General features: G+C 44.3%; 2 protein-coding genes across 4 annotated transcripts in view; one reads left to right on the forward strand and one right to left on the reverse strand.

The window, feature by feature from the left end:
• Nucleotides 1-343170: 343170 nt before the first annotated feature.
• LOC144762934 (xanthine dehydrogenase/oxidase-like) lies at nucleotides 343171-918995 on the forward strand. Its single transcript, XM_078648235.1, has 36 exons — nucleotides 343171-343224; nucleotides 407288-407345; nucleotides 419997-420093; nucleotides 426946-427054; nucleotides 427429-427555; nucleotides 430421-430482; nucleotides 435938-436009; nucleotides 458774-458860; nucleotides 463162-463303; nucleotides 473188-473280; nucleotides 487216-487367; nucleotides 517245-517338; nucleotides 570001-570110; nucleotides 586924-587108; nucleotides 596469-596643; nucleotides 598924-599013; nucleotides 630894-631063; nucleotides 633880-634003; nucleotides 639920-640039; nucleotides 665273-665369; nucleotides 677765-677889; nucleotides 706809-706942; nucleotides 708276-708363; nucleotides 710984-711070; nucleotides 722992-723183; nucleotides 726358-726503; nucleotides 760546-760627; nucleotides 782079-782174; nucleotides 787445-787573; nucleotides 788722-788796; nucleotides 801415-801467; nucleotides 825064-825178; nucleotides 900944-901009; nucleotides 907977-908165; nucleotides 911613-911780; nucleotides 918416-918995. The coding sequence occupies exons 1-36, from the start codon at nucleotides 343171-343173 to the stop codon at nucleotides 918464-918466; spliced, it is 4014 nt and encodes a 1337-aa protein (XP_078504361.1). The 3' UTR covers nucleotides 918467-918995.
• Nucleotides 918996-970295: 51300 nt separating this feature from the next.
• The window catches only part of LOC144763874 (xanthine dehydrogenase/oxidase-like), a 385606-nt gene continuing 202468 nt past the window's right edge, over nucleotides 970296-1153433 (reverse strand). The window contains exons 16-37 of one of the 3 annotated variants that reach the window (XM_078649867.1): nucleotides 1145677-1145766; nucleotides 1143019-1143188; nucleotides 1123100-1123223; nucleotides 1115895-1116014; nucleotides 1115086-1115182; nucleotides 1092915-1093039; nucleotides 1072779-1072912; nucleotides 1055635-1055722; nucleotides 1032249-1032335; nucleotides 1030917-1031108; nucleotides 1029880-1030025; nucleotides 1017785-1017866; nucleotides 1010649-1010744; nucleotides 1009107-1009235; nucleotides 1008399-1008473; nucleotides 995906-995958; nucleotides 988554-988668; nucleotides 987214-987279; nucleotides 981978-982166; nucleotides 978269-978436; nucleotides 973354-973894; nucleotides 970296-971569 (exon numbers count right to left, since the gene is read on the reverse strand). In XM_078649867.1, coding sequence (XP_078505993.1) covers nucleotides 973844-973894; nucleotides 978269-978436; nucleotides 981978-982166; nucleotides 987214-987279; nucleotides 988554-988668; nucleotides 995906-995958; nucleotides 1008399-1008473; nucleotides 1009107-1009235; nucleotides 1010649-1010744; nucleotides 1017785-1017866; nucleotides 1029880-1030025; nucleotides 1030917-1031108; nucleotides 1032249-1032335; nucleotides 1055635-1055722; nucleotides 1072779-1072912; nucleotides 1092915-1093039; nucleotides 1115086-1115182; nucleotides 1115895-1116014; nucleotides 1123100-1123223; nucleotides 1143019-1143188; nucleotides 1145677-1145766 — 2397 coding nt within the window. In that variant the 3' untranslated portion in view covers nucleotides 970296-971569; nucleotides 973354-973843. Of the gene's footprint in view, nucleotides 971577-972657; nucleotides 973895-978268; nucleotides 978437-981977; nucleotides 982167-987213; nucleotides 987280-988553; nucleotides 988669-995905; nucleotides 995959-1008398; nucleotides 1008474-1009106; nucleotides 1009236-1010648; nucleotides 1010745-1017784; nucleotides 1017867-1029879; nucleotides 1030026-1030916; nucleotides 1031109-1032248; nucleotides 1032336-1055634; nucleotides 1055723-1072778; nucleotides 1072913-1092914; nucleotides 1093040-1115085; nucleotides 1115183-1115894; nucleotides 1116015-1123099; nucleotides 1123224-1143018; nucleotides 1143189-1145676; nucleotides 1145767-1153433 lie in introns of all 3 variants that reach the window. The other 2 variants (XM_078649866.1, XM_078649865.1) reach the window with 2 other exon arrangements.

The raw sequence follows: 1153433 nt of genomic DNA on the forward strand, positions 1-1153433 counted from the left end.
GGTAATTCTCCCAGGAGCATCTTGACTGTGGCTGCCAGCTGGCTGAGTTCCACGGTCCAAGGTTGTCTTTGGCCTCGCATTTTGAGCATGCGCAGAAAGGACCTTCAAAATGGCTCACGACCCATTCGGACCCCCATTTCCCGTGATACATGAAAAGTAAGCGAAAACAAATTAGTACATAAAAATAAATGAATGTATTACATGTCATGATTTCACATTTCAGGTTTCATCATTATAAAAATATACTATGCATTATTGGTAAGTGCAACAAACAATTTCACAAGAGCAGCAGCACAAAGCTTCACCACGTTATAGCCATCTTATTGCTTATTACGCATGTGCACCCTTTCCCTCCAAAACTATCTCTACACGAAGTCACGTGAGTGTGACTGACGCATGCGCAGAAGAGGAAAGTCAAGCAGCGGCCATTTTAGAAACACGGATTAATCGTATTAGTAAAACACATAGGCAAGCTTCTCTATCATACATATATATCGGAAATAAAAGATATTAGTAAAACATACAATTCGTTACGAGGTTACAACGGTTTCGAGGTTCATGAATCGAGCAAGTCGCGATGCGAAATCTTGCTCTATCAATCCCCTCTTTGATGATATTTACTATCATCACAAAAAATGGAACCAGATGCCAACTTTCTTTCACACCTTGTACATCTCTATCTCTTCCAACAAGCGATTCAGCTTCTCTTTCTCAGTTTTGGTAGGGTGAGAATTTTTCACCTTTTTATAAATCTGATTATTCATTTCTTCCAATTCAAGCTCATCCGCACTCCGTTTCACTCCTCTCGCATTCACTTGGTATTTCTTTCGGTTTTTGCGACATTTGCAACAGACGAATATGAGGAATAGGATAAGACCTATCACTCCAATTGGCATCAGTACCTTTAACAATAAGCTTTTACCTAAACTAGCAAACCAATGACCTACATTGGAGAGACCATCAACCAGTCTCTTCCAGGCACTATCAACCTCGAGTGGTTTGAGTTCCTTTTCCAAATTAGTAATGTTTTTCACATATCTTTTGAGCTGTACGCTCTTATCCGGAATGTAAGTGCAACAATGTTGCGCCTTCAACATCCGGCAGACTCGGCCCTCTTTTGCTAACAAGGTGTCAAGAGCAAGTCTGTTCTGCAAAACCATTGATCTGATCGCAACCATTTCAGTATTGACCAGCAGAAATCCATGAGCTGTGTCAGTAGACAACACATCCACTATAGTGGACAATTTGCAAATTCTGTGAGTGTTCAGAACCACTCCCACTCCAGGTATCAGTGCACTAAAAATACTACCCATTATTTCACCTACGCTTTCTCTTTTACTACGCACTAAGCCATTAGTATTTTCACTGCTTCCAGCAATTTCATTCACATGGTATATTCTCGGGAAAACAATGCCAAAATAGCAGCTTCCATACCAGTGATCCGGCAATTTGAAATAAGCCTTGTCTCCACATATATAATAAATTCCAGGAAACACAGGCTCTGACCCATTTTTGAATCCCCAACCTCCAATTACCTTGTAATTGTGTTCACATTGACTGGAACCAATGAAAATGTTATTATAATAACTAGTCTTCTCGCGATGAAGACAGAGTTTCCCTCTCTTCTCGAAATCCAGCAACAAAGCAGGCCATGCCCCGCCATTTGAGGTGCTTTCCATGTTTTCAGCCCATTTAGGTGTTTTCTGTTTCTTGTCATTAGCCTTTCTTTGGAAACTCTCCCTTCTTTTCTCTGCCATGTTTAAAAATATCTTTTCTTGTTCATGCAATGTACAGGTCAAGTTATCTCTGTGTGCTTCAGCTATGTCTATATTGCCTATAGTCAGAAAATAGTCTCCCATATATCGTATTACGTCACTTTTGGTATGTACAGGATTCAGATTTCCACGAATGGGAAGTTCAGAAAAGGTCACGTCATTATTAGAGTAATAGTACTGTAACGGTCCTCTTTTGTAAAATAAGCTTGCTAAAATACTACAGGAAATTCCATAGGTCAGAGGTAGGTGATGATATGTCACGCCTTCAGCCACAGAAGTAGGTAGCTTCATGCAGACATAGCAATCTTCTATTTCCATAGTTTCTACGTAATGCACTAACAGGTTTGCGAAAACATTTAAATGTGTCTTGTTTCTAACTCCGTGGTAATGTAGTCCTTTCTCATCTGATGCTTCTAAGTCACGTTTTGTCTGTCTGAGTGCTTTCTCACGTCTTTCTACACTTCGTGTTGTCAGTTCTTCAGTGTCGGTAATCTGAGTAGGGTCAATATTAGTATTTTTGCTAACCATAAAGGGAATGAAAACTGTTAATCCTATCCAAATTAATATTACTATAACTATACTACATATACACACTTTGCAGCATGTTTTGCAACAACTGCGACTAGGTCTACCACTCACGTTTGTATCAGACATTTTGGCTCAGAAGGAAATTTTAACCCCTCTTTGCAGCTCTTCCCAGGTAATTTTATTGCTGAGCAATTTCACGGAGGTTCTTCCTCTTCTTCTGCAGAGTAATCAGTAATCCGTTCTCCGTCGCTTTCGTCAGTAATATCAAGATCCTCAAAGTTTTCCAAGATTAAGTAGGTCCACTCTGGATCCTTGTATTTTTCGTTTTGTCTTTTTATTCTTTCACTCCTTCTCTTGGAGTTATCTTCAGGTATTTCTGCAATTCGGGGACTTTTTCTTATGTCTGCAAGTTTCTCTTGGACTGTTTTTATTCTTAATCTTAGTCTCTTAATATACCTTGGCTCAATGTGCTTCTTTTTCTTGAGTCTTTTAGCTGGCACTGTTATTTGGCTTTCTTCTAATGTCCTTTTATTTTCACTTGATTGTGGCACTTCAATTTCTGTCTTCTCCCTTTCTGTCTGACTAGTCCCAGGTCTTGTATCTATTTCTTCTGCCTGGTTACTAAGCTGACCTGGTTCAGGTGTATTTTGTGTTTCGCTTTCAACTGTCTCTGTTTCTATGTCCTGAACATTTTCTCCTAGTTCTGTCTGATCCTGCTCGAGCACTTCGATCCCTTGATTTTCTTCTGCTCGAACTATTACACTATGTCTAGTCTGTCCCTTTTCGATATCAGGAGTCTGTGGAGGAGTATCGATCACTTGTTCTGTCCCTGTCTGACCTTCTTCTTCGTCCTCAGTTTTGATGTGAATCTCAATGATCTGAGGGTCTTCGCCTGTGCCTTGCTCGACCTCTCTATTCCACTCTCTATCTTCTCTTATTCGCTCTCTTGTTCTCAGTGGATCTCCAGTAAGATCTATTATGGGTATCCAATCCTCTGGCCAAATCCTTTGCAGCTCGTCATCAGCTACTTTCGGACCAACGTCTGTGGGCTCCTCGGCAGTACTGGTGCTTGGCCATACGTCATCAGCTGCCTCTGGACCAACACCTAAAGGACCCTCAACGGGACTGGTGCTCGGCCGTCTGATATCAGCTACTTCAGGACCAACGTCTGTAGACCCCTCAGCGGGACGACCTTCAGCTCCAGGCTCCTCGTCTGGTATTACCTTCTGGGTATGGCTGGCATGGATCCACTTGGGAACGCCTGCACACTTCACTGCTGTCGTCGTTACCAGGATTACTTGGCGCTTTTTCCCCCACCTTGGCGCAAGGCAACTTGAACGAGTATGCTTCTTTATCTTAACCCAGTCACCAGGAACCAATTTGTGAACTGGAGTTGTCGGGTTGGCGACGGCGTCTGCCCTAATCTGGCGAGAGATAGAACGCACTTGGTCACCCAGTTGCTTGCAGTATTCAAGTACCAAATCATCAGAAATGCTTAACAGTTTGTATCCTGGTACCCATGCTTGTCTCATCACTCTTCCCATCAATATTTCATGGGGGCTCAGGCCTGTTCTTCGATCTGGAATGCTTCTGAGTCCCATCAGAACAAGAGGCAAGGCTTTTATCCAGTTCAAGCCGGTAGAATCACATATTTTTGCCAATCTATTTTTTATAGTGCCATTTATTTGTTCTACCACTCCAGAAGCCTCTGGATGATATGCACAGTGCAGCTTTTGTGTGATGCCAAATGCTGTACAAAGCTGGGCCAAAATTTCATTCTGAAAATGAGTACCTCTATCTGAGTCAATAAAGACTGGAACCCCGAATCTAGGTATCAACTCTTTTAGTAGGAGCTTAGCTACTGTTATGGCGTCATTCTGTGTGGCAGGGTAAGCTTCCATCCATTTTGAAAATAAGCAGACAATGACAAGGACATATCTTTTTCCCTCACATCGTGGCATGGTAATGAAATCAATTTGTATTCTCACAAAGGGACCCCCTGATCTCCCAATTTTCATCAGTTCAACTTCTGTTTTCTTGCCAGCGTTGAACTGCTGACATGTCAAGCACCTCTGGCAAAGGGACTCTGCTACCTTCCTGAATTTCTTGTTATACCAAGTCTGTTGAAATACCAGAACCATGGCGTCCCTCCCAATGTGTGATCCCTCATGTATCAATCGAGCCATTGGGGCAAGCAGGTGTCTTGGTAACACAGGCATACCATTTGGGCCCACCATGACACCATCCTCACGTCTCGGTTTACAACCTTGTTCTTTCCATTTCTCTTTCTCTTCCCAGGGCGTCACATGCTGCCATTCTCTCACTTCATCCCAAGTAGGCACTTCTTCAAACATTCTAAGTTGGCAGCTGTTTCCAACCCCACCCCGATTGGGATTTATTCTCAGTCGATCCATAGCACATTGTTTTGCCACCCGATCAGCGAAATCATTTCCCAATGATACAGGGTCAAGGCCCTTCTTATGAGCAACACATTTGACCACTGCCAATTCTTTTGGTAATTGGATTGCCTCTAAAAGGTCTTGGACAACTTTTCCATTCCAAATGGGGGTACCTGAGGAAGTCAGGAATTCTCTTTGTAGCCATAATTGGCCAAAGTCATGCACAACCCCGTAACAGTACTGACTATCAGTATACACTGTTACTTTTTTGTCTTTTCCCAATTTGCAAGCTCTTATCAGGGCGATCAATTCGGCTACTTGTGCAGACTTTACTCCAAATAGATAAGATGCTTCTTCAATTTTGCTTAACGTGACCACAGCGTAGGCAGCACTTAGGCCTCCTAGTTCATGTCTTAGGCAGGAACCATCCACGAACCATTCCACATCATGCACAGGCAAAGGAGTTTCTTTAATGTCTGGGCGAGGTTTGGTACTGAACTCTGTCAGGTTAATGCAGTCATGCTCATTATCTCCCTTATCTTCCATTACCATTGAGTCAGGGAGTAGAGTGGCAGGGTTTAAAATGTTACATCGGGTAATAACTATATTTGCAGCCCCCATGAGAATCCTCTCATATTTAGTCAGCCGACTAGGGGTGAGATACTGAGTTTTTGTACGAGTCAATAGTATCACAACTGCATGTGGAACATATACAGTTACAGGATGTCCCATAATGATAGACTCACTTTGTTCTAAACTGGTGCATGTTGCAGCTACAGCTTTTAGACATCCAGGTAATCCAGCAGCCACTGGATCCAAAGTGGCAGAAAAATATGCCACAGGCCTTCTGGTCAACCCATGCTCCTGAGTCAGGACTGACAATGCACAATTGTCACGAGTGTCACAGAATAAGCCAAACTCCTTGGAGTAGTCAGGCATTCCTAAAGCAGGGGCTGTACACAGGCAATTTCGCAACTGTGTGAAAGCTGTTAGGCTCTCGTCATTCCATTCAACTGGGTCCTTTGCTCCTTTCTTTGTCATTTGTATCAAAGGCTTTGCAAGAACTGCAAATCCCACAATCCATTGCCTGCAATAACCTACAACTCCGAGGAACATTCTGATCTCTTTCTGAGTACGGGGTAACTGCATATTTTGAATTATTCTGACTCTCTCTGAGGTGACTTTTCTGATACCTTTTTCTATCTGGTGTCCCAGATATTTCACTGATTTCGAACAGAACTGTAATTTTTCAGGGGCCACTTTATGTCCCTTTTCACTCAGGTGATTCAGTAGGGCAATGGTGTCAACCACGCAATCCCTATGGCTTTTAGATGCCACCAATAGGTCGTCAATGTACTGTACCAAAACAGATTTTCCAGGTAAGACTAAAGTTTCAAGGCATTTTTTCAAGATCTGATTAAAGATAGAGGGGCTTTCTGTGTACCCCTGGGGGACCCTGTTCCAAACATACACGTTACTGTTGAAAGCAAATGAGAAAAGAAATTTGCTATCTGGATGCAATGGGATCGAAAAGAAAGCATGACATAGGTCTATCACAGTGAACCATTCAGCATCCCAGGGAATCTGATACAGGATGACTGCTGGGTTTGGGACAATGGGACAGCAAGGAACCACAATTTTGTTTACCTTTCTCAGGTCCTGCACTACTCTGTACTTGCCACTAGGCTTCTTAATGCCCATAATGGGTGAATTACACGGGCTACTCATTACTTCCTGTATGATGTTTGCTTCTAGCAATTTTTGTACTTCAATGGCAACACCTGCTCTCACTTCGGCACTCATTTTGTAAGGCTTAGTGTTAGGGTAAACTGCATTTTCTTTCATTGTTATCTGTATGGGATCTACGTTTTTCATTAACCCTACATCCTTTCCAGTAAAGTCCCACACTTCTGACTTCACTGTCTGCTGGAGTTCTTCAGGTAAGTCCTGTATAGTCATTCGTTTTATTTCTGAGTCAGGTCTAATTAACATTAGCTTGTAGATACCGTCTTCATCTGGTGTTTGAATTTCGACGCCCTTTGGTGTGCAAAAGATGGTACAATTCATTTTGCACAGCAAATCACGTCCCAGTAAATTTACCGGACTGGTATCACAGACAACAAATCTGTGCATTTGTTTAAAGTTTCCAATTGAGATCTCCATGGGTTCGGTAACAGGTGTACTAATCAATTGATTAGATACTCCTACTACTTGGATTGCTTCTCCCGAGAGGGGTAGGTTTGGAACGTCCACTGTTCTCAGAGTAGAACGGGTAGCACCAGTGTCCAATAGAAAGGTGACATCATTTCCATCAACCTTTCCTTCAATGTATGGCCCTGACTGGTCTACCGGCAAAGAGGAACCAAGTACGCACTCCTCGTCCTCCCCTCTCAGGCCCCGTCAGTATTGGTCATCACAGAAAAAGGTGTCGTTCAACAAATACTGCGAAGTTGCTGTATTTCTATCCTCATTGCCTCCCCAGACTTCTACATCATCACCCTGTCGTGACTTCCCTTTAAATATAGGCTTTGGTGCTCGAGGCACTTGAATCGTTTTTACCTGTTGCTGGGTCTTTCTTTGCTTTTCATTCTGCGTCTGTGGAATTAAATCAGGTGTTTGGGCATTATCAACTTGTAAATATGGACACTCGTCTCGCCAATGTCCAATTTCTCCGCACTGATGGCAAGGAAATTTCTTTTTGGCTTCCTCTCTACTCATTTTAGGTCGGGGCTTTCCTCCATTCCCTCCCCCAGGACCTTGGTTCTGAGCAACTTTATTTAATTTACTCAGCTGCTTTTCCTGTTGTTCTGCGAGCTTTACTTGAGCCCACATCACTTTCTCCTTCAGGGCCTTTTTCTTTTTGGCCATTTCGTCCTCACAGTACTTTGCGTACCGTAGGACCTCATCTATCTTTTTGGTATGCCAACAGATTTTATTATCCTTTATCCACTGACAAATTTCGGGTCTTAAACCGTTTACAAACCTGTAAATGAAATGGGTCATGTCCTTCATCTCGATGTTATCTATACCACTGTATGTTTTAAATACCTGCAACAGCCTTTCATAAAACGAGTGCACTGTCTCGTCCCTTTCCTGCGTGGTTCTATCTATCTTGGTCCAATCAGTTTCCTTTGCAGGTACTTTTATTTTCAAATGTTGAATTACTTGTTCATACTTCCTCATCACTTCCTTTGATGGTTCCCCTGTTTTGTCATCTCTCGGGTATTCCTCACTAGGCCAGGCAATGGCTATTTTACACTCAGTCCACAGATCTACAGGGACCACTATGTCGAAGAACCCATCCAGGTCTTTCCATAGGCATTTCTGCACTTTTACAAATCTCTCTACCTGCCGGTACCAGTCGACCAGTTTTTCTCGTAATTTTGGGAAGTAATTTGTGAAGGACACAATATCCTGACGGGACCATGGGACATGTACATATTTTCCCCCTGGCACTTCACGCATAGGGCATAACTGTTCTGGTTTCTCAGCTTCTCTTAGAGCGAATTCGGGAGTTACCTGCCTAGACCTGGACTCATCTTTCTTCCTAGCCCATCTGGCTTTCCATTTTTCCACGTCTCCCCATTTCTGCAACACTGTCAATAGTTCCTTGACCTGTGCCTTTTTCCCTGACACATTCAGGTTTTCCAAATCTTTGTCTGAAAATTCTGCTCGGTAGGGTTTCTGCAAGGGTTTCGATTTTGAAATGTCTATTCCCATACTAGCAGCAGTATCGGTCAATTTTTCATGAAGTACTCGGACATTGCGGGTAAGACTTTTGCACATAAACAACAGTTCTTCTTCAGAGTAGGTATTTAATCTGTCTAATCCTACGTTTCCTGCCATTAATTCTTCTATTTCTACTCTCAGTTTGTAGAGGTCTAAAGGTTTTGTTTGCGAAGTTTGTTTCTCTAATTCTTGACTCCATCTTTCGATTTCCTCAGGTGTGACCAAAGTGACACTTCTAGTACCTGAAGTCGATTCCATTTGAATCTCCCTCGCATTGAAAGGATTATGTCTTTTCTGCATTCTTTTCCCTGTATTTCTAATGGGCAGATCCAGCAGTGAGACTTCAGATTCACACTCACTCGTCTGTTCATCTACAATTAAGGGTTCTGGTCTGGGTTGTGCTATTACGGGAGTAATAACTGGAGGTTTTGGACTTTCATGCCGATCCCCGTACAATGAAACTACGGGTCCGATTGTTACTGGGATTGTCAATGCTTCAGGACTGGTATTTAACTGGGTCACTTTCTGAATGATCTCAGCTCTCTGTTTTGCTAGAACCTCCCGCTCCTTTTCTTCCAGTAATCTCTCTACGGATTTGTCATGTAACACCTGCGGGGTTAGTGTGGGAGCATAACTTGGGGCAGTGGGATGAGTCTCACTAGGTCCTTCACCATAATTTGGTCTTGGGAATAAACTTCCTGTACCTAGGGATCTTCTTTCTTCCTCATACGGTGACTGTAATAACGGCATTCCTGAACTTGAGGGTCTCATCTCGCCTCCGTAGGAAGGTCGAGAACAAAAATCTCCTTCACGGGAATATCCTGTCTCCCCACTAGCTGACATTCTGGGGTAAATGTTTCTGGTATCTACTGGTCCTAGACTCTCGGTATAGGGAGGAATGGGGTAACCCCCTCCTACACTTGCGGACCTAACTTCTTCCTGAGGAGGAAGTCTTCGGGAAATATCTCCTGTACTGGAAAGTCGATGTCCTTCATTATAAGGAGGCGGACTTCTTGTACATAGGTCATCTAATAATTCATCATCCGACTCTCCGATGGGTACACAATGTTTAGATTTTTCCAACCGTTTCTGTCCCCCAGAAGGGTCATCTGCTGGCATCATGGGAAACAATCCCTCCACTATCATATTCTGCCTCCACTGTTTCATCTTTTTTGCTCGTGCTTCCTGCTTCAACTTTGGATAAAATTTAGTTAACCCTTTGTCCATCCGTGGCTTATCCCTTTCGAAAGCCTCGATTTCCCATTCCTCTAGCGCTTCATACTGCGTTAATCTAGGTCTGGGATGTAAATCATTCATTCGGGTTCTCAAATTAAATAGAATTCTGCTGTTAAATGTTCCATCTAACGGAAAAGCCAATACTCCGTCATCTTTCGTGTATTTCACCCAATTCTCCAACCATACACATGTGTTGTACCCTTTATCGAACATCATGAAAGATGCGGGAGTGTTGGGTTGCGGTATGACAACACCTTCTCTAGTTTTAATCGGCTTGTCCTTTTTGAAATAATTCTTCACCTTATTTACAAGAGATACTTTTCTCTTAGTTCCGTACATAATGTTGTTTTTAACTCCTTTCCACTGATCGTTCTCAAATCCCATATAACGTGGATCAGGTCTGGTATGCGGTCTATACGAATGCCACATACGATTTTACGAGTGATTTTGTTTACAAAATCACTTCCAATCCGAGTGCGTCTTTTATTTTCGTGCGACCAATGAAATGCACGAGTTCAAATAATCTCGACCAATGGGTGCGCGGCCCTTTCGTGAGACAGTTCCCATGCTCCGGCGCTCGCCCCTCCTTTACAATTCCAGCTACGCTAGCAGCCCGCTGTGTCTACCAATCCCAGCGCGGCACGGAGTGACGTCAGAGCCGCTTCGCGACTGACTCCCTCCTTCACAAGGTAACGGAAACTTTCTTTCCTTTTAAAGTGCTTAGTGCTTGGTTATTTTACAACGAATACACATTCGCCACCGTGCTCAAGTGTCTAGACAGGAAAGAATTTGTTTCGCTGCAAGTAAACTACTTCCATTTACTTTTCACTCACTACGGGTAGATCTCTTCTGCCTACCCTTCACACTAGCATTGGAGAACCTGTTACTCCCCTAGACTCATCCACTTCTCCGGGATATATCTGAGACTAAGGTTTCCCTAGCGAACCCCTTTGCTTTCACTCGAGCTCCGATGAACCTGCTACTCTTCCGGTGCGACCCTCACTAGGTTATGCCACAGTAGGAATTTTGCCAATGAACCTCGTTACTAACATTTTTTCAATCATACATTCAGAAAAACCCTAGTTAGTGCTTCCAGTTCTGCCTAACCTGCACCAACCTTCCTTAGAGCAGGTGACCTCAACGCGAATGGATTCTATTCACCACTCGCTATTCAATTCCCCTGGGACTTCCGACACAACAAATAACGCTTAACTTACAACTGTGTTAATACATATATCAGTACAATAATAGGAAAAAAACAATTTAAAACATTTCATAACTTTTTTAAAGCAAACACTTCAAGTGAGTGATCAGATCACCCGAATTGCCTACTCTTGTTAGCAGCATCCGACTTAACTAGACTAACTAGTCCTACCTATCCTTTAACTAGTCCCTAACCATAACTCTGCTACCAGAAAATTACTGCTAGAGATCGCGGGTCGCCCGACCAATAATTTCGCCACTTCTGGCTTCGGGCCCATATACTTTACTTTATCATATACATTGATCAGATGACCATACAATCTACTACCAATAATTGTGAGTTCCTTTTCGATTTATTTTCAGTGTACCCAACTTACCATCCACCGTAATGGGTACCTATGACCACGATGGGTCAGGGAGCTAGCTGTAAAAGGAAAGGCAGCAAAATACAAACCCAACTTTTATGCTTTATTTTATGAAATGACCACGGACAACTGGAAGTTTTGAAAAGTTTATCTTAAATTCAAATAAAGGGCAGTCATACAGTTTTATCAATAGAATACTAGTGCGACAGGGAACCCGCTAAGTGAGAGGAAAACTAAGATAAGGGGCAAGATGAACACGCTATAAATCTGAGTTACTTAGTCAGTTTTCGAGAGAAAAACCAAGACCATATCAGGAAGTTGCAAACTGCAATACAGAAAATGATTTCTAAAAGGTAGGGTAACATAGGAACACGCTATGAAATCAAATGCAAATGACTTTATGAAATGCAATGGTTGCAGGAGAAAGCATGGAAAATCATCACGTGCAAAGGTATGTCTTTATTGAAGCAAAGACAGAAAAATAGAAAGGTGCAGTTTAAGAGTTTCAGAGCAATATTTACCTAGACTGGTGTGAAAACCAACCCTGGCCACGGGTCAAGTAAGGACAGGAAAACCCTCAAGGAAGGATAACCCTCAGTGGGACAGCAGGTGCAGAATGGACACCCCAGGACAGGACAGGAAACCCAGATTCGGATCAGGACAGGACCACCAGGACACGACCAGCACCCGCAGTTCGGAAGCAACGCCTGCGCTCCACCCTCTCTGCAGCTATCGATCAGGACCCCGATTGGGTCAGCGAATTCCCAGAAAAAGTGCTCCGCCAGCACTTTAAGGTTCAGTAAAACCTTCAGAGTCTATGGTCAGATTTCGGACAGAGAGCTCCGCAGCACCTCTGTATCAAGTCACCTATTGAGTGCGTTGGGTCAGTGACAGGTCAGCTATTCAGACAAGTCGGACAATTTCTCTAGCTAAACCTAGGCTAGTTATACTGTTTTGGGACAGAGTACCACCCCCCAAATGTTGCAAAGTGTCAGAATCCCCAATTTGGATTGGTCCTAAGGTAGGCTTTGGTTAACACACCAATCAGAACAGACTATTCTAAGGCCTAATTTGCATCCTAAGGTGCCGCCTAGCAAGATTTGGGTTCCCACGAGAAGTCGCACGGAATACAATGAAAACTTATACATTTGTTACAATATAGGGACATTTGCTCCATCCTCCTGGGTCAGAGGTAATTCTCCCAGGAGCATCTTGACTGTGGCTGCCAGCTGGCTGAGTTCCACGGTCCAAGGTTGTCTTTGGCCTCGCATTTTGAGCATGCGCAGAAAGGACCTTCAAAATGGCTCACGTCCCATTCGGACCCCCATTTCCCGTGATACATGAAAAGTAAGCGAAAACAAATTAGTACATAAAAATAAATGAATGTATTACATGTCATGATTTCACATTTCAGGTTTCATCATTATAAAAATATACTATGCATTATTGGTAAGTGCAACAAACAATTTCACAAGAGCAGCAGCACAAAGCTTCACCACGTTATAGCCATCTTATTGCTTATTACGCATGCGCACCCTTTCCCTCCAAAACTATCTCTACACGAAGTCACGTGAGTGTGACTGACGCATGCGCAGAAGAGGAAAGTCAAGCAGCGGCCATTTTAGAAACATGGATTAATCGTATTAGTAAAACACTTAGGCAAGCTTCTCTATCATACATATATATCGTAAATAAAAGATATTAGTAAAACATACAATTCGTTACGAGGTTACAACGGTTTCGAGGTTCATGAATCGAGCAAGTCGCGATGCGAAATCTTGCTCTATCAGTATGCTCAACTGCAAGTGTTTTTCAACGGCTGATGACTAAAATTCTTACTGAGATTAATAAGGTTTTTGTTTTCCAGGATGATATTTTGGTGTTTGGGGAGGATGTCCCGGAACACAACAGAATTTTGGAAGTGGTGTTAACTCTGATTGGGTGTGTTGTGTTGATTTTGCATTAAGTGAAATGTGTGTTTCTGGTGCATGAGGAGGAGTACTTGGGCTATTTAATAACGAGGGATGGTCTGAAGCCAAAAGTCAACCTGGTGAGTGCTATTGTCAATGATCAGGCTCTACATGATAGACACACTCTCAGGTCATTCATGGGTCTATTGAAGTATTACTGCGAATTTCTACAGAAATCTTGCACAGAAGACAGAGCCCCTGAGAGAATTACTAAAAGCTACAGCAAGCAGCATTTTAGCTGATTAAAAAAACATAGCTCATGCTGGTGTGTTGGTACCATATCAAAGTGACGTGAAGACCTGGCCTGACTTGAAATATGCCTTTAAATAAGAAATTAACAGATTAGCTTGGAAAGTGTGGTCCGACCAATTAACAATTTTTAACGAAACGACCAATCAGGTTGCAAGAAGAGTATGCTGGACACCAATGAAAAGCTCTGGTCTATCAATGCCCCTTCTTTCCCAACAAACAATGTTGTTCCAGATTCAGTTGTGAGCAGAAAATCAGCAATGCAAGTATTCTTTTCATATTCTCTTCATGACGGTGCACTGTACCAGTCCTCCGATAAGTGCTTGCTGTGGCTGTCACGCACTGACAGGGTGACATGCTGTCCCGAAGAAGCATAATTGTTTATCACGCGCTGTTAAAATGGAGCATCTTCTGTGCGCTGATAAACCACATGCTCGGGAATCTGCCAAACTGTTTTTCCTCCTTACTTATCACTCTCTTTAAATGTGGTAGTCAGCCATGGGCAGATTTCCCCTTTACAGCAAATGAAACTGTGCGTCAGTGCTCCGAGTGTTAGCCATAGTCAATCCTCCCACAGTTACACTGCTGCTGTACGCACTGCCATTTCACGGTCTGACCTGTTTTGTTGACTTCCTTTGTGTTGGAGCTGCCTTTCCCAACCGATAAACTGCAGCTATCACTCCTTTCATTAACCATTGTTCAATCCACTCTGGAACTTGGCATGAAGTCATCACGGCACTGCTGTATAAATCCCTGCTTCTATGGGTTCATGGTTGGGGCGTTTCTCTCTGTAAGCTCATAATGCCTGGCGCTTCTTCATACTAATCGTCAACAAACTTGAGATAACTGAACTGAGCCTTGTACACAGGATAACAAGATGAGAAGTGTATTAGCACAGAGAGAAACCCCACAGCACGCTTTATTAACAAGGAGACACTAGGGCGTATTTCCTTGCCTTAGCGCCCAGTTTCCTATCGCCTCGCAACGCTAAGGATGACTCAGGAGCCTGGCTGGGGTAGTTACTTCTTTATTGCATTATTAGTTATCTCGCACCCAAAGAGCGCCGAGCCTCTGCTCCGGCGCCGCTAACTCCCGCTATCGTTTCGCGCTCTCCGCGCTCTGCCACGCCCCCTACATCCGCAGCCAATCCTGGCCGCCTGCACGTCACGTCCGCCGACGTGCCGTGCATCAACTAGACCGTCAGACCGTCTCTACATATCTCCCTTTTTTCCACACAAACATTGCAACTTACAGTCCGTCGCTCAAATCATAGTCTCTGAACCTCGTGGGCCTCACCACCGCTCTGCCACTCCGTGTCTGCCTTACTGGGGTGGTGTTGTTCTCTTCTTCGCCTTGCCTGTTCCGGTCATCACCATTCTCCTCGGCTCTTATCTCCTGCTCGCTGTTCTTTGCTTCTCCCTGTCGTTGCTCTCATTCTCTCAATGTGATCTCGTTCTCCTGATGTTCCTGTTTCTCACTCTCACATTCTTCTGATTCTCCGCCTGCCCTTTCACAGTCCCAAACAAGGATCTTATTACATCTGGCCATGCGGTCTTGTGACCATATGTTGCCGTCACTCAGTCTGGCCGCTCTGCCCTTAATTTCCTTCACCTGCAAGGGCTTGCTGTATTTGCTCTCTCCTTTTCTTTGCAGAGTGGGCAGCTTTACTCTCACCCATTCTCCTTCCTTAAGCTCTGTGTCTCGCACGTTCCTCCGGGCATTATAATGTCTTGTGTATACTGCCTTGGCTTTCTCAATGTTAGCCCGCACCACTGCAGGGGACCATTCACTTACTACCGTCTTTTCCTTCCATACCCGGTTGTCCTGAGTGAATGGTTCCCGGCCGCGCAGCAGCTGGAAGGGGCTATATCCCGTACTTGTGGGAGTGATCCTGTATGCCCATAACATGTGCCATATGTCCTTCTCCCAGTCTTTGTTGTCCGAGATGGCTGCTTGGATCGACCCCATCACCACCCTATTGAAGCGTTCTACTTGGCCGTTTCCTGCTGGGTGGTATATTGATGTATGCTTCGCCTGGATGCCGTTCCTCTCCATGAAGTTGTCCCACTTTTCCGATCGGAACTGGGGCCCATTATCACTGAGGATAGACTTGGGTATGCCCTCCCTCACAAAAGTGTCTGCCAGGAATTTCACTATTGTTTCCGTGTCCATGGCTTCCTCTATCTTGACCTCTGGCCATTTCGAGAATCTGTCAACAAGGACACACACGTACTTCTGGACCCCTTGGGTGTCTAGGATGGGGCCTAAGATGTCGACGGACAACTCTTCCCAGGGGTTCCTTGGCGTTTCGAATGCACCCAATGCTGGACGCAGGGGTTTGAGTGTCTTGTCTGCGCCTTGGCACCTCACGCATTCTCTTACATGTCGTTCCGCTCTTATGTCCATTCCCGGCCACCAATAGTTCTGCTTGGACCTCAGTTTGAGCTTCCCAATGCCCAGGTGCCCTTCGTGCAACATATCCAACAGTTTGGGTATGATGTTCGTTGGAGGGACGACTTTCTCTCCTCTATATACAAATGTTCCCTGATTGTCCAGGGAGAGTTCCTCCCTCACTTCAAAGTAGGGGTTAAGTTCTCTCCGGACCCGTCTCTTATCTGGCCATCCTTGAGTGATGTAAGTTTTCACCTCTTCTAACGTCTGATCCTCTGCATACGCTTGTGTCCACTCTTGAAGGCTGATGACCTTTTCATGATCCTCCATTAGTGCCACCCATTCTTCTGTGCCGGACTTGTCTTCTTCGCTCGGTTCCATGGCCGCCGCTCGGCTCAGGTAGTCTGCGACCTTGTTTTTGCTGCCTGGTATGTGTTCCACATCATACCTAAACTCTAGGAGTTTTAGCGACATCTTCGATATCCGGGGCATTGCCTCTGCATGGCCACTCGATGTCAGCACTCTCAGTAGCGGTTTGTGGTCGGTCCACAATTGAAATCTGGTGCCCCACAGGAATTGTCGGAAGCGCGTGGTGGCCCACACCACCGCCAGCATCTCCTTTTCTATCACACTGTATTTCCTTTCTGTCTCACTCAGTGTGCGCGAGGCGAAGCAGATAGTTTCCAACTGTCTTGCCCTCGGTCTTGCATGAGGACTGCACCCAGTCCCTTGTCGCTGGCATCTGTGGTGAGGACGGTTTTGCCTTGAGGGTCGAACCCTTGAAGGGGTATAGCCTCAGCCACTTCCTTTTTGATGATCTCGAATTCCCGTTGTGTGTCTTCTGACCACTTGAATTCCGTGTTCTCTTTTGTTAGCTGTCTCATGTAATGAGTCTTTGAGGCAAAGTGCTGCACAAATTTTCCGTAATACTCTGCCATCCCCAGGAATGACCTGACCTCTTCCTTGGTGGTGGGGGATGGTGCCTCACAGATCGCTCTGACATTATCTGCTTTGGGAGTTACACCTTGCGCTCCTATCTCATGCCCCAGGTAGGTTACCGAGTTCATCCCTATTCTGCATTTGGACCATTCGGCCGTGAGTCCTTTCCCTTCTAGGATCTTCAAAACTTCTGCCAACTTCCTGTCGTGGTCTGGTATGTCTCTCCCCATCACCAAGATGTCATCTTGGAAGTATTGGACTTCCTTAATGTCCTTGAATAATTGGTGCATCATCCTCTGGAACACCGCCGCTGCTGAAGCTAAGCCGAATGGCATCCTGCGGAATTGATAGCACCCAAACGGGGTGATGAAGGATGTTAGTTTGCGGCTGTCCGGATGCAGAGCTATTTGATGGTATGCAGAGGTCAAGTCTATGGTTGAGTACCACTTAATCCCCCTGGTGCTGGCCAGCATCTCCTCTATCCTGGGCAAGGGGAATCTTTCCACCACAATGTTTTTATTCAGTTCTCTCAGGTCAACGCACAATCGGACCCTTCCGTTGGGTTTCTTAACCACTACCAGGGGCGCCAGCCACTCGGCGCACGTGATGGGTTCTATGATCCCTTTTTTTTCCAAGTCTTGGAGTTCTGCTCTTACAGCGTCTCTTACTGCCAACGGGACATTCCTTGCCTTGTGGGCCACCGGGACAGCGTCCTCCTTCAGGATGATCTTGTGGGCGAATTTTTCCAGCTTCCCTACTGTGCCTCCGAATACTTTGGGATATTCGCTCCTCCATTTGTCCAGACTCGGCCCTGCCACCTGGTCCGTCAGAAGTATTTGCTCCTTGCCACCCGGGTCCAGCTTGATGCCTAGGTCACCTTGATCCAGCCAACCCAAGACCGACGGCCCTCTCTCCGATACGTATAGTTTACAGTGTGCCGACCGGCCTCGAAATTCGAAGGTCAAAGGTCTGAATCCCGCCATAGGAATGCGGTCTCCGTTGTACGTGACTGGGCGGATGTCTAGCTTTTCTAGCTCTGGGCCGAGACGTGGTGCAAATTTCTCCTCCCATACTGCTCTCTGGATGATGGTGAAGGGTGATCCAGTATCTGCCACCACGTTGATCTTGACACCGCCTATAGCCATCTCCAAAACTGGTTTCATCGTGCGTCTACCTTCTCTGTCTAGGACTTTGCCCTCCGTGCTTAGTACCTGGTCCTCAATGTAAATCACAGTGACTTCTTCTGGCTCTGAATCGTCGTCCGGATCGTCGTTGCTTTGACCCACACATCTCACCATGCTCTTGGAGGCCTTCTTCCTGCAAACCTTCTCGTAGTGGCCGATTATTCCGCAGAATGTGCACTTGGCGCGGAATGCGGGGCACTTCCGATCGTGTGCCTCGTGCGACCAGCTCCCACACCTGTAGCATGACTTCCTGTTGCTACCTGCTTGTTTACTTGACGTGCTCGTGCTGCTTTGTCACTTGTTGGGCCCTCTTTCCGTTGGTTTCCTGTTTTGATACTCTCTGCGAGGCCCCTCGTCATCTACTTTGTTCACCATTGTGCTGGACGCCATATCCTTTTTCGTCACTTCAGCACATCGACGTGCTAATTCCGCTCTTTTTACGATGACCAACACCTCCTTCAGTGTGGTGTCTCCACTAGCCCATAGCTTGTCCTGCACATTTGTGCACGTGGTATGCATCACCACCTGGTCCTTGATGAATTCCTCTTCCCAGTTGGCGTACCTGCACGTGGCTGCCAGCCGTTTCAGCGCCGCCACGTACTCCTCCACTGTTTCTCTTTGCCTCTGCTTCCTCTGTTGGAAATTAAACCTATCCACCGACACGCACACCGCCGGTCTGAAGTGTTCATTGAGGTCTTCGAGTGCATGTGCGTATACATCGTCGTCTGTGGATGTTCTCTGTTTCGGGACCAAGCTCTTGTAAATCCGGAGACCTTCTGGGCCTAAGTTCAGTAGCAAGATGCGTTTCTTCCTCTGGGGTTTGAACTCTTCATCGTTCTCATTTTCTAGTACACCTATGAAATTATCGATGTATTCTCTCCAGTCCTCCCACTTCATGAGGGGTTCTCCTGGGCGAGGTAAGAACTGTACCGGAGCTATCGCGTAACCTGCTTGCGCGCTCATCTTCTCGCTCTTTACTGCGGGTAGTGTTCTTACTTGGCTGCGGGGACTCCCTGGTGTGTCGTCTTGTTCTTCTCCACTTGCTGGGGTTCGGGGACTGTCCGTGTCGGCCCCCTCAGCTCCTTGTGAACCCTCCAGCGCGTGTTCACGGGGTCTGCTGTTCGCTGCGTGGTCGGTGCCCTTCTCCTGCCTTATTTCTTGGTTCCCGGGGCTTGTCCTCCCTTTTTTCCTTCCTCTGCGCCACACCCTCCGGTGTGCCGGGCTCTGCCGCGCTCTTTGGGGTACCTGTTATCCTGCACCAGGTGATCCTGCTCCTCTGTACCTTGTGGGGTGGTCCCAAAGCTTCTGGTGCTTGCTTGTCGCCTTGGGCTGAGTCAGTGGTCCTGCCTTGCTGGGGGGTCTTCAATCCCACCCTCGTCGCCACTGTGAAGATGCAGGGACACACTAAGGATGACTCAGGAGCCTGGCTGGGGTAGTTACTTCTTTATTGCATTATTAGTTATCTCGCACCCAAAGAGCGCCGAGCCTCTGCTCCGGCGCCGCTAACTCCCGCTATCGTTTCGCGCTCTCCGCGCTCTGCCACGCCCCCTACATCCGCAGCCAATCCTGGCCGCCTGCACGTCACGTCCGCCGACGTGCCGTGCATCAACTAGACCGTCAGACCGTCTCTACAATATTCTCTTCATGACGGTGCACTGTACCAGTCCTCCGATAAGTGCTTGCTGTGGCTGTCACGCACTGACAGGGTGACATGCTGTCCCGAAGAAGCATAATTGTTTATCACGCGCTGTTAAAATGGAGCATCTTCTGTGCGCTGATAAACCACATGCTCGGGAATCTGCCAAACTGTTTTTCCTCCTTACTTATCACTCTCTTTAAATGTGGTAGTCAGCCATGGGCAGATTTCCCCTTTACAGCAAATGAAACTGTGCGTCAGTGCTCCGAGTGTTAGCCATAGTCAATCCTCCCACAGTTACACTGCTGCTGTACGCACTGCCATTTCACGGTCTGACCTGTTTTGTTGACTTCCTTTGTGTTGGAGCTGCCTTTCCCAACCGATAAACTGCAGCTATCACTCCTTTCATTAACCATTGTTCAATCCACTCTGGAACTTGGCATGAAGTCATCACGGCACTGCTGTATAAATCCCTGCTTCTATGGGTTCATGGTTGGGGCGTTTCTCTCTGTAAGCTCATAATGCCTGGCGCTTCTTCATACTAATCGTCAACAAACTTGAGATAACTGAACTGAGCCTTGTACACAGGATAACAAGATGAGAAGTGTATTAGCACAGAGAGAAACCCCACAGCACGCTTTATTAACAAGGAGACGCTAGGGCGTATTTCCTTGCCTTAGCGCCCAGTTTCCTATCGCCTCGCAACGCTAATGAGATGCAAGGTAGTCGTGCCCCTTACAACTACATTATAAAATATCGCTAGCAGTGCTTGGCTGTATTTACAACGTAGCCCCGTCCGGTTTAGTGCTGATTTTTTTCGTGCCTACTAGGCCTTAACGCTGGAATTTAACGTCTGTTAAATTTCAGACTATGGCATACCTAACATGGGGGATGGATTGTGTGGCTAAGACCACAGGCCCTATCATCAAGGATATTGCAGTTTTCCATGGAACATCGATGGAAAATCAGCGTTGGTCGATGGAAAACAGCGATATCCCCGCTGGAATTTTTATCACCACGGGGATACGCGTTGTTAATAACACCCTAACCGGGCGATAAATGACAGCGATAGACGGTGATAAATTAAAAAGCGATAAGCGCGCTTTGTGATATTTATCGCCGTCTATTAATGATATGCCCATAAGTTTCTCTCTTTATGACGGTCATCTTTTTATTAAGTTACTTCCCGTTTGTGTGTTTCTTCCTGTATTGCTCTCAGGAAATGTCTGATGAGAAAATCAAGTGGCGGTCCCCAGTAATGAGTATGGTGGCATGTTTTGCTGCTGACCTACTAACTTTCCTAGATATCTTGACCTGTCTGACCCTGTGCAGGGAGAATGAGGAAATGAGTGCACAACCTTTTGCAGTAAGATTTTCATGCTTAAGCAAAAACTTAATAATACAGACCTGAATTTTTGTATCATGTATTTGTTTATTTAATTTCTACTTCGGATTTACCGTTTGATGGAATGATTTTTGATGCAAATTTAATTCTTATTTAGGGCACAGATAAAACATATTACGGAATATAGGGGCATATTATCAACAAATAGCTATATTTATCGCTATGTAGGCTTAGCAACAATTTTTTTATCGCCGTGCATCACCGGATTTTATCGCTGAGATAACGTGCTATTAGCAACGTTTATCTCAAAAGCGATAAAATTCCTGGCGATAGCGGCAAAATCTGTGAATATCGCTGAGAATACAGCGATATTCACGCATTATCGCTAACAGGGTCTTAGCCATTATATCCACCTCCCATTGGATATAATGGCTAAGAACTGGTCTGAGCACGCGTTAGTTTTAGGAGATATTCGCGCTTAGCGCAAATATTTACAACGCTACGCCTGTGTTGGTAATAGACGATAGCGAGGTTAGCGACTGCTTTCAGTCGCTAAAAGGTTGGGAACACCCACTTTGCATGTCATTAGCGATAAATATCGCTGACATGCAAAGCAGGCCCCAAACCGCTCGCTATCGCCCACAAGCTGTCGCTAACTGCTGTTAGCGACTGCTGTTAGCGACAGCTTGCTAATAGGGCGATAGAATTTAAAGCGGCGATAATTTCCTATCGCCACCCTTGATAATATGCCCCATAATGTTCTATGCACACATTGCCAGTTTTGCTGCACAAGACTAGAGCAACCTACCCCTTGTTATCTGATTTCCAAAAGTACCAACTATTTACATGACACATAATCCTCAGCATTGACTTAACAGCCTCCACTCCACTAGGGAGTAGCGGTGCATTTTCCACATTTACCTCACCGCTGAAACAAGGGACATTCAGATGAAAGTTTAGAAGAGCAGATTCTGACATTGTCAATCATTTCTCCGTTTTGCATGGGCTTTTGCATGCACGTTCCGATTTTTCCATGCACAAATCCGTACATTAGAGATGTCCTATTGATTCATCGTCTTAGCCTGTTTTACTTAATCCCCAAAACACATCTGCTTTTTTCTAGTCTTTGTCACTTTCATCTTGAATGACTTCTCATGCATTTCTTGTATTTTATTTCCTTCAGTTTCCTCCTGCTGAACCCGGAACATTTAAACCTTGGGATGTGACCGTATGAAGAGTCTTGGAGACAAATTCCCAATAGCAAACACCCTTAGAAACGCTACTATGCTCAACCATTTCAAATTTCAGCTGAATGTTTGAAACGTTCTTCAAAATCAATAGCTCTAATTAAGATTGTGCAGTCCCAAATTTTCTAGAGACAAAAAAACGTATATGCTTTTCTTGTAAACAGGTCAATATTTAGTGCCACACAACTGTAACTTCTTGTTCAGAAAAGCAATAAATCTTCATGTAGGGTTATGTACCCTGAACAGCAAAGCCACAATATCAGTGGGAAAAAATATTGAGGATAAAATAGAGAGAGAAAAAATATTGACAGGAGAGTAACTCTCTAGACTTTATTTCTAGTGGTACATATATCTTCAAGGTTCATAGATGTGGAGTTGGCAATAGTAAATATACACTTCCCTACATATTCACTTGCCTTTCGATATTATGTCCCTCGATATTTTGTCCCTTGATATTCTTCTAGCTTGATATGGTCGATGTTGGCATTTGTAGGTTAACCTTCCCCCAAGCTTTTTCAACCATCCACACCTGCAAAATTCAAGTTTTCTATATACTTGACTAAGTTTCCTATGCAAGCATAAGAGCCTGTTATAAATTGCTCTAAATAGGGGCTAACTTCTTATCCTTGGTCAACATGTAATCCTATCTGATACTTGTATTATTCATGTAAATACTATTCTAAACTAGGATTGGATGAAGTTGTCAATCTTAATACTCTCCGACCCTCAGAAATTGTGTGGGTGCATAAAAAAACATGCCAACTGTAGGCTTTTGGGCGCCAACATTTTTGCAAAGGCATTCTCTGGAAGACCGCCCCAAAAATACTTGTTTGAAGGAAATTTTACCCACGCAAAATTTGTTTTAAAGTCACACTTCATAGCTTAGCAAATTTAAATGATGTGTCCTCTGAAGCGAAATTAACGCCTTATTCACTCATTTTATAAATGCTATGGGGTAGTGTTGGGATCTCAAACATGTGACTTAAAACCAAATTTATTAAACAGTTTTAGTAACCCGCGACAACTCCTTAGGCTTTATGTTTCTTTTATAATGCATTTTAAGACTCATATGTTGCATTCATTATCATTTAGGTAATCAATAAATATGCCTGACAGGTACTACTCTGAGAGGACAGCTTCATCAGGCGGGGGGACTATCATTTCGAAGACCTTTGTCAGGGCAGCTGTGTAGCAAATTTAGTTTCATCTACCCATCATAAGGAACAGTGTAGGACTACAAATCTATTGGCTTTAGAAAAGTACATTGTCTGTTAATACAGACAGTTGCACCAGCTTTCTTTAGAATTATAATTGACTTGCATAAAACTCAGTAATCCGTCAGCATCCCTAGATAATTGCACAATATTTTTGCACATTATTTTCCTATTTAGAATGGAATAAAATCCCAAAGTAGTAGCGGGAGGTCAGTTTAGTAATTGTCATTAATTCATACCTACTAATATGCAAAAAGCATGCAAAGTGATTGACTATTAATTCTCAATTGATATATATATATGTGAGTTCAATATATATTTATGAATATATATTGCATTGCTTGTTGCAATTGAACACTCAACCCTTCTCTATACATTTATCAGCTTTCCAAAGTGTGAGCTTGACATACACATTACTTCTGAATTCACATTACCACTGCACCATTTTGACCCTTTATCAATTGAGAATTAATAGTCAATCACTTTGCATGCTTTTTGCATATTAGTAGGTATGAATTAATGACAATTACTAAACTGACCTCCCGCTACTACTTTGGGATTTTATTCCATTCTAAATAGGAAAATAATGTGCAAAAATATTGTGCAATTATCTAGGGATGCTGACGGATTACTGAGTTTTATGCAAGTCAATTATAATTCTAAAGAAAGCTGGTGCAACTGTCTGTATTAACAGACAATGTACTTTTCTAAAGCCAATAGATTTGTAGTCCTACACTGTTCCTTATGATGGGTAGATGAAACTAAATTTGCTACACAGCTGCCCTGACAAAGGTCTTCGAAATGATAGTCCCCCCGCCTGATGAAGCTGTCCTCTCAGAGTAGTACCTGTCAGGCATATTTATTGATTACCTAAATGATAATGAATGCAACATATGAGTCTTAAAATGCATTATAAAAGAAACATAAAGCCTAAGGAGTTGTCGGGGGTTACTAAAACTGTTTAATAAATTTGGTTTTAAGTCACATGTTTGAGATCCCAACACTACCCCATAGCATTTATAAAATGAGTGAATAAGGCGTTATATATATATATATATATCCACACAAGCCCTACTCCCAAAGGGAAGATAGCAAGCACACGAGGGTTACAGTATTAAGGCTTCTTTATTATGTTGGCCCTCCCTCATCTGGAAAGCACCTTTTTCTTCCATATTTTATCGTGTCACGTTCATAAATATAGAAAATATACACATATTTGGACAAATCACCCATTTTGTTTGTTTAAAATACTTTTTTATTTGATTTTCAAACAAACAACCATCATCCTGAGAAGCGAACCAATATCAAATGTACAATTGACAGCATAATACCTCTCAAGTCGCTTTGCACTGTAACCCCCACCCACATCCCTCCCTCCGCCTCCGGTGTGCTTCCACAGTATGCACTATGCACAGCTAGGGCGCATTAGAATTCAGCACAATAACAATATTTGAACAACAGAAATGCAGTACAAGGCATACATGTTCATTAGTAAGCACCATCTATCTCAGTAACCCTACCCTGGATCATTCCCCTTGCATCCCAGTGCCAGTTGGGTCCCCCTGGCCTACTGAGTCCGATCCCTCCTCCGAACCCGTGTCAGGAGCCTGCAATGTTGCAACTAAAGCCTCCCACGCCCTTGCCGCTTCTAGCGCTTTGTCGTTTTTGGTGCGTGTGGCCTGTTGTAATCTAAGTGTACCTTCACTCTGTGCCCACTTGAGCAGTTCCGGCCGCCATCTCCCCATGCCCGGCCCCCTTGCCGATTTCCAATGCATAGTAACTTCCCTCTTGGCTAACACGAGGCCCAAGTCTAAAAATGTACTTGTTACTTTCGTTTTAGCGGTGTGTGGGAACCAGTGCAGCAGGCAAGTGCCCAAGTCTAATTGTATCGTACGATCAGTTATACTACACATCAGTTCTAACACATCCTTCCAATACGTTCCCAAATTAGAACATCCCCACATCATATGTTGGAAGTCGGCTCCTTCTAACCTACATCTCGCAACTGAGCGGCCGCCGCGCCAATGTATTGATTAAGTTTGGCTGGTGCCAAGTACGCCCTATGGAGGACATAAAATGGTATCAATTGGAATCTAGCATTTCTTGTGCTCTTCCAGGCTCTTCTAACCAGCTGTGCCCATGTTTTTTCAGGTATTTCCCTACCAAGGTCCACCTCCTACTTCTTCTTTAACGCGTGCAACGGTTCCAGAGCCTCAGTCAACATGTGCCTGTAAAGGCACATTATGGCCTTGACAGTTCCAGCCGCCATTACCACATATTGGCACACCATCGTGGTCTGCGGTTTTGACAGCCCCATCCCCCAATATCGCTGTATTGCCAAAACAAGCGCTGAATGTAGCAAATAGTCCCCGCGGAAGACCGTATTTAGGTTGAAGGGCCTGAAATGACAGTAGGGCTTCGTTTTCGTAGAGGTCTCCTAGCACTTGCACTCCCAAATCTTCCCAGTTAGCCAGTGCCGTCCAGTCCCTGCCATGCGTCAAGGCCGTGCACATGCCCAGCGGTATCTCTGGGGCATACGGGCGAGTAAATCCAGCCCTGCGTTGGCTCCGATTCCAACACAACGGCAGCATCCTCTCTTCAACAGTGAGCGGTGCAAAACGCATCTTCTGCGAAAGTACTATAAAGGACAAGATATAGCGTGGGATCCATCTCCCTTCAGGACCATCCGGGCCTCGGAACTCCTGAAATACAGTTTGGGTAAGCCATTGCAATTGTGCTGCTAAATAGTACCGTTCGAAGTCCGGCACTGCCAGGCCTCCCTCAGCTCTCGGGCGCGTCATAGTAGTCATAGCAACCCGCCATCTGCCCGACCCCCAGATAAACCCTACCACCATAGAGCGGAGCTGTCGGAAGACGGATCCCGGCACCCAGATCGGCAACGTCCGAAAATAATACAATAAGCGCGGGAGCACTACCATCTTCAGGAGCGCCACCCGACCCGCTACCAATAGTGGTAACGTACTCCAAAACTCAAAACTGCCCCTAAGTCCGCGTATGGCCCGACCCAAATTGCCCTCCAGTAGGTCCTCGGGGGTATGATAAACATTGGTACCTAAGTAAGGTAAACAGTGGGGGTTCCAGCGGATACCCGCCACCTGCGAAGGGTTCAACACGGCTGGCGCTACCGGAAACAAGCAAGTCTTTGTCCAATTGACCTTCAGCCCCGAGTACTGTCCAAACACTGTGAGCAAGTGTCGCGTGCCCTCCAAAGCCTTATCCGTATCCGCAAGAAAGATCAACAAGTCATCCGCATAGAGGGAGAGGAACTGCACTTCCCCACGGAGGCATAAACCAGGATAGTGTCTCCCCAACCGGGTGTGGGAGACCAAAGGATCAATGCCCTGCCCTACCTGGCAGGCTGTTGAGATCGCTACACCCGTCGGCACTCACGCCGTCGATTTATAAAGGAGCGCCATCCACCCACAAAGGAGTCCCCAAGTCCGAACGCGTGTAGGACCCGATACAAATACTGCCATTCTAAACTGTCGAACGCCTTTTCGATGTCCACTGAGAGCACCGCCACGGCAGGGTTCTCGTTATGGTCTTCACCCAAAATCCGCAGAAGGCGTCGTACATTAGTTGCTGTGTTACGCCTTGGAATAAAACCTGCCTTGTCAGAGTGGACTAGTTGTGCCATATAGGGAAGTAGCCTAGTCGCAAGTATCCTACTCAAGATCTTGTAGTCAGTTGTCAACATTGACAATGGGCGTTAAGCCGACCTAGACAACGAGTCCTTATCTGGCTTCAGTAATGGGATAATGATAGCCTCGCGCGTAGATTCTGGCAGCACACCCTGGTCCCAGGCTTCCCGATAAACCTCCAACAATTTGGGGGCCAGGATATCAACATATGTTGAGTGAAATTCAATTAGTAGGCCATCTGCTCCCGGGGTTTTCCCACGCGCCATATATTTTATTGCACTTCGAATTTCCCCCAGTGTGATCTCCTGCCCCAGCGCGTCTCCCTGGTCGGCCTCAAGGCGCGGCAATTGTATTTCAGCCAAGAACTCATCCAATCCATCACTCGCTCCCCGCAACTTACTCTCATACAGGTCTTTATAAAATGCCAAGAACATCTCATTGATCCCTTGTTGGGTGTATTCCGGCGTACCCGCTGGGGTGGACGAAGCTAGGATAGGGGTACCTCTTGGGCCAAATTGGCCAACCATGCCAGGAGGGTACCCACCTTATCCCTCTCCGCGTGTGCTCGCATTAGATACTCCCTGTGGTCAAATCAGCACAACCTCTCTACCTGCATTGCAACTCCCTCTCTCGCAGCTAGGACTTCGGCCTGTGCCACTGGGTCCTCAGAATGAGCCCTCTCTGCCTGACGCAGCCGCTGTTCCTCCCTCTCTATATCCTGTACAAGCGTCCTCCGCACAGCCGCTGTTTGAGCAATGCATAAGCCCCGAACCACCACCTTAAAGGTGTCCCACTCCAGGGCCAGGGTCAAAGCCGTCCTCTCATTCTCAAGGAAATAATGCTCTATGCCCTCCTGCACCCCAGTGCGGAACACCTGGTCTTCTAAAGCCTCCGGGCGTAAGTGCCAGGTAGGGATTGCGGGCCGACCCCGAGACCATCTCAGCACCAAGAGTAGAGGATTATGATCCGATATTGTCCTTGCCAGGTACTCGCTATGACGGACCAACGCATGAACGTCCGGGGAACACAACACTGCGTCCAGCCGCACATGCAGGTCAGGTAGGGCAGAAAAATAAGAATAGTCCCGCACCCCAACATGCTGCGCCCGCCATGTATCTATCAGTCCCCATTCAGACTGCCAGTCCCTATGGCGTTTTGAGAGCTTATGTATGGGTGCCTGGGGTAGCGGAGGGCGGGACCTATCCATCTCAACATCTATGACCGTATTAAAACACGCCTCCTAAGATCACTGAGCCGGTCATAAATGACGCCAATTTTCCAGACAGTCTATCAAAATAAGCCCTCTGTTCCACATTAGGGGCATACACACTGCACAATGTCACGTCCCTCCCATCTAGCCTCCCCATAACTGCCACAAACCTCCCTTCAGGATCCACGATTTGCTGAGTTGGCTGGAAGGGAACCCTCACCCAAACCAGCGGACCCCTAGCGAAAGCTGAATACTTTGTATAAAAAATCTGCCCCCTCCACCGGCGCTGCAATGCCTGGCCTTCAGCGCGATCTATATGGGTTTCTTGGAGGAAAGCTATCTGTACCCCTCTACGCACTAAATAGGCATGAACCCTGTGGCGTCTCAACATTGTGTGCATTCCCCGTACATTCCACGTAATACATTGGAACTCAGATCATGCCCCCATAACACTGATTATTTCTGATCCATAACCGCACTTCCTGCATTGGCACACCGGTGGCTCTAACTACCCCAAAAATAATCCCCAAACTTCCCAAACCTCCCCACGCTAGAACAGGCTCTAAACAGCTAGAGTCCATCCAAACATTCCACTAATAGTCCCTCTGGTAGCTACCATGGATTCACTCTAAGAGTGCAACTAAGGGAGGAGCCCTGTTACCAACAAGATCCGATCCGCAGCCTCGCTTCGTCCAAACACCAAACCCCACTATAACAAAGAGAAAGGCCCCTCACCCTCGGAATGGTCTCCAGTCGAGCGACCAACTGCACAGCATAAATGTCGTCTGGCCCAAGTCCACCAAACCACCAAGTCTCGCCCCAAGCACCCCCACCCAAGGGCCACAGTACTAGGACCAACTGACCCCCCCTTTCTAGTCACCGGAGGCACTGCAGAAGTTCAGGCATCAACGATCTCGTCCTCCGTCCCTGGTGTGACATGTGGTTGTGTAACACTCCCTGCGTCCGTTCTATCGAGTCCATCCCAGCCAACCTTTTTTCAGAGTCAGTCACTCCCAGCAACGTGGTACCACTCGCCTGTGAGATCTCTGTCACTGCCTGCAGGGCTGCCGATCTCTCCCTCTCTGTCTGCGTCATGGAAGGCTTCTGAGTCCCAGGACGCCGTCTTCTGGTACGTCTTGTACGGTGCGGTCGTGGTGCCTCCATCGTTCGCCCGCCAGCGGCCACTGCTCCATCGTCCCTGCCCGGTAGGTTTCCAACCAGCTCCATGCCTCATCAGGGTCGTTATGGAAGAAGGTGTTGCCGTCCAGTGTCACTCGCAAGCGCGCCGGGAACATCAGGGAGTATTGGATGCCTTTGTCTCGAAGGGCCTTCTTGACCGCCAGGAACGAGGCACGATGGCACTGTACATCAAAAGTATAATCCGGGAACAGTGACACGTTATTATTGTCCACTTTATAAGGGCCTGTGGTGCGTGCCCTCTGAAGCAGGAGGTCCCTGTCTTTGTAATAGAGCAGGTGGGCCACCACGGGCCTGGGCGGTCTCCCAGGTGCCAACGGACGGGCAGGCACCCTGTGCGCCCTTTCCAGGGTATAGAATGGCGTGAGACCCTCCGGTGCGACCTCGGTCCGCAGCCACTGTTCTAGGTAGTCAATCATACTGTCCCCCTCCACTCCTTCCGGCAGACCCACCACCCTTACGTTATTCCGTCTATTCCGCCCTTCGGCATCTTTGGCCCTCTTTTCCAGCACCTGAAGCCTGCGAGTTACTTCTCCCATCTGGGCATCCATTGCTTTCTGAGCCGGTTCTAAGACCCCCAGGGTAGCTTCAGTCTGCTTCACTCGGTCCGCCAGCTTCCCATGATCTGCCCGCAGGAGTCCCAGCCCCAGCGACACCTAAGCAATATCCTGTTGGAGCGCCTCCTTCGTGTCCGTAATAGTTCGGAGGATCTGGTCCACCTGTTGCTGCATCAGCCCCTCTGGGGGCGGATCGATCGCGTCCTGCCTCCGCTGCTCCACCGCTTCGCCCTCTGGCGCCGGGGGCGGCCCACCCTGCCGGCCCCGTGGCTTCCCCATAAGAGATAGTCCGCCCAGCCCCTAATGCTGACTAACAACTCCCTTAATCCGGTAGCTTAGAACTCCCTGCAAAACGGCGGGACAGGATCTCTGAGCCTCTGGCTCCTGCCGACCACAACTCTCCGGGGGGCTCCTCATTCATCTCCTCTTCCTACAGGCTGTGCAACCGGGCAGCCCACCCTCAGACGAGGCCTCCGGCTGCCAGGTGAGGAAGCATCAGGCCCAACAAGATCACAGCGGTCCCATCAACAAGTCCCCGCCCCTGAGACAGCCCAATGGTGTGCACTGGTCCAGAGATCTAGTCACCACGAGAGAAGGCTCAACAACCAGCCACCGAGCAAAGTTCCAATGCCGAGGCTACTGCAAGACATGGGGGGAACCATTCCTGTCCACCAGCATCGTCGCAACCTCAATCGGCACAGAACGCCAGGCCGGGCACGCCCCCAGCCCCCGGAGCACAAAGCACCCCGGGTTCCTACTGCGCTGTTAGCCGGGCAGTTGCGTCACTCCCAGTGTCCACCGTCGGCTCCAAGATCAGTCCTTAGTGCCCAAAGGCTCTGTGGCAGTAGCCCACCCACGTTTGGGCATCCAGCAAATCCTCACTTATGCGTACTGGCCAAACTGAGGGCAGTCCCATGTCACCCAGTATTTGGCCTTCTGGGCTTTCTGCAGGTGTAGGACCGGGGGTGGGGGGGCTGGGACCCAGTTCGCACGTCACTGTCTATGCGGCTGCGCAGTTGAGGCTCAGCTCAGCCCTATCCATCAGGCTAGAAAGCCAGCACAGGAGAAACCCTGGTCCAGGGACTATGCTCCCAGAGTCCCCACCGGTTCAGAGGGCCGCACCAGCAGGATCTCCCACCAGTTCTCCTCGCAGGTTTGTCATCTGGTTCATTGCACGCTCCCGGCCGCCATCGGCCCTCCTCCTCACAGCTGATCACCCACGGGGCTGCGCAGGTCTCGTAGCTCCTCCCGACCCGCTCCTATCACAGCGGGGGATCACGTCTATGCCGCAATCGTGCGGCGTTTGCCTCGCAAAAGCGGGGGTCTCTCGTAAAGTAGTACTGCCACCAGAGTCTAATTCCCGGACTCCGATAAAAGAGCAGTCTGCTGCCTCGGCTGCCAGGTCGTGCCGATGCGGACCGAGCTCCAAACTCCTGATGAGCACCAAGAGGCACAGGGGGTCAGATGGGCACCGGTCCGGCTCTCTTAAGATCCCGCCACCATCAAGCTCCTCCTCCGGCTCACCAACCATCCGCAGTCCCAGAAAGGGAAGCGATTGCTGTTCCGGCCGCCATCTTGCATAAAGGCAGATCGGGCTCCGCTCTCCCTCAGATCGTTAAGGGGCAACAGGGGCCAGACTGCTACCGATCTCTTTCTCCGTCGGCCATGCAATCGTCAGGCTCCTTCCTCGGCACGAAAGAAGTGTATTTTCGGCACCTCTTTCAGGATAAACGGTGGGGTCGGCGTGGAGCTCTCAGCTCACGCGACCGTCCCCATCGGCTCCAAAGCCACGCACCCCTAGACAAATCACCCATTGCATTAAAAATAAAATGTTTGTGCTACATAAATACAGTGGAACTGCTAAAAACTCGTGCATGTATTACAATAAAAGGCAAAATGCACCAATTATCACTTTGTTGTCAAAGCATATGCAGTCCACCAGAATACAATCATAATTCTGCACTAGGAGATAACAAACAACTTATTTCATGTATTTAAACACCTTCTTTCTCTTTCATAAAAAAATACTGAAAACCCCGGCAAATTACTAATTTCATGTTGTATGGGCTGCATTGCTTTGGTACTTTCAACACTGAGGAGATTTCATTTGACATTAGTAGTAAATCAAATTCATTGATTGTACACAGTCCATCGCCTTTATATGTGATTAAAAGAGCGAAAAGACACAGATGATTCAAGTCTCCTAAATAATCATATACGTATTATACTCCCAGATTTGAAGCCAAATTTAAATAAACACACAAGGATTTCCAATTTGCAATAACGGTACAAAACACCAAATAAGTACAATTGTGCTCTCTAACCCCTTGCACGCTGATGACGGACCCCCTCCGTCATCAGCTGCGGGTGCGCTGTGCTGATGACGGAGCGGTTCCGTCATGGCCCGCCCCGCTCGATAGAACGCTCATGCGCGGCGCGAATTCCGCGCCTGCGCTGAGGGTTCTATTGAGCGGGGCGGGCCATGACGGAACCGCTCCATCACCAGCATAGCTCAACCGACGCTGGTGATGGAGCGGTTCCGTCACCAGCATGCGGCCGCCGTGCGGCCGCCCCGCCCCCTTAGCACTGCGGCGGAATAGCCGCCGCAGTGAAGGGGTTAAAGGATTTCAATGAACATACGCCTATTTTAGTGTCATGAAGGACTACTAGTCCGATAATGCCACATTAAGAAAAAAGGAATTCCAGGCTCGTAAATGGCACCACATAGTTTGTGCGGCAAATCATTCAAGGAAAGTCTAATGTCCTGTGCACTTAATATCGATAGTTACACACTGGAAATACTCTTGTCCAAGATATTTTTCGGTAAAGTAAACGCTTACATGGAAGGTCTGAGGCCACCGCACTTCCTCAGATGAATCACCAAACAGTCTCCAACTTCTTTAACAGTGCAGTGTAAACACTCTTGCGGGGTCGGGGGTTGTCCACATATACAACAAGCATTTGCAATGCAATCGGTCTCGTCTTTGGGACCGTACATGTGTGTAGCTATGCAGCACATTAGCCTGAGTGCTGAAACATCTACTGTTCTTTAACTTGGAGGGAAAGTAAGCACCAAACTGCGTGACATGCCAGATACGGGAACACATGGAGAGACATATTGCCTTTCAGCGGGAAATGGTATAGTCCAAAGCTCTGTTTTTAATATAAAATCAGGGCCATGGGTGGTCATGTCACTGAAAATACAAGATTTTGAAAAAATATTGTCTACGGGTGCACGTGGAAGACAATTTTTATGGACTGGAATCCAGAGAATGCTAAAGTGATTCTGGTATTTTACTGACGTCTGCTGAAACGTTTGGACTGCTGATGCTGTAGTATGGTTTAGGGCCTGTTTTTGCGTGCATGTTATGTTAGCATGGCTTATTAGAAGTTTAAACGCTATTTTACCTTTTGCTGCTTTTTGCACACGACACTGCTGTTTTTGCAAGTTAGCTTTCAGGAAGGTCAATACATGAGAAAAGGTTTGTTTTTCGACATCTTTAGACATACATCGTGCCCCCAGTCTGTACAGTGAGTGCTGAGCCGCCAAGGTTATCATAACATGTGAGCCTGTTTATCGGCATGTCCGTGGAACACATTCTAGACACAACATTTTGGCAGCTGCGAGCCGAGCAAGATTCTGGTGCCTTTATCATAGCACACTTGACATAATTTCACACACTTGGAAGATTCCAGGGATGCAGAGAGACTACCAGATCCAGATGTAATTTACACTTACTGAGCAGACAGGTAATGGGGTCCCCCGAAACAAGCTCAAGAGACCTTCTTTAGTTTATAATACATAGTTCCTATATAGGGAGGGTGTTAAAACTGGGTGAGATATCACCTGTTTGCACTATCATTGTAATATGATTCCTCCTTTTGTATTTTATGGAGTTGTAACCATGATGACCATATTATTTTTAATCATATGTCGGCTTATGTTGACTAAAATACTGCGCTTGAGATCACGTCGTTAAAATAAATATTTTAACCTTACTGTGTCTCTTTTTTTACTCCTGTTGTGGACCGGTATGAGAGTATAACAAAAGAGTGTTCTCACTTCCCACCATTCCTGAGATGGTCCTAAGTCGTATGTTCTAGGTTTTCTAATCATTGGTTACTTTGCTATAGGATGAAGAGCTAATGTGACACCAATGCTAGCTGGTTGGGGTTTTCTAGGTACTGAGGTGAGTTTCTGGTACACCACAATTCACTAATGTCCTAGGTCTCTGTGCACAGTTCTGTGTATGAGCAGAAATCCTTGCAACAATGCCAGTGCTGGAACTGTAGGATGTATGACGTTACAACGCATACTTTTACCACGCATACCTTTACAACGCGGTTTTTACCATGCATACCATTATAACGCATAGCGCTTAGAGGTGCTGGATAGTGGTAAGTATAATTTTCTATTCCAACTCCAGTCCCCGTGGACACTAGGGAAGGTGTTGGATAGAAAATTAAACGTATTACCTATCCTAGAGCGCCCCCCAGTGCAATGCGTTGTAATGGTATGCGTGGTAATGCCTGCGTTGTAATGGTAGTGCGTTGTAAAAATTTTGTTGTAAACGTTACATACCTGAACTGTACTCTGTTAGAAAAGATTGCATTGAAAATGTCTTGTAGCCGTACTATCAGCTTTCAAACCCGCTTAAAAGTGTGGAAGAGGAGGCCACAAACAATGTTGATTAAAAAATTTACTTCTTTGCTGAATCTGTGAGCAGTAATCAATGTTTCACTATTAAAGTATAACAACCCTGCTCCGAAGTTCCAGTACTTCAGAAGTGAAGGAGTAGCCATCCTACTGTGCAGTTATAGTACTGTTTAAGAATGTATCATCCCCACTGAGAAGTTTGACACTGTCCAATTCTATGAATAGTACTCCTTTTAAAAAGGGCCAATAAAGGCCCTTTCGAATTAGGGCAGCACTGCGAAGGGGTGTTGTTAGTAGCTCACTAAAAGTATAGCATTTCTGCTTAGGCATTCAGGCACTGCCCCGTGGACTCAAGGTACAGCTGTCATTGTTGCATTGAAGACATAGCATAGGTGCTGTGAAGTGCAGGTACAACCACGTCAATTCTTACCAACCTTTCTGCGAAGTGCTTATACATTCCCACTTAAAATTCAAAAACCTTGCTAAGCTGTGTCCATGTTACCCCCATCTAAAATATGACAGCGATGCTAAAATATTAAATTAATACCCCACTAATCCTCTAGCCTCTATGCTGAGAACTATCATATCTATCTAATTTAATGTAAAACAGTTCTGCTCTCACACTGAAGAATACAAAAAAGAAGTGCTGGTGCTGCAGAATCTATATTCAGTGGCAATGCTGAGAAGTCATGGCTCTGTACCCATTCCATATGTGCCAGCCTTGGAGGAGGATACAATGGACTGCAGACCCTACTTTCAATCTGTCCTGAGGCCTCGCTGTTGAGACAGCCAACAAATTAAAATACCTTTCGTTTATAGAACCATAGCTTGACAGACATCTTCATGCTCATCATCGCACTAAAGGTTTCCTTGGTAAAAAAAAAAAGCCAGTAATACAGCCTTTAGCAATCTATGTTAATAACTCATATCCTGGTGAAAATGGAGCCACTGCATTTTAAAGCAATATGAAATGGTGCCTAAACAGACAAGGGCATGATGACAAGAGCTACATTTTAATTTATATGAACAACTTATAATTATCAGTTGAACCTTCTACATCCACCGAGTTGGCATAAAGACAAGGAACATGGGTTTATGTGAAGTTAAACTTTGAAAGATAGGGCACTGCAATTACATATGTTTTTCCTCTAACAACAAAAGTCAACTTTGAACTCACTACAATGACTACAAAATAAAACAAGCATTGGCATAGCCAATAGGTCTCGCCTTTGGGACCTTATAAGTGTTTAGCCATGCAACACTTGATGTTGTTGCACCAAGGATATTGTGCTGGATAACTAAACACTTATAAGGTCCCAAAGGCGAGACCTATTGGCTGTGTCAATGCTTGTTGCTATAGACTTTCATTCTACGTAAGTTTGCACTCACATTTTATTCTTTTCTATTTTTGACTTTAATTAAAACAAAGCTCCTTTAGATCTAAAACAATGACTTACCCACAATAACCTCAACAGCCACTGAAAAATCATCGTCATAAGAGAGTTCCTCTTCCTTCTTGGCTCCTTTTTCAGCACAATGGGGTAGAAATACTGCCATTCTTCTATGAGTTTCCTGGTGGCAGGGTCCGACATCTTGTAGGTGTGGCCTGTTAGGGTGCCATCCAAGCCATAAGGACCCACGATCACTGAGGAGGAGAGGAGAGGAGCAGACAGGTCTTGGTGAAAAAAGGCAATCGCAAGGAAACGGTCAGTAAAAGAGCATCAGGGGCCACATTAAGAAAGTTGTGTTAAATATGAATGACGTCGTCATATTTGTTAAGACCATCATACAAATACGTCGTTAAATAGCGAGCTTTCACCAGTCATTCCACCTCAGGAACCAAGGACTGTGCACAGACAATGGCACAGGCATTAAACGACTAATGTCAAATAAACACACAGAAAGGCACATGAAGAGGGGTCCGAAAGGGAAAGGATACAAATAAATACACTCACGGTCTAACCTTTCACGGCTGGAGGGAGCTATGGTTAAAAACCACACACAGACTGGCGTACCAGCCAGCTGTAATATGTTACTGCATTTGTACATTTACAGTCATTAGGACTGCGACGAATCAGGAAACCTTTTGCATAACTTCAACACAAGGAACACGCAGCTATGCCATTATGTTCATTTAGGCTCAGACCAAATGTTTGCAAACAAGCTTTTTTGTTCTAAAAATACTTTAGCACGTGATATAGAAGTTAACCTCTCAAACCGGTCAAATCCATTAACCACGTACTTCACTTAAAACGGAATACTGGACCACTATAGAAGAGCCTTACGTGCCGGATTTGTATACAATAAAGAAGTACCTCACATTCTCAATACACACACAATACTACCTCCACAATTAACATCCATCACGTCTAATATAAAAGCAAAACACTACACATTTTGCATCTGGTGTCCGAATCTGGCAATTTTTGAAAATCTGCTTTGCATTCTTATTCAGACAAAAACAAACGTCATTCAGTCTACACGAAGGTGACCTGGTGCAGGTAACCTCAAGCTCCCCAGTCAGGTTGTGACCTGGCCTGGCCTGCCTGCTGAGCTGACCCACTAACCCCGTTGGATGGACAATGAATGATTTTCATGCCTCAACTGGTCACTTAGTGTATGTAAATGAAAACTTAAAACCGAGAGCCCAATTAAGCAACTCAATGTATAGGAACCCCGACTTAGGGGGCGAGGGCATTTGGGGACATGCATTTAAATCTAAACTTAAAGGACATGCCTTTCTAGAAACACCATCATATTAAATTTTAAAAAAGGGTAATATTTGATGGTTAGGGTATTGGTTTAGAGTAGTGGATTCGCGACAGGAGTAATGGTAGGTTAAAACAAGAACAAACGCACGCGCCTCACGCGGCAGGAGAGTAGAAAGGAGGGGGCTGCACGATTCCCTTGCGGGAGCGAGCCGCAAAGCGCGATAATTAATAACATATGGTGCCAGCTGCTCGCTCCCGCAAGGGAATCGCCAAACGTACACACGTTGCCATTGAAGGCAATGGAACACGTGCACGTTTTAGGCCGAAAAAAGGAACCAATGGCTAAAGGTCTCTTTCCTATGTAGCGCATGCGTGCTGCGTAGGCGAGACCTACAAAGTAACGCCTCCAATTATAATTAACGACATTGATATGCTATTATTCATGGATGTAAATATAACTGAACCTTCAAATGAAAAATCTTACTATCCCAAGGGAGCATGTGAGGAAAAACAGTAACCAGTAGCGCCCCTCCAAAGTAGCGCTGGATACAGATAAGCTGGAAATCTGTAGCAAGATCAAAAGAAACAAGTTGCAGAGTTCAACAACACGACCGCTTAGCCCTCATCCTTAAAAAAGTGATATGGGTCACATCTTAAAATGAGCTGCAGGATATATCTAACGGGCACAGCATGACATGTGTTTTTTATTTTGCAAACAGCAGAGGCAAGATTGCGGTTTATTCCTCTGAATGATGGTTAACCTGAGACCAGTGTATTTCATTATGATTATATTCTAAACACTGTCAGCAAGTAGTCTTGCAACACCACAGAGCACTACTAGGCAACCATTCAAGCATTGGTGAATTCTGAAAAACATACCTATTAAAATAAAATCGACCCAAAGTAAGCGAGTGGCTTGCACTCTTCTGCACGTGCAAACCGGACTCTCAGTGCAAAGTCACACAATAAATCAGGTCGAATTAGACGCTTATGCACTTTGACAGCATTTGGACTGCTCTCAGCCCTACATATTGATATGTCAGTCCGGAGCGCTGCAGGTAGCTTGCTGCTCTGGGTGACCACGGGTGAATCAGTACAGAGAGTAGCAATCACTTCCTGGTAACTGTGCATCACTTTCCTGAAGGAAACAAGGCTCTGGGGTAAAAGTATATTCTCTGTAAATTAACTTGCTGCACAAATAAATCTGTCCCAGTAGTTTACATAGAGCTGCAAACATGTCCAGCCTGCTTTACCGCCCCCCACCACCACCTTTAACGATAATGTTAGTTCATTTCAACTTTATCTGTATTCGGTGGAGGCGGCAATCAAAAGTCAACTTATGGACACAGATCGGAAATTCACTTAAAAAACAATGGTTTAATTGACAGTATAGTTAAGTATCAATCACTCAGGATTTATAAAGCTCGGCTAATCACCAGCGAGGGTATTCATGCGCTGAGGGCCCTGATGCTTCAGGTGGGTTCAGTTGAAAAGCCAGGTCTTGAGTCCTTTACTGAATTCCAGAAGAGAGGGTAACGTCCGGAGGTGAAGTGGGAAGGTCCTTCCAGGACTTAGCAACGTGGTAGGAGAAGGACCATCCTCTACTGTTACTTCAGCGGATGGCATCTCTTCTGATTGGGGATCCACAGTAGCTTCTTGAGGTGGGGTGTGATGTGGGTCTGTCTGGGAGGTCAAGGACGAGTCTTGCTGCTGAGTTCTGTATGGTCTGCAGTCTCTTCAGGAGGTGAGTTGTGAGTCTTACATAGGCTTTTACCTACATCTGTCTACCATTGTTCTACATAATGGGTCTGGCGCTAACCTGTTACCTAGTTAGGTGCTACATGACTGTCGTGAGGTTTTCTCCGAAGACTAGCCTCATGTATTATGCATGAGGATTCTCAGTATCAACGCAGGATTACCATCTTCTGCATAATAACTCTGTATAAGGGCCATCTCTATTGTCATCCTTGCCTGACATGCCCATTGTAGAGGGTACCTTTCGTGTATATAAGCACTACATCTTCGCTGGGCAAAACAGAGGAGAAAGACTTTGATTCTGACATACTGATGTGAGACGCTGAGGTCCCTGCATGCAGACACTGCAGCACGTAGTGGTCTGACATCCCTTCCGGGGTGTCCATCTCGAGACCAAGACGGGATCCTTCGCTCTCCCACATCAGGTAATAAGGTTGGCTCTACCCTAAGGGGGTTCTTGGCTATATACATACATACATGCTAGGTAAACCTAGGTACATCTAGTTAGGGTCTGCATCGTAGGAGTACTCATTTTTACTGTTATGTATCTATGTGCCTGCATATAGTCATTGTTTTAGCACTATGATAGAATTCTACCTTTTCTTTACTCTACTGGTGCTCATAATCGTGTATATCTGTTTCTGTCTCATGGTTGTGGCAGCACATGTTTTCTATACTAGAATGATGCTGGTTCAATAAATACGTATTGAAAACGTCTCCACCATTTATTGTGTGTATCTCTCTGAGACAAAGTAAGCACAAGTGACTGAGTGAAAAGTATTGTACTGTTTCCATTAACCCTGAGGGGTCAGGGTTATCATGTTCAATAGTTGCCAGAAACTATTCGCTCCTTGGTAAGAGGAGCTCATAGTGGCACTGTGAGCTAGCTGGTATACAGACTAACATATCCTTTGGGGGTTCCTAGAATCAGTCTGGACACCAGTCACTTAGTTTATGTTATCTAAATGCACAGATCCTATATAGGTTTGTAGGAACTACACGACAATGGCCTCTGCTTAGGAGCACTCCCAGGGGCAGGAGTTGACGCCATGACTGGCGGATAATCTGCTATGGAGGGTGGGGGTTTGGTCTTTTCTGTGTGAGAAGTGGTGTGGACTGCTCAACAGAAACTTTTAGAGACACCTTGGAACAGGATTGGACGCCAAGATCATTGGAGAGGATCCTTGTGTCTGTGAGCCCTGACCTTTCCAAACAGGACATTTATTTTATTACACATTTCACTTTGGTTGTTGTTCATTTGTAGGATGGTTATGGCTAGTCACTCAGGTGAGTCCTGGTCAGGGGATTACACATTTTGTGTTTTCTTTTGATGCACAGATGAGGTTTTCTATATTTAATTCTGTGGCATAGCCCTGTACTCCACTAGTCTCTTTACCACCATACACAATGGGACACCTACAGGCCACACGACCCCACACTATAACTTGGTGATCTAGAATGTGAAGGGCAGGGCCACTACCACAGAGAAGTACTGAGTTCATACATATCTTAAGTGGCGTTGCACACACATAGCTTTTTGCCAGAGAAGTATTTGACACAGGCAGACATACAAAAAGTACATGTAAAATGGAGGGGGCATCCCATTTGCAAAGAGCGTCATGTTATACATTGCCCTGGGGGTACCAATTGTGAAAGACATGCACAAAGTCGACACTGAGGATAGGTACTAGGTGGTTGGAGGGGCAAATGGATGGTGCTCCCCTCATGCTGGTGGTTGGTTAAGCCCCCAACACTATTCACTCTACTTTTTCAGGTCTCTTCACCCCAGCTATTTTTCGGGACCCACACAATCCAATCACATCACACAGAAGCTTTAATTGTGTTCCAGATGTTGCCTGGGACTGCTCCAACCCTCCGCTGAATGGCGCTATGTGTGTCAGGGGGTCACAATACTTTCAGGACTCAATGGTTAACAAGAGCATGTTCGATATGTGGCGCTTGCACCATCTGGACGCCAGTAGCTTGTTTTATTGCCTGGTCCATGACCTCCAAACTAAACTTGATATTTTCCTCTGCAATGAACCATTGGGCATGCAGATAACTGTGACGGAGTCCTTGGTGTGCACCCTCTCAGATCACTGCCCACTGCTGATGACATTACAGCCCTGGAGGTTCCAGATCAAGCCACTTGAAAACCCCCCTTCAGGGAGGCCCTTTCGATACAAATTACTCAATATTTCAAACTTAACATGGGCACCACTCCCTCCAGGGCACTGAAGTGGGATTTCCACAAGGTGGTCATCAGAGGGCCATGCATTGCCGCCTACGTCAGGGGGCCCTACGTATGAAGCTTCTGGACATGTAGCAGGAGTTGAGACTACTTGAGACCGAGGTGTCATGGTTGGCCAACGGGGAGGAAAGACACAAGCAGATGAGAAAGAGTCACAGGGATCTAGAGGCGCCATAGGGGAAACATGACTGTAGTCACTGCCTTGCCCTTCTCCATGCGGAGGGGGATCGCTCGGGCAGGCTATTGGCATGCTGGTTACAGAGGACCAGGCGCTTCCATCAGTAGGAGCAATCAAGTTTGAGGGTGACACAGCGGTTAATACACAAGTGGCCATTATTGCCACTTTTGCAAAGTACTATCACTCTCTGTATGTGGATGTGTACAGCCCACCCGTTAACAGGATCAAGGAGTTTCTTCATGGACTAACGTTACCCTGATTGATTCCGCTCCAATGAGCAGAACTGGATGAGGCCCTTCAAAGTGATGTGATACGGGTGGCTATCACCCAAATTGCATGAAATGAAACTCTAGGTACAGATGGAGTCAAACTAGAATATTATGCCACCTTCAGTGCACACCTTTCCTAGATTCTTTTGGAAGATTTTAAGTAAGCAATGAAGAAGGGTCAGATCCCAGACTCGCTCTGTGAGATGCTGATAGAGGTGTCAAAACTGGGCCTGGATCATCCCAGAAGTCCCCTCATATTGGCCACTCTCCCTCTTAAACGTAGACTAGAAGATATTAGGGAAGGCCCTGGCCAATTGGCTGCTCCCTGTTGCTAACACCCTAGTGCACATAGATCAATGTGGGTTTATTCCAGAATGCAATTGTTTTCGCAACATATGACGACTACTTCATCTGAGGAAAGATGTCTCGAGTCAGACGGGGAACCAGTTGGTGGTGTCGCTTGAATTAGAAAAGGAGTTTGACATACTGGGGTGGATTCGCTACTTGCGAATCTGAAGGAAATCAGCATAGGGCTGGGGTAACTTAATTAGATATGCACCCTCTATAAGAACCAGAAAGCAAGAGTCAGGACGGTACAGTTGATATTTCAATGCTTTGACCTACATTGCGGCACCAGTGAGAGTTGCCCCCGTCCCTGTTGATTTGTACCCTGGCCATGGAGCCCCTGAAATGCTGTCTGCACTTGCAAGCATAGCTTTGGCGTTTCCTAGTGCATGACGAGTATCATATCTCTTTATAAGCACATGATGTCCTTATTTATCAGCATGATGCCAATATCACACTTCCCGCCCTGATGGAGAAACAGGAGAAATTTGAAATCGTGTCAGGCTTTAGAGTACATTGGTCTAAGTCTTGCCTGTTCCCACTCTCTCTGGTTCCTGAGTGTAACAGGAGGCAGGAGGGCCCTGCCCGGTTTGGGCTCGAATAGCACCTTGAAATGCTCAAGTACTTGGTTGTACAGATCGCCCACCCGGACAAGGACCTTGTGGAGGGCAACAGTGACATCGGTAGGACCTCAGACTAGACCCGTAAATCCCTCCCTTTCTGGTTGTCCTTGCAGCTGTACCCGCTGGGCCGGGTGGCAATCACCAAAATGCTTATCTTGCCATGACTCCTGTACTTTGCAGCGGTACCACTTTCCCTCATCAAGCGCTTTGTTCAGGACCTTCATGGTCTGCTGGAGATGATATGGGGCTCAGGCAGGAGACGGGTGAGGCTCGTCATACTCCAGCGCCTGCTTCTTGAGGGTGGTCCCAATTAAGAGTTGTACTATGCAGCAGCTCAGCTGCAGTGTCGATGCACTGGCTGGGCACAGCCCCTTGACCAGAGAGAGCAACCATTTGCAGGCTTCTTGGGTGGATATATATATATGTGAACAAGGGCTGTTTCAGCCCGAAACGCGTCTTGCCCTTCTATCCAGCTGAGAATGCAATAAAGAAACCTGTAATGTATCCCGGTGGTCCGTCTCCTGTTTGCTTCGCTGATCCGAGTTGGGATTGGAAGTGGTGTTTGGAGTTCTTCGTGCATATATATATATATATATATATATATATAATTATATATATATATATATATATATACATATACATATATATATATATCTGCAATACCTCGCAGCGCTCCACCAATATAGTGAATAACAAGGCATGGACCATCTCTTGTGCAGTATGCTATTTATTGTCCAACAAACAGCTCAGCCATGACGCGTTTCGGCCGTCCCTGCGGCCTTGGTCACATGACGATACTTGATTTTCAGCCCATTTTTTAAGTGCTAGTGCATCACATGTCAGGAATAGACATAGAAAAAATACTGACGGTTTTAATACCCTTAATATCTTTGAATGAAAATGCCACAATTTCTATCTGTATGAATACAGTAAGTCCTTTCTGCCAAAGACAGTTCATAATTCACCTCCCTTGAGATAAGTTCATATTGCGGACAGTAACATTGCAAAGTTTATATAATTCTTATTCTTTCTACATATCTAGTCTATATTATGTCGCTTGATATTTCATACTAAATATATTTGACATGTGTTTATAGACAAAATGCCTAAAAAAACAAAACAAAAGTAAAAGTGCTCACCACAACGTGTCTAAATTATAAAAACTATTTAGAAAAAAAGAGAATTATTTACTCTTAATCAATTGCACAGGAGTTTGTACATGCATGCTATAGGTCACGTGCTATCAAATCAATAGGTTTTACTCACAAAACATATATAAACACATCCCCATATATACAATCACTTTACTATCACCTGAATGTATCCCATATCCATTTAAAGAATATACACATTATATCATATATAGAAGGATCCCCTTCTATAATTAAGTTAAAGTGACTTGGTGCAACAGTACAATGAGGTTAAAGTGACTCATGCTAGTTGTTTTCTAAAAAATTAATGATTCAACTTGAATGGGGACTTTCAGGGGAAGAGGAATCAGGTATTTCATAATCTTGCTTTGGACAGGCAGTTTTTAAACAGGAAAAAATCAGTGCTATATATGATTTAATTAATTACATATCACTATTCTATTCATCTGTAAAAACCATGTTTAGTGATAAAAACAGATAAAAGAATACTCGCATAATATAAGAACAAATTCAGTCTATCAGAGATGGATATCGGTGACATAATATAACCAAACAGTCTAAAATACATACGGATAAAACTACCCTAATGTTTAGAGGTCGGCTTATATTAACTGTCGGTCACCTATTGTGAATTGTTGTACATCAGTATATATTCCTAATCCTCTAATAAAAAGGAAGAAGGGAAAAATAAATATACAATTTGTACAGAATATGTGCAAAATACGCAATTCAATATCCTAATCTTAAAACCTGTTCTTAAAAATAACTTATGGAGTGATACATATCCAATTTTTCATTCAGACAGACACAGTGGCCTCTATTTATAAATATGTGTGGAGGTCCTCTGTAGTGTTGAGACCCCCAGGCCACTTAGAATCGAACTCCAGAATGTAGTTTGTTTCAGTTCTTCGCATGTTGGCCTCCCTATCCCCACCTCTCTTTGTTGCCGGGATAGACTCAATTGCATAATATTTTAATCCTTGGGTCTTACTGTTATGGCATGCCTCAAAGTGTCTGGCAACTGGGTAATTTTGATCTTTGTTCGTTATAGCACGCAAATGTTGCAGGATTCTTTTATGAACCGGCAACTTGGTGCTGCCAACATACTTAAAATGACATTCACATTCTAAAACATATATACAGTAATCGGTTTTACATGTCAGCAGTTGGTTGATTTCTCGAGTTGCCTTTGGGATGACCGTGGTGTATTGCTTAGTATTCACCCCATGTTGGCATGCTTTACATGAGAAGCATTTATAGAATCCCCTACTAACAGGTCGGCGGGGCTCTTTTTTCAGACATTCCTGACTTTTCTTAGTTAAAATTGAGCCCAAGCTCATACTCTTACGATATGTTATTGATGGATTTGCGGGCATTAATTCTCCAATAGTAGGGTCATCTTGTATAAAATGCTAGTTGCGTCTAACAATATTCCTTAATTCCCTCTCCTGTTTGGAATAAGTCAGAACTAGCCGAACTGTATTAGTGTCTACACTCTGGATTCTTGTATCTTTGGGAGTATATTTGAGGAGATCACTTCTGGCTTTTTGTCGGGACTTTCTGATAGCTGTTTCAACTGTTCTTGTACTGTAGCCTCTTTCCACAAACCTATTTAGGCTCTCTTGCTGTTTTTTGATCATATCTCTATCGTCACTACAAATACGGCGAATGCGAAGCATTTCGCCGTATGGGATTGATTTGATCAAGTGTTGCGGATGGGCACTTGTCGCATGTAACAGTGTGTTACCAGCTGTCGGTTTTCTAAAAAGGGTAGTACTAAGAACATTACTTTTTAAAAAAACCTGCACATCTAAAAATGTCACCGATTCCTTGCTAATACTAGAAGTAAAATTCAAATTAAGATCATTTACATTTATTTCCTGTATAAAATTTAAAACACTGTCCTCAGATCCATGCCACACAATAAAAAGATTATCAATAAAACGAAGCCAAAAGACTATGTTGGATGTGCAATAGTGCAAATATTTTCGCCTGAGGACCAGTTCCTCCCACCACCCCATAAAGAGGCAAGCATAACTAGGGGAGAAACTGGCCCCCATGGCTACACCCTGAACCTGTTGGAAAAATTGATCATTAAACATAAAATAGTTGTTTTCCAGACAGAATGTGAGCATTTCCAGAAGCATTTTTGTATGATTGGAGAGTTCCATGGGCCTTCTGCTAAGATAGTATTCACATGCTCGAAGGCCATCTCTATGTTTAATACATGTATATAGGGAGCTTACATCCAATGTTACCAAGAGATAGTCCGATTTCCACTCTATGTCGTTTAGTTTCCTCAGAAAATCACTCGTGTCCTGGACATATGAATTTAATGATTTCATGTGTGCCTGTAGAAAATAGTCTATATACTTTGATAAATTTTCCAATGGTCCACCACATGCCGAGATAATTGGTCTTCCCGGCGGTTCAGTGAGATTCTTGTGGACCTTTGGGATGAAGTATATATATATGGGGTCAGTGGATGATCTTGTTTTATGTACTTGAATTCATCGCCACTTAACATCCCTACTCCTTTCCAGGCTACCAGGTTTTTGTTCAAGTGCTCCAACATTGTTCTATATTTTTGCGGATTACTTCTTCTGTAACAGTTCATATCATTTAACTGTCTGTATGCTTCATGGAGGTAACTCGCAATTGGCCACAGCACGATATTCCCTACCTTATCAGAGTTGCGAATTACCAGCTCAGCATTCTGTAGTTTTTTTACCAATTGGTTCAGTTTTCTCTCTTGGCTAGTATATTTTTTCTCTCTTTCATTGTTTACACGGGCCAGTTTCTTTATTTTCTTAACCACCGCTTCACTGAATGCATCGAGCCCATCACGTGTTGCCAGTGGAATATATTTTGATTTTGGTTTGAACGGAGTAATGGGTTTTCTTTGATCACTTAGATTTACTCTTTCTTGCGTCACCATATTATCTTCACTCCCCAACTGGCACATATCGTGATACAGTCCTATATCACTTACTGTCAATTTCACCTCATCCCCACCTGATATTGGGGGCTCACTGGTTATGCTGGATTGTTTATGCACAAATTGCTTTTTAAGTTTCAGTTTTCGTATATATTGGTATACGTCAGCCCTTGTTCTAGTATAGCAGAAGTTCGATTCTGGACAGAAGCTTAGACCTAAACTGAGGAGTTGTTCTTCCGCTCTTGTTAGTGTTACAGAGCTCAGGTTTATTATCGACTTGGATTCCGTTAGTTCTGTTACCGGCATGTCCTGTATGTCCTCAGTGCTACCTTGGGTCTCATCGGCAGGGTCTACTGTCGTGGTTTGCGAGTTGCACCCCGACCCCGACCACGATTGCTTTGCCCTCCTCTGTTTTGCGGCATTACGCCTGCCCCATCTGCGTTGGGTTTTTGTGGCACAGTTTTTCCTTGAAAGCGGGACCTCAGGGTATCTCTTCTGCTCTCTTTTAAAATCTCCAATTCTTCCCCCAAGGTCAGTGCAACCTTGCTTCTTGTCATTGGCCCCTCATTTTCTGAGCCACTTTCTGCAGCTGAACTGTATACCACCGAATCTTCCTCTGTGGGCTGATTGGTCGCAGTGGTTGTTGCACCCCGTTTACTCGCCGTTACTGCTCTTAAACTGTCATATCGACGTGCGAATGTAAAAATCTGCCCATTGGCATAGTCATCTCTATCTCTTTTAAATTTTTGAATTTTCCTGGTTTTTATTTTATCCTCTTCTTTGGCCAGTCTTGCTGTCATATCCACCCTTAATTTGGTGGTTTCTGGGGTCTCTTTGCCGTTTATTAGTATTTTAATGTTTTCTTCAAGAGCATCTATTTTCTTTACTAACTCATCCCCATCAATTTCGGCAAACTGTACCAAAATTTGCATTAGGCAGCGAGAGTTGTCAAGGTTGCACTCACCCCATGCTACCATCATAAGGGGGTTTGGATTCTCGTAGTTGGGGGCCAACATTATCCTTAGCCCTCTAGGGACTCTCCCTACATCCAAGTATCTTTTTAACGAGCGTGCCTCCCACCATTTGGACTGTTCATTTCGTTTTAACTTCTCCAGCTCCTTGAAGGCACTTCTAATATTGCTCGGCTGTACCCCACTGGGTTCCCCTACAGTCCCATCGTTATCATTACTTTCGTTCTCTATCTCCTCAGAGAACATCTCCTGTGCGGCAAGCTCCCGGGCTTTACGTGCATCGCCTGACATTGCTGTTTGTTGGACTGTATTCCTTGTGCTGCTCATCACCACGAAGACACCACAATTACTCTCGGTCTTGGGCAGCTATCATCCACCCCGTTGCGACCTCCTTCGGGCTTCGTGCGTGCACCTCCTCCCTCCAATCAGTCACACTTGTATATTAAGCAGTTCCCTTCTCCCCTTACCGCAGTCGCAGATCTCTCTTGGCGCGCGTTCAGTCCCCCGCCTGCTTTCTCGAACGGCTCCTCAGGTTCCTCACAGCGCGTTGCCAGAGTCCGCGACCTCGCTACTGTCTGCTTCCGGGTTCCTTCTTCACCCGTGTGTCCGATTGGATGGCTTTGTTCCTTCCCTTGAATGGGACTCGAATGGTGCCCCCGGGGTCCCCGCCACAGTTCCTACCAGCCGGCAGGACGGACGAAGATCGGGAACACAATAGACTCCTTGCCACGAAGCCCACTTGTAGAGGAGGGGGTCCAGCGCCGGCAGCAGTCAAATGCCGGCAAATATCTGCAATACCTCGCAGCGCTCCACCAATATAGTGAATAACAAGGCATGGACCATCTCTTGTGCAGTATGCTATTTATTGTCCAACAAACAGCTCAGCCATGACGCGTTTCGGCCGTCCCTGCGGCCTTGGTCACATGACGATACTTGATTTTCAGCCCATTTTTAAAGTGCTAGTGCATCACATGTCAGGAATAGACATAGAAAAAAATATATGTGTGTGTGTGTGTGTGTCTGTATATATATATATATATATATATATATATATATATATATATGTATATATATATATATATATATGACCCAGGGCTCACCCACCACATGAGACGCATCAACTGAAGATGGTATATGTTTGCTGGCATGCTCAGAAGCAAGGCAACAGGACCCATCCTCCCCACTGATCCCCGTTTGGCAGTTGCTGGCACTCCAGGAGGTAACCCAACAACACCATGACATGTCACCTTGGAGAGAGAGACAGATTGACCAAATGGGTGACCTTTTTATGGTGGATGCACTAATTATCTTTCTTGAGATTATGGACACTTAGACATTGTGGCTGCCATCCCCTGATATATCATGCCGTACAGCATGCGATCACAACACTATACCACCACTGCACGCAATCCTGTCACACAGGAAATTATTATGGTCATGGTGCATTGCACTCTTCCCACTGTGAGTCGGATGACAGGACAAAAGACCGATGAATGGCGGACCTCGAGACTCAATTCACAGAATCTGGACCCAGCATGTAAAGGAGTTTTCAAGTAATCCATATTTCTATTACACACAATGTAACTATTTGCATCAGGCATACCTCACACCGAAACACATCAAGCACATGTTTTATACAGCATCCTCTGCATACCCCAGATGTCGAGCCGATGAGGCAGGTTTTTGATCACATGGTCTGGGTGCGCCCGGTGATGAAGCAGGCCTGGGGAGAAGTCACAGAATTATCTCCACTTTGCTGGAGCACTTGGTCCTGCCCTTCCTGGAATCATGCCTACTCGGTCTTAGGCCCAAGACTAATGGAGATAAGTACTTTCATGGATTCCTTGATCTAGCCATCATACTCTTCAACCGACACATACTGTTGGCTCTCCACATTGATATGGGGGAAAGCTGATCTAGATGTCCTCGCAGTGGCAAGTACACATGGAGAGGGGGGATGCTCGAGGTGGGTGTTGGTATACCAACATCAGAAACTTAGAGGCAAAAAATGATGCACATCCACCCTGAACACTACCGTAGGTCCTTCTGCCCCATCCTTCAACTCATACGATGAGCCTTCCGAGCACATGAGATAGCGGGACTATGCCCCTATGAGGACTCCACATAAGTAATACAGCCACACCAACATTGCCCCTTTCAACCGTTGGGTGTGGATCTCATTGGGGGATCCTGACGGGCACCCCAGTTGAGGTATCCTGGCCCCGGAGTGACCACTCGCACTGGCCTGCAGGGCTTCTTATATCTCCATGTGTGAATTAGCATGTACTGGCGCACACGTGCTCCTGGGTGCCCTTCCAAATCATGTTGTACCCCCAGGGACTATTGCCACGATACACCATACTGCAACCCATGTCCATGCAGGGGCCTTCTTCATTATGACATGCTACCACACCTGAGGATGGGGGTGTGACGTGTCTAGACTATAGTGACAAACACAAGGAGATGACTGACAGAGCTGTGAAACTTTTCAGACACTCACCCCCAGTCACAGATTTGGGTTGAATCCATCATTGTTTTTTAGCTTACTCCGCCACCCAAGTTCAGACCCACCCATGTGCAAATCAGTCTTGACCCTATTCATCATGGGAACAGTCTAGCCCGAACTGCCAAGCCAGGTCTTCCCTGGACTGTAATCAAGCATCCTGGGCCCGGTTTTGTGGTATGAACTGGGGTGGTGAAGTGAGCTAAAGAACGATGATGGATTCAACCCAGATCTGTGACTGGGGGTGAGTGTCTGAAAATTTTCAGCACTCCTTATGTTTGCTTTAGGCTATTGTTACTCCGCCGTTCATGTTTGTTAATTTTGTTTTATGTGATGTCGTTTTTGAGTGGCGCTTCCGAATTGTCACTATTATGGTTTTTTGTTTGTTTTTCTACCTGTTCTAAAAGCAATAAAGAAACTTGTTAAAAAAAAGGTTATGTTCTCAGTGGGTCCTTGAAGTCCAATGATCTTGCCACTGGATGGACCAGTCCCTAATGAGGAAAATCAAATCACCACAATAACATAAGTCTTGTTTTCATTTTTTAGGTGTAGATGTAGGTGTTGGACCTTTCATCCGTCACACTGCAATTCCACACTTTGCCTAAAGTAGAGCCCAAGCCACAAATCTTCAAGCCCAACAATGCCAACAATAGGAACGACGGTGCAAGGATTTATCTCGTCTTGTATAGTGCAGTCATCACTCACCCCCCAAAGCATACCTATGTATGGACATGTCCTTGCCAAATGAATAAACATGACCCTCTGGCTACTTCGATTTGCACAATTGATTATTAGTCCTGAGATAACACTGAATCAGTCGGTTTCTTGAACAATTGGATTTATGTTTCCGGTTGTCTTCTGGATATACAGAGGGACATCGTTCATGTACAGGTATACAACCAATGGAATGCCACCTATATCAATTCCATGTGCATGCAGCTGCCTGTACATAGAGGTCAAGGGTTCCATGGAAATGGCAAATAGGAGTGGTGAGAGGGGGCAACACTGTCTGGTGCCACTGCCCTTTGATAAACACTCTGGCCATGGGGTTCTACTGAACAAGTTAATTTTAATAAAATGACTAACCAGGCCCATTTTACTTTTTTACTGTCAAGAAAAAGCAACATTGCCGGTAATTGAGAGTCTAAATGATGTACCACTGCTAGGAGAGTATTTCATGTAACAATGTTGGGTGGCTGGTTATAAAAGTAGTCTGGTCTGGAAGTACCAGACCTGACATAAGTGCTTTTCTATTAATCTACCAACACAGACTTTTGCAAATATCGTATATTTAATGTAAAGCAATTACAGTAGTGTATATGATTCACAGAGTTCTTATGATCTTTCTGGTTTGAAAAGTGCTAACCACATGTCCTTTCATGTCATTGTGGGAAGGTTCCCTTCCAGAATGGCTTCTTTATACTCCTTACGTAGGTGTGGGCTTATTAATGCAGCATGAGCTTCATAAAATTGAATTGAAATCCCATCAAGCCCAGATTCCTCACCACTCTGCAGCTACTTTATTACCTCTAGTAAATTGACAGACATTTGAACCTTTCCAATCATGCAAGTATGATATCAAGTCAAGTCAAGATAAAACCTAATTTGTCGAGAGTCCATAAAAGCACACAAAAAAGCAGATCACATATTTATAAAAATAAGGTAAATAAAAACATGTCACTGAGTCAGATAAAATCAAGGATATTCAGTACAATTCATAACATTTCATGAGATTAAAAAGCATTGCTGGTAACAGATTCATACAAAAACTGCATCTGTTAAGGTTCAAAACCATTCCTAATGTGAAATGCTGATTTTATAAAATTGAGCCCTGCACAGCAAACTTCGAAGAACCTAGTGCCTGCATAAACAGTAGCCCTTCCTTGTAATGTCTCACATTGGCCTTCCATTAAAGGGATGTCTAGGAACAAAGTCTTGGCTCCTGGCACAAGCAGCAAAAAAAAAACGAAGTGGCTGATAGTTGGGATATTGTCGCACTTTCAGGTGGGTAGTTCCTGATGCCAGGCGACCGTTGCGGGAGAGACAAATTAAAAGTGCAAAGTACTTAGTCTAAAAAGGGTAAGCCATTACCTATAAGTAGGAGATATAATTCAATCCCGGTAAGGCTCCAGGCCAGAGGTTATTGTTACCTGAGCTTAATTTACAATACTTTGCATGTTTTGGGACGCATCTAAGATGTTATTTATGCAGTGCTCAAAGTATGCTTTTTTAATACATGGCTTAAAATGTGGGCCAATTAAGAAAGGGGAACTGTATAAATCTGACAGACACAAGAGCTCAAAATAAACCTTCACATACTTAAGCTATGGTATGTGATCTGCCCCATCTAATAGCAGGCAATTCCAGATACAAGATCTTGTTAATCCAGCCTCCTGGGAGGACCACATTTTTGTCTCAAGTAACAGGGGTGCTAGCCCTATCACATCTTTCAGAAACAGCATGCCAAGGTCTTCGTGACAAATTAGAGAGGGAGTGCTTCCCATAACTGATAAAAGTCTACGCATAATTTGATTCTCTATGCGTTGTAAAGTTTCTACGTTATTATGCCCCCAGAGACCAGTACCATAAACATACACTGTCAGTATAGCTTTATTCGATTTTGGTTTAAAATCATAAAAGCGTACAAGTAAAATCAGTTACAAATAAAAACATACATACAATGACACATAATATTTGAAGTTAAAAAGCTTTTCCCCAACCCATGGGGATAAGTATCATAATTATAGCGTTCTTTTCACAGGTTGAGCTTAGATCAAACAATAATTAATAGGGGTTCCAATACTTGGGACTGTAAAACGGTGATTCCTGTCTGGAATAGGAGGAAAAACTACGGCCGCTCGGTACATGGAGTCCTCTGCTCATTATCATGTTGCAGCCTACCTTTAGGCTAGATGTGGGGATGCATGGCATTCTAGGGTAAAAATCATGCAGATCCCAGACGGAGATTGGGCCATTACCCACTTGGGGTGCACAGGTACGCAGGTATGGGATGATGTTTCTCTGCCTAAATCTAACCAGTACTAGGTCACCATCAATGTTTTTTGGGAGGGAACCCAGCCAACACACCCTTCTGACACTCACTATTGTACCCTCAAGGTTAGGTGGCTAGGGTCTATTTTTTGCCAACCAAAATTTAACCTTATTCAGCAAATCATGTTGTCTCTCGGTTTTCCCAGGTGTAAGTAATGGTACTCCCGCGAGGACAGATACAAAAGGAGCTGCCTCCGGAGGGAGTTGGATAGGGGTAGCTTTTTTATACTGTGCTCTAGGAGCAGTAATCTGTGGCAAAAGAGGCTGTGAAAAAGTTTTATGGGCTATTAGGGCTGGCGTGTTAGGGGCTTTTGATTGGATTGTCTTTTGACTTTTATCTTGCATAACTGGTTTGGGGTCATTGGGAATAGTAGGTGGGTCGGAACAGTTAGGTGTTTTAAATTGTTTTTGCATTTATTGGCTAGAAAGTTCGATGTGATGGTTTCCTCTACTCCAGTCAGCCTGTCCCCTAGTATGTTTATTTTTTCTATTAATGGTGATATAATAGAGCTGACCAGTTGTTCAATAATGGATAATAAATCCCGCTGTGGAGGAGAAGCTGAAATGGATAATATCTCGGCAGCCTTAGGAGTCGTGGAAGAATTGCTGAGTGAAACTGCGGGACTTGAGCACAATTTTTGGAATTTAGATTGATTCCCAATGAGACTAATTCCACTACGTTTTCTCTTAACAGATGATGATTGGGGGGAAACTATCCTTTGAGTATTTTCAATGTTGGGTGTTTTGGTTGATGGGAAGGGTTGCAGGGGGCTAACAATATCATGTGACGCACAGGGGCTATCAGCAGGGAGCGGCGATTCCACTAAAGCATGTTTTGTTGTACACAGGGTGTTTAAGTCGTCTAACCATGCAAGAGCGTGCTCTGCGACTACAGTTTGTGTGGGCTGGGTAGATATACCTTTATCGACTTCTCTGGCAATGGACAGATTTGAGCTGGTTATATTATCCCCCTTGCGAGTCATGTTATGGTTTTGGGTGTAACAGAATGGTAATCAGCACAAAATACGCTTCGGAAGGGAATATGTCCTTGGAGAAAGGCAGAGTCAAGAAGCGGAGAACAAAAAGGAAGCAAAAGTCTTTCTTTACCTCCTCCTAACCAAGAGCCAAAGGGGGTGGCCCTGTCCCGTCCTCCTCAGTCCTCTGAGGGCCACAGAGGGCCCGCCCTTTGCCCGGGCTTAGCCCGGCGTCCCGCGAGGGAGGGCTATCGGAAGTTTATTGCGCCTCCTGGCGCTACGATTTGGTCACGTGGTTCTCTGGGCTGCTGGGGCTTGTAGTTCCCTGACCTGCACTCCACGCGGCGGCCAGCGCTTCCCCAGATGGTAGTGGGAGCGGGCAGCGGGAGGCAGGCAGGTGGCAACCCCAGCGAGTCAGAAGGGTCAGCAGTCCTCCACCCAGGCTCCCCGGCGGCAACAGGCAAGTTCCCAGATGCTCCCCCGCTCAGCAGGACTATCGGAAGTTTATTGCGCCTCCTGGCGCTACGATTTGGTCACATGGTTCTCTGGGCTGCTGGGGCTTGTAGTTCCCTGACCTGCACTCCACGCGGCGGCCAGCGCTTCCCCAGATGGTAGTGGGAGCGGGCAGCGGGAGGCAGGCAGGCGGCAACCCCAGCGAGTCAGAAGGGTCAGCAGTCCTCCACCCAGGCTCCCCGGCGGCAACAGGCAAGTTCCCAGATGCTCCCCCCGCTCAGTAGGGCTATCGGACGTTTATTGCGCCTCCTGGCGCTACGATTTGGTCACGTGGTTCTCTGGGTTGCTGGGGCTTGTAGTTCCCTGACCTGCACTCCACGCGGCGGCCAGTGCTTCCCCAGATGGTAGTGGGAGCGGGCAGCGGGAGGCAGGCAGGCGGCAACCCCAGCGAGTCAGAAGGGTCAGCAGTCCTCCACCTAGGCTCCCCGGCGGCAACAGGCAAGTTCCCAGATGCTCCCCCCGCTCAGCAGGGCTATCGGAAGTTTATTGCGCCTCCTGGCGCTACGATTTGGTCACGTGGTTCTCTGGGCTGCTGGGGCTTGTAGTTCCCTGACCTGCACTCCACGCGGCGGCCAGCGCTTCCCCAGATGGTAGTGGGAGCGGGCAGCGGGCAGCGGGAGGCAGGCAGGCGGCAACCCCAGCGAGTCAGAAGGGTCAGCAGTCCTCCACCCAGGCTCCCCGGCGGCAACAGGCAAGTTCCCAGATGCTCCATACACTGACACACACTTACTCCTATAAATATTCAGCATTGCTTCAGTCGGTTTATTTTGAAGCTTGCTGGCAAACCTAAAATGGCTTTAATATTTCCTCTAAAACTCTGGCCTCTCAGTGTTATGAGCGATGACCAGCTCAAAGACTGTTGAAACAAAAACCCTAGATAACTAAAACGTTTAACCTTTGATAGGGCAGATTTGCCCATCTTAAAAGACTTTCATTTGGTGCCGGGGCTACCATTGGTCACGATATAGGACTTTGAAAAATTAACTTTGAGGTCTAGGTCCTCCATATACGTTAAAAACAAGTCTAAGAGGTGCTAGAGACTATTTGCAGTTTGTCTATTAGAACTGCGTTGTCCACATGTAATATGATGGGGATAGGAGTATGGCCCATGTGTGATATCAATAAGATAGTCTCTACTGCACTGTAGTAGTGTCTCTAGACCGATAGTGTTGTGAACGCATGAAATATTTCAAAGTGTACTGGACAGCACTCAACTGGGTGTTCTACCGTCCTCCAGTCTATTGCCCTGAGTTTTGTGAGTGTGCGGAACTCCTTAAACCTTTGACAACGCTTTATCTTGTAAAATCCAAATCAACAAAGTTACTGCAGCCTGCTTTGGTAAACTCCACATGATCAGGAAAATGTTCCCTTTCCTCCCCCTTGATTCTCGCAGGACCATTATACACGCCTTAATCACTTCTCATCTTGATTATTCTAACAGCTTGTACGTAGGAGCTCCAGCCTACCTGATCAAGCGGCTGCAGATTGTGCAGAACGCTGCAGCCAGGCTTATTTGCAACATCCCTTATCGCCATTCTGTCACTCCATATCTGGTGAAGCTAGGCTGGCTGCCAGTGACTTGTCACATTCAATTCAAAGCAATGGTCTTTGCCTTCAGGGCCCTTCATGGCCTTGGCCCGGTCTACCTGAGAAACAGGCTTAAACCTGTCCAATCTTCCAGAGCTCTCAGATCCAATCATCTCCGCCTTCTCTCTACCCCGCGCTTTTGCCGTTCTAGAATGGGGGTAGAGCTTTTGCTGTGGTGACTGCAAAACTCTGGAACAGCCTCCCACTGGACCTTCGGCTTATTACATCGGAACCTCTGTTCCGGAGTAAATTGAAAACGTGGCTGTTTTTCAGTCTCTAGCTGCGTTTAATTCCTCTTGTTGCTTGTTGTCTGCAGCGCCGGGACACCCCCGCTGGGGGTAGCTATGCGCTTTATAAGCTTCAAAATAAATACAAAATAAATAAACCTTACACTACAAAAACAGTCCCACTGGTTGGGTGGATCAGGAATGCTGTGCAAATACAGCTAATCTCATTTATATGCCTGAAGTCATTTGAATGAAGGCTCTATTTAGTAGAGCAATACATAGTAATAGGCAAAATCCACAAAAGACCAAGTTCCAAATATGAAGGAAAATCAGTAAGAACTCAGACAGCATAACTAGTAGCGCAGGAAAGGACTTCTGGCTCACCCCCAAAATAGGGCATTTATGTATGAAATGTCCCCATGGAACAGTATGAAAACTGCTGAATCATGGTGCGAGGAAGAAAATACATGTTCAACAATTTAGAATACAGACTTTAAAAACATAGTACAGCCTTACTACCTAAGCACTAACCTACTGTGTGAATAATGAATACTCCCTAAACCCCTGGCCTAATGTCATCTGGATGTGTCTGAACAAACTAGTTACATAAACAAGAGTAAACCATTGTGAATAAATGCGAAACCACATGTAAGAGCTTTGGAAAAATGTTACAGTCTACCTCCATGCCAAAGACTCTTCTTCAAGAACAGTGTCATTCAGAAATAAACAAACATGGCTTGCTTGACTATGTGAAGCAGAAATAAACAGTGAATGTGACATACATTTTTGACAAGATGGTATTGAAACCTAATTTAGGTATAGTTAGCATAAGCCAGGAAACCACACTTTAGCAGGTCATATCAAAATCGTTTCAAATGCAATAGCATCAGATCAGTATACATGTGTGAATTTGAGTGCAGATTAAGATTCTGCAGATTGTTAATAATGCACAATCTTTTATTAATACACAATTCTCCGGCTTGCTTTTCTAAGAATCTCCCTTCCTGCTTTGCAACTTCCCTGTAATTGCTTAATGGTTCTTTCATTCAGGAAGGTGTGGCATAATTATGATCCCGTGTATAATCGTTTCCAGCTACCTAAGAGAAATTTCCAGTCATGTTTATCATCATCAAAGCAATTTTAATGTCTTTGCTTCCTTTGCTATGCCCTTTCCCACAACATTTAAAGACCTGCCAAAATGAAGTCATCCGCAGCACAGAGACCAGGTTGAGATCCGAGTGTTAAGTGAATGCTTTACGCAGCTGATTCCTGAAAGAGACATCCAATTAGAATTCTGGTTTAGATCCCCATGTTCCAGTATGTCTGGTACCTTGCTTACAGTCCTGTACCAGAACTATTGGGGAGTGGTCAATTTGCGTACGCATGTACCGAAAAAAGAAATACACACTATTCATACTACGATTATGGCCTGGCAGAGAATGGGAAAGTTAGCGCATAAACTTCCAATCTATGCTCCAGCACTGCCACTGTCAAATCACCCAGCGTTATTAGTAACTCAGGAAAAAGTGATTATGTCCCTCTTGCTGCAGGTCAGGATGGCCGAAATGGGCTACTTATACCGAAATGGCACTTTCCAGACACTCAACGATCTAGATTATATTAGAAATCAGACCCTTCTTTTTAGATTTGCTTATCATAGACTCAGCAGGGCAGTCAAGGAACTATATAAGACCTTCCCAGAGGAGCCGGAAACACTGCAAGCCCTGCAAATGATTATTACGGTCCCGCACAATACACACTTAGGGCCCGATGTAGGTGGCAAATACCGGTCGGAAACGGCCGTATTCGGCCGTTTCCGACCGGTATTTGGCATCTTGAGATGTAGGGGGCCATTTTTACAGATTCGGTAAATTTACCGAATCGGTAAATTTACCGAATCTGTAAAATACCGAATCGGTATTTTTACCGATTCGGTAATTTCCAGATGTAGGTGGGACTCTTCTGAGTCCCAAAGGCATTTCAGAATTGGTATTTTACCACCCAATCCAATTGGGTGGTAAAATACCGAATCCAGGTGTGCATGCACATGTGTGCATGCACACCTAGCCATGTGACAGACAGACATGCCCTTAGGGCATGTCTGTGTGCCACATGGCAAACATGCCCGTCAAAGTGACACCCCCTGCACCCTTGCTAAAATCGGTATTTACCGAATCTGTAATTACAGATTCGGTATTGCCCATTGATTCCTATGGGCTTCAGGGCCCATAGGATTCAATGGGCAATACCGAATCGGTATTTACAGAATCGGTAAATACCGAATCTTAACGATTCGGTATTTACCGAATCTGAAATACCTACATCTCCCCCCCTCTAATTTACCACTTCTAAAATACCGATTCGGTATGATTCGGTATTTTAGAAGTGGTAAATTAGATTTACCTACATCGGGCCCCAAGAGTCAAAATTATATGAGCTATTACAGCCTGATATAGCTAGTAATACACAAAAAGCACAAGACAGGTGGTCAAATGTTTTGGAGACGCCCCTGACCGACGAAGACTGGACCATATGCTGTACATTGACGGACATGCTCACACCGAATGGTAACTTGAGATTTATACATTACAAATATCTTCATCAAAAGTATCATACACTGGCTAAACTGAAGAAATGTGGGCTTCGAACTGAGGCATATTGTAAAAGATGTAAAGCTGATAATGCAGATTTTATTCATTTAGTGTGGTTCTGCCCAAAGATCAGACAATACTGGGAAGAGATTGTGGGTATTTTGAATGGTATTTTGGGAATTAATATAGAATGCACAATCCGTACTTGTTTATTGAGTATAATACCCGCTCTCAGATCGACTAAACGTGAGTTTTCTGTAATTGCTCTCTTATTGGTGAAAAGACGGATATCTATGAACTGGAATAGTAGGAAATGCCCCACACATGAACAGTGGCTGCAAGACTTGTGTTATTGCAAGAATACGCTACAGACTTATGAGGTAGAACTGCCCACAGGGTTCAAACCTAGAGACTACTGGAAACCTCTGTCAGAGTATTTACAAAACCGTCCCATTATGACATCAAATGCTAATATGTAAAGTGTGGTATTTAGTTTCTATAGAATTAATGTCGCATATTGTATTGCCTTGTATCCAATTGACGTGTAACTAATTGTACAGATAACTGGTGCCTTGACAAGCCTGTAAGTTAAATTTATTTTGTATGTCGTTCTTTCTTTTTCCTTTTCTGCACAATAAAATTCTTTTTAAAAAAACTATTGGAGAGTGGTCTCATAAGTAACTGCGTAGAATGTCAGTGTGTCCAATCTAGGATATCAGGCCCATAGACACCAGCCAATAGTCTATTCTTCAGCTTACATCGTGCACAGTAGGTCAATAATTGTATTGTACTGTGGTTGGATACCGTGGTCCCTAGACATCCAAAAAGTCAGTGTTAGACCTGGCATTTTTGGCGTGTTTCCACTGACTTTTTGCTTTCTGACCTCCCTGGTTTGAGTCTGTTTCTGTTGGTTTTATGTCTCTGCTCACTTTCTTACTGCTGTTCAGTGTTAAAGTCCAAATGCTCCTCTTGTGAAATTGTGTTATGGATTGGTGTTTCCATGATTAGCATATTTGGTTTACTAGTAAGTCCCTAATAAAGTGCACTAAGAGTGCCAGGACCTGTAAATCAAATGCTGCTAGTGGGCCTGCAGCTCTGATTGTCCACCCACCGAAGCAGCCCTGAAAAGATGTCTCAGACCAGCCACTCCAGTGTCTGTGCGCAGTTTGTAACTGCCATGTCGACCTGAGAAGTGCACCCACTAGCCAGGACCTAATCTTCCCTATTCGTACATATAAGTCACCCCTAAGGAAGTTCAAAGGTACCCCTGTGGGGAGGGTGTTGTGTATGTTAAAGGTTGTACATGTACTGGCGTGTGTGACATGTCCTGGTGGTGAATTACAGTCTATTTTGTTTTTCACCACTGCAAGGCTATCTGTCCCATAGGAAGGAATGGGAGTTTTACTTATAACATCTTATAAGCATAATGTCCCATTGGGACAAGATAGGGGAATGGAGTTTAGTATTCCTGAACTCAAAGTGTCAAAACACATCTTTTAGTAAAGATGATTTTTATGTTCTATTTTTGAAAATACCACTTTTAGAAAGTAGGTATTTTCTTGCTTAGCCATCCTGTGTGCCTCTGCTGGGTTTTTGGATTGACTGTCTGGCTTTGGAGTGACAGGGGCTGGGAATGTGCATTCTCTTCAGACAGCCACTGGGGGGTGTCAAGGTGTGTCATGCTTTTCCTGGATGAGTCTGGGCTGGGCTGAATAGACCTGGGCTGCATTTAGAGTACTGGGAGGAGATTCCATGCACCTGAATGGGCCTGGTCTGCTTTAGACAATGCTGTCTCCACCTTCTGCTGGGAAACGGGGCCAGAGAGGACCAAACTGGTTTGGACTAAGCACAGACACTCTGCTTGAGAGAGCAAAGGAATTTTGAGTATAAATATTGGGGCCCAGACCCCAGGACTTTAGAACTCGCTATAATCAAGGAACCTGCCAAGAAGAAGAGCTGGAAGAGCTGCCAGCAGGAGTACTGCACCTTTACAGTGTTGTTACTTTGTTGGGTTGACCTGCAGTTGCTGGTTCTGCCTTGGGCAGTGTAATGATTGGACTGAACTTTCTTTACATGTGCTGAGTATATCCAAAGGCTTGAAGTAGAGCTTGCCTCCTGTTCTGAAGTCTCAGGGACTGCAAAGACTTCACCGACCTCTGGGTACTGCTTCTGTACCAGTTGCCACAGAGAAGAGAAAAGAACCTGACTGTGTCGCTGGCTCCGAGTCCTGAAGGCACTGCAGAAGGCTCTGTCGTATCTCGCACCACAACCCTGGTCTCATTGACGACGGCGCCACCAAGCTGCTGCTTGCACCATTACTTGTGGGCACCGCACTCCACACTGTCTCACTTCACTTCGCCAGCCTGGTCTCACCAATGCCGGCTGCTGACTTCAACACCTGTGAATGCATTGTGGCTGGGGGCACCGCAGGTAAATTTCATGAAGCACCACCTCGTCCCACTCAGCAGTCAGGGCGGACCGATGCCAGCTCCCGCTAACCGGCTCTGTGGCTTGCACTGTGGCCTGCCAGAAACGCAACGAGCACTGCCTCACTCCACATTGTAGCCCTGTTCTCACCAACCCTTCTGGATGACTGTCACCGAGCCTCCCCCTGCACCGCGCCTTGAGCGCAAGGCATGCTGCACCGCTTCACTTCACATCGCAACACGACAGTTGCCATGATCGGTCCACACCAACGTGTTGGCCACAATGAAAAAGGTACTGCTTACGAGTCTGCCGACACCCCGACCGATGCGGTTAGACGGAACTGTTGGATTCTGTTGTTTTTAGTATCACGGTAGTACAGATGGAGCTACCGACTCGGAAGAACTGTGTTTTTGAGATATTTCTTTACTTTTAAAGGATATCTTGCAAAGTATATATTTTTAGGTACTGTATGTTAGATTCTTATCGTTTTGGTCTTGTTTTGGATATATAAAAATATTGGATATTTTTCTAAACTGGTGTGGTCAAATTCAAATTCAGCATTTGGTTGAAATCTTCGCTCTATATTCCATTGTCTATACCTATATTGAGGAAAGCATCAAAGTTAAGGCTGTATTCATTTACCAGTGTCATTTCAATATTATTTAAATATTATTTATGCCACTTGTCATAATACCTTATCTTTCATCCTGTTCTGGGATTGTCAAGGCAAAAGCAGATTGTAAACCAGGCTCAGGTGTGTTTCTTGAATTATGTTTCTTGTATCATAGCTGTGTCTGCTTCATAATGATACTATGAATCTTCAGCCCTCTAACATTTCAATTTATCATTTTAACAATGCTTTCATAATACATTACATTAACTACACATATCATACTACCAATTGCACGGTTGTTGAACCTGGTATACCACTGCATGTAACATATTGATTATATTCCATGCCTTCCTTGTGCCAACTGGAAATTTACTATGTTGTGCACTGGTAGTGATTAAACTGTCTTGATTCTGCCTCCCATCCCTCCTCTCACAATGACCCCAACCATCATCAAGTGCTCAAACCCTGTACACCCCTCAAACATATTGTTAGAAAGTGGGTTTCTGGTTGGCAAAGGTATGCACCCTGTCCAAACAGGAACCACAATCCTGTGCTCAACCTCTGATAGCTTGGCACAAAGCAGTCAGGCTTAATTTAGGAGACAATGTGTAAAGTATTTGTTATTTGTGCAACACAATGAATCAAAATTACTTTATTCGGATACTTAATAAAGCATTCCATAAAAGCACAATTCATAAATTATACAATTTAAAAATAATAAAAAAGAGAACAGTTTATAACACGGTCAGATCATGTCACTATTGATTTATGCAATTTGAAAACAGTCTTTAAAAAGGCAATAATGGAGGCAATTATAAATTCACTGTCCAGGAATTGTAGTACCAAATATGCTGGGCGGCATTGCCTCAATCCTAGTGTTTTTAAGTACCGGTACAATCCCTATTTTTCTGGTGTTAAGATAAAATTTACAGAAAAACATAATATGTATGGAGGATTGTGCGGAAAGATCATCGCATGGGCATTTACTTAGCGTTCTCGACCAATCATTCAGTCCTGGAAAACTCAATGACCTGAAAATAATGTTTAACCTGAAGCGCGTTAACATAAATCTTTCATAATTGCTAAGGACCATCCGGATATATGGCTAGATATGCTCAAAGGCCAAAGTGAGATGGTGCGATTTGACCGTGGGTTTATCCATTTCAATCTTTTCATTCAAATATCTCATGCAACCAATTTTTAGGTCCTTTCTAGAGACGTTGCATAAGGTGTAAGGATCCTTAAAATTTTCTTGGTGGCCTAACTGACTTAAGAATGGTTTAACATATTCTAACCATCCCATACTTTTTACACCGTCAAGCCCCATAGCATCTTTTAATATAAAGCGATTAACTGAATAGCTGGGTGAGTCAAATGTTGTTCAGGCTTTTGAGGAGGGTTGTTGAGCAGGGGTCCATTGTGACTTCGAGGTCGAAATTGAGGTTGCCAAGTAGTATGAAGTCCTTGGAGTTGATGGTGAACAGAACAATGAAGTCCGTGATGAGATTGCTTGAGTTTGTTCATGGTCCTTGTAATTGATATGTGAGGGTGCCTCTCAGGGTGCAGCTGCTGTCCATTTGCAGGCTGGAGTGCACGTGCTCTATGAAGGGGGTATTGATGTCCTTGGATGAGGTGCATTTGACAGTGTCCTTATGGATGATTGTGAGTCCTCTTCCTGGCTTGTGAGGGCGGTCCTGACAGGCAATCTTATAACCTGTTGGGATAGCCACAGCAATGTCCGGTGCTAACGTTGGGTTGAGCCAGGTTTCTGTGAGGAAGATGAGATCCGGCAAGCTGTTGCTGAGATCCCAGACCTCTGTGGTGTGTTTGCTAAGTGAGCAGGTGTTGCATGCAAGTGGCTGTTGAAGTGCTGGTTTGCTGTTTCGTGAGGCATTTGCACGAGTGGGCAGTGAAGTTGTATGTGCATGGGGGATGTGTGTGTGGTATGCTGCTGCAGGGCAGAGCGAGCAAAGGATTGCAGTGGTGTAGTGGTGGGGGCTGATCAGACCTAGGTTTGAGATGCTAGGAGTGGTCCAGGTGTGGATGGGAGCAGATGGGCCTGCCTTTGGCATGGCGCGCCCGCTGCACACTCTCCGTGCAAGGTTGTATCGCAGCTGCCATTAAGTAAATCCTAGGAGGGGGGAGGAGCGGGACTAGCAGGCACGGGAAGAAGAGGTGGAATGAGACAAGCAGGAGAGCCGGTAAGGCATGGGGGAGGCAGGAAGAGGTGCAGGAGGGGAGAGTTGAGTGCGGAGCAGAAACTGGGGCGGCTGTGGGAGCCGCAAAAAAGGCTTAAAGAGCGGGTGAGGAGGTGTTTGGCCGCACTACCACACACTAACCTGCAGGGTTGTCCAGCGGGGGTGAGGAAAGCTGCTTGGTCCCTGACTCCTTTAGGTGCTACCACACTGAGCATTTAACCATAGCAACTCATGTGTGTGAGCACACCGGGGAACAAAACAGGGAATGGGAAAAGAAGAAAACTCTGCCCACGGTCTCGGCAGCCCCAACCAGAACCTTCCAGGGAAGGCGGGGTACCAATATGCAGCATGCAGCCTCAGAGTAGAGGCATATAGTCTGCATATAACAAGGAGAGAGAGATTATAACCAGTCTGTAAACTTGTATCCTCCCCGCCTGCACCGCTGATTAAAACAGGTCTTACCTAAACCTCTCTGCGCACTGCTAGTAGACCACCGCCAGCTGCTTCATAACCAGGCAGGAAATAGGGGAAAAGAAAGAAGGCGGGAGCAAAAGTCTGTGCGAGGAAGCCTTCAAATGCAGTCACTATTCTCCTCTGGGAAAGTATTTCACAAGCAAAGCCACACCGAGAAAAGTGTCTCGGGAGCGAGTGCACTCCAAATGATCCACTTGTAACAGAAAAGGAAAGGAAGAAAAATGAAAAAAATAGAAAGTCACTGATATCCCAAGTCCAGGACAGACGGGTTCCAGGAGCTCCTTGTTACATCTGTTAACACTGTGGCAGAGCCCAACTTAGCGCTTCCTTCGGGATATGCCATCCAAACTCTTAACAGAGATGGTAGGGGTTGGGGTATTAGGGTTGTTTTTAGTACTAGTTTTACCTGTTTCCTGGTCGCAGAAAGCATTACAGGTTCCGAATGTGCTCTTTTCAAAATTGGGGTTACCGTCAATTTTACCCTTTTGGGCCTTCTGTTTTATCGCCCCCAGGGCCGTCTAAAGAGTTTATGGAATCCCTGGCTGCTAAAGTAGGGCTGCTGGCTACTAAGATGGCCAACTTCAATATTGTTGGGGACCTCAATCTCCATTTGAATGTCAATCAGGATGGGGAGATTAGTAATTTTTTAGCGGACCTAGCTGCGTTCCAACTGAGACAATATGTCCCTAATAGTATGCATACAGCAGGGCACCTGTTAGACCCTTTTTTTCCGAATATGCAGAGTCTTACAGCCTTCCAACCTCTTCCTATGAGCTGGACTGATCACTATTTGAATGCATTGATGCTACCAGGTATAGACTCTCCCTTAGAAACTCCGCAGAGACCTATCCTTAAACGTCCGTGGCATAAGCTGGATGCGGATCGCTTCAGCGATCTCCTTCTTACTCATAGGTCAATAACCTATGAGTAATAACCGGGACAGAGTGAACAACATTCTATCAGATTGGCTCACGTCCACACTATACTACACCCTGTTCCCGGATAAGCTGACTAACAGCCGCAGAATCTGATCCTGCCCATGGTTTAACGATGAACTAGCCCAAGCTAGGTGGGCGTGTAAAGCCCTGGAAAGGGCATGGAGAAGACTGTATGACCCCATTTTGAAACTTCAATATCGAGCACGCATTAAACAATATCATAAATCCATCCTGAAGGTCAGAGCGGATTTTAGTCCAGGGAAAATAAAAACAGTAGTAACCCCACAAAATGTATATTCTCCCTTCTTAAGGATCTCAAAACTTCTGGGCAACCCACGTCATCCCCCTTACCTCAAATGAGCAATGTGAGATCCTCGCCTCCTTCTTTATTAAAAAGGTGGATGATATCTATACTACTTTCCCACACATAATGCCCCGCACAGGTCAGCCATGTCCTATGGTAGCTACCGGTCCGTCACTTTCTGTTTTCCCGGCACTTCATCAGGAAGCCATGCGGTCTATCTGCAACAAATTTAAATCGGTATCGCCTGCCGATCCTCTTAAACCTGAACAATTTAAGGCTTTCTTACCACAGCTACTGCTGGTGTTTTGTGACCTTGTAAATCTGTCCCTGACCTCGGCTACGGTTCCCGTGGCTTGGAAACATGCTAAAGTGCTCCCTCTCCTCAAAAAACCCACACTGGACGACTTCGAGCCCTCCAATTTCTGCCCTATTTCCCTCCTCCCTTTGATAGCCAAAATTACTGAAGCCTATATCAACTCTATTCTCTCCAGCTACATTGACACCCACAATATGCTAGACCCCTCACAGAATGACTATCGTCCGCGTCATAGTACAGAGACAGCTCTCGAGGTGGTCACGGAACACCTGCGACACTCTTTGGATTCTGGAGGCACTTCTGCTCTGATTTTACTAGACTTAAGTGCCGCATTTGACACAGTGTCTCACCAGATCCTACTCCAGCATCTGGAGGACATTGGCATCAGTGGTACTGCACTGGGGTGGTTTTCCTCATCCCTCTCGGAAGGGACTTTTCAAGTCATCGCCCCTCCTTTCTGTTCTCAGATGCACAGTGTCTGCCAGGGTGTGCCACAGGGCTCGGCCCTGAGTCCGACCCTTTTTAATATTTATATCCAGCAATGGCAGCATTGGCAAAAGATAGAGGCCTGACTGTAGTCTCATACACTGACGACACACAGCTAGTGATCTCCCTGTCTGATGAGCCCAACTTGGATTGCTGCTAGGTGTATGGAGGATTTAACAGAGGTCAAATTGCCTTCAACTCAACGCCACAAAATCAGAAATCTTGCTGGTGGGGAAAAACGCACATTTGGGGAGTGAGCAATGGTGACCTTCTGTTCTTGGTTCTCCACCCGCACCTAAGCAAACAGTTAGAAATGTGGGTATCTGGTCTGATTAGGCCCCGTCTTTCCAGCCACAAACGAAAGCTGTGGCCTGAGTTTGCTTCAGACTTCTCCAAGGTCTGAAACCTCTGTTGGGCTTTTTTGAGCCCAAGATCCGGCAAGTCATCATACAGGCTACCATCTTGTCTAGGCTGGACTATGCTAGCGCGCTGTATCTGGGAGTTAATAGAGCAGAGGCACAGCGCCTCCAGAGAATACAGAATGCAGCTGCACAACTGTTGTTTGGGCTTCCCAGAACCTGCCATAATTCAGAATTTATTAATAGACTCTATTGTCTCCCTATGGAAAAGCATGTTCTTTTTAAAACTGTGTATTTCTCACCGGATTTTCTATTCTCAATCCCCAGAAATACTTGCAGATCTTCCTACACCTTACACGCCATCACGTCTCTTGCGCTCCTGGCAGTTTTACCGCCGGTCAAGAAAGCCAGTGCGGGAGGACGTTCATTTCGAGCTTTAACTCCAAAACTTTGGAATTCCCTCCCGGTGAAAATTAGATGCATTCACGAACACATAGCTTTCTGTAAGGCTATAAAAACCTATCTGTTTTCAAATGAATGGACTGTGTTGTAGCCTGTGCTGGTGTTCCTTATGTTGTCTGTGATTAGCGCTGGGACACCCCTTTGCTGGGGCAGCCATGTGCTTTACAAATTTTATAACATAATATCACAGGAGCCGGTTCAGTCATTAGGTGCGACCCTTGTCTGTGTCCATGAAGAAAGGGTCTGATAAAGAAAGACAAACGCGGCACACACACTACGGCGCTGTGGTTTTTAGCATGCCAGGATCTCCGAGTAGCGGTCCTGCATGCATTGGGTAGCGTGGAAGACATTGAGGACGCTGGCAAGTCTGTTTTACGATGCAAGTGGATGACAAGCATACCGTCGGCTGAGGCAGGCTTCCTTTTGCTGCTGGAGATGTGCTCTCAAAGCAAACGCAGGAAAGATCAACAGGGAAACCGGAGCAGAATGTCAGACACAGCAACATCTTCCAAACTGGGATTGCGGGCTAACACAAGAAGTTGGCAAGCACCGGGGAAGGGTGTAGGAGGAGCTTATATCTTCCTCCTCCTCCACGTGTGACCGTGAGATCCCCGTGAGCGCCTGTAAGAAACTGGCTCTATATATACCGCACCAAAGTGAGGTAAAGTGTGTATAGAGTCCAAGGGTCTCCAGAGGTTAAAGTAAGATAGAGCCTTACTCTCTAAAGTGGTAGCTTGGTCGAGCAGTAAGGCAGTATCAGAGGACTGTGTTAAGCATTTGATGTACACACTCAGTCAGCAAATGAATTCACACACTCAAGAACTGAACTCTAGGCCATGGTTTTTGTATAAAAAATATACTGTTGTTTATTTCTAGAACCAAGCAAGCCTGGCACAGGTAAGCATAAAAATACTTTGCAGTAGTATAGTACTTGTGTGAACTCAGTTCAAAATTGCAGTATAACTTGTACTGATTTTGGTTACAGTTTAAGTAAGCAGTTTGCAGCACTCAGCAGGTATATTCGAATGAATGGGCTTTTTAAGTAAAATGCAGTTAATTACTTTTCAGATTACTTTTACTAATTCAGTGCTGGATCCTAGATTTAGTGCTGGATCCTAGATTCAGCATTAGAAACTTTTTCACATAGAATCACCAATGTAATCGTATTGGAGGAAAATCAATTTGCAGGTAAGTTTCTATTCCCCAGATTCATCAAAGTCCTGTTTTGCGAGTCCTTAATAGCGATTTTTATGGAATCGCTATTAAAGACTCGCAAAACGGGATGCATGTAGAAATCGCAATATTTTTTGCGATTTCTACTGCTTCCTTATTTGCGATTCGCTAATTGCTAATCGCAAATAAGGAATGGCTGTCCTATTCATTCCTATGGGCCTAGCAGCCAGATTCATCAAGCCAAAATCGGCTCGCAAAGGGCCAGACTCTGAGAATCTGGCCCATTGCGAGCGCTATTTTTGCATTTGGGATTCATCATCCCAAATGCAAAAATCGCAATTCTAGAAATCGCTAAATTGCGAATAATTGCATTTAAGGAATCCCAATTTGAGATTCCTCAAATGCAATTCATGAACAATTTTAAAATTGCGAATTCGCAATCTGGGGCCACTATTTACCGCGAAGTCTAACTACGTGGTAAATAGCGAAAACTTAGAAAATGCACTTTAGTGCATTTTTCTAAGTTGTATGTTACACACACACATGTCCTTTTGACATGTGTGTGCGCAACACCAGTGTACATTACCATTTCAGTGGTGCTACAGGGTGTCCTTTGGACACCCTGGCACCCTTGAAATCGCTTCTATATTTGCGATTCGCTATTTGCTAATCGCAAATAAGGAATGACTTCCCATTCATTCCTATGGGCCTAAAGGAATGAATGGGACAGCCATTCCTTATTTGCGATTAGCAATTAACGAATCGCAAATAAGGAAGCAGTAGAAATCGCAAAGAATATTGCGATTCTACATGCATCCCGTTTTGCGAGTCTTTAATAGCGATTACTTAAAAATCGCTATTAAGGACTCGCAAAACAGGACTTTGATGAATCTGGGGGTAAAGGCCCATAGGAATGAATGGGGAGTCATTCCTTATTTGCGATTAGCAAATAGCGAATCGCAAATAAGGAAGCGATTTCAAGGGTGCCATGGTGTCCAAAGGACACCCTGTAGCACCCCTGCAATGGTAATGTACACTGGTGTTGCGCACACACATGTCCAAAGTTTTCACTATTTACCACGTAGTTAGACTTCGCGGTAAATAGCGGCCCCAGATTGCGAATTCGCAATTTTAAAATTGTTCATGAATTGCATTTAAGGAATCTCAAATTGAGATTCCTTAAATGCAATTATTCACAATTTAGCGATTTCTAGAATTGCGATTTTTGCATCTGGGATGATGAATCCCAAATGCAAAAATAGCGCTCGCAAAGGGCCAGATTCTCGGAATCTGGCCCTTTGCGAGCCGATTTTGGCTTGATGAATCTGGCTGCTAATCATTACTTTTGTTAATCGGTGTTGGATACCTAGGTTCAGCACTGGGACATTTCCTGAAAACAGTTGAGAAAATGCGTTTTGGTTAATCGGGTGAATTTTAAGGAATGTTCTCAGTTATTCAATGAGGAAAAAGAGGTTATCGGTTACCAGGTAGGTAATCAGTCTTTGGAGTTAGGGTCCTGGGGTTAGACTCAAGGGTCTCCCAGGGTCAGTGATGCACTGTTGTTGCACCCTCAGTGGCACTCGGGCAGCCGGGTGCAGAGTGTTGCGACCCAATGTTATCCTATGGAGGATAGGGGGGCTCCGGTTGGTGGCTGCTGGAAAGCAGGCCACGGGGGTTGTGGGAGCAAAGCTCCTAGGGTTAAGCTCAGGGCAAGTTGGGGACCAAGTTAGCACAAAAGGGACACCCTCAGCGGCATTAGGGCAGCCGAGTGCAGGGTGCAGTTTTGAGGTCGGGTGCCCTGTTTATTTCAATGGAGTTTCTCAAGGACAAAGAAACACTACAGGCTCGGGGTCGAGTATCTGCCAGGAGTGACCACCACTTCTGGGTTGGGCACACAAGGCAGTGGGACATCGGGTGCTGGGGTGCCTTGGGACGTGGGGTTTTCTTACCAGCTCTGGTCGCGGTAGAGGGGGTCCTCTGGATTGAGGCTACAGGCGTCGTCTGGAGGCTCGAGGCAGGTCAGTGGTCGCTGGATCTCGGGTCAGGATTGCCTGGGGGTCTTGGTATTTTTCCACTCAAGCTCGGCTGGGTTCGGCGGGTGCAGAGTGGGCTGGATTCGCGGTTCCTGACTGGCACCAGTAGCTGCAGTTCAAACACGTCCTGTGTTCATGGTAGAAACAGCTTGGAAAGTGAAAGCAGGCAGGTCCTCCGTGGTTTTTGAGGTTGCTGTCTGCTGGACACGCCCGGGTTTTGCAGGAGCAGATTCGAGGGGGAGACAGGCCTGTAGGGCTGGGGCCAAGTCAGTGGGCGTCGTCCTCTTGTTAGCTCTGCACTGCTTCTTGTCCTTCTTCTTCTCTGCTTTTTCTTGTGGTTGCTGGATGTGAGATAGGAAGGTTCAGGGTGCCCCTAAATACTACATTTAGGGGCGTTACAGGTAGGTAATGGGCAGGGACCAATCGGTCCCTTCCCTGTGGTGGGTACACCCCCTATTCTGCCACTCTCCAGTGGGAGGGGGCAGGAGCCAGTCCCTGGTTGGCTGGGTCCCCCATCCTCAAGATGGCGGGGACTCGAGGTTGTGCTTCGCCTCGCCTCCCCCACCTTAGGGGTGGAGTTGGCAGAGGTGGGCACACCTCTCTTCCTCACTTGTTTTTCTCGCCGGTTCTCCCGCCCAAAGTGGGGGGGTAGAACCAGTGAGAACCAGTTGCTGAAAGCAGCAAATGGTCTTGAGAGGCTCACAAAGGCAACATGCCTTTGAAGTTTCTCCTTCGTGAACCCTGCCCATCCTGGGGGAGGAGGTTTGGCACCTCGTCCTAGAATGTGCATGTTTCAGGCCCCCGAGAGCAGCAGGCTCTCGACTCAGGAGTCCAGAAACATGTCTGGTGGTGGCAGCCTGCGCAGCCACTCAGTCAGGTCACTAGAAGTTGGTCGAGTTTCAGGGTGCATCTCTAAGATGCCCTCTGTTGTGCAGTTTACATTAAATCCCACACTGGCATCAGCGTGGGTTTAAAGTGCTGAGAAGTTTGATACCAACCTTCTCATTCTTCAGTGTAGCGTAGCCATTATGGTGCTGTGGAGTTCGTAATGACAAACTCCCAGCACCAAATACTCTTTATGGCAGCACTGCACTTACAATGCCCAGGAATGGACTTGGGCACTGTGGGGTACAGGACTCATGCACCTGTACCCTCACCACTGGCATAAGGCACCCAGCTAGAGGGGTGACTGATGTATGCCAGGGCAGTGGTTTGTGTGCATGGTACACAGGGATGTCTGCCAAGTCGACTCTTGACTTTGTTCTGCACCAAGACACGCAGCCTGCAAAGGCAGTGTGTGACTGTCAAGGTCCAGGGCCTTTAAGGGTGGCACAATAAGTGCTGCAGCCCTTAGAGGCCTTCTCTGGTCACAGTGCCCTGGGTACCGGTGGTACCATTTACCAGGGGCTGAGATGTCAATTGGGTTAGTTTTTGGGGGAAGAACACACGCCCTGGGAACCTGATTGGCAGGGACCCAGGGCACACCAAGAAAAAGTGCATCAGTATTCTGGCAAAAAGTGGGGGGGTTACTGCAACAGAAACCCACTTTCCTACAGTGCCCCAGGGGATTCTGGGGCTTGTAGTCTGCTGGACTCAGTCGCATGTCATGCTGCAGTAGCGTGGAGAGGGATGTAGGGGGGTTTATGACCCTCACACATACCTAACCATGCCTCAGGATACCTCCATAACAGGAGGAGGCAGCAGAAAGAGGCTGAGAAAAACTGTGGAAAGAGGCACACATGTGGGAAAGTGGCACAAAGAGGCTGAGAAGAGGGAGAAAAAGCACCGTAAATTGAAAGGTAGAGAGGTGTGAAATGTGGCACAGAGAGGATGAAAACCAGGGAGAAGAGACCCAAGTATTGAGACAGAATAGACCAAACTATTCTGTTAGTTTAAATAAAAAAAAGCAAATGTGGACAAAACTCCTACATGCATTTGTCCCTGTGCTAAGAAGATAAATGGAACAAGGTAAACTTGCAGGGATAATGTCTGCAAAATACTTCCATCTCTTTCACATTTTATTAATTAATCTGCTGGATGAGGAATTTTAACTGGGCAGAAACTTTGCAAACGTTATGAATTGTAGAACATCAAAAAATTGCAGTGGTGCATACAAAAACTTGGCAGCCCTCCCATCACATGCTGACTTTGTCTTTGCCTTGCCCTGTGTTGAGAGCTCTGCTACCTTTTGGTGCAACATAAATACCACATACATACAAATAAAAATACATTTCCCCACTACTTGAAATTGTGTGACTCACTGAATTGTTTGATGCATATTGATGCACCAATAAGAAATTAGCTAATCTGGGATGACTAATTGCAAAATATAAAATGTGTTTACTCTTCTGTATCTCTCTCAGGCCTCTATTAAGAGTGAGCTGATAATTAAGATTTGTTCGCACATTGTCGGTGTTTGCTATCGCGATTTATGCAAGGTGAAACATGCTGCAAATCGTGGGACCAAATAAAGCACATGCCATGTTTGTGCACAAGAGCATGGAATAGCATGAGCATTTCACGTGACATTCTACAATTCAAGGTGCCTTACTCGTAACCATGTACAAATGGCATACCATCTAATTTGCTCACCCATGTTTTGCAGCCCTATCATAATTGAGGCCTTAATCTTTCTTCTTCTCTTTGTGTCTCGGCTAATCTAACTGAATGAGGGCTGACATGTCACAGAGTAGCCATATGTTCACCATGGGCATAGGTAGAACCAGACCCAAATTCCATACAGAGGATGGGCTAATCCCACAGACCCATGTTTCACACCAAAGCGATGCTGCTGTTTGCCCTTTAATTTCACTTCTGGAGCTGCTTATCCTTTTTCAGAGAACTTAATAGGTTGTATATTAAGTCCTGCTCCTGCAGCCCTTCCCTCTTTTCACTACCCTTGTCACTGGTACATGTCACCTCTGTCCTTTACACCCAACTTCTCTCAGCCTAGCCCACCTCTCCTAAAACTGACAAGTCTCCTATAACTCTCATTTCCTTTTAACACCCATCCTTCTGCACCTAACCAACTTTTCCTCTTTGTGACAAAACAGCAAGCTGATTACACGATTCTGTGGATATTGAAGCTTTTTTATGGAAGTTAAAGAAAAGCTCCTGAACTCTTTTAAGTAAGAAATTTTTTAATTCATAATTAATTAACATCTTTTAAATAAAATACATGATTAAACAGCTATACAAAGCACATACAACGACTAATTTCATTGCAGTAAGGTCAATAAAAATCCAATTTAAAAGCATTTAAATGACTTTAGAAAGTAAAATATAAGATCTGTACTGGGGCGGGCGTTAGTAAGCAATAAAACATTAAAGTGCAAGATATCAGTTCATAAGAACCCTTTTTCTAAAAATAAAGATAAATGTTAATTGCTGGAAAATAAGGTGTAAGTAATCTGATAGAGCAGTCGTCAAGGGGGTGTAGTTCAAAGTTGAAGTGCGATTGTTCCCTTCTTCAAGTATTGGGCCTTTGGTTTGAGCCAAGCTACGGGCAATTGCAAGAGTTTAAGGGGCATATTCTCAAGGAGCTATTGCCGAGTTAACGGCCCTTTATCGCAGCCAAAGTAGGGATAAATGTATCGCCTCATTTACAAGCTGGTGTTAACAGCCCATAACACCAGTTTACCCGCGATAGCAGCTGCAAAAATCATTGCCACAGATGACCCTCGCAACTATTGCTAATGAGATGCAGAGTGGGCATTCCTGTGCAAAAAGCAGCGACAACATCACTCCGCAACATTCTCAACGAACTGCCAGATTGGCGATAAGAACACAACATAGGTGATAAGCCGTATTAGCTGCAGGAAACTAACACCTGCTCCGAACTGGTGCAAAGTTGGACCACAACCAGCACCAGAAAGGGAACCAAGCCCAGACCAACACCTGAAGGGCAACAGATGCCATGGAGCCACTCATCATGCAGCTCGGAGCCCCAACAGGACCACAACACCCACCTCCACCAGCCCCAGGATCCCCTCCCTCCCTGGGCATCCCCCCAGGCCAAAGACATGCAACATTAAATACACAGAATCACGTACCAAGTGTTCTCACAAAAATGAGCATCACACATTCACCTGCGATTTAACAAATGAAAATGTATTCTAAGAAACACAGAACAGAAATGAAGACACATGACGGCTCCACTCGAGACAATCCGTAGGTCAAAGCCTGCAAGACAAAAATCATGATGAGAAGGTGTGTCTTGCAGACATCAAAGGGCAGAGAGAGAGAGAAGGAAAGAGAGAGAGAGAAAGAGAGGGAGCAAGAGAAAGACAGACAGAGAGGGGGGCGAGAGAAAGACGGAGAGAGAAGGGGAGCGAGACACAGACAATAGAAGAGATGTACAGGAGAGAGTGCCGGCAATGTGCACCCAGGTCACACTGCTCACCTGCTGCCACCGGTGTGTCTCCAACCACTTGCCGATATGTAGTGCAGTTCACCAGGTCACACATCTGAAACAGATCCATCATCTGAAAGAGTGTACAGATACATGAATGGCAAAGTACATACAATTGCACAAGACGTCATCGCCTGTCCGAACCTGCACACCCAGACAGATGCACCCCAGCCCCTCCAGCCACCCAGCGGTGCATGCCCGCCCCTGCGCACCCAAGCAGATGCACCCGTGCACCTCCTTCCACCCAGCGGTGCATGCCCACCCCTGCACACCCAGGCAGCTGCACCCCAGGCCCTCCCACCGCCCAGCGGTGCAAGCCCGCCCCTACGCACCAAGGCCCCACTGCTCATCTTCGGCCCTTGGCATGTAGCAACGAGGGCCCACCACATGCCTCTCCAAGCCACATGCTCGGGGTCCGCGGACATGGCACCCTCCACATCATGCAGCTCCACTCCGCAGGCCACCAGGTCTCACATTTGATGCTGGGTCTTGATTTCGCCATGGCAGAGAACATACCAGTGCACCTGGCATCATCGCAGGCTGCAGACCCGCTCAGCCGTTGAGGTGCCACTAACTCTGTGATCTGGGATGCGACGCCACGTGGCGGTATGCCCGCACTGCCCGCTGGCTCTGGCCTACACTGCGGACCGGCAGGGCACACAAATCCTTAGCAGTCCAGACCACCGGGATGGGGCATAATCGCAGGCTGCACACCCGCTCAGCACTTAAGGTGCCCCTACCTTAGTGCACCCAAAGTCACCGTCCCGTGGCGGTGTGCCTGTGCCAGCTGCAATGTATCCAGTGCCACCAAGTCTGTGCCCCGCAAGTCATGGACCCTGTATGATTAGGTATCGTGTTGCGGATGCCATCATGTCACCTGCAGTCCTGGGGAATGTGATGTCTTAGGTCCCGAGGACCTCATGCCCACATTGACACCACACGGATGCACCCCGAAAGAGAGTCGAAATGGCGGTGGGCACGTGCGCCCGGCCCTTTTTATTGGCAGGGTCACATGTCCTGTGACGCGTGTGCTGGATGGGTGTGGTGTGGGTGTAAACCAGCCGTGAGGGAATGGCTGTGATATGCTGATAACTAGACCTGTGAGGAGCAGATCACTACAGGCAAGACATGGGACATGTAGCGTTGCCGTCCTCCCTGTGAGCGTAAGCCGAGTGGGCTGCGTAAGTGTTTGTAAATGACCCCGGGGCCCTGGGCGTGGTTCCATGCTGGGCTGGACAAGGAAGTGACTCATGCATGTGTCCCTGTTGTCGTGTCAGCGGTGCACGGACCGCATTCGGCAATGTGTCATCCTGTGACCCCTGTTCTGCGACATGAGCCACATGGATGTAAGAGGAGACCAGTGAGCCTACATTTATCCATACTTCCACACTTGACAGACCTTAGACATGACACATCTGTGTGAACATGAATGTTTAATGCACATTCAGTAGAGTGTTGCATCTGGAGCAGTACAGGGCCATGCAAACCCCACGTGACGATGTTGCCCCATGGAGGGCCAGCCAGGGTCCTTCAGGGAATGACAAGGCCAAAAGAAGAGGAAGAGTTCAGTCCGCAGTCTGATTGTTGTGTTATTGGCAATCAAGCAGCATATGGCAGTCCATGTTGAGGCCCAAGGTGAGTGTCACAGAGTGCATCGGGGGACAGTAGAAAGTGATGATGCAGAAACTGAAACCGGCCCAATAGCGGAGATGCATGCTACTTCTTCCTTCTTACCACCAAGGCAGATTTATTCACATCTTTGTCCTCTGCTGTTTCATGTGCCTCAAGTGTGGGTGGTGGTGTTCTGTCTCCAGCACTGTGTGGCAAGAACACTTCAGGGGGCAGAGATGTGGATGGAGTGGTAGCAGCAGTATGCATCAGCGCCAGGCCTTGTGGCAACAATGCCATGAGGATGGTCCTGAGGTCATTGAGGAACCCAGCTACCTCTCGCTGGTGTGCAGACGTGGCAGCCACTCCTTCTGCATTCGCCCGCACCATGGTCTCCATCAACCTGCGCATGTTTCCCAACTCCAGTGTATTTTGTTTTTTTTTGGTAAACGTGGCGGGGCCCCTGCAATTATGGATAAACCCTAGCAAGGAATAACTAGTTTAGAAAAGCGAACAAGGGGCACCAGGTTTCATGCATGGATACATTAAAAATTGCATACGCTGAACACTTTAGAAGACAAATTGGTAAAGCAAACTATGGGTAAATATTCTGTTTATTTAAGTAATTCTATTTTTTTGTCATTTTTTATAATGTTTTTATCAAAAAAAATATATATTTAGTACACATAATAGTACATACAATTCATATTGGACACTTTCTTGCTTTAATTAGTCATCCTCAATTTATCCAATGCATAATCTACATTGATTTCATTATACACCCATGATTCTACAGAAGACAATTAATCACAATAACTAATTACAATGTGTTGGCTGATCACGACGATTAATGATAATATCTATATCAGTGAAACAATTACAATCAGAATATCCCTGGTAGTAATATACAGAACCATTCATCAACGTGTTTCAGCCACTGCCTTCCTCAGGAATTCTGTATTACCAGTGAACTATGAAATATGTGTCAATCTTCTACAGTGACAACGTATAGCAATAGATACAATCTTTGATACATCTAGGACACAAATGGGAGTAGAGAATGGGGTACATGAATAAATAGACATACTACAGAAATACAAAACTTTTTTCATACTCATACTAACATTCCTAATACCATATTGTACTGTACAGTTTTTTCCTTATCAATTAAAACTTGTAGGCGAGAGTCTCATTTAGTCATCACCTTCATGAAGATGGTATGTACCGCAGCCCTTCACACTTATTTTTGTGATTAGCGTAAAAAATATTTGTTATTGTAGATGATATATATAGAGATATATTCTCCTTTGCGAACTGTTCTTGAGTATACCATGAATAAAGTTTCACCAGGTTTTAAGGTTTTTGTTTGTGAAATGACCTAAGAATGAAGGGTAAGTCTGGTTGCTGTTATAAGCTTGTATACCCTAAACTGAATGTTTTAGACCCCTTTGGTTTACAGACTTATGGTTGTACTCTATATAGCTGCCCTCTAGTTTCTAGGATAGTATGGAGTTTATATACAGTATTAGATAGTGAACTAAGTTCACGAGAAAGGGTCCTGCATTCATATTATGCAGATATCGCTCTCTAACAGATTGCCACCATATTCAATAAGTCCCTTGTACTGCCTTACAAGTTAAATCAAAAGTAGAAATACTTCAGTTGACTGCATGGTTAATTCAATAACCGTCGGCTATCTATCAAATCTCATGAGTGGGTTTGTTTTAGCACACTCTTCAAATATTGTGACAGACATAGGATATGGGATTGAAATTATTTCCTACTTACATTTATATAGCGTGATTTCCTATTTTTGGCGTCTTGATATAGATGATGTACTCTCTCTATGGGCTAATATACTGTAGCATGAAGGTATTCTGCGATGCTAAATTAAAGGGGAATAGTATATGTTTTAATCTTTATTCACCTTATTATCACATTTTCCAAAAATGCGGTACCTAGTCTAATTATACGTACCAGGTGAACTCTTTTTGATGCGTCAAAATATCACACGCTGTGGTTAAATATGTCCCAACGCGGGGGCTTAAAAGGGTTGTTGCGCGTAGCTTTATGTCTGCTGAATTCTAATATAAACGATAAAGAAGGAAAACACACGAGAGTAAAACCTCCCCTTAATTTACCATTCTAGTAGAGGTGACGATGTAAGTAACTTGCATATCCTGAAGAGAAGCCCAAAAAGGTACCTGAATAGATTCTGCTGTTAGGTTTAAATTGGCGATGATAAACCTGTGTCCCATACACACTGCCTGTGACACTCCTCGAAGGAAAAGAGTTGTAGCGCGTAGCTTTATCTCTGTTGTATTCTATTGTGGACGATAAAAACGGGAAACACACGAGAGTAAAGACTCTCCTTAATTTACCATTCTAGTAAAGAGCACAATGTACATAACTACATATCCTGAAAGAGGAACCCAAAAGGTACCTTAATGGATTCTACGGTCGAGTTTCAATTGGTGACGATAAAGCTGTATCCCATGTTCAATGCGCTTTGACACTCGTCGGAGGTCTTGATTCTTATGCTAAATAATAAAATAAATGGACTAATATGTGCGTGCCTCCATTCATATTGAGGCAAGATCAAATATATACATGGTTCTAGGGGGACATGTTTCGAGTGCCTCTCGATATAGCTCCCCAAGGTTTAAGAGTCTGGCATACCTCCCGCTCTCCTCTTAAATATCGGGTAGTGTCAGATGTGCCTGTTCAGGTTAACGGCCCGACCTTACTCAATGTATTACTTACTTAGGGTCAAGCCTAGTTGTGTGTTGCAATCCGTCATCACGCAGGTGAGAAAGCAACTAACATTTTTTGTTGTTGTTGATGGTGTTCTACCACCTTCGTTATCAGGACCCTGTTTTCCTGTGGACTGAACCGCTTCTTCGTACTCTTCTTGTCCTTGCCCTTTCCTGACCCCAAAGTCCCAGGCTGTTCCTCTAGGGGGCTTGTGGGGTTCTGGATCTCCTCTGTACTTGCTCCGGCAACGTCCATTGTGCTTTGCTGTTGTTTGGCATTTGGTTGTCTGTTTTTTTTTAACTTTTATGGTGATTGTTCCCGCCTGATATGTGTGAATTGCAGGCCTGTAGCTGGCCTCTTCGCAGCTTTTTTTGAGTTAGTGTTTTGCATTTTTGCAGTGTGGCGTTGATTTTAACACGGTCATTTGACATATTATCTGGAGACTATCGCAGGGTACTGCCGTTTTGTGAATACTTGGTTAACATGGTGTAAATTTCCCCCGATGTTGAAGGTTGCGTTAAGTAACTTTTGCAATGGTTATCACACGTTCTTGAGAATATCCCCCTAAGAGTCTTAATACTCAAGTGGTGACTTTTCAAGTAGCTCTTGCATCTCCACTGGCTACTTACTCCTTACTCGCAGCCCTCTTTTCAAATCTCTGAAGGTATTTGATCATGGCACAGTTCAGACTGATATCTGTAGGGTGAAAGCAGGCCAGGACTGCCTCCCTGCATGAGACAGGTTTCTCCACTTCCTGCACAAAAGCTCATATGGATCCCCTATACCAGTGAGGCATAAAGCATAAGGCATGGACGATGTTCTCCAGTTCTTGTAGGCATAACCGGCAAATGGCTTGCCCTGCCCTTCTTCTACATGGGAGGAGTGCTTTAATAATGGTTTTAAAAGCAGCCTGTACTTCAGGAAATGCACCTTAGCCTGATTACAATAGGTTTCGCCAAGGTAGCCCTGTGATTTTAACCTGGTGTAGTTTTGAAGTGTCATTCACCCATAACTACGTTTAGATAGTTTATCTTTATCCTCAAACATTGATACCAACTGTGCACATAATTTGGTTAGTTTTCCAAGCTCTCGGTGGCCTAGAGATAAGCCCTAAGCATTTGTTAAGCTTTGTGAACTCAAGGCCTGGTTTACATAGAAACGTGCAGGGAGCCCGGCCAGAGTTCCAGTTCCTGCCAGAGGTGGCAGCCCAGGGAGCCCTATGGAGCCTATGGAGCCTTCCTAAACTTGTGATAACAGGACACAAAGGTCGCCTTCTGAGGCATTGACTGTTTGGGGATACCAAATTCCAGCCTGGGTTCAGAGGTAGTTGGGATATTCACCTGTGTATTTTGAGAATCATTTTGTCTAAATTCGCACTGTCCCTGTCCCTGAGAGCCTCCCTCCCATATGTCAAGATAGGAAGGATCTTAGCTTGTGCTATTTGTAAGATGGGGGTAAGCGTGGGGTCTTTAAGCTTGTTGCAAAGAGACCTCAAGCCGAAGGCCAACGCTTTGCCCTTCTTCCTTATTGTCTCCAATTGGTCGCTATCGCTTTCATTCCCATTGTAATAAACTCCAAGGTACTGGAAGCTTTTTTCTGATTCAATTCTTTCATCCCGCAGATGCTAGGTATGCTTCAGTGTCATTTTTCTTTGCACTGGTAATATATTTGTTTTTTTTCTGTTTTTCACAGTAGGCAAGAGTTTCATTCAACAAGCACTGTGGACGGACCTTGGTTCTGTTTGCAAGGACTAAATGATCAGCATACAGTAGATTCGAAAACTGAAAGCCCCCCACTTTGAGTGTGAGTTCACTTTATTTAGTAAGGGGGTGAGGTCTGCACAGAACAGGTTAAACAAGGTTGTGGCCAAAACACATCCCTGTTTCAACCCTTGCATGGTTTTATTTTCCTTGATAAATGGAGCCATCCCCTACCTTGATGATGACCCAGGTGTCTGTGTGCAGCACTTCCAAGGCTCTTAACAAACCATTTGACATATTAAGGTTTGCCAATTTCCTCCAGAGCCTACCCCAATCCACTGTATCAAAAGCAGATTTAAAATCCATTAAAACAAGGTGGACAGGGTTTGTATTAATTTTTGTAGAATCAATCAGCAACAAGAGCACCATAATGTTTGTTGTGCTCCTTCTTAGATTAGTAAAGCTGGTTTGATTTACAGGAAAAATGAAGTGTGCATCAGCCTAATGTTGTAATTTCTCCAATAGAACTTCTGCGTAGTATTTGACATCAATATCAATTAAGGCTAGTAAACAGTAATTTCTGGGGTCGCCCTTATCCCCCCTTGTATTTTGGGGCAAGAATTGAACCTCTCCAATAGGAAGGAATACTATGGAGCTGAATGTGGCAAGTTGAGCTGTCCAGAAAAGTAGGTCCTCCTTGTAAATGGCTGGTGGAAGTCCATTCAGGCCCAGCACACCTTCCCTATGTTGCCTTGCAATTTGCCCCTGCACGATGCAAGGGCTGAATGTGCACCTGTCTAGTTCTGGGGCCCTCTCCCTTTGTGAGGTTTGAGATGTGCTTGCTAGGTCCGGGTCATCTAATGTGCACCTTTGTTGTTCCTCTAGTGGCCAAGAAATTATACCAGATTGTCTCAGAGTTGTTGGATGCGGCCACTCTTAGGAGGGGCCTGTCGATTCGTTTACTGTTTGCCAAAAGGAGGTGGAGTTGTTTTCTCTTGTGTCATGCAGCAGCTTAGCCCAGAACGATTCCTGGGACACCCTTTGAAGCTGTCATTTTGCCCTTTTTAATTGTTTCCTTGAAGTCCTGAAATCTTTCAGAATGACAGGGTCCATAGGTGACCTTTTGAGGGTTCCCCAGAGGCGGTTGACTTCTTTTTTGGCCATCCAGATCATGGGGTTACACTCCCTCCTCTCCAGGGAGTTGACCTTATTCTCTTGATGTTGCCTGTTAATTGAGACTAACTGGACTGGTTTTGCAGGCAGATTTATGTGTTTCCTTGCTGATCAGTGGGTTTTCACCAGTTGTCTAAGAATTAGAATTAATCGCCAATAGTTTAGCAGTTCCCTCATTCTTTCCGGGGACGTGTGCTTCTAAGCCTAAGTGTAGAATTTTTTCTTGGGACCAAAAGTTGCTTTCCAATTTCTTGCCAAACTCGTAAGCACTAACAGCCAGCAGTAGTGAGAGGCTTACAAATGTGTGGTCAATAAGTAATGCACACGATCTGGACAGAAACGAAGGCTTAGGTGGTTTTCCGGGGTTGTACCGACTGTTTAATGCTCTATGGCCTAAAAGATCTAGGTTTCCTTGTCGGCTTTGACTTCTCCTATCTTCTATTTACCACTGGGGGCCACCTGAAGTGGTATCATCCAAAGGGCTTCTTGGGCCTCTGTGACCTCATTTTTTGGTAGCTTGCTCATTAGCCACATGTTGAAGTAGCCTTTAACTATCATTTCATAGTCTTGTTCATTTAGCCTTAGAGCCAGGATTGTCTCAGTCAGCTTCTCTAATAACCTAGCCCTGGTTGTGGCGCTGGGGTGATTGTAGATGTAATTTGCTTGGGCGGGCTGTTTGTAGTCTTAACACTCATTACTACGATTTGTAGGCCAGCTTCTTCAGTTACTTGCTCTCGGCTTTCAATATTGCTTGAAGCTGTGATTAACCTTGGGCAGAGCTGGACTACGTGGAGGTACACGGAGTTGGGGACAAACTCTGTGGAACTCCGCTCCGCTACCCGCCTCAACCCCCTATTAAGAATTAATTAAAGCTACATTAAAGATTAAAGAAAAAAGACTTTCTTTCACTCCGGCGACCCCGAGCTGCCATCCTCCTCTTCCTCGCCGTCTCAGGGTGATCTGCGCATGGAGTGTGCAGAGATTTTCCTACTCCACGTTCTCCGCAGAATGCGGAGTAAGCAAATCTCCGCACACTCCGTGGGCAGAGCAGAGTTCTCCGTCCATGGTTAGCTGAGACGTATATTGCCAGACCACCCTTCCTACAGCCATGTTTGTGTGCCTTGACTGCAGGCGTATAAAAACTTGTAAAGCCCTCCAGATGAGATGAGACCTGAGCCCAGGCTTCTTGGAGGAGAATTACATGGAAGGTACGCAGGTATTGGTAGGTGTCTGGTTCTTCAAGGTTATTGGTCAGGTCATTAATATTCCAAGAGCAAATCCTAAGTGCTCTGTCAATACCAGTAGTAAGAGCAGTCATTACATGTCATTGTAAAAGTCTGGCTGTGTTCAAGGCACCAGACAGCCAACCCCACTCTGTGCCATTTCTTGTTCTGTGGCAGGCCCACAACAGGGTCGTCCAGCCCATTCGATTTGCTTCTTGCGTTCCTCAGGACAGAGTAGACAGTTCTTGTTCAGGTCGATGTTAAGTCAACCTTTATTTGTGACTCAGGACATGGGGGTATCCTGTTCCCTTGAATGGTGTAATGGTAATCCCCAAGCCTTGGAATATATTGGCTGCACTCAGGATCTTCTCAGCCGTATCAATAGAGCCACACACCACTTTAGTTGATTAATTTCACTGACCAGGGCCTGGGTCAAAACATTCAATTTATACTATATCATGTAAGGTGGTCTCCCCCATCCCATTCACTCTCCGAATGAGCTTGAGGATGTTACCTTAATCAGTTTGCAGGGCTTTTCATAGAGATCTGCGTTCCTGGGGGTGGAGTGTGGCCTGAGTCTTGTATTGAAGACTGGGTAGGCTACCAGCCAGCTAGTCTGGAGGAGCTTTATGTTGCGACCTTTTCTCGTCCCTGCTGTGTTGGTGGTCCGTCCATGATTTATTGGGTCTTGTTAAATTCTGGTGACCCTGCCATTGGTGAAGGTGCAAACCCAGTGTTGGATCCAGCAGTCCCCAGGCCTTCATTGTTCCAGCCGGAAAAGGTGGCAGCACTTCAGCCCCTCTGAATCTGCTGGAAGTGGTGCCTCTGAGTGGCTTTCCTTAGTGTTCAGGGGTCCTATCTTTGTTTGGGTCCAGTCTTTAATCATGTCTTGGAGGTCAACCAGAAGATTTGACATCGTCACCAGAAGTGTTGACGGCTTGTCTAGGACAGGAGAGAAGCCACACCTCTGCCCTATTCCCTTTGTGTCAGCCTATGCTCTCTTTCGGTTTGCAATTTTCTCAGCAATGCCTGATACGTATATTGCTAGAGAATTCAGGAGGGTAATTTGTATGTTCATTTTGTTTGCCTGAAAATTGAGTACCTCTTCTGCGCTCTGCAGAATTCTTAACATGGTTGACCATAAGGCCCCTTGTGAGTTTTTGCTTCCTTTTGGGTTAGGGCTGTAGTTTGTTGGTGCCTCATTGCTGGGTGTGAGTGATTGATTGGTTCTGATGCTCCGTCCATCACCACCCCCTTTTGTACCACCTCATTGCCCTATGAGGCAAGCTTCCTCTCCCATTCCTTCGAGTAGAGATATAATGTATCATTCACAGCTGCTAATGAGTCCTCGCTGTCAGTACCAGACGAATTGGCAGCTGTTTCCTGAGGGCTCAACACAGTGGGGAATAATCGCAGCCACAGCACGACTTAGCGGAGTTGAACAATTGTTATGGGATCTCATTCCTAGCCCTAGCGGTAAGTCAGTCCTGAGTTTTTGACTTTCCTTACTTCCTACTTCAAGTTGGTTTATTAACTGTAGCAGGTCATACCGCCCCCCAGCGGTTGACCATGTTGGATGCGAGAAATGTTCGGGTTTCAGAGGAATATCATTTTTCATCACTGTTTCCTCAGTCGGCTCAGAGTGTTCTAAGAGCTCTAGGCATAAAAGGCTGATTTTGACTGTCCGGCTGGCTCGAGCTACCGCACCATACCCAGGTTATCTGAATTGTTCTGCTTAACAGGGGACCTATAGATTTATTTAAGTATCATGGTGCCATTGCTGGATGTGACACCCACCGCCTGACGGGGGGAGCTGGGTTTTGAGCCAGTACTGTGGGGCTTAGGGAAACAGGAAGCCCTTTGAGATTCATGTTGCTAGAAAATGAGACTCCCCCAGCGTCTTTCAAGAAGTTAAACTTAAACGTAATCTTTGGCTGTAGCAGCCCCTCATTGGCCTCCCTAAGGAAGCATGAGGAGTCCAGGATGAAAGTGTTGCAGTTTAGTGTAGAGATAGCGATATAGGAGACGGTGACAGTGGCTGGCCTGGCTGCTTTGGCGTCTTCCTTTTCCTCTTTTGGGTCACCACTGGAGCCCCAGAATTTTCTGAACCAAAGCTGGGATCTTTTTCCCCAAGTTATTCCAATGGGCGTCAGGAGACCCCATCTCCCGTTGATTTATGTGGCGCCCAATCCCAGTCATCTCACAGTAAAAGCCAGAGCCGATGTCGCCTTCCTCCTGTGGCTACAAATAACCCTTTATCGTTCACTGCCTAGTGGGAGAGGCACGAGCATACCAGTACCCAATATTAGTTGAGCCTCGTGTCCGGTTAGATACGTTATGGTGTCTAAAAAGTATCGGATCTCACTATAATGGTTCTCAGTTGGCTGTTTTGAGCACTTGGTGACAATTCTTAGCCTGCGGATGTGCAGTGTATCCCAGCAAGGATTGCAACCAAAACTGAGCTTACTGGCCGAAATCAGGGGCGGGGGGGATAGTGGCAATATTGTGGTAAAAATGGTAAAGGCGGCGCTGGTACGTGGTTCTAATAAGGAATGCATAAGCTGCACCGACCTAAAGCCGGCCACCTCTGCACCTCCCAGTTGTGTGCCACAGCACTATGACCTTACCTTAGCTCATACTTCAACCTCCGCGCCAGAGCTCAGCAATCTCTGCCAGCCTAGTTTCCTTCGCTATTTTGAGCTTCTCTGGAACTTGGCTTGCATCGCTCTACATGAGGGATTCACCATTTTTCCACTCGCAGCCCTGTTGACATGCAGGCTCAGTGCGTGCTCTGCAGACCTTCAAGGCAGACACAGGCCTGCGAGCAATGCGGGAGGTCCTGGCAGTTCTGGCACACACCTTCCCTTTCTGGGAGCTGGTAGCAGCACAGTATGTGTCTCTGTCTGATATTGCACCTCTGTAACGTTCGGCGGTAACGCGAGAGGACAACCGCCCCAGAATGCTAAGTGCTGTTGGTGTGAAGGGGTGCCTGTTTGGCAGGTATATTGATCACTGGCATTAGCAACCATCAAGTAATGTGGGAACTTGTGTGCTCCCCGGTGATGTAGAAGTCAAGAACTGCAAGGGACTGGTGTCAGCAGGGCACATTCTGGGGGCCACAGCTCCAGAGGCCTGTGTGGACTGGGAGCCCCCGGGTTGACCACCTGTGAGCCTCAGATGTCTCTTGTGCTGCCAATTGCTTCTCGTGACACCGTTTTTCTCAGCCTCACCTCAGCAGCTGCAAACCACACAAGCTTCATGCTGAAAATGTGCCCTCCAAGCTCCTGCCTAGATATATATATAGAAATATATATATATATATATATATATTACCTACTGGCGGTCGCCAGTAGGTATATATAGTTAGGATTTTTTCTCTATGGGATTTTTGAAAATTCTATGTCTAATAACTTTGGCGTTTGTGGACGGAATTGGCTGAAATTTTCAGGAAAATGGCACATTTTGTTTCTGAGCAGCCCTTGAAAATTTGGGGGGGTGGTTCGTCAAGGGGGGGCCGAGAAAAAAGGGGGATCCCAAAACGTGTTTTTAACATTGAGTTTTCCATAGGGCGGTTGGCCTCACTTTTAGCCCGAACGGCTGAATGGATTTGCACGAAACTTGGCAAAATTGTAGGGACTGGTAGCCCGATGTGCCTTTTGTAGGTCTCAATATATGTGCTCCAGTGGATTTTGAGAAATTAACGTTTAAAAAAAGATATATATCTGTAACAGCGGACCGGGCAGCGCTCCAGTACGCGTACTTTTCGCGCAACGGAGCTTTGTGAAGCGAAGCTGATTGGTTCTCCGGCGTCTGTAAACATTCCAAACAGTCCGTAGCGGCCGCCATCTTGTCTCTCGGTAGGATCGAGAGACAAGAGGAGGCCAAAGCGAAGGGGCAAATGACCATAAGGGGGAATAGTAGATCCTCGCTGACCCCCTACGTTTGATGTGGAGGTTTTAAGAGGGTCCCGCGGGGCAAAAAAAATAAATAATAATAATAATCGAACGGCTGAATGGATTTGCACGAAACTTGGCAAAATATTAGGGACTGGTAGCCCGATGTGCCTTTGCTAGGTCTCAATATATGTGCTCCAGTGGATTTTGAGAAATTAACGTTCAAAAAAAGATATATATCTGTAACAGCGCTCCGCTTCGCGTACTTTTCGCGTTACGGAGCTTTGCGAAGCTGATTGGTTCTCCGGCGTCTGTCAACATTCCAAACAGTCCGTAGCGGCCGCCATCTTGTCTCTCGGTAGGATTGAGAGACAAGAGGAGGCCAAAGTGAAGGGGGAAATGACCATAAGGGGGCATAGTAGATCCTTCCTGACCTCTTAGGTTTGATGTACCATTTTGCCAAGTTTGGTGTAATTCCGTTCAGCCATTCAGGCTGTAGACGTATATAAATGTCCTATGGAAAATTGCATGGGGAAAACACATTTGAAAGTGTTGAAATTTAGAACCAATTAAAATGTTAGTTTGGTTTTGTATTTGTGTGTGATGAAAGTTAATTGGTTATGTATATATGTCAAATGAGAGGAAACCACAGCCATTTTGTGATACTACTGTCTGAGGTACATTTGTGAGGAATTTTTGGTGGTGAATTTCTGGTGTTTGATTTACACAGTACTAACACTTCTCCTACTTTTAAAAAGGTGAGTTGTTAATTTGTAAGGGGAACTATGTTGTACACTTGAAGATAATTTGAAAAATGTTTTCTGTTATTTATTTGCAGTCCTTCTGTTATACTAAATACTTGATAAAGTTAGTTTTATATTATGTATTACTAAAAACGATAAATGAAAGTGATTATTTTTTTCTGCAATTTACAGCAAGCAATTTCAAAATAAAATGGCTCACAATGAAGAGACCGTGGCAATTTCTTTTGAATTGTCCACTACATTGATTGAAATTGAGAGCACCAATAATGAAATATTGTCACAAGGAGGAGATGACTTGTATGATTCCATTAGATTGATTGAAATGGACAGCACCAATAATGAAATATTGTCACAAGGAGATGACTTGAATGATTCCACTACATTGATTGAAATTGAGAGCACCAATAATGAAATATTGTCACAAGGAGGAGATGACTTGTATGATTCCATTAGATTGATTGAAATGGACAGCACCAATAATGAAATATTGTCACAAGGAGGAGATGACTTGAATGATTCCACTACATTGATTAAAATTGAGAGCACCAATAATGAAATATTGTCACAAGGAGGAGATGACTTGAATGATTTTTTTGATCAATCTGTTGATGGCGAATTTATCGAATGTTTGGAGACCATAGAGTTAGAAGAATCATCATTGCAGACTTTTCATGAGGAAATTGCTGATGAGGACATGTTACTAGTTCTTTCAAATTTAGAAAATTCTGAAGAATAAATTTATGTTTAGAAATCAAAAATTGTTTGAGACATTATTCATTTTTATTTTTAATTTATGAGGTTGTAGCGAAGTGATTGTAGTATAAAATGAGACTTATAGTATAGAGTGCAACATTTTTATGTTACATGGTAAGTTTACTCATATTTACTTCCCTTCTGCCACTATATTATCTCCAATGTGTATTTGACATCTCTTCTTCATCTCCGGCCTCCTTTCTCTCACTGTGTGTCTCCGATGCATCTTATCACTGCTATTTTGTGTAATTACAGAAGAGAGTAAAATAAAATAGTTCGGAACGTGAAAAGGGGGCAAAGTAGAGTACTCCTCACCCCCTAGGCCTTTTTAGGCGGTCCCAAAAGGATCAGTTTCTGCTTTCCTGAGAGATTATGGTATGAGTTCCATATACCACAATAACTTGCATTACAACATGCAAGATATCTATCTCCTATTACCAACTTTTGCAGATATTCGCGCTAAGCGCGAATATCTCCAAAAAGTAACACCTGCCCTGAGCAGTTCTTAGCCATGTTATCCAATGGGAGGTGGATAACATGGCTAAGAGCATTAGCTCGGTAATGCATGAATATCGCTGAGTTTTTAGCGATATTCATGCATTGCGGGCGTTTATTATCGCATTTGCGATAAACCTTGATAATAGCAAGGTTTATCTTCGATAATTTCTGACGATGCTTAGCGGTAAAAAATTCGTTGGTAAGCATCGTTAGCGATAAATATCGCTTAACTTTGGTAATATGCCCCAACGTCTGTTAACGTTCGATTCGAAGGAAATGAGGAAGTGTTGAAAAACATTGTCTGCGCCATCTTGCCTTTTTTGAAATGCCACACTTTTGTCGTGCACGGCAGCCATTTTAGATGCCTTGACCAGACCCACTCTCTGCACGCTGTCGATTCGTAGCATGGCTCCTCACCCTCGCAAGCATCTTCCCCAGGCACTGGTCACCCCCGCTCTCTGTCTTATGCATGGGCAATAAACCTCCCCCCATCTGCGCTGCTCTTCCCTGAGAATCACACTCTGTGCCCGCCCGACACCTCCCTTTCGCCCTATTCACTACCGCACCCTCTGACACTCCTCTTCCTCTGTGTCCGATTGTCCAGGCTATCACCTAGCCCTGCAGATGTAGTTTATGGCCCCAGCTGTAAAGAATCACCCCTCTTCAAAGGAGTTATAGTAGATCAAGGCCCACACCCGATGAGATCCGTCACACCACACGTGTTCCTACTATCTGAAAACCATCCTGTATTGTGATTGGGGAGGGGACCGAGCCTGAAGCGGAAGATTCCAGGAATGACTCTTTGTACATCAAAGTTTTTACAATTATGTGTCACATTAAAAATATATAGCACTCCAACAAAGTAGTAGGAATATAAAACTTTAATAACATATAAATATATACAACAAAACAAAAACAGTAAAAACATTTAAACAACGAAGAGACCGTGGCAATTTCTTTTGAATTATCCAATAGATTTATTGAAATTGACAGCACCAATAATGAAATATTCTTGTCAGTAGCGGTCTGTTGTGCGAATAGTTCCAAGGCAGCAGAACGCGCTGAAATCTAGATGGCACGAAAGTGATGTCTAGTAAGTTGCCGCCCAGCAAATAACGGCGTGGGGCGCCGCGGGGGTGAGTGAGTCCAGTAGGCACCACAGCTATTCTTACCGGCATTGCAGAATTACTGCTGGGGACAATGCCTGTGCTGTAGCAGGGTCACAGCAGAAACAAAAAGGATTCTGTTGAAGATGTTGTTGGTTTTAAATTTGAAAACAGTTCTGGTGTCAACTGCTATGCTAATGTAGTGGTTAATGTTTTGTTTTCTCTAGAAAATGTAAAAGAGGGGGAGGCAGTCCAAAGTTCCGTTAAAAGGGCAAAGGAAAGGATCGGTGGTTTGAACTATCAGTCAAAAAGGGGAGGGGGTGCAACAATTTTTCCTACCGGGTCACACTGTGCTTTCACCGGAACTGAGGTCTGCAGGATTCTAGTAATTCAAAGTGAGGCTGGCGCCAGCATGGGAGCGCCGACGTCCCGCGGATACAGTTTCGTCACTCCACGGGCGATCATGGCAGTCATTCCCCATCGGGGGTCGGAGACTCCCGCGGCTCCTCTAGAATCTTCAAGGTCGTGGAGGACTACGGTGGTGGAGTCAACCAGTGACCGGGCCATTTCTTTATGCTGGGCCCGCTCTTGCCAGGTCGACCGCCATTTTGAGAGTTCGGTAGCTACTGGCGATCGCGGGGTCAAATGAGCGGACGGGCTCCACCCTGCCGGGCGAGACGTTGCAGCATGGCCACAGTGGAAGAACCCTTTTCCGGGCGCCTGGAGCGCTGAGGGTGCAGCTGGGAAGCCTCCACCTGGGGAGGCGGGAGAGGCCTGTTCGCACCGTCTCTCCCTCCCAGTGCACCCCACGGCGTCTCGCTTGAGATTTGTTATGGCCGGACCAGGCGATGAGGACGAGGGGGGGGGGGGTCGGAGGCATGTGCAAGACATCCCCCCCAGTGTTGTCGCAGCCATTATTCATGAAAGAAGAAGTGTCCCGTCCGTCTTCGGGCCGGGCTTCCGGTAGATGTCGGACGGACGCCCCTGGCTCTGGCCCCATGAACGGGTTTCTTGGTTTATCGGCTGCAGCCGGATCCCGTCGGCCTCGGCCCCCCGACCGTTGGTGGCCGGACCGGAAGAGCATGTGGCGGGAGTACCTGCAACTCTCAGGGGCCACCGCGGCCGGACTGGGAGAGAGAGGGGAAGGTCGAGGAGACATTCCCCCCCCCTGCAACTGTTCAGCGTTGTAAAGGCAATCCCCTGGCCGGGTCCCGCTGGCCTCGGCCTCTCCTCCGGCTACACCCTACGTTAGGATCTCCTGGCCGAGGCGTGGCAGCAGGACCTGCCTTATATGGGCTGCTCCCGGCTGGGCGTAGCCGCAACCCTGCCCCACCTTGGAAGTTTCCAGAGTGGGGGCGGATGTTCTACTGACTTGCATTTTCCCTAGTCTATCGATTTTTTTGGCGTGGCAGGCGGTGGGACAGCGAGGGGTGATTTGGTTTCTCTTACTGTTTTTCTGGTCTCTCACCACTGGCATATTTTAACGTTTTCTTGTTTCTAGGACATTAATAGGTTTTATCATTACGTTATGTTATCGTTTCTTTGTTCGTTGTTTAATAAAAGTTCATGTTCATCAGTGACCTACTGATTTTCGTTTTCCTATTCTTTTCTTTCCAGGTTGTTTCATGCTAAAGTTTCTGTTAACAGGATACAGTGATCACTTCGTTATTATTGCATATGTCCTTTTCACTAGGGGTGCTCTCTGGTCGGGCCAGATGACGTATCTCTAGTAAATGGTCCGGGTGAAACAGGTGCATCAATCAGTGGGGAGTAGATAGGCATGACAGATTACAACGGGGGAGAAAGGTCCGCATTATGTACCCTTTCACTACTTGCAAAGATTTTCCTACGTTTATTTGCAAACAGGGAATACCTCCAAAAAGAACTAATTCCCAAACAGTCAATGTTCGGACAATCAATCAATCAATGAGGAATGAAATAGGTATGACGTGTTAAAGGCTTGCGTTACCTACCCTTCACTATCTGCAAAGGGAGAGAGAATATTCCTATTCTTCCTCGTTTGCAGGCAGAGAAGATCCTTAAGAGAACCAACTTCGAACAATTCAATGCTCGATTCAAACAATCAACAAGGGGTACTGTGAACACAAATGAACGCCGCTTATGTACATACGCATTGCTATTTTCAACAGGTTGTTCCTAATGTTTCTATTTTAGCGAGGTCAAAAAGAGATCCCATTAGTGGCCTACTGATTTTGCTCGATTCCTTTTGTTTTTTTACACGATTTTTCGCTATCTGCAAAGACTAAACAGAGTATTGCGACTCTGTGCTTGTTTGTAAATAGAGAATGAACCAAAGAGAACAATCAATCAAATGGAGAGAGAAGCAGGCACGACGGATTACAAAGGGGGCAAAGGGCTGCGTTAACTACCCTTCACTATCTGCAAAGAGAGAGTACTCCTAATAGAAATGAGGGGTGGGGGGCAGCATTCAAAGCAGATCAGTGTGCATAAACACGAAAATGTTTTTACTTACCACGTACTTGACATTCGACAGCTTATGATATTTGCTATTAAAAAACCATTGAAATTCACTGAAAAAACCATAGGTTATAGACCATATATAGTTAGGAATTAGCATTTACAAAACCTTGAAAATTCACTGAAAAAACCATAGGTTATAGACCATATATAGTTAGGAATTAGCATTTACAAAACCTTGAAAATTCACTGCAAAAACCATAGGTTAGAGACCATATATAGTTAGCTGGACATTTTATTGACATAAAACCAATGAAATTCCATATATAGTTAGTTGCACTAACTATATATCGCGCACCCGCAATCCACTGCTGATGATGTCACATATTACATCATTCATGACATGGTCAGTGACATCACTGATGACATCACTGATGACATCTCAAATGACATCACTGATGACATCACTGATGACATCTCATTTGACATCAATGACCACATCACTGATGATATCATTCATGTGACAATACAATGCATCTCCTCACATTTTAATATAACCTCTGTTTCACCCAGTGTTAAAAAGAGAGTATAATTTTTGAAACCATTGACAGACCAATACTAGTTACTACATACGCACTCACTGATTGCTACGTCTACACACACCTTCACTCATTCACCCATACAATCATTCATACATACAATCACTCATCTTTACAACACTATCATATGCACTCATACACCTATACAGACACTCACAGTCTGCCACTCATCCATGGAGTTACTCACACACCTAGTCAGTCCTGTAAAGAATCAATGACACTGCCATTTTCTTGTCTATACAGTTAAACATAGAGCACCTTACATTTTCAAACATATACTAACACATACTTACCTTCTTATACAATCATTGATACAAGTACAGATTGATCTGCACAGAGTCACACACCTCCCAGCTAGCCACACACACACTCAGTCTCCCATACAAATACTTGGGCAATCAATCAATAACCCATATAGTTACTCATATAGCTACTGATCAACACATGCAGCAGTTTACAGAACAACAGACATAATGATGCACAAATTAAGACAGTTTAGTCACTAACCCATGCACTCAGTGAGACACATTTAATCACTCACTCATACAGTCAGTCATGCACCTACTAAATCCTTCGTCCAGACACTTACACATCCACTCATTCTTCAATATGTAAGACATATTTAAACTTTATAGAAACAAAAAATCACTGGATGTTGTTATCAGTGATGTCATCAGTGATGTCATTTGAGATGTCATCAGTGATGTCATCAGTGATGTCACTGACCATGTCATGAATGATGTAATATGTGACATCATCAGCAGTGGATTGCGGGTGCGCGATATATAGTTAGTGCAACTAACTATATATGGAATTTCATTGGTTTTATGTCAATAAAATGTCCAGCTAACTATATATGGTCTCTAACCTATGGTTTTTGCAGTGAATTTTCAAGGTTTTGTAAATGCTAATTCCTAACTATATATGGTCTATAACCTATGGTTTTTTCAGTGAATATATCTAGGCCCATTTCAAAGCCCGTCAGCATTCTTTTCTCTTCCATTCATTATTACTTTCTTTTTATGAGATTATCTATCCTTACTGTTCAGTCGACACATGGAGTCTTCCCACTGCTTGGATGCACTTATTTTTGGGGATACACATTTATTTTTCCTCAACAGGCTTTGATTCAGAACAAAGGAGAGAAAACCCCAAAAGAAGGAAAGCGGGAAGATAAAGACAGACAAACAGTGACACAGGGACAAAACAGGGATAAACACGCACCTGCCAGAGTGAGATAAAGAGGCAGGGAGTGAGAATGAAGCAAGACAATGCAATGGTGAATTTAGCACACGAGCATTTGATAATGCCAGCTGCGGGAATATGAGCAAAACTTTGGGCCCTGGGACTTATTCTTTAATAAATTAAGCACTGCTTATTGCTCTTCCTACCGGAAATCTATTCATCGTTCGTCTCCTTTCCTACCTTTTCTTATTTACCATCCTACTGCCAATGTATGTCTCACTTCTTTTCGACATCTGAGTTCAACAGAAATCTAAGTTTTCAGCTTTATCTCTGAAAGACCCACGGCATCTTGTTTTGATGCCTTTATAAATTGTGCGCTGCTCACATGTGCACAGTCGAAGATTTTCAGTTTTGCCTTACTACTGAAAATTATAAACATAATATAATTCTGCAATTAGGAGTATACTATTAATATGCTAAATTAATACCAGGCATTCTCTTACCTGAGACACACAGGATTTTATTTAGAGTTTCTCATATGTGAAACAAAATGTAACAGGTATCCCCTCTTGCGTATTACAAGTGCCAAATATTGGCTGTAATGTTGTTTGTAATAAAGTTAGTGAGAAATCCTCCATGGCTGTCATTTTATTGTAATTGTAATTGGATTTGTATACTGTTTACTACCCCCGACGAGGCCTCAAAGTGCTTTACAATGAAAAGCACGCTACTCCGGAACGGTTTGTGGTTAGTCCAGTGGTTATTGTTGGTTATTTGGGTTAGTAATGTGCTATCAAGAGAAATTGTATCCATCTACTCCACTTACTTTGTTATAAATTAAAATCAGGTAAATGTGATCATTAGTGGGGGCTATGTGGTTTCAGGTGAACTGTTGGTCGGATAGATATTACTTATTTTTAGATGGCAGAAAAAATTGTAAACCGCCAACTGTCCTCATTTTTGGAAGCCTCTAATTTACACCATCCTTCTCAAACGGGCTTCCGCCCTGGACAAGGTACGGAGACGGCACTTCTTAAGGTGGTGGAAGAGTCTAGGAGGATCCTGGACACAGGTGGCAATGTGGCCATCATCCTCCTAGACCTCAGTGCCGCCTTCGATACGGTAAACCACCGCATCCTTTTGGCCCGTCTAAACAAAATCGGAGTCTCGGGTAAAGCCCTCTCATGACTTGAATCTTTCCTTCAGGAAAGGTATTTTAAGGTATTTGAAGGGGATTGCCATTCATCGCCGATACCCTTGCAGTGTGGGGTTCCTCAGGGCTCCTCCCATAGCCCCACACTTGTTAATGTGTACATGCCTCCCTTAGCCGAGATAGTAGCCCCCTACAGAATTGAATTAATCAGCTATGCTGATGACACTCAGCTCGTGGTCTCTCTGAATCAGGCAGATCTGTCTCACACGAGCTTGAGTGACTGTCTTGAGGAGGTAGCAAAGTGGATGGGCCTGTCTCAGCTCAAACTGAACAACGAGAAGACTGAACTGATGTTACTTGGCAAGAAGGCATCATTCAATTCCCCCACGCTATGGCCCTCTTCTATGGTTGCTGGTCCTACCCCTAGAAGCGTGATCAAGAGTCTGGGATTCTGGTTAGACGATGATCTTTCATTTAAAGTACAAGCCAGGAAAACTGCGGCCACCTGTTTCTGCTTGTTAAAATCCATACGCAAAATCCTGCCTCAACTTCCTGATAGAGCCAAAAAGATCCTAGTCCAAGCCATGATTTTATCTAGGCTTGACTACGGTAATGCGCTCTATCTGGGATCCCCGGCCTCTGTGATCTGTAAACTCCAGGTAGTCCAAAATTCAGCAGCTAGACTGCTGACGAGGACCAACCATCGCTCCTCAGCCAAGCCAGCGCTAAGATCACTTCATTGGCTACCGATAAAAGAACGGGTACACTTTAAGGCCCTCTGTATTGCCCATAAAAATCTGCACGGCAAAGGCCCCCCGATCCGTACTAACCTGATTAAACCATATAAAATGCCCAGAAACCTCTGCAATGATCTCAACCTGGCACAAGTCAACAGAATCAATAAGGCTCGCTCTGGCGGCCGCCTCTTTTCTTATCACACCTCAAAGCTATGAAATTCTCTGCCCCTCCCCCTTCATCAGGAATCCAATCATCTTTCATTCCGCAAGAAAATAAAAACATGTCTTTTCCCCAGAAACTAACTAATAATTGGATCCCATCTCTCACTCTCAGACCTTCTGTAGTCGCAGCTTCAAGCCCTGGGATGCCTCCAGGTAGCCATGCGCTATAAAAGAATCATCTTCATTTCATTTCATTTCATTACAGGGATGGGGATTTAAAGAGGAGAGGTTGTGTTCATTGAAATGAGGTATCAGCCAAATGCAGAAATACAATAAGAAGGATTGGGACAGACAGGCAAGAGACAGAGGAGACTATTGTTTAATCAAACTACTATTCTCAGGAATAGAAGATATGCAGAGGATGGAGACCAAGAAGAGGGTCACTTTGAAGAAAGAAAGGAGAGGAATCAAGCCAGAGTAAATAAATGCCATTTTCTTCATGCAGTGTTTAGGAGTATAGTAAGAGAAGGCTTTCTGAGTAGTCAGATAATGTAAGCTGTAGAGAGTAACATTATACATAGTGTTCTATATTCAGGGCAAATAGCTTACACATGTGATTGAAAGCGTATACATTATTCAAACATTAAGAGCCCTAGATATTGCAGCAAAAAGTGTGATGCTCATTTAAAGAGCTCCAGTGCTCCAGTGCCCCCGAACCCGAGTTTGCGCTATATAAAACTGTAAAATAAAATCAGTATGCTGTGTAATGACCTCTTTCAGTCACACTTAGAGAGTGTGTTAGGCAACGGCCAGAGATGCTGAATCAAGAGCCGGGGAACAATGCTCGAGTGTCCACATCGACCCAACATCCTGTGACTCCGGGCAAACCACTCCATCTGCTCATGCCTACAAAATCGGCATGTTCCTGTACAATGCAACTGGCGCCCATGCAAAGCACTCCAAAACCCTCTGGTCGAGCTCATGCAACACAATATGAACGACAAAGGGAGGCTGAACCCATGGCTATGCAGATGTGGGGCCGCAGACTTGTTGATTATGAGGCCAATAGGGAGACCCATTTGTAGGGGGCTTTTTGCAGGGGGGCGTCCTGGAGGGTAGTAGGTGAGATGGCACCTGAGTTGATTATCCTGTTCCTCCCTCCGGTCTGCTCCTGGTTCAACCTCCATTCAGAGGTGTGGAGGAGACCCTGGCACCCAAGCAAACAAACAGGCAGCTACGTTGGGACAGGAAGAGTGGGAAACACTCCAGTGAATGCAGCATATTTATAGCCTCTGGAGTCATGGGGTGTCTTTAATCCTTGCCAAATGGAAATGAACAAGGCCCAAGAACGGAAAGGCAGACAACTAAATTGAGGGGGAGGAATGGGACACAGGGATGGAACTGAGGCAGAAAAGGTCAAGAAATGCAGGAACTGAGTGCGAAGAGAAAGAGACGACAGAGACGAAAGCAAGGGGGAGAGAGCAAGATGCTGCCTGTGTAACCTACCTCACTGCTTATCGCCCCGCCCACCTCAATAACTCAGTGGTCCAATCCAGTACCTGAACAGCATGAGAAAGTCCGGCAGGAGGGTGAGCTGATGGTGGTGAAATGGGAGTGGAGCTTTGGTGACTCGCGTTATGGAGGCTTTAAACGCAGTCTCCTCAAATTTGGTGTGGATTATAATTTGGCTGTGATCCTTACGACGTCGAAGCAACTGGCTAAGGTGCTCCAAACATGGGCTTTATGGTAACACTAAGAGAGCAGCAGCCGGCGAAGATGGCCGGCAGAGGAGCCTATGAAAACTAAACCTCTGCCGGCAACAGTCACAGAGGCTCTATCAACCGGAGAGGCCTGGATAGGTGCACCAACTTTAGCTGAAGCACCGAGCGGCCAAGACACAGCAATGTAAGTAGGGACAGTGAGAAAAGGTGACGAGCAGATGGCTAAAGGATAGGGAACCCAGATGCTGGCAAAAAACAAGCATAACGGCTGGCTCACAGTATTAACCCCATGGAAGCTGGGGATGGTCAGCCATCAATTGTTGACATGCTTTCCGCTACAAGGAGTAAAGGAATGAAAAAGGCAGATATCGCAGTGGTCCAGTTGGATTTGGACACCACTGTGATGAATTTATGATTACGACGCAGAGCGAGATGGCTAAAGAGACAGTAATCTTGGTGCCCTCACCAGCACTAGAGTCGGATGTATTGAAGCTGGCATCCCTGGGTGGTAAAATAGAGTGGTAAGAAAGTGGGGGTGAGATGTCCGTGGTTGTTGCTTCCCCCAATAAGGCGAGTCCTACCCAGATAAACCAAGGCAGTTTATCGGGTCCAAAAATGTTATGTACCCCCGGAATATTTGGGTGAAAAGTTCTTCTGGTTGATGGATGACTCGGAGTCATCACCACCAGGAAACGAGTCCTGCACTACTACCTTGTCGGACCTAAGCAGCAAAAGCTCATTGGAGGAATCAGTGGTGGCTGTACGTGGAAAAAGTAGGTTCGGGAGTGGGAAAAGAAAAAAAAAGCCTCACTGCAGACTAAAGGGGAAAGAAAATGAAATGTGAGAAAAGAGAGCTCTAGACAAGATGAATTGAGTCGGGGAGACTCACCCAAACTAAGATGGGATTATCCAGACACACTGTTGGAAAATGGGAAACCAGAGAACGGAATAATGGAGGGTCCCAACGGCACAACCGACTCAGATGTATGGAACATGGGAGAACCTTCACCCTCTATTTTATTTTCTATACAACAGATGCAGGAGGAAGTGAGAAGTGACAATTGTTGGGGACAGCAAGCCTCTGAAAAATTGCAGGGTGCTGTAAGGAAGATCAATAAAACATGCACAAACATATCGGAGAGATTGACAATGGTTGAGGCTCGTACAGAGTCTCTCAAATAAGATGTAGCGAAATTAAAAAAGACAAAGATATCTCAAGATCCCAAGATAACTGACATGATGTGGAGATTGGAAGTGCAGAGAACAGGAAAAGAAGTAATAACCTCAGTCTCCTAGCAATACCTGAAGGTTGTGAAGGGGGGGATGCAAGAGGGTTTAGAATTAAGCTTTTGAAGGAGGCCTTCCCACATTTGATAGAGTGGGACTGGGACAAAGAAATTCAAATGGACCATCGTTTTCCCTTAACTCTTAAAAATCAACACACAGGCAATTAAGAGAGTGCAATGCTTATATTTTTAAGTAATTTTTTGCTGATGGATGTATATATGCGCAAGCACGCTTAAATGCAACAAAAGGAGTTTGAAGGGGTTTTCCTTTTTGTGAGACCTCACTTCGCCCATGCCACAGTGGAGGGGAGGTGGTATCTGAGGCAATTATTCACACCATTCCAGAAATTGGGCGGAGGTATATTTACAGAACCCTGCAAAACTGAAAATAGTTTTTACGAGGAGTGTTCGTAGCTTTTTTTCCAAGATTCAGGCACAGGAATACCTGAATTAACTGTCGGGGGAGTTCAGAAAGGCATATATCGAGAAGTGGAGGGAGGTAGCCGAGTAGTGAGATGCAGCTGTTAAGGAGAGAGATTTCCCAAACATTTACAATGAAATTAGACCATCAAGCTTATGATTCTTTGAAGCAGGATGAAGTATGGAGAGGTTGTAGCAGGTGGGTTAGGTGGGAGGGTGGCAAGAACAGTTATACAGACAACTGTACACTGGCTAGGCCAGTTTCCTTACATGTGTGGGGCGGGCAGTGGAAGGGTGTCTGAAGTGAAGCGGGGCTTTGGGTGATGGGTTGGGGTGGGGTGGAGTGGAGTGTGGGGGAGCATAGGAGGTTTCATACACTCACAGATAAAGAAGGTGGAAAATAGGACAGAGTCGTTTTTGTTAATTGTATCCATGGATATAATCAATAGTCGGGCTATGATAGGCATGTAAAGAGTTGACAAGGAAAAGTGCGTATAGCCTCTATTGTATCTATATTTGTGGGTTGAATGATGCCAAAAAAGAGCGAGAGGGGCAGTTGGTCTGCAAACGTTGAAAGCAGATGTGGTTTGCTTCCAAGAGACCCAGATTGAAGGCTCACGTAGAGATATCCTAAATACTCTTGGCTATAGGTTGATTGTGGGGACCTCTCAAAGTGTTTGAATGGTGGGGTGGAGATTTTGGTCAAAGGTAATAAAATACAGTTGATGCAAGTTCAAATCGATAGACAAGGCAAATGGGTGATTGTAGGATGTCATATAAAAACGGTGATGTGCTGGCATTATTTTCTGTGTATGGGAGTATTTTGGACGACCCACATATTATTAACGACTTATCTAATGAATTAACTTATCGGCCTCGGCCGATAATAGTATGTGGGGATTTGAATATCAATCTGCCCAGTGGTTGGGATAGGGGTATATCTAAAAAGTCTGTGGGTCGGAAACCGAAAGTTTTTCGTGCCATAGAAAGCATCAGTGAAGATCATGGGCGTATTGATGTCTGGAGTAGGAAGAGACCTATGGAATATGGGTACACTTATTATTCGGCCCTGCATGCTTTGCATGCCTGTCTAGACAATTGTATTTATCTCAAATACACTTTTGACGAACTATAGAACTGAACGATACCCGTGTTTTTGTCAGATCATAATCCTTTAATGCTCGAAATTTGGGGGGGGAGTGAAACTGAAACAAACTGGAGTTTTGAGCAGGCCTTCCTTACAAATGTGGATTATCGCAGCCATATTGATGCAAGGCTCTGTGCATTGTACATAAGTCCTTAGCCAGAACGGGCCCTCCTATCAATCATTCTGTTGTCCGGCCCAATCGTGCAAACAGACGCCTCTGCTCAGACGATCTACATCTTGCGGTAGTCCCTAGGATCCACAAAGCAAGAAGCGGAGGACGTCTCTTCTAATACAATGCCATCAAGTGCTGAAACACCCTCCTGCTTCATCTGCACAAGGAACCCACTTACCTTGCCTTTCGAAAGTTATGGCTCTTCCCCTAGTTCAGATGATTCTGCTACCTGCTGCTACCAGCGCTGGGATGCCCTCGGGTAGCCATGCGCTTTATAAATGGTCTTTTCATTTCATTTCATATGAGAAAGTGGATCCCAATATTTTTATGGAAAATAGTGGTAGTACACTAATAGGGGTAGTTTGGGACACACTGAAGGCATGTGTACATGGGGAGATGCTGAGATTCTCGTAACCAAGATATGGTTGCCACTGCTGAGAAGGGCCTGGTTAGAATATTTCAGCAGTGAAGAGAGGTGGGGGAGGCTTAACTAAGGGTCGCCTTAGCTAAAACAGCACTTAATCAGATTTTTGCAGATAGGGCCACTGACAAAATGGCAGCTCGGAGGGAAGAAGTATATGAATGTAGCGAGCAAGCCGGACATATGACTTTAAGAGCTAGACAGAAATGCACAGCAAATGAAGTGACAGAAATATGTGATCCCACTTTCGGGGTAGGTTCTGAGCCCAGGAAGATTAGGGAGACATTTAGGGCATATCACCTGCTATATACTGAAAGTACAATAGCCAGCTTAGATCAGATAGCCAATTTTTGTTAGAGGAATGCCGCTAAGGAAATTGTCCCCAGAAGATAGAGAGTCTCTAGAAGGGGAATTATGTTGGGAGGAGATTTATACGGTATTAGCTGGTAACGCTACAGTTAAGGCTGCTGGGCCCGATTCGATCGGTGGAATTTTATAAAACGTTTTAGCCACAATTGAAAGAACATCTGACTAATTTATTGAACCAAATTTATAGAGGAACGCCCCCTCAAGGATAATTGGTCTACGGCATAAATGGTTGTTTTCTTAAAAAAGAATAAACCAGCCACAGTCATTAGTTCATACCGACCAATAACTTTAATGAATGGGAATGCCAGGTATTTCTAACATTTTAGCTGTATGGTTGGCACAGCTTATGCCGCAGATAGTGTCCAGCTGACAGCATGGCTTTATAGCGGGCAGGACACGACAGATGGTATCAGAAGAGTGGTCACGCTGTTCGATGCCGTACAAGTTTCAGGGGACCCTATGGCTCTGGTCTTATTGGATGCAGAGAAAGGGTAGGGTCTTTCTCTGGCAGACCAAGCAGATTTTGGGCATTGGGCCAGAGTTTATACAAGCGGTTAAGGCCCTATATTACAAACCAGGAGCTAATATTTTTGTCTCAGGTGACTTGTCGGACAATATAAACATCACACGGGGACACGGCAATGGTGTCCCTGCTCCCCCTGGCTGAGTGCAATGGAGGTAGACCCTCGGATATATAAATTAGAGCTAAATTCAGCAATTCCACCAGTGGTAGTACAAGAACAAAATCTTAGTGTATGCAGACGATATAGCCGTGGTGACCCCTAAACCTGAAATGGCCCTTAAAATAAGCGAAAGGGAGGCAATACTCTTTGGGGAGGTTTCCCGATACTCAATGAATAAAGATAAGACCCTAGTGGTGATAATTGATAAGATGACAATGATGGATAAAAAAAGCTGTCTAATTGAGTGCTAGCATCAACTCGGAGGTAGACGAAATCATTAAAGACAATCTGGGTACTCTCATAGGAAAGATGAAAACAGATCTAGGCAGATTAGACAATTTACATCTTACAATTGTGTGGAGGTGTAATTTAATCACAATAATCTTTTTTCCCTAAAACACTTTCATTATTTATGTCAATCCCTTTGAAATTCTCGAACCATTGGTTGAAGAAGCTTGAGGCGGTGTTCTCAAGGTTTTTATGGGCCTACTTCAAACCTAGAAGGGCATTGAAATACCTTTCACTTCCACAAGAAAAAGGAGGGTGGGCATTAGCAAACCACAAAATATATTATTGGGCTACTATGTTGCAATATAGGTCTATATTACTTGCACAACCGCACATTAATAACGCTCAAGAAGATATAACTTCAACATATGAGTTATCGATTGGCAATGAAGCCTGGGGTTGCTTCTGGGGACAACTGGAGTTCATCTGTTACAAGAAAGTTAGATTCAAGTGTATTTTGGGTGCCTATACAGTCTGGGCCAGGGTACGCAAACTGCTGAAATGAGGAAGAATGAACGTTTACACACTGTTGCTGACTAATGAAAATCTGCCCTTAATTTTGGGGGATCAGTGTATACAGAGATGTTCGCAATTAGGTATCAACAGTCTAGGGGCTTTTTATTCCTCCACTGGGATTGTCTCATTTGAGGAGTTAAAACATAAGTTTGGTATTAACCATAGAGACTTTTTAAATATCTGCAAAGCAGGGATTTTCTGAAGCGTAAGGTGGTGGCTCAGTGGGCTTTGCCAGAATTGAGCTGGTCAAGAAAATAACAGCACAAGGCGAAAGCAGAATCGGGATCTTATGTCATATTTTGAATTCAGAGATGAAAGATGATATCGGAAATTTCTTGTCAAGACGGCAAGACAAAGTATTGATATTGAATTCGGATATCTATAAAGCTCTTAATTTCCTGCAATCCATTTTTATGCCAGCTAATTTGCAAGCTCAGTTCTTTAAGACCTGCTTTATGTTCTACTACACGCCCACTAGGATAGCAAAATGTGGTGGGGCAGAGGTACGAACTGTCCTCGCTGTTCCATGTTTTGTGCTGATATAGTGCATATGTTTGCCACTTGTAGAGCCCTGAGCCCTTTAAAAGACGAAATCGCCTGTTTTCTTGAATATAAACTAGAGATAAAAGTCAGTCTGACGCCAAGCCTTATTTTATTGGGAGTTCAAAAAAAGGGATGGTTATTGAAGGCAGAGCATTTTTTGGCAGTGGCTTTTTTAAAACTGACTATAGCATCAGCCTGGCTAGATCCAAATCCCTGTTGTTCCAACAGTGGTTGAGCCAGCTATTGGTGGGCCACAATCTGGAGAAGGCTATTTATGCTAGGAAAGGCAGGCAATCAAAGAATAGGGAAGTACAATTTTGGCACCTCTTAAGTTGTTGGGTAAATAACTAGATATGTAAATGGCTCTTGGGGGGATTTGTATGCAAATGGGGTATGAGATCCTCAGGTTGGGGGTGGGGGTCTGTCACTTTTATTGGTATTTTTGGAGCGATGTTATTTATTGTCAATGTTTATCGTTGCACATTGCACTTTAACCCCTTGGCTGCGGCTGTAATTCCGCAGCAGCGCTAGGGGGAGGGGGGCCGCGCGGCACCGCCATGCTCGTGACGGAACGACTCCGTCACAAGCCTCGGGCGCGCTGTGCTTGTGACGGAGTGGTTCCGTCACGGCCCCGCCCGCTCAATAGAACGCTCAGCGCAGGCGCGAAATCGCTGCCGCGCAGGCATGGCGGTGGGGCCGTGACGGAACCACTCCGTCATTAGCACAGCCCGTCCGTGGCTGGTGATGGAGTGGTTCTGTAACCAGCACCAAAAGGTTAAAGTAGGACAGATGACTTCGTTAGGGATAAATATGCCGCCCGGTTGGTTTGCTCTGACTTTATGTTGTGGTAAAATAGAAAAGATTGTATTTTTGGTTATATGGGTGGGGGGGTTATGATCTTCATGCATAGTGATTAACTCTGAGTGTATGGGGCAAGGGAGGGGGGTGGGTCCAGGGTGTTTCTATTGATGGAAAAGGTGCAATTAAAAAATATATATTTTTTAAATGAGACAAATGCAAGTGGGTGGATGGGCAAGCAGAAGAGGGGCCAGTGTGCGACGATGAATCAAACAGATGGAATGATGGAAGGGAACAGGGACGGGCATGCAATAAGCGGCTCTCTAAGATAAGTTTCACTGTGCAACCACAGAAAAACATGTGCCCAACCGATAAAGTATGCATAACCCGCAACACATGTACACATGCTCAGATCTCCCTGTGAAACTGGAACACAATCAGCAAGGCTGCTATTACACTGTCCATCCACAGCTGACTCCAGAACACCTATTCTGCACTACACAATTGGATTGTACTCCACACAGATGCACAAAGCAGAATTGCACTGCAAAGCTGTGAATACACACAACATGACAGTCCACTGGCAGTAAAACCCCTGCATACATTACAATAAATGTCCATTACAACAATTAAACTATAAAGTAGCATCAAAACACAGAAACCCCCCGTATAAAGGGATATCATGTAAGTTTCTTCCTGAGTTAGGAAAGGTTGAGCTGCTGCTGTCTATGTGGTACCTTTATTGCGGTATGAAGCTGAGTATTATACTATCCTCTACACAAAGGACAAAACTATTTATATTGCCTATGCTTGTTTTATGTGTGAAACAAACCGTTTTAAGTTATCTAGTTTAGGGGTTCATAACCTTTGGACCCCCACTGAATCATTACTGGAATGTGGTGACCCCAACTGAGTCATTATTGGAAGATGGGGTCCCCCAGCCTAAGCAGTTTTCATTTGAACCTGAAAACAATGCACAAAAATACAAAAATAAAAATACACCAAACAAATGCTCAATTATTGAAATATTTTGTTTAGTTAACAATCAATATAAACGTTTACATTTTTAATTTTGCTTTTCTGTTTTGTTTACACTTTATCATTTTTAATGTATTCATTTTAGTATTATTTCATTTTATAACACAATCATGGACCCCCTGAGTTGGCCTCGCTGACCCCCAGAGGTCTTGGGACCACTGGTTAAGAACCATTGATCTAGATTGCTTTGAATTTATTTTTAAACATAGCTAGCTGACAAGTGTCTCAAGGTCATGAATAAAAACGTCAGCAATTCTGACATTTTAGGAAGCAACACTTTGACTGCTAGGATTATGAGCCCTTAATGAAAGTGTAAAAAGGAAAACTACAAGGCCCGCAGTGCTGTGGTCTGAAAAGCCAGGAATGGCTGATAGTATCATTTGTCATAGTGCTACTTGCAGGCTTGTGAAATGCAAAAAGGAAAATTACATTCTGACTGACCTTTTTCTTGTAAGGCATCAACAGCCAAGTAGGTGAGAGGACAGATATAGACTTTCAATGGCAAATACAAGTTACTCACTGCTAGTGGGTTCACATTAACACTTGTTGAAAATGAGCATGATAACAAAGGATGCTATTTACTAGAACAGTGCAGCAGCAGCAGAAGCTGGGCGTGCCTAAAGACACATTTGGAAAGGAAAAACAATATGCTAGCACCATTCTTCATCAGGGTAATTTTGCGTGATCTGCATCTCCAATATGATTGATGCAATCTGCCTTGAACAGGTGCAACACTTGTCGCAGGTGTGTCATGACGATCTCTTGCGCTAATAACACGCCAGTGTTAGACACTCAGCAGGGGTTACAGGTCACCATGGCCGAGGGCGAGGCAGTTGGTCATTGGGACTGTCACTGTGCATGAGGAGGCCCAGCCCATGCATCTTACTAGTTCAGTAGTAAAATCAGCACCAATTTAAAATGATGATTTTAGTTTTGTACTGCTCTGCTGTGCTGTCAATCATTAGGTGAATGTGTGCCAGCTTGCTTCCTATCCACTCAGCACCAACAGACCAGTCATGGCATTTGCTAGGTGTTGCACAGACATGCACTTGGGCTCAGCCTTGATTTGCTAAGTGAATATTATGATGGATGGTGGCACTCGCTAGATTTGATGACAAGTGTCAGTGACAGTAAGTAACTAGTGCCTTCTGCGAAGGCTGAGGCAGCATACATTGGTGTCACATGTTATAGTGACTGAGGAGGGTTAGCAGGAATTCCTGTATTTTCCTTGTTCCCGCACTGGCCCCGCCTATGTAAGCTACACCAGCAGTCATCACATGACCACCATGAATGGATGACAGTGGGTTCCAACTCTATCCAAACAGGCTGGCAGCAAGGAATTGTGGATGGACAATGCCGGTTCCACACTTGCTGGCCACTCAAGCAAAGTACTGAATTACTGAGTCTGAACCCCTCTGCAAGCATGACAAATAGGACATATATAGTTTTATTTAGGTATGGAAGTACAACTGAAGTGCAGATGTGTTTAGGCGTTGAATAGTTTTACAAAGCTCTTAGATGTTGCCCTATGACGACTTTAGAGCACAGTGGAATCAAAGAAGGTAAAAGGAATGGAATGATTTAGTGATGAAAAGAATTGAATCACAGGGATATGGTAAACATTAGGAGACAAGTCAATGGTCATCCTAGGAAATGGTCTTGGAGGACATTTTTGTTTCGTTTTTATATTAACTATGTTATAAAGGGTAAATATTGATTGTATCTCTGAAAAGGCAGGTTTTGGGGTGTTTTTTCTGAAATAAAGGCACTTTACCAGGTTTCTCATAAAAAGGGTCCAGGTCGTTCCCAAAGTGAGGCCTCACGCATATCAAGTATCTTTCTCATTTGTCAGTCTTCTGGGGCTGTGATGAATGAGCTGTGGAGCACTGTCCAATCTTGAGGTTCTCATACGTAGGTAAGGTGAGGCCAGATACTTGACTGTATGATAAAGAGTGACTACTTTCATGTGAGTGCAAATAACTGACTGCATGGATGAAAGCATAGAGGTACTTTCAGTTGTAAGCCAGGCTAATTGACGTGAACAATGCTTTCTCATAGTGCAGACACCACAATACAAGGTTTAGTACTTCCAACTTGATTCTAATTCATGATTTGTTGCTAATACACAGGTTTATTTTGCAGGTGCATTAGCCCACCAAATCAGATTGCAACAGTCAGCACTACCTTTGAATTTCTAGTTTCATATAAAGCACCCAACTCCTTGGCTCTGCCCTTGGGAAGTCCAGGATCACACCTGCTCCCACCATTCTCACATATGAGAAAGCTTGGTGCAGCATGAAAGGGTTTTCTCACGCATTTCACTCGCATCTTGTAAAAAGATGGGCTTTGCTGGTCTGGAGACCTCTACTGTGACCCACATGTGGAGCCGCACTGAGGGTGTGACAGGAGCAGGGCGTTCCCATAGAAAGTTAAGACACAGAGTGAAAATCAGGACAAACTAGTTAATCTTTGCCAGCAGACTAGAAAGACACTCATTACAAGTTCATGGCTAAATGCCAATCACTTCACAAGAAACTCTGTGAGTACAACACCTAGAGCCACTAACAAACTTGATAATAAGGAAGCTCTCCTTTTCGACTCTTTTCATACAAATCATCCAAATCATTTCCATATGAAACATTTAATATGCATCATGTTTTGTGTGGAATAGCTCATTTTCATGAGAGCAGGAACCTGCATGTCTCCATCCATTTTAAAACTTTAAATAAGACGCATACTGTCAGTCAGTCACTTAGCTGTATTTGATTTTTGATTTAAAAAATCATAAAAGCATACAAACAAACAGGAAAAAACATACATACAATAATATATCTACAAGTTAAAAAAGAACGTGTGCCCAGCCTGTTGGAACATTTCCTTAATTATATCGCACTGTACATAAAATTAGCATTTACAGTCTGAGTTAATACGTTGGCTTGTCCCTTCAGAAATTACAATTTTTGTACAATAAATCAAATCTATTGCGGGCAGGAGTGCCACTACCAGTAAAAGCACAAAGTCCCTTTCCCATCAAATATTTGTGTACTGTCGTTGATCTTAGTAGAGGGACATGTGGGGTACTTGGGTAAAAATCGTACATGTCCCAGATGGAAATGGGGCCGTCTCCTTCTTGGGGCTGGGAGGATCGTAGATGGGGGACAATGTTCCGATTCCTAAATTTAACTAGAATTAGGTCCCCAGGGATGTCTTTAGGTAATGACCCTATCCAGCCCACCCTTCTAATGCTCAGGATTCCACCGTCTTGGTTGGGTAGGAGGGGTCTGTTTTTATTTAACCAGAATATGACCTTATTTATATAGGTCCTGGTGTCTTTCGGGTTTCCCGTGAGTGGGTGCCGGTATTCCTGAAAGAACAAGCACAAAAGGGGCGGCTTCCGGAGGTAAATGGATACATGCTACTCTGTTTCGCTCTGCTCTAGCAACAGGGTAATTAGTTAACACAGATTTGGGGGCAATTTTAGTAGCAGTTAGGGGTGGTATATTAGGAGTTTGACTTTCAATTGGGACATTTTTCCTGATGTTAATTGGCATAGGGGCTTCGGGTGTAATGGGTAGGTTGGAACGATTAGGTATTACCGTCTTAATAAGAGGTAAAGAGTTGGTTTTAATAGTTGTCTCTATACTTGTCAGCCTATCCCCCAGGATATTAATTTTTTCTATCAAGGGTGCTATTATAGATCTTAGCATTTGCTCGAGCTGAAATAGTAGTGGCGACTGGGGCAATGATACTTGATCATTCAAACTTTCAACACTTTCAACACCCCCCCTTAGATACGGTGGAGTTCGTGGCGGGCGATGAGAGACCAGCGCAAAGTTTTTGTATTTTGGGTTGAGTTCCATGGTCATTCGCCCCGTCATATTTCCTTTTAGCACTTAGGCCCTGTGGCAGTACAGCGGCTTGGGTGTTGACCTCATTAGATGATAGCGATGGTTCGCACAGTCTGCCAGCAGGAATGTCGATACTAGAGTTTTTTACAGGGGAGGGGGATGCTACTGGAGCGAACTTAGTACCACACAAAGCATTTAGTTCCTCCCAGTAGGACAAGTTTTGCGGTCTACCCATGGTTAATGGGGGAGATTGCGTAATATCTAGAAGTTGGCGAGATACATCAATATCTACTTCACTAAGAGAGGGCAGTATCTTCCTACTCGGGATTTCCTTTTCCATCCCCTTGCCGGAGCTCCGCTGTAGAAATGAATCTCTATTAGCCTCCTTTCGGATCATTATAGATGGAATATGATCAATGTTAATATCTTTCAACGGGGAAATAAATGTTCATGGAAAGTCAATATATAGTGTAGATCTCTGTACCTGGTATAGTCGGGGTGCCAAGGGAGGTGGCCCGTCCCATCCTCCTCAGGCCTCGAAGGGCCACAGAGGGCCCGCCCTTTGCCCGGGCTTAGCCCGACGATTGCCCGCGCGCGGTCCCGCGACGCGGGGGTTGCGTCCCTTTTTGTGCGCCTCCTGGCGCGAAGAGTGCGTGTTGCGGCTTCCGCTGCCGCTAGGGCGTCTGGGCTTTGTGGTCCGGAAGTATTCTCCCCTCCGCGCTGCGGCCGCTGGTGGCTGTGGGTTGCGGCGGCGGGAGGGAAGGAAACAGGAACCAGATGTGGCGGTCTCCGGGACGGCAGGTAAAAGTAGAGCTTGCCCCCAAGGTGTGCTTATGGGCCCCCGCTCCACAGAGGTTGCGTCCCTTTTTGTGCGCCTCCTGGCGCGAAGAGTGCGTGTTGCGGCTTCCGCTGCCGCTAGGGCGTCTAGGCTTTGTGGTCCAGAAGTATTCTCCCCTCCGCGCTGCGGCCGCTGGTGGCTGTGGGTTGCGGCGGCAAGAGGGAAGAACAGGAACCAGATGTGGCGGTCTCCGGAACGGCAGGTAAAAGTAGAGCTTGCCCCTAAGGTGTGCTTACGGGCCCCCGCTCCACAGAGGTTGCGTCCCTTTTTTTGCGCCTCCTGGCGCGAAGAGTGCGTGTTGCGGCTTCCGCTGCCGCTAGGGCGTCTGGGCTTTGTGGTCCGGAAGTATTCTGCCCTCCGCGCTGCGGCCGCTGGTGGCTGTGGGTTGCGGCGGCGGGAGGGAAGGAAACAGGAACCAGATGTGGCAGTCTCCGGGACGGCAGGTAAAAGTAGAGCTTGCCCCCAAGGTGTGCTTACGGGCCCCCGCTCCACAGAGGTTGCGTCCCTTTTTGTGCGCCTCCTGGCGCGAAGAGTGCATGTTGCGGCTTCCGCTGCCGCTAGGGCGTCTGGGCTTTGTGGTCCAGAAGTATTCTCCCCTCCGCGCTGCGGCCGCTGGTGGCTGTGGGTTGCGGCGGCGGGAGGGAAGGAAACAGGAACCAGATGTGGCGGCCTCCGGGTCGGCAGGTAAAAGTAGAGCTTGCCCCCAAGGTGTGCTTACGGGCATACTGTTTAGGCTGTTGTATTTGCTCTTATTTACCAGACCTGGCCAGTTCAGAATATAATTTAGTATCTTATATCTTAACTTTCAAAAATACATTGCAGCAATCAAGTCTGTACACGAGGCATACATGCAACCACACACGCACTGCATTGCATGCCCACATAGATGCAAACACAAACATGAACAGAGGCCTGCTGTGGAAGATAAGGGCACTCACAAATACACTCACACAAACAAAAAGAAAGCATGCACGTGCCCAAACATATGCACATCCACATAAAGCGTGCTCTCACAACCAGTCCTGCCAAGTATCATGCATCAGGCGTTAGTCTGACGCATTTCAGTGTAGTGATCCGCATTACCACACTGAAATGCATTGTCATGCATTATAGTGACTCCTCAGCTGCCATCCGGAGTGCTGCTATAATCATGTATATGAGGAACTGAGCTGCAGAGCCTGTCAGCGCGGTGCGCACTGCTCCCAGCAGGCAGAAGCTAAGGGGCCTGGCTAGATCTGCTTGCAGCTCTGCAAGTACTGCTACAATGTATCTAAGTTGTAGAGAGCCACCCCGGGCCGACACACAGAGGCTGTGAACTTAAACTGACATCACTGCAGTCAGTGTCCAATGGTGAAGTTGACTGACTGACAGTGAGACACACTAGCGTAGCTTAAGTGATGGTCTGTCCACCTGCAGCCGCCCGTGATTCTTAAAGTTATGCGCAGCTTCTGCTCCTCCAGACCTCGCTGCTCTCACCACATTGAGATGAGGTGATGAATTTACAACATAATACCTAACTCCGACTGCGGTTGACTTTCGCCAGCGGCGGTCAGAGGCTCAAAGTGATTTCTGTAGCTGGCGTTTCTGACCTCTGTGTACCAGACATGGTGTACATGGAGGGGAGCGGAAAACCTGTTTGGTAAACTTAATTCAGATGACCTTTGAGAGTAATTCAAAGTATCTGTTGTGCCAAACTTCTTGCAATGCTGCCCAGTTTTCAGCGCTACAGAGGAGGAAAAGTACTGCTTTAGGCAGTGCAGGACTGCAGGCCAGGCCAAAAGCTGCTGACACCGCTGTCTGCAGTAAAGATGTATTATCTCATGCAACCGGGACCCAGGGCCACCAGCCGAGCACAGCCTTCCAGTGACGATCATGATAAATAATCAGTAAGTGCCTGTGAGAGCAAGTAATGTACTAACCGTAGTAGTAAATTACATATTTTTAAAAACACTTTCCGATATCTGCATATATAAATTGCTGTTACAGTACTGAGCTATGTGACTAGGTCAATGTAGCGTACTAGTGCGCTAACATTTGCAGTGCTTCCTGATGTTTATTTCCTCCCTCAGCCTCTGCCCCAGCCCGGACCATGGTAACTGTCCAGTAGTGGCCCGTATAGGGCGTGCTGTCGGGCGGTGACGTGGGGCGGGGGAGGGGGAGGTTGGTGGGTAGTAAATACCGGAATATGGATGAATGCAGGTAAGTAGACATTTAAATCAATAAAACGAATTTTATTGCGGGTCCTGCATCGCAAACTATTGCTGTCTCCTGACAACACTGGAACTACTCATGAACACTGCTGAGACCGGGAGAGGCTGAGCAGGTGGTGTTTAGGGCAGGCACGCCCCTCTCATACACTCCTAGCAGGGAACTGAAAATCTAATAAAAGCAATTTTTAACAGACACCATGCAGGTTTGAAGCATCGGTAATTCAGAGAAAAAGTTCCCATTAATGTACAAAATACAAATATGCATTCCAGTGACCAGTTTTGCACCCAGAAGTCCTCACCAGCGTTGTGACTGGGAACAGACTGACTTTGCTACTGTACAGCAGATGAGAGTGTATGCAAACCGGCTGAGCCTCTGAGTGTAACACACATAGAGACATTTCTCAAGGACAAGGCAGCTCCATTATGTTTCCCCACCTAGGTGCAGCACTGGTAGTGTTGTGACTTTGCGAGAGACAATGTAGTATTTAATTAACGCTACCAAAGTGATTTGGAGCAGAGAAGGGTTAAATATCCCTGTTGAAAGCACTTGACCATACAAATGATATAATGCATATTCCCAAAACTATGATCAGTTATCAAGGGCACTAGTTTAGTGCACTTCCATTTCTGTGATTTGCAGCAGTTGTAAGATTTTTAGTTTCTTGTTGCTCAAATGGGTGTCATTTCTGATACTTATATATGTTTGCCTCGTCTTTACTGCTTAATTTTGCTTGCGACAAAGTGTCACTGATGGTGGTTGAAATGTCACTCATTATTACACTGAGTTCTAAAAATGTCACACATACCAATCGGAAACCTTGGCAGCTATGCACAAATGCACTCATAAACACGCACACATACAAACAAACAGAAAAGGGCCATGAAAGCCAAAGACACACACACAGACACTTACAGAAACAAGCAAAGGCTGGTGCTCGAACTAAAGCCAAATAAATATACAAACATGTGTGCCCTCCACAGCTCACGATGAAAGTGGCACAAAGGCATACATGTTTTTTCTCAGACACACAAATGCAAATAAATGCTCACACACCACAGACATATTAGCGCACATAAACTTGAATTTCAATAAAGATTTGATTGTAAATAACGTTTTAATCGTACTTCCTAAAATAAATCTCCATCAGAAAACGTAATAAGAATATGTTTAGCCAGTGGTAGAAAATGACCCAGACAAGAATTGTAACATGAGCTCAATATCAGCACCGTTAATTATGTCCTCTCCTGTCTCCAAAACGGGATTCAATGGCTGTGTAAGAATCATCCACTGGATGCATGCATTTCTAGCAGCAAATCTGCTCGGCGCGCTGCTCCTTCTGCCTGCCTGAGCCTAAATTCACTTGAACATAAAACTTTGGAAATACTATTTAACTGTTTCTCTTTCCCCTGTATTACATTGTTTTTGTATTCTCATATCTATGTAAAGCGCTCTGATATCTGTAAGGATCTTGTTCGCGCTATATAAAACCTTGAAAATAAAATAAAAAATAAAATAAACAGGTATCAGCCAGATCGTACGGCATGCTCTTACACACACAGATGCACTCAGCACCCTAATGTGGTGCCACTGGTACACAGTAGGCCAATGATTCACCCTCTGCAGACTCTGTGGCCCAAGCCTTCCTCCACCCTCTAGTTCACCCCAATTGTCCTATACCCCCGGAAGGCAAGTAATTAACCCCGCCTCCCGGACACAGGACCACATGCAGCCAAAGTCACACTCTCTGGGTCCTCAGGAAGCAGGTGGGAATATGTAAAAGTTTTAATTAGGAGGTAGACGTAAACAAGGGAGAGGTTAGCAGCTACTCAGGAAGTGTACCCACAGGTCTCCAACACAAAGGAGTCCCATTGTCTCTTGGCCCGCTTCTGAACTTTCTCTGAAGCGTTTCTTCAACCCAGTCAATCTCTCTCACTACTACCTGGTGCCACAATGTCTTTGGGAGGGTCCAGGTGTGGAGAGGTTAGTTGGTTTGCCGCAATGAGGGTCAAATAGGGAACAACTGATAAATGGGCAGCCTCTCAATAGGATAAGGTGCCTCAAAAGATACACAATGATTCAGGTCGTGCCCAGGCAATCCGTGCACAGCAGTGTTTAATTTGAGCTGGTGGTTTCCCGTGCTCTGCACCGGCACTTGATTGTCAACACCGGCACTTGACAGTCTGCCACAAGGTAGCGCTGTTTGGCTAATTTATAGATGACCACAACAGTTAATTAATAATTCAATCTCAATAAAAAAATACTATTAAGGGCTGCCCAAGCCATTCTTATAGTTTTATGGGCCTGAAATAGTCTGAATCGTCAAGCTTGTATGAGTGTTGTTATTATTATCACTGGCAGTGCTGTCAGGGACAATGTGTGGTGCAAGCTACAGTGGCCTCCTGACGAGAGCCCTGACACTTATGTTTTTTTATAAATTAAGCATTGGGCACAGCATTTAGTGTGCGTTGGGATGAGCCATACGAAGCATTTCAGATTTCAAACATGATGAGTTCAAACATGATGAGTTGCAAATTCAGACACATCATAGAGATGCAATTTCGTACCTCCCTGGAAAGGAGGCGCCACGTCCAGTGCACGATGATGCAGATGCACCAGCCCAGTTCGGTCACACACACAGGCGCAAGTTCATCAGAGCCACATGAGTTAGAATGCGTCTCTACGCCGGGTACACCCCCACATACGAGGATTCGCACCCAGTGAATTGGACACCACATGCAATGAGCATGCAGTCGGCATGTTGCACAAGAGAGATGTAGCACAATCGGCGAAACAGGCCTTGCGGGTTCCTGCAACCGGTGAATTTGCTCACCACCAACTAGACGCTTATGAGTGTTGGGGTCCCCACAGTACAGGAACCACCCATTTTGAATGCTTTTTTGGGACTCTGCACTAAACATTACATGCTACCAGTTGAGATTCAGTAACCGAGGTGGGCACTTGAGAGGGCACTGCTCCCCAGGTGTCACAGGTAGATGGTGTAGGTCCCTCGCGGAAGATCTTTAATGTCCCTGAGAACTCCAAAATAACAGGAGGCCCACGATCGGGCACTTGGAGAGCACACTTCAGGACACCACACTTCAGCAGGTCCTCAATTCAACACTTTCCTTACTGCTGCACTAATTGGAGTGGGAATAGAACATTGGTATATCCTCATAATATATCACAGACTTTCTGACCAAAGTCCATACAAGATTGAAAAGAAGACAGCAGTGAGAGATGATGTACTGTTGACGTTTTGGTCTCAAACGGCAACATAGTCTGCAAAACCATCTTTGGGACTGAGTGATGAAAGTAAAGCCAAATGGACTCTTTCATTCATGAGGATTGGTGCCAGTTAGATTCCTCATGATCCTGCATAGAAACTATTTAGAGAACTACTGAACTTGGTTCCTTCAGCTTTCTAATTATATAATTCGCTTTGATTGATTTTGCTTAAGTACGACATGCAGGATTTTTTGATGAGTTCAAGGTTTTTTGGTTCCTCATGTGTCTATCCATTTGGGTTTGTTTTCATCCCTCAGTCCTGAAGATGGTCTTGTGTAGAACAAATCAAGTTTGGCTGGAGTGATGTAGAAATCAACAATAGTGCTGTATAATTTATCTTTTATTCTTGTTGGGGTAATGGTTCGGCAGTTATGTGTAAGAGTGTTAATCTGGGCCGGCTTTAGCGGTGGTGGCGCCTGGTGCAACAATATTGTTTTGGCATCACCCATGACCTCCTCCTCAGATTCCCTCACTACCACCCAGCAAAAGTGCCCCTCATCTCTCCATATGCCCTCTCCGAGATACATTTTGTTTGTTTTAGAGCACTGGTAAAGGTTGGCTTTACTCATCCACTCAGCTATCCACATAAAAAATTGATCTGTTCTTTGAAGCAGGCATATTAAACCTTTGTGCAACTTTACGGTGAGTCAAATCTGCCACCAGACAAACCTCTCATCTCTCTAGCAGGAACAATAATCACAAGAGTTATCTTGACATTTGCATTTCTGCCTAAAAGCGGGACTCCCAAGGAACTATGCAGCAGATGCTTTTAAATCATAAGTCATTGCTGAACACAGCTCCCCCCCCCTAAGGTCATTGCCTCCCTCCAAGTCAGAGTTCAGTGCGATCGCACCGGTCCCGTAGTCCTAAAGCCGGCACTGGTGCTAATGATATTGTTAGGTGTTACTGCTTCTCCCAGCTGTTGGGACAACTATAGTTGTTATCAGACTTGAATTTGATCAAACACGCATATCGTTCTGGAATACAGGATTTAATTATGCTAAACATCATCTTGGCAAAATCATGTTGAATTAATGGTAATACCATACTATTATTTTTATATAAAAGATAAGATCTTACTTCTAAATATTTATATAACATTCATAATAATGGAAATCACATTCAATTTGTAGATATGAATATGATGTAAAAAAGCAATCATCCGATATATATTATTTAATTGGGTAATTACGGATTGGTGCCAGTTGCTAAGTGCGAAGTTGTAAAACATTCAAGTAGTTCGCTGTTATTTTGTTTGGGAGTGTATGCATGTATATCTGGATTCTTTAAAAAAAAAATTCTTATGCCGTCTTACTCACATTTTTAACAGTTCTCAATTCAACTGTCCTGAAAAATCACCATATTTTGTCCCAGTATGGATAGCTATCTAAAGTGTTCGAAGGAGCCACTTTGTAGGTGTATTAACATACAAACCTTTCATACAGTTCCCTAAGTTAGCCCATTAATGGAGTCTCTAGCCCAGTAAAGCCCAGCCTGCTCGATAAATTGGTAGCTTTAACTGTTTGATAGGTCTATGGGCTACTTTCTCTTTCCAAATATATTTAGAAATGACTTAGTCTAATTGTTTGAAATACGTGTTAAGAACATAAAGAGGCAGTGCATGAAAAAGATATAATGTCTTGGGAAAGATATTCATCTTGACCAAGTTAATACATCTGAGATCAGCACGTTTTTCCATTTAGTTAGTAAGGCTTTCACCTGTTCTAATAAAGCTAATTTAGGTATGTAATTATATTTAAAACAAATAATTAATTTTGGTGCAATCATAACACCCGGATTTCTAGCAACTGATTTAACACACATTTGTGTTGGTGGCCCAACTGACTAAGACAATTTAAGTCTTGTTAGAATGTAATTTTTATCCAGATAGATTGGCAACATTTACAGCCTTGTGTTTTTTAATATTTAAAGGAGGATGGTGGAATTTGTAAAGATGAGTATATCATTAGCGTATTCAGTTGTTTGAGAGCAAATTTTAATATTTGGAAGGGGAGGTATACGCATTTGAAGACATCAAATATCTGTCTGGATGCAGTTTTCCAGGCAAGATCTTGAAAAATAAAAAAAAGAGTATTCCTCTTTTGTAGTGAATCTTCAACACTACTTGGCTATAGTCAATATTTTTTCCTTTATAGAAAAGTCATGAAAATGAGCGATAATACTATGGGGTAAATTCACAAGAACGTGTGATAACTACCACAAGAGTAGCGTAACACAACTTTCAACATCGCAGCCTATCACGGGAAAATAACCCTGTGGCAACGTGGAATTCACAACAAGGCTCTAGCATGAGATAGTCTGCCAAAACCACGGACAATGTCCGCCATACAACCACCTCAATGGAGACAAAAAAACACAAACCACAACACCAAAAAACATGCGATTGGCCAAAGCGCAGTGAGGAAACCAACGATAAGCAGCTCCATGCCTGCAACATACACCTGGCAGGCGGGAAAAATCACCATAAAAGTAGAAAAAACACACAAACACAAACTGACCAACACCCAAGCACCATGGAGGCAGAGGACGAGTGCAACCCCACAAGCACCCCAGACGACCAGCCCGGGACCTCGGGGACAGGGAAGGGCAAGGACAAGAGGAAGAGGAAGACGAAGTTCAGTCCACAGGCGCACAGGATCATAGTCAAAGAGGTGATGGAACACCATCAACAACTGTTCGTCACCTCACACGTGTCATTGGGCACCAAAAATGGAATATGGCGGGATATCGCGAACAGGATGAATGCCGTCGGGGAGCACAAGAGGATAATTGACAAGGTCAAGAGGTGATGGAATTACATCAAGCGGCGGACCAAGGAGAAACTCTCTGCCAACCAGAAGGCAGCAACGCAGACTGGATGTGGGGGCCCAGCACCACAGCTCATGCTGGATGGCATGGAGGAGCTGGTGTCGACAGTCATCAGTGTGGAGACTGTGGCCAGAGTCAGGAGATCGGACACTGTTCGACAGGACACAACACAACCGCAACAGGGTGAGTGACCACCAGGTACTGGGGGGACAGGTGGAGACGGGCACAAAGGCACGCATGTACAATCAAACAGAGCACAGTGCACACCCACAATGACTGTAAGTCCTCACCCAGAACTACAGACTGTCACAATGTACAATGCCATGCTGTCTGAATGTCAACATGTACCATGCCGCTACATACATGTGGACACATTGTAATACACCATCTCCGCTCAGCTAGCACTCATGCAGAGGCTCATGGAGGTCATGGTGCTGATGGAGGCGGAAAGGATGGCAGCCACCGCTGCACATCAGCGGAATGTAGCTGGGATTTACTATGCCATGCAGATCCTCATCATGGCATTGCTGCCACAAGGCGTGGCAATGTTGAATGCTGCTGCCCCCACACCATCCACATCTCTACCCCCTGGTGTGTCCATGCCTCCCTGTATGGCAGGCCTAACCACTCCGGCACCTGATGTTACAGTGCCACACAATGTGGGTGACAATCCACCTGCAGCGCCTGAGGTGTCATTGGCACACAGTGCGACCGACAATCCACCACCGGCACCTGAGGTGTCATTGGCACACAGTGCCGCTGACAATCCACCACCGGCACCTGAGGTGTCATTGGCACACAGTCCCGCAACCGGTACAGCAACACCCCCAGGTTGGGCAGGGCACACAGCGGGGGACAGGGACGTGGATGGGATTGTGATCAGAAGGGTTCAGTAGCATTCATTTCCACCACCTGGCCTGTTCCTGGTTGGTCCCGCATTTGGCCTCATAACCTTCCACTGACCCCTGATTTACTCAGATGCACTGACCTTGGACAGTGACATGGACCGCCACATCCTGTTTGATTACCAATGACACGGCGACCAGGTTGTGGACGGCACCCCTCCTCTTCTGCAGTACTTGCCTTCCACGGATGAACTATGTCTGGCCCTCCACGGGCCTAATGGTGTGGTGTATTCTACAATGCCCTGTACCACTCCAGCTGCAGAATTGCACTGGATGTGTAATAAACATCTAGTGACACACTGCTGTGTCAGGTCTTTCATCATTCATGTATGTATGTGTGGATGAATGTAGGGACAGTGATTTCCCTAGCTTCAATGATGCACATCCAGTGGGAAGCCCTGCGCTGTTCCGGCGTATGGCAGGCCAGACCACTCCCCTCACACTCCCAGGGGGGGCCTCATTGCTACCCGTCGCAGGCGTACTTGCTGGTGGTGTGCAGATCACTGGTCTAGTTGCCAGCATGTCACAGCCACTCCCTGAGGGCAGGTTTGCACACACACCACACCCATCCTGCACAGGAGTCATGTGACCCACAAATATCAGGGGCCCGTGACGTCACATACCCCTTTGCCGGTGGTGACTGGATGACGGACCTGAGGCCTTTAGGCCTGCATGGGCCTTCCACCACGTGGCACTGATTGGAGTTGAACACAGTTTGTGGCATACACTGCATTGCGGCCGGCACGGGCCTTCCTTGACTGGGGTTGAACAGGGATGTGGCACACGTTGCATCGCGGCCGGCACAGGCACCCCACCATGGGATGCTGACTGGGGTTGAACAGGGTTTGTGGCACATGCTGCGTTGAGGCCGGCACAGGCACCCCGCCACGGGACGGTGACTTAGGGTGCACTGAGTCATTGGCACCTTGATCTGCTGAGCGGGTGTACAGCCTGCGATGATGCCCCGTCCCGGTGGTCCGGCCTGCTAAGAACGATTTGTGTGCCTTGCTGGACCGCAGTGCAGGCCGCGCCAGCGGGCTGTGCGGCCCTGCCGCCACGTGGCCTCACTTCCAGGATCACAGAGTTAGTGGCACCCATTGGGCTGAGCGGCTGTGCAGTCTGTGATGTTGCCGGGTGCCCTGGTATGTCCCATCCCATGGTGTAATCAAGACCCAGCACCAAATGTGAGACCTGGTGGCCTGCGCAGCGTGGCTGCATGGTATCAAGGGTGCCATGTCCGTTGGCCCCAGGCTTGTGGCTTCCAATGGCACGTGATGGGACCTGCAGTCTACACGCCGGTGGCAGAAGGTGAGCAGTGAGGCCTGTGTGTGCATGGGCGGGCATGCTCCGATGAGTGGCGGGAGGGCCTGGGAGGCCTCTGCCTAGGTGTGCATGGGCGGGCGGTTGATATTATATTGTGCAGTTGTGTGTACTGTGCCAATCACGTCTCTGGACTCTGTTTCAGATGACGGCTCTGTCTCAGATGTGTGACCTCGTGTACTGCTATGCGTACCGGCAAGGGGTTTGAGACACACTGGTGGCAGCAGGTGAGCAGTGTGGCCTGGGTGCGCAGGGTCGGCTCTCTCTCTCCCCCTCTCTTCTCTCTCTCTCCCACTCTCTCTCTCTCTCTCTCTCTCTCTCTCTCCCCCTCTCTTCTCTCTACGGATTGTGTTGAGGGGAACCGCCATGTGTCTTCATCTGATTTCTGTGTTAATTTCAATAAAGTTTCATTGTTTGCTTCGAAAAGTGAATGTGTGATGCTCATTTCTGTGTTGACACATGCATGTCACCAGTTGCGATTGTGCGACATCAGGTGGATTATTTCGTACATGTTTCGGTGTAGCTGATGTGGCATGTCGGAGGGTGCCAGGGAGGGTTCGTCCTGGGTGTGGTGTCGGTGGGTGTTGTGTCCCTCTTGGTTGTCCGTGCTGCATGTTCAGTTGCTCTATAGCTGTTTGTCTCCAGGTGTGGATGTGGGCTGTGCTCCCTTTTGTGGTGCAGACTGTGGACTGACTTTACCACAGGTCAAGCAGGTGTAAATTTCCTGCTGCTAACGTGCCTTATCGCATGTTTTGTGTTCTTATTTATCGCCGGTCTGGCTGGTCATTGCGAATGTTGAGTTGTGGTGTTGTCGCAGGTTTTGTCACAGGAATGCCTACACTGGATCTCATTAGCGATAGTTGTGTGGGTCCACTTTGGCTATGTTTTTTGCGGCGGCTATCGCGGGAAAACTGGTGCTGTGGGCTGTTAGCACCAGCTTGTGAATGGTGGGGTATATTTATCATGACTTTGGCTGCAATAAAGTGCCGTTAATTTGGCGATAGCTGCTTGTGAATATGCCCCTATGTGTTTTGCTTCCAGGCCTGAAAGAGCCCGCAGGTACCCTGGGTGCTTTTGCAATGGCGAGAGAGGAATCAAGTTAATTTAAGTACCCATCTTGGTTTCCAATATATATTGAAGAATGATCTTGCTAATCCAGGCTATTGTGCTAGTCCTGTTTGTTCCGTACCGTGAGTAGCCTAACTATTTTAAGGCTACATTGCCATGAGTAGTTTTCTAAATCTTTGCATTTTTGTGTAATTTTTTCATTTGGTTATCAATAATTTTTTATTTTTCATGATACTGAGTAGTATTCTCAAGATAGGTAATTTTATCAGTCACATCTTTGCTAGTTTCAATAACTGCAGTCATTTCCTTCTCAACTGAGAGTACCTTCTGTGCTAAGGGCCCAATTTAATTTTTAGCGGATGGAGTAATCAGCATTAGATTGGCAGAGGACTTTACTTCCTATAGTGAATAGAGCATTACTTTATTTATTTTAAAAATGAAAATCCCAAAACAGGATTTTCTTTTAGTAAAGAAAACAAGTAATGCATCACTCACCATGGGCGGCTTCTCCCATGACAGGGGAGCATTAAAATGTTTTTACTATCCATTACCACTCGGTTTTACCTGCTGGTAAGAAACAGTAAACATGCATTGGAAATGCAATAGGTCTCACATTTGTTGGAGATAGAGCTATTGGCATTGTAAAGGCAATGTCTTTGATAATGCAATAGGTCTTGTTTTTGTTTGAGACAATGGCAGTGTAAATGGCTATTTTTATTTACTTATGCAATAGGTCTTGTATTTGTTGGAGCTATTGGCATTGTAAACAGCGATGTTTTTTACTTTTTTGTTATGGAGTGTATGTATTTGGTGTGTTGTGGAATTAGGTGGGTTGGTTTGGATTAGTTAGTGGTGCAATTGTGTGGCGTGGAATTGTCTGATGTGGAGTGGATTTTTGCATTGGAATTATGTGGCATGGTGTGTTGTTGAATTATGTGGATAGTAAATATTTAGTATTGAATGTACTGGAATTATGTGGCGTGGGATTGTGTGTTAAGGAGTGTAATTATGTGGAATGGCATTTTGTGTTGTGGAGTGGTATGTAGTGGAATTTAATGAAGTGGTGTACTGTTGATGGCTGCCATCCATGGCACAGAAATGCCTATAAATAATTCTTTTAAAATTATGTAATACATGATGTAAACAGCCAAACATTAATGCACTTGTTAGGGATACGCCCTCCCCACCGTAATAAAACAAAGAACTCCGTTATAAAACACAAACACATAATTACAAACAACAAACATTGTGCCTTAGTAACACATAATTCACATAGAAAGTAGTAATAGTACCTTAATCACAGCGCTTGCAGTGGAGGGACACTAATTACGTTTTATGTGTGTCTTTTTCTGTAGAACTTTGTACAGCATGCTCATTACTTAGCGAGTCACGGGGTGCAGCTGCAAGCGTGTGTAGGTTTTTGCACGGCAGATATGATTTAATATTAGGAAGTTACATTGTTGGCTCCTAATCAATGGGCATTACATGGCCTATAACTGTAGTCCACTAAATTAAGGACCGGCTTAATTTTGTCAAAAATGCAAGTACAAAAACTGTGAATATTCATTTATAGTTGTTTCCTGACACACTATATTGTGTGTTGCACTCGGGAAACAAGTGCCACATTATAACATGCCACATTATAACAAGCAGTGCATATGCTCCTAATCTTATTATGTAAACTCCACACCAGTAATGAGAAATAGGCTTTATCCAGTTTATTGCCTAAGGGCACACATTTATGAAGAATAAAATCCAGTGTGATATGTTCATTAATACAGAAACATTACATGGTGCTTGCTATACAGCAGGACGGTTTTGCAAAAGAGAAAGCACCGAATTCGATTATTACGCTTACTGAGTTTTTGTTTGATGCCACTTTAGCTCAGAGAACAATAACTGCTAGAAAAACAACAATAAAGGGTAGGAATTAAAATGTGATTTTTCACAGAATGTTATATGCAGGAAAAGAACGAGGCAGGAAAAAATACCAAATTCCATGGTATCTGGGTAGGGCAAGGATCAGGTAGGGTCAGGCACATCAGATATAAGTGGTAGCTAAATGACAAAAGACCAAACAAGCAGGAAGAAGGAGTGTGGGGAGACTAAGTGCTGGAAGTTCAACTATGCCATTGGCGAGTTGTTACAATGCTACAGCTGACAATAAAGTTCATCAATCAGCAGTGTGATAGCTTTAATAGAAATCTACAGAGAAAGCATCATTAGGTTACAAAAGTGTTCTGTTTATGAATCGCTCATGAGGTGGAGGGGCAGCTATGCCTCTTTATGTACTGGAAGGAATGGCAAGCATTGAAACAAAATACGGGCACAATACGAGCAATGGACGGGATAGATATTGTCTCTTGAATGCACCGGGCAAGAATCTTGGTAGACATTCTGCACAAACTCCATCAGAGACCACACAGTAATGACACTATCAAGTTTCAGAATATTTGTTAAAATGTTGAAAATATAATTAGAATTATGTAAACTAAGAGGGGTGAGGGAGAGGGGATGTGGGATGGACGTGGAGGAGGATGGGTGAAGCAGAAACACAGTGCCCAAAATAAACAAAAGTGCCGGCACAAAGTAAACAAAACACAAACACATAATTACAATCCACAAACAGAGTCAAACAAAAGAAATCGTGCCATAGTAACACATATTTCACAAACAAATAGTACCTTAATCACAGCGCTTGCAGTGGAGGGACACTAATTAAGTTTCATCAATTGATAGTTGAGCGGTGCTACATACAAGCCACAGGAAGTGACGTATCACGACTTTTCCAAATTAGGAGGCAGCAAGAAAGAGTGATTATGCTGTTAACCAATGGTGAGTGGGGTGGGCTAAAAGCTCAGACTGATTTTCTGTTTATATACACAATAGATCGTCGCCATAGTGATTGCGCATGTGCGCTGCATCCACGTGTGACCTAAAAAGGGCTGTTTTTAGCAGTTTCCTGAATAATGTTTCTGACTCAGTTTGTCATATGTGCTGTCAGAGAGCATTCCAGAGTTTAGGTTTCGTTTTTAGTTTAGTTTTAGTTTGGTTTAGTTTATTAAATTAGCACAGTTAATTAAAACCATTGCAATAAAATGTCATCATAGTGCTCTTACCACGTTAAAAGCAAAAACAAAGAAAACCATCAAATTTAAATTCATACACATATTACTGACGTGGCAGTCTTGTAGTTACTATTGTAATCACGTGACAAGTTTCCAAAGCCAAGGATAAAATAATTTGGTACAGGGACGCTAGGGCAGAGGACAAAAAACATCTGTGATAAGTTTTTGGGGGGAGGAACTTGTAGGGCGGGGGAAGGAGAGGGTGAAAGCGGATTGTCCAAGAGTCTCACATATTTTCCAGACCTTGCGAGCACTTGAATATCTGGGGAAGTAAAGCAGAGGTCAGATGCTTCCCAACATGTACTGATGCCCCTTTTTAAATATAAGGGTTTTAAAATAAGTCTTCTGTGAGCGTCAAGGGCGGGACAACAGCACAGAAGATGCAACCATCATTCAGACCTGTAGTTGCACAGTCTGCAGCCCCCCTCTACACTTGTTGGAGCCCATCGGTTGAAGGCAGTGGAGCGCAAACCTAAGAAGCATGAACATTATATTATTATGGGCCACTGCATTCAGACTATCCAGAAGGTAAGGTTGAGGTACCCCAGGGAGGTATGAGTCATTCAAGGGAAGCAGGATAATTGTTGTTTTTAGGACCTGAATGTCCATCTGGTAGGAAATTTGTCTGACTTGCTTTTTGATAACTCTTTTTCAGACTATGTATTGAATAGAGTCTGCAGTTAGTAATGATATGTCGATTTGGCAATTGTATTTTGATGTTGATTTGATCTTTGCAGGCCCAATGTTCCACATTAAACTTTTCTTTTTCTTGCAACGGCCGAAATATTAATTTTTATAGCGTTAGCAGTGTTGTATTTGTGGAGCATACTGATTTTGCCTGGTCCATTATAACAATATCATCAGTGTATTGCAGAATGTGCAGGTTCGTTTTTGCGAGGCACAGTTTTGGCGGAAGGAGACTGCTTTTCTTCAGGAATCTCCCTAGATCGGCGGTGTAAAGGTTGAACAAGAGGGGAGCAAGAACGCATCCTTGCTTTAGGACGTCTGAAGTTGGAATTTTTGCAGAGACGTTGGGCCATTCCAGAGTTTGGGAAACAGAAAAGCATGGAGGTTATTACACCACTCTGTCTGTTCTTGAGATCTGTTACCTAATGTTTCTAAATTAGGCACCATGGCTTGTATTCCTACTGCTCTGCCATGCAGAAAGATGAAATACTGAGATGTTTTACTTGTTGATGTCAGAGAAGTTAACTTTTGAAATTGCAGCATAACAAACACCGAGAAGAAGCAACGTTTGTAATTAGATATTAACCAAAGGAGTAAAAAGTACAGTATAAAGAATGATTTGCTTGAAGTGAATGAACACTAATGTTCTCAATCATCCTGCTGCCTGTGACTACATTTCTGTTTATTAATGCATGTTCTGGTGTATTCTGTTGGACTTTGTATTTACAAATTGTTAATTATAGCTTACTCTTTGAATCAGCGATGAATTATAAAATGTATCTGTGTTATACAGATTGAGAATGTGAAAGTGAATTTTCAAAGAGTTTTTTGAAGTGCCGAAAGGGATATAACATTTGAAATCCATACATCATTATTTGGTTTAATAGCTTGTATTTTAAGTGTGATTCTACACAAGCATTATCAAAATTGGGTTGACAACCTTTTTTCCAGTTTGTGATTAGTGGTGCAGAGGTATGTTACATTATATTGATTTATATAGCGCACTAATCACCTGAGACGGTATCCAGGTTCTTGGGCAGGTGTGTAGGTGCGTTGTCCTTGAGGTGCTTATATGAAGAGCCAGGTCTTCAGCTTTTTGCGGTACTCAAGAAGGGAGGAGGAGGCTCTGATGTGTTGCAGGAGGTCAGTCCATGTCTTGGGTGCAATGTAGGAGAATGAGCGACCTACAGTTTTCCTTTTGTGGATGCAGGGAATGTGTGCGAGTGAGAGGAAGGCAGAGGGTAGGTGTCTGGTGGGTTGGTGAAAGTGCATACAGCTGCTCAAGTATTCTGGTCCTGTGTTTTATAGGGCTTTGTATGTGTGCAAGAAAAGTTTTAATTGCCTGCGCTTGTGAATGGGAGAGTGTAGTTGCATTCTGATTTGTAAATACTCCTTCAGATATCCTGCTGCCGCATTTTGCAGATACTACCAATGCTTATGAAAGCACCACTGAGGCCCATTTCCATATCCCTGTTGGCAGTGGCAGAACAGCAATTCTGCATTACAGCTTATGCTATGACATAGCCACCCTTAAGGCAGCTGTAAATAACATAATACAGAGCTGTAGTGTGTAAAGTTATATCCAGTTAAAAAATGTCATCACTAGTCTCACTGGCATCACTGGAAATAGTGCACCTGAAAGTATATTGCCTACTGTGGTAAATTGGATACTGCAGGTGATAATCCTTAATACATGTGCTACTCGGCCAGAAAAACGCCTTCCGCTCCTTGGTTCTCCGACCGACTCCGAAATATGAGTCAAAAGTGTAGAAGGGTGGAAAGACTCTGGCGGAAGGACCTGGCACCTTCTGGCAGGGAATCCCATAAGAAATGCCTGAAGGCATATAAAGCAGCCATAATGGAGGAAAAGGAAAAACACTACTCAAAGATCACTGGGGCCATTACTTCGCCTAAGGAGCTCTTTAAAATCTTTAACTCCTTAGTGGCTCCGATAGTCTCGGATAAAGTAGAACCGTCACAGGAGCTATGTTATCGTTTATCCTACTTTTTCTGCTCCAAAATTTCTGATATCTACGATCAACTGAAGCTTCTCAATGACAATCTGGTTTTGGATGTCCCCACTAAAGGTTGCCTGAACAGCTTTTCCAGCAGCGTTAAAGCGGCAAGCTTTTGCGTCTTTCCAATGTTATCACCCATATCGGTAAACCTTTTGCTTGAAGGCATTAATTCCGGCTCACCCTTGGACCCCTGTCCCCTAAAAGTTGTAAAATAGCTAAAGAGGCTTTGATCCCGCATCTTATGATGGTTCTGAATTTAGTTATCTCTTCGGGCCATTACCCTGTAAGCTGGAAGGCTGCGGTGGTTAGGCCCATCCTTAAGAAACCCTCCCTAGATCCACAAAATCTAAAAAAAAATCGCCCTATCTCCTGCTGCCTCTCCCTGCAAAAATGTTTGAATCGTATCTGAACTCACATCTGAGTATTTACCTGAGGGACCATAATATCCTGGATGGCTCCCAACATGGTTTCAGGCGGTGCACAGCACGGAGACGGCTCTTACCATGGTGTTGGACAACATACGAGTGTAGGTGGACGCAGGGTATACCAATCTCCTCATCTTACTTGACCTCACTGCTGCGTTCGAGACCCTCTCCCCTTTGAGACTGGTGGAGCGTCTCAAGGAGAAAGGGGTGGGCGGATGGGCCCTGGACCTTCTTGCCTCTTTTCTTAGCCACGGTGTCAAACCGTTAGATTGGGGGACTTTTACTCAGAGTCCTGCCCCCTTGTCTGCGGAGTGCCTCAGGGCTCGTCTCTGAGCCCTACCCTTTTTAATATCTATGTGGCCCCGTTGGCCAGGTGGTGCAATCTTTTGGACTTGAGGTGCTGTCTTATGTGGATGTCACGCAGATCATGGTTTCTATCACCCAAAATTCCAGTGATGCTGCGCTCAATTTTAAGAACTGTATGACCGTTGTCTCCACATGGATGGTTCAAAATTACCTGAAACTTAACGGTGAGAAGACGGAGGTCTTGATTTTCGGGGACAGTTCTGACACCTGGTCTAGCAAATGGTGGCCCATTTCCCTGGGTCCCTGTCCCACCCCGGCCTCTCAGGGAAAACATCTTAGAGTGGGGCTTGATACTGGCCTTTCTATGTTTCGCCATGTATCCAGAACAGTTGCTACCTGTTTTGGACTTATCCGGGTGATAAGAAAGATTTCCCAGTTTTTGTCCATTGAAGCCCGGAAAAAGGTTGTTGGGGCCTTAATTTTAGCCAGACTGGACTATTGCAATACCCTTTATCAGGGAATAGATAAGGGCCAGTTGTGCCGCTTACAGCTGGTACAAAATGCCGCGGCTAGGCTTGTATTGGATCTTCCCAAGCGCTCTTCGGCCTCCTCTGCTCTCAGTTCATTGCACTGGCTTCCAGTGGCCGTAGAGTCCTGTTTAAGACTCTTTGCCTTACCTATAATGCTTTCTATGGACAGGGCCTGGTGGATATAAAGAATATTTTCCACAGGTACGCCCCTGCTAGGAATCTCAGGTCAGCCAATACACATTTGCTTGTGGTCCCTAGATTTAAAAAGACGAGATGGGGGGAAGAGCTTTCTCACTTGCAGCGGCCAAGGCATGGAGCGCTCTCCCCGTTTCCCTCTCGGGCCAGCAAGCTCACTCAATCTTCCGTAAGATCCTTAAGACCTGGTTGTTCTCTGTAAAGTAAACCTGAGAATGCACGCTGGTTGTGCCTGCAGGCCCGTCTATTTCAGAGCGCCTTAATGCCCTTGGGCTTAGTTCGCGCTTTATAAATTCTCTTTCATTCATTCATTCATACTGCCTGGAAAAGACATAATTGCCCAGGTATGACTAGGTGGCCTGAACAATCCTAAGATTCCCAGATGCACTGTGACCAACCCGCCTCCTGCAGTACTGAAACTGACTGCATTTTGTGAATGCATTCTGACTGCAGCATGCCCACAAGGTTATGATTTTGCTGCTTTCCAACATTTGTATTGGCCTCTCCAATGACACCTTCATGGAACAGAACATTTTTCCACCCTTTAACCACACTTACACCATCGCGTAAAGCCACATCTATTGTAGTCCTAAATGCAATCTCAACAAATACTCATCTGCAGATTTTGATTTTGTGACCAAAGAGCTGACACTTTTGAGCAGATGTACCAGATTTGTGCACAGCATGTCCTTGTGAACAAGATTTCTGAGAATCTTTAGTAAGCCAGCCAATCACAAAGGCAGCAACTTTAGGCTGGATACAAATACGTCATTCTTACACACATTAGTCCTGCAGCTTGTTGCAGCTTTGGATGTGGAGTCAACCCTGAAGGCATATTGTATTTCTTGCACCATGCCTCTTCTTGTGCCAGTACTGCACGGTTTGACCCCTAGTGGTTGTAAAGCACTAACGTGCCAAATCGAAGAATATGCTCAAAGTTCTGGTTCACTCAAACTGCACTAGTTCAAATTAGAGGTACTTTTGGCACAAAGATTACAAGTTATTAAGTTAAGCAACTTTTCATAATTTACTCACCATTCTTATAATTTTTATGTTGCTGAATAACAATCCAAGTACTCACTGTTAACACCACGTGTAACCTAAATGCAGTTTGATGGGTCATTCAGCTGTCTGAACTATTCAGTTTCTGCACCCGATACCTAAGTTCAAAGAAATAATTCTTTATTAAAAGCAGCACAATCCATATTGTAGTAGATATGTGCTTGTCTTACTGACAGTAGCAGCATCATTCTAGTTCCCTGATTTAATTCCTGAGGCTTAATCAATCAATCAATCATTTGAAAAGAGCACTACATACCCACGAGGGTCTCAAGGCGCTGGGGGGGGGGGGCACTACTGATCGAACAGCTAGGTCTTGAGTATCCTCCTGAAGGTCAGCATGTCTTGGGTCTGTTGTAGGCTCAGTGGGAGGGTGTTCCAGGTCTTGGCGGCGAGGTGGGAGAAGGATCTCCCACTGGTGGTTGTTCTTCGGATGCGCGGGACGGTGGCGAGTGAGAGGTCGGCGGAGCGTAGCTGGTGGTTGGGGATGTAGAAGGAGAGCTGTCTGTTGAGGTAGGCTGGGCCAGTCTTGTGGAGTGTCTTGTGTGCGTGGATGAGGAGCTTGAAGGATATCCTCTTGTTGTCGGGGAGCCAGTGCAGGTTTCTCAGGTGGGGTGATGTGGCCATGGAGTGAATTTGAATTTGAATTTAAAAGGCTTGTATAGCGCATCGTACACCATTACGGTTTCTTGGCGCTTTAGCGGCATGCAATAAAACAGGGATGGGACATTTAAAGTGGGAAGGCCTGAGTGAACAGAAAAGTTTTCAGTCCCTTACGAAAAAGGGAATATTGTTTTAACTTTCGGAGGTGGTCTGGCAGGGAGTTCCAGAATACCGGAGCCAGAAAGGAAAAGTTGGAACCTCCCCATTTTTTTCTGGTAAAACGGGGGACTTGCAGGAGGGCCCGATCCGACGAACGAAGGTGTCTAACAGGAACGTAGTTGGTTAGGAGAGAGGAAATGAAGGCCGGGGCCATTCCTTGTCGTGCCTGAAAGACCATGCACCCCATCTTGAAAAGCGAACGCTGCCGGACCGGCAGCCAGTGCAGTTCCTTCAACAGAGGTGTAGCATGATGGAACCGGGGAAGGCCATACACCAGCCGAGCTGCTTGGTTCTGCACAAGCTGGAGTTTACGGAGGCTGTATGCCGGAATGCCGTTGTAAAGGGCATTGGCATAGTCTAGCCGGGAGATGACCAAGGCAGACATAATGAGTTTGAGTGCCAGAGGGGAAAAGAAACGGGAAACAGTGCGGATAGTTCGAAGCATAAGAAAACAAGAAGAAACAACAGCACCAACCTGTGAGTGAAGAGTGAGCTGGTGATTAATTTTTATGCCCAATGTTTTTACCGTAGAAGAAGGAAGGGGGGAGGTACCGAGAGTGAGGGGCCAAAAGGAAGAGTTCCAGGGACTGGGGGAGCCACCAGTAAGCACCAACTCGGTTTTATCCGGATTGAGCTTCAGATGGTTGTGGCTCATCCAGTCCCTGATAAAAATCATAATAGACTGAAAATTAGAGATAGCGTGGGGGGAAGAAGAAAGGTCAAAAACCAGCTGGAGGTCGTCCGCATAGTTGTACACCGCGACCTCCCGCTGCTGGAGTGCAAAGATCAGAGGGTAGATGTAAAGATTAAACAATAAAGGGGAAAGAGAGGAACCTTGGGGAACACCACAAGTGATCTTCACAGGGTCTGCCGTGAATTCTCCCAGCCGGACCGCCTGTGTGCGATCCCGCAGGAAGGACGAGAGCCACACTAGTGCTGACCCTCCGATTCCCGCCGCTCCGATACGTGAAAGCAAGATGGAATGGTCCACCGTATCGAAAGCGGCGGAGAGGTCGAGGAGCACCAGGGCTTGATGTTTGTTTTGGTCCCGACCCTCCCTGAGGGTGTTTAGGACCGACACCACCACAGACTCGGTAGAGTGTTTGGGGCGGAAACCAGCCTGGCAAGATGCCAGGCCACCCGTAGCCTCAACATGGGAGCTAAGCACCGCGGCAACATGCCGCTCAAGCACTTTGCCCAGGTACGGCAGCAAAGAGATGGGCCGGTAGTTGGAAGAAATAGCTGAGTCGGCCCCTGGTTTTTTTAAGATGGGCACAATAGAAGCTACTTTAAGGGCCGGGGTCACAATTCCCTGTGAGAGGGAACTGTTTAAAAAGATAATCGGGGGCTGTGTGCAGACCGAGAAGATCTGCTGCAAGATACGAGCCGGGCAGATGTCAGCAGGTGATCCCGACTTAACTTTTAGCAGAATTTCCCGGAACCTAGTTTCCGTGATGGGAGGAATTGATATTAGACTGGGCGGCAGGGCTGGTGGGCAGGGGTCGGCATAAGAAGCGGAGGGAGGGGGAATGTTATTTTTAATGTTAAGCACCTTATCCAAAAAATAAGAATTTAATGAGTCACAGAGGGTTTGTGTAGGAAGGGGTTTGGCTGTACTCCTGTCTGAGAAAGCTAACTCCTTAACTATCGAGAAAATTTCTCGTGGTTGATTCTCAGCTGCTAAGATTTTTGATGAGAAATAGGTGGATTTAGTTTCAATGATAGCTTTCTTATAGTCCTGCTGTAGAGTTAAGTAGCGAATTTTCAGAAGGGGGCAGTATTCCCTTCTCCAGAGTCTTTCAGCGCGTCGAAGGGACGATTTCTTATCTTTAAGGTGAGTGTCGAACCATCTGTTAGCCTCCTTAGGTCTTTTAATTGAGATCCGGCGTAGGGGGGCTGCCGAGTCGCAGCCTTCCGTAAGCCAGGTATCAATCCCCGTGGCTTGTGCTGACAAGGATAAGCCATCTAGGTTGGGCACAGTGGCTAGGAGGGAAGAAGATAACGAAGTTAGGTCAACCCGGTTCCAGTTCCTGGCCCAAAAGTTCTTTTCCCGCGGAATCCCGCGGAGTGGTATGACAAGGATCAGTCGTGCCCAGGCGTTTTGGATGCGTTGTAGTCGCTTGATGAGCTTGGTCGGGGCTCCCCCATAGAGGGCGTTTCCGTAGTCGAGTCTGCTTACTTAAAGCAGTGAGTGCTGTGAAGCAGGACTGTCCACTTTCATTTATTTATCACTCTGTCTATGAACAGATCAAATCCCAAAGGTAGGAAGTGTAAGCAGATTGGTATTTTCCAAGGAGTGAAAGGATATGTTTGTACTTTTTCTACACATTCTAAAGCTGTCACAGCAAATTATGTCACTTTGTATGCACTACCTCTTTATAGTAACAGAAAATTCACAGAGAAAGCAGTGGAGGGCCAATAATTAAGTGTTGGTGGGCTAAAAACACCTTCTGAGGTTTTTTTTTAAACAATAGATCGACGCTATAGCAAGAGCACATGCACACTGCCTACAGGCTGAACCTAAAAATGACGACCCTTGCTCACCAGTACCATCGGAGGGGGTTAATCACTGAGGAGACAGAGTAGTCTCCTCCGTGATTAACCAAAAATCTGCCTTCATCTAACTGTGGCGCGCGGACCATTCTTGGAGGTGGGAATACTCCATTGCCATTGTGACATAGTATCCTTAATGCCTAGAATTAAATCCACCCCTAAGGGCCAGATGTATAATATGGTGGATGTGGTATTCACTATTGGCCTGGCTGAGGACTTTACATCCACCAGGCCGTGAATACTCCGCCCACCAGATTTATAAATGACTGAATTTGCATTGGTGAGCCCTTCTTTGATCCGCCTAATAGAAGTCAGAATTTGGTATTTACTCATGCTTTTAACTTCTTGAGGCTTTGATCAGAGGTCATATGATGCACAATACATTTGTTTATCTTCTTCTTTGCTTTTGCATTTGTAATGTTTGGTAACACATTTGCCTTCTGCCCTTGTCTTTAGCCAGGATGTCTGGTGCTCTTTTGGTTAATTGTTTTCGTAAATCTATAGCATCAATCACCATTTGAGGAGATCATCTCAGGATATTCAGCAGACTTCTTCTCATCAATAACTTGGGCTGTATTTGCTTTCACATTATTATATGGTGGAGAAGTGTTTGTTGCCTGGGATAGACTGCTGTGGAATATCCTTGACTTGCTGGAGGAGCTGTAAGCACCTGATCTTGCCAAGTCAGCTAAGCTCCTCTGAGCGTGTCTTCCAATAGTGTCTCGAAGCATTGCATCTGCTTCTCGATAAATATGCAGTCCGCCATCTCTGGTGTCCTCCTCCTGGATGCCGTGCCTTAACTCCTTTGGTCATTGAACTTTAAGCCCAACCCATAAAGGAAAAAAGACCCACATCTTGGGAGTCCTAATACATGTTAGGGACACTGACCCTGCTCGTCAGCACGAGCCTCCAGCACCATCTCTGCTCCATCAGGGAATCTTGAGTGCTTGAGCCGGGAGTAAGTTGAATAAAAGCCTTCCCATCTAACCTGGGTCAAGGCTCCAAAAAGCAGCGCCGCTTTGATAAATCGAAACCATAAGTACGATAATCAGTATGTTGGGATGACTCAATATGAACTTAGGCCCAGGATTCATGCTGCACGAAGGCGCAATACATTATCATTTATAAGGAATATATAAATGTGGCACAGGGTACCGAAGAGGGTTCTTTCCCCCTCGGAGATCACAGAGCGCTGTCTCTGGAATTTAACATGCTAGCTGCTATATTGCTACAAGCTCCGATCGCCATACTGTCAAAAACATCCAATTCAATGGTGAAGCGATTTTTAAATTTTTTTATAACTATATATGGAAAGTAACGTCTAACAAGTAAGATATTGTCTGCATGAACCTCCACTAGACTAGTTAGCATAAGCTTGCCAGCAGCTGCCCCTTGTCAGTGCTTCCCCTTAGTTAGGTTTGAAAACTGTTCCCAGGGAAGGAAGACCTATGTGTGAGGTATGTGGGTCATCTCAGCAAAGTAAAGTTAGTTGGGGGGGGGGGGGGGTTCAGGAACTTCATTAACTTAAAAGGGACCAGGGTGAGGTCTGCTCATTCATGGGTAAGTGTAAAGGGATCTATGGGGACGAGAAGCCTTTGTTCCCTGCGCTAACTGTAGTCAGCCACCAGCCCCGTGGGAAGGAGAGCTGGTCCTAGAATCAGTTTGGTGTGGTTGAGGAGGATGAGATTGCCCATTTTCCTACAAGCACTCCTGGCTGGGACACCAGTCACCTTAATGCCATGTTGCCATGTTGGATTAAACCCAGAATAATGCATTGTGAAATAGTTTACAGTAAGGCAACCAGGATGCACTTCGAAAATGGGAATGCTTGACTTCAGTAACTTTTTTCATTGGTTAGGGAGTATCCAAGCTAATGAATCCTAAATAAGTAACACCTCAACCCCTACCTCATTAGAACACATCTGAAACTGCAGAAGAAGACTAGATCTGGGGCTGGACCAGGCCTGAGAAGTGGATTCCAAGGGTCACTTGGCTAACCTTTGTAGCTACATGAACACAGCAAGATGCATGAGACGTTTTCCAGCAGTGAACATTTGGCCAGTTGAAACTGGACCTGGACTGGACTGTTGGTACTGGAGTGAGACCTGCTCTGAGGTCCGGGGAGCCTTAGAAGAGACCAAGAAAAGCTGCTCCGGAAAGCCTGAAAAGTTATAACTTAGAAACATTTTGGACTCTCAAGACCTCCAGAGGGACCATGTGGCAAAAATGTCTGATTTTGAAAAGACTTAGCTACAGCTTCAAGCTTGCCCCGCTGTAGTAGTTTGAACTCCAAAAAAGAAATGAAGCCCAACGGTAGCAATCTTGAATAGTATCCACCCGATGCGAAAACTTTGGCAGCCATAACATTTTAATTTTCCTGCTTTGGGCTTTTCTCACTAAGATCAACAGCTTCAGCGGGGCCTCGTCCAACAACTAGCTAACTTCAAGATGACTTCGCCTGATACAGCCTTCAGCCTCTCTATGCTAGAGAAATTCTACTTTTATTTCAGGGACTAGGTCAGAAAGTAAGAACTTTGACCAGGCGGACCTGCCTGGGACATCCAACCTCTGTCCACATTCAGACTGAATTTGCCCCAAGTCCCGCTCAACCATGAACAGTGACTTCCAAATAGCACTTTACTCTTCTTGACACTTTTTGCCCTAAAACTTTAAACATTTATATCTCGAGTTCCCTTTCTTGGATTTTTGTTGTTTAGATATCATTTGTCTTCAAAATGTTATTATATTTTTAGTAATTGGTTGTGGAATGTTAATTGTGTTTTGTTTTTACTTATTACATGTTTTGGTACTATGAATTACTCTATACAATTTTCTTTATTCTCCATCACTACCAGGGTTGAGTTCTGGTTAATAGAACTTTTCGTGTTGGACCTGACAATATTTTGGACTTATTACTTGGGAATAAGTAATAACACCAATAAACCTTTTTCTTGCAGCAACTGCGTAACAGTTTATTTCTTATCTTAGAATTTAGCTACCTTTTCAATCCCTATCTGACTGCATGTTTGCTTCTGGTCCGGTCCCAGCAATTCACTGCCCTTTCAACTAGGTATATGTGATATCAATACCACTTACATACAGTCTTTTGTTAAAAGGGATTGTATTCCTAAACATGAGAGCAAAGGTACATACCAATCATACGAGGCAATGCTGAGACTACATGAAAGGAAAAGTTTATGTTGCTTATGATGAACTAGGATTCAAGGACAGAGTCGTTTCTGATATGTTCTTTGATTTAGAGGCAGATTTTTACTTTAAGTGTAGAGAGGTTCTGGTGGGCAACCTCCTCCAGCTTTCAAATTGTACTTCATGCTAGAAATAGAGGTATGGAAATGTTCAAAAAGCCTCCACAGTGGCAATGCAGAAGATTAGAGGTAACATTACTATATTGATACATTACATGCTAATATTTTTGTCTAATTTAAGCCCATATTCATGTCAATTGACCTATATATCTTCTAGTACAGCAAGATCAAGCAAGACTTACGTATTAGATAATGTGGTAGAACAACAAATTTTTATGTAATGCCCTCAAGCAAACATTTTAATCTATGAATCCTGTTACGGTAATATAAATAAATATTGAAATGTATTGACCCATGTAGAGTGGAAATGCTTCCCACCATGGGCAACATTACTGCTTCTTCCACAATACCTCTAAAGCTCAGAGCAGAATTAACAAAAAGTGAATGGAATAATGACTGCCGTTGTTCAGAGCAGGATTTCTATATGTATAGATCATTTCTTGCACAATATCACACACACAAAGCCTGCCTGATAACATTACTAAATGCTTTACATTATCTGCAGCTATCAAGAAACTACTAATTGAGAAAGCTGCCTCCAGATGATCTAGTCACTGTCGTATGAACCAAATATCGGATTTTTTGCATTTGACATTAACCTTAAAGAAATAGCACGGGCATATTTTGGCAATCATTTAAATCATATAGGGGAATATGTAAGGAAATTGCCCTTCTTCGCTCACATTCATACTGTCAAACACAATACATTAGAGATATCAGAATTTACATAAATTAAGGCCACAGAACATATAATTCCCATTTATTTTTGGCAGTCAATTAGACCCAACCCTGCCAGCCCCAAAGCCTTTCTCAGATAAGAATCATTTTAAGCTAAATAAAAAAGAGGAACACCCTTCCTTCCAGAGAATGCTAAACGTAAGTCGCAATAATATTACATTTACTTGCAAACTCTATTGAGAACATGCTGCACCTATTTAATACTGTTCCATGATTGCCAACATGACCAATTGTCCATTGAATATCCAATGCCCGCTGGCAATATAAGTTCGAATCATCACCTGGCCAATGGAGCCAATCAGCTACAAAAAAAACAAAGAGAGAAGTTGAAATCTTGAATTAATCTCAGAAACTGGTTCCTGTGGGTGACATTGTAGTACATTGTTTCTTAGCACAATAGAAACATCTGCAAACCATTCAAGCTGGACACTCTGAATGGAACAGTCTAGCTCCAATAGCCAGGCAACATCCACTCTGCATGGGATCTCAAGCAACCACAGCCTTGTTGGGCATCCCCATTGAGGTGTAGCTTGAGTCTTTAGATTCAAGATGCTATGAGTGTAGTTGTGTCAAGGTATTATTGCTCTTTCCATGAGCAAATGGTTCTCACAATCTCCATTAGCTGGCTCAATAATGTTTTAATGGGTTATTTTAACCAGTGTGCCAATAAGCCAGACCTATGAGCCAATAACGCAAACATTGGTTCTGCCCCACATACCCATTTATGAGACAGTAAATGTTGTGGCTCTTGATTGAATCATATGCACTTGTTGTAATTCAGTTATATGGTCTAATCTCATCTCAATTAGGCATATCTGTTCTCTTTTTTTGGGCAAGTACATTTTCAATTTTCGCCTGTTTTCCTCAGTACTAACAGTACTACCCGAACTGTTGTGACCTTTTCTGAAAATACCCTGTGGATTTATTTGGACGTTATATTGTGTTTTGTTATTTCTCATTAGTCATATTTCTAATGGGCAAGTGTCAGTATAAACCAATTTTAAAGTTTTTCCACTTTTGAATCTTGTGGTGTTCTTGCCATACCTGCCTTGCCTTCCGTTTGGATTCTTGCTGCCTGCATACAAGCCAGAAGCCACCTTTCGCGACACCCGCTCCGCGGGTGCCGCTCATCACTTGCCCGACCCCGTTCTCCCTGGTGTGAGCATCCACAGTCGGTGGAAAGGAAATCCAGCTCCCAGGTCGAGTACAGCGGGGGTTAACAGCGCGGCGAGCCTACCGGGGGACTGCGAGGATCAGCAGCCTCAGCTCCTCACAGCTGGTGCCTCTTCCCCCGGCGGCCACGCCCCCAGCCTTCGGTGTTATCAGCGCGGAGCCTCTAAATCAGTGTGGGTGTTCTTGCCATACCTGCCTTGCCTTCCGTTTGGATTCTTGCTGCCTGCATACAAGCCAGAGGCCACCTTTCGCGACACCCGCTCCGCGGGTGCCGCTCATCACTTGCCCGACCCCGTTCTCCCTGGTGTGAGCATCCACAGTCGGTGGAAAGGAAATCCAGCTCCCAGGTCGAGTACAGCGGGGGTTAACAGCGCGGCGAGCCTACCGGGGGACTGCGAGGACCAGCAGCCTCAGCTCCTCACAGCTGGTGCCTCTTCCCCCGGCAGCCACGCCCCCAGCCTTCGGCGTTATCAGCGCGGAGCCTCTAAATCAGTGTGGGTGTTCTTGCCATACCTGCCTTGCCTTCCGTTTGGATTCTTGCTGCCTGCATACAAGCCAGAGGCCACCTTTCGCGACACCCGCTCCGCGGGTGCCGCTCATCACTTGCCCGACCCCGTTCTCCCTGGTGTGAGCATCCACAGTCGGTGGAAAGGAAATCCAGCTCCCAGGTCGAGTACAGCGGGGGTTAACAGCGCGGCGAGCCTACCGGGGGACTGCGAGGACCAGCAGCCTCAGCTCCTCACAGCTGGTGCCTCTTCCCCCGGCGGCCACGCCCTCAGCCTTCTCATACAAAACAAGAGAGCCCCATACCGCACTGCGGGACGCACACGGGACGCAGGCAGGGGCGAAGACTGGGCAAAGACAGGGCCGTTTCAGGCCGTTCCAGACCGAGGAGGACCGGACCGGGCCATCCCCCTTGGTTGTACTTGTCACGTTAACATAATTCTCTAGTGCATGATTATCCTGCAAACCCATCTTATATAATCATGTCCATCCGGGAAACAAGAAGTAAGTCCACTAAAAATGGGAAAAAGCCCACAGGAACTCTTGACGATTTTATCACAAGAACTAGTCTATCCATTGATAATGAAATTACTAAACTCCAGCATAGAGTTTCCCTGGAGTTAGAGTCCGCAAGAAGGCTATCGACTGAACTGGCATTAAGAAAAAAATCTTCACTTGGTAGTATTGCAACCGCGAAAACTCCTGAGCGCACCACTGGCCCTGCACCAATTATTACCCTGGCAGAAGTGCATTCCATTTCTGAGAACTTAGACTCCCCTGTTAACTGTGACTCAGAATGTTCAGGCCCATTAGCTAGTGTTACATCTGTAAATATTCCATCTACTGTTCCAATGATTGAGATTATCGAGGGTGAAAAGGTGCTAGGAGACGCAACCTCGAATAATATCCAGGGAGCTGCTCAAATATCACCAAAAAATAAACGTAAACGTAAAAACCCATCTGTGTATGCCAGGAAGAAGGCTATGGTAGCTTCTAGTCAATGTGTTACAAAGGTGGTTATCCAGCAACCTATTGCTACTGTTAATAATGTGACTGGCCAGACGACCCTCGATGTACAAAGCAGCAATGCCAATACTGAACTACCCAATCTGGACCTAATGGCAGATAATTCTGTAGAGATGGGTGAGAAAACTTCCACATCTTTGGATGCCTTACAAGGGGATAGGGAAGAGTTTCTAAAAATAGTATGGGAAACGTTAAAAACACTTCTCAGGCCATTAGAAGTCAGACTAACAGGCATTGAAAATCAATTATTAGAGGTGGAAAAAAGGGTTATAACGCTAGCAAGTTTAAGCCTCAATGGGAATAATACTTCCACACACATTCCGACTATGGTTTCTTCGAGTTCTTCGAACACAAATCCATGTAATACACAGCACCAAAAAGAGGGAGTAGCAAAAAATACAACTAAAAAGCCGTTAGTTAATACTCAGACAAAACCTATTATTATACCCCCAAATGTGCCACTGGATAATACAACTAATAATTCCTTGTCGAACGGTTGTGCTCAAGGCAAAAAATCCCATTTAGCAAATGTCGCTGGTAATCAATCTGCTGTGTCCAGGACTCCTGTTTCGCAGAAGCATCCATTAATCACTTTACCCCCTACTAATCATGCCACTCAGGGCCCTAATACTGATAGATCCTTTGCTAACAGAACAAATTCTCGTAACTTTCATGTTTATAACAACTTTAAGGGAGGATATATGGATTTGCCCCCTGAAGCCAGTCCCTTTGCCATTGTCCTTACTGGGGTACCCGAATTAGATAATCAATACGAAGAGAACTTCTCATCGCTCAAAAACAAGGTGATTTATTGGTTAAATTCTAATAAACCAATTCCAAATCAGATGAAAAGTAAAATCCTCATGGTTCGTAGGGTACCATGGGTTGGTCCAACTACAAAGTCGATTTCGGGCGACTGTATAGTCGTTTCATTCGAAGAACCCCACAGTGCTGACCAGATTTGTGCATGGAAATCGTATGGAGATTTATCATCTATCGTGGCTAGACCCTTATCGTTCTTTTATCCACCTCCGAGGCCCCGAAATAATGGGACTAGCTGGAATACCTTTACCCAATATCATGGCCATGCGCCAAATCTGGCAAGACAGACCGATCGAAATATGTGGACTGGAATCCCCACTTTTAACAGGTTCAGCTGCTTAGATGCAGTTGACTGACTTGAGAGTATGCCAAATTGTATTTCAAAGCTATACGACACCTTTTGCACATTGGGTGTTAGGCGCTTTTGCTCCAGTCAGGGGAATAATAATCAGAATAGGAAAATTCGTCCAGCACTGAATCAAGTACACCATAATACACATAAGGGGTGTTTCGGTAGAACAACTAATACTGCATCAAGGGTTTTGGTTACCAACGCAGGGAATCAAATAGTTGACTGTCAGTTAGAAAGTGCAGTTCCACTGCTTGAACCTAGACTGCCCATTATTGATCGTGTTCTATCTGATAGTGGCCGTACACCAAGGTTGTTTTTCCTGTCTTGGAACATTGCGGGAGTAAGCAAAAATCTGAAAGACCCAGAATGGGCAGATTATGTCGACTCCAGTGATGTTTGTTTACTGCAAGAAACGTGGGCCACTGACATTCCGCACAGGATGGGATTTAAAACTTTTGGTAATAAGGCCGCGCAGTCGGAAAGGGGAAGGCCGTCGGGGGGATTACTAATATGGCTCAAAATCACTTTAGCATTAAGGGTTGAATCCATAGACACAGGAAGCCCTGACATTTTAGCCTTGAAAATCATCACTGCAAAGGGGTATGATTATTATATTGTTAATGTCTATAATAGACCTATAGGCCGCTCAAGGGTTTCTCCAACCTTGGAAATCTTGGACTCCTTTCTGAAAAGAGTGGTTGGTGAAGTCCCCGTAATCCTGGGAGGTGATTTGAATTGTGACTTTGAACCGATGTTCGGAATTACTGAAGTCTTTGAGGATGAAGACCAAGCTTACAATATCCCTCAGCTTGAAACCTCAAATCACGTCCAATGTACCACCTTGGCGGTCCAACTACTGAGGCTAACAGTTGATCATGGCCTCAGAGCATGTAATGGCCGTCTTCCGTCGGATCTAACAAAACAGCCAACCTATGCGAAGTCAAAAAGTAGGCTAGATTTTATTCTTGTTTCACAAAGCATCTGGCACTTTATGATTGATTTTAAAGTGATACACAGGGAGGAAAGCGATCACTATCCCTTGGAACTCCACATTGATGCATACATGCTTAGTGACATCCCTGCACCTACATTAAGTGAAGCTGTATCTGATGAATTGTGTGATCATGTGCACATCAACAATAATAGACGTGCCTTAAAATGGCCACATCTCTTTACCAAAGGAAGGACTTTGGCGTCAGTTTACTCGCTCTTTGACACGACCTTTGCGCCAACGGCTGGACACCCCTTCTTACCTGAGGACTATGATCATTTTATTGAACTACACAAGATCTTTTTTAAGGAACTGCGAAATTACATGTCCAAACTGCCAAGGAAAAGACAACAAAATGCACGGGTGTGATACCACGGGAAACTATGGTATGACCACTCATGTAGAATGGCTAAGAAGAAACTCCTATATGCTATTAAGAACAGCCCTAAAGAAGATATAAAACTTGCAAGGGAAGAGTATAAATCTGTCCAAAAAACTTCCAAAAAATCGTGGGAAGAGTCGGTTTGGGCGGACATGTTGACTGCGGCAAAACTAAATGACAATGTTGGCTTTTGGAGGTTAGTCGCAAATGGGGGGCACGCAGGCAGAGTAGTGAGGGACACGTTTATAGACGAATTGACCTGGGTGACACACTTTACCTCCTTGTATAAACAATATGGTAGTGGTGTTGAGGAGATTCCACTGTTACTTCCACCCCCTGAGTGTTTAGACTTCACCCTGGATGAAACCGAAAGGGCAATTAATGAATTAAAAAATAGTAAAGCACCAGGCCCTGATAAAATACCGGGTGATCTCTACAAGCACGAAACCGAAGTCTGGGCCCCTTATATAAATTGTTTGTTTAATGCCCTGTCCAAAAACTGCAGATTTCCGGATAGTTGGCGTGCAGCAGAAGTTGTGCTAATCTTTAAAAAGGGGGATAGATCTGCTCCTTCAAATTACAGACCTACTAGTCTAATGGACATCCTCCAAAAACTCTATGCCAAGCATCTGCTATACCGGATAAATGATTGGCTGGAGGAGTCAGCAATTATTTCCAAATTTCAAGCAGGCTTTAGGTCTAAGATCAGCACCCTTGACCAGGTCTTCAGATTTTGCTGCATATATTGGAAGTACGTATACATCAGGAAAGGTCACTTGTATGTAGCGTTTGTTGACCTGAGAGCGGCTTTTGACCTTGTTCCACGCAACCTGCTTTGGAGTTCCTTAAAGAAAGCCGGTCTGCCAGGGAGTCTTCTGATACAAATAACTGAGTTGCACGCTAGAAATCATGCCAACATTAGATGGGGTCCAAATGGTGAACTGACTCGCGATATTCCAATTGAACGCGGTGTCCGGCAGGGATGCGTTTTGGCCCCCACCCTATTTTCTATATTTGTCAACGATGTTCCTGATCATCTGAACACTTGTAATAATGACTCACCACAGCTTAATGGAGAGAGAGTGCCTGCGCTGCTCTTTGCGGATGATACCATCCTAATATCCCAGACCAAGAAAGGCCTCCAGGCGCTCTTAAACTCCTTTAGTAGCTATTGTGTGATCAAGGGTCTAGAAATAAATGTTGACAAAACGAAATGTATGGCATTGAATCCTAGCAGACCGGACAGAGGCACCTTGACTATGAATGGCCAAATTTTGGGTACTGTTGATAATTTTTCTTATTTGGGGGTGGTGCTCGACACAAAGCTATCATGGAAGGCCCAAATTGAGAAAAGTAAGGTGTCATATGCTCAAAATGTTAAACCTATAATTAATAAGTTGAATGCTAGTACAAGCAAGAGTGTAACACCTGTACTTGAACTCTTTAAATTTAAAATTCAACCTGCCGCCCTATACGGAGCTGAGATTTGGGGACCATGGGCTAGGGAGAGCTTTCAAGGTATGGACAACAAATTCATGAGAGCAATCGTAAGGGTTCCCATCAGCACACCACTAATTCCCCTTCAATTCGATTTGAATTTTAAACGTACCGATCATCTAACTATTATAAAACCGGTATTGTTCTGGATTAGGATTTGGTCCACCCCAGAATTATTAGATTACAGAAATAGCCTCCGCGAGATATTGAATCTTGACTCTTTTAATTCTATCGTATGGTTTAGACATATCCAAAAATGGCTCTCAATACTAGGCCTATATTCGATGTGGGAAAATCCAGACAATCTACCACCTCTTTCTAAAGCCATTGTAAAGAGAGCATTTTGGTCTTACATAGACAATAGGGTTGTATCTGGAAATAGAAATGGGACCTTAACCCAAGATTTCTTATCCTTTAAAAATGAACCCTGTTTTGAAATCTGTCTGGATGAAATAGAGCCCCCTGTCGCTAAGACTCTCTACCTGAAATTCAGGTATGGGAATCTTATGCTGAACTCTAATATAGAACGGTGGTCAAAGAAAACATTGGAAAACTTAAACAACAAAAGTAAGATATGTCCTATGTGCTCAGCCTCATGTATAGAAAACGATGCCCATATGTTGTTTACATGTAATGCGTACTTAAAAGCTCGCAAAAAATGGCTAAAACCCATGTGTGCACTTCTAGGAACTAGATCTAGTCTTATTGCCTACAGGATCTTAAAAACTAACACAGCCCAGTTTATTGTGTTTAGTGTCAGTAGGTTTCTTCACGCTGTATATATTGTTCGGAAGAAATCGGGTCAAATGCTTTGAGTAGTGTTATTTTCAAAATCTATCTTCACTTTTAAATGAACTATGTTCTAACATTATTGTTGTAAACTGACTTTTACCTTGGTCTTAAAATTGTTTTAAATGATTTGACGTATGTACTTCGATATGTTTTTTCTTGTTTCATGTATATACATATGTGCGTCTTTTATGGCCTGCTGGCCGAAATAAAGATTTAAAATGAAAAAAAAATGAATCTTGCTGCTAACATTCCTTACACTCATTTTGTTTTTCAGGTGGATTAAACAAAGCACCCAAAGATATCTCCTGGACACACGAGACAATGCTTCATGTAGAAAAACTCAGAAAGATCAGGCTGAAATCTTTCTGCAGTAGACATGCCAAAGCTTTCATTTCCCTGACCCAGAAAAGGGGAGAGGGCCTCTCTCCAGTATGGTTGTTAATGCAAGGCTTGAGCTGATGTACTGTAAAGCACCTGCAATCGAACTGGACGTTTGGGAGCAGCTCTTACAGGAACTTCAGGCTACAGAGGAAGCAACCCTCTGGACACCAATTATTTCCAACCAGAGTCTTCTTGAAGCTGTTGCACCAAGGGGCAACAATTCTGTCCAATTATTGCAGATGGGAAATGTATCAAAGTACTACACAAAAATTCTCTTTGTGAGGGACCCTTTTGAAAGACTTGTCTCTGGTTACCTGCAGCAATTTGCAGACAAAGGGCACTTTCAAGAGTTTATTTTTAGCTTTCTCACTCAAAAATTGCAAAAGTCCACTAGTCCCTGGCAACCTATGGCGAGTTTATGCCATCCATGCCTTATCAAATATGACTATGTAATAAATTATAAGTTCCTGGAAATTGAGATGCGACATCTAATGCAAAGGCTTGGGTTACACAAGGGGAGTTGGATGATGAAACTGGAAAATAAATCCTTCCAAGGGAACCACACTTGGTTAACCAAGAAGCTTTTAAATGAGTTAACAGTTCAGCAAAAGAAGGAACTCTTCCATGCCTTTCAATGGGACTTTAAGGCCTTTCAGATTTCTTGCTTTAGAATTTTCCGATACGGACACAACCGGTCGAGATTCCCCAAATTTAAAAATGGGAGTTAAGAGATACTGCTTGAAGAATGCCTGCATAATCTCATGCAAAAGCAAACTTCTGTTAAAATTTGATGAACATTGGTCACAAAAACACTTCAGAAAAGTGCATCAGGATGTGCCATCCATTGCAGAATGTGATGCAAAATGCATATTAATGAAATGTCTTCCTTAAGTTCAGTAAGTAAGAAATGCACCATTTTGTTGCTCTGTGAATCTCTATTACGGATAGAGACAGATGTCACAATAACTAACATCTGTAGTACCAATCATATCAATCAGCTGGTTCCACTAGCTTCTCCATTATTCACACACAGCAACAAATTCAAAACAGACCCAGAGAGCTAGGTATGAGCAATGTAAGTAATCTACAATGCAGAAAAGTAAACTCAACTGTATTTACTATCTTCACATCCCTTAGCTATCTTTCCAGGCAGTGACTTCCACAACACTATATATTGGTTTTAACTATTTTATTGAGCATGCATTTACAGCATTACATTAATCAAGACCTTTTTATATTGGAGAAATGAACTTTCATTAAAATAAATTAAAATAAATTAAAATAAAATTTCTGGACCAATTAGGAATTGATTGATTAATTAGTAATTGTTTTCATTCGTTTCCCTCAATTTGTTTTAGTTATATCCTTGCTACGTGTGCCACATAGTGATACACAACCTAAAATGTCTAGTACAGTAGAGATAAGCCAATTAAAGTTATTGATTCATTCCTCCCCTCAACTTTTATATGGTTTTGTGTGGGCTTTGAACATTGTTCTTTATTAAATTTACCCCACATAAGTTTGAACCAACTGTTGTGACTTTTAAGACATCCTTTCATCAAAGCAATATGGATTTTAGACTCCACGTGTCCTTTTCCTTACACAAGGGTGGTAGGCACTGTGCCATAGATGCATGGTTAGTACTATACAAATTACCAGATCATGTTTAAGGTTTCTTGTAATTCCCATCATTGTCAGTGATGCATTGAATTAGATCAAAAGGCTATAGCAGTAGAGAGTTTGCTCAAGATGGTTAACCAATATGGGTTCAGTATGGGACACGTTGCAAATATATGGAGTGGGTCAATTTCATATGCCTGGCATCGAGGATCATAGACCTCAGCCCTGAACTTGGATACTACTAGAATGATTGAACTACTGAATATTGGCCCTAAAATATTGTTTTATAAAAATATTGAGACAAAAATATAATTACCACAATATTGACTTCATATTAACTCCATATACAACACATAAATGTGGAAAACGATAACATCGAGCAATTCAATATTGTAGCTAACAAATTATCAATCAATAAAATATAGAAACATATAACATAGACACACCTACCTTCAAAATAAAAACATACCAAAATATTAAAGTATAAACTCCAGACAAACATATTCTTGAAAAAAACACTAAAATAAAAACATCAAAAACTACATACTTGTCAAAAAACCTTTTTACCCCCAAAAATACACATGGTTTAGTTAGAGATTTCCAAATAAGGAAAATACCCCCAAAAATCATAAACTGTCCAATCACATTCAAATCGGAAACTAACAGCAATCAGGACAAAGTAATAATTAAGAAACAAAAGAAACAAGAAAACTACCACTTTTGTGCCTGCATCCTTCAAAGAAGACAGACGTCTAACATGCTGTCCACATATATCCTGAAAAAACTACAAGAAGTAAATAAAATTATTCAAAGACTTTAAACAATTCAACTATTAAAAATAACTTCTATAATTTTAATATAAACAAATAAAACCAAAACTATAATCTACAATTTTCTCAGATATCCACAGGACTGCAAAATAAAGAAGAAAAAATAAATTCCATCATCAATCAATGTATCAGAAAAAAGAAAACAATAAAAAAATGTAAGTAATCATAACAAAAATGGTGTTATAAGTATATAATATTATTTAACTTAATGAACACATAGAAAAATGTAAATATTCATTTTATATTTTAAGTTAAATACAGAAACAACATGTCAAATGAAGCCACTTTAACAGAGTCACAGAAAGGGAAACCCTTGCTTATGTATGTAGGCTTCAAGTACAGCAAAGAGTGGAACACCAAAGAACATTGGGGGTCATTAGCAAAACTGGCGGATCGCCACCGCCGGGCAGGCGGTGGTCACCACCACCCTGGCGGTGGCGATCCACCCGCCATATTGCCCTGAGCCCCCCCTGTCATATTAGTATGGCTAGGGGCTCCGCGGCGGACGGAAAGACCGTCCGCCACTTTTCTGCCGGTCGGATTGCTGGGCGGGTGGAAAAAGGACATACCATAAAGGCACCGCCCTCCATATCATGATTGGCATGCGGAAAGGCCTACCCATGGCGGAGACTCCACCATGGGAAGGCATGCGGAAATTCACAGTGGGGGCCCATTACGTGCCCCCAGGAGGTGGAGGGCTGCATTAGGGGGGTACCATTGGCATGCACAAGGTGGCAGGCACTGCCCGGACATTGTGGCGGGTGCTGCTTTCAGCACCAACCCCCACAATGTTAATTGTGCAGTATGCGACAGCCGGGGTGGCAGTCGCATCCTAATGGGGAAGGCGGGACCGCCCCACCTCTGGCGGTCGGTCCCGTTGTCTGTGACAGAAAGTCTGTGACGGAAAGTCCACCAGCCATTGTGGAGAAGCGTGGAGAAGCGTGGCTCAATGGTTAGAGCGGCAGACCCTGATGCAGAGGTCTGGCCGGGGACCAGGGTTCAATTCCCGCCTTGGCGGCTCTTGGACTCAATCTTTCCGGACCTGATAATTCTCGCCTCGGTGCCTAGTCTAATCATGGGTCCCACTCTGTGACTCTGGGCAATAGCTTGCTTAATCTCCACAATGGCCCCAGCAGCGCTTGGATGCCTGGCTTCACCTTGGGAGTGCCCAGGAGTGGACATTTCACATGGAAAAGCCAAGAAGGGTTCCACAGCGGTATGAGTGCAGCGCCGGGACGCCCCGTCACGTGGGCAGCCGTGCGCTTTACAAATACAACACATTTACATTTACATTGTAATGGACCCCACAGCTACTGGAAAGCCCCCACTTCAAGAAATTGTGGACACAAGCCCCCATTTTCCAACAAGCTAACGGATTGATACATTTAAAAGGAAAAATCATGATTCTTATTCAAACCAAAGAGTCTATTCAAATTCACATTGTTAATACACGCACTAATTGAACTCCTTCAAGAATAATTTGCTAGCATGCTGGCTCACTCTGTCACAGGTGGGCATGGAATGGAAAGGGTAGGGGCTGGTCAACATACCTTGTAAGAGTTCATATGGATTTGCTAGATGGTATAAACAAGCATGGCCCTATAGCAAGCAGAGGCTGGATTCACAGGGGCAGGTCGGGAGGGGAGGGGGGGGGGGGGGGAAGAGGCTGCTGGTACATGATTTCATAATCCACAGAAATGTGTTTTGTCAATATTTTCAGCACAGGCTATTATTTAGAAATTAAACAACAAACACAGAAAAGGTGATGAGAGGAATGCTTGCAATAGGTCAAACCACTATCAAACGCTCAGCATGGCATTCCAACCCACCGTTCTTTTTCCTGCCATGTCAGCTCAGTTTGGACCGAGCCATGTGCAAATCAGTCTTGACCCTGATACAGTAGGAACAGTTCACCCTGAGTTGCCCAGCAAGGTCCACCCTCGACTTGAACACAAGCAACCCATTTAACGATCATGGGATGAATAGCCTTAATTAAAACGACAATTTTACCACTTTTCATTTTTTCCTTCACCAGCCATCCAACATCATTGCACACAAGATTCTTTGCTTTAGTACATAGTACCATTATAACATTCATATGGGGGCAACAAGAAAACTAGAATGGCTACATCCTACCTCTGCTAATCAAAAGAATTAGGTAGACTAGCTTTGGCCAATTTAAGACCTTATTATCTAGCTTCATTTGCAAACCTTTTTTTGGCCATCTTTATTAAAATTATTTTCTGATTCGATTGTCTGATCATGTGATCCCCAGTATTCCTTGTCTTTTGTGATGTTCTACAAGCCCAACATTATTCTGATATAAGATGTTTTTTTAAGCACAAAGATCAGCTTGTTACCATTTTCCATACATCAAGTATTAATATGCAACAAGACGAATGCACTGCGCCCAGTTATTCACATTCCTGACCCATCTGGGAGTCAGGTGTTAGTAGATGAATAGATTCCATTACTTACCAGATTTATTTTTCAGTGACAGAATATTGAAACATATTCAGTGATTTCTGCAGCTAGGGTGGCCTCTTCAAAATGGCTTTGGTCTGCGTTTTTACTAAATTAAAAGGGTTATGCTTGTGCCATTGATCAAGATGAATGAATTGGCTGATTTACTCATGGACCTGTTTGACTCTGATTTTAAAACTATTGGTTGCCGGTATAAAATTTTAGAGCCCATTGCAGATGGGTCCTTCTTTGAAAGAATTTCTGGCAAAAAGACAGGTATCACCATAACTGCAAAAACAATGGAAACCACTAATGTGTTCAGTTTTACTGTACTTCCAAGGGCAAAGTTTCACCAGATGAATCTTTTTAAGTAAATAGCTGAAACAAAGGCTATCCTAAATGCTGCCCCCAGATAGTAGGCGATTTGTTTCATGTTTTCCTCCTCTCCACATCTTTTTAAAATTTTGGCATAAACGTTTCCTTACATTAGGTTTATTAATTCAAACCAACATAAATCCTGGAACTGCTCTGGCTTTATTGGGTTTATGAGGTTGTTCCTCAGCAAACTTAACTCTTCCTAAAACTCCGTCTGCTCAGATGTTTATGTTTGTTGCTAGATCACTAATAATAAAAAACGTAAAATCTCCTAATGCTCCTCAGTACGATCAATGGTCAAATAAAAAGACCAAGGTTTGTGCACAGAAACTATATATGTAGATTATTAAGACATTCATTGTGTCTGGGATTGTTGGGAATGGTCCATGAATATTTCTGAATATTTGATCCTGATGTAATTGGTTGATGTATATACATGCGTAAACAGGCCTATAATTCTCTACCTCTTTTTTCTATTCTACTATTATGTGGATCTTTTTTCTTAGCTATTCTTCCACAGTAGGCACCTCAGCACAACATTTAAATGTACCTCCATTGTAACAGTAGAATGAGAATGTCCCTGTGCCTTTACTCCTCTGTCTTGTAGCACTCTTCCTCTTTAACTGCTATAGTTTTTCCTTATCTTCTTTCTTTCTTTTCTCCGATTGTATATTTGTATGTGGGATGTTGCATTGCTCCCCTGCCACTAAATGAGAACATCTTTACTTGTACTTAAAATGAGACCTTTCTCTTTGTTCTCTTTTTTACGCCTCAAATACAGACAGGTTTTTGCAGTTTTCTCTTGAAAACCCTTTTGTAGACCATACCAAAAACGTATAAGAAGGCTTAGAGACAGCCCATTGCTTGCTATTGGCAGGGTTTTTTGTCACTCCTATTTTCTAGCTTTTTATTCAGATGCTTTCCATTCTCTCTCCTCCTTTTGACTGGATGGCTTATATCACTAGCCACTGCTAATATTAAGGGAACTACTTTTTTCTATTTCTTTCAGCACTCCTTGAATATGGATGTCTTTTCTTGCTTTCTCCCTTGTGTGCTGTTTTCACCCTCAGATACCACCGCCCTGGGTGCTCTGTGCTTCTCCTTCCTCTCGCAACCCCCATTTCATGCTTTGCCTCCCCCACTCCTTCTTGGCTTTTTCTTATCTCCCACATCCCCACTTTAAGTGCCTTTGTTGCTCCCCTCATTTTATGTTAAAGTTTCCCATAAACTCTCCTCCGGTGCTTCCCCTGCCACACCCCTCCCGTTGCATCCTTTAAAAAGACACATACTCTATAAGGTACTAATCAGAACTTCATGGGTGTTGGATGGCATTTGGAATGAACATCACCTTCTACTGGGGATCCTTAAGACTTCCTCTGTCAGTGATTTAATCCTCCTCTTCTTCAGAAAACTCTTGACCATATAGATCACTTTCATGAGCCAACATGTGCTCATCATCATAAGTCCCATCCAGGTTGTATCCCCTGAACTCATCATCCTCGCCTATATACTCTGAACTGGTCATAGAATCTCCTTGGACTCAATCTATCCTTGTGTTACTTAGTCAAAACAACAAAAGAGTGTGCCTTCTCAGGAGAAGAATAATGAGGAGGGTAACTCAATAGACCCTTCTAGGTTTGGGCAATAGTACGATAGAGTGAACAATACCTGCAAGGAATTTTGTTTAAACTGCAAAACTCTACTGAATTAGGGGGCTTAGTCAGGAATGTCACTCCAGCTGAAGATAACTTACTAGTGTCAACAGACAACAAAACAACAATGGAAACAAAAGAATAAAAAAACACGGGAAACCTTTGGTATTTTGAAAAAGAATATCTATCTTATTTAGGTATTCAGTATAAAAATAGGGTACACAATAATAAATTAATAAAGACTTTTCGCAGCAACAAAATTATGTAAAGAAGCCAAAATCAGATTGTGCTAACAGTACATAAATAAAACAACTATTCCACATGAAATGACAAAAGTCACAAAGATCAAGACTGAAAATATGTAACTTTCAGGAAAGTAAATTTCCGCCTGGAAATAGATGCAGAGTTCGACGTTTCGGTCTGTTCCGCTTTCGTTTCTCAAACCATCTTCAGGACGATTTGCTTTGGAGCTGACAGAGACACCAGTCTGATGACAGTGGATCACTGTCGTATAGGAATGTTATTTTATTAGATTCTGCAGCAATTGCTTTCTATATTTATCACACTGATCTTTACGATGGAGCGCTTCAGTCATTAACAATTCTGAATGCAGCTTCTGTTTAGTTAAAGATTGAATAGTGCAATCTGATGACTTGCGGCGGCGTCTCTCGGTAGAAATCACAGCAGAGTCTAAGGAAAAGAGCAAGCATAGAGAATCAAACTTGATGGGGGTCTCATTACCAAGCAAAACCTAAGGGGATGATGGACGGAGTGTTGAACATTGTAAGCACTCACCCCCAGTCATCTGATCTGAGTTTAATACATCATCATTCTTTAGCTCACTCTGTCACCCCAGTTCAGACATGGCCATATGCAAATCAGTCTGACCCTGTGCCTCATGTGAACAGTGCTGCCCGAACTGCCAAGCCATTTCTTCCCTGGACCAGAAAGAAGCATCCTGGGACCGGTTTCTGGCTAATCAGCCGTCATCAGCCAGGCTAGCTTGAATCCATTGGCAAAGTGAGCAAGGGACCCACGTCTGGGCATACCCTGTCAATTTAGGGTGAACAAAGCAAAACCAAAGGGAATGAAATTACCAATACGCACTATAAACCAACGGCGAAAAACAACGAATTTTCAAGCTTCCACCCAAAGCCCCTATGGAAAAATCTACCATATGGACAATATCTTCGGATAAGAAGAAATTGTAGTAAATTGGATGATTCCCGCAACCAATCAGCTGATTTGTCATCTAGACTAAAAAATCTGGGCTACCCTGAAAGAATCCTCAACAAAAGCTACAAAAGAACACGCAACCAGCCGAGGGAGGTTCTTTTAGAAGATAACCCCAGGGAGACCAGGGAAATCCCCCTGACTTGTGTCACAACCTACAGCACTGCACCCACCACTGTTAAGAAAGCAGTAAACAAACACTGGAGGATAATTACTAGCAGCAATAGGACATGGGAAAAGCCGCTCTTTTCATTCAAAAAGGGACGGAGCCTTAGAGACTCCCTAGTTCACACATGCCCTAGAGACCGAGACTCCACGGACATTCCCACTATAATTGACGTATGGGGTCTGCCAAAAGTAGTGGGTCATTTTCCTTGTGCAACTTGCAGCATCTGCCACTTAAACACCCACACAAAGGATCTCAACCTGGAACCAGGGAAAACATGGATACAGTGCACCCACACCACCTGCAACTCCACAAATGTGGTCTATTTGATCACATGTCCTTGTGGGTTGCCTCATGTGGGCATGACGACAAGGAAAGTTAAGCAATGTTTGTGCGAACATAGATAGGTGTAGGAGAATCACAATGAAATTAAGTGAGCACTACATACAACAGAACCACACAACAAATGATTTAAGGTGGACTATTATCGAACAGGTGAAAACAGGGAGAAACATACAACAGGCCCTGTTCGAAAAAGAAAAGAGGTGGGTCTCCCGCTTGGGCACACACAAACACAGGCTCAATGATAACATCCCATGGGACACTGTGCTACGGGGTTGATTCCACGACACCCTTGAACTGATAGATATAACTTTTTCAGTTATACTGGTTGTCTCCCTTATGATTTTTCCAATAGGGTAAATGGGCATATCTACCTTTGCCCCGTGAGGTACGTGCTACAGTAGCAGAATCCCGTCATAAGCACATTTCTACAATAAAAGGATTCCTAGAATATAAGATGTATCACGCTATGTGAGCACTACATACAACAGAACCACACAACAAATGATTTAAGGTGGACTATTATCGAACAGGTGAAAACAGGGAGAAACATACAAGAGGCCCTGTTCGAAAAAGAAAAGAGGTGGGTCTCTCGCTTGGTCACACACAAACACAGGCTCAATGATAACATCCCATGGGACACTGTGCTACGGGGTTGATTCCACGACACCCTTGAACTGATAGATATAACTTTTTCAGTTATACTGGTTGTCTCCCTTATGATTTTTCCAATAGGGTAAATAGGCATATCTACCTTTGCCCCGTGAGGTACGTGAAACACTAGCAGAATCCCGTCATATGCACATTTCTACAATAAAAGGATTCCTAGAATATAAGATGTATCACGCTATATTGATATCATCTAACACACATGATTCAGAAATCGTTTGTACCCCATGTGACCTGACAGCTTTTTTCAGTTTCTAAAAATCTTTTCTAGCTTTTCCGTTCATTCACTAAAGCCATGTCTCAGTTACGCTTGGCTTTTATTTACAAAAATGATCGGCATCACGCTTTTCCGATGCCAATAAAGATGGTTGAGAAACCACCGCCTACCGAATTGAGCAGTATAGTGGTTTACAAATTGCCACGGTGCACCTGACCAGTATCCACTGCCCAGGTTGGCTGAATTGACTCTTGTCTTAGTCGCAAACATAATTACGCATGCGCGAGAACGCTTCCAGCGATGCCCACACCCCCGCCCGGGTGGTGTTTGCCGGATTCCCCAGTCCCTTTAAAACAACATTTGGTACATTGGAACACCCATCGACGGGGTACGGCCTTTGTGGACTGCTACAGGTACCGAGCGGGTGCTTGGCGTTGCCGGCATGAGTGAAACTTTGCTACTATGCTACAAAAACAAGATAGGTAACTCGCTTGCTGGTGGGCATCAGGATTTAATTTCCCCCCAGTTTTTTGCCCACATGGTGTGCCTATTAGACACCACCCCCCCTCCCGAGACCTGTGGTGTGATTAATTACACCACATGTAAGATATCCTCTTGATATGTTTTCTTTCACTCGCCAAAACTACACCATCTTGTTCCTTAAAATAATGCTAGCGTTTTTACATTGACGCACGAATGCCATTAATGCCCAAGCTGGCGTGCAGATGAAATAGCGCTTTTAACAAGGTACCTTCACATTATGAGTGGGGTCAGCCACTACTATTAGTGATAATGTGAAAACATGTGCACATTTTTACTCACCATAGTATACCTTAGCTCTCATAGGTAGAGTTATAGTGCACTTTGAGAAGAGCACAAGTGCATGATGAAACTCGAATGGCAAACACACTATTACTGCAGTTTAAGCAAGTTGTGTTTCTTTCTTTGTGTGTTTGTTTGTGTCTGTCTTTCGTTACAGATATATTTTGGTTCCTCCAAATAGGAAGGATCCCTCAGTAACATCAAGTTATTAAAAACTTTGGTTTCTTTTCACACATTGAACTTCATGGTTAGGGTGAGCCTTAACATGCTCATACCGTCAAGGTTCACACTTTAGTCCTAAAGAATGCCTAGCTATTAGCACTATACAGACAGAAACATGTTGACCACACACAGTGAGACATAGCTGATCAATCTATCCAGCTTATACATCGCTCACTTTTGTTTTAACTTGTGTCTGGTTGGCAAACGAATAAAAATATTTTTTGGGCACAATCTAGAAATTTTTAACCCACCACACAATCACGTTTACTTGTCACTCAGACAACAACACTAACCTGCTCCACAGTAATTCTGGTGTTGAAGCACACCGGGAAGGCAATAAACCTTCTTGGTGGGGCCTGGTGAAGAAGCATGTCACCAACTAGGTTGGTAAGTGAGGGCTTTCTAATGAATCCCGTTTGATTCTCTATGCTTGCTCTTCTCCTGAGAAGGCACACTCTTTTGTTGTTTTGACCTTTTGAACTGGATTCCCTCTTCCTCTTGTTGATGTTTGGCTTGTGTTACTTTAGACACCAATTATCTTTGTGTTGATTGGGCCACCTTTCTCTATGATCCCATAGCAAGTCTAATTTATCTTCTCTTTTCCCAAATCCCTCATTTGTCTGAGGTCTTTTTCACTTCAGAAACTACTCTAGCTCCACCATCCTCTGATACTGACCAACATTCAACATCAGGAGTAGCCTTTTTTTCCTTGGCCCTAAAACTTACTGAACAGCCTATTTTACCAAATTGCTTACCTCCTGTTCTCTGAGCCTAACTCAGCCATGTCTTCATTACTTATCACACCATACATAGAGTGGAATATTACTATTGAGACCTCTGACACTTTCTCCAAATTAACTGCCTTAGCCCAGCTCTAACTGTTGAAACCTACAGGTTGTCCTAAGTAAATATTGCAGTCTTCCCAATGTGCATCACAACTCACAAGCCTCCAACATATGTCAATGGAAATTTTCCCTGTCGAAAATGACAGCCAGGTCTTGCTTCCCATGCAAACCAATCAAACGGTTAAACCTAATCTGCATTCAATATGTGCAAACTTTGCTACAGGCTCCTGGCATAAGATTGGGGTTCACTCCCAAGGCCTACTCTCAGGTGTTAAAGCCCGGATCCTGGTCCATGGACCTTGCACCTCTCTTACCCAATACTAATCCACCCTCTTGCTTCCCATAACTGCCAGTGTGAACCAGTCACTGTAAGCATACAAAGAGCATTCAAACTGAAACTGTGTTGCTAAAAAAATCGTGAGCTTCTGCAAAAACCCAACAACGCCTCAACAATAATGCTCATCCAAGATTATAACAAACTAGCTTGCTGCGATCTCAGAAGAAAGGAAATTTAAGGAAACTTGTTATGATAACATTTAATTTACATTGTGTCATTTTTATTGAAACTTATTCATTTTAACATGGAAAACATTTTAAAGTGTTGTTTTAATTCTGTTTATTTATTCGAGTGCTTGTGGATATACTTTTTTTTTGTTTTTCCGTCTGGTGCGTGCACGAATAAATCAGAAGGTTTTCCGACGCGTGAGCTGGCCACATACAGTTGTTCATGTGAGAAGCACGGATTCTCAAAATCTAGTCCACACACTTGCAGCGATTGTCCTTGTGCTTTGTTGATGGTCATTGCAAAAGCGAGTCGCACCGGAAACTGTAAACGTTCAGTATTGGAAAGATTTTGAGGGCCCTGGGGGACCGATATTTAACACATTTTTCTTTTTTTTGTTTTTGCCAGAAACCTTTGCGGGAGTGTACTCAACAACTTAAAAAAAATATATATATTTTTTTAATTTTGGTGTAGTAATGCATAAAGGACAAACGGACATACTTTGTTTTTATATATATAGATAAACTATAAATACCTACATTTTCAGGATCACCTGTCCCTATAAATTGGAAACATAAAACAATCAACTCTTCCATCATCCCTTGTCATTCTGAATCCATTCAAAAACATAAAGGAAACTCAAGGATTAGTGCAGCTTCAAAATCAAAAGAGTTTTGCAAGACAGAGAGGCAAAGGAATGTTTTGATTCTACTGTTTATAAGTTACATTTACTAGTTTCTTTGAAATACCTGTCATAAGGGAGTATGTAATAAAGGTTTATGTATAATGTTAGCCTCCTCATTAATCCAGCGCGAAGCTTTATATTTACACTCAATCAATTTCCTCTCTGGGCCCATATGAAAATCGAAATCGACTACTTTAGATCCTCTGATGTATCTTTTATGTGAGCTAACAGGGACTTGAATATCAAGAGAACATTTGGCAAAATCTTACAAGGACCTGGAATAAGAAAATGTTCTAACTAACAATAAACAACATTCAATAACTTGTTAATCAATAAATCTTACAACAAGAATTTCCACTCTAAGAATGACTCAAAACAAGGACATTTCTTAGTTTCATCATTTATCTTTGCCTCAATTTGAACAATCAAGAAACACAAATCAAATGTAAGTTTTTGCTCATCGAATTCATTTAGTACAATTAGTCACACAATGTCATACAGATTCAGGAAAATAGACATTTTTCTAATCACATAGGGGATAAGGAAGAGAGAGAGAGAACACAGGAAATCGAGTTCAGCATTTAGGTCATACAAACCAATTATGCAGAATTGAAGCGTAAAGAGTCAGAGGATTTAGTCCATAACTCTCCAGCGGAAAAGTTATACCTGCTCACTATACCAGCTGGCAAAGCGCAGGTGAGTCAGTTCAGAAAGTTCAGTTCTAAGGGGTTTGGCGTAAAAAGGAAATCAAAGTTCAGTCCAACAGCATGCCAGGCAAGGAAATTGTATATGATAACCAGCCCAACTCCTCCTGCAAAGGGGCAATTATACGTACAAAAGGTCTCAGTTTACACCCACAAAATGTTACCTCCATCATACGTTATGTCTTCCACTGGCAGTCCACATTGGGCTGCTCATGGTGTGATCAATACCTCACTAAAAAATCCGGAAGCATTAAGTAATCCTTTTACCGAATCATCAATTTCAGCAACTTTATAATTTCCATCCTTTCCTCAGATGTGAGAAAAAGTTAATTAGTTTACTGTCTGTCCATTCCCAGATGCTCTCTCTGGGTTTGCAAGTGTATTGGTCAAAAAGGTTGCTGAATCAGAAAGGGACCTATTGTTCATAAGCATGGAAAAGAAACTCTTGGAAAAGTTCTCATAAAGTCTGACATGATTACTTCAGCTAGATTCTGTCTTTCTAGACAAAGAAAAGAAGCATTTGAGGCCTGCATGAGAAAATGGTTAAATAATTTCCATGTTATGATTAATACCAACCAAAAATTATTATGAATAACTCAGGGGCATGTTAACAAGGAACAGGGCGCTTAGCGTTCATTTTTTTAACGCCCGCTATCGCTGGATAATATCGCCTGGTTATCGCGTTACTAACAACGCTAACCACCTAGGCGATAAAAAATCCAGCGATAGCGGCATTTTGGGAGGTTATCGCTGGTAATGCAGCGATACAACTGCAAGGATATGGATATCCTTGTTGATAGCTCATTGTGGATTTAGCCATGTAATCCACCTCCCATTGGATTACATGGCTAAGTCTGAAAATTAGCAGACGTAAAAAAGCAGCGTTAACCGTGGTTAGCGCTGCTTTTTTTGTCTCTAACTGGGTTAGCGTGAAGCTTGATAATAGGAGAAATGTCGCTTAGCGACATTTCTCCTATTATTTTGCACTGGAACGCCCACTTTGCATCTCATTAGAGATGCAAAGGGAAGCGTAGTGAAAAAGGGTGCTAACATGCGATTTTGGATGTTAGCACCCTGTTGTTGATAGGGCGATATTTTTATCTCCGCTTCTTTGGCTTTTAAAGCCAAAAAAGCGGAGATAAAGCCCTTGTTAATATGCCCCTCAGTTTCCTTAGTAAACTTTACTCATTACTATTTTCCGATAGGCTACATATCAATATTAGGTACTACTATAAAGAATATTTTGCAATTTTTTTAATTTCTTCAAGCAGATTACTATGCATCACTCCTGTTATTCATGCTTACTTTTGTATGCTACTAGGAGAAAACGGCAAATTGTAAATACACGTACATAATATATATTGGCCAACTAAAATCTTGAGGGTTCCACATTGTCACACAAATCGTAATGCATTTACAATTAAATGAGTGCTAACATGAAGTGTTCTGCCAAATGTAGAGGGAATACCATGTCTGAAAGAAAACTGAAAAGATAAACAGTTTCAAGAAGTTTGTCGGCCATCTTAAAATACACAACGTACAGGCTGTTTCACCACAAAAGTCGGACCCAGCATCAAGGGAAATGTTATCAGTTTCCAAAATCCCTGCAATGTCAAATGTTAAAGTGCTATGGGTTAGTGAGTACCACTAAGTATATAGTCTTGGTTGTACCTGTGGGACCAAAAATAAGAGTATTACGTTTATTAAGCATACAGACATCTGTCGGATCTTTGTAATCCAGGCAGACATATGTCAAGGGTATAAATCACAATATGCCCTGTAGTGCAAAAACTGTAATACATTTGAAGAGGTCCCAGTTACACAAAAAAAGTCAAAGATATATATATTGAATTGTGCTTTCTATTATAATTATGAGACAAATGTGGTAAGTCATTGACAGCATAGGCTAATACCTAATTCCATCACCTGTTATAGGTTATGGTGGAAAATAGATGTGATTATTTGTTTTTATGAATTTGAGTTTGTGAAGACACTTGTCATAATATCATTTGAATATCCGATGTTGACAAATTCGATTTTTTTACACAGGATGATGAATTATTTGAATGACAAGATACTTATTGAACTTTTGGCAACACTCATTTGTTTTTTTTATACAATTTGCACTTTTATTATTGATATTTGTATTGAAAGATACATTCTCAAATTCCTCTGTCCAATTGGGCATTATATCTGAGTAACAGTTATAATTTTGTGCCATTTATTGAAAATATATGATTTAATATGTGGAAACATGCTTTAAAAATAGTTCAACTATGTATCTATCATTCAATATCACGCATTCATCGCCTATTACTGCATAGATGTTTCATTTCATGAACTAAGATTTGGATTTTTAGAAGGAATTCAGTGTTTCTAATTTACTTTGAGAAAGGCTTCTGTGAAGCTGAAACGTGTCAGTGTTGAGCATGATTAAATTGGTGAACTACTTGCATTGGTGTGCCGCTTCCTGTTTGCCGAGTATTGATGTGACAACAGCTTTGAATTTTTTCTGGAGGGAGCAGTGGACCGTAGCAACTGTAGCGAGGCTTGGTATCAGCATGACCTTGGACTTTTCTTTTTGCATTTATCTTCAAACGCTGATACGGCCGCTCTGGAAGTTGAATATACTAACACTGCCCTATCAGGATTCCATGAACAACAACAGGGGGTGGCTAGGGTAGGGCGTTGCAGCTTTCTGGAGCTGGATGACTCCCATGGCAGGGAAAACTCCTGCAGTGTCTCCCTCAGCGCACGCCCCTACTATTACATTTGTGCAAGGGCAGTTGCACCACCGCCATTAATGTGTGTGGGGTGGCTTCAAGGTATACCATATCATGCAGAGCCATCAAAAGCATCATATTCATAGACTTTTCACTTGATCAACTTAAAGAACTTTGTTAAAACACTCACGGAGTGGATTCCATATCAAAATAGAAAAACATTGTTTGTCGGATCATGCATATAGCAATTTGCCTTTTCTACCAAATTATCTGCTTGTGCAATACTCATTGTTCAAACACGCAAATAAATGAAACTCCACAAGCAGCGCCCCAAACACAACATCAAACAACTGAACCAGTCTGAAGTGATAACTATTAACTGGGACACAGAGCATTAGTACATTAATTGCATTGATTATTATTCTTTGACACTCTTTGATACTCAAATTTAGATGTGGCAATAGTGTATTCTTTCAAACTGATCATGAAATCAAATATTACGTTATGAGCCATGTGATACTAAGCAAGTTGTGTCAATTGTTAATCTATAAGAGATACACATTCACCTGCACAAGGAGTGAATTGGAACATGGATGATAATCAGCTGGTGCAACTCTCTGCGTCAATTCCCTCATATACAAGGGAAACTTGTGCTGACCAAACACCAGTATTCTTGATTTAAGATTACAGACCAAGCAAGTTGTGTCAATTATGAATCTATGAGAGATAAGCATTCACCTGCAAAAGCTAATCAGTATTGCACTAACTGAGGAGTGAATTGGTACATGGATGACAATTAGCTGGTGCAATACACTGCATGGATAACATCACATATAGAGGGTAAACTTGTGCTGACTAAACACCAGACTTATGGATGCAGTATTTTATAGTTTATGACTTTTTGTGACTATTGCCTCCCTGTTGCCAAATCTGTTATTCACATATATATGAAAAAATGATTTCACTCATAACTGTGGTAACAATGCTACAAACATGACCGTTACGTCAATAGCAGTTTGAACAGCAGCAAAATGTATGTTTCTGGGACACAGTCAATGAGTCGTACAAGTAAGATCAGTGCCATGCCTGCCAAGTGGCCAATCATCATCATTTGACCGCTTTACTTAAAAGAAATACAGGCTATAAAGGGAGTTGTATAAATAATAATACGCATAAGGAAGATCAGTATGGACCATGTGTGAACAAATTCTCACAAACTCAAAGTAAAAATTATCCATTTGGGTATTGATCACAAATTCATTATTATCTAGTTATGTTTTTTTTTTCCTTAATGGAATATTTTGCCTGTGTGCCAATTATTTTCCTAATATGGGAAAAGCATCTCAAATCACACTGGCATGCTACTAGCAATTGGAGTTTTGCAATCACAAACATCTCCTTCTGTTCTGTAGTCTACAAGGAATAGTTCAGACAAATAATCGGTTGTTGATCAAATAACTATATCTCAGTTTAGGACATGAATGAATGGGAATCCACATGACAAGCAGTGGCATCATTGCTTTTTGATCAAAATCTAGGCTTAGAAAGAGGTATGATGAAATTAACAGATACATCTCCGATACAATTATCACTGAAACAAAATCTACAATTATTGGAGAAAGGTACTTCGCTAACAAATTTCACAGAGATACTCTGAATGCCCAGAGGATTACGGATCTTTATCAATCCAACCTATGAAAATTCTACCTTGAAAGGTTGAGAGAATGGGCACTATTCATGGTAAAAAACATCCAAGGGAATAATGGGACTCCTAGTAAAGTATGATAAAATGTTTTAAGAATCAAAAACAGAAGCTAACCAAAGTACTAGAAGAAATTGATAAACATAAAACATAATCTAATGTCAATGATTTTCTGAAAAATCTGGAGGAAAGACTAACTGTTTAGGAGGAAAGCATCACAGGTAAAAGCAACACACGTTATTAAGATATAAAAAGGACTATGCAGAAGGAAGAGATCAAAACGTCTCTAAGCGATTTGATTCAGTTCAGAGACTTACTGTTAGAAATGGGGGTCTCTAGTTGGCAGAGGTAGGCACCTTTGTCCAAATAGGGACCCTTGCTATTAGTCGGGGTGAGGGGGATACGCACTTTAGATAACCCCTGCTCAACCCCTGGGTAGTTTGGCACGAGCAGACAGACATCTCGAAGGCAATGTGTGAAGTATTTCTAATCAAAACACACAGTAATACAGTGATAACACTACAAATGGTCACCATACCAGTTTAGAAAACTAAAGTACCTTTATCTAAACTCAACAAGACCAAAACAACAAAAATCCAACATACATTTAATATGAATATGACCTTTAAAAGGTTTCAAGCAACTGGGTCCATAGAATACTATGGATAGGTGATTCTACACAAAGTGACTGTAGATGCGTAAAAATTCACAAGGCCAAACAGCCGCAGAGATAGGAATCATTGAGAAACAATGTGATGTGTCATTTCCTGAGTCCTTGGGGAGGTGATGCAACAGTTTTGCGGCATGCAGGAGAAGTGATGCGTTGAATCCGGACTGTAGGGGGAAGTGATGTGTTGACTCCAAGATGGTTCTGGTCCTCGGATGATGCATCGGAACAACTTGCCGCACAGGTGCAATGCATGGAAATCTGGCATGCAGAGGAACAAAGTGGCACTACGTCGGATTCTGAGAGCCCACAATGCGTTGGTTCTTGCAGCCGCAACAGGCGATGCGTTGTCTCAGCAGCGGCGAGATGATGAGTGAAGATTCTTCTCGCACGGCGGTGCTGCATCAGGAAAAACAGCCACAAGAAGAGGAATGTATGTATGTATTGTATTTGTAAAGCGCAGGAATCACCCCCGAAGGGGTATCTCTGCACTGTCGAAGAGCAAGAGTCAGACAGGCACGAGTCGCCACAACTTAAGCTTTAAACAATTCAGTCTTCAGGAGTTTCCTGAAGCGAGTGAGACTGGTGCATTTGCGCAAGTTCTCCGGTAAGGTGTTCCAGTATTACGGGGCCAGATAGGCAACCGTTTTGCCTCCTAATCGGATTTTCATAAACGCGAGACCACTAGCAGCCCCTTACCTTCCGATCTGAGACGACGGGACAGTGAATTTTAACCTTGTTTGCCAGATAGCTTGGGCTCGCACCGTAAAGAGCTTTATCGGCTAGGCAGCAGAGCTTAAATTTTATTCTCTGGCGGATAGGGAGCCAGTGGAGAGATTTCAACAGTGGCCCCAGGGAAGTGCGCGGTGGATTCTTGAGGGCTAGTCGTGCGGCCACATTTTGGACAATCTGCAATTCGCTCATGGCTGCCAATAGAGCATTGCAATAGTCAGGGAGACCAATAATCAGAGCCTGAATTAGGGTTCTGCGTACAGAAAGGGGCAGCCATAAGAACACTCTACGCAGGAGACTCAGGGTATGGTAGCAGGTCCCTACAGTGGTCAAAATTTGGTTTTTCATAAATAGCTGATTATCCAGTTGGACCCCTACATTTTTGGTCACCAAGGTGGGAGAGGGAGCAGGACCTAGCACTGTCGGCCACCACTCAGGGGTCCATGCGGTTTGTGCAGCGACAAACAGCAAGATTTCCGTTTTTGTCGAGTTTAACTGTAAGAAATGCTTCGTCATCCATTCTGATATGGCTAGCATGCCCCTGGCCAAATGCTGATCAACTAGCACCTTGTCTTTATCAAAATACAGGAGTAGTTGCATGTGGTCTGCTTAAGAGAATGACATAAAGCCGCACTCCCGGATGACTTTAGCAAGAGGGCCACATAGATGTTAGACAAAGTCGGGCTCAAACAGGAGCCCTGGGGCACCCCCTTGTTAAGCTTCAGGGTTTGCAATCGAAAAGGGCCCAGATTGATGGTCTGCGCACGTTGGTCTAAGAAGCTTACAAGCCAGTTCAGAGCTTGTCCCTGCAGACCGGCCTCTCTCAGTCGCAGTATCAGCTTCTGATGGGAGATAGTGTCAAAAGCTGCTGTCAGATCCAACAAGACCAACAGCACAGCTTTATTATCATCCAAGGCTAATTTGACATAATCAGTGACCCCGATGAGAGTTGTCTCTGTGGAGTGATTAGGTCTATACCCAGACAGCGAGAGATCATGGATACCATTGTCCTCGGGGTGGTTCATTAATTGGGTGTTAACAGGACTTTCCGTCATTTTGCTCAAGAGCGGTAGGAGTGAAATGGGGTGATAATTGGTATTGATTTTCTCAGTACTTTGGGTTTCTTCCAGCTCCCAACAGCATGGTCAGAGGTCTTTGTGTCCCTGAGACTTCAGAACAGGAGACCAACACACAGGCCCTTGGAGATTCTTCTTCAAGCAGTTTCACAGCAAAGTTCCAGTCTTTGACCTCTCCTTGGCAGAAACAGCAACTACAGGCCAACCCCACACATCACACAGCAAAGGGGCAGTACTCCCCCTCACAGCTCTTCAGCTCTTCTCCTTGGCAAAGGTTCCTCTTGAGTCCAGAAGTGATCTAAAGTTTTGGTATTTAAGGTCATGTTGTCTTTGTTCTCTTTGTGCAAGGGTCTCTGAGCCCAGTCTAAACCAGTTCTGTCCTCACTGGTGCAGTATGACCACAGCAGGCGGGGACAGCATTGGGCAAGGGAAACAGGCTTTATTCAGGTGCAAAGAAATCTCCACCCACTACTCTAAATGTAGCCAAGGTCTATTCAGCTCAGCTTTGAATCATCAAGGAGTGGCCAGGCACACCTCAACCCCCCTAGTGAATGTCTATAGTTAATGCACATCCCCAGCCCCTGTCACTCCAAAACCAGACAGTCAATCCACAAGCAGGTAGAGGCACACAGAATGGTTAATCAAGAAAATGCCTACTTTCTAAAAAAAAAGTACATTTTCAAATTCACAACTTAAAAACATCTTTGCTAAAAGATGTTATTAAATTCTGAACTTGATTTCTCCATCTTGTAGCAATGGGGATGTTATGCTTGTAAGATTTTATAAAGTATCTCACCAATTCCATCATATGGGGCCTTTCAATATTGAAAAACGAAATTGGCAGCATTTCACTATCAGGACATGTCACACACACCATACATGTCCTATGTTTCACATGCACTACACCCTGCCCATGGGGGTATCTTGGGCCTACCATAGGTGTGCCTTACATGTAAGAAAAGGTAAGGTTAGGGCCTGGCAAGTGGGTTCATTTGCCAGGTAGACATGGTAGTTTATAACTGCACACAGACACTGCAGTGGCAGGTCTGAGATACCTTTTTAGGGCTACTCATATGGGTGGCACATTCAATGCTGCAGGCCCACTGATAGCATTTGATTTACAGGCCCTGGTTACACACAGTGCACTGTACTAGGGACTGATCAGTAAATCAAATAGCCATTCATGGAAACACCAATTCATAAACACAATTTACCCGGAGTGAATATGCACTTTAGCACTGATTAGCAATAGTAAAGTGGCCAGAGTCCTAAAGACAACAAACACAGGTCAGGAAAAAATAGGAGGAGGAAGCAAAATGTTTGGGGTTTACCCTTCAAAAAGGGCCAAGTCCAATACAACCCCCTTCCAGCCTAAAGCCAGGGAAGAGCAATCCATACCTCGATGAGCTTCCCTGCTTGGGCCGCTAGAACATGGAAATTGGCCCACAACAGCAGGGGTCTATTCCTGTTCTACACCTGCTTGAACCCAGTTGGATCCCTCTAGCCATACTCTCAGGGCCCACAAAGCTGAACCATGGGGAACCCTGCTTCTAACCTGTTGACCCCATCTGTGCAGCGGATAAACTTTCTTTACTCACAGATGTGTCCCAACAGGCAGACAGTACCCACATGTAACCCTGGGTGTAGTTTGCGTAGTAGGGCTTCGCACTATGCGAGCTATGCGTAGGTACGCGAACTGCCTAGTGCACTGTGCAAAATGCTGTTCGCACTGATTGCACAGTGCCGGATGCTTGTCCGAACTGTGCAATCAGTGCAAACCGCATCTTCCACAGTGCAAGCGGTTGTTTTCTGCAGCTCGAGTAGATTTCTACTCGAGCAGCAGCTTTCTCAACGTGGACTGGTAGTTTCTCATCGTGAGCAGTCGCGAGCATACGCGGCCACTCGCAATGAGAAACCTGACCTCTCCGTGTTGAGAATCTCGCCGGGAGGTTTATTTTCCACGATCGCGATCGGCAACTTGATGTTGCGGATCGCGAACGAGGAAAAAGTCTCACCGGGATGTCATTTTGCTTGCTTGCGGTCACCAACTTGACGTTGAGGACCGTGAGCAAGCAAAAAATGACCGCTATGCTACGCTACTCATGTTTGCACTGTGCTATGTGCAATTGCATAGTGCAAAGTAGCTCAAACTTCGCCAACTACGTGAGCAGGGCGTAGTACTTCGCCCAGGATTACCCACATGGCCAACAAAGTGGTGTGGCCCAGTTCACCCGCGGGGTGTGGCTCCTGTCCCCCATCCGGGGGTAACTCTGTCCACCAGGACAGCAAGCCACAGTGTCCACTGACAGTTGTCAGTGATGAGAGTCAGGCCTCAGTGCTCATGCCTCTCAGGGCTCTCCAACCTCTGTAGCATCAGAGAGTGGCAGGCAGTAGCCCCAGGTGTCTGGCACCCTTTTTCTGCTCTCCCTCCTGTTAGGTCAGGTATGGCATCCTGACACTGACCCACCAGCCCAGGGTGTGTACCCTGAGACTACACAAGAGACAGGGGTGGACTCTCCCACACCCTGTTCTTCTCCCTTGGGTTCTGCAAACTCCCACCTGGGGCATTACCCCAGACTCCAAATTTGTCAGGGCACCTGTGGCAGGTGTCCTACACAATTCTCCCACCAGTTCAGGAGTGCTATCCTGAAACTGGTACACCAGCCTATGGTCTGTACCCTTAGGCTGGACAGGGGTGGGGATGAGGTTTTCCTCTCCCTGTCCCCAGAAGACAAACCTGTCCCCCCTTCCTTCAGGTCAGGAGGGACACCCTGAACCTGTTTTTTCGAACCCAGGGTCTGTACCCTTAAGATGGACCTGTACCTGGCAACCCAGGACCTACGGGGGAGTACACCAACCACCCCAAGGGAAACACACTCCTCATGAGTTGTGTAAGAGTCTGCCTGATGCAGGTCTCCAGTCTCCAGACAGAGCATGAAGACCCCCAGGCCAGAAGTGGCCTCACCAGGGTCAGTCCTGGGGTGCTCTGACCACAGAGCTGTCAACCCCTGATGCACTGGTCTTTCATTGGGGACTACGTCCCACCTCAATGTTTTCTCTGGACTCATGCACTCTTCCAACTGGAGAAGTGCTGCCAGACACCAGAGCTGTTGGGACGCTGGTTACAGCAGTCTCCCACAGCTCAACCGACACCTTGGGATCCCCCTCAAGGAATTGCTTCCCGGTACAGATTAGGTCACCCTACTGGTGTTCACTCATGGAGCCAACAAGGCACTGGGACTGGGTTTCGGGCACCCTGGTACTCAGCCCACTCCCACCCCCTCTACTCAGAGAGAGGACATGGGACCCCTCACCCATCCCACTACACTGGGACCTATCTGGGTCACTATCAGCCTCCCCTATCTCACCTGGTTGGGGAACACATGAGCCACCCCCTTCAGGATCACTCCCAAAAGCTTCTTCAGACCCTCTAGAATCCACAAAAAGGTCTGCCTCTAGCGCAAGCACCCTGGGGTTAGAGAACTCACACTCCACGAGGTGTTGGCATAGCTCTGGAAAACAGGGACTTAAAATATGCTCTCCAACAACGGAATCACACAGCCCCACACAAGTGTTAGCCAAGCTACTCTTTGCCTCACCATCCAGTGCCTCACACAAGTACCCCACACCGCTCTCCTGAGATTGGCAAGACAGTGTCTGACTGTTTCTGTCACTCAACCCACACTCTTTTGAGCGGTCTCCATAATCGCATACCAAGGCTTCCACCATGGGGGAACCCCTCTCCCTGCACCTATCATCTAGAGTTAGTATAGTGTCCCTCCCACCACTAGGAATATGAACCCCTGTGCCAGATTCCAATCCACCTTAGGGATACTGTGCACAACTGGAGCTTCCTCATCAACCTGAATCCCCTGGTGTATATTAACCCCCCTCTTCAAGTCAGGCTCCACATCTCCGGGTGTGTGTACTTCCTCAGCACTAAATATCACATTTTTGCTGCCACCATCTGAGCTGGACTCAGCTCTCCTGGCTGCCACCTCCAGCTCAGCAAAGCTCAGTTCTTAAGCAACACACATTGCTTTTTGCTTGGCTGAGACAATCATGGCCTCAAGCCTCTCAAGCTCCTTATGAAGGTCTCTCATTCTTATCTCCTGTGCCAAAATCTTTTTCTTCTCTTCTAAGTCATAAGCATTCTTGCTCCTCTGCCTTTGCCTGGAGTCTCATGACCTCCAACTCATGATCCCTGGCCCTTAACCTTTCCTTTGTGTCCTCTTGAGCCAAGTTCCTGGAAGAATGATTGCTCCCACCTTTAAGTCTTATAGTCAGGGAGGAAGTGTGGCATTTTTCTGGAAAAGAAACCTGATTGACCATATCAGCATGCCTGCGAAAAGAAAGGTGAAACCAAATGCAATAGTCCCAAGACCTAGACAGTACAGACTGACTAGAGAGGCTGAAGGGGGAATGAAACCAGTGAATGAAAAAAAATGCTTGAGCAGGGAATCCCTTGAGATGTTCTTGGGAGTCTACTTACTGTTCTCTGATAATGGGAATTAAGAAACACTGGAGGGAAATGGAGAATTGTGCAGTTCCTTCAAAAGACTAATAAAATAGTAGTTCCTTGATGTTCAGTGGAACAGAATTCAGCAGTAATACTGTTTCAAATTCCAGCAGAGGCAGAATGGTACACAGTGATTGACTTGTTCCAAGTGTTCTTTTCAATTGTATTGTTGATGAAGAGTTGGAGCATGAGTGCATCAAGGTGACTGAGGTATGCGCAAATCCAAGACCATACATTAAAGAAGTCCCACTTGAGGACTCAGGTTTGACATTGTCTTTGATCTTGTCTGAGGGATCCAAATGTTGCATTGAGAGCTGAATATGCAGAATACTCTGTTTCAGAGACAGTAGAGGAATCTTCTTTACCAAAAGTGACATCAGCACAGATAGCAGAATGAATTGCTCTATCAAGAGCCTGCTGCTCACCAGAGAACTCAAATGTTACCATTTGTACAGATATGTTGTACAGATTTGGTATTGTGCATGACTATGGTCATCTCTGGTTGCAGAGAGGGTTTATGACCTCTAAAGGTGCTCCTATAAAAAAAGATTGTGTATGTATTGACTACAATTCAGAAACCAAAACAAGGGACAGTTGCAAAGTATCCAGCTCTTAATGCTGGCACACATTTGGTCATGCTAGGAAACAAATATGCTTACCAAATGGCAAGGTATTGTGCCTTGCAGAAAAAGACAATGATTCGAGGAAAAAACAATGAGAATTCTGTAAATAATACAGTTGCAAAGTTTTCAGACAATGTGAATTGTTTCTTTATGGACTTATTGTAACCCTCCTTAAGTGAGTTAAAGGACGTTCCTGAAGATGCTCTAGAGAAAGAAAAATTGAAATGGCTAAAATTAGGATATAAAAAGAATGATCAGGGTTTGTATGTAAATAAAGATCAGAAATATGTGCTTACCCATGCCCTGCTGCAACCCATGTGCAAATATTTGCATACCCAGAAACATGCAGGGAGAGTTAAGGTGTTTAAAAACTACTGGGAGAATATAGGAACTTTGGATGTATGTTAGAGATGTTTATTTTGCCACCTAAACATTCGAGGCAAAATAACTATCTCTGGATGGAATCACATTGGCAAATTAGAAGGCCCATTTACAAGTTTGCATTAAGATTTTATTGAGATGCCACTTTGCAATGGATTAAAATACATCTTGTTAGTGGATTGCTTGTACTCTACATTGGTCAAAGCATTTCCCACAAGGAGAGTGGCTAGCGTTACAGTAGCCAAATTGTTGTTGAGGGAGTTAATTCCACATTTGGGTCTCCTGACTTCTGTTGAAACTGATATTGGCACTTATTCTAAAAATGAGGTACTCCAGATAATTTTAACAGCTTTTCATATCAAGAAAAAGTTCAACTGTAGTTACATAATACAATCTTCCAGTGTGGTGGAGATGATGAATGGAACTCTCAAAAACAAACTGGCAAAGCTCTGTGCCTCAACATGTCTAAAGTGGCCTGATGCTCTTTCTATTGTGTTGATGAATATAAGATGTGCACCAAACAAGAAAGCATATGTTAAATAGTGAATCCTTTGAATGATGACAGGAGAGGAAATATTTCTTCTGGATGTTTATTCTGAAAGTTGTAGGTTAAACAACTCATCCACCCAACTGCTGCTGCCTCACCTCTGCAATGATTTCAAAGTTCTAACATTGAGTCAGGCCAGCTGTATAATTCTAGAATACATAGATGTCATTGAGGGACATAAAACTAAGGGAAGAGATAACATGCAAGACAAAAGTGAGAAACATCATAACACATCTCCCTCCATTATGCAAAAACATGAAATGAAGGAATAATAAGTAAAAACAAAGAAAAAGAAAATATGCCTATAAATAACATCTAGAATTAAGTAACATAGTCCTCCAAGTATGGAGGAGCACGTGTTTCTCTCTTGGATCTCTTTGGAACTTCAGTTACAGTCTTGTCACCAACATCATGGAGACCATTTCTCAAAAGATCAATTTTACCACACACAGCGACCCTGTTTAAATTCCAGACCCTATGATCAGAGGTTCATTTCTCTACTTTTCTAGCATTTATGATCTTCTTTTTCTTTCCAAGAACTTAAATCGGGAGTCCCACACCTATCAGAAAGACATTTGTTAGCCCATGGTGGTTCTAAAAATGTATCAGGTTGTCTCCCACAGAACAAAAGGAAATGAGATTTGCCAGTTGTAGTATGAGGTGCAAAGCGATATACACTAACTCTCTTTGAAACCTCTTCCTTCCAATTAAGACAATTCTGTTTCGCTAGTGAGATGGTCTCTTTTATCACCCTATTGAATCTCTTAACAGTACCGTTAGACTCAGGGTGATAAAGGGCACATTTCTTGTGGACAATGCCACAATTAATAAGGAAATCTTCCATATCTTTAGAAACAAGCTGAACACCATTATCAGTCAATAAGGTTTCAGGTATACCTTCTCTAGAGATTATATTTTTTAGAAAATCAATCACAATTTTAGTGTTTATATTCTTTACATATCCCAAATAAATTTGACCCCTTTTATTTAGCAAATTTCTCATATTGTGAGTAGCTTCTGCAAAATTCTCAATAAACGTATTATAATATTCTGCCATTCCCAGAAAACGCATGAGTTCTTCTTTTGACGAAGGAGCAGTTAGGGCTCTGATGGTATTTACTAATTCAGCTTTGGGAACAGCACCATCAGCTGTAATTGAATGACCCAAGTAATCAATTATATCCAGACCAAACTTGCACTTTTCATGCTTGATTGTAAGATTGTGAGTAGAGAGTTTATCTAACACTTGTCAACCTCTCTTCCCATATTCCAATTCATCAGATCCATGTACCAAAATATCATCCTGGTAAACACAGACCCCAGGTATGTTGACTAGCACCTTCTCCATAACCCGTTGAAAAACGGAAGCAGCGGAGACAAGGCCAAAGGGAAGTCTCACAAATCTAAAAGTCCCAAAAGGTGTTACGAAGGCAGTTAGATCTCTGGAAGATTGATCGAGCATAATCTGATGGTACGCAGATGTCAAGTCAATAGTACTGAACACTTTGGCACCATGCGCCATGCTTAAAAGTTCTGAGATGTTCGGTAGTGGGTATTTATCTACAAGCACACATTTGTTGAGTTGTCTGAGGTCCACACATAATCTCAATGAACCATCAGCCTTCCTTGAAGCCACCACCGGAGCCAACCAGGATGTGCCTTCCACTTCTTCAATAATCCCTTGTGATTTAGGCTTCTCTAACTCCCTCAACATCTCATCCCTGACAATAAAAGGAACATTGGGTACTTTGCTAGAGACAGGAATGGACCCTGGATGTCACGAAAATGGCCTTTTCGTAACACTGGATCCAATTTTATCTTGTGACAATACCCTTTCAAACACCCAAGTTTGTCACCACGCACGTGTAGATATTCTTCCATAAGTTGGGTTTGTAGAGAAGAGTGATGATTTATAGATTTTACAACCCCTCTCTCTTTAAGAATTATTGGAGGAGTGCTATTGGGATCTAACATGACTCTCAGATCTTTCTGATGCCACCAGCTGATAATACTGTCACCCTTCTTTGAGACATACATTTTCCCAGAAGTAAAACAACCCTCATATTCTATCAAACCACTAAAATACCAATAGGATCTCCACCATAAGCAGTGGGGCATATGTCAGCTTTAAGTAGATTAACTTTGGTACTTACATTTTCATTGAAAAACCTACTTGAAACAATAGTAATTTTAGCACCAGTATCAAACAACACCTTTTTTTCTGACCTTCTACAAGAATGTAATCTAAAAGTCGGTCACTCCCTATTTGAACAACAATCTGGCCACACTCAAAATCGTGTTGATCACTAGAACACTCTTGGCTTATTTCGTTAACCCTTTGTTTAGAGGATTTTATCCTACAGGCTATTACGAAATGTCCCCTTTTTTTTACAGTAGGCGCAAACAGCATTCAAAGCGGAACATGATTTGTCGTTAGCCCATTGACCAACATTGTTACATCTATAACACTTATTATCCTTATTAATCTGAACACGAGATTTCTTCAACTGTTTGTCTTCGACCTGAGATTTTACTTGAACGTCTTTCTTTTTTTTCTTTTTTTGTTTTAGTTTCTAAAAGAGAATTTATTCAAGAATATAAAGGTGTCATCATACAATAAATATCAATAAGTAATGAACAATGAGCATCAAACAATTCAATACAATTGCATTCCAGCATAAATACCTGAATTAAAAACAAAGAATAATAGTAACTGTATTAATTAAATAAGAAAAGTATAGTCAATGAATCACATAAGAAAAACCAGGATAGCTAAAGGAACTATGGAGGTTTGAGTACTTCTTGTTGGGAAGGAGTCATTGAGGTTGAACGTCTTTCAACTTGGTACTAGGAGTTGGAGTTGCGTTAGTGTTGACAAGAGATACGTCTTTATTGAGATCTTTTTTGATTACTTTGACACATTCAACGGAATGTTCAATTCTTTTGGCCACAACTAAAACTTCATTGAGAGAAGGTTAATCTTTGAGCCATAACTCATCGGGCACCTTTTCGGACACACAACCCAACATGAATTGGTCCCTAATCCTTTCCTCAATAAGTGTATCAAACTTACAAGTTGAAGCTAATCGTCTTAAGTTAGTAACATCATTTTCAATACTTTCCCTTCTTTTTGCATACGTCTTCCAAAATTGTAACATTCTAGTATAGTACTGACCTTGGGCAGATAGTGTACATCCAATTTATAAATGCAAATTTAATTAAAATTTGCTGCAGTACTGTCTGGAACATCTGGAAGATGGTCAAAGACATCTTGACCCTCCGATCCAAGACAGTGCATCAGCAAAGCTGTTTTCCTTTCGGCGCTAAGTGAAGTACCACATACAGGAGCATATTTTTCAAAAACTTTTTTCCACTTGGACCATTTTACGGAGGGATCTCTTGGTGCTTGCAAAAGAACAGGCTGCTGTGACATTTCGCATGACTAAGTTTAGAGAAAGAAAAGACATTTTAAAAATTGCTTATGAAAGTGTTAGAAATTGTACAAAGAGTGTGATTGAGGAGGAGCTTCGCGCGCACCCAAGATGGTCGCGTGAGCACAGGGCTCCCGGACCCTCGCCACCTCCATCGACTATCCTGTAATTTATCCTGATTCGGCCGACGGGTGTTTATTGGCACAGTTCTACTGCTCATTTATTTGTTTCAGCGAACTTTTTTGGACTTCGGGGTCCAGAGCTACAGACTGTCGCAGTTTTCTGGCCTGCTCCAGGGTGACGCCCCGCGCTATCTTGTCTCGCTTGCCGTCCAGTAAGTGAACAACAACGGACTGCCAGACTTGCGTGGGCAGGCGACAGCTTTCGGTTTCGATTCCTGTCCGGAGCTCAACCTGACTTTGTTGGCTCCGTGGACGGCCGGACGCTCCTACACCCTTGGTCTCTCCGCTCCTACTGCCGATCTGTAGCGGCTTCCAGATCTGATACTGGCACCACCTTCGCCCTTTTGGTCCTGCATTTGCCTCCGCAGTCACCATTTTTACCCGTCAACAGGCGACCCGTACGGGTCCAGGATCCAAGATGGCCACCAAGCCTGAGAGTGGGAAGCGTGGGCCTAAACCGGGCGTTCGAGGGAGTGCTCTGCAAACAAACATTATGGACCGGTACACTCTAGCTAAGGGATCGCCGGGAGCGGTCGCTAAACCCTCGACGACAATGCCGGAGGACTCTTCGATCGAAGACGAGCCCTCGCTGCGAGATCTCATGGGTGCCATCACCGGTATGAAGGCCTCCTTGGGGCAACAATATGAGGCCTTGACTCTCAAACTGGATACGGTGGCGATTGATGTCAATCTGATCAGGGCGGACTTGGCGAAGACAAATGAAAAGGTCAAATCCCTGGATCTTAAAACCTCTAGCCTGGTCACCGATGTCTCTGACTTACAGGCTGAAGTCGGGAATCTGCGGAAAGCCAATGATTACTACTCTGGGCGCCTAGAGGACTATGAAAGCCGTGCCAGGCGCAATAACATCCGCCTGATTGGGGTCCCGGAATCATCGACTGCTGCCTTGGCCGGACCTATTGGTGGAAGACCTGGTGCTGAATCACTTGGCGCCCAAGGGTCTCAGCAAGTTCTTCGCTGTAGAACGTGCACATAGGATCCCCGGCGGCACACCTAAATCGGGTGCGAACCCTCGACCCATCATTGCGAGGATCTTTCATTTCCGGGACAGAGACGCTATCCTGCAGGCTTCGCGGCAGTCTGGTCCCATTGCCTTTGAGAACTCTACTGTCAGCTTCTATCCGGACTTTACACAACAGGTCCAGAAACAGAGGCTGGGGTTCCAAGGGGTCAAGAAGAGACTCCGGGAAAGGTCTATGAAGTATGCCTTGCTCTTTCCGGCCCGTCTGCGGGTGGTACATAGGGATCGTACTTTTTTCTTCGACCATCCTGGGGTCGTGAGTGACTGGCTTGACACGCTGCCTACGGATCCTGAACCTTTTGAGGACTCTGGCAGGTCGGATCGGGCGGAAGGTGGCCCGACAGAGCAGGAGTAGCTGTTGACTTTGACCCCGTACCCTTCCTGTTGGCTTTGAATTGTGCTATGTTTTGTTCTTAATGTTTGCAAGTAATAGTCTTTTTGGGGGTGGGTGGGGGGTGAACGGGTCCTTTCTCCTCCTGGGTTTTCTTTTCGTAGACTAGTTGGGTGGTTGGGCGACAGGCACACTGCAAGTTTATGGGGCTCTTTGGTCTTCAGCAGGGGTGCGGGTGGGGGGTATAGTTGTTTTGACATTGTTGGGGGAACTGGGTTGTTTGTTTAAATTTTTTTGTTACTTGCAAGGCGAAGGAAGGGCGCACTCCTGTTTTTTGCGGTCGCTTTGGGTGTGGGGCGGGGGAGGGGCTGAACACGGGGATGGGGGGTAGGGGACTTCGGTTATTGTGTTGGAACGTGAACAGGTTGGGGGATGGCATTAAGAGGAGGGTGGTGTTGCAATTGCTGAAACGTTTGACTCCAGATGTCGTTTTACTGCAGGAGACTAATTTGCTCGGCAACAAGTGCTACGCTTTGAATAGGCGTGGTTATCGCCTTGTGGCGCACTCGGGTTTCACTTCGGGCTCTAGGGGGGCGGGCATTCTGGTTCGGACCTCCCTCCCCTTGGCCATAGATGATGTCATTCTGGATGATAAGGGACGATACGCCGCCATTGTGGGGCGCTGGGAGGGGAAGGTTCTTATTTTGATTTCTGTGTACGTGCCCCCGGGCCTCCAGGCCACCACATTTGCTGATCTCAGTGGACTTATCCTGGGTCTCCCCGAGGGTCTGCTTTTGGTTGGGGGTGATTTTAATGCAGTGGTCTCGGGGATGCGTGATCGTCACCCTCCCAGGGAACTGCCGAAGGCCCAGACTTGGTTGAGTGACTTCCTGGAGACGCTGGGGCTCACTGATTGCTGGCGGTTGCTTCACCCAGGACAGTTGCAATATACCTATCATTCTGGTGCTCATGGTAGTCTCTCGAGGTTGGACCACGTATTACTGCCCTCGGCCCATGCATCCCTTATACGGGAAGTTAAACATCTGGCACGGGGCATCTCGGACCATTCTCCTCTTTGGCTGGTGGTTGATGCACGGCAGGGTTCGGCGGGCCGAGTGGCTCCGATCAACCCCTGGTATTTGAAGGACCTCAGGGTCAGGGGTGAGCTGGTTAAAGCACACGATTGTTATTTTGAGGAAAATGTGGGCTCTGTTTCCTCCCCTAGTTTACTTTGGGAAGCTTACAAGACGGTCATTCGTGGCCAGGCCCTCTCACTGATTGGTAGCGTGAAGTTGGCCAACCGTGCTGAGATGGTTCGACTTGAGGGGGAGGTCACGGCCCTGGAGGAGCGCTTGGAATCTGGGGTTACCGCTGAGGGGTTGCATCTAGGCGTTTGCTGGAGGCGGTGGCAGCACCTCGAAATAGCGCTTAGTGAAGGCGAGCAGATTGCGAGGGTTCTCCTCTGCTCTCCTTCGGTCCCCACTGAATTACCGAGTCTTTTAGATTACTTGCACTTCGATTTTAAGAATTGTTTGTAATTAACTTTTGTGCCTTTTAAAAATCTTTTTTAATACTGTTACCTTACTGTGCTTAAGACTTGGTCCCCTGTGCCCCGGTCCACCGCGGCTCCCAGGTGCCGATTGATGTGGAGGGCTAGACGGGCGCCATCTTGAGTCAGGCTCGGACCCGGCTGGACCCGAGTTAGCGGTCCAGCGGAGGGAGGGGCTGTGGGTACAAATAGATTTGGAGTAGGTGGGGCTGGGCGTTTGCTGGAGGCGGTGGCAGCACCTCGAAATAGCGCTTAGTGAAGGCGAGCAGATTGCGAGGGTTCTCCTCTGCTCTCCTTCGGTCCCCACTGAATTACCGAGTCTTTTAGATTACTTGCACTTCGATTTTAAGAATTGTTTGTAATTAACTTTTGTGCCTTTTAAAAATCTTTTTTAATACTGTTACCTTACTGTGCTTAAGACTTGGTCCCCTGTGCCCCGGTCCACCGCGGCTCCCAGGTGCCGATTGATGTGGAGGGCTAGACGGGCGCCATCTTGAGTCAGGCTCGGACCCGGCTGGACCCGAGTTAGCGGTCCAGCGGAGGGAGGGGCTGTGGGTACAAATAGATTTGGAGTAGGTGGGGCTGGGCGTTTGCTGGAGGCGGTGGCAGCACCTCGAAATAGCGCTTAGTGAAGGCGAGCAGATTGCGAGGGTTCTCCTCTGCTCTCCTTCGGTCCCCACTGAATTACCGAGTCTTTTAGATTACTTGCACTTCGATTTTAAGAATTGTTTGTAATTAACTTTTGTGCCTTTTAAAAATCTTTTTTAATACTGTTACCTTACTGTGCTTAAGACTTGGTCCCCTGTGCCCCGGTCCACCGCGGCTCCCAGGTGCCGATTGATGTGGAGGGCTAGACGGGCGCCATCTTGAGTCAGGCTCGGACCCGGCTGGACCCGAGTTAGCGGTCCAGCGGAGGGAGGGGCTGTGGGTACAAATAAAAATGCACTCTAAGACGCGCAGCGGTCACGCGCTGCGGGCGCGCCGACTGCGCGCCGAAGGAGCGCCAAAGGAGGGCCCGTCTGTGCCCGTCCGTGCCTCGGACGGGCCTAGGGCCAGCCATTCTGCCAATACATCTCGACGGCCACCTAACAACATAGTACGGTATGCACGCGGGCATCTAATGGCGCTGAAAGGCGACTCCTGTATGTGTGATGCTGCATGGGACGTGACTACCAGTGCGTCCCGGGTCTGCCAGATGTGCAATTTCCGTTTTCGGCCCAGCCTTACCCTCCCGCTTCTTCGTCCTACTGATACCTCACTGGTGAAAGCCGGTTTAATCAATGCTAGGTCATTGGTCAAACATGCAGCAGATATTTTTGAGCTGCTGAGTGATAATCAGTTGGATTTACTATTTATTACGGAAACCTGGCTCAATGACACATGTGCCCCTTCTGTTGAACTTGCTATTCCACGTGGATTTAAAATTTTTAGGTCTGACCGCCTTCTGGGTAGAGGTGGCGGAACCGCGGTTGTTTTCAGAGAACAGTGGATTTTCTCTTTTGACCCCCAAGACCAACTGGCTGAGGCGGAGATGCTACACTTTTCTCTGATATTCAATGCCCACTCATCCATTGGTGGCACGCTGGTTTACCGTCCTCCTGGCTATACCGGCAATTTCGTACAGGTCCTGGAAGAAGTCATAGTTCCTAGGATCTTGCGTCATTCCCGGTACCTCCTTCTGGGGGATTTTAATATCCATGTTGATAGCCCGGAGCTACCAGAGGTGGCTCGCCTTGCAGAAGTTCTCTCCATGGCCCAACTAAAACAATGGGTGGATGCTCCAACCCACCTAGGCGGCCATATTTTGGATCTGGTATGCACAAACTTTGACATCAACATGGTTTGTCCTGAGCCAGTACCTTGGTCTGACCATAAGCTCATCAGATTCTCTTGGCCTCTATTGCTCTCTACTGCGATCCAGCCCCAAATTGCCCACACACAGAAGATTAATTTAAATATTCTTTCAGCTGGTCTTAAGGCCTCTCGCCCACTGCTTCCTCCTGACATTGATGCTGCAGCCAGCGCATTTAACCTTTGGGTGGAGGGTGCGACTGCCGCAACAATCAAGAGCAGTCGGGTCTGTAGACTTCGTTCTACCCCCTCTAAACCTTGGTTTTGTCCTGCTCTCCGAGACCTCAAATCAGGCTGCAAAAAGCTGGAAAGGTTATGGAGACTAGATTATCTGCCTGAGGCAAAAAAGAATCTGCGGACTGCACAAAAAAAGTATTATGCAGCCATCAGATCTGCCAAAAGTAGCTACTATGCAGGGCGCATCAGCAAAGCTAACAACAATAGCAAGGAAATATTTGCAATTGTCAATAGCTTTGTTTCCCCCTGTGCATCAAAACCTTTGCTGTCCGCTTCAGAAGAATGGTGCGAAGAACTATCTGAGTTCTTCGTTGAAAAAATTGCCAAAATTCAGGTGGACCTGCAAAACGTTTGTAATGGCCCTTCTTCTCTCTTAACAATTCCGCTTCCTTTAATGCCCAGTCGCATCGCCCAACTGGCCGACTTTACCCCTCAACTAGATTCGGATATTACTGCCATTGTTGCTGCCTTAAAATCCGGATCTCCCTCTGACCCATGCCCGGCCAGAGTACTTGCGGGTGTAGCGGAATCGGTGGGAAATGAGGTAACCCAGATTGTTAACCTCTCGCTCCACTCAGCTACCGTCCCTGACTGTTGGAAACAAGCAAAACTACTCCCACTATTAAAAAAAAATGGACTTGATCCGGCCACCCCGTCCAATTTCCGACCAATATCTTTGCTGCCAGCGCTTGCAAAAGTATGTGAAAAGATTGTTTTTGGTCAACTGGAGAAATTCGTGGAATCCACGGAGGCCCTACACCCAGCTCAGTCGGGCTTCAGGGCCGCCTACAGTACTGAGACGGCTCTAGTCGAAATATCGGAGGCTATTCGGGAGTGTCTTGACGGGGGTGGCAGAGCGGCTCTGATTTTATTGGACCTCTCTGCCGCCTTCGATACGGTGCCTCACTCCCTTCTACTCTCCAGACTAGCCGATATAGGTATTACTGGCTCCGCATTTGACTGGCTGACCTCATTTTTAAAAAACCGCACGCAACAAGTTTGGTTGCCTCCTTTTGCTTCTACTCCTAAATTGCTTTCTACTGGTGTTCCTCAGGGGTCCATGTTAAGCCCATTGCTTTTCAATATTTATCTTACCCCTCTGATCTACCTGGCCGAACAGTTAGGGGCAAAAATTATGGCGTACGCCGACGATACGCAACTTTTGTTTACTTGGCCCAAAGATAATTTAGATACGTCGGCGGCCCAATTATGCTTATCTTCTGTCTTCCAATGGTTAGCTAATGCCCAATTAAAATGTAATGAAAGCAAATCCGAGATCCTGCTATATGGCTCTTTTCCTGAGGATTTTAGTGATTGTCTTTGGCCTACCGACCTACCCCCTCCAAAAGTTGCTTCGGGCCCAGTGAAAAATTTGGGGGTTTGGTTCGGTAAGAACCTTAAGTTTGAGGACCATATAAATAAAGTCACTGGAGTCTGTTTTTTTACTTTAAAAACTTTGCGCAGGTTTTTCCCTCTATTACCGAAAGAAGCTAAAGAGACTGTCATTCGGGCATTAGTACTTTCCCGATTAGACTATGCTAATGGACTGTTTTCTGGCCTACCGGCTTTCTTGATTCACCGCCTTCAGGTTATTCAGAACGCCGCCGCCAGACTTCTGTTTAATGTCCCAAAGCGTTCCAGTGCTCGACCTCTTCTTCGTGCTTTGCACTGGCTCCCTGTTGCCCACAGGATTCTGTTTAAAATCCTAGTGCTGGCGTATCGAGCCATCCACCACACTGGTCCTGTCTACCTGAGAAAAAGGTTCGGCCTGTACATTCCCAATCGCCCACTGCGCTCGGCCAATTTGTGCCAAATGACTGTCCCCAAATTTAAATATTGTAGACTTGGCGGGCAATCAATCTCAGTGAGAGCAGCGAAATCCTGGAATACTTTACCTCTTCATTTAAAAACTGCCCCGACTCTTGGTTCTTTTAAGAAGGGTCTTAAAACCCATCTTTTTAATATTATAGTTTAAACCTTTCTACCTTCTGTATTCCTAGTTAGTTACGCTCCCCTAGTCTGCTCCGCCTTCAACGCGCCAGGATACTATTTTTTTAGTAATAGAGCGCGATATAAAAGCCTTTAATAATAATAATAATATTTAATATCTACTGGAGTTGAAGCAACATGAATACAGAGCTCTGGTCACTGAAGCTGCTAAGGAAATGGGGAGGGAACAGCAGGGACGCTTGTATGATGTGGGTGATAAGGCTGGGAAACTGCTTGCTTGGTTGGATAAGAGGGAGAATGCAAGTCGTGTCGTGCCGATTATTTCCGCGAGGTGTACTCCCAGGTGTCTGATCGTTCAGAGCAGGACTCCTGCCTGCTATTGCGTGATATTGCACTTCCCCGATTGTCTGACATTGATAGAGATGCTCTGCATGCCCCGCCTACTGTGGACGAGATTGCCGCTGCTGTCCGTTCGGTCCGATCCGGCAAGGCCTCGGGCCCTAATGGGCTCCCCATTGAGCTATATAAACTGCGCCCGGATTCGCTAGCTCCTCATCTGCGCTCTATGTTTCTTGAGTCTTTGGAGGTGGGTTTTCTCCCACCAGACCAGAGACTGGCCACTATTGTTGTCTTCCACAAGGATGGTAAACCTCGGGATTGCTGTGCCTCTGTTCGGCCCATTTCGTTGATTAACGCGGAACCTAAAATCTTGGCCAGGTTGCTGGCGACACGTTTGGCGACCGTTATTGGGGAACTGGTTCACCCTGATCAATCCAGCTTTATACCACATCGTAACACGGCGCTTAACCTCCGAAGGTTGCATGGCGTCCTGGCACGGGCCGAGACACTGCGTGAGCCCGCCATCTTGGCGTCCTTAGACGCTACGATGGCGTTTGACACAATAGAATGGCCGTATTTGTGGGCGGTTCTTGCTAAGTTTGGTTTCGGTTCGGAGTTCGTTCGGTGGGTCAAATTGCTTTACGCCGGTCCCATGGCTCAGGTAGTGGTCAATGGTCGGGTCTCTGCGCCCTTTGCTCTGAGCAGAGGGACGCGGCAGGGCTGTCCCTTGTCCCCCTTGTTGTTTGCTCTCGCCTTGGAACCGCTGGCGGCCTGGTTGAGGTGGGAACCGTCCCTGAAGGGCATTAGGTGGAACTCGGGGTTTGAAGACCGTGTATCCCTCTACGCTGATGATATTCTGCTCTATCTTACATCACCCTGTAAATCCCTCATTGTACTGTTTGATGTCTTAACGTCCTTCCGCAAAAACTCAGGTCTTGTCATCAACTGGTCGAAGTCCTGTGTATACGTCCTGTCGGGTGCCGCCCCCCTTCTGCCAAGTGGTTGTCCTATCGCGATTGTGAAAGATGGCTTTAAATACCTGGGCATTTTTATCACGCTGAGCCCTGCACTGCGGTTTGACCGTAACTTACTGCCCCCTCTTCAGCGCCTTCGGGCGGATGTGGTCGCTTGGGGGAAACTTCCTCTCTCTCCCCTGGGTAGAGCGGCATTGTTTAAGATGATGTCACTGCCCCGCTTCCTCTACGCTTTGCAAAACACACTTGACGTCGTCCCGGCTACATACTTCCGTGAGGTTGAAAGTTTACGAAGGCAACTGGTGTGGGGGGGTAGGTCCCGGATCGCCATTGCTAAATTGTCGCTCCCGTGGTACGACGGTGGAATTGCTTTACCTGATATCCGTCGCTAATATTGGGCGTCTCAACTGGGGGCGATAAATCATTGCATGTATGGCCCTTTGCCGAATCCGGCCTTCGAGATGGACAAATGGTTGTTACCGGGGGGCGACTTCAATAGAGCCCTCTACTCGAAAATCACCCCTCGCAACGTGACGGGCCCCACCAGGACTGCCGTCCAGGTGTGGCGACATGCTTCCATGGCGCTTGGGTGGACTGGTAAATTGACTCGTGCCACCCCCCTGTACGCGTCTGATAGACTTGGCTCACTTTGGCAGTTTTCGGGGTTTGATAGGTGGGACTTGATTGGTATCAGCAGGATTGATGATGTCTGGACTAAGGGGAGAATGAAGACGTTCGAGGAATTAAAAACCGAGTACGCTTTGAGCGATCATGAATTTTTTCGCTATGCGCAGGTCCGCCACGCGGTGCTCTCGGTCTTCCCTTCGGGTGTGGAGATACCGGAGTCGTCCCCGCTTGAAGACAGGGTACTGGACGGACATGTTCCTGATAGTACGATTTCGCTTATTTATAAAAAATTAATCAACTCCAGGTCTGATCTCCTGGTTCGCCTTAGAGAGGTCTGCACTGGTGATGGGCTGGAGCTGGACGATGAGGACTGGCAGGCGGCGATCTCCTCCCCTAAAGAGGTGGCCATCCAGGCGCGCCTTAGATTTGTGCAACTTAAAATCCTGCATAGAGTGTATGTCACTGGTCCCCGTTTGGTACACATGGGCTTCTCTGTAGATGGTTTGTGTCGGCGTGGATGCGGTCTCCTGGGCACCTTTTTACATTTCATTTGGGAGTGCCCTGAGATAGTGCGATTCTGGTCCCGTGTGCACGAGGTGATGAGTGAGGTTACGGGGGTGCGATCGATGCCGGAAGCTAGGAGATGCCTGCTGAATGTATGGGAACCGAATGATTAGTCCGTGTCGCAGCTTCGGTGGGTGACCTTGGGCAATATGATTGCCAAAAGAGACATTGCGCAACTGTGGGGCGCTCAGGGCCCGCCCGGGATTCGGAAATGGAAACAAAACATGGACTGGTGCATGTTCAGAGAAAAAACTGTATATATTTCTCGAGGTACCCCCCGAAAATGGGGGAAGATATGGACTCATTGGAACACTTACCGTGGTGATATATGTGCCCCTCCTCTTCCTGACCCGGATGTAGCACCCACGTCCCCGTAACCCGAGGGTTCCTTCACATGCTATTGTATACTGGTTGCAATTTGTCTCTTCTGCCCCCCCCCCCCCTTGTGATATTTTTTCTCGATGGAACAAATGCTTATGGTATTGCCCTTCCCGCTCCACCACCATGTACTGCAACGTTGTATATACTGATGTCTCTTTTTCTTCTCTCCTTGCAAGTTGTTTGTGTTTGTGTTATAAAATCAATAAAAAGTTTCAAAAAAACAAAACAAAAAAGAGTGTGATTATATTAGAGTAAAATACACTATGTTGAAAATTAGTGTATATTATCTCAAATGTTGTAATGTATACACATATGTTATGTGTGTCAGGAAGAATACTGGAAGGCAGACACGCAATTTGATTGAAAGATTGTGCTGAGCGCATCAGCTTAAAGAATAATGGTTGTTATATGAATTAAAGTAAGTAGACATGTAAATTACATAAAATGAACTGTGTGTAACAGCGAGGGGATTGTTAGCTAGACACGCGATTGCTAGTATGAAGCCATGCGTGACAGCAAAAAAAATAATAGTAGTAACTTAGCAATTAAAATCTTAAATCTATTTTGCACGTTATAGTTGGTATTAAATTAAGAATAAATCTTAAAGTGGAACTGTACACACAATAATGCTGTGTGCATCAGAGTTATTCTAGAAGAAACTGTGCACACGATAATGCTGTGTGCATCAGCGTAAAGTATAGCCAGACATGCCAACCCTCCCGATTCAGGCGTGAGACTACCGATTTCAAGGCTAGTCTCCCGCCTCCCGATTCCTGCTGGCAAAACCCCGATTGGTTTCAGCTGACATGTCTTGGTATTTATTGTGTAACGTGCAGGGGCTCTAGAAGGGGTGAAAAACCAACAAAACCTTCATTAGCAAGGGAATTGTCTTTTTTCAAAGACCCGTGAAGTATAGGGGGAGGGAGGGGGGCGGCTGTGTGTGTGCCTGGGAAGTTGTTTCAGCCCAGGCTGCCACACAGGGGGCAGGGGTGCATGCAATGCCAGCAACCTGCCAGGCCAGTGCACAACCCTTGCATCACCCTCTCTCTGTCTGCCATTGCGCTCCATGCTTCTGAAAGGTAAGAAAAAAACGTGCATTTGCGTTTCAAATGTCCGATCCTGCAGCAGCACACTTCTAAAGCGCATACATGTCAGTAACCCAATTCAAGTCCCCAGTCTCCCGATTTTTTAGGTTTCGCCTATTATCATTCGCTTGCGAATGTAATAGGCGAAAATTCAAGGGCTCAATCGACTCGTCAAACCACTGCGGTTTTTTCACAGTGCATGTGAGTCACGTGAGCACAAAAGCGGGTCACGTGACCACACAAGCACGCGCATCTCCCTAATCCGCCTGCCACACTTCTCCTCCCCTCGCTCGCATTCCCGCCCCCCCACCAGGCTCTCCCGCCCCCATCCGGCCATTTGCCAGCATTGCGAGGCTATTTGCCAGGAGCTCTCCCCCGCCCGCAGCTTGTTTTTATTATTTTATTTTACGAGTGTGGTTGTCATGTTTCAATGCTCCACCGCTCTCCTTCCTTTACTTATGAAATTGCTTTAGATTGACTCCCGGCACAATTCTTTCATAGTTGAGACCCGCTCGCGGGTGTGGATCGCATTCTTGGTGCATTACATTTCCCGTTTGTACAACGCCTTGGCATACAAGGAATTCGCTTTAAGTATATCGTCACTGCTTTAGCGTAAGGGTTGGCGCATTGACTTCCCATTTTAATAGGTTTCGCATTTGTTTTTACGAGTGTGGTTGTCATGTTTCAATGCTCCACCGCTCTCCTTCCTTTACTTATGAAATTGCTTTAGATTGACTCCCGGCACAATTCTTTCATAGTTGAGACCCGCTCGCGGGTGTGGATCGCATTCTTTGTGCATTACATTTCCCGTTTGTACAACGCCTTGTTTGCACGTGTAATTTTAGGGTTACTGCTTCCTTTATTGTCCTGTGTATCTAGCCAGGGCTGTAAGTTTCATTGAAAAATCAGGTTCTTCTTTCTGTAGCGCTTGCACTATCAGCAACCTAGGCAGGCGCTTGTTTGGCTGAGTGTGTGACTGAGCTGTGTGAATCACATTGTCCACTGGACGACGATGTCTTAACCTCCCGGGGTGAGACTTTTTGCTGTCTGGGTATGTCACTTGGAAAATCTAACACTACAAAAGAGAAAAAAACATGCTTACTCTAAAAACAGCCTTGCTCGATGTTTTCAAAGCATCATTTGAAACAAAGTATACATTATTGTGCCCCGCATTCTACCGATTTCGTCCACGAGTCATTAGCCCAGGCGGAGTTGTACAGTAAATATCAAACTGTATTGAATCAAACACGAACTGTTTACAATATCTCATATCATGTTGTGGCACAGTTGTTAGCCAGGCTTTCCCATGCGTGTGACCGTATAACGAACAGTTACTTATGCAGAATGGCATACTGTTCGTGTTGTATCCGCTTAGAAGCCCAGCCGTTATTGGTCCCGACTTGTATGTTGCATTGAACAATCCGTGTGACCCAGTTTAAGCTCTCTAGCCCGACTCTTTTAAATCAGAGCAGGATAGCCCGGCCTGGTACAGACTTTGCATCTCCTTTGTTATTTCCCCCCCAAACACCTCTCCCTTCTAGTGAGTGTCTACTCCAGCCTGCCCGGTGCCCCTTTCCTTGCGGGGGCTCTGGAAGTGCGGCCGTCATTTGCCGAGAAGTTCCACCTAATTGACTGACTACAAAGCCACGCGGGGGGCTGCCCTCAACTGCTTCCTGATTGCCTTTTGTTTCATGTTCAGTGTGGGAATCCGAGCTTCGACTAGAAGCTTTTAAGACAACACCACCCCCCCCCCCCTCGAGCCTTTACACTAAACCCAAGTGCAAATAGTTCCTCTTCTGATTGGGCGCTTCAGCAAATCCCCACCCTCCCTTCCCACCCCGGGACTAACCAGTTGCGAAATTGGGTGTATTTTCTTTGCTGTACAACAGGGCTTTAAGTGGGCCGGGTCTGAGCACCGGCAGTTTTTTTTTGGGGCCCTCGAAACGGGTCTGTATCGGGCTCTATTTTCGCGGCTGGCAAAAGTAGTCCTTTCTTAATTTTTTTTTGTTTAGACCCGTTTCGAGGGTCCCAAAATAAAACTGCCAGTGCTCAGACCTGGCCCAATTAAAGCCCTGGCGGTTGCTGCTGCGATGTTCTCTCAGTTAAGGGTAATGAATTATGCTACTGCAGTGAGTGCTCAGTTAGTGGAGGTCACGGCATGACCACGACGGCATGACGTCATGCCAGGTGCGCTTTGTTAGAGGAAGGGAAATCCTTTAAGAGAGCCATTTTCTCTCAGGAGTTCCCTTCTCTCTTTCCAGCGCAGGAGCAACGTTGTTGTGGGGCCAGCGTGGTATGATAATAAACCGAAGAGGCAGAGTACCCCAGGCAGCCTGCTCCAGCACGACCTACACGACCTTCACTTAATGAATTGGACACCGTATTCGGGGAAATTAGTTTCAGCATTTCTCACCTGTGGAGCCCCATCCTTGATCGGTAAGTGAATTGGGTTATCCCCACAGTTTGATTACGATCGTCCATCATTGTTATCTTGCTGAGAGGGCACAGCTTATGGCCCTGTTTTCTCTTTTTTATCCATTTGTCTACCATTTTAGTAGTGTTCTTTTTCTGTTGAGCTTTTCTTGGCGGCATAAATCAAATATGCAAATAAGAAAAATGCAACCCTCTGCAAACTCGCCTACAACTTCAAAGATTCTGGGCCTACAGCCTCACATCTTTTAAGGTTTTTACTGCGCTCCAACAAGTGGTTCCACTTTTATGCCATCCACAACATTGGTTCCAGTCACTGATCAGCCTTAAAACGCTCTTGTTCCACGAGCACCTTAAAGGCCTATCATCTTGAACATTCCAGATGCTAGCATACATACTCACTCCGGCAAGTGATAACACTTTTGTTAATTGTATAAGAAAATGTCCTCATAGGAGGTGTGTGGCCAGGACTTTAAGTGGGTCGGGTCCCTCTGAGTCTCAGACCGGGTAATAATTAAAAACATACATGAAACAGGTCCCTATCAGGCCCTAGATTAATTTCATTAACTGTTCTGGCAAATAACACTGATGGAGTTTTGAACAATTTGTGTGAAAAAAATGTTAAAGTAATCCATGTCACCGATTTACTTCATGTTTAAATTTTACACGTTGTGCGTAATATTGCACTCCCTAAGAGTGTCAGCTATTTTCAGGACGTTGTTTTTCTGTTTCTTCTTTGGATAGCTTATAATTCTTGTACAGAACACATTTTGAACAGTCGCTTCCAAGAGTTTATAACGAGCGCGGATTGAGAGCCCTAAAGTGGAGGCTGAAGGCCTGTTTGTCTCAGTTTCTGACCGTGCCTGTCAGTGTGTCAGAAAGATGTTCAGAATACATGATCATCCAATCCTTGGCCTCTCTGACAGAGTATAGAGCAGTGATCACAGATTACAGTTGCAACTGTGCGTGAAGGAGGTACACAGATGTCAAAGTATTGACAAGGTGAAAGTAAATGAAAATTTTCTGTTTACTCTGGCAGTCGGTTTGCCCTGTAGTTTTTCGAATTTGAACCTCCCTGAGCCATGTCAGATGGCGAGCTGTAGTGCACATTATCTTTCCAAGATCGTGCTTGTACTTGTACAGATGCAGTTACTAATGCCTGTGTTTTGTCTACATTGGAACACGTGACTTTTGGGATTTCACACATTTTCCTGCGGTAAAAGGGTTTTTTAGCATTGTACAAACTTCAGAAAGAACTTAGATAAAGGTTTATGTTGAGCCAGAGATCCCCTCTATATTTCCCAAAGATTTCTTAATGCTTACATTTACATGTTTTTTAAAGTGTTTGGTATGTTTATGGCTTATACTTTATAAATATACCCTTTTGCCTATTTTATTATCCTTTGCTGGATGCAACTTCATGATTTTCTTAAGCACACAATACTAGTGATCTTGATTTAGACCACGCCCCTACTCGGATAGGCTCCACCCCTTTAAGAGATTTACCACGCCCCTTTTAGAGCACCCCCAGTTTTTTTTTCCCACTTAAAGCCCTGCTGTACAATATTTAGATGTGATATGACTACCACAGAGTCACCCATTTTTCGTGCACTTTGAAAGCCATCAAAGCACCTCCGTCAAAAATATCAGCGACAATAAGCAATAAATATGGCTGCAGCAAACGTTATGAATTGATGAACACACGTCATCGTCAGCGCAGTACCACAAATAATATATGTTTTACCTGTGCGAACAAAAGTTTGTTATGTTGAACGAGACTTCAAACAAAATATCCATTTTAAATACTTGAGGACTGGATTGATAATTGATGCAACTTTTGTTGGCTGCATAACATTTAAGATACATTTTTTATATATTGTTTTTTGCTAGGCGTAGTTCCAATGCATGCATTTGTAGTGATTAATTTGTGCCTACGGTCTGATTATTAGCCTTGTTGACCTTTTTTCTTGTCTTTATTGTTGTGACCAGTTGTTGGTGCTTAGAAGTATTGCATACAATTAATGGAGGGCGGTTTCCACGCTGTTAATTGTGAATACGGCTGGTATGTTTGAGAGGGAGCAGTGTTGGGTGAATTGGAAGTTGACCTCGACTTAGAAAACAAGCACTGGCGTTGCCAATAGGTTTCGCATTTGGAAAGTTGGAGCTATTGGTTTTGTAAATGACATTTTATATTTATATATTGTTATTGACAATGCCAATAACGATATATAAATATAAAATGTCATTTACAAAACCAATAGCTCCAACTTTCCAAATGCGAAACCTATTGGCAACGCCAGTGCTTGTTTTTTTAAATCTCCCACTTTGCTCTTCTGAAATGTTGGCATGTATGAGTATAGCTGCTAGTATATTTAGGAATGAGCGCGCTGTGCCCATCAGCGTTATTCAACATTCAACTGTGCACACGGTAATGCTGTGTGCAACAGTGTAAAAGTTTAGAGTTGCTGTCTTTAAATAGACTTGAGCACGATGTGCGCATCAGCGTAATTCGCGATGAAAATGTTCACACGGTGATTCTGTGCGCATCAGCGTAAAGGTTAGGAGTTGCTGTGTTTAATTAGACTTGATGGCGCTGTGCGTGATTCACGATGAAACCCTCCTGTGTGTGATTAAACTTCAACCCGTGTGTGTTTAAATCCAGATATGAAGCTATTTCCCATAATGAGAACAGAGCTTGTCCATCTCGTCTTGAAGGGAAATAAAGTTTCTTTGATGTAGGAAGGTTGCTAAGTGTAACGATGGTTAGCAGTCCAGTAGCTGGGGTGGGCGGAGCTAGGTGGGCAGAGGGGAAGAGGAGGGGACAGGATAGGAAAGGGCAGTTAGAGTAGGGACGGGGAACAGAGAAGACGCAGAGATAATAAAGGGGTTGAATCAGTACCACCGCGTCTGTGTGTTATTAGTAGTAAGATACTACAGCTGGCGACGAAGGTGGGATGCAGAAGCGAACCCACCTGAATGAACCCCGTCCCGCAGCGTAGAGCATTCAGAGCTCCGCTGTGACCGTGACCCGCGGTGCCCCAAGCGAGGCCACCCAGAGCGACCTGGCGGACCCTGGAAGCGGGAAGAGCCGAGAGAGGAAGAAAGCGCCAAGTAAAAGCGCCGGAGCGCCAGAAGACGAAGCGCCGAGTGAAAGCGCCAGAACACCAGCAGAGAGAGAGCCGGTTGCGCTGGATGCGAGAGTCCCATGGGCGCGAAGACCCAATGAGGACGTAAGTGAAGGTCGGGAGCTCACCCCGGTCGCGCCTGTGCCCCTCGCTGTGGCGGTGAATGCGGTGACAGCCTCTGTGCCCTGGAAGGAGTCCCCTCGCCCGGTGAGTGCGGTGAATGGACCCGAGTGAATGGAGCAGAGAGAGAGATAGAGAGCAAACCTCGTGTGACCTGAGGCTCCACAGCGGCGGCCATCTTTAAGTCAGGCAAGCCAAAAGGACACCCCTGTGAAAATAGGGAGCGGCCATCTTTGAGTCAGGCAAGCAGTGTCTGAAGACGGGAACTGGTAAAAGACACACAAACAAGCAGTGACAAAGGCAAAGGGCTATACAAACAAGCATTGGCGGCGAAGCCAACTAGCATAACGAAACAAACAAACATTGATAGCCACAAGAGAACAAACCTTGGAAACGCGCGCCAGTCGCCGACGCAAGAAGCGGACGTGAGCGCCAAAATCCATCGCCAAGATGTCTAACCCTCCCGCGCAGAAGGACGTCAAGGGAGGCACCCACCTGCGAGCCCCGGAGCCATTGTCAGTCACGACAGGAAGCAGCATGGGACTAAAATGGCAAGAATGGCTAGAGGACTTCGAGGACTATATCGAGGGGTCCAAAATTGAGCCAGACAAAGATAAGATCATAGCCCTTCGCAATCTAGGGGGGCGTGAAATAAGCAAGATCGTACGAGAGATCCCTGCCACAGATGGTGACACCTATGATAAAGTAAGAACTGTTCTAAATAACCGTTTTCTGCATAAAAGAAACGTCGACTATGAGAGACACAAGTTCCACCAGCAGCGCCAGGGAAAGGAAGAACCACTGAGTTCTTTCATACATCGGCTGCGGCGGCAGTCCCAACATTGTGACTTTACCAACTTCTCGCCGGATGCAGCCATCAAATCTCAAATAATCACAGGGTGTCACTCGGAGTCGCTGAGACGGCGACTGCTGAGAAAACCACAGGAACTAGCAGAGATCGAAGAAAACTCCCGACTATATGACCAAGCCGAAGAAAATGCGGCGGAAATTGAAACAGGACCCAGTACCATCCGTGAACACGCCAACCGCATCACTGAGAGACGGCAGGGACTACAGGATCGGCGCGACAGTGGAAGACGTCACCCGCGAGACAGATCGCGGCGCTCCAAGTACTCGCCCAGGCGACGCCCGGACTACAGAAGGAAAGTATCCGGAAGGAGAGATCGCCGACCTGAACGCACGAGGCGTTGTTTCAGGTGCGGATATGACTACGCTCACATCGACTCCTGCCCTGCCATGGGCCAACGGTGCAGAAAATGTGGACGGTCCAACCACTTTGAGGCCATGTGTGGGGATTACCACAAAGAAAAGCGCAACGATGGTGACAGACAGGATGGGTCGCAGCGGCCCTCACGATCGGAGGCCAAGCGTCATCACATCAGAGCTGTTCAAGAAGAGCCTCCTAGATCTCCCGCGTCCTCACACTCCAGTCACGACTCTCGGCGCTCCCGATGGGACCGTCGTTCCCCCTCAAGAGACTCAAGATCGTCCTCATCCAGGCGTTCATCCTACACCACCGAATATGTCAACTTTGCTGACCATGATCAGTTCAAACGTTATCCACGCCTCAACATCAAAGTGGGCAACCATGCCGCCAAGTTCATGATGGACAGCGGAGCATCGCTCAACTACATATCTGTTGCCGAACACGACCGCATGGACCCCAAACCACGTTTGCATTTCGCGCCTGTCCGCGTCTACACCTGGATGGCAAAGAAACCTCTCCAATGCTTGGGCAAGTTTGACACCACCCTCACGCATGGCAAGCTCTCCATCCCTGCAGTTATCCATGTAATTAAAGGGCCTGAGGCTGACTGTCTGCTGAGCCTCCCCACGGCAGAGCGTCTTCAGTTGGTGCACATCCTCTTCAACGTCCATGACATTTGGGACTGCGCTGGAAAATTCCCCTCCCTCTTCCGAGGTTTGGGGAAACTGAAAGGCCGTCAAATCCACCTGCATATCAACGAGCAAATCAAACCGGTGGCTCAACACCCGCGAAGAGTGCCATTTCACCTGCAATCCGCGGTTGAATGTGAACTGCAGGAACTTCTGGACGCCGACATCATTGAGCGCACCGCGGGCCCCACTCCATGGGTGTCCCCGGTGGTTATCGTCCCCAAGAAAGGATCCCAAAACAAAGTCCGTCTCTGTGTGGACATGCGTCTGCCGAACACAGCTATTGAGAGGGAGAGACACCCAGGCCCACTCCTGAGCGACATGATCACGGCCCTCAACGGGGCAACCGTGTTCTCTAAATTGGACCTGAACAAGGGCTACCATCAGCTCGAGCTAGACGACAGCTCTCGCCCCATCACGACGTTTGCCACCCATCTTGGTCTTTTCCGCTACAAACGTCTCAGTTTTGGCGTCTCTTCAGCCGCCGAGATCTTTCAAGAGGCCATACGTCTCGTCATCCACCACATCCCTAACGCCCTTAATTACAGCGATGATATCTAAGTCTACGGTTCGGACACGCAGGAGCATGACACCGCCCTCGAACGTGTCTGCCTCGCTCTGATGGAAGCTGGGTTAACCCTCAACAAGGACAAATGTGAATTTCATCAGTCAACCCTGAAATTTTTCGGACACATCTTCTCAGCGAGTGGCATGAAACCGGACCCGGACAAAATCGCCACGCTCAACAACACCAGGAGTCCGACAGACGTCAACGACTTGCGTTCCTTTCTTGGGATGGCCAGCTACTGCGCCCGCTACATTCGTGATTACGCCACCGTAAGTCACCCTCTGAGGCTCCTCACGAAAGCTGGCGCGCAATTTGTATGGACCCCGGAGTGTGAGCGTGCCTTCAAGGACATCAAACACGCCGTGGAATCAGCCAAGTGTCTCTCCTACTTCAACCCCAAGAGGAAAACGGAAATCACCGTGGACGCCAGCCCCGTGGGCTTAGGGGCCATCCTGGCACAGTACGACCATGAGTCGGATCAGAGGAGAATCATCGCCTATGCCAGTCGGAGCCTAACAGACCCTGAGAAACGATACTCCCAACCGGAGAAGGAGAGCCTAGCCGTCGTGGGGGCGTGCGAACACTTCCACATCTTCATATACGGGAAACACTTCACGCTCATAACTGACCATCAGGCACTTGTCACGATCTATGGAAATCCCAAGTGCAAGATGCCCCCCAGGATCGAGAGATGGGGCTTGCGGCTGCAAGAATACACGTTCTCGATTATTCACAAACCGGGGAAGGATGAGAATCCAGCTGATTATATGTCTCGCCACCCCCGAGACTCATCAGAGACTGCACCCTCCATTGCGGAACAATACATTCACTTCGTGGCCAATCATGCTCGTCCACCAGCCATCCCCATGCACGCCATTCGGGAAGCGACCAACCAAGACAGCATCCTACAAGAAGTGATAAAGCGCACCCGAACCAACAGATGGAGATACCACCCGCAGGAGGAAAAGGAAAACACTGCTGTCAAGAAAGAACTCCAAGCCTTCCGACATGTCTCTGACGAACTCTCTGTAACCAGTGACGACCTCCTCCTCAGAGATCACAGACTAGTTATACCAGCGACACTGAGACAAGGAGTAATTGATTTGGCCCACGAAGGTCATCGAGGAGTCGTCTCCACCAAAAGAGCACTGAGAGAACGTGTCTGGTTCCCAGCCCTCGACCAGATGGTCGAGGACACATTGAAAGACTGCCACCCGTGTCAACTGACCAGCCACAGTAATCCACCTGCACCCCTACAGATGACCCCATTGCCTGATGGGGTATGGCAAGAAGTCGCCATGGACTTTTATGGCCCCCTGCAATCCAGGAAGTATGTAGTCGTCATCCTGGATGAATACTCCAGGTTCCCAGTGGCCCAGTTCATATCATCCACCAGTGCCGCCTGCACCCTCAAGGTGCTTGAAGAAGTCTTCGCGACTTGGGGTGTCCCCAGGGTCATCAAGACGGACAACGGGCCCCCATTCAATAGTCATGAGTTCAGCGACTTCGCGAAACACATGGACTTTCAACATCGCAAAGTCACACCACTCTGGCCTCAGGCCAACGGCACTGTGGAAAGATTCATGTCCACCATTAAGAGAACATTCCAGCAAGCCACGGCCGAAAAGAAAGAGCTTCAGTCAGCACTGAACGAGGTCCTTAGCGCCTACAGGACCACTCCCCACTCCACGACGGGCCAATGCCCTGCGACTCTCATGCTTGGGAGGACAATGAGAAATCGGATCCCCACATGGGACGGAGCCCTGAGAAAACCTCCGTCGGATCAACAACACAGAGACATGGCCATAACAGATCGACACCGCAAAGACAAGATGAAAGAGTACGCGGACCGCAAGCGAAGGGCCCGGTCCCCCTCCCTGAAGGAAGGCGACAGAGTCGTTGTCAAACAGGAACAACGCCAAAAGACTGATTGTCGTTTCAAGGATGAGTCCCTAACAATTACCCAACAAAAGGGCACCATGGTGACAGCAGAATCAGCGACACGAAGAGTCACCCGCAATGCTTCTCATTTCAAGAAGTGCTCTCCTGAAGTCCATGAGAGCACACCCGTGGTCCCCACACCTGAAAGCCGGGACAACCCTGAGACTGTTGCACCTGACAACGGACCTTCACCTATAGCAGAACCCTCACCTGAAGGTGACGTGTCCACACCAGCGAGACCCCGCCGCCACGTGCGGCCTCCCAAGAGACTGATTGCAGAGATGGACTAATCTCTATTTCATTTGTTGCTTTATTAAGAAGAGGGGAGATGTAACGATGGTTAGCAGTCCAGTAGCTGGGGTGGGCGGAGCTAGGTGGGCAGAGGGGAAGAGGAGGGGACAGGATAGGAAAGGGCAGTTAGAGTAGGGACGGGGAACAGAGAAGACGCAGAGATAATAAAGGGGTTGAATCAGTACCACCGCGTCTGTGTGTTATTAGTAGTAAGATACTACACTAAGTAACAGAACAAACGTCGTCGGGTCAATTACTTTTGCTTTGCGTTCCAGTGAAGAATGTTAGGATTGCTGGGAAAGAATGAGGACGTCACAAAGATAGCAGCAAAGATGGTGGTGTGAGCGCGGGGCAGCAGTAACACGAGCAGAGACTAGTAGGTATTTTAAATATCAACAATTTTGAAACTATTTCGACCTTCTGTTAAAATCAAAGTTATATTTAACCTTCTGTTTCGTCGAAACGGAGTGTTACAGGGTAAAACAAGGATGCAAGTCAGCGCTCAGTTTAAACTAACAAATGTCATGGGCGCTTAGGTGAAAAAAGATCCTCTTTATGCAAGGCTGAAATAAACAAAGTTGGTGGGGCAGAGGATAAATGGGATCACTCGGACAGCATTCAACTTGGAGTGATGTAAAGAACCAGTTCCTCTTTTACAGGATCGGGTGTCATAAGTCTTGGCATGCAAAGTCCATTAACGCTCAATTTGATTTTTAAAATATCACCACGCACGCTTGTAAAATAAACAATCTTACTTCTTATTGAAGATTACTCAGCGAAGATGAAGGCAGCAATGTAGTCTAATCTGTAGATGATAGAGTAAGACTCAAATTCAGTAGGTCTTCTTCTTTTTATTTTGAAGAGGTAGAATTTTCAAATTAGAGCAATATGATGAGATAATTAAATATTGGAGTTGAGCTGTGATTTGCACGCGTGGGTTCGTAACCCATCCTCGTCGCCAGTGTTAAATGGTGAATCCTTTGAATGATGACAGGAGAAGGAAATATTTCTTCTGGATGTTTATTCTGAAAGTTGTAGGTTAAAAAGCTCATCCACCCAACTGCCTGTGCCTCATTTCTGCAATGTTCTCAAAGTTCTAACATTGAGTAAGGGCAGCTGTATAATTCTAGAATACATAGATGTCATTGAGGGACATAAAAATAAGGGAAGAGATAACATGCAAGACAAAGTGAGTAACATTACAAAAGCAGGACTGTCTCTCAATGAGATTATTATGGGAAGAGAAATGAGACTTGCACATGTACCTTCAGCTGCATTAGTTTGAAAAAAATGATATTGTTTTAGATTATTGCAAAGGTCTGTCTTTCAGCAGGTGGATGCAGGTATAGAATATTATAGAAACACATCATGTCACAATCTGAAGGAAGGAGACTTTATTGTCATTCAGAAACATGCTTGCATAAAAAGTGGGTGGCCCTCACCAAGTCCTCTTAACTACCAAGAATGCAGCCAAGTGTGTGGGGGTGCCTCATTTGATCCAAGCTGCTGTTACAAAAAACTTTAGAGCAGTTGAAGCAGAGGAGGCAGAGGGTGGTGATAAAGATGCACAGACTGCTGGATATAGTGAAAATTTGAGGAACAATTCAAGCAAAATATGCTGTGTTTATCCAGATGGGGGAGAACATTTTGTAACTGGTGAAGATAAAGTTGAAAATCAAACTGGAAATCAAGGTGAAACCTCAAGAAGAAATCTAAAAAGACAGTTTTAAGTGGGTGTCAGTTCAGGTGAAGAGCTTAAAACTCCCGAAGTCCAGTTACCAGGTGATCAGAGTGAAGAGCTGTTACCATGCAAAAAAGCAAAGCATGAGTGACAACAAGAAGAAGTAGACTCTGCTCAAAATAAAAAGCTTAACGAGTTGCAGCTGAAAATCAGAATTGAAAATACTACCTCTGGTAGAAGAAACTTTGCAGTCACTGAAGAGGTGAGGCCTGAAGACGTTCCTATAAAGAGAACTTGCAAGAAAACCCACTGTGAACCAGAGTCAGAGACAAGGAAGCAACTTGTCTCGGAAACTAATGAGAGTGAAACATTGACTGAAATGAGATCAGCTAGAGGAAGAGTTTCTAATAAAATGTACGCATCCCCAGAATGGGTCTATTTAGCTACAGGGTAAGAAGAAGATACTAATGAAGCTGACTATTTCCAAATGAATTAGTATCATAATATTTTTAAGAGATATTCCAATGAAGACATTGGCTCAGAAGAAGAACTACATTGAGGGTAAAAAAGACGTTGCTATTCTAAATGAAGAACACCTTGTTAGTTGTTTAGACTGGGAAAGACAAGTTGTTAACAAGAGTTAAGAGAGGGAGACTTTGAAAAAAAATAAGAAAACATAAAAGACTGCTGAAATTTTCCTTTCTTTGATTTTTAAAATTCTTTATGAGAACTGAGCATTGAATACTAATTGTATTATAGATAAAATAAGAAAATCATTCTTACCACAATAATTTTTGGTTTGGTTTCAAACATGAAGTCAGGGTACAGCAAGTTCTGTAATGCTTTAGGCAGGATGTTATTAACTTTAATATTAGTAGTACGAGTTGGTCTGTTGGTGTGCGTACTGACTCCTGTGGGAAATGTTTAAAAACATATAACTAGTGATGCTGCAAATAGAATTAATAATAATTATAGAAGAGTGATTAAGGAGTACCTCGATTGGACCTAATAAATGGGGTGCTTTCACCATCTTGTCCATATCTTACTTTTGAGACTGTTCCACATTGCAGTCGTTTGTGTAAGTCTAACAGCGAATTTTCAATTCCCATGTGGCCCATCAATTCCGATAGTTTTCCCCTATTCACCATGTCGAAAGGCAGAAGAGTTCCATAAAAACCCGGCTTTGACATATTTCCTAATTAATGATAACACATTTAGGGATTGTTCTACTGTACCTAATCCGAGGCAATAACCATATTGGACTTCAGAGAAGTTGGTATTTTCTTCTGCCCACTCTTCTAATTTTTGAAGGATTGCCATCCCTAGTGTTTCAGTGGTAGAGTCAAAAGTGATTTGGGACAATAGCAGGTTGGGTGGTTCCTCTCTGGGATTATTATTGATTCCTTTCATGATTTTGAAAGGTCATCCTTGATTACTGTTTGAAACACATTAGTTAATAACGGTACCCAAAACATAGGATTCTGTTGGAACACTCGACAGTCATCCGCATCTCCCGGCGGGCTCCCCCAGAGGAGCTACACCGTGCGGAACGCCGCGGCCTGAATTGGCGCCTGAGGCAGGCAAGTCGAGTGCGGAAAGAGCCCGGCGCGGCGCCGGCGTTGCTGCGACCGTCATATCCCACGAGTGAGCGGCTCCCGGAGAACAACGAGCAAAGGCGTCTACCGCCTAAATTCCCGAAAGGACACTCCGCCCGGGCTGAGTCCTCATCCACACGCGCTCTGGAGAGCGCCGTACGGACCACCGTGGCCGGCTTTGCCACCTGAGACCCGGGACCCGAGTGTGGGACGAACCAAGCGCCATTCCGGTTCGGCAGCGGTCGGCATCTCCCGCAAGTAAGTGGCACCCGGTGAAAGGCGAGAGGGGGGATTCCCGCCTAATCTCTTGCAGGACATTCTACCCAGGCTCGGCCCCCACCCACACGAGCTCCGCAGCGAGCCAAGGGAACACTTGAAGGTACCGGCACAACCCCAGCGGGTGCGTGGGAGCGTAGCGGAGGGGGGAGACAGCGTGCAGCACCAACCAGACTGTGACAGGCCGGAGATTCTCCCGCAGGCAGCTCTTTGTCTCGACCCCCTGATGACCTCAGCATGGCTAAAACTTTGTCCAGAGGCCCTACCAAGCACCGGGACTTACCTGCCTCGAAGGCCCACTCTCAGAATATAAGTGACAGGATAACGCGTACTGCGCCTGTTCCACGCAGTGCTTCCAACTACAGGAGGGATATAGGCCTGCCAGGGGTGTGTGGTAGAACTCGAAGAAATACACCCCCGAACAACGCACACCCTATGATGAGTGGTAGGGGAACGAGAGGCCATCAGGCCTCGAAATTAGAAAAATACGCCTACCATAAGGACCCACCGGACACTGGGAGGGGAGATCCTACCCAGACACCGCCCCAACACACTGGGGACACAAATGCCCCGGAGAAAGTCACCCTTCTTGATGTAATGGCGGCCCTGAAGACAATGCAATCCTCAATGGGCACGATCTCAACAGAGGTCTCCCTGATCAGGGCTGACTTTGCAAAAATGTCGGACCGCATGGTGGAGGTCGAGAAAACAACTACCGACCTTGTGAGGGACACCTCCGACCTACAACGTAGAGTCCACATACTGGAGGCCGACAACCTCCTGCTAAAAGCTAAGCTGGACGATCAGGAAGGCCGCTCGAGGCGCAACAATATATGCCTGATTGGCGTACCGGAATCCGAACGTGGCCCTGCCCTAGACCTCTACGTGGAAGACCTAATCTACAAACAACTACAACCCAAAGGTCTCTCAAAGTAATTCTCGGTGGAACGGCCCACCGCATACCCGGAGGACAGCCAAAACCCGGGGCCCCGCCCAATACTAGCCCGCATTTTCAACTTTAGGGACCGGGACGCCATTTTACAAGCAGCTCGCACTCGCCCACCGCTCAAGATTGGTAACTCGGAAATCCACTTCTATCCCGACTACACGGCAGCGGTGGCCCAGCAGCGACGTAGCTTCACGGAGGTTAAGAAAGAATTACGTGCTCGGGAACTCAAGTACTCGATGATTTTTCCAGCAAAATTGCATGTGGAATCTGAAGGTAAAACATGGTTTTTTGATTCACCGCAGGAGACCCAGGACTGGCTGGAAGGATGGAGACCGGTAGGAGGGCCCAGGAATCGCGACGTGCGCAAGAACCACGGGGACAGAAGCTCCCAACTAACAGAAGATGCGGAATGAGTACAATACGACACAGTATGGACACTGGTATCGCTACCCATCCCTTTGGAGCCGATCACTTGGACTACGTCATTCGCCCGCTCCTCTTTATATAAGTTACGATCTACAGGGCCCGCAGGGACGAGCTGCATCGGCTAGCCACAAACCGAGGCTGGCCAACTATGGTGGGACTTTGGTCACGCACAAACAGATCCATGCAGGTAGGACTTTTAGCTAGGGCTGACACTGCATATTCGCTTTCGGAGGGGAGGGCTCGACAATGGACACAGAAGTCTCACCCCCAAAGACAATTTTCCTCAGTTGGGACTACAAGCACTCTGCTCAGTTGGGGAGGTGGAAGGTTTATTGTCCGCCGGGCAGGGAGGCAGGGAGGGGGGTTTGGGATTTATATGTTTTGAGTTTACTTAGTTTTAGTTTTAGTTTCTTGTTCCTAACTTGGTTGGCTTTTCCTCTACACACACCACATACGCACTGGTTCCGCACCACACACTCAGGCACACAGACCGGACTGGGGCAGCCATACACAACGGCCCACCCACGGTCAATGCAACATGACATAAGCCATGACAACAGACCACTGCAAGCCTCAAAAGGCACTCTAGGCTCTGACACGTACCAAACCCCTCTTAGAGGGTTTACACATAAGGCATTAATACACTTGCTTCCCGGAAACTATGGCTGACCATGTCCCTTCGACACTCGACCCCCAATCACAACCTCTGATATCCCCCCATTAACAATCGTTTCTTGGAATGTAAACGGGCTGGGACACAAAATTAAACGGGGACTCGTCCTCCAATACTTAAAGAGAAAAGCACCCACCTTGGCGTTGCTGCAAGAAACACATCTAGTTTGGACAGCATGCAAAGCGCTTAATCGATGGGGCTTCAAGATGATCGCCCACGCAGAGTTCTCTTCGGGCTCCCGTGGGGTGGTTATTCTCATCCAAAAAAGCGCGCCGTTACTGGTCAAACACACCTGGGCTGATGACAGGGGACGCTTTGCGGCGATCAGTTGTCAGTGGGAGGGCAAACCTTACAATATATTATCGGTCTACATCCCCCCAGCATTACCCCAAGAGGCTCTCCAGGACCTGGGCAAGCTACTGCTTGAACTCCCAGAGGGAGAACTGATAGTTGGAGGCGACTTCAATGCAGTATTGGACGCAACTCTAGATCGACAGCCTCCTCGGGATACTACTAGGTCGAACCACGTATTTAAAAACTTCCTGGAAGCACTGGGAATGGTGGATATGTGGAGACTTAAACATCCCCACGAACGCCAATACACAGTCCATTCGGGAGCCCATATTAGTCTCTCCAGAATAGACTACATGTTGACACTAGCGATCCCCCCTGAAAAGATAACAGCCATTGAACACCTCCCCCGAGGGATATCTGATCATTCCCCGATACAACTCACCTACACAGCACAGCCCACTAGGCGACAAAGGATATTCCCGATATATCCAGGATATCTCAAGAATAGACCGATTTTAAAGACACTGACGGCCTCCACCACACAATACTTTAATGAAAACTTGCACTCTGTGGACTCACCCTCAATCCTCTGGGAGACATACAAGGCTGTGATGAGAGGACATGCCATCTCCGCTATCACTAAACACAAAAGAGAACAAAGGGCGAACATCGAGGCACTAGAAACAGCTGTTCAGACGGCAGAGCGGACCCATGCATCAGATAACTCTGAGGACACGGCACACACCCTAGCGCTGGCAACTCGGGAATACCGAGCATATGCAGAGTTGACCAAAGCGAGACTGACTAACACATTACATAGGGTCTACGAACTGGGGGACAAAACCAGGAAAATGTTGGCTTGGCTAGAACGAAAGGACAGGGCAAATAGATGGATCGCGAATTTGAAACTTCCGGATGACACACACACAACTTCCCCCACACGCATAGTAGAAGAACTGGCAACCTACTATGAGACCGTATACACTGCACGCTGTGAGGTGACGGAGGAGGACAGCCTGGTATTTCTCCGAGACATACCCCTGACTACACTGTCCCAAGAGGACGCACAAGCACTGGAGGATGACCTAACAGGGGATGAATTAGGGAAGGCACTGGCATCATTACACACTGGAAAGGCCATGGGACCAAATGGTTTGCCTGTTGAACTCTATAAAACACTGGCGCAGCAGCTCATTCCATACATGCTCCCTATGTATAATGACTGTTTAGAAAAGGGTACTCTCACGGCTGACCAAAGACTGGCAACTATTGTTTCAGTGCATAAACATGGCAAACCACCTGACCTCCCGTCCTCTTATAGACCTATCTCCCTAATGAACGTAGATGCAAAAATACTAGCAAAGCTCCTAGCCCTCCGACTGCAACCACACCTCACAACACTAATCTACCCGGATCAATCGGGGTTTATGCCCGGTAGGAATACATCTCTTAACTTACGTCGCATTCATGGAGTCATGCATCGCATCCCCATGATAAAGGAGGATGCGGCAATTCTTTCCCTAGATGCGACAATGGCCTTTGACCTTATAGAATGGCCATTCCTCTTTGCAGTGCTTAAGACAATGGGGTTTGTCCCAAGGTTCTGTGGCTGGATTAAACTCCTTTACACTGCACCCCTTGCACAAGTGGTTGCAAATGGCCATACCTCGCGTACAATTACACTAGGGCGCGGAACGAGGCAGGGATGTCCCTTGTCCCCGCTTCTATTTGCACTTATCTTAGAGCCCTTAGCGGTGAAAATCCGTCTTGCCCCTCAAATCAGGGGAATAACCTGGGGAACGGGATGGGAGGACCGCATCTCTCTCTATGTGGACAACATATTGGTGTATATGATGTCCCCTACTGCGTCCCTAGCAGCTCTGATGGACATCCTCAATGACTACAGACATGTGTCTGGTTATACCATTAATTGGGCGAAATCACTCCTATATGTCCTACTTGGTCAGCCACCCATATTGCCCCCAGACTGCGCCCTCCAAACAGTCACTAGAGGTTTCAAATACCTGGGAATATACATCACACCTCAGGACTCGATTTTTACGGAAGAAAACTTGATGAAACCTTTGCAGAGGCTGAAATCCGATATCGCCCACTGGCGTTCCTAACCACTAACACTGCTGGGAAGGGCGGCACTATTTAAGATGCTATCACTCCCGAGATTCCTCTATGTTTTACAGAACACACCCTTCCCGGTCCCTCACGTATTTCAAGTCAATAGAGGCAGAAATTTCTGCCCTCCTTTGGGACGGAAAACCAGCCCGCATTGCACACTCCAAACTGTGCCGCTCCTGGTATGATGGGGGAATAGCCCTACCCAGTGTTAAATTATATTACTGAGCATCGCAGCTAATAGTAGTAAATCAATGGATCCATGCCCCACAACAGGACCCTGCCTTCCGCCTTGACAGGACTATCCTGCCCCCAGACCAGCTTATGAAGGCACTCTATACTAACAAACGACGACACGAATTTACAGGCCCCACAGCTCACACAGTCAAGATCTGGCACGCAGCACAGAGGGCCCTGGGATGGGAGGGAGTACTCACACAAGCCACACCGCTTTGGGACACACGCCGTCTGGGTACCCTGGTGAATACTAAGGGCTTCAGACAATGGGACCTTATAGGTATCTCAAAGATCGGTGACCTATGGAAAAGGGGTGAAGTCGTTACATTTCCCAACCTGCAAGAACAATACAGAATGGCAGACACTGAACGCTATAGATATATGCAAATTAAGCACGCCTTGCAGGGAGCTATCCCTACAGGTACAACGCCCTCAGAATCCTCCCCCCTTGAGGACAGACTCCTCACGGACTGCTTAGACAAGAAAGCGATCTCGCTCACCTACTGAAAACTAATTAACAATCTCCCAGACCCCAAATAGCGGTCCTAAATTGCGAATTCTCAATTTTTAAATGTTTCATGAATAGCATTTAAGGAATCTCTAATAGAGATTCCTTAAATGCTAATCCTCGCAAATTTGCGAATTCTTTATTAGCAGTTTTTGCATTTGGGATGATGAATCCCAAATGCAAAAATTGCACTCGCAAAGGGCCAGATTCTCAGAATCTGGCCCTTTTGCGAGCGCATTTCGCTTGATGAATCTGGCTGTATGTCCCTGTTTTACTTTAAGAGGATTATGCCTATTTAATTGCTCATACCGCAAATCACCATCAGATTTTTATTGATTCTTTTAATTACTTTATGAGCAACCTTAATTTAAAAGTGAATCACCTGAAATCAGGGCCGTTGAAAGAATCTTCATGTTTGCGAATAAACTTGCCATAAGCCTAATAAAGAAATGATCCAACTGTAGAAGAGTAAATGTCTTTCAGTTGGTATATACGGGGCGGGAGTATGGCACTACATTATCCCAGGAAACCTGCAAATCTTATAAAAAAAGGTTCTATGCACTGCTAGCCACAATGTGCATTCAGAATTAGGTTTATCCTACTTTGAAGGCACTGTGAGAATTGCACTCTAACTATTTGGCTAAGAATCTTACACAAGCCGAGGCCAAGTGTCCTCATCTGATACTTGAAGACTGCACTAGACAAGACAACATGAACTTGATTCCATGGTGTCAATGGTATTGTCACAGTCTTTAAGCTTAGGAGTTGCAGCGGGCTTTGCAGATGATATGGAATCAAATTCCTCTTCTCCACCATACCTACCAGTTAGTTATCTGCACAACCAGGAGGTTAGATCAGAAAAGGGTATGTGGATGGTGATGATTGGTGCTGACAGTCCAATTGCAAGTTTCTGGCCTGCAGTCAATATGGGAAATAAGGGGGAAGAATTTAGGATTTGCGATCTCCGGAAATCTCCCCCATCACCTCACCAACCCAGCCCTAAGAATCTCTAAATACCTACGAGTCGACTTGCATTACTCTTGCATTGGGAGGTGAAGGAGGACATACAGATGAGAATGTGTTTCTTTCTGCAGGACAGACAAGGAGCTCCTTAATCACCTTGGAAAAGAAATACAGTGTTATCAAAAAGGCAAACAATGTAATTACACTTCCCCTTTACAGTGTTCTTCACTAATCGCCATTCTTACAATGTTCTTAATATTGTTTCCTCAAAGGATACATAGTATACCTGCAAGGGCTATTGAGTCCTCCTTATGAGTTTTGAAATCTTGCATCATATTAAACTCTCTGAATGTTTTCCTGTAATAAGTTCTGATTATTGTTCTTGCACAAAATGTTGTTAGGTAAGTGTGCCTTACTGTCTTTTGTTGATCATTGCAGGTACCTGTTGATGCTGGCAGGGTACAGATCGTTGCACATATTTTTAGCAAGGGCAACATGTATCACTGGAGAACTGCATATCTCTGGAAGTAATGCAAGGGAATGCATTACAAGGTCACCCGGGTGGGGGTGAACCGGGCGCGATCCTGACACGTGTTTAGCCTAGACTGTTTCCATGAGGCACAGGGTCAGACTGATTTGCATATGGCCATGTCTGAACTGGGGTGGCGGAGTGAGCTAAAGAATGATGATGGATTAAACCCAGATCAGTTGACTGGGGGTGAGTGCTTGTAATGTTTAACACTCAGTCCATCATCCCCTTTGGTTTTGTCATGTTTAGCCTACGTCAAGCAAGTTTTCCTTGAACTGGGAATTTAAAATCTCTTTTATTCTCCTGACAAAATATATAATGACTCCAAGACTCAGGTTAAAATTGTATTTTATAGACATAGATACAATCTCAGGCCGTCCAGAGTACAAGTGATGAACACTGTTTTATGATACTCACCGATTTCGACCACAGTATGGGTAGAACAATACCCAATGTGGATAGCCAGTCCTGAATATAGATGTTATCTTACCCGTTTTAGACTATGCACCGTGCACTTCTTGGTAGCCTTCACACAGCAGGGTTCTTGGATCTCCTCCTTGCGGTGTTGTCCCTGTGACAATACGTCACAACAATCTACCACATAATTTATTGTTTTTTGCAATCGTTATAGTCTACAGTGATCACAATTCCTGTGGCCAGTTTTGTGCACTAATTGTTACAGCACCTGGAATTGCACTCCACGTGTCTTGCAGTCATCACCTACATCCGATGGGCATTAAGAATCCGCAAAATATATGCCATCTAGGGTTACTTACAATATTGTCAAGTTGGTGATTCTCCTGTTTTTTCATCAGGGTGGACTATTATGTTAAGGCCTACTTTTCCCTTTTATTGCCTCTAATTGCACATTTACAGTACCAATGCCCTTTAAAGATGTAATAACGAAATCTAGAAACTGATTAATGGAAGAAATATTCTTTGTATTCATGCTTGTTTTTAATTGACGAAATGTTCTTTTATGGCAACTGATGAACAAAGTTTTGACTGATAGACTAAGGAGTACATTGTAGTCATGAAAGTTGAAAGATTTTTCGTCTGTACTTTTCTTCCTAAATCACCTGGAAAGAGGGTTAGCCACGGATAGCTGGAGTTTTCTTATTCTTTATCCTGCAATGTTGATAGCTATATTTAATAACAGAGAATATCTTTCTCCCTATCCAACTGACTTAAATATGACAGTAGAGAACCTATTCATTAATTAAGATAACAAGGAAATAAAATATGGACTTTTTTTTAAAGAGATGCGTACAAATCAAGGCTATGACTAAATATGGATGTTGTTTATTTATGTTTGCTACATAAAGGTAGTGTGATTTAATTATGAAATATAATGAGAAAGGTATAAAAAGTATAAGAACTTTGGAAGAGCACGAGACTGCTCTAGAGGAGATTAAGGAAGAGGATGAATTTTGACTGTTAAAGATTGAGAATGGAGCAAGAGAGGAAGGGTGAAATGTGTCTGGTGAGGCATAGTCCTGGGGAAGAAGTTAGTGGCTGGTATTCGCCGTCATTGGAAGAGTGGGCTCACCGAACCGCCGACCTCGGAGTGCTGTCAATACGTGGTAATGGCCGCTGGCACTTACAAGGCCGTCACATGCCTTTACCGACGGTTATCGACTGCTGCCCTGCGACCCCTGGACGAGCTGCGCACCAAATGGGAAAGGGACATTGGGCGGTCTATTCCTGAAACGACATGGCCACAGCTGCTGCGTCGGGCATGGAAGGGCACTAGGAACGCCAGGTTCCAATTGGTCCAGTTCTTTACCCTGCACCGTGCATACCTAACACCGATTAAAATCTCGCAATATTTCGAGGGTGCATCCTCGCTTTGTCCTAGATGTGGGACAGCGGACGCGGACTTCGCCCACATGTTTTGGACCTGCAACACACTGGCGGGTTATTGGGAGGCGGTAATGTCCTGCCTGAATGCTGTCACGGACCGGCAGATCGATCCCGACATGGGCACCTGCCTATTATTGTGGTTCCCTCACACCCCTCGTACTCGAATTACCAGTAAATTTTGCGACTTGGGTTTGATATTAGCCAAACGTGAAATCTCCATGCACTGGAAATCTACCCAAGGTCCCAGCTACTTGCGTTGGAAGACCACTCTAGAGCGCTGGGCGAAAGCGGAGAGTGCCCTGCGGCTGCGACAGGCCAGGAGCCTAGATAATGACAAAGCGCTAGAGGTGGCTAGGGCGTGGGAGGCCCTGGTTGTGGCGCTCCAGCGACCAGAGGGTGACCAGAGCGAGGATGAGGGAGGGACACCAGGATAAGGCCGCTGAGTTCGGGGTTACCTCACACCCCCCAAGGCGCACACACTACTTACACCTACTATTGGCAGATCTGGGGGTCCTGATTCCCCATTATAGGACGTTCCTTACCCTTTACCGAGGTTCCTGTCAAGGACAGGAATGAGATAACATGTAAATGATTAAGAGGGAGGAGTGTGACACGCTGGCTACGGGGGTGGGATACAGGGTGGGATGGCTCAGTTGGGGACTGTTCTATATAAAAGGTGTCTTGTTGGAACTGTACTGATATACTGAATTATCGGCTGATGCCTTGATTGCTTTTTTCTTGTAATGTACCTTCTAATCTTGATTGCCAATAAAAACTATTTTTACTAAAAAAATAGTCCTGGGGAAGGAGATAAGGCTAAATTTGTTGGAGAAAATACATGTAATAAAGCTTATGACGTTAGTGGAGAATTTCTGATAAGAGGAGAACCTATCATGAGAGGATTTTATTATGTGTGTTGGGAAACTTCCTATTTTAACCTGCCAAAGAATTGGGTGGGCTCATGTTGTTTAGCTTTCTTTTATCTTAGATTCTATCAAGTAGAAGAATTGAAGGAGGAACATAATTTGAAAAGAGTGAAGAGGAGTTATGTGCAAGGTGTTTTGGACATAATAGGGGCTATTAATAGGGGCTATTATTCCTCCTATGGGACTTGCCATGATTAATGAGAAGATTAGATGTTTGTATAGGGTTATAGATAGACTTAGCATGGATACAGCAGGGCCTTTTAAGCTAGTAAATGTAAATATTTTAGCAATTTGAGCAATGGTGATGGAAAATCGCCTTTCATTAAATATTATCTTGGTAGAAGAGGGTGGAATCTGCAAGCTAATTGGAGCAAAGACATGTTGTACCTATGTACCTGACTATCGTGGACTGCTTGATTCATACATTAGTGACATAACTAATTCAACATATGTGATTAATTAATTAGAAGAGCCAGGTGCCTAGGAGGTTGTAGGATTCTGGATAAAGGGGACAGAAAATGGTTTAAAGAAAGCAGGCAAGTAGTTAAGTTCTGTTGGTGGTGGGGTTCTGCAATCTATTCTAACTTCAGTAATAGTAATGCTGAATTGTGCAATTTCTTAGTTGTTTATCTTCAAATTGAAGGAGTTTATGATCAAAATATGTAGTAATAAAAGAGGAGGGAAACAATTTTATATATAGCCAATGGAAAAGAAAGAGATTCAAGGATTATTCCGATCTTGGGCCATTTGACGGGGCAACTCAACCGCTGATTATCCCGAGTGGACCTGGCCGCTCAACATCGCAGAGGAAACAGATTGGACAAGAGCTGCAGCAAGATCCAGACGATAAGAAAGGCACCCGGACGATATAGAGGGAGCGAAGGCCGGTCGGCGTAGAGGGTGACTCTGAGACTGCCACAGGACCCCCCAGACACAGTAAAGTGAAAGCATATCGGCTGGGCACGAAGGGCGCAGGCCGCAGGCCGCTCACACAACCAGCGAGGCATACTGAGAGGGCCGTGGTGTGAATCAGAGTGCCAAGGGAGTCCGCCTGCGCCCGCCCGATCCTGAGACCTGGTAGCGGCCTAAATACACAGAAAGTGGCTGTGGGAAAATGGGCCATTGAGAATAATAGCAAGAGCAGAGGCCCACGACGTGCATAGCAGGGACGGAGGCTAGTGCAAGCCAAAGACCCAGGCTTGCACAACAGCGGGCTGACAAGACTAACATGGGCATGCCCTGGATGGGAAAGGATCATGCCGCTAAACACAGTAGAATAGTGATCCAATGGCAGGGTAAGAAGCAAGAAGGTATAAGGAAAGAGCGTTAGAAGGGCGGCAAGAATAAGGGGAACTAACAAGAAATAAAACACGAAAGAGAAAAGACGATCAGGAGAACTGGTGGTGCGACGACTAGGGGACAGGGCCCTACCATGGCAGCTAACTGGGATCCCTTACCCACCCGCCCCTAATTAAGAGATATCCTGCACCAAGGAGGAGAGGCGCTGGCTCTTCTAGGTATGGTGGAAGAAGTGGAGACGCCCCAAGAATAATCGCAGGTGGAATGGGGAAGTTAAAAGGCTTGGGAGTCCCACAGTCAAACAAGATGAATAATTATGCAATCCCAAAACCCACCACAATGCCTGAAGAAGAGGATTCAGCAGAGCCCTCACTGGGAATGATAATGGCGGCTATCTGGGATTTGAAAAGACTATGACTGTTCGAAGGGGGGGGTCTGATCCAAATACTACGTTTCTTTTTGTATTTGTTTCTTTATTAGTGGTATAGCCACGCTAGGGACAGGCAAAAAACAGGCACTTTGTGGGTTGAGAAGTTGGGGATGGCACAACCTCAAAAGCAGGGTAGCAGGGTGGGGGCGTGAGGTGAGGGATAGAGATAATTTTTCAGTTAAGTCAATTGACTCAGTGACCTATTCCCACATGGCAGGACACAAATCGAAGATGACTTAATTGGAGGTGTGGTCCTGGAATGTGAATGGACGCAATGGTAAACTTAAAAGATCAATGGTCCTGCAATACATTAAACGACAGGCACCAGATGTTGTTCTTTAAAAGGAAACACACTTAAAAGGTAACTACTGTAAAGCTCTAGGCAGATATGGCTACACTCTGCTGGCACAAGCAGGGTACACAACGGGATCCGGGGGTGGGGGTACTCTGCGGAAGGGCATTCCTTTTTATCCAAGGAAAGGTATGGACTGATCCATCAGGATGATACATAGTGGTTAGTGGGACCTGGGAAGGGAAGAGATTAAGCCTGTTCTCAGTGTACTCGAGGCTACAGGCCACCACACTGGAGGCATTGGTCCCCCTACTTGTTGAACTCCCTGAGGGCCAGCTGATATTAGGACGCAACATGAATGACTTTCTATCAGTAGAGATGGACATGACAAGGGGTACAACATCAGGGACAAAAACAGGTCAACAGGGGGATTTTCTTGGGCTATGGGCCTGGGTGACATAAGAAGGCATTGATACCCCACCAAAAAGCAACATACCCACCTGTCGGCAGCAACTGGGAGCCTCTCAAGGCTTGACTATCTCCTTATACAAGGGCCGGGATGAATTCACAAATGCAACACACATAGTGCAAGATGTGTCCAACCACTCCCCAGTAGAAGCGAGCGTGACTGGTCCCAAAAAGATTATGCGTTACCCCCACAATTAGACCCATGGTATTTCAAAGATGGAGAATTTAGGGAGGATATGAAGAAGGAAGCAGAACAATTCTTTATTGATAATGTGGGTGGATCGGTCTACTCCAAACTGACCCTATGGGAGGCCTTTAAAACGGTTCTCAGGGGCAGAGCCCAAGTGCAAATTGGTGCCATAAAGAAGAAAAAACAACTAAAATGCCACAACCTTTAAAATGTCATAATGAGCTTGGAATCTTGGGCAGCGGGGGAGACTCTCGGCCAGTTGATGAATGGCAACGCCTACAACTGCACCAAAAGGCATTCGGTGGCCTGCTAGAGGACAGTGCCAGGGCTCAGGCATTAGACACACAACACAGACTTTATGAAATTGGGGACAAGACGAATAAATTACTGGGCTGGCTAGATAAGAGGAGGATGAATGGCAGCTAGGTCCCCGGACTGGTATACAAGGAGGGGGAAATATGAAACAGGGACAGAAGTGGCGGCGATATTTGTCACGTATTTTGAGGAAATATACACTTCCTCGTCAATGAATACAGAGCAAGACTGCCGTGACTTCCTACACAACATCACTTTGCCACCAGAGCAATACAGAGAGATGCTAGAGGGTGAGCTAACAATTGAAGAAATAAAGTCAGTGTCCCGCTCCCTGCAATCAGGCAAAGCAGCAGGGTCGGACGGTCTCCCAGTGGAGCTCTACAAATCTATGGTGAGCAAAAAATATATATATTTAGGTCCATATCTCTGTACTGGGGTGAATGTATGACATTGTTCTGCATTCTGTCCATCAGCTGTTGTTTTTGCATTTGTCACCCCGAGTGGGACGGGTATGCTCAGACGTGAGTCCCGTGCTCTCCATGCCACTGGAATCAAGCTATCCTGGCTGAAGAGGGCTGAAAGCCTGAAACCGGTCCTAGGATGCTTGTTTCCAGTCCAGGGAGGACCTGGCTTGGAAGTTCGGGCTGGACTGTTCCCATGGGGCACAGGGTCAAGACTGATTTGCATATGGCTGGGTTCAAACTGGAATGGCATGGTGAGCAAAAAACCATGGATTTAGGCCTAGATCTCTGTACTGGGGCGAATGTATGACATTGTTCTGCATTCTGTCCATCAACTGTTGTTTTTGAACAAGACAGCAGAGCACCTCCTGGATATGTTCGTGGAGGCAAAATAAGAGGGATTACTGCCTCCGGATCAGAGGACAGCGTTATTACCGTAATACCAAAAGTAGACAAACCTCCAACTGAACCTGGGTCATACAGCCCAATTATCAAGTTAAGGTCCTAGCAAAACTCCTGTCCATGCGCCTGGTTGGAGTGATTACCTCCCTCGTACACCTGGATCAATCTGGGTTTATGCCGCATGGAGGAACTACACTGAACTTGCAGAGGCTGTTCGGGGTTCATTTAACCAAGACACCCTCTAATGGCCAGGCTGCCCTCCTATGCTTATACGCCAGGATGGCCTTTGATAGTGTGGAATGGAACTATCCCTTTTCGGTCTTAGATCAGTTTGGCCTGGGATCTAGATTTATTAGAGTGGGTCAGACTTATCTACCAACAACCATTGGCCAATATAAGAGTCAATACTACAGTGTGTCGGGTCTTCGCTTTACAAAAGAGTACAAGACAACGTTGTCCGATGTTCCCAATTATATTTGCTTTGGCCTTTGGCAGGGTGGATATGCCAGGATATGCCAGGACCCATTGATCTGGGGGATCCCAGTTGGGTAGGATTGGGAAGAGCTTATCTTGTTAAATGCAGATGATATCATCCTGTATGTCAGGAGACTGTGACAATCAATTGATAGAATACTGCAAATATTCCGCATATCCAGGGAGTACTCTAATGTACCAGATTAATTGGGATAAATCACTGCTTGTCCCCTTGGCAAGGGGAACACCTGTGTTAACAACCAGGTGTGTGGTGCCAATTGTAGAGCAAGGCTTTACATAAATAGGGATTTATATAACAAAAGATGCCCAGGGGTTCTACATCATAATTTGGGCCTACAGTTGTACAGACTCATTGTAGGCGCCAAACACTGGCAAAACCTGCCTCTATCCATGATGAGTCCAGCGCCGCTGTTCAAAATGAAGGCCCTCCCCCGAATATTATACGCAATGCAAAACACACCATATGAGCTCCCCCCTTTTTTCTTTCAAAGAGTGGATGCTGAACTACGAGCCCTACTATGGTACGGGACAGCACCGCAGATAGCGTTGTGCAAACTTCAGAGAGAGGTTTATGAAGGAGGATTAGCAGGACCCAACATCCGTAGCTATTATTGGGTAGCCCAATTAGTCACAGTAAATGGGTGGATGTTTGGAAAACGGGCAGAACCGGCATATAGGGTGGACAGACTGACCATGGGTAAGAAGGGACCTTGAATGATACTATATTCCAAGTTATAATGAAGAGTCTACTGCCACATACCCGGACAGTGACGAAGGCATGCGATGCAGCAACAAAATACCTGGGCTGGGAAGGAAAACTCACAGGGATGACACCCCTCTGGAACAGTGATCATCTAAAGGGATTATGCGACCTAACGGGCTTCGCTAAATGGGAGCTGTTGGATCTTGAGAACCTGGGGGTTGTATGTAGAGGGCAGGCATATGTCAAATTTATAACCTTAGAAACAGAATACGAGATGGGGAAGGGGAATGGCTATAATACTTGCAGCTGGGACATGCCCTATGGAAATATATTTGCGAAGGAGAGACTATGGAAGAAGCCTTTGGAGGATAGAGTACTATCTGAACAGTTGCATGAAAAAGCCATTTCCTTACTGTATGAGAAAATAATTAATAACATTAAATAATAATTAAAGACACTGGGCTCACTGAAAAGGACCTGGGAGGGGGATGTCGGCCCGAGGGAGGATGAGGACTGGACGAAGGTATTACAGGGCCCGAGAGAGGTGGCAATACATCAAGGTTCCAACTAATACAACTGAAAATTCTCCATAGTGTATCACCCCAGGTCAGTGTTGCACCGAATAGGATGTAGTGAAGATGCATGTTGCCAAAGAGGGTGTGGATTGGAGGGGATCTTTTAGCATTTATTATGGGAATGGCCAGTGCTACAGTTATATTGGCCCAGGGTAGGAGAGGTGATGGCAGCAGTCGTGGGCGTGGGGGTGCCGATAGAGTGTAAATGGTTCCTACTATTGATCCCAGGGGAAGAAGACTGGCTGAGACATGTGAAATAGTGGTTGGCACTAGCAGCGGTAGTCGCGAAACAAAACATTGCAAGGAAATGGGGTGCAACTGCAATACCAACAATAGAAGAATGGAAAAATGATCTAGATTGGTGTTGGTAGGTAGAACATACGGTATATAAGAGCAGGGAATGCCCAAGGAAATGGGAGAAGATATGGGGGGCGTGGCTGATTTATAGGGACCTATAGTGAGTTTACTACAAGTTGTAATTTGCCACAATCACCAGTATTCGCTATAGTAGATGACTGTGTACTGTTGGCTTTAAAAAACAAAAGTATGAAAAAAGATGGCAGTACAGTATAACTGTTCCTTATATGTACTGAATACTGATCATGTACCAATAAAAAGAATTTTTAAAAATTCAAAAGAATTCTCATAAGTGGTGTTTTTCTAATAATGTATAGCATTTTAACCAACTACCTAATGATGTTGCAGCTAAAATGGATTACTTAATTCATTTAGGAGGGTAGATAATGAGAAAAATACTTTTGACAAATATTTTTGTGTTACACACCATTATTTCTAAAAATAGATGTAGTTTCTGATGTTCTGTTCAACGTGTTCCTGCTCATTCCCCCTTCCATCAGTGTCCTGCTGCAAAGCAATCTCTCCCCCTTGTCTCCACGGAACACCAAGTGAATAACATAAAACTTTGGTGATGTACAACACTACTAAAAACTATAATGTTAATGAAGCTTCCACCATATACCCAAAGTGTAATTTTCACAGACTTCCACTGGAAGTGTTGGTATAGATGAGTAGAATTTATGAAGCATTGTTAGAGCTCAGTTCTTTATGCTTCCAAAATGTATTTCTGTGTCACTTGGCTAAATTGTGTTATTCTGATGAGGAGTGTAGTGTTTAAATGCTAGATCAACTAGAGACGCTGGAGCCAATTTATTTAGGTACATTTACAGAGCCTCTAAATATTGAGGTTCAGATGATTATTGGTGTTCTGCTCCCACGGTTGTATTAAGCACACGTAAGTGACATGCATTGCTTATATATACAACAAATTCTGTTTTTGTCTCTAGTCTTTTTCTTCTTTTGACAAGGACAGCTGAGTCCATCAACCTACATGGAGTTTTTGCATGGGTTCTACCAGAACTATGTTACTATCTCTATAACACTACATCCACATACCAATTCATTAAGATAACTACATTAATAAATACTCTAGGTACGTTTTTACAGTTGCTGATTTCTAACCCAATGGTATCAATCGTAGAACAAACTTGTCTTTTAATGTAATAATTTTAGCAATTTATTATATAAATCACAGGGGGTATACTAGTGTAGTATATTTAGGATGCACAGCTTTGATTCTACGATGGGTGTTGCAAACGCTAATTACCAGATTCCTTTTTTAGGTCTTGCGACAGAAAGATGTATCTGTCTGGGAAACCTCATGTTACCGATGCTTAAAAAACAAGTACATGTAAAAGGTAGTACAGGGTTCTTTGTGTCAGTTTACTTCAGCACTTCAGTATACATTATACAAATATTTTGCTGCTTCTGTCTTTTACATTCACCACTTACAACATAAACTTCAACTTCTTACTCCTGTTTCTAACATTCTTCTTTGAGAACAAAGCTGAGCTTTGCCAATGCTCTCTATTGAACAATGGGACCATGCTTACAACTATCATGTTTCTGTAGCCAAAGAGGTTGCTTAATTATGGTATTTTCTTTGTAGAGCAGCTAGAAGCAACCCACACAAAGTTGCATAACTTTTACTATTCATGTCCCCTAATAAAAAGTCACTGCTGGTTTTGCTATTGCATGTTTAAAAAACATAGAGCTCTTTTGGCTTTTTCCATTGCTTGTTTAACCTGGGTGCGCTTGAAAGATTTGTTGTCCTTTGCCAGTTTGACCACACTAATGGAATAAATGTATGGGTGTACTTTGAGACAGAGATTGTGCAATAACATGCACATATGAATTAGTTACTGAACACACAGTTAGGAATGAGTTCTTGCTGCACTGTTAGTTATAAACTTAGTTACAGCGCCAGAGCATGTGTGTGTAGGTAAAAAGTGCTGACTCTGATTAGATACAAAGGTAATTGGTTGTTTATGGTTAACAGTTTCCTTTTCTTGTTGTCTCATGAGAAGACCCCAGATAAGTGGAATTAAGGAATACAGGCCAATGAGTTTGGAATGTTTCTCCTTGTTTGCCAGTTAAATTTGACTGATGCAAGGGTTCTCTTGAAGAACAAGAAATGCATGTTTTTTAAATGGCATGTGTATAGTGCTTGCTGTGCACTGGATGTTAAGCCAGAATGTAAGCTGAGGTAAGACTAAGGGCCTGAATTAGATCTTGGCGAATGGGATACTCTGTCACAAACATCGTCTTTCTCCTGGGTCTAGATAAAGGTGGATTTTCCTGATTCTCGTCTTTGTCTTTTATCAAATCTAGCATGGGATCATAAGGCCTAAAACAGATGTTTGGATCTTCCAACATGATCACAAGGTACCTTTTGCAAAAAGTATTCAAAGATTCTGCATTTTGTGGGGGTAGGTCTGTTGTAAATTTTTACAAGAAGATAAGGATTCGTTTGTTTTGGTATCAGTCTGAGTGCCATTAAATCCGGGGAGGCTATTTCAACTTTCTTAATTGCACAATCAAGTGATGTTTTTACCCATTTAATTAGCCCTTCAGATGGTCTGCCTGCTTAGATTCTTGGGCTTCAATACTATATGTGTTATAGCCTAATCTATATATTTGACTGGCGGCCCAACTCTCTTGGAAGAGGCATTAGTGGTGTCATCAATACATTTCCCTAGTCCTTAATGGCTAATTTTGATTTAATTCCTGCAATGTCCCAGTTCAGTAGCCTTATATGGGATACTATAGATGATTTCTTCTCATTTTCATTCCTAATACCATTCTTATTTCAGGGGACATTTTCAGTTAGATTTCCATATTTGGGTATTAAAATAGTGTGATGGTCTGCCTGGTTGGTTAAATAGATGCTGAAGTCGTAATCTGTGGGTTCCATTTTTTCCTGAAAACGGTAGGTGCAGGAGGGAGTCTATCTATTTTTTCCACTCGACTTTGTGTATGTTTTATTTTAACTACTGACAAACATTTAAAATAACAATGTAGTAGTGGGGCTTTCCATGTTCAGCATAAATTGTGAGTGTAAAGCATATGCGTAGTGCAAGGATTAGTACCTAATTAATTTTTGTAAAGTAGGGCCCCCTCTCTGTAAACCTATGGTAGTATAGTGAATCAAAGGAGTAGGACCAAAGACAAGGGTAAGGATAAAAGCTGACAGGCGGCCCCCAGCACTGTGACCAGGGCTGAGTGAGACTTCCCTGTCACAAAACCAGGGTTTACAACTGTGTCTCTAGATCAACCCCCAAAGGGGGAAACCATAGCGACCACACAACATAAAGGAATCGCCTCTTGTCCTGAACATGCACTCTTGAATGACTTTAATCCTCTAGCAGTCTTTCACGCCCCTTTGATCTCCCTTTGTTCTGTAGAGTTACTTGGTCATATGAGTGTATTCCAAAAGCATTAATAAAGACATTAAAACAGACATAAGTAAATAAATAAATAAATAAATAAAGTAAATTCTGTATTGCTTAAACTGAACTTGATATTGACTTCAACTCCCTCCACGCAAGGTAATATGTGAAGAGTCTATTATACACTAAGGGCCTGATTTAGATCTTGGTGGGTCACTCTGTCAAAACAGGAATGGATATCCCGTCAGCAGAAATATGAATCCCAGTATATCCTTTGGGATTTATATTTCAACAGAGGGGTTATCCATCACTGCTGTGACCAACCAGTCCACCAAGTTCTAAATCAGGCTCTAAGTATCTACAGCTAAAGTCCATTTGGCAGCGTTAGCACAAAGAGCACAAGGTTGCCCTCTCCATTACTTTATTCACCACAATATTCATTCTGGCGTCAATCCTAGCATGTGTGGTCAAAGTCAATGAATACGCTGGAGATAAGTTAGTCTGTGGTGCTTCAATGCAGGGGAAGAACCCAGGCCCCTGCAGCCCCTGTAACACAGGGGGACTGAACTCTCCAGCTGCTCCCACCAACTCTGCAAGGTAGTCCCATTCAGCCCAGGCCAATGAATTTCTGTGCGCTACAGGAGACTCACATTCTGCAGGGGAGCCCCATCATTCTGTGTTATGCCACTGCTTTAATGTGCTGGCCAAAGATTCACAGCACAGAAATAGCTGGACACAGGGCACACAAGGCAAAGGTGCACGAGATGTGACCTAGCCAGTGTGATGATCTAGTGCATCAGAATGAAGTGGAATGAAAACTAATCCTGATCACACCAGCAGCATAGCCCTACTGTTAGAAGCGGCTGTCTCTAGTTGGCAGAGGTATACACTTCTGACAAATAGGGACACACCTTTTCTAATCAGGGCAAGGGGATCACACACTTAGATAACCCCTGCTCACCCCCTTGGTAGCTTGGCAAAGCAGACAGGCTTATCTCAGAGGCAGTGCGTTAAGCATTTATGACCACATACAGTAATAAAGTGAATACACTACAAATGGACACGACACAGTAGTATTATAAAAATAAGGATTTTTATATAAGGCTTAGCACAAGACCAAATAACGACAAAAATATACCACAATCTTAATAAATACTCTTGGAAGGAAAAATAATAGTTCAAGCACGGTTTCTTCTTAGCACAAAGTCTTTAGTATCAAAAGCAACTCTTCTTCTTTAAAACACAGTTCTTGGCAACAATGTAACCCACACGGGAGTCACACGACGTCGAGGCAAAGTTAATCCAAAGGTTCGGCGTCGACCGCGAGGAGCGCTACGTCGAGCCTGGAGTCGCACAAACCCCAACAACACAGTACCTTGGAAAAGTGAAGCACTCGATGATCAGCGGCGTCGAGATGTCCGGCGTCGCGTCTTCGGCGTCGATCGGGCCTCGGAGTCGGGGCGATCTGCAGCGGCGTCGACCGAAGTCAGGCGGGAGCAGCGCTCACGAGATGAAGCAGGATACGGCATCGTCGATGTCGATGTTGCAAGAGTGAGCAGCGCTCACGGCGTCGAGAGGGCTCGAAGTCGATGCGATCAGCAGCGGTGCCGACACAAGGTCACTTGGAGCTTGAGCCGAACTCACTACTCACTGGCGTTGTTGCTGGCGTCGATCGGGCCCGGCGGCCGGCGTCGAGGAAGCGGGACACTGGAGCCGTTACTCACGATGTCGAGCTGGATTCGGCGGCGTCCGTCGGCGTCGAGATTGCTGGATTCTTTCAGAGGGGCTGGATTCACAAGTTCCAGCAAACAGCACTTTAAGCAGATGAAGTCCTTTAGCCCTGTGACTTCAACAGGAGACTGGCACTCTTCCAGCCCTTGGAGATTTTCTTAGCAAAGATTGAGAGTACACACACAGTTCCTCTCTCCTGGTTCCTTGGCAAAAATAAAGAAGCAATGCAGGATTTCCCCAACAAACAGCACTCTGGCAGAAGGGGTAGGCAGTCCTTAGATCAGCAGGCTTCTTGTCCTTGGTTCAGGTTTCCTTGTCAGAAGTGATCTAAATTCTTGGTTCAGGGGTCCTTCTCTTATACCCCTTTTTGGCTTTGATCCCTTTGTCCAGGCAGGGGAATTTCCCCCCATCTTGGGTTTGTTGTGGGTGTTGCCAGGCCGAAGCACCTGGCCTATTCACTGTGCAGGGCAGAGTCTTCAGCCGCCCAGCAGGAGCGGAGCCAGCATTGTCACTGGCAGGGGCAGGGCCATCAGTTGCCCGGCAGGAGGTGGGCCAGGAAAGTCCCAGGCAGGCACAGAGTCATCAGCCGCCCGGCAGGGGGGCGGAGCCAGCATTGTATCAGGCAGGGCAGGCTATCAGGAGCTACTCTTCCCCTACTCTCAATGCAAATGTCCCCCTCACCCCACACTGACTCATTCAGACCTCTGGAGCCACCCAGCTCCTGTCACACGCACACCAGAACCAGCAGAGACCGGTAGACAGTTAGACAAGAAAATAGCTACTTTCTAAAAGTGCTATTTTCAAACACAGAGTCCAAAAACCATCCACACAAACGGATGCGTTATTAAACCCTGAGTTCAGGGATACCAAACTCGACATTGCACCATGCTCCCCGAGCCCGCTAGGATTATAGCCTTAATAATCCTGGCAGCCCATTCTAACTGATGGAGAGCAGGTTACCTTACACTAGTGAAAAACGAATATGGCTGTAATTCACTATTAGGACATGCCAACCTTGTCAGGCTTGTCCTACCTTATGCTTACAATGCACCCTGTCCGTGGGCCTACCATAGGGGTGACTAACATGAAGTTAAGGGAAGGTTTAGGGACAGGCAAATAGGTGTACTTGCGCAGTCTGCGTGACAGTACCAGACTGCACGTGGTCTAGCAATGGTAGACCTTCAGACATACTTTTACTAGGCCGCTCTTGTGGGTGGCACAACACGTGCTGCAGGCCCACTAGCAGCATTTGTATTTACAAGCCCTGGCACTCCTGGTGCACTCTACTAGGGACTGACAGTAAACCAAATAAGCCAAACATGGAATTCAATCAATACAGCAATTTCACATAGGGAGCACTTGCACTGTGGCACTGATCAGCAGTGGCACAGTGCCAAAGCATTTACCAGCAAAAACATCGTAAACAGAGGAGGCAAACAGAAAAAAATGGAGGAGAGACTCATGCCAATGATGTCAGGTCTAACACGTGTCCCCTCCAGCTGAAATGTGGGGAGAACTACCCTTACCCTAGGGAGTCCTCATCACTAAGGTGGAAAAATCTGGACAGACCATCAGCATTGGCGTGATCTGTGCCAGGGCGGTGTTCCACCGTGAAGTCCATCCCCTGTAGGGAAATGGACCACCTCAACAGCTTTGGATTCTCACCCCTCATCTGCATCAACCATCTGAGGGGCCTGTGGTCTGTCTGAACCCGGAAGTGAGTCCCAAACAGGTAGGGTCTTAGCTTCTTCAGTGCCCAGACCACAGCAAATGCTTCTCTCTCTATCGCACTCCACCTCTGTTCCCTGGGAAGTAACCTCCTGCTGATGAAGGCTACAGGTAAGTCTCAGCCCTCTTCATTCACCTGAGCTAGAACAGCCCCCACGCCATGCTCTGAAGCGTCCGTCTGGACAACAAATTCTTTAGAAAAGTCGGGTGCCTGGAGTATGGGTGCTGTGCACATTGCAGTTTTCAGGGTGTCAAAGGCCGTCTGACAGGCGTCAGTCCAGATCACAAGTCGTGGCTGCTTCCTGGAAGTCAGCGAAGTCAAGGGGTGCACAATGTTACCATAATCCTTGACGAACCTCCTGTAATAACCCGTGAGACCCAAGAAGACTCTCACCTGAGTCTGGGTTTTGGGCGGTGCCCATGCCAGGATGGTATCAATCTTGGGTTGCAGGGGGGCCACCTTGCCGCTCCCTACTTGGTGCCCCAATTACACCACTGAACCCTGCCCAATCTGGCACTTACTGGCTTTGATTGTGAGGCCTGCTCTGCGCAGGGCCAACAACACTTCCTGAAGGTGGCGCAAGTGTTCCTCCCAGCTGGCGCTGAACACTGCGATGTCGTCCAGGTAGGCGGCACTGAAATCCTCCAGTCCAGCCAAGACCTGGTTGACCAACCTCTGGAAGGTGGCAGGGGCATTCTTCATCCCAAAGGGCATAACCCGGAACTGGTAGTGCCCATCTGGTGTGGAGAATGCTGACCTCTCTTTTGCCCCATCAGTCAAGGCGATCTGCCAGTACCCAGACGTTAGATCAAACGTACTAAGGTACCGGGCAGCCCCCAACCGATTTATGAGCTCATCAGCTCTGGGGATGGGGTGCGCGTCAGTCTTGGTGACTGAATTGAGTCCTCGGTAATCCACACAGAACCGAAGTTCCGGTGAAGCACCAGGCGCTGCAGCCTTTGGGACCAAGACCACTGGGCTGGCCCAAGGACTGCTAGAGGACTCAACCACCCCTAAGGCAAACATTTTGGAGACCTCCTCCTTGATGTATGCTCTGACCTTGTCAGTCACTCTGTAAGCCTTGTGCTTCACAGGAGTGCTGTCCCCGGTGTCCACATCATGGACACACCACTGAGTGACACCAGGAATCAAGGAAAACAGATCAGGGAATTGTCCCAACAATTGGCGACAATCCTGCTGCTGTTCAGGGGTCAGTGTGTCAGAGAGGACAACACCATCCACTGACCCATCTTGCTCTTTTGCAGACAGGAGGCCAGGAAGAGGCTCACTCTCCTCCTCCATTCCATTATCTGTAGCTAGGAGCATGCCCACTTCGGACCTTTCTAAGTGGGGCTTTAAACGGTTGACATGCAGGACCCGCAAAGGGTTCCTGGGAGATTCCAAGTCCACCATGTAGGTGACATCGCTCTTTTTCTCCACAACCTTAAATGGTCCAGTCCACCTGTCCTTGAGCGCACAAGGTTCCACAGGGGACATAACCCAAACTTTCTGTCCAGGCTGAAGCTCTACCAGAGTGGCCTTCTGGTCGTACCACCGCTTCATCTCCTCCTGGCTGGCCTCCAGATTTGCCTGAGCAAGATCTCTGAAGCGCCTAGTCTGGTTCCTAAAGGCCAGCATGTAACTGTATACATCCTGGGGAGGTTTCCTGGGAGATTGCTCCCAGCCTTCTTTGACCAGACTCAAAGGTCCTCTTACCGGGTGACCATACAAAAGCTCAAAGGGGCTGAACCCTAGAGACTTTTGTGGCACCTCACGGTAAGCAAACAACAGGCATGGCAAGAGGACGTCCCATTTACGCCTCATTGGTTCTTCAAGACCCATGATCATGCCTTTAAGGGTACGGTTGAATCTTTCAACCAAACCATTACCTTGGGGGTGGTAAGGAGTGGTGAACTTGTAAGTTACCCCACACTCCTTCCACAGAGACTTCATATAGTTGGAAATGAAGTTGGTGCCCCGGTCTGACACCACCTCTCTGGGGAACCCCATTCGGGAAAAAACACCCATCAGTGCCCGTCCCACCACGGGGGCCGTCACTGTTCTGAGAGGGATGGCTTCCGGGTACCGTGTGGCATGGTCCACCAAGACCAGGATGAACCTGTTGCCCAGGGCTGTCTTGGGGTCCAGGGGCCCAACAATGTCAATCCCCACCCGGTCAAAGGGGGTACTGACCACGGGAAAAGGTTGGAGGGGAGCCTTCTGCTTCCGCCCGCTTTTCCCACTTGCCTGGCAAGTTTGACAGGTCTTGCAATGGATATCTGTATCCCTTCTCATCTGAGGCCAATAAAAATGGGTGACAAGCCTCTCATAGGTCTTGTCCTGCCCCAGATGTCCAGCTAACGGAACGTCATGAGCCAAACCCAGTAGGAAGGCTCTGAAGCGCTGGGGTACCACCAGCACACGGGCTGACCCAGGCTCAGCAGCCTTAGGCTCGCTATACAAGAGGTCGTTCTCCCAGTAAACAAAATGTGACCCTGACTGATCACCTGAGGTTTGGGCTGAGGCCTGCTGCCTCATACCCACAAGAGAAGGGCACACTTTCTGTTCTGCACAGAATTCCTCCCTGGAGGGACCACCATCCTGCTGCCAGTGGGTCAGCTCGGGCAGGTCTCCCAGTTCAGCAACTTGTTCACCTGTGGGTTCCAGGGCATGCCCCTCAAGGCCTGCCTCCTCCTGGACCACGGGAACTACGGGGGACGGTTTCCCGCGCCCCCTGCCTCTTCTCTTCACAGCTGGGTCCTGGGCCATACTTTCAGGCTCCAGAACACCATCAACACCCTTACTTGCTGTCATCGATCGAGTGGTTGCACACACCCACTCTGGCACACCCAACATTTTCAAATGTGTCTCCCTCTCCACCTTAGCCCAAGGGGAGTCTTCTAAATCATTGCCCAGGAGACAATCAACAGGCATGGGGGGCCTTACAGCAACTTGAAGAGTACCTGAAACTCCCCCCCATTCAAAGGAAACTTGAGCTACCTCACACTCTCTCTGGGAGTTGTCAGCAGCTATCACAGGGTAGAATGCGTGGGGAACAACCTGCTGTCTGGACACCAAGTGACACTTGACAGCTGTCACACTCGCTCCGGTGTCTCTGAGAGCTTCCACTCTATGGCCATTAATGGTCACCCACTGCCTATATTTCTTAGTGTTACTAGGCAGTGGGGGTGGAGGGACCAATTCCATGTCTCCTAGAGAGACCAGGGACATCTCTGCGGGACCCTCCCCACCATGGGCAACCATCTCCTCCCCTCCCAGGGCTACACTCGCCAACTGACGGGGGGCGGCACGTGGTGGTGCACTGGGTGGTGCACTAGAGTTCTTCAAGGGACACTGGGGATCATAAAACCGGTGTCCCACCTGCTTACAAGCGAAGCAGGTCATTGGGCCCCTACGAACAGGTTTACCTGTCGGGGCCTCTGATTTCTTATCTGGGGGAGGCTGGGAACCCTTCCCTTGGTTCCCTTGGGGATTACTTTGGGCCCTTTCTGGAACTCCCTCGGTTTACCCTTGTCCCCCCCACTCTTCTGCTGGGGACCCTGCCCACCTTTGGCTGAGTTTCCCACTGGACCCTTGTGGACCCTGGTACTGACCCAGCGGTCCGCCTCTTCAGCAAGTTTTCTAGGGTTAGATATCTTGCTATCAATAAGGTGCTGGCGCAGCTCTGGAAAACAGTTATTAGACAAGTGCTCCCAAGCAAACAAATCATAAAGAGCATCATAACTTTCCACTTTGCTGCCCTTTACCCAACCATCCATGGCTCTGCAAAAATATGACACATATTCCACCCACGTGGTACCAGGCAACTTCTTACATTCTCTAAAGGCCTGTCTGTACTTTTCTGGGGTTAGGCCATACCTTAACATTAAAGCATCTTTCATATGAGTATAAGACATCCTATCCTCAACAGGCATGTCTAACAGGGTATCTCTTCCCTCATTCACAAAGCGACCCCACAACCCCGCTCCCCAATCCTTCTCAGGGACCCGGTGGGCCAACAATGCTAACTCATATGCTTTAAACCATTGACCAATATCCTCATTCTTCTGAAAATCTTTGATCACATCTTTGGGAAAATAAAATCTACTTTCTGCAGGCACAGATGGGATGCTGCCACCAGAGGGATTCAATTCTAACTCTTTAGCTTTGAGCTCCAACTCCCTCATCCTGGTATCACGCTCAAAAGCTAACTTCTCTCTTTCAAACTCTAACCTTTTGATCTCCATATCAGCTTCTCTCCTGCCTCTTGCATTCTCTATTTCCAACTGCCCATTTATCTTAAGTTTTGCCATTTCCATGTTGTAAGCTCGCTCTTTCTCCCTTTCTTCTCTTTCTTCAGGAGAAAGACCCTTGGAGGAAACACTGCTGCCAGGAGGGGATGTGGGCCCATTCACTGGCACCTCCTCTTCCCCTTCCCCTGTCGGTACCACCACCGGATCAGAGGGATCTCTGGCCTCTAACCAGGCCTGCAAAGCTTTGAGATAATCTGGCCTCCTTGAAATGCCTGTGGTAGGAACTTGCAACTGCTTGCAAAAGGATTTCAGCTTCTTTAACGGATAGTCGTTCATCTTACTCCTATCAAATTCCTCCTCAACAACAGGTGTAGTGCCTCCAGCATTACTCATGGTCAAAACTGGCAGTTTCAAAAATCAAGCTTCAGGAAAGCGGAGAACAAAAATAGAATATCCAACCAAGTAGATTGTGAATGCGCTATGGTCTGCTTTCACTATGTAGCGCACACTAATCACTGCACATGGGTCATAAATGCAAAGTTCAAATCCTCACCGCTGACCCACCAATGTTAGAAGCGGCTGTCTCTAGTTGGCAGAGGTATACACTTCTGACAAATAGGGACACACCTTTTCTAGTCAGGGCAAGGGGATCACACACTTAGATAACCCCTGCTCACCCCCTTGGTAGCTTGGCAAAGCAGACAGGCTTATCTCAGAGGCAGTGCGTTAAGCATTTATGACCACATACAGTAATAAAGTGAATACACTACAAATGGACACGACACAGTAGTATTATAAAAATAAGGATTTTTATATAAGGCTTAGCACAAGACCAAATAACGACAAAAATATACCACAATCTTAATAAATACTCTTGGAAGGAAAAATAATAGTTCAAGCACGGTTTCTTCTTAGCACAAAGTCTTTAGTATCAAAAGCAACTCTTCTTCTTTAAAACACAGTTCTTGGCAACAATGTAACCCACACGGGAGTCACACGACGTCGAGGCAAAGTTAATCCAAAGGTTCGGCGTCGACCGCGAGGAGCGCTACGTCGAGCCTGGAGTCGCACAGACCCCAACAACACAGTACCTTGGAAAAGTGAAGCACTCGATGATCAGCGGAGTCGAGATGTCCGGCGTCGCGTCTTCGGCGTCGATCGGGCCTCGGAGTCGGGGCGATCTGCAGCGGCGTCGACCGAAGTCAGGCGGGAGCAGCGCTCACTAGATGAAGCAGGATACGGCGTCGTCGATGTCGATGTTGCAAGAGTGAGCAGCGCTCACGGCGTCGAGAGGGCTCGAAGTCGATGCGATCAGCAGCGGTGCCGACACGAGGTCACTTGGAGCTGGAGCCGAACTCACTACTCACTGGCGTCGATCGGGCCCGGCGGCCGGCGTCGAGGAAGCGGGACACTGGAGCCGTTACTCACGATGTCGAGCTGGATTCGGCGGCGTCCGTCGGCGTCGAGATTGCTGGATTCTTTCAGAGGGGCTGGATTCACAAGTTCCAGCAAACAGCACTTTAAGCAGATGAAGTCCTTTAGCCCTGTGACTTCAACAGGAGACTGGCACTCTTCCAGCCCTTGGAGATTTTCTTAGCAAAGATTGAGAGTACACACACAGTTCCTCTCTCCTGGTTCCTTGGCAAAAATAAAGAAGCAATGCAGGATTCCCCCAACAAACAGCACTCTGGCAGAAGGGGTAGGCAGTCCTTAGATCAGCAGGCTTCTTGTCCTTGGTTCAGGTTTCCTTGTCAGAAGTGATCTAAATTCTTGGTTCAGGGGTCCTTCTCTTATACCCCTTCTTGGCTTTGATCCCTTTGTCCAGGCAGGGGAATTTCCCCCCATCTTGGGTTTGTTGTGGGTGTTGCCAGGCCGAAGCACCTGGCCTATTCACTGTGCAGGGCAGAGTCTTCAGCCGCCCAGCAGGAGCGGAGCCAGCATTGTCACTGGCAGGGGCAGGGCCATCAGTTGCCCGGCAGGAGGTGGGCCAGGAAAGTCCCAGGCAGGCACAGAGTCATCAGCCGCCCGGCAGGGGGGCGGAGCCAGCATTGTATCAGGCAGGGCAGGCTATCAGGAGCTACTCTTCCCCTACTCTCAATGCAAATGTCCCCCTCACCCCACACTGACTCATTCAGACCTCTGGAGCCACCCAGCTCCTGTCACACGCACACCAGAACCAGCAGAGACCGGTAGACAGTTAGACAAGAAAATAGCTACTTTCTAAAAGTGCTATTTTCAAACACAGAGTCCAAAAACCATCCACACAAACGGATGCGTTATTAAACCCTGAGTTCAGGGATACCAAACTCGACATTGCACCATGCTCCCCGAGCCCGCTAGGATTATAGCCTTAATAATCCTGGCAGCCCATTCTAACTGATGGAGAGCAGGTTACCTTACACTAGTGAAAAACGAATATGGCTGTAATTCACTATTAGGACAGGCCAACCTTGTCAGGCTTGTCCTACCTTATGCTTACAATGCACCCTGCCCGTGGGCCTACCATAGGGGTGACTAACATGAAGTTAAGGGAAGGTTTAGGGACTGGCAAGTAGGTGTACTTGCGCAGTCTGCGTGACAGTACCAGACTGCACGTGGTCTAGCAATGGTAGACCTTCAGACATACTTTTACTAGGCCGCTCTTGTGGGTGGCACAACACGTGCTGCAGGCCCACTAGCAGCATTTGTATTTACAAGCCCTGGCACTCCTGGTGCACTCTACTAGGGACTGACAGTAAACCAAATAAGCCAAACATGGAATTCAATCAATACAGCAATTTCACATAGGTGGCACTGATCAGCAGTGGCACAGTGCCCAAAGCATTTACCAGCAAAAACATCGTAAACAGAGGAGGCACACAGAAAAAAATGGAGGAGAGACTCATGCCAATGATGTCAGGTCTAACACCTACTTATTAAGAGATTTCACTGAAGAACCCAGGCAAAAGCAGAAGCTGAGGTTAGGATCTTCAATGCAAAGGCCCATAGTGATGCCTGATCTATCAGTGCACTGCTCTGAGTGACATTTGTCATAGATGTTAAAAAAAACACTGACAAATTCCTACCAGTATATTCTGCGAATTCTTACCTGCTGCAAGCATAAAGGTGCCAAAAGGGGGGCTGGTAATTAACAGCTACAACAAGTCCAGCAGAGCGGAATTGAGCATGGAAATCCAGCTGGAAACAGTCAAATGAGGCTGTGTGTGGCATCTGAAACATGTTATGTTTTAGATGCCAAGGTATCTTAGCAACGCATTACATCACTGAGGGTTCTGTCCACTTCAGTTGTGAAGGTTCAGGAATGTTTGTATTCAGTTTAACCTGAACAGTTACCTGGCCTGGCTGTGGATTGGATGGGTTCTTCTTCCTTAAGAAATCAATCTTGGAAATGCTTTAATATCAAACCTGCGTCATGTTGATCTTTTCAGCTGCATGGGGATCTTTCACTGGCGTAGTCGGCTGCTGGAAAGGGAAAGGACTCAACAACCTCAACTGCATGTGATGGAAAAAGTACTTAAGAACTGTAAGAGTGTCTGCGTCTATCAAGACGATATACTTGTGTTCGCCAAAGATCATGTGGAAAATGAGGAGCGTCTGAATATGGTTTTGAGTAAACTTGAGGAAGCCAATCTTACCATAAAATTGGAAAAATGCAGTTTGGGGTTTCCTAAATCAACTACTTAGGACACACATTCTCAGGTGATGGCATTTCTCCTAAATCTAACCTAGTAGATACTATTTTCCGCATGCCTCCTCCTACCTGCAGAGAGGAACTCATGAAGTTCTTTGGCATGATAGAGTACTATAATACATTAATTGAAGGTTTTTCTGAACATTGCACTAACTTGAGAGCCCTTCTTAAAAAAGGTTGTGAATTTAAGTGGAGTGAGGAGTGTGACAAAGAGTTTATATCTCTTAAACAGAAACTCAGCAATGCACCTAAACTTAAAAGTTTTGACCCCTCAAAATTCTCTGTAGTCACCACTGATGCCAGTCTCAAAGGGTTAGGGGCTGTTCTCCAGCAAGAAGGTGAAAATGGAATGGAGACTATCATGTTTGTTTCACAAGGTTTAAAAGATCCGGAGTCTCGGTACTCTGTGATCGAATGTGAAGCACTTGCTGTATTTTGGGCAGTTAAGAAGATGAAAAAGTTTCTGTGGGGTACTAAGTTTTTGATCAGAACTGATCATAAACCACTTTGTGAGACTTTCTCTAAAAAAGGGATTGATCTGATTTCAAGCAGAATAACTAAATGGGTTATTGCACTCCAGGAATAGGATTTTGAGATAAGGTACATTCCAGGACTAGAGAATTGTGTTGCTGACACTCTTTCGAGGTTAGTTAATGATTCTCCTGAGGAGGTTCTTGAGGAGGATTTGGATGATGGAAATGTTCATGTGTGTTTGGTTGGTGGTGAAATCATCAATGAAAGTCAGTGGCACACCAAGTTGTCGTCAGTCCCAGTCTTATCTGAGATAGTTTCTCTTATCCATAAAGGGTAGCACACGAAGAAATAAGGTTCAGAAGAGGCTTCAAAATTTAGGGGAGTCAAAGACGAATTGGAAGTGTGTGACAATTTACTTTTACGTGGAACCAGGCTTGTACCTCCTTCTGATCTTCGTAAGATGCTCATAGATTTAGCTCATGAATCTCACTCTGGGATGTCCAAAACAAAAGAGAGACTTAGGGACTCTTATTGGTGGCCTGGGATGGACCTGCAGGTGGAAAGAATCATTAGAGACTGTATGGTCTGTGCTATGAGTGGGAAATCGAAAGTGGTGAGCGTCCAACCCATGATTATCAGAGAGCTTCCCCGTGGACCGTGGAAGGAAGTTGCTCTGGACATAGTAGGTCCTGTTCACTCTGATAGTCAGCACGTTTTTATTTTAGTGCTTAATGACTTATTTTCCAGGTGCCCTGAAATACATTTTACCAATAGTTTGGAAACTATTCAGGTTATCGAATTTCTTGAGACTCTCATTGCCAGAGAGGGTTATCCAGAATCTATTCTTACAGACAATGGGGTACAGCTGATCTCCAAAGAGATGGAAGGCGTTCTAAAGGAGCAAGGGATCATACACAAAAAGTGTTCTCTGTACCACCCAGAGACCAATGGAATGGTTGAAAGGTTTAATAGAGTATTAAAGAGACCATCTCTAGGGCCAAAACATCTGGACTCAATTGAAAGGAGCAGGTTCTCAAAAAAATGGAAAACTACAGGTTGACTTCTAACAGTTCCACTGGTAAGTCTCCTTTCCTTCTCTTTAAAGGGAGGGCTCCTTGCACTCTGGTTAAACCTGCGTGGGTTAGGCTTCTTGAAAAATCTGGTTCTGTTTCTTCTTCTCCTGACAACACATTAGATTTGCGTAAAAGAGAAGAAGAAAAATGTTTAGCTAGGAAATTGCTTTTTGATTCTAAGGAATCTACTAAAGTTACAAAGGTCAATGTTGGGAATCTTGATGTTGTCAGACTTCCTAGTTCAAAGGCTCAGTTCTCTAAACCAATGCGTGTCATTAAATTATTTTAAAATGCTGTCAAAATTCACGATCATAGAGTGTGGAATCTGAATAGAATCTCTATGTACTCAGGCCCATCCTCTAGTTGTGAGTCTCTTGCTGGATGTAATGTTGGTTCAAGTTCTGTGTCTCCTCAACGTATCTCTTCCAGGGTTGTTAAGAAACCTGACTATTTGAAAGACTATGGGGTCCATTACGATGTCGGGCGGATTTCCTACACCAGGCTGGCGGTGGCCACCGCCAGCCTGGTAGAGGAAATCCGCCTGACATCTATTGCCCAATTCCCCCCTGCCACATTAGGATCGCGGAGGGGACCGTGGCGGTGTGAAACACCGCCCGCCTGTTTTGGCCGGGGCGGAAAATGATTAATATGGAGGCGGTGTCTGTTAGACATCGGCCGCCATATTACAATGGGCTTTTGCTGATGCTTTTCGCCGCCACGGAAAGGCATGCGGAGACTCCATGCGGGGGCCCCTTGCGGGCCCCCTGGCAGTCCGTGGCTTGGGGGTTGCACATGGGGGGTACCTATGGCACCCCCCGCATTTCTAAGTGCAACATGGCAGGCACCGCGCGGTGCCTGTCATGTTGCGCTTAGAAAAGCACAACTTGCACTTTTACCATTGCGGCGGGCGGAGATTTCTGCTCCGCCCGCCGCAATGGTACATATACAGGATGCGCCCGCCTGTGTGGCAGGCGCATCCTAATGCCTATTGGAATTGGACAATAGATGTCAGGCGGATTTCCTCCGCCAGGCTGGCGGTGGCCACCGCCAGCCTGGTGTAGGAAATCCGCCCGACACCGTAATGGACCCCATAGTCTTTCATGGGACTAAGTCCGGCCGTCATCATAATGACCCCCTAAGAATCTTAGAAATGTCTTATAATACTGTTTGGAAAATTATAGATCTCAAATTTTAATTGTTTAAGAGAGGAAGGTGAGTGGCATCTGAGACATGTTTTGTTTTAGATGCCAAGGTATCTTAGCAACGCATTACATCACTGAGGGTTCTGTCCACTTCAGTTGTGGAGGTTCAGGAATGTTTGTATTCAGTTTAACCTGAGCAGTTACCTGGCCTGGCTGTGGATTGGATGGTTCTTCTTCCTTAAGAAATAAATCTTGGAAATGCTTCAATATCAAACCTGCGTCATGTTGATCTTTTCAGCTGCATGAGGATCTTTCACTGTGGCTATAGGAGCAGCCAAGCCTCATCCCTGATAAGGAAGAACATACAATGATCGGCTCTGCCAGAAATGACCTTCCACTTTCCTGCTCCTCCTGACCCTCTCTCTCGCCCACTCCTGGCTTAGAGGTCTGCACATACATTTAACCTCTGCTCAGAATCGGTGGTAAATGTATGCGTTAAACCAGACAGAATTGGGAATTCCATGTAGCTTAATAAATTAAAAATTCAGTTCCATGCTTTAATTCCCCAGTCCACAGAATTTAACTCATAATTCTATAGTAATTGGGCATATTTAATGCACGGTAACTGTAAATTCACATGCAAATATAATGCTACATTAGTACTCCTATTCAGGGCCTACGTGGTATGTATTTCACTGCACTATGTATTGTAGAAATGTAATCAGTATCTACTTACATCCAAAACTTATTGAGGCACACACACATTTTAGGTTCAATGATTTCAAGAAAAACGTTGGTGCAATATTAAACCAAACTAAACTAAACGTTTTCACTTCCTCCTCCCCTTTTCCTGACAACCCTCTCTCTGCTTTTGGACAATAAGTTGTTTCCCCTGCTAACCAGTGCTAAAGTGCACGTGCTTTCTCCTTAAACATGGTTAAATTTCCTCATAACCAATTGGAATATTTAATTTACTTATTAGTATTAGTAGAGTGATATACCTGTGCACAGTGTCTGTAAATTAAATGCTACTAGTGGGCCTTCAGCACTGATTGTGCCACCCACACAAGTAGCCCTTTAAACATGTCTCAGGCCTGGCACCGCGGAGCCTGTGTGTGCAATTTACACTGTCACGTCAACTTAACATTTAAAACACCTTGCAATGCCTTAAACTCCCCTTTTATTACAGATAAGTCACCTCTAATGTAGGCCCCCGAGGGCAGTGCCTTGTGTAAGTAAAAGGTAGGGCATGTACTTCTACGTTTTGCATGTCCTGGTAGTGAAAAACACCTTTAATTGTTTTTCACTGCTGTGAGACTTACCCCTATCATAGGTTAAAATTGGGAATTCCTTATTACACTTATAAGCTTTCATTCCTGATTAAGAATGAGTAGCTTTGTCATGTTTAATATCATTGGAATGGCAATGATCAATCCTTTTTGCTGACAAAGTTAGATTTAACATTGCTATTTCAAAATGCCACTTTAGAAAGATTACATTTCTCTGCTCTTAGGTCTGTGTGCCTACAGCCCTTCTCCAATACACATCTGGGGTGGGTGACAGTCGGACTTTGTACATTCCTTCTAGATATCCATAAACAAAGGAAGGTTAGGTTTACCTGAGTGGCCATCTGCATCCTGGTGGGTCATCCTAGGCAGGATGAGAGGGAGGAGCTGATACTCCTGGCAGTGTTCTATCCCCACACAAATGTTTGTAGACCCCCTGTAGTGAGCCTAGAGCCAGGTCTGGGAAGAGAGGACCTCTGTGAACTTCAAACCCCCTCTTTGAAGTTACTTCCACTTCAAAGGCACAACTGGGTATAAGTACTAGGTCTCTGGTCTCACCAAATCAGACAGTTCTGAACCTGTACAGAAGCGCAGCCAGAAAGAAGGACTGATGTGCTGCTACAAGGCCTGCCACTCTGCCGGACTGCTGCTCTGGAAGAACTGCTTTTCTGCTGGCCTGCCCTGCTATCTGCTACCCTCTGCCCCTGCTGAGGAAGAACTGGACTCTTACTTGAACCCTGAGGGATCTCCAAGGGCAAGTTGGCTTGCCTCCTGTTTTGAGACTGAGGCATATCAAAATGTAACCTTCTGTGCCGAGTCCATTGGAAGTGGATTCAGGTGCTTGCTCCAGTGTAATCAACACATCCTCTGCTGCAGAAAGCAGAATCAATGCATCCCCGCTGCTGCGGGAACTGAACTGGAGCATCACACTCAGAACTAGTGTATCGCTTACAGAACCACCGCATCGGAACCGCTGCAGTGAGAGACAATTGACGCCTTCCCCTGACAGCTTGGAGAAAACTGGCACATCAGCTGCGGAACCAACACATCTTAGGCTTCGATGCTTCGTCTTCAGAAACAGCGCATCAGCATTGTTGCTTGGAGAAAATTGACCCATCACATTGACTGCAGTATCGACTGCGACGCATTGCATGGATGCACCACGTATCTGGCTGTTGCGACCGGTACCAAGGCACTTTGTTCAGTGGGCCTTGCGTGGCTCCTGTATCTGGTCGCGCTCTATCGCAGGCAGCCGGCACTCTTGTTTTTGCCCTGACCAGTGCTAACAGATAACCCCCACAGGCGCTTATTGCTTCTAAGCCCTATTGCCACTTTTATTCTTTAAAAATTCAACTTTTACTTATTAGATTTTTGCCGTTTTTGCCTTATTTCATTTATAAAATCATAATCTGTTTTTCTAAACCGGTGTGGAGTCTTTTTGTGGTGTAACTGTGTTACTGCTGCACAAATACTCTACACATTGCCTCTTAAGTTAAAGTTGCCTGCGCTGTACCAAGCTACCAGAGTGTGAGCACAGGTTAAATTATTGTATTCATCTGACTTACCCTGACAAGGACTGTAGTTCCTGCTTGGACAGGGTGAATAGTACCCCTGTCAACCATAAACCTAATTTCTAACACATAGGTTCCTAATTTACTCTCATTGAAACGTTATCTTGGGTCCCCACATAGGATAGGTTACAGTTACATTTTGTGGTGGGATGAGTTGTACTTGCAATTGTCATTTATGCTGGTGCATCACAAGTTGCACTCCATGTCTAATGAATTTTCATTGATTTTACCCAAAGTATGAGCCTGGAAGGGGGACTTACGTGGCTAGTCACAATTTACACACGGTGCTCCACCTACAGCCGCCTTCAGGGTCAGGAGAGATAGGTTGGGCCTTCCCGTGATCTGATACTACCTTATAAATAGGTGGTAGTCAGTGAGGTGGTTTGCTCCATACATTCAATATATCGGAATGGCTTCACCCAATACCTCTAGTTCTACTGTGTATGTTGGGTCAGAAGCTGGGCCATATGTCTAATCATTGATTACTGGTAAGTGTGCTGCTCTGTAATAGGAGGTAAGATCTATCATACATAGAATTCCCTCTTAGATGGATTTAGAATATTTATTCACATTGTGGTTACGGCAATCTTGATGTATGTAGAGTCTGGAATAGGAGTAGTCTTGAGAGAGGCTTAAAACTGAAGGCTAGATCGATTCTATGTGAGTAATTTTGGATAGCATTTAGTATTTTCGGGAGAAGGATCACTTTTATGACATTGGTTGTGAGGACCAGTGAAGGGTGTCTTTTCAACTTGAAGTGGCTGTGTTTTTAGGGAATAGGGTATGACTTTGTTATTAGTCAAGATATATGCCCAGATATTTAATTCCAGCTATAACATTCCTTATACCTGCTTGTTCTGCAAAGGTTCCATACTCTAAGATAGAGGATAAGATGAAAAGTTTAATAGTATTCCAGTTTAAAAGGTTGAACTCATCAAGGAGTTGCATGGTTCATTGTCCCAACTGTGTGGCATTCCCCGAGTAAAATGATACCTCACTTGTGTGGGTATCCAATGCAGAATCGGCTAAAAACCTTATTTTTTAATATAGCGCTTAGATTCTGCTGTGCTATACCCTTAATCCCTGTTGTTGGCCCTTCCCAGTCACAGGCTCTTGGCACATCCACACAAGTGAAGTATCATTTTACTCGCAGGCCCGGTGATCCCACACAAAAGTGTTTGGGAAATGTGATTGTTTCAGCTAAATTTGAGATCAGCAAGGTATTCTGGGTAGGAAAACGTTGGGGGATCCATGCATGCCATACCTCACTGCACCCCCCGGGTGTCTAGTTTTCAGAAATGTGTGGGTTTGGTAGGTTTACCTAGATGGCCGCCCAGCCCGGGGGCAAACACCCAGGTGCCCCCCTGTCAGGGTTCCCAGGGGGATTCCTGTTAAGTGTTCTCTCATGACCAGTGTTTCTATGAGCAAGACAGTCAGGAAAGGACAAGACTCCATGAGAGTAAACAATTAGAGATTGAGCTGGCAGCTCTGGAAATCCAAGATGTCTGCCAGCTCAAGTTCTCCTTTAGCATTCTAACTTTGACCCTCCCTGCAAACACAAATGGAATGTGAAGCACGCGCAGCATAACGAATGTGCACTTCCGCCGAGTAATTTGTGGAAGAAGCTGCGACTCACGACTCCTCCGCCATGTTAGTCAGTTAAGGTAGGAAACATGAGAAGCGTTGTTTAGCTCTTTCAGAAATCGTCCTTAGGAAGTCCTTCTTGTACCATGCAAGTCATCTGCGAAGAGTGATTAGTGATTCTCTCACGAGTCTGCGTACCAGTCCTTCTTCATTCTATCTGAGACTCGTTCTCTTCAAAACTGTGTGTCGAGAGTATTTGACTTAGGAAGCAGTGTCTCAGTTTCCATTTAGTAAATAAAATATAGGTAAGGAGGCGTCATTGTGAATCTTCAATAGTCTGCGCATGCAAGTAAAACAAAAAGTAACATTTGGGATTTATCGGTTAGGAAGTGGGGATTGAGCACAAAGTAGTCTGTTATTTCAAAGCAACGGTGTTTCAATTGAAACAAGCTTCTCAGAAAGAAAACTACCAATCTTTGATGGTAAACCCCAACAGCATTTTACCAGCAAAAACATCAGGCTATTAAACAAAAATCATAACAAACCTTTACAACAGGAAAAGAAAAAGAAATATTAAACTAAAGTCGAGCAAATTAAAAACACAGACACAAGATGGAAAATAGAGAGGCTAATAGACAGGAACAATGAACAACAATGTCTGAAAAAGGAAATTTGCAAAAAGAACCTGAGAAATCAATCACATCAGGAAAAATGGTCATAAAAAGTAAAATACGACTGTGGTAAAAGCTAAGCAAAAAAGAAATTAGCAAATCATGAGAAATGATAAGTCTAAAGAAATACTTGGAAGTACAAAGAGTCCCTAGGGGACTGAGGATTATGTTAATGCCCAGCCACCTGGACCCGACAAATGACCTATTACAAGAGTGGGGTGAAAACACCTCAAATTCATCATTGGGGCTAATCAAAATACTTGTGAAACATATTGAAATTGCCCTACATAAAATTAAGGATCAACTACAAGAAGTGGAAAAGGAACTGGATGCTCTGGAATTAAGTGCTGAGATGTCTACGTTTAAGGATGATTTAGAATGCCAAATTAACAAACATGAAGATGTGGTCTGTCAAAGAAAACATAACAAGTTTGTGCGTGATACAATTGATTACGCAGAAGGAAGAATATTTACCTTTGCGCGAAAATTTGACTCATTCAAACAACAGGGTCCTAGCAGTAACTTTTGCGGGAATATCAAGTAGTCTTTCCTCCCTCACATCCACTGATTTGAGCACAGGAGAACCGGATACCTCAACTGATGGCGCAAGATCCGCTTTTTAAGGGAACATGTGCCTTGTCCTCCAGCAACGCCAGTGGAAACAAAATCAAGTGGCGCAAAGACAGCCATGAGGAAGGGGGAGAGGAAAAACTTGGTACCAAGAAATTGCAACGAAGGGAACGAAGATGCAAGTACCTCAAGCTAAAGGATTGGTGCGAAGACCAGAAGTATGAGGCAGAGGAAGGAGCTATAACTGAGGAACTCCAAGTAGTGAATCTCTCAAAGCGGGAATTATCGGCAGCAGAAATCTCGCTTTTAAAAAGAGGAATACTGATATAACGGAAGTTGAACAGCCAAGAATACCATCAATGTATATAAAGTAATTTATTATGAGTTACAGAGAAAAGCTGGTGTTCCCATCAAGCGCCAGGAAGCAACTGCCAGTAAAGAATCACCAGGGCACCAAGTTGCATCATGACATAAGTGAATATAGAATGTTCTATTTAAAGTGGAAAGCACACTAAAACTAGATAAGAGAATACAACAAATACATTTCTGTCCAGTGCAGAGACAGGATCTAGTGCAAACAAGGGTAGACCTTTACTTGTACATAAGCAAGATAAAGTTGGCTAAATACTTTTTGGAAATCAAAATAAACCTAAAATTGTTCGACCATTGGGGACACCAACATCCACCGTTTTGGCAATGGAATCAAATGACTATCTAACATTACTGAATCTAAATGCAGAAGAAGGGGAGGAGATACCCCTAGAGACAGCTTGTCCTCAAATAGGGGCAAGTCTAAGTAAAAAACGACCTAAATCAAAGTTCTATCCACAGTTAACCCCCAGAAATAAAATAGATGGGTTTCAAGAGGCCATCATTCACGATCTGTACAAAATGAAAAATCTCAACATAAAGATAAACTAACCAAGCTGGAAAGGGAAGCTTTGGAAAAACTAGCTAATGATCATGAAATAGAGATCAAAATGGCCGATAATGGGGGTAATGTGGTGATATGGGACCAAGTGTTATACACCACAGAGGCACTTCAACAACTGCAGAATTACATGTATTACGTTATCAACAAACCCCACTATGTAGTTTAAACCAGAAATTGAACAAAAATTGAGGCTTTGGGTATCACAAAACCTGATAGATGAGGAAGAAAGCAAATACCTATCAGTGGACTCTCAAATTGGCAACTATGTACTTTCTCCCAAAATTGCATAAAAATCAAAAGGCACCAACGGGAAGACCAATCTTGTCAGCCAAAGGCTCACTCTTTGAGCCGATGGCAAATGATATTGATTATTTCCTCATACCATACGTGGCGGAGTTATGCTCATATATCAAGGACACAACTGATCTACTCAACATCCTAAAGGGGGTGACCTGGCAAAACACTTTCCATTTAATACCCTTGGATGTAATTGCTCTGTACACGAATATTGACAACAATTTTGTTGCAGAGTTTTATATAATTAAACAACAGGGGGTGGTGATGGACAGAGCTTCTGAATTAAGCAGAATCTCTCACCCAGTCAAGAGATCAGGGCTAGATCCAACACCGTTTTTTATAGCGCGAACTAGACCCAAACCGAATCAGGTATCAGAGCGCTTTACATAGCACCAGTTACGTTACATGAGGACACACTTTCATTTTAGGCACGGGGAGATTAAGTGATTGGTCCAGAATCACAGGAGGTTTTTTTGGCGTCGTTACCGAGACTCGAACCCAGATCCCCAGGTCCGAGGTTGAGCTCCTTAGCCGTTAGGCCAACCCCTCTCCCCATTATAAAGAACATAATGAAATGCTGATGGATATGATCTCATCATGCCTCAAATGCAATATTTTTCTATTTGGTGATGACTTATACCGCCAGAAAAATGGAGCGGCTACGGGCTTTTCCTTCAGCCCTAGTTACACGCGTTTGGTAATGGACTGGTGGGAGAAGGAGGTGGCATAGAACAGGAAATATGAGCAATACACTACAAAGATAGTAAGCTGGACACGCTTTATAGACGATCTTTTTATCATCTGGAACGTGACTGTGGAGGATTTCCAGGATTACTTTGAAATTTTAAATAACAGCATATCAAATTTGAAATTTACATATGAAATCAACAAGGAAAAGGTAACTTTCCTGGATGCTGAAATCTATGTAAAAAATAATTGCCTGGAATCCAACCTGCACCAAAAAAGCACAGTTACCAATGCCACCCTTGAAGCAACAAGCTTCCATCAACCCTCTTTAATATCAAACATACCGTATGGATAGTTTCTCCGCCTACGAAGAATATGCAGTGAGGAGGAAGAATGGAGGAAGCACAGTGCAGGAACAATAAAAATATTTGAAAAAAGAAAATACAGAAATGTTGGAACAGAGCAAATGACAAATCAAGAGATGAGTGTTTAACAACAAAAAATGAAGAAAAACAACGAGATGAGGTACCCAAAAGATTAATAATGGATTTTTCCTACGAATCAAAGGAAATTGTGGGCATAATAAAAAAAAACTGGAAGATTCTGCAACTAGATGGCACAATGAGAGAAAGAATGGGACCCTAGCCAACGATAACATATCGTAGGGCTAGGAATTTGAAAGATCGGCTAGTAAATAGCCATTTCAAGGCAAGCCAACCAAAAGAAACATGGCTAAAGAAAAACGGTTTCATCAAATGCCACAATTGCAAAGTCTGCCAGATTGCGAAACCGATATCGGAGACAACAATGGCTAACTACAAAATATGGCGAATCAAAGAAGTGATATCATGTAAAAGCCAATACACAATTTATGTAATTGAATGCCCGTGCATGTTAAAATATGTAGGAAGTACCATATGCGAATTAAAGAAAAGAATACTATACGAGCCAAAAAGAATAAAGACAAAAACAATGCTGTGGCCAAGCATATGGAGCTATACCACAACAGCAACTGGAAATCACTGAAATGTTATGGTATAGAGACAGTAGCAGCCAATGCACGAGGGGGAAATCGGGAGAAATTGCTGCATCAAAAAGAATCACGCCATATTATAAATTTCAGGAGTATGACACCGTATGGCTTAAACCAGTCGGAAGAGTTATACATACATCTCCAATAAACTGAGAACTAACATTCCAGCAATGAAATGATAGAGGAAATTGAAAACAAAATCAAATGAAAGAGTGAATCTGAAGGAGCACAACAGATCCATCAAAGAACCTGGAAGGATCAATTAGACTATTGAGACTGTTGTTGTGTCGGGCGCAGTGGCAGCGCCGACACAGCGTGGGGGCCTGTCGGGATACAGCAGGTACGCTTTTAATGATGTTAAAAACGACAGGAGCCAGGGATGCTTAGTAACTGGTGTGCTACGTCTCCGTCGCCTGACTGGCGTACATCTACGTGCAACACCCTTTTATTTAACTGGGGTCACATGACCAGCACACATAATGCGTGGTCGTGACGTCAAGCCGTGTCACGACATTACATTCCTGCCCAACAACAAATAAAACAGCAAAACACCAAAATCATCAATATATGATGGGGCGAGGCGAGAAACAGCAATGTCTACATTAGAAACACTTCTTAACTCTTAATGAGCAATAATTGTAAGTGGAACAGTCTTATGTGAAGCAGTCCTTCAGCCGACAGGAAGGGTCAGGGTTTCTCTGCAGCAAATACTGGGATTGGCTTCTCCCCACTGGGAAGCCCACTCTGTCCTCAGCGATATCTTTACCCATATTGCCGTCCAACGGAGCAGGAGACACTTCCAGCTCCGCATGGCATGGATTAACAGGACCAACAGGCCAGGAGTCATCCAGACCGCCTGAGTCATCATCATTACTTGAGATAGCATCGCCCATGGAACCACTGCTTCTGTCCACACTCTCCAGTGGAGCCGAAGGTACCACCACAGATTCAGGATAATACTTCTTGAAATGAGACACATTTCGAGTCACCGTCTCCCGTCCACGAGTGGCAATGACCCTGGTTCCTTTAATACTGACAACAGTCCATGGCAGTTTTTCATAGGGCAGATGGAACTTTCCTGTGGACAGGTGATTCTTGAGCATCACCACGTCCCTTTCCTGGATTCTTGTTGGCTGAGCGTTTCTCCTTTGACTTACTTGGGCATACGCAGGGCTTTGGGGCTGCCAGCGAGGATGGTGTGGTATCGAGTCTGTGACCACTCAGCTCATCAGCAAATGAGCCGGGGCTACTCCAGTGGTGGAATGAGGAGTTTGTCGGTAGCTACGGAGGAATGTGAATATTGCCAATTCTAATGACTGTCTCCTGTCATGTGCAATCCTGATTACCTAGTTAAGAGTGCTCATAAATCTCTCCGCTTCACCATTGGCCTGCGGCTTTCGTGGCGTTATTTTACGATGTCGAATGGCAAGCGCAGCAAGATATGTAGCTAGTTCTTGTCCCTGGAAGGGAGGCCCATTGTCAGTGTGCAGCTCCTGCATCAACCCAGGGGCAGCCATAATCTTCTCAATTTTGGGTATTACTTCCGCAGCATTGGGAGATGCCACGATCTCAACCTCCGGATACTTGGAGTGGTCATCAATGGCCACTAGAGTGTGGCGGCCGTCAGGCAGGCTCCCAAAGTCCATGCTGACACAGGACCACGGTAGTCTCGGCCGAGGCTCCGCAATGACTGGGGCCGGACGGGGCAGGTCTCCAGTGGCCTGACATGATGAGCACGACTGAACAGTGGACTCTACCACCTTGTCCATTAACGGGAACCACACCTTGGTCCGAAGTCGAGACTTGCTTTTTACCATGCCCTGATGCCCCACATGGGCTAACTGTACACACCGATCCATTAGCGACATGGGAATGACCAGCCGATGTCCTCTCAGCAGGCAGCCTGTCGGGTCTTCGGTGAGTTCTTCTCTGACATGGTACAGACTCTCCATAATTCGCTGAGCTTGGACCGTCAGGATTTTCCACTCATCCTTGATCTTATGCCAGTTGTTGCGTTGCAGGGCCATCTTAGCTCTCTGCAAGCATTCATCAGTGGAAGTTGCCTCTGCCAAGTCCTGCATGGACAAAGGAATTGGGCATCACCGGGCCGTGACACACTTCACATATTCTTCGGTGTCAGCAGCGTCTTCCATTTCCTTGCTGGTAGCAGCTCGGGGATGTCGGGACAGGTAGTCCGCCGGATTGCGGGACCCCGGTTGGTACTCCACCTTACAATTATAGTCTTGAAGCTGCAGCATCCACTTCTCAATCTTCGGCGGCGGTTTCGTGGATGTTGCTGAGAAGAGAGCCACCAGAGGCTTGTGGTCCATTGTAACTGTGAAGGGCTTTCCATAGACGTACAAGTGAAAGTGGTGACACCCCCAGTGGATGGGTATGGCCTCTTTTTCAACTTGTGAATACCTCTGTTCCGTTTCGGTGAGGGATCTACGCGCAAAAGCCACAGGAGCCCAGTCTTCTTCTTGCGGTCGCTTCTGCAGCAACACAGCCCCCAGACCCATGGGACCGGCGTCCACTGCTTTTTGTGTCACTTTCGCAGGGTCAAAGAAAGCCAGTGTCGTCGCTTCCGAGAGGGCGTTTTTTATCTCCTTCAATGCCTTGGCACCACTTCCACGGAACACAGTCTTTAGTGAGCTCTCGTAGCGGCAGTGTTAGAGTACTGAGATCTCGGATGAACCTCCAGCAATAATTTATCATGCCAAGGAAACTGCGAACTTCCTTCATGCTGGTAGGGGCTACAGCCTCTTAGATATCCCAAACCTTTTCTGGATCCGGTTTGAGCCACTCAGTGGAGAAGGTGTATCCGAAAAACTGGAGATTTTTCTTCAGGAACTCTTCTCTCTGTGGAGAGTGAGTCCAGCATCCCGTAAGCGGCGGAGCACTTGGGTGAGTCGGGCATTGTGTTCTGGAAGTGACTTTGCGTTCACCATGATGTCGTCACTTACATTGATCACCCCGGGGATGTCCATGATCAGTCATGTATAATGTTTTGAAAGACTTCAGACGCACTGGACACTCCAAAGCTCAACCGGGTGTAACGTCGTGACCCCACATGGGTCGAGAACGTGGTGATGCTTCGTGACGCTTCATCAAGTACCAGTTGATGGTACCCTGACCGTAGATCAAGCTTCGAGAACCAGCAGGCTCCAGCCATCTCTCCAATGAGATCATCGATAGTCGGGGTGATGTAGCGCTCCCTCTTGATCGCCGCATTTGGTAAACACATATCAACGCAAATCCTCACTGCTCCAGGCTATTTTGGTTTTCTCGTAACCACAATGGGGAAAATCCACGGAGTGGGACCGGAGACTTTCTCGATGATTCCAGCAGCCTCTAATTTCTTAAGTTCATCTACTACTTGCGGGAGTAAATGGAAAGCTGTCCTTCGATGTCGCAGAGCGACAGGTTGCACTGTGGGATCGACGTGAAGGTGAATTTCTTTTCCTCGGAATTTGCCAATCCCTTTGAAGACTTCTGCAAACTCGTCAAGCAGGTGCTGTATGGATTCATGATGTACACTAAAAGCAAATGTCACAATCCCAAGGTCTTTTGCCGCTTGACACCCCAACAGCATTCCTTGTCCATCTTCTGTGACATATACATTAGTGGTAACAGTCCTTTCCCCATGAGCTATGGAGATCTTGAACTGCCCTAAGATCTTCAAAGGTGTTTCCTGTCCATACGCAAACACCGTGATCGCGGAGAGATGTAGTACAGGTGCAGGACGCAGTGTACGGTGTAGAGCAGCTGCCATGATATTTATGGTGGCTCCAGTGTCCACTACGGCCATCACTTCCTGAGATCCCATGTGGATATTGCATTGTGGCAACCGACGGGCCTTCCAGGTGGTGGTGCCAATCATGTACATTTTGTGTACCACTTTCTCTTCTTCCTCATCATCGTCCATGTCGCTTGGTGTTCTGTCCCTCTCCAACACTGCATTGGCCCTCTGTCGTGGCCTTCGGTACTTTTTAGAGCGGCAAACTTTTTCGAAGTGATTAAATCGTCCACAGACAGAGCACTTCTTCCCTCCTGCTGGACACTCTGCTGGCTGGTGTGGCGGCCCGCCACAGTATCCACTTGTTTTAGCTGGTCCGGCTATCGCGGTATTGGGTCCTTATTTGGTCCACCTTGTGATGGGTCTAGTGGTCACCACATTGACCGGTTCTGTCTTCACCGGGGTTTGGAGAGCGGCCTCCATATGGGCAGCCCGGGCTTCGAAGAGCTCCATGGTGCGTCCCAGGTTTAGGATGTCAGCAAGATGTTTGCAAGAATCTTCCAGGATGCGTTCTCGAAGTTTGGCTGACGCGCACCGTTGAATTATTTGACCCCTTATCTCTTCCGTTACGTCCTGGAATCCACACGTGGAGGCAAGGTTCTTCAGCCTTGCATGATACTGTCCAACGACTCGTCGGGAAGTTGATGTGCCTGTCTAAATATGAACCTTTCGTAGTCCTGATTGGCCATTGGCTCAAAATGCCCATTGAGCGCGTTTATTAAGGTGTGGTGGTTCTTGGGTGTGGCTTCCACAATCGTTTTGACAATGTTGTGTATGTCTTTCCCTCCTAGGTGCAGCAGCATTGTACGTTTTTGATCCTTGTGCACCTTAGTGGCCTCAAAGAATATTTGTACGCGATCCACCCAGTCTTTACATTTGGGTGCAAGGAAGGACGGGGATCCTACTACTATGAAGGGCTCTACCGGCGGTATCTGTGACATGGTTCGGCCTCAGAGAGCAGCACCCGTGATTTTTTGATGTTTTCACTCTGCCCTGTCCACCCTCCTCGGGGTTCCCGTTTGTGGTGGGCAAATAGTTCTCTAGTGAGCGCGATATGGTCGTCCACAAGGCAGAGCATGCACTCCTCGTGATCAAGTGTGTGTGGTCTCGTGCTGTTCCTTGACCTCCACACTGTACATCCTGGGCCTGTGTTGTCTTTCTAGTCCCCCTTTTGTCTTTTGGCCCTTTTTCCTTTTGTTTTTATTTGTTACGTTCTGGATGTTGTCCTGTGTCTGGCCCTATGTATCACTGGGCATCCCTTATTCTTGATGCCATGCCGGGCCAACAGGCAGTGTCTCTGAGCAGCTTACAGCCTCCTGCAGGGGTCTTTTCTTGTTAACACAGGGTCTTTCCTCTAAAGGGACGTGGCTTCAGCAGGCCTGCCGGAGTGTTTCTCCGAGGCCTGTGCTTCTTGCACGTGTCCTTAGGCCTGCGCTTCTTGCACTTGTCCCCCCTCCACGTGGCAGCTCTGGCGCCGATGGTATGGTGCCCCGGAGTGCAGGCAGCACTCACGCTGTGATCGGGGATCGAGCGGGATGGCAGAGTCTTCAGGGGCGTGGCCGAGAGCCACACACGGCCGCAGGGAGAGCACACGCGTCAGGAGGCTCCGCCACACCAGGGCACCGCAGCAGCCTCACCTTCAGGTCTCTCTAGGCCACCTCGACACACGTCCCGGACGGGACGGAGCACCACACAGGACTGCAGGCACCAGGAGATGACGGCACCGATAGCCGGGGCACGAGCGCCGCGAGCACCAGGACACGCTCGCGGCTGCCTCTTCGGCTGACACGAGGGCACGACCACCCTCGTCGCCAATTTTTGTGTCGGGTGCAGTGGCAGTGCCGACACAGTGTGGGGGTCTGTCGGGACACAGCAGGTACGCTTTTAATGATGTTAAAAATGACAGGAGCCGGGGATGCTTAGTAACTGGTGTTCTCCGTCTCCGTTGCCTGACTGGCGTACGTCTACGTGCAATACCCTTTTATTTAACTGGGGTCACATGACCAGCATGCATATCTCGTGGTCATGACGTCAAGCCGTGTCACGACATTACAACTGTCTCATATCAACTGGCAGAAAATCTTCCTTTAATGCCAAACGATATAAAAATGATGTGAAGTTGAGAATGAACGAAAAGGGTTAGTAGTAACTGAAGCCATCATGATATGCCCACTGGAGGGCGGTACCATTCTAGGGCAGAAGTAACATTTCCATACTTATGAAGTAATAATGAGAAATAAGGACATTTGACATTAACTCATATCATGCTTGGAAACCGGACGTGACAAAAAGGATGATAACACGGGTTCGAACTGAACTTAATGTGTTTGTGCACACTGAATACAATAATTAACTGATATGGTGTGGTAAATAAATAAATAATACCTCTATTTTTGACTAGATATAACAATAACAGATAGCTCAATAAATAAGAGTCAAGATTCGAGGTAGTAGGAGTTTGCAGGTTTAATACAGCATAAAGGACAGGAACAGGACAACCTGCACGGGCAAGATCTGGGATGGCTAGCCAACAGGGGGGCCCCGACAGCTGTCGGGCAGGAGCTGGAATGAGCGCGCTAACTTTTAATAACAGTACACAAGTATATATAGTTAAAACAATTGCATTACAGTACATACAGTAGGCGTAACAGTGGGTGGGGCCTGTAACAGTCGCGAGAGATAAGGCAGAAAGGAGGTGTAACAAGAGGCGTGAACAAGGCGTATACATAGACATGTGATGTAAACGTAACGGAATATGTCACAAATGGGGCGGAAACATGGAGGGGGCTACCTAAGGAGCCGGGACCTCTAACCTAGTGCTGCGCGCAAACTGACAATGACGTGTTACTAGGAGAAGCTGGGGGCTATGACTTCTGCGCTATAAGGAGAGACTGAAGTCTGGAGAGTCAGAGCGACATGTACCTAAACACTATCTAGTATCTGATGTTTAGAGAACATGTTGATGGAATCCAAAAGTTATCAGGGCAAAGGCTAACAGACATTAAGACTGGTGCATGCATTATTCTACATGTAGTGTGTGTTGAGGAATATTAAATGACCATAAATACAGTATTTCTCTTACATGGAGACGTAAAGGCCAGACGATGACTGAAACTATTGATGCGATTCAGTAGCTTAGGAATGCAGAGAAGGAGAGCTGGACTGATAACTAGAATCATAACATACTCTTGGCAGACTGACAGGCAGAGCCAGGCCGAGCCGGGCACTGTGAGGCAGGAAGTAAGTGAAGGGTCAGGGATACAGGTGGGGGCTGTATCGCTCCTCAGCGAGGGTTCAGGAGACAGGAGCTGAATCTGAGTCCGGGCCCTTTTGAGGCCTAGAAACGGGGATTTTCAATGAAATAACGTGCACACTGAGAAACGTGGCAATGTAGCTTTGCATAGGCTCAATACTCGTAGCTTTCACGAGAACTGGAAACTGGCATACTAGAGATGGACACAACTGTAATTGCGTCTTTAATCGATCATGGGGAATACATATGCATATTAATCATGCACACATAACATAAGATGGGGAACACGTAGGGACACAGAACATGGCAAAATTTACTTTTCCACATTCCCTCCTTGTCACTACGTTTCCATCAGGAAACATCAATATTCATGATACCATCTATCATTTCATACAGTATCATTTGCTCGTCTCGAAATTTCTTGGAACGGGATCTAGGACGGGACTTGGGACTAGGAATACAAGAGGTAGCACAAATGCCGCAAATCGCAGGGCCACATTGTATACAGAGGCAGCAACTGAATATGATCGCTACTGCAATACCTAGAAATGACAATACTTTCCATCCCCAGGCAGAAATAATACTCCAAAACCAACCGGACCATGTCCAGGTGCCTGGATCCTGGTGTAACTGATGGGCAATTTTATGAAGTCTGGTTATAGCTGAATAAACAGACGGCGCGTTATTAGGAATGAAAATGCAGCAACTAGATCCGATGACTCTGCATGCTCCTCCTCTATCGGCCAGTATGACGTCAAGAACGAGACGATTTTGGAGCACGACAAATCTCATAGCAGATTGCTCTTCGGTTAAGTTACCTAGGGCAGAAGCAGTCTCATTCACTACTGCTTCAAGGGTTCTGGTTAATCTACGTATTAACTTACTATTCTGGATAGGTCCTATAAAGAAAAAGAATCCTCTATTGAAATCTGTATACTGTTCTAGAGCAGTTTCAGTTTGATCGACAATCGGGGACTCGATCTCCCTTCTATGTCTAATGTGTACTAGATGTGTGTTTCTGTGATAATCGGACAGGGCTAGGAAAACTGGTGGCAGTAGGAAGGCAATGTAACAGGTTCCCTCCCAATCGAGGGGCAGACGAACATATGCGGTCTGACCACAAACAAAATAAGAATGACGTGAAGCTTTAAAAATAGATTTCCCACTGTCACTATACTTGACAATAGTAGTACAATCACTATGTCCTACATGTACGGAACCATTATTTCTGACACATAATTCGCCTTTGACTGGTAATACTGAAATAGCAGGTAAGTCTGGAGTAGGATCAGACTGAACATTCAGGACCATGAAATTCGAAGAATAATTACCCAAATTATAAACTTCATTTTCTAGATCTAACCCTGTTCTGTGGGGAAGACCTTGCTTGTCTGGAAAACATGTACTGTTCAGAAGGGACATATCAGTTGAGGATGACGTTAACGTGGACCATGCTCCACACGAACCATTATGTGAAAACGGATAAGGAAAGAGTGGCAGAACTCCCTTCGGTGTCTGGAAAGGGGGGAGTCGACCACACACCCAACAATTAGTGGCATTGCTGGTCTGGTGTGAATAATGTAACATACGGATAAATGAATTGTTGCGCATAGCAAGACGATAGGATAGTTCGTGAGGAGGCAGATCACTAAACGTGTGCTCTACTGTAGCATTAGAAGACTTATTTACATGAGAAATTGGAAAACATAAATGAAATGCATAACTCGTGCAGGTAACCATCAGGCTGAGAAACAATATAAAACTTAGAAAAACGATACATCGGATAGAGTTTTGACTAACTCTCTCACTATGGGGGTCTATTTCATACATGTCAGATACCTGTCTAACCGTTTCACCTAGGGGAGGACTTAGACAATTAAACTGGCTGACTTATTTTACTAGACCGGAGCTTCAGTTTATACTCCTGCTGCGGAGTTTTCTCTAACAGGGAGGGCTTGACATCAATGTCATTTGCGGGACAGTCCTTAAGAATAGTATCTTGGCAGTCTTTAAAATCTTGACAATCCTTGGAAATGTTCTTGGAAACAGTTTTTAGTCCGTGAAATTTCTTGACGTGTGACAGATGCACCCACCCCTTCTTGCCTTCCAACTTGACGGCAGTACGGGTGGTTAGAAGGACTAACTTCGGCTCCTTCCAGCGAGGCTCCAGCGGACTCGAACGATCAAAATTCCGGACAAGCACTAGACTTCCTGGAACGATTTCATGCGGTTTCACCTCGGTATTGTCTGGAAATGAGGCGGCAACCTGTGAACGACAAGAGTGTAGGGCAGACATCAAGGAAGCTAGGTAATCTGTCAGCATATTACTGGAAACATCTGTAATACTTCGGGGTCTAGGTGTACCCCACATATTCGGGGGACGGCCGAATACGACCTCATAAGGGGACAGACCTGATCTGGAATGTGCGATCATGCGCATATAAAATAGGGCGACTGGCAGAGCTACTAGCCAGTCTACACCTTTTTCTTGACAGATTTTGGCAATGCGGATTTTCAAGGTTTGATTATGTCTCTCTACGAGACCGGCTGCTTCTGGATGGCGTACACAATGGAACTTCCACTGGTACCCTAGTAAAAGGGAAACATGCTTCATGAGTTCAGATGAGAATGGCTGGCCGTTATCAGAAAACACGACCCTAGGGAGTCCATAGCGGGGGAAATATTCACGAACCAGCTGCTTGGCAGTGGTCGCGGCTGTGTAATCTGGGACTGGATATGCTTCTGTCCACCTGGACAAAGCGCATACAACTACAAGGACATACTTGAAACCTTCGACATCTTGTCTTGGCTTAGTCATAGTGTTAACAACTTCCACACAGTCATGTGTGGCAGGATTTGAAGTAACTGACGGTAACAGTGTAGCAGGATTTAGAACGTTGCAGCGTCTGATTTCTATGTGTGGCTGGAACAGTGTCAGTTCATAACCTGTCAAACGTGCAATTGTCAAGTGCTGGGTCTGTGTTCGGTTTAAAAGAACTTCCACGGAGTGTGGAACTTGTACTGTCAGGGAATGTCCTAATACTATGGAATCACTTTGTCTGATAGCTAGTGCTGTGGCTGCAACTGACTTGAGGCACGCAGGCAGAGCCTGGGCTACTGGATCTAGTGTGCTCGAAAAATAAGCACAGGGCTTGTATTGTCCTGCTTGATCTTGTGTAAGAACAGATAATGCTGTACCATCACGTTCTGTGACAAAAAGTGTAAAAGGCTTATTGTAGTTCGGTGTAGCTAGAACAGGAGCTTGGCATAAAGCTTTCTTTAATTCATTAAAACTAAGTGTATGTTCAGATGTCCAAGGGAGGACAGTCGATACGGCTGCCTCCTGTGTCGTTAACTGTATCAGTGGTTTAGCTAGAAATGCATACTGAGGAATCCATTGTCGGCAATAAGAAGTGAGGCCGATAAAAGCACGTACCTCCTTCTGTGTCTTGGGCTGAGGGAGACTCGCTATTAACTGGATACGGTCAGGTGTCAACTGCCTACCCCACTTGGACAGTAAGTGGCCTAAGTAGATCACTTGCTGGACACAGAATTGAAGCTTTGAAGGAGACACCTTGTGCCCCATCTCGGCTAGGAAATACAGGACTGTAAGCGATGCTCGCTCGCAAGCACGTTCAGAACGGGCTGTGATCAGTAGATCATCGACATACTGGAGCAGGGCAGTGTCAGTTGGCATGTGAATGTTGTCTAGTTGTCTCTTAAGTGCTTGACTGTAAATGCTAGGACTTTCTGTGAAACCTTGAGGAGCTCGTGTGAATTTATAGCTCCTTCCATTTAAACAAAAACCGAAAAGGTACTGGCTGTCTGGATGAATTGGAACACTGAAAAATGCGTTTTTGAGGTCTATGACTGTGAAAAATGTAGCCTCAGAATCAATGGCTGTCAATAGAGATGAGATATCTGGGACTACTGGATACTGGGGGATGATACATTTATTAAGTTCTCGAAGATCAATCACTAATCGATATACTGGAGGTGCATTTAGATCAGTACGTTTCATGACTGGAATGATAGGAGAATTACATACATTGGAGTCAGTTTCTACAACTACTCCTTGAGCAATGAGCTCGTCAATAATTTTGGATAAGGCTGCTACAGCCTCAGGTGGCAATCTGTACTGTCTGATTCGTGGCAAGACTATACCTTGCTTGAGAGTCACACGATGAGGTGTGATTTGCATGAAACCAACATCAGTTGGACCTTGCGCCCATAGATGCTGCGGAACATTAGACAATCTTGGATCAAAATCACGCAAAACATAGTGACCCTTGAAGTCACGTAAAAACAAACGTATTCCCTCTGGGGAACAACAAATAACTGCACCTAACTCTTTCAGTGTCTTAATACCTAACAAATTTTCTGGACAGGACTTCGTAAGCAATAGATCAGTAGTTCGGGACAATGGACCCACTTCTAGAGTAACTGGCTTTGATATCTCGTTTACAATAGGCTTTCCTGAAAATCCAAGGGAAACATTTCTAGAGCCTGAGAGCGGAGCCCCTGGAACCTCGTCGTGACTAATGGTAGTCCTACTTGCCCCTGTATCAATCAGAAACTTTCTGTCTTTCCCTAATACTTGACTGTGTACATAGGGACCCTCTTGATCTACAGGAATCTCGATGAGAGGCAAGCCTACCTCCCTCTCTAGGCTGTTTCATGAATACGCTTGATACTCTGGATACTCTGTCTGTGCATACTGGTACATCTGCTGTGTAACATGCTGTGTTGCAGCGATAGGCTGCGGTGCTGGAACTGTCTGTTGTGCATTCTGTGGCTGAGAAGTCTGTGAAACTTGTTCTTGTCTAGGCGGACGTGGTCTTTCTTTAGTTTTACCAGTGGCTATATTGTGTTTCAGAACTGCACACTCGTTTATAAAATGACCTGGCTGTTTACAATAATTGCATGTCCCTTTAACAGGAGCTGCAGGATGACTGGCTTGATTTGCTTGATTCAGGCCCCTCTTCTGACTGTCTTGTGGAACAGATTGTGCAACTAGTACTTTCATTTTCGTGTCTTTCATACGTCTTCTCTCGTGTTCTTGCTCTTCTCTGATTCTATTCTGGTGATACTGGAGCATCTGTAACATCTGGGACGGGGTACTAGCTTGCCAAGTACTTTCGACTTTCAAAACTCGATTTTTAACTTGTGGACTTGAATTCTCGACTAATTTAGTAACAAAAGGATGAGGGTATGACTCGCTACTCGTCTTCAAACCACTGTTGATGCTAAAACATTTCTCAAATCTAGAATAAAAATCACTAGTATCTTCGTCTTGTTTCTGTTTACAGGCTGAGATTGCATCCCAGTCTTCCTTTTTAGTGGCTAATAATCTAGGCAAAACTTGTATCAATAATTCTGGTAATTCTTTACATTTATCTCCAAGACCGGTACCTGGTACTCGTATCTTATCTTCAGCTTCTAGAGCTGTCCAATCGATCTTTTTCTCTCCCACCTCCCAATCTTTTTCCTTGAGTTTTTCGTATACCCCTGCGGGCAACAGGACTTTTAACATTTTAATAATATCTGGATACGTGTATTCTCCCATACGGAGCATGTCTTTTAATTCTCGGTGGAACCCTGCTGGATCTTTGTCATGACAGGGAATTAATTTCTTCATTTCTAAGAGTTCCATCTTGGTAACTGGGGTGTAAACAAATACTCGTTGCATTTCACCATCTGGTGTCCTAACTGGGTGTACTTCTCGTAACGGATGCTGCCTGTCTATGTAAAACGGTTTACTTTCTGGAGGTGAGACATGAACAAAATGCGGGTTCAAAAACGTTCTATATTTGTGGCGCTGTTCTAGAATGACACTAATTAAATCGGTACCTAAACCTTTCCATCTATACTGGAGTAACTCGTTCAGGACATCATGTAACGGACCTGGATCAGAATGTTGACCCTCATACAGCGTAATGAGGTGCTGGATCATATACATACCCACCAGTCGCTGCTCGGCTGGGGGCAGTTTCAGAAACATTTGTGCCACTATTTCGTCTGGAAAAGTGGTAGAATCAGTAATCCATCGGACTGCTGATCGGGCTAGTTCTTGTTCATGCATAGTACTTAATTTACTATAACCGATTCGTGATTTCAGAATTTGATCGGTAGCTTGAAATACTTGTTCTAGAGAACCTTGTTCTGGTGCTGGAAGATGAACAGTTTTCTTGTGTTCTAGGCGTAAATGTCGGTCTGGAAGTCTAGATTTACCTACATACGCTATTCTGGCGGTAGTCTCGTCGTCTACCTCTTCAGTAGAAGAGTCATTTTCTTTCTCGCTTACTTGTGCTTCTTTGCGTTGTTCGTGTAACCTTATTATTTCTTTACGTATTTTCTTGTACATACTCTCTATACTATTGAGTGTCTTGTGCTTACCCTCGGCTATATTATCACTCCACTTTGTCAAAATTTTCATTTCGGTCGGATCTTTAGTCGGGGAATCTTGTTCCCGTATTAAACAATTGATCAGAAACTTTAATAACATGAACTGGATCTCAGCTTTCCTGAGAGACATGACTTCACCAATACTTTCTGGATCGTCTCCTGTACGAATGAAACAATACATTCTGTCTAGATCTTCTTTCATATTCGGTAGGGTGACCAAATACTCGGACACCTGTCTTATACGTACGGAATATATAACCATACTATCCTCGCCTGGGACTGGATCATAACAGCATTCAGTAAGAAGTCGCCTGATTTCTGCAATGGACTTATATTTAGGCGTACGCTGTAACGCACGTTCATGTAACTCGACTGCTCCTAGACGTCTACTTGGCGGCGGGGTACCAGGAGGACCTCCTCCCGCGGCCCCTATACTGGAATCGTCGACTGATACTCTTCGTGCTGGCAAAGTGACTGATGTGGCGGGAATTTGTACTACGGGCTGGACCGGGGGTACCGTAACAGGTACTGCAACAGGTGCCCCGGTGGCTGGAAGACCATGAATTACATTATTCACAGGAGCTGGTGGAACAGGATTTGCATATTCTGGGACTGTGTCGTCCAAATAGGACGAGAGAAAAATCTCAGCTGCGGTCGGTTTGTGACGCAGATTGGTCAGAACTAAAGGTGGCGGAAAATTACTGGATGCTTCCGGGGTTGCTTTTGGCAAGCCCTCGGCAAGAAGAGGGTACATACCCTTAATAAGGGCATTTCTCTGCCTGTCTGACTGTTCGGTTTTAACTCGTTCACCTATTTCGATTAGTTCCCTTTCTTGGGCTCTTTCTAAGGATTCTCTACTTAATTCTGACTTTCTGATTTCTTTTTCGGTTCTTTTATGAGATTCTTTGCGCCATAACTCGATGGCATCTTTCTGTGACTGTCTGGCTTTCTTTTTCCATAATACTTCTTCTACTCGCATGATGCACTCGGCATCCCATGTACCCGATACGGGCCATCTGTACTTTTCTTCTAACTGTTTGGTGTACTCCACCCATAAATCTAGATATAATATGGCACTTATGCCATGCTTCTGATACATAAAATGACCTGGACTGTCCCTAGGCGGGACAGGAACTGCTTCTTCTAACAGACCTTTTCTAGTTTTTAACTGACGTAACTTGGAAAACAATGGCATGACTGGGCTGGAGTCTAGACACAATACAATACACAATGAACACGATGATTACTAAACAACACATTCATACCACGATATTGAAATACATGAATGACATTTAGGATAACAGTTCGGACAAAACACTACCTGGAATACTGAAAACAGAATACATGAATTTCTCGAGAACAGAACGGACTAGAACAGAAACTAGATGCACTGCTAAAACAGTACGAAACTTACCGGTCTCATAAAGAGACACGTCAGGACCCGCATCCACCTAAGTGGACACTTCGTGTTGGATCTGCGTACCCAAACCCACGGACCAGAGACAATGCAATTGACCCTGTCTAGATACTACCCCAGCAATGGTACTCACCGGGCAGCAAGAACGGAAGGCCTCGGACTGGACTGGACTGCTACGACGCCGGACGGACGAACTTCGGACTTCTGTTACGGGTGGGCCTCCGGATACCTCGGACCTTGGACTCTCGGCTTGGGCTCTGGTCGGGACTCGCCGCGTTCCTCCACCGCCTCGTCTGGGTGCTGGACCGCAACCTCCGTCTCCTCCGTGGGCCTGAGGGATACTTGAAGCAGAAATATCTGCACGTGCACGGTATGGTTCCGTCACGGCTGCAGAGGATCAGGGGGCTTGCGTGGCTTCACCGGCGCGTGGGGAAAGGGCAAGTACCTGTTCGGGCGCCATTATGTGGTAAATAAATAAATAATACCTCTATTTTTGACTAGATATAACAATAACAGATAGCTCAATAAATAAGAGTCAAGATTCGAGGTAGTAGGAGTTTGCAGGTTTAATACAGCATAAAGGACAGGAACAGGACAACCTGCACGGGCAAGATCTGGGATGGCTAGCCAACAGGGGGGCCCCGACAGCTGTCGGGCAGGAGCTGGAATGAGCGCGCTATTTTTTAATAACAGTACACAAGTATATATAGTTAAAACAATTGCATTACAGTACATACAGTAGGCGTAACAGTGGGTGGGGCCTGTAACAGTCGCGAGAGATAAGGCAGAAAGGAGGTGTAACAAGAGGCGTGAACAAGGCGTATACATAGACATGTGATGTAAACGTAACGGAATATGTCACAAATGGGGCGGAAACATGGAGGGGGCTACCTAAGGAGCCGGGACCTCTAACCTAGTGCTGCGCGCAAACTGACAATGACGTGTTACTAGGAGAAGCTGGGGGCTATGACTTCTGCGCTATAAGGAGAGACTGAAGTCTGGAGAGTCAGAGCGACATGTACCTAAACACTATCTAGTATCTGATGTTTAGAGAATATGTTGATGGAATCCAAAAGTTATCAGGGCAAAGGCTAACAGACACTAAGACTGGTGCATGCATTATTCTACATGTAGTGTGTGTTGAGGAATATTAAATGACCATAAATACAGTATTTCTCTTACATGGAGATGTAAAGGCTAGACGATGACTGAAACTATTGATGCGATTCAGTAGCTTAGGAATGCAGAGAAGGAGAGCTGGACTGATAACTAGAATCATAACATACTCTTGGCAGACTGACAGGCAGAGCCAGGCCGAGCCGGGCACTGTGAGGCAGGAAGTAAGTGAAGGGTCAGGGATACAGGTGGGGGCTGTATCGCTCCTCAGCGAGGGTTCAGGAGACAGGAGCTGAATCTGAGTCCGGGCCCTTTTGAGGCCTAGAAACGGGGATTTTCAATGAAATAACGTGCACACTGAGAAACGTGGCAATGTAGCTTTGCATAGGCTCAATACTCGTAGCTTTCACGAGAACTGGAAACTGGCATACTAGAGATGGACACAACTGTAATTGCGTCTTTAATCGATCATGGGGAATACATATGCATATTAATCATGCACACATAACATAAGATGGGGAACACGTAGGGACACAGAACATGGCAAAATTTACTTTTCCACAATGGGATACACAAATACCTGACTGCATTCGTATTCTGTCATTGTTAGTCTTTTAGCACATGTTTGCAAAATAAATTGAAAGGGTACTACGTCTCCCAGGAGGCTGTAGGTAAACTTCCTGTCATTCACAGGAAATGAGGCCAAAGCATTTCCTTAGAAACAAATGTTTAAAATTCAAGGTCATTTCACGAAACAAACAGCCATGATCAAGTTAACTATGTCGGTTGGTCTGTGTTTGCAGACTTTGAAAATGATTTAAGAATAAATTAACCACTGATTTACAAGTGCGACCCTAGTCTTCTTCGTTGTGAAAGAATTGTGGCTAAATATAATATATGTATAACACAGAGTATAGGATTAACTGGAAATTTGAATTTAAAGAGACATAATTAAACAACGCTTCTCTCAGTCACACATAAAAGGTCCAACATCAAGAATATAGAGGAACTTAAAAAGACAATTATATTAAAGAACTAGAGAGATATTTATATGTTTGCTAATTCACGTCTGTTCTCTCGAGTGGAAGTCATTTTCAAGGAGATATGAAATTATCAACTAGAATTTACTCCACTTACCTGCTGAATCTCTAAATTTCGACGATGAATCTCTCCTGACACGCAAGCACCAGTCTAAAAGAAAAGAAAAGGTTAACGGCATTAAAGGAGGTTGAATGTGATGTAACAACCTACTAAATAATATATACTCGATAAAGAAAAAGCAAGATAAAAATAGAAGTGGAGCAATAGCCTAGTGAGGGTATGTGGTTAATGCTAGAAAGAAATTTAGCAAGTAAGAGAATAGAGAGAGAGAGCAAGTAGGATAACACATGTTTTTATTGTTATTTTGCAGTTGTCATTATTGAGAAGGCAGATCCCGAATAGGAAGAAAAGAAAAAGGGGCATATGTAGGTATGCTTTTGAGAATAGCAAACGCCGTAATTCGCAGAATTACTGGTGTTTGCGAACGCAAAAGTGTGTGCTGCTATGTAGGTAACAAATGTGCAACGCAAAATAGCTAATCGCAAAATTTGCGATTAGCAATTTTGCGATAAATGGTTTCTGCGAATAAATTTGCGAATCCGCAATCTGCATATCTTGAATTGTGAAAATTGCAAATACCGTGACGCAGAATGCGAAATCGCAATTTCCAACGTAGGAAAAATTCGCTAATTGCGAATTACCGAAAATCGCAATTTTGCACTTCTCAATTACCACCAACTCTGAGCAGGTGGTAACCAGGTGCAACCTATATAAAGTGGCCCATAATGCCTCAGTGGCTTCTCACAATGGCTGGGCTTTATGTTATAGCCAGGAGGCTGCGCATCCGACAGGCTGAAGAGGGAAGGAGACGCCAGGAGAGGATCTACAGGACACGCATCACCCTCTTCCAACGCACTGAGGAGGACATCCATGTGCACTACAGGCTTTATCCTGAAAGTATCCTGGAGCTCATTGAGGAGCTGACACACATGCTTGAGCACCCTACATACAGGGCCCACACCATTCCCACACACATACAGGTGTTGTGCTCACTGCACCTCCTAGCGTCAGGGAGTTTCCAGGGGTAATTGCCACAGTGGGATGGGTGTCCCAGAGCGCACTTTCATGTTTCTTCCATGCTTTTCTCAATGCAATGATGCAGAGGATGCATGCCCACATTAAATTTCCAAGCACACAGCAGGAACTTGACCAAACAAAACAGGATTTTTATCAAATTGCCCAGTTTCCCCACGTGATTGGCTGTGTAGATGGAACACATGTCGCACTGTCCCCCCCATCACACAATGAGTATGTTTTCAGAAACAGAAAATCATACCATTCAATTAACATCCAGGTAGTCTGCAATGCAAAAAATCTCATCACCGATATTATATCTAAATTTCCAGGGAGCACTCATGATTCCTTCATTTTTAGACACTGTGCTTTACATCGTAGACTTACAAATGGCGATTTTGGACAGGGATACCTGCTAGGTAATTACATGGCACACACAAACAGTAGTATGAAATGTTTAAAATGTGGACATCTCACTAACCTTCACCATTTTTCTGTCATGCAGGAGACAGTGCATATGCTGTGCGTGACTATATACTCACACCCTACTTGAATCCAACCACAGCTGCTGAGCGGAGATACAACACTGCCCACAGAGCCATAAGAGCCACCATCGAGAGAACCTTTGGAATCCTGAAAAGCCGTTTCCGCTGCCTCCACAAGAGTGGAGGGACTCTACAGTACAGGCCAGAAACATGTTGCAAGATAGTGGTGGCCTGCACTATGCTACATAATATTGCCATCAAGAAAGGCACCCCAGTGGATCTGACTGACTCCGACACATCCGATGAGGAGGAACCAGCCCCCCAAAGCAAACGTGCAGGAGGAGCTGGGGCAACCGCAGGGCGCATGCGACGTGATGACATCACACAGAACTACTTCTAGGTAAGAGAATAAACCACAAAGACCAATGTTGTTGTTCAAAATAAATTTTACTTCCTTAAATGCAGGATATGTAATGTCACACAGTGTGTCTGTAAGTCAGAATGGTGCACGTGTTCATGTCCACACAGTGACCAAATGTCAGTAACGCAAGTCCTCATGGGATGTGTTTCACCACGACATGCGATTGAGCATTCTGCCCCTTCATCTACGGCGTGAACGCCCAGAAGCACCCCCAATAGCCTATTGTGTATTTTCGGTGTGGTTGTCCACACCTCTGCCCTGACGGCCACTCCTGCGCCTTTCAGCTGGTATTGGTGGAGTAGGTGTACTTCGGCTTGATTGGCCATCAGTGTCAATGCTACCCGGCATAACAATCCCCGTAGTTACAGCAACACGCAGCTGATCAAGAGAATGGGTCACCTGCACCAGGCTCCTGGCAATATCCTGACAGCAGTGTGCCATTTCGTGTTGCATGCTCACTGTTCTTCTGCAAAGCATGGAAATGGCTGTCGATTGACGGCTCACAGCCCTTGCAAATTGGTCCAGCCGTGTTATTAGACGTCGTTGATCCCTACGCTGGGCCTGCCTTGCAATCCTAGATTCATTTAATTGTGCCTCTGTTGCTGTTGCAATTTGTCTTATGCCTACTCTCATCTCTGCCATGTGTTGATTATGTTGCGCCATCTGACGCTGGATTGATGAGATTCCTCTGCTTTGTAGGCGCTGCACGTGTAGCATTTGGCCCTCCAGCCCAGCGAAAACCGACTCAGTAGCTGTTGTGGCACTGCAGGTGTTGTTCCGTGCCCTCTGTCTGCCTCCACTGCCAGTCGTGTTGGATGTTGGTGTTTGTGATCTGGCCTGAGCTGTGCTAGGTGATGCCTCCGCATGTGTCTCATCTTCAACATCTGTGGACCCAGATTGCATTTGTACTAATGCAGGTACTGTTTTGCGCCTTTTTGATTGCACAGCAGGTGTGTCAGTTGTGGCAACCTGCCTGTTCCTCTGCTGGAGCTGACTCTCCCACTGCTGCAACAGTGTCCTGTGTTGTTGGTCCACCTGCAAAAAAAAAAAAAATCACACATTAGTTGTGGGTAAAAAAAAAAATTCAATAAAGTTTTTTGACTACACTATTTACATACCAGCTGGTCTATATTGTGTACTTTGCACTTACCTATTGGGGATGTTCCCTATATGCCCTTTGTATGTGTATCTGCCCATATTACCATGACATAGGACTACATTTCCCAAGATGCTTCACAGGGTATTACTAAAAACATGGACCGGATTCCTAATCGTGCATGTGGATTTTGGTGTTTGGGTGGGATGGGAATGCATTGTGTGATTTTTGCATGCATCTTACCTTCTGTGTTGTCTCTGGTTTCTGAGCTGTCCAGGTCAGCCACGCCCATCACTGCCTCAGGCATTAGGGTTGCCTCCACCAACTCCTCCATGGGCGTCGGCTCAGGTGTAGTGGAGCTCCCACCTCCAGTTGTTTTGGCTTCTGCCAATCTCGTGACCACCCTCTCTTTGGACCTTTGCCTCATATCGTGCCACCGCTTCCTGAGGTCATCGGTGGTACGATCGGTGACGCCAATTGCATTCACCTTCTCCTGTATATCTGCCCAGATTTTTCTCTTTCTGGCTTCAAGCACGCGTAGTGAGGCTTTTCCAAAAATAAGGTCATGTTGTCTCACCACCTCTTCTGTTAAAACCTCCCTCTCAGAACATTTCTGCTTCCTTTTCCTGCTTGTTCTTCTGCCTGTTTCTCTCCTCCTAGTTTTTCTGCACCCTGAGAGTCCATTTTGCAGTTTTTCAAGTGAGAGCCAAAATCGCACTACCTCCGACCTGTCTCTCAGCCAGCAACTGACTCTGGGACAGGTGTAGGCAATTAGGTGCAGCATGCAGACTCACACTTCCTGGTTGTGATGTCATCATTCTGCACCTGAATTGCTCTTTCCCGTTTTTGTGATTCCTTAATAGCGAATTCGCTATTAAGGAATCGCTTTTTGAGTAATCGCACAAATATTCTGCGAATTTTTGAGAATCGCAAAATGTTAGCAATTTTTTATATACATCCGATTTTGCGATTCAGAAAGTGCGATTCGCCGAAAATCGCATTTTCCGAATCGCTAAATCAGATTTACCTACATATGCCCCTATAGTCCTTCTAAATGAACCACCTGTTTTGGCAGTCTCTTCTCTTCCCAATTCCCTTTCCCCCCTATGAACATAGCTGCACCTAGATTAAGTAACCCTTAAGGGCAGTGAGTTCTTGGGTGGGAATTGGGAACAGATGTCCTTCTGCTCCAGAGCAATTTGAGTATACACCTGACACCCCCCTTGCAAAACCAGGTCGTTTTGTGATAGGTAATTTTGATTATACGTTTTTGGCCCTTGCCTGTTGCCGTTTGGCCTACCCACACAAGTGAGGTACAATTTTTATCGGGAGACTTTGGGAAATGTGGGGTGGGTGGAATTTTGTGCATCCACACAGATTCCAGAACCTTCCATCACATAAATGTGAGGAAAATGTGTTTTTTGACAAGGTTTAAGGTATGCAAGGGATTCTGGGTAACAGAACCTGGGGAGAGCCACACAGGTCACCCCATCCTGGATTCCCCTCGGTGTCTAGTTTTAAAAAATGTATAGGTATGATAGGTTTCCCTAGGTGTCTGCAGAGCTAGGGTTCAAAATCCACAGCTAGGCACTTTGAAAATAAGGACCAATTTTCATTGTAAAAATGTGGTGGGTCCATGTTGCGTTTTGGCCCGTTTCCTGTCGCTGGCACTAGGCCTACCCACACAAGTGAGGTACCATTTTTATTGGGAGACTTTGGTGAATGCGTGGTTTGTAGAATTTTGTGGATCCACACAGATTCTCGATCTTTTCATCACAGAAATGTGAGGAAAATGTGACAAAGTTTGGGATTTTGTAAGGGATTCTGGGTAACAGAACTTGGTGAGAGCCACACATGGCACCCCATCCTGAATTCCCTTGGGTTTCTAGTTTTCAAAAATGTATAATTTCCTAGGTGCGGGCTGAGCTAGGGTTCAAAACCCACAGCTAGGCACATTGAAAAAAAAGGGTCAGTTTTCACTGGAAAAATGTGATGTGTCTACGTTGCGCTTTGGGCCAATTCCTGTCACAGACTCTAGGCCTACCCGCGCAAGTGAGGTAGCATTTTTATTGGGAGACTTTGAGGAACACGTAATAGTAGAACAGTTATTACCAATTGACTTTCTTTGCATTTCTGCCTTCCAAATGTGAGACCATTTGTAAAACAGAGGTAACTTTGAAAATGACCACTAATTCATAAGCTTGAATGGGTACCCACAATTTTTGAAATGTGCAAAAACCACTGCTTATAAACTCTATGGGCCAGATGTACGACCCGTTTCTGCATGCACAAACAGGTTTCCAAAGCCTATTTAGCGAGTCACAATTTATATGGGTTTTTGGTTTTGAAACTCGCTTTATGAAAGAGGCATTCCTTTCCAAATTGCGAGTCTCAAAACCAAGTACTAATGTTTTGCGACCGCAATTGTGGTTGCAAAACACTCGCAATTACAACCTACTTCAAGTAGGTTTTAATGCATTCGCAAATGGGAAGGGGTCCCTAGGGGACCCCTTCCCCTTTGCAAATGCATCCGAAAATATTTTAGAAGGGCAACGGGCTGCATTTTTTTTAATACTGCTTTATTTCAAAGCAGTACCAGACATGGTGGTCTGCTGAGTCCAGCAGGCCACGAATCCCTGGGAGGGCCTGTCATTCCCAATGGGCTCGCAAATTGCAATAGGCTCATTACTATTAATGAGCCTCGCAATTTGCGACCCCATTGGGAATCGCAAACAGTGTTAAACACACTGTTGCACATTTTATTTTGCGTCTCGCAATTTGCGACTTGCAATTAGTCGCAAATTACGAGGCGCAAAATTTAATGGTCGTACATCTGGCCCTATATTTTGTTCCCATTTAGGAAATATATTTCTTTCTTTGGTACTGATTTTCACTCTTTACATTTTACCAAATGAATTGCTATATACCCGGTACAAAACGAAAAAACATTGCAATACGCAGCTCAGTTATTGGCTCTGGATTCTTTGGGTTCTTGGTGAACCTACAAGTTCTAAATATTCCCTAACCTAAAGGTTTATGACAAAAGTATGCCTGTCTCTGAAAGCTGAGAAGATGGGAATATCAGCACAACAAACCCTTTATTGATGCCATTTGCAGGGAAAAAAACTTATGCTTTCGTCTGCAGTAATTTTTGCCCATTCTTAAAAAAAATATATATTTAGCTGTATTTAGGCAAATTTTTGGGTCCCTTCCAGGGGAATCCACAAACCCTGGGAACATTTAGAATAATCAGGGTGTTGAAAAAAAAGGGTGCACATTTTACGTGGATACCTTATGTGGACTAAACGTTACAGGGGAATAAGCATGAACGACCCCAAATAGCCAAAAAAAGGCTTAGCACGAGGGTAGGAGGGGGAAGGCCTAGCAGCGAAAGGGTTAAAAAAATAGAGCTCTATTGGCCTTGCCAATGCTTGTTTAACCTAGGAGCGCTTGAAAGGTTTTTTGTCCTTGTATGACCACACTAATGGAATAAACATATGGATAGACTTTGAGACGGACATTGTGCAAGGCCACGCACATATGAATTAGTTACTGACCACACAGTTAGGAATGAGATCTTGCCGCACTATTAGTTATAAACTTCGGGCCTGATTCACAGAACTAACTTAAGACAAAATCCTAAACTAAATTTTGGTATTCACAGAAGGCACTTACTCATTTTGGTATTCACAGAAGGCACTTACTCATTTCGGTATTCACAGAAGTTAGGAGTCCTAACTTTAGGACTCCTAAATGCCTTCTGTGAATACCGAAAGTCTTAAAGTTAGGATTTTTCTCAGTTTAGGAGTAGTAAAGTTAGGACTCCTAACTTTAGGACTCCTAAACTGAGAAAAATCCTAATTTTAAGACTTTCAGTATTCACAGAAGGCATGTATGAGTCCTAAAGTTAGGAGTCCTAACTTTACTACTCCTAAACTGAGAAAAATCCTAACTTTAAGACTTTTGGTATTCACAGAAGGCATTTAGGAGTCCTAAAGTTAGGACTCCTATCTTCTGTGAATACCGAAATGAGTAAGTGCCTTCTGTGAATACCAAAATGGTAGTAAGTTTAGGATTTTGTCTTAAGTTAGTTCTGTGAATCGGGCACTTAGTTTCAGCACTGGAGCACGTGTGTGCTGGTAAAAAGTGTTGACTCTGATTAGATACAAATGTACTTGGTTGTTTATGGTTAACAGTTTCCTGTTTGTGTTGTCTCATGAGCAGGCCCAAGAAAATTGTGGAGTCAAAGAATACAGGCCACTGAGTTTGGAATTTTTCTCCTTGTTTTCCAGTTAAATTTGTCTGATGCAAGGGTTATTTTGAAGAACAAGAGATGTTTGTTCTTTTGAATTTGATTATTGAAAAAAATTGAATGTGTTTAGTGCTTGCTCTGCACTGGATGTTAAGCCAGAATGTAAGCTGAGGTAAGACTAATGGCCTGAATTAGATCTTGGTAGATGGTATACTCTATCACAGACATCGTCTTTGTCTTTTATCAAATCTAGCATGGGATCATAGGACCTAAAACAGGTGTTTAGATCACCCATCATGATCACATGGTACCTTTCGTAAAAAGTATTCAAAGATTCTGCATTTCGTGGGAGTAGGTCTGTTGTAAATTTTTAATAGAAGATAAGGGTTCCCTTGTTTTGGTATCAGTCCGAGTGCCCTTAAATCCGAAGAGTCTATTTCAAATTTCTTGATTACACAATCAAGTGACGTTTTTACCCATATAATTAGCTCTTCAGATAGTCTGCCCGCCTTGGAATCTTGGGCTTCGCGCCTCAGCCAAGTCCGTCTGCACCAGTCCATGCCGGGTCGCCGCCAGACGCCAGACCCCCTGCCCAACTTACAGCCGCCCCAATCAGTTATTCTCGCACCGAGCTTCTGTCGCTGGACATAAAATGCCCTACTTTGGCTCAGGTTCTCCCAGCTGGTTCCTTCAAGTGGCAGTACTGCCCTTTCCAACTCCAAATAGAAGAGTCAGGCCCACTCCCTCCTGACCTTACTGAGATTAAGTTTCTTAGTCTCAACTGCCGGTCGCTTGTGAGGCACCACAGTGAGATCTTTGACCTATTAATGGATGAGACTCCAGATGTATTATTCTTAACTGAGACCTGGCTTATGCAGGACTCAGTTGCGGAGTCCTGGCTGGCTCTCCTGCAAGGTTTTATCATGAATCAAGTTAATAGATAAGGAAACCGAGGGGGTGGCACTGCAATTTTATTAAGGAAGACATCCCAGATTGCGAAAGACCACTTTTTAATATAACGTTAAACCATTACCTCACTGTCACTGGTCTTCTCATCTATCGTCCCCCAGGGCCTTCTAAAGTATTTAGCGAAGAGTTGTTGAATAAAGTTACCCTCCTCGTGAGTAAAGAGAAAAATGTTACGATCTTAGGCGGCCTTAACTTACATTTCAATAGCGTTGGCAAATCGGAGATCGACAGTTTTCAGGCAGATTCAGAGGCCTGTCAGCTGATTCAATGTGTTCCCAAGAGTACTCACGTTGCAGATTACCTGTTGGACCCTATATTTTCCAACTTGGGTTCTTTAAAGGTTTTGTCGCCGATCCCCATGGTCTGGACAGATCATTTTCTCATTTTATTCCCCCTGCGGTGGCTAGGAAGGTCGGTTTTGAATTGCCCCGTACCAGTCTTAAAACGTCCTTGGCACAAGTTAGATACTAACTATTTCTTAGATGTATTGTTAAGCCATAAGCCCCAGTTACCACCTGACACTGAGGATGCAAATACGCAATTCCAGAATTGGTTGACGCTAGCTTTATATAGCTGAATCCCTGCCAAATTGAGTGTAAAAAAACTAGGCCACTCTTATCCCTGGTTCAATGACTCGCTGATTAAAGCCAAAAAACACTGCAAACAACTTGGGCGCACCTAGAGGCGCACTTATGATGCGGAAGCAAAAAATAAATATCGGGCATCCATTAAGCTCTATCATAAACTGGCCCAGAGAGCCAGAGCAGAGTTTATAGCGGGAAAAATCTTGGCGAGTAATAACCCCTCTAAAACAAACTTCACCCTGCTCAAGGTCATGAAGAGCTCTGGGCTGAAGGTGGACTCTCTTATAACCTCTAATCTTCAGTGTGATGACTTTACCTGCTATTTTGTGAACAAGGTGGAGAAGATTTCTAAGATTCTCCCTCTGGCCATTGGCACCACTGATCTCATGGAAAGGCATGGGAACACAAGATCCACTGGGGGTAGTATTCTCTCATCTTTTCCTTTACTGTCCCTCTCTGATTTTCAGTCTCTCTGTCTGAAAATTAAATCAGGCTCTCCAGTCGACCCATTGACACCTGCTCACTTTTGTCAGTTTCATACCCTTATTGCACCAGGGAGCAGTGATTTGGTCAATCTATCGCTAACTACTGGGTCCGCACCATCTGTGTGGAAGCACGCTAAAGTCATACCTCTTCTGAAGAAACCATCCCTGGATCCATCTGAGATGGGTAACTATCATTCTACATCTCAGCTGCCCTTTCTGGCTAAGACAGTAGAATCTCATGTAAATACCATTCTTACTGAGTTCATCGAGAGAAATGAAACTCCTCACAAAACGGTTTCAGGTCTCGCCACAGTACCGAATCAGCTCTGTTGGCAGTGACGGAAGAAATCTGTGGCAACCTTGATGTCGGAAACTCTGCGGCCTTGGTTCTGTTGGACTTAAGTGCTGCCTTCAACACTGTCTCCCACGTGATGCTTTTAAATCATCTTCAAGAAATAGGAATTAGAGGTTGGCCCTGGCCTGGTTTCGTTCTTTTCTGGAGGATAGATTTTCCAGGTCCTGGTGCCGCCTTTCCACTCTCTGGAGTACGCCCTGCAACAGGGGGTGCCACAAGGCTCAATTTTGAGCCCCTTACTTTCAACATATATGTTCAGCCTCTAGCAGTGGTGGCTAAAAGTAGAGGGATGTCGTTGTTGTCGTACGCTGACGACACCCAATTGGTTATTGCCTTTTCAAAGAAATTTAACCACAACCTCGTTAAATTTAAGGAGGACTTGTTGGTGATCGCGGACTGGATGGCTTCAAACTATCTACAGTTGAATGCCAGTAAGTCTGAAATTCTGCTGTTCCGGAGGGTCCATGTTATGTGGTCTGAGTAATATTGGCCAGATCGACTAAAACCAGCACCCTCGCCTAAAGAGGCAGTTAAGAATCTCGGTGTTTTGATTGACAGTGGTCTCTCCTTTGAAACCCAATCTAAATCAGCGGCAGGGACTTGTTTTGGGCACTTGCGAGGATTAAAACCTCTACTTGGTTTTTTCTATTCAAAAACTCGTCAGACTATTGTTCAGGCCACAATCTTATCTAGATTAGACTGTAACTCTCTTTATTTAGACACCAACAAGTCCAGACATGTCTACATTTCTACCTAAACTTCATTGGTTGCCAGTGGAAGAAAGAATTCGGTTCAAAACACTATGTGTGGCCCACAGAATTCTGACTCAGCAAGCCCCACCGGGGCTTGCTGATCTACTAGCCTTTTATGTACCCATGTGTTCTTTACGCTCAGCTGACCAAGGGCTGGTTTGCATTCCCCGAATCTTAAGCGCCAGAGCTGGTGGCCGCTCTTTTAGAATGCTCGCGGCCAGACTGTGGAATTCGCTTTCAGCCTCAGGGATTCAGAATCACCTTGCCTTTCACAAAGCCATGAAGACCTGGCTCTTCCCAAACAAAACTCCCTTTACAGCCTCTAGTCTTTGGTTGCGCTGGGACACCCAGTTGCTGGGGCAGCCACGTGCATTACAAATCCGACAATAATAATAATATGTGTTATCGCCTAATCTATAAATTTGATTTAATTCCTGCAATGTCCCAGTTCAGTAGCCTTATATGGGGTACTAAAGATTTCTTCTAATGTTCACCCCTAATACCATTCTTAGTGCAGTGGACATATTCATGAACCAATTTACTCTCTATGAGCATATGGATTTTTGTTAGATTTCCTTATGTGGGTATTAAAATAGTTTGATGACCTCCCTGGTTGTTACAGAAGATGCTGGAGTCATAATCTGTTGCTTCCCTTTTTTCCTGGAAACGGGCTGTGCAGGAGGGAGTCAATCTATTTTTTCTACTTGACTTTGCGAATGTTTTATTTTAACTACTGACAAACATTTATAATACAAATTGACTAGTGGGGCTCTCCATATGTTGCATAAATTCTGAGTGCAAAGCATGTGCATAGTGCAAAGATTAGTACCTAAATAACTTTTGTAAAGTAGGGGTCCCTCTCTGTAATTTTATGGTAGTATAGTGAATCAAAGGAGTTGGACCAAAGACAAGGGTAAGGATAGAACCTAGGAGATAGCACACAGCACTGTGACCAGGGCTGAGTGAAGCTTCACAAAACCACGGTTTACAGCTGTGTTTCTAAAACAGCTTCCAAATGGGGAAACCATAGAGACCACACAACTGATAATTTGCCTCTTGTCCTGAGCATGCGTTCTTGAATGACTGTGAGAAGTTGGCCTGATGTATGATGTCTCCAGTTCTGGGGCACCTTATATCAGTCCAAACAATCCCTTATGGTGGTGGCTGTAAGTCAACCTTATAGACAAGCTATCCTAGGGGTAGCATAGACTAAGCAGCCTTAAAGGCTTAACTTCAAAGGGCGAGTAAAGCGAGCTGTTTTACCATATACAATCCTGTAATATCAAATGAAAGGACACCACACAAGTTATATATTATCAAAATATATGTATTTATTCTTAGAATAATCCCCATTACTCTTTATGAGCAATGAAGCACAAGCGTTTAAATAAAAGCACAGTTAAACATAGACAAGTTGCACGTTTTGGTTGAGGCCGGTGGCCACTCAAACCATATATCAATAAAGTGGTATAACAATCACTAATCGATCTGGGGTAAGGCCTAGGGCCTTGGGAATCACTTGGATCACGATGCACTAACAGCAGTTAGGGCGGGAGTAGCCCGCGGAATTCGGGTGCAGTGCAGAAAGCACAGGCATGCACCAATGCAAAGTCAATGGTGCGTAAAAGATATCGAGTTACAGTTTTAAGAGTCTTCCGACTGGACTAGAAGGACAAAACTTTAGACTTAGACACTAGAGGTGTAAAACACTACAGGAGCACTGGCGTTCAAGAGTGACCTCACCCACAGGAAGCGGGTGCACAGGTGCAAAGGTGTGTCGGGTTTCGTCACAAAGACCTAGGGTGCCTGGAGATGAAGATGCTGCAGGCGTCCAGAAGAGAAGTGTCCGGTGCGATCCAAGGGTGGATCGAAGTTGTAGAGTACCTGAAAGCAGAGAGGACAGAGTCTAGGTCACTAGCCAGTGATCAGGAAGGAACCAGGCAATGTCGGGCGCAATCAGGTCGATGTCATGTAGCTTCTCTCCACTGCCACGTGGTCTCTGGGGCACCGAGGATGTCCTGGAGTGAATCACGAGCTGTCCCACAAAGGCTCTCGCTGTCGGCGGTGTTGGCTTCAAGATCGGAGTCAACAGGCCTTGGCAAATGCAACCCACGCAGGAATCGAAGATGGCTTAACACTCGGACCAGCAAGGTCTGAGCGGGTGCTTCTTTTCAGGGGAGCTGGTGCCAGTCTGGAGCAACCAGACTAGCTGTGTAAATTCAAGGTTTCGTCAGTACTGGGGCCACTAGCCAACAGGCAAGCGAACGGACCAACGTGTCAAGCAGAAAGATGCAAAAGGGCCCCACGCAGCACTCGTCGAGTATGGAGGGGTGAGCTTCGGTGCACAAGCTGCTCGGGGCTGTAGCTTCTCAGACTCCAATGCACAGCTTCGAGGGTGCCTCGGGTGCTGCACGGTCAGCGCTTTGTTGTTTCTCCAAGATGGCCGCTCCCACGCTTCAGGTCGCCTCCACGGGTCTCAGCTCTGCAGGGACTGTGGATCGGGCTGTTAGAAGGCAGGCACGCTGGGTCTTGTCAATCTCTGTCGCTCGAGTTCAGGCGGGAACTGCAAGCAAGCAAACGTTGAGGTGCTGGATGGTGCCTGTTTGCACAGGGTGGTCACTCCTTGACCACAGGGAGATTCTTCAGTCTTCCACGAGGAGTGGGATGTCGAAGGGTCCAGAGTTTCATTTCATAAGTTTCAGTCAGGATAATCTGATGTGCATTGGCACAGCTCCTACTTTTAAGTCGTATTAAGGGGCTGGATTACCTGCTAGGTCCCTCCTATGGGTGGGACCTGGGAAGGGGGTGGTTACACCCCTTTCCCTTTGTCCAGTTTCGCGCCAGGACTGGGGCAGGATGGCCCCAGAACCGGTTTGACAGGAATCTGCCCAGGGACACCTTGTGCGCCCCAGGCAGTGTCTAGTTTCATTCAACCCTCCCTGCTACAATCCACTATCTCCTGTCTGGGGTGGTGTGACACCTCCCTGTGACAGGAAACCCTTTGTCCAGTCATCCCTGCTGAGTTTCAGTCAGCAGAAGGAGGCCAGACATGTGTCTGTGGCAGCAGCATCCATTTTGTGATGCTGGGGCTCTGGTTAGGAATAACCGCGTTTTAGTAAAGTAACATACCTGCACCCTCTAGAAGGGTGGGATGCTATCCCCATTACCAGGACTGGCAAGGCGATAGTATTCCAATGTGTATGACACCAAACACGACATGTTTTGATAAAGCCAAACCAGAGTTGCAATAACTGTAAGGATTATAATGCACTTAAGAGTATATGGTATGGCAGTATCACTGGAACAGCATTAAGGAATTGGTCCCAACACTGCAGTCAGGCTCAGCTCATGCTAGAGCACCATCTCACATCAAACCAAGCACTCTGCCTCCAGGACTGTAAAGGCCTGCCATAGGAGTGACTGATAGGTATAGATGTGTCCAGATATAGGTTTATCGTTATATTGACGATATTTTCCTAATATGGACCGGCACGGAACAGCAACTGACATTTGCCATCAGTCATCTCAACAGCGTCAACGAAAGAATCCAATTCACGCACCACTTCAACAACACCAACATTGCTTTCTTGGATGTTAACATCACCATGAAAGATCATAAACTTGAAACAGCCATTTACATTAAACCCACAGACCGAAACAACTACCTGCATTACTCCAGCTTCCATCAACCCAGCCTGAAAGAACATTTACCCTACTCACAACTACTAAGAGCCAAGAGAATAGCTTCCACTGAACATTCATTTGCACAGGACAGCACTAACATCATGACCAAATTTTCCAAAAGAGGTTACCCACAACAAATCATTTCCACAGCTTACCAATGAGTAAATTCTATTGAACGTTCTAACTTACTGCAACCCACAGTCAAACCTAGTTCCAACACACAACCCAACGTATTCGTTTCCAAATTTTCAACTAAAAGTCACCTAATCAAAAAAAGTATCAAAACACATTGGCAAATACTACAATTTGAACCCGATTTCAGTAATCTATTCAACTAAATGCCTATTTTCGCATACCAACGTTCCAAGAATTTACGTTCACTAATCAAGCCACGCACCATTGAACCTGTGATATACAAAGGAACCATTCCTTGCCACAATTGTCAAAATTGTCATAACATCATTCCAGGGATCAATATTAACCATCCTAGTTCAGGCAAACAAATTTCACTCAAAACCAATGCAACTTGTGACACCACAAACGTGGTGTATCTCTTGAAGTGCCCCTGCGGATTACCTTACGTAGGGAAAACAGAGCGCAAGATAAAGACTCGGTTGAATGAACACAGGAGTAATATCAGAACTAAGAACCTTAAATCCTGTGTGTCCGCTCATTTCACTCAGCTAAACCACAATAACAGCCAAATTCGTTTCCTCATTCTTGAAGTTGTTGACAAACCTGAGGGCATTGATCCCAAAAAACATTTGCTCCAACGCGAACTATTCTGGATTTTTAAACTTGGTACCACCGCACCTAAAGCTCTCAACGAACGTCTGGAATTTAGCAGCTATCTTTGAACCATATGATACATCTGAGTGTACATTGACTGTTGGTTGTTCAACATTTTGTGCATGCATTTATTATTGTACTCTAGTTTTCGTATCATACACTATTGTACCATCTCTTTTCCATTTTTCTACTTCTCTCACTTTTCACACATTTTCCTACTAATTCCGTCATTTTTCTAGCTACATCTTTGTTAACTCTTCTTTCCTGTTTTCATTTCCTTGTGAAATACCTCGACCTTCTTCTTCACACTTCTCCATCTTAACATTTCCCCCGTTTGTTCGTTTTTCTTTTTCTACACGCTCACGCATTCATCTCTGTGGTATATTGTTCACAGGCACCTGTTTCATACTTTCACTCCCAGTAACTCCGCTTTCTGTATCTGTTGTTTCTCGCTCTCTCAATCAGTCCGTTTTCTATTTTCACCGGCTTAACACACTTAGACGCATGCGCAGGGTCACTAATTTCTTCCGCGTCTCAACGATGGCGTCTTTCACCCGTGATTGCAGTGACTAACTTTGATTATCTAGGTGCGCACCTCGGTGGTTCTCTATATCAGTTTACCGCAATTTCAGATTCCACCGTTCTCGTGGTGACCTTGTTTTTGGGCTCTTTTTTATCACGACCTACTATTTCATTACGTTAGGTCACGTCACCTATTCTTCACGTTTCTGGGTGCACCTCTAAGCGTTCATAATTTAGTTTGCTGACCCGTTATCTTTTAAACTGTCACTTCCAGTCTTTCTCTATTCAACAGTTTTCTCTCTTTGTTACACACGGGTGATTCACTAGTCTTGACTTCTTCAGAAACATTGTTCACATGCACGTTTTAGGCTTTTCATTGCTTCCCACTAACTCACCTACCTAGCACCGGTCTTTCTATTGCAGATCATATGAGCCACTTTATGTCATTTTCCTCAACACTCGGCTCCTGACTGATGTACTTTATTTCCATTATTTACAGCATCTTATCCAACCCCCTGACGAAGAGCATTCTGCTCGAAATGCATTGGGGAATTGAATTATATACATGATGTTACTCATGGAACTTTTGGATATTATGATGGGATAAACCAGTTGTTTTGTTCGTTTCCACCAGGAGACTATTTGAACTACAATTGTGATTACACAACAATTGAAACAAATGAGATAAAATGAATAAAACTTTGAACAATTCCACCTATTGGGTACCTTTGCTTCATTAGCACACAGGAGTGCTCAGGTGATCCACCTTGTACTCACAAGGTTTCGCATTCGTCAGATATAGGTTTAGACATAGTTATACTACATCTAAGCAAGGAGTGAGTACACCACCTTGCCCCAGCTGTGGGAACAGCCAGTTGTGTCGATTTAAGTACCAGCCAGGGGTGGCAATAGATATGCTGCAGCCCCTGGTAGGCCTTGGATGCACCTATGCCCTTGGCACCTATGGTGCACTGGATAGGGGCTGACAAGGTGTCCAGTACCAAATTGGTTATGTACCTATACTACATGTCTGTGAATTTAGAGAGAGAACAGCAGGCTGGGGGTCTGATTAGCAGGCCCACAGCCACATTAAGTCAAAAACCAGTGAAGCAAAAAGCAAAAACTTGGGGTGACCATAGGATAGCAGACCCTACTCTCCTACAATGACTTTAACCCTCAGTGGTCTTTAACGCCCCTTTGTTCTCCCTATGTCTGTAAAGTTACTTAATCATACGAGTGTGTTACAAAAACATTAATATAAATAAACACATGAATAAATAAATGAATAACTTGATATCGCCTTCAGCTCCCTCCACGCACAGTAATATGTGAAGAATCTGTTATACACTAATGGCCTGATTTAGATCTTGGCGGACAGGCTACTTAGTCACAATGTTGATGGATATTCCGTCCGCCAAAATATAAATCTTATTATATCCTATAGGATTTATATTTCAGCAGATGGGATATCCGTGACCGCTGTGACAGAGTAACCAGTCCACCAATATCTAAATCAGGGCCTAAATGACTACAACCAAAGTCCATTTGGCAGAATTAGCACAATGAGCAAAAGGTTGCCCTCTCCAGTACTTTAATCACCAACATATTCATTCTGGTGTCAATCCCAGCATGTGTGGTCAAAGTCAATGAATAAGCTGGTGGTAAGCTAGTCAGTGGTGCTTCAGCGAAGGGCAAAATGCAGGCCCCTGGAGTCTCTGCGATACAGGGGGACCAAACTCTCTAATGGCCCCCAACTCGTCAAGGTGGTCTTATTCAGCCAAGGCCAATGAATATCTGTGCACTACAGGAGACTCACATTCTGCAGGGGAGCCCCATCATTCTGTGTTATGCCACTGCTTCAATGTGCTGTGCAAAGATGTACCGGGCAGAAATAGCTGGACACAAGGCACACAAGGTAAAGGTGCAGGAGATGTGACCTAGGCAGGGTAGTGATCTAGTGCAACAGATTGAAGTGGAATGGAAACTACTCCTGATCACATCAGCAGCATAGCCCTGCTTATCAAGAGATTTCACTGCAGAACCAAGGCGAAAGCAGAAGCTAAGGTTATGATCTTCAATGAAAAGGCCTAGAGTAGTGTTTGTTCTATCAGTGCACCGCTCTGAGGGATGTTTGTCATAGATGCTCAGAAATCACTGACAAATTCCTACCAGTATACTCTGCGATTTGTGACATGCTGTGAGCATAAAGGTGCTAAAAGAATGGTGGTAATTACCAGGTACAACTAGTCTAACAGAGCGGAATTGAGCATGGAATTCCAGCGGGGGACAGACACAAAGGGGGGCTCCTCCACACCAATCACAAATATGCCATTGGGAGGGGAGAGAGGCTGCCTGCTTCCTGTTCCTGCGGAGGCAGGAGAGCAGGAGCAGGTGCCGAGCAGGGCTGGTGCCGAGAAAACGCGGGACCCGGCTGGCGAACAGTAAGTTTTTTCTTTAGTATTAACTCTCATTCCTCCCCGCGTGACCCCCTGCCCCCTCACCTGCGAATAATGCCAGCCACGACTGCAGTCACATGAGGCTGTGGCTACAGGAGCAGCCAAGCCTCATTCCTGAAGAAGGAGAGCATACAATGATCAGCTCTGCCAGAAATTACCTTCCACTTTCCTGCTCCTCCCAACCCTCGCCCACTCCTGGCTTAGAGGTCTGCACATACATTTAACCTCTGCTCAGAATGGGTGGTAAATGTATGCGTTAAACTCCACAGAATAGGGAATTCCATGTAGCTTAATAAATGGAAAATTCAGTTCCATGCTGTAATTCCCCATTCCACAGCGTTTAACTCGTAATTCTGTAGTAATGGGGTGTATTTAACGCACAGTAACTGTAAATTTACATGCAAATATGGTGCTACTTTTGTATACCTAATCAGGGCCTACGTGGCATGTATCTCACTGCACTATGTATTGTAGAAATGCAGTCAGCATCTACCTACATCCAAAAATCATTGAGGCACACACGCATTTTAGGTTCAAAGATATCAAGAAATAAGTTGATGCAATAATGACCATCACACTGTTGAGGAGAGACTCGCTTCTGTCACAAATCTTCAGCTAACACTGGTGTGTTTTTCCCTGTTTAGGAATTAGCAGCGTAATGTTTTAAACATATACACAGAGTAATAAAACTTGAAGCATGGACAATTAGCCTTTCTAGTGGTTGAAGTGCATTAAAAATGTATGGGACCTGTGATCCAGAGTAGGGGTGGGTATAACTTGTGGAATTATGTGTAGCATAATTATGCAGAATCACCCCAAAATTGCATAATATTATGCAGAATTATGCAAGAAGGCTAATTCTGCATTTGGCACTATTTTCTTACCACAAAAATGCCCCCTCGTGTCCAAAATGGACGTGAGGATGCATTTTGTTCTAAGAAATAATGCTAAAGGCAACAGAACATGAATAACAGTGTGAGCAACCACTTGCGCTCACTAAATGTGCACCTGGAGGAACGATTTTTCCCCCACGTACTTGAAGCATTTAGCACGAATTTCTTAGTGCATAATGCACCCTTGTGTCCAAAATGGATGTGAGGATGCATTAAGGTGATAGACCTAAATGCAACAATTATGGTGAGTGAAACGATATTGGAGGAAAGGTTCACTGAAGTGTGCTGTAGAAACTTCACTTGATCTCTCTATTGCCTCTTTCTTTGGGGTTTTCATCCAGCTGTAAGACTTGGGGGAGGCCTGTGGATATGGCCAGTAGCAGCTGGAGAGTTGACAGAATGGTGGTCGCGGGGAGGTGGGAAACTGGGACTGGGGACGACGACAAATTAAAAAAACACTTACTTGCTCGCCGCATCGTGCTTCTTGCTTCTCCAGGCACAGGCTCCAAGAGTGCACTGCGGCCAATCCTGACGCTGCTTGCATGCTGCTGAAAGCAGCAACAGGATTGGCCTGAGCCAATGATTTTTGCTCCCACACAGACTGGGAGCGTGTGCCTGCTCTCTCCAACCGAGCAATGCAGTTGGGGTTGGGGAGAGCTTCACTGTGCATGTTGGTTTGTCCGGCCTGAGACGGCCGGCTAATCCACATGCGCAGTGAAGACAGTATCCAACACTCCCCCTCCAGCCTGTCAACACCCTGGCCCCGCCGCCAAGCCCCGGCTCTGAGAAAAAAAAAGAATAAACAAGAGTTTATTATCGTTTTATTTTTTCGGCTGCAGGCATGTGGAGCGGCTCCTCCGCTGCTGAATATGGCAATGGTTTCATTAGGAATTTCACACATTTAGTTTACATGATTTAAAGACCAGCCTCTCTGTAATGTCAGAGTCAACGGGTTGCTGCAAATATGACATAACAGATCTACTTAAAGGGTGTTAAGCAATCACTTTCACATGCTGCTTCAATTGAATCTAGATGCCCTCTTCTGTATTCTCCGAAGTATTCCGTATTTCTGCTCTCTGAAGTAGAAATGGGCCTCAAGGTCTTTTGAATGATCTTTAGGACCCTCTCCTGCTTCACAGTGGATTTCTGCATCTTGCTCTCCCATAGTGCAGCCAAATACTGCTTCTCCAACTCTAAAACACCCAACTGCACACAACCTATGAAAGTAGATGGGAGTCCTGGCGTGTTTATGTTTTGAAATAGTACACTTTCGCATCTTCAGTGAAACATAATCAAGTTTCAAGAAATTACTATAGGGTAGCAAGTTGCTAGAAGCATAATGTATTCTTCCTTTGCTAAAGAATTGCTTCCATTGCGCTGCATGGATTGTGAAGTGTCCATTCATTGAAATTGACACCATTTATGCAAACGCTGCTCCATTATGTTGGTCTGAAGTAAACAAAACATTGATGGGTGGACTGCTTGAATTAATCTCGGCCACTGGTAATTACTCAGGGACGCATCCCAGTCCATCTATATTTTTCTCACCATGGCGCCACAGATTAGACCCAGCTATATGAAAATGAGCCATGGTCCTTCTCCAATAGGAACAGTTCAGCCCAAAATGCCAAGCCAGGCCCTCTCTGAACCAGAAAACAAGTGAACCAAGACTGGTTTCACCCTGTTGGGACTTGTCAATCTGGTTCAGCTTGGTTCCATTGGCTCAGTGAGCACGGGGCCCAAGTCTGGGCATATCCGTCCCACTGAGGGTGTCGCACTAAAGTCCATCATACTGGTCTGGCATTTGCATCATTGGCTAAAATTAGTGACGCAGCAATTCTAAAACACCTACGCACTCTGAGGAGATTACACAACCACACACTTTAGGTGTTGGTAGCAGAACCAATAATGACACTACGACCCTATCATCCGCCCTAGGTGAGGTGGAATGGAGCATGGAACAAGTGGACAGCGACGCAGCACAACTGGAAGAATCAGCAGCGAGTCTGCAAAGTAACCCGCAATATAAGGCGATAATTTGCAACAAAAAAGCATGCACCCCATCGAAGAGCAAAAACCACAATCTTAATGAGCATGCCCAAAATAAGCGTGAAGACACCAATCAGGGATGCCAAAGGACAGCTATTAAAGGTCCGGTAAGCAACAAGAAGGTACCATCCATCCAGATCACCGTACCAAACGCCGATTCCAGACCAGGCAAAAGTGATAATAAAACCATTAGATCATTTACAGCCAAGGTTGATAGGGGTCGCTACGATGAAAAGCAAGTAATAACAAACACAGGCAATACAGAACTACTACAAAACATCGTTTTAAAAAATGTGGTAAAACATAGATCAAGCTCCACGTCAGTTGCCAGGGAAAATGGACGGCATATACAAAAAGGCAGCCCAAAAAGAGATTGTAGGGAAGGAACTACGAAAGACAGAACGTCAATGGAACAGTCTCAAAAGGTCGCTAACAAGCAAATAATAAACTACCCGTGTGTTGATTCATGGGTTCACGGAAGTATCCAAACAAGATGGACAGGACCAAATGACAACGTACGTTCCACCAGAGTCATATCACCAAATTTGAATACCCCAACAGTTGGAAGGCTACTCTTCATTCCCAATTATAAAGTACACGGTAAGCAAGACTACTTAAATCGAGGAAACATTCTTCATCTAATATCTACAATAACAAGCCTGAGCCGAATAACAGCAGCCGACCTACTGTCAATAGAATTTATCTCCCTTGGAGATAATGCAGCAAAGGAAGGCACACTGGCTACATGGAGGAATGAGGGAATCGTCAAGAGCATTCTTGCCGAAAATACTAAATTTGAGGAGTGGGGAATCAGTCTGAAAGAAGAGGCAAAACCAGGATATCCAACTCCCCTTTTAAGGAAGCAGACTAAAAGAGGAGATCATACACGGTCAAGTCACGGTCAAGTCAAACCACGTACTCCGTACTACATGGCGCTAGGGGAGCAGATAATGACAACTATGACAACTATGACAGCCCAAGATTGATACAGCGCTCCAACAATGATTGAACCAGTCATGTAACAGGCAGACTAGAGGGAGACACAATTAAACTTCTCTCCTGGAACATCGCCGGAGCAAAAGATATTTTAAATGACTCTAGAAAAACAGATACTTGGAACACGTATGACATTATAGCCCTCCAGGAAACATGGTTAACGGAGCCAATCGATGTACCTGGTAGACTATGTTTCAACGCCAACGCGACGCAAACTCAACGCTAAGGGCGTGCGAAAGGGGGACTCTCGGTATATGTAGCCACCGCACTTAAGATCAAGGCCTCTCAATTGCCCATATCCTCGGTGGATATGCAAATCATCAAATTGGATGTGAAGTCCCGGATTAACGTTGATGCCCACACGAAATATGCAGTCAAAAAAGATTTCTTTAAACGCATTAATATTGTCGTTTCTGACTTTCGGCTCGAACACCCAAGATGGGACATCATACTGACTGGCGATTTTAATGCCAATCTCCTGCATTGGCCGGAAGAAGAGGATAACATCATTATAGCAAACGAGCAGTGGGGCGTTGACCCCCAGGAAATCCCACCCGCAAAGAAGACCGATTCAGCTGGCAGGCAATTGATGTGGGATCTCGAGCATCTTGGGCTAAGGGTGATAAATGGTAGATGCAAGCAAGATAAACCACCAGCTACAACCTACACAGGTCAAGGCACAAGCACAATTTTAGACTACACGATAGTCACATTACCCCTGTTAAGACTGATAAAAAACTTTCAAATAATCAGTTCATTAGATAGTGATCATTCAATGCAGCACATCGAAATGAACCGGACTTTACCAAGGCACAAGCAAGTGTAAAAACAGTTTCAATCGGGTCGGGGACAATCGATATTTGCCCGGCGGTATTGCCTCTGTGACCCTCTAGTTATTTAAATCAATGAAGAGGCAGGCGCTGGAGACTGGAAAGCAGGAAACAAGGTTTTTTATTCTCTCCGGAGGAGAACACAACGAAACGGACAGAAGGTATCGTTCTGAGGTGCTCTAACTGTATTTCTGAGGCCTGGCCTCTTATATCCACATTTATGACTTTATTGCAGATTACACATACATGTTTAAAGCTTTGATGTGCGGAAAAGACATTCTCGGAACTCCCCTTTGGGCCCGTTCCCATACACATTTACAGTTAAAGTCCCCACCCTAGTCACAACAGGTGATGAGCATCGCGCAGCTGGATAATCCGCCGATTCACGGAATGAGGGGAGTCTGATCGGATCTCATGGGGTGGGGGGGGCTTTGATCAACCCGGGGATTCTTTGATGGGGGAAGCTTTCTATTGTACGGGGAGGGGCAAGGATGGTATCGGCAGGGCTGGGTGTCGGCTTGGGAACGGGGAGGACAAAACGGGCTCACGGGGAAAAAGGGGTTTGCATCTAAGGGCCGGAGATCATGAAAGGAAAGCAGGGAGGTGTCGCGCTGGGAACAGGATGAGGGCCGGGGGCAGAGCAGCGCCGAAGAGGGGTTTATGACTCAAGGCAGGTGCAAGCAGGGGGGGTGGTCAGCGTGCAGGCTTGGTGAAGGCAAAGGGCTATGTCAGAGGCCAGCGGCATGCAAAAGGGTTTGTTCTGATCGGGACATCTTAAAATGGCGGGCGCGCACGACAAAAGTGTGGCATCAGGGGAAGAGGCAAGATGGCGCAGATAATGTTCACCAAAACGCACTAATTTTCCACAGTCCTCCCTTTAACATATTCAAGACATCTTGCTGGTTCATTTTCTACTCGGGTCTATTGTGGTGGGCATGAGAAAGAAACCGGTAGGAACCCTCGAAAAAAGAGTTGTAAACAATACATTTTGAGGTTCCTAGTTTTTAGGAGGTGCACCTATTTGATAAACTTTGATAAATTTGTTCAGCAGGAAAGTCATAGGAATGAAATACAAAAAAACGGCGAGCAGCAAGTACATATCATAACGTGAACTGGCAGGTTAATACATATTTCAGATTCGGTTTGGAGCAGGCTCAATACAATGGCGGCTGGGAGAGAAATGAGGCAAAAAACGGTGATTGAGGATGTCAAATGTTCGAAGTTTACGAGTTCTCATTGTTCTTTGTGGTCTTTCGTTGGCGCTGTTGAGCACCGGCGGTGGAGCTACAAGTCCGGCTCTGTTCTAAGTTCTGCGTTGCAGGGCACGACCCTTTCCTCGCGTTTCTGGTCGGAAAGGTCCTTTTCGCCCTGTGTCCTTTGAGGTGATTGTCAGAAAGTTCCGATGGAAGAAGAGCGTTCAAAACAGTCCATAGGGTAGGTCAGAGAAAAAAAAGGGGGGATGGAGCAAGGCCAAATTAGGGACAAACTAGGGGAACGAGAGACTTCAAATAGGCGGGCGTGTGACGGAATTCAGAGAGCGGGGACTGGTCGACAGGCACTGGACGTCGAGCAGGGGCATCAGGTCGACCCTTTCTTTTCATGCTGTCGAAAACAGTGCCTCGTCCTGCAGCTCTTTTCAGTCGTGGTCTCGCCTTGGCTAATGTCGCAGGTGTCCCTTAGTCTGCAGTCGGGCCTCGTGCTCCCACATCCGGTCCTTCTCTCCTCCAACAGCAGTACCCTTAAACAAGTTTGAAAAGACAGTCTTTTAGAAAATTTTCGGATGAAGATAATCAAAAAAGTCTATTTCTCTCCCAGCTCCAGGCAAAGAATGAAAATGTCCGTCATTTTTAACGTTCACAACTGGCATATGAATGACCGGTGGCGGACCTGCTGGATTTACTATGACTTTCCTTCATAATCATTTATTACAGGCATGACAGTTCATCTGATGGTAACCCACCTTCGGGAGACAAATCTGGCAAAGATATGCCGTTCTCTAGAGTTTCACATTTACAAAAGGGTACAGTGAGTCGTCAACATGGTACTACACAGGTATTTTGCTGAGAGACGAACATGGCTAAACATTTCCTTTCTATCGGTGCATCCTGTTTTTCAACTACTGCGGGGTTCATTTTGATGATTTCTTTACCTTGGTCTAGTCTGTTAACCTTGTAAAACATCATTCTGGGTCCTACGTAACCTTTTACAGCCCGGTTACTTAACTAGGAAGGACAGGGGTTTTATGGGAGACAACCAGGGACATAGACAGGGGAGGTAGCGGGGGTGATCGTTTTTCTGGTTTGGGTATTGCGACGATTCGGGGAGGGGAGGGTCGCGTATTCTGAGGTCCTTGTTTTATACTATAGGAGCCGTTGACATGTAGTTCCCTTATTTCGGGCCAGATTAGGGAACCTCTGTCGTCTTACCTGTCCTTTCCCTTACGGCCCAACCTGGGTTCATTGACTTCTAGCGGAAAAGGAGAGGTAATGACGCGGCCTCAGGGTGATTGTATTAAAGACAAATGTTTGTGCAAATACTGACGGTATTTGAAGCCAATTAGGTGGTGTGCTAGGGGCGGCAATCTGCCAATTTCGGGGCTAACCACTCGGAAGAGTGGTAGTGCAAAAAAAATAGAGAGAGAGAGTGAGAGAGAGAGAGAGAGAGAGAGAGAGAGAGAGAGAGAGAGAGAGAGAGAGAGAGAGAGAGTGCAACGGCAGGCTAAATAGTACACGTGCAACAGAGGGGGCGGCAGTGCATTCAAGAAAGGCTATTTAGTGCATTACACAGTAAAGGGTATTCACGAGTCCGCGTTAGAATCTTGTAATCACGCAGTTTGAGCATTAGACAGGGTAGAGGGGACGTGCTTTGAGAAAAGGAAAGAAGAAAAAAGGAGGTACCATTTTGTCGCACTTTCTCGCATTCTCGGTCCTTTGACCAGTTGGGTCAACGCCTCAGTCACACACACACACACATTCCCTCACAGTTTCGCATCATACGTGACGTGGGTTCATTCGTCCGGTCTGGTTTAAGGGTGATCACTTTTTATCAGGTTGTGCTAATTTTTCGGGTTTGTTCGATACGTGAGTAGTTTGCAGGCGTGCTTAGACACCACCCCGCGGCGCTAGTCCGTTTCGCGTATTTAGACGTGGCAAGGTCTCAGATCTTCGCCACACCTTGGCTGTAATCTCTGATGTAACCTGCAGAGGGAGGAAAAAAGGGGGGGGGTGGGGGAGACAGCATTCGCGCGCATTCAAATACATGGATTCATAAGTCCTTTACTTACCCTTTACTCGTCTTTCCTCCTTGGGGCAGGGTCCCCGGGGATATGGTTTTCGGAGTCGGGGGGGGTAGTGTGTTCATGTAGGGCGTGTGCGGGGAAACATAAAAAGGAAACCAGAGGGGCCTAGTGCGAGGTATCTAGTCAAAGGGTATATCTCACTATCGGGATCCTTAAACCTCTTTCAACGCCTTGGCATTCTAAAGTTCTTCGGTTCTTGGGTCCCTGCTACTTTGGAACGTTGTACTTTACAATATTTACATTATTTCATTTCACCCTCCTTTTACATTCCCTCATTTACACCATTCGTTTTACCCATCCTTGGAAGTCACGGTCTTCCTCTACGCGAGAGTTCATGAGTCAGTCGCGTACTTTTAAGACGGAGTGTCGTGTTGTCGATCCGATCCGTCCTCCAGGGCTGGGCAACCATCTTCCTTTAACCTTAAAGAGAGAGCAGAGTAGGGTGCACAGAAAAAGAACTTTCCTACCCATCCCATATTGTTTTAAAATAAAGCATGCAATACCCGTCCATAGTTTCAAAGACTTTATTTTGCAAATTCATTTCAGCATATGGATTAGGAGGGTGTGGTCGTATTTGGTCGGTCGTGGCAATGGCTAAAGTGCGTACAGTGGGGGGTGTCGTTTGCAACAGTAAAAACATCGGAAAAGTTTTACTCATTCATTTGTAAGAGACTAAAATGTCTATTAATTGGCTGGGGGTTCGGGGGCATATATTTTCATAATTTAGAAACATAATCATAACAGTTGTAATCAGATTTCCTATATGCATACCGTACGTATGCATCGTAAATGAGGTTTACATCAGTTATAAAGATATAATACATTGTATATTCGTAGTCAACATTTGTAACGGGGATCTTTTCATACTGTTCGTCGAGTGAGCTCTCCTTGTCTTTTCTAGCCAAGTGTACAAAGGATCACAAAAATCTCAGAACATCAAGTTTATATTAGTGCGAAGGAACACCACGAGGTGTTCGTAAGTTCCGATTGATACCAGCGCCATTTTGGGCGGGGCCGGCACAGTCCGGAAGCAGCATCAGGGGGAAATGTTTCCATTACTGGCAGTTTGGACCAGAGTCCTTTTCGGCAGTTCTAGAATTCACGCTAACAGAAGGTGTGGCAATGTCATGTTTGTTTCGTTGGCGATCGAAGCAGCCGTCCCTTACCGGAAACCTGCAAAGGCCGAAGGCTCCGCCGGGGACCTTTGTATGATCTTCAAGGCTGCGGAGATGCTGTCGGAGATGGGGGCTCGTGCTCCATGGGACAAATGTTCGAGTTGTATGGCTGGCCAAAGTTACTCTAGTGGCCGGGGCCCGCCTTCCAGCGGATCCAGACGCCATTTTGAGGCCCTACAGGGGCCACTCTCGTCGAGTTTGCAAGAATGGAAGAGACCCTTTGGAGTGAAGGGAAGAGGTCCCTGTTTTGCGAGAGCGGGACGTTCAGCTGGGGTGCAGCTGTGATGCCCCCACCTGGGGGGGCGAGGGAGACTCGTTCACATCGTCTCCTTCTCCCGGTGCACTCCATGCCGCTCCTTTTCATCGCCCTGCATGAAGGCCTCTCCACATCCGGTGTTCCCCAAGCGTCACCATTGTACGTTCGGTGCTGCGCAAATACTGGGGTGCCACCATTGTGTGTTCGGTGCTGCGCAAGTACTGGGGTGCCACCATGGTGTGTCCGGTGCTGTGGAAGTATGGGCACCATCGCCTGACTGGGGGTGTTCGGCGCCGGGCTGGGGGCTGGGAAACCTCCTACCGGTGGAGGTGGGAGAGGCTCGTCCGCGTCGCCTCTCCCTCCCAGCCCAACTTGGACAAATTGTTGTGGAGGTACGTGCAGGACATCCCGCCGTCCAGGACTGCTGCGGCTGTGACGGAAGAGAAAAGGAAGAGGTGCCTCGCTCTCCTCTTGACATGTGGCGGGACTACCTTAGTCTTTCCAGGCCCGTTGCGGCCGGCCAAGGAGACATGTGGCGGGACTACCTGCAAATGCCCAGGCTGCGGGCTCCCGCCTCTCCTCCGGCTCCCCCATACGTTAAGATTTCCTGACCAAGAGTTGGCGGCGGGGCTCGCCTTATATGGGTTGCCGTTGGTTGGGCGTAGCCGTAACCCTGCCCTACTTTGGAAGGTTCCAGAATGGGGGGGGGGGGGCGAATGTTCTGTTTGACTTCTACTTTCTACAGTTTATCGTTATTATTCCTTGTTTGTTGTGTTAAATTAAAAGTTCAAGTTTATTAATGTTCTACGGATTTTGTTTTATCATTTCTTTCTTTCCAGGTTGCTTTTATGCTAAGTTTCTGCTAACAGGGGTCGAGTAACACGGAAACACGTGTAAAAGGGATGACGCAGATTTGTACATTACATACACACGAACTCAGACGGGGGACAGTACAAGTACGACATACAAAGACCCAAGACAAATATAAAAACAGTTATCGGTCATAATTATCTCTTTCCGTCTGTGAATTTTAAACGAGGCTGGGTTCCCGTCTTGACATTGCCCGACCTAGGAGAACTTGATCATGCCGCTGAGATTTTCCTGGCGAAATCTGTGCCATCGGGCATAATCAAACGTGGTGGTTCTGTCTGGTCTGTCTATGTAAGTCGGGCTCTTCTCTGTCTCGCGCCTTTTCTCGTACTGTCGGTCTGTCGTTCTTGTCGGCCCTTTGCTTTTACTCACGCTCAGTAGAGTCGGGCATTGGGCTTTCCAGTGTCCGACATACCTACAAAAAGCGCATTGGTCTGACCCTAAGTCTGGTCGTCCTTTGTATAGTGTCGGGGGATAAGTTGTGGGTAGCGGTGTCCTGGGGTTGTCCTGTCGGTATATTTCCCTACTTCGTTTATCCTCGTCTTTTCTCTGTCGTTTCGTAGCCTCTCTGCGCCACATACCGAGACTGTCGAGCATAATTGGCGTCGTCTTATTATTTTGAAGGGCTATTTCTAACGTTTCTATTTTATCAAGGTCAAAGGATCCTGCCAGTGGCCACTGTTTGTCTTGGCTATCTTCGGTATACCTGTGCCATAATTTATTATAAGCTATGGTGACTAACCCATAGTTTATGAACATGTCCTTATTAGGGGTGCCTTCTAGTGGAGCCATATGGTCCACCTCTAACACCCGGTCCGGGCTAAACAGGCTATTTATCAATGGGGAGAAGACAGACATGACGGCTCGTAACGAGGGACTAAAAAGTCAGCACTGCCTATCTTATCACTAGGTGCAAAGACTAGACAGAATATTTCTATTCTACGTTGTTTGCAGGCAGTGAATACCTCATGGATCCAAAAAAAAAAACCAATAGACCAACAAAATAACAATGGGGAGAATGAGTAGGACCGCAAAGATCTGCGTTACCTACCCTTTTCACTATCTGCAAAAAGGATGGTCTCTTCCCTGCTTGCAGACAGAGAATCTCCAGGAAACAATAGTTTGTGAACAACAGTTCAGTTTCAAGCAATTATTGAGTGGGGGAGAAAAAGAACAAGCACGGCTGCTACCCTACTTATCCTCCACTGCTTGCAAAGGGAGAGAGAGCCTGTTGCTTCTCCGTTTGCAGACAGTGAATCTCTAAATAAAAATAAACAAGGCAATACTAGTATTTTTGAACAATCAAGCAATCAAAACAAATTCTTTCGCAACTTGTCGTGGCAACACGACCTTACCCGGACCATGTGGACAGTTTCTTGTCTTCCGAATCCAGCGCCCGATCGTCCTCTTTTTCTCGTATTTCTCACGGCACTCCTGATGGTTCCCAGTCAGGACCGTAGATCACTCGAGAGAGGTCTGTTCGGAACTAGTGAAGTTCGGATGATCGGCTGCCAGACGAGGGTCTATTGGGCAAGAGCTCTCCCGATCGTTGCAGTCGTTCACTCTGTCGTCGGGACCTCTCCCACTGGATCCACGAGTCGCTGATGGGCCCCACGTTGGGCGCCAATTGTAAAAACAGTTTCAATCGGGTCGGGGACAATCGATATTTGCCCGGCGATATTGCCTCTGTGACCCTCTAGTTATTTAAATCAATGAAGAGGCAGGCGCTGGAGACTGGAAAGCAGGAAACAAGGTTTTTTATTCTCTCCGGAGGAGAACACAACGAAACGGACAGAAGGTATCGTTCTGAGGTGCTCTAACTGTATTTCTGAGGCCTGGCCTCTTATATCCACATTTATGACTTTATTGCAGATTACACATACATGTTTAAAGCTTTGATGTGCGGAAAAGACATTCTCGGAACTCCCCTTTGGGCCCGTTCCCATACACATTTACAGTTAAAGTCCCCACCCTAGTCACAACAGGTGATGAGCATCGCGCAGCTGGATAATCCGCCGATTCACGGAATGAGGGGAGTCTGATCGGATCTCATGGGGTGGGGGGGGCTTTGATCAACCCGGGGATTCTTTGATGGGGGAAGCTTTCTATTGTACGGGGAGGGGCAAGGATGGTATCGGCAGGGCTGGGTGTCGGCTTGGGAACGGGGAGGACAAAACGGGCTCACGGGGAAAAAGGGGTTTGCATCTAAGGGCCGGAGATCATGAAAGGAAAGCAGGGAGGTGTCGCGCTGGGAACAGGATGAGGGCCGGGGGCAGAGCAGCGCCGAAGAGGGGTTTATGACTCAAGGCAGGTGCAAGCAGGGGGGGGGTGGTCAGCGTGCAGGCTTGGTGAAGGCAAAGGGCTATGTCAGAGGCCAGCGGCATGCAAAAGGGTTTGTTCTGATCGGGACATCTTAAAATGGCGGGCGCGCACGACAAAAGTGTGGCATCAGGGGAAGAGGCAAGATGGCGCAGATAATGTTCACCAAAACGCACTAATTTTCCACACAAGCACGAACAATGGTAGGCGAAGTATCTACAATCAATTTGAAGCGATTGAGGTGGACAAGCTCCACCCTGCCACAAATAGCACTGGGTGCCAAGAACGAACTTCAATCCTTGATTCAAGATAAAAATCTGTGCTCCGAGACCTGGACTTACTATCTAAACAGGTTATCCAGGAAAAATACCAATATCAAAAAGTACACCAATTCACCAAGTAGTACTGCTTTTTCGAAGGCAGCACTCACCCTGAGAAAACGCTTGCGGAAACTTACAAGACGAGCCCAAGGCCATACTGCCAATTCAAGTGCCTGGCAAGAAGTTCGAACAATAAGAAAACTCTACAAGAAGCTAATTTGGACAGAGAAAAAAAATCAAGCAAATGATTTCTGGACCAAAATGTTGTATAACATAAAAAAAATCCAATAGCCAGGCCTTTTGGCAGCAAGTAAATTCCCTGAGCAGACCGTCACAAGTCATAAGTATGACCTGCATAACTGAAAGCGCATAGTCCAAACACATAGCCGACACCTTCTCAATAAGACCCGCTTTTCAGCTGTCAGTAACAACTTCAAGTACTGCGGCTTCGAAAGGAAAGTGTCATGATCGGCAAAACACGTCCAGAACCCAACAGGCAAGTATAAATCAATCGTTGCAGATTAGCGATGACCTTCAAATAACACAAATAATTAGTAAGAGTAGGCAAGACAGTGCGCCTGGACCAAATGGCATTCCGCAAGCAATATACAAGGAGGACCCTAATTACTGGGCCAGTAAATTTAACCAACTGTTTAGATCCATAAATAACACACGTCAGCTCCCAGAAAGTTGGAGAGGAGCAATCATCAATACAATTTACAAAGGCGGTGACCGCAAAAATCCGGCCAATTATCGTCTGATTGCCCTCATCGACGCGGAAGCTAAATATTATGCATCTCTGGTACTAGCGGACCTCGCAAAATGGTCTGATACCAACAACAAAATACCGGTAAATCAGACAGGGTTCCGCCGCGGAACAGGCACGATGGCAAACATAATGGCCTTAAGTCTAATCGCGGATAAAAGCTTACAACATCACCAAACATTATATGCTTGTTTCGTGGACTTCAAGGCGGCCTTTGATCGTGTCAGCAGGCATTTACTTTGGACCAAACTGAAACAGATGGGCCTGCCAGATTCAATCTTAACTCCAATCATCGATCTACACACCGACACCTGGATGCAGGTAAGGATCGACAACGGACAGCGGCTAACCCGAAGGATCTGCACCTTCGACGGTCTAAAACAAGGTTGCGTGTTGGCACCTCATCTTTTTAATTTATTCATGGCCGATTTAACATCAAATTTAGATCAGACCAACGCTCATCCACCACGGCTTGGTCACCTGCGTGTTACACACCTATCCTACGCAGATGACGTGGTTTTACTGAGCCATACGAAAATCGCCCTGCAACGCCTACTACAAGCACTGACCAGATACACAAAATCAAACTTACTAGAAATAAACAGTAAGAAGACCAAGATCATGGTCATAACTCATCGCCATAAAGTGTCATCGGCATTTGCAATAGAGAACAGCAAATTGGAAGTGGTTGACAGTTATAAGTATCTGGGAATACAAGTAGACAAACGCCTTAACTTTGCAACACATTTTAAAGCAATTGAAAAGAAGGGGATTGCCTTGTTACACGCCTTTAACAACTTAGCAATCAAACTTAGAGGTCCCATGTTCAACCCGCTCCTAAACGTAATGAAAGCCAAATTACTGCCAACAATATCTTACGGGAGCGTACTACATCATGGGAGGAGTGCGCAGTTAATAGAGAAAATACAAACAAGAATCTATAAACGTGTATTTGGTTTGCCAATTGATGCATCACCTGCGCAAATACGATTAGAATTTGGCCTGCAATCCCAAGTTCTGCTAAAACAATACGAGTTTGTCAAATTTTGGTACGACGTCTGGATGAACCAGAAAGTAGAAATTTATCGTGCCATGTGGGAGGCAATTAACAACAACTCGAATTCCCAGTACGCTAAATTTTTTAAACTTTCTCTAGAAACAACAGAATTGGCCCCACTCTGGGAAACCAGGCTCCGTTGTTCAAACACACAGTAAAAAAAGCGGCTAGCAGGCATTCGTTACTCAACGATAAGTCATCCCTAAGTCATCGCGAACATGCTTGGATGACAATACAATCATATAAAAACCCGGCTCCGGCAGCATATCTGCAACTTGCCTTCTCAGCGTATATTAAACATAGATACCTAAAATTAAGGCTGGGTAACCTCCCGACAAACTTTGATCAACCGAAATGGAGGATGCTAGAAAATAAAGGGTGTGAATTATGTGGAGCAAGAAAACAAGACCTAATTCACCTTATCTGTATCTGTCCAGCCATGAACTCGGAACGCCGGAGTAGACTAAAGGCAAAGTTTAATGAAATTGGAGCACGCACCTGTCGGTCTGCAATCATACAAACATTGAGTTCTGTGGATCCTTAACTTATTTGTGGTGCAGTCCAATTCATAATCAATTTTGAGAAAAAGAGAGGAATTATGATAAAGTCTTAATAGAAAACACAAACTCGTAGACATAGCACAAAGTATACCATATTTTAGTCACCGCATTCTTTAAAAGAATAACTTTTTACAAATCTTAAGTCTTATCGCCAGCATATTGTGATTAATTGTACATTTTCAGACATTCAAGTATTGCATATTTTTGTAATGGTTTTTATTAACTGTACAATAAAGTGTATTATTATAGTGACGCAGCAATTGATCAGTGGTGTTCAGGAAAGGATGTTCCGAGTGGCTCCATGTTGCATCAATGGATGTGGCTAGCTGGCATATCCCCAGCCATTCTGTCTGACACCTTACTACTTATTAGCAGCCTGCTTTTCCCTTGCCCACTTCATATGCCCTGTTCAGCAACCCTCTCCATTTCCCATTGGGGACAATTCCACTATAGTGACTCTCCCTGTGTCTAATTTTTCAGCACGCGCCCACACTCATCTGGGTTTGTGTCCTATTCCAGCTCCTGACACCCAGATTCAATTTCTTATGCTCTTCAGCAGTCATATGGTCTGAGGAGCAGAATGGTCAAAGGCAGGGCAAGGAATGATGGAGCCTGTGGAGTGTAATACTGCACACGTGTAGTAGTTGTTAGAGACATGCACAGTCCATATACCTGGATTCAGGGGACCTGTTGGTTTAACCTCGATGACTTGCGCATTATGAATGAATACGGCTGCCTGCACATTGCGGGGGCAGTTCCAGATAGTTATTCGACTTAGCGCGTCCTTATCTCATTTGTCTATGTGGAACGCCAAGATCACAAATGACGATGAGGACTAGAAGGTCGGACCATGCATCGAGTGTGCCCCAAAAGTGATCATTTGGTACCTGTTAAGTGGTGCACTGGTAACATCCAGCCGCCCTCGGATCCTCTGTGGTCACAGGTCCAGCGTGACTGTGGGAGGCCACATAGGTGGAAGGGCTTAGAAACTTGAGGCCTTGCTCTGTGGATTGTATGATGGAATCACGTATGCGTTTTGCACGCATGCCTTTTCAACAATGGCATTAGAATGACATGTTCCTTTTGCAGGAGGGAAGCAGAGATGCAACCTTCACCGCAGTATTGTGCAGGTCCAATAGTGGCCGCAGTGATATTCGGTCATTCAAGAAGGGGAAACTCCTCAAGGGGATACTCTTGGTGGACCAACTCAAGTGATGGAGGGAATCTCTGCAACTGCTTAGAAGGGAAGCAAATTAAAAGGCTAAGCAGAAATTATCATTTAGCTGCAAAGCGCCACGCCCAGCGCATGATTACTCTGAAGACCACACAACTACATGGACCACTAAGCGCTAGACTCCCTGAAGGCACCTGCACTAAGCAGCTAGTTTCTGTGGATATCAACAGCAGAGGTGTCACAATAAGCAGATGGTGAGTGCAATGGGAGAGTAGCCAATTGGGCCTGATCTGTGACGAAAGGTGACCTCTCCCATGCTGTATTGTAGTGTAGTTCCTATATTCCCAATAGGCTCTGCGCATTGGAATAATATTCCCTGCAGCTTAGACGTAGGACTTATGTCAACTAGGTCTCTGCCGAATATATTAGACTTAATTGTGAGTGCCAGCTAGCTCAGAGGTCACTAGAAACTTTCTCGAATAAACAAGAAGGGATTCGTTTCTGACAACCATATAACATGACAACTTTGTTTCCCCAGAATGAAACGTATCTCTAGAGTCGCGGAAACAATAGATGGCTATTTCACTCAGTCAGATGTGCATGCTTCGTTACACCAGAGTTGCTTAGAAATAGAGAGACGGGCGTTTTCAATAAAAGTATTTATTGAACAGTCTTATTTCTTAAGCATAAGAAATGCACTGCTACAATTGAAATGCTAGTTAAGAAGTACAATGCATATAATACGAATAGTATTATAAAATAGTACTGTAAAAGCATGATATGGTTTCTAAGCCATAAACATAGAATACATAAAATGCATAAAATACATACAACAATAAAAGAGTGGCTAAAAGTACTCAACTGGTGCTTCTAACATACGCCTACCCCGGTGTACCTAACCTGAGCCTAGTACAAGGGAAGAAGTAAGTGAGGAGTAGTTTAAGTTTTAGTATTTCCCTGCCAAGAATCTGTCAAGAATTCTCTAGGGATCTAATCAGCTCCGTACCTTGGTTTTAGGATGCTAGAGGGCTGGTATCTCTCTCTCGGGACTCGATCTCCCAGCAACCCGCAAGGGCAGCCTGGAAACACCGGAGCTGGATTTCTCGGCAGGAGAAATTACATAGTCTCTCAGTGCGTCAGTTGGAGGGTCGGCTTCCTTCAGCACTTGCAGCAGCAGGGCGTCGGGCAAGTAGTTAGTCGATCTGCTCCTGAACCACCGTGTGTTTGACTGAGCAAATGTAGGCATATTTATACCCCTGAAGGTGCCGAGTCTGACGTAAGATTGGACATAATATCGTCACTAGTGCCTCAGTTCCTTAAAAACTCCCGGATTTCTTGGATAAATTAGTATTCAAGTAGGGGGAAGTTCCTGACTGCTGAAGGCTGGTTTTACCACGAAATCAATGCGTATTCTCGGAGTTTAGTGGAAGTAGCCATGCCATATTAGGGCTGCACAGGCTATAACTAAATAGGGCAATGATTCTTTATGCCTATATAAGGACTGGGTGAATTATACCTATATATGGGCATGAATCGGAAAAATTGCACTAGGATCCTATATTCCCACATAACACCCACTCCACGAATATTAAGTTCAATAATACATAAACACTGAACATATTTCAAAGCAAAGTGTTTACAATCCCACCCCAAAATACAAAAATGCATTTTTTAATAGGTTCGTTCGCATGAAATGAGCAAACTGTATGCTGAAAGTCATAGGCATCACATGAAAACAAATATAAACTATGAGCATATATCCTCCCTTTATATAAACCGAAAGTACAGTCATCAATCGATACCTGAGATCAGACCCATAGCATAAGTTTTTAACTGTGTTTGTTTTTTTTTATCTCTATCGAGGCTGAGGCCAAATATTGTCATTTTAAGGAAGTTCAAAAAACATAAAATCTTGTTCTTTATGAATAGTTCTACTTCAAGCAGATTATTCCGTGCCAAAAGTTCTATTTAAGAAAGAGTTCAAATTAGTTGATTGTTTTGGAAAATGAAGGCCGAATTGCAGAGTTCAGGGAATGCTGTGTGAAATAATCGAAAGTTATTCTCAGGAGTGTCAGAAGAGTCGGGAGAAAACATCAGATCATCTAGGCTCGAAAAGAAGTCATCTACCGTGGTAGGTGAAAGTTGAACCACTTCATCTAGTAGGTCAAATGTGCAAAAGTGGGGAGCATTGCCGTCTGCGTTTGATGCATTAGCAATGTCCGTTGTAGATGTTACCTGTATGCCTGTAGTTCCTCGTATCTCACCCTCAGCCAAACTTGCCGGTGAGATCTCAATGAATGCCGTCATCAGAATTGGCAGCCGTTGGGGACAACACGATGCATGAGCCATTACAGGACCTAGCAAAACGTCATCATCCGCAGGCAGGACTGATGGAAGCGTAAGACATATGTCCAACACGCATTCTTCTCCGCAAAACAGGCATCGAAGAACAGGTAAGATGCAATCTTGCCAGATTGGTCTGAACGATAGAAACCAGGTGGTGTTCAGATCTCTTAAGCGAGCCATGCCAAGAATCTGGGAAATTCTCTCACGATATCTAATGGCAAGGAGGCATTGTTCCATGGTTGTCTGATTGTTGTTGTTAGGAAACGGCAGTTAGTCCTGTTTCTGTGACCATGGGCCACCATCACATGACCTGGGTTATGGGTATAAATCTGTGTCCTACCTTTTTTTCACTGCTCGATATCGCCTTCGTTGTGACCTTGGTATCCGGATCCTTCGTTTCCTGTGCTTGGCTGAGGAGTTCCCATTGCCCTTTTGCTCCTTTTTGTCTCCCACGGGCTCGTGGGGGATTTCTGTTCGTTTTGATTGCCTTGTCCTTCCCCGCTGTGTCAGAGAGTAAGCTTAGTTCCCCTTTCCCTATTTTTGGTGTCAGACCCTTTTTTCTGTTCCCTCCCTTATAGTTGCCAGCGTTTGTGTGTTTTGTTTGTGGTGTGAGCAGGGGCTCCCGTTCTCACCTATTGTCTTTTGTCGGCAGCGCGGTATCTCTCGCGCTGTTTGTTTTTCATCTGGGCATTTGTCACGTAGCGCCTGTCCACATCGTTCGGCGCGCGGAAGTGACGTTTCGGGTCATTCCGCTACTTTCGTTTTTACAAACGCTGGCGTGTTGGAAGGAGAGTCGCTAGTCTCTCTCTTATCCCTTGCCCTCTTTTACTTATTTAAGGGTTTTTTTTGTAGCTGGGGTTAGCGGAATCCATTCCCAGCCTTTCTTTTTTTCCCTTTTTACGGTGCCTAGCTTTGCACCTTCACTGAACTCAGGATACTGTGTTATTCGTGCCCCTGACTGGTTTTCATCTCCTTGGAGTGCCATTATTTTCATTTTGGAGATACCAGTCCCTACACGAAGCCAAGCCTGCGCTTACCACTGGTAAGGAGGGGGTGCATGTTTTGGTGGTACATGGTCATGGATATAGAGGCTATATAGGATTTATGTGTATTGAGAGATTGTCTTTCCCTTGTTGACTCCAGGTGCAGAGGCGTGAAGGAGGGAGCCGTGTCCTGACGTTCTACAGGGTGGGAGACTTGGTGTCTCGTGTTTTACCACCCTCTTTTCGGGTCCACTGGAATACTCACAGTATAATCCTCCTGTGGGTTTTCGGTGGACAAGAGAAGGGGACTGGTGCATGCTACGCTCCTGCAGTGCTTGGGCTGAGCAGGGTCCAACAGTTGTCGGCTGCTGGACTTGCCATAACGGAGCAGAAGGAATAAAAATAGAATTCCCGCTACCAGTCCTAAGATGAGAGGAAGGCCGCCGAACACAGAGTGCACGAAATTTGGAAAGATGCCGAGGACTGCTTCAAATTGTGCTAACAGTCCCGAAAAAATCGTCTTAAATACATGTGCGATGCCGCTGGTATCAGACATGTTTAAGATTTGGCTTAACATTTCTGCGAAATGTACAGGGCAGTTTGTTGATAATAATGCATGTATCTCTGCAAAAGAACTTGCTACTTGCAGATCATACTTTTCTCTAGACGAGGTCAGTGGCACTTTTTTTCTGTAAAAGAATGGCTTTCATTCTGCTTAAAGTATCAATTCGTATAGGAGAGATATTCAGTGAAGGCCATATAGCCATCTCCCTTTCTGTCTCTGTTTTTGGATACAATACTTGCATACAACAAGTGACCGTGGACGACACAGTTACGAGATAACTTTTTCCTCGATGTTGTCTTTCCAGTAGTCAAACCCTTAAGTAGACAGTTGAACATAAAAGTTTGCAGAATAAATTTGTTTAGTATTGGTCAACATTGTTTTCATTCCTGTGTTATTTATATTTTTAAAATAAAACATTTCTGGATTTGTAACATTAAACCCTGTAAAGTATGAAAATTTTTCAAAGAATTTTCTCGAACTGCCTTTTGGCGGTGTTGGACAATGTTCCCATTGATTGTAATAAAACACATTTCTAGGGCTTGCAGATTTATGCAAATAATGATGACCATAATGATTAAAACAATACATTTGTTCATAATCTGATGACCCTTCTAAGTAGTCATAAATTTAGCTGACATTTGTAAATCTTTCATCATATTGTTAATAGTCTCAAAGTCCCAATCATCAGAAAATATACTGGGTGCGACAAAGCCACTCAAAGAAACCTTAAATTGGTGTGGAAGCTTCAGAAGCTCAACCGGACCATAGATATCATAATCAGTCCTGTCCCATGCTATACCACCAGGTATAGGAAAGGCTGTGATGTTCACTGCTGACAGTCCTCTTTTTTCACGATGAGATGATTTGTAAAGTTTCAGGACCAAATTTATTTTCTTACTTGCTGTGTCCATAATACTGTATTTTCCATCAATCATCCTTCCCAAGCTCAATACTAGCACGAGCCAGAGCAGGAGGAAAAGTACACCCAATCCAATCCAAATTCCACCCATGGTGAAACCAGATATGTTTTTTTCAATAGATGAAGGAGTTTTGTTACTTTTACTTTGAGAGTTTTGTTTGCTGGCTCATCTTCAGGTTCACTGGGATCCTCAGAAAAGTTATCAAAGTTGATAAAGTAGCCAGAGGCAGTTCTGTCAATTGTTGGTATTGCATCAGGATTACTTGAAATAACTAGCGCTGTCTCTTCCCTTGTCATATTTGTATACTCAGATGGTACATCATTGTAGACAGGTGTTTCTTGACGAACTTTTATTTGGGTCTCAAGAGGCATGAGTTCCATTGTTTTATTACATAGTCCTTCTTTTCTTACTATTGGTTTATCAAAGGTGATAAGTCTTTCAGTTTGAACCTCTTCAATAGTAGCTAGGGTTGGTCTTCTGCTACTTCTTGGGAGTCCACTGGGCCTACTCCTTATTATTGGCCACATGATTGTGGTTTGACCAGGTCGATAGATACAACTCTGTTCTCCCTTTTACCAGCAAGGGGTGGTAGTACTACTGATCTTGTTCCTTGGATGGCCAAGACAGGCACTGCTTTTCTGTAAGAAGGCCCAAATTCCTTCTTCAGCGCAATTCTCTCCCTGACCAGATCCCCAATCTTTGGAATCCAGACAGGCCTTCCTGGGACAGGTGGTTTCTCTTCAGGGGTTGTTTGCTTCGGTATTGTATTACTCAGGCTTCTTCTTTTTTCGTTTAAGTCCTGTAAAATAGTCAAACGATCTTTGACATCAAAAGGTTTTTGTTCCACCACTGAAGTCTGACTATCGAGGTCTTTGATCATCATTCTAGTACCAAACATTAATTCATACGGAGTGACTCCACCCAGAGAATTTCTTGGCAGATTGTTAAGACTACGTTGGACACTTGTTAGATGTTTGACCCACCCATCACCCGAACCTAATACATTAGCTGTTATGGATTGCTTTATGTCACGTTTATTTCTTTCCACTACTGCATTTCCCTCAGGATGGAAGGGACTAGAGTACCGCAATGCAATGCTCAAGCTGGCCATGGCCTCCTTGTAAGCTCGAGAGCTAAACACAGGACCCCGGTCAGAATGTAGTGTGCCAATTGCGTATGTGCCGATAAAGGCTCGCAAATCCTTTATAACAGTTCTGGCGTCAGCCGAGCGCTGTGGCCACATCCAAATAAATCTTGTGCATGAATCCACTGCAACCACGATATATTTATAGTTGCCATCCCTTGTTAAGGGACCAGAGTGGTCCAGGTAAACACACGCTAGTGGTTTATCTGAAATAAGAAGGAGCGTCTGTGCAGGACGTTTCACTGTTGACACTTTTATTTTCTGGCAGATTTCACATTCTTGAACATAGTTTCTAGTTTGTTTCCTCATGCGAGGCCACCAATATCTTTGTTTTAATAATGATACTGTGGCGGAAACCCCTGCATGTGCAGACGCAAGTCCTTCATGTGCTGCTAAGATCAGTCCTAACCTATGTTCCATGTTTGGAATTGCCCTATCCCCCACTCCAGGGATTCGTGCAAAAGGAACATTATTCGCATCAGTGATATATGAGTACTTTATGGGAAAACTCTTTTGGAGTGTCTTACCACTGTCTTTAACTGAAGCAGTGACAGCTTGCATTATTTCGCTGTCTATTTTTGTTTTTTACCGAGTAATCGCAGCTACGGAAGCCGTTTGCACAGCTGCCTTTGTGGCTTCATCAGCCAATGAATTCCCTGCAACGTGAACGTCATCACGCTGATGACTCAGTGTATGAATCACGTGAGTCTTTTGTAGTTCTTTCTGCAAAAGAACTACTTGTTCCCAAAGCGTTTTATGCTTAATTGTGCCCCCTTTTGCATCTTTGAAACCGTTTTGAACCCAGTTCTGCAGATACTCGTTGTAAGATTGTACGCAGTAATACGAATCGCACACTATTAGTGTGGGGAATTCGCGATCTGTATTTTCAAGCGCCATCTTGAAAGCCTGTAGTTCAGCTCGCTGAGCTGTACAGTCCCCGAGTGATTGAGTTTTAGTGACCATAGGTCTGAATTTACCTTCGCGCCAACGACCTTTAACGAACGCGCACGCAGCACTATAAGCTTGTTTACCCCCAATTGCGGGCTGTGCTGATCCGTCTGTATAGATTACTTGCAGCCCGTTCTGCCGTTGTCCGGGTATGAATTGCTGCCGGCCAGTAGTATATTGTTTTGTAGGATTTCGTTTTGATAGCATTTCTTATCTGTGACAGGCCTGTGAAACGCTCCGATTCACATTGCTCTGCTGATGCACTTAAGAGTGCGCGTTCAGTAGTGTGTGAACTCGAGTTTCCCTACTTTAATTTTCCTTGCAATATAATATAGCGCGAACATGGCATGAGCACAATTTACATTACAGAAGAACACATTCATTTGTGGTAGGCACAGGGAGACAAAGCGATTTGCCTGGAATCACAGGATGTTGAGCTGATGCCGAGATTCGAACGTAGCTCCCCAGCTCTAAAGTTCGCAATTCTAGAACTTGTGGCAGGAGGTGTGTCTAAAAGTGTATGTCGGTGCTGGCCATCAATGAGAGAGACCTGTGCATTTTTCAAATGGGTGGTGAAAAAATATGAGTATGTTGCTGGAGATGGTGGCCGCCGTGCCACCAATGTACTTACTGGGGAGGGTAAACACCCATTATTCCGCAACTTTCTTTCCGCATACCATCACTCCGCATACTTTCTTTACGAAAGTACCATGACTCCGCAATGCCATTATAACGCATGGCATTACATTTTATATGCTTTTACCACGCATACATTTACAACGAAATTCGTTGAAAATGCATGAATGGTAAAAGCATGTTTTTTTAAATATATTTGGATAAGGTAAGTATGGGTATAGGGGTATATGTTTTGGGGTACTGAGGTATATGTCTTGGGGTGTTTGGGTATTTTAAGGGTTCAGATATAGTTTTGGGTTATGGGGTACAGGGGTAGTTTTAGGGTTTAGGGATAGGTATGGATTTTGGGGTACAGGGGTATTTTTAGGGTTCAGGGCTAGGTTTGGATTTTGGGGTACAGGGGTATTTTAAAGGTTCAGGGCTAGGTTTGGGTTTTGGGGTACAGGGGTATTTTTAGGGTTCTGGGCTAGGTTTGGGTTTTGGGGTACAGGGGTATTTTAGGGTTCAGGGGTAGGTTTGGGTTTTGGGGTACAGGGTTATTTTTAGGGTTCAGGGCTAGGTTTGGGTTTTGGGGTACAGGGGTATTTTTAGGGTGCAGGGGTAGGTTTGGGTTTTGGGGTGCAGGGGTGTTTTAAGGTTTCAGGGCTAGGTTTGGGTTTTGGGGTACCGGGTGTTTTAGGGTACAGGGGTGGTTTTGGGGTACAGTGGTATTTTTAGGGTTCAGGGCTAGGTTTGGGTTTTGGGGTACAGGGGTATTTTTAGGGTTCAGGGGTAGGTTTGGGTTTTGAGGTACAGGGGTATTTATAGGGTTCAGGGCTAGGTTTGGGTTTTGGGGTACAGGGGTATTTTTAGGGTTTAGGGATAGGTTTGGTTTTTGGGGTACAGGGTATATTTATAGGGTTAAGATGGGTTAGTGTTTAAGGGTGTTGGGGTATTTTAAGGAGTAAGGGTGGGTTATGATTATGGGGTGCAGGGGTATTTAAAGGGAGCAGGGTGGGATTAGCACACAATATGAGACATGGCATGAAGGGCGGAACGTACCACACGCCCCCGGCGTTTGTCATGCCCCCAGCACACGCCCACAGCACAACGCAGACACGCCCACAAGGGACTACTTTGCTGTAACGGTTCTTTTACCTTTTAAATGTATATGGTGGGCGTCTGCATAGCCTATGTCCTTCTGCTGCAACTGCCTTTGCTAACGCTGTATTGGGTGTTGTGGTTGGTGCTGTGGTTCCTGAGATTACCCGCCACAAAGGTTGGGGCTCTCTCTTTATTATATTAGTATAGATACATCCGTAATGTTCTAGAGGCAGAATTTCGGTCGGCATTGGACATTCGTACTCGTATTGCAGGAATTCTTGTGTTTTTAAATAAAGGTCAAACACGTATTCAACGTCTGTTGCAGCAAGAGAATTAATCCATTGTATCCATCTTGGATGTAAAGCCTTAGCATTGGGAATGCTTGCCTTTGTTACTGCCTCTAAGGCAGATAAAGGTGTAACGATCAATATGCGTTTACCCTGCGCCAGAGTTCTTTCTTTTGCTACTGCAGTTTGAACCGCTGTCAGAATTTTTTCTGTTGAAGTGAACTTCATTTCAGCATGTGTGTACAAGTGTGATTTGAATGCAATTGGTACCTTTTCTCCTTCATTAAAGGTCAGGTATGTGAATCCGCATTTCCCTGGGATGACACGGATCACGAGATTGCGCGCATTGTTGCGTGTATCTAATTGTGTTTTTGCTAACATGTCTGTTTGTACTTAACGCAGAATTTCTGTATGTTTCTGAGTCCAATTTGTTTGTTTGAAATCAGGTTTGATTAGTTTGTAGAGAGGTTTAACCATTTCTGCGTAATTTAGAACATAAGTTCTTCCAAAATTCAGGAAACCTAGAATTGACTGTAAGTTTTTCAGCGTTTTTGGAGGTTGGAGCAGAGCCCATTTTTCAAGAAAGTTTGCTGCCATGCTCTTGCCTTCACTTGACAACTCGTATCCTAAGAATAGGACGTTAAGGTGGGCAATTCGTGATTTCTTAAAATTGAATTTATGCCCTTCAGAAGCGAACCCAAGTATTATGGTGTTCACTCTTTTCAAGTGCACGTCCAAATCATCATCTGTAAGATAGATGTCATCGACATAAGATAATGCCTCATCATCGTACATTTGTAGTATTTCTGTTACTCTGGCTGAAAATAACCCTGGACTATTCTTGAAACCCTGGGGAAGATGGCAAAATTGCCGCTGTGACCCCAAGATTGAGAAAGCGGTCAAATGCCTGCTTTCTGGTGCAATGTTTTGACAGAAAAACCCATTTGAAATGTCTAATGTGGTTTTATATTTTTTGCGCACGATGTTATTTATCAGTGCTGCACTATGTGAATTTTGTACTGCAAAAGTTTTGCAACAAGAGTTTAGGTGTCTGTAATCCAAAACTAGACGATATGAATTATCTGGCTTGGAGACAGGAAACAAAGGATTGTTCATAGATGAGGTGCATGTTTCAATCACCCCTTGATATTCAAGTTAATCTAAGATATCCCTGACTTGTTTTTTAGTTTCTTGCTTGACTGGATACTGCCTCTGAGCACTAGGTTGATGTTTTAACTGGATTTTGTGATGAGGAGAGTCCTCATCTCATCCTACATGTTTTTTATATAATGCTGGGGCTTGGGCCACTGCCCATTTCCTGGCATATGTATATTTTTTATTAACTGGAATGTGATTTGAGAAGGCTGGCATAATTATTTCTTCGCCGTGTGGGCACTCCCTAACAACTGCAGGTGGCCAGTCTTTTTCAGCTAGAAGTATGTCATAACTCTTGGTAACATTACAATTGGGGGTGGGGTCGCACACTACTCACACACCAGCGGGATCGCCCCTAAGGACTGTGGTAAGTGTAGTTCGTGTTCCGCGATGCATCTTCTTTCGATTCTCTGCTATCTTCGCTATCTTCACCATCCCTGGACACGTGTTTTGGGGTATTTACCCCTCATCAGCAGGGATTAGGCCGTGTTCTGGGGTTGCCGGTGGCTGCCAAATATTGCCAGGTTTTGGGGGCGGAGCTTGCCGGCGTCGATGCCAGACGTGTAAGCGCTGAGCTCCGCGCCATCGCCCACAATATTCACTAATTTATCCTGTTTCAACGGACTCCAAGACACAACAGAGTGTGTGATAGACGCGCTAGTCCGGCGAGCACACTCGGCTGGTCCTCCGGCGCAAATTGACCGAAAATCGGCGGTGTTGCACGACCTGCGAACGTCCGCCATACAGGGCCCAAAAGCAGCGGACTCGCCTGGGTGCCCGGCCGGTGTACGTGCCCTGACGTGCGGCCAGTGTTGGAGAGCGTCCTCGGGGGACCTGCTACCCCCGCTTTGTCGCGGAGCCCTGGGATAAGCGGCGGAGTTCATCACCCCGGATGACAGCGGACAGGTACGGGACCACGCGGGGGCATCGTTGCTGTGTCCTGGCAGCCTTGTTGCGCCCTACGCCCGGCTGCTGGAGACCTGGCGGTGGCCTTCCGCGTGTATAACGGACATTGCCGTTTGAACTTGGACGCTACCGCTGGAGCCTGCGCCTCTCAGTTTAGAGTCTGGGGTGCACAGCGAGGCCCCCACTGACTGCGCCACGGGTTGCCCGGCAGCCTGGGGATCGCCCTTGCATCGGCGCGGACTATTTGAGGGGGCCTAGAGGAGATTTGCTGCCCTTCCTTGTTCAGCCTTCCCAGTGGGGGGCTGGGCGGGCCGGGAGAGCGAAACTACTGAGTGGCCGCACGACGTAGAAGTCGGCTCCTGGACTCTGGGGGTGACCCGCCACCGGTGCACTTGAACTGCGGACCTGGGAGCAGCGCTCACCGCCGGACTAGAGACCACGTGACTGCGCTCCCCGAGAGGGACAGATAGGCCGCTGCTGCACGAGCGGAGATCAGGAGGCATTGTCCACTAGTTGGCGGAGTTGTGGCATCATCTGTGACGGTGCGGTGCAGTGATAGCAGCGGTCACTATCGTAATGATCGGTGGGTTGTGACGCGGAATCAGTGAACTGCGGAGAGAGCACCTCTGTGATATCTTCGTCTTTGGCCGTGACTCCCATACGTCAAGAGTTGACACAAGGCGACGAGCGGAGAGGCACCAGGAGTCCAGCGCCGCTTGAAGCACGAGACCACACATCCATCTGAGTGCTGCTTACTAGCTGCTGCGCCTGCGGCGAATTGGGGGCATAACTAGCCTGCTGACGGGGGGGTGTTAACAGCAGCGCAGGACCGTATCACACGGTGGACGAGGTCAATTACAGCACCAAATTTGTGACAGCAGAGGGGCACAGCAGCTTACGGTGGTGCGACGCCTCTGGTGGGAGCGCACTCGACACCCAGGTCTTGTGGTGGGAAGCAAGACATCGACCACTCCCTGCGATGCAATATGGGTAAGAACGACAAACCTCAGACTAAATTAGCGTTTGAACAGCGTAAGACGAAAACACCTGAGGAATCGGCGTCTAACCCCACCCAACCGGGCACCGGCCCCGAGAACACTATGTACACCGACATTAAAGACATGTTAGTGTCTATGGAAAAGGGTTTACAAGAAAGCATGGCATCCATCGGGACGAAGATTGACGCACTCACCTACCGTATGGACCGCATGTCGGAGCGTGTTGACAAGCATTCGGAGAGACTTGACATGTCGGAAAGGCTGATAACTGAGGTTGAGGAGGCGCAGACAGAATGGGACAAAGACCGCAAACAGTTCTCCAGACTACTACAGGTCATTCAAGACAAGTCCGAGGACTTGGAGGCCCGCTCAAGACGATCGAACATCCGCATCACGGGGATTTCGGAGACGACACAGACCTGGAAGATGGAACTGTTCGTGGAGAAGCTCCTGGTTACCCTGCTGGGCGACGACGTTTTCTCCCCGATGTTCATAGTGGAGAGGGCGCATCGCACACTGGGCCCGCGGCCACGCACGGGAGCGCCACCGCGGCCGATAATAGCGAAGCTGCTGAACTACAGGGACCGCGACACGGCGTTGAGGGTGGCCAGAGACAAGGGGAAGCTGCAATTCGAGGGTATGGAGGTTTCCTTATACCCAGACATCACGGCGAAAGTCCAGGAGGAGAGGCGACACTTCGCACCATACAAGAAACAACTGCGGGACCTTGGTCTGGACTATGCGATGCTGTATCCGGCAAAACTGCGGGTCAACAGGCAAGGGCACTCCCATTTTTCACGGACCCTAAGATTCTCCAGAAGTCGCTAAAGGAGTGGACCAAGGAACAACGGAACAGTCCGCGCGGACAGGCTGGAGACCAAACAGACAGTAGCCGCCTCGACGAACAGGAATAAACTCCTAAAAAACCTGCGGCTTGATCAATCATTTGGAGGCCCCTAGCACAGAGCAGTTGTTAAAAAGGTCAGGCTACCAATCAGAATAAGAGATCCTTAAGTATTGCCCGGCGGTGTCGCCTCTTAAACCCACAAGATATTAACCAATGAAGAGGCAGGCGCTGGAGACTGGAAGGCAGGAAACAAGGGTTTTATTCTCTCCGGAGGAGAACACATCAGTTCGGACAGCAAGTATCGTCACGAGGTGCTCTAACCGCATCTCAGAGGCCTGGCCTCTTATACACAGTTAAATGAATTTTATTGCAGGTAACACAGTCTTGTAATGCTTTGAAGTATGAAAGGACATCCTCTGAATCTCCCCTACAGGCCCGTTCCCACACACATTTACAGTTGAAGTCCCCACCCCGGTCACAACAGGTGATGATTATCGCGCAGCTGGACATTCCGCCGATTCACGGAATGTGGGGGTTTGATCGGATCTCTTAGGGTGGGGGCTTTGATCAACTCGGGGGTCCTTTGATGAGGGAAGCTTTCTACTGTACGGGGAGGGGCAATAAACAGTATCGGCAGAGCTAGGTGTCGGCCTGGGAAAGAGGAAGACAAACGGGCACACAGGAAAGGGGGTTTGTATCAAAGGGCCTGGGACCATGAAAGGAATGAAGGGAGGTGTCGCGCTGGGAACAGGATGGGGTTCTGAGGCAGAGTCGCGCTGAAGAGGGGTTTATGACTCAGGGCATGTGAGAGCGGGGGGGTTGTCAGCGTGCGGGGGAATGCTTGCGAGGTTGAGAGAGAGAGAGAGAGACGCGCTGGCTATCAGCGAGGGGCAAGGAGGCCATGGTGCTCAAAATGGCTGCCGCTTACGTGCACGAATGGGTTCAAGGAGAGCAAGATGGCGCCGATAATGTTGACGTTTGCAGCTTAACTTTTAACAGTCCTCCCTTTTCAACATATCTAGCCAACTTGTTTATTCAATGTCAATCTTCATCAAATTCCTAACCTCGACATCATATAATGCTCCCATGCGTTCGTTTCCAAAGTCCACTGTCTTAGGGCAAATACATTGTGCACATAATGAACACAGGGGTGGCAGACATTGGATTCCTAAGCATAGACCGCATATTACAACTATAGGAATCAGGATAATGGTGAACAGTCTCCAGCCCCAGTTCTTAACAGTGTTCCAGAACCAACCACCAAGCGACCATTCTTCCTGTTCCTGGTGGACTTCTGAAGAGAGTCTGTGAAGATGTTCGATGGCTTTGTACACTGAGGGCGAGTTGTCCGGTATGTATGTACAGCAGCTGGACCCAATAATGCGACATGCTCCACCACGGTCCGCAAGAACCACATCTAGGACAAGGTGGTTTTGGAGGGCCACCAAGCGGACCGCTTGAAGTTCGGCGGTGTTGTTAGCAAATATACCAGCTGTGATGTTCATTGTCGTCTCAACTGCCTGAGTCAGATGTCGGATGGCACGGCTGTTCGCCATCGGGCCCCAGAGGGGAACAAGTCCCTTCATAGCATCGAGGAACTGTGCTCCTGTCGAGTCGGCTTGCTCAATGTCCTTGGCTCGTTTTTGTCTATGATGATTCGCCGGGGCCACATAAGTTGGAGGAAGGATGAAAGAGATGAAACAAGTGCCCCCCCAGCCTTTGGGGAGCCAGGTGTAGGCTTTTGTGCCGCAGACGAAATACATGTTCGGGGACGACACAAAGGAAGGTGGATCCGTAGAGTCCAAAGTTCTGGTAAAACGGCAAGCACTGCGGCCCACCAGCTGTGTCCCATGTCCTTCTATGCACATGTGGCCGGTAACGTTGATGACTGACAGGGCCACAGTCAGAGTGGCAGCCGTGCGTTTCCGCAGGTAGGAGAAGGTGGGTCTGGTTGGATTGTTGAACACCTGCATTTCAATTCGTTCTTTAGCAGGGATGTCCATGTGGATTGAGTCGTTGGAAGTCTGCGGGCAGAAGTGTGTCTTTGTTTTGTTTCGCCAGACCCCATGGTAGAAATGCGCTACGGTTTTGCCGGAGGTGGCATTGTCCTTATAGCTTTCTTGCAGGAGGATCAGCCAAGCAAGGCAGGAGCCATGAACTGAGAAGGGTGAGGGGATGAATGGTATCGAGTGTCCAGCGGCGTGGGGTAGCAACCCACAGATCCAACAGTTGGTGGCATTGGTGGCGAGATTGTGTTGGTGAAGGAGCTGTACGAAAGAGTTATTCCAAAACTCCTTTCGTCTCTCTCTGAGTTGAGGAGAGAGCGAAATCAGATAATGTTCCTTCATGGTGGTAGGCTGAGCAGTGGTCAGGAATGTTTCGTGAGCAGGTACATTTTCTTCCACAATCCAGAGTGTGGTCATGAGGAGAAGGCAGAAAAGGATTGCGATGAAGAGTGCAATTGTCTTTGAGCTATGGAGTCTGTCTGTCCTTGGGTTTCTGTAGTGGGTATTTCCTGTTGCCTCCATCATCTTCTTATTTGGCGCTTCCATCATCTTCTTATCTGGCGCTTCCATCATCTTCATTTTCAAGGTGCTCGGTAGTGGGCAGAACCACAGACTTAGTTTAGCTTCTCTCCAGGTAACCCTTGGTTGCTTTGGGTCACCGTTCTGAGATTCAACTTAGTTCGTGGTCTACTTAGCCGAAGCTCCCTCCTTTCGACGCAGGAAATAACCTTCTCTGGATGGCACAGTGGGATCAGAGAATTTTGAAAGTTCAAGCGCTTCGGTGTCAGGATAGCAGGTTAGCGATGGTCGGTCTTTGTTCAGGAGCTCTTCCTGGTTGTCGATGTTTTCCGTCGTGGCCCGGGTCGAGGAGACCTTCTTACGGTGGTGTCCATGCAGCCAGTGCCGTTTCCCCTCCACACGAAGAGCCGTCCGGGTGGTGATTAACACTTGCCAGGGGCCCGTCCACCGGGGTTCCAAGCTCTTTGACCGCTGAAAGTTCCGGATCAGCACGAAATCCCCAGGTTGGATGGCGTGACCCGGACCCCTGGAAGCATCGGGGATGGCCTGCTGCACCTGCTGATGAATGACAGACAGAGTTTCAGTCAATTTATACAGATAATCAGACATTAAGACGTCCGGGACATCATGAATGGAAGTTGGTTTCGGTGCAGACCAGATACTCATGGGTCGACCGAAAACAACTTCATAGGGTGTTAAGTGATGTCTGGTGGGGGTGGAGCGCATTGATAGCAATGCCAATGGGAGGGCGTCTGGCCATTTCAGACCCGTGGTAGCCACTATCTTGGCCAGTTTAAGCTTTAGAGTGGCATTGTGTCGCTCAACTAGTCCAGCAGACTGGGGGTGGAAGACTGCGTGAAATTTCTGCTTGATGCCCAACCCCTTTAAGATGAACTGGATGACTTCGGCTATGAAGTGGGGGCCGTTATCGCTCCATAAAATACGACAAAGGCCGTAACGGGGGAAAAACTCCTTTAACAGTACTTTTGCAGTGGCCATAGCAGTGTTGTCACGGGTTGGATATGCTTCCACCCATTTGCTAAATGCGCACACCACGACAAGTACATATTTCAGGCCTTGGCACCTGTCCAGCTGGATGTAGTCCATCTGCAGGACTTCAAATGGGTGATTTGGGACCCCAAATCCTCCCCGGGGTACTACAGTTCCTTTCCCGGGGTTGTGTTGCAGGCATATCAAGCATTGTTGGACTAGACGTTTGGCGGAATCTGTGATTTTATCATTGTGCCAAACTCTGGAGACAAGTTCAATCATGGGGGCTGATCCTATGTGGGCAGGGGAGTGTGCCATAGCCAGTATGGGAATCAGGTACGAGTCAGGTAGCAACCATTTGTTTGTGTCTTTTGTCCGCCAGCAGCCTTCATCATCTTTTAATCCCACCCGTGTCCATTCAGTCAGCTCGTGTTGTGTGCTAGCCGTTTGAATGTCTCTAATAGTGTCCCTAGCGTCAGTCCATTTTTCTGCTTGTGACCTGGTCACGTACATATGTGTTGTCGTTCTATTTTCAGCTGTCGTTCGGGCCGTGATGTCGGCTAGTGCATTTCCCTGCCCAATGATGTCTGTCACCCTTTTGTGTGCCTGGCATTTGACGACTGCAAGCTTTTTGGGGAGAAGGACGGCTTCGATCAAGGCGGAGACTAGATCCCCGTGTAGAACGGGGGTGCCATGTGAGGTCAAGAATCCCCTTTCCGGCCAAAGGAGCCCAAAATGGTGGACCACCCCGAAGGCATACTGGCTGTCGGTGTAAATGTTCGCTGTGGTTCCTGCTGCCAGAATGCAGGCTCGTGTCAGGGCGATCAGTTCTGCTGCCTGGGCAGATCGTTGCGCGATGCGGGCCGTCTCAACTACAGTTCGAGCCGTGGTGACCGCATAGGCAGCGGAAGTGGTGCCATCGGGGAGTTTGATGCAAGAACCGTCCACCCACAGCTCCCCGTCAGGGTCAGGGAAAGCCGTGTCTCTGAGGTCAACCCTACTTCTAGTCTGTTCGTCCGTAAGAGTCACGCAGTCATGTACAGGGTGCACATTGGGATCGTTCTCTGGCAAGGGTAACAGAGTTGCCGGGTTCAGTGTGGTGCATCTTTTCAGGGTGATATGGGGTGCAAGCAAAGTCAGTTCGTATCCAGTCAGTCGTGCACTTGTTAGGTGTTGTGTCTTGGTTTGGTTCAGGAGGGTGTCAACTGCATGGGGTACCAGTACCGTGAGGGAATTCGAGAGTACGATTCCCTCACTCTGTCGGATAGAGATTGCAGCAGCAGCTACAGCTCGAAGGCAGGTAGGCAAGGCTCTGGCTACAGGGTCAAGAGTGGCAGAGAAGTAAGCGCACGGTCGTTGCTTTGGGCCAATGGCCTGGGTCAGGACAGATAAAGCGCACCCCTCCCTTTCGTGAGTGTAAAGGGAGAAGGGCTTTTTGTAATCGGGGGTACCTAGGACAGGGGCTGAACAAAGGGCATCTCGTAGTTCCGTGAAGGAGGTTTGACACTCAGGGGTCCAAGGGAGTGGAATGGGGACGTCTTTACTTAGCAGAGAAAGCAGTGGTTTCACAACGAGGCTAAAGTTCGGTAACCACTGTCGGCAGAAGGAGGTGAGGCCTAGTAGGGAGCGAACCTGTTTCTGGGTCTTCGGGACAGGAGTTTCGAGAATGGTTTGGATTCGATCAGGAGTGAGTTTCCTTCCCTCTTTGGACAAAAGGTGGCCGAGGTAAGTGACCTGGGGTTGGCAGAATTGCACCTTCTTCTTGGAGACCTTGTGGCCGTTTTCCGCAAGGAAGCGCAGGAGTTGAATGGTGGCTGTAACTGCCAGTGGAGTGGTGTCGGCTGCCAAGAGGATGTCATCGACATATTGCACTAACACCACTCCATCGGGTAACTGGACTTGATCCAGTTGTCTCTTGAGGGCCTGGCTGTAGATGCTAGGGCTTTCTGTGTAGCCCTGGGGTGCTCGACAGAACCTATATGAGCGGGCTTTTAGGGTGAAGCCAAAGAGATATCGGCTGTCCGGGTGGATAGGGATGGAAAAGAATGCGTTTTTGAGGTCAATGACAGTGAAGGTGGTGGCTGTAGAAGGAATCAAAGTCAGAATGGTGGTGATGTCTGAGACCACAGGGTACTGGGGTATCACCACTTTGTTGATCTCTCGAAGGTCAATGATAAAACGGTATGCCTTCTCATCTCCCTCTCCCTGTTTCTTGATGATGGGCAAGATAGGGCTGTTGCAAACGTTGCTTACCACTTCCTCTACCACTCCTGCATCTATCAGCGACTGAATAATCTTTACCAATGCCTTCTCGCCCTCGGGCGATATCCGATATTGTGGAAGTTTTGGGAGTGTTGCGTCTGGTCGGACAGTAATGTGCACTGGGTCAATCAACATGCGCCCTACGTCCGAATCCGCCTTGGCCCACAGATACGGAGGCAGAGTGTCAAGCAGGGATGTGTCAACGTCGGTGATGGAAAACATGCGTCGGGGAGGGCAATGTCTAAGCAGAACGGGGTTGTCGTAAAGGAAAACTCGTACTCCATCTTGAGAACATCTGATCGTCGCTCGGAAGTGTTTCAATAAGTCAAGTCCCATAATGGCGTCAGGGCTATTGGAGGAAAGTAAGAACGTGGTGTCAGTGGTGTTGTTTTCTACGTCAAAGAGGATCGGGGCGGACAAAGGGTTAGTGGAGGGCGTTCCATCGAAACCTGTCGATGTTATAAGTGAGCCAGACAAGGGTGCCCCCGGAATCAGTCGTTTAGATAACGCACTACGTGTTGCGCCAGTGTCTACCAGAAATGGAGACTTGGTACCCAGGACCTTAGCAGTGATGTAAGGGCCTTGCTGGTCAACATAGAGCTCGACTGGATCCCTCCCTTGCCCTTGGCAGTCCTATGCAAAGTTGTGGGCGTCATCGTAGTCAGATTGCTGGTATTGGTTCTGCCTGGGTCGATCGAATGTATTTGGCCTGCCTGATCTATCGTTAGTCGTGTCGTTTGAGGGCCCTCGCTGTTGTCCCTTATTTCTCGGTCCACTTACTATGTCCTTGGGGTCTTTGTTTCTGATTATTTCCAGAAGAACTGGGCACTGGGATTTCCAGTGGCCAGTTCCTTTGCAAAAAGCGCACTGGTCCTCTCTAAGGTCTGTACGTCCACTGTGGGGAGTCAAAGTGCGGTCCTGGGGAAATGCAGCCTTAGGGGCGTTCGTCTGGTAGTTTCCCCGGTATTGGTCTCGTCCTATAGTCACCCCTTGCAGTTGGGCCATCATCACCCTCTCTTTCAAGTCCTTCTTCTTTTTCTCTGTTGCCCTATCGTGTTCATTTTTCTGATGCTCATAATATTGGGCCATCTGGAGGATAGCCGTAGGTTTGGAGGCTGCCCAACTACTCTCGCTAGCCTGCAGTTTCTGGGAGACCTCTGCTGACAGACCCTTAACATAATTCTGGACAAACAGATGGTGTCCGGTTGCAGTAGTCATGTCCTGGCCACTGTAATCGGAGAACACCGTTTCAAACCGGGAGAAGTATTCCGATACATCCTCCTGGGGTTTCTGGCGACAGGCCGTTACTATCGACCAGTCCACTTTCTTTTCTGGAATCAAGGTTTTTAATTTCTGTACGATTTTGTCTGGAAGGTCTAGAATGGATTTCAAAGGCTTTTGTCCAGGTCCTCGTTGTTTATCGATGTTATCGAGTTGTGACCAGGTATGTCCAAACAGCTCAAGGTGGTCGACTTTCCGGATTTGTTTCCACACATCAGCTGGTAGACATAACCCGAAAAACAAGTCGATGTCAGCCAGGGTCATAATCGTTGATCCTAGGGCTGTACCCAATTCAGTGTAGAAGGCCGTGGGGTTTTTACGTAGGTCAGGCAGAGATTTCCGGAATGTCAGAATCTCTTGCCGGTCCCATGGCTGGTAGACCCAGTTGTAAACTACCCTTCCCTTCGCATCTGGGTGGTTTGTATCATCGTTAGTCCCTGCACCTCGTGGAGGGACCCCATAAGGGGCAGCCTCTCGTATCGGCATTATGGTGTTAGATTGCTCAGTTTGCGGCTCGGTCACTACGGAGGTCGTAGGTTTTGTTCCCGATTCTCGTTCAGTGAGGTGGCGGAAAACCTCAAGCGTACGCGTAAGGAGGTCCGTCACATCACACTCGCCCTCATCCCCGATATCGACCTTCCGGTACTGAGTCGTTAGGCTCTCGGGACCTTTGTCTCGATATCGGTCTTCGTATGCGTTCAAGACATGGTAACACAGTCGTACGGTAAAATGTCGCCTGTGACTCCCGGTATACGAGTTAAACATATCCGTGATGTACTCTTCATCTTCCTTCCTTTCTACCAGTGTCCTTGCTATCTTGTCGATCCCTGTTCGCTCATCTTTGCTTAGTCTGTTTGTTCTAGCAGAACCAGCCCTTGGGGTCTCGGGGTCGTCTAACGTTGTCGTTTGTGCAGTATTTGATACAAGGGGTTCGGCCGGCACAGAGGCCATGGGGGCCGAAGCTGTGATGCTACCTTCGTTTGTACCTGGGGGTGGGAGGTGCTGTGCTAAGGGTTGGGAGGGGGCGTATGGAGGGGGCATGTGGATGGTCGGAGGACCTAACAGCAGATCATCGTTGGCTCGTTGTCTCGAGGGTAAATCGGGGTAGAGCATGGAGGACGTTCTAACCGGACACTGACTTGATGTTTCCATTTCTAGTTTCTGTTTGGCTTTCTCTCTTTCCTTAATCTCTCCTTCCAGTTTCTGAGCAGCTAGGTGGGCTGCTTTTCGCAGCTCTTTTCCCAACCTACTCTCAGTTTTCTTTTTACGTTGTTCAGTTTCTTTGCGCCACATGCCGAAACTATCAAGCATAGTGGGCGTTGTCTTGTTTTTACCAAGGGCTGTTTCTAGCGCATTTATTTTGTCATCATCGAAGGATCCTACCAGTGGCCACTGACTTTCTCGATCCTTTTTCGTATATTTATGCCACAGTTTGTTATAGGCTATAGCGATCAATCCATGCTTCATGAACATGTCCTTATTAGGGGTGCCTTCCAGTGGAGCCGGATGGTTCACCTCTAATAAGCGGTCCGGGCTAAACAGGCTACCAATCAGTGGGGAGAAGACAGACATGACGGAGCACAATGGGGACAAAAAGTCAGCACTGCCTATCTTATCACTGCGTGCAAAGACTAGACAGAATATTCCTATTCTACGTTGTGTGCAGGCAGTGAATACCTCATGAACAAATATCAAATAGTCAACGTTCGGTCAAAACAATTCAGTGGGGAGAATAAGTAGGCCCGCAAAGGTCTGCGTTACCTACCCTTTCACTATCTGTAAAAAGGGGGGAGGGGGCTCTTTCCTGTTTGCAGACAGAGAATCTCCAGAAAACAGTCTGCGAACAATAGTTCAGTTTCAAATAATTAATCAGTGGGGGAGAAAGATAGGTGCAACGGTTGTATTACCTATCCTCCACTGTTTGCAAAGAGAGAGCCTGTTGTTTCTCCGTTTGCAGACAGTGGATCTCCAAATAAATTAACAAAGAGTAATACTAGTATTTTCTAAACAGTTCAAATAATTATTTCGCAATTCGTCGTGTTTACACGACCTTACCCGGACCGCATGGACAGTTTCTTGTCTTCCGAATCCAGCGCCCGATCGTCCTCTTTTCTTCGTAATCCTCGCGGCACTCCTGATGGTTCCCAGTCAGGACAGTAGATCGCTCGAGAGAGGTCTGTTCGGAACCAGTGAAGTTCGGATGATCGGCTGTCAGACGAGGGTCTATCGGACAGGTGCACTCCCCGATCGTTGCAGTCGTTCACTCTGTCGTCAGGACCTCTCCCACTGGATCCACGAGTCACTGATGGGCCCCACGTTTGGGACGCCAATTGTTAAAAAGGTCAGGCTACCAATCAGAATAAGAGATCCTTAAGTATTGCCCGGCGGTGTCGCCTCTTAAACCCACAAGATATTAACCAATGAAGAGGCAGGCGCTGGAGACTGGAAAACAGGAAACAAGGGTTTTATTCTCTCCGGAGGAGAACACATCAGTTCGGACAGCAAGTATCGTCACGAGGTGCTCTAACCGCATCTCAGAGGCCTGGCCTCTTATACACAGTTAAATGAATTTTATTGCAGGTAACACAGTCTTGTAATGCTTTGAAGTATGAAAGGACATCCTCTGAATCTCCCCTACAGGCCCGTTCCCACACACATTTACAGTTGAAGTCCCCACCCCGGTCACAACAGGTGATGATTATCGCGCAGCTGGACATTCCGCCGATTCACGGAATGTGGGGGTTTGATCGGATCTCTTAGGGTGGGGGCTTTGATCAACTCGGGGGTCCTTTGATGAGGGAAGCTTTCTACTGTACGGGGAGGGGCAATAAACAGTATCGGCAGAGCTAGGTGTCGGCCTGGGAAAGAGGAAGACAAACGGGCACACAGGAAAGGGGGTTTGTATCAAAGGGCCTGGGACCATGAAAGGAATGAAGGGAGGTGTCGCGCTGGGAACAGGATGGGGTTCTGAGGCAGAGTCGCGCTGAAGAGGGGTTTATGACTCAGGGCATGTGAGAGCGGGGGGGTTGTCAGCGTGCGGGGGAATGCTTGCGAGGTTGAGAGAGAGAGAGAGAGAGAGACGCGCTGGCTATCAGCGAGGGGCAAGGAGGCCATGGTGCTCAAAATGGCTGCCGCTTACGTGCACGAATGGGTTCAAGGAGAGCAAGATGGCGCCGATAATGTTGACGTTTGCAGCTTAACTTTTAACACAGTGAGGTGCTGGAATGCAGCCGCTTAACGTCACTACCTGAAGTGATGCATGGCGGGGGCGAGGAGAGAGCTGCACTCTGCGATTAGACGACGTGTGGTGGCTGGGTGAGATTGTTTCATTTTGTTTACTCCAACACGACCAATATGTGAACTTTTATGGTATTGGGAGGAGCACTGTTTTTATTTAGTATTATGCTTAGTTCCCAATACTACCACTAACGACTTACAGAAATGAAGGGCGGGAGGGAGATGAGTACTGGTTGGGAGGTGTCCTGCTGTGTAACACGAAGCACCCCGGATTGGTTACCCGTTGATGGACCTAGACTAGGGTGATGGCGCTGAGGGCTAGAGTTCCATCGTAGGCCACTGACACACGATTGTGTGACCCATATGGTGACCTCCGCCCTAGCGCCTTTGGCTCAGCATGCCCCTGAGCGGACTTTACCAAGGAGTACTCAGGGACAGGTTTCAAGTTTGAAGTTGTGGGGAGGGAAGGGATTATGTCAGGCCAGGTTGGGGGTGGTCTGCAGTGGGTGGGGGGGAGGCTGGGGTGAGGGATGTTCTTGTTGTACACAAAAGGTACTGAATCTTGAATCGCGCAGAGTGTTGTCTGTTTATGCTTGTCGAGGAACAACTGCTCTCGATGTGGTCTGGCAGAGATGGTTTGACGGTCGGGGGAGACCACTGTGCACAAACACTACATTTTTATCATTAGAAAATGGCAGAGATAGATGAAGCGACCTCAGAGGGCGGTCCTACAACGCTGAAGGCCTTAACCTGGAATGTAAGGGGGCTAAATGACCACCGCAAACTCAGGAAAGTGCTGCACTACCTCCATAGGCACCACATTGATCTTGCCCTCATACAAGAAACACACCTCCCACCTCAGAGTAAGATGCACACCACTAGAGGTATGGGGGTAACAGCCTGGCAGCGGGATTTACTACACACTCCAGAGGGGTGGTTACGTGGGTGAATCCTCGATCACACTTAAAGCAGACACTACTAGCAGCTGACTCTGAGGGTCGCTATTTGAAAGGACACGACCTTATAGTGGTAAACGTCTATGGGCCCAATTACGACCACCCCGAGTTCTATGCGGACTTGGCCAAGCATTGCAGACCTTATGCTTCCTCTAACATGCTTTGGGGTGGGGATTTCAATTTCGTGTTTAACCCTGACCTGGACAGATCCAGAGGGCCACCTCGTCGGCCGGCTGCTGCGGCCCTCCTATTGCAGGCAGAACTTCTTAACTTTGACATTGCTGATGTCTGGCGCTACAAGCACCCCACGCAGGGGGGTTTTACACACTACTCAGCCTTCCACAACATCCACACAAGAATTGATTACTTCCTAGCTTCCCAATCTGTTCTTTCTTGGGTCCGGGGTTGTGTGGTGCTACCTCGAACGCTGTCGGACCATTCCCCATTGCTGTTGACTCTGGCGACCCCTACGAAGAGGATCCCCCCATTCACGTGGCGATTTGCCCCCTACTCTCTATTAGACGAAGTGTTCAGAGGGGATCTGGCGAATGACATTGACGCTTTCTTTGAGACCAATCTAGGGTCAGTGGATAGTTTCCAAATGCTGTGGGACACATTCAAAGCATACATCAGAGGGATGGCTACGGCCAAACACTCCAGTGTTCTAAAGGCCATTAGTCAGCGGTTGAAACACCTTGAAACACAACTGCAGGTCGTGGAGACTAGGCAGCGCACTGACCCGGACACTGACGTAGCGGAACAGCTTAAAACACTACTCGCTGACTATAACGAAGAGGCAGATAGGGAGGTGAAACACATGGGCAAGTATGCTACTGCCCGGACGTATGGGGAGGGGGACAGGCCTAGCTCAGTGCTGGCCAGAATACTGAGACAGGAAAGGAGGCCACTGGTGATAGATGAATTGACAACAGCCGCAGGCACTGTACTCACGGACGAGACTGAGATAATTGATGAGTTAAAAGGTTATTACGCTGATCTCTATAAATCAAAATCCTCTCATATGGAGGAGGAGATCGAGGACTACCTCAGCTACATTAAAATGCCATTCCTGACTGACGCGCAGAGGGAATTTTTGATGATGCCGATACAAGAGGAGGAGATAAGGGAGGCATTGGGGGGGATGCGCTCGGGGAGTGCACCTGGGGCAGACGGCCTTACAGTGGGCTTTTACAAGGTGTTCATAGAAAAACTGATGCCGCACTTGATAGCCCTATTTGACGACATCTGCGAAGATGGCAGTATGTCCCCTACCATGAGTGAGGCGCTGCTAGTTACAATCTTGAAACCAGGGAAGCCCCCCGACTCTTGCGGATCCTATAGGCCACTCTCCTTACTGAACGTAGATGCCAAACTGTACGCTAAGGTATTGGCCAGGCGATTGGCCCTACTTGTCCCGGACCTTGTTGCTCCGGAGCAGGCCGGATTTGTCCCAGATCGTAATCTAACGTATAACATTTGTACGGTGTTTGGAACAATGCAACACGTCCGGCAGGAGAATAAGGCGCTAGCGATTTTCCTGGATATGGAAAAGGCATTCGACTCGGTTGAATGGCCCTTTATGGTGAGAGTACTGAGGAAATTGGGGTTGGGAGAACCCTTCCTGCAAATGTTAGGGGCGCTATATCACAAACCTACGGCTAGACTGCGGATAGGGAACTTTGTCACTGAATCCTTTGGAATCAGTAGAGGAACAAGACAGGGTTGCCCCCTCTCCCTGCTATTATACGCTCTGGTCGCAGAACCTTTGGCGTGTGCAATTAGGGAATATCACGCTGCAGAAGGTATCAACTTTCCGACATATAAAATAGGTATTTCCACGTATGCAGACGATACACTGCTATACGTTCGCGATCCAGAATCCAACCTCAAGTCAGTGATCAGAGAGGCAGTACGATTTGGGGCCCTCTCGGGCCTGAAAGTCAACTGGGCCAAATCGGTTGCGTTCCCCCTAACCCCAGTCACAATGCCATTCGAGATGGAATACCCACTGCAGTGGTCCACGGACCCTGTTCGATACTTGGGGATACAGCTACACACAGACCCCGAAATTCTGTTTCGGGAGAACTATGGGACCGCCTTTTCCAAGCTGGTAGACGACGTTGAAAAATGGTGTAAACTCCCCTTGTCACTAATGGGCAGGATAGCCATAATGAAAATGGTAGTTTTACCGAGGTTCCTGTTCCTGTTTACTAACCTACCGGTGGTGTTCTCGAAGGCCTTTTTCAAGCAACTGACACAAGCTCTTATACAACTTACGTAGGGGGGTGGGCAGCCTAGAATCCAATGGAGGGTCCTGACACTACCATATGAAATGGGAGGCCTCGGAGCCCCGGATATGGAAAGATATTACGGGGTTGCTCAGGCAGCTCACCTGCACTCATGGATACACGGGCACTCACACATTCCGCATGTTGTTTTGGAACGCCTATTCGCGAATCCCATACCGTTGCCGGCCACGGTCTACCTGCCGGTGGACCGTAGGGTTGGTCAACTAGACTCTATAAAAGCCACGAACCATGCATGGAATGAGCTGGCGCAGGCACAAGGCTGCGACCTACTGTATTCACCTCACATGCCAATCGAATGGGCAGTATGGCTCCCTCTGCTGATGGAGAAAGGAGTCACGAGAGCGTTATCTGAATTGGGGATCTCAAAATTAGAAGACCTATTCATAGATGGGGTGCTGAAGACATGGGAACAGTTACCCCCCCTGCAGGCAGAGGCATCACTTTTGACACGCTTTCAGTATCACAGGATCCGGAGCGCGTTACAGGAAATCTTGGGCCCGGACCTGGCAGAGCCACCCGAGATGCCGGAACTCACTTACGTGATTAAGACGGTGTCCTCTCGTAAGCTAGTAACGAATCTAAATAAATTAGGTGTCCGGCACACACAACTTCAACTCTCCAAGGCCAGAGCAGAATGGCAGCATGACCTACAGACACAGATAGACGATGAGATGTGGAAATATTGCTGTGTCAGCACGAAAAAGCTCTCGTTGAATGGGAGGCACAGATTAGTGCATTTCAAATATCTGCACCATGTCTATTATACCCCGGAGAGATTGCACAGGTACGGGCTGAGACGATCCCCGGAATGCGAACGCTGCCAGGCGCACATAGCTGACTTCCTTCACATGGCGTGGAACTGTCCAGGTGTCCACAAATTCTGGGGGGGGGTGTTCTCGGAAATAAACCAGATACTGGATGCGGAGATTGCAATCACCCCGGCGCTAGCACTGTTGGGATATTCGAAACCATTGCCGGTGGCATTACGGCGCTTGGTTGATATGGCTTTACTTATGGCCAGGCGCGTCGTCGCCACTTGCTGGATGAGGGGACCATTATCTACTAAGAAGAAATGGGCCAGAGACATGTTGTACTGCTGCACTCAATCTGAAGTGTACAGTGAACTGCTCCCCCCTAAGAGTCGCCCCAAGAACTTCTGGAGCTTATACAGGACACATGTCGAGGCCTGCGAGGTAGAGGAGGGGACAGAACGGGATGGGGGCACGGACGAGCTAGCGGCGGCAGAGAATCAGGAAGTGGGGTCTGCCCTGAGGATAGGGGAGGACATGGAGTAGGTGCATCTAAGATAGGTACAAGACCCAGGCTGGGAGGGTGGGACTGGATTACAGGAACACACAGTGTATGTAGGGGAATAAGACAGAGGGATGTTACGGGAGGAGGTATGGAATTAGGTGGCAGACCAGGGTTCAGTGGGGCGCACCTCCCCCCCCCTCCCCTCCCCCTCTGCTATAAGTTCGGGGAGACATTTAGGGAATACCATTCCGAGACGTAGCTTGGACAGGCACACTACTGACAACCATGGGTGGGGGGTTAGTTGGGGTAGGTTTTAGGTGTTTGCTTGCAAGCGAAGGATGGGTTGGTCTGCAACATGCGGGGTTCGGCTGGACAATTGCTGGTAACATATTGCAGGGTGTGGACAGATGTCACAGAGGCGATATCGTGGCATTGCTGCCCTGAGATTCATTGGACTTTGATTCACTGTGGCATACTTGAATGCCGCCAGGCCTCCGGGATGTCGGTAAACAGGCTGTGTAAGAACCTGCTAGTATGTTCGGATGTATTAGTTCAATACCAGCTGCCGGCCCTCTGGGTTGTAGGTTGTACACCTTGTATCATGTTTGGCAACGAAATAAAGGTTTTTTAAAAATTGAAAAAAATATATATATATATATTGCCAGGTTTAGTACCACTCAGGCGCGCAGGTGCGGGGTCCCAGGCTTGTCAGCCAACTGCTCGAGGGAGCTTTAACATTACAATTGGGGGTGGGGTCGCACACTACTCACACACCAGCGGGATCGCCCCTAAGGACTGTGGTAAGTGTAGTTCGTGTTCCGCGATGCAAGTTCTTTCGATTCTCTGCTATCTTCGCTATCTTCGCCATCCCTGGACACGTGTTTCGGGGTATTTACCCCTCATCAGCAGGGATTAGGCCGTGTTCTGGGGTTGCCGGTGGCTGCCAAATATTGCCAGGTTTAGTACCACTCAGGCGCGCAGGTGCGGGGTCCCAGGCTCGTCAGCCAACTGCTCGAGGGAGCTTTAACATTACAATTGGGGGTGGGGTCGCACACTACTCACACACCAGCGGGATCGCCCCTAAGGACTGTGGTAAGTGTAGCTTGTGTTCCGCGATGCATCTTCTTTCGATTCTCTGCTATCTCCGCTATCTTCGCCATCCCTGGACACGTGTTTCGGGGTATTTACCCCTCATCAGCAGGGATTAGGCCGTGTTCTGGGGTTGCCGGTGGCTGCCAAATATTGCCAGGTTTAGTACCACTCAGGCGCGCAGGTGCGGGGTCCCAGGCTCGTCAGCCAACTGCTCGAGGGAGCTTTAACATTACAATTGGGGGTGGGGTCGCACACTACTCACACACCAGCGGGATCGCCCCTAAGGACTGTGGTAAGTGTAGTTCGTGTTCCCCGATGCATCTTCTTTCGATTCTCTGCTATCTTCGCTATCTTCACCATCCCTGGACACGTGTTTCGGGGTATTTACCCCTCATCAGCAGGGATTAGGCCGTGTTCTGGGGTTGCCGGTGGCTGCCAAATATTGCCAGGTTTAGTACCACTCAGGCGCGCAGGTGCGGGGTCCCAGGCTCGTCAGCCAACTGCTCGAGGGAGCTTTAACATTACAATTGGGGGTGGGGTCGCACACTACTCACACACCAGCGGGATCACCCCTAAGGACTGTGGTAAGTGTCGTTCGTGTTCCGCGATGCATCTTCTTTCGATTCTCTGCTATCTTCGCTATCTTCGCCATCCCTGGACACGTGTTTCGGGGTATTTACCCCTCATCAGCAGGGATTAGGCAGTGTTCTGGGGTTGCCGGTGGCTGCCAAATATTGCCAGGTTTAGTACCACTCAGGCGCGCAGGTGCGGGGTCCCAGGCTCGTCAGCCAACTGCTCGAGGGAGCTTTATAATTACAATTGGGGGTGGGGTCGCACACTACTCACACACCAGCGGGATCGCCCCTAAGGACTGTGGTAAGTGTAGTTCGTGTTCCGCGATGCATCTTCTTTCGATTCTCTGCTATCTTCGCTATCTTCGCCATCCCTGGACACGTGTTTCAGGGTATTAACCCCTCATCAGCAGGGATTAGGCAGTGTTCTTGGGTTGCCGGTGGCTGCCAAATATTGCCAGGTTTAGTACCACTCAGGTGCGCAGGTGCGGGGTCCCAGGCTCGTCAGCCAACTGCTCGAGGGAGCTTTAACATTACAATTGGGGGTGGGGTCGCACACTACTCACACACCAGCGGGATCTCCCCTAAGGACTGTGGTAAGTGTAGTTCGTGTTCAGCGATGCATCTTCTTTCGATTCTCTGCTATCTTCGCTATCTTCGCCATCCCTGGTCACGTGTTTCGGGGTATTAACCCCTCATCAGCAGGGATTAGGCCGTGTTCTGGGGTTGCCGGTGGCTGCCAAATATTGCCATGTTTAGTACCACTCAGGCGCGCAGGTGCGGGCTCCCAGGCTCGTCAGCCAACTGCTCTAAGGAGCTTTAACATTACAATTGGGGGTGGGGTCGCACACTACTCACACACCAGCGGGATCGCCCCTAAGGACTGTGGAAAGTGTAGTTTGTGTTCCGCGATGCATCTTCTTTCGATTCTCTGCTATCTTCGCTATCTTCGCCATCCCTGGACACGTGTTTCGTGGTATTTACCCCTCATCAGCAGGGATTAGGCCGTGTTCTGGGGTTGCCGGTGGCTGACAAATATTGCCAGGTTTAGTACCACTCAGGCGCGCAGGTGCAGGGTCCCAGGCTCGTCAGCCAACTGCTCGAGGGAGCTTTAACATTACAATTGGGGGTGGGGTCGCACACTACTCACACACCAGCGGGATCGCCCCTAAGGACTGTGGTAAGTGTAGTTCGTGTTCCGCGATGCATCTTCTTTCGATTCTCTGCTATCTTTGCTATCTTCGCCATGCCTGGACACGTGTTTCGGGGTATTTACCCCTAATCAGCAGGGATTAGGCCGTGTTCTGGGGTTGCCGGTGGCTGCCAAATATTGCCAGGTTTAGTACCACTCAGGCGCGCAGGTGCGGGGTCCCAGGCTCGTCAGCCAACTGCTCGAGGGAGCTTTAACATTACAATTGGGGGTGGAGTCGCACACTACTCACACACCAACGGGATCGCCCCTAAGGACTGTGGTAAGTGTAGTTCATGTTCCGCGATGCATCTTCTTTCGATTCTCTGCTATCTTCGCTATCTTCGCCATCCCTGGACACGTGTTTCGGGGTATTTACCCCTCATCAGCAGGTTTTAGGCCGTGTTCTGGGGCTGCCGGTGGCTGCCAAAATTTGCCAGGTTTAGTACCACTCAGGCGCGCAGGTGCGGGGTCCCAGGCTCGTCTGCCAACTGCTCAAGGGAGCTTTAACATTACAATTGGGGGTGGGGTCGCACACTACTCACACACCAGCGGGATCGCCCCTAAGGACTGTGGTAAGTGTAGTTCGTGTTCCGCGATGCATCTTCTTTCGATTCTCTGCTATCTTCGCTATCTTCGCCATCCCTGGACACGTGTTTCGGGGTATTTACCCCTCATCAGCAGGGATTAGGCCGTGTTCTGGGGTTGCCGGTGGCTGCCAAATATTGCCAGGTTTAGTACCACTCAGGCGCGCAGGTGCGGGGTCCCAGGCTCGTCAGCCAACTGCTCGAGGGAGCTTTAAAATTACAATTGGGGGTGGAGTCGCACACTACTCACACACCAGCGGGATCGCCCCTAAGGACTGTGGTAAGTGTAGTTCATGTTCCGCGATGCATATTCTTTCGATTCTCTGCTATCTTCGCTATCTTCGTCATCCCTGGACACGTGTTTCGGGGTATTTACCCCTCATCAGCAAGGATTAGGCCGTGTTCTGGGGTTGCCGGTGGCTGCCAAATATTACCAGGTTTAGTACCACTCAGGCGCGCAGGTGCGGGGTCCCAGGCTCGTCAGCCAACTGCTTGAGGGAGCTTTAACATTACAATTGGGGGTGGGGTCGCACACTACTCACACACCAGCGGGATCGCCCCTAAGGACTGTGGTAAGTGTAGTTTGTGTTCCGCGATGCATCTTCTTTCGATTCTCTGCTATCTTCGCTATCTTCGCCATCCCTGGACACGTGTTTCGGGGTATTTACCCCTCATCAGCAGGGATTAGGCCGTGTTCTGGGGTTGCCGGTGGCTGCCAAATATTGCCAGGTTTAGTACCACTCAGGCGCGCAGGTGCGGGGTCCCAGGCTCGTCAGCCAACTGCTCGAGGGAGCTTTAACATTACAATTGGGGGTGGGGTCGCACACTACTCACACACCAGCGGGATCGCCCCTAAGGACTGTGGTAAGTGTAGTTCGTGTTCCGCGATGCATCTTCTTTCGATTCTCTGCTATCTTCGCTATCTTCTCCATCCCTGGACACGTGTTTCGGGGTATTTACCCCTCATCAGCAGGGATTAGGCCGTGTTCTGGGGTTGCCGGTGGCTGCCAAATATTGCCAGGTTTAGTACCACTCAGGCGCGCAGGTGCGGGGTCCCAGGCTCGTCAGCCAACTGCTCGAGGGAGCTTTAACATTACAATTGGGGGTGGGGTCGCACACTACTCACAAACCAGCGGGATCACCCCTAAGGACTGTGGTAAGTGTAGTTTGTGTTCCGCGATGCATCTTCTTTCGATTCTCTGCTATCTTCGCTATCTTCGCCATCCCTGGACACGTGTTTCGGGGTATTTACCCCTCATCAGCAGGGATTAGGCAGTGTTCTGGGGTTGCCGGTGGCTGCCAAATATTGCCAGGTTTAGTACCACTCAGGCGCGCAGGTGCGGGGTCCCAGGCTCGTCAGCCAACTGCTCGAGGGAGCTTTATAATTACAATTGGGGGTGGGGTCGCACACTACTCACACACCAGCGGGATCGCCCCTAAGGACTGTGGTAAGTGTAGTTCGTGTTCCGCGATGCATCTTCTTTCGATTCTCTGCTATCTTCGCTATCTTCGCCATCCCTGGACACGTGTTTCGGGGTATTAACCCATCATCAGCAGGGATTAGGCAGTGTTCTGGGGTTGCCGGTGGCTGCCAAATATTGCCAGGTTTAGTACCACTCAGGCGCGCAGGTGCGGGGTCCCAGGCTCGTCAGCCAACTGCTTGAGGGAGCTTTAACATTACAATTGGGGGTGGGGTCGCACACTACTCACACACCAGCGGGATCTCCCCTAAGGACTGTGGTAAGTGTAGTTCGTGTTCCGCGATGCATCTTCTTTCGATTCTCTGCTATCTTCGCCATCCCTGGTCACGTGTTTCGGGGTATTAACCCCTCATCAGCAGGGATTAGGCCGTGTTCTGGGGTTGCCGGTGGCTGCCAAATATTGCCAGGTTTAGTACCACTCAGGCGCGCAGGTGCGGGGTCCCAGGCTCGTCAGCCAACTGCTCTAAGGAGCTTTAACATTACAATTGGGGGTGGGGTCGCACACTACTCACACACCAGCGGGATCGCCCCTAAGGACTGTGGTAAGTGTAGTTCGTGTTCTGCGATGCATCTTCTTTCGATTCTCTGCTATCTTCGCTATCTTCGCCATCCCTGGACACGTGTTTCGTGGTATTTACCCCTCATCAGCAGGGATTAGGCCGTGTTCTGGGGTTGCCGGTGGCTGACAAATATTGCCAGGTTTAGTACCACTCAGGCGCGCAGGTGCAGGGTCCCAGGCTCGTCAGCCAACTGCTCGAGGGAGCTTTAACATTATAATTGGGGGTGGGGTCGCACACTACTCACACACCAGCGGGATCGCCCCTAAGGACTGTGGTAAGTGTAGTTCGTGTTCCGCGATGCATCTTCTTTCGATTCTCTGCTATCTTTGCTATCTTCGCCATCCCTGGACACGTGTTTCGGGGTATTTACCCCTCATCAGCAGGGATTAGGCCGTGTTCTGGGGTTGCCGGTGGCTGCCAAATATTGCCAGGTTTAGTACCACTCAGGCGCGCAGGTGCGGGGTCCCAGGCTCGTCAGCCAACTGCTCGAGGGAGCTTTAACATTACAATTGGGGGTGGAGTCACACACTACTCACACACCAGCGGGATCGCCCCTAAGGACTGTGGTAAGTGTAGTTCATGTTCCGCGATGCATCTTCTTTCGATTCTCTGCTATCTTTGCTATCTTCGCCATCCCTGGACACGTGTTTCGGGGTATTTACCCCTCATCAGCAGGGATTAGGCCGTGTTCTGGGGTTGCCGGTGGCTGCCAAAATTTGCCAGGTTTAGTACCACTCAGGCGCGCAGGTGCGGGGTCCCAGGCTCGTCAGCCAACTGCTCAAGGGAGCTTTAACATTACAATTGGGGGTGGGGTCGCACACTACTCACACACCAGTGGGATCGCCCCTAAGGACTGTGGTAAGTGTAGTTCGTGTTCCGCGATGCATCTTCTTTCGATTCTCTGCTATCTTCGCTATCTTCGCCATCCCTGGACACGTGTTTCAGGGTATTTACCCCTCATCAGCAGGGATTAGGCCGTGTTCTGGGGTTGCCGGTGGCTGCCAAATATTGCCAGGTTTAGTACCACTCAGGCGCGCAGGTGTGGGGTCCCAGGCTCGTCAGCCAACTGCTCGAGGGAGCTTTAACATTACAATTGGGGGTGGGGTCGCACACTACTCACACACCAGCGGGATCGCCCCTAAGGACTGTGGTAAGTGTAGTTCGTGTTCCGAGATGCATCTTCTTTCGATTCTCTGCTATCTTCGCTATCTTCGCCATCCCTGGACACGTGTTTCGGGGTATTTACCCCTCATCACAGGGATTAGGCCGTGTTCTGGGGTTGCCGGTGGCTGACAAATATTGCCAGGTTTATTACCACTCAGGCGCGCAGGTGCGGGGTCCCAGGCTCGTCAGCCAACTGCTTGAGGGAGCTTTAACATTACAATTGGGGGTGGGGTCGCACACTATTCACACACCAGCGGGATCGCCCCTAAGGACTGTGGTAAGTGTAGTTTGTGTTCCGTGATGCATCTTCTTTTGATTCTCTGCTATCTTCGCTATCTTCGCCATCCCTGGACACGTGTTTCGGGGTATTTACCCCTCATCAGCAGGGATTAGGCCGTGTTCTGGGGTTGCCGGTGGCTGCCAAATATTGCCAGGTTTAGTACCACTCAGGCGCGCAGGTGCGGGGTCCCAGGCTCGTCAGCCAACTGCTCGAGGGAGCTTTAACATTACAATTGGGGGTGGGGTCGCACACTACTCACACACCAGTGGGATCTCCCCTAAGGACTGTGGTAAGTGTAGTTCGTGTTCCGCGATGCATCTTCTTTCGATTCTCTGCTATCTTCGCTATCTTCGCCATCCCTGGACATGTGTTTCGGGGTATTTACCCCTCATCAGCAGGGATTAGGCCGTGTTCTGGGGTTGCCGGTGGCTGCCAAATATTGCCAGGCTTAGTACCACTCAGGCGCGCAGGTGCGGGGTCCCAGGCTTGTCAGCCAACTGCTCGAGGGAGCTTTAACATTACAATTGGGGGTGGGGTCGCACACTACTCTCACACCAGCGGGATCGCCCCTAAGGACTGTGGTAAGTGTAGTTCGTGTTCCGCGATGCATCTTCTTTCGATTCTCTGCTATCTTTGCCATCCCTGGACACGTGTTTCGGGGTATTTACCCCTCATCAGCAGGGATTAGGCCGTGTTCTGGGGTTGACGGTGGCTGCCAAATGTTGCCAGGTTTAGTACCACTCAGGCGCGCAGGTGCGGGGTCCCAGGCTCGTCAGCCAACTGCTCGAGGGAGCTTTAACATTACAATTGGGGGTGGAGTCGCACACTACTCACACACCAGCGGGATCGCCCCTAAGGACTGTGGTAAGTGTAGTTCATGTTCCGCGATGCATCTTCTTTCGATTCTCTGCTATCTTCGCTATCTTCGCCATCCCTGGACACGTGTTTCGGGGTATTTACCCCTCATCAGCAGGGATTAGGCCGTGTTCTGGGGTTGCCGGTGGCTGCCAAAATTTGCCAGGTTTAGTACCACTCAGGCGCGCAGGTGCGGGGTCCCAGGCTCGTCAGCCAACTGCTCAAGGGAGCTTTAACATTACAATTGGGGGTGGGGTCGCACACTACTCACACACCAGCGGGATCGCCCCTAAGGACTGTGGTAAGTGTAGTTCGTGTTCCGCGATGCATCTTCTTTCGATTCTCTGCTATCTTCACTATCTTCGCCATCCCTGGACACGTGTTTCGGGGTATTTACCCCTCATCAGCAGGGATTAGGCCGTGTTCTGGGGTTGCCGGTGGCTGCCAAATATTGCCAGGTTTAGTACCACTCAGGCGCGCAGGTGTGGGGTCCCAGGCTCGTCAGCCAACTGCTCGAGGGAGCTTTAACATTACAATTGGGGGTGGGGTCGCACACTACTCACACACCAGCGGGATCGCCCCTAAGGACTGTGGTAAGTGTAGTTCTTGTTCCGCGATGCATCTTCTTTCGATTCTCTGCTATCTTCGCTATCTTTGCCATCCCTGGACACGTGTTTCGGGGTATTTTCCCCTCATCAGCAGGGATTAGGCCGTGTTCTGGGGTTGCTGGTGGCTGCCAAATATTGCCAGGTTTAGTACCACTCAGGCGCGCAGGTGCGGGGTCCCAGGCACCTCAGCCAACTGCTCGAGGGAGCTTTTACATTACAATTGGGGGTGGGGTCGCACACTACTCACACACCAGCGGGATCGCCCCTAAGGACTGTGGTAAGTGTAGTTTGTGTTCCGCGATGCTTCTTCTTTCGATTCTCTGCTATCTTCGCTATCTTCACCATCCCTGGACACGTGTTTCGGGGTATTTACCCCTCATCAGCAGGGATTAGGCCGTGTTCTGGGGTTGCCGGTGGCTGCCAAATATTGCCAGGTTTAGTACCACTCAGGCGCGCAGGTGCGGGGTCCTTAGGGGCGACACGGCCGGAGTGTGAGTAGTGTGCGACCCCACCCCATTTGTAACTTTAAAGCTCCCGTGAGCAGTGGACTGACGAGCCTGGGATCCCGCACCTACGCGCCTGAGTGGTACTATACCTGGCAGATATTGGCAGCCATCGGCAACCCCAGTACACGGCCTATCCCTGCTGACGAGGGGTGATACCCCGAAACACGTGTCCAGGGATGGCGAAGACAGCGAAGATAGCAGAAGATCGAAAGATGATGCATCGCGAACACTTTACTACATTGACCAGAGTCCTTAGGGGCGACACCGCCGGTGTGCGAGTAGTATGCGACCCCACCCCCATTTGTAACTTTAAAGCTCCCGTGAGCAGTGGGCTGACGAGCCTGGGATCCCGCACCTACGCGCCTGAGTGGTACTATACCTGGCAGATATTGGCAGCCATCGGCAACCCCAGTACACGGCCTATCCCTGCTGACGAGGGGTGATACCCCGAAACACGTGTCCAGGGATGGCGAAGACAGCGAAGATAGCAGAAGATCGAAAGATGTTGCATCGCAAACACTTTACTACATTGACCAGAGTCCTTAGGGGCGACACCGCCGGTGTGTGAGTAGTGTGCGACCCCACCCCCATTTGTAACTTTAAAGCTCCCATGAGCAGTGGGCTGACGAGCCTGGGATCCCGCACCTACGCGCCTGAGTGGTACTATACCTGGCAGATATTGGCAGCCATCGGCAACCCCAGTACACGGCCTATCCCTGCTGACGAGGGGTGATACCCCGAAACACGTGTCCAGGGATGGCGAAGACAGCGAAGATAGCAGAAGATCGAAAGATGATGCATCGCAAACACTTTACTACATTGACCAGAGTCCTTAGGGGCGACACCGCCGGTGTGTGAGTAGTGTGCGACCCCACCCCCATTTGTAACTTGAAAGCTCCCGTGAGCAGTGGGCTGACGAGCCTGGGATCCCGCACCTACGCGCCTGAGTGGTACTATACATGGCAGATATTGGCAGCCATCTGCAACCCCAGTACACGGCCTATCCCTGCTGACGAGGGATGATACCCCGAAACACGTGTCCAGGGATGGCAAAGACAGCGAAGATAGCAGAAGATCGAAAGATGATGCATCGCGAACACTTTACTACATTGACCAGAGTCCTTAGGGGCGACACCGCCGGTGTGTGCGTAGTGTGCGACCCCACCCCTATTTGTAACTTTAAAGCTCCCGTGAGCAGTGGGCTGACGAGCCTGGGATCCCGCACCTACCCGCCTGAGTGGTACTATACCTTGCAGATATTGGCAGCCATCGGCAACCCCAGTACACGGCCTATCCCTGCTGACGGGGGGTGATACCCCGAAACACGTGTCAGGGATGGCGAAGACAGCGAAGATAGCAGAAGATCGAAAGATGATGCATCGCGAACACTTTACTACATTGACCAGAGTCCTTAGGGGCGACACCACCGGTGTGTGAGTAGTGTGTGACCCCAACCCCATTTGTAACTTTAAAGCTCCCGTGAGCAGTGGGCTGACGAGCCTGGGATCCCGCACCTACGCGCCTGAGTGGTACTATACCTGCCAGATATTGGCAGCCATCGGCAACCCCAGTACACGGCCTATCCCTGCTGACGAGGGGTGATACCCCGAAACACGTGTCCAGGGATGGCGAAGACAGCGAAGATAGCAGAAGATCGAAAGATGATGCATCGCAAACACTTTACTACATTGACCAGAGTCCTTAGGGGCGACACCGCCGGTGTGTGAGTAGTGTGCGACCCCACCCCCATTTGTAACTTTAAAGCTCCCGTGAGCAGTGGGCTGACGAGCCTGGGATCCCGCACCTACGCGCCTGAGTGGTACTATACCTGGCAGATATTGGCAGCCATCGGCACCCCCAGTACACGGCCTATCCCTGCTGACGAGGGGTGATACCCCGAAACACGTGTCCAGGGATGGCGAAGACAGCGAAGATAGCAGAAGATCGAAAGATGATGCATCGCGAACACTTTACTACATTGACCAGAGTCCTTAGGGGCGACACCGCCGGTGTGTGAGTAGTGTGCGACCCCACCCCCATTTGTAACTTTAAAGCTCCCGTGAGCAGTGGGCTGACGAGCCTGGGATCCCGCACCTACGCGCCTGAGTGATACTATAAATGGCAGATATTGGCAGCCATCGGCAACCCCAGTACACGGCCTATCCCTGCTGACGAGGGGTGATACCCCGAAACACATGTCCAGGGATGGCGAAGACAGCGAAGATAGCAGAAGATCGAAAGATGATGCATCGCGAACACTTTACTACATTGACCAGAGTCCTTAGGGGCGACACCGCCGGTGTGTGAGTAGTGTGCGACCCCACCCCCATTTGTAACTTTAAAGCTCCCGTGAGCAGTGGGCTGACGAGCCTGGGATCCCGCACCTACGCGCCTGAGTGGTACTATACCTGGCAGATATTGGCAGCCATCGGCAACCCCAGTAAACGGCCTATCCCTGCTGACGGGGGGTGATACCCCGAAACACGTGTCCAGGGATGGCGAAGACAGCGAAGATAGCAGAAGATCGAAAGATGATGCATCTCGAACACTTTACTACATTGACCAGAGTCCTTAGGGGCGACACCGCCGGTGTGTGAGTAGTGTGCGACCCCACCCCCATTTGTAACTTTAAAGCTCCCGTGAGCAGTGGGCTGACGAGCCTGGGATCCCGCACCTACGCGCCTGAGTGGTACTATACCTGGCAGATATTGGCAGCCATCGGCAACCCCAGTACACGGCCTATCCCTGCTGACGAGGGGTGATACCCCGAAACACATGTCCAGGGATGGCGAAGACAGCGAAGATAGCAGAAGATCGAAAGATGATGCATCGCGAACACTTTACTACATTGACCAGAGTCCTTAGGGGCGACACCGCCGGTGTGTGAGTAGTGTGCGACCCCACCCCCATTTGTAACTTTAAAGCTCCCGTGAGCAGTGGGCTGACGAGCCTGGGATCCCGCACCTACGCGCCTGAGTGGTACTATACCTAGCAGATATTGGCAGCCATCGGCAACCCCAGTACACGGCCTATCCCTGCTGACGAGGGGTGATACCCCGAAACACGTGTCCAGGGATGGCGAAGACAGCGAAGGTAGCAGAAGATCGAAAGATGATGCATCGCGAACACTTTACTACATTGACCAGAGTCCTTAGGGGCGACACCGCCGGTGTGTGAGTAGTGTGCGACCCCACCCCCATTTGTAACTTTAAAGCTCCCGTGAGCAGTGGGCTGACAAGCCTGGGATCCCGCACCTACGCGCCTGAGTGGTACTATACCTGGCAGATATTGGCAGCCATCGGCAACCCCAGTACACGGCCTATCCCTGCTGACGAGGGGTGATACCCCGAAACACGTGTCCAGGGATGGCGAAGACAGCGAAGGTAGCAGAAGATCGAAAGATGATGCATCGCGAACACTTTACTACATTGACCAGAGTCCTTAGGGGCGACACCGCCGGTGTGTGAGTAGTGTGCGACCCCACCCCCATTTGTAACTTTAAAGCTCCCGTGAGCAGTGGGCTGACAAGCCTGGGATCCCGCACCTACGCGCCTGAGTGGTACTATACATGGCAGATATTGGCAGCCATCGGCAACCCCAGTACACGGCCTATCCCTGCTGACGAGGGGTGATACCCCGAAACACGTGTCCAGGGATGGCGAAGACAGCGAAGATAGCAGAAGATCGAAAGATGATGCATCGCGAACACTTTACTACATTGACCAGAGTCCTTAGGGGCGACACCGCCGGTGTGTGAGTAGTGTGCGACCCACCCCCATTTATAACTCTTGGTAAGCTTGTCCCAGAACAGAGCTTTTATTTTTCTAGTTATGTCCCCCTCCATCCGGAGTGTCGCTTCATATAACTTGTGGGGTACACTAACTCTGGTGTCGGCAGTTTCAACCTGAATGTTTTCATTCAAGTCCACTGTCTCCAGATGATCCTTCAGGATCTTGCGAACTATGGTTACTTCTGCTGCGCTGTCTAGCATTGTCTGAGCACATTCCTCGTTCTTGAGTTGTGTCCTCAGAATCCTCGGCATGTCTGATCTTTATGCTTGCTACCTTCTTTTAGGAAAATTTAGCTTTTTTACTTTGGTGAACGGGTTCTTTGTCTTTGGACTTGACGCATTCTTCTTTGTGTTCTGACTGTCCTCTTCTTTCCGATTTCTGCGAGGAAGTCTGAAAAGATCGAGAGGGACGTGTGTCATTATCTTGATATCTATTAGGTTTTCTTAAAGTATCCCTATTTCTGAGGATATATCTTTTTTCAGAGGGCTCTCATTGGGGAGACCTTCCTCCTCGTTGGGGGATCTTCCTCTGGACTGAGAGTGCTTCTCTTTAGGAGGTGTCTGTTTAGTATTTTCCCGCTTCTTTTTAGGAGTAGTGAGATTATTTTTTATAAAAGCTTTTTCAGGATTCTCTGTTAGATGTGGTTTTCGTGGTTTCCCACCCAAACTATCTCAACCTAGTTCTTCATAGGAATTTTTAATAATTCTGGCAAGCTCATAAGGTTGCTCAGTAATGTCTGTTTCTTTTAAATTCTGGTGGATTGCCACTGATGCTGTTTCACCTTTAATGTTGGCTAATAGTATAGCCGAGACCTGTTTAAAATCTTTCAGTAATTTCATACCTAGATTTAAAGCCGGTTCTGGACCGTATTCATTTTGAATCTGTCTTAGAACGTCTGGTATTACCGCCATGGATGGAACACCATGTGTTTTAGTGTAGATTGAAGCAAAGACTGTACCCCAAGTGTCACAGTCTTCTATATGTGGTGCAATCCCCATAGGTAAACAGATTGTCAGAATCCTGTGTTTCTCATGAGGCATACTATCAGGAAATACTGCCTCTATTTGAGTAATTTTTTGTGCTAACCAGAACGGGATGTGTTCTCGTTTTGCTGGTAGTTTACCAATGACTGACTGTATAGTCTGTGGTGTGATTTTGTTTGTGTTCTCCTGGTGAGGGGTGTGCTGTGAAATACTTACAGTTGGTTGGACTGTTAATGTCCGCATGACATATTGAACCAATTGTCTATGTATTTTAATTAATTGTTTTAGCTGAGCTAATAATTCTGCATCTGACATCCTTTCAATGTCTGGAAGTGGTGTATAGCTGGCTAGTACCGGCCATGTTGCTCCTGGTCTACCTAGTGGACCGACCCTGGTAATGTGATTTTGATGTTTTAGGGCGCCTTTAAACCAGAGCTGATGCTCTTGGTAAGTTAATGGAATTTCAATGTCCTCGAAAGGAACGTATTCCGCTGGAGGTTCCTCTGCTTTGTAGTAGTGGAACTCTCGTGTTCCCGCATTTGCTGCAGGAAACTGAATCCATGAATAGAATACCTCTGTCTGCCGATATTCATGTGCCTCTATGACAAGGATTACTCTGCCACCTCTTGCTGATACTCCATTATTTATCAGTTTGTAAGTTATACTTTTCCTTACATTTACCGGGAGCAGGATAGCATCCGTGTCATTTTCTAGGATTTCAGTGTCATCTAAGATCGCTTGAGCTGCAGCTAATTCTTCGTCACTGTTCATTATTTGACTGAAGAGTTTTGCAGAACAAGTTTCAAGGAAACAAAGATTAGGTGCACAATATTTTGGAACACTGTATCCTTCAACGTTGTATAAACCAAAAACTAATACATAGGATTTTTTTTTCTACTCAGTTTTGGCGGATATTAGCCTTTCACCCACTCCAGACGTCTTTTGGAGTTTTTACGGGAAAAAGCGGTCTGTGTGAAAAGCACGACTGAGTTACTCTAGTATCTAGCGTTAAATTATCGCCTTACCAAACGTTGGGCGCCATGTAGTGTAGTTCCCATATTCCCAATAGACTCTGCGCATTGGAATAATATACCCTGCAGCTTAGACGTAGGACTTATGTCGACTAGGTCTCTGCCGAATATATTAGACTTAATTGTGAGTGCCAGCTAGCTCAGAGGTCACTAGAAACTTTCTCGAATAAACAAGAAGGGATTAGTTTCTGACAACCATATAACATGACAACTTTGTTTCCCCAGAATGAAATGTATCTCTAGAGTCGCGGAAACAATAGACGGCTATTTTACTCAGTCAGATGTGCATGCTTCGTTTCACCAGAGTTGCTCAGAAATAGAGAGACGGGCGTTTTCAATAAAAGTATTTATTGAACAGTCTTATTTCTTAAGCATAAGAAATGCACTGCTACAATTGAAATGCTAGTTAAGAAGTACAATGCATATAATACGAATAGTGTTATAAAATAGTACTGTAAAAGCATGCTATAATTTCTAAGCCATAAACATAGAATACATAAAATGCATAAAATACATACAACAATAAAAGAGTGGCTAAAAGTACTCAACTGGTACTTCTAACATACGCCTACCCCGGTGTACCTAACCTGAGCCTAGTACAAGGGAAGAAGTAAGTGAGGAGTAGTTTAAGTTTTAGTATTTCTCTGCCACAAATCTGTTCAAGAATTCTCTAGGGATCTAATCAGCTCCGTACCTTGGTTTTAGGATGATAGAGGGCTGGTATCTCTCTCTCGGGACTCGATCTCACAGCAACCCGCAAGGGCAGCCTGGAAACATCGGAGCTGGATTTCTCGGCAGGAGAAATGACAGAGTCTCTCAGTGCGTCAGTTGGAGGGTCGGCTTCCTTCAGCACTTGCAGCAGCAGGGCGTTGGGCAAGTAGTTAGTCGATCTGCTCCTGAACCACCGTGTGTTTGACTGAGCAAATGTAGGCATATTTATACCCCTGAAGGTGCCGAGTCTGATGTAAGATTGGACATAATATCGTCCCTAGTGCCTCAGTTCCTTGAAAACTCCCGGATTTCTTGGATAAATTAGTATTCAAGTAGGGGGATGTTCCTGACTGCTGAAGGCTGTTTTTACCACGAAATCAATGTGGATTCTCGGAGTTTAGTGGAAGTAGCCATGCCATATTAGGGCTGCACAGACTATAACTAAATAAGGCAATGATTATTTATGCCTATATAAGGCCTGGGTGAATTATACCTATATATGGGCATAAATCGGGAAAAATTACACTAGGGTCCTAGAATCCCAAATAACAGTATATGCAGCAACACAGGTCCAGAGCAGAGTGCCCAATGTCCCCGCACACCATGGCAACCGTTGCTGCCATTGAATAGTTCATGTTCTCAGGACCACCCTTGGCACAAGAGCAAAAACAGAAACTGAAGGTTGGAAGGCTTTAAATTTATTTTGCAGCCACCATTGTTGAACAGGAAATGGCTCCTACTCCTACTCTTAGCAGTAGCATTTACAAGTTGCCCCGCAACCTACCTGAAGCTGGTCCCCCATCCAAGTATGACATCATATTGAAAGCCCTCAGCAATCATAACGCTCCCATCCCTAACCCAGACTGCAAGCGATGCCTTTATCAGCCAGACAAGGCCCAGACAAATCCTTAGATGCCTTCTACTCCCGACTGAAGGATCTGGCCAATATGTGGACCCTATGGGACTAGACAATGGAAATCAGGGCACAGTTCATACAAGACCGCACTTAGGCAAGAGTCAGAGAACAAATATTGCAAGAGCCAGGTAGAAAGGTAGCAACTGATCCTGCCAAGATACAGGACATAAATCAGATCCAGTCCCATTATCTATGAATGCTGGCAGAAGCTTTCTCAGCATGGTCAGCTACTGCTGACGGTTTACCAAAAATCTGACTGCTCTTATTGCCCCTCTGTGATAAATTTCTCAGCCTGCTGGGTGTGGGAGAAAAGCACGAGACCTCGTTCCAAAACACAAAGAATGCACTGCAGGCTGAGATGACTCTGGTGTACCTTGATCCTGCAAAGGAGCTGGAGCCATCAGTCAACGTCCCGCAAGAGTCAGAGAGGTATTTTTTCCTGTTAAAATGTAGCAAGGTGGTAATATTATGTGGTATGGCTGGGAGGCCCTACCATGTAATATTGACACGATATTCAAAAGTGGACCTCTGATTTAAACTAGAAATCCTCCTCTCAGGCCTGGTAGAGTGGCAAAGAGCAGACAGGCTTACTTAGAGAAATATGTGTAAAACATTTTACAGTACCAACAGTGGCGATAGATATTTGACACAACTCTAAAGAAATCCGACACCAATCTATAAAAATAGAGCTTATTTTATAGCATTTTCCACACCAAAATGAAGTATGTGTAGGTCGTATAACCAGAGATATTGAATTTACAGTTATAATTAAATTATTGATTTGCAGAGCTGTAAAACAATATCATTGTGGTCAAAGGAAAAATCTCAGGTGACACTCGGCCACTTGCGGGGTGAGTTCCACTCAAGCCACTTGGAGTTAAGGTTTTGCGGGTCCACAGACCAAGATGCAACAGTCAGAACAATATTTCCTTGCGCAGGGAGTCTGGGTGCAGAGGTGACCTGGCTGTCCTTGGTGCTTAACGGGAGCCGTGGGAACTGTAAAATCCAGCACTTAACCCCTTCCGTGCTGCCAGCGGCCATTGGCCGACGGCAGCACTACCTCCCAAGTGCTGCCGTCGGCCAATGGCCGATGCGGCCCCTCCTGTTTTTCGGAACTGCCGCGAAATCGCGGCAGCAGCAAACGGGTTAATAAAAGGATGCTTGCAGGTTGAGTCCAAGGTAGCCTCTTGGGAGCGAAGCTAGGAGGGGCCCCTGGACCAGGAATCACCAGGCAGAACAGCTCTACTTAGATCGGGCATCTCAGGTGCAGAGGGGTACATGGCTATCCGTGGTGCTGAACAGGTGCTGACTTTACCAGGCATGGCATGGCAATGAAGCCTTCATTGTGATGCAAAGACCCGACAACTGCACCCCAGAAGTGGAGGAGGGATGCTGCAGAAGGTTCCCTTCGCCTGGGGCGTCGAGAGAGACGGTTAGTAGTCAGCTTGACTACCAATAAACCTTGGTCCCTGCAAAGGTCACAACTGGGTCATTCTTCTTCCCGAGGTCCTGGTGGTGCTGTAGGGGGCTGAGACTTGTTGAGGTTCCGGACTACACGTCTCAGAAGGCACCTGGCCAGTTACTTTTAGGCTGGTCCACAACGAAGCCCGGTCGTCAGTCCTTTGGAACGTGGAAGTGCAGTTTTTGCCTGCCGACTTCAGGGACTAGTACCTCTAGCCCTTGGGGAGTCCTGATGAAGTCTTTGCTTGCAGAGGGGTTCCCCTTTCTTTTAGAACCAGTCTCTGGTCCTGGAGAAGTTGTATAGTCCGGTGGGTGCAGGGGGCTGCTACAGGTGCAGTACTTCATGTCTCTTCTTCGTGGTGTCCTGATGTTGGGGGTACCCCTTAAATCCTGGAATTAAGGTGTGTTTAAGGGTGTGAGGGATTGTAGCCAAAAGGCTGCTAAACCTGCAGCTAATCTGCCCCTGACGTGACAACATCCGGTGAATGTAACCTCCTTCCAGCCCAGGCCTTTTACCTCACGTCCTCTGGGAGTGATAGCACTCACCAGCAGGAGGTCAGACTTCTGTCTTGGTGACAAACAGAATGAAAAGCCCACCAAGGCACAAGGGAACTCTGTATCTTGTTGGGAACCCTCTAAGGGTGGCACTGGAGTGCATGCCAGCTCACCCTCAACACAAGAATCATGTCAGGGGTGAAAAACCATGGTGTTTGAGACTAAACACGACCAAATTGGTGGGACCATCGTTGAGCTGGCTATCTCAGCTTTGTCTGGTAGTCAGTCAATGTTAACCTATGGACTGCTGATCAATTACAGTAAACTGGAAAGACAAGGTTACTGTAGGGGCATACATGTCTATACATATATGCGGTGTGACGTGTATGTTAAGACAGTGAGGTGATTCGCTAATCCACAGGGTGTGTACCGACTCAAACTTCAGCAGAAAAGTTATTCGCACAGGCTGCGGTAGGATCCCGGCAGACTTCACTTTTACTAGGGTCACTCAGGGTGGCAAAAATAGTGCTGGTGCCCTGGTGACCCCTTTAACACCCTTGCCATGGGTACCACTGGTACCATATACTAGGGACTTATAAGGGGGGGTTAAAGCATCTTGCCATTTGGGTGTATCAATTCACATTACCTTTTGGGGGAAAGAGCTCTGGCACTGGGGCCTGGTTAGCAGGTGAAAAAGGTGGGGGTGACCATCCAAAAAGGACACTCTCCTACAGTCAGCTACTGCAGACATTTTACCAAAAATCTGACTGCTGTTACTGCCCCTCTGTGAGAGCTCACAAATTTGTCAGCCTGCTGGGTGTGGGAAAATGGGGCTCCTGGGGGTGATACTCGCAGAGTGTTCACCCCCGGGCGATTTCGGGCAATGGTACACCCCTCTCCCGCTTTGCTGGTCAGGGGGCGGCATGGATTGGCTGGTCAGCGCGAGGCACGAGCGTTAGGCTCCAGCTTTCTACGTTGCGCACTTCTCTATAGCCAGGCGAGGTAAGGCTGCGACATTTGGCCCGCCCTCCCACCCCCTTTTCTAACTCTGTAATTTTTTACTATTAATTTTTTTTTCCATATGCAGAATTTTCTTTATTGGTGGTTGTCGCTTGGACAGGTGGCAGATTTGGAGGAAATCAAGACAGGCAGGAAGGGTTGGGGGCATTAGGAATAGGTTCGGGCAGAGGGAAGCAGGGGAGAGAAGTTGGAGTCAAGAGGTAGGCAGGAGATGGAGATAGGCGTTTGGGGAGGAGGTTTAGGCCGAACCAGGTGGGGAAATAGTTGACATGGGGATATGGCTTAGGGGATGGGGGTGTTAGCTTGGGAAATGTTTATATTATGATCTGTTATGCATTTATATTGTGTATTTCCTACCTGTCCAATAAAGCGGCCTTTTACCCCATTTTGGTCTGGGACGTGGTTATTGCCCGAAGAGCACCAGACCTTGTTCCAATACACAAAGAATCACTGTAGGCTGAGACGACTCCGGTGTACTTTGATCCTACAAAGGGGTTGGAGCTGTCAGTGAACGCCCCACAAAAATCTGAGAGGTATTCTTTCCTGTTAAATTTCAACAGGTTTGATCTGAGGTACTTAACATATCTGATAATTATCGTATGTGTTAAATACACCCAAACTCGTAATTATGACTCCTGCGCAAACAGGAGTTTAAGCAGGGGTTGGAAAACAATGATCCACTCGGAATCAGGCCATTATGTCTAGTTTGTACACAAAACCCGCCAGCGTCACATGGAGAACATAGCAAAACAGACACTTATGCATTCTACTCCTCGAGATGCATGCGTGGTGTGCCTTGCTACATGTTTCCACTTCCTCTCGTGCTGCTTTTGAGGTTGTCATCACTGGTGATTTGATTTGCTTCAATACTCCTTGCTGAGGTTGTCTGTCTTCACATTGCTGTTACTAAGTGGTGGTGGCGGCGATGGCTCGTGCTGTCATATTGTGCTAGTGTGGCATAGGTTGGGGAGGAGTGTGCAGCCCTGTCAAGTTTCCTATGCCCATTGGTGATGTGCTGCTCCAGCCAGGATTTTTCTTTGAATTCTAGGACGTGTAGTCTTGGCTACTGCATTATTGAACAGGACCGTGTTATGTAATGTTACTACCTGTGTTCTTTTGTGTGTTGTTTTGTGTGTCATAAAACCTTGCGTTGCAGCAGCCCCATGGACCCAGCTTTCCATAGGCTGAAGGTTACATTTATTGGGTAAACAATGCACTCACTATAACAACCAGAACGATTGGCATTGTCAGTTCTTGCTGTTTCTTTGCTGTAGATGTGTCTTTTTTGTCTGCTCTAATTTGAAATATTTTCTATTTCATTCCACCATTTGCTACTCAAAAGGTGGCTGTTAAACTTGCGGAAATGAAAGACAAGGGGCCCCAAACGCGAACGTTGTTTCGGTGCTCAATTTCTATACACCCTGCTGCAGACACACCCCTCCCACAGCGCCCTGCGCGCCCACGCACGGGTGAGCACTTGTACTTGTTGCGGCGCACACGAGGGCTGCCTAACGTGACCTGACCACGGAGCTCGGATTGCAGAACTCTGCTGTGCATTCACCCGGGTGCAGGAGCGCGCGGAGCACAAATCACGACTCCTGCCACCGACCACGACTGCTGAAGGCTCGAAACATGGCGACGGAGCTACCCACGGACGAGCTGGTGTTCTTTGTGAACGGCAAAAAGGTAGGGAAACAGGATTAGCAGCTGACGCGCTGACCAGTACCTGTGTGTGTTCGAAGATACTGCCTGTAAAATGCACTAAGCAGTCCGATGCCCCTGGTCTCCGTAGAAGGCGCTGTACTGATTGTAACTAGTCAGTGTTTTTAAAATATTGTTGACATATTTGTTTCCTCGTAAATCGTCTCTGTTCTATTCGGCCTGTTTTAATTGGAGGATGAAACATCGCCCTTTCTGATCCACGTCAAGTTTGCCCCGAAGCATTTGTGCAAAATATTTGGTGATTTCATAATGCGCTGAGTGAGTACGAACACGTTTTACCAGTCGATCGTGTAGTCTGAATTTTTTTTCTTAGGGGCGCACGGGGGTCGATTTACATAACGATGAATGGCACACCCTGGATTAAACAGATCTGCAAAGTGAGCAGATGCACTCGCACCCTTCCCTCCTAGATAGCATCAAATAATTCTACGAATCCAGTTTGCTCTTATGTTTGAGCAGACGAAAAACCTTAAATGAACGAACTCACGTTGTTTTGAAAACAGCATTTCAAGTTAGCACGTGACGCTCCACAATAGGTTGGTTTCAGAGTTTTACTGTGGGGCAACTCGTTGCGATAATATTGTCCTAGATTGCCAATCTATTGGACGTGCAATCATGTGCAGAATGTGCCTGTATTTTTATTTTTTAATAACCATTTTACTCACACTCCATGCACACGCATCAATAAAACGGGGGGGTTTAAGACCTCCAGTCTAATAGGGATCGGTGGAAAATGTATTTCTGCATCCTGATTCATATAATCATAAAACGTGGAATTGTAGGAGCGTAAAGTGCACTTGTGACCACGCAAAGAATAGATGCCAAGTATTCAGACTGCTCGTGTGTGACATTTCCAAGGCTTCAGTGTGCGTCTGAGTGACAATCCATTGTCAAATGTGTGACATGTCAAGTGACTCATTAAGGAAAGCAAACAGAGCTCTGAAGTCCATTAATACAGGCAAGCAGCGTAAATTACCCCCTTTTAAGCAATATGAAGCTCTGGGAAAGCCCTGTTTAGTAACTAAAAGGCACAATGTGAAATTCCTGCTTCACCAAACTCAGTGATCATAAGCAAATATTTTATTTCACTGTTCCTCCTTGTTCTTCGTGATCACATATTCGAGCGCTATCAAATATGTGAGTTCATGATGTGCTCTGTAGAAAACATTCTTTTGTTTTATTTAATGGAATATCATTTTGCTCCATCTGTAATAAAAAATCTAGTCCACTTATGGAGTGTACATGAGAAGTCTCTGCTCCAGTATTAGCCTTATGTGACTGCTGGAGGGCAGTTGCGCAACACCCATTGGGCTCACCGGGCTTCAACCTTCCAGACCCCCCCTCCCCCGTGGTGTCAGCCCAGGCTGAGACAGCTTCGCGGGCTGGGGACCCTCTAATTGCAGCCGCACCGAGTACTTCACAGGTCTTTAAGAGACCATTTACTAGTTAATGAGGCTTTTGTTGTGTTTTCACCCCTTCTTAGAGCCACTCTGCCTATGGTCGGAAGAATTAGCCCCCCCCCCCCCCGAAATCTTTTACAGCCCCCCCCACACACATTTGTCTCTAGTTGCATGCCTGCTGGAGGGTGAGTTTGACAAAGGATCCTAGAATGGTAGCAGCCAGCCAAGGGGCTGTGCACAGGGTAATCAACAAAGGCCAAAGGAGTCTGAAATGTTTATGACTTCCTACAACCAGCGTCTGGTAGCAATAAGTGAGGAGAGAGATGTTGTGCCAAGATCCTAGCCACCACCAAATGTTTCATAACAAGGTGTAAGGCACTTACTCATCTTGGTATTCACAGAAGGCACTTAATCATTGATGAGTAAGTGCCTTCTGTGAATACCAAAATGGTAGTAAGTTTAGGATTTTGTGTTAAGTTAATTCTCTTAATCGGGCCCTCCTTTTCTCGACCTAGGAGGCTCTGACAGTGTACCCAGCAGCTGCAGAATCGCAGCTGCCACTGTGAATCACACCCTCGCACTAAGACAGCTTGAAGCAATTCTGAGGGGCAGAGAGGATGTGTTAATGCGTGACAATGCATTTCAATGCGGCAATGCCGGAACCAGCTTTAAAATGTGTCAGTGTCACTCGTAATGCGGGGCACTTGGCAGGGCTGGTAAAATCCACCATTTTATGCTTAGGACCAGCAGGTGGGAAGTGTATCGGACACCAACACAATTGCATAGGTACACGTAGCCTGGAGACACTCAGAAAGATACTCCCATTGAAGGTCGGGGTAACTGTTTCCAGAATTGGAATTGTTTTTACAGGAGTGAAGGGGAAGCGAACTCCACCGCCATTTCCATGCAGCTCCGGACTCCCAAGGCGTTGTGGTCCTTTCCCCAGTGCAGGGAGTCATACACCAAGACATCTGGCAGTGGGCAATAGGAAGCACAAAGCTACACATTTATGACTATTGTGTTTCTAAGCTGCCACTCGCGGCACCCATGAGTAGCAACAGAGGGCACTCCTTGCCGGACACTTAAGCTAATGGGGCCAGATAAAGCTAAACTTCACCAGGGATAAAGCTGGGCTGATTATAGCTGTGGTTATGAGGAGAGAAGTTTCTGACTTCGCACAACTTTGTGCATGAAGTTTTTATTCACACGGCCCCAAACATTATTCCGATCTCACTCAGATATTCAAAGGGCCTCAAAAATCGCCCCGCCTAAAATAAGCTTAGACAAAGGTAGAGGATCTTGCCTTTGCAAACTATTGTGTTTGCAATGCCTTTTGGCAATGTTGTTTAACATTGGCAAGATGCTGCGCAGCATTGCCAAAAGAAACAGAAATAGCAACAAAAAAAAGCAATGATATTGGCGCAGCGGCCACATCCTTTTGTAGGTGCATGCATGCATGCAAAAAATATATGAAAAAGAAGTAGCCTGAACGCACTTCTTTTTTAAAGGTGGTGGAACTGGCAGCAATTTGCTGCCTGGTCCCGCCCCCAAAAAGAGATATTTAAAAAAAAGAGTAGGTGGTGGGAAGCAACAGGAGGGCAGGTGGGAGAAATGTAATGATGCACACGAGGAGAGCAGCAAAGGGGGAGAAACACATGCCCTACAAAACAACACAGAGCGTGGCGGAGGGAGAGATGTTGGGGAGAAGAAAAAGAAAGCTTGAAATATGAGGGTGACAAAGCCCTTTTTCTCTAAAGGCAAATTATAGCGCTTCTGGCGCACCAGGAGCAGTGTTAATCCCCTTAGGACTTGATTGCTCCTCTCTGGATCTGGTCATTCAAAACAATTCAATAGAAAATAACATTTAAAAATTAAATGTAAAGCACGTTATGCTTCACAATAAAGACTGAAAAGCATTACAGTGAAAACCGTGAAGGTTTATTAAGAGTTAAAGGCATTACAGAAAGCATAATTAGGAGTCTGTCAGTCATTTGTACTGCAGGTGCAGAGCAGGAATATCAACGGAGAAATATCCTGGGACATAAATATTGCCGCAAAAATATTGTGGGGAAGAAATATCGAAAACAAATGTAGTTGACAAGAATATCGACTGGCAGGTAAGTAGTTTCGATAACAAAAATATCGTTGTAATAAATATAGTTTACAAAAATATAGTTTACAAAAATATAGGTTTATTATTAATGTTATGTATTGTAGTGTTTTTAATAAGAATTGTTAGTCATTTTATTATATGTAATTGTACTAATTATTAATTTATGTTAAGTTTAATTCTGCGTTTTTGGTTCTGTAGCAGGTTGTGGGTCTATAGGGGAATAGGGTGGGAAGTAATTTAATTATATAGATTTAAATAATTATTTATAGTAGTTAACTTTTATTTTGAAATTAGAATTTTGCGTTTTTAGTTACGTGGCGGGTTGTGAGTTTATAGGGGAATAGGGTGGAAGTAATTTAATTATATAAAATGTATTGAATAATTAATGTGTTAATTGATTACTTAATAATAGTTTAATAATTAGTTGTTAATTATTTTCAATTAGTCAATTAATAATTAATTATGTTAATTGTTTAATTAATTTTATGTGTGTGTTGTGGTTGTGTAAATGGTGTGAAGGGTGGTAAGTAATTAATTTTTAATTGATATTTTATTAAATATTTTTTAATTAATTACCATTAATTAATTAGTAATTATTAATTGTAATTGTGTAATTAATTTTAGGTGTGTGTTCTGGTGTTTATATGTGTAAATGTTGTGAAAGGTAGTAAGTAAATCATTTTTTATTGATTAATTAATAAATAATAATAAATGATTTTTCATTAATTAATTAGTAATTATTAAATGTAATTGATTTTAGGTGTGTGTTGTGGATATTATAGTGTTAAATAATGTGTAATTAATTTTTTTTTATTATCTTTTTTAATAATATATGTAAAATTATATATTAATTGTGTTAATATTGGAAATTAAATGTAATAAAAATGTTGATGTTTTAAAAAAATGTGGGGGGGGGAATCCTGCACTTTCCCTACTGTTGTACTCACTGTAGTGGGAATAGTAATGTTTACCCCTCCGCTATCCAATGCTTTCCCTACTGTTGCATTCACTGGAGTGGGAATAGTAATTTTTACCCCTCCGCTATCCAACGCTTTCCCTACTGTTGCACTCACCAGAGTCGAATAGTAATATTTACCCCTCTGCTATCCAGCGCTTTCCCTACTGTTGCACTCATTGGAGTGGGAATAGTAATTTTTAACCGTACGCTACCTAACGCTTTCCCTATTGTTGCACTCATTGGAGTGGGAATAGTAATTTTTACCCCTACGCTATCCAGCGCTTTTCCTACTGTTGCACTCACTGGAGTGGGAATAGTACATTTTACCCCTCCACTATCCTGCGCTTTCCATACTGTTGCATTCATTGGAGTGGGAATAGTAATTTTTACCCCTACACTATCTAGTGCTTTCCTTACTGTTGCTCTCACTGAAGTGGGAATAGTAATTTTTACACCCTCGCTATCCAACATTTTAACTACTAATGTTTTTTATTTTGTTATTAAATGTATGTATTATTTGTTTTTTAATAGGTTAATGTGTTAATTAAATATAGAATATTTTATTTTAATTTACATTATTTATATATGTGTTTATTTTATTTTTATATAATTAAAACATTTATAAATTAAATAAAGATAATAGGTAATAAAATGTATTTAAGGAAATATATGTATATGTACACTTTTTTGTGTTTATATTTATTAAATTAAGTTTATTTGCAATAATTAATTAAAATATATATTAAATTAAACTAATTGTGTTAATAATATTAATATTATTTAATTAATTTAATTTAAGTAATGTTATTTTTTAAAGTCGATATTTTTGACATCAATATTTTTACATCGATATTTTTGAGTCGATAATATTGTATTACCTGTTAAAGTATAGGGAGTCACTATTTTTGTAATCAATATTTTTGCATCGATATTTTTTTCTTCGATATTTTTAACATCGATATTTAAACATGGAACTGTAATGCATAAGCATGGAACTCGGAAAAATGCAATAATGAAAGAGCAGAACAAAGTATAATTCAGTTCAAGTAAATAAGTCATAAGCCCACAACCCTCAGCATGTGACCTCTTTTATAGGAAAGTATACAAAGGAAGCATACATTTGGTGTGAATGTGCAGAGTTCTCATAATTCCATCCTATCATATTAAAGAAAGAATGATATTGTTTAAAATCACATTTGTTAACACTAATCACTATTCCACAGATTCACATAATGCAGTTCCCATCCCGGTGCTCCTGAGACACCCCAAATGTTAGTGCAAATATCGAAACAGAGCTTGAGAACGAAACATCATGTTGTACATGAGAGAATGACATTGTTTCAAAATATTGTCTATAACATAACTATTGTGTGCGGAGTGCATGGTGTGGAAAGGACAGAGAGATGACTGCATATAGGAAAAGATCACTGCAGACAGCAACACTCATTTTAAAACCAACCCCTACATTTTCAGTGATAAAATACAGCTTCTCAACAGAATATCTTTATTTCACTGTATATTTAATCACATTCTGTTAATGCAGAATTTATTTCAATAAAAACTCTACATCCAGGGAGACAGCCACATGGAACAAGGGAGCTGGGATTTGGGGTGGGGGAAAAGCAAATGAGGGAGAACTCTGGAAGACCCATTTACTCTCATGGAGTGCTTAAGCAAACAGTTGTTCCCTATTAGTGAGCAGTGAAAGGATAGAAGCCAGACACAGAGATGATAAAGAGGCAATGCTCCAGGTGAGGGACAAACACAAGATGAGCAACCAGGGACAAGGACAGCCACCAAATAAAAACCATGCAAACAAGAGTGACAGTAAGTCCAACCAATGGTAAGCAGTGGCCAAACTGTAAGCCCACAATAGGTCTTTTCAAATTTTGCACTGTCTTGTAGGGTTGCCCCAAAAAGATTTGGCCCAGGTGTGCTGCCTCCTACAACTGGGTGAGTCAAATATATAAATATACTAGCTTTAACAAGCTCCTAAGAATTTAAGAGAAGTTATATAAGAACGAATGAACAGCAATGCATGAGGGTGCAACTCTGCAATCTTTATACTATCCACAAGAAATGTAAATTCGAATAATTAAATTAGTTATATTTATTCCTTCAGAAACTATTACGTTCACAACTCATCCAATTTATTTTTTCATTCAAGCGTGACCTTACTATCAACAGAAGATTCAGTTGTATGTGCTAAGTTTATTCAACTAACATTTGCACTCCTACATCTTCATGTTGCTAATTTTAGTATTTTTAGGTCTAGCTTGACAGCTATAAAATAATGTATTGTTACATATTTCTTTCCAACATTCAGATTCTGGAGAAACTGGATGCAGTGTAGGGAGTAAAAGGACATTGGAAGAAGACAAAATCAAGGGAAAACATCAAGCAGAACCTGACAGCGGGCAGTAATACCATTTACAATGATAGGACAGTGGGTGGAGAGAGGGTGCATGAGTGTCTAATGCAAGGGCAGCCTCTCACAACGAGTTACAAATGATGTGTTAGATTTCAGGATCCCCTGATAAAACATTGAGTAAAGAGCTAACTTCACTCTTTAAGTATCAGGCTGGGAGGTAGCAGCAGGGGTTAGTTGGTCATGGCGTGTTCTCATCACCACACCAGGGTTGTTTCCAGTCCTACCCTTGGAAGGAGAAATGTAATTTGGGTTAACAAGTCCAGTTACATGGGGGAGGTCAATTGGGGGCAATATAGAAATGAGGGGAGAGGGAAATAAACCAAGGGAGACATGAAGTAGCTCATATAGGGGAACTTTGTTAGTCTCACGATTAAGAAGGGATAAAAAGATGACGTTTCTTATCATGTACATTGTACAAATGGTGAGAGCACTCACTTGGAATGTAAGTAGACTAAACTCCCCGGTTAACAGACATAAGTTATGGAGTGCAGTAGTAGCAGAATACTTTGAGCTAATGCCCCCACCCCCACCTTCTAAAAAATGATGTTAAACTAAGGACACGCAGGCTTTATCCAGTCCAGCATTCTGTGACGGCTGATAAGAAAAGAGGAGGGGTTATGAAGCACTTCAATGATTTGTTAGCAGTAGTAAACACTAAATATATACAATGCAATAATATCTTTACACAATGATCGTAGGCGAATTTGAGGAGGGTAGATTTGTTATTTTGTATAGGACGCATGGGTGGGATTGCTTTAGTGAAGTAAGGTCATACACCCTGTAGGAAGGTGGATACCTGACTATGGTTACCCCAGATTTTTTGCCTTGTGTTTAGCTGGTTTTTGACTTAGTTGGCCTGGGATCCTGCAAATCAGGGCCCCAGGCTATCTGCTCTCTCTGTAAAATGGACTCCATGTACTGTAGGTACATACCAAATTGGATATTGGGTCACCTTTGTGAGTCCCTGTATAGTGTACCATAGGTACCCAGGGCATAGGTGCACCCAAGGCCTACCAGGGGCTGCAGCATATATTATGCCACCCCAGGCTGGCCACCTAAATTGACACAACTGGCTGATCACTCAGCTGGGGCAAGGTCGTGTAATCACCCCTTGCTTAGGTATAGTATCCCTATACCTACCTTATATATAGACACATAGTAACCTATAAGTCACTCCTATGGCAGGCCTTAACAATCCTGGAGGCAGAGTGCTTGGTTATGTGTGAGATGGTGCTCCAGCATGAGCTGAGCCTGTCTGCAGCTTTCTGAACCATGTCCTTATAGCTGTTCTATGATATCACCATACCATATACTCTTACGTGCATTATAATCCTCGCGGTTAGATGCTAACTTTGGTTTGGCTTTATCCAAACATGTCGTGTAAGGTGTCATACTCTTTGGAATACTACCCCCTCGCCAATTCTGGTGACGGGGGTAGCATTCCACCCTTCTAGAGGGAGAAGACATGTTAAGTCCAACGATCCCGGTTAAAGTTAACCAGAGCCCCAGCATCAGTAAATGGATGCTGCTGCCACAGACACAAGTCTGACCTCCTGCTGCTGGGAGTCCTTCCAGTCACGGAGGTTTGGACAATAGGTTTCCTGCTTGGGGAGGTGCGAGCACCACCCCAGACAGGAGGATGTGTATTGGGACAGGGAGGGCTGAATAGATTGAGACACTGCCTGGAGCACACTAGGTGCTCCATGCATACCCCAGTTCAAACCGGTTGCTGGGGCAGTCCAGCCCCAGCTCTGGCGCGAAACTGGACAAAGGATAGGGGGTGTAACCACCCCCCTTCCTGGTCCCACCCATAGTATAGCCCCAGCGATTCCCTAGGCCCTAGGCCTTTCCTTTTCACGAGTCGTGGTTCTTATACCACTTACTTAGTATATGGTTTTACGCGCCCCTAGGGCCTAACTGTAAATTGTGCTATTTAAAGGGTTTCTAAGAGTAACTTGTTATGTGCTTTGGCCTCTGATCTCATAAAGAGTTCAGAAGAGTATGTTAGTGAATAAATACATATATATTTTATATATATCCTGTGTGGTGTCCTTTCATTTGGTATTCAAGGGGTTACATATGGTAAAACAGCTGGCTTTACACGCCCTCAAGAGTCTTTTAGCCTAAGACTGTTCTGTCCACACTACCACTAGGATAGGTGGTCTATAAGGTTGACTTACAACCATCACCATAAGGGTTGTATGGACTGGTGCAAGGTGTTCACTAGAATAGTGAACATCATATACCAGGCCAACTTCTCACACGCCCCAATTATGGACCAGGCACCATTTGTTGCTTCGCTGATGGAATAGCTGTAGGACTGCCCATAGAGATGCAATCGGGCTGAGGAACTTTACCATAATCCCAGAATTTGTAATTGATCAACATCTACGATGTTGAGGAAGCTAAAAGGGGCATTGCAAAAATACTGTCAATTCTACATCTGGATAGAGGTTCACCCACAGGACAAGTAACATACATATCTTTCACATGTGATCAACTCATATTTGAGGACTTACTTGGTTTGGAGGACACATGCTTTATTACATGCTAGCAAGAGTGTGGAAATATGGGTAATAGCACTATCAAACTAGGCTTTAAAAGTTAATTTGTGGATATTGCCTTTCAGGAAAGATATATAGATATTTCATAGCTCCCTTCTAAAACTCATTGTCTTAAAGGGACGGCCTCAAGGAGTATTTTGAGCTCAACAACATGGAAGAGGTGGCCTTAAGAACCTTTGTGGAAGATAAGTGGGAGGTGCATAACTGCAAGGGCTAACAAAGCTGCCAATAAAAATGTATGGAAGCAAAGTTAGAATTAGAACTTAAAACATAGAGGAAGAATATATAGAGGGGTTCCCTCTATACCTGGTAGAAGTAACCTCCTGAAAGGAAAACTGAAGTTGCTTAACACCAATAAGTCAGAAAAGGCCCAGATTTGCTTAAAACAAATATTTTATGAGAAAGCTAATACAACACATAGGCGTCTTGTACCAAGATTTGTCAAGGTAAATTAATAGCTCTTAGATCACCAGAAATCCTCTACCTGAAATTCTGACGTTTCTAGAAAAACATAGAGAAGTATCAGGATTTAAGGTGAATGTAGAAAAACTGGAACTTCTGAGAGTAGGCTAGACTGGGAAAAGAGAGCACAAGTAGATAGGATATTTCACTTCAAATAGGCTAAGGAAAAAATTCGATATATGGGCACTGTTATTATCCACACACTGAGAAATCGACATAGCAAAAATTATCCCAAAGATATTACTTAAATTAGGAGAGACTCGCAGTGTTAGTGGAAATCTTTTCATATCTTGGCTGAGAAGGGTGGCTATGCTAAAGCTGAACATGCAGCACCAATGTTTTGTACCTCTTTCAAGGAACTCCCACTTATGCTTCTTGTAAAGGGCCTTGAATCCTTACAGTCTGCGTCTGACATATTCATTTGGGCCGATAAGAAAAAACATTAGCAAAATTTGTCCTGTCAACAAGCAGTGGAGCAGAAGGGGTAGGCCTCGCTAATGTAGTTTAATATCGCCAGGAGGCAAGGTTATGCATAGTATTGTAGTAGTCACTACATGAAACTGAGAAACATTTGATATGCATTTGAGCTGCATTATTCGTCTGCACCCTATGCGGTTTGATTTGACTAACTAAAAGATCTAGACCCTGGATAGGGTATATGTCAGAGATGCTATGGCAAACATTGGTAGCCTGGGACACAGTGTCTACAGGTCAGCACTTTACATCTTTTCCATCTTCTTATGTTGTTTTATTCCTCAACTCATACTATACCCCTGGTTTTCGTGATGAACAATTCCATAGGTGGAGGGAAGTCGACTGCAGGATGCTATCGAATTTCTTCTGTAGGGGTATGATCTAACCACCTGATGCTTGTAAAAAACAATTTTTGAATGACATTGTTGCAAGACTACATTATTTTCAATTGGGGCACGGGGCACTTTCTCGGGACAATAAACTGGCACACTTCAGGGATCTTGCACAATTTGATACTGTTTCCCACTTATGCAGACACAAAGGGCTTAATCTCTAGCATATACATTATACCCTCTCACATGGTGGCAGAGTTTGTCCATATATGAAGAGAAGGAATCGATTTTTTGGAGAAGACATCCTTTTTGCATGAGGACGTACCGAATCTGTCCCCTAGTGATCAAAAGAGCGCAACAATTTATAAACTGATCCTTCATAGTTAGTGAACCCCAAACAAAGCGAGACACATGTCCAACAATGCCGCGGGGTAGTATGTTGGCGAGGATGTGGCATGAATGTGGTGAGCCGTGTATTTGATGTTCATGCTCTATAATCCAAACTTTTTTTAAAGATGTCCAGAGTCCTGTAAGGGCATCCCGGGCTACCATGTTCCATCGGATCAGCATTGGTAATTTTGGAACTTAAAATCACTCTTCACAGAAAGGATGTCTAAGAATGACTTGATGCTCCTAGTGGACATAACCATGGCGACTATACAGCGGATTGGCATCAGATGTAAGAGCCCAAAGTTATGAGTGTGGGTGGAAAGGTTGTGGTCTGTATTAGCGGTGGAACGGCTGGACACACAGGGCGGAGGAAAGATGTTGGAGAAATGTGAAAACTGATGTTGAATTATCCTAATGAGGAGTCACGAATCCTGGCATGTCTGAGGTCATTGCTTTCCCTGTGCCTCTTGGAAGTTTTGCAAAACTAGAAGTGAGATCAGGGTTAATGACTGTACCCCAATTCCTTAAAATTATCTTGTTCTGAAAATGCCCAACTTTAATTATTGAACAAAGTAAGCAATACTGAGGATTCTTCTAAGTGTTGGTGGGGGAAGAGGAGTGTGGGGCAAGGGGGGGTTAGCCACGTCCTGTCAGCACATTGTCAAGTGATTGATTTATGCTTTGGCTTAGTGACTTTTCTAATAGGTATATATGAAAAAGCTTTAAAATATCTTTGGGGAAAATACAGAGAGGGGACTTTGGTTCTACCCAGAGGAGCATTCCCCTCGTGCCTCGTGTCAATGGCAGGTTGGTGTATCATTCGGCTTTCAAGGAAATGCCTCCATTGTGAATCACAAGGGGCTATTTTACATCTGAAAAGTACACTCAATCATCATGCAATTAATCAACATGGTACTGTTTGTCTTCATTATCTAAAGCAATCAGTTTTGCAACTTGCAATGCCAACGGTGCAGGCTTTAATGAGATAAATGTGGTTATGCAACCCATGTAAACATCACTAATAAACACCTGTGTTTCTGTGGTTGCCACATTAAAGCCAAGCCTGTCACCTATGCAAATGCTTGTTTAACTGTTGCTCTCATTAAATGAAGGGTAGGAATCACCAGGACAATTTTATGGCACACCCTGTTCAAACGTTAGTGCTGCCTATCAAAAACAAAATTAAAAAAACAGTTCTCAGTTGTTTTCATTATCATAACCTCCCCCCTCCAGGTGTTCGAAATGACAGCAGGTCTGACCTGGATAAGCCACCTAAGGGTATTGTATTTCAAAAGAACTGCTGACTTTAGTTTATTTATACATGCTCTGAAATCAGACTTGTGCACACACAGCTGATAACTAGAGGAGGGCTGCGTTCAACCTGCTCAGTTCATGCTTGTGACTGTGAACACCATTAAGATTTGAACAGTTTTTTTATCATAAAAAGTAACTGGTTCCTACATAAGCAGAAATATTTATATCCACATCAGGACATTTGTAGCAATGTATGAAATTTACATAATTTGGTGTAGCGGAATTACATGAAAATGCATCTTGTACTCAAAAATTACTTAAATGGTCCATTCGGGTAAAAATGTAACTCAATAATGTAAGTGGATTTCCAGTTACTCACATTCAAAACATTGCAGCTCGCGTTCAGATTTGTAGTTTTGTGCAAAAGAATTTACCCATTTGTCCGCTTGCGTAAAAAATCTACCTGAAATGTTTGTTGACCGCCCACGTTAATGCTGCTTGCATTCGAAACACTGCCATTCGTGTTCGTATGTGAAGTTTCACACTCAGAAATTGCTCAAGCGAGATGTGCTGCTCGGGTACAAAATGTACCTGATTTGCTGGTCACATAAAAAATGTATCCCAACAGTATATATGGCGTAAAAATTTCTCCCCAAAACTACGCAATGTGGCGTAATGGTTTAATTTCGATAATTTTGTGTGCATTTTGTATCATGATATCATCAAAATTATGCCAATTATGGAGGCGTCATTAAAATTTCACCCAGGCAAACTTGCATAATACTTTTCCATTTGTCTCCATCCGCTCTTTAAACATCTGCATCCTGTCTTTATAGACAGTCTTTCAACGAACTTTCTGGAGATTTTTCTTTTACCTTGGATATTTTCTTCTTTAGTTTCAAAAAGAAAAGTTTTTGGCATTTTTCTAAAGATAGTCACCACTGCTAACATTCATCCTCAATGACAACAACTTAGCATCTATTTCATTTATCTACCTATTTAGGAGTGTTGTTCAGTACCAAACATTCAGCCGCGGTCGGTAGGGGAGTACCTGCTGGGGGGGTGACGTGGGGAGGGGCAGGGGCAGGGTGGGGTTTAGTAATGTATGGATAATGGAGATTTGCAGGTAAGTAAACATTTAAATAAATCAAATGAATTTCGTTGCGCGCACTGCATTGCATTTGGGGATGCAGTGCACGCAATAACATTTGTTTTATTTATTTAAAATGTTTACTTACCTGCAAACCTCCATTATCCAAATTGAGAAAAGATTTTGTACCGGGTTCAGTACACATATAAAACACTACAAGCACTCATATATTTGGACCACAAAAAAGAAGGAAAATTGTATAACATATATATATATATATATATAGAAAAAATATTTTATCTTTTTATTTTTTTTTACTTCATTTGTTGTATGATCAAAAATATGTTTTGTCAAAAATCAAGAAGATACATACATAATTGTACATCATAAAAATTCATTCATTTGATGAAAACAATACATTAACACATAAGAATCAATGAGAGCATATTTCAACCACCAGACGATATACAGTGTCCCCCCACCCCAAAGAAAAGGGAAGAAAGACAAAACCTGGAACAAAATACCCCTAAAGAATATAGTTGACCCGTCACAAATGTAACTAAACATATGTGTTTAATCTTGAAAGCACTGGTTGCAGATGTAAAAGACCAACGCGTTTCGGCAAAGCCTTCCTCAGGGCATATACTTCATACCAGTGGTTTACTATTCTAAGTATGTTCCTGATTTTGATTTATGTCAATTACAATCCCCATGGGAAACCGGGTAGTGCTTCGGTGATTTGCCGGATTTCAGTTATTACCTAGAAAAAAGTCACTATATATATGTATAGATTAGGTTGATAGCCAAGAGGATCCAGGGAAGCCGCACTCTCTAATGTCTTACAGACTTCTCAAGGCCAGAGTCCGATATTAATCTCTATCCATATGGTTTATTTCGAAACTCGGCAAAGATACACTCCAATATAGTTATCTTGCAAATTGTCACAGTCACCAAAGATTAGCGATCTCTAACCTTACGGCTTATTTCAAAACTCGTTAAAAATTCAGTCCAACATTGTTATCTTGCAAATTGTCAGGATCACCAAGGATTAGCGATCTATGATACACTGACTTTTAAATTGATTCGACAGAACGCCGCTCCGATACGGTGGCTTCCTACACATTATCCATACATTACTAACCCCCACACTGCCCCTCCCTATGTCACCGCCCCAGCAGGTACTCCCCTACCGACCACGGCTGCAAACATTGCTCAAATTGACTTTTAGCATAATGGCTGTGCTCTTATGCACAGGCAAAGGTGGCGTCAGGTATTTAGTTGGGAAATTGTTTTTAGTGAGAACCTTAGGGCTGTCATTTTCAGAGAATTTTTTTTTTTTCAAAACTGGTTTTTTCAGAGAAATTTTTAACAGCAGGATATATTGTGCACTGTTTGTCAGAGCAGCCTCAACGTCCACTGGAATTATAATTCCAAGCAGAGGACGTCATTGGGTGCTTTCCCTTCCCTGTTTTAGGTAAAAGGATTTGGGTGTTCTTTCAAAATAGAACTGATTTGTGTCTATACTTAACATGGTGTTAGAAAATAGCCCTCTCTGAAGGGTCACCCCAACCTTTTTCCCTTCCTCCTCCTATTTTTCTTACCACCTTTATGTTGGCCGTAGGACTTTGACCACTTTCCCCCTGCTAACCAGTGCTAAAGTGCATATGCTCTCTCCTCTAAACATAGTGACATTTTCTCATACCTAATTGGAATATTTAACTTACTCATAAATCCTTAGTAAAGTGCACTGCTCTAAACCAAATGCTACTAGTGGCCTGCAGCACTGATTGTGCCGGCACAGGAGTAGCAATTTAAACATGTCTCTGGCCTGCCACAGCAGAGGCTGTGTGTACAGTTTACACTGCCACATCGACTTCACATTTAAAACACCTTGCATAGCCTTAAACTCACCATTTCTATTACATATAAGTCATTCCGAAGGAAGGCCTTGGGTAGCCTTTAGGGCAGGGTGATGTGTAAGTAAAAGGTAGGGCATGTACTTCTGTGTTTTGCATGTCCTGGTAGTTAAAAAAAAAAACAAGTTCTTTTTTCACTATTCTGAGGTCTACCCCTCTCCTAGGTTGACATTGGCAAGTCCTTATTGCACTTATAAGCTTTAATTTCTGATTGTGAAGGAGTAGCTCTGTCATGTTCAATATTATTGGAATGGTAACAATCAGTCCTCTTTATTGGCAAAGTTGCATTTAACATTACTATTTTAGAAATGCCACTTTTAGAAAAATAGCATTGCTCTGATCCTAGCTCTGTGTGCCGACATTCTGTCTCCAATACACGTCTGTGGTGGGTGACAGTTGGACTTTGCACATTCCTTCTAGATATCCATAAACAAAGAAAGGTTAGGTTTGACTGAGTGGCCATCTGCTTCTTGATGGGTCATACTGGACATGATGGATGGGAGGAGCTGACACACCTGAATGGGCAGTATTCTATCCCCACACAAAGGTTTGTATATCATCCTGTAGTGAGCCTAGAGCCAGGGCTAGGAAGGCAGGACCTCTGTGCACTTCAAAGCCCCTCTTTGAAGTTACCTCCACTTCAAAGGCACAACTGCTTCTCTCACCCTACTCACCCTACCAAATCAGACACTTCTGAACCTGTAAAATCTGCCAGGAAGAAGGACTGATGTGATGGATGCTAAAAGGACTGCTGCTCTGGAAGAGCTGCTTTTCTGGTGGCCTTCCCTGCTGTCTGCTCCCCTCTGCCCCTGCTGAGGAAGAACTGGACTCTTGCTTGAACCCAGAGTGATCTCCAAGGGCATGCAGGCTTCGCTCCTGTTTTGAGACTCTGGGAAATCAAAGTCTGACCTCCCACTCCTGTGCCTAGTTCATTGGAAGTGGTGCTTGCTCCAATGGAATCAATGCATCCTCTGCTGCATGAAGCAGAATAAACGCATCATTGCTGTTGCTGGAACAGAACTGGTGCATCACATTCAGAACCAGCGCATCGCTTACAGAACCGCATCATGGCAACCGCCTCATTGCAACCGCCTCATTGCAACCGCCGCATTGCAACCGCCTCATTGCAACCGCCGCATTGCAACCGCCGCATTGCCATAGCTGCAGTGAAAGACGATCAATGCATTCCCTCGACTGCGTGGAAAAAACCAGTGCATCGGCTGAAGAACCAATGCATCTCGGCTTCAGCGATTCATCTTCGGAAACAGCGCTTTGCCATCATTGCTTGGAGAAATTTGACAAATCACATCGACATCGACGCATTGCTCAGCTGCACCCCGCATCTCGCTGTTGTAACCAGGGCCATGGTACTTCGTTCAGTGGGCCTTGTGTGGCTCCTGTGTCTGGCCTGTGCTCTATCGTGGTTGGCCTGAACTCTTGACATCGCCCTGGTCCAGCTTGACCAGATAACTCCCATAGGCGCTTATTGCTTCTAAGCACTATCAACACTTTTATTCTTTAAAAATTAATATCTCAACTTCTACTTATTGAATGTTTGTCATTTTGATCTTGTTTTATTTATAAACCCCTAATCTAGTTTTCTAAACTGGTGTGAAGTCTTTTTGTGGTGTAACTGTGTTACTGTTACACAAATACTTTTCACATTGCCTCTTAAGTTAAGCCTGACTGCTCTGTGCCAAGCACCCAGAGGGTAAGCACAGGTTATTTATGGTATGTATCTGATTTACTGTGACTAGGATTGTGGTTCCTGCTTGGACAGGGCACATACCTCTGTCAACCATAAATTAACCCATTTTCTAGCGCATGGGTTCCTAATTTACTCTCGTAGAAATGTTATCTTGGGCTCCACTTAGGATGTGCAATTCTCTGTCTTATTTTCAGACACATTTTGTGGTGGGATGAGGTTTACTTGTGATGGTCATTAATGCTGGTGGATCTCAAGTTGTATTCCATGTCTAATACATTTTTAATTGATTCTACCCTAAGTAGGGTTCTGGAAGGTGCATTTATATGGCTGGTCATGATTTTCACACTGTGCTGCACCCACAGCCTTCAGGGTCGGGAGAGATGGGTTGGGCCAGGTGCTGACAGTTTGCCCGAATTCAACTCTGAAGCAGATGGCCGGCGGAAACAAGAGTGGGGCCTCTTTGCCACAATTCTATGGTCCACGATTACCCCTTGACTGGCTTTCCCTGATATTGGGTTGCAGCAATTTAAATATACTGGATTTGGCCCGAGTAAATCAAGGTTTTGTAGTTTAAAATCCAACATGTGACATGGTAGGTGGTCATCAGGTAGTCCAGATGGTTGCAGAACTTGACTCTACTAATGCAACATCATGGCTCAGAAAAATAATCATTTTGACAATGTTTAGAATGAAAATTGTTTTTAAATGAAAATTCTTTTGTAATAACATGTGACCTTGGGAAGTCAAAACCACAGCTGGCGGCTATGCTCTGGGACAGTTTGTTTTCGTGCTGGCACCTTTGTTGCTTGCTGTATCCTGGTCCCACCAACAATGCAACAACATAAAAGCCATGTGACGTCCTGAAAGGAAGCCCTCAGAATAGTGTAATATTTCTCCCCATCACAGCTCCTCATATGTGAGTGGCTCCTACCCTACCTTCCTCTTTAATTATTCCTTCAATATCATTGTGTCTTATCACAATAATGTGTTTTGCTAATGTTTGTCTGTGTTACACTTTAATTCCTCCTTCAATATTATTGTGCCTTATCAATATATTGTATTTTGTTAATGTTTGTCTGGGTTTCACAATCTACTAGGAACTTTCGAACACACCATTGGCCTTTGCCTCTGTGCTGTTTATTGCTACCAGATGAGTACAAGGCTCACTGTGCAGAGAGTAAAAAATTATATTTCAGATGTTTAACAAAGACATAGGACACTCTGTGACAATGCAGTGTAATTGGGGACTACTTCCCCTAAGGTTGTGGAAGAATGGTGTTCCTCTGATACTGTTCTTCACATTGCATCAATTGACTTTCTAAACCCACTAGTATATTTAAACATATATATCATAGTTTACAAAAATATAGTACACATCTCATTACTTTTAGAAGCCGCCATGCCCAAATGTGCTACAAAACCTCTACGTTTTTTTGTTTTTACATTTACAAAATGTTACAGCAAAAGGTCTACAGTCCTAGCATGTTCATGAATTATCTTTTTATCTGAAAGCTCTTACGCCAACAGATAAAAGTGTACATTCCTGTCTTGGCTGGCTACACAGACCCAGTTGAGCATGCTAAACAAAGTACCTTCAGTCCTGGTTTGCGGAGAGTTGTGTGGATCCTTGTTGAAGATGCGTCGTGAAGGTGAAGCGACACGGTGAGGCTGCAATGCAAGGGCCTGTGGTGTTGAGGATCCTTTCGAAGGAGATTGTAATGCCAAGTCCAGCGTTAAGGATGCAGCACGCAGTCGGGATGATGCGTCGGTCCTGAAGAGCTGTGAGGCTGCGATGCGGAGTCCGGTGTTGATGAGGCTGCCATTAACGAGTAATGTGAGGACCTGCGCCAAAGATGTGTAGCGCAGTGGCTGTTCCACAGGCGTTGCAGGTCTTTGTGATCGGTCCAATGCATACATCAGCAGAGATGTGTTGGTTCTGCTCGGGGCCACGCTACACAGCAGAGGAGATGCATTGGTTCCGCTGGGCCTACCAAGGCTGGTAAAGCACCTTAAGCCCACTTCCAAGGGTCCACAACTGGGGTGGCACCACTTGGCAGGATAGATTCACAGATGGCAAACTTCATGTACAGTTGCAAGGTTGATGGAAACCTGTTACGTCCCTGAGGCTTCAGATTAAGAGGCACTTGAAGTCACTCTGGGTTCTGAGTTCAAGTGTTACAGGTCCATTACTTCTCACCCAGACAAGAGGGCAGCAGGTCAGCACAACAAAGCAGTAGTACAGCAGAGTGTCAGTCCTTCAGCAGCACAGCAGTCCTTCGCCCTGTCAGAGTACCCACAGGTCCAGAAGTGTACTGAAGTGTTGGTATCTGAGGTCCAGGACTTGTGAAACTTAAAAGTAATTGTCTAATGTTTTAAATACATTGCACTCTGTGCTGTGTGTTGGCTAGGGCCTACACTAGGGTTGGCTTATCTGTATTAAAAAGAAAGGTTTGGGTCTGGTAAAAGGTTTATTTTGCCAGGTCGAATTGGCAGTTTAAAACTGCATGCACAGACTCTGCAATGGCAGGCCTCAGACATGTTTACAGGGCTACTTAAGTGGGTGGCACAATCAGTGTTGCAGGCTCACTAGTAGCGTATAATTTACAGGCCCTGGGGCGAAGTAGTGCCACTTTACTAGGCATCTGTAAGTAAATTAAATACACCATATGGGTCTAAGCCAATGATGCCATATTAAGAGGAGCAAGCACCCACACGGGTTAGTAGTGGTAAAGTGCAAAAACAAGGTCTGAAAAAATGTAGGAGAAAACCAAGTCTGACAGATCTAACACCAGTTCTGCCTGGTGAAAACATGAGGAGGAGGGGGTAGCCCACCCCGAAGACCCCCCCCCCCCAGATGGATGTGTGTATTGCTGCATTCCAGTGAACTGGGTAAAGGACACAATGGAGGGAAAAAAGGCAGAGACTCCCTTTACACTTCAAAAGACTGCCCTTGATTCAGTGATAGATCACAGGAAAGGGGCCTGGACACATCGCAGGAAGGAAGATGGAGTTGATAAAGAAATCATAAAGAATAGAGCTGAAGGTCTGAGATTAACCTTTTGATGTATATATCACTGTGGCTGACATCCAGGTGTGAACTCTGGTCACTCCTGTGAATTGTGTTGTGGGACAATCAGGTTTGGAGTCTTGCCTACTGTGACAGACAGTCTTACATGAGGAAAGAAAAAAAAGGAGAAGAGTTCACTTCAAAAGAAGCAGACCCCAAACATAAACAGATAAAGGCTCAGACCCTAAATTAAATGTAGGGAAATGAACTATAAGAAGGGGAGACTAAGACCCCACAATGTGTCATCTGCCAAGGCTGTGTGAGAATGGGAAGTTCTGAAGGACTCGTGCCTTTGACCATGACTGGGTGCAAAGGCCTGCTAGTTTCCCTGCCGGTCAGAGGACATTACCCAGGACACCAAGATCACCTGCCCAGAGCCTGCAGCACCACCGTCTGCCTGCTTGCCAAGACCAGTATGCTCTGATAGGAGAGCATTGGAGGGAGCAAGGTCCAGTGGGGAGTGAGGTGTGAGGCTATGCACTGATAGGGTCACTCGTGCCCTGCCAACTCTGCGACCCTCACCCATATGCCAGGCGAGTGCTGCTGCAGTGACCCTGTATCCCAGAGGGGGCCACCAGTAAAGTTACTACTGCTGAATCACTGGAACCATGACCATCTGGGCCTGGGCATTTTCATCAAGAAAGTCTGTACCTGTGTTGTCTAAGTAATGTGGCAAGCCCGTATGCCTGGAGGAGCTGCTGGTACCAACATGCCAAAGGATTCAGGTCCTTAACTAAAAGAGAAACTTAGGCTATGTTTGACTTCCGAAGATGCTGTGGACTGGGTGGAACCCTTACCAGTCAGGGACATTAAAGGATTCCCCCACACCCCACCTGGGTAAAACCAACTCACTGCATCTGCGCAGTCCAGGAGCTGCACCAACAACTGAGATGGACTGAGCAGGACTCTCAGGTGCTCTCTTTGAGTGCACCCGCTGCTCCACTGAACTCCTCCATGCTGTAAGAGCTGGTAAGACATGAATTGGGCCATTGTGCCCCCAGGGGGCTCGCTGCAAATGGTGCTGGCACCTTTGACTAAAATCCTGAAGAGTCAAAAGGGGAACACTTGAGTATGGCCTAATAGTACACATTCACTGGATGCTGCCACCCGTGAAGGGGGAATAATCCCTAGCACATTACACAACAGAAGGTGGGACAGGGATTTTCCTCACAACTACTATATGCCCGACATCAATGGGGATTGTGTTGTTGCTTCTGAATGTCAAAACCCTTTTCATGTGTGGAATTAGAAATAACATGCTTCTTTTTTGTATAAAAGCAAGTATTTGCCTGGACGTGGATTGTTTGAACTATTTGCACCTTGAGTTACGAGTCACTTCCACTGACCTGTATACACATCCCCCACCCGATGAAGTCTTGACTGCTCAATATAACTACCGCTCAGAGTCAAGTGCAGAAGGGATACATGGCTTGGTTGCTCATGATCCATAGTTGGTCGATTCCCAGGACATTAGGAGTAAGAGCCCATAACCACCACCTTGTGCCTAGTAGCCCCTGTGTGCACGTTGGCCATCTGAAAGGGGTTTTGACGATTGGCAAGCAGTGGGATGCCTTACATTTAAGATCCAAAGATACAGAAGTGGCATTGGCCACTTACAATCTGCTCCAGTACTACAATAAGTCTAGTTTTTATTTCCTTCTACGCACATAGGTGACACGCATAGGCAATGGTGAACACAGATTTGGTAATTGACCTCAGCACCATGTCCATAGATCAGATGAATGATTTATTTAGGGGCAAAGGGTGGAGGATTCCCAGAGGTAGGGAAAGAGAGGTACTTGCTAATTTCATTAGGGACAAATTTGCAATACTAGGTGAAAGGGAGGAGGCTGCAGCTGGTTCTTGGGAGGGTACCATGGTATGAACCCTATAAGAGAGTGCTGTAGGTTCAGGTTCTAGGATTCCCTTAGCACAGAAATATTCCAGACACACTATGAGTGTATCTCCTGAGGGAAATAAACTCTAAAAACAAAATAAATAAGAAGAGAAATAAAGGTTTTGAAATATTTCCAAACTCTTCTTATTGACTGAACATTAAGGATCAAGCAGTTGATATTACATAAATTGCGTTCTAGTTCCAGCTCCTTTCAATATAAAAGGTCCGTTGACCTGTCAAGCACCTTCTGGATTTCCAAATGGATAAAATCTGTAAGTTGGGGTGTTAAGTCTTAAATACCATTTGTCCAAATCCTTTAGGCGCTAACACCCCTAATGAATTTTCCAGAGTTTCAACAAGACACTCACCATCTTTAATTTCTAGAATTTATCAGGTATGTACACCACCTTGAATTTCTAGGGTACCACTGTCCCCAATATGAGAAGTAAATTTCTTGGGTGGGTCTCAGCAGAGACCCTGAGCTTGCAGTTGGTACTTCAGAAACTAAGGCTGAGGAAGATGAAAAGGGCAAAGCATCTGAGAGGGAGGAGCTAAAACTAGCTCGCCAGGAACAAGAGCAGAGGAGGGAGGGACCCAGGAAGAGAAGTTATGAGAGAGGTACGAGAAACAGAGGGAGATGAAAGAGAAACAGAAGGAAAGAGAGCTGAAAAGGAAAATAGCTCTTAAGAAGGAGAAACATAGGTTGGCAGCAATCTCAACTCCATCCAGGATAATTGATTGTACTTCCAGTTCAGGCCAGGTTCCAAAAGATCTTGTGGATATGTATATGGAAGGTTAGGGTACTTTGGAATGCTTTGTGAGCTTTGTACAGTAAATGTTTGAAAAAGAAATGATAAAACAAGCATTAACAAAGACAAAAGGCTGGCATCCATTACTGGACCTATTGGCTTTGGAAGTGCATGTTGTGATCGATACGTGGTTTTGTCAACTCAACCTTTCATCAAGCTGATATAATCAGTACTGTGGGTGGCAGAACTACATACGTATCAGTGCAAAAACTGACTAAACATTGCTTTCCATCATTTTTGTGGTTTATTGTTAGGATTTGGTTTGCTCCAGTAAATATTGCATAGTGATAGACCTTATGCAAAACAGAATTTTTGTTTTTAACAAGGTCCACATTTAAAAGCTTGTGCTGCAGGCATGGACATCCTGGATGAGTAGGCAAATATTTACAAAGGTTTTTAAATCTTGACAAACATCTGCCATTAGGCCAATAGCCTGCATTCCAGTAAATGTATATGCACTCTATAGGCATTTCCCATGTTTTGTCAGCACGCTTTGGTTTGGTCTTTCTTTCCTCTGCAGCATCACTGTGGCTCTCAGTTTCAACACTTTTCATGGCTGGATTTTCTGGCGTATCCGGTTTCACTCACTTCTGTTCAGCTATATCCCTATTCATGTAAATTGCATAGGTTTAGCGGGTTTCACAGATGTGGCAGGATTGTGTTGTAATGGGACTCCCATGAGAGAAAGAACATGCTAGATCAGTGCTCAATTGCAATGGGGACATTTTAGCTTCAAGCAAAGGCACAATTGTATAAAGTATAGGATATGGGAACATTTCACACGGCTAGCAGAGCCATGTTTGAAAAATTGCAGGACTTTGCATGTGGCAGAAAGTACCGGATTTAGTAAAAGTTGTCTGCTGAGGACACCAAATCTGACATAAGTCTCTCACAATTACACAAAGCAAGCGAGCAGTGTTTAGCCAGGAATTTGTACGGAAGGTGGCACCCTCAAGTGCAAATTTCTAGGTGTAGATAATAGCACAGCCATGTAACATGTGGATTAAGGGTAAAGCACCTTTGTTAAAGGTAGGTATGTCAGGTGATATACTTCTTGACGCCTTACTTGCTCTTGATTTTACCTGGTGTTAGGATCTGGGCCAAAGCCAGCTAGCGCTACTTCAGTAGATCTGGCTTTGTGCCAGAGCAGAAGGTTTGGCACTTGTCCACACCACACACACCTCTCTTGCATACTTCACTGTGATAGCACAAAGAGGTGTTGGCACAAAGCCACAGTCAACTTTTTCTGAAACAGTGAGAATGTACTGCAGCCTCCTTTCCACTTTGAACCCAGGCACTGAGAGGCTCCAACTATCCTAAAGTTAGAAAGCTTTACGGAAGTCTTCTCAAGGTTGATGGTAGTCCTTTTCTCCAACAAGGAGAATAGCCACGGTCAACAAACCGGTTCACAAACTCCCACTTTCTGTGTCAAAGTGTTCTTATTAGCCAGATTACAAAGTTGTGAAAGCTTCATACATGTGAGGCAGACATCAATCGAGAGATATACAATCTTCACTAGCAATCAGCATCAAACTATATAGTGTATATATATTTATTTATTTGATCAATAATATGATCATTTACATCATAAAATTCATAACCATAAAACAGTAAAATGTTCCATTTTGTACATCATAAAAGATTTTTTTTATAGACAGGCTATCACATGCCACTGACAATATTAACATTTTCCAAAATATTCCTAAAAGCTATGATAAAAATGAATTCCATATTTCTAAACCCTAATTACCCGCAATTATAGGCCCCAGAGTAAGGTGGCTTACATTTTCGTTATTAATCAGTTTTGACCTCTTCCACCGCGCAAAGATCAAATATCTCGAGATTGTAAACACTAGCCACCTTGTGGTGTCCGACTTAAAAATGCTTACGGCTTCAGTGGGACGTGTAAAAGATAATAAGCGACAAGCAGGGATTATCCATTTTTTCCGAAGGTCAACATAAGAAGGGCAAAAAAAGAGGAAGTGGTCAGGGGTCTCAGGGAAGGAATGGCAGGTCGGGCACACAGATGTTACAGATGCATTTTCCCAGGTACTACTTCTAGAGTTTAAAGGAAGAACTCCGTATCTAAATTGAATGTACAGAGCTCTGGCCGGGGGGGGGGGGGTTCTATATAGTCCATAAACATTTTGAAACCAAACCATCCTTCTATATTTACAAAACTGGAGGTTAAAGTGCTGTGTGCATTACTATCAATACTTTGTGCGTCCATGTACTCCCAGAACCTACGTTTAAGAAGAGGGATCATTTTTTGACTTACAGACCTCAGATCCTCCCACATACACCCCAGCCCTAGTTTTAAAAATTATACAGTGTTTTTGTTTGCTTGTGCTCTCACAATGAAAGACTAAAAAGTGTGACTCCTATACATGAGGTTAAACAGAGAATATCAATCAATCAGGCGTTTGTTAAGCGCGACTATTCACCTGTAAAGGTCTCAAGGCGCTGGGGGGTGGGGTTAGCAGGCTCCAGTCCATCAAGTGGGGGTTCTGTTGAAGAGCCAGGTTTCAGGCTTCTTGCAAAGATGGGGAGCGATGTTGTCTGTCTGAGGTTGAGCGGCAGGGTGTTCCAGGCTTGGGCCGCGAGGAAGGAGAAGTAGCGGCCTCCCGATCTGGTCTTTCTGGAACGGGGGACAACAGAGTAGTAGAGCTGGACAGATCGTAGGGTCCTCTGGGGTGCGTGAAATTTGAGTCTGCTGTTCAGGTATGCTGGTCCGGTGTCGTGGAGGGCCTTGTGGGCGTGGGTGAGCATCTTGAAGGTGACTATAGCTTCAATGGAGAGTCAGTGGAGTGTGCACAGGTGCTGGGAGATGTGTCAGTGTCTTAGCAGGTCGAGGACCAGTCTTGCAGTGGCGTTCTGGATGTTCTGTAGCTTGCGGCTGAGGTTTTTGTTTATTCCGGCGTAGAGTGCGTTGCCGTAGTCGAGTCTGCTGGTGACCAGAGCATGAGTGACAGTCTTTCTGTGTTCGAGAGGGATCCATTTGAAGGTCTTACGTAGGAGGGGGAGGGTGTGGAAGCAGAAAGACGAGATGGAGTTGATTTGGTCCATTTTGAGGTCGGAGTCCAGGATGATTCCGAGGTTGCGTGTGTGGTCCGTGGGTGTGGGCGGGGTTCCGAGGGCGGGGTCCACCAGGTGTCGTTCCATGCGTCGGGGTATGGGTCCATGATGAGTACTTCTGTTTTGTTGGTGTTTAGTTGTAGGCAGCTGTTTTTCATCCATTTTGCAATGGCGTACATGCCTTTTCGAAAATTGTGTCTGGCGGTATTGGGTTCGTTGGATAGGGAGAGGGTGAGTTGGGTGTCGTCTGCGTATGACACAATGTTGAGTCCGTAGGTTCTGACGATGAAGGCGAGTGGAGCCATGTAGACATTGAAGAGTGTAGGGCTGAGGGAGGATCCCTTGGGGACTCCGCAGGTGGTAGGTGTAGGGTCGGAAAGGAAAGGGGGAGTCTGACCCGCTGCGTTCTGCTGGAGAGGAAGGAGCAGATCCAGTTGAGGGCCTTGTCTTGGATCTCTGCATCATGCAGTCTGCGTATTAGGGTGCTGTGAGAGACTGTGTCGAACTCCACTGAGAGGTCGAGGAGGATAATGGCTGTTGTTTGTCCTTTGTCCAGTAGGGTGCCGATGTCGTCTGTTGCAGCGAGGAGGGCGGTTTCCGTACTGTTGTTGTTTCTGAAGCCAGATTGGGAGGAGATGAGGATGTTGTGCTCTTCGATGAATGTGGCGAGTTGCTGTTGATGGCTTTCTCAATGACTTTCGCTGGAAACAAGAGCAGGGTGATGGGTCTGTAGTTTCTAAGGTTGGTGAGGTCCGACAAGAGTTTCTTCAGGAGGGAGTTTACCTCGTTGTGTTTCTGGTCATCGGGGAACATGGCAGTTGCCAGGGAGCGTTGATGGTGTGGCAGAGCATGGGTGCGATGGTGTTGGCGGCTCTGATGAAAATGTGGTAGGGGCAGGGGTCCATGGGGGCCCCGGAGTGGATTGACTTAATCGTCTTCTGTGTGTCTTCAGTGGTGAGGTCTGTCCAGTGTCGATCGCTGGCTTCAGGGTGTCGGGGTGGTTGGTGAGGGTTCAGTGTGTTGGTTGTCTTTGTCAAAGCTGTTGTAGATGCTCTTGATTTTGTGGTGGAACAATGTGCTCAGTTTGTCGCAGAGGTCTTGTGAGGGAGAGATGTTGGTGGACTCGCTGGTGGGTTGGGTGAACTCCTTGATGATGTTGAAGAGTTCTTTGCTATTGTGTGCGTGAGTAAAGATTCTGTCTTCAGTCGCTTTTTTCCTCAATTTTTTGATGAGTTAGTGGTGGGCGTTAGTGACGGCTCTGAAGTTGTTGTAGGCTTCTGTGGATTTTATGTTCCTCCAGGCCTTTTCGAGGCGGCGGCACGTGCGTCTGGACTCTCGAAATTCAGTGGTAAACCATCTGGCTTTCTTGGCATTGGTGTTGTTGTTTTTCTTGAGGGGAGCTATGGTGTTGGCGCTGTCAGAGATCCATCTGTTCGGGGTTCTGGCAGCGGTGTTTGGGTCGTTGTTTTCTGTGATGGTAGGGATGGAGTTGCTAAGTGATGAGGTTAGCTGGTCATCGGTGATTCTGGTACAGTTTCTTCGTGGGAGCAGGTGCAGGTGTCTGTGGATCGTGCGTGTTCTGAGGTTGAAGTGGACGCATCGATGGTCAGTCCATGGGAGTTCGGTGGTGTGGCTGAAGGTGATGGAGTTTTCAGTTGGGGTCGAGGGTGTGTCCTGCTGAGTGCGTGGGTTCGGTCACGATCTGGCGGAGTCCAATGTTGTGGAGGTTGTCCCGGAGGGATGTGGTGCTGGGGTCCAGTTGGTTGTCTAGGTGGAAGTTGAGGTCTCCCAGTAGGGTTTAGTTGGTGGACGCGATGGCATGCGGGGAGATGATGTCTGTGATGGAGTTGGCAAAAAGTCCGCGGGGTCCAGGGGGTCGGTAGATGAGGGTTCCTCGGAGGGTGGTGGTAGGGATGGCCAGCATCTTGAAGTGAAGGTGTTCCATCAGGTCTGTGGGCTCATCAGGGAGTGTGCTCAGGCGGAGGTTGGATTTGTGGACGATGGCGATTCCTTCTTCCGGGCGGGTGGGGCGGTCCTTCCTGGAGATCTTGTATCCTTGGGGAATGGCAATGGCGATGTCAGGTCCTGAGGTGGTGTTGGTCCATGGTTTGGTGAAGAATGCTACGTCCAGAGTGGTGCTTTCAAGAAGGTCCCAGATTTCTGTGGCGTGTTTGTGGAGGGATCGGACATTGAGGAGGATGCATTACAGGATCTTCGGTTGGGTTGTGGTCTTGTGGGCGGGTTGCGCCGGGTCCGTGGTCTTGGCAGTGCTGCAAATGTGCTGGCAGCGGTGACAGCTGAAGGGTCTGTGGGTGTTTGCTGGTGATGCTAGCTTGCAGTTGTTGTTGCGTCCTGAGGTGAGACCGTGGAGTGTCGCTGAGTCTTAGCATTGGCGTTGAGGAGGTCCAGGGTTCCTGGCGCTGGTCACGGTCGGGTCGCGGACGGGCACAGACGGGCTTGCCTTTGGCAGACGCGCAGCGGCTGCCATTAAGTAGGGGTCAGGGAGGGCTGGACAGCTGAGAGGCGGGAGTGGGGAGGGGAGATGGATTGGGCCGGTCGCGTTGGTCGTACTGGGAGGAGGGGCCGCATTGGCAGCAGCGGCAGAAAAGGCAAAAAAAGAGGAAAGAGTGGAAATGAGGCAGTGAAAGGTGCAAGAAAAGTGGTGGAAAGACACAGAAGGAGAGTGAGATGGGAAGATTAAATCAGTGAAAAATGAGTGAAAACGGAGGAAAGACAGAGAGGGGGAGTGAAAGGGGGAGATAGAAATCAGTAAAAAACGAGTGAAAACGGAGAAGAGACACAGAGGGGGATTGAAAGGGGGAGATTGAAACCAGTAAAAAAACGAGAGAAAATGGAGGTAAGACAGAAGGAGAGTAAAAGTGGGAGATTGAAATCAGTGAAAAACAAATGAAAAGGGAGAGAGAGAAAGGAGACAGAGGTCAACTGGCCCATCAGGGATGAGGCGCTGGTAAAACCCTGTGGGTGGAGGAGGGCTCGAACACCAGCACTCGAGAGTGCAGGGGCTCGGGGGAAGGACTCACTTGATGGTGGAGCTGTGAGGGGGAGAGCAAATTCACTGACAATGAGTCAGTGGTCTTGCTCTCATTGAGCACATGTTCATACACAGTACTTTTCCATCATTAACCATTATCTTCAGTTAGAAAGAAATGCATTTTGGTTGCTTGTTGTCCTGTACTATCTAACATTTAGGAGACTACAACTGGGATAAGTGAAATTCTATTCCAGAGCTGATGGGAAGAGGGAGGCGTGAGCTGTGCATTGTAGTGCAATGAGACAGAGAATAATGTTGGAGACTCTTTTCAACTAAACATGTACATTATAGAAATCTGAGTCATGGTACATGATTATACACTTACACCTAATACAATGATTGTAGAAAATGATCATCTTTTGTGCGGTGTGCACCAGCTTTTTACCTTGAATGTTTTTGCTGGCTGTAGAACTCTGAACTTTACACTTGCTAGCTAGTGGTAAATTGCCTGTTCCCAATGAAGTCCTGGGTTTTTAAGACCCCAGCGGTGCCAGGGGACACACCCAAAGACTTCGAGTTCTCCTGTCTCAGACTACAGAAACACAGAGTCTTCTTGGTGAAGTCAAAGATCGAATTTATTGGCTGCAGCCAGTAACAGGTATCCTAGAAGTACAACACGGTGTATATTCTCAGGAGACTGCTCAACTTTACAAAGCTGGTCATCCCTTTTATACAGAATATTATGCTTCAGGCAAACATTCCTTATTTACAGTTGATCATTCACATATTTTCATGACAAAGAAAAAGCAGAATCATGATGACAAGCCCATATTTCAGTTTGTCCAGCCCACAATCAAATTCCCGGCAAGGTCCAACATTTTTCATCAGATATCGGACGGACCCCTAATAAAAACGGGCACCTCCTCATCGTAAAGCAGGCCATAAAGAAAGAACAGAGACAGGTGTGAGTAAGATTGGACATAGTTGTGTGCAATGAAGGGTTTATGGCATGTTGTGGCTTGATCCCTAATCTCGATCGGCCACTGGGAAAGGAACTGGTCGAACAGGTTTGGCTTCGGGCAGTGGAGTCAGCTTGCCCAGGTCACACAAAAGTCAGCAAAGGTGTACGTGTCCCTAAGACTCGTTTTGGCCTTAGTTATCGGCCTATGTGAGGGCAACCACAAAATGGCTGCCATGCACAAAATGGAACCCGAGGGTTCAGGACGGAATCTCTGATTTCAGGGTGATCTTGTCACTCGAATACGCCGAAAAGACTTATATATAGTATACTCGTCATTTTCGGTCTGCTGATACCAAATTTGTCATGCTACGAACATGTTTATGACATGGGTCCAGAATCCACGGAACCACAGACCCTCCTTTTGACCTTACATAGGCAATAACCTACACTCATGCTAATCTGAGTCCAGGTCTATATTCATAAATTCACTGAGATGTTGCTGTAGCATCATCCTATTACTTAGCTCGTCCCTCGATACAGGTTTCCTTACACACGATGTAGCACAGAGGCCACATATAGTAGGAGCACACTGTACGCACAGACAGAACAGGAAAAGAATGGCTAAGATCATCCCAATGACCATTAGAATCTTCCATCCCCAGACAGATAACAGTTCCCAGAACCATCCCATCAACGACCAATCTCCTTTATCCACATGAATAGATTCAGAGATCTTATGCAGTTTGGAAATGGCCTGGTACACTGTCGGAGCATTATCCGGAATGAAAACACAGCAACTTGATTGGATCACTTTACATACCCCACCTCGGTCTGCAAGTATGACGTCTAACGCAACTCTGTTCTGAAGAGTCATAAGACGATCCAACTGGAGCTCAGCAGTCAAGTTACTAAGGGCACCGGCAGTTTCAACTACGGTGGACTCAACCACCCTTGTCAATTGCCTTATGTTCCTGCTGTTAAACATAGGTCCCCAAAACGGCAGAAAACCCTTCAAGAAATCTCCCAATTCTTGTCCTGCAGTGTCTTCCTTGCTGAAGACACCTCTAACTACCCTTGTCTTGTGGTAATCTGCCACAGCTGTGTAGGTGGGAGGCAACAGGAAAGAAACAAAACATGTGCCCGAAAAGTCAGCGGGCAACCATGTGTATGCTGTATCATGACAGGTGAAATAGGTACCCTTAGCTGCTAGGAACGAAGGGGAAGTCTGGGACGCAAAGACATACGTCTCATTGCAGATACTCTTCCCTAGCTGAGCTCTGGGATTCTTGCCATTACCTTGCAGACATAGATGACCCTGATGGGGTATGACCCAAATCGGGGAGGATCTTTTTGCTCGCTGGTTCTCACTCAGACTAACTCCATATCCGGTTACGTTCCATCCAATATATGCTAGTGTCTCATCTCTCGGGATAGTCTCATAGGAAGTAGCTCCCCTAATCATATCGACTATTCCCTTAACTAGAGCACTATTCTTTGGGTTATCTTTCACAGAACGTAGGGGGTGGACTTCGCGGGCATAGATAAACATCGTTTTGTATGCCCATACAGAACCATTATGGCTGAATGGCAGGATCAGGTAAGGGATACCTTTATCGGTGGTATGGGGCATAAGACCACACACCCAACAGTTAGTCGTGTTCACTACTAATTGGTGTTGGTGCAAAAGCTGAACGAAGGAGTTATTAACGAACTCTAATCTTCTAGCGGACTCATGTTCGGGCAGAGGATGAAAAGAATGCGAGGAAACAGTAGAAGGAGGTATGGGCTGTGTAGTGGGTGCAAATGTCACTCGAAAAGAGAATAAAAGATAACCTATTAGAAACATCATTACACTAATGCCTAGATGCATCAAACAGAATTGCATTCGCAAACGGTGCGAATCGCATTTTTCGGCCGTTTGCGAATGCAATTGACTATTTTGGAATGCATCATGCATTTCGCAATTTTAGGAATCGGAACCGTTGCGATTTCTAAAATTGCGATTGCATTTAAGAAATCGCAATTAGAGATTTCTTAAATGCAATGCATGATTATTTTCAAATTGCGAATTCGCAGTTTGGAAGGGGTAAAATAGCATGAAATTGAACTTCATGCTAATTTACCTAAAACTATCAAATATGCACAAATTGCATTTTTGGAAGTTTAAATTTACACACACACATGCCCCGGGGCATGTGTATGTGTAAATTGCATTTAAAGTTAAATTTCAGGGGTGCAGGGAGGGGTTCTTTGGACCCCCCTGCACCCTTGAAATTGCATTCACATTTTGCGAATCGCAATTTGAAATTCGCAAAATGTGATTGCCTTCCCATTCATTCCTATGGGCCTTTTGGCCCATAGGATTCAATGGGAAGTGTTTTCCTTAATTGGGATTCGCAAATTGTGAATCGCAATTAAGGAAAAATACCGAATCGCAAAAAAAATTGCGAATTGTTCATGCATTGCCGTTTGCGATTTCTAAATTGCGATTCCTTAATTTTCGCAATTTAGGAATCGCAAACGGCAACAATGATGCATCTAGGGGTAAGCAACATAAAAATGCATAATATCAGAAAACGTTTCTTGGTCATCATTATACACATTTTGGCTTTAAAGTTCATCTCTTTGGCAGGTCTCTCCATCTCGAAAAACTCCATCCTCTAACCTTGCTGCTCGCGGAGGTAGGGTGTTCCGTGCTAAGGAATGCGCCTGTCAGTCCAAGGGAAACGCCCAAGGACCAACCAGAACCGTCGACCTTGTGTCTTCGGCTTGCACTCCAAAGACTTGTCGCCCGCGACCCTACAGCTGAACCCGGATGGTGGTTCGAAAAACAAAAATAAAAAAGTTTCTCAGATGAGAGAGCTGCACTGTCAAAAATAGCAAAGAAAAGGATTTTATTTGTCCATAGTTCTCAGCCTCAGATTATAACAGCTTTTTCCAGATAATGTCTGGTCTTGGAACAAAAGTTCAGGCTCTGTAGTGTCCAATCGAATTGACGGGGGCACAGCTTTTGCAAAAGATTGTCACTTTCACGTTCAGAATTTGTTCCTTTTATACGTGCATCGCTGAAAGGCAGAAAACGAGGCACAGTCTCAGTCTCAGAGTCAGCAATACCTTCCTGGACCCACCGGTCGTACGGCAGAGGCAAAGGGACCCTCTCACAATGTACGCCGTGGATCCAGTTCTTTTTTCCTTCCACTCGCACTGCGGATCTCGTTGACAAAAGGACTAGGTAGGGGCCGGTCCAACGAGGCTGATCATTCTTTGTCCGCTGGAAGTTTTTAACTAGGACCCACGATCCAGGATCGATGATGTGCCCTGGATCTTCAGACACCTGAGGCAAAGTATCGTGTACCTGTTGGTGTAAAACACGCAATTTAGCCGTCAAATTATACAAGTAATCAAGCAGTACAGGGTGTTCAATCTCACTGAATTTTGTCGGCCTTGGCACTCCCCATATGTTGGCCGGGCGGCCGAACACAATCTCGTATGGACTAAGTCCCACTCGCGAATGCACAGTCATTCTTGTTGATAGAAGTGCTAATGGTAAAGCATCGGGCCATTTAAGGCCAGAGCTTGCTTGTACCTTGGCCAGTTTAAGTTTTAGAGTGCCATTGTAGCACTCTACTAATCCAGCTGATTGGGGGTGATTGGCAGCGTGGAACTTTTGCCGGATTCCTAGCCCCTCACATACTTTCTTCATCACTTGACCCAGAAATTCACTCCCATTATCACTCCAGACCATTCTCGGCAAACCGAACCTAAGAACATTCTTTGATAAGGGCTTTAGCTGTGGATAAGGCAGTGTTATCTTTCAGGGGGTATGCTTCTACCCATCTTGAAAAGGCACAAACAACAACGAGTACGTATTTCAAATTGTTGCACCTTTCCATGTGGATGAAATCTAGCTGCAAAACCTCGAACGGATACGTTGGAGGCGCAAAATGAGCAGCTGGAGTTGGGGTTCCCCTACCAGGGTTGTATTTCAGACACACCATGCAATTCTTGACCATATTCTCTGCACACTTAGGAATTCCAGTATTTTGCCATACTGGAGCCAACAACTTACAAATCCCCTTCACACTGATATGAGCCATTCCATGGGCCATTGTAACCACTGCAAGCACATACGCATCGGGTAACAACCATCGCTGATGCTCTGACAATTCAACCCAACAACCATTTGCATCCAATTTACCCGTACTCTCTCTCCACACACTCAACTCTTTCTCTGTAGCTTCAGCTTGAATAGACTTCACACTCTCTATCGTATCTTCACACATTCCAACGTCACCAATCCATCTTGCAGGGCCTGCAACATACATTCGACTCATCACATCCCTTGCTGTTTCTTTTGCGACTTCGTCAGCAAACGCATTGCCACGACCAACATCATCAGTAACCTTTTTGTGTGCACTACATTTCACAATTGCAACTTGTAATGGCAAGGTAAGTGACTCAAGAAGCTCATTCACCAACCGACCATGCTGAATCTTGGCTCCATGCGAAGTCAGAAACCCACGCTCTTTCCACAATCGTCCAAAACTATGAGCCACACCAATGCATACTGGCTGTCAGTATATATGGTCACTTTCATTCCTTTTGATAAAACACATGCTCTCGTAAGTGCAATCAACTCGGCTGCTTGAGCTGAATTATGTGGGATACGTGCAGCTTCAACAATCGTATGCAAAGTCGTGACAGCATATGCCGCAGTCGTATCACCATTCGGAAGCTTGAAGCATGAACCATCCACCCATAAGGTACCATCACACTTCACAAGAGGAGTGTCCTTAAGATCTATTCTCCCTTTCGTTTCTTCTTCTGTCCTGAGAAAAGAATCATGCTGTTCAGAAACATCTGTCTCTGCTACAATCGGCAACAACGTAGCTGGATTCAAAGTGTTGCATCTCTTTATGTGCACATGACTTGCTAACAGTGTCAACTCATATCCTGACAATCGAGCACTAGTTAAGTGCTGTCTCTTAGTCCTGTTTAACAAAGTGTCCACTGCATGTGGAACCATTACAATCAATGTATTATTCATTACCAAACCAGCAGACTGTCGAATAGAAACAGCTGCTGCCGCTGTGGCTCTCAAGCAACTCGGCAACGCTCTAGCTACCGGATCCAAAGTCGACGAAAAATACGCGCATGGACGCTGCTTGTCCCCAAAAGGCTGTGTCAACACTGACAATGCACATCCTTCTTTCGCATGGACATACAGTGTAAAGGGCTTACTGTAGTCGGGGGTACCCAACACAGGAGCCGAACACAATGCATCACGCAATTCGGAAAAACTTTTCTGACAATCTTCAGACCACGGAAGGGGATTTGGTGTATCTTTACAGGTCAATGCTACCAAAGGTTTGTCCAGCAAAGAAAAATTTGGTATCCATTGTCTGCAATATGATGTAATACCCAAGAAAGCACGTACTTCTCTCTGTGTTTTGCAATTGCCTGAATTCTTTCTGGGGTCAGTTTCCTTCCCTCCTTCGATAAGAGATGACCTAAGTAGGTCACTTCTTGTCGACAATGTTGCAATTTTGAAAGAGACACTTTGTGATGCAAATCAGACATTTGACGCAACAACGACAACGTGGCTTCTTTACAAATCTCCTCAGTATCGGCAGCTACCAACAAATCGTCAACGTACTGGAGAAGGGCAGCACCATCAGGTAAAGAAATTGTATTAAGCTGTGTTTTCAAAGCCTGACTATATATTGACGGACTCTCACAATAGCCTTGGGGAGCGCGTTTGAACCGGAAGCTTCGACCTCCTAAACAGAAGCCGAAAATATCCCTGCTCTCCTCGGCGATCGGGATGCTGAAGAAAGCATTCTTCAAGTCAATCACCGAGAACCAAGTCGCGGAAGCTGGAATCATAGTCAATAGGGCAGTGATATCAGGAACAACTGGAAATTGTGGCACAACGATTTTATTCACCTCTCTAAGATCAATCACAAACCTGTAAACAGGTGGCTGAGAAGGGTCGGTGCGCTTCAAAACAGGCAGAACAGGGCTATTGCAAACGTTGCCTCTTGTTTCTTCAACTACATCTTTTTCAATCAGATCATAAATGATCGCTAGCAACGCCTTTTCACCTTCACTAGAGATCTTGTATTGGGGAATGCGTGGCATTTTCACATTTTCTTTCAACGTCACAACATATGGCGGTATTTCCAAAGACCCACATCATTGGGACCAGTAGCCCACAGAATATCAGGGAGGGATGACAATTCTGTCTGGATTTTATCCTTTGACAAATAAATCGAGGAGACCACCTTCTTACCCAGTGTAAGTTGTACTCCCGAAGGAGAACAATACAATGTTGCATACAATCTTTTCAATAGATCCAATCCCAGCAAGTTCTCACCACAACCTGTCGTCAGAATAAGGGGTGCTCCGAATTCACAAGGTCCAACAGAAAGAGACATAGGACTAGAAATCGGGTTCCTAACCGGGGCGCCAGAAAAACATACTGAAACGTTCATTTCGCCAGACAAAGGTGCGCCAGGGAGTTTAGAGTGCATAATAGAACTTTTTGTAGCACCAGTATCCAACAGAAAAGGCTCTTACACACCTGATGTAATCACCTCAACATAAGGTCCACTCTGATCTACTGGAACTGAAACAACTCCCTCTCTTTGTCTATGGCTGTCCTAGCAATCATCACCTTCCATGTTCTCAACTTCTGCATAGTAGTCATCAGCATAGTACTGAGTCGTCCTACCAGACGCGTTATTCTGCTGATCAAAACTATTCATTGAATTTTGAGGCGGATAGGGAGGCGCGTTCTGGGGGAAATTTCCACGTCCTCTACCTCTAGGAGCTTGTGGAACACCTCGACCTCTGATGCTAGAAACACCATTCATATGCTGCAACAGAACAGGACAGCTACTTTTAAAATGACCCTCCTCTTTACAATATGCACACTGATTAGGGCCTACAGGAAAACGTGGTTGAGAAAACTCAATCCTTTGCGAGTTTCTCTGAAACTGCTGAGGTTGCTGATAGTCACGCTGACCACCACGAGGCGGATACGCCTGCTGTAAAAGAACCTTTGTCTTCAATTCTTTAGTTTTCTTGTCTGCTCTATCCTTCTCATCCTTATCTCTATTTTCATAATACTGTGCCGTAGCCAATATCTGTGCTGAAGAGGAAACGGCCCAAGAACTCTCTGAATCTTTCAATTTCTTACACAGCTCGGGAAGCAAATTGTGCACAAACTTGTCGACGAAGAACCGTTGACCACCTTCTGTACTCATATCTTGACCACTGTGGTCGATAAACGTATCTTCAAACCTAGTGAAGAAATCAGATACAGTTTCCTCTTTCTTATGCTTGCATGCAGACAATTGAACCCAATTTACACGCATCGCAGGCATTAGAGTCTTCATGTAAGTAACGATCTTACCAGGGAGTTCTGCTACTAAAGGCTCAGGTTTAGCACCACCAACTTGTAGCGCATCTGCAGCACTAATATTAGTCCATGTGTCGCCTAACTCTTGCGCATGATCTGTATGGCGAATCAAACCCCATAAAGGCTGCGGAACAACATTCCCAAACAACATGTCTATATCAGCTAGATTCATAATACATGAGTCTGCAGTCTGAGATAACTCCTTATAGTACCCTGCAGAGTTTTTACGGGGATCAGGTAGTGTCTGTTTAAGAGCCAATACTTCGGCTCTCTTCCATGGAACATGTACCCAAACACGCTGAAAATGTGCTGGCGCAGCTACAATATTATTAACGGCATCAGCTTGAACTGCTTCCTTCCATACCGGAGGAACTTCTCTCATGGGATACTGTCTCACCTTCCTTCTAACCGAGGAATCAGGCTCAAACAACGACCGAGAAATACCCTCACTCCTAAACGATAATAATGTCGCAACTGCTTTCTCAACATCAGAACCCACAATCGTGCCTTTCGCAAACTCGAACCGTACACGGCACAAATCAGGCGGATTGGATTCCAAATCATTGTCCTCCAATTCTTCACAAAGAAAAGCACACATTTTATCAAAAACATATCTCTGCTTCGGTGCTTCCCATTGATGAAAGACATCCATAACAGACTCTAGCTCATACCTTGTGGGGTCAGTAACCCATTTATGCGCCAAATAATCCAACGTTTCCCGCTCCCTAGAGTCAGGCAGTTGACTACGGAACTGTTTGCGCGTTGACACAGGGGTCATACTTGCTGCTCCGAAAAGAGGATATAGAAGACTAGTAACAGTATTAGTCATTCTCTGACGAACAGACGGAGAAGTTGATGAAAGGACAGGAGGAAAAGCAGAGTGAGGCAAGGCAGACGCAGAGGCAGTATCAGAAGGAATACCGGGAATGGTAGTCGGTATAGTAGGCAAAGTCGTAGGAAGTAATGGCGAAGCAGATGGCAAGGTCGGCGGCCCTTGAGGAGGCTGCGCCAGAAGAGTAGGAGCCAACTGAAGAGGAGCTGGCGGCTGTGGAAGAACCTGAGGCAAAACAACTGGAGGTTGTACAACTAAAGGTTGCGGAGGTGCTGTAGCACTCTGCGCATAAGGGGGTGGCGAACTCAATAAATGAGACATTAAAGGATCTTTTTCAAGTTCTTTTGCTGCATCTTGCTGGAGAGGCGGCAAAACTGGATAGCATTTATCAATCGCCATTTTACGTTGCCTGTGCAACTGCTCACTTGCTTGTTCTTCCTCGTTGTCTTTAAACTGTATAGCAGCTTGCATTATCGAAATACCCTTTTCTCTTTTATTCCTCTTTGCTAATTTAATTTCTTTCTGTTTGGCTTCCTTTCGCCATAGGCGGAAAGAGTCAAACATCGCCGGCCGGGCTTTCTTCTTAAAGAGTCTAACCTCTAGATTATCTAAAATCTCCGTGTCAAAACTACCATATTGGGGACACTTTAGAACACCATCCTTCCTAGTGTATCGGATCCATACTTCATTATATGTGATGGGACCTACGCCATGCTTCACATAAAGCTCATAGGTTGGAGTTCCAATCGGAGGAACCGGACACGAGTCCTCCAATCGGGAATCCCTATTACAACCAAGACAAAATAAATTTCCAAGTCTGCTAAGACCAGGCATCTTCGCTCTCTAGTCTAGCTTCAAACTTCAAAGGATTATCGAATACGATAGTCTCGTGAATACACGAATCCCTCGGCTTTGGTACTTGCAAGTTCCAAATCAAAGATCCCAAGGGGATACCCAAACTAAGAACCAAACTAAGGACTGGGAGATGCTCCACTCATACTTAACTGAGGTATCGATGACGTCACCAGAAGACTCGTCTATCATCTCGCTCTACAAATCATCAAAGGGTCCAAGACAGGGCGATAGTCAGGGCAGCAGTCCTTCGTAGCCGTTGGAAAGCGGGGAACCTTGCAGCAAAGACTTTCGGACCACGACGACATACAGGGGTCGATGAAGTGGTTGGCCTTCCTCCAGAATTTCACACGAAGCTCCTCACGAACCTCTGGCTTGGACCGGTACCGCTGAAATCGCCCCACGTTGGGCGCCAAATGAAGTACTGGGTTTTAAAGAACCCAGCGGTGCCAGGGGACACACCCAAAGACTTCCAGTTCTCCTGTCTCAGACTACAGAAACACAGAGTCTTCTTGGTGAAGTCAAAGATCGAATTTATTGGCTGCAGCCAGTAACAGGTATCCTAGAAGTACAACACGGTGTATATTCTCAGGAGACTGCTCAACTTTACTAAGCTGGTCATCCCTTTTATACTGAATATTATGCTTCAGGCAAACATTCCTTATTTACAGTTGACCATTCACATATTTTCATGACAAAGAAAAAGCAGAATCATGATGACAAGCCCATATTTCAGTTTGTCCAGCCCACAATCAATTACCCGGCAAGGTCCAACATTTTTCATCAGATATCGGACGGACCCCTAATAAAAACGGGCACCTCCTCATCATAAAGCAGGCCATAAAGAAAGAACAGAGACAGGTGTGAGTAAGATTGGACATAGTTGTGTGCAATGAAGGGTTTATGGCATGTTGTGGCTTGATCCCTAATCTCGATCGGCCACTGGGAAAGGAACTGGTCGAACAGGTTTGACTTTAGGCAGTGGAGTCAGCTTGCCCAGGTCACACAAAAGTCAGCAAAGGTGTACGTGTCCCTAAGACTCGTTTTGGCCTTAGTCATCGGCCTATGTGAGGGCAACCACAAAATGGCTGCCATGCACAAAATGGAACCCGAGGGTTCAGGACGGAATCTCTGATTTCAGAGTGATCTTGTCACTCGAATACGCCGAAAAGACTTGTATATAGTATACTCGTCATTTTCGGTCTGCTGATACCAAATTTGTCATGCTACGAACATGTTTATGACATGGGTCCAGAATCCACAGAACCACACCATCACCTTTCAACATGATGAAATTGGAATACCCCAAATGGCATATTCAACTTAACTATAAGTCCCTACTATATGGTACCAAATATACCAAGGGTACATAAGTTAAATGTCACTAGTGACTGCAGCACAGATTGTGCCTTCCACTACAGTGTCTGTTCAAACATGACTGCAGGTCTATCATTTGTAGCCTAGGTATTGCAGTTTTTAACTGCAAATTCACCTATCAAAATAACCCCATTAGTCAGGTTATTTTAAATGTTTCTTAGTCACTCCTAATAAGGCAGGGCGCATGGTACTTGAAGATAGGACATTTAAACATTTAATGTTAAACATGTCTTTAATTTGAAAAAAGTCCCTAAAGATATTTTCACTGTAGCAAGGCTGTTCCATAGGAAAATACTGAGTTACACTATTACATTTAATAATGCTAATCTTGGTTAGGAAACAGCTAGAAATATAATTCAAAGAGTATTTTAATATTGATTTAAAATCCAATTGAATGGTACCATATTATATTTAATAACTATTAAGGAAAAGGTATATTTAGAAAGTTACACTTACCATGCCTAAAGCCCCTAGGGGTTCATTTATATGTGCTTCATCTACCACCTGGCAGCCCTTGATGAGGTGTGGAAACTTCCTACAGACAAGCAGGGCAAAGGGCTTTGAAGTGTTATTGTTCTCTTGACAGGATGGCCAGTGGGCTGGGCCCAATAACTACATTACCTTCAAAGAGGCCTCCCTGTCACAGGCAAATGCTAACCAACACCTGAGCAAACCCTTCCTTTGTCCCCCCAGTAGGGCATACATTAATTCCAGTAGGAGCGATGCTACCCCTAGAACTGGTTCAGAGTGACAACTGTGGAGATGTGGCTCATTTCCATGACCACACCTCTTTGTTAGACACAGAATCTCTGCACAGGGTAATTAAGATTCGCCATCTTCCTTCTAGGTAGAGGGAGGTTTGACTGCAGTAGGGCACACAAGAAATGCTGCAAAAGGAGTTAGGGAAATGTTGCTCTATTGGTTAAAAAGGGGCTGTGAGTCTTCCTTAACCATTGGCTACTACCAGGCATAAATGTGTCATTCCCAGTACCCTCCGTGGAATCCTACTGGACATGTGAAAGATCAGAAGAAAACTGTACTTGCTCCCTGAGACATGAGAAGATGCCTTGACCTGCTCTCCCTCTTGTAACAAGGATGAATAAGTGGACTCCAGAGTTATAGGGCTGAGCTCCAGGTGAAGCTACAAAGACACAACAAGCTACAAGAGTCTTGTCATGCAACTTCCCTGCTGACCAGTTCCAAATGGACCTACCATGGGCCCTGCTTGTGGCCTCTGCTGGAATGAGTCTTGATCCCAAATTGCTGTTCATGATGTCCTGGAACCCTTGGCTGGAACAAAGTGTACTCCCCATAACATCTCCTGAATCTTGTGGATTAGAATGTTTTTGGCTTCATAACGGCTCTGGAGGACTTGGATCAACCTGCCAAGCCTATCCGGCAATGGTGCATTGCCGCTGGGCTGAAGATTCAGGTTGTTTCCACCCAGTGCTTTTCGGCTGCAACAAATCCGATTGAGCAGGACCTCATGGAGAAGATATTTTGCCTTGTGAAACCCACTCTGGCTACAGCTGCAGCCTTGCCTTGCTAGAAGAATCTGGGCTCAAAAAAAGTGATTAACTCTGAGTGTAGGAATCTTAATTGGCCAAAAGCTCCAAAAGTATCTTTTCGGTGAGGTACCTTCTCTGGAATCCAAATTCAAAATTCTCCTGCTCTGAGCATTCCGGCCAAAAGTTAACGGCTTCACTGGGACCTTGATCAACGGCTATCAGATTTTGTAGACCATTTCCTGCTGCCTTGGCAGCTAAGGAGTTTTGACTTACATTTCAGGAACTAGGGCCGAAGGTAAAACTTCCGACTGTGTCGAACCTGCTTTCTGTATCTGATCTGCATTCTTTCAAGATCGGCCTCAAATCACGCTCAGATGCAGCGACTGTGGTTCACTGTGGTTGTTGCTTAAAGCTTTTTGGTTCTATTTTGAATCTTAAACTGGAAAAAAATCATATCTCTGGTCCCCGTATTTGTTTTTGTCCTTTTAGTGTAATTCTTTTGATATACTCTATTTTAGTAAACTGGTTTGAGATTTTTTTTGTGTTGTGTTTTGACTTTATTACTGTTTTGGTACTGCTTAAATACTGTACACATTGCCTCTGGGTTGAACCTGTCTGCTCTGTGCCATAGCTACCAGGGATGTGGAGCTCAGGTTAATATAGTTACTTTACATACTTGCTTGAATTTTCTAGACCTGTCAATACTTACAATGATGGCATGTTTGACCAAACAGCTGCATGCCTCATGGGATAAAATATGTAAGATGTACCTTGTGAACAGGAGGTCGTGAGTGAAGATGGCTGACCGCTTTAGTTTCAAGTTTGGAAATAGTCACTAATCACCTACAAGAGAACTCAGTAAGAAGTATACCCATGACAGAGATATGTGTATATTATTCAGACCACATAATATTATCCCAGAGGCTCGCATGATGTTAAGTTACCTCTTGCATTGCTTGAGTGTAATTTGGATTTTGCAGGTGTGAGCCCTGTACTCACTCAGTCTTTCATCTTTTCCAGTCTCGCACAATTAATATTATGTTAGTCTTAATATAGACACTTGACAGTAGGCAACAAATAATTCAGCTTGTGTGGTTCACAACATAAATGGCCCTGTTATTTATTGTTATTATTTCTAGTGTAACATTTGGGCTGGCTTTGGAACAACTCCATATTGCTGCTGGTTAGCCAATGAGCTCTTTATTTGATGCTCATTATTGTTTTTAGGACCTTCCTTATCCACTGGCTTAGAAACGTAACACTTTGAATCTAATCTGTACTCTATTGCGAGAATTAAACCATCCCAAATACGCTCACAATCGAAGGATTTTGCATTTTCAATAGGCAACATTACACATCCTTTACAAACAAATGTGCCAAATATCTTTAATCAATTAGGAAGTTGACAAGTGCTTGAAAATGACAATATTTTCTTCTTTGTCTTGCAAAGATTTTATGTGAGAGGATTACATTCCATTCAGAATGTGTCTAAAACCTAACTTGTCCAACTAGGCTATTGACTCAAGCTCCATTTGGTTCAAATTTCGACTTTACAACAATCTAATCTTTTTACCCACAAGTGTGGAGAAATGTACTTTAAATGACAGTGTTTAGATTTTTGTTGCAAATCAACATGTCTTCTAGGCCAACCAACAATGTTTGCATTTCTGGTTGTACCTATAAAATCTCAATGTTGCGCTGTAATTCACTGCTGTGTAGGTAGTGTTTAGCCTATGCTCTGCAAACGACGTCCAAAGCTTCTGACCTAGGTGATCATCCTATTCTAGGGATCTCCAACCTTTTCTGTCATAAGAGTTACTCTTTCTCAGTGACAATTCTCGTGAGCTACTTTTATTAGTTTTGTAACAGTGACCACCTAAGAAAGGACTACCTTAGTGGCCACCCAATGCAACATTACCTGCACTGATCACTTCTGTGCATCAGGAGAGTTGCCAGAAGTAATTTGATAAGCCTTTGTTACTTTGGAATGCCTTTACATGGATAATACATAACAGTCATATCTGAAATACCAAAGCATCAAGGTAATACTGTTAAGAATAGGTCAACTACCACATGATTTATCACTCAAATATAATCTTTTAATATATTTTGTAAATTCAACTTTTCAAAATATGAACTTGCGCGTTCGGAGCATAATTACATTTTCTTATCAAATACACACTTTTTCATTTTGGTTTCTGTATATTAAATGAACCAACCAAAAACTTAAAATTAAGTAGGCGGGGCTGCTCACAGGAGAGCTTCTTGCAGGTAACTGGAGAGCTAACAATAGCTCACGAGCTACTTGTTGGAGAAGCCTGTCCTATTCAGACCAAAGTACTGCATAGGGGTATACTTAAACGTCTCCAACAAAGCCATTGAAAAACTACAACAAATACAAAAGAGAGCCATACCTATAATCTTCGATTTTCACTCTGAGATCACTGGTGTCAAAGTTAAGAGTGGAGTACTAAACAAAGCGCAGGGGGCCTCATTTATGAGGCCTTGCGTCAGTTGTGTGCTTCTGATGCGTCACTTTTTGCGACGCATCGGCGGCGTAAAACATGCCTCCTGTTGCGCACTATTTACAAAGTGATGCATCCAAGCAGATGTGTCACTTTGTAAACCCCTGCGCTACATTATACCTGCGTCAGGTATAATGTATGCAGGGGGGGGCGTTCCCCCGCAAAAAGCCTCACAGAAGTGACATAGTGAAATCTATGAGATTTCAATGCGACACTTCTAGGACGCCGTTGCGTCAAAATCTTGCGCCTGCCTCACAGCAGGCGTAAGACTGACACAGGCCCTTTCACATGGGACTTGCCCCATGTGAAAGGACCCATTGCAGGAGTTGAGTCACTTTTGTGACACACTCCAGCAATGCGTCACTTTTGCGCTTACAGATACGTCAGAAATACTGACGTATCTGTAACCCCTTGCGACATGATGCATCATACATTAAATATGACGCATCAGGTATGTCGCAAGGAGTGCGCACTGAGAAGTGACGTACTGCTGCTTTCACACAGCGATGCGTCATTTCTCATAAATGAGGCCTCGAGTTTTTTGCCTCTCCTGGAAAGCCACCAATTCCTATCTCATGTCTTCAAATTCCACCAACCATCTAGACAAGCTACGATCTTTCTTGGATCACAAACTGATCTTTCCAAATAAAAACTAGCGAAATATGGAGGCTAAACGCTGAACATTGAAATTGGAAAACTTTGGGATAATCCTTCCAAAGAGCCAATTTCACAACCTTCAGTTACTCTATGAAGTATATTATACTTCTGATTCTGGACCTGCATTATTCCTCCACTTTACCACCATGCTAAAGAGTTTATTCCTGATCTTTGTAGCCTCAAAACAAACAGGATCTTCACTGTTTTACAGTTTCCCCCTTCCTGCACACTCTATAGTTCAGCTTCCCCTCTTCTCTCGTGCTCTCCATCCTTCCTCACTCCCCTCCAGCACATAATCTACAGTTTCCCATTCTCTGTCAATTGGCATGTACATTTAGGTTTTTTATTTTTTGATCCAAACATGTGTAACACCTTATATTACCTAAAATTATAATTTTATGACCAAAATATGTGCTATGCCTAGACACTGCACCTCTGACATTTGTCGTGCTTTAACCCCTTATGACAAGGCTTTCTCTACTAAGTGCTGGGCCTGTTTTTTGATGTGTGGGGAACTTCATGCTTATGCCTTCATAACATTTTTCCACAAAAGGTGTCCAGGTCTCTCAGCATTCCCACATGCCTTCCTATAAAATCCGTACCCCACCTGTAAATATGAACCTCAATGTACCCCAATATGGGCCTAGGTAGTTACGCAATCTTTTACCTATATTCGTCCAATCATTGTTCCAAATAACAGGTTTGATGCTGACCTTTTACCTAGTTAGATGCTGCATAAATGTTGTGTGGTTGTCTCCGAAAACTATTCTCATTTATTATGCATGAGGATTCTCAGTATCACAGCAAGATTACCATCTTCTGCATAATAACTCTGTATAAGCGTCATCACTATTGTCATCCTTGGCCAACATGCCCACAGTACCATTACACATCTAGGTAGAACCCCTGAGGGTACCTTTTGGGTATATAAGTACCACATCTTGGCTGGGCAAAAGAGAGGAGAAAAGACTTCCATGCTGACATGAGATGCTGTGGTCCCTTGATACAGATACTCCGGCATGCAGCGGGCTGACATCCCTCATGGGGGGGTCCAACTCGAGACCAAGACGGGGTACCATGCTCTCTCACATAAGGTAATTTGGTTGGCTCTTTTCTAGGGGGATGCTAGGCTATACACCTACATACATGCTAGGCACACTTAGGTACATCTAGGTAGGGGGTAGCATCATAGGAGTATGCATTATTACTGTCATGTATCTATATGCCTGCATATATTCATTGTGTTAGCGCTATGGTAAAATTCTACCTTTTATTTACTCTGTAGGTGCTTATAACCATATATATCTGTTTCTGTCTCATGGTTGTTGCAGCACACGTATTTTAACCAAGAATGACGATGGTTTAATAAATGCTCGTTGAAAACATCCCCGTTTATTCTGTGTATCTCTCTGAGACAAAGTGAGCATGAGTGACTGAGTCAAAAGTGCTGTACTGTTTCCATGATCCCTGAGGGGACAGGGTTGTCATGTTCGATGGTAGCCAGAAACGATTCAGTCCTTGGTACGGTTGGGGGACTTAAAGTGGCCCTGTGAGCTAGCTGGTCTACAGGCAAACATATCCTATGGGGGTGTCTGGAATCAGTCTGGACACAAATTTCTTAGCTTATGTTGTGTAAATGCGCAGGTCCTATATAGATTTGTAGGAAATACACAACATTGTGTGGCTGACCGCTCAGCCCTCCACAGGGCTTGGTCGCCCCACTCACTGCTGCCGCTCCTGCCTGCCTTTGCCGCCTCCTGCCTGCAGATTCCTTCGCTCACTGCCCACTGCTCCTGGGAATTTCTCGCTGCTCCTGGGAATTTCCCGCTGCTTCTTGGAATTTCCCGCCGCTGCCTCCCTGCGGCCCCGCCCCCCTGTGATTCCATTCGCCGCCCCGCTCCCGCCACTCAGCTGCTCCTCCCTCCCGGCTCCTTACTTATGACGCCCCCAGAGCGACCGCGCAGCGAACGCGCGCAGCGGGAGCGCTGATTGAGCGCCGAAGGTGCGCCAAAGGTAAGCCCGTCGGCGCCCGTCCGCGCCTGGCCCGCGCCCAGCGCCAGGACCCCTGGCTCTCCCCGCCGAGGCAAGACGACCCGACTGACCTACGACGCCGCCACTCTCAACGCACTCAATGCCGGCCAGACCCACGCCTGCTGCCGAGCCACCCCGAGACACACCCACGGACCCTTCACCTACTGCACCTGCAAGTTCACCTGCCTCCGAACCTGCCCCGCACCCGCCAAGACAAACACCAGCAGCAACCACCTCAAGTGCATCCTGATCAACACCCGCTCCGTCCACAGACACGCCGTGGAACTCTGGAACCTCCTCGACGCTACATCACCGGACGTCGCCTTCCTCACGGAAACCTGGATGAACGCCTCCTCTGCACCCGACATCGCCATCGCCATCCCGGACGGGTACAAGATCATCAGGAGGGACCGCATCAACCAGACCGGAGGTGGCATCGCCATCGTCCACAGGAACACCATCCGCATCACGACCGACGCCAACGACTGCTTCGCCGCAGCCGAACATCTCCACTTCCAGATTCACACCGACCCTAAGACGACCCTCAGAGGCACCCTCGTCTACAGACCCCCGGGACCGCGCACACAATTCAGCAAAGACATCACAGACTTCATCAGCCCGCACGCCCTCCCCTCCACTGACTACATCCTCCTCGGGGACCTCAACTTCCACCTGGAGAACAACAAGGACCGCAACACCACCGCCCTGCTGGAAAACCTCGCCAACCTCGGACTCAAGCAACTGGTCAACACCCCCACCCACTACGCCGGTCACACGCTTGATCCCGTCTTCTCTTCCAGCAAGTACATCACCTTCAGCCACGCCACCGGACTCCACTGGACCGACCACAGCTGCATCCACTTCAGCTTCAAAAGATCCACGACCCACCACCACCCGCAACAGGTACCTCACAGGAATTGGAGCAAGATCACCGCAGACCAGCTCACCACCTCCCTCAGCCAGAGCCCACCCGCCAACACAACGGACCCCAATGAAGCAGACCGCAACTTCACACAGTGGTTGACCGCCTGCGCCGATGACCTCGCGCCACTAAAGAACCCTCCCAGCAGACCCAGAAGCAAGAAGGCATCCTGGTTCACCGACGACCTCAAGGACTCCAAGAAGACCTGCCGCACCCTCGAGAAAGCCTGGCTCCTCGACCGGACCACCGACAACATGACCGCCCTCAAACACGCTACCCGCAAGCACCACCAGCTCATCCGCACCACCAAGAAGAAATCCCTGAAGGAACGACTGGACAACAACGCCCACGACAGCAAAGAGCTCTTCACTATCGTCAAGGAGTTCTCCAACCCCAGCACCGGCACCAACGACATCACTCCGTCACAAGACCTCTGCGACTCCCTCGCCTCGTTCTTCCACCGCAAGATCGCCGACATCCACAACAGCTTCGGCGCCCAACCCACGCACCCAACCGTCGAACCAACGCCCCCCACCGCCACCCTTCGCACCTGGACCACGGTGACCACCGAAGACACAGCCCGCACGATGAACACCATCCACTCCGGATCACCGACTGACCCCTGCCCACATCACGTCTTCAACAAGGCCGACTCCACCATCGCACCCCAACTCCGGAACATCATCAACGCCTCCTTCAACACCGCCACCTTCCCGGAGAGCTGGAAGCACGCCGAGATCAGCGCCCTACTGAAGAAACCTACAGCGGACCCCACCGATCTCAAAAACCTCCACCCCATCTCGCTCCTCCCTTTTCCTGCTAAAGTCATCGAGAAGATCGTCAACAGACAGCTGACCGCCTTCCTCGAGACGAACGGATCCCTCGACCCCTCGCAGTCTGGCTTCAGAGCCAACCACAGCACCGAGACCGCCCTCATCGCAGCCACCGACGACATCCGGACCCTGCTCGACAAGGGGGAAACAGTGGCCCTCATCCTCCTGGACCTCTCCGCTGCGTTCGACACGGTCTGCCACCGCACCCTAGTCCAGCGCCTCAGCAACATCGGTATCCAAGAGAAGGCACTGGAGTGGATCATCTCGTTCCTCGCCGGAAGAACACAAAGAGTCCGCCTCCCCCCGTTTCGCTCCGAGGCCACCGAAGTCATCTGCGGCGTCCCGCAAGGATCTTCACTCAGCCCCACCCTCTTCAACATCTACATGAAACCTCTCGCAGCCATCGCACGCCAGCACAACCTCAACATCATCTCTTACGCCGACGACACCCAGCTGATCCTCTCCCTCACCAGAGACCCCGACATCGCCAGAACCTGCCTACACGAAGGGATGAAAGACGTCGCCGAGTGGATGAAGGACAGCCGCCTGAAACTGAACTCGGACAAGACGGAAGTCCTCATCCTGGGATCTTCGCCCTCCGCCTGGGACGACTCCTGGTGGCCCCCAGCCCTGGGCATCGCACCCAAGCCAACCAGCCACGCACGCAACCTGGGCTTCATCCTGGACCCCTCCCTCTCGATGACCAGACAAGTCAACGCCGTCTCCTCATCGTGCTTCAACACCCTGCGTATGCTTCGCAAGATCTTCCGCTGGATCCCGACCGAGACCAGGAAGACTGTCACCCAGGCACTCGTCACCAGCCGACTGGACTATGGAAACGCCCTCTACGCCGGAACCACAGCCAAGCTACAGAAAAGACTCCAGCGCATCCAGAACGCCTCCGCCCGACTCATCCTGGATGTCCCCCGACACAGCCACATCTCCAGCCACCTGAGGAACCTGCACTGGCTCCCCGTCGACAAGAGGATCACGTTCCGGCTCCTCACCCATGCACACAAGTCTCTCCACGACCTGGGCCCCAAGTACCTCAACGACCGCCTGACCTTCTACGCGCCCACCTGCCAGCTATGGTCCACCAGCCTCGCCCTCGCAGCCGTACCACGCATCCGAAGAGCCACCGCCGGAGGAAGATCCTTCTCTTACCTGGCTGCCAAGACTTGGAACTCCCTCCCCATCCACCTTCGGCTGACCCAGGACCATCTCGCCTTCAGGAAACAACTCAAGACCTGGCTGTTCGAGCAGTAGCATACCCCTCCCCCAAGCGCCTTGAGACCCTCCCGGGTGAGTAGTGCGCTATACAAATGGCATGGTTGATTGATTGATTGATTGAGCCTATTAATTGAGGCAAGACCAGACCAAGCCAGGGGCCATCGAGAAGACTGTGTTGACTTCAGATATTGAGCTGTCACCCATATCTGTTGAATGCACTAAGTCCACCCACACATATTGTTTTTATCAGAAAAAGTGGGACTGGTAGGAATTTTGTGAATCCCCACATATTCAGGAATGTTCTATCGCAGAAATGTGATGAAAATGTGCGATTTTAGCCACGGGTTATGGTTTGCAGGGCATTACGTGTAAGAAAATGGAGAGGGGACATTGCAAGTCTAGTTTTCAGATATGTCTGGATTTGTGCGATGACTGTGCTGCACCTAGGACTTAGTGGCACATTATCCCATTAAAATAAATCCAGATTTTTTTTTATCAGTTGGATGGGCATTTGCTGAATTTCAGTATACATGAATGCAAGTGCTGCGCTGTTATTTAATCCAGAATCATAGTGCTGTTATTTCCTTTACTTTGAGCTGACCTGCCATATCAACACGGTGCCACCACGTGTTACACAATATCAGCTTCCTCCACATGGTCACCTGATGAGGAGCCGATATCACAGGGTTGGGGAGAAAACAAGTAGAAACCACTGTAGAGCAGTGGGTTTCCAGCTGTTTTTCAAAGTATCTTAAAAGCCAATGTCCAAAGAGGGATGTGAGAATACTCCAGGACATCAGGTGCCAGCAGCCTCAGCAAGCTTTTGCTGTGCTTTTTGTTTTTAGGAGGGGCAATAGAGGGGAGAGGGCCGCAGTGCCTTGTGGAGAGGTAGCTCTTGGAATGAGGCACTGCCTCTGCCAAGCCGCCACCTCCTCCACACACAATTAAATATATTATTTAAGTTGTTAGGTATGTTTTCATCCATGATGCACAGCGGACACACTGCAGTGCAACATGGCTAGAAAGCTTTAAGAAAGCCAATAGATCAAGTTTAGGCGAGAACTATTGGCTTTGCCAGTGCTTGTTAAGGCTAGAGTCTGCTGCTGCACAGATTGTGTCACAGCACCGCCAAGAGACCAGAAATAGGCTGCATTTAGGTAGCTAGTTGCTTCCTGTGATATTTAATTAGGGTACAAGATTTGCACCCTGGATATTCTGTGAGATCCTTTGAGGAGGAGTTTCAATGTCTACTTCACCTAAAATCATATTAATATTTGTAAGTCTGTGTGTAGAGTTGCTTGTGTATTAAAGTATTTTTCTATTTTAAAAAAATTACACTGGCTAGGTATTGATTTATTGAGTGCTATCTTGTTTGTTGCTCGATTCTAAATTTGTACAAAATAGCACTCTTTACTTGGTCTTGTGGTCTTCCTTGTCACCCTGCGATGGAAGTACAAAAAGGTGTACCTGATGCTCTCTTTGACAATCTGTGGTATGGAGGCCAGACTATTGATACTTATTGCTAAGCAGCCTACGAAAAAAACTTACGCTACTACTTCCACAGCTGAATAATTAGGATCCCTTTATCAAAAGTTTGATGTGTTTGAGGTGTATACTCAAATGTAAGCTATGATCAATTTAACAGTACACTTATTAAACTGTATATATATATATATATATATATATATATATATATATATATATATATATATATATATATATTTTATCCTAATGCTCTGCCCTTCAGTGACGCACTCCGCAGCAGGTAATTCAATTATTTATTGCTTTGGAAGGTCGCATATTCATCCTCATTAATCACCTTCCGCCAACGCGTTTCAAAGCTGTCTGCTTCTTCATCTGGGCGTGATGACTGGTGTGGAGTAGTGCTCCCCACGTGTATTCAATCCCATTTATGCTTCGTAGCAGTTCCAGTGTCTCTTGGGATTTGTAGTTGCTTGGTAGCACAACCATACAACGTGGAAGGTACACAATGTATTTACTCGCAGTGGGTCCCACAGTTCGTCATTTTATTAAAAGGGGACACAGTGATTTATCTTGCCTTCACTGTGCATAGAAAAGCTTTCCAGTGAGCTCCGGATTGCAATGCTTCCTTCATTTTCGTATATATATACATTTATATATATATATATACACACACATATATATATATCTGTTAAACTTTGGATTTTAGTAACAAATAAGCAATATGGTATGGTATACATTCTACACAGCATTGGCTCAACAAATACCGTAATTTCTCATCGGTTGCCATTACATCATCGATGAAGCTAGGATATCACAGCTGGGTCTGAAACTCTCTCTCAGTTATAGGGCCATGAATATGCATTGGTGTCTCTGCCCATACCTATATTCATCTGAATTCCATCAAATCGCCCCATATCTTGAGGTGATTGTGTCGGCAGCCTCGTGCCCTGCATAGGGTATTTCTTGCTTCATGCAATTATCTATTTCCCGTACCCAAGACTCAAGCGATTCATGGTGCTGTTAAACTCCAAAAATAGTGCCAAACATATGCCCAAAAGAAGTATTATAAGCTCAAACTTTGACCTCCTAAGTCCAAAGAGTATGCCAGAGAGAGCCATCAGATGGTTAAAAAGTGTCAACCGCATTCTTGAAGTGCCATCATATGAGTTATAAATACCCTTATATGCCATAAATACTCCTATAATGTACCCACAAACCACTATCATATCCCCAAAAAGTATCATCATGCATAGATAAAAAAAAGAGTCTTCAGATAGCCATATACACCATTGTGTGACCATTTGGTGTGAAGGGCAATATACTGCCATATCAGTTATTCCACTACTGATGCATTGACGATGGTATATGTGATTCCATCAGGGGTGTCATCACTGGTGCCATTTAGAAAGTTAACTTTAAGGCTAAGAGTGATTACTTTAATAGGCAATTTATGTGGCACTGCACCTAAAGTGTTTTTCAATGAATCCAAATATAATGTAATTGGAAAGTTGTCTTCTCCAAAGCTATTTTTAGATTCCATTTCACACTTAAAAAAAAGCAATTTTGTTTTGTTAATTTCTAAAATCTCTACAAACAATCACACAAAAAGTAACAACGTTCTCGTCTCCCTTCTCATGCCATTACTTACATGGTGGTTGCATGGTTAATATATAAAATCTATAGCAGTAATGCCCCTTGCACCAAATTACTAATGGCAGTATTATGTCTCCCCAACACCCCATGACTAATGACACATATCAGCTTTAAATATATTTTGGAAATTCAACATCATTTTATAAGTTCTGAAAATACACACTTTCCTCTCCAATAGTCACTTTTCAATTTAGTTATACATATATTCATTGAACCAATCAAAAGCTTCTAAATTAGTAGGCTGGGCTGCACACAGTAGCTCATGACCTACTACTTTAATAAGCCTGTTTTAATACATTTTTGTAGTAGTCAATCGTATGGTCGTCGGACGATTGTAACCAGGGTTGGATTGGAGCAGAAAAGAGACCTGGGCACCAAATTAAAAGGGGTCTTCCATTAGTAAATCAGATAGCTAAAAGAGTGGCACACGTTTGCCAATCAGGTCAGTTCTATACTTCTAAAGACATAATTTATAAGTGTTTTACAGGTATGAGGCTGTGGTTATGCTTTCTTAAGGCAATGTTTGTGATAATATCAAAGAAGTCAACAATAAAAAACATCCCATCAAACCATGAAAGAGGCCCCCAAACATCCTCCACCCGTTGCCTAAACACAAGGGTCTGTGGCTTGGCAGTATAGTGTTGCATTGGCCTAATGATGCACCTCAGTCCCGGCACAAACAGCATGATTTGATTGCATGTCAGATGTGCATTATGTCTCTTGTGATAGTTTGAAAATACTCAGTGGCAAGGAAGTGGAGTTTAGCCAGTATTTTGTCCTGTGCAGGGTAGGCCTGCGTGTGAGCTATATGGTAAACTCCTGTTGCCCGTCTGTAGCCATCTCAAGGATTACTCCGGAGAGAAGTGGTATGTTGCCACCAGCCGCAGTCGGTAGTGGGAGTACCTGGCGGGCGGTGACGTGGGGAGTGGGAGGGGCAGGGTGGGGGGTAGTAAACTATGGATTACGGAGGTTTACTGGTAAGCAAACATATAAATAAATAAAGGAATTTCGTTGCATGCACTGCATCCCCAAATGCGATGAGGGGCGGCGCAACAAAATTTGTTTTACTTAAAAAATTGCTCAGCCTCATACTGGAGTCTAGAACTCCTAGATGTCCTGTATTGTTTGTGCATTGTTTCAAACAAAGCCACTGTTCTTTCACTTCTTTTTAAAGTTTGAGTTTATTGAACAGTGATGTAATAAAACAGTTGAAGGACAGCGAGTACATAAAATGGTATGCTTCATAAACATATGAATATGTTATAAGAAGATGGAAAATAATAATCAAATGCAATTATTATCACAAAGCATGTTACCTAATAATAAGGAATAGAAGGCGAGAAGGGAGGGAAAGAGAGGGGTTAAAGGGGAGAAAACATGAGGAAAGTATGTATCATTCTTATATCAATAAAATGGGAACATAACATATGAGAAATATAACTGTAAGCATATATCAATTATGAAAAACTCCTATACTATGATAAAAAAATGAAGTATGGGGGGATATTGATATGTTAAGTAAGTCAAAAGAAGAAAAGACAACGTAATAAATCATGGTGGTTTCCGACCTTCATCTGATGTGGTGACAGGCGGAACAATAGATGATGCAACAGAAGTTAAAAAGGTACTCAAAGGGAGCCATAGAAGATCTGTTTTAATACATAGAGAAATGGGAGTAATATAATCAGCATCTAGTCCGTGATAAAAACAGCGTTCCACCTGGCTCTAAAAGTTACCTTGTCTGTTTGTTTCCAATTTGAAGTTATCAAATGAAAGGCTTTGGATTGGGGCCATTGAGGTGATAAGGAACCTAAGAAGATATTAGGTAGGGAGAAAGGCACATTAGTTTTGAATATTTTATTGATTTGAGTCCAGACTGAATGCCCAAATTGTGAAGTAATGGGGCAGTCAAAGAGCATATTTTTTAAGTCAGCAGGAGTATAGGGGCTGGATCAACAAGTAGAGGAAGTGTTTTGAGAGAAGGATGCTAACTTTGCTGGAGTAAATAACAAATGTTGATATATAAAATAAAGGGTTTGAGAAGTGTTAGCAGCCCTAGAGGTTTTGTTGCGTTTGAACCATGTCTTATCCCAAATGAGGGTCGACCAGCATTGAGACAAGTCCTTTTTCCATGCCAATTCAGTTTTTGATTTGGTTCTATCTGAAGAAAGAAATATGAGTTTATATAAGGAATAAGCAGAATGGAAGGAAGTTAATAAAGGAAAAAGAGTTGAGCTTCTCATGGGTGGTGTAGGGGCAGATGCTAGGGAGAAAAGGTAATGAGTAAGAGCAGGGAGTAAGAAATTTGCAAGATGATGGCAGTAAAAATGTTATTTGAAGGTCAGCGATAGATAAAGGGATGTTATTAGCCATTATCTGTGAAATCCATAACAATCCTCTGCGTCGCCAAGATTTCCAATAGATAGTACGCTTTTTTATGCGCAATAAATTATTATGCCAAATGGGTTGTTGATCCAAAGAAGAGGAAGAAGGATAAGAGGATGATAAAAGGGGAATGAGGATTTTACGAGTATGAGAAATAACAGGAGAGCGAAAAGATGAGATATTATTGGTAAAGGCTAGAGTTTCTTTAAAATCAAAGGGAGATACAAAAGACTTTTCTATGGAGACCCATATAGGGGGAAGTGTATGGTGTTCAAGAGAAACTCAGCGTGATGACTGTTTTAAAGAAAAAGCGTAGTGATATGATTTGAAATCAGGGAATTTAAGACCACCATTGGATTTGTCCGCCTTTAAAGAGGACAGTGCTATTCCAGGGGGTTTATCTTTCCAGAGAAATTTTGTTAGGAGAGAGTCCATTTTTTTAAAATAAAACGCAGGAATATGAACAGGGATCATTGATAAGGAATAAAGAATTAAAGGAGAGAGCATCCTTTTGATGGAGTCTAATCGTCCCCACCAAGACAGGAAAAGTGGATGCCAGCGTTCGATAGTATCTTTTAGAGTTTTATTGATATGATCAAAATTGATTTTCAATGTATCTGAAATATTTGAAGTGAACCATAGACCTAAATATTTAAGCTTAGAGGGCTATCAAGAAAAACCAGTATGAGCAAAATAGTGTTTGAGACAAGTCACGTTAAGAGGCAGAACCTCACATTTATATTAGAGTTGAGAAAAAATATCAACTTGCTTAAGGAAGGAGGGAATAGATGTTATAGGGTTAGAACAATATAAAAGAATATCATCTGCATAAACAGATATTTTGGCCTTACTGGAGTCAAGTTGAAAACCAGTAATCTGAGAGTCTTGTCAGATTTTGGTTAAGAAAGTTTCTAACGCTATTACAAATAATAAAGGCGATAATGGGCAAACCTGTCTGACTCCTCTATAGAGAGGAAAATAATCAGAGATCTTACCTTTTAACGAAAATAGAAGCTTTGGGGCCCGAGTATAGTATTGAAATAAAGGATATTAACTTTGGAGGAAAACCTATCCATTTTAAAGCCTGAAACATAAAATCCCATCCGATCCTGTCAAAAGCTTTTTCAGCATCCAAAGCTATGGCTGCAATGGGATAGTCAAGAGAGGAAGTTTTACTGAGAATGTTGAAGAAAATTCTGGAATTATCTGATGATACTCGACCCTTTACAAATCTTGATTGTTCAGGGCCAATGAGTTTAGATAATATAGGATGTATACAGAGAGCTAGAATTTTTGAAAATATTTTATAGTCAGAATTTACTAAAGAGATAGGCGTATAGTTTTTACGTAGGGACTGTTCTTTCACTTCTACTAACTGGAGTCAATCAAGAAAATGCCTGATTTCTTGCTGTATCACTCCTGCCCTTAAAAAGTATAATATATTAATGTATATGTGTGTGAGAAAGTCATCCTTTTTGCCCTGATCGCCCCCATTTTTAGGTCTCGCGCCTAGTGGTGCAGTGCGCAGAAATGCTCGTTCAGCGAGAGACTTTTTGTAGGGGTCTTGGAAATGGGTCTAGGAATCGCACACACTTGTGCGTGTGCTTTTCCTTTTGGGAAAGGCTTTTGGCCTTTGCGTGCGTCTTTTTATAAAAGACAGCACGCAATTGGCCAAAGGTGGGCGCATTGCTCTGTCCATGGCTTATTTGTGTCTATTACACGCACCTGCTGCCATGTGGTTTCAATTATTGTGCCCAGACACGGGCGCGATAATTGAAACCACATGTCAGGCAGTGACGCGTGCGTGCGCACCACTCGCAGGCTTCTTCTTTTTTAGATCCATTTCTCAGGGAAGCAACTAAATGAAAGAAGAAAAGAGGGGTGGGCTGCTCATGCGCACCACTCACAGGCTTGTTTTCTGGTTTATGTACCTAACTATGCTTTTGGAGATGGTCGTAAAATACATACATTGTGGCAGTACACTTTCACAATTTAGGCAAGAACTGAAGTTCTTAATAAAACTGTCCCTCACCTATGCCAGAGTCACTTTCTTCCAAAAACAAAATAACAATTTCCGAACTGGTTCTCGGGCGTGAGCCGCCAGGCACCACTTTGCGCTAACTTCAGTAACACTACAGACACACGAGGCACGGGTAGTCAAAGCTCCCCACGCCAAGTGGTAATTGGGTTTTGTTCGTGTTTTTAAACACGGCTACCCCAAGGAGATGCCCGCTGGCTCCCTCCAGGGCTAAATGCTTCAGGAACTGACCGGTCTGTATTAAAACAAATTCCTCTAGCGTGATCAGCATTTGCAGATGCAGGGGCAGCGACACCCACGTTCGAAACGTAAAGAAAGCCCTTTCCATGCAAATGCCCTTCTTCACCTTTCATCTCCGGAGTGAAACTGATTTATTTTCCGTACGGGGTCTATTCTGGTGGGGGCCCCTAGCACTAAGAATACGTAGCGCTTTCTACCTTTGCCCAGGCGCAGACTAACGCATCAATAGTGTGTTCCCAGATCACCTCATCCTATCGCCTTAACTCGCACCTATTCCGGCAGCAAAGGAAAGGGAAGCTACTGAAACAAGCATGGGCAAACCCATTAGGTTTTGCCTCTTTGAGATCTATTGGCTTTGCCAATGTTTTTGAAACACGTTGAACTGCAGCGCTGGCTGCTGTTCAATGTGGCTTAAAGGAAAGAAATTAATAGCGCTGTGACGTGACCAGTGTTGACAGTTTCATACCTCTTTTATGTTCTTTACTTTTAACCAGGGCTTTAAGTGGGATCTGGGATGAAAAAAGTAGGGGGGTCTCCAAAAAGAGTGTGGCCACTGTAGTCATAGGTGTGGCTTAACCACATACATTACATTTCTGTCATTATCTCAGTGTGCCACTCAACCAGTATTTTGGTGTCTCTCTGACCTTTCTGTTTTTGAATCCAGATATAATAACATAACAACTGACATACAACTAAAATCAGTCAGGATTATTGACTTTGACAATGTTTTTTTGTGTGTTCTCTGCAGAGAGGCCAAAGATTGGGTGTCCATGTACTGTGAATACCATTTTGGGCCACTGACAGCAATGTGAGAAACTTGCCCTGCCTTCAGCCTCAACTCTAGACCTCTTAATCGTGGCCATTATAAACATCTGGCGGCGACTCATTTCAAAGCATGCACTACATAAGAGTAATATGCAGGATTAAAAAACACAACATCCTGGGAATACCTACCACTCTAATGGAGTGCAAGATTCAATAAAACGTGTGAAATCATGTAAAACTGGAAGTACATCATTGACATGGATTAAATTAATATTTATTACACTAATTGCTCAGAAATCGTCAGTGTTTTTCAAGTAGAGTTAAGGAGATGAATATAGGGTGCGATAGGGACCCGTTTCAAAGTGTATTCTAAAATACTACCGGGTCTGAGCACCGGAGGGACCCGGCCTACTTAAAGCTCTGCTTTCATCAATGTTCCAGAGCAGTGGGATCGCTGCATTTCATCATGCATAAAAACAATGACAAACCCAATAAATCTCTCATGGCCGAAAATGATTGGCTTTGCCAAAGCTGGCTTTTTAAAGGTGTCAGGCAGGTCAGATAGAGTGGGGAAGTCTCATGGCACCAAATAAATGTAGCATGACACATTCATTTTAAGGGAGTTTCATATTCATTACCTCCGCCCAGTGCCTTCAAGCACAGATTTATTGCAGAACGCGTCCCTTTAATGAATGATGAGTCATCCGAACAGATGATGTTATATATGAAAAAGAGAATGAATACAGTAATGCTGATTATTGAAGCCATTGATTATCACGCAGTACACGTCACGCAAAGATGTAATCTACAGCACTTGCATACACTCAAGCAATTAACACTCTGCACATCAACTGCCAAATGAAGGGCAATAACTTTGTACATCTCAGCGCGTCTGAACAGAATTCCAGGTGAATTATTGTGGAAAATACAGATTTACTAGCCAATATCAGACGGACTGTAATTTTGTCACAGATCACACCATATTATCAAAGGGAAGCCATAACCACCCAGAGCGAACAGTGCTGAACGGCCACATAGTAATAATGTTAAAATTACCCATCTGAATGGTTCTCATTATGTTGACCTGGGAAATGTGAACACCTGAGTGGACCCTATCTCCAGTTGGATGCTCAGGTCACCGAGTTATCTCTCCTGCAAATACGATTGGAGTAAGGGCAGCCAGTTTGCAACTTAACTCTGTCCTGCTAAGCATCGCTGCTACTTGCCAGTAGGAAATGGAAATTCATTTGCATACTAAAGGGTGTTTGCATCGTAAAATAGTTTTGTTTTGTACAACTGACTGCTCATGCTAACCTCACATGCATAAAACGCATCTGCAAAAGAAGTGGTCGAGCGAGACCCCAAAATCTAATGGAAATTACATTTCTAACTAGCGCTGCTCAGTACACGTCCGCATTTCTGGCCTGGCACTAGGATAACTAAATGCGGATAATATATACTGAAGTCTTTTTACAAAAGGGGATATTTCTGTGGTAGGTTTAGCAGCTCCCTACAGTATGTTTCTTAATATCAAGCTTGTGTCAGTGTGATTTAGTGATATTTTACTCACTACAAATGCATACTAGTTTCATGGATTTTGTGCATTGCCTCATGACTCCTTTGATTACCTGTTTGCCCTAAGTGTCTGTGTTGCACAATTACTCAACTGCTCATGCAACCGTTAAGTACAAAGGTGGCCAAAACACAAACATATTTTTTAGGTTACGTTCGGTGAGCTAATCCGAATGGTGACCAATTTACAATTGTAGCCCACACTCCAGGCTTTCTTAGAGAAACTGAAGACTGGCCATCGAGGGTTTCAACAAAAATAAAAAACAAGCATTGGAATAAACAATAGGTCTCGCCTTTGGAACCTTATAAGTGTTTAGCCATGCAACACTAGATGTTGTTGCACCAAGGATATTGTGCTGGATAACTAAACACTGCAGAGACCAGGGCGAGGGCTGGATAAATCAAACTAGGCTTCAAAGAGAGCGGGACAGTAAGGAATGCCAGCCAGGCCTACTCCCTCTTCCTGTACCCCCCAGCCATATGGCAGCCCCAGAGGTGGACATTGCAGGAGGACTGGAAAGGGAGTGTTAAGGGAAATGAGCCACACCAGTAGGTAAGCCAGCTCTTACTCTCAAGGAGGAATTCTCCATCTTGAAGTACAGTGCTTTGTGGACAAGAATATGCCACACACTGGAGGAAGCTGTCAAGCTTTTGGGTGGCACTCTGTACCCCATTGGTCAGGGGTGCCCCCTGCATGTCAACCCAAAGCATTGGATAAATATGTGAATGCTGCATAGCAACCCAGATCTGCTGCCTCAAACTACAAGAAGAAGATAAACTGCCCTGTTGGAACCCTGCACTGCACCAAGAGGACTGCACCCTTCATCACTGCTCCTGTTGCACACTAAAGACCTACATCACTAAGGACTTTGCCTTGCTTCAAAAAGAGGAGTTGACTCCCTGAAAGCAACAGGTTAAAAGAGCTACACCTGCATCCTCTCTAGCAAGAATAACCCAGCTGATTACCTTCAGTAGGACCTCGGGATTTGGCCAGGTGCATTGTGGGAACTGTAGTCCCAACTTCAGAGGTGCAATTCAGAAACGTCAGAACCTCGGATTTGTGTTATAGACACTTTGAATCCTTAAGAGGAACTTCAGGAAGAAGTTCCAGATGTTTGGAGCAAATTTTGGAAAAAGCGCCATATGGTGACTGACCTGACATCAAGAGTGAAGCTAACTACCTTGCACCGTGACCAGGCGTGGATTTCAGGTTTGTCCCGTTGAAAGCTCCTGAGGAAAAGACTTCTAGGAGTTGACCGAGGGCTCCCGCTTAACCAAGCTGACAAAGCCCTGCTAATCCTGGTCTGCTGGAGAGCCCGCTTGACGTTGAGAAGAAATCCTCCAGACAAGAATCTAAGTACAAAGGTAAAATTTTGACCGAGGCCTCCTGCTTAGTGTATCCGACCAGAGCTCCATCACGGTCGGCCTCAAACTTTGACTTTGTTCTGGTCAAGCATGACCACCAGATGTTGCAAGTTGACGCTATATGGTTTTAAGTAATAGAAGTGTTTATTCTTTACAAATCCATATCTCCGGTTCCCTATAAGGGATTTTTGACATTTTGGTGTCATTTTAATCATAAACATATTTCAATTTTTTATAAATTGGTTGTGGATTTTTATTGTGGGTTGTATCTTACTCATTTAATGTATCGGTGTTTTTAACCTGTCTCCTAAGTTAAGCCTGCCTGCTCGTTGCCATATACCAAGGATTGGGCAAGGGAATAATTTATTGAGACCTTGTCTGGTCCAAATAATGCATTGGCCTAATTGCTAGTGGCAGGTGCATACTTACCCCTACTAATAATCCACCTTCCAATAATGTGAAGACCAGTTCATGAGGCTTGTGTGTGCCAAGATGCATGGTTATAAAGCAGACAATATAATTCACCAAGCAAGGTTATTCATCCTATATCTTGCTTCTAGTCACTGTCATATGGAAACCCTACTTAGATGCTTATTCTTCACTTGACTTCACTTTTTACCGCACAACTTCAACTTTTACAGCAAACTAATATCTTGTTTGCACAGCTTAAATTAAATTAGGATTCAGATATACATAGACACACATTTAATGTCATTGCTGGTTACGCTTAAGATATATCGTAATTCCCTTACATCCTTCACTTTAAGGGTGTATATAGTTCTCGATCTATGTTCAACCCACATTGAACCATCTGTAATGTATTTATCCAAAAAGTTTCTCTTGCTCTTATTTTTCTAAGTCTCCCCCTCTCCTATCCCATGTTACATGCCTTATACTTATACAGCGAATGCCTACCAATTCCGTTATGTTATGTTTGTCACAAAACTGTATGACCATAGAGTACTTAGAATCACACTTTTTCATTGTCCATATGTGTTCCATCCATCTGGTTTTGATTTTCCAATTGAGGAGCCTATATGCATTTTGCTACCTATGCAAGTCATTGCTTATATGCAACTACAAGTGTTAAGGATGATAAAGGAAGCCATTTCATATTGTACACGTCCCTTGCTGTCTGAAAATATTCTAGTATGGTCCTTTACATATATGCAACAGGTACATTTTCTGCATCTGTGTGTGCCTTTGGGAAGCATATTCAGCCATACGTGTTCTGCTCCATCACCTTTTTACTCTCTTCATATAGTGCATAGTCACTAGGGCTTAAAAGCATCCTGAGCATTGGCGCCTTTCTATATAAAATTATCAGTTTAAAAGGTAAAAGTTTTCTAATGTCTGAATCTATGCTGAGAATAACCCAGTGCTTCCTTGGAGTATTGTACACTTTCTTGTTACCCTCACTATATGTTATAATAAATATCATGGTACTATTGTCCACAGTTTTTCCTTTCTTTTTATCTTTCAGAAGTTCTTCTTTAGAGATATTATGTGCTCTCCTTCTTGCTTTGCTAATGATGAAGAAATGCAGTGTGTGAAACAGGTGTTGTCTTTTTAAGAATTAACTAAGTGTATGAATAAAGAAGTCATCATAAGAAATTCCGCTGTCAGACAGTTATTCTTCTCAGAATTGTGTGTGTATATATATCTATACTTATAGATAGATAGATATAGATAGATAGATAAAGATAGATAGATAGAAGATAGACAGATAGATAGATAGATAGTTTGATAGATAGACAGATAGATATATAGATAGATAGATAGATAGATAGATAGATAGATCGATAGATAGATAGATAGATAGATAGATAGATAGATAGATAGATAGATAGATAGATAGATAGATAGATAGATAGATAGATAGATAGGTAGATAGATCGATAGATTCAACCTCCACAGTAGAATTGATAATATGTAATGAAAAATAAGGCTTTTGAAATATGTTAATAGATTTAGTTATGATGAAAAACATACATAACCTATACAACAGCCCTGGGGCACTCCTATGAGCATCTGTGCACTCTATAAAACCTATTCATTCATCATTATTGACGAAGTCAATAGGTCTGACTTACTTTTTGAATTACAAGCCACTCCTTGATTTTGTCAATGCATATTATAAATTATATTATATAAAGGCTGGCTTGACCCAAACCTAGTTCTTTGACTCCTATAACAACTCCTTCTGTGGTTGGTCGAATGCTTTAAATGCAGATTATTGTAAAAGGTAGGAGACAGAGCTGGCAGAATACAAATTAGGTGGCACAGTTATCTCCCAGTAGTAAATCAAGCACAGATGTGACCCACGCTTTAACCCATTTCTGTGTCTTTGCATTTATTTGATGATGTTGTTGATGAGACTGTTAAACATGAATTTTCAGGAACGTATCTCTTATTGACGAATCGTCTTTGCTTTTTTGCAGGTTATTGAGAAGAATGCTGACCCTGAAATGACCCTTTTGACTTACTTGAGAAGAAAATGTATCCATTAAATGATGAAAATTAATTTATTATATTTTAATTATGATCAACCGCTTTACTAATCATGAGACTATTGGGGCTATTACGATGGCGGGAGGACAAAGTCCGCCCGCCACCGAAACGGTGAACGGGACGACCGCCCATGTTGAGGCTGTCCCGCCATTCAAATTAGGACGTGCCAGCCACACTGGCGGGCTCATCCCGCATTTTTTACAGTGCGGTGGGCGGTGCTGTAAGCAGCACCCGCCGCAATATAAAAAAAGCACGTTGTGCATTTGCATGCACAACGTGACAGGCACCGCACAGTGTATGTGCAACCCCCACCATCCCAACACCACGGGGGCCCGCAACGGACCCCAAAGGCAGACACCGCATGCCTTTCCATGGCGGCATCGCCGCAATGGAAAGGCCAAACTCCGCTGCCACCCTAATATGGCGGGCGGTGCCTGCTAGGCACTGCCATCATATAATTGCCCAGGATCGCATGGCAGGCAATCGTAACGATTGCCTGCCTGCGGTAAAGTGGCGGACGGTCTTTCCGTCCGCCGCTGGGCCCCTGCCATCGTAATAGGGTTGGGGTAATTGGCGTGTGGCTGGGGAAAGATGTCGGGCGGATCTCCCCCGCCGGTCGGGTGTGGCGATCCGCCTGACATCATAATGGACCCCTATGTAATTTGGGTCAGTGGTGCAGCAAGTGTGTTGTGGATCACCAATACAAGTGAGGAGAAAGAAATACACAATACCTAGAAGAGGATGTTTGTAGTTGGACGGTGTTTTCCCACAGCCACATGTAGGAAATAACCTGGAAGAGGGTGCTTCTAGATAGTTAGTTCCTATCTACATCGCAAAGTAAGAAATACCTGAAATACATTGCTTCGAGATGGTGAGCTCCTTTACGGATGTCCTGAAGTAAGCAATACCTGGGAGAAGGTGCTTGTATACTCTGAGAGCCCTTGTGCAGCTAGAAGTTAGAAATACTTGGAAGAAGGAAGGTTCTTATAGGCGGTGAGCGCCTTTTCACAGCCAGAAGTTGGAAATACCCCGAAGAGGGTGCTTCTAGGTAGCATGCTCTTATATACATTCAGAAGTAAGAAATAACTGGAAGAAGGTGATTGTAGACAGCTAGCACCTTTGCACAGCCACAAGAAAGTAATAACTCCCATGCACAACCTAAAGTAAGAAATATCTGGGACAAGGTGCTTATAGAAGCTGGGAAGTAAAAAATAGCAATAACTGGAGTGTTGTGAGCTCCTTGCACCCTTGTGCCCCTGTGAAACTGTACCTGTTGCAAATAATGATATCAAAGTCCCTATTTTGGTTACCGGTTTTAATTGTGTATTGAATAAAAATGTACCTAAAACCTCCTATGAGCTGTCAATTTATTGGCTGAGCATTAGAGCAGCAGCCACCGTGTAACATTCTCATACACTGATGCATTACAGTTACCAGAATCCATTCACCTGAATACCTTTGTGTTTTTTTCACTACCTTAATGCTTTCATTTATTTGAATACTCTTTTCAAAGATTGCACCGCACTGTGGGCACAGTAAAATTGCATGCAATCATACTGTTACCTCCTGGTAAAGTCACCTGAGTTCTGTGCAGCTGCTAGTTGAACCCCTTGGAGGGGGAGTTACTGTGTGGGATCCATTTTTCCAGTCATACAACCATAAAGAAGTTGCCATTCTATGGGGCTTTACGAGATACATTTTCCACCTTCACTGAGCAAATAGTAAATGTATGGATGGGCCTTTTGGTGGAGATAAGAGTTAGGGGGGAGTTTGGAAGAGTAAAGGAGGGACCGGAAAGGTGTTTCCTGGGAGAAAAATGGCGAATGGGACTTGGCTGCTACTTTACCTAAAGCTGTATGTGCTTTTTCCAGCCTCATATATACTGTCTGGGAAAGTCAAATCTGGTGCCCCCAAATATGGAAAAAACATTTGTGGAAAAACAGACCAAGTTCTGATTGATCAGAATTTGTTTTCTATGAGAACAGAAGGAGAGCAGTAACATTGCAGGTTTTAATCTCTAAGGGCCATATGTATGAATACATTTTCCCATAGACACAGAATGGGTAAAACACTTTGATACATCTGGCCCTAAGTCGCTGCTCATTTTCTACACTTTCCGGAAAAATATCAGTTATTTTTAACATGCTTAGCTACACCAATGGGTAAATTACCTTAATTTTCTGAGGTCCCACTTTGTTGTTCTTTTGTGTGAGACGCCTAAAATGTAGGCCATGGAGCCTCCTCCTTTGCTAGAGGTATCATTTTTCCATAGTTAGCATTTATTGCCTAGTGAAGAATATTTCTCGTGGATGGCATTCTGAAAGAAAAAAGAAAAATTATTAATATTTCCAATACGTACCCACCTTTAGTCAAACTAGAGAAATACATTTTTTATCCATGTCTTAGATGGATGAGGGCTGATATGTTTAGATCAAAAGCCAGTTATTTCAAGAAGATAAATATCCTTTCAGCATATGTGCCTGTTGCTAAAAGATCGACGCCGCTGGTCAATAACACTTGGAATCCTAGAGCCCAAACAAGTCTTTTTAGGGAAGAGAATATTATTCAGGTACTCACAACCCAAAGAAAAAACCCAAGGTTAGAGATTTTAGCATATGGGTGCTAATATAATATTTTTATTATTTTTTTCTATTTAGAAGCTTGCATACTGACTAGTTTTTTGTGGGTGAAAGCCTATGTCATCCACTATAGGGACTATAGCGGCTGAAACATGTAGACCTATCACATAACTGATACATCATTTACATTAAGGTTGAAGAGGTTTCCTCTTGATTTTTAATCCTATTCCTTGAGGAGATGTAAATAAAGACAGGTAGTCCCACCAAGAGGTAGTTTAAGCTCTTCTTTCTTTTTCATTTTTGCACTCTTCCCTTTACCCGTACCACTGCACACATAGGGTGATAATTATCAAATAGTTGTAGCCCACACCATATTAAGGAATCCATACGGTGAGGGGGGACCCTATGATGAAGCATGCCACTTAAGGGTGGGTGAGGGTTCTCGTCCTTAAAACAATCATTGTTTTGAATCTATGAGATTGTGTTTTTTTGTGATGACAAGACCACAAGCATTTATTGTGTGTGTTTTAATTAGTATTGTAGGGAGTCGGTGCTCGTAGGTCTGTAATACGTCCTTTTTGTGTATTGAGTTCAATAAGATCAGCTAACACTAGACCTCATAGCTAAAGCTGCAGGATAACCTCACTTAACTGTAAATGGTAAAAATCACACTGTGGTGCATTTAGGTGGCAATTTTAGGCTCAAGTCTGATATTTGCCACACATACCTGAAGAATACATTTCAAATGTTGCTTTCTTTATATACTTGTATAAAACTGAAAACATAAGTGGACAAACACAAGCATCATTGACAAAAGAGCCACAGTAACAGATTGTTGGGTTAGAACATTGCCCATTTCATGGCAATGTTACACCATACCAGCAGAGAATGGTTAAGGTAGTGTTATTCAGTTCAAAGCAATGCATAAGAAAGCATCCCTCAAAGTTACCTCCATCTCACTGTAAAGAAACATTTGGTATCTTATGATCACATAAAGGATAGCAAATATCAATGGAAGAATGTTATTATATAAACACATTAAATATTTGCAACTAGCAATATAACAATATCATTATTTAGATGCACGAGCCAATTTATGGAACACATACTCTAGGATAACTATCATTGGATTTATAAATGAAACAACCCAAAGGTTTAGGTTCATTCAGTACACAGCAGCATTAAACTAAATGAAATACATTTGAAAAAACAGGGTAATTGCAACAGTTTTACTTGTCACTATATTATTTGTGTAACAAGCTTTGCCAGTCTAGTGCTTCATTCAAACCCTAATTTACACTACCAGTTTTGAAAATCCACAAGGCTTCCTGAATGTTCAACCTTCTAACTGGATCATTTGTCCTGGGGTTCCTTTTGATTGTTTGGAGAAGAAGCTACTGCAAATGATCTTCTGCATGAAGATTTTTTTTCAGAGTGACCCCCTAAAGTAAATAATAGCTTCTTGTTCCTGAAGCGGAACCTATGGCTGATGATTTTGCATCTTATTTGTCTTTTTGTTTGGCCTGCTTATAAAAGGCCAACAAAGTGATGGCAAATGCCACTCTTAGATCTACTGTTGTGAAACTGACTGAGGGAGTCTTCTGTGATGTGATTACTCATTTTTCTCCATATTTCCTTTAGAAGAGGTTACTTGAGCAACACATGCTTGATCACCAGTACTCTTGTTCTATTTCCAGGCAGTATTTAGAGCGAAGGCTAAATTGTGATGAGGACTGGGTATCCATAAGGTTCTGTGGAATAGCAAAATGGCATTTGAGTGAAGTTAGGAGTGAGCTTGGCTATGAAGGGTTAAATATAGATTGAAGGCCATCTTGAAATTTCGACCATTCTGTTTCCTATTTTATTAACTCTATAGATTTAACTATTATGCAATAATACTAATTAATATGACAAGTCTTAAACCAAATGGGCTTGAGAATGTAATGGTGCAGTGGAGAGAGCTGGGTCCAAAGGGCGTTTGAGAAAGTTATGCTAAGTTAAAAATTTTGTTTAGTTGTTGCCAGTTCCCATACGTATTCTTCGTAGCTGTTTTTTCATTTCTTATTGAGTGTTGTAACTTGAAGTTACACCTCACATTGCACATTCCAAATAAGAAAGTAACCAGATATAATATGAAAGGACAAATGAAAAAAACACATATGCCGGAAATTTACATTAAAGTACAATCCCGTTGTACATGCTATCTACTCATTATGTTGACCCACTGAAACCCAGCCCCCACCACTCTAATCGCATGTCAACCTTTGGTTTGACCATTCTTTCTAAAATTAAGCTCTTATTCACAATGCTGGGATATTGGACTGATTCTGGTCTTGATTGAACTCATTCTGTGCTGAGAGGAACTATATGGACAAAGCTGGATTTTGGAATGGGTTCTTGGTTGGACTCAACTGGGATAAAGGCAGGACTGGTCTGTTTGCCTAATTGGGCCAGGATGCACAACAGGCTGAGTTGGGTTTCACTGGAAACTGTGGTGGGCTGGGCTCAGCCCTGTGTAGTATGGTACTGGAATAGTGAGGCCTAATAAGTCTCGGACAAAAATATTGTGTCCCAAATATCATTTAGAAAAATATCCCTCCAACAGAGGTAATGATAGAAAAAATGCACCCAGTGAAGTGAAATTCTTTATTCGATCACAGATAAATGGATCATAAAAGAGCATGTGAAAGTACAATATACAATAACTATAGTTAAAACATGATTACAAATTTTTTAAATGAGGGCATTAAATAAACTGCATCACTTTTCAATATAAAAATGTCAACAGTTTAGAAACAGAGAAAATAAGTTAATCAAAAACCAAGTGTATAAGTACCATAGACTACTACGAATTCAGACAGATCAAACCCAGTATCAAGCATGATTATAATAACACTGATTTTCGCAGCTATACAGCATTTCTGTTTTTTTAAAACTCGCTGGTTTGCATATTATGTGGCACTCAAGTTGTTGGAGAAAACTCAGCGCAACTCTACATCTCCTGATCTTTCGGTTTCTCAATAGTGGAATCAAGTGCTGTTTAGTCAAGGAGACATAGAACTTGCAAAAAAATACAAATTGCAACTATGACTGGGGAGAGATTTCATTACACGGGGATAATAAAATATCAGTAGGTGCAAATTGCCTCTAAAGAAAACATTGGAGCCATCTAATTGATCCAGTTTGAAATTGTGTTAAAGGCGCCCTTTCCCATGAATTCTGGACAATACCAAGTGGGGGGCTACAGCATCGATTGCTTGAACAAGACAAAAGTCTCTGACGGAAGGTTTCATCAGCTCCGCCCTCTCTTGACAGTCTTTTCCATAATTGAGAAAGCAATCCTTTAGCCACTCTTTATCCCACTTAGTGATATTACAGGAGATGTCAAAAATATAAGGGCAACCTTAGGCCGGGGAGGTCTCTCTAATCTATCTGATCCATGGAATTTTGGAATCGTCATGACACCAGAGGCAATCAATGAGAATGAGACGATTAATGACGGCCTCTTTATTTAGCCAAACAGAGAACCATAGTAATAGTGTGGCAAGGCTAATTTGGTCCTCAACGTATTCTAGGCCAAGATCCTGATGTACAATGTAGTGAGAGGTGGACGGAGGAACAACCAACAGCAGCCGACAGACTCTGTTCTCTTAAGCTTGTGCCCGTGCTGCACCACTGTATCATAAAACCCCTGAGCCCGTGAATCAACCTCTGCAAGTGATCACCCAGAAGGAAACCATGATTCCTGCAGGCTGAGCAGGAATGCAGACACCTGGATCATTTTCCAGTCCAAGAAGTACCACCATGCAACCGAAGTTCATGAGTCAGATCCTGCAAACTGCAAGAAGAAGACACATCAAGCGAAGAAGTGGATCATGACATAGCCTGACACTGACCTCGTGAATGCGCCACATGCTCATGTATGGTGTTCTGCCAGATTGTTTAGGAGGCCAGTGCGAGTCATAGAGTGAAATTACTCGTGTAAGGGGAGCCGGCAAGCCCCATGTGGTAGTAGAAGGGAACAAAACTGTAGCGATTGATTCAAGCAAGGGGGTGGGGGCGATGTTACGTTGAGAGCACGAGATGGAAGTACGGGCAGCAGGAGCTAGGGGACACCAGGGGCCGTATTACAATAATTGCCCGGGGGTGCAACAGGTGTTTGCGCCCACTTTGCGTGCCCCTGGGGCACTTTGGTATTATAGAAGTGGGCGCAGATGCTTGTGCTTCCCCTCTATAATACCGATCTCATGGAAGGGGCGGAGGTGGTCCCTCTTTACAAGAAGGGAGTCAGAGAGGACCCTGCCAATTACAGGCCAATCAGTTTGATTGACGCAATTCAGAAGTTAGTTGGCAGGGTCCTGTTCCAGAGGATACCATTTTGGGCTGAGGACGGAGATATCCTCTCCCAGTATCAGGCGGGTTTAGGGCCAACACAGGAACGGTGGATCAGGTCTTCTGGCTTCTCCTGATATACTGGAAAGTTGTTGTGATCGTCAGAGGCAGTCTTTCCCTTGCTTTTATTGACTTAAGGACTGCCTTTCAACCTAGTCCCCAGGAAGAAGTTGTGGCAAACATTAGTAGACGTGGGTATCCCTCCACCAATCCTTAATTTATTGATCGTCTCCATGAGGGCAATTATGCACAAGTGAGATGGGGGTCCCAAGGAAATTTGACGGAAAGAAATCCAGTAAACCGGGGAGTACGTCAGAGCTGTGTGATGGCACCCACCCTGTTCTCCTTATACGTGAACGGGGTGGTTAGCTTTTTGCAAGAAGATCCAGCACAAACAATGTAGAAGCCTTGAACCATATTTGGACGTAATCCAGTCACCAAGAGACAGGGCGCTCTATTGCCAATTTAGACTTGGGTTGCTTCCGGTCCATGTGTTGACTGCCAAATGGCGCCTCCCGAAACAGATAACGGAAGATTGTCCTTGCTGTAGGGCGCCGAAGGAGAGTATTGCCCATTTAATGTTTACTTGTACGCCGTACAAAAAGGCAAGGTCTAGAAGGTTAACACCAATCTGCAAACAATTAGGTACTCTCGATCATCGCACTGCATTACGCATTTCAAATTCAGATGCGAGAACCCTCTTCGTTTGCGGAGTGGCCAAATTCTTGAGTTGCGCCGGTATAGTCAGGCATAAAGCTTTACGAAGGGCGACCAAACTTCACTTTACAAGCCCCATAGAGAACATACTATAGCACAAGATGAACGATTAAATATTGCTTGAATTAATATCTATGCACTGTCACTCATATAATGTACATCAGGTTTTACTCTTTTAAACCACACATTTTTTAACTCATGTTTTTATCAAAATGGAATATTCTATTATGTGGAAATATTCACCTAGATTCATCATTGTCCCGTTTTGCGAGTCCTTAATAGCAATTATTAAGGAATCGCTATTAAGGACTTGCAAAACGGGATTCATGTAGAAATCGCAATTTAAATTGCGATTTCTACAGCTTCCTTATTTGCGAATAGCAAATTGCTAATCGCAAATAAGGAATGACTCCCCATTCATTCCTATGGGCCCAAAGGCCCATAGGAATGAATGGAGTCACTCCTTATTTGCGATTAGCAATTTGCTAATCGCAAATAAGGAAGCGATTTCAAGGGTGCCAGGGGTGTCCAAAAGACACCCTGTAGCACCCCTGAAATGTAAATTTAGCCTGATGTTGCGCACACACATGTCCAAAGGACACGTGTGTGTGTAACATACCACTTAGAAAAATGCACTAAAGTGCATTTTTCTAAGTTTTCGCTATTTACCACGAAGTCAGACTTCGCGGTAAATAGCGGCCAGAAATAGCGAATTCGCAAATAATAAATGGTTAATGACTTGCATTTAAGGAATCTCAAATAGAGATTCCTTAAATGCAATTCCTCGCAAATATGCGATTTCGCAATTAGCGATTTTTGCATTTGGGATGATGAATCCTAAATGCAAAAATTGCGCTCGCAAAGGGCTAGATTCACGGAATCTGGCCCTTTGCGAGCCCATTTTTCAATGATGAATCTAGCTGATTGTGTCATTATGCCCCGACTTATCAAATATTAGGTATTTGATATGATATTTTATGGTACCTTTTATCTGTATATAGTATATTTTTAAAAGGCTTGTTTGATGCTTTTATGATACTTGTTATCGAAAAAAAGCAATATTGATTGACTGATTGATAATACAGTTAGCGCTGGCATACTTAAATCTCCAGCGCTATTAACAGAGGGTGTTCCCTCATTTGCATAGGTGCGTGCCCTATGCAAATGAGGGAATTCCTTTGACTCTGCGCTCGTGCCATATTACAAATGCGGGTGCAAAGTCAAAGGAGCCCTCAGGAGGTCCACTGACAGTGAGCCATTTAAAAGGTGGCGCACTATGTGCGCCCCCTCAGAGCAACCATCTCCATGGGGGAAAGGGGATCCCATGGACCACTCAGACATCCCCCTGCAGGCGGGTGCAGTCCCCAACTGCACCCGCCTGCAAGGAGATCTCTAATCCCATTTGAAAGTGCAGGCGGGTGCCGCCTGCACTGTGAAAACACGGATCGGCTGCTCCGGTTTTCCCATGAATATGGGGCCAGGAGGCAGTGCATTTACCATAATGGGGCGCATTGGCATTGTTTGCGCCTATTGCACCTTTTCAGAGGTGTGCCGGGCGAAAAAAAGCCAATTAGTAATACGGCCACTGGTGAACCCAAGGATATTGGACACCACATCTGGGCAAGGGGGTTCCACAAGAAGTGGGGGGATACAAAAGGCCCACTAAGGGAAGCTGTAATATTGTAATACTTTGCAGATGGTCAGCTCCACTAGACAGCTTTGAAGTAATGCCGGCTAGAGATGGGTGAATAAAGCACATGCTCTGGTGTCCGAGTAACTTATAAGAGGGTCACTTCATTCCACTGCATAGCCTGTGCTTGCAATACCTGGATGGACCGTGTAGTATTAATCATACCAACAAAAGACGAAGTATTTACCACGTGGTCTAAATACCTCCTGTTCTGAGTTTTCAACAGCAATCGAGATATTACATGCAGACATTTTTGTAACGCACCAAATTCCACAGTTTTGCCTTTTCCCTGTCTTTCTTACCCCAAAAAAATGTCAGAAGGTTTGAGCTTCCAGAATCTATCAGTGGAATACTGAGAAGTGTAATAGCTGTCACACAACTCGTAGTTGTGCAATCTTTTGTTTACACAGGGAGTGACATTTTTCCCTTACCTTGTTATGGCACTACTTGAGCAATCATAACCCTGAGTGATAAAGGAAAAGACTGTCACAGTGCTGTGTATTAACAGGATATGAGTTAATCCCTGTTTAAAGCTTACAGTGCGTAGGACCAGTGGCGTTTTCACTTTGAGAACATTACATTTAAACTGTATTAAATATTAACTGTGGATTGGCATGCTACAAGAACTATGAAAGCAGATTGCTCTGAAACAGTCACTTAGAAAAAATGCTCTTTGAGCTTTCTGATGACTCAAGTAAAATACTATTCCCACCACCAAGAAGGGTGCTAAACTGCGATGGTTTTGTGACCTCAATTGCGGTCGCAAAACATTCATACAAAGGTTTTGGAGTCCCTATTAGGAAGGGACGCCCTTGGCACGCCCCTTCCTAATAGTGAGTCGCTAACCCTATTTTGCGAGTCACTAATTGATTAGCGACTAGCAAAATAGGGTTAGTACATTGGGCTGACCTATTTTGCGGTCATAAAGGGGCTGAAATCCCCTTTGCGACTGCAAAGAACGGTCGTACATCTGGCCCTAGATCTCCAACTGAAGATGTCAGAAATTCTAAATTTCATCAGTTATTCAAAAATAAAAAGAAATTACGAATCTGAAATTAGAAGGATCTTTCGTTGTCATCATATGTATGTAAAATAGCATACATTAGCCATGTCCAGGACCACAGGTCCAGAAGATGTCCACAGCACACGTTACCACCAGCGACCACCATACTCCCACTGCCTCTCAGCACTTCTCCAAGGGCCTACTCCTGCCCAAGGGGCCCTCTAGTTGGCAGCAGGAGACACTCGGCTGGGATCACCATTCTCCTGCTCCACCCCTTACAATTGTTACACCATCTCTCCCAATAACTCTAGGTCACATTCCACATTCTCATCAGTTCTCACCCTTTTCAGCCTTCATTCCTGCAGCTCTGCAAGGCATTTGTGAAGTGGCGAGGGGGGCTCAGGCCTAGTCTAGTGATTGCTTTAAGTTGCTTTGCTAAGACCAGTTGCAGCAAAGCAAACCTATTCCTCATCTTCCTTCCTGTTTTGGCTATCGGTAGAAGACCTAGAAGACAATGTTGAGCTGTTAGCTCAAACCGGGTGCCTGTGACCCTTTGAATTATCCGCACCACCGCAGTACAGAAGGCCCTCAGCCTATAGCATCCCCATATAATGTGTAAAAAGTGAGCTCGGTTCACACTGCATTTAGTGCTGCCCTTTTTCCGAGCTGGAAATATTTTGTGCAGGCGCTGTGACAGTGGATAAGCACAGTGCAGGGAATAGAACTGGTGATCTTAAAGCGTGTATTACTAGCCGTTTCCTTCACTTGGGCACATGCTCGCTTTCACTCGCCATATGTAAGTTGCTCATCTAAGTCCGCATTCCAGCCATTGCGTACAGCTGTGATGTCAATACAATGGTCTCCCTTCAACGGCAGATACATTGTATTGAGAATTTGCGACTCCCCACCAGGAAGGTCGACCAGATCTCCCGGGCCATATGGGTGAGCTTGCAGAAATTGACCTGGGTCCACCAGGAATAAAAGGCCAGTCTCCTCCATAATAACAAAGGAGCAGTTCAGATAGAGATCCAGCATACTGTTGCATCCACCCGCCATCCTTTGGGACATGTTCATCGATGACTGTATGTGCTGAAAAGGTTTCGGCCACCAGAGAGCGAGAAGCCGAGCAAACGGGGGACTTCACCAGAGTCATTTCACTGCCAGTTCCCAGACAGTTGCCACCTGCCTCACTATATATGAGCTTTCCATCTGCACTCTTGTGCTGCTCATCATGTGTTTGGGAAGGTCATCCTCTCCACCAGTCCGGCCAGCAGCCGATTCTCCCCATTACTACCCTCCGCACACCATAACTCTGCATATTGTGGTAACCCAACCATATAGTACACCTGCAGATTAAGAAGTCACGGCACGCCCTAGTCAGGATCCAGATTCGAAATGTCCAGTTTAACTCTGCTTCTCTTACCCACCCACACCAACGACACCAGGAGGCTAGTGAGGGGTGTAAATTATTGAAAAATGCAGGAGGAAGGAGTTTTACATTGTGAGCCATGCAAGAAACACAATAAGTAGTTTTTTTATTAATCTCTGTCACTTTTTCACACAGAATTCTGGTTTACTAGTAGCTCAAGAGGTCTGTTTTTTTTGTATACATTTGTAATTTGTCATTTTTTATTTAGTTTTGTGTGAAATAATGTACATTTTCTTTTAAAAGTTAAAAGCACTATCCAGAATTGACTTATTAGGTGTTATTGTGTGCTCTGCGGAGTCCTGACATTGTAATCCTCACCCCCTCCATGAGTAAGCCTTGCACAGCTCTGCCTCACCCGCAGAGGTTGGTTTTAAAGATGGCACTTGATGCTATACACTGGTTGGACCTTTCTGTCAGATTGCAATGGTGTCCTGAGCACAGGTTTTGGATGTAGGACCTTTGCAAACTAGAACCAAACAAACATTGCCCTTGGCTTTCGTCACCCACGAAGACAGACACCTTGCAGAAGACACAATGGATATGCTTCAGAAGAGTTTGTTATTCTCTGTTCCTTATTGGCTGAAGAAGAGTGTCAGGTTACATGACCTTCTTCAAACCAATGGATGAAAATTTCATCCTTCCAGCTGTAATCAGAAGCCCATGTAGGTTGAGGGAAAGATTTGCGGCTCCTGAATACTGGGCCCTACTTCCCCTGAAGTTGAGTATTGTCTGCAGACCCAACTTATTAAAAGTATCGTATGTCATTTTCGTGAATATCCATTGTAGAAGATGATGCAGATGTTATTTACCTTAACTATTCTTCATCCAGTGGGTTTGCCAGGAACTAAGCTGGGCTGTCGAGAAGGTGGATGCGGAGCCTGCACTGTGATGATTTCTCGGTTTGATCACATCCAGAAAAAAATTATGTATCCTTTTCAAGTTGGTAAGTCTTCTAATCACAAAGGCCATAGACTGCGTGTGGAATTTAAAAGTTGAATAAGTAACAATAAATGTTGTCTTCGAAAGCGTAGTAAGATACAACGCCCACGAAGAGCAGACTAGAGCCTCTGGAGACACTACTGTCCAGACTGATAATCCAGTAGGAATGCCGGCTGGTCAACAGTAGAAACCAGGGCAACAGAACACATAAATAAACAATGTTAAAAGCAAACATACATGTTTACAAGAAGTACATAGCATGTGTATGGAGTGTGCATGCGCTATACAACAATTGGACAAAGCATGCATAGATAAAATTGGTAAATCTTCTAATCGGTTGGCTGGTCAACAGTAGAACCCAGGGCAACAGAACACATATATAAACATTATTAAATACTTACCATACATGCAATGTAATGGTATGCGTTGTAATGGTATGCGTTGTAAAGGTAGTATGCGTTGTAATGGAATGCGTTGTAAAGGTAGTTTTTAAAAATTTGTTGTAATGGCATGCGTTGTAATGGAATGCGTTGTAATGGATGTTGTGTTCTAAAAAATGCGTTGTAAAGGTATGCGTTGTAAAAGTATGCATTGTAACGTTATACATCCGTGTTCTGCTGCCCCAAATTGCGCTATTCACTGTAACATTTTTATCACGAATGGCGCATAATTACAAAAAGTGGTGTAAATGCAAATTTTTCAGGATTATCGTGTGATGTGAAATTCTCAAAATTATGTTGTTTAATTTTAATTTTACCCAGGCCTAATAATGTGTATTTTAGGCTCTACCCCAGTGTGTTTGTGAGTTTGGAGTTACCTATTGTAGGAACTTCATGCACATCTTCTTCTTCTTTCGTAGTGTCAATTATTGTGCATCTCATAGAGCGCATGGCTACCCCCAACGGGAGTGTCCCAGCGCTGAGCAGAAAAAAGGCAAATTAAAATTGTCTCATACACTTAGTGCTAACTTTGTAAAAGAATGAGTGTCAGTGCTCGAAAGTACGCTCAGAAGCCCACGGCCAGTGCAATAAAATGTCAGCACGCCAAATACCTCGGTTGCCCAGCCTAAATTCAACGTCCTTCTTCTTTAATCCACTACCAACACTCCCTCCCTCTTTAGCTCACTCTTACAAGTTAATTTTTTCACCCTTTGTGGCAGTTTCCCCATCTTTCTCTTCCTATGTATTTCCGCTTTCTTTTTCCCTCTCTTGCTTAATGTTTGATGCGGAAAAATAAGTGCTGGCTCTCAAAAATGAGTTCCGATGTTCCCCACCGGCAGCGGCATAGTGTGGGTTGCCAGCGCCCAAGGTAAGGCAAGTATCCTTTCACTTTTATTTTACAATTTTGTGCCCTTATTTAAATTTTGCACCCCTACAATTGCCCCTAAAAATGTTGCGCCCGATACAACCGCCCCGTGGCACCCTCCTCACGCTACGCCACTGCCCACCAGCAACCACCAGCTTAAATGAAGCTCTGCGTGCACTGTTTCTAGCACCATGGTGCTTTCCACCGTGTATTCTGTTACTGTGGGATCTTTTGCGTCTCACACCGTCTCTTTACGCAGCTTTTCTGTACTGGGCTGGTGGTGCTGTGTTGGTTGAGATCATCTCTCGATTCTGTTGTGTCAGGACCTTAATTATTAAGTGTCCCGACATGTGAGCAAAAATCAGGCCTTTTGGTTGCATGCAGAGCGGGCCGGCCACAATAATAAGAGCACACAGTTTTGGTGGTTTTCCTTGCTCACGTGTGCCGGCTCTGACTCCATGCGCATGCGCAGCACCAACAGCATAACGCGGGTGAAACCAAAAACAGGACGTATTCGGGAGAGGCCTCAGATTACCCCCATGACTAATTATTATGATGGGGAATACCTAACTTCAGATATTGTGATGAGCGATACAACATTCCTCCCAAAAAATGAATTTTAGCAAACAAAACAAAACCTTAATGAGAAGAAATTTCCACACCATCATAAGATATGTCAGCTTATCAAAAGTTAAGCCATCTCAGGTGCAGTTCTAGCAATGATAGTCCCATAGTCTACTGGACGGCTCACGGTTCCGTCTCAGGTTATATCAAGTGTGGTTGTCCCGGTAGTCACTGTCGTCTTCCGTGATCCCAGTAGCCCCAGATGAACCTCGACTGACATCAGGAGACTGTGAAGATGAGTCCAAACCTCCAGCTCTTGGTGCTTTAACATCAGTTTCTGACCAGCTCTCCCTTCCTTGATCTCCATCCTGGGGACTCAGCTCCGCTTCAGGAAACCCATGATACTTCTTGAAGGCTAACACATTTCGGGTGACCAACTCCAAACCTCTTTTGAAGGTAAGTTGCGTACCCTGAATTTGGGCAATGCACTAGAGATCTTTTTCAAACGGAAGCCCGAATTTGCTGCCTGGATGTCTGTTTTGGATCAGGACCAAGTCTCCTATTTTAAGACGTGAGACTTCTGCTCTGCGCCATTTGCTGACTTGTTCATTCGACTTTTTTCTCCAGCAATCAACAACACGATCGTGTATTCCCTCTGGAACCCATCATGAGTGATGTGGAAGAGAATCACTCACAACTCTCCCCATTGATAGATGTCCTGGAGCACGACCAGTGGATGTGTGGGGAGTCTGACAGTAATCTCTAAGAAAAGAATATATGGATCGTTCCACAGAGTCACCATTTGCCACTTCCATGCAGATAACCTTGTTTAAAGTCCTCATGAAAGGCTCAGCTTCTCAATTTGTTTGTGGCCATGTTGGTGTTTTCTTTTTGTGCACAACTTCTAGTGATGTCAGATATGATGCAAATTCCTGCCCCTGGAAGGAAGGACCATTGTCAGTTTTTATCTCTCTGATAAGTCCATGGGTAGACATTACCTTTTCCAGCTTAGGTATAATATCTCCTGCGCTCAGTGATAACACCACCTCAACCTCCGGATATTTCGAATAGTCATATATCACTACCATGGAATGTCTCCCATCAGGGAGGCTTCCAAAATCCATGCCCACACTCATCCTTGGGCCTTCAAGGCAATCGGCGCTGGAGAATTCAGTTCACCAGTAGCTTGACAACACGGACACGATCTCTCTACCTCGTCAACTTTGTCGTCCATCAGAGGGAACCAGACCTTGGCTCTGAGTCTCCCTTTAGTTTTCATCATTCCTTGGTGACCAGCATGAGCTAAACCAACAACTCTATCCACCAAGGTTGAGGGTATGACCAGTCTGGTGCCTCCGAGTAAGCACCCATTTGGATCGGCACTCAGTTCATGCCTCACCTGATATAGGCTTCCAATCACTTTCTGGGCCTCAGGAGTGAATGTTACCCCTTGACATCTGAGAACATGCCATTTGTTGGTTTTCACTACCTCCAACGCTTTCTGTAGACAGTCATCCTGAGATATAGGCAACGGACATGATCGATCTGCTGCATAACAAACATATTCTTCAGTTTCTTCTGCATCCTCCATCTTGCTAAGCATAGCTTCTCTGGGATGACGAGACAGATAGTCTGCTGGGTTGCTTGATCCTGGGTGGTATTCAATTTTGCAATTGTATTTCTGCAACTGCAACATCCATTTCTTGAAGAGAGGGGGGCTTTGGCGTGGATCCTGTGAACAACTGGATAAGCGGTTTGTGGTCAGTTGCAACCAGGAATGGTTTTCCATAGACATATAAGTGAAAATGCTGGCACCCCCAATGCACGGCACTCGCCTCCTTTTCAATTTGTGAATATCTTTGCTCTGTAGCAGTCAATGACCTACTCGCGAAGGCCACTGGAGCCCACTCATTTTCTTCCCTTGGCCGTTGTAGAAGGACTGCCCCTAATCCTTTTGGTGTTGTTGGGGTTCAAAATATCTCAGCGTGGTGGTGCTCGAGAGTGCGTCCTTGGTAGCCTTGAAGGCCATCTCTTGTCCAAGACCCCACACCCACGGAACAGACGCTTTGGTCAGCTCTCTCAGTGGCGTGGTCAGCGAGGATAGGTCCTTGATGAACCTACCGCAGTAGTTCACCATCCCCAGGAAGCTGCGCATTTCCATCACATTGGTGGAAGCCAGGGGTTCTTTGATTTCCTTGACCTTTTCATGGTCCAGAGCCACTCCTTCTGCTGATAATATGTACCCAAAGAACTGTAGCCTTTGCTTAAGGAATTTTCATCTGTCTCTATGTAAAGTGAGTCTGGAGTCTTCTATCCATTGGAGCACCTGCCTCAGCTGACTGGTGTGTTCCCGTATGGACTTTACTTGGACAAGAATGTCATCACTGACATTAACTACTCCTGGGAGTTCCGCGAGAAGTTCTTTGATGGTATTTTGGAATACCTCCGCTGCACTCGATATCCCAAAACGCAACCTCTTATACCGTCGCAGGCCGACATGCGTGGAAAATGTTGTGATATATCGGCACTGTTCTATGAGAACGAGTTGATGATACTCAGCCCGAAGGTCAAGCTTTGAGAACCAGCTGGCTGCAGTTAGTTCCCCTATCAGGTCGTCAATGGTTGGGGTTAGATGTCTTTCACGCTTGATTGCAGTATTGGGAATTCTCATGTCCACGCAGATCCTTACTTCCCCCGGCTGTTTGGGCTTTCGCGCGACCACAATCGGGGATACCCAGGGGGTAGGGCCTTCCACTTTTTCAACGATCCCTGCTTCTACGAGTTTGCTCAGTTCCTTTTTGATCAGGGGCCTCACGTGAAATGTGACTCGCCTGTGCCGAAGGGCGACTGGTTGCACCGAAGGATCAGTGTGTAGATGTATCTTTTAATCATGTAAGCACCCAATGCCATCGAACACTTTTGGGAATTCCTCCAGGATTTGACTCACTCCTCAGTGTATTCCGAAGGCAAACATGCCGATGCCCTGAGCTTCTGCTGACTTACACCCCAGCAACATTCCATGTCCTTCTTCCGTCACATACACTAGTGCCGCCACCTCTTGTGTGTCGTAGTCAATGGTGGTCCTGAACTTCCCTGGGATGGCCAGGGGCTAGGTTTGACCATACGCAAAAACCTTTATCTTGGCAGGTATTAGTGTTGGAGAAGGTGTCATCTCTTGGTAGGCCTCACGTGACAGGATGTTTATGTAGCTCCGGTGCCTACGATGGCTGTCGAGGGGCACACTCTTACCAAGACTTGACATTGTGGCAGGTGATCCTGTGCCGTAGATGCTGACCCTACAGTAAACACCGAGTGTACTGTGTGTTCTTCTCGATCGTCATCATCCATGTCACTGTTTTGTTCCTGAGACTCTGGAATCATGTTCACTTGGGGTCTCGCGCTCCACCCATTCCTTCCACCTCGGGGCTTGAGCAGATGGGGCCCCTTTTACCATGAATGGCTCTATGGTAGGGATATGAGACATGTTCTGTGTGCTACCCTCAATGGTATATCACCCTGGGCGATGCTTGCTGTGGCCAAGCTGCTATGCAGCAGTGTGGGTGTCTTATGCGCTGATTTGCTGCTACTCACTGTTTCACTTTTGACTGTGCCTCCACTGTATCAGACGCCTCCAGCCTAATCTGCAGCCAGGATACAATGGTGGCGCACCCAGTCCGTCCAGTCCGTCCAGACTGTGCTATGTGCAGTTCCCACCTTTTCACGGGCAGTGGGTGGGCGTGGCACTTCAATCAGCACGAGCACCATGCACATGTGAGAATGTGCGCAGCCGCCGCCTACAGCCACGTGGTCTCTTCTACACCCTTGTCGTCAAATGTTGGGTTGGGACCTTGATTATTAAGCGTCCCCACATGTGAACAAATATCAGGTCTTTCGGTTGCATGCAGTGTGTGCCGGCGGCAATAATGAGAGCACACAGTGCTGGTGGTATCCGTGCTCGCGTGTGCCAGCACTGATACCGTGCACACGCGCAGCACCATTTATTCAACACACCCACATAATGCGGGCGGAACCAAAAACAGGGACATATTCGGGGGAAGCCTCAGATTACCCGAATGACTAATTATCACGATGGGTAATACCCAACATCAGATATCCCGATGAGCGAAAAAACAGATTCCATGCCATATTTTCTTGGTGGAGTGTGACACTCGCCTCTCTGTTTTTCCAAAGAGTTGTCTTGTTTCTTTGATCCTTCCTGTTATTGTGAATAGCTGTGCTAGAACTCTTTTCTGCAGCACTGCTTCTCCTCTTTGGTAGACGCGGTGCCCGGGCTTCAAAGGTCTTATTGGCTTGACCTCAGACTTGTGCTCCTCAACTGCTGTGCTTTGGTGCAGCAGTGGTCTCAAGTTAATGATGGCATCAGTGGCTGCCGAGATGACAGTCACAAACTACAATTCTTCATTCTGAAATTCTCCATGTTACTGAATCCCAATATCAGACCATCATATGTTCATTCTTACAATTTTCTGATGATCAATTTGCGAATAAGTAAATGTTGCAAATCCTGAATCGCAAATGTTATGGTCATACATGTGAGTCATATGTGACAGGGCTCTTTTTACATTAATTTAAAAAAACGGCTGACATTCTATTAAATGAGCTGACTATAATCTATCTCCTTTTCTTTTATTGCATTTGCATTTTTTAATCTTTATGTATTAACTGCTCTATTCGGTTGTATCTTTATTCTCTAATGATGGATAATTGTCTTTTTAATTGGTTTGCAATAAATAGAATAAAAAATTGAACTTATATACAAAGTATGACAAATTAGCAGTTTTAGTTGTGATTTTGATTCAATCTTTATGGGCAGCGCAGCTTACATATATATCATAGACCGACACCCAGGAAAGACCCAAGGGTAAGAATTTGCCTTCATATTTCATCCTTTCAAATAAAAGAAGTCATGCATAGTACTACTTGTTGCCGACCTTAACTCCCAGGTCTAGCCACTATTCAGCTAATGCTTGCTTGGCGCCTGTCTGTTCGCTACACCATGTCGCTGTAACCACGGTGGAAGGAATCGGGAGTACAAAGACAAGACTGCATCCAGTCCAGGTACTATTTACGTAGCATTCAACTTTATTGCATTTCAATACAGATAATGCTTCTTCACTATATACAGTTGCAACGACTCTGGAATCTTCAAGCTTGAGTAATTACTCAAAACATCAACATTATTTTTGGTTTCAAATTGTGAGATTTGTATAAATGTTCATGAGTGTTGAACATAAAAAGGAAAGAGAATATAAGTAAATAAAAAATGTTTCGACTTTCAGACACACAAAATTTGCCTTTTGATTTCTACTGCACACAGGGTCCTTGCGGTGGTGCATTTAAATTAGAACTACCGTAAACCATCAAGGTAGGAGTTAAGTCTACTCTACAGACAACCAATGTAGCGTTGATTTCAATTGTGTTTCTGCTCACAGGAGAGAATTGCAAAGAGCCATGGCTCCCAGTGCGGGTTCTGCACTCCTGGATTTGTCATGTCCATGTACACCTTGCTTCGCAATTCACCGGAGCCGACTATGGAGGAGATTGAGAATGCATTCCAAGGTAATTGCATGAGCTTGGCCCACAGGTTTAACATGTTGGGCCCCAAAGTGTAAGTTTACAACTGTTTGCTATTCACAAAGGCATTCTACTAGTAGTGCCTTTACGACTGTGGAGACTCCACACATAAAAAGATAGGACAGTCCTAAGTGTAAGTTTACCATTGTGAATCAGGTCCTTCATTAGAATATTGACAGTGGAAAAAGAACACAATTCAGAATGGTTTATTAGGCTGTTGCAAGGGTTTAAAATGGTACTAAGGGGCCGACTGCAAACACCCCCTAATGTCGGCTCAGCTGATAAAGGGTATTATGAGATGAATTAGGATTACAAGGTCTGCGGTGACTCTGTGGATCTGTGGTATTTCATCCTAAAACTCGGTGTGGAGGCAGGTGGTATTTCCGTTAGAAATACTCAGGAAAAATTAGTAATTGAGAAGGTCTCCAGCGGTGGCCTCTCCATTAGGGTGGAGGAGCGCTGCCCCGCAACCACCAGCTGCAACAAATAAAACGATAATAAAACAGGTCTCTAACCCGTTTTATCAAGGTTTTTTTAAATACCTCCGGACCCGCCTCTAGTACTCTGACAAGTCTTGGAGCGGATCCAGGGGGGGTAACACTGTGGTGGGGGAGTGCACTGTGCATGAGGTGTTTGGCTGGCATTTCAGGCCGACCAAACACCTCATGCGCAGTGTAGCTTTCTTGAAGTGTCATGGTTGACCCAGTGCAGTCTGGGAGCCTGTCCCAGAATCAGTAAGAGTGGGACGGCGCAGACTGCGGAGAAGGCGGCGGCGGCGATCAGGTACGTTTATTTCCTTTATAATTGTACATTTATTGCTCCCCCTGATGCCCTCCCATGCCCTGCCCCCCTTACCCCCCAGGTCTCTTCTCCAGCCCGTCCCGCCTCTTTGGCAGGGGACGGGCGTAAATGCTGGGATCAGGACCCCAGTGATCCCTGTTATTCGTTATCTCAAAGGAGCTTTCAGGGTAACTTCTATGTGAATGTGCTCTATTTACACTCCTGGTGTGTTAATTCTGGATATCCTCAAGTTTTGGCATGGATCCAACCCTCCTATGGTTGCACCAGGCACCTCTGCAGTACAGCAAGCTGCTTTCAAACATTGTGACAATCTCTGGCAAAGCTGAAATGAATTTATGACTTGATTGTTTCCCAACTAACACCTACTTAGCATTTTTGAGGTAGATATGGAGATAACATAGAACGCATGAGCTGGAAAATTGCACCTTGTGCATGGTAAGAAACAACATGCAATTTTGAGTCCAGTAATCATCAGATGGGTACAGTTTCATACCAATCAGAGCAAAAAAGAGTAGCACAATATTTTGAGAGATGATTCTATAATGTCTGAGGCTGCCATTCCCAGACTAAGCCCATAATATTAGTAAGTAGTGCTCTATAGAAAGTTTTAAAAAACTGGGACATTATTCTCAGTGGTGTATTAGTAGAAATGCTTCATTTTGGAGTTGGCTGTTGGTTCTAACTGATAGTTCTGACGGAAGCAGGAAAACACTTAAGGCCTGATTATAAGTTTGGCAGAGGGGTTACTCCATCATAAACGTGACAGATATTCCGTCCGCCATATTATGAGTACCACTATGTTCTGTTGGATATAATGGAACTCGTAACATGGTGGGCGGGATATCTGTCACGCCTGTGATGGAGTAACTCGTCCACCAAACTCATAATGAGGCCCTTAATCAGAGACTGAAGCAAAAATATAATTCCATCTGGGACCTACGAACGTTAACTCCTTCAACAGAGTCCCCAGCAGAAGGTAAGAAGATTGGAGACGCATGGGAGGGAGCGGGAGGTACGGGCGAGTGATCACGCGGGGAGGGTGGGTCATGCAGGGAGGGGGGGTTTAAATAATAATAAAAAAACAGCTCCTGCTTTCCTGCCTCCTCAGGACCAGGATGCAGGCAGCTTCCCTCCCATTCCCTAAGCCAATCACAATGCTGCAATGGCAGGGTTGTGATTGGCTGAGATGCCGACCGCACATGCATCTATGGGGAGGCTATCTTCTCCATGTCGGCTGAGAAAATGGAGAGTGTGCATGACTGGTTTGGTCGGCCCCAGAGGGCCAACCAAACTGTCAGGGCCCGCAACATTGGGCTAGCCACTCCTCCCCTGCCCTCAAACAGGACTGTCCACCCGGCCATCTCCAACCAAACCCTTATTCTGCTTTCTTGCAGTGTGAGAAGCATAAATATAAAATGGTATTTGTAATACCATTTTATATGTCTGCTTTTTGCACTGCGAGAAAGCAGTGGGGTGACACTCCTCTGCCCACATGGAGGACTAGCCCCTGACCTAGGGATGCAAACTCCTTTTACATTTTGTTTTCTCAGGAACCTGTAGCAGATAAATACTTCAAATGCCCACTATGCTTGTTAGTGGGACTTTGCCAGTCTATAGTAAGATCCTATTCAAACTCTCTGAGTCTGATTCCTAAAAGTATTTTCACATTGCTGCACACACAAAAATGTGATTGACAATGAGATATTCCTGGTCTAAGGATTCTGGAATGGTGGGATTTTGTCATCTGAAAGGGGTTTTCTAACACGAAAGTTGCATCTTAATGCCTCATTTATGTCTGTATAAATAGTCATACATGAGATTAGTTCAGGAAATCTACGACTGTCATAGATTGTTTCTGTTTCCCAACCGCACTCGAAGAATACTGTGAGTGTTCCTAAAAAATCTGAAATTTGCTCCAAACAGCAGGAAGGTTACAGGAGTACATTCCGGATCATTGAATTTTGTGTAAATGAAGCCATGTGATTTCTCTGATAGAGTGAGCTTCATTCTGATATTTTCTGCTGAATGCATTGTTTTCTGTGCACACAGGAAACCTGTGCCGCTGCACAGGATATAGACCCATTCTTGAAGGTTACAGGACATTTGCAAAGGTAAGTGTATCAATAAACACATGTAGAGAGATGTGCCTGTGTTTGTGTGTGTGTGCATATGTGCTGAGATTAAAAACCAAAATAATAGAACACTTTTAATGCATGGTGTAGCAATTTGGTATAAATTGCAGCACAATCTCGCGTTCATGTTTCCCATGCTGAGAGGAGATTGGTCCATATATTTTTTTTGTCCAGTTAGGCCATGTTTTTTCATGCAACTAAATAGGATAAGTTTGACGTAAAACATTGTGAAGATGAGTTCTTGAAGCCAAATCCAACCGACTATGACCTCATGAGAACTGTACCATTACTTCTTATTTTAACTCAGAGGGTCACTCTATAATACTGTCAATTACTTTTAAGGGGACACCTTTGGGAAAAGCAGCAAAGCCCCGGATCTGAAAGTTAAACCCCCCCCCCCCCAACAATCTAAGGAATAAATGCACCCTTCTGCTCGAGTGAGAATTTGAGCATGCAACTTGACAGTCGTATACCTTTTCTGTTTTTTTGTTCTTGCCTCTTGCTGCATGCGAACCCGCGAGATATTGTGCACAACAAGGGGCTTTCAGCCCGCCCTTTGCTTAGCATTCATTAGCTTCTTTTTCACTCTTGTTTGCTGCCTTCTATTTGGCCAGCCCGTGCTGGCTTCACTTCCTCTTCTTTTGGTTGGAGTTTGGCCCGAGTACTGATTGCTTCAGTGTTATTGCTGTCCTTCCGTTGATAGTGCTGTGATTGAGGCACTACTTTTATTCATTTATCTTCCTTGTCGTCCTTGATGAACCTCTTGGCATTTATAACTATGTTTTATTATGCCACACACACACTTCGAAGAAGCCTTTTTCTCCTTTTTCAGCATGTTATCTGCTTTTATTGTCACAACAGATGTTATCTTCTTCCAAATGTATTTTCACTAAGACTTGGACATGGGCTCAATGGCTTTTTTTGTTTGGTGGAGTTTTATAAAGCACAAAGTAGACCCAGAGGTATCAGAGAGCTTTACATGAGCACCAGTTACGTTACAGATGGACACATTCATTTTTTTTGGGACACGGGGAGATTACGTGATTTGCCCAGATCACAGAATGTTGAGCGTCCTTGCCGAGACTCGTACCCAGTTCCCCAGCTCCCCAGCTCCAAGGTCAACAACCTAGCCGTTAGGCCAGGCTTTCCTTGCGTGATAGGATTTTATGCCAAATGTTATATATTTTTTTCCACGCATGGGAAGATTAACTGATTTGCTCAGAAATCCTTTGTTCATGCTATACAGCATGGGCATTGCCAATTTTGGCAATGACTTGTAGCCATGCTGTATAACTGGGTGTCTGCTTTGCAGCTTGGCTACAAATAATATTAAAGAAAAGGACTATGATGCATCCAGCGCTAATGCACTTTTGTTACAAGTTCTGAAGAGAATATTGGTTTTATATACTTTCAGAAAGAGACGTGTTAGGTGGTCTGACATTAGACAGCCATTAGCATCAATAACCAGTTCGAATGATGGGTATTCACTGCTCACACATAAGACCAGTAAATATTGAGGTTTGTTTTCACTTCTCTTTTGTGGGAGCAATCAATAATTGGGTTGTATAGCCAATGCTTTAATGTACATTGATCCTCTGATGATGGCCCTCGCTAATTCCTGCCTTCTCTGGACATCATTTAGGTGTCGCCAGGGGTCGCAACTGTCAGGATTACGCAGCAGGAAGATCTGGCTCAGATCCTTGGCTGCAAATCAGTTCCCTGTAGGTCCCTTGCCCCCCTAAATTATGGAAAGAGTTGGCTCACTCGCTCATCAAGGTATTGATCCACATTTAGAATACTTCCCTTGCATCTGACATTTTCCCTGACATGTGGAAACGGATGTATGACGTTACAACGCATACTTTTACCACGCCTACCATTACCACGCAATTTTTACAACGCAGGATCCATTACAACGAAGTACCATTACCACGCATGTATTTACAACGCATATACCTTTACAACGCATACAATTACAACGTAAGTATTGGTAAGTATATAATATTTTTTAAATTTTAATTTAATTAAAATTAATATAATGTAATTTAATTTAATTTTAATTTAATTAATTTAATTTAATTTAATTTAATTTAATTTAATTTAATTAATTAATTTAATTTAATTTAATCAATGTAATTTAATGTAATTTAAATTTAATTATATTTAATTTTTACCCTGTACCCTTTTACCCAAAAACCCAAAACTGACCCTGAACTTTAAAAATACCCCTTTACCCAAAAACCCAAAACTGACCCTGAACCCTAAAAATACCCCTTTACCCAAAAACTCAAAACTGACCCTAAACCCTAAAATACCCCTTTACCCAAAAACCCAAAACTGACCCTGAACCCTAAAAATACCCCTTTAGCCAAAAACCCAAAACTGACCCTGAACCCTAAAAATACCCTTTTACCCAAAAACCCAAAACTGACCCTGAACCCTAAAAATACCCTTTTACCCAAAAACTGAAAACTGACCCTGAACCCTAAAAATACCCTTTTACCCAAAAACTGAAAACTGACCCTGAACCCTAAAAATACCCCTTTACCCAAAAACTGAAAACTGACCCTGAACCCTAAAAATACCCTTTTACCCAAAAACTGAAAACTGACCCTAAACCCTAAAAATACCCCTTTACCCAAAAACCCCAAACTGACCCTGAACCCTAAAAATACCCCTTTACCCAAAAACCCCAAACTGACCCTGAACCCTAAAAATACCCCTTTACCCAAAAACGCAAACTTATAATATTTTTATTAAAATGATATACTTACCAATACTTACGTTGTAATTGTATGCATTGTAAAGGTACATGCGTTGTAAATACATGCGTGGTAATGGTATGCGTTGTAATGGATCCTGCGTTGTAAAAAATGCGTGGTAATGGTAGGTCGTTGTAAAAGTTGCGTGGTAAAGGTTGTATACCTGTGGAAACATGCCATTGTCCTCCCACTCAGGAAAAAACCCAATGGAAAGCCAGGAGATCTGAGCAAATATTGCCCCATCTCATTACTACCAATCCCTGCAAAAATGCTGGAAAAAGTGGTACAGCGACAACTGTTCAACTTTATTGAGGAACATGGCATTCTACACAAAACCCAATCTGGTTTCAGACCCAGTTTCAGTACTGAGACGGCTCTCTTAGAAGTGGCAGAATCGGTAAGAATGTCGGTGGACTCAGGGTCATCAGCAATGCTGGAGCTCCTGGATCTATCCGCGGCATTCGATATGGTAGACCACTCAAGATTGTTGCAAAGATCAAGGACATTGGCTTGAGGGGGGCATTTTTGGCTTGGTTGAAGTTGTTTCTTACAACCCCACGATTTGAAACCCAAGCAGATATGGTGTGGAATTCCTCAGGGGTCAGCACTAGGCCCACTTCTTTTCAACATATATTTGGCCCCATTGGACTCACTCATTGCTAACTGGGGTGTGAAGGCGATCTACGCCGATGACACCCAGTTGGTGTTCTTGTTTAAAGAGCAATCGGATGACGCCGTCAAGTGCTGTAAAGGTTGTCTAAAAGATATTTCCTTTTGGATGAATAATAATAAGTTGAAACTGAAGGCCGAGAAAACTGAAGTGCTGTTCTTTGGAAAAAATTCCCCACCGGACCTATGGTGGCTGCAGAAAATGGGCCCCCTCCCTCCCCAGCAGTTATGGCAAAAAATTTGAGGGTTAAGTGCGAGACTGCTCTCTCTTTTTCTGCACAGATCTGGCAAGTAACATCATCTTGTTTTAGCAAATGAGAAGCCTGCGCAAGTTCCTCCATCTGTTGCCGCCGAGTCATAATACATGCCATAGTGACAGACATAATGGACTCTGCAAATGGCCTCTATGTAGGTCTCTCAGCTTACTTGATTAGAAGATTACAGATGGTGCAAAATGCGGCTGCGAGATTGGTTAGACGAGCACCATTCCGTCATCACATGTCTCCGCACATCAAGGAGCTCCACTGGCTGCCTGTGGCCAGAAACATCGAATTCAAAGCTTTGACATTCGCATTCCGCTCAATACATGGTAAATGCCCGAGCTACCTGAAACAACGTCTTTACAGCTACAAGCAGAATCGATTGCCGAGATCGAACACACAAAACCTATTGTACACTCCACGGTATAGGAAAGCCCAGATTGGTGGCAGATCCTTCACGGTCAAGCCTTCCAAACTTTCAAACTCATTGCCAAATAACCTACGACATATTGACTCAGAGCCACTATTTAGGAGAGCGGTGTAAACGTGGCTATTCAGCTTAGGTTCAAAAGGGGGTGGTGATGGACGGAGCATCTGAACCAATCAGACACTCACACCCAGTCAAAAGATCTGGGTTTAATCCATCACCGTTCTTTAGCCCACTCTGCCACCCCAGTTCAGACATGGCTATATGCAAATCAGTCTGACCCTGTGCCTCATGGGAACAGTCCAGCCCGAACTGCCAAGCCATGTCTTCCCTGGACCGGAAACAAGCTTAGGTTAACATGCTTAGGTTTCTTGCTGATCTGACCTCCATGCCTGCCACTTATTGCTATGGCGCCGGGACACCTCTGTTTGAGGTAGCTGTTCGCTCTCTACAAATGTCAGTATTATTATTATTATTATTATTATTGTTATTAACTTAGAGGCAATGTGTAAAGTATATCAACCTTCATTCATGCACCACTCACCTTGCACAGAGAGCAGTAACACCATTCTCCCTGCACTCAGACACTGCTTCCACACCTCTTATTATTAATCCAATAGGATAAACATAATGCATTTACCAATGCCTGTTTTCTCTGTCTCCTTCACTGAACTTGGCTCCCTTAGTAGCCCTTGATCACCACCTATCAGCCCTGTCCTGCTGATGTAAAACTAGTAAACATTAAGTGGGTCCCTGATTACCAGGCCATAGGGTACAGTGGTTATCCCCACTTAACCTGCTAAAGCGCAAGGTTGACGACACCACTGATTCAAAGGAAACTCTAGAAGCAGTCCCAGGAATCGTTAACAGCAGTAATTCTGGACTTACTTTTTCATTTAAATCTTCCTGCAATGGCAGAGCATTTTTTCTCATATCTAAATGTAACAAAAGTCAATTTATGAACTTTGAATTCTCCACCCCAAGCCCAATCATGCTTGATATGTCTTTTTTCAAAAGGGAAAGATGTTTCCCCACAAAGAAACTCCTTCCTTACATCACCACCAGTGGTGAGGGTAGTCTCAACTGCATACCTCTCCATGTACAGGTTTATTGAAAGTCAAATGTGAAGGATTCCTACAACATCTGGGAGGAGCAAAAGTGTTTCTCGAATCAGAAATAATCATACAGTTATTATTATTATTCCCACCCAGAGCAATTCATTTAAGTTTATTTGGAGTACAGATCATGATGCTATACATGTTGTGCCTAAACATATACAACATGGTACTTAACTAGAACTTCCTTTTTTCCAACAGGACAGTGGTAAATGCTGTGGAATGAGGGGCAAGGATCAAGGCTGCTGTATGATGATAAATGAAAACAATGCTGTAAGTGTGACAAGGCGCGTTGCCATATCCTTTACATTACTCTTTGATGTCTGTCCAGTAACACACAGACCGATTATCAAAACATTTTATATGTGTGACTTTTGTAGTACTCTTGGCTCGCTACTGGATTCCATGACTAACCAATGGTCCATCAGGCATTCTCTTCAATAGAGGAGTAAGTCAGGAGTAAGTCAGCGCACCGTCTTTTCGAATCTGGCCCATGGTTTTATTATGGCATATAAAAGCTACTATTTGGGGGACAGTTGTCAAAAAAACTACTATGGCTCAGTTCACTAGAAATGACTATTAGTAGGTAAAGCTTACTTTTTAAGTACTTCAGGCTTACTTCTGAATTCCAAGAGTAATCCAAGAATAAGCCATGGATTAATCCAGTATCACTCCTGGTTTACAAAAGTAAGCCAGGAGTATTCTAAGTGTAATTCTAATCAAGTGTAGAACAGATGGTGAACAACACTATAGTGCAGGTGTACTGCACTCTTCGTAGTGCTACGAAGAATGTGTGCGGATTTACTTTGTTGTTGTTCATAAACAATGCAGATAGTTGTGGAAACTTTATGGATGGGCTTTAAGTGGGATGAAAAAAGTGGAGGGTCTCTAAAGCGGAGTGGCCTATGTAGATTTAGGTGAGGCTTAAACATGTAAACTACATATCTGTGATTACTATAGTGTGATAACCAACCTGTGTTTTGGTGCCTCTCTGAGCTTTTGGTTATTGCATCCAGATACAATAACACAGCAATTGATGTGCTCCTAAAACCAGCCACGGCTATTGTCATGGGTTGTCTGCATGTGCTCTACAGAGAAGCCAAAGATTGGATGAGCACGTATTCCGAACAACTTTTTAACACACTACAGGCCCTGCAAGAAACTCGCACTACCTTCAATATTAAGTCCAGAGCTCTTAGTCGTGGCCAGTTATAAACACCTGGAGGCAACACCGTTCAAAGCATGCACTATACGAGAGTACTATGCTGAACATTAAAAAATATGCAAAAACACAGCATTCTGGGAACAGCTAACTCTCTAGTGCACTGCAAAATTCAGTCAAACATGAAATATAAATGGGAGCATACCTCCACCTGCGCCTCCTCCTCTGCCTCCACCACCACCACCACATCCTCCTCCACCTCAGCCGCCTGTGCTGGTGGTTCCGGCAGCGCCCAGAAGGCCGAGATCTCGTTCCCGCACGAGGCATTGCTCTTGCAGCTGGCACAGATCTTCTACCAGATCTCGCCATCGTCACCGCCAGGATAGGTCACGTTCCAGGTACACTAGGGACACGGACTCCTCTAGTGGTGGAAGATATTCACCAACCTTGTCAGATTCTCCGCCTATGAGGGTGTCCCCTGTTGGCGAAATTGCCACGTTTCAAGAGGTGTTGTTAAGGGGAGCGGCAAAACTGGCTATCACACTATTGGGGCCTGCCTCTTCCACGTCTGTGATCTTCGAGACACTACAACTGAAGCAACTCTCTCGTCCTCTGCTTCCCTTAGTGCCCGGTGTGGAGGAACCGGCTATGGAACAGTTCCTAACGCCTGCCTCAGTGAAGTCTGCTCCATCACGACTTCAAAAGAAGTACAGGCCCCCGGACTCGGACCCGGCATTCTTTCGGGCAGATCCTCCTCCAGTTTTGGTCATAGTGGAGGTGGCAAAGAAGCAGCACTCTACGGCCCCATCATCTACTGTTCCACCTGATAAAGAAAGCCGCAGACTTGATTCGGCAGGGAGAAAAGTCTGCAGCATGACAGCCACTTCAATGAAGGCACCAAGCTCGACTGCTCTCTTGGGCCGATTTGACCGCTCTCTGTGGGAGTCTCTCCAAAAGTTTGGTGAACTCCTCCCTAGGGATATGCGTGAAGGCTTTCAGGAGGTTCTTAATAAGGGTCTACAGTCAGATCATCAGTGCGGCTGTGGACACCTCTCTCGTGGCAGCCCATGGATATTGTCATGGTGTGACCCTGCGGCACCACTCATGGTTGCGGCTTACCTCCCTGAAACCGGAGGCCCAGCAAAGGATTGCTAACCTGCCCTTTTCAGGTTCCACTCTCTTCGGTGTCCATATGGATGAGGAAACGGCTCGCATGAAGGCGGAGGTTGGGACTCTCAAGGCTGTTGGCTTGGAGAAGCCTCAAGAACAACATAAGACTTTCCATCCCTACCAACGATGCTATTCTTCCCAGCAGGGTCGTCAGGCTGGACAGCAGCAGCAGCAGTTTCAGCGGCAGCCCTTTCAGAGGCGTTAAAGGGACAGAGGCAACCATCAGTCCACATCAGGGAACAAGGGCCTGGCTGGATCTAAGCCCTGAGGGATTACTTCCCCCTCTTCTGTTACCCACTCTGGTGGGGGGAAGCATTCAAAACTACCTGGCAGAGTGGAGAAAAATAACTCAGGACAAGTGGGTTCTGAATATTGTTTGCAATGGATACAGTCTACGTTTCGTCAGCCCTCCTCCAGCTATTCCACCAGTTCATTCACAGTACCTGTTGCGCGAACTCCAAGTGGAGGCCGATACTCTGTTAAAAAAAAAGGGCGATAGAGCCTGTTCCTCCTTCTCAAAGGAGAAACGGTCTATACTCCAGGTTCTTTCTTGCGTGCAAAAAGGACAAAAACGAGTTCAGGCCCATCCTGGATTTGTGGCAAGAAAACAAATGGATTTGCAGTGAAAAGTTCTTCATGCTGTCCCTGCACCAGATTTATCCTCAGTTGCATCAACGGGACTGGCTGTGCGCCATAGATCTGCAAGACGCGTACTTCCATATACCCATTGCAAGGTAACATCAGAAATTCCTGCGGTTCCTTGTCGGCACGAATCATTACCAGTATTCAGTGCTTCCGTTTAGACTGAAGTATGCGCCCAGGACTTTTTCAAAGTGCATGGCGGTGGTTGCAGCACACTTAAGGAAGAACAAGGTGTTTGTTTATCCATACCTGGACGACTGGTTGATCAAAGCCTCCACGTTCCAGGAAGCGCAGCTACATTTCAACAGGACGGCCGTTCTGTTGAGCCAGGTGGGTCTCCACATCAACATGTCAAAGTCTGTCCCGACACCTGTTCAGTGTCCGCAGTACCTGAGAGCCTCCATCGATACACTCAAGGCAAGCGTGTGTCCTTCGGAGGAGCGACACTTATCGATCCTTTGGAAGGCTCAGACTCTCATGTCCGTTGCCTCTACGACGGTGAGGACGGTGTCCTCTCTCCTGGGGTCGATGGCCTCTTGTATCTTTCTCACTCCTCATGCACGACTCCATATGAGGCCGCTGCAGGAATGTCTGGAGGATCAGTGGGACCACAAGCGAGGGAGCTGGGAGGACAGGTTCCAACTGTCTCAACACGCTCTACAATCCCTGAAGTGGTGGTGCTCACCAGTGAATCTCCTCAAAGGGATTCCATTCCACAAGGAGATACCGACTCAGACCATTGTGACAGATGTGTCTCTCCTGGGCTGGGGTGCGCATTCGGACCAACTTCAGATACAAGGCACCTGGTCTCAGACAGAATCCACGTATCACATACATTTTCTGGAACTCAGAGCGGTTCATCTGGCGCTGAAAGCCTTCCAGCCGTCCTTTCGGACCAGTTCCCTGCTTGTACCGATGGGCAACTCAACAACAATATATGACCTCAACAAGCAGGGGGGCTCGAGATCGCGCACATTGTCTCTGGAACTGGCTGTTGGCCAGGGGACTGACGATAACGGCGACCCATCTGCCAGGTGTGCAGAATGCTCAGGCAGACACTCTCAGCAGGCTCCTTCAAGAAAATCATGAATGGGTCTAAAACAACGAGGTACTAAGAGACATCTTCGCAAGATGGGGCACTCCAGACATCGATCTGTTTGCCACCGTAGAAAACAGCAAATGCAGAGACTTCACCTCCAGGTTTTACCAACCGGGGATGCTGGGGAATGCACTGTGGATCAACTGGTCGAACAGCTTTCTCTACGCTTTTCCACCCATTCCCCTGATCCCAGCAGGTTGATCAAGCTGTCCCAGTCCAGGGCCAGGATGATCCTCATTGCACCGGAATGGCCTCGGCAGTGGTGGTTCACCGACCTCCTACACCGGTCTCTCCTGCCGCATCTTCGGCTTCCGTGTGGGCAGGACCTTGTCATGAAGTTCGGAGGGCAGATGGTGCATCCCAACCTCTCGTCGTTGAGTTTGGCAGTATGGCTCCCGAGCTAGTGCAGTATGGACATTTAAATATGCCTCAGAACTGCATGGAGATATTGAAAGAGGCAAAAAGACTGTCTACAAGGACTTCCTACGTATACAAATGGAAGAGATTCTGCATATGGTGCACGACTAAGGGTGCAGACCCTACATCCTGCAAGGAGGACGTCATCCTCCCGTACTTACTGCATTTGGCTCAATCTGGCATTAACTTTCATTCCATTAAGGTTCACCTAGCAGCTTTAACTGTGTATAGGAAATGCCCTTCACAAACTTCCTCTTTCCAAATCCCAGTCATCAAAGATTTTCTGGAAGGTTTGAAGAAGGTGTTTCCTCCCATTAGTCGTCCTTCACCTCCGTGGAAGCTTAATGTGGTGCTGTCTAGACAAATGAAGGAGCCTTTTGAGCCTATTTATAAGGCTTCTCTACAGTATCTAGCCTGGAAGGCAGCTTTCCTTGTGGTTATAACATCGGCTCACAGGGTGAGTGAGATTCAGGCTCTCTGCTGCCAAGAGCCCTATACGGTATTTCATGCATCTAAGGTAGTGATGAGAACTCACCCAAAGTTCCTTCCTAAAGTGGTGTCAGATTCCCATGTGAATCAAGCGATCACTTTGCCCACGTTTTTTCAGAATCCTTCCTCTCCGGCGGAGCGTTCCCTTCATTCCCTTGATGTGAGAAGGGTGTTGAAATTTTACTTAGATAAGACCAAGGAGATTCGTAGATCGGATCAATTATTTGTTAAATATGGATCAGTCAGGACTGGTCTTGCCACCTCTAAACAGTCCATCTCTAGGTGGATTGTGTCCTGTATTCAATTGTGTTACTGTAAAGCTAACAAGACTCTAGGGGGTAAGCCTTGGGCTCACTCTACCAGAGGCAAAGCTGCTACTGCGGCTTTACTGCGTAATGTCCCAATTGCAGACATCTGTAGGGCTGCCACTTGGAAGACAGTCCATACCTTTGATAAACTCTACTGCCTGGACTCTGATGCCAGGGAAGATGCTCAGGTTGGGCAGGCTTCGCTGAGAAATGTATTTGCACAGTAGTGGTTCACTCTGTTTCTTCCACCGCTGAGTTTGGTTTGCTTGGGATGGGTTTGCCATTCTATTCACATGATTATGCCTATCAACGGAGATCCCCTAACACAGAAGGAGTAGTTTCTTACCTGTAACTCCAGTTTTGTAGTAGGGGTATCTCTGTTATAGTCATAAGCAACCTGCCCGCCTCCCTGGTAGATGAAACGTTCATATCCTGAATGCTACAGGCCTGGCTTCATACACCTTCAAAAACTCTTAAATTTGTACTTCTGCAAGACCTACCTCGCCCATAGAATAACATTGGATTACCTTATTGCATTTAATACGTGATTACTTTAAATTAGTAGCAAATAGGAATATTGAGTTTGGTGTCTAAAGAATTGTAATTTAAAAACCTCTTTAATGGTGAAGTCAGATTTGAAGTCACGATTCTGAAAATGCCACTTTCATAAAGTTGGCATTGTCATGTCCTAACCATTTTATGCCTGCAGCCTGTATCCTGGATCACATAACTAGGTGTAGTTAATCAATCAATTAATCAATCAATCATAACATTTGTAAAGCGTACTACTCACCCGTGAGGGTCTCAAGGTGCTGGGGGCAGGGTGATGCTACTGCTCGAATAGCCAGGTCTTGAGTAGCCTCCTGAAGGGAAGCAGTTAGCCATTGTGTATTACTCCCAGACAGTGAGCCAAAGTGTTGGCATGATGGCCTTTTCTGACTTGATGAGGGTGGAGAAGCTGTCACCTACCACACTTGCACATCACAATGGTTCTGCCTGAGTACACTCACAAAGGGTTTCGCACCAGTCCATTGGACCCCCAGACACGATGGGACCAGGGGAGAGAGACAGGAAATTCCAAAACATCTCTTGGGGTAGAAACCTCCAGAACTTTCTCGTACTTCAAAGCTGGCCCCAAATATATATATTAAACCCTCAGACCCAACTCTTCAGCACACCTTTGAACCGGTGGAAGACTCAGCGAGACTGCTGTGCTGCTCTGCTACAAGACCGACTGCTACTCTGCTGCCCTGCTGCCTGAGTGAAAGGTCTGGACTTGCATCTTGAACCCATGACCACCAGAGTGACTCCAAGGGCTAGTTGACTAGCTGCCTGACCAGAGCCTCAGGGACAGAAAAGGCTCCAACCACCTTAAACCCAGCACCTGGACTTAGTCTGCTGTGGTGTGGCCTCAGTCCTAGCCTGAAGATGCTCTGCCTGCCCAGCTGTGGTCCTGTGGTTGGAACCGACACAGCATGACGCCTCTCCTTGCTCCCCCGATTCAGAATCGCAGCAGCAGGACGCATCTTTGGCACTGAACCTCACATCGCAGCCTGCAGTCACCTTGGATCTGTGTGCAATGCATCTTCAAAGCAGGAATATGCATCGCAAGGCCCTTGTTTTGGCATCCTCGATGACAATGGAGGGCACCTCATAGCAACCTCGCAGCTCCTTGGTACCGAAGCTGCGTGATGCATCCTCGATGTGGGACCTTGAACACTCCACAACCAGGATTTGAGGTACTTTGTTTAGTGGGCCTAACTTGATCACTGCATCTGGCCCAGACTCCTTTGCGGCCGGCATTAACTTGTGAATTTGTCCTGGTCTGGCGGGACCAGATAGCCACAGTTGGCGCTTTGTGCTTCTAAGCAATGGTTTCACATCTGGATTTTTGTCATTTTGGTATCAAATAATACATTGTGCTTCATTTTATTAAATTGGTGTGAGATTTTTCTTGTGTTGCATTTTCACTCTTGTTGTTCGTGTGGTTCATAAATACTGTACACATTGACTCCAAGTTAAGCCTGACTGGTTTTGTGCCAAGCTACCAGAGGTTACGCATCGTTTAATTTGGGGTTTGCTTGTGTTTCACCCTGATATGAATTGTGGTTGCTGGTTGAGTAGGGTTTCACCACTCCCAAACTAGTATATTAAGGCCCTACAGTAATTACTTCAGCTTCTCATGTGTGTGATCTTCAGACACTTTCAGTGTAGCTGTCCTACATCACTTTTTCCCCTGACAAAGTAGTGCTGAGGACTTGGGCGATTGTTTTGCCTAACGTCCTGACTCTTTTGCACATTTAGCAATCCTCACCCTGCCATCATTTTTGCTCACTCATCGGCTGGACCAAAAAAAAGGTTTTACGTTTTTTTATTGTTTTTAACAAAGATCGTCATGTAGAAGATTAGCTTTTTTTGTGGAGTTCTCAGGCATGAAAAAAGGGAAGGCAGTGCAGAAGAGCCGTCGACGGGAATCGTCCTCAACATTTAGTTCTGCTATACACTGGCCAGGATAGAACTGCCTGAAGCTTTAAGAGCACATTCTATCAGGGCTAAGGCAGTCATCACTGCACCGGTACGTGGAGTGCCTGTCTTTGATATCTGCTAGGCAGCGACATGGGCATCTGTAAATTTGTTTACAGAGCAGTACTACCTTGACAGCCAAGTCTGGAGGGAAGGCCATTTTACCCACTTGGTCCTGCAGGACCTTTTGGTCTGAGCTTGCTCCACAAACCTACCACCTAGGAAGGTAGTGTTTTGGTATCTATTCTAAGGTGAGGATCCTGTGGTTAGAATAATACTTCAGAAGAGTAAGTCACTTACCTTCGATAACAATATTTCTGGTGGCTACTCTTTCTATATATACATTTCTCACCTCTCTCCCACCCTCCAGTTCCATGGAGTGACTTATTTTTAGCATCTAAAAAGGTCTCAAATTAGAAATCAGCACACTAGTACCAACAGTTGTTCAAACTCCATGTATGAGCATGTGAAAGGGAAAAAATAAGAAACTGATTACATCGCGTAGAGGTGGCATTTATATATGTCTCCACTCCGTTGCTTCGAGGGCAGTACAGAGCCAATGCAGAACCATATGGTGTCATTTAGGGGCACAAAAGTAGCAATTCCGAGGAAAGGTTTTTAGGACTAGTATAGTGTCTGGGGTGTACTCTAAGGTGAGGAATTTGCGGTTAAGAAGAGTATCCACCACAGAAAACATTATCAAAGATAAGTAAGTTCTTCTTCTTGTCCAAAGTGGCTGAATCCATCATCTGTTGAGCTGCTTGGGTGGTGAACCCTTTGCTATAAAATCTGCTGATGCCCTTGTTGAATTTTGTAATTTTCACTACCAAATTTGAGCCATGAAAAAGTACCCTGATATTGTAATATCATGTGTCAATATTATAATGAACAGTGAATACCCAAACAGGTCAGTGTCCATTACACTACAACCCAGGCAAGCTTGCTGAGAATAAATAAGCATTCCAGTGTTTGATAGTTCCACAGACCAGCTGCTCCCCTACTACTTTACCATTCTAAAAGTATTCTTGCTGGGGTGGATGATTGAGGAACAAGCAGGCATAGAAATCTTAAGGCGAAGAGTTTTTCAGGGATGCATGACATTACAATGCATGCTTTTACAGCGCATGCCTTTACAACGCAAGTATTACAACGCAGTCCATTACAACGCATAGTGCTTTGGGGTGCTGGATAGTGAATAGTTTAATTTACTATTCCAACTCCAGTCCCCGTCGACACTAGGAAAGGTTATTGGATAGTAAATTAACCTATTCCCTATCCTAGAGCGCCCCCCAGAGCAATACGTTCTAATAGTTTGCGTTGTAATGGTTGCGTTGTAAAGGCTCTGCGATGTAAAAGTTGCGTTGTAAAGGTTGTTTACCGTTTTTCAGCTTAGCAGTTTACATATGTCTGCATTGCCTGCTTTCAAAGAGATCTTTGAAATTCCACAAACCACTTTCCAGCAGCTATGGGGTCCCACATACTATGTCACTTATGAGTTCACTGACTACACACCCACTCATCTACACTCACTGTCACATGGATATTTCCCCAAACAAATTGCACACAGGTGTCCTTCACACTGCAATTCATTTCCAACACATATGTCCACCTATTTGCACACCCACCATACTTCATGCACAGAAAACAAAAGAATTATAAAAATATTTAAATCAACATAATATTCTAGTAAGAAGTGATCGAATCAGTTTGCTAAATTTCTCACATTTCTTTTTATTTTTATGGCTTTAAACGCAGTAAACTTCTCAATACCCAAGCACGTTCTTCGTGACATGCAAGCCAGGTTCACTAAAACACTTATATACAAGTGCCATTTCACTTCATAAAAAAATTAAGTCTTCTTTGCAATTGCTCTCATGCTCAAACATGGCAATTCTTGTTACAGTCCACTGTTTGCAACCCTACAGTCCACTTTTTGCAACAGTCCACTGTTGCAACCCTACAGTTAACTGTTTGCAACCCTGCTTGCTCTTACCTATATTAGGTTACGCAACATAGTGTCATGGTTATCCCAATGAATGCATCACAGTCCTTGGTCTCACTCTGGTGTAATTATCACAACCCCCTCCTCCTATCCTGACTTGCTGGAAGCGTTCCAGGAAACACTTTAGACTCCTGTAGCCAACCTGCAATGTGTGCATATAGGTTGCAACACTAGATTCCCACTATGAGCTGTTAGCTAGTGTTAGGCACATAGCTTCTGGTGGTAGCTGAATTGGATTAGGATTGGATTATTCTATAGTGTGCCTGGTAATGCACCTTGAATAGGACCACTGTTAAGTTCTTAGAAGAGGCATGGCTTTTCAACCTGCTACAGTGTGTATGGATTGCTTGCATGAGCTCTTTGCATTTAAGAAGCAATAATGTGGGGTAGCCCTAGATTGGTGGGGGCTAGTCTGACACCGGAGTGCTATACTGCCTACATATTATATAAAAAGTATTATTCCTGATCCTGTTCTGAGTTCTGCCATGTCTGGAGACTCCAGGGTTATATCACAGCGGTGATCCCTATCATGATTATTTCTTGATTTCTGGTTTAGCACACAAAATAGTTTTGAGTAGTGTTTTGACTCTCATTCACCCCAGTGGTCAGTTGGGTTTGCCCTGCGTTCCCCATAAATATCTGTTAATCACTCAAGTGACTGAGCTTAGACAAGCATGGTTAATGATGTGAGATTGCATTGCTTGAGTTCTGTGTCAGTTAATCATACAGTTAATGAGCAATTGGTTGTGTATTGGGTGAAGTTTGTGGTCATCAACTCATATTCTCAGAAGGGCATACGACCTTTAGCTTTAGAGCATAGCTTTTATGACAGAATAGCAATCATAAACAAATCACAGTACAAAAACACCATTAAAAATTATTGAGCCTCAAAATATCGTCTTTACATACTTACATTTTAAAGTGAAAGAATATTGAATACAAGAATATTGTACACCAACATAGCATATATATATATAAGTAGATGTGGTTAACATTATAATAGCTTGAATTTAGTATAATGTATTAGTATTAGTTAAATTAGTTTTTTTAAATCTAATATATTTATAAAAATATATTGTAAAACATTATAAAATTAATTATATAGCTCTGAAGCGAATACATGTAACTAAATTAAAATATCTTTTAAAAATGGTACATTTAAAAAGTAAACTATAAATTCAAATAAGTATAATTTGCAAAGAAAGAAGATGTCAGTAAAAAAGATATCAGTAAAAAAGATATCAATAGTTAGTATAATATGCTAATAAACAATATTAATGTGAGCAATATGTAAACTTATTCATTTTATAAGAATTTAAAAATGTGTTATTACATAATTTAAATACAGTTTAAAAATATAAATAGTATATATCAATCAATAAATTCTTTTTCTGGCCTAAATTGGCCATAAAAGCACATGAAGAAATAAAACATACACAAATCATCTCATATCATAATTTCACTCACAGACATATCTAAATTAAAATGCAGCAAATTTTTAAAGAGCAACCTTCAAAAAGATAAAAATGCATTAGTAAAAATACCTGCATACAGGAAAAACATGTTAAAAAAACTATATAAAAGGGCTCCAGGGCTTATCCTCATAAAACCTAACAAACAAAAATTTCCATATAAGGGTCCGCAATATAAGTAGGGAATAATAGGAACCACCTAAAACCAATAATCCAATCAATTTTTAACCAATTTACATGAACAGTACATTTATAAAATAGTTTACTGTCACAGTTAATTTCCCAAGTTAGCAAAATACACACCTGCCAAAAACCGGGATAAAAAAGCAACATGTTTTCGGTGAATCTAAAAGTTGCAAGTAAAGTAAGTTGGTCTCACTTGATAAAAATCCAGAGGAGCAAAATGGGAGGGTGAATATACTTTCATCTTAAGGCTGACCAGTTCGGGCAAATAAAAACAATATGCAAAGTGTCTGGTGCAGCAATCCTGTCACTTGTGCAAAAAGGACAGTCTAATGACTTATGCTACCCCACTGTTAGCTGTGGAAACAGATATAAATAGAAGTAAGTTAGCAGTCTTCTACGATGAGAAGCCATGTCCAAAGTTAAGTACATTTTCATTTTGTTCATAGATTTCACCATCATAAAGTGCTTATAACTATTTTTGGATTGAGCTACATGTAGCCTAGCTTCTCGGGTAGTTTATCTGAAATTCTCTTTCATCCAGCCTATGTCTGATTTTCCAATTAGCTCTGTGGTACTAAACAACAGAGGTATATCAAAAACTGAACAGATTAACATTTTCTTAAACATAACACACAAACTGAAAAAAGTAAAAAATGAGTACCTTCAATATAAACCGTTTTCTATAAAGGAACGCAAAATATTTATAAAAATGCATTACTATAAATTAAATCCTAAAAACATCAGGAAGAATACCTACATTTTGGGGAGAAAATAATTCTCTTCTACTGTTGTAAGTGTAGTGAAACAGATGTTAAAAATCGCATACATTAAAAGGGTCAAATAAACTATTCTAACTCTAACAAAAGTTGTGGATAGTGCGCACATTGGTCGGGGCATATTAAATATTTTAACGCTACTCTAACAAATTAAACCAAGTGCATACATTAAGGTGAGATTTACTACTCTAACTCCAGTCTAATAAACACTGAGGAAAGTGCATATATTGGAACTATAATCTAGCAAATAGTGGAGAAAGTGTTTTTTTTGTGGTGGATTCAGATTTAATATGCTAACTCCAGTTTAACAAAAGATGGGGAGGGTGCTAAAATGTTAATTAAAAGGATCGCAAAAAAAAAAGAAAATGGAGATGTTGTATAAATTGGATGGGGAGGATATTTACTATTCTATTAACAGTCAAACAAGCACTGCAAAAAGTGCATACATTGGATGGAGGGTCGAGGGTGGGAGTTTATATTCTAACTTCCGACTAACAAACATTGGTGAAAGTGAATGCATTGAGGTGGGATCAGATTTACTATTCTAACTCAAATCCAACAAATATTGTCACAAACATTTATGCAAAGGATTTCATGGTTGCATTGGCTACACACAAAACATATAATTTCCCCTTACAAATATTGCAAAAAAGTAAAAAGAATTACATTCCACTAATTATATTAGTAAAACTACTTTGTTAAAATATAAATTAATTATGCTATAATATATTTAGAATTATATAAAAATTGACAGTACCTATGAAACCGAGCAATAAAACACACAAACTTTCAAATAATTTTCTATCGGGAAATATTGATTTACCAATGCAAGGTATTTCCTTAAAAATTAATAAAAAATACATTTTCAAAAAACAAAAAAAATAACACAACACATTCAAAATTGCAAACATTTGTGAAGTTATATACAATTAAAAATGTACTAAAACACAACTAAATACAAAATGTTAAAAAACATAATACACTAATCAATTAATCAGTTATTTATTTTTATTTATTTATTTTTTACAATTTATTAAGCGCAACGTATACTCGTAGGCGTCTTGGCGCTAAAAAGATTCCCTAAATGTCTTTGGCGGCGCAAAAGATGTTATGCACATTATTGATCAAAGAGCCAAGTCTTTAGCCCCTTATGGAACTGAAGGAGTGAGGAGGACATCTTAATGTACTGTGGCAGAGTATTCCATAGTTTGGAGGCCGCCACTATAAAGCGACGGTCTCCCCATGAAACTGTTTTCACTCGAGCGACTACAAGTTGGTTGAGACTGGCTGATCGTAGCTGTCTACCTGGTTTATAAGGTATCAGCAGACCTTTGAAAAAGATTGGGCCTTGACCATGGAGGGCTTTGTAGAGTATACAAAGTGATTTTAATTTGATCCGATTTCGGATCGTTAGCCAATGGTATCTCTTAATGGTGTTCGATATCGAGGAGAACTTAGGGTGTTTTAGAAAGCAAGCGAGCTGCTGCATTCTGTACAGATTGAAGCTTATTCGTTGTCCTAGCTTGGGCATTTAAAAACAGACCGTTACAATAATCAAGACATGATAACACTAAGGAGCTTATCAGAGTTTTCGCGGCGGTTACAGGCAAATACGGAAGGATTTTCCTGATCATCCTCAATTTGTAATGGGCTGTTGCCGCTACCTTGTTGGCATGTGCCACAAAGTTTAGTTCCGCATCAAAAATTACTCCCAGGTTCCTAACCTTGGAGCACGGGGGGTCTCCCATGGCGGGTGGCCACCAGGTTGTTGACCACTCTGGTCGGAGGGGTCCAAAAATAAGCACCTCCGTTTTATCGGAGTTGAGCCTAAGGCAATTGAATGCCATCCATTCCCTGATTGCGATTATTCCTTGCCTGAAACTATCTGCCACCTTAAGTCCGTTATCTTTGATGGCCAAAACCAGTTGAGTGTCATCAGCGTAGGAGGTTACGCTCATCCCATATGCTTTGATGACATTAGCAATGTCCGACACGTAGATATTAAATAGTGTCGGACTTAGGGATGAGCCTTGAGGCACCCCACACGGTAATAACAGTTTGGCGGATTGATATGGGCCCAAGGTGACTGCCTGGGATCTATCAGCTAGGAGGGATGCAATCAGATTTCTCGGTAGGTAGTGAATACCCATCTTTTTGACACGGTCGACCAGAATCTTATGGTCGACCGTGTCGAAAGCCGCTGACAGATCTAGCAGTATAAGTACTGCTGTCCCTCCTTGATCGCGAATTGCCCTGATGTCGTCTTCCGCCTTAATTAAGGCAGTTTCTGTGCCGTGGTATCTTCGAAAGCCAAATTGGGTTTCATCCAATAATTGATGTTTCTCTATAAACTCAACTAACTGTTGGTTCATGGACTTTTCGATCACCTTGGCAAGGAATTGTAAACTCGCGATAGGCCTAGATAGCAGTATTAGGATCCAGGGACAGCTGAGGACGAGTGCCATCCAATAGATTAGATAAATCCGTCTGGTTTATATTTTTCCAGACTTTGATTGGTGCTGAGGATGAAATAATAGCCTTTTTCATTGAGGTGTCCTTTATGGTCAATTTGGTGAAAATGGCATGATGGTCAGTCCAGGGCATAGGGAGGATTTTGGAGATCTGTAAGCCGTCCTCGTTTGAAAAGACGGCATCTAAAATATGCCCAGCAAGGTGGGTCAGAGAGGTGATCATTTGTCTTAGGCCCACTATGTCCAAATCCGCAATAAGGGCCTGTGTGTCCTTATTATCCACCTGGTCTAGATGAAAATTCATGTCACCCAAGATTGGAAAAGACTCCTCCATAACTAGGGTTTCCATTATTACACTTAGATTATTTAGGAACGCAGTCCTTGTGCCCGGAGGTCGATATATAAGTAGTCCCTTAAAATTATGAAGGGCACTAATCCTTATACTAAACTGCAGTACTTCACAAGTCGTGGTAGGGATGGGTGTCATTCTGATGGGAAAGCGTTCTCTGGCTATAATAGCCAGTCCACCTCCTCGTTTCCGTGCCCTATCCTGACGATATATGTTGTAACCTTGGGGTACAGCAATTACTAGATCTGGGTCAGAGGCCTCATCCAGCCATGTCTTAGTGATAAACAGCACGTCTAAGTTGTTATTCGGTATTATATTAAGCAACACCCTCCAATCCTCCAATAACTCCCACAGACCAAACTGAAAATGTAATACATTAATACTAAGGGGCCCATTATGATGTTGGGCGGATTGCCTCCGCCAGGCTGGCGGTGGCCACCGCCGGCTTGGCGGAGGCTATCCACCTGACACCCTTACCCGCATTCCCCCCGCCATATTAGTATGGCGGGGGGGACCGCGGCGAATGGAAAGACCGTCCGCCGCTTTTCTGCCCCGGTCGCCTTGCGACCGCGGCGGAAAGGGAATAATATGGCGGCGGTGTCCAATGGACACCGCCAGCCATATTACGATGCTGAGACATAGGTGCCTTTCCGCAGCGGCAATGCCGCCACGGAAAGGCAGGCGGTGTTTGCTGCGGGGGCCCCCCTGCTGGCGCCCCTGGTGTAGGCAGAGGTGGGGGAGGACATTTGCATATGCAAAGTGGGAGGCACCGCGCGGTGCCTGCCGCTTTGCATATGCAAATGCAAAAAAGCATTTTTAGCATTGTGGCCCGCCACAATGCTAAAACTACAGGATGTGCCCGCCACTGTGGCGGTCACATCCTAATTCCCCCCACGGGAATAGGGTGGCGGGCGGACAATGTCCGCCTGTCATCCTAATGGGGCCCTTAATGTAGTACAATATGAAAGTACTGAAAGTACTTCTAAAGCATTCGGCTACTCAAGACAAACAACAAAATACATAAAATAATCAACACATTAAATAATTAATATTAATTAATATTTCATTCTTAACAAAACTACACACCCAATAAACCCAACAGCCCAGGAAAATTGAATATGTAATTAAAAAATGAGGTACATTTAAACATTTGGGGGCTGATTCCGATCTGGTTCGAAAAGCACTCCGACCCAGTCGGATCCAGGGTGTTTTCGGACCAATCCAGACTCCTGCAGTCCGACCAAATGAGTACGATTCGGCCGTATGCTGTCGGACTCGGTACGGTGGGACTCCCATAGAAGTCAATGGAAGCCGGTCGTACATAGGCTCCCATTGACTGAATGGATACGTCGCTGACAAGAGCGCCCCCTACAGTGGGTATGAGTCGGTGCCATCCGCACCGTACATGCCTGTGTTGAGGAGACCCATGGGTCTCCCCCTGTGTCTGAGTCGTAAGGCTGCGGGTAACAGGGGGTCTGACGCGGACCCGCGAAGTCCAACTCCGGGAGCTATTGCGAGCCGGACGCGCCGACTCAATCCAGCTGCCCGAATCAAGCATCGTACTAGCTTGGTCATGAAACATCTCTATTGCGTGCCACGGTTTGCTTGTGACCGAGTCGTACGGAGTGGTTCAGACCCGGAAACGATTCGGACGGAGATTTCGCGCTTGTTCGTATCGTACTTCGACGTCCGGACTCGTGTACAACTCGGATGGGAATTCAGCCTCCGAATCGGATCGCTAATGCCGAACCCGATTGGGTGCCCTTCCGACCAAGATCGGAATCGGCCCCTTGATGAACATTTGACATTACTTAATCTACATCTAAAAATACTACCCAGACTGTTCCTCAATAAAACCCACAACTTAAGCTTAAAATGTAATGCATAGATCCAAAATGTAATAACATATTAAAGGAATGAATAATCATTAAAATATAAAACAAATGACATTAAACATTAATGTTTAATACGTTCAAAAGCTCTATTCACCAAATACCTCAATAAACCCAGCATATCAAAATTATTATATAATTATTAAATGTGTATTAAACAGTATTTAGCATTTAAAATATAATATACATTAATAATTACAAAATTATTACATCCATTAACATTAATTAATATATTCTCAAAACACTACCAATAAACAACTTGAAAATAATTAACATTAATATTTACTTAGGTAATTAATTATTTTACAATAACATTCATGGTAACCTACAAACATAAAACAATCCAGGAAAACACCATCATACATAACAGTGCCAAAGCAAAAAATATTTTAAACGTTGATATAAAAGTAAAACAGTTCAAAAATAATATAGTTACCCTCAATATTTTGGGCCACAATATTTTGACCATGCTAATATGGTCTGATGATGTTTTTGAGTTATTATTTTAGTAGGACACAGCGAGAACAGATAAGCTTGTTGTGCACATATGGCGTATGTGTGTGTTTTAGCTTGTTAATGGGAGCAAGTAGTTTGTGCTCATATTCTGCGAGACTACTGCAATTATCAAAAAGTTTCTTTTGATTTACTTTTGTCGTCTTCTCAGGAAATCCTAAATGTACATCTTGCTTTGTTGACCAGTTAACCTGCATTCGTTTTTTCAGCTAGGTAGCATTTGGTTTGAAAGATGGCTTTGGCTTTTGGGCCGATATAATGTAATGGCATTATGCACCTGTATACAATTCATAGAATTCAAGATGGGTAGAAGTGAATACCTGTGAATTTTTTACTGAAGGGTTCTGAGTGACATCAGATATACAAGAGTGAAGGGCTTTTATGATTTCACTTAGAACACCAAGCTGAAAAACATCTCAGTTATTCACGTTTTAAACATCTGTAATTGTAGGATATGTATGAATCCCAATAATCACTCATCTCCTGTTTTCAGCTGCTATGCAGGAGCAGAGTTGTAATGTGGGAGCCATACACATTGTCCTCTCCTCCATGTCCCAAAGGTGCCTTCCCTTGTCCTTCCTGCCATTCCTGAAACTGTGCTATCCGCTCTTGAGCACAGCATTGGCAGGCTTCCAGAGAGTCCTGGCAGTGCAGCCTGAGGTTCCTTTATCATGTATGAACAGTGGGAAAGCACTTTTGTTTCCCACTGGTCCTACGTTATAGCTGTAAATAAACAGACTTTGATTCTGGTGTTCACTATAGTGAGTCTCAAAGTGAGCCATACCCAACATATAGCATTATACATGGGTAACTATGTGTTATGGTGATGTTTTTCACCAAGGTGTTGCTGAGTAGCATTAAATGGACAATGAGAGTAAAGTGTGAGTTGTCTTTGTCACTTGTACAAAAATCACATGTTGCTCCTCTATAACTATGGCTCCACAAAATCATCCGCTCCTGCTTGCAAATTATCTACTGGGACAAATGGGTGTGTGGTATCTTCCACATATAAACTCCCCCGGCGCCTCGCATGTAATGGAGCTGCTCGCGGTGACATCACTTAGAATGTCAACGCGATCAGCATTCCAAGGCGAGCGCCGGGGACTGTGTGAGGCGGCTCGAGAAGCGAGGCTGTGGCTGAGGTCACGGGAGTTGAAACTTGTTCATTAAAGACTCTTTGGATTACATCCATGCGTTTGGTCTTGGTCATTGTATGGTTATCACCACACTGGCGACGAGGGTAAACCATTCCTGTGACCTCAACACGCCCAGGGAACCAGAAGAAGCACAGAGGACCAAAAGAAAAGGAAACGGACGTTGCTGTGAAGTTCCGATTACAGCGGCAAGCAACGAAGACAGTCCCGAGGTCATCGAGCAGTTGGCAGGGGTGAGCTGTGTAAGGCGTGAGAACTGCCATGATCTACGAATAAAGTAAGGTGACTTCTGCTTGCCATCAGCGCGCCCCTTTTACAGCACTCTGACGGACTTCCTCACTCAGGCGCTGGTATCCTCTAAGCACTAGTATCTTTGAAATTTAATTGTGCCTCAGTCTGGCTAGCGAGAAGAAAATCTCACGAAAGGCGCTGATTAGAACATGGGCGCAAGCTCCGCTCGAGCCCCCAGTCACTAGCCTGAAGCAGAGATTTTGATCGCGCGCCCCCTTTCAACGCGCATTAGGGAAGTGTCTCGCGTTGACACCTCAGGGGCGTGTGAGACCCGCCGCAGACTCTGGTGCCCCTGCGACGCTTGACGGCATTCCGCCTCATTTCAAAGAAGCGCACTGGGGCAGCACGTTAAAAAAAGATTGGCGTGTGAAGACCCCCACCACGCTAGGAGCCAGAGTGTGATTCATCGAGGGGGCTGCGAGGAGCGTCTGTGTAGAGCGCTGCGGGGAAGCGAGGTACATCCTCAGCGCTGCAATGTCTAGGAGCAGCACCTCAGAGGGCATCAGAGAAGCACGACGCAGGAAGCAGAGTGAAGCATAGTAGCGCAGTGAGACAGAGCCCCTGCGCAGAGACCCTCACCGTGACCGGCTGACAGCGCAGGAGGAGTAAAGAATTGAACATTAGGAAGAGTAGCTGTGTTTTGTTGTGGCGCCATTTGAGGGCACTAAAAGGGTGGAAACTTTGACTGTGAACGACGAATTTTGTACTGCAAGTGCTCATCCTGATGCGCAGAGGGATTCTGGACTCTTCTGTCCCGTCACCAATAGGTTCTAGTCAGACTACTTTTAAGTATAGGTAGAGCGCGGTGTGGTGCATCAAGAAAACGTAGCAATATAGCCAGCACCAGTATACGCTCTAATGTTCTGTACTTCATTTCCCCTACTCTAAGGACTGTGCAAGGTTTATTCTCTCCGTCTCGCTCCTGTTCAGTGTCGCAGGGGGAATGTGAAGCAAAGAATTGTGTACTCCTTAAGGCATACGCTAACTTACTGTTTTGTTTTCAGCGTCACTGTGTCCAGTGGGTGTGTATTTTCACTGGATGCCATCTCCAGCAGGATAAGGCGGTGGGTAGTCGGCCTTCAAGAATACACCTTTGACGTCGAATACGTCCCCGGGACACAGAACCTCGCAGCTGATTGTCTATCTAGGCTTGTTGGTGATGAAGGAGAGAGAGAGAAGTTGGAGAAGGCGGATGAAGAAGAAGAGGACCTTCAGATGGAGGATGTCTGCACCATCTAGAGGGCGCTGGGAGAAGAAACATGGAGAAAGGCGCTAGAAGAAGACAACATTTTGGAGGAGATTTACAAAAGAGTAAGAAGCGGTTGGAAGCACGGTGACAAACAGGATGAAAACCTGCGGCCATACCTAGCCATTAAAGACGAGTTGTCCATATTAGACGGATGTCTATTCAGGGGCACGAGACTTGTACCTCCTGCAACCGTGAGAAACAACCTGGTCGAACTAGCCCACGAAGGAGATTTGGGCATCACCAAAACCAAGCAAAGACTCAGGGAGAGCTATTGGTGGCCGAGCATGGATCTAATCACGGAAAGGAGAATCAGAGAGTGCATTCCGTGCAGCAACAGCGACAAAGTCCTGAAGCAACAGACGCCCCCTATGGTGTGCAGGCCGTCCCCTTCAGGACCGTGGGTCGAGTTGGCATTGGACATCGTGGGCCCCATGTCAGGAGAACAGCGGACACCTTACATTTTGGTGCTTGTGGATCTGTATTCCAGGTGGCCAGAGATAAAGTTTGTTAGCGAGGTCACCACCAAAACTGTCATCAGCTTTCTAGAGGAGGTGTTCATCCGGGAAGGACTACCCAGCAACATCCTTACCGATAACGGTGTACAACTGTGTTCAAAGGAGATGGAAGACTTCCTGGAGGAAAGAGGCATCAGACACAAGCGTTGCGCCCTTTACCACCCTGAAACCAATGGCATGGTCGAACGCTTTAATAAAACCCTCAAAGAAAGCATCCAATTGGCCAAAGCCAGTTGGAAGGAGGAGGCGTGGAGACGGCTTGAAGCATACAGGTTCACGCCTCATCAGACGACGGGGGTCACCCCGTTTGAATTGCTCCGCGCCAGGATACCCAACACGAAGCTAACCCCAGGATGGATGGAGTGGCACAAGGGGCGGTCAGACCGATCTAAAGAAGCAGAAAGCTTGAAGAAACAAAAGGAAGCCATGGAAAAGAGAAAAGAAGGATATGACCGGCACAACGCCACAAAGGAAGTAGAATTCAAGGTGGGAGACAGTATCAAAATCAGAGCTCCAACAGGGAAGGCAAGTTGGTCGGCATACACCAACCCCACCAAGATCACCAAACTATTCAACAATGCAGTCAAGACACATGAAGGGAAAATATGGAACCTTGGGAGGGTTGTAAAGTACCATCCACCTGAGAATTCAAGGGGACGGGAGGGAGACCCTAGGCGGGACCCTAGTTCCACCACGAAGAGGCAAACCATAATTCCCCACTCTACCATCAGGCCTAGCAAGAGGGTGACCAGACCACCTAGACATTTTGATCAGTATATAATGATGTAATGGGGTTGTTTTGTCCATCTTGTCAACCCTTCCACCTGGCCTAGGAAAATTTGACTGTTCCACACCCAGTTGGGTGTTTCTGTGCCACCTGGTGCGTCTTTCAGTGCTTGTTATGTTTATGTTTTTCTTTCCGCAGGGAAGGGGGATGTGTGGTATCTTCCACATATAAACTCCCCCGGCGCCTCGCATGTAATGGAGCTGCTCGCGGTGACATCACTTAGAATGTCACCGCGATCAGCATTCCGAGGCGAGCGCCGGGGACTGTGTGAGGCGGCTCGAGAAGCGAGGCTGTGGCTGAGGTCACGGGAGTTGAAACTTGTTCATTAAAGACTCTTTGGATTACATCCATGCGTTTGGTCTTGGTCATTGTATGGTTATCACCACAGGGTGTTTCATATGTAACATTTGTTTTAATAAACCTGGCCTACTGCCTACCACCTTACCACCCTAGAGACATCCTCCACTTCCCAAATAAATAAATAAATACCTGGCCTTCTGCTACCCACCCCTAACATTCTCTGAAAAATCCATCTCCTACTCAAATTTAAACATAAACAAATTCCTGATCTCATGCTACCTGACTTCCAGCCAGTCACCTCCATCACCCTCCCTCTGCAGAATCCCTTCCCTTCCCTTCCCCCACCCAAACTTAAAAACAACTGCCTTGTCTTCTGCCAGTCACCATCACCCTCTGTCAGTAGCAGCTGGTGTTGTTGAAGAGTGGCGGGTTGGGGTGTGGGGACAACAACAACAAATAAAATACAAAAAATAAATTACCTGCAGCCAGCCCAAATACTCACTGGTACCAGTGCCTACAACTTCTCAGCATCGCTTCTTTCTCCTTCTGACCACGGATCTGCAGAGACTCACTAACTGGAGAGAAACAAGGTTGGTGTAGGTAGAGCGCTACTTGCATGACCCCAGCTCTTTCGGTGTCTGTGGAGTCCCTGGAGAGGTGATGTAAGGCACATGAAACCACCAACTGCCGTTCCGCTGCCACAATCTGGTAACTGGAGACCCAGGTTAGGCGGCAAAATAAAGGGTAACCAGTGTTTCCTCTGAGTGTTGCCACAACAGTGGTTAACCACTTGGTTAACTATTGTTGTGTCATCACTGTAGTGAAGAACCAAATTTAATTTGGGGTATTGAGGTTAATGGCTTCCCAAGGAAGCCTTATAAAATTTCATAATAAATATAATAAATCAATCCCGAATTCATTTTTTTGTGTTCCTTTTCTCGTGTAAATGTGTAAGTAAATTTGAGTATCATTCAATTATGTGTTAAAATTCTGCTGTTATTTAATTGTTTATTGTTACTGTTTTCCACAACATACGGGAAGATTTACAAAAAATTATAGATTGCTGGCTTGTTGAGCAAAATCACATGTAAAAGGATACCTGCATTTTGAGTGGTGGATAAATTACACTACAGCGTAGTTAATGCATAGAAATAAAATAGACGTTACTTAAAATCTCCAAAGGAATGCATAGTTTTCAAAACTACATTAATGTCGTTTTTATGTAACCGAAACCTAGAAATGTAAAGTTTTGTGTGTCTCTTTTTCGCAGTCCGAAACATCATCTGCACTCTGTAATCCTGCTGAATTCCAGCCCTTTGACCCGACACAAGAGCCAATATTTCCTCCTGAACTACTGGTAAGCGACTCCATAATACCTTCACCAACAATTACAGCTGTATGCAGGGCCGGACTGGGAACCACAACCGGCCCTGGCAAAGTGCTCGGCTGGCCCCCCTCTCCCCACTGGGGGGTTGGAGGTGACACCGAGCTTATTGCGGGGGCCAGTTTTCGGCCGATTTTGGTACAGGGCCGATTTTGCAGCTATGCCCTGTAACAAAAACGGCCCCCTAGGGGCCCAAAACCGGCCCCCACCCAAACGGCGCACCGGGGGATTGCCCGTTGTCCGCTATGTATGTATAAGCCAAAGCGAATGACTGGCAGCCAATTGACTGACAATTAAAAGAGTTCTTGAATCCGATTTAACATGGCGTTGTTTTTTGTCATGATGTAGCAAATTTGAGTATGTGGAATGAAAACTACCTCATACAACTGGAAACTACTAAACTGCACAAGCTTTTCCGAAAGAAAAATACACCACATTGCTATTTCCTGACAGAGAATTACTTTACAACACGTCCTTCTTTCATTTGAGTTTAACTATATACTATATATATTTAGTATATGACGGCAAAGGTGGATCTGTACAGTTGAGCCAAGCTTGGTTAATACTTGCACAAATGTCATTGTGGCTTTGTATTATGTATTTTAAACAAACTGTTTTCTCATTATTCGAGGAAAGCTGTGTTTTTGCGGTTATATGAAACATACTTGCAAATAAAATAGCAAGGGGTCTATTACGATGTGTCTGGAAAGTCTCTGAACAGCATTCGATTAGTCCGATTCTGATTTGGAACCCGCCTTTCCGACCAACGTGGACACTTTTCCCAACAAGCGATTATGATGGCTGGAAAGCGTTCAGACTGTCCGAGTCAGTTCCGAAAGGCATTAGGAGTAATCGAGTCAGTCGGAGGTGAATTGTAGCGGTCTATGGACCGCGTTTCCAGCCAATGATGATGTCAGATTTGGACAGCCTTTCCGAAACGGTTTTTCCGAGATGGATCTCCTGTCCGAATCTGTCTTTGGGGGCCAGTAACAGGCCCCCCATCAGCTAGGGCCCTCTGATTCAGGCCCGTGAGGGTACCCATGGGTCCTCCCTTCCCATGCATGCACAGTGTGGCAGGCATCATGGGGTGCCCACCACAGGGTGCACGGTTTTCCCCAACAACCCCTTTTGTCAATGGGAGCCTGTATTCTTGTTCGGAACACAGGCTCCCTTTGAAGTTGAAGGGAATACGACCGAACGATGTTGGGAAGCATCGTAATCAGTCAGTCGGACTCGCAGAAGCCGATTCGTTCAGAAACGATTCCGAAACTGATTTGGTCAGAAGAGTTTCCTAAAGAGATCGTAATGTCCCCAAATGTTCTTTTAAAGCAGTGTTCCATCCGAACATGCTCTATATCCTCCCTAAAAATACAAGTGGCCACTTTTGTGACAATTTTTAAAGTAGCCTTCATGTTTAATGAAACTGTTGCATACTTGTTCCTAGCGACTGTTGTCATAATTGGCATCTCTTTATATGTGTTTTTGTTTATTTGAACACCACCAACTCAATTATCGTTCGCCTGACATTGCAAAATATTTTTATTGGTGGCCTGACAATGCTTGATCACTAAAGTCTGTTTCAGTAGCTGATCTTTTAATTTCTGCCTTTATCCTAGCTAATCAGGCTATGATGCTGCTACATTCCATTCTCGCCAGTGTTAGACATATTAAACTAACTTGCCTCGGGTGCCTATCCATCTAGTACCCAGTTAAATTTGGCGCTGCTGTAGGCAAACATTTAGGGCCTGAATATGATTTTCGACTGTCAAGGTGCGGGCGGTACGCCTATGCCATGCTCCTGCACCGCCGCAAGTTTAAAGTAGTCTGGCATGCGGGTGATGTGACGGTCCCATGGCGGTGTCTTAGAAAACAGGCACCGCAATGGGACTGCACAACAAGGTTCCTGCATGCCATGCAGGAACTGGGGTGCATGCACACAGGGTGGCAAAATATGTGCCCCAATGCATGCATCACTATGCAGAGGAGGCACAGGGGGCCCCGTAGGGCTCCCTTCATTTCCACTCCGCCAAGGTGTTCATGGAGTAGAAAACTTCATGACACTGCTAGTGGAGAGGAAACTCGTAATATGCTTGGTCCTGCCAAGCATATTCTGGCCTCAAGACTGCAACAACACTGCGGTTCCCAGGCAGCTGCAGCGTCTGACCGCCTAGTGAGTCTGGTGCTCCTCGGACTGCCAAACTCGTAATTAGTCCCTTAGTGGAGTGCTGTCCTGCTGTGCTAATGTAGAAGCGTTTATAGGTCTGACTACAGACAGATTTAGCTGTATAGATGCCACATCATTAATTCTTTACAGTGAGAAGTACAGAGATGTAAGAAAACACATGTTTTTCTCAAGGGTCCCCCCCATTTTTCCCTACTATTGTCTCTGGCTTTAGGGCTGAACAGTGGCACAGTTACTTTGTTTCCCCCTGAACCATGCACTGTGTGCACTGGTTTGATCTGATTAGCTTATCTAGCTTTCCTGTACAGCGGTGGTTGATAACGCACCAATTTTGTGGAAGTTAGGTGTCATAAGTTGGCTGTAGTGTGTATCTACATCACCCAGATATGTGACTGAATTTCTGGCTTCAGACAACACCGTTGTGCTCTGGGTGGGTAGCACTTTGGCAGTGAGACATGGCAGAAAATGGGCCGTTGTCAAGCAGAAACACATACATCACCCCTAAGGTGTACCTTGTAAGCATACATTGCTGGTAGCTTAATGTAAAGATGGTGCATACTATCCACTGGAATTAGTATGACATCACAACAAGAAATTACCCAGAAGACTGTTTTCACGGTGTTTGTAAAGCTGCATTTCCAGGAACAGGCTTAGTTAAGAATAACATTATTTTTTCTTATTTATTGGTACAGAAAATGCTAGAGAAATGATGAAAAGTAATTTTTCACCTAGTTTCAAAAATCGACTTCAATGGGGAGGTAGATTTTTAGTAGCTTTAGTTGAAAAGTAACTTTAGGGAAGTGTACTCTGTGCTGCCTTAGAGTAAACTGGCTTAAAAGAGAAATTCTCTTAGCTCTGCTACACAGACTAAATACACATCCATGGCTGACCTGCTGTCAAGACTCCGCTTGGAAGACAATGATTTGGGCTATTGCAGCAGGAAGGCAGGTGTTTTGGCAATAAGTGTTCACCGAGCAAGGATAGCTATTTGGGAAGAGGACCAGAAAACTGGCATAAAAATGGGCACCTTTCACAGTGTCTCCATTCACCTGGAGATGCCAGATGAGTATGTCAGGAACTGTTTCCATACATTTCCAGAGAAACCCCAAACAATTGGGCTCCATCCCCGGAATTGGGGAAAACTGGTTCTGGTCATCACAATGGGGAGGACACCTCATCTCTATAGGGAAGTGGCTAACGGAAGAGATAGAGGATGGTTTGAGACATCTTGTTTGAGGAACTCTGTGTAGATTTGCTGTAAATCAGGCAAGTAAGTGCTGGTAAATTAATTGGGGATTCTGTGAGAAAATAGTCAGAAACGGATGTAGTGAACCCATTATCTTTCTCAAAAGTTTGGTAATAAAGTAGTATTTGTTCATAGAGCATAGTTTATGAAGAGAGAGTGACTACTGCTAAGGGGATTGTGTATTCCCGGGATTACTCTCACCCCTCTTTCATTTAAGGACCTTGCTAAATTCATATACCATCATATTGTCCCTTACAGAAGCCTCACTACTTAGTCATATTAGGGAGGCTGGTGAGCAGGGACTTCTGACTGCTTCCCTGCCAACGATAAAAAAAATAAAAAAAATAAGACTACAAAGCAATTCCCACTAGTTTAGAAGCACATGGCAAACATTACCATCACATACCAGCTGCTGTATTTCATAATATTAACAAACAGAAGAGTTTATATCATATGGAACTAATCTGTTTAAATTCATATTTTGGAAGACAGGATTTTTAGTGGATGAGTAGATGTCTTGTGATTAGCAGTGCAAACCACTTGTCATTGCATACACAAAACCAATCTACACACTGAAACAGAGGTCCACCACTGGCCGTAAGACTCATTAGATCACAGTTGACAAATCTTTTTCCATTTGGAGGACAATTTGTGCTGCGTTTTTCAGTATAACCAACAAATTACCTATTTTAGATACAGTGAATTTAAAGCATCTCATTCACATCTGAAAACCTGGTGTCACTCACCCCCCATCTATACCACAGCTATTGAATAACCATGAATTAGATGGTATTCTTCATGGAGGGAATGCATCTTTTGTAAAATGTTGTAACTCTTTTCATGCAGATACAGCCCAGCGTGCCTCAGAAGCAGCTGTGCTTCAGAGGAGAGAGGGTCACATGGCTCCAGCCCACAAGTCTGAGTGAACTAGTGACTCTCAAATCTTTACATCCGGATGCTAAGCTGGTAGTAGGAAACACTGAAGTAGGTAAGAGGAAGCACTCAGATTCTATAAGATACTTGAAGGGATGTGAGAAGGTATGAAGTTATTAAAGCATTTTGTTTTCTCACACCCATGATCCTTATACTTTCAGTCGAGCACAATAGTGCATGATTTGCTGCACTGTCCGAAACCAACCACATTAAAATGCCCTGTGCCCTTCCATCCATACTGCACTACACACCCACTGCAAAGCACCGGGACATGAAGAAGAAAGAAACACTACTTAAATGCCTACTCTTCAATGCTAGATCCCTGAACACAAATTGCTTTAACATCTTTGGCCTACTCTCAGAAACAAGACCCCACCATCATTACAGAAACATGGCTCTGCAAGGTTTACGCACATCGTAAACAAAATTAATTTAGGCAAAATTGTAGGATCCTGTAGAAAGCCTCACCATGAACAGCTGTGAATCCTTAATGATTAGATGCCACCCCACTCCAACTGTAACTTATTCCTTCCTGATAATATATAGACCACCACACAGCTATGCCCAGCCGCGGTCCGTGCAGGTAACAGCGGTGGGGCGGAGTAAAGGAGGATTTCAAGGGATGATGCTGAGGGAAAATGAATTATTATCCCTGGGAAATGATATCCCCCTTATTCGGCCGCACCGCTTTTACCTGCACAGACCGCAGCTGGCTATGCCAACTTTAAAAAATGGCTTCCCTGATGCAGGAACCAACACCCAGTTGGACCACCCAAACCTATTTAGTCTAGGAGACCTCAACATATGGTTAGAATAGAAGAATCTATCCACAACCACAGCTATTAGAACCAAACTTCAAGCCTTCAACCACATAAGATATATATATATATATATATTTCTTTTTTTTAGCAAAGGTGGTTCAAAAGCGGCGAGCACTAGCTGCCGGTGCCGCATTAGGGGAAAACCACCGTTCCCAAAATTTCAATGTTCAACAAAGGGCGCTGCACTCCCGGAGGCTTGTAAATTGCATTTATTTCATTAGCACTAGACACGTTTCAACAGTCTTGTCTTTTTCAAGTGGTGATCATTAGTGATTGCAGTTGCCAGCCTTAAGGACCTGAGCACGGCATGGTGGGAATTGTAGTATTGTTAGTTCAATTGAATATCCCTCAGCATAAAGCAATTCTGGTATTTACAACCTCTACTGGTCCTTTTTTGTTAAGACAGTTAAATAGAGACAGTTGAACAGAAAAAAGTCCCTAAGCGGAAGCAGACAAGTCCTAGGGCTGATCTCCACAGCATACAAAGTACATACACATATAAGTGTATATTAATATATAAGTATATACTAAAGTATATATAAGAGGGCTTGAATGCTCGACCTAAAAAGGGAGGCAGAGAACATTTTCACTTAAGCCGGTAATAAGAAGAAATGTGTGCGCTCTTTAGCTCATAAGGTGCACCCTCGATCTGTCATATATTTCCTGAATGACCCTTTGTAGTTTTCCCTAAGTTAACCTAATTGTGCACATTGTAAGCCGCATTTCCATTTGCACATGTTACTATATAAACACGCTTGCTTTAGTGCCACACTGTACTTTCACACGGAACCAGCATATGTTTTCGTGTACTGTTCTTTCCTGGGATTTATTCTGAATACCATAAACAAGGTCATACAACACAGCCCCATGTACTTCTCTCTGGTCAGACACCAGCACCTAGACATAACAAGAGAACACAGTTGCTGTTTGTGAACACACACGTCTTGCCATACAGCTGAGTATAAGAGTTTGAACACAAACACTGAGCAAGATCTCTGAGACAAGATTGTTTAGTCAGCTGAGATGTAGAACGTCCATCTGTGTCTGCTAAGGTAAGGAGTCTGCCACTAATCCTAGAGATCTTTGATATATATTCATTTAGCTTCAGTAGAAGGAGAGGGGGATTTAGACTTCTCTGTCTTATCCGCATGCGCGCTAGCGGAATTCTGCTCGAGTGCTGAGATTTTTAAAAACGCATGTTTCATGACGAGCTGGGCTCGTCATGAGTGTAGCAGGAGGCTACCTCATGACGAGCCCAGCTCGTCATGAGCGTCGAAGGGGTTATACCATGACATGGCTTTTCATGGTATGCGTTTTATTAACCATGCTAACAGTATTTTTGGTATGCATTTGTTTTCTAATTAGCGCACAATAGTTTAAATAAATATTCTAAACTTCCTTCTTGTCTCTTGGTTATATTATTGTGGACGAGTACAAGTGGGAGAGCAAAAGGGTGTGTCCTGTTACAGCGTTCCCTGAGAGGGTCGAGAGGGTTGTGTTCTGGGGTGCCAATTCACTTGTTTCTCTGGTAAGGTTAGGAGGGCAAGTGAGGCATAAGAGCTAATCGGACTCCGGCTCATAGGTACTGAGGTAGTATGGTGACTCAGTCCCTATATGCTGATGTTCTATGGTCCCAATCATAGTTCTGTTGCTGAGCAGAACCCTTGCAACAGATCGACGTTCATTACACAATTCTGTCTGCTTCTCTAAAAAGCTCTAATTCCCCTATATTTGTTTGACATCACCTTAACCTGTCGGTTCTCTTGTATTGGAGCACCTGACAAGGCTATTCTTATAGCTTTGGGGGGCCCGGAATAGTCTGAATTGTCACACTTGTAGGGACCTGATAGCAGTTGTGTTGGTACTGTCATTGGCAGAGCTGGCAGGGCCCATTGGTGGTGCACACTGCTGTGGCGTCCTGCCGAGGTCCCTGAAACTTATTTTTTTTTACTAATTAATCACTGTCAAGGGTACAAGATTTCTGAGTTTAGTCTACATATGCATTCAACAATAATGGGTGATTGTTCAAATACATTGATGCATTTAGGATTACCGAGCCATGGGACAATTATAATAATGTATTTATTTGTGGTGTTTTATAGCGGGAACATGGCCCACGGGTATTACAGCACTATACAAGAGAAATATTTCGACCAACAGTCAAAAACACACATATAAGCAAAACAATGAAAAAGTTATATGGACCTATGTAGTAAGGATTTCGGAGATATGGGGAACATCCAAACATGTAATTAGGATTAATGAGAGATGGTGCAAATCTGAAAATACACGAAGGATTATTGAGTAATAGAACAATTATGAACAAACATAATGATGATAATACTTGATATTTAGGGTGCATTTTTTCCTCTACGGTTCCCACTCTAGTGTAGTGGTTACAGTGGTCGAATGGTAATTTTATTTTGTGAGCATGCTTGGCAATCAGCCCTCTTATAATGCTTCACTGGCATAATATTTGTAAAGCTTGCACATTATAACACAGATGTTTACAGACCTAGGCTGTACGATTGTTGTAACTGTCAACATCAATTTGTATGCTTGCTTATCCATTTGTGCATTCAGCTATTCATCCAGCTATCCTTCCACCCACACGCATATGCTAACATAGATAATATATTGCATAGGCTAATAGCAGGTAAGGTGGACCTGGGGCCGTGTTATAGAAAGTGCCCCAGGAAAGCAGTGGGCATGTGCGCCCGCTCTGCACTACTTCCATCACTTAGTGTTTAATAAACTGAACACTAATATGAGGGCCTTATGTTTTTAATCCAGTGGGAAACCCAAGTGCGAGCGAGGGCACCTCGTTTGACCTGGTCTGCAGAAATACAAATATTAGGTTATGAAATGCATTGAAGTCCTCCCCAAGGAATAGGGAAGAAATAGCGTTTTGCAGAAGAGGATATACATTGACATTATTAAAAGGAAGAAGGCTGAATTATAGTTACAATCATGAGAGAAATTGGTATGCTTTGGTAAATTAAAAGATACCAAGGTGTTTTGGCAGTTAGAAAATTCTAATTAATTTTCTAAAACAACTAAGTAGGCCAGGTTTTGAATACTGGCTCTAAATACTGAAAAGCTCATTTTAAAAGGATTCAATGCCCTTCAGAGAGCAACATTGAAATTGCTGGCTCAGAGTTACCTGTTTTTCCTGTTCATATAATAATTTCTTGAGAAAAGATGATGTTTGCAGAAGTTATAGTCCTTCTAAGATAGCACTGGGTCCCGATGGGTTCCCTATGGACTTAAATAAATACAATCTTGAGTTTTGGGCTCCCCTCCTTACAAACATCAGAAATGCAGCCTGTAAGACGGTTTACCTCAGTCTTGATGCTCAGTAATTATCCTACCAGTGGTCAAAGAGGAGAAAAAGCAGGATCCTAAATGCTACAGTCCTATTTATTTGTTAAACTATATGGTGTAAATATAATTGGCAGCCATTTTTGACAGATTATTCATTTGGTTCTCGGAATCTAAATACTATCTGAGATTCAGTATGGGTTCTGGACAGACTTTGGAAAACTGGAGCAATTTTTTATCTCCATTTGTTGATAAATAAATATACATTTGCAAAGTGCAGTTCCCAACACTTAACCCTATGGATATTTCCTGTGCCTTTAATAGTGTCAACAGGTCGAATTTGTGGAAGCTTTTGCTACCAGGAGACATGGAAAGGGGTGGAAGGGTGGGGGGGGGGCAGGTTGACTTGCTGTGGGCTCTGTGTTTTGATCTTTTCGCTTTGGTAAAATTAAAGGAATGTGGGGATTACCCTGATCCTTTTTTATTGACGCTGCATATGACAGGGCTGTGCTTTAGCCCCAATTCTGTTTTTTGTTATACATTAATAGCCTTGTAGGTATTCTGTTAAGAAAGGGCAGGACATGCCAGTAGTCAAACATAAGCCTGTTCTCATCTTCTTTAATGCTGATGAGTCAGTATTACTTGGCAGACTTTAAAATGATCTTAACATTCTTCTTGATGCTTTTGTAGATATCATGAAGCAAGTGAAGTTGTAAACTAAGCTCTCTAAAAATTCATTATGCCCAGTGATCCTAAAAATCTGAAAACCTATTTTTTATCTGTCAAGGGCAAGCCATTAGATAAATGAGTTCCCCTGTTTGGGTAACCTTAGAACATTCTGGTACATGGGCCCCATGTATTGCTAACAGGAAAATGTGCTTCATACGAGCCCAGTTTTGGAATATGCAAGAGGAAATACATTCCAATCCTAACCTATGGAGCAGGTATTTGGGGATGAAGAGATGTCAGCAGTCTACAAGTAGAGGAGAATAGGGTACGTAGGCACATCTTGGACATTCCCATGTGCATCCGGCACTATACTCTGCATCAGGAATTGAGCTTGGACTACGTTGAGGACCATATCTAATTAGCACCCTTATTAGTGTGACCTTCGATTTGATGTAACGTACATGCTCACTCAACAAAGATGTTGAGGAAGACTGTTTAACATATGACCCCTGGCTCCAATATATCAGGGATGGCTCCCTTAATCTTGGGAGATATCTATTTTCCATAAGCTGCTACAGATAAGGAAAAAGATAAAGGGGGCTTACAAAGGTTTTTTTGGGATGCAAAGAAAAGAGAAAGGGAAAAGGGAGAGGTAATGAAATCTCAGTACAAGAATGTTTTGATTCAAACATCAATAGGGCTGGAGCCTTACCTGAAGCTGGTCCCAAACATCTGGGAGTGGATGCTCCTTACCAGGTTCAGATTGGGCTCCGTCACGCGGCTACTCTGCTTCCCTTTCGGCCACTTATATATGGCAGGCATATGTGGCAGCCCACGTGAAGCATCACGCACGTAGACTCTGTGACACTTCCTAGTTTTTTGTAAATGTTATCAGCCGATGTCACATACATTTTTAATCCATATCCTCAGGAGACTGAAACTTAAGGGATGCAGACCAGCGTTGATTTACATACAAATGCTTGACTGCCACTGGGTTTGTTTGAGAGTAGGCCATATTTTAAAATCTGCTATTTGATATCGTAACCTCTTCATTTTCTGAGTTTGTTGGCGTCAATGTGTTTTTTTCTTGATGTTTTAATATGTTTAGAGCCTGTGGAAATATTGTTTCTTAAATTATATGTGTTCTAAATCGAGCATGAGTGTAACTGTGAATCTTAGCTATCCTGTAGCTTGCATGTTATTTGATGTTAATTTAGTGTTCTATTATGATTATTTTTAAATGATCAAATAAAGATAATTCATTCATATATATATATGATTGACATATTCTGTCATTGATCCATTTACTCATCCATCCGACAATCACATATAAAACAGCCATACCTACTGGCTTTGGCAATACTTGTTTAACAGTGGGAAAAAAGACAAGTGTCTTATTAGCACGGGGCTAAAGCTAAACTCTACACATCCTGCATGACATTTGCATTCCTCTCTGGGTACTTCATTCACATAGCCTACAATCTGAGATAGCACATCGCACTTCCCTATTTTCAGAACTCTAAATGGTTCACTGTTAATGTTAATGTTAATGATATTTCTAGAGCGCAACTGCTACCCGGCGGTGTCCTGCAGTGGCCTAAACGCAGAGGAAGTAGTAAAAAGTCATTATGCCATGAACAGCCAAGTTTTCAAGGCCTTCCTGAAGTCCAGCAGATTTGTCATGCATCTGAGAGGCAAAGGGAGGTCGTTCCAAGCTTTGGCTGCACCCACCACCAAACTTCTGCCACCCCGGTTAGCTTTTTTTACAAAGGTCACTGAGACTAACTTGGCTTCTGAGGACCGCAGTGATCTTCTAGGTGCATACCACTGGAACGAATACGCAAGTGCATTCGCTAAGTCAAACATAAAAAGCAAAGTTGTAATGTATATATTACCAGTGTGCCTTTACTGCATAGTTATTTAGGGGAGGCAACTAAAGAAGGCTCTTTAAAATTTTGAGTTCCAAAATAAGTGAATGGATGGAGGATATTTATCTAGTGCACAGTACACATCGTGGGGCATATTTACAAGCTCATTGCGCCGCCGCTGCGCCACTTTTTTTGATGCGCCGGGGGCGCAGTGTGGTGCTCCATATATACCAGGCCACGTAAAGCCAACCTGTGTGGTTTTTTGTGGCCTTGTAAATACGGCCCCTTTCACACATCACTTTGCTTGCAAGGCGTGTGCCATGGGTGTTGCTGTGGGTGTTGTTGTGGGTGTTCCCACGCAACAACCATGGATTCTACCGTATTCCTAGATTTACAACATTTCCTAAACCTAGGAATGCATAAGGATGTGCAACAAGGAGAAATGCTTATATTTCTCCTTGTTTGTTCCTTTTTTTGTGCGTGCTCCATTCTGCAGCACACATAACATGAGGAAAACACCCCATGTGATTGTTTTTTGTGCAGGAAGTTGTCCCTTCCTGCAGAGAAACAAACTCCCCTAAAACGCAGACACCCTTGCACCTGGCACAAGGGTGCCTGCGTTGGCGCATGGCAGCCAATTGTGTGTCAGCACAGGTGAAAGCACAGGGATGCAACATATTGTTGTAAATATGACGCATCCCTGTGCTTTCTTGTAAATAAGGCCCCAAGGGGCACATGCATCAAGGTAGGCTTTTGCGATTCCTTAATTGTGATTATTGAGGAATCGCAATTACGGAATTGCAAAAGCCTATACATGTAGAAATCGCTAAGAAAAATACAGATTCCTACACATTCCTTAATTGCAACTTGCAAATTGCGAGTCACAATTAAGGAATGGCTTCCCATTCATTCCTATGGGCCTACAGGCCCATAGCAATGAATGGGAATTGCATGCGCAATTTGCGAGAACCCAAAAGGTACTTGCAAATTGCGCATGTAATTTCAAGGGTGCCAAAACGACACCCTGTTGCACCCCTGAAATTGTAATGTGAGCAAATGTTGCGCACACACATGCCCCAAGGGCATGTGTGTGTGTAACCAGGAACATTGAAAAATGCACTTTAGTGCAATTTTGCGATTTCTTAAATTGCCATTTTTGCATTTGGGATGATGCATCCCAAATGTAAAAATACGGGTCGCAAAGGGGCAGATTCTGCCCGTTTGCGACCGTTTTTTCTTTTGATGCATGTGGCCCCTAGTCTCGTGGTGCTTTGCTGCTGAGATACCTATGAAAGGGTTGAGAAGAGGGTGTAGCTCCCCAAGACATGGAGATCATTTGAAAAGAAGGATTTTGACAATAGAGCAGAATCTAAGCTAATGGTTATCTACCCTGAAAGTTTCAGGCATAGCGTTGCAATATCTGGGAGTAATGTAAAAGGAGAATATGCCTTGTGTTCTCGGGCATCTAATCAGTACAGCAGATTCCTGCCCAAGGACCATAGATTTGTTCTAATGACTAAAGGGTGTATTTTGGAAGACACATATCCTGGTCCTTTACCATGCAAGGATTTATATACCAAATATAGGAATTTAAATTTAATGTGACTTCTAATTCAAATCAGAGTCTACGCGAGATCTATGTGATTTGTCAAATTTCCAAACACCTAACACCCGTTTCCAACTTTCTTGTCATTCTACTTTATGGATAAGAGAAGACAAGAATCTCCATGAATGTTATGTTTATAGCCCTGCCTTGGGTTCACTATAGCTTAATCCGCTGATATTGGTGTGGAACAATGCTAATTATCTTTTGAAGAATAACTAGCTGATTTACAAGGATCCATTCAACATCCTTCACTTAAGTCGCTATTTCAAGTTTGCAGTGTAGTTGTACTCCCATATTTTTCTCATTATCCTTAGGGGCGAATGACTGACCCAATAAATCTGTTAGCGTGTCTATGTTTGTCAGATTACCAAGCCTACTTTTAAATCCGAAGTAGATGCTTCATCTTGAAAGTGTTTAAGTGGAGCCACCTAGAGTTGATCCAGGAACTAATGTTATTGAGAAAGTCGCTTAGGTTTTTATGTTGTTTCTTGTCCCCATTAAACCCGACGAACAATTGTGTTTGATCAGAACAGGATTGGAATAACCTCCCAAAATGTCGGATGAGATTGAAGAGTTTAGGTGTTTTTATTACATCCAATCAACTCGTATAGAAACCCATAGTTCTCAGGGAACCATAGAATTTGGAAAATAGATCATGGTTCAATCAATCAATTCCCTGTGCAATATGGATTTTATTATAATAACAGCCACCAAACCACCCAACAGACTTTTACCGTGTGTGCCATATTCGGGTTATTCAGCACGAGGACCAAATTATGTGGCAAGATTACATGAAGTATGCATCAAATAACGCAGAGGATGTAACACATTTTCTATTAGTATTAATTTCATCCATTTGATCTAGAAACAAAGTGAAATCTGTAAATATTGCAAATTGTTTTGCATAAGTGGTAAATCCAGAATTATACAGTTAATGCTGCAACCACATAATAAAATAAAGCCTTTGGCCCTCCTCATTGTTCACTGTTTTATGAACAATGTATTCATGAATACTATATACATTCTATACATTCTGCAGTCAGTGTCTAATGTCAGCTCCACTTAAAAAAACTGCCTTTTCAAACTAGCAAACCCAAAATAAACATGTAATATATATTTTAAAAAATCCATAACTGATAAGGTGTAATATGGCTCTTTATTCCCGTCTCTGGGCTCTGGTGACATTTACAAACCATTCAGCCTGTAGCCTCTATATGTTATCACCTGAACCCATTGCTGGTAATATGGTAATATTGGACCATTTGTATAAGATTTTGTTCCTGTCCCTTGCAAGGATGGTGGCCTGTAATGAATAATTCTGTCTCTTTACTAATAAAACTGGCGACCAAATAGTCAACTCACATAAGGTAAATATGTTTGCGCTTCTGATACTCTTATCACTGTGCAATATGGCAATGTTAATCCTACCATATATGTATATAGCCGACACTTGCATTTTTGTGCCCCGGATCTATACATTCAAATGGACCTTGTGTGTTCATGGGCTTTGCATAGTATTTCAAATGCAAAATGTAGAATAGGAAAACCTACTGGTTCAATATGTCAGTGAGGACTACTTTCAGGAGACTCTTTGAAAAGCCACTGGACTGTTGCAGGAATTAACCAAGACTTGTTTTGTGCATTTTATTTAAAGGTATAGAGATGAAATTTAAGAACATGCTCTACCCAATCATAATTGCCCCAGCTTTAATCCCTGAAATGACAAGCGTCGACCATACATCAGAGGGTAAGTACATGGTATTGGGTACACTTCTTCTTTGTCATTTAATATTATGTGGGGGTTTGCTGTGTTTCTTGTTGGCTCATGATGCAACAGCCTGAGGCATGAGCAGGTGATGGGAAAGGATAGGTAGTGCCAATGGGAGACTCTTCAGGTCCCACTGTATTGCAGTAGTTGAGATGAAGCTTACCTGTATGGGAAAGGCGACCAAGGAAACAGAGCAGGATTAGCTCTGGATGCTGGGTTGTGTGAAGGAGTGGAGTCAGTTAGAAGCACAGGCATAGTGTAGCTGATGAGAATTTATATATGGGGGAAGGGAGCTGTATATACATCCTGATACGTTCCTTGGAGGTTCTTTGCTCATGACAGGTCGGTGTGACTGTGATACATTTCCCCAGCCAGCCAATATGACCATTAATAATTGTCTGCAGATGCAGGGCTGTCTAATTACAATTGAAAGGGACAGTGGGAAAAAATGCAGAATGGAATAGCAGAGTGACAACTCAAAAAGAAAGGAGCCCTCTCAGCTCTTTTATTCGACTACTGGTGTTTCTGGCTAAAGGAGTCAAAGTGGGTTAGAAAATATACTATTTCTTCAAGACTTAAGAAATCTAGCGCATAAATTACAAATCTGATAGAGACATCTAGCTGCAGATTCCTTAACGTAGAATATCCCCAGGCGTCAGACTGGATCCGGAATTTTTTGCAGCAGCAGCAGCACCTGTGCGCGCCGGGGGACGGTGCCACACGACCCCACCCTCACATCGTCCACGTACATGACGTGAGCGAGGTCATATAAGTCCCTCCCGGCGCGCTGACGTCAGTTTCCTTGTTCTCTGCGTGCAACACAGATCCGGAGTAAGCGGTTCCTCTAGCCTATTTTCAGGCCCCTTTTTGACGCTTCGCGTCTGGAACAGTGTGTGATGCCATCGGGCTTTAAAAGGTGTACCTTCTGTTCACTGCAAATTGGTTGTTGCAGCTTAGTTAAGATGAGGAGGTTGCTCTTGTCCCTCGCAGACACGCGCTTATCCTGATAATCTACAACCAGCGCGGTCCTCGTGTCAAGCATTTATCTTAAAAGCGTTATCCGTATATGCGGTGAAAGTATTTGTAAAGACGAGTAGGCTGTTCATGCCCCTCTTAGTTACGCGCTTGTATCCACAATCAACAGTCAGCGCATCCTTCACATTAAGTCAACATCGTAACTGCAACACTTGTGTTTAGAATTCCGTTTTTCAGTCCCCTGGTGATGCCGTTATCGTGCACACATTTGAAAAGTGCATTTCGCTAGAGAAGCAGAGTCCACGTGATCTATAGTCCACATTCAAGAGAGACATGTGTATCTAATTAAAACGTGAAAGTCATTGTAACTTCCACTCTGCAACCGATGCCTTTTAATTAAACAATCTCTAGATTGTTCATTTGATGGTACTTTTCCTGACGAAGACACCCCTTGTGTCGAAACGCGTTGAAGAAACCGTCAATAGTTATTAACTGTTCCATATGAAATATGATGAATATGATCTGTTGATAATTTGTAAAGTGGTATCATCTTTTATATTTTTCCAATGTTTTATGAAATCGATACAAATTTGTGATTTTTAACTTTTAAATAGTTTTGTGATTTTGCCTGATTACATTGTCTGTTATTTCATGTCAAACATTGCCTGGGCTTGTTATTTGTCATCGCACTGCAAATGGACCCACACCTTATCTGTGTGTGGTGTCTGGGCGAACACCAGGACTCGACGGATTGCGACGCCTGCCAACATATCAAGCCGAAGTCCCGGTGGGAGCGCCGGATGAAGCTCCTTTCGGCTGCACCTGTCCCGGTCCCGGTCGGAGTCATCCCGACCTCCTGATCGGCGGCAGGTCCCTCTGGCAATGTTTCCAGTTGCGGCGCGGTCGCCCCCTAGGGCCCGGGGGGCGTAGTTTGCCCCTTCTGGGTAAGTCGCGGGGCATGTCGCTGAGGTCCTTGACCTCACTTCCCTCTGTTGTCGGGGGCACTAGTTCCCGGAGAACTCCAGACGTGCGCCCTCGGGGGTCGCCCCTCACCTATCCGCCTTTTCCGGGCGCAGGGGCGACTCGGACCCAGATGGAGGCTTATGCAGGCCTTCCTTGGGTCCTCTCCTGTCCCTGGGGCGTCCTCAGGGCCTCCGCTACTTACTGGATCTCCGACTGACTCGCCAGTGGGTGCGCCCCAGGCGCCAAATAAGCCCTTGCCCTCCAGGGATGAAAGCGATAAATGGCTTTGTCAGGGTGCGGCCCGGCTGCGGCCCTCGCTACGACCCATAGCACCCCAGTCTCGCCGCATAGTCCCATGTGGCTCCCTATGGCATCGCAGTTGGTTACTGGTGCTCAAAGCCTTGCTTCGAGCACACCTCGGCCTTCCGGGCAGGCAGTCACCTGTCCGGAGCCAGGGTCGGCGCTGTTCCAGCGCCGAAAACTCGCCTTCTCAGCTCTGACTCCACTTCTTACTTCGGAGTCGGAGCCTGTTGTGGTTGAGGCTGAGTCGGCGCCGGTGTGGCGCCGCAGGCTTGCCTCCCCGGCGCCGTCCCCTTCTTTGGAAGCGGAGCATTTCGTGGTTGACGTGGAATCGGCGCCAGACGAGGCCGAGTCGGCGCTAGATGGACCGAAGTCGCTTTGGCGCTGCCCCGAAGCCGGATTGTTGACTCTTCTCCGGAGGCTTCTGGAGAGAGTTTGGCGTCGCCTTCACGTATGCGACGCCGGATCTGTCCTTGCTTGTCCTCCCCCCTTAGAATTTGTGGACCCGGCAGGACCCCGCCTCCTCAGGAGCCCCATCAGGACCCTCATTTGTCAATGGGGCTTCCTTCATTTGGGCATTGGTCGCACCCTCAGTTTCTTGTTCAACCTCCTTGGGGTGGAAGACTTAGTTTACAGCCCTCTCCTACGGATGAGTTGCTGTCCCCTCTTCGGAGGGCCACCGAGGCTGGTGCGGCGTTCCTTAGGGTAGTCTCCTTGGCCGCTCGTGTTCTAAGCATGCAACCCCCTTTGGCCCCTTTGCCTGTGGATCCTCTGCTAGATGTCCTCCACCACGGGTCGGGGAATATGGAGCCGCTTCTACCCTTTGAAGCTTCTCTTTATGACGCCCTTTTGGGCACCTGGGCTCAGCCAGCTTCCAGTGATCCGGGGGCTCGTTCTATCTTGCACTGCCAAAGTCCTGCTCCACATGATCCAGTTTGCTTATTTGTTCACCCAGATGTGCAGGGGTTTGTTCTGCTAACTGCCTTCCCTTCCTTGCCTCAGTTAATGCTTCCTCCCTCCCGGGAGTCCAGATGGCTAGAGTCGTGGTGTTGTAACATCTTCGCCTCCACTAGCGCCGCCCTTCGTTCACTGAATGCAGCATGTGAATTGGCTCAGGCTACCTCTTCCCTGTGGGACTCTGCGGATTCTCTTTTTTCGGCCACCTCTGAAGGCGCTCATGTTGACCTCCTACATCTTCTCTGTGATGGCCGTGACCTTGATGAATTTACGATCCGCTCTGCCTTGGATACTGCCAATTCCTTAGGGAGAGCTATGGCTGGTTCGGTTGCCTTATGGTGCCATGCTTAGTTGCGGGATAGTGCCTTCCCGGAGAATATCTGGGAGCACCTTGTTGATCTGCCCTTCGATGGGGTTCTACTGTTTGATGCCCAAGCCGAACCGGCTGTTCAGCGCCTACTTGCGGGCTTTCGCTCTCCCCCTTCAGCCTTTTATTTTCCAGGTCTTCTTTTCACATATGGGGTGGTTGCCCTTTCATTTAGTATCCTTCAGATACATTATGCGTTTTAAGCTGGCAGTAAGCCTACTGTGGCGGTGTTCCACAGGTTTTCTGTGTCTGGTCCTCTGACTGTGGTTTGCCCTAAGAGCTGTTCCCCGTTGTTTGGGGGTGTGCCATACTCCTAGTGGGGTACTTGTATGCTATTGTATAGCTCTGCTTTATGACAAGTGGGCCTGGAGATCCTTTTGGGCTCTATACGTCCCCTGGTGCACTCATTTTATTGTTGTACAGTTTTCAATGTTGTGACTTTTGGCGCTATCTTCTATACGCTACTGGGTCGTGTGGCATATGTGCCTCATTCTCCTCCTTTGGAGGTTTTCACAGTGTTTATCTCACTTAAAATACGGCTACCACCTGCCATTAATGCACAATGCACTAGGTGTGTTCCTCTTATAACACCCATGTTGCATGGTGGTGGCTCGTTTACCCTTTTCTGCTATATATATATATATATATATATATATATATATATATATATATCTACAGGTTGCCATGGGTACCCTTCTTTGTACATCTTCACCTTTCTTCGCTGCTGCGAGGTCTGGTCCTATGTCTCCATGTGTCAGGGAGCTTTTCTGTGCTGCATTCGGTATTGCCCTTGTTCTACGCAGCAGTGTCTCTTTCAGTACACTTAAGTGCACTTTGTTGCTTTTCCGGCATCTTCAGCAATAGGGTTCCCTTTTGCGTCCCACTCCCTGGGGTGGTCCCCCAGCTATACGCTGCTCCCTTTTTAGTTTTCGCATACTGAACGATATCTTTTTTTCTGGAAGAGAATTAATTTTCACTCACAGTCGGAGGATGTGGTCTAGAATTCTGAAATTATTTTCTACATTTATACGTATTGCTCATAGCAGCTCCTAGTGGTACTTGGCTGCCTCTGCTGCCACTTCCTTCGGGTGTGCTCCTTTCATTGGGTATCGCCCTACACTATATCACCTGTGCCTGCAGGACAGCTCTTCTGATGCCGGTGTTCCCAGGTTTTGCACCCTGCATCTCGTTTTTCGTGAGTTAGTTCTCACCTTAGTCTTCAAGCTGCCTGGTTGGGCAGTCCTACGCTCATTTTAGCTACGCCACCTTGTTGTCTCTGTGGCTGTCTCCTCTATGCATGTTTCAGTGGTGGCCCGCATCAGGGTGCTTCAGGTTTATTCTGTTCCCCTGCCCCCCCTTTGGTGACTAGGTGTGCACTTGGCGTGTTTCTTGATCCCGCCTGTACTTCTAAGGCGTTGCTCAGTTCCTACCTCTTGCTCTCTATTTTCCTGGCTGTAGCCTCTCCAGCCTTCCTTCTGTGGGCTTGCCTGGCAGGCTCTGGTTGCATCTCTTCATGGTTTTCCTCAACCTTTGGTTGGTGTCCACATAGTGCCCCATTAAGCTGAGAGTGGTCCTTCTTCCTCCTTCGCTCTGGACTCTCTCTCTATATCTCTCTCTCTCTTTTGTTCTGGTATTTGACTGGTGCCGTTTCTACATCTCATACTTTTACGGGTATGGTGTAGTTCCATTCTGGCATTTTTGGGACTCCTTGTCTCCCGTTATCTTTAGGTCTTCTGAGCTATTTGAGTTGCTGTCTGGCTGTTCCGCCACAGCCTCCCCCATTGTCCGTCACTCTGTTGCCGGCTCAGTGGTTTGGGTACTTTCTGCTGTTCTGTTGCAGACCCCCCTGCCCTTGGGGTATGGCTTTGGTATCTATTCTAAGTTAATGAATCTGCGGCTTGATGTCTTTATCAGATGTGCGAGTTACTTACCTTCTGTAACAATGTATCTGGCAGAAACGTTGTCTAGCCGCAGATTTCTTAACGCCCACCCATCCTCCCCATTCTGTGAGGACCTTGCCAGGTGAGCTTCTCCATTTGCCTCCTTTCAGTTGCCATTGGTTTTCTTTTGAGGATGCTCACATTGCTGCGCCCCTTTCAAAATTGCCACATGCGGCTGACTGCATCCAGGTGGCTTCTTTCCTGTACGATGGTGCCTTTTGAATTCATCTTAGTCAGGAGACCTTCTTCTTCTTCTTTTTCTCCTGGTGGCTTCCCTCCCTCCCGCTTTCTCCATCGACTCAGGGCTCTTGCCTCCTCGATAGTCATCTCCTTTGGAGAGCTGCTGGGCTGTGTTTCAGACATCCATTACTATGGGGGAAGTGCCAGTCTTTTCATACCTTCTTGCAGTGGATTGTTGTTCTTGTGTGCTCCTTCCTTGCGGGACGGCACGGTTCTACATGGTAATAACAGTCTATCTTTGTCTGTTGAGATGTTCTTCCCTTGTTGTTTTTCACTTTGGGAAGGGTCTACGCTTCGCGGGATTCTTTCCCACAGCTTTGTCTCACTTTTGCTTTTTCTCTTATATGAGACAGTGTCTGATACTGTCTTTTATGATGGTGTTTTACACCATCCACCTTCTTTGTTTTACGGATTTTTCATCCTTCGCACACTGTTCCCATACTTTCACAGTTTTGTTGGTGGCTCCGCGTTGTGCAGTGGAAAAGTTTCTCCGAAGAAAACTGATGTCAGTGCGCCGGGAGGGACTTATATGACCTCGCTGACGTCACGTACGTGGACGACGTCAAGGCGGGGTCATGTGGCGCCGGCGCATAGAGGTGCTGCTGCAAAAAAAATTCTGGATCCAGTCTGATGCCTGGGGATATTCTAAGTTAAGGAATCTGCGGCTAGACAACGTCTCTACCAGATACATCGTTACCGGAGGTAAGTAACTCATACGTTTCGTGCAAACCTGGTCAACATTAGATCCTTAGTAGAAGGTAGGAAGATGGATCAGGGTTCCAAAGGTCTTTAAGGGATCTCTTAATCAGGCTCACATCTGATAGCTTTAATAATTCCTTTTACTTTTGCAGAACTGACTTATCTCCAAACAGTGTTACTTATTGGCTATTTAGAATATTTTGTCTACCTAAAAGCACACCACCTGGTCAACACACAGGGGCTGATTACAAACTGTGCTCAGATTATTGGGCTTGGCAGTACTCAATTGTATCCGCCCCAGATGTGCACTAGTTTTAAGCGTGAACAAATATCTTTTATGTTAACCTTTACAAAGCACAAGGTCTGCCATTAGTATGGAACTGTAATGCTGTCCAGGGTGCCTCTCCACAATATTCTGTAGGTCTTTCTGTAGACCAGTGTCTGAATTGTCCAATGAATATGTGTTTTGGGTATTTCATTCTGGTCTGTCTCTGGGTTGAGTGAAAATGCCTTACTCCTCTAGCTGTGAGTGTATGATTTGGTGCTATAGAATTGTGCCTAGAATACTCTGGCAATTGCTTATATATATCTTGGGACAGTAAAAAGCATGTTGACTGGTAGTGAGAGAGAGAAGTGTAATTCTGCATTTAGTGGGGCACTTACGAGCTGTGTAGTAAGATGTTTATAGTGTTCTGTGTAATGTCTTCTTTTGTGTTGGTGATTTTTGTATGTATGATCTCTCATATGTGTTCATTTGAATGCAGATGTTTATTTAGTTGTTAGTGCTGATGGTGTGCAGGAGTTGTTTATGATTAAACTGTGGAAGGCATTCAAGCTGCTGTTTCAGATGGCTGCTTCTACCCACCGATTGCTCACCTTTAGAGCATTCTCTGACCGCTAAACTGGATCTAGTCGTTGATAAGTGGGGGCGTGTGGCTATGCATTAGCTTATGTTGCCCCAGAAAGTTAAAGTGGAACTGCATATAAGTACTGACATCAGTTCCTTTCTTTCCTTGTCGTTTGAGGTGGATACTGAGCTCCTGTCCTTTTTTCGTCTGTATTTGACAATTTTCAAATTTAAGTGTGCACAGGGATGATGTCTGCACTTAAAACTACATGGTTCAAGCTGTGCCATGACTGTAGAAAACAGATGTTGGTAACGGACCTACATAATCTGTGCTTTTGGTTTTTGGGCTTGGGGCATGACTCAGTATCAGGCGATGAGTGTACACCCATGCATCTGAAGACTGTGAAACAAAGCTGTACGTCGTTGAACATAGGAAAGACTCACGGACCTCAAATAGGTTCAGCTTACTCTTCACATTGAGGGCAATAACCTGCTTCCTCTCCTGAGGTCGAAACTGTGACAGGATTTCTTCTTGGTCGAGGTTATCTAGTAAGTATGAGTCCAAATCAATGAAAAAACAGAAGAATGCAAAGTCAGACTCAATCCTATCCTGCTCTCTAAAGAAAAGTTGCAAGGGCAGCAATTGCCAATCGATTTTGCTCCCAGTCCCTGAACGAGAAGCTGATTGTGCAAATGAGCACAACGCGTCCACGTTTTTTGGGCCATCGAAGAAGCCGCAGCAGGTTAAGGCCTTTAGGGAGGCCACACTGCGTATTTATGCACTCTCCTGGTCCACCTTTGCGCCACAGAATTCGGAAGCAATCTCCAGTCGGAATACCACCAGCAAAGGCCCTAGAACCTGTCTCGAGTTTCGCATTGACTCTGGTTCTGACCTCTATTCTAGCTCCAAGACCTGCAATGGTACCTATTTCATCAATGCCGGTCCAGATTCCACTGGTAGCAGAGGTAGATCTAGTATCCAGTGCTGACGCCGATACCCCACACCGAGCAAAATCCGTCTTGACCTTAATGAGTGCCAACTCGACCCCAGCACACCTGGTTCCCATACAGAAAAGAGTGCTTCCTTTGGTCTGTTAATTCAACGTGCTGATGTGGTCCTGGACCTACAACTGCCTCCTTTCGAAGTTAAGATAAATTTCCTTAGAGAAGTTCTTCAACCTGAGCGTACTTCCTATGATCCCTTACTCCCATTCAATGAGGTCAATTGACATTCCATTGGGCACTTGGTCTGAGCCTTGCTCTTGCCGACAGGTGAACAGGCAGGTGACCAGAAGCCACAGACTAGCACCTGACAACTCTGATAGTCCTACGCAGCATCTTCCTTCTAAGGGTTCAGCTGTCCTAGCTTCTAGCAGCAAGGTAATTCCTAGTTCATCCCCCATGACTCCCATGGGCAGGGAGTCAAAAAGGGTTGAGGTGTTCACAAAACAAATATTTTCTTTGGTTAGCCTAGCCTTGATGTTTAGCAACATGGTTTGCTGATTATTCTGATATACTTACATCCTGTGAGACTTGGTCAGGGAGATCTTGCCAGTGGTTCCAAAAGAATGTAGGCCTCCCTAGCTCAAATCATTCAAGATGGTCAGGATGTGGCCAAATGTGTCATTTGTGCTGGCCTGGATGCTACTGATTGCTTTGGATGAACAATCGACACTGGTGTGGTGCTCTAACGCAATGCGTGGGTGCAATCCATGAATTTTTGAGGCGATGTACAGGTATCCCTTATGGATACACCTTTCAATGGATAACACCTATTTGATGAAAAAGCTGACTTTGCCTTATCACGCTTCACAGAACGCTGTGCCACGCTGTGGTCATTGACCTGTAAACCCCCACCAGAGAATTTTATCCTTTTCGTGGTTACTCCAAAGTGTTGGCATTCAGGCAACAAACAGCAGGACCCCATGCCCCAACTGCAATCATCCCATTCCTTTCTTGGGTGGGCACAGGGATCAGGCAGGCAACAGGCAAGTCACCAGAGGCAATGATCACTTCCACCCCCTGTGGCATCAGCATCCAAGCTGCTTTAATTCATCCTTAGTTTCACACAACTGCCCTGTGAGAGGCATGACCAGTACTTTTCCCCAGAGTGGCAATCTATCACATATGACAGATGGGTCCTCCAGATCGTTAAGCAGGACTATATTTTTCCATTCCTTTCCAACCCACCACAGCTTCGTCTCACATTAGAGTGGCTGTCAGAGCATCACCTATCCAACTCGCTGCAAGAGGTGCTAGCTCTACTGTACAAAAGGGACATCGAGAGGGTTATGGACTTGGAAATAGAGATGGGTTGTTACTCCCACTACTTGCTTGTGCCAAAGAAGGATGGAGGCATTCGTTCTGTTTTATATGTTTGCTCTCTGAATGCCTTCCTTCAGAAGGACAAATTCTAAATTTTGACACTGGCCCAGGTTCTGACTGTCTGACCTGCATCCAGGTGACTGGATAGTAACCTGGGACCTGCATGACGTGTACTTACTTCAAGTACCCTTCCTGCAGTTCCGTAGATTGTACCTGCAGTTCAAGGTTGGCCAAGCACATTTTCAATTTGTTGTGCTCCCTTTTGGCCTTACCAGTGCCCCTCTGGTGTTCACGAATGGGATGGTGGTGGTCGATGCCCAACTTCAGAGTTGGGCATATCAGTTTTCCTCTACCTCAATGACTGGCTGTTAAAGGTGGGCTCCCCCGTCAGTAAGTTGCAGACTATCTTCAGATGACGGCAAACCTCCCTGCATGGTTGGGATTCTCAATCAACGAGCACACCTGACTCCTTCATAGAGACTTCTTTTTATAGGAGCTGTCAGAGACACCATGCAGTTCAGGGCTTTTCCTCTATTTAAATTAGTCTAGGACATTTTGGGGTATGATCCTGATGTTTCAACTTTGGTCTTGAATCTCCATGAGAGCATCTTGGAGACTTCATGCCTTGTTAACATCCTGCATCCTTCTTGTCCAGTTCACCAGATGGCATATGCTAGCCCTGCAGAAACAGCACAAAATATGTAGTGGTGGCTACTCATCCACAACCTTACCAACACCGGACCCCTCTCCCTTCCCATCCAGAGCTGACAGTGGTGATGGATGCATACTGCTGTGTTGTGGAGTCACCTGGGAGAGGCAGTGATCAGAGGGCTGGTCTCCAGCAGTAGCCTGGCTCAACATCAATATGTTGGAATTGCAGGCCATGTGTCTGGTATTTTAGGCCTTCCTACTGTCCATCAAGTGGAGGCTGGTATAGGTTCTCACAGAAAACACCACCACCATGTGGTACTGCAACAAGCAGGAGGCTTTGTGCCTTTGGAGGTGGTTGGGCTGTTAGGGCATGTTTCCGGTTATGAATCACCTGGTGGGATCCTTGTACTCCAGAGTGTACAAACTCAGCCGGCAGTGCCTGGCAGATCACGAATGGCAGATGCACTCCAAGGTGGCACAGGGTGTCTTCCGACATTGGGGTGAACCCTGGATAGATTTCTTCACAACCGTCGAGAATTCAGTGTCCAAGCTTTTCTACATTGGACTTCCTGCTTAGGATTTTCCTAGGAGATGTATTTCGGCTGTAGTGGATTACATGACTCCTATATGCCTTCCTCTGACTCTCCTGTCCAGAACTTTGAAGAAAATTAGAAACATCTGTCCCAAGTCATCCTAGTGGTGCCGTATTGGGCTAGGAGAGTATGGCACCGGGACCTTCTGAGCATGATCATCTACCCTACGGTCAGGCTACCACTTTGGGAGGATCTTGTGTTGCAGCAGAAGGACAGGGTTCTCCACCTGAAACAGCGCAATCCACATCTCATGTGTGGTGACTGAGTGGTGCAATTCACTGCATTTGATCTGCCAACCGAAGTTGTGGATGTCATACTGGCAGCCAGACGTCCTTCCACAAAGTCTATTTACACCTGGCGCTGGAACAAATTTGGGGCCTGGTGTGGAGTCAACAGGACAGACCCCTTGCAAGCCAGTGTGTTGGAGTTTTTATTAAAGGTTTTGTATTTGATGCAGCAAGCTATTAAAAGTTAATTATAACGCTTTCATCCTCTTTGTGTTTACTGGACCAACTGTCCTTATTTAAATCACCTGTTGTGATATTGTTTATTAAAGGTTTGAGACACATGTTCACTGCCAGCCCATTTGTGACGCCACAGTGGGACCTCAATTTAGTCCAGACATTTCTTATATGTCCCTGCTAGCTGATACACAGCTACTCTTGAGTCTTCTGACCCTAAAGACTGTCTTCCTTGTTTGTCATGTCAGGGATCTCCAGGCTCTCTAGGTGCAACCGCCATACACCATCCTTTATTCCGGGTAAACTGGTTTTGAGGGCAAGGACAGCCTTTTTGCCAAAAGTTATGATTCTTTTTCATGTTGGGCAAATCATCACCCTCCCAACATTCTTTTCCCACCTCAGCTGTTGAAAGAGGAGGAGAGACTCCATCGGCTAGATACCATGAGAGCATTAAGCTATACTTTGATTGCACGAAAGACCATCAGGTTTACAATCAGCTTTTTGTGGGGTCATCTGGGGCAAGAAAGTAGGCCATACAGAAAAGGAGTCTGTCAAGGTAGATAGTCCTTTGCATTAAGATCTGCTATGCAATCACCAAAAAGCAGCTTCAGGAAGGACTGAGAGCATATTCATCTTGAGGTCAACAACATTGTTAATATGTCCCTGTCAGAGGGGCAGGTGCCTGTCACCTGGAAGCAGGCTATGATTCTTCCTCTTCTAAAAAAGCCTTCACTTGACCCTTTGTCCCCTGGAAGTTACCGCCCAATCTCTCTTCTGCTACGTTTGGGAAAAGTATGTGAGAAGGTGGTTATGAGACAGCTTACGGTCTTTGTTGGAGATGCTGGCCTGCTGCACCCTGCGCAGTCTGGCTTTCGAACAGCCTATAGTACAGAGACTGCACTGATAGAGGTTTCGGAAGCCATCCAAGAGGGTCTGGATGCTGGCGGGAGGGCAGCTTTGATTATGCTGGACCTCTCTGCGGCATTTGACACGGTGCCTCACTCCCTCCTTCTTGGGGGAGATTGGTATTGCCTGTTCCGCCTTACGCTGGCTCACCTATTTTTTGGCCGACTGGTCGCAGCAGTTCTGGCTTCCACCTTGTATCTCAGCATCCCAGCCAGTACTTACAGGCGTTGATTCTTTCTGGCCTGAACTATGCTAATGCACTGTATGTCGGGTCCCCCGGCTACTTGGTGAAGAAGCTCCAGGTGGTGCAGAATTCTGCGGCCCGCCTCCTCCTAGATCTCCCCAGAAGGAGTAGTGTGCGCCTTCCTTTGCGCACCCTGCATTGGCTTCCTATGGAGGTGCGGATTACATTTAAGGTTTTGTCAATTGCCCATGCTGCCTTGTACCGTTGGGGACTCAGCTACTTGCAGAAGACGTTCTCTTTTTATTCACCGTCAAGACAGTTGCATTCCGCCTCCCAATTGTTGGTTCAGATCCCCCGTTTTATCCGTCAAAGGCTGGGCGGCTGCTCCCTTGTTCGGAAGGCGGCTCTTGGTTGGAACGCACTGCCTTTTGCTATACGTAGTATTCAAGATTATCGGATCTTCAAGAAAAAGCTGACAACTTTCCTGTTTTAATCCCTAGAATTACGATTTATTTCAGGCTTCGCGCCGGGACACTCTCTGGAGTAGCTGTGCGTGCTACAAATACATATAACAATAACAATAACACATTCTACCAGGGTTAAGGCTGCCACCACTGTGATGACATGCGGAGTGCCTGTCCTTCACATCTGTCAAGCCACGACATGGCCCTCAGTGCACATGTTCACAAAGCACTACTTCCTGACAGCCAGGTCCGATGGGAACAGCATTTTGCCTGTTTAGTGCTGCACAACTTTTTGGTCTTAGCCCAAAACACAGACCCCCTACTTTTGGGATGCACTGCTATGATATCTATTCTAAAGGTGAATAATCTGCGGTTAGATGTATCCATTGCAAGAACAAGTTACTTACTTTTGGAAACGCTCTTTGTGCTGGATACTCTATCACTGCAGATTCCTCACCACCTTCCTACCTTCTTGTCCTTTGGAATGATCTCATTATCTGTCTATAATAAGGTCCCAACCCAGAGATCAGCACACTGTCACATCTGTTCAATGATTGCGCTCTGTGGCTGATGGCATGGTCAGAGTCTTAAACAAACTGAGGTGAGCATGCAGGGGAGGTGGCTATATGTGGCTCAGAAGTCTCTTCTGGGACAGGATGAAGCCAGTGCAGAGCCACACGGCACCACCTGTTGGCGTTCTGGAGCAGTGCTGGTCTGGCACCGGGGGTTATTCACGAGGTGAGGAATCTGCAGTTAGATAGAGTATGCATTAGAAAGAGTGTTACTAAAGGTAAGTATTTTGTTCTTTCTGTGCCTCTGCTACAAGTGAAGCCCATAGGGCGACATACCTTTCATATGGTAAATCTGATCATTATGCAGTGGACCTTGTAGGCTGAAAGAATTGCCTCAATTGTCTTATGTCATGTAGGAGTACAGCCTATGAATGTCAAAATGTGTTGCCGTGACAGTTTGATGCCCAGTTTTGTGTGCAGTGTTATAGAGCTTCCTTCGGAAAAGGAACTGACCTTCTTGTCCTTTGCAGGGATTGCCTTTGGTGCCGCGTGCTCTTTGACACATGTTGAGGAAGTGTTGAAGAAAGCTGTGGCTAGCCTACCCTCTCATCAGACTGAGGTGTTCCAAGCTGTCCTAGAGCAACTGAGATGGTTCGCTGGACACCAAATTCGTAATGTTGCGGTAAGGAAGTCTGAAGAACATTTTGATCCTCAAAATTGAAATGTAATGTATTGCTAACGGTGGCTCTTGTGACCAACACTTGCAGTCTCATTGTGAGGTTATCAGTTATGTGTTCCTACTATGAATGGAATGGCATTTCTTGTGCTTTCTTCTCCTGATATGATGATGCAAAGCTGTACCACTTTAATAGTTTTTTTCTTGTTGTCATTTTTTAAGAAACAGAACATCTTTAAATCCTGGGTTCTGCCCACTCTTGACTCACACTCTACTAGGTCTCCAGTCCTTACATTTTCTTTCTCAGTACCACTGGGTCCCAGTGTGTGACCCAGGCGTCCTTGAAGACACAACGACTTCCTGTGGAAGGTGACTCTATGCAATCAAAAGCCGCATGAATGACATTGTCTCAGAGTCTTGTAAAACATGCATTTACAATGCAATAGGTCTCTGATTTACGCGAGTTTGAGCTATTGACATTGCAAATGACAATGCCTTTTATTTTTTTTAAAACATAAATAAAAGGCATTGTCATTTACAATGCCAATAGCTTAAAGTCTCGTAAATGCGAGACCTATTGCATTGCAAAAGCTTGTTTTTAGGAGGTGAGAAGGGATTGCTAGAGGTGTGTTTTATTTATTTTTGCGATGGTATGAAAAAACAAACTTGGAATTGAGAGGTAACTTAAAACACTGTTAAAACCCTGGCCAGACAGGCTCACGCCACTAAACTGTACACACCAAATATGGAATTGTGTAGGAATTTAAAAAGTAAAAATACTACAAGCATCTGACTGTCTCCTGAAATTGTTTTGCAGGCCAAAAGAAAGACAGTTTAAGAATAAATCAACCTATTAAGTTCTGGCATGTACCAATTCCTCCATGGCTGGAAGGCATGATTAGAGGGGCAGGCGCCAGTCTTGCGTACCGGAAAGAGGTGTAATAAATGTGTCAGTCATCTGCAAAAAAATCGAAATCCAAGATTGATGCAATATTCTGGGATAATTAGCCTCAAGATAGCTGCTGCAGCTAATGAGACAGTGGAGATAATTAAAGATGGACACATTCTCAACGTTTTGAACATCTGCACTGTTGTACCAAGAAAGAATGCACAGCTGTGCACCAATGCATTCAGAAGGAATTCCTGGTCAACAGTGTGAAATGCAGCTGGTAAAACCATGGGAATCAGCACAGATATCAATGTTCTGACAGGGGTAGTGGATACCTCATGCCACATCTATATCTGTCCTCAATACATGAAAAGTGACCAAAGATTAAGATACTTACCTTCGGAAAAGCTCTTTCTGGTGGATACTCTTATTGGACCGCAGATTCTTCACCTCACATAAATCCCCGGGTGTCAGACACAAACACAAAAGCAGTGCTCCTCTGTGCTGGTAGTTGGCAACCTTGTTTCACTCCTGAAGTGATGATTGGAGCCGAATATAAGGAACACACATGGTGAGTTTCCTTTGTAAGCTTCAGATACGAACCCTATAAGCGAATTCGAAGCACCAGTGTGCAGTTTCCTTTTTAGATGGAAAGGAGTCCATTCCACAGATTTGTGAGTTGACAGGGTGGTGAGGAATCTGTGGTTAGATAAAGTATCAACCAGAAAGAATGCTCTCAAAGGTAAGTAACTTGTTCTTATGCATACTTTTAACCACCACTTCTTCACCTTGTGAATAGATAGCAAACTAGCACTTCAAGGTGGTGCATCTATGGAATGGCTTAGACTAAAAAGTCCTGCAGGATGGAAAGGGCAACATGGCCATCAAGGTTCACCTGACTGTCAAGGCAGTAGTGCTTTGTGAACATGTGCACTGATGCCCACGTAGCTGTTAGATATTGTGGGCATGTATTTCACATGCCAACGTAGTGGTAGCAGCCTTGGCTCTAGTGAAATGAGCCACCAGAAATTTTGGCAGCTGCTTCATACCCAATAGATAGTAGATCTTAATACAAACAATAACTAGTGTGAAATGGTCCACTTCTGCATCATCCCCTTCTTTGAAACAAAGAACCCCAACCAGAGCTGATCGCCCGCTCAATGTTCCTTGGTACAATTGATGTAAAAGCTGAGTGCTCTCTCACGGTCTAAAAATGGGAGTTTCTCTTCCTCAGTCGTGGATGAGGCAGAGCAAAAAAGTTTGAAAGAGTGATTACTGTCCGCTGTGAAACGCCATCACCACCTTCGGTAGGAATGCTCTGCGAGTCCATTACACAAGTTTGCCTGGGGAAAAGGTGGTATACGGATTAAACACCTTGTTCAGTAATATTCGCAATTTTATTAGTACTGTAACGTATATTTGTTATAAAGTGCTTTTTGTTGACTTTACTCACAAGGGTTCTATGAAAAAAAAGATTTTTAAAGTGAATCCGACAACCATTTTCCAGCATACTATAGGCGGCTCGGATCCAAACCTCCGGAAGCAATGAGATTGATGCACAGCGCCACTTATCAGCACGCAAAAGCACTGAATTGAGTTTTCCATATCCAATCTGGCACCTGGGAATACTAGGTAGGTGAAGAATCTGCAGTGAGAATTATCCATTGGAAAGCCCCAGTTAAATCATCAGCAGGTATTCATCCCACCTTTCGACAAACCCACATTTTGAGTAAGAATTTAACATTTTAAACTTTAGCTCGCAAGGAAAATGTTAAGTAATTAAAAAATAGGTGCTGCACTAACATCAGTGCAAACCATAAATAGGTAACGAATGCAATGCAGATTTCAAGATAAGGTTAATCTAATTTTATAGTGATATTGCAAAATGCCTTGCCTAAAAAACAGAACCAAAAGATGAGCACAACCAAAAGATGAAGAAGACACGAAAAGAAGAAAGACAGGTAGATTAACTGCATTATATAAAATTTAGAGCCTGAGAAATATTAGGCATGTAAATGCTTACAAAGAATACACATAATCCCCTTCATCTGATCCCAAAATTCCACAAAACCACACTGAAAGACCTTCCAAACTGTACAACGAAGAACGTCATCTCCTGGCAATGACAGCCACTCTTGTAAAAGGAAAGCCATGCAGCACCTATTGTTTACCTTCTTCATCGGAGTCAAGACAAGCTTAGTCTCTTAGCACCACATTATCAAATATGGCAAAATGCCCAGAATGATAAGTAGTACACCGATACCCAAGACGCGAACAACGCCACTTTGATGCGCTTTCTGGAGCTTCAGGCTAGTGTTTTGATTATTAGTTCTACTCATATTTAGTGAGCTCAAAACGGTTCATCTCAAATACTGCGTGGATTAGCAGGACAATCAACAATACAGTACATTTCAAGAACTTTACCCTGGAAATGAGGTGGACTACAATCTCCGTTAAATGGACAACGCTACTGACCATGTAATATACACCGCAAACACATGTGATTTAATTTTCCTCAATACTAGTTTCACAAACAGCTTCACTTTTGGAGTTCAGTTTCTGATAAGGATTAGTGTTCATATTAAACCCTCTTGTGTTTGCTGTGTACAAATTTAGCTATTGACGTCCCTCTATGCTGAATATTGTGCGCCACTGTACTATATTTTATTGTAGTGTAGCTCCTATTTTCCCAATAGGCTCTGCGCATTGGAATAGTACCTACAGCAGTAAAGGCCTAGGCCAGACGTTAACTAGGTCTACTACTGTCGATACTAGACTTAATTTTTGGGTTTGCCAGCTAAGCTCAGAGTTCGCTAGAAACTTTCTCGAATGTTCAAGGAAGGATTAACTCCCCTGATTAGACAAGAAGGGATTTAGTTTCTGACAACCATAGAACATGACAACTTTGCTCTCCCCTAATCAAGAGTCAATCTCAAGAGTCGTGTGAGCACAAGGCAATTATTTTACTCAGTCAGTACGTGCATTCTTAGTCTCATCAGAATGTAGAGAAAAGGAAGAGACGGGCGTGTTCAATAAAAGATGTTATTTATTGATCAGTCTCTTTTCTCGTACAAGAGAAATGGATCGATATTATTGCAATACTTATAGTTAAGTAAAGTGCATACATTAGAAGCAATAGTATAAAATAATACTGTAAAAACATTGATATGGTTTCTGAGCCATATGATGTTTAAAATGATTAAAATATATTTACATACACATATACATTTGACTAAACGTACTCAACTGGTGTTTCTAAATACGCCTACCCCGTGTACCTGACCTAAGTCTAATGCGTGGGCGGGAATAGGAAGTTACAGTTTAAGTTAAGTTTGTTTTTGCCAAGTGAATAACTAAAGAATTCTCGGTGAGGGGTTATTCAGTTCTGTACCTGGAATTTAGGATGAATGAGGAATGGTATCTCTTTCTCTGCTCTCGATATTCCAGGCTGCCTGCGAGGGCTGCCCAGAAACGCCGGTGCTGGGTCTCTCGGCTTGAGATAGCAGCGCATCTCTCAGCGCGTCAGGAAGGCGGGGCTGCTGCCAGCGGGGTCTGCTTCTGCTCTCGGCTTCGGCAAGTATGGCTGCTCCGTCTTGTCACCACGCGTGTGTTTGCATAGGGCAAGGTCGGCAATATTTATACCTTAAAGGTGCCGGGATTGACGTAAGGATGGACATAGGTACGTCAATAAAGATGTCATACGACTTGCTCGTTAGCACATTCTTTACTAAAGTTCTCTGTGAAATCAAAACAATGGCCGCACGGATTATCCAGGTTGTCATAGGTTTGATTTGTTATGAGAACGTCGTATGCCTTATCAGGGGCTGGAGGAATGTCGCTTGTCTAATTAGATCTCAAGCGTTATGACCTAATCAGATAACACGTTCCTGTGCCGTAGTGTGACTGCGTCAGATAACGGTATCTGCATCATGGGGGTTTTCTTGCCTCATGGGCTGACTGTTAGTTAACTAGCTAGGTAGTTTAACCAGAATAGGGTCAGGAATAGGGGGATCGATTCAGAACCTATAGAAATACACGACACCCACTCCACGCTAACTATGGTCATATCTACTAATCTATGCATAGTATAACATAGTACAACATACTATAGAGTATAGTGTATACCTTACCACCCCAAAATACATAAATGCATTTTGAAATTTTCAAATATACTGAAAAATTGCAGTCATATATTGTATGCACTTAAGCTATGAATTAAATGCAAAAGTAAGCACGCATTTTATGCATTATTGCTTGTTGGTATATGAGAAATACACATGAAATGGCTCTTAATATGGCTATACAGAAAGAAAAGTCGAAACCATTTCATCACATAATAAAATATTTGTGAACATACCAGCGGGCAGCTAAAGTCTATATAAAGTATCTAAAAATAGAAATCTTAGTTCTCTAGGAATAGTTTCTTACTTTAAGCAGAAGATCAGTGTCCCGGAAAAAAATATATATAAAAAAAATTTTTTAAGGGCTTGCTGAAAAAAGTTGCTGTCCGTGAACTGGATTGTAATTGTTCATGTGACTTTATTTTTAAAGTTGAAGGCCGAATTCAGGGAACGCCGTGTGCGAGTTTACTCAAAAGTCTCTATTTCTGTTCCGGAGAGAACATCATATCATTCAGGCTTTCGAAAAAACTGTCAACAGCTTCATGGGAAAGTTCCATTAAGTCGGAAATAGGGGTAACCATGCATTCGTGTGCATGATTGTCTCCATTGACATTCTGATTTGCATTGCTGACAGAAGGTCGTACCTGTTCGATGCTGCTTTCATCTTGAACTTCACTACTCTTCAATCGCAGTGGTGAAGATTCCAGGAATGCCGTCATCAGAATTGGCAGCCTTTGAGGGCAGCACAGTGCGTGAACCTTGGTAGGAACCAACAGTGTATCTGCATCCACCGGCGCATCCGATTGTAGCGTCAGACAGGTGTCTAACACGCATTCTTCTCCGCATAGCAGACACCTTAGTACAGGTAAAACACACCTTTGCCACATTGGTCGAAATGATAGAAACCAAGTCATGTTTAGGTCTCTAAGCCGGGAGAGTCCCAGGATTTTTGATATCCGGTCCCGGTATCCAATGGCTAGGATCGTATCTTCCATTGTCGCGAGAGTTTGATCTGTGACATGGGTTGCCATAACGGAAAATAAGGACTAGGAATAGGATTCCTGCAATTAGTCCCAGGATCAGGGGAAGTCCGCCAAAAATCGAATGGACGAAATCTGGAAAAATACCCAGTATGGCTTTGAATGGTGTTAATGCCATCGAAAATACTGTCTTAAATACCTTTGAGACCCCAGTGGTATCAGAAATATTTAAGATTTCGCTCAGGATTTCCGCGAAATGTACGGGGGAATTAGTTGATAATAATGTATGTATCTCTGCAGTCGTCCTTGCGACTTGTAGATCATACGTTTCTTTAGATGACGTGAGCCTTGTAGGCGTCTGAAGAAGCACTGTTTTCATTCTGCTCAAAGTATCTATTCGAATAGAAGTAATTTTCAAACCGGGCCATGCCCTTGCCTCCCTGTCTGGAAAGGAGCTGGGGAACAAAGAACGTCCACAGCACTTGACCTTCGCCGTCGTAGTGACGAGATAAGGAGTCCCGGGCATAAGACTACAACATCTGCGGTCTACAATAAGAATGTAACTCCCATTATAGAGTCTTTGAAAGAATGGTTCTATTTCAGTTGCAGGTGCGCCTTGCTGGTGACATGAAAGGTTGTATGAATTCCCTTCACAGGCTCCGTGCAAACTAATACCGTTACACAGAAGCGTGCCGCTTAGTGACATAGCACAATTGTTGCCACTAAGAAACACTTTCTGTCCTTTGTTACTGACACATGCATGTGAGTAGGGCAGGTTCCAAGTTGTTTTAAGGTACCCCTTTCCCAATTTCTCGTACATGCCAGCCTGTATATATTTTTGGCAGTATTGAAACCTGAAGGTTGAGATTGGAATATTTATGATTCCGTGGATTATCCATTCACTGACAGGTCGTTCTGACATTGTCATTGGTAATCTTTCTAGTTTTTCAATGCTCAAGATTGTATAATCAGCACCCTTCTGCGCCATACCGATTTGTCTATCAGTAAGGTTAAAGATTTGGAATAGTGACGTTGTGTTGATTAAACGCCAAGGCACATAGCCTGAACGCAGATTTTGTAACGTCCAGCCAAGCTGTACAATAGAGCGCAATTGTGACTGTCCATGTTGTAATAACAGTAAGTCTTGCGATAATATATCGATTGCTGAAGACACAATGCTGTCCAATGAAAAAATTCTGGAGGACAGAGTCATTAACCCATTGTCCACTACAGAAAGTGATTTTTCCAAATTAATACGATCAATTTCACGTATTCTCTCTGCTGTCTCAATTTGAGTAACCTTCCAGGCCTCATTGTATGCTGCATATACAGAGGCTGCTATGAAACGCTTATGACGCTGTTTGCGTGGTCCCAGTATGAAATCACGCAAGTCAGCACCATCAGTAAGTAAAGTTAGGTGTTGCTTAATTTCAGGCAGTGTGGAAGTTTGTAGCCATTGAAGGCATAATTTGCCCACACTGTAGGTTGTTATTATCCCTGGGTGATGTCTTTGGGGATATCTAGGGTCTGGCCTGGTCATTTTGAAACCCTGTGTTTTATTCAGGAATCTATCTTGACAGTTATTTGTATCTGTGGGCCAGATCAACCATTGTTTCCAATCAGGATGTGTTCTGTTTTGGTTAAGTATATGGTTTATGTCTATTTCTTCATCTGTTTCAGAGCTATTGCTAAACATTGTTGGCTTTGGAATAGACAGGTTATTTAAATCTTTGATTTTGGCTAAGCCAAGACAGGTGGTTTGTTGAACCGTGTCATTTAAAAATATCATTTGTTCTGGGATCATGCAGGCTCTAAACAAAGCTTCTAAACCCTGTACTTGCCATTCTTTTGTACCCCAAACACTTTTCAAATCAACATTTTTGTCCCAATAATCAAATCCAAATGTATTCATTTTTTCAAAGAACGAATCAGAATAAATCAATTTTGTGTTGGTTATCATGGTTTTCATCCCTGTCTTGTTTGACAATTTGTAATAAAATGTTTCAGCATTAGTTATGTTAAAACCTGAAAAATATGAATATTTGTCATAAACGGTTCTAGAGCTCCCTTTTGGAGGTGTAGCACAATGTTCCCATTGATTATAATTTAAAACATTTCTAGGTTGTGCAGATTTATGCAAGAAATGGTTACCATAATGGTTATAGCAATACATACTATCATAATTTGTAGAACCCTGCAAATAATCATGTTTTGTAAATTTAGCAGACATTACTAAGTCCGACATCATATTATTTATACTTTCAAAGTCCCAATCATCAGCAAATGAGTTTGGTTTTGCAAAATCACTCAAGGAGATCTTGATTTGGTGTGGATATTTCAGGATCTCGACCGGACCATAAATTTCATAGTCAGTGTTGTCCCAGGCTACCCCACCAGGTATTGGAATTGCTGTGAAGTTGGCTGAAGAAAGTTCTGAAGAAAGTTCTCTTTTCTCGACGTGTGAAGATGTGTGTGGTTTGAGGACCAAGTTGATGTTCTGACTTGCTGTGTCCATTTTAGCATATTTTCCCTCAATGAAGCGTCCCAAGGTAAATACCATGATGAGCCAAAGTATGAGGATAAATGCACCAAAACCCACCCAAAATTCAATCCATGGAGAAATCAGATATGTTTCTTTTAGTTGTTTCAAAAGTTCCTTTGCTTTGTCTTTAAAGGATTTTGATGATGGCTGTGTCTTTTGTTCGCTGAAACCTTCAGAGGAATCATCGAAGTTGATTAAGTAACCAGATGCAGTTCTGTCAATTGTTCCAATTGGTTCAGGATTCTTGTTTTTTGCATTTTCACTTGGTACTTCAGTATAGATTGGTGTGTCTCTGCTAAATGTTTTTATTTGGGTTTTCAGAGGTCTTAGTTCTATTGCATTGTTGCATAGTCCTTGTTGTTCTTCTGTAGGCGTTTCGAATGTGATGAGCCTCTTTGATAGGACCTCTGTACTGGTAGCAAACCTTGGTGTTCTGCTACTTATTGGGAGTCCACTTGGCCTACTGTTTGTTATCGGCCACATGTTGTGGTTTTACCAGGTCGATGGATACAACTCGGTTCTCCTTTTTTCCAGCAAGTGGCGGTAGTACAACTGATCTTGTCCCGTTGACAGACAAGACAGGAACTGCTTTTCTGTAAGAAGGCCCAAATTCCTTCTTTACCGCGATCTTCTCCCTGACTAGATCCCCGACTTTTGGAATCCAGACAGGTCTTGCTGGGACAGGTGGTGAATCTTCAGTGGTCGTTGGCTGTTGTTTCAACTGTATGTTGCTCAGGTCTTTTCTTGTTTTGTTTAAGTCCTGCAAAATAGCCAAACGGTCTTTGACCTCAAAGGTTTTTTCTATTACCACTGAAGTCTGACTATCAAGGTCAGAGATCAACATCCTAGTTCCGAATAATAATTCGTACGGACTGAATCCCTTCAGAGAATTTCTTGGCAGGTTATTTAGACTACGTTGGACACTTATTAGATGTTTGACCCACCCAGCTCCCGAACCTAATATCCTTTCTATTATAGATTGCTTTCTGCCTTGGTTTTTTCTTTACACCGTCCCATACCCTCAGGAAGGAAGTGAGAAGATTCCCGCTGGGCTGTGCTCATTTGGCCATGTTTCCCCCCCAGGCTGGTTTGCCTGAGTGAAAGAAATGGTCGAACGTAGCATGCTCTTAGCGTATATGCCATTTAGACTCGCAAATCTTGTATAATAGTCCGGACGTCAGCCGAGTGCTGTGGATCTACATTATAAGTGGAAACTAGCCTGTATATGTTAATCGCAAGCCATTCTTTTTGCTGGTAATATTATCTGCCTTGATACGACGAGGTATTAAACTGCTTCTCTCCCCACTGCGATCTCTGTTGCAGTTTGGGCAGTTTTTTGCAAACATGGTGTAGTGCAGGCTCATGCCTGGCCACCAGTACCGTGATTGTAATTCTTCCAGAGAATCTTTTAATTTAAGGTGTCTGTGACCCTCGCCCATGTGTGCGTCTGCGATTAACAAGTTTCTCCTGTCCATGTTTGGAATCACTCTATCCCCCACTCCAGGGATTCGAGCAAAAGGGACGGAGTTTGCATCGATTATGTATGTATAATTGAGTGGATAATTGATCGGTAACGCTGAGCAGTCGCCTTTTGATGACGTTTTCACCGCCAGCAATGTTTCGCCGTCAATGTATTTTAATGTACGCTTTTTTCGATCTACGGGAGCCGGTTTACTGGCTGCCGCTGCGGCTGTTTCAGCCAATGAATTCCCTACAACGTGAACGCCATCACGCTGGTGACTCAGTGAGTGTGTCACGTGAGTCTTTGGTAGTTCTTTTTTCAAAAGAGCTACTTGTTCCCAGAGCAGTCTCTGCTTTATTGGTGCATCTGTGTCATCTTTGTAACCGTTCTGAATCCATGTCTGCAAATCCTTGTTATATGCTTTGACGCAGTAATATGAATCTGACACTATAAGTGTCGGTAATTCGCGATCCGCATTATCTAGCGCCATTTTCAAAGCTAATATTTCAGTTTGTTGTTCTGAATTGGTTTCTACTGAGTGTGTCTTTGTTAATAGAGGTCCTAGTTTACCTCCGCGCCACACTTCTTTTGTAATCTCACATGTGGGGTTGTATGCTTGTTCTCCCCAAACGGAGGGTTGAGCATGTCCGTCTGTATAGATTACACAGGCGTAATGTCGTAGAGGCAGAATGTCGATTGGCAGAGGATACGTCTTTTCATATTTTAGATTTTTCAATTCTTCTAGTTCTGGATCAAAGTAGTAGTATACTTTGTCCGTTGTGATTGAATTCACCCATTGTATCCATTCCGGATTCAATGTTGTTGTTGGTAAATTACACGGTGTTGTTAGTGCCTCGAAGGCTGATTCAGCTGTTCTGACTGTGATATGTCTACCATCAGCTATGTCTTTTTCTCTAGCTATTGCGGTTTGAACTGCTTGAACCATTTTTCCTTTGTTGCTGAATCTCTGTTCAGCTTTTGTGTACAAATGTGATTTGAATGCAATTGGTACCTTATCTCCCTCATTAGAGGTTAGGTATGTGAATCCGCATCTCCCTGGGATGACTCGGATCACAAGGTTGCGTGTATTATCACGGGTTTCTAATTTTGTTTTAATTAGCATGTCTGTTTGTAAGGATCTCAAAATTTCTGTGTGTGCTTGAGTCCAACTGGATCTTTTAAAGTCTGGTTTAATTAGATCATAAAGGGGTTTGACCCTTTCTGCGTAATTTGCAATATATGTTCTTCCGAAATTTAGGAAGCCTAGAATTGACTGTAGGTTTTTTAGTGTTTTAGGAGCTTGGATTACGGCACATTTCTCTAGGAAATTGTCTGCCAGGCTTTTACCTTCACTTGATAACTCATATCCTAAGAATAGGACCGTCAGATGGGCAATTCTGGACTTTTTGAAGTTGAATTTGTAACCCTCTGCAGCGAAACCAAGTATTATGGTGTTCACTCTTTTCAAGTGAGTCTCCAAGTCATCATCTGTTAAGTAAATGTCATCGACATAAGATAATGCTTCATCATCATATAGTTGTAGTAATTCTGTTACTCTCGCTGAGAATACCCCCGGGCGGTTCTTGTACCCCTGGGCTAACCGACAGAATTGTTTTTGAGTGCCATTTACTGAGAAAGCTGTTAAATATCTGCTCTCTGGTGCTATGTTTTGACAAAAGAATCCATTGGAGATGTCCAAGGTTGTTTTGTATTTTTTGCGCACTATGTTATTCATTAGTGCAGCACTGTGTGAGTTTTGCACTGCAAAGGTTTTGCAACATGTGTTAAGGTGTCGGTAATCCAAAACTAGACGATATGAGTTGTCTGGTTTGGCGACCGGAAACAAAGGATTGTTCATTTGTGAGGTGCAAGTTTCAATCACCCCCTGGTATTCTAGCTGATCTAGTATTTCATTTACTTGTTTTTTAGCTTCTTGCTTAATTGGGTACTGCCTTTGTGCAGTTGGTTGTGATTTTAACTGGATTTTGTGAGGAGGAGAATCCTCATCCCATCCTACATGATTTTTATATAAAGCAGGTGCTAAGGCCACTGCCCACTTTCTAGCAAGTGTATATTTTTTATGAATCGGTATTTGATTCGAGAAGGCAGGCATAATTACTTCTTCGCCATGAGGGCACTCCCTGACAAACTCTGGTGGCCAGTCTTTTTCAGCTAGAAGGATGTCATAGCCTTTGGAGAGGTTATCCCAAAATAGTCCCCTAATTTTCCTAGTCTTATCTCCCTCTATACGTAATGTTATCTCGTATATTTTGTGGGGCTTGCTAACTCTGGTATCTGCAGTTTCCACTTGAAGGTATTCATTCGTGTCCACTGTCTCCAGATGATTCATAAGGACTTTGCGAGCTATGCTCACCTCTGCTGCGCTGTCTAGCATTGTCTGAGCCCACTCTCCGTTTTTCAGTTGTGTCCTCAGTATTCTCGGCATTGTTAACTACCTTGATACTGGCTACCTTCTTTTTTGGAAATTGTGATTTCTTTTTCAGTTGAGCAGGTTCCTTGTCTTTGGACTTGGCGTGCTCTTCTGATCGTCCTCTTCTTTCCGATTTCTGCGAGGAATTCTGAAAAGATTGAGAGGGACGTGTATCAATGTCTTGATATCTATCAGGTTTTTTAATATTATCCCTATTTCTAAGGTTATATCTATTCCCAGAGGGGTCACTCTGGGGTGACCTTTGTCTCGGGTTTGGAGATTTCTCTCTTCGCCTAGGAGACCTTCCTCTGGACTGGAATTTCTTTTCTTTAGGATTGGATTGTTTATTTCCATCCCAGTTCTTTTTTGGTGAATTATTATTATTATTAAAAAACATTTTTTCTGGACTTGTAGTCAGTTGCGGTTTTACTGGTATTCCACCTAGACTATCTCTGCCTAGTTCTTCATAGGAATTTTCTATGATTCTGGCAATTTCAGCTGGTTGGTCTGCTATATCTGTTTCTTTTAACCTCTGGCGGATCGCCACGTTTGCTGCTTCACCTTTTATGTTGGCTAATAATATAGCCGAGACCTGCTTGAAGTCTTTCAGTAATTTCATACCAAGAGTTAAAGCAGGTTCTGGACCGTATTCATCTTGAATTTGTTTTAGCACATCTGGTATTACCGAAATGGATGGAACACCGTGCGTTTTTGTATAGATGGAAGCAAAGACTGTACCCCAAGTGTCACAGTCCTCAATGTGTGGTGCGATTCCCATTGGGAGACATATAGTCAGAATCCTGTGTTTTTCCAGCGGGGTGGTGTCAGGAAACACCGCCTCTATTTGGGTAATTTTCTGTGCCAACCAGAATGGTATCTGTTCCCGTTTAGCTGGAACTTTACCTAGGCAGGATTGGATGTTCTGTGGTGTAATTTTATTTGTGTTCCCCTGGTGAGGGGTCAGCTGTGGAAGTTTAATCGCTGGCTGAATTGTTGAAGTCCGCATTACATACTGAACTAATTGTCTGTGAATTTTTAGTAGTTGTTTTAGCTGTATTAACAGCTCTGCTGCAGGCATTCTTTCGATGTCTGGATGTGGTGTGTATCCGGCTAAGACCGGCCACGTTGCTCCTGGTCTTCCTAAAGGACCGAGCCTTGTAATGTGATTGTTATGTATTAGGGCGCCATCAAATAAGAGCAAATGCTCTTGGAATTTGAGTGGTACTTCCACCTCCTCGAAAGGAGTGTACGTTTCAGGAGGTTCCTCTACTTTGTAATAGTGGAAGTACTTTGTTACAGCATTTGCTGCTGGAAAATGTATCCATGTATAGTATACCTCTGTCTGCCGATATTCGTGTGCCTCAATTACGAATATGACTGTGCCACCTCTAGGTGTCAGTCCATTTTCTATAAGTTTTAAGGTTATAGATCTCCTTTTAATGACCGGAATGAGTATTATATCCGCGTCTGCTGCTTGCATGGTAGCATCAGCATCTGCTATTTCAGTAGCTAATCTAATTGCCTCTCTTTCTCCATCACTGTCTCCCATTTTACTGACAGGATGGTATTATTTTATTTGCAGATCAGGTTTCTTATGGAATCAGAGATTAGATGCACAATATTCTGGAACTGTTTTATCCTTCAACGTTGACTTGACCAAGAACCATACATAGGAGTTCCCTCCTGCGAGGTTTTGGAGGATATAATAACCTTTCACCCACTCCAGACGTCTTTGGAGTATTTGGGAAAAGGGGTCTGAGTGAGAAAGCACGACTGAGTTACTCTAAATGTCTTACGTTAGTTTTATCGCCCTTTCCAAACGCGTTGGGCGCCATGTAGTGTAGCTCCTATTTTCCCAATAGGCTCTGCGCATTGGAATAGTACCTACAGCAGTAAAGGCCTAGGCCAGACGTTAACTAGGTCTACTACTGTCGATACTAGACTTAATTTTTGGGTTTGCCAGCTAAGCTCAGAGTTCGCTAGAAACTTTCTCGAATGTTCAAGGAAGGATTAACTCCCCTGATTAGACAAGAAGGGATTTAGTTTCTGACAACCATAGAACATGACAACTTTGCTCTCCCCTAATCAAGAGTCAATCTCAAGAGTCGTGTGAGCACAAGGCAATTATTTTACTCAGTCAGTACGTGCATTCTTAGTCTCATCAGAATGTAGAGAAAAGGAAGAGACGGGCGTGTTCAATAAAAGATGTTATTTATTGATCAGTCTCTTTTCTCGTACAAGAGAAATGGATCGATATTATTGCAATACTTATAGTTAAGTAAAGTGCATACATTAGAAGCAATAGTATAAAATAATACTGTAAAAACATTGATATGGTTTCTGAGCCATATGATGTTTAAAATGATTAAAATATATTTACATACACATATACATTTGACTAAACGTACTCAACTGGTGTTTCTAAATACGCCTACCCCGTGTACCTGACCTAAGTCTAATGCGTGGGCGGGAATAGGAAGTTACAGTTTAAGTTAAGTTTGTTTTTGCCAAGTGAATAACTAAAGAATTCTCGGTGAGGGGTTATTCAGTTCTGTACCTGGAATTTAGGATGAATGAGGAATGGTATCTCTTTCTCTGCTCTCGATATTCCAGGCTGCCTGCGAGGGCTGCCCAGAAACGCCGGTGCTGGGTCTCTCGGCTTGAGATAGCAGCGCGTCTCTCAGCGCGTCAGGAAGGCGGGGCTGCTGCCAGCGGGGTCTGCTTCTGCTCTCGGCTTCGGCAAGTATGGCTGCTCCGTCTTGTCACCACGCGTGTGTTTGCATAGGGCAAGGTCGGCAATATTTATACCTTAAAGGTGCCGGGATTGACGTAAGGATGGACATAGGTACGTCAATAAAGATGTCATACGACTTGCTCGTTAGCACATTCTTTACTAAAGTTCTCTGTGAAATCAAAACAATGGCCGCACGGATTATCCAGGTTGTCATAGGTTTGATTTGTTATGAGAACGTCGTATGCCTTATCAGGGGCTGGAGGAATGTCGCTTGTCTAATTAGATCTCAAGCGTTATGACCTAATCAGATAACACGTTCCTGTGCCGTAGTGTGACTGCGTCAGATAACGGTATCTGCATCATGGGGGTTTTCTTGCCTCATGGGCTGACTGTTAGTTAACTAGCTAGGTAGTTTAACCAGAATAGGGTCAGGAATAGGGGGATCGATTCAGAACCTATAGAAATACACGACATTATAGGGTAAGACAAGCACACCGTCTTGGTATATATTCCAAAATACAGCAATTTCTCAATCATCTGAGCTAATGTCAAATAAATGCAGGTTGCCATATACAGGTGCACAGACTAGGAAAACACCCGCTTGCTTAACATTCAGTTCTGTCCTCTATTACACTTAAGTATGTAAGAGATGTACAATTAAATAAGAGTTTGTCAACAGCATGCATACATTTCACAATAATGATCACAGATAAAGTTCTAGGCTGCTCAACAAATCCCCAGACTTAGTAGCTTCCCACAACCGCATACATCACTTCAAAATGGGACTGTTGTGAAGCAAAAGCAAAACCGTAAAGCTCCTGGATCAATGGTGAAAAAACCCGCCTTGCTTAGATCTGCTACACACCCACAGATTACGTCATAGCAGTTGGCAAATAGAGACTGAAGACTAGACAAGTGTCAACCCCATGATAATCCAGGCCTTTCAAGCATGCCACTAAATATTCTTACCTTTGAAATAAAGCACTCCAGGATAGCCACGGGTCGTTTTCACAGTTTTCCACGTACTGCAAAAGCTCACTGAAATGATACAAATAAACTGCATTAGAGAAAGCCGATTGGAAGCCAAAAAACACACAGGAGCCAATAGTGAAATATTTATTTACCAACATGCTGAGGAATACATGTTTCTTTGACTACAAAACGACAACAAAACAATGTATTTCCTTTAATATATAGTGCAGTAAGTAGCCCTCATCTTGTGTCAGTGGTTGAAGTAAAACAAGCGCTCGTGCACGTAGGGGGTGGGGGAGTGCGGTTGAGAGCAGGCAGCGTTTCCCTTGCGGAAGCGAGCGAGCGCGATAATTGCTAACACATGGCGCCGCTCGCTACCACAAGGGAATCGCCAAACGTGCCATTCAAAGCAATGCAACGCGTGCACGTTTTCGCCCGCAAAGCTGTGGTCATTACTAAAGGTCTCTTTCCTATGCAGCACATGCACGCTGCGTTGGCGAGACCTAAAAACATTATGCACACTTCTCAAAGTACCGTGGTTGCAAACGTAAACACAAAATGAACCAGTTTCAGTGACCTTGTGTTATGATGAAATGCACTCCAAAGACACTGCTATTTTAGTAAGATTTGTTAAAATAGTTGGACGCTTCCAGCTTTAATGGCAGGCAGCAGTGTCTGGATAACATTCAGTCTCTACCCCTTACGTAACTTCCAGGAAGGTTAACAGGATAACATTCCATCTGTTGTGGGAAAAAACATAACATACATCTCCTTTCCCAAATAAGATTAATGAAGAGACAAACCTTAAAACATGTAACACCATCTACATCAATACATCACTTCCTACCTATAGTTATGATAAAGGAAGAAAATAACTTGCACAAAATTATATATTCAATATATACACATATATCAGATGCATAAAAACAAGTAAGACAATGTTACACATAATATAAGGTTACATCATTCCCTAATCTTTTTATTAACCAAGATGTTTGGTGTTTCTTCTGATCCATACTTATTCACACTATAATCATCACTGCGACTCTTATGAGTTACCACATCACCATTGCCATCCACAATCTCATCTTGATGTGTACTTTCAACTTTCTCTGAAGTATTATTTCCTTCTCTCCCATTCACAATTTCCAAACTTTAAAAATTTGCTTCAGTATCCCTACATCAACAACATCACACATCGTTTCTTTGTCCATACATAACTGAAATCCTCTGTCTATTTTCCCATCTTCTCAACAAACTACTACATGACGAAAGAGCCATCATTCAACCCCACATAACTTCAAAAAATACCAGTAAACTTTTTGGCTTGGAGTGTCCTGAATTATTCCCTTTTTCTTCTTTGACACCCTTCTCAATCTCACCCAACCTAGATGTAGACCCATGCACTCCTCATCCCCTAATACAGCAAGGACAAAGCCAATAGTACTCATCTGTGCAAGATCTGTAGGATGTATCCGTGTTTTTGTTTTTAGCAATGGTAAAAAAGTAAATAGAAAAATACAATGGTGCGCTCATTGCTGGCCGTGTGATAGCACTTTCAACCATGCATGCACAGCAGATGTTTTTTTGCACAACTTGGCAAAAAAAATTGTAAAAGCCAATATCAAAAATCAGGCAATGCCCCTCAGTGAATGTTTTACTTAAAAATTCTGAAAAATTGGGTTTCTATTCAAAAACGAGTTTCTATTCAAACACCTGTTGAAGCTCACTTTCCACAAATATCTGTGTTTCAATAGATGCTGTTGAAAGCAAAGGCCACTATCCTCAGACCTTGCAGCGAACGTTCTGTAACTCCTTTTATTTGACACTTCAAATGTTTCCACCTCTAATGGCAAATCCTTAGACACCAGGTCACAGACTTCAATGGAAAAGATGCTTCTGAATCATTTTCTTTAGTTCCAGAGACAAAAGTTCAGTTCCTGTTGGGTCTGCTGATTTTCTCCCTGGCAATATAGCAGATCACACTCTGTTTCAGAGACCCTATTTTTTCTCACATCCTTCAGGGGAGTATATTAGTTGCAGTGGCCTGACCTAGGTTAGTCCTGAGTCTTTATTTTGCTTGTGGGATCAGCAGGTGACTAGCATCTCTAATCCTGAGAATGGCCATATGGATTTGGGATTAAATGAAAACAGGATTCAGTTCTCAGTTGGTTTTTAGGTGACATGAGTATGTTATCATTGAAAACTATAACGACAACAACCCCCACGAGGAACACACATCCACCGCTTCCTGCATCACACAGCCGACACTCAACAGCTGGACCACCCTCAGCATCGAGGACACCCTAAAGACTATGAACACCACCCATTCCGGGGCCCCCACGGACCCCTGCCCCCACCACAACTTCCACAGAGCAGCAGACATCATCGCCCCGGAGCTGCAAAGAATTATCAATCGCTCCTTCGAAACCGCCTCCTTCCCCGATGACTGGAAACATGCCTAGATCAACCCTCTCCTGAAAAAAACCCTCGGCGGACAGCCAATTTGCCTCCTACACTGACTAAAACAACATCCTCGACTCCTCTCAATTAGGCTTCAGGAAGAACCATAGCACCAAAACCATCCTTATCGCCACAACATATGACATATGTTCCCTCCTCGACAGAGGAGAGACTGTGGCCCTCAGCCTCCTGGACCTCTCTGCGGCCTTCGACACAGTCTCACATCGCACCCTAACCTGCAGACTCCACAATGTAGGAATCTGGAACAAAGCCCTTGACTGGATCCCCTCAATTCTCTCTGGCAGAATGCAGCGAGTCAGACTCCTCCCTTCCTCTCGGATCCCACATCAACCACCTGCGGGGTCCCCCAATGATCCTCCATAAGTCCCTCCCAACATCTACATGGCCCCGCTCGCATCCATCGTCAGATCACACTGATTCAACATCGTTTCATACGCAGACGACACTCAACTCGTCCTCTCCTTATCCAATGAACCCAACATCTTAAACAAACTTTTCAAAAAGTAATGGAAGCAGTCACCAGGTGGACAACTTAACATGGACAAAACCAAAGTACTCATCTTAGGCTCACACCCTGATGCCTGGAATAACACCTGGTGGCCCCCGCCTTTGGGAACCCACCTCCACCCACAGATCACGCATGCAACCTCAGAATTATCCTGGACTCTGAACTCAAAATGGAACGCCAAATCAACGCATTCACCTCATCCTGTTTCCACACCCTCCGTCTCCTACGAAAGACCTTTAACTGGATTCCCCTCGCATACATGAAAACCGTTAACCATGCCCTCATCAGCAGCAGACTGGAATAAGACAATTCACTCTACGCCGGGGTCAACATTATTATTATTAAAGGCTTTTGTAGCGCGCTCAATTACTGAAATAGTATCCTGGCGCGGCATGAACCTCACCCCCAAACTCCAGAACATCCAGAACGCCTCCGCCAGACTAGTCCTCAACCTACTGCACCACTGCCATATGACCCAACACCTGCGGGCACTACACTGGCTCCCAATCGAGAAGAGAATCACCTACAAGCGTCTTACCCACACCCACAAAGCCCTCCACAACACTGGCCCCGCCTACATGAGCCACCGCCTCTCGTTCCACGAACCCCAAAGATCCCTCTGCTCAGCCCAGCTCTCCCTTGTCACAGTGCCGCAAATCAAGAAGATCAGACCTGGAGGCCGCTCCTTCTCCTTCCTTGCGGCCAAGGCTTGGTACAACCTCCACCTCTGCCAGACACCAACTCTCTCCTAGATCCTGAAGAACCTTATGACCTGGCTCCTCGATGAATCACCTTGAACCACTCAGGAGCTGCGTGCTCTCTCCCACCCCCTCCTCGGGTGAGATGATGCGCTTAACAAACCACTGATTGATTGATTTATCATCAGTGTTTTCCTCTCTTCCAGTGCATTTTGATTTCTAGACGGTATGAGTCCGACTTTATACATCCCACCCAACTGCGATTGTCATCTTTTCCTAACTGTATCAAATTAAAGTTACCATGCAAGCCTACTCAACATTCGTTCCTTTATAGCAAAAGGCATCCCAGACAGCACTCATTGCTGCTTTTCCAGAACAGCTCTAGAGACAGGTGTTCAGATTCTGCTTCATTAGTATAGTAAGCCCACTTCCAAGTATGACCATGTAAATTAGGGCAGTCTTATTTCCATCATATGAAAACACACCTATCCTGGTAACGTCTCTATTGAGCACCCTTTAAGACTGGTGTTAGTATTTCTGTAGGAAGGTCTTTAAAAGTGATTCTCTGTATTTCCTTGCTTTGACTTGCATGTGGGATGATATGAAGCCAGTCCTGCTTGTGTGTGGTTCAACTGTCAAACTTACTCCTTTTTCTTAAGTGCCTCCTAAGTATAAGGTTAGGTTCCCTAGCAGTGCCAGATCCTTGTACTTAAATTCCTTTTGCTTCCTAATGGCATTCCCACTGGAGTTGTCAGGGAGCCTAAAAAACAATGGGGCATATTATCAAGAACTGCGATAAAATTATCGCCGCTTTAGCAGCAGGAAACTGCCGCTAAAACAGCGATAATGGGCTTAATAATATGCCCTTGTGGGACAGGTGGCGGAATCTCAAAAGCCTTTCATCCGGAGCAGTGACCACCTCCCTCTGGCCATAGCTATCACTTTACAAGTAAGTCGGCTCCAGCCCATTGTTCTCGTGGGCAACACAAATGGGGAAGAAATTCATGTTTTGCCAAGGAGACTAAAGTGGAATAAAGTAGATACATCAGTTCTAAACAGTTGGAAAAGCGATTGGCCGAAAATAGCGGACGAATTTACAAGTGGTAAAATCCCTGAGAACTGGATTAAACTGTCAACGAAGGTATACGATCTCTTAATAGGCAAACAAATAAGGCATCCCCCAATACTCAGAGAAAGGCCTTGTTGCCAATTCGAAATGGGGTGTAACAAAGTGGAGCAAAGTAAGAGGCTACTTAGAACCGCCTTACGCAACCACAAGCAAGAGGGAAATAACGAAACGCATCAAATCCTGCTTTCAGCAAGGATAACACGCAGAAAAAATATCTGGGATCACAAAAGAAAACAACAAGATTCCGAATGGCTGCACATCTCCACTCTGCTGACTCCAAGCAAACAGGCGGAATTTTGGACGTATATTAATAGGCTCTCAGGGCATGGCCATGATCGACGCAATGCGGTCGATAGTGACAAATGGATAAGCTTCTAGCCTCACTATACTGTGGAACCTCTAACCCACCATCAACAGGCACGCAAAGGCCCTTCACCAGCATGGGTTGGATTGACACACCCCCCGTAGACACACCCGGACCACTTGTGGAAGGGAACTGATAACCATCGAAGAAACAACTGAAGCATTGGTCAGGGGGGATCGTGTGATGACAATCTTAAAAAACATTAAAAAAGATGGAGCTCCTGGTCCGAATGGCCTACCAGGCCATCTTTTTAAAGAAGATTGCGACTTCTGGGGAACCGTACTCACGCCACTCTATCAGTACTGTATGACAAATGCAATAGTACTGGAGACTTGGAAAGGATCCCTCTTGCAAGCCATCCACAAAAAAGGAGATATTGGGGACCCTGCCAATTACAGGCTTATTGCCTTACTGGATATTGAGGTGAAAGGATACGCCAGCCTCCTCCTGCAAGATCTACAGGACTGGGCCGATGAAAATGAAATTCTCCCTGTGTACCAAACCGGCTTTAGGCCAGGAGCATCTACAACGGATAACATTCTAGCTCTGGCCTACTTAATAAATCAATCCAGGCAGAAAAACTCGCCGCCTCTCTTTGCATGTTTTGTGGATTACTCTGCTGCTTTTGATGGGGTCAATCGGAACCTGCTATGGCGTAAACTGCAAGACTGGGGGATACCAGCAAACCTGCTGCAAGCCATAATCAGTCTCTATACAGGAACTTGGGTACGAGTAAAAACTGCGCCAAATTCAGCCACTAAAAGGATCCCAATAGAGAGAGGGTTAAAACAAGGCTGCGTACTGGCTCCTCTGATTTTTAATCTCTACATGGCAGACCTTGGAAAAATTATATCTAATGCCAACCTTTTACCGGCCAAAATCGGCCCAAATAGATTATGTCTAATGCGGTAAGCAGACAATATGGTTTTACCAGACCATACAAAAACAGGCATGCAAAGACTACTAGATGCACTAAACATTTATAGCAACCACAATGAACTACGAGCGAACGCAGAAAAAACAAAGGTAGTCATATTTGGGAAATACACTCAAAAAACGCAGACAACAGTGGAGACTGGGTAATTTAAAAATAGTAACAGCGACCAAATATAACTACCTGGGGGTGTGACTGATGAGCAATGGGAAACCCACAGCACACATTGCCTCAGTCGAAACAAAAATTAAAGCAGTAACATTCGCTCTGTGTAAACTGTATTCTAAGCTACACAGTCCGACGACCAAGGCAATGAGAAAGGTCTTAAATGCCAAACTACTTCCGGCAATCACGTATGGTCAGATAGCATTCCCAGAAATTGTTATTAACACTATGGAACACGCTAATTGTCGCGCATACAAACACATTTTTCAGATTCCTGCCCACACTCGTAACGCTCTGGTGCGACTGGAATTTGGGCTGAACAAATAGAGTTATGAGCACTGGGCCTCAACGGTGCGGTTCTATCGAGGGGCCTGCGCAGCCCCCCTTATACAATGAAGGCAATTTTAAAGATAATTTTCATTAAAGGGATCAATCCGTGGCATGACGGCCTGCACACCGCCTGTAATGAACTGAACCTTGATATGTCCAAACTGCAGGATTTTACTCACCAGCCTGGCACCCTAAAGTCCACCCTGAAAAAGCAAGTCAGGTTACTATCAAAGGAAGGGGACTTGAAGGAACTGAACTCTTCCAGCAGCAACATTGGGATACTTGCAAGTTCCTATGAAGCCCATTTACGACAACCATACCTTAATATGGCATTAAATAAGGCGATTTAAAAACAAATCTTTATGGGGAGACTGATGGCCTTGCCGATCAAAGACATTAACAGGCGCTGGAAAACCTTGGGAGCAATAACAACTTGCAGACTTTGCCACCAATATTAGGAATCCTTGGCTCATCTAGTTTGCACATGTCATTGTTTGTTGCACGCACAACATACTTTATTAAAGCCCTTGTTTTTAAAACATGGGGTGCGAACCTGTATTGAAGCCATGAAACTGCTTTTTAATCTGGAGATTCCAATGGAATTGGCAAGGTTTGCTAAGTTTGCATATAAAGCCAAAGAACTTTTAGGTAAAACAAGCACAATGCACCTTTGAACTGAAATTATTAGGCCTGAAGAACTCATGCTTTATTGAGGATTGTACAACTTTCACTTCATTGGAATGAAATCGCCCATGTATATTTAGCAGTCAGCCTACTTATGCCACCATCGGATCTATGTATTTTATAACGTCATCGAAACTCTTAATTTAAAACTAGGTTTGAGTATCTCAAAGACATTTTTCAATGTATTTACAACTCTTTGACCCCAACCCTCCCCTGCAAGACTTGTAAAGCCTGCACATAAGGGGAAGGAATCTACAGGACTGAACTGATTTATTGTCTACACCTGCACCTCACTGATTTTATCTGTTTTTAATTGCCCTGTTCGTAAAAATTATATTTGATAGTTTTAGTAAGATATAATATATCACAACTCCCCTGGTACGAACTAATTGAAACGAAGTCTGTGAGAATTTATTTGAATCTTTGTAACAATTTTTATTAATTGACACAAACATTGACTGACTGACTGACAAAAAAAAATATGCCCTTGTGAATTTCCATAGCAGCCCAAAGCGGCGATAATTGTATCGCAGTTCTTGATAATATGCCCCAATGTGTTTTTAACAGAGCACTAATTATGTGGGAAGATCTCTCGTTATCCGAAAGCTCTGTGGTTTGGAAGAAATCTGACTAAAAGTAGCTGAACGAGGCTGTACTGAGATAAACTAGTTTGGACTTGCGTTTATGGAATGGCCAAATGTAACAACATTTCTAAAAATCACTATTGTGACATTTATACTAAAAATGTAAGATTGAATTCGTTTTTTATTTATTAGTAAAATGTTGCAAGAATTTGATTGCTATGGGGTCACGAGGGGTTTTTCAAATACAGATAGGCAAGCTTTTCCAGGGTAAAGCTGCTATACGCCTGCATAGTAACAGAACTTCTAATGGATACTTCTACCAGCAGATTCCTCACCCAAGATACCAGGCTGGATCCAGAGATTTTTCTCAGCATTGCTCCCCTGCACCAGCATTTGGCGTCATGTTACTCCACATCTCCTACGTTCCGCCTTAGAAGTGACTTTGGAGCTACAATTAAACCCACCCCTGCACACTGGCATTAGTTCCTTTCTTCTACACCTTCAGTTGCAGATCTGGAGCTTGCTCTCAAACTTTTACCTTGTCTTCTGACAACGATTTTGGCCCCAAAATATTACTTTTCCAGCATGCAAGGGACATATGCCCACCATCATCCAAGCCCAAGAGCCTTGTGGTCAAGGCCTCTACCAATAAGTTGAAACCAAACTTTTTCCCTCTGACTCCTCCTAATAGAGAGTTGAAACATATGGAGGCATTTGGAAAATTGATGTTTTCCTTAACCAGTTTGGCCCTTCCTTCAGCTAGTGCCAGCAGCCTCCTGGGACGAAGTTCCCATGCAGTGTGGGATCTGGTCTGCAAGATCTTGCTGTCAGTCCCAATGAATTTCGCTTCAACTTGGTGCAGTTCATTCATGATAGCCAAGATGCAGCAAAATATGTCATTTGCTCTGGGATGGAATCTACCAACTGCTTAGGCAGGGCAGTCCGTGCCAGTGTGGTGCATCAACGCACATGAGAAACAAGAAACAACTGTGGGTCTAGCAGTATAATCAAAATAACATATGTGTGGGGCTGGCTACGTGTCTGCTAGTAGATGTTAAAATAGAAGACAAACTATTGGACAATTAACCTCTGTGAAAAATGTCCATCAGTTACTCGTTCCGTGTCACCCAGTACATCATTTGGTCTACTTCACAGTAGTTTGTCCACTAATCTATCTCCGTGAATGTGTAAAGGAGATGATTAATGTAAAATGAATGTCTGGTAGGTGTTGATCACTAGTAACTGAAAGCAGTGCAAAAGTGAAAAAAGTGAATGTGCTTAACATAAGATTGGATGATGCATGCAATATAACTTTATTCTGAAGTCATGCTCCTCCAACATTAAAAACAATAGAGTGCAAAAAAGTCAGATGGTTCAAACAAATAACTTCTGACTGGGTAATCTGGTCAACGCACATGCAATGAGAGCCACAGGTTTTTGGGTGACGTCCAAGCATTATTATTAGATGTGCTATTTGCGGGACTCATCTCTTTGGAGATGAGGCATACTCAGTATTGGTGTGCTTCAAAATAAGCAGGGCACAGTGCACTCCCTAGGTCTTTCTGTGCCCCGATGCAGTATCCCCAGCAATTTCACGTCTTTTGAGACTTCAGAAGAGGTTTGTTGCAAAGACATTGACAAGCTCACCTGCCCCAGCAACAGACCCCACCCCACCCCCACCCCCAGCACCAGTCATTTTTTGGCAGAGGTCAGGGGTTAAGGCTGACAGGGTCAATGTACTTCCCTGTCACCTGATCCCTCCCCCCAACACCAATGTTTCAGCATCCAATCTGCTATAGTGTGCTGTTGGCAGCACATTGCCACCCTGTAGAAAGTTATTACCTCCAAGGGCGGCAGAGCATTCCGTCCAACAGGTGTTTACTCCAAACACGTCGAACAGGGTTACTCCAGGCCAGTGGACATTGGGCGGAGGGCAGGCATGAAATGAGCCCAGGAAAATAGTCCTATGATCTCAGTATGTTTCAGCCATGGGCCTGGACTTCAATGAGAGTGGTATGTTGATTTGTATACTGCACTAATGACCTGAGAAGGTATCCAGGTGCTTGGGCAAGATGTGTAGGTCTGTGGTCCCAAGGTGCTTATATGAAGAGCAATGTCTTCGGCTTCTTGCGGATTGCAAGAAGTGAGGAGGAGGCTCTGATGTATTGAGGGAGGTCGTTCCATGTCTTGGATGCGATGTAGGAGAATGAGTGATCTCCAGTTTTGCTTTTTCGTTTGCGGTGAGTGTGTGAAAGTTAGGCGGAGTAAACATGTCTGTTAGGTTGGTGATAGTGTATGCTTTTGTTCATGAATTCTGGTCCTGTGTTGTGTAGGGCTTAGTATGTGTGCGTTCGAAATTTGAATTGGCTGTGCTTGGGACTGGGGAGCATGGGAGGTAGAGTATGAGTCTTGTGGCTGTGTTCTGGGTGGTTTGGAGTCTGTAGGAGTTGTTTCGAGATTCCGGCATAGAGAGTGTTGTTGAGAGGCTACCATTTGAAGATCTTTCGCAGCATGCATAGGATGTGAAAGTAGGACGTGCACACTGCGTTGATTTGAGCCATCATGTTGCACTTGCAATCTAGGATGATCCTTAGATTTCTTGCATGGTCTGTTAGTGTTGGTGGCTGATCTGTGATAAATGGACCAATGGCTAACCCTTCTCCCTTCCCCACCCAGAGCTGATTGTGGTGATGATGCATCACTGTTGGGGTGGGAAAATCACCTGGGAGAGGTAGAGATCAGAAGACTCTGGTCTCTGGAGGAAACAGAACACCATGTGAGCTTGTTGGAGTTGCGGGCCATTCACTTGGCGTTGACGGTCTTCCTTTTGACTATCAAAGGGAGGTTGGTTCAGGTCCTTATGGACAGCACCACCACCATGCAACAAGCAGAAAGTGGTAGTGTCTTTGGTCATGTGCCAGGAGGCTCTTGGCTGAGCAGTCAGGACATTTACATAGTTGTGAACTACCAGACATGATCTTCAAGTGCCAGAGATGGACAAACTCAGCTGCTAAAACCTAGTGGCTCACGAATGACAGTTAAGCCAGGAGCTGAAGCGGGGTATCTTCCAGCAGTGGGGAGAATCTTGTGTTGATCTCTTCACCAACACCAAGAAAGAACTTTTGCTCCTTGGAGTTCCACAGAACACTATCTCTTGGAGATGCATTCCATCTAGAGTGGAGCTCAAGACACTTGTATGGCTTCGTGCCTCTATCCCCTGCCCCAATTTCTGAAGACGATCAGGAATGGCCGAGCCGAGCCTAGAGGCTCCGGATTGGGTCAGGAGAGAGTGACACCCAAACGTCTGGGCATGACCATCTGTCTGGTTATCAGGTTGCCTCTTCTGGAGGAACTTTTTCCCAACAGCAGGGCAGGGTCCTGTACTGGGCCTGTGCAATCTACACCTCCATGTTTAGACATTGAGTGTCAACAGTTGACTGCTTTTGACTTCCTCCAAAAGTCACTCCTGAAGTCATGGATGTCATCGTAGTGGCCAGGGGTCAATTTACACCTTTTGTTTTCATTGGATGATGAGATTAGTTTGTCACCCAGTGTTGTTCCCACCATACAGACCCATTGCAAGCAAAGGTGTTGGATGTTTTGCTTTTTGTGCTGTCTTTAGCCCAGCAATGACTTGCTATGGGCATTATTAAATAGTATTTATTGGTCCATTTGTGTTAACTGTTTACATCAACAGTTGTGATGCATTTTCGAATAGGTTTAGTTCATATGTTCCAACCCAAACCTTTTGTGATGCTACAGTGAGACGTTAATTTGGTTTGCACCTTCCTTTTGTGAATCCGATTTGAGCCAATCAATGTAGGCTATTTGTGTCTCCTGAGTTTTAATAAAGTCTTTCTCATTGTAATAACCGAACTGTAGACCCTGTCTGTTCAGTCTCCTTAAACCACGTTTTTTCCCAGACAAAGTGGTGTAAAGGACGAGAGCAGCATTTCTGCCGGAGGTTGTGACTCCCCTTCATGTTAGCCTATCCATCACTTAACTGCATTCTTTGTGCACCCTACCCCTCTAAAGAAGAGAAGAGGCTTCATTGCTTGTACTTAAAAAGTGCCTTAATTCGTTCTATTACTCGTACCAAGAAGCATCGAGTTGAGGATCAGCTCTTTGAGGGTTTCTCTGTAAAGTTCTCTGGGGCAAAGAAAGTTAAAGCTTTACCGAAAAGGACCACATCGAGGTGTTTAGGCCTACACATTACACTGGCCAAGAAGCGGCTTCTTGTGGGTCGGAGGATCTTTTGAAAAGAGCCAAGGCTGCCACCACTGCAGTGGTCACGGATCATCTGTTTTGGACATCTGTCAGGCCATGATGTGGTTGTCAATTCACACGTTCAAGAAGCACTTCTCCCTTTATAACCAGGTCTGGCCAGAGGGGCACTAGGCTATTCATTTCTGCAAGACTTCTTGGTTTGAGTCATTCCACAGACCCACCACTTTGGGAGGTCCTACTTTGGTATCTGTACACAAGGTGAGGAATCTGTGGTTAGAAGTATCCATCAGAAGATCTAGCTACTTACCTTCTGCAACACTCTTTCTGGTGGATACTCTACCTGGCCGCCAATTCTTCACTGCCTTCCTACCTCTCCATCCTGTGAATGGTCTCTTTTTCTGTCTATAATAAGGCCCAAATCTAAAGATCTGCACTGTCACAGCTGTTCGATTATTGGGCTCCGTGTCTGACGGTACGGACGGAGTCTACAAAAAAAATGATGCGAGCACGCAGGAGTGGCGCTTATGCATGCCTCGGATGTCACTTCTAGGGCAGGACGAAGCCAACCAGTAGCTTCATGATGCCACCAGCTGGCTCGCAGAAGCAATGCCGAGAAAACCTTGTGGATGCACTCTGGCACCTGGGTGTACCCTCAAGGTGAGGAATCTGCAGGTTAGATAGAATATCCAGGGAAAGGCCAATACTGAAGGTAACGTGTTCTTTTTGTGTCTCTGTTACTATTGAAACGCGTGAGGTGACATACCTTCCATGTGGTGAATCTGATCATTATGAACTGGGCTTCGTAAGCTGCAAGGCACGCCTCAAATTGTCTTATTCAATGTAAGAGTTCAGCCTAAAATGTCAAAATGGGTTAAATTGACATTTTGACGCAGTTTTGTGTGCAGTGTCACAAGGCCTCGTCCGCCCATTCGCCATGCTTGTAGGCCCGCACCAGACCCCCCAAAATGTAAAAATCTAGGGTACATATGCAAAAAAGCTGATTTTCCAGCAATTTCAGTCCTCAGCATCTTACTCTCCCAAAACGTCGCTACCCCTTCTTTAAAGCATTGGGTTTTCTAGCCAGCCATTTATACGAAAGGCTTCCAAACATTCCGAATAAATTAATAATATCATGGCTGTCAGGCGTTGCTGCATGGTGTCTAAGAGGACCACATTACAGGTCTTAAAGTGAGGCAAAGGTGGGTGATAACGTGGTGTTTACAACTCTGCTGCCAACCTACCTACAGATCGCTTACACAGTTAGACTTTCAAAGTATCATTAAGTTATTCTCGTCTCACTAGGGCTCAAACCCAACCTGACACCTTTAAACTAAAAGTCTTTGGGGAATCTTTATTGATTGCTGGTGGAGGTGCCAGATTGGGTAAAGAGATGTGTTTCTTTTCATTGGATAACCCTGATAAACACAATATTTTGCAGAATTCATAAATCTGGATTTTACTTTACTTCTCAAAATACTGTCTTAAACCCTTAATGCTTTGTTTAATGGTTTATCTTTTTTCTGGATGAAAATAATGCTGTCACTTCACTTTAATTTAGAGTTGATTAAGCCTGGTTCAAGACATGCCTTTCAACCATTTTGAATAAGTATTCAAATTCATTCAAAACTTTCCCCCTGTGTCTTAGGCTCTTGGAGGGAATATAATGACCGCAAGCCCAATATCGGACCTGAACCCCGTGTTTATGGCAAGTGGAAGCAAACTGACTGTGATATCAAAAGGTGAGCCTGCTTCATCGAAGTGTCACTGAACTCACTTAAACCATCTAGCTTGGGTAGCAAGGGAGAGGGAGGCGGAAAGAAACACTTCAAACAATTTCATAGTATACGCACATCTTATGGCATCCAGCTGTTGTGATAATGAAACAGACCCCCCCATGCCTTTCTATCATTCCGACTGACTCCCTACTCTCAACACAATCTAATCTTCTACCCTCAGGGTTCAATGGCTACCTACCTTGGCTTGTGCACCTGTAATATGTAAACAATCACTGATCATGAAAGGCTTATCTACAACGTGTGTTATATTGACTCTCTATTAATTGAATAGCTTGTCAGGGAAGACATTTCTGCCGATAGAAAGATTCAATCTTTTTTGCAGCGTGGAAGTGATTTACACTTATTGCATGGTCTAGCATCTGGGCAGTGTAACCTAAAGTAGTTTTAAGAAGTTTGAGAAGCAACCTGTAGATAAAAACAAATGAATTATGTGTTAAACAGCTATGAAGATGGGGCAATATACCCCAGAAATCCCCTTTGTTTTGTTTAACACCATCATCAAATCTATAACACGTTAGCCCTTGTTAGATATGTTCAAATTACATCTGACTTCGGGTGGGTAGGTGAAACGATTCTTTCATCTTATCTTCATGCCACATTTTGTATTTTCTTTTATTTGGCTCTCTCTCTCAATGACATGAAATGGATGCCTCTGAAATATTGGAGAAGTGTGGCTCACCGATTAGAGCGGCAGACCCTCAGGCAGAGGTCTGGCCCGGGACCAGGGTTCAATTCCCAACGCGGCAGGGTCTTGGGCTCAATGTCCATGGACTCGATAATTCTCGCCTCGGTGCCTACTCTAATCATGGGTCCCACTCTGCAACTCTGGGCAATAGCTTACTTTATCTCCACAACTGCCCCAACAGCGCTAGGATGCCTGGCTTCAACTTGGGGGTGCCTAGTAGGGGGCATCTCGCAGGGAAAGCCAGGAAGGGTTCCACAGCGGTATACAGCACCAGGATGCCTGAAAGGTGATAGTGCGCTTTACAAGTATACATTACATTACAATATTGCATAAGTGTCTTGGAGAAGTGCAGACACAGCTTTTTTCCTGGTTGCCATTGGATCACAGGGATGTAAATTGTGTGTCTTGCTTGAAGTTCTAAGGCAGAAGCAGGATAGTCTGAACTTAGCAGCACAGGCAAAATGGGTACAGATGGAGACTGATTTTGATGGCCCTACCATGCATGTTGTGTCTCCTATGCTGGATAATGTGTGGATACTGCAAGCGAGTCTCCATTAGTTCCTCCTAAGTTGTCAGCAGAGCTGCCTGTAAAAAAAAGAAGAATATGCTGAGAGCTGTGCCAGCGATGAAGCTCACCATGTCTTTTACCAGCTGAGGTGGCCTTAACAATTATTTTGTTATGATAGTGTCAACATTTGACCTGCATGCATTAAAATAAACATTATTGTCCTCTAGGCATTGCGCTCCTCCCCAATTTACATGAACTTCACTGTTGCAGTAAAACAAAGATTTGTTTTTCATGTTGAGGTTTTTCTCATCCATGGCTTAGCCTACGCAATCTTGACATCAAAACATAATCTGTTAATAACTCATATCCCCATTTGAAACAACCGTCATGCTTAGTATGTGTTGCGGTTACACTCACTTCTATTTGAATTACAGGAATCTGATTGGGCTACAATGTGCACTAATCCAAATACTATGTAGAAGGATCAAAGGACTGTGTTTGTCTTTGAAGAAGACTCTTTCTCCTCTAGGCCATAACCGTGTGATGATTATTTGCATACAAATTTTAAAAACACATCTGTAGCAAAAAAGAGCTATTCCCTGGCCAGAGAATTGCAACAAAAAAATCTTTCTCGGCTAAATCCCTGGCACTGCTTCTGAAACGTCCTTTACAACAATTCCTTCATCTGAGAATATCATCGCACGAGGCATAGAAGACTTTAGCATATATCTGAGGAAATAGGTAGCCGTTTAGTTGGAAATTAAATGCAGTACATGTTTGTAAGTGGGTCTGTAATACATCATGGGACATCCGCACTGGGCTCAGCTATTGCAACCATGTTCAGGACACTTTCATTCAACACAAATTCTGTTACCACTGGTCCAATGAAGACATTTGACTCATCGCCCTGGTGTACATTGTGACGATATGTCGTGGACTATAATAGAGAACATACTCGCCAAAAGGTTTCTTGGTACTCCGGTGAGAGAAGATAATCCCACACTAACACGTTTTAGAAAGGTATACAAAGAAACAGGAGGTCAAGCCTATTGTAGAATCCCATATGGAAGAGAAGGTATGGAGATACAAAAGCAGTTGATCCCAGACAATGTGGCCCTGAATTGAAAAACTGCAGTCTTTCAAAGGGGATTTCCTGAACCGAGAGATAGATCGCAAATAGGTGGATGACTATCAAAGGTGCCTACTCGGGCGGTTATGGCAGATGCATTTACAGATAAATACATGAGGCTTCCTTTGACGCTGTGCAATACTCCGCTGCTTTTTTTGCTAGTTTTAAATTTTACAACTACTAAATGCACACAAAATAATCAATTTCTGAGCTAATACACAAGAGGATATAAAGATTTGGCATAGCCTTGGCAGGAACCACACTTACAAATTGTCTCTACTGACTTCCTCAGTGGAGTTACAGAACTTCCATCAAGATCATGTGGCATGGGCATTGGTTAATTATTTTCCTAACCTCTCACCCTCCCATTTTCCATAGATGGGATTCTATGGCATGTTCCATTATTGGGCAGCATTATAAGAAGTTAGAATCCAAAAAAGTAGTATAAGTATATGATCAGCAATCCACCAATTATAGAGGTGGTCAAATTTTCGTTTTTATTATGGTCTTCAATAGATCATGTTTTACATTGTACAAATGACCGTAGATGATGTAGAAATATATATGGCAAAAGTCATATGTAGACAAAACTATCAATATAATACTGCAGCCAGATGTAGATACGATGAAAGACTTCTTACAGGACAATATATGATCCTGCGACCAGATGTAGATACACTAGAAGACTGCTTTAATTACAATACAACCAACAGATTTTTCGTCTTCCAGACCTTTTCAACTCTTGTATTTGTCAGAAGCAGCTTATCAAGAGAAGTAGTTATTGTTAAATTGTCAGTTGCAAAACTTTGTGTACTTATGATGAGGTCAACTGATAAGTAGGTGGTTGCCGTAATTCAGCGAGTGTTCGACAAACATGCAGTTACAAGGTCACAGCCATTACTGATCCTGTCTTGGCATCAATGAATGCAGCATTACGTAAAGGGTTCAAAGTCTCTGTTTACACTGCAGTTCACCTTTTACTAGGTGCTTGAGGTGCAAACGAGGACAGTGTGCCCTATTACAGATAATGTTAAACAAACAAAGGGGTTGGGGTCATTAAAGTCAGTCAGGCAGAAAAGTAACCAACACCAACTGTGCCAAAACTGACTGCTCCTTTAGAGTTAGATTCATTCATGGCCTCTTTAACCAATAAAGACGGTCACCATTTATTTTCAATTTTTTATATAAAAAAGTCATACAAAATGCTATACTTAAATGTTGTATGCAAAGAAACAAATACAACATTGAATCACACACAATAATATTATTTTGCCCACCCACCAGCCAAAACAAATCACAATATTACAGTGGATACAAAAAGAAAATCACAAGCAAAGTTGAAAAATAATACAAAACGGAAATAACATTACAAGAACTACAGTAAAAAATGGCAGTTCTTATTTTTCAGAAATTCAGACCAGGAGCATAGAATGATTAACAAATATAATCATAAACACAATAGTTTAAATGAATACTTGTTGCACTGTTATCAATGCACAGTGCACCTCCAGAAAAACTTCTGAAGCCAGGTTACTAATTTATGTAAAAGTAAAAAACTCTTGGTAGTTTCCTGGTACACAGTATTACTCCTTACTCAAATTTTTTTTTTTCACAACATAGTAGGTGCACGAGTGATGGTCAACGCGTTTCGAACCCACTACATCGTCTTTTCAGGGGTTCTCCTCAGGACATAGAACTGATATCCACTATACAACAAAACACAAAAAATCCAATACATCAACATCATAATGCTTAATAAAATGAGGGTTCAAGTAGCGCATCATCAAAAACACCATTACCTCATATGATTGAGATTATTAGCACCACTGTGCTAACGAAGACTTGGTTTCTGAAATGAAAAGGATAAATTAGATATCAAAAAGATGCCTACTATACCACCTTCACAAGTACTACCTATATCGACCACTTCCAAAACCAGACCTCTATGAGTATATACTCACAGGCAATAGTGACTGACAGCCCAACTCTGTAAAGCGATCATCCAATTCAATGCCGACCCGTTAAAGACAACAAAAGAACAATATACAAACAAATAAGTGAATTAAACACCAGCTATTTAATGTTCGCACAAACTTCTAGCCGACATAGCAGTGTGCAAGCCGTAACATATGTGGTTTGAATGGCATTGAGAGGAAAGTGGAGAGGGACGTTGATTTGAGCCACTATTTAGACCAATTCATGCAACTGCTAGCTCATGCTTGGAGCAAAGGCAGTGTGGGGCGATATAAGCAAACCACTTAAGGAACCATAGCAACGACAGACAAGTGTTTTTTTTAAATTACTCAAATACTTTCAATTGGGTACTATGCTATTAAGACTAAAGACATAGGCAGTTAGAGTAGATACTAGGACTGCCCCGCTAACAATGGTTCTCCTCTTGGATCAGCAAAAAAATGTACTTTAATTGTGTTCTTCGTAGCCATGCACAGTATCTCATTGCGGCGCACTCGCTGCTCAAAGGAAGTCAGCGGCCGGATGTCTGAATTCAGACACTGCCTATCTATACCCCTTTGTAGTGCTCCAAGGAATTCTGGGACATGTGGTCTTCAAGTCCACAAATGATTATACTGTAAAAATGTAATACTCCAAACACAAAAGGCATGACTTGGAAAGTGATGGAAAATTATGCGAGGGGACGACACATCTTAATGAAGTTGAAAAAAATGAATCACAATCAGTAGATTTACATCACAGACAAATTATTTTGAAACTTCCAGTATGGCAACAGGAATAAGATGCGAGGCGCGTGGGAGCCATTGGTGTGTGCTCCGGAGGCGCGGTAGCCTACGATTTAATGAACCTAATCGGTCTTAGATCAGGGTACAAGATACCGGAGTGTTCAAATGGCACAAGGGCCTAATTAAGTCGTCCTAGTGGCAGTGTGAGAGTAATCTACTTCCGTTGTTGCGGGAAGACGGAATCAAATTACCCTCGCACCTCCGGAGCACACACCGGTGGCTCCCACCGCTCCTCGCATCTTATTCCTGTTGCCATTCTGGAAGTTTCATACTTCCCGCCACACGGACGTGGCACAATCCGGATCCCGCTCTCCTAGTAGTTTAAGGCATTAATACACTGGCATGCTAATTTAAATGTCCTGATGATTATCCAAGCATTGTTCAAATGGATCGAAACGCCGTCGACACCATAAAACACCTTATACAATGTCTGCAATAACAGCATTGAGCATGTAAAGGTGTCTCTTGTGATTTGTTTACTATATATGTTTAATTCATGCATTAACAAACCGTGAGCTTTGCCTGAGCCTCCCTTGAATGTTCCCTGTATGTCTGTCTTTTGATTCAGTAGTAGGATGCAGGCTTGTGTCCCACTTTAAGTATGTGTTTTTGTGTACATTTCGTATAATTTTTGTCATTAAATATCAAACTTTTATAACAAAACAGTGGAGAAAGGGTCAAAGGGGTGTTTAAAGACCTGCCTAGGTTGTACCCCCTATCCATAACTTTAATCACAAAGAAACCTACGGGTCTCACACAGAGGGATGCACGGAAACCTCAATCCAGTGGAAACTAAATGGATATAGCAATGATAGGAGTGAGATAAACAATACTGAACAGAAGAGATGTCAGTGATTGTGAATAGAACCCGCTCAGTTCATAGGATACCCATCAAAGCATTGCATGATCAATTCTATCATCTGGTCACCCCACAGCGGTAATAAGTCTCTGGATCATTGAGACCAAGTCTTACCCTGTAAGAGAGCGGGGTCACTACCCACAAGCACTGTTTGACCAGTTGAAGATGAGCAGACGGGTAGAAGTGCAGTGCAAAAAAGAAAAATGTGGTGAGTTTAAAATAGGATAGAGAACAGAAAAAAGAGCAATTTTATTGAGAACATGCCCTCTTCCTAATTAAAAACAATTAGAACAATGCAAGAGTGCAGTGTGGATCAATTTACTGCATTATGGCCAACATTTTTCAGCCTCAATAGGGAAGACCCAAGGCTTTCTTCAGGGCCTCTGTTCAAAACATTGCTACTGCAAAGTGTCAAATCAAATTAACAATAAATGAACCTTATGATAACGTGTACAATAAATAAAAGGATACAATAGATTAGTTACTGCTCCTCCGTGTAAGTGGATCCTAAACGTGATCTACAACAACACAAACAATAACATAAAACCACTGTTCAAAAAGGGGGTTAAATATATCACTCCGTGCTTAGTAACTTGAATATAATAACTCACTCACCCAGCTATACCGGGGAAAGGACCTCACCTCGCCTGGACTCAAACTCAGGATTAAATGAGGCCACGCTCTAAGAGAAATAAGGAAACACATACTTTTTTTTTTTTTTTTTTTTTCTTTTTTTAAAACCTTTATTGAAATCAAAAGGGAGAGACAAGTCAAGGCCTACAACCCAGCCGGCCGGCCGCAATGTACAAAACAATCAGGAGTCATCAGGCAAATATCACATAATCAATCAATACAAAGCAGAGGCCGTATAATCATAAAAGGGGGGAGAAAAAATTCAGGAACCAAAGGGCTAAAACACAGGAGTAAATAAGGCTTAATTTTATAATAAGGGGAGAAGACATATGACAGGCGCACTTTCAATACGGAGGCATCCGATATCCCGTAATCAACTGCAACATTAATAAGGGGGCATGGGGCCAGAAGATCGGGGGGGATAATACAATGCATTCAAGAAATCAGGATATGTGAGACACAATCAGCCCCTGAGCATTCTTCTCGTAACATGCCCGCCACCCAAGACACCACCAAGCCAGAACAGAGGGATCGGAAAGACAATAAACCAAAACCAGCTCGTCATAATAACTTCTAGGACACCGAGAGGAAAAAGGGGGGGGGGGACGAGGTAGGGAAGGGGAGGGGGAAGGGAAGGGAAAACGGAGGGAAGACAAAATAAGACAATAAAAAGGGAAATAAAGAAATAAGAAAAACGAAAGGAAGAAGACACGCCGACCCAGACCCCCCGTGGCAGGAAGACAGGAGACAAAAGGAGTAGCGGCCCAAGTGGGGGTATGGCGATCGGGGAGAAAGACAGCCGAAACCTATCAGGAGGATTAACGACGCCACACCCCCCACCCGAAACACACCAGAGGAGGTCAGGACAGACGCGGCCTCACGAAAAAGAGATAGAAAAGGGCCATAGAACCAGAGGACAAACAAAAAATAGTACCCAACCCACCCGTCCCACCCTGCACCCCTGTAGAAGGCTATGGCCTACCCTTCAGACAGCGTGGCTGTCGCCCTAAACCAGAACCCGAAATATAGCGAGAAGTAAGAAAGAAGAACGAGACAAAAAAAAACAAAAAAAAAAAAAACAACAAAAGCGAAGAAAAAAGGACAGGAGGGAGGAGCAGAATAACTATAATCCGAACGGGCGGCCGCAGCCCTCCGCCCAACCAGAAAAGCACATTCAAAAACAGACCAGGACGACACCCCATCACGCGCTATAAAACATTGAGAGTAGGGGACCGCCCACCTTTCTACGATTAAAAACAATGATGCTACTAAATCGTATACCGGGAATCAAACAGAAGTCGTACATTTCACCCCCAACCCTTTCGAGCGACAAACCCCACCCACCACATGGCAATGTAAAACCACATACTAAATACGAAATCAGCATATAGTCGATGGAATGGTGACTAACATAGCTACGTGGGGGGTAGATAGATCCACAAGGGAGCAATAGTCCGAACCGAAAGTGTAGATGCATCAACAATCGCAGCACGATCAGTGTGAAACAGGAGTTCAGTTGCGCCACTGGATCGGGCGAGGTGGCCCCAATTATAGACACAGGCAAAGTCGTCGAAGCAAGCACAGGAGGCAGTCCACCAATAGTTTCAGGCAACAATGTCGAACATGGTCGCAGTACAGCATCCAAGTCCCCGGGGTCCGAACCATGAACCATGAAAAGCAGGGTGCCCCAAAGTCACCGGCGCACTACACGATCTTCGATCAGTGGCGGAGACACTCAAGTCAATCGAGAGGGGCGAGGCAATGAAGTCATCGAAACAAGAGGGCGACAAGAAGAAATGGCCGCCCAAAATGGCGACAGATCGTGGCGGACCCACCGAGACTCCCAGGGCCAGGGAAGCGTGTAGGGATCTTAGGGCTTCCAGGATATCTCTGACCGTCGGCTCACGTCCACCAGATCCGCTCCCCACACGATTAGGCAACACGGGCCCGCCGCCACAGGGTGATTCTCGTTCCAGAGGGTCGGCCGCCATTTCGTGAATCAGCCCAATCGCCGCCCACCAAGACCCCCGGAAATAACAGTTCGCAAATGTAGGACTTTACAAGCTCCGGCGGTCCCAGCAAGGGCGGCCTCGATGCCAAAAGGATATCCGCCCAAAACGGGTCTCCGCCAGCACCAGCCCCGGTGCCCCAAACAAGCAGAGTCCGGGCCCCGAGGACCAGGGCCGCCGGACCAAGCAGCGGCGGAGGGAGACCCCTTCACAGAATCAGGTCCCGGGGCCTCTCACCCACGTCGGCCGCGCGGCCACCAGGGCAGGCCCGGGTCAGGATCGCCGGGCTCTTCGCACATCGGCTCCCAACACTGGTTCTCGCTCTCGGCCGGGGCCGAGAGCCGTCGGATCCCGCCGGCCAGGTCCCGGTCCAAGTCTCGCAGAGGCCCCGATCCCTCGGAGGCCACAACTCCGGAGCCACTGCACACCGAGACCCCGGGGTCGGATGGTAAGTACGAACAAGCCGTTATGTTTCAATGCCCCAAAAGATGTGTCGTCCTCGGACAGGATAGAAGACAGGATAGTCAATCAGGACGGAGGGCTGCGGGAGCCGAGCTAAAGGGCGACCATCACGGCCGCGAGCTAGGCTCCTCCCTCAGGAAACACATACTTGAATGGCAGCGGGTGAACAAACCTATTCTACTCCAACTGGCATTCTACCAACTGGCATTTCTGTGATCCTTGCTTCAAATATCTTTGCTAACCGTGCACTTTGAACTCACAAAAAGGCTCAACCTTCAAAGATAATCTCTAGCAACATACTCGTCTGGTGATAATGCAGAAATACGAGCAGCTTATCTCAGCAACAAAGTCTCATAAAGGGGCTTTCAGTTTTAAAGACAGGCAAGATTGATCAAAAGCGGGCTGTTTAGTTACTCAACCTCACCTCTCTGTCGTTACCTCGAGCAGATCCCAAGTTCGGGGGAGGCAACGCTCGGGGAGGCTGAGATGTTTTTATGCTTTGAACGTGACCACGCCTATCAACATACCAGCTTCGTGGAGTGAGGCGTGACGAATAGAAAACCTATGTGTTGCCATTAAAGTAAACTTAATTAGCTGATGGTAGATGCCATTTCTGAGGAAAACTAATTAATTCTTTCTAAAACGGCGTCTTACCTCCCTTGTCCGTGTATTCAGGAGGAGCAAACACCAGCGCGTAGTGAATCTCGCTAGCGCGTAGTCTCGCGGTAACTCGGGACTACAGTATGACGTCAGCCTCGTACTCGCTGTAGTTCTATGTGAGACAAGGGCGTCCGTCCCGCGTATGTTAGTTGCACGCCGCTCTATGTATTCACTTATTATTTCTGTGAATTTAAAGCGAGTATGTAAATAGAGTGCTCTACTAGAATTAGCTGCAACCCAAGAAGCTCTCTCCAGTCCAGAACAATAGTGGGAAATAAATACTGGATAATAAATTCTTGGATTACAACATCCAACATATAGACTACTATTTAGAGGGAAGGGCCATGGTAGTGCACTGAATGTAAATTTATGAATATCTTATCATCAAATTAACTGTTATTCATATGAGATCCAAACAGGGTAATATAGATGTTAGTGTGAGCTTAAAGGGCAGTCCAGGGTATTTCATCATTAAGCCCATGGCTATCCAAGCGTAATCGGTAAATCCATTTTTGTTCCTTTGCGAAAAGGAACTTGGTCACATCCCCAATATGAGCTGGGATGTGTGGCTTTTCCAAAACTGTCCAACTAAAATCTGTTTCCTTATGTTTTTGTTCTAGGAAATGTTTAGTCAATTTAGACACACTTTTTTTGCACTTAAAAGAGCTCTTATGTTCTAACATATGTGTCCGTATCTTTCGGGTTGTCATCCCGATATGTCTCTCATTGCACGGGCAGGTCATTAGATAGATGACATTGGAACTGTTACAGTTCGAGAAATGTTTGAGCAGCCATGGGCGACCTGTCCCTATGTCAATTTGAGTTGTTCTACATGTTTGTGCACACATGGAACAACCCCCACACGGGTGGTGTCCCTGTACACGTGGTAGGTCCCATAGGGTATCACTGGAGTCTTTTAATTTCTCTCGGGGGCGGGTATGTACTAAGCAGTCACGCAAATTCCTCGAGCGCTTGAAAGCAAACAGTGGTTGCTCTATTTTCTAATTGGTGCAATTGAGAATCCGCCAATGACGTCTTATGATCTTCTGAATTAGATTAGATTTGGTGCTGAAAGTGCTTACAAAAGTCAATCTTGTCAGCGGTGGCTTATCAATACTGGGCTCCAAAAGGGCATCGCAGTTGTTATTGCTTGCACGCTTCAGGGAGCGTCTGATTAAAGATTTTGGATAGTGTCTAGCTTGTAGTTGGCTGGTGAGATTAGCCGCGTGTCTCATATAGGACTCAGTGGTTGAACAGTTCCTTCGGACCCGAAGGAACTGACCATAGGGTAAGTTCTAGCGTAGTGACTTAGGGTGTTGACTTTCATACAGCAGGAGTGAATTCCTAGCCATAGGCTTGCGGAATAATTCACTTTGTAGACCATTAGGAGTGACAAATATAGAGAGATCCAAAAAGGTTATTCTCTCCTTGTTCATTTCAATTGTAAACCGTAAGAACCTGTTACGGGTATTAAGCCATTCATGGAAGAGTACTGACGAATCCTCCTTACCACGCCATACCATTAAAATATCATCGATATATCGTTTGTAACAAATTATTGATGACAAAAATTGATTACTGGGTGCCAGTATTTGTTCCTGTTCGAATGAATGAACGTACAGGTTCGCCAGGCTCGGCGCAAAAATGCTGCCCATACTCGTGCCCGAGATTTGTAGGTACAGTTTGTCCTCATACCTAAAAAAGTTCTCCTTCATTACAATTCTTGCTAATGCAATAATGAAGGGAAAAGGGGTGATGGTATCCAAATCAGTCACACCCAGGATGGAACACATGATGTCTAAAGTCTCATCCTGGGGGATAGAAGTATATAGAGATTCAACATCCAAGGAGACAAGTAAATCTGTCTCCTGGTTGTATTCAATCTCTGGGATAAGTCGTAAGACATCTTTAGTGTCTTTAAGGTAGGTGGGCATGGTATGCACTATCGGTCTCAAAAAATGATCAACAAACTCAGACAGTGGCTCTAGGACTGAACACTGCCCAGAGATAATGGGCCTACCAGGAGGAGGTCTCTGGACTTTATGTACCTTAGGTAAGGTATAGAAATAAGGTACTACTGGGTTCTTGGCCTGTAAAAATTGTGATTCTGATGAGGTGATCCATCCTTCTGTTAGGGCTTCTTCTACTAGTGTTTGAATCTCACTCATCAGCCTTTTCGTGGGATCTGTTGTCAGAGGTTGGTAAGCCCTTCTGTCGCTTAGCTGGCGCAGGCATTCAGTTCTTTAAGTATCTGCATCCTGTACCACAATGGATCCCCCTTTGTCAGCAGATTTTATCACTATAGAAGGATCCTGTGCCAACACTTGTAATGCCCGATTTTCTTGTCTTGAAAGATTACAGTAATCATTCTTTTTGGTGTCCCAAATATTCTCTATTTCGTCCTTTACTGCTCTCTCAAAAGTAGCAATCTGTGAGGGAACAGTATGGATAGGAGGTAAAAAAGTGGATTTGGGTCTAAGACCAGTATTTTTATCTGATCCATCACTCTCTACAGGTGCTTTGTCCTTGAAAAAGTAGTGTAGCCTAAGCTTCCTAAAAAACTGTGCGAGTTCGATTTGCATCCTAAACGGATCCCCATTATCGGATGTAACAAACCCTAAGCCTTTATTCAATACCTGTTCTTCTATTGGTGACAGTGCTCTCTTGCTTAAATTAATTACAAGGCTAGGTTCCGATTCTTTTAAGATTGTGGGGCATTCCTCGCTGTTTGGCTGCGGGTCCCTGTGTGTGGGCCGGTGGAATCTTCCCAATGAACCTGTGTTTGTTGGCCTCTTCTTTTGCCCCGTGATCTGCGGGGACCAACACCTAAAAAAGGCTGATTGCTAAAGTTCTGATAACCTGGGAAAGGCCCCATTGAAGGTTGGAAGGGATAAGGAAAAGGAGGTGGGGGGGCCCCAAGGTGATGGTTGCCACCACGGTTGCCCGGGTCCTGATTGTTGGCCCCTAAAGTTCTGATAACCACGGGATCTGCCTCGACCTCTGTTGGTATACGGTTGAGGATTTGTCGAATCAGGGTCACTATCTGGATCTGTGCTCGATCCTGAATAATCAATCAATCAATCAATCAAAGCATTTATATAGCGTGCTACTCACCCGGAGGGTCTCAAGGCGCTGGGGGGAGGGGGTCCGCTACTGCTCGAACAGCCAGGTCTTGAGCTGCTTCCTGAAGGCGAGGTGGTCCTGGGTCAGGCGGAGGTGGGTCGGAAGGGAGTTCCAAGTCTTGGCGGCCAGGTGGGAGAAGGACCTTCCTCCTCCTGTGGTGGCTCTTCGGATGCGGGGGACGGCGGCGAGGGCGTGGTTGGTCGATCGAAGCTGGCGTTTGGGAACGTAGAAGTTGAGGCGGCTGTTGAGGTATCCTGGGCCTTGGTTGTGTAGGGCTTTGTGTGCGTGGGTGAGGATAGTTAGATCCATATCTCTTGCCACTGTTCCTGAACTCAGGGGCCTTGTAAGAGTCACTTGTGTATGGGCACACAACGTCTAGTTTGAACTTAGCAAGATCTTTTTTAACCTTGTCAATTTTCGTTTGCAGTATGTGATCAAAGAAGTCCTTGTTACTTTTATCTGACTCCTCTTTCTGTTTTTTGAAAATAGTTGTAGTGGACACCGTGGTTTTGATTTGTGCCTCCAATACCTGAATTTCTATCAATATGGTGTCTGAGATCCTCTTGGCGGTGCTTATGATAAGAATAAGCCAGTCACGCGTGCACCGCCAAGCGATCAAAGACCAATCCTTCAGGAAAATTTTATCTGTTAGAAAGAGACGTGGGGCATTGGTTACAATCAGGGCGGGTGGTGCACAGCTTGCCCTCATGTATTCTGCCATCACAATGCCGTGTGCCTGTGTGCGGGAATGTGATTTTTTAAGTGTCAAGGCTTTTGTCCAGTCGTCTGCTATGCCTACCGCAGGTGCTGGTAGAGTTTCCTAAATGCTAGGCATGTTATCCAAAATCGATTGAAAGACGGAGTCGTCATATGCCAAACCGCTCCGTTCTGCCATTTCTAAAATTAGCCTGTACGAGATCTCTCTCAAGGGAACCGAAAGGAATAGAAAGAAAACACGGAAGAAAAGAGAGGATTTACCAAAAACAAAATATTTTGGTGTAGAACTACCTATAAATGTAGTTAATAAATGACCCGCAGCCGACAGCTGCTCAAATAATTATAACAAAACAGTGGAGAAAGGGTCAAAGGGGTGTTTAAAGACCTGCCTAGGTTGTACCCCCTATCCATAACTTTAATCACAAAGAAACCTAGGGGTCTCAAACAGAGGGATGCACGGAAACCTCAATCCAGTGGAAACTAAATGGATATAGCAATGATAGGAGTGAGCTAAACAATACTGAACAGAAGAGATGTCAGTGATTGTGAATAGAACCCGCTCAGTTCATAGGATACCCATCAAAGCATTGCATGATCAATTCTATCATCTGGTCACCCCACAGCGGTAATAAGTCTCTGGATCATTGAGACCAAGTCTTACCCTGTAAGAGAGCGGGGTCACTACCCACAAGCACTGTTTGACCAGTTGAAGATGAGCAGACGGGTAGAAGTGCAGTGCAAAAAAGAAAAATGTGGTGAGTTTAAAATAGGATAGAGAACAGAAAAAAGAGCAATTTTATTGAGAACATGCCCTCTTCCTAATTAAAAACAATTAGAACAGTGCAAGAGTGCAGTGTGGAACAATTTACTGCATTATGGCCAACATGTTTCAGCCTCAATGGGGAAGACCCAAGGCTTTCTTCAGGGCCTCTGTTCAAAACATTGCTACTGCAAAGTGTCAAATCAAATTAACAATAAATGAACCTTATGATAACGTGTACAATAAATAAAAGGATACAATAGATTAGTTACTGCTCCTCCGTGTAAGTGGATCCTAAACGTGATCTACAACAACACAAACAATAACATAAAACCACTGTTCAAAAAGGGGGTTATATATATCACTCCGTGCTTAGTAACTTGAATATAATAACTCACTCACCCAGCTATACCGGGGAAAGGACCTCACCTCGCCTGGACTCAAACTCAGGATTAAATGAGGCCACGCTTTAAGAGAAATAAGGAAACACATACTTGAATGGCAGCGGGTGAACAAACCTATTCTACTCCAACTGGCATTCTATCAACTGGCATTTCTGTGATCCTTGCTTCAAATATCTTTGCTAACCGTGCACTTTGAACTCACAAAAAGGCTCAACCTTCAAAGATAATCTCTAGCAACATGCTTGTCTGGTGATAATGCAGAAATACGAGCAGCTTATCTCAGCAACAAAGTCTCATAAAGGGGCTTTCAGTTTTAAAGACAGGCAAGATTGATCAAAAGCGGGCTGTTTAGTTACTCAACCTCACCTCTCCGTCGTTACCTCGAGCAGATCCCAAGTTCGGGGGAGGCAACGCTCGGGGAGGCTGAGATGTTTTTATGCTTTGAATGTGACCACGCCTATCAAAATACCAGCTCCGTGGAGTGAGGCGTGACAAATAGAAAACCTATGTGTTGCCATTAAAGTAAACTTAATTAGCCGATGGTAGATGCCACTTTTGAGGAAAACTAATTAATTCTTTCTAAAACGGCGTCTTACCTCCCATTTCCGTGTATTCAGGAGGAGCAGACACCAGCGCGTAGTGAATCTCGCTAGCGCGTAGTCTCGCGGTAACTCGGGATTAAATATCAAACCTCTGTCTGGCTGGACAAGTTAACTTAATATACAACTGACTGGGTCTCTATTCATTTGTGTTTGACTATCCCTATTTCCCTAGGGACCACTGTAGTGTAAACTAATAGATTCCCAAGGTCCCTGGCTGACTATTCTTGAGTCCCCTTATTGTTTATAAACCTGATGGTATAACAGCACAAGCTAGCTGTCTTCCAAACGCTCGTTCTTTTTTTAATGCAAACAATGGCTGCTTGAATGATTTATCAATTTGTTCAATCAGATGCCAGTTTTGTCTAAATTTTTTGAACTGGTTAGTCTATGAACAAAATGTGGAAACGCATACCTTGCGTTCTAAAATGTCTTTTGCTGGTCTTTTTCCCATAAAGGGCTCTCTTGGAATCCACCAGGCATGTTTCATTATATTTTGAAACAATTTTTTGGGGTATCCGTGTTCCTTTAATTTGTGCACAAGAATTTCTGCATTCAAGAAGTAATCACTTTTGCCTGAGCAATTCCGTCTTATCTGGAGAAATTGGCCGTATGGCAGATTATCACGTGGATGATGGATAGTATAATGCAGGGCATTGTTCCTATCCGTTGATTTAGCAAACCATGTATTTCTTAATCGGCCATTATTGCCAAAGACCACTACATTAAAAAATGTGATAGATGACTTACTACTTACTGAACACACAGAATTTATATCTACTGATCTGGCATTCAACCATTCAGTAAACAAATTTAAGGTATAATCTTGTCCATCCCAAATGCAAAAAATTTCATCAATAAACCAAAATTAGGGGGGGGGTGTAGGAACCACCTACACAATTCACAACGGCACTCCAGATGGAGAAAACATCTCCTTCAAAGTTCTATGAGGTAATCCAAAAAGTTTGTGAGGAATCACACTTCATAAAATGTTCATCTGAATGATTTTTATTTTGAACGGTCACGTATTCAAATCATAGTGATCTCAGTTCAATATGAGTATAGATTCAACATGTCACATGTAATCCAATTGCACTGTAGATATCCCTATGCATTTCGGGACGGAGTCCCTTCATCAGGGGACATTGGGCAATCTGTGAACGAAAATTCACTGAATCAGGAATAGAGTAAACCAGCACAGAAATGTAATGGCATACAAAAAATCAACACACTCAACTTGTAACCGGGGGTGTGAGAAAATTGAGTAGAATGGTGATAGGACGGCAACTAGGGCACAGGGTGACAATCCCGAATAGTAAATACCAACAGAAAACATAATGTTTGGTGATTGGTCAAAAAGCAAAGGCGAGACATGCATCTAATACGAAAGAATAAAAGTTAGTTTGGCGAAAAGCAATGCAATAGTGATATGAAAGCAAGCACAAGACATGCATCAAGTAGGAGAAAATAAACGTAAGTGCGGGAAAAACAATATCAAAGTGTTGCGAGAGAACGTGAAACGCTGTAACGAAAAAAGCGCAATGCATGCAAACTGATGAATTAAGGCATGGTGCGGGCAAGTGGGTTTACCAAAGTAACAGCGAGAACAATGTGCAGTAAGGGTGATGAGAGTCATACGGACCCGATGGGCTCCGTTAACCCAGTATACCAAGAAAAATGCAGATGGTATTGACTTACCGAAGTGAGCCAAGGCGGCGTGAATCATGCAACAGTGGCGTTTAGGTGCTCCGTGTGTTCGAACGCGGAAGTAAATCGTTTAGGTGGGCGGAGTCATATGAAACAAAGTGAACACAAACAGAGGACGATACGGCGTGGGTGGATGAAAAATAAACAAAGGGCATGGTATAACTAACAGTGACCCGGGGAGAGTAGTACATAAAATCAACCACGAGACGATATTGTGCAAATAAATAGAGAATAACCAAAGAACATAAACGACAGTGACCCGGGGGGGGAGAGTAATACATGAAGTCAAATCAGTTAAAGAACAAGCCTTAATGTATAAAACATGATAATGATGAGTGAAGAGATCGAGAGATATACAGAAAAAAGATAGGACAAAACGATATAGAAAGTGGATCAAGAGAGTAAGAAAGAAATGTGTAAATAGTTACAAGTGGGTAAACAAGTATGAAGATGAGTGTACCACAAAAACAAGAAACATGAAGTAAACGTAATATATGAAAAGAGAGGTTTCAGCATTACAGGAAACAACTATATTCAATACGGTCATTAAGACCTTTTGGCTGGCAGGTATCAAGTCTTTTCATCCAGATCGTTTCTCTTTGTAAGAGTCTTTTTCTGTTGTCGACTCCTGATCTCAGAGGTACAATCTCCAACACAAGGAACCATAGTTGGCTAACGTTATGCTGGTGTGAAGTAAAGTGAGCAGCTAATGGTGCTTTAGTAGTCTTATTCCTTATTGTGCTCTTGTGTTCAGTTAATCGAGTTTTTATTTTTCTCTCAGTTTTCCCTACATAAGGGAGTCCACATGGACATTTGAGTAAGTAGACAACATTTTTGGAGTCGCAAGTAGCATCGGTCAAAAGTTTAATTGGATTGCCTGAAGATGGATGATTTATAATATTGCCTTTAATGATGTGTGACAGTGACTGCAGTTTTGACATGGTCTTGTGCCTGTGAAGTGGGTTGAGGTTTCAGTGGGTCAAGACTCCAAGATGTTCTTGATGTTTTTGGATCTTTGGTATGCAAACAATGGTCGATGGTTAAAAATCCCTTGGAAGTCAGGTTCATGCTGGATCATGTCCCAATTTTTTAGGATGATGTGTTTAATGGCCATACTCCTGGTAGAGTACTTTGACACGAAGACAGATCTTTGTTCACTTGTTCGTTTGATGCATGGAGTCAAAAGATCCTTAGACAAGATGCATGTTTTTGCTGTTTGTAAGATGGACTCAGGGTATGCGCCTTGTATACATCTATACCCCACAACAGAGGTCTTGAAGCACATCATCCTAAAAAATTGGGACATGATCCAGCATGAACCTGACTTCCAAGGGATTTTTAACCATCGACCATTGTTTGCATACCAAAGATCCAAAAACATCAAGAACATCTTGGAGTCTTGACCCACTGAAACCTCAACCCACTTCACAGGCACAAGACCATGTCAAAACTGCAGTCACTGTCACAACATCATTAAAGGCAATATTATAAATCATCCATCTTCAGGCAAACCAATTAAACTTTTGACCAATGCTACTTGCGACTCCAAAAATGTTGTCTACTTACTCAAATGTCCATGTGGACTCCCTTATGTAGGGAAAACTGAGAGAAAAATAAAAACTCGATTAACTGAACACAAGAGCACAATAAGGAATAAGACTACTAAAGCACCATTAGCTGCTCACTTTACTTCACACCAGCATAACGTTAGCCAACTACGGTTCCTTGTGTTGGAGATTGTACCTCTGAGATCAGGCGTCGACAACAGAAAAAGACTCTTACAAAGAGAAACGATCTGGATGAAAAGACTTGATACCTGCCAGCCAAAAGGTCTTAATGACCGTATTGAATATAGTTGTTTCCTGTAATGCTGAAACCTCTCTTTTCATATATTACGTTTACTTCATGTTTCTTGTTTTTGTGGTACACTCATCTTCATACTTGTTTACCCACTTGTAACTATTTACACATTTCTTTCTTACTCTCTTGATCCACTTTCTATATCGTTTTGTCCTATCTTTTTTCTGTATATCTCTCGATCTCTTCACTCATCATTATCATGTTTTCTACATTAAGGCTTGTTCTTTAACTGATTTGACTTCATGTATTACTCTCCCCCCCGGGTCACTGTCGTTTATGTTCTTTGGTTATTCTCTATTTTTTTGCACAATATCGTCTCGTGGTTGATTTTATGTACTACTCTCCCCGGGTCACTGTTAGTTATACCATGCCCTTTGTTTATTTTTCATCCACCCACGCCGTATCGTCCTCTGTTTGTGTTCACTTTGTTTCGTATGACTCCGCCCACCTAAACGATTTACTTCCGCGTTCGAACACACGGAGCACCTAAACGCCACTGTTGCATGATTCACGCCGCCTTGGCTCACTTCGGTAAGTCAATACCATCTGCATTTTTCTTGGTATACTGGGTTAACGGAGCCCGTCGGGTCCGTATGACTCTCATCACCCTTACTGCACATTGTTCTCACTGTTACTTTGGTAAACCCACTTGCCCGCACCATGCCTTAATTCATCAGTTTGCACGCATTGCGCTTTCTTCGTTACAGCGTTTCACGTTCTCTCGCAACACTTTGATATTGTTTTTCCCGCACTTACGTTTATTTTCTCCTACTTGATGCATGTCTTGTCCTTGCTTTCATATCACTATTGCATTGCTTTTCGCCAAACTCACTTTTATTCTTTCGTATTAGATGCATGTCTCGCCTTTGCTTTTTGACCAATCACCAAACATTATGTTTTCTGTTGGTATTTACTAATCGGAATTGTCACCCTGTGCCCTAGTTGCCGTCCTATCACGATTCTACTCCATTTTCTCACACCCCCGGTTACAAGTTGAGTGTGTTGATTTTTTGTATGCCATTACATTTCTGTGTTGGTTTACTCTATTCCTGATTCAGTGAATTTTCGTTCACAGATTGCCCAATGTCCCCTGATGAAGGGACTCCGTCCCGAAATGCATATGGATATCTACAGTGCAATTGGATTACATGTGACATGTTGAATCTATACTCATATTGAACTGAGATCACTATGATTTGAATACGTGACCGTTCAGAATAAAAATCATTCAGATGAACATTTTATGAAGTGTGATTCCTCACAAACTTTTTGGATTACCTCATAGAACTTTGAAGGAGATGTTTTCTCCATCTGGAGTGCCGTTGTGAATTGTGTAGGTGGTTCCTACACCCCCCCCCTAATTGTTGTTTATATTTCTGTGTCCTGATTGGCCCTGAAGGACCCATTCCTTGGCACCCGAAGATATCAAGTTTTCCATTCCATTCACATTATTGAAACCAGCCTGATCCAGTGTGTGCCGCACTACCAACCTTTTGGTTATCAATAAACCAAAACCATTTTCGGATATGATGCACAAATGGATTGTTATCATAGATAACCTTCTCCTCAAATTTGGCCATGAATAACACAGCCAGATCTTTGTGCTGGATATTATACCCAGGAGGAAGAGTTTGAACCACGTCAGATGCAGAGTCCCTGTGATGCCAGGTTTCTGTTAAAAATAGTACATCTGGTTGTTGATCTGCTAAAAATAGGTTCAGTTCAGCAGAGTGTTTAGACAGAGACCTACAGTTTAGAGAGAACGTCTTATACATGTGAAGGGCATGTACCTGTAGCCTCTAGATGTTTATGGAATGTTTAAGTATTGTTTGGCTCCATGTGGGTGTGATTCAACATAAAACGGGTAATACAATTTAAAGTTGTTCTGGGCAGGGGCCCCCCAAATATGCCCTGCCCAGAGCCCTCCAAATCCCTAAGATGTTTCTGATTCCAAGAGTTGAAATTAAAGGCCCTTAGATAGTCATAACCACTGCATTAACGCTTTATCCCTCTGTTATTCTATTTTTATATCTATACAGGTAGCTTCACGTGGGCCCTAGGAAATGCGAGACCTATTGCATTGCAATGCAATAGGTCTCGCATTTGCGAGAGTTTAAGCTATTGGCATTGTAAATGACAATGCCTTTTATTTATCGGTTTTAAAAAACAACACATAAATAAAAGGCATTGTCATTAATAATGCCAATAGATCAAACTCTTGTAAATGTGAGACCTATTGCATTGCAAATGCTTGTTAATACCTGTGATCCAAGACTGGCATACTTAGGGGCTCAGAAAAATCTTCAGGTTCACTTGACTAAAGTCATCAAACAGTCATCTAGTTCTGGCAATACCATGATCAGTGAGTCTCCATAATACTTTTCATTACCACAGGAACCCCAGGGCTTCCACACTAAATTTTAACAGCATTAAACTGGAAGTGGGGTGTGCTTTACTTTTAGAGGTTGTGGTTGAAAAGAGCACATGCCCCTTGGTACATCCTGAGGGCAGTGCAAGCCGTGCTGATGTTGCCAGAGTCGGTGACTGGGACGCCTTTGGGACTGGCCAGGAAGGCTCATATTGGCAGATGTGGCAGAGTGGGCACAAAAAGGACGCTCACACCTAAGAATTTTCCTAATTTGGCTGACACCACAGTTTTCCTGACTGTGTTTGTGTCCACTCCTCTAGTGGCACAAGGAAATGAATACTGTAGTGTTCTAACCACGTCAAAACATTTGGAAGGTTAAAAGGTTGAAAAGGCAAGGTTTTCACCCAAACTGTGCAGCATGCAGTCCTCTTCTCTTAGTCCTCAGTCTGGCTGGGACAGTCACTGGCTCCATCTTTATACCATAATCATGATTTTGACATGGGCTTCGAGCTGGGAGATGACAAGGAGTTAGGAGATCTGATAGGTGTACAGCATTATGGGCCAGTGTTATCTTAAGGATTATAGGGCCCCTGGGAAAGACATACTTTGGGGGCCCCTGTTCAGAAAAACTTTGAATTATATGACCAATTTCCAGCTAATTCAAGCCCACATGATGCCAACAATATTAAAATATACCTTAAATTTTGTTGAAATATGGCTTGTCTTGAATACAAAAAATCCTTTAGGCAACACGTCGAGAGACAGTCAGAAGTAAAGTTTGGCAGAGAAGTTTAGATAACGAAAAGGAAAGACGGAGGTCAAATAGAGAGAAAGTTCACTTTCCCAAGGGGGCCCCTTGGGAGCTGTGGGCCCTAGGTAATTGCCCATTTTGCCCTTGCCTCAAAAATTCTTTGTTATGGACACAGTACGTTCACTGCCTTGGCCTGCTACAGCTTCACAACCTTGGAGAAGAAGGTAAGAGATTGTGTACTTCATGCTAAGAGATTGTGTTAATCCATCGCTTAAATGTCCTAGTAGCAAAAGTGGGAAGGTACCTGGACCACTGGCAGTGCCGGATTAAACCCCATGGAGGCCCCTAGGCTGTCAAAATTCCAGGGCCCCCCTTGCAAATTATCTCCTAATACCCAATGCACCGAATTTTTACAAACTATTTTCATCCGTTGTCGTTGGGCCCCTAAAAGGAGTGGGGCCCATAGACCGAGTGTTATATTCTGGTCATCTCTTTCCCTGCTGCTCAGCCTGTGTGTGTGTGATGTCATTAGAATGGTCGTGTATGCATGGTTTGAATGTGTGGTCAGTTTGAATGAGTGGGGCTGAGCAGCTGGATGCTGCTCCCGGTGGGGCCTTCCTTACTACCAACTATGATTAATAAACCAACTTAAGAATACCTATTATTATTGGATTTACTTATTTTACAAAACACATTTAACTTTGTAACAATGGCGACGAGGGAGAAAGAACTACGTGTGCAGGAACTACATTTGGAACTTGAAACATGGAACTACAAAGATGATTACAAATTAACTGTAAAAAAAAAAAAAAAACTTTAAGAAGACTAGCAACGCTTTTGATGCCCCACCGGTGTCATGTTACATCTGACAGCCTACTGAAGACATCCTTTTAAAGGTATGTTTCGAGCGTTGGACTTTGTGTGCTCTATTTGTTTTAAACTTGCTGATTTATTATCGAGGCCGTCGGTATTTCAGAGTTAGACCGAGCCTCAGTGTGAAACATTGTGTGACTGGTATGCCTGGAAATCCATTGCCATGTGTAACGTGCTGTGCTTTGCCTACAGTAATTTCCAACGGTCGTTTTCTTAAGCAGAAGATCTTTTTCTTGGCTGGCTGAATGCTGAATGATGACGCAACAGAATACTACCACAGTATTGGTGATTCTGTAGAACGCGTCATCTATGGACGCGCGTCAGCGTCATGAGGGGTCAAGTTCACGCAGTGTTTATACGCACGTACGTGCATCATTGGCAACAACTGTCATGGCAAGGTCAGAGAGCGTCGAGATTACGCATGGCTGACTGCTTCAGTTCTTCTTTCATTGTGCTCCTGTCTCCTCAGTTACATCGAGCGGATTTTCCAAGCGTTCTTCATGAGGAAGGTACTGTTTTAATATGCATTTTGACCGAGATGGATTTTGAGACTGACTGCCACAGATCGCTCACCGGAGCTGTTTTCTTCGAATACTTCCAACATTACGTACTGTATTTTTAATTCTGTTCCATCTCCGCCATCTAGTGTCTATTTTTCATCATTGCACTTCTAAAGGAAAATATTATCCATGCGATTTAGACACTGTGGATTCAATTATTTGAATGTCATTTACCTGCCTTGCTGGGGAAGTGGAGCTGTTTAACGTGACAACGGTGACTACTTTTATTGTTTTGGTTTCTTATTTTGAATTATTTGCTAATCACATGTGAATTGGTGATGATATATTTACGGTAGTTTACATGTTGTGTTCAGAGAGACTGATTTAGTTTAATTTTACTGCGTGGAACTGTTTATGTGCTGTGATCTTTGTTCAAGTGCTCCTTTACTGTCATTTTAATGGATTAATTTACGTTTACTGAATTGAGCTACTTATGTACTGAAACCTTTGTTCAGGTGCTCATTTGATGTCTTTAAGTGATGATTTTTTGTGGTCATGTTTTACTATGCAGAGTCGTGGAAGTGTTTGATTTTTCTTTTATGTTAATGAACCACATATGTGCTCAATTTATTTGAGGTGTTCATTCTTTGTTGTGTTTGCTTTAATTGGTTGAGCCATAGAAGTGCGCAATTTGAGTTGGGATGCTCAATTTAATTTATTTCTAGTGATTCTTAGTAGGAGCGTGTGATTCTTCTATATGTTTTGGAACTACTATTGGTAGGTGTTGAGATTTATTTTGCTGTATGTTTTTGATGAACCACTTTTTCTTAGTGCTCTATTCTAATAGAGGAGTTCACATTTTCACTGTGAGGAGTTGTGCAGGGGCTACATTTTTCTTCTATTGTATTGAACCACTTTTAGTGCTCGAAATGTTTTTGAGGTGTTCAATTCTAGTGTAAATTTTCTGCAGATTAGTTTTTCCAGTTTGAATTTTTAGTGTGTATCTTTTGCGGAGCCACATAGGTGCTCATTGATTGAGGTGCTCCATCTGTTTCAGGTTAAATTATATGGGGCTGCAGAGTCCTCAATTCCGTTCATGCTCAGTTTCATACATGATTTATATTGTTGAACCACCTAAGTGCTCTATTCAGTTAGAGGTGTTCAGTTATACAGAGAGCCGCTGGGGAGTTATGTACCTCATGCGGAGTGTTGTAATTTGAGTACATTAAGTTGGGGTGTCATGTACCCTATGCACTAGGAGTTATGCACCGTGTGCTGTGTGTTTTATTTAAGTGTGTTTCGGATAGCGTGTTGGGAAGTTTTGTACCCCTTTGATATGTGTTTTGGGTATACCCCATGCCGTGTGTTCTACCTTATTGTGTTCTATTGTAGACTGTTTTGTGCAGTGTGTTGCTTAACTTAGAACTGCTGTTCCTATCTTTGTTATTCTATTGGGATGCAATTTTATCTAGTTTGTTTCCCTGTTTATTGCTTTTCGTGACAGTCTGGCCAACTGGCATGATTTGTAATATTTAGGATTTTGGTTAGTGATGGGGGATGGTAGTTATGTGAGGTCTAATTTGTCAGATTGAATTGTTATGTGATGTCTTTGGCATTGGTTTTATGAGAGGTGATATAATGCCTCTTTTCACGTTTTGTGCAAGAATTCCTATATTATGCTAAATTGCTATTTCATAATTTTTATTTGTAGTCATTCATTTATTTGTGTTGACTGCTTATTTGAAATCCTGACCTTGTCATCGTCAGGGCATACTGTATTTATTTTCTCTTGCTTTCTTTTGTGTTCATTGTTTTAAAAGAGGGAGATGTGTTATATTCTGGTCATCTCTTTCCCTGCTGCTCAGCCTGTGTGTGTGTGATGTCATTAGAATGTTCGTGTATGCATGGTTTGAATGTGTGGTCCGTTTGAATGAGTGGGGCTGAGCAGCTGGATGCTGCTCCCGGTGGGGCCTTCCTTACTACCAACTATGATTAATAAACCAACTTAAGAATACCTATTATTATTGGAGTTACTTATTTTACAATACACATTTAACTTTGTAACACCGAGGCCTACTTTGCCTATTTGGTAATCCGGAACTGCCACATAGAGGCAGGGACAGGGCACCCTCTTTTTACGGCAGCTGCACTACTTCTTGTCTGTGAGCGAAGTTATCACTGTCGATCTTTTATGTGTCGCGAGGACTTACTGAGCTGCTTTCTGAGCTGTGAGGGAAGAAAGGTCGTAATGTTTTTGCCGTGCTGTGCTTGTTTGGTGTGTGAGGGCAGCTTTACTGTGTGGGAGGACAGCTTAACGGTGTCTGAGGGTTGCTTGCACAGCTGTGTGCGAGGGCAGCTTTACAATGTGGGCAGACAGCTAAACTGTGTCCGAGGGCAGCTTGCACAGCTTTGTGGGAGGGCAGCTTAGACAGCTGTGTGAGGGCAGCTTTACTGTGTGGGAGATCAGATTTACTGTGTAAGAGGGCAGCTTGCAAAGCTGCGAGTGAGTGCAGCTTTACTGTGTGTGAGGGCAGCTTGCACAGCTGTGTGTGAGGGCAGCTTTACTGTGTGGGCAGACATCTTAACTGTGTCTGAGGGCAGCTTGCACAGCTTTGTGTGAGGGCAGCTTACACAGCTGTGTGTGAGTGCAGCTTTACTGTGTGTGAGGGCAGCTTGCACAGCTGTGTGTGAGGGCAGCTTTACTGTGTGGGAGGGCAGCTTGCCCAGCTGTGTGTGAGGGCAGCTTTACTGTGTGTGAGAGCAGCTTTACTGTGTACGAGAGCAGTTTGCACAGCTGTGTGTGAGTGCAGCTTTACAGTGTGGGAGGGCAGCTTGCACAACTGCGGGTGAGTGCAGCTTTACTGTGTGTGAGGGCAGCTTGCACAGCTGTGTGTGAGGGCAACTTTATTGCATGGAAGGGCATCTTGCACAGCTGTGTGTGATGGCAGTTTTACTTTGTGTACGGGCAGCTTGCACAGCTGTGTGTGAGGGCAGCTTTATTGAGTGAAAGGGCAGCTTTACTGTGTAAGAGGGCAGCTTGCACAGCTTTGTGTGAGGGAAGCTTTACTGTGTGAGGGCAGCTTGCACATCTATGTATGAGTGCAGCTTTATGTGTGCGAGGGCAGCTTGCCCAGCTGTGTATGATGGCAGCTTTGCATGGAAGGGCAGCTTGCGCAGCTGTGTGTGAGGATAGCTTTACTGTGTGTGAGGCTGCTTACACAGCTGTGTGTGAGGGCAGCTTTACTGTGTGTGAGGGCAGCTTTATTGTGTGTGAAGGCAGCTTGCACAGCTATGTGTGAGGACAGCTTTACTGTGTGTTAGGGCAGCTTGCACGGCTGTGTGTGAGGGCAGCTTCACTGTGTAAGAGGGCAGCTTGCACAGCTGTGTGTGAGGGCAGCTTTGCATGGAAGGGCAGCTTGCGCAGCTGTGTGTGAGGGCCGCTTTATTGTGTGTGAGGGCAGCTTTCACAGCTGTGTGTGATGGCTGCTTGGCTGTGTGTGAGGGCAGCCTGCATAGCTATGTGTTAGGGCAGCTTTACTGTGTGTTAGGGCAGCTTACACAGTTGTGTGTGAGGGCAGCTGTACTGTGTGTTAGGGCAGCGTGCACAGCTGTGTGTGAGTGCAGCTTTACTGTCTGTGAGGGCAGCTTGCACAGCTGTGTGTGAGGGTAGATTTACTGTGTGTGATTGCAGGTTTACTGTGTGTGAGGGCAGCTTGCACATCTGTGTGTGAGTGCATCTTTACTGTGCATTAGGGCAGCTTGCAAAGCTCTGTGTGAGGGCAGCTTTACTGTGAGGACATCTTGCACAGCTGTGTGTGAGGGCAGCTTGCACATCTGGGTATGAGGGCATCTTTATTGTGTGGAATGGCAGCTTGCACAGCTGTGTGTGAGGGCAGCTTTACTGTGTGCGAGAGCAGCTTGCATAGCTGTGTGTGAGGGCAGATTTACTGTGTGTGATTGCAGGTTTACTGTGTGTGAGGGCAGCTTGCACAGCTGTGTGTGAGTGCAGCTTTACTGTGTGTGAGGGCAGCTTGCACATCTGTGTGTGAGTGTGGCTTTACTGTGTGTGAGGGCAGCTTGCACAGCTCTGTGTGAGGGCAGCTTTACTGTGAGGGCATCTTGCACAGCTGTGTGTGAGGGCAGCTTGCACATCTGTGTATGAGGGCATCTTTATTGTGTGGAATGGCAGCTTGCACAGCTGTGTGTGAGGGCAGCTTTACTGTGTGTGAGAGCAGCTTGCATAGCTGTGTGTGAGGGCAGATTTACTGCGTTGACTGCAGCTTTAATGTGTGTGAGGGCAGCTTGCACAGCTGTGTGTGAGGGCAGCTTTACTGTTTGTGAGGGCAGCTTTATTGTGTGTGAGGGCAGCTCGCACAGCTGTGTGTGCGGGCAGCTTTACTGTGTGAGAGGGCATCTCGCACAGCTGCATGTTGTAATGTACCCACACCCTAAGTGAGGGAACAGAAAACGCACCCTGTCTGCTGCTGTTGTCTGTGCAGCCCCTGTCTATGCTTGAAAAGACACTGCACTGATGGTGACAGGGCTCGACCTTTCATGCTTGCGACAGAAGCTTGCACCGCGGCCGCCTGCTTTGGGCCTCAGTGGACCTTAGCCTATTGCTGCCTCTAATATGCCTGAGGAGTGTACTACTGTGTGTCTACACGCTGCGTGTTGTGCACGCCAGAGCTAGTGCTCTTGCTTCGATTGTTGTACATCTTATTTGCACTGTATCTGCCCTGTATCCTCCTCCCCCAGCCCATACTTTCCTCTCTGGCACAGTAGATCTTTGCAAGATTCAATATGACCGGTGTAAAGAGCATTCTGGGGCAGTCTATGGCCGCCTGTGTGCAGTGCACGTATAGGCTCGAAATGCAGCTGGACTAACTCACCTTTCCATTGTATTGAAGGAGCCCGGTGGTAATCAGCAGCTTAATGCTGTGTCTTTGTTTTGTGCTACCCAGACGTCCACTGTATATTAAAGATACATGCAATGGATGCTGTACTCATGTGCGGTGTAAATATAGTTCAGTTTGTGAAGGGGAGGAGTGAGCATTTTTAGGTCTCGCCTACACAGCACGCAAGCCCTACTTAAGAGATGACCTCTCTGAATCGCTCTGTACGTTCTTGGAAACTTGTGCATGTTTTGCACTGTTTCCAATGAGTATTCGTGCATCCAGAGCGTTTGCCTTGTGGGAGCGAGCAGCGGCACCATCTGTTTGCAATTATCACACCTGCCACTGCTCGCTCCTGCAAGGCAAACGCTCTGCATGCACGAGGACTCTTTAACTTTCTCGGCCCCAGGCTGCGATTGTCTTTCAGCACTTTTCTTGTCATATTTTGGCTGACAAACCAACTGTCAGTCGAATAATGCCTGTATTCACTGTTGTAATTACTTTTGAGAGGAAATTGAGTGAATTTCTATTTACCAAGTTCTCTAGTAATGGGACTGGGGTTGTAGTCCCTGCATTCCTGTAAACTGTCCACCGTGTTGGGTGTCCTGTCTGTTTGTTTTCATAGCACTCAATAACCTAATAACGTGTGTTTCCAATCATGTCTAGTGTTTCAGTGAAATGAAAATAAAGGTGTTTGCGAGGCTTTTTGTCTGGGGCTGTAGTATTCAATCTTCAGTCGTGGGTTTACATTGTTGATGGAGTGAAGGCTGTGACGTGGGCCAGGTGAGGGATTCCCTCCAGGAGTGAGGAGTCACTGGCGGGAGACCACGGCCGAGCAGGTGCCTGCAGTCAGCCACACCCCACAGGGCTCCTCTCAAGGCGGTTGTTATGCAGCCGCGTTTGTGCACCGCGTGTGACACGGCTGCCTTTACTGCGCGACAACCCATCCTACCTGCGCTGTCATGTCACACGCACTCCCTTTCCGCGCCAGGGAGACGCTTCCAGCAGGCGCAAAACCAGCTCCCTGGTCCGGGTCCTGGCGAAAGAGAGAGATCTCAGCGCCTGCGGCCACCTGTGCCAGCCTCTAGGTGCTACATAAACAATGTGGCGCGGCGGCCACAGCCAGAAGGGAGAGGTGCTCTGAATTAAGGTTAGTCTCTGATTGGCATTTTAGGGCACTCCTTTTGTGGAGGAAAAGTGTGAATTTTGAAACCAGCTTTGACATGACAGTTTTGTGTTACGTCTTTATTAGGCGAGTTAATAGTGCTTGCAGATATTTAATTAATGTGTTTATTTCCTGTGTGGCGCCATTTAATTAATGCGTTTATTTCCTGTGTGGTGCCAAATGAACTTGCGAGATATATTGACGTATCTTTCAAACAAGAGGTGCTGGTGTGGACAATTAGGCTTTTAAAATAAAAATATATATATGCGCGTGTATTGTTTCTGGTAGTGGGGCAGTGTAAACATTTTGGGAAGCTGGATAAAGTTTCTGAACTCTGGAATATTCCACCCTGGCTAGAAGTACAGAGAGTTGTCACCTAGCGCCAAGGGCATAGGCTATCATCAGTGCTGGGCGAGTGTATGTTGTTACGGCTGCGTTCTAAATGCATCGCGGTGTAATCACTGCGATGTAAAGGATGTTTCCCTGTAATAGCAGATGCATATAAATACATGAGGCTTCCTATGGCCCTGTGCAGTGCCTTTCTTGCTATTTTCAAATTATAGTTTCAAATTATACAACTACTAAATGCACACAAAATAATCAGTGGAGTTACGGAACTTTCATCCAGATCAAGAGGCTAAGGCATTGGTTAATTATTTTCCTAACCTCTCACCCTCCCATTTTCCATTGATCGGATTCTATGGCATGTTCCATTATGGGGGCACATTATAAGAAGGGGATCTGGACCATAGCAAGAAAGTTAGAATCCAAAACAGTAGTGTAAGTATGTGATCAGCAATCCACAAATATTAGAGGGGGTCACCTTTACGTTTTAGTCTGGTCTTCAAGAGATCATGTTTTAAATTGTACAAATGACCGTCTATGATGTAGAAATATATATGGTAACGGTCATATGTAGACAAAACTAGCAATATAATACTACAGCCAGATGTAGATACAGTGAAAGACTTCTTACAGGACAATATATGATCCTGCGACCAGATGTAGATACACTAGAAGACTTCTTTAATTACAATACAACCAACACATTTTTCATCTTCCAGACCTTTTCAAGGATTGTATTTGTCAGAAGCAGCTTATCAAGAGAAGTAGTTATTGTTGAATTGTCAGTTGCAAAACTTTGTATACCTGTGATGAGGTCAACTGATAAATAGGTGGTTGCCGTAATTCAAAAAGTAGTCAGGAGTTGTACCAGCGAGTGTTCGACGAACGTGCAATAACAAGGTCACAGCCATTACTGATCCTGTCTTGGCATCAATGAATGCAGCATTACGTAAAGGGTGCAAAGTCTCTATTTACACTGCAGTTCACCTTTTACCAGGTGCTTGCGGTGCAAACGAGGACAGTGTGCCCTATTACAGATAATGTTAAACCAAACAAAGGGGTTGGGGTCATTAAAGTCAGTCAGGCAGTTAAGTAACCAACACCAACTATGCCAAACTGACTGTTCCTTTAGAGTTAGAGTCATTCGTGGCCTCTTTAACCAATAAAGACGGTCCCATTTATTTTCAATTTTTTTAATATAAAAAAGTCATACAAAATGCTATTCTTAAATGTTGTATGCAAAGAAACAAATACAAAATTGAATCACACACAATAATATTACTTTGCCCACCTACCAGGAAAACAATTCACACTACAACAGTGGATACAAAAAGAAAATCACAAGCAAAGTTGAAAAATAATACAAAACGGAACTAACATTACAAGAACTACCGTTAAAAAATGGAAGTTCATATTTTTCAGAAGTCCAGACCAGGAGCATAGAGTGATTAACAAATATGATCATAAACACAATAGTTTAAATGAATTATTGTTGCTCAATTATCAATGGACAGTGCACCTCCAGAAGGGGAACATCCTTTACCACGCGGATTTTACTCCGCAGTACCCTGTCAACGCGTCTTTTATAACGCAAGTCGTAACCACGACTTGCGCTGGAGGGCGCTACAGGACAAGGAATAATTTAATTTACTATCCAACACCTTCCCTACTGTACGTAGGCTGGTGTTGGAATAGTAAATTAAAAAATTCCTAAGTCCGCACCCTCTCCAACGCAAGTCGTGGTAACGACTTGCGTTGTAAAAAACGCGTTGTAAAGGTACGCGTGGTAAAACCATGCGTCGTAACGTCGTACATCCCCTCCAGAAAAACATGACTTCTGAAGCCAGGTTACTAATTTATGTACAAGTAAAAAACGCTTGATAGTTCCCTGGTACACAGTGTTACTCCTTTCTCAAATTAAAAACATTTTTTTCAAAACATAGTAGATGCACGAGTGATGGTCAATGCGTTTCGATCCCACTACATCGTCTTTTTCAGGGGTTCTCCTCAGGACATAGAACTGATATCCACTCTACAACAAAACACAGAAAATTCCATTCATCAACATTATAATGCTTAATAAAATGGGGGTTCAACTAGCACATCATCAAAAACACCATTACCTCATTTGATTGAGATTATTAGCACCACTGTGCTAATGAAGGCTTGGTTTCTGAAATGAAAAGGATAAATTATATATCAAAAAGATGCTTTTTATACCACCTTCGCAAGTACCAGCTATAGCAACCACTTTCAAAACCAGACCTCAACGAGTATATACTCACAGGCAATAGGGACTGACAGCCCTCCTCTGCAAAGCGATCTTCCAATTCAATGCCGACCCGTTAAAGACGACAAAAGAACAATCTACAAACAGATAAGTGAATTAAACACCGGCTATTTAATGTTCGTACAAACTTCTAGTCGACATAGCAGTGTGCAAGCCGTAACATATGCGGCTTGAATGGCATTGAGATGAAAGTGGAGAGGGACATTGATTTAAGCCACTATTTCGACCAATTCATGCAACTGCTAGCTCATGCCTGGAGCAAAGGCAGTGTGGGGCAATATAAGCAAACCACTTAAGGAACCGTAGCAACAACAGACAAGTGTTTTTTTTAAAGCACTCTAATACTTTCAATTGGGTACCACGCTATTAAGACTAAACGCGTAGGCAGTTAGTGTAGATACTAGGGCTGCCGCACTCACAATGGTTCTCCTCTTGGATCAGCAAAAAAAATTACTTTAATTGTGTTCTTCGTAGCCAAGCACAGCATCATGTTGCGGGCACTCCCTGTTCAAAGGAAGTCAGTGGCCATATGTCTGAATTCGGACTCCGCCTATCTACATGGTCAGCGACTAGCTGCCGCCTCCCCCCCAAACCGGCACCCAACACCCAGAAACGTGGACACGAGTCGTCTTTACTTTTTGGAAGGCGGGCGCTAGTCGCCCGGCCGTATTTATTAAAGTATGAAATTAAAAAAGGTTTTTTAATTGCATGATCAACAATTTATACAAAAATCAGCAGGACATTCGATACAAAATTATTGTCAACAAGTCTGAGAGCCTGACCTTAACAAAACTCTAATACATGTTGTTTCCTAACCGAGTCTAAACATCCTCATCTTGATTTTTGTACATTTCTGGCCATATGGCAGGGTCACTACCGGTGTCAGGTCCTACAAGCTGCGTCTCCCCATGAGACGTGCGCATGCGCAGTGTTACCCCGGGAATTGCCCGGTCTACGCCCTGAACTCCATTTACCCACTGAAGGAGGGCCCTTACTCTGCGCCAGCCGGTGACGTCATGAGTATACGCGCGCGGGGTGGCTACCAGCCTAAGGAAAGCGTGAACTACTCCTACCCGCGCTCCTTTGCTTTGCAGCATCCATTACCTTGCCCCTGGAGTTTTAGGAGTGGCCCGCAGGCCCCTCCCCCTGGGCGGGAACCTCCATAGGATGATGCCCGCCCCCTCAGACCTCAAATATGTGCTCACCGATAATGACCTTACCGCATGCCCCATACCTAATAAATACGACGACCTATGGGAAAAAACTCTAAAGGACAGCTACACTTGCTAATAAATAACAGTATCACCGTACAGCTACAAAGGGAAAAAAGGCCTAAAGACACTTGGCATCAAAGAAAATTACTTCACACACAGTTTGCTAAAAAGGGGAAAAAATTCCTAAACAAAGTATCAACAAAATATACCAACATATCCATTTCTACTACCATGTAACACATGTGGACAGTACCTTCAACAACTTACCATTAAACCAGGCATAATGAATGCCACAAGACTTTTGTTCCAAGGGATGGTGGGTGGGAAAACAAAGAAGCCCCGAGCGCGGGGCACCGTATTGTGAGGGAGCGTCCAGGGACAAGGGGGTCTCCTGGGCGCTCCCTACCTCTTTATTCCCGAGGGGCCAGGCGGGGGGGGGCACGCCCCCCCGGCCCGCCCCCCCGGCCCGCCCCTCCTGTAGCCCGCCCCCCCTGACCCGGACCTTCTACCTTGTATCCGGGTCAGGGAGGCCGCCGGCCAATCGGTGGTGGGTCGCGCCCCCCAGGGCCCGCCCCCACCACCGAGAGGCAACAATGGGGAAAGGGGGGGCGACGGTCGCCGCGCCGCCATGCGTGCGGGGGGGCCGAGGGCCCCCCCTTTTCACATGGTCAGCGACTAGCTGCCGCCTCCCCCCCAAACCGGCACCCAACACCCAGAAACGTGGACACGAGTCGTCTTTACTTTTTGGAAGGCGGGCGCTAGTCGCCCGGCCGTATTTATTAAAGTATGAAATTAAAAAAGGTTTTTTAATTGCATGATCAACAATTTATACAAAAATCAGCAGGACATTCGATACAAAATTATTGTCAACAAGTCTGAGAGCCTGACCTTAACAAAACTCTAATACATGTTGTTTCCTAACCGAGTCTAAACATCCTCATCTTGATTTTTGTACATTTCTGGCCATATGGCAGGGTCACTACCGGTGTCAGGTCCTACAAGCTGCGTCTCCCCATGAGACGTGCGCATGCGCAGTGTTACCCCGGGAATTGCCCGGTCTACGCCCTGAACTCCATTTACCCACTGAAGGAGGGCCCTTACTCTGCGCCAGCCGGTGACGTCATGAGTATACGCGCGCGGGGTGGCTACCAGCCTAAGGAAAGCGTGAACTACTCCTACCCGCGCTCCTTTGCTTTGCAGCATCCATTACCTTGCCCCTGGAGTTTTAGGAGTGGCCCGCAGGCCCCTCCCCCTGGGCGGGAACCTCCATAGGATGATGCCCGCCCCCTCAGACCTCAAATATGTGCTCACCGATAATGACCTTACCGCCACAGGCCAGCATTGTTAACCGACGATCTGGCCTCCCCCTGCCTAGACCTACCCTAGAAAGTTCTCACTTTAGCAAAACCTTCTAACCAAGCCCTGACATCATCAGACCCCAGGACCCTTCCTTCCTCCGTCAAATGGACTCCCCTCACCAGGTAGAACAAATACACCCATGTTGGATCATCTGCAACCGAGGGGGGCTTGAAATAATTCGTCCCTCTGTGTGTTGATCCTCTTTATCGAGTGATTCAACGCCCTGACCGAGTTCCTGCCACCACGGGATAAGTTGAGACCCTACTACTGTGCCACCCGGGCAAGTCCTGAATACCCACCCACAGTGGAGATGAACCCAATGAGTATTTGCCTCACCAGTTTGGCCAATTCGGTCCCCCCCAGGTGAAGTATCACCACTGACAGGGGGTCGGGCTGCTGAGCTAAAAGTCCCTGAAAGAAGTTCCTGAACTGACCATGGCACAGACCCTCAAACCGACTCTTCCCTGTCCTGCGTCCAGCCTGGTGCTGGCACATTGTAGCTCCTCTACTTCTAGTGCTGGGTTCCTCCCCTGCGTGACAGGTTTGAGAAACTGCCAGAAACAGGAAAAGACCAGAAAAACCTGGGTGACAATTCCCACTTCCACCTCAAGGAATGGGTAGCACTTACACCTGCCGGCCATACTTGGGCACTTGGTGTCCTCTTTCTCGACGTATGCTTCCCTTTTGACGTCCACCCGCTGCTGATGTTGCGGTGTGGAGCACTCCTCAGATATCCGCCATGGACCCAGCCGTGACTGACGTAAGCCCCCCTTGGGCTGTCCACCTGTTGCAGCTGTTGTGATGTGGAGCACTCCAGATATCCACCATGGACCCGGTCATACATAAATTGGAAAGATAGATACACACCATTAGTGTTTCCGGCGATAACTGCTGTACATACGTTAGACTTACATTACCATCAGTTGCTAAGTTTTAGATAATCTTAGTGCTATATCACTACATATTAACACGTCGACAGTAAATCTTAAGCATAGCCTCCATTTGTCTGTTTGCTAGTGCAGCATCTGTGTCGTTATGCATAGGATCAGCGCCGCCCCAACCATGGTACGCTGTAAAATTGGCTTCCTATTTCTTAAAATCATCGTTACCCAAGGGACTTGTGCCGTAGGCGAGGACCTCGCCTCTTAATACTGGTTTCCTACCCACGTCTTTATGCATAGAATCTATGTGTAAAAACAAAACAGTCTACTTAACAGTGCAGCGCCACAGTCTTTAGCTAAAAGAATTAGCAAAGCCCCAACTCCGCGAGACCATAAGCTGGCCCAAGGACCCTTTCCGCTCACCACTCTGGCTTCTGGGAAAATATCATCCTAGCCAACCGGACATGATCACATGCATCCCCAGACCTATGTGATGCCGCACCTAGGCTCTTGGGCACCCTTTAGGTGTGACATCAGGGTGTGTATGGTTATCAGGACCCCAAGTAGTCTCTCTACAGGCTCTAGGCCCTGTCCCAATGGCATTCGTGGTTCCCCTACCACATTATTAATATATGGCTTTGGTACACCCCTAGAGCTCAACGTATATGGTGCTAAATCACTGTGTGCTATATAAGTTTACACACTGTAATTATTCGCCTCTAATCTCATCATAGGCTCAACGTATATTGTGCCAATTTACTTGTATGTTAAATAAGTTTACTGACTATAATTCCATGCCTTTAGCCCCGGAAAGGAACTAAAGGGATGTGTAATAGAACAAATACATATATTTGTTATACACCTGTTCTTTTATGAGATTATAGACCGGTAAAACAAGCTGCTCTACATTCCTTCAAGACTTAGCCTGAAGGCAGCACGCCAAACAGCTAACAATAAGATAGCTTACTAATAACGTTGACTTTACCCATCATCAACGAGTAGTCAATTGGACTGGTGCAATGTCCCCCACCTAGAACAGTGAACAGCACCTCAGATGTCCGTTACCTTTACAATGAAATACGTCCCTTGTATGACTTACTGCTTTGGCTTCCCTAGGAGGACCCCAAGAGACGGGGGAATACCCTATTCGTGAATCGTTCCACTATTATTCTAACTATCCCCTCAGCAGACGCCAATGTTAGTAATTCTAGAGTGTCAAAATTTGACTTGTGTCAATGGCCGTTCCTCACGTAAGATAAATAAGCAGCAATCATGGCTTGGATAAAATATTGCAAGTGCCTGGAGGACATCAATGAAGAAGCCCAGGAATGAACACCCAAATTACTACTCTTTGTGCTCTGCAGCTCAGAGACCAGTTGGTGTGCCCAACATGGACGCAGAGTGTTTGCGTTCTGCTTCTGATACGTGCCCAGTACCATTAAATTACAGTGGATTCCCTTGGAAACGCTAAACATTGTGGGGCCTTGGTGGGATGCCTACCCAACCTTGTTTGTATCTTTGGCCCTCAATACTGCTGTTAATACTAGGAAAGCAGCCGTATAACCCTCTTTCGGCTATCCAGACCGTCATCATTGTGTGGTGTACTCCCCAAAGTATCTTGACCATCTGGAGCCTCACACCTAGTTGTAAATACAATGGAGGCGAAACAAAGGCACACAGCTGAATCTTGTCTACCCAGTACCTAAAAGAGGCATTGTTTCGCCTTTTCCAGTGCCGATATATGGGAATATGCATGCATAGTCAAGAATGTCAGATGTGTTTTTTCGTCCGAGTATTTACTCATATTCCACTTTAAAAACCCCACAATTTCTTTTCTTTTCATAGTGCTACTCATCTCAATGCAGGGTGTCAGAGCACTTCACATTACACCTACGCCTTATACATTGAAAATAAATTGTGTGTGTAAACCGATGAACAGTGTGTGTTACTTAAAAACCAGGGCCACACCAGTTCTGTGTTCTGTCATATGTTCACATCTTACCACTATCTGGATAAAAGGTCTTATCGTATAAGTATTAATTTAACACCCCAATACACAACATGCACTTGAAAGGTGAACAGTCAGCTTTTGCAAAATGCCTTCCGCGTCATAGGAACATGCATTTCTAGTAACTTTTGTCCAGTCTGAGCTAAGGACAACTTGTAAATTATGCAGAAGATGTAATATGTGGCAAATGTAGCAGCAGAATCACATAGTGCCAGTGGGCCTGTACGAGATAGTGAGGGATACATGATGCAGGAGACACCCGTCCTTCCTAGCTCACTGTGCAATGTTAGAAAGGTTGTGATTTATGAACTGCAAATAACAAAAGGATCTCTGTACTAAAAAGCACTTACCCCCTTACCTACCTACATAGATGAACTTTGTAGGAGAAACATTAACCCCTGGGATTGGAGAAAACATATATTCCTCCAGAAAATGTGGTAACCCCCCAGAGTTATTCTACCAATACTCTCGTTGACGTTTACTGGACTCCCAAAGTTCTCAGCAGCCGATGCTCTCACCTCACCACATATTTTTTTTAAATGCCGACTTTGCGACCAACTTAAGCAGAACAGATTTACTGTCACAGTAACAAAATACTACATTTAAGCCCTCATGCTGTTTACATACAGTCTACAGCGGACGGAAGAAATATACCCTCTTTCGCGCGACCCTTTAGACGCGAACCCAGGTCTCCCAGACCAAAGTCAAACGCTCTACCAACTGAGCCACACCCCTTTTCAGCATATTTCTCCGGTCATAATAGAAGCACATTAGCTCTTAGGGGAGGCACTTTAAGAACACCGATTTCATTATGTATTATCCACTCCCTCTTCCTGGGTGACTAACAGCAACTAGGAGCCTGCTGGGAAAGTGAGGCTCCGGGGGGCAGGTGGACGGACGCTTCCACGTTACGCCGGGCAGCTGTCCCTAGCAACTAATCGCACGCGGTCAGTGCGCTGAGCGAAACGTGCTTTCACGATTAGCTGGTAATTTTTAAAAGCGCCAGCTTCGACTATTTACATTGAGACGTTCTTAAAATTATTACCAAAGAACATCGATGTAGAGGACTCTGAAGTCTCCTTTACCCAAAAGTTTACCCTGATCAGAATAGCCAGAGTAAAGCTGTCACTCTTCATTAATGAGGCCCTAGATATGTAACTCCATACAGTATTGTTCCCAGTTAAGTAAACCTCCGAGATTTGCAGCGATCTAGCCATTTTTTACTACACCACATGAATGGTGCATACTGTCATTTTGCCAAAAAGGTGTCTAGTTGTTATCTTTCTGACTGTCCTCTCTTCCCCAGGAGACAGGCATCGATGAAGCGGGTATGGCGCAATAGAATAAGTCTTCGATTCAAGAACTGAATGCGGCACTGAAGAAATGTCTGACGTTTTAAGACTCCTCTTTTAAGTTTGAGAACAGACTTCAACGTATGAAGTAAAGATAAAATTATCTAATTGAAACGCATTTAATAAGATCCTGGCCGATTACTCATTGTAACTGACTAATTTACGATCTGGAGTGCACCTATGTTATCGCACAGACGTTAAAAACGCGCATTTCTGAATATCTGACACTGCCAGCCGTACACACGTAGCAAAATTCAGCACCCGATTTAGGCACTATCGTTTCAAATAAACTTTCACATTGTACTGCGGAATGTAACAATTATGAGCAGATTTCAATTAAGGACCTTATCATTGAAACACATATAATAGAACGAGCTGCTGTCAATTGTGTGCACATTCTGTGAAACCCCATAATTACGGAATCCTTTTATTCCGAAGGCCAAACACAGACGGCGGAATGGAGGCAGACAGCATTTCTTGCATGCTGTTCAAAAAGGATAAATGCATGCAGCGTTCCCACCAAGTCACATATAGGTCGATTGTTTAACATTTTCAAGTGAAGCTCATCCAGTCGATATGTTGGATAGAGCAGTTAATTTCTGAACAGCGTCAATGACTTGGGAGGGACTAATCTGTTTACATGTTTTCCTCCTAAAGGGTCAAATTCTACTCCGTGCAACCACATTTCATCTTGTAAATTGCCGCCCTGATGTGGGTATTGTCAGCAGAATATGAAGCCAAGTTGTGTATTTACACTACTAAGTCCTAAGTCCTAAGTTTCCCACAAACCGAACCAACAGACATGCCAGAGTGCTGCCTTGTTGGACCATGTGAGGACTCGAGATCTGCTGCGACCTCCCACACAGGATGGCGCCGCATCCACCAAGCCACCAAAAAGCACACGTGGCACGGCCACTCTGCCTTTAAACATATATTTGTGTCTCATCATCACCTTTTCAATCTATATGAAACTTGACACAACATCCCGATTCACACTTCGAGTGGTCCTGAACACCAAATGTCATTTTACCGATTTGTTTTTCCCGCCTACCCTGGCACTCGAACCCGGGTCTCCCAGGCCGCAGGCGAGGGCTCTGCTAATTGAGCCACAGACACCGCTCTGCCCCTATGAAGGGCTTCCTCACCGTGCTCAGACGCCCTCCGTGGCTGTCCCATGTCCCATGTCCCGACACCCAGCCGCTTTGCACCCTGACGCCGTGAGTTCCCAGACGGGTCTCCTCTCGGTGCTCCTCAACCGTGAAGCGATGCTTCCCCGCGGCTCTCTCCTCTCACGATGGGGCTGGCTCCACGCGGCTGGAACGAAGCGGACGACGCCAAACTCGCGAACGACGCCCAACGTAAAACCCTGCTTGAAAGGGCACTGGTCTCCAAATGGACACGTCATCGTTTGCCCCCGGCCCGCCCCTCCTGTAGCCCGCCCCCCCTGACCCGGACCTTCTACCTTGTATCCGGGTCAGGGAGGCCGCCGGCCAATCGGTGGTGGGTCGCGCCCCCCAGGGCCCGCCCCCACCACCGAGAGGCAACAATGGGGAAAGGGGGGGCGACGGTCGCCGCGCCGCCATGCGTGCGGGGGGGCCGAGGGCCCCCCCTTTTCATACGGTCAAGCCTCATCCTTTGTAGTGCACCAAGGAATTCTGGGACATGTGGTCTCCAAGTCCACAAATGATTATACTTTAAAAATCTGAAAGTTAATACGCCAAACACAAAAGGCCTGACTTGGAAAGTGATGGAAAATTATGCGAGGGGACAGCACATCTTAATGAAGTTGAAAGAAATAAATCTCAATCAGGAGAGTTACATCACGTACAAATTGTTTATTTAGGACATTTCATTGAGTCCATTCGACACAGTGGCAAAATGTAATATAAGATAGGCCTCTTTACGGTTCAGTTTTTTTTATCAATGTCACCTCCGCGGGGGGAGGCGAGGTGGGGGGGGTCAATTTTAATAGTTGTCAAAACTGTCCAGCGTAAATCCGATTCTGTATGGTGATTGTCTATCCAATGGTTGACTAATGGAGCAGATAAAACTTTCCGCTTTATGCGTGATTTATGTTGGATGTTCCTTTTCCGAATCTCCTGGTTGGTCTTGCTGATGTACAGTTTTTCACAAGGGCATTGAATCACATATATTACATTTTTTGTTTTACAGTTCGAAAAAGTCTTATGTAGCCATTTATCATTGTTTTGCTGGAACAGTGTTCCTTCCATTGTGTGAGGGCAACAGACACATGTGCCACATTTGAAATGTCTCTCTTCAGCGGTGGTAAATTCCAAATCGTCCGTAGATTGCTTCTTGTGGGCCTGATGGTATAACAGCACAAACTAGCTGGCATCCAATAGTTCATTCTTTTTTTAATGCAAATAATGGCTGCTTGCATGATTTATCAATTTGTTCAATCAGATGCCAGTTTTATCTTATTTTTTTTAACTGGTTAGTCTTTGAACAAAATGTGGAAAAGCGTACCATGCGTTCTACAATGTATTTTGCTGTTTTTTTCCAAAAGGGTCTCTCTTGGAATCCACCAGGCATGTTTCATCGTATTTTTTAAAAAAATGTTGGGGTATCCATGTTCCTTATTAATTTGTGCACAAGAATTTCTGCATTCAAGAAGTAGTCACTTTTGCCTGAATAATTCCGTCTTATCTGGAGAAATTGGCCATACGGCAGATTATCACATAGACTGCGTGGATGATGGCTAGTATATTGCAGGGCATTGTTCCTATAAGTTGATTTAGTAAACAATGTAATTCTTAATCGCCCATTATTGAAAAGACCACTACATTAAAAAATGAGATAGATGACTTACTGCTGGACACACAGAATTGTATATCTACTGATTTGGCATTCAACCATTCAATAAACAGATTTAAGGTATCATGTTGTCCATCCCAAATGCAAAAAATGTCATCAATAAGCCAAAGCCATTTTCAGATATGATGCACAAATGGATTGTTTTCATAGATAACCTTCTCCTTAAATTTGGCCATGAATAACACAGCCAGATCTTTGCACTGGATATTACACCCAAGAGGAAGAGTTTGAATCACGTCAGATGCGGAGTTCCTGTGAAGCCAGGTTTCTGTTAAAAATAGTACATCTGGTTGTTGATCTGCTAAAAATAGGTTCAGTTCAGCAGAGTGTTTGGACAGAGACCTACAGTTTAGAGAGAAAGTCTTATACATGTGAAGGGCATGTACCTGTAGCCTCTAGATGTTTATGGAATGTTTAACATAGGATTAAGTATTGTTTGGCAACATGTGGGTGTGATTCAACATAAAACGGGTAATAAAATTAAAAGTTGTTTTGGGCAGGGGCGTCCCAAATATGCCCTGCCCAGAGCCCTCAAAATCCCTAAGATGTTTCTGATTCCAAGAGTTGAAATTAAAGGCCCTTAGATAGTCATAGCCACTGCATTAACGCTTTGTCCCTCTGTTATTCTATTATTATATCTATACAGGTAGCTTTACGTGGGCACCACAAAACGCGAGACCTATTGCATTGCAAATGCCAGTGCTGGCATTTGCAATTCAATAGGTGTCCCATTTGCGAGAGTTTAAGCTAATGACATTGCAAATTTTATCGGTTTTAAAAAACAACACATAAATAAAAGGCATTATCATTTCCAATGCCTATGGATCAGACTCTCGTAAATGCGAGACCTATTGCATTGCAAATGCTTGTTAAACCTGTGATCCAAGACTGGCATACTAGACAGTCACCGGCTCCATCTTTGTACCATAATCATGATTTTGACACGGATTTCGAGCTGGGAGATGGCAAAGGCTCCAAGGAGTTAGGTGTACAGCATAATGGACCAGTGTCATATTCAGGATTCTAGGGGCCCTGGGAAAGGCATACTTTGGGGGACCCTGTTCAGAAAAACTTTGAATTATATAACCAATTTTCAGCTAATTCAAGCCCACATGATTCCAACAATATTAAAATATACCTTACATTTTGTTGAAATATGGCTTGCCTTGAATACCAAAAATCCTTAAGGCAACACGTCGAGAGACAGTGTCAGAAGTAAAGGTTGGCAGAGAAGTTAAGAGAACGAAAAGGAAAGACGGAGGTCAAATAGAGAGAAAGTTCACTTTCCTAAGCTGTGGGCCCTAGGTAATTGCTCATTTTGCCCTTGCCTTAAAACGTCCACGTACATTCACTGCCTTTGCCTGCTACAGCTTCACAACCTTGGAGTAGAAGGTAAGAGGAGATTGTGTTCATCCATTGCTTGGATGTCCCAGGAGCAAAAGTGGGAAGGTACCTGGACCACTGGCAGTGCCGGATTAAACCCGGTGTAGGCCCCTAGGCTGTCAAAATTCCAAGGCTCTGTTGGAACTGGCCCTTCTTGCAGGGTCATCCTCAAACTTTTTGCTTCTTACTCCCTTATTTTTCCTGACCCGTGGCTGTTGGCAATAGGACTCTGCGTACTTTACCACTGCTGATCAGTGCTAAAGTGCATATGCTCTCTGTGTAAATTGTTATTATGATTGGATATACATGATTGGCATATTTGTATCACCATGAAGTCCCTAGTAAAGTGCACTGGGTGTGCCAGGGCTGGCCATGACAAATGCTACTAGTGGGCCTGCAGCACTGATTGTGCCACCCACATGAGTAGCCCTAAAATGGTGTCTCAGGCCTGCCACCGCAGTGCCTGTGTGCAGTCTGTGAACTGCCATGTCCTCCTGGTCAGTGTCCCCACTGACCCGGCCTAACCCTTCCCTTTTTGTGCACATTAGTCACCCCTATGGAAGGCCCAAGGTAACCCCTGGGCAGGGTGCAGTGTATGTGAAATGTAGAGCATGTACTGGTGCAGGTGACATGCTCTGGTAGTGAATGCCAGCCATTTTCGTTTTTCACTATTGTAAGGCTATCTTGCTCCATAGATTAACATGGGGGATGCTGGCTACAGTGGCTACCAGCATTTCTTCTCATAGGAACAAGATAGGACATAAGAGTCTAGTATCCCTGAACTCAGAATTTAATAACACGTCTTTTAGGAAAGGTTGTTTTTAAATCCTGTGTTTGAGAACAGCACTTTTAGAAAGTTGCTGTTCTCTTGTCTGACCCTTCTGTGCGCCTTGGCCTGTTTGTGTACTGACTGTCTGGTTTGAGAGTGACAGGGGCTTGGGATTCCCCAGGAGGCTGGCTGAGTCAACCCTAGGCTGAATGACTACATTTGCAACTTGAGTGGTGGGAGGAGTTAGCACCTGGGCCTGAATAGCACTGTGCCCGCCCCCCACAGTGCTGGCTCCACCCCCTGTGGTGCGTCTGATGTCTCTGCCCTGCACTGTGAAAGGAGAGAAGGAATCATGTCAACAAAGCGCTCCAGGGCTGTGCTTTCCCTCCACAATGCTGTCTCCACCTCCTGCTGGGCGGCTGACGACCCTGCCCCTCACTCTGAAAGGAAAGGAGAAGCCAGGTAAACAAAGTACTCAAGAAACACCCAGAACTGGTTCAGACCGGGCTCAGGGCCCACTTGCACAAAGAGAACAAATACTTTTAGGGGTATAAGTACAGGACCCCTGCCAACAGAAAATTAGATCATCCTGGAATCAAGAAGGAACCACTGCCAAGGAGAAAGCTGAAACTGAAGAAGGAAGACTGTCCTGCTGTTGCTCTGCTGGACTGACCTGTTGCTTTGCTGCCAAGGAGAGGGGAAGGACTTTGCTGTTGTGCTGTGTCCCCTGTCCTGAAGGAATCTCCAAGGGCCTGAGAAGGGCTGGCTCCCTGTTCTGAAGTCCCAGGAACAAAAGGACTTCACCCCCAACTTCCCTGAACTCTGCTGAGAGAGTTTTGTCCTTCCTAGAGTGCTTGATCCGGTTGTGGGGCCTCTGGAAGTTGTACCTGTGCTGGGAAGCTTGAAACTAAGCTTGAGAGACTTTTGCAATTGAAAAGTTATCGCATTGCTCGCTGCGGAGCGCATCCCCGACAGTGCGAGGAAATTCCCGCCGCTACGAAGGCCGAGATCGTCGCAGCGCCTGTTGCCGCTGCCAGAGCCGTCGCTTCCTTTGTTTGCGGGATGCACCAGACCAGTGCGGGAAAGTCTAACATCGCTGCGAGTGTCGTCGCAGAGCCTGTCGTCGCTGGGTGAGATCGTCGCACCGCTTGCTTGCGGACCGCATCACGTCGCTGCGAGTGCTGTCGCAGAAACCATCGCGTTGAGAAGCTGCGAGAGAGAAGATCACCGCTGGTACGCGCATCGTCGCCCCAGAGATCGTCGCAACTCCAAAGATCGTCGCATCGTGGCTTTTGCGAGAACAAACTTCCTACGGAAACAATTACCACTGGTAACCTCGCAGTTTTAAGGGCGCTCAAAGTATCTCCAGGGATTTGTAATCACTTTTCAAATTGATGGTGCAGCTAGGTGAAAATGGGGGTGGTTACCAGACTACCCTCAAAACCCACACATAAGTATGGGAAGCAAACATTACACAATGGGAGTTCTCACCTGCGCTCCAGTGTATCTAAGTTCAACAGTAAACCCCGTACGGGTTAGCAAGAAAATTATTATTGTTTTGTAGAACATGCACATGAACAATTATAATATATAGCACAAGTATAATTCAAATAACGTGACCAGAGTTCCTGGTCACAGCAACACAGTGTCCATTCCTCAAATCCTGGTTTTAAAGAGGTTGTCAATAAATCAAAAGGTTCTTTAGTAACTCCAAAATCCAAAATCAATGTCCACAAACTAAATATTCGGTCATAGATTTCTTCTTTATTCTTAGCTTCTTATATATGTCGAATCAAACTTCAAAACATTCAGTCAACAGCCTACACGTGTTTCGTCTGGCTTAATACATCAGCCAATGACTTCATCAGGGCTTTCAATGTAAAACAGAAAAACGTCAAAATGAACTCATCTAGTCTTCTAAGCCGAAGACCATCTTCTTATCATCAAATTAATATTTCACCTCCACATCCCATAAGTTAAAGGGGTTGAGGTCTAGAAACACTCCTGGTTTGTGCGTGTTAGTATCTATATTAGTATAATTCCATATCTCGTAGAAAAAAGTATTGAGTTCTCATAATTCCAAAGTCCTCAAGTATCTCAGGTTCAAGATTGCGTCATTAATGGTCCACTATTACCATATCCGTAGCGGACCGAGTATCTAAACGAGCACCATCTATTTGAAACCTGGACCGGGCATCTGAACCAATCAAACACTCACACCCAGTCAAAAGATCTGGGTTTAATCCATCACCGTTCTTTAGCCCACGCCGCCACCCCAGTTCAGACATGACCATATGCAAATCAGTCTGACTCTGTGCCTCATGGGAACAGTCCAGCCCGAACTGCCAAGCCATGCCTTCCCTGGACCGGAAACAAGCTTCCGAGGACCGGTTTCTGGCATTTCAGCCGTCTTCAGCCCGGCTTGCTTGAATCCAGTGGCAAAGTGATCAAGGGACTCACGTCTGAGCACACCCTGCCAACTTATGGCGAACAAAGTGGTACAAAAGGGGGTGGTGATGGACGGAGCATCTGAACCAATCAAACACCGGTCCTCGGAAGCTTGTTTCCGGTCCAGGGAAGGCATGGCTTGGCAGTTCGGGCTGGACTGTTCCCATGAGGCACAGGGTCAGACTGATTTGCATATGGCCATGTCTGAACTGGGGTGGCAGAGTGGGCTAAAGAACGGTTATGGATTAAACCCAGATCTGTTGACTGGGTGCGGGTGTTTGATTGGTTCAGATGCTCCGTCCATCACCACCCCCTTTTGTACCACTTTCTTCGCCATAAGTTGGCAGGGTATGCTCAGACGTGAGTCCCTTGCTCACTTTGCCACTGGATTCAAGCAAGCCGGGCTGAAGACGGCTGAAATGCCAGAAACTGGTATCAGAAGCTTGTTTCCGGTCCAGGGAAGGCATGGCTTGGCAGTTCGGGCTGGACTGTTCCCATGAGGCACAGGATCAGACTGATTTGCATATGGCCATGTCTGAACTGGGTTGGCAGAGTGGGCTAAAGAACGGTGATGGATTAAACCCAGATCTGTTGACTGGGTGCAAGTGTTTGATTGGTTTAGATGCTCCGTCCATCACCACCCCCTTTTGTACCACAGCTGTGTGTGAGGGCAGCTTTACTGTGTGTGAGGGCAGCTTTACTGTGTGAGAGGGCAGCTTGCACAGTTGTGTGTGAGGGCAGCTTTACTGTGTGGGAAGGCAGCTTGCCCAGCTGTGTGTGAGGGCAGCTTTACTGTGTGTGAGGGCAGCTTTACTGTGTAAGAGGGCAGCTTGCACAGCTGTGTGTGAGTGCAGATTTACTGTGTGTGAGGGCAGCTTGCCCAGCAGTGTGTGAAGGCAGTTTTACTGTGTGTGAGAGCTGCTTGCACATCTGTGTGTGCGGGCAGCTTGGACATCTATGTGTGAGTGCAGCTTTACTGTGTGTGAGGGCAGCTTGCACAGATGTGTGTGAGGGCAGCTTTATTGTGTGGAAGGGCAGCTTTTACAGCTGTGTGTGATGACAGCTTTAGTGTGTGGAAGGGCAGCTTGCACAGCTGTGTGTGAAATAGTACCGCTATCACTTTTCATTGTTAGGGTATCTCGAGATTGTGGTAGCAATTAGTACTCAAAAGCAAGTTATTACAATTTAGACTTGTTTTTTTTCTCCTCAGAAATGATTGAGCAGGGAGAAAATAAACCGGTTCTTACATTTTTATGACTCCAGGCTACCGGGATTGGCATAGAACCTGCCTTGTGTCAGTGTTACTTGTTATCTGTTTGCTATGGATTACTGAAATCATAAAAATGCCATTTGTCAAGTTTTCGTGTCAACCCAAAGCTCCGATCAGATTAGATCGTTCAGTGCGTGAATGCTGGTCTCCGAAACCGAACTGGGGACTGTTTGCATTACAATAGAATCTGAGGGGCAGATTTACAAGCCCCTTGCGCCTCTTTTACTCCGCTGTTGCGTCACTTTTGTGAAGCAGCGGCAGCGCAAAAGATGCGCCATGCTGCGAGGTATTTACAACGTGACGCATCTGGGAAATGCGTCACGTTGTAAAGACCTGTGACAGAAGTAGGTGTTCCTGCACGGGGGGTGGGGGGGTGGAACAATCTGGCGCAGGAACGCCATCCAAAAGTGGCTGAGTGAAATCTACAATATTTCACTCAGTCACTTTTGAGCTCATGCTGCATCAAAACCCTGCGCCTGCTTGAAGCAGGCGTAAGGATTGACGCAGCATTGTAAGAAGAGGGCACCCAGAGCATTGCTGGAGCTGCGTCACGCTTGAGATGCAACTCCAGCAATGCGCCGCCTTTACGGGACAGATGCCTCACGCATCTGGGCCGTTTTTGCCTCATGGTGAGCCCCATTGTAAATGCGGCGCATTCATGGTGGCGGAGCCGTGACGCACAATAACTGGCACATCCCTGCTGATATGCAGGGATGCACCAGTTATTGTAAATCTGCCCCAGAGTTCATATAAGAATGAACGCAGTGCATGTCCTACATATACGTTTATTTATTGTGAGGTTTTTTTAAGCGCTACAGTTATACGTCAAGTCTTTGTTGCTTCAGTGTGCTTACTTACAGTAACCGGAAGACTCTTCTGTGGTGCCTTGGCTGAGGGGAAAAGCGCGCGAGACTCTGATATATTTGGAAGTGATGGGACGCTTAGCAAGCGTAAGATCGTTTAGGAGGTCGTCCCACCTGCTGCCGATCTCTCTGCACTGCAGCGACTCTGTCCACCCTGCGAGTCACCTTTCACATTTTGGTGTGTGGACTCAGCATTTCATCATTCCGATGTGGGTATTACCATAGAAAGAGATAGAAGTAATAGCTTGCATTTACAGTAAAACAAATCTGCCACAGAAAGCGCTATACAAACCACAGAGTATTAATACTGTGATGACTGTCAGTGCGTGTTACTCAGTGGTGCTGGATAATAAGTGTGACACTCCAACAACCCATGGCTGGCAGTACGAATATAGGGGTAATAACAGTGACACACCATTAGATCAGTGGTGGTCTTGAGTGCATAGGTATAATAACTATGACATTCCTACAAGTCAGTGCAGGCAGTGAGCGCATGGGCTAAGTATTCTGTGTCAGAAATAGTGTTATTCAGTTGGGAGAGGTGTACCTCTGCCAACACCATAAATTCTCTCTAGACTGGTCAAATCACAGTTATCTCAGTGCCTAATTTGAGCCAGTGGTTTCCGGTGCTCAGTACTTAATCATCAACACAGGCGCTTTTCATGAGCACCAGTTAAGGAGACATTCATTTAGGCTCAGGAGAGTAAGTGATTTGCCCAGAACCACAGGATGTTGAGCCAACGCCGAGACTTGAACCTGGCTCCCCAGCTCTGAAGTCAGCAGCTCTGACTGTGGTGCCACATCCTCTCCGCGCTTACATGGTACGTAGTTGTTTTTGTTTTAGCTGGTGCTAACAGGAGAAATTGTCTGGTGCAAGCTGCCTCCTGATTGGACCCTGGCACTTATTTTATTACAAAAGAACCACTGCAGTTACTGGAGCATCTGATCAACCTCAAGTAGCTCTTGGACAAGCAACAGGCAATCCCCAGAGAAGTGCGTTCTAATTTCAAGCACTGCAGCAGTTTTAAAGCAAACAATGCAAGACAACAACAAGCATTGGCATAGCCAATAGGTCTCCCCTTTGGGACCTTATATGTGTTTAGCCATGCAGTACATTATCCCCCACTGGCATGCCCACACACTCCTAACATCCTTGAATAATCGTAAACGTTTCTTTTTTTAAGTTGATACGAAACAAGAAACGTTAAAAGGTTTAACTATTGCTTATTGCTAGTTGGCATTTCTTGTTTAATTCTCACCTTTGCACTCCTCTGTTACCTCACAATATTTGTTTATTTAGCTGTAGTCTGAGAGAGTGCCAAATGTGTGCAGTGTCCCTGCCGCTCACTTCTTGCCAGCTCTCCCCGGGCTGGATGCACAATCCAACGTTGACCTGAGAAAAAGGCAATTCACTGAACCTATATACAAAAGCGGGCGACAAATTAATGGAATAGTGAAAGGAATGATTACACCTGTATTACTTAACTTTGCAACGGAATCCTCCCCAGAGGCATACGTTCTTTGAAAGAGTGAAATGAATGAATTGTGTATTGGGTAACTGCAAACCCACTCACCTACAAGCATGCGCTCTATGAAAGAGTGAAATGATGAATGAATGAACTGTAATGTGTAACTGCAAACTGAATCGCGTGGAGGCATACATTCTTTGAAAGAGTGATATGAGTGAATGAATAAACCTCTGTTGTGTAACTTCGCCCACTTACTCAACCACTTGGAGGCATGTGTTCTTTTTAACGAGTGAGTGCACAGACTGCTCTAAAAAGATGAGCATTGAGTATTTTCTCCAGAGAAGAATCTTTGGTAGTCCGTGCGCAATGAGCACACAGGTATGTCAGGTATTCTGTTACTGCTGGTATGTTTTGGGACTTCCCCTCGTGCATGTAATTTGTAGGAGCTACTAAGAGCGGCAAAAGTAATCCTAACAAGCATTGTCATAGCCAATAGGTCTCGCCTTTGGGACCTTAAAGGTGTTTCGTTATTCAGCACAATATCCTTGGTGCAACAACATCAATTGTTGCATGGCTAAACACTTATAAGGTCCCAAAGGCGAGACCTATTGGCTTTGCCAATGCTTGTTTCAATGGGGCTGGTGGTGTAGTAAACAAAAGGCGCATGCAGTGCGCGAAGTACGAGTGTTTACTACGCAGTGTGCATCGTGTCTTTGCATTGCATTGACCTGTACAAGTATTGACCTGTACAGATCAACTCCCACTCCTAAACCCAAGAGCCAACTCCTCCAAGGTCACTCATTGACTGGCGGCCATGACACTGGGCTCATTTACCTTACTTGCTTTGAAGCCCAGACAACATTGCTGTGTCAGTGCAGAGAGTATTGACCTCTGCAGCAAGATGAGGCAAAACAGCATCAGAGCAAACAAACGAGTGACCCGCAGCGCACAACCTCAAACTGCCAAGGCTTTCAGACTCAGGAAGTGTATAAAGAAGATAAGATTGGGTTTTGTTTATGATAGGTAGACATTAGGAAACAAGGGATAATGTCGTTTGTGATGTGTGCTTTATTTATAGTGGTATAATGCATCAAGTCTTATTTCTCTTTATTTTTGCTTCAATGCTCAGTGGGTTAAAGCGCCTTTTACAGGGATCTGTGTATGAACTGCATATCATGTTTGAATGTTTCTGAAGTCAAAATAATGAGTGCTATTGAGTTGCGCCACATTAACAAGATTTATTAAAAGTGCTGTGTTCCTTTTATAAATGCACATTACGTTGGTGTCACCTCTTCTTCTTGTGACATAATTTGGCGGGTTTGTTCACCTACTGACAAAACCTGTTTGTAACCTTGGGCCAGCACGTGCAAATTTAGGTACTTCCAGCTGTATAGCGTTGAGTGGTTAATACCTATGGAACAACCATCTAGACATGCTGCCATTCCCTGTGTCTGTGTGGTGTACACTGTGTGTCAGCTGGAAAGGGAGGGTTGAGTTTGTTCATCTGAGAGCAACTTCTGAGACCAGTAGATACAGCTCCAGTAAACTTCTGGAACTGGGATTCCCTGGAATAGCCCTTAGCAGGAAATGTAGTGATCCTTTCACACACAATGTACTAAAATCCCCAGACAAGCCCCAAGTGCCACACAATATTTATTTGAACCATCAAAACTTTGTAAAGTTCCACGAACCACAAGTATCAGAATTTAAACTGATTTGAATTTGCAGAATTGATTTTCCCAGATGATGCATTATATTGAACTAAAAGAAAGCATACTTGAGAACTTTTGAAACGAGATGGAAAGGTGGCTAAGGGTTAGCGAATATTGTTTTATCTTTAGACGGTGTAAAAATAATATTAGTTATTTTTTGGGTCTAATGCTGCTTTCACCTGTTATGCCAAACCAGAACAAAGGAATCCTGCATTTACTATGCAGCTATAGAGGAGTCTGACCCCTTGGCCGTCATCTACCCAGCCTGACATCTGACATTGTTTTACTCGTCTCCCCGTTCGGTCCCCTTCCCTCCCCCTCCTCCCTCCTCTGCGATTGTTTGGATTCTAACTGATGTATCTATGTATCCTGTAACTCATTGATTCAACTGATGTAGATACCTACAGCGGAGCCTGAGCAACCTTGGCCGATGCCCGGTGGAGCTGTCTTATGCAGCTATAGAGGATTCTGGCCCCTTGGCCGTCACCTACCCAGCCTGACATCTGACATTGTTTTACTCGTCTCCCCATCCGGTCCCCATACCTCCCCCTCCTCCCTTCTCTGAGATTGTTTGGATTCTAACTGATGTATCTATGTATCCTGTAACTCATTGATTCAACTGATGTAGATACCTACAGCGGAGCCTGAGCAACCTTGGCCGATGCCCGGTGGAGCTGTCCTATGCAGCTATAGAGGAGTCTGGCCCCTTGGCCGTCACCTACCCAGCCGGTCATCTGGCATTGTCTTCCTCGTCTCCCCGTTTGTGTCTCCTTCCCTCCCCCACCTCCTCCCTCTGTTTCTTTGATTCAAACTGTTGTAACTTTGTAACCAGTAACTCGCTAATCTTCATGTAAAGCGCTCTGATACCTCCGGGTCTAGCCAGCGCTATATAAAACTTTGCAAATAAATAAATAAAATGTTGATTCTTGAACATGCTGCACTATTTCAAACCATCTTTAACTATCTCCTCTCCTTCCTCTGTAGAGGGCCAGCGAACTATACAGATGGATGAAAACTTTTTTACCAGTTACAGAAAGACAATACTAAAGCCCCAGGAAATATTGCTGTCTGTTGAAATTCCATGCACCAAAAAGGTGATATATTAAATTACCTCCGTATGGTCTTATGTAATGAATAGTATGCAGTATTAACTGAACCTATTAATGTTCATTGAGAAAAGCAATAGTTTTGTTAAGTTCTCTCTACACATTGACAGAACTAGTCCACTACACAAATTACTTTGCTTTCGTTTTGCCACTTGGTTAGCTTTCTGATGACTTGATTCAATGCACTGTTGATCAAGTACAGAGCTCAAATAAACCACTGTAATCTCACACCTGCCGTTAGGATTTTACTGCTCCCAGATGTGCAAACAAAGCTTTCCATTAACAAAGAGTTTATGAGGATACCCAGCATGGCAACTCAAATTATTTTATTTTATCTTATGTTATATTATCCTATGTTACGTTATCTTTTGTTATCTTATGTTATATTGTGGTGTCTTATCTTTTGTTATCTTTTTATAAATTACAACATTCACCCAGGAACAAGGCTCTTAGGGCCAGATGTAGGTGTCCAAATACCGGTCAGAAACGGCCGAAAATACCGATTTTCGGCCGTTTGCGACCGGTATTTGGACATTGGTATGTAGGGGCATGTAACATTACAGAATCGGTAATTTTACCGATTCTGTAATTTTACCGATTCGGTAAAATACCGAATTGGTAACATTACCGATTCTGTAATTTCAGATGTAGGTAGCACTGTTTTCAGTGCTACAAGGGATTAAGAATTCTTAATTTACCACCAACTAGTAGTTGGTGGTAAATTAAGAAAACCATTTAAAAAGCATTTTTTTTGCTTTTTAAACAGTGCCATGTTGCAGACATACATGCCCTAAGGGCATGTATGTCAGCAACATGTGCACCCATGCACAATTGAGGGGTGCAACAGGGTGTCAAAGTGACACCCTGCCACCCTTCAATATTTCCCCCAATTACCGAATCAGTATTTACCGATTCGGTAATCGACATTGATTTCTATGGGCCTCAAGGAACCAATGGCAGTTACAGACTCGGTAAATACCGATTCATTAATTACCGAATCATACCGATTCGGTAATTAATTCGGTAAATATACCTACATCCCGATTGCCAGTTCTTAAATACCGAATCGGTATGATTCGGTATTTAAGAATCGGTAATCGGGGATTACCTACATCTGGCCCTTAGTGAGGTAGAAGAAAATATAACACATGCTAGAAGGACGATTGAAAATGCTTATGATATAAAAAGAGAAATGTTAGGGTTTATGATTCCTTCCAGGCATGTAAAGGAATTTAATTCCATCCATGAGCGTCTTGCATTCAAAATGGTTTCCCAATTTCTTCAAATGATGATTGGGAACAAAAAATAGTAGTCTGCCCATTGATCTAATAGGAACATATTTGACAAATGTTCTATTCAAAAGAGAGGGGTTTGCGTATAGAGCACCCGGTGCATTAAATAAGCTATTTTTTTTAAAAAATTGTTTGATCCCCAGCAACGATTACAATTTGAGTGCTTAAGAAACATGAGCACATTTCCTAAGTGGGCCCTGGCTGCAGCATGGTGGACCGAACACCATGAGCAATGTGCGGGGTGAGCCAGGGGCCTTCTGATGTAGAAGGCAAATAGACCTGCACCTGCATGGTTAACAGACGCCATAATAGAAGTTTACTGAGGCTCAACCAACAGATCGAAAGCAGCTTTCATGGAAAGGCTTTATTTACTCAAGAATAAACTACAAGCCGCAAGTAATGTTTGTGTCAGTTAACAGAAACACCTGCACTTATGAAAGATTAAGTCAAGTTCCCCTTTTTATGTACCGCAAAGCAAAAGTAAACAAATGCTATAACATTCCAGTGCCTTGAAGAGACTCTGGAATCCTAAGCCAGTCAACCCCATATATGCATGACTGATATATCCAAGAGACATTGGCCCAGATACATCAAGCTAAAATCCGCTCGCAAAGGGGCATCATCCCAAATGCAAAAATCGCAATTTAAGAAATCGCAAAATTGCGATTACTTAAATTGCTATTGAATTTAAGGAATCTCAAATTGAGAACCCTTAAATGCAATGCATTAAAGTAAAAAAAATTGCGATTTCGCTAATAGGGGGCGCAAATTACCCTGAGGTTGAACTTCATGGTAATTTGCAAAAACTTTGAAAAATGCACTAAAGTGCATTTTTCAAAGTTCCATTTTACACACAAACATGCCCTTAGGGCATGTGTGTGTGCAAGATGTACACATATGCAGGTTTCAGGGGTGCAACAGGGTGTCCTGGCACCCTTGAAATTGCAATCTCAATTTGCGAATCTCTAATTGAGAATCGCAAATTGAGATTGTCTACCCATTCATTCCTATGGGCCTCTAGGCCCGTAGCAATGAATGGGGAGGTATTCCATAATTGCGACTCGCAATTTGCGAGTCGCAATTAAGGAATTTTAAGAAATCGCTATTTTTTAAGCGAGATCTTCATGCATAGCATTTGCTATTCCTTATTAGCGAATCATTATTTTTCGCTTATAAGGAATCGCAAAATGGGTGCTTGATGCATCTTGGGGTATGTCCTAAAAACAATTCGATTAAGCCACCAGGCTCCAACAATCTACACAATCTATTGGAATTGTGAGTGTTGTGACTGTAGACATTGCATCAGAGTTGGGCTGTTATAATCTAAATACCAAATGAACTCACTTAACTCACCCATCAAAGACTTTGCGTGAGCTGATTTTTCATACAAATCTTGACGTTACAAGTCCACACAACTCCGCAAAACTAACCTACTCCGTGATTTGTCTATTACAAATGTGAGATGAAGGGTGCAAGTGCTAGAGATCGCGGGTCACCCGACCAATAATTTCGCCACCTTCTGGCTTCGGGCCCATATATTCCAATTCACCATATACACATTGATCGGATGACGTCACAATCTTCTACTAATAATTGTGAGTTCCTTTTCTATTTTCTAGTGTACCCGACTTACCATCCACTGTTACGGGTACCTATGACCACAATGGATCAGGGAGCTAGCTGTAAAAGGAAAGGCAGCGAAATACAAACCCAACATGTAAACCTGTGATTTATTTCATGAAATGACCACGGACAACTGAGAAGTTTTAAAAGCTTTATCTCAGATTTAAATTTCTTTGGAACATACACTCCACTACGAGGAGACAGTCTAAAATCGAATTTGCAAAGAGTACATAGCTGTATAGAAGAACTATAAGGGCAATCATTTATGGAAAAATGCTAATGCAACAGGAAACAAACTAAGAGAGCTACTGGGCTAAATTCAGAGTTTCTTTAGTGATATTTATGGGAGAAAATTAGAGACCATAACAGGAAGTTGCAAATTGTAATGGCGAAAATGATTTCTAAAAGGTAGGGTAACATAGGAACACGCTATGAAAATAAATGCATATGTTTCATGAGATGCAATGAGTTGCGGAAAGGATGGAAAACTTTTCATGTGCAAAGATATGTCTTTATTGAAGCAAAGACAGAAAATAGAAAGGTGCAGTTTCAAGAGTTTCAGAGCGATATTTACCTAGACTGGTGTGAAAACCAACCCTGGCCACGGGTCAGTTAAGGACAGGAAACCCTCAAGGAAGGATACCCCTCAATGGACAGCAGGTGTAGAATGGACACCCAGGGCAGGACAGGAAACCCTCAGATTAGGATCAGGACAGGACCACCAGGACACGACCAGCACCCGCAGTTTGGAAGCAACGCCTGCGCTCCACCCTCTCTGCAGCTATCGATCAGAACCCCGATTGGGTCAGCGAACTCCCAGCAAAGTGCTCCGCCAGCACTTTTAAGGTTTAGTAAAACCTTAGTCTATGGTCAAATTCGGACAGAGTGCTCCGCAATACTCTGTATCTTCAAGTCACCTATTGAGTGCGTTGGGTCAGTGACAGGTCAGCTATTCAGACAAGTCGGACAATTTCCCTAGGTGAACCCAGGGTAGATATACTGTTTTTGGGCAGTGTACCACCCCCAAATGTTGCAAAGTGTCAGAATCCCCAAATTTTGATTGGTTCTAAGGTAGGATTTGGTTAACACACCAATCAGAACAGAGTATTGTAAGACCTATTTAGCATCCTAAGGTGCCGCCTAGCAAGATTGGGGTTCCCACGAGAAGCCGCAGTGAATACAATGGAAAGAAATACAATGTGTTACAATATGGTACAATCTAGATGCTTTTGCTGGGTGAAGGTGCATGTTCCCATGCAGGCTCTGGCAGCAACCTTCTTTGGCTTGGTTTCAATGCCACCTCGCCACGGCTGATCATGCACGATGCTGCCCTCCAAGATGGACTCCCCAGCCCCATCACCCCTCAGTGCCGAGGATACATGAAAAGTAAGCGAAAACAAATTAGCACATAGAAATAAATGAACGTATTACATGTCATAATTTCGTACTTTAGTTTCATCATTATAAAAATATACTATGCATTAGTGAATGAGGGCAACGAACAAGTTCACAGGAGCAGCAGCACACAGCTTCACCACGTTATCAGAAGCACAGCCATCTTATTGCTATTACGCATGCGCACCCTTTCCCTCTCAAACTCTGACTGCATCATACCTCGTGACTATGTCTCACGCATGCGCAGAAACAGAAATGCAAGCAGCGGCCATTTTAGACACAATTATTATTTATATCAGTAAAACACATAGGCAAGCTTCGCTACCTTTCATGCATATCCAAAATAACGAGATTAGTAAAACGTACATTTGTTATGATGTTACGACAGGTTCGAGGTTCATGAATCGAGCAAGTCGCGATGCAAAATCTTGCTCTATCAATCCCCTCTTTGATGATATTTACTATCATCACAAAATCTCGGAATCAGATGCCAACTTTCTTTCACACTTTGTACAACTCTATTTCCTCCAACAGGCGATTCAATTTCTCTTTCTCATTTTTGGAAGGGTGAGAATTTTTCACCTTTTTGTAAATCTGATTATTTATTTCCTCCAATTCAAGCTCATCCGCATTCCGTTTCACTCCTCTTGCATTCACCTGATACTTCTTAGTATGTTTTCGGCATTTGCAACAGACTAATATAAGAAATAGGATAAGACCTATAATTCCTATTGGCATCAGTACCTTGAACAATAAGCTTCTACCTAAGTTAGCAAACCAGTGACCTACATTTGAGAGACCATCAACTAGTCTCTTCCAGGCACTGTCAACCTCGAGTGGTTTGAGTTCCCTTTCCAAATTAGTAATGTTTTTCACATATCTTTTGAGCTGCATGCTTTTGTCCGGAATGTAAGTGCAACAATGTTGCGCCTTCAACATCCGGCAGACTCCGCCCTCTTTTGCTAATAAGGTGTCAAGAGCAAGTCTGTCCTGCAAAACCATTGCTCTGATCGCAACCATTTCAGTATTGACCAGCAGAAATCCATGAGCTGTGTCAGTAGACAGTACATCCACTATTGTGGACAATTTGCAAATTCTGTGAGTGTTCAGAACCACTCCCACTCCAGGTATCAGTGCACTAAAAATACTACCCATTATTTCACCTACACTTTCTCTTTTACTACGCACTAAGCCATTAGTGTTTTCATTGCTTCCAGTAATTTCATTCACATGGTATATTTTCGGGAAGACAATGCCAAAGTAGCAGCTTCCATACCAGTGATCCGGCAATTTGAAATAAGCCTTGTCTCCACATATATAATAAATTCCAGGAAACACAGGCTCTGACCCATTTTTGAAACCCCAACCTCCAATTACCTTGTAATTGTGCTCACATTGACTGGAACCAATGAAAATGTTATTATAATAATCAGTCTTCTCGCGGTGAAGACAGAGTTTCCCTTTCTTTTCGAAATCCAGCAACAGAGCAGGTCCCGCCCCGCCAGTTGAGGTGCATTCCATGTTCTCAGCCCATTTAGGGGTTTTCTGCCCTTTGTCATTTGCCTTTCTTTGGAAACTCTCCCTTCTTTTCTCTGCCATGTTTAAAAATACCTTTTCTTGTTCATGTAATGAACAGGTCAAGTTGTCTCTGTGTGCTTCATTTAAGTCTATAGTACCTATAGTCAGAAAGTATTCTCCCATATAACGTGTAACGTCACTTTTGGTATGTACAGGATTCAGATTTCCACGTATGGGAAGTTCAGAAAAAATCACGTCATTGTTAGAGTAATAATACTGTAACGGTCCTCTTTTGTAAAATAAGCTTGCTAAAACACTACAGGAAATTCCATATGTCAGGGGCAAGTGATGGTATGTCACGCCTTCAGCTACAGAAGTAGGTAGCTTCATGCAGACATAGCAATCCTCTATTTCCAGTGTAGCTTTTGTGTGATCCCAAATGCTTGACAGAGTTGAGCCAATATTTCATTCTGAAAATGTCCGCCTCTATCTGAGTCAATAAAGACTGGAACCCCGAACCTCGGTATCAATTCTCTTAGCAACATTTTAGCTACTGATATGGCATCACATTGAGAGGTCGGGTAAGCTTCCACTCATTTTGAAAACAGGCAGACGATGACAAGGACATATCGTTTTCCCTCACAACGAGGCATGGTAATGCAATCAATTTGTATTCTCACAAAGGGGCCTCCTGATCTCCCAATTTTCATCAGTTCAACTACTGTTCTCTTGCCAGCGTTGAACTGCTGACATGTCAAGCACCTCTGGCAAAGGGACTCTGCTACCTTCCTGAACTTCTTGTTATACCAAGTCTGTTGAAACACCAGAACCATGGCGTCCCTGCCAATGTGTGATCCCTCATGTATCAATCTGGCCATTGGGACAAGGAGGTGTCGGGGTAACACAGGCATACCATTCGGACCCACAATGACACCGTCCTCACGTCTCGGTCTACAACCTTGTTCCTTCCACTTCTCTTTCTCCTCCCAGGGCGTCACATGCTGCCATTCTCTCACTTCATCCCATGTAGGGACTTCTTCAAACATTCTAAGTTGGCAGCTGTTTCCAGCCCCACCCCGCTTCGGATTTATTCGCATCTGATCCATGGCGCATTGTTTTGCCACCCGGTCAGCAAAATCATTTCCCAAAGATACAGGGTCAAGGCCCCTTTTATGAGCAATACACTTGACGACTGCCAATTCTTTTGGTAACTGGATTGCCTCTAAAAGGTCTTGAACCACTTTTTCATTTCGAATGGGGGTACCTGATGAAGTCAGGAATTCTCTTTGTAGCCATAACTGGCCAAAGTCATGCACCACCCCATAACAGTACTGACTGTCAGTATACACTGTTATTCTCTTGTCTTTTCCCAATTTGCAAGCTCTTATCAGGGCGATCAATTCGGCTACTTGTGCAGACTTTACTCCAAATAAATAAGATGCTTCCTCAATTTTGTTTAATGTGACCACAGCATAGGCAGCACTTAGACCTCCGAGTTCATGTCTCATGCATGAACCATCCACGAACCATTCCTCGTCGTGTACAGGCAAAGGAGTTTCTTTAATGTCTGGGCGAGGTTTAGTACTGAATTCTGTTAGATCAATGCAGTCATGCTCATTATCTCCCTTATCTTCCATCACCATTGAGTCAGGGAGTAGAGTGGCAGGGTTTAAAATATTACATCGGGTGATGACTATATTCGCAGCACCCATGAGAATCCTCTCATATTTAGTCAGCCGACTAGGGGTGAGATACTGAGTTTTGGTACGAGTCAATAGGATCACAACTGCATGTGGAACATACACAGTTACCGGATGTCCCATGATAATGGACTCACTTTGCTCTAAACTGGTGCAAGTCGCAGCTACTGCTTTCAGACATCCAGGTAATCCAGCAGCCACTGGATCCAAAGTGGCAGAGAAATATGCCACAGGCCTTCTGGTCAATCCATGCTCTTGAGTCAGGACTGACAATGCACAATTGTCACGAGTGTCACAGAATAAGCCAAACTCCTTGGAGTAGTCAGGCATCCCTAGAGCAGGGGCTGTACACAGACAATTACGCAACTTTGTGAAAGCTGTCAAGCTCTCGTCATTCCATTCCACTGGGTCCTTTGCTCCTTTCTTTGTCATTTGAATCAAAGGCTTTGCAAGGACTGCGAATCCCACAATCCATTGCCTGCAGTAACCTACAACTCCCAGGAACATTCTTATTTCTTTCTGAGTACGGGGTAACTGCATATTTTGAATTATTCTGACTCTCTCTGAGGTGACTTTTCTGATGCCTTTTTCTATCTGGTGTCCCAGATATTTCACTGATTTCGAACAGAACTGTAATTTCTCAGGGGCCACTTTATGTCCCTTTTCACTCAGGTGATTTAGTAGGGCAATGGTGTCAACCACGCAGTCCCTATGACTTTTAGACGCCACCAATAGGTCGTCAATGTACTGGACCAAAACAGACTTTCCAGGTAAGACTAAAGATTCAAGGCATTTTTTCAAGATCTGATTAAAGATAGAGGGGCTTTCTGTGTACCCCTGGGGGACCCTATTCCAGACATACACGTGACTGTTGAAAGCAAATGAGAAAAGAAATTTGCTGTCTGGATGCAACGGAATCGAAAAGAATGCATGACATAGGTCTATCACAGTGAACCATTCAGCATCCCAGGGAATCTGATACAGGATCACTGCTGGGTTCGGGACAATAGGGCAGCAAGGAACCACTATCTTGTTTACCTTTCTCAGGTCCTGAACTACTCTGTACTTGCCATTAGGCTTTTTGATGCCCATAATCGGTGAGTTACACGGACTACTCATCACTTCCTGTATTATGTTTGCTTCTAGCAATTTCTGTATTTCAATGGCAACACCTGCTCTCACTTCTGCACTCATTCTGTAAGGCTTGGTATTGGGGTAAACTGCATTTTCTTTCATGGCTATTTGTATGGGGTCTACGTTTTTCATTAATCCTACATCCTTTCCTGTAAAGTCCCACACTTCTGGTTTCACTGTCTGCTGGAGTTCTTCAGGTAAGTCCTGTATAGTCATTCGTTTTATTTCTGAGTCAGGTCTAATTAACATTAGCTTGTAGATACCGTCTTCATCTGGGGTTTGAATTTCGACGCCCTTTGGTGTGCAAAAGATGGTACAATTCATTTTGCACAGCAAATCACGTCCCAGTAAGTTTACCGGACTAGTATCACAGACGACAAATCTGTGCATTTCTTTAAAATTATTTCCAATTGAGATCTCCATGGGCTCTGTAACAGGTGTACTAATCAGTTGATTAGATACTCCTACTACTTGGATTGCTCCTCCCGAGAGGGGTAGGTTTGGAACGTCCACTGTTCTTACAGTAGAACGGGTAGCACCAGTGTCCAACAGAAAGGTGACATCATTTCCATCAACCTTTCCTTCAATGTATGGTCCTGACTGGTCCACCGGCAAGGAGGCGCCAAGTACGCACTCCTCGTCCTCCCCTCTCAGGCCCCGTCAGTACTGGTCGTCACAGAAGAAAGTGTCATTCAGTAGATACTGCGAAGTTGCTGTATTTCTATTCTCATTGCCTCCCCAGATTTCTACGTCATCACCCTGTGGTGATTTTCCTTTAAAAATAGGTTTTGGCGCTCTGGGCACTTGGATCGTTTTTACCTGCTGCTGGGTTTTTCTTTGTTTCTCATTCTGCGTCTGTGGAATTAAATCAGGTGTTTGGGCATTATCAGTTTGTAAATAGGGACACTCGTCTCTCCAATGTCCAATTTCCCCGCACTGATGGCAAGGAAATTTCTTTTTGGCTTCCTCTCTACTCATTTTCGCTCTGGGCTTTCCTCCACCCCCACCCCCAGAGCTTTGGTTCGGGGTAGTTTTGTTCATCTTGCTCAACTGCTTTTCCTGCTGATCTGCGAGCTTTACTTGAGCCCACATCACCTTCTCCTTGAGAGCCTTTTTCTTTTCTGCCATCTCGTCCTCACAGTACTTTGCGTACCGTAGGACCTCATCCATCTTTTTAGTATGCCAACAGATTTTATTATCTTTTATCCATTGACAAATTTCGGGTCTTAAACCGTTTACAAACCTGTAAATGAAGTGGGTCATGTCCTTCATCTCGATGTTATCTATACCACTATATGTTTTGAACGCCTGTAGCAGCCTTTCATAAAAGGAGTGCACTGTCTCATCTCTTTCTTGCGTGGTTCTATCTATCTTGGTCCAATCAGTTTCCTAGGCGGGCACTTTTAGCTTCAAATGCTGAATTACCTGATCATATTTTCTCATTACTTCCTTCGATGGTTCCCCTGTTTTTTCATCTCTCGCGTATTCCTCACTGGGCCAAGCTATGGCTATTTTACACTCGGTCCACAGATCTACAGGGACCACTATGTCGAAGAACCCATCCAGGTCCTCCCACAGGCATTTTTGTACTTTTACAAACCTTTCTACCTGTCGGTACCAATCCACGGGCTTCTCGCGTAATTTTGGGAAGTCATTAGTAAAGGACACAATATCCTGTCTGGACCATGGAACGTGTACATATTTTCCACCTGGCACTTCGCGCATAGGGCATAACTGTTCTGGCTTGGCAGCTTCTTTTAGAACAAATTCGGGAGTTGCCTGCCTAGACCTGGCCTCATCCTTTTTCCTAGCCCATCTGGCTTTCCATCTTTCGATATCTCCCCATTTCTGCAATACCGTCAATAATTCTTTGACCTGTGCCTTTTTCCCTGACATGTTCAGGTTTTCTAAATCTTTGTCAGAGAAATCTGCTCTGTACGGTTTCTGCAACGGTTTCGATTTAGAAATATCTATTCCCATGCTAGCAGCAGTGTCTGTCAATTTCTCATGAAGTACTCGGGCATTTCGGGTAAGACTTTTGCAAATGAACAACAGCTCTTCTTCAGAGTAAGTACTTAATCGGTCTAATCCTACGTTTCCTGCCATTAGTTCTTCTATTTCTACTCTCAATTTGTAGAGATTTAAAGGTTTCGTCTGCGGAATTTGTTTTTCTAATTCTTGACTCCATCTTTCGATTTCCTCCGGAGTCATTGGTGTGACACTCTTAGTACCCGAAGTCGATTCCATTTGAATCTCCCTCGCATTGAAAGGATTATGTTTTTTCTGCATCCTTTTCCCTGTATTCCTAATAGGCAGATCCAATAGTGAGACTTCAGACTCGCACTCGCTCGTCTGTTCATCTACGATTAAGGGTTCTGGTCTGGGCTGTGCTATGACGGGAGTAATGACTGGAGTTTTCGGACTCCCTTCACGGTCCCCATACAACGGAACCACCGGTCCGATAGTTACTGGGATTGTCAAGGCTTCAGGACTGGTATTCAACCGGGAGATTTTCTGAATGATCTCAGCTCTCTGTTTTGCTAGAACCTCCCGCTCCTTTTCTTCCAATATTCTCTCTAAGGTTTTGTCATGTAACACCTGCGGGGTCAGAGTGGGAGCATAACTTGGGGCGGTGGGATGTGTCTCACTGGGTCCTTCGCCATAATTAGGCCTTGGGAACAAACTTCCTGTACCTAGGGATCTTGGTTCCTTTTCATATAGAGGCTGTAAGAATGGAACTCCTGAACCTGATGGTCTGGCCTCACCTTCGTAGGGAGGTTTCGAGAAAAAGTCTCTTTCACGGGAGTATCTTACATCCCCACTAGCTGGTATTCTTGGATAAAGATCTCTTGTATCTACAGGACCTAAACTCTTGGTATAGGGAGGTATGAGGCAACCCCCTCCTACACTGGCAGATCTGGCCTCATCCTGGAGATGAGGTCTTCGAGAATTATCCCCTTCACTGCAAGGTCTATTTCTTTCATTGTAAGGAGGCGGACTTCTCATAAACATATCGTCTAACAATTCATCATCCGACTCTCCAATAGGCACCCAATGTTTGCCCTTCTCTGTCTTCTTTTCCCCCCCAGGAGGATCATTCACTGGCATCATTGGAAACAGTCCTTCTACAATCATATTTTGTCTCCACTGTTTCATCTTTTTGGCTCGGGTTTCCTGCTTCAACTTTGGATAAAATTTTGTTAACCCCTTATCCATTCGGGGCTTGTCCCTCTCAAAAGCCTCAATCTCCCATTCCTCTAGTGCTTCGTATTGCGTTAATCTAGGTCTGGGATGTAAATCATTCATTCGGGTTCTCAAATTGAATAGAATTCTGCTGTTAAATGTTCCATCTAACGGAAAAGCCAATACTCCGTCATCTTTCGTGTATTCCGCCCAATTTTCCAACCATACACATGTGTTGTACCCTTTATCGAACATCATGAAAGATGCGGGAGTATTCGGTGGTGGAATGACGACACCTTCTCTAGTTTTAATCGGCTTGTCTTTTTTGAAGTAATTCTTTACTTTATTTACAAGGGACAATTTTCTCTTATTTCCGTACATAATGTCGTATCTATTAGTCTTCCACTGATCTTTTCCAAACCCTAGGTATCTTGGATCGGGTCTAGTCTCCGGAGTATACGTGTGCCACATACGATTTCTGCAAGCGGCTTTGTTTACAAGTCACTCCCAATCCAAATGCGTCTTTTATTTTCGTGCGGCCAATAAATTGCACGAGTTCAAATATTTTTCGACCAATGGGTGCGCGGCCCTTTCGCGAGACAGTTCTCACGCTTCGGTGCTCACCCCTCCTTTACAATTCCAGCCCGCTACCCGCCCGCTGCTTCTACCAATCCCAGCGCGGCACGGAGTGACATCAGAGCAGCTTCGCGACTGACTCCCTCTTTTACAAGGTAACGGAAACCTTCTTACTTTCTAAAGTGCTTAGTGCTTGGTTATTTTACAACAAATACACATTCGCCACTGTGCTCAAGTGTCTAGACAGGAAAGAAATTTTCACTGCAAGTAAACTACTTCCATTTACTTTTCACTCACTACTGATAGGTCTTCTCTGCCTACCCTTCACGCTAGCATTGAAGAACCTGCTACTCCCCCAGACTCATCCACTCTTCTGTGATATATCCGAGTCTAAGGTTTCCCCAGCGGACCCCTTTGCCTTCACCCAAGCTCCGATGAACCTGCTACTCTTCCGATGTGACCCTTACTAGGTTACGCCACAATAGGAATTTTGCCAATGAACCTCGTTGCTAACATTTATTCAAACATACATTCAGAAAAACCCTAGTTAGTGCTTCCAGTTCTGCCTAACCTGCACCAACCTTCCTTAGAGCAAATGACCTCAGAGCAAGTGGATTCTATTCACCACTCGCTATTCAATTCCCCGGGGATTCCTAACAACATAAAAAACGTTTTACGTACGAATGGATTAATACATATACCAGTATAATAACAAGAATAACAAATTTAAAACATTTCATAATTTTTCAAAGTAAACCTTTCGAGCGAGTGATCAGATCACCCGAATTGCCCACTCTTGTTAGCAGCTTCCGACTTAGCTAGACTAACTAGTCCTACCTAACCTTTAACTATTCCCTAACCATCCTCGATGCTACCAGAAAATTACTGCTAGAGATCGCGGGTCACCCGACCAATAATTTCGCCACCTTCTGGCTTCGGGCCCATATATTCCAATTCACCATATACACATTGATCGGATGACGTCACAATCTTCTACCAATAATTGTGAGTTCCTTTTCTATTTTCTAGTGTACCCAACTTACCATCCACTGTTACGGGTACCTATGACCACAATGGATCAGGGAGCTAGCTGTAAAAGGAAAGGCAGCAAAATACAAACCCAACATGTAAACCTGTGATTTATTTCATGAAATGACCACGGACAACTGAGAAGTTTTAAAAGCTTTATCTCAGATTTAAATTTCTTTGGAACATACACTCCACTACGAGGAGACAGTCTAAAATCAAATTTGCAAAGAGTACATAGCTGTATAGAAGAACTATAAGGGCAATCATTTATGGAAAAATGCTAATGCAACAGGATACAAACTAAGAGAGCTACTGGGCTAAATTCACAGTTTCTTTAGTGATATTTATGGGAGAAAATTAGAGACCATAACAGGAAGTTGCAAATTGTAATGGCGAAAATGATTTCTAAAAGGTAGGGTAACATAGGAACACGCTATGAAAATAAATGCATATGTTTCATGAGATGCAATGAGTTGCGGAAAGCATGGAAAACTTTTCATGTGCAAAGATATGTCCTTATTGAAGCAAAGACAGAAAATAGAAAGGTGCAGTTTCAAGAGTTTCAGAGCGATATTTACCTAGACTGGTGTGAAAACCAACCCTGGCCACGGGTCAGTTAAGGACAGGAAACCCTCAAGGAAGGATACCCCTCAATGGACAGCAGGTGTAGAATGGACACCCAGGGCAGGACAGGAAACCCTCAGATTAGGATCAGGACAGGACCACCAGGACACGACCAGCACCCGCAGTTTGGAAGCAACGCCTGCGCTCCACCCTCTCTGCAGCTATCGATCAGAACCCCGATTGGGTCAGCGAACTCCCAGCAAAGTGCTCCGCCAGCACTTTTAAGGTTTAGTAAAACCTTAGTCTATGGTCAAATTCTGACAGAGTGCTCCGCAGTACTCTGTATCTTCAAGTCACCTATTGAGTGCGTTGGGTCAGTGACAGGTCAGCTATTCAGACAAGTCGGACAATTTCCCTAGGTGAACCCAGGGTAGATATACTGTTTTTGGGCAGTGTACGACCCCCAAATGTTGCAAAGTGTCAGAATCCCCAAATTTCGATTGGTTCTAAGGTAGGATTTGGTTAACACACCAATCAGAACAGAGTATTGTAAGACCTATTTAGCATCCTAAGGTGCCGCCTAGCAAGATTGGGGTTCCCACGAGAAGCCGCAGTGAATACAATGGAAAGAAATACAATGTGTTACAATATGGTACAATCTAGATGCTTTTGCTGGGTGAAGGTGCATGTTCCCATGCAGGCTCTGGCAGCAACCTTCTTTGGCTTGGTTTCAATGCCACCTCGCCACGGCTGATCATGCGCGATGCTGCCCTCCAAGATGGACTCCCCAGCCCCATCACCCCTCAGTGCTGAGGATACATGAAAAGTAAGCGAAAACAAATTAGCACATAGAAATAAATGAACGTATTACATGTCATAATTTCGTACTTTAGTTTCATCATTATAAAAATATACTATGCATTAGTGAATGAGGGCAACGAACAAGTTCACAGGAGCAGCAGCACACAGCTTCACCACGTTATCAGAAGCACAGCCATCTTATTGCTATTACGCATGCGCACCCTTTCCCTCTCAAACTCTGACTGCGTCATACCTCGTGACTATGTCTCACGCATGCGCAGAAACAGAAATGCAAGCAGCGGCCATTTTAGACACAATTATTATTTATATCAGTAAAACACATAGGCAAGCTTCGCTACCTTTCATGCATATCCAAAATAACGAGATTAGTAAAACGTACATTTTTTATGATGTTACGACAGGTTCGAGGTTCATGAATCGAGCAAGTCGCGATGCGAAATCTTGCTCTATCACAAGTACATTTGAAAACAAACGTTAACCTCCAAAACACACAGTTTAACAATCCACAATGGGCACCATCCACGCTTGAAACAACTGCAAAACAACAGTTGATGGACAGAATGCAGAACAATGTCATACATTCACCCCAGTACAGAGATCTGGGCCTAAATCCATCGTTTTTTTGCACTCCACACCACCCCAGTTCAGACATGGCCATATGCAAATCAGCCTTGACCCTGTACCTCATGGGAACAGTCCAGCCCGAACTGCCAAGCCATGTCTTTCCTGGACCGGAATCAAGCATCCTAGGACCGGTTTCTGGCTATCAGCCGTCTTCAGCCAGGATAGCTTGACTCCAGTGGTGTGGAGAGCATGGGACCACCCCCTTTTGTACCGCTTTGGCCGCCATAAGTGTGGCAGGGTATGCTCATACGTGAGTCCCTTGCTCACTTTGCCACTGGATTCAAGCAAGCCGGGCTGATGACGGCTGTAATGCCAGAAACCGGTCCTCGGAAGCTTGTTTCCGGTCCAGGGAAGGCATGGCTTGGCAGATCGGGCTGGACTGTTCCCATGAGGCACAGGTTCAGACTGATTTGCATATAGCCATGTCTGAACTGGGGTGGCAGAGTGGGCTAAAGAACAGTGATGGATCAAACCCAGATCTTTTGACTGGGTGTGAGTGTTTGATTGGTTCAGATGCTCCGTCCATCATCACCCCCTTTTGTACCGCTTTGGCCGCCATAAGTGTGGCAGGGTATGCTCATACGTGAGTCCCTTGCTCACTTTGCCACTGGATTCAAGCAAGCCGGGCTGAAGACGGCTGTAATGCCAGAAACCGGTCCTCGGAAGCTTGTTTCCGGTCCAGGGAAGGCATGGCTTGGCAGTTCGGGCTGGACTGTTCCCATGAGGCACAGAGTCAGACTGATTTGCATATAGCCATGTGTGAACTGGGGTGGCAGAGTGGGCTAAAGAACGGTGATGGATCAAACCCAGATCTTTTGACTGGGTGTGAGTGTTTGATTGGTTCAGATGCTCCGTCCATCACCACCCCCTTTTGTAACGCTTGAAACAATGGCAGGTTGGATAGTTATTCTACATACAGTGTGCTCTGATCAGCACACCTCATCTAGCAGCATCACAGCATAAGTAATTCTTACCCATACCTGGGAAAAATATCCACAGCCCCATTGCTGCTTGCCCGTATGCAGTTAAGGCATATGTTTGTGGTGATGATAAAAAAATGAGCTGACCCAATGATGTGAACTGCAAGGGTTGTGCATGTTTGATGTGTTCAAAAGTTCAGTTTAACCAGTTTCTATATCCACACATGTTATGCACCGCACTTGCATTTACTTACTGACCAGGATCAGTGTTGTTTTTTTCTACTCTCAAACTTTTAAGTTTGAGAGTAGCTCAACATGAAAAAGCACAATAGCCAATAAGCGAGACACATATATCTCATAATGTTAATCTTTGATTCAACATATTTTGCACATGTAATGTTGTGTTCCTTTTGATTTGCAGTTGGAGTTTTTCTCAGCCTTCAAACAAGCTTCGCGTCGTGAGGACGACATAGCCATCGTCACTTCTGCCATGCGGGTGCGTTTCAAAGAAGGAAGCAGCCAGGTGGAGGAGATGGAGCTCAGTTATGGAGGAATGGCTGCTGTGACAGTCCTTGCAAAGAAGACATGTACAGCCCTCATTGGAAGGTATGCATATAGTAAGCTTGTAATGCTGTGGCACCAGTACAGTCTGAAAGCAATTATAAAAATGCATAAAGTGAGCTCTTGTCCTACATTTAAATCAAGCAAGTGAGTTTAGAATGGGCCGAAACATGTCAATGTATTTTATTTTTAAAATAGGTTCTCCTTTTAAAGTCTGTGGTTAAGGCCAGTGAAGCTATTACTTGCAAGCACAATAAATAAGGGATTTTTGCCTTAAAAAAAAAAAGATTACCCACATGGACAAATGGGTCACAGCCCAAAGTCAATTCAGTTGTATTCAGTGCCTCATTGTTTAGATCAATTAAAACAATTTACAAAACAATTATGTCATAGTAACAAGTCAGCAAGTTAGGGCAGTAGTCCAGTCTACTCAAATACAGTATGTAAGATATAATTGGTCACAGTTACCCAAACCCCCCCAGTGTTCTGCACATTTATCTAAAAACCTCACAACTAGGTGCCAAATATCAGAATGGCCACTGTTAATCGGTCATTTCTGGATGTAACTTTTATGCACAATTTCCTATTTAATAACATTGCATTATATCATGCTGTCGGTTATATAAGGCTTGCTAATGTAAGTTCTCACAGTCGAGCTCTGACGTCACAGAACCAGCAGCCGAGGTGAAAGGCAGGTGAGGTCATGGAGCATAATTGAAGCAGCTGTTTAAAGAAATGCAAAGGAAGGTTGCTTTTCTTTCTTCTGCTCCGTTTTTTAGCTTACAATAAAAAGCAGAGAGAACATGTCTATTTTTTGCACTCCTTTTATTGTTAGAGAAAAGCTAGAATCTTTCTGCATTTTTTGGGACATTCCAAGCTAGTGCAGCTTTTTTTAAAACAAAAAAAAGTGATTGTATTGAACTGTTTCTAATATCTGTTTGCAACAAATAACTAACAGGTTTTTGATGCGTTTAATGTTGCTTAGAGGGTTTTATTTTTATTCTTTATATTTTCAAACATACTCCCTCTTTCATATGAAAGAGCTTCTCGCCAAGATTTGCAGTGGTCTATGTGAAACCTAATGTGTGACCATGTACCATATAGAATAAAGTACCCCTTGTGTACATGATAAGGATATCGCAAGTCACTTCAGAGTTCCATAATCTTATAAAGGAACTCCGCCCTCTGCCGCGTTCCTCAGTATGGTTATGGAACTCCTTGGTGACTTGCAATATCCCTATAACATACAGCGGAGTTACTTTATTCCGGGGAACATCCTTTACAACGCAACTTTTACAACGCACTACCATTACGACGCAACTTTTACAACGCAAGTTATTACAACGCATTGTGCTGGGGGGCGCTCTAGGATAGGGAATAGTTTTATTACTATCCAACACCTTCCCTACTATCCACGGGGACTGGAGTTGGAATAGTAAATTAAACTATTCACTATCCAGCGCCCCCCAACGCAAGTCGTAACGACTTGCGTTGTAAAACTTGCGTCGTAAAGGCATGCGTTGTAATAGCATGCGTTGTAACGACATACATCCCTTTATTCCTTATATAACATTCCACTCACTGAGGTTAGAATGTTTTAAATTAAAAACGGGAGAAATAGAAAAATAATCACTAGAATGTTGGAGCAGTAGGTCTGTTACAGACATTGTTGACCTGAGTCACACCATTGTTTGCATTGAAGCTCTTAACATTCCAATGGTCTAATGATCGCTAGACCAATTTTAATTGATGTTGAAGGTTTAGGCAAAATAACACTGCATAGGGCGGATCCAGCCTCTTTATCTGTTCACAGTCTCATACATTAGAATCTTTTTCTCTGCCTCTGACACATGCTCTTGAGTTGAAGTAATTTTCCTAGATAGTTATTTCTGGGATTAGCCCCTCCAAATAACACAAAATGAAGTTCTGAGTCTTTATTAAACACATTATAGGCATATATGTAGCTCTTTGTCATATTAGTACTCAGGACCTGAATATAACCATTCTGTTTACAGACTTTTTAAATCACTGGGTGTGCGTGTACATTTAGCATGCAAAATTTGGACGCTTTATTCAATGTTTACTTAGCAATTTTTTCCAAGTGTTACAAGCCTCCTCCCTTCAGCATATATATTTAGTTTTTCTATCCCATCACTGCCAATGTTGATAAACCAGAGTCTTATCCATTCAGTTTCTGTAGGAGAAGGAGATATATCTAGCTTCAGCATCAAAGTCCCACATTCAGAGCCATAAAGTTGGTTGATGATATTAGATTCATATTCTTTGTATAGTACTACATGAAGAAAAATTGTAGGCAGAGCATAACTCCAAGCACTGACACGTGCAAGTAATGTCTGGGGAGCTAAACTTGTAAATTGGGAGTTTACTCAGTTGAAGTGAATGTATTTGTCAGCACGTCAAAGAGATCCATATGATTTCTACGTTGGACTAGAAGGAACAACCACTAGTATTTCTGTCTGAGATTGAGTGGTAAAAACTCAGAACTTCCCAAGCATTCAACAAATCAAATTGCTTAATTTTTCAGGGAATACTGAGATTTCAGCATTGTGTGTGGAAGGACCAAAATGCTCATATTAGTAACCCATCAATCAGCTTGTGAAAAGAGATGTGTGTCCAGTAGGTGGTACGAAGCAGTTCAAAGAAGATATATTTTTAGGCAGAGAGAGGAATGTTGTGGGATAAATGTATCTATTTTGCATTGGATGACACCTGTGCTAAGATCATACCTCTCAACCTTTTGAACCTCCAAGAAGGGTGAGATTGAGTATCTTTGTGCATGATCCCACTGAAATCAATGGAGGTGAAATTTTTTTGAGAATGAAGGTTTGTATGTATTGATGTATATTAATTTGTAATGCACACTAATATTCCTGCTGCTGTAAATAACACTGTTAGATACCAGAGGGTAAAAAAGATAAACAAAGTCTACAACGGAGCAAAGAGCCATATCTTAAGCTTTTTCAGCTTTTTTTCAAAGATAGTGAAGCTTACTTCAGGTTTAATAGAAATTGGTAGTTCATTCCATGTCCTATTAGGGAGAAAGTCAAACACATGGCCCCTAGTTTTATTGCATTTATTCATGGAAAGGCCATAGGAGCAACTCCGCAAAGTGCAATTGACATCCTGAACAGTAAGTAGCAGTCATACTATCAAAATAACCAAGCCCCCCTCCATTGGATGAACCAAATGCAGACATCTGAAGACGATCTTCTTCTAGATTTGGAGGCAATGTAGTACCTTTAGTTAAGGTATTATATCACAATAATCTGAGTGCAGCTAGCATATGATCCAATTTTTAGGCCAATCAAAAAGGACAAGCTCAACCAAAGAGGAGATATGAATATTAAAAAGTGTCAGGCTTGGGGTCGATCCCTGTGGTTTGCTTTGAGTCCTCATTATTGGCTTAAATGTATAGGACCCCAAGATGCTATCTGGAACTATCAGTTAGAAAAGCTACTATCAAGTTCGATACATGGTAACAGAATCTTACATTATGGAGATGTTTGATAAGAATCGAATGGGACACAGTCTTGAATGCAGCAGACAGGTCCAAAAGACCACTCCCCCCGAACCTTTCTGGACCAGAGACATACGAAGCCTGTCCACATCCAGTAAACCTGATCTAGGTAGCTTCAAAGTTGGAATTCAATAACATTTTCCAATACTTTGGAGGGGACAGGCAATAAGAAGGTAGGCCTACAGGTCGTGAGCAGCTTAGGATCAGCTGTAGGTTTCTTTAAAAGTGGACATATTATTGCTTGTTTTCTTGTCTTAGGTACAATAGCTGAACCAATGGACAAGTTACTTAATGTGATGAGGGTTCCGGATAGAGAGCTCTGCTGCTAAAATAAAAAATCGACCTGGGCAGGGATCACATGGAAACCCATATTTTAAAGATGAGAGCATATTTATATAGCCACCTCCCCTCAAGGACGACCACCTCCCCTCAAGGATGACCACCTCCTTGACACCAATCAATCTGGATTCACGTCCAACCACAGTTCAGAAACCTTCATCATTGCTGCCAAGGACGACATCTGGATGAGCATGGGTAAAGGTGACCTGCATCTCTCATCTTACTGACCTTTCCTCACCCTTTGAACTCATCTACCACCTCTTCCTTTGCAAATGACTGCATGAAGCCATCATTCAAAGACCCACACCACACTGAATTTGCTCTTTCCTAACAGGCTCAAGGAGCCTCACGCAGCCCCACCCTGTTCAATCCCTTCATGACACCCCTCACCAGCATCACCCCCATCCACAGAATCAACATCATCTCTGTGAACAATTGGGCTGTTGGTTGAGGGGGGTGAAACCCTACTCAAGCAACAGTCAAAATCCTGGGCAGGGTGAACCACAAAAGTCACATAATTAACCTGTGCTTAACCTTCTGGTAGCTTGACACAAAAGCAGTCAGGCTTATCTGAGATGCAATGTAAAGTATTTATGCTGCACACAAACAGTAATAAAACAAAAATACCATTCAAGAAAAATCCCACACACATTTAATACATTATTTGATACCAAAATGACAACAATCCAATGAGTAGAACCAAAGATATGCAATTTCAAAGATTTAAGGTGAGTATAGCGCCTCAAAACTCTGCCATGGTCGGTGCCAAGCTCAGCTGCGAAAGGAGGGGAGTTATATGTGTGGTCAGCTACCCCATCATGTAAAAAGCTCTTAGCTACAGAAATGTCAACCAAAAGACATCCCAGCCTTGAGAGTTATGATGCCTTGTGATGAAGCCACAAAGTCGATCCACCTGCTTTCGGCCAAGACTATCACCTTTGGGACATTGAATGTGAGGACCATGTATGCGACAGGCAAGACAGCCCAAGTAACAGGAGAGATAAAAAAAAAACGTTGTCCTGCTTGACATCAGCGAGACCAGATGGACACAGTCCAGACTGAAAAGACTGGATCCTGGAGGAATGTTTCTGTATTCTGGACACGAGGAAGAGAATGTCTCACATACTCAGGGAGTAGCATTGATGCTAACACAAGTAGCCAACGGAGCTCTGATTGAATGGGAAGCCCACGGTCCCAGAATCATCACAGCAACTTTCTGCACAGAGAAAATGATGACAACATGAATGTTATCCCCTGTGCACCCACAAATGACAGCAAAAAAGAGGAAAAAGAACAATTTTACAACAGACTCTAGTTAATCTTGGAGAAATGCCTTGAGAGAGAGATCACCATACTTGGGGACTAGAATGAAAGCAACAACACTGGGTACAAAGAAGTCATGGGCAACCATGGCCTTAGCGACATGAAAGAGAATGGTGAAAGACTTGCAGATCTCTGTGCCCTGAATAGTCTACTGATAGGCTGTAGTGTATTCCCACACAAAAGAATACATAAGGTGACATGGGTTTCACCAGACCATTCAATAGAGAACCAGATCGACCATGTCTGAATTGACAAGAAGTTCCTGAGGTCCCTGCAGGATGTTGGAGTAATGGGAGAAGTGGAGATGTGGCTTCAGACCATCACCTTGTCGTGGCTAGGCTAAAGCTGAAGAAAGTATGGATGGAATCGACAAACCAACATCCGCGATATAACACCACCCTCCTCTAATATTCACAGAAAGGGATTGAATACTCAGTCACTCTCAGTAACAAGGTTCCAAATCCTGCAAGAACTTGAGGATGACTGAGACCCAGTAGAAATTCATTGAGAGACAAACAGTGACATCAGCCTGCCAGAAGGTAATGGGTCCCATGAAACACCAGCATAAAGAATAGATCTCCACTGAAATTCAGCACAAAATCCAAGAGAGAAAGGAAAAGAGAGCTGCAGTCAACCACAGCCCAACAAGAACAGAAAAACATAAGCTATAGGCGTATTCACAAAAATCAACAAGGAAGTAAAGAGCAGACAAGCGGATCAGCAAGCCATGGAATCTTGAAAGAACTCTACAACATAACAAGAACATTCTCTGGCATATACAGCAATCCAAGAAGACCTATTAGATACAAAGCTGGGAAGACAATCAAATGTAACAAAGGCCAACAACAAAGGTGTGTGGAGCACTTTGAAGAACTTTTGAACCAGCCCATGCTTTAGTCTCCACCAGACATATAACCAGCTGACAAGGACTTGCCAAACTTGCCAATTGACTTCAGCAGACAAAACAAGGAAGAATTACGGCAAACCATCAAACATCTGAGAAATGGGACGGCGGTATGACCCAACAATATTCCTGCAGAGGCACTGAAGGCAGACATTGAAACATCAGTAGACATGCTCTGCGCCATGTGTTGAAGGATCTGGGAAGAGGAAAAGCTGCAATCTGACTGGACGGAGGGATATCTCTTTAAGATCCCCAAGAAAAGTGACCTGATTAACTGGGTAAATTACAGAGGGATAACTCTTCTATCAACCCCAGGCAATGCGTTCAACAGAGTCATCCATAAACTGGATCATTAAGACTTCCACAGGAAGGAGAAGAAATGGGATCCAATGGACACCTTGCACGCAGCTCAACAACCTGGGCTTTGCAGGTGACCTGGCGTACACATCTGCAGATGCAAGAGAAGACCAACAAGGTGGCAGCGACATCAGCACAACTTGGCCTCACTGGGGAAAAACCATGATCCTGATGGCTTTGCCAGCCAGCACAACTGCAGTCACTCTTGCAGGCAATACACTGGTAGAGGTTATGGCCAAAACCTACCTGGGCAGTGTCATAGACAAGCGGGCGGCATAGATGCCAACGTGAAGGCAAGAATCGGCAGGGCAAGGGTTTTCTTCATTCAGCGAAAGAACCTCTGGAGCTCCAAGCTCCTAAAGCAGCAAACCAAACTTAGAGGACAACAGCGACCTCCACCAACAAAAATCCAGACCTTCATTAACACCTGCCTGAGGAAAATCCTCCAAGTCCGCTGGCCAAACACCATCAGCAACAATGACCTTTGGCAGCAGACTTTTCAACTCCCTGCTTATGAAGAAGTCATGAAAAGGATAGTTCACACCCTCCGCAAGCCCACATCAAACACCACAAGGATTCCCTGACCTGGAACCCCATAGGGAAAAGTAAAAGAGGAAGGCCAAGAAACACCTAGTGCCGAGGCCTCAAGGTTGACTGCAAGGAAATGGTTTACACCTGGAGTCAGAGTGAAAGGAAAGCTCAGGACAGAGGCTGCTGGAGAGTCGTGGTTTGATGGCCTGTACCCCAGCAGGAGTAGTAGGCATAAGTTAGTTAAGTGCCTAAAAGTACAAAGCGCCACTCATGGTTATCTGGTAATGCAAGACCAGTGAAAGTCACAAGATCAGGCCAATTGCGATGGAGCGCAGGCCGGATCCCGCTGAAAAAGCTACCTTCTAAAGTCCACGCGAAGAGTTCAGTTTGCGGTGGAAGGGCTGTGAAGAGCAGGGAGAAAGTTGCAGATGGTAGTCACTGTAGCGTACAGAGCAGGCCGGCTGGAGGATCCTGTTGAAGGTCAGTAACAAACTCTTCGCACCAGACTTAGAAGTTAACTTTTCAACTGGACTAACCTGCTCTCTATCTGACCAACACTTCTTTGTGATCGGACTGAATTTGTAACTTCACCTACGTCTAGCGTGACAAGTGGCACTTTGTGATTTTAGGAGCGATTTTTCACAAAAAAATTTAAATTGCATATCTTCAGTTCCATTGATTGGATTTTTGTCATTCTGGTATAATTGTATTTATTAAAATATTCTCTATTCTTCTAATTTGTCTTGATAATTTTCTAGTATGGAAAACTAAACACCTTCTCCATGACCACCAATTTATATTTCATCCCTGCGAGGAGCATCAAAGTTGGACTAGCCAATATGAGGGAGTAGCTTCTACACTCTGGTTGAGTATAAAACACTTCCTTGACACTTCTTGACTTGTCCATGGCATGCAATGCAGTTGCCACCACAATGCTTCTTGAATGTCTCGGACATTGGGGGAAGTACTTCTAGATCTGTGCTACAACGGGATCAATCATTCCTTATCGATTGCAACTCAAAAGTCAGCATTGGATCAGCCCAACAGTCCACATTCGCAGTAATGTTGCATCTCTCAAGTTCATCCCACTTGTGTCTTGTCAGCATCTAGGATGCCACTAGTCTGTCCTTGCGTAGGGGCCAGCAAGCTTCCAACGGATGCTGACAACACGCAAATCCACTTCCACTTGGAAAATGATCCAGTGAATCAATCCAATATTACCTTGTATCTGGATTACATATTTTCCTCTGCAATCCTAGAGACTGGACATTCTCAGCTTGATTCACTGCTATTTGCCTGGCCTAAAAACCTCGGAGCTCCTCCCTCTTCTGCAGCACAATTGAGGAGTTTGGGCATTTTCTTGCATTCCAGTCTCATCGCTGCATCACAAGGTAATACTGTGGCAATCAGCGTCAAAATGCTGCTACTCTGGAAAGATCTCCCACTCCCTCATACAGAGTACAGAATTAAGATAACTAGAGTCCTTGCCTTGACTATTGTAATATCTATTGTAGCCTTGCCAAGTAACCCACTACCAGACCTGACTATAAAGACTATAAAACCAGAAAGCCAGTATGAGAAATAATCTCTGGCACTTCATCCCGCCCACTCCAGCAGCTCTCCACAGTCTCCCAGTTGATGCCATGATGAACCTTAAGTCAAGTACACTACCCATAAAGTGTGCTGTGGAAAGGTCCTGGATGACGCCTTACTACCTCCTGACTCCATAAATATGTAAACATTGGCTCATCCAACAGTCCTTGAAGAAGATGAATGATGGTCTCACATCGCTGGGTCCACAGGGACGAGAGCCTAGAACACCCTTGATCACAATCCAAGAGCTGAACCCAGCCACACACAGTTGAAGAGAGACATTCTTTAGACTTAGCTTCAACTGAGATCACATATAAATGGTGTTGTTGAAGAAGATTGAACATGTAAACCTAACCTATTCAAGTGAAGGCTAACTTCCCATTCCAACAATTAGGTTATATTCCATTACCTAAGAGCACTCTGAAGTTATTAAACAAAGCTTAATAGTTGAATAAGTAAATACCAGAGTGAAGATTTGTAAATATGCACAAAGTTAGACCGTTGTTCAGTACCTTCTCAATCGCCTTCCAAAGGAACACCCATGTCCTCTTCCCAACTCTAAAGTTATTCCATACTTGTAGATTCTTCCAGATACATTTCTGCTGATACAATTTGAACAAATTAGGGTCTTCTATTTGTGTCCACAGATGGCTCTCTTTGCGCTTAGCTCTTTGATCATAGCCACGCAAAATGTTAAGTGAATCAGCAACTATTCTTCACACATGTTGAAAGATAGGATGTATTGCCATTGCCAGATGATGGAGCAGGAATGCTTATGAAGGAAAAGTAAGTTGATTATATGTGTCCTTCTTTTGTACAGAGAGTGGAATGAAGCATTACTCCAGGATGCTTGTCAGCTGCTTGCAGAAGAGATGGCACTGTCCCCAGATGCTCCTGGAGGGATGGTGGCATTCCGGCGCACTCTCACACTCAGCTTTTTCTTCAAGTTTTACCTGACAGTCATTGACAAATTATCCAAGGCACTTAATGCAAATGTAAGTATGGTGAACCACATCACATTAGAATTGTACTGGACTAGCAACATTTTACTAAGTTGTATTCCCCATGAGCCAACATTTTTTCAGCATGTCCACCTATCTGCATCATAATCTAGATCTTTTAGGGATAACAACTGTATCCCTGCATCACGTTTACTGAAATCACAAAATATAGATTTGGCAGTAGTGCAGTAAACAAACAATCACAGACTGACAGTATTTTTCACTTTACTTTGCTCTGCACCTTTCACCATTTGAAGTATGGTGTAAACACCTAGGTGCAGCTAAAAATGTATGTTCTTGTCCTCTGTTCCTTTCCACTGCTAATTTACATCACAGAGACACTGCACATATACTACTTGTTAACATTGTTGAGTATGGGGAGGGAACGCAAAGCCTCTAGTGGGTCATGCTGCTTGTCTCTTCCCTCATCATATGTAATAAATAGCATATTATTCACTGCAGATCTTCTTATATGGTTTCATGTCCTGCTGTTATTTCAGTCTGTCTGTATGAGGTATAATACAGGTATTTAAGCAGAACCAGAGATCAGTCTCATGCACACTGTAAGCAGTGATGATCCAAGAATCTGGTCACTCAGAAGGTCCTGAATATGGAGCTTAGAACATGGAATTTGACCTCTGCACTGTATTAATTGATGTCTCATCTGCATTCATTACTGCACTAACTCATAACAACGTGTTTTATTGAGCTACATGTTTTTTACTGGTGATAACAATGGAGAACCTGACGCTGCATGTGCCAGCTCATACCCACACTGGGCAGAACAAGCGGTGACCAGGATCATGTGTCCCATTGGGAGACACAAAGTATTATTCCCAGCACATGGACTGGTTCACAAACACTGGACTCTGAGGTTCTCTTCCCTGACCATTGACAAGGACCCCGAAAGGTCAAAGTCACAGATTACCACACCCCACCAACCCCTATTTGGAGCCTTTAAGGCTTCCTATCAAGGACTCACTACAAGGCACCTCTGCAGATACTGACAATGTGGCCTCCATTCCACTGTCCTTGTCTAAGCAGGGACACCTGAAGCTGTCTACTGATGGGGTCATAGTCCCCCACCTCACAGTGAGTTTATCAGTAATTGCCCTGCTACCTGATGGGTCACTTTTAGTTTCTGGCACGTTCCTTGCCTCCACTCGATGGGGGCCCAGTTATGTTTCGATAATATAGAACAAGAAAGGAAATTCCCTCATTTGCATATTTTCACCCCCATTTGCAAATCAAGCAATACTCGCTTGCTATAGGGCAGGAGTTAACCTGCCCAATACACTGTACAATGCATAATACATAAGGCACTTCTGCAACAGCTGGCACGCCTAGTAGAATCCTAAAGTGCATTAGAGTCTAAAATGGTCACAAACAAAAGTTACACTTCATGGACATTCCAGATCATCTACTCTAATGTGTTTATTTAGCAAAATATATTTCTGTTTGTTCAATTTCGATATATATTATTTTATTTTAATTTCAAATCTGTTCTAATCTGTCTTCTATTATATTCCATTTATTTTGTTTCCTTCTATTAGGTCCAAACTTCATTCTCTTTCCTTTAATTCCAGTTTGTCCAAACTTCATTCTCTTTCCTTTAATTCCAGTTTGTTCCATCTATAGCTATAGATATCATTGGTATCTATTTTATTATATTCTATTTTATACTATTTTTCTTTCCATTCAATACTGTCTATTATGTTCTGAGGTTATTCGCTTCTTTTTTTATTTCATTTTGTTCTATTACCTTCTACTCTGTTCTATTATGTCCACCAATGTCTTATTCAGTTTTCCTATAGGCCATATTGTTTATACTAGTTGCAAGTATCTTTTTTTACAATCCTAATTTAATAATGGAGAAGCAAAATAAAATCCAGTTTTCTGTTTTGTAATTCAGCTTAGCAATTCCTGGTGTGGAAGGAATATGCCACACTGAATAAAACAATAATTCTGGACACAGGATGATCTGCTGGATAGAACCAACATGATGGGTGTGTGGGGTAATAAGGTGAATCAACAGGGGCATGTGCTTGCACCCTCCCATGTCTGTCGATGCCCGGCAGACTGCAGTTGGTTTCATGACTAATTCCTTGCAATGCACTAAATATGTGTTTATAGAAAAAGAAGCTGACCTTAATCTCCAAGGATACACATCATGTTTCACAATAGTAATGTGTTATAAAGAATAAGTATCAAAGAAAATTATGCTTATTTTTTGTATTTCTTTCTTTTGTATTTCTTTCTTTTAATTATACATAGAACAATATTCGTGACAGCGTCCCCCCTGAATACAGAAGTGCAACAGAGATTTTTCATAAGGATCCGGCCTCCGGCGTCCAGCTCTTTCAGGTTAATATAAATGCTGTGCTACTATTGTACTGGGACCAGTGTTGATCAAATTAATTCTTAATCACAATGGCATTACTGTACTGTTTACAGTTAAGACAATCATTTTCTCTAATTCTCATTTTCATGTACGTGAATAATATTTACAATGTGCCACCTAAAAGTGATATAAAGAAAGAGGGAGCAAAGCCACATAATGTATTTACTATAGTATTATTGAAAATAATTTTCTACACACAGGTTTGTCCAGTATTAAATTTAAGAAACAAATCGAATCCAGTGGATAAAGTTGAGCTAGCAAATATTGATTAGAAAATAAGACGCAGCATCTTTCAGGATAGTTCACATAGATTGAAGGCTAGTATCCAAGATCACTAACCTAGCTGACCAAGGAGCTGACCAAGGCAGACCAAGCCTGAAGCTCAAAGAGTGGTACCAGAACATGGCTGTCAGAATATTGCATGCCATAAATATTGTGCAGTTGAGAGAAAGGGGATTACTAACTAGGGTGGATAAGAGTCTACCACAAATAATAATGTCGCTATCTTGTTAGGTCTAGTGAATGTTTCAGTAGTTTAAACCTATGCTCAACACTTGATAGCTATGTCACAGAGCAGGCAGACTTAACTTAAGAAAATGAAAATTTGGAAGTATGAAAACAGTTAAATTGCCGAGAGGCTTTAGGCGGGGAAAGGTACATTTCTAAAAGTACATTTTCCTTACTAATTATTGAAAATCCAATTTCATCAGTGAATTGAATTGGGCTATTATTAAATATTACAAAGAGTCGAAGAAGGAAATGTGTAGGTATTACCTGGCCGAAATTAGTATTATTACATTTAATAGTGCATCCCAGTGCATCTCTATGGAACAGTCAACCTTGCAAAATGAAAATAGCTTTTAGGTACTAGTCCCTGTAAGGACATGTTTAATATTAATTTTCTACATGTCCTACTTTTAAATACCTTGCATCCTGTCTTTTGGACTATAAAGCCTACATATAGGTGACTTATTGAAATTTTAAAGAAAGGCTTGACAAGTTGAATTGCTGTTTTTAAAGTGCCACAGTCAGACTACAATGGTAGGCCTAAATCCAAAGTTACACTGTCAATTTAGGGGATGGCACAATAGCTGCTGCTGTCCACAAGTGCTATTTAACTTACAGGCCCTGGGTACACTTTGTATCATATACTGGGGACTTAAAGGTATGTTAAATATGCCAATTAGAAATCTAATCTATTTCGACATATATTTGGTGTCAGAGCACCGTCAAAACATCGGCATCGGTTGACAAAAATTGGACGTTACAGGGCAAAAAGAGACCCTTTCTCACAGTCCTCATTATAATCTATAGACTATCCCCCAATGGAGTTATTAATGGAAATCCTACATCTAATAGAATTATATGTTTTAAATTATATTTAGTGAACAGTATGTCAGACAATATTTCTGTTTGCAATATTCTAATTCAACTAGAGCACATTGTGTCCAGTACTGAGAAAAATGTCTGCCTTGTAGTCCTTCAAGAAAGCTATGAATTTCTATTGTATTGTAACCTTTATACAGAGCTTACTGCCCCCATGTGGGGCACTACAGTGTTTGCCCTAATGGGTAGCATGGTTCACCATGTAGGGTGTGTGTTTGGAAGGATATTGTCTTTGTTTTGTTCCTATGTCGGAAATGTTTCTATGTCATTATTGATGAGCACCAGGTGCAGATATCATGTAATGGGATGCAGCACTTAGCAGTGTGATGTATCACATAATGTGTGAGACAGGTAGTTTATGATTTTCAATATGCTGGGATCTTTGAACAGCTCTGCAGATCCTGTTATGGTATTTCTTATGATGTTAGTTTACTAAGATTATTACCCTACTGGGTTGTCCATTCTTAGATTATTGTACGATATTATAATGTTCCAAGAAACCTGGGCAGTATCTGACTTGCATGTAGACGGGTTCCACTGTTTCAATACAGTGGCCCGTAAGTCGCATTTTGGCCGACCAGTAGGGGGTTTGCTTGTTGGGTTTAGCATATTGGCGGGGGGAGCCATAGGATTATAAATACCAATAACCCTAACATACAAGTGATTGAATTTAAGCTGAAGGTCCCCTTTTTTGTAATTAATTTTTATAACAATGATTTTATTTCTGTCCCAAATAGGAATTTCATTGCACTTTCCAAATTTATCTCAAAACTAGAGGATAGCTATGGTGAGAGTGAAGGCCTGGAGATTGTTCTGGGATGGGACTTTAATGCCAAACTTCCCAAAAATACAGGGGATGTGGATATGAGATACGAGGACTCGGCCAAGCGTAGGGGACATGAACTGAGAGCCCTGCTAAACTAGCATATTATGAGCGATGTTATGGACCATGGTCAGCAGTCTGCAATGCAGCGGGCTCCTACGCATAGAGGCAGAGTCAGTACGTCAACTATTGACTTCATTTTTGTCTCACCGGGCTTGGCGGATCGTATACTAACAGCAGAAATTGTGGCAACAGCTTTTGGGGACCACAAACCAGTAACAGTAACTTTAAGATTAGCCCCTCGACCTATTTACAGCACCATGCAGGGGGCAAAGGATATAAGCGTAAGCACAGATAGACTCAGGCTGAAATGGAAAGGCATAGACAAAACTGAAATTACTAAGTCCCTGTTAAGGGAAGAGCAGATGTCAATTGATTTATGCGTAAACACATTAACAAGTGGCCATGAAATTATTACACACTTTATCCAAATTTGCTCTACAGTTAGAACCTTGTTATCAGTGCCAGTGCCTAAGGGCCCAAAAGATCCGAAATGGTTTGACCATCAGTGTACAGCGGCAAATAGAATCCTGCGTAAGGCCCTCACAGAGACCCCCGAGTTAGGGCGAATGTTAGCAGGGCAAGAAAAATCTATAAATTAGCATTAGATAATCGGAGAGGTATGTTCCTCGGCGAACGCTGGGACATACTCGCTGAAACCGCAGGAGGCAAATCCAGCAATTTATTTTGGCCCGCGGTAAAAGAACTCAGGAATTTGGGCCAGCAATTGACATCTATTAGCTGCACTATTGCCAGTAGCACCTGGGAATCACATTTTGCAACAATTTATGCCCCCCACCAAATAATATTACTTATGCCACACCCGAACAGGTCAATAATTTAGGGATAACCCTAGGGGAAGTGAAAGAGGCAATTGCCCAGAGTATGGGCAACAAGGCACCCGGACCCGACGGGTTACCCATAGATCTTATTAAATGGAAACCCGACCTCTGGGCCCCAATCCTCGTGAATGTTTATAACAGCTTACCTCAAGCGGCGATGCCTGAAACCTGGGGCACTAGTATAATAGTCCCCATATACAAGAAGGGAGACAGGTCAGAACCGGTAAATTACAGACCCATCTTGTTGCTAGATAACACCTTAAAGATCCTGGGTCGTGTTATCTACAACAGGATAACCATGTGGACAGAAGAAAGCGAAATCTTGTCTCCTTGTCAACTAGGATTCAGAAGTAGGGTCGGCACAGTCGAACAATGTCTAAACCTTAAACTGATTATCGACAAATATAACATTGCTCGCTCTGCCCCCATTTATTTAGAATTTATGGACCTGTCATCCGCTTTTGACTTAGTAAACAGGTCCAAGCTTTGGTCTATTTTATTGGGTTATGGGTTAGATGCCACTTTGGTTCACTTTTTAGCTTTTTTACACACTGATTGTCAAGAGTGAGAATAGGAATGGGCGGGGAATTATCTATATCCATTGAAATAGGTAGGGGAGTCAGGCAGGGGTGCGTTTTAGCACCCCTGCTTTTTATCGTCTATATCAATGGCCTTAGTGACCATTTGATAAACTTAACCCCAGACGTACCTATAATAAACGGGAAACCCCTACCCGCCCTTCTTTACGCAGACGATGCGGTATTAATGGTACGTACACCGAATTCGCTGCGTATTTTAGTACAAAGTTTTACTAAATTTATGGATGAGTTGGACTTGCGGGTCAATTTTAATTCGTCTTTTATAATGTCATGTGGGCCGGGGAAGAGACAGCTGAATTCTCTACAGGTTGAAGAAAAAAGGCTTACTGCAACTCACATGTTCCCGTACTTGGGGGTGGCCTTTGCTGCGAATGGCTCGTGGTCCGGGCATTTGGCCCGGGCCACGGGCAAATTCTCAAAGGCCATTAATTCGATCCTAAGCGTCCCCAGACCTAAAAGATCAGTTGTCAGTAAAGCAATTGTTAAGATCTTTAAGCTGCAATGCGTGCCTGTAGCAACCTACGGGGCTGAAGTATGGGGAATTGGAAACAGTAGCCATATACAGCAGGAGGAAAATCGATTCTGTAGGAAATTATTAAGCACGTCTCCAACTATATCATGCACACTGAACTAAATTTACATTTCGTGTCAGATTTCATTAGCGCACGACCGGTGCTATTTTGGCACTCTGTATGGAGCAATAATTTGGCCACTTTGACACAAGATATAATAACTGATTGCCTAAGCTGTGATAGGGGGATGGAGATTCCATGGCTTTCCTATGTTCAGAACAGTTTGTGTAAAATAGGGAAAAACATTATATTCTCCAATCCTAGTAATGTCAATACGGTGAAGAAATCTGAATTAAAGGAGGCACTATATGCACTTTACTCAACGAACAGACTGAGGGCGGAATCCGGAAAAACCACAGTTGCCAGGTATCTGAATATGGAACTACCTAGATATCCCTTAGCTTTGTATTTAACCCTATTTATGACCCAATGGGAAAGAAGCTTGCTGTTTCGACTAAGGGCTGGTTCTGTCAGATATCTGTTAAACTTTCTCCTGGGTCACCATTCTAGCTTACATAAAATAAGCTGCCCCTGCGATGGGCTAAGCACCCAAAATGACTTGCACTTTTTCTTTTTCTGTAATTTTTATTTGAAATTTACCAAATGGCTTTTAACTCCCTTTTTAAAAAAAACTTAGACCAATTACTCTGGATCAATCGTACCAGTTGTTACTTGCACTTGATAATGAGGAGATAATTTGCCGCACTTGCACTTTTCTAAAAATTGCAGTCCGCGCTCGCAAAATAATGGAAAATGGCTAAATTTGTATCATCGTTGACTGATTTAATATTATCAATTGTTATTTATTCTTTTATGGATTGTATAACTATACATGTGCTTTTATGAATTCCTGAAATTCGAATAAAGATTCTGAATTGAATTGAATTGATTATTGTTTTAAAGTTTATGGTCCTCAGCAGTAATATATTTAAGGCACAGATGATCAGAGATCTTCTGGGATGGGCGTTGTCACTATCATCTCATATATGATTGCCATGTGAGATGTCAAGAAGTGGTTATAGTATGTAGCTAGTTTGGACCTGTGAATTCAAGGAGGCGTTCGACACCCATCCTGCGGCTGCTGTGTCCACCTGCTGTTAAGCCAGGACTTGGCCAATAAAATGACACATGGAAACTGCAGAGGTCACATCGTAGTAGTCCAGATACTGCAAACCTCTGTTATCATAAGACCACCTTGTGCTATGCATTAAAAATAAAAACAAGTGGGAGGCACCAACAACGGATGCACCACCTGTACATGTAGAAGAATATTTTTATGGATTATCAGATTTGAAGAAAGACTGAATCATATTTTAAGGAAGCCTATTATAGTGTTGTTTGTGTTGTGGTTGCCTGCCAAGTGTTTTTATGTTTAACTTGTAACACAGGCTGGTAGCTGGTGCTGTAGGGGTAACCCATGGCCCAGAGTTTTTTAATGTATCCATTGCATTGTGTTCGTTCTTGTATGATAAGGCAGAAGTTAGTGTCTGTAATGCGACATGCTGTTGCAATGCAAAATGCATAAATTAAATAAATATGTTCTTAAGGGGGAAAATTCAGTGGGTCAATTGTTCTTTAGAGCGCATTACCAACCATGGTTTTATTATGACCGGACGGAAAATTTGAGTCTTCAGACCTAGTGTTCAATAAACAATCACATTGTTGCTATCAATAGAAAGTGCTTCAGTTAGTTAAGTGAATGGATTATTGAATGCAGAGTTGGAAGGAAGAGAAAAAATATGAACCTTTTGAGGACGGCTGAGCTGTGCAGAAGCATAAACTAAACGCCTGATAGGCAACATTTTGAAAGTAGAAGAGCACAAACTCTCTTCTTCCTCCTCCGCTGTAAAACTCTTGTCTATCCCATTTACTGACACTATTCCACTTGCAGTAACCAATCATCAACCTACCACGTGCTACCCCTATATTTTCTTTACTTGTTGGTGAATCACCATATTCTGCTTTCTATTTTTTCCATCTTCGGACTCACTGGCACTATTTTCAGGGATCACTTTTAAACGTTTTTGGTCTTTTGGGCCAACATGACTTTATCCTTTTCTTCACTGCTGTTTGGGGTCTCTCAAATATATATTTTCCTAGCTGTATCTCTTCTCTCTCAGCTATCATTGCCTCTATATGAGTGCTTTGCTGACGACACTCACATTTTACTCTTTCTCGTCTTTTACTGTTTCTTGTCCTTCAATCCAGGTTTCTGCAACTTTGTGTCCTCCATCTACTTGTATTTCACCTATTTGTTCTCAGATCTAGTCATACACTTCACCTAAACCCTGCAAAAACGTATTTTGCTTACCTGCTGAATACCTTCAACCTCTCCATGACTATTTTCTTCTATATTTCATCTTGCCCTCTTCTCATTCGAACTATGATCTTCTGTTGACTCAGCAACTGCTCTTCCTTACTCATTTGTGTGTCCCTGTTCTGTTGTGGGGCAGCCCAGGATAGAGACATAGATGGCATCTAACAGGTGTTGGGTGCATGAAAGCATGTCAGCATCGGCTCATCTTAAAGGAGCCAGAACTATTTACTTAGAATACAAGTGAATAATATATATTTGAAAAACATGAGATGTACCTTCAGGCAGAAATGATAAAATAGTGTCACGCCACAACTGGTATAATGCTGTTCTCTAGAACATAGGAAAATGGATTGCTAAACTATGGAGGAAAGAAGCCACAGAAGTGTTGCATGCTTTGGCTATGCTCCCACAGGGTAAAAATAGTTTAATTTCAATTAGGTAGGCAGGTTTCTCTGATGGGTCCCTGGCTAGTCTTGGTAGCTTGGTTCAAGCATGAAGGCATGGGATTGATGAGCCATAACACCGAAACAATACTACAGTTAAAATTAAACAAAAAGAAGAAATGTATTCTAAACATAAGGTATTGTTAAGAAAACAAAAAGCATTCCATGGGAAATAAAAGACGTTAAAAAACGATTACAAGTCAGCTGATGAATTTGAAAGAGATCTACGAATGCATAGAGACAATTAAAATTGATCAGATATAAGCTGTTGGTTCACACCGACAAAATGTTGCGGAGGACTGAAACCTAGGCACTCTTTTAGGCAAACAGGTGATTTGGAAAGCAGGCGGTACAGAGAAGTAAGGAAAGGTTAGTGCTTCACCCCAGTTAAAAGTTCTAGCTTGAGACTTAAAGGTTTTCGTGGGCCAAGGCTGGAAGCTGTAGTTGAATAGGCGCCCCATAGTTAAATACATAGTTTTCTGTCTTTTCTAGAACTCCATGGTCAAAAACTCAGAGCGGAAAAAAACGTGGATAGTATAACAGGGTAGGTCATGTCTCTTTTAGACAATCTGCACAGTTTGTCCCAGTCCTCTAGAGATGAAAAAGGCCCAATTTGAAACAAATAGTTCTGTAACTTCTTCTCTTTTTCTCCAAAGGTCTCCAGAGTCTAGACTGTGAGCAAGGTCTTGTCATGTACTAGGCCATAGGGTCAAGTTGTATGAAGACCCACCAAAACCCTGTCATGCTCTCTGTTGAGTTGCAGCTCTTTTCCAGGTTCTTTACCAAGAGAAAACAGCTCCCCATGTCTTCATGACCTTCTTCCCTCTGCAGCTTTGTAGAGAAGTGCGAACAGGCAAGCAAAGTCGCTTGCAAAGGATTTGGACCCCTTTCAGCCAGAGGTGCTCTTCCTTAGGCCTCGGAGAAGTTTCTTAATCTGAGACCCAACCCTGAGCTGGGAATATCTCTCTCCACAGTCATCTCCAATGAAAAGTGTCAATGAGTCTTGTTATCTAACTGAATTGCAAAACTGATGTGGTTAATGCAAGTACCGGCTTGATCTTTACAGATCAGTGTGACATAGTCATTCATACACAGTAGAAGTAATCAATGTTTGAAAGGTACTGTAGTAACAGTGTTCTTCCAGTCTGTGTGCCTTATGAACCAATATGAAGAACAACCCATGATTTGGGTCCCATGAATCAGAGGATCTAATCAGCAATGCATGGGTGGGCCACTGTCTCTTAGATAATTTCAGCCACTGCCTGGTTTAAAGTTGGCAACTGGGTGTCACCCTTTTTGTCTTACTTAGCGACACATACAGCCAACTTCTTTTAGGCAAAGTGAAGGTTCTGCACCACACGCTCTGGGCTGGTGTCTTATGTAGTCGGGTTCTTGGTTTCATCAAGGAGCTTGTTGTGTGGTGGTATTCCTTTTAGCAGCACTACTCTTTTATTCCGTTCTTCCTGTTCAAAAGTTTGTATTGGTTGCTTTCTTGAACATAGGAATACAGCATCAAACAGAAAAAATAAATGCAATGCTACAGAATGTACTAAATCAAGAAAGAGGAGATAAAACAAAAGAACATAAAACAAATACAAACAATCATTATCTACTTATATACTGCAGCGGCAAATTGTAGGTGATTACCTATAGTAGAAAATAGAGAGCCGGCACAGGTCAAGCTTGATCGTTTTATTCTGTTCTTCACTTTTTTTGAGTTCAGTGTACATTTGAGTGTGCGTTATGATCATGCAGGGCACACCTTTTCATTCCACAGCAGACATGGATGAGAAATTCGGTTTCCTGCCATGTAACGTGTAAGGATCGAGGGTCCAGTTACCCTGAGAGTATACATATTATTATATTCTCTTTAGTGAGAAGGAGCACACAAATTTGAGACGCAGCCCTGAGTGGGCACATTTCTTTATCTTGTCAATCATGTGTGACAAACAGGATGGTCTGGCAGGCACTCCATTCCCATGACTCCTTTATAACTATCCTATTCCCTTCCTTCTATGTCTGTGGTGAGGCTCCTCTGCATTGATGTTGTTTGTCTCGGTGCACTTGGGGAAGAGTTGGCCTGAGTTCTGGCAGGAGTGCATTGCATGGGTTTAAGGTTGAGCTGTTGTAGCTAGAGGCATATTTTCTGCAGAGTAGTAGAGTCTCATCCATGGTTTGTCATGCTTTTCCTCGGAGCTTGAAGTCATGCCTAAACATGAATCGGAGGATTTCTGGTTTGCAGAACATGGGCACTGTTAGTGAGATATACTTTTAAGTTCACTCTTCTTTTATCTCCTCTTATTTCAGAACCATGTGGACAGAGTGAGGCCTCTTCTACTCTGAAACTAAGGTGTGGTTTGAGGACCATTAGGCAGGATGCACTGGGAGGACAGTGACTGCTAACTCTCTGTCAGTCCTCGTACGTACCTCAAAATGTATGTGCAGTGACCGCCAGTTAGGAGGGTGAACAACCTTTACAACGAAACTATTACAACGCACTACCATTACAACGCGGTCATTACAACGCAAACCATTACAACGCATTGCGCTGGGGGGCGCTCTAGGATAGGCAATACGTTTAATTTTCTATCCAACACCTTCCCTAGTGTCCACGGGGACTGGAGTTGGAATAGAAAATTATACTTACCACTATCCAGCACCTCTAAGCGCTATGCGTTGTAAAGGTTTGCGATGTAAAAACCGCGTTGTAAAGGCAGGCGTTGTAATAGCCTGCGTTGTAACGTCATACATCTGTTAGGAGCTATGTGACATCCTTGGTGCTTGTTCGTCAGGAGTGGGCGCAGGTGCAACTGTTGGCTGACAGAAACAAACTGAGGGGCAGATTTGCAAGAAAGTGACTCAGTGCGGAACGCAAGCCATTTAGCTGCTCCGCACTGAGTCACTTTCAAAGCACAGGGATGCAACGTATTTACAACAATATATCACATCTCTGTGCTTCCCCCAGCGCTGGAGCACAAACTGTTGTCATGCACCGGCGCTGGCACCCTTGCACCATGGTGCAAGAATGCCTACGTTGTGGGGATATTGTTTTTGTTCAGGAAGGGCTCCTGAACAAAAACAATCTGAAATGCCGTTTTTCAACTTCTATGTTTGCTGCATTAGCACACCTAGAAGTTGAAAAATGTCAGAGTTTCAATGATTGTTTATGCACAGGAATCATTAGTGGTGATTTCCTCTTCCAATGCATGATGCAAAATGCAGCACGCATAGAAAGAGGAAAAGAAGACGAGGAGAAATAAAAATATTTCTCCTCGTTGCACCTCCCTACGCCTCCCCTGGGGAGGCGTAGCATTCACATGCATTTACAGATTTATGATTCCTTGTAAACCTGGAAATGTGTGTAGTTCCATGGGTGTTGCGTGGGAACACCCACAGCAACACCCATGGAACACCACTTTCACGCAAAAGTACTCTGTGCAAAGCGGCATATTTACAAGGCTAGGAAATGTCACGGAGGGTTGCTTTTCTTGTACTTGTATATATGGAGCAGTAAAATGCACCACCTGTACGACACAAAAAGTGATGCACCGGTGGTGCAAGGGGCTTGTAAATCTGCCCCTGAGTATATTCTCTCTGCCTCCAATTAGCACAGGGTCTAAACTCCTCCGAACCTGTGACTAATGAACCTTTTAAGGTAGGGCACAATTTGGCCGGTAGATGTTCACAATGGCCGGCTTCAGTGCTTCTATTTGGTAGTCTCTCTCTGGGCTCGAACCATCTCACAAAATGTTTTCAACTAGCACCATTTCATATCCGTGGTGAAAAGAAAGGCGTTGTTTATCGAAAACAACTGTTGCCAACATATTTTCAAAGCAGATTTCTAGAGATGACAATGTGTTACAAAAATCTTTGTGTATATTTGTTGTGCAGCATTTGGTTTTCACAGTGTTGTGTTGTTTTTGTGCTGTTGTGTTTCTTTGCTTTGAAATTGCAATTTAATGTTGTCGTGTTGCACTGTGGTTGGTATTTAGATTCTATTTTGAATGGTTTGTTGCTTAGGCCCTGTTAGGTTTCAATTGGGTTGTTAGGTTGCTCGGTGTATGTTAGTGTTATGTTCCGTTGCTTATTTTAGGTTGTCAACAAATGCTGCCAATTTCCATAAAAAATCAGCACATTCTTTCATGTTCCACTGACAAGCAACCTTTCTCTTCAAGTTGGCATATACAGTTGCTCAAGCTCTTCTCAAAAAAGTGCTCATTTTATGTGCAATAGTTACCGGTCCAACGTGGTAGAAGGAAGCACTATTGGAAAAAGATACTGTTGGGCCTGTAGGGTATCTGGACTAAGGTTGATGACATGTCATGTGTCTGCTTAGTTGGAGTGGGTGGGCTTGCAGGAATTAGGATCGTGCATGAGGGGAGATTGTCAAAACATGTTCTTTTCCTGCCTTCACTGCCCGAGTGTGATAGAGGACACGGACGGGGAGCTGTGAGCTGACCTGACCTCGTCACAGCCGGTCGCTCCACCCGCCGCGTGGCTCCTCCTGAGTGCACCGGTTCCCCCTGCTGCTGACGCCTGTTCACCGCTGCCCCCTGGGCTCAGGTGCCCCTTGGTTGTGTTTCTCTGCTTTTTGTTTACTGTTTGACCGTTGTGCCCCTGTATTTGCCCGATTGTTCTGTGCCTCTCTGCTGCCTGTTTCCCGCTGTTTTTCCCCGCTCCCTGCCGCTGCTCCCCCGCGGCCCAGCCCCCCTTCTTTGTTCTGTACCCTCGACCCTCGACCCTCGACCTCCTATTCGCCACCCCGCTCCCGCCTCCCAGCTGGTCCTCCCTCCCACTGGCTACTTAGGCGGAGGACACGCGACGGGGAGCTGTGACCTGACCTGGCCTCGTCAGAGCCGGTCGCTCCACCCCCCGCGTGGCTCCTCCTGAGTGCACCGGTTCCCCCTGATGCTGACGCCTGTTGGCCGCTGCCCCCTGGGCTTAGGTGCCCCTTGATTGTGTTTCTCTGCTTTTTTGTTTACTGTTTGACCGTTGTGCCCCTGTATTTGCCCGATTGTTCTGAGCCTCTCTGCCGCCTGTTTCCCGCTGTCTTTCCCCGCTCCCCGCTCCCTGCCGCTGCTCCCCCGCGGCCCAGCCCCCCTTCTTTGTTCTGTACCCTCGACCTCCTATTCGCCACCCCACTCCCGCCTCCCAGCTGCTCCTCCCTCTCACTGGCTACTTAGGCGGAGGACACGCGACGGGGAGCTGTGACCTGACCTGACCTCGTCAGAGCCGGTCGCTCCACCCGCCGCGTGGCTCCTCCTGAGTGCACCGGTTCCCCCTGCTGCTGACGCCTGTTCGCCGCTGCCCCCTGGGCTTAGGTACCCCTCGGTTGTGTTTCTCTGCTTTTTTGTTTACTGTTTGACCGTTGTGCCCCTGTATTTGCCCGATTGTTCTGTGCCTCTCTGCCGCCTGTTTCCCGCTGTTTTCCCCGCTCCACGCTCCCTGCCGCTGCTCCCCCGCGGCCCAGCTCCCCTTCTTTGTTCTGTACCCTCGAACTCCTATTCGCCACCCCGCTCCTGCCTCCCAGCTGCTCCTCCCTCCCTCCCACTCCCCATTTATGGCAGAGTCCCCGCGTACACGCAGCGGTCGCGCCGATGGTGCGCCGAAGGAGTGCCAAAGGCAAGCCCGTCCGCGCCCAGCGCCAGTACCCCTGGTCCCCGACGATGCCAACGCACCCGACGAACTTACAACGCCACCACCCTCCACGTACTCAACACCGGCCGAAAAACCACCTGCTACCAAGCCACCCCGAGGCGCACCCACGGACCCTTCACCTGACAAGCCTGCCAATTCACCTGCCTCCGGACCTGCACCGCACCCACCAAGCCAAGCAGCAGCAACAATCACCTCAAGTGCATTCTGCTCAACACCCGCTCCGTCCACAGGCACGCCGTGGAACTCTGGAACCTCCTCGACACAACATCACTAAGCATGGGCGGATTTTGCGGATCCACGATTCACGAATTTGCGGATTCACGGATCGTGGATCCGCAAAATCCGCGGATTTTGCGGATTGGCGGATTTGGGGGCGGGGCTTCCTAGAGTGTGTGGGCGGGGCCAAACGGACGGGGCTTCCATGCGAGCGCACATGCCTCTTGTGTATACAAAAGGTCAGAGACCGATCAGAGCAGCAGATTAAGAGACAGAAGCCCCTGGTCACAGGAAAGGCATGGGGATTGCGCTCGTGAAAGTCAAAGATGCAAATGCCTCTGGCCAGCATCACGATTTTTTTTGGCCTGATGAATGAGTCACTGCATTTGCGCTTCAACTAGTTCCAGCGACCAAGTGTGTGTTGCTATGCAATCGCGCCGAAGTGCGCAGGGGTCCCTTGATTGAAATGTCCATCATAGTGGGTAAATGGCGGGAAGACGGTGCACACCTCGAGTGTGTGGGCGGGGCCAAATGGACGGGGCTTCCATGCGAGCGCACAAGGCACACCTGCCCAGCCTCCACAACGCTCACGATTATTTTTTGGCTGATGAATGAGTCACTGAATTTAAGCTGCAACTAGGGCACATGCGTCGTGCCAGAATGAACCCTGCCCTTCAGACACCATGTAAATAATTTACGATGGCGCCGGCAAGCTGCCAGCGCCATCCTGCAAAAGTTACTTAATTAGCTTCAACAGGAAGCTCCAACTGATAAAATAAAGCAGGCGCTCGAGCCCCTGCTTTATCTTATCTGTTAGAGCTTCCTGTCGAAGCTAATTAAGTAACCATTTGAGGATGGCGCTGGCAGCTTGCCGGCGCCATCGTAAATTATGCAGGCTTGAACTTTTGACCGCAAAATCCGCTCCGATCGCGGATTGCGGATTCTCGGTAAATCCGCGAGAGTTCGCGGATCGCGGATTTACCGAAAATCCGCAAAATCCGCGATCGGAGCGGATTTTGCGCTCATGCTTAAACATCACCAGACGTCGCCTTCCTCACGGAAACCTGGATGAACGCCTCCTCAGCCCCCGACTTCTCCATTGCCATCCCGGATGGCTACAAGATCATCCGGAGGGACCGCGTCAACCAAACCGGTGGAGGCATCGCCATCGTCCACAGAAACACCATCCGCATCACGACCAACTCCGACGACACGCTCACCGCCGCCGAACACCTTCACTTGCAGATCCACACAGACCCCAAGACCACCCTCAGAGGCACCCTCATCTACAGACCCCCAGGACCACGCACACAATTCAGCGAAGCCATCGCAGACTTCGTCAGTCCACACGCCATCACCTCCACAGACTACATCCTCCTAGGGGACCTCAACTTCCACCTGGAGAACAACAAGGATTGCAAAACCGCCACCCTGCTGGACAACCTCGCCAACCTGGGACTCAAGCAACTGGTGAACACCCCCACCCACTACGCCAGCCACACGCTTGACCCCGTCTTCTCCTCCAGCAAGCACATCTCCTTCAGCCACTCAACCGGACTACACTGGACAGACCACAGCTGCGTGCACTTTAACTTCAGGAGAACCACGACCCACCACCACCCGCAACAGGTTCCCCGCAGAAGCTGGAGCAAGATCACCTCCGACCAGGTCGCCTCCTCCCTCAGCCGGAACCCGCCCACCAACACGACGGACCCCGACGAAGCAGCCCGCAAACCTCACACAGTGGCTCACCGACTGCCCCGACGAACTCGCACCACTGAAGAACCCTCCCAACAGGCCCGGCAGCAGGAAAGCCTCTTGGTTTACCAACGACCTCAAAAACTCCAAGAAAACCTGCCGCACCCTCGAGAAAGCCTGGTGCCATGACCAGACAGCAGAACACATGACCGCCCTCAAGAACGCCACCCGCAAACACCACCAGCTGATCCGCACCACCGAGAAGACAGCATTCAAAGAACGACTGGACAACAACACCCACAACAGCAAGCAGCTCTTCAGCATCGTTAAAGAGCTCTCCAACCCCAGCTCCTGCAACACCGACATCACTCCCTCGCAAGACTTCTGCGACTCTCTCGCCTCGTTCTTCCACCGCAAGATCGCCGACATACACAACAGCTTCGGCGCACAAACCACGCACCCAACCACCGAACCAGCGCCCCCCACCACCACCCTCCGCACCTGGACCCCGGTCAGCACCGAAGACACCACCCGCCTGATGAACACCATCCACTCCGGCTCCCCCACCGACCTCTGTCCACACCACATCTTCAACAAGGCCGACGCCATCATCGCACCCCAACTCCGGAACGTCATCAACAGCTCCTTCGCATCCGCCACCTTCCCGGAGAGCTGGAAACCTGCCGAGCTGAGCGCCCTCCTGAAGAAGCACACCGCGGACCCCACGGACCTCAAGAACTTCCGCCCCATCTCGCTCCTCCCGTTTCCAGCCAAAGTCATTGAGAAGACCGTCAACAGACAACTCTCCGCCTTCCTCGAGACCAACAGATCCCTCGACCCCTCACAGTCCGGCTTCCGAGCAAACCACAGTACCGAGATCGCCCTCATCGCAGCCACCGACGACATCAGGTCCCTGCTCGACAACAGGGAAACAGCTGCCCTCATCCTCCTAGACCTCTCAGCAGCCTTCGACACCGTATGCCACCGCACCCTGATACAATGCCTCAGCAACACCAGATTCCAAGGAGCGGCCCTGGAGTCATCTCGTTCCTCGACGGAAGAACCCAGAGAGTCCGCCTCCCCCCGTTCCACTCCGCGGCCACAGAAGTCATCTGCGGTGTCCCGCAAGGATCCTCTCTCAGCCCCACCCTCTTCAAGGTCTACATTAGCGCCCTCGCAGCCATCGCCCGCCAACACAACCTCAACATCATCTCCTACGTCGACGACACCCAGCTGATCCTCTCCCTCACCAACGACCCCGCCACCGCCAAAACCAACCTCCAGAAAGGAATGAGAGACGTCGCAGAATGGCTGAAGATCAGCCGTCTGAAACTGAACTCAGACAAGACGGAAGTCCTCATCCTCGGACCATCTCCCTCTGCCTGGGACGACTCCTGGTGGCCCCCTGCCCTGGGCATCGCACCCAAACCAACGGACCACGCACGCAACCTGGGCTTCATCCTGGACTCCTCCCTCGCGATTACCAAGCAAGTAAACACCGTCTCATCATCCTGCTTCAACACCCTGCGCATGCTCCGTAAGATCTTCTGCTGGATCCCCACCGAAACCAGGAAGACGGTCACCCAGGCCCTCGTCACCAGCCGTCTGGACTACGGGAACACCCTCTATGCTGGAACCACAGCCAAACTCCAGAAAAGGCTCCAGCGCATCCAGAACGCCTCAGCAAGACTCATCCTGGACATCCCTCGCCGGAGCCACATCTCTCCCCACCAGAAAGACCTGCACTGGCTCCCTGTCAACAAGAGGATTACGTTCAGACGCCTCACCCACGCACACAAGGCTCTCCACGACATGGGCCCGAAGTACCTCAACAGCCGCCTCACATTCTACACACCCACCCGCCAGCTCCGATCCGCCAGCCTTGCCCTCGCCTCCGTCCCACGTTTTCGGAAATCCACCATCGGAGGAAGATCCTTCTCCTACCTGGCAGCCAAGACATGGAACTCCCTCCCCACTCACCTACGGCTGACCCTGGACCATCTCTCCTTCAGGAAGACCTGGCTGTTCGAGCAGTAGCGACCCCCCCCCTCAGCGCCTTGAGACCCTTACGGGTGAGTAGCACGCTTTATAAATTCCGCTGATTGATTGAATGATTGATTAATTGAGTACAGATTACTATTTCGAACTCAGCATCTTCATGCTTTCTCGACATATATCTTCAAAGTACGTGGAATGTTGATCTGAGTCTAAAGTCCGTGCTTAGTTCTATCTACTTCCCTGCACAATATAGGGTGGGGGGTTTTCATATTTTAGCAGGTCAGAATTTTTGTCCTCTGTATCCTAACATCCAATCGCCCTGTTTTGTATGAGTGAACTGTCCAACTAACTATAACGTCCCTGAAACCTATGGTTTTTTCAGTGTGAATATATATATATATATATATATATATATATATATATATATATATATATATATATATATATATATATATATATATATATATATATATATATATATATATATATATATATGTATTATGTGTAAGCCCTGTCCTTATGCCAAAGTTTAGAGTAGAGTCCAGTGTGGCGTCCAGTTCTGATGACACTGAAGTGAAGCTTCTATGGAAAGCCTCTTGGGGGAAGTAAGCTGATGGAATGGAGAGGAGCAGGGCTACAGCTGGCGCACATGTGGCCCAGACACAGGCAGCGCCATGTAACCTGAGAATGACGTTTACCGTGCTAGTGTAGTCATTTCCATACCTGGGACCCTTTGGTCTACCTGGGACTTTGGCCAGACTTAGGCCCAGGTATAGTGCATTTCAGGACAGGGGACTTTTGCAGGAAGTTGAGGAATATGTTAATGTCAATGGAAATGTCATTATCACTTGTCAATGTATATTTTCAAGGGGGGGCACACACTGCTCTGGGGGCGGCATAAGTTCTTTAGGATCCTGGCGTGATGGTTCTTGTATGGTTTGCTGTGTAATGGTTGATCATTCTGCATCAGAATGCGAGCGGGAACTCCACTGGTGATCCTGTTGTTACAGTTGGTTAGTTTGGGTCTAGGGGGAGTTATGTGTTGAGCCCCTGGTTGCCTTGTTTCTTGTTCATAGGTTTGGCGTTCCTGATCACTAGGGTTTTCTCTCTTTCCTGTACCGGGAGTTCACAGGGTAATGATCCTCCGGGGCCAGCCACCTTATTTATCCAATGAGGCTATCCCAGCTTAGAATCTCTGCCTGATCCCAACAACCTCCTTCCAACTGCATGCCTTCCTCAAATGCACTTTGCGGAGATGAAAGACCCTACAAAGCCACTCACACTGCTAATGTGAACGGCCTTACACACTACATAAAGAAGAAAAATGTACTCTCTTTCCTTGGCCATGGTAGACCCGATGTTGCACTGATTCAGGAAATTTATTTGACATCTCAAGAATGTGATAAATTGTGGCGGTAATGGGTGGGTAGTGTTTCTACGCCTGATCTTGAGTCACACGCCCTCCGTCACAGTTCACATCATTGAGCCATAGGACGAAGAGAGTAGTGATACTCCTCACAAACGTTGAAGGGGTTGGAGGTGGGTGGATTAGGACAGGAGATTTGTCTTTGTAAAACTCCAGATCCAGGATTCCTATGTGATCGTGTGTTCGGTATATGGCCCTGTGGGCAATAAACCCACATTCTTTTCTAGTTTAGGCAGTCTGGTGCTCTCTTTTGGCAGGACGAAAGTGGGAATCAGTAAGGACTGGAATATTGTCATGCTCTGATATTTGACAGGTCCGGAAGGCCGGATGTTAAACATGGCAAAGACAGCAGTTATTTACGTGACTTGGTCTCAGATTATGCTCTTGTTGATCAATGGTGGCTGTTGCATCCGAGGGAACATGACTATACCTTCATGCATCCATGGAATGTACACACATTGACTACTTTCTATTATACCGGGGGAGTTTTGGACTATGGTATAGTGCCACTCACTGAATGCGGCTTAACCCCTCCTTGGGTGTGGTGTATGAACACAGCTTGATACAAAGAGACTGCGCAGAAGTGACAACTGATTTCACTGGTCCAATACTTTCAGAATGAGAATGTGGGTTTGGTTGAGTCCCCCTCAACATATTGGGGGCAGGAAAGGCAAGCATAAGAGGGGAAATGATGCAGGACTCCACAGTAGCCAAAACACGGGCAGACAGTGATAGACGTTCCTTATAGGCGACGATTAGCACCCTTGCATCCATTTTCGCATGATATCTCACTCCGGATCACCGTAGAAATGCTAACGAAGGACAAGTGTGATTTAATGGGCTACATACTAAGCCAATATAAGAGGGCCTACAAGAAGTTGTCTGGGGATTGGAAGCAAATCTTGGACACTCTCTTGCAGTGGAAATGGGAGCGCCCTTGGCATTTCAAGCACAGACAGTACTTTTGTATGATTTCTCCACACTTCCCTCACTGTCATTCCATGTTAAACAATGGCTGTCAAAAGCATTGGCGATGGCGAAAATTGGACTAATGAGATTTCGAATGTCCCACCCTACAGGCAGTGATTTGACTAGATGTTGAGGCTCTGCCCTTTGAAACGGTAATTTATAAATTGGGGAACAGTTGGAACACCGCGGTCTAAACCACGACTGTTCCAACTCCGCAAGCCCTCCCACGCCTGCCTTACCCACCCATATGCCTTAATCACACATGTGCACGGACTGGGGGATTTTTTAGGGCTGGGGGATTGTTGGGATGGTTTTTTTTAAATTAGGTGTTAGGCGTGTTAGGCAATTAGGCCTCAGGGCAGGGGGAGGGGATGGGTAGTTGGGGTAGTTTTTAGGTTTTAGGGGAGGGCGGGGCAGTTCTTAGGGCTGGGTCAGGGCTGGCGAGGGTCAGGTTAATAATAATAATAATAATAACACCTTTTATATAGCGCCTGGTTACACTAGGAACAGTGTGTCCCCGCGCTTTAAAACTAATTACCAGCAAAAAACCCCAGAAAAAGAAAGGCTAATGGAGGAAAGGTCAGGAGAGTCTCAGGGTTTGGGAAAGAGGTAAGTTTTTAATTTGCGCCTAAGGTTAAGGGACAGGGTTTTAGGGTTTTAGGCATTAGGGTAGGGGGAGGGCACAGCATGGGGGTTCGGAGGGGCTAGGTGAATTTGCACCTCAGGGCGGGAGGGTGGTGGGGGAGTTCATACATTAGGGCGGTAGGGAGGGGGGTAGCGACCTTAGACACTCATACCCCTTTACCATGCATGCCTTTACCACGACAATTTGTGGTAAAGGTATGCGCGCTAAAGCAATGCGTGGTTAAGACCCAGTCATTATTCAGACCGCGTTGTTTAGGAATGTGAAGTTAGGGATTTTCTTGTTCCGTCATGCAACCTTATAAATTCAATGACAATTTTCTGAAATTTGACGAGATCTGGTGACGCTTTTTGGCACGCTGAATGGAGAAGGTAGGGGAGGGAGGCAAATGGACTAAGGAGGAGAGTGGTGTGGAAGAGTGAGGGTTCACCTAATATGGGAGGATGGGGTGGAGGGGTCATGCATATTGTGCTTACTATTATTCCAAATGCCAGATATGTAAAATGGTGCAAGGGTTATAATTGTTGCATGTAATCCATGCCAGTGATTATGGATGTACTGGATCGTATGCTTTTCTGAACAACAATACACATTATTATCAAAGGAACACACATATGTATAATTTATTTAGTATGCATTTTTTACCAAATCACATGGCTACTGAGTTGTTCCTGCAGTGTTGTTTATCATCATACCCAGGTCCCTTTGGAGGTTGGTAGAAGACAAGACAGCTATCAGCTTTTGAGGCTTGTTACAGAGATAGCAAATCTTTTTTGTAGCCGTATTTGATGTTCAAATAGGACTAAGGGGCTTAAACATGCAGGCATTTATGGCTCATGTAAAGTATTGCTCCTGTAGAACTCTCTATCATAGTCTTACGAGCATTTATGAATTAGCTCCAAAACATATAAAAAGGGAATTTAGGTAATGTTCACATGCAATTAGTTCAATTAGATTAGAAAGTTCAGTACCCTCTTGACACTTTTACTAATAAGGAGTTGAATGTTAGGGGCCAATTCACAAAGGCATGTAAGAGTACACAAAAGAACAAACCCCCATACTCAAAGATTTTGTGAATCTGCCCCTTAGGAGCTAGATTTAAGCACATATTTAGGTACAAAACCTAACCCAACTGGACCTCCTGATGGCCTCATACTGTGCAATAGGCCATTTTGATAACCCAGTTGTTACTGGGATGGTTTGTCTGTTTTGAAATGTCGTCAGGGGGTATCAATGTTTATTTTTCCACTTTAATACCCTGCCCATCAAACAAATTCCGGTGATTATCGTTTAGAACGGCATGTATACTGCCATCTATATGTTCTCATACATTTTTAACTTTGTGCCATAACAATGTTTTGTACTCTCATATGAGGCGAGTGAAGTAATCCAATTCTTCCCTGCAGGGTATAAATCTCTGATTTGAGAATCTCATTGTTTTACCTAGACTTGGCCCTCTCTGCAGAGTCACCCCCAAACATTTTGCCTTCTTTCCTCCTGTTTATCTGAATTCATTTTTGTTGGCCCTAGGGCTCTGTGCACTTTACTTTATCACTGCTAACCAGTGCTAAACTGCTTTTACTCATTCCCTAGAGTATGATAAAATTACAGTGCACTTGATTGGAATATTTAGTGTACTTATGAGCACTAAACTGCTTGTACTCATTCACTACAGTATGATAAAATTGCATTGCACCCGATTGGCATATTTAGTGTACTTATAAGTTCCTAGTAAAGTGGTATACTATATACCCAAGGCTGGCAAATTACATTCTACTTGGGGGCCTATAGCACTTATTGTGCCACCCACTTAAGTAGCTCCTTAAAACATGTCCGAAGCTTACCTTTGCAGCCTGTATGCAGTCGTAAACTGCCAATTGGAATTGGAAAATAACCCTTTTGCCAAGCCTAAAAACTCCTATTATAATAGATATAGGTCTCCCCTAAAGTAGGCCCTAAATTGCCAACAGGGCAGGGTGCAGTATATTGAAAAACTTGAACATGTACTTTTACATGTCCTGGTAGTGAAAAACTCACATTTGTTTTTCGCTGCTGTTAAGCGTACCTCTCCCATAGGATAACATTGGGTACCATATTACATTTAATAAGTGATAACTTTTGTTTGGGAACAGATAGAAATTTCATGTTTGGTGGCTTAGAAATTCTACTTTAAAATCCTCTTTAATTGTAAAGTGAACGTTAAGTCACAGTTTTGAAAATGGCGCTTTAGAAAGTTCAATCAACACACAAAAAGAAGAGGTAAGAGGTACTACTCCTTTTCCATCCTCCCTATAATCTTCATACTTTAACCACAAAATTTGGAAAAAGGAGGAAAAGATAGGTTCTCAAAAGGTACCACTTGTCTCTTTTGTGATCGGGGAGAGGATGTAGCCTAACAGCTAGGGTGGTTGACCTCAAATCTGGGGAGCCAGGTTCAAGGCTCGGCAACAACACTCAACATCCTGTGATTCTGGGCAAATCACTTAAATTTCCCTGTGCCTAACAAAAATGAATGTGTCCTCATGAAAAACAGCTGGTGCTCATGATAAGCGCTCTGACTCCTGATTTCAGGTCAAGTTTGTGCTATATAAAACTTTGATAAAAATAAATAAATAAATAAACCTTGGGAAATTGTGAGGTTTTAAAAGACTGCCCTCACCCACCAGATATTGGCATGCTTCATCATATGGCTGCTTCAACACCCCTGCGTAGACCAATGCCTGGGATGGAGCAAATGGAGGGGAGAACATAACAAAAATAAATGTGTTGGGTTCCATGCAGTTAACAAAATGATAGTGAAAAGTATTAAAACTCTTTATTCCTGGGTTCCCTGGATAGGGTTAAAAGATAAAATTTGGAGATGGACTAGGGGAAGTTAGGGCCCCCTTCCTCTCATGTACTTCTTCTATGTCAACATGTTTTGACCTTTACCATCGCCCATAAAGGTTGGTTATGGCCTTCCTCAGGACTAGTGATTCCTGATCTGTAAGAAACCCTTTCCTTGTAAATCACCAAATATTTAAGGTAATATATTTTATCTTGGCACGTGTTACTCCATATAATGACCTGACTTATCAATATCTGTGTAGACACTCTCATATGGTACTGAAAAGACAGAGAGCCACAAAAATATAAAAGCAAACAAATATAAAACAACACAAGACCCAGCGTTTCCAGAATATCATTTAAGGACATGCATATGGATGTATATAGAGATATCTCCTGATTAAGGTTCGTACGGAGGGCCGCTCCTATAAGTTATACCTGAATCCCCTGTATTTATATAAAGAATCAGGAAAATCCCCTGACTACTTTCAGCCAAAATTCCAGTCACACATCACTCAAGCTCCCCTTCCAGTTAAGAGTGAGAAAACAGTGGTATTGGTAAATTACTCAGAGTACGAGAAACATTAGGCGTTTTCTTACCAAAATTCATCCATCTAGGTGCTCAAAATGGAGTGCAAGTGGGAGCATCCCCCTGTAGTCAGGCTGTGTTCAAATAACAAAAAAGCATGAATCATCAAGCATATTCACCTCTTAGCATTAAGACTAGAGAAAAGTATGTCCTCTCTTTGTCAAGATCTACCAATCTGTACCACCCCATGGAGCATGAATACGAACGGTCTGCTCCACATCAGACAACACTGTCGTGTACCATAGCACTGCTAGCCATCACCCCGTACCACGAGACGATGGCCAGCCTTTACATCTGAACGAGACTGCCGCCACAGTGTACGACAACAGGCTCACCCCAATGCGGCATCCAACCCCCGCACTGACAAACAGCATATTTGCTGCCTGCATAGTCACCCCCTTCTCTGATCCCTTTACTTCCTCAAGGGTGTAGATGCCACTCAATCTGAGCCTCTCACCGCTCCATGCAGTTGCAACGGTTCGGGCTTCCTTACCGTTTTATTGATGTTACGGTCTAAGGGGTGTCAAACACTTCTGTGTTCCGGTCAAGACGATTCCGTCTTCCGGGCTCAGGTGTAAGCTAGACCGTCAACTTCATGTGTTCTGCTTTCTGTTTTCGAAGTCTCTCACTTCCTACGTGGATCTTTTCCAGGGCGAGTCTTCTCCTACTTAAACAGATGATTGGATGTGTTTAGCTCCCTATTCTAGGTAAACTAAGACTAGCCCCTTGTCTATTTGACATAATCTATAATATATGGCCATCCTCTCTAACTTTCTATGCAGAAGTGCTTCTCTGGTACTTTTTTATTCGGCAGTAGGTTTTTAAGGGCTGATAATTAGAGATGCTGTTTGATCAGAAAGTCAAATCATATATAATATATATTTGTATTTCATGCAGTAGGAAAAGAGGGTTGTTCTGTATAGAGTTTAAGGGTAAGATGGTCCTATTACGTATATATTTTCTGTATGTAATTATATATACATGTCTCAGGTGGGTATAGGTTTTTACAGGAACTATGAGATATTACTCCACTAATATATCTCAGTCATGGACATAGGACGGGGTCACAACCCTATTTTCTCACCATTGTTCAAAGGTTGTTTAACTGGTACCAGCGGATGTCATCATTGAGTCCATTTTTGTCACTCTAGATCCTATAAACCTATTCCTGCTCCCTTAAAAGAGTATTACCTTGATATCTCTAGCATTTTGGGGAAGATATGGTTTGTCCAGTACTGTTCAATGAATATCTCCGACTTTGTGATTTGCTTCTATGAAGTGTGATGTTAACTTCGTAGTAGTTCTTTTGCACTTGATGTTACTCTTATGTTCTGTTATTCATATTTTTACCTTCCGGGCTTTTAGAAAGTTTCCATTTTCGTATCCTAACCATTTGGTGCTTGTAGCCTATTTCCTAGGTCACATGATTAGATGTAGCTCTACTTGCACTTCAAAAACATTGCTGCAGATCATACACAAAGAACTTCACGCTAGCCTATTGTGCCCGCAGATAAATTGGGACCAGGGCAGGAAGGCAGACTATTCCAAACACTTCTGTTGGGGGGGAGGGACTCCAGACGTTTCTTCCACTCCAAAGGGACACCAAGTAAAACATTAGGAGCCTCAGACTCACTCTTCATTTCACTTCTGGACCTGCAGAGGGACTTTCAGAGGGCTGCCCTGCTGCCTCTCGCCACTTCAGAGGATAGCCCTGATACACCAAGAGAACAGCCCTGCTGCTTGAAGCCTCCTATGTGCCCTCAGAGGACTGCCCTGATGTATGAACCTTGTTTTCCTGCTTGAATGAAGACTGCTAGAGTGACTCCAATGCCTAGTTGGCTGGCTGCTTTTTCAGAGCATTGGGAACAGAAAAGGCTCCAGCCATCTCGAACCTGGACCCAGCCTGAGCATGACCCTCCAAGTGGTGCTACTCCAGTCCTGGACCCTTGGATGTGGTACAAACGGTGCCCGGATAGCCGAAACCCAGAACTTGGATGTCTGCCAAAATGTGCTCTTACAACCGAAAGGAAACCGACGCCTATGTACTCACTGATCCCTTCCAGGTGCATAGCAGGTCAGACTGACATTGCAGCACCTCCCACTGTGCTCGTCTCTGCTGCAGTAAATCCAGTTCAGCGGCGCATGTAGCTCTCGTCTAATTCCAAAAAAGAGACTTTGTCCGAATGTCGAAATATTTGCAGCAGCTTCTTCTAGCGGCGCCCTGACGACAACTCCTCCTCCTACAACTCCGCCGGCTGCCATACCCCACTGAAATTGACCTTCTCTGACATTTTTTCTTTAAATTATTTCTAAGCTCAAATGTAAACGGGGAGCCATTGGAGAACACCAGAGACAGGACACCTTACCTGCAGGCCAGACGTTCGCTCCTGGGGCCCAAACGCTGTGGTCTCGCTGCCTCGCCATCTCGCGGCTGGAGACTACAGCTCCCAGGGAGCCTTGCGCCCATTTCCTGCTTCCTGCCACAGCGCGCCCGGAGGCGCTACTTAAACAGGACGCTCCCTCGGTGGAGCGGGAGCCATTGGAGAACACCAGAGACAGGACACCTTACCTGCAGGCCAGACGCTCGCTCCTGGGGCCCAAACGCTGTGGTCTCGCCGTCTCGCCATCTCGTGGCTGGAGACTACAGCTCCCAGGGAGCCTTGCGCCCATTTCCTGCTTCCTGCCACAGAGCGCCCGGAGGCGCTACTTAAACAGGACGCTCCCTCGGTGGAGCGGGCGCCATTGGAGAACACCAGAGACAGGACACCTTACCTGCAGGCCAGACGCTCGCTCCTGGGGCCCAAACGCTGTGGTCTCGCCGCCTCGCCATCTCGCGGCTGGAGACTACAGCTCCCAGGGAGCCTTGCGCCCATTTCCTGCTTCCTGCCACAGCGCGCCCGGAGGCGCTACTTAAACAGGACGCTCCCTCCGTGTTGCGGGACGCCCTCTTAGGCCCTCAGAGGCCTGTGGAGGCTGGGCTGGGCCACCCCCCTAAGTCATCTACATCAGGTGAGGCAGTCCAATTACTATAAACAATGGTGAAACGCAACAGCAACAACGTGTTACCAGTCCCTGATAGACCCTTAGTTCTCCAACCATCTCTGGAAAGTATGTTAGAAAACGCTTTTAATATGGTATCTAATGAAATTGCTGACACCGAGAGAAGAATGTCAATGGGTCTTGCCGGCACACAATCTGAGCCAGCTTTGGAAAATTCCAGCATTGCCCCGCCGCTTTCACCTGTGGTCATAGTAGTAAAACCATCCTTACCCCCCAATTCTTCGGATCCTTTGCCAGGGGACAGTAGCCCCAATATTATAATTGACTCTCCATCAGACCTAGTTGTGCACACTGTTACTGCTCCCCCGACCTCAAGCAATAAACCCGGTGGTGAGAAAAGAAAAAGAGGTGCCTCCAAATTAACAGTCAATAAGAGGAAGCAACCTCCTCGTAATAAGAGCCAACCTACCCCACACAGCATGTGGTCCAAAGGAAACAAAGATCTAACAGCGGGTGGCGCTGCTTCAAATGAATCCACACTACAAGACGAAGTGGTTTTTGTTGCACCTCCAATAAGCCCTGCAATTGATGGCCACACCTCTGCTTGCACACAGACTGATTCACTACTTGACAGCATCAGTCAACCAAAGACCAATGGGAATCTTATCGAGACTGTTGTAGATACTATTTTTAAACAGTTAGAAAGTCAAATGATCAAGCAATTTAATTCTATTTTTAAAAAAGATTGGACAGGTTGGAAAATCTTGTAAAAAAGGATGACACAAAAAGGAAGGGGTTGATTAGCTTAGACCTGTTGAGGGGAGATCGCCTTCTCAAGGAAATAGAGTCTGCCTGTAAGGCCAATATGGGTGAAGGGCCGAAGACTCCCAGTAGCAGCACACCTACATCTATTGCTGCATCTGGGAGCAACATTGCTGGTAAAACCCTAACTGCCACGAAACCATATCACACCCCGGCCGCGGCAGCCGGGTCCTCTAGCACCCCCAGCACAGTTAGTGGCAAGCAAAAGCTGTTTCTAATCCAGCTATCCCCAAATAAGGGGCATTGACTATTACAGCTACCGCCCCTGACAAGGGGCCCGCTGTGATAGCAAGGCCCTTAAAATCTCAGGGCCCCGCCCTGCATCTTCCACCAGATGCTTGCCCATACGTCTTGGTCTTAGCAGGCGTTCCAACACTCAAAGAAGGACAAGGCGAGTCGTGGGTCCAGTTAAATAATGAATGTATAGATTGGCTATGCAAACACAAAGGGGTAGGCCATGACATCTCTAATGAAATCCTGTCAGTACGCCGAGTAAGTTGGGTTGGTCCCCTATTTAAAAACATCAACGGCGACTGCATTGTAATTAATTTCCGGCACCCAGGCACAGCCAAATACATTCTTAACATTAATAACCATCCTGGACCATCAACTGTCATAACTTCACTCCCTTTGGCCTACTTCTATAGGCCCCCTCAGAGATCATTCAACCAAGCTTCACCACTTTTTCCCCTATTTAATAGATTTAGTGTTTTATCTGAACCGAATAGCCATTCGTGACCATTACCATCTACTATCCTTGACATAACCCCTAATGACCAGCCACTTATAGTAGATTCCATAGCTGAATCAACCATTTGCCGCAATGCCAGGGCATCTAATGATTCAGGCGTATCCATATCACCTACTACAAGTTTAACATCTTTCCAGGTCACCAACTCCTTTATACCACCTGATGACCTGACCATTCTGAGCTGGAACATTGCTGGTCTCAAGGCCAAACCACAAATTAAGGAGTGGACAGAGTGGGTTATTCATTTTGATGTCCTGATGTTCCAGGAGACCTGGTGTACTAGTCCACTACTTCAGGAAGGATACAGCTGTTTCAATCAGACTGTACCCAGCCCGACTATGGGACGCCCAAGTGGAGGATTATCCATTTGGACTAAGATTATGGCAGGAGTTAGAACTGAAACTTTACCTGTTAATGATATGAACTTCCAGGCATTGATATACATTAGTAGGATAAAGCTATGTCTAATCAACATTTATAACAATGATTTTACAACTCATCCCAACGCTAATTTTATAAGACTGTTTAATTTTATTGATGAAATTGTTGATGGTCACAAATATGGTGTTTTTGATGGTATTTGTATAGGGGGGGATTTTAATGCCCATATTTACCCAAGAAACCACTGCTGCAAAAGAGGAGCAGAACTGCTTGATCACTTAGCTACACGTGATTTAGTTAATGCCATGGAGATGGCAAACAGCACTGGGACTGAAGAACCTGTGGCAACTTATGTAGGACGAGGATGTTCAACAACAATTGACTATGTATTCATATCCTCTTCCCTAGAAGAACTTGTATTGAAGGCAAAGGTTTTTAATGTCCCTTATAGTGATCACTATCCAATTTTTATTAGTTTCAAATCCATTAAGAGACAGGGGAACAAGAGGGAAATAGGGGCCCAAAACCTAGGGGTATCCACAGATAAACTTAGGGTGGTTTGGCGGGGGTGGACAACAAGGGAGTTTTAACTCGTACCATCCAAAAACATCCCCAACTAGTGTCAGTTTGTCTATCCACTGACAGTTTCGTACATGTGATTATCGCGGCCTTTACGGGCCTCTGTAAGGCTATAAAAGAGGAGATCTCTAAACCAGCCCGAACAACTAACCACACACTACCAAGGTGGTTTGACTCTTTATGTTCTAAAGCCAATCAGGAACTAAGGGCTGCCCTCACAGCGGTCCCACGGGATCAGTTAGCTGTGAGGAGACTGAGGGTTAGCTATAAGCACACTCTTAAAATAAGATCTGAGGAGTTAGTAAAAGATCACTGGGACTCCCTCGTGCGTTTTGCTTCTTTGAGGGATGTCTCTGGGTTCTGGTCCGAAGTTAAGAGTCTAAGATCACTAGGATCAGATATCACCCCCATAAATTGTAATATCCCAGGAGATGTGTGGGTAGACCACTATGAGACCCCTTCTGACTCTATGATCACCTGCCCCCGTCAATTACATTGAATATCTCTTTAATGGAGGTGGAAGATGCCATTTCAGAAAGTGCTGGGAACAAAGCCCCTGGGCCCGATGGTCTGTCCATTGACCAAATTAAATCGGAACCTGAATTTTGGGCGCCATTACTGTGTAATATCTTTAATAACTTATCACACACTGCCCCTCCGGTAACTTGGTCAAATAGCACTATTGTGCCTATTTTTAAAAAAGGAAATAGATCGGATACTGCCTGTTACCGTCCAATATCTTTAATAGATAACACCTTGAAGATTTTAGGCAGGGTCCTTTTTAACAGGATTAGAGTTTGGGCAATAGATAATTTTATTTTACACCCTTGCCAGCTAGGCTTTAGAAGCCATGTCGGCACTGTGGAGCAATGCCTAAATTTAAATTTATTGATGGCAAAATATACCATCGCAAAAAATCCCCTCTTTATTTAGGTTTCATGGATTTAAGTTCTGCATTTGACTTTGTTAATCGTTCCCGTTTATGCTCAGTTTTGTTAAATTATGGGTTAGATGAATCTTTAGTTTATTTCTTGGCCCATCTGCATAGTGATTTGAGAGCCCGTGTTCGTTTGAATACCTCTGGCGAAGTCTCTAATGACATTCTTATTGGCAGGGGGGTCAGACAGGGCTGTGTTCTGGCTCCCCCGCTTTTTATCTTGTATATAAACGAACTAAGCAGTTCCGTGTGTAAATTAACAACTGATGTCCCGCAAATCAATGGCAAACGATTGCCCACCCTTCTTTACGCAGACGATGCGGTCCTTATGGCCCGCACACCGAATGCCCTGCGAATTCTAATTTCCGGTTTTGTTTCGTACATGGCAGATCTTGGCCTCTGCACAAATTTTAATAAATCATTTATAATGTGCTGTGGCCCAAAAAAACATAAGATCAATCAAATCTTGATAGGGAATAATGTTTTAAAATGCACAAGCACTTTCCCAAACTTAGGCCTGCTGTTCGCTGACTCTGGCTCATGGCAACCTCATGTTGCCCAGGGGAGAAACAAACTGGGCAAAGCCATAAATTCTGTAACCTCACTCCGACAACCCCCACATGCTGAGGTAATTACATCCTTGTTGCAAATTTATAAGACTCAATGCTTACCTACAGGTACCTATGGTGCCGAGGTGTGGGGCTATACGAACTGTACCAATATACAAACGATGGAGAATAGGTTCTGTAGAAAGATCTTGGGGGGGGTTATTTCTGCCCCAACCTTTGTGTGTCACCGAGAACTGAGCCTTAGGTATACAGAGGACTTTATAAAATCTAGACCCGCCCTGTTCTGGCTGAAAATATGGACGAATCCATCTGCGTCATTGACACGTGACATCATTAAGGACTGTCTAAAAAGTGAACGGGCCAGTTATATACCGTGGCTCGGGCGGTGGAAAAAAGTCTAGTGAGTGTGGAGCAGGGCCACTTATTTACATCTCCCCACACAATAGATCGTACACACAAGAACTTGGTAAAAAACGCCCTGTATAATCTCTATAACAACGAAAGGGAAAAGAAAGAGTTCGTAAGACCTGCCAGTGTAAGGTACATAGCCATCTTGGTATCTAGCGACAGGCCTTATAACCTACCTCAGAACTACCTGTGTAGAAAGATGAGCAAATGGAACAGGAGCCTGTTGTTTCGGTTCAGGGACGGGAGCATTAAAAATCTATTATGCTTTCCAATGGGTTTTAATAGAAATTTAGAAAACTTAAACTGCCCCTGTAACCGTGGTGGGAAACAAGGCCTTTTACATTTTTTGTTCTTCTGCGGCTTCTATGAAAAATACACTAAACATCTCTTAATGCCATACCTTCGCAAGACAGCCCAGTTGGATTTTAACCTAGCCTTTGATGATTTACTGAGGCTAGGCACTGACGAGGTGATTTTCAGAGTTAGTTGTTTTCTTAGAAATGCTGTTCGCTCGAGAGTATCATTGAATATGACGTGAAAGGTTTCTGTTTTATCACTGCCTAGTTTGCACATTGCTTATTTGCACAAATAGCTTCTCTTGCTCTTTGCACATATTACTGACATTTTTGCAGTAATTTTGATCCTTGTATATACTATCGAGCGCCTTAAAATTACTGTTGGACCCATCTATGCAAATTATTTATACTTTTTAACATATATTATGATGAATTATGTGATTTTATTATGTGTCTTTTTGATTGTGATATTATGTGTTGTGGATGATGATGTGATTTTATGTACTTTTATGGATGTTTCTACATCCGAATAAAGATCTTTGACTTGACTTGTAAGCGGAGACAGAGACCAATCCACTTTGAGAATCCAAACCCCCTCTATCGCAGTTGTCCATAACTTTTGACTTTGCCCCAGTTGCGTGTGACTCGATTTCTGTGGTGGGCACTTCGATCTTTAAAAGGTCAGGACTCTGGTTCTTCTGATTGGATGTTTGTCATTTTGGTGGCACATCATTTATTAAAATGTACTAAATTTTTCTAAATTAGTGTGTGAATTTTCTTGAGTTGTGTTTCATTCCTACTGTTTGAAGTGTTGCATAAATACTTTACACATTGACTTTAAGTTAAGCCTGACTGCTTTTGTGTCAGAGGGTTAAGCACAGGTTATTTTAATGACATTTTGTGGTTCGAGAATAAACATTTTATGTGTAACATTGTGACATTGTTGTATTTTCATAGTATTCTGAGAATATCCGAATCACTTGAAAACTTACTTGAGTTACTCATTTATAACTGATACAATTTGTTGTGTTACAGGAGGTACCTGCAGGACAATCCCCTGAAGATATGGTGGGACGGCCTCTGATGCACCTATCGGCTGCAAAGCATGCAAGCGGCGAGGCTGTGTACTGTGATGACATCCCCCATTATGAGAATGAGCTCTACCTTGCACTGGTGACCAGCACCAAAGCTCATGCAAAACTCACGTAAGGAGGAACTCTGCCACTATTAATATATCACTTTAGGGTCTGCCATATGTTGGAAAGAAATCCAACAATGGGATTGTTTTACATTACTGTGAATAATTATTATAAGAAGTTACAGTAATACCCAACCTATTTTTCTTGGCATGTTTATGGGGAAGTTATCACACTTTGTTATGTTATCTGTATTTGTAAAATGCACTATCACCCACAAAGGTATCCTGGCACTGAGCAGGTATGTGTGCTAAGCCCTGCCTATGGTAGGTTGGTTAGTTGAAAAGCCAGGTTTTCAACTTCTTGCTGAATTTAAGAAGGGAGGAGGAGGCTTGGATTTGGAGTGGGAGGGCATTCCACACTCTAGTAGTGAAGTAAGAAAATGCCCATCCTCCTGATATGGTTCTGTGTATGCGTGGGAGTGTGCGAGTAGGAATACTGTGGAGCTTGGGGTCTGGCTGGTTGGTGGAAGTTGATGAGATTTTGCAGGTAGATGGGGCATGAGTTGTGTAGTGCCTTGAATGTGTGTGTGATGAGTTTGAATTGAGCATGTTTGTGTTTTGAATCAAATGGTTTTCCCTCAGGTGTGGTGTAAACTAGTGAGTTGCTTGGTGATCCAGTGTGGTGGGTGTTTCCATAGTCCAACTTGCTGGCAACTTGCATATGAGTGACAGCTTATCTAGTGCCATTTGAAGATCTTCCTCAGGATCTTCTGGGTGTTGCTAAGGTTCTGATGTAGTCTTTTACCCTCTGTGACAGCTGCTTCAGGACAGACCTCCGCCTGCGGACCGAGCAGCACTTCCAATCAATTGTGGTGTTTGTTCTCCTTCCTTGTTGCTCATATGTTGTGAATCTGTCTGGGCGGGGTCTCCTCCCTTTGGCTACAGTTGGGTTCGAGGCACCAATCAGCTCCTATCTCCCTCACCAAAATATTGCTTGAAATACCTTGAAAAAGCAAGAGAAAAGGGTTGTTTGTTTAAATAAACAGTGTGGCCGGGAGATCAGCCACAGGCATTGGGTCTGAGGACTGTTTCAAATTACAATTGGTCTGGCATGGGTTTTTATACAGTTTATTGAATGCAATAAAATAGTACTGGTGAACCTTTTTAGGTAAGGAATGTGAGTCTCTGTCTTTGGAGTCATAAATTAATGTATTGAATGAGGAATCCCAGTGGGTCTCAACCTTGCGCCGACCTAATTTGACCAGTGGGTAACATGTCCAGAGATCTAGCATGAGGAGTGAGTGATCAATGCATGTTCTGTGTCGTGACTGGCAAGGTGTTCCTAACTTCATGTGGCATCTGACTGGATGGTGTTTTTGGAACAAATACACCCCTCCGGCCATGTGTTCTTTATTGAGGCCAATCTTCCTGGACCATTCTGGTGTTGCTGTGCCTATCTGTGGGAAGGCTCTGGGATTTCCTGTTCGCGCATTTGTCTGCTGGCTACGTACCACTCCACCTATGATCTGTCAATCAGTAATCTCGGGCCCGGGTCTCAGAGTCTGCATGATTATGTATTTCTGAGTCAGGTTTGACGTGGAGTTCACAGCAGGTGAATTTATCAATAAAGATAACATTTTGTTTTTATACATGAATGTATTGTTATTCATATTGACATCGACTGTTTCAATATTGACAAATGCATCACTTCTGTGCTGTTCAGGTCATTTGGGAGAGATGTACATGAGAGGAACCTAGGGGCCGATTCACAGAACTAATCGGAGATAAAATCCTAAACGTACTACTTTTGGTATTCACAGAAGACATTTAGTAGTAGTAGTAGTAGTAGTAAAGTTAGGACTCCTAACTTTACTACTACTACTAAACTGAGACAAAATCATAATGTTATGACTTTCGGTATTCACAAAAGGCATTTAGTAGTAGAAAGTTAAGAGTCCTAACTTACCAGATGGTCCTCTCACAAGATGGCGACCACATAAATAACTCATGTGGAGGCCTTCCCAATCCACTTTGTAGACGCAGGTTCTTTTGAGGCAATTTCCTGTTTTTTGCCTATGAAATCCATCTACTCCTTTCATCGCATTACACCAGTGGAAGCAACACTTGCTCCCTCTTCTGAGGTGGAGGAGGGAGAATTATCTGTACGTATGTTGAAAATAATAAGCTGAGTTATATATTAACACAATCAGCACATGATTCCACCATCCCCCTGACACATACCCTCCACCATGCCCCTGACACATACCTCCCCACTATCCATTACCAATCGATGTATGGTATAAATATTTAATTGAAAAATGCATGGCGTTGTTTTCCTGTAATAAATCTAACAGCATATCTAGATGAGGTAGAGCTTACTTTGGTGAATGGGATTGCCATTTCTTTTCAATGCATTCATAAAGCAAACAAAAAAGATGAACTGGTCAAATGCAAGGTATGAATGGAGGCAAATTTAGGTATGTCTTTTTACCACTCTAAGCATGTTGTTTGTTAATAGGTGATGAATTTTTGTAATGGACTTTTGCACAATACTCTCCTGAGGCAAGAGCTGTAACAATGCTGAAGAGCATGTTTTCATCGACTATGTATGCGAGGTGGATACACACATAGTGGAACATCGAATGTCACCAATACCAAAACTGCAATACAATGTGCCAGTGACACCCAAAAGGTCATCAGATTCTGTTCAAACTCCTGAGAGGCATTGCTTTTTTCTTATTCCAGTGACAAAGTATATGATGTGAATTTCCTCAGTGCACATTGAAACCAGACCTAAACATGTTATCATAGACATATTTGACTATTAGAAACCAGTTACCTACAAATACTCTTCCTTAACTTCAGTGCTTTCTTTGTTTACAGATCTGTTGACTTCACTGAGGCGGAGCATGTTCCAGGTTTTGTGTGTTCAGTGTCTGCAATGGATGTTCCTGGGAGTAATGTAGCGGGCTTCGGTCAAGATGAAACAGTCTACGCTGAAGACATGGTATGCAAATTTTAGACATTTCACTAGACTAAGCTACCAAGAAGAAAGACTGACATGAAAACAAAGTTGACCGGTGATTCCTTGTAATTGGACTCCATATTGCTATCCGTCCTTTTTTTAGAAGTCGAGATGAGTAGGACCGTTATCACAATTCGGAAAATTGAAGCAAGATATTCACATTCAGGTCAGACAGTGGGTGTCTAGAGGTCACAGACTAATACACATTAGTCCATTGGAACAGTCAAACTGGATCTGCAACACACTAGTCACAAGTAGTCCCAAAATCTGCATCATCCCAACCAGGCTTCAGTTCAGATACTGGTGGTACAGCATATGTTATATTCAAACTGGGGAGAGGAGTTTTTAGACAGTAGCTCCCTAAAAAGCACAAGACACTGTCCTATAAATATCTCTTTTTAAAAAGGTCAGAAAGTAATTTAATTCAAGTGCTCACCAATGTTGTTATAGGGCCACCCAACTCTTCGGATTAGAAAAAGGAAGGTTATTTTTTCCAATGTCTGGGTTCTTGCTTTTATGTGGTGCTTTTCCCATGCCACTAGGGCAGAATTCAATGTAAGATGGGCATTCTTATTATTCTATAGCAATTCTAAGGGTATGTGGCTTGGTTGTTTTTTCTGTTCTGTTTCTCTATCGGAGGGCTTGTGTGTGGCTTTCCAGTTTGGTTTGTGTCATTTGCAGGTCTTAGTTTTGGGGGTTCTTTTTCTTGTATTTTGTGTCTCTACATGGAGGGGAAGTGGAGTGAGAAGCAAAAACATTCTCTGACTCCCTCTTCTGAGGGGGAGGAGGAAGAATTATCTGTGCAGCTTTGCAGTCACCCTCCTGAGACTCAGGAAAGAGTTGACGACAGCACAAGTGCAAGCAATAATTGATGAGGGACTTAGCTCTTATCACAAAAAGAGTCCCAAAAGACTCTTTAAATGCACGTTCTGATTCAGATAGTGACTCATAATTGGATATGCCCTGTATCTTTGGAGAGACATGTATTTCCAGAGAAGACTTCAGAGCTATTTTGTTGCATATCTGCAGCAATTTGGAGCCTCCCCCAGTTGACGAGGATGCTCAAGAGCTCATCCCTCAATATCCCAAACCTGCTTCGGTGACTCTTGCTTTTCACACCAAGATCAAGGGGTCTATTTTCAGAGAATGGAAGAAGCCAGATCAATTCCACATTCCAAGATTTCTGCAAATATCCTATCCTTTGGAGAAAGCAGATGCTGTGCTTCCTGAGTACATTAAAGTGGGTTCTATTTAACTCCCCTACTTGGCAGATCACCAAGGACCCAAGGAAATATCAGTTAAGAGTTTCGACTGCTGCTCTATCTGTACCAGGATGTTTAAAACATTTACACCCTCTTGAAATGTTTCTGCAATTGAGTTGAAATCCTTAACCAAGAATTGCGAAGTTAGAGCAGTATAGAATGCAGCCCCAAAACAGTGTCCACCTTTATGTCTGTCGGATCTAATGGAGAACAGTCACCTGGTTTTAACCCATCCTACAGACATAAAGGTGGACACTTGCCTAAAGAACTCCAAAAAAGAGCCCCCTTGCGGGGCCCATTGGGCATTGCAGCGCCGGCCCAACGAAGAGCTGCCCAATGATGAAGCATGACACCCCTCGGGGTGTGTGAGGGCTCTTGCTTCTGAAGGATCAGATCCCTTGGACTCGATCCATTCAGGACCCTACTGACCTACCATTTATAGGAACAGTCTTATCCAGGGGATTGTGTGCCGGAAATCCAACTAGCCCTTTGTCCCCCTTATGTATTTGTCAATTCAATTCAATTCAATTCATACTTGTAGAGCACTGCTTGTCACCTGAGAGGGTATCCAGGTATCCAGGTGCTTGCTGCTGGTCTCAGTTGAAGAGCCTGGTCTTGAGCCTTTTCTTAAAGTTGCTCTGCAAGGGTGTGGTGAGGAGGTGGAGAGCATTCCAAGGCTTTAGCAGTGAGGTGGGAGAAGGAGCGTCTTCTGAAGCAGCAGCAGAGTATGCGAGATATCTGTGTGAGGACGAGGTGTGAGGATCAGGGTTCCTAGGCGTTTGGTGGAAATGCAAGCTGTCGTTTATCTAGGCGAGTGCTAGGTCGTGAAGGGCTTTGTAGGCGTGGGTCAGGAGCTTGAACTGGCATCTCTTCTGGATCAGGAGCTGGTGGAGGTCCTTCAGGTGCTGGGTGATGTGAGTCTTTTTGGGCAGGTTGAAGATAAGTGGAGGAGTGCGGCTCAATGGTTAGAGCGGCAGACTCTGATGCAGAGTTCTGGCCCGGGACCAGGGTTCAATTCCCGCCTCGGCGGGTCTTGGGCTCAATTTCCTCGGACCTGACAATTCTCGCCTTGGTGCCTATTCTAATCATGGGCCCCACGCTGCAACTCTGGGCAATAGCTTGCTTAATCTCCACAACGGCCCCAACAGCGCTAGGATGCCTTGCTTCACCCTGGGGGTGCCCAGGAGTGGACACTTCACAGGGAAAGCCGGGAAGGGTTCCACAGCGGTATGAGTAATAGCGCCAGGAAACCGCTTGGTGGCAGTGCGCTCTACAAATACCTTGACATTTACATTTACATTTACATTTAAGTCTTGCGGCTGCGTTCAGGATTGTCTGGAGCCTTTGCATGAGTTTGGTGGTGGTGCCGGTATAGATGGCATTGCCATAGTCCAGTCAGCTGATGATGAGGACCTACACCACTGTCCTCCTGGTGAAAATGGGGAGCCACTTGAATACTTTGTGGAGCATGCGGAGAGTGTGGAAGCAGGCTGAGGAGACGGCTTTGACATGACGTTTCATGGAGAGTTCATTGTTGAGGATGATGCAGACTTTGCGGGAGTGGTCTTTCGACGTGGGGTGGGTCCATGTTTCGATGCCCACCAGGAGTCGTTACAGAGGGCCACATGTCTGCCAAGTTGATTAGACTATATCAGATTTATTAATTAAATGCTAAAATCAAGTTAATTTTAGATTCAAGCACTGATACCTGAGAAGTGTTGCATCTCTCTTTCTGAGCCCAAATATCTGATGTTCCCAAATGTGAGTGGTAAATACCTTGCTGTGGGCAATATTGGGTGTTTGCATTGGGCATTGACAATTTGTGTGTATTTTACAATGAAGTGGTTAAATGAACCAGATACGTTGTTCTAACCTGTTACTGTTCTTGGAGGAAAAAAGCACATACGTTGAGGGTTGTTTGGCAGCCTCCAGTAATGTAAGTCTTTAAAAAGTCAAAGGAGCTGGAGTGAACATGAAATGGCTACCTTCTCACAATCCCAAAATACATTGAACATTCCTTGCTAAACCAGTTTCAAAAGACATAAATGTATTTAGAATTATGTTTGGCTATCACACATGTCTGGGCGGGGTATGCTTATTTAAAACTTTGACCTTGTAAGCTTTGACTTCCGTGAACAAGAGTAGTTTCCTGCTTCATGAGAATGCCCAAAACTTTCCCATCTCCCCATCCAAGAGCCTGCTCCCTGCACCCATGAAACCTGTGGGCAACCAGCCTCAGAGTATTGTTTTTGCCTGCTCTGTCTCAGAGATAAAATGGCCACCTGCTTGTGGAGACAGTGAGCAAACACAACAACCTCCACCTGGTGAGCCACAAACATCTATTTCCCGGATGTTAGAGGCCCTCCATTGGTACCTTGTTTTTCTTGGTACCTCCAGCAGCGAGGGTTCTGAGGTAGTAGCCTATTGCAATGTTTGTTTTAAAATTTCACCAACATGACACTTTGTAAAGTCGACACAATATAGTTTAATATGAAACGTTATGAAACACACTTAGATCTCATTCTAAGGGAGCGGAGAACGTGCATCGGAAAGTAGCTCTCAAAACTATCCATACCAGAGGTCTTCGTGATTTCTCGATGCGGCAGTACCAAGACTTTAAAGTCTTATGATGCAGGGACCCTGAGATGTGGGACATTACAGGAACAATCTATGTTACTGCACTTGATCTCCTCAACATTTCTCTATTTTTCTGCTGATTCTCACCAATACATCTCGGCAGTTTTTTTTATTCTCAAATGCACTAGGAGCGAAAACTCTGGAAATATAGGGGTATATTACCAACGTTAAGCGATATTTATCGCTAACGATGCTTAGCAACGAATTTTTTACCGCTAAGCATCGTCAGAAATTATCGCAGATAAACCTTGCTATTATCAAGGTTTATCGCAAATGCGATAAAAAACGGCCGCAATGCATGAATATCGCTGAAAAGTCAGCGATATTCATGCATTACCGAGCTAATGCTCTTAGCCATGTTATCCACCTCCCATTGGATAACATGGCTAAGAACTGCTCAGGGCAGGTGTTAGTTTTTGGAGATATTCGAGCTTAGCGCGAATATCTCCAAAAGTTGGTAATAGGAGATAGCGATGTTAGCGACTGTTTCCAGTCGCTAACATCTTGGCACACCCACTTTGCATGTCATTAGTGATAAATATCACTGACATGCAAAGTGGTGCCCAAGATGGTCGCTATCTCCTACTAGCGGTCGCTAACTGGTGTTAGCGACAGCTAGGTAATAGGGAGATAATTTTATCTCCGCTTTCTTGGCTTTTAAAGCCAAAAAAGCGGAGATAAACCCCTTGATAATATGCCCCATAATGTTCCTGCATTCCCACTTGTTCATGTAGCCTGTACCAGGGTTAACGGCCAAATCAGGAATGTCGATCACGTCATGATGAGGTCATTAAGTTTGCATCTTCACAAACAATATAGATGACTAGCGATGTTCAGACAGGTTACTGTAGTTGTAATTGTGTTTGTATAGCGCTTACTACTCCCGATGAGGTTTGAAGCTCTTAACCCTGGCAGCATGTAGCTTCGGAACCCAAGGTTAGTGGGTAATCCGGTGTCATTAGTTATTGTTTCAGGGATTAGTCGCGTGCACTCAAGCAAACTCTTCCATGCATTCACTCTAGTTTCCTTGTGGTAATTTACACTAAGAGAAGTTATTACCATTGGTATTGCCTCGTGGGTAGGCGCGTTAATGCAGATGGCTGGAGGGGAGGGCAATAGAAGGGAGATTGGGATGTTTAAAAAATGCATTATTAATGACGATGGAGAACATGCAGGTGCTCAGAAAGAGCACGCAGAGAAGGATGGAAAGGAAGGAGACGTCCAGTTGAGAGAAAAAAAGAAAGGTGACAATCAAATGTTTTAAGTAATGGTCAGTTATGCATTGCGGATTTTAGAAATATAGCAGATGCTCTTTGAGGTGCAATTTGAGGGTGCAAGGCTGTGGAAAGAAACATTATTTGCATGTGAATATAAAGCTATGCTAGGTGCTTTTTATATCACCGAGGCCCTTGTGTGCACCTAAATGTCCTGCTGCATATCCTATGAAATTGAACTTGATGCTTCTTTATTCATACGTTTTAGTAGTGTAATATATGTAATATTATCCAAGACTGTTCCTTAGAACATCACTGGTCATCTCCATGAACTACATAGCTAAGAAACGAAGAAAATAATTACCTGTGATTTAATCTCTGAGAATCACAGTGAAATCACGCCTGCAGAGCCCAGGACTGAAAATGATGGACGGTGACTAATACCCGCCAGTGAGTCATATAAACAGTGATACAATCATATTTCAAAGCACAGTGGGAACTTTTCAATCCCTCTGGGCTTTTTTATTGTGAGTTTCCACAAACAGAGATCGGCTTTTGTTCTGAAAAATATTGGGTGAGGTGCAAACAAATTGTGCATCCGCTTAATTATTATAGTTATTAGACAAAAAACATAATAAGCACATTTTTAAAAAAGTATTACAGTGCTGCACTTTCCTGTTTTAAGCCGGAAGGACTAGTGTAGTTGTAGCTGAAATAGCGACCATAAATCCTTGCTGCATTTCCTCATTTATCATCAGCATAACTGGATATATTTATCTGTGCAGGTCACGTGCGTTGGGCACATTATTGCTGGCGTTCTTGCTGATACACAGGAACATGCTCAAAGGGCAGCTAAAGCTGTGAAGATAACATACGAGGAGCAACCACACATTATTACAATTCAGGTGAGACAACCACGAGGAACTAACTGACAGGATGGCAATACTGAGCACAAGTCATTCAACTACTACTGTGCATAAGTGTACTTCTCGTGTCAAATGAGGATGATATTGTAAAGCTACTGGTGGATGCGTTGACTATTACTAAGAAATAAGCTTTGAAAAGTGAATTTGTACTTTTTTTGCACTCCAGGGGGAATCAACTTTTCGAATATTTTCTTGACTGTTTCTTTAGACACGTCAAAAATGTCAAGAAATTTCAAAAAATGTGCAAAGCTATTCCAGGAGTTCAGTGAAGCGTTCCTCACACACTTATTGCAGGCTACCATTCAAACTCTTTTCCTAACCACCATTTGACTCATCTGAGTACACAAACATTTCAAAATATAACTTTGTAAATATTAATAATATATGTTTTATTCTGTCATATATTTAGAGCGAATTAACTTGCACTACTAGCAGTGAAAAAAGCCAGATTTTGACATGTTTAAGGTTGACCTATTATAATACGAGTTTCTTCTTCAAAATTTGAAAATAAAGTGATGACTTTGGTTCAGATCATCAGAGGCTATACAAATTATATTTATTTATTTATTTTATTTATTCAAAGTTTTATATAGGGCGAACAAGATCCTTACAGATATCAGAGCGCTTCACAAAGACAGGGTAGGGGCAGTGGGAGTGAACAGAGATAATGGGAGCAGTATAATAGTCACTAACACGATAGGATAATAGTAACATACATAAGGCATATCAATATACACTCAGGTAAACAAATAATATAAGACGGTACAAGTCATTGATCTCAACACAGAGGTGTTCAGGTGCACCTTGGGTGTGTGAATGGCTTATATCAAAGCCTTAGTGTAGAGAGAACACTGAGTGAGGGTATCAGGAGAGTGAATCAGTAATCCAACGTGTATCATATATTGGTAGTGACACCAACAAGTTAGAAGTATAGTGCCAGAGGACAGGTGAACAGTGATACAAAGCAATGCAGAGTCTCCGACCCAGCACCAATAGTGTTCAGGAGATCTTGGCCAGAAGGATGGTTTTCACCTCTTTCTTGAATAGTGCAGCGGAGGAGATCAGCCTGGTTTCAGGCGGGAGCGCATTCCAGATCCTGGGTGCCATTCCAGAGAAGGAGCGCTTGTATGTTTTCTCTTTCCGGAATCTACGAGGTTTCAGGAGTAAGTTTTTTGAACTTCTATTGGATCTCGAACCTCCTGATATAGACAACTTTTGAGCAAGGTAGTTGGGTGCATTGTGGTGCACGGCCGCGTGTGTCATAACTGCAATTTTTAACTGTATTCTGGCTTCAAAAGGTAGCCATTTATGACCAAGAATCAGTGTCTATACATCTTTTGTTCAAATGTTGTGGGAGAAGTGTGGCGCAGCGGCTAGGGCGGCTGACTCCAGCGCACTGGGCTTGATGCAGCGCTACTTCGGAAATAAATTCTGATACCACGTCACCTTTCCCTGAAGTACAAAATCATACATCTACTCGTCAGTGGAGCCCATAACACCGCGAGTCACTCACAAAACACTTCCATCCTTCGTCATTGATCGGTGAGATTCAAAGGAGAGCTGCTGTATCCTAGTGGGGTGTCTAAACTAAAACTGTATATTTATACTATTTACACCTGCAGTTTAAATGAGTTTACCATGGTTTTCATTAACAAAACATTTATTTAGACATGCCAGCCTTATGGTCGACGAATCTGCTAGTAAAAAATTAGGCGTAGGAAAATACAAGACCAGCTTAATTCTCCATTTATCTCATTTTTATTACAAGCTAAATTTAGCATGTCTAAAAGTTTATTCACTTTATTTATTTCTTTATTCAGAAAACAACATTAAAATAATAGGAATTTTATTTCAAACAGTTAATTTCATTTATTTCAGAAATTCAGAAATAGACATTTTATTTTAGTTTCAGAAGTGCAAGTATTAGCAAAAGACAGATAGTTCCCAAAATTAATTTTTCTCCTAACTTCCCTGACTAATAACCTCACCTAAAGTTCAGACCTTATTCAAAAGAAATAGAAAATTATTCAAAGTCTTACATCTCAGGTAAAATCAGCATTCCGACAGCATCTCTGGAGGAAATTGAAGAAGAGTAAAATCAGCACATTTTATACCTTTTTCACTAACTTTATCTATCTACAAAAGTAACTATCAGCATAAACTCGAGTTCTGATTGGACAATTTAGGGGTGGATAAGCATAACCTCATCTTTTTAATATTCGCCTTCCGTTGTGTCAGCAAAATTTAATAGGTCCTTTGTTTAAGAAAATGTCCGGCCTAGTCACGTTCTCAAATTGCTATATCTAAACATGTTCCCACATTATACAATAGTGTCATTCACAGTTGTTGGCAGTCATCTGTATTCTCGGGACATGGTGGCCTTGAACCTCGCTGTTCAGGCACAGTCAGCTCGCATTCATTCTCGGCTTTATTCGCGCATGCGTATTTCACTTATGGCCACAGTAATCGAGCGACTCCATTTTCTGATAGGCCTCACGAGTCAAAAATGGGAACTACCATAGAAACAAACACAAATAAATGTTAAATATGATACTATAGCCCTTCTGTTTACCTCCCCCCATACTAAGGTTTCCCGGTTAATTATTGCCTAGCAAATAAGCAACATTTAGGCAATTTATACTCACTTATCCTTCGATTTCTGCCACAAATACATGTACAAAAAGCACATTTATACTACTTTCGGTTATATAATAGCTGCTCATTAGTTCAGGACACGACAGAATCACATAATTAGTTAATTATGTTTGCAACATAAGCAAAATTAGTTTCCCACGTGTATTTGTGTAGCTGCATTTCTTATTCTAAGTTGGTTAATTTCACACATCACTCAATTAGTTCAAGTTATGGTTATGGAAGTATGATTTCACAAGGGGTATACAAAATTTTGTTTTTCCACCTTGCTCCATCAACTCCCTCCTTTGGTGATTTTATCACCAAATATCTCCCAAAATTTTGCAGATTTTATCTAAACATGTTTCAAGTTCTTCCGATTAGTACTGTTTATACTCTAGTTTCTTCTTCTCTAGTTTCTTTAAAGACTTTTTCTCGAAATTCTTCCATTTCTATATCACACTTTTCTCTTTCCCTATCTCGCTTTTCTTGAATTGCTTTCTTTATTAATGTTCTTGCAGTCCCTCTTCTTCTATATGTGCAACATAATCTTAACATTAGAAATATAAATACTATGACTGTTACTGGAATTAGTATCTTACCTATAATAGAACTACCTATTTCTTGAAACCAATGTTTAACTGCTGAAAAACTTTTACCAAGTCATTCAAGGACACCATCAACCTCCCGTGGTTCAATTTCTCTATGCAACTCTGTAATGTTTGTAATATACTTTTCTATATTTTTACTTTTATCTGGTATATAGGTACAACAGTGCTCTACCTTCAAAATTCCACAAACTCCTCCTTCCTTTGCCAATATTATATCAAGAGCAAGACGATTTTGCATTACCATAGTTCTCATAGCAATCATTTCAGTGTTTACCATAAAAATCCACGGCTGTGTCTGTTGACAAACGATCTACTATCGTTGACAATCTTCGAATTCGATTTGCATTAAAAGATATTCCCACTGCTGGTATCAGTGACCCAAAAACATCACCTATTATTTCTATAACACTCTCTCTTTTTCTACGACTTAAAGGTTTACCTACCTCATGTATGCCATTAGTACCTCTATCTACATGAAAGATTTTAGGAAAGACCAAACCCACATAGCAAGTCCCGTACCAATGGTCTGGTAATCTATAATAAGCTTTGTTTCCGCATATAAAGTATATGCCAGGAAAAACTGGATCTTTTCCCCCTTTAAATTCCCAACCCCCTATAATTCTATAAGTGTCTTTACATTGACTTGCTCCCACCAAATAATTGTCATACACAGTGTTGTCTCTTCTAATACAGAATGTCCCTAACAATGGAGTGTCTATATTTATAGCTACATTCACATTTCTTTCATCAAGATTTTCATCATCAAATGTCCAATATTTGGATTTCTCATGCTTTACTTTTTCTTTACATTTATAAGCAATTCTCCTTTCTTTAACCATATCTAAAAATACTTTCTCTTCAACTCTCATTTTACATGTCAAATTATTTTTGAAGGCGTACTCATGGCTCAATTCATCTATTTCTAAAAAGAATTCCCCAAATAGTTCAGCAGGTTTTATCTTATTCATAGCATCTACTATCTTTAATTTAGCAAAAACATCATCTGAATTTGAGTAATAATATTATAAAACAGGCTTGCAATCACACTACATGTGACACCATATGTAAGCAGAAGGTGGTGATATGTCACCCCTTTGGAAACAGATGCAGGTAACTTTACACATACCTAACAGTCACTAGCATCCATTGTCCTAACATACTCAGATAACAATCTTGAAAATGTATTCTTCGTGAAATCACTAATAGAACTGTCCTGATGTATTTCTGGTATATATACATGCTGCTTGTTAGACTTTGATTCCACATTTTGTTTACCTGAACTCACATTATGTTTCAACTTCACTTAGTTATCCTGAAAAGGAATGACAATAGCTAAAATTATCCATATCAATATTAGTCATCCTGTACATATCAAACATGATTTACACCATTTTCTAAAAATAGAACATTTCGTTTTATGATCATTAGTAGACATTTTACACAGCGAGTTTTTCTAACAAATTTTCTTCGACCTTGCGTCACCTACAAGCTTTTACTTTTCACTTATAATGCCCTCTCTTTTATCAGGGTTTTCAGGTTTTACCTTAACCTTATCTCCTTGGTCAATTACCTCTTTTCTCTGTGATTCAGTTCTTTACTCACTTTTCCCATCTGTCTTTGGGCAGTTCAAATTTTCTTGACTACTGTTTACTTCTTCAATTGGAGGTAGAACTATATAAGACCACTCAGGTGATTTGGTTTGGTCTTCTCACTCTTTTTGGCCTTTGGACAACTTCTATTCTTTTTCCCAGCGACTCTTTTTGACTAGTTATTTCATTTACTTAATCTTCTTGGTTTCTTTCTTTGTTCACCAGTTTAAATCTCAGTCCATTATTTCCTTTAGGCCAATTATCTCCTTTACAAACTCTTTTTGTCTTAGGCTCCATGGTGTTATGTTCCACTCTCCAAGCCCTTTTTATTGAACTCTTTCTTAATGGAGTTTCATCTTCACTGTCGTCAGTTTCACTTTCAGTCTCTTCAACAGTTTTATTTATGACAAACTTTTTAATGTCTTTTTCTTTTTCAGAATCAGTTTTCTCCTTTGACTGCTCTTTCACTCTGTTAGGAACATCTCCATAGCTGGTACTTGGAATCTCATCCTTATCGTGAGTTATTTCCTCCTTTCCATTGTCAGGATTTTTGTTTCTGCTTTCGGAGTTTTCAGACTGTTCTTCAGTATTCTCTTGATCACCAGTCTTGTTTTCACTCTGCTCAGGAAATAATTTAAAACTAGAATGAAGCAGCCTTGATTGGATATAATGACGGATCCAGTGAAAGTTTATTTTAGCAGTGTTTGGAATATGCAGGACTTGTTACTAGGGCCAGCCCTAGAGTTCTTGTAAGGCAAAATGCAAGTTTTTAATCAAGTGTGATGTGCACCTGTTTCAATAAAGTGGCCGTTTACACACACAAATGGTTGTCAGTGCTGCTTGCCTCCTTTCCTCCTTCCCAAGGGGGGTTTAGGGGGCAGCCGAGCATTGCGAGGTCTGCCCCCCGGGCAGATTTGGGAGGGGGAGGGGGGCGAGCAGGGAGCAGCCATTTTGCTGCTTTGGGCTGCCTTGAGAATAGCCCAAAGGCAGCCCAATTTGAAAAATGTATCCCAAGGCTATGAGTAGGGGATCAGCGCTGTCCCAGCCACCATTTTAGGTTCTGGTGACCTGGTGGCTGGGAGCGCTGTAGTCAGGGTTTTTCTGGCCCCGCCCACCCAACCTGGGCTCAGGTTTTTGGGGAGGCGTTTGTAGGAGGTTTTTGGATAGGGGCTTCTGTTGGAACAGGTGCATAGGGGTTATATTATTGTAATGTTGTCACTTGGAACAGGTGCTGGGGGAGTTGTTTTTGAAGTTGGCCAAGTTTGGCTAGAGTTTGGTAGTTTATCGTTAAGTTTGGGGAGTTGGTGAACAGGAGCGGGGAAAGGTTAAGCAGTTTGGAAGTTTACATTAGAGGGTAATTAGTTACAGTTGTCGGAAGGCAAATGGGATTGTAGGTCTTGGGAGGGTAGGAGTTCTAATGTTATGTGATAAGATTGTGTATTATTTAATGTATTGGAAGTTATGTATTGTATGTTGTAGGGTGTTTTTTTTATCATGTGGGGATCGTAGGGGTGGGGGGGAGGAAATGTCAAGGGGTCAGGTAATTCGATGTTTAGAGAGGTTTTAGTTTTGTAAGGAAAAATGCAAGTTTTTAATAAAGTGTGATGTGCACCTGTTTCAATAAAGCGGCTGTTTACACACCCAAATGGTTGTCGGTGCTGCTTGCCCCCCTTTCCTCCCTCCCATTGGCTCAGGAAATTATTTAAAACTAGAACGAAGCAGCCTTGATTGGATATAATGACGGATCCAGTGAAAGTTTATTTTAGCAGTGTTTGGAATATGCAGGACTTGTTACTAGGGCCAGCCCTAGAGTTCTTGCTGCCCCAGGCGAAAATGCCTAAGAACACCTCATCAAGCCTCCCAGACCCAGCATACATTCGCATATTTAGCATTCAAAGAACAAGTACAAGCAATTCATTAAGCTATATATTTGACATATGCATTGTGAGCCAGATGTATGACCTGCAAAATAGCGCCTTGCAAATTGCGACTCATTTGCGACTTTCAATTTGCGAGGTGCTATTTGGCATGTACAACAGTGTGTTTAACACTGTTTGCGATTCCCAATGGGGTCTCAAATTGCAAGGCTCGTGAATATTAATGAGCCTCTCGCAATTTGCGAGCCCATTGGGAATGACAGGCCTCCCAGGGATGGTGGCCTGCTGTGCTCAGCAGACCACCATGTCTGGGACTGCTTTTAAATGACGTTTTCGTTTCATTTTTTAAGGGCAGGTAGTGGTTGCCGGGACCACTGCCTGCCCTTAAAAATATTTTTAGAGACAGTCACAAGGTGGAATGTGTCCCTTGGGGACCCCTTCCAAATTGCGACTGCATTACCACCCTCTTGAAGAGGGTGGTAATTTGCGAGTGTTTTGCGACCGCAATTGCGGTCACAAAACATTCATACATTGCTTTGCGGACGCTATTAGGAAGGGAACGCTCCTTCCTAATAGCGAGTCGCAATTCCTAAATAGCGAGTCACACATAAATTGCGACTCGCTATTTAAGAATGGTACATGGCCCTGGGCCATTTTGCATGCGCAAACTGGTCACAAACCCGTTTACATATGCAATTTAGGGCCGTACATTTGGCCCCGTATCCTTAATTAGAACCATAAGCAGTAATACACCTTAAAGGTACAGTCAGACTTCACAGCTTTTCACAAGTAAAAATAACACTGCACTCATCCCCAAGGTTTTAGGTATACCTGTCATGCAAGGATGAAACACATGATTGACAAGACTGCTTATGAAACTATGAACTCTTAATACTATAATTACTATGTCAAATTCTTCAAACTCGTAGCAGGGATCGTTCACATTCCTGGGCTTAACTTTGGATGCCGCTGGGAGTACGTTTTTTTTTTTATTCACTCAAGTGAATTTTCGGAAAACTATATTGAATCATTCATCCATCCTGATCTGGAGTTTTGGGCATGTGGAAGACTAGGTGTGTGGCAACTCCATGACTATGAATGCAGACAAACAGAAACTGAAGCAGGCGATAAATATTAATAAGCATTTTCTACCTGCCACATCCGTACAGTGACTGCTGCCTGTTCGAGGGACAGAGGAAACTCTACCGCTGGGGTCCGCGCTACTGAGAGCGCTGCTGCCTTGATCTGCAAGTCCCCCCACCGCCGCTTTGTACATCGGACGCGGCTGACGAGCAGGGGGACTACCGGCACCATAATCCCTGGCTGGGCTAGCTCCGCCCACCCACGCCACTTGACCCGACCGGAGGCGCACAAAACAGCGCGGCTTCCACATAGGAGTGGGAGACCGCATTTTCTACCTGCCACATCCGTACAGTGACTGCTGCCTGTTCGAGGGACAGAGGAAACTCTACCGCTGGGGTCCGCGCTACTGAGAGCGCTGCTGCCTTGATCTGCAAGTCCCCCCCACCGCCGCTTTGTACATCGGACGCGGCTGACGAGCAGGGGGACTACCGGCACCATAATCCCTGGCTGGGCTAGCTCCGCCCACCCACGCCACTTGACCCGACCGGAGGCGCACAAAACAGCGCGGCTTCCACATAGGAGTGGGAGACCGCATTTTCTACCTGCCACATCCGTACAGTGACTGCTGCCTGTTCGAGGGACAGAGGAAACTCTACCGCTGGGGTCCGCGCTACTGAGAGCGCTGCTGCCTTGATCTGCAAGTCCCCCCCACCGCCGCTTTGTACATCGGACGCGGCTGACGAGCAGGGGGACTACCGGCACCATAATCCCTGGCTGGGCTAGCTCCGCCCACCCACGCCACTTGACCCGACCGGAGGCGCACAAAACAGCACGGCTTCCTCCGCGTCGCGGGACGCGCGCGGGCGGCGCCGGGCTAAGCCCGGGACAAGGGCGGGACAGTCTTAGACAGTCCTAGACTGGCCGGGACTGGACTGGGCCACCCCCCTTTTTTGGTCGCATCCAAGTAAGAAATAAGTTTATTGATTATCTACTGCTACGGATGTTTGCTAAGTGGAGCCTTTTGTTTTATTATTAATTTATTTTTCCTGCCTGTTTCAGGCTATTTTCCTCTTTGAATGCTCTTGTGACTCTAGTTGCCTTAACAGTATTGTTACGTTGGGGTTTGCCTGTATCACCTGTTTTTGCCCGGCGAAATCAACAACGTAGTTCCTCATGCCAAAAAACATGTCCAAAAAACAGCCCCCACCGAACACCAAGACTATAGAAAACTATATGGTCCAAGTTGTGAGCAAAATTAATGATAAAAGGAGACAGTCATTGGGCTTAAGTCAGTCTCCGGATTTACATCCATTAAGCCCGACTCAAAGCAGCCACCAGTCAAACACTATAGTTCCGGATGTCTCTACTGACCTGATAGATCTCATGGTCGATTCTAATCCAAATATGGACCAGCAGAATACCCTTATACTAGATAATGAAGTAGATTTAGTTTCTCCAGATTTAGAAGCCATTTCTGACTCTGAGTACGTGACCTTGGAACATAAACCTGATGATCCTTCATCTCCTGAACAGGAAGCCCGACCTGCTAAAAGACATAGAAGAGTGCAGGAAAAACGGTCGGGTTTACGATCAGGAAATAGGAAGAAAAAATCTCCACCCACAGGGAAAAACAAAGTAAAATCCACTGAAGAAGGAGAAAATAATACTCTTGAAAAAAGTGATCAGGATAATAGCTATAATGAGGATGATCTGTTGCAGAAAATAGCTGATATCATTGATTCAAAAATCAAAACCATTATCAAGCCGCTAGTTGCTAAGATCGATAAACTTAATGCGGAATTAAAAAGAATGGGTGCTCTTCAGATAAAGACTGTGGACGGGGTTGACAATTTATCTACACTAGTGTCACAAATGGTAAAGCCAGTCGAGTCTAAGGATGGGAGTTCGGCAGAGAAAGAGGACGGGCCGATACTCCCTGAATGTCCAGTTCAAAATGGGACTAATTCTAATAATCAGCCCGTGACAAAAGATGGAATACCACTGACAATAAGTATTCCGACAGTAACACGTCAGGACTTAGATCCCCTTCAATTCATCGAAGAAGCTTCGCCAGTGGTATTGGTGTTGACCAATGTGCCTCCGCCAACGGATACTCAAATGGAATCACCAGCATCTTTGTCTAGCAAGGCACTGCTCTGGCTTACAACTAACATGCAAATGGCACCAGGAGGCAAGCATCAGCTTGCATGTGAAATTAAGTCTGTCAAAAGAGTTGCTTGGATTGGGAATCGGCCCAAAAGGTTCAAAGGAGATTGTGTTATAGTGACTTTTTGCCATGCTGCTGTACTACCCAATGTCTTAAATCATATCTTTCCCCCACAAAGAAGAGCCGGGTCTGTTGTTCCCCTCACTTTAAAATTCTTTTATGGGGAGCAACAGAATGTGACATTTCCAAAAACTCCTGGCCCGCTGTGGGAAGTTGGGAGAAATAACAGAGGACCAAGGGCTGCTCCTAATGAATGGGGTGTGGTCCTAGGAAACAGATACGAAGCTTTATCAGACCTAAATGCCTGTGATTGACTGTGCAGAAGTAATCTTTATACTGATCACTTTACCCCTAATGGAGGTTGTTTAGGGGGGGAAGTGGAAGCTCAGATAAACTCTGTAAAAACTGATCTATTGTTAAATTCAAGTAGTACACAGGGGGTTTTAGGTGTTATATGTAATGATTATCATTTTACTGGTCCTCTTGATTATATTGATGGAAGTGATCTAAATGTAAATTTATCTCTAAAATGGTTGTAAATGTGGATAAGGTAGGTGTAAACCATCTCAACCAGGAAGAAAGGGCTAGCTTACCTACCAATAATGAACCTACCAATGACAGGGCGTTTGGCCAATATATTCTATCGTCCTGGAATATTGCAGGTCTGAAAAGCAAGATACCATCACAGGACTGGCAAACTTTCCTGGATCATAAGGATGTGATCCTTCTCCAGGAAACTTGGCAATTAGACCCAGATCCTGTTGAAGGATATCTACATTTTTATGTCCCGGCTACACCAAGTCAAAGGGGAAGACCTAAAGGTGGTCTAGTGACATGGGTAAAACAAAATAGCGACTATTCAGTGGTTCAATTGGCCACTAATAGCCCTGATATATTGTTGGTCAAGCTACAGCGGCCATTCAGTTTGGACATTTATATTTTTAATATATATTCAAGGGGCTTACCAGGTGGTAAACCCACGGAGGCGGTTGATTTGCTAGATTCCCTTCTAAAACAACATTGCTTAAATGCAAATGTTATTGTTGGAGGTGATTTAATTGTTGTTTTGAACCCTTAGATAACCACGATGTAGATCTTACGATAGAGGAGGACTATATCTGGGATATCCCTCAGCTTTCCTTACCACCAATTAAAAAATGGTCTGAGGCTGCACTACAGTTAAAAATTCTGTGCGTTGAGTTTGGTTTGTGGGCTACCAATGGAAGAGTGACCTCGGATAAACACGGTGCTACCACTTTTTCCAATGGAAATTCACAGAGTCGCATTGACTATATCCTAATTAACAAAGAGAATTGGGCCAGTGTTGTTGATATGTGGATAGAGCCTAGAGTGGAAAGCGACCATGATCCATTAATTTTGACATTTAAAATGTATGGAGTGTTGGGAAAAGACGATTTGAGGGAAAATGTCCAAATAAACCTCTCAAATGATACCAGACGCATCAGATGGGCAACTTGTGCAGCAAGTGAGGAAAGCATAACTGCTATGAGGGATCTAACAACCCAGGCCATTAAAGAAGTAAGGAGTATAAGCCTTATGGATACTCAGCTATCTGAAGTTAGTAGGATCCATGATGAATTTTTTAAAAGGTTAAAAATTTTCTTTGTTAAAACAGTTACTAAGAAGCAACGTAGGCCAGTAAGAAAGGAAGACCAGTGGTACGACAAATCGTGCAGGGGTGCTTATAAGGCATTGTCTGTCGCTGTTAAGTCAAAAGATATAAATAAAATAAGGGAAGCACGTGTTATGTACAATAAGGCCCAAATAAGTGCAAAAAGGGACTGGGAGGAAGACTATTGGAGGGATCTCCTTAAAGCAAGCAATGAAAGATCTATGACGCCCTTTTGGAACATCGTAAAATGGGGAAGGGGGGCCATAAGAGGAGAACCCATGAATCATGTGTCACCGGAAGCATGGGTATCCCATTATGCGACCCAGTTCGCTGCTGAGGAAACTGATGGAGAGGACCATGTGGCCCCAGTAGATACCCTGGAGAGCCACTTAATTTTCAGCAAAGCTGATGTCCTAAAAATACTAAATAATATCCCTAAAGCCAGAGCACCGGGCTTAGACTCTGTTCCAGCAGACCTTTTTATGCACGATAAAGATTTATGGGCCACGTACATTCACTTGCTAGTAAACGGTATCGCGAAGGGCTCGCCTATTCCTGAGACCTGGAAGGGAGCCGAGATTATCCCCATCTATAAAAAGGGGGCATGCTCGGATCCAGGCAATTATAGGCCTATTAGCCTGATCGCATGTATACAGAAAGTTTTGGCTAGACTTTTACTCCAGCGAATCCATGGGTGGATAGATGAACAGGATATACTGTCACCCTTGCAGGCAGGCTTTCGTAGCCATACAAGTACCATAGATCAAGTGTTTAGATTTGTTTTAATTTACTGGCGTGTAGTTTTACTGGGGGGGGGGGATGCTTTTTGCTGCTTTCGTCGACTTAAAATCGGCTTTTGATTTAGTCCCCCGCCACAAGTTGTGGAATACTCTCCAAAATCAGGGTATCCCCAATGAAATTCTGTCCTTACTAATGAGAACGCATGAAAATAATTTTGCACAAGTGCGATGGAACCAACAGGGTAGTGTTACTGATAAATTTCCTATTGAGAAGGGAGTACGCCAAGGTTGCGTGCTCGCTCCAACGCTTTTCTCGCTATACATCAACAGGGTGATCAGATACTTCGAACATCAACCAACAGATGCCCCTAAGTTGGCAGGAAGACTGATACCCCTGTTGATGTTTGCGGATGATACCCTGCTGATATCTAAGACGCAACAGGGCAATTGGAGTGTTTTAATCATTCTGTGCAGATCATGGTCTTGTAATTAATACAAGTAAAACAAAATTCATGGTTCTGCATAAACGGCGACATATTAGAGGGAAGGCAATTATGGACGGTGTTCAGCTTGAACAGACCCAGGTATTTAAGTACCTTGGAATTAATTTGTCCTATAATTTGGATTGGAAACAACACACTAATGAGCTAGCGACAAGACATGCTCAATTAACTGGAGCTCTTACTAAGGAACTTTTTGCATCACAGACTAAACCTATCAGACCGGTCTTGAAAATTTATAACGCAAAGGTAGGAGCGGCAGTTCTGTATGGAGCTGAACTCTGGGGGCCCAGTAATCTTACAAAGCTGATGATAGCACAGAATAGATTCCTCCGTAACATTACTGGGTTGCCAATGTCAACACCTTTGATACCCTTAAAATATGATCTGGGTTTCCATAGCTTTGAGGATATGGCTAGATACAGACCTGTAGCCTACTGGAGAAGGCTTTGGGTAACCCCAGAACTTTCTCAGTATGCTCAAGGATTCCTAGAGATTCGAACAATGGATAAAGGGTGTAAAATTGTCTGGTTGAGAGATGTAAGAAGTATATATAGGGCGATGGGATTATCCCAATTGTGGGACGATCCTGTAAACAATGTATTTCCACCAAAAAAGGTACTTCGAGATCTATACTGGAGCATGATTGAGACAAAGTGTTTTAGAAATCATATTGAACGATCTTTCACTAACGATTTTCTAGAACTTAAGCATGCACCAGCCCTTGAACCTTACTGGGACTGGATAACTGTACCAGGGGACCGGAAAAGGTACCATCAGTTGAGGGTAGGGACTTTACCTTTAAATGCCCTAACTGAGAAATGGCATAAGAGCCAAAGCCCAAGGTGCCTTTTCTGCCCTGATCAAACTGAAAATATTGGACATGTGCTATTTGCTTGCCCTGAATATAATGTCCCCAGACGGTCATGGCTAAAACCGATCTGTGCCCAGCTAGGCTTAAGAACTGCAAATGAGGCTGTTAGGGTTTTAAGAACTGATACATCACAGCCTGTTGTTATAGCCATGTCAAAGTTTTTGCATTGGATATGGATTATTCGGTCACGTAAAATGAGTCTGGAGTAATCATGAGTTTCCGTCGTCTGTTGCTATTAACTCTGCATATTATATTATTAAGTGATTAACTATGTACACTGCATTAGTAACTGATAATTTGTAATTTTGATATTGATGAAATTGTTTTTATACCTGTTTTCTTTTTCTTTTTTCTTATAACTGTCTTTTTAAAAAATATAGGATTAACTTAAGAATATGTAAAAATGTAAATAGGATGAGTTAGGGTGTTATTTATTCTACTTTTATTGTATATTGAATATTTTTATCTTGTACTTTCTGTATGATAAAATGATTCATCGTGGTTCCTGTTCCCTTGTGGAATTGTGGGATGGGTATCAAAAACAACTATTTCTTTTTTATCTGTAAAATGTCTTTCATGATTGAAAAATATCGAATAAAGACTATTTTGATTTTTTTTTTGATATTAATAAGCATTGGCAAATGTTCTATCTTAGAACAGGAATGAGCCGTGGCCGCATGTTCTCCAGGCATGAACGGAGACAGCATTCCTTTCATTCTCTTGCCCAGCATATAGGTTTCATCTTGTCTTTCCTGCTTCACAGGTGAAACCATATTTTTTTAGCATTTAGAGCTCGTTTACTTTCAGGGCCATCCCTGCCAGAATGAAATTAGAGCTTCCCTAATATTTCACGGGTGCCTTCAATTTTTAATACTTTGGGAAGGTTTCATATTAATTGGGTGCTCTTAGAAAGATGCTTCTTCAGCCCATGTCCACCTTTTTGTTTTGTTTGTTCCAGCGGCATCCCTATATCTTCATGAAGGGGACATTCTGGTATATTTCAGAGCGGGTCTCACCAGTGCTGACACGTTTCCCTTACCTTGTGTAATGCGAGAGAAGATAGTGCGTCCTTGAATCTCACACCTTGCTGCTTGAAAGAATGACCTGCAGGAATTGTGGGGCAGAGTCCAGAAGGTGGCTGACAGAAAGTGAAGATACAAGAAATTTCACACATGGAATGATTTTTCCTTTGTCTGCCCACTTAGTTACCTTTTTGTCTCTGATTCTTGTCTCTCTTTTGTAACAGGTTGTTGTAAAGCAATCAGGAGGCAGTGGTGGTTATAAAGTAAGGTTTATTATGACAGCCCCACACCGGTGGAGATGCGTGGGTCAGCAGAACATCAGTTGTGACTTGTGATGTCACAGGGGGTGAACTCCGGGCAGGAATGGAATGTTGGGGGGAACCAATGGGGATGGAAAGAACTCCCTCTGAGTTCCATCCAGAAGGTAATGGTAAATTGAAGTGGTGTGATGAGTGATACAGTTCCTTGCTAGAAACGACTTGAATGCCTCTGAGCAGAATTGCGGACCATTATCTGTGAGTACTGATTTAGGTAATCCTTCACTGAAAAATAGTTTGTCAAAGAAATTAATGAATTTTGAGGTGTCAATTTCATCGACTATTTTAATTTCTGGCCACTTGGAGAAATGATCTGTCGCCACTAGGATGTACTTGATTTCTCCATCATGTCCTTCGATGGGCCCCACAATGTCTAAGCCCAATTTCTCCCATGCCATTAGGGGGGGTTGAATTGGAGAGAGACTGATTTTTGACGTATTGAGGGTTTTGTCAGAGTCGCAGCGTTCTACACAGTTCCTGACCTCGACCTCAATTTGTTTGTCAATACCCGGCCACCAGTAACTTGACCTGACTCTCTGCTTAGTCTTGGTGATGCCAAGGTTGCCTATGTGACACAATTTTAGAATTTTGTCTCTGAGAGTGACTGGGGCTATTGCTTTACCCATTCTGTATAACACACCGTTTTCCCAACTGAGTTCATTTCTTGTTTCCCAGTATGCTTTGAAATTGTCATGTAGGTTGCGCTTTTCTGGCCATGCAGAGTTGACGAATTTGCATACTTCTTGCAACGTTGAGACACGCGACATGTGTTGACTCCATTCTTCCGCAGATATTCCATCCAGGTCAGTGTTGAAGAGCAGAGCCACTTTCTCCTCCTCTTCTTGTGTTGTCATGCTTTCAGTGTGAGGCAGAGGCAGTCTGCTGAGGAAGTCTGCAATTTTATTTTTCACTCCTGGCCAATATTCCGCCGTGTAGTTGTAATCCAACAGCTTGATTGACATTTTGCTCAGTCTTGGTGAAGCATTTTGTAGACCCGAGGCAGACAGTATCTTGATCAACGGTTTATGGTCTGTGCGAAGATGTATTTCATATCCCCACACATATGCTCTGAAGTAATTGAGCGCCCATGAACAGGCCAGCATTTCACGCTCAATTACCGAGTACTTTTCTTCTGCAGAGGTGAGTGACCTGGAGGCAAAAGCTACAACCCATTTTTGGTTTGATGTGTCCTACTGGGCTAGGACTGCACCAATTCCCTTGTTGCTAGCATCGGTGGTTAGATAGATTTCTGCTTTGGGATCAAAACCTTTGAGAAAGGGTGCCTCGCTGATTTCCTTTTTGATGGTATCAAAGGTGACCTGACAATCAGGTGACCAGACAAACTTGGTTTTATTTTTCAGTAATTGTCTTATACTGTAGGTCTTTTCTGAGAAATTCCTAATGAACTTGGAATAATATTCCGTCAAGCCAAGAAAAGCTCGCACATCTTCTTTGCTTGAGGGACACGGAGCATTGAGGATAGCGTCCACTAAACCTTGTTTGGGTTTAATGCCTTCCTGGCTGATGGTGTGCCCAAGGTAAATCACTCTGTCTTGTGAGATTTTACATTTGTCTAGTTCTACAGTTAGACCATGCGTTTTCAATTTGTTAAAAACTTGCCTAAGGCGTGTGTCATGTTCCGATTGGTTGCTACCCATGACCAGGATATCATCCTGGAAAAACCTTATGCCATCAACACCTTCCAGAATGGATGTCATGACCCTTTGGAAAAGTGCTGCAGCAGAGGCTAATCCAAACGGTACCCTGGTAAACCGATAACAACCAAAGGGTGTGATAAAGGTTGTGAATTTTTTGCTGTCAGCGTGTAGTGGAATTTGGTGGTACGCGGATTTCAGGTCTAAAATGGAAAATACACACATATCATTGGTGGCACTAAACATTTCACAAATACGTGATAGGGGATATTGATCTACAATAATGTTCTTATTAAGGTCCCTGAGATCGATGCAAAGTCTAATTTTCCCATTGGGACGTTTCACAACAACCAAGGGGGAAACCCACTCCGCCGATTCCACCTCTTCTATAATACCATCTTTGACAAGTTTGTTTAGTTCAGCTTGGACATCATCTCTTACTGACACTGGTAGATGTCTTACCTTGTGAATGCAAGGAACAGCTGAGTTTTTTAGTTCGATTTTATGTTCGAAGCTGTTGAGAAGACCAACTTTACCTGAGAACACTTCTGGGAAGTCTTTTAGTATTGCCAGTTTACTAGAATCATTAATAGACAACACCGGATCATCACTGTTGGGATTGAGCATGATACCCAGATCCACTTGGTCACTCCAGCCAAGGACAGAAGGGCCTTTCTTAGCAACATAAAGTCTGGAAAATGCTCTCCTGTTTTTAAATTCAAATTCTAGATCACGAGTTCCTAAGAATTCTATGTTGTTTCCCGTGTAGCTTCTGGCAATGACTTTTGATTTTTCAAGAGCTGAGCCAACTTTATCCGTGAATTGCTTCCACACATTTTCGTTGATGATCGTGAAGGGAGACCCAGAGTCCGCCATAAGATTAACTGTCACACCACCCAATTTTACATCACACATGGGTTTTTTCTTCTTAGTCGGCGTGAGTTCTAACACATCATATTCGATAGAGAAGACATAACTGACGCTGTCGGAGTCAGAATATTCAGAATCTTCATCTGTGGAATCACTCTCTTCATGAATTTGTCGGACCTGTCTGCTTTGTCTATACATTTTTCTATTGCATGCCTTGGCAATGTGCCCAGTCATTCCACATGACAAGCATTTTTGATGTATGGCTGGACACTTTTTTGAATCGGCTAAATGGGTTGGAGATCCACAATGATAACATCTAAGTTCAGCAAACTCATTGTCTCTAGTACTACCACGTCTTTCACTGCTATGTTTTGGTTTACTTGGTTCACTTCTTTTATGAAATTTATGTCTCACTTCTCTTTTGTTTCCTTTGTGTTTTAGTTCGGTTGCATTAGAGGATCTTATAGCTTTAACTTCCACAGGTTCATCCATGACTGCTTTGGCGCATCTGCCAGTAAGTTCAGCTTTCTTGACAAGAGCAACAACCTCCTTCAAAGAAGCCTCTCCATTGACCCAAAGTTTGTCCTGGATATTGGGGTTGCTCGCGTGCATAATTATTTGATCACGCACAAACTCTTCTTGCAGTGCACCGAATCTGCAGGTTAAGGCTAAGTTGTTTAAGGCAGCAACGTAATCTTCGATGCTTTCTTCCTTCCCTTGCTTCCTTCTAGAGAATTTGTACCGGTCGACTGCGACACACACAATTGGTGAGAAATGATCGTCCAGATCATCCAGTGCATGTTGATATACATCATCACCCGTTCTCACCTTCTTCTCTATGTTGTTGTAGGTCTTAACTCCACCTGGACCCAAACAGTACAAAAGTACTTTTTTCTTCTTCACAGCCGTGAAATCATCATCCTTCACTGTCTCAATATAATTAATGAAGTATTCTTTCCATTCTTTCCAAGGCATGCATGGTGCACCTTTGAGAGGTAGAAATGCTTGAGGTTGCGAAAGATTCAAGGAACTAAGAGCACACATGGTGGTGGACAAACTATTGGCTCAAATTTTCACAGTCATACGTTCTAATGTGCTGGTGAATGTCACTTAAATTTCTCTTTATGAATTGTTCTCAGCAGTAACCTTAAAAGCTCCAACTTTGTCACTTTAATTCAATATAGTCTTATGTAAAATGTTTAGTTCACTCAGTTTCATTAGTATAATAATTGGCCCTTTTATGAACACTTTATGAAAGATTCCACGAATACAGGGCGTTGGCCGGGCTCGAGCACTGGGCTTGAACAGCACAATCAATTTCACTCGGTACGTTTTTTCAAAATGGCCGCCACGCTGCGTTTCAGTGACGTCACGCGTCACCGAGCATGCGCAGGTGCGATGGATTTTGAGCGCGAACACAACTGACAGGGATTTCCTTGAAGAATGCGCACGGCTGACGCATACACAGCTGACAGGAAATTCAGCGCGCAAACTCAACAGCTGCCTGGAGACACGTCGAACACCTTCAGACGGCACACATGAACAGAAAGTCCCAAATGCCGTTCGGCCCTACCTCCGAAAAAACGCCACAGGAGACACGTCTTGAGACTCTGAAATCTCGGCTGAGGTAATAGGCATCCACATACCACGACAGTTACGTGGTTCTCGTCCTCATCCACTCATGACGATGAGGCGCAGGCACCGGAATTCCAAAGGTAGGAGAAATTGTTCCGATCTATCAGTAGAATACCAATTTCATCAGCGTTTAAATCAGTCAGCTGTTTCGAACATGTACCCCGGTGTGAGATTGTAGTTCCGCTGGTATCCGCTCGTCGTCGCCACTGTTGTAAAGCAATCAGGAGGCAGTGGTGGTTATAAAGTAAGGTTTATTATGACAGCCCCACACCGGTGGAGATGCGTGGGTCAGCAGAACATCAGTTGTGACTTGTGATGTCACAGGGGGTGAACTCCGGGCAGGAATGGAATGTTGGGGGAACCAATGGGGATGAAAAGAACTCAGAGGGAGTTCATGCGCAGGGGATGAGAAGGTACCACGCGCTGGAGCACAGGGGGGGAAAATAAGTGAGATACAACACAGGTTTTAAATATTAAGTTTTAACTCTTAACTTCAATCAAAAATTATCCGGATTGTTGAGGTTTTTTTTTCTGCCATTTGTGACTACTTCCTCCTTATTTGTGCACTCTTACGAAGATGCTTGACGCTGTTCACGTGTATGTTATTGTGCAGGCTGGAATTGTGCCGCCCTTTCCTCAGGAAATCCATAAGGAAACCAAAGAGCCCTTCAATGCGTCCAGTCCTTGACACAAAACCCAATAGGTGTGATGACAACGTTGTGCTATTAGACACTCTTTCGGATTGTTACTCGCAATGGATTAGATTAAATATACTATCAACTGTTCTTATATGTCCCATTGCAGAGCTGAGTAAAGATGGTTGCCAGAGAATGGCTTTATTGCAGTAGATTTTCCTTGCTAGTCTGTGGTGGGGAAATTGCTTATGTTATGGCTTTAGTTTTTTTGTAGCACTTTAATAATGTGACATTTGCTCTCCTGCCACTATAACGGGTACACAAGCACGTTTTCAATAAAACACGGTGGGAAAGTGGCGAAGAGTGTTGTTAATCCAAAAAGACTAACAACACGCTCAGTCACTTTAGAAATGCAGGTCTGCACCATATTTACAAGAATATGGTGCAGTGCTGCTTTTCCCCCTGCGCTGGTGCTAAATTTAGCTGCCTAGTGCCAACGCAGGTACCCTTGCACCATAGTGCAAGGGTACCCGTGTTGAGGGAGTAATTGTTTATGTGCAGGAAGGTGTTTCTTCCTGCATATAAACAATCTGAAGCGACGATTTCAAACTTCTACGTCTGCAGCTTGAATGAATGAATGAACAGGCTTTTATACCGCGCAGCTATGCCCAATGGGCGTCAAGGCGCCTAACTCAAAACAACCCAGCAGGGGCAGTCAAAAACAGGAGCTTACTGATATGCTTTAATGAAATACCAGGTCTTCAACGCTTTCCTGAAGAGATCAAGGGAAGGCTGTAATTTGATCTCCAGGGGAAGTATGTTCCATAGCTGGGGTGCAAGAATGGAGAAGGCCTTGCTCCCCCATCTAGCCTTCTTAGCGCGTGGAACCACCAGTTGGTTTAGCTCTGATGAGCGTAGACATCTGTTAGGAACATACCTCGTGAGCAAGGATCCCAAAGCGTCAGTCGGACCTGCCATCAGGGCACGGTACGTGAGGCAGAGAAGTTTGAACGAAACTCTTGAAGAGATAGGGAGCCAGTGGAGACTCTTCCTGGCCAAGGTCATAGATGACAGCCAGGGCAGGGCCAGTACAAAACGCGCCGCCGCATTCTGTACAACCTGCAGGCGCTGCAGGAGGCCCTTGTTGGTCCCGGCATAGAGTGAGTTGCAATAATCAAGCCGTGAACCAACAAGGGCGATAACAACCTGCTTGCGTGCCTGAGGGGAAAGATAATGGACAATTCTTTTAAGAGTCCTAATGACACCCCAACAGGTGGCCACGGTCCTATTGACCTGGAGTTCCATGGAAAGCCGGGTATCAAAAATGACGCCAAGATTCCTAGCAGATTGTGTCGGAGTGGGGTAGATGCCCAGAGATGAAGGCCACCACTCACCTGACCACAGGCCCTGGTCTTTACCAAAGACCAGGACTTCAGTCTTGTCGCCGTTCAACTTTAGGGAGTTGAAAATCATCCACTCTGCAACAAGTTGCATGCAGGACCTAAAGTTGGACGCGGCGACATCCACAGGGTGGGTCAGGGACACCATAATCTGCGTGTCGTCAGCATACGACACTACCTCCATCCCCTGAGATCTTACTAGTCTTGCAAGGGGGGCCACATAGATATTGAACAGGGTCGGGCTCAAGGCCGACCCTTGTGGCACCCCACATTGCAAAGACTTTGCAGGGGAGAGGAAGTCTCCCAGCGTTATACGCTGCTCTCGTTGGTGAAGAAAAGAGCTCAGGAGACTGAGAGCCGGCCCTGCTACCCCTGCCTCCCTTAACCTGGATGTTAAAGTCAAGGGAGACAGGGTATCAAAAGCTGCTGTAAGATCCAGCAGGACTAGCACGGTAGATTGACCCATATCCACCTTCCGGCGGATATTGTCCGTGACCTTGGTCAAAGCGGACTCCGTGCTGTGAAGCTTTCTAAAGCCATGTTGGGACCCATCCAGGAACCCTGAAGAGTCAAGGAAGTTGGAGAGATGACAATTCAAGTGGGCCTCCAACATCTTAGCAGGAGCCGGCAAAAGGGATATTGGCCTGAAGTTCTGCAGTAAGCCCGGATCCAATGTGGACTTTTTGAGAAGAGGTTTTACTGCAGCTCTCTTCCATGCTGCAGGAAAAATACCCTGTTCCATGGCTCCATTCATTATTTCCAACATCGGTGGAAGAATGATGTCCCTATGTTCCTTTAGTATTTTCAAAGGAACCGGGTCCAAAGGAGAGGCTGATTTTGTTTTATCTAGGAGGAGATTGAGTCCCTCCAGGGAAAGAGCAGGAAACCGATGAAAGGTCTGAGGGGCAACAGCCTCCCAGGATTCGAGAAGTTTAATTCTAGAGGAGTTAGTCTCACTCAAAGAGATCCTCTGTGATTGTAGAGCTAGATAGATATCATCTATTTTTTTATAGAAGAAATCTGAGATATTATTACATAGCTCCTGAGAAACAACAACAGGGTCGGGAGCCTGGAGGGAGCATAGAGAGTCTACGATCTTAAAAAGCTCTTTAGATGATGTAAGAGAAAAGGTTAAGTGTGTAAAATGACCCTGTTTCTCCTTAATAACTCTGTTTTTATATTCTCGTAACAGGCCTTTATAAGCTTCTCGATCCTTGGGATCCCACGATTTGCGCCATCTCCGTTCTTTCCTTCTACATTCTTGTCTAAGGGCTCTCAGTTCATCCGTAAACCAAGGGGCTGTAGGCTTAAGTCGCGCCACAGATTTAGATAAGGAGGGGGCTAACTCATCTACTGCTTTGGTCATAGAGACAATGAGTTCTTGAGCCGCCTCATCCACCGACCGCTGGAGAATAATATTGACATTTGGAATGAAAGGGGCCAGAGCCTCACTCGTAAGATTCCTAAAGCTTCTTTTGAGACACTTCCTATTAGTACCCGTATTATCCTTCATGCAAGGAATGTCCAGGGAGAAAGGAACTGCTAAATGGTCGGACCAAGTTATCGGTACCGGCATGGAGACAGTTACTCTGGGGTCGTTGGAAAATATCCCATCCAGGATATGCCCTGCTTTATGGGTCGGATGAAGTACCTTTTGACGTCACGCGTCACCGAGCATGCGCAGGTGCGATGGATTTTGAGCGCGAACACAACTGACAGGGATTTCCTTGAAGAATGCGCACGGCTGACGCATACACAGCTGACAGGAAATTCAGCGCGCAAACTCAACAGCTGCCTGGAGACACGTCGAACACCTTCAGACGGCACACATGAACAGAAAGTCCCAAATGCCGTTCGGCCCTACCTCCGAAAAAACGCCACAGGAGACACGTCTTGAGACTCTGAAATCTCGGCTGAGGTAATAGGCATCCACATACCACGACAGTTACGTGGTTCTCGTCCTCATCCACTCATGACGATGAGGCGCAGGCACCGGAATTCCAAAGGTAGGAGAAATTTTTCCGATCTATCAGTAGAATACCAATTTCATCAGCGTTTAAATCAGTCAGCTGTTTCGAACATGTACCCCGGTGTGAGATTGTAGTTCTGCTGGTATCCGCTCGTCGTCGCCACTGTTGTAAAGCAATCAGGAGGCAGTGGTGGTTATAAAGTAAGGTTTATTATGACAGCCCCACACCGGTGGAGATGCGTGGGTCAGCAGAACATCAGTTGTGACTTGTGATGTCACAGGGGGTGAACTCCGGGCAGGAATGGAATGTTGGGGGAACCAATGGGGATGAAAAGAACTCAGAGGGAGTTCACGCGCAGGGGATGAGAAGGTACCACGCGCTGGAGCACAGGGGGGGAAAATAAGTGAGATACAACACAGGTTTTAAATATTAAGTTTTAACTCTTAACTTCAATCAAAAATTATCCGGATTGTTGAGGTTTTTTTTTCTGCCATTTGTGACTACTTCCTCCTTATTTGTGCACTCTTACGAAGATGCTTGACGCTGTTCACGTGTATGTTATTGTGCAGGCTGGAATTGTGCCGCCCTTTCCTCAGGAAATCCATAAGGAAACCAAAGAGCCCTTCAATGCGTCCAGTCCTTGACACAAAACCCAATAGGTGTGATGACAACGTTGTGCTATTAGACACTCTTTCGGATTGTTACTCGCAATGGATTAGATTAAATATACTATCAACTGTTCTTATATGTCCCATTGCAGAGCTGAGTAAAGATGGTTGCCAGAGAATGGCTTTATTGCAGTAGATTTTCCTTGCTAGTCTGTGGTGGGGAAATTGCTTATGTTATGGCTTTAGTTTTTTTGTAGCACTTTAATAATGTGACATTTGCTCTCCTGCCACTATAACGGGTACACAAGCATGTTTTCAATAAAACACGGTGGGAAAGTGGCGAAGAGTGTTGTTAATCCAAAAAGACTAACAACACGCTCAGTCACTTTAGAAATGCAGGTCTGCACCATATTTACAAGAATATGGTGCAGTGCTGCTTTTCCCCCTGCGCTGGTGCTAAATTTAGCTGCCTAGTGCCAACGCAGGTACCCTTGCACCATAGTGCAAGGGTACCCGTGTTGAGGGAGTAATTGTTTATGTGCAGGAAGGTGTCTCTTCCTGCATATAAACAATCTGAAGCGACGATTTCAAACTTCTACGTCTGCAGCTTAAAGCAGCGCACATAGAAGTTGCAAAACGTCATTTTTTTAAATGATTGTTTATGTGCAGGAAGGGACTCCTTCCTGCACATAAACAATCAATGGCGTTTTGCTGTTGCTATGTGCGCTGCACAACACAGCACACACAGAAACAGCAAAAACGAGGAGTAAGACCGGGTTTTCCATGGTCCTAATTTTGGCGCAGGCCCATATTTACGCCACCCTTGTAAAATGGGGCAGTGTCAAAATCAATGGGTGTTGCAGTAGAACGCCCACAGCAACTCCCAATGCCCTCCCCTTTCACACTAAGTATAGTGTGAATGGGTGCCTTATTTAACCCCTTGAGTGCTTGTGACGAGCTCAGCTCGTCATGAGGCACAGTGCAGCTGCTCTCATGACGAGCTCAGCTCATCACGGCCGTTGGAGCGTTCGCACGTGGGGATAATTTCCCCGCTGTGCTGAACGTTCCAAAACGGGTGTGGCTGTGACGAGCTCAGCTCATCATGAGTGCAGCTCCACTGTGCCTCATGACGAGCTGAGCTCGTCACAAGCACAGCGGCGCCGTGCGCGGACCCCCTCCCTCCCGCACAGCGCGGGGGGGAAACACCCCGCAGTGAAGGGGTTAAAAGGCGGCAGTACACCATGTTCACCGCTCAGGCCTAGTTAAAATGTGCTAGACATGTGTTAATGAATTGGTCTTTTATAACATTATCCCCAAATGTATTTTAATTTCCAGGAAGCTATTGCGGCAGACTCTTTTCATAAACCCATCCTGAGATTAGAACATGGCGATATCGAACAAGGCCTTAAAGATTCTGATCACATCCTCGAAGGTGAGATTGGTCTTGTTATCATTTTAACCGGCATATTTAATACTTCAAGTGCACCGTTCATTAGAAAACTATATATGCCTAGTTAGCTTGGCATCTCTAAGCCATCCACAGTTAATTCAGGTTCAATATTTTTGAAGGGAAGAAACAAAACGTTGGCAGGAGAAATGCTTGAATTCATTTCATACACTGGTAATTATGTCAGGTCGCATTCCATACAATCATGTTTTTTTTGGAATAATAGACCAGCCATATGGAAATTATAGTTGGTGTTTCTCATTAGGGAAAGTCTATCTGGAAATGCCAGGCCATGGACATTCCAGATGGAGACACAAGCAACCGCAGGCCAGGTTCAGTCCTGATGAGCATCTGCAATGCGGTGCAGCATGGGTCCTAGCATGAAAAGTTCCAGCATAAGTAGCTGGAAGACTAGGGATTGCGGAAAGATTCCCTTCATGATTTCAGACCAACTCGCAGCTATTGGATTGTGCTTGTTCAGAATACTTTTAGTTATGCGCCAAATTTGCAATCGGAAGCAAATGAAATTTGTGCAATTACAATTTTGCCTACTGACAGTACATGATCTATCTAAACACCTTGTGCCAGGTAGGAAGGTTTCAGCCATTCCTGGTTTTTCAACCAGCAATCAGTATCGGACATCAGGGTGAGGAGAGAGCTCTACACGGTTAAGACACTGAGTCAACATTCTCTACTTTTGTGCATGGAATTCTGGAACGGTTTTGTTGTCCGAATGCATGTTCTCAGGCGAAGCAGAGCATCAGTTTGAGGCAGAGATTTGAGAGGTTGGTCCAAGAGCTTCATTATGATTGGCTAGATCTCAACATACATGACTGGCTTGTTTACCATATATAACACCGTGCTTGACACATTCCAAGGAGTGATCCATATGGATCTGAAGAAGCGAGAAGACCATCTAGTGTGCTGCCCTGAAGAACTCCTGAATTCCTGCAACGTACCATTAGAAAGTAGTGTCTCCTGATTTGCCTGCACTTCTGCTTCCAGACTTTTGCTCCAGAAGTGGTAGCACAAGTTTCCTGCTGATTCACGGGATTAAAAGGGGTAAGGCCCTATAATTCAAGCCTTCACGTTACCTTTGAACTTCCCTCGTACGGATGAATGAAACAGAAGGTCCTAGCATAAAGGAAACTTTTGCCTTCCTGTAGGAATTCCAGCTGAGCAGTTTGTACTGATGACAGTCAGTGGAAATTGAAGCTGAGCAATCCATCCCCCGCTACTGGGAGAAGTGAACTAGAGTCTGAGGAGTCCATCATGAAGGTTTGAGGATTTGTCTTTAGGCGAGAAGTGCTACCAAAACATGTGAAAAACTTCAGACTGTTAAAATCAGATTTTCCACTGAGGTAATGAGCCAACCCACAAGCTTGCCCTGAAAGTTCTCAACCTCAGTGAATACAATGTTGTCATTTTATCATCTCTTTTTGGTACAACGTTAAAGAGAACAGTAGTTCCATCCAGTCATTGTTTGCAGCCTCATTGAGCCCTGTCTGGTTGCCCATTTAAAAAAAGTTTCTTCCTCTAGAAATGTGGCTAAGTCAGAAGTTAAAATGTTTCTTTGGGGCCATCCACCAACCTGCATTTGACCTCATTCAAGTATAGGTCCCCAGAGAGAGTTTGTATGTCGCAGTCGCATGGTTGCCAATTTTCCCATCTATTTAGCATTTCCCATCAGATTATGTCTTTTTCCAATGCCTTTCCCTACAGCCGTTTGTGCTTTCTTTGTTACTTCTTTAAAAATAAATCTTATTATGTTTTTTATCTTTTTATCTAAGTTGGTGTACACCATTTAAGTTCTTTAATCCTTAACTTAATTCCTGTTAGGATAACTGTTTGCACACTCGCCAATACATGTTCTCTGCAGAAGGCCTTGTTGAATGAGTATAGATACCAGTTTGCCTTTCTAGGTCACAGTGATTGATCTCTGACACAGCACATATCAGAAATATACAAGTTGGTGGTCACAGTCCCAAACCCTGGAACCCCAGGTTCTCCCTCACCTATGTATGTGCTATGTGTAAATAAATATACACCTATAACTCTACAATAATAGTGTTCATTAAAAAGTGAAACATAATATTATATTCCAACGTGCACTGTGCCAATTCCTCCAAGTGGTCAAGAAAAGGGTAGGCGACTTCTACAGTTTCTTCAAGTGTCAGTAGGCCTCTTCCATTCCTCCTGTGAAAAAATAAAATAAAACATTAAAGATGATTAAAAAAATTGATAAAGATTAAAATTCAACACTTATAATGAATAACACACTAGGCAATAGCATAAGTACTATTTATTTGCATAATATATCGCAATTGTTCCAAGCCTAAACATTTTTACAGTAAGGATGGTCTTATTCTTCCCTAATCACCATGCAAATGTATATTCAGTTCCTCATCCTGGTTATGACCCCACGGGCTTCTGGTCTGTAAATCAATGATTTGCCATGATTCTCTCTTTCTAAGAAGTAGGACTTTGACCCCACCCTTTTTATTCTATTGAACTTGTTCAATGATGAAGTAACTCAGTAATGAACTATTAGAAAGATGGTATTCCTCAAAGTGGCGGGCCACTCGGTAATGGGGGTCCTTGTTGTTAATGGTCCAAAGGTGTTCAAGTATTCTTTTTTTCACTGTAAAAGTCGTGCTCCCTACATATCTCATCCCGTAGGGGCATCTTAGCACATAAATTACATGTGAAGTACTGCATGTCAAAAATTGGTTAATATTCTTGGTAGTGCTTGGTGTGTTGTAGGTTTTCACCATGTAACTAAATTTGCAGTCCTTACAGTGCTCACAAGGAAAACATCCTTGTAGGCTTTGTTGAGGTCCTCTGTGTTTTTTGGTTACGTCTCCACTGACTAGAACGTCCCTTAGACACCTCCCTTTTCTGTATGTTATCATAGGGCATTTGGGCAGTTCCTGTCCAACAACTGAATCTCTTTTCAAGGTGTTCCAGTTGTTGTTCAAGATCTTGGCTATTTGTTTAGATTCCATATTGTAAGTTAGGACCACTCTTGTAACATTTTCAGTCTCTTTGGTTGTGGTTTTCTCCTGGAGAGTTTGGTCTCTGGTGACTTGCTTCACTTTTTTTCACTGCTCTTTTAATGCCCGGGACACCGCAGCAGGACAACAGGTCTACGGAGCATGAAGACCGACAATTTCGGTCTTTTCTCCCTGCCAGGTGACCCAAGGAGGCTTTAACAGCAAACTGCAAGTTAAAGTAGAGGGAATCCCCCTCTTACACGTAAGGCACCTTAGAGAGTGCAACACTTTTTAATCAATTCACAATTCACTTAAATTTATTTATTTTCACTCACACATACTCATTGGTCAAAAGGCCTGGCTGAAACATGTAGACCACACAGGACGAAGAATGTCATAATTTACTCCAAAACGTCCGTTTGCCTTTTTAGCTGCTAACAGGGGCCCAGTAATTAAAGTCTATCCATATACCCTTGGGTACTGGGACCCCTGTATAGCTTTTAATTTTTCACTTCCTTTCACCTACACTGCACACTCAGTGAGTATACCAGCTCCTCAGTAATCTTGAGTCGCAGCACACCCGGGACACATTCGGTGTCACTGTGGTGGGCCCGATGATGAAGCATGCCACCAACTAGGTTGGTGGGTGAGGGCTTCATGACCAAACCAGTTGGTTTGCCGACATGCGTACCCATTGAGTCCAATCACACAACCTAGCTAGTCCTTCTTGATAAATCATACTTTTAAGGATTGTCAACATATTCTTGGAGCTCTGTGCAGAATTTTGTGACCATTCTTCGAGCTTTTTGGATTGAGCGATTTGTACAATGGAGTGGTGTATATTCTTAGCCCTCGTGGGACCATATTCTTGTCAATGTAATCTTGCTAGGATATGGCCTCCCACCACTTTGATATTTCTGTTTTTTTTAGCTTTTCCATTTTCTTACGTTTATCATGAAATGAGGTGTCATTTATTGCTGGGATACTAGCAGGTTGCTGTTTATTGGGAGCTCCTGCGAACAAGCTTTGTGCTGCTATCCGTCTTTCTGATTCTTCATCCATCGTGTGTATATACTAATAAACAAACTTGCAAAGAGAAACCTGCACAAAAAAAACTAAAAGTGAGGGTGGAATAACGCTGTGACTGTGGTGCTTGATTAAATCTCCAACACCCCCTCCTTGGATGGAGGGTTTCTACTGCCAGGCAAGAAAAACTGTTAATAAACAATCCTGGTTGGTGGAAAATCCTGGATATAATACAATGCGTGTCTTTTGCAGTGACACGTTCTCGCAAGTTTTGTTAATATCAAAGAAATTAGTTATTCCTGTACAAATTCAGTATCAGTGATTGTTTTAAACAGTATAAATACGTAGCCCAGTATCCGTAAGAAAATACAAATACAAGTGCGCATACACCGTCAGCCAGAGATATAAGTGGTCAAAGTGGGGTTAATGGGTGCTGGAGAAACTGACAGCGTCCTCCATCCTGTTCAATACCCCTGAAACCTCCCCCTTAACTCTGGGATGCGGCTCGTCCCGGTTGATTGCTGTTTCCATGTTCCTTTCGTTGCTTGGGACCTTACTCTTCCCAGGTAATTCAGAGCAGACTCTCACGTGATCAGGTAGCAGCTCACGGCTGAATCAAGTTACGGCTCATGGGCCGCTTACCTTTTGGATGCGGCTTGTGGCGGTTGACTTCTGCTTTTGTATATGCTTTGTTGCCGGGGATCTTCTTCTTCCCAGATCATCCTTGGCAAATTTCAGCAGAATCTGGTTCCGGCTCACGGTGGGATCAAGTAAAGGCTCAGGTTTTTTGTTCCTCTCACTTCTCCATAGGATTTCTTGATAATTCTAATTACTTCCGGGTTTTCGTTAGTCTCACATTGTGTGTCCTTGCTGGCCGGCCGGCCGTCTTTAAGGGGCATCCATTAAACAATTCAAACACTGTGCTTCTTCCGCCCCACTCAGCCCGTGGTAGATGGAGCGAGTCCCGGTGAAGCTTACCAGATATAGGGCCAGATGTAGCTCACCAAATACCGGTCGGTAACGGCCGATTTCAGCCGTTACCGACAGGTATTTGGGATTTGTAATGTAGGGGGCCATTGATTTACAGAATCGGTAATTTTACCGATTCGGTAAATATACAGAGTCGGTAAAATACCGAATCGGTAAATTTACTGATTCTGTAAATCAATATGTAGGTGGCACTGTAATCAGTGCCACAGGCCCTTACCGATTCGTTATTTACCATGGAATACTATTCCATGGTAAATAACGAATTCCTGTGTACATTCACATCTGTACATGTACACCTGTGCCATGTGGCACACAGACATGCCCTAAGGGCATGTCTGTGTGTCACATGGCACACAAGCCAGAAACAGGGGTGCAACAGGGTGTCAAAGAGACACCCTGTCCCCCTTGTAAATTCGGGATTTGTACCGATTCGGTAATTACCGATTCGGTATCTGCCATTGAATCCTATTGACAAATATGGATTCGGTAATTACAGAATCGGTAAATACCGAATCATACTGATTCGATATTTGTTACCGAATTTCCACCTACATTTGAATTACCGATTCATGAATACCGAATCGGTAAAATTCGGTATTTATGAATCGATAATTCACATTTACCTACATCTAGGCCATAGTTTTTTTTTTAGATCCAAAAAGTAATCACGCTCTCTCAGTAGATTTTATCAGGCTTTGATTTTATTCCAGTAATGCATTACGGGGAACACCATCCCCTTGCTCACACACTTTATACATGTTTTCTCCACCACATAAGTGGTGAGCAAACATAGACAAAGGGCCACCATTAGAATCGACTGGTGGAAATGCCAAGGAAAATCAAAATAACATCCACTTTGTAGTGGGGTGTTTCTCAATGTACTCGTGAAAAAAATACATTGTGAACAAAATACATTCTGTCAGACATATTATTAACATCTGAATAGTTGTAATGCATTTGAATATCTGGGAAATCCATTGATAAGACATACGAACCAGGTAAAAGAGAAGAACCAAAACACAGTCTAGTGCTATATACACCATTTCCCATGTGTATTTTGGCCACTCCTGTGGGTTTGCCTGTATGCCTGGTAGTATATTAGATGCACTAATGGCATAATTGCATAATGACAACATTGTTACTTCACAATGATATTGATACATGCAAAAGAAGGCATAGTCTACTAAAAGGAAGGAAAAATATATATATTATATAGGAGAACTCAGTTTAATATTGCGTAATAGACATTTCCCAGGTCTATACTGCCCACTCATACGGGAAAGTTTGTATGTCTTGTGGGTATGTAGTAGGAAATACAATCTCATGGATATGTGATCCGGGGACAGGGATGTAACTCTGGTAGTTGACTTGCCGGTAGGGCATGAATCTCTCATATGTACCATATAGAGTTCTAAGTGTGAATACAGAAAAATATGTATATATTGCTATATGTATATTCAGGGATGATATAGTTAGGTCAAAATGCTAGTTAAAATATACTGTTTTAAACTAATAAAACCACTGAAATTCACCAGTTAGTTATGTCAAGTAACTATAACTTATGTCCTACAATAACTATAACTCGTGCCCACACCATGCACAATTTTGTCAGCAATTATGTAATTTCAATATTTGCATTGATGTTATCATTGGTGCCAAAGAACATGTTATAAGTGATGTAATATGTGAGGTAATTAGCAGTGCATGGCAAGGGCACGCCCTATTGGTTTTGTCAAAAAGTAACCAATAATGAGAATCTGATTTATGTTTTATAAATTCACACATTGCAACTAAAAAGCCCCTGCAATGCATAATGAGGTGCTTCTTGCATGGAGCAGTGAATAACAAATGAGCGGCTCCTGCTTTATAATAGGTTTGGGCTACGGGAGGAGCTCCACAGCCTCTGCCGGTTCCTCAGTCCGAACCCACACTAGATGCCAGGCAGGAGCCGGACATTATTTTACAGTGGGTTCGCCAGTGCCCACCTGGGGCACCCACATTTTTTTGATATGTTGGGAGCAATAGGGGGTGCCCCATGACCCAATCAGCCCCTGCCGGCGGTACAAAAACTTTCATTAATGGCGTTTTGCTCCTTAAATGAGGAAAAAAAAAAGAATTTCTCCTTGTTGCGCCACTCCTACGCCTTCCCTGGGGAGGCATAGGATTCTGACGTATTCCCAGGTTTACTGCACTTTGTATATCTGGGAATGTGTAAGGTTCTTTGGAAGTTGCATGAGAATACCACAGCAACACCCACGGAACACCCCTTTTGTGCAGAGTAATAAGTGAAATGGGACCATACTTGAATGGCCATTAAAAGTCATGCAGGGTGGCCTTAGGTGGCCTTGTAAATATAGGCAGGCATACTGCGCCACTGGAGCATCAAAACAAGTGATACGGTGGTGGCGCAAGGGGCCTCGTAAATGAGTCTCATTGTTTGTTTGAAATTAAATATGACATTTTCAAAATGCTACTTTTCGAACGATGGACTTTTTCAATAGATACATACCTTCCCACTATTTCTTTCAAGCTACATTTACTTCATAATGATTGATTTTTTAGTTTTAAACCTAGCTTCATCATATATATTCTGCCTTCCTTCTACTTCCTCGTATAGCCCTAAACGGGAAGGGGTGAACCCTCCCAAAACAGACACCTAGCTCTAAGCAATTATTTTTAAACAAATGTTTTCCCCTCTTTGGACGAGGAAGAGCAGGACTTTCTATTGCCAAGATTATGATAAATAAATGCGCAGGAGTATGCCTTTCTAAAACTGTAACTGGAATAATATTGGAGTTTCTTCGCTGCTGGAACAGCAGTTTTGATTACATATTTTTGCTGTTTTTGTTTCACTCTAACATCTCCAGTAAGCATTTGTCCACTTAACAATATTTTGGGCCTCATTAGGATGACGGGCGGGCAAAGTCCGCCCGTCATCGTAAATCGGGATCGCCCGCCATAAGGGCAGGGTTCCCGGGGGTGCTATTAGGATGTTTCCGCCACAGTGGCGGGCACATCCTGTATTTTCAGCATTGTGGCGGGCGGTGCTCTCTGCACCGCCCGCCACAACGCTGAAAATGCACTTTCACATTGTCATTTACAAAGCGGCAGGCAGCGCGCGGTGCCTGCAGCTTTGTAAATGATAATGAAGGGGGGTACCACAGGTACCCCCATGTGCACCCCCCACCTGTACTTCACTCTGTGGGTCCGCAGGACGCCCCCAGAGTGAAGACCGCATGCCTTTCCGTGGCGGCATCGCCGCCGGGAAAGGCACTGAAAACAGGACATCATAATATGGCTTTCGGTGTCTGTTAGACACCGCCACCATATTATTCCTTGCGGCGGACAGTCTTTCCGTCTGCCGTGGTCCCCCCAGCCGTCCTAATATGGCGGGGGGAAATCTGGTTATGATATCGGGCGGATTGCCTCCGCCAGCCTGGCGGAGGCAATCCGCCCGATATCATAATGGACCCCTTAGTATTTATCACCGCTTTGCTGCTTGCATGGTAGCATATACGTCAAACTTACAACCCCTAAAACAAGAACAAATTCATTCCAAATTACTTCTGGTAAGTTTACCTGAAATGAAATGGAGCAACTAACTTTTATTCCACTTTCCAATGTAACAATATGAGAATAATTGTGAGACACAATTATTGATAGAACTGTTAGCCTTAGGGTGGTTATCCCACTCCAACTTTTTGCCTTCCTCCTCCATTTTTCTATAATCTCAATGTTGCTGGCCTTAGGACTCTGAGCACTTTACCACTGATAACCAGTGCTAAAGTACATGTGCTTTCTCCTCTAAATATCGTGCTATTGGCTTATACCCAATTGCCATATTTTTTTACTTATAAAGCCCTAGTAAATTGGTACTACACATACCCAGAGCCTGCAAATCAAATGTTACTCGTGGGCCTGCTGCACTGATTGTGACACCTACTTAAGTAGTCCTTTAGCATGTCTGAGGCATGCTATTGCAAGCCTGTGTGTACAGTAAAAATTGCCATTTTTGACCTGGGTAGACCCTTGACAGTCCAGATGGCAGAGTGCAATGTATTTAAAAAGTAGGACATGTACTTTTAGATTTTACATGTCCTAGTAGTGAAGTACTCATGAATTTATTTTTCACTACTGCAAGGTGTGGCCCTCAAAAGGATAGCATTGGTGTTGCCTTATGACATTTTACAAGTGTAATTTCCAAATGGAAAGAGATATCTGGTTCCTGGTTGGTGTTTCTGGAATCCTCATTTAAACTCCTAACTTATGATGAAGTCAGAGTGTTAATTACAATTCTGAAAATGCCTCTTTTAGAAAGGTGGCTTTTTTGCCTTAGCCATTTTGTGCCCGCAGCTTGTCTCTGGTTACATGACTGGGTGCAGCTGGCAGATGGGTTTTGTGTATTCCTTCTAGACAGCCGCACACAATGGGAGCTTAGGTGTCGCTAGTAGGGCCATCACTGGCAGGATGGGAGAGAGGAGCTGGACCAAGCCTCACTTGCACTTGAATATGCCATGCCCTGTCTTCACATAAAGGGTCTAACAACCCTGCATTGTCACACCAGCCAGCTTGGAGCTAAGGCAGGGAGGGCAGGGCATTTGGGCACTTCAGAACCACTGTCAAGAAGCTTCTCCCACCTTCTAGAACCAGGCCACCAAGGTATAAAAAGGGGGCATCAGACACCAACTTTTCAGTACACTGCTGGAGCTGTGTATACTCTGCCAGGAAGGACTGCTGCGCTGCTGAGAGGATTGCCCGTTTGCTGGACTCCTGCTTTAAAGGAACTGCTGCCCTCCTGTGCGGACCTGCTGTCCTCTTGCCAGGGTGAGAAGGACGGGACCTGCATCTCCTGAACCCAGAGTGACTCCAAGGGCTAGTTGGTTGACTACCTAATCTGAAGCTTCAGGGACATACCAGGCTTCCAACAACCTTGCACCTGCACATGTACTCTGCCATCTCTGAATGTACTCTGCCAAGTGGTTCCATTCCAGTCCTGGACCTTTGGGAGTGGACCCAAGGTGCTTTCCAGTGGAACAGACGCATCTTCTCTGCTTTGCAGCTCATCCCTGAGGAGAACCGATGCATCTTCTTTGTGACCTTTCGGCGCTTTTTTGTGACCTTTGACCCTGCTTGCAGGCAGGTCGCCCCCATGCCCCTGCTCGTCACCTGACTGCCTGGTTCCTGCCTCCTTGCTGCCTCCTTGTTTCCTGGGTTTTTCCCTCCCCTCTGCCCTGTGCACCAGTTCCCCCCGTCGCTCCCGAACGACCTCCGGCAGCAGATCCTTCTCCTTCCTCGCCGCCAAGTCCTGGAACATCCTCCCTACCCACATACGGCAGACCCAAGACCTACTCGCCTTCAGAAGACTCCTCAAGACCAGGCTCTTCGACCAGTAGCAGCAACCCCCCCCCCCCTCAGCGCCTTGGGACCCTCACGGGTAAGTAGCGCGATTTACAAGTACTTTGATTGATTGATTGATCTTCTCAGCTGAGAGGCGTATCCCCAGGCAGAACTCGCCTCGGCTGTGTGGATTGGGCCCATCACAAGTACTCGCATTGATTCCGCAGTTCGCATCATCTTCGGAACTGCCATTGCGCACCGCATTCTCAGCGTAGGCCTCCGCATCTCTCATCGACGGCAGCCTCAACGATAAAGATGGACTCCACATTGCAGCCTCACAGCCCTTCGGAACCGATGCATCATCAGCTGCGTGCCGCATTTCCAACGCTGGACTTCGTACTGCAAACCTATTCAACGGGATCCTCGACGTTGAAGCAACAGGACTTCGCACTGCAGCATCCCCGTATCTTGGAACCAACGCATGGCTTCAGCTGTGCGATGCATCTTCGACACGGATCCAAACAAAGCTCTGCAACCTGGGATTTAAGGTATTTTGTTCAGCTGGCCTGACTGGGTCCCTGTACCCAGCCCAAGCTACATCACCTAAACTTGTGACTTTGTTCCATCCACAGTTGGCACTTTGTGTGTTTTAGCACTAGTTTCACTAAAATCTTTCAAATTGAATATCTCTTGTTCTACTAATTAGCGTTGTTTTTTTTTATTTATAAAAAAATCCTGTATTGTTATAAATCTGTTTTGGGCTCCTTTTGTGGTGTGTATTCATTGTTTTACTGTTTGAAGTGTTGCACATTGCCTCTAAGTAAAACCTCATTGCTCTGTGCCAATCTACCAAAGGGGTGAGCAAAGGTTAATTTGAGATTGCTTGCGCTTTTCTCTGACAAGGATTTTGGTTGCTGCTTGACTAGGGCTCACACCCCAGTCAACACTAAACAACAAGAATCTGCTCTACCTATCTGTTTCAAAGAACACAATAAAGTTGAGTTTATTGCGTTCCTAGAAACAGATAGATAGAGCAGATTCTTGTTGTTTCGTTTTTTCTGATTTTCCCCTACTGCTCTACTTACATTTACCCATTGGTCCCCCTCTTACTAAATGGTTATTCCCTCACACCCCAGTCAACCAGCAACCCAATTTCTTATAATTATAAAGTTACCTTTCTTATTACATAAGCAGCAAAACAAGTGCAACATCTTCTTAAGCCATATTGCAATAGGGTTAAAAACATATTAACATGATTTTTTAAAAAGGAATAGACTAACAGTTCCTTCCATATTTGGCATGATGAAAAGCACTTTCATAATATTGGCTGGTCCAAAGTCTGTTATCGCCATCGCCCATTACCCAAGTAGCTACAATGTTGCAACATAGATTTTAATGTTTTTTGCATCACTGCAAAGTTTGCCCCTCATACCATCTCATTACCAACTGCTATAGAGTTAAAATCTAAATCATGCCAAAATTACACGCAGTTGAGCCTAAATAATCTTTAATCTAATCTAATACAATCAAAACTTGTTAGGTAGATGGATGTCATGGGAATTGCGGAATGATGTAGTATGTGAATCATATTCAAAATGGTCTCTTTCACAGCTTGTGAATTCAAACACCACCAATGGTTTAAATTCTATGGCAACTGGTCTGTTCACACACCTGTATATTTACTACATTCAGAGGCTCTGCTCTGTTCAGAATTATTTTTGGATTGCATTAAAGCAGTACACTTCACTTTTTTGAGCTTTGCAACAGGAAGGTATGACCATCACCATGACATCATCTCTTGCTGTATCAGTCTAAGGGAAGAGGGACTACTCCTGACATCAGTGCTGCCTCTCTGGAATCTTTTTCTCATTTGACTCTGGCCAGCACCAGCTACAGTTGAGCAGTAGGATCATGACCACCCAGAGAATATATATGCAGGAAGACATTAGGGATTCGTTGGTGGCCCACCCAGTGACTGTCCTGATGGAATTCCAAGCTAGCGGCTGATCACATTTGTTCTCTTTGTCTTCCTAGGGGAGATACACATGGGAGGGCAGGAGCATTTCTACATGGAAACCCAGTGTGCCATCGCAGTACCCAAAGGTGAAGATGGGGAGATGGAGTTGTATGTTTCCACCCAGGATCCAAAATGCGTGCAGGTAAAGTGTGGCCAAAAATCACAATACCCTGATTCACGTCTAACACAGATCTTTCTGAGTCACTGGCATTTCTTGGTGCTCTTTTGAATAAAATGGCGAGAAAGGAGTCCTAAATCATGTGCTGTGCATGTTAAAATAAATTTATCTTCAAAAAGGGAAACCGATCTTAGAAAATCCCACCATAAAACGTAATCAATAAAAAATATAGTCAATGAAACAAATGAAGTTAAATCACTCACCATAGTTGTGCCCAGGCCAATGTGTCAAGACAGTGATACATATAAGGAATTGGTGGTTATGCCCATTAGAAAAATAAAATGTTGGATAGTTGTGCAAAAATAAGGACACTGATGAGTAAGAGGAGGTCCTGCTCACCAAACAAGCAAACAGTGTGAAGCTGACACCCGTGTAGCATGTGCCCCAAAGCACACAAAGCATGTTACGGGTAGTAGCTGTCATGCCGGGTCTCTGAGAGGTCTGCACCGCCCAGGGGCATTCAGGCACCCTTTGTGACAAGTATCTGCTGCTGGCCCTGAACATTCAGGAACCTGATAATACTGCTAACTGAACTGCAAAGTTCTTCATCTTTGAGCTTTGATTTTCAGTAACTACTGAGGACAAAGAGTCAAGGTTACTATTGGAATGTGGAAAAATATAATGTACAAGTAGCTTAATTCTTTTTTTGTTTTTATTTTTTAACAAAAATACTTCTTTTATTATTAAGTCAATTTGCATAGTAAATGTGTGTTATTTTTAAGCAATAAGCACTTGGTGTTCAGCAGGGGGTGAATCTGTTTGTGGAAACTCAGAGTTACAATCACAGTTAATCTTAACCTCATGTGTTCATGGGCTCTCAGAGAAGTTCAGGGTCTTAGTGAGGAGGGATGTTTACTGTGGTGAAGTTCAGGTGGCAGTGTTCTTTAAAGCAGTGGCACATGAGGGTCTGCTGATGTTGAGGCAGCCTTCCAATGGTACAAGCTCGTTGGGTGCTCATGTTGCTTAGAGACAGTTTGCAGGTTGACTGGGGTTGCAAAGAGCAGTTTTGCTAAAACTAGGCTAAGCTACTGAGTGTGCCAAAGAAGCATTGTCTTTGCTACAGCTCCTGGTCATCTCTTCTGGGGTGTCAGTCATAGTTGGAGCTCTAACTTGGATTGCTTACAATGGTGACGGGCCACATGGGGTGTGTGGTAACCTATTAGTTTCTTTTAGAATGAATTGTTAGAATAAAGAATGTATGGCATCATTTAGAATAGAGTAGTTCATGGAATGTAGAATGCTTAGGTTTCAGTCTGAGTTGTGATTCAAGGCAGCAGCACCCTTTTTGTATTATCCTGCTACAAACTTGAATAAAGAAGATTTACAAGTTATTTAGTGTAAAGGAAGTTCCTACAATTTTAGCGACGTCCGGATGACAACCGATGTGGGATTTCTTTTGTGGGAATTCTTTCCAAGTTCGTTATCTTTGGACAGCATATGCTGGGAGCAAGTGAAGATTTGGATTAAATTCAAGCAACGAACCCCGCATCGCAAAGTGACAGAACTGAGGGCAAACAACTAGAAGGAGTAAAGACAGGATTTCACTTTGATCGTCTTCATTCTATCCTGTGATTAACCCTCTTACCGGCTATCCTTTAACGGTTTCCATCGTCTGTGCATGCGGTGCTCAGGTTTGAAGGATGCTTGCCCCGCGCTCCATAAGATCCATTGAATGACGAACGACCACAGCGGGCGCTCTTTCAAAAGACGCTGCATTCTTCCTGCAATCTCCCCAGTCACCTTTGAGTGACGCGCAGTGCATGTGACGTACTGCGTGACCCTACGTAGAGGTCAGGCACGGCGGCCATTTTATGTTTTATAATTAACTTTACATCAGAGCCGAGGGAAAAATAATTACTGGAAACCAGAAAAGAAGTTTTAAGGACAATCATAAAGTTTACAGTATTTAATTTGACCATTTCTTTCAACAGTGCAAGGGTGTTGTACTGCACAGTGTTTTTTCAAGAATCGATTAGATTGTTTTGAAGTCAATTACAAGGAACTTACACAGAATATTTATTTTATTTGTGCTTCTTTGCTGTGACTTTATCACCATGCCTTCCACCAGTGATAGTGCTTCTGCTGGGGAAACATAATTTCATGGCATGCACATCAGTTCTCCAAGGCAGTAGCAGTTGATCCACCTGTGGCTTGGACGGATTGGAAGGAGTACTTCCTCAATTATATTGCGAATCTTGAGGATGTCAATGGTTCATTTTCTCCAGAAAGAAAGAAAAGAATCCTAATGTTGGGTTTGGGTCCTGAATGTTTGCGAATTTATTACCAATTACAGAAGCAGGATAGAGTTGGGGGAGACATGGATGTTTTCAAAGCAGCTATACTTGATCTTGATGATCATGTTTCGCCCTGTGTGTGTATTGCTGTCACCAGACATTCCTTTTTCCAAAGAAAACAAGACAAACACGAAAACATTGAGGATTACGTATTTCCATTAAGAAAATTATCTGTCAGATGCAGATTTGCACAGCTTCACGACGAATTGATACGTGATCAGATTGTTATGTATACTAAAAACAAAACAATCCAAGATAAGTTGTGGGTAGAAGGAGAAGGTTCCTTGAAATAAATTATTGCTATGGTAAAAAAAGCTGAGTTGTCTGAGTTATGTGCCAAAGCGTCATTGGCCAGTGATAAAAAAGAAGTGGAGGTCGTTAGTAAAATCTCAGATAGTAAGGTGAGCCATAAGAACAACAAAGATTTTAAAGCCGGAGGTTATAAGAAAGACAATGTGGAGGTCAAAAAATATTCTGAATTAGTAAGTTATAGGTGTGGCAGTCGCTCTCACTCAGCTAATTACCCAAAATGCCCTGCAAAGTCGTCTAAATGTTTAGTGTGTGGCGTCATGGGGCATTTTGCTAAGGTGTGCAGAAAGAAAATGCATAAGAATTATAAGGGTAAATTATCCTGTATTCAAGAAGCAGAGCTAGATTATCACTCATCTTCTAGTGAAGATGGTGTTCAAGTACAAACTACCATGAAAAAGAAAGTTGTTTTGAACATTTCAGATGTTTCATCCACTAGACCATTGTGTCAAGTTTCTTTAGGTGGAGTTCTTATTCAATTAGCTGCGGATTCACGTTCACCGGACACAATTGTTGCTCAACACGTATGGGAGGAACACTTTGTTTCCCAGATTGGGAGCTGGTTGGAACCTCCTGACATTTCTCCTGAAAGCTATACGGGAGAAAGAATTGATATTCAAGGTTTTAGCGTACTAGTATTTAGATTTAAAGGCAGACATGCAACTGGTAAGTTATATATATCCAAAGACGGACCATCCGTATTAGGATAGAAAGATAAAAAAAAACTGAATATTATTCTGAACCCCAATAGCAAAGAGCAGATGTTGGTCTCATGTGAAGGTGAAGACACTAAAAAATCGGTTCTTGATGAATTCTCTTCGTTCTTTTCAAAGGAAATGGGTAAGTTAAAAGGCTTTGCCCACCATATTCGACTGAAAGATGGTGCTGTGCCAAAGATATTTAAGCAAGGAATATACCAATGATTATTAGAGAAGAAGTTAAGGCAGAATTGGAGAAGTTGTTAAATTCAAATGTAATTGAGACAGTAAATGCAGCAGAGTGGGTTTCTCCGTTGGTCGTAGCACGCAAGGCCAATGGAAAGGCCCGCTTATGTGTGGACTTGAGATATCCGAACAGCCAAATACTTATTGACCAATACCCTTTGCCTAGGATAGATGAAATGTTGTCCTTGAATAGAGATGCAAAGTGGTTTTCCACTTTGGACTTATCTGCAGCATATCATCAGGTCGTCCTTGATCCTGAAAGCAGACATTTAATGACATTTTGTACTCCTTTTGGCTGTTTCAGGTTCAAGCGTATGCCGTTTGGTTTAGCCTCAGTGGTTTATCTAAGGAAGAATGGGAATGCGAATGTATAAAAAATGTAATTCTTGAAGGGGTTAAAGAAAAAATTACTAATGGTTGGCACACGCATTCCAAGTCTGATTTTCAGTTTAGGCCATTTTGGGAAGTAAGAGATGAACTAAGCTTAGACAGCAGTTTTGTTTGCCGTGGAGGTAAACTTATTCCACCTAAAGGTGTGCGTAGCAAGATAATTTGTATGGGACATGATGATCATCCAGGGATTTCCAGGACCAAGAAAAACATTAAGGCTTTGTACTGTTGGCCTGGAATTGGTCTAGAAATTGAAAGGTCTGTATGAGAGTGTATCAGCTGTGAATGTGCAGATAAGAGTAAAAAAAACGCTTAATCCTCCAATGTCTTCCTTGGGATGTCCCAAGTTACCATGGGAAGAATTAGCATTAGACATAATGGGACCCATAGTATGGCAAGATGGTCTTGTAAATATATTTTGGTATTAGTGGCTCTGTTTTCAAGGTGGATTGAACAAAAAGTTGTTGAGAGTGTTAACACTAATATTGTAATCAGATTTTTAGATGAATGTTTCATTAGAGAAGGATTGCCTGCTTCACTTCTAACAGACAACGGGGTACAGTTCAAATCAGATGTTATGAAAAAGTTCATAGAATCTACTGGTATTAAACAGAAATTTACATCTTTATACCAACCCAAAGGGAATTCTGTTGTAGAAGGAATTAACAGGGTATTAAAAGGAACATTACAATTGGCCAACAAAGGGAGAAAAGATTGGAGTTCTGAATTAGATAAAATGTTATGGTCATACAGAGTAACGGTACATGATACATGTGGTGAAAGCCCTTTTGGTTTAATGAGAGGCAGATTTCCTTATTGTAAAATGAATCCTGTGTGGATAGGCAGAAGCAGAAAATACATTTGGGATTGTACCAAAGTTAGAGAAAACAAAAGTAAATCTCAAGATAAAAATAAGGCGTATTATGACAAGAAATATGGAACTTGGAAGACAAGTGTAAAGGTTGGTCAGTTAGTAGGGTCAAAAACGCAAGGAAAGTTGGAAAACTTCAACCACGTTTCTCTGAGCCCAGGTCAGTCACCAAAGTGATGCGTAATACGGTGATGTTGGATGATGGTAACATTCATCATATGAGCAGAATTGCATTGGCTAGGTGTTCTAATTCAGAAAACAGTTTCAAGGAGGGAGATGTGGGTTGTGATTACTGGTGGTTGAGCCCAATTTCTGGATCTGATTCTGTTTCTGTGCAATCTGATTCTGTGTTGGTTCAAGAAAATGTGGTTTCAAATGATAATGATGTAGAAGAATCATGTAATACTGAATTGGACACAGAAGCTGTTACATGTCCTAGTTTACAAGAGTCTGTACCTATATGCTCCACGAATGATTCTGTGGGTGCAATGGATTATCAACAGGTTCATACCAAGAGTGGAAGAAAAATTGTGACACCTAAATTTTTACAGGATTTTGTGTGTGACTAAAACATAAACCTTCCATTGTTGTTTTTTTTGTTTAATAACTTGTTTGTTTCTAGAAAAAATGTATTAAGAAAGGAGATGTATGGTAACCTATTAGTTTCTTTTAGAATGAATTGTTAGAACTAAGAATGTATGGCATCATTTAGAAATTAGAATAAAGTAGTTTGTGGAATGTAGAATGCTTAGGTTTCAGTCTGAGATGTGATTCAAGGAAGCAGCACCCTTTTTGCATTATTCTGCTCTCTGTCTTGCATATGAAGTAGCTGTGGCATGTATGTCCTCCGGTTCAGGGACTCACAACACTAACGTGCCACCACATGATATTCCGCAGGCCTACAGTTAAAACTTCATTTAGAGGGTTTCTCGTATCTTCAGCTTGTGCCGGGTAGTAGAGCATTGTGTTCAGTCTCAGTCAAACTCAGTAGCACTATGTTACTCATAGCAGTATGGGCACAGGGCCCCTCAGGCACTGGCAGTGCAAGGCAGGATATAAGCATGTAGCATATTCCACCTCCTCCTCAGTAGGGCTCAGGTTCTTCTCTACAGTCATAGGGATAGGGTTCTTAGCCTCTGAACAGTGGCAGCCAACATTTCAAGTTTTTGTCTTTGGTACTCTCCTTACTGTACTGTGAACTTCTTTAAGTGAAAAGGTGAATATTCAACATGGCGGAGGGGGGCAGCTTATATCTTGCATTGGGGACAGTTGGCTCAGTCCAATTGTCCAATCAACTCTAAAGTTTGCCTTAGATCTTTGGGAGCAAGAAATCACAGCAAAGTGCACGGTCCATGACAACTATTAATAAAACTATCACCTTTTGTGAATTCAACATAGACAGCTTCTCTTCACAACACAAACCTTAGGGTATGGGGTTAGGGAATGGGCGGGCAGCCCACAACTTTCTATGAGGGATGTGCTTCTTGAACATGGCTCCAGGCCACAATCTTTGTTCAAGTGCTGTTCTTTGGCCAGGCCGCACCTTCACCTGCTGGAAATGATTTGGTTTAAGTCACTTCAGCCAAAAGTTGTTTCCTCTGAGTGATGATCTAAGGCTATCACAGGACACTCAGCTTTTCAGCTGATTTCCACGAGACATCAAAGGAGCAGTTCAGGGTGCATGCAGGAAGAGGGAAGACAACTATTTCTAGATGAAACTAACCCTATGAAGGACCCATCGTTTTTAGGGGCTGCATACTCACTGGAGGACCCCAACACAATGATACTAACTAATTACCCAGTACACTGCACAAACAGGGAGGAATACATATCTGGAGTCAGGACATACTCTACAGATTTACTAGGGAGAGCCAGCAGGCAATCTCCCCACTGGAGTTCAGGTATAAATGCATATAGGCCACCAGTATTATCAGTTGCCACATACTAGTAATAGTGTAATGGCCTAGTCATGGTAACCACCCACATTAAAACGAGTACCACTTTGTGTGGACCGTGAACTCTATCTGTGTCTTCAGCTCAGCTTGTGAGCAATACATTGTAATCATGCAGAGCACTGGTCATGGCCTCCTGTATTAAAAAAAACGGGTGTCCTGGAGTGTGCTGTAACACACATACTGTGCCACATAACTTTTGACTGTACAATGTATCAATGCATATTGTCAACTGGTACAAAGTGAATATATCTCTGTAACATACACAAATATAAGAAGGGATGGATCAGTTCATTTCTACTTTCGGGAGAGGAAACCATTTTAGAGCAGCTCAATGGGAAGTAGGCACCAATGATAAATGTTATCCTATGGGACATTCAGCATATCATTGTGTGGAAAAACACTGAATGAAAATGAGTAGATCTCCCTGAACAGTGATATAGAGGAATAATATATTTTTTCCAAGGTCATAGGGCCCGATTCACAAAAGTAATTTGAGACAAAATCCTAGCTTTACGACTTTCGGTATTCACAAAAGGCATTTAGGAGTAGTAAAGTTAGGATTTTGTCTCAGTTTAGGAGTAGTAAAGTTAGGAATCCTAACTTTACTACTCCTAAAGGCCTTTTGTGAATACCGAAAGTCGTAAAGTTAGGATTTTGTCTCAGATTACTTTTGTTAATCGGGCCCTTATGGTTTACATTTGGGAAAAGAACTGACAGAACTATATAGACCCTGCTTTGGTTCTTTGCACAGTGATCAGCACCTCGGAATGGGCATTCCAGATAAGTACTAGGTTAATGCCAAACCTTCCATGTTATGTTATGTTATGTAGATTTGTAGATCACACTATCACCCGGAAGGATATCCCAGCACTGAGTGGGTCTGAGTGTAGCGAAGCCTTGGGTCAAGGAGGACTACTCGAAAAGCCAAAAGTTAAATTATTGCTAGCATAGTTAAACCATAAGCAAGGTATTTAGGAGCATAATGATGTGACTGCTTGACCTGAAATAGAGGAGAGAGCACAAATCGATTGTTGGATTAAACACAAGTTAGAATTCGTTGAAATATTTTCAGTTAATCCAGAAAACTCCCAGGCTTACTGCCCACCTGAGTTGAGAACTTCGACAAAGTATTTTTTATCCTTGGATGTTTCTTTTCTTGCTTTGATTCACTACTGGAGCTCATAGTCTAGAAAAGTATAGCTTCTGTGCAAGAATGAGTAATACCAGTCCAGCTCTTTCCTTACTAGATTGGGAATAGTAAATGTTACCTTTCTGAAGTCCAACGCTTTCCCTAGGGTTGCATAGACTGGAGTGAGAATAGTAAATTATCCATCAGAAGTCCAGTGCTTTCCCTACTGGTGTACGGACTGGAGTGGGAATTGTAAATTTAACTCCTCTGAAGTCCAACACTTTCCCTATTGTTGCAAAGACTGTAGTGGGAATAGTACATTTAATCCCTCCGAAGTCCAACGCTTTCCCTATTGTTGCACGCACTGGAGTGGAAATAGTAAATTTTACCCATCCAAACTCCAGCGCTTTCCTTACTGTTCCATAAATTATATATATTAAATGTATGTATGTTTGTGTATGTTTTGTAATGATATTGGCGTGAAACAATATATTTTTTCAATATTTTTGTACTTACCATTATATATATGGGGAAACAATATTTTTGTAATTAGCTTTTTGACACTATAATTGTGTTCACAATATTGCTGTAATCGATATTATGTAAGTGATTCATGCAACAACTAGGCTATAATATTTGATTCACATTCAACTTCAAGCAATGAGAATAAAATAATGCAAGTATAAAAAAGAGCATAATCCCAGAGATGATAATGGAGATGATGATGAGTATGATTATCAATATTATGCTGATGCCAATCTATTCATAAATTTTACAGAGACCAGTGGTTTGGACACCTCCCCTGACACTAGGTGTCATGAGGCAGGCAGCAGAAGTTTTGGACCTTCTCTTACCGTCCATTGAAATCAAGATCACTCTGATGATGGACATTCTGCAGCCTGGAGAGACATCTATGGAGCAGCTTCTCCCTTTTAACAAAGCTATCACTGACACATTAATGGGGGCCTGGGCCAAACCTTGCTGTTCTTTGCCGGTCATTGGGCAAGTGGCTAGACACCGCAGACCTGGGGACCCTGCCTTCCTCACCCAACATTCCACACCTGAAAACCTGGTTGTTCATGCCTCTACCAGCAGGCTCAACCCAAACTTCTTATCCTTGACTCCACCTGATAGAGATAAAAAACGTATGGCTGCATTTGGAAAAGAAGTGTTTCTTCTGCCGGTCAAGGCAAGCAACCTCTTAGGGAGAAACCTGCATGCATTGTGGGATATGTTCAGCAAGATTTTGCCAACAATCCCTGAAGAATTTGCACCAATTTATCACAAATTATGTAGGATGGCCAGGATGTAGCAAAGTTATTTATCCATGCTTGACTAGATGCTACTGACAGTTTAGTTAAAGCAGTTGGTACTAGCATGGTGCATCAGCGCCACATGTAGATGGGATTCAAAGGGTTTTCAGACAATGTCCAAGCATCATTAATGAATATGTTATTTGATGGCTTCGGTTTCTTCCAAGATGCAAGAGACAGATTCAGCCCTGGAATGCTTCACAGAAAGTAGGGCGATGGCACGTTCTCTAGGCCTTTCTGCCCTCACCTGTGAAGCAGTATCCCTGGCAATTTCACCCTTTGCGAGGTGTCTGAAGGGGTTCCCTGCAAAAGTCCGGGGCTGAGAATCTGTCCAGGTCAGCAGCTGCAGCGTACTGCCCAGTCCCCTGTCTCCCATTGTTTCAACTTCCAAGCCACTTTAGTTTCCCCTTGGTGGTACATGACCACTCTGTAGAAGACAGAATAAGTTCTTACTTCAATGGTGGTGGTGCAGCACATCTGACAAATGAGTGCTCTAAATTATTCCACAAGGAAACACCCTGTCATTCTTTCTTCCTATTCAGATCACGCACAACCATTTGTCCAGTCTGCCGGAGGAGGTACAGGCCCTCTTGAATAAAAGAGCTATCAACAGGATGCTGGCACCAAAAATAAACCCTGGAAGTTATTCCTGTGATTTTTTAGTGTTGAAGACGGAAGGAGGCCTTCATCCTATCTAGGCACTTGCCGTCGGATTGCTGGCCTTGACTGAAGGGCACTCAGCAGCTCTCATCCATGGCTGTAAGGAATCTGGGGTTTCTGTTCAATGCAGATCTATCAATCAATCAATCAAAACAACTTGAATCGGTTAAAAAACATATAAAGCCATAAAAGTTATCAATACATAAAATATTGTAAAAAAATAACCTGATTCATCGGTGTTAAAAGTTATCAATACATAAAATATCATAAAAAGATAACATAATTCATCAAAGTTAAGACACATTCCACGAGAATCCTTGTTGATTCGGAGCCCAGGGAGCAAAATTAAAAACATAGACCGTTGACCCCCAATTACGATTTTAAACGGTTAAGTCATTCTCAAGTATGTATATCATTGAGGTGGCATAAACCCTTGTCAAATGCTCACATTTAACCAAGGCAGGAACTAACCTTCATTGCAGATTTCAAGAAACAGAACAAAGAAAATACATTCATCATGCAACAACTGTAAATAAATAAGGACTGGACGGGCCTGTGTAAAAGTCATCTTCTTTAAAATCGAGCCGATAAACGATTTTCGAGGGAATTCATAAAATTTAAAAAATAATATAAAGTGAAGCATATCCTGTGGAGACTCATCGTCGCAGCCACAGGGTGCTAACACTTGCCCTCTGCTAATACCCCTTGGGATAGCCAACACAAAATGGAAGCGATCCAGTCAAAACCTGGTTAGTAAAAATCGTTCATATATACTAAAACCCCCAAGAGATAAAGGTGTTGTTTTCAACATGATGACTTTACAAACACTGGGTTTCTTCAGCTCCAGTTCTTCCCTCTCCAGTTTCCTTAAACTGCTAAAGGACTCCCTTATTAACCCCACATCCTTTTTAGTTACCAGTTCAGGGTTAGTATAAAGATCGGTTCTTCCTAGCCATACAAAACTGTTGTTGATGTAACTTAGCCAGGGTATGCGAAGAGCGTGGTCAAGGGCTCTGCATTCTTTTAGGATCTGTTGACTTAGTGATGATTCTTCGCTCAACCATGTTTCATCCAAAAGTTTAAGGGGCGAAGGGCTAATGTGTCACTTAAATAGGGCACCCCCAATTCTACGTGTACCACTAGATGGGGATGGGAGGTTCCACGCGGGACGCCCAGTAAACGTTTCAGTAATGCATTATCGCTACTTGTAAATCATCTGTGGTACGGCCCCCATATTTTGCTACCATAAGAAGCTATTGCGACACTCTTGGCCTGATAAATCTTGAGGAAAGCTGCAGTGGGTCTCCTTCCAAGTTTCGAAGCAAAATTAAAAATAGCTGCATTCACCCGTACCAAGTCTCCCTCCATTCTTTGTTTTAAAGGGCCCCATTTCATATGCTCGCCCATTACTACCCCAGATACGAAAAGACGTCTGTGCGGGGTACTTTAGTAGATCCAACCCAAAATTGAGGGGATTTTTGGGACGGACACTGTTAGATTTGGGGGTCTCTAGTTGGCAGAGGTAGGTACCTTTGACCAAATAGGGGCCCTTGCGTCTAGTCAGGGTAAGCGGGTACACTCCTAAAATAACTCCTGCTCATCCCCTTGGTAGCTTGGCACGAGCAGACAGGCTTATCTCAGAGGCACTGTGTAAAGCATTTGTGAACACATACCGTAACCCAGTGACAACACTACAGATGGACACCACACAAGTTGTAGTATAAAAATAAGTATTTTTATATAGACCACAAACGACAAAAATCCACAATACTGTACCTTAAAAATGGTAGAATTAGCTTTAGTTCTCTTTAGATGGTAAATGCGACACTTTAAGTTCAATGTACCTTTGGATGTGTAACGCTATACAACAAAAGTGTTGCAGAGAAGGTGATGCGTCAGTTCTTTATGCGTTGGGTCCCTACTGATGTGTAGGGGATGTGTCAGTTCTTCTCGGCGTGGGGAGGTGATGCGTCGGTTTCTTACTGCGCTTCTGTGGCGATGCGACCAGCAGCGCCATGATGCAATGAAGATCCGGTGCAATGAAACAAAAATGGCGTCTTCTCCTTTATGTGACATGATGCGTGCATGCCCGACGGCCGTGCGGCGACTCAACGATTATTCTGAGCCGCGACAGGCCCTGCGACATGCTTCTCCGGTGATGCGACGGCGTCTGAAGCGACAGTGATACTCTTCTCCGGTGGTGCGAGACGCTTCGGCGATGCAATGCGACAGCTGCAGGGGCAATACCTTTCTTCAGTGATGCGACGACAGCGGCTGCGGCGGCGACACACTTCCCGATGATGCGATGGCATCTGATGCGACGGCGACACTTTTCTCCAGCGATGTGAGGCGCTTCTGCGAGGCGAAGCGACAGCGGCGACACCCTTCATCAGTGATGCGACGACAGCGGCTGCGACGGCGACATTCTTCTTCGTGAGTCACGCTTCCAGCTCTTTGCGACACTCAGTCCCTCAGAAAGCCCAACACAACTGCAGGCACTTCCAAAGAACTCTTGGGGAGCTGGTGGGTGAAGTCTGTTGTCCCTGAGACTTCAGCAGGAGGCAAGCTCTATCGCAAGCCCTTGGAGATCCTTCACAAGTTGAATAAAAGTAGCACAAAGTCTTTTCTCCTTTCTTTGGCAGTCAGGCAACCACTGCAGGAGAATCCCCCAGACAGCACTCAGCTTAGGGATAGTCTCTTCCTCACTTCCTCTGGTTCCTCTCCTCAGCAAAGGTTTCTTCTTGTTTCCCATAAGTGATCTAAAGTTCTTGGGTTTGGGTTCCCTCTTTCATACTCATTTTCCCTTTGTTCTCTGAAGGCAGTGAGGCCTTTGCCTTGTCCAAACCAGTTCTGGTCAGTCCTGGAGCACTTTGTTGACAAGACTCCTTCTTTCCTTTCACAGTGTAGGCTAGGGACATCAGACGCACCACAGGAGGTGGAGCCAGCATTGTGGAGGGAAGGCACAGCCCTATTCAGATCCCTGGTGCAACTCCTCCAACCCATCTACATGCAGATCTCTCTATTCAGCCCTGTGCTGACTCACCCTGTCTCCTGGAATCCCCCAGCCAATGTCACTCAAACTCCAGACAAGGAATACACAGTCTAGCAGAGACAGGCTTGGATAGCTAGGCAAGAAAATACCTACTTTCTACAAGTGGCATTTTCAGAAACAGAATGTTAAAAACCAACTTCACTAAAAGATGCACTTTATCATTCGGAGTTCAGGCATACTAAACTCGAATTTCGACGTAGTTCCCTGAGTCAGTTAGGATTATAAGATGTTATAGTCAAACTGCCCATTCGGGCCTATGGGGAACAGGTAGCCTTGCAATAGTGAAAAACGAAAATGGCTGTAATTCACTATTAGGGCATGCCACACACATCAGGGCAATTCCTACCTTTTACCCACAATGCACCCTGCCCTTGGGCATACCATAGGGGTGACTAATATGCAGAAAATGGAAGGTTTAGGGACTGGCAAGTGGGTGCACTTGCCCAGTCAACATGTCAATACCAGACTGCACACAGGCTCTTCAATGGCAGACCTGAGACACACTTTTACAGGCTGCTTCTTTGGGTGGCACAACCAGTGCTGCAAGCCCACCAGCATCATTTGATTTACAAGCCCTGGGCAGACTTGGTGCACTGTGCTAAGGTCTGACAAGTAAACCAAACTAGCCAATCATGGAGTCACTAATCGATACATCAATGTACCATAGGGAGCACTTGCACTGTGGGACTGGACAGCAGTGGCACAGTGCCCAAATCATCTCTAACCAGCAAAAACACATGAGGCAACAGCAAAAAATGGAAGGCAGACCCACGCCAAGGTGCCAGGTCTAACGGACACCCACCTGCATAACGTAGGATTTAGAGTCATTCATGGATAGATCATGCTCTGACATAAAGGCAGAAAATGCATCAAGGAGGGTTTGTAGCCCCTGGCGGTCCTAGAGATAAGGATGGCATCATCTGTGTGTAGGAGGACTGGCAGACCATGGCGGCCAACGTATGGATAATCTACCCCTGTTAACGAAAGGGCTTTATCTAGATCATTGATATATTGATTAAACAAAAAGGGTGCTAGGATGCACCCTTAGTGTACACCCCTCCTTATGTCAAAATTGTGTGAGACTCTTAAATCCTGCGAAAATCTAACATGGGCCTTGGTTGCACAATGAAGATCTTCTAAAAAATAGACAATATTTCTATCTACCCCGATATAGATCATGGACTGCCAAAGTTTGGTCCTATTCACATAAACGAACGCGGAAGTCCATGAATGCAAGATGAATAGTACCAGAACAAGCAACTGTATATTTATTAAGAATCATGGTTAGGTTAAGGCACAGGGCCACCGTGGACCGGCCTGGGCAGAACCCATACTGAGCTTCTGATAACATAGCGCGTTCCACTGTCCTGCTTGTGTTCCTTTCTAGGAGCACTCCGCCCACCACCTTAACCACTGAATCCAACAGTGAAATTGGTCTATAACAATGGCCGCTATCACGATTTCCCTTTTTAAAAACTGGCACAATTGCCGAAGTGGCCCAGGAGTCAGGGCAACCCGTCCTTGCCGCAGCATTAGGTACTGCCGCAAGGACCGAAGCCCAAAACATTGCGTCGGATTTATGGAGATCCGGGGGGATACCATTGGGCCTTGGGACTTTTTTACTAGACAACACGACGATACCCTCCTCGATTTCTTCTATGCTAAAAACCAGTTCAACGCTAAGTGTCTTGCGTTTACGCAAGTGATTTAGCTTGACGGGGCTCTCAAACATAGTTTCAAAATGGAGCACTCACTCGTCCTCTGTGATATGTGCGACTACCGCACAGCCATCATCATGGTTTGATAGAGGACTATTAATAATGCTCCAGAATCTCCGGCTGTCTCTCAGCATGCTGGCCTCATTCAATCCTCTCCATGCCTCGTCCTTCAAGGCAGATTTACGTTCGCCAGTTCCAGTTTATAGTTTTTCCGACACAATCTGACAAGGGGCTGATTTCTTAGTCTACAGTTTGAAGCTTCCCGCAGCTTTCTGGCCGCCAGAGAGCAGGTGGAGTCAAACCATCTTGGGGCCTCGGTGGCTGGGCGTCTGCCTGGAATACTTAGAAGGTCACTTACTCTAGTAGAGATGGAGTTGAAGGCGCTGATGACCTCCCCAGAAGATGTTTGCGACGGAGTACACAGTGCTAATTCACTAGCACATGAGTCCTTCACACACTTATAAAATTCATCTTGGGAGATCTGTGACCACTTTAGCCGCCTTCTACCATCTGAAGATCGCACAGACCTTCTTTGACCAACTCCTCTCTTAGGCACTAATATAGAGCCACTGATTTCGACACACAGGGGGTTATGGTCACGATGGGCACTTACTTGAATCTTGAACCACGTGAATAGAGATTTTGCAGATGCTGAAATTAATATAAAATCGATAAGTAAACCTCCACCTCTCCCTTTATATGAGGGAACAACAGCCTGGCTATGGGGGTCACGTGGATAAAAGAGACATTAAATCAAATTTGTGGAGAAAATCATTTAACATGTCCCCCTATGAGGAGTGTTCAAAATGAATTCCCCTCCAGAGTGGACATCCCAGGTCGGCCAACATTGCTGCCCCTGGGACTCCACATGGGTGAATGTTGAAATCCCCAGCAAGCATGAAGTTTTGAGAGCAGTATTACGATGTTGCCTCATAAAAGAACCCAGCATCGTGATGTTTCACCGGCCCTTGGGAATTGATGGAGAATTATAAAAATGAATGAGACCCAGATTGATCGACCCTTTAGTTAGTGCTAGAGACTGAATGTACTGGCTCGGTGTAGGCAGAACCAATATCTTGCAATCCACCGCTATACAAATATAAATTACAAGGCCACCTTTTGGTCTGCCGGCTGGAGAGAGCAATGCGGGAACAAAGAAAGACTTATAACCTTCTAACAATAAGTTACTGTCCATCAGCCAAGTTTCCTGCAAGCAAATCACAGAACTCCCGAAGCTTTGTTGTGGACTAGCCCACTGATCGCCAGGTTTTGCTGAGTCCATAGTAGAGGGGTAAACAAGTCAATTGCGCGCATCCATCGCAGCCAGCGAGGAAAACCTGTTTGACAGCTCGGGGGAGCGGGGATGGCGGGCTTGGGGGGGGTCAAGATCATGACTTCTTGAGGGCAACTGGTTTGGATAAGCTAAGGTGGGAAGTGGGCCTGGACGAGTTTTCCTGTAGACTCTTTCTACCAGCAACCAACTATTACAAGAAGCCATGTTGCTGGTGTTCATGTTGTAGTGCTGCGGTGCCACCGGTTTATAAAAGAAGCCAAGGGGTAAGGCGATGATTGACGACTTGTGACCAAGAGGAGCAGGGTGCTGGTCTGGTACTAGAATCCTTTCTGCTCTATGGGGCCTGTTAAAGTTTATAATAACACAGTCACCCTTACAGGTTTTAAGGGTACTTCCAATCCATCTAACCCTACGCACCATCTTGATATATGGTTCCGCCTTCAATCCCAAGGTGGTGTTCTGTGATAACCAATGTAAGACTTTATTTTGTAATTGACAAAAGTCCTCCTTAGAGCCCTGGGAAAGGCTTGGCACGTTCCCCAAAATCACAACATAAGGTGTAGATTCTGCTGGTAGGTGGATAACTCTATAAATCTGCCTGGGTGGCTCCCCTACCCCCTGGGGGTATCCCGCCATAATGGAACATTCTCCAGGGCTGAAGGATCCCACCTAGCTGGCCTGTCCATGGGGCTGTGATGTACAACCCAGACAGGCACTAATGGGTTTGCTCGTACCTCTCCCCCTAACAATTGTGAGCGACCCCTGCCATTTGTAGGTAGGCCTGTTGGGTTAGGGCTATCTGAGGTTATCTGACGTAGAGTGCCTGAACCAGGGTTGACAGATGCCCCTACTGTTGATACACAGTGTTTGAGGTCGGATAGGCCTTGTTCAATCGAGTTCAGACGTTCGATTAATGGACTCAATTTGGCATCCAATAAAGACTTCATCGACTCTTGTAAAGCTTCTAAAACACCAATGCAGATTTTTCACTATGCTCACAAGATAATAAACTCTCTTCAGCTTGTTTGCTCTGTTAAAAATGTTTCTTAATATTCTGCCTCTAATTCCCAGTGGAATTATAGACATAGATCCTGAGCAGGTTGGACTATGGTAGTTCTCTCTTTCTTTCCTCCCCAGACCATCTGTTCAAATGCTGTATAGAATTCAAATGGTTGCAGCACAGCTATCTCTCTCTCTCTCTCTCAGCTCTTAGACCACCGAAGAGGTAGAAATATTACATTGGCTTCTGGTCTCCAAAAGAATCATCTTGAAATCCCTATGTTTGGTGCATTCATTCATAAAGTCAGTCCATTTTATTGTCAGACAAAATTACATTGTTATCTCCTGGTGCGTACACTACACTCTTCAGAAGCCAGTGTTTCAGTGGTTCCAAAGTTCGACTCGGTGGAAGAGCATTTTTGGTCTAGGCAGGAAAGCTCTAAAAACCTGCACTTGTAGACAATAGGCACTGTGCTGCATTGCTTATACTATTGCCGGCAACTATTAGCACCAGGACTATGTGACAGAGCACTCTAGAAATAATATAATAATAGCAACAATTATAATAGCAATCCTATTCTAGATCTTCTCCCTCTCAATTTCTTCCTGAAAAAGGAGAATTTAAAGATGCTCACGTTGGCTCTGGTTCTATCTCCCCTGGGTCCAGGAGAATGGATGGTAGCACTGGACCTGCAGAAACACTTTTTTCATATTCCTGTCCTGCAGTCACATAGGGGTTACCTGCAGGTCTTGGTCGTCCAAGACCATTTCAGGTTTCTGTGCTCCCCATTGGCCTCACTAGTGCCCCTCGAGTGTTCACTAAAGCGATAACAGTGATCACAGATCACCGTCTGGGGTTGAGTATACTAATCTTCTCCTACCACGACAACTAGCTGTTGAAGGTGGGCTTTCCTCAGTCTTTAGTGAATTACCTCCAGATGCAGGTGGCCTTCATAAAATCTTTGGGGTTCTTGGTCAATGTGGCAAAGCCGTGCCCACCTCCTTTCAAAGGCTCCCATTGATTAGGGGCATTCTCAATACTGTACAGTTCTGAGGTATCCATCTGTTTTAATGAGTCCAGGACGTTCGGGCTACGATTATGATGTTTCAGCCTTGGTCTGTGAGTCTCAGTGAGAGTGACTCTGAAGCTTCTTAGCCTCTTGGGCTCCTGTATCCTGCTTGTGGACAATGTCAAATGACAAATGTGGGCTCTGCAGTGGGATCTGGAGTCTCAATGGGCTCAGCACCAAGAAAACCTGGCAGGTTTCCTCCACATTTTTTAGCAGACTGCTACTCAACCGGCAGCTGATCCCCTCTGCCTAGTCCACTCAGACCTGACAGTGGTGACAGATATGTTGCTATTGGGTTGCTGAGGCTACCTGCGAGAGGTGGAGATAAGCAAACTCTGGTCTCCATTTGAAACTCACCTCCACAACAATCTGTTAAAATTGTGGGCGATTCGCTGACCATCAAAGGAAGGCTGGTTCAGGATCTCACAGACAACACCACTGTCATTTGATACTGCAAAAAGCAAGGCAGGGTGGGGTCTTGAGTTCTGTTCCAGCAGTCTCTGCACATCTGGAACTGGTTGAGTCGTCAGGGCATTTATCTGGTTATGCACCACCTGGCAGGATCATTAAATCCATGGGTGGATGAATTCAGTCACCAACACCTATTGGTTCATTAATGACAGTTACACCCAGAGGTGGTGCAGGACATCTTCCAACACGTGATCTCTTCATCTCTGCTGACAATGTGCAATGTCAACACTTTTGCACATTGGAATTTTCCAAGAAGGCTCTCTCTAATGCACACTCCATCTGGAGTGAAGTCTGGGACTCCTTTAGGCCTTCCCACACCTACCTCTCGTGCTCTGAATTTTGAAGATCAGGATTCGTTAGCGAAGGTAAGGATCTTGTTCTTCAGAAACAAGGACAATGTAAAACTCTCATGCTGATATACCCTCAACCAATTTGAATCAGACAACCATGATGCATTCGCAGCACACTACCTTTTGAAAGATTCATACTAGATTTTATTCTGCAGAGAAATTAGGGTTCAGCAAGGGGTCATTGATATATATTGCTCATAGTTTTCTCAAAGAAACTAATCATTTAAATCAAACACTAAAGAAAATAAGGAAAATAGAAAAGAGGTGACAATGTTTTCTTGTGTAATCTTTTTGTCCCCAATGCTGTTATATTAGTCAGAGTGTTCTGCACAAGCAATACACTGAGACGTCAACTGAGCTGCAGTTTATAATAATTTTTCATTGTGTACCAACATCAATCCATTTGGTAAAATCTTGGTAATGAAAAATGGGTTTGAAGGAAAATTAAGCATTTTCAAAATGAGATGTGCCCAAGATAATGAGTTTGGTATAAAGGAGTTTGTTTATTTACATCACTCTGAATTTGGGATTACCCAAGATATCAAATGATTCAGAGTGCATATTGCAAAATATGTTCTTTCTTGTACACTGGCTTACATTTGAAAGCCAACATGGGGGGGAAGTTCCATTGATAATAACAGATGATCTACTGTTTTGTGGCCCCACACTACCACTGATAAAAATGGTACCTCATGTGTGTGGTTGGGCCTGTCACTGTTGACAAGAAAAGACCCCAAAAACAGTGGCGGCTGGTGACAATTGAAAGTGGTACGGCGTAAAATTTGGGCATGACTTATGTAGCAAGCGAAGTGAGCAAACTTAATGAACAAACATGGTGTCCAGGAATGTAACAATATTGCTATAGTATGAGAACTCATAAAATAAAATAGAAATACTTGAAAAGAGAATAGAATGACATGAATTAATAATAAACCATAAAATAAGAAGGAATGTAACATGGAATTCACTACAGCACCAAACCGTGTAACCCACCCATGGGATTAGGGTGGGAGCAGTGCATTGGCAAGCAATGGTGTAGCACATACAATAGGATCAGGGCCCAGGGTCGAAAAGGGTGGGGGGGCATTATTTCCCTGTTATGGCTGTCCTTTACTACCCAGTTGAGGGGAGGGAAGCCAGTCTACCTGAACTGCCTTAAGGCTCACATCTTTCTTTCTGTGCAAAGGTGAGCAGCTGATGAAACTTCCTCCCTTCTTGAGTTGAGTGCAGACTGCAGAGCTCAGCTCCTGCTGGAATAAACTCGTGAAGGCAGAGGCCTGAAACGGAATTTAATGGACTACGCTACTGTTTGACAGCACACAAACAATCACATTGTCAGAAATTATTTGTGTCGTAGCATATGACATGTAAAGATAAACACAGCCTCCTCCTGCCCTCAGAACAGCAGAATCTGCCTAGACGCACGGAGGGACGGAGTTTAGAAGAGTGCAATCACTGCAGATAGAGCACTACATTAAAGTACTCCCGTACGTCGTGACAGTTCTAGTGTTAGCCTAATACCCATCTCCTAACCTTTTAGACTCACAGGCATCATCTGTTCTTTCTGTAAATGTAGAAGTTCATGTACTAGAATAAATTCAGCACGCAAATTTATAAGGCGCTTTCCTGCCCGTCTTTCCCCTACATCTAAATGTTGGAGCCCAGTTAACCAGGGCTCCAAGAGTTCAGTAAAAAAATGACAGATTTCCAAGACTGGCAAAAAACACGCTCTAGATTATATTGCAAATGCGACCCTAACTCATTCCGCTGTCTCCGCTTCCGTGGATATCTGGCACTGCTGTGGCAGCAGATAAACGCGGCAAGTTCTATTATTATTTCCTTTGCCCAGCACTCCAGGGCCTAAGACCTGCACGCATTATAAAACAGAGCAATGAACTTCCTGGCTTGGAAGTAGCCCCTTTGGAAAGGAAGGCAGGAGTGACACTTTGTTTTAATGGCTGTGGATCATTCGTGCCGTTTGAAAGCTTACCATCTCTCCGCTCTCAGCCCTGAGGTGCGACGCAGAAGAACTCCTCCAGTGGTGGGTGGGTTTGCCAGTATTCAGTGCTCGACTCTCTCAGCATTGATGGTCTTCGGGGCCCTGGGCTGCCCTGAATGACAAGAGACGCCCCTGGGCTTCAGCCTCACGCAGTACATGAGACACCTCTCACAGCCCGACTCCCGTGTGAATTACAGGCCCAAAAAGTGCAACTGCTGCCAGTCTTGCAGCAAGGGCCGGCCGCACCACCTAATTGTACATATCGGCGCACAAGCCTAGAGTACACCTGCCACCACCCCCCTTCATAGCACAGACGTGCAACTGCTCCCACTCAACTGTACAAGCCGGGTAACGTAAGAATAAAAGATGTCAGTCACCTGCAAAGTCAATAAACTTAACTTACCTTACCTTCCGATTCCCGCCTTCAAGTTAGCTCCGACTCCCGCCGTCCTGTTGTTGAATTCGTCGTCACGCAGGAAGCCAGGCAGCCTCCCTCCCCTCCACCACAGCACAGCGCTGTGATTGGTTCGGCCGGCTGCCCCAACACCACGTCATTTCTCTGTATGCTGCAGCATACAGAGAACAGGGAGAGGTTACTCGAGGGCAGGGGGGAGCGGCTTGCCCGCTGTTATTAATACAGTTAATACTGTCTGTTTGGACAGCCTCTCAGGGTGCCCAAACAGACAGTATTAACAACAGTGGGGAAAGCCACTCTCCCCTGCCCTTGAGTAACCCCTCCCACTCTCTCAAGCTGGAACTTCTGCTTTCTCGCCGTGCGAGAAGGCAGAAACAAATGGTAGTTCTCTACTATTTGTTTCTGCCTTCTCGCACGGCGAGAAAGCAGGGGGGCGGCGCCGAAACGCCCCCATGGAGGATCCGCCACTGCCCAAAAACAACATGGAAACATTAGGATATATCATATAAAATTCACTAATTGTGGTGACGTGGTTAGCTGTGGTTTTTGGGTCTGGGCTTGGCTGGGTCCCAGGAGAACATATCAAACTCACTATTCCCTGAAAATTCTACACCCATGGAAGATTAGGGTGGTATGGTTTATGTGGATCACATTAAGTTTTCGTACCCAGAATGTCTAACAAACTTCAAGCTTTGTCTAAAGTCACAGATTTTGTACACATTGTTTCCTACTAGCCAGAATTCCCAGACTTGTCTTGATAAAAACGGTAACCCACTTGTGTGGCTAGGACTATTGACCCGCAACTGGAAAGGCCACAAAATGTACTGTGGAGACACCCACACTTTTCCTTTCAACTTAACACATTCTGCCAGTGTGGGTAGCTGTGGTATTTGCGCATGGGCTCTGGCAGGACCCATGGAAGTAGAGCAGCGCCAGACATTTCTGAAAATTATACAATGAGGTGAGTCTAGCATGGTATCGCTTATCTGGAATCCACTATTCAGAATTTACTACATATGTGAAACTTTGAATAAAATCTTAGATTTTCCTTGCATTCCTTTAAGGGGAGTTCTGGATTCTGCAGGAGTCAACAAAATATTTGCCACAGACTGTTCAACAACTTCTACCAATAAAAACAGTATCAGACTTGTAATAGTGGGTCTATCATCTGCAACAGGAATTGCCCCAAAATGCAAAAAGGAAACATCAAGATGTTTCCTTTCAAAACCACTCATTCTGGTGATGTGGTCAGCTGCTGTATTCAGGCCAGGGATTGGCCAGCACCCAGGGAAACCGACCTGCCAGAAAAGCCTACCAACCTCAGTTTGATGACATCAGCCCGATGTGTGAGCTAATCGTTTACTAAACAGGTTGAGGAGAAGGTTTTTAAAAAATCCTCTGGTGCAAGCCCCAGAGGAAGTCTTCCCGTTAGTGGAAGGATGGGACACTCTTCTCCTCTGCACTATAAAGGTAGTGCAGAGGAAATGAACATCTTGTTCTCCTTACTGACGCGATTAATTACATTAATGTTAGTTCAATTTGAACTTTATTGGCTGTATATTTAATTCACACCTTGAAACATTTCCTTAAAATGTTACCTCACTTTGTGCATTATTTTAAATGTTATGTTCTTTATAATTCATCCTTTAAGTATACCCCACAATCTTAACTATGCATTTTGAATTGATCCAGTTATTCCTCAGGAGGTACATGACCATATTCCATGCAACTCACATAAAAAACTAACCACAAATTAACAAGAAACCTTCAGCGTCCTCTATTAACAATGTCAGTACTCGCCTCGCCCTTAAATTCGAATTGCTCCTCATATCCCTTTTCGTTTACTGTGTCTACTTCATCACTCAATGTAAGCAATTCAATGATTCTATTTTACTTAATCATTTGCTGTTTTCTTTCATTGTTACCCATCAATTCCATACTACTGCATTGCTCTCCTACATGTTTCTGTGGTACAGTATAGTCTGTCTTCGATGTTCTTTCTATTTGTGTCAATCCATGTAGTCTGTCTATGCTTTCTAATTTAGTTCAAATTATACTTGCCATTATGGCTACCTAATCTTACAAGTCAATAATGGTGCATATTATCAAACAATTAAGCCTCAATTCTCACTCTATACTTATAAATCTTTCTCAGAAAAACTTGCAGCCTGATTCATGAAACGAAAATCGGCTCGCAAAGGGCCAGATTCTGAGAATCTGGCCCTTTGCGAGCGCAATTATTGCATTTGGGATTCATCATCCCAAATGCAATAATCGCTATTACAGAATCCGCTATTGTGCGTGGAATTGCATTTAAGGAATCTCTATTAGAGATTCCTTAAATGCAATTCATCAACCAATTTTAAATTGCTAATTCGCAATTTCGGGCCGCTATTTACCGAGAGGTCAGACCTCTCGGTAAATAGCAAAAACTTAGAAAAATGCTTTTAAAAGCATTTTTCTAAGTTGCATGTTGCACACACACATGTCCTTTGGACATGTGTGTGCGCAACACCTGTTCCAATTTGCATTTAAGGGGTGCTACAGGGTGTCCTTTGGACACCCCTGGCACCCTTTAACGGGCATATGCATCAACGTTCGTTAATACCAGTCGGTAATACCGAAAAATAACGACTCGCTATTATGAACATGCAAACCGCGATGCATCAAAGTAATCGGTAAAAATTATCGAGTCGGTAATAATCGCTATTAAATAACGATTATACGCCAGCGAGAGTAACAAAAACCGAAATCGGAAATACCGAGTCGGTATTACCGGATCCGGTATTTGCGGATTCGGTAATAACGAAAACGGCAATAATACGCGACGCTTCGGAAGCAGGCCGATGACATCACAACCAGGAAGCAGGACACCCACGCTGCATTCAGTGTTCGGAGTTGCACAGAGGAGGAGGCAGAGCTCAGGAGCTGAGGTCCCACACTGAACCAGAAGCAACCAGGAAAAAGGTAGCAGGACAAGATGGAGAAGGAGGCCCCCCAGCATGGAAAGGACACACCCCGAAAGCGAAAACGGAAGTTTTCAGATAAGGAGCTGGAAATCCTAATAGAGAGTGTGAGCAGCAGCAACCATGACCGACTCTTCGGAAAGTTGTCGCTGAAGGTGCCAGAGGCAGAAGAAAGGAAGATGTGGCTGCGCATCAAGGACAAGGTGAATGCCTGCGGAGTCACCCACCGCAGCATCGACGACCTAAAAAAACGCTGGTACGACCTGCGTAAGAGGGCCAAGGAGAAGATTGCGCAGAGGGTCAGGGATGCTGCTTGCACAGGAGGGGGCCCATCCAATGTGACGCCTAACACTGACCTGGAGGATCTAGTGGAGGCCACCATAGAACGGGAAGCTGTTGTGGGGGTCACAAGTCTGGACACCTCAGGTGCTGCGGAAGGAGGACAAGGTAAGAGGCATGCCAGCGTAACGATGCAGCGTGTACTAAGTCCCTGCCCAATCCCCCATGCCAGACCCAGTGCACATGTAGCGCTGCCCTACACACACACCCTCACCACTGTGTTGCACCATTGGAGATGTAGTCAATACATGAATGGGTGCATGCCTGAGCCCAGAGATGAATACAGCTGCCAAGGGTCAAATGTCAGTCACCAAAAGTAATTTATTGTGAGATGCCACAGCTATTGTCACATACCATACCATGATAATAACTATGCACTGTTTCACACACAGATGCATCCCCCATCGATTCAGACGACAGTGGCCGCCTTGTCATCTCGGAGACGCCAGTGTTGTCAGATGCGGAGTGCTCACAGGGAGCAGAAGTCATGTCCTCCCCTTCACCACCACGGCGGACAACACCTCCACCGTCCTCGCGGTCCAAGGCAGCACCACCACCACCACCATCCTCGCGGTCCAAGCAACCACCACCACCACCATCACCATCCTCGCAGTCCAAGACACCACCACCACCACCACCACCACCACCACCATCCTCGCGGACCAAGACACCACCACCACCAGTGCGGCCCACTCCGCAGAGCCACAGAGCAGATGTTGCCGCCCTGTCCGTGATGGAGTCAGATCAATGTCCATCACACCCAAATGTTCCACGCCAGGCTGTCGTCACTCCAACCAGCCACACTGCAGGCCGACAGCGCATCAGGCAGAGGGTTGTGTCCCCGGGTCGGGCTGCTGCAAGACCTGTCGATCTGTCCGGAGGGTACGGAGTTGTGGAGACCCGGATGCTGCGTGTCCAGCGCCTGCAGGGGAGACACATGGGTGCCATGAAACTCACCATGACAAAACTTTGCAACAAACTTGGCAACATGACTGACGCAGTGCGTGAGCACACCACTGCCGTATCTGCCGGCAACAAAGACATCAAGCTGTGCCTGCAAGAACTGACACGTGCCATAGTCGCAGGCCAACAGAGTGAGCGCCGGCGTCACAGGCAGATCATGCTGGCAGTGAATACCACAAACAAGGCCATCAATAAGCTGTGCAACAGCACGGCTGTGCTGTCACGCAGGTCCGTGTCCCTGCAAGTGGATCTAGGTCATTTTTGTGGGGATGTGGCAAAGGCCCTTGAGAGGGTGACCACTGCAGTGGAGCAACTGCAGCCAGGGTCAGCCAGTGTCAGCAGTCTGGGGGCGGAAGAGGGGAGTGAGGCAGCCTCCAGTGTCAGCAGCGTCTCCCTGCCGGACACCAGCGTGAGGAGGCGCAGTGGCCGCAGTGCAACTGCCACTGACTCCCATCGTGTAGAACCCGAGGAGTCACAGGACAAGAGACTGGGGGTACGCGGCAAACGGAAGTGAACATGTGGCAAAGTCACACTGTCCTTGGTGAGGTAACCATGGCCAGACCAAAGTGCCGCACGCGTCACCTGTTCTGAGAAGGGACATTGATAGTTTTTATTTCACTGCAGCAGCAGCTTGTTTGTGTTACGTTTTTCTGCACCAGTCAGGTGTCCATGCCCATTAAACCCTTGCAAATCTGTTCCTGTTGTCAAGTCACTCTCTTACCTGTCTCAGAAATGATTCCGTGTGATGTATGCCCGTCTCCTTTGCCCTTCAGCTGTGTTGGGCACATGTGCCTGTTGGTGTTGTGGGGGGGGTTGCTGGGCACGCAGTTCTTCCTCTCCCTCCACCTCTATGTGTATCCCCCTGCGCGTGGCGATGTTGTGCAGGATGGCACACACAGCAATTATCTGGCAGCAGGTCACTGGGTCGTACTGCAAGGCACCTCCAGTCTTGTGCAGTATTCGGAAGCGGCTCTTCAGGATGCCGAATGTTCGCTCAACCACATTCCTAGTGCTGATGTGTGCCCGGTTGTAGCGCTGCTCATGCGGGGTAGCTGGGTTGAGATAGGGCGTGAGGAGATATTCACGCAATGCGTATGCGCTGTCACCTGCAGGATGGGGAGAGAATGGTAATCAGCATTAATGAAATTATACATGTGGGGAAGGAGTGGATGGGGAGTACGATGATGCAGCTATATGTACCTAGTAGGTGTCCCTCTCCGAATTCACCGTTGATCAGGCGCCTGTGGAGGCCACAGTGACGGAAAATGTAGGCGTCGTGTGTGCTCCCGGGGAATTGGGCTACAAGGTCCGTTGTGATCAACTTGGCATTGCACACCACCTGAACATTTATTGAATGATACGATTTCCGGTTGCGGTAAATGTATTCCGTGGCTGATGGAGGACAGATGGGGACATGCGTGCAGTCAACACACCCGATGACATGGGGGAATTGTGCCACCTGGTAGAAATCCCGTTTGGTGCGGGTAAGCTGCTGGGGGGTTCTGGGGAAGGTGATGTGGCGATTGATAAATATCAGCATGGCCTCTAGGAACCGGGGGAAAAAGCGTGATAAGGCACTTTGCGACACGCCTCCTGTCTCAGCTATTACCCCCTGGAAGCTTCCAGATGCAAGCAGGTGCAGGCAGCATAGCACCTGCACATGGGCAGGTATGGCGTTGGTCCGACGGGTCTCGTGCTGCAGTAATGGTGTCAGGTCTGCTATTAGGTCCATTATCATGGCACGGTTCAGTCTGTACTTGGCGTACACCTGTTCCTCGGTCTGCCCCAGCAAAGTGATGCGCACCCTGAAGATCCTGTCCTGTATCATCCTCCTGCGCTGGGCCTGGGCGTTGATCCTCCACCTCCTAGCAAGCACGTAGAGGGCAGCCATTTTGGTGTACATGTGGGGTTTCCCAGGGCATTTATGAAGGGTTACTGATTGTCAGCACCTGCTGATGGTGTTTCTTTTTTTTTCTTCTGTCCTTCTGTTAACTTTACCTCCTGATTGTGATTCCCCTTATTTTGCTCATGCTAAATAGCGATTTTGGGGATTTCCGGTATTAGCGACTGTTCATGCATACCATTTCGATTCGTTATTGCCTAATCGGTATTTCCGAAGTATGCTTTGGGGTTCGGTATTTCCGAATGTCTGTTTAACGAATCGGTAATTTACCGCGGGGGAATTTAGCGGTTCTTTATTTTTTTCCGATTTTTTGTTTGATGCATTGCAATTTATGGTTTAGCGTTCGGTATCGGCCTGTTTTTCCGATTCGCTGTTTTACCGGGAGGTATTTTCGTTGATGCATATGCCCGTAAATCGCTATCTTATTTGCAGGTAGCAAATTGCTACTCGCAAATAAGGAATACCCCCCATTCATTCCTATGGGCCTTTTGGCCCATAGGAATGAATGGGGAGTTATTCCTTATTTGCGAGTAGCAATTTGCTACTCGCAAATAAGGAATGTGTAGGAATCGCTATTTATTTAGCAATTCCTACATGAATACCGTTTTGCGAGTCCTCAATAGCGATTCGCTATGAATCGCTATTAGGGGCTCGCAAAACGGCCCGTTGATGAATCAGGCTGTTAGTTCACATCTATAGTATAAATCCTTTGGTTGCTGTTTCTATTCAAAATGTCCCGAATGCTTCTATCTGCAGTATTTTGTAACTCTGTTACATCCTCATTTCACTGAGTCAGTAATCACTAATATATATCTTTGCATCTGACGTGTTATGTGCCATCAGTTTAACGTGTTCTGCTAATGCTGATCTCACACCCTGCTGTCTGATGTCAGACCTGCTGTTCTTAACGCTTTATTTTAATTTTCCAGTCATTTTACGCAGTGTAGTCTCTCCCACAAGGACACATTCACATAAATACTCCTTTTCATATTCACAGGAAGCATCATCCCTGATATTTATTTTTGCTTCAGTTGCTCATTCGCAAACTCTAACACCTCTAATTTTAAGCCTATGTATCTGAAAAATAGTGCCCTCAAAGAGGGGGCCAAACTCCCTGGAAATGCTTTTATGTCAGTGAAATGTAAATAGTTTTCAAGGGGAGCTTTTAGTTTCCATACTATCACAGCCTTGTTCTGGTGTTAATCAGAATTAAAAGATTCACTAAAATTCACATTGAATGCATATTTAGACATCTCTTTATCTATGTCTTTGGTTAGACTGATAAAGTAAAATGCAAGGAGGTTAGTTACGTCGTTCCACATTTTGGTGAAAATAAATAATTGTAGGATTAGTGGAAGTATTTTGTGACGTCTGATAGCATGGATGCCTATACGCACTCAATGTAATGACAGTACCAGATTTGTGTGCACTGAAGGATGTTTGCTCATATCTCACAAAATAATTTCTTTTAATACATAGGCAGGGATTGCTAAAGCTCTTGGAGTACCAGCAAATCGTATTGTGGTCCGAGTGAAGAGACTTGGCGGTGGATTCGGAGGGAAGGATTCTAGAAGTGGTGTTTTGGCAAGAGCAATAGCAGTAGCTGCTCAGAAGTAAGTGCCATGGTAAAAAATGTTTTTAAAAACCAATGTAACTGCAAATCACAGGTTTACGACAAGGCAAATTAGCATGTTCTCCCATCCTTCTGAGTATCATTGCTTACAGCAACTTATAAAACTGAAGGACAACACCTGGTGGCCATCCTTCCACCCCGATAAGAAAGCAAATAAAAACAATTTATACACCGGAATAAAAATAAATGCACAGGTGATTATAACAACATTGTTTTTAATCACAACGTGTTTTGTATAAGTATTATTCATAAAATGGAATACACATTAAATCACATTTAGTGTGCCCCTGAAAGAGTCACAGACTGTTGACGACGGCTGCTGGATAGAACCCTCCGCATTTACTCTTACGATCCCGTATCTTGAAGTCAGAACACGCTATAAATGGGCGTTTTTGAAGTTTGCTCTACGCGTAGAAGTGCAACTTCATGGTCTTCTACAGCAACTTTCTGTTAGACCTTGTTCTGTGGCTGTGATGACGACCGCCTTTTTGACAACTCAGCGGCGATAAACAACTGAACGGGTTCTATTTGCAGTTCTGCTATAAGCAGATTCTCGCTATAATTGAAGCAAAGAGGACTGCTCCCACACATTTATTACTTTTGGTGATTCCTTTCCTGCATGTGGCAGTATCTATACATTGATTCATCGACTACAGCTCGCTAATTCCAACTGCCAGTGTTTTCAATTGACAGATCCATTGCCCCATCTTTCACAACCCCCGTCCTGATGAAGACCCTCTAGCAAGGTTTATCCACGCCTGCATTCCAACTGGGTCGAAACGTCGACACTCCCTTCTGTGTTCAGCCTCCTTTATCATTTATTATTATTGATTTTCTTTAAGGCATGATGGTCAAAAGTATCTGATTAATTAATTGTTTTCCTGTATAACAATTCTGTTGTATTTTGGTCTTGCTGACCTTTTCTTAAGTTCTTATCTTTTCACTATCCCAGCACTACCCTTCCTTATTCTCACTCTTTCAGGGGCACACTAAATGTGATTTAATGTGTATTCCATTTTATGAATAATACTTATACAAAACACGTTGTGATTAAAAACAATGTTGTTATAATCACCTGTGCATTTATTTTTATTCCGGTGTATAAATTGTTTTTATTTGCTTTCTTATCTGGGACCACTTTGTTTGTACTAATATGTCGCCCAGGTCCCAGTGACTTCTTGGGTTAACCCGTGTTTGTGTAATCCTTCCACCCCAGCAGAACCTCTGACTGCCAACATTTGCAGTGTTTCTGCACAGTGCTTGTGACTCAGAAAAACACCTAGCCACGTGAGAAATGTTTTTATTCTCCACAGGGTTGGTCGCCCTGTCCGATGCATGTTTGATCGCGATGAGGACATGTTGATAACTGGTGGACGGCATCCCTATTTGGGCCGATATAAGGTATAATAATTGTATCTTTACATGTATTTATTCATACTTATTTTTGGGTGCTATATCATGTCTGCATGCTGCTGCCATTCCACTCACTCACATCTTTTGTATATCGGCTGGCAGGCACAAAAGCAGGCATTGCTGGGAGAGGAGATGGGACATTTAGGAGAAAAATTGGTAAAATACTAGGGGGCAGATTTACAATAAACTAACGCGGCGCTGTGCCACAAGTCATTTTGCTGTGCCGTGCTGCGTTAGTTTGGAAAGCACAGCGATGCAACTTATTTACAGCAATATATCGCATCTATGTGCTTCCCAATGCGCTGGCGCACAAACTGCTCCCATGCGCCAGCGCAGGTACCATTGCACCATGGTGCAAGGATGCCTGCGTCGTTGGGAGACTGTTTTTGTCCAGGAAGGGTTTCCTTCCTGCACAAAACAATCTCAAATGCCGTTTTTCAACTTATATGTGTGCTGGATTAGCACACATAGAAGTTGAAATGGATTAGCACACATAGAAGTTGAAAAACAGCATTCTTTCAATGATTGTTTATGTGCAGGAAGGGACCCCTTCCTGAACAAAAACGCAGCACGCATAGAAACAGGAAACAAAAACGCGGAGAAATGAACGTAGCATTCAGATGCATTTTGAGGTTTACGATTTCTCATAAATCTGGAAATGTGTCTCGTTCCGTGGGTGTGGCGTGGGAACACCCACAGCAAGACCCATAGAACGCCGCTTACACGCAAAGTCCTGCGTGTTAAGGAGCCATATTTACAGGGACAGGAAATTCCACACAGAGTGGCTTTTCCTGTTCTTGTAAATATGGGGCAGTGTATTGCGCTGCCAGAGCGTCACAAAAAGTGACGTACTGGCAGCGCAAGGGGCTTGTAAATCTGCCCCTAGGAGAGAAGAGGATTAAGGCACATGTTTCAAGTAATGGAAGTAAAGAGGGGGAGAACATGAATATGAAAAGGCTGAGTAGGAGAAGCTTGAACAGACACAAAGCTACTTTTTAGAATCCACTAAAACATCCCCTCTGAAGCTCTGATCAACCTTGAGAACATTTTCGAAATTAAATTGCTCCTCCATCATTCTCTTTTTTTCATGGCCACTCCCCCCACTGAGTAACTCTGCCTGTAGCCTTTTTATTTGTGAGAAACATGGAACTCTATGAAGAAATTATATATGAATCACTGGAGAATGGAGTGATGGGTTAAAGAACCAGAAAAGTAGGTGATCTAATGATGAGCATTTTGTTATTATAAAAGTAAAAGATGACGGTTAAAATACTATACATTTTTCAAACTTCTGTGAAAGTAAAAATAATTTCTATTAAAATTTTAATCAAACAGACTTAAATTGACATTTCATAACATCTTAGCTTTTCATTAAGCAACTGATAACTCCTGTGATGGCCAAAGCATTTAAATAGTTAAATAGTTGCCCTGGCCACAAGAGACCAAAGGAACATGAGATCTAGTCCAGATATTTCTGGTGCAGTTGTGCACCTGTGGCACTTAGCAGTGAAATTGTCATATCATGGGCTATATTTATAGCTGTTCCCTTATGTCACCATTTAGTGGCGTACGCTTCTCTTTATGAGCTAATGTTGGATTTCCTTCTGCCTTTGACAGGAGTAAATCTGCAGCTGTTTTCATAGATGTAAACCACCTTCAAAGGCTTCTAAATACCCACAAACATGCAATTTTAAGTAAAGGTAGATGCATTAACAAGCAAAAACTTTAATTTCGTGACTCACTACTACAATTCTGCATTTCTGCACTTGTCTTGTTCATATACATTTGCGAATTATGCCCGAAGACCTCAAGGCTTACGCAAAAAGAACATGAATGCCTGTTAGCACCATGACGGGAGGCATTTCAGTCTGCTACATGAAGCTTGGATATAGTCTGTAAAGGGATAGTGCACTTTGGGACACATGCATCAAAATTGTAAATTGCAAATACTTAATTACGAATTCCTGAGAATCGCATTTAGGTGATCTCAATTTACAATGCATAAAACTCAAAGAGTTTCAGATAGCTATTCCTGGGGGGTCGCAAATCACTCTACCTCATTAATATTAATGAGGTAGATCGTAATTTGCTACCCCCTAGGATTCGTAAAAATCACGGGGAGGGTGGCCTGCTGAGGTCAGCAGACCACCATGTCCGTGATTGCTTTTAAATAAAGCAATCCTTTTTTTTTTTTGTAAAGCAGCTGTTTTCCTTAAAGGAAAACAAGATGCTTTACAAAAAGTAAAATGAAAATTCTTTTCATTTTTTAAGACCAGTCTGTGGGACCACTGCCTGCTCTCAGAAATTCCTTTACAACCCTTCACAAAGGGGTAGGGGTCCCTTAGGGAGCCCTTCCCATTTGCAAATGAGTTCCCACCTAATTGAAGTAGGTAGTAATATGCTAATGTTTTGCGACCGCATTCACAGTCACAAAACATTCATGCACACCGTTAGGATTCGGTAATTGGAAGGGACGCCCTAAACATGCCCCTTCCAAATACCAAATAGTGATACAGCACTAAATTATAGTGATTTCAAGAGAAGCAATTTAAGGCAGCGCCATGCAGAACGTTGTTTACCTTGTATTGACTACTCTCTGTCTTCATAGGCTGGCTTCACGAAGAATGGGAAAGTGGTTGTTGCGGATCTTGTGTATTACAGCAACAGTGGCAACAGTCAAGATTACTCCAAGTTGGTAAGTAGCAGAGACTTCGCCTGCATTAGCTTGATGCAGAATGTAATGAATCCCATTGGTAGTAATGTAGCTGCCACATTCTTTTTGTGTTTTATTATTATTATTATGCAGTTTTATTACGCGCTCAATTACTGCCGGAGTATCCTGGCGCGAAATTTTAGCAGCCGCTATATAGCATACCGCTAGGAAATTTGTGCAATTTTTTGTTTTCTGTTTGTTTTGCTTGTTTCAGCTAAGTGGGGTTCATATACATAGATGTGGACTCTTTGGGCATTGGAACTGCAGATATGCCAGAAAGGAGGAGGCATGGCACTGCTGGGAGGAGGGGCAGCTTCTAAGTAAAGTGTTTGGCATACCACGTCCTAACAATTACAAAAGATGTGCAGAGTCATATGCGGCCACTGGCAGGCAGTTGGTATAACTGAGGTCTTGTGCAACTGACCCAAACAAATACTCATCACTGTGTCCATCATGTTACCTACATGTTACGTTTTGGCCTGGGGCAGACACTATCAAGGGTATAATATGATTAAAAGCTGCAAAACAGCTTTGATGTTTTGTGGACAAATATTTCTTCTTGTTGGACCGGCCTGTTCTGCAGAGTCACCACAGATTTTTGCCTTCCCTTGCTGAGCCCGGTTTGTTTGCTTTTAGGATTCTGTGCACTACACTCCTGCTGATCAGCAGTACACTGCTTGTCTTCCACTTTACACATGGTAGAATTGGAATATACCGACTTTGCACATTTAATTCATTGTAAGTCTCTAGTATATGGTATGGTGGGTCTGCAGCACTTATTGTTCCACCCACTAAACTAGCATTGCAAAACATGCCCCAGGCTTTCCATTGCGGCCTGTAGTGCAGTTTAAACTGCTATTTAGGCCTAGCAAAATAAACCATTTGCCAGACCTAAAATTTCCTTTTAAAAACTTATGAATCAACCATAGGTTAAACCCTAAAGACTTATAGAGCCTACTAAACAGTTGGACATGGGCTCTTAAATTTTACATGTCCTAAAAGGGAAAAACCTCTAAAGACGCTTTTCACTGTAGCCAGGCTATCTCTCCCATAGACTAACACTGGGCTACATTATTACACTCAATAAGTGAGAACATCCGTTTGGGAACAGATAAAGAAATGAGTTGTCCACTCATTTGAATGTCATTTAAAATCCTCTTTAATGGGAAAGTTGAACTTTAAGTTTCTATTCTGAAAAGGTCACTTTCTGCCTAAATGTGTCTTTCTGCCAATGTCCAGGGCCATATGGCAATGAATGGCTCTTCTGTGGTGTGATGTGTATTCCTTCCAGACATGTCGACAAAACAGGCATGGGCGCAGAGGGAGTGGGTATTCCTAACAGGATGGCTGAGGAGGAGCTGTGCACTGCAAAGGACCCTGCTTACAGCACACACAAAGCAACCTGACACCAGGTCTGCCCTTGCCTTGGTCTCCCTAGACAGTTTGGAACCAAACGCAGAAAAAGAACTGATCAGAACCAGTTTGGGAGTATTCCATGGATTGCCCCTCACACAAAGGCTGGCACTAGATATAGATATGGCTCCTGCAGAACCTCTCATCAATCCTCCTTGATCTGTGAAAGATCCAGAAGAAAGTCTGTCTTGCAACGGTCACTGCTTCTCCGACCAACAAGAAGTACCAATGGCGACCTGCTATTCGCATGAAACAACGGCTGCCACTTCTCCACCAATGCGAAGCTCTAGCAACAACTGCTCCTTATGCTGAGAACAGTCTCACATGCCGACAACAATCTCCTTGCAGCTCCTGCCAACTTGAAACTCCTGCTGAGGCTCCTCGCTTGGAGTTGGACTTTAAGAAAGTAAAAGCCCCTCAGGTCCCTGTTTCCAACTCGCTCTCCATCGCGGCCAGCCTGATCTTGTGACTTTGACCTAGTCCAGAGCTAGCAGATACCAGTGAGTGGCCTTTGTGCTTTTTGATGCTATTTTCACTGATAAATGTATATATTCATAACTCCAGTTCTACTGACTGGAGTTTTGTCAATTTGGTGTCATTTCCTATATTACAATCTACTCTGACGGGCACATGCATCATTGTCAATTGCATTCGCAAACGGTGCGAATCGCAATTTTCGGGCGTTTGCGAATGCAATTGACAAAATTGGGATGCATCATGTTTTTCGCAAACTTAGAAATCGCAATCATGTTGCGATTTCTAAAATTGCGATTGCATTTAAGAAATCTTAATTTGTGATTTCTTAAATGCAATGCATGAACATTTTAAATTTGCGAATTCGCAAATAGGGAGAGGTAAATTACCATGAAGTCGACCTTCATGGTAATTTGCGAAAACTTTCTGAAATGCACAAAAGTGCATTTTTGAATGTTTCATTTTACACACACACATGCCCTTGGGGCATGTGTGTGTGAAAAATGCACTTAAAGTTAAATTGCAGGGGACAGGGAGGGGTCCTTTGGACCCACCCCTGCACCCTTGAAATTGCATTCTCAATTTGCGATTCGCAAATTGTTAATCGCAAATTGAGAATGACTTCCCATTCATTCCTATTGGCCTCTAGGCCCATAGGAATCAATGGGAAGGGATTCCTTAATTGCGATTCGCAAATTGTGAATCGCAATTAAAGAATTTTAAGAAATCGCCAAAAAAAATGCGATTTCTTGATGCATAGCCTTTTGCGATTTCTTAATTGCGATTCCTTAATTTTCGCAATTAAGAAATCGCAAACAGCAACAATGATGCATGTGGCCCTATGTTTCTAAATTGTTTTGGGATTTTTCTTCTTGTGTTGTGTTTTCAATTTGTTACTGTTTGAGGCTGCATACATACCTCTAGGTTAAGCCTGACTGCTTTTGGGCCAAGCTACTAGAGAGGTAAGCACAGGTTTCTTTAGTGACTTTTGTGGGTCACTCTGACAAGGATTACGTTTATTATTTGATTGGGACTTCCACCCCTCTCAAATAACAACCCAACTTCTTACACTCCTCATGTCATTACATGAGACCAGGAAGATGACGTCCAGCCACACATAACCCCCAAAAAAGTGAAAATATAAAATGTCTTCTGAAGTACACAACATAGATAGGGTGGGTCACATTTCTCTACACAAAGCAGCATAGGCAGTGTTTAGTAGGTGGGTATAAGTACAGTCAAACTCTTTGGGTTATTTGATCTATGGCAGAGACATCATACAGGCAGAAGCTTAGAAACAGAATGAGAGAGTATTTGAGTACACCGTGGCCTGCTTTGTGTTGTTTGTTAGTGCTGCAGGCAGGAATAGGATATATATCTTATGGAAGGTCTGTGATCTTATCTACAAATCTTCATTGGAGTGAATGGAGTGTAACTTTTTCATAAAACAATATTGCTAAACATCTACTCCTTCATGTCTTCTCTTCAACATCTCTTCTTGAAGGAGCCAAAACATGAGCACAGCCTTTCCAGCATATAAAGTCTAATTGAACAGTAGGAATGTGGTCGGGAACTTTGGAGGCTGGGCTATCTACACCTATATTAGCTCCTGATCTGCAGGCCACTGCCATGTTACAGCCACCAAGGAGGTTTGTTACCAGCTGTAAGGACATGGGGGAGACACCAAGGAGTAACCTGCAGACTTCTGAGTCACCATTTTTTTTGCAAATAATTGAAACTGAAATATGCTATCCACAAAAAGATAACACTGTTTCCTTTATATGGTGAATGACAGCACCTGAAGCCGGCACATGCTCTTGGGATAGAGGTGTGCAGATGACAAATGGTGTCTGTTGGAACCGTGTGAACAGACGCATCTTTAACTTTCTGTCTGAATGCACCTTGAGGAAGCGATAAAGAACAGGAGTGTGACAGTGGCCTGAATGGTTGAAGATGTGTGATAGCACCTCAGAGGACCTCCACTTGGTCACCAAGAAGAGAGAAGGGAGGCCAGGTTACATAATAGAAGGCTTAGTGAGAATAAACATTTAACAATGTGTAACAAACTTTTGCCATCTTGGAAAGTGTGTCCTCCTACCATTCATTTGACATGTGGGCGGCTCCTACCAGAAAACGTCTCACAGCACTTATATCAGATCATTTTTAGGAACACTGGGCCATATTATCAAGAAAGGGCGATACATTATCGCCGCTTTTATCGGCAGGAAACTGCCGATAAAGCGGCGATAATGTGCTTGATAATATGCCCTTGTGAATTCCCATAGAAGCCTAAGTTCTGGTGTTAACCTGGGGTTCTAAGGGAATTCACAAGGGCCTATTATCAAGCCCATTATCGCTGCTTTAGCGGCAGTTTCCTGCCGATCAAAGCGGCGATAATGTATCGCCCTTTCTTGATAATATGGCCCTATGTTCTCAAAACCTTATGGTGTGAGATCCTTCTGGTCTAAATTGGTTTAGTAATGTGTGTGTGTGTGTACACCACAGGCTCAGACACATGATGAAAAAGTTCAAATGACAGGTCATGACGTTTCAGTACTGAATGTGTCTTCTTTAGCTGCTTCTCAAATATTAATAAAGACTGACCTCCATTACTCCAGGGCCTGCTGGAGATAATACTAACAATGGAACTTCATGTAGTCATCCCTCTTCTGTGCTCATCACTGATTAGAACACACTAGCATACCCCAGTGGTTCTGGATTTGCCTAACCAATGTAAGTAAATGCCATATAACTAAACCACATATACCGACATCCAAAAGAAGACCCTCTTCAGTGTAGCATTTGCTGCATCAAATAGTTGTACCACATATCTAGGCAAAAACCATGGATACAGATTCTGTTTACGTAAGTATAGGCTGGTAACCAGAAGCACCCCATACCTTCACCAACAACTAATATGGCTGAAATCACAATGGACACCCAAATGAGAGAACTGACTTCCGTGAGGACAACAATCGATTCAATGAAAGAGTACTGCTGAATTTTCTAAAAATTGATAGAGCCTCTTTCAGAACAATCTAGATGTCATAGAAAACAGAATAGAAGGTGTGCAGGGCAGTCTGCACCCTCTCAGCAGAACACCTGTTTTGGTGCACAAACTGTGAAATGTGCATAAAATGTCAGACAGGGGTGATGATAGTGCTGGAGAGACATCATCAGTCTTTCCAGGGTCTTTGATAGAGACACACAATATGGCATATTGGTATTTCTGGAGTCCTTTATAGCAAACCTTTTAAAACAAACCTTTAACCTGTTTCTGTAGTTTCAAAACCTACTCCAAATAAGACGCAGGAACACCAGAAAGCAGATGGCAGCCAAACCAGTAATAGCGTGCTTCAGTGGGTATCGTCAAGCTAGAAAGATGATTACGGCAGCTACGAAAGTGAACAGTCCTCCTGTATAAGAATCATACTATATGTTTCAGCAGATTTCTTACCAGGCACACATATTAAACAAAGGAAATTCCTGATACTGAGACTTGGTTATGGAAGAGGATGTTAGATATGGCCTTCCAGACCTTGCCACTATGGTCTCTCAGGATAGGAAGGACAGAGAATTTCATGAACACGAAGACCTGGAAAAATTCCAAGATTTCATGGAACCAATGGCCATGAACAATTCATGACCCAGTGGCATCTTTGTTACCACAATGTGTACTATATCAGACACAGGGATTCAACACCAGCTTTTTGCAAATAGAATAAAAATGCCTGGATTTCAATCTAAGGCAATGAGCTGGTAAGGATCGACCCACTGATTGGACGGCTGTCAGGGATAGTGAAAATCTAGATCACAATTGAAAGTTTGAGACCACAATGTCCTAATAATGTCACCTTAGTGACATTTTCAAATATGCCAAACATGTAGGCAATGTTCCCCTCTTCCTTTTACTGTTCTTGAATACTACTTGCGTGTGTTGTTTCCACTGTCTGCTAAAAGCAGACACGTGGAAGTGGATATGCAGACTTTTATCACAAAGTTCGGGTGTCCAGTGACACAAAACTGCTCTTTTTTTATACTTTGTGCTACTAGATGTTTCGATTTTTAGTATACCCCTTTTCCAATCTTTTGTCGAAAGAGTACACAAAATCACTACTCCAAATATTGTATGGGTGCAGTGGTAAAGTACTCCAGCACTTGGGGGCATATTATCCACAACTAGCGATATTTATCGCTAAATGAGCTTAGCGATATTTTTTTTATCGCCACGCATCGCCGGATTTTATCGCAGAGATAACATGCTATTAGCAACATTTATCTCCAATGCGATAAAATATAAAAATATCCGCTGATAGCAGCTCAATGCATGAATATCGCTTGAAATCCAGCGATATTCATGCATTATCGCTAATGGGGTCTTATCCTGAATATTCACCTCCCATTGGATATACAGGTTAAGAAGTGGTCTGAGCAGGCATTGGTTTTTGGCGATATTCACGTTTAGCGCAATTTTTTTTATCCCTGTGCCTGTGTTGATAAAAGGCGATAGCGATGCTAGCGACAGCTTACAGTCGCGAACAGGTTGGGTACGCCCACTTTGCATGTCATTAGCGATAAATATCGCTGACATGCAAAGCAGGCCCCAAACCGCTCGCTATCGCCTACAAACTGTCGCTAACTGCTGTTAGCGACAGCTTGCTAATAGGGCAAGGAGATTATCGCTGCTTTAGTGGGAAAAAGTCCAGCTAAAGCGGCGATAAGGCCCATCATAATATGCCCCTTGGTACTTAAAACCAAACTGAAACATCTGAATTCTAACACCAACTGTGTTCACTAAATGGCACAAATTGTGTTCATGCTTACCTTAATGACATTTCTGAATCTCATGCTATATTTATCTACTATTGCTGTAATCGCATTCTTTTACTTACTTGAAGCCTTCTTTTAGAACATTAAATAATTCAATAAATTTGTGTTAACTCCGATTTATTATTTTCTTTATAATATTAAAAGAAATAACAAAAAATATTGTTTTCTCCTTGTTTTCTAGAACTATTTTTATATTCTGCCTTTCTCATTTCAAGAACGAATTTCTCAGTGCATTTTGTGGCTCATTGCGTTTTTTCTGGGGCAATACCTGCAGTTCTACAGTGATATAGATACCATGATAAGCAACTCATCAGAACAAAAATCTCTCATAGAGTGATTATAGTGTTCATAAAAAAGTGACAATTGGTCTCAAGTGCTCGTGCTGAAAGAGCAAGGAAAGTGGGGAAACTAAGATTGAAAGAGAGTCAGCAAGGGAAAAGATCAATGGTGAGAGTTAATACTGAGAATACAGTTGTGTAATAGTCCACAAAAAGGAAGGCGAAGGGAAGTAAGGAAAAAGTGGATTGGTAGTATCATAATTGTTTACACACCTCTGTAGTGAGAAACTAGCATGACCCGTGGGCTGGTAAATGTGAGATTAGGGAGAGGGGAGGGTCTGAAGATACACATCATGCTGTACATCCCGATGCGCATCTACATTAACATTTTCATTTTCAACTATAGAATCAAATATTTCTCTAGCATGCTTCCCTAAATTGTGCAGCAGGATATGTTGTTTACGTACAGATGAAAATCTATCACCCCCTATGGCAATTAAATATGACTCAAACAGGTTTATCCATTTGTTCCATGGTATAAGAGGTTCCCCTGCTTCATTCAGAAATGAAGGCGGTTGAGACATTACAAATACAGCCATAGGGAAGGAGAAAAGAAGCGACACCATTTTTTTTCACGTTCACAAGGTAAAAATGAAAAAGTGAGTAATTACGTAGCTGTTCTAAGGGGATTAGCTTCAACTTGTGATTTTGGCACGTTAACTGAATCTCTTATCAGGGACCAATTAGTCAGATGCACATGTGATAAGAAAATTCAAGAAAAACTGTTAGCTGAGGCCCCTGATTTGAAACATGCTATTGGTATAGCGAAAAGTATTGAACACACAGCGTTCTGCATGAATTAAATGAAGGATGCAGTAGAGATCAAGCAAGTGTTGGACACCGGTATAAATAAAATATCTACAAAAGATGTTAAGTCAAAACCTTTACCGGCTGAGATTGAGAAACAAAATACTGATGGGAGCAAATGTAGGTGTTTCAGATGTGGTAATCCCAATCATTTGGCCAATATCGTAAAATGCCCCGCTAGAAGTGTCACTTGCAGGAAATGCAATAAGAGAGGACATTTTTCTAAGGTCTGCAAGGAATATACGGTTAGCAACGAACCAATTCCCAATGAAGATATTGTTTTCCAGGTAGCTAACAATTCAGATCCCACCAATAACATATATCCTAAATGTAAAATATTACTTGACAATATCCCATATGTAGTATTTGCTGATTTTTGTTCTCCATATACTCTCATGAGCGAATTCACATTTCACGAGAACTCAGGAAATAAAGAATACACCCTATTACCCCCTGACATCAGACCGGGAGGATACAACCATGATCCCATACCCCTTGTTGGAATGCTTCTCATGCACATTGATTTCAAAGACAGGTCCACGGTGGAGAAAGTTTACGTTACAAAGAATGGTTCAAATGTACGTGGGTGATAACACCAGAAAGACCAGGGGATCAAGCTGGATCCAAATGCTCCTGAACCAGTTTACCTGGTAGAAAGATCAAATATAGGAAAGGAAATATGCGCAAATTTTCCTGAAGTGTTTACTGACAAATTAGGACTGTTGAGAGGATTCCTGCATAAGATCAAACTAAAAGCACAGCCAAACCAGTTTTCCACAAGGACACTCATGAGAGACCCGCTCAAGAAAGAGCTTGAAATGTTGGAAGCCAACAAAGTGATAGAGCGTATTGAATGTTCTGAATGGTTGGCCCCCATTGCAGTAGCATCTAAAGAAGGAGGAAAGGGGATTCGCTTACGCGTTGACCTCAGAGACTTGAATTCAAACATATGGGTGGACAGACATCCCCTCCCCAACATCAACGAGATACTCATGGTTATACAAGAAGCAAAATTCTTTAGCATTCTCGACCTCTCCTCCGCTTACCATCAGGTACCTCTCCACACTGATTCCAAGTCCCTAACCTCTTTCATAACTCCCTTTGGGGCATACCAGTTTTCAAGGCTGCTGTTTGGCCTAACATCTGCCGCTGCAGTGTTTCAATGCATTATGCAGCATATCTTTCAAGGAACTGAAAAAGTACTGTGCTTTCAGGATGACATCCTGATTTATGGAGCATCAGAAACTGAACATGATAAAGTCCTAGAAAAAGTCTTAAAGAAACTTAGCAAGGCTGGATTCACCACTCAAAAGAAGAAATGCAAAATAGGTGTTGACTCTGTGGTTTATCTAGGTCACACCATATCAGGTGAAGGAATCAAACCAAAATCTAGCCTGGTAGACTCAGTCAAACTCGCTCCTGCTCCTACTAAATCCTTTCTGGGCCTGGTCGAATATATGTCCAAGTATGTCAAGAACTTTGCTGAACAAGTCCATTCACTCAGAGAGTTACTCAAAAAAGGTATCTCGTTCGACTGGAACTCTCAATGTCACAATGATTTTACTCAGATCAAGCAGGTTATACTAGCGGCACCCATTCTAAGTATGTTCGACCCCAATGCCAAAACCACTTTGACAATGGATGCCAGCATGAAAGGGTTGGGAGCCTCACTTACTCAACACGTAAAAGGACAAGAAAGAGTGATAGCGTTTGCATCCAGAACTTTGAAGGAACCAGGATGCAACTACTTCATGATTGAAAAGGAGGCCCTCACTTGTTATTGGGCTATAAATCACTTTAAAATCTTTTTATGGGGGATCCCATTCCCTCTGAAAACTGACCACAAACCCTTGCTTCCTTTGTTTTCTACCAAGTGCTTGGAAAAAACTACTCCCCGCATCTCCAAATGGATTTTAGGTCTACAAGGTTTTAACTACACCATAAACTACGTACCAGGAAATGAAAACTGTGTTGCCGATTGTCTCTCCAGATTCCAAATCACTAATGAAAACCCCCAATTGTACCCTCTTGATTAAACCATTCTCTCAGTAGTTATCCCGGCCATTGACAAAGAGGAATGGTAAAAATGCATGAATGAGGACATTGTTCTCACTGATTTAAAAAACACTCTCTGCAAAGGATGGCCAAAAAGTGTCAAGGACCTACCAGAGTCCATTAAATCCTTCTGGGTAGTAAAGGATGAACTGTCTATCACAAACGACCACATCTACAGAGGTAATAGGATTGTTCCTCCAGAAAAAACATACGAATGCATAATACAAATAGCCCATGAAGGTCACCCAGGCAGAAGCATGACAAAAAAGCAAAACCAGACAAGACTATTGGTTTCCCAATATGGATTCCATGGTGGAAGAGAAGGTAAGAGACTGCCTGGCATGTGGAACCAGTGACAAAGCTAAAGTTATTCGCAAAGCTCCACTCATCCCTGTGCATATCCCTACTAAACCTTGGGACAAATTAGGCTTAGACATTATTGGTCCATTAAACTTGCTCAACTACTCTCTAGAATACATGTTCGTACTTATTGATTACCATTCCCACTGGATTTCTACGAAAATGATCTCCACAATCACCACATCTTCATTAATTAAATTCCTTAAAGATACCTTTTCCAAAGAAGGCATTCCCGGCACATTATTCACAGACAATGGTGTTCAATTCACTTCCGATGAAATGAAACAATTTATGACCACATTATCCATAGCTCATCTCAAATCACCACTCTACTGTCCAAAAGCTAATGGATTGGTAGAAAGAGCCAACAGAATGATAAAAGACACTATCCAATTAGCTTAGGCATCTCATGAACCTGTGGAAGAAGCCAAAAGACAGATGCTATGGTCATATCACATCACACCAAATGCTGTTTCGAATGTTTCTTCTTTTGTTTCCCTTAAAGGGAGAAATCCTGGATCCAAACTTACACCCAATTGGCTCAATGGGGGGTGTCCAGATTGGAAAAAGCTGAACAACATCAACAAGACTACAAATCCAGATACGATAAAAAAAAAATGGGGTACAGTCAACAAGGATTTGCAGGTAGGCCAATGGGTGGTCATAAAAAGGCCTAATGTACTTCGAGCCAAAGTTTCATCATTTTCCAAACCTATAAGAGTAAAACGTGTCAATATTAACTCTGTTGTTTTGGAAGACGGGAGCACCTGGAGCATGGGCAATGTAGCTTGCTACTCCAAGGTACTCTCCTCATTGTCCTCCAGTGATGAAAGTCAAAATGAGCCATCCTCCATCTCACAAGGCTCTAAAGAATTCAGAAGTCGCTGACCTCCAGTCTGGATGGCGGATTACAAAATGTAACCCTTTATATTTTCAGGTCTCATTGCATTATTTTTCTCTTTGTTACCGTTATCACTTTCACCGTGTTATCTTTAGTTTTCCCTTATTCAAAGGGAGATGTGAAGTAACTAGTGCTTTTCCTATTGCCTTTACCTCTTCCCTCCTCTTGATTTATTCCTCCCTTCCTTCCTCTCCTTCCTCCTTTCCCCCCTCCTCCTCTCCTCCCAGTAGTACATTCCATTCTAGTAGAATGTTGGTGTGAAGGTCACCCTAGAATGCTGGTGACTACACTTGCGAGTTTGTACGTGAGGATCTAGACTGAATAAACATCCTTCTTCTCTTCAAGTTGTGTGGGGGTGTTATTCTTAACAATGTGTTTTTGTACCTTGGTAAATGTGCCTCTTTCCAGAAAATTCTCCACTCGTACTTACAATGTGATGATGTTATTTATTTTTTTACATTGGTTTGTTATAGCACCGCTTCAAGAACTTTACATGTAACATTAACTGCTAAAGTTAATTCTATTACTAGTTGGTAACTGTCTTTTGCATGTATTTCAGTTACAATGGCATATTGGTTATACTATTACTTTCTATTTCTTTTTAAGCTAGACATATATTCAGTTGTGGGATTTCTGTCTCTCTGTATGCATGAGATTCAAAGTATCCGTTTCGCATACTATAATATTATATAATAAATATCTCTTTGTTTTGTTTGACTCACCAGGTCATGAACAAAACTTTGAACTGCATGGATAATGCATACTACATTCCCACTATCAGAGGTGTGGGCTACTTGTGTAAGACAAATTTGCCCTCCAACACAGCCTTCCGAGGCTTTGGTGGCCCCCAGGGGATGATGCTCATTGAGACCTTAATGGACGACATCGTGCGGACATGTGGGTTGCCGGCAGAGCAGGTACAGTACAACACAGTACAAGACAAGAGACATATGATGCTCATTGAACAAGGTTAAACATATGCAACCACACTCTCAAAGTGGAAAACAAGTGACCAGCAAATATATACACAAAAAGTATTTAGTACATGGGACCAATATTCCCATCACCTTCAATACCTATAAGCCCAATGCATCTGTTGTCACTTTGCTCTGCAAAGCTGCCGCAAAACAACATGATATAGAATTCTTTAAAAAAACTCTTATGGGACATTGACCTTTGCAGGCCATACATTCAAAGACTGTGCATCATCACAGAGTAAGCTTCTCAACCTCATTCTTCTTGAAGAGGGAAGTTTGCAGAGTCTTGCTTATCCATGTGCAGAGCAATAATAGCAAAAGCAGTTTGAAGCTTATGGAACACAGTAAGAAAATTGCACAGTATTCACCAGCTGTCCCTGATTGAGGGAAATGTCTAACACAATGTGTCCTGTTTTGTAATGTGCTACTATGCAAGAGTTATCCACCACAATTGTCCTGTATCTCTCTTTCTGTAAGAGATCTCACTCCTGGTGGAGGAAGACCAGTTTTGTTAAGAAGTAATTATTCACACAAAGGCCCTCATTACGAGTGGCCATAGGTTAGGTATTATTTATATCACACCTGATAATTGATGATGCAGAGGGTCTGTTATGTATTGTGTGTGATAAACAGCGCCTACTATGAATTTTCCACCTAAAATGGGCAGAGAGCATGCAGTCTTTGGTGCTTACCACACCAAAATATTTATGTCCCAGCATTTGACAGGCCTTTTCCTCCCTTTAAACTCTGGCAAGTCAGACCTGCCAACATTTAACGGGGGATGCAGTTATTGCATGCAGTAAGTTTTAGGTGCGATAAAATACGCAAATTTATAATTCCAATATGTTCGGCAACAAGAGGCATATCAAATATTAGAAATTATTGGGCCACTCCACAAAAATGACAACATCCGGTTCACACACCAGAAGGCTTTTCTGATGTGGTAAAATTGCATAGTCAATACACTAAATAGATCTTTATTCAGTGTACAATTAATCATACTACCCAGATGGTGAAATTCTGTGTGGCAGAACCCAGAAGAGAATACAGCACATTAGAATCAGAATTCCAGTCGGGGAATAGATATTTCAGCACAGCAATGAGCATATGGTTTCTATGTTGCTTGCTGTGAAAATAAGGACAATAAAGCAGTGAGAAAAGACCACCAAATGCAAATTAAACATTTACAAGTATGCACGAGAAGTCTGGCAAATTCAAAAATACAAACAAAAAAAAGAAACACTACAGACCTGGTTCAAGATAATGAATGTGTATACATTCAGTTCAATCAACCTTTGACCCATACTAGGACAAAAGTATATGAGGAATTAAAAATCAACTAACTGAGAGAAAAGATAAGTTTACATGACACTGGACCAGAAGTGAGACACTTATTAAATTCCTTCGTTTTATAGACAGCGATCCCTAAATAGACCCAACATTGATCAATAATTGCTATAATGTTTAAAACACATATGAAAATTCTTAAGTCATAGGTGTCAACGTCTCTTTGTAAGAATGAGAGTGTGGCAATCGACTTCTTTGATCTCTTTTGCATTTGATGTCCTGACCATCACTTTGAACAATCTCCTGGAAATGCCAAGTAGTCTAATCTCTAAGTTCAAACTATGTACAGACGAGTTGCATAAAATAGACAAACATTTAACCAGGGCTTGAAAAATCCCAAAAATTATACTAGGTCTGCAGGACTAGTACCTTAAAAAATGTCCTCGACCTAACTGCAACCTACTTGACCTCCGTCTCTGAAAGCGGAGCAAATGTGACAAGATAACAAGATTTAAAGGCATCTTTATTGCTCATTAATTTTGTGAGCAATAAAAATGTCTTTAAATCTTGTTATCTTGTCACATTTGTTCCGTTTTCATAGACAGAGGACAAAAGTTGGTTCGTTTTCCTACTCGCCAGAAAGGGCGAGTAGGACCTAAAAACAGCTCGACCTTGTTAAATTTAGCTTGACTATGCGAGCGGTCGAGTGGAATTTTCGAGCCCTGATTTAACATAGGTGCATGAATTGTGCAAAAATGTATAGTTGTTAATTTTCTGACACTTTCAAGCCAGAATAATATATAGCACTTTTATATAGCACTGCTGCTGTTTTTATGTGTTGCACAGAACATGTGTTACTATTGCCCAACTCAATGATATTCCGTTCGCCCTTCTAATTTGGATGAAAAGTTGAGTTGTCTTTCCCAGGATTCAAACTTATGATCTGCATGTCACATCACCTGTAAGCAGTAAGCATGTAACTCATCGAGCCCTCTAACAGATTGGGCCCGATTGACAGAATGAATTTAAGACTAAATCCTAAACTTACTACTATTTGGTATTCACAGAATGCACTTACTACTTTCGGGATTCACAGAGTGAACTTACTACTTTCGGGATTCACAGAATAAACTTACTACTTTCGGTATTCACAGAATAGATTTAAGACTACTAACTCTAAGTCCGAAATCGGGGAGTAAATTCTGGCCCGGAGGCAGAGCTTCCGGCTTGGGGGCGGGGCTTGCGACCCGGAGGCGGAGCTTCCGGCTCAGAGGTGGGGATTTTTGCCATGCTGAAATCTCCAACTCTGGGCCGCAAGCTCCGACTCTGGGCCGGAAGCTCCGCCTCCGGGCCGCAAGCTCCGCCCCCAAGCCGGAAGCTCCGCCTCCGGGCCGGAATTTACTCCCCGATTTCGGACTTAGAGTTAGTAGTCTTAAATCTATTCTGTGAATACCGAAAGTAGTAAGTTTATTCTGTGAATCCCGAAAGTAGTAAGTTCACTCTGTGAATCCCGAAAGTAGTAAGTGCATTCTGTGAATACCAAATAGTAGTAAATTTAGGATTTAGTCTTAAGTTCATTCTGTGAATCGGGCCCATTGTTTTTTTCTACTTGCTTTGGCTTTATTCACCTCATCAACATTGAGCTATGGTATGTCATATAGCCTAGTACATTCTATTCATTGCACCCAATGGTACACCAGGCAAGAAGATTCCATGTATATACATTCTCTACAAATGATATTTCAGTTTGAGCAGTAAGGAAGATACATCTTCAAAAATACTTTTACTGAACTGTTTTGTTATGCTATGTTTATATTGTATATTCAGGTCCGAAGGCTGAATCTGTACAATGAAGGAGATTATACTTACTTCAACCAAAAGATTGAGGAGCTGACTGTGCACAGATGCTGGGAAGAGTGTCTGCAGAGCTCAAATTATCATCAGCGAGTAACCCAAACTGAAGAATTCAACAGGTAAGCATTGGCAAACTAACATCAACTTACCAAGATAAGAATAAGATTCCTCATAGCTATATTAAAATGATTATGTAGTTTTTGTTCACACCAGGAAAACATCTTGTAAAAGACCATTTTTGGATCCAGCACTTTTTTATCTACTATATGTTGTTGTCGTGACTTAAGACCACGAATAGTGATATTAGGGTAGAGAGCACTCAACATCTAGGTTACTTATCCAAAACATATACTGGCACATGCATCAAGCTAGGATTTTGCAAGTCCTTAATTGCGAATATTAAGGATTCGCAATTAAGGACTCGCAAAAGCCTATGCAGGTAGGAATCGCTATAATCATAGCGATTCCTACACATTCCTTATTTGCAACTTGCAAATTGTTAGTCGCAAATAGGGAATAGCTTCCCATTCATTCCTATGGACCTATAGGCCCATAGGAATGAATGGGAAATTGCAAGCGCAATTTACGAGTACCAATACGTACTCACAAATTGCGCATGCAATTTCAGGGTGCAAGGGTGTCAAAAAGACACCCTGTTGCACCCCTTGAATTGGCCTGCGCACATATGTTGCGCACACACATGCCCTAGGGCAAAAGTGCTTTTTTCAAAGGTTTTGCAAATTGCCATGAAGTTCAACTTCATGGTAATTTGTCCCCCCTATTAGCGAAATCGCTAATTTTTTCACTTTAATGCATTGCATTTAAGGAATCTCAATTTGGGATTACTTAAATGCAATGACAATTTAAGTAATCGCAATTTAGAGATTAATTAAATTGCAAATTTTGCACTTGGGATGATGCATCCCAAATGCAAAAATACCAGTCACAAAGAGGCAAATTCTGAGAATCTGGCCGTTTGCGACCGTTTTTTCCTTTGATGCATGTGCCTATATGTCGTTCATTAACAGCTGTTCTAACAACAAGAAAAGTAAACCTCACAAGCATTGATTTATCATACGTATATATGAAGTATGCATGTTCATTTAATCTTGACATTTTACCTGTCAGAAACTCACAGGTTATTTTGTAACAAACCCTGCACACTATTCTAGATCTATACAATATTTGTAGCATCGCCTGATGTATCATTGTAACAAGAGACAAGATACTAATTACACGCAATAACCTACAGACTAGAATAAAAATAGAAATGAAGACATTATATTTGTCATTTAAATTTAAAAACTATTCAAATATTTGTTTTATTTCATAGCACTATTCCTCTATTGTCACCCGATTTAGTTCAAGTCAGGTGATGATACTATTATTAACCTAAGGCTTATAATACATAAAAATACTATTATTAACCCAAGGCATATAAAACACACACTCACGTAGAGTGCTTAAACACTTATTAAAAGTAGAATTATAAAAATGAACAGTGGAAGCATACAAGTGATGCACCTATGCTCCAGGGGAGGGACAAACACATGAAGAAGGAAGGAATCCTACTACAGCTGACCTATACCTTCAGGCCTCATCCTGTACCCCCAGCCATCACCTACAATCAGTCGTTTACAGCCCAATGTATTAGAAAAGTCTCTGGTACTTCTAAAGAAAGACTGTCTTCTCTTTCCTCTCTGTAGCATCTGATGCTCCTCCTTCCTGTCTAGAAGATGCCAGCATACAGATAAGGTGACTAGAGAAAGCAACCTCGCCACCATCTTGTGCTCTGGTCCAGGCTGTGTGCTTCCATAATGGAACCTGTAGGCATGTATCACTCATGCACAATACACTACTAGTCTCAACAAATACGCTCACATACAACTCACGGAGTATCGGCGTTCAGTATTATGTATCCATTATGAGCAGCAGAACTTACGATAAATGGGTCTTCAAGCATGCGTCTCAGGTAAAAAGATTGTCACTACAGTTCCCCAGCCATGGTACTCTGCCACCACCGTGCTTCATGCATGAAACCGGGACAGTAGTTCTGTAGTAGGGGATCTCTGTGTGTAGTCATAATCATGTGAATAGTCCCGCCCATGTGCATGGAACCCAGAGCCCTTCATTAGATATATAGTCTCTTAAGGTGTCTTCCACTGCAGTCCTGCATAGACACTTAGGAGATAATACAAGACAATAATGCAGCCTGAAAACACCAGGCTACTCTGGCCATTACTTCATCCTGAATTGAAAAGGATAGCCAGGTAACAGTCAAATTTAACAATTTTACTAAGTTTCACACATCGACGTCGAAGTATAGTGATGCTCGACGTCGAAGTTGCTGCTCGACGTCGAAGTGAAGTCGACGTCGGGGTGAAGTGATGTTCGCCACCGTAGTGACGTTTGACATCGTGGTGATGGTCGATGTCGTAGAGACGGTCGATGTCATAGTGTTGGTGACGTTGTAGTGATGTCAACGTCATGGGTGTCTAGAAAAATAATAATAATAATAATTTTGATGTCGAGGGGTCTTTACCGGCACTCGACATCTAGGTCCTGTTCCAGGCCTCGCTCCATGGTAAGCCTATCATCGTTGGCGGGGACTTTGTGTTCCTGGCAACGTCGACTCTCGACACCGAGCACTGGATCTACGTCAAGAAACCCTTCTGATGGGGAGTTTGAGTCTATTTACACGTGGTCCGCTCGTAAGCGAGGGGCAATGGTCTCTTCACTTTGTTTGGAGTGTTCGCGTATCTACTCACCATCTAGGTTGCCTCCTGCTCTGCCCCCACTGGTGATACCACCGGGGATGCCTCAGAATTCTCTCCGGCCCCTCTCCCATTCACTGCCTCAGGGGCCTTTGGCCCTTCAGCCTGCGACCCCCCGTGGAACCTTGATCACCTAGAACGAGGTCTCATTTTGGGGTGTCGGTCGCATGGGCGCCGCTGTCTTCCATTAGGTCCCGTCGTCATCATTATGGAAGGTCTCGGTTCAGGCATGCCAGGGATGCATCGTCCACGAGTACGGGGAGGTGCTCTCCTACTCTTACAAATTTCCACCTTAACAGGTTATTCACTGGTTGGTGGTACTTGACTTTCGTCCACTGCCGCCTGAAAGGAGGTTCTGGCTTTGAAACTCCCTGTGCAGTCGACATCTGTGATGTTAAATACTCTACAAATAAAACAGAAAAAAAAGATAAAGAATGAACAATTTTCTTTCGTCCACTGCTTCCGTTGGTGCCAGGTTTGGATAACCGGCAATAGTGCTGTTTGATTTTTCCGGAGTCGGACCCTTCCTTCCTCTGGTTGGACCCTACTCCTGACTTTGTCACAGAGATGGCGGCGTGCAAACAGCATGCTGTGGCCCGCTCTTGCTGGGCCGTTGTGATAGATCCCTGTGTGAGTTCCTTCACCAATTTGTGGATCTCCTGCCCAGAGACAGTAGGAAAGCCTTACGGGAGATAGTCTATAGGGCCTGATGGTTTCGGATCTAATCATTGGCACTGCAGCGGATATTTCGCTCCTGGTGACCCCTGGGTATTGCCATGGTTTTGGTCTACAGCGACATACTTATATTCATCTGACATCTCTGCAACCTGCGGCACAGCAGTGTGTTTCTAATCTCCTGTTCTCTGGCGCAACTCTTTGGCTCCCATGCGGATAGCGAGGTGGCCCGCATGAAGTCTGAAGCGGAGACTTTGAAGGCTGTAGGTTTGGAGAAGCATGGAGAACTGCTTCAGGCCTTCCGCCCTTTCTAGAGGCGTTTTTCCTCCCAGCTTTTTTCTGCAGTCTTGGACCGCCATTGAATAATTCAGGACAAGTGGGTGCTGCATCTTGTGCGCAGTGGATACGCAATTAAACCAGTTCTCTTCCATCAATCCTTCCAACTCGGTCACGCTGCATACGCGAGTTGTAGAAGGAGGGCGACACCCTCTTCCAGTCAGGGAAGATAGAATCGGCTCCTCTGGAACAGAAAGGAACGGGATGGTACTCACTGTTCCTTCTAGTGTGCAAGAGAGACATGACCGAGTTAAGACCCGTGTTTGACTTGCGACAAGCCAACACGTGGGTTCAAAGAGTAAAAATTCCGGTGGCTGTCCTTGCATTAGATTCCCCTCAACTTCATCAGGGAGGCTGGCTATGTGCAGGACACAGATTCTCACTTACCTATAGCGGGGAAATGTTACAAGTTCCTGCTTTTCACAGTGGGCAACGACCATTATCATTACTTCCTGCCGCCTTTCAGCCTGAAGTCAGCACCTAGGAATTTTCAATAAGCAATGACGTAGTGGCTGTACATCTGAGAGGGAACAGTGTCTTCGTCTATCCGTATCTGGATGACTGGTTGATCAAGGCAGCTACTTTCAGGAAGTGTGCCTGCATTTCAATCAGACTTTCAATCTCTTACTTCATTTGGGTCTCCGCATCAACCTCGCGAGGTCTGTCTCGGCTACTGTACCCTGTCTACAGCACCTCGAAGCCACTATCGATGCATGCACAACAAATGTGTGTCCTTCGGAGGAGAGACGCTCTTCAATCCTTCGGAAGGCTCAAGATCAATGCACGCCTCCATTTGAGACCCCTGCAGAGATGTCTGGAGGACCAGTGGACCAGACACTGGGGGTTTGGGAAGACTGGATTCAGCTGTCACGAACAGCTCTGAAGTCCATCCATTGGTGGTGTTCTCCACGAAATCCCTTCTGGGGGATTCCCTTCCGCAATGAGATGCCCATGCAACCCTTAGTGCTGGTGGCTTCGCTAGATGGCTGGGGTGCGCATTCTGACCATCTTCGGATATAGGGAACATGGTCCCCGAATGAGACCAGGTTCCACATCGTCTTCATGGAACTTCGAGCAGTCCTGATGTCGCTAACGCCATCCAGCCGTTGTTTTCAAACCTGCTTCCTGCTTGTCCAGATGGTCAGTACAACGTCACTGTACTGCACCAACAAGCTGGGGGGATCCAGTTCTCGAGTTTTGTCTCGGGTATCCCAGACAATCTGGCTTTGGCTGTTAGCCATGAGCCTGACCAGCATGGCAATTCACCTTCCCTGTGTTCACAATGCTCAGGCAGGCGCTCTCGACTGACTCCGTCGCGTAACCCACTCATGGGTCTTGCACGACGTAATGGTGCATGACATATTCGAAGGATGAGATACTACGTGAGTCGTCTGGTTCTCTGCCGAAGGAAACAGCAAATGCTGCTACTTCACCTTCAGGTTATGCCACCCAGGGATTCTGGGTTAGGCTCTGTAGTTCGATTGGTCAGGCGTTTTTTTTTCTCTCCACTTGTCCGCCAATTTTCCTGATGCAGACGGTGCTGATCAAGTTCTCTCTCTTATGGGCCTAGATGGTCCCCGTGACTTCGGAGTGGCCTCGTCTGTGGTGGTTCACAGACTCAATTCACCAGTCTCTTCTGCCATTTTCTCCGTCTTTCATCCAGGCTGGACCTTCTAAAGTAGTTTGGCGTACAGAGGGTGCACTCCGGCCTCTTGTTGCATTTAGCGGCAGGGCTCCTGAACTCGTATAGTGCGGACATTTGAATCTCTGTCAGGCCTGTATGGAGATTTAAATTTTTTTTAAAAGGGATGACGGTCAAGCTTCCATCTACACGCATGTCCTATGCACATAAGAGAACAAATTTTGCATCTGGTGTTTTTTTTAAGGACTGGGACTCGGCCTCCTGTAAGGAAGATGTCCTCCTTCCTTACTTACTGCTCTTGGCTCGATATGGTTTTCATGGTCATTTCATAGAAGTTCATCTGGCAGTTTTTGACTGCTTATAGGAAATGTCCTTCACAAAATTTTGTTTGAAAATCCCAGTCATAGGAGATTTTCTTGATGGCTTGACGGAAGAGTTTCCTCCCATTCGGCGCCCTTCGCCTTCCTGGGTATTGCATGCAGTCCTGTCACAACTGATGAAGGAATCCTTTGAACCCTACCGTAGGGTTTTTCCTCAGCATCTGTCCTGGAAGTCGGCTTTCATTACGGCCGTAACCTCTGCCCACAGGGTCAGCGTGTTTTCAGGCTTATGTTGTACAGAACCTTATACGGTTTTCATTCCTCTAGGGTAGTTATGAGAACTCCATCTTCGTTCCTTCCAAAAGTTGTGTCAGAGTTTTATGTAACAAGTACTGTTACACTGCCTGCCATCTTTTGTTGTCAGAATCCCTCTTCTCCCGCTGAGGGAGCTTCCTTCCCGGATGTTGAGAGGGTCTTGTAATTCTCTTTTGGACAGGAATTACGATATCCATAGTTCAGAACAGCTATCTGTAATTTATGGCTTGATCTGAACTGGTATAGCTACCTCTGAACTATCTGTTTCTGGGTTGCTTGGTTTCCTGTATTCAGCTGTGTAATCAGAAAGCTGACAAGCAGTTGCTTAGTGAGCCTAGGGCTCATCTTTCCTGAGGTAAAGCAGCTGCTGCGCCTTTCCTTCGTAGTGTACCTATTTTGGAATGCTGTAAGGCTGCCACTTGGAAGTCAGTCCATAACTTTGCTAAACACTACTGCCTGGACTCTGATGCCAGGGCAGATGCTCAGGTTGGGCAAGCTTCACTGCAGATTCTCTTTGCACCTTAGGGGTGTGTTTTTTTCTTCCACCACTGGGGTTGTTTTTTTGGGATGGGCTTGCCATTCTATTCACATGATTATGACTATACACAGAGATCCCCCTACTACAGAAGGAATAGTTTCTTTTCTGTAACTCCAGTTCTGTAGTAGGGGTATCTCTGTGATAGTCATAAGCAACCTGCCCTCCTCCCCGGTGGATGAATCGATGATATCCTGATGCACCAGGCCTTTCTTTATTCGCCTTCAAAAAGAACTGAAAGTAACTGACCTTTGGCTGTGCATCATGGGTTACCGAGTGTCTCTGGAAGGATTTTTAAAGGCACGGTATCCATTTGCAGACGTATAATTGCAGCCTATGAGGCTTGTCTGTCCAACCCTTCATCTCTTTCATGAAAAAGGGATTTTTGTGAAGGGGAGTTTCTCTATGTGCGAAACTTAGTAAAATTGTTAAATTTGACTGTTACCTGGCTATCCTTTTTAATTCAGGATGAAGTAATGGCCAGATTAGGTGTGCAAAACAAGGACTCCCTGAACAGTAAATTGTTCAATTCCTATGACAGGGAAAATAAATTCAAATAAAAAATAACTCCTAGGCAATCAATCATGGAAACAAGTAGGTCAGGGAAAGTAATGGCCAGAGTAGCCTGGTGTTTTCAGGTTGCATTATTGTCTTTTATTATCTCGTGAGTGTCTATGAAGTACTGCAGTGGAAGACACCTTAAGAGACTATATATCTATTGAAGTGCTCCGGGTTCCACACACATGGGCGGGACTATTCACATGATTATGACTATCACAGAGATACCCCTACTACAGAACTGGAGTTACAGGTAAGAAACTACTCCTTCCATTTCACTATGTGGGTGCACAGTGCACCCCTCCTGGTTCAGGACAAGTCCATAAGTTGCCCTTGGAGACAGCACTTCAGAGCTTCTTTGTGGAGGTGAGGATGAGCCATTGACACCTTTAAGCAAGTGATAAAACCTATGTTTGTATGGGCATTCCCTTCCTAGAAAGAGGTCCTTTCTGTCATGCTGACCTATACTTATGGGTCATGATTTATGCTGCTAGGAATGCTGTATGTTTTGATGGGAGTCTTGATATAGGTCTCTCGGATGATAGGTTGGTGAAAGGGCAGGGTGGAACTCTTGTATTCTCTACCCCCTATTAGCACCAGTAAACAAGGTGGATGGAATAAGCAGTTTTCGAAATTCTGTTGTCGTGTCTTAAGGGCTCTTGACTTTTTTCATATTAATTGAGCAGAAGATGCTACAAAAGTGTTGCAGTGCTTTATGAGCTCCTGATTTCTAGTTATTTTGGATGTACAGGCTGAGTTAACATTTTAGGTTGCTGCATCACAGTAAGGGTACTTACAGTAGGAGAGCTCTGGTAATTGCATCGTAAAATCAACAAGCACCAGGCATGCCTTTGATGGGTACTTGTCAGTGCAAATTCCTCACCTTAAGACTATCTGAAGGTGCAAGACTTGATTTGGAGAATTTTCTCAGAAGTACTCTTGTTTGCCAATATGTGGTGCCATGTGGCTCCAAAGTGACTCAGTACCACCCAGAAAGTGACCGTGGCAAAACAACATATAGGCATCACCAGCACTCACAGATGTAATTTATTTTCTTCCTGAGCAGATCAAGACATCTCCTCTAAACTTTGTCCATTTTCTGATGACTTTATAACATTTTTGTTCAGATAGTATGCCAGAGACAATGTCTTGCCCAAAAACAGCAGAATTCAATCTGTGCAATGACTGCAGGAAGCAGATCATGCTAAAGGACACCCACAATGTGTATCTTTGGTCCTTAGGCCCCAGTCATGACTCAAAGTTGTGTGATAAATATGCCCTCATGCACCAGAAGTCAATCCAGGAAAGGAACATGAAACTCTTCTTTGGTTTTCTTTAAAGTTTAAAGTTTATTAACAGAAATAGTAGAGAATACATATGAAGGACAATAATAAACATTAAATATCAAAAATACAAAATAATTACTACTAAAGGGGGAGGGACGAGAGAGGGAAAGGGAAGGGAGGGAACATCTTAATAAAACAGTACAAGTAAGAAAATTACCTGAATCACAAACCTTAATACATCAACAAGAATCAATAATAAGTAACCTGTAAAGCATAAATTCCAAATTTGCAATAATTAAAAAGATAAAAGAAGTAAAAACAAGAAATAAAACTGGAAATGTAAAGACAACAAAAATGTCATGGAGGTTTTCGAACTTCATCTGAGGTATTAGGTAAAATGGCCGAAGATGAAGCTATGGTTGTTAGATACGAGGATAAGGGGAGCCATAAAAGATCCCTTTTAATGGCTAAAGATACAGGAGTAACATTATTTGTGTCCAATCTATGATGAAAACAAACAGCATTCCCCCAAGCTTTGAAAGTAACTTTGTCAGCCTGCTTCCAATTTGAGGATATTAAATGAAATGCAATTACAAGCAGCTAGTCAAATAATGAGGGAGTCAGGGTAGAGTGTGGCCAAGAAAGTGATAGAGAACCCAAAAAGATGTTGGAAATGGAAAAATTAATCTGGGTGTTGAAAATGTCATTTATTTGGGACCAAACCAAGAGCTAAAAACAGGAAAGAAAGGGGCAATCAAAAAGCATGTGTTTTAGATCAGCTGAAGGAGCTTTACAGGACCAACAGATGGAGGAAAAATCAGTGGAAAAGGAGGCTAATTTCATTGGGGTGAAAAGGAGACGTTTGTAAATAAAATAAAGAGTCTGAGAAGTATTAGCGGCTCTTGCCGTTTTATGGATTTTTAACCACAATTTGTCCCAAAAAGGAATAGGCCAACATTCAGAAAGTTCTTTTTCCCAGGCCAATTCAGACTTCACCTTGACCCTGTCAGAGGAGAAGAACGAAGATCTATAAAGAGAAGAAGCCGGTGTAGTGACAGATAATAAAGGGAAAAGAGTAGAACATCTGGTAGGAATATTGGGCTCGGATGGTAAAGAAAGAAGATATTGTGAAAGAGGAGGAAGGAGCAAGTCATACTGAGATTTACAGGAGAAGGTAAAGAGAATTTTAATTGATGATCTGAGAAGGATAAAGGCGAATTTTGAGACACCAATTGTGAAATCCAGAATAAACCCTTGAGTCTCCAAGTTTTCCAATAGATAGTCCGGCCTTTGATGCGTAATAAGTGATTATGCCAGATAGGTTGTTGATCCAACGAGATAAAAGAAGGATAAGAGGATGGAAGAAGAGCAATCAGTAATTTACATGTATAAGAGATAACTAAAGGACATAGAGAAGAGATATTATTAGTAAAAGGAAGAACTTCATTAAAATGGAAAGGAGCTATAAAGTGTTTTTCAATGGTCAACCAAAGAGGAGGATGAACACAGTGATCTGGAGAAAGCCATCTAGAGGACTGACTCAGAGAAAAAGCATAATGATACGCTTTGAAGTCAGGAAATTTGAGGCCACCAGAAGTTTTATCCGCTTTAAAGGCATTAAGAGATATGCGAGGAGATTTATTCTTCCAAAGAAATTTATTTAATATTTAATCAATTTTTTTTAAATAAAAACCAGGAATGTGCACTGGGATCATAGATAGGAGATAAAGAATTAGTGGAGAGAGCATCATTTTAATAGAATCTAGGCGACCCCAACAGCAGAGGAAAAGGGGAGGCCAGCGATCAATAGATGCAGAGAAATTTTTGGAAAGAACATCGAAGTTTTCCTTTAAGGTATCTGGAATAGTAGGAGAAAACCATAATCCTAAATATTTAATCTTGGAGGATTTCCAAGAGAAACCAGTAGAGACAAAATCTTGTTTCAAACAAAGAACATTTAAAGGAAGAATTTCACATTTATCCAAATTAAGACCGTATCCAGATAATTGAGAAAAAGTATCAACTTGAGAAAGAAAAGCTGGAAGAGAGATAGAGGGATTTGAACAATATAGAAGAATGTCATCAGCGTAAACAGACATTTTAACATGTGTAGTATCGATTTTAAACCCAGTAATCCTGTTATCCAATCGGATTCTTATTAAAAAAGGTTCTAAAGCAACACTAAATAAAAGAGGAGATAAGGGACAACCTTGACGAACCCCTCTGAAAAGAGAAAAAGAATCAGATGTTTTCCCGTTAACATAAATAGAGGCCTTAGGACCAGAATACAATAGGGAGATAAGAGAAATCAATTTAGCAGGGAACCCAATCCACTTAAGTGCCTGCAACATAAAATCCCATCCAATCCTGTCAAAAGCCTTCTCAGCGTCCAATGCTATCGCAGCAATGGGATAATCAAGGGAAGAGGCTTTACTTAAGATATTAAAGAAAAATCTAGAATTGTCTGAGGATAAGCGACCTTTGACAAAGCCCGACTGTTCGGGGCCAATAATATTGGGTAAAATGGAATCGATACGAAGAGCAAGAATCTTTGCAAAAATCTTATAGTCTAAATTAACTAAGGAAATAGGACGGTAATTTTTACAAAAAGAGGGATCTTTATTCTCTCTGGGAAATAAACAGATTACGTCATCTTGAAAAGATCCTGAGGAGGACCCTTCCGAAATAAAAAAGTGTAAAGTAGTAAGAGATGAGGAAGAAGTATAGATGCGAAATGAGAGTAAAATTTAATGGTAAAACCATCCGGACCTGGTGCTTTGCCTCTTTTTAGAACCGACATAGCATGTTTAATTTTGGACAAAGTAATATCCGATTCTAGTGGGACAAAATCAGTATCATGCGTATGAGGAGAAGGTATCGATTGAAAGAAAGAAGAGAGTTCAGTAGAGGATGGTTGGTGCTCTGGCGTATACAATTTTTTATAGAAAGAAACAAATTTATTTAAAATATCAGTATCTTTAACCCCTCCCATGCTGGTGACGGTACCGCTCCGTCACCAGCCTCGGTCGCGCTGTGCTGGTGACGGAGCGGTTCCGTCACGGCCCGCTCGTTGCGCCTGCGCGGCGCGTTCTATTGAGCGGGTGGGGCCATGACGGAACCGCTCCGTCACAAGCACAGCGCGCCCGAGGCTCGTGACGGAGCGGTTCTGTCACGAGCATGGGAGCGCCGCGCGCCTCTCCCCTAGCACTGCGGCGGAATTTTCACCACAGCAAAGGGGTTAAAGAACAAATCTCCAGCATTATTACGAATGGATTCAATTTTAGCTCGTTCCCGACTAATTTTTAAGTAATTGGCAAGTAGATTGCCCATCCTATTCTGACCACCGTAATAACGGGCACTGCTTTTTAAAAGGTAAGAGGATGCAGCTTCTGTAGAGGATTTATTAAATGACATTTTTGCCTCAATAAGATTTTTTAAAGAAGTTTCAGAAGATGAGCGATAATAATCATATTCAAGTATTTTAATTTTTGCCAATATTTGAGCATTTTTAGCTTCAAAAAATTTCTTCTTAGGCGAAACAAAATTGATTATAAAACCCCTAGCTGCCGCCTTAAATGAGTCCCAAACCATTACTGGGGAGGATTCTGGAGTGGAATTAATAGAAAAGAATTCAGAAGCAAAAGAGGTGAATTGGCCTGTGAAATTGGGATCTGATAATAAAGAATTATTAAAACGCCATCTACCAGCATTGGGAGAAAATGGTAGCAAATCAAAATCAACAAAAACTGGGGCATGATCTGATATGAGGATGGAACCAATCTCAGCGTGTAGTACAAGTTGAGATAAAGGCTTACTGAGAAACAGATAGTCTATTCTGGATTGAGAGTTATGGGGGGGGGGGGTAAAAGGTATATTCCTATAGATCCGAGTTACAAAGCCTCCAAATATCAATTAAAACTTTGCGTCGTATGGCAGAGGTGAATTGAGAGTGCATCTTGGTATTGGGAAATTTCACCGAGGAACGTCTATCTAAAATAGGGTCTAGAATCTGATTACAATCACCTCCAAAAATAACATATTATTCATCAAACATAAGATGTTTATCAGAAATCTGAGGCCAAAACTTATTATCAATATTAACTGGTGCATAAACTTTGAATAAAACTAAAGGAACGTGATCAATAAGCAATTTAACAATTACCCAACGGCCATTCTTGATGTATTACTGAAGCTTGATGTTTTTTTATGACACAATATAGAGGAGCCATTTTTCTTTCCTAAAAGCAGGGGAAGAAAAAACATGACCAACCCACACTCTTTTCAATTTGGCTGCTTCAGCGTCTGAAAGAAAAGCAATATTAGTCTTCAATCTAGCTAAATGGGCTAACACGCGGTGTCTTTTTATAGGGTTATTAACTCCTTTAACGTTCCATGTTACAACTCTAAGCGTGAACTATTATAAACAAACATGTGCGAATGCTATAGAAACAGTAAAGTAAGCATTTATCAAGTAGAACATGAACTATTGTTAAATAAACATTATAATAATTCAGGAACCTTGATTGCAGTGAAATAAAAACATAGAAGAAATGTTTAGGTAAGAAAATCAGGAGTAAGAAGATGAGAAAAAGAAGAAAAAGAAAGGTACTGTGAAATATAGAAAAAAGGAAAACATAGAGAAAGAAAAAGAGAAGGGAATTGGATAGAAAGGGAGAAGAGATAAGAAGGAAAGTAAGGAAAATAGAGGGGAGAGGAAATGGTTGAGAAAGAGAGAAACAAAAAACAAGAAAACAAAATGAAACTAACAATTGATAATAGAAAAAGAGGTCAAGAAGACATACCACAAACCAACAATAAGACTGGGGGTGGTGGAACCACATAAGGAAGAGAGCACACTGGACCAGGGACTCCATGAGAACGCGCCGAAGGGGTACAGACTTCAGGGTAGAACAGAAAGCACACATAAAATCCAAGGCTCACAAACCGAATCTAAAAAGAATTCCAAAAGAGACAACATTAACAATAAAAGATGCAAACAAAAACAAAGCACGAAATACACAGTACATTAGGGAAGATAGATGAACAAAATAATCATCTTAATAGAACAGCAATTTAACCAGTAGAGACAGTAACGCCCATGAATTCTAAAGAGGGACGTCCATAGAAACTTGTATGCATGAATCCAAAAATTGTTGAAGTAACGCCGGATCTTCATAATTCGTTGTCCTGTTGTTTGTGACTTTGAAGAGGCAAGGATGGAATAAGTCATACCGAGCATTCAAGGAACGTAGAGCGGGTCTCATCTCCAAACATTTCTTGCGGCGGTCTGCAGTGGATTTAGCTTAATCTTGAGCAAAGAAAAGGTTAGAGCCATTCCAGGTGATTTTTCCCTTTTGTTTGGCAGCATGAACAACTTTGAGGAGATCTGTGTATTCCAAAAACACATGATAACTCCTCTAGGTTTTATTGAAGAAGATGATGATGCGACAGATGAGCGAGACAGAGAGCCTAGACGATGAGCACGTTGAATGTTTAAAAGAGGTGATGTCGGGAGACCAAGAAGGGTAGGTAAAAATGACTGAAAAAAGGAGATGGGATTCGATCCCTCAAGGCCTTCCGCAAGTCCATAAACAAGTAAATTATTACGCCTATTTCGATTTTCCAAATTTTCAACTTGCTTTTTAAGACTTTCAATCTCACTGTGAACACAGGGAATTTGATCAATGACTGTTTGTGCTGAAGCAAATTGTCTTTCAAGAGTATCAACCCTTTGCTCAGTGTTAGACCAGTTGACTTCAAGATTCTGGAGATGGGAGTTTGTTTCAGTCATGTAATGTTTAAGCGCGCACATTTCCTCCAATAACAATTCCATAGAGATGGAGGGAGACGTGTTGGTAGGAGAGGGAGGATTTGTTTTGACCCTTTTTCCTGGAGTAGGAACAGAAGAGGAAGGAGCTTTGGTAGAGGGCTTTGAAGCAGAGCGAGAATAGAGAGGGGAGGGGCATTTTGGAGTAGGCACGTCATTTGATGCGTCATCCATGGTATCTTGTAGAATGCTAAAAGGGTTGACATCTTCCAAGGGCAAGTTAGTTCCTGTTCGTTGCTGAGAGGCATTTCGGTTGGTGCATGACGTCGCCATAGAGAATTTGAAAAAGCAGGAGGAATTGATGCAAATCGGTAAACTGCAGAAGGCAGCTCAATAAGGCTCAACAATATGTTATTAATTCGTTAAAAAAGTTCCAACCATCAGAATATCATGCAGAGATGAGAGTAAAGCCAAACGTCACTTGTGTGAGGAAAGTTCCGGAAGGATAATATGTCAATTAGACACTATATAATATCAAAAAAGTTACAAAATGAAGAAAAGCCTCCTTCCTCAAAATTATGACAGAAAGTCAGCTGGCCACAACGCGAACAATATGTGTAAAAAATATGCAATTCCATAGCATAGCAGGTACAGGAAGTCGCATTAAGATAGAGGACGGCAAAAAATTACAGGTGACCTGTTTTCATATATATTCTTTAAGAGCAAAGGGGTGTTGAAAATGAGGAAAGGCAACACAATGGAGCATAGCTGAGGAGAAGCAAAAAGGGGCAGTTACCTCATGAATTTAATACGTGGGCTCTGTAAACCAGCAGAACCACAAAGTCTCTGCCTCCAGGTTAGCAAGTTAAGGTGAAGTAATTTAAGCTGAAATGCGCCTGCAGTTGAAGAACATTTTGAAATGTGCATCAAATAAACTACCAAATGCACAACAGGCTTCAGGGGCTCCAAAATAGCGGACTCGCCTCAGTCGCGATCCGCCGAATTAAAGAATTAAATAGCACAACGTGCGTGGCTCACCCCGCGGCTCCAGAGAAGGATTTCCCGAAGCCGCCGATGTTCCGCCACCTGAATCCCCGAAAGCGAGGGCTGGATACTCCCTAAGAGACCCGGAGCATCTCCCGTCACATCATGGACTGACGCAGCTCACCGGGACTGCGGCCATCTTCCACGGCGCCTAAGCCACACCCCCAAACTCTTCTTTGTTAAACCTACAAAGAGGTTGCAGTGAAATAATAGATACCATTTCAAGTCTCGACTGATCCAAAGAGTTCGTCCATGCAAAGTTCAAGCCCTGCTCAAAGATGGGCAAGAAGGCCAAACAGGACTTGATCACATCCAATCACTGGAAATCAGGTGAGAAGGCATGAGGGTGTCAGTCAAACGTTCATCCGATATAGATTCAGTCTCACAGTTGGTCTTGGTGTGCCTCGAATTTCCTGGGCCTTCGTTGCTCCTACAGAATGATGTTACCTTCAAAAATGCCATTTTGCAGCTCCTTCTGGCACTTCTGGCTCCATCTGGTGCACTTGGGTCCCAAGGGTGCTAAAAGAGATTTCAGTTTGACTTCCAGTGCTAACTGACCTCCTGAGTCCCAGGCTCATTCCAATGCTGCGTCATACTTACACGCCCGCGCCAGTGTGTACCCAAGTGCCTTTAGTTCCAGCACTGATGTGGACTCTTCCAGCACATGACTCAACTACAATGTTGGTCTTCGCCCATGAGCTGGCTAAAGGCCTGTGTTGAGCATGCAATCCCAAAACACAACCATTCAATTTGCAACCAGATTCTAATTCTCTACCTCTACACCAGTATTCTCACATGCTAGAGTTCTTTTTTGGATCTGAGTCTGACATGGTTTAGGTTATGCAAAATGTTTACTTCAACACTTATGATGATGAGGGCAGACGACTTGCTCCCTCCTTACTATGCTGATGGTGGCCTATACCAGAATTTACAAAGTGCCAGTGGACTAGATACATCCCCAGAGACTGACCCTGACTCCCCACTAGGATCACCAACAGAAGAAAGTGCATCTTTCATAGTGGTTGTGCAAAGGTCAGCAGAAGTGGTACATTTACAGTTGCCTACTGTTATAACCAAAGCAAACTTTTTATCTAAGATCCTTCCATCAGGCTCAACTTAATCTGAGCCACTTATGCCATTAAAAAAGGCCCTTATGGACACCATTATGGCCACTTGGTGCAAGCCCTGCTTGTGCTCTCCAGCCAATCGACCGATTGCCAGGTAAGGTAGGCCTGCCAACATTACCTCTGTTTTCTGACCTGTGCCTGAAAACCTGATGTTACAGGTGGTTTGGTTTAAAGTCTTCACTAATGTCTTTCCAACCTATCCACCAGATAGAACATTGACACTTATTGATGCTTTCGGAAGTAGAAAGGCCAGTTTGTCCTTCAGTGCCTTTAAAGCAGTGTGCCTTCTGGACGGGTGCACCCTTTCTTTATGTGACATGATCAGCAACACCTTGCAGGCATCCTGGAATATTTCAGGGCCTCACTGGCTTAAATGATACATGGTGGCTAGGGCGCAGTGAAATGTCTTGCCTGCTGGTTGGAAATGAAAACCACAGATTGTGTGAACACAGCTGTTGGCAGCAGTGCATGGAAGGCACATCTGGATGTGATCAACTAAGTTTTCAGGTAGTGTCCAAGCTTACCATAAGGACATGCAATTTGATGACTCTATAGTTTTAGGGCAGAAGGCTGATTCGTCTTTCAAAGCATTTCAGGACAGTCAATCCACAGCATGATTCCTGGGACTCTTGTTCCATCACCAGTTCAAGACATTTATGGGTTATTCCAGGGATCTAGCCTATAGAAAATGCCAGCCCTCCCAACCTAAGCAGCTATAGCATGCCCACTTGTTGCAGAATAGTTGTCATGGTGGTGTCCATGCTCATGCATGCCACAGGGACAGCTCTTCTCTACCTCTTCCTCATGTAGAGAACCATCACATTACAGATGGGTCTTACAAACCATTCAAAGAGCCTATGTAGCGCCATTCATTTCCTCCCTGACCTGTAATCCCCCCATCAGAGCAATTGTCAGTGGACCATTCCACAATCTTGCTGGAGATAGTCGACTTTCTGCTAGTCCAAGGTTGCCATTGAGCAGGTGCTTGCTTCAGAGAGTGGAGTGGAGTGCTTTCTGCGCTACTTCCTCATACTGAAGAAGGACAGTGGCCTCAGGCCTCTAGTGGCCCTACACCCACTGAACGTTTTTTGCTCCATGGGAGAAAGTGTCTCTTTTTGCATGGTTAGCCCCCACTTTTTGCCTGGTTTTGATGTGCCTTCAATTGTAATGCAAAGGGTTCCTGCCAACCAAGTTCCCTGTGCCAGTGTTTCTTTCCCAAAATAAGTCCGCAATCAGTACTTCTGCCCCCTGTAAGGGCCTAGTAAATGGTACCCTGGGAATCTAGGGCCTGGGAGCTGAAGAGGGTCCCACGGGACCCCCCAGTGCTTGGACCATGCTACTGCCCTTGCAGCTTGCATGCCCCTGTGAGGGAGAAGACGACAAAGTATACATGCCACCCTGCCTGGGTGCAATGCGTGTTTCACATATGTCTAACACTTCCATCAGTTGCGCCACCGGACATAGACGTACTACTGGACCCTTTAAAGGACCACGTATTTCAGTGTCCTCAGCATATTCCGCTGTTGATGACAGCATTCTTAGAGCCTCATGGGAGGCTTCAGCTCCTGTCGGGACAGACACCGGCTCTATACCCAGCACACAGTTTTCAAGTGTTTCCTCTGCAGCTGCTGCGGGAACTGAAGTTGATCACCTTTGCTCCATTGACCTGATACGAGAGGTGTTACAGGGACTATCGTCTGTAAATGCGAGCGACCGTAATGTTGCGTCTCCCACACAGGACACATAAATATTTGTCTCTCTGTGTGATGGGAACAATTCGGCCTTATTTCAAAACAAGCCAAATTGGAATTAGAAAATATGAATACCGGCCTCATATACGGACTTTTTTTGTTTACACTTACAGAGCTTTTTAACATTTTTCTAGCATACTTTCTTAACATATACCCTGTTTCTAGATGTTTTTATACTAGTTTTTATCAAATGTTTTTATACTTTTATCAGGCATATTTTAGCATTGGTTAATCTTATCGTCCTTCGGATGAGGAATGGGTGTTACATTCCCCAATGTACCCCAATCCAGGCCTATGTAGCTACATGACCTTTTACCTACATTTGTCCTACCTTGCTCTGCATAACGGTTCTAGCACTGACCTTTTACCTAGTTATGTGCTGAATAAATGTCGATCAGTTTCTTGGAAACTAGCCATATTTATTATGCATGAAGATTCTTAGAAAAGTCCCTGCACATGACGTATGTAACAGCATGAACCTTTTTTCTCCATAAAATGTCATGGTCATCTTCATCCTAGGGTGAAAGAACTACTTTGCATAATCGCAGGTATTGTTCTAGGCTCATTTGCATAATCATACTTGCAACACATCGATTATGTAAGGAACCCTGAGGCTATCTTTATGGTATAAAAGACCCATACCAACACTCGATAGAGGGAGCAGAAGCTTCACACTGACACTAGATGCTGAGGCCCCGGCCTGCAGAGCTCCAGCACGCAGTGGTCTGACATCCCTTGCAGGGTGTCCAACTTGAGACCAAGACAGGGTCCTTTGTTCTCTCCCATCAGGTAATGGGGTTGGCTCTTTCCTAGGGGATTCTTAGCTTTACACCCACATACATGTTAGAATCACTTAGGTACACTTAGGTAGGTTTTGCATTTTAGGGGTGCTCTTGATTACTGTCATGTATCTATATGCCTCCCTATATTCACTGCCTTAGCACCATAGTAGAATTCTACCTTTTATTTACTCTGTTGGTGCTTGTAATCTTATACATCTGTTTCGGTCTAATGATTGTCGCAGCGCACATGTTTAATACTAGAATGACAATGGTTCAATAAATCCTTATTGAAAACGTCCTCCTCGTTTATTCTGTGTATATCTCTGAGACCAAGTGAGCACAAGTGACTGAGCAAAAAGTACTGTACTGTTTCCACGATCCCTGAAGGATAAAAGGTTGTAATGTTCGATAGTTGTCAGAAACTATTCGCTCCTTGGTAAGGTTAGAGGGCTTATGGTGGCACTGTGAGCTAGCTGGTCTAAAGGCTGACATATCCTTTAAGGGTGTCTGGAATCAGTCTGTACACCAATTCCTGAGTTTAGGTTGTCTAAGCAGGAAGCAGGCGGATGCGAGGTGGATGATGGAGGGGGTCCAGAGCACTCTCAGAGTGCGACCACCACCTTGACGCCTCAAGCCACGCCCCCACTACAAGCTTTTTAACTCCAGCAACATTAGTATACACAATTGGAGCTGGAAGTACCATAGTTGCTGGCACAAGACCTGCCCTCCTGTGGATCCTCATTAAAGGTTTAAAGTGTACTCATTCCATTTACAGTGCCTAGAAAGAGTCCTGTACTTAGGGGAAGGGGGATATTCAGTTCCCCTAGCGGAACTGGCAGAATTTTGGCGACTCCACGTTACTCTTATAACACGGAGTTCCACTGACCTTTTTTTATTCTTTCCCTATTAATGTGTATGCTGAAGCAGAATCTGACATAATATGTGACATTGTGTTCCGTGCTTTGACATTACAATATAGCACCTTTCTCTTTTTTTATTCTGTGGCTAAGACAAACACTTCTTTATAATCTCCCATAGCCACTTCTCCTTTGTTGCTTGTAAGAAATTGGGTTATTGATTCAGGGGGTGTCCTCGTAGTGAAACAAATGTTTTTCATTACTGCAAAGCCGACCTCTCACATAGGATAACAATGGATTAATTTATTGCATTTATTAAGTGACGACTTTTGTTTGGGAACTGGTAGAAATGTTATGTTTGGTATCTAATGAATTGTAATTTAAAATCCTCTTTAATGTTAAAGTCAGATTTTAAGTCACAATTCTGAAAATTCCACTTTTAGAAAGTTGGCATTTTCTTGTCCTAACCATTTGGTGCCTGTTTGTGGATCACCTGACTAGGTGTAATTGGCAGTTGGCATTTGTGAAATCATTTGCCTTTGTGTATTCCTCCCAGACAGCCCTACAATAGAGTTGCTAGTTGGTAGCAGGGTTGTGTCTGCTCTAGTTGGATGGGGGGAGACTGTGCACAGCACCACTTGCACTCCAAAGACTCTGCCTCAGCACACACACAGAAAACTTCACACTAGGCTACTTTGTCTCTCCAGACATCTTGGAATCAGGGCAGGGGGGCAGGAAATTCCAGACACTTCTGTGAGGGGAAGACTCAAAGCAGGCACCAGGTATAAAAATAGGACCCTATGATACATTCTTCGGTTCACTTCTGCACCTGCCGAGGACTCTCAGAGGGCTGCCATGCAGCTCCAAGAGGACTGCTTTACTGCCGGAAGCCTCCCTGTGCACTGAGAGGACTGCCCCACTGTCTGAGACCTGCACTTCTGCTTGAACCCAGGTCTTCCAGAGTGACTGCAAGGGCTAGTTGGCTGGTCCTCATGGACAAATAAAGACTCAACGCATCTTGAACCTGTACCTGGACCCAGCCTGAATGAGTCCTGACTATCACAGTGGTGCCCCTCCAGTCTACGGCCCTTTGGAGTGATGCTAAAGGTGCTCAGCGATCCCAGGTCTAAATCTTTCTGCCAAAAGTGCTCTGGAAGCCGAGTCGAAACAGGGACCTACCTGCTCGTCTATGCACCCAATGTGCATCACTGATCAGACTGATTTTTCTATAGGTCCCAATACAGTCTTCTCTGCATCAGCAAATCCTGTTCAGCGACTCCTCTTTATAAGGGTATCCGGTCTCGTAGAGCCCTTGTTGGATAAAACCTGCAGCTTCTTCACGCTGGAGATTTTCGACTTTCATAAAAGAGACTAAGGGCCTGATCATGACTCTGATGGTCAGACCGTCATGCAGCTGTCGGGGATGCTCCAACCACCGCATGTCTGACAGTCCGACCACCCGATTAAAAGTTTGCGCAGTCAGACCGCCTCAACACTGCCACTGGCGCAACTGTCAGGATCTGGATGGGGCTGGGATGGGGAAGGCCGCAGTCCACCGCAACGGTGCCAATCCCAGCACCGCCTTGCAGATTATGACCTGCCTTACCGACAAGGTGTTCATGGCGGGGACACCGCCATGAACAGGTTGGTGGTAAGACAGGAAAGAGGTTCCAAACAGAGCCCCCTAAGGGTTGTGAGCCCATTGGGCTTTGTCACGGGGGCACATGCTGTGGCCCCCATGCCTGCACTGTTGTGCGTACACTGTATGGCATGCATGACATGGTGCATGACACACCATGTGTGCACTGCGTCACTGCGTCGCTGCTGCGGTATAGAATAGGATAGGATATGATAGGATAGGATAAAAGTTTATAAAGCGCTCGATTGCCGTGGCGTCTTGGCGCTGATGTATGTGAAAAGATCCAGCAACTGCAGCTTCAACACCTTAGATGTCAGTGAAAAGAAGCGTCTTCAAGTCCTTCCTAAACAACTTTCTGTCGGCTTGGAATCTCATGGCCATAGGTAGTCTATTCCATAAGTGCGCTGCCCCATTGGATAAAGTCCAACCTCCCCACCTTGCCCGCCTAATCCTAGCCGTCTTAAGTAGACCCAAGTTAGTGGATCTTAAGGGGCGTGAGGGGGTATAGGGCATAAATAATTTGGAAACTTCATCGGCGCTGCCTCCATAAAGCGCTTTGTGAACCAGGCATAATGCCTTGAAATCCACGCGCTGGTGCACCGGAAGCCAATGCAACGATTTAATGCCCGCTGAAGTTGAGCAACCCCTGGGAATGTTCAGAAGCAACCTTGCTGCTGCATTCTGAAGAGACTGGAGCTTTCCCATCTGTGTTTTGTCTATGCCCATAAAAAGGACGTTACAATAGTCTAATTTAGACAGGAAAAGACTCACCATTACTGTCTTTTGTAGCTCACGTGAGATAAATGGGAAAATCTTTCTTAATGTTTTTAAGAGAAAGAAGCAAAATGAAGTCAAACTGTTAACCTGGGCAGATAAATTTAACTTGTCATCAAAGATGACCCCAAGGTTCCTGACCTTAGAGACGGGGCCCGGACACTTCCCAGCCTCAGCTGGCCACCAAGAATTGTTCCACACGGTGAGTCCCCCTCCAAATTCTATCACCTCCGTTTTGTCTGTATTGATCTTCAAAAAATTATGGTTCATCCAGGTAATGATCTTGGAAAGGCAAGCGTGAAATTTAGCAGCTGTGACCTCCGGCTGCTTGCATATGGAAATAACAAGTTGTGAGTCATCAGCATAAGATACCAATGCAAAGCCATACCTTCTGATGAGCCTAGCCAACGGGGTGACATAGATATTAAACAGTGTAGAGGATAAAGCTGATCCCTGAGGTATGCTATGGTTCATACATACGGCTGCCGTGACACCGCCGCAGTCGCACCACCAGCCCTGGATTACATTCATAATCCGGCGGGCGGGAGACTGCTGGCGTGTCAGTCAACCTGGGATTGCTACGTCTGCAGTCCGACGAGAAGACCGACAAACTCATAATCGGCCGTAAGTCTTAATGTAGAAATCTGCACTGTGACTTCGTCCAGATGATGACACCTCCTGCTCAGTTATGGCATGAACAGAAGTATGCAGTTCCTAAAGGGGACTTGGAAGCAGCAAGAGAAGGGGGAGGAGGGTTGGAGAGTAGGTGTTCCTGATATAGAATGAAAACTAAAAGTAGAGTAGCTCCAATAAGGGGGCAAGGGCTCTCACACACCCCAAAGGATGTCATGCTTAATCATAGGGCAGCTACTCGTTGGGCCGGTGCTGCAATGCCCAACAGGCCCCACAGGTGGCTCTTTGCCTGAGGTCTTCTCAGGTTGCTGCAGTAAAGCTAAAAAGTGTAGGGGTATCTGGGAAGTGAGTAGAAGTCTGAAACAACAAATGATTTAAAAATAGCTTGGGGGATCAAAAAACAATGTTTTCACTGGATTCCTCTACTACCAATGAAAACAATCGACTACCAAAGTCGTGGCTGGCGAGGAAAATTATACCTCCTGCAGCTCAAAGTGTCATGTGCAGGGTGGAGATGGTCGACTTGTTTGATGCCCTCAATTGTCCAAAAGGATCAACTGCATTTCTTCAGGTCCGGGGTATCCTCATCTACTCTCAAAGGGACATACAAGAATGTGTAGAGAAATATATATTGCGTCCCCTATAATGCGGACTCATATTGTAGTCCTATGCAAAAGTGAAAATATAAAAAATTGTCTACCTTCTGGAGAACACCTAGAAGGGGATGTGGATATGACCCCAACCATTACGTCCAAAAACAAAACACATATGGATGTCGGCAGAGGTGCACCTCTGCCGACATCCACGCGTGAGGAGGTCTCACGCCATAGAGGAGTTAGCGCAAATTTGCATCACCATTGCAAAAGAGCGAGTTTTATGGACTTCACGGTTGGGGTCATATTGTTGTTTCCAACTTCTACTCACTACCCAGATGTCCCCACACCACTCTTTAGATTCACGGCAGCAACTTGAGAAGACCTCTGGCAAAGAGCCCACTGTGTGACCCTTTGGGCATTGCAGCCCCGGCCCAACGGGGAGCTGCCCTATGATGAAGCATGAAATCCTTTGAGGTGTATGAGAGCCCTTGCTCCTTATTGGAGCTAATCCATTTTTAGTTCCCTTTCTAAATCAGAAACACCTGCACTCTAACCCTCCTCCCCCTCTTCCCGTGCCACTTCCAAGTCCCCTTTAGGAACTGCATACTTTTGTTCATGCCATGTCGATTAGGGGCCTGTATGCTGGACCTACTAAGCCCCTGTCCCTCTCATTTGATGACCTCCTCCTCTGACACAGCTGACTGCCGTGCCCCGCTGAACATTACCTTCTCAGACATTTTTCTTGAAATGCCTCCTAAATCTAAAAGTAAGCAAAGAGCGGGCACAATCCACTTTGTGTACCCGAGCCGCACTCCATCGTGGTCGGCCATGACTTTTGACTTTGCCCCGGTCTCGCGATACTAGAGGTCTATAGTTGGCGTTTTGATCTTTTAGGTGCTAGATTCGACTCAGGGGCGTAGCTAGAGCTTCTGGCGCCTGGGGCTATCCCTCAGATTGCCGCCCCTAGCCGATAGCGGGAGGGGGAGGGGAGAGGTCTGCAGAAAAAAGGGTGTATTTGCTCCGGAGCCCCAAATGAAGTCAACCATTGAGCTTGGCTTTGTCACGCCAAAAACCTCCAGCTTGTTATTGATATATAGAAGTTCATTTCACACAAGGCCTAGTGACAGAGAAATCGCACACTGCTTTTGTGTTCTGACATCATTCTTGACATGCTTTACATCATAACGTTATACATACTACATTATTCCATCCCATTATCATGTATTTTTAACCTTATTCCTCATCACCACATTCAGTACCTTCCACCCTGGGTTGTGACCCCCTAGCTATGTGCGTGCCTGTCCATTTCTGGTGCTTTCCAGCCATTTTAAGATCTTCTTATAGTTTCTCGTTGTTCAAATGGGTATAATTTACAATATTTATATGTTTCCCTCCTCTTCATTGCTTGATTTTGCTCGCGTGGAAGTGTCACTCATAGTTGTTGGAGTCTGGCCTTAACGCTACATCCTCTCATTGGGACACCATGTTCGGGTCTCTGCTCTTTATGCAACAACTTATTGAATGTAGGGAGTCGCAGTCGTGATTCTCTTCAGTTGAGCCTACTGGACTACAGTACAAAATGGCAAAATGGCAATGATTTCTAAAAGGAAAGCTTAGGACTGGAACGAGATATTTCTGGTGGCACGGGCTCCTCTGATAAACCACAGACCTCTCAGATTCTCCATTTCCAAGCTTGAGTAGCTCATCCCGTCTATATGTTTTTATTGCACTCAGGGGTTTCCAGTCCTGTTCATCCCATCATAAACCCAACACTACAAGTTCCAGAATGCAAAGGAAAAAAATACACTGAGTGAGCGCCTCACGCTTGGATCTGGAAAACTCAAAGAGAAACCTAAATCTACAACAGTGCAAGGAATCGTTTGCCAACAGCTGCACTCCCAACCCCCTCACATACATACTACTCTGACAGGCATTATAGATCAAGACACTTAAAGAGAAGAAGACATTAAATCAATGTTTAAAGTCACCTCGAAGCAGGCTAAACTGCCTGCGATTGGCACACTGTTTGCAAGTGAAATACAAAAAATATTAGTTCGAACAAAACATAGGTTTTAAATATAAAAAGAGGCCCAATGACTTCCTCTTGTCCAACTCCACATATCCCCCACTATCCCTTTTCAGTCCAAATAATATTCTAACTCCTCAAATTACTTTCAATTACATTACACCAAATCAACTAATAGTGTTTAAGTTCCAGAGTAGCATGCTACTCACTGAAAAGCGCTTTGACACCTCTTCAGAGGAAGTAAGCACTATATAAATGCAATTACAATACAATACTTGCCTTTAAGCAAATTGAGACATGTGCACAGGCCACCTGTATCAAAGAATGCCAGTTGGTCCCACCTGCAACCACCGGCTCAAATTAAGCCCTGTAGATAGGCACCACTAGTGGGTACTAGGGAGCATGGCTGTTAGGGCAGCATCTCCTCTCTACTCTCCAACCTGTAGTCTGCTTTATCAATAAACATTGAATGTATTTGGAAGTTGAGTGGGCGAATCAACCCAGTACATCAGTAAACGCACTATAACCTTGTGTCCTTTCAGAGAAAGCTGCTAAAGAATTTTTGGAATCACTCACTGTTTCATGCGATGTTCCCCTTACCTTCTGAATCATGAGGTCAAGTCTTTTTCGGACAATATTCCTCTCCCATTACCGTTTCTCCTGAGTTTAACCTAGAACATGTTAGTTTTCAAAAATCCAATCTTGTTTGCATGAAATCGTGGCTAACCCTCACTTCCTTCGGAACCTGCATACTGCACATATCAGCATGTGCCTGCATACTTGCAACATACTGACTGAGAAAAAAATGGTGGTCGACCCTAAATCACCCACATTGATAGAAGGTTGTTGGTTACACAGCTCTTGGGGTTTATTTAGATCTGGACAAGGAATGTTCTTTCAATGTTGTAAGTTATTTCAATTTCTCTATCTCTCTCTTTTACACTTTCACTCTTCCTCTCTTCTTTTCCCTCTCTTTATCACTTCAACAAGGTAATGCAAAATTCCACTACACAAACGTTTGCACAATTTTAACTTCGCAACACATGACTCATTTGAGTTTGCTGGAACTCAGTGCAGGAATACTTGGTATTCCAGTCATTACAAATGTCACTGATATTATTAATAAAATCTGGCCCAGTGTAACAAAGGCCCCGTAACACCAACAAATGCAAATGTTTTTCAATAAAACCGGCTGCACGTAATTTGGGACATATTCATTACCACCACAAAGCATTTATTAAATTGTAAATAAACTCACTCAGTGTCAGCCGTGTCTCGTAACTTGAATACACGTTCTGCTCTCTGCCGCCGTGACCTCCCTGACATCATGAAGCCGGCCTCAATAATCATTATATACAGTCCAGACCGATGCCACATGCAGACACTCGTCCTGTCGCCATGATGTCGGGCACAGCGTCAGGCCATAAAGGCCTGCCTGAGTGTACAGGCTCAGGCAGGCCCGGCCCGGACCTCTCATTCCGTGGCTTTTGTGGGTGAGGATGTGACCTCATCGCGTCCTGTGCCCTCAGTCACAACGCTGGGGACTGCATCATGGGCCCCGTGGCTCACACATGAAGAGGCTCCGACGCACAAGAACTGCCCAGTGCCCTCACGAAAACAGCAGTGCCTCAGTCAGCAATCGGAGCCTGTGATCCTGCCTGAAGAGTTCAGCACCACCCAGATATTCAAAGGATACAGGCATGGTGCCGGAACTGGAATTTGGGAGACCCCACATTACAGCAGCCAGAGAACAAAAGTGAAAGTCACAAAGCGCACTCGTGCATTGTACACAGACTCAGGAGCGCATGGTGGTGGCGCACGTCACTGCAGCGCATTCAGCGCAGGGGCGGCTGGTCAAAAATGATTCCCAGAGCGATCATTGGTAGCGCTTTCGCGCGCTACCACTGATGGCTCTGGGTCTGGGACCCAAATACACGGCAGCCCCCGCTTGCGCAGCACTGATGGGCCCATGGCGGCGGCCTTTATAATTTTTTTGCAGACACTGACTCTAGTATTGTGGGACGTAGTCTAGTGGTTGGGGGGTGGAGTTAAAGGGAGGAGCAGGAACAGGAGGAGCCGGGGAACAGGAACCAAGGTTAGTTAGAGTAGCGATAGGGAGCAGAGCAGACGTAGAAAATAAAGGTGATAGATAATACACACCTACAGTGTCTGTCATTATTATTAGTTAGTGGATGCGACAACTGGCGACGAGGGTGGGATCACGGTGACCCACCATCCCTGCTGCTGCAAGAAATACCCTATCCCGGGCACCCTCCAAGACGAGGTCGCGATCGCGCCGTCTGTGCCCCGACAAGATTGCCGCCACGACAGCGTGAAGCCAGCATCAAAGACGCTGCTCCACGATCGGGCGATCGTGTGGAGCCCTGCCCTGCAGGCTTAATTGAAGCGCTGCATGGCCAGCGTTTGAAAGACGCTTTCGCGCTAAAAGAAAGCGTCGGAATTGCCCCCAGTGACGCTGACAATAAAGAAGGTACTGGGAGCCCACCCCAGTTCTCCTGAAGTGACTCGTGAATGTGGAAGGGGTCCCAGAAGCCAAGTGACTCCTGCAGAGGCACCGGAGGGAAAGTGCAGAGTCGGCCGACATCGGGTCTCACCCGCGATGCGTGAGAAACGGCGAGCGGCTGACGGGAGAAACCGGATCTCGCCCCTGGCCTACCTGTAGGGTGAGAGTGGCCTCGAAGCTGAGCTGCGTAAATCCTGGTGAGCCAGTGAAAAGACCATCGGTGAGTGAGCTGAGGAGTGCATGAGAACCAAGACCTCGTGGAGAATGAGAGTGCATGGAGGCAGCCATCTTAGAGTCAGGCGCCTTGGAGGACATCACTAAGCAGTACCTGGGCGGCCATTTTGAAGTCAGGCAACCCAGAGAGAGACCCCTGGATGTCCAGAGAGCGGCCATTTTAAAGTCAGGCGTCACCAAATAAACAAGCCTTGGCAGACCAGAGCACTTGAGGACAACAAGCACGAGTTAATGCAAAGCCAACCAGATAAATAAACAAGCACAAGTTGGTGCAACACTAAATGCAGGTTTAACAAAACACCGAGGAACCTCAGAAAATAAACAAGCATTGGCGAAGACCAGACAAGCATTGGCAAAGTCCAAACAAGCATTGGCAAAGACCAAACAAGCATTGGCGAAGGCCAAACAAGCATTGGCGAAGACCAAACAAACACTGGCGAAGACAAGCAAACAAGCATAGGCTAAGGAAAATAAACAAGCATTGGTACATGCAAGTCAACAAGCCTTGGTATGTGCAAATAAACAAGCACTGGTAAATGCCAAGAAATAGGCATTGGTAAGGCAAATAAATAAGCGTGGATAACGGCACGTGAACAACAATGAACAAGTCTTGGCAACCAAACCAGAATAAGCACATGCAAACACGAGAGTGAATCAACTAACAAGCACGAGCAACCACAAGAGTGACTTACCAAACTTGCATTGACAAAAACAAATGTCAGCACGGGTGGAAACGCGAACATTGAGAAACGCAAGCGAATGCGCAGTGGCGAATGTAATGAAGTAACACGTGTCTGTAAAATAAAAGGAGCACAAGCGAACACAAGGACCAAGCAAAGACAACAGCACAATGGAACAAGCATAAGCAAATGCAAGAGACAGATAAAGACGACACTGAACACACACCGAAGAGCGCAAAAGAGAGGAGCTGCTGGACAGAACCGCACGAAGAGCTGCTGGACAGAACCGCACGAAGTTCAGAAGAGGGCAAGACTGCGAAAGACAGTCCCAGAAACAAGCATAACACTCACTGAAGTGACTGGAGGACTTGCGCCAATACACAGGGAACGCCCGAACGAACAAAGATGTCAAACGTGCCTAACATCACCGCGAAAAAAGTTGGTAACCACCTGCCACTAGCATGCGACTCGAAAGAAAAGGAACCTTGTGTCTAGCACAGTGCAGCTGGGTGGTGGACACTTTGGAACGCACAAAATCTAAGTGATTCACTGGCGCATACTGTGATGATTGCAAAGATTATCAACGTCCCAGCACATGACCAGTCCACAGGTTTCGACTAAAGAGGATCAGCTAAGAAGACGAGAAGACGAGTGAACAGCCCGTGCCCTGCAAATATAATCCATCAAAATCCTCCTCTCATGGCGGGGTAAGAAGTAGCACAACGGTTCAATCCCTGCATTGAAGTACCACGCCCAGGGGTGCAGACGGATACCTGGAGTCTGTGTCTCAAACGGAATCAATGGCTGGCAACATTGGGTGACTTCCTGGACGCCAATGGTGAACAAAAAGAGAGGAAATGTCTAATGCTGCTCCTCCATTTGGTGGGTCCTAAGGGCCGATGCCCAATCAAAACATTTTCCAAAGAAGACACCGCAATCTATGAAAGACTCCAAGAGAAGCTATGTGCCCGTCTCTCCGCACAAGCGGAAGTGGATCATGAGCGCATCGCTTTCAACACAGCTCGGCAGGAACCAGGTGAACCATTGCCAAGTTTCATCATTCGGTTGCAAAACCTGGTACAAGGCTGCCACTTTAACACCTTTACGAATGAGGACGCAGTTCGACTCCGGATAATTGAAGGCTGCGCAAACCCCGACACAAAGCTCAAGATCCTGCGAGGAAATTGGTCATTAGAAGAGATCATTAGGAAAGCTGAAATTGGAATACACGTCAAAGCAAAAGACAGATCAAAGGACCTGCCTCTGAAAACAACATATCAAGATGCCTGGACGGATGAAACTCGGAAAATGCACAAAACAAAAAGGAGAGAGAGGGAAGGCAGACCAGTGGAAAGACAACGAGAGAGACAAAGTGATAAGGAGCACTCCGAGTCAATCAGTCAAAGGACAACCTCAAAGAGTTCTTCACCCTCAAGGTGTCATTCAAAGTCTGACGAGGAGGGAGCGTCAAGTGGGACAGATCGCACCCCTGGACAAGATGGTAACCTACACAACAAGAGAGTAAGGAAGACAAACTATAGAAGAAGAAATCAAAATGGTCAAAACTGGAAGTCGGCGCAGGAACACTCTTCGTCAAGTCGTGAAGATGAGTCTGAGGGAACATCCAGCAGGAGAACACATCACACCCGTATCATGGGTGTCCGAGCACCAAACAAGCGGGAAGAAGACATAGGTCGCATAAGACGAACTGATCCTCTCCAACAACAAACAGGAAAAGACCAACGCATCAATGACACCCGGGACAACGAAGAAACTGAGAAGAAGTCGTTGATATGTGAGAAAGGCAAAGATGGAAAACCTCAAGACCAAACACAAAGAACAAGCACGTGGTTGTTGAACAACTTCTCAAATGAAACAATGTCAAAGACAAGTTGGCGAAGGCGCCCGGAGAAGCGTCTTAAAGACAACCCTGAGACAAAGAACAACGTGTCACGGCCTACTCATTTCAGAAATTCATTACTCGATACCCTCTCTAAGGAACGCTTTAAAAGGGGCATGGCCAGTAACTCCTCTGGTTCAGAGAGCGAGTCTGTCCGATCCTTTAAAAGGGGTATGGCCAGGAACTCCTCTGATTCAGAGAGCGTGTCTGTCCGATCCTGGAAGTCGACAAAAGACTTCTCTGAACCAGAGAGCACGACTGTTCAGTCCCGTGAGTCGACAGAGTCATGGTCCCGACAACAGCCAGGGCGTCAACCACCCGAACGCACCAGGGAACCAAAGGACATCTGTCCCGTCAAGAGCAACATGCCACACACTAAAGTTTCTGAATACTCAGTCACTCCACAAGACAACCTGTCATGTCAGTCACAAGTACATCCAGACATAGATCAGACACCGTCACCCCTGAAGGGGTCAGCGAAGCTGACTCAAAGGACCTACAAAAGGAAAACAGAGACAGTGGACCTTAGTCACCGGACGGGAAGGGACCAGCCAGTCACTCCGCAAAGAAAGCCGGACGTGTCAGTAGAGAGAGATCATCAGATGAGAGAGAAACATGCCTATGCACAGATAGCTCACGAGTTCGCCAGACAACCCGAGGCCGTGAATGAGTCATCGAACCAAACCAAGACAGTCTCGTCAGATAGCACCGTACTGTCTGGTATACATGACCCTGAATTGGAGGGCAGTGTTGCCCTCGACCGGTCTCGACAAAAGGAAGTAAAAGTAAATGCGGTGAATGAGTTACTGAACCAAACCAAGACAGTCTCATCAGATAGCACCGTACTGTCTGGTATACATGACCCTGAATTGGAGGGCAGTGTTGCCCTCGACCGGACAAGACAAAAAGAAGTAAAAGTAGATGCGGGTGCTCGGAAAAGGACCAGAACATTATTCACTCATGAAAGAGATCGAGCATCTGAACCAACAGTAGTTACACCACAGGAAGGAGACATGATGACTGCGGAAGGTGAGAGTAAACAGTTCACACGCAACGTGGTCAAGAATACCCTGATTAAGACAACGGAAAGATTGACCAAAGTCAAGCCCACTGCTGATTCGACACTACTGAGGCTTGAAGAACAGGCTGTCCGCCAACCCGTGTGGTGGATTGAAGAACTGCGAACACTGAGGACATTAAGCTCATTTTGTTAAGAAAGGGGGAGATGTAGTATTGTGGGACGTAGTCTAGTGGTTGGGGGGTGGAGTTAAAGGGAGGAGCAGGAACAGGAGGAGCCGGGGAACAGGAACCAAGGTTAGTTAGAGTAGGGATAGGGAGCAGAGCAGACGTAGAAAATAAAGGTGATAGATAATACACACCTACAGTGTCTGTCATTATTATTAGTTAGTGGATGCGACACTGACAGTGTCCCCAAATAAATTATAAAGGCCGCCGCCATAGGCCATGAGTGACGTGCGCCGCCTCGAAAATATTGCCGCCTGGGGCGGACCGCACCCCCCTAGCTACGCGGGTGATTTGACTAAAACCTTTACAAATCAATAATTATGGTTCCACTGATTAGATTGTTGTCGTTTTGGTGTCAAATAATTTATAAACATTTGCTCCATTTTTCTAAATCGTTATGGGATTGTTCTTATATTGTGCTTTTTAAGTGCAGCATAAATATTTTACACATTATCTCTAAGTTAAACCTGACTGTGCCAAGCTACTAGAGGGTTAAGCACAGGTTTATTTTGTGACATTTGTGATTCACCCTGGCAAGGTTTGTGGCTGTTGTTTTGAAGGGCTCACACCCCCTCAACCAACAATCCAATGTTTCACAGGTGTCAATAGGATAATATTTTGTAAAAAATGGGTGAAGTTATTGATATGAAGAAATATCTCATTCCACTGGTTGGAGTCGAGGGTTATGTTGAGGTCTTTCTCCCACTGTCATTTGAATGTAGACTTGCATGTAGATGATGGGGTGTTAAGTAAGCTATAGATTCTGGAAACCAAGTGTTTAAGAGAGGTGAGATGTTGATGGAAATTCTTGAAAGGTGTAAGTTTCCTAGTGGTTTCAGCTCTAATGCAGCTCTGTGCGGCCCATTCGTGAATATGAAGCAAGTTGAAGTGTTCAGTTTCAGGGGTCCCACACTCATGCTTAATATCTTCAAACAACTGGAGATTCCCATCAGTATAAAAATCGCAAATCCTACAGTAATCCTTTGACCTCCAAGAGGAGTTGGCCTCACGGCTAGGGCGGTTGACCTCAAAGTTGGGTAACCGGGTAAAAGTCTCGGCAAGGACTCTCAACATCCTGTGATTCTGGGCAAATCACTTAATCCCCCAATGCCTAGCAAAAATTAATGTGTCCTCATGTAACGCACCTGAGGCTATGTAAAGCACTCTAATACCCGATACCCTTGGGTCAAGTTTGCGCTATATAAAACTCTGTAAAATAAAAGATGAGAATGAGGTGAATCCCCCCAACCCTCTATGGAGTCCCAAATAGCAAGCGTTGCCCTGGTGATAGGGGAAATGTACAGGAGTTGGCCCCTCAGACTCTTCGCCAGTTCACCCGGGGGTCTGGCTCCTAGGTTTTGTTCAATGTAGCACCACTGTTTATTCATTTCTTCTCATAGCCAGTCTGTCATATAACATAACTGGGATGCTTGGTAGTAGTGCAGAAGATGCAAAACTCTAATTCACCTTCTCTTAGGTGTCTCGTGGAGGCTTCAGTGGCAAGTCCCGAGCACTGCCCCCCCCCCCTGATATAACGTATGCAAACTTCCTGATGCTGTGTTATGTCTGCCCTGCTGATGGGAAGGAGCATGGCTTAAAAGATATAAAGGATATGCAGTAGCATAGTCATTTTAAGGGCTGCGATGCGTCCCACCCACAACAGTGAGTGTTTTTTTTATGCCACCAGGAAAAACTTAGCTTCAGAAAGAAGGAGTAGTAAATTTGCTCTGGCACGTAGGAGATTGGGCATCACTTGTATTCGCTGATATTGGATGGAGTTCATTGCCCAGCAAATTTGGGTTATTTAGGGCAATGATTCTATCCAGGAGGCCTCCTCACCCTCACTACAACTATATCCTCAACTTGGTAATATGATGAGATTTATTTGTAGGCCTGTGACAGCTTGAAATTCCTCCAAGAGTGGCACTAAGGCCTGGAGTGAGAGTATGGGCTGCATGAGTAATATATTGTCTGCAAATGCTGATACTTCTGTATTTCTATTTTATAGCTCAAATGGCTAAATAAGCTTTTATGTTTACTTGTCAATTTTGATTGTTTCATCCTTTGCACTATAATAAAAAGAATGAAAATATTTGATTAAAAAAAAATTTAAATAATCTAACTTAGCTTATTCTTTCCAGGCATAACCGCTGGAAGAAGAGGGGAATGGCCATCATCCCAACCAAATTTTGCATCGGTTTTACTGCTCGCTTCTTGTCCCAGGTTTGCTCAGATAATACCTCTTTATAAAGTACACTTCCAGATAACACAGCACCTCCCAAAGTATAATAATTTGAAACATTTGAAACATTGTTCTGATAAAGTATATTTTTGACAGAATAAATAAATAACTTTGTTTAATCTATTGAAAGCAGTTTTAAGTACCTGGATCAAGACAAATTATGGCTCTCCTTGTGCAAAACATTTGACTTAAAAGTGCTACAAATAACAATGCTACTCCACATTCACACAAAAAAGACTGGCAGAGTCAGGACATTTGTTTAATTCACAAATTGTGATGTATGTATATTGCCGCTCTTTCAGGAACAACATTTTATACAGGCAAGACATACTTTTACAGCTGTTAATATACAGTTGTTTATTTGTAAGCAAAGCAGAACTTAATTACCCATTGACACTACAACAGAGGAATGCTCTTGTTTGAGTTAATGTATATAACATGTTTATATCACTTATTACATGCCTGAGTCATTGCAAGTTGTATAGTAATTCTAGAGCAAACACAGGAGGATTGATAATGATTGACAGCAGAAGTTGAAGTAGTGGCTTAAAACAGTTTCAGTTAAGGAATGCTGTCCCATTCATTCCTATGGGCCTACAGGCCCATAGGAACGAAGTGGAGATTGCATGAGCAATTTGCGAGTACCAGTAGGTACTCACAAATTGCTCATGCTATCTCAAGGGTGCAAGGGTGTCAACATGACACCCTGTTGCACCCCTGAAATTGATCTCTGCACAAATGTTGCACACACACATGCCCTAAGGGCATGTGTGTGCGCAACATGAAACTTTGAAAAATGCACAAAAGTGCATTTTTCAATGTTTTAGCAAATTACCATGAAGTTCAACTTCATGGTAATTTGCTACTCCTATTAGCGAAATCTCTAATTTTTTAACTTTCATGCATTGCATTTAAGGAATTTCAATTTGGGATTCCTTAAATTGCGATTTTTGTATTTGGTATGATGCATCCCAAATGCAAAAATACCGGTGGCAAAGGGGCGGATTCTGAGAACATGCCCGTTTGCGACCGGTATTGGTTTGATGCATGGGGCCCTGAATGTAGTCTGCACCTTCATTCAGGAAATCTCTCTGAGGTTACACATATCTTAACCCCTTCCACGCTCATGACGAGCTGGGCTCGTCATGCAGTAGCCTCCTCGCACGCTCATGACGAGCCCAGCTCGTCATGAATAATGGGGTTCATGGGTTTCCAGCACAGGGGAAAAATCCCCATAGCATTCAAGAGGTTAAAGAGCAAGGAAACATTCTATCAGGTCACAGAGATGTTATATGCTGAGCCGTCAGAGCTGTCTGTTAGGCTGCAAAGGTGATCCAGGCTTAGACTTCAGACCACAGAACTAATTACATAGTACACAGATCTCTCCAGCTTTAGATAACAACCCTGCCATCAAGTAACGCAGACTGTACAAGTTCTCAGACAGACTATTCCTCAGATTACACTGGTCTCAGTCTCCTTGTCTCACACCGCTGACGGCAGAGCTCTCCCTCAGACGAGAGACCTCTTAAAGACTCAAGTAAAAAAAAGAAAAGTTATCCCCAGGATGATACAGATTTTACAAGGTAATGTCTCAGGCAGAAGGGCTACATATGGCTAAAAGACAATATTTTTGCCTCTTTCTGCTTCTGAGCTGTACTGAATATAAAGTACTACCTCAGAGAAATATTGAATTCAATTAATTCTTTTTACAGCCTGCTGGCGCATAAAACATGCACTCAGTTCTGGACTACTCCAGCAAAAGCCCAATATGATGCGGCTCTAGAAAGAATAGAAATTGCCCCACCATGAGCTTCTCAGCAGCCTCCTATTTGCTACTCTGTGGCTTGGAGATGAGGAAGGATGGAATCAAGGCCCTTGGGTACATTTTGATGTTTATTTCTGCTGCTGTGTTCATGACAGGGGTAGTGCAGAGTGTACCAAAATGCCAGCCGAATGTAGCATATGCTACCTGCCTATGGTAAGCCCTAAATCATGTCTGAAAGGATGGGATCTGGGCCAGAACCTATTGTCCCTGATTCCGAGCAGTTTTTGTTCCACTATTAGCAGTCCAATAACGCTTAGGCTACAACGGTGTGGATCCATAATATCAATCTCATATTATCACGTTCATCCATTTTTAGGGTGTTTTATTGTTAGTAATGTTTAATATACTGGATTCTTTTTTATAGCTGCCCTTTAATTTTGTTTTTGTTTTTGTTTTCCTTCTTTATTGAGTTTTTCTTTTGTTGTTTATTTAAAGTAAACATGTATTCTTTTTATTAAAATGAGCAATTGTACTGTTTTACAGATTGTTGCGTTTTATAGGGGGTGTGAGTGAGTAGTATTTAATCTATTGAAAATCTTTGTAAGATGATGGATTTTATTGGGGTTTCGGGCAGGCAGTGATTTAAAATGTTATTTTTATTTATTTTTTAATATTATTTTTGCCGTTTTATAACTACCAATGAAAAATATAATTTTATATTTACGTTTCAGGTTGTTGAGTTTTAAAGGGATTTTTTGGTGGGCAGTGCTTTAAAGTTTATATATAATTTTTTTATTATGAGTTTGTTTTAGTTTATTATGTTTTTTAAATGTTTTTATTCTTTAAAAAAATGGAAATTTCCTTGATATATTTTAAAATGCTAAAAAAATGTTTCAATTGTTATGAATTTGAAATTAATGTTTGAGAATTAAATGATGTCAATATTAATTTTTGTCAAATGTTGCTACATTTTAAAATTCTTTGTTACATTCAAAGGCTTTTTAAATTCATTTAATTTTATTGTATTTTTTTGTTTTATTAAATAATAAATTACTGTTATTTTTAATGTTGGCTTATTGTGGAGAGAGAGTTGTAAATTGTATTCCCCGTGAGACAATTATTTTCTACAATGTTGTTTATTTTGGATGTAGAATGCTTAATTTGTGCCTCAGTGCCCAAGATTAAAACACTGTGTTGCTTAGTTCGAAGTGCTAATTGTAAATCTGACTTCCCAGAGCCAACACCCAGTCAAACATTTTGCCCAATATTGCTTAGTTTGGAGTAGTGAATTAGATCCTCCCAGTATCTGGAATCCATCAATGTTCCTAGTTTTCTTAAAAGATTTTAGTGGATCATAAATCTGACCCTCCCCGAAAATCCAAATACTTTTGCATTGTCACTTACGTTGGAATAAGAATAATAAATCCATCCCCTCATCTCTAGAGTCCAACACTTTCCCCGATGTTGGCTAGTTGGAGTGGAAATAGTAAATCCAACCACCTCCCCCCACCTCAGAGTCCAACATTTTCCCAAGTGTTGCTTAATTTGGAGTGGAGTTAGCAAGTCTAAACTCCCAGAGGCAAACACTTTCCACAATATTGCTTACTTTGGAGTGAGGCCACTATATTAGACAATCCCAATGTTGCTGAGTTTGAATTAGGAATAGTCAGTCTGGCCCATCCAGAGTCCACACTTTCGCAAATTCGATCTAGTTTGGAGAGGGATTAGTAAATATAACCCACCTAGAGTCAAACACTTTCCCCAATATTGCTTATATGGAATTGGACTAGTAAATTAGAGTCCTCCAGAGTCCAACACTTTCCTTGGTGTTGCCTAGTGTGGAATGAGAATAGTAAATCGGATACTACCCCTCACCTCCAAAATCCAACACTTTCCCCATTGGTTTTTACTTTGGGAATGGCAATAGTACATCTGACCGTCTGACCACCAGAGCCCAACACTTTAAAACCTTCCCCAATAATGTTTGTTTGGAATGGGAATTGTAAATACATTTCAGGGAGTCCCACATGCTCTCAATGTTGCTTAGTGTGGAGTTTAAATAGTAAATCAGATCCCCCATCTCCTAGAATGTGACACTTACAAATTTTGCTTAATCTGGGGAGGGAATAGTAAATCTAGGCCCCCAAAGTCAAACACTTTTCTCAATATGTCTTATCCCTTGGGTGGGTTAGCAAATCAAAACAATAAGACCCCCGCCCCCAATGTTACTGGGAATAGTCAGTCTGAATGCTGCAGAGTCCAACACTTTCCTCTGTGTATATGTTGCTTACTCTGGAGTAGGAGCATTATATCTGTTCCCCTTTCCCCAATGTTCCTTGGATTGCAATATGTATGTTAAATATAATCCTCCAGATTTATGCATTTTTCCCACTGTTATTTGGATTAGAGTTAGAATAGTAAACTAAATATATGCATTTTCTCCAAAATTAGCTAGATAGCCGTTAGTATGTTAACTTAAATTGAAGCACTTTCCCCAATTTTAGTTGGATTAGAGTTAGCCTAGTATATCTGACCGCCACTCAAAATATAAATTAATGTATCAAAATTTGAAATTTATTTGAAAACTAGTTTGGATTTTGGTCGATTTTTAAGAAAATATTTGATGTTTACAAAATGAATTAATTTTATGTACATGAAATATATTTTTAAAAATAATTGCAACTTTTTAAAATTCAAAATAAATTTTAAATAAATGCATTTGCTATTTTTTTATTATACTATCAATATGTGTTAACACTACTTTTGCTTTCACTTTTTTTGTTAATTTCAATGTTGATTTTAAACTTTATATTATTGTGATCTATATTTTTGTATTGCATATTTTTTAAATTTAGATATATTGGTAGGACAATATTTGGTAATCAATGCTTCTGATCATGCCTTTACAATATTCCCCAGGAGCCAGGCTTGATCCAGATACTTTTTCAGCAATACTCACATATGCCAATTGTTGCCACCATGCGGCTCCACACGGGCCCTCTACAGCCCCGGAAATAACAGAGCAGAGTCGCACATAAGCACTAACTTGGCATGCTGTCATCAGTTTCTTGCCACACCATTTGATATTGATCTTGAGTTCTTTTCAAAATTTAATATGCCTTTTGACGATTCCTAAAACAGATAAAAATCCAGTGTACTTGGGAAAGTTGTCCCCTTCTAGGACTACAGGCTTCAGACTATGCCTTCGCTGTATAAATTAGATGTCAGTCACAGATTCGCACAAGATGGGCTCAGGGCACGACTTGAAGTTGTGCAAGAAGTGCTCCTTCATGTTCCGGAAAGCAAACCGGGACTGAAAAGTGAAGCTGTACATCGACCAACAGTTACGGACCACCCATAAGTCCCACTCCTGCTCCAATTTAAGGGTGCTAACTTGCTCTGGAGGTCGCTCCCACAAGAGGCTGAATTTGTGTTCAAGGTCCTCCAGTAAGCCAAATTTCAAATGTGAGCACAAGAATGTGAAGCAGAACTCAACCCCATCCCGCCACTCCCTACCTAGAGAGAAGACACAAGGGCATGATGATGTCAGTCAATCTCTTGCCGGACATCCGATTTTAGAGCCAACTCGTCAGTTATTCCCTGCACACCCAGAATATCTATGGCCATCGGCAACACTGCAGTAGATTGAAGCATTTAAGGAGGCCATGTTGCAGATATTTAAAGCAAAACCAAAGGGCATGATGGATGGAGTGTTGAACATTGCAAGCACTCACCAACCAGTCAACTGATCTGGGTTTAATCCATCATCACTCTTTAGCTCTCTCCGCCACCCCAGTTCGGACATTGCCATATGCAAATCAGTCTGACTCTGTGCCTCATGGGTACAGTCCAGCCCGAACTGCCAAACCATATCTTCCCTGGACCGGAAACAAGCATCCTGGGACCGGTTTCTGGCATTTCAGCCATCATCAGCCAGGCTAGCTTGAATCCAGTGGCAAAGTGAGCAAGGGACCCACGTCTGGGCATAACCTGGAAACTTAGGGCGAACAAAGCAAAAACAAAGCGGATGATGGACGGAGTGTTGAACATTGCAAGCACTCACCCCCAGTTAACTGATCTGGGTTTAATCCATCATCATTCTTTAGCTCACACCGCTACCCCAATTGTAGATATTTGGCAAAATTCCAGCTTAGTCTGGTATGCCATCAGGTCCAAAGGATCTGCAGGGACCATTAGTCAAGTCCTCAGCATGATCAGACCCCCTTGGACCTGTCATTGGCTTCATTCAGTCTCGGGTACAGACTTACACCCTCGCTCACAACCTGTCTTCTATCCTCTCTCTTTGATGCTGGTACCAACTATGCCGGAGAGGGCCAGTACTGATGCTGACTTCTGTCCCCAAACTGACTTTGGCAAAATCCCGACCAATGTCATTGCTGATTGTGGAGGGGGCAAGGAGCATTTTGCCCCTCATTACTATGATGACAATTTTTACATGGACAATATGCTTGATACTTCAATTGATAAAGAGTTGAACTCACCATTTATGGGATGCAGATGGTAGTAGCACTCTCTAACGACTCCATGGAGGATGCTCTAAAGTTTCGGAGCGATCTTGCAGTGGTTGCAGAGTGGATGTCTGCTAACTGTCTCCAGCTTAACGCCAGCAAATATGAGGCTTTGCTGGTAGGGAAAGACCCTGAGCAGGGGAACGAGTGTTAGTGGTTGGCGTTTCTGGGATGTACACCCGCCCCCAAACAGGTGGTAAAAATCTGGGTGTATGTGTTGACTCAGCCCTCAGTTTTCAGGTCCAAACCAAAAAAGTTTCAGGTACCTGTTTTGGTCTCCTGCGTGGGCTAAAACCGTTGCTAAGTTTCTTCGATCCTCCCACTCGTAAGGTCATCATCCAGGCCACCATCATGTCTAGGTTAGACTATGCCAGCTCTCTGTATCTGGGGGTCAACAAGGCTGAGATTCTACGACTGCAGAGGGGCCAAAATGCGGCTGTCAGGACTCTCCTGGGCCTCCCTAGAATCTGTTCTACAGCCAGCGCAATCCGCCGACTCCATTGGTTGCCAGTGGCTAGGAGCGTCAAGTTTAAGTCCCTCTGCATTGCCTTTAAAATTATGAATCTTTCTTCACCTAGCATCCTGGCAAACCTGCTCTCACCCTATACACCCCCACCGCCCTCGGAAACCCGCCAACCCCCACAGACCACGCATGCAACCTGGGAATCATCCTGGACTCCGAGCTCAAAATGGACCGCCAGATCAACTCTGTCTCATCTTCCTGCTTCAACACCCTCCGCCTCCTTCGTAAGACATTCAAATGGATCCCCCTCGAACACCGAAAGACAGTCACTCACGCCCTGGTCACCAGCAGACTCGACTACGGCAACGCACTCTACGCCGGAATAAACAAAAACCTCATCCGCAAGCTACAGAACATCCAGAACGCCGCCGCAAGACTGGTCCTCAACCTGCCAAAACACTGCCACATCTCCCAGCACCTGCGCACACTCCACTGGCTCCCCTTAGAGGCGAGAATCACCTTTAAGATGCTCACCCACGCACACAAGGCCCTCCACGGCACCGGACCAGCATACCTGAACAGCCGACTCAAATTCCACGCACCCCAAAGGACCCTACGATCAGCCCAGCTTTCCTACGCTGTGGTCCCCCGCACCAGAAAGACCAGATCGGGAGGCCGCTCCTTCTCCTTCCTCGCGGCCAAAGCATGGAACGCCCTTCCGCTCCACATCAGACAGACAACATCGCTCCCCATCTTCGCAAGAAACCTCAAAACCTGGCTCTTCGACAGACCCCCTCCTTGATGGAATGGAACCTGCACCCCCCCTACTCCCCCCCACCCCTAGCGCCTTGAGACCCTTACGGGTGAGTAGTCGCGCTTTAACAAACTCCTGATTGATTGATTGATTGATACACCTACTCGCCATCTTTTATCTATGGGCCAGTATTTGGCGGTTGTCCACCTGGGTGAGGAAGGAGCGTGCAGGAGGGCGATCCTTCCGCATCACGGTGGCTAAACTCTGGAACTCTCTCCCAGTGCACATCCGTAGTATGGATAACTACCTGGGTTTTCATAAGGCGATTAAAAGTCACCTGTTCCCTCTGACTTGACATCTGCCCGCTTTCCGCAGGCTCCCATTGGTTTTGCCGGTTAGCGCTGGGACGCCCCTTTGCTGGGGCAGCTATGCGCTATATAAAACCTTGTAACATAACATAACATTTAGACCACCAGTGGAAGAGTGTGTTTTATTTGCAGTGTACTAGGATGAGCAGCTGAGGTCTTGGATTTACAGCTACCCTCTATTTGAGGTTAAGACAAATGTCCTTACAGAAATCTTACAGCCTGAGCCAGTCACATATGAGCTCTTGCTTCCTTTCAATGAAACTCTCTTTGACAGCTTAATGGGTGCCTAGTTAAAGCCCTGGTCTTGCCCACCGGTGAATAGACAAATGGCCATACATCACAGACCGACACCTGGTGACCCTGATTTCTTCATTAACCATTCTACCTAGAGAGTCTAGTCGGTCAGGCTTCAACCAACAAGGTGAAGCCCAAATAATTTCCTACTGATCCCCTGGATAAGGAATCTAACAAGGTTGAGGTGTTCGGAAAACAAATATTCTCTTTGGCTATCCTACAATTGAGGCCATCAGTGCAGTTTATTTATTTGTCTGACATACCCTATCTGGGACATGTCCAGCGAGATCCTACTTACTTTCCCAGAAGACCTTAGGGCCTCACTTGCACAGACCATTTGGGATGGTCAAGATGCGACCAAATATGTGAGCCATGCTGGCCATGATACTACAGATTGTTTGTGAAGGATGGTTGGTACCAGGAGGTTCTCTGCCACCATGCGTGGATGTGCTCTATTGGATTTACATGCCTCTGTTATGGACATGCCTTTCGATGGCTCATTTATGTTAAGTGAAAAAGACGATTCTTCCTTGGAACGTTTCAAAGAGAATAGGACCATAGTATTCTCCCTGGGTATTTTGACCCCTGCCAAAAAGTTTCCTCGCCAATGTAGAAAATTCTGAGGATACTCTAGGGGACTGCCGTGTAGGCAAATTCTGTCTCTTCACCCTCTGCTGCATCCCATTCCTTTTGAAGTTGGGGACTTGGAACTAGAAGGTAAAATGCAGGCCACCAAGGGCACCGGTCCACCCAGCTGGATGGATCCTTCAACCTGTTCAACATGGCTCAACATGGCTACTAATGAGAGACTTTTTATTCTTGAAAGAATGCCCCATAACACTCCAGGACACTTTGTACTAGAGTGCACATCTTTAGCCCTGAGCAATATTTTTAGTTGTTTGAGTGAAATGTGTACTTGCAGGTACACAGTACCTCTATGGGAAGCACCTTCACTCCCGGCATTGCAAGAGTCTGTGTCCATCATTTTGAAAAAAATAACATTATGACTAACAGCAATTGCTTTAGAGACCAGATTAAACTCTAGAAGAGGCAAACCAATGTTGTCCTGGTGATTTTAATGTACCATCCGCCCAGTGCCTTGGACCTTTTGGAGTGGATAAATACACAAAACAAATCCTTGAAGTTTACCTACTTCATTAGTGCAGAGATGTTGACCTTTCTGATGTCAACATTTTTCACCAAGGCGGGGACCCTGTGGACAGATGCACACCACAAGCCAACCGATAAAAGCAGCTTTTTATGATTCATCAATTTTCTCCGGCTCTCCTATTGGAACATTTGACGACTGGTCTATTTTTAAGACTGCAACACAATTACAGGTGTATAGAAGACTTCAATAAACATGTGGAGCCAGTTAGCTACAACTGAGACAGTAGAACTATCCCGAGAACTGCATTCATAATTCCCTAAAAAGAGCAAAAATTAACAATAGGGATGCTCTTATAGAAAACACTTGCCACAAGGATAAGAGTAAATTGGTTTGTGTTACCAGTTATTCCGCATTGTCTAACTACATAAAGAAGTAATTAAATAAATAAACACTGCGGATCTTGGGTACACGCAACCAGATATTTGTGATAGGATTATCAGGGTTACCCTCATACCAACGAGGAAGCACCGGCCTGAGAGAAGAGAAGCAACATTTCCACCTTGTGTGGTTTATCAGCGGTGACTGGGCATCTCCCTTGTGGTAACTGCAATGTTTGTCACCTTACAAAAGCACCTAAACATTGGACCTGGATTTGCCAAAGAGTGGTCCAACGAAAGCATACTGACTGCATCTCTACCCATGTCGTATACCTAATTATCTGAACCTGCAAAGTAAGATATGTAGGGATGACATGTAGAAAAGTGACATTATGGATTGGGGAACACAGAAGCACTCAAGATCTGCATCAACCAATGTACCCAGATTTTACGTATTTAACTAAGGAAGGGGATGATTTCTCTTTTCAGTGTGTGACACAAGGATGTACTTGCCTGTAACATTTTATGTGGTGAATTAGAAGCCCTTAAAATAGTATGTATATTACGATCCCTAGTAGTTGCAGCATTATGATACAATATCCGTCCGTTTCTAATAAATGAAAAATAAAATTTTAAAGGGCCATTATACAAAGATAGAGGGTTTACGTTTTGGTTTTAACAAAGTGCTTAACTTTCATGTGAAGGAGGAACAGCAGATGTTGATGTGTTCATGCTTTTTATGGATATGAGTGTGTTATTACAAACAACACTGTGTTCAACTCAGTAAAATATGTGTCACAGCGTTCAGTGAATCAAGTTTTTGGTAAAGGGGTGGGTAAGCAACCTATTTGCAAAATCATGTTCAACCTAATTATCTCATAATTTTCAGAACCCAGGAAAAGGGAATTTCCCAGCAAACAAAATCTGATATTGTTTGTAGGTGATTGTGCACATGGTAAGAGTGTGGTTTAAATAAACTAAGTACTCGAAAAATTGAAAACCTTGGAAGCTGAAAAGTCCTGATGAAAGCTGGATGACCCGAAGGATTGTGGTATCAATCAGCTGAAATGTGTTCACCAACAGACTAAGGACCCGTTGATACTCAATGTACAAACTGCCCTGTTTTAATAAGTTCTAAGGTCCTTAAGAAATAAATAATGTCATGTATGAAGTTGACACCTGCGGACATGTTTAATTCCGCTTTCCTGATGCCAATATTGTTATATCTTCGTAACATCAAAGTGTTCCTTCAAAAATGTGATTTGATATCCCCAGTATTGTCTTTTATTCCAGGGTAGGACTCAATGGTGAAGTATTAGACATGTGGGTGAGAGTGGGTTAAAAAAGAGGAGCATTCCCCTCAATATGGGAAAATTAAGGATAGTGTAGGAGGCCACCTCCCTTTTGGTTAATTGCCATCTACATTGCTATGCTCTACCTTATGTGCTCTACTGAGTCCCCCCCACACACACATCAGTGCAAATCTCAGAGGAACATCTGTTCTTCCTTTTGCCAGAGGTGTGAGTTTTGCTATCTAAAGGAGTCTTCAAGATGGTTCTGAACATAGAAATAGGGTAGGGTTGCTACTCTCACTATTTCCTCATGCCTAAGAAGGGTGGAGGTCTTCTCTTAGATCTTTGCTTTCTGAATGTCTTCAAGCATCAGCAGAAGTTCACAATGCTCATGCTTGCCCAGATTCTGTCTGGCTTGGCCACCAGTGACATAGTTGGAGTTCATGATAAATGAGCCAAAGGCACACTTGACTTCTTTGCAGAGCTTCCCTTAATTGGAGCTGCCCTGGATACTGTATAGTTCAGAACCTTTCCTCCATTGCAACGAGTTCACAACATTTAAGCTTTGATCCTTATGTTTCATTCTCAGTCATGGATCTTGGTGAGAGAAAGCTCAGAGGTTTCATGGCATTTAGCCTCCCTCATCACCACAAAGAAAACTTGTCAGATACCATTCAGATTTCGGAGGAAACTGCACATGCGATCTGCAGTGGTGGCTGCTCGAGTGCAATTAGATCGGCGTTAGGCCCTTCTCCCTTACCCACTCAGAGCTGATGGTGGTGACTGATTTGTAACTGCTGGGTTGAGGAAATCATCTGTGGGAGGTAAAGATCAGAGGACAGTAATCTCCTATGAATACCTTGCTCCATATTAAACTGTTGGAGTTAGGAGCCATTCGTAAGCCATTGAAGTCTTTGCTGCTTCTATAAAGGGAGGCTGGTGCAGGTTCTCACTGTCACCATGTGGTACTGCAACAAGCAGGGCAGAGAGTGGTCATTGGTCCTGTGCCTAAACGCTGTATACCTTCTATTTTTGGTTGGAGCATCAGGGCATTTCCCTGATTGTGACCCACTCGGCAAGGATCCGTGAATATTATGGCATTCAAGCTCTGCCAGTGGTGTCTGGTGGATCATGAATGATGCCTACATTCCATTGAGGCGCAGGGCTTCTTCAGACAGTGGGTAGAATCCTAGCTAGAGCTTTTCATCACCATTGAAAAACACACAATTTCGAAAGTTTAGCGCGCTTGAGTTTCTGCAAAGACAGCTACTTAGAGATGCGGTCCCCCTGGAAATAAACATGGGACATTCCCACCCCGGCCACTCCAGCCCAGAATTGTAATAAAGATCAGGAATGACCAGGCCCAAGTCATCCCAGCGACTCAGAATTGGGTCAGGAGACTGTGTTACCTTGAACTTCTGGGCATGAGCATCTGAGCTCCACTCAGGTTTTGACTTAAGGAGAATCTTTTTTCACAACACCAGGGCAGGCTACTCCATCCGAACCTGTGCAATTCAGACCTCCTTGCCTGGAGATTGTTCAGCTGCATTTGACTGCATTTGATCTACCACTCGAATTTGTGAATGTGAACCTTGGTGCTAGGTACCCTTCCACGAAATACAATCATGCTGGACGCTGGGATATATTTGTAGCCTGGTGTGGAAGCCAAGCTGTGAAATGTTTTATTTTTCGTTTTGTCCTCAGCCCAACAAGGGCTTGCAATGGGCACTTTTAAAGGTTTTTTTGTCAGCCTTTTTCACCTTTTCTTTCGCCCTTAGCAGCCATCATTGTTTAAATCGCCTGTTGTGTTGTAATTTATTATAATTTTGACACACATGTTCCCTCCCTAAACATTTTTGATGTTACAGTGGGATCTTAATTTGGTCTTGATATGTACGCTCTTAGAGCCGATGCTCAGTTATTAATTGCGTATTCTGACCTTAAAGATTTATTTAATGATTGTGATTACTGCAGCTTGTTGCATGAGTGAACTTCAGGCACGGTTTGGTACAACTGCCCTACTGGCGGCATTGTTGCATTAAATTGTGTCTCCTCTCCATTTTGGGCTACCCATCACTCTCAGAGTTTGTTGCTCTTCCTCACCCATTGAAAGAGGAGAGACACAAATCTTGAAGGCCTGCAGGGAGGTGGTTATTCCCCCTCTTCTTGAGGTGATGAACCTGGCAATTACGGAGGGAACCTTTCCCCTTACCTGGAAACAGGCGGTTGTCAAGCCTCTCTTGAAGAAGGCCTCTCTTGACCCCGGGGTACTGAAAAACTTTCAGCCGATTTCCCTGCTTCTGGCCCCGCCAAGATTCTTGAGGCCCATCCTAATCGCCACCTTACCACCTTCCTGGATGATTCAGGCCTGCTGGACATTTTGCAGCATGGCTTTCTGTTGTATTCTCTATACTTATAAAATACAGTATCCCTTTAACTCTAACATTCCATTTCCATGATGTCATTTCCCACTGTATTCTCCCTTGACAGTTAGCTCCCTGCTTACTGATGGGACCACCAGTTATTCTCTGTAGCTCATAATAAATACTAAATATCTTTATATTGGATCAATCTCCTCATTTACAACACATGGCGACGATGAGCAGGGTGAGCTGAAGAACTACAGAGGGAGAAGACTCTCACTGGTGAGAAAAGGACCACGCGAATTTGAAATTTCAAGAAACAGAGACCAGGGATTGGAAGCTGTAGCAGAAAAAAAAAAACAGTGACCAAGAAAGACCATAAACCAAGTACACAAAGGGAAGAACGCCAATTTCTTGCCACAGCAAATGATGAGTTACAAACGATACTAGACTCTGCCTAATCGAAGTGACCAGCACTGTCAGCTACTCTTGAGAAGTTATGACACCGAGCAGTTAACGGCGCTACTCATGAGTAGTTATAACACTGGAAGCGCGTATCGTGAGGACAGTTTGCACCCAGGCACAGCAGAAGCATAACTGCGGAAAAAGGGAAAGAAACGGAATTTTTGAAAAAAGGCAGTAGACTGAAGCGTCTTGTGCAGTCGAGTAGAAGCGTACTTGTGAGTAGCAGACCCCTTGTGAGATTGCCCATAGATGTGATACATATATGTCATTTGGTTGTATTTTGGGATTGGACTCGAGCGAGTGAGTGCGTGAGATCAACTGTGGCTCGAGCAGAAGGTGCGCATCTTTCAAAGTGTGACTCGCGCAAAGATTACTCACAGTTGGAATTTCCCTGGAGACATCTTCGAAATCGAACCATCGGAGAAGAAGCAAGCAAGCGTCACAACAGGAAACAGCAGTGACAGGAAGCGGCAGTGACGCAACAACGCAGCGTAATAACGCTACGTGGCGGCCATCTTGAAACAGCATCTCGTTGCCAAGCAACGCGTTTTTACCGAGACAACACGACTTGCAGGAACTTGATATTCCAGCGAAAGAACACGAGTAAGTTATTCAAAACTCGGTAAATTTGACAATAAGAAACGTTACTAATTACAATAAACATTTCACAGTGAAACAGTAAGAAGTAGGAAACTTACACAGCATTGTATAAAATACGAGTACACACAACATAGTAAGAATAACAAGATAAAAAAAAAAAAAAAAAAAAAAAAATTCTGTTAGACAGCATCTAACACAACTAATAGCCAACTCTTGACTCTTCTATTTATCGTATTTTGAGACACTCGATCTCCATCAAAAAATATCTTAACTTATAGGATACTGACCACACGGAGAGTGTTACCTACACAATATTAAGTAACAAATAAAGGAATAAGTAGCGAAATGGAGAACCTGAATGTAATCATACCTCCCATGTTTCTGCAAAACACTGGCGATCCACCCATTGAGTGGGATGAATGGATAGACATCTTTGAAAATTACATAGAAGCACTTGATGGGAAAGATTTCAGCGCAACTAGAAAGAAAGCCCTCTTGTTAAGCGCTCTAGGCAAAGAAGGTCAACGTTCTTTTAAATATCTTCCATTAGGATTAAGCCAAGATGGAAGAGCATTAACCAATGTGTATACGGAAGCAAAAGCTCGCATGAAAAAACAATATGCAAAGGAAGTAAATATCGTCATGGCAAGACACAAATTTTACACCCAACCCCAAAGGAATGAAGAGTCTGTTGACCAATTTGTGGCCAGGTTACGCGAATTGTCCATCAAATGTAATTTCGGAGAGATAAGAGACGAAATGATACGTGATCAATTAATAGTACAATGCCGGAATAAAAAGATGCAGGAAAAACTATGGGCAGCGAAAAATCCTACCTTACAAATGGCTATAGACATAGCGAAAGTAGTTGAGGAATCGAACGCATGTATGAAAGAGATGGAGAGGAAAGACAATGCGAGAGAAAATGTTCAAGGAAATGGAGTTTCCTGTGTTGAGCCAGTTGAAGTGGCTGCAGTACAAAGGAAAAGTATTGACCTAAGCGACAGAGGTCCAAAGAGATATAACAATGGATTTTCAAATAATGACAGAAGTAGGTTCCAAGGGAGGATGTGTAGTAGATGCGGAAGTACTTTCCATAACTCAGATTTCAGGAAGTGCTTTGCCATCGACCAAATGTGTAGAAAGTGTGGAAAGAAAGGTCATTTCGCCAAGATGTGCAGGAGTGCAAATGTTGATAAAGTAGCTGTTGTCGAAAACAAGGAAGTCGTGAAAGACATAAAAGGGGTTGAGGGTACCAACAAAATATTATGTTTGGGTGAAGATGGTACGAGTGAAAATGAACCTGGCAGGAGAAACAGACCCAAAGCACAATTCCTAATAAATAAAATAGAAGTCAGGTTGATGGTTGATCCAGGGTCATTGTGGACTATCATTCCCAATAGTATGTACTTAGAGCATTGGAAAGATGTACAATTATTAACTAGCGATATCAGTCCTTGTGGATATCAAGGCGAGAGTATAAATGTGATCGGATTCATGATTTGTACATTATCATTTAAGGACCGTTCCACAAGTGGGAAAGTATATGTGGCAAGCTCAGGTCCTGCAATTTTGGGATGGGAACTACAGTATGACCTTGGTATAATTATTAATCCTAGAGCAGCACAACAAGTAATGGTTGTAGATAGTATAACCACAGATTCAATTGTTAATGGGATGAATAGTTTGTTTGATGAACACATAGGAGAACTGAGGGGTTATGTACATAAAATTGTATTACATGATAATGCTATACCTATGCAACACAAGGTAAGGAAAGTCCCATTTATTGCACGTGAAGAAGTGAAAAAGATGCTGAAGGAGATGCTAGATCAAGGGGTGATAGAACAGATCGAAACGTCACCCTGGATTTCTCCTGTAGTTATCACGACCAAATCTGATGGAAAATTCCGTTTTTGTGTGGACCTTCGTACCTTAAACCAGAACATCATTGTGGATAACTTTCCATTACCAAACATCAACAAATTAGTTTTGTCACTAAAAGGAGGAAAGTACTTTTCCAAGTTAGACCTTCGCAGTGCGTATCACCAGATAAAACTGCATCAAGACTCCAAAGCATTAACAGCTTTTATAACGACGGAGGGAGTATACCAGTTCACACGAATGCCCTTCGGACTGGCTTCTGCAGCCGGAGTATTTCAAAGGATGATGGGAGTAGTACTGAAGGGTGTGAACAATGTAGTTCACTTTCAAGACGATGTCTTGATATTTGGAAAGTCTGTTGAAGAACACAATTTAATTTTAAAAACTGTTCTGGAAAGAATGGAACAAGCTGGTTTAACACTAAAGAAAGAGAAATGTAAATTTGCAGTAGAAGAAGTCGAATACCTTGGATACACTTTGTCTGTTGATGGGGTCAAACCCAAAAGGGACTTATTAGACTCTATCAGGAAAGCACCAGCTCCTTGTGACAAAGATCAGCTGAGGTCTTTTCTCGGCCTTATCGAATATTACGCTAAATTCGTAAAGAATTTCGCAGAAAAAACCGAAAAAATTAAGATGTTGTTGAGAAAAGGATGCAAGTTTGTATGGGGTATGGAACAAGAGGAGTGTTTTAAAATGATCAAAACTGAAATTTGTGAAGCAGACATTTTAACACCGTTTGACACTAATCGTAAATCAATCTTAACAGTAGATGCAAGTGCTGTGGGGGTTGGAGCAGTTTTAGCTCAAGTACATAGTTCAGGACTCAAGACAGTAGCTTTTGCTTCAAGGACACTCACAATGGCAGAGAGGAATTATTCAATAATTGAGCGAGAAGCTTTAGCTGCAGCGTGGGGTTGTGAGTATTACAGAATGTACTTGTGGGGGTTCAAATTCACGCTGTTAACCGACCACAAACCTTTGGTTAAAATCCTTTCGCCTGGTGGAGCTGGCAAAGGCTCTGCAAGGTTGGCCAGACTTGCTGCTAGAATTCAAGAGTACCTATACACAGTTGAATATATTCCAGGTTGGAAGAACTGTCAGGCTGATGGACTCTCTAGACTTCCACTACCATGGGAAACAGTAGACAAGTCAGGAGTAGAATCACTCAATTCGGAAGGGTCTGTAGCTGCGATAGACGAAGTAGTAGATATGTGTGCTGGAGCGATTTGTAGGGATAAATGGAATACTTCCATGACTGAAGATGCGGTGTTGAGCAAAGTGAAAGACATGATTGTGAAGGGTGCAAGGAGAGAGAGTTGCATATCCCCAGCACTTCGCCCTTATTTGAAAGTACTAGAACAATTGTCTGTCTTAGACAGGGATGGATTTTTGATTTTGAAAGAAGATAAATTTATTCCCCCACAAGGAGAAAGATTTACATTATTTAAGTTAGCCCACGAGGGTCACCTAGGTCAATCCCTCACTAAGAGGAGAGTTAGAGAGAATTTTTGGTGGCCCGGGATGGACTTGGAAATTTCTCAGTGCGTAGAGAAGTGTACTGACTGCTTAGAGAGCGAGAAAAGACTTAAAGTTGGCAGTAATGTTGGTTGTGGCTCAATAATAGACCCAAGGAGTCCTTGGCACACCATATGTATGGATTTCATTGGCCCGTTTTATCAATTGAGTCAGGACATGAAGTTTGGGTTAGTAGTAGTAGATGTTTCTTCAAAGTGGTTAGTAGTCAAATTTATGAAAGAGATTACAACGAGCAGTACCATTTCCGTGTTGAGTGATATTTTTAGAGAGGAAGGTTTCCCGTCTAAGATTATCACCGATAATGGGACGCAATTGACTTCCCAGGAGATGACTAATTTCTTGAGAAAGTGTGGTATTTCACATTCCAGGACCTCACTTTACAATCCCCAGGGGAATGGAATAGTTGAGAGAGCAAACAGGATGGTTAAGGGTGCGATTCAAATGGCAGTCTCTTCTAGGACAGATGTAAAAGGATTGGTTAATGACCTAGTTTGGGCCTACAGAACTACTGAAAATAGTGTAACTGGTATGGTTCCTTTCAGCGTTATGAGAGGGCGTCCAGCTGGCACTAAATTAGTCGCTGCATGGATGAAAGAATATCTGAATGATGTTCCTAGCAATCAAAACAATTCTGACATAGTGAATGAATCAGAGGTAGGATGTAAATTGGCAGCGAATGACTGGGTGAAAGTCAAACCTGGCCGAGTTGGAGTTGGATTGACGAAATTCAGGGGCCCATTTAAAGTTAGGTCTGTCCACAAAAGGTTTGTAACTTTATATAATGGTGAAAGTTGGAATTTGAGACGAGTAGCACTTTACAAGAAAGCTGAAAGTGAGAGTAATACACCTTCTAGTCAGGTTGGAACAAATAGAGTTCAAAGAATAAGAAGACCACCAGATTACTTACATGATTTTGTATGCAAATGAGAACTGTTAGAAATGATAAGCATATGCTTATGTTTTGTATTTTCTTAATTTAATTTTTTGTGTTTTTTCTTTATACGAAGGGAAGAGGATATGTTGTATTCTCTATACTTATAAAATACAGTATCCCTTTAACTCTAACATTCCATTTCCATGATGTCATTTCCCACTGTATTCTCCCTTGACAGTTAGCTCCCTGCTTACTGATGGGACCACCAGTTATTCTCTGTAGCTCATAATAAATACTAAATATCTTTATATTGGATCAATCTCCTCATTTACAACACTTTCGAAGGGCCCATAGTACTGAATCTGCCCTCACGGTGGTCGTCAACAATATCCGCTCGAGGGTCGATAGGGGCCAGATTACTCTTCTGGTCCTACTCGACCTCACGGCAGCCTTCGACACCCTGTCTCCCCTGGTCCTGGTTGCCAGGCTCAGGGAGATAGGAGTTGGAGGCTCAGCCCTTAGTCTTCCTACTTCCTTCTTACATCAGAGAGAACAAAGAGTGAAGCTGGTTAATTTCTTACCCCCCCAAACCAGTGCAGTGTGGGGTGCCCCAGGGATCTTCCATAAGTCCTACCCTTTTTAATATATACGTCGCCCCACTTGCCAGGGTAGTGCAGTTGTATGGTTTTGAGGTGTTGTCGTATGCCGAAGACACCCAAATCATGGTATCCCTCACACAGTCCGTGAGTGAATCTGATCTCAACTTCAGAACCTGCATGGAGGCAGTCTCCCAGTGGATGATACGAAATTTTCTAAAACTCAACGGGGAGAAGACGGAGGTCTTAATTCTTGGGGGCTGCCAAGACATCTGTTCTAATGACTGGTGGCTGGACTCCCTTGGTGTATGTCCTACTACCTCACATTCCGCCAAGAATCTGGGGGTCCTGATTGATACCTCTCTTTCCTTTGACTGTCAGGTCAGCAGGACGGTCTCCACCTATTGTGGTATCATCAGGATCCTCAGAAAGATTGCATCCTACCTCTCTCCGGATGCCCGAAAACAGGCTACAGTAGCTCTGGTTTCCTTGAGACTGGACTACTGTAACGCTCTGTATGTGGGCATGAATAAGAGCCTTGTCCATCGCTTACAGATGGTGCAGAATGTTGCGGCCAGGATGGTGCTCAATCTTCCTAGGCTCTCTTCTGCAACCCTGGCCAGGAAATCTCTTCATTGGCTCCCTGTCGAGTCCAGGATCACATTTAAGCTTCTTTGCCTTGCTCATGGGGCTGTTTATGGCTCTGGTTCAGAGAGTATTAGGTCCGTCCTTCATCCCTATTCTCCCTGCAGGATCCTCCGGTCATCTTCTAAAAATCTCCTATTAGTCCCTAGATTTGCCAAAGCAAGATGGGGAGGGAAAGCCTTTGTCACCGTAGTTCCTAAGCTTTGGAACTCTCTCCCACCTGAATTGGTGAGTTTACCCTCTCTGGCGCGTTTTCGCAAAGAATTGAAAACTTGGTTTTTCTGTCAGGCGTATTCTTAGATATGTACTCTGTGAATTTGAGCCGATCTGTTTAGTTTGTGCGCCTTGATGCCCTTGGGCTAAGTTGCGCGGTATAAATTCCCAATCATTATCATCATCAACACATAAGGGCTTTAACCTTTTACATCAATCATATCAAGGCCCATCGGGTGGATGATCAGCTTTGCCTGGGTTTCTCCAGGTTGAAGAAAGGGAAGTGGACTCTGTAGAGGTGGAAAGTCCGCAGTATTGAAATCTTATACTTACTGGCCAAAACCCAGCTGCTGAAGGGACTGAGAGCGAATATCCCCAGAGCTAAGGCTGCTTCTACTGTCTTCATGCAAGGTGCCTATTCTGAAAGTTTGCCAGGCTCAGACATGAGTTGTGGTGCACATATTTGTAAACGTCCACTGCCTTGACAATCAGGTCTGGCAGGAAGGTCATTATGCCTGCATGGTCATGCAAGACTTTTCTTGGTTAGAGTCCAGTTTACAGACCCTTCACCATTGAGAGGTACTGCTTTCATATCTATTCTTAAGGTGAAGTATCTGTGGTTAGAAGCATCCATCAGAAGAACAAGTTACTTACCTTTCGTAGTGCTATTTCTGGTGCATACAATATTTTACCGTAACTTCCTGACATCCCTCCCACCCTCCCAGTCCTGTTGTGGGTCCTATTCTACCTTCTGAAAAAAGTCCCAGTGGTATAGACCTGCACACTGGTATCGACAATTGTTTTATGCTCCACGTCAGAAAATCAAGCAAGAAACTAAAATCACATTGAAGTATTGATCAAAAAGCCTTAAGATCTAGCCTGCATCTGAGGAATGTGCAATTAGATAGAGTATCCACCAGAAGGAGCATTGCCAAAGGTAGATAACTTGTTCTTTTGTTACTTTAATTGTATGTATCAGGTTCACAATATTTTGGCAGCCTATTTATTGAGTTCATTATTTTGGTAGTGGCTTTAAATAGAAACAAGAGAATATAGACAGTTCATTATGTGAATATAGCAGTGATATGATGACACTACTTGAATGGGTATATCATTTGTTTAGACCCTCATTTGCCCTCAGGTCAAAGATATTGGAATTCAGAGTTTGGCAAGCTAAGGTACCTGCAATCCGTACATTAGATCTTCCATTCTAGAAGTTTTGATATGTCAATGCTTCAATTTAACGAAGTGTATTTAAAGTCCACAATCATTGTTAACATCTTTGATGGTCTTTTTGTAGGCAGGAGCTCTTGTGCATGTGTACACAGATGGGTCAGTGCTACTTACTCATGGTGGAACTGAAATGGGTCAAGGACTTCACACTAAGATGGTCCAGGTATGTCACAAAATTGGTAAAAATGAACATAGATATAGTACCAGCTGCCTATTGAAATGTATTAAAATTATTTGTTATGTATCTCCCCCTGATTGAAAACATTTGGGTTACCTAAGATTCTCTGATGGTTTTCCAATTCAGTAATGACTTAATTGAATGAAATGTATACATAGCTGAACTCCCACAGCTGAACTGTCTACATAGTTTCTCATTAGGAGAGGATAATCAGATGACCCAGAATAGATATATTTTGTGGTTTTCTTTTACTAAAGGTGAGTTATTTGTCTTTGGTCTGAATGCTGTTAGGAAATGTTATCAGTAGCTGGGGGTAGATTTACTCGTTTTGGGAATTCTCTAAGGTTTGCCAGGTTTCACCTGGAGACTTGACACAGTGACATTTTTTCAAGGGTGCTCTTGAAAAACCTTTGTGAAATTGTAGAAAGTTCGCAAATGCTCACACGGATATACCATCACATTTGTTCAATGCCATTTTATTTCTCCAAAGCGCACATATTCATCTCTTTGATCCAGCCCCATACCTTTTAGGGGTCTTTCATTTCTCTTCCGACCCTGAAAGATATTTACTTCTGCCTTAAGTAGGATTAAATCTCTGATCTTTTTCAGTATTAAATAGAGTACTATGGAAGTTTGTGTAAACTGACAAATGTGTATATTTGTCTGAATCAGAAAATGAAATGTAATTGTATGCTTTCATTTTACAGATTGTTGATTTTAGAAATCCTATCACGTGTGCTGACCCTAAACCAATTGGATAGATTGCAAGGTTTACTTTAAAAAAAAACAAATTAGCTTTGTAATATTAAACATTGACTTTAAAATTAATGGATGTATCTCAACATTATTAACTTCAGTACAAGCTGTGAGAGAGATATATGTCACCTATGTCACTAGAGTGGTTATTGTTTTATATACCTGTACTGCAGTCCCAGAGGCAGCACCTGCTGTTCAGGGTGGGCCAGGAACATTTTCAGCGGAGTCCCAAAAAAACAAAAAAAAGACAAGGAAGCAGGGTAGAAATACTCTGACCCCCTAGGCCTGGTGGTGGTTCCCAGAGGGAGCCCACCTGGGGCCAAAAAACATCCCTATTTTACCATCACTTCAAAGTAGGTGGTAACCCATTCGCAAATTGGAAATGTTCCCCAATCTTGTGTGAATAAGGAATCAAGCAAGTTGTTAGTGAATGAGCAGACGTTTTTTGGTGGCTATCTTTTAAGGATGAAACAGCATTTAAGGATGAAACAGCAGCCTCTCTAAATGAAGCTGACAGGGGCAGTGCATAGTGACATTTATTAAACTGTTACTACTGCAAAACAGCAGAGAGAAAAATGTACAGTGTGGCTAGCAATTTTAGCATCAGTTTGTCCCAAAGTAGGCCAAGAAGCTTTTCAAATAGTGCATTCAAACTTTACTACTCGAATACTTGAATAGATTCTTATCTAGTTGCTCATTGGCAAGGCATGTCAGTATTGAGGTTAATCCACGTTACTCACAAATGATTACAATTTGGGTGTTATTCATCTCCCTAAAAAATGAGGCATTTTCTCTTAATATAATATAAACAAGATACAACACATGTATTGTCCTATCACAAGACACTACAAATGTATTATTCTATCTCTGTGAATCACACCTATCTATACTAATATTATAAAGAGAGAGCCCAAACCTTTGAGGCGGGTAAGCTCCGGAACTACAGCGCCAATCAGAACACCCAATACAGCATTGGAAAGGTGAGTATAAGCAGATGGGTATAGTCTAGACACCTGCCCAATATATACATTACAAGTGAAAAAGACCATTTTGGGACAAAGTAGTCCGTTGTGGGCGTGGGCGTTCTACTGTAAAGCAATGCTTGCGAAAAGCGTTCAGTGTGAGAAAAGCATCCTGTGTGAGAATATCGTTCTGACACGTCTTGAAGTGGGCGTGTCGTTTAGTAGTGTGTGGGCGTGTGCCTTCAGAGACGCCCGAAGCATTGCGGAGAGAGGGAATAGCGTCATTGGAGTTGTGGCGTTTGGCAGTGATGCTATGTGTGGCGTCTAAGTGCACCAAGCAAGTCTTTAGGGAGTGCGTGAACCTACGAAGGCACACGCCCTCAGTGTGTATGCCAAGAATGATCAGGGCGTCGGCAGGAGCAGACACACACGTTCGCATTCTGCGGAAAGGACAACAAACCGCAGAGCACACGCTCACCTTCCACGCAAAAGAGAGAGGGGTTCTGAGCAGCCGCACAGGCAAGTCACATGAAACAATAAATGTACAATGCCATGAGCTTTTAAAAAGACTTTTCCTTGCCTATTCTAACCATTTAAGACATTCTTTTTCGTACCTGGACTAATTATAAGGAATAGGCTCTCCTTCTGGCTAGGAATTCCAGTCAGAGATGTGGGTTCAAGACATTCTCTACTATCCAATGACATACTTTTGATTTCTTTTATTTATTAAAATTTTGTAGCTATTATCTGTATTGTAATACTGATTACGGTAACAATTCCACGAGGTGTTCAAGAACATGCGTTTGTGATAGATACTTCTAAGCTTTATAATATCCCCCAGGTGCAAACTACATCTGGAAAATCTTTCAGCAATGCTCTCAAGCGCAGGCGGCACTGTGCGGCTCCCTGCTGATTCCATAAGATCCCAGAATTGAAGTAGCGGAGATGCATACAAGTGCCATCCCTACACGCTGACATAATTTCCCCTCTAATGATACTTATAGCTGCAGATTCATCACCTTTTGAATATGGAAGAAGATGGAATCCGGAAACTCAATAAGCAGAGCCCCTGCACAGCGGTAGGTGGTGCAGCAAGGCTCTGGACTATCCTTGTTCCACTCTTCAGCTGACAAATGGGGCCTCAAATAAGTGCCACCTACGTACAGGGTGTGATTAATCGAAAAATGATATATAATATTTGTATAAACTTCCCTTTTGGAAACCTTTTATTTGTAGATTTTAAAATGTATAAACTGTAAACTGTATAATGAATCATTTTGATTTATTGATGTTAATATGTTCTTCTTTTTAAACTAAGGTCTGTATACTTTTGTGATTCTATTATTTTGAATCGAATAAAGTTTATGAATCGAATCGATCGCCACCTATGTGTTTTGACTTCAGTGCCATTCTTTATGTGCCTTCAGCAGCAGACCCGTAATTACGCTTTTTTTCTTCTTGCCTTTAAGAGATACTTTCTCAATTATTTTTCTCTAAATCCTTCCAGTATGAAAGGGAACATGTCACCTACTATAACAATAAGGTCAGCGCTGAGAGATCCTCTTGGGGCTGATTTGTGCACAAAATAAATTAAATAAATAAAAATTGTCAGAAACAGATGTCTGTGACAGGTCCCCAAGAATTGTGCCTCTGGCGTTTGGGTCAGCACACATTAAAAAAAAACTGCTTTATCTAAAGGCAGTCCCAGACATGGAGATCTGCAGAGCTCAGCAGACCACCATCCCTGGAAGGGACAGCCATTCCCAACAGGGCCGCAAATTGTTACTGGCTCAATAATATTCATGATCCTTGCATTTTGCAACCCCATTTGGAATTGCTAACAGTGTCCCTGACACTGTTGTACATTTGCTTTGAGTCGCAAAAGCAAATTGTTGTACATTTGGCCCTAAGTTCCAGCCTCAGTGAACAGATATGATCTTCTGGGTCTTCGATACCACAAACCGCGTGACATCTAGTCTGGATAGAGAGTTCGTTGCATAGCTAGGAACCCTTATTCTAGTATGCAGAAGTCTACTCGGCACTTTATCCAGGAACTCAATTTGTTGCATCCCCCATGATACAACTCCATAGTTCAAAGAAGCTGCCCAACAAAACCCATGGGCATTTTAACGCATCTGACTCCTGTTTTAAACTAAACCTAGAACGTCCTCTAGCAGCTTTATTACCCTAGTACAAGGCCCTCTGAAAATGCTGGTACCTCTTTCCATTCCCCTGGAAGGCAACTAACTAGTATGTGGAGTCTGACCAACTCTATTTTTTCACTTTTCAAAGTGAAGAGTTCTGTTTTTAGTGTGTTCTCTTTCAGATCTTTAAATTCACAGTGCTGTCTTTGTGGCCTTTTCCTGGGTTCAGAACTTGTATCTGTCTTACGCGGTAGAGTTGAATGCTCCATCTCCAAGTTGGGTTTATTACGAGGTTCCAGAAAGCCATTCTGAAGTGGCCTCAATGTAAGATGTTATGCTGTTATAGAAAACTATGTAAATATACAAATAACTATCTGGTGATATTAAATTTGAATTATGGTCACAATATAAAGAAAGTTATGAAATGTTTTTTTATGCAATTTCGCACAATTTCAGGCTTGTAGGAGACATATTCAAGCCAAAAATGTTTCACGAAGAGACATGTTATGCTTGTCCCAATCTCTTGAAGTATCCGGTATGACTTTGTTATGCAGGATTTGCCTTTGCTTGAAAACCTCACACCAGATGCTGACAGACCACTCTTTTTGTTATTAGCCTAATTTGCTTATTTTTAATGAGAATGTGCAAATAGAAATGATGCGATTTTTGGCACCTTTGCATTTGAGACAATGCCTGGCCTATGAAGGCTGTAGTTGTGCAAATGGAGCTTCACATTGTGATGCAGTAGTAGCCTCTCCGCATTGTAGACTGCACCTGGCCTGGCATGGTGGTACCTGTACGAATGAAGACTTACTGAGGTATCATGGAGACTAGGGACCCCAGTAATGGGTGCAAATGAGGCATTGTAGAAAGTGGTAATATGGTCAACCTGGTGAAGTGGTCATGCTGTTGCATCTTGGAAACCGGTATTGTAAGCATGCAAAAGATTTAGAGTAGCTGGCTATGTGAGCATGTTGGTCATTATAGGCAATGGATATTCGAGCATATGTGGTACTATGGAACCTGGAACTATGGTCATAGTGGCCATTATGCAAGCTGGTAACATGGATATATGGGGCAAATTTAGATCGAGTCACTTAAGTCTAGTGATGCCAGAAGAACATAATAATGTGACAATATTAGCCACTTGTGACTCTATGTCATGCAAATATTTCTAGGTAATATTTGTTGAACTTAAGCCAAAGAAGGTCTGGAACTTCAGGGCACTGTTTAATGACTTCACATACCTCTGTAAACAGATTTCAGGATAGCAGCTTTAGCTGATGACAAACATTGAGTTCTAATTAGAAGCAAATATTTAACAGTGGAGACTGGTGTTTAACTGCAATGGCCAGAGTAGTCTTTCCCTAACCATGCTTCTCTTGTTCATCAGGTTGCGAGTAGGGTCCTTGGAATCCCCACCAACAAAGTCCACATCAGTGAGACCAGCACTGTGACCGTCCCCAACACATCTCCGACTGCCGCTTCCCTCAGCTCGGACCTCAATGGGATGGCCGTCCAGGTATGTACAGTTCATATGAAAGAGTTTTATCTTCCACACAGATATGATTACAAAAATCAGAAGTATGTAAGATCTGATTTGTATTTGAGAAAAAATGTATTCTTTTAAAGCACACATTCTGTCTGGAAAACAGCAATGTGCTATCTCTCTGCTGTATTTTACTCTATTTTATTATGCAACCTTAGAACACTTCATAGCCATGATAAGGCTTAAATGCCCTCTAATTCACATTGGAGAACTTCACCTCTGGAGTACTCTCCAGTACTCTGGAGTACTTTGTTGACAATGAGTGAGCTGGAGTTTGGCCTGTATGGAAGATGCTGGGCGTGGTGCTGGTAGCTGCGCGTAAACATGAGGTGTTACAGAGAGGTGTGATAACATGCACAACCTTTCCTGTAGATATCTATTGAGGTATCGCGGGTTTAGAAGTGTATTGTAGTATACACTAAGTTTGAAGAAGATGGTTTGTAATGTTTTTCAAAAATTGATGGTTATATGGTTGCAGATTGTAGCTTCTGGACTGAGAGACTTTACTCCGGATTGACTTTTCTAAAGAGGTGAAGTGGTGAAGAAGGGGACAGACCTTGGGCGTGGTCATCAAGTCTAATTTTAGCTTGAGGTTCTCTTACCTTGTTCCTCGTTCGAAGCTATGTTCTAAATTAAGCCTGGGCATCCACCAGTCTGACCTGCTTAAGGTGCAAGTGCATGCCTCTAGATTTTCATTATTTTACTTGGTATTTCGGAATTCACTAGCTGACTGCTTTGGTCAGCCTGTGTTAACACGGATATACCGAAGATGAGACCTATCTAACCACTACAAAACTCTTAATTACTTTGAGACAAATCCTAGTTAATTTTCTTGTCGTCCTAAGACTGTCATTGTATTGTGCTATGGGTTCTATTTTTGACACCAGATATCGAAGAAGAGATATTGCCAGAATAATATATCACAATGAGACGCGCCCCCCCCCACCCTGCAAATATCTCGACATATAGGAAATGCTGCTGTTCACTTTCAAAATTGAATTCCAATGTTACTATATCTATATATAACATTATTTATTCCAGTGTTCTGTTTTATAAGTGTGACAACCTGCTGAAATGTTTAATTGATGGCACCTAATGCTAAAACTGTTTCCCATTTTTAGAATGCGTGTCAGACTATTTTGCAGAGGCTGGAGCCCTACAAGGCTTCAATACCTGAAGGATCCTGGGACGAATGGGTATGTCATATCCATAAGACTTGAAGCTAAACTTTGGAATTCAGTGATGACTGTGGGCATTAGATAGTAAAGTTTATATTTAAAATCAACCCTGCAAATGTTTCCTTTTGATGTGATGCAATGACATCTTCAGAAAAATGTTTTTATTATAAAAAAAAAATGGAGAAGATCATTTAAATGATCTGGTGCCTTGCCTTTAAATGTAAGTAGTCTAAAGGTTTGTAGAATCGGGACCATTCTAATGCTTAATTTGAGCCAGTGGCTGCAAGTGGAGCCACTCATTTTATGGGATTGGCACTTATTGTTCCTAAACAGACTTTGATCCTGAGTAAGAGATAGAAAACACACAAGAGGACATGAAGAAGGAAAGGAAAGACTGAAAGCAGTGACAAGAGGAGAAAGCAGGGATCAAAAAGAACCTGCAAGAGTGTTTGATGATGGATGAAAGAAGCATTAGATGGAATCAAGACTATGCAGACTTGGTAATCGGCACCCTAAACTTTCATAGCACTATGCCGGCTTCTGAACAGAACTTTGGGCTCCAACACCTATTCCTTTACAAATTAAGCATCTGCATTGGGATAGATACCTATTTTTATGACCAAGGTGTGTTATTATAAATGTCTAAGGGCCAGATGTAGGTAGGCTTTTACCGGTCGGTAACGGCCGAATTCGGCCGTTACCGACCGGTAAATGGATTTTGAGATGTAGGGGGCATATTTTTACAGAATCGGTAAATTTACCGATCGGTAAATTTACCGATTCTGTAAAATACCGAATCGGTATTTTTACCGATTCGGTAAATCTGATATGTAGGTGGGACTCTTCTGAGTCCCACAAGCCTTACCGAATCGGTATTTTACCATCAAATTCAATTTCATGGTAAAATACCGATTCCGGTTTGCATGCACATGTGTGCATGCACACCTATGCCATATGACAGGCAGACCTGCCCTTAGGGCATGTATGCCTGCCACATGGCACCCGAACCTGTTTTGGGGGTGCTAGAGGGTGTCAAAGTGACACCCCCTGCACCCTTGTGAAATTCGGTATTTACCGATTCGGTAAATACCGAATCGGTAATGCCCATTCATTCCTATGGGCTTCAAAGCCCATACGAATGAATGGGCATTACCGGTCGGTATTTACCGAATCGGTAAATACCGAATATTACCGATTCGGTAAATACACATCTGGATTTTCCTACATCTCCCCCCTTCCTATTTACCGACTCTTAAATACCGAATCGGTAAAATTCGGTATTTAATAGTCGGTAAATATGATTTACCTACATCTGGCCCCAGGTGCCTTGGTTTTAAATGTAAGGAGTCTAAAGGTTCGTAGAATCAGGATCATTCTAATGCTTAATTTGAGCCAGTGGCTGCAAGTGGGGCCACTCATTTTATGGGATTGGCACTTATTGTTCCTCAACAGACTTTGATCCTGAGTAAGAGGTAGAAAACGCAAAAGAGGTCACGAAGCAGGAAGGGAAAGACTGAAAACAGTGACAAGAGGAGAAAGCAGGGATCAAAAAGAACCTGCAAGAGTGTTTGATGATGGATGAAAGAAGCAAGAGATGGAATCAAGTCGAGGCAGACCTGGTATTCGGCACCCTGAACTTTCATAGCACTATGCCGGCTTCTGAACAGAACTTTGGGCTCCAACACCTATTCCTTTACAAATTAAGCATCTGCATTGGGATGAATACCTATTTTTAGGACCAAGGTCTGTTATTCTAAATGTCTAAGCCTCTTATGCAACAAAATCTGATGAGAGAGTGCTTCAGTTACATATTGATTTATGCCTCTGCAGGAGTAATGCAATAATCGTAGGCAGTGTGCACATAAAACAATGCTCCCTATGCAGAATGGCTTATCGAGCCTCTGTCAGTAGGGTCGCCTAGAGATGTGTAATATTAACATTTTGATGACCTCGCCCCGTGGGATCCCTTGGTTTTCTTGAGGATTGCTAACATTTGCGTTGCACCATGGCATATCTTCTGACCTAGAGGAATAAGATGGGGAAACAGTTTCAACACTTCTCAGATGTTCAGTCAAACTCAAAGGAAGGCCAGGGAGCTAATGTTAAGCCACAAAGGACTTGGATTTAGCCTTTCGCACAGGCCCTCAGATCAGTCTTTCTCTTCACCATAAAATGGGCGGGCAGTTGAGTGAGTTACACCTCTGTCTGGCAACCAGCCTTACACCACCTTACACCCAGACAAACTGGTTCTGCAGACTCAAGCTTCCTCCCTTCCGAAGGTTGTGACTTCCTTTCACGTTGATATGAAGATCAGTCTTCTGGCATTCTTTGCTCCACTTCACCCCCCCCCCCCCCCCTCAAGAGGAGGAGAGGCTCTATACCATGTGGATTTGGAGAGGGCTGTCAGCTTCTATGGAACCAATTCTCAGAATCTCAATGCAATAACGCAGGAAATCCTGTATAGACTTAATCTGAGTAAATTTAGGACTGACAAACTTCTATCTAGAATTAATCTACAGAAAAATCAGGGAAAAACAACCAGTATTTCATCGTTATATTCGATTCAGCCGAGTCAAAATGTATTTCTTTAGAAAAAAACTGTCATGATTAGGAAATCGCAATCAGGTGACGGTTTGGCTGACTCCAGTGGTCTTTTAACAATGTAACTAGACCCACTACAGCAATACAACCATTCCCCAGGTTCATTTCAGTCCTGATGAGACCCTAGTATCTGATAAAGGGTCAAAACGCCATCGGCACCAACAAAAGACAGACCCTATTTTTGTATGAACACTGGATCCTACCCTCTGTGAATGAAATGAAATGAAACATACATTTGTAAAGCGCGATTGCTGCCCAGGGGCGTCCAAGCGCTTTGTGATCAGTGAAGTTGCTTAACAACAGTATGAAGCTAAGGAAAGGATTAATGGTGAACGTTAAAAAGGAAAGTCTTTAATTGCTTCCGAAAAGAGGACAAATTAGGGTTGGATCTAATCTGGAGGGGGAGCGTATTCCACAGCTTGGCAGCGTTGTAAGAAAACATCCTGCCGCCAGCCCTTGCTCTTTTTATTCTAGGGACTATTGCCAGAAAAGCCTGGCTGGAGCGAAGATTTTTACTAGGGTGGTACTGTGTTACCAGCTCGCGGCTAATTGCCGGTCCTGTGTGCCAAAAAGCCCGATGGGCTATGCACATCGCCTTAAAGGCAATTCTCTGCCGTACCGGCAGCCAGTGCAGGCTGCTCAGCCCAGGTTTGACTGACAATCTACGGGGCACCTGAAGCAGTGTGCGGGCCGCGCAGTTTTGGACTAGCTGCAATATACGTAGTGTGTACTCAGGGGCACCTAGGTACCTGGTGGAGTAGTGTGGCTCACTGGTTAGAGGCAGCAGACCCGAGAGCAGAAGTCAGCCCGGGACCTGGGTTCAATTCCCAACGCGGCAGGGTTGTGCACCTGGGTCAGCGGACTCGATAATTCTCGCTTCGGTGCTTACTCTAATCAGGGGTTCCACTCGGCAACTCTGGGCATTAGCTTGCCTAATCTCCACAACGGCCCCATCAATTCCGGGGATGCCTGGCTCCACCTTGGGGACTCCCAGCAGGTACCATCCCACAGGGAAAGCCAGGACGGGTTCCCCAGAGTTATACAGCGCCAGGAAACCTGTGGACGGGTAGCAGTGCGCTTTACAAGCTCAAATACATTTACATTTACATTTACAAGACATTACTGAAGTCCAGTCGAGACTGGATCAGGCCCTGTACAGCCACCTGCTTGGCTTCCATAGGTAGAAGTGGAAGAACATTTCTTAACATCCTAAGGAGACCAAAGCAGGTTGCCGAAAGTTTAGTGGCTTGGGTGTTATAGGACAGATCTCTATCCACCAAACCCCCAAGCTTTTTATGTTATCCTTGGGTGCTGGGGGGGTACCTAGGCATAGGGGCCAGAGGGAGTCAAAATGCGTAGGAGTTGTTGGGCCCAAGAGCATCAGCTCCGTTTTATCCCCGTTAAGTTTAAGGGAGGATATCGTTATCCAGATCTTTACTTCCTCCAGGCATTGCATTAGCCCCGATGGCGAAGATTGGCCATTCTCCTGCGCTAAGGAGACCACTAGCTGCGTGTCGTCCACGTATGAAATGATTTTAATACCAAAACGGACGGACGACCTCAGCCAGTGGTCTCATGTAAATATTAAATAGCGCAGGGCTTAGGGATGAGCCCTGAGGGACCCCGCAAGTCAGTGGTCTACTCTCAGAGACCATGTCTCCCTCAAAGATCTGAAAAGACCTATTACTCAGAAATGATTTGAGCCAACGCAGAGCCCTGCTTAATATCCCAACATCCGCAAGACAACCCAGCAAGGTGTCGTGGCTGACCGTGTGGAATGCTGCACTCAGATCAAGGAGGACCACTGCCACTGATCCCCCTTGATCCAAGATCCTTCTGGTTTCCTCGGTGACTGTTTAAGTATATGTGATGTAATTGGCTATCTTTTAACCAATATACCCGTTTATGCTCACTCATATTGTCACTTTTGTTTTCTTTATGGTTTTGGTTCCTTTTCACTTAGGGTTCTTACAAAATATCTCTTCACCACTCACCAGATTGCAATTCCCTAATTACGACGTTGTTTTTTCTAAGGAAATACATTTTGATTCAGCTGAATCGAATATAATTATGATATACTGGTTGTTTTTCCCTCATTTTCCTGTAGATTGATTTTAGACAGAACTTTGTCTGTCCTAAATGTACTCAGATTAAGTCTATACAGGATTTCCCACACTATTACATTGAGTTTTGGAAAATGAGTTCCATGTGAACACTTATCACAAATTGCATCTCAGTTTGCAAACCAGTTAGTGTGCAAACTACACATCCCTCGTTTGTGGATGGGGTAATCTCTGATTCTGTATATGTAACAGGAATATTACATTTCACATCAACAGCCCTTTGGTACATAAGTCGATCACTCAATTATGCCTTCCAGTAGACTATTTACAATTAACTGTGCAGAACTGAATCTTGAACATTTTGGTTTTACAGAGCCTACGGGCACCCTTTGCACTGGCTAGTATACATTCATTTAATATGTGTAAGGAATTGTTTCTTAAGGACATCATGCATAGGGCAATATATTTCACCTTCACTAGAGCACAAGGCCCAAAAACAGGTGATGGTATTTCCTTTGTGTAGTTGACCTCTCCACAGTATAACACAGATTAACACAGTGTCTGTCTTTCCTGCTCACTTTACTCCGTGTAGAGGGTTCCATCTCAGAATGATGTATATATACTTACAAAGGGAAATCCTAGGTGTAGATCTAAGGAGTGTTCTATAAAAGTCTGACATGCCAGCAGCAGGACAGGTTAGTGAAGAGGGTACTTTTGGGAAGGTGGTAGTAAGGCAAAGAGCTCATGGGACAAGGTGGACTTAGGGGATGGATGGTTTGGTATGAAGTCCCAGGTGACCTGGTATCTAAGCTGTGGAATCAGGAAAAATGCTGAGGGGACATTATTGGCATCAAATGTGGGTACAGTCTTAAGCCCTTTGAAGCCTGGACCTGCTGCAGTAGACAATACTGCAAGGCTCCATCTTCCATTATACCATACCAAATATAACCACCTCTCCTTTAGATGTTGTCCTCTTCAATTGTACCTTGTAGGGTCACCCAGATGGTTCATGAGACCATCCTGATCCCTCCCTAAGGGACACAAAGTTGGTATGGAAGCGCAGAATGACCCCTTTGGTGGCCTATAATTGAACCCAGTGCTCCCTCTAATACATGCTATCTAATACCAATTGCACTACACAAACAGAGAATCCCTTGATTGCATGGAGAATATCTAAAGATCAAGGAGGTAACTCCCCAGCAGCATATTTATTCCATAATATAAAAGTGTGGTACTGTGTATTTTGTATCACCAACGGGATGAACTTACTGCAAATCGTGTGCCTCTCAAGCTGAGGCTTTAAATCAGCAATTAGCTCAAGGATAACTGCACTAGCCTGTACATTTTGTATATCTCTTCCTCTGTTTGTTCAAAAAGTGTAGCTCTCAGTCGGAAGATTCTTTCCTGTCTTCTCCTCTTTCTCTGTAAACCAGCCAAAATCCTCACTCTCCTAGTCATGACATACAGAGCTGTCATTTTGGAAAAATCTGATGCATTTTGAGGCTGTTTATATAGGATGCATGATTGCCACCTGATTTGAGGTGGTGGTAAAGTGGATGTGCAAAATTGTGTTTTTGCGACCATTTGCTATTTGCAAATGGAATTAACATAAGAAAAGAGCTTCACAAATAAAGATTTCACATTTGCGATTTGCTATTTGGAATCAGTGAAGTAATGAATCCTTAATCATTTGCAATGCTAAATTTAAGGCTGCAAATGCATTACTATTACACTGATTTCTTGATTTTGCGACCCATAATCAGTTTGTGACTGATTGCTGAAGCGCAAAACATTTGTACATATCCCCCATATTCCTGCAACAAATAGTTTATTTGAGCTCATTCTTGACGTCCCTTCATTGCTTTAATTTATTTTGTTATGTGTAGTTTTCTTTACTGCAAAGCGACCGCTGTGGGCTTTATTGGGTTGTACAAAAGTCACTAGGCAAAGCATTTAGATACAGTAGGAAAGGTAATATGTACATATAGCATATTTATAGGATATACATGGGGCACTACATCTTAAGGTAAGACATAAACCAGTACTCATAGAATAGCATATGGGAGAAAGTTGAATTGCAGCAATGGAATCCAACAGGGCAGAACAAACCACTTTGGACTAAAGCCTGAGGGTGGGGCTTTAGGGGTACACTGAGGAGAGATATCACAGCCACAGAACCTTTTTTAGGTCTTCCAATAAATGTAATTTGTGAAGTATACACAAGGGTCTATATTACAAACAGTGCCCCAGGGATATAACTGGAATATGCCCTCAGAGCACTGTGGTATTACAGAAGTGGTTGCAGATGCTTGTGCAGCTGCTTCTGTAATTCAGATTGTACCAGCGCACATATAGCGTTGGTGCTATTTTTGGGGGGGGGTTCACCTTGCTTCTTTTACTGTACCGTGTATGGACGTGGGCTCTGAGACAGAGACCTTCAGGAGGCACACTAATAGTGTTTCACAAAGAGGTGGCATACTGTCAGTACACCCCCTGAGGGCACCCCCCCTTGTGGGGGCCAAAGTGGCCTATGGACCACCAAACATCTCTTTGTAGGCAGATGTAGTTATCACTGCATCTGCCTGCAGGAGATCTCTGTCCCCTTTTGAAATGCAAGCAAGTGCTGCCTGGGCAGGAAAAGACAGAGTGGCTACTTGAAGTATCTGCTTCGTCTTTCACTAATGTGCAACCCCCCAGGGCAGCTGCAAGTTCGCAGATGCCCTTAAGGCAGAACATTGATTGTAATTGAGTGCATTGCCCTGTTTTTATTTATTTATTTAATTTATTTGCATGTTTATATCGCGCTGGCTTCGACTCCCAGGGGAGTATCTCCGCGCTTTTGACTTCTACCACATTGGTTTCAGGGGAGAGCTAGTGTAGCAGCTGTCTAATGATTGAATAGGAACGTTTTCAGCAGTTTTCTGAAGGGAAGGTGCTCTGCACATAACCTGAGAGTAGTAGGGAGACTGTTCCAAAGGGATTGTCCTGCTACTGAGAGGGCCTTACTTCCGTGTCTGGCCTTCTTTGCTCTAGGTACACAGAGAAGTCCTTGTTCGCTCGACCTGAGTAAGCAAGCGGGTTTATAGTGAACAAATTTGGTGGACAGGTATGCCGGACCCATTCCATTGTTTGTGACCGGCATCCCTGTTTCAAGGAGTGTTGTGGCGCAGACAGGGACGATACTCCCATTATATAATACAGGTCCTGACGCTCAAGAAGGGGGTAGTTTAGATTCTCAGGGACCAGTGGGGGAAACATTGTGCCAGAGAGTTTTGCTTTTTAATACCCGGCAGACCCAGAGGTATCACCTAGATCCTCATTGATCGTAAGGCCACCCAAAATGTTCAATTTGTGCACCACAGATAGTGGCAAGAGTCTGTGTGCAAGATTTAAAGGATTATGCAGGGTGACTAAAATAAGATTGATGTGATGATAATGATATCTTCCCAAGGCAGAATGGCCTACACTGCACATTACAGCATTACCAAAGAGGGGACAAAATGTACTTTGGCTAACTTGGTGGGATTAGCGAAATCCAATATCAACAACACCAGAGCCTATAGTGTTGTCTTGAAATTATCCTCATGGATGTAGACTTCAGTGATTTTATGAAGCTGGGTTGGAATGGTGTTTTGTTTGTTATCTTGTTTACATGTCATTGGCATCTGTGCTATCTTTGATGCTGCTGGGGATTTGATACAGCTGTTAATAATGGGAGTGGATTCAAGAGTCACGATGCAGTCTATCGAAATCTGAACAGGGATATATTTAATCATATTGTAGTCAATGACGTTGACCTACAATAATAGTCCTGAACTAGTTCATTTCCTACCTCACTTACTGCTCTCAAATTGTGCAAATCAGGAACCCAGTTCAAAGCCAGGTAACCTGTGACAAGGAGTCCTCCAAGGTGTCATCCTCTCTCCAAACCTTCTTAATCAGTATCCCGAACCCCTCTGCGTGATACTTAGGAACTTTAGGATCCTCTTCCACCTATACTCTGATGATACTATTATTAACCAGCAGGACATATCCCTGAATGATGTCACCTTCCCATCCGAACCTTTGACAAGAATTCAATTTTAGATGTCAAAATACTCTATCTCAAACTAATCCATGCAAAACAGATTTCTTCTTATGTCTCCCAAAAAAACAAATCCTTCTGTTCATGACTGAAGGAACTCCTCCTCACCTTGAAGGGACACCCTGCCACTGTTCAGAACGCTATATCTCTTGTTTTCACCCTCAACACCATCTCATCCTCTAGTCACATCACAGCCATGGCCAAGAGAGCCCAGTTCCAGCTAAGGTCGGTGAGGGGGGTCTGGCAAGTCACCCCTGAACTGGACCTAAAATTAGCTGTTCTGGTGGTGCTTCTTTCCAGACTTGACTAAAGGATCCCAATCCTCCCAGGCATCCCTAAAGTTATTTTATGCCTTCTCCGAGCACTTCTATATGCTGAAGCCCCTTTGTGACCAGTCGCAATAAATTTTACAGAAACATAAAGGCGTCCCCACTGGGAATGGACAGATATAGGGTGTCCAATTACAAGAGTAATCACTCGAGCGGAAACTATTTATCTACAACACAGCATGCCATCAATTGGGCGGGAAAGGTAAAGGTACAATGCTATATCCTAGGTTTCTTATGGGGGGTTCAGAATTAAACTTGATACCCCTAAACAAATTCACATTTCTTGCAATAGTATGACACAAAATTCAAAATTAAAATTTAAATTTTTAGGAAGCTAAAGAATACATTTATCAAAAAACATGCAGAAATTCAAGAAAGAGAGATGTATTTTCCACACTATACGTTTTGTAAAAATCTGTTACACTTTATTCTATCACAATAATTTCACATTGTTACAATAATATTAAAAACACATGATCAAACATTTTAAATTTTTTTTTTTTTTTAAACACAAAGAATCAAAACAGTCGACGCGGCGTTTCGGTATTTTTGATGGTGGACCTTCCTCAGGACTGATTCTAAATGAATTTAAAAACATAGAGTTACCATTCTTTTTTGGTACAGATTTAACATACATCTCTCTTCTCTCTAGAACATATCATCCTAGAATGGTAACTCTAACATCCAATTGATGGCATGCTGTGTTGTAGATAAATAGTTTCCGCTCGAGTGATTACTCTTGTAATTGGACACCCTATATCTGTCCATTCCCAGTGGGGACGCCTTTATGTTTCTTTAAAAGAACTCTCTTCCCCCCAGTCCCCTATAAGCCTGTGCGGGGTCCTCCTTTATTTTATCTCGCAATAAATTTTACCACATCACCCTATCCTGCAAACTATACAGTGGCTTCCTTTAGTGGCGAGAGCCCAATTTAAATGCGCACTGCACCCATCTACAATGTCGTACCTAACTGAGGAACTAAAAATTTTGGTAGCCAATGGAAGGTCAAGAAATTCTCAATCTCTTCTCCTTGAACCCTCCCCCCTTCAATTGAGAGTGATTTATAAACCAATCCTTCTCTGGAAGCACCACAAGAATTTGAACTACTTCTCTCTGATTCGCCACTTGACCACATGCCTTGATGTCTTCGAAAAAGATCTCAAAACTCTTCTCAGTGAAAGACACTTTGTCTAATTCCTCTTGCCTCCACTCGCTCTCTATGTATGCTTTAATTTGAGGTTATATCTCAAATATACCCTGCATTGACTGTTGAAGATCTGTACGTAAGTACATTTTCCTCCCATTTACTCCTGATTTCTTGCCTTTCATTTCCCCAAGGTTGCAACTCTATGCTATCCTCATTGTGATTGTTATGTTTCAGTTCTATTGTAAATTGGTCTGTTTCCTCCAGGGCAAGTTTGCACGATATAAAATCAACAAACAATTTATAAAATTGCCTAAAATCACTACATTGAAAGGTGCGTATATAAATATTGTTCTTATCTTCACCTGTACAAGGTTTAGGAGGTATTAGTGGAAGTAAAAGCAGTAAATATATCCTTTACCTTATCAAGTAGTGGTGGTAGGTAAATGTTGTGAATGCAGTGTTGTTGTCATGTGATCTATCACATGCCATGCAGTTACTCTTCCACACCAGGAACATATTAAATTCACCGTGGATTGAGGTTCACATGCTGCTGTTTTGTCATCCAAGACAGACTTTTTCCTGGGTAAGAGCAACATGTCTGTAACCAAGCAGACTTTCAAATAGACCAAGAGTGTTATAGACAAATTGATGATAACATTTTTTAGAAACAGATCACCCAGACATTCAAGATAAAAATGAAAGAGAGGATGCAAAGATGAAACCCAGTCAGTTAGTCAAAATACTTTATTGCGATAACTTAATATCATATAAAGACAATGGCTATACATATACAATAAATACATGGTTAAAATACATACAAGAAAGATAAAAGTCATACAAAAATTCATACATATAATGCAACATATGCAGTACTGATAGCCTCAAGATAAGGTCAAATCTAAAACCAGAGGAGTCCCTGAAACAAACCCATTGTATTCACAAAGTGCCTTTTATATACTGAGTTTATGCTATTGAAGGAGGATCATTATGATTTTTTAACCTAATATTCCTGCTCCTGATAGCACTCACTAGGAAACTTGCCACATGAAACATAGTCCTTGGAGTCTGCATAAGCTGTAAATAAATAAGAGCATGTTTAACTTGAATAAATCCAGCCTCTTTTAAAATAGGCACAAGAAACTTCCTCCTTGCCTCCTCGTAATGCCCACAGAACATCACTAGGTGCATATTATTTTGTTCGGAGAAGTGGTCACAGGAACATGGTAAGGCCTTTTCTGGAGTACTCCATACAGGGTAAAAACCAAGATTAAAATGTATCAAGTTAAAACGAAACCGAGTTAAAATAAACCTGTGGTACGGATGGGTCACCATGTTCAGGTAGCTTTCTGGGCTGTCAGGGATAGATAGTATTAAGCTGGCCCTAACACTTGTTTTTTTCATCTCACTCTCTTCTCTTTCCAGGGATAAAAGCTCTCTCATTGCACGCTTTGTTAATGCAATGTCTTGGGGTGTTATGGACTCTGTTACTGAATATAACTCTGGCCTCCCCAACTTGGCAACATTTTCCTTGATGTAAGTCAACCACTTAATGTTGTTGGCTTTATCCAAACAGAGACAATCTTTCATAATGATATAATTTAGGGGAATTTCTTTATTAAGCCACATCCTCAGCCAAGCTACAAGAGGTGCTGTTTTAATCAAGTCTGTGATGTAGCCTTCCCCAAGTTCCAAGTGTACAGTGTAGGATGCAGTTGACTGTGGGACACCAAGAACAGATCTGAAAAATTTATTTTCCATGGTCTGTAGGGAGTCTAGGCCCCTGTAGCCCCAAATTGAGCTGCCATAAGATGCAACCGAAATACATTTAGCCTTATAAATTTTCATTATGGCTGCAATGGGCCTGGCCCCCAGTTTCTTAGAGAACCCCTGTAGAGCTGAAGTCAGAGGACAGCCAGCAGAAACAGGAATTTGTTTACACTGTCTACATGAGTTTTCCTTTTCCTAAATCTGTGTTATACTGTCCTGAGAGCTTATATTTTTGATTCAAATGATCTTTTATGTTTAATATTAAAAAACATCCTTGAACTCAGTGGGGAGATATGTCATGCTCCCTTAAAGAGAGATTATTATAACAGAGGAAGTTACATGGCTAGTGAGATTCTGCAAATGGCGATTATCATATCCAAGACAATTTTAAAATATTTATTACAGGATGAGAAGAAAATAGACTTGTCGTAGTAGAAAAATCCCATATCAGAGCACAATTCCCAAATCTTTTTTTCCACAAATAAGTGTGAGTTTTCTTGTTGATATTCATGATTAAATCAGGAGTAATTTACACAAACTACCAACATACTTGTGAGTTAACCCTTAATTATTCATCGTTGGATTTTCTTGAGCCAAGATGTATAAGTTGATAAACAAGTCGTTTCATTTCTTATTTTATTCAAGGTGTTGGCAGCATATATGGATCAAGTGAGTCTGTCGGCCACAGGATTTTCCAAGTAAGCAAATAACTGAATGTTATATTAAAACTATTACTGTGTATCAAACTGTTTCAAATAGACAGGTGAATATCTTGAAGAAGCAACAGCTAATTTTCAGTAGTGTCTCATCTGGTTTTTGTGTGCACCATGCATCTAGTGTCTGGCTTCAAGGATGCACTTTAAGTGGTCTAAATTCAAAATCCACATCCAGTTTATGACAGCTTTGTCTATAATCACTCATCATTTGAAAGCCATTAAAACAATATCGATTATTCTTTTAGTTAATTATTCCACTTTAATGTTGTTGTTTAAATAGAATGCAAGTCATGTTGAATGCGAAGACACTACACGTTCTTTCAAAGTTTGTAAGTTGCCTAGAGAGGCTGTAGTCACTCTTTATTTATGTAGTTGAGTTGCCAACTCATAAATGGATTAATTTAATAGACGGCAGCAAAATAATGTATTAAGTTCTTCCTTTGTAAAGCCATAGCAATACAGGCTGACATTAGTAAATATTATCTTTATATGGATTCATTATAAATTAAATTTTGTAGTATGATTTACTTCATATTTCGCTATTGTGTTTTAAAGTTTGCGTTTGACTTGTCTTAATCTTCGAGGCAATCAATCAATCAGCATTTATAAAGCACAACACTGCCACCCTAAGAGTATCTGGGCTTTTTGTATCTGTCGAAGAGCCAGATCTTTAGTCTCATTCTGAAGTCTGCCAGCAAGGGGGCTGCACGTAGCTGGAGGGGAATGTCGTTCCAGGTCTTGGCAGTGATGTAGGAGAAGGAGCGGCCACTGCTGTGACAGATGTGGGCGGTGTGTGCAAGGACAAATGAAGAGGAGCTCAGGTGTCTAGAAGGATCATGGCAGTTCAGTCGGTGGTTGACATAGGCAGGGCCTAGGTCGTGGAGGGCTTTGTAGGCCTGCGTGAGGATCTTGAACTGGCATCTCTTCTGGATGGGTAGCCAGTGGAGGTCTCTCAGGTGGGGGAAGATGTGTGTACATTTGGGGAGGTCCAGGATGAGTCTGTCTGCAGCATTCTGTAGGGCCTGGAATTTTCTGAGGAGCTGGGTGTAGATGCTGGCGTAGAGGGCCTTGCGGTAGTCGAGGCTTCTGGTGACAAGGGTCTGCTTTGACTTGTTTCATGGTCAGTTGGCTGTTGAGAATGATGCCAAGATTGGGTGCATGGTCGGTCGGTGTGGGTGTAGGTCCGGGTTCTGCAGGCCATCAGCTGTGGCCCTAAGAGGAGGTGTTTACCTGATGATCAGAACTTGCCCAAGTACTTTGGCTGGGTAGGGGAGCAGGGAGATCGGCCAGGAATTATTGAGATCATCGGGGTCGGTGGAGGCTTTCATCAGGAGGGGTCTGATGTCTGCATGTTTCCATCTGTCCGGGAAGGTTGCTGTGGACATGGAGGTGTTGAGGATGCTGGTGAATTATGTGCTGATAGGGATCCTTGCAAGGTTGTAGTGGAGGTGGGGGGTAGGGGTCCGTGGGTGCCCCAGAGTGGATTGAAGAGATGATGGCTGAGGTGGTCAGAACATAGACCAGTTGGTAATGGTTTGGCTGATGATCGCTGGTCTGTAGAGGCCATTGGTGTTGAGGATGGCAGGTTGGAGGATGAAGTTGTTGTAGATTTTGGTGATCTTGCTCAGGAAGTAGTCGGAGAGGGTGTCGAGGAGTTCTTGGGAGGAGTGGATGGTGTTCTGTATGGCTATTGGGCTGGAGAATTTGTTGAATATTTTGTGTGGTTGGCCATGGAGTTGATGTGGGTGGTGATGCCTGCTTACTTGGCTTCTTTGATGTTCTAGTGATAGTTGCTGAGGGCGGTTTTGTAAGCTGCTCTGTCTGCGGGGTTCTTTGTAGTGCGCCATCTGTTCTCAAGTTGATGGCAGTTGTGCTTAGTGGTCCTGAGTGTGGTGTACCAGCAGGCCTATTTGGAGGACTTGTTTTATTTAATAGGTTTCAGAGGTGCGACTTTGTCGGTGCTGTCGATGATCTAGGTGGTGGAGTTCTGGGCGGTGTTGTTTAGGTCTGTTGAGTTCTCTGATTGGGAAGTGGTCAGGGCCCCTGACCACTGAGTTTTGGTGACCTTGCTCCAGCTGCAGTGGGGGGAGACCAGGTACCTGGTGATGGTGTGCTGGGCGCCGGTGATGGCGAAGTGTACAAGGGTGTGGTTCAGGTGAGTTCTGTGGTGTGGCTGAATTGATTCTGTCACACGAGTTGAAAATGGGGTTGAGTGTTTGTCCAGCTTTGTGCGTGGGTTCCTTGACCAGTTGGACTTGGCCGATGTTGTTCAGATTCTCCAGGAGGGTGATGGAGATGCTTTCGTTGGGGTGATCGATGTGAAAGTTGAGTTCACCGAGTGGGACATTGTGGTGAGGGGGGTGATGAGGTTGGGGATGAAATCGAAGAATGTTGCTTGGGATCCTGGGGGTATGTAGGCAAAGGTGCCTCTTATCGTGGTTCTGCGTCATTTTGTAGCAGGAAGTTGAGGTGTTGCATGAGAGGTGTGGGGTCATCAATGATGATGGTGCATCTGATGGTTTCCTTGAAGATCATTGCGATGCCTCCGCCTTGTTTGTTGATGCGGTCTCGGTGTATCATCTTGTAGCCTTTGGGAGTGACGGTGGTGATGTCGGGGTTTGAGGAGGAGTTGAGCTACATTAAGGTGATGAACACAACGTCTGTGGAGAGGATTGTCATTGTTTCCCGAATTTCCGTGGCGTGTTTGCAGAGTGAGCGGGCATTGAGTAGGATGCAGTGGATCGGTTGTGAGGTGTTTTTGGTATTATCTGCAGTAGTGGTGCAGGATCTTTTGTAGGTTGTGTTGCAGGAGAAGTGGCAGTGTCGGCAGGTGAAGAGTCCTTAAGGTGGAACGTGGGGAGAAGGAGACGAGCTGTTGTTTCGGCATCTGGGGTCCAGTTCCAGGAGTTCCTTGGTGGTGCAGGGACAGCGAGCAGCACAGGGTGAGCTGGCAGCACAGGGGCAGGGGGCAGCGTGGGGACAGCAGGCAGTGCAGTGGCGGGGACAGCAGGAAATGCAGGGACTGCAGGCAGCGCCAGGTCAGGGACAGCAGCAGCGCAGGAACAGGGACAGCAGGCAGCGCAGGGACAGCAGGCAGCGCAGGCATAGGGACGGCAGTCTGCATAGGGTCAGCAGACAGCGCAGAGACAGCAGGCAGCACGGTGACACAGTACCTTGAGCCGGAGTGTCAGGCAAAAGAGGGGTGGCCCAGCCTCCTCCGAGCTCTTGCCTGGGCACCGCCCACAAGCTTTCCATGAAGTGGGAGCCGCTGGGACCTGTATTAGCACCGGGAGGCACGGAAATCTGCTCAACCTGCTGGCCCACAACCGGGGCTTCTGGGAAATGGAGTCCTGATCTCTTCCAGTGGTGAGAGGAGTTACAAGGTGCTCTCTGCGGTCTCAGCGCGGGGATGCAGGTGGCAGGAACAGGAGGGGAGACACCTCCTGGAGATGAGAGTGGAGAGCGGCTTCCCACGAAGCAGGAGCAGCAGGGATATTTATTGGCACCAGGAGGTACAAAAGTCTGCTCAACCAGCTGGCCCCACCTCTGGGACTGCTGGGAAATGGAGTTCTGGTCTCGTCTGGTGGTGGTAGGGTGGTACAAGGTGCTCTCTGCGTTCTCAACGTGGTGATGCAGGTGACAGGAAAAGGTGGGGAGACACCTCCTGGAGGAAAGGGCAGAGAGTGTCTTCCCATGGATCGGAAGCCGCAGGGCTCTTTATTGTCTCCAGGAGGCACGAAAATCTTTCTAGTTCTTGAGATAAATCTAACATAGTATTCAGAAGTTGGTGCAAACTGCAGAGATCACCTGTATTCCCACAATAAGTGCCCCAAAATGTAATACCATAGTGGATACCAACAAATAACAGTAATAAAAACCAGCTGGCAAACTGCTGTTTAAAGACTTCTCTGAAAGTGCCAATTTGGAAACAAAATATTATGTAGTCTCAGAATCTTCAATCATTTGCTTACCTAAGACTGAATTGTAAGTCACAGTTCGAAACCTCCTTTTCGGATGCTGGAATGCTTCCTCATGTAACAGTGCTTTAATGTACACCATTTGTCTCTAAGTCAAAGTAGTAAGTGATTAAACATTGACTAAAGCAGGAGTACACACAGGGAGGCACTTTTGTTTATTAGAATTGCTACAATGTAAGAAATCCAATCTGCACCTAGAGTTCCCATAGACGTTTTAATTCAGCCATATGGATTTTAAGCTCTGCAGTTGCCTGGGGTATCGCAAAAGGTTGCCACCACTGTATTCCAGTCTGAAAATGACACCCCTCACATCCAACCAGTTTCTTGAAAGATGGGGACTGCCTCATACACTGCATGCCATAAAGCCGTAACTATGAGGTGTGAAATATTGATAACCAGTTTATATTATTTTAACATATGGATACAGAGTAATCCTTGTCTGGTGATAAATGGACTTTAGGTATGTACCTGGGAGTATATATCATTTTGTCGATTAGGCTTTTTGAGACCCGGATGACTTCAGATAATATTAATCTTTAATTTTCAATTGGCAAAAAGGGAATCTAATTTAGAAATACATTTGTGAGAAGGTGTCTCTTTTTGTATGGTCATTACTTATTTGCTTTTGCTGGCTGGTGTTGCTGATTTTTTAACTCTGCACACTGGGACACCACTGGCCAGGCCCCAGTATATATGCTCTGACCCTTATATCATGGTAAAATTGGTTAACTCCTATACGGCCTACTTAAATTTGCAGTAAGGCCATAGTATCTGGTGTAATAAAATACACTAATGCCATGGAAAAGTTGAATGTCATCTGTGAACGGCAGCACATATTGTGCCATCCACTAGTTGAACTAAGAACACTTTGCTTTCTGCCTACCTGTGTATCCTGCCTCCTGCAGCTTTTAAAACTGCAGGCACATCTCTTAAAATTACACTTTTTGAGAGGAAAAAAACCAACTTTTAAATAGTAAATAAATGACTCCCAGGTAGGCCTTGTGGCCCACAAGATTGGGTACCTAGTAGTCAAGGTGTATATGGAAGAAGTTACTGTTGGCATATACCCAATGTACCCCAATGTCTATATTCAAGGTGGATGTCTAAAGCTGTTCTATGAGCAACCCTAAAGTTTAGAATAAAATTATAACTCTGCTAACTTTGCTTTGGGAAAAACTACAGGAATACTTGAAGCACTGTTTTTAAACTTTATTAAAAATCCAATTCAACGGTGAAGTTGGATTTTAAATAATAATTCAGTAGCGGTGACTTATAAAAATGTATACTAGGCCTGTCTGAAGCTCCATTCGGCTAATTAGCATTAGAATGCCAGAGGCAGTCAGTCAGTGCATCCCTTAAAGAGATGTGAGCATCCTTCCAGAGCAGTAGCAACTCTTCGGCCTTTTTCCGGGAAGATTAGGTGGGAAGTATGTGACACATATTGGCTCACAAAGGGCAGCTGGGAAGGGGTCAGGGCCTTCATAACTTGAAAGAGACTAGGGCGAGACCGTCCCGTTTATACTTGATCATAAATAGAGACCTAGGGAAAATAAGCCTTTTTGTTTCCTGGACTTTCTGTAGCCAAGTTGGCACCAGCCCAGTGGTAGGGTGAGCTGGTCCCAGATCAGTTTGGTGTAACTGAGGAGGAGGGGACTACTCATTTCCCTTAACACACCTGTGGCTGGCACATATGCCACCTCTGAGGGTAGAAAGGTTGCGCAATCTTTTACTTTTCTTAGAATAGTGCACTATGGGATAGCTCGTAGAAAGTGAAATAGGGTGTGTTGCAAAAGTGGAAAGATTTGACCATGGGAACTTTGTCCACATTGTTTAGAGCTGTCCAAGAGTCATCCCCACCCACTGGCTTGTAAATACTACGAAAGTAGCATCACACTCACAGCTCATGAGAACACATTTTGTCCTGTAGAAGAACAGACAAGGATTTGATCTACTGTCCTTGACATATGTGGGGATGGTCAGGGGTGGGCCTTCTCCCACTTGTAGGAAGGGATAAGGTGTGGACTCCAGGGGTCAGTTGGATGTGTGCTACAGGAACTCAACCAGGTGCAGAAGCCCTTTTTCCTAAAGTGACCAATAACAACTGGACTTAGAGTGGGCCCTACTGGTGGCCTCTGCTGGAGTGTGTCATGTCCCTTAAGCGCTGTTCCTGAGGTCCTTGGCGCTTTATAAGAAACTAAGAGGAGCTGTCCCAGAAATTCTAAAAAGTTGAGACTCATTTTTGAACTTCCAAGACCTCCAGAGCTTCAGCACAACCTCATGGCAAAAGTGACGATTTATCTTCTATGCTTCTATTTGTTTTTCAATTTGTATTACTAAGGTACAGATCTACAATGAGATCCACTTTACACAAAATATAAAATTACAGTTACATGAAACACAGTTTTACCTAATCAATGTATATCTAGGAAAAAGAATTTAAAGCTAAAAATTGTACACCACATCATCTCATTGACAGAATTAAATAAAAAAGGTATGCCATCTTTTGATAAGCGCACTCCGTATTTCAAAAACAGTAGTTTCAACAACAATTATAGTACAATGTGGGGCACACAAAAAAGGACATGCGCTAAAGTTTTTCTGGTGACTCCGCAGAGATTGCATACTCTAAGTTGTGGGACACACCTAACCATGCTCTTCTAATAGAATTTTATGCCACATATTCAATTGAAACAATTAAAAAAAATCGATGAATGCTATGCTACGAGTTCCACTTTAAAAATGGTTGAGGATAGGCCCCAGAGCATGTAGATACTATTATTTCTATACTTCTTTTTTCCCTGCGTCAGAGCATATCTTCATTCCTTGAGGTAATCCTAATGGTTTTTTAAGTTCTTAAGAGTAAAACTAGACATTGCCGTAAGCTCAACACTTTTCAGAATAAAGTGCTGTAGTGCTTTGTTAAAATTCTTAGGCAAGGAGTTGACGGTCCTACCTTGGCCGCATGCTGCTAAGCCGACTTCTAAAATAATAATTTTTGCTACGCCAAAGCCTGTGGCCCCAATGGAGGACAGCAGCCAGCCCCTTAACGTAAGTGCTCAGGATCCCCATTTCTAAGCGTAAGGCTTCAAAAGGCGCGGGGGTATTTACAGTACAAATTTTAACTAAATACTTTCCAATCCAATTTATGCAGAAAGTTTCAATATTTAAAATCCATAATTTCAATTGCATAAAGTAAAATAAAGGTATTTGCTTCAATAACATTACCAACTGGAGGAAGGTTAGGGAGAAAATGTTCTGGCCCTCTGTCAATACATCAGCAGCTGGTCTGAATATACTTTTATTCTTTGTGGACTGTGTCCTTAATAGAGTCTCTGGCTCTATTAGATGTGGGTTGATCATTTTGAAGTTATGAAATGTTTTTTGGTCCTAAGGGCCCAATTACGAGGCAGGCGGTCCAAGGACCGACAGACTTGTGATGGCACGGCGGTGGCGGATCAAGCCACCGCAACAGTGGAAGTTCCACCCCCGAATTACAACTTGGACAGTCGGGCGGCCCTGGGACTGCCATCTCCACCAGGGAACCACCATTCCCTGGCATAGGAGCGGCGGTCAGAGGCTGCAATATGCTTAGCAGAATAGCCACGGTCCCGCTAAGCATATTACAAGTTTCCTCTCTGCCACAAAAAGTCTGGCAGAGAGGGGACAAAGGGGGTCCTACAGGGCCTCCCTGTGCTTCAAACCTATGTGGATGCACACAAGAGGGCATAAGATGTGCACCCCTGTGTGCATGCACAGAGGTACCTGCATGGCATGGACTTTCAAGTCCATGCTTTGCAGGAACCCTGATATTACTGGTGTCCTTTACAGGTGAAATCTGCCCACCCTGCACCTCCATGGCCCTACAGTGTATTTTCCATAGCAAGATTTATGATTCTAATTCCTAGTTTGTGAATCCGTTGTAACCTTCAGATCACCTGCAGCTCCTGATGGCCAAAAGGATGGCAAGGTAAGATTTTAGCTTACAAACCTCTTCTAAAACTCAACGGTGCTCAGAGTTAGCTCATGCGCTGAACTCAGAATCTGTGCTCAATGTATACTAAACTCTGGGCATATATTATATAATAGCAAAATTATAAATATTTGCTAAAAACTTTGTTGTTGTTGTGTGTTATCCAGATCACAAAGATATTCACACTACTAAAGAGATTTTATTAGAAAAGAATAATACCTTAATCTAGTACAGATTGTATAAATAGAAGTACTTATAAAAGTAAACGCAACAGTGGAAATTAAATATTAAAAAAAATTGCAACATTCTGATGATAGGTATTTCAATATTTCAATGCATAAAATCATGATACTAGTTTTTGGTAATCAACCCCTCCCTTCTGGCCAAAGTGAGACTTTCTTAACATGTTTTAGCTGAACAGAATTGTTGTTAGTTTGTGAAGGTCGCTCTCAGCTTCTGTTATGCCTTTCTCCTGTACTGCTAAAGACCTGGTAGAGGAACTGGTGGCCTTTGCTAAGGATGTTTTCAGCACAGCTCGCATAAAGCTCCTAGGAAGCTGAAGATGCCTTTCTGTCAAAAATGTCTATACCAGGCTTATATACAATTTTTGGATATTATGGAAAGACCTGTTCTGATTAATGTTGTAAAATAAAGAATTAGCATTTGAAATCTAGTGCGTATTCACTAAATTCTGTCTCACATTAAACATTACTTTAATGCATATACAAGAATATTTGATGCACTATCAGCCTATAATAATGGAAAATGTATATGTTGACCATGTGCAACAATGAATACTCAAAGAATCACACGTTTGCGAAAAATATGTGCACAAAAAGGCGCGTGAATGTATGAAATGCAATTGAGATACTTAAGCAGAAAATACAAGGTTCATGTCAGTTTGAATGCCAACTCAAGAGATGACACCAGCCGGAGGCCAGTCTTAATAGTTAAGGTTCTATGTTTTGTTTTTCCTTTCTCAACGCTGCACAACTAATTTGAATGCTGTACTGTATTGATTTTAAAATGTGTGCAATCTGTGTCACTAGAACCAAGCTATACCTGGCTGATGATCCCATAATAAGGCGGAAACTGGTTCTGGGTTGCTTGTGTTCCAGTTCATGAAGGATCTAGCTTGGCAGTTCGTTCTGGACTGTTCCCTTTGGAGCAGATTCAAGAACTGAGGTGACATGGTGTTCAAAATAACGATGGACTGGGATGCTTCCCTGAGTAACTACCAGTGGCTGAGATTAATTTAAGCATTCCATCCATCACTTTTTGTATACTTTAGTATAAACATATATTAGACATAATTATGGTAGGTGAATATATTGTTCTTTTTTAAAATAATAATATCGATGTTTAAATGATAGTTTACTGTAATTTGTTTTTATTAGGTTATTTTGTTGTACTGTATTGTGTTATGTCCTAGGGTAACCACGCGCTATACAAAACTCCAACTAATAATAATAATAATGTCATTATTTATGTTACTCTAAAATGTAATTGTAATTATTTGTAAATAATATTGTAGTAATGTGTAAGTTTTGTCTGGCTCTAGGGGGATAGTGTGGGTAGTGTATTTGTTATTTTGTGTGCATGTTACTACATTTTAAATTGTTTATTGAATTATTTTGACCTTGTCAGATTTGTCAGATTTCATTTTTTCTTTAATGTTGGGGTGGTTAATGGATAGTGTTTACTTGAATTATGTGTTTATTCAAATAATTAACAAACAATAAATTAAGTCTATTTTTTACAATTCTGATCAAGTTGTTATTTTTAATAGATTTAATATTTATTTTAAAGTATTAAATGTTAGATATATTTAGTATTTTTCAACTTGCTATTTATATTTTTATTTGTGTGTTTTGTATTTGGATCCCCCGACCCTGTGTATGAGCTTTTCGCCCATCTAGTTAGAATAATAAATATGCACCTCAACCACCTCCATTCCAATGAATGTCCATTCCCCCATGTTTGTTAGACTGAAGGTGGGTTACTAAACACCTATTGAACCCAGATATAGGCACTTTCACCAATGGAGTTAGATTAGTAAATTTACCCCCTCCACCCCCCACCTCCCAATACATATACTTCACCCAGTTCACTATGTACACTTGACTAGATTGGAGTTGGAATAATAAATGTGACCTGCCCTATGTCAGCATTTTTTACAGTGTTTGCTAGATTGGAATTTGAAGAGTGAAACTGATTCCTCTAAGGTATGCACTTTCATAAGTGTTTTTAGAATGAAGCTGGATTAGTAAAGTTCCTCCCACCCATAATGTATTAATTTGCCCAATATGTGTAGAATTGTAGTTAGAAAACTGTACTGAAATTGTTTTCTCATCATTTAACATCATTTAACCAATTATGAATTGAAGTTAGGTTACTCCATATTATTAGGGGTGGGTGTAATTCTCGTAATTCTGTGTAGCATAATCATGCGGAATTACTTAAGAATTCCAAGAGATTATGAGGAATAATGTGAGAAGGGTAATTCTGTGTTTAATGCTGTTTCTTAGCGTAAGAATTCCACCTCTTTATGAAAATGGATACAACAATGCATTTTGTGCTAAGAAACAGCACTAAATAAAACAGAAGCAGTAGCTCAAGCTCGATAGATGGATGAAAGGATGTATTTTGTGCTAAGAAAAATTGCTAAATGCAGCAGAACACGAACAGCGAGCACAAGTGGCCACTCGATTTTGCTAAATGTGCTCTCGCTGTAGGATTGTTTCCCCAAATCACTATGAATTACATTAGTAGGAGTACATTTTGTAATTAGCTGTAATTCTCTGTCAAAGAGTAATACAGATGTTCCAGATTACTCCAGTGTAATTGCAATTCTGCCGAGGCCTATGTATTACTTTATCCTGGTAATTTCTTAGAGCTATTTTGAGCATATTAGAATTTTAAAAATAATTATTTTCTATTTATTTGTTTTTTACAATTAATTTATTTTTTGTATTTTAAAAGTATCCATTTTTCTTATAGATTTTAAATGTTGTTTATAATGATGAATACTTTTAAAATATATTTTCCTATTTTATTAGTTTATAAAAAAGAATAAATATTATATTTTTAAGTGGCATTATTCGTTGTTAAACTGTTCTGTTATGTATTTTTATTTAACATTTATTTTTAAGTGATTAATGAACTTATTTTTAAAATAATTTCATATAACAATTTATATTAAGTAGTTAATATGTTTTTCTAATCTTATGTATTTCTACATTTGTTACATTAATTAGTTAGTATTTGTATATTTAGCTATATATATATATTTTTTTAATATATTCATTTTATTAAAAATAATGTAACTTTATTTTTTTCATTTGGACCACACAATTGTTCTGTTTTACAATATATATACGGTCAATATATTTTGAAGGGCGATGGTTTTCCCTCCATATTATTGTATCATGATGTTTTTATGGTCGATATTTTGTCTTACCACCACATATATCAACTCTTAAGCTTACACTTTGCAACTCTGAAAGAAAAGAGAAAGATCCAGAAGTGGAACAAGCCAAAGAAAAACGTAGGAAAAACCAAAAAGATAAAAAGAACATGGGAAAGTGCAATACTAGAAATCCTTTAAGAAGAAATATATAGTAGAGAGAATATCAGGGTCTCGGGTGAGGGATGGTAACAAGTGGATGAAGCCCACTCACCAATTTTAGAGAGGGGACACCATCCCCCTTACTCAAATGTAAAAAGGACAATTGATGGACAGAATGCAGAACAATGTCATACATTCACCCCAGTACAGGGTCCTGGGCCTAAATCCATCGTTGTTTTGCTCACCATGCCTTTCCAGTTTGGACCCAGCCATATGCAAATCAGTCTTGACCCTGCGCCCAATGGGAACAGTCCAGCCCGAACTGCCAGGCCAGGTCCTCCCTGGACTGGAAACACGCATCCTAGAACCGGTTTTGGGGTTTCAGCCCTCATCAGCCAGGATAGCTTGACTCCAGTGGCATGGATAGCATGCGACCCACGTCTGGGCATACCCTTCCCACTCAGGACGACAAATGCAAAATGAACAATTGATAGACAGAATGTTGAACAATGTCATACATTCACACCAGTACAGAGATCTGGGCCTAAATCCATCGTATTTTTGCTCACCATGCCTTTCCAGTTTGGACCCAGCCATATGCAAATCAGTCTTGACCCCTTACTCAAGGCAGGTTTGGCATCGCCCCTTTTATTTGTGAAGCAGCAGACCCGCTGTGCTCTTCTGCAGCCTACCGGTTTTAGTTTGGGTGTGCCCCCATTGCCTGTTCAACAGTTGATAAGCCTTTAGAACCGTGAAGTCCGGTTAGAACAGGGTCCGGGACAATAGGCGTAGGTGGAGGTTGTGACTCATTGTGAGTTAGTCACCGGGACTATCATTAATCATACCAAAATTGAATGTGTCCAAAATAAAATGTACAAATTAAAGCTCAGTAGGAGGAGAAAAAATACATCAAATACATTTATTGCTACTATACTTTATATACTGTTGCCACGTGGCACCAGGTCTTGTGTGATAGCTACAGCCACTCCTGACTTTTCAGCCAATAGCCTTTTTTACTCTGGTGCTTGTCATTTCCACTTTAATACTAGTATCAAAATACATAACATGCATTGTGATTTAAGCTAAAATCCCAGGACATCAGAGGGTATCACACATGAGCCACTTGGTAGTTATGTGCATTTTTATACAAAGTTCAAGGTAAACTCTGGGTCCTTCTTATGCATGCAAATGCAAATTTTGTTCACATGTTTTGTGAGAACTCCTCTAATCAATCATTAAAACAAGTATTCACAAAGGCAAATGTGTTGCCATTTCAAGAATGAAAAGGGTAATATCACACTTTTATCAATACACAATACAGGCATTTCATGGCAAACAGGAGTTCAAACTTTTTTAGGCAAAATGGGTACAGAACAGCTTTCAGCAGCAGGAGTTCTTAAAACAGAAGTGTTCTTAGTTAGGGAGCATTCACCTATACGTATACCAGCTGGCCAAATCAATTACCTATTTGCTATATACCTTCTTATATATGCATTACATGATTTATTTTAGCACCAACATTGCACTATGACAGGAAATGTAGAATGTGACATAGTTTGATGCAGTACATTATTTTCTTTAAAATTTCATATGACATTTGTTTTACAAAATGTATAAGCATACTTAGCATATTAAGTCTCTTAGTGTGCTTGTACATGTATATACAAAAGCACTCAACATACATATTTTAACTGTGTACTGATTGCTGGTGGGAAGGATTCTTCCTTTTTGATGATTATTTGGCTGATAAGAGTCCATTTGTAAGCAGTCTTATATGACCTCCACTAGAATAGTAGATGTGTTTCGGCCTATATGTTCTTTCCAGGTTTCCTGAGCACGATTGCTAACAATGACGTACTGAAGAGGGCGATCGATTCCTTTGATTATAAGTTATTCACAATTCTTCTAAAAACTTGCGGTGGCGGTCGCATCATAATTAGGGGTGCGGGACCGCCGCATTTGAGGCGGGCGGTCCTGAACCCGCTACGATGGCGGGCGGACTTGAGTACGCCTGCTATCGTAATCGGTCCCTATGTCCCTTCCTAAGGCTAAAGAGTTTAAGCCTTGTAGGGAATGTTGTGAGATCTCCATACGGTCCCCCTCTGGTGTGTGGCTTTGATGCTTCCTGGATACTGAGTTGTGTTCTCCCCATGGACCACCAACATAAGAGAGTGCTCCTTCGCTGTGATATTGAGACTTGCGGTGGAAGTTTTGGCATTATATCGGTCAACAATTGAAGTCAATACGAATGTACTAGCAGAGTTTTTACAACCAGAACAAAGATGGTACTGTGGAGGGAAGGTGACAGAGGAGAAAAGTAAGAGGTCATTAGTGATAAAAGTGGTAGGAGATCATGCCAGAAACAAGTAAGATGCTGATAAAGGGGTAGTGTCAACGTGATTGAAACCGTAGCAAGAAAAGAAATGGAAAAGACTCGAGTGCCAGAAAAGTAGAACTTACAGAACAATTGGATATGGCAAAGACCATTTAACCCATCTGCTTATTCCATATCTTTGAAAGTCGGTAGCCATTTTCACAGACAGTTTTGTCATATTAGCTCACCCCTGACTTAGGATGACATCATTGGTCAACTGGACTGGGACCCACATACAGGTCAATGTACCTAGACATGCAGCAGCCCCAACTATTTGGGTGTTGAGAGGCAGACAGATGCAGATTTTTCAAAGTTGGAGCCCTGTTATACCTTTATAGAGACCTTACCTCTCACAGTCTTAAATGAGAGATAAGGAGAAATCCTTGTCTGGCATGGCCGTTCCAGGACAAAATCGCTCTGTTTCTCTTTTGCTCTCTTTTCCACTCTCCCTCTCGCTTATATGCTCACCTATTCTGTTCTCCTTTCCCCATATCAATTACTACTTTCACATTATTCTCCTTTCATCCTTAACTCCTACCCTCCCCTTGACACACTTTTCTGTCTTGCACCTCCCTCACCCTTATCTCCTACACTGCTACCTTATTCCTACACTTTCATTCTCCCTCTCAAATCTCACTCTCTTGTGTCTCTCAACCCCCTCCATTATTACTTCCACTTCTGCATTACTTCTACCACCCTCGCCGTCTCCTAGGGAGGATGCAGCACTGTTTGCCAGCCTATGTGAAACGACATACATTCAAGTCCCTCCATCTTAGATTGGTGCCACATTTGCAGATTATATTGATTTTAAGAAATCCACTTCTGGAGGACCCTTAGGTGTCCACTTACGATGTCCTTGTCCAAAACTGCTCCTCTCCTCTCTCACACAGCATCCTCTCATGCCCATTCTCTCTCTCTCGCAATTACTCACGCTCCTTTCTCAGACACTTAGGATTCCCACATTCTAGGCTTTCTCGGCCTCATGCCCTTTCTCCAGCTCACATACCCTCTGCCCACCCTCGTATTTAAAGCTGTTTTCACATGCCCCTGCTCTCTCTGTCTTCTGACACCCTGCTCTCTCGCTCCAACATGCTTTCCTCTGTCAGTGCACCCACACACCACCCTTCTTTTGACTCCTATCTTGCCACCCACATAACTTTCTTACAACTTCCTTTTTCATCCTCAGTTCTCACCTTCTTCTAACATCCTTCTCTCTAAGCTCCTCCTGTATACCACTCTTACACCTACATCTGGCACACTCTTTCACCTACATCTGGCACTTACCTCTCACTAAAACCTTCCACTGACACTCACACACTGTCTTCTCTGAAATCCAGCTTTCCTTCTTACACCCTTCTCATACCCTCATCATTCACAGGCCTTGATCTCGCTCATAACCTGACGTTACTATCCATTCATTTTTTCTTATCTGTTTCTAGTATATTCTTCCACTTAGGTGCTTAACTTGAAAGAGATTGAGTGCCAGTGTCCAAAACTCTGCTCAGAAGCCTGCAGTCAGTGCTATTAAATATCAGTGCATCGATTGCGTAGTCTTGACTCCACTTCATGCCTCTTTAATTCAGTACTAGACACAACCTGCCCCTTTACCTCTCTCTTGCAGGTCCTAGGTTTCTTCCTTTGTGACAGGTTTTCCATCTTTTTCTTCCTCCGTTTTCCCCCTTTTTTTGTTATTCCTTTTATATTTGTTTTTCCCTCTCTTGCTCTCGGTCAATATCTGATGAGGAAATATAAGTACCAGTCCTCAGAAATGAGTGCCAGTGGTCCCCATGGGGCAACACCAGCTCAAATTAAACATTGTTTCACTCAGGGGTAGCTCCTCCGCTATGGTGGGGAAAGTTGTCCCCCTGCTGAAGGACAGCGGATTAAAAATAAAATGATAAATGTATATTATTATCATTTTATTTTTAACTTTCTCCTCAGTCCGCCGAGTTGAGTGTGTGGCGGGTCCATACGCTCTATATCTGCGTCATCAGCTAGGGAGGAGGAGTGGTAGTGGCACTTTAAGTGCGCATGTCAGTTTGGCCGGCCATTTTAGGCCGGCCAAACAGACATTCGCACTTAGCATTTCTCCACCTGGCTGTGTTGCACAGCTGGGTGGAGTACCAGCGCAGGCTCCCAGGCCTTTACTGAGCTGCATTTCAGCCCGCTCAGGCCAATCACGACTCTGCTCTCATGTGAGAGTACCTTCCTCATAGGGTTGGGGCAGGAACAGAGTAGCATCGGGGCGGCGGGGGCAGAGGAGCACCAAAGTGGTGTCCGGCAGCAGCAGGTAGGTACTTTTATGTTGTTTTTTATTATTACACCCCACCCCATCAAGTGTTATTGGCAGTAGCCACTACTGGTTTCACTCTCTCTTATCAATAACACAGACACACAACTTCCAAGAATGGCTGTGTTCACCCTATTACTTGTGCAAGTATTACATCATTATTTTACCAACGTGCACTGATGAAAACAAATCATCATTGAGCAATTAGTCAATCTCTACTTAGAGGCTTTCTGGTGATGGCAGTGAAGAAAATCCTGTACAGGACTAAAGGCGTAAATCAACAGATTGATGGTTTCACAATGAAACATATAATTAGTTGTAAAAACACAAAATACTCAAAAAAGAAGTACATTATAGGTTTGGAGCCATTAAGAAAGTGTTCGACTCTCTGTTCATTCTTAAGTATTCCAGGTATGGAAGAGTTTTACATCTATATCTGTAACCTATTGGAGCCACCCTCCCACCTCCTAAGTAACTACTCTTATGTCAGACACACAACTGCCAGCCTTTTTTAAGAGGGTTTGGAATGCTTGTGCACCATGCAATCACTTCATTGTTGGTGTACGTTTTCAAATTGTTGAGAGTCACCACTTAAGCTCAAGGCTTCGCCTTTATGAAGATTGGTCCAGGAGATGACTTTTTCTAACCAGGAAGGAAAAGAAGGATTTGATAGGACTGTGGCATTACCTCCTGTGAAGTTATTCCAAGTGACATTATTGAGCACTGTTTATGCCACTAGGTCCTCTTCCACCATCCCCAACTTTATCTTTTAGGACTTGTGCCTCAGAGAATAAGGAGAACAAAGAGAATAAGAAGTTAAATACAACAGAAGGAAGTGCAGTTTCTGTAGAGTGAAACAAAAAACAGAAGGTAACAGAGATAGAAGACATCATCAAGGTAAAACCAGAAGTGGTGGTGTATGTCAATCTCAAGAAGCTTTGGAAAAAAAAGAGAGGAAGGGAAACAACCAGGAGGTGGTTTTTGTTTTACTTGGAGGGAGCAGGGAGGTTTAAATAGATTGTTGGTTTCCTGTCTGTAGGGGTACAATCATTGCCTGCACTCGCCCATGGGAAACAACCCTAACAACGCGGCCATCACATCACGATGCCATTACAACGCGCTTGTTACAACCACCGCGTTGTTACCACACAATGCCATTACTACGCATGTTGTTACATCGACTTGCAGTAGATGGCGGGCTAACATTAGAAATAGTATAGTTTACTGTTCCAACACCTTCCCTACTGTTACGTAGGCTGGAGTTGGAATAGTAAATTATACATTTCTAATGTCAGTGCGCCACCTACTGCAAGTCGATGTAATGACTTGCGTAGTAATGGCTTTGCGTGGTAACAACGCAGTAGTTGTAACGACCACGTTGTAAAGGCACGTGGAGTAATGGCTCGCGTGGTAACAAGTCATATTCCTCGCCCATTCGACTTTGGATCGCTTCCAAAGCGGGGACGAGTTGCTTCAAGGGCGGCTACTCTATTAGAGCGGAGGAGCGTTGCTCCACTAAAGTGCCTCTCAAAGCCCCTGAGATTAAAAATAATATGGTAATTCATTGCCATTTTATTTTTCATCAGCCTGTCTTGAACCGAGCTTCAGGGCGGGTGGGACTGAGTGAGCAGCGAGGAGTGGTGGGCTGAGGGCTGCTTTTCCACTGATTAAAGTGCTCATGTCCTTTTGGCCATCCGTCTATCGATGGCCAGCCCCACATGCATGCTTTGAACCACCAACCCAAGTGTCTTAAGACAGCTAGGCTGAGAGCAAGTGCAGGCATTTAGTACCCTCGGGAGCGCCGACCGATGCAGCTCCCACTAATCAGGACACTGCTCACATGCTGGTTAACAGCAGGCCAGGATTGGTCGAGGGAGTTTGCTGGGCCTGCACTGCAGTCCCTGCCAAATATGTTAGTGCTAGAGGAGGTCGCCGTTGTCAAAATCAGTAAGTGTTTTTCTTTTTTTATTGTCTTTGCCCGCCCCCTCTCCCTCAGTAGATGCCAGCCGCCATTGGCTTGACACAGAATCAGGCATCGCAGTGAGAGCAGGAATTTCTGACACAGGGAACCCCTGCAATCTTCCTACCAAGTGCTGTCCTTACCATGGCAGATGGAGTCAGGCATGTTCAGCAGGCCCATACACACCCACACAGAGTGAGGTTCAAGCCTCCACTCTCTAAGACTGTAGCGTTGCGTTGTAGGGAGCGTTGCTGTGCAACTGCATATGCTACCGTTGACTGTGCAGGGAGCGTTGCTGTGCAGCTGCATACGCTACCGTTGACTGTACAGGGAGTGTTGCTGTGAAGCTGTATATGCTACAGTTGACTGTACAGGGAGCGTTGTTGTGCAGCTGCATAAGCTACTTTTCACACCTGGTTACTGTCCTGGGCACCATTATTACAATGCTTCACACTGTGGTAATATGCTGCAGTGAAGTATACAAACAAACAATGGGTAAAATGCTTGAATTAATCGCAGCCATTGGAAATTGCTTTGGCTGCATCCCAATCCATTGTTATTTTGCACATAATGCTTCCACAGTTTGGACCTAGTGTATACAAATACTTTTCTACCTTGCTTCCAGTAGGAACAGTCCAGCCCAAACTGCCAGGCCAGGTCTTCCCTGAACTGGAAAACAAGCAACCCAAGACTGCTTTTGCCCTGATTCGGGCTCATCAGTCGGCTGTAGCTTGGTTTCAGTGACATAGTGAGCACGGGACCCATGCCTGTGCATAACAACATTTAGGGTGCTGCGTGGAAAAATACAAATGTATTTATTTTTTATTTTTTATTTTCAAAGTTTTATATAGCGCAACCAAGATCTTTCCAGATATCAGAGCGCTTTACAGAAAGAAGGGGTAAGGGAAACAAGAGGGTGATTAAGCAGACTTTTGTTACAATAATGGTAAAAGGTAGTACGTGAGTAACAAAATAAGATCGCAGTCAAATAAAAGCATAATACATGTAGATAATCAAATAAACAGCTAAAACAGAGTCGGTGTAAAGTCTTAGATCGGACCAAAATAGAGTTCAAGTGAATTTAGCCATTAGGATGGCTTTTACTTCTTTCTTAAATGCAGTGGAGGAGATCAGCCTCGTTTCGGGAGGGAGTGCATTCCAAATCCTGGGTGCCATTCCTGAGAAGGAGCGTTTGTATGTTTTTTCCTTCCGGAATCTTCGAGGTTTCAGGAGGAGATTTTTTGAGCTTCTATTTGTTCTAAAGCCTCCTGATACAGTCAGCTTTTGGGTGAGGTAGTTGGGTGACTTGTGGTGTACAGCCATGTGTGTCATGCAGGCAATTTTCAACTGTATTCTGGCTTCAAAAGGCAGCCAGTTCAGGGATCTTAAGTCAGGGGAAATATGCGAATGTTTTCTTGATCCAGTGATCAGTTCTCGCTGCAGCGTTCAAGGAGGCTCTTAGTGGTACGGTTGTAGATAGGGGGAGTCCGCTGAGAGTCACAATTCCGTAGTCTATGCGTGAGATGACTAGGGCTTGTACTGCGGTTTGGAAGTCCTTAGCTGGGAAGAAGGGTTTAAGTTTCCTCAAAGTGTTGATTTGGAAATTAGCTCCTTTAGTTGCTTTGCTGATATGCTGCTGCATGTTGAGATTGGCGTCAAGTGTGATGCCTAAGGATTTCTCTGAGTCCACGATGGTGGGTTGGATATTGAGTGCGGTTAGGTGCTTGAGCCAGGATTGGGTGGTGGAGAATTTCGCAGGAGGTGAGATCAGAAGGAACTCAGTTTTCTGCGCATTAAGTTTGAGGTGATTATCAGCCAACCATGATTGGGTGTTTCTGAGCGTGGAGTTCAGAAGTTTGATGTCTTCCGGGGATTCTAGTTTGAGGTAGAGTTGAGTGTCATCAGCGTACATGTGAAAGTGTACATTAGATGCTTGAAGCAAGGTGGTGAGTGGTTCCATGACTAGGTTGAACAAAGTGGGGGATAGGGAAGATCCTTGTGGGACGCCTAATGTTACAGGTACAGACGAGGACAACACGTTGTTGATCTTGAACTTCTGAGACCAGTTATGTAAAAAGGAAGTGAACCATTTGAGAACAGTCCCGGATAGACCCATTCTGGTGTTTAACAGCTCAAGTAGATTCTCATGTTTGACGGTGTCAAATGCTGAGGAGAAATCAAGTAGGATGAGGAGGCAGGAGTCATTGTGATCAAGGATTTGGAGGGCGTCATCAATTATGTGCGTCATAGCCGTTTCCGTACTGTGTCTTGCTCGGAAGCCTGATTGATGAGGGTTGAGGAGGTCAAACTGATCAATGTGTTTTGTCAGTTGGAGTTGTACGCATTTTTCCAGCAGTTTGGCCAAGGTGGGGATATTAGTGATAGGGCGGTAATTGTTTAGGTCGGCCGGGTCAGCTGTAGGTTTCTTGAGTATAGGCGTGACTTGTCCTACCTTGAGGGAGTCGGGGATGAGTCATTGTTGTAGGGAACTGTTAATGATTTTAGTCCAGAGTGGGAGGAGCAGGGGGGTGAAGTCTTTTACAGCATTATCAGGTAAGGGGTCTGTGAGGTGATTAGAGGGTTTCAAGGTGCCGAGCAGTTTGTTAATTGATTCTTCTGAGTAGGTGTCGAAGGACGACCATGCCGCGTTATTTTTAGGTTGAGTGGTAGTCCTCTTTGGCGATGATAAGGTCGAGGATAGAGCCTTTGTCATGTGTTGGGCTGTTGCAGATTTGGGTGATATCAAGCGCATTAAGGAAAGATTTAAGACTGTTCACCACTGCATCTTTCTGATCGTTCCAGTGGAGGTTGAAGTCACCTAGGTAGATTTGAGTGTTCTGCCGTCCGGAGTTGGTTGAAATCGTGTCCATGAGTTGTTGGGAGAAGGTGAGGTTGTCCCTGGGTTAGTGGTAGATGACATATAAGGAGCATACAGGTTTGCCCCCGCTGGTGATCTCGAGGCAGATGAGTTCACGCAGCCCAAAACTAGTTAGCCCAAATAAGGCCTAACTAGTTTTGGGCTGCTTGTTTTCAGGTTTAAAGAAGGCCTTGCTTGGTACCTCGAACTGGACTGTTCCTATTGGAGCAGGACTGAGGCAGATTTGCGTATGGTTTGATCTAATCTGAATTAGCATGGTGGGCAAAAAAATAAGGCACTGGGATGCACCCTGGAGTTGCCAGTGGCTAAGACTATTTCAAGCATTCCATCCATCATTCTTTTCTGGTTTTGAATGTGATGCCCTAAGTGCGTCAGGTGTGCCCAAACATGGGTCCTGCGCTCACTATGCCACTGGTACCAAGCTACTCTTGGCTGAAGAGGCCCAGTTTGGCCAAAACTTGTCTTGGGTTGTTTGTGTCAGGTTCAGAGAGGACCTTGTGAGCCTTTTGAGCTGGGCTGTTCATATTGGAGGAGGACGAAAGCTGGCTAGCATGTATCTGGGTCTAATCTGAGGTTTATGATGGGCAAAGAAACAATGGACCGGGCTGCGGCCCGAGTAATTACCAGTGGCTGAGATTCACGCAGGCATTCCTCCCATCACCTTTTTGTGTTCTTCGTTGATATGCAGCAACTACGGGAGGGCTCACCCTTAGCACCTTACCATATAGTGGTATTACAATAACCAAGCCTTGGATTATTCTCCTCTGAATTTTTTTTTGAACTGCAGGTGTTTCCCGCATTCTCCATCACCTCTTACCATGTTAAGAACTTCTTATAAATGTATGAGTGTTTAAGAATTAGTGCCTGATTCACAATCATAAAGCTACACTTTTGTGCAAGTTTCCGTTTTTTTTCCTATTCACAAGTGTATTTTACGATTAGTGGGGCATATTATCAAGGGGGTTTATCTCTGCTTTTTTGGCTTTAACAGCCAAGAAAGCGGAGATAAAATTATCTCCCTATTACCTAGCTGTCGCTAACACCAGTTAGCGACAGCTAGTAGGAGATAGCGACCATCTTGGGCCCCACTTTGCATGTCAGTGATATTTATCACTAATGACATGCAAAGTGGGCGTGCCAAGATGTTAGCGCCTGGAAACAGTCGCTAACATCGCTATCTCCTATTACCAACTTTTGGAGATATTTGCGGTAAGCGCGAATATCTCCAAAAGCTAACACCTGCCCTGAGCAGTTCTTAGCCATGTTATCCAATGGGAGGTGGATAACATGGCTAAGAGCATTAGCTCGATAATGCATGAATATCGCTGACTTTTCAGCGATATTCATGCATTGCGGCCGATTTTTATCGCATTTGCGATAAACCTTGGTAATACCAAGGTTTATCTGCGATAAAAATCGCTGCAGCTCAGCGGTACATTTTTGTCTCTAACCAAGCAATAGCGATAATTATCGCTATTGCTTGGTAATATGCCCCAGTATCTTTACGACTGCGGAGTCTCCGCACTGGTGTCTGAGATTCCGCATAAAAAGTTTGGGCTATTTTATTGTAAATGTCTTAGTGTGTCTCCTGATATTTATTTCTTCCGCTGCTCTATGTAGAAGATACATTTGGGCATATGCAGAAGGAAGTGGCGGAGTGAGACTTTAGCCATCATGGCTCAATGCCTCACTCCGCCACTTCAGAAACGCAAGGCTGCACCATATTTACAAGGATATGGTGCAGCCTTGCGTTTCCCCCTGCGCTGGCGCTATACTTAGCAGTGTAGTGCCAACGCAGGCACCCTTGCACCATAGTGAAAGGGTGTCTGCGTGCAGGGGAGGATTGTTTATGTGTAGGAAGGTGGCCCTTCCTGCACATAAACAATCCTGAAATGCCATTTTGCCACTTCGATGTGTGCTGCTTAATGCAGCACATATGGAAGTTACAAAATGTCATTTTGTTTAAGGATGGTTTATGTGCAGGAAGGGACACCTTTCAACATAAGAACAATCTAAGGTGTTTTGCTTTTTCCATGTGTGCTGCACAGGGCAGCACACATGGAAAAAGCAAAAACGAGGAGAAATAAATCATGTCTCTTCATTTCTCCAACTTAAGACCTGGTTTTTCCTGGTCTTAGTTCTGGCGCTGCCTCCTATTTACGCTGCCCTTCTAAATAGGAGGCAGCGTAAAAAACAATGGGTGTTGCGGTAGAACGCCCACCGCAACACCTACTGCCCACCCCTTTCAAGCATAGCTTGAATGGGGGGGCCTTATATACAAGGCATCGTTAAGCCACGTTAAGTGGCTTAACATTGCCTTGTAAATAAGGTGAGGCCCCTTTCGCCACCACACCATCACTGGAAGTGACGTTGTGATGGCGATAGGGGCTTGTACATGTGCCCCATTGTTTACTAATCAACACTGCTATGACCAGGAATCTGTGTAGTAGTGTTCTAAAAACATTTCTATGCTTGTGTTCATAGCAGCTGCTTTTTAATCTTTTGACAAATGAATACATTAAGGTGGACTAATATTCTTTCTTTCCAATTCTGATGTTAAGGTTGTCTAATTATGGATACATCATTGAAACTAAGACAGGAACGCCGTACAACTACTTCGCCTATGGAGTCGCGTGCTCTGAGGTTGAGATTGACTGCCTGACAGGGGACCACAAGGTATGGAGGGTTAATATTTTCTGAGTTTGAAGCTTAAGGTCCTCATTTACATAGAACCAAAGACACTTACTGTTGTTTTTATTTTAGGCAATTGATGAATGATAAAAATTATACATTATCCAATGTGACTATTTTCAAGAAATTATCAACGAGTATTGTTGTCTAGAATTGTTACATGTGACAGTCTACTTATATGAACAATTTTGGATTTTTGGATTTGCAATCTTTTAACAATTAAAAAAACAAAGCAATTTGTATAGTTTATTTCTTGCCTGGTAGTTACCACTGTATATTTCCAAATGTAAGCGCATAAGCCCAAGTCTAATTGGTATTTGCATCTTTTGTGAGAATATGTGGCCTATCTAGAATTGTTCTTGCTTTCAATAAAAAGCAAAAATGATGTCCAGGCACTGATGGAGGCTGACACTCTAGGAGGGAGAAGATGGGATTCTGTTCAGAATATTTGAAGCAGAAGGTGCTGCTCAATTCATGACTCCACTGAAAAATTAGATTTTAAAGATGGAGGGAAAAGCAGAAACAGTATGAAAAAATAATCCTAATTGGAGACAAGTCATCAGAGATAAGTTGACAGACCGACAGGTTGAGAGGGACCTGAAGCTTCAGATAGCCAGACTGGCAGAAAAGAAAAGAGCTGAGGCAGAAAAAGCCTTTGCGGAGGAGAGAGAGAGACTGAGGCAGAAAGAGCCCTGGTAAAGGAGAAAGCTGATGCAGAGTGAACCTTGGAGTAAAGAAAAGATGTTGGCTAAGAACGGAGTCTAAAGGTGCTCGACTTGAAGGCCAAAGAGCTGTCAGAGTCCAGCAGAAATGGTTGAAGCCGTACCTCAGTTTCTTTAAAGGAGATCAAGGAGTCCACATACCTAGAGACCTGGTGCCCAGCTTTGAGGTGGGTGGTGATAGTGATAGGTGGTTTGCAGCCTATGAGGTTGCCATTAGGCTACATAGGGTCCTAGAGGAGTTTTATGGGGTGCCAACCTGTGGAGTTGCATGCCAGATGTAGGGAGGAATAGCCTCTTGTCTATAGAGGTAGCTGACTGTGGAAATCAATGAAGTCTGGTAGACAGCTCTTGTAGTTGTAGTTTATTATTCAAATTACATCTTGGTAAATTCCAATGTAAGTCTTAATATAAGCCCCACCAGGAGCAGCCTCCTCGCTGCTCAGCCCATCTTCTCCAACAGCTCCACCTTCAAGTACCAACATCCATAACATTCCAAATGACATCATATAGCTAGAGCATCAAGCAGAGAACCAGGGGCAGGGAGATGCATTACATAAGAAGCAGATTACTACACATCTTCCCCTTTATAATATTTAACCCCTTCGTTGCTCATGACGAGCTCAGCTCGTCATGCAGTACACTGGTCGTGTGCTTATGACGAGCTGACCTTATCATGAACAATGGGAAATACACATCTTCAGCACATGATGAAAATCTCCATAGCAGTGCAATAATGAGAAGATAGTAATGTAAGTAATAAAGCCTTCCCTATGTAATAATAATAATAACGATGCAATAGTAATAATGTAAGTATTAAAAAGTAAGACAGCCTTCTCTATGTAATAATAATGATAATAATAATAATGACATAGTAAATGTAGTAATATAAATAATAAAGTAGTAATATAGAAGTCGTAAACTTAAACAAATAGCAGGACCAGGGAATACCATACGCCCTCTACTGCACACACTATAATATACCATCCAGTTACCAAGAACACCCTCTACTGCATACTATTGCAGGACCAGGGAAATTTACATATCCTCTAATGCACATACTATAATGTTCCGTCTGCATACTAGTGCAGGACCACACACACATTAATACACAGTAACCTCCCAATAAGAGAACACATACCTCCTCATAAAGGGGGAATCCACCTCCCTATAAACCACAACACACAGTAACCCAAGGGGGAATCCACCTCCCTATAAGCCACCACACACAGTAACCTCCTAAGGGGAATCCACCTCCCTATTGCCACACACTCGCAGTAACCTCCCAAATAATTGTAAGGGGGGAATCCACCTCCCTATAAACCACACACTCGCAGTAACCTCCCAAATAATTGTAAAGGGGGAATACACCTTCCTATAATAATACTGTAAAATGAAAATCCCATTGAGTATCAATTTAGAATGACACGTTGCAAATCAAAAGCAGATGTACATAATAATGTCATATATCACCAAAGTCAATGCAGTGTCACTAAATGACTTAGCCGTCATCACATGCAGCACAACAAATGAGTAAGTGACTTAATACTTAACAATCATCTCACACAGTACAGTTCTGGGTTTCTTATTTCCTTTGACCCATACTCTAACTCCTTATAGCAATATTTCATTACTGTTCCAGTTCGGAATCCTCCTTTCTCTCCGAGTGAACTAGTTAATTCCTTTTTTCTTAGTGCAATTGCTCTCCATAGCTAGAAGATGGCGTTGTTGCACTAGTTCTAAGTTTCCCAAAGCGACATTCTCAGTAATACACAGTTTTCAATTTGTGTAAATGACAGTACCTGTGACAATCTTCAGGCAGCAATGCTATGGCAACCCTCACATTAAAATCATCTTTATCACCAGTACTTGACTCACAAAATTAACTCTGATGGCAATCCAGGTCAGCTACAGAGCGCAGAGACACAACAACTAACTGGGGTCGTCTTGCAATTACATTTCAATACCATGGAGACACCAGTTGTGGTTGGCAAACACTGCACAGTTACACTAGACTGTGCAAAGGCCGGTAGACTACAATCCAAAGTTTTCTCCACATTTGTTCTCTGTCACATTTTTAACAGCGGGGCTTGATGATTCTTTAAAGGCATGTGATTAAAATCTGCAATCATTGCTCACAGTTGAAACTATAAATTGTTGTTTTCTGCAGTTTTCTCCACATTTGTTGTCTGTCACATTTTTAACAGTGGGCTTGATGATTCTTTAAAAGCATGTGATCAAAATCTGCCCCCTATTATTTTCTACCATGTGCAGCCACTTCTCATCAGGGCACACAGGCACTCAGGGCTTGTCAGTATTCAACACCGGGGCATGACATTCGCCCCTACCGGGGCTCGATGTGTGCCCCGACATCACTACACACAGTCCATTTCAACACTTTGAGGTTGATTTAGCACATACCTCTTCATTGGGCTTCACAGTTTTAAAACAGGACTGCAGATACACTTTACAGTTTCATATACAGGTGGATCTGGCACCTAAAATTATTTAGGGTGACCGTTGTCTGGGTTACTGGTGGGGCGGGTGCCAGAAAGTTTAAATAGTCAATGTCTTTAGTAATATGAGTACCTTAAGTTCCAGTAGCCATCAAATAGCCTTCTTTTCTCCACGCGTAAGTTCTTTTCCTTTTAAATCGTCGCCAATGTAGAAATCAATGAAGTCTGGTAGAGAGCTCTTGTATTTGTTGTTTATTTTTCAAGTTACATCTTGGTAAATTCCAATGTAAGTCTTAATATAAGCCCCACCAGGAGCAGCCTCCTGGCTGCTCAGCCCATCTTCTCCAACAGCTCCACCTTTAAGTACCAACATCCATAACATTCCAAATGACATCATATAGCCAGAGCATCAGGCAGAGAACCAGGGCCAGGGGGATGCATTACATAAGAAGCAGATTACTACACTGACCATATGTCCTAAGGAGCCATTATCACCCAATGTTGTCTATACCCAGAGGACTAACGCTTAAGGTTTAGGGACAGTCAAAGACTTTCAAGCCAGACATGGAAATATTTCATGGACTCCTCCAGGAAGGCACAGAATGATTGGGTGAAGGACAGCCAAGTATGTAGTTGTGGAGCTGTATGATCTAATTGTGAGAGAGCTCCTGCTCAGCAACTGTTTCACAAAGTTGCATCAACACCTGATTAACTGCCAAATTGCTGACCCCAGGGAGCTTGCAAAGGAAGCAGACCTCTGGGTTAGTACCAGAGAGCTTGGGAAGGTACCTGGGAGCAAGCATGTGTTTGGCGGTGTTCCGGTTCCTCCCAACAGAGTAAGGAGAAGGTACACAGTGAAGCAGACAGATCCCAGAATAATGTGGTGGAAAAGGATCCCATGCTCCTTCTAAGAATAGGAGGGGAGGTTCTTGTGGGCGGAGGCCCAGGGCACCGAATTTCCAACCCCGGTGCCTTGATTGCTCGAATTTGGGATACAAGCAAGGGGACCTGGTCTGTTCCAAGAGACCACCCACTGGTGGAAGCTCCACAGTGTCAGCGGAGCTGGAAGGGGCAGACACCCAGAGTGCCATGAAAGCTCAGATTACTGAGGGGTTCACTTCAAAGGGGAGGGTACTGAGGCCCAGATGGAAGGGTAGGAAGTATTCACCCCTGTCACCTGTTCAGCATCAGGGTACAGACCCTGGGTTGAAAAGCTAGTCACAGGATACGACCCATGAACTAGATGAAGGTAGAGTATGGACGCAGGGTGCCTAACACCCGAGGTGGTTGCCTCCCATTCCTAGAAACCTCAGAGGTCAAATAAATCCCAGGAGCCCATAAGGAACTACTCACCAACCCCAAGGCTGGAAGAGGGGCCTGCCAAATATCCCCTCTTTGAGTTTCCACTTAGCAGTGGATGGTCCTCTTGACCTTGACAGCTGTCTTTGGCCTCAGTTTGTTGCAGGCCTTATGGGCCGAGTTTTCCTTGGGTTGGGTACAGAAGTCTGTTGCAAGGGGCGGAATGGGCTACATCACTTTGTTGGTAATGGTGGTACTGTCTGCCTACTGGAGTGCATCCTTGAGCAAGACAAGGGTAAGTGCTTTAAAGATGGGGTCCACAAGTGAGAGGAGGGCTATCCCAGGGGTTACTCCTGTGGTGCAGGTGAGAGCTCTAACTAAGTTAAGAGAGAAGTAGAACTCACAAGGGCCCCTGCACACCAGGGCCTTCCTCCATGTTGTATTGCCTATGCAGGGAAGCACATCAAGGTATTGATTAGTCTACCAAGGCTGTTGGCTGAAGGGAGGTCATGATGGGCTGCAGGATAATCCCCAAACGTTTGACATCCTTTCCATGTTTTCTGAACCCATTTTTGTTGGCTTTTAGGACTCTGCACACTTTACCACTGTTAACAAGTGCTAAATTGCTTGTCCTCTCTCCTTTACACATTTTATAATTGAGTTACACCCAGTTGACATGTTTAATTTACTTATAAGTCCCTAGTAAAGTAGTACTTTACGTACCTAAGACCTGTAATTTAAATGCTACTAGTGGGCCTTGCAGCACTTATGGTGCCATCTATTTAAGTAATGCTGTAAACATGTCTCTGGCCTGCCATGGCAGCCTGTATGTGCCTTTATAAACTGTCATTTCGACCTGACAAAGTAAACCTTTTCCCAGGCATAAACTGTCCTTTTAATACATGTAAGTCACCCCTAGGGTAGCCCTAAACAGCCCAGAGGGCAGGGTGCAGTGTATCTTAAAAAACTGGACATGTACTTTTAACTTTTACATGGCCTGATAGGGAAACACTCTTAAAATTGATTTTCACTACTGCAAGTCCTATCTCTCCCATAGTATATTGTATATCATTGAGTAACCTTATTACATTTAATAAGTGAAAACTTTCAATAAGGAGCAGCTAGAATGTCGAGTCTGGTGGCTAAAGAATTGCAATTTAAAATTCTCGTTAATGGTAAAGTTGGATCTTAAGTCACAATTTTGAAAATGCCACTTTTAGAAAGTTGGGTTTTTCTAATCCCACCGATTCAGTGGCTGCAGCCTGTATCCTGGGTCAAATGAATAGGTATCACTGGCAGTTGGTCTTTGTATGCAACTCCCAATCTGTGAGAAAAATGGGGAATGGTTGTTGAAATGATGGGGCATCTCTGACTTGATTGGGGTGTGGCTATCAATTACCACACTTGCATATTACAGATCCACTGCCTGAGCACTCACAAAAGGTTCGAAACCAGTCTTTTGTACCCCCAGACAAGCTGGGGCCAGGGCAGGAGGGCAGGAAATTCAAAACACCTCAGGGGGTGGAAACCTCCAGAAACTTCTCCTACTTAAAAATGGGCACCTAGTATAAGTATTTGACTCTGAGACTCAACTCTTCAGTACACCTCTGGACCTTCTGGAAGGGAAGCTAGGTGGCTCCTTGACTGAGGCAGACACAGGCCACCTGCAGTTCGCACCTTTGCTCCACCGAATCTGAAATGCCGTTCTGCATTAACTGTGGCACGGGAAGCAGGCCTCTCAAGTCTAGGTAGTGTATCTTCAAAAGTCCTGATGACAAACTGCACATTCGATTTCTGTGCTTCCCTCCTGCTGAGAGCATTGTCACCCCACTCTGTGACTATTCGTGAAAGTGTGGGGTGACAATGCTCTCCACTCGCTGATTCCCCAGTGACTCCCCAGTGGTACAGGTCTTCAGTCTGAAACACCTGGGGCTAGCTTTACCCCCATGTCATCAGAGGTCTTGTCTTTGTGAGCTGATGACTTCACAAGCCTCAGGGTTTTGAAATTGTCATCCCGGCAAATGCTATAGACTTGCAGGTGTGGACAATGCATCATCATTCAGGCACAGGAGCAACAACATGAAGCAGGACTGCGGTGAGTGAAAGTGTGCAGCAGCTAGCCCAGCAAGATAGATCCAGCATGTTGATACATGTTTTTTTAAAAGAAGCACTGTCTGTAGTGTTAACTCATTGCTTTTTTATTATGAACTTCCCATGGGAGTGAAAGTAAGGGGCGGCGGAACCTGACGCACTAGACCAGAAACTGCTAGTCTTACTGCAGATACTTTTGGTCCACAAAATATTTTGAAGAATAGAGGATACGGATTTATCCTGAGTTTGTTTTATTCCAAGATCTCTAAAAGCAATATGTTTCACAAAAGTTGCATTTGTGAAGTGCACGCCCATACATGGCTATCTTTGTACTGAATAAACAATGCTTATTGTAATCTTGCTGCTCTCATTATATTGTCCTCAGGAGAGACTGAGTGCACCCTCATTATACAACGTCACCCCCCTAAGAGTTACTTTCAGGTCTGGGAGAAGGGGAACAACCAAAGAAAAAATCACAAAGACCCTCCCGCGCAACCTATATTTCTTTAAAGCAGGCTGACATCAACGGGGGGCGTGGCTTGGCGCGCAATGGCGACGGACGTGGAAGGGTAGAGCTCCGATCTGAGCTCCCCTTCCCTGGGCCGATTCTCCGTAACCTGCATCCTGATCAAGCTGTAGCTGCGAGCGGACCCGGAGATAACCCCCACCCACACACTGTCCAAATCTGAGGCTGTTTACTTGCTTGGACCCGCACCGGCAGCGGCGGAGTGACTGTGGCCGCGCTGGGCGAGACTGGCCCGGTGTGCCCGGCTGCGCGAGACCAGGGCCTCGGCAGGAGCGCTAGGCCCAGTGACGCGGCCCACCCAACAGCCTGCAGCAGCGTCTACCGAGCACGGGCGAGAGCTGGGTGGCCCCCTCGCCCCTACATTGGACTCGCAGCAGCAGCTCCCCCACGCGGACACACGACCACCTGTGGAGCCGCCGGGGCAGTGAAACGCTCGCACACGACGGGCGCCGGCGGCGCGGCGCCGAGCTTCAGAGGGACCACGCCTGCGGCGGCATCAAAAGGACTGCGCTGCGGTCTCGCCTCGGCGGGGTCGCCGGAGGGAGGTGCCCCGATCCTCAAACATCCACAGGAAACACCCTGGGGAGCGAAGACCTGCCTGCCCCTGAACTGCGCAGCCACTTGGCTGTCCCCGGTGCCTCTCTGGGTGTAACTCATGAGGGCAGACCCTACAAGGTGAGGTGGCAGAGATCGTGGGGGACAGGCTGCTGGGAGACGATCCCCGGTGGCTGGAGCTTCCCTCGCCATCTTCCAACACGGCGGCACTGAATGTTAAGACTCCACCCACACCTCCTCCTCACTGGCAGCGACCACGGACCACGAGGGGGGACAGTCAGACACAATTGCCCCCTCGGGGGTTGGAGGAGACGCGCTTTCCCCTGGTGAAGTGCTTCTGTGATGGAACCCAGTAGGCTGCACAGGGTGCACTGCGTCACACGACGCGATGCTCACCGGCTATACTGCCACACCTGATGCGTGTTCCCCCCACCAGCCCTCCACCTTACACTTATACGAGCGGACACTATCACCAGCCCTGAGCCCTGTGGGGCGAGACTAGGTGGGCACCCCATTGGCGCTTCTGCTGGGACTGGGACGAACGCTACACAACACCGGAGGGCTGAAGCCTTGGTGATCAACCCACGCTGCCGTCGCGACCTACCCTTGAGTATTGTTCTGCCCACCTCCTGGAGATTGACACCTTGGAGCCTCACCTGCGGCCACATCGCCGCTGCAACCTGTCCTCTGGAACTGCCCCATTGAGCGCAGAGAACGCTTTCACACACCACTTTGCCCATGTCTGGGGGGTGAAGACGCGCACTGGAACCGGTGGCACATCTTTGAGAGGGAAACAAGTCAAGTCGCCGCCCAAGATGGATTCTGACCACGTGACGACAAAACTGGATAGTGTGCTGGCTGTAGTGGCACGCTTGGAGGAATCCCTTCAGCAGACCCGTACCTCCCTCGAAACGAAGATAGGCAGTGTGGCGATAGACCTAACTCATCTCAGGGCTGACCACAAGAAACTGCAGGACCGCACCACAACCTTGGAGGGAGCAGTGGCTGATCTGGAGCCCCGGGTGAGTCAAACAGACAAGCATATACGTGACCTCCTCAACAGGGTGGACTTCCTGGAAGAGCGGCTGAGGATGCGGAAGGACGGGCACAAAGAAACAACATCAGACTGGTCGTCATACCGGAGAAATGGGAAGGGACCGACCCCACAGGACACGTGGAGGACTGGCTGAGGGGCCTCCTACCGGAGGGCGCACTATCGCCACATTTTGTGGTGGAACATGCGCACCGTGTACCTACGAGACCCTTTCCCCGGGGCGCTAACCCCAGACCGCTGATCCTTCGCGTCCTATACTACAGGGATCGTGACACCATCCTGCGCGAATCCAGGAAACTTGGCGACATCCGGATTGACAACGACACAGTGATGTTTTTCCCCGACTACACCGTCCAGGTGCAGAGACAGAGACATTCCTTCCTGGCAGCAAAGCGAAGGCTGCGACAGATGGGTCTCAAATACTCACTCCTTTTCCCGGCTCGGTTGCGAGTAGTGGTACGGGACAAGACGCACTTCTTTACCAGCCCTGAGGAGGTTGAGGCCTGGCTGGACGGTGGGGTGGGGGAGGCCCTCTGGAGGGCACAGGGTACTGCCACGATGTCACGCTCAAGAGGATCGAGACAGCGTCGCCGGCACAAGTCGCCCGCGCCTCACCACTCACAGGAGATGACAACCTGCTCCCCACCGGCGGACCTGGTCTTACAGGAACAACAGGATGCACTACGCAGTCACGGAAATCAGCGGTTCTCCAGCGCCTTCCTCTGCACCGAATGCTAGCCCACGCGTGTTCCCCAGTGACGACGAAGCCATCTACGGGCTGCCGGATTCTCAACTATCTGCCGACCTTCCCGACGTCACGCCACAGACGGCGGACCTAATAGCCTGAGGAGGGCCCCCAGGACTTCCCACCTCGACACACAGTGCCTGCTGCCATGCCTGCACTGTTCTGACTCGCCTTGGAGTGAATGAGGTTCAGCAATGATGGGCGAGGGTGAACCCCCCTTGTTCTACAGATAATATCGACAACGAGACGCAGTGAGTAACCTCTTACAGACACTACACACACCTGTCATGTGACATTGAGAAGCTCATCTCCTTGATATGGTTACAGATACCGTAGAGGCTCACGGCCGAACTCTGCCGGAGGCGTGTGCCCTCTCACGAACTCTCCTAACTTTTGCAACAGACAGACATTCTCCCGTTGAACCGGTTGGGCTGACACCCGACGATGCCTGTCAGCTGTGGCATTCCTTCCACGGCCCGGGGTGGGACGACACCCCCTTTTTGTGTACAACACTGCTGTATCGCTATTGGTACCGATTGCTTAACACCCCCTAGAATTGTATAGCATATTCAACTCACTTGAGTGTTTGGACGGCGACATGTTAGAAGACCGACCATTTGGCATTCTTAATTGTATTACCCTTCCTTGGAACTTTGTGTCCTTTTTTCCTTCATTCCCCCGCGTCTGTATGGGACATCTCTTATCACAACTGCAGCTCTGTCTGGGAGTTGGGCGGGGGAGGTCTGGGGGTGGCGGTGTATGGGGAGCTGGGAGCAAATGCTGGAGCTGGGACTTTTCTAGACGGCGACCATGACTGAGATTGGGATGTCAGGGGCATGCATACACCGTCACGACGGTATCAAATATATTCCTATTTAAAACGCCACAAGATACATATTGCGCTCCTGCAAGAAACGCACCTGAACAAAGTGGAAGTGCGCGCACTACACCGCAGATGGCGCGGACAGTTATATGCAACGGAATACTCCTCTTTTTCCAGAGGGGCCCTCCTTTGGATCAAACCTGGGACTCCCTAGGCGGTCTCTAGCACTCATATAGAGCCTGATGGTAGATATGTGGTGGTCCAGGGCAGATTGGATGGACAGCTGGTGGTACTGGCCTCCCTATATTCTCCAAACACTGATCAGGGCAACTTCCTCACCCGATTATCAGCGACACTAGCACCATGGCATGGTGTTCCATGGATCCTGGGGGGAGACTACAGCTGCATCTTAGATGCGACACTAAACTGCTCCTCCCCACCACACGCTGGCACGCCGGCGCACGGCGCGATGAAAGCCCTGGTCAGCTGGGCCGCACAATGGGATTTGCATGACGCATGGCAGACACGTAATACCAACACACATACTTACTCCTATTACTCGGGCGCACATGATCTACATGTGCGCTTAGACAGATACATGATATCCGCTGACCTCCTTCCCCTCGTCACTGACACACGCTACATGGGCCGCACACACTCGGATCATAACCCACACGTCCTGGCCATAGCCTGGGAGTGCCCGCACCCGCCTATCCCCACATGGCCGCTGCAACCGGCCCTCTTACTGGATGCGGCCTTCCGGAGTTCCCTTATGAAGCAAACAGCGCAATATTTTGAAGATAGCTCGGACACGGCATCCTCTCCCCAGATCGAATGGGACGCCTTCAAAGTTGTGATTAGGGAACACTGCCTGGGCACGCAGGGACAAATGCAAAAACAGCTAGAGGGGGACTTAACTCGACTGGAAACTGACCTACTCCAACGGGAACATGATGCGATCGGCGGTACTAGCGACCCGCTGACGGAAGCGCAGACAGAACACGCGCGCCTCTTAGACTGCCTTCGTAACTTAAATTATGCTGCCCACTCTGCACGCACGCATCACCTCAGCGACAAACCGGGCAAGTTATTAGCCTGGCTGATAGCGCAAGAAGATCGCACAGCCCCAGTGTCGACGATCTACACGGAGGAGAGAGGGTTACTTTATACACAGAGCCGCATTCATGAAGCTTTCACGACACACTATAGATCCTTATATGGCTCCCGACTCCAAGTTCCACCATCTGACATAGCGGAGTATCTCTCTGCTTTACCAATGCCACGTTTGACCACTACGCAGCAGGGCGACCTCGGAGCGTCGCTAACGCCCGACGAACTCCGCGCGGCCATTTTCAACCTGTCCAACGGCAAATCCCCTGGCCCAGATGGGCTACCAGCCGAATTCTATAAAGCTGGTTCGGAAATACTCATCCATGAGCTATTGAAAATGTATTCTGCAGCTGCAGAAGATTCCTCTCTCCCTCCCACACTCAATGAGGCCAACCTTATTTCCATACTCAAACCTGGTAGGGTGTTAGCTAAGAGACTTCGCCAGCGCAGTGTACAGAATCAGGTAGTAAGAATCCAAGATCAACATGGAATATTACATGATACACAGGAGGCAGTCAACAGAGTCTTCTTTGATTTTTACTCCTCTCTGTATAAGGAAGATAGGGAAGATATTCTTAGGCTGGATATTGAGCGGGCTATGGAGGAATTTTTTAACAATATTGAGACAATTAAAATCTCTCAAGAACAGGCTGAATTTTTGGGCTTTCCTATCCAAATGGAGGAATTGGAGCTGGCTATTAAATCTCTAGCTAATGGCAAGGCTTGTGGCCCAGACGCTGTTCCACTGGAATTCTATAAAATATTTCTTGATGATATTAAATTATTTTTCCTTGAGGTTCTTAGAGCAGCGCAGAAGGGCATAGTGCGGGAATCATGGCAAAATACAACCATAGTCTTGTTTAAGAAAAAAGGGAAACCAGAGTTGCTCCCGTCATCATTTAGGCCGATATCACAAATTAATGGCGATTCGAAAGTTTACTCTAAAATCATAGCTTGCCGACTTGCGCAAGTGATTACCCCGCTGGTCTCTATATATCAGCATGGATTTATTCCCGGCAGGGACACGGCGGACCATGTCAGGCGTTCCATTGCACTGTTAGACTTGGCCCATGTCACAAAATCTCCCCTCGGGTTGATCCTGTTGGACGCCGAGAAGGCGTTCGACAGGGTCTCCTGGGGGTTCTTGTGGGCGGTACTTAGATGGAAGGGGTTTCCCAATTAATTTATACATGCAGTCTCTGCTATGTATTTTTTCCCAAGGGCCCAACTGCGTATCTCAGGACAGCAGACTAGCTTCTTTCCTATTACTAGAGGCACACGGCAGGGGTGTCCTTGTTCACCCCTGTTGTTCGCCCTATATATAGATCCGTTTCTTTCTAAAATCATGGCCAATCAGGATATAGCTCCAATTAGGGCTAGTGGCATCTCCTACAATCTGTTAGCTTATGCAGACGATATTGTTGTGTTAACATCCGATGTTTCATCTGCATTCCCAGCACTGAAGGAACTAGCTAAACAATTTGGAGCAGTGTCGGGTTATAAGCTTAATGTTTCAAAAACACAGGTGGTTCAGACTCCCGATATGCCTATATCCGATGCTCCAGTTGTTCCCGAAGCTACGTACTTAGGGGTGCAGATAAGTTCTATAGTTGACAGGATTCCGGACCTAAATATTCTCCCAATTATAGAAGCAGTCAATATTAAATTGGAGAGACTAGACCATCTTCATTTATCCTTATATGGACGCTGTAGCGTCCTTAAAATGATAGTCCTCCCGAAATTTTTATATTTGTTTAGAACCATTCCTTTGTTATTTTCTCAAAATAGTTTGATTAAGGCAGAGAGGGTCTGCAGTAGGTTTTTGTGGGGTTATAGGAGACCGTGACGAGCAGCTAAGTGGATGTTTCTTCCTCGAGATCGTGGGGGCTGGGCGGTCCCCAGTCTCGTTTTGTATTACTGGGCAGCAATGCTACAAGCTATGGGAGTGTTGATATGTGGAGATAGGGCGAATATACCGATGTCTAACCAACCCACTAGGTGAAGCTGCCAAGGGTATACAGTTGGAAGTTTTGGAGCCTCGCTATTATAAAAGGACACGCTTCAAAGTCCTGATCGCTGCATGCTCTATCTGGCGGAAAATTAGGAAAAAGTTAGATATTCCAAATTTGAATTTCTATACACCATTCAAAAGTAACAGAGTGTTTCCCAGTATTTTTCAAGACTATGTAATGCTTGGTTGGCAAAGGAAGGGTGCTTATACGCTCGGTGACCTAGTAAAGGATGGTCAAATTCTAACATACAGTGACCTCAGGAATAAATATAAATTACCCCCACGCGACTTTTTTAAATATCTGCAAATACAAAGCTTTGTCTATAAACAAGTGAGGAACACACCAGCTATACTGGATAAGTTACCAATCATTGAGATGATTGGGAAAAGAAGTAGAATAGGCGCAATTTACCAACATATAGTATCAACTTTCCCGGATGATCTATTAATACAAAGTGCCAAGTGGGAAACTAAACTAGGACTGATAGGTATTGATTTAGCCCCGGTAATAGACTTTGCCAGTAAGGTTATTGTTTCAGGCTCGTTGAAGACGCAAAGCTATATGGCCATGTTAGATTTGTATTACACGCCAATGAAAATCGCAAAATGGGGTGCTAGAAAGGGTAACACCTGTGCTTGCTGTAACTCATCAGCCGCGGACATTATACATATGCTTTATGCTTGCCCAGTATAAGTAGGGTTTTTTGACGACATTGAGCATTTTATCAACTCCGTACTTCAGATAAGTTGTTTAATGACTCCAGCATTAGTGATATTTGGGGTTGATGTGGGCAATAGCTTAGCTGGTACTCATTCCTTTTATAAATCAGCTCTTCTATTTATTGCTATGTCCCAGGCACGGCTGTGTATTACTTCTCAGTGGTTATCTGCGGAAGCCCCAACGTTCGCACAATGGCGAGCAAGACTGCTAGCCCTTCATAGGTTAGAATTTTCTGTATTTTCTTGTAAAGGGGGGAGGAGTAGGCAATTAGCAACCAGGATATGGGCTCCGGTGGCAGAATGGGTTGGCTAAAGACTTACTGTGCTACGGGGTATTGACTGATTTTCTGGTTTTTCTCTTATGATTATTGCCTATTTTCCCCTTGTGGATATTGATTTCTATTTTTTCTTTTATACCGCTACACAAGGGCCTATCATCAGATTAGTTACATCGATGTGCAATGTTATTTCTTAGTAATGTCTTTTGGGTTATTAGACCAATTCTGCAATGTGTATTGTAATGTTTTTTTGCTTTTTTTTTTGTTTATCAATAAAAAAAATAAAAATAAAATAAAAAACCTGGCAGGGACAGCACCCGCATGGGCTCCTATCGCCCCTTGGCCCTCCTGAATACTGTTTATAAGATACTCGCCTCCACACTATCCCAGCGCCTGGCCCCCCTGGTCCCGACTCTGGTGCACAATGATCAAAATGGCTTTGTTTCAACCCGCCATACCTCTTATAACATCCGAAGGCTTTTCCGAATACAGGAATATGCCACCCGCCACTGGCCGAGAGCGGGATGCTAGTACTGGACCTAGAGAAGGCATTTGACTATGTGGAATGGCCCTTTCTTGGGGCAGTGATGGAGAAATATGACCTGGGGGACGGTTATGGAGACATGGTGGGCTTATTATACCAAAGACCCACGGTGCGTGTACGCACTGGCAAATTGCTGTCTCATGCCATCCGAGTGTGGCGGGGCACCAGACAGGGCTGCCCCCTGTCGCCCCTGCTGTTCTCCCTAGCGATGGAACCTCTGGCCACGATCCTGCGGATGCAGGGAGGCGAGTGGGGTATACCGATGACGGACGATGTCCATGTGGTCTCGCTTTATGCAGACGACCTACTCCTCTACGTTAGGGATCTGAACAATATCCCGAGATCTCTCACTGACATCTTCCAGACCTTCGAAGCCATGTCAGGGCTAAGAGTCAACTGGTCCAAGTCAGGAGCCTACTCCTTTAGCCCAGACACGTCTGAGTGCGATATCCAGCTTGGAGGAGAGACACTGCAATGGTACCCCACCACGTTCCGATATCTGGGGATCCACATATATCGGAACCCCTCAGACATACTGGATGGAAACTTGACACGAGCGATCACCTCCATCCGCGCGCAAGTCGCCTTTTGGAGAACTCTGCCCTTGAACGTACCCAGTCGTGTGGCACTGACGAAAATGATTGTCCTACCGCGGCTATTATATTATTTCGCCAACATCCTGACTTACGTCCCTACCAAGATCTTTCGCGAAGTAGAGGTCATGATTCATGGCCTTCTTTGGAATACAGGCCGGCCCCGCGTAGCGCTAGCAAAACTGTACATGCCCACTGAGTCGGGAGGTATGGCGGTCCCCAACATGGAGCTGTACTACCTAGCGGCGCAACTGCAATGGGTAATGAGCTGGTTGTGTGGTAAAAATCTGGGAGACACTGCCACGGATGCTACCGTCCGGACCCAGACACGGGTGTGCTCTCTGTTCCATCCACTGACTCGGGCCCCCCGCCCTGCCCAACTGCACTTAGCAGTAATAATAATAATAATAATATGAAATTTATAATGCGCTCAGCTTACCCGGGGGCATCCCGGCGCAACAGACCAGAAGGAAAAACTCAGCTAATCACTACTATGGAAACAAATGAGTTTTAAGAAGTTTCCTAAATAGTAGGATCTTGGGCTCTGAGCGAATCCTGAGGGGCAGAGAGTTCCAAAGCGACGCCACCTGCACAGAGAAACGCCTGCCCCCAGAACAAGCTCTTCTTACTCTCGCTGACTGCAGAAGGTGTTTTTGATCCGAGCGCAGCAGACGTGGGGGTTTATAAGGACGGGCCATATTGACAAGGATGGGGGGACCTTTGCCATGTAAAATTTTGTGGGCTGTACATAGCGCTTTAAATTTCACCCGCTCCTTCACGGGGAGCCAGTGAAGCGCTTTGAGGGCCGGAGCAGCAGACTGCCTCCTGGGAACATCCATCAGGATTCTCGCAGCTGCGTTTTGCACCTGTTGGAGAGTTTTAAAGGTCGCTTCTGGAGCACCGAGAAACAGCGCATTCCCATAATCGAGCCTCGATAGAATTAGGCCACGTATCAACAGCTTCCTTGCTGGATCGGGAAGCAGAGGTAACACCTTTCGGGCTGATCTCAGTAAGCCGAAGCAAACCCCTGCGGTCTTCCTGGCATGAGTCCTGAAGGACAGATCTTCTTCCAGCCATACTCCCAAGGACTTGATCTCCTTCTTGGGGGATGGTGGATCACCAAGAGACCGAGGCCAGCAGCTCACAATAATGGAGGGACTGGAATTGCCCAGGAGCATCAGCTCAGTTTTACCTCCATTAAGCTTTAGGGCGGAATTAGACATCCAACGATAGACATTAGCGAGGCAGTCGTGTAAAACCTCAGGTTGTTCCGCCAGCTGAGTGAGGCCCACCACCAGCTGAGTATCATCAGCATAGCTAATGATCTTCACCCCTGAAGGGGCAACCACTCTTTCAAGTGGAGTCATATATGTATTAAATAAGGTAGGGCTCAACGATGAGCCCTGCGGGACTCCACATTGAAGAGGGATTAGGGCGGATTGCTCTGACCCTTCCCAGACTTGCTAGAAACGGTCAGAGAGAAAAGATCCCAACCATTTCAGGGCCGTCCCTGAGACACCTACCTCTGACAGACGTTGGAGGAGCACCTGGTGACTCACGGTGTCAAAGGCCGCACTCAAGTCCAGGAGGATCACTGCCACTGACCCTCCTGTGTCTAGAGTGCTCCTTGCCTCCTCCACTACTGCCAGCAAGGCAGTGTCTGTTCCATGGCCGGGGCGGAAACCAGTCTGGGAGTCTCCTAGCAGGTGGTTAGACTCAAGATGGTGAGAGAGCTGACGGTTGACCAGCTTCTCTGCGATTTTTGAAAATCCAGGCAGAAGTGAAATTGGCCTGAAGTTGGTCAAGTTGGATGAATCCAGTCCTGGTTTTTTCAATAAGGCCTTCACCACAGCCTTTTTCCATCTCTGGGGCACTGTGCCCTGCGCAAGAGAAAGGTTCACGAGGTCAGTCAAAGGAGTTGACAAGGTGTTAGCCACGAGTTTAAGATGTTTTATGGGGACTGGGTCACTCGGGGAGCCACTCTTCATTTCTAACAGGACTTTTATAACCTCCTCTTCCGAGAAGGGACCAAAGGATGCTAGCTCAATCGGGCAACTTGTAGGACTAGTAACCGATTCATGGCTTTGAGGGATAGTGGGTAAAGAGGATAATATTTTCTCTATTTTAGAGTGGAAGAAGCTGGCCAGTTCCTCACATTTTTCTTTGGGATTATCGTGCAACACTGGAGGGACCGGGGCTTTCAGAAGTTCCTTAAAGATTTTAAACGATTCTCCTGAAGAATTGCTTGCTCTCTCAATCCTATCGCTAAAGAAAATCTTTTTAGCGTCCTTCAGTGCGCTTTTATATTTCCTCAACTCCCTTTTGTAATTGGCCCGGCTTTCTTCCGTCCGCTCTCTCCTCCAAGCCCGTTCAAGCCTTTTACAAGAGGTTCTGATACACCTAAGTTCAGGGGTATACCAGGGGGCAGAGCCAATTCTTCTCTCCCTGACAAGCCTCCTTTTATTCGGGATCAGTAAGTCCAGAGAGTTAGTTAACCATTCACCCAAGAGCTGATCAGAAATGTTGGGGTCATCTGCGGGGTGAGGACAGGTTCTAGCTAGCTCTTCCGCCCAACTGTTTACCGGGAGCTTCGACCAAAGTCGTTCCACAGTATGTTGTCTTGGTGCGGGGTCTCTCCGGTTCCCCAACAGCCAGCTAAACGGAATGAGATGGTGATCAGTCCAAGGGAGAGCCAACATCTGGAGAGCCTGCAGGTTCGCCGAGTTAGCAAAAACCCCATCAAGCTGATGACCTCTATTATGAGTAGCTCCCATATTAACAGGATGTAAATCCAGTACACCAAGCGAACTTAGAAGATCCCTTGCTACTACGTCATTGGGGTCGTCAAAATGAAAGTTAAAGTCCCCCAGAGTGACAAAGTTGGACGAGGCAGCAGCCAGTGGGATAACAGCCTCCAAGAAAGAATCCACGAAATTCCCTAGCGTAGCGGGAGGCCGATACACGAGAAGGCCAGAGATAGAGACAGTAGAGGAGATGCAAAGGGTAAACTGACAACTTTCAGCGTTGTTGATGCCGCAGTCAACTGCTTTGCATACAAATGTGTCTCTGTAAACAATGGCCACTCCACCCCCTCTCCCATCCGGCCTATCAAGATGGAACATGAGGTATCCCGAGGGGAGAGCGTTTACAATGTCTGGATCAGAGCCTGTAGTCAGCCACGTTTCCGTCAGGAATAAAGCATCCAGACTCTGGTCTAAAAGGAGGGAGTGAACCTCCGTGGTATGACAAGGCAGTGATCTGGAATTAAGCAGAGCCATGGTAAGCGAGTTAAGGTCCTTGCAAGTGCTATGCGAACGACAGCCAAGACAATGTTTAAATGCGATACCCTCAGCCCAATAATAGCAGCAGCTGGGGTGTCTGGGCATGCGTAAAGCAAGCAGTGTGTCGCGTGAATACCTATAAAAGGGGATCCGAGGGCTAGAAGAGTTAAGCAGAGTGGTATACCCTAGGCCCGTCTGGGCACGGACGGGCACAGACGGGCTTGACTCTGGTGAAACTCCGGCGACAGTCCGGCGATGACGCTGCGTGATGACGCTGCGCGTCAGCATGGCTGGCTTTATGTTCGCCGAGCGCGTGGACACTAGAGCGCTACCCGCGCCGCCTGCAATGTCCCCCTCCCAAGATGTCCACCAACGAGACAGTGGGCAGGGACCCGCTAAAACGCGGTGCTTTGATCAATTTTCAGTGGGAGTAAGGTGGCAGCAATGCGGGTGTGCGAGTGGCTCAATTTTAAAAGCAGGGGAAAAACGAGTAACTCAGAGTAAAATAATGGACAAAAACGGGACGTTTTAAAAAAGAATTAAATACAACAGCCAGCAGCAGAATAGCGGTAAGTGCGAGGCTTTCCTAGCAATAATGGTCAAGATGTTAAGGGTGCTCACCTGAAGGTTGCCTGGCTTTATGCTCGCCGAGCGCATGGACACTAGAGCGCTACCCGCGCCGCCTGCAATGTCCCCCCTCCCAAGATGTCCACCAACGAGACAGTGGGCAGGGACCCGCTAAAACGCGGTGCTTTGATCAATTTTAAGTGGAAGTAAGGTGGCAGCAATGCGGGTGTGCGAGTGGCTCAATTTTAAAAGCAGGGGGAAAACGAGTAACTCAGAGTAAAATAATGGACAAAAACGGGACGTTTTAAAAAAGAATTAAATACAACAGCCAGCAGCAGAATAGCGGTAAGTGCGAGGCTTTCCTAGCAATAATGGTCAATAATGGTCAAATTCTTTTTGCGCTGCCTGAGACTCACACGAGCAACGATGCCGTACGCTCCGATTCTCCCCCTGATTGGTACCCCCAGAGACACTGGAGTATTGACGGAAGCAACACTGGACAGATGGACGCAGGCGGGTGTAGAGACGCTGGGAGACCTTTACGCAGAAGGTGCCCTGATGCCCTTCGCTGATCTCACCGCGGACACAGGCCTACCGGCTGGACAATTACTGTTGCATGCATCTCTCGTACACACACTGACAACTGCCTGGGGTGACATATCTGAAGAACCACCAATACACCCCTTCATATAATATCTGCATGTCATGTGCAACGGCTCCCACATAGTGCACTGGCTAGCGCAGGCCCTCCTGGCCCACACACAACAATCCACCCTGCCGCTGAGAGAAAAGTGGGTGACGGATAGAGGGAGAGACTGGACCGACAAAGAATGGGCAATGGTGTTGGCTGGCCCAACTAATATCCCACGCAACCCTCGTTTTAAGATCATACAATTCTATATACTACATCTCGCTTCTTTAACACCCGATAAAATAAACAGATATTTTTCAATTACCGATACCGCATGCCAACGCTGCTCCCTGGTTGGGGCAGACTTCTTGCATATGATCTAGCTATGCCCCAATATCCAGGCATATTGGGACGAGATCGTGACACTGCTAACGCTCTGTACTAACGAGATTGTGCCACACACGTGGGAAGCCTGCATCCTAGGCCTATATAAACGCACCACACTGAATAAGGTACCGGCCAGGTTTTGGGACCTGGGACTTATCACAGCTAAACGCCTGCTCACTAAACACTGGAAAGCCAGCACACACACCCGCATCCAGCACTGGCTCACGTCTTTCACCAACTGGGCACGCGCAGAAAGCATAGTATTACACCAGGTGGAAACAGCGGGACTTAGGGCATTCCCCATTGCCCAGATCTGGGATGACGTACTGAAGTCCTTACTGCAGAAATGCCTAGACAGAGGGGTCACCTGAGGTAGCCCACACCTGACCCTGTTGATAGACATGGAGCACTCAAAGACCTCTGAGGCCGATTGCCCCCCCTCCTTTTTCTTCCCTCTAAGGAGTGGCCCATACCAAACATTCCATACCTGCAGAGCAACTGTACTCCGCACACGTATATTGTACCACATTAGTAGCCCCCTCAAGCCCAGAACTACTGGTGCTCCACTGCACACCTAACTCACCCGTGCAGTTTTGCAACCCTTCCATCTTTCAGGTGACAAAATCGCGTCCAGCTCCCTGTGCGTGACAGGCACGACTGTCCCACCCCAAAGACGCTGCGCAGTGCCCCCTGTGGTAGCCCCCCCTCTGCATCCCCGCTGCTCTCTCACCTCGCCCTGGACCCGCGCTGCCAGATCCTACATACTGCTGCAACTCCCCCCCCCTGCTCTTACACAGACAGACGCCCTACCCCCTAATAGCCCTTCTCTTCCCGTTTTCCCCTGTCAAGGTTCACGTTCCTGTTTATATGTTAGTTCTATTTTACAAAACAGAGCCTTTATCATACCTGGTCGGACGTTAGGTGACATACACACGCGATGCTGATACCAACACCTCCGCTGGCACTCACTACTTCCACTACATACACATGATTAGAGGCGCGTCGCACACAACGTGAGAGACGTGACTGAGGAAAGCGCTCACCGATCACACACTGATGGTCCTACGCTGTAACTTATACCTCTGACCACCATAACAACGTCACCACTACTGGAGAATGGCACACATGCTGAGACACCAGGCGAACGGGTTACGGCTATGACGGCCGCTTCCACCTGCTGCCACTGACTACGCCTACCCCTAAGCCCTGATGCAACACACCATTACTCCAACTGATTGTTACACCACAGTATCACACTGCTTCCATTGTTAACTGTTGCCAATGGATACTAACCATAGAAGTTCATGGATTGCTGATAGCATACCCTTAGCACCGGAGGCTCGCTACCAAGAAAAATATGTAAAAATCATAGGCCTGACTGTTACCCGAGCTACCCTACGTCTGATATGTACATGTTTTACCCTACCACGCCGCCGGACCCCAGGGTTATCGGCTACAACGGCTGTGTTGACCTACCAACTATGAGTACAACTTACACTTATTGCAGCCGGCCCAAAGAGGTTGTAGGCTATATGCTGTGCCAAATGCAACATGTGCAATAAAGGTCTTGGGAAAAAAAAAAAACATACTGACATCAACTCTACAGGGATCTCCACAATGCAAACTCCAATATCAATATCCTTTTTTTGTGATTTTATTATTAAATTATTCCATACATTTTTTATTTCATTGATATCAGTATACAAAAAAGATACAAATTCATGTCTTTTTAGTAGAAAAAATTCTTAACATGATTTTTCTTTTTTCCAGTTTCATCAGTTGTAATACATCAATATATATATTAAATGTTCATCACAAACAATGAATTCATCATAAATCCCCTAAATGCTGACCCCAATTGCACACTCCCTAACATTCTCCCCAACATCCCAGACATTCTTACTCATTCTTCATACATAATCTCTACCCATCCAGCTCACATACACCAAAAGGTCACGGTAAAGACAGATCACAAATAGTCTCCGTGGCGGGGTTGGAGTTGGGTATCTGACATCCAGGAGCCTGAGTGTACCCCCCACTGTTCGGTCGCATTCGTATGGTTCACAATGCAAGCATGCATTCCAACCGGAAAGCATGCTTGCAATGTGAAATGCAGGGTTGCAGTTCATTCGTGCACCCTGTGGCCGGCACCCAAAATGTGCCTGCCACCGGAAATCCGAGCCGGATTCCTTTCCGACCGAGCCCATCGGAATGGCTCGGTCGGAAAGGAATCCGTCCGACACGTACCAATTCGGTCGGAATCGGCCCCCAAGTGTTTTAACATATTTATTTTATTTATTTATTTATATTTGAAGTTTTATATAGCGCATACAAGAGCCTTACAGGTGACAGGAACAATATTGCAATTGAAAATGGTAAGAGTGGGGAAGAGAACAAAAGGGTTGGATATAATATTAAGATCCTATCGGGTGAACAAAACACTATACAAGAAAAGACAAAGGAGAACATGATACAAATGGTGGCAATGTACAAACATGGTGTAGAGCACGAAGAACAATAAATGACAATCACTTACAAAACTTGAATGGTAAGAGTAGAGATGAGAGCATGAAAAGGGCCGGACATAATGTTAAGTCAGACAAAGGTCGCCAGGTAACAGAGCGGAGTGTGAATGTAAGTGAGACGCAGGAGAGAGAGAAGTGTTGAAACAGGCGAGGGAGGGGAATGATATCTCTAAAGGCAACGACAAAAACAGGTATGGAACATTCGCTCCTTAGCTAAGGAAGGTAAGACCTCAGAGTGGGAGGAGTTTTTTGGATAGTTTAATTTTACTTCATTTCTGAAGAGGGTTGTGAATGGGCTACTTCTGATCTCGGGAGGAAGCGAGTTCCAAATTTGGGGGGAATTCCAGACAAGGATCTGTTGAAGGTTTTCTTTTTCTTACATTTTTGTGGCATGAGTAGTAAGGAGCTTGAACTTCTGGAATGCTTGTTTCCTGCTGATAGTGTCAGTTTCTGGTTCAGGTAGGAGTGAGTATTGTTGTGTAGCACTTTATGGGCCATACATGCAATTTTAAGGTGGATCCTAGCCTGATAGGATAGCCATTTCAGTGATTGGAGGTCTTGGGTGATGTGATCACTTTTATTTAGATCTAGTTATAAGCCTGGCTGCTGCATTCAGGCCAGCTTTCAGAAGTGCAAGTGAATTTTCGGTAGGTCCACCAAGGTGGCGCTACTGTGATCTAATTTTGGTTATGCAAGGGCTTGAACTGCAATTTTGAGGACAGGCTAGGGGAGAAAGGGTTTTAGTATCCTTAGAATTCCTTAGAATATGTCATTGATGGGTAGCTTCTCTGGTGGCGGCACTGATGTGTTTTTTCATGGAGCGGGCTTTGTCCAAGGTTGTACCTAGCGATTTAGAAGAGTCAAATGATATGTGTGGTACGAATATGACTCCTTACTTCATGGATTTTACTCTGCGATGCACTCACAATGAGGTTGTTACAACAACAGCATTGTCACAACACACTGCCATTACAACTCAAGTTGTTACAACGACTTGCGCTAGATGGCACGCTGGACATAGGAATAGTATGATTTACTATTCCAACTCCAGTGTGTGTAACACTAGGGAAAGTATTGGATTAGTAATGCATACTATTCCTTATCTTAACCTCATGGCTGCTGGAGCGATTCCCCTGCAGTGCTGGGCTGTAATAAAAACAGGTGTGGTCATGACTAGCTCAGCTCGTCATGTACACCTGAGAGGTATATGCCATGACGAGCTGAGCTCGTCATGAGCACCGAAGGGGCTAGAGCGCCATGTAGTGCAAGTCATTGTAATGACTTGCGTAGTAATGGCACTGAGTTGTAACAACGCAGTCGTTGTAACGCCGTGTTTTGTTTGCACGCGGTGTAAAATCTGCGATGTAAATGTTGTTTCTCGTGTGATACAATTAAAGGCAGGAAGAGATGAGAGCGAGTCTTTGATATTGGGGGCGATAGTGGGTGGTGAGATCAGTAAGAATTCTGTTTTGAGGGCATTGAGTTTGAGGTGGTTACGAGTCAGCCAGTGTTGCGTTTTTTTCAGGATGGTATTGAAGATATTAATGTCATCAAGAGAGGAGATTTTCACATAGAGTTGCGTGTTGTCTGCATACATGTGGTAGAAAATGTGGGCGAGTTTAAGGATTTCACTTAGGGGTTCCATGTATAGGTTAAACAGAGTTGGAGAGAGATTAGAGCGTTGGGGAGTTTGGCTAAGTGAGGGATGGTGGAGATTGGGCGGTAATTGCTGGGGTCAGACTGGTCGGAGTTGTTTTTTTTTTAGAATATGGTTAATCTGGCCACTTTTGAGGCAGCTGGGTAGGGAGAATTGGGCGAGTTAGGCATTGATGATCGTGGTCCATAAAAGGAGTTGGACGGATTCATTGAGCAATTTGGAGGGAAGGGGGTCATTGAGTGGTTGGAGTTTTTCTGAGAGGTCAATAGCTTTAGGATGTCATTTTCGCCAAAGTTATTAAAACTAGACCAGGTGGCCTTATTTTTGGGTGAGCATGGTCCTTCTTGATCATGGGTAGTGAGGCGTAGGGAGGATTCGGATGGTAGGAGCTGCATAGAGTTTTGGATATCGTTGGTGATAAGCCTAGTTTTCCCAGCAAAGAAGGAGGCATAGGTCCTGCAGTTAGGTAGTGTTTTGTCAGATGAAGGGGGACTGCTTTTGCGGTTCGACTGGTGTTGGATAATTTCCAACAGATTTTTTGGTCTATTTTTTGCTGTGTCTAGTTGAGTTTGGAAAAAAGATGCTTTAGAGTTCCTAATGTGCCTGTTGTTGGCACTTCGTCTTCGTTGTAGCAATTTGAGGTTGGACAGGTTGCCATGTTCTTTCGCCAAGTCTGATGAGTCGGTGTTCCTTGTTAAGGTTACAATTGAGGAGGAGGAGCTACGCGCGGATCCAAGATGGACGCGTGAGCAACAGGGCTCCCGAGACCCTTTCCGCCTCCCGCATCTATCCTGCGAAAATCCTGATTTGGACGACGGGTACTTTTTGCTGATGCCCTGCTGATACTGGTACTTTTTCTAAAAATCGTTTTGGCCGCTGGGAACAGGACTTGCTGCACTTTGTAATTTGCGGCCTATGCCGAAGGCCATCTGGGGGCTTGAGTCCCCGAGGTACCCAGGTGGCAATTGAACAACAACGGCTGGTGCGATACTTCCGCTGCCCCTGTTGTACTTTCAGTTTTGCCCTTGGTTATTGTTGACGGCGACTCGCTGCAGTTCGACGTTGTTGCCCTGGTCCAGTTGCCAGCCCTGCGCTGGCTGTTGATCCTCGTCTTCTCGGCTCTGCAGATTTGCCACAGAGGGAATCATTCTGACCAGATCCCAAAGGTCCTGTCGGAGCTCTTCGCCCATCATGGCGGGCAGGGCGGACATCGAGAAGCGTAACACCAGGGGCCCGAACCAAGGAGGGGTCGCCCAATCCCAGACCATAGATCGCTTTACTCGCCCGAAGGGATCCCCAGGCGGAACGAGCAAGGCCCTTGAGGATACTGGGGACGGTCCTCCTGTAACTCAGGAGCCGACATTGAAGGATGTTATGGGTGCCATTGCCAGTGTCCGGCCTGCTATGGGTCAGCAGTATGAAACCCTAGCTACCAAGATAGACACGGTGGCGATCGAGGTCAATCTTATCAGGACGGACTTGGGGAAAACCAACGAGCGGGTCAAGTCCCTGGACATTAAGACCGCAAGCCTAACTACGGATGTCTCGGATCTCCAGGCTGAGGTCCGCAACCTTCGGACATCTAATGACTTGTTTGCCCGTCGGCTGGATGATTTCGAGAGCCGATCAAGGCGCAATAATGTTCGCATCGTGGGTGTTCCGGAGAACTCTACAGACTTGTCTACAGATCTTTTGGTGGAAGACCTTGTGTTAAACCACTTGGCACCGAAGGGCCTCAGTAATCTTTTTGCAGTGGAGCGCGCTCGCAGAGTTCCAGGTGGGAAGCCTAAGTTGGGAGCCACTCCGAGACCCATAATAGCCAGAATTTTTAATTTCCGGGACAGAGACGCTATCCTGCAGGCCTCACGTGCCAATGGTCCCACTAAATTTGAAAATGTGTCGATTAGTTTTTATCCGGACTTTACTCAGGCGATGCAGAAACAACGCATGGGCTTTACGGGGGTGAAAAGGCGTCTCAGGGACATGGGATTGAAGTACGCCACGCTTTTTCCGGCCCGCCTGAGGATTGAACATGCAGAACGTACGTTCTTTTTCGACCGCCCCGAGGTGGCTAGTCACTGGTTGGACACTTTGACGACACACCATACCAGCTCGGAGAGTTCGAGGGTCGCCGAAGGAGGCTTGGAAGAACAGGAGTAGTGAGTCTGCGCTGGCGAGCCACTTTATGGACGTATCGCAGTGGCCTGTGATAGTCAAGTTTGCACAGTATTGATACCCGGGGGTGGGGGGATTCGGGACTCTTCCTCCTCAGGGGATTTTTTCTCTCTTCTTGTAGGTTAGTTTTATGGGGCAACAGGCACACTGCAAGTTGGGGTGGCTTTCTGGTCTACCGCAGGGGTGCAGGGTGGGGGGGTGTGTGTTGAGGGTTCCTTGGGGGGTGGTGGAAGGGTCTTTCTCTGTTTGTTTGTTTCGAGGCTGTGTTTTATTCGGTACTTCATTCTTTGTGTCTGTTCTGTGGCGGGAGGGGCAATGTGTTCATTCCTGGGATGGGGGTAGGAGGCTGAGGATGCTGAGCTGGAACGTTAATGGTCTTGGGGATAGGATAAAACGGGAGATAGTTTTGCAATATTTTAAACGACGCTCCCCGGATATCGTTTTACTCCAGGAGACGCATCTCGTTGGAAATACGTGCCATGCACTGAATAGATGGGGCTACCATTTGGTGGCCCATTCTGGATTTACCACTGGGTCGAGGGGGGCGGGCATCCTGGTCAGGAACTCCCTCCCCCTTGAAGTTGATGATACGGTGTTGGATGACAGGGGTCGCTATGCCGCTATTGTGGGTCGATGGGAGGGGAAGACGATCTCCATTTTGTCTGTGTACGTTCCACCTGGTCTGCAGTCCACCACGTTTGTTGATTTGGGTAGGGTGGTCCTGGGACTCCCCAATGGCCTGTTGGTAGTGGGTGGCGATTTTAATTCAGTCGTCAGTGGAGATGAGGATCGTACCCCTCGCAGAACCCTTCCCACATTGCAGCTATGGCTGGGAAATTTTTGGGATATGTTGGGTCTGGCGGATTGTTGGAGGCAGCTCCACCCTGGGCAGCTCCAATATACCTTCTATTCAGGAGCTCACAGGAGTTTCTCGAGACTCGATTATATCCTTGTACCAGCGGCGCAGATGGTCTCTGTGAGGGAAATTAGACATTTGGCTAGGGGGATCTCAGACCACTCCCCGCTCTGGCTCACTATCGACGTACAGCTTGAGTCTGGGGGTCGTGTTGCTCCAATCAATCCATGGCATCTTCGCAACCCCAACATTAGTATGGAAGTGATTAAGTGTATGGATTTCTATTTTGCTGAGAATGAGGGGTCGGTGTCCTCCCCTGTTTCTTTGTGGGAGGCATATAAAACTGTGATCCGGGGCCAGACTATATCCTTGATTGCCAGCGAGAGAAAGCGCAGGACCATGGAAGTGGTGGACTTGGAAAATGAGATTACTGGGTTGGAGGAACAGATTGAGTCTGGGGCTACCCCTGAGAGATTGCACTCCTTGGCGCTTAAACAATCTGCATACAGAGCCCTGGTGACTGACGCCGCCAAGGCGATGAATCGTGAGCGACAGGGGAGTTTGTATGATGTGGGTGACAAGGCGGGGAAATTGATTGCTTGGCTGGACAAAAGGGATAGATTGAATCGGGTGGTGCCTGTTATTGAGAGAGTGGATGGTACACGAGTGGTGGACCCGGTCGAGATAGTGGAGGTCTTTGCCCAGCACTTTCAGAAGGTATACTCGCCGGTCTCGGACAGATTGGAGGAGGACTCGCACTTATTGCTCCGAGATATCGCGTTGTCTAGTCTATCTGACTCGGACAAGGACCTTATGGAGGCGGAATTTTTTACTGATGAAGTAGCGCTCGCTATCCGTTCGCTTCGTTCGGGCAATGCTTCAGGTCCGAACGGTATACCGGTCGAGCTGCAAAAGCTGAGACCTGATAAAATGGCGCCGTATCTTCGGCAGATGTTTTCGGCATCGCGAGATCTCGGGTTTCTTCCCCGGGACTAGCGACTGGCGTCCATTGTGGTCATCCACAAGGATGGCAAGCCCCGTGAACATTGTTCATCATATCGGCCGATCTCGCTTTTAAACGTGGAGCCTAAGGTCCTTGCGAAACTTCTGGCGAACCGGCTGATTACGGTGATCGGCGACTTGGTGCACCCAGATCAGTCTGGTTTTATCCCCCATCGCAACACCGCGTTTAATCTTCGCCGTCTTCATGGTGTGTTGGCAAGGGCGGGGTCTCTTGAGGAACCGGCCATCTTGGTTTCACTTGATGCCTCGATGGCCTTCGACACGGTGGAATGGCCATATCTGTGGGCTGCCCTTGCTAAGTTTTGCTTCGGCCTTAAGTTCATCGGGTGGATCAGACTTCTGTATGAACTACCGCTGGCTCAGGTGTTGGTCAACGGAAGGGCCTCGGAACCCTTCGTCCTTGGTCGCGGCACAAGGCAGGGCTGTCCTTTGTCGCCTCTCTTTTTTGCGCTTGCTCTTGAACCCGTTGCAGCGTCGCTCCGTTGGGAGCCCTCGCTCAAGGGCATTCGATGGTCCCCTGCCTTCGAGGACCGTGTGTCGCTTTATGCCGACGACATATTGTTGTACCTTACCTCTCCCCGTAAGTCGCTGGGTGTTCTCTTTGACATCCTGAGTTCTTTCGGGAAGAACTCCGGTTTGGTTATCAATTGGGCCAAGTCCTGCATCTATCCACTCACAAGTGAACTGCCCTCTCTACCCCGCATTTGCCCGATACCGGTCTCCAGAGCCGGCTTCAAGTACTTGGGGATCTACATTTCGTTGAGCTATGAGCGGAATTTATTGCCCCCGCTTGTCCGGATTCGAGCAGATGTTGCTGTGATGTATTTCCTATGGGAACTGTATCGATATTCCTGTTTCTGACCCTTGTCCGGTTAATAAATCAATAGTGACCATACAACGGCACAGAAACCCTTTTTCTGATTAGGTCCTAGCGCATGCTACCACATTAGGCAATCACTATCCCTCCAGCCCCCATAGAAAGCATACCGAGTTCTCAAAACAAATCAAACCTCCAGCAACCTGGGAAATCCCCCACAGCTATTGTTTTGATTTAGCCAAGAACTCCAGTAAAGAATGTAGGAACGACCAGTTCTTATGACATCCTTATTGACGTATTTATGTCCATCCTTATGTCAATCTCGGCACCTTTCAGGTATAAATAATACCGACATTGCCCTAAGCAAACACACGGTGGTGACGAGATTGGAGCAGCCCAACTTGCCGAGGAGCCCAGCTGATGCAGAAAAAGCCCACGGACGCTGCCCCTCCCTTTTGACGCGCTGAGAGAGAGACGCTGCCTTTTCTCCTGCCGAGAAATCCAGCCCCGGCGTTTCCAGCCGCCCTCGCAGGCAGCTGGGATATCAAGTCCTGAGATAGAGATACCAGCCCTCCAGCCTTCTAAAATCCCAGGTACTGAACTGAATAACCCCTTACAGAGAATTCTTGAGTCAGATCCTTGGCAAAGCAAACTTAACTTAAACTGCTACTTATCTACTCCCGCCCACGTATTAGGCTTAGGTCAGGTACACTGGGGTAGGCGTAGTTAGAAGCACCAGTTGAGTACGATTAGTCAATGTATATATGTATGTATCTATTTTATCCATTTTAAAGTATCATATGGCTAAGAAACCATATCAATGCTTTTACAGTATTATTTTATAATTCTGTTTTTACTGTATGCACTTTACTTAACTATAAGTATTACAATAATAGCGATTCATTTCTCTTGTACGAGAAAAGAGACTGATCAATAAATAACACCTTTTTATTGAACACGCCCGTCTCTTCCTTTTCTCTACAATCTGGTGAAACTAAGAATGCACGTACTGACTGAGTAAAATAAGTTGTCTTTTGTTTTCACACGACTCTGGAGATATACTCTTGATTAGGGGGAGCAAAGTTGTCATGTTCTATGGTTGTCAGAAACTAAATCCCTTCTTGTCTATCCAGGGAGGTTAAACTCCTCCTTGCCTATTCGAGAAAGTTTCTAGTGAACTCTGAGCTAGCTGGCAAACACATAACTTTAAGTCTAATATCGTCAGTAGAAGACCTAGTTAACCACAGTCCTACGTCTATACTATTGAAGATATTATTCCAATGCGCAGAGCCTATTGGGAAAATAGGAACTACACTACATGGCGCCCAACTGTTTGGATAGGCGATAGATCTAACGTAAGACATTAGAGTAACTCAGTCGTGCTTTTTAACACAGACCCCTTTTTTTCCCATAATACTCAAAAGACGTCTGGAGTGGGTGAAAGGTTAAATCCGCCAAACTTCGTAGGAGGAGACTCCTATGTATGGTTCTTGGTTTATTCAACGTTGAAGGATACACTGTTCCAAAATATTGTGCATCTAATCTTTGTTTCCATAGAAACCTGATCTGCAAATAAACAAAAATCTTCTTGTCAGTGAAATGTCAGACAATGAATTAGAAAATGAGACAGCTAGAATAGCAGTTCAACTCCTAGCGGATGACAATAGTCTCCTACAGCAAGACCCGGAGGCAATACTAATCCCGGTCAACATAAGAAAAACTATAACATTAAAACTTATAGAAAATGGACTGACACCGAGAGGTGGTACAGTCATATTCGTAATTGAGGCACACGAATATCGGCAGACAGAGGTATTCTATTCATGGATAAACTTTCCAGCAGCAAACGCTGTAACAAAGGAGTTCCACTACTACAAAATAGAGGAACCTCTGAATGAGTACACTCCTTTCGAGGAGGTGGAAATATCACTCAAATACCAAGAGCTCCTGCTCTGGTTTAATGGCGCCCTAAAACATAATAATCACATCACCAGGCTCGGACCACTAGGTAGACCAGGAGCAACGTGGCCCGTCCTAGCCGGACATTTATGGTTAGAGGGGTCGCAATATATGTAAGGTGTGGCCTATCTAAATGCAAAAGATCATTAGCCGATAAAATGGGTAGGTGGGCCATAGCGGAACTGTGCATTGGGGGGAAGTGGTTAACAATTTGTAATATATATGGATCGAATGTAGATGATCCCGAAGTGTTTCAATTTCTAGATGTTGAGTTGGCAGCATGGCCTAATCCATTATTCTTGTGTGGTGATATGAATATAAATATGCCAAGTGGTATTAATTTTTCTAATACTAATACTTATGTTGGGAGAAAACCAAAAGTCTTTAGGGCTCTTCAATCTCTTCTTCAAGAGCATGGTCTTATAGACTTATGGTATCTTCATAGGAGAACTGAAGATGGATATACGTTTCATTCTATGCCTCATAAAAAAAAATTTAGGTTAGATTTTGTTTTGTTTTCTAAACAATTAGCAGCGTCCAGCAATGTTTCATGTTTACCACGTTTTCTTTCAGATCATAACCCTTTGATCGCTCAGTGCCCCTGGTCTTATGTTCGAAAACCACCAAGAGATTGGACTTTTAATAGGAAGCTTCGTTTTTGATGAGGGGTATCGCGTACATATTAGGAAATGGTTAGTTCAATTTTTGAGTATTAATAGAGGATCTGTTAGAGACCAAGTGGTTTGGGACACCTTGAAGGCTGCATTACGTGGGGAGACCAAAAGTTGGTCTTCATTTAGGTGGAAAGGAGAGCAAGAGCGGATGCGTAAGGGAGTCGATGCGCTCAGAGATGCTGAAACAGAATTGGCCGGAAATGTCAGGAATGGGAATGATACAGATCCCTGTTTACAAAAGATAGCAATTCTTAGGGCTGCTCTGTTGAAGCCATTGGGGGAAGATCTTGCGTTAAAATTTCTACAGTATCGTACAGAAATATTTGAATTTGGGGAGAATTCCGGTAGGGTCTTGGCTAAGAGGCTTCACCAGCGGAATATTCAGAGTCAGGTAGTGAGAATTCAAGATGAATATGGGGTAACACGTGAATCACAGGAAAAGATTAATGAGGTTTTCTTAAGATTCTATTCTTCTTTATATAGAGAGGATATCACTAGGTTTAATATTGAGAGAGCTGCTGAAGCTTATTTGACAGATTTACGGACTGCTGTTATCACCTCTGAACAGGCAGAATTTTTGTCCCTACCCATCCAATTGGAGGAGGTTGAGATGGCGTTAAAGTCATTGGCTAAATGGTAAGGCCTGTGGACCAGATGCTGTACCTCTTGAGTTCTATAAGTCTTTTTTACCTGAAATTGGTCAGTTTTTTTTGGAGGTTTTAAGAGCGGCCCAGAGGGGTATGATACCAGAATCATGGCAAAACACAACTATAGTTTTGTTTAAAAAAAAAGGCAAACCTGAGCTGTTACCATCGTCATTCCGACCTATTTCTTTAATCAATAGCGATTCAAAAATGTACTCAAAAATAATGGCCAGTAGACTGGTACAGGTGATTATCCCTCTGGTTTCAATATTTCAGCATGGGTTCATACCTGGCCGAGATACTGCTGTTCATGTCAAACGGTGTATTGCATTACTTGATTGGGCCCAGGTTACTAGATCTCCTCTAGGGCTGATCCTGTTGGACGCCGAAAAGGCGTTCGACAGGGTCTCCTGGGGGTTTTTGTGGGCCGTCTTGAGATGGAAAGGTTTCCCTAAAGAATTCATACAGGCAATTGACGCAATGTATAGCTCTCCTAGGGCCCAACTTCGCATCTCTGGTCAGCTGACTTGCTCTTTTCCTATTTTTAGAGGTACGCGACAGGGGTGCCCATGCTCCCCCTTATTATTTGCTCTTTATATAGATCCCTTTCTTTCTAAGATCATGGTCAATCGGCGTATTAAACCGATAAATGTTAATAATATGTCGTACAGTTTATTAGCATACGCAGATGACATTGTAGTTATAACTTCGGAAGTGTCTTCAGCTTTCAGGGAAATTCAGTTACTGGCGGAGCAGTTTGGGGGACTGTCGGGCTATAAGCTCAATGTTTTAAAGACACAGGTGATTCAGACACCAAGTATGGCTATTTCTGATGCCCCAGTGGTCACGGAAGCTATATATTTAGGGGTGTGTATAACCTCTGCAGTGGAGAAAATATCGGATCTAAATATCATACCTGTTATAGATGAAGTCAATAAAAAATTGGAAAGATTAGATAGTCTTCACCTTTCCTTGTATGGGCGGTGTAGTGTCATTAAAATGCTAATACTACCTAAGTTTATATATTTATTTAGGACTGTTCCTCTCTTATTTTCTCAAACTTCCTTGGCAAAAGTGGATAGAGCTTGCTATAGTTTTTTATGGGGGTATAGACGCTCACGAAGGGCAGCCAAATGGATGTACCTTCCTAGGGATCGAGGGGGTTGGGCGGTCCCGAATATCATTTACTATTATTGGGCTGCAATGCTGCAGGGAATGGGTCTATTGCTATGTGGCGACAAAGCAACTATACCAATATGCAATTCTCCCACTATATATGAGATTGGGTTAGGCTCAGCTGCAAAAGGAATATTACTTGAAGTACTGGAGCCTAGCTATTATAAGAGGACCCGATTTAAGGTTTTGTTAGCAGCATATTACGTTTGGCAGAAGATTAGGCGGAAATTAAACATCCCAAATGTGAATGTATACACATCGTTTAGTGCTACACGAATATTTCCTATTATATTTCAGGATAATGTCATGTACCGATGGCAAAATAAGGGTATTGCTGTGCTCGGTGATATTACAGAGAACGGCTGTGTTCTATCATATAGTGAGATAAGGGATAAATTTCAGTTATCACCACGCGATTTTTTTAAGTACCTCCAAATCCAAAGCTTTGTACAAAAAACTCTTAGGTCAAATTCTTGTATTTTGGAGGAAGTGCCCATAATTGAGCTTATAAGCAAGAGATCTAGAATTGGTATTTTATATCATTATGTTCTATAAACATCTCCTGATGATTTAATTGTTCAAAATGCTAAGTGGGAATTGAAATTGGGTTTAACAGGTATTGATTTAAGTTTGGTGATAGAACTTGCCAATCAGGTTATAGTATCCGGTTCTTTAAAAACTCAGAGCTATATGGCAATGTTAGACTTATACTATACGCCTGCCAAGATAGCAAAATGGGGGGCCACAAGAGGTAATACATGCCCGCGATGTGGGCTGTATGCAGCTGATTCAGTTCACATGTTCTACTCCTGTTTATCGCTCCGGTCCTTCCTAGATGACATTGAGCAGGTTATTAATGTTATGCTTAAGATTCAGTGCGTAATAACACCTGCTTTGGTGATGTTTGGTGTAGATGTGGGAAATATCTCAATAAGCAGAAACACCTACAATGAATTAGCCTTAATATTTATTGCTATGTCACAGGCCCGGTTATGTATTACCTCACAGTGGCTTTCCCCGGATGCACCAACTTTTGTGCAGTGGCGGGCAAGATTACTTGCCATACATTGTTTAGAATTCTCAGTATTTTCTTGCAGAGGGGGGAGACGCAGGCAACTGGCAACTCAAGTCTGGGCACCTATCACCGAATGGATTGGTTAAATTGTCCTTGATAGTCGGATAATATGTTTCTATGTTTACTCTATTCATATGTTCCTGAAAAGTGCCTTTTGGGTTGTATATTTTTGGTGTATTATCCCTCTCATATGGGGATTCAATGTTTGCTGTATGTATATGTTTTTGTTCTTTTTTTTTTTACTTTAATTGTTCTGCTTAAGAATTTTGTATAGCCGATTCTGTAGTCTAATTGTTTATCTGTATTGTTTAAAATCTGGTCTCAATAAATAATATAAAAAAAAAAAAAAAGAAAAACTATAACATTAAAACTTATAGAAAATGGACTGACACCGAGAGGTGGTACAGTCATATTCGTAATTGAGGCACACGAATATCGGCAGACAGAGGTATTCTATTCATGGATAAACTTTCCAGCAGCAAACGCTGTAACAAAGGAGTTCCACTACTACAAAATAGAGGAACCTCTGAATGAGTACACTCCTTTCGAGGAGGTGGAAATATCACTCAAATACCAAGAGCACCTGCTCTGGTTTAATGGCGCCCTAAAACATAATAATCACATCACCAGGCTCGGTCCACTAGGTAGACCAGGAGCAACGTGGCCGGTCCTAGCCGGATACACACCACATCCAGACATTGAAGAAATGTCTACACCAGATCTTTTAGCACAGCTAAAACAACTAATTAAAATACACAGACAATTATTCCAATATGTAATGCGGACTTCAACAGTCCAACCAGCTATTAAAATTCCACAGCTGACCCCTCATCAGGGGAACACAAATAAAATTACACCACAGAACATACAGTCCTGTCTAGGTAAAGTACCCGCAAAACGGGAACAAATTCCATTCTGGTTAGCACAAAAAATCACTCAAATAGAGGCTGTATTTCCAGATACCACCCCTGTTGAGAAACACAGGATTCTGACTATCTGTCTTCCAATGGCAGTCGCACCACATGTGGAGGACTGTGACACTTGGGGAACAGTCTTTGCTTCCGTTTACACAAAAACACATGGTGTTCCATCCATGTCAGTAATACCGGATGTGCTAAAACAAATTCAAGATGAATACGGTCCAGAACCTGCTTTAACTCTTGGTATGAAATTACTAAAAGACTTCAAGCAGGTCTCGGCAATATTACTAGCCAATATAAAGGGAGAAGCAGCAAATGTGGCGATCCGCCAGAGGTTGAAAGAGACAAATATAGCAGACCAACCATTTGAAATTGCCAGAATCATAGAAAAATCCTATGAAGAACTAGGAAGAGATAGTTTGGGTGGAATACCGGTGAAACCCCAACTAATTGAAAATCCTGAAAAGGTATTTATTAAAAATAATCTAAACACTCAAAAGAAGAGCTGGGATGGAAATAAACAATCCACTCTCCAAGAAAAAAGATTCCAAACCAGAGGAAGGTCTCCTCGGCGGAGAGAAAGATCTCCGGACCAAGGACGCAAGTCTCCCCAAAGGGAGCCTTCTGGGAAAAAATACAACCTTAGAAATAGGGATAATATAAAGAAACCTGATAGATATCAAGATATTGATACACGTCCCTCTCAATCTTTTCAGACTTCCTCGCAGAAATCGGAAAGAAGAGGACGATCAGAACACAGGGAAGAGCTCGTCAAGTCCAAAGACAAGGAACCTGCTCATCAAAATAAAAAATTACAATTTCCAAAGAAGAAGGTAGCCAGTATTAAAGTAATTAACCATGCCGAGAATACTGAGGACACAGCTGAAAAACGGAGAGTGGGCTCAGACAATGCTAGACTGCGCAGCAGAAGTGAGCATAGCTCGCAAAATCCTGATGAATCATCTGGAGACAGTGGACACGAATGAATACATTCAGGTGGAAACTGCAGATACCAGAGTTAGCAAACCTCCTAAAATATATGAAATAACATTACGTATAGAGGGGGATAAGACTAGGAAAATAAGGGGTCTATTTTGGGATAATCTCTCCAAGGGCTATGATATCCTTCTAGCTGAAAAAGACTGGCCACCAGAGTTTGTCAGGGAGTGCCCTCATGGCGAAGAAATAATTAGGCCTGCCTTCTCTAATCATATTCCAATACATAAAAAATATACACTTGCAAGAAAGTGGGCAGTAGCCCAAGCTCCTGCTTTATATAAAAACCACGTGGGATGGGATGAGGACTCTCCTCCTCACAAAATCCAGTTAAAATCACAACCTACTGCACAGAGGCAGTATCCAATCAAGCAAGAAGCTAAAAAACAGGTAAAAGAGATCCTAGATCAACTTGAATACCAGGGGGTGATTGAAACTTCCACCTCACAAATGAACAATCCTTTGTTTCCTGTCTCCAAGCCAGATGATTCATATCGTCTTGTTTTGGACTACAGACACTTGAACTCATGTTGCAAAACTTTTGCAGTGCAAAACTCGCATAGTGCAGCACTAATGAATAACATAGTGCGCAAAAAATACAAAACAACATTAGACATCTCTAATGGATTCTTTTGTCAAAATATAGCACCAGAGAGCAGATATTTGACCGCGTTCTCAATAAACGGCTCGCAAAAAAAATTCTGTTGTTTGCCCCAGGGATTCAAGAATAGCCCAGGATTATTCTCAGCGAGAGTAACAGAGTTGCTACAAATATATGATGATGAGGCATTATCTTATGTCGATGACATCTATCTAACAGATGATGACTTGGATACTCACTTGAAAAGAGTGAACACCATAATAATTGGGTTCGCAGCCGAGGGTTACAAATTCAACTTTAAAAAGTCAAGAATTGAAGATGGGAGGAGCTACGCTACGATCCAAGATGGCTGCTTAAGCTCCCGGCTCCGTCGACCTCTGCCGGCAGCTCGCATATCCTGTCATTTATCCTTTACCTACGCCGGACTCCCGTGTGTATGAAGCTCGCCTGATACCGGTGGTGCAATCCCGGACTCCCTAACATACTGGGTGGTGGAGTTATGTCGTGTTCCATTTTCGGCCTACTCCAGGGCTGAAGCCGGGACCTCGATTTCTAGCCCATCCGGGCTGGAATTGATCAACAGCGGCTGTGGAACCAGTGTTTCGTCCGGTCTTCCGTACTCGGATCTTTTTCTGCATCTCCGATCTGCAATCCAGTTACCAGCTGGCACTGAGGACTCGGTCTTGTGACACAGGGTGTGCATCCTGAGCCGCGGTCGGGGACCGCTCGCCCGGAGACCCTGCTGGGGACGGCGGTGTTGAAGGGGGAGCCCCCGCGGTCGGCGAAGGTGCCGTGATCACCAGCTGAGGGAGCGCCTGCTGTTGCCATCGGCTTCGTGTGTGCCTGGAGCCTCGGAAGTGAGTCTGGGGCTCGAGTCCTGCTTCGTCTCTTTGGGGGGGGGGAGATGGAGAGGACAGATGGCGACCATCGTTGAGGTCCGTGATGGCAACCATTGGGGCGCTCCACTCGCAATTCACAGTCACGTATGACCGAATGTCAGAAATGCTGGGAAATATCTGCTTGCGACCGGACACAGATGCTGCGACACAAGATCAGCATTATGTGGTTCCAGTGGAAGATTTGGCCTACTGTTCTGAGGTTCCCGCGCGGCAGCCTGACTCAGCTCACGTCGATGATTTTGGCCTCGTGAATGTTGTACCTAAGACCGTAGTTAGCTTTCCCGATATGACTCCTGCTTGGCGAAACATCGTTGCCGAAGGTTTTGATCGCCAAGAACAGCTCTTTAGTGACCGTCGGAGAGGTCTGCTTATCTCCTTCGTTTTTCCTCGTTGGTCCTGTGGATGCCGCCATCTTGTATCCTGTCCTCGGTCCGATTCTGCTGCTTCGAACTGCTATGGACTTTTCGATTACCACGTGGATACTGTGGCTTGGGTGGCATGGGTTTTCATAAAGAATCGCACTGGTCAGGGCTGACTTCATCTTGTATCCTGCCTTAGATCCGATGCCACTGCTTTGTACTATCTGGGACGCTTCGCTTTCTGCGAGATTGCTGGCTTTGGCGACGTGGATTATCGTGAAGAACCGAACTGTTATGGTTGTCTTTGACTTTTGGGGTTAGCTACGCTTTGTGATCTATGCCGGGATTGTACTGTGTATCTCACTGGGAGTCGGGTGGGGTTTTGGTTGAGGTCCTCCCCATATTGGTGCTTAATACTTGCTTTTAATACTGGACAATATGTTTTGGGGAGGTCGCTAATGGCGGGGGGTATAGGTGGCCGGGAGTATGTTTGTTCTTCTCCTCCTCCGCTTTCTTTATTTCCCTTCTTTGGGGTGTTCCGGGGCGACAGGCACGCTGTTAGTGGGGTAGGCCGTAGCCATTACAGGGGTGCAGGGTGGCGGGTGTTGGGGGGGTTTGTTGTTTTAGTTTGTTTTGTTCTATGGTCCCCTTTCTTTCTTTCCTCTTTCGTTGGGTAGGGTTTTTCCTCCCTTACAGTAGGGTTGGTTGTCTCTCCTTATCTTTTTTCTTCTCTGTTTGGCGTCTATACTTGCCTATACCTTACTGTCTCCGGAGGGTGGGTTTTCGGGAGGGTGTGCTCGCTAATCGCTTGCTATTACATTGTCTTTTATTCCTCGTCAGCCTCGACGGGCATAGTGTGCCTAAGGTTCATATTGCTCATCACCTGGTTTTGTTTGCACTGCGGGGTACCTCCCCCCCATCTCTTCTTAACTTCATGTTATGGTGTGACGACACCGATAGTATAGCCACTCCTTCTTTATAACTTTAAAATTAAACCTTTGATATCCTTCTGCGTTGAGGCATATACAATCACATGCTGTATCTGTATTGTCGATATCATTTGGTCGTATACACGTGCATGACTCCTGATCTGATTCCTGTGTTTGCGGCCGGCCTCTGTGGTTGTAGGCCTGCGCTTGTCATACTTTGATTAACTCAATAAAGGTTTTACAAAAACAAAAAACAAAAAAAAAAAAGTCAAGAATTGCCCATCTAACTGTCCTGTTTTTAGGATATGAACTATCAAGTGAAGGCAAAAGCCTGGCTGACAATTTCCTAGAGAAATGTGCTGTAATCCAAGCACCTAGAACACTAAAAAACTTACAATCAATTCTAGGTTTCCTAAATTTCGGAAGAACTTACATTATAAATTATGCAGAGAGGGTCAAACCTCTCTATGATCTAATAAAACCAGATTTTAAAAGAATCAACTGGACTCAAAAACACACAGAAATTTTGAGATCTTTACAAACAGACATGTTAGTTAAAACAAAACTACAAACACGTGATAACACACGCAACCTTGTGATTCGAGTCATCCCAGGAAGATGCGGATTCACATACCTGACCTCTAATGAGGGAGAAAAGGTACCAATAGCATACAAATCACACTTGTACACAGAAGCTGAAAAAACATTCAGCATTAAGGAAAACATTGTTCATACGGTTCAAATGGCTATAGCTAAAGAAAAATACCAAGCTCACGGTAGACGTATTACAGTCAGAACAGCAGAATCAGCTTTTGAGGCATTAACAACCCCATGTAATTTACCAAATACGGCACTGAATCCAGAATGGATACAATGGGTAAATTCTATTGCTACAGACAAAGTAAAATACTATTTTGATCCAGAAATGAAAAAATTTAAATATCTAGAATATGAGAGAGAATACCCTCTGCCAATCGACATTCTGCCCTTACGACAGTACGCCTGTGTAATATATACAGACGGACATGCTCAACCCTCAGTTTGGGGAGAGAAAGCATACAACGCCACATGCGAAATTGTAAAAGACGTGTGGCGCGGAGGGAAACTGAGACCTCTATTGACAAAAACACACTCAGTGGAAAATAATTCAGAAAAACAAACTGAAATAATAGTGTTAAAAATGGCACTAGATAATGCCGATCGCGAATTCCCGACACTTATAGTGTGCGATTCGTATTACTGCGTCAAATCATACAATAACGATTTACAGAAATGGATTCAAAACGGTTACAAAGATGACATAGGTGCCACAATAATGCAAAAAAAGCTTTGGGAACAAGTAGTTCTTTTACAGAAAGAACTACCAAAAACTCACGTGATACAATCACTGAGTCATCAGCGTGATGGCGTTCACATTGCAGGGAGTTTATTGGCTGAGACAGCCACAGCGGTAGCAACCAAATCGGCTTCCGTAGCTACAAAAAAGCGTTCAGTAAAATACATTGACGGTGAAACAGTGCTGGCGGTGAAAACGTCATCAAAAGGCGACTGCTCAGCACTACCGATCAACTATCCACTCAATTATACATACATAATCGATGCAAACTCCGTTCCTTTTGCTCGAATCCCTGGAGTGAGGGATAGAGTAATTCCAAACATGGACAGGAGAGGCTTGTTAATAGCAGACGCACATATGGGTGAGGGTCTTAGACACCTTAAGCTAAAAGATTCTCTGGAAGAATTGCAATCAGTGTACTGGTGGCCAGGCATGAGCCTGCATCATCACATTTTTGTAAAAAACTGCCCAGACTGCAACAGAGATCGCAGTGGCGACCGAGACGGTATATTACCATGGCGTTTCGCCCCAGATTGGATCAAAAACAATAAATAATAAAACCCAGAATGAATAATGCGTCACGTTAACATGTAAAGACTATTTTCACTTATAATGCAGACCCCAACTCTCGGCTGACGTCTGAACTGTTATAAAAGATTTGCGAGTCTACAATGGCATATACGCTAGAAGCATGCTACGTTCTGACCAATATCTTTCCTTTAGCTCTCGAGCTTATGGGGAGTGCCTGGCCAGAATGAGCATTGTATTGCGGGACTCTTCTGAGTCAGTCAGTCAAGTAACTTTATTCGGTTAATTAAAACCATAAAAGCAGTACATAGTTCATAAGCAATAAAATGCAATTAAAATACAATTAAACAAATTTCAAAGGTGATTGCAAATCCTGTAAAATCCATTAAAAAGTGCTTAAAAGGGAAAGAAATTATTAAATGAAAACAAATTCAAAAAGGTAGATATGGGGAATACACTTTCTAGTAAATTTTGCACATTCCCCCCGAACATACTTTGCAGAAAAGTATCAGGTTTGGAGGTTGTTTATCGGAGGGACTTTAGTTTTGTTTTGTCTGACGGCTGCTACCAAAAAACAAGCTACACTATATGTGACCTGGACCGAGTTCAACATCTGTAGGTATAAGAGGGCCGCCCGTACCTGGGCGAAGTTTAGGTCTTTCAGAATTGGAAAAAGGAATTTTTTTGTGAGCCACCAGGTAATGATCGCAAAGCATAACTAGATGAAGAGTATCCTGCGTGGAAAAGCAGTCACAGGAACAGGGTGGGGTATTTTCTGGGGTACCCCATTTTGTATATGAGCCAAGCACAAGATGTATCTGGTTAAACCTGAACCTTATTAATAAAAAACGGTGGTATGGTTTGGTGACGTATTTTAAATAAGGTTCCATAGCCATGGACGACGAGAGTTGGTATAATGTCCTTACCATTGGCTTACAAAGCTCAACCGCTTCCCTCTCTGTCTCCAACATATTTCGAAAATGCTGCTTGACCCACCTTGCATCCTCTTTCTTGAGGCTCTGTGGTAAAGAGTACATGTCCGGGCGCCCTAGCCTCGCGCATGCCGCTCTAACATACGCCAGCCAGGGTATGCTGGCTGCTTTATCCAAGGCCATACAGTCTTTGAGAATGCAGTGATTCAATGTGATCTCCTCATTTGTCCAAGTTTTAATCCAGCATAACAGTGGAGACATTTTTAACAGATCAGTAGCGTATCCCAAGCCTATTTCATTATGGATTGAATATGTAGGAGATGATTTCGGGAGTGACAACAAGGTACGTATACATTTATTTTCTACAGCTTGTATGCCTGGGGCTGAAACATAACCCCAAATATCTGCCCCGTAAGATGCGATTGCCAAGCATTTGGATCTATAGATGCGAGTCATGGCCTCCATGGGTCTTGAACCAAGCCTTTTGGAGAAATGTATGAGTGCTGCAGTGGATCTACTAACTCCATTCTCTTTTAGTTTCAGTTGGGCACCCCAAGTTCCTTTCTCGTCAAAGGTGACGCCTAAATAACAAAAAAAGGGTACCCTCGAGATTGGAGAGTTATTACAGCTAAAGGTCCTGAGCTTCATGTTTTTCTTCCGTGAGCCTGTAACCATGACATGAGATTTAGCTGTATTAATCTTTAGGTCCAGAGCTTCCATAAAACCACCAAAGTGATCCAATAGTCTTTGCAGGCCCACACCTGTACGGGCTATGAGGACGGCATCGTCCGCGTATAGGAGGACCGGGATGGGTGACCCCCCATACGCGGCATGTCCAAGGTAGCTGAGTTCAGGGATTTCCCCAGGGAGTTGATGTACAAGGTAAAAAGGAGAGGGGCAAGAATGCAGCCTTGTCTGACCCCTCTCCCTGATCTAAACTTCTCAGTGCATCTTCCCTCCCTTGTTACCCTGACAGAGGCAAACAAATTTTGGTGAAGATCGTGCAAGAAATTAACCAAGGTGATGTCCAAACCCAAATCTCGTAAAATAATCCACAGTTTTGAATGGTTAACCAGGTCGAAAGCAGAAGATAAATCCATGAAACCCAAATAAAGAAGCCCCCCCTTCACCACGGTGTATTTGCTAATAATAAGGTGAAGGTTTAGACATTGATCCATGGTCCCCCTATGTGCTCTAAAACCATACTGCAAATCAGAGAGGATCCCGCTCTCCTCGAGCCAATCCCCGAGTCTTTGCAGAATGACTCTGCCCAAGATCTTGACAGCAGAGTCCAGCAGGGAGATTGGCCTGTAGCAGGCAGGATCCCCCCTGTTCCCCTTCTTGAATATGGGAACAATAATAGAGGTGGACCAGGAAGACAGGAAACCAGCTGCAGGTATCGCATTTAAGACATTAGTTAGTATTTTTGACCAAAATTGCGGATACTGGATGTAGAGATCTGCAGGGACCCCGTCAGGTCCAGGGGCCTTGTGTTTACTAGTATTTTTAATCGTCCTTTCGACCTCCGTTGTATTAAATTCCATGGCCAAATTGGGTGGACCGTGGGCGCTGACCGGTGAAGTTGGTACCATGGCTTCGTAAATCTGTTTGAAGTGGCAAAGCCATCTATCATCTCCAATCACACATTCCATGTCAGTCTTCCCATCCTCGGAGAAAAAAGGCAGGTTCACAATGGGGCCCAAAACTTTTTACTGTCTCTCAGTACATCAATGTCTAATAAGCTGTCCCAGGCTTCCTCCTTAATTTGGTTCTTGCGTTTACCAACTGCAGTTTTGTATTCTTTCCTTAAGTTTGCCACTAATGACCTGTCTCTGGGTTTATGTTTTAGTGCCTTCAACAGGGCAGAGTGCTTTAGCGAGCATTCCTTATTAAACCATTTATGAATTTTCTTACTTCCTTGCGCGCCCGACCTTGACTCCAAATTCTTGGCAATACTCGCACATATCTCCACATAGGCGGCCACTACATCAGAGCCCAAGGCAGTTGAATCTAGGCAAACTGCCATATTATCCTCAGTCTCTTGGGCTAATATTTGAAAGAATTGCTCAGGAACAATCTTCTCCCATTTTAGCCGCCTTCCCTGATCCTTAGTCGTCAGGTCTCTTGAACCCGCCACACCAGTTGTTCTGCCAGTCCGGAAGCAATCTAGGTCCAGCTTTAGGAGGACAGGATGATGATCACTAAAGCTAGCAGTTACAACCCTATACTCGAATGCCTTCGCCAAAGCCCCGGTTGATACAAAGATATAGTCTATGACGGTGTTGGCGTCTCTCCCGATAAAGGTAGGTGCTCTAGGCTCGTTTTTACCCTGGTCTGGTTCGAATAAATTTAAGTTCGCAAGGAAAGTTTCAAGGCCCTCACCCTCCTTCGTGTGTTCAAAATGGGGGATGCCCTCGGTCGGTAATCCTCCATATCTATCGTTGTAACAATCCCCCTCGCAGGGGTGAATATTAAAATCACCCAGAATTACCATCTCTGGGACGGAAATGCAATCTTGTCTATAGACTGACAAAAAGTCTAGCAAAGAGTTCAAATGCTCATTCTCACAGGAAACCTCTTTGGAGTTATAAAAGTTAATAAGCAGAAAAGTATGTGAGTCTGACAAAGTCCACTCCACAACTAGCGAATTCGTGGGTGCAGAATCTAGTTTTTTAAAGAGCCCCACCAAGTTCAGGGAGCACAATGTAAGTAGGCCACCCTTGGCTCTCCCTCTTGAGCCCGACACTGCTGGAGTAAAAAAGCTACAATAGCCATCCATTGAGAAACTTGTGATAGTATCCCAAGTTTCTTGGAGTGCCAGGATATCGTAATGTCTAACGAATCCTTGCCATGTAGGGTCTGACGCCTTTGCATTTAAGCCCGCCACGTTCCAGGTAAGAATTTTACAGTATAATGGATCATGGTTAGGCATGATAAGCGACCCCCGGATCTCGCCAGCAACAGGGGCTTTGTCAGACATTGTAGATAAGTTTGATTTTTCCCGATCCCTCGTAGTAGTGGCCATGCGTAGTTGAATAGGAGTGCTCTGATGACTCCGTCCTAATGGGGAGTCCTGTATTTGTCAGTCAACCCAGTCTGTGGTTGACAGACAATCAAAACGGTTTGCCGTTGGGAAGTGGAAAGGGTTGTTTAGCCCGTTTACAAAATGATGGTAATTGTAAGGCTGAGTGTGATGTGGTCCAACAAAGGGGACGCCTTGATGCGGTCTACCTCTTCTTCTCCTTACCATATTCCAACCCACATCCCCCCCCTCCTCCCATCCATGGTGTTGTAATTCCCATGGGGGGGTAAATCTCTGTCTAGGTTTAAAGTCATGTGGTCCCTTTAGCCAGCTCCATCGGTTATCAGCTTGATTTTCTGGTAGATAAAAGTAGGAAAGGGGTCTAGCAGTCACAGTGCTTTCATGGTGTCTAGGAGGTCCACTGTTGCATATAAAATCTACGGCCTCCGTATTCTTGAAGGTGACCACTACGCAGTCCCCTTGCAGTTTTTTCCTATTACCTCCCACCCACGGGGTTCTCTCTACCATTAAGATGTTGCTCGGTATGTTTGGGGGGAGAGGATAGTTTTTGGATAGCCAATGGCAAACTTTGTTTTTTATAGCCTGATACACCTCTACTTCTGATGGAGAAATTTCAGTAACGCCGGTAAGAATAACCACATAGGGACAAGCATCCGGAGGAAGATGGATATTTCTGCGAGCCGTGCCTTTGGCTCTGGCGAATACATCAGAGTTTAAGTGCTGTGGTGTGCGATTGCTCAGTGAGGCCTGAGGGGTTGGATTAGTTTTTGTCATTTTCTGAGTTTGATCATTTGTGTGGGTTTGAACTATTACAGAAGTCTTAGTTTTAGTACCGTCCTGTTTAGGGGTGTTACTTAATTTCACGGGGTCAGCACTTTTGGTCTCCAGAACTCTATTAACCACCACAGATTTTAGGTGGATTGATGACCTGGGCTGGTTTATTGTTCATAGTGAAACTAGGAGCGCTTATATCCTTGTGTATGTTCATTAGGATAGTCTCCAGGCAGCGTAGTCTCATCTCTATAGGTTCAAGCAGTGCTTTTAACATATTAAAAATAGTAATATTGTCTGTACTTACACCGTTCCCCTCCTGTGATGAATTTGCTGGATTACCAACTTCCCCACTCAACTCCAGAATTTCCTCTAGGCTCTGATCGATGATAGTATCATCTGGGAGGCTCAAGGATAGGCCATTCTTGGTGGGATGCGATCCCCCCATGGGAATAGATAGGTCTACTAGTGAGTTATCCATGATAGAGGGGTCGGAAGCGGCCTTTTGATCGTTAAGGGCAATTTGGGCCTTCTTCCCTTTAGAAATGGATGGTTTGTTAACCTCTCGTTTTTGTTTAGGGATTGCCCCTTCTATCCGGCCCCTTTCATTAATGGCGTTTTCCGTGTTAGTTGAGTTAAGCTCACTTTGATCAACTCCACTCTCTGTTAGGAGGTTAAGGTTCGGAGAGGCCTCCAAGTCCTGAAGGGTGTCTGTAACATCCGGAACCCCATTCGTCCTGATGTTATGTACAAGAGCCTGGATATTCAGACGGGAATCGGTATTTGGCGTCTGTGCCTGGGCGATGAGGCCCAGAGAGGATCGCTTGGCCGTTGCCAGGTCTTGGGAAACTCTCCTATCCATTAGTATAATTCCCTCATCAATTAATGCATGAGTGCGGGTAATAAAGTCATCCAGTGTGCCAGTAAGTTTTTTAGCTCCTGCGGCAGCCATGCTTCTGGTTTCCCAATAGTTCATGGCCAGTACGATCTTACAGTGGTAACGAAAGGATCTAAGGGAATCCGGCCAGGGTTTGTGGCCCAGGCCAGGCTCCTCAGGCCTCGCAGGGCCACAGAGGGCCCGCCCTTTGCCCGGGCTTAGCCCGGCGCTCCCGCGCGCTCCCGCGACGCGGGTGGGACTGGGCGGTTTTATGCGCCAGCAGGCGCGCTCTCTCGTCCCGCGGTAGTTCCTGGTCACGGGGCAGCTGGGAAGGGTAGTTCTAACCCTCTTGGTCCCCCCCTCTCGGCGGCTGTTCCTGGAACAAGGACAGCGGCGAAGGGAGACCGGCGCGGTACACCCACAGGGGCTCCGGCTCCAGCAGCACCACGCTAGGCAGCCTGGTAAGTGTTTTGGTAACTCTGCAAATCCTTCGTGTCAGGTCCCCCTGGACTCCGGTCCCCCGGGACTCTTCTCACTTCTTTCCTGAGGGAAACGGGATGGTGTAAAGAAAAAACCAAGGCATAGAGCAATCGGTAACAGCAAAGGTATTAGGTTCGGGAGCTGGGTGGGTCAAACATTTAATAAGTGTCCAACGTAGTCTTAATAATCTGCCAAGAAATTCTCTGAGAGGTCTCAGTCCGTACGAACTATTGTTTGGGACTAGAATGTTAGTCCAGGACCTTGATAGTCAGACTTCAGTGGTTAAAGAAAAATACTTTGATATCAAAGATCGTTTGGCTATTTTACAGGACTTAAATGAAACAAGAAAAGACCTGAGCAACATAAAGTTGAAACAACAGCCAACAACCACTGAAGAGAAACCTCCTGTCCCAGCAAGGCCTGTCTGGATTCCAAAGATCGGGGATCTGGTCAGAGAGAAGATCGCGGTAAAGAAGGAATTTGGGCCTTCTTACAGAAAAGCAGTTCCTGTCTTGTCTGTCAACGGGACAAGATTAGTAGTACTACCGCCCTTTGCTGGTAAAAAGGAGAACCGAGTTGTATCCATCGACCTGGTTAAACCACAATCATGTGGCCAATAACAAGTAGTAGGCCAAGTGGACTCCCAAGAAGTAGCAGAACACCAAAGTTTGCTACAAATACAGAGGTTCAAACTGAAAGACTAATCACATTTGAAAAATCTACAGTGAATCAACAAGGACTATGCAACAAAGCAATGGAACTTAAACCTCTTAAAACCCAAATCAAAGTTTTTCATCAAGAAACGCCAACTTACAATGATGTAACTACAGACTATTCTAATGAAACAAAGCAAATTCCAAAAGCAAAAAGTAATCCAGAAGCAATTTGAACAATTGACAGAACAGCATCCGGCTACTTCATCAACTTCGATGATTTCTCTGAGGATCCAAGTGAACCTGAAGTACAACCGACAAGAAAAACTTTTAAAGACAAAGCAAAGGAACTTTTTCAACAACTGAAAGAAACCTATCTGATTTCTCCATGGATTGAAATTTGGGTGGCATTAGGTGCATTTGTCCTCATACTTTGGCTCATCTTGGTACTATGCTTGGGACATTTCATTGAGGGAAAATATGCTAAAATGGACACAGCAAGCCAGAAAATCAACTTGGTCCTTAAACCACACACGTCTTCACACGTCGAGAAGAGAGAACTTTCTTCAGTAAACTTCACAGCCAATCCTATACCCGGCAGGGTAGCATGGGACAAAACTGATTACGAAATATATGGCCCGGTTGAAATCCTGAAGTATCCACACCAATTTAAGATTTCATTGAGTGACTTTGTAAAACCAAGCACATTTGCTGATGATTGGGACTTTGAAAGTATTAATGATATGATGTCTGATCTTGTGATGTCTGCTAAATTTACAGAACATGATTATTTGCAAGGTTCATCTAATTATGATGAGATGTTTTGCTACAACCCCTATGGTAACCATTATCTGCATAAATCTTCTCAACCTAGAAATGTTTTAAATTTTAACCAATGGGAACATTGTGCAACTCCACCAAAAGGCAGTTCAAAAACATTTTATGATAAATATTCATACTTTTCAGGGTTTAACACAAGTAATGCAGAAACATTCTATTTCAAATTGTTAAATAAGACAGGAGTGAAAACCATGCTTACAAACACAAAATTGATATATTCAGACTCATTTTTTGAAAAAATGAATACATTTGGTTTTGATTTCTGGAACAATAACATTGAAACGAAAACGATCTGGGGCACAAAAGATTGGCAAGTGCAAGGTATTGAATCATTATTTAGAGCCTGCATGATCCCAGAACAAATTATATTTTTGAATGACACTATTCAACAAACTACCTGTCTTGGCCTAGCCAAAATCAAAGACTTAAACAAACCGTCTATTCCAAAGCCAACAACGGACAGTAATAGCACTACAGATATTGAGATAGACGTAAACCATATTTTAAACCAAAAAAGAACACATCCTGAATGGAAACAATGGTTGATCTGGCCCACAGACACAAATAACTGTCAAAACAGATTCCTGAACAAAATACAGGGGTTCACGTTGACCAGGCCAGACCCTAGATACTCCCAAAGACAACATCCAGGGATAATAACTACTTACAGTGTGGGAAAACTCTGCCTTCAATGGCTACAAACATCCACACTGGCAGAAATTAAGCAACACCTAACTTTACTTAAAGAAGGTGTTGACTTGCGTGATTTCATTATGGGACCATGCAAACAGCGTCAAAAACGTTTCATAGCGGCCTCTATATATGCAGCTTATAACAAAGCTTGGAAAGAAACTCAAATTGAGACAGCAGAAAAAATACGGGAAATTGACTGTGTTCATTTGGAAAAATCACTTTCTGTTGTAGACAATGGGTTAATGACTCTGTCTTCCAGAATATATTCACTGGACAGTATTGTGTCTTCAGCAATCGATATAATAGAGCAAGACTTACTGATGTTACAATACGGTCAGTCTCAATTACGTTCTATTTTACAGCTTGGCTGGACGTTACAAAATCTGCGTTCAGGCTATGTGCCTTGGTGTTTAATCAACACAACGTCACTATTTAATATCTTTAACCTTACTGATAAACAAATCAGTTTGGCACAAAAGGGTGCTGATTATACAATTCTGAGCATTGAAAAACTTGAGAGATTACCATTGACAACGTCAGAACGACCTGTCATTGAATGGATAATACATGGGATAATTAATATTCCAATAACGACTTTCCAGTTTCAATACTGCCAAAAATATATACAGGCAGGCCAGTATGAAAGGTTGGGTAAAGGATACATTAAGTCAACATGGGACTTGCCCTATACACACACATGTGTCAGTAATAAAGGACAGAGTGTATTTCTTAGTGGCCATAATTGTGCAAAATCACTAAGCGGTATACTTCTGTGTCAGGGTATAAGTTTACATGGGGCCTGTGAAGGCACTTCAAATAACCTTTCATGTCACCAGCTAGGCACACCTGCAACACAAATAGAACCATTCTTTAGGAGACTCTTGAACGGGAGTTACATTCTAATTGTAGATCGCAGATGTTGCAGCCTGCTGCCAGGAAAACCTTATCTCGTAAGCGTGACTACCAGGGTCATGTGCTGTGAAAGAGTATTGTTCCCAAATGATGCTCCAGACAGGGAGGCAAGGTTATGGCCCAGTTTAAATATCTCTTCTATACGAATTGATACTTTAAGCAGAATGAAGACTGTGCTCCTACAGACGCCAACCCGGTTGACGTCATCAAAAGAAACGTATGATCTCCAAGTTGCAAGGACAACGGCAGAGATTCATTCACTGTTATCAACAAATAGCCCCCTACACTTCGCAGAAATACTAAACGAAATCTTAAATATTTCTGATACAAGTGGTATCGCAAGTGTATTTAACCCCTTCGACGCTCATGACGAGCCCAGCTCGTCATGGAGTTTCCATTGGTTTCAATGGAAATTACATGAAGAAGAACAAATACCCTTAGCATCCAAGTGGTTAAGACAGTTTTTTCGGGAGCTTTGACCCCATCCAAAGCCATCCTGGGTATTTTTCCTAATTTCGTCCATTCCATCTTTGTCGGACTACCTCTCCTGTTGGGACTAGTAGCAGCCGTCCTATTTTTGCTACTTTTGCTTCGCTATGGCAAACCGTGTCACATACATGACTCCAGCAACAATGGAAGAAACAATCCTAGCTATCCGCTACCGGGACCGCATAACTAAAGTCCTTGGATTAGCACGGCTACGAGAATTGAATATGACCTGGTTTCTTTCATTCAGACCCTTGTGGCAGTCTTGTGTTATGCCTGTATTAAGGTGCTTGCTGTGCGGCGAGGAATGCGTGTTGGACACCTGTCTTACACTACAATCAGAAGTGCCATTGGATGCAGAGACTTTGTTGAGTCCAGCTAAGGCTCATGCATTGTACTGTCCCCAGCGGCTACCAATCCTGATGACGGCATTCGTGGAGACTTCACCACTGCGATTGAAGGGTAGTGAAGTACAAGATGAAAGCAGCATCGATCAGGTACGACCTTCTGTCAGCAATGCTGATCAAACCATCACTGAAAGCAATCATGCTCATGACTGCATGGTAGCGTCATTTTCCAACCTAGTCGAACTCTCACCAGAAGCTGTTGACTGTTTTTTCGAACATCTAAATGATATGATGTTTTCACCAGAACAGAAGGAATAACTTTAAGCAATGTGCACACAGCGTTCCCTGAACTCTGAATTTGGCCTTCAAACTTTGAAAACAAAGCCACTAAGAATTTTTCCAGTTTTTTGCAAGAAAACGAGAACTTTTTTTCCAAAACCAAAATATTGAAATTTTTTTGGGGCACTAATCTTCTGCTTAAAGTAAAACTATTCTTAGAGAACAGAAAACTTCTATTTTTAGGTACCTCTAGAAGACATTACCTCGACCTCTAGGTTGTTTACATGTAGAATTATATTTTATGTGATGAAGTGGTCTTGCAATTTTTCTTCTGTATTAAGAGCCATTTCATGTGTTATTTTCGCGAATCATTCATGCTGATATAACGATGTGCATCCTCTCTTTGAATGATTACACTGCTTGAATGCATACAGTAACTATATTCATTTTTTCATGTATTACGCTAATCCATTATTTTTACAAATTAATGTATTTTGGGGCGGTTTGAATACACATACAATGTTAGTTATGTTTACTATGCTTAGGTTAGTAAATATGGACAGAGATTCCGTGGAGTGGGTGTGATGTATTTCCTATGGGAACTGTATCGATATTCCTGTTTCTGACCCTTGTCCAGTTAATAAATCAATAGTGGCCATACAACGGCACAGAAACCCCTTTTCTGATTAGGTCATAGCGCATGCTACCACATTAGGCAAGCACTATCCCTCCAGCCCCCATAGAAAGCATACCGAGTTCTCAAAACAAATCAAACCTCCAGCAACCTGGGAAATCCCCCGCAGCTATTGTTTTGATTTAGCCAAGAACTCCAGTAAAGAATGTAGGAACGACCAGTTCTTATGATATCCTTATTGACGTATTTATGTCCATTCTTACGTCAATCTCGGCACCTTTCAGGTATAAATAATACCGACATTGCCCTAAGCAAACACACGGTGGTGACGAGATTGGAGCAGCGCAACTTGCAGAGGAGCCCAGCTGATGCAGAAAAAGCCCACGGACGCTGCCCCTCCCTTTTGACGCGCTGAGAGAGAGACGCTGCCTTTTCTCCTGCCGAGAAATCCAGCCCCGGCGTTTCCAGCCGCCCTCGCAGGCAGCTGGGATATCAAGTCCTGAGATAGAGATACCAGCCCTCCAGCATTCTAAAATCCCAGGTACTGAACTGAATAACCCCTTACAGAGAATTCTTGAGTCAGATCAGTGGCAAAGCAAACTTAACTTAAACTGCTACTTATCTACTCCCGCCCACGTATTAGGCTTAGGTCAGGTACACTGGGGTAGGCATAGTTAGAAGCACCAGTTGAGTACGATTAGTCAATGTATATATGTATGTATATATTTTATCCATTTTAAAGTATCATATGGCTAAGCAACCATATCAATGCTTTTACAGTATTATTTTATAATTCTGTTTTTACTGTATGCACTTTACTTAACTATAAGTATTACAATAATGGCGATTCATTTCTCTTGTACGAGAAAAGAGACTGATCAATAAATAACACCTTTTTATTGAACACGCCCGTCTCTTCCTTTTCTCTACAATCTGGTGAAACTAAGAATGCACGTACTGACTGAGTAAAATAAGTTGTCTTTTGTTTTCACACGACTCTGGAGATATACTCTTGATTAGGGGGAGCAAAGTTGTCATGTTCTATGGTTGTCAGAAACTAAATCCCTTCTTGTCTATCCAGGGAGGTTAAACTCCTCCTTGCCTATTCGAGAAAGTTTCTAGTGAACTCTGAGCTAGCTGGCAAACACATAACTTTAAGTCTAATATCGTCAGTAGAAGACCTAGTTAACCACAGTCCTACATCTATACTATTGAAGATATTATTCCAATGCGCAGAGCCTATTGGGAAAATAGGAACTACACTATATGGCGCCCAACTGTTTGGATAGGCGATAAATCTAACGTAAGACATTAGAGTAACTCAGTCGTGCTTTTTCACACAGTCCCCTTTTTTTCCCATAATACTCCAAAGACGTCTGGAGTGGGTGAAAGGTTAAATCCGCCAAACTTCGTAGGAGGAGACTCCTATGTATGGTTCTTGGTTTATTCAACGTTGAAGGATACACTGTTCCAAAATATTGTGCATCTAATCTTTGTTTCCATAGAAACCTGATCTGCAAATAAACAAAAATCTTCTTGTCAGTGAAATGTCAGACAATGAATTAGAAAATGAGACAGCTAGAATAGCAGTTCGACTCCTAGCGGATGACAATAGTCTCCTACAGCAAGACCCGGAGGCAATACTAATCCCGGTCAACATAAGAAAAACTATAACATTAAAACTTATAGAAAATGGACTGACACCGAGAGGTGGTACAGTCATATTCGTAATTGAGGCACACGAATATCGGCAGACAGAGGTATTCTATTCATGGATAAACTTTCCAGCAGCAAACGCTGTAACAAAGGAGTTCCACTACTACAAAATAGAGGAACCTCTGAATGAGTACACTCCTTTCGAGGAGGTGGAAATATCACTCAAATACCAAGAGCTCCTGCTCTGGTTTAATGGCGCCCTAAAACATAATAATCACATCACCAGGCTCGGACCACTAGGTAGACCAGGAGCAACGTGGCCCGTCTTAGCCGGATACACACCACATCCAGACATTGAAGAAATGCCTACACCAGATCTTTTAGCACAGCTAAAACAACTAATTAAAATACACAGACAATTAGTCCAATATGTAATGCAGACTTCAACAGTCCAACCAGCTATTAAAATTCCACAGCTGACCCCTCATCAGGGGAACACAAATAAAATTACACCACAGAACATACAGTCCTGTCTAGGTAAAGTACCCACAAAACGGGAACAAATTCCATTCTGGATAGCACAAAAAATCACTCAAATAGAGGCGGTATTTCCAGATAACACCCCTGTCGAGAAACACAGGATTCTGACTATCTGTCTTCCAATGGGAATCGCACCACATGTGGAGGACTGTGACACTTGGGGAACAGTCTTTGCTTCCGTTTACACAAAAACACATGGTGTTCCATCCATGTCAGTAATACTGGATGTGCTAAAACAAATTCAAGATGAATACGGTCCAGAACCTGCTTTAACTCTTGGTATGAAATTACTAAAAGACTTCAAGCAGGTCTCGGCAATATTACTAGCCAATATAAAGGGAGAAGCAGCAAATGTGGCGATCCGCCAGAGGTTGAAAGAGACAAATATAGCAGACCAACCATTTGAAATTGCCAGAATCGTAGAAAAATCCTATGAAGAACTAGGAAGAGATAGTTTGGGTGTAATACCGGTGAAACCCCAACTAATTGAAAATCCTGAAAAGGTATTTATTAAAAATAATCTAAACACTCAATAGAAGAGCTGGGATGGAAATAAACAATCCACTCTCAAAGAAAAAAGATTCCAAACCAGAGGAAGGTCTCCTTGGCGGAGAGAAAGATCTCCGGACCAAGGACGCAAGTCTCCCCAAAGGGAGCCTTCTGGGAAAAAATACAACCTTAGAAATAGGGATAATATAAAGAAACCTGATAGATATCAAGATATTGATACACGTCCCTCTCAATCTTTTCAGACTTCCTCGCAGAAATCGGAAAGAAGAGGACGATCAGAACACAGGGAAGAGCACGTCAAGTCCAAAGACAAGGAACCTGCTCATCAAAATAAAAAATTACAATTTCCAAAGAAGAAGGTAGCCAGTATTAAAGTAATCAACCATGCCGAGAATACTGAGGACACAGCTGAAAAACGGAGAGTGGGCTCAGACAATGCTAGACAGCGCAGCAGAAGTGAGCATAGCTCGCAAGATCCTGATGAATCATCTGGAGACAGTGGACACGAATGAATACATTCAGGTGGAAACTGCAGATCCCAGAGTTAGCAAACCTCATAAAATATATGAAATAACATTACGTATAGAGGGGGATAAGACTAGGAAAATAAGGGGTCTATTTTGGGATAATCTCTCCAAGGGCTATGACATCCTTCTAGCTGAAAAAGACTGGCCACCAGAGTTTGTCAGGGAGTGCCCTCATGGCGAAGAAATAATTATGCCTGCCTTCTCTAATCATATTCCAATACCTAAAAAATATACACTTGCAAGAAAGTGGGCAGTAGCCCAAGCTCCTGCATTATATAAAAACCACGTGGGATGGGATGAGGACTCTCCTCCTCACAAAATCCAGTTAAAATCACAACCTACTGCACCGAGGCAGTATCCAATCAAGCAAGAAGCTAAAAAACAAGTAAAAGAGATCCTAGATCAACTTTAATACCAGGGGGTGATTGAAACTTCCACCTCACAAATGAGCAATCCTTTGTTTCCTGTCTCCAAGCCAGACGATTCATATCGTCTTGTTTTGGACTACAGACACTTGAACTCATGTTGCAAAACTTTTGCAGTGCAAAACTCGCATAGTGCAGCACTAATGAATAACATAGTGCGCGAAAAATACAAAACAACATTAGACATCGCTAATGGATTCTTTTGTCAAAATATAGCACCAGAGAGCAGATATTTGACCGCGTTCTCAATAAACGGCTCGCAAAATAATTTCTGTTGTTTGCCCCAGGGGTTCAAGAATAGCCCAGGATTATTCTCAGCGAGAGTAACAGAGTTGCTACAAATATATGATGATGAGGCATTATCTTATGTCGATGACATCTATCTAACAGATGATGATTTGGATACTCAATTGAAAAGAGTGAACACCATAATACTTGGGTTCGCAGCAGAGGGTTACAAATTCAACTTTAAAAAGTCAAGAATTGCTCATCTAACTGTCCTTTTTTTAGGATATGAACTATCAAGTGAAGGCAAAAGCCTGGCTGACAATTTCCTAGAGAAATGTGCTGTAATCCAAGCACCTAGAACACTAAAAAACTTACAATCAATTCTAGGTTTCCTAAATTTCGGAAGAACTTACATTATAAATTATGCAGAGAGGGTCAAACCTCTCTATGATCTAATAAAACCAGATTTTAAAAGAATCAACTGGACTCAAAAACACACAGGAATTTTGAGATCTTTACAAACAGACATGTTAGTTAAAACAAAACTACAAACACGTGATAACACACGCAACCTTGTGATTCGAGTCATCCCAGGAAGATGCGGATTCACATACCTGACCTCTAATGAGGGAGAAAAGGTACCAATAGCATACAAATCACACTGGTACACAGAAGCTGAAAAAACATTCAGCATTAAGGAAAACATTGTTCATACGGTTCAAATGGCTATAGCAAAAGAAAAATACCAAGCTGACGGTAGACGTATTACAGTCAGAACAGCAGAATCAGCTTTTGAGGCATTAACAACCCCATGTAATTTGCCAAATACGGCACTGAATCCAGAATGGATACAATGGGTAAATTCTATTGCTACAGACAAAGTAAAATACTATTTTGATCCAGAAATGAAAAAATGTAAATATCTAGAATATGAGAGAGAATACCCTCTGCCAATCGACATTCTGCCCTTACGACAGTACGCCTGTGTAATATATACAGACGGACATGCTCAACCCTCAGTTTGGGGAGAGCAAGCATAGAACGCCACATGCGAAATTGTAAAAGACGTGTGGCGCGGAGGGAAACTGAGACCTCTATTGACAAAAACACACTCAGTGGAAAATAATTCAGAAAAACAAACTGAAATAATAGCGTTAAAAATGGCACTAGATAATGCCGATCGCGAATTCCCGACACTTATAGTGTGCGATTCGTATTACTGCGTCAAATCATACAATAACGATTTACAGAAATGGATTCAAAACGGTTACAAAGATGACATAGGTGCCACAATAAAGCAAAAAATGCTTTGGGAACAAGTAGTTCTTTTACAGAAAGAACTACCAAAAACTCACGTGATACAATCACTGAGTCATCAGCGTGATGGCGTTCACGTTGCAAGGAATTCATTGGCTGAGACAGCCACAGCGGTAGCAACCAAATCGGCTTCCGTAGCTACAAAAAAGCGTTCAGTAAAATACATTGATGGTGAAACAGTGCTGGCGGTGAAAACGTCATCAAAAGGCGACTGCTCAGCACTACCGATCAACTATCCACTCAATTATACATACATAATCGATGCAAACTCCATTCCTTTTGCTCGAATCCCTGGAGTGGGGGATAGAGTAATTCCAAACATGGACAGGAGAGGCTTGTTAATAGCAGACGCACATATGGGTGAGGGTCTTAGACACCTTAAGCTAAAAGATTCTCTGGAAGAATTGCAATCAGTGTACTGGTGGCCAGGCATGAGCCTGCATCATCACATTTTTGTAAAAAACTGCCCAGACTGCAACAGAGATCGCAGTGGCGACCGAGACGGTATATTACCATGGCGTTTCGCTCCAGATTGGATCAAAAACAATAAATAATAAAACCCAGTATGAATAATGCGTCACGTTAACATGTAAAGACTATTTTCACTTATAATGCAGACCCCAACTCTCGGCTGACGTCTGAACTGTTATAAAACATTTGCGAGTCTATAATGGCATATACGCTAGAAGCATGCTACGTTCTGACCAATATCTTTCCTTTAGCTCTCGAGCTTATGGGGAGTGCCTGGCCAGAATGAGCATTGTATTGCGGGACTCTTCTCACTTCCTTCCTGAGGGAAACGGGATGGTGTAAAGAAAAAAACAAGGCATAGAGCAATCGGTAACAGCAAAGGTATTAGGCTCGGGAGCTGGGTGGGTCAAACATTTAATAAGTGTCCAACGTAGTCTTAATAATCTGCCAAGAAATTCTCTGAGAGGTCTCAGTCCGTACGAACTATTGTTTGGGACAAGAATGTTAGTCCAGGACCTTGATAATCAGACTTCAGTGGTTAAAGAAAAATACTTTGATATCAAAGATCGTTTGGCTATTTTACAGGACTTAAATGAAACAAGAAAAGACCTGAGCAACATAAAGTTGAAACAACAGCCAACAACCACTGAAGAGAAACCACCTGTCCCAGCAAGGCCTGTCTGGATTCCAAAGATCGGGGATCTGGTCAGAGAGAAGATCGCGGTAAAGAAGGAATTTGGGCCTTCTTACAGAAAAGCAGTTCCTGTCTTGTCTGTCAACGGGATAAGATCAGTAGTACTACCGCCCCTTGCTGGTAAAAAGGAGAACCGAGTTGTATCCATCTACCTGGTTAAACCACAATCATGTGGCCGATAACAAGTAGTAGGCCAAGTGGACTCCCAAGAAGTAGCAGAACACCAAAGTTTGCTACAAATACAGAGGTTCAAACTGAAAGACTAATCACATTTGAAAAATCTACAGTGAATCAACAAGGACTATGCAACAAAGCAATGGAACTTAAACCTCTTAAAACACAAATCAAAGTTTTTCATCAAGAAACACCAACCTACAATGATGTAACTACAGACTATTCTAATGAAACAAAGCAAATTCCAAAAGCAAAAAGTAATCCAGAAGCAATTTGAACAATTGACAGAACAGCATCCGGCTACTTCATCAACTTCGATGATTTCTCTGAGGATCCAAGTGAACCTGAAGTACAACCGACAAGAAAAACTTTTAAAGACAAAGCAAAGGAACTTTTTCAACAACTCAAAGAAACCTATCTGATTTCTCCATTGATTGAAATTTGGGTGGCATTAGGTGCATTTGTCCTCATACTTTGGCTCATCATGGTACGATGCTTGGGACATTTCATTGAGGGAAAATATGCTAAAATGGACACAGCAAGCCAGAAAATCAACTTGGTCCTTAAACCACACACGTCTTCACACGTCGAGAAGAGAGAACTTTCTTCAGTAAACTTCACAGCCAATCCTATACCCGGCGGGGTAGCATGGGACAAAACTGATTACAAAATATATGGCCCGGTTGAAATCCTGAAGTATCCACACCAATTTAAGATTTCATTGAGTGACTTTGTAAAACCAAGCACATTTGCTGATGATTGGGACTTTGAAAGTATTAATGATATGATGTCTGATCTTGTGATGTCTACTAAATTTACAGAACATGATTATTTGCAAGGTTCATCTAATTATGATGAGATGTTTTGCTACAACCACTATGGTAACCATTATCTGCATAAATCTTCTCAACCTAGAAATGTTTTAAATTTTAACCAATGGGAACATTGTGCAACTCCACCAAAAGGCAGTTCAAAAACATTTTATGATAAATATTCATACTTTTCAGGGTTTAACACAAGTAATGCAGAAACATTCTATTTCAAATTGTTAAATAAGACAGGAGTGAAAACCATACTTACAAACACAAACTTGATATATTCAGACTCATTTTTTGAAAAAATGAATACATTTGGTTTTGATTTCTGGAACAATAACATTGAAACGAAAACGATCTGGGGCACAAAAGATTGGCAAGTGCAAGGTATTGAATCATTATTTAGAGCCTGCATGATCCCAGAACAAATTATATTTTTGAATGACACTATTCAACAAACTACCTGTCTTGGCCTAGCCAAAATCAAAGACTTAAACAAACCGTCTATTCCAAAGCCAACAACGGACAGTAATAGCACTACGGATATTGAGATAGACGTAAACCATATTTTAAACCAAAACAGAACACATCCTGAATGGAAACAATGGTTGATCTGGCCCACAGACACAAATAACTGTCAAAACAGATTCCTGAACAAAATACAGGGGTTCACGTTGACCAGGCCAGACCCTAGATACTCCCAAAGACAACATCCAGGGATAATAACTACTTACAGCGTGGGAAAACTCTGCCTTCAATGGCTACAAACATCCACACTGGCCGAAATTAAGCAACACCTAACTTTACTTAAAGAAGGTGCTGACTTGCGTGATTTCATTATGGGACCATGCAAACAGCGTCAAAAACGTTTCATAGCGGCCTCTATATATGCAGCTTATAACAAAGCTTGGAAAGAAACTCAAATTGAGACAGCAGAAAAAATACGGGAAATTGACCGTGTTAATTTGGAAAAATCACTTTCTGTTGTAGACAATGGGTTAATGACTCTGTCTTCCAGAATATATTCACTGGACAGCATTGTGTCTTCAGCAATCGATATAATAGAGCAAGACTTACTGATGTTACAACACGGTCAGTCTCAATTACGTTCTATTGTACAGCTTGGCTGGACGTTACAAAATCTGCGTTCAGGCTATGTGCCTTGGCGTTTAATCAACACAACGTCACTATTTAATATCTTTAACCTTACTGATAAACAAATCAGTTTGGCACAAAAGGGTGCTAATTATACAATGCTGAGCATTGAAAAACTTGAGAGATTACCATTGACAACGTCAGAACGACCTGTCATTGAATGGATAATACATGGGATAATTAATATTCCAATAACGACTTTCCAGTTTCAATACTGCCAAAAATATATACAGGCAGGCCAGTATGAAAGGTTGGGTAAAGGATACATTAAGTCAACATGGGACTTGCCCTATACACACACATGTGTCAGTAATAAAGGACAGAGTGTATTTCTTAGTGGCCATAATTGTGCAAAATCACTAAGCGGTATACTTCTGTGTCAGGGTATAAGTTTGCATGGGGCCTGTGAAGGGACTTCAAATAACCTTTCATGTCACCAGCTAGGCACAACTGCAACACAAATAGAACCATTCTTTAGGAGTCTCTCGAACGGGAGTTACATTCTAATTGTAGATCGCAGATGTTGCAGCCTGCTGCCAGGAAAACCTTATCTCGTAAGCGTGACTACCAGGGTCATGTGCTGTGAAAGAGTATTGTTCCCGAATGATGCTCCAGACAGGGAGGCAAGGTTATGGCCCAGTTTATAAATCTCTTCTATACGAATTGATACTTTAAGCAGAATGAAGACTGTGCTCCTACAGACGCCAACCCGGTTGACGTCATCAAAAGAAACGTATGATCTCCAAGTTGCAAGGACAACGGCAGAGATTCATTCACTGTTATCAACAAATAGCCCCCTACACTTCGCAGAAATACTAAACGAAATCTTAAATATTTCTGATACAAGTGGTATCGCAAGTGTATTTAAGACAGTTTTTTCGGGAGCTTTGACCCCATTCAAAGCCATCCTGGGTATTTTTCCTAACTTCGTCCATTCCATCTTTTGCGGACTACCTCTCCTGTTGGGACTAGTAGCAGGCGTCCTATTTTTGCTACTTTTGCTTCGCTATGGCAAACCGTGTCACATACATGACTCCAGCAACAATGGAAGAAATGATCCTAGCTATCCGCTACCGGGTCCGCATAACTAAAGTCTTGGATTAGCACGGCTTCGAGAATTGAATATGACCTGGTTTCTTTCATTCAGACCCTTGTGGCAGTCTTGTGTTATGCCTGTATTAAGGTGCTTGCTGTGCGGCGAGGAATGCGTGTTGGACACCTGTCTTACACTACAATCAGAAGTGCCATTGGATGCAGAGACTTTGTTGAGTCCAGTTAAGGCTCATGCATTGTACTGTCCCCAGCGGCTACCAATCCTGATGACGGCATTCGTGGAGACTTCACCACTGCGATTGAAGGGTAGTGAAGTACAAGATGAAAGCAGCATCGATCAGGTACGACCTTCTGTCAGCAATGCTGATCAAACCATCACTGAAAGCAATCATGCTCATGACTGCATGGTAGCGTCATTTTCCAACCTAGTCGAACTCTCACCAGAAGCTGTTGACTGTTTTTTCGAACATCTAAATGATATGATGTTTTCACCAGAACAGAAGGAATACCTTTAAGCAATGTGCACACAGCGTTCCCTGAACTCTGAATTTGGCCTTCAAACTTTGAAAACAAAGCCACTAAGAATTTTTCCAGTTTTTTGCAAAAAAACAAGAACTTTTTTTCCAAAACCAAAATATTGAAAAAAAATTTTGGGGCACTAATCTTCTGCTTAAAGTAAAACTATTCTTAGAGAACAGAAAACTTCTATTTTTAGGTACCTCTAGAAGACATTACCTCGACCTCTAGGTTGTTTACATGTAGAATTATATTTTATGTGATGAAGTGGTCTAGCAATTTTTCTTCTGTATTAACAGCCATTTCATGTGTTATTTTCGCGAATCATTCATGCTGATATAACGATGTGCATCCTCTCTTTGAATGATTACACTGCTTGAATGCATACAGTAACTATATTCATTTTTTCATGTATTACGCTAATCCATTTTTTTACAAATTAATGTATTTTGGGGCGGTTTGAATACACATACAATGTTAGTTATGTTTACTATTCTTAGGTTAGTAAACGTGGACATAGATTCCATGGAGTGGGTGTGATGTATTTTCCTATGGGAACTGTATCGATATTCCTGTTTCTGACCCTTGTCCGGTTAATAAATCAATAGTGGCCATACAACGGCACAGAAACCCCTTTTCTGATTAGGTCATAGCGCATGCTACCACATTAGGCAAGCACTATCCCTCCAGCCCCCATAGAAAGCATACCGAGTTCTCAAAACAAATCAAACCTCCAGCAACCTGGGAAATCCCCCGCAGCTATTGTTTTGATTTAGCCAAGAACTCCAGTAAAGAATGTAGGAACGACCAGTTCTTATGACATCCTTATTGACGTATTTATGTCCATCCTTACGTCAATCTCGGCACCTTTCAGGTATAAATAATACCGACATTGCCCTAAGCAAACACACGGTGGTGACGAGATTGGAGCAGCGCAACTTGCCGAGGAGCCCAGCTGATGCAGAAAAAGCCCACGGACGCTGCCCCTCCCTTTTGACGCGCTGAGAGAGAGACGCTGCCTTTTCTCCTGCCGAGAAATCCTGCCCCGGCGTTTCCGCCGCCCTCGCAGGCAGCTGGGATATCAAGTCCTGAGATAGAGATACCAGCCCTCCAGCCTTCTAAAATCCCAGGTACTGAACTGAATTTCCCCTTACAGAGAATTCTTGAGTCAGATCCTTGGCAAAGCAAACTTAACTTAAACTGCTACTCATCTACTCCCGCCCACGTATTAGGCTTAGGTCAGGTACACTGGGGTAGGTTTAGTTAGAAGCACCAGTTGAGTATGATTAGTCAATGTATATATGTATGTACCTATTTTATCCATTTTAAAGTATCATATGGCTAAGAAACCATATCAATGCTTTTACAGTATTATTTTATAATTCTGTTTTTACTGTATGCACTTTACTTAACTATAAGTATTACAATAATAGCGATTCATTTCTCTTGTACGAGAAAAGAGACAGATCAATAAATAACACCTTTTTATTGAACACGCCCATCTCTTCCTTTTCTCTACAATCTGGTGAAACTAAGAATGCACGTACTGACTGAGTAAAATAAGTTGTCTTTTGTTTTCACACGACTCTGGAGATATACTCTTGATTAGGGGGAGCAAAGTTGTCATGTTCTATGGTTGTCAGAAACTAAATCCCTTCTTGTCTATCCAGGGAGGTTAAACTCCTCCTTGCCTATTCGAGAAAGTTTCTAGTGAACTCTGAGCTAGCTGGCAAACACATAACTTTAAGTCTAATATCGTCAGTAGAAGACCTAGTTAACCACAGTCCTACGTCTATACTATTGAAGATATTATTCCAATGCGCAGAGCCTATTGGGAAAATAGGAACTACACTACATTGCGGCGTGGTGTGGTTTGCCCCTGTCCCCTTTGGGAAGGGCGGCCCTGTTTAAAATGATGTCTCTAACCCGATTCTTGTACGCCGTCCAGAATACGCTCGACCTGGTGCCGGCTAGCTATTTCCGTGAAATTTAGGGCCTCCAGACGATGCTGGTGTGGGGCGGACGTCCCCACATAGCATTGGCGAAATTGACTTTGCCCTGGTATGACGGTGGTATAGCCCTGCCTGATGTCAAACGTTACTACTGAGCGTCTCAATTGAGCGCTATCAATCATGCCATGTATGGTCCTGTTCCGGATCCCGCGTTTGAGATGGACAGGTGGCAGTTGTCGGGGGCGACTACAGCAGGGCGCTCTACTCCAGAGCGGCCAAGAGAAATCTGACGGGCCCCACTGCGGTGGCGGTACGGGTATGGGGTAGTGCCACTGCGGCAACGGGCTGGATGGATAAACTGACTAGGGCGACTCCCCTTTATGCTGCTGAGAGATTGGGCGGTCTGTGGTCATCGAAGGGGTTCGATAGATGGGATCTTATTGGTATCAGCAAAGTGGGCGATCTCTGGGCCACAAACAGAGTTGAGACTTTCGATGAATTGAAACAGGAGTATAAGTTGAGTGATAGGGAATATTTTCGCTATCTTCAAGTCCGCCACGCGCTTGACTCAGTCTTTCAGACTGGAACTACGATCCCTGAATCTTCTCCCTTAGAGGATAGAGTGCTCGATGGGCATGTCCCTGACAGCACTATTTCTCTCATATATAAAAAACGTATCAATGACCGTTCGGACCTCCTCATACAGCTTAGAGGCGCATGGACTGACGATGGTCTGGAGTTAGACGATGAAGACTGGCAGGCTGCGATATCCTCTCCTAAAGAAGTCGCAATTCCGGCGCGTCTCCGACTGGTGCAGCTGAAGATTCTGCATCGTGTCTATGTCACGGGTCCACGGTTGAGGCATATGGGTTATTCTGTGGATGGGTCATGTCGGCGTGGCTGTGGTATGCTTGCTACCTTCCTTCATATTATATGGGAATGCCCGGAGATAGTGATTTTTTGGAATCGGGTACATGCGGTGATGGGTGAAGTGACGGGTGTTGAGCTACTCCCTGAGGCCAGACGCTGTTTGTTGAATATATGGGAACCGAATGACTGCACTGTTGCTCAGACTCAATGGGTCACACTGGGCAACATGATTGCGAAGAGAGATATTGCTCAATTGTGGGGATCTCAGAGGGCACCATCAGTCTCGACCTGGGAGGAGAACATGGACTGGTGCATGTTTAGAGAAAAAATCGTGTACATTTCCCGTGGTAGGCCCAAGAAGTGGGGTAGGATATGGGGTCAGTGGAATTCATATCGAGGAGAGATCTGTGCTCCCCCCCTCGCTGAGCCCCCGACGCTGCTCAGTCTCCTTGACTGTACGTTTCGGTGTCTCGATTCTATACTGTATGTGATGTACTGCTTACTCTCGGTCCCCCGTCACCTCTCCCTTGATTCCTTGATGCTGGCTACTCAATTTGACCCCCCCCGCCATATGAATCAGTCCTTACATTGCTTGGTACTGCCTCGATTCTTTTTGTGTGTTTTTTCCTTTTTGTTGTTCATATGTTGTAAAATGTGAAACCTTTTATTTATCCTCTCTTGGCATGAGCTCCGAATGACACCATGTTTTTGCGCTGCCGGACCCTCGGGTTGTCGGCTGATGAGCTGTGTATCGATGTGCTATTGTTATTGCGTATCACTGACCGGCCTCCGTGGTTGTAGGTCTGTAATTGTATTCCTTTTTACAAAATAAAGGTTTTCAAAAAACAAAAGAAAAAAAACAAAAAAAAAGGTTTCAATTGAACCAAGGGTTGGTTTGTTTGATTGGGAGTCTCTTTAATTATGTCATTGCCAGGGTGTCCATGTTTTTTCACATGGAATTGATATAATGTTCAATGAAGTCATGAGCGTTCTTCTTAGAGGGGGCAGGAGCAAAATGTCTTTACTAAGAGCCCAAAAAGTCAGTGGGTTAATGTTACGGATGTCTCGGATGCAGTGTTTGGCTCTCACAGTTTGGCCGTTAGAGGTAGTTGCCCTTTCTGAGATGAGGAATGTGATTCAGTGATGGTTAGGCCAGTCGCAGGGTAGGATAGCTTTTATCTGTATAGTTTTCTCATTAGCAGTGATAAGGTCAAGGGTGGCCCCCTTGTTGTGGGTTGGGCTGTATCAGACTAGGAAAAGGTTCAGGTCCTGGAGGAAGGATTTTAAACTATTCACAAGAGGGTTGGTGGAGTTGTTCCAATGAATGTTAAAGTCACCAAGAAAGGCGGAGCTAGAGGGCGCGCGACAAGATGGCCGCACTTTAGTGAGGCTCCGTCGGATCAAGCTACAATCCATTAATAATCCTGCACATCCTGCAATGTGAAGCGCTCCACTGGGACGTATAAACATCCTGACCCCGGAGATTGCTTCGTGGGCGGCTCTGAGGCTCTCGCTGCCTGAGGGGCTTGTGAAATACCGTGAGCTGCGTGGAGGCGGGCCTGGAGGGCTGGCGAAGTGCACGAACGGGCCTGCCCGCCGCCGAAACTCCCCCACCAGCGGCTACACTGACAGCGACGAGAGGCGACGGGAGGACCCCTCGGCGCGGAGCCCGGCTGGCTTATCCTGCTCCCATCCCGAGCCCGTGGTGAAGGTGTGGCCTGGGGAGCGGTTTCCAGCGGCCTGGAGAGCAGTGCGTGGAGCGGGCCTTGAGAGGACGTCTGCCGGACGGACCGGAGCTCAGCCGGAGATCAGAGGGACGAGAGTGTTGGTGACTTGCGGTGCCTGGGCTTCTCCGGCTGCGGTGAGTGGGGCAGGGGTCGAGCGCGGCCTGGGACTGTGGAGGTGGTTTCGGGACTTGTGCTCGGCCTCCCTCTGCGAGTTGTGGCCGGGGCTTGGGGGTACGGGCTGCAGGCCTGGTGGCTATGCATGCGACTGCACAGTGTGGGCTGGTTTGAGACTGCGGGCCCCAATTACACCCAGACTGCGCCTTTATGAATTGCTGACATCCAGCGTGTGGGCCTGTGATCCCCGGCCTCGGGTAACACCTGAGCCGAAGCAGGCGGGTACTTGCGCATATTCGACTGGCGGGAGATTTGAAACATTTGCAGTTCTACCGCCCAGTCCAGTCTCGGCGGACGAACTTTATTGTGCATGAACATAAACATTGAGTGTCCATCTCCAATCTGTGTTTGGTTAGAGTGTGAGGGTGCTGCCTGGGGCGCTTGGTCTCCGGCTACGTTGTGGATGCCACAGGTCTCCTGGATATCTGCGCAGTTGTGGTTGGGTCTGCGAAACTTCCACAGACATGGGCAGGACGGATCGGGTTCAATCAAAGATAAACTTTGAATCTCGTAGACCGGTCAAGACGCCGCAAAAGACTGCATCTGACTCAAATTCTGAAATGGCGTCTGGCGGGACACCTAAACTGGAGGCACTGCTGGCGGCCATGCAAAAATCACTGCAATCTATTGAGGGTGCCATGTCTGCGGTCAACCACCGGCTGGATCATATGTCGACACAGCTGGAGAAACATAATGCTCGCATGGGGGAGGTTGAGCAGAGGGTGTCGGCTGCTGAGGACGGACTGGCAGCAGTCACAGATGAGGCCTCGGATATGGATAAGATTCTGGCGGTCATTAAAGCAAAGAATGAGGACTTGGAGGCGCGCTCGCAATGCAATAACATCCGCGTCACTGGCCTGCCGGAATCGACAAATGTGGGGAGAATGGAGGTATATATGGAGCACCTCATTACTGACATCTTTGGGACTGAGCAGCTGTCAGCCATGTTTATTATTGAGCGAGCGCATCGATCGCTGGTGGCCAGACCGCCGCCGGGCGCCCCTCCACGATCTGCAATTGCCCGAGTTCTAAACTATAGAGACCGGGACGCCATTTTGAGAATGGCGAGGGAGAAAGGCGCAATAGAGCATCAAGGGAACAAGCTAGAGTTTTTTCCAGACTTCACTGCAGCGGTTCGGCTGCCAGAAAGGAATTCAGTGCGGTCAAACAATTCTTACGAAAAGAGGAAGTTCCTTATGCCATGTTCTATCCCGCTAAACTCCCAATTGGACCCCCGGCTGGCAATAAAATATTCAGCACTCCTAAAGCTGCGATGGACTATGCTAAAAAGATGAAACGCAAAAAGCGAGACTCTGCCGAGATTCCTGAGGTGGATGAGATGGTTGAGGAGGAGCTTTGAATCACGGACTAAGACACTCTGCGGCTTGTAGACGTGGATTGCACGGTCTGGGGCTACGTCTTCGCATTTACGAATATTTCTGTCTCCATATGGGCTGAGACTTGCATTCACGGGCCACACGGGATCTTAGTGGTCGACGTGGCCGATTGGGGGCTGCTTTGTGGGTCGGCCTCTTTTTGTGGGTTGGGATGGCATATCTGGATCAGAATGTGTTTCAGGCAAAGGAGGGAATGACAATGTCTGGCCTTGTAATTCTTTTTGCACCCTCTCACGTTACTTGATGTTGACATGCTCTGTTATTGTATGGATGTGCGATTGTTACTGCTTGATCACCTCCCATTATGTATGTTATGGGAGGGATCTGCACCCTGGCGCCTTCCATATGGGTGTACCCCAATTGTTGAATGAACAGGGGGGGGGAGAGTTGGGACCTGGGTTGGGATGGCTTTGGCTAGATTGGGTAGCTGAAGTGGGAGGGGGTTGATGGGGGAGGGTGGTAGGGTGAGGGAATGTTTCTGGATCTTCCCCTGTTGGGAGGGTTTGTTGTGCGTGTACAGCCATGGCATGATTCCTTTTATACTACAAGGACTCAATCTTGAATGGTGGGGTTGGTCTAATGGGCACGGCCTCTACATGTAAGTCTCCCTTTTTCATCAGGAACACTACGATTTACTTAGTGACTCAGCTTCTTTCAGGTATATTGTGCTTTTGATGGATGCCCAGTAGCAGTAACCTTAATTGGATTACGTGGAATGTGAGAGGTCTCAATAGTCCCAAAAAGATTCGACAGGTGATAGGGTACTTGAATCGTCATAATGCGCACGTCGTTTTCCTCCAAGAAACGCACTTAATGGCGCAAAAAGCTGTCTCCGTAGCTAAACAGCGGGCGGGGTTTCGGCTGGCCTCGACATACTCAACATATGCCCGTGGCGTTATGGTACTGATTAAGAGGGGTATACCGTTTGAGAGTGTACGAGAGGAGGTTGATAAGGAGGGGAGGTACATTCTTTTACATGGTAAATTGTGCGGAATCTTACTTACAATGGTCAATGTATACGGGCCCAACATAGACAACCCGGATTTCTATAGAGTGTATGAGATGCCACCAGCTGCTATTGTATGTGGGGGTGATTACAATGTAGTTCTGGAAACTGAGGTGGACAGGAAGACTTCCCACCCACTGCAAGAGAAGAAAGCTGCGAGGGTGGTACGGGACAGTATGACAGATCTGGGTCTGGTGGATGTGTGGAGACTGCGTCACCCTGGGGACGCTGTGGGCACATGTTATACGTATGCGCGGGACACGTGGTCCCGCTTAGATTTCTGGTTAGTGACGCGCGATGTGAATGTGTGGGTCTCTAGTGTTGAACACTTACCGCGTACCCTGTCGGATCATGCCCCAGTTGCGCTAGCGATGGACCTACCGACTTACTCCTCTGCTCCGCCTCCGTATGCCTGCAAATTACAACCCACAGCCCTGCTGGATCAGGTGTTTAAAGAGGAACTGTGGGTAGCGATAGATCTTTATTTTTCAGAAAACGCTGGATCGGTACAGGGCAAGAACACTGTGTGGGAGGCCTTTAAGGCGACTATTAGGGGCGTGTGTATAGGGAAGCAGGCAAGGGTTCTCAGGTCACTGTGTGACTCTCTTGCAAGGTTGGAGCGCGACCTGAAGGATCTGGAACACCATTACGATCTTTCCCCTACTGAGGCACTGCTGGCGGATATAAGGTCTAAAGTAGATGAGTATAATGAGCTAACAGATCAGGAAGCTTGCCATGTATCCAAACGGCGTCGAGCACGACACTACGGGTAGGGCGGGCGACCCGGTCGCGCGCTGGCAGAGCGCATCACTGAGCCGTGGACGAAATACTGTAATGTGCAGGGGATTACTGTTGAGGACCGCTCCGTGACGGATGCAGCGGGGATTTTGCATCAATTTGTGCAGTATTACAAAGGCATATACGAACATAGGGAAACAGCGAGCGAGGACGAGGTGGGACAATATCTAGAGGAGGTAGCATGGTCTGGCTCTCTAAAGCTCAACAGGACTTTTTAATGCATCATATAACAGCCGTCGAGCTGAGGGATGCCATAGCTGCATTGCCGAATGGGAAAGCGATGGGCACGGATGGTTTCCCCGCTGAATTTTATAAGGAATCTGTAGATGTGCTTCTCCCTCACTTGGCTGAAATGTACGAGGAATCCTTTGAGCAGGGACGTTTGCCGGCAACGCTCAGAGAGGCCCTCATTGTCGCGCTGCCTAAACCCGGTAAGCCACATGATCAGTGCGAATCTTACCGGCCGCTCTCCTTAATGAATACAGGCGTGAAAATCTTAGCTAAGGTGTTGGCAACGCGGCTAAGCCTGCTCATCCCAGTCATGGTCTTACCGGACCAGTCAGGGTTTGTTCAGTCACGCTCTACCGCACACAATTTAAGGGCTATGTTCGCTGTCCTTCATTTGATCAAGCCAGATTTACCGGCTGCGGCTGTTTTTTTAGACGCTGCAAAAGCGTTTGATTCTATCGCATGGAACTTTTTATTTACAGTATTACACCGCATGGGAGTTCCCCTGTTCTTTGTCAACTGGGTGAAGTTGCTGTATGCAGACCCAGTAGCCCGGGTTCGGATTAACAGGCATGTATTGGACGTTTTCCCCATACAGCGCGGGACCAGGCAGGGCTGCCCGCTCTCGCCTTTATTATTTGCTCTAATCATTGAGCCGTTGGCCTGTATGCTGCGCCAACGACATTTACACTCGGCTCTGCGCTTTGAGCACAGGCAGTTGGCTGTGTCCATGTACGCAGACGACATGGTTCTATATGTGAAGGAACCGGAGATCCACCTCGAAGGGCTTATACGGGAATACATTCGCTTTGAGTGGTTTGCGGGACTGTCCATTAACTGGGCGAAGTCAATTATAATGCCTCTTACTGAAAGTACTGTCCGGTTCGCTCTGAACTTTCCCCTGGAATGGGCCACGGACCCTGTCCGTTATCTGGGAGTCTGGCTGCACCGGGACCCGGAAGAAATGCTCAGAGCTAATTATGGAACGGCTGTCTCTAAGCTTGAGGATCAAGTGGGTAGATGAAAGCAATTGCCATTGTTTTTTGCTGATCGGGTAGCACTGATAAAGATGGTGGTACTCCCCAAATTCTTGTATTTATTTGTAAACGTCCCGCTGACGCTCAAGAGCCACTTTTTTGTTACAATTAGATCTCTGTTGCTCACATTGGTATGGGGAGGCAAGAAACCCCGCCTGGGCTGGGACACTCTGACAAAACCATATGAGTTTGGAGGCTTTTCGGTCCCAGATATGCACCTCTACTACTTGTGCACCCAGGCATATTTCGCCACTTATTGGTTGTCGGCCCCACCTTACACGCCGCATGTGGCGGTAGAGGCAGGGGCGGTTAAACCATTGCCCTTACAAGCCATGATAGTAAGCTCTCACTCTGTGTTTGAGAAGAATGAGGTGGATACGGTTCGGAGCACTTCTGCGGCCTGGAATGCGCTGGGGAAGCGTGCATGTAAACTTCCCCTATATGCACCGGCGATGCCTCTCTCACATCATGAGAATATCTCAGTGCTGGGTGAGGCTGGAGCACTCCGCCTCCTACGGGCCGCTGGACTGCAGGTCATGGGGGACATCTTCCCAAGCGGTACCTTTATTACCTTGCAGGCTTTCTTGGCAAAGGGCGGTAATGCAAGTATGGCTACGTTCATATATGTTCGACTTAGAGCCGCACTACGAAGCCTATTCCCGTCTTTTCCCTCGGAGCCGCCGGCACTGGAAGCATTGCAGCTCCTATACATGTCAAAAGACAGGACGAAACTGGTGTCCCGGTTATATAGAGCAGCGCAATAGGACGAGGGTACGATAGACGATCGATCGAAGCACAAATGGGACGATAAGCTTCAGCAGCCCTTAACAGATGAAGAATGAGAGGAATGCTGCTCCATGACGGGAAACTTCACAGCGAACGGGAACTTTAAACTTATACACTATAAATATTTACATCAATTGTATTACACGCCGGCACAACTACGTAAATATGGGCTGCGAGATTCTGATAAATGTACTCGTTGTGGGGCAGAGGCTGCTGACTTTGTGCACTTGGCTTGGGAATGTCCCAAAGTTTGCGATTTTTGGATGAATGTGGTGGTGACACTGACTGCTATGACTGAAGTCACGATTGAATGTACTCCCCGAATGTGTCTGTTAGGCTTGGTCTCTACCCTACCGAAGGGGGTGCGTAGGCTTGTGTCACTGTCACTTCAAATGGCTAAACGTAGGGTTGCAGTATGTTGGGGAGGTAGGAGGGCACCTGCTCTGAAAGACTGGCTGTTGGACTTGGCGTTCTGTCGGGACCAACTCACCTGTTATTACGAGGCGTTGCCATCTAAATCTAGGCGTAATGACATCTGGGGACCATATACTACGTACATGCTTGCTAGGGCAGATTCTGATTGTGGAACTGAATAAATTGGGCTGCATACCAGCTTAGAAAGGTTGGGATTTTTCACACTGAGCACTAGCAGGGCTTCTATGACGTTCTTGGTGTTTCTGTAGGTATACTGGGTGGCACTACACCAGCAGAACTTACGACGTTACAGGGCAATCGTGGAATGCTTCACCTTTGAGGCCTGGACAGGGTGAGTGTATATGCTACATATCATTGACTGGACTACCTCATGTGCACTGGCTGTGCGGTTTGTTTTTTGTATATAGTTCTTTGGGGGAAAAATACAAGAAGGGTTGATCTTAAGACACCTACTACTACCCTGATGGATCAGTCCATATGTCATTGCAGTCATCGGCTGGTGGGCAAACCAACGGCTCGCCAGCAGGCTGAGTCTGGTCATGACCTGCCCATATCTGAAACCTTTGTTATTTCCAGCTAGTAGGAGATAAAGACTAAACGCGGCCGGCCCCCGTGGGGTTGTAGGCGGCATGCTGTGTCAATCCTTAGAATATATATGAATGTCTCTTGCTAAATATGTGATGAGCATGTGGAGCAGCCGGCCGGTTGATGGTTGTAGGCTACCAGCTGTGTTTATTGCTTTATTGGACAATAAAGTTTTTTGAAACTCAAAAAAAAAAAAAGAAAAGTCAACAAGAAAGATCTGAGTATTGTGTTAATCTGTGTTAGAGGAGATAATCTCCAGGATCTGTTCGATGAACGTGTGATTATCTCTGGGCGCATGGTAGAACATGTGAAGAGAGGATCTTGAGTTGTCGTTGGTGGTGATGTTTATCCTAAGGTATTCGCACGAGGGCAGGGAAAGAGTGAGTGATTGTTTCAGAGACAGAGTGGATCTGTTTATACAGGCTAGGCCACTGACAGGATGTCGTAAATGGTCAAGCCTGATGATGTTTTGAATGGGAGGGACTAGTAAATCCAGGATTGGGGATGAGTATTTGTGCAACCAAGTGTGAGTATAAGGATGTCCAGGTAAGTATGAGATCAACTATGTCCTTGGCTTGTTTCACAGCTGACCTGCAATTGAGTAATACACATTTTAGAGTGCTTTGAGAGTAATGGTGGGGGGGTGTCAGATAGGGACTTGTGTGAGGTTTATTTTATTAATATATTTAGTAGTAGGTTATGATGTCCTGAGTGGTTGAGTGATAATAGTCTTGATTTGTGTAGACGGTATATAGTGGTCAGTCGAAAAATGGCTATAGGAGTCTAAGAGGGAGAGTATGTCGATATTTGATAGCTCACAAACCAGTCTATAGGGTGGGGAGGAGTGGGTATTGTTTGGTGTGGATTTTTAGTAAGGATGAATGGCCCAAGGTAAGCAGCGGAAGAGATGGATTGATGATTGGGAGTTGGAGTGTTGTTAGCCAGGAGGTGAGAAATATGTGAAGATGGTTGGTGGTGATGTGGACTAGTTTGAGGATGTCAGCCCTAACCAGTTGCAATTCAGAATTGATAGTGTCAAGAGTAGAGTCACTGAAGCGTCTCCTAGGAGGTTCCTGGTGGGGGGAGGGGCACTGTAGTGTAGAGAGGTGGCCAAATTATAGCAGTAGGGGGAGCCAACTTTGGAAGGGTACATGATCAGAGCCTTAGTGATAGATTATAGAGAGGACGAGATGGGAGTATTGATCTTGTAGAGTGGAGTGTGAATTTAGGGCACTAAAGAAGAGTGGGCAGTGGAGATGTCGGAGTGGTGATGGCGCACAGAAGTGCTAACATTTACATTGAGAGGGTGGGGTAGTTGGACTACAGTGGAACCTGAAAAAGGGTGGGGGCTCGCCATGAAGGAAGGGTGGGGGAGAGGTAAAGGGGAGCAGGAGAGAGGAGGATATCAGATGGGGAGGAGTCAGACGGGAGTTGCGAGGGGGTTTGTGGTGGATGGTTGTGTCCAGTTTGTCATTGAAATAGAAGAAGAGATCAGTGAAGTTTGTGATCTGAAGATTGAATGAGTACAGTGCCGCTGTTGTAGATGGAGATGGTGGCATCTGCATTGTATAACGTGAAAGGTGCTAGAGTAAGTTTGAGGCCGTGTGAGATTTTCTTATTGATGGGGGATGCAACAAGGCATTGTGGAGTATGTACTCTTGTATGTTTTTAATAATTAGCCCCAAACATCTAAAATGGGAATACTCGGGGAATAATTATATGCATTTCTAGTACTAGACAGTATTGTGCCATTTTTGCACTTCTACTAATAGGGAGTAACACATTTTGGGCCAATTCACAGAGACAAGTAAAAGTATGTAAAAGAGTAGACTTGTAGTACAACTTTCCAGATAGGTCCCTGCAGTTTGTGCATTTGCCTGCTCAGCTATCTGACTTGGGATATACCTATGTGTTAGAAAATGTAAAGTGTGATTGTACGGCATGCACAGTACAAGAAAGCATAAGTATTGTTGTTCTATAATGATTCAACATGTACGAAGGGATCAAATATTGGATGGGGCGCACAGTTTGTATGTGCCCACCAATCTGCGACTGGTATTCAGCAGATTACATTGGATCCTCAGAGGCAAGCTGTCTCCTCTCCTGGCCAGACATTATGATTGAGCATTCGTATTTGTGTATCATATAGTTTTTCTGGACTAATAATGCCTCAATCTTTTTCTTTCAGAACCTGCGCACAGACATAGTCATGGATGTTGGTACCAGCCTGAATCCAGCTATCGATATAGGGCAGGTAAGCAAACATGAGACCTAGTCGGGTGCAAGTCTCTGCCTGTGCAGGGCTCTCAAATTCCCAAGGTCAATATGTGAGTAACTCATCTAGCCCAGGTTTCCTTTTGCATTCCTGTAATCATGGTCCTAAATTTATAATGCGATGAACAGGACTATCAGTTCGAGCATGCAAAGACAAATCCTGGACTAGATGAAGTGCTCATGCCTGATCTAGGGATCTGGTAAGCTCTTTGTGTCTTTGACAAAACTCGTGAAGGTCAACAGTGTGTATTTAATAACCTTTCGGTCCCTCTAGACATGTTACATGCCACTGGTATAAAGTTGATTTGGACGTGCTGCTTAATGATTTCTGAACCCATCCCCCTATACCTACTGCATAGTAACATAGCATTAAGGTGTTGAAGCATTTGTGGACTCTGTGAGTATAAGAATAAGGTTACCAGGTGACTCCATGTCATTGTGTAGACTATGTTTCAGTTTTGGCGCGGGGTCCCCCATTCCTTCAAGGGGCTCCATTCAGCTCAATTCAAATGAATATCTCTGCGATATGGGAATCTGGGGTGCCCATGTCGCATTCCACTGGGTGCTCATCATTTTGCATTACGCCATTGTATATAGTACACAAGTTTGCCACTGTAAACTGTTGCTAGTATTTTAGATACATTCCTCCATGAACATTTGTAAATTGGAGAAAGCCGAAAGACCTCAAGAAATTTGACCCAGTGCTTTATACAGTTTTGGGACAGTAAGAACCATTATTTATATTTCCTTACTCAGAAACTGCATTAGCAGTAAATTGTTACATAGCTGCTTGGATAAGACAAAAGTATGAGAACCAAGAAAGCACAGCCTTCCAAATAAGCACCAAATATGGTGATGGTGAAAAAGAGCACCACCTGGAAGCTTCACGCAATCCAAGTGCACATTCTGTATTTTTCTACCAGCTCATCTACAAAAAGGTGGAAGAGTTACTATTGCTTTACCCACCAAATCCAGTTGACTGAGTTTTTCTTTGAAGTGTGTTTCGTCATTCGAACCGTTTAGAAGACGTAGCACAGACATTGTTTACATTTAATTATCTTTTTTCACTTCTGAAGTACAGAATATAATTTCCTGTCCACAGCTAGCAAGGTGGCCAGAACTCTGTATGGGTGTCTGACTGAATCTTTCTCGTGGTGAGTGATTGACAAAAAACCTTCAATTCTCTGCCTCCCATATTTTCTCTACAGAAGCTTTGCACGACTTCCATTCCTAGTTCCCGAATTTTTATGACGTGTCCCCCTTTCTATGCTTGGCTTGTATCTTCTGGTGAGAGTTTTACATTTATCTTCTGACAGGGACTAGCCGCTATCTCCCAATTTGTTTTAAAAATGAGTCCCTTTTTTAGCCTTATTGGCTTCTGTCATCTGGTCCAACATTACTTCTTTTTAGGTTCTCTTTTTGAAACAGAAATTGTATATTTTATATTGCATATTTTCTAGAACATCTGTATACCAACCACCGGCTTCCTGGCACTATCAGAAGCTAAATATTATAAAGTGAATAAGGGAGAGCTTGTTAGTCAAACAGCCAGGACTTGAACTATCTATTTGTTGTAACCTCTCATTTGACCTCCCTCACCCTCCTCCCTCTTTCTCCTAAGGTTTGCCCTCCCCTGCCCCCCCCCGTCTATTCCCTCCTCCGTTGGGTCTGTCCAGCCTGAAGGCAATTTAGAACGTTCGCTCTGAGGGAGATTGTCAAGCTCAGCAGGGCATGTTAGAGGAGCTTGGAAACTGATGTAATAAAACTTTCATTTACCTCATCTCGTGTGGACCTTCATCTTTACAAATTTGGCGACGAGGACGGCAGGGACGAGGGTGTAGCTGTGTGGGGGACGGCGTCAGTTTCCCCCCCTTTTCCATTATCTTCCCCCAGAACTTTGAAGGAAGCAGAGATAAATTATTCAACCATAGAGAGGGAAGCATTGTCTTGTTTCTGGGCTACTAATAACTTCAAGTATTTCCTATGGGGTATACCATTCAAACTTAAAACTGACCATAAACCCCTAGTGTCCTTGTTTACCTCCAAAGACATTGAAAAATCCACTCCCAGAATTGGGAAATGGCTAATGTCCTTACAAAATTACAACTATACCATGGAGTACGTACCAGGCAATAAAAATCTAGTGGCAGATTGTCTTTCTCGCCTACCCATTGACACACCTTGCGAGAACAATAAAGAAGATTTTGAAGTTCTCATGGTTTCTGTCCCAGCTGTACTGGAAGATGAGTGGAATTCTTCGTACAAAGAAGATAAAGTGCTTAAAACTGTGAGAGACAATATTCAGAATGGGTGGCCTGACAAATGTGGTGAGCTCCCAAGTGAGTTGCAACCCTACTGGAATGTAAGAAATGAACTATCCATTGTAGGGTCTTACATATACAAGAATGATAAGGTCATACCCCCTGAATCCCTAAAGAAACAGATTAGTGATCTTGCACATGAAGGTCATTTAGGAAGGAATTTAACCAAAAGCAAACTACGTGCTGAATACTGGTTCCCTGGAATGGACTCTTCCATTGAAGAATTAGTTAAAGGGTGCCATGCCTGTGGAGCCAGTGACAAAGTCAAATGTACTAGAAGGACACCATTAGAACCTGTTCATGTTCCCATGAAGGCATGGGAAAAGTTGGGTTTAGACATCATTGGACCTCTGCAAGTTCTGGGTTTACAAGAAAAATTCATCCTGGTGTTAGTGGATTATTTTTCTAAGTGGGTCACCATCAAGTTTGTTAATGGGGTTGACACCAAAGCCATTAAAGTATTCCTCTCTGACACCTTTGCCAATGAAGGCATTCCCCATACTCTCATAACGGACAATGGGGTACAGTTTACTTCAGAGGAGATGAAGGAATTCCTTGTTAGTTTGGCCATAAAACATGTATCCACACCCCTTTACTGTCCACGTGCCAATGGACTAGTGGAACGCTGCAATCGTATGATAAAAGATGCTCTTCAACTTGCTGTAGCTTCCCACAGACCCATTGTGCAGTCTATCAAAGACATGTTATGGTCCTATGCAATAACACCCAACAGTGTAACAGGGTACTCGCCGTTTTGTTTGTTGAGAGGGCGCAAACCAGGGTCCAAACTCACACCCAATTGGCTTTTTGAGGACAACACTTTTGTGTGGGACAAAACTACCACTCAAAAAAAGATCCTGTGTCACCAAGAGAAATAGAAACAAGACTATGATCTTAGATGGAGAACCAAGCCCAAGAATTGGGAAATTGGGCAATGGGTCTTTGTGAAAAAACCTGTCTCGAGTGCCAATAGGTACAACAAGTTTTACAGTCCTCAAAGAATAAGTGAGGTTGGGAAGAACGTTGTCACCATGGCTGATGGCAAGAAGTGGAGTATGGACAGGTTAGTGAAGTGTCCTCCACATACCACCACTTCTAAGCCAAACAATGCTTCAAATGAGGGGCCTGCCAATACTAGTGTTCCTGAGGCTAAGAGAGTTGTCAAGTCTCCAACTTGGCAGAAGGACTATGTATTGTATTGAATTGTCTTTTTACTTTTCATATAATGCCTTACCTAATCAGAAATTTTCAGCCTGTACCTATCCTGACAATGTATTCTGTTCTTCCTTCCTTGCCTGCGGAAAGGGAGATGTGTTGTAACCTCTCATTTGACCTCCCTCACCCTCCTCCCTCTTTCTCCTATGGTTTGCCCTCCCGTCCCCTGCCCCCCCTCCTCTATTCCCTCCTCCGTTGGTTCTGTCCAGCCTGAAGGCAATTTAGAACGTTCGCTCTGAGGGAGATTGTCAAGCTCAGCAGGGCATGTTAGAGGAGCTTGGAAACTGATGTAATAAAACTTTCATTTACCTCATCTCGTGTGGACTTTCATCTTTACACTATTTAACTTTGAAGAGCTGTTGGCTGGTGAATACACTGACACAGTGAATTGCAAAGCAAGGTTGCCTGGCCCTATTTAGGGCTTATTAGCTAGGTATAGCTTGGTTCCAAGGAAAGAGTGTGCACAAGACCCACTTCCATGCATACCCATCCCACTTAGCGAAGACTGATATGCATATGGCTGGATCCAAACTGAGTTGGCATGGTGGGCAAATAAGGATGGATTGGGATGCAGTACAGAGTGATTTCCAGTGACTGAGACTAATTCAAGCTTTCCAACCCTAATTATTTTGTATACTTTAGAGTATCTTGAGAAAGGCAGCAGAAGTATTATATCTGCCCTAACCATCAGTCAAAAACTTGTCGAACAATCTGATGGAGGTCCTTCAGGCCCGCCTCTGAACCCCTGTTCCAATTTAAAAAGGCACTACATGATTTTATTAATACAGTTTGGAATAAATTTGCCCAGCTGTAAACTGCCTGATTACAATAAGTTATTAACCAGCCCCTTGGGATCCAGAATTTTTCTCGGTCCATCTATCACCAGAAAATTTGGTGGTGCAGGCCTCTTGGTTCACTAAAGAAATTCTGAGTGCCTTCTTGAAGGCCCCACTAGATTGTGAATCCAATACATTGGAAGCAATATGCAAAAATGTGTTCTTAGTGGGTTTAGGTCTTAGTTCAATAAATGCTACTTGCAAGATATATACACGCCTTGTGGGGTATGGTGGCCATGGTAGTGCCAAATCTTATAGACCATGTCAAGGGTAATATTGTCAAGGTTGTAAAAAATGGGCAAGGCACATCAAGTCAGATGTTCAGCATAAGCCTGAATACAATGAACTCTGTTATCAGGCTCAAGGATTCATCAGTGGTCCTGGGAATGCATGCATGGCTACGAGCTGTGATGTATAGGAAACGCTTATAAGCATGCCATTCAATGTTACACACCTGTTCAGAGAAAAAGCAGATTCAGCCTTGGAGAGATTCAAGGCGGGGAGAGTGACTGCTCAATCTTTGGGCCTTCCATCTCCCTGTCAAGGACTTCAGGCAATATGGGAAACTTTGGAGCTTTTCTAGAGGATGCTCTTTTTGGCAGCAGCAGCAACTCAACTGGTCGAGCAATCTAATCCTCTGCTGCTACAGAAAAGGGGCAGAGACAAATGGAAGGGCAGACAAACCCAGCAACCCATCTTCCCTGGCATCACTCTAGAAGCTGATCAAGCACACCTTTAAGGAGAATGTTCGACTGGTTGACGGCCTAGCAGACCATTACAACAAATCAGTGGTTGTTACAGATAGTAAAGAGGGATTAGGCACTAGTATTCCAACAGAAAAAAGGGCTATGCACTCCTATTCCAACAGATCCAGACCCACCCAATTTACACCCTTCACTTTTAGAATTGCCTTAGGCAGGAGCTTCAGAGAAGAGTGTTGGAGTTAGTCCCACAGCAGGAATTGGAGCAAGCATGATACTCTCTCAACTTCCTGGTTCCGAGAAGGGCCATGGCCTTCAGACAATCCTAGACCACAGGCTCTTGAACTTTTACCTGCCCAAGAAAAAGTTCAGGATGTTGTCCCTGGCTCAGGTGCTGGTACTTGAAGCAAAAGACTGGATAATGTCCTTTTACTTACAGGATGTGTATTTCCAACTTCAACCTGGGCGGTGGCAAGCACAAACTTCACTCCTCTCCAAGACGGCCCACACTCACTGATAATAAGAGTTGGACTACCCTTCCAGCCGTGAGGGGAATGGCTTGCCTGCACCAACACATGCCGTGAGGGAAACGGCGAGCACGTATTGCCTCACTTTAATCCTACAGTCACACAGAAGGTACAGTTCATGCAGTTCATGGTAGGCTCCACATAATTCTAGTTTGTACTCTACCTGTTTGGGCCAATATTGGCACCTAGAATCTTCACCAAAATAATGGCCATGGTTGTGGCACATTTGTGAAGGTAAGGGATATCCGTGTTCCCGTACCTCGACAAATGGTTGTCCAAGGCTGGTTCACTGCAGCTTGTGGTGGACCATCTACGGACAGCAGCATCCCTGTTGTGTGACTTAAGGTTTTCTGTAAACCTACTCAAGTGTCTCCTAGAACCCTCTCAGTGACTCCTGGATATAGCAGCACTACTGGACACAACATCCCAGAGAACCTTCCTCCTCAGAAGATTCAGGCCTACCAGGAAACAATGTTGATGTTTTGGGAGAGAGCTCACGTTTTGGCCCTGTTGGTTGTTTGCCTGCTAGGCCTGCTGGCTTCCTGTATCCTACTGGCCATGTAGACGCAGGGCATATGGCTCTTTGGCTGTGCCTTCTTCTGCAGTAGTTCAAGCACGGGGTAGATCTATTGGATACTATCAGGATATCTTGGGACACTGCAGTGGATTTGTGTTGGTGGTCCATGGAGGAACATCTGTCACAAGGGATGTCCTGTTATCGTCCTCCAATATTGACCGCATTATTGACAAATGCAGCCACCGTGGAGTGGGGTGTACATGTGGAGGTCTCGAAGACCTTGACCTTCAGTGCCGCAAACTCTCCACATCAACCTGCACAACTTTTAGGCAATTCGCCTGGCCCTGAAACTATATTTTATTTATTATTTAAAAATGTTGTAATAGTCTTAATTTAAAAATAAAATGTGATTAAGATTTAATATTGTTTCTCTATACTTTCCCATAGAGAAATCATTGAAATGGTGGTGGAGAGCTCTGACTGTGTGCTAAAAGTTACTATTAATAATTGTACACTCTTAATTTTACACTCTTAAATCCTGTTGTAGAAGGCACCACTACACTTACTTATAACTCTATAGTCCAAAATGGCGAATGGCAAAAACGTACCTTTACACCTAGGTACAGTAGTAGATTTATACGTGTTTAAATGTACCTTTGTGAGTAGGACATCATGCGTGCAAGTAAGGAATTCACGTTTGAATGATGTGTACAGTACTTCCTCAAGGAGGAGTATTCAGGTTTTTTTTTTCCTTGTAATATTGTCTATTGTGCAAAACCAACATAGAAAGTATCTGATAAAGACACATGTTTTTGTTTGCATTCCTGCAGATTGAAGGGGCATTTGTTCAAGGCTTGGGCCTGTTTACTTTGGAAGAACTGCGGTACTCCCCTGATGGCTATCTGTACACCCGAGGGCCCGGGATGTACAAGATTCCGTCAGTTGGAGACATTGCTACAGAGTTTAACGTGTCCCTGCTCCGTGACTGTCCGAACAGCAAAGCAATCTATTCCTCCAAGGTAATGCACTAGGATCTTTAGGCTGAGTTGAAGCCTGTGCACTGATAAAGGCTAGCCTATGGAGTGATGATCAGATTTCTTGTAGACTTGTACCATTAAAAGTTCAGTTGGGCTGTTACAGAGATCAGGCCATACACTGAATGTGATTTTCTCCACCCTAAATTAACTTGCCAGACATGTGCAACCTCTATTTCTTTATTACTTCACAAAACAGCATTATCTCCAAGACAAAGCAATATATCAATAGTATTCCTATTGACAGGATCATGCTGTATCTTTTTTCAAGGGTTAGTGGTATATAGAAGGTCTAGTTTCATTGAACTGTTAAAAAGAGAGCAGTCCACATTGGACATGGGATCACCTTCGTCTGTGACTGTGGCTGTACACTAATTAAGTTCAGTGCCTGATGTGATTCTTTGTCACACTAGTGCATGGCTCAGTAAGGGCTGCAGGCAACAGCTGACATTTAACTTTCCATGCCATGTGTGTAGTTTCTACGCCATATGTGCTCTTGCCCTTAAAACATTTACACAAATGGCTGGTCCCTGATTGTCATATTTATCTCTGATGTAAGGCCATACTATGAGCCTATTATGATGGCGGACGGACCTGAGTCTGTCCGCCACCATAGAGAAGGAGGGACCGTCCGCAGGGGCAGCGGCGGTCCCTCCGTGCTAATTAGGATGTGACCGCCACCCTGGCGGTCACATCCTGTATATTTATCATTGCGGCGGGTGCTGCTTGAAGCAGCACCCGCCGCAATGATAAAAATGTATGTTGTGCATTTGCATGCACAAAGCGGCAGGCACCTCGCGGTGCCTGCCGCTTTGTGCAGGCAAATGCAGGGGGGTACCATAGGTACCTCCCATGTGTACCCCCCACCCCCCTTCACCCCTGGGGGCCCGCAACGGGCCCCCAAACACAAATCCGTATGCCTTTACACGGCGGAAATACCGCCGTGTAAAGGCATCTTTCTGCTGAAATCCTAATAAGGCTGGCGGTGTCTGATAGACACCGCCAGCCATGTTGAAGCTTTTCCGCCGCGGACAGAAGGCGTCCGCGGCGGAAAAGCTGCGGACTGAAAAACGATCCCCCAGCCATCCTAATCTGGCGGGGGGTCTTTTTCAGTCCGCAGCGGTTTTACGATTGCGGTTTTCCCGCATCCTCCGGGCCGGTGGAAGCCACCGCCGGCCCGGAGGATGCGGGAAAACCGCAATCGTAATCAGGCCCTATATGCGTAGAAACTACACACATGGCATGGAAAGTTAAATGTCAGCTGTTGCCTGCAGCCCTTACTGAGCCATGCACTAGTGTGACAAAGAAGACATGGCTTCAGGCCGGTCAATGTTAGCGTGACCTCTGCAGTTTAAACCTGCTGTCCAACCAGTGAAAATAACTCTCTTGACAGGGGAAAAATACCTTACTTTTAATTAGATATAAGCCACCCATTAGTAGGCCTTGGAGACCACAAAGTAGGGTGCCTAACATTTATAAGTGGAACATGTAGAAATGTTATGTTGACATGTCCCTGTAGTAACAAGCCTGCAAGTGCTATATATTCACTGTGGAAGTTTTACGTAGCTCGAACTAGACCCAAGACATCGGGTATCAGAGCGCTTTACGTGAGCACCAGTTTTGTTACAGATGGACACATTCATTTTTGTTAGGCACGGGGAGATTAAGTGATTTGCTCAGAATCACAGGATGTTGAGCGTGGTTGCCAAGACATGAACCCGGTTCCTCAGCTTCGAGGTCGACCGCTCTAGCCGCAAGGCTACATCCTCTCTCCTAAGTATTGATTCTGCTGTCTTGTATTTGGGACAAGCTAAACAATGTTAAGACTTAGAAAGAGACCAAAGTTTTTTGTTAAACAAATTTAATGCTTATATGAGTACTTGCTTTGTATGGAATATAACAGTATGTATGTGTAATGTGTAATTATACAATAAAGCAAGCACAAGGAGATGATGGACGGAGCGGCAAAACTTTTCAGACACTCACCCCCAGTCACAGATCTGGGTTGAAGCTCACTTCGCCACCTCAGTTAAGACCCGGCTATATGCAAATCAGCCTCATGGGAACAGTCCAGCTCGAACTGCTAATCCAGGTCTTCCTTGAACTGGAAACAATACCTTTGGACCGGTGTGGGGTAACCCCCATCGTCAGCCAGGCTAGCTTGAATCCAATGCCAAAGTGAGCTAAAGACCCACGTCTGGTCATACCCTGCCAACTTAGGGCGAACAAAGCAAACACAAGGAGATGATGGACGGAGAGCCAAAACTTTCCAGACACTCACCACCAGTCACTGATCTGGGTTGAATCCATCATTGTTCATTAGCTCACATGAGGCACAGCATCAAAACAGATTTGGATATGCCCAAGCTAACCTGGCTGATGAGGGGTGTTACCCCAAAACCGGTCCCATGATGCGTATTTCCAGTCCAGGGAAGACATGGCTTGGCAGTTCGAGCTAAGCTGTCCCATGAAGCACAGGGTCAAGACTGATTTGCATATGGCTATGTCTGAACTGGGGTGGCGAAGTGAGCTAAAGAATGATGATGGATTCAACCCAGATCTGTGACTGAGGGTGAGTGTCTGAAAAGTATCAGCACTCCGTCCATCATCTTATGTTAACTATACAATAAAAACATTTGAAACAACAGTGTGAGTGGGAAGAATGATCCCAATCCACCACAACAATGGTGCCAGCGGAAAGAAGTCATGGCTTTTCAGCATGCATGGGGAGGTGTTTTGGACAGTGACAGTCTTTCTTAAAGGGGAGATAGGTAGCCAAGCATTATCAGTCTCCTTTAAAGCCTCAGCCTATGTGTTCGTCCTTCACTGTCCATCATTGCTCAAATTGGTGCCTTGACTGCACCACCCGTGTGCATCAGAATCTGCAGGCGACCACAGATGGCAGATGCCATCAGCATGTCAGATGTTTTTGTAGGACTTGTGTCAACAAATTCAGGTGTCCCGTCATAGGCAGAGGTTCTGAAAAAGAACGTAAGGTAGGCCCAGAATATAGCACAATGTAGTGGTGTTAACCAAGTTAGCTACCTCCTCATTAAAAAAGAGTGTAGGCTTGTGTAACAAATCTATAATTAAATGTTCCTGAGGGAATGTGGTTCCTAACAAAATGTTGAGCATTGGGAATAATGCCCTCTCTGCTCGGTTCCCCCGTCTGATGACCCTGTATGCTATATCTCACAAGGCGACCCACTATGGCTATAAGTGATGGGCTCTGACATCCTGTCATAATGTTTGGACAAGATGAGAACTGCAGTCTGCTTACCCTCTCTTCTTGTGCAATTGCCAGAGGAACAGAGCTTCAAACTAATGCACTGAACAACTTTTTAACAAGATTCAATATCCCCCTTGAGGCCACTCATCTAGGATTGAGTTGCGCTCAGTTCTGAGGTACTGTCTCTGTTTCTTTTGTTGCAGGCAGTTGGAGAGCCTCCACTTTTCCTTTCTGCTTCAGTCTTCTTTGCTATTAAAGATGCCATCGCCTCAGCAAGGAGTGACGTCGGCCTGACTGGACCCTTCAGACTGGACAGCCCTGCCACTCCAGAGAGAATACGAGGCGCTTGTGTTGACAACTTTACCAAAATGGTAATGCTCCTCTTTTTTTACTTTATATTTTTTCTCGATGATTATTTATTTATTTTGTTTTTGTATTTCCTTTACCTTGCACAATACAGCACTCTTTCCTTTTAAAATACTAAAAACATGTCTAAACACAGTGTGGACGTGGTGCCACGATCTCGCTTACTGTGATACTATGAGAGATACATATGCCTTTCTCTTGCCCGCCGCGTCGTGCCTGTGTGATATTTGGCAACCTCTCAAAAGCTATTTGCAGGCACACTCCATGAACAATGAATGAAGCGGATATTTCCGCCTATGGGTCGCAAATTCCTGACTACAGAACCATGAAATAAGTGTTAACTGCCGTTACCCCTATGTTGAATAAGTCTCCGGAATTGTTAAAAGTAGTGGTACCATGACGATGGGCGAGATCATTGCTATACTGTCCATGTTGCTAAGACATTCTTTGTATTTTCCTCCACTGTATTTGTATTTCTTTAATTTTTTCTGCTCTCCTTCTTTCATTGTAGATTGACAGTATATGTTTTTCTATTTGTCAAAACAATGCTATTGGTCTGGCTTGCTTGTGTTTCTGGAAAAATAATAATAAAAACAGTAAAAAAATGTCTAAACACAAAAACCAGAGCAAAATTCAGTAGGTCTTGGCATTGTGATGTGGAAAACATCATAGTTCATTAGGTAGAACAGCACCTATTCATATCCTGGGACTGCACACATTTTTTGCTGACACAGTTGGATGAATTCGTACAACTTCGCCTTCCTCACAGACTGCTTTTACCAAACTAGCTCCATATATAAAATCCTCTCACAACAGGAACAAACCCTCTGCGTAAGCTTCCATTTCCCCAGTGGTTACTTTGTAAAAAACATAAAAGCTAGGTCTCTTGTCAGGTGGCAGCTGGCACCAGCCCATTTCTCCTGTTAGTGCTGCCAAAAACAGATTGAACTACTAACCATGAAAGTGGGGAAAGGGTGTGGCATATTGACTTCAGAGCTGGGGAACCAGGTTCAAGTCTTGGTGTCTGCTCATCATTCTGTGATTCTGGGCAAATCACTTAATCTCCCCGTGCCTACAAAATGAATGTATCCTTAAGTGGTGCTCATGAAAGGCGCTGTTGTTGATTAATAAGTGCCAGTGCTGAGAAGTGGATACCACTGCCTCAAATTAGGCACTGTATTTCCCTATCCTACTAGTTAAACTATACACCAGACTGCGCCCGAGCAGTGGAAATGACGGAGACGGATATTCTTTTCAGACATGCTAATTAAATCAATCATTTTTGCTATGCTGAATTCACCCAACAGTTGGTGTAGCCTGTGCATTGTAAAGTTGCTAACAACAAACAATGTCTAGGGGTCAGAAAAAAGAACTCAACTGTGAGAACCATCCAAGATACAACTAATTACTAACGAAAGTGGAAAAAGTAGAAAAAAAAACAATGAGTGTGTGTATGTATGCGTGACAAATCAATAGACAAATCTCAAGGGTATGGGACAAATATTCCCATCAGTTGCCAGGACCCATATGATGTAAAAGGGCGGTACAGAGCCCTTTTACATCATATGGGTTCTCCTTACCCAGGAGAAAATGTCCGCAGCCTACAGATATTATCGTGGCTGCAACATGACCATTGAAACGTATGTGAACAAATGGATGGTACAGAAAATTATAGTATAAGTGGTAACTGGATAGCAGTGCAAAGTGAACGTGAAAAATTAAAATTGGATAGGACTGAGTGGAGGATAAATTTGAATAATTTCTCTCAGTTCGTCCAAGTCTTAAAAAGTGTGTGACATACCAACAGATTTAACATAATATCCATTTGCAATAGGGGTCGACATGTTTCAGCATACGTGGCAATTATGCCACTGCTTTCATCAGGACCAGAATGTTTGCTACTGCACAAATAGTGAGAATAAAAAATAGAATTATATCACCTGTTGATTCCAGGTTGTTCTAGTTTACTTAATCCATCACATCACTGTTAGAACGTTGTATCAAGGACAGGAAATAAGGCGTAACATAAGAGATAAAATAAACAGAAATAAAGACAAAAGCAATACAATGATGTCAAAGCATATAGTACATCCTGTATATTTTGTCAAGGGAGAGTATGTATAATTTTCATTACTCCGTAACAGAAAGCCACTTACCAAATAGGTATGGGGATAACGCATCACCCCACCTGGCTGCAGCTCAGGTAAGAGGAGCAACGCTCTAATTAAAAACAATGAAGGACATTATCTCAGTCGCTTGTCAAAAGTTATGCAGGTGTAGATGTAATACTCAACTCATCAGCTATGCATAGCTGAAAATGATAATGCCCATTGTACTCTATCAGATAGCCTACATATCAATAGAGCACTATTAAGAGTCTGATCGTATGTTGCCCGAAGTATGCAGTTGTGATACTGACACCGTGGTTGTCCGTGCACGCTATGAACATAGAGATGCACGCACAAAAATCAGCTAGACATAGCTGAAAGTGTTAATAACCATCGGGCTATTTCAGATGGCCTCCATATCAACACAGCGCTATTGAGAGCCTGATGACGTAGTTCCCGCAGTGTGCAGTTAGGACCGTGGCACCTTAGTTTACACGTGCACCACAATCATAGTGTGCCCCAGCTCTTTGCCTCTAAAAAGACTGCTTGCATGTGTTAAGTCGTATCTACAATTGGGGCTTCGCATTCCACAATAGAAACAAAGACAACAAGCAGTTAAGCATCATGTGTGCCAAGTTCGATAATACGCGGCCTCCAAAGCTAATTAACCTAAGCGTAGTGCCATATTCTGTTACTAACCTATCCGTCGGTGTCTCCCAGCGTCCCTCTGCGCTATTTGGGGAGGCACAGTTGCGGAAGTCAGTTCCTTATTTGTTTGTTCCTTTGCTGTGTAGCGTTCACGTGACAAGCCGATCCCGTGCCAAAAAGGATCATGGGCAATGTAGTTTGAATACCTCCGTATGGAAGATCACAGAACCACACAAGTTCAACGTCACATTTCATATCCGTCTATGCCGGTTGTTAGTCATCACGGAGATAAAGAGTGACAAAAAGACTTGAATTAGCCAAAAATAGATATTATATTTTCAAAGGGAAATGACAAAGCTGTTGGTAAGCGGTCATGTGACCAGTCGATCACGTGACCATAGGAATCATGGATGATGTAGTTTGAATTCATCCAGCTAGCCGATCATACAGCCTTGCCACTTCAAAAGGAATATGCCAACATATATATACACTGATCCATTTATGATGTACATATTATTTCCAGTCAAGTTGACATTTATTCAATGTTACGTCTCAGAGATGACATAAAAGTAAAAATGAATAAAGCCATGATGGTACTTGTTATATAGCTCCTTCTACCGTGGTTGCTGCAACAATAATTAAATATATACCAATTATTGCAATAGGCCTCAATGAAGACTAAAAGGCAAGCCCAGTAATCCGGCCAATAAGCCTGGTATTAGAGCAATAATTGTAAACAATGTTGTTAGCTGATGGTATAATAATTAGGATACTCAACTAGGTTACCACAAATTATCTCAATTTTGTAATACTTCCATAAAGAATTGTTGTGAGACATCGAGTAACATGTATCAGGATTATACCCTTGTATTGCTAAACCCCTTTCAATATAGAGACATCCATGGGATTGGTTCATTCAGTCCTTCTTTGTCGCTATTCAACTTGTATACCCACTTTTGTTCTTTATTAAACAAGAATTTTGCGACATCAGGGCAATGATCAGGAATGAAGGGCTGCTCTAGGACCGTCCAGGTGAAATAATTCGGACCATGTCCTACTTCCAAAAAGTGTGATGTCAGACGCGTAGCCTGTTTACGACACCGAATAGTACTCTTATGTTCGGATATGCGAACCTTAATCTTTCTTGTCGTCATGCCAACATAACGTTGTTGGCACGGACACGTGATTAGATAGATAAGGTTCTGGCTGTTACAATTCGTAAACTTGCGTTGTTGCCACAGTCTATTGGTACCTATATCTACAGTCGAAGATTTACATGTTTGAGGACAAACCGAACAAGTACCACAAGGATGGTGGCCTTCGACCGGAGGGAGGTCCCACAAGGTACCAACAGGTCTGGTTTGTCTGCTCCTGGGTCTTGTATGTACAAGTTTATCCCTTAAATGTTGTCCTCTCTTGAAGGCAAAGAGGGGCATAGGTAAACTGTCTCCCCCTGTGTTCAAGATTGACCAATGTTTCTGGACAATTTTTTGGACATGGTTTGATTTGGTGTTAAAGGTATTCACAAAGGTGATTCTCTTGGACATTTCTTTAGGTAGTGTCTTTTCGAGAAGGGCCTCACGATTATTGTTTGAGGCACGCCTCTTCGATTGGCGTATGATTTTGTTAGGGTATTTTCTTTCCCGTAGTTGTTCCTCGAGTTTCAGGGAATGTACCTCAAATGCTTCTCTACTGGAGCAATTTCTCTGGACCCTTAAAAACTGACCAAACAATAAGTTATTTCTAAGGGAACGAGGATGACAGCTCTCGTAGCTCAGGAGTGCATTGCGGGCCATAGGCTTTCTATAGAGTTCAGACCCCAATACATCAGGTGTTGATAAGATCATTAGACATTGTAAAGTTGCTCCATTGAGCAAGATTGTTGAGGCCTATTTTTGTATTGGTTTGCACACTCCAGACCACCATCCCCGGCATTAATCCATTAACTGAGATAATAGCGCCTATAAAGGGTGCAATCAACATTTCTCATGGTAGCATCCTGCAGGGAAAAAAATATGCACTGGTAAATTCAGACTACGCTAACTGGCTGAACTGTGTCCCAGCCCCAGTATATTTAAAATGACATCATGGTATATTCATTTGCAGCACTACATTTTTAATCCTGCTTCTTCCATAGGATAACTGCTGTGCAACTGAGTGGTGGAGGTGAGGTATTACAAGAACCTGACATATTTTATTGTATTTATTCCAGACAACCAATTTATTCTGGAAAGTATGACAATGTCCATTCCAAGTATGTCCTTTGCACCTTAGAGAAACATAATTTGTTTTTCATAGAGAGGCTGGTGTATTATCCAGGTTCCCTTTCAATGACTGGTTTGTCCAGAGCCATTGGAGCCATAAAACACTATGGAGGTATCAGTTGTATGCTTCTTTTGTTGGAGGTTATACTCCTTTATGCAAGATACAGTATATGCATCCCTCGAAATGTTTGTGTTTGCCATAGACTGTCACTTGCAAATAATTCCATTTGGAAAAGTCAGTGCCAACCTCCATGAAGGATCTGCTTCACCTCTCAACAGCTCCTGTCCTGAGAAACCTGTGGTACCACAAAACAAAATCTGTGCAATATAAAAGAGTTCGAAGCAACAAAAAGGAAGAAAGCTTTGGATCCTGTAAGCATGACCATACCTAGCATAGAGAGGATACATCATGCCATGTTCTTTTACCTAAATATACTTGATTAGTCACTTAACCAGCTAACCATCAGCAGCCTTAGAATAGAGTGTCCTATTTAGGATTACTTTGTCTACATCTTCATTTTTTTCTGTGAATCTTTCTGAATGGGTCCAGTTTTGTCTCATAGTGGCCACTATGAGACTTTTGAGCAGGTCTGGAAATCTCGTGCCAGTTGGCCATCCAAAGATGAATTTGTTCATTCAATGTTTTAACCTGCCTAAATGCCCCCTCCCTCCACTTTGTAGACATATAGCAGAACGTGACTTGCAGTTTTATACTAAGGGACTCTTGAGTTGCCTGGTTTGCAGTAAAATAATAAATATTGTTGCATTTGTGTTCAGCAGCTCCAGTTCCTCCTCCTGCATCTTACTGATGTTCCTGCCTTTCAAGTACTTTACATTTCTTTGAAGAAAGGGCCATGGTCATAGCCCTTCAAGTGAACCTGCATGTTTTGATGTTGACTACTAACTTTCCTCGACACCTTGACCTGTCTGACCCTGTGCAGGGAGAATGAGGAAATGAACAACCAAAATCAGAGTGCACTACCTTTTGCAGGAAGATTTTCATGCTTAAGCAAGAACTAAATTGCACAGATCTGCATTTTTATAGCATCTACCTGTTTATTTCATTTTCATTTCTGATTTACCAACTGTACTCTGTGCAGAAAACGATACATAGGAGATGTACCGTTTGATAGAATGATTTTGTGATGCCAATGTAATTCTTATTTAGGGCGCAGGAAAAACACTTCACGGAATTGAAGGTCCTATGCACACATTGCCAATTTTGCTGCACAAGACTAGAGAAACCGACCCCTTGTTATCTTATTTCCAAAAGAACCAAATAATTGCATGCCACATAACCCTCAGCATTGACTCAAAAGGCTCCACTCCACTAGGGAGTAGCGGTGTATTTTCCACATTTACCGCACCTCTGAAACAAGGGACATTCAGATGAAAGTTTAGAAGAGCAGATACTGGCATTGTCAATCATTTCTCATTGCATGGGCTTTTGCATGCCAAGTTCCAGATTTTTCCATGCATAAATCCGTGCATTAGAAATGTCATATTGATTCACCCTCTTAACCTGTCTTACTTAATCAAAACACATCTGTTTCTTTCTAGACTTTGTCACCTTAATCTTGAATGACGTTACAAGCATTTCTTGTATTTTCTTTCCTTCAGTGCCCTCCTGCTGAACCCGGAACATTTAAACCTTGGGATGTGACCGTATGAAGAGTCTTGAAGACAAATCCGCATTAAGCAAACACCCTTAGAACGACCTCATGCACAACCATTTCAAATATCAGCTGAATGTTTGAAACGTTCTTCAAAATCAATAGCTCTAACTCAGATTGTGCAGTCGCAAATTTTCTAAAGACAAAAATACTTAATTGCTTTTCTTGTAAACTTCAAACCAGTTCAATATTTAGTGCCACACAACTGTAACCTCTTGTTCAGAAAAGCAATAAATCTTCCTGTAGCGTTATTTCACCTGAACATCAAAGCCACAATATAGGAAAAAATATTGAGGACAAAATTCAGAGAAAAAACCATTGATAGGTAAGTAAGTCTAGATTTGTCATACCTACTGGTACATACCTTCAAGGTACATAAAAGTGGAGTTAGCAATAGTAAACATACACTTCCCTATATATTCACTTTCCTGTCAATATTTTGTCCCTCGCTATTCTGATCTCGATGGGCACGATTCTCAAAAGTAATCTGAGATAAAATCCTAACTTTACGACTTTCGGTATTCACTAAAGGCATTTAGGAGTAGTTACGTTAGTAGTTTGTCTTAAGTGTGTCTTAAGTTTTGGTTTTAAGACAAAATCCTAACTTGAGTTTAATTTAAATTAGGATTTTGTTTTAAAACCAAAATTTAAGACAAACTTAAGAAAAAATTCTAACTTTACTACTCCTAAATGCCTTTTGTGAATACCGAAAGTCGTAAAGTTGAGGATTTTGTCTCAGATTGGTTTTGTGAATCGGGCCCTGTATTCTTCTATCTTGGTATTGTTGATGTTGACATTTGTAGATTAACCTTCCCCCCAAGCTTTTTCAATCACCGACAGCAGTAAAATCCAAGTTTTATATATACTTGACTAAGACCATATTTTGTGCATCTATAGGAGCCTGTTATAAATTGATCGAAATAGGGGTGCCCTCCATATTCTTGGGCAACATGTCTGATATTTTTATTATTCATGTAAATTCTATTTTAAACTAGGTATGGGTGAAGTTGTCAATCTTAATACTCTCCTTCTCTCTGAAATTCTGTGGATGCGTATAAAAAAAAGCATGCCAACTGTAGACTTTTGCGGGAGAACATTTTTGCAAAGACATTTTCTGTAAAACCGCCCCACAAATACTTGTTTGCTGGAAATTTTACATATGGAAAAGTTTTTTAAAAGTAGACACACGTCAAAGCATAGAATATTTTGATATAGTAAATCACAGACAAAGGTAGCAGTGGAATAAAGCGTAGCACCACAGTTGTAAACCAATGTTTTTCTGAGATTGTTTTCTAATCATCTATCAGTGTTGATGCCACTCAAGGTAATATCAAACATCCCGCTACCACGGATGCGACCCTTTTGGAGTACCAAAGGACTCCTATGCTAGTTCAAGTAGCACAAATTTACCTCGGCACTCTTCAAGTTTATAAAACACTACAGTTGAATAGTGTAACCCGTCTGTATAGATATCTGTATAGCAATTCACAGACAAATAATCCAGTAAAACTTTTTGAGCAAAGACAAAATATTTTTTAATATACTGATATTATTTCTTTGCTAATTGTGGTGATCTCATATTTTGTAATACAGTAAAAATAATCAACAGTTACAAATGTTGTTTTTTGTTTGAGATTTCCCGGAGGTCCTGTTCATATAGCCTTTACGTATTCTTAGTAACTTCTTCAAGGCTTTAAAATTCGAAAAACGGCAGTCCAAGTAGTAGATTTTGCTCCCAGGGTCACAAGGAGCACCAGTACCTTGTGTGTCAAATATTAAGGGACAATTGGTGGATGTCAAACGCTAAAGAATAGAAAGTTTTTTCAAAAGGTTTTCGTTTGCATAAGATGTCGTCAGGTATTATTCTTTGGAAGGAGTCTGGTTTGGGAGTTTTCGCAATTTTGTGTCACTCATACTTCATACATTTGGCATAGGTTAGTGGAGTATATAGGATTCAAGTGGAGGTCTTGAAGATTTTAGTAAAGCTTTGAGGGCTATGATAAGCCTTCCTAATTTAGGCGCCACCTGCCGCGTTCCAATCGTGATGTCCATCGACAAGTAAGGGACATCATGATTGGAACACTGTTGATTAGAATATTTTAATGTTGTCTGCTCTGCAGCAAAATTAACACATGATTAACTTCCTTTCTTAATGCTATATGAGTAGTGTTGAGGTCCCAAACATATCCCTTGAAACCAAATTCATAAGGCAGTTTTAGTGACCCCTGTCACCCCTGTAGGCTTTACTTTTCTTCTATAGTGCATTTTAAGAATCATGGGCCTGATTCACAAAGGTAAGCTAAGACGAAAGTCTAACTTTATGACGTTCAGTATTCACAAAGGGCATTTACGAGTAGTAAAGTTAGACCTTTGTCTCAGTTATATTTAAGTTTTGGTCTCAGTTAAACTTAAGACCAAAACTTAAGTTTAACTGAGACAAAAGTCTAACTTTACTACTCGTAAATGCCCTTTGTGAATACCAAAAGGCAAAGTTAGATTTTCGTCTCGTTAATATTTCTCTTCATGTTGCAGTCAGACAATCAGAGCACACTGTCCCACAGTAATTCACAGGAGTGATCTACTCATGCTGGAGCAAGGCAGCCGGCAGAAAAAAAGCCCCAAATCCCCTTGGTTGAATTAGATCACTCTATTATTTGAAGTTGCTTGATCGCGGGACTCTGGTGATGCTCCCGCTTACCCAACCGATAAGATAAACAATGTTTTTGAGCCTGAATTTCTCAAATACTATTGAACAGGTTTGCATTAAATAACAAAAGCCTACTTGCTGAACCAAAATCTAGCAGTCTGCCAAGTATGGTGTAATATTGTTCAGCTGTTTTTATGGTATCTCTGTTTAATTTTCCTGTAGAAAGTTGCATTGGGATAACGCATTTGGGACCCTCCTTTTTTCTCACCTACCATTATACAGATCATTCCGAAACTTTCCAGGAAGGAATTGAGATAGATTCACTTTTTTGGGGAAAGACCTTGCACAAAGGGAGGGGGTTGACTGCCCATGAAGGGTTGACCTTATACATGGTAAAAAAAATTTGCTTTACATTTAAAAAACTAAGAAATTCACTTAATAAACACACAGGTTAAAGCAACTGTATATTTAGAAATGGCAATAAAATCTTACTTTGCATTAACAAAAACTAAGAACTTCACTAAAAAAACAAATGATAAAGTGACATAGTTCAATGAAAATGTCAATCAATCACCGGTGAAGGAGCCTTGGTGCTAAGGGCCTTGCAGCTTTGGGTGGGTTCAGTTGAACAGCCAGATCTTGAGTCCTTTCCTGAATTTCAGAAGACAGGATGCAGTCCAGAGGTGAAGGAGTAGGCTGTTCCAGGACTTAGCAGTGGGATAGGAGAAGGAGGGTCCTCCACAGTTACTTCTTCAGATGTGGGTGTGTGTGCGAATGAAGGATCAGGGAGAAACAGAGGCCCTGATCGTCCTCGACCTCTCAGCAGTGTGTGACACCATATGCTACCACACCCTGATCAAGAGGCTTCATCACATTGGAATCCAGGGGGAGGCCCTCAAAAGGATCGCCCACTTCCTCACTGAAAAAACCTAGAGAATCTGACTACTACCTTCACCTCAGAACCCAAGAACATCATCTGTGGCGTCCCTCAAGGCTCATCCCTCAGCCCCACATTATTCAACACCTACAAGAGTTCCTTGGCCAAGATCGCCACAACCCATAGCCGCCTCCGGATTCTTCATTACAAATACTTACACCTCACATATTAAACACCAGCTAAACTCCTGATGTAATTCAGATAGACATCATATGGTTCTCAATAAAGATGTTTATTTCAGTCATGAAAAAGCGACAGCTTACACAACCACTCGCATAGTTCACCTTGTGAGTAGATCTGCACATTTTCCCAAAATGGGCTGTATTTTTACATTTTATCCAAATTTTGTTCAATGCTGGGCAATTTTTTAAATTTCCAACATGATCAAAACTTCCACATCTGTAACAAATTATAAAACTATGTCTAACATTAAATCTATTCTCAGTAGAGGTAAATTATTTTTTTCCCCACTTGTTCTCTTTCCCATCAAACTCCTTCTTGACAGGAGCTACAGGTTTCTTTGCATAGAACTGATTCCTAACTAGGGACACTTCAGATGCAGAATCTTGAACTTTTACGGAAATACTATGAGACTGACCTCTAATCTCATTAACAAACTTTTCAGATTGTTCAATGCCTTTGGCTATATTCACAACAGCACCCAAAGAAGATTCAGTACCCAACCATAACCTCTCCTGTATCTTCTTGCTTTTGGTTTTCATCATGACTTGATCTCTTAACACTTGTTCATAGTTGATGGTATCAAAAGCACATGAACCAGCTAAAGCACAGAGTGCTGAAACATAGTTCTCAATAGATTTGTCTTCTTTTTGAGCTCTTGAGTAAAACTTGAATCTTTCCGTTACTATATTAATCTTCTTACTAAATCTCAAAGTCAATTGTTGTATAGCAACTTCAAAGACATTAGTCTCCTCGGATCCTTCAATTGGAGGTAAGTTAGTACATTCCTTTATTTCCTCTCCTCCTAAACAATGTTTCAGAAGATCAAGTTTTCTTTTTGCGGAACAACCATCTTCCTCCAAAACTTCCACATAAGCCAAAAACATTGGGTACCATAATTCCCATTCGAGTTTTGATTCCCCAGCAACAGGTAAGAAATGTGGCGGTGCTAATATTGAAGACATCTTAATCTATAAATATAATAAATAAAAGTTACATAAACAATATTACAATGAATAAAGAACACAAAAAAGTGTACGAATCACTGTAGTCTGCACAATAAATATGACTTATGTTGCAAATGGAATCCAAGTTGTGCGAATGGGAAATGTATATAAACGATTACAAAGTGTGCGAATCACTAAATTCGCAAGCAAATAGCCAATTCCAAAAGTGTGCAAAACACTGAACCACATGAACTGCACAATGATGTTCAAAAATGCCAGAAAATACTTCCAATATGGCCGCTATGCATGCGTGATGACGTAGACTTCCCAGAAGCCTCAGCGATATCCAGAATGCTTTGCGTCCGAGCTTCCAATGAGTCTACGCAACAGGAATAATATGAAAGGAATTCCGCGCTCAGAACCTCACTCGAGACACGAGCACAAGGAAACTCAGCGCTCGAGCTTGAATCGACAGTTGGCAAATTGAATACGTACGTTATTTTAAATTTTCTATAATAATGTCAAAATAATGATGGCAAAATATGTGTGGCAAGAATCGCAAATTCACCTAAAAACAGGAAATAACAAAATGAATCTATGCGATCAATAGTTTACACACTCCAAGTCAATCCCTGAAGATAATACAGTTCCGGAATAATAAATCGGAAACGCTTTCTTCCTGTCAGCCGCTGGTGCAATCCCAAACATAATAAAATTACTCAGCCGTTGGTGCTTTCATGCACGATAATAAGTAAAACAAAACGGTACCTTGAAGTCAAAGCGAACGCTGTCCTTAATCCCACTCGTCGTCAAAATTATGATAATTCAGATATACATCATATGGTTCTCAAGTAAAGACGTTTATTTCAGTCATGAATAAGTGACAGCTTACACAACCACTCTGCTCCAGTATCTCTCTCTAATCCATCTCCCAACCTCCCATCATAGAACACGCAAACAGAATACAGAATAAAGAATGACAACACATTCTAGTGATGCTAGAATAAGCCCCCAATGAATACAACAACTCCATCGCTGTAAGCTGTGGGAGGATGATAGATGTGGCCGATGTGGGGCTACGGGGGCTGACTTCCTTCACCTAGCTTGGGACTGCACTTCTGTGCAGGAGTATTGGCTCCTGGTCTTTGAAGCTCTGGAGCAGATGAAATTGCTACGCCTCCAACATACTCCCCTTTTCACCCTCCTTCATCAAGGATTAAAAACCTAAGCACCTAACAGCTGAGAATCTATATCATAGAGAAGCATGTTTGTATCCACCCCCTCTTTGCAATTTTACAAAGCATAGAAAGCAGGCTAGTAACATTTGTAGCCTACATGTTTACAATTAGTTGTAGTATCTAAGTGCAATAGATATTCCGTGAAGGGTCCCCAAATGCCTTGCGGCCTGACTGTTATGGATTTAAGCTATTCAAACCTTTCTGAAAGATCACTGCAAAGCACAAAATCACCTTATTTGGGCATAAGGGCCCTTTATCCAAGCTCTTGCAATTCTACTCTTTGCCAGGACCAGTAGGAGGTCCCTGAATCATCTAATAGTGTGTGGTACATCCAGAAGTACCCCTTAACTAATGGCTTACAAAGCTGTATTTGAATAGATTAAGTCTTGCCTCACAGATACAAAGGGCCTGCAAACTCTCAGTTCATTCGCATCCTTATGGCATATTAATAATTGTGTGAATTCTAAAAGTCTATGCATCCATGGCATGTTAGTATTGTCAGCCGTTTTGCATTATTTTGACAAATTAATAATTTCTTGTCAACCTGAAACTTCTTCTGGCACATTACACATTTCTATTCAGCTTTCAATCCCTATGTGTCATTTTGGTACACTACCATTTTTGTTTTTAATTCTCAGTTCACTTAAGGACTCTGCCTTTGGTCTCTTACTGCATTTGTACCACTTGACGTTTAATCAAAGTGGGAACATTTTATTTTAGTAATTGTGTCTCCTAGACTTTTGATTTATTTTTGATGTGCCATATTAATTAACCGCTTCTCTTCAAACTCTTTGCAATATAATGCCAAGGCAAAAATTAAATTACAAACAACCAAGAAAGTGTTTGAAAATCTGGCAGCATTTATCACAAATAGGTTAATGTCCTGTTCAGAAATCTGTGAGACATTAAAATATTCTTTAAAACCGCCATCTCATTGTTAAAAAAAAAAGTCTGGATTCTTTTGCTTAGTGGGGACTTTGCCATCTTGTCTAATTGATTCTCCCACACATTCACTAATCTTTAAGTCAGACCACCAGGCAAGCTACACTATCTCCTCAATTACTACAAACACTTACTATACTAATTACTATAACTCACACCCTAGCCCTGCATGCTTATGACCTCACATATTACATCACTCATGACTTGTTCTGTGACATCATTTATAACAACACTGATGACATCTGACATGACTTGATTGATGACCACACTGGACATAGCGGGGGCGTGTGAATTTCAGCGGAGGGTTTTTTAAGATAAAATGTTTACATTTGAACTGATATTTTCACGTCACTATAATGTCGCTTTAACTTATGTTTTTTTGCAGTGAATTTCTGAGGTTTTTGTTAATGGAAAGTAAGATATTATTACCATACCTAACTATAAGTCACTTTACCCTTTGAAGTTTTCAGTGAACATATGACAAGCTAACTATTACAAGCATATTGTAAACATAGAATTCTGTCAGTAAAAATAACCCTGTCCCACATTGCACTTTCTTTTGTTTCATCATAGAGAGAGAAACAAAATAAAGTGCAATGTGGACAGGCTAATTAGATATATGGAATATATATATATATATATATATATATATATATATATATATATATATATATATATATATATATATATATATATATATATACATATATATATATCTTGTTTATAATACTCTATAGTGTCAATGTACTGCAAAGCACATTTTGAAATATATCACTAATTTCCTTGCAACGCTCTTCCCATTTAAAATGTAACTATAATACACATTGTTCCATAAGTCACATTTTAAATATTAGCACATTATCCCCAATATAGATACACATTTCTCAATTTATCAAAACATTGATAGACATACATTGAATCATAAATGGATGACCCTCAAAATACTCAAACTCTTACTAAAGACTACTAAAATCAAATGGTAAATCATGTCTTAAAAACTGCATAATGAGTAATTTTTATAACATGGTTATATATTACCATCTTGGCATTCGGATGTGGCCTTAAGCCTTGTGGCTTCTAAATGTTGCCATAACCCCTTAATAGCAAAATAGATTCAAATCGCAGTTAGCTGTTGATTATTTATATCTAGATCTATTTATCTATTTTTCTGTCTGTCTCACTATCTATTGAGAGAGAACAAGTATGCAGATTTAGAGATATGTATGATAAGAATGTAACTCTCTAAAGAGAGAGTACATGCAAAAAGTACTTTTAGATGCTTGCACTGTTACTATATTGCGTATGTTTTAAGCTGAATATGATAAAACAAAATAAATGAATGAATCTACAAATAATTGTTGTTAGTCCTTTTTTCAAAGATTGATGATATCAGTTTTACAGATGAATGTCGTCTTAAAAGGGCCATCTGGAGTAAATAGAAAAATAACAGTTATGTGTACCCTGTTCTGCATTGCTGATAAGCACCAATAAGAGGCATTCTAGAATGTTCCAATGTCTGATAATGTCAGCGTGAATTTTGAGACATATTGTGCCATCGATCCTTGTGGCGCCCATAGACAGCTATGCTATTGGTTCAGTCAATAGTGGGGAGTAAAACAATTTACAAAACTAATACACCTAACTAACTCACAGGGTGGATTTATATTGTCCAGTGCACAAATAAGATTATGGGCCCAATTTCATAAGGATTGCTTGATAGAGGTATATTTTGTCTGTGCTATTAGTATAAAGGTAGCAATTCGTACCATTTTTACATATATGTTTGTGATGTGCTATTATGTACAATTTCTGTCTATGGTAGTACGTGTTTTTTTTTCAACAAAAAGCACTATTAATATTTAGTTGTCAAAAGATGATTTTAAGTCAAAATGCCTTAGTGTCAGTATTTCTCTGCTATGTATACTATTGCATTCGGATAATGGCCATACCTGTTAAGGGCCTATGTATATGAATGGCTCACAATAGCACACTGATAATTATTATATAATATCCTGCTAAATAGCACCAAATTACAAATTCAATCAGGCCAGAGATAGTCCCCAAAAATTATCTTTAGGAAATTTGGTGCCAAGAAACATTTTGCAATTGTCGTCCATGGATATGATGACATTGTAGATTAACATCAGATCTCCGCTATGCTGACGATGTGATTTTGCTGAGTCAAACAAATGTCAGTCTGCAGTGACTAATTTATAAAATATCAAACTATTTGTCACTTAATGATATGGTAATAAATGAAAAAAACAAAGGTTATGGAAGTAAGTAATAAGATTCATAAAAAATACAAGTGGTTCCTACAAACTCGGCAACTAGAACAAGTTAAAACATATAAATATCTTTGAGTAATATTTGATGAGAAGGGCTCCTTCAAGCAACATAAAATGGATTTACAAAGGAAAGGAAATGCATTACTCTTGGTATTTCATTAATTACAGCGGTTACTAGGAGGCTTTAACCACCAACCACTACTAAAGATAATATCCGCGAAACGTCTAGCAACTATCTCAAATGGAAGCAAGGCGATGCGGGGTAAAGATGCAGTAATATTGAATAATAATGGCACTAAAATATTTAGATCTCTTTAAATTACCATGCAATGAAACACCAGCTCAGATAAGATTAGAATTTGGTTTGCTAAACCAAATCATTGTCCAAAAAGAATCGTACGGTAAAACCTGGAAAAGAATCAAATCAAATATTTCAAATCAGTTAGACCAAGCCCTCTGGCCTGAAGTTCAATCAAATCCATTGTTCACCAACAAGGAAGCATTTAACTGAGGCCATAGAATACCTGTCTATTTATTCTTTATGGGATAAGCCTCTGACTCCAGAAAAAAAAAACATCAATGTTACAGGACAAAGAGTTATTTATACCTGGGTCACATGCCTGGATGATTGCAAAGGAATATAAAATCCTTAAATCACAGTTCTATTTAGAGTCCGGATTGTTCCCGCAACAAAAAAAGGTTTATAAGAGAAAAATTTGGAGTACTTCCAGGTCTCGCTCATGCAATGATCTGGTTGAGACAATCAACACCAACATCTTGTATGCTCTGTAAACATGGCGAAGTGAACATCATTCATTTAATCTGTATATGCCTGGCTTTATTGGATCTAAGGCGTAGGTTGCTGAACATACCGTTTAACCAGCGGGCCATTTGTCCATGCAGACAAGCGGTGATAGCATGCCTTAAATCAATGGATACAGCACTGAATTCTATATTTGTAAAATTCATGAGAGCCGTGGAAATGAAAATGGCATATATTATGTGATCATAAACAAGTGCAGTCCCTGTGAAATGGATGCATCCCTAGATAGGGCACACCTTTGGTTCTTGAAAAGATGACTGCTTTAAAGTGATGATACATTTTTAGATTTGCAGATTTTATTCATAAATCTTCAATTGTTCATCATATTTAAATGTTGGAATTCAAATTCATTCCATGAGTTTAATCACAATTGTAATTGTATGTGAATACTCCTAAATGCTCCAATGCATTTCGGGCTGAAAAGCCCTTCATCCGGGAGCTCTAAAACATAAAGATATAGCAGTAAACAAAAGTACCCATAAAGTTCATAACATAACTTGACAAAACATGCACATGCTCGGGTGAACGGGTGAAGTAACGTGTTGACGAGTGAAAGAACGGGTACGATAGCGTGCTTCCCTGAGTGTTTAAGGTGAACATAGCGATCGGGAAAAAAATCGTAAAAGAAGGTAAACAACTGAGGACACTTACGTTTGTGGCCGCGGAATCGTAGGAGAAGTATACTACAAGACAAAAAGTGAGATAAAAGCTGTGTTCGCTTTCAAGAATTGGAGCGAAACTGCAATATTAAACGCGGCATTACACCGACTTACTGGAATAGATTGGGAGGCTCAGTTGAACTCGAGCGGGTCCGCAGGTTGTAAACCGGGTGGTTCGCATTTCGGGACCATTAGGGAAGGTGTATATACCATCATAGAGGTGATGGTAATCTTGCGTGAAGCGGATAGCCAAAAACATAAACAACGGGCAAAAAAACGGAAGGCTGAAGCGGCCATCTTGGGGGAAGACGGAGAAAAAGTGAGTGTGACAGTGCCTGAAAGGATAATGTGAACAATAAGGTACACAGTAAGAGTCAGCAGCACAAAACAGAGTATAGGCATCAAACATACAAACCACAAACGGGCATATTAAATACAACTTGAAAATTCCAATCGGTCATTAAGCCCGAAGGGCTTCATTGAATGTAGTCTATAGATCCAAGCAATTTCACGCTGCAGGAGGTATTTGTTATTGTCTCTGCCCTCATTTTTATTGACAGTTTCAACAACCATACATTTAAGTTGAGAAATGTTGTGTCGCGCTTCATTGAAATGAACAGCAACGTTTGACTTCCAACATTTAAATATGATGAACAATTGAAGATTTATAAATAAAAACTGCTAATCTAAAAATGTATCATCACTTTAAAGGAGTCTTCTTTTCAAGAACCAAAGGTGTGCCCTATCTAGGGATGCATCCATTTCACAGTGGCTGCACTTGTTTATGACTAAGTTTCCGACGTGCCTGGACGGACACGTTACCTAAAGGAGCACCCGACCATTTGAAATTATTTAAGATATTTGTGTTCATGAAACTCTCATTACCAGGATACAAATTAAGCTGTGCACCCCCCTTTCCAACTGTGTTGTCATTTCTAATCTCCGCCCACTCAGGAGGGTAGCACGCCACCAACTCAAAATGCAATATGATGAAATCGCAAGGTCCAGTGAAGCCAAAGCAGACACCTTTGCCTTCGGCAAAAATGAAACAACCCGAATTTACGCTTTCATTAATGAAGATATAGCTCATAACACATCCAGCCACACTAAGGAGCAATCCATCAGGCAACTATTATACCTGTCTAAACATGAAATCAATCAGAAATTACACGCAGGCACGCTTATAAAATATCATCGAGCCCTACGGATTCCCAGAGGCTTACGTATAGCCCTTAAACCGTCACTATGTAAAAATTCAAGACCATTCCAAGAGAAATGGAATACAATTTTAAACAAATGCAGCTTAGACCTGATCTTGTTGATAGTAGAGGAATTGTCCTGTATCCTTATGGAACTCAATAAAGAAATCAAAGACATTGAAAAAGAACTTGAAGACATGGTGCCATGTGATGAATGGTCGAAAACACTAGAGGATATTAAGGTCCAATTAGACAAACACTCAAGAGAAATCAATGATAGAAAAATAAGGAAGTTCAGGAGAGACACCCTGGACTACAAACTTGGGGAAGTCTACACATGGGCGGATGTTGACGCCCAACGAAGAAGAAATAAACCTTACAGTCAACAAACGGACACATCCTCACCGGGGAGTGATATCTCTAATAGGCCTCAGAGAAAATCAAATTTATATACTACTGCCACGTCTAAACCGAATGAACAGTCAACTGAAATGGAACGACCCGCCCAACAACCAGCTGGTCCATCTACCTTGGTGCCTTTTTTAGTTCAAGGCCCAGAAGACAGGGACGACCCCGTAGGGGCATTAGAAACAGAGAAAGAAAAAGAAAAGGGACATCCGAACACCTGAAGTACCATACTGAAAAAGGACACCAAGAAGAAAAACACCTAGTTATTAACATCTCGGATACCATTCTTAAACGTCATGAAATGAAACTCCTGGCAAGGGGTACATCTTTTATCCAAACTACCCAGACTGATCAGCTTGAGTTGGAAATCAGCACTTTAAATTCGCACGCAAGCTGAAATTAAGAAATTTTTTTGATAATGTGTTGCCACCTACACTTCAAAAGAAACCTGATCAACTCATGGGCTTAAGACCTCACAGTTCATATCAAGCACCAAGCAGTCATAAATGTATTGATCTGTTCGAAAATCTTGTCAAACAAGATCTTGCCAAACCCAACTACAAAAAGAAAATAAAAAAAAATCACGCAGAAAGATTCTGATACTCTCAAGAAAATCGCTAACAACAAAAACATCAAATGCATTAAAGCGGATAAAGGAGGTGCGTTGGTTATCGTCAACACGGAAATGTACCAAAAGAAGATTTTGGAACATGTCATGGATGATCAAACCTATTTGAAATTGGATGGTAATCCCACAGCTAAATTCAAAGAAATACTGGTGAATATTTCGAATAAAGCCCATGAAGAAGGAACTATTGACGATAGAACCAGGAAATACTTGCTAAAAGAACACCCTAGAAGCCCATCCATTCACATTATGCCAAAGATCCACAAAAGTTTAGAGGACCCCCCTTTTAGACCCATTGTGTCGACGAGGGGATCTCTCCACGAACCTGTGGGTAAATTTCTTGATAGATATTTGCAACCTACGGTTAGAAAGATGACTAGCTACATCCAAGACACCACTGATTTTCTATTGAAGTTGTCAAAAGTTACCATCAATAAAGATGAACATCTCATTCTTTGCACGGCGGATGTGAAGTCTCTCTATACCTCCATCCCCCATGCGGGTGATATTGAAGCTATTGAAAAAGCGATCCTGGAAATTGACATTGAACTGGCAATGCAACAGTTTTTGATGGAGCTTATGCTATTTACTCTTTACCAAAGCTATTTCGAACACGATAATGAATGGTATTTACAGCTATCCGGAACGTCTCTGGGGAATTGTGCGGCGCCTACGTACGCTAATATTTATATGAAGCAGTACAAGGAAACTAACATTTATGGATACCCAAATTGGACCAACCACATTAAACTTTTTGTGCGCTACATCGATGATGTATTTATCATCTGGATGAACACTATGGAGAAACTACAACAGTCTCTGTTGGCTCTTAATGACATTAATGAACGCATTCAATTCACATGGGAGCTTGATGAGAAGACGATCACTTTTCTTGATGTACAAATCACATTGTCTACAACGGGCATTGAAACTGACTTGTACCGTAAGAAGACTGACAGAAACAATACCTTTCACTTCTCTAGTTTTCACCAGGCCTCACTCAAACAACATCTACCATTTTCACAGATGCTGCGTGTTAAAAGAATTACATCCAATGTTATACATGCTGACCAACGCCTCTATGAGATGGGCAAAAGGTTCATTGATAGAGGCTATCCTAGCGATCTTATTGAACATGCTAAAGCACGAGCCTCACTAATCCCGAGAGAAAAATTACTTACAAGAACTAGTAAGCCCAAAGACACCAGGATGGTGCTTGTTTCGAAATCCTCTACTCTGAGCTTAACCTACAAAAAGATCATTCTCAAGTATTGGCCCATTTTAAGCATGGAACCTGACTTTGGAATAGCATTTAAAGATCCTCCCATTTTTTAATACACTCGAAATGCAAATCTCAATGAAATACTGGCTAAGGAAACACCGCAACTGGGAGAAGCTAAAGGCACAAGGCCTTGTATGAACTGCAGCAATTGCAACAACGTCATACATGGAAATACAGTGACTCACCCAATGAGAGGGTTTGATATCAAACTTCACGCCAATGCTACATGTGACACCGCAAATGTAATTTACTTGATTAAATGCCCAATGCGGAAAAATCTACATTGGAAAGACTGAAATAAAAAAAAAAATCCAAATAAATGAACATAAGTCTAACATCAGAACCAAAAACGTCAAGTCAAACGTTGCTGTTCATTTCAATGAAGCGCGACACAACATTTTGCAACTTAAAGTTATGGTTGTTGAAACTGTCAATAAATGTGAGGGCAGAGACAATAACAAATACCTCCTGCAGCGTAAAATTTCTTGGATCTATAGACTACATTCAATGGAGACCTTCGGGCTTAATGACCGATTGGAATTTTTATGTTGTATTTAATACGCCCGTTTATGGCTTGTATGTTTGATGCCTATACTCTGTTATGTGCTGCTGACTCTTACTGTGTACCTTATTGTTCACATTATCCTTTCAGGCACTGTCACACTCACTTTTTTTCTCCGTCTTCCCCCAAGATGGCCGCTTCAGCCTTCCGTTTTTTATCCCGTTGTTTGTTTTTAGCTATCCGCTTCCCACGAGATTACCATCACCTCTATGACGGTATAAACACCTTCCCTAATGGTCCCGATATGTGAACCACCCGGTTTACAGCCTGCGGACCCGCTCGAGTTCAACTGAGCCTCCTAATCTGTTCCAGTAAGTCGGTGTAATGCTGCGTTTAATATTGCAGTTTCGCTCCAATTCCTGATAGCGAACACAGCTTTCATCTCACTTTTTGTCTTGTAGTATACTTCTCCTACGATTACCCGGCCACAAACGTAAGTGTCCTCAGTTGTTTACCTTCTTTTACGATTTTTTTCCCGATCGCTATGTTCACCTTAAAAACTCAGGGAAGCACGCTTTCGTACCCGTTCTTTCACTCGTAATCACGTTACTTCACCCGTTCACCCGAGCATGTGCACGTTTTGTCAAGTTATGTTATGAACTTTATGGGTACTTTTGTTTACTGCTATATCTTTATGTTTTAGAGCTCCCGGATGAAGGGCTCTTCAGCCCGAAATGCATTGGAGCGTTTAGGAGCATTCACATACGATTACAATTGAGATTAAACTCATGGAATGAATTTGAATTCCAACTTTTAAATATGATGAACAATTGAAGATTTATAAATAAAATCTGCTAATCTAAAAATGTATCATCACTTTAAAGGAGTCTTCTTTTTCAAGAACCAAAGGTGTGCCCTATCTAGGGATGCATCCTTTTCACAGTGGCTGCACTTGTTTATGACTACGTTTCCGACGTGCCTGGATGGACACGTTACCTAAAGGAGCACCCGACCATTTTAAATTAATTGTCCCCAAATTGATGTGGGACCAGAGATAGCCGCGTTGCAACATCAAAAATACATATCCCAGAGTTCAAACGCTCATGTGACCGCTTTAAGGAACTAGACACCCGGGCCGCCGCCCTCCACAGTGATCGAAGGATTCACGAGAGAAGGTTGCTGCAAACAAGGTGAGCCGGGAGAGGGGTGTATCGATGCTTCCAGCGTCTGACACGCGCACTGGGGGACTAAAATTTGCCCTCTGATTTATCGTTTAAACAGCCCTCGAACCGGAGTAAAGAAATACGGAGACTAGTGTGCGGGGCATACAGGGACCCGGAGTTAGAAAACACACGGGAACAAGTGCGCGACGCGCACAGCGGGATACTGATCTTTCCTGATGAAAATTGTGAGACGGAGTTAAGCCGTCCCCGAAGCCCGCGGTGCCCTCCATCAGGTATGAAGGCTATAAGAAGCTACCGAATATGGGTTAGATCTGACTTAAGCCCTATAGTGTTAAAGTGCTATAGTGTTAAAGTGCTCTTGCCTTCATCCTAGGTCCAAAACATCACCGCATCATAGGGAGACGCCCGTACACGGACCCCTAAGCTAAACTAAAGGTATGTTCTACAGTGTTTTTGCAAAAAGTAACCGCAGGGTGAATAGTGAGACTGGCACTAAATGGGAATTCTGAATGTCCCTTAGATTGCAGCTCCAAAGACCCAGACCCAGATATAGGATAACTACGGCTGGCTACAGTTAAGGTAACATGGATTTTAAAGATGGTATAAGCGGATTGTTAACATGAGGCTATGGGAATAGACACTGAAACAGTGTTCTTTTTTCCTTACACACATGCAGATAGAAGTGACAAGGCCCTGAGGAGAACCCATAACAGCTGTATGGAGTTCGAAACGCGTCGGCAAAAAGGAGATGATAAAAAAATTTCTAGAAAATACTGATAACTACTGAACCATAGAACTGATGTGTCCTGATATCTCCTTCTAACAGTGATTTTGTCCATCATTGTTCCTTATATTTCAAATCATTAATGGTCATTCAGGCGAGGAATTGCGACTTGCCCTTTGGAACAAGTGGAAATAGATATATATGTTATGTTGTGTACAGTGTTGTATTTTTATGTAGTAATTTTTTCTGTTTTTTGGTAAATGTTATGGTCGAAATTGATGTTTGTATACAATACATGTGTTGTGTTTTTACTCTGACATAAAACCAAAAATTGTTTTAAAAAAATACTTGAAGAAAAGGTAAATAAATATACCGAACATATCTAATTAGGATTGATGTGTTGCTTACCAGTAAGCGCTAACAAATAAGGTGGGGCGGCACTTTTTTGTGTGAAATAACATAAAGTGAGTTGGCATAATCCATGCAAGAGATAACCAGCGCGCGAAGGACCAGAGTTAAAGCTTCAGTGGCTAAAAATCTACAGATTTTCCGTACTCGCCGTAAATGTAAAATGCAGGATGATGCTACAGCGCCGATTCGGGATTTCATAGATAGGTCTTTGCTTATTATTACCCCAAGACTTTTTACAGATTCAGCTGGGCAAGGGGGATTGCCTAAGCGAGGAGGCCAAACGTTTGAGTTCCAAGGATTGGACGTACCTCCAGTCAGAATCAGCTCAGTCTTATCAGGGTTGAGCTTAAGTTGGCTGGCATACATCCAGTCGCTAATGAGGTTCATGGTGGATTGAAAATTAGACACTGAAGTAGTAGAAGAATCAATATCAAACACCCACTGAAGATCATCAGCATAGTTGAAGGCGGCAACTCTACTGTTGCGAAGAGACCGGATCAAAGGTGACATATACAAATTAAAAAGAAGGGGTGAAAGACAGGACCCCTGGGGGACTCCGCAAGTCAACCTAACCTTCTCAGCTGAAAAATTGCCAAGACGAACTGCCTGAAAGCGATTGTCCAACAAGGAGGAGATCCACCTAAGGGCCAGTCCCTGGATGCCAGCATTATTGACACGGTCGATAAGGAGATCATGATAGACCGTGTCAAAAGCAGCAGACAAATCCAAGAGTACCAGTCCCTGGGTGATATTTTGGTCGGCCCCCTTCCTAAGTTCATCCATGACTGCTAGGATTACCAGCTCCGTAGAATGTGCTGGTCTAAATCCTACTTGCTGATAGTTCAGGAATTGTGAATGTTCAATAAAATGTAAATGTAAATATAAATGTAAATGTGTGTATACTTGTAAAGCGCACTGCCGCCCCATCTCGGGGCATCCTGGCGCTGTATACCGCTGTGGAACCCATCCTGGCTTTCCCTGTGAGTTGCCCCCTCCCGGGCACCCCCAAGGTGAAGCCAGGCATCCCAGCGCTGTTGGGGGAGCTGAGGCAGTTAGCTACATGGGCTTCTAAGATCTTACTGAGGAAGGAAAGTAACGAAATGGGGCAAAAATTGCTCAATATCAGAGGATGAGTATTGGGCTTCTTCAAGATGGGAACAATTTCAGCAAGTTTAAAAATATCAGGGACAATACCTTGTCTAAGAGAATTATTGAGGAGTGCAAGAGGGGGGTCTGGACAAGTGTAGAAAGCTTTGCATAAAATATGTGGAGGGCAGTAATCTGTTGGGGAACCTGAACTGACTTTTTTAAATAAAACTAGAAACCCCTCTCTGGAGATCAACGGTATTTGATCCAGTATCTGAGAGTTTTTAAAGAGAGAGGGAGAAGTCGTTAGCAAAACAGGAGAGGGAATGCTGCTTTTTATAGCCGCAATTTTCTCCATAAAATACGAATTTAAAGAGTCATAGAATGTTTATGAGGGAACAGGTCTAGCTATCACTCTATCTGGTTGTGAAAGTTCCTTGACTATAGAAAAGATGTCCTTAGTCTAAAAAGTGGAGTTTGTGATTTTCAAAGAGAAGTAAGATGTCTTGGTCGGAAGAATGGAATTTTTATAGTCTTTTAACAAAGAAGTGTAGATGACTTTTTTTCCGGAGCATAATCTCATCTCCATCGGCGCTCAGCTTGCCTGAGTGCAAGTTTCTTAGTTTTCAACTCATCAGAAAGCCAACGCTGAGCATCATGGGGGCGTTTATGATGTATTCTCTTGAATGGGGCAACAATATTCCTAGCTGATTCAAGCCAATGCTTGACGCTGGTTGCCTGACTACCTAAGGAATCCTGTTCACTTGGCGAGGAGGCTTTTAAAAGAGTACAAAAGTCGCTGATATTAGCCCGATTCCAGTTTCTGGCGAGGTGGTTCTCCAAGAGTGGAGATTTTGTGAGGAGAACACAGTCCAAGGAAAATTTTATTATATGGTGGTCTGACCACGGACATGGGGAAATTAAAATTCGTGTAATGCCCAGGTTTGAGGTCCAAACTTGGTCCAGAATATGTCCCTTAATATGAGTAGCGACCTGTATATGCTGGGTACAGTTAAGTCCGGATAAAAGATCCGTAAATTCTAAAGAGCTGGAGCTCTCTTTTACATCCGTAGGCCAGTAATTAAAGTCTCCTATGATGATAATTCTGGCGTCGTTAATGATTATTTGGGAGATTACTTCACCTAGCAATTGAGGGTACTGGGGCATATGTTGAGGGAGTCGATAGAAAAGACCACAGATAATAGGGAATTGGGGCGATTAAAATTTTAAAATGTGGCTGTTGACAGAAGGTATGCCAGCAACTTCAAGGGCAGTGAACCTAAGTTTGTGACAGATAATAGCTGCAACCCCACCTCCAGGCTTCCCTGACGGCCTATTGGCCTGAAGTATATAATAGCCCGTGGGTACTGCTGCCAGAATATCGGGTACAGACTCAGTATTAAGCCATGTTTCCGATAAAATAAGTATATCAGGTTTGTTGGAATCAAGTAATTGAAATATTTCTAATTGGTGTTTCACTAGCGAGCGAGTGCTCAAGTAGCAAATTGTCAAGGTCTTTTTTTCCTGGAGAAGGAGAGATGCAGGTATAGATGAGGTTTTAACGCTAACAGGAAAGTTCTGCTGCGAAGGTAAGGCAGAACGTTCAGGAAAGGTATTGCTTAAAAATACCTGTGGTATGCAAGAGGGCCTTAGTGCAGGGGCTGATAGGCCAATTATCTTGTAGGAGCCTCATTTCCAGTGCTGCGTAGGAGATAAATTGGGCATAATGAGTGGCCCCTGGCCCTGGCTTGGCGCAGACGGGCTTGTCTTTGGCACTGCTGGCACGCCCGCTGCACGTTGCTTGTGTCATCTGAATTAAGTAGGGAGGGTTGGGGCACTAGAGCGCCAACCTCCTTCCGCCGGAAGTAAGTGAGTGCAATAGAATTAGTCTAAAAACAAAATCACTGAACCTCCCTCCACATCAAACAAGCGGCGCTCACGGTGGACCGTGGAGTCAGAAACAGATGAAAAAGTAAGCAGCAGTTCAAAAGATATTTAGCGCAACACAAATCCTACACCAAAAACTTTTTTTTAAATAGTATGTGCAAATCGAGTCAGAGTCACCATACAGTGTGTGCGACATTCATCATTATATTAACATACATTTGAGTAAAGTAAGCTAAAATAGATTTTAAAAGAAAAAATAAAGCAAGATATAATTGAAATTGTCATCATGTATATCTACTATGTATTATAAAGGCAGATTTTGGAATGCTGACAACTTATATAATGTGAAATACAAAAATGCAGTAGAGATGCTTGTGCAAACATTTCTAAACCTCCACGGAGAACTCTGACATGATTCTCATTGTTTGTTAAACCACCCATGCTCCTGAGGGCTGGATATGCCACCAGGTTGGTAGACTTAAACCTTCAAATAAGTCTATCCAAACCATGGGCCTTATTTATGAAGGACTTGTGCCGCCGGTGCGTCACTTTTTCCCATTTTAAAAGTGGCGCACCGGCGGCGCAAGGCCTTCATAAATAAGGCCCCATGTATCTTAACCTAGCTGTCGAAATGTATGACCTTACAAGACTCCTCTCAAGTTACGATAGATCTAACACACAGATATGGCCACACATTTCTTGTAAATTAATTATGGAAAGGGCGTATATACCCTCTCTTTGTTCACTGTGTCTCATGCTGCCTGTTCATCATGAAACTCTGAATTTCGTTCAGCCCATACATCAGGTGACCCCCAGGTCACTCTCTTTTGTTATGAAAGGAACATAGGAATTATAAAAGTGAGCAACTAGCCCCGACATCAAAGCTCTGGACCACTTTCTCTGAATTTGCAGTATGTGAAAACTTTTTTAAAATGTACCAGGAATTCTTACTCCTGAGTCTCTCCTCCACTGAACCCTGCCAAATGCATGCCTCCAGTATGCAACCCTTGTTTCCCTACAGATTGTAGTCCCATGATATATCCATGCCCTGGACCCTGAAGAACAAATTCAAAGGCAGCTAAACCACTGCAAAACAACTTGTGAATGTGCTTCTGTGTGGAGGGCTAAGTGAGAATGCCCTGCTGCTGTTTGTGCTCTGGATTTTCTGTTTCTAAGTAATGCTTCTACTACCTGGCATTTGAGGAAAGCTTGCACTTGTTACAGTCCTGTACTTGTTTATCTGAAGGACATTTGCTCTACTCCTTCCTGAAAGGGGGAGGTGTTTTGTTGTGTATGTATGTGTGTGATAAGCACACATACATACACAAAAACACCTACAAATGTGTGTGAGAAGTCCTCATTCATCACATGATCTGTGTGAGTGAAGCTTTCATTGCTGCTACTTATGCTGTGCATCTTCTGGCAAGGGAAGACAACATGGCAGTTTCATGCACTGTACAACTCGTGTATGTGTAAGATAGAATGCATCGTGGCTGTTTATAATGTGACAATATGTTCTTTGTGTGAAAGATGTTTGAATTGCCTCTGTAATGTATCAGTTCTGCAATTGAGGAAAGCTGGAAGTACTGCAACCAGTGCTATAAGTGTTCTGCATTTATATGGGAAGTATGGGGTACTGCTGCCTCTGTTTTACCTATTCGGTGTATAAAGGAAGTCTACATTGCTGCTGCCTGTTTTGTTCCACTGTTGATGCCTCTGTTGTACACATTCCATCTGTGCTACTGCGGCTTGCCTTATACTGCCTATGTGGTACATGTTGGGTGCCCTACTTCTGTGTGTGTGTGTGTGTGTGAGAGAGTGAAGTAAGTTCACACCACAATGTGCTGGACCGGTTTTGTTTGAAGGAGGTTAGCTCTGCTGTTAGATATTCTGCACCTGTTCTTTGTGTGTTCAGAAGGCAAACACTCATGCTGTCTATTGTGCTTTGTGTGTGTGCAGAATGTTAGAACCAATAATAGCTATTTATCTATTCTTTATATAATTATCTTTGCTGCTGTTGACTGTTCTGTACCTGTTCCTTACTTGTAAAGTAAGTTTTAAATGCTACAACATGCACTGTACATGACCTATATTTAAGGGAATCCTGAGCATGTACAAAATCTTCAACGTGTTAGGCAAGATTACCCTCCTGAAAGTTCTGTCTTTTTTGTGTGTGCAAGTGTTAGTGAAGCTTGCTCTACTTCCACTCATGCTACATCTGTTTTATGTGCTTTTGAGTCATGTACTGCTACTGCTTACATTGTATTTGTTCAATGTGAGTGTCCAGATCTGAGGATTGTACATCGACTACAATATTCTGACGTACCTGAATATATACATCTGCAGTTGTGAGTGCTTTTGTGAACAGGAATCCATAGAGATATTGGAAGAGGGAGAGAGAAACAAGGGAAGAAAGAAAAGCACTGGACTACAGCTCACTCCCAGATGGAATCACAATCATAGTAACAAATGGTAACTAGGCAAAAAGGATAAGCTAATGGGGGAAGACTGAGGGAACCAAGAATGAAAGAGCAAAACAAACATGAAGTAGAAAAACTGTTGTGAACTGGTTCAAAAACTGAGTGAGCTAACACAATTAGCAACTCTACCTCACTCGGTCGGAAAATTCCCACATTTTTTTAACGAAAACTAAGGCTGCAGCCTTATTGTTTATGTTCTCTACACATCGTGGCCAGTCCCGTGTCATGGCGGCCATCTTAGACTGGTGCCGTATAAACCAGTTCCGCAGGATGGAAACACTTAATTGGTCTAAAAAGAGAAAGTTCGATGGTGCAGCTGGCACGATCATGAAAGTTCAAAAATAACTTATCCTTGAGCCTTAATATTTTAGTTTAGTTCTCTATACATAGCAGCCGAACCCATAACATGGTGGCCATCTTGGGTTGGTCAGTATAGTGCTGCCATTTTTAAGTTTTTCGATGTGATTTGGTCATTTCTTATGTTTAATAAATAAGTCGCACCAGAAAGTAACACTACCTAATTTTTATAAAACTCACTAGTTCGTGATGCTTCTGAAATCCGGACCTTATAATTGTTATCTACGAGTCTCGACCAAGTCCAGTATCATGGCGGCCATCTTTAAGTGGTCTATCTGTGCCTGTTTCTCTTAAATTAGTCCATGTTATTATTCGTTTCATGAACAGATCAGTCTATAAATACTACATTAATTTTAATTGCAGATTTCCTAACAGTCATAAATTCGAGAGTAAATGTTTTATTTATTGGTAATACTCTAGGAAAAACGAAGAGAGAAACTACTTTACACATATCACTCCCTTGTTTATTGACATTAATAATGTTTTGTAGGCCTATACACTTCTATGTAGGCCAGACTACGAGGGGCCTATGTTGTGGCCGCCATCTTCGATGGTCAAATTATGACTATTATATGTAGGTTCTAATGAAGCTCCCTCATCTCGTTGATTATGCAGCCAACTATACTTTACCTTTCAAAATAATAATTAATACCCGGTAGGAGTTTTGTCGTTAGAGTAAATCAGTTGAAACTCTATTGAAATATCTTTTTACATTTAAATTTAATGAGACCAGTAACATAAGCATATAAGGATAAAACCCGTGACTATTTAGTCAAAGAAACAGACTATACCATATGCTACCTGAAATAGAATAGGGGGGCAGTTAGAAATAATGGAGACTATTCGGTTTTTTATCTAGAGGGGTTATCATATTTAAACTAATAATGAGGATGATATATCAAAAAGAAAAATTCCTAATATAGATTTATGTGATTCTTTAATTTCAGATCTGTCAAGTATTTTAACCTGTACAACACCACTGCCACTATATTCCAGGTAATGAGAAAGGGGGCCTAATAAAAAGTCTTAGAAAAGCAGATTTAACATAAGACAAAACTTTTTATAACAAAACAAACATAAAAATAATTTTTATATCCATAGTCCAAAAAGATACAAAGAGGACATATCACGTGGTTAAGCCCAGTCAACATCCAGACTTGACTGCAAAGTTGACCTACACTAGGCTTCTTGACAGGCTTTTGAAAGGCAAGTGTGAAGCCCAAGCGACAAGCCCTAGTTATAAGTATTAACAAGGATATGTTTAGTAAGCTCAGTATATTGGAATTTAGAAATACTTTGTCTTGCCCCTACAGTTGATTTTTTACTGTTGCTAAGTCGGTGGCTCCAACGAAGGTCTATCCCTCTTGAATACTTATCCAGTGGTACGTACAGATAAGGAATAAAAACCCTACTCTTATATATTTTTTTTAAAAACTGTATGAATACTAATTGTATATAAAAATACCTTTCAAAGCAAGTCTACATGAAAAGGAAATCATAAACTCACCTTTCTCTGTGCCACTCTAAACAGCGATAACAAAGCTAGAAGGAGTTAAAACCCTCAACTAGTGGGAGGTATGATCATCATGTTTTCCCGTGCAAAAGTTAACCTTGATGCTCATTAGGCAACAGACTATACTAAAATGTCTTTTTCAAACCACGATGTTTGTTGTAAATACGAATGGTTTTTAGAACTTACAAATTCTTGTAATAATTGTTAGAATAAGTAGGAATGGTTACTCCTATTGACTTGCGGGTTGTATAAGCGATTGTTAAGGGTTATTGTCAGCAGCACACGATTGGTTGAATAATAGATATTTCTCTCTACTGTTTAGAAAACTGTCCTGATGAAGGTGAAAATCATCTGGATCACCGAAACGCTGCGTCGACCTCTACTTTCTTAAAATTTATCTTTTTTTAAATAATTGATTGCATAAAATGTTTTATTGTATAAATTGTATGAGTTGTTTTTAATCTGTGGAATCTTTTGGTCTTACAATATGTGAACGGAATAAATAGCCACAAATTCTCTTTTTAACTATTTGGAATTGTTTTAATTTTGTGGTGTCTGCTGACATAACTTTGTCTCTCCCTCCTGTTTATTGATTTGACGATCAAGTGTACTTAGGGATCTTAGTTTTTTGAATTTGGGGCTCCTTGTTTTGTAACTCATAAAAAGTTGACCCACTACTCAAATTGTCCTAGCGGGTGTTAAAGGCTGTCTTCCAGCCATCCTTCTCGCATATGTAAAGTAGGTTGGAAGCATCTCCAAAATGAAGTTGAGTAAAGATATTGGCTGATTTCACCTGATCAGGAGTATGGAAATGAGAAAAATAGGGTATCGGCTACAGATCATAATAGTATTGAGTTCACTATAATCAATACAGAGTCTGAATCTACCATTGGCTACGGTGACAAAAAAGATTGGTGTGCCTGCTGGTGAAAGGGCTATATAAAATACTTTCTTTTTCAAGGGTTTCCTGCAGGCATTATTGCAAAATCTAATATTATTTAATTGGTAAGGGACAGATTCAACTATGCAGGATTGGTCCCATAGTGATCGGGTCGATTTCTTCATCTTATTACTTGTGAGGAGGACCAGAATTAGCTAATTTTTTGCTAACTAAATTGCTGTATTGTTTAAGTGCCCTCAATAAAATGTTCTTGCTTCTGTACTTTCGAGGTTGGCTGATGAGGGTTGTTGGAGAGTGTCAGGATCTGGCTCCCTTAGACCCCAATCCCATGGACGAAGTCGAGAGCCATGCCTCACTGGGCCACACCTCTCTTTCCCTTTTAGCCTCCGGTACCTATAGATGCCCAATACACCAGGGACGATCCAGAGAAACGATACTGCGTGCTCTTTAAATTTCAAACCCCGGAAGCAGAAAGAGAGACAAGCTATGCCCCTTGGAGGTGGGGTTATGGCAGGCCGGGGAGTGAAGAAGAAGCGGAAGGCAAGTACCCAAAAGAGGAAGTTCGTGGAGCCACACAGGAAGAGACGCAGAGATGAATTAGAGGGCAGAGCAGAACCGAAAAGGGAGCAGGAGAAACCAGGTTATAGTGACAAGCCCCACGGAGGAGAACCTGGAGGCCAACGACACCACGAGGCGCCCAGCTGCGTTCCTGGAGGAACGTGGCTTGCACAGGTACGTGCACTGCTCCTGGGAGTTGGGAGGTGGATGGAAGTACCGTGCCTGGGTGGGTAAAAGGACACACGTAGGACTTTCTTGGAAAACCCAAGAGTGTTGTTTTCTTTCCTATATTACTCTAACCCTCAGGGTGGCGGTTTCCTGATACAATACACCCTGTATTCTGACTCGAGTGGGTGTTGTTTCCCTCACTCCCTCTCCCATTTCATAGTATTGGTACAAAAAGAACCTTGAAAAAGAAGACGCTAGGTATAGACTTTGTTTTTTGTTTACCTGCCTGAATTACATTACCAATAAACCTAAGTACCCAGCAGTTGTTGTCATGTGATTCCTGCACACCCTGACAGAGAGCAAAAGGGCCAGTGCCTTATGCTGGAAATAGTGTTTCTCACAAAATGAAGCAAAAGTAATTTCTTGTATGTCCCATAAATTTGTGAATTATGAAGTCTCAGCCAAATAGTACTGAGAACATTTAAAAATAAGGGTGTGTTTACCAAATCAAAACAGTTTTTCTGCAATTGGCTTGCCTCCTTCTCCACTGTTCTGAAAATTAAGTGGGACATCTATTCCTAGAATGCCTTCTATCATATTTTGGGCTTGCGTAGAGATCTTGTTGTATGTCGATTTAGATTCCGTATGAATTTCGCGATTCATGCCCTTATATAGGTACAGTTCGCATTGCCCTTATATATGCATAGATATCCAGTCCTTATTTAGGCATAGTCCATGGTACCCAAATACAGGCATGGCTACTTCCATCGTTCATCTACGTCACAACGATTTCTTGGAAAACCAGACTCTTAAGCCGTTAGGGACTTCCCCTTGCTTGAATATTGATTTCTCCAAGAACTCATTTATTATTCATGAACAACTATTCCTTAGGGGTTAATTCATGATGTTCATATGCCTGACTTTAAGTCAAAGCTGGCATTCCTAAACACCTTCAAGGTATAAATATACCTTCACTTGCTATGGCAAAGCACGGTGTGGTTCGGTGCAGTTCAATTACCTGCTTGCCAGACGCAGCTCGCTACAGCAAGTGCCAAAGGAAGCCAACTCTCCAGCTGACGCACTGACCAGAAGCTGTCATCCTCCTGCCGAGAATCCAGCTCCATTGTTTCTGAATCCCCTTGCGGGGTGTTGGTAAATCAGGTCCGTGAAAGAGATACCAACCTCTCTCATTTTAAGGTATGGAGATGATTAGAATCTAGAGAAACCTCTGGCAAATTCTTGGCAAAATTAAGCCTATACTAAAGACAAACACCTACTTCTTCCCTCGTACTAGACGTAAGGGTAGGCATATATTAGAAGCACCAGTTGAGTATTTTAGCTTGTGTTTTTATGTATGTATTTTTACATGTCATAGCAACAGACAATGCTATTACAGTATTATTTTATATTACTTTTTATGATGTACGCATTATATTTTGCATTCTGTCTAACGATTGTAGCAGTTCCCCTTTCTTGCATGAGAAAGAAGACTTTTCAATAAACCCTTTTTATTGAATCGCCTGTCTCTCTATTTCTGTGCAAACTCTGTAGAAACGAAGCATGCACGATTGACTTAGTAAAATAGTTAACTATTGTTTCCACGACTCTGAAGATACATTTTATTCTTGAGGAAACAAAAGTTGTCATGTTTATGCGGTTGTCAGAAACGAATCCCTTCTTATTTATTCAAGAAAGTTTCTAGCGACCTCTGAGCTAGCTGGCACATACAATTAAGTTTAGTATACTCGATAGAGACATATTGACTTCAGCCCTATGTCAAATCTATAGTGTATATTATTCCAATGCGCAAAGCCTATTAGGAATATAGGAACTACACTACAATCTCAACTTCGGCCTGAGCCCTATTAGCCATTAAACAGCCATAAGCACTTGAGTCTGCTAGGGCAGGCACTGTAAGTGGTCCTCCAGATGTATCAATCGCTTATTGTAGAAACAAATGTACTCTCTTATTAACTGACTCATCCTGGCCAATCTTTCAGGACAAGTTTAGCTATTTCCCAGCAACTGTGAACAATTGTGGATAAAATATCCCATTTTACCATAGTTGAGGAAGTGTCCTGCTCTTTTCTTCATTTCTTTCTTCTCAGATGTAAGAGTATTCTATTCTTCGCCAATCTAAATAGGTTTTTCAGGTAAAACTATCATGTCTCAGATGGCTTTGGAGTTTATGTTCAGCCATTATGATTGCTGCCCTCTACTATGTGTAAGGTGAGTTTGACTAATGAGTTGTGGGCCAGCTTACCACTGAGGATAGGGTGTCTTTCAGCTCCTCTCACAGACCTTGGTAAAGACAGCCACAGCTGATTTATCAATCCACACCTACTGGACTACCAACTGTTAGAATTAACTGCAGTCATTAATAATGTATTTTTAGTAGTAATGTTAGTAGACCTGAACGTGCAAATTGAGTGGTATGTATCTTATCGAAGCTTACCTTAAATTGAGCAGGGAATGTATTCAACTAGTCTTGATTTGAAATAAGGGATGTTCTCCAGATTGAAAAACACTTATTCCATTATATTAAAAGCAATGTGATCTTAGAAATGTCATTACAAAAATGATTTTGTTCCCCCAAATGTGAAATTGACTTTGTGCCTTGGTACTTTGAAATTTCTGAGGATCCCCACCAAATCCTCCTATAGGAGATAGTTTCACTCTTTACTGCTTGGAAAACACAGCACCAAAAAGTAACAAGGCAAAAAGGAAAAGCTGAATGTGAGGACCAAAAGGAAAAAACAAAACAAACTTGTGGGGTGGAAACTAGTGTGAACTGTTATGAAAACAGAGTAAACCAATGCAACTAGTGACATGCTGCCAAACTATGAACCCTAAATGGTGTTAAAGAGAAATCTGCTAATCTTAACCCAGATGTGACCTTAACACTAGGAAATGATACGGAAAGTCATGCAGTTAGAGGCCTAGTGTTCCTGTTCACATTAGTTTCCTTTGACATATCTTCCACCATTTCCTTCCCCCATCTTTTCTATGCTGCCTGTGAGTGTCCTGATTCCTGACAGTGAGGAAAGAATGCATAGCTGCTACTTGTGCTGTGCCTTTTTTGTGTTTGCAAAGAGTACATTCTTCATTTGTGCCACCTGTGCTGCTGCTTAGTCGCACTCAAAGTTTTAGAATTCCAAAAAAGGGACTAAGTCAGAAGATAGAAATCTTCACTCCAACTTCGTCCAACGGATCCCCAACAACGATGTCTCCTCCTCTGCCAGCTGCCTTGCCGTGCTGAACTTTGCCTTCTCAGACATTTTCTTCAAAACTTCTTATAAGTCCAAGGGTAAGCCGAGATAGGCCTAATCAACTCTGTGTCTAAAACGCGCTCCGCCTCAGCCTCAACTTTCAACTTTTCCTCTGTCTCGCACAAGCAAACACCCGCTGTTGGTGCTTTGTTCATTAAGGTGCTATTTTTAACTTTGAACTTTAAAAAAAATCATATCTCCAGTCTATTTTTGTTGTTTTTGCATCAAATGAAATAATGTATTCAATGGTAGTCCATTTTTCTAAATAGGTGTGGGATTTTTCTTGTGTTGTATCTTCACTTTGTTAATGTTTAAGAGATGCACAAATACTTTACACGTTGCCTCTAAGTTAAGCCTGAGTGTTTTTAGTTGAGCCATCAAAGGGTTAAGCACAGGCTAATTTAGTGACTTTTTGTGGTTCACCCTGACAAACAAGCAATCAAATTTCTCACATTGGTTCTGAATAGTGTGATCCAGTACCTGTGTTTCTGCAGTATCATGCAGTGATTAGCGTAACACTTAAGTCCCATTTAAATAATGGATACAAGATTCAACCTTTTTTTAATTTCTTCTTGATTCGCCAATTTAGCTTTTTGCAAGTTTACTTCCCTTTTAATGGACTGTGACTGGAGTTTGAGCTCAGAAACCTGGAGAGCTGCACTGCAGCTGAGCTTGTAGGATTCTACAAGGAAAGTGAGCTTCCAGCAAGGTGGAGCTCCAAAAAGGAGACAAATGTCCCTGAACAGGGGTTGAGACTGAAAATGGCAGGTTGTGGATCAAGCTGTCCGCATGAAAGTTCAGCTGACCCTGACTGCAAACAGCCCGCTAGGCCCTGAGGTGTGACTCTGCCCAGGAACAAATCAGGGAAGCCAGATGATTCAGAGACATGCACCTTGCCCCCCCTCCTACCCTCCCCGGAGATTCAGAGAGTGAGCAGCTGATCTTGGAAGAGCTGCATTTCCTGCCAAATGGCTGCCAACTCCCGCCAATTCAAGGAACGAGTGCTGTCCTCCTGAGACCACTGACCCTTGGTTTCCAAGACCCCCAACTTGGCTCCCCAACCCCAAAGACTGGTATTGGATATTAGCAACAGAGGAGGAAGAAGCTGGAAACAGATCCCCATCTCCAGGTTGGGGGTGTAGAACCACCAACCCAGTTCCTGGGACAGAGCATGAATGAAAGGAACCGGAGAATTGTAATCTGCACGGGAGGGGTCCCAGTGAGATAACAGATGATTCAGGTGCAGGAAAGCCCAGGGAACCACAGTCGTGGTAGCAGCCATCAACCCCTGGAGCCTCAACCGTCCTAGCCGGTGCCCACTGCTGAGTGAGGAGATCTACCAGAAGATGCTGCAGTCTAGCAATGTGAGCAGTAGGGCGAAACACCATCCCTATCTCAGCATCGAAAAGACTGCCAATAAACTGCAGTCTCGGTGCAGGAACAGCTGAGATTTTTAAAAAAAATTTTGGGGGAGAGTTTTATATAGCGCAAACTAGACCCGAACCGAATCAGGTATCAGAGCGCTTTACATATTTTTCAAGTTACGTTACATTTTTTTACTTTTCCAGTTACTTTCATTTTTAGGCACGGGGAGATTAAGTGATTTGCCCAAAATCACAGGAGGTTTTGGCGTTGTTACCGAGACTCGAACCTAGATCCCCAGGTCCGAGGTCGAGCGCCCTAGCCGTTCGGCCAACTCCTCTCCCTCTCCCCATTTTGCCAGATTCAACTTCAAGCCTAAGTGCTGGAACATGTTCATGGTTGCTTCCATTGCCAGCAGAACCTTAGGAGGAAAGAAAGCAGAAATCAAACAATCATCAATATAGGAAAACACGTAGAAGTCCTGAAGCTGCAAAACCCCAACAGACAAAGCCAATACCTTGGAGTGATAGAGTCCGAAGGGCAATGCTTAAAACTGGTAATGAGTCCTGTCCCGTCCATGCCAAACCTCAAGAACAGCTGGCTTTCTGGATGGACAGACATGTCAAAATAAGCGTTCCCATGGTCCGGGGATGCCAAAAAATCTCCCTGTTTAATGAGTAGAGTGATGAACTGGAATATGGTGATCCGAAAATGAACCAGTTTCACCTCTCTGTTCAGAACCTTCAGATTTAGAATTGGGCTGTAATAACTATCATGTTTGGGGACTAAGAAGTAAGTCAAATAGAAGCTCAGGTCCCTTTCCTCCTCTAGTGCACCGACAATAGCTCCCTTTGCAAGCAATCTTTCAACCCCAGATAACTTAGCAGTTCTCTTCATGGAGCTTCCTGACAATGGGGTAACCTGAAAGTGAGTCTGAGGAGGAGGGCCCAGAGAACCGAATCCGATACCCCTTAATGACGACTGACAGAACCTAGTGCTGGGAAATCAAGCTGGAACATCGAACCTGGAACAAATAGAGCCGGGCTCCCACCTGACCAGCACCCTGGGACTGCTGATTCTGGGCTCAGGACTTGTTGGAGCCACAACCCCGACCCCGGGCCAATCCACGAAATGGCTGGGAAGAGGAAAGTACTCCCTGAAAGTTCTTCTTATGGAAAAAAAGATTTCTTCTTTTGCACAGACTGGAAAAGCTTGAGCAGTTTTTTCTTCCCAGTAGAATGCTGCACCATCATGTTCACTTTGTCCCCAAAATGATTGGGACCCTCAAAGGGCTGTTTAAAAATTAGGGCCTTCTGTACTGCCTCTTGACGCCATGGTTTTGTCCACAATGACCGTCTACCAGCCACCGTAGGCCAGCCATGGAGGAGACTGTCCAAACGGTATCAAATGTAACGTCGGACAGGAATTAAGCCAACACCTACATATGCACAAAGATGGAATCCCTTTGATCCTATAGACCAGTGTTTCCCAAACTGTGGTCCGCGGACCCCCAGGGGTCCGTGACACATTCCCAGGGGGTCCGTAGGCAACAGTTTTAAACGCACAGAAACATTTCTTTATAATTAGCAGCTTTCCAGCAACAATAAAAGTGTCAAGAGAATGCCAGTGATTAATGTACATGCTGGAGAGTGAGGAGAGTTTTGTTCAGTGGCAGCTTTGATTTAACTAATGTAGCACAGAGGGTTAATGTGCCTACTGCAAAGAACGTGTAACATGCATCTTAAAAAGCAGCATTTTATGTGCCTAGGTTCGTGGTCACTGCTTTTGACACAGATTTTAGTTTATTACTGTGCACTTCATAAGTGACAATCGTAATCTAGCAGAGGGACCTATAAACTGTCATCAAAGAGCTGCTTGCAAACTGCATGGTACCAGTTAGTAACTTATATTTTGTCCCAGTTATTCATTATCCTGATGCTGCTAAAAAGATATATTTGGATGGAAATACATTTTTAATGTTAAAGTCAATGCAAGCCTCTGTGTTATGCTCTGAATCCTGAGTTTGTGCTTTTCCAGACCAAGCACTCTTTAAACATTTTATATGCATACTGATTTACATATATGATTCAATGTCTCTATATGTGTGCTCTGACATCCTACAATGGTATGAGAGATGCTACAAAACAAATGAAATACATGTGACAGAGGGGCTATTACTTCAATATAAAATACTAAGGGCCAGATGTACGATCTGTTTTTATATGCGCGAACGGGTTCACGAATGCAAAAACCTATTGGGCCATGTACATAGCCTATTTCGCGAGTTGCAATTTATTTGCGACTCTCTAAATAGGTTTTGCAACTTGCTATTTGGAAGGGGCATTCCCTTCCAAATAGCGAATCTCAAAACCATGTACAAATGTTTTGCGTTCGCAAAACAGTCACAATTACCACCTACTTCAAGTAGATGGTAATGCAGTCGCCAATGGAAGGGGTCCCAAGGGGACCCCTTCCCAAATGCATGCAAAATTATTTTTTAAGGTCAGGCAGTGGTCCCAGGGACCTCTGCCTGCCCTTAGAAAATGAAACCAAAATGTTTCAGTTTCTTTTTTTTTTTAATTCATGGTAAATAGGCTGCATTTTATTTTTAAACTGCTTTATTTAAAAGCAGTCCGAGACATGTTGACCTGCAGAGCCCAGCAGGCCACCATCCCTGGGAGGGCTGGCATTCCCAATAGGCTTGCAAATTGCGAGAGGCTCATTAATATTAAGGAACCTCGCAATTTGCGACCCCATTGGGAATCCCAAACAGTGTTAAACAAACTGCTGTACATTTCATTTAGCGACTTGCAATTTGCCACTCGCAATGTGTCGCCAATTGCGAGGCGCTAAATGAAATGGTCGTACATCTAGCCCCAAAATCCTTAGTACTTTGAGTATTTGTTTTGTGTGCACACGTGTGTATTTTTTTTAGAATTACTGTTTTAAACCCTTGGCCGCGGCGGTAATTCCGCCGCGGCGCTAGGGGGATGGGGGGCCGCACGGCGCCGCCATGCTCGTGACGGAACCACTCCATCACGAGCCGCGGTGGCGCTGTGCTTGTGACGGAATGGTTCCGTCACGGCCCCGCCCACTCACTAGAACGCACCGTGCAGGCGCGAAATCAGCACCGCGCAGGCGCGGCGGCCGGGCCGTGTTTGAACCATTCCGTCACCAGCACAGCCCCACCGTGGCTCGTGACGGAATGGTTCCGTCACGAGCGTGCAAGGGGTTAATGTTTGAAATTTAACTCATACAAATTGCTTGGGGGTCCCCGGCTTCCAGTGGTGACTCAATGGGGGTCCTCAGGAGTCAAAAGTTTGGGAACCACTGCTATAGACAATCAAAAAACTTGTCAAAATATTTTAAAAAGACTTGTGAGGTATATGCATAATCAGTGCTAGCCTTGATCCCAAAATGAGATGTAGCCTCCACCTTCCTTTCAAAAGGATCAGAAAGATAAGCTTCCTCAATAGACAAAGAAGAGGAAGAAGCCATAAATGATAAAATGGAATTGCCCTTAGGGACTTGTGGAAATTGTTCATCAACCTGTGCCAGGTGATACCTCTTGCCCAGAAAGCATGGGGTGCTCATCTTAATGACATCGTGCCATTCCTTTACCAGGATTTCCTTAATGATATCATGCAAGGGCAAATCATCCACCAACGAGGCACTATACTGGGAATAGAAACCATCATCCACCAAGGATTTAGGGTCAAACCTAAATACTTCCCGAATATGGACCAAAATGTCTGAAACAACTTTACCCTGGACATATTTGCCTTTTGGGGAATTGACCAGTTCCTAATCCTCTTTTTGTTTCTTTGCAGACAGCTCACCCACTGCAGAATTAATCAAGTCCCGTCAGTGCTCTGAAGATCTGCAAAATCTTCCTGTAGCTCCTGAACATGTTTCCTCTTGGAATTAGACTTGCCATCCACAGGCACCAACTCTTCATCCACCACGATTGCAAATTTCTAAAAGTGTCATTTTCTAAATAGTAATATAAAATCCAACTTCATCATTAAGTTGGATTTTAAAGTACTAGTAAGATAAGTCCCTGAATAATTGTATAGCTTCTCCCAAACAGAAATTCAGCATTATAAGTTGGTATAATGGAACCCTGTGTTTCCCTGTGGGAAAGTCAGCCTTCCTATAGTAAAAAACGACTTTGGAGGTTTTTCACTGCCAGGACAAATACAATCTTAAATAAACATGCCCTGCTTTTTAAATACCACGTTCTGCTGTATTGACTTTTATGGTCTAGCTTTGAGATTACTTCTAAGTATGAAAAAGGAAGGTTTAGGCCTGGCAAAAGGCCTGGCCTTGGTTCATCACCGCGCCGGGACACTCTTGAGTATCCGTGCGCGATATAAATGTTTTATAACATAAAAGGTTTATTTTGACAGGTCAAAATGACAGTTTAACTTAAAACTGCCCACCCAGGCTGCAATGGCAGTCCTGGACACGTGATTTACAGTGTTACTGTAGTGGGTGCACAATGATTGTTGCAACCCACTAGTAGCATTTAATTTACAGGCCCTGGGTACATGATCTACCATACTCTGGGGACCACAATGTGCCAATTAGGCATATGCAAATGTTATCATATGTAAAGAGAAGAGCTCATGCACGTAACCACTGGTTAGCAGGGGTAAAGTGTGAAGAGTCCTGTGGCCGTAAAAATGAGTTCAGTGGCAGAAGGCAAAAATCTGTCTGGGGTGACTGAACAAAATATAAATAATAGTGGAGGGTCAAAAGAACGAATTTCAAAGAAAACGACTATGTGTGAGAAACAGTAGTCCACTAATCAGGGTACATCATTCGTGGTTGTTGAAAAATACCCATCAGTAGCTCTTCCTAGGCGCCCTTTTCATCATGTGGGTTCCTTCTAACCATGAAGGATGGTATTTTAGTATGGTCAATATTGACAGCATAAGGACCAGTGATGGTATGACTGGGTCACAGGGAGCTACTGAAAAGCAGTGCGAGGGGGTGTGGTAAAGTGCAAAAAGTGCAGGATAGTGATATATAAAATTAGATAACTATGAGGAAAAATTATTTATTGCAGACCTCAGTGTTTCTAAGAGTTAAAAAGAGCGAAATTGGTAGTTTCACCTAATAGCTACCAACAGGTTGGTCGACATGTTTCAGCAGATTTTCGGATCACAGAGGTATCCACTGCATTCCTCAGGACCTGTATCGCTACTGCTAGTGATGTGTTAGAAGAAATAAAAAGGAAATATTTCACCTGGGTACTAGTGAAGAGTCATTCTGACCCTGCTGAGAGGTCACATTTCTAGGAGTCACTGCATAATGTAGGATCCTCTCTATCATTGAAACATATGGCCTGGAAAACTAGCAAACATTTCTTGCAGGTTGACCAATTTATGTGTGGATTCCCTACTGCATAGAGCATAGTCCTCATCTACACTATAATCTTCTCTATTCTGCAATTATGAGGGGAGGGGCAATGGTGAAAAGTGGCTAAATTAGAAATGACCTGAATTATACTCCAAGCTTTGGTGCATTATTAAAATCTCTGGGAAATCTCACTGTGCTGTACATTTTAAATATATGAAATATATCTAATTCAGAACCTTCTTTGTACACAACAGGTTAATTCAATGTTTGCCCCTTCTCTTTAAGTCTACACCTAGCTACAATCAGTGAAACCATAATCATGCTGAAACTTTGAGACAATGTTGAATCTACTAAATATTCAAGTACCTTTCAGACTAACTTTGAACCCAAGTAAAACACCAAACTAATTTGCCTCTATCCTACATGCATAGAGATTGTCTTTGGAGGATGGCTGTTGCAGTGTGCTGGCTCTGCTGATCATGACATTACACTTCATCCTTTCCAGGACATTGGTGTAGATTTTTCACTCACGTTCAAGTTCTTTCTCTCTCACAGGGCCCAGTAAGTTGTTCTCCTTTATCGTGAGAAGCAATACCTCAGATTTGCACTGATCCACAGAACCTTTGTGTCCCAGTCACTGTAATATCTCTGTTGAGCAAATTGCTCATTGATGCAGTCTTTGAACTGTCACTTTTATATCTACATTGATAACACCCAAATCCTCGCGCTTCTTTATGGAGACCTATGAGTGGCAGTGACTATTTTTAGGCATGCACAGTGGCAGTCACTGTCTCAAAATAAACTTAGTTAGTAGTTAGGAATGAGAATATGATAGTTGAAGGCAGGGCCAAGGACCAGTATATTTCTGTTTAGAATGCTGTATCACATTCAAACCATTAAAGAAATGCCATAATACTCTTTTACATGCTCAAAAATGGCTTCGAGAATCAGGTCAGAAATGTTAAACTTCCTACTAGTAAATGTGCAGAGTGTACAATCCGTTCCCTTTGTACTAATTGCATATGAATATTCCTATTTTTTCCACTTTAAATTCTTTGAGTTTAGTTCAGAGCCATATAGGAGTACGTAAAAGAGAACTACAGAAAGTAGAACTCCAAAATATATTTGTGAATATGGCTCATCAGGTTTAATGTTGACACATTCTTTCTTTAGAAAGTCAGATTTCTTTGGTTGACTATGGGATTTTCCTCATTCTAGGCCGTTCCCAAAAAAATCTATGGCCTACCTTCGGTCAATCCACAATTCCATAGCCCCTGTTTCCTGGGGCCCAAGAAACTTTAAGCCATTCAGTCTGTTACTCTGTGCTTTAAACTAAGTCTGGGCGGTGAACTCCGCTCCGCTCGCGGAGTTTGCATAGTTTTACGCACCTTGCGTTACGCAGAGCTTGCGGAGTTACGAAAAACTCTGTGTCGCATAACGGAGCAGAGTTTTTTTCCTTGCTCCCGGCGAAATTTTTCCTTGTTCGCGATCATCAACATTGAGTTGGTGAGCGTGAATCGGCGAGATTTCTCAATGCGGGTGGTCAGATTTCTTATTGTGAGTGGGCATGTATGCTCCCACCACTCGCATTTAGAAACCGTCCATTCGCGTTGCGAAAGCTGCAGCTCAAGTTAAAATCTACTCGAGCAGCAGAAAGGAAGCAGCTCCCGCTAGCACTGTGCATGGTGCCGTTCACGATGATTGCACAAGGCGTAAAAGCACCTGGCACTGAAAATCACCCCATACGGCATTTATCGAATGCACTCCGCTACTCGCAGAGCTCCGCGTAGCGCGTCAGAGTTTTTTTTGCACTTCGCAGAGTTCTTCATAGCAGAACTCCAGGAACTCCAACCAGGCTTACTTTAAACTGGCTTGTGACTAAAGTCTGAATTGAACGCTTTTGCACCTCTGTAATTGCTAATTTATACATACACCACATCTTTCCATCATTAGCTTAATAAAATGTCTTCTTCTTTATGTTGAGCAACGGATTGCTATTGTCAAGAGATCCAATGGAGATCCAAGAGTGAGCAAGTGCTGCATAAAACATTTTCACATAAGGTAATATAGCAAATCAAACTGTATAGTGTTTTGTCTAGTAATCCCTGTATGCCACTTTCAATCATTCCGTATGTGAAATTCAGTGGGGCGAAAGAACTGTTAGCGGTTAAGTATCCCAGCCTTATGCCAGCACCTCAAACCCCAAAATACTCTAGGCAGAGTACATGACAAAGCATACACAGCGTATAAAATGACAACAGTGATGGATTTCTAACAAAGCATGGAAAAGCAAACATATGCAAGCCACATACATGAGCAACAGGAATTTAAACTACAATTCTAAAGCAAAAATAATTGAAGCAGCCATTTTGTGTATTCATTTATTTACATAAGTATTCATTGTTAAATATTTAAAATTTCTTTAAGATTTGATAAAAGGAGAAAAGGAAATTATTTCCATGTGCATAGTTATTCCTAAAAGTGAAGACGGGGAAGGAAAAGATAGACTTAAGAGTAAATACATTTTCATAGAAAGAGGTGTGATTGCATGACACCAGACATCAGACAAGCACACAGGGAAGCAATAATACTGAAAAAATGTTTTCATGGCTAGAGACCATATAGCTCTCTGTATAGAGTGTCAAAAGATAATCAGAAAAATAGGTAACATTGCTTTTTCGTTGTTTTATATTTATAATTCTCGACTTTGAGAATGCACAGGAAGTGACTTGCACATAGGAGGGGGGCGGGTATGCGTGTGCGTGTTTTTGTGAACCTGTGCTCTACCACTGGGACATTGAGGAGTTATACATTTGGCAAAGGGAGGGATCCCCATACAGGACAAGGGATCACTAATAAACATTGGCATTGAGATTTAGACCATCAATCAGTTGTGCACACAGAACGTGTGAGAAACTGAGCTCTGAGCACAGTGTACAAGATGTGGTTGAACGATGGTATAACAGAGGCAATTACTTTGCATGCCTTTGCCGTGCATTTTTTAGCGTGCATGTTTTTACCTCGAATATGCATTCAAAACACATGCCAATACCACGCATTGTTTTTAGATTTAAAAACAATGTATTTGTGGGGGGAGACCCCCTAACTTACCTTAAATGCCTGGTATTGGCATGCGTTGTAAATGCATATTCCTGGTAAAAATATGTGTGCTAAAAAGGTGTGGTAAAGGCACAATGAAGTAAAAACCTTGTTGTAAAGACTGTTTCCCCAAGGAGGCATTGTACATCTGACGGCATACACAACGGGCCATATTTGCATAGATGATGTCACAAGATAGACATTGATGTCTCAGTAAACCCTTTAAAAAGAAAACGTGCACTATTACAGCCATATGTCACTTTGCTAAGGGCTGTCACAGTCGTTAAAGGCCCTCTCCCCATAGATTTATCAGCTTGAGGTACACAAAAGCCTGTAAGTTTTAAGAGGGCTGAGCCTGATGCAAACATTTCTTAATGCCAACTCAACGTAGATTTTTCTAAATTAAACCAGGAAAAACAAATAGAAAACACACTGGAATGTTGGGGAAGAAGACCTACACCAGGGCAAGATAGACAATCAGAGTACCTCTTTTCGGGGCAGTAGCTATCAGTACAGGCCAGTTGAAGAAGAATTCTGGTGCACAATCCCTTATCCTGTGGAAAAGTAAATTTTGCCATGTTCTGTGTCCCTACGTGTCCTCCATCTTATGTTATGTGTGCATGATTAAATATGCATATGTATCCCCCATGTTTGATTAAAGACGCAATTACAGTTGTGTCCATCACTAGTATGCCAGTTTCCAGTTCTCGTGAAAGCTACGAGTATCAGGCCTATGTAAAGTTACGTTGCCACGTTTCTCAGTGTGCACGTTATTTCATTGTAAAGTCCCCGTTTCTAGGCCTCAAAAGGGCCCGGACACCAGATTCAGCTCCTGTCTCCTGAGCCTCGCTGAGGAGCGATACAGCCCCCACCTGTATCCTCGACCCTTCACTTACTTCCTGCCTCACAGTGCCCGGCTCAGCCTGGCTCTGCCTACGAGTCTGCCAAGAGTATGTTATGATTCTAGTTATCAGTCCCGCCCCCCTTCTCTGCATTCCTAAGCTACTGAATCGCATCAATAGTTTCCGTCATTGTCTAGCCTTTACGTCTCCATGTAAGAGAAATACTGCATTTAATGGTCATTTAATATTCTTCATCACGCACTACATGTAGAATAATGCATGCTCCAGTCTTAGAGTCCGTTAGCCTCTCCCCTCCTGACTCTTAGTTTATATCAACATGTTCTCTAAACATCAGATACTAGATACTGTTTAGGTACATGTCGCCCTGACTCTCCAGACTTCAGTCTCTGCTCCTAGCACAGAGTTCATAGCCCCCAGCTTCTCCTAGTAACACGTCATTGTCAGTTTGCGCGCACCATTAGGTTAGAGGTCCCGGCTCCTTAGGTAGCCCCCTCCATGTTTCCGCCCCATTTATGACATATTCTGTTACGTTTACATCACATGTCTATGTATACGCCCCTGTTACACCCATTTTCACCCTTATCTTTCGCGACTGCTATTGACCACACCCACTGCTCCGCCTACTGTAATTCATTGTAATGTAACTGTTTTAGTATATATATTTGTGCACTGTTATTAAATGTTATGCCGATTCTGATCCTGCCCCCGGCAGCGCTGCCATCCTGTTCCCGTGCAGGTTGTCCTGTTCCTGTCCTTTATGCTGTATTAAACCTGCAAACTCCTACTACCTCGAATCTTGACTCTTATTTATTGAGCTATCTGTTATTGCTATGTCCAGTAAAACCTAGATCCGGTATTATTTATTTATATACCACATAATGGCGCCCGAATAGGGACTTGCCCTTTCCCCACGCGCCGGTGAAGCCACGCCGGCCCCCTGACCCTCTGCAGCCGTGACGGAACCATACCGTGCACGTGCAGATATTTCTGCTTCAAGTATCCCTCAGGCCCACGGAGGAGACGGAGGTGGCGGTCCAGCATCCAGACGAGGCGGTGGAGGAACGCGGCGAGTCCCGACCTGAGCCCAAGCCGAGAGTCCAAGGTCCGAGGTATCCGGAGGCCCACCCGTAACAGAAGTTCGAAGTTCGTCCGTCCGGCGTCGAAGCAGTCCCGTCCAGTCCGAGGCCTTCCGTTCTTGCTGCCCGGTGAGTACCATTGCTGGGGTAGTATCTAGACAGGGTCAATCTAATTGACTCTGGTCCGTGGGTTGGTGGTACACAGACCCAAAACGAAGTGTCCACTTCGGTGGATGCGGGTCCTGACGTGTCTCTTTATGAGACCGGTAAGTTTCGTACTGTTTCAGCAGTGCATCTAGTTTCTGTTCTAGTCAGTTCTGTTCTCGAGAAAATTCATGTATTCTGTTTTCAGTATTCCAGGTAGTATTCTGTTCGAACTGTTATTTTAAATATTCTTCATGTATTTTTAATGTCGTGGTATGAATGTGAAGTAATTATCGTGTTCATTGTGTATTGTATTGTGTCTAGATTACAGTTCAGTCATGCCCTTATTCTCGAAATTACGTCAGTTAAAAACTAGAAAAGGTCTGCTAGAAGCAGCAGTTCCTGTCCCGCCTAGGGACAGTCCAGGTCATTTTATGTATCAGAAGCATGGCATAACTGCCATATTATATCTAGATTTATGGGTAGAGTATACCAAAGAGTTAGAGGAAAAGTATAGATGGCCCGTATCAGGTACGTGGGATGCCGAGTGCATCATGAGAGTAGAAGAAGCATTATGGAAAAAGAAAGCCAGACAGTCACAGAAAGATGCCATCGAGTTATGGCGCAAAGAATCTCATAAAAGAACCGAAAAAGAAATCAGAAAGTCAGAACTAAGTAGAGAATCCTTGGAACGAGCCCAGGAAAGGGAACTAATCGAGATAGGTGAACGAGTTAAAACAGAACAGTCAGACAGACAGAGGAATGCCCTCATCAAGGGTATGTATCCTCTTCTTGCCGAGGGCTTGCCAAAAGCAACCCCGGAGGCATCCAGTAATTTTCCGCCACCACTAGTTCCGACTAAGCTACGTCACAAACCGACCGCAGCTGATATTTTCATCTCGTCCTATTTGGACGACACAGTCCCGGAATATGCAAATCCTGTTCCGCCAGTCCCTGTAAATCAGGCAATTCCTGCTCCTCCAGACACCGGGGCACCTCTTGCAGTACCTGCTACGGTACCCCCGGTCCAGCCTACATTACAATTTCCCGCCGCGCTGGTACGAAGAGTATCAGTCGACGATTCCAGTTTAGGGGCCGCAGGAGGAGGTCCTCCTGGTACCCCGCCACCGCACCAACGTAGAACGTTGGCCGAGTTACATGAATGTGCGTTACAGCGTACGCCCAAATTTAAGTCCGTTGCAGAAATCCGACGAGCTCTCACTGAATGCCGCTATGATCCAGTTGCAGGTGATGATAGTACAGTAATATATTCCATCCGTGTAAGACGGGTGACCGGGTATTTAGACACCCTACCAGATATGAAAGGAGATCTAGACAGAATATATCGTTTCATCCGTACAGGGGATGATCCAGAAAGTATTGGCGAAGCCATGTCTCAAAGGAAAGCTGAGATCCAGCTCATGATATTAAAGTTTCTGATTAATTGTCTAATAAGAGAACAAGATTACCCGACTAAAGATCAGGCCGAAATGAAAATCCTGACAAGGTGGAGTGATAATATAGCCGAGGGTAAACACAAGACTATCAGTAGTATAGAGAGTATGTACAAGAAAATTCGTAAGGAAATACTAAAGTTACACGAACAACGTAAAGCAGCACAAGTAAGCGAGAAAGAAAATGACTCTACTGAAGAGGTAGAGGACGAGAATCCCACTAGAATAGCGTATGTAGGAAAATCTAGATTTCCAGATCGCCATTTGCGCCTAGAACACAAGTCAGTTTTACATCATCCAGCACCAGAACAAGGTTCTCTGGAACAAGTATTTCAAGCTACCGATCACATTCTGAAATCACGAATCGGTTACAGTGAATTAAGTACTATGCATGAACAAGAACTAGCCCGATCAGCAGTCCGATGGATTACTGATTCTACCACTTTTCCAGATGAAATAGTGGCACAAATGTTCCTGAAATTGCCCCCAGCCGAGCAGCGACTGGTGGGTATGTATATGATCCAGCACCTCATTACATTGTATGAGGGTCAACATTCTGATCCAGGTCCGTTACACGATGTCCTGAACGAGTTACTCCAGTATAGATGGAAAGGTTTAGGTACCGATTTAATTAGTGTCATTCTAGAACAGCGCCACAAATATAGTATGTTTTTGAACCCGCATTTTGTTTATGTCTCACCTCCAGAAAGTAAACCGTTTTACATAGACAGACAGAATCCGTTACGAGAAGTACACCCAGTTAGGACAACAGATGGTGAAATGCAACGAGTGTTTGTTTACACTCCGATTACAAAGATGGAACTCTTAGAGATGAAAAAGTTAATTCCCTGTCATGATAAAGATCCAGCAGGGTTCCACCGAGAATTAAAGGACATGCTCCGTATGGGAGAATACACGTATCCAGATATAATTAAAATGTTAAAAGTCCTGTTGCCCGCAGGGGTATATGAAAAACTCAAGGAAAAAGATTGGGAGGTGGGAGAGAAAAAGATCGATTGGGCAGTTCTCGAAGCTGAAGATAAGGCACGAGTACCAGGTACCGGTCTAGGAGAGAAATGTAAAGAATTACCAGAACTGTTAATACAAGTTTTGCCAAGATTATTAGCCACTAAAAAGGAAGACTGGGATGCAATCTCAGCCTGTAAACAGAAACAAGACGAAGACACTAGTGATTTTTATTCTAGATTCGAGAAATGTTTTAGTATAAACAGTGGCCTCAAGACAAGTAGCGAGTCATACCCTCATCTTTTTGTTACTAAATTAGTCGAGAATTCAAGTCCACAAGTTAAGAATCGAGTTTTGAAAGTCGAAAGTACCTGGCAAGCTAATACCCCGTCCCAGATGTTACAGATGCTCCAATACCACCAGAATAGAATCAGAGAAGAACAAGATCATGAAAGAAAACGTATGAAAGACACGAAAATGAAAGTACTAGTTGCACAATCTATTCCTCAAGACAGTCAGAAGAGGGGTACGAATCAAGCCAGTCATCCTGCAGTTCCCGTTAAAGGGACATGCAATTATTGTAAACAGCCAGGTCATTTCATAAACGAGTGTGCAGTTCTGAAACACAATATAGCTACTGGTAAAACTAAAGAAAGACCACGTCCGCCTAGACAAGAACAAGTTTCACAGACTTCTCAGCCACAGAATGCACAACAGACAGTTCCAGTACCGCAGCCTATTGCTGCAACACAGCATGTTACACAGCAGATGTACCAGTATGCACAGTCTGAGTATCCAGAATATCAGCCATATTCATGAAACAGCCTAGAGAGGGAGGTAGGCTTGCCTCTCATCGAGATACCTGTAGATCAAGAGGGTCCCTATGTTCATAGTCAAGTATTAGGGAAAGACAGAAAGTTTTTGATTGATACAGGGGCAAGTAGGACCACCATCAGTCACGCCGAAGTTCCAGGGGCTCCGCTCTCAGGCTCAAGAAATGTTTCCCTTGGATTTTCAGGAAAGCCTATTGTAAATGAGATATCTCAGCCAGTTACTCTAGAAGTAGGTCCATTGTCCCGCACTACTGATCTGTTACTTACGAAGTCATGTCCAGAAAATCTGTTAGGCATTAAGACACTGAAAGAATTAGGTGCAGTCATATGCTGCTCCCCCGAGGGAATACGATTGTTCCTACGTGACTTCAAGGGTCACTATGTATTACGAGATTTTGATCCGAGATTGTCTAATGTTCCGCAGCATCTATGGGCACAAGGTCCAACTGATGTTGGTTATATGCAAATCACACCCCATCGTGTGACTCTCAAGCCAGGTGTAGTGTTACCACGAATCAGACAGTACAGACTGCCACCTGAGGCTGTAACAGCCTTATCCAAAATTATTGACGAGCTCATCGCTCAAGGAGTAGTTGTAGAAACTGACTCCAATGTATGTAATTCTCCGATCATTCCAGTCATGAAACGTACTGATCCAAATGCACCCCCAGTATATCGATTAGTGATTGATCTCCGAGAGCTTAATAAATGTATTATTCCCCAGTACCCAGTTGTCCCAGATATCTCTTCCCTATTGACAGCCATTGATTCTGAAGCCTCATTTTTTACAGTCATAGACCTCAAGAACGCATTCTTCAGTGTCCCCATTCATCCAGACAGCCAGTTTCTTTTCGGATTTTGTTTAAATGGAAGGAGCTATATGTTCACACGCGCTCCTCAAGGTTTCACAGAAAGTCCAAGTATTTACAGTCAAGCACTTAAGAGACAACTAGACAATATTCACATGCCAACTGACACTGCCCTGCTCCAGTATGTCGATGATCTACTGATCACAGCCCGTTCTGAACGTGCTTGCGAGCGAGCATCCCTTACAGTCTTGTATTTCCTTGCCGAGATGGGGCACAAGGTGTCCCCTTCTAAGCTTCAATTCTGTGTCCAGCAAGTGATCTATTTAGGCCACTTACTGTCCAAGAGGGGTAGGCAGTTGACACCCGACCGTATCCAGTTAATAGCGAGTCTTCCTCAGCCCAAGACCCAGAAGGAGGTACGTGCTTTTATTGGCCTTACTTCTTACTGCAGACAATGGATTCCTCAGTATGCATTTCTAGCTAAACCACTGATACAGTTAACGACACAGGAGGCAGCCGTATCGACTGTCCTCCCTTGGACATCTGAACATACATTTAGTTTTAATGAGTTAAAGAAAGCTCTATGCCAAGCTCCAGTTCTAGCAACACCGAACTACAGTAAGCCTTTTACACTTTTTGTCACTGAACGCGAAGGTACAGCATTATCTGTTCTCACACAAGATCAAGCAGGACAATACAAGCCCTGTGCTTATTTTTCGAGCACATTAGATCCTGTAGCCCAGGCTCTGCCTGCGTGCCTCAAGTCAGTTGCAGCCACAGCACTAGCTATCAGACAAAGTGGTTCCATAGTATTAGGACATTCCTTGACAGTACAAGTTCCACACTCCGTGGAAGTTCTTTTAAACCGAACACAGACTCAGCACTTGACAATTGCACGTTTAACAGGTTATGAATTGACACTGTTCCAGCCACACATAGAAATCAGATGCTGCAACGTTCTAAATCCTGCCACACTGTTACCGTCAGTAAATTCAAATCCTGCCACACACGACTGTGTGGAAGTAGTTAATATTATGACTAAGCCAAGACAAGATCTGACAGATATTCCATTACCAGATCCCGACCTGACACTTTATGTGGATGGTTCATGTATGAGAACAAGTACAGGAGAACTAGTAGCCGCGTATGCAGTGACTACTGACACTGAAGTTATTGAAACACATCGTATTGACACCCTGTCTGCTCAAGCAGCAGAGCTAGTTGCTCTGACTCAAGCCTGCATACACGCCAAAAACCTGAAAGTTAATGTTTACACAGATTCACGTTACGCATTTGGAGTCGTACACGACTTCGGAGTGCTCTGGCAGGAGAGAGGTTTCATGACTTCTCATGGAACCAAGATTCAGCATGGTCTCCTTATTCAAGCTCTGTTAGATGCCATACACTTACCGACATCCATTGCTATCATGAAATGCAAAGCACATACGAAAGTTACTGACACTATTTCTCAAGGTAATGATCTAGCAGATCGCACAGCCAAGCTTACAGCACAGACACCAGACATTCCAGTTTATAAGACACCGACATACACTCCAGATCTGACTACCTGTATGACAGTTAAGGACCCCACTCAAGATGTCATAGATATCCAGTTACATGCTACTCCCGAGGAAATCAAGAAATGGTCCGAACAAGGAGGGGTCCAGACAGATCAGGGATGGGTAACGAAGGGTAAAGCCACATGGTTTCTCCCCGACTCCATGGTTCAAGTCATTATCAATACCGCACATAGTCCAGCACATTTAGGAGAAAAAGCTATGTTAGACAGTATCCAGAACATTTGGTTCAACAAGCATTTACGAGCTGCAGCCAAGCAGAAAGTCCGTACCTGTATGATATGTTGTCAGTTTAATCCAGGTAAAAGTGTTCCGGTGGAACAAGGTGGATTCCAGCCCCCTGACCACCCTTTTGAAGTCCTCCAGATGGATTATATTCAGATGGAGCGATGTCGAGGTTTCAAGTATGTCCTTGTAGTGGTATGCGCTTTGTCCAGGTGGACAGAGGCATATCCAGTCCCAGATTACACAGCCGCGACCACTGCCAAGCAGTTGGTTCGTGAATTCTTCCCCCGCTACGGACTCCCTAGAGTCGTATATTCTGACAACGGCCAGCCATTCTCATCTGAGCTCATGAAACATATTTCCCTGTTGTTAGGGTACCAGTGGAAGTTCCATTGTGTACGCCATCCAGAAGCAGCCGGTCTCGTAGAGAGACATAATCAGACCCTGAAAATCCGAATTGCAAAAGTATGTAAAGAGAAAGGTGTGGGCTGGCTAGTAGCTCTGCCAGTTGCCTTGTTTTATATGCGCATGGTCGCACATTCCAGATCAGGTCTGTCCCCTTATGAGGTCGTATTCGGCCGCCCCCCTAACATGTGGGGTACACCTAGACCTCGAAGTATTACCGATGTTTCAAGTAATATGCTGACAGATTACCTAGCTTCCTTGATGTCTGCCCTCAACTCTTGTCGTTCACAGGTTGCTGCCGCATTTCCAGACAATACCGAGGTGGCACCGCATGAAATCGTTCCCGGATGCATGGTTTTGGTCAGGAACTTTGATCGTTCAAGTCCGCTGGAGCCTCGCTGGAAGGAACCCCGACAGGTCCTCCTGGCCACCCGTACTGCCGTCAAGCTGGAAGGCAGGAAGGGCTGGGTCCATTTGTCACATGTGAAAAGATTTTTTGGATTGAAACCTGTTTCAAAGAACATTTCCGAGGATCTTAAAGACTGCCAAAGTACTATTCTTAAGGACTGTCCCGCAAAAGACATTGCTACGAACCCTTCCCTGTTAGAGAAAACTCCGCAACAGGAGTATAAGCTTAAACTAAGGTCTAGTAAAATAAGTCAGCCAGTTTGATTGTCTAAGTCCTCCCCTAGGTGAAACGGTTAGACCGGTTTCTGACATGTATATAATAGACCCCCACAGAGAGAGAGTTAGTGAGAACTCTAGAAGTTGCACTATTATTTTATGTTTTCTGCTATATTTCAGCATTATGATCTCCTGCACCAGTTATGCATTTTATTTGTGTTTTTCAGTTTCTCATGTAAATAAGTCTGCTAATGTTACAGTAGAGCACACGTTTAGTGATCTGCCTCCTCATGAACTTTCTTATCGTCTTGCTATGCGTAATAACTCTTTTATCCGTATGTTACATTATTCACACCAGACCAACAATGCCACAAATTGTTGGGTGTGTGGTCGACTCCCCCCTTTCCAGACACCGAAGGGAGTTCTGCCACTCTTTCCTTATCCATTTTCACATAATGGTTCGTGTGGAGCATGGTCCACGTTAACGTCATCCTCAACAGATATGTCTTTTCTGAACAGTACATGTTTCCCAGACAAGCAAGGTCTTCCCCACAGAACAGGGTTAGATCTAGAGAATGAAGTTTATAATCTAGGTAATTATTCTTCGAATTTCATGGTCCTGAATGTTCAGTCTGATTCTACTCCAGACTTACCTGCTATTTCAGTACTACCAGTCAAAGGTGAATTATGTGTCCGAAATAATGGTTCCGTACATGTAGGCCATAGTGATTGTACTACTATTGTCAAGTATAGTGACAGTAGGAAATCTATTTTCAAAGCTTCACGTCATTCTTATTTTGTTTGTGGTCAGACCGCATATGTTCGTCTGCCCCTCGATTGGGAGGGTACATGTTACATTGCCTTCCTACTGCCACCAGTTTTCCTAGCCCCACCTGACTATCATAGGAATTCCCACCTAGTACATACTAGACACAAGAGAAATCTCCCGATTCTCGATTATACCGAAACTGCTCTAGAACAATACATAGATATCAATAAAGGTGTCTTCCCCTACTTAGGTACTGTTGTAAATAGTAAACTGATACGTAGATTAACCAGAACACTTGAAGCAGTAGTGATTGAGACTACTTCTGCTCTAGGTAACTTAACCGAAGAACAATCCTTTATGAGAATTGTCGTGCTCCAGAATCGTCTCGTCCTTGACGTCATACTGGCCGATAGGGGCGGGGCCTGTAGAGTCATCGGATCTAGTTGCTGCATTTTCATTCCTAATAACGCGCCGTCTGTTTATTCAGCTATTACCAGACTCCATAAAATTGCCCATATGTTACACCAAGATCCAGGCACCTGGACATGGTCCGGTTGGTTCTGGAATATAATTTCCGCCTGGGGATAGAAAGTATTGTCATTTCTGGGTATTGCAGTAGCGATCATATTCAGTTGCTGCCTCTGTTTACAATGTGGCCCTGCGATTTGCGGCATTTGTGCTACATCATGTGTTCCTAGTCCCAAGTCCCGTCCTAAATCCAGTTCCAAGAAAACTCGAGACGAGCAAATGATACTGTATGAAATGATAGATGGTATCATGAATATTGATGTTTCCTGATGGAAACGTAGTGACAAGGAGGGAATGTGGAAAAGTAAATTTTGCCATGTTCTGTGTCCCTACGTGTCCTCCATCTTATGTTATGTGTGCATGATTAAATATGCATATGTATCCCCCATGTTTGATTAAAGACGCAATTACAGTTGTGTCCATCACTAGTATGCCAGTTTCCAGTTCTCGTGAAAGCTACGAGTATCAGGCCTATGTAAAGTTACGTTGCCACGTTTCTCAGTGTGCACGTTATTTCATTGTAAAGTCCCCGTTTCTAGGCCTCAAAAGGGCCCGGACACCAGATTCAGCTCCTGTCTCCTGAGCCTCGCTGAGGAGCGATACAGCCCCCACCTGTATCCTCGACCCTTCACTTACTTCCTGCCTCACAGTGCCCGGCTCAGCCTGGCTCTGCCTACGAGTCTGCCAAGAGTATGTTATGATTCTAGTTATCAGTCCAGCCCCCCTTCTCTGCATTCCTAAGCTACTGAATCGCATCAATAGTTTCCGTCATTGTCTAGCCTTTACGTCTCCATGTAAGAGAAATACTGCATTTAATGGTCATTTAATATTCTTCATCACGCACTACATGTAGAATAATGCATGCTCCAGTCTTAGAGTCCGTTAGCCTCTCCCCTCCTGACTCTTAGTTTATATCAACATGTTCTCTAAACATCAGATACTAGATACTGTTTAGGTACATGTCGCCCTGACTCTCCAGACTTCAGTCTCTGCTCCTAGCACAGAGTTCATAGCCCCCAGCTTCTCCTAGTAACACGTCATTGTCAGTTTGCGCGCACCATTAGGTTAGAGGTCCCGGCTCCTTAGGTAGCCCCCTCCATGTTTCCGCCCCATTTATGACATATTCTGTTACGTTTACATCACATGTCTATGTATACGCCCCTGTTACACCCATTTTCACCCTTATCTTTCGCGACTGCTATTGACCACACCCACTGCTCCGCCTACTGTAATTCATTGTAATGTAACTGTTTTAGTATATATATTTGTGCACTGTTATTAAATGTTATGCCGATTCTGATCCTGCCCCCGGCAGCGCTGCCATCCTGTTCCCGTGCAGGTTGTCCTGTTCCTGTCCTTTATGCTGTATTAAACCTGCAAACTCCTACTACCTCGAATCTTGACTCTTATTTATTGAGCTATCTGTTATTGCTATGTCCAGTAAAACCTAGATCCGGTATTATTTATTTATATACCACAATCCTTCTACTTGTGCTGCAGTTTTATACCCTTGTGGCGTTGACTCAGCCCCTCTATATGTCCTCTCTCTGTTTGGTTTGGGTTTTCTTTGTCATTTAGACAAATGTTTTCCTTTAAAGAACAATGGCGCCAGATCGCTATGGCTCTCTATATTTGCTTTTGATTGGTGTTTGTGATGTTATCACAAGTATTGTTTTCAGTATTTTGTGAAGGCCAGAGAGCAGATCAGCAATTACAGGTGTGGAGTAGGGCATTCTGGCTTCACTGATTCATTCATTTGTGGTGCCTCCAGTGCTGCAAGCAGGAACAGCAGGTTGGCCTTGGCACTAGTGATCTCGGGTTCCTCACAATTCCATGCATGGCACCATTAGGTAATTCTGCATTGCCAATTAATTAAAATAATTGCAATGTAAAACCAAATGTATAAGCTAAAAACATTAATAAGTTGAGCAAGTAATAAGTTAAAACAAGTGACCATATTAAACCCATTGAGCCGTGGCTGCATTGGGGAATATGTTCGGCGCTACCCATAGACGCCTTGCCACTGGAGGACCTGCCGTTTTGTGTTCAGTCCCTGTGAATTACGAGGAAGTTTTTCTATTGTGGTTTTTGCTGGAGTGGCCATTTTGGATGCTACATTCCTGTGTTGTTGCTAGAATTAGCTATTAGCATATAAGAATATTGGCTTACCCGGACGCCAGAGGGGCGTACTTTACCTCACGCCCTTTATCCAGGACTTTTATTGGGAATAGTGTCATTGTCCTGTACATATTCAGGGCCCTCGAGCCGCTGGAATCTTGGCTTATACGCACCGTAGTGATCGAGATAATTGCCCAGGTATTCTTTCCTTCTAGGACATTTGGATAATATACTTATGTGTATTGGAAAATTTCAAGATTGAGACCCCTTTTGTCATAACATGTTTTACTATTGAATTCTGAAGACAGCATCGCTTCAAAAGAATTGTATTCATTGTGCCCTGACGAAGGAACTGTGGACACTGGTCCTTTCCGAAATGCGCATCGGTGCCTCTTTTATTTTGTGTGTTTGTTATTGTCTCATTTACTTTTTTGTATTTTTTCTCCTTTTGCAATGTCTTGTTTAATTTTTTGATTGTGGTGTAATTGTGTATGGTTGATTGGATGTATGTAAGGATGGTCGGTTGCTTCAGTATGTTTGAGGGAGGTTGTATATTTATAAGATGTTAATTTGTACTGTATATATACATTTTCTTCATGTCTAAAAATAAATAAGAATTATGTTTTTCAAATAATTTGTTGTGGGACAATGTTGATATAAACAAATTAATGGACACATTAACTATGTACTAAATGCGTTACCTAGAAGAGGTTCTGTTCTCGTTCTACTTTGCTCCCTGCCTCCCTCTCCTAGTATTTCTGATTTCAGGGACCCTCTTTTGTCATTGATGCATTGGGGACTATTAATGATCAGAGTAAAAAAGGAGAATGCATTAGAACAATTATAACATTCAAACAGGACAACAACAAATGCATAAGTAACAACACAGAAGGACACAGTTGTAGATGTAGGAACATTTCATGCTTCTGCATTCTGAGACTCCCCACCTAGGGCGCCCGTGAAATAAAGTGACCAGTGCCTATTAACCCGTAAAGTCAATTACGAAAAATGAATTTGATGGGGTGCAAATGCCTAATTGCGATTGAGGCTGGGGCCAGGATCATCACAGACATAGTGTCAGGCAATGCTGAAATTCAAAGAGTGCGGGCTACTTGCGGTACGTGGCTGCTTTTGCACAATTTAGGCTATTCTAAAGTAGTTGGTTTCATACTGGTCTTTGCAGCCTACACCTGGTTAATTGTGGTTGCTCCCGGCTTGAATTCATACTTCAGTGTTGATTGAGGAAAGCACGTGTTTGCTGTGGAAGTAGCCTTGCTGCATAAAGCAGAAATCTGGGAGTCTTACATGATAACTGAATGCTGTGTCCGTTCAAAAGTGTCATTACTGCGGGTGGCAAGACCTAAACTGAAGAGCCCTCAGTGCAGGGCGGTACAGTCTAAGGGGCAGGAGGGCAGGACACACACACATAAGGTGGAGTAAGCTTTCTTGGCTGTAACCGCATAAGCGGCATTGGCTGTCTGGCCAAGGCTGCTTCCAGGTGGGTGCAACGTCCTTTGAGGGTAATTCACACAGTCAAATTAGTAGTAATGTGTGTTGAATGGGCACTGTGATGTATATATACTGGATATCTGTAAAATAGAGAGAGGGATCCCTTGTACCTCACCAAGGGAATAGGATACTTACACCAAGTCAAAAGTGAATTATCCCTGGTAACTGTATATACATATAGACATGAAATCTACTTGTAATGAGGGCACAGAAACATTTGTTAACATATAAACACAGCCCATGGGATACACAAATCGAAAAAGTATATTGGAAACTAAAAAGATTTTATTTTGTAACAAAATTATTTATTAAAAAATGTTTCGCAAAAATTGACACAATTAAAAATGACTCAATTAAAAAATTACATGCAGGATATCGCAAGAATGAATTAGAAAAAACTATTTTTCTGAAACAAATAGTTTTTAAGGTTTCCCCCTTTTCTTTATAAAATTCTATTTTGATGAAGTATACTTTGAGAACTAATGGGTGTTAAATTGTACACAGTGGATTTTTATGCTTTTTTAATATATCGAAGTAGAACTCTTTGATACAAAAATTGAGTTTTTTTTGTGTGTGTAAGAGATGTTCTTGGCACTAGATTGTACATTGCATGATAGGAAAAAGAGCGAAGATAACGAACTTTGGATTTATATAAATTCTTTTGTCTCCGACATGATTGAAGCTGGTGACAAATATGAATTACAAGAGATTAATATATGATGTCTTGATAAAGATGGAACTTTACCAGTAAACCCATAGAAACGCGTCAACGCATTCTCTACATAATCCATATGAGTGGCTGGATCCATAGATACTCAAATATTAGGCCGGTTCAGGACCCAGTTACAATATTGTGCAAATAGATATGTATTATATAAATGACAAAGTATAGTGGCTGTCGTTTCTCTCTCCTTTTTATGTTTGTGATGTATTGTAGTCTGCAGTGTTTTCAGAAAAATCCTTTTTTCTAATTCATTCTTGAGATAACCTGCATGTCATATTTTAATTGAGTCATTTTTAATTGTGCACATTTTTAACTGTGACATTTGTGTTTTGCAAAACATTTTTAAATAAATAATTTTGTGACAAAATAAAATGTTTTTAGTTTCCAATATACTTTTTCGATTTGTCTATCACATGGGCTGTAGTTATATGTAAAAAAAATGGCTTGTGCCCTCCTTACAAGTAGACTTCATCTCTATATGTATAAACAGTTACCAGGGATAATTCACTTTTGACTATATACTGGATATAAACACTAGTCTTGGGTTGTTGCTTTCAACATTACAATGTCCTAATCCACAGCCTCTGGTTTTTCCTCACAACTGCCTCTCCAGGATATGTGGATTGGTCAGAAGAGAGAGAGGGGCAAAGACTATTTACTTGGGCGCCATAGCTCACAGTGACATCAGAAGCATCTAAATTAGGGAGGAGAAATGTTTCTCAGCTACTTGGTCTCGCTTTCTCTGCTGAAAAGCAGTTGGGCCAACCCCAGGAAAATAGAGGCTTATGTCTGCCTCATTTCACAGCTGTGTATGTTCATCATTTAGCATTGCGGCCCTGAGAGTCGATGTAATTATTACACATTCACAACATGAGCTGTGAACCAAAGGCTTCAAAGTGGCAGGGGTTTAAACCCCCTCTTTCCACCAGGACAGGCAGCCTTTGATGTTAATTAGGGCATTCCACCCTCATGAAGCGGAATGCACTAAGACCCTATAAGCAGGCCTTTATTGTAATGCCCGTTATGGTGGTCTATAAGGCTATATTGTCACCTGCAACTGTGGTAGATAACTCCTAATAACTTGCTCACCACCACCCCATCAACTGCAGTTGTGAAACTAACATTTCAATGTTGTAATTTAACACTTAGCAAGTGGGGTCATAGACATATACACCATACAATTAATATCCATTATACTCATTTACAGTCAGTTACTACCCTGAAAATATGACCTGATCCGTCACTCTTGGATCGCTGCTGTACGTCACTGCTCTAGTTAAATCACAAGGTCCTGCATCATCATCTGTCCTTGAGTAATCTAGTATGATTTGCCGGACTAAGGTCAGAAGTGCTATACATGTTTTCAATTGCAAAGCATGTCTTCTCAACAGTGCTTAACTATTTAACAGTACCTCACCCCCTTGGAAAAACCAGGAGGTAATTTGTCTTTGTATTGGCAGACTTTGTTCTAAGATTTCCCAATGCCACTGATGGCAAATGTACAAGAGGGTTGTTGCTTTATTAGTAGAATAAGTAGAAAAATCCACAAGCGGCAGTAGAATCCAGGCTTGAATCCAAAGTCATCATCATTCAGAGTGTGTGCCTTTAGCACTGAATGTTCTTCCAGTTAGTCTTAGGCAAATTTAATATCACGCCATTGTTTCACAAATGATGCTTGTGGTGGGAAGCTTCTGCAAAGGTTGTTTGCTCATACTCTCACAGCCCATGGTTTATATGTTCCTGGTTGAGCATCCGGACACTGCAAGAGAAGAACATCAAGTGTTACCAGATGGCATAATTTAACTTTGGCGAACAAAGATTTAAGTGATGGAAGCATATTCACAAAAGTCTATTCTTATTGTGTGAGGGTGATAAACTTGGTATGGTATAGAAGCCGAGATTAGGCATTGAAGATAAGCACACTTCAGATATGTCAGTCTGACTGAAGGGGTAGCCTAGAAGTGAACTTTAAATCTCCTAGAGCAGAACTGCTCAAGACATTATTGAAATAAGTTGGGTAAAGCACCTCTAAGATACGTTGTTAAGGATGGTGCAATCAATAAGGTGTTCTGCGACCACATAGAGAGTGAAGCTGAAGGGTCCTCCAAAAATCACAGATATCTGCACCAGGAGTGGATAGAATTAATTGTCCTGTGTAGTGTGGCTGGCCCGCCACCATCTGTGGCAGAGTTAAATCTGTTAAGTCTGCCATAGAAAGGGTGGGGGATTTCACTAACAGGAGTGCATAATAACCCATATGCACTGGTAATCACACCCCAGCATTTGAAGAAGAGGAGATAGATGGGCAGATTTTCAGTTGTCCATTGTTGGTGGTAGAAGGACCTACCACAGGGCAATTCACACTGAACGGGCAGCATTTTATGCCCTGAAAATTAGGAATAGTACTAATCTCGCGAAGAGTATCTTCTCCATTGTGTCAGATTTAAAAAATCAGAAGGAGACGGCAGGCCCATTCATTTCCTCGAGTCAGCAATGTGAGGAACTTGCCTCATTCTTTTTTGAAAAGATAGAAGATATCTATAAAGGCTTCCCTATTACTGCTTTGGACTACACTGAATTACTCAGCTATGGGACGATGAATACCCTAGAGGTATTTCCTCAGATGGAGCAGGATCAGTTACTTGCCCTTTGTGCAAAAATTAAATCAGGTTCATCGGCCAATCCTCTGAAACCTGACACTTCAGGAGAATTTTACCTATTATTTCTCCTTCTCTTGGCAAAGTGATTAATAAATCACTCAGTCAAGCGATCGTTCCTATAGCATGGAAACGGGCCAGAGTATTGCCTTTGCTTAAAAAACCCTCCCTGGATGCAAAAAAAACGGAGAATTTCAGGCCAATCTCACTGCTCCCCTGGACTGTTAAAATTGTGGAAGCATACATCAACTCCATTGTTTCGGATCACCTGACCAGTAATAATGTACTTGACCACCATGGTAGGGAGTCAGCGCTTTTGATGGTACAAGAACATCTTTGGGCAGCACTGGACACAGGACAGACATCGGCGCTGATGCTTCTGGATCTCAGTGCCGTGTTTGATACGGGTTCCCATGCCATTTTGCTGCGTTGGTTAAAAGAGGCAGGCATATGTGGCCTTGCTCTGAAGTGGCTTGATCATTTCTTGCAGATAGGTCTTATCAGGTGACTGCTCCCCCTTTTTTTCATCTATATTTCCCGTCAAGTACGGAGTACCACAGGGTTCATCTTTGAGTCCTCTGCTCTTCAATTTATATGTACAACCTTTGGCTGTTTTGGCCAAGAGCAGAGGGCTGACGGTGGTCTCCTACGCCGATGACACGCAGCTGGTGGTGGCACTCTCTGGTAACTCCAGGGACAACGCCGCTAAGTTCCAAGGTGATCTTGCAGCAGTTGCCGGCTGGTTAACAGCCAATTGCCTCCAGCTGAATGCTAGCAAGTCAGAGGTGGTGGGAAAGGACCATGAGCTATGGAATGAGCACTAGTGGCCCAGTAATCTAGGTACCCCTCCCCCCACCAAACAGGTGGTAAAAAACTTGGGGGGTGTGGATGGACTCTTCACTTAGTCTCCAGACCCAAACAAAGAAGGTAGCGGGCACCTGTTTCGGTCTCCTCCGTGGGCTGAGACCTAACCTGGGCTTCTTCGATGCCCCGACTGGACAGCTTATTATTCAGGCACTGATTATCTCTTGGATTGATTATGTGAACTCTCTGTACCTAGGTCTAAACAAGGCAGAAGTATTAAGGCTACAGAGAGTTCAGAATGCCGCAGTGAGAGCTCTTCTGGGCCTGCGTAGTGTCTGCTCAGTGTCTAGCAGTCTTCGCCGTCTTCACTGGCTGCCTGTGGCTTAAAGGATTGAGTTTAAAGCACTCTGTATAGCTTTCAAAATTCTGAAGCTCGGATCTCCAAGCTCACTGACAGATTTGCTGTAGTTCTATGTCCAGCTTCGCTCCATGGGCCAACATTTGTTGTGGGTCCCTCGCGTCAGGAAAGTTTGTGCTGGAGGTGGCTCCTTTCGTTATAGAGTGGTTGTTCTTTGGAATTCTTTGCCCACCCACATTCGTGGTCTTGACAATCTCACTCAATTTAGGAAAGCTATTAAAACCTTTCTCTTTCCTACTGTGTAAACCCTCTTTGTATTCTGCTGCTACTTTGCTTTTAGCACCGGGACGCCCCTTGGCTGGGGCAGCTGTCTCGCTCAATAAATGCTTAAAATAGAAATAGAAATAGAAATTCCACCCTCCCACCCAAGTAATCACATAATTTGAGTTGATATCTCTGCAAATTGGTTTTCCCAGTTTCAGGGAAAGCCACTTTTATGGAGATTCACTTCCAGTCATGTGAGAGTATTTTAAATGTAGGATATTTTCCACCTTCACGGTGGCAGAAGAACTATTTTCGCCACAAAGGCAGATGGAAAATTCAACATCTACCTAGTGGTGTGTGTGGGTAAACCAGCAGCACAGTATCCCCTCTTGTCACTGTAGATGTGCTTCATGTGTGAAGGGTTGATATTCAGAATGTTTAAGTTGTTAGGGCAGCAGTTTCTTATACTGGACACTATCTCCATTTGTTGATAGTGTGACATATACTTGTGGGGTTACTCTCCAGCACAGGCAGGTCTGCATAGAGCTGTTACCCAGAGAGTCTGATAACCTGACAGGAGAGGCTTCCAATGAGGGTGCACATGCCTGGTTGTTAGCCAACCAAAGGGACTGTCTCACATTCTAGCTAGATTCTCATGAGTCTATAGTACTACTATAGTAGTAGGCAGTAGAAGGTCAAGATCGCCAGAAGAGTGTGTTACTACTAGCTTACTAGCTGGCTTTCTTTGGGTACTGGCCCTCAAAGTCCTCTTTCTCTCTTGCTAAATGATCATGCACCACTTCTATTCTTTAAACAGTCTGCAATGGAGCTATGATACTGGGAGATATACAGCAAGTCTCTTCTACAATGTGGTACCCACATAAACTGCCTTAGTGTGTGTGGATGTGGAACTGAAAAGTTGGACTCTGCCACATACAGAAAGTAAAGGGCAGTTCAAACCACAAGGGGTCCTTGAGGCAATTGCCTGCTCTTCGATTTGTAGAACCAGAAAATAGGTGGGCACTTTGTGATCTTGGTTTGAGAGGCCCATGATCTGAAAAAGATTTTTATGGTCATATGTCAGAATATCGAGCACAAACATATTGTAGCCTACATATCAACTATCAAAATATTGTGGAGGTAAATATGCATGTAGGTTAGCATAGATTTATTATTCTTTATGCCAAATCTAAATACCTTGAAGATACACATGTGGTCATGGTACATAAATGTGGAGGTAAGACCAGTAAACTAGTACTTATCTTCACAATGCTGTAGTGGTCAATATTCTGGCTACAATATGTTGGTAGAACATTATTTGAAACTCAATATTTATGTAGTTTATCGATATTCAGTGGTGCTACTTAATAGAATTGTGTGTTCTTGGGTGTGAACATGTGAGACACTGTTTCTTGACTGAGAATTGCCCATATGTTTCTGAAAGTTGTGCAAGCTTGGTTTTGTATCCACTTACAATGCAGTCCACACTGCCACCCCAAGATATCCGTTCTAAATATTGGGAATTCTTACAGTAAACATTGTTCTCCTTTGCCTATCCTGTAGCAGGGATACATGGGTTTTTGGCTGTTGTTCACAAAACAAATGGCAAAGCTTTTCTATGGTCAGTGGCGGTGCAAACTTTGATCTTGTTATGCTAGATTCTATTTGGGTTCAAAATTATATTCCAATCTTTGGTCCTTTCGGCTTCCTTTAGAGCTTTTCATTGTGGATGTATCATGTGCGTAAGGTATATCTTCAAATACCTGATAAATACTCTCTGATAGGACAGGCGTTGTAGAGGGGGCACCATGCTTGTGTGCTCCCATGTCAAGGCAACTTTTGACCGGGGAGAGCGAATAATGACTCAAAAACGTATCAGCAGTCTACAATACACTGAGATCTATTCACATGTTTGGGTTAGATGGGCCATGAGGTTGCATCCAATTCTACTCTTGTATATCTCAGAAATTCTATCTATACCACATGCAGTTACTCTTCAGTGGGCATTAACTAGATAACGGTCAAGAAAAATGAACAAACTATACAATACCATTTTGGTAAAATTGTCTACACAAGCGCTTCTTATCCTCTCTGGTGTTGCAGGGCTGTCCAGTCTAAAGGGTCCTGTAAGACCGACTTCACTCCTCGCAGAGTTGATGGCATCTTTAATGGCAAAAAAGATTGATGCTGCCAAGAAAAGAGGTGGCTCGCCAACAGCCTGAGAACATGAAGAAGAACGAGAGGTCATTGCATCTGAGCCTAAATTAACAAAACCATGATAATAGACACCATTCGTAGATAAACTGGGCGGCCCACCACATCTAAGCACTATATCTATATTAATCATACATTGCTCTTTAATTCTTTAGGCAACCATTGACTAAATTATTATTGTGGCTTTCTTTTCAAATAAACATATTGCTATGTGTTTGTTTCAGAATTTTTAAAGTCCTGCTTTATACCATGTTTTGTATCTCAGTGCACCCGCCTCCTTACATATAGCCTCATCTGTTTTGCTTGTTTCCTAACATGACCCTAAATTGCTCACCCACCACATCCATCCCTAGATTATCCACCACATACTATCTTGTCGTCTCACTTCCAATAACCCTTTAACCAATCGCTTTGCAGATAGGAAGAGATCAGGAGACGGCATTGCATTAACAAAGGAAAATTTAATTTCTTTAGAATTTACAAGCTATTATTATTGCTCCTGGTTTATCCATTTGATGGTAAAAAATATAAAGTATACCAATAATATTGCCACTTCGACAAATCTTCCTTTCTTTTGACAATTCACTCCATTTGCTTTCCAATCCTTGCCCTTGCAAAACTCACACAACTGTGAATGGTCCTAGCATCACTATTCAGAGACAAAGAAGAAGACTGTTTTAAAACTACTGCCTGTTGCCTCAGAAATATTTTCTTGGGAGTGAACCAGTGTAAGCAATAATATTTAGAAATGGTGAATAAATGTTTGGTTTTCATTCATCTGAAATCTGTATCTATTTCAAGGGAGTACCCATATATATTTCAGTAATTCAGTATACAGTGAGCAATTTAATGGAGAGACAAAAGAGGAAAACTCAGAAACCACATGTACTAATTTAAAAGAAATCAGAAGCTGCTTTCATCTTCAGAACAGGTGCAACAGGTGAAGAAACACAATCAATTACATTTACCCGTTGACCTCCGTGGCCGGGCAAGGAAGCCCAAGGGTAAAAATGCAAGAAGTTTAAACAAAACAGGCTTTGGCAAATTCAGTAGGTTTGGGTTTAGTGTGAAAACACATTCAAACACAGGAAATCCGATTTGATAGTTGCATACAATAGCACAATATTGTAAGATATATTTGCTTTGTCAATGCTGGATAATGGTGGTGGCAATGGTGTTGGCGATATTAGTTGCAGCAGTATTAGCAGAGTTGTTATTGGTGGTGGTAGTGACGGTAATGGTGCTAGTGGTGAAGCTATTAGTGGTGTTGGTGGTATTAGTGTTATTGTTGCCAATAATAGTGGTTGATGATGGTGTTGTTGGTGGCATTGGTAGTTGTTTAATATTGATGTTCATATGGGTTGGTGGTAGTGGTGTGGTGCTGGTGGCTGTGGGGGTATTAGTGGTGGTATGCTATTGGTGGGGGTTCTGGTTGATAGAAGAAAGAAAGCCTGGCTATAGTGTTTCAGTTATACTAGTTAGTCTGAAAGTCTGCTTGGAGTCACGGCCCATCTTTAATAAGCTGTTGCAGCAGGAGCATATACTACACCACCTTATTGCTCTTTGTTTATCTCACCAGATAGTTTGACCTCAATATGGTCATTCCGATGTGATAAAAAATTTCAATGCATGCATGAGATAAAGAACCAATGGCCATATATATCAAAATCCTATTTTGCGATTCTCCAATAGCGATTTTTTTCAAATCGCTATTTGAGAATCGCCAAATGCTACGTATGTAGGATTTGCAATACATTTTGCGAATCCTACATATTCCTTACTTGCGAATCTCAAATTGCAATTCGCAAATAAGGAATACCTCCCCATTCATTCCTATGGGCCTACAGGCCCATAGGAATGAATGGGAAGACATTCTCAATTTGCGATTAGCAATTAGAGAATCGCAAATTAAGAATGCAATTTCAAGGGTGCAAGGGTGTGAAAAGAACACCCTGTTGCACCCCTGAAATAAGCATGGGTGAACATGTGGCGCACATACATACCCTGAGGGCATGTATGTGCTTCACATTGCACTTTGAAAAATGCAAAAAAGTGCATTTTTCAAAGAAATCGCATATTACCACCAACTTGAAGTTGGTGGTAATTTGCGATTCCTTAAGGCCAAATTGCGCTTTTTTGGTGCTTCTTACATTGCATTTAAGGAATCGCAAAATTTGCGATTCCTTAAATGCAATCTCAAAATAAGGAATCACAAATTTCGCAATTCCTTATTTTGCCCGCAGATTTGCCTCATACATACCACTCAGCAAAATTGCGTTCACAAACGCCGAAATTTGGTGTTTGCGATCCCAATTTTGCTTGATACATATGGCCCAAAATGTGATAAAACTGTATTAATTGAGTGTACGTTTTACATGTAACCATGTCTCTCATGAATTGCAAGTCAAGCCAGGCAGAATGATACACCAAACAGCCAACACCATGACAGTGAAAGAGCAGTATTCCCCTTTTGGCTTAACTAAAATGTGACTGACAATGCCTGAAGCAAATCAGCCACTGGTTTCTCACGGCTGATCCAAAGCCCACTCTAGTGTATTGTAAGCAAACGTTTTGCACACAAGTGCGCTGTCAACACAGACCTAAAAAAGGGACGAATGGGTGGCAAAGCAGTTAAAAAAGCATAGAAAAAGAGAAATAAGGAAGGATAGAATATGAAGGTGGTGAAATTCGAAAAATGGATAAAACATAGTTATAAAAATTTGTCAAACAACAAGAAATGGAGTTGTAACTGTTAAATGTTGTCTGCATTATCCAACATTCATGACTATGGGCCATATGTATGAAGCAAATTCACATTCGCAAATGCCGAAATTCACAGAATTTCAGCGTTTGCAAAATGGTATGTATAAAGGAAAATCTGGTGCAAAATAAGGAATCACAAATTTTGCGATTTCTTATTTTGCAATTGCATTTAAGGAATCGCAAATTTTGCGATTCCTTAAATGCAACTTCAAGTTGGTGGTAATTTGCGAATTCCTTGAAAAATGCCCATTTTTGCATTTTTCAAAGTGCCATGTGACACACATACATGCCCTTTGGGCATGTATGTGCACCCATGCGTATTTCAGGGGTGCAACAGGGTATCCTTTGGACACCCCTGCATCCTTGAAATTATTCTCAATTTGCGATTTTCAAATCGCGAATCGCAAAATTGAGAATACTTTCCCATTCATTCCTATGGGCCTCCTGGCCCATTGAAATGAATGGGAAAGTATTCCTTAATTGCGATTCACAATTTGCTAATCGCAATTAAGGAATAATAAGAATTCGCAAAAAATTCGATCTTGTACGTACATACCAATTTGCGATTCTGAAATAGCTATTTCTTAAAAATCGCTATTGCAGAATCGCAAATGGGTACCTTGATACATATGGCCCTCAGTTATTAAATCTATGCCTACATTACATCAAAAATGTTACAGTAGATCCCTAAAATATGTAACTTGAGACATCAAATTTCCATGGAGGCACATGCCACTTACATATAAGCACTTTAGGACAAGTCTTTAGGTCCCATACATTACCTTCGAGGAATAGATTGCTTTGCTGTTTGGACAGTCACGGAGCAGGGACACATTAAACTCTGTTGCAATGTCTCCAAAGCCAGGGATCTTGTACATCCCCGGCCCACGGGTGTACAAATTTCCTTCAGGGGAGTACTTCATTTCCTCCAAGGTAAACAGGCCTAGACCTTGAACAAATGCACCTTCAATCTGCAGATAGGAAAGATGCTGTTGATGTCTTCAAACGTGTACGCATATGAAACAATAGTGCATTTTTTGCCAATCCTATTAGAAATTTTTGGTTCCAGCTTTTGGTGTAAAAGTTGAGCTGGTAATGTGCCCTCCCCTAAATGGGGGGCAATGGGTTAGTGTTTATATATCAGTGGTCGAAAGCTTTTAAGCAATGATGTCATGGTCGTTCTTCTATATTTCATGGTAAACATCATCAAACCCTTCATGATACAGTATGATTTTGGGGTTTCCAATTTAGGTTGCCTCTCCTTTATTGATTTGGGTTGTTTTGTAGTGTGAACCTAGCCCTGGTTAGTAGAGCCATGCTTAACAAAGGGTTTGACAGTGCATCCCACTGTGTGCAGGTTACAAAAGCACTAGGTGGAAATTTACAAAAACTTGGATGACTTAATATTGGTATTAGGAGATAGAAGCAACATTACATCAGCATTAAATACTTTTACGGTTTATCAAATTTAAATTGGTAATGGTTAGTGTAAAATGTACAACATTTACAATGGCGTTTAGAGGTTAGTCTTTGAGGTCAGGGTGATAAGCGGTTACAATTTACAAATTTTACAGCAGCTGAGGTTTGAACAATATATATAGGAATCGCACAGGTTAAGGTTCCTTTGTTGTTAGGGTGGTTAGAGTGGTAGGAGTTAGAGACTTCAATACAGAACAAGAAGAGGATGATATTGGGTTCTTTCTTGCAGACTACAAGCATGAAGAGGGAGATATTGTTTCTGATTCTTGTACGCTATAAGCAAGGGTATCATTCTCTTTGTTCTAGAAAAAAGAGTTGAAAATTGAGAATGTTGTTGTTTTTTTGTTTTGGGTACTTCAAGAATCAGTTGGTTGTTACTGTATGTCATTTGTGAGCAAAGGCTAGGGATTTCCACCTTTGTTAATGAGACACAATACTTGAGCTGGGAAGGGGAGCTGGTGTTGGTTTCTGTGTTGTAGTGGGGAGATGGGGAAAGGGGAGGAGGAGGGGGGACCTGGTGACATTTCCCTTCTGCAGAGATCCGGTTAGGAGCTACATGTAAGGAGGCTTTGGATGGAAGGAACATGATGTGTGAGAGATTTGTGAACAGTGGATTTTCTCCAGTGATATTGATGAGGACATGAGTTTGGGCTATCATAAAAGAAATGTTTGCCCATACCTTCATCTTGGAATGCAATTAGTTGCATTGGTGAAGACACATTTGCTTTTGGTGTAGGTATATAGGTGTCATTCATGAATGAATTTCATATAGGTAATTTTTCAAGGACTGGGTGAATGAGATGTAAATAAATGTGAGTGTTATACGTGAAGAAACTGAAAACAATTCCCCTATGTGGGCCAACGAGTGATCAATGTGGAAGTTCAATTCCACATATTATGGTGACTTTTACCATGTTGAATCTCTCAAGAAAAGTTATGTTCTGGAGATTAACCATGTCATGAGGCATGCCAGAAAGTATGGCTTAGTGCTTAAGACTCAGTGGGCGTGGGGGAGCGACACTCACAATTAATCTATCTCACCAAAGAGAATGTTTGCGCTAACTGAATCAGAAACAGAATATCTTAAATAGTACATAGATATGGCATTTTAATTTATTGGGTCATCAAAATCCCCTGCTTCTTCTTTGATATTTTTTGTTCCTGGGAATGGGGGTGAACTGAGAACATGCATACGTATGGATCCCTGTATAGAATAACGGTGAAAAATTATTGCCCTTTGCCAATAATATCTACGCTGTTAGATCAGACCCGAAATTCAAACATATTCACAAAGTTGGATCTCAAAAAAGCTTACCATCTAGTCAGATGAATGGAAAATGCCATTCCAGAGTAAGTTTGGGTTGTCTGAATACAAGTATGTGGCTATGGATTCTGCAACAATCCTGCAATATTTCAGTATTTTATTGATGAAGCATTAGAAGGGTTTTTGGATGTCTTCTGTATTGTCTATCTAGTTAATTTAGACTCATTGGAAAGACATTTATCACATATTAAGGCAGTTATATGATTGAGAGATAATAGTCCAAGCTACTACTGTAGTGTTTTTGAGAAACAGAACTACAAAAGAGGGCATCATTCAGACGGATGAACAGAATGGTACCAACTGTTGAGTGGCTCACACCAATTTCTGTTAAGGCGATTCAAAATTGATTGGGCTTTTCCAATTTTTGTAGGAGGTTCCTTCATCATTTTTGTGAACTTTTAAGACCCATTAGCAAGTTACTATAAAAAGCAGCAGTTTGTGTTTGTCAAGGAATTCCGGTTCTTAATGGGCATCTTTCTGGTCTTCCAATTTTGCAACTACGTAATGTAGAGTGTCCTTTTATCATGGAGATGGGTACTTCCTAAAAGCTATGAGAGTTTTTTGTACTTTAGAGAAATCCAAATACAAGACAGGTTCACCGATTAGCTTATTTTTGTAATGACATTTTAATCAGCTTAGTTAAATCACACATTCACCAATAGAGAACTCTTGGCTGTTAAAATATCTTTTGAGGAATGGATATATTACTTGTAGTGGGCCAAACATACTAAAGAAATGGAATATTGATTACATAAACTTACAGTTCTTGAAATTAGCAACAGCACTAACGCCTGAGCACCTCAAACAGACCTTGCTCTATGATGACTTTGATTTTCTGATAAATTACTGACCAGGGCTCAGTTATTGTAAGGGTGATGCTCTAAAGTGAGAGTTAGTTGACAAAACAATCACCTATAATTTTGTCATTTGATTGTCATAATTATTGTGGAGCCCTTTCTGACAAAATTCCTTACAAAAGCTTGATCTATAGATAAGGAGACTTGGTGAAAGGAACAAGAATACAGACATGAAATAGCTGAATTGGTATATCAAGGAAAACAGTGTTTTTCTCATCAGTTCAGTTCAGACACCAAGCTATGAATTGGTTTTGTGAATCAAAGTTGCTGGACATTGATGCACACTTAGAAGCCGATTCCGATCTCGTTGGGAAAGCTCTCTGTCCGAGTCAGATCCGGAGGATTTTCCGACGGAGCCGTGCGCCTGGAGTCCGACCGAGCGAGTACGATGCAGCCGTATGCTGACGGACTCGGGCCGCTCGGACTCCTATTGAAGTCAATGGGAGCTGGTTGTACGACGTGTACACGGGCTGCCATTGACTGAATGGGTACATTGCCAACAAGGCCATCCCCTGTAGTGTGTACGCGTTGGTGCCATCCAAACCGTACATGCATGTGTAGGGGGGACCTTTCGGTCCTCCCCTGTGACCGATTCGTAAGGCCACAGGTGCAGGGGGGCCCTGTACAGCCTCCCAAAGGCAGCTTCCTGGACATGTTGCGAGTCGGAGTTTTTGGCTCGATCCGGCTGTCCGACTTGTGCATAGTACTCGCTCGGTCGTAAAACGTCTCCATTGCGTGGTACGAATCGTGTCCGTACGGTCGTACGGAGCGGTTCGGAACCGGATAAGGGTCGGTCAGCGCTTACACGTTCATTCGCATTGTACTTGGATGTTCGGACCTGTGTACGACTCGCTCGGAAAATAAGTCTCTGAATCCGATCCGCTACTGCCGAACCCGATTCGGAGGCCTTCCGGATGGGATCGGATTCGGCCCCTTAGTAGTAATGGAAGATTTTTTGCTGAAGTCTAATTGCTTATATTAAGAGTTATGTGTAAACATGATCTACTTGTGCTCGTATTAATACTAACAGGCTTATTGAGACCTTTGCCTGTTCCATCGGGGCCTTGGCATACAGTGTCATTGGAGTTATCCAAAGGTCAAGGTAGAACTGTTATTATAGTGGTTGTAAACCATTTGACTACCAGGGGTCATTTTATCTCCCTACCTGGGTACCCACTTCTAAGGAGTTGTCACAAGTTTTTGCACAACGCATTATTTGATTTCATGGTATCCTGCAAGTCGTGATTACTGATAAATGGTCTCAGTATATCTCAAAAGTCTGATCTGCCTTGTATAAAGATCTAGATATGGAAGTCCTAATGTCCAACAGGTACCACCCTCAGGAGGACCGACTAAAAGTTTGAATTAATATGTTGGACAGTATTTGAGATATTAAGCGTTGTTAAAAGAGAAGAAATGACGCAAGACGTTGTGGTTAGGTGAATTAATATACAATAATACTAAACACTCATCCATGGGTAGGTCACCTCTCTTTTCTATGTATGCTTACTATGCCCGAATATTACCTTTTGTTCCTTCTCCATCTATTTCAGTTGCTTCTGTGCAAGAAGTTAGTAGATATGTAGAGCCCAGCACAGAAAGCCTTAGAAAATGCCTAGGTTACTTATAAATTATATGCTGATCGCAAGAGAAGACCTGCCCCCCAATATGTAATAAGAGAGTAAGTATGGTTGATTTATTTATTTATTTATTTGCTTTGAGGAGTTTTATACAGCACGAACATGACCCGGCAAGGTATCAGAGCGCTGTACAAATAGCAGACAATTTATACATACAGGGAGAAATGCAATAAGGAATAAGCAAGCAGCAATACAGATACAATATGTTGGCCTGGCAGATTCAAGGCCTAGAGGTGCCCAAAAGAAAATATTCAAGCTGAGTGGCTTCAGAGCTACGATTGAAGGAAACTATTCAACAGAAGCATTTTACTTATTTTTTGATGGAGGTAGTGGAGGGGTTTGATCTGAATTCGGGAGGTAGTGCCTTCCATATTCTTGGGGCTAAACTGAAGAAGGAGCAATTGTAGGTTTTCTTTTTGTTGAACTTCTGTAGCATTTACCTACCACGCCCCGTACCACTGAAATGCGCTCCCTCTGTTCATTCATGCTTGTCCCAGTGTTTCCAGCTTTAAAAAACATCTAAAAACATTGCTGTTTTAATTAGTTTTAATTAGTCTTAATTAGCCGTCTTTGTCATCTCCTGCCTGACAGAGTGCAATAATGCCCCTTCGGGGTCGAGTCACAGAGCTAAATCAAGGTCCAATGAACATAACTGACAGGCACGTTGAGCACGACACAGAAATAAAAACAATTTATAAAGAGAATATTTCTTGCTCACCTGTCCTATATCTATAGCTGGGTTAAGACTTTTGCCGACATCCATCACTATATCTGTACGAAGGTTCTGCAAATTAAAAATGACGGGAATGAATTTGAAAATAACGGTAAAATTATACAACACTCTCTTCTGATTAACACTCTGTAACTTAAAGCCCTTTTGTCTGTTAGCATTACAAATGCAAATTCTGTTTTAATTGTATGTTGTATTTTAATTGGACTTGTGCTGATAACACTTCAATTCCTCAAAAATATCTAATAATTTGTCAAAATGCTCCTAGCTTTGTTATACTTATGAGAATGAATATGTGTAGGATAAAAAATGACAAGATAAGACAAGAGGCGTTCATGGAGAGCAATAACCTTGTTGCATCTTATACCTCCTTTCAGCGTGAGTTATTTCATGTAGATGTTCTTAGTAATGAAATATCTAATAATAATAATCCATTACAGGTATTGCAAAAGAATAATACATTCCCATTCAGCAGGGTCATTTCAGTTTAAGATGATCAAAACAACCTATCAACAATGAAAGTGATCAAGGTGGCCACCATTTGTGTAGGGCTAAAGGTGTAGGATCTACCAGCAAGAGAGGACCAAAGGCCACCTTCACTGTTGAAGTATGTGGTGGTTTGAGGAAAAAGGGGATCTACATGGAGTGGGAGCTGAGGGAGGGGACTAACTGATACAAAGAGATCATTCTCAATCCCAGTGCTCTAAAAGAGTATCACAGCCAGCTGGTTTAGAATGCAAATTAAGACAATTTTGCTGCAGGCAGGTAACATTTGAAACAGTCCAGACAGAGAAAGCTCTTTCACATGACAAAATGTAAACAATGGGCCCGATTCACAAAAGTAATCTGAGACAAAATCCTAACTTTACAACTTTCAGTATTCACAAAAGGCATTTAGGAGTAGTAAAGTTAGGATGCATTCGCAGGTTTACGAAATGTTGTAAATCTGGGAATACAGCAGAATCCAGGGGTGTTGTGTAGCAGCACCCATGGCGTGCCCCTTTCATGCAAAGTGCTCTGTGAAAAGGGGCAGTATTTACAAGGCCACGAAAAAGCCACTCAGGGTGGCTTTACGTGGCTTTGTAAATATGGAGCACCACACTGCGCCACCGGCGGCCAAGGGGTTTGTAAATATGTCCCTCTGTCTGAGAGGCTTGTAAATATGCCCCTCTCTCTTTATGAACTATCCCCTCCATTTTTCGCATAAACCTCTTTAGCACTTTGATTTGGGGTTTTGTATAAAAAATGACTGTCGTTTCATCTTGTGTGACTTTTGCCTCACAGTAATAATACTTGATGGTAGTTAAAATAGAATAAATGTTGCCAACCTTATGGTCCCCAGTCAAGCAATCGATCTCCACCTCAGAGCAGGCGACCCCATAGGTAAAGTAGCTGAAAGGTGTTCCTTGCTTTGTTTCAAAGTTGTATCCACTAACGGGTGTCCTGCAGCAGGAAGCAGGCAAAAACAATGAAAACACAGCAGCATTACTTTAAATGCATCATGATGAACACACAAATAGTTTAAACGCTGTGAATTGATGTATACAACATACAGACATAGAAGATTATCTTAAAATGTGAGTGCTGTCCCTGACAAGAGACTTGGAAATATAATAAATCATTGTGGTCTAGTGAACTAAGCAGCCAGACCTGGGAAGGGATTCTTGTACGCTGACCTTTGTACCTCCTCCACTTTTGTACTCTCAATCATGAAAAAAAGAGAGCCATTTCCCATCTGGCAGACAAACTAAAGTTCTCTGCAATCAACACACCTCAGGGAGCACAAAACATCATATAATGAAGCCTGCTCCAATAAGAGCCAGATTGGGTTTCAGTTTCTAGTTTGAATTTTGGGCCCTGATTATAAATTGGATTGAGCAGAACGTACCAGTGAGATACTGCTTCACTCAATTATTATCAGCCCGCTGTCTACACACCTGGATTTCCTGGGTGTATAAACGCCAGACCCAATTTTACCAGCCAGAAAATCTAGCACATAGAATCACATGAGACTCAGGCTTCATCCTCGACCATGACCCTGCCTGTCCCCCTTCCATGTCACGGGAGAGCACGGAATGCTAGCCCCTGATGCTACACAGCGTCAGCACTGTCCAAATCCCCTGTACAGCTCCTGCACACAGCCCCCGCGTCCATTCACCACTTGGTTATAGTCCACATGATATTCCATATTCCAGGGTCAAAAACTCATGATAACCACATTTATGTGTGTAAGGGATACCAGCTGGAAACATCATTTCCTGCCACACAGCATCCCCTCGCATAATCCTGGTTGACTTTTAATCAGGGCCTTAATGGCTAAACATGAATATTAACTACCCCCCCATATGAAGCTTGTCCCATCACTTATGTGGTTTACCACTGATAAAGGGAAGCAATGTCCATCATTTCCTAAATGTGTTTATTAAAGATCGATCATCCTTAGATATGTGCAGAATCCTGAATCGGTTCACTATTCTGCTCTGTGCCGTCTCCTTGTACAGCTCTCTGTTGCTCTCAAGTTTGGTTTGCCCTATATCAGAACCAATACATAACTACGTAGAAGCATAACCCATTGTTAAGTGTCCAGCTCACCAGTGCACCGGATATTATTAAAGTATGTCTCCAGGAACAACACTCCCCAAATCCATCAAGAATGCATTTGCCTTTATTAGTGGGTACAATAGGTGAGATTATAAACTGGTACGGTGGTAGTTTGAGGGCGATGGCTCACACCACCACAAGAGGTATGCCAACATGTTTCTGCCCATACTAGACGCCCCTAAGGGTCTGGGGCATTCTTCAGGGCCATGGAGTCCTATTTTCCTCTTGGAAGCCTATTTACCTGGATTCTTTGTAAGGTAAAATTTGAGAAATTAATTGAAAAACACTAAAGTGCTCAGGTGAGTTCTACCTGACATGCACAATAAGAACAACCCTAGATTATAGGGGATACCGGCTTCCTGGTCAAACAGGGGTATGGTGTCCTTTTTAGTCACATTTGTCAAAAGGTACACTGTGCTTGTTCACCTGAATGACTCCCGCTCTCCACTCCTGGTACCAGCAGCGGAGAGCAAGTGTCATTCAGGTGTATAGGCATAGTGTACCTTTTTCCACGAATGTATAGGCAGAAACATGCTAGCCTAACTCCTGGGGCGGTGTGAACTATTGCCCTCAATCTACTGCCCAACCAATTTGTTATCTTACCTATTGTACCCACCAATAAAGGCAATTAGCTGGGGTGCTTTAAGGTATTTTTAACTCACTCATCTGGATCCCTCTACTCAAGTCAAGTCAAGTCAAAATGTATGTTTATTATGACCGTAGTCTTTAAACAAAGCAGTGAGCATTACACAATAAGGGGTGTATACAATAAATACCTATACTTATTTTTAAAATGTTATTCTTTAAAAGACAGTTCTATAATTCATTTCAAGTACGAATTCCACTTATAAAACACTAAGCGCCGGTTAAAAGGTTCAATACCTAAAAACATGTTATAAAAAGTTTAAAACCTATTCAAGTTCATAACGTTGTGCAAGTTTTAAAGAAAACAAAAAAGAAAAAAGAGAAATTCATACAGTACTACATGTTTCCTTGGGCCACCATGCACTCTGGGCCACCTTTAAGAATTTCCCTAGGGCAATCACAATATCAATGAAGGGTATTTCTGTTAGGAGGCTGGCTGCCTGCCTCCTCGTTTTTATTTCATATTTTAAGAAGACCGGGCGCAGCCATAGTTTCCTCTGCTCCAGGAGGAACAGGCAGTCCAATAGAATATGCGGCCAGTCTCCCTTGGTTCTCAACTTACACTTACAACAGCCTTCATGGTCTAGCATTTTGGCTTTAAGCGCTTTATTTATTATCCACGGGTTAATCCCAGTTCGACACCTCAGGATCTCTTGCCTGAACCCTCGGTTAGGGAGTCTATCAAGGTAGGGGAACCAATTTTCATTGGACCAGGCTTTCAACATGTGCGTCACTGATTTTTTATTTGTTAGATAGCCTATATCAGTTGCTTTAGAGACTTCCTTCCCCCTTTGCTTCAGCTCCCCTTTAGTACTAAGGATCCGAAGCGATTCTTGGTCCCAATCAATCTCCAAAGCTTTGCAAATTCCTTTCAGTTTGTCCCTACAACCTTTTGCCCATTTTAGCTCGCTTCTCAGTATTTCATTGCGACACCAACATGCTACTTTTTGGTTTTCATGGTCTTCCAATCTCTTCCAAAATCTAATCACAGCCATCTGGGTTTGAATTTTCCAGGATTTTGTTGCTATTTCTAACCTGATGGCTTGTATCATTGAGGATTTAGGAAGGGATAAGAGTCTTTTTAAGCAGTTCCCCTCTAACACGTCCCAGGATCCCTTACCGCTCAAATAAAGGATCTCAGCGCCATATAACATTTGCGAAGGTATCATTGCTTCAAAAGCTCTCAGCATAGGTCGGTGTGACATCTCTCCATATACCCCATTAAATCTTTTTAAGCCACATATGGAAGAGAGTGCCTTAGCTTTTTGGGTATCCAGGTGGGAATTCCAATTTAAAACTCTATCGAACCACAAACCCAGATATCGATATTCATTGACATTTTCCAGTTTGAGATCACCTATATACCATGTAAATTTGCTTATCTTTTTCCCGAAGCATAGGGTTTTGGTTTTATCTAAATTAATTGTTAATAATTTACTGGTACAATATGTATGGAAAGCGTTAAGCTTCCTTTGTAGGCCCCTCTCGGTCTGGTCTATTATCACCAGGTCGTCTGCGTACAACAGGCAGGGTATTTTATTGCCATCCATTTTAGGGCTGGCACTGCCCTCCACCTCAAGCTGTGCCGGAAGGTCAGACAGGAAGATCGAAAAGAGTTGTGGGGCCAGCACACAGCCTTGTCTTAGTCCATTTGCTATGGGTATTTTTAAAGTTAGAGAACCCACCTTATCCTTGATTACTTGGCCCCAGTTTTCCCTGTGGAGTTCTTTTATTATAGTGAGTAGATCCTTAGGGATCTTCAGTCTCTCTAGTACTTCCCATAAACAGGCCCTATCCACCGAATCAAAGGCTGCTCTGAAGTCGACGAAACAGCAGCATAACTTGCCGTTCTGTTCCGTCGACTTCATCGCCATCGCCCATAGAGCAAATCCGTGGTCTATTGTAGAGTGGCCTGCTCTAAAACCACCCTGTTCTGTGGGTATTATTTGAAACTCGTCTACCCATGCATTCAGCTGTTTCAGCACTATTTTAGAGAACACCTTCTCGCCTATATCTAGTAAGTTGATTAGCCGGTAATTTTGTGGCTCCTCTTTGCTCCCTTTCTTGTGGATTGGCCTAATTACGGCCCCCTTCCAAGTTGGTGGCATTACCCCTTCTTTTAGGACTACCTGGAACATCTTGGCTAGAAATCTTGCCCACCATTTAACATCAGATTTCAATATTATCGCAGGGAGATTATCCGGCCCTGCTGCCCGAGTTAGGTTGAGTTCTCTTATTGTGAGCTCAACATTATCTTCCTTGAATTGGTGCAGTAGGACATCCGAGATTTCTTGCCATAGATTAGACTCCACCTCCTTTCTAGGGGTTCTTACCCCGTATAACTCCCTTATATACCCTTCCCATGCAGCCTCACTCACCACACAGTTCATATCTCCATCTGATGCACCCGCTACAGACTTTACTACTATCCAGTAGCTTTTATCTAAGAACTCCCTCATATGCCGAGTACAACGGGAGGTCGAGCCTGCCCTGGTGGTACTGTCTTACCAGGGTGGGGAGAGGTTGGCAATGATGAAGCATGACACAATTTTGTGTGTGAGGCTTCCTCTTCCATAAGGGTGACCTCCCTTAAGAACTCACACAGGAATTCTGTGACTGTCTCAGAAGGACCATTGGTTGTTTGCCTTAGGGTAAGGATACTGGATTGTGTATTTTACCTAGAGATGCCATACTTGTTTTGGAAATTGTGTCAGCTCCCCCCTCTCTTCCTGCCCAGGTAGAGCTATCAGAATGCCAATGAATGCAGTTGAGTACTCAGACAGATCTACCCTTCCTGTGTTTGTGGCTGTCTGGAGGGAATGCACAAAGGATAGTTGTCACCCACCCCAGACATGTAATGGAGGCAGGCTGCAAGGCACGCAGAACAGTAAGAGCAGAGATATGTCCAATTTCTAAAAGTAGCATTTCTAAAATAGTATTGTTAAATCCAAATTTATTAGTAAAAGATATGTATCATTACTATTCCCAAGATATGAAACATGATGAAGCTACTGCTTTCAAATTAGGAATTACAGATTAAAAAAGTGCTTTACGGAATTCCCACTGTTAGCCTATGAGAGGAGTGGGCCTCACCATAGTGAGAAATGAATTTAGCTGGACAGGTCATATGTGTAATAAAAGGGGAGTTTAAGGCTTGACAAGTGGTTTTAAATGCTAAGCACTGTGCAGACAAGCCTTGCAATGGCAGGCCTGAGACAGGTTTGAAAGGCTACTTGTGTTCAGATTACAGGCCATTGGGTATACAATATACCACTTTACAAGGGATTTAGAAGTAAACTAAATATGCCAATGGGGCATGCACCAATGCCAACTTGCTTAGGGGAGAAGCACCTGCCCTTTAGCACTAGTCAGCAATGGTAAAGTGCTCAGAGTCCTGTGGCCAACATAAAGATTCATCAAAAAGAGGAGGTAGGCAGGCAAAATGTTTGAGGGAAGACCACCCTAAGGATCCAAGTCTAACAGTGTATACAAGAGCTTCCCTCAAAAAAATCTTAATAATACTTACTTTTAGTTAACCATAAAGATAGGGTCTGCAAACACCTCTGTATCAGCATGTGTTGACAAACCTTATGTAAAAGCCTACATAAATGATGGGAAAATAGCATTTCCCGGTATGTGTTTTTCAAAGGGAGCAAAAGGCTGAACGAGACCATGAACCAACATGCCAGTAACACAAGTGAGAGTGTCAAAGCAAAATACCAATGTGTAGAACATTTATCCTGACTGGTGTCAGAAGATACTAATTTTAAAGGAGTGAATCACACAGTTTCCAATTACAGCAGTTACGAAAACACATAACAGCTGAGGCAAGTGACATGCCTACAGTTTCAAGGCAGGTCCAAAAACACAGACTGCCTGATTACGAGTTTGATGGATAGGGTTACTCTGTCACCAACATGACGGGTATCCTGTCCGCCAAATTACAGTTCCATCATATCCAATGTAATTTGTTGGTCGGGATATCCGTCACGTTTGTGATGAGGTATCCCATCCGCCAAACTCATAATCAGGCCCAGAGTGCAGAAGATTGATAGAATCAGGGAGTATTTACAAAGACAGATGAAATCTCTCCTACAATATGTCAAACTTTACATTATATTTGGATAATATTTTGTACTATTGGTCATGTACTGAATTAAAAATGTATTCAAAAAGTGGCCTGAACACTGAAGCCTATGTGTTCTAGCCTGGTCTAAGAATAGCTATATCAAGGAGATAGCCACAGAGTCACACCTAAATCTCACTATCCATTTCCAAGAGAGCGCAGCAATTTATCTGTTTCACTCTCAATGCTAATTCTGCTTTCCCTATTATTTGATCTCTAAGTAGCAAAAATCAGGGCATGCAAAATATGGTCTTCGTGCTCCAGCTTTCTCAGGCTAGCAGCTGTTCAACTTGACAGAAAAGAATGGCAGATTATTTACACAAGCAATAATTGCATAGACTACTGCCCCACAGCCCTCCATCGAGAACTTTTGCACCAACAATTTGAAAGCAGCCAATGAGACTATGTTGTGCGCATAACCTACCGCTTTAGTTCAGGAATGAATGAACGAATTTCGTTGCTTGCTCTGCATCGCAAAATGCGATGTAGCGCACACAACGAAATTAATTTATGTATTTAAATATTTACTTACCTCCGTTCATCCATATTCCGGTGTTTACTATCCCCCAACCTTCCCCCCCCCGCCCCACCTCACCGCCCCACAGAACTCCATTCACAGCCGCTACTGCTTTGCACTAATAAGAATCATAATTTACTGTGATGTGCAATAAAATAAAAACGTGTTTCTTACTCTGCTAAGGACAACTGCTTGCTAGGAAGCATCAGTATTGTTCTATTAAAATTAGTTGGAATTGGTATGTTTTTTAGTGTAACATTTTAGTACAAGCAAATATTCTCATATTTTAGGCAGCAGCATAGTTTTCTTTTCTGTATTTTTATCTTGTGTCATATACTCCCAATAAAAATAATAATGTATAACCATCTCACTAGCTTGTCAGCGCCAAACCTATTGACTTTGTAAATGCTTCCTTTAATTTTTTAATAATTTGAGGAAAGAGTCCTGCTACACCACAAGTTAAATAACAGTGTGGTGTAGGGCCTTTCTAAGAGCCTTACAGGCCCCCGTGCAAAGCAGTGCACTGGACCCTGCCTACACAACCACTCACAGAAATAATGTTTAACGGAAAATTTGTGTTAAATTCTGGTCTGCATGGGCACCTGTGCTCGTGTGGCCCCCGGGTAACTACCCAGCGTGCCCATGCGTTAAGACGGCACTGGTGAGGTGTTCTTTTCATTCAACATAGTATCACCTTTTCCATTAGTACTGTGTTTTACATAGAATAGATTGAATTTCATAAAACAATGTTCAAAGGATAAAAACTGTGATCTCAGAACACATAAACTTACTTGTAAAACCCAGTTGCAGACAGGCTCACCCGGTCCAAATACGCAGCAGATACCTAAAACAGATTATACTTTTTTTTTAAATGTTGATAGACTAATATGAAATGTCCAAGACAACAATAAGGGAATGCAGTTTTCCATCCCCTTATCATGTAGCTAGAATTATGCATGAACAGCATAAAGTGCAGTAGCATCAGGCCCCATGATAATGCACACAGCAATTACAAGCTAGCCATTTTGCATCATAAAACAACTCACTTTTAGAGGCTGTGTCACTTTATCTACATTTTCATCGTATCATACACCCACAAGCTTTCAGATGACATGTAAAAAGGGGGGTATGCATGTTCCCCCCAGGTGTGGCTTTAAAGGCCTCCCATAGAAGGATTCACAAAGCAAGAATCAAAGGGTGCACGTGTCTTGTTTGATTTTGCCTCTATTTTGGTTATTTTTCTAAGGGTTTAACATGTTCTTTCTAGATTTATCAAATCCAGCGAATACACTATTTACGCTTGATTCAACATGGCAAGTTGAATAATAATTTCACACCAACGTGTGGGTTTTTTCAAGCACAAATTATAATTGAGTTATAAGGGTCCCAGTTTCGAGTTTTGGAAGATGGTGTAAGCAGCTTACAATACAGTAAAACCGCCTGTGATCCTACTTTTGGCCCGTGAGTTTGGAATGGCAAAATATAATTGTCCTGGGGAAAAAATATGGAGCAGTGAAGGTTTTTCTCTGGTAGAAAATATATCACTTGTAATCTGGGGATGGATGAGAGGTAGACCAGAGATTAGAAAAGCAGGAATGCTGAAAGGGCCCAACTGCCTAGGTTATGCCAAGTGTAACAGAGGCATTTACAATCTTGTTCAGAAAGGGGTCAGGTGTGATGCAGAAGGGAAGCAGACAATTTAAGAATAAGGAGCCTTTGTATTGGATGGACATTTCCTCAGCTGGTACAGCAGGGCATTCTAGCAGTCACTGCTGCTGCCGATTCTATGGGGTGGGGCAGTGAAGGGCAGCGAAGGACAGCGTGAGGAAAACTAAATAAAATAATTAATTAATATACATTTACTTTCTGCCCCTGCGCCTCGTTGCTCCTCTGCTCACGGCACTGTAGTTCCCCTGACCACAGGCTCCCAGCTCACCACACAATCCCAGCTCTTGTCTCATGCTATTGCTCCCAGAATGAGAGAAGACCTGGTATTAGGTGGAACGGGCCGGTTTCACACGCTACCAGCGACTGGGAACTCGTGCTCATGAGCCCTGCAGAAATTGCCAAGGAATAGCCAGAAGATATCCAAGTGCGCATGTCGGTTTGGCCGGCCATAGACTTTCAGTGCCCACTACTCCTCATTCCCCTGCTGGTGACACTGCGACCTTGCCCGGCCCAGGACCCGGTGAACTCAGCAAACTCAGCCGAGTCAATGAAACAAAAAATAATAATAACACTGTTTTATCATCATTTTATTTTTCATTTGCTTCTTTTAAACCATAGCCACAGCCATAGCGGAGTAGCCGCTCCTGCATTCTAGTAGGTTTATTGGATGCATGACATTGGAAAGCTTTGTGTCTTAGAAAATCTTCAACTTGATGTACATTTATTCCTGCTGCTAATTTATACCTTTCATGGGTGCACAGTTGTGATCTGACTAAACTAATCCAAACTTAATGTGGGCCACATGGCTTTCGACCCCTATAGTTTGATTAGGACATATATTTGGTGCCAGCATTGAGTACATTACAGTAGGGAGGTGGAATATGACTACTGCAAGAGGAAGCGTGATTGAGTGGAACAGCAGTAAGATGTCCGTCTTGCCAGCATTCATCATTTGAAGCACCAAGGGCAATGCATTGTCAATGGTTAGCTCGTGTTCGTGACCATTGCTTGGGTGAAACAGGGCTGATAGACCTGGCGGGCTTGTGAAAGGGAAAGGTTCTAGGTTCACGGTGCAAACTAGGGTTGAGTGTTCAGAAAGAAGTAGCTTTTTTGTATTTTCTCCTGGCTGTGTAAAAGGCAACCAGAAACCCCACTATGCAGTTCATTTTCGTGATACCTAATCTCAAAGCTGATATGAGCAGGATGAAAAGGCAATATATGCATTGAAGGGGATTTCTAACATACCCGATCCCCGAGGCACTGCAACTATGATGTGGTTGTGGTTAATGATAGGCATGGAACTGTCTTCCCCTCTTAAAAATATGTTTAAGTAAAGAAGGAAAACACTTGGTGATGGCAATTGTCCCTTTTCAGTGGTGCAGAATTATTTGCTGATCTACTGTATTGAAGGTCACTGAGAGGTCAAGCTGAGTCACAGTAAAAGCAAGAGCCAGGTTTCGGATAGTGCTTCCCAAATATCCAATAGTTTAGTTTCTGTACATCTGTGCGGAAGGAGGGTGAAGCTAGACAGCAGGGAACCAGACATTGCAGTTGAGTACTAGGAATCTGCCATTTAGGGAAGACACAAGTTGGTAGAAAGGCTTGACATGTTCTCCAGACCTATCTAGGCTTCTTAAGTATTGGGGTGATGATGGCACACTGCATATGAAAATGAACTTCTCTGTGGTGCTGTGATTCTTTGATGAGTTGAAATCAGGGAGGAGCAATCACTTGTAGACCATGATTAGCCCCCTTTGGGTCACATATATTTACTGTATGAGCATAGGAGGGTCAATATGGAAAGGGTTGATTCATGAAAGAAGTTTGGTCTTGAAGAGGACAATCTGCAAGATGTTTCTATAGAGTTGTTGGAGGAGTCTGAGTGTGGCATCCATGGAGGGCGATGCCAACTACCAAAATAATTAGACACATTTATTTGTGAAATTAATATTTAATGTTTTTTGTAATATAATGGCTAGTGACTGATGATTCTTGTGGAAGGAAACACCTTGAAAAGCTGTCAGTAGGAAGTATAATGCTTGATTCTCATGGCTTCTTTTTCATGTTTAATATGTCAAGCTATACTGAAAATGTTATTTGGTAATGACATAATGCTAGCAAACTCAAATTTGGTAGCTGTAGGATAGGGTTGGTTCTATGGCTGCATCGGCAGATGGGTGCCAGAGTACTCCTGCAAATTGCAAATGTAACTTTACTACTCAGACAAAGTGTAGTGTAGCTCCTATTTTCCCAATAGGCTCTGCGCATTGGAATAGTACCTACAGCAGTAAAGGCCTAGGCCAGACGTTAACTAGGTCTACTACTGTCGATACTAGACTTAATTTTTGGGTTTGCCAGCTAAGCTCAGAGTTCGCTAGAAACTTTCTCGAATGTTCAAGGAAGGATGAACTCCCCTGATTAGACAAGAAGGGATTTAGTTTCTGACAACCATAGAACATGACAACTTTGCTCTCCCCTAATCAAGAGTCAATCTCGAGAGTCGTGTGAGCACAAGGCAATTATTTTACTCAGTCAGTACGTGCATTCTTAGTCTCATCAGAATGTAGAGAAAAGGAAGAGACGGGCGTGTTCAATAAAAGATGTTATTTATTGATCAGTCTCTTTTCTCGTACAAGAGAAATGGATCGATATTATTGCAATACTTATAGTTAAGTAAAGTGCATACATTAGAAGCAATAGTATAAAATAATACTGTAAAAACATTGATATGGTTTCTGAGCCATATGATGTTTAAAATGATTAAAATATATTTACATACACATATACATTTGACTAAACGTACTCAACTGGTGTTTCTAAATACGCCTACCCCGTGTACCTGACCTAAGTCTAATGCGTGGGCGGGAATAGAAAGTTACAGTTTAGTTTAAGTTTGTTTTTGCCAAGTGAATAACTAAAGAATTCTCTAGGAGGGGTTATTCAGTTCTGTACCTGGAATTTAGGATGAATGAGGAATGGTATCTCTTTCTCTGCTCTCGATATTCCAGGCTGCCTGCGAGGGCTGCCCAGAAGCGCCGGTGCTGGGTCTCTCGGCTTGAGATAGCAGCGCGTCTCTCAGCGCGTCAGGAAGGCGGGGCTGCTGCCTGCGGGGTCTGCTTCTGCTCTCGGCTTCGGCAAGTATGGCTGCTCCGTCTGGTCACCACGCGTGTGTTTGCATAGGGCAAGGTCGGCAATATTTATACCTTAAAGGTGCCGAGATTGACGTAAGGATGGACATAGGTACGTCAATAAAGATGTCATACGACTTGCTCGTTAGCACATTCTTTTGCAAAAGTTCTCTGTGAAATCAAAACAATGGCCGCACGGATTATCCAGGTTGTCATAGGTTTGATTTGTTATGAGAACGTCGTATGCCTTATCAGGGGCTGGAGGAATATCGCTTGTCTAATTAGATCTCAAGCGTTATGACCTAATCAGATAACACGTTCCTGTGCCGTAGTGTGACTGCGTCAGATAACGGTATCTGCATCATGGGGGATTTCTTGCCTCATGGGCTGACTGTTAGTTAACTAGCTAGTAAGTTTAACCAGAATAGGGTCAGGAATAGGGGGATCGAATCAGAACCTATAGAAATACACGACACCCACTCCACGCTAACTATGGTCATATCTACTAATCTATGCATAGTATAACATAGTACAACATACTATAGAGTATAGTGTATACCTTACCACCCCAAAATACATAAATGCATTTCGAAATTTTCAAATATACTGAAAAATTGCAGTCATATATTGTATGCACTTAAGCTATGAATTAGATGCAAAAGTGAACACGCATTGTTATGCATTATTGATTGTTGGTATATGAGAAATACACATGATATGGATTGTAATTGTTCATGTGACTTTATTTTTAAAGTTGAAGGCCGAATTCAGGGAACGCCGTGTGCGAGTTTACTCAAAAGTCTCTATTTCTGTTCCGGAGAGAACATCATATCATTCAGGCTTTCGAAAAAACTGTCAACAGCTTCATGGGAAAGTTCCACTAAGTCGGAAATAGGGGTAACCATGCATTCATGCGCATGATTGTCTCCATTGACATTCTGATTTGCATTGCTGACAGAAGGTCGTACCTGTTCGATGCTGCTTTCATCTTGAACTTCACTACTCTTCAATCGCAGTGGTGAAGATTCCAGGAATGCCGTCATCAGAATTGGCAGCCTTTGAGGGCAGCACAGTGCGTGAACCTTGGTAGGAACCAACAGTGTATCTGCATCCACCGGCGCATCCGATTGTAGCGTCAGACAGGTGTCTAACACGCATTCTTCTCCGCATAGCAGACACCTTAGTACAGGTAAAACACACCTTTGCCACATTGGTCGAAATGATAGAAACCAAGTCATGTTTAGGTCTCTAAGCCGGGATAGTCCCAGGATTTTTGATATCCGGTCCCGGTATCCAATGGCTAGGATCGTATCTTCCATTGTCGCGAGAGTTTGATCTGTGACATGGGTTGCCATAACGAAAAATAAGGACTAGGAATAGGATTCCTGCAATTAGTCCTAGGATCAGGGGAAGTCCGCCAAAAATCGAATGGACGAAGTCTGGAAAAATACCCAGTATGGCTTTGAATGGTGTTAATGCCATCGAAAATACTGTCTTAAATACCTTTGAGACCCCTGTGGTATCAGAAATATTTAAGATTTCGCTCAGGATTTCCGCGAAATGTACGGGGGAATTAGTTGATAATAATGTATGTATCTCTGCAGTCGTCCTTGCGACTTGTAGATCATACGTTTCTTTAGATGACGTGAGCCTTGTAGGCGTCTGAAGAAGCACTGTTTTCATTCTGCTTAAAGTGTCTATTCGAATAGAAGTAATTTTCAAACTGGGCCATGCCCTCGCCTCCCTGTCTGGAAAGGAGCTGGGGAACAAAGAACGTCCACAGCACTTGACCTTCGCCGTCGTAGTGACGAGATAAGGAGTCCCGGGCATAAGACTACAGCATCTGCGGTCTACAATAAGAATGTAACTCCCATTATAGAGTCTTTGAAAGAATGGTTCTATTTCAGTTGCAGGTGCGCCTTGCTGGTGACATGAAAGGTTGTATGAATTCCCTTCACAGGCTCCGTGCAAACTAATACCGTTACACAGAAGCGTGCCGCTTAGTGACATAGCACAATTGTTGCCACTAAGAAACACTTTCTGTCCTTTGTTACTGACACATGCATGTGAATAGGGCAGGTTCCAAGTTGTTTTAAGGTACCCCTTTCCCAATTTCTCGTACATGCCAGCCTGTATATATTTTTGGCAGTATTGAAACCTGAAGGTTGAGATTGGAATATTTATGATTCCGTGGATTATCCATTCACTGACAGGTCGTTCTGACATTGTCAACGGTAATCTTTCTAGTTTTTCAATGCTCAAGATTGTATAATCAGCACCCTTCTGCGCCATACCGATTTGTCTATCAGTAAGGTTAAAGATTTGAAATAGTGACGTTGTGTTGATTAAACGCCAAGGCACATAGCCTGAACGCAGATTTTGTAACGTCCAGCCAAGCTGTACAATAGAACGCAATTGTGACTGACCATGTTGTAATAACAGTAAGTCTTGCGATAATATATCGATTGCTGAAGACACAATGCTGTCCAATGAAAAAATTCTGGAGGACAGAGTCATTAACCCATTGTCCACTACAGAAAGTGATTTTTCCAAATTAATACGGTCAATTTCCCGTATTCTTTCTGCTGTCTCAATTTGAGTAACCTTCCAGGCCTCATTGTATGCTGCATATACAGAGGCTGCTATGAAACGCTTTTGACGCTGTTTGCGTGGTCCCATTATGAAATCACGCAAGTCAGCACCATCAGTAAGTAAAGTTAGGTGTTGCTTAATTTCAGGCAGTGTGGAAGTTTGTAGCCATTGAAGGCATAATTTGCCCACACTGTAGGTTGTTATTATCCCTGGGTGATGTCTTTGGGGATATCTAGGGTCTGGCCTGTTCATTTTGAAACCCTGTGTTTTATTCAGGAATCTATCTTGACAGTTATTTGTATCTGTGGGCCAGATCAACCATTGTTTCCAATCAGGATGTGTTCTGTTTTGGTTAAGTATATGGTTTATGTCTATTTCTTCATCTGTTTCAGAGTTATTGCTAAACATTGTTGGCTTTGGAATAGACAGGTTATTTAAATCTTTGATTTTGGCTACGCCAAGACAGGTGGTTTGTTGAACGGTGTCATTTAAAAATATCATTTGTTCTGGGATCATGCAGGCTCTAAACAAAGCTTCTATACCCTGTACTTGCCATTCTTTTGTACCCCAAACACTTTTCAAATCAACATGTTTGTCCCAATAATCAAATCCAAAAGTATTCATTTTTTCAAAGAAAGAATCTGAATATATCAATTTTGTGTTGGTTATCATGGTTTTCATCCCTGTCTTGTTTGACAATTTGTAATAAAATGTTTCAGCATTAGTTATGTTAAAACCTGAAAAATATGAATATTTGCCATACACGGTTCTAGAGCTCCCTTTTGGAGGTGTAGCACAATGTTCCCATTGATTAAAATTTAAAACATTTCTAGGTTGTGCAGATTTATGCAAGAAATGGTTACCATAATGGTTATAGCAGTACATGCTGTCATAATTTGTAGAACCCTGCAAATAATCATGTTTTGTAAATTTAGCAGACATCACTAAGTCAGACATCATATTGTTTATACTTTCAAAGTCCCAATCATCAGCAAATGAGTTTGGTTTTGCAAAGTCACTCAAGGAGATCTTGATTTGGTGTGGATATTTCAGGATCTCGACCGGACCATAAATTTCATAGTCAGTGTTGTCCCAGGCTACCCCACCAGATATTGGAATTGCTGTGAAGTTGGCTGAAGAAAGTTCTGAAGAAAGTTCTCTTTTCTCGACGTGTGAAGATGTGTGTGGTTTGAGGACCAAGTTGATGTTCTGACTTGCTGTGTCCATTTTAGCATATTTTCCCTCAATGAAGCGTCCCAAAGTAAATACCATGATGAGCCAAAGTATGAGGATAAATGCACCAAAACCCACCCAAAATTCAATCCATGGAGAAACTAGATATGTTTCTTTCAGTTGTTTCAAAAGTTCCTTCGCTTTGTCTTTAAAGGATTTTGATGTTGGCTGTGTCTTTTGTTCGCTGAAGCCTTCAGAGGAATCATCGAAGTTGATGAAGTAACCGGATGCAGTTCTGTCAATTGTTCCAATTGGTTCAGGATTTTTGTTTCTCGCATTTTCATTTGGTACTTCTGTATAGATTGGTGTGTCTCTGCTAAATGTCTTTATTTGGGTTTTCAGAGGTCTAAGTTCTATTGCATTGTTGCATAGTCCTTGTTGTTCTTCTGTAGGCGTTTCGAATGTGATGAGCCTCTTTGATAGGACCTCTGTACTGGTAGCAAACCTTGGTGTTCTGCTACTTATTGGGAGTCCACTTGGCCTACTGTTGGTTATCGGCCACATGTTGTGGTTTTACCAGGTCGATGGATACAACTCGGTTCTCCTTTTTTCCAGCAAGTGGCGGTAGTACAACTGATCTTGTCCCGTTGACAGACAAGACAGGAACTGCTTTTCTGTAAGAAGGCCCAAATTCCTTCTTTACCGCGATCTTCTCCCTGACTAGATCCCCGACTTTTGGAATCCAGACAGGTCTTGCTGGGACAGGTGGTGATTCTTCAGTGGTCGTTGGCTGTTCTTTCAACTGTATGTTGCTCAGGTCTTTTCTTGTTTTGTTTAAGTCCTGCAAAATAGCCAAACGGTCTTTGACATCAAAGCTTTTTTCTGTTACCACTGAAGTCTGACTATCAAGGTCAGAGATCAACATCCTAGTTCCGAATAATAATTCGTACGGACTGAATCCCTTCAGAGAATTTCTTGGCAAGTTATTTAGACTACGTTGGACACTTATTAGATGTTTGACCCACCCAGCTCCCGAACCTAATATCCTTTCTATTATAGATTGCTTTCTGTCTTGGTTTTTTCTTTACACCATCCCATACCCTCAGGAAGGAAGTGAGAAGATTCCCGCTGGGCTGTGCTCATTTGGCCATTCTTCCCCCCCCCCAGGCTGGATTGCCTGAGAAAAAGAAAAAAAAAATGGTCGAACGTAGCATGCTCTTAGCGTATATGCCATTTAGACTCGCAAATCTTGTATAACAGTCCGGACGTCAGCCGAGTGCTGTGGATCTACATTATAAGTGGGAACTAGCCTGTATATGTTAATCGCAAGCCATTCTTTTTAGTGGTGATGTTATCTGCCTTGATACGACGAGGTATTAAACTGCTTCTCTCCCCACTGCGATCTCTGTTGCAGTTTGGGCAGTTTTTTACAAACATGGTGTAGTGCAGGCTCATGCCTGGCCACCAGTACCGTGATTGTAATTCTTCCAGAGAATCTTTTAATTTAAGGTGTCTGAGACCCTCGCCCATGTGTGCGTCTGCGATTAACAAGTTTCTCCTGTCCATGTTTGGAATCACTCTATCCCCCACTCCAGGGATTCGAGCAAAAGGAATGGAGTTTGCATCTATGATGTATGTGTAATTGAGTGGATAGTTGATCGGTAACGCCGAGCAGTCGCCTTTTGATGACGTTTTTACTGCCAGCACTGTTTCGCCGTCAATGTATTTTAATGTACGCTTTTTTCGATCTACGGGAGCCGGTTTACTGGCTGCCGCTGCGGCTGTTTCAGCCAATGAATTCCCTACAACGTGAACGCCATCACGCTGGTGACTCAGTGAGTGTGTCACGTGAGTCTTTGGTAGTTCTTTTTTCAAAAGAGCTACCTGTTCCCAGAGCAGTCTCTGCTTTATTGGTGCATCCGTGTCATCTTTGTAATCGTTCTGATCGTTCTACCACCAGAATGGTATCTGTTCCCGTTTAGCTGGAACTTTACCTAGGCAGGATTGGATGTTCTGTGGTGTGATTTTATTTGTGTTCCCCTGGTGAGGGGTCAGCTGTGGAATTTTAATCGCTGGCTGAATTGTTGAAGTCCGCATTACATACTGAACTAATTGTCTGTGAATTTTTAGTAGTTGTTTTAGCTGTATTAATAGCTCTGGTGCAGTCATCTCGTCGATGTCTGGATGTGGTGTGTATCCGGCTAAGACCGGCCACGTTGCTCCTGGTCTTCCTAAAGGACCGAGCCTTGTAATGTGATTATTATGTTTTAGGGCGCCATCAAATAAGAGCAAATGCTCTTGGAATTTGAGTGGTACTTCCACCTCCTCGAAAGGAGTGTACGTTTCAGGAGGTTCCTCTACTTTGTAATAGTGGAAGTACTTTGTTACAGCATTTGCTGCTGGAAAATGTATCCATGTATAGTATACCTCTGTCTGCCGATATTCGTGTGCCTCAATTACGAATATGACTGTGCCACCTCTAGGTGTCAGTCCATTTTCTATAAGTTTTAAGGTTATAGATCTCCTTTTAATGACCGGAATGAGTATTATATCCGCGTCTGCTGCTTGCATGGTAGCATCAGCATCTGCTATTTCAGTAGCTAATCTAATTGCCTCTCTTTCTCCATCACTGTCTCCCATTTTACTGACAGGATGGTATTATTTTTATTTACAGATCAGGTTTCTTTATGGAAACAGAGATTAGGTGCACAATATTTTGGAACTGTTTTATCCTTCAACGTTGACTAGACCAAGAACCATACATAGGAGTTCCCTCCTGCGAGGTTTTGGAGGATATAATAACCTTTCACCCACTCCAGACGTCTTTGGAGTATTTGGGAAAAGGGGTCTGAGTGAGAAAGCACGACTGAGTTACTCTAAATGTCTTACGTTAGTTTTATCGCCCTTTCCAAACACGTTGGGCGCCATGTAGTGTAGCTCCTATTTTCCCAATAGGCTCTGCGCATTGGAATAGTACCTACAGCAGTAAAGGCCTAGGCCAGACGTTAACTAGGTCTACTACTGTCGATACTAGACTTAATTTTTGGGTTTGCCAGCTAAGCTCAGAGTTCGCTAGAAACTTTCTCGAATGTTCAAGGAAGGATGAACTCCCCTGATTAGACAAGAAGGGATTTAGTTTCTGACAACCATAGAACATGACAACTTTGCTCTCCCCTAATCAAGAGTCAATCTCGAGAGTCGTGTGAGCACAAGGCAATTATTTTACTCAGTCAGTACGTGCATTCTTAGTCTCATCAGAATGTAGAGAAAAGGAAGAGACGGGCGTGTTCAATAAAAGATGTTATTTATTGATCAGTCTCTTTTCTCGTACAAGAGAAATGGATCGATATTATTGCAATACTTATAGTTAAGTAAAGTGCATACATTAGAAGCAATAGTATAAAATAATACTGTAAAAACATTGATATGGTTTCTGAGCCATATGATGTTTAAAATGATTAAAATATATTTACATACACATATACATTTGACTAAACGTACTCAACTGGTGTTTCTAAATACGCCTACCCCGTGTACCTGACCTAAGTCTAATGCGTGGGCGGGAATAGAAAGTTACAGTTTAGTTTAAGTTTGTTTTTGCCAAGTGAATAACTAAAGAATTCTCTAGGAGGGGTTATTCAGTTCTGTACCTGGAATTTAGGATGAATGAGGAATGGTATCTCTTTCTCTGCTCTCGATATTCCAGGCTGCCTGCGAGGGCTGCCCAGAAGCGCCGGTGCTGGGTCTCTCGGCTTGAGATAGCAGCGCGTCTCTCAGCGCGTCAGGAAGGCGGGGCTGCTGCCTGCGGGGTCTGCTTCTGCTCTCGGCTTCGGCAAGTATGGCTGCTCCGTCTGGTCACCACGCGTGTGTTTGCATAGGGCAAGGTCGGCAATATTTATACCTTAAAGGTGCCGAGATTGACGTAAGGATGGACATAGGTACGTCAATAAAGATGTCATACGACTTGCTCGTTAGCACATTCTTTTGCAAAAGTTCTCTGTGAAATCAAAACAATGGCCGCACGGATTATCCAGGTTGTCATAGGTTTGATTTGTTATGAGAACGTCGTATGCCTTATCAGGGGCTGGAGGAATATCGCTTGTCTAATTAGATCTCAAGCGTTATGACCTAATCAGATAACACGTTCCTGTGCCGTAGTGTGACTGCGTCAGATAACGGTATCTGCATCATGGGGGATTTCTTGCCTCATGGGCTGACTGTTAGTTAACTAGCTAGTAAGTTTAACCAGAATAGGGTCAGGAATAGGGGATCGAATCAGAACCTATAGAAATACACGACAAAAGGTGTGGCAAGTACTCACTGTGCCTAATAGTGCAAATCACTTGCACTCATGCTGGTTGCATCTTTATCTGTGTGCTTTGCATTCCTATGTGGACCAGTCTCTTGATTATTATTGTGAATTGTTTAGAAATGGCTGGCCATTTGACAAATCTTAAATTAAATATATGTTACAAAAAACGTACCCGTCTAATAAATTTGATGCATCTATAGTACCTAATATAGTTGCTTTTCAGGGTAGTGTTTCTGTTTTGCATATTCTTGGATTTTGTATCTTTGCTTTGTGTTCCTCCTCTTTTTGATATGGTTCGAACAGATTCTGACTGCTCCAATTTACAATTGTTAACATTTACTAGTACCATTCAATCCTAAATATGACTGTTGGGTTCTTAAAGCAGTTCTTAATTCCTAAAGGTAAACCTACCCATTCTTCCCAGGTTCCATCTGGTTTAGAAGACTTGAATGGCTCCAGCCTCTGCACAATAGTCTGACAAGCATTCTAAAGGAAGAGAGAAGTTATGAGCAAAATGTTCCTATAATTATCACATACAGGAGCCTGAATCCATCATAGAAGAGCATGAATTCATCATACAGGAGCATGTATCCACCCTATAAAGGGACACATAACAGAGAGATGCCTTTAAGAGAATATGTATACTACAAATATAGGACTATTCTGAGAAAGAGCTTTTTCAGAAAACAGGCAGGCCAATGTTCGTGCATTGTGGACACAGAATAAACCTTTTAATGAATCGAGAAGGGCACAAAGTATCTAAAATTGTGATGCAAACGGTGTGCACAATTATTTATTTTATAAGGCAAGAAAAGCAGCAGATGGACAGATAGAGGCAAAGGGAAATACAGAAAGACTAAAAAAAAGAAGGCAAGGAGAGAAATTGGTAGTGAACAATGGCAGACAGAGTGACAGGCTTGGAGTTGGCGGGTGGATGATTTGACAGATAGATGGACAGACAGATTAGTTGGACTGATGGATGGAAAGACAGTTGGATCAATAAATAGATGGGTCAGTGTGAAGATCGACAGATGCTTTTGTTTTAATTTATATATGTGCTCTCTACCAGGGTATTTCCTTTCCTACAATGTGGAAACTTAAAAAATAAAGTATTCATACGTAGATGGCCATCCCGTTGAGGTCTGAGCTGGCAGAAGCAGCAGTCGGCGATGTGTTGGGGACAGTGTTGGTGCTGGTCTCACTGATGTGAACTTTGGAAGCCGGAATTCCCAATGCTTTGCTGGCAACCTGAATAAGAAAAACTTGTGAGACTCTGTGGAAATGATGATTGCCATCTTGATAAAATACTGGACATGTGTGACGGATCATAGAAACATTTTGCTCTTCATGAACGTTCATCATGGTTTTGTGACCCTGGAATAAATATATACTATTCTCAGTAAAGGGTGGATATATTTCTACCAAAGCCACTTTGACAATGCATACTGTTGTTCCTCACCCAAAATTGGTATTATTTTCATTTGGAAAATAATGAGCAATATATTTTCCAGCTAACTTTTTTTAAAGTTCTACCATTGTCAAGAATCCAAAATTGAAGTACTCCGGTACAAACTCTTCAAATATTATTTAGCTGTCCTTGCCTGCATATATGTTACTTAGATCAATTTTCAGCCAAGACCTACTGAAATACAGATTATTTTTTCTAATACTATACAGAACATGTAAATCATATGGTGGATTGCCTTTTGTATAATGTGAACTAACCCTCATTTCCACTGCATACCATTATTGTTTGTCCTGGAGTACTACCACTTTCAAATCATGTATATTTCTAATGGTCTTTAGGATTACACTAGAGCTGTCATTTAGGACTTGTCAGTTTATATAGTGGCCACCACCAGTGTTGAGGGATCACTACTAAATTTAGAGGTATGAACATGGGGGAACCATTCTGTTTCATTTGCTATCTCCAGGCAGTGATCGGACTACAGTGAGACACCAGAGTATATGCTGGCATTGATTTAATGCAGAGCAAAAGCAAGATTATCTTACATTTGATAGCTCCACTGCATTACTGGCTTGTTCTAAATGACACCTGTTGTTTTCAGGCAATGGTCAGATGGTAGTTCACAGTAATGTGATGTCTGTAGGCTTGCTTTTGGGAACAGGAAATTTTCCAAACTCATGTAGTGTTAGTTTATTTTACTGGATTTCACTTCATTCCAGAACCATTCATTTGCACAACATGGAGGTAGACGGAAAATAGGTGCCTGTGATGGGCCTTGTTGAATAACTTATTTGGATCAGGATTTACTGTCTCTGAGATTGATAGTAGAAAATGGACACAAAGGGGCTTATTGACAAGCCCCTTGCGCCACCTGTATGTCACTTTTTCCCATGTTAAAAGGGCCACACTCGCAGAGCAAGGGACCCCAAATACTGCAATTTACTGGCTCTATTATTACCACAAATTCAAATTAATTACAGTCTTGTGATTTTCAGTCCAATGAAAAAAGTCCAAGTTATGAAGTTGTTTTTATAAATCTGAAAATGTTGATGCCAGTGCTCTACAGAGTTTATTCACAGTTCATTGCTTGCCCCACCGTCTTTCAGAAGCAATAGGGACATATCGTGCAGATAAAAGATGATGATATCTGAGTACATTCTGTGTGACAAATTTACTTAAATTGAGTTGAATACCTGAACCATCTTAGTGTGGAGTCCTTGGCCCATTTCAGTCCCTCCATGCGTAAGCAGCACTGACCCATCTTTGTACACAAGCACCAGAGCGCCCGCCTGTGAATAAAACAATAACAACTCAGCAATGTACAATGGAGGATCATGCCTGTGGGTAAAAGAAATGTACAATAAAAATTAAAGTTCAAAATCAGAGGAAGGTGTTTGAAGTTTTTTTCTTCATGTGGACATGTATCATTTGTTTGAGTCATTTTAATCTATGTTCAGGAATTTTCCAGAAAATACTGACTCGCATTATGAATGAAGCATTTTCCCAGGGGCCAAAGAATATGGTCTGTGGCATTACTGAGGGCTGCATTCATGCCAAAAGGGTGTTTGTGTGCCGGGGGAAGGGGTTCAGTTGCATATTGGGGCAGCAAAGCATGTACATGGAGTGAACAGTGACTTGCAGAGCTATTTTGAGGGTTTGATGCCCATACTGCCCTCTAAATTAAATTAGTGGAATTTAGAAGAACCATAGTCTGACAATACTGTCTTATGGTGCATCTGAGTCACTATTTCTTTAGGGGGAAAGCCTTTTCTGCCAGACTTCACTACCTTTGGTGAATAAAGTGTGCAAAGAAAGTAACTTGATTACTGAATTGGAATGAAATGGATTATTAGGCCTTACTATCTCCCTATGACGTTAGTCGCTTAGCTGTATACATTAGGAGTGCTTAGTTACAGGCTCAGATAAGGTCACTTTTGCTAGAACAATCCTTGACAAAGCCCCTTGATGTTTAATCATGGCTTTACCCCTTTGCCAGAATATGCCGGTTGTGAACTAGCAGGTTCCACAACACAGTGGTATATCTTTGGTGAGTGTAGTCTCTATGCCTCACCATCTGAACCACTCACACCCCAGTCGTGTAATGAGAAAGCATGTTTCAATTATTAATCTCTGCATTCCCTTGTGACAAATTTTGCTCTCTTAGCTAATCACTTTTTGAACATATTTCTCTGCTCCTTTTTCTAAACATGAACAGCAAAAACTGAAATCAAACTAAACACATGTAGTAAGTATGTGATAAGAAAACAGGCCAAAAACACAACAATTATCTGCTTTCACCCATTGGGAGTGAGAGCACTCAATCTCATTGTCTACTCACTAAAATATGGTGTAGTGAGAAAGTTATGAACCTTGAAACAAGGAATTCTGCTCTGTGATGTTGGTAGGGAAACATCCTTTACAACAAAACTTTTACCACGCAGTGCTGTTACAACGCAAGTATTACAACGAAAACCTGTACAACGCATTACACTGGGGGGCGCTCTAGGATAGGGAATAGTTTTATTTTACTATCCAACACCTTCCCTAGTGTCCACGGGGACTGGAGTTGGAATAGTAAATTAAACTATTCACTATCCAGCATCCCCAAGTGTAATGCGTTGTAAAGGTTTGCGTTGTAATACTTGTGTTGTAACAGCATGCGTGGTAAAAGCATGCCTTGTAACGTCATACATCCTGTTGGTATGCCTGCTTCATCAAATTGTTTATTGATAGTCAAATCATGCCCTTGCTATGCCTTTTTCCCTATAATTGCTAGTATGTGATAGAGATGGACAAACCTCTGAAGGCTCAAGCCACGCTCGAGCCAGATGCCTGGCTTGGGCTCGGATCGAGATTTTCTTGCATCTTCCACCTATGCTCCAACCTCATGCACTAATAATTAAGGTCAAAGCATTAACTTTTTATGTAAAAACAGGAGAGAATGAGCTACCTATCAGGTTTATATGTTTGTTTGTTATCAAGGAGTGACTGTAAAGAACTGGTCCTAAGGAATGCCTCTGAACCCAGGATTGGGCCATTCTAAAGGCAGAAACATGTCGACCGTATAATAAGGGGAATATTATTTCAAAACTCTCCTTCACTGCTTTTTTTCTATTCACTGAGGGGGCCTGAATCAAACTGATATGTAGCCTACCAGGAGATAGTTTTAACCCACTACAATTCAATATATAGCACTCTGGTGTCACCCATACCTTGCCCTCATCTTTAAAACAAAACACCACAGCTCTTCTCAGTAGAGTTGTAGCCAGCACCAGGTACCATTGGTCCTGGTGTGAGGAGGGAACCCAGTGCCACCGTCAGGTGGGCGAGGGGTTTTTGTCCTAAAAAAACTTTTTTCACATACACTGACACTTCTCTACCTCTCTGACTACACGTAATATTTTGTGATTAATATTGATATGGAATAGAACGTAGTTTGTCAGGTTCTGAACTCCCACTGGAACCCCTTATGTTTTGATTTGAGGACTCATCACGTAACAACCCCTAATGACTCCTGTCAGTCTCCTGACCTCTTGGAATAATCATGAAGTCTTATACGGGAGAGGTGTGGCGCCGCGGCCAGGGTGACTGACTCTGGAATCTGGGGATCACGGTTCGATCCCCGGGGCCGGAGGCAGATTAGCCCAGCACCATGTGACTCTGGGCAATAGCTTGCTTAATCTTCCTGATGGCCCGCAGCGCCTAGAGACCCTAACGGGTGATGGTTCGTGCTTTACAAATGTGGATTACTATTATGATTATTATAAGAAGATTACCGACTAAGGGTGGGTGAAATATTCTGTTCCGCCCACAGAATTGGTGGAATTTTGTCTACTCTGCGTTACTCTTGTAGCATGGAGTTCTGGACAAATTCAGCGAATGGCTGCATGGTGGAATGTTTTCTCGCGCGCAGCTCCAGAAAGGATAGTAGACGAATGAGATTTGGTTTTTCCTTGTGAGGTTTTTGATGGCTAGTAGGACATCCAGCAAGGTTTTTTTACAGTAGGTGGTCACAGTCAGTCACAATATTTTGTGTTGAGAAGGCTGCCGCTCAAGTAGAAAATCTACTTAACTGGCAGTAAAAACAATCCCAGAAACTGCGCCCTCTGGCACACAACTTGGTGGCGTGAGAGCTGATTTTTCAGCACAGAATGTACTACCGGTGCTAAATGACAGGGCGAGCAGCATAACGTGCCTATTTCCACCCATTGACAGAACTTTGTGGAATCTGGTGGAGTTTTTATGTAATTCCGCAAGTTCAGCCCACCCCTACTACCAATGTCTGCACTATTGCACTCACTAGTTTCACAAGAATAATCCAAAAATAGAACCAGCAGGGAAGATTACCTTGCCAAAAAACTGGAACTGAATCAGAGTACTTGCTATGCTCAAAACCCACAGACAAATGGCCCAATTCACAAAGGCAATGAGCAAAAGTCATAGATGTACCTCTTCCTACTTTTGAAGTTGATTTCCAATGTTTCTATTATTGACACCAAATCTCATGATTAGTCCTGGCATTCTACAACAGTCATTGAAGTTCAGGAGGACTTTAATGTGTGAAATTTACTTGTGCATAATTTTCACCAGTTGGATAACTCGCAATGAGTAAATTATACGAAAATATATAATAGCAACATATTTTCTCTCAAACAAAATTGCATGTACTGTGCAGAAACCCTTCTTGAATGTAAGAATGTCGCTAATCCCCCATACTTGTGATTTTTTTGTATTTATGGATTTTGAAGCTTGAAATGTCCCCACACTTGACTGTTTTATGATGCACAAATATGTTTGTGAAAAGGGGCAAAGGATATTTTAGGCCAAAGCAGGTACTGTCCTTTGTCAATTTCTCTTTCTGTTTTCCTAGTCACTTTCTCTAACCAGTATGGAAACAGGGGGGCAAAATAAATTCTTTATTTCCAGGGATGCATACATATTTTGTGTGTACAGAAAGTAATTAGGATTCTGGGGGCAGCTTTCATTGTAAACATCAACTAGAATTTCTATACGATTTGCAACAAAAATACAATGAAAGGGGCAATGATTCCCCAGCACTTTCATAGGGCTACCCTAGGGTGGAGGAAATCAAAACCATTAAGCGTATCTTTAGTTTTTGGTAATGCTTCTGGCTCTCCTTAATTAATGACTAGATAAAACATCAGCAGAAGCTAGCAGAAGGTGCCGAACGGTGCTCAGTTTATGGTAGCGGAGTTCAAGGCTTCTCCTAAGAAGGAAGTGAAATAATAAATAAACTTGCAATGCAATGTAATACGTTATTTTATCTATATATACAAATCTATCTCTCTCTCTTTCTCTTTATATATAAATACACACAAACATTTAGAGTACAACAATATATCCTCTGGCGTATCTATGATATTACAATTTAAATTAAAGTAGCATGGCCTGGATTAAATTCAATTAGACTGATGAAATGTTTTCAAAATGGAAAAGTCCTTAAAGATAGTCTAAGTGGTTGGTTATCACCAGTCGAGAACCATAAACTTTTAATTATTTGAAACACTGGAAGAGGACCTGCTCCCACTTGAACTCAGTTTACTTCTACCACTAGCAGGCTACATCAGGTGTCTGGCAGATTTGATACCTGACAACCAAGCTGTAGCAAATTCAGATGTACCCCTGCCCCTAATGCTGAACAGCCAGATACATGGTGGTGCATGCTTCCGGAAGAATAATCCTAGAGCGATTTCTGTGGAGGAACTGAGTGGAGCTGGTCTGCCGAGGGGGAGCTCATGTACTCTCAACTGCCACTTTGCAAGAGTGAGTAAGATAGGCAATTAGGCTGCATGGCCCGAGGATTTTGCTTCGAATTGACGCGCTCCTTTGAGGGAACTTGGGGATCTGACTAAAGAGCCACCTTGGAACTTCTAGGACTCTAAAGCCTTAGTGGAGGCCTAGCTTGGTAGTCATCACATGTGAATGGGGAATAGCCATCAGCCATAAATGGGGAAGTAGGGCTGGAAAGCTGGCCTGTGAACGCTTGTGGGCTTGCTTCATGAAGGCGTTGTATATTGTTTGGAGTGTGTTGTATTGTACTTTACATTAGTAGGTAAGTACTTTTTTCAGTCATTTCTTTGGGTTGCTGGATGTATTTTGAATTGTGAGTCTGTGCTCACCTTACACTTACCTCCTCCCTGAGAAGCCTTGGACTCTCGACCCATGCTATCACTGAGAATCAACTGCTGAAGGGGTACTTTGCCCAGTTGCTCAGAGTCCATAGTAGGCTGGACCTTGGGACATCAGGAGTTAATGACCTCAACATCATGTCTGAACCCAGTAATTCCTGCTTCCCTGTAGTCTTCAGGAAGGGGTCCTCACAGGTACATTTTATTTGACAAAATATATTAATTTACTAGGATTTTTTTGGCCCTTCAGACTCACCCTGGATAATTGCTAGTTTCCAGAATTAATTGAAATGGTGTAGTTCATAGGAACATATTTAAGTAGAGCCATAGTGCCTATCGAGAGAAAAAGAGCTCTTGTTGAATACAGGGGTGTAGCTTCAGTGGGGTGTTTGGGGAGTTACAACCCCCTAAAAAATGGATTCTGTGTAAATAGTTGGATGCTAGTGCATTCAGTCAGGTTTGCTGAAGTGTATGTCAGATTTCACCCTGGTTTCTTATGTGCACAAACAGGTAAAAACATGCACAAACACTCTCCTCTCTGCCTTAAAACTTGGTTAGTTTGAAAACAATTGCGTTTTAAAGATCCCCTAACAATCTGCACTCCTCTCTCTTTCCACTGCCTCTAAAGCCCCCTTTGTGTCCTGCATCTCATAATGTATTTTAACAAGATATGCCAGCTTGATTGTTAGGAACTCTGAAGCGTACACCTCCCCCACTGTCCCCCAATCTTACCGACCACGCCGCACCCCTTTGATTAAGAAGAGAAGTTACAATAAGAGGGATATATATTTAAGTGCGAAGTTAAGAATTTCTCTAGCAATGAGACTTTTGCAAATCATTCAAATAGTCTTAGCCAATTAAAACAGAGTCTCAAGAGTGTAGCCTTCAGTGTGACTTGAAGTAATTTAAAACCAATAGAATGACTCATGTTGATGAAGACATGTTCAGTTAAGTAGTGGCTTTTCATTACAGGAATGTTAACATCCCAATTGCAATGTAATTCCTAGATTATATATACAGGCTTCTATAGGATATAATTATAGATTCAAAAAAGATGAAGAGGGTGTATCATGGCACATATAATTCTTTAAATTCATTTGATGACTTTTCATTTAAAAATCTTAATATACTACTGTTGTGTTGGACAGTGTATTTCCCTTAACCTACCTATTCAGCATGGTAAAATACCTCCCATACATCCAAGCTATGTATTCATTCTTCCTGTGGAGCACATGATATTTTTTGAGTTGTATCCTGTTACTTGTTTTGCCTTGTATCCATTGATTACATTTTTATTTTACCAATAATCGTACAGTCACCCATGGATTTCTCTCTCTCATATCCTGGTAACGTCCTGGTTTTGGAAAGGGCTTTCTTTGTTGTTCTGTTTCAATGTGGTCCACAGAATGTACAGAGAGTGTTTGCACAGCAGATTATTATGCTCATGATAGCGAATATGCATTTAGTGATGTGTTAATGCCCATGAGGGGGCCATTAAAGTATTATCCAACTAGATCTCAGTTAACAATAAACCTAGCTCCTTTTGATCATATGATTTCACATTAATCAATTAACTGTAGCGGGTTCCAGAACTTTGGCAGGGTTCTCTGGTCTCTACTCATGGGAATAATGAGAATCTTAAGATAAACCGTAATTAAGGCATGTTGAAATGAAGTCAGGAACTCCTGCTTAACAGTGATTCGTCCACTGTGGGGTTGGAGATGAGGTAGGTAAATGGTTAGTTCAGATCTGGATATATAATTGTGTTCTCGAGTGAGCATATTTGGTACATTGACTGGTTCTTACAAGAAAAATTGCACTCCTGCTCTTATGTTGGCTGTCCATGGACAGTGGTCCAGATGAACAGTAAGAGCACAAAGAGCCAGATGTTTGCCTGTCACTTTTTTGTGTAAAGTTAGGTTTTGTCTGTCAAATTATCCTAATTTCTATGTGTATTGACCTAATTGCATTGGTTGGGTAGCAGTTGTGGGCAGATGCTGGTTATAGCCCGTGAGCAAACCTATCAACATAAGCGTGGCGCTCGGTGCCTGTTTGTGCCACTGACCTCAGCCTCGGCTCCACCCCATCTTGATCAAATCTCCATTGATATTCATAGTTAATACACTAGAGCACAGTGGCTTTCTTACCAAAAACACAAGTGTTGTCCATTGTTTACCCACCTGATTCAGGAAGGGAAGTGTGAAGCTAATCCCAAACTTAGTTGGAATAATGGCCATGCCCCTCTTCTTCCACCGGTGCTGACTGGAAACAAAATGAAATAACTTTTACCTTTTACGCGGGATACTTCCATCATACACATGCTTCTGTCTGTTCAAACATTACAGATAGCAGGTTCATTGCCATCTCTGAATGTGTGAAAATAGCAGCTAACAGAGAAAATACAGTAGAATGTATCTTTATAACAAAGGTTGATGCAGAATTTACAGTGCTGCTTTGACCCAATATCAGAAATGCATATTCATTTGTTCGTGTTCTTTTGAAGCTTTCAGCTTCACCACTGGCTTAGGGCATCTGGTCCAAATGTTCCTCTTACCACAACAAAGATAGCATACCTTCTGGCTAGAAAGCAGATAAGCCTGTGTTGGTGCTACTTGATTGAAAAGTTCCACACCTACTGCGCATCACATATAGAATTGTGACAAGTTCTTATTCACAAGGTGTGGCATGCTCTGTTTGTTCGTGCCTTAGATTGAGGGCACTTGAGTCCTACTGTTGTGGGAAATAAAGTTTTTATGGGAATAGATAGATTGCACTTGAATACAGACCTGAGGCATCACTTCTCTGATGATGTAGCCAAACTCCTCGCTGTTGTAGCCACCTACACCTACGGTCGAGGAAGGGCCTTAATGTCAGCCCTAGGGGGGATGCATTTCAAAGGCTCAGGGGCATATTATCAAGAAACGGCGTTAAAATTATCGCCATTTCAGCTGCAGAAAACTGCCGCTAAAGCGGCGATAATGGGCTTGATAATATGCCCTTGAGAATTCCCATAGCAGCCCATGTTCTGCTGTGAACCTGGGCTTCCATGGGAGTTCTCAAGGGCATATTATCAAGCCCATTATTGCCGCTTTAGCTGCAGTTTTCTGACGCTAAAACAGCGATAATTTTAACACCATGCTTGATAGTATGCCCCTTTATTGTGTAGCATTGGGGGTAACAACCTCTTTATGAGTCCCCTCTATCTGTGTTAGAGCAGTGTGACACATGAGGCTGCCTATCCCTGCTAAGGGCCCTTGTACACAACAGGAAATGAGTGCCAAACGATGACTTGAGTCTTGGGTCCACTGTATGACCCTCATTTCACTTGCATGGGGAGCCATATTTGAGCTGCTAGTGCTTTCCTTGTAAAAGCAGCCTGCCGCCTGTCGCATAGCTCTGTCAACGTCATATCTGCAGTAAATGAACTGACAATACGTTCCTAGCTGAGTTTTCTAGCTTGAACAGGAGGAGACCACTCACCGACTCCAGTTCTGACATGGCTAATGTCTCAATCTCTGACTCACAGGCCTCTGAAAGTTCAAGAGCAGCATGGTTTGTAGCATCATTCTGGGGTCCCTTACTGTCACTCATGGTGGTTTAGAGAGAATCAGCCTTGAATTATCTCTGTGAAATAGTGTGCATGCATCCCCAGTAGACTTGTTAACACATAGCTTGGCTTGTGGTTGGATGTCTCTCTCTTCTCATAATTGGAATAAACATAGGGGTCAAACTGCGAGGGAGCAGCCTGCAAAGCCCTGCAACTATCAACTGAGCCAGTGCCTGGGAGATTGAGAAAAGTCTATAGCCCTCTTCTCCAGTAGGGTGAAGGAACAGAGCGTCTTTGTTTACATTTTTGTTTATTAAGTGAAACAGGTCACATCATGAGTATTTATGTGCACCATTCACTGTATGCAAAAGGACATTAATAGATACACATATATAAATATTCACAAATCATGGTTAAATTGTGACATAGCCATGAATAAATAAAATCTTTAAAATATGAGAACATTTGTTTCTGTTACCTTGTGACTTTATTTCAATAGTTCTGAATGCAGGGTACATTTCTATGCTTTATCTGTCTTACTAGGGTATTGGAATTTAGAAAAATATTAACATCACAATAGTAGTATTGTTATATAGTGAAAGGGGCTATAGTCAGCCGCCTTTAGACGGGTATGGAACTAGGGTATTGTAACCAAAATATTGTCTGTCAAATATCATTTACAAAACTGGTGCTGCATTGAAGCTAGTAATAGAAAATCTACACCCAATGGGATCATATTTTTGTGAATAATATTTAGAAAACAATATTGTTGTTAAATGATATTTTTGCTAGCAATATTCTGACATACAGAATGCAAAGCAAGATGCAAAACGTTAGAACGGAGCTGGAGGAAATTCTATAGACCAGAGGACAAACTTCTATATAAGTGTGAGTTACATAAATATTACAAACTAGTGAGATCGGAAAAAAGCTGTCATCTTAAAAGCAGAATTGACTCAGCAGACAATCCCACAAAAGAGCTCTTTTCCATCTACAAGGAACTTACGATCCCAACGAGGTTGGAAGCTAAAGACACTCACTCGAAACAACTATGCGACTCCATGGCTGACTTCTTCGTAAATAAGATAGATCAAATCTATGCCACCTTTACGGAGTATGAGGCCAGCTCAAGTAAACTTGTAATAGCCAAGACCAGCAACACGGGGACTCCCGGTCTCACGGGCTTTATCACTCCTGATAAACAAGAGTTATTGAGCATTGCAAATAGCATCCAAACTGGTTCTCCGAGCGATGTGTGCCCGCCGACTCGGTGTAAAGGAGTCAAGGAGACCACATTAATTGACCACATCAGCCTTATTGTGTCTCTCTCCTTTCAAGAATGCCTGGTTTTGGATGCTTGGAAAACTGCCCAAGTAATCCCCCTTAAAAAAAAGGCTAACATTCATATTACCCAATTTCAAAATCTTCGCCCTATCTCCCTTCTCCCCTTCTGCGCTAAACTTGTGGAAAAAGTAGTTAATAGACAGCTTATGAGCTATCTAAAAGAACACTCTCTCCTGCACCCCACTCAATCTGGGTTCAGAGCAGAGCACTCTACGGAGTCCGCCCTGCTTTTTTCCACCGAAACTCTGAGGCAGATAGTGGATGATGGAGAGACAGCAGCGTTGGTACTTTTAGATCTGAGTGCAGCCTTCGACACCGTGCTGCACTCAACGCTGCTGTCTCGGCTATCAGATATGGGAGTAACGGGGCATGCCCTGGCATGGATGGAGTCCTTCCTGGCTGACAGGCATTTTCAGATGCACTGCCCCCACTTTAAGTCTTCTCTTAGGAAGGCGAGCCACGGTGTTCCTCAGGGCTCTAGTTTGAGCCCTACTCTATTCAATATCTACATGGAACCCCTGGCTCGCATAGTGGAGACTTTCGGGGTGGGCATTGTCAGCTACGCTGATGACATCCAGCTGATGTTCAAGCTTACACCGGACGACAGAGAGGATGCCATTAATTTTTCCAACTGTCTCTCCTCTGTGGCAGCCTGGATGAATAAGAACTGCCTTCGCCTCAATGGCGATAAAACTGAGCTTCTGGTGGTAGGAAAATCTTCTTCCGCATGGTCCCATGCGTGGTGGCCTGCGGAATTAGGTAGCCTACCTTGTCCTGCGGTCTCGGTGCGCAACTTGGGCATAACACTCGACTTGAATCTCTCATACTTACCTCAGGTCAGCAAAGTCTCTGCCAGATGCTTTAGCGTATTGAGGGTTCTCCGAAAGGTATTAGACCTCCTCCCCATGGACTCCAGGAAGACCATTGTTCATGCCCTAGTAACCCCCCATCTGGACTATGGGAACGCCTTGTTACTGGGCTTGAGCAAAAAGGGACTCCACCAACTCCAGTGTGTCCAGAATGCCGCTGCACGTCTTGTGCTAAAGCTTCCTCGCAGAGCTTCAGGGAAATCTGCCCTGTCCAAGCTTCACTGGCTCCCCATCAAGGAGCGAATCAAATTTAAAGCATTATGCTTTGCCCATCGCATCGCTCATGGCACAGGGCCAGATTATTTAAAAAGCCTTCTTACAATACACCGCCACACCAGAAATCTCAGCTCTTCTGGGGCAATGCTGTTTAAAATCCCTAAAGTCACCAGAGCCAGGATGGGTGGCTGCTCGTTTGGATATCTTGCTTCTAAGTGCTGGAACGAGCTCCCACTTGAGATCCGTATGGAGCCCTCTGAAACCAGGTTTCGGGGAAAACTGAAAACTCTCTTATTTCCACGCACTTAACCGTTCGCCCCTCAGCCGGCTCTCTCGCTCTCCCTTCTCTAGCGTTTATGCAGTCTTCAGCGCGGGGACACTCTGTTCTTGAGTAACCAGGGCCCAGATGTAGGTAGCCAAATACCGGTCGGTAACGGCCGAATTCGGCTGTTACCGACCGGTATTTGGCTTTTGAGATGTAGGGGGCAGGAAACAGGCCATTTCGGTAATTTTACCGATTCGGTAAATATACCGGTCGGTAAATTTACCGACCGGTATTTTTACAGAATCGGTAAAATTGAGATGTAGGTGGGACTCTTCTGAGTCCCACAAGCCCTACAAATTCGGTATTTTACCATCAAATTCAATTTGATGGTAAAATACCGATTCAGGTGTGCATGCACATGTGTGCATCCACACCTGTGCCATATGACAGGCAGACCTGCCCTTAGGGCAGGTATGCCTGCCACATGGCCCCCGAACCTTTTTTGGGGGTGCTAGAGGGTGTCAAAGTGACACCCCCTGCACCCTTGTCAAAGTCGGTATTTACCGATTCGGTAAATACCGACCGGTAATGCCCCATTCATTCCTATGGGCTTCAAAGCCCATAGGAATGAATGGGGCATTACCGGTCGGTATTTACCGAATCGGTAAATACCGACTTTTAAAGATTCGTTAAATCCACATCTGGATTTACCTACATCTCGGTACTTCTATTTTACCGATTCATAAATACCGAATCGGTAAAATTCGGTATTTATGAGTCGGTAAAATAGAATTACCTACATCTGGGCCCAGGCCCTTTACAAATGGCTTTAAATTAAATACAACCATCACTCATTGGTCTGTTGGAGTGTCAATTGCAGTTTAGATTCACCCACCAGACTGCCTTCATAGAGTGGGTGAAAGAATCATGCCGCTTGAAGAACTGCCTTTCTCGCAATTGTGATTTTTGCTCTGGATCAGCCAACAGTACAACCATTCACTGTTAGTGACAGGAGGCAGTAGCGGCTGCTACTTATTGGGAGTGGTGAGACGGGTGTGAGGGCATGGGGGTGTGGGACGGAACGAAATAAAAAAATAAACACTTACCTGGCCGCCGCCTCTTCTCCGTCCCCTTCTTCCTGTCTCCGCTGGCTGCAAGAAGGAGCAAGATACACCTGGGCTCCCAGGCTTCCCATAGCCAATCACAACTCTGCAATGCAGCGTTGTGATTGGTCTGAGCGCTGAACAACGGCGCTCAGACGGGGACTGGGAGGCTTTGCATGTTCCCCACCAGATTGTGTAAAGCAAGCCTGGTGGGGAAGATGCAAAGTGTGCAGGACTGTTTGTCCGGCCCAAGAGGGCCAGCCAAGCAGTCATGCGCACTTAAGAAGTGCAAACCACTCCTCTCCCTGCTCTGGCCAGCCCCGCCCGAGAGCCACTCACTTCAATGGGAAAAATAAAATGATATTAACAATATGTTAATATTATTTTAAGTATTCCTATTGAAGTCAGTGGGCTGATGCTCCTTCGCCTTAGCGGAGGAGCAGCCACTGGTAGGAGAGGCTTGAGTAATGCCATTTTCACGTATTATGTCATCTTCCAGAGGACTTATAGTCAATGGAGTGAGATTCAACACTGCTCTGTACTCTGGTCCTCTAGGCATCTGGTGTGTATTACACAAGCTTTGGGGAGACATCCACACTGATGAGCAGACACATGAAGCATCCTTTGTGAAGATGGTTGCTAGAGGAATAAACTCTTCTTTCCTATTACACATAAGCTCCCAGTCCAGTGTGGTTACCATAGCCTGCCTAGCATGTTTTGACAAAGCTAAAGAACCTGGGTGCTAAAACTGTTTATGTGATTAATGTATACTTTGAAAACAGTTTATTGTAGCAAAACTTTTTTGTATCTATTTCATTTTTAATACATTGCATTTGGACCCACAGATTCAGGGGAAATATTGTGTGGCGTTCATTACTCGAGGATAAAGAAGCACCTGAACTCATACTTCCTTAGTTAATAGTTCCCAATCCAAGGTGGCTGCCATAGCTTTTCAAGTTCTGTGAAACGACTCGGTGGTCTGTTTTTTTTAAAATTTCATAAGAATTTTTTTATATGTTAAATGCATTTTATTCTTTAGAAAACCGCTTTCCAAAACTGAATGTTGCACTTTTAAATTAATGTTAATAGTCCAGGAAGTTGAGGATAACATCATTAAATGCAAATTTGTGAATGTTTTTCAAGGGGTTCTCCCGCTTTCCTGGATGGTCGCTACGTTCAAGACTTTTTGATTGGTGGTACATTGAGCTTTAGTCTGTCTTCTGTTTTAGCTATGAGTTTCAGAAATATAAATGACAAGCAACAGAAACTGAGAGTGACATTATAGCTGCTTATTCCTCAATTTGCTTATGTGTGTCATTTCTATGTTTACAGCGTGCTTAAGTGTGACATTTCAGTGCCTTATGTGTGACAGTTTGAATGACATTCGATCATGGAGTAGTGTGGCTCACTGGTTAAGGCGGCAGGCCTGAGAGCAGAAGTCAGCCTGGGACCAGGGTTCAATTCCCGACGCGGCAGGGTCGTGGACCTTGGTCAGCGGACTCGATAATTCTCGCTTCGGTGCTTACTCTAATCAGGGGTTCCACTCGGCAACTCTGGGCATTAGCTTGCCTAATCTCCACAACGGCCCGACCAATTCCGGGGATGCCTGGCTTCACCTTGGGGACTCCCAGCAAGGGACCATCCCACAGGGAAAGCCAGGACGGGTTCCCCAGAGTTATACAGCGCCGGGACGCCCCATTGCTGGGGCAGCTGTGCGCTTTACAAGTATACTACATTTACATTTACAAACGAAGATAGGATAGATTCATTTCAGATGTTGCCCAATTTTTTTTAATTTACTGGTCTAAAAGTGACCTTAAAAGTGTGCTTCAGAGGTATGAAATTGATGGTGCTCAGATGGAGCACATGTCCCTTTGTGGAGGCTCGCTCGAAGCAATCTTAACCTGGGACAGCCAGCCCCAGGTGGTCATGGTCAGTGTGTTTGTATACCAGGGCTATAAAGTGCAGCAATAGACCTTATGGTATCAGATAGGCACAGTATGCAGGAGGATGCATTGCTAGCCTTCCCAGCTGTAAGTCAGTCTGCCAAGAGTCAAACACAGGGGTAGATATAATGCTAAAGCAAGTAGGAATGGGGCCTACTGCAGACAAGGACAATACCTCATGGGTAGTACAAGACCCCAGTAAACATGGTTCTGTTGGGCCATCGGTCGCCTGGTGCTTAGTGCAACTGTGTCTGTTGCACCATTAACAGCTGGGCCAATTGGGAGATCATTGAGGCTGCTGCGGATACCATGGGCTGTCCCTGAACTACCTGAGTCCATCGATATTTCCTCTGCCAAACTATTGCCTGGGGTGAAGGAGATTCCACTGGTGCCTGCAGACTAGTCCTCAGATTTAACATTTACTATAAATGAAGTTCCTAATTTGCTGACCAACAAGGGAATGAGGTACTATCTATTTTACCTACTTGTTGCATATCAGAAAATCATCCCTTCTTCATATGTTGCTTTATCATTCACCCCCTCTCTCTGCTGCAACCTTTCTCTCCACATGAATTTCTCGGATGTATGACGTTACGACGCATACTTTTACAACGCCTACCTTTACAACGCATTTTTTACAACGCAACATCCTTTACAACGCATTCCTTTACAACGCATGCATTTACAACGAATTTTTAAAAACTACCTTTACAACGCATTCCCTTACATCGCATACTACCTTTACAATGCATACCATTACAACGCATAACATTACTTTGCATGTAAGGTAAGTATTGGATAGTGTAGGGGTAATAATTACTATTCTAACTCAAGGGGGTGCAACAGTAGGGTAAGTGTTGGGTAGTGTAGGGGTACTATGTGTTGTAATGCTATGCGTTGTAATGGTATGCGTTGTAAAGACTGCGTTGTAATGACATGCGTTGTAGTGGTGTGCGTTGTAGTGTCATGCGTTGTAATTGTTGTGTTGTAAATGCATGCGTTGTAATAGATGTTGCGTTGTAAAAGTTTCGTTGTAATGGTAGTGCGTTGTAAAAGTTGCGTTGTAAAGGTTGTTTCCCGAATTTCTCACCTTTTTTTTTCATTTTCTCTGTTCTCATCAGCTTCCATCCACTTTTTCAAATGTGTAATTATTATCCTTTCACCTCTTCCTTTTTCTTCCCTCTTCTCCCTCTGGTGTTTCGCCTTTCTTCATCCTAATTTCTCATTTCTTGCCCTCTCCCTCTATTCCTTCAATTCTACTTCTCTAGCTCTTATCGCCTCCCTCCTCACCACTTTCCTCTTGTCGACCTCATACTGCTTTCAGTATCTCAACTTTCATCCCTCTTCGTCTCCTACTTTCTACCTGTCCCCATTTTCCTTTTGCCCTTCTCCTCCCTTCACAATCATCTTATCAGTGTGTTATTTCAACTTTCCTCTCAGACTGTTCTTCTCCTGCTTTGTCTCTCCCTCTCATGTTGTGCCTCTTTTCTCTCCACTCATCTATGTCCTCCTGTTTTCCTTTTTTCTTCTAGGCCTCTTTCTCTCCCTTTTGTCTTTGTTTCTCTTCCTCTCACATCCCTTCCATCCTCTTATCTCTAGTTCTCTGTTCCTCTCTCTCCCCACTCCTAGTGACTCCTATGCAGATGGGGTCCACTTAATAGTGTTAAAGGCTGTTTGTGTGTGAGGATGATTTCGGTAAACCTGATACACAATCCTGTCAGAGGCCAGAGTACAGGTGGCTGCATCTTTATGTGTATGTGTAAGGAAATTGGGGCAGAAAGTAGCGTTTTGGAAGCAGGGAACTCGCATAACAGCTGACCTCTCCCTAGCTAAGGGCAGACAGTGGACAGAATAGGAAGATGAGAAGTCCATAAAGTAATTGGAGAAATGCAAGGGATGGTGCACATTGTGAGCATTCTTACCATAGAGGGCCAGAATGATGGAAACTACTCTGTAGCACTTTCATGCCAGGAAGAGAGGAGCAGAGAAGAAGGTACTTATATTATTACTGTGTAACACTTTCGTGCAATTAGGAGAGGAGGGCGGAGAAAGCTACTTACAACATTACTATGTAACACTTTCATGCCATGAGGCGAGGAGGGCGGACACAGCTACTTACAATGTTACTGTGTAGCACTTCCATGGACATGTATTTGTGTGGAAGCAAAGAACTGTATAATAATTTTGTGTAGGTTGCATGGTCAGGTGACAGTTGCACTTTCAAGCCAGATCTAAAAATCCATGAAGGTTAATGATTACAGTCCTCCCATCTGTGCTGCTGGCAGAGAAAAACACCATATATTGTCTAGCTATCTATGGCTCTTTGATAGCATTACAAGTTAATGTGTGTGCACCTGAAAATTCAAGCTCAGGCAGCTGGATAAATAAAATAATTACAGCTATGTGAAAGGCGGGCACTTTTTTGTGGAAGCACACAACTTCTGCCCAATTAAAACACGTACTCCTGCCTCCTAAAATGTGGCCAGGGTCAAAGCCCATCTTTAATTGATGCTCACATAATTGTCTGACGACAGCTGCGCTGTCAAACAAAACCATAAAAACCATCAGCTTATGTGCTCCACTGACTGAGTGACAATCTCATATCCTAGTGGTGATGCTGGGATTGGTCCAAAATGCATTAGTCTAACCTCTGATGCATGGTACTTGGCAGGGCTGCAACACTGAGGGAGACTGCACTTGTCTGCCTTGATTTGCTATTGTGTAACCTACATGAAAGATCAATGCAATCATATGCTAGCTCAGCTAAAGAATATCTTTGTTCTTTCTAGCACCTGCTACAGGATAAGCTGTTTTTTTTTGCTGCAAATAATGATGAGTCATGTTTCATGCCTGAACTGGGTATAATTGAGTTGTATACCATGCTAAAGTAAAATAAAATATCTTATGTACACCACTTGCATTATGTATGCATCAGCAAAGGAGACTTGTGCGTGTCAGCCACGTATATGACAGGGTAGAAAGTGGCCTAGCGCTGAGGAAACACTGCTTTTCATGCTGCCAACCTAAAATAAGCTGATGAAATTATTTACATGTCAGTCTCAAGGTCACTAACTTGCATCATTAGTGGAAATTGGGGACTTTTTGGTACACTGACCCTGAAGCAGGATACTTCACATGCAAGTGTCCCAGTTCAAAGCTTTTTCAGTTTTAAAATACATTAGGTATAAGTTTAGCCATTGGAAGGGACAGTCTACTATTTACGCTCACATCGCTAACTAATTGAAAGACGGGTGTCCTTTTGAAAGTGAAAGCAACATCAAGGGGTCCTGTCAGCTTGTGTTGACTCATTGTCCTTTCAGACTACATTTTCTTGTTTGCAGCATACACTGTGGAACTGTACACATGCCTCTTTCCAACATACATGAGTTATGGATTACTGTGAGTCTTTGTTGGTTGTTAATTTTGTGCCAATGAAAGAGTGAGTCAATGCATTTAGCAATGTTTGGATGACTAACTGCTATGGTACAGGGGCTTGCAGGTATGCTAACAGCCTTAGGAATATAGGGTATATAGGGGCTTTCTGGGCTCCCACAGAGCAGTTCCCATTGTAACTGTCATGTGGAGCTATGCCTGTGTTATTGGAGGATTCCATACAGCTGGTGTCACTGCTCTTGTCGGTATCAATTTTGTTTCGTCCTGTTGCCTTAATTAACCATGAGATTATTATAGACAGTCTGGAATTTGATATACACCCAAGAACCTATGGCTAACTTATATGCAGGACATTAGTGTTGAACTAGGAAGACCAGATTTTCACCACAGTCTATTGTGGGAGTAGATAGAAAGTGGGTTTGGGATATTTCTTAAGGCACAGACCATACACGTTTTAGAATGGGCATTGTTCAAAACATGCTGACATTTTCTAAGGGATGACCTTTACCTGAATCCCTTGACTGTTAACCTTGTGATCACAGTTCTATGCAAACATTAATTCCTTTTTCATTTTTCGGAGGTTATTTTAAAAATGTGTGTAACCTTTGAGATCTGCTGCTTTTAGAACGTTAGACCTGCTTTTATTTATTTGCAAATGCTTCTTTATGTCCTAATCAGTTATAATCAGTTATGTCATTGGCCCAGTTTTACTTGTGCTATTAAGATCAGGGTTGACTTTGTTTACTGAATAAAGTATGGTCTTACTGATGATTTTATTGTGTTTAACTCTGATCTTATTTTTTGTATAGTTTTTTTGGTTTCTTTTGTTTTAATTGAAATAAATTACGCTGACTAACTGATTGCATGAGTGGATGAATGAGTTGTTGATTGGAATAGCCACAAACAAAATACCAAATTAGTTAGGTAGTGTTAGTATTGAAAAAAAAGTAGACCTATTGGTTTCGCCAAAGCCTCTGGATATGGTTTTAAAACATGATAGAGATCAATATCTTGAGACATCGGTCTTCATGTCACTGGACTGCCCTTAGAAATAGAATGAATTTGTGCTTTGGGTAGAATCAATGAAGGAATGTGTGTTACATACTCTTCTTGCGCTACCTAGTGATTGCTCTACAGGCCGTATGTAGAACTGTTAACCCCTTTTGTTGGTCAGCGATCAGCCGGGTGAGGCTCATCTGTGTCTTGAAGTCTTGGTCAGAAAGGCTCAGGCAAGTGACAAGAAGTGATTTCACATTTTCGATGATGTAGAATTTTATTTGTGGCTACCCTTTTGGAGGCTTGAGTCAAATCAGGGAGCAATATTACATTCTCATCGTTGCTTCAACTGCATTACCACCAACTACCAGGAGGGGGCAGGCTTTGGTCAAATTTAATTTACGGGAATATGTCTTGACTAATCCTTCGATTTAAAAGTCAAATATTTATATTGAATCGGCAACACAGCTGGTGTTTCATGTTTTTTTATCAAGTGGAGGTAGAGCTTCTCCTAAGGGTGTGGGCGTCTTGCACAGCTAGTCTCGTCAGGATGCGTTAGGGGTTTCATTAAAAAACCTCAGGCTGTTTGTGCTTACCTGTTGAAATGTTCTATCTGCTTTCTCCTCTGATGATAGTTTGACTTCACCAGGCACTCGTCCCAGCACCTCGCCACGGTGAACCCCTCAAGCTTTTGATTGAAGTGAGTTAAGTCCCCTTCATTGTACAGATTGAGCCTGCGGACCTTCACAAACACGAAAAAAGATGGTTTGTTAATGAGTTTAATCCCATTGAGTGAGCTTTGTCTGTGATTTCTATGTTCTTTTGTGAGACAGAGTCCATCTCACACCACAGCTTTTCACAGTGTATGCCTTTGTAGAAAGGGACTTTCAGTGAAAAGACCAAGGGGCTGATTACGAGTCTGGTGGTCTTACAACTGCCAGACGCGGGGTGTCGCAGCAGAGGCTGACCACAGTTTTGCCGATCACGAGGCTCCCTGGCGGTGGCGCAGCCGCATTGCAATATGCTGAGCGGGGACTGGCGTGGTCCTTCTCAGCATACTACGAGTTCCTGCATTGCAAGCTATTTCATGGCAGAGCCCCGCCATGGAAAGGCTGGCGGTGCAGGAACAAAGAGGGCCCTACAGGGCCCCCATGTCCACCCCACCATGGGGCGGCAAATGTCTGTATTCCCACAAAGTTCCAGCACGGCATGTGAATCTTGCAAACTCAATCACACCCCATCCCTGTATGAAGCTAAATGGCCATATCTCTTTAATAATATTATCCTAGTAGTTTCTGTACAGTGCTCTGCAAGGCCTGAGTCTTGTCTGTGCAACACAAAAGCACAAAGAAATACATTTTCAATGTCTGGTCGTATCTCTCTAACACATGATCCTAAATAATGTCCTCGTGTGCTGCATGGACATTGGTAAATACTGCATTTCTTGTAGAAATATTTTGGTCCAAATAAATGCAAGAACAAAGCATACAAAAATTAACAGGTTTATTATCTCTAATTTGTAGCATATTACCAAAGTATAATTTTTGTGATAATATTTGCAATTTGAAAATGTAACCTCACTCAAACTACACCACCATGACTATGCAATGCCCCATTCCTATGGTAAGAATACCTGTTCCGCGGGTAGTCCAGTCTTCATGGCCACGTCATTCATCCAGCTCTCTGCGATCATCATTCCCTGAGGACCTCCAAAGCCGCGGAATGCAGTGTTGGACGGCAGATTAGTCTTACAAACGTAGCCCACTCCTCGGATGTTGGAAATTTTGTAGGTGTTGTCCATTTGGAACAAACTTCTCTCCATAATCTAATAAAACCAAGTAAAATGACAAAACACAAGTATGAATGAGGTAGCCTCGATTTTTATGGAACAAAAACTGAAGAATGGATAAGGGATATGACAACCATATCACTTAATGATGCTGCTGCGTGACAATAACAAATATTTGCATCAAGATATGTGCAATGCATTACACTCCAAAAATTGTATCGATGATTCGAGGGATTGTGGTATGGTTCTGCTTTTAATTCTTTTTTATTTATTATTTTATTTTAGTATTTTTTATTTTCCTCCCCGTTCACCTTCTTGTTTGCATGAGTCTTTTCGAGTTTAGTATTCTAACAGATTTGTGATATTACTCATGCTTTGGGAAGTTTATATTTTACATTATTTGATAATTGATGAGCTCCTGCTATAATATTGAATACTAGCTCTGTCATGTTCATGGAAATTACATTATTTAATTAACTCACACAAAAGTTACTTAATTTAAATTTGCCTGTACTTTTGAGTGACTAATTTCTCTTCCCAGCAGTAATGACAATGTGAGGCAGACAATGGGTGTATGAGAAGAGAAATCCCCCGATGATAATCTCGCTTAGGCTAGACAGCATTGCAGGGAATAACTAGAATTATACTGGAAAAAAACAAAGGTTAATGTGATGTTATAGTTAGGTGTTAATATAAGATACAAATAACATTTCAAAACCATAAACAGCACTGAAATGTACTTGATTTAGTTTACTGAGCTAACTATAACTTTCAACCTTGCAGTGCACTGCTTAGGACCTCATGTATTACATCACACATGACAAGTTAAATTACATTATTGGTTACATCACTAACAACATCTCAAATTGCACTACATTTACAGTCATCTCTGTGAAGAGGTGAAAACAATGTGGTGTAATCTCATCTGTACAACATTTGTAATCACATATGTTTCATAAAGTATGAGGTCATTAGCATTGCATTTGGTGTGTTTGCAAAAATACATTTTTAAAAGAAGTTGCAGTGCTGCAAGTTTTCCACATAGAACGTCTCCTGATAGTGAGGTTATAAGAATATGCAAAATTGTGGTAGCAGAACAAGAGCTGAAATCTAGAGAATTTGGAGTCCAGTAAACACACACATGTCGAAACACCATACTTTGTCTCTGCTACTTACTGCGTGAGATAAATCTTGTGTGTTGCCAGCATTGCTGTAATGAGTGACATCTAAGGCTATCACTTTTCCATTCTTCATGAAGCCAACCTATCAATACAAAATAGAACAGTAATGATGTTACTAACGTCCCCTCTGTAAATATTATTGTGGAAAATTCTCTACTGCCATTAAAATTGGGCGTAATTGTTTCTGAAAGAGAGTTGTAGCACAGAATTTGCAGAGAAGATCAGGAGAGGAGACACATGAACCCTCACATGTTGTTGCTCACTGTGCATTAATTGGGGGAACTTCAGGTGTGGGTATTCAGAGGGGTCTTTCGAAAAGATAATATGCAGATATGAGAATATAAAAGTATCTGATAAATGTAATTTGTTATCGACAACATTTATGGAAAAACTGGTAACAGCTTGTGTCTTGAAAAACACTTGAATGGTTTTCAAATTGTCTCGTCTAAGGTCAATGGTTTTGCTAGTCCTTGAAATGTGTGACCACTTAATGGATATATTCAGAACACTCAATGAATGAAATCTACCAATTTGCATGGTCACCCAGGATTTTTGTCCTTTGATGTACTTTTGTCTGGCTTTAGAACTCTGTTCCCTTGTTAACCAAGAGTAAAGTGCATGTGCTCTCCCTTTAAACATGGTTAATTTGGCTAATACATAATCGGCCCAAGTAACTTGCCTTATCTCCCTAGTGTATGGCATAGAATGGGCACCCAGGGCCTGCAAGTCAAATGTATCTAAAGGACTGCAGCTCCTGTTGGGTCATCCATTATGGTGACAGTGCAACCATGACCTCAGGCCTATCAGGTGTAGCCTGACAGCTTCAGTATAAAATCTACAGTGTATTAAAATAACCCTTTGACAGGTGAAAACCTCCTTTTTAAATATTAGTAGGTTACCCCTACCTTGCAGCCCACAAGACAGGATGAATAATATTAAAAATTGTGTCATGTGGAAAATGAATATTATCAAGTCTGGACAGTGACAAGACCCAAAAAGCTATTTTCACTGTGGCAGATACTAATGCTGTATCTCAGGAATGGGACCAGCTTGAAAAGTAAGTAAAATACTATCTTTAATAGCTATTAAAAATGCAACTCAATGGTGGAAGATGATTTTTATCCACGTGGTGCAGTAACTTATCAACCCACCTAACTTATAAATGACTGCAACGCAGGTGGTCATTTATAGAAGCATTGCCAGGAACCACTGTCACTGCAGTTCCTGACGATGTATTTTAGTCTATGTTGCTAGCCTCCGACAGCAGGATGCAGTCCTGTAGCACAGAGTATTTATTTTTCCTCTACAAAAAAGTAAAATCCCGAAACAGGATTTTCTTTTTGTAAAGAAAAAAAAGGCTCCCCTCGCCAAGGGAGTCTTCTCCCATTGTGGGCAGAGCAATATTACTATTTTACTGACTCTCACTGTCAGGTTTTACCTAGCAGTGAAAAATAGTAAAAGATATCTACATGCCCACCTATCTAAATTGGGAGGACGGACATGCAACCATTTCTCCAATGGCCCTTACTCCCCAGGGCCACCAGTTCCCTCTAACATTTTGCCTTCAGACCTCCTGTTTTTGCTGACATTGTTTTTGCTGGACTAAGAACTCTGCACAATTAACCACTGCTAATCAGGGCTAAAGTGCTTGTTCACTCTGCTCAAAACGTGATAACATTGGCTTACACCAAATTGACATATTTAATTTACCTATACCAAACCGTTGTTTGTTAAGTGTACTATATATGCCCAGGGCCTATAAATTAAACGCTAATAGTAGGTCTGCAACACTGGTTGTACCACTCACTTAAGTAGCACTTTAAACATGCCTCAGGCTTGCCATTGCAGAGCGTATGTGTGTAGTTCTAAACTACCATTTCAACATGACAAGATAAACCTCTTGCCAGGCTCAAACCTTCCGTTTTAATGCATATATGTCACTCCTTGGGTAGGCCCTGAACAGCCATGAGGGCAGGGTGCAGTGTGTAGTGGGGCACATACTTTTAAGCTTCACATATCCTGATAGTAACAACTCTTAAATTCGTTTTTGAATACTGCAAGGCCTATATAACCCATAGGATAGAATTTGAGTTGCATTATTGTAAGCGTAACATCCAAATGTGAAAAGATAACCTCTTCATGTTTGGTGTCTCTGGAATCCTAACTGCTGAAGTCGGATTTGAAATTACAGTTCTGAAAATGGCACTTTTAGAAAGTTGAAATGTTCGTGCCTTAGCGTTTTGGTGCCTGAAGCCTATCTCTGGTCATATGACTGGGTAGAGTTGGCAGTTGATCTTTCTATATTCCTCTTAGATGGCCACACACAATGGAAGCTTAGGTGTGACTGGATGGGACTTCACTGGCAGGATGGGATGGAAGAGCTGGGCCCAGCCTCACGTACATCTGAATAGGCTGTGTCCTATTTCCACACAAAGGCCTGCATAACACCTGTAATTAGTCCGAAGCCAGGGAAAGGAAGGCAGGGCATCTGTGCATTTCAAAAGAATGTCTCTAGAAGCTTCTCCCCACATCAAAGGCACAACTGTGTATGAAAGAAGGACCCTAGACACCACCACTTCAATACACTTCTGGACCTGTGGACACTCTGCCAGGATGAAGGACTGCTGTGCTGCTAAAACTACTGAACATTCTGCTGGACTGCTGTTCTGAAGGAAGTGCTACCCTGCTGTGCTGACCTGCTGTCTGGATCTGCAAATTCACTTTGAACCAAGGACCCCAGAGTGACTAAAGGGCTAGTCTGCTGTCCTCCTTATTTGAGCCTTAGGGACATAAAAGAGTCCCTAAAAGCTCCTGGACATATCTTCAGTGAGTTCCTGACCCCCAAGTAGTGCCTATCAGGTCCTGGACACCTTGGTGGGGCTCTCCAGCTCTGGTAGCCAAGCTTTTGGGGCTTTTCAACACTGTGAATGGGGCCATTGCAGCGGAACCTTGCTGCTTGCCCTGACACTCAGCACGAGCCGTCCCTAGCCTATCTCTAAGCACAGAAGTATCGAAAGCCCATGGGGAACCCTCAATGCGAAGCTTAAGCCCCCCTGTCTGCAATACCCAGCCTCCTCTTTGTGCCTCGCCGACCACCGCTTGCAATGCTCTCCTTGCTCCTGGTGACCCTGTCCAATGAAAGTGGTACTTTTTGGACAAAACTTGAGGAAGTTAAACTTCAGCATAACAAATCTGGGACTGTATCCAACCCATGCTCCATCGCGTTCAGCCTGAACTTATGACTTTGAACCAGTTCAGCATAACAAGATGTCCCCATTTGGTGCTTTCAGCTTTTTGGCAGTATTTTCAGGGCCGGACTGGTGAGTCCGGGCACCGGGCAATCCCCCGGTCGGCTGGCGGGGGTGGGGGCCGGTTTTCAAAAAGGGGGCCGGTTTTGTGGCTGGGGGCCGATTTTCAGTCCGACCGTCACAGCCTGTGACGGTCGGACTGAAAATCGGCCCCCAGGCACAACAACACTACAGCGTCACTCACAGTAGTTAGCTCAGCCTCAGGGAGAAGAAGAAGTCACCACCGCCGGCACCAGGTCCAGGTGTTGTGTACTCGTAGTCATGATGATTGATGTCATTGATGTGACTCATCAGCGTCTGAGTCTGAGACTCTAATATGCTAGCAAACCTGATTGACCTTCGACTGTGCAACCTAACCCTAGACAAAAGTTTCAGGAAGAGGAAGTGCCTGTGCGCGCAGAATTATGCCCTGTCTCCTCCTCTGCGGCGTCTGCGCGCTGTAGGGTGCGGCCCGCATGCGCATTGGGCAATAACTGCGCGTGACTGCCTGCAGGAGTGACGAGAGGAGCAGAGGTGCGCACGGTACTTGAAGCGGCCTTACTTTTATTCTACTGGCTAGCGCCGCCGCGCCTAGCCCGACGAACCCCTTGTGTCTGTCTGCAGGGCCACCACCACAAGAGCAGTCAGCAGGCCTGAGGTGAGTCCGTTTTTCTGGCCCGGCGGGCCCCCGAGAGGGCCTGAGCACCTGTGCAGAGCAGAGCCTTTGGTACTTCAAGGCTTCCGAGCCGTCCCGAGAGAGAATAATTATCTGTATGTCTCACGACTCGAGTCAAGACACCCTGCATACAGCAGGCATGTCGGAGGCTTTTGTGGGGCGGGGGCCACATTTCTCCCTTGGCCTGCGTCATGTGATTCCAGTAATCTGTCTCTTGAAGTACGTGACTGTGTGTGTCTCTGCCCTCCTGCTAGTGCTAGGAGGCACCCTCATGGGATGTGGCTGATTTTCACAAGTTCTACTACCGCCCTGATAGGTGAGATGCAAGCCGTGCCTGCCCGCTGATACTTATTTGTCACCACAGTCTATTCGAGCCCAGGTTCTGCACATCCCATAGCAAAGCTTATAATCAGGAACTGTACCCACTGGTGTATCACTCAGCTGCTGTGTATTCATGGCACAGCCTCTCCTCTGCCCCCAAGCTGGCTCCCTTCCGAGGTAGATGAAAGGAGTACTGTCCGGTCCGTCCGTAGTCGTAACAACACAACATCTTATTGTTTGATATTTGCACAGGCACCAGTTGTAAATCTGGCGTGAAGTCAAAGTACAGGGGTGCACATTTTACTGCTCCACTGTTTTTTCTGCAGTGTTATTGATCGACATTCAACATTTGAAGAATGAAAGGCTAAACTAGCTCTTCCTTCATTCGAACCAGTGGCTCAAATGTTAATGTATGTCTCAGTCACAAATGCTTAACCTTCTGAGCTATCCTGCTTGTTTGGCAAAAATATTTTATTTGAAAGCCCTCGTCTTCTGTTTTTTTTCCCCTCTTCCACCTATAGCTCCCATATCATTGCATGACTGGCTGCTATGGTTTGGACTGGACATGCTCATCCTGGTTCTCGTTCGCCAGCAGCCTGGCACCCACGGCAAAGGGTTACCTCTATTGTTCAAAGTACCAGACTGCTCAGGTGCAAGAGGTGTTGGGGTGCTGGGGCACGCCCTGGGCGTGGGTCTTGAGGTGCATTTAGTGGGGGAGCCACTAGGGATTTATGGAGCACAGCTGGAATGGGCAGTAACCTGGCACATTAAACCTAGCACTTCACGCCCACCTTCATCCTAGCACTGCCTGCCTACCTACCTATTCCTGTGATCAGTCTAGAGAGGTCGCCTTACCTCACTGACACACCAGTCCTTCAGTAACACACCCTAGGTTAATAGCAGCCCTCCTTCCACCCCTAGTTTTCGCTTATAAAAGTTTAGCCACTCTGCTCCTGGTCCTTATTGCTCAAATTCTCAAATCATTGTACACATCAGGCGTCCACATAGCTTACCCAGTCCTATTTTATGACATTATTTGCCTTGTGAAATGCGTACATTTGCTTTTCAAAGTACATGCATGACTGGACGTTGATAATAAAAAGTAAATGAGGAGTGATGAAAAACTGGAGGCCTCTGAGTTTCTGACAAAAACCCCAGACCTTCTGGGTTATCATAAGTAAACTTGACATGTGAATGACTCTTTCAGAGCTTTTAAGATCTCTAGTTTTGTTGGTGTGAAGCTCTGTTTTCTTATTACTGCCTGTGATTTGCAGTGCTGTTTAATCAATTATAGAACCAGAACTACAGGTCCCAGAATGCCTGACAGGATGAGCTAATCACGCTTGGAACTGGAAAACGTGGCAGCTCTGCAATTTCAAAGCCCCGCTGTTCTTTCAGATGCGACAGACACCGTACTGTCTTCCTGGGTTTACAGAAAAAAACGTGCCAGTTATGTGAATAACTCTATACCAGGCTCAACTTGGAGGAATTCACATTATTGACTAATCTAACTGACGCCACCCAGAGCCTTCTGGCGTTTCATCTGCACGGGCCTGTGACTTACTTTTTCAAGTCCCTGCCAGCCTTTTAAAAGTCCAGCCTCTACCACAACAAGCCTGACAGTCAGAGGAACTAGCCTAGCTGACTTCATTTTTATCCCACTGGGTAATATAGTTCAGCATTTAGCGGGTCCCTTTAAAGTTGAAGCATTTAAGTAGTGAGTCCGCCTTTCATCTGTATGAAGTCAACTGACTAACAGTGAGTTCGGAAATATTAACTCCATTTGTTGAAATGTGTTAAAATGATGCCACATTATGTTACCTAGGATTCCAATAGAACATAGTTATCACCAGTGGGGTATCATGGCACTTAAATTCTCTGGATGTGGTAATTGTGTTTCAGAATCGGTTTCTTCGATGGTTTTGCTTGAACAGTGTTTTTCTGTGTTGTATACCGGAGACAATTTTGTTTATATTCTATTTGGACCAGCATCAAAATGTGTGCAAATTTATTTGACCCGTGTTTTTTCTTCTTTGTGCAACTTCCTAGATTTTCTGTAATACTGCCTTATGGTGTTTGTTGATTTATCAGAGATTATTTTGCACCCACAGTCACTGTCTATCACAACCATTTTAAAAGTCCTCTAGAACTGAAATGTCATTAACTGCCCATGTTCTGTCTCAACTGGCACTCCCAGCTATGGAAGTGCAGTGTAATCCAGCTCCTACCTCCCCTCTCAAAACAACTGGAATGGAAATGTATTTAACTGCTTGCAATACTTGGCCTGTATCTATGTCTAATCCACCAGGACTGAGATGCAACTAAACTGCAAGTAACCTGCCAGAACGGCCCATGTTCTCTGGTCACACTCGCCCCCTCTCTCTCCCTTTCTCTCTCTCCCTCTCTTGCTCCCTCCCTCTCTCTCTCTCTCTCTCTCTCTCTCTCTCTCTCTCTCTCTCTCCCTCTCTATTCCTCTATTCCTCGCTCTCACTCCCTCACACGCTCTTTTTAACCCTCTCAATCTCTCTATTCCTATCCCCCTCTCCGTCTCTCTCCCCTCTCTCTCCCTCCCTCTATCCCCCCTCTATTCCCCTCTCTCCCTCTATCCCCTTATCTGTCAGTTCCTCTCTCACTCTCTATCCCTTTCTCTCTATCCTGTTCTCTCTCTATCCCTCTCTCTTTTCTATCCCTGCATTTCTCTCCCCCCCCTCTCCCCTCCCTCCCCTCTCTATCTCTATTCTCTCCTGTCTCTCTCCCTCCCACTTTCTTTCTCTCGCCTCCTCTCTCTCACTTTCTTGCTCCCTCCCTCTCTATTTCTCTATCCCTCTCTCTCGCTCCCTCACACGCTGTCTGTTTATCCCTCTCACTCTCTCTATACCTATCCCTCTCTCACTCTCTCCCCCTCTCTCTCCCTCCCTCTATCCCCCTCTCTCCCTCTCTATACCCATATCTCTCTTGGTTCCTCTCTCACTCCCTATCCCTTTCTCTCTATCCTTTTCTCTCTCTATCCCTCTCTTTCTATCCCTCCCTCTCTCTTTTCTATCCCTGTATTTCTCACCCCCTCTCTCTCCCTCTCCCTCTCCTCCCTCCCCTCTCTCTATCTCTATCTCTATTGTAGGAGAGTAGGGTCTGCTTCCTATGGTCACCCCCACTTTTTGCTCCACTGGTTTTCGACTTTAGTGTGGCTGTGGGCCTGCTAATCAGACCCACAGCCCAGCTGTGCTCTCTCTTAATTGATACCATGTACTTTAGGTACATGCCACATTGGATATTGGGTCACCCTTGTGAGTCCCTGTACAGTGTACACTAGGTACCCAGGGCATAGGTGCACTCAAGGCCTACCAGGGGCTGCAGCATATAGTATGCCACCCCTGTCTGGCCTTCCTAAATTGACACAACTGGATGATCACTCAGCTGGGGCAAGGTGGTGTAATTACCCTTTGCTTAGATATAGTATACCTATATCTAACTTATATATAGACACATAGTAACCTGTAAGTCACTCCTATGGCAGGCCTTAACAATCCTGGAGGCAGAGTGCTTGGTTTTGTGTGAGAGGGTGCCCTAGCGTGAGCTGAGCCCCTCTGCAGCTTGCGGAACCATGTCCTTAAAGCTGTTCTATGATATCGCCATACCATATACTTTTAAGTGCATTATAATTAGGGCTCCCGGTTTTATGGTATTTATTTTTTTGCCATTTCCGTCTGTATTTATCCATATTTATTTTTGGGGCATTTTATCTGTATTTATCCACATTTATTTTTGCAACAAGCAAAAGAGGATGCTACAGCTAGTATTTTTCCACATTTATTTAAATTGACCCCATATTTATGATGAAAGCGCTAATCCCTGCTTAAATCTTACTTTAGGCTCCTGTTAAATGGCGTTGCTAGTTCATACGAGATGGAATGGGGTTTCCCAGCGCCTGCATACCCTAACGGTTGACCAGAAACGCTCTAGAAATGTACCACTGATTGATTGACTGTAAGACGAACTAACAGCTAGGTTCAGAAAGGGCGGATTTCCTCCTTCCCGAGCACATGGCAATGAATATGTTGTTCCAAATTCTGTGATAACAGTGATGGTTTGGAAGTCTGACATCTAGTGCTTTATAGCGCATTGCGCCTCGCTTCTGCTATTTCTAGGATATTCAAGTATTATCTCTAGTTTCTCTTCCCCTTTTGCTCTGTGCCGATGATGTGCTCTCCACCTGCTACCTTTGGGCACTTGGTTTTTTCAAAATTAGTTCTGCCAGTTACTTGATGCCTTCTTGAACAGTGGCGCTCGTACCAGTGCCAAGGTTAGCCCTGCTATTGACTCAGAGTATGGAACATCTGTATCCTATAGCACAGTGGGTTGGTGCGCCTGTTGTGTACACCAAGTGGGAACTCAGGCCATGTGATCAATTTTTAGCAGGGCTACTCTGCCTTTCATCCTTCCAAGATGCCTGCTACTTTCATGTGGTTTACTTTGCTGAAAAATAACATACCAGCATGTTCCTTGGAGCTCTAACACTCCACAGCCTGCCAGGCTCTCAAAGGGTAACCCCCACCCGCACCTCCCCGTCCTGTGTGGCAGCCCGGGCTGAAACAGCTTCGCGGGCACACACAGCTGCACCCGAACACTTCACAGGTCTTTAAAAGACCATTCACACGTTAACGAGGCTTGTTGTTTTTCACCCCTTCGAGCCCCTGCAGCTACACTCTGCATATCGCAGAAAGTTCACAATTACAGTTGTGGAAACGGGACTCTTGGTGTAATGGGTGTCGTGGGAGATCGAATGAAGCCCCCTTACAATTACTATCTTGTCAAGTCACTCCAGAAATGGCACCTTCTCCTCCAGAAAGTGAGACTCACCGATCTTAAATGCAGCGCTTCCCGCGATCAGAAGCAGGCTCCCACAATTAAACCTGCCATCTTCCAGGAAGGCCAGGAAGGCCAGTGGTGAATTCACAATACACGCTGAAGTACGGCAAACAACAGTGGGAATTCAGGGAGACAGGAGGGGCCCCTGCCTGGCTCCATACTGGGATGAGAGGCACAGGGGACAAGCAGAACCGGGGTAGGGAAGGGCACAGCTGGCAAGTGGAGGCTGGAGTGCGAGGTGCATGAGGCTGACTGCTACGATGTGCACGAGGGCTTGCAAGAGGGTCTGGGAGAGTGGAGTAGAGGCCCCAGCACTTCCTACTCCTCGTTGACACCTGCCGCCGTTCCCTGCACTGCTGCCCTCACACACTGGATACGACCAGAATAGGCTCAGGGTCACGGCCGTCACTAAAAGACCCTGAGCCAATAGGTCAACAGCAGGTCACTAAAAGACCCTGATTGGCAGGAACTGAAAGGAGTTTCAAGCCTCAAGAACAGGGGCGTGGGGCGGCAACTCTGAAGCAAGGCAGCGCGGCTAAATGTAATAGTATTTTGCCATTTCTAAATATAAATACAGACAAAGGAAAGAGTTTTCTGTCTGTATTTATATGTAAAAATCCGTATAAACGGAAAACCGGGAGCCCTAATTATAATCCTCGCGGTTATTGCTAACTTTGCTTTCTGTCTCCCAAATTTTCTTGGGGGGAGAAGTTCAACTCCCCAAACTCCCCCTAGCAGTGGTTGCTCACTGCGCTTGCTCGCTACCCACCGTGTGGGGGCTGGTCTCACTTTGTTCTCTCTGATTCACTACTTGTGTCTATTTTTGGTGCTCTCTGAAAGAATTTCTTATGGGTACATATGACTGGGTGGGTAACCTGATGTTCTTTAAGGTCATCATCTACTATTTTCTGTGCTTTGAAAGTTGGTACAATTTGAATATGTCATCAAAAATGTGCTGTAAAAGTCACCATTTTGGTCTGTCGTTTTCCAAAATTTTCTTGGGGGGAGAACCCCCCCAAACCCCCCTAGTGGCGGTCGGGCTCGCGCGCATCGCACGCTCGCTGCGCGCCGGACGGGGGCTGGTCTGGCAAAATTTGCCAGGGCTGCTTTCAGTTCCCAGTCCGGCCCTGAGTATTTTTCACTTTATTCTTTAAAAACCTCCAGTTCTATTGATTAGATCTCTTTTTTACTAACCTGGTGTGTGATCTTTTTGTGTGGCATTTTCACTGTTTTACTGTTTGAAGTGTTGCACAAATACCTTCACATTGCCTCCAAGTTAAGCCTGACTGTTCTGGGCCAAGCTGCCAGGGGATTGAGAAGAGGTTGATTTGAGTTTTGCTTGTGCCTTACCCTGACTAGGATTGTGGTTGCTGTTTGACCAGGGCTCACACCCCAGTCAACCAATAACCCAATTTCTAACAGTCTACCCCAAAATGTCATTGAGCTGGTGGACCACTATGTTAGTGGGGAGGGAAATCCCTTGCTATTGCAAACGAGTTCCCTTTCAGTCAGCATATAAATCAGGTCCTAAGTCCGAAGGTAAGTCTTGACTGGGCAGAGGATCCAACATTTTCTGACCAGCAAGAAGCTTTCCCTGGAACTTTTCTCGCTCAGAAACTTTCCAGTCAAAACCTACAGATTCAGCAAGACCGATCTCACACCTATCTGACTTCATGAAGACTTGTTCAAATATAGCTGTGGATAGAGCCTGCTGCCTTGCCTCACAAAAGGATTTTGACATTTCAGAGAGTAAGTCCCAAGGCAAAACCCTCGACCGATTTGAATCTGGTTGGTTTATCCGACCAGTTTAAGTGAAATAGCCTTCGTAGAGCCAGATGTAGGTGTCCAAATACCGGTCGGAAACGGCCGAAAATACCGATTTTCGGCCGTTACCGACCGGTATTTGACTTTTGACATGTAGGTGGCTCGGAATTTACAGAATCGGTATATTTACCGATTCGGTAAATTTACAGCTTTGGTATTTTTCCGAATCGGAATATATACCGATTCTGTAAATCCATATGTAGGTGGCACAGTTTGCAGTGCCACAGGCACTTAGGAATTCTTAATTTACCACCCAATACTATTGGGTGGTAAATTAAGAATTTCTGTGTACATGCACATCTGTGCATGTACACCTGTGCCATGTGACACACATACATGCCTGAGGGCATGTATGTGTGTCACATTGCACACATGCCAGAAACAGGGGTGCAACAGGGGGTCAAAGTGACACCCTGTCCCCCTTGCTAATTCGGTAATTTTACCGAATCGGTATTTACCGATTCTGTAATTGACATTGATTCCTATGGGCCTCAAGGCCCATAGGAGTCAATGGCAATTACAGAATCGGTAAATACCGATTCATTAATTACCGAATCATACCGATTCGGTAATTAATTCGGTAAAATTACCCACATCCCGATTGCCAGTTCTTAAATACCGAATCGGTATGATTCGGTATTTAAGAATCGGTAATCCGGGATTACCTACATCGGGCCCTAATATCTCAGTTTCCCCCCATTGGTTTTTTGTCTTTTAGGTGTAATTTTATTTATTAAATGTTACTCTATTTTTCTAATTTGGTTTGGTTTGGATTTTTATTATTCAATGTTTTGACTTTATTACTGTTTTGGTACTGCCTAAATACTTTACACATTGCCCTAAATTAGGCCTGCCTCCTCTGTGCCATAGCTACCAGGTGAGTGATATAATGTTAATTTAACAACTTCAACGGTTCACCCTGACAAGGGTGTGAATATTTTTGAAGTGGGAAGTCGCCCACCTCAAACAGTAATCCAATTTCTTACACCCACCAAACATTGTGTGCTTCAGGTCAGGACTGCTAAATTTCGAACAATGAGTCAAACTGATAATAACTACAGAAAGGCGGTGATTCTGATACACAAACGCGAAATCATGTCTCCTGCTGACCAAAGTATCTTACCTCTCATTATTGGTATTCAACCAATATTATGTATTACCTAAATCATGATGTTACTAAACTTTAGGCAAATATCATTCAAACCAAGTACCCCATAATAAATACAGGAAAATTCAATATTGCACTCAACTATGTCTTGGGGCAATTATCTTCCTTCATAACATGACACCTTCTTTGGAGTAATCTAGTGCATTCAACATTTTCAATGACAAATTAGGTGTTATTTTGCTGGTCACTGAAAGTATATCTGCATTGAGTGCTATTTTATTTCCATATTTCCATTATATTTACAACTGCAAATAATGGCTTGATGGTAATCACCGATCACACCATAACAGACAGAGAAATTACAATGACCATGTAATTAGAAAAACAACTGAGATGGAGATTCTATTACCTTTCTATTTGACTCAACTTTTATATACTTAATACAAAAGAATATTGATGAAAGCTTTGTTAAATGTAGGGCACACTGATCCGGCGGTGGTGTTTGGATGCTTTCTAGGGGTGGGTGGAATGTTACATTCTGCCTGCGGAACTGGCGGAATTTTGGCCACAGTTATTCTTTAACGCAATGCTCTGGCCAAATTCCGCCTGTTAAAACGTGCCGGAATTTTTGCCCGCAAGGGTCTAGAATATGCGAGCTGACGAGTGTGAGCAAGATCTGGCGTACTCTGGCGCGATTTTGTAACCATGTGTTCATGGTCAGAGGGCTGCTTTTTGAGTAGCTTTACTCACTGGCGTAACGAAAAGTGAGGGGGCCTCCCTGCACGGTACTTAGGGGGACCCCCTCCGGGCTCAATCAGGAGCTCTCCCGGCCAGAGTTCAGTGCCGAGGGGGCCCCTTGGAGCTAGGGGCCCTCCCGCACCGCGTGGGCTGCGGGGGCCTGTGTTACGCCCCTGGCTTTACTACCGCTCATGTAGATTTTCTACTCGTGCTGCAGCAAAATCATCTTGAATGGCTGCACGCTCTTTTGCAACGATGCTGCAGTTTACAATCATTTTCAGTGCTGCTCACGCTACCGCTGCCAGCTGGCAGAATTCCACTGAATCGTTTGGAGTTTTTCTGTTACTGCGTGGAATTCGCCATTGTGAAACTGCGCAAGTTCCGGCCAGCCCTAATTTGCTTTCAAGGGAGTGACCTGGGGGATTTTAATCTAGATCCATGATAGAACTGCGACATAAATGGCATAAACTGAAATGATGAGTTAAAATTCATAAAGGTATTTCACAGTGTACATTCTGCTGTGAAAAGGCTGCTATCCAGTCAAAATAAAGGAAAGAGTAGTATAGCGTATCAGACTCAAGCATATGAATGCAGTCGCTGCTCCTGCAGAAATCTGTCAGTTGTGGAAAAAAGGAAGATACTGAAAGGCAATGGGCAAGCTTCAAGTTATCCACCTGCAACTAATTGTGAGAGCTAATATTCCTATTTTCATTATTCTATATTGGATTGATACAGATCACGCAACTACAAAACAACCTAAAAAATGCACAGCAACCTCCAAAAGAGAGAGAACATACATCTACACTTTTCAATAAAGACAGAGGAAGAGTCTTCCTAAAAACTATATTTAGAGCATTCAGACGTTTGCGGTATCAAGCCAAAGAATGCAGGTCATTCCTTTTTCTCTCTACTTTCCTGCTTTCTTTACACTGTGCAAGAATATACTGTTTTCAGTCGCACAGCCACTGCCGCCTCCTGCCATCGAAAACAATGGGGCATATTACCAAGCAATAGCGATAATTATCGCTATTGCTTTGTTAGAGACAAAAATTTAACACCGACCTGCGGCGATTTTTACCGCAGTTAAACCTTGGTATTACCAAGGTTTATCGCAAATGCGATAAAAATCGGCCGCAATGCATGAATATCGCTGAAAAGTCAGCGATATTCATGCATTACCGAGCTAATGCTCTTAGCCATGTTATCCACCTCCCATTGGATAACATGGTTAAGAACTGCTCAGGGCAGGTGTTAGCTTTTGGAGATATTCGCGCTTAGCGCGAATATCTCCAAAAGTTGGTAATAGGAGATAGCGATGTTAGCGACTGTTTCCAGTCACTAACATCTTGGCACGCCCACTTTGCATGTCATTAGTGATACATTTCTCTGACATGCAAAGTGGGGCCCAAGATGGTCGCTATCTCCTACTAGCTGTCGCTAACTGGTGTTAGCGACAGCTAGGTAATAGGGAGAAAATGTTATCTCCGCTTTCTTGGCTTTTAAAGCCAAAAAAGCGGAGATAAACCTCCTTCATAATATGCCCCAATGTTCTGACAGAGTCTACACTTCTGTCGATGGAATGAGAATTAAGAGAAGCCCCTCCAATGACATTGCCAGTTTTGGTCAGGGCTGCCAGCTTACTATGGTGGTTCCAAAAACAAAATCTACAATGTCTTCTGTAATCTAGGAGAGCCTCTCGGTGCCTGGGAACTTGAGTTCTGTTATTTCCTGAACACAGATGCTCATAATGGTGCTTAATTATAGCTTCTCCATTCACCAAGGTTCATTTTCACCTCATCTGGAAAATATGGACATTTCCTTGATGAACATCTTTAAATTTGGAATTTTTGCAGTCGGTTCACTTCATCTTAAACAAGGGTCATAATATCCCTCAACCCCGAGTTGAAGAACCTTTTAGCTTAATCGTGAAAGCAGAAGGTATTGGTAAAAAATCACCGCTGGGCAGTTCAGAATCAATAACATTATTAAAGATGCTACAGGAAAGGTAGTCTACAGAAGAAGCGCCCTCGTTGACCTGAGGCAGCAATGCTTTCTGGTGTATGGAGCACATTGCGGTACAGCTGTTGACAGATGAAGGCAGGTAAAAACAATAAATAAATAGATTTTGCTTTGTCACTGTTTACCATCCTCCGCCAACCCTTTTCCCATTCTCTTCTAGAAATTGATAGCGAATTTGGATACTCAAGTAAGGGTTGAATCAATATTGGAAGTGACATGAAGCAGATCTCCAAGATGTAACTGATTTTTAAGAAATTTGGATTGAAGATCAACTACTGAGAAAATCTGATATGGCTATATGGATCAGAGCATCTTGCTTAGGGCTTTGACAGTAGCTGCTCCTACTCAAAGCATTTACTTAGATTTTGGAAGCCTTCTCCATTGCATACTATGAGAACCTCATGCAAACATTGTCTGCAATTTGCCCCAGAATGAGATCTTTTTTTCCTATAGTCGTCTACCTATGAACAGAATGGTAGACAGGCAAAGCCGGAACCTTGTATTTGTTTTGCCTCTGGAAGTGCCTTTATGAACTTTTTCACCATCTCAAGTTTCTTTATAGTGAGCTCATGTGGATCTAATCCAAAGCTGTGGAACCTGGTTATGATACCTGTGAGAAGCTCTTGATACAGCAAAATGAGTTTAAATAAAGCTCATGAGTTTAAATAAAGCTCATAATTCTATCTGTAACTTTGCTCGCCAAGCCCGTCCTCCACCAATAGACCATCTAGATCCACTTAACGCAAGTTTGACTAAGTTGTTTCTACAAGTAAACGTTGTGAGGGCGTTTCGAACATTTTGTGAACATATCCAACAATAGACCGTAAACAGGCCCCAAGCAAAACACTTACAGCAAAGCCTCATACAAGAAAACATGCAAAGTGGATAAGTCTACTTTTTTATTTCTGATGCTATCATCACTAACCTTTTCGAAAGAGACAGAGTTTTCAGACCGCAACAAGGCATGAAGAATAGCTTTGTGTCAATGGGGGGGGCTCATGCAGCTCATCTCTCTTCCTTCTCCCCCTTAGAACTCTAGATTCATAATGCTACAGGCCATTACATCATCCCCTTCCTGGTACCCGTGAGGGTATCTATATTTGGCATTCCCCCTTGACTGAGAATCTTAGGAACCCATTCAACAGGAGATTCCCTGGGAATGGCCCAAGCATGGGGGACTTCGCCTTGGATCTGCCAGGAGCTATCTGTGATCATCGGCTAGTTCAGCATGTGCTGTCACTGGTACAGTGGCGTATCAAGGTGGGGTGGGGGCGGCCCACCTCAGGTGGCACGAGTTTTGGTGGCGGCCGCCTCCCCTGCTCTTACATGCCATGTTGGGCGGCAAACGCAAGGACCACCACGGGCGGCAGGCACATGGTCTAGCTATGCCACTGCACTGGGAGCACAAACAGTACTAGAAAGCAATAACTAAACTAAGCATCTTTACTGCCATTGTAAGGTCATAAAATGTCAACAACGTATTTAACTTCAATCAAATGTAGACATGTTGGTGTACATTGGAGAAGACGGGTAGACATGCAAACAGAGCCCTTAAAGAGATTTGTAGGGTCTTGTAGAGAGGATCACCAGTATGTACGTCCTGTATGTACAACCTTAAAGAAGGGGGGGCGTGGCCACGAGCCGAGCATGGCGGGCGAGTTCTAGGAGAGCTCCGTCCACTGCCCGCTTAAACTAGCAAATAATCCTGACTTTTGGCCTTCCCTGGCCGCCTCACTGCTCCCCACGATCGGAGGGACTGCCACGGACACTCGGTGGCGACTGCGGGTCCCGAACTACACGGTGGTGTGAACGCGACCCCTGGCTCGGACGGGGCCTACCATCCTTCGTCAGACCGCGGACCGGAGTTACGAAGAGGGCCGGCCACGATGCGTGCATAGACTCCTGCACTGCAACGGGGACGGCCGAGCAGGGCACCACCGCGGAGCGCACCGGCGGCCGCTGAGGACACATGAGGGCAGGCAAAACACGCGCACACGGGGTAAGACCCTTTACAGAACTGGCGATTCTCCTGGGCAAAGCGGCAAGGGCACCTGAGATAAGGCGGGCGGAGAAGCAGACATCAGCGGCCCCACAGAGTGGAGTGTCAGCCGGGAACAGGCGGATGATCGGAGGACTCACCGTCCCAGTGAGAACTGCGCAGGGTTAGCCGAACACGAGCAGGTGTAGTCCCGGAGACCCGAGGCTGATGGGCGATGTCGCGGCTGGTCAGGAAGTGCGGCCGCCATTTTGGGCTCACCGCGCAGGCTGCGAGACACCGCCGGCCTGAAAGGGGGCTGCTGACGAACAAGCGGGCGGTGCGGAGGGGGCTGTCCGATACACCATAGCACAGACAAGGAATAGTGCATTGGCTGGCGATTTATGTGACACTGGACTGGTGAGATCTGTTCTCCCTTGCTGCCCGACAAAGGAGGAGAGAACACTACATGTGCATTGCGGTGGTAAACCAGCGGAGCCCTACGAACAGTTCACAGCTCGCCAACCGTGGGGACAAAGGGGGCTGCATAGCAGTGGTGAGGGCCGGGATTGCCCAGGAACCTGCAGTGAGCGGAACGCCGGTTGGATTGGGGCGGCACCGGACACGCTATTCACAACAACCACGAACTTAATAACTGGTGATCAACCTGTGCTTACACGCTCCGGAGAAACAATATGACCGACTACGACGTTGGTGAGTGTGTCGGTTGTAGTGCAACAACGCTGAAGATTGCTCTGGGTGAGGCAGGGATATTGTTGCCGTTGACCTGCGGACGGTCATAATGGGCAGGAACAGAGCGAAGGCACAGGATCAGGGCGCCACAGCCGATATGCAATCCACTGGATCGGAAGACCCGCTGGCGTCATCGAATGTGGAATTTATACCACCAACTGGCAAGTGCTCACAGGACGCCAAGTTGGACCTTATACTTGCCGAAATCAAGGCGTCCAGAGAAGCGCTGGAACTGAGGATGGACAACATGGCGACCGGTCTCTCGCTTCTCAGAGCCGACCATAACAAACTGGCGGAGAGGGTCTCGGAACACAAGATTGCCCTTGATGATCTAATACCGCAACAGACGGACCACTCCACGAAACTTGAGTCCATGGAAAACAGATCAAGCTACTTTGGAACAAGATGGACGATGTAGAAGGGCGGGCCCATCGCAATAATGTGCGAATACTGGGTATACCAGAGCGGAGCGAGGGGAGGAATCCTACGCAGTTTGTCGAAGACTGGCTAAAGATGGTGGTTGGCCCACAGGAGCTTACTCTGCTCTACAGTGTGGAGAGAGCCCACAGAATGCCGGCGATTCCGCCGAAACCGGGAGCACCACCACGTCCACTCATAGCACGTTTATTGAACTATAGGGACAGAGACTCGGTGCTGAGAGTGGCGAGGGAGAAGGCACCGCTGAGATATGAAGACAAGACTATCTCGGTGTACCCGGACCTTACCCCGACTGTGCAGAGAGCTAGGTCAACATTCCTTGGAATGAAGCGAAAATTGCGAGACAGGAATTTAAAATACGCTCTATTGTTTCCAGCCCGTCTCAAAATAATGCATGACAACAAGTCCTTGTTCTTCGACACGCCGGAAGAGGTGGCGAATGGATGGAAGTGACTCTGACCCCGCCTGCTACACAGGACCCGCTGGAGGAGAATGGGGGGATGCAACCTTCACGCTCTGGGAGTAGTCACCGTGACGCCGGACGAGGACCCCGCGAGAAGGACTCGTCGGCGACTGGAGGACCAGGGGCTACCCGTCCCGGAAAGACAAAGGCGGTAGGCCAACTTACGGAGGCTGCGCTGGCTGCCCACGATGCGAGGGATACACTGACTGCGGAAAGCCGATCCGGTACACACTCTAAGGGATCAGGCTCGGCCGACAGCCTCCAGCTCTTTCCTAAGATCACAGCCCAGTAGGCGCAAAACTTATGAGTTGGGAGTTTGGATGGCCCCGATTGGTAACGTATATGGCTTGCAAGGGGGGCGGGGGGGTGGTTGGGGGAGAAGAATAACCTTGACTGCGACAAGCTGATACAACGCCAACCGGCTTAGGGCAGGATGCGTGGCGCACACGCCCCCAGTGCATAGCCATGTGCCAGTTTTATCTTTGCCCCTGTTGGGCTTTACTGTTTGGACCTCAAGAGGTTACACTTGATGTTAAGGGGTTGCAAGTAGTTCAGGCACTACAGTTACCGGCTTTCCGAAACACTTTAGTATTGGTCTGGGACCCGACACATGTAATTCACGCAGACCGCAATGGGGACGCTTAACAAATACAAACTGTGCACCTGGAATGTCCGGGGTATGGGGTCGATACATAAGAGGCACAGGATTTTAGCACAGCTCAACAGGAGGAACGTAATGATAGCCTGCCTCGAGGAAACCCACCTGAACTGTACAGAGGGTACAAAACTCCTTAAGAAATGGAGGGGACAGCTGTTTGCTACCTCTTATTCTGCATTCTCTAGAGGGGCGGCAGTATGGATCAGGAACTCAGTACCGTTTAAGTTGTTGGAGGAGAGGTTGGACAAAAATGGCAGATATGCATTTGTGTACGGGTTGTTGGATGGCTCCCCCATGGTAATTGGTAGTGTTTATGCCCCGAACACGGGCCAATCAGACTTTCTGACTACCATGAATGGGGTTTTAGTGTACTGGGTTGATTACCGTTGGATCATAGGCGGGGACGTCAATGCAGTGTTGTACGTTTCTATAGACAGATCGCACCCACCTATGCACAACACTGAGAGCAGAAGGCAGGCAGAAGCGCTTGCGAGGTGGGCGGAGGGGTGGGACTTGATGGATGCTTGGCACTACAAACATCTGAGGGATAGGGAATACACTTTCTACTCCCCACCCCATGGACTGCACACCAGAATTGATCACGTCTTCTGTGCTACGCCACTACTTGGGGCTATAGAACTAGGGAACACATGGGCAAGACTCTTTCGGATCCCAATCCGGTAGAGGTCACGCTACAGTGGGGGAAGGCCCCGACCCCTATCCCGACGTGGCGACTTCAGCCGGAGCTGCTGGAGGACCCGGTTTTTCGGACATCCATAGCTGACGCAATCACAAATTATTTTCACTCAAATGCAGGCACAGCGAGCTCGAGACACGTAGAGTGGGACGCCTTCAAGGTGTACATCAGAGGGGAAGCAATGAGCACTAAAGTGGGCATGAGACATATTGTGATGGACGGGCTCCAAGACGTAGAGGGGCGTCTGGCACTGCTTGAAAATGAAGCTGCAGGTACGAACATGCCCTTTACACCACTACAACAGGCACACATACAACACGCTGAATTGCTGGAAGAGCTGCGGGTGCTGGATCATAGGGAATACACGAGCAGACAGCATGCGCAGGCGGAGAGGTCGGGACCCCTACTAGCCCGGATGGTTCGGGACGACCCGGTACCTGTGCCCATTATGGAAGTCCTTGATAAAGAGGGAACACATGTTGAGACCCAACTAGACATTAATAATGCCTTCAGGGATTATTATGCAACACTGTACGGCCCACATCCACCACTATCTGAACCAGCATTTGAAGAGTTCATGGAGGGGCTTAATATGCCGAGGCTTCAGGAACAACAGAGTAAGGACCTAGCGCGCCCTATCTCCATTGCGGAGATACGCCAGGCCATGACTGCACTCCCACGTACTAAAACCCCTGGGACAGATGGCCTACCGGCCAAGTTCTACGGGGCATATATTGATTTGCTAGCCCTACGTCTACAAGTAGTGTATCAGGAGGCACTGAAGTCAGGGGGACTACCGCAATCGACGTTGCAGGCACTAATAGTCTCAATGTTGAAGCCGGGAAGGGACGGCATGCAACTCGCAAACTATAGGCCCCTGTCACTGCTCAACACGGATTTTAAGATTTTGAGTAAAATTCTTGCGACGAGACTGGCTCAGTATATCCCACAACTGATTCACCCTGACCAATGTGGCTTTATGCCCGGCAGGAGTACGGCTATGAACCTGCGGAGGCTTAGCCAACTCATGCTCGGCGAGCAAGTACAGTCCGGTACGGAGGGCTGTATCTCTCTGGATTTGAGGCAGGCATTTGACTCCCTTAGATGGGATTATATGCTAGCGACATTCCGGAAATTTGGTATTCCAACCGACTACATCGCATGGGTCCGGTTACTGTACACCCGACCGACGGCCCGGGTCCGTACAAACAGATGCATTTCAGAACCGTAGGACATAGCGAAGGGGACGAGGCAGGGATGTCCGCTCTCTCCGCTGTTGTTTATTCTGGCACTGGAGCCACTGCTTTGCAAACTCCGCAACTCGGCACGACATAGAGGCATCCGTAGGGCTAGGACAAGTCATGTTGTCTCGGCGTATGCGGATGACATAATTCTCTACCTACATGACTTAAGAGGAGAGCTACACCCCATACCTGCACTCTTTGAAAGCATTAGGGCACTGTCGGGTCTCACCATTAATGAGAGTAAATCATACGGGTTCTGTTTCGCCGCCTCTGGAGCGAACACCCAACTGCCCTTCGAGCCACACGCCTTCCAGATGGCAGAGACAACGTTCCGCTACCTGGGCATCCAAGTGTACAGGGAAGAAAGGGACATGATAGACGGGAACCTGGGTAGGGCAATATCGACACTGAAATCGCAAATACAGTTCTGGACTGCGTTGCCACTGTCATTGGCGGGCAGAGTGGCCATCTCTAAAATGGTGGTCCTACCCCGCCTTATTTATTATTTTATGAGCTTGCCATTCAGGGTACCGGCCCCCTTGTTTACGAGGTTAAATACCTTGCTAACGGAACTGGTGTGGGGCACGGGGAGGCGACGGATTAGCCTAGCGAAATTGCAGCTTCCCACGTCGGCGGGTGGAATAGGGGTCCCGGACATGCGGGCGTACAACTACGCTTGTCAACTACAGTGGCTGGCGTACTGGCTGGCGGGCCGCAATTTACATGAAATCGACATGTCAGAAGTGGAATGGAATAAAGGAAAGGTCCATGCTTTGTTGCTGCCGAGGGTGAAGGTGCCAGATACAACACCCCCACTGCTGAAAATGGCGATCACCCATTGGAAGAAAGCGGTGAGGTACACCTCGTCTGCGACTTCCTATGCACCTACGATACCGCTTCAGGGACTCCCCCTAAGATCGGGAACGCTATCGAACAGGGCACTCACCGCGTGGCATGAGGCGGGGGTGTCGCATATAGGGGACTTCTTCGCAGAGGGTCGGGTTATGTCCTTTGAGGACTTTAGAAACGTACACCACACCCCACGAGGGAAGTTCTTGACGCATGCTAGGATATGCCGTTATATAGCACTGACCTGGGCGCCGCAGGGGGAGGAACCTGATACGAACCCGCTCCTGACAATGCAATATCTGATGGGCACTGGCAGTCACCTGACTAAATGGCTCACGAGTGGCATCAGAGTAGGGAGAGCGATAACATTACGACCGTTACGAGATAGATGGGAGGAAGATCTGGGGAGACCACTCAGGGACAAGGAATGGGAGAGGATCCTTAAATTCCCGAAGGCAGTGTCGCGAACCCCAAAATTTAAGTTTATACAGCTTATGCTATTACATAGAGCGTTCCTGACACCGCATCGCTTGCACGCCAGGTTTTCCCAACACAGCTGACACGTGCCCCCGCTGTGGAGTGACGGCTGCGCGCTTGCTACATATGATGTGGGAATGCCCAAGACTAGGATATTATTGGAAGTCAGTGCAGGATACTTTAACTAAGCTGGCCCCCTCCAAGCCCCACGCAGCGTGGGAATATGTCATACTGGTATTGGGACCAGTGGAACGTAAGAAGAGTGTGACCACACGTTTCATTGGCCTGGCACTGCTACTTGCTAAACGCACCATCACAATGAAGTGGAAATCGGCTAGACCGCCTGACCCGGCAGTATGGAGGGCGGAGATGATACGATGGGGGAAGGCTGAGAGCACGACATTGCAGCGCGAAGAACGCAGAGGACTTAGGAAAAACCCGATATCTTTGGAGTGGAACACACTGCTAGGGTCCTTCGAGTCCGGGGAAGGCTACAAATCTGAGGATTCGATAACTGCCACTTAAGATGTGGAATGCCTTGAAGGTTGGGAGTGTGGCGCAGTTCAGAGGACACTGCCTCATGTTTAGGGGGACAGTTGTAGTTCTAGGCGCATAGTGTGACAATCTTAAAAACAGGGTCTTAATTATGGCTCCCAGGGCGGATGCGGTGAACGCACACTGTATGCTGATCGTGATGGGATAGACCAGGTTTTATTTTTGATTTATTTGCGTATGTTTGGAGTGAAGGAATTGGAAGTGCTGGAAGGGGGGAGGTACGTGGAGGGGTTTGTTCATAGGGTTGTTCACATTAAACAGAAAATGTTATATCTTCATATGATAAAGACATGTACAAAGAATGTGAATTACTTGTGGCAATATGCAACGTGACGTACTGCGTCTTCTTTTGTAACATGTGGCAATAAAAACAGATTTTTTTTTAAAAAAACACAAAAAAAAACCTTAAAGAATAGCTTTGTTAATTCTGCACCTTGTACCGGCCAATGAAAGGATGTCTTCCTCCAGTGATTAACATATCTTCATCTCGATTCAGCATGCATCGCACTGGCCGACCAGTCCTGCAACAAATCAATTCAGTTTATAATTTTAATGAGTTTATAAAAGATGGCCCTGACTTCAAGTGCAGCAGGTGAAGGCACGCAAAGACAAGAGTCATTCTGCAGTTTTGTTGAAACAAATGAAGAACTCTGGCGTAAAACCTCATGCATTTTATCTGCAACACACTCACTACCATGCAAGCCAAAACAACTCACTCCATTGTCCGACATTAAAGCCTTGTTAACTTAGTGTCCGTGTGCTCCACATCTCATTGCTTTTGTGATCTAAGCAGCTCACAACACAGTCATAGGGAATGTTCTATGTGTGTCTCGGGTATAGCTGTCACTCAACATATTCGAGTCTCCTGCTAATCTGTATATACCAATATCTACTTTTTAACAATTACTAGAGAGAGGTGGACAGAGATGTTACACGCTCTCATTGCTTTACTCCTTGGAAACATCTCTGGTCATCCCTATGTTCAGATCATGAGCATGTCAAGAGTAGTCTGGTAACCTCACTTGTGCCTAATTAGTATGTATTTTTGTCTGTGACAACTTTCAGGGGGATTTCCAGGGTATTACTTTTATCAGCGTTCACGGCCCCCTCGCCTCTTCACTACATCATGTGCATTTCAGCTGTCAGCTTCAGCCCATTTTAGAACAGTCGCTCCTGTGGTAGGATTTGATTTCCAGTTCGATGCAACATTTTTCTTGGCTAAAAAAAAATAAATAAGTCTAAAGGGCAGGTTTATCAACATTCCGCATTGCTGCAGTCACCAAAAGTGATGGTAGCTGGCACAAAGTGTTGAATTGGGATTTACTTTCCAGTATACAACTTGTACATTTTGGGAGTAGCAGTAAAGTAACATAAAGAACCACTTTGCGTCAAGGGGTACATTTCTTGATCGGACACGGAAGGTCCCATGCCACAACCTACAGATATTTGATGCAAATCCCTATCAATATTACTAGACAGGGTTTTGCACCAAACATGTCCACCTGTTCGAAGCAGGCATAAAGCTGGAGACAAGTTTACAGAACATAGAAAGTTGCTAAAGTTTTAAACATCATGCAGACCCCTATTATGATGGTGCAAGGATGTGTGCATGGGAATGTTAGGGTAAAGTACTTCATTCCTGCTGGTGATCAGAGCTTGCAAGACTGTTTTCCTGATGCTTGTGGGGAGCTATTTGAAGATTCTTCAGAGCATGCAGATTGTTTAGAAGCAGGCCGTGGAGATAGTGTTGATCTGTCATTTCATACTAAGTTTGCTGTCCAAGATGATGCAGAGGTTTCAGGTATGGTCTTTAGCTGTAGGGGTGGGTTCGAGTTCAGCAGGCCACCAGGTGTCGAGTCATTCCAGAGGGAGGGATGGTTGCCAAAGATCAGCAGTTCGGTCTTGTCCATGTTGAGGTTCAGGCAGTTGTCCTTCATCCAGGCTGTGACGCTCTTCATGTGGTTGGTCTTCATTGTAGTGGGGTCTACTGAGAGTGAGAGGTTGAGCTGGGTATCGTTGACGTAGGATAGATATTGAAGAGGGTGGGGCTGAAGGACGAACCTTGAGGGAAGCCACAGATGGTGCTCTTGGTTTGTGTGGTGAAGGGGAGATGGATTCTCTGCATGCGTCCCCCTTGAGGGATGGTGCCAGCCATCTGAGTGAATCTTTCTCCCCTTCTCTGCCAAAGTCACCGAGAGACTCGTAAACACCCAACTGACCATCTTCATTGAATAGAACTCCATCCTAGACGCCTCCCAGTCCGGATTCTGCAGCAACCACAGCAATAAGACCGCCCTCTTTGCCGCCACTAACGACATCCGCATACTACTCGACCAGGGACACACAACAGCTCTCATCCTCCTGGACCTCTCCTCAGTCTTCGACACAGTTTCACACCGCACACTCACAGCCAGGCTTCACGATGCAGGGATACAAGGAACCGCCCTTGACTGGATACAATCCTTCCGGGCGAACCCAGAGGATCAGACTTCCTCCCTTCCTCTCCGAACCCACCGATACCAACTGCAGAGTTCTCCAGGGATCATTGCTCAACCCCACACTCTTCAACATCTACATGGCCCCCCTCGCCGACATCGTCAGACAGCATGGGTTCAGCATTGTATCATACGCCGACGACACCCAGCTCATCATCTCGCTCATGAAGAAGACTGAAGACACCAGACTCTGTTTCCAGGATGGAATGGAGAATGTGGCAGCATGGATGAAAGACAGCTGTTTGAAGCTCAACTCTGAGAAGACTGAGGTCCTCATCCTCGGACCATGCACCTCTGCCTGGGACAACACCTGGTGGCCCAGCGCCCTCGGGAACCCCCACAGACCACGCACGAAACCTCGGCATCATCCTCTACTCCTCCCTCTCCATGAACCGCCCGATCAACATCGTCGCCTCCACCAGTTTCAACTGCCTACGCGTCCTCTGCAAGATTTTCTAATGGATCTCCCCCAACTGCAGGAGAACCGTCACCCACGCAATCGTAACCAGCAGACTGGACTACGGCAACGCCCTATACGTCGGTATCAACAGAACCCTTCCACACAAACTCCAAACCATCCAGAACGCCACAGCCAGACTCATCCTCTAGACATCACGTCACAAACACATGACCCTACACCTTTGAGACATCCACTGGCTCTCCGTCGAGAAGAGGATCACCTTCAAGCTTCTCACCCACACCTACAAATCACTCAACAACATCGGACCCAAATACCTCAACAAAAGATTAGCCTTCCACGCACCCAAGAGGAACCTCTGATCCGCCGACCTCGCCCTGGCGGAGGTGCCCCGCATCCGCAGAAACAGAACAGGTGGGAGAGTCTTCTCCCACATCGCAGCCAAGACCTGGAACGAGCTCCCTGTGCACATCAGATGCTCCCCGACCCTGCACACGTTCAGGCCTGGCTCTTCCACTGATCCGGAGCTGCCACCCTCCCCCCCCCCCCTGCGCCTTGAGAACCTCACGTGTGAGTAGCACACTATATAAATCCCTAATGAATTGATTGATTGATTGAATCTTCTTTGATTATGATCATGGCAGTCTCTTCATGAGTGTGTGGTGGGAAACGGTGTCAAGGGCTGCTGAGAGGTCGAGAAGGATCAGGACAGCTGAATCTCCTCTGTCAAGTAGGGTGCAGATGTCGCCTGTGGTGGTGATCAGGGCATTCCAGGTGCTGTAGTTGGCTCTAAAACCCTTTTGGGAGGTGTCTCGCTGCCTGGAACATATCAAAGCCAGACAGAATCCACTCTCCTAGATAGTATGAATATGATACACTTGTCCCATAACCTGTGCTCACCCTTGGGTAACTTGGCACAGAGCAGTCAGGCTTATCCTCTGCGTCAAAGTGCAAAGGATTGGCACAACACCACCCATGCAACACACTGAGTACACTACAAAAAGACTCCATCCCATATGAATAAAACACTGGTATTTTGTATTGCACACACATTGAAATCAAAACAACATACAAATTGGATATATACTTTACAGTTATATGTAATTGTCGAACTGTCCCATTAGCAGCAGAACGGCAGGAACATATATGTACTAGTCATAGGTATTAACTTGCCGCATAATCGCCTCAGCCTTGAAGCAATATTAACCCATGTGCGTACTTCCGGGAGGTGTTAATGAACCAATCAATCCCTCCCACATCAACACTGACAGAAACATATATGCAGGCTGTTCAGAGGTGTTCCACTTTCCCACTAAGACATTAGAATAAAGCACGATATTCCCTATATCGCATACCCTGTACAATTGAAATGGTCAAGAAATCACAGGTTGTGACTACGCCTCGTGACCCAGCCTCTCAAACTACAGCAGTCGATGATACATGTTGCACCACTGGTAACACTTGGAATAGATTATTGGGACCACCTAAGGTGGAAGGAAACAGTTACTTTGTTTCATCCCTCCAGATTATGCCAGCAGGCACACAGCAGCATCTTCATGAGTGCGGGATCACTACTTCCCCCCACCCCCATAGGCAAAAGACTGTGACACCGGAAGCTGGCGCTCTTCCAAATTAGGGAAATATTTCCCCTCAGGCAGAGGTGCGAACGGCATTTGCTCCTGGCAGGCAGCCGTGGGTGATCACAAGATACAAAGAGACCCCTTGGGTCCAGTCACGATATTCTCAATAACAGAGTACCATGTGGAGTGGGTCTGGAGGGAGGGAGCTGGCGACCTCGGACAGAGGCCGTTGTGTCAGACACTGCCGTCCTCTAGATCTGAAAGTCGGAAATAGTCTAGGCTTCCAGCTCAGGTCCCGCGGATTCAGCAAACGTCCCCCAACACCCTTCGGACACCACACACAGTGGAGTGCGAGCTGGCACATGTTTCCCATTGTAAGCAAGGGTCCATTGGCTTCGGCAAACTTCCCCAGCACTCCTTGAGCTTCTCACGTTCTGTCACCCTAGGTGGACCACTGATCTTTACGAGTACATTCATCTGCACAGTGTGATCACGCTGTACGCCAGGACGGTCCTTGTCCTTGGTGTGGTTGCACTAGACTCGATGCAGTCTGCAAGGGCCTCCTTTTTCGCATCTTTGAGTTGATAGTGGTAATTGTTGAGGGCTGACTTGATGGCGGCTCGGTCTGTGTCGTCTCTGCTGGTGTATAATTTTCTTTCTAGTTGTTTGCAGCAGTGTTTTATTGTGATGAGTTCTGGAGTGTACCAGCTGCTTGTTTGATGGATCTGTGAGTTCTGGCTGGTTTAATGGGGGCAACTCAGTTGGCGGCATTGGTGATCCAGGTGTTGAAGTACTCGACTGCCTGTTTCAGGTTGGTTGCAGCGTTGGTCTGGGTGGTGTTGAGGGCATCTGTCCAGTTATTCTGTGTCACTTTGTTCCAGCTGTGGAAAGAGGTCCTGGGAGGGTTGAGGGTGATGGGGGTGGTGCAAGGTGGTGCTGTGATGGTGAAGTGGATGTTAGAGCGATTGGTTCAGGTAAGTTCCATAGTATGGCTGTATTTGACTCTGTTGCTGGACGTGAAGACATGGTCTAGTATGTGTCCTGCTCTGTGTGTGGGGTCTTTGACCAGCAGAGTGAGGCCAATGTCATCCATTTGTTTCAGGAGGTCAGTAGAGTTTGTGTCAGTGGAGTCATCCAGGTGGAAGTTGAGGTCTCAGAAGAAGATGTAGTGCTTGGATTCGATGACTTCGATGACGAGTGGGGAGATGAAGCATGTGATGACGGCGCAGTGGGTGGTTCATGGTCTAGGCAGTCTGTAGTCAAAGGTGCCATTGATGGTTGTTTTGCCTTTGGTGTGAAGTTGGAAATTCAGGAGTCGCATGATCGCATGGTTCCTTCTTCTGTGGTGGTGCAGCGGATTGATTCCTTGTGTATGATGGCAATGCTACCTGCGTGTTTGCTGTTGCGGTCTCGGTGTTTCATCTTGTAACCGCTGGATGTCACGGTGGCTATGTTGGGGGCGAACGTGGGGGTGCGCCATAGCTCTGTGATGAAAGTCTTGTCGGAGCGAGTGTGGAAATGGTGTCTCAGACTTTGGTGGCATATTTGCAGAGTGATTAGGCATTAACCTGGAGGCATCAGAGTGGTACCAGGGTGGTGTTGGCTGGCAGGGTGGGAGTGGCACGGGTTTCTATGAGGGTGAGTATTGTTTGCCCAACATTGTGCACTTGGTAGGAGTAGCCAGTCGCCTGGTATTTTTTGCACAGGGAACTTCTCTAGGCTGCTTTATCTCTCTAAGGTCTACTTAAATCTACTACAAAATTTGATGGATCATCACCAAGGTTCGAAAACAAGGTCGAAAATGAGGTCGAGTAAACTGGCATTGGTGGCAGGCAAACAATCCTGCTGTGGAGCAGGGAGATGCAAGGCAGCAATTGTTGCGGCGTCCGGGTCCCAGGCTTGGAGATTTGAAGTGGATTACCTGGCATGGACGGGTGCACACAGGTGTTGCCCTTGACTTGTCAGTGGCGTGACAGCGGGGCGGCCGTTCTGCACCCTCCATTAAATAGGCTCTGAAAGTGGCGCTGGGGAGGTAGGAAGCGTGAAAATGGCATGGGAACAAAACAGCGCGTGACATTGGTCCTTGAGACTAGGGCACAGGCACCTTAAGGGATGACAAGGCAGGCTGGTGAGACTGATTTTCAGTCAAGAGCTGCCTGGCAGCAGTGAGAGGAAGGAGGTGACTGGCAGCAAGGGGAGCTGATGAGGACCTGTTGTGGCACTGTTGTGCCATTGTTCTGGTGTCTCCTTTTCACACAACATAGCAAAGCAACTTTGGTAGCTGCACTGCATTGCATGAGTTCTAAGTACATTTACTGACAAAGGAAGATAAGCAGGTTGACTGGGGACAAGCACACAGACAACACATGGTGGGTGGAAGGTGCTGGAGGCAAGCACCCAGACAGTGGATAAAGGGTGGACGCTGAGGACTGAACAGTAAAATAGATACGGAGAGGTTCAAGAGGGAGACAGCTGGAAAGCACACACACTCTCATAGAGTGCTTAAGCAACAAGAAAAAATTACCATCTGAAAAAGAGAGCAGTGGCAGGACAAGGTGATGCATCCATGCTCCAGGAGAGGGACAACACACACAAAGAGGAAGGAGCCTTACAGAAGCTGATGAATAAGGAGTAAGCAAATGAGACTGACAATAAAGTCAACTTATGTTATGCAATGGTGGCTTCTAACTACCCTGTAAGGTAGCAAATTAAGTGCTGTGTAGCCTGCACTTTCATGTAAATGTAAATGTAAATGTCCAGTATTTGTAAAGCGCGAACAATTACCCGAAGGTGTTAAGGCGCTGGGGGCTGTTGGGAAGATTAAGCGAGCTATTGCCCAGAGTCACATGGTGCTGGGCAGACCCCTGCCGCCGGAGCCGGGGATCACCCCGTAATCCAGTCCAGCGTCGGTCGCCCTGGCCGCAGCCCACACCTCTACGTTCAAGTTCAAATAAGGGAAACCTGATGGGTTGTACAATTATTGTGTTTATCCATTCCTTATTGAGGGATGTACTGCCACCAGGTCAAAGCACTTTTAACACAAATTGGCTTTTTCTTTCAAATGTGGAGAAACATTCAATACTTTTGCAATATCGCCCATTCAACATGTATATGATCTTTAAATCACTACTCAAAATACACATATGGAATTAATATCACTCTCAGTTCATACCAGTGCAATTTGATAAGCTTGTCTTTCAATATGTAGTATTTTTTCTCATGTCAACCTTCTACATCGGAGGTACATAACCAGCTTAGTTTCTTATTACATGATAGATTTGTTGATGTTAATTACTTTGTTTTTACAATGTGGCAATTTGGTTTGTCCAACAAACGCCCTGCTCTGCAAATACTGCAATTATCTTGCGAACTGTTCATTGAGAAATCCATGTACTAATTGTAGAATTACAGTCACTAGTGCATGTTGAAACGTGCACCACTACTGTACGAATAGATGACTATATTAGCTCAGCCTTATTATTAAAGTTGCCTAAGTATTCTCGTCAGTCAAGTAATAAATACATCAAATCGTACAATCATACACGCATACAAGAACAGAATCACAAAGGCAGAAGTTAAAGTGACAGTACGTAAAGTCCTAAATACATGTTTGCCAATAAAGAACTATATAAATCAGTGTGACCAATCAATGCTATAGACCTTATGCGGTGTTTGACCGATGCGGCCATCGGCCATATGCATCTCTATGCATTCTATATAGGTCAGACTCGACACCCGTCACATTTTTGGCAGAAGCCCCACATCTGTCAAACTCTTGAAGAGGCCCAATTATCTACAGAGAAGCACAGGGGTGTAGCAAGCATGGCAAGGCTGTGAGCAAACAACACAACACCTGCTGGTTCTCTTCAGGGCGGGCTGTGGTGGACGCCTAGATGGCGTTGACAAGCAGAGTTGAGAGCAAAGAAACTTGCTGTGAATGGATCTGTAAGAACATGAAGCTAGACACATTGTTTACAATTTGTCAAACCCTTGGAGGACATAAACGTACAATACAAGGAGTTTCCGTATCTCCTGCAAGAATTTTGTTTGGGAAATGTATCATCTGTTGTATCTGTAAGCATGGCAGGTCAGTAGTATTGGTCAAACCTCGCCACCTGCTGCTGGAAAGCGGTATTGCCCACTGCCCATTTATGGACACTGTGGAGTCAAGCAACTTAGGGGCCAGATGTAGGAAGCCTAATACCGGTCGGTAATGGCCGAAATTACCGAATTTCGGCCGTTACCGACCGGTATTAGGCTTTTCAGATGTAGGGGTAGGGGGCTAATTTAAGGATTCAGGGCCAGATGTAGGTAATCCCAGATTACCGATTCTTAAATACCGAGTCATACCGATTCGGTATTTAAGAACTGGCAATCGGGATGTAGGTATTTTTAACGAATCAATTACCCGAATCGGGAATACTCGGTAATTACCGAATCGGTATTTACCGATTCAGTAATTGCCATTGATTCCTATGGGCCTTGAGGCCCATAGGAACCTATGGCAATTACCGAATTGGTAAATACCGATTCTGTAAAATTACTGAATTGACAAGGGGGACAGGGTGTCACTTTGACACCCTGTTGCACCCCTGATTCAGGGCGTGTATGTGTGTCACATGGCACAGGTGTACATGCACAGATGTGCATGTACACAGGAATTTGTTATTTATCATGCAATAGTATTACATGGTAAATAACAAGGGCCTTATTTATGAAGGGCTTGCGCCGCCGGTGCGTCACTTTTTCCCATTTTAAAAGTGGCGCACCGGCAGCGCAAGGCCTTCATAAATAAGGCCCCAAATTCTTAGGGGCCTGTGGCACTGTTTCCAGTGCCACCTACATATAGATTTACCGATTCGGTAAATTTACAGAATCGGTAATTTACAGAATCGGTAAATTTACCGTTTCGCTAAAATTACCGATTCTGTAAAATATAGGCCCCCTACATCTCAATCACCAAATACCGGTCGGTAACGGACGAAATCGTCCGTTACCGACCGGTATTTGGTGACCTACATCTGGCCCTCAGTAATTTACCGAATCAGTAATTTAACGAATCGGTAAATTACCGAATCCTTAATGTGGGAAGCACTCAAGTGAGTGCTTTTCACTTGTAAGGATTCATTATTTACCACCAACTACAAGTTGGTGGTAAATATCGAAAACCCTAAAAAAAGCTATTTTGTGCTTTTTTCAACTGTGCCATGTGGCAGACATACATTCTCTTAGGGCATGTATGTGTGCCACATGTGCACCCATGCACTATACAGGGGTGCAACAGGGTGTCAATGTGCCACCCTGCCACCCTTGTAAGTCTACCCCCCTTTTACTGATTCGGTATTTACCAAATCGGTAATTCTCATTCATTCCTATGGGCCTCCAGGCCCATAGGAAAGAATGGGGAATACCGAATTGGTAAATACCGAATCGGTATTTACCGACCTTTACTGATTCGGTAAAATTTACCGAATCCTTAGCTACATATCATTTACCGATTCTAAAATACCGAATCCGTAAAATTCGGTATTTTAGAATCGGTAAATTATATTTACCTACATCTGGCCCTCAATCAGCACGAGTCCGCAAGCTATCACACTCTGGGAAATGTTCAACTCTCAAGGTAACTAAGTCTGGATTCAAAAGAAAGAGACTAAACAAGTAGCCTATTTATTGGCCCTGCATCTGGTTTGCTTGGAATCCCTGCATAACTTTTCCACAACGGGTGGAAAGGTTAAGGACGGTTAGTGGTAAATGTGCTATTTTCAAATCCTAAAATAGGGTTTGGTGATTAATATCACTCATAGAGAAGGCATGAAGTCTCACAACATCGGTTCAGAAAAAGGTTTGCCCAGTGCTTCATGTAGGCATCGAAAACCAGAGGCCTCATGGCCATAACATGGTGCACTAAGCTCTTTACATTTTCAGGGCCACACACTATTGCTGCAAAATACATTTTTTTTTTTTGGGCAAAACTGCCTCCTTACTAATTATGAGACAGATAAACATGGACAAATCACTCAATGTCACTAAATGGTAGAGCTACCATGCTTTCTCTTCCTCTGGAGGACAGTATTTTGATTCTTTAAAGCAAGCGCTCCAGCACCTGGCACCTGTCGTGTCGTGACGGCACTAATAGGCGGACACAACCGTATATTTTAGGAGCTTTATTGGATACTTCCATTCCTTATCACGTCCCTACTCTAACTGCCTGTAGACCGTCCCCCAACTCCTCCCGTTCCTGTTCCTCCCCTACGCTCCAAACACCAAACACTAGACTGCACCACACAGTCTTACATCTCCGCCCTTGTTAACAAAATAAACTTAGCGTCCAACATGTTATAGTTCCTCAATCAGCCACGCGGGTCCGCGGGCCGCCCGTTTGAGCTATGGAGACGCATCTTCGTTTCCGGTGTGTGACTTTCTGTCGCCTTGACGAGAGCATCCTTTACTACAGGAGTGCATCTTTGCAATTGCGAAACGTCTCGTGTGATCTGTGTATGCTCAGATTTGTGGTGATTTTCAATCAGCTTCTGGGTGATCCACTCACCTTCAGTTTCTGAGGTGACTGTGAAAGGCTCGGCTTGATATCGGCAGTCTGTCTTACTTTGTGGCTCTTGTTCGATTGACGCTCGATCTCCTTTGTGAGGGGATGTTGTTCTTGTTCTCTTCCGAGCACCCGCATCTACTTTTACTTCTTTTTGTCTTGTCCGGTCGAGGGCAACACTGCCCTCCTGTTCAGACTCATGTATACCAGACGGTAAGGTACTATCTGAAGAGATTGTCTTGGTTTGGCTCGGGAACTCATTCGCTGCTTCTGGTTGTCTCATCCACTCCCGCTCGCGTTTGGAACGGGTGAACTCTTGGACTATCTGTGCATAGGCATGTTTCTCTCTCATCCGATGATGATCTGTCTCTATTGACGCATCCGGCTTTCCTTACAGAGTGACTGGCTGGTCCCTTCCCATTCGGTGACTAATGTCCACTATATCTGTTTTCCTTTTGTAGGCCCTTTGAGGCAGCCTCGCTGACCCCATCAGGGGTGACGGTGTAGTATCTATGTCTTGATATACCTGCGACTGACATGACAGGTTGTCTTGTGGAGTGATTGCGTATTCAAAGACATTGGTGTGAGACATGTTGCTCTTGACGGGAAGAATGTCCTTTGGTTCTATGGTGTGTTCGGGTGGTTGACGCCATGGCAGTTGTCGGGACCATGACTCGGTCGACTCGAGGGATCGAGCAGACGTGCTTTCTGAATCGGAGTAGTCTTTTGTTGATTTCCTTTGAGAACGTTCCTTTGCGTGTGTCTCGAATGGTAGATTTCTGAAACAGGTAGGCCGTGACAGGCTGCTCCTAGCGTCGGAGTTTCTTTGGGATATTTCTCCGGGTACCTTTGTCGAAGTGGCTTCGGTGTCATCTCACTGGAGAGGTTGTTTGATAACCAGATGTTTATTTCTTGTGTTTGATCCCAGGGTGCTTCATCTCTGCCTCTCTCGTATGATGATAATGGCCTCCTCTCAGTTTCCTCGTTGTCTCGGGTGTCATGAGTGCGTTTGTCTTCACCTCTCCGGTGTCTGAGTGAATCACTCTGCCTTGTGTGGCTTGCTTCTTCTTCTCGTTTGTTTGGTGCCCTGACATCCGTGCTATTGGAGTGATGTGTCCCACTGCTTGATGCTTCCTCGGACTCATCTACAGAATTTGGCGAATAGTGGGAGGACGCCCGGGGGTGTTCGTGTGCTGATTTCCAGTGTTGACATGATTGGTCCCATCTTCTGTAGTTTGTCTTTCTTGCCCGCTTGTTGGGCAGGCTGCCATCTTGTCCATGGGTGCGATCTGTCCCACTTGACGCTTCGTCCTCTTCAGAATAGTTTGTGCTATACTTTGAATGACTCCTTGAGGTTGAATACCTCCTTGAGGTTGTGTCAGTGAGACTGTCACAATCCTGGATTGTTCCGGTCTTTTGTATTGTTGACTCAGAGTATTCCATGTCACTTTGTCTCTTCCTCTGTCTTATCTCTGGTCTGCCTTCACCCTCCCTCTTTCTGGTTTTGTTTGTTTCTTGGGATTTGTTCCCAGACATGAGGGATGTCTCTTTCCTGGTATCTTTGTGTCTTGCCATCGGGTGCAATTCTTTTGATATGTCTCTTGCTTTGACCCGCACTCCAACTTCGGCCTTTCTGATGATTTCCTTTAGCGACCAATGCCCTCGAAGGATCTTGCGCTTCGTGTTGGAATTTGAACAGCCTTTGATTATCCGGAGCCAAACTGCTTCCTCATTTATGAATGTGTTGAAATGGCAGCATTTTACCAGACTTTGCAATCGGGTGATGAATTTTGGCAATGGTTCTCCTGGTTCCTGCTTTGCTGTGTTGAAGGCGATGTGATCATGATCCACATCTGCCTGTGCGTGGAAATGGGCACGTAGCTTCTCTTGGAGTCTTTCATAGGTCTCTGTGTCCTTTTCAGGAAATGTTTTGACTAAGCGTCGGCCCTCATGACCTACCAGCTGGAGGAGTAGTATCAGACATTTTCCATCTCTTCCTTCACCGATTGCGTCAAGAAAATCATCCAGTGACTCCAGCCACCGGTTCCATTTGGGACCCAAACACTGACTGTCAGTCTGCGTCACTGGGGGTGGTACTTCAATGCAAGGATTGTACCGGTGAGTTGCTTTTCCCACCGCCATGAGGGAGCAGGGAGGAAAGTTTTAGTCTGCTACTGTCACAGGACTGTTCACTTTACTTCCCGTCTTATTTGCTGACCTTCTTCGGCGAGATCCTGTGTCTGGTTGTTTCCTTTGATTCTGGGAAGGTTCGCCACTCCTGGGTGACTACTGTATTCTGTCCACCCTTAGTACGACTGACTCAGTGAGTTAATCTTGGATTTCCTGAGTTCGAAATGGCCACCACTCAGCTACACCATGCGTGACTCGTGGCTCAGCAAATCCCCACTTTCTTCAGGGTTGCCTGCTGGCTGCAGGTGATTTGGGGCTCTTCCGCGATGATACGTGACACTGGTGACATCTCGTTCTTGTGTTTCTTTTCGGCCTAGCGCAGATTATCCAGTCACTTAAGTGATGAGAGAAGGCTTCCTTGATATTCGTTTACTAATGCTCTGGATCATTTGATTTCTTAGCTTCTCATGCTGTTGATCATTTATCTACGCGTGGTGCTGAAAGTTTACTTTGGTACTTGCCTCTGCTCGTGTTTGTTACATTCAGGATCTGCCTTTGCTTGGTGCATTCAGGATTTGCACTTGCTTGTGCTCACTGACTTCGGGACTTGTAGTCGTCCGTGCTTGGTATGTTCGGATTTGTGTTGGCTCGTGCTTGTGGCGTTCTGGATTTGCATTTGCTTGTGTTTGTCGCATTCGAGATTTGTGTGGGCTGTGCTTGTTTACGTCGAGGCTTGCATTCGCTCGGGCTTGCTTATACTTGAAACGTGCGTTTGCTTGTGCTTGTTTTCAGTGTATCTCTTGCACTTGCCAGTGCTTGTTGTGTTTATTGACACTTTCGTTCCTCTCACTTTTGTTGCTGGTATCAGTGCTTGTTTGTGCTCCCCATCGTCTTTATTTGTCTCTTGCATTTGCTTATACTCGTTTCGTTGCTCTGCTTGCATTAGCTTATGATTGATCTGTTGCACTTCTTGCATTTGCTTGTACTTACTTGATTACATTTCTTGCATTTGCTTAGGCTTGTTCGTGGTGACTCCTGTATTTGCTTGCGTTTGTTTGCTTGTTTCACCTCGCGCATTAGCTTGTGCTTGTTATCTTGTTTCCCTCTTGCATTCGCTCGTGTTTGTTTATTCTGTTCTCTTGCATTTGCTTGTGCTTGTTTATTTGTCTGCTCCTTTATGTTTGTCAAAGTTTGCTCCTTTACATTTGCCAATGCTTGTTGGCTTATATTTACCAATGCTTGTTTCTTTGCACTTGCCAAGGCTTGTTCCTTATTGTTCATTTACATTTATCAATGCTTGTCCTTTAACTCTATTGGCCTGACTTCAAAATGGCCGACTCAGGTCCCTGACAGGGGATTGGAGGAAATCGCCTGGTTCTAAGATGGCCGCCGACTTGGGAATCTCGTTTTCGACGAGATTTGGGCTCTCATTGATTTCTATGTATTTTCACTGCATCCCGGTGTTCACTCACCACGCCGGGCTGCAGGCACCGGCGCACCAGGCCAGGACCACTGCACCTCCACGCTGGACTTTAAAGCTTCTCCAAAGCTCCACAGAGGACTGCCTTGACAGCGCTGATCTGCAGGTAGGACCGGGGTAGGCTCCCGGCGTCCTTATCCTGGCTCACCGCGCGCGACCATGCGCAACCTCACGCATCGGGGGTGAGCACCCGAACTTCAGCGCTCGACGGCGCTTTTAAGCTTGCACTCCACGTGGTTTTCTGGCCACGGAGCTATGAGGCACCCACCACAAGGCTGTCCACATCTACCTCAGCGGCAGTCTTCACTTGGGCACGTTTGTCGCGACGGCGACCTGCTGCCTGTGCCTCACGGGACAGATTTCACAGCTCCTGGGATTCACGCAGGGATACAGCGCGACCATCCCACCCTCGTCGCCAGATGTCGTGTCGTGACGGCACTAATAGGCGGACACAACCTTATATTTTAGGAGCTTTATTGGATTCTTCCATTCCTTATCACGTCCCTACTCTAACTGCCTGTAGACCGTCCCCCAGCTCCTCCTGTTCCTGTTCCTCCCCTACGCTCCACCCACCAAACACTAGACTGCACCACACAGTCTTACAGCACCTGGAAGGGCTCACATTCGTTTTTTGACAAGGGCCACAGAAAGCAAACTTCTGACTTGGGGATGACAGTGCAGGTGTCAACCCTGGCAGGTTGTAAGACTTAATGGGAGTGGGCTGAACAAGCAGCCACTCTGTGGAGGGGGATCCGGCAATTCCAGGATCCCATGGGTGGGCTGGAGAAAAGAAGAGATAGTGTTGGGAGTGGGGCTGGACAGAGAGCTCTTGTGGGCCAGTGAGTGTCTGAAGAACCATTGGAGATAGGGGATAGTAAAAGAAGCAACAGTGTTGTGTGCAAGGGTGAGAGAAAGTGTGGGCAGAAGGTGAGACAAGGAACCAGGGAGTGGGAGAGTAGTATGGGTTAGAAAGTGCAAGTAGGATGGCACAAAAAGGAGACAGCACGAAGAGAGGTATTGGGATAAAGTTTTAGAGAGCTGGAGACGAGTATGGGAGAAAGTGAGACATCTTGTGAAGGGACAGAGAGTGAGTGACAGTGAGGGAAGGAACAAGGAGAGGTGTAAGCCAAAGAGCTGCAGCTGGAGAAGGGCAGGGAAAGAGGAAACAGGGTGGAGAATGACATTGGCTTTGGCATCAGTGCATAGACCAGGCCTCGGATAGAGGAGAGTGTGCCGTCACAATGCAAAGCATAAGTGGTTCAAGGAGCTAATTTTAAGAGCAAATGAAGAATGTGTACATTGTGAGGATGGAGATAAACAAGTCGTCAGTTTGAGCTGTCGGGCATGGAGAGACAAGAAAGGAGAGGTCATGGGCTGGCCGAAAGGTGGTCATTTTAGGGGCAATGTGGAAAGAAGCACTGTCTGGAGAGGGAGTGAACAGGGCAGTTCAGGCAGAGTGAGGATACAGTTAAGAATGATGGTCATAGCAAAAGAGCTGGCATGTGAATGAAGGCAAATCTATAGCTCCGAGGTGGTTCAATGGCACTGGACCACCTACTTGTGAGTCTCAAGATTTCATTTAGAAATATCTGTGAATTCTAACAGGTGTGGTCTTGATTCACTACAATTCAACACATTTATTGCTAATAAAGGTTAGAAATTGGAAATTCATAGACTTGAAAAGCTGTGTCCCACTGACATGAAGTCGTGTGGTAACCCTAGGCAAATCTCATGAGTGCTCACTCCTCTTTCACAAAGAAGCAGATATCATTCAATTGCTGCAACTGATATCAATTTTTACCTTTATATGACTGTTGCACAATAGCAGCATTTGCTATTTCCTATAAACTAGTTGACTTGCACTGTGTCTAGCATGAAGTACTTTATTCACCATGCATCTCTCCTTTAGTTGGAGTCTATCTTTCCTTTGTATGTGAAAACTGCCAGAGAAGAGAGATGAAAGAAAAGGATTTATCTCCAAAGGAGATTTTTAAAGTGATTACACCATATATTTATAATAATAACTGTTTGGCCAAAATGTTGCACTTAGTAGGAGTAGCCATCGCCTGTTATTGGTTCCGGAAGGGGACTTCTCTAGCCGGCTTTATCTCTCTGAGGTCTATTTAAATCTACTACAACACTTGATGGATCATTACAAAGAGTTCAAAAACTAGGTCGAGTAATAGCCAGCAAGGAAAAATATGACCAGATGCCCAGCTAGTGGTGAGAACCTATTTAGTGCTTAGTAAAGTTCCAGATCAGAAGGAGCGTGCTTGGAATGACATTTCAGAGCACTAAAGTTAATTTATGCCCTCCTTCTTACTTGTGCTGAGTTTAAGTTTGTAACCAACTTTTATATTTCTGTAGCAATGCAAGAGAGTCTTTTTTCTGAGAAGGCAACGTATCTGTACAAATTGAAACATATTCAGATATTTAAGATATGGCTGTGAAATAATACAGTCTGTGGCAAAATAACTTGGCAAATTGGACTTCCTCCATCTATAATAAGTTGATTTTTGGAGAAAACAGCAGTTTTCTCCAAAAACTAACGTCTGCTAAAATGCTAGGGCATCCTTGCTGATAGCTTGAAGCCACGCTATTGATGTCCTGACATGTAGTGTATGTCAGGAATGCCCACTTTGCATCTCATTAGAGATGCAAAGGTAGGCGTAGTGCAAAATGGTGCTAACATGCGATTATGCATGTTAGCACCCTCCTGTAAATAGGCTTTTTAAGCCAAAAAAGTGGAGATAAAGCCCTTGTAAATATGCCCCCTAGAGATTTCAGATGCTTTAGGGTAGAAACTGTGAGGGGAAAAGAAGGCCCAGGTCGTTGATATTCCACTAGAAAGCCTTCCTCTTTGACTTTGGTGACAGGTCACTGTCCTCAAATGTCAAAATATAGTTTTCTTTTCACATAAAACTTACTTATTTGCTGCTACAGCGACTGCTGTTGACACAACCGTGCTTCTGGATTCTTTTCCACCAAATCCTCCTCCCATTCTCTTCACTCGAACCAGAATTCGATTCGATGGAACTCCCAGAGCGGTGGCCACCAGGACCTATATTTTACAAAAAATAAATTTTAAGAAACAGTTCATAGGTGTTTAGTATGGACTTGTGTAAACAAGCACCATTATTTAGGGTTTTTATTGAATCCTTTATATTTTGAATCCAATCTGATTTGAGGAACATGTAAGAATTATTCACTCTTCGATGGTGCCTTTGAAGAGTTTAAAGTATTTTTCTGAATCCTTTAACTATAACACCACAGGTTGAGGTATTTACCAGGTGCATTAAATACCTTTGATTCCAAATGTTCCTTATTAAAATAGGAATTTACATGCAGAATTGACGTGTTGCCCACTTAATTCTGAATGCGTCTGAAATGCGTCTGAAATTGTTAGAGGGGGAGGTTCCCTGGTGGGCAGGGGTAACTACCTCTGGCCACCCAGGGACCCACCTCCTCTAGGAATGTTGCCGAGTGTTTTAGAGTCTGACCCTCAGGAGAGGGTCAGGCATTTGTAGTTGTGCACAGCAAGCTCTCACCACACCACAAGGAAACACCACACAGTTGTCGATATGAAAAAGGGTTCTTTATATCACACTTAATATCAAGTTACCAAAATATACACAAGTCTACTATATACTCCAATAGGGGGTAAGAGTCTGCTTTAGTACGTAGGGACTTCGGGATAGTTCCGTCGGATCTGGTCGGGAGGAGCGAGGGCAGTACTCACAGTTCCAGAGAAGAGGAAGGGGGTCCAAGGCACACCTCGCGGCTGGCTCCCAATCCTTGAGCCCCGGAGGAGATCTTTACGTGGTCGATTTGAGGCGCTCTCAGCGGGTGTCTCTCGATCCTCGAGCCAGGTACTCCGCTGAGGCCTCCAGTGCGTGGCGTTCCGGATATTTAGCCCGCACCCCCAGGGTCTAGAATGATCTTCCCCGGCACAAAGGTCGTGTCGCACCGCTGGCTCGGCTCGTACTCCTCGAGCCGCGGGACACGCTGATGGGGCCGGTGCGAGGCGTACCCACTGTACGACTCGTCCTCTTCACTTTGATGATTCTTTCAGGTGGTAAAGATGTAGCGAGGTCACCCCCGAGCCGCGACCAGGTCAGCAGGGCTCGAGTCTGACAACACAGAGAGGGAAGTCGCGACCACGTCAGCAGGGCTCCCTTTAGGTACCAAAGAGTTCCAGTATTTAAATCCGATTTGGTAGAGCCGCGACCACGTCAGCAGGGCTCCCTCTAGGTACCAAAGAGTTCCAGTATTTAAATCCAATTCGGTAGAGCCGCGACCACGTCAGCAGGGCTCCCTTTAGGTACCAAAGAGTTCCAGTATTTAAATCCAATTCGGTAGAGCCGCGACCACGTCAGCAGGGCTCCCTGTAGGTACCAAAGAGTTTGAGTAGTTAAATCCAATTCAGTAGAGCCGCGACCACGTCAGCAGGGCTCCCTTTAGGTACCAAAGAGTTTGAGTAGTTAAATCCTATTCGGTAGAGCCGCGACAACATCAGCAGGGCTCACTCCTAATTCCAGGGGAGAAAAGTTCCTCAACACAGGGCGAGCCGCGACCAAATCAGCAGGGCTCCCTTGGCTGAAAGTCCAGAAGAACCGAACCCAGCAGACCGGCCGCCAGTTATACTCCCTTTTTCTTTGAAGTGCCTGTTGTCGTAGGCGGGTCTCTGGTGGGGAATTTAGGGCTTCCTGCCAGCTGGTGTCTTGCCCCTTTGAAGCTTGGTCTCCGGGTTTCCAGACGACCGGCGGGGAGTGGGGCCATCTCTGTGGGAGGCCGGAGGTGTGACTGAAACTACTCCACCCCCCTCCTTGAGGAGATGCTTGCTTTTCAGCCTGGCAGAGGTGTTTGTCGTCCAGGCTTTCCTTGGTTCGAGGCCCTGCGTGGGGGGTTACTGGTCGGGGGTTTTAGGAACGGGGGAATCCTACGTTGGGCCTTCCACTGTTCTGCCCTATGATAAGGCTTTAGGAACCCGGGGGATCGGAGGTGCTACGCTGGGGTGTCCCTTCTACATGGGGTCATTGGGGATCGGTGAGGGCAGAGGCCAGGGATACAACAGGGGGGCCTGGCACGGGATACTGCGGAGACACAGGGGCGTCTAACCTAAAGAGTGGGGCGGCATGTGGGGGGCTAGCAGAGGGATATAAGGAGCAGGGGGGTATCAGGAGACCTACGCCAAGGATGCCAGGTCTAACAGAAATGCAATCAACATTTCCCCGGATAGATTTTGTCAGATTTGTCCAACCAAATTTACTTGTGGGAAATATAGATGGTGCGGTGTTTTTATAGACAACAGATGGTTGTGATTTATGCCAAGATTGGAATGAACAGGCACCCACCCAATGAGGTTTTAAATGTATCGCTGTCCCTATTATCAGGTAACCAGTTACATTACAAATATATCCATCTCTCAACATTTTAATTTGCAGAACACTACTTTATACAACTTCGAAATTATTGAGCATCGGTTTTGGAAGTGACTCTTTATTGCATATGAACAGAGGTGCCACATAAAGCATGGTGCAAACACCAAACAGAGAATTACAAAATGAAGTCAGTTTTCAGGCATTAGTTAGGCCATGTGCGACGTGAATGAAGTTAAAACAGCTAGGTACACTGCTAATTTAGTGGAAACAGCCTCCTTTCTTTTGAGTTTTTCTTTGTGTTCCACACTAACGTTGCCATTTTGGGCAATGGGCATGCTAATATATGTATTGTCTGCAATTCACAGACCTCCCTTCTTTTATTTAGCGGCGGCTGTGGCGCTGACAGGTCAGGAAACCTAAGCTACCTTGCACAGCTTGTTTAATTTTTCTGTTCGTTCTGCGTACATTTTAATTTCTTTGTCAGAGTGAGTAGTTTTGTTAATTTATTGGATTGTTTTCACCACATACTTTCTTTAGATTTCCTGTCTCAGAATTTTGTTACCGCACTATTGCCTTGTTTCTTCTTCGCTTCGGCCCCTATCTTTCCTTAAATGCCTTCGGTCTGCTACTAATTTTAGGGGAAAAGGTTTCCTTTCTTCTGGGTTTCTGGGAAGCCTCCCCACCATCTTAAGGCTTTTTGTGTGTTCCACACAAGAGAGGCCATTTTGGGTAGTGAGTGGTCTGTAGTTGTATTATCCGTGATGTTTAGACAGCCCTTGAGGATGGCTGCTTTCTGCATAGGTAAGAAACTGAAGCTACTTTGTACAGCTTGCTTTATTGATCTGCTTTGATTGGTAATCTAATAATTTAGTGTCTCTCCTGTTTCAGAAGTTTCTAACCACACTATAGCCATGTTTCTTCCCTCAAAGGCATTCATCTCTCTTTATTTTCTGTTTGGTCCACTACTAATTTTAGCTGTAAGAGCTTCTTTTTTTCTGGGTTTGTGAGGTGCCTGTCTTCTATTTTAGGGCTTTTTGTGTGGTCGACACTAAATTGGCCATTTTGGGCTGGCATGTTCTAACTCCTATATTCTCTGTTGTGTGCATGCCGCACTAAGACGGTTTAGTGATGGCTGTGGCATGGAGTTTGATTCTCGCAGGTTAACAGATAGCTTATATCAGCTCTCTGTTATTCCCCACTGAGTAACCCAATACCTTGTCCCTCTATCTTCTACAGAAATTCTCAAAGATACAAGTGTCACTACTCATGCTTCTTTTTCTTTTGAATCTCCTACTCTCTTCTCATTTTTAACTGAGCTTTCTCCTCACCATAGATCTTTCACGCATGGTCTGTGAATTTGTGGGGAAACATCCTTTACGACGCAACTTTTACCACGCAGTGCCTTTACAACGCAGGTTTTTCAACGCAAGTCATTACAACGAATTGCGCTGGGGGCGCTCTAGGATAGGTAATAGTTTAATTTACTATCCAACACCTTGCCTACTATCCATGGGGACTGGAGTTGGAATAGTAAATTAAACTATTCACTTTCCAGCACCCCCCAACGCAAGTCGTTGTAACGACTTGCGTTGTAAATCCTGCGTTGTAAAGGCATGCGTAGTAAAAGCATGCGTTGTAACAACGTACATCCGCTCCTGTGAGTCTGCTCTGATCCTCCCAGAATAACATGCAATAATCAAAACATAGAGAGCCATTTAATTTAAAGTGTTCCTTTATTGATGCACACTTGATGGTAATACAAAGCATCAAAATCATTAATCCTTTCGAATTTGTATGTTGTTTTTATTATTAAAACATAGTTCAAGGAGGACTCTGGACCGGTTGATGCAATATCAATTTCCCAGGTGTTCAAATTAAATAGATTGACTGCCCCTTATGCCCTAAAAATGATATCACAGATATTTGTATATCTAGTCATACTGCTCTAACCTGATCCCTGGGTCATATTAAAAAGTCATAAACTCTTCCAGTGACAGTATCCATCAGTTTCAATCATACCTTTAGGTAATTGCTGATATACAGATCTCCCAGTCCTGTAAATGGGTTTCTTGTGTCCATGCTTTACTGAATTTCCACCATTTGTCTCAACACAGACAACATAATTGTCCTGGGTGATTTCAGTGTAAGTGTTAATGATACAAAAGAGGGGGCTTTGGCAAAGAGATATTCAGCTTTTGTTCTCTTTCTCAATTGGCATCTAACCCACCTAGTCAGAGGGGCTCACTGTTAATCACACTTTTGCATAACATTCCTTTACAACATTCCTTAATTCTGTCGGTAGCCGCACTAGAGGCAATGTGGTACAATCACAAGGCCATTTTGTTATTTCAGGCCCGCTGCATGTAAAAAGACCATCTCATGGTAGATAACTCCACGATGCGTGGTCTAAATGAGATATTTCCAATTTACCTATTTAGCTACTATGCTTTTTCCTCATTCAGTTAATATTAACCCCACCCTATTTAATAACTGGGTGGTGTGTATATATATATATATATATATATATATATATATATATATATATATTTATTCAGAGTCATAAAAGAGCATCCATAAAAGCAATTATGCACATATAAAAAGAGCTATACAAATAGACTAATGCATACATTTCCATTCTGCTTTAAACATTATTTTAGTCATTTAACACATTGATCTTTAAAAATAAGTTTTTACATAAATTCTCACCCAATTCATGTAATTAATGATTGAATCTCATGGTCCATATATACATAGCCATATCCCTTTATAGAAATTATAATTGGCCTTTATGCATTTACATCTGATGATATTCACATCCTCTTTATTACTCATTAGATAGAAGAAACTAGAATATTATTTTTCCTTGCATAAAAGGCAGCCCATAGAAATGAAGACATCCTGCAGCACACCTCTAATGCTGGCAATGATTGCAAGTAGAGATATGCAGGGTGGCATTGTGCATGGGACAAGTGTCTAATAAGTGGAATAACATATATTTTCCTATACACAGAGTAACATTTACAAACTAATACCACATGCATAGTATCCTGGGGCATCTTATCATCACAGGGGCAGTTTATCAATTTCTGTGACCAATCGTTTATATTGGGAAATGTTATTAACCTATGATATATGTCTACTCTAAAACGTGTAAGGATAAACCTATGTCGGGCATATAAAACATATTTCAAATATGGTTGAATATTAAAAGATGTTAAAATCAATTGATTTTTTAAAACACTAGATTTACAAATATCGTTAGTCAATCTTACCGAATCCAGGTACCCAATAGCTGAAGTTTTCAAAGTCTTTCTACTGGTCATACCCAATAATTCTGTTTTTTCAAAGTACTCTGGTTTTCCCATGTCACAGAAGAATCCCTGCACATACGCCAACCATTCTATGTTTAAATTCCGGCTGATTTTAAACAATCACTGATTATTGCCCGAATAAAATCTGTATGGTCTGAGGTCCAAATTTTGTGCCACAGTAAGATGGGTTCTATCTTAATCAGGTCTGTGACAAAATGTACACCAAGTTCAGCATGGGCTACGAATACTGAAGTACTTTTTGGGGCTACCAACAGATATTTTAAGAAATCATTTTCTGCCACCTGGACTCCTTCACACTTCTTGTGACCCCCATATGCCCGCACCGTACAGTGCTATACTGAGACACTTTCCTTTATAGATCTTCAGCATCACCTCGGGGGGGGTTAAATCCCAGCTGCACCCCAAAAGATCTAAGGGCCCAGCAAGCATTAAGAAGCATTTTCTGTCTATTGTTTATTGCATGTTTTCAGGAATTAGCTTTATCAAACATTACTCCCAAATATGAAAAAGTGTCGGTAAACTCAATCATCGAGGTCAATATCATTATATCCCTACATTTTGTAAATTTGTTCCCGCATTTCATTACATATGTTTTTGAATGATTCACCTGAAGTCCCAATACACTCAGATAATCAACAAATCTGGTAAGAAGCAACTGCAGGGCCAGGGGGCTACGGGCCATGAGGACCCCATCGTCGGCATAGAGGAGGGCCAGGACAGGGCACACACCTATTTGTGGGAGGTCTGGCAGTTCCGTCTGGACTGTTCCCATGGGGCACAGGGTCGAGACTGATTTGCATATGGCTGGGTCCAAACTGGGGTGGCGCAGTGGGCAAAAGAACGATGGATTAAACCCAGATCTTTTGATTGGGGGAGAATGTTTGCATTGTCAGCATTCCATCCATCATTTGTTTGCTGCAACACTTTTCACCCTTAGTGGGATGGGTATGCCCAGACGTGGGTCCCTTGCTCACTGCACCACTGGATTCAAGCTAGCCTGGCTGAAGAAGTGTGACATACCCTGAAACAAGTCCTAGGATGCTTGTTTCCCATCCAGTGAGGACCTGGCCTGACAGTTCGGTGTGGACTTTTCCCATGGGGCACAGGGTCAAGACTAATTTGCATATGGCTGGGTCCAAACTGGGGTGGCGCAGTGGGCAAAAGAACAATGGATTTAACCCAGATCTTTTGACTGGGGGAGAATGTTTGCATTGTCAGCATTCCGTCCATCATTTATTTGCTGTAACACTTTTCGCCCTAAGTGGGATGGGTATGCCCAGACGTGGGTCCCTTGCTCACTGTGCCACTGGATTCAAGCTAGCCTGGCTGAAGAAGGGTGACATACCCTGAAACCGGTCCCAGGATGCTTGTTTCCGGTCCAGGGAGAACCTGGCCTGGCAGTTCGGTCTGGACTGTTCCCATTGGGCACTGGGTCAAGATTGATTTGCATATGGCTGGGTCCAAACTGGTGTGGCGCAGTGGGCAAAAGAACAATGGATTTAACCCAGATCTTTTGAATGGGGGAGAATGTTTGCATTATCAGCATTCCGTCCATCATTTGATTGCTGTAACAATGTCCAGAAGAATAGGTTACTCAACTTGGTTACCTTTGATAACGTGAGAACTTCTCCGAAGGGGCTAATTTTAAAGTTGTGTCCACAGAAATCTCTAGGTATAGTTTTTGAAGGAGCTCCTGATTCTCAAACATACCTGCAATAAACATGTGAAAAATAGGCTAAAAATGTTTTCCTTCTTTCTGATGTGGCTGGCATCTTGAGAGCTGTACCCTATAAACAAAATGACAGCACATTCATTTCCAGGAAGGATCCCAGTTCCCACATTCTAGTCCTCAGTACCAACAGGTGGGTGTCTATTTCAGGATTCCAGCACTCCAGGCACCTGCAGCATGCAGCATAGTTCAGTAGTTTCATCCACCCAGATAGGACATTTCCTAAGCCAGGGTTTGGAATAGCTTTCCCTTGGCTCAATGGGCCTTTAGTATAGTTCAGGAGTTGGCTGAGTACAATCCTAGAATGAATCATTCATAAAGGGAAGAATTCATGCTTAAGGTCTGACCAGCTCCTCAGGCATGTCCTGCCCAGTTGAAATGTATTCCAATGTTTCTTCTGAGTCAAGTCATAAACAGTGAGCAAGAGATGTGCAAGGGCTTTTGTCTGATACCTCCCCTATACTGCTGGATGACACACATTGGGGGCGCGAGAAATTACACCCAAAAACAAACCACTTACACAGCTGTGCCAAGGTTTTTCAGGATTGCTTTCCAGAACTCCAAACCCAACAAAACCCATTAGGAACAATGTCCTATGTTTTTAGGCTTAGTAAACTGAAAAGTCTGCTGCTTGGGTTTGAATTCCTTAGTAAAAAGAGAAGGCAAGAGACATTTGGCAAAACAGGAACAGTTTGTTCAATTAAACAATTCGGCTGGGAGAAAAGTTACAGGCATGAGGTCTGAGGACTGTTTCAATTTACACTGGGGTCGCATTAGGCTTATATACCATATTACAACCAGCAATAAAGGTTTTCTGCTGTACTACATTTGGTGAGTAACATTGGTTGCTGCCTTAGAGTCATAAATCAATGGTCAATGGTTACTACAGGTGGGCCTCAACCATGCGTGGACACAGTGTGGCCAGTGGTGAATGTGATCACTATTTGTGCTATGTCCTAATTGCCTATTTGTTCCTAACTCATGCGGCATTTGACTTTATGGCGTTTTTTGAACCATGCATGCTCCTACCCTCGTGTTTGCATGCTAGCTATGCACCCTCCCACCTGTGACCCATCAATCAGTAATCCCATGCCTAAATTGCAGGACCTGCCCGACTACATACATGCGTGCCAAGGGAGATGTGGAGTTCGGGGTGGGTGTTTTTATTAATAATGCCCATACTTAATTATGTTCGCCAGCTTTCTATTTTTGAACTCCAAAATGCTTTGTTCAGCATCTGACAGCAGATTTTGCCTAAGGCTTAAAGAAGGCAAGAATTCTGTAGACTTCCTGTATACCTAGACACTGCAATAGTTATGACTTTTTGCAATATCTCCATACGCCAGGTAAAATAAAAACATGTTGAAAATGGGTTTGTCTCAAAACTACTGGACTTAGGTTCAAAATATGAAATACCTGCTTGCCACCACTAGATAATTACCAATTTATGGTTGCATCCTATGAGTTGAGTTGCACTACTACACGCCTTGCAATATACGCTGTGATCAGATAGACATCATTCAGAAAAAAACATTGGCAATGCCAATATGAATAGCGTAGGAATGCACTGTTAAGCCAGACCTAAAAATCCATGTACATTAATGACTGCCTCATGCTATCTGTGCTGCTTCCAGAGAGGAATGCCATAAATTACCTAGCTCTTGAAGACACTTTAATAGCATTACCATGCCATATGGGTGCCTCTGATAATTCAAACTCAGGCAGCTTGGTGAATAAATAATATGATCAGATCTGTGTGGAAGGGAAGCATTTTTTTTTCTCCTCAATCGAAAACATTTGCTCCCAATATGTGGGTGTAGCCAATGCCCCTCTCCTGGTGGTTCTCACATAATTTTATTGCGAAGAGCTGTGCTGTCAAGCCAGAGCAAAAAAAGGGAACATAAATCAATCAATCAATAAAACATTTATTTTACCTAAAATAAAACTTGTATTATTAACCAAAAGTAAATGACAATAAAACAAAAATCCAAATTGATTAAAACAACATCTGCTCACCAATTAAAAAGACAACCAAACATGTAATCGAGCAGACAGCCATACAGTTAATCAGCAAACCTCTCCCAGGCTTTAACGCTGGCCAAGGGAACAGCTTTGCAAGTAGTAAAGCTACCATTTTTCAGTAAAAACAAAACATATATAAGTTGGGCGGTCCTATAAAAAGTGCAAAAAAAGGTGAGGTGCATCAATGTGCATCAATGTCAGGATTGAGCGATGGTCCCTTTCGTACATGACATCATAAAATGGGAAATGCCCACCTGAACCTAATTTAATAGACAACATTCATATGCATCAGGGACCAGCTTTGAAAATGGCTCCATACACTCACTTGCTTTTGACAGCAGGCAAGATCTAATTGATGGCTTCCATATTACCAAAGTCTGCAAGAACAGGGCCTGCATTGGAATATAATTTTGTCCAGCCAGAATGTATCTTTCTCATTTATAAGTCATGGTGTCTTGAAGGATTCAGGGCTGCCGTGTTCTGGTATTCATGAGCCACAGGAATTTTTAATGAACCTTCAAATTCAGGCAGTGCTTTATGATTCCATAATTCAGATGTGTTCCTTTGCCTAGGCAAGTATCACTTGCACATGGCCTGCCCTGAGTTCTGCAGCATTATTGAGTGGAGAAGAAGCTTCTTCATAGTATTGATTTGTTATGAGAGTAAAGCCATAGTCTGATGATGTACCACAGGGTGCAGGAAGCATAGTTAAATGAAGCATCAGTATGAGACCGTGGTAGAAATGGAGTTTCTGGCAGGCTAGGATATGCACCTAAGCCAGGCAGATCCCATCACTCTAGTAAGGTCAAATAAGTTACTCACCAAAGATAACCTGTGCTCCCTCTCTGGAGGTCGGTGCAGAGCAATTAGGCTTTTCATCAGAGGCAATGTGTAAAGCGTTTGCACAACACCCTCACACCAATAACACAATGAATACACCACAAAAGAGACTCCACACAGGATTATATAAAAATATATAGCATATTGTACATAAAAACATTAACCAAAAGCAACATGGATCATAAATACTGCGCAAACTATGCAAATAGTGGAGTAGTACTCGCTTTACTGACCAAGCAAAAATCAAGACAACATGCATTATAATATCAGGACATAAAATTCAACAGGTTATAGCAGAAAACATATGACTCTCCATGTAGCAATAGTATTTTGCCTGCCATCCAGGTCCTGAATTGGTATTCATTATCCTGAATAAACAAGAATCAAAATGATATGCGTCATAGTATCAGGGCATGTAATGCAGCAGTTTATGGAGTGAGCACACATGAAGCATAATATGTATCGCCAAGAAAACACAATCCCACAGCACCCTTCACTTCTATTAGGCACTTTACGGTGCCCAGTGCACCATGTAGGACACAGAAGTCTCAGGGTGCCTCTTACATGGAATATGGTAGTTACTGTTTCCCGAAATAAATGAAGCGAGGGCCTCTGTTGAGGACTCACCCATCATGTCTCCACAAGATTCACTGCTTCAAGTGTTCCCAAGTAGGTGAAAAAGCAGAGGGGCACCAACACTGCCGAGTTCTGCAGGTAGACCTCTCTGGGTACCCTGCGTGCCTATTGAAGAAGGCAGCTGCTGATCAACACAGCCTTTCAAAGCAAAAGTAGGTCTGAACTTGCAGTGTGTCCGAAACCCACCCGGGCCTCTTAGACCACTGTTAATAATGTTCAAAGAAAAACAGAGCTGCCCACGTCCTCTCTACAACACTGGATGACTGTGATTCCAAGCCACTGGAAGCACTTGAAATGAGCAGTTGCTCGCGACCTGTATGTTGGCTGTGGGAATCCTGGTGGACAGTGCAGGGTGAAAAATGGTATCAGTAGAGGCCTCCCCAGGTGCTGTGGCAACTCTCTCGGCCATGGTCTGGGGAAGGACTTTTCGACGACAGCAACGTCATCCTGGTTCTCCCTCCGGAGCAGGGTGCTTGGCTGACCTCACGCAGCATAGAGCACCTACATTGTAGCAACTAACACAGCGCTCGGCCCAACAAAGCACAAGGTGATAAGCAAATAAGCTCCCTCCTCACTCCAGATGCTTGACCACAATGAGGCGCCACTCCTCAGCCGACAGGGAAACCCGTGGGTGAACAGCGCAAAGGGCCTGTAATAAGGCATTGCATGCATGGGGGAATTTCACCAAGAGAGCCCTGTTAGCCAGAGCGGTGCAGGGGCTATGATGAAGCACTCCACTGGGGATTTATAAAGAGCTCCTTTTGCGCTGTTCGCAGGAGAAGACAAGATGCAGGTAACAGTGCTACCCACACCCTGGGCTCCTTGGGAGGCACTTTAGTGTCATAGAGGGGCAGGCAGGCCAGGACAATGAAGCCGGTGAGCTATATGGCAGTGACTCCTGGCAGCCCCACAGGGCTGAATGTACCCCACAGTCAGAGAGCAGTTGGCAGCAGGGCAACAAACAGAAAATCGATCCAGTGAGTCCTTTAGGCCACCCGGCAAGAAGCAGGCAGTAGGGCAACAGCAGACGAGTAGTCCAGATGGATTCTTTGTGCAGCGCAGCAATCACTCTGACAGAGGTTCAGTCCCCATTCCAAAAGTGCTCTAACAATCATGGGGTCAGAGTCCCTGTACTTATACTCCAAAATGTCTTTATTTCAAGGGACAACTTCAAAGAAAACCTTAGAAGTGTACAGCACCCCCTTTCAAGCCCAGCCTTGGCTCCAGACATCAGTAGGGGGTAAATCAGCCATTTGTGTGAGGGCAGGACACAACCTATACAAATGTAAGTGTGCCCCACTTTCCCAGCCCAGGAAGACTATATGAATGCAGATGGATTCAGATGCCTCTCTTGTTACACCCAGCCCTTCCTGTGTTGTGGCTGTCTGGAAAGTATGCACAAAGTGTAGCTGTCAACCAGGCCGGATGTGGATTGGAGTCAGGCTGAAAAGCACTGGAGTTACAAGCACAGAGAAATGCTCACTTTCTAAAATTGGCATTTCAAAAATAGTAATAGAAAATCCACCTACACTAGTAAGCGTGATTTATCACTACCATTCTAAACATACCAAACATGGCAATGCTACTTCTTTCAGATCAGGTTTTACCACTTGAACACATATAAGGGAATTCCCAATGCTAGCATACGAGAGGAGAAGGCCTCGCAGTAGTGAGAAACAAAATGCTGTTTGTCACTACCAGGAGATGCCACACAATAAAGGCACAGGTCCTGACCTTTACTTACACAGCACCCTGCCAATAGGGCTACCTAGGGCCTACTTTAGGGGTGACCCAGATGTAGTAAAAGGAGAGTTTAAGGCTTAGCAAGTAGTCTTAAATGCCAAATTAATGTGGCAGTAAATTGTGCACGCAAGCCCTGCAGTGTCAAGCCTGAGACACGTTTGAAAGGCTATTTCTGTGAGTGGCTCAAGCAGCACTGCAGGCCCACTAGTAGCATTTAATTTACAGCCCCCAGGATACCACTGTACAACAGAGTTATAGGTATATTAAATAAGCCAAACGGGTGTAACAAGTCATACCTTGTTTAAACGAGAGAGCACATGCACCTTAGCACTGACTAGCAGTGGTAAAGTGCCCAGAGTCCTAAAGTCAACAAACAGAGGGTCAGAAAATAGGAGGAAGAACGAAAAAAGTTTGGGGATAACCCTGCAAAAATGGCCAGGTCCAACAGACCGTATTACCACTAGGACATTATATTAAAAGCAGTGAGACTTTTCGTTCACCTAACTACAGCATTCAGGCGAGCATGCTCTTCCACCCAATGCCACCAGTATGCTCGCAACTGACGTTCCTTATGCTCATTCATTTGCTAAGTCAGTCTATGTACATTGCAATGAAATAAGCTGCTGGTGCACTACAATTTCAAAAAATGCAAAATGGAAAAAATTACTAAATAAGCTGGGATCTATTTACACAGGATTCACAAGAAAACACGGTCCTAATAACAAGTTCTTTGGCTTAGTTCCTCTATATGGTCACAGAACTCCTTGGAGTCTTGCAATATCCTTCTAATGTACAGCAGGTGCTACCTGATCCCATATATTCTGTCTTTGCTGTGAGACACAAGGCTGACATGAACTTACAATTCATGTACCGGTTACATGTGAAACATTTCGGAACGCGTCACTCAAATATGTTGACAAGTTTAGAAAATGCATTCACAAACGTTTATGGATCACTGCTGTGTAATAAAGATGTGTGGGAATTCACCATAAATGTGATAAATGTTCAAGAGTCTCTCTTAAGGACTGTTGACATTTTCACGAGTTTAAAAATGCAATTGTGTAATTATGGTGCAACCATGCACTCATATCTCATCTGTGTTCATGCCTATTTAGTAATTTGTGAAATAGGAATAAGCAGTAGCACTGCAAGTTTGACATTCTGTGCCTTCTGCAATTTCCATAAAATTATGGATTTACTACACGTGTCACAAAATTCATGAATAATTTGCAGATTAAAAAAAACAATCCTTTCAAACTGGTCAAAAGTTATTAAAAAAGGACCACATGAGCTGTGACCGTTCGTTTTCAAATATTGACTGGTGACTTTCATGTGCTGAATTATGCATTCAGGTTTTGGACTGCTACTGAGTCTCGCGCTCCCCCAAGGAAAACACAGAAGCCAGGGAGGTGGTGTCAACACGTCTTTATTTCTCCGTGTCCACCTCTTAACCAACTGCCCTTCCTCCTACTTCCTTCCTTCCCCACGCCCCTTCCTCCCTGCCTGTCCTGTCGCAGACAGAGATCAGGCAGTCACGTTACGACATCTCCCCCTTTTGTATAAACTCTCACTATAACTCAGATTATTTCAATGAGACGTTCTGGCCGTCGGGTTTGTCGCCTTGGTCTTTCAGATGGTTCTGGTGTCCTGGTTCGGTGATGTGTGGGATGGTCCTGTCTTGCTTGGCTGGACTGGCTGCGATTACTGCTTCTGCTTTGGCTTCCGGAGTCAGTGGAGGACTCCCAGTGATGATGGTCATGTATTTCTTGAGGGTTACACTTCTTGAAGTGTGAAACGTTCCGGGTAATTCGCTTGTGGTCACCTTGCGCGGTGATCATGGTTCCTTTCCGGCGACTGACCTTTAAAGGATGGGCGAGGTAACGACTGTCTGCTTTTGTCCTTCGATCACGTCGGACTATCACCCAGTCTCCTTCTTGGATATCTGTAGGCCTCGCGTGCCTGCGTTGATCAGCGTATGTCTTCATTTTCAGTTTCTTCTCCTGATCAATGTCAACCAGTGTTTCATGATCAATGTTTGAAAATCGGGACTGGCTCACATTACCCAGAGAGGGTAATCGGGTGGCGCGGGACTCTTCCTAGCATTAGGGTAGCTGGACATTGGTCTGTGGTACTATGAGGCGTGGTGCGGTATGCCCTCAGCACTTCATTCAGTGCTTGTTGAATGTCTCTGTGGGCCAGTTCTGCTTGCTGCACCGCTTTCTTTAGGGTCCCCATGAATCTTTCCACCATGCCGTTGGCTTGAGGCCATAGTGGTGTGATCTTTTGGTGCTTGAAATCAAGGTGTTTTGCGAAATCTGCAAATTTGTGGCCGTTGAAAGGGGGCCCATTGTCTGACTTGACACGTAGCGGGATGCCCCATGCTGCGAATGTTTCGTCAAGTACTGGAATTACTGCAGTTGCCTTGGTGGATGATATGAGGTGTGCAAATGGGAATCGGGAGTATTCGTCCATAATGAAGATAATGTATTGGCTTGATTTCAGAGGTCGGAAGAAGTCCACGGCGACTTGTTGCCATACGCCTTCAGGTAGTAACGACATCTGTAATGGAGCTGGGGGTTCATCACGGCTTACCAGCTGACATGGGATGCAGTCCTTGAGGGTGGCTTGTACCATCTGGTCTAATGTTGGGACCCAGACACGCTCCCGTAGTGCCTTCTTGGTGGCACTTATCCCTCGGTGGCCTTCGTGAGCGAGGTTAATCACCCCTTGTCTCAGTCTTTGAGGAATGACAATCCTCCCCCCTCTCAGAATGAGGCCTTCGCTGCTGATGGAGAGTTCGTCATGGATGTGTTTGAACGCCATGAGCTCCTGCGACTGCAGGCCCTGAACGTCTTTCACATGGCGCCACGAGTTGTTGCGGATGCGTTCAGTGACGTCCCGAAGAGTTGGATCCTGGACGGACGCTTCCTGAATGGCTGCAAGAGGAACGGTGGGAGGGCATGCTGTGTCGATGACAAAATGTATGTACTCTTCAGCAACGGAGTGTGTCTCTTTGGTGGTGGTTTTGGGATGTCGAGACATATAGTCTGCGGGATTTTCCGACTTCCTGGGTTTGTGGACAATGGTGTAAATGTAGTCCTGAAGACGGAGACCCCAGCGCTCGATACGCGGAGACATCTTGGCCTTGGGGTTGCCGAAGATGGTGAGGAGGCCTTGGTGGTCAGTGACGATGGTGAAATGTTTACCATAGACAAAGAGGTGGAAGTGTTCACACGCCCAAACCACTGCTAGGCTCTCCTTCTCAGGTTGTGAGTACCGAGTCTCGGTATCAGTGAGGCTGAGACTGGCGTATGCGATGATGTGACGCTGGTCAGAGTCGTCTTGGTATTGTGCGAGAATGGCACCAAGGCCTACCGGGCTGGCGTCAACGGTAAGCTCAGTACGTTTCTTGGCATCAAAGTAGGCCAGGTTGATGGCGGAGCCGACGGCGTTCTTGATCTTGTGAAAGGAACGGTGGCATGCTTCCGTCCACTCGAACGGCTGACCTTGGCGGGTGAGTTCTCGTAAGGGGTGGCTGATTGTGGCGAAGTCCTGGATATATCGAGCACAGTAGCTCGCCATGCCGAGGAAGGAACGGAGGTCGCTCACATCTTGTGGCGTTGGCGTGTCTGCAAGGGCCGAGACTTTTTCAGGGTCTGGAGTCATGCCGTCCTTTGAGAATATGTGGCCATAGAATTTCAAGGTTGATTTGTGAAATTCACATTTGGCTGCGCTCAGAGTCAGATTTGCATTTAGCAGGGCATGACATACTCTGTCAAGGGCCGTGTCATGTTCAGTTTGATATTTTCTAAACACTAGCAAGTCATCGCTGTAATTGAAGGCGTTTGGGATCCCTTGAATTACACGCCTGATGGCCTCCTGGAAAATTTCAGCTGCAGATGATATGCCGAAGTTTAGACGTTTATAGCGGAAGAGTCCTTGATGAGTTGTAAATGTGGTGATATAGCGAGATTTGTCGTGAAGTTCAAGCTGGTGATAGCCCTTGTTGAGGTCAAGTTTCGAAAACATTGTGGCTCCGTTGAGACGAGCAATCATGTCGCTAATGTGTGGCCCAGGATGGCGTTCTCGTTCGATTGCTACGTTGGCTGCGCGCATGTCCACACACAGGCGCACCTTGTTGTTCTGTCCCTTTTTTGGTACGACTACCACAGGCGATATCCACCGAGTGGGGCCGGACGTGCGCTCAATGATGTCGGTTTTGAGAAGTTCCTGAAGTTCATCATCCACTGCCTGTTGCAGATGAAACGGTACCTTTCTGTGGTGTTGCGCAACTGGCGTTACTCGCTCATCAATGTGTAGCTTGACCTTGAAGTGATTTAACTTTCCTAGTCCTTTGAAAAGATTAGGGAACTTCACGACGGTGTCCGGGGCATCTTCAGTCATATAGAGAAGTTCTACAAGTTTTGTCTTTCAGCTGTTGGCAGGCTGAGTAGGCAATCAGCCACATCCGGGCCCTCAACAACGTGAATATAAGCTGGAATCTGTCGGTCTCTGTATGACAAGGTCATGCTGAAGCGGCCGAGGCACGGTAGTGGTTTCCGGGACATCCATGTGAATATTCTCACCGCTGCAGGTTCCAGCGTGGGACGTGGTTTCATGCTCTGGTATTCTAGCGCACAAATATAGTTCAGTGAAGCGCCTGAATCCAGGACGAACTTCGCTGGGTGGTTTCCTATCCGGATGTCCAGTTTCGGGTATTTTCGTAGACGGTCTGGGTCTGAGACCATGCAGATATACTCGTCACTGTCTTGTGACACCGGTGTGCGTGACAGGGATTCGCTGGATGTTGATCTGCGTGATCGATGCGATCTGAGGGAGCGATCACTTGATCAGGAAGAGCTGGTCGAGCGTCTTTCCCGCCCTGTGACTGCACGTGCGTGATGCTGCGTGGAGGATCGAGACTGTGATGATCTTCGTCCTGAGCGTGATGATTTTCGTCTTGAAGGCCGGGTCTGGCAGACAGTCTCAAAATGGTTTTCTCTACCACAGCGGTGACACCGCTGTCCGATGGCCGGGCATTGTCCTGAGTGAGGATAGTCTTGTCCACATGCTGATGCTGCTTTGCTGGATTTGGCGTGTCGTGATTCACGTGATCTGTGGCGTGCACCTGGTCTCCGAGAGGACGTGGGATACGTCATCTTGCTTGATCTGCGGCGATCAGTCTGATGTTTCTGGTCCTTGTGGGCTTGTAATCTGAAAGCTTGTTCTTTCCTGTCCGACTTATTGACCTCCATTTTCTTTGCGTGATCTTTCGCCTGTTCGTTTATACGTGTCATTTCTTCAATCTCTTCCAGGGTATAGTGCTTCTTCAGCAGCCGCCGACGTAGAGATTCAGACTGACACCTTTCAATTATGCGGAGTCGTAGTGCATCCTCGGTGTTGAAGTCGTCAAAGTCGCAGTGGCGGGCTAGCCGTCTGATGCGCATAATGAAATCACACATTCGCTCTTCTTTCTCCTGCGTGGCCAGGTTGAACGTGTAGCGCTCGTAGTCTAAATTGTACTTGTGTAGAAATTGTCGGTCAAGGGCTCCCTTGACATCATCATATGAGGCGGTGGCTGCGTTGGGCAGCTCCTTGATAATCAGTGCTATGTCCTTCCCCACCAGATTTCGTAAAGCTATTAGCCTCTGTTTGGGGTCTTGTACTTGTGACCCAGTCATGTAGTCCTCAAAGTCTTCGGACCAGCTTTTCCATTTGGGTCCCATGCTGCTACGTGACGTTAGTTCTAAAGGCTCTGGTGGCCTTAGGTATGATACCCCCATGACTGCGGGAAGCATCGGGCTGTCACTGTGGGGTTTCCTGACGTTGCTTGTGTCGCTGGTGCTCCTCCTGTATCACTAGACGAGATAGGTAGTGACATTCTCGTTTATTCTGACTCTGCAGTGTTGAATTATCCCTTTATCCCCAGATGCCTGACCTCAAAATGGCCGACACAAATTTTTACATAGGAGCCTATGGGGCGGTGCCTGACTTCAAGATGGCCGCCGTTCAGGACACGTGGCTCCAGCTAGGCTGTACACATTACAGTTGCAGGGCTTTCTGCCGGGTGTCTGCCGATATATTTATGGGTCCGCTATGCTAGAGGGGCTGATTCTTTGTCTCTGAGACTCAACCCTCCACATCCGGTCGCCGTGCTCACTCAGTGGACGTCCTTCAGGTTTTTCTTTTTTTCTTTTCGTGCCGTTTTCTCTCCTTCAGGTTTTTCTCTTTTCTGGCGGGCAGCTTCGTCACGCTGGAATCCGCTCCTGGCAGCAATCGGGGCGGCGTGTGAGCACTCCGCTTTGTTTCTTGCTCGACACGTGCCACTCCGACACGTGCTGCAGGCTCTTCGTTTTCCGCCGCTTACGAGCGGCAGGGGTTTCGAGCGGCGTAGGGATCGGTTTGAATCCCACCCTCGTCGCCAGTGTCGCGCTCCCCCAAGGAAAACACAGGAGCCAGGGAGGTGGTGTCAACACGTCTTTATTTCTCCATGTCCACCTCTTAACTAACTGCCCTTCCTCCTACTTCCTTCCTTCCCCACGCCCCTTCCTCCCTGCCTGTCCTGTCGCAGACAGAGATCAGGCAGTCACGTTACGACACTGAGGTGAACCTTTTCTGAGGCAGTTTTTATCTGTGATAAAAGGATAAAATAAATAAAAATACTAGAACGTAATGTGTCCTATTTGGAACCATAGTTTGCCTTTTCTTGATGCGATAATCGGTCCTCCGTTACAGCACAATTATAGTGGCCCTGGGAATGAATTAAACATTTTTGCGTGTGTCAGGCAGACTTACAGTTGTAAAAAAACATTTTATGATTCGGTCCCATGATTATCTTGTACAGGTCAAAACTTTATAAAACAAATATATTTATCCAATATCAGTGGGCTGATGCTTTGGCCTCCTCAACTGCGCAGGCGCACGTGCATACTGCATTTCAGCAGGAGAATCATTATCTTATGGTTAACTTGCCAAGGTGCACTGAGGAAAGGATAGTTATCAACGTTTTACGTTGCAATCACACCTGTAAAGTACCTGGGGGGTGATTAAATGAGTAAATGACGGACGGAGGAAGGCTGATCTCGAGTGGCCTCCACCCCAAAGTTTGCAAGTCAGCACAAGAAGAGGAAAATATTCAAGTGCAGAATTAAATGTGTTCAGGTCAATCATGTCACCACAAATGGAAATATTTATCTCTTCAGTTACAGTTCGAATACATTCCTCTAAATTGCAACCTTGATTCTTTCAATGCGTTTTTTAAAACATTTAAGACAATCTATCCAGGGCAAGACAAACATGTTTTCAAACTGCAGTGATCAGCTCTTCAGAACACCACGGTGAAGTCTCATTGTGTTAATCATGACCTTTAGCATCCCTTACCTGTGTCTCTGTTGGGTTCTGTGTGGATGCAAATAGCTCCATTTCTCCATCTTCCCCCTTTGGCACAGCAAGGGTGCAGTTTGTTTCCATGTAAAAATGCTCTTGCCCACCAATATGTATCTCTCCTATCCAGAAAATAAGGAACAGCGAAAACATTTGAAGAGGGTTTGGGAAATTACAGTGAAATATTCAGTGATGGATTGACAAATACGCTTGAAAAGGTTCTAGAATTCAGTAACTCACAGGAGCGCAGTCGCTGCCCATTTATTTAGGAAATTGTGTCTTTAGTGTTCTCCTGCAGCAAAATGGCTGCACACCGGGGAACATGAGCCCAGAACCAAAGTCTAGGCTTAGCGTAAGCAAGATTTTGGCTAGCGTGGAGCCCTATAGTTATATCAGAATATCCATTGATAAGCCATTTTTATTTGTCAACTCTGCAAGAAACTTTTCAAAAAAAGTGTATCTGGGTTGAGCTTGTAAAAACAAGGTTTGTGCAGATCTGAGAAGGGGTAAAGATAAAGTGGGGTTCAAAGAAGGGGTGTTTCTAATTTTAATTCCCATAGTAATCCTTTATTTCCACCCCAGAAACAAGTGTCGCTTTGCCATTGGTGGATGCAGGTTTTGGCTTTGTCAGTTCTTGTAAAACTGTTGCAGCCACTAATTAAGCCAATTAAGGCAGGTAGCCATCCTGGAATTTTATTTTGTATATGTTTCCCGGCCGTCAGCAGTGGAAGGATACATGAACCAATCAAAAAGCATGGTGATATCTACGTGCTCGGGGGGGGGTGGGGTGATAAGCACAAGAATAAGAAGAAAAGTCATCAAATCACGAGGAGGGAGTTGAAAAAGACATGAAAAATATCCAATTGTGTAAGGGACAGATACAAATTCCAAGTTTCTGTAAAAGTATTGGTTACAAAGCTGTCTTAGGCAGACCGGTAAAGCTGTCTATAGCAAGACTACAAAAAACAAAAATACAAAGAGCAGGTCCCAAGACACATTGCAAAGTACTGGATGAGAAAGATAGTGTACAAAGCATGGAGCACACAACAAGATGTGTAAAACGGTAATCTCATTACACACTGCAGATGCTATGCCAGGAAGCACACAATAGGGGGTTAGTGCCACAGGACATGAGCTGCAAAACCCTGGCACTAGGGGAGAGTGGGTAACTGAGACGCATATGGACATGTTAGTGAGCTAGTTTTTTAGGAGCACTGTCACATAACGGTCTCCTCCTGAAGTTAGCAGAAATTGAGGAAAGTCAACAAATGCAGCACCAAACTAACAGAAAAAGGGAAGGTGATATTTTCAGAGACTAGATTGAGTTCCTTCCGAAGTTTGTTTCATAATCTAGGGGAGCATACTAAATGGCATTGATGAAGCAAAGCTTCGCATTTGCGACTTGCTTTTGTCATGAACCTCGTTCATGTGTAACAAAGTAATAATTTGTACGTCTTACTAACGTTTATTTCATGTTTAAACGAGGTCCACGAAGCTTGCCTATGTGTATTACTAAAACGATTAATTTGAGTCCTAAAAATGGCCGCTGCTTTGAAATAGGTGTCTGCGCATGCGTCAGTCACACTCACATGTCCTGATGTGTTTGCAGGTTTGGAGGGAAATAGTTGCGCATGCGTAATGCATAGCTTTGCCAGTATCGTGGTACTGCTCGTGCCACTGCTCTTGTGTTCGTATATATGTAGCTAACATTTAGACTGCATAAGTATATTTTTCTGTTGAAAGTACAAACCCAATGATGTGTTTTCATATTGTTATTTCTATGTATTAATTTGTTCTCGCTTACTTTTCATGTACCGTGGGGAATGGGGGTCTGACTGAGCCGAATGCCATCTTGGAGGTCCTTATTGCGCATGACCGTCCGCCTGGGGAGAAATCAACCTTGGCTGGTGGAACTTAGCCAGCTGGCAGGGATGGGCAAGATGCTCCTGAGAACTGACCTGCGAACTCAGCAGGACAGAGTCATGTGTCCCCATTTTGAAACAATGTACACTTGTCACTGTATTTCCCTGGACTTTTCTCGTGAGAACTCCAATCTCGCTAGGCGGTACCCTGAGATGCAAAGTAGGCATCCTAATAGTGTGTTCTGATTGGTGTGTTACTCAAATCCTACCTTAGGACCAATCCAAATTGAGGGATTCTGACACTTTGCAACATTGGGGGGTGGTACACCGTCCCCAAACTGTATATCTACCCTGGGTTCACCTAGGGAAATTGTCCGACTTGTCTGGTTTAGCTGACCTGTCACTGACCCATCGCACTCAATAGGTGACTGAAGATACAGAGGGCTGCGGAGCACTCTGTCCGAAATTGACCATAGACTAAGGTTTTACTGAACCTTAAAGTGCTGGCGAAGCACTTTGCTGGGAGTTCGCTGACCCAATCGGGGTCTTGATCGATAGCTGCAGAGAGGGTGGAGCGCAGGCGTTGCTTCCGAACTGCGGGTGCTGGTCCTGTCCTGAGGGTTTCCTGTCCTGTCCTGAGGTCCTGTCCTGATTCCTAATCTGAGGGTTTCCTGTCCTGTCCTGGGTGTCCATTCTGCACCTGCTGTCCTTTGAGGGGTATCCTTCCTTGAGGGTTTCCTGTCCTTAACTGACCCGTGGCCAGGGTTTGGTTTCCACACCAGTCTAGGTAAATATTGCTCTAAAATCTTTAAACTTGCACCTTTCTATTTTTCTGTCTTTTGCTTCAATAAAGAGACACCTTTGCATATGTTGATTTTTCCATGCTTTTTGCCGCAAATTATTGAAACGTAAAGTCAGTTGCATATTTTCATAACGTGTTCCCATGTTACCCTACCTGTTAGAAATCATATTTTGCATTGCAGTTTGTCATTTCCTGATATGGTCTAGAACGGCCTTACTTAAACTATCCAAAGAACTTTTGCCCTGAATGCATTGCGTTTCCTGTTGCATCTCATATTAGCATTTCCATGATTACCCTGACTTTATTTCTCTATAGTTATGTACTTTTCATTATCTTGATTATTGATTGTCTTATTCTTGTAAATCTAATGCTTACCGAGAACGAACTTTAGATAAAGATTTTAAAACTTCCAGTTGTCCGTGGTCATTTACAACAGTATTGAATGTCATTTTGAGTTTGTATTTTGCTGCCTTTCCTTTACAGCTAGCTCCCTGATCCGTTGTGGTCATAGGTACCCGTGTCGGTGGATGGTAAGTCGGGTACGCTGAAGAATAACAGTAGGGAATTCACACAAATTGGTAGCAGCCCGTGAAGTCACCCGGTCAATGTATATTGTGAATTGAAATATATGGGCCCGAAGCCGGAAAACTGCGAAATTATTGGTTGGGTGACCTCGCGCGCTCTATCAGTTTTTCTGGTAGCAGAGGATGGTTAGGGACTAGTTAAAGGTTAGGCAGGATTAGTTAGGCTAGTTAAGTTGGTAGCTGCTAGTATATTAATGCTGCTATAAGAGCGGCCGTTCCGAGGGACCTGATCATTCTCTTGTGAATACGCTGCTTTGAAATTCATGAATTGTTTTATCATTGTTATTCTTGTTCTTATATTGGTATATGTATTAATCCATGCGTTTGTAAACCGTCTCGTTCATTGTTGTCCGAACTCCCCGGGGAATTGAAAAGGCAAGTGGTGAATAGAATCCATTGCCTTGAGGTCGCAGGCTTAAGGAAAGTTAGGTGCAGGTTAGGATAACCGGGAAGCACTAACTAGGGATTTTTCTGAATACATGTGTGAATAAATGTCAGTAACGAGGTTCATTGGCAAAATTCCCATAGTGGCGTAACCTAGTAAGGGTCACATCGGAAGAGTAGCAGGTTCATCGGAGCTTGGGTGAAAGCAGAGGGGTCCGCTGGGAAACCTTAGACTCGGATATATCCCGGAGAAGTGGATGAGTTTAGGGGAATAACAGGTTCACCGATGCTAGAGTGAAGGGTAGGCGGAAGAGATTTACCCGCAGCGTGTGAAAAGTAAATGGAAGTAGTTTACTTGCAGTAAAATAATTCTTTCTCTGTCTAGACACTTGAGCACTGTGGCGAATGTGTATTCGTTGTAAAATAACCAAGCACTAGCACCCCCCCCACAGCGCCTTGAGACCCTACGGGTATGTAGCGCGCTTTATAAGTGTCACTGATTGATTGATTGATAGAAAGAAAGTAAGTTTCCGTTACCTTGTGAAGGGAGGGAGTCAGCCGCGAAGCGTCTCTGACGTCACTCCGTGCCGCGCTGGGATTGGTAGAAGCAGCGGGCGGGTAGCGGGGCTGGAATTGTAAAGGAGGGGTGAAGCGCCGGAGCGTGAGGACAGTCTCACGAAGGGGCCGCGCACCCATTGGCCGAAATTATTTGAACGCGTGCACCTCATTGGTCGCACGGACTTGCAAGACGCGTTCTGATTGGAGGTGACTTTGCAAACAGAGTTAAGCGTAGAAATCGTATGTGGCACTCGTATTGTCCAGAGACTAGACCCGATCCAAGAAGCCAAGGGTTTGAGAGGGATCAGTGGAAAGCCAAGAGATATGATATTATGTACGGAACTAAGAGAAAAATGTCCCTTGTAAATAGGGTAAAGAATTATTTCAAAACGGACAAACCGATTAAGTCCAGAGAGGGCGTTATTGTCCCGCCACCGAATACTCCCGCCTCGTTCATGATGTTTGACCGAGGGTACAATACCTGTGTGTGGTTGGAAAATTGGGTAAAGTACACAAAAGATGACGGAATATTGGCTTTTCCGTTAGACGGTACTTTCAATGGTAGGATTTTATTTAATTTGAGAACCCGAATGAATGAATTGCATCCCAGACCGAGACTAACGCAGTATGAGGCATTAGAGGAATGGGAGATTGAGGCTTTTGAAAGAGAGAAACCCCGGTTGGACAAAGGTCTGACCAAGTGGTACCCAAGGCTGAAACAAGAGACCAGGGATAAAAGGATGAAACAGTGGAGACAGAGCATGATTGTTGAGGGTCTGTTTCCCATGATGCCAGCGGGTACCCCTTCTGCGGGAGAGAAAAAGACAGAAAAGAGTAAGCATTGGGGAGCGCTTGGGGAGTCAGACGATGAATTATTAGATGACATTTTTACGCGAAGCCCGCCCCCTTATAATGAGGGAGCCCGACCTTCTAGTACAGGCGAGAATCCCCAGCGTCCATCTATTAAGGAGGAGGACAGATCCCTAAGTAGGGGGGGAGGTGGCCAGGTACTGCCCTATTTTGAGAATCCCGGACCCGCGGAGGTACGAGATATATATCCTAGAATGCCCGTGAGCCCGGAGGAAAAATATTCCTGTGAAAGAGCCTTTTTCCCCAGACCTCTTTATGAAAACGAAGAAAAGCCATTAGGTTCAGGAATGCCCTTTTTACAGCCTCCGTATGGGGAAGAGCGCAGGTCATTTGGCACAGGAACTTTGTTCCCTAAACCAAATTATGGTGGAGGACCAAGTGAGACGCATCCTACTGCCCCGAGTTTTACCCCTCACCTGACCCCACAGATAATACCTGACCGAACCTTAGGAAGAGTACTAGATGAAAGGGAGCAAGAGGCCATAGCTAGACAGAGGACAGAAATAATTCAGAAGATCTCCCAGTTAAATGCCAGTCCTGAGGCTTTGACTATTCCGGTAACAATCGGACCAGTGGTTCCGTTGTATGGGAATAATCAAGGAAGTCCAAACCCTCCAGTTATGAACCCAATCATGGCCCCACCGAGGCAGGAGCCCCTACTGATAGACGATCAGTCCAGTGAGTGCGAGTCCGAAGTTGTGTTCTTGGACCTGCCAAACAAACAGACCGGGAAGGGAGTGCAGAAGAGGCATAATCCTTTTAATGCGAAAGAAATTAAATTAGAATCAACGTCAGGTACTAGGAGTGTTTCTTTGGTAACTCTGGAAGAAATTGAAAATTGGAGTCGTGAATTGGAAAAACAGACTCCGCAAACTCTACAAACTGAGGGTAGAAATAGAGGAATTAATGGCAGGAAATGTGGGATTAGACAGATTAAATACCTACTCTGAAGAAGAGTTGCTGTTTATGTGTAAAAGCCTTACCAGAAGTACCCGGGTGCTCCACGAGAAGCTGACAGACACTGCAGCTAGTATGGGGGTAGATATCTCAAGATCCAAGCCCTTGCAAAAACCCTACAGAGCTGAATTCTCAGACAAAGATATAGAGAACTTGAACGTGTCAGGGAAAAAGTTGCAGATTAAGGAGTTGCTAGCCGTTTTGCAAAAATGGGGAGACGTGGAAAAATGGAAAAGCAGGTGGGCACGAAAGAAAGATGAGGCTCGATCCAGACAAGCGACCCCTGAGTTCGCTTTGAGAGAAGTAGACAAGCCCGAAACGTTATGCCCCATGCGTGAAGTACCAGGTGGGAGGTATGTGCACGTTCCATGGTCCAGACAGGATATTGTGTCCTTTACTAACGATTTCCCGAAACTGCGCGAAAAACCAGTTGACTGGTACCGGCAGGTGGAAAGGTTCGTAAAAGTGCAAAAATGCCTGTGGAAAGACCTGGATGGATTTTTCGACATTGTGGTCCCGGTAGATCTATGGACCGAGTGTAAAATAGCCATAGGCTGGCCTAGTGAGGAGTACCCGAGGGACTCTAACACAGGGGAGCCGTCGATTGAAGTGATGAAAAAATACGAACAAGTAATTCTGCATCTGAAAAATAAGGTGCCCGCAAAGGAAACTGATTGGACCAGGATAGATAGAACCACGCAGGAGAGAGACGAGACAGTGCACTCCTATTATGAAAGGCTGTTGCAGGTGTTTAAAACATACAGTGGTATAGATAACATTGAGATGAAGGATATGACGCATTTCATTTACAGGTTTGTAAACGGTTTAAGACCTGAAATTTGTCAGTGGATAAAAGATAACAAAATCTGTTGGCACTCCAAAAAGATAGACGAGGTCCTGCGGTACGCAAGTACTGCGAGGACGAGATGGCAGAAAAGAAAAAGGCTCTCAAAGAAAAGGTCATGTGGGCTCAAGTGAAGCTCGCAGAACAGCAGGAAAAACAGTTGAGTAATATGGTCAAAAACACTCAGAACCAAGGTCCTGGGGGTGGGGGAGGAGGTAAGCCCCGGCCCAAAATGAGCAGGGAAGAGGCTATGAAGAAATTTCCCTGTCACCAGTGCGGAGAAATTGGACACTGGCGTAACGAGTGTCCTTATTTGCCTGACGATAACTCCAAAACACCTGATTTAACTCCACAGACGCAGAAAGAAAGACCAAGAAAGACTCAACCACAGGTAAAAACGGTTCAGGTGCCCCGAGCTCCAAAGCAAGTACATAGGGGAAAAGCGACAGAGGGTGATGAGATAGAAGTCTGGGAAAGCAATGAGAACAGAAATGCAGCAACTTCGCAGTATTTGTTAAACGATACCTTCCTTTGTGATGACCAGTACTGACGGGGCCTGAGAGGGGAGGACGAGGAGTGCGTACTTGGCGCCTCCTTGCCGGTGGACCAGTCCGGACCATACATTGAAGGAAAGGTTGACGGAAATGATGTCACTTTTCTGTTGGACACTGGTGCTACCCGTTCTACTGTGAGAACAGTGGACGTTCCAAACCTACCCCTCTCGGGAGAAGCCATCCAAGTAGTGGGTGTATCTAATCAATTGATTAGTACTCCTGTTACCAAGCCCATGGAGATCTCAATTGGAAACTTTAAGGAAATGCATAGATTTGTCGTTTGCGACACCAGTCCAGTGAACTTACTGGGACGTGATTTGCTGTGCAAAATGAACTGTACCATCTTTTGCACACCAAAGGGTGTTGAAATTCAGACCCCAGATGAAGACGGCATTTATAAATTAATGTTAATCAGACCTGACTCAGAAATTAAACGAATGACCATGCAGGATTTGCCCAAAGAACTCCAAGAAGCAGTGAAGCCAGAGGTATGGGACTTTACTGGGAAAGATGTAGGGTTAATGAAAAACGTGGACCCCATACAGATAGCCATCAAGGACAATGCAGTATACCCCAATACTAAACCCTACAGGATGAATGCAGAAGTGAGAGCAGGTGTCACTCTGGAAATACAGAAATTGCTAGAAGGAAACATCATACAGGAAGTAATGAGTAGCCCATGTAACTCACCGATTATGGGTATCAAGAAGCCTAGTGGCAAGTACAGAGTAGTGCAGGACCTACGAAAAGTCAACAAAATAGTGGTCCCCTGCTGCCCTATTGTCCCGAACCCAGCAGTGATTCTGTATCAGATTCCCTGGGATGCTGAGTGGTTCACTGTGATAGACCTATGTCATGCATTCTTTTCCATTCCCTTGCATCCAGATAGCAAATTTCTTTTCTCATTTGCCTTCAATGGTCACGTGTATGTCTGGAACCGGGTCCCTCAAGGGTACACAGAGAGCCCCTCTATCTTTAATCAGATCTTGAAAAAATGTTTGGAAACTTTGGTCTTACCTGGGAACTCTGTCCTAGTGCAATATATAGACGACCTCTTGGTGGCGTCTAAAAGTCATAGGGATTGTGTGATTGACACCATTGCCCTACTGAATCACCTGAGTGAGAAGGGACATAAAGTGGCCCCTGACAAATTACAGTTCTGTGCAAAGTCAGTGAAATATCTGGGGCACCAGATAGAGAAAGGTGTCAGAAAAGTGACATCAGAAAGAGTGAGAATAATTCAAAAGATGCAGTTACCCCATACTCAGAAAGAGATCAGAATGTTCCTGGGAGTGATAGGATACTGCAGGCAGTGGATTCTGGGATTTGCAGTCCTAGCTAGGCCCTTGATAAAAATGACCAAGAGAGGAACACCAGATATTGTAGAATGGGATGATGAAAGCTTAACAGCCTTCACAAAACTGCAGGATTGTTTGTGTACAGCACCTGCGTTGGGAATGCCAGATTATTCCAAGGAATTTGCCCTATTCTGTGACACTTGCGATAATTGCGCGTTGTCAGTCCTAACTCAAGAACATGGCACAACCAGAAGGCCTGTGGCATATTTCTCTGCCACCCTGGATCCAGTGGCTGCTGGATTACCAGGTTGTCTGAAAGCAGTAGCTGCTACCTGCGCAAGTTTAGAGCAGAGTGAGTCCATTGTCATGGGACATCCGGTAACTGTGTATGTCCCACATGGAGTGGTAATTTTACTGACCAGGACAAAGACTCAGTATCTCACCCCTAGTCGGCTGACTAAATACGAGAGGATTCTTGTGGGTGCTGCAAATGTAAACATTGTTAGGTGCAGTATTCTGAACCCCGCCACTTTGCTCCCCGATCCAATGGATATGGAAGGTGGGGTGGATGATGAGCATGATTGCATTGATTTAACAGAGTTCAACACCAAGCCACGCCCAGACATTAAAGAAACACCATTGCCTGTGCATGACAAGGAATTATTTGTGGATGGTTCATGTCTAAGACATGAACAAGGAGGCCTGAGTGCTGCCTATGCGGTAGTCTCCTTAACAAAAATTGAAGAAGCAGGTTATCTATTTGACGTAAAGTCTGCACAAGTAGCTGAATTGATCGCTATGATAAAGGCTTGCAAAATTGGGAAAAACCTACGCATAACAGTGTATACTGACAGTCAGTACTGTTATGGGGTTGTGCATGACTTTGGCCAGTTATGGCTACAGAGGGAGTTCCTGACTTCATCAGGTACCCCTATTCGAAATGGAAAAGTGGTTCAAGACCTTTTAGAGGCAATCCAGTTACCAAAGGAACTGGCAGTGGTAAAATGTGTTGCTCATAAGAAGGGCATGGACACTGTATCACTGGGAAATGATTTTGCTGATCGAGTGGCCCAATGGTGCGCCAGAGATCGGTATATCATAAATCCAAAACGAGAGGGGCCAGGAACCAGCTGCCAACTTCAAGTGTTTGAAGAAGTGCCTACATGGGATGAAGTGAAAGAGTGGCAGCAGGCGGCACCTTGGCAAGAGAGAGAGAAGTGGAAGGAAGATGGGTGTAGACCAAGACGTGTGGATGGTGTCATCTTGGGCCCAACTGGTATGCCTGTGTTACCTAGACACTTACTTAGCACAATGGCGAGATTGATACATGAAGGATCACACATTGGTAGGGACGCCATGATCCTAGTGTTCCAACAGACTTGGTACAGTAAAAAGTTCAGGAAAGTAGCGGAGTCCCTCTGCCAGAGGTGCCTGCCATGTCAAAGGATGAACGCAGGCAAGAAAACTGCGGTGGAACTGGGAAAAATTGGGAGGTCAGGGGGTCCCTTTGTGAGAATACAGGTTGACTTCATCACCATGCCCCGTTGTGAAGGGAAGCGATATGTCCTTGTCATGGTCTGCCTATTCTCGAAGTGGGTGGAAGCTTTCCCTACTCCCCAAAATGACGCAATAACAGTAGCTAAGTGTTTGCTGAAAGAACTGATACCTAGGTTCGGGGTTCCAGTCACTATTGAATCAGATAGAGGCCGACATTTTCAGAATGATGTGATCGACGAACTCTGTAAGGCCTTTGGAATCTCACAAAAGCTTCACTGTGCATACCGTCCAGAGGCTTCTGGAATAGTGGAACAAGTAAATGGAACTATCAAAAACAGATTAGCAAAACTGTGTGATGCCTCTGGTATGACCTGGGTGAAGGCCCTGCCCTTGGTCCTGATGGGACTCAGAAGTGTTCCTGACCGCAAGACAGGCCTAAGTCCCCATGAAATCCTGATGGGAAGAGTGATGAGACAAGCATGGGTACCAGGAAGCAAACTGTTGAGTATTACTGATGATTTGGTGCTTGAATACTGCAGGAGATTAGGTGACCAAGTGCGTTCTATCTCTCGCCAGATCGGAGAAGACGCCATCCTCAATCCAACGACTCCTCTCCACAAACTGGTCCCGGGGGACTGGATCAAGATAAAGAAGCATACTCGGAAGAGCTGCCTGGAGCCCAGGTGGGGAGAGAAGCGTCAGGTGATCCTGGTAACAACCACAGCAGTAAAGTGTGCAGGGGTTCCACATTGGGTACACGCCAGCCACACCCAGAAGGTATTACCAGACGAGGAGCCTGAAGAAGAAGGGCGTCCAGCAGAGGACTCTGCAGGAGCCAGACCAGAAGTAGCTGACGACGTACAGCCCAGTACCAGTCGAGCTGCAGAATCAGCAGACGTTGGCCCAAGAATAGTTGATAACGAACTACCAAGAGCCCAGCCTGCTGAAGGGGTCCAAGAAGCTGAGCCAGAAGTAGCTGAAGACGAGCTGCCGAGCATATGGCCAGAGGAGTGGATACCATTGATTGATCTCACTGAAGACCCCATTCGAACAAGTGAGAGACTTTGGGAAGGTAGAGAGTGGACTAGAGAGGAAAAGCAAGGCACAGGCGAAGAACCTCAGGATCTTGAGATTCACATCAAAACTGAGGAAGGAGAAGGTCAGACAGGGACAGAACAAGTGAATGATACCGAGCAAGTGATTGATACAGAACAAGTGAAGGATACAGAGCAAGTGATTGATACTCCTCCACTGACTCCTTATGTCGGGAAGGGACAGACTAGACATAGCGTAATAGTTCGAGCAGAAGAAAGTCCAGAGATCGAAGTGCTTGAACAGGATCAGATAGGATTAGAAGAACGTGTTCAGGAAACAGAAACAGAGACATTTGAAAACCAAACGCAAAACTGTCCTGAACAAGGCCAGATTAGTAACCAGGCAGAAGAAATAGATGCTAGCCCTGGAACTAGTCAGATAGAAGAGGAAGAAACTGAAACAGAATTGCCACAAACTAAGGAGAACAAGAGGGCAAGAGAAGAAAACGAAGTCCAAGTACCAACTAAAAGACTCAAGAAAAGAAAGCACATTGAGCCTGGATTTGTCAAGAAATTGAGGCTAAGGATAAAAACGGTGGAAGAAAAACGTGCAGAAGAAAGGAGAAGTGCTTGCATAGCTAAGCAACAAGAAGGTACCTCCAAAAGAAGGAGTGATCGAATAAAGAGACAAAACAAAAAGTACAAATCACCTGAATGGACACTTGTTTTGGAAGAATTTGAAGATCTTGATCTAACTGACGAGAGCGACGGAGAACCCGTCCCTGAGTACTCTGCCGAAGAAGAAGACGAGCCACCGTGAATTTGCACAAAGTAAGCTACTCGTGTAAAGTCACAAAGAGGGGTCGAGAAACTTCTTCTGAGCCAAAATGTCTGATTCAAGCGTGAGTGGTAGACCTAGTCGCAGCTGTTGCAAAACATGCTGCAAGGTATGTGTATGTAGTATAGTTATACTGATATTAGTTTGGATAGGACTAACAGTGTTCATTCCCTTTGCCGTGGGCAAAAATACTAATATTTACCCTACTGAAATTGTAAATACTGACAGTGAGGAGCTGACAACACAGAGTGTAGCGAGACATGAGAGAGCACTGAGACAAACAAAACAGGACTTAGAAGCATCAGATGAGGGAGGACTACATTATCATGGAGTTAAGAACAAGACACACTTAAATGTTTTCGCAAACCTGTTAATACACTATGTAGAGACTATGGAAATTGAAGATTGCTATGTCTGCATGAAGCTACCTACCTATGTAGCTGAAGGCGTGACATACCATCACTTGCCCTTGACATATGGAATCTCCTGTAGCATTTTAGCTAGCTTATTTTACAAAAGAGGACCGTTACAGTACTATTACTCTAACAATGACGTGATCTTTTCTGAACTTCCTATACGTGGGAACTTGAATCCTGTACATACCAAAAGTGACGTTACTCGCTATATGGGCGAATACTTTCTGACTATAGGTAATATCGACATAGGTGACGCACACAGAGATAACTTGACTTGTTCTTTGCGTGAGCAGGAAAAGATGTTCCTGAACATGGCAGAGAAAAGGAGAATAAAAATACAAAGAAAGGCAGATGACGAAAGACAGAAAAGACCAAGATGGGCAGAGAACATGGAAGGCACCTCAACTGGTGGGGCGGGTCCTGCTCTGTTGCTGGATTTTGAAAAGAAAGGCAAGCTATGTCTTCACCGCGAGAAGACTAGCTATTATAATAACATTTTCATTGGTTCCAGTGAATGCGAACATAATTACAAGGTAATTGGAGGTTGGGGTTTCAAAAATGGGTCAGAGCCTGTGTTTCCTGGAATTTATTATATTTGTGGGGACAAGGCTTATTTCAAATTGCCGGATCACTGGTATGGAAGCTGCTATTTTGGCATTGTCTTCCCGAAAATATACCATGTGAATGGAGTTGCTGGAAGCAGTGAAAATACTAATGGCTTAATGCGTAGTAAAAGAGAAAGTGTAGGTGAAATAATGGGTAGTATTTTCAGTGCACTGATACCTGGAGTGGGAGTGGTTCTGAACACTCACAGAATTTGCAAATTGTCCACTATAGTGGATGTGTTGTCTACTGACACAGCTCATGGATTTCTGCTGGTCAATACCGAAATGGTTGCGATCAGATCAATGGTTTTGCAGAACAGGCTTGCTCTTGACACCTTATTAGCGAAAGAGGGCGGAGTCTGCCGGATGTTGAAGGCGCAACATTGTTGCACTTATATTCCGGACAAAAGTGTACAGCTCAAAAGATACGTGAAAAACATTACTAATTTGGAAAGGGAACTCAAACCACTCGAGGTTGACAGTGCCTGGAAGAGACTGGTAGATGGTCTCTCAAATGTAGGTCATTGGCTTGCTAGCTTAGGTAAAAGCTTATTGTTCAAGGTACTGATGCCAATTGGAATTATAGGTCTCATCCTATTCTTCATATTTGTCTGTTGCAAATGCCGTAAGCACACCAGAAAGCATCAAGTGAATGCGAGAGGAGTGAAACGAAGTGTGGATGAGCTTGAATTGGAGGAGATAAATAATCAGATATACAAAAGGGTGAAGAATTCTCACCCTACCAAAAATGAGAAAGAGAAGTTGAACAGATTGTTAGAAGAGATAGAGCTGTATAAGGTGTGAGAAGTTGGCATCTGGTTCCATTTATTTAGTGATGATAGTAAATATCATCAAAGAGGGGATTGATGAAGCAAAGCTTCGCATTTGCGACTTGCTTTTGTCATGAACCTCGTTCATGTGTAACAAAGTAATAATTTGTACGTCTTACTAACGTTTATTTCATGTTTAAACGAGGTCCACGAAGCTTGCCTATGTGTATTACTAAAACGATTAATTTGAGTCCTAAAAATGGCCGCTGCTTTGAAATAGGTGTCTGCGCATGCGTCAGTCACACTCACGTGTCCTGATGTGTTTGCAGGTTTGGAGGGAAATAGTTGCGCATGCGTAATGCATAGCTTTGCCAGTATCGTGGTACTGCTCGTGCCACTGCTCTTGTGTTCGTATATATGTAGCTAACATTTAGACTGCATAAGTATATTTTTCTGTGATAAGTTGAAAGTACAAACCCAATGATGTGTTTTCATATTGTTATTTCTATGTATTAATTTGTTCTCGCTTACTTTTCATGTACCGCGGGGAATGGGGGTCTGACTGAGCCGAATGCCATCTTGGAGGTCCTTATTGCGCATGACCGTCCGCCTGGGGAGAAATCAACCTTGGCTGGTGGAACTTAGCCAGCTGGCAGGGATGGGCAAGATGCTCCTGAGAACTGACCTGCGAACTCAGCAGGACAGAGTCATGTGTCCCCATTTTGAAACAATGTACACTTGTCACTGTATTTCCCTGGACTTTTCTCGTGAGAACCCCAATCTCGCTAGGCGGTACCCTGAGATGCAAAGTAGGCATCCTAATAGTGTGTTCTGATTGGTGTGTTACCCAAATCCTACCTTAGGACCAATCCAAATTGAGGGATTCTGACACTTTGCAACATTGGGGGGTGGTACACCGTCCCCAAACTGTATATTTACCCTGGGTTCACCTAGGGAAATTGTCCGACTTGTCTGGTTTAGCTGACCTGTCACTGACCCATCGCACTCAATAGGTGACTGAAGATACAGAGGGCTGCGGAGCACTCTGTCCGAAATTGACCATAGACTAAGGTTTTACTGAACCTTAAAGTGCTGGCGAAGCACTTTGCTGGGAGTTCGCTGACCCAATCGGGGTCTTGATCGATAGCTGCAGAGAGGGTGGAGCGCAGGCGTTGCTTCCGAACTGCGGGTGCTGGTCCTGTCCTGAGGGTTTCCTGTCCTGTCCTGAGGTCCTGTCCTGATTCCTAATCTGAGGGTTTCCTGTCCTGTCCTGGGTGTCCATTCTGCACCTGCTGTCCTTTGAGGGGTATCCTTCCTTGAGGGTTTCCTGTCCTTAACTGACCCGTGGCCAGGGTTTGGTTTCCACACCAGTCTAGGTAAATATTGCTCTAAAATCTTTAAACTTGCACCTTTCTATTTTTCTGTCTTTTGCTTCAATAAAGAGACACCTTTGCATATGTTGATTTTTCCATGCTTTTTGCCGCAAATTATTGAAACGTAAAGTCAGTTGCATATTTTCATAACGTGTTCCCATGTTACCCTACCTGTTAGAAATCATATTTTGCATTGCAGTTTGTCATTTCCTGATATGGTCTAGAACGGCCTTACTTAAACTATCCAAAGAACTTTTGCCCTGAATGCATAGCGTTTCCTGTTGCATCTCATATTAGCATTTCCATGATTACCCTGACTTTATTTCTCTATAGTTATGTACTTTTCATTATCTTGATTATTGATTGCCTTATTCTTGTAAATCTAATGCTTACCGAGAACGAGCTTTAGATAAAGATTTTAAAACTTCCAGTTGTCCGTGGTCATTTACAACAGTATTGAATGTCATTTTGAGTTTGTATTTTGCTGCCTTTCCTTTACAGCTAGCTCCCTGATCCATTGTGGTCATAGGTACCCGTGTCGGTGGATGGTAAGTCGGGTACGCTGAGGAATAACAGTAGGGAATTCACACAAATTGGTAGCAGCCCGTGAAGTCACCCGGTCAATGTATATTGTGAATTGAAATATATGGGCCCGAAGCCGGAAAACGGCGAAATTATTGGTTGGGTGACCTCGCGCGCTCTATCGGCATGATAAATGATACCGAGGGTTTTGAAAATAAATTGCTTTTAAACAATAAGAAAATCTGAGGAAATAATGCCAAAAAGACCTAAAAATTAGTTTATGGTTGTAGTAGACTGGGACCAAGGAGTGATTTTAGGCTGACTTCAAAGCAGCATGATTCAGATACACCCACCATGTTCGTCCCAGGCAGAGATTTTATCTTGAGTGTTTAAAGTGGAAGTAAAAATCCTCCAGTGGTGCAAGGCTGCACACTGTATCTGAGGAAGCCCTCTCACAGCCGGATGTATGACATTACAACGCATGCTTTTACATCGCATGCCTTTACAACGCGGTATTTACAACGAATACCTTTACAACGCATAGTGCTTTTAGGCGCTGGATAGTGAATTGTTTAATTTACTATTCCAACTCCAGTCCCCGTGGATAGTAGGGAAGGTGTTGGATAGTACATTAAACCTATTCCCTATCCTAGAGCGCCCCCCCAGCGCAATGCTTTGTAATGGTTTGCGATGTAAAAGTTGCGTTGTAAAGGCACTGCGTGGTAAAGGTTGCGTTGTAAAGGTTGTTTACCCTCACAGCCAGATAGCCATTGGGTGAGGTCCTGTTGAGGCTATTGGAATTAGCAGGAAACACTGAGAGCCGGAAAATTCAAATGTTGTGCCCATCAACTGGATACTTTTAGCACTTTCACCCAAGATTTCTACATTCTAACATAGTCTTTCTGTTGGAGCACTCACAATCCAGCAGCAGTACAAGGCTGCAGCCTCTATCAAACAATGAATTCCATGAGGCTGGATACCCTCTCACAAAGGGCCCACTGAAACAGATTAGCTGCTGCAGATAAGCTGCAAGCAGGAGAAATCAAACCAAAGTCGCGCCTCAGCCAGTTTGGTTTCAGTTGTTGTTTGCGGTATTCTGGAGGAGTGGAAGTCCAACATTTTTCTACAGTCCCAACTTATCATAGTAGTTACGAGAATGCCAGTTAGATTCAGCCAAGGGTTACAGTAACTAAGGAACTGACCTTGCGTGTCAATACTAACTCAAGCAGATGCCACCAGCAGGGACCAGTCCAGGTCCTTGTTGCTACTGGTCAGTCAGGCACTTCTCCAACTTAATGACATTCCTAGGTTCACCCCAATTGTTTTTTATACAAGGGGAAAAAGAACACCGCTCACACCCAGGCAATTGTTCCTGCTCTGGGAGCAGTTTTCACACCTCTTTAAGTCCAAGTACTAGCAGGGTATCTGCTGATGAGATAATGCAAATTAGTCTCCAGGAGCTTCAGTCACAGAAAAAGTAACTGTCTAAAAGTTACTTTTTACTACAAATATATTAAATGTCCAACTTTACCATTCAGTTGGGCTCTGAAAAACATCTTAAAAATAGTAGTTTAACTATTTTTCTAGATGGTCTCAAACCAGAGATTGCAGAATTATTATATTTATCTGTACTCTAATTTTCTCATAGGACATACATAGCCACAATGGTAGGCCTCAAGCCATGTTTTCCTTTGTCACAGTTGTGGATGGCACAATAGATACTGCAGGCCACAGTGATATTTCATTTTCCATGCCAAGATTGTATTTTTTACACCATATACTATGTCCTTATAGCAGAGTTAGCTATGCCAATAGGGATTAGCCCATGTTTACTTGTTTTGGGGGTTAGAGCACATACACTAGGCTACAGCAATGCTCCCATGTACAGAGTCTAAACACCAGCAATCAAATTCAGCAAAAGATGGGGGGTGATCAAACAAAAAGGGAACTTTTCTCACTCCATTGATAAGAATTTTAGTCTTAACCATGATCAATTTGAACCAGTGCAGGTACATTTAGGGGAAGATTTGTTAACCTTTCAAGCAAAACAGCAAGACAAGAAATGTGCCATATCTTCTAAGATATGGTGCTCATCTGCTCCATCATAGCACTTTTGCACTTCAGGTAACGCCCCTGCTGCACCCATGTAACGCTTACCTGAGACAGGGTAACACAAGGCAGCACAAGATGGCTGAAAAGTGACATAAAGCCCTGAAACTAGGTATGTGTGGCCTTTTAAGTGTCACTTCAGGACTTGTGTTCCCTTGCGCCAACTTGCATGACACAAAGATAATGCAAGTGCTTAGTAAACCTGACTCCCAATGATGAACATCTGTGAGTTCATTTTGGAGTCAAGAGGCATTTACAGCATAAAAATTCAGTAGGAAAAGTAACTGAGTATAGTCTGTATATGTATAGACGTTCAATCTTTAAAATCTAACAATGGTAATAATGAGCTCTGCGGCAACCCACAAAGAATGTTGCGGGGGTAGAGTCAGTATGTCCCAGCAGTAACTGTAGCAAAAAGATGCAAAACAATTTTAAACAGGAAAATTAGTTCCTATGAAGTGAAGCCGACTGATGAGAACAGCATGATCAATCATGCTGAATGCCGCTAAAAGAGGATCTCAAGGGGAGAGGATATCTGTTCTGCAAAGCAGCGGAAAGACTGGAGTAGCACTCAGCTAGGTAACGCTTGGCTAAAACCTTGGTTTCTTGTCAAGTGAAGCAAAGCCAATATGGAGATAACTTGAGACTTGGGGGTCCATTACCATGTCGGGCGGATCGCCACCGCCATGGTGGCGGTGGCGATCCGCCCGACAGAAATGCCCGCCCGCCACCCTTTTCCCCCCCCGCCACATTACAATGGCGGGGGGAACCGCAGCAGAGGAAAACACCGCCTGCCACTTTTCCGCCCCGGTCGCCTTGCGGCCGGGGGGGGAAAAGGGTTCATATGGTGGCGGTGTCTATCAGACACCGCCAGCCATATTTGGATGGGCGTCTGCAGTTGCTTTTCCGTGGCGGCATTGAGGCAGGCAGACTTCACTTTGGGGGTCCCGTGCAGGCCCCCAGAGTGATGGAGAGTACGGGGGTGCACACGGGGGGTACCATTAGCATAATCAAAGCGGCATGCACCGCGCGGTGCCTGCTGCTTTGATTATGCAATTGCTGAAATGCTTTTTTAGCATTGTGGCGGGCAGTGCAGAGAGCACCGCCCGCCACAATGCTAAAAATACAAGATCTGCCCGCCACTGTGGCGGGCACATCCTAATAGTCCACACGGGACCCCCGCCCTTATGGCAGGCGGTCCCGATTACCACGAGGATGGCGCTCGGGCAAAGTCCGGCCGCCATCCTAATGACCCCCTTGGTTGTGAATATTCCCATGTTTCTTACTAAGATTCTTGGTAATATCTAAGTGTCCAAAGTTGGTCCACAAATTGTGAGCCACATGCCAGCAATCCTGCATGGATACAATATGCCTTCTATTTCACATGTAATATCATGTAATACATTATACCGAGTCATGTGTCTAAGATCCAAATACGAATGTTTTTTAATTCCAGTGTAATAATATGAATACAGGAGAATTTTGTATGATATATTAGAACATGTATGCTACGGGAAAGAATGATAGGTGGTGTGACACAACCCCAGAAAGAAATATCCTTTGATGTAATTCCAGAATTGTTTGACATAACAGAATTCAGATTTTCAGGTGAACTAGAGGTAATGCAATTTGCATAGAGAGGACTTTCATCGCCAGGGGAATAATGATATGATATGAGAGCAGATTTATAAAGCACAAAGCAGCTACTTCAGGAAAGAAAAGTCCTGGTGCTAGTATGAACAGCGCAGGTTGCAAATTCTCACCGCTCCAAAACACTTGTGCCCCAACCTCGAACTTATTCGAGAACAGAAATGTTTTAAGATGTTTCCTAAACAATATATGGGAAGTTGAAACAAACTGTCTTTGGACAGTAATTTTTAGAGGAGATTGATACCAGAATAATGGTTTATTTGTGACAGTAGACCAGGGAATCCTTAGAATCTGAAAGCCAGAACTAAGTACCAGGCTAAGGTTGTCCAGGTAAGGCAACAGTACAGGTTTATAGAAGGAAATGGAAAAGTAGGTAATCTGTTCTTTTCCACAGGGATATGTACAACTTTTTTCTTTGCTTCTTTTTCCCTTTGTATTTTATTTTGTTATGTGGTTATTGCCCCACTCCCATTGGTTCATCCTTCTACCAGTATAAGCTCAAAGTTACAGTGGTGTTTGTATGACCACAAGGTTTGAAGGGGGCAATGCTGCCTCTGCAATCTTGGCAGAAAGATGATTGTTTCTCTAAAAATTTAACAAGTTTGCCGTCATTAAGGCTCATAGCTCATGGACTTTCTACTGAGTTTCCAAGCCATGAAACTTTTGAACAAATATTACATCCACTTTCGTACTTTGTGGTCTTTGTACAGAGTTTGCAAAGTTGGAAACTCTTGGATCCATGTTAGATCTCCTGTTGTACCTTGTGGAATCTGCAGTCTTTAAGGACTACACTCACCATTAGGGTTTATTGTTAGTTTACAGCTTAACTTAAAATATGTGAACTCTAGACCTATTTGGGTGTCACTTAAAATGTACAATTATGTCCTCATTCGTGGTTTTCTTATTAGGAGTGGTATAGGGTCAGACTGTGTTTTGAGGGTTGCGGGAAAGGAGCCTTTCTTGACATGGTCACCCCCAATTTTTGCCTCTTAACTGAGCTGACTTCAAATGGATGTTCACTGGTTCATGCTAACCAGGCCCCCAGTGCCAGAGCTCTTTCCCAAACCTGTACAATTGCTCCCCCATTTGGCAAAAGTTTTTGCACCCTCTGTAAGTCCTTAGTAAATGGTACCCCTGGTACCGAGGGCCTGAGGTGCTAAAGAGGGTCGCGAAGGGCAGCTGCACCAATTGTGCTATTCTAAGGTAGCCCACAACAAACACATGCAAGGCTGTCATTGCAGGCTGCGTGTCTTGGTGCAGACAACAGTGAAATGATGGATTTAACCCAGATCACTTGACTGGAGGTGAATGTTTGATTTGCTCTGCATTCGTCCATCATCTGTGAGTCTTTTGCTTTCTCACCCTAAGTTGGCCGGGTATGCCCATACATGGGCCCCGGGCTCACTGTGCCACTGGATTCAAGCTAGCCTTGCTGATGAGGGGTGATGCCCCAAAACCGGTCCCAGGATGCTTGTTTGCGGTAATGGGTGGACCTGGCTTGGCAGTATGGGCTGGACTGTTCCCATGAGTCACAGGATCAAGACGAATTTGCATATGGCTAGGTCTAAACTGGGGTGGCATGGTGAGCAAAAGAACAATGGATTTAACCCTGATCACTTGACTGCTAGTGAATGTTTGATTTGCACTGCATTTCTTCCATCATCTGTGCGTCTTTTGCTTTCATGTCCCATAAAAATGCATGTAATATTTGCAAGCCATCCCTAGAGTAGGCCTGACAGCCCTTAGGGAGGGGATGAATATTACATGTGAGAGCATACCTGTATGATCATATCTGTCCAAGTGCTGGTCAGTCTCATCCCTGGCAGTGCTAGTGACCAGGAAAGTCATTATAAAACATGTGCTGGATACTGGTGAAAATTAGTTCCCCAGCTACATGATGGCTTCACTGAGGATAGAAATGTTTGGCATCAAACATCTCGTACTGATAAAACCACACTGATTCCAGTGATGGATTTACCAATACATGCACCCGGAGGGCACCATTGCGGTGCCCCCGGAAAACCTACCAGCTTCTTGTGTGCTTCCTGACTGTTTTCTGCAAACCTGCCACCCGAGACACTGCTCTGAACTGTTAGGGTGAGAGCCACTGGCCTCAGGAGACCCAGGACAATAGCCTGTTTGAGAAGTCGGTGTAACACAGGATGACCTATTGATTAGCCTTCCTAAGCTGGAAAGCTTCAAAAAGTTGGAGAAGAAGCCAACCCCCTTGTCCAGAGCCCGTTTGGCACTTGGACAGGTGGGAAACGTAGCTAGTCTGGTAGGCGTGCCCCCCACATGCTGGTACCACCCCTAAGGTGGCTAAACCCAGGTGGAAACGATCTTTCAGAAGTAGCCATCCTTGTAACGGCATACGTGGCAATTCTGGGAAAGGGTTATGCCCACTTCCAACAAGTTCTATAGCGGGTGTAGTGACCCTTGGCTACTACCCAACAATTCCCTAAAGCCCATAAATTCAGATCAAGCACTTGCTAATTGCTAAAAGACAGATAATTAGAATTTGTGCAGTCATTTTTCTGAATCATATTTTATATATCAATTTGACAACATTAAAATATTGACTGTTCTTCATAGGACAAGATTGGTCACATGCTATGAGAGTGAAACACAGGTTTTAACTTACCTTCCAGTGTATAGTCCGAATCTTCAAATCCTTGCTGGATATTTCCATTCTCTATCTTCTTGTATGACCCATAAAAGGACTGCTTCTCTATCGCTTCCTGGGGATCAATATTAGAAATTAATGATCTATTGACAAATAGGAAACAATTTAATAGAGTAGTCCAAAGACCTGAAGAAGTACACACATTAGGCATCAGGGTAGGTTTTAGTCTGTTGAAGGGAAAATACTATTTATATGGTACAATATGAGATCAAAATAAATCGTACACCACCAACTGGGCATAAATAGCCACTTTTGAAATTTTAACACACAAAGATATTGATAGATAATGGATTCCAGTGCTTTAGAACATGTAGACATTCTAAGATAAAAAAATGTACAGAATATACACTATCACCTGATACTATCCAATATGTTACACTTCAACAATTGTGTATTGCATAAGTTGACTTCACAGTGGTCAGTTTATTAGTAAATATACGGGAAACATCACTTACAACGAGACTTTTACAACGCACTACCATTACAACGCGGTCATTACAATGCAAACCATTACAACGCATTGCGCTGGGGGGCGCTCTAGGATAGGGAATAGGTTAATTTACTATCCAATAATCTTCCCTAGTGTCCACGGGGACTGGAGTTGGAATAGTAAATTAAACTATTCACTATCCAACACCCAAAAGCGCTATGCGTTGTAATGGTATGCGATGTAAAAACCACGTTGTAACAGCATGCGTGGTAAAAGCATGCATTGTAACGTCATACATCCAAATATACAGCTGTCTGTATGATGTTGTTATCCTTACCTCAATGGTGATGATTGGGGGAAGATCTACATATGTCACCCGTACAGATTTAGCAGCTCTCTGAGCATGATCTTTGGTGTCTGCAATAATTCCACCAATAAGATGCCCAATGCAAGTTACCTACAGAAAGTAAAAGCTGTGTTTAGACTGCAGTGCAGGCATGGATCACCCAGAGTACTGAGCAGGGATGGGCAAGATATCTATGCCTCCAGTAGACTTGGGCAAAGTTCATGATCTTTAAAATTTATATAGAGAGGTTTGAAATTCTGATCATCTTTTTCAATTATACCTTAGACTCTAGGAAAAACAGACATGTAATTTGTTGATTTTTGTTCTGAAAATCCATTTTTGCAGATTGTTGCTCTCACATTTATATTTAACATTACAAGATTATGTTTGTTACATAACTTAGCGAAGTGCGCAGAGATGAAAACCTGCAACTTTGCACAATTCTAATAATGAGTAAACATAGCAATGGCATTGAGCTGTTTTTTTTCCAGTTTCTACCATCAAATACAATATACAAACAAACAAAAAAAAAGGATCAACTGTCTCAACTCGGAAAAGGTAAGGACTTTTTGTCCAATTCCAATTCTCTATTTCCATTTCTATTCCAGTCTTTGTCTCCTCCATACCCACAGCTAACCAACTATGTCGTTCTTACCCTCATATTTTCATGTCTCTATTATGTTCCCTCTAGCCCCCTTTTTCTGAATGCCTTGGAGAGCAATCCTTGCATTTCGGATAAAATGACAAAAATGTCCAGTCATAAAGCATTTTTAAGTCTGGCTTCACAACACAAATGTCAGCAAAACCAATTGTTACCAATTCTTTAAATAACACACAGAATGGCAGGTGGTTCTGCCCAGAGGAGTGAGTACTTTTCTCTCACCATATGACTCTGTTTATTCAGTGTATGAGTCGGTCTCCCATGGAGTGCTTGCATTGCAATGCATGAGGGACAATTTTACATGTCAAAAGAATACTGAATCATCACACATCTCAATCTCATTCACAGGTGCACTATATATATATATATAAAAATCATAATTGTGTTTTTTTTTTATTGCAGATGGCAATTTTACTGTTTTACTTAGAACTCAAAATGCATACTAGAACTATTGGCTTTGCAACTCTGACCTTCTATTGCTCCATTGCTCACAATCTGACTTCAGGACATGGGAAGGGCAAACAGCTACACAGAGAGAATGAATGTTAGGGATAGTGAGGAGAGAGATGACAAATGAGAGACAGAGAGAGAGAGAGAGAGTGCTGCATATATGCATGTTCGTGTCAGTGAGTGTACTTAGAGGTAATGCGTGCCTTTTTGACCTTCATGAAGCAGAACTGGCAAGAATGTTGTCACCTGAACCAAGGCTTGAACATTAGGACAGCTGCACTGCATGGTATCAATAGCACTAAAGATGGATTAAGGTGACTTGATACTGCAGATAGTAATGGAGGTCACCAGTACATCTACCATCATTCCATAGCTTCTGCATCCCAAGGGCAAAAGACATTGTAAAAAGCAGGTGGCTTATAGTATCATGTCACAGGTTCCTCTGACGCACTGATATCATCTTGCTTGATGCTGTGAAAGTCTTTATCCAGATCAAGCTGAGATACCCGTTCAGTGTCTAGGAATATATAAGCATTGGAAATAGGGCCAACTGCTACTACTCTCCCACTAAGCATCTTTTTAATGAGCAAATGCCTTCTTAATAGAAATGTGCCCTGGCACAAACAGGGATGTAAGTCACTTTGAGTTTTATTAGGCAATATCAGTATCTTCAGAGATACCCTTTTTGGATTACTATAATAAGGAAACAGCTGGCTTGTTTACTTGGCCACACCATTGGCTTTCCTCCCACATTATGGATGCAACATCTCTAAGTGATTTCACTATAAGCTTGAGTATGTATTTATTTTGTTGTATCTTTGGGCCTGTTTAGATATTCACGGATGGGTAACTCCGTCACACCGGTGAAGGGTATCCCGACCGCCGAAATATAAATTCCAATATATCCAAGATTTAAATCAGGTCCTATGTCTTTATAAATTCGGAAGTCATGAAGAGCTCTATGTGAACTTTCAATCTTGCTCTATTGCGATTTCTTTTCTATGGAAGATTAGAGTCCTAGTGCCTTTTTTGTGAGGAACCAAGAAGAGCAAATAAACTACACAAAGTAAGAGCAAATGGGTGGAGAAGCGATGCCATTTGAAAAAGATACCACTTACTTATTAAATTGCTTGATGCCTCTATATACTATGAATTCTCCACAGATAAACAAAACACTATTTAAGATTTAAAAAAAACACTCTCCTGAATAACTTGCTGGAGGTGAATACCTGTGGGAACCCTCTTTAGCCATGCATGCACAATGGAGGGAGGGGAGGGGTTAGGTGCCAACAGGGGATTTAGGTACAGGGACTTGCCGAAAGCCAGGTTGCCCCTGCACTATGGGGGTTGGGTGCCAACAAGAGAGCTAGACGCAGGGCCTGACTGAAGGCTGTACGTAGCAGGGTAGGGTGTCGTGGTGTCCCGGATTTGCCTGGAAAGTCCAATGTTTTCTCCAGATGTCCCGGCAAATTTCAGCAATTTTGGCTCATGTCCCGGTTTTTAGAGGAGATTGACTGACAGTGAGAAGCACTTATTGGGTGTTCTAACATTGTGCTAGTTAGCAGCTTCTCAAGGGAAGCAATTTAATTAACATGTATGATGCTTGTTTTAATAATTACATTGTATTTATTTTCTTAGTGCTACTTCTGTGTTCCTATGTTGATAAGAGTTGTCATTCTACGCAGCACGGTTGATGTAAAATTGCAGTCCTTATATTTTTGCCAAATGTGCAGTTTTTTGGTTTTCAAGATCTGGTCACCCTGTAGCAGGGGTTTGGGCACTTGCCGGGGGTTTGAGTGGTATCATCAATTACATCATTTAACATGTCATGGGTGATGTAATATATTGGATCATAAGCAGTGCAATACGGGGTAATAAGTTATAGCTAGTTTACTAAAGTATAACTGTAGAATATGAGTGGTTTTCTTAATGTTTAAACTCTTATCTCAACACCTAACTATAATGCCACTCTGTGTGTGTGTGTATGTGTGTATATATATATATATATATATATATATATATATATATATATATATATATATATATATTCACTGAAAAAACCATAGGTTTCACACCAGTTATAGTTAGCTGAACATTTTACTCATACAAAACCATTGAAATTCCCACGTTATAGTTAGTTGGACTCACTATAACTCGCGCGCCCGCAATCCACTGCTGATGATGTCACATATTACATCATTCATGACATGGTCAGTGACATCACTGATGACATCTCAAATGACATCACTGATGACATCACTGATGACATCTCAAATGACATCACTGATGACATCACTGATGACATCATCCAGTGACTGTGTGTTTCTGTAAAGTTTAAATATGTTTTACATATTCAAGAATGAGTGGGTGTATTAGTGTCTGTATGAAGGATTTAGTTGGTGCGTGACTGACTGTATGAGTGAGTGATTAAATGTGTCTTATTGAATGCATGGGTTAGTGACTAAACTGTCTGAATGTGTGAATCAGTATGTCTGTTGTTGTGTAAGCTGCTGCATGTGTTGATCAGTAGCTATATGAGTGGCTATATGGGTTATTGATTGGTTTCCCAAGTATTTGTATGGGAGACTGAGTGTGTGTGTGGGTGGCTGGGAGGTGTGTAACTCTGTGCATAGATGTGTGAGCAGTTGATTCACTAGGTGTATGGGTTCAAGAGTGCATGAGGAAACAGCTGTATGGGCGATTGACTGTGTACATGGCTGTGTTGGTGAGTGAATGGATATCTCAGTGCTACATGTCCAAGTAAGTACATATGTAAAACACAGTGCATGTGAGAGTTGGCATATATAAATGACTATACATGAGAGCCAGTGATTGTGCGAGTGGCTGTATGGATCAATGTGTGCTTGTATCAGTGATTAGATAAGAGAGTAAGTATGTGTTAGTATATGTTTGAATAATTAAGGTGTTGTCTGTATAACTGTATAGATGAGGAAATGGGAGTGTGATTGATTCTTTGCTTGACTGACTAGGTGTGTGAGTAACTCCATGGATGAGTGGCAGTGTGTGAGTGTCTGTATAGGTGTATGAGTGCATATGATAGTGTTGTATTGATGAGTGACTGTATGTATGAGTGATTGTATGGGTGAATGAGTGGATGTGTGTGTAGACCTAGGAATCAGTGAGTGCGTATGTGGTAACTGGTATTGGTGTGTCAATGGTTTCAAGAATGGTAGTCTGTATTTACACTGGGTGTATCAAAGGTTATATAAGAGTTTGAGGAGGTGCATCGTATTATCACATGAATGATGTCATCAGTGTTGTGATCAGTGATGTCAGTTGAGATGTCATCAGTGATGTCATCAGTGATGTCATTTGAGATGTCATCAGTGATGTCATCAGTGATGTCATTTGAGATGTCATCAGTGATGTCATCAGTGGTCACTGACCATGTCATGAATGATGTAATATGTGACATCATCAGCAGCGGATTGCGGGCGCGCGAGTTATAGTGGTTTTGTATGAGTAAAATGTTCAGCTAACTATAACTGGTGTGAAACCTATGGTTTTTTCAGTGAATTTTAAAGGTTTTTTTAAATGCTAATTCCTAACTATAACGAGTGTGAAACCTATGGTTTTTTTAGTGAATTTCAAAGGTTTTTTAAAAGCGAATTCCTTACTTTAACGAGTTTGTAACCTATGATTTTTAAAGTGAATTATTACGTTTTTTTAATAGCTGTTTTTTATAACTATTAATTATTATATTTTTTATAAAATTATTATTATTGTTATTATTTTCTAAAATTAATTTTTCAATGTATTTTTCCTGTGTTTTTTTTATCATTTTACCTCGGAGCGCTCAGGGTACACGCACCCATAAACGCACCCGTACACGTAGCGAGAGCGATATACCCGCGTGCGAAAAAAAATATAAGTATGTATTTAAAGTAAATAATAATGCAAGACATTCAGTGGCATACTTATAAAAGTAGTATTTTTGATTTTAAATAACCGTATTTTAACTTTAAACACATTTCCTAAAATCTAACAAAATGTCATGCAGGCGCGCCGCATAAGTGCCCCGGAAGGGCCTACGTACGTGCCGCGTAAGCGCCCCCGGAAGCGCTCCGGAGCGCGTAGCGTAAGCGCGTCAAGTCATGTGACCTTAAAATAACACTTTTCATTGGTTGTTAACAGTTTTTTTTACAACTAATGAAAACCCCACCCATTTCCTTCACTACCTCTTTCACTTTGGAGAGAGCAAGACCTGTTCCCTTTCCTCCTCTTCAATTCTTTGGAAAGAATGGCTGCAAGAGCACCAAGCAGCAGTGACTCGGATGAGTTTCTCCATGAGGACCCTCCTCAACCAAAAGTGAAGGAGCACGTCATCTGGAAGTTTTTCAGCATTCCAGAAGGTGAGAAGAAAGTAAATGCTCCAAACGTGGAATTCAAGATATGCCACACAATTCTTTCACGTGGTGACCCCAGAAAAAAATACAGTTTTGGGAACTCCACCATGATTAGACATGTGCAAAGAAGGCACCCCCAGAACTATGCCCGGGAGAGTGTCAGGGACCTGGCACGGAATGCACCGAGAGATGGGGCCAGCACCTCGACTGGTGGTGCAACAGCTTCTGGAAGAGAAGGTGGAAGAATGATCCGGAACGTGCAGCCGGTGTTTGCACGCATCAAAATTCTATGCATGGACTGCGATTAACTGCTCTGTTATGGGGAGCAGAGTATTGAACTGATTGCTCGGAAGAGAGAGGAACACCGCTACCCTCCCCATCCCTAATTTTTCACCTTTTTTTGCTCCTGTTGAGCAGTTTTGGAATCCCTGGTTTTGTTTTTCCCCTGAAAAAAATACAAATAAAATATAAAATCGTTATGAAAAAGTTTAAAAAAAATATAAAAAGAAAAGAAGAAAAAAAAAAGTTCTTTTAAAAACTAACTCCAATTCTCCAAAAAGAGCTATATACATATACATATATATGACTCCACAGTGGCAAAATGGTTCCGGGTTGGCGGTCAGAAAGGAGAGCACTCACTGGAATTTGAATAAAGGGCTTTTAATGTGCAGAACCTCCCAGCACTGACAGACGCATTTCGGCCCTCCGCCTTTTTCGATGTCAGTAAGTAAACAAATGAAACACCATTTTAAAGTGAGTAAGTGCATGACATAAAAACCATTTCATTAACAGCGAAGATGGCCCAAGCATCACACTCCACGAATGGGTCATTTTTTCGCGCCCATTTTAGAACATGTTTCTGGCAATTTTTGTGAAACAAATAATTGTTAAAAATTACCTAAAAGTTCCCTTGGAAATTCAGGAAGCAAGGGCGGATTATATAGGAATTATAATGTTTCAAAAAATAATACAAGACAGTTGTGCAAAACATTCATCAGGTCCTGTTGCCTTTATTTCCTATAGTGTTTAATAGTCCGTTACGGTATCAGAAGATCCCTGATTCACGTGTAATATTGCCCTGAATGGTCAAACCGTGAATGTAGTCACTGAAGAATAGTGAACGTCTGGGAAGTAAAAGACATATGTACATATAGAATAAATACAGCAAAATTCGAACTACAAATAGCTCTCAAGCCCTAGACAAATAAGCATTGCCAAAGCAATTAGAGCGGGCCCCCTTTTAAATATGTGGCCTATTGGCATTGCCAATCTTGCTCATTATTATTTTTCCTCTAATGCCCCCATTATACCATCATGCTTTCACTCCTCCCTAATGTTAGCCCTAATTTCTTCCATGAGTTTTGAAAATATAGCTGTCAGGCTCTTTTTATTTGGTTTTAACATGCATTTATATCCATGTCCCACCTCCCCTCCACAATAGTTAACTCTACCCAGCACGTTAGACACTCTTTTATTGTTATTTTGAAATAGTCCAGTTATGTTTCCCACTAATAAACTTTTTAATTTCTTTGGATTTTTTTCATTATCTTTACATCAACTAACCTACTCACTTGTGTGACTGAGTGGAACTCAACTAACTAGCAACAATTGTTGATAGTTCTCTACTAAATATACAATAGAAACACATATTAGGCCATCTTAATTTGGTCGTATTCTTAGTTCAATTATTTGCTCCTTTTCCTTGTGAGCATCCATACCTTGTCTTCAGCAAATACTGTTTCATCATGCAGAACACCAGTCACATTACTTCCAGGAATGTCCTTGGCAGAAACAAAGCAGACAAAACCTGGAACCTTTTGAGCTTCTGTAGTATCAATGGAACTGTAAGAACAACATAGACACACAAACAGTGAAGGAAATAAAGGTTATACAAAATTTTAAATTAGGTCATGGTCATCAGAAGATTAAGGTGCGATGTGACAAATGTGAAGGTGACTTGAACCAACTGCATTGGTTCTTTTGCAGCCAAAATATCCTACTGTTGATAGTTATTCACAACAGTCCTTGAGCTCTGTCATTTGAATTTGCTCCTAGCCCATCACAGTGGGATAATCTACGATTCTTGCTCAAGGCATGAGCCAAAGCTTGCATTTGGTGAGATCTTAGCCAAGGGAGAAAAAGCTGCCTAACTATGACTGCTTGGTACGCACAGACTGAAGGCTATTGTGAACTAAGGGGTCCTAAAAGTGGTTGTATGAATACAGTGTGATCTAGTAATGGAAGTCTGAAATCCCTAGTTCATGTATAGATCATTAAGTCCCTTCGGCTTATCCGCCCTTTTTTGTCTGGGAAATTCCTCAATTAAACCTTCTGCCTTAAGACCTGCATCTCATCTGCTTTGCTATGGAAGAGGCGTAAATTAGCAATAATGATTTATAAAAGAGGTATTAGAGCGGTGTAAGATCTGTCAGCCTTCGGTGATCTTCCCCAAATGTTTTGCCTGCTCACCTCCTCTTTTTGCTGAGTCTGGACTCTGAGCAATTTGCCACTGCTGACCAGTGCTAGAGTGCATGTACTTCTCCCCTAAAACATGGGGACATTGGTTTATCCACATTTGGCATATTTAATTTACCTACACATCCCTAGTACAGTGCACTACCTCTGCTCCTTTAAACATGTCTCAAGCCTGCCACTGCAGAGCATGTATAGGTAGTTTTACTGCCACGTCTACTTGGCATTTAAAAGCCCTTAGCACCCTTAAACACCCCTTTAAGTATACCTAAGTTACCCCTAAAATAAGCCGTAGATAGCCAGTAGGGCAGTCTGCTGTGTAACTAAAAGATAGACCATATACTGGTGAGTTTTGCATGTTCTGGTACTGAAAACTTCTAAATTAATTTTTCACTACAGTGAGGCCAACTCCTCTGACATTGGGAATTCCTTATTCCACAATTAAGTAGTAATTCCTGATTGAGAAGGAGCAGCCCTGTCATGTTTCATACCATTGGAATGGTAATGATAAATCCTCTTTGCTGGAAAAGCTGGATTTAACATTACTATTAGAAATGCCACTTTAAAATTAATAAGTATACAAAACAGTGACAAATTAAATGCTTGAATTAATCTCCGCCCCTGGCAATTACTCAGGCCGGATCCCAATCCATTAATATTTTGCACACCATGCCACCTCAGTTTGGACCCAGCTATATGCAAAACAGTCTTGACCCAGTTTCGATCGGAAAAGTCCAGCCCAAACTGCCAAGTCGTGTCCTCTCTAAACCGAAACACAAGCAACCCAGGAAAGGTTTTGCCCTAGTTATGGGCTCATTATCCGGGTACAGCTTGGTTCCAGGGAGGACCTGGCATGGCAGCTCGGGCTGAACTGTTCCCGTGGGGAGCAGGGTCAAGGCTGATTTGCATATGTCTGGTTCCAAACTGGAATGGCGTGGTGAGAAAAAAAACAATGGATTAAGGCACAGATCTCTGACAGGGTGTTTGACATTGTTCAGTATTCCGTCCATCAATTGTTCTTTTTTGCACTTTTAGAAAGTTGGCATTTCTCTAATCTTAAAGCTCTGCGTGCCTTTAGCCTGTCTCCCATTAATGTCTGGGGTGGGTGATAGATTAACTTTGTGCATTCCCTCTGGATAGCCACACACAAAGTAAGGGCAGGTGTATGGGAGTGCCCCTCTGCATCCTCATGGCACATCCTGGGGAGGATGGGAAGGGGGAGCTGACACTTACACCTGAATGGGCAGTGTCCTGTCCCCACACAAAGGACTGATTACCCCCCTGTAGTGAGTCTGGAGCCAGGGTAAGGAAGAAAGGACCTCTGTGCACTTCAAAGACTTCTCTTTGAAGTCATCCCTACTGATAAACAATGAACTTATTCTGCACAATCTCTTTGTTGGTTAAGAACTTTTATATTTCATCTGTCACCAATTGGACACCGTTGTTTGTCAACAATGTGCACAGAAGTCCCTCTCTGAAGAAAAGTCATCAAGACATTTCCCAACTGTGCACAAATCATCATTAATGAAACAGTAATTTGTGGGCACCTGGAGGGCATGTTAATAAGTACTATGAATATTGCTGACATCCACCATTGCTCAAAGGTCCTATGATATCTAAGGCAACATTCTCTCGTGGGGCAGATTTACAAGCCCCTTGCGCCACTTTTGCACCACTTTTAACATGGGAAAAGTGAAGCAAACGTGGTGCAAGGAGCTTGTAAATCTGCCCCTTAGTTTATACAACTTGCCCTGGCCACCAGAAATACATTCCCAACCTTTCTTTTGTTTTGCAAATTCTAAAATGCTCTTCATGAGCACTATCAATTAAAATGGTACTCTTTCTAACTTTCAATAACTTGGAACCCCTGAAAATTAAGTTAGCACCCCCTTTTCAGAGAGTTCATCCTTGACATTCCAATATTTCTTACACTCTATGTTATTTACATTTTTGCTTTTCTATCCTGACTTGATATAACCAGATATATTTTTAGTAGTACACTTTCCTCTATCATCTTTCTCCAATTTTTCTCATTAAAGATAGTGTGAACTTTGCTGTATATTTTCACCTCCACTTTGCATCGGGTATAAAGACAATCAGTTATGCAATTGTTATTGAGATATTTATACTTCAAAATCAAATGTATGTAGTGCTATGACCCAATTGCTGATTCTCATGAACACTTCTGTTAGAGGTTTGTGATCAGTCTTAATTTCAAACACACTTCCCCTCAGAACCATTTTAAAAATATGTACTGCCCAATACATCGCTAAAGCTTTTCTTTTCTGCGAACAAAATCTCTCAATTCAGGCTTTTCAAACTTCTTGAAATTAACAATATAGGGGCATATTATCAAGGGGGTTTATCTCCGCTTTTTTGGCTTTAAAAGCCAAGAAAGCGGAGATAAAATTATCTCCCTATTACCTAGCTGTCGCTAACACCAGTTAGCGACAGCTAGTAGGAGATAGCGACCATCTTGGGCCCCACTTTGCATGTCAGTGATATTTATCACTACTGACATGCAAAGTGGGCGTGCCAAGATGTTAGCGACTGGAAACAGTCGCTAACATCGCTATCTCCTATTACCAACTTATGGAGATATGCGCGCTAAGCGCGAATATCTCCAAAAGCTAACACCTGCCCTGAGCAGTTCTTAGCCATGTTATCCAATGGGAGGTGGATAACATGGACAAGAGCATTAGCTCGGTAATGCATGAATATCGCTGACTTTTCAGCGATATTCATGCATTGCGGCCGATTTTTATCGCATTTGCGATAAACCTTGGTAATACCAAGGTTTATTTGCGATAAAAATCGCCGCAGCTCAGCGGTAAATTTTTGTCTCTAACCAAGCAATAGCGATAATTATCTCTATTGCTTGGTAATATGCCCCATAGTTTTCTCTGAGTCTCCTGCACCTTTTCTCAGAACTTCCTCTAAACCGTTCATACTGGTGTCAGTGAGAATTGTCACCTTGATATTAGGGCAAATATACTGAAACCTTTGTGTTCCAGCAAATCTCTTCTTACCGTCTGAAAACTCCTCATCACACACTGTTGACCTGTCCTCTGTTCCTTTTTCTTTTAGTAAAGTTTTTATTAATATTGTCCTATCAGGGGCATAAGAGGCAGTGGCACATGGGTTTGAAAATAAAAGCTGCTATCAATCGTATGATGATTTTAAAAAAAAACTGAAGGGGGGCGGTGCCAAGATGGCGACCTGAAAGGACGCTGGCTCGCATGGCTCCTCGGCCCTGAAACCCATCTAACCTTAATATTAGCTTGCAAACCCCCTGGACACACCGACAAGTGGCATCACTGACCTGAGTGCCCCACTGATCCTCTCCTGGGCAACGAAGGACTACGGGAAGGCCCTCTGTGAGCGACAAATTACCTGGGGCCGAGACCGGACGGGGTGCAGTGGCGAAATGGCGGCCACACGCTGTGGAGGCGACCGTTGTTCTTGGGCTGCAGAGATCCCGCCACAAGTTGGAGGCAGGGTGAGGCATGGCCGGGGTGACAGCCGGGACCCGGGGTTGGACGGTGAGTCCTGGCGCGCGACTCGCCGATACCAGCGGCGGAGGCAACGATCGCCTGTGAGCGCCCAGTGGCAGGCGCGAAAATTGAGACCCCGGCCCCGGGCCTACACAGCGGATCGCCGGAGGTCGAGAGCGGACAAGGAGCAGCGATGAGGGGGCGGGCACATGGTGAGGAAGCGGCCGCCGATCTTTGGCCGGCTGTTCCCGCCGCAGGTCCGCGGCAGAGCAAGGAGCAGCCAGCGTGAGAGCCGGGACCCGGAACTGGAAGGTGGGTCCCGGCGTACAGCGTAATTGGGCCGGTGGTGGAGGCAGCAGCCGTCTGTGGGCGCCCAGCGGCCGGCGTGAAAATTGAGGCCTCGGTCTAGGGCCTACGGCGACGGGGAGGTGCGGTCCCGCTGGGGCCCTGAGGTGGGTGGCGGCCTGTCTGGCAGACCCCACATGGTCGAGGGGTCGGGAGCTGGCCTGCATCGCCCGCTGATCAGGGGGACCACCACCAGAGGGAGCTGAGACCGGCGCCGGCGGCACGCACCGTAGCAGTCACTGAGGGCCGGGCTGGTGGAAAGTGGGATGCAGCAAACCGGGTACCCCGAGAAACCTCGCCTGCCAGCGTTGTGGACACTAACCGCCCCATAGCTTGCACTGCTTGGGAAGAGGGCTAGCACCGGAGGGGTGAGGAGGGGCACAGGGAGACCGGAGGTGCGTGTCTGTCCTGGTGAGAAGGCGAAGCCGGGCTGAGGGCCGCTGTGTCAAGACGGCAGGCAGGAGGAGTGGCGGCCGCTGAGCTCCGGCGGAAGAAACATCAGAAGCCCTGTCACAGGCCACACGGGGAGCGGCGGGTGGCACCGGAGGAGCCTGGAACACCGAGAGTGGAGGTGGGTCCTGCCGCGAGGTGCAGAACGAAGCAGGAGGCGGAGATGGCTGGGACCAGAGAGCACCTCGTGGGGACCACGGTACTTGAGGCCCCGGTCTCGGGCCTAAGGGAAGCAGCTTGGTGGGCAGCACAGCTCCGCTGGCATATCTGCGGGCCCATTCAAGCGGGCCCCCACACCCAACACCGACATTGCAGCAGCGATGTTGTACCCCTGGGAGACAGTGCGCAGGGTGCGCGGGAGCCAGCACAGGTGACTTAGCCATGCACGAAACTTGGGGCCCAGGCTTTGGGGCCTACGACACGACCACGCTGGAGGTGCTAGGTGCTAGGCATAAGGGGCTCGGTTTCCTAAGGGGGACTCCCAGGGTCGGAGGAGGGGCCACCCCCTGGTGAAGGGGTTCCCCACTGCAGACACACAGGACAACGACAAGAGCGCAGACGACACGGTGACCTACCCGGCCGCCTTGGGGAAACACCGCTGGTCACCACAGATTCGACCCAGAGGCGTCAGAGGACGCGATGGCCAACACGGGGCGTAAGGGGGCCTGCACCATTCCGGACATGCTTGCTAAGGGTGGCGCCAAAGGAGACAAAAGCCAGTCCCCCCAGAGACGGCAGGCAGCACGAGACAGGACGATGGTGAGGCGCCTATCACCAAGGCCTTCCTTGAATCCCTCTTCAACTCACTCAGGGAGGATTTTCAGACCCTGAAGCAAGAACTGGCCAGGGAACAACGCGAGCTCCGCCACGATGTGAATAGCCTAGGAGAAAGAGTAGCGACGGTGGAGGAGGCGGACCAGGCAAGGAGTGAGGAGGTGGAATTTCTCAGGCAGGAGGTCATCCGTCTCCAGGGGCAGCAGGTGGACCTTCAAGCACACACGGAAGATCTCGAGAACCACTCCCGGAGGAACAACATCCGCGTCCGGGGAGTGCCACCTAAAGCGGAGGGGAACAGTGTGACCACATACCTACAGGGATTGTTCAGAGACATTTTAGGGGAAAATGCAGACTTTGAGATCCGCATAGATAGAGCACATAGAGTTGGCCTGGCGCGGCGTACACCTGCCCCCCCACCAGATATCCTGGCCTTCCTGCCTGATTTTCCCCTAAAGGAAAGGATCTTGCAAGAAGCCCGGCGGAAACAGCCCCTCCACTTCCAGGGTCACCCGGTGGCCTTGTGCCAAGATCTTTCCGCCATCACCCTGCAAAAGCGGAGAGCATTTTGTGTCGCCACGACGTTCCTGCAGGACCATGGGATCCCCTATTCCTGGGGCCACCCCTTCCGGCTCGTCTTCAAGTGGAAGGGGGCCCTGCACCAACTTCGCTCCCTTCGAGACACCTGCACGCTTCTGGGAATCGACCCTGGAGAGGACGAGAAAGAGGGCACCGCGTCGCCGCGGGGCTCGCAAGATAGACCCAGGCCGCGGTCCGGAGGCGAATGGCAACGAGTGGAGCGCCGGCGGTCCCCCAAGGCGGAAATGAAACCAACGACTATGGCCCTAGAACAGGCGGCGGCCATACAAGAAGTAACCAAGGACAAGACAGACGTGCATTGAAGCAGCATCGACGTGGGGTTTGCATTCATCGCTCCATGCCCACACGGGCGGGGGTCCACCGGGGTCGCCACTGCCACACTACCCTCCAGACGTTTCTACCACAGGTCTGAACTAGTTCCAACAGGCCTGGGACTATGGTTTGCATTTTGGGGTCTCCAGTTGGGGTTAGGGTGGGAGGGGAGGAGGTGGGGGAGTTGGGGTAGGAGGGTTAGGGGGGGTGGAGTTCAGAGACTTGGTGGGGGGGACGGGGAAGGTGGATGTTCAAGAATTGTTTGCAGGAAGAGAAGGGGGGAGGGGGAGGGTGGGTTGTCCAGTGCTCTATTTTGGTCATCCTAATCTAGGTCACACTTCAGCGTCTCGCACCTCCCCAGGTTCGGGGACTAGCATGTCTGATTCCAGTGTTAAACATGCCGCCTACAACCCTTAGGATCCTGACCCTTATCGTACTGGGTTTAAATAACCCTGTTAAGCGGCGTGCGATTTTGTCCCTATTAGAGAGCGCCCAGGCAGACATCTGCTTACTACAGGAAACTCACCTGATGCCCCGCGACTGTCATAGGCTTTGCTCCCGCAGGTTCCCAACTCATCTCTTATCCTCTGGCGCCAACAAGACTGCAGGGGTGGCGATCCTGGTGGCACGGTCATTTAAAGTTTTACATAAATGCGCAGAGCAGAAAGGGAGACTACTAGCGTACCGCTTTGCCTTAGGGGTCTCCTGTTTACAATTGGGTCCATATACGGCCCTAACGAAGGCCAGGAACGCTTTTTACACTCAGCCCTTACAGATATCACGGACACGCCGGATGGGCACATCATACTGGGGGGAGATTTCAATATGGTGTTTGACACGGTCCTGGACAGGTCTGCACAACGCACTCCCCAAACCTGAGAGTTCTCCTCCAGTTGCACTGACCGGATGGCAGAGCTGGACCTTCATGATCTTTGGCGCCGCACACACCCACACGATAGGGAATACTCTTATTATTCCAATTCACACAAAACCTACGCCAGGCTGGACCATCTCCTAGTCACTAGCCCGATTTGCACTTTGTCCACCTCGACGGAGATAGGGGTACTCTCGCTCTCGGACCATGCACCAGTCACCACCACACTCACTTTGCCGCCTGACTCATATCCTTCCAGGGTCTGGCGTCTTCGGGACGCTTTGCTACAAAGGAAGGATGTGGTGAAAATATTCAAGACACTATCCAGGACTACCTGACCCACAACACTAACAATGACACAACGCGGGCGACACAGTGGGCGGCCATGAAGGCGGTTATCCGAGGGGAATTTTTGGCTCTCTCCACCGCAGAGAATAGGGAACGGCAACGCAAGCGGTATGAGCTCACACAACGGGTGCAAGACCTTGAGCGAATACACCAGCGAACTGGGGCAACTAGAATATGGAAACAACTCAAAGTAGCAAGACACCTTCTGACAGCGTTAGATATGGACCGGGCGGAATATGCAGCCCTGCGGCTTCGACATGCCTATTACACTGGAGGGGACAGATGTGGCCGCCTCATGGCAAGTAGGCTCCGAGTCACACGCCAACAACAGATAGTAAAAGAACTCTCCCGCCCCGATGGGTCCATAGTCACAAAGGACGCTGAGATTGCGTAAACTTTCCGCAAATTCTACGCGACTCTTTATAGCAGCGACCCATTAGACGGCCCGGCGGCGGCCGAATACCTGGACTCTGTCACACTTCCCTCTCTAGCACCTTCCCAGTCGGAACACCTTGACAGGGATATCCGCATTGAAGAAGTGATCTCCGCCATTGCCACACTTAAGCAGGGAAGGGCTCCGGGGCCGGATGGCCTCACAGCCCTTTTTTACAAAACGTTCTGCACAACGCTAGCACCGATTCTCACCCGCCTTTTTAACACCTTTTCGGAACCCGGCGCCATCACCCCTGACCTTTTGCGTGCGTCCCTCATGGTCATCCCCAAACCAGGAAAGGACATGGCCAAATGCGGATCGTACAGGCCCATATCATTACTAAACGTGGACCTTAAATTATACACGAGCATCCTGGCGGCCCGACTGGGCCCCCACTTGCCGGGCCTTATAGAATCGGACCAGGCGGGTTTCATCCCCGACCGCCAGACGGTGGATCACACCAAGAGGGTTGTCCACCTCATAGAAAAAACCTCCCGAATCCCTGGAGAGAGTATGATGCTGGTGGTGGACGCCGAAAAGGCATTCGACCGGGTCCACTGGCAGTACCTAGAGATGGTCCTAGCGAAGGTCGGTATAGGGGAGAAGTTTCGCACTCTCATTTTTAATTGTTATAAATTTCCCACGGCAGTGGTGTGAGTAAATGGCTATAGTTCGCAGAGTTTTGGTGCCGTATCTAGGGATTCAGTTGACCCCCACACTCACGACTAAGACGACGTACAACTATGGTACGCTCCAAGGGAAGATATGCGAGGAGTTAGGACGCTGGAAACGCCTTCCCCTTTCTTGGTTGGGTAGAATCGGGGTGGTCAAAATGACCATCTTGCCCCAAATCCTCTACCTCTTTAGAGCGCTCCCGCTACAGCCGCCTGCAGGTTGGATTCAGCAAGCACAGGCTGACCTCGCCCGCTTCATTTGGCAGGGTCGGAAGCCGAGAATGAAGAGGGCACTGACTACGTTGGCTCCGGAGGCGGGGGGCTTGGGGATACCGGACTTGTGCAAATACTTCCAGGCAGCGAAATTACGCTATTTAGTGGAATGGAGTAAGTGGGAGTCGGAGAAGCACTGGCTCTTCCAAGATCAAGCAGTGGCATGGTGCCCGCTCCAGGAGATCCCCTTTCTTTGTAAGGCCTATCGGCCTGCTAATCTTTATTCTTCATTTGTCACACGGGTCCCACTAAAGGTGTGGGACGCTACTAACACCGTCCACGAACTTACCACCTTCCCCTCGCCGCTTACGCCCTTGGCCGACAATCCAGACTTCACTCCGGGCGTGGCTAAGGGAGCCTTCACCCATTGGCGACCTGCGGGGTGACGTTTCCTCTATCATATCTACGGCCCAGACTGTGTACTCCCCTTCCCACTCTTTAAGCAGGAATATAACTTCCCCGAGATGGAGCGGATGCGATATATGCAAGTCCGCCATTGGGCACTTCAACCGCAAGTGCGGGAGACGGCAGATAGGAAACTTCAGACTTATGAAAAGTGGCTGCTATCCCTCACCTCTGACACCAAATTAATTCCTGATCTCCACAAAATTTTACAACCACCAACAACACATCTCTACAATCCGGGCAGGGAACGCTTGGAACGGGAGTTAGGCAGGACTCTGAGCCACAAGGAATGGGACCAGATCTCCTATAGGGCGCGCCACTCCGCATACCACACCGGGCTTACGGAGACGCTAACTAAGATATCTATATATTGGTACTACACCCCGGAGCGGATACATGAGATGGACCGCAGCAAAGACAAAAAATGCTGGAGGGGGTGTGGACACACAGGCACACTGTTACACCTCTTGTGGGACTGTCCTCTTCTCCATTCATACTGGACGCAGGTGATAGACGACATTGACACTCATTTTCAAACAGAATTACCCCAATTCCCCGCCTACACCTTACTGGGGCTCCCTAACCCATTGACATACCCTCTGCGCTCGCGTAGGGGACGCCAGATGGCCATCGCCCTAGGCTCTGCAGTACAGAACATCCTCGTACATTGGCGCACCACTACGGTCCCTTCCACTACAGGTTGGTTGCATAGGATGATGTGTGTGTTGGGGATGGAGAAGTTGTCCCTTACCTTAGCCGGGGAAATAGATCAATATGACGAACTCTGGCAACCGTTCCGCTCACTGTTGGTTACTGAATTCAGGGAACTCACCTGCCCGAGATATCTCTGCTTTTGAGGCTTACAGGGCCCAAAGAGGCAGACTCCTAAAGGGGTTGCGAATGACGAATCCGTCATGAACTAGAAGGGGGAGGCGAGGGGGGACAGACCTGAGCACTGGACGGGGGGCGATGGGAGGGGAGGGAACGGGGAGTTTGGGGGGTGGGGGGCGGGGTTTCCTATTGGAGGGAATTTCGTAGCACTTTCGGTATATCTGTGCCTTTACGGGTTGGATTGGTTTTGGACTGCTATGCCCACCCTATTTGGGGTTATACTTGCCTTTCAAATGTTCCATACCACTGTTGGACGCACAGCATATGCAATGTCTATCTTGTTTTCGATGTGCAGACTTCAAATAAAAAGATTTAAACCTAAAAAAAACCTGATGAAAAAGGATTCCTACAGGTACTAGAGTGAACCGCCCACCAATAAAAACCACTTCTGTACCAACATCTCTAAAGTACCTGGTGATCCTCAACAAACAGCTGGCCAATCGAACCAAAATCCCCCTACATCAACGCCTTTTTTAGAGTCAGGCCCCGAAGAAACAGACGACCCCGGCGGGGAAAAAGATCAGGAAAAAACACGAGAAGCAGCCCAATCACGAGTCTCAAAGAGAGCCAAGGGGAAAAAGAATCGTCAGTGATCAACATCTCTGATATTACGCTGACCGCACATGAAACTAAATTGCTTCAAAAGGGGACATCATTCATCCCCACTACCTCCACCAACCTTCTTGAATTGGACCTAAGTACTTTCAAATTAACCCGCAAATTACGCCTAAGGCACTTTTTTGAAAACGTACTTCCACCCACCATTGACAACAAACCTGACCAACTACTTGGTCTAAAGACAACAAGCACATTCATACCACCGTGCAGTCACAAAAGCATTGACACCTTTGAGACACTTGTTAAACAAGACATATCCAAGATTAATTTCCACAAGAAAATCAAACAAAACATCACCATGAAAGATAAAGACACCTTAAAACGAATCGCAACCGACAAAACCATCAAATGTCTAAAAGCAGACAAAGGCGGCGCTCTTGTCGTTCTCAACACCAGTATGTACGATGCCAAAATCAGAGAGCACATCAATAACCCTGAAACTTACACTCAACTACAAGGCAATCCAACGAATGAATGCAAAATCGAACTATCAAATCTAGTCACAAAAGCATTTGAGGAAGGCATCATCGATGACCGCACAAAAAGATACCTTATAGTTGAACATCCAAAGAGCCCATCTATAACAATGCTTCCCAAAATTCATAAAAATGCGACGGACCCCCCGTTTCGACCGATTGTGTCCACGAGAGGATCCCTCCACGAACCGACAGGGAAGTTCCTAGATCGCTATCTTCAGCCGATTGTTCAGAACTCAAAAAGTCACATCAAAGACACAACTGAATTCCTTAAAAAACTTTCTGATCTCAACATCACCACAGATGATCATGTAATTCTATGCACCGCAGACGTAAACAGTCTTTATACCTCTATCCCCCATGGCGGGGGAATTGAAGCTATAGAAAAAGCCTTACTCAACAGCGACATTACAGACTCTTTACAGACTTTCCTTATGGAGTTATTAAGGTAGTTTATATATGGCCTTCATAGATCTCAAAACAGCTTTCGACCTGGTCCCTCGTGCAAAATTATGGAAAATCCTAGGGGAGATGGGTTTTCCCAGTGGACTCCTTAAACTAATCGTAAGGCTCCACGAGGGGAATTACGCGAGGGTTAGATGGGGATCCCAGGGTCAGTTAACAGATAGGGTCCCTGTGAGGAGAGGTGTACGCCAGGGCTGTGTTATGGCTCCGACACTCTTCTCCCTATTTGTGAATGGAGTGGTGGACCATCTGAAGGGAGAGGAGACGGATGCCCCATCCCTGGCGGGGGAAAAAATCCCCACCTTACTCTTCGCTGACGATACTTTATTAATTTCCAAATCCCCTGTGGGCCTGCAAAAACTCTTGAACCGGTTTAGCTCCTTTTGTACCAACCGAGGCTTAACCATTAATACGTCAAAAACTAAATTGATGGCATTCTCCCCTTCCAAGAGATTTAAAAACAATTTTCTACTTAATGGTGTTCCTTTGGAGTTGGTTAAATCCTTTGATTACCTTGGTGTCCGGATAAACAGTCGTATGACCTGGAAGAATCATTTGGCCAAAATGCTACTCAGTCACCAAAGAGTATCCGGGGTGACTTTGAGGGAGCTCCGTGAATCAAACAGCAAGCCTGTCTCCCCTGCTATGGCTATTTACGAGGGCCAGATTCTCCCTGCGGCATTATATGGCTCTGAACTCTGGGGGTTCGAAAATGTGTCTGATTTATCGGCAGCGGAAAATATCTTCCTAAGGAAGGTGGTGGCTCTCCCTATTTCCACCCCATTGATCCCCCTGAGACTAGATCTGGGTAGAAGAGCATTAAAGGATTTGGTAAGGCTCCGCCCGTTGCTCTTTTGGACTCGATTGAGAAGAACTGCCGAGCTTGCAAAATACGCTGAAGGGCTGGACGATCTTCTGTTATTGGACACGGGCAAAAAAATAGTATGGCTGAATAAACTGAAAGACCTGGTTCTTAACCTAGGGTTAAGGGATGCATGGGAGTCACAATTGCCACCGCCCAAGGAAATGATTAAAAAGCTATATTGGGACTGGGTCCAGAATAATGCGCTGAGGGCTGCGGATGGGGGCCCACTCACGGACCGATTCCTGTTATTTAAGTGTGTGAGGAAATGGGAGCCCTTCCTCGATCTGATAACTAAACCCCTAGATCGTGCGTTATACCTAAAACTGCGATATGGGACGCTTCCAGTGCACGAGTTTACGGCGAGGTGGTCAAACCCTGGTGCCCGCCAGAGTGCATGCCCAGGTTGTGTGGCACCTAAGGAGTCTGTGGCCCATTTGTTTTTTGCTTGCCCAGCTTATAAAGGAGCTCGGAAACTTTGGTTGAAACCAGTTTGCAGGGAACTTGGGTTGAGGTGCCACAATCAGGCACTACGTGTTCTCTCTACGGACAGTTCATCTTCCATCATGATTTGTGGGGTTGCAAAATTCTTGGGTAGTGTGTGGTTGACGCGTTCCAGATTATTGAAACTATGTCCGGGGGTATAATGGTCTAATGCTGAATGCGCTGGTAGTATAAATTATGTTTATCTCTAGTTTTTATTTTGCCTATCTTGATAACTATTTAGGTTTAATCTATTCTTAGCTGTAAATTTTACTGGACATGCTATTTATTGTTTTAGCTATTCGTGTTTGTATGTATGCATTTTATCTGTACTTTTATGGTCTGTGGTGACCGAATAAAGTTATCAATGATGATGATTTTCACTTTATACCACAGCTACTTCAAACATGACCAACAGTCGTACCTTCAAATGTCCGGAATGTCAATGGGCAACTGCGCATCACCAACCTACGCCAATATCTACATGGAAGAATTTGAGTCGACTCACATATACGCCAATCCCAACTGGTCAAACAATCTGATGTTATACCTCCGCTACATCGACGACCTATTCTTCATTTGGAAGAACACCCGTGAAAACTTGATATCAGCTTTGACCGATTTGAACACCAAAGACAATCGCATAATCCTTACGTGGAACATCAATGAACAAGAAATTACCTTCCTTGACGTATTGGTCAGAATCACTGAAACAGGATTACAAACAGATCTTTTCAGAAAATCAACAGACCGCAACAACACTGTTCATTACACTAGCTTCCACCAACAATCACTGAAAAGGAATCTCCCTTTCAGTCAGATGTTAAGAGTCAAACGGATAGTATCTGATTCCACAACATGCACAACGAGAATGAATGAAACAGCCACGAGGTTCATTAATAGAGCGTACCCCCAAGAATATGTCACGGAAGCCATCACTAAAGCGTCAGGAATCACACGCCAAGAAGCCCTGCAGGGACCTACCAAAAAACAGGACAACAGAACTGTGTTAGTCTCTAAGTACTCATCCGCAAGCAAAACATACAAGAACATTATCCTCAAACATTGGCGTATACTCTCATCTGAACCTGACTTTGGCAGTTTATTTGAAAAACCTCCAATCTTTGGCTATACTAGATCTGAAAATCTCAAAGACATACTATCCAAAGAACCCATCCCACAGATTCCCAGCACTGGCACACGCCCGTGCCATAATTGCAACAACGTCATCAAGGGTAACAGTATCAACCATCCCATGTAAGGATTCAAAATCAAATTACACGTCAACGCTACGTGTGATTCCACGAATTTGATATACCTACTGAAATGCCCATGCGGAATGATTTACGTAGGAAAAACCACAAGGAAAATCAAGGTTCGACTGAACGAACATAAATCTAATATCCGTACCAAGAACCAAAAATCTAGCATTGCAATGCATTTCATGGAATCCAACCACAGCGTGGCTCAACTCAAATTTTTGGTCTTGGAAATTGTCAACAAACAAGAAGGTAAAGACAACAACAAAACACTCCTCCAGCGTGAGATCGCCTGGACCTACAGACTGCAGGCATTGAAGCCTCATGGCCTCAATGACCGTATCGAATTTAGTTGCTTTTTATAATACCTTTGATGGTACACATGTTTCACCTATAATCCTTTGTTCTTAATGTTTGTGAGCATCAACATATTCTCGTTTATAAAGTATAAATTTAACCTCCACATTACTCTCACTACGTTCACCCCTTCAATATGGCCGCCACAGTAATTTCCGACCATTAGTCCTTCCTTTATGTTTATGAATCAACCGCGACCACTTCTCCACACACTACACGCCCCACCACTCTACCAAGCTTCCCTGCGCCTTCCAGCCCTGGAATCCCGCATTGACCGATTCCTCTACTAATCCAAGTAAGTCGGAGCTCCGACCTCGAGACCCACGTTAACACCGCTTAACGATGGCTCTCCACCGCTCTATCTTACGTTCCGTTTTTTTCCCCACACCCAGGACTTAACCAAGTTCCTTCTATCCAGACACGTAAGTGTGTGTGTTTCACACTCCCTTATCTCACCCGGTTTTTTTCCCCCAGTCACCTTCCACAACCTCACCCGGCTCACTGAGCATGCACCTACGCAAGATGCGATCACAGTTTACATGCATGTAATCAATGTATTAATGTATACAGTGTTAGAAATATATGTCTTTGAATCCCATGGTAATAGCGTTTTGTTGTGTTTTCAGCGCTCCTAGAAAAAGGGTACCTGTTACCCGAAATGCATCGGAGCATGATGTAAAAAAATGTTACAAGGACTACTGTCTTGGTATCGAAGTAATCAACTTGGAAAAAATGTTGCTTCTTTGAAAATTGTTGAAAGAAAACAAACATAATGGAATTTTGAACAATAAAAATTTTCCTGTATAATTTCAATGGAGTCCGTCTACATTAGACTAACCCCAAGTGTGTGCCCATTTTCAAGGATGCGTTTACTCGTTGTGTAACGCGCTGAACGAACAGATACTTACAACGTGCACGGACGGTCACGTCACTTGTTGGAGCACCCATAAACTCTTTCTAGAAATTCACATCAACCCACCGAATACCCTCACACGAACATTCATAGCAGTGCGCCAGGCCACTCTAGAACTATTGATAATTGTTTCAGTAGACTACACATTTGACATCTTTTTTTGTCTACTTTTCATACACAATATTTCTACTGCTAAATGTTTGATATACCTCATGCTTATGCTCTAGTCACCATGTGAGGTATGCATGATGGACTTGGCTCTACAATAGTCAGGAATGGGAATTATGTTTGTGACTCTGTGTCACATGGTGCCTTGCATTGGTCTTTGATAGACTGGGCAATACTCAGTTTCTTGCTTTGCGAAGGAGAATGTTCTGATATAAATAGACTTCTGGCCATGATCAGATTCATCAATAACCTCACACCATCGCAATAGTAGCTTGCTTGTCCTACAGTCAAACAAGTAATATCTAGAGGGGAATCAAGGGCATCCCAGAGCAGAAGTGAGTCTTACTTAACCTTCTACACATGAAGATCCAGGACTGTGAGCAATCACATTACTATACATAGAGAAGTTGCAAGAGTACTATGCAAAGTCATCAAAGTATCAGTGCACCTTTTATTCAAAGATCCATATGTGAAAACCCTGATCCTCAGAGGAACATTTTGAAATTTTGTAGAGTGCCATGTGACCCCTTTTAGTTAGTTAGAGTGCTGAATCTATTGAAAAGAAAATTGGGTTTGGTTGTTCAAGGTGAGGCATTGGATTCAGACTAGTAAGATCAATAGTAGGCACATTTGAAATGTTCAGTTTTTAATTATTTTCTGAAACGCACATAAATTGTGGCAGCTTCCAGATTTGGGTTAAAGACATTCCACAACCTAGAGCCATGGACTTACAAGTATCTACTACCATGTTTCTGCCATTTGAAGCTCTGTTCAGTCATGCGGTAGGCAATTAGTGAACAAGGAATCCTCGTAAATTCATGGTCATGGCCATAACACATAAGCATTCCGGACTTCTACAAACTCCAGTAGACTTTGTGAACAATGCAGTGCAACTTGAGCTTGATGTTTACATCTGGTAGGGGGCACAGGAATGAAGGTTCATGCATATTCTGGCTGCTAGGTGTTGCAACCTTTGGAGCCTCTGAAAGACTTGTAAATATGGCATTAGAGGAGTATTGCAGTGCAATGGTCAGTGCTCTTGTAAATTCCACTTGGTGATCAGTCTGAAACAGCGGCCAGACATTTTGGAGGATGACGATTTCATGCTGACCACTTTAACCACTACATTGACTTACAAAGATTTCAGCGCCAAAGTAGGTCTGTATACTTTCCTTTTATCAGAGGTTGCTCTTTTTTAATCAAATGGAACCCACGGTGCCAGCATGAGGTTGTTTTAAATGTGGTTATCTGGGCTTTTTTCGATGCAAAACTTAACTTAGACATCATCAACATAATTTGTAAAATCAACTGATGTGTGTACAAGATTGAGTACAATATCGACTCTGCAAAGTATTCCCAATTAAACTTGGAAAAATAAAAAGAGACAATCCAGTTACATATCAAGAATACTAGGATTGCTTATCTCAAGGTATAACTAGGCTGTGGGGTTTTAGGTTTAAACCTATAATAACTGATAAAATCCCACTGAAGGAAAAATAGCCCTCACCAGTGAAAACATATAAACACTGAAAAATCACCTGCACAACCAGAAACTAATGCCATTCAAAGAAAGGAAAATGAGTGTGAAAGAGTCATTTTTTTTTCTCCCTGAAGCGGCCAATACAATGTAAATTTGTTATACAAGCTAGCAGTAAGAAAGACTAGGCTAACAATATTCTGCTTGAGTTTTGTTGTTTAGGGATGCCGCTAAAATATTGGTATTTGGTCTAAAGATGCAGGGTTTAGATGCATGTTTTAGATCTCCTTTAATTATTTTATAAACTGTAGAGAATCAGGAAACATCAAAATCATATTTGATATTTTGACTGCGTTTGATTCTTTCACTGATAGGTAAAATAGCTGGTTTCATAAAAATCTTTCCTAATATGTGTCATCACATTTGCCCAAAGAGAATGGGTAAAAACCCTTAATACATCAGCCCACAGTTTCTAGTGGGTCAGTATTGACAGTAGGTGAATTGCCAACACCTCAGGCTTTAAACATTCAATGCAAGGTATAGTGACAAGTATATGTATAAAGAGTGCTATCACCAAGCATCTGGGATAGAGGTGTAAACATGGCACCAGACTTTTGGAAAACATAAAACGCAGTGTCACTGGGAATGCTCTGCAAAAAAGGCTCTTTCCAAGTTCAACAAACATTGGAGTGATATTGTTTGTATTTGCAGTGATTCAGCTACGTATATGAAAAAGTTGTGTGATGACCTGTCAAAATTGATACCCGAGCTGAAGTGATTCCCGGTAGGGAATCCTTGTCACTTGTTAGATGGTATGCTGAAAGCATCTTTACAATCTTCAGAGTGATTGAGGGATACTGTTGACTTTTTAGTCCATTCTGGTGCACTGTTTTCTTATGCACAGGAACTAAAATGCAAATATTTATAATTTTGTGCTTTGTGTGGCATCAAAGAAGGAGTCATCCCAGCTGTGTCCCTTAGCTGATGGTCCAAGGGGCTATGAATGCTATATTATCCATGTGGCAACCGTTTACAGAATTTCTGCTGAGTAATGATGCCAAAGGCAAGAAATTTAGCGGCAAAGCTCTGGAACTCATTACCCAACCACATCCGTGCCCTGAATGACCTTATCTCTTTCAGGAGGTCGGTTAAAACCTACCTTTTCCCACCCAGTACTTAGGTCCTGTCACTTCTCTGCAACTTTTTTCAGCTTCCGTCTACTCTCTCTGACAGCTGGTTCTATGTTGATCACAGCGCCGGGACGCCCCTTTGCTGGGGCAGCTGCGCGCTATAGAAGTCCGATTAACATAACATAACATAACATAACAAAACAAATGTGAGGATCTTTGGTCATTTTGGACTGCTTAAATAACTCTCAGGGCATAAGCGCCCAGCTCAATGCAAATGTTGCCGAACATGCCCTGAGAATCGCAAATTTTCAAGTGCACTAGTATTGGCATGGAAAGCTATGTCAGTGGCCAGAGTTATCAAGTTCTGTACTGGCTGTTTTGGCGTTGCCCATCTCAAGTGCCAATGTTGAGAGGGCCTTTTCACAGAAGTTTAAATGGGAAGTAAAGAGCGAGCACACATGACCAAAGATTTACTGAAGAAGTATTGTATGGTGTACTACAATAAATTTAATTTGCAAAAATCTATTTCGACCTCATATACACTATACATACACTGTCTATATACCATGTTCTATCAGCAGGAACAATAAAAGCAAAACGTTCCATAAACACTGGAAAAACACTTTTTCTGTTGTTTTTAGTGTCGCGAAAATGTGTAACCACTGATAACAACTGTTTTTTAAAGATATTGCAATCACTTTAAAACACTTAAAAACCCCACCAGAATTTCCCAAAAATAGAAACTGAAAACAGGAAAGCCTAGGTATAACGCAGCAGTGCATGGACAAAGTAGCAATCTTCTATCCTTCAATTTCAGGGACCTTCAAGACTAGACAGCATATTTGTTCTGCGATGATTACCCTTACTTCCTTATCTCCTATGCCATCCCCACTGACCAAGTGGGCTTTGGTGCTCCTCTCATGTGGGCACAAATAAAATGCATGATAACCTTAGGTTCACCACAATAGTGTTCTCACCTTGAAAGCTAATTAGGAGCCATGAAGTAGTGTAACAATATATATATATCACCCTGCAGACAATGAAACCTGATTTAACATAGAGGAGGAGTTGAGTTTGATCTTACATTAATTTGGCGTGAGCCCTGGTGCTCGTCACTAGTGCAAGGTAGCGCTCATTCTCATAATGAGGGATGTCATCACAGTACATGGCCTCACCGCATGCTTGCCTTGCAGCTGAGAGGTGCATCAGGGGCCGTCCCACCATATCTTCAGGGGGTTGTCCTGCAGGTACCTCCTAAAACAAAAGACACACAATTGATGGATGGAATGCAAACAAATCAAAACATTCCAGAAGTCATCAGTGATGGTGTCTCTGGTGTCAAATTTAATCATCAAATATAGTGCATGTAAAGTGTTTTACTTATTTTTTAAATGCCTTTGAGTCTCCTAAATACACTGTATGTCTCATTTCCTACAGTTTGAATTACAATTAGACAGTACTTGAGGTTGAGGTGACACAATGCCCTTTGAGGCATTTTTTGATCAATGTGCTATGTCTGAGATCAGTGACTGAAGCCATGCATGCATGTATGAATGTATAATTACAGAGTATAACTCTAGCTGTAAAGCAACCGGAGAACCTATTGAAAGAAAAGACAACCATCATATCTTTCTCCGGCCTTTGTTGGATTATGATCATGGATCGGACTCTGCATTTAATGACTTGGAATCCTACAGGGCATAGTGGGTTCTCTCTGAGCTTTTAGAAGCAGCTTCTGACCTCATTCAATCATCTCGGCCTCCAGGAATTACAGGAGCGTACGAGTCAGTTCGGATACTTCAATGTAGCTGGTCCCTTGAACCCAATGTCAAAGCCGTACTCAATTTCCTAGCTTCCTTGACTTCTCTGGGGAAATCTTCCCAAACTGTTAAAGATTATACATCTGCAATTTCTGCCAGTCACAAACAGGTTGTCATTTAAGCAGTTACAGAACATCCTATGGTGTGTAGATTATTGAAAGGTATGTGCTCTGCTAATCCTCCAAAACTATGTTATTCATCTCTTTGGGATAGTACTTTGCTTTTGCCATTGCTTCAGCATTTGGGAGATAAAGATTCCCTTTCTTTGAAGGTGCTGTCGGTGAAGCTAACAATGTTGCTCTGTTTCGTTTTATTCCGGTGGGTTTCAGATGTTAGAGCTCTGGAGAGTTCTGCAATGCAATACTCACCAGGGGGTGCTTTCATTTCCATTACAACGCAGACAAAAACTGCACCAATGCTGGTGGAGTATCCTTATTTCCCTACACATCCAAAGTGATGTACTGAGTGCAGTCTTGAGCAGAATATATCAAGGGCTGCTTATTGAAGGACATTCCCTTCTAAGTTGATGACTCTTTTCAGTAGGCCTTTTGCTTCTGTTTCTTCTCCTACATTGGCAAGATGGGCCAAAGGGGAATGTCCATGCCTGCCAACTCACACAGTGCCACACTGTGACTCACGATATGGGCTCACATCACGCGGTCTCCCAGTGAAGGAGCCAATATCACATGGTGGCAGGGAAAATGAGCTGAAAGCCACTGTAAATAGGGCCAACATCCATTAAGGAGTGTGGAAACACCCCAGGATATCAGCACCAGCCTCAGCTTTCTTCCCTTTTTTTAGGAGGTGGGTCTTGGGCGGGGCGGGGTTCAAAAGTGCCTCGGAGTTACTTCTCGGCACAAAGCTCCGCCCCCTTCAAAGCCCCGCCCACTCCTCACACGGTGAGATTGTTCTTCGAGTTGGCAGGTATGAATGCCACTGTGTCAATGCTGAAAATTTTGGCAAGCATTCCGATGGAGGAGTTATGGCCTCAAAGATAGATTGTGCTGTAGCAATGTTTGAGGAGAGCCTAAAAACTGCTAATTGGTCAAGGGTTTCTTCTTTTAGAATGTTTTATTATAAGCCGGTGGCTCATGCTCAATTTCTTTATTGGCTCTGAAGAGACATACTAGAGCCTGCTGTCTTGCAAAAAATACAGATTTTCCTCACTGTCTAGCAAAGGAAATTTCTGATTTTACTAAGGACATGGAGGACAATATTATCCCTCCTCTATTTGTACTGTTGATTTATATACATGAAATGATACTGCAGAGGGTTACATTGCTTGTATATCATCCCATAATTTCTCTTTTCAACACTGCAATTTTTCTTTAATTACAGTGTCCATTATAGGACCTTCATAAAGAAATTAGAGTTCATCCAGACGTACAAACTACACGGTGTACGGCTGTGGCCGTGCAGGAGGATACCTTGATGGACGACTCAAGTGGATTGGTCATTTTTTAGTTAGGATTCTTATTACTGTTCATATCTTTTCATTCTCTGCATGGACTTTAGTAGGTCTTTGCATCAATAAAAGATGTCAATTGCAGGCAGGAAGCACCTGATTGGTTTATTTATTACCCTCCTGTTTTCAAAAGGATAGTATGGTTAATGTAGTTTTCTGCCTCTGCTGGTAAAATAAATGAAGATTAAAGATGGCACAATATTTGCCTCCTTGTTTTTAATAAAATCAGTTCTAGACAGCTAAGAAATTCTGCATTTTAAATATATTTTTATTTAGATGACCAGAACAAATACTTTGGTATACGAGTTGACGTGTATGTGTATTGGGTGAGTAAGAGAGACCTTGTTATAACAATTCTGCCACTTACAAGATGGCTTCCTGTACAATGACCTTTGAGAAGTAGTATTTCCACAAACACTTTATATTTTATGATGTAATAATGACTACGTTCGCCCACCTGAAACAACTGCAAGCTGGATGGCAAATCCTTATGAAATAGTTCAGTGGCACTTCTGTGCTGAGCAGGAATCAAATCAACAAAGTTACTCTAAAAAACGTAGATAAAAAGAAATCAGTAACATACTTTTTCCATCATTAATTGGCCCAGCTTTCTATATTTTAAGTGCATGAATCTGCACAGCCTAATCACAAAGACCCCGTCCTGGTATTTCTACTCAACCAATAAAATAGGCTCAGGGACGTTGTCTGTGATAATTGGCTGGGTTGACTGAACAGTGTGTTGCAGGTGTTAATCCTTTCAAAACCAGTTTCAAATAGACAAGCTGTCAATGCAACCATATCAAAGCATTCTGAAACTATTTTAATACATTGCCCCCATTAACCTTTGTGAACCATAACTGCTATGAAAGTGTGGGCTGGAAAAGCAATAAACCCATCACTGTGCCCAACCCAACTGTACATGCATGACACTTTTCCCATGCACCCCAAAAACGTTGCTAACACATTTACTGTTTCTTGTGGTAGGTGTTGGCAGCAGTTTATTCACTTCACAGGTATGACATATTTGCATCATCACTTTTATGCATTACAGTTCTTCAGTCATAAATCAAATGACAGGGACCTTTAAACCGCATCACAGGGGTCATAAATCATTTTAACTAGCTCATAAAATCATCAACGTGACAGGTCATTAATCATTCGATTTACCAGGTCATAAATCACTGGAGTCAAGCTATCCTGGGTGATGACGGCTGATAGCCAGAAACCGGTCCTAGGATGCTTGATTCTGGTCCAGGGAAGACATGGCTTGGCAGTTTGGGCTGGATTGTTCCTATGAGGCACAGGGTCAAGACTGATTTGCATATGGCCATGTCTGAACTGGGGTGGCGTGGTGAGCAGAATAACGATGGAATAAACCCAGATCTGTGACTGGGGGTGAATGTTTTGCCAATGTGCAACATTCCGTCCATCACCTTGAGTGTTTTGCATAAATCACTTTTGACAGTCTCGCAAACCTTGGGACAGGTCCTAACTCACAACGGCTGACAAGCCGTAATCCAATTTTGACAACTCACAATCACGTTCTGTTATCTGCTTGCCATTATTGTGCCCTCTTAGTATGTCCAGGCCTGTATACCTGCTCTTTCATGGGGTCATAAAGTTCCCTGTTGGTTTTACGCTGATTGCGTGGGGGGCTAGCCTTCTACTTGGACTTAGGCCTCAACTCACTACCTTGTTTGTCCATTTCGTGCCCTGTTGTTCAGCGGGTCTGGGCTGTGAGTGCAGTCTCCGCTTATGCCCACCTTTCAGCCTACTCACCCTGCCTTAAGGAATCCCCAGGCAAATGGCCTGCTGGTGTGCCTCCTTAACCAACAAATGGCCCCCTTCTTGACTGCCAAGCTGTAAGGGAGGCTTTCATCTCCCGGCAGCTCCCCCCCCTTCCTTGCTGCGGGTCTTGTTTTTAGGAGCAGCCTGCCATTACCAGGGATGCCCATAGGTTGGCCCAGAAAACTTTCAACCCTTCTTCCAACAGATGCACCCCATCCAGGGCGTAGAGCTCTGGGCACCTGGGCTTTATCAGGCCATTCCTGATGCTCTCCAATCCCTTGGTCCTGCTAAATCGACTGACTGCAATGTTCAGCTTCCTCCTCAACATGCCAACCTGTTCCCATCTCATCCCAGTGCGGCCCCACCACCTGATGCATGTAGCTTCCGGCCGGCTTGTTTGCCTGTGTCTGCTGTGCGACAACCACATCTGCATCCGGTCGATATGTGAGTGGCTGACCACCCAGACTAACCTCTGGCAGGTCCCTGTTAAGGCAACGAGTACAGTGTCAGCCTGACAGGGTATCCTGTCTGTTCCCCCCTCCTTTTTTTTTTTTAGATCAGCTGTGGCCTCACATATGTCTTATATGAGCTGGAGCGCCACCTGCCCACTGCTTGATTCCGGTTTCAATCATCCCATGTTGTGCTGCCGTTGTAGCCGCCCCTATCCTAAAGGAGTATGATCCAAAAGATGCGGGTGGGAGGCCTGCCTTACGCAGAGTTTGCCGCATGACCGCGGTGACTTGGAACCTTCTCAGCCAGTCACCATTTCCACTGTGGGCCGTTTTATGATGAAAGCAAAAAGACAGCACACCGGGCAATATCTGGGGTCTTCTATGCATTCTAGCTGAATCCAGGCCCCCTTGCCCACCTGGTCTGTCTTAGACCCTCTCAACAGTATATCTACCCTTACTATACCTGTCTTGACATCGGTTGCCTGCAGACATTAGGCGCCCAGTTCCTTCTTTGATGGGGCCACGAGTTCGCTGACCCTGAATGACCCAATAAATGCAGTGGCAAAAGCTGATCTGAATAGCGTTACCTCAAATGTGTCCCTTGCCACCTCCTCCAGTGTGTCTATAAGCTGAGTCAGTTTCCTGAATTCTATGGGCCGCCGTGTGTCCAGTTTCCTTGCCTAGAGGCGCTTCCACCCTTTTCACGGCTGCCCTGTTGTAGTGGGAGGTTGTGGGGTCCTGCTCTGTGTGTATCTTTGAAAAGTGTGCCACTGCTGGCAAGTGGGCTTGTGTCCATGACTTGGACTTTCGCTCCATGTATGCCCATTGAATGAAGTGTTTCACTGCCCTGGCTGTGTCTCCAGGATCCCCCAGTGATGACAAGAGCCCTCCCCCACTCATAGTACTGTTGCTATGTAATTCCTGTAGCGGTTTGCCACATTGGGGGCTGAGCGCATGCTGTAAAAAATTGTAAATTGATACTTGTATAGCGCACTACTCACCCGCAAGGGTGTCAAGGTGCTTGTACGAATACCGCTGTGGAACCCATCCTGGCTTTCCCTGTGAGATGTCCACTCCTGGGCACCCCCAAGGTGGAGGCCAGGCATCCTTAGCGTTGTGGGGGCCGTTGTGGAGATTAAGCAAGCTATTGCCCAGAGTTGCAGAGTGGGACTCCATGATTGGAATAGGCCCCGAGGCGAGAATTATCAGGTCCGTGGAATTTTTTAGCGCAAGACTCGCCGAGGCAGGGAATTTAACCCTGGTCCCGGGCTAGACCTCTGCATCAGGGTCTGCCGCTCTAACCATTGAGCCACACTTCTCCACGTGCTGTACTAGTATGCACAGGTCTGTTGTGCCAGTACCCACTGGTGCTCTGGAAAAAATGTAATCTTCTGCTCTCTCTCTGGTGCTAGCCTACTGAACTTGTCCATTTGCCCACAGGAGAGTGCATCTGTGGTTGAGTTCTCCACCCCGGGAATGTGATGTGCCTTCATCTCTAGATTTTCCTTTAGCTGCAATTTAGCCATGCAATGCATTAGTCTCTGTATGTCGGGACACCTAGCAGTACTATTATTGATAGCCTGGGCTACCCCATGGATGTCTGACAAGAGAGTCAGCTTCGTGTCCCTTATGCTTTCCTTCCAGACTAACAGGGCCACTACTCTGTGGAAAGTTTCAAGGAACTTAATGTTTTTGATGGTTTCCAACTCCTGTCATCTCTTGGGCCGTAATCTGGCACACCACTTCCTTCCTAGTATAGCCCCTAACCCTAGGGTGCCGGCTGCATCTGTGACCAGGGCTATCTGTTTGGCTGTTACTCAACCTTCTCTCCATATGAGGAGTCTGTTGAAATTTGCCAGGAACGAATCCTACATGAGACGGGTCTGGTGGCTCAGTGGACTAAAGCAGCCACTGCAGGGGCCTATGTTCGACCTCATGGTCACAGGTTCAAAATCCCGGCGGGTCCTCTCAGCCTTTCATCCGTTTGAGGTCGACAAAAAGAGTACCATTGAGTTGGGTAACAATAAACATCTGTTATTCAGCGCCAAGACACCTTCAGGTAATTGTGCGCATTACAAATACACCTATTATGTTATGTTATGTCCCTCTTACACCTGCCCCCAGTCTAGCATGGTGGTGTTTCTCTCTAAGACCAGCCGATAGCTGTGCTAGGCGCCTGGCAAAGACCCGTCATGTAGGAATAACTCTTACCACAAAATTAGGTTTGACGGTCAGCCTTTTCAGCTCGCGAAGTGTCACCTTCTACCTGCCTCAATTTGTCCTCATCTCTTCTCTGATCGTTATTACCTTGCCGTCCAGTCGCCTGGACGTCCCTGCCTCGGAGTCTTGCTCTATTCCTAGGAATGTCAGCTTTGGCCCACAGTTTTCTTGCCTGCTAGCGGTACACCCAGGTCCTTGGCCAGGACCTGGAAGGCCGTGAGTGTGTCCCTGCACTCCCTGGTCCTGCGCACCCCACAAACATAAAAAGCTGTCAAGGTAGTGTAGTTTGCCTCCCTACAGATGCCGGTCATGCAAGGCCCATTCCAGGAATGTACCGAAACACTCAAAGTAGGCGCAGGACACCGAGCAGACCATTGGCATTGCTTTGTCAAAGTACATTGCCTCATCCCAGTGGAAGCCTAGCAAATGAAAGCTCGCTGGGTGAACTGGGAGGAGTCGGAACGCTGACTCGATATCTGCCTTTGCCATGAGGGCCCCTTTTCCTGTTTCCCTTACTAACTCAATGGTGTCGTCCACTGAGCATGCCTCGGGACTGATCCCATCATTCACTGATGTGCCTTCGGGGAAAGAAAGGTGGTGTATGAGCCTTAACTGTCTTCCTCCTTTCTGGTACTACCTCCGGGGGCAAGGTCACCAACTCCTTGGGGAGTGGGGATGTTAATGGACCTTCAATCCTTCCCAGCTCTTTTTCCTTTTCTATCTTTTAGCGCACAACCTCTGGGTGTTCCTGCGCTGATTTCAAGTTCTTTGCTCTCATACTAGGCAGAAGACCCTCACACTGAATTACAAATACCTCTCCAAAACCTTTAACTATTAGGGTGGCATTGTTTTTGTTGTTATATCTGTTGGCTAGCTTCCTGAGCTGGTGGGTGTTGATGGGAGATCTGGCTAGCTGAAAACTTCCCCATACTGCCTGCTACCCCCAGGCGTTTGGCTCCATGCTAGCAGAGGCGGCTCCTCCACTAAGGCGGAGAAGCGTCCCCCCTCTTTTTTTTTCAGCAGTATAAGAAAAATAAATGATAATAACTTGGTTATTATCATTTTTTATTTTCCTTTTTCGTGCACAGTAGCAAGTTGAGGCATGGTTGGGCAGACAAAGCAGCCGAGGAGTTCTTTGCCCCCACTCCTATGTGCACATGACTGTTTGGCCGGCCCTCTCGTGCCGACCATAACAGGCATGCGCACTTTCACTTTCTCCACCCAGGCTGCATTACAGCCTGGGTGGAGAACATGCTCAGGGCCCCATGCCCTATCTGAGCATCGAGCCACGGCGCTCAGACCAATCACAACGCTACATTGCAGTGTTGTGATTGGCTCAGTAGAGCCTGGGTGCTTCCAGGCTGCTTCCTATTTTTTTACTTAACCTCAGCCCACTCTTATGCCCACCACCCCCCCGGTGTCGGCCGCCGCTACCTGTTAGTGCTTCTTTTTCTTTTCTTTCTTGTCCCCTTGGTGCTTGTTCCGCCTGCAACCTGATGCTGGGTGACCCCCCACAGAGCGAGCAGGTGAATTGGAATTTACACAACGCCCCCCATGTGTATTTATTGGCTTCATACTTCCAGCAGATTGATGCTGGCCCATTTGAAGGTGGCGCCTTACAGCTGTTGTGGGCTTTGGGCTTGTAAAAAGACTTGTGTTTCCCCTTGAAAGGGGCGCTCCGAAAGGACTCGTCACCTTTCCCTACCCAAGACCTGACCTCCTCTGCTGCCAACATCTTGTGAATAAACCCTGACACTTCCTCTTCATTCCATTCCAATTCGGGATGAGTTTGCATTTTTAGCCTAAAACTCTTATCGTACCCCAACCAAGCATCCCCTGGGCACTGTCTATGTGCACGGTGAATGTTGGATTCATAGTGCCAAAGATCAGCCGCGCAGTGTGGAAATTTCTCCACAATAATGCAGGCCATTATTCTAAATTCGTTATTTCTCTTTTCTCTCTCCTCTCCCTTCTCTCCTATACTCCTCTTTCTTGTCACACATTGTTAGGTCCAAACCCTCCTTGTATTTCGAACAATGGGAATATGTCACTGTGGGGCATATTATCAAGGGGGTTTATCTCCGCTTTTTTGGCTTCTAAAGCCAAGAAAGCGGAGATAAAATTATCTCCCTATTACCTAGCTGTCGCTAACACCAGTTAGCGACCGCTAGTAGGAGATAGCGACCATCTTGGGCCCCGCTTTGCATGTCAGTGATATTTATCTCTAATGACATGCAAAGTGGGCGTGCCAAGATGTTAGCGACTAGAAACAGTCGCTAACATCGCTATCTCCTATTACCAACTTTTGGAGATATTCGCGCTAAGCGCGAATATCTCCAAAAGCTAACACCTGCCCTGAGCAGTTCTTAGCCATGTTATCCAATGGGAGGTGGATAACATGGCTAAGAGCATTAGCTCGGTAATGCATGAATATCGCTGACTTTTCAGCGATATTCATGCATTGCGGACGTTTTTTATCGCATTTGCGATAAACCTTGATAATAGCAAGGTTTATCTGCGATAATTTCTGACGATGCTTAGCGTTAAAAAATTCGTTGCTAAGCATCGTTAGCGATAAATATCGCTTAACGTTGGTAATATGCCCCTGAATTCCTTCCTTCCTCTTTCTCTTACTTCCAGGGGGATGAGGCTTGCTAGCCCTGTTGCTCTAGTAGTTATTGATGGCTGACCGGCTGACGGCCTTGCATAGGCCTCAGGAGCCTTATTTCCCAGTGCTGGGTTGCCCGCTCTGCTTGTGCTGCCCCAGGCTGTCAGGGGGGAAATAATCTCCCTGCTGTTGCCCTGCCCCGTGGTTTAACCTGTTGTGGTGCCCAGTTCTATTGTTTTCCCCTGTTGGGACATGCTGCTTTCCCTACGCGGGTCCTAGGTTTGTGCACCCTGGGTCCATTAGATGCCATGGGAGCCCGGAAACCTCCCCTTCCTGAGCGAGCGGGCTTGCTATGCCCTGACCCTGCACGCCTAACCCATTTAATAATAAAGGGGCAAATGATTTAAATTATTCTTGTACAATTGCGCTGATACAGCCACCCCTTGTCTCCCTGCTGCCGCCTCACTGCTGGCTCCCACCGTCACCGGGATGGCTGCAATCGATGGGTCCATCTGTCCATGCCCTTTCTTTTTCTCCCCTTTCTTTGGCATTCTCGTGGTGCTTCTCTCTCGGTTGCTGGCCACTCGTGCTTTACTGGTGCCTTCTGCTCTGCCATCTTGTTGGCTGCTTGACCCTTCTCCCGGGTCCTCGCTACAGGTGTGGGCACAGCCAAACAGTGCCATGTCTCTCTGACACTGCCGAATCCTTTGCAGCAGCTCCTCCAATTCTTCTGGCCAACCCCTGGTGCCTGCTTCTCCATGTTCTCTTTGCTGCTCCTTACGATCTGGAGGTTTTGGCCTGCTCTCGGGCCTGTGCCGCATTGCTCCGACCAAACCTGTCCCAGCCCTTCCAACCAGCTGTTGCTCACACAGGGGCTGGGTCGTGTTGCTCCTACATTCGCTGTCCTCAGCCCTACCCTGCATGGCGGTAATCCACTGGCCCAAAGTCGCTGCCCCTTTAAGATCTCCTGCTCTCTTCTGCCCGGGTGGTCAAAATCTTTTCTTAAGAGCAGGGCAAGTGAGGCGGGCCGGGTCGTGCAGCGTCAGGACAGAAGCCACCAGCCGGGGAGGATGGCTTAATGGAACTCTGTTGTTGTAATTGGGACTCCGACCTTTGCTCTGGCCATTGGCACCACCGCCAACCGCC

The sequence above is a fragment of the Lissotriton helveticus genome, chromosome 6 (genome assembly GCF_964261635.1).
Source record: "Lissotriton helveticus chromosome 6, aLisHel1.1, whole genome shotgun sequence".
Classification (NCBI taxonomy): Eukaryota; Metazoa; Chordata; class Amphibia; order Caudata; family Salamandridae; genus Lissotriton; species Lissotriton helveticus.

Excerpts from the sequence above, each read along its gene's own strand:
- LOC144762934 (XM_078648235.1), top strand. The coding sequence starts at position 343,171 with ATGGCGACGGAGCTACCCACGGACGAGCTGGTGTTCTTTGTGAACGGC. Across the intron at positions 517,339-570,000 it reads ACTGACTGTGATATCAAAAG|AGGGCCAGCGAACTATACAG; the intron begins GTGAGCCTGCTT and ends CTTCCTCTGTAG. Across the intron at positions 723,184-726,357 it reads GTGGGTTGCCGGCAGAGCAG|GTCCGAAGGCTGAATCTGTA; the intron begins GTACAGTACAAC and ends TTGTATATTCAG.